Here is a 975,175-nt window from a genome sequence, read left to right as displayed (position 1 = left end):
GATAGGAAAACAATGTCTGCCTGTGTTTCATCTGAAGTTAGTTGTACTGGAATTGTTTTAAAGGCATAACTCATTTCTCCAGGACAATACTGTATAAGAAACTGACTTGCCTTGCCTAACTAATGTTCTTCCAATAATAACAATACCTTGCATTTATAGCTGCTTTTCATTTTCACTGGCTCTTACACGTATTATCTCATCGAAGATCATTTATGTAGCTCCTAAAACATACATGAATGCTGAATTTCAAACACAGACGAAACTTGCAACTCATTTCGAAGTACATTTTAATCACGAATAGCTGCAGCTGTACCCCAATAACACATCCTGGGTAACAAGAACAGTGTGTGTCTTTAAACTGCCAATGTTAGGGTTCTGACAGTTGATAGATGACTGTAGGAGGCAGGCTCTTTTCCAAGTCCCTCCCAGGAATCATTTGCACGTTTTTCAGATATGGAGTCTTTAGAATTGTTTTGAATTTGGAGCCAAGAACTTTGTCTTTTCAGCTGATTCCTTTCTTGTTTTTACCTGTATCCCCTTAAGCTGGAATGGTAAGGAGATTGATTAAAATCAAACAGATCCCTTCTGTCCATGGCCAGGAGGAGAACATTCTGTAAAGCAGAGGAATTTTAAAGTAAAACCTTTCACAGTGAGATTAAACCAGGCATTTGCTGGGAAAGGGGTATTGTGTGAAGGCATTACAAAGTTGGGGACAATATATGTTTGTGATCCTAAAATACTGGTCATGGAGAAAATAGTTAAATTTTTGTAGGTCTGTACATCCTTGCTCAAAGTGAATAAGCTGGCAATGAAAAGGCTGCAACTAAGTCTATGGTTCACGTGCTGAGGTAGGGCTTTCCAGCCTGAACCAAATTATGCTTGATTCCTAATTCATTGATATAGGGTGACTTAGAAAATCTCTGTGGCACCTAAGTGTGTGCTCCCTGTAAAAAGGGGACATGCTAGAAACTCAGCACAGAGAGGTTAATCAACCCACCCAAGGTCACACTGTCAGTAAGCAGTAGTGCTTGTGTTGGAACCAGAGCAGATGACTTCAAACCTTAATGCTCAGCCTTGGTGGTTTGATCAGGGACAACACAAAGACCAAAAAGCATTATTTGCTTTATCCTAGAGAGCCCGTATGTTCCAAGCCACCTGAGATTGTCCAGTTATATCTGGAATAATAGTAATTATTTTTATGATGATGATGGTGATGGTGTAGGTTCTGGGGATGACACCCAGAGCCTTAAGTATGCTAAACATATGCTCTTACCCTGAAGATACCCCAGCCCTCGATTAATTGTTAACAGTGCCCACTTGCATTCCTCAGATGTCCTGGCTTTGCTTAGGTCCCCCTGGCCCTTAGTTTCTCTTTATCCCCAACTCATTTTAGGCTTCATATCTTCATGTTGCCTCTCCCTCAGCACACAGTACCTATGATACCCTGAGCTGCCTCCCCTCCTCTGAATTAGCACCCTTCAAGGCTAGATTGCTACACATGTCAACAGAACTGCATTTGCTCTGCAGAGGATGGGGATTTCCCTCTGTGCACCATGATACCCTTCATTCACCTCTAGGTTTCTTTACCCAACCTGGTAATCTGCTTTGATCCCCACTGTTCACATGGGGGTCCTAGCTTGGCACTGATCTGAGCCCTCCTTTTGGATGTGACTTCTGGCATTTGCTCCTCAGCTGTATGCATTCATACTCTTCTGACTCCAGAATATTCTCCTTTGGTTTTGAAACATCCTGGTTTGGCTTTGTGACTTTGTTTCCTTTTGCAAAAAGCTGATGGATCCCAAATCATGACAGATGTTCCCAAGCTGAGTGTCTCTCTCTAGAAGTTAGCTGTTCCCACCTAGAAGGAAGGAGAACATTGAATATAGGTTGACCATTCCTAATCTAAAATCAAAAATGCTCCAAAATCTGAAACTTATTGAGTTCCACAAGTGGAAAATTCTATGTCCTGATACTTTGTTTCCTGCACAAAATTACTTAAAATATTGTATAAAATTATTTCCACAAGTGGAAAACTCTATGCTCTGAAACTTTGTTTCATGCACAAAATTATTAAAAATATTCTCTAAAATTACCTTCAGGCTGTGTGTTTAAGGTGTACATGAAACAGAAATTTTGCGGTTAGAATTATGTGAACATTTCAAAATCTGAAAGAATCCCAAATCCCAAACACTCTGGTCCCAAGCATTTTGGGTAAGGGATTTCAATCTCTATCCACAAATTCTCTGTTGAAAATCCCATTTCTTTAAAAATTATTCTTTTGTAAAAGTTCTTTCCATACACATATGTCTGCACTCCTAAATAAGTAATGAGATACTTGCTTCTGATGTTATAAACAAAATAAAAGAATATGAGATTGGGACAGTGATCTATAATTTTTAACCTGATAAAGGGGTTCCCATGGTATGTACTGGGTTGTTTCTGTTGGGATCCAACTACAAGGAAGCAGCAGCCTTCCCTACCCAGAATGAGGTACAGACTGTCACACAGAGGATTGAGGCTGAGGTTCTGAGATAGGGCTTACAGCTTTGACATCAACTCAGAGCATGATGTCCTGCATCTTCTGCCATTTTGTGACTCAAAAGACCCAAAAAGTGCTATCGTGAAGTTGTGGAGATCAATTTATAAGAAAGGTGCATGCCACACATCCAGGGCACAGAAAATACCTGTTTGTCCCTACAGCTAAGATGGAATTAAAAGTAGCTCTTCCTAGAAATAATTTGTGATAATCATTCCAGTAAATTCCACAAACACTGAAAGACTGCCATGCTAATCCTTTATCCCAGTTACAACTTAATTATTGCCTTCTTTACCTTGTGATGTAAATAACATGGTTTTCAATGTCAGGTGAAATGCCTGGCTCAAGGTCCCTTAGTTAGTCTGTCCAAGTCTAAATCTGATATTCTGAAATTTTCTTCCAAGCTCATCTTCAATTCTTTGCAGCTTGAAACCAAAATAGCCAGAGAAAAGAGGTGGAAAATACAGCATGTGGGAAAGAATATTTCTTTAGACAGCTTGTTCAAAAGTGGCCCCGGTATTGCATTTAAATGAATGCCCTGGTCTTCATTTATATTCAGCTGCTTCGGTGTGCAGAAGTGAAGCTTACAGCAGCCTATGGCCTTTCTCTTACTTTGTTCTTCTAACGCATCTGGACAGCTTTAAAGACACACACACACACACACACACACACACACACACGGAATTTGACAAATGGCAATATCCTCTGATATTTACGTGGTGGTCAGCATAGCATCCTCAGTTTCATTTGCTTTATTACTGAAAATCTGCTCCTCCCTCTTTCTCTTACCCAGTTTAAAAAATTACATTGAATAACAGAACACTGGAGAGAATAGCGAAACACTAATTTTAGCAAGAAGTGTTTCCTATCAATCAACTTGCCTAATGTAAAAATCTAGAAAAGAGGAAAGGGAAGAGGAAATTTTTGTATTAAAAGTTGGATTTTTACACCCAAATTTAGAATTAATTGTCTGTATGTCATAACCTCAGTATTTAGTGGTGGCACTCTCCTCAGTCTGAATCTTTAACTTTTACATTTCTGTCTTAATTAGGGATGGCTGATTTATATAGAAAGAAACTCTCAAGCTTGCTCAAGTAAAGAGCAAGGTAATTTAAGGACAAGGCAAGTGGTGCAGTGTTGCACTTAAGAATATGAACTTCGGAATAAGACAACTGAAAGTGAATTCTATCACTGCCAGTCACTAACTGTGAAACTTAGGTGGGCAAATTAAGCTCTTCAAACCTCAATTTTGCCATCTATAAAATGGAGATGATAAAAATTCTCACTTTATAGGGCTGTTTGAGAATGAAATAAAACAGTGTATGATCAGTAATGTTGTTTGTTTTTTGGAGACTCAGTCTTTGAGACTGAGCTAGAAAGTTGGTAGGAATGAAAAATAATTTCATCTCCTCTGGGGCCACACATTACATCATTTTGTTTCTTTCATAGTCTTCCCCCATTTTTCTTTCAGTTTTAGATGACTTCCTCAGTTTCCCCATTCTGCCTCTTGATTTAACAGGGCTCCATTGGACCACCAGTCTTAAATCTGCTGGACTTTGTGTTCTGGTGGCCATGGGTTGACTATGAATTCTGACTATCTTTCAACTAGGTTCATTAAAGAGAATTTGATTGGTTGCTGGCCTACCAATGGGTTGATACCCTGGGTCAAGTTTTCATTCATAATCAAGCTAATGGTGGGGATGTTGACTTCCAAGGTGAAATAAGCACTGTCTTCATCCTGACTTTTAGAATTGCTGTTTTCTCTCATCATCCCAGGTCTTCTGGCTTTTAGATTCAAAGCCTTGGATGAAACACTTTGCTTGTCTAAACTCCCAAAGATCTGTCACTTAATATGTTTGGGCTTCTTGTAAGGTCTGCAAACCTTTCAAAGGGACATTTTGAGAGCTTCTGGACAAAGATAATTTGTGTCAAAAGGGAAACAGATGTTTCTGTATTTGCAGAGGAGAATAAAATTAAACAAATAGCCGTGATGAGACTCACATATAATTAGAATTGGTTTGTGGCAGGGTTTAATTCACCATCCTACAGTCTGATTCTTCCACGTCCATATCTAGTCTGCTGCCATTTTTTGATTCAGTCTCCTGCTTTATTCCCTGCTTTCACTCAGCATTTCCCTTCCGTCCTTCTGGAATACTTTTCTTCCTGCTCTATGTCACGTTTTCCATCCTCATACTTCATCACCACTCCCATTCTTATTATGACTCTTTTGTTCTCTTGCTTTTTGTTTTCCTTGTCTGCTTTGGTTTATTTGGGACTAAGAAAGACAAGAAACAATGAATACTAAAATAAATGCCTATATTACTTTCTTTTTACTTATTTCTGGGCACAGTCATTTCTGCTTCTCTTGTGGTGAAATATCACAGAACTTATTAAAGTCAGTTTCAAAAACAAAATATTAATCTCTCACTGTTTACGTGCAAGGGAGTTCAGCTAGCTTTCCAAATGTTTAAATCCGTGGTCAGAAGCTGTGGCTTACCCCCCAACTTTGGGAACACTAAGCTGAAACAGCAGGGTTCTTGCTCTTTAGACTGAAGGCACAACCACAGAGCTTCTGCCTTGAATCATATTTACAGAATTCTGTTGTCTTGAATGTTGCAAAGTTCCAAAGTAACTAGTTCTGAAAAATCGCTAAATCAATCAGAAAAGATGTAGGTGTGGTTATAAAGATGCCAGCATCTGAATTGTCATTAAAATATCAGCTAAGCTGTTACACAGTATTTCTTTCTCTTTTTGAGAATTTCTTGAGTTAAATTTTTTTTTTATTAGGATATGTTTGTTGTACAGGATTCATTGTAACAATTCCAAATCGGTTTATATTGTACTCTGGTTAGATCACCCCCACCATCTCTCCCACCGAAGCCCTTCCCCACAAGAGGTTTCATTGTTCTATTTTGCACATGTATATGAAGTCCATCAGCCATATTACTTCACCTGAATCTCCTTTGTTCACCCTTGCCCCTCCCACAACTACTTCCCATCTGCAGTGTACCTATTTTATGGTTCTGTCTTTCATTATTAATTTCTAAGTCAGTGTTCAAAGGGGTTTCTCAATGTGTCCCTGCTGTGAGTGTACTTTACTTTGGCCCATTCAGCCCTTCCATTGCTCTCCCTTACCCCTTCCCTCTCACCCCACATTTTTCAGCAGCTTTCAATACACATTGTTATATCCTCTACCTGCATAGATGTAATGTATTTCAATATTGTTGATGGTCTATCATTCTCTTTTTCTTTCCCTTCTCCCCCAAGTTCCACAGAGAAGTCCCACTATTAAAACATGTTCTGTATATGAGTTTGTATATGATCATGTTTGGTTTTGTGTCTATGTTTATCTTTTGGATTTATTTTCCACATATGAGAGAAAACACGTGGCCTTTGTCTTTCTGAACCTGGCTTACTTCACTTAACATGATGTTCTCCAATTGCATCCATTTACCTTTAAACCACATTGTGTTATTCTTGTTTATGGCTGAGTAAAATTCCATTGCGTGTATATACCATGTTTTCTTGATCCATTCATCAGTTGTAGGGCACCTGGGTTGTTTCCAAAGCTTGGCTACTGTGGATAGTACTTCAGTAAACATGGGTGTGCAAGTGTCACTATTGTGTCCTGACTTACGTTTCTTTGGATATACACCCAGCAGCAGTATCATTGGATCATATGGCAGTACCACTTTTCATTTATAGTTCTCAGCACCTACTAAGAATTAGAAGCAATAAGAGGTGAAAGGTAAAAGGTAGACTCATATTTGCAGTTCTTCCTAGATGAATGAAATGCCAAGTGAGCAAATTGTACAGTTCTCTGAATTTATTCATATTATTGTGGAATAGCTTTGCCAAGGATTATGAGAAACTTCTACTCATTGATTCATCACTAATAAATGGGTTTTAAATGGTTTTGTTCACTTCAAAAACTAAATGCATTTCAGTCTTCAGCTAAAATTTCCATTGATGTCCCCTTTGCATTTATTCACACATTTGACAGGTATTTTTTGAGCCCCTCTTATAAATGAGTTTTGTGCTTTGGGTTGCAAATAAAGTGATACCAAAAAAAGTGTTGTTTACTACTGAGTTAGATATCAGGCAAATAATAACATACATATATATTTTTAAAACTTAAATTCAGTGCTCTGCAGAAAAAAAGCTATGAGAACATCACCAGGGACCTAACTTAGTGCATGGTTTTATTATATTGAGCAGACTGTAACTATGTGGGAGCCAGGCTACACAGGCTAAAATGGCAGTACTGACTATTCTACTTACTAGTTTATGACCTTGGGACAGTGACTACTTTCGTAAGTCCCCATCTGGGAAATGGGCACATGAACAAATATTTCCTAGTGCCATGGCTTTTGCAAGGAACAAATAGGCATTCAAACATAGAATAAGTACTTTTATTTAATTTATTGGCTTTAGTTTTTGATGGTATTTGGGGTTGAACTCAGGGCTTTCCACTTGCCTAGCAAGTACTTTACCATGCCTCAGCACTTTTTGATTTCTTTTTCAGATAGGGTCTTGCACTTTTGCCCAGAGATGACCTGTATCTTCCTACCTCCAATTCCCAAGTAGCTGAGATTCCAGGTATGCACAACCATGCCTGCCCCTGAATAAGTGCTTTAAAATAGTGTTCTTGACTGTTTGTTCTAACAAAGCAAGCAAAAGGTGGTAACATGGTACCAGAAGTAGTAGTTATCTGGAGGCATCTGTGCTCACAAAACCAGTGCAGTAAATGCCAAGATATTACCATTATTTGCAGGGAGCCCTGAATACTGAGTGCTTTCCAGCTTTCCTTCATTCTGAAGCTTAGTGCCACTCCTTTTTTGTTATGGCTCCATTTTCTCTTGATTTGGAAGCAAGAGATGCCTCTGTGCAAGCCTGGTTATTTGTCTACCTGAAATCATATTTTACATTCATTTTTAACGTTGTGTTCTCGCCATTCGTCTTGGTCCTGTCATGCCTTCAAAATGCAAGTTTTGTCTCAGCCAGTCCTCATTTCTCATTCTCCTTCCCAAAGCTAGACTCAAAATAATTGCTTATAAAACGTATTGAGGGTTCTAGGAAGGTGTCAAAGTGGACAGCCTGGGACCCAAGGGCCTTAGGGGTTGACTGAACACAAGACTGGGAGGCAGGCAGCCCAGCGGCTGTCATGGCCTTCTTGAGGTTACATCTAAAAGGCCCTTCCACTCCTCAACCCTAAGAAAATTTTCCTAAAACATAAGCAAAAGTAAGGCAGCTCTTTCACCAATCCATTTCTCCCTAGCCCTATCTCAGAGCTCTTAGAAAAGATGGATGAGGAAATATGTAAGTGTAGAATTCTGATATATTCACTGAAGTATTCTGTATTCATTTCTGGTTTTGGAATAAAGACATCAGCAATAATAACAGCCAACATTTTGAAGCACCTACATTGTGCTAAAGACCATGCCAAAGAGTGTCCTAGCATGTTCTTTCTGTCATCACAACAATCCAGAGGGGAAGGAACTGCCATTGCCGGGCTTTCAGAGGTGAGTTTCTCAGAGAGATGTTCCCTTGCCTAAAGCCATCTTACCTCTGAAATGGCAGAGCCAAGTTTCTAAGTCAGGCCTTCCTGAGGTAGGATCTGTTGAGAAAAAAAGATGCTGGGATGTTATATTCAGCCATTCACTCAGCTGTTTGACAATGATTGACTGTCTACTGGCTGCCAGACAGAGTCCTTAGTACTCAAGATATAGCAGTGAAAAACAGGCAAAATGCCTGTCCTTGTGAAGCTTCTATTTCAGTGGAAGGAGACAGAGAAGAGGCAAAAGTTAACCTTATATTTTGGGGCAAAGTGATAAATGGTATGGAGCGGGCATAGTTTTCATAGTATGACCAGCAAAGTTTCACTGCCAGCATGACATTTCACGTGCTTTCAAACATAACGTCGATCGTTCAGGGTCCCCTGCTGAGATGGTACTCCATGTTGATATAACTGCTTTCCTTCCTCCTGGGAGAATCCCTGGTAGTCTTCTCTTCTGTCTCTGAGAAAACTATTTGCATGTTGACCCCCAATTCAATAGCCTGCAATTTTTATGTTCATTCATAGGCAACTCATCCTTGAAAGTTGCCTTGTATAGAAACAAACGTGATTGAGACTTCAAAATTCTATTAAAGCCCCTTCTGGCTAAGAGCTGATTTTGAAATAAAGTTTGACATGAGTACTGTTTTTCCATCCAAAACAGGTTTGAAGATGTATACAAAGGTACAGAAGAACTTCCAGATGGATAAAGCTCTGGTCGTGATACCTATAGCTTCCCGTACCCACAAAGAAAAAAACCATGTGTGGCTCATGTGTGTAATCCCAGCTACTTGGGAGGCAGAAGATTGCTGGAGACCAGCCCAGGCAAAAAAATTCGAGACCCCCTTGTCAATCAGTATACTGGACGTGGTGGCATACACCTGTCATCCCAGCTACATGGGAAGTATAAAGTAGAATAACTGAAGTTCAGGCCAACTGGGGCAAAACCATGAGACCCTATCTGAAAACTAACTAAAGCAGAAAGGGCTGGAGCAATGTTAAGTGGTAGAGCACCTGCCTAACAAACACTAGGCCCTGAATCCAAACCTCTGTAGTGCCCAAAACAAAAACAAACAAAAAACTTCACAAAATAAACCATTTGAGACCATACCTGTCTTTTAGAGTTCAATCCAAAAGCTTAAAGCAAGAAACAGCCAAGAATATGTGTTATACACAAGCACACATACCCACCAATGCCCACGTGTGTTTTGATTTTCTGCCTTTCCTTGCTATAATATTAAGAATTTGTAAGACCAATGGGACAATTTCAAGATGTAAGATGCTACTAAAGGAAAATTGGTCATAAAGGAAGTGTTTGGGCTAAAAGTAAACTTTACTATCATCTTTGAAGGAAGTGGTTAAACAAACAACATAGATAAGATGGAGATACATATAGCTTTGTAAAATCAAACTGCCTTAAAGGGACTGATGCAACCTGAACATCAGCCCCTGGCCTCTAATAAATGTCTTAACTCCAAATGATTTTTTTTTATCTTAGTAGCTGCAAGGCACCTTGTAGTCCTTGGAAAGTCATTTGCTGTTAGTCACCACCCTGGAAAGCAATATTGCTACATTTCCTTAGACAATGTCCACACTTTAGCTTTCACAGATTCTAAGTGACCATCACCCCAGTTATTCCTGATGGGTGAGGTTTCTTGTTTGTGGGCTTGGTGGTAGCAGTGCATTAGTGGCCACAGGTTCTTAATCTCCACATTCCACTTTCCCTCAGGTGCTGGCTTTTGATCTGCCTTGCCCTTCCACCAATTTTAAGAATTACCGAATTCTTAAAATTAATTTGTTTCAATATCTCCAGATGTTTTGGAATCATTAACTCTGTTTTTACTCTCCTTTTCATTACAGAATAAAAACAAACAAGCCTTGGAGCATTTCACATTCTCTTAGCAGTCTTAATTTTTTAAAAAAATGTTTCTCCTTAGGTTTTTTTTAAAACCTCCTAAGACTTAATGTATTTTATGAACTAATTCCTGTCTGGTGGTGATCTATCTGTATTGTTAAATTAAGACACTTCCCAGTTTAGACCAGTGTCATTTAGTCAGCTCAAAACATTTTAAACTTACCCAAAGTAGGCCAACAATATGGACTGTACTGGAAATGGTATAGCAAAATAATTCTGTACTTTCAATGAGGAATGTATTTCCTCTCTGTTTCATGAAGGATTATATCACTTACTCAAGAACAATTAAAATTCTTATGGAAAAAAGTTGGTCTTCCACTAGTGACCTGAAGAAAAACATGTGAGGCTGTTGGAATTAAAAGGAAAGTAATGCTGGAATTGAAAGGAATACAACAGGGATCAAAATTCAAGTCTTTGCCCGGGATTGGCCAGTAATTTAAAGGTGTCACACAAGCCAGGCAAAAAATACTGGAGACTGATGGGCAAGGTTGCTCATTGGAGATGAAGGGCTCCATTTAAGTCATTCAAGTTCAACATTGAAAGGCACATCAATAAACTGCAAAATATTCCAAGCAAACAAATCACATCGAGAAGTCACATCTGGCTTGTGGGCTGTCAGTTTAGAAATTTGGCAAATGAGAAAACTAACTAGCCTTTAATTATCTAGGCCAGGGTGAAGACTGATAATCCAGAGAGCTAATCAGAAAACCAACTCCAAGGAAACTCTCCAAAGCTCTAGCATTTGTGTTTAAGGTTGGATCTTATTTATCTAGCTTGTGATAGTCTTACACTATTGTAGAGTATAGCAAAATGGCAGCCTGATGTCACAATGCATTTTATAGTACTTGATCTGGAAGGAAGGCCAGCCAAATGCCAGCACTTGTATTGCTCCTTTCTGCAGCACACAGTTTTATAATCTAGCATGGTATAAGCTCTTCTGTCCTATACTACTTGTGTCAATTCACCCTTGGAAATAAAATGTATGTGTATAGTCATCAACTGTGTAGTGATGTTTTTGGTCAACAAGAGACTGTGTATATGGTGGCGTATAATACACTAAATACATAAACCAGAAACATCATCCTTTATTATCACTGCCAAGTATTTTGACTGTACATAATTCTATGTGCTATAATCTTAAAGGGCCTCCATTAAGATTATAGACCAGGCACAGTGGCTCCTAGCTACTTGTTAGGTTGTGATCAGTAGGATCACAGCTTGAAGTCAGCCTGGAGAAAATATTCACAAGACCCCATCTCAACCAATGGCCAGGCATGGTAGCATGCACCTGTCATCCTAGCTACTTGGGGAAGCACAAATAGGATTGGGGTTCAGGCTAGCCCAGGCATAAAGTGAGACCCTATTTCAAAAATAACCAACAGAAAGAGAATTGGCAGAATGTGTCAAGTGGTAGAGTATCTGCTTAGCAAGTACAAGGCCCTGAGTTCAACCCCCAGTACCTCAAAAAAAAAATAAACAGAGCTGAAAAATTCACCTAGTGATGCCACAGCCACTGTAAAGTCATGCTCTAGGCATTCCTCACGTGTTGCAGCAATGCTGGAGTAAAAAGACCTACTGTTTTGCCAGTCGTATATAAGGATAGAGCATAAAATGATGTACAGTCAAAATATTTGGTAGTGATAAAGCTTGATGTTTCTGGTTTATGTATTTCATGTATTATACTTTAGTCACTATTTTAGAGTGTAATCCTTCTACTTATTAGCAAATTCCTGCAAAACAGTGTGCTGTGTTATGCAAGCACACTGCATCTCGCATTTGATATTTCCTTTATCTCATGATTGCCTCATTTTTTTTCTGTGCTTTATTTAATTTCATCTTATGTTGTTCTTCATGGTCCAAGGAGCAATAGACAATACCAAACACATATACCATAGCCTAAGTGCGCAGTAGGGTATACTAGCCAGGTGTGAGGAGTGCACTCCTGTGATGTTCACATAATGATCAAAGTTTTTAGAACTTTGACAGTTTTTAGAGCTGTCTTTAAACAACTCATGACTGTGTATATACATCATTGTTTTTACAGATAATTCCTCCCTTTATGTCCACATATGGATTTCAAAGAAATTGGCTGTTTTCCTATTACCACTTCATTTCACTGTTTCCATGTACTTTTCCCACAGATAAGAAGACCACGAATCTGGAAAACTTCTCTTTTAGAGACAAGAAATACTCAGGCTATTTTTTAGGTATAGGCACCAGACCCAGTAAATTGGTGGCAATTTTAATTATCATCTCAATTACAGGATAGGATATCAATACCTGAAGGATGAGGTATGTTTCTTGGATTAGTAAGTAAAATGCTCCCTTGATGTGGTTTTCTTCTTCCCATTAGTTCCCCATCCCTTAAGATGTCAATATCATGAATGTTGCCTTTTAATTCCTCAATAATATTCTCAGTACATCACACTCTTGTCTCACATTTCACCTTTCCTTTTAATTCTCTGTCACCAAAATTTACCTGTCTCCTGTCTCATTCTGTTAGATTCTAAGTGTGAATTGTTGTTGGCGGCTAGAGAACATGCTGCTATTTAAGGTACAGGGACAGATGATCCCTGGCAGGCCTCAAGTTGTATCTGTGTGAGTCCATTAGTGACTTTTTCTTAAGTACAGGAATTTTTCTAAGAGATGTATCGTGCAACATAAAGAAACACTTCTTCCCAAACCAAGTAACCATTAGAAAAGCTGTTCTCAAAGTAGAGTCTTAGCCCAGCATGGCCAAAACCACCTGGGATCTTGTTATAAAAGCAAATTCCTGGGCTCCAACAGACCTAACCAGAAACCGCAGAGATGGGGCCCATCAAGCTGTTTTAACAAGCCTTCTCGCCATTCGGAGGCACGGTAGTCTTTCAGAGTCACGCCAGAGAGCTTCCATCCATAGTTCTGTAGACAGCCTCATTTCTTCCACCAATCTCCCTAACTAGAATATAAATTGCAAGACAGCAGAAGGTCACTTGCTTGTTGGTCATAAAACCCCAAGCATTTAATGCCTACCACATTGATAGTGCTTGGTACCAATTTGTTGAGTACATGAATGAGTATGTATACTATTGGCTAAATGACTACTTCTGTAGTTCATGGTACATTCACACCGTAGCATCCCCAGTCCATCATGCAGGCAGGATAGTGTAGAGCTAGCTTGGATTCATGTGAACTCTGCTGCTGGGCTTCAGTGTTTTCTCTACCTACCACCTATCAACTGTGTAAGCACTGGGAATTGCTTAGCCTTGGGCCTTGATTGTCTCATCTGTAACATGAGTATGATAATGTGATAATGGTACACAGCCTCACAGCACTGTTTTAAGATAAGTGGTGGTGTGTTTGTTATAGTTTACCATTATGGTCCTCTTGTTCTAAAGCCGCAGCCAGTCCTCTCTCCACTCAAACCTGCAGATTTTGCCAGAGGCCTAGAGAGAATTTGCCCTGCCTCTTCCTCAGCATAATATGGAGACACCTTGAACCCTGCAGACCTCAGTCCATCTCCCAGTTTTGTTATCTTCCTCTTGATTTATTGCATCCTTTATTATAGCTATTGATATTTGCATTGCAAATAATTTATTGTGAGATTACTTAAGTGGACTCTCAATCTATTTGCACAAACAACATCAAGGGTATGATATGATATCCATAGCAAAGCTTCTCTACATTCTTTTTAAACTTCTTAGTACTGTATTCTTAGTACCTTTACTAAGATCTCAAACCGTTGTCATGGTTAAACCACTAAAATACAAACAAATTGAATTTTTTTTCTTTTCTGCCACGCACAGTAATATGCTATTTATTATCTCTTTCTGACTAATCCTCATTTTGTTTTTAGTGCTCAGCATTTTCCTTTCTTTGGAGAGCTATAGATTTGGCAGGAGTTCAAGGAAAGCTGAAAATACTTCTTAGAAACTATTTCAATCCTAAACAGTTAACATTTGGAGAACAGGTTGGAACATATGTAGTGTAGGCACCAAAGTGTAGGCAATTATCTCCAAAGGGCAAGAGGGGAGAAAGAATAAAGACCCAGCTGCCCTGAGGTCGAGGGTAAAGAACTGAAAAAAAGCCGGCTTTGGTTTTCCAGGGGTCACGATGTCAACTCAAGAATGAAATGATAAGACAAATGGAACAGCTTGATAACATCCAAATGGGTGTATTTATTCACATAGCTCAAGCTTACTTATTGAGCAGTTTTCTTGCCCACTGACAGCTATTCTAAGAATTATAACAAGATCCAGAATATGGTATCTAGAAACCTTAATGATGCTCTGTAGAAAGTGAACAAAAAGTGACAAGATGGTGGGAAATGAGTGCAAAAGTTTTGGTACAGAAATTGTGTGGCTTTTAGTTACTTTCTTTTGGCTTAAAACTTTGAGACACAAAAAGAAAACAGTTCCTATCTAGTGTTTCTGAAGCTAGAGGTAGATGTCCCAGAGTTGGAATTGCCTTCTGTTTAATAATGCCATTGGTGTTGTTTTTACAGTATTGCAAGGGACAGAATGAGCTGGCTCTGGTCCTCTTTCCCTCATTTCATTCTGCCATTGAACCATCTGTATACATATACTCACAATTCACAATAAAGTGTGATATATTATGGTATCAGTATAAAGCAGTATTCAGTGCAGTGTCTACAGTGCAGATATTAAACAGTATAATTTTCAGAAAGGAAATAAACTTACCACCTCGCAGGATCACTTAGGGAAAAAACATGAGCTAAAGAGGTGAAAATCTGGGCTGGTGGAGTGGTTCAAGTGGTAGAACGCCTGTCTAGTAAGCATGAGGCCCTGAGTTCAAACCCTAGTACCACCAAAAAAACCAAAACAAAACCTAATAAAGAGGTGGAAAACCTTGCTTTAGTATTACAGAGAAATTATAACAAGTTGAGAAAAGTTCCATAGGTTTTTGTAGCACTAGAATCTTTCCTTTAGGACCAACTTCTATGAAAATACACGGTGCCTGGAATTTGCCCTGTCAAAGCCAGACATCTTTTTTTAATTGAATCTTGCTTTGAGAGTAGTGATTTTTTTTCATCTGTAATTTGCTTTTAATGTGAAGGGAGAGATGATCTGTTTCTCTTCTTTGGGGATTTTGTCATATTCCTGTAAAAACAATCAATGTTGGGTCATTTATCTCTTACTCCATCAAACTGTGATGGGGTATAAGTGTGGGTATGTTTGCAATATAGATTTTTATTTCTATATTTTACAGTCATATTATTGGCTCGTGGCCTTCATTTGTTTTACAGAACATTTCCAACCTGATGACAACTTTTTTGTCTTTGTTTGTTAACTGCATCCTGCCTGTCTACCTTTTCATGTAATAATTGCTTTCAGAGAATAAAACAGAAATGGAAAATTGCTTTGTTTAATATTGTTCAAATCAAATACACCATAGTACAACCATCTGTGAAAATACATTTCAGCTTTCATCAAATTCTGTCTTGGCTTTTTTGAGGATTAATAATCCCTTCACGTGGGTGTGTTTCTATGACTAATGTAATATTTTGGGGACAAAGATTAGGTTATGTTCATGTTCCTACTCAGATAAGAAAGAAAAAGGGTTTGTTGAATTAAAAAATACTTCAGTATTTTCATTCCTAAATTTTTGTTACTTGCAGAACAGGTGCTTTTGAAATGGAAAATATACTTGGGAAGATTTTCTTAGTGGAAAATGTGGGAGTATGTGAATCTAATTCTCTAACAAGAGGAATAAGGCTCCTATTGACATACTAGTATATTGTGAACTGTCTGGTTCCCTTCAAAGGTTGCCTTTCTTTGGTTGATTCTGGAGAAAGAGATTTGGGGTTCCATTGTGTTCTATCAGTACATGGGACCCTTGTCCTTTCTGATCATCTTTGTCTTCCATTGGCCACTTTCCTCCCCATTCAGTCCCTAAAGTTCCACTAACACACAGCTGTGGCACATACCAGGGGCTGGGAGGTGGGACAGGTTATGGTGGGGACTGTAAGGTAGCATGGAACTTCACATAACTAGAGTTTCACTAAGAGACATTACCATCAATCTTTGTCTTATCAACTGCTTTGTCAAATTCAGTTCAGGCTGCTATAACAAATTAGCAGAGTCTTTGTGGTTTATAAACAACAGAACATTTTTTTTTCACTATTCTGGAGATTCACAATCTGAGATCAGGAGCCAGCAAGGCTGGGTTCTGGGAAGGGCCCTCTTCTGGGTGGGCAGACAGCTGACTTCTCATTGCATCCCTACAAAGCCAAAAGGGCTAAGGGAATTCTCTGGTGCCTCTTTTGTAAGAGTTCTAATCCATAACATGGAGAGTCTGCCCTCACAATCTAATCACCCTCCAAAGGCCCACCTCCTACTACCATCACATTGGAGGTTAAGATTTCAACATATGAGTTTGAGGAAATTCATTAACATGTTATATTGAAGAGGATATAAACATTCAGTCCATTGCATTCTACCCTTGGCTCTCCCAAATCCATGAAAATCCTTCTCACATGCAAAATACATTCATTCCATCCCAACAGTCGCAACAGGGCTTAACTCATTCCAGCAGAAACTCTAAAGTGTAAAATCCAAAGTATCTCCCAATATCTAAATCAGACATGGTGGGACTTGAAGTCCCAATTCACCCTCAAGCAGAATTTCTCTCCAGCTGTGAACCTATAAATCCAGGCAAATTATGTGCTTCCAAAATCCAGCACCAAGACAAGTCTATTGAGAGAATAATCTTTGGCACCCCTGCACCTTGGTGGGGCACTGCCCATACTGTGCCTCATAAGTTGGCACCACACGTGCCATGGTTCTGTTGATTCATGCTCCCAATAGGAATTTCTTATTGGCTGTTTAGAGCTCCCACTGTATAGCCAGAGCTCTTTGTCTCTGGACACACCTTAATTCTCTCTTAGAGTATCTTGACCACAAATAGAGGACACTCTATTAACACTTACTTTGAAAACACAAATTTGACCCCGGGTGTGATGACAACACTTGGGAGATTGAGGTAGGAGAATCATGAGTTCAAGGCCAGTCTGGGCTATATAACCAGGCCCTGCCTAAAAAAACACAACAGCTGGGATACAGCTCAGTGTAGAGTGCTTGGCTAACACTCACAAGGCCCTGGATTCAATCCCCAGCACCACAAAAGGAAAACAAAATACCAAACCCCACAGATTTCTTCCAATGACATTGATATACTCAAGAACAATTTGAGCGTAATTTTGTATTTGCTTATGTGTGATTTCATCCATGAGAAATGTTAGATGAATACAGAAAACTACACCTACTTGAACCAAGCCCTGTAGAAATGCACACACCTCAAACATCCACCATCCACCTTAGTTCACTATGGTGTGAGGAACCACACTCTTCCATAACCACCGTGTCCACCACTTTTATAATAGCTCTCAAGCTGTAGCCCCGACCATACTCGCTCCCACAAGAGAATGCAAGGTCTTTTTGAGGTAAGCTGCTATCTATATTTTAATATTTATATATTTCTTAATCATTCAACAAGTATAACACTGTGTATCATCTTTTCTAGGTTCTTTTTAAAATATGTTTCACAAATGACTCTAACCACATTTCTCCTTAAGCCCTGTGATTTTTATTGCATAATTTTGCATGACGTGCTTTTTCAGGAAAGTTTATATTGCATTATAGAAGAACTTGCTGTATATTGAAGCACCCCTGTCTGGAAATAGCAGAGAACTGTCTATTCTAAGAGAACCACTCTTAGACCCTAAGGACAAGGACAGAGAATCTGTCACTGGAGCTAGTGGAGAGAGGGCCATTATAGGAAGAGGATGTCTTGCTTCCACAAATGTCAAGGCTGCTAGCCAGTGGCCCAGCATGTGGACAGTTTGGGGTGTAAACACATCAACCTTACTCTCCAATCTTTGGCATTTATCTTCTTTTGGCAGAAACCAACTGGAAGCCAGTGGGCTTGGGAGTCTGTTTGACACAGTCTACAGTGGTCAGATTAAACCCAGAGTGGAGAAGAGCAGGGTGGGGGAATGGAGCTGGAGGGGGTCCTCTTGCCCAGTGCCATTGGGGAAATTTTTTGTTCAGGAGTTATCTTTATTTTATTGTGTGGATTTTATTATGCATAGCAACTACATTTTTTCTAACCTACTCTAGGGGCTTAAGGGTTGTTCTGTGTTCTTTTATGTGCTGTTAGATAAGAACAGCCCCTGGAGGAGACCTGGGGAAGGCTCAGGAGGGTGAAGTATGTTATAGTTAGTCACAAGTCCTAGTGTCTCACACAGCATGCAGAGTCACATGAGGAAACCTGCAGGGGTTCAGGGAGTTCTTAGGTTATGGACTCTTATCAGAGTTTCTATGGAAGAACAAGGGTGGGGTAAACAGTTTGAGTAATTTGGGCAGGTTATAAACTGTAGAGGTGTACACATTACAAGGGTGCCTGTTTTCCTAAACAAAGGGGAAATTTCCACCCAAGGAGAGAAGATGCACTCCTCCTGAGCCAACCAATTCAAATTCTAGCCAACTTCAGAAAAGCACATATTTTTCCTACTTCTCAATCTGTATAATGGGTAGTCACATCTGTGTTTATTTTCATGGTTATTTCCATAGGAGCCTCTTTCTAAGGGCAAATATGTTTTCACCTTTCATGCTGGGATAGTGAAGAAAAATATCAGAATTTTTCCCAGATAGGTTGGTTACTATTAAATAATTTGTTACTTTTTTGTGCATCATCAACATAAGGAGAAGATATTTCTAGAACTTCAACTGTGATGAAACTATGAAAATCATGGTGTTTTTCGGGTTTTTGGTGATATTTGTCACTTCTTCAGTCATGCCCAAGTATAAAAGGGAAATGGAAAAGATATAATCCACTTGCTTAGGTAACTCCCTTGGATAAGGAAATTAATTTTTTAATAGTGACATTACCAGACGACTGGCCCTTTTCATCTAATGTTCAACTAGGTGGGAGGACACTGGCTTGAAGTGAGCATCTGTGAGTCCTGCCAACTTGCCAAAGGCTCCAGCTTGCAGCTCAGAAGAGACCATAAGCTCAAAGTCTTAAGGGAATTTGCACAAAAGAATGGAAAACTTAAAGGAATCAATTTATCATTGATTAGGATTCTCTTTTTTTGCCCAGAAACAGCCTGTAAACAAGAGAAGAGATAGTTCATGTGTTCATGTAAAGTTCAGATATTTATATGAAGAAGAAACTTTAACCTTTAAAAGGAAAATAAAATAAGTACTTCATTAATTTTATTTATATTTATTACCATATTATTGTTGTACTGGGGGTACATTGTGACTTTTACTGAAGTTCTTACAATATATCACAGTTGAATTCACCCCTGCCATCATTCTCCTTTCTTCCCTCCTCCCCCCATTCCTGGAATAGTTTCAAAAGGTCTCATTTTCCCATTTTCATACCTGAGTATGTAATGTTTCCACCACAGTCAGCCTCCTACACCCTTCTTTTATATCTTCTCCCCTGCCACTGGTACCAACCCCCAGCCAGGACCTGTTTTACCTTCTGTTCTCTGTTTTTGAAAAAAGATATTTTTGTTTGTTTAAGATAGCTATACAGGGTGTTTCATTGTGGCATTTCCATGTATATATGTATTATAACCTGAATTGATTCATCCTCTGTATTTCTTTCCTTTCTACCTTAATCCCCTTCTTATGATGATTTCAACAGGTTTAAAAATTCTGTATTCATTCTTGTATAGAAACTACATCAACCATGTTCACCTTCTTTACTTCCTACTTTTACTCTCCCTCTCCCATTAGTGATCTCACCTAAGTGTGACCTGTTTTTCATAATATTGCTTGTGTTTATATTGGGTCTATATTCCACATATGAGACAAAACATGTGGCCTTTGGCTTTCTGAACCTGGCTAACTTCATTTAAGATGATGTTCTCCAATTCTATCCGTTTATCTGCACTTTAAAACACAGTTCCTCCCCAAAACGTTTCTCTCTTATTTTTGAAAGAAGAACTTAACTCTTATTCTTTTATAAGTAAAATGTATCCCAACGTTAGCTGTAATTCACTGTATTTTATGCATGCTAAGGTGAAGTGGATAGCGTACACTGGGTAATAGATGAGGGAAAGTAATTTGAGGATATTGATAATAGGAATAAAGGAGATTTGGATCCTTGTGGAAGGCTATGGATATAATTCATATACCATAGCATCCACCCTTTTTTAAGTGTATAATTCAATGTTGGTTTTTTTTTAGCTTATTCACATAGTTGTACAACTATCACCAATATCTAATTTCATAAAATTTTCATCATTTCCCGAAGAAACTTAGTACCCATTATCAGTCAGTTTCCATCCCTTCTGTCTCCAACCCTCTACTTTCTGTAGTATGGATTTGCCTGTTCTGGACATTTTATATAAGTTGAATCATATTTAGCCTCTGTGTCTGGCTTCTTTCACTTAGTATACCGAGCTCAGTGTTCATTCATGTTATAGCATGTTCCAGTATTTCATTCTTTCTTAATTATAAAATATTTCGTTTATGGATATACCACACTTTGTTTAATCTGGTAATCAACCGACGAACATTTGGTTATTTCTAGTTTAGGGTGCTTATGAATAACACTGTGATGAAAATTTGTGTACAAATTTGTGTACAAACATGTATCTTCATTCTTCTTGACTATGTATATAGTAGTAAAATTTCTGGGTCAGATGAAAACTCTAGGTTTAACTTTTTGATAAACTGCCAGACTGTTTTCCAAACTAGGTATACAATATTATATTCCCACCAAGTGTGTCTGAGGGTTCTAGTTTCTACTTATCATTGCAGACATTTGTTAATGACTGTTTTTTGTTTGGACTGTAACCATTTTTGTAGGTATGAAGTCTCATTTCACTGTGGTTTTTCACTTGCATTCTGTGATGGCTAGTGATGTTAAGCATCTCTTTCATGTGCTTGTTAGTATTTGCATATCCTCTTTGGAGAGATGTCTGTTCAGATCTTTTCTCATTTTTAATTAGGTTATTTGTCATTGGATTGTTGCATTAAAAAGTTTTTAAATATATTCTAGACAGAAGTCTCTTCTCAGATATATGACCTATAAATATTTTAAATCTATGTGTATATTCTCTTTACATTTTCTTGGTGGTAGATAGGAAAGTCCAAACGTTTTTCATTTTGATAAAGTCCAGTCATCTCTTTTTCCTTTGTCAACTTGTTCTTTTGGTGTCACATCGAAGACAACTTTGCCTAAGATCATGATGGTTTTGTTATGTTATCTTTTAATACTTTTATAGTTTCATCTCTTATATTTAAGTGTGTGACCCATTTTGAGTTAATTTTTATGTGTGGTTTGAGGAAGGGGTCCAACTTCATTCTGTTGCATGTGAATATCAACTTAACTTATCCCTATTTGTTGGAAAAACTATTTTCCTTCATGTTTCTTTTTCCCTTGTTGAAAATCAATTGAGTATACATATAAGTTTTAGACTCTCAGTTGTATTTGGCCTCATGGACTTTTAGAACTATAGCGGTCTTTTTAGGTCATGGAGTGCAGAAGTCACATTCAAAGACAGTTAAGGGTGTTCAGGCAGATAACATAGACAAATGAAAACCACCTGGATGCTTTGAGAATATTGATTTCACCCAATGGTAGCCTGAGAAGAATAGAGACTGATCATATCTTCTGAGTTTTCAAAAGAAGCCAGAAATTTGTTTGTTTATTGTAAATCGTCTTCATGTGTAAGCAATTAATTCAGTTGAAAAATACCAACATGCCAAAGAAAACACACCTTTAGGCTTCACTGGCCCATAAACCACCAACTTTTGGTCTCTGGTGTGCTTCAGCTCTTTCATTGTGTAGATGACATTGTCAGGCTTCAGCGAGCATAGGCCACAAATCCTAGATTGCACGGCTAATTTCTACCTCTCAGCTTAATGTGACTGAATTCACTATTTTTTCATTATATTTTCTTATTACCATGACCAGATATAGTATTTTCTTTTAATATTACAGAAAAAAAATCTTTAAGACCCAAACAAATGTGTTTAAGAGTTATTTTAGTAACAGTCTCAATTGTTGTCATTAAAAAAGAGTTACTAATCTGTTTTCAGAAGTATAGTAGAAAAGCTTTGCTTTCTTAGACAAAAAATAGAGTGCAAAGCAAAAAAAGTTATTTTACAGAAGTTACACACACACACACACACACACACATACACTCAAACCTTCTAACCCAACAATAAACAAAAGCATGCTTCTTAGTTTTCTTTTGTGTTGGCATGGTGGCAAATCCACCACATGTGGAAAGGTCAGAGCTCATCATTCTTAATTTTCTCTGTCACATTTTGTGTTCACAGAAGTGAACACAATGTCAAGAACAAACATTGACTTCCATGAATCCCTCTCAGTGGCATGGTTTCTCCTTCCAGTGACTATTCCTGGAGGGACATTCTCAACTCCTATTCTAGAACCTACTGAGGAACTATTAGTCTTCCACAGTATGAAAACACTCATTTCTCCACTCTTCCATATCTGCTTCAGTTAAACTAGTGTATGATGAAGGTAGATGCAGAGAGAAGAGTACTTATGGGCCTACTCAAATGAAGAAGAACATACTAAATAGAAAGAAACAAGTTATGACTAAAAGAACAAATGACAGACTAGTGGAATACAGCAATACCTTCTAAGCAGAACTGTAGATTATGTGGATATTTGTACATCCAGGATAAGACAAATATGTGGGGGCATGCAGGAATTCAGAGCTAATGGACTGCATTAATGCTAGATTAAATCAGGTCAAAGATTAATGAAAAATTCAGTCATTCTGAACATTTTACCTGCTTCACATTAGCCATTCTTATGTTTGATGTTTAGGTAAAGCAATTGGATAATTTACGGAACTTTACTTTGCATTCAGTTGTTTGGAATAGTAATAATGCACAGTTTGCCAAATATTGAGATTAAACTTTATTTCCCTCCTAATTTATTTCCAATTGCAGAGGAGAATTTGAAAATAACCAAGAAGTTGTTTGGAGAAGGTAAAGTATAAGATAGCCATGTCTTCTCCCTTGAGGTACCAAGGTACCTTGAGGATTTACAAAATATTTTTTACAGCAAGTTACTGCTATTGCAAGACCCTTGCTATTTTTTCTTACTATACTAGAGGACTTCATTGTTCTTGAACTTTTGAGAAAAGATGATATGTTAGTCTGAGAAGCAGGTGTCAAGACGAGATTTAACAAGCAAGGATTTACATAGGGAGAGCACCTGTGACAGTGAATGAGGCAGAGCTGGTGAAGGTGGGAGAGCCATCAGAGAGTGAAAGAAATCTTCCTGGAGAGAAGGGAGGGAGAAGGAGATTGGTGGAAGCATTTTGGGCAGCCACACTGTCTAAGGAAGTTTTGGTAAGATCATTGGGGAATCTTTGAGCCAAAGTTGGTTTTTGGAGGAGTCCTGTGTCTTCCAGGAATGGGACTTCTTCAGTACCTCACTATGTCTAGTCATGGGCTGAGAGCAGCTGGTAAGAAATGTGGGTTGGGAACAAACATGGTGGTGGATTTCAGATCTCTGCCTCTGGCTATTGGTTAATTACACATTCTGTACTTGGAAGTATAAAAAGTGTGGTTTCATGGCAGACAAAAATGGTAATTTTGTTAGGATTCTGATTATCTGTAATAAGAAACCCCAAAATACAGCAGCTTAAATAAGATAAAATTTTATTTATCTCCCAGATTGAATGCTCACACTGGATACTGGGGACACAGTTTCCTTCTACCTTGTTGCTCTGTCATCCTGTTACCATTATTCATATAATGGGTAGTGGCCCAAGGTGGCTCACCATCATGTCTGCATACCTTCCAACTGAGTAGAAGAGAGAGAGGAAGGGACAGTACCACCTTTCCCTTGAAGGGCCTGAACCAGATATTGGACATGTTTCTGCTTATATTTTATTTGCCAGAACTCAGTTATATTAGTTTCCTCTGGGTGCTATAACAAATTTCTACAAGTTTAGTGGGTTAAAACAACGCACATATATTCTCTTTATCCTTTCTTTCACTTTGAGTGAAATCTCAGCATCAGCAGGGCTGCACTCCTTTTGGGGACACTGAGAAAGGATCTTCAATTTGCCTCTTCTAGCTTCTGGCCCCTGCTGGAATTCCTTGTCCAGGTCTCTGCATCACTCCAACCTCTGCCTTTATGCTAATATTGTCTTCTGTATGAAATCTCTTGCTACTCCCTTCGTTTGTAATTGCAGTTAGGGTCTTCTCATGTGCTCCAGGACAATCTTTCCATCTCAATATCCTTAATTCATCACACCCACAACAGTTACGGCAACCATTTAAAGCAACATTGCTAGTATCTAAGGATTAAGACCTTAATATCTTTGGAGGCCATGTTTCAGTCTATCATAGCAGTCATATGGCCACACTTAGCTGCAGGGGATCATGGGAAGTAATGGTCCTTTCCCAGACAGCTATCAAAAATTAAAGGAGTGAATGGTTTCTTAAAGATACTGTCCATCATCAACTCCAAATTCTTCATTTTATTGAGTACTTTGAGCTCTAAGAGAGGTTCGACTAGGAGTTCATTGCCTTTATCTATCCCTCAATTTATCATCCATTTTCCACTTTTTCTGGTAACCTTGCCCTGATGTTGCTTTGGGAAAACACCCCTTCAAAATTTCAGTCCACGTAATATGTGACATATGTAGCTGAGACCTGACTGATTTGTATTTTCCTTTGGGAAAAACTGGATCCAAGATCTGAAAGGTTTCTTCAAAGACCAAAAGATATGAAGGTTCTTTTGTAGAAACTGTTGGGAAGAGGATGTTCTCTTTCCCCTAGGATGGAAACCGATAGACATAAAATAGAAGTATCGATAACTATCCTCCCACAGGATGTAAAGACCTTGCTAAAGAGTAGAAGCAATGTACAGGAAAAAAGACACAGAGGGATGTGTGGGGGAGGGGGTGGAGAAACATGTTTGTAATGACATTATTTAAACCCCTGGATTCAGCCACACTTGAACCAAATTACCTCTAGATTTTTTTTTTTATATGAGCCAATAAATGACCCTGTCCTACCAGTGTTTTCCCTTGTTCCTTTGCCAATTGGATTGGGTTCTTACACTTGTAATCAAGAGGCACATCTACTAAAAAGCCAAGTGCTTTGCTAAAGAAAATATACCAAGTTATAGACAAAGCCAGGGTTAGAATTAAGGTCTTCTTCCTTTTAAGTACTATCTTGCTGCCTTCATTTCACGCAATGGTTCAGTGGCTGCTGCCCACCTTCCTTTGGTTCTACTATAAAGTAGAAGCTTCTTGGTCACTTCAGTCAATCTTGATTGTTAAAGATGGGTGAGTTTTTACGTGGTTTCTTCTCATCCAGCCTAAGTTTCAACAGCTTATCAGAAACACAGCACTGACAAATATAATCTGTGACATCATTGAATATCCTAGGGTGTGTTGGGGTGGGGGGGAAGTGGGGGACAAGAAAGTCAAAGAGAATAATTTTTTTAATAAAAGCAACAAGAATAAGGAAGAGATTGATGACCTTTTTTGTTGTTGTTTCTGGCAGATTTATAATGCAATAAAAATTTGTCCTGCAATCATTTAGCCCATGTGGTCGATATTAGATATTTCAGTCAGAACTGTCCATGCCTTTTACAGGCTCTGAAGCTTTTATTGAAGTGAAGGATGCTGCTAAAATGTTGAACTCAACATTTGCCCTGAAGTTCTTTCATGACTGTTATTATGAATAGTTCAGTTTTAAGAAATTCCAGATGAATTGTGCAAACCAAGATGAAAGATGAACCATGCAAGCAGCTGTGCACGAAAATTATGCAGAAGTATGCAAATTTTAACCCCAGTGATGATGGAAATGTTAACCTTATGTTTCAGTATTAATAATAACTACTCTGATCTAATGGTAAGCCAAGAGGTGCAAAGGGCACTTAGTGTCAAGAATTAATAAGGAAGGAGGGCTTCCCTCCTCCCCACCCTGCATGACATCAGGTTATTTGTCTGAATACCTTATTGTTCAATGCAGTTTGCCATAGAAACAAACATTAACAATGACATTTTCACAGCACAGGTACTTGTCATTAACTGGAAACCTGTTTGATAGAATTTAAGCCTCCATAAAGCAGGGTACTGATTTATTTTTATAGAACTAAATCCTTGAACTTAAGGAACCTTTGGACAGTGTTAGAATTCAGTGGCAAATACGGGTCAATCCTTTATATGTTGAGAGGGGGAAAAAAAAGAGAAAGGCTTAGCAGCTTGAGAAAAATGGTAAAGAGAAGGTTCCAGAATGGGGCAAGTGCTTTAAAAGTACTGGAAATAATAACTGTCACTAATTGGATGCTCACAATGTGCCAAGTGCAAGAAAGCACTTTAAAGTTATAATATTAAAACCTCAGAATAGACTATGGGTTAGGGAACATGGAGGCTTCCCCAAGGCTTCAAAGCTGGAAGGAGGCAGCAGGATCTCTTCAGGTACATCAGAGCTCTTGAAACATGACATACTGTAGGCTTCCTCAGATTATGTCCTGTAACATCATGGTACAGTCCAGAAAGCTTGTGTAACCAAAGCTCCTGAGGCTGACTTTGTAGCTTTTTCTTTTCAAATCAGCAAGCAATACATAAATATATTTTTTATAAAAATAAGATTAAATGTTATGAGTAAGTTTACAGTTTTCTTTGTCTACCACCACCATCCTTATTCCCAAACTGCCTCCCACTGAATTCCATGGGGATCAGCCCCTAAGATTCAACTTGTTCATGCCTGACCCCCACTTCTCAGACTGGGACAATGGAAAGAATCTCTTCCAGGAGCGGTCTTGTCTTTCTCAGAGCCTCATAGCTGCTTGTTCTGCCATCTTTGGCCCACTCTTTTATGTGGTGATGTGGCATAATTTCCATGTCCTGCTATCATGCTGACTTCAGCCAGGAGGGAATGAGAACAAGGAAAGAGAAAGCAGGCTTGTTTCATTTAAAGATATGAAGTAAAGGGTATATAGATGATTTGTGCTTACATCTCTGCTACTCAAAATGAAATCACATGTCTGCATTCCTTGTGTGTTGCTATATGCTTATGGCAGAGAGTATTAATAGTTTCCCAATGTCCCCTGTTTCTTTTTCCCAAAAGCATCATATAATGGATTCCGTACATTTTAGCTGGACAAATAACTGTTGGGGGAAAGTCTCCCTTTCCCGGACTCCTTGGTCACTGTGGTAGGATCTTGCCAGTACCCTTTCATTGCCTGGTAAGCATATCTCAGAGCTGACCCCAAGGTCTGTGTTCCTGACCACCCTGCAGTTTCTATAATGCATTACTGCCTATAAATTGACCAAATCATTAGAAAGTCCTGGAGCAAAACCCTTGGTGGTCCAAGAGTCTATCTGTTCTCAGTGTATGACCACACCTGCCACAAGAAAGGCTGGGAAATATTATCCTTAGTTGGAGAGTCATATTTATCAAAAATCTGAGTGTCTTTTAATGAAAGGAAGAAGATCAGGATGGAAATTGGAGGACAACTAACAAGCTCGATTTCATTTAATCAGAATGTGTGATGCAGCTAAAACTACTCACATGTGACCTTTATGTCCTTAAATGTAGATGTATAAAAAGAAATACAATAGAGAGTAATAAACTCAAAGCTTCACTCAACTTAGAAAAAGAAGCAAGCAGACCTAAAGATAGTAGAAAGAAGAAACCAATAAACATAAGAGTAAATATAGATGGAACAGAAAACGAACAATAAAGATGATCAACAAAATCAGAGGCCAGTTCATTGAAAAGATGAGTGAAATGGACAAGGAGGTCCAGCTTCTGGCAAGACTTGTAAACAAAAGAAAAGGCACAAAAAATGTCAGAAATAAGAAGGAATATAATCAAATATAGGATACTGACTTAAAATATTGGAAGGGTAATTATGTATAATTTCTTGCTAACAAATCTGAAAACTTACATAAAATGAACAATTTGTTTTAGAAACAAATGTTACCAACATGACATTGTGGGGGGTACATGACACTGTTACAGTACTCAATTTAGGAGTCAAACAATCCTCCCATTCTTTACCTTTGATCCTTGCAACTCATGGCCAGAATCTCTTTAAGTAGATTTTACTGAGTGATTCACAAAATAAGTAACTATTAGCACCCATGAATCAAAACTCTACAGAAGGAAAGCCTCTCCAGTTCCTGTTTTGAGGAAAGTATATTCTTGGTTACAATAGTAGATACTATGGCAACTGCACAGATGTCCCCATCAGCCATAGGACACACATCTCCCAACTGCTGGGAGTATGGCTGCTGAGATTAACCTATGCAGGAATTGTTTTCTGCAGAAGGAGCTGCCTTGCCCAATATTACCTTCTCTTCCTGTGACAGCCACCTCCAATGAATGGTGGCAGCAGTGGCAGAAGGAAGGGCCTGGCTCCTTTGACTCATTCTGAGCAACGTTGAAGGATCATCTTTGTTCCATTGCTGCAGCGTCCTGGTCATTTCACTCTGCTCTCTACCCTCACTCCTGAGATCTTCCCCTAGAAACTTCTGAACATAAATCTCTACCAAAGAGTTTGCTTTTGGTGAAACATGACCGGAGACGAAAACAAAACTGAAAAAGGGTGGGAGGAGAAAGGAAAATTATAGACCCAGTTTAAAAAATGTGTTAGTTTATCCAAGGATTCTAGACAGGGGATTATCTGAAATCTGTTGATGTATTTCACTGTCAAAGCAAACTAAAGAGAAATCCTCTATGACTGTCTTACCAGCAGAAAAATTCACGCAATTCAACTCCAATTAATGACAATTAAAATAATCCTAGTCCAGTGTTACCATGAGAAAATCCAGCATATTGCACTTGTGTGTGATCCTACTCTGTACATGACCAGTACTTCTCTAAACCATCAAGTTCATGGAAAACAAGGGAATTCTGAGAAACTGTCACAATCAAGAGGGACTTCAAGAGTATAATGAATAAACATAACTGGGACCTTGGATCCCAAAACAAGAAAAGGATATTAGGTAAGAACTAAGGAGATCTAAATTAGTCATGATCTTAGCTGTTGATAATGTACCAATCTCGATCCATTAATTGTAGCAAATAGTTAATACTTGTGTAAGATGTTAAGCACAGGAAGTGTCCACTGGTTACTGGACACATGTACTGTCTTCTTAACTTCCCATAAGTCTAAAGTTGTTCTACCAATGTTTACTTTTAAAAAGACACTGTTGGCAAATAGACCAATATCAGTGGCCATCTCTGGCTTATGGAGAAGGTAGAATGATATGGTTTTAAGGTGTTTAACACAGAACCTGACATATAGTAAGTGTTCAAGAAAGTTATTAATATTACCTATTATTGATCTTAGCAACTTTTTGTACTTTCTTATATAAAATTTTTATCAACAGTAAATATTACATCAGAATGTTTTCAAATTAAAGACAGACTGTAGGACACTGTCTGATGTGCTATAAACTGAGAGTGAGACAACCTGGTGGCAAGTGAACAGCTCATCAAAATCTTACTTTTTCTCTCAGTCCCAGAAAATAATGTGATAACAGGATGTGATAACGGTAGCATTTGCCTCTGTGATAAGTGGTCCAGGAGCTCTGGTCTTTTTTGAGTGATTCTCCAATTGAAGGAATTCTGAGCAGCTCCATCCTCCCCAGGGGCCAAAATAAGGGTTCATTTTGTCCCAAGGTTAGCACCAAGAAGAATAAACACCCTCGTCTTATAGAGCAGACAAAGGTGATTTATGGACAAGACTGCTTGCCACCATCTTCATGCAGCCAGACAATAAGTCCTCTGAGGCTTATAGATGCTGGGGGCTTCAGAAGGGCAACTGTGAGCATTTACTAGGAAATCACAGAGTGATAAACCAAGGATCATCGAGGGAGCACTAACCGTCTTGGAAGGGAACGAAAATGCATTGAAGTTGCAATGAGTAGGTTGTGCTGTAGCATTCTGGGGTGTTAGACAGGGGCAGGAAAAACAGCATGGCCTTTACTTGAGAAAGAAGTTATGGCCACATGCAATCGGAGGAAGTTGTAGCAAACCGACTATTAAATATTACAACTTTTTTTGGCTGAGCTTTTGGTGGCTCAGACCTCTAAACCCAGCGACTTCAAAGGTGAAGATCATGAGGATGGCAGCTCATAGCCAGTCCAGGGAAAAAGTTATGGAGAGCTCAACAAATAAGCTGCGTATGGTGGAGCACATCCATAGTGTCAACTATGCAGGAGGCATAGGTAGGAGGATCACAGTGTGAGGCTGGCCCCAGGCAAAAATTCAAGACCCTAGTCCAAAAATAATCAGAGCAATAAATAAATAAAAACTATAAATTTTTGTTACTTTTGATATACAGAATTAATTAATTATCATGCATAGCAAAAAATGCCATACTTCTAAGTAGATACCAAAAGCCAGGGAAGCAGCTGATCTGAGCCAGGAATCCCTTGCATACCACCATGCTTTAGGCATTTTCACTGAAATGACTCAGAGAGAAGGAATTAGTTCGGGGTAGCATTATGGAAAAAGGAAAAAAAAAAGCAAAAGAAACTAAATGTTCTTTAGCCAAAATTAAGGTAATCATTTACTTTCTTCTCTCTATCATTTCCTCCTTTAAAAAAACCATGAAAACTAAACTCTAGTTAGGTACTTGTGCAGGAAAATGGAAAAATGAGACCTGTTGAAACTATTCTAGAAATGGACGAAGGGAAGATAAAGGAGAATGGTGGAGGGGATGAATTCAGTTATGATGCATTACAAGAACTTTTGTAGAGGTCATAATGTACTCCCAGTACAATAATAAAAACATAAAAAAAACTCTATTTACTGCTTAAAGACTCACTGTACAAGTCCCCAGGTATTTATACTTTATTGTTATTATTTAATTTTTTTTAAACAATAGAAGCATCAATTGGTTTGCAGGAGGGCACTTGAACTAGAAAAATAACATTCTCAGCAATTTAAAAAATCTACAGTAAACATAATTAATGTTAATTGGAAGTACCTAAGATACTTCCCATTGGAAGTATTTCTTTTGAATAAGGAAAAATAAATAAACATTTCATTGGATGTTATTTGCATTTAATATTAATTGTACAGTCTAGCCAACCAAATAAGACAAAAAAAGGAAATACATAAAAAAATAAAATGGAAGACACAAATTTGTTTGTCTGCATGGAATTGTCAGCATTGCAAAGACAAGGGACTCTGCAAACTATTTAGCAGTAGCTAAAGAGTTCAGTAAGTTTTCAGACTATAGAAGCGATACATGAAACCAATATTACTTCTGCTTTAATTGATTAGAAAACTTAAGAGCAGTATCCCATGCATAAATCCATTAAAGCTATACAGTCCCAAGAAACAAACCTAGCAAAAGATATGCAAGTAAGGATAAAAGAATTATAAATATTTTGAAGGATTAAGGAAATCTTGTTATTGGAAAGACTGAGTATCTTTACTGATATTCAAATTGATGTGTAAATTCAATGCAATACAAATTCAAGACCAAAAAAAGATTTTTTTGGCACTACTGGGGTTTGAACTCAGTGCCTTGCACTTGCTAGGCAAACTCTCTACCACTTGAGCCATGCCCCCAGTCTAAAAAGTCTTACTGAGTTTCTGTAATAAATAAAACTGTGCTTACACTCCAGCTTTTCTAAAAACTTAGCATCTACTTGTCATGGGGTTGCTTCTTTGCTTTTTGTTTTGTTTTATTTTTGGTGGTACTAGGGTTTGAACTCACAGTCTTGCTCTTGCCAGTGCTCTACCACATGAGACTTGTCTCCAGCCCTTCTTGATTTAGATATTTTTGGAATAGGGCATCACATTTATGCCCAGGTCAGCCTACACTGCAATCCTGCTGTTTATACTTACAACATAGTTGGGATAACAGGCCTGTGCAAACCAACGCCCACCATTTATTGATTTGATTGAGATGGGAGTCTCTCAAGAACTGTGTGTCCAGACTGGCCTTGAATCATTATCCTCTGACTCTGCCTCCCAAGTATCTAGGATTACAGGAAGGGACCACCATGCCCAGCCTACTTTGTTGCTTTTAAAAAGTTATAGTAGATTGCTATTAAGAAAATGGCTTGTTGTTACCACTGTAATTGTTCCCAAATAACACAGGTATCTAGAAAAGATTACGTTACAGATCCCAAAATTCATTGTAATTCTCAAGCTGAGTGTTGAGCAGAGTGATCTCAAAGATAAAAATGAAATAGTTTAAAAATCAATAGTTTTTAAAAGGAATAAAAATATATGGGAGAATTAAGATCTAAAAGTAATAGCTAACATTTTGGCAGCACTTTCTGTACCAGTATGCTAACTAAAGCCCTATATAGATTTTTCTCATTTAGAGTTCAAAGTAATGTGGCATTATTAAGTAGTCTTCACTTATTGGTGAGAAAATTGAAACTCAGAAAAATTAGAGAGCTAGCAAGGTCACTCAGCACATCACTAACAAGAGGAGCAAAGAATCTAGAAAATAGACTTGGGCTCTTGAATAAGAAGGGCACGGTCTCTGAAGTATGACCCTTCCTGCATTGCCTGTGTTAAAAAATAAGGTATGTTCGAATCAAGAGACATATCCAGGTGCAAGTGCTACCACCATGCACTCAGAGGCTTAGTTCAGAGTTAGTTCGTTCCTAAACAAGTAATTTATTGAGTGACAACCGCGTGCACAGCATTGTTTAGAGTACAGGAAGAGCACACTGTCCTTGTCATCCAGCAATCTGGTCTTTCACAGGGGAAGGGGGAGTACAGTAGTGACTATTGTAGGCCCTGGAGAAAAATCTTTTTAAGACTTAAAGTCTTTGTCATGATTCTCTTCATGCACATAATCTAACGTATCTTATTCTGAGTAGTTAATATTTCTTTTTCTTGGCAGTGACAGAATTAAAAACTCCCAGGACATACTGAGCATTTGAGGCAAATGGATTGGTAATTCTGTTCAAGATATGTAATTATCACATGGGAACTATTTTATGGAGCATGGATGTCAGCAGATATATTTCTGAGTTAGAATTGAGTAGGAAAATCTTCTAGTTAAAACACAGTGTTGTATTATTTAGTGCCTTCCATCTTTAGAGGAGAGTGAAAAATGGATTTTTTTAGACTTTTGACAGCATGAATGTTCTTTAAAATGACTGTGACAATGAATTTTCCTCTAGAATTATCCTTTGATACAAAAAAAAAACCACATTTGGGTTACTTACATATCTATAGATACAGAACATTATATGATTTCTTCACCCTAGTTTTGTCAGTCCCAGTCACAAGACACATTTTGCATTTGAGAGATGGTTTCTCTCTTTCTTATGAACCAAGTGTCATTCTCCAAGTCAATCACAGGCTGCTGCTAGTTATGTCTCAGATATAGAGGTGACCCTCACTTTTCTGACCAGACCTGAGTTCATATTCATATATTACAGACACCATAGGTCTTATTTTAGATGAGTGGTTTTCACCTGGGGTGATTTTCTCTACGAGTGGACATTAGAAGACACTTTACTGTTGCAGTGGGGGTAGAGTGGGATGGAAGAGTGCCACTGGCATCGAGTGAGCAGAGGCCAGAGGTGCTGCTGAATATCCTAACATGCATACATGGGACAGTGCCCATAGCAAAGAATTATTTCGCCCAAAATGTCAACAGCGATCAGTCAAAAACCCTGTTAGAGAGAAAGCACAACATAGACTGGCATTTATTTCTCTGTTGGCATATTTTATCATCTTTTGATATCTGTAAGGAATTGGTTCCATGACCACCCCCAACACACACACTCAGAAACCAAAATTCTTGGATGGCCCAAGTTCCTGATATAAAATGGCATGATATTTACACATAGCCTTTACCCATGCTCCCATATACTTTAAAGCATCTCTAGATCACTTATCATGCCTAGTGCAACGTAAATGTTGCATATCTAATTCTTCACTGTGTTGCTTAGGGGTCATGGCGAGGATAAAGGTCTATAGACACAATCTTTTATTTCAGAATATTTTCAGTTTGAGGTGGTTGCGTGTATGGATGAGGAACCCATGGATAAGAAGGGCTGACTGCACATGAAATAGCTACAAATGTTTAATGTATTTGAATTTAAGGTTTAAGTTTATCATCCAATCCACTGAGATGCTGTGATAGGCTGAACATGTAGAAAGGGCTTCTCTAATCTATTCGAGCATCCTTGACCTTTGCTCATGGCATGGAGGTCAACCATAGAACCAGACCTTCAGTGTTCACAGAGCAAGATTCCACCAGACCATCTGTCACTCTTCCATCCCTCTTCTCCTTGTCCATTCAATGCAGTTTTGTGTCAGAGAACTTCCCCCTGTGGGCTGGCAGAATGGCTCAAGTGGTACAGTGCCTATCTAGCAAGCATGAGATCCTGAGTTTAAACCCCAGTACTGCCATAAATAAATAAATAAACAAACAAACAAACTAGCAATCAGATGTTATGTATTTCTTTTGAAAAAAATAACTTTCTGTGAGGATGAAAATATTTGTGTCTACTTTCCAAAATGGTGCCCGCTAGCTACATGTTGCTATTATGTAGTTCAAATTTGGCTGGTCTACCTGTGGAATTGGTTTAAAATATTTATGTAATTATTATTAGTGTAAATTTGAATGCAATGTGACTAGTGGATGCCATATTAGACAGTGCAGATTTTTTAGAGGGGGTGGGCATTGGGGATTGAACACAGGACCTTGGCTTGCTAGGCAAGTGCTGTATTACTTGAGGCCCACCTCCAACCCTTTTACTTTTGCTTTTCAGATAGGGTCTTGTGCTTTTGCCCTGATGGCCTTGAAGTGCAATCCTCCTACCTTCATTTCCTGGGTAGCAGGGATTCTACAGATGTGCACCACCACCATACCTGGTTTATATTTTGAGATATGGTCGTGTTAACTTTTGTGTTGGCAGCATCAAACCATGATCCTCCTGTCTCCAAGAATCCAGGAGCTGAGATCACAGGTGTGAACCACCATGCCAGGCCTGGGACATTGCAGGTTTAACACATTCTCACCCATGTCTCTAGGTTGAAACTCTTCTTGGGTCTCATGCCAGACTTAGATGAAAATCAATTTCATCTACCTACCATTTTGCCTCTGAATCTTTGTAGAGGGATATTTGTGTCCTATGAAGGAAGGTGGGGGAAAGGCTCCCATGTGACTTGGTCTCCAAAGACTAATCAACCAAAACATCAAGTATTTTGAACTCCAAATGGTAGACTGGATTTATAATCTACATGATGTATAAGCTTGTCTTCTATATATGATTTTGCTAAAAGAGTGTCTCTCTCTATTCTAGACTTCTGAGATTATAAGAGTTCTATTCTAGGGAGGTACTCTACCACTTGAGCCACTCTGCCAGCAAGAGTTCTTTTCTATTAGAGTAATGAAACCTGGTTCTTAAAGAGAAGATTGGCCCTGCATTTGTCAAGGACAAGAGACTGTGATTCCAACATAACTAATGAGAGCATAATATACCCCTCCTCTATCAAATTTGTTTTATTTTGATGTATCCTCCCAAATTTCCCCCCTTCCCACTCCTCTCTTGCTTTTCTACCCTTTCTCTTCCCCCACTAACTCTCCTTCTTCTTCTATCCTCCATTTCACTTTCACGTATCTCTTCCTTTCTCTCTCTTTCTCACCCTGTGTTTCTTTGATTGCATCCCCCAGCATGTGGCCTATGAGTATTTCTTCAACCTCAAGAAAAAAACATCATTGCTTCTTGGTCTGTTAGCTAAGCTCAAGTGAAGAATAAAAAATCCATTAGACTTTCTTTGGAATTCCATGTATATGCCTAACTGGCTAACAGGGAAAATATTTTATAACCATGCCTATATAGAATAAGGCATATATGTGGTCATCTAGAGTTGTTAGTCTGGATCCTCTGGGAAGTGGATACCATGACAACCTTATATGCAAAAGCACTTTATTGGGAACAATTCCCATGAAGGAAAATTGAGAAGACTCTGGAGGGAGCCATGCTGCTGCATGCAGGTCTGACCCCACTGAAAAGAGAGGGAAGGAAGGAAGGCTGGGTAGAGTCTGGATTGCAGTGCTCTCCAGCGACGCTGAAGGGGAATTTGCCAGTCAAAGTGCCCATCAGAAGAGTTCCTGTCTCCCAGGAATGAGTGTGCATTGATGTTCATGCTGTGCCTAGTCAATGGCCTGGGAGCCAATGAAAGCAATGACCTCAGAGCACATGTACTAGTTTGGAGCTCAGGCACTGTGACCAGTGACCAACTGTGTCCCTGGACTAGGAGACGCCAGAGGCACATTCTCCTGACTAGCACATCTGACTTACACCTCAACTTTCCCAGGCTTGAGGGAAATGGACAGAGCCCCTTATGTCATGGGCTGTATCCAAGCACTGTCCCATGACTGCCCTGGTAAAGCATTGGTTTGTTCAGGGGGACCTCATACAGTATTTTTGGCCAGTTTCCTTTCTACACCATGCAATGTGAGGTACTTTCAAATCTTCCCAGGCCCCAGGCTCTCACATATTCCAAGACATGTCTAACTTGAAGGAGTCTGTGCAACCACTTCCTTACACCACTTTTTTTCTAGTTTCCACTTATTCATCTTTTCACAGGTGCAAATTCATGGCCCCTTGACCAAGACAGATGATCTAACAGTCTAAGACTCTAATGGTCCTCTTACTGGAATTTTGGTGGTTTTTAGTATTGTCTACTGAACGTATGACCAAGAAGGCCTAAACTGTGTCTCGTCACTTAGCATTGTGTCCTCAGGGTCATACATAGTCGATTAACATTTTTTTGAATAAGTGAATCCTGTGTGCCAGATGTGCTAAGGTAAGAAAGATGTTGAAGGTAGCTGTCACCCTCAAATTGCTTATGATCTAGGATGGGTTTCTCAGCAGAAGATGGTGCAAAAATGTCAGAATTAATGAAATATAAGAATTAAAGGGCTTTGCCAAAGTCTCAAAGTTCAGTTTCCTAAATCGAGGATTGACTAATGATAAGTTAAAAATCCTACCAAGCCCAATTCAATAACAGATAAAACTAATGTTAACGAATGTTCTATGTGCCTGTAAATGAATGCTCTTGGGAAGAGTATTTTAGATAGCATCTAGGAAAGTGACATGTGACATTAGTATAAATTCTTCTCATTGGGAATTGGAAGCCATTTTATTAGAATTAGAGGTGTCTTTGAATTCTCTATAAAGTGAAGATGTATCATGATAATGAAGCAAGTGCATAGGTGGCTGATGTCAATGACTGTAGAGTGGCTGCCTGACCAGCATTCCTTCTCAGATTCCATCTCTTGGAGACTAGCTTGCCTTTTACTCATGGTTCTCGTGACAATGACTGTACCTTCACCACTACAGGGATTGGAAGGTAATGATAAACTATTTTTTTAGTTATTTATTGAGCAACCACTAAATTCCTGACACTATTCTAATCATTCAATACATACTGACCCATTTTGTCCACACAACACTACAACACAATAGGTATTTTTATTTTTATCCTCATTTTACAGATGGGAAAAGGAGTATTCAAGAAGTTAAAGGACTTGCCCAGGTGAGAGTGATGGCAAATGGCAGTGTCAGGATTTGAACTCAGTTTGTTCCGTTCACTGGAACCGTTGTGCTATACTGCCTCACATTTTCAAGGCCACCCTGTCTCAACAGCTCTGTCCCTTTGTTACAGGGATTAGTTCAGAGATGGGGAAGTGGTCCACGTCGGCGGAGCCTGCTGGGAATTTGGATGCAGCCAATGGAAAGAACACATAGTCTTTCTCAAGGGCACGCAGTCATAAGGAAAATGTCAGTCCCTAAATCCCATTTTTATCATTGAAGGAAAGAGCTCACCTCAGGAGAAAACAGAGCCAAGTGAGGAAGGCAGCTACGGATGGAACAGCAGGGTGCAGGGCTGCTGAGGCATTTAGGGATATTTTACTGTAACACTACCAATAAGTATTTGCAAATATAGATACAAGTACAGAAATCAGCGTGAAGAACTTCCACTCCATCATGCAGGTTTAGCACTTAGCAGCATCTTGCACCAATACTTCTTTTGTTTTTTTTTCTGCTGGAGTGTTTTAAAGCAAATTACAGACATTGTTTCATTTGTCCATTTTATTGCCAATAGATAAGGAATTTTAAAAGTTACACATTTTAAAATTAGTAATAATTGTATTATCTTAATGATACTGTCATAACCATTGAAACTGGCCTTGCCACAAGCCAATCAGTTCCCTTTTTTCTCTGTAAGATAATTTTGAATGAGGTTTCTGTTACTTGCAACCAAGCCTTGTGCTGAAAAAATACAGAGGGAAGAGTTTGAATTATTTAGGGATGCACACATTTTTTTTCAGACCTACTTTGATAGCAAACATTAACATATAAGTAATGAATATACTAAGAATCATTACATAACTAAGACTTTATGGCCCCATAATTTTCCATAGTTCACAAAATACTTTTGCCTTTGGTATGCTTATAGTAATTGTGTGAAAAGGACAGTGGTTTTCAGCTTCAGTTTAAGATAGATTCATTGAGTATAAGGGTTCATACTTGTAATCCCAGCTATTTGGGAGACAGTGATAGGGGGATCATGGCTTGAGGGCAGACCATTTTTTCTTTTTTTAAAAAAAATGTTAGTGAGATCCTATCTCAAAGAAAAGCTAGGTGTTGTGGTCCACATCTGTTATCCCAGTTGGAGGCTTAGGTGGGAAGATTGTGGTCTGAGACTGGCCTGGGCTAAAAGTGCATATGACCTTATCCAAAAAAATAACTAAAAGCAAAAAAGCACTGGACGTGTGGCTCAAGTAGTAGCATTCTTGCCTGTAAAGCACAAGACCTTGAATTTGAACTCTAGTACCACCGAGGGAAAAGAGAGAGAGAGAGAGTGAGGCATTCATTGAGAGATTCGCCAAAGTCAACAATGGGACTTAATCACAGTCCTCTTAACAAAGCCACTAGCTCCTAATGACATTTTCCTACAAGCCTCCATGAATCAGTAGTTCTAGGTCACTATGAACATCTAACAAAAGATAAAACTAAGTAAATAGTGTGTACTAAGAACAATTCAAGTGTGGGCATGTGTGTGAGTGTTTCCGTACAAGATGAGCAACACAGGAAAACTAATCTAATAGCATAGACGAAATTCATGTACAGCTGTTATTAAAAAAATCTGGCAAAAACTTCCAAAAGATAATATTAGTCTTTTTAAAGATGTGCTTAACAAGCAGTATTTAGCTTTGATCTAGTGACCCAAGGTAAACTCAACAACTTTTCTCAAAGAACCAGCACCCCAAGACTTTTAAATTAGACTCTTGGTTTCCAAAGTCTTAGCCAAGAAGTCCGATAGGGTAAACTCTCTTCTGCCCTATTTATCTAATTGGGGAGAATAAAGACCTAAGCAGACTGAAGGGATTTGAACTCTTGGTTCCAGGAAGTCTAAATGAGCCAAAAATTATGCTTGGCCACAGATCATTACCCCGGCAGAGAAAATACACAGCTTCAAGCCTGTTTACATTGACAAAGCTCTTCAAGATAACAGATTAAAATGCTTCTTAACAGTAGAGTTCTTGGTGTTTGCCTCAGTGAAACAGGTAAGTCTTTCCAAAACACTCTGAGACAGGCCTTTGTTTGGGATCCTCTCCATGGACAAGAACAAGGAACTATTTCTCCATAGCTGGAAAAAGAAAAAGAAAAAGGAAGGGCAAGCAAACTGTCTCCCTATTTTACTATGAGAGAAGTTTAGGGTGGGTGGTGGGCAATTTCACACCAAGCAATGGTTAAAAGGAGGTAATTTTCTGCTCCCTCAGGCTCTGTGGTAAGGTGGTAAGAGTCAGAACCAAGGAGAAAGGCTCTCAGCTTGTGTTCCCAGCTTAAATAACTGCTTCCTGTCTGTCCTTAGGCAGGTTGCCTCATCAGATGAAGCAGCCTTGATTAAGTGTCTCAATTTACCCATCTGTAATAATAGCTATTTCATCAGGGGTATTGTGGAGTTTAATTAAAGCCTGTGAAGGGTAATGAGATCCTCAGATAAGACCTTGTGTAAACACTCAGTAATGTATGTCTGCATACATACGGCCACATGTGGATGCAAGCAAGGTCCACAGAATTGAATTATTGGACAGAATTATTTCTTTATCCCTGCAGCATGCCTCACACTGGTCTTGTTGCCTCAGAAAGAGAACATAAGTTCCTTCAGGGTAGCATTTTCCAAGGATTGCCAAGTGCTTGGGTAGGAGCCTTGGTTAAGTTAAATGTCATAGCCAACTTCAGGTCACTGTCGTCCTACAGCGTTTCCCAAACCTCAGGCTTTCATTTCATAGTTTCATGGGTTTTTCTAGTTTTGCATAACCCATACCATGGTTTATTTCAAGCTTTATTTAGGGCACAAACTCCATATGACTATTGTTTATAGAAAATTAGTGTTTCTATATTAAACTAAATATGTATCTATTAAAGTTTTATAAAAGTTTATTCAGGTTATCTTCCATACTGTTATTTCATAATATCACATTTATATGACAAAAAAGTAAAATAACTTAAAGTTGCATCATACATGTATGATTTTTAGACTATTTATATTTTATATTCACAACATATTTTGATGTTACTCTTTTTGACAGCTTTATCAGTGATTTATTCCAGAGTAACACACTACAAAATCTCAGAAACTTAGAACACTAATCGTTTATTATGACTGAAAGGTCTACAGGTCAGCTGGGCAGTTCTGTTGATCTAAGCCAGGTTTGGCTAATCTTGGTTGGACTAGGTCATGTGCCTGTATAGTCAGCTGGAAGGTTGGCTAAGGCTGACTGGTGGAAAATGACCTCACTCTTGTATCTGGTGGTTGTCTGCCTTTTTGCTTTGGGACAATGTAGTGACTGGATCACATGTCTTTTGTCTTCTAACAGACTGTGCTAGACTCGCTCCCATATTAGTGTCAAAGTTCCAAGAGAAAGCAGAAGTTTCAAGATCTCTTGAGGCCTAGACTTGGAAATGGAACAGCCTAATTTGTCCCATACTTACTGGCCAAAAAATTGCAATTCCAGTCCAAAGATGTTATAGTGGCTCTAAAAACTCATTAGGGTCCTATATGCCTACTATTTTTATGCAACCCATCCCTAGGCTGTGGTCCTTGTCCACATGATCGAATAAGTTCTAGAGTTTCAGCTGTTACATGCTGAGTTCAGCCAACAGGAGTATAGATAGTCCCTAAGACATTCATGTCCTAACTTTTAGAACCTATGAATGTTACAGAATATGGCAAAAGAAACTTCACCAATGTGATTAAGTTAGTATTTAATGATATTAGATGGAAATGATTATCCTTTATTATACAGGTGAGCAGAATGTAAATGTATTTGTAAGAGAGCTGCAGAGGGAGATTTGACTCTAGCAGAGCTAGAAGTCAAATGTGATGACTAAGGTAAGATATTATATTGCTGACTTCAAAAATGGAAAAAGGGGGCTAAGTAGTGCAGCCCTAGAAACTGGGTCAGGTAAGGAGATAGAGTCGCCAGAGGAACTGTGGACCTGTTGACATTTTAATTTCAGCCTATTAGAGCTAATTTTGGATTTCTGAACTTTAGAACTGTTAAAGAACTGTTTAGAACTGTTGCTTTAACCCACCAAACTTGTGGTAATTTGTCTCAACAGCCATAGGAAACTAAAACAGAGGCTCACTAGATATTCCATACAATATTTCCATTATAACTTGTTAGTCAAAATTTGGCCACAGGGAGCAGCAAGAACGTCTGGACAATGCATTCTTATTGTTGGATGTGAACAGGAACTTCTGAAGAAGAAGACAATAATATTGGAAAACAACTAGTGTCTACCACAAGTAAAGAGGAGGTAATCAAAATATATTCAACTATATTTAGTGAGCAGCTAGTAAGGGCCAAGTACTGTTGGGAACAATTCAGATGAAATTCCTGCTTTTATGTGGCTCCCATTCTAGAGGGACAGACAAAACAAATAAAGCTATAAATATATCATATGTAAAATAGAGATTTTTGCTGTGAAAGAAATGAAGCAATGTCTGCATGTAGAGTTGTGAGGGGCATGGCTATTTTAGAAAGGATTTTAGAGAAAGATGTGAGAAGCAGCCTTTTGTAAGGTAATAGCAAATAGCAAGACAAGTGGTCAGCAGGACAGTGTGTGCCGTGTCTAAGGCTATTTGAAATCAACCTTAGAATATGGTGAAGGTGACTTTTGGATTGGCAATATGAGGAACTCTGTAGATCGTTTCCCCAGTAGGGCAAGCATAAGTAGTTACAATTGTTTCTTTTTTACAAAAATTAACATCTCTGGAAAATGTCCTCATGACATCAAACAACTAAAAGAAGATTTGTTCAGAAAAATCTACCACATCTTGGTAAGAACAGTGAGACTCTAGGGATATGAGCCATGGACCACTTTCTTCTTCCTCCTCGTCCTCAGTTCAATGTGACACAAACTCCAGTACACATATGTTGCCAAAATGATGGGGTACCCTATTCTCCAAGCTCCCTATCAGTGGCAATGGTATTTCCCTAGGAGTGGCAGGATTCCAGTATTTCCAATCCTCCAAAACTCCATGTTACAGAAACTCAGTTTTAGGCCGGTATGATCAAGAGCTCTGTATCTTGACTCAGCCTTCATTCCTAGCACAGAGACGCTACTCCAATTATGACCAACTGAGAATACTGAGGTCTAGGTCACAGTCACCCCAGAAAACTGGTAGGCAAGTCAAGAAGATCAGAGGCTGCTGTTCTCATTGTGTTCCTTATTCATAAAGCAGAGATGTCACTTCAACAGAAAGTGTCACTGTTTTAACCCCAGGTCTAGAGCAAGGATGCAAACATTTTGTCAAAGAGAATAGTCAGGCTATAAGAACAGAGAATGCTAAAGTCCCTCCCCCGCCAAAAAAAAATTGACTTCATGTGGAAGAATGTGGGAAAGTTCAAGTCTAAGAGTTCTCACAAAATCACGGAGATTTTGGTGGTAGCAATGTGAGGGCAAGATGCTAAAATATAGATTGCTAGTTTATCAGAGAGAATCAGAGAAAGGGACAGTGAAGAAGTGTCTTACTTGGGTCAGAACAAATCTTAAAGACTAGACTGAAAAGGGACCTGAATTTATTTGTATCTGACTATGGAACAAATTATGTTGCCAAAAATAATACAGCAATAAGTCAGTAGTTAGTAGAGCTAACAACTGGGCATTCATGAATAAAGTACAAGACTTGTACTTTGTAAACTACAAAACACTGTTGAAGGAAATTAAAGGTGACCTAAATAAAAGGGAAGTCATCCCACGTTCATGGGATGGATGACTTAAAATTGTTAAGATGTCAGTGCTCCTCAAATTGGTCCACAGATTCTAGGCAATCTTTTTTCAAGATCCAAACTGACTTCTTTTACAAATTACCCTAGTATTTATATGGAAATTCAAGGGACCCAGAAAAACAAAAACAACCTTGAAAAAAGAAGAAAAATGTTGGAGGATTTGTACTTACAAATCTGAAATTTTACTGCAAAGCCAGTAATGAAGGCAGTGTGGTACCACAATAAGGATAAACTCACAGATCAACAGAATCAAAATGAGAGTTTAGAAATTCATGCTTACAGACAGTTGATTTTCTACAAGGATGCCAGGAAAATGAAATGCTAGTAACATTTTCAACAAATGTTGCTGGGAGAGTTAACATCCAAATGCAAAAGAATTAAGATGGATCTCTTCCTTATACTCTACACAAAAATTAACTAAAAATATACCACAGGACTAACAGGGAGAAATAAGTGCCAAACTTTTAGAAGAAAATATTGAAGTAAATTTTTCTGACTAATGAATTTCTTGATATGACGTCAAAAGCATAAGAAACAAATACAAAAAGTAGATAAATTAGATATCAAAATTAAAAACTTTTGTGCTTAAAGGATACTTTCAGGGAAGTGAAAAGACAACCCACAGAATGGGAGAAAATATTTTCAAATCATATATCTGATAAGCACTTTGTTTGGATTATACATTGAACTCTTATAACTCAACAATAAGATGACAAGCCAATTAAACAAAGGGTAGAGCATATAAATGGACGTGTTGTCAAGAAGATATACAAGTAGCAATAAGCACATGCAAGAATACTTAATATCTTTCAATATCAGGAAAATGTAGACAAAAACTATGATATCTCACTTAACACCCTTATGATGGAAAATACAAACAACTACAAGTGTGGGTGAAGATGTGGAGAAACCAGAAACTTCTTACAGTACTACTGAGAATTACAATTTTGAAGGCACTTTGAAAAGTAGTCTGGCAGTTACTCAAACATTTAAACATACAGTTATTGTGTGATCCAACAATTCCACTCCAAGATACATACTCAAGAGAAATGAAAATGTATCCACACAAAAATATGTTTACAAATGTTCATAGTTGTGTTATTTGTAATGACTCAAAGAGGAAAAATTCCGAATTTCTATCAACTAAGTAATGGCTACATAAAATGTGTTATATCCATATAATGGAATGTTATTTGACTATTCAGAAACATGCTACAGCAAAGACAAAACTTGAAAACATCGTGTAAAGTGAAACAACCATTCAAAAATGACCATACATTGTATGACTCCATTTATATGAAATGTCCAGAATAGTCAAATATATACAGACAGAAACTAGGTTAATTATTTTTTAGGGCTGGAAGATTTGGTTGAGGAAGATAGAGAGTAACTACTCATTAATATGTGTTTTGGGGGCGATAATTAAAATGTTGTCAAGTTAACTGCAGTGATGGTTACACAACTTTGTAAACATACTAAAAACCACTGAATAGTCACTATAAATTGTGTTATGTGAATTCTATCTCAATAATTTTATATACATAAGAGAATATACTAGCTATGAGAAACAAATGAATAACATAGTTGTATAACAACAACAATGCCTGGTGTCTGGAGGGTAGCTCAGTAGTTGCCTAGCCTGCACAAGGCTCTGAGTTTGATGCCCAGTACCGTGCCATCCCCTCCAAAAAATATTTTAAAAAACGTATCTAGGGTTATACTCAGTCTATACTGAGTATATATCAGTTTTGTGGTGCCTGAAATAGTTTCTAAGATCCTCTCCAGCTTTGGGATTGTCGTCTCAAAGTGGAGAAGCCTGACCAAGAGGGAGGAGGAAAGGCATTAATATTTAGTACACAAGACCAAGAAGTGACTAATAGATACATCAACTGAGAAATGAGGAATAAAAAGTTGTGCCTAATTGACCAAATACAGAAAAAGAGTTAGTTGCTAACCCCAAATTTCAAACAACATGTTGGGAAGACACACATTTCCTCCTGGATGGGGACACCTGATTGTGTGAACTAAGCCAGGAAGAGGTCTTGAAATGACCAGAAGCTTAGAAATAAGATAGTCCTGGGCTCAAATTCAGGCACTGTCAACTATTACTCTAATCTTGGATATGTCATTCCCATGTCTCACTTTCCTTATTGATAAATGAACCCAGTAAGGACTCCCTGTTGGAAGGGAGGATTAAATGAATATGGTTATAAAGTACCTGGTGTATTGAATATTTTCAATAAATGCTAATTTTCATACTTCCTTTTGTGTGACAGAAAATCCAGCAGTACAGTTTAAGATGATAAAGGGAGAATCAAATTTTCAAATCATCAAATTTTCCAGCTCAGATCCAAATCTATCATCGTATTCCATATTGTCATTCCCCCTTTATTTTATTTTTTCTCCTTTATTATCATTTTATTGTTGTACTGGGGGTACATTGAGACATTTATAAAAGTTTTTTACAATATATCATAGTTGAATTCACCCCCTCCATCATTCTCCTTTATTTCCCCTCCCCCCATTCTTAGAATATTTCAGCAGGTTTCATTTTTTTCATTTGCATACATGAGTTCAGAATATTTCTACCGTCCTTCCCACTTTTTAAAAATTCACCATGTATGATCTTCCTATATTCTGTGGGAAACTCAATGCAGAAAATGATTTGCCCAAATAAAATTCAGATTTGAACCTAGAAGGATCCTAACACAGAATTTGGTATAAAATTCCGCGAGTGTTGCTGGGCTCTGTAAAGGAGAAGTAACAGGGTGTTATTACAGGCGACTACTAAGCCAGAGAACCTAGCTTTGCCCAACTGGTCCTTAAAGGAGCTGCCTCACCAGCTCTGCTTTCTCCCTCCCCTCCCCACCAAATGGTTTGAAACTGGCCATTTTGAAGGTGGTATTTTAAACAATAATTTGCTGTCCTTAAAAAGTTTTAAATGGTTGTCTCAGTAAAAGTGAAATCAATATTCTTTCAGCCTGGGCTTTTAGTAGATAACGTCTTCCCATAAATCATGGGCACAATGACATCGGAATAATTCATCATCTCATTACATTTACATGTGATGAGCCCCATTATGCTGAGGCTAAGGTTATCTTCCCTGCCTGGGACTCCATCCAGAAACAAATAAAAGACCAAGAAACCTGATTGTTTCATGGTCCGTTTATAGGAGCTGTCGTGAGTTAGTTTTCGGTCTGTCAGCTACTTTTTTCTTTTTAGTCCTCCTATGTGATCCTTCCAGCACAAGAATTTCAGTAACCTTTTAAAATTTTATTTGTTGGAAGAGGCATCTGTCTAGGCTGAAGATATTTTCTGTACTCTGGACTTCTTTTATATTAGTGTCAGGTTGAAGGTAACAGTATAACAGGAGTATTTCCTGAGCACATACTATGTGTCAGGTATGGCACGAGATGCTGAAAATACACAGGAAACATAAAAAGATGGACACATATTCTTATCAGGCTGCCATCCTGTGTGGGAGCTGACCAACGAACTCTTTACAAATAATCATTTGGGAAGGGAAGACAAGGTACTCTATTGATAAGGAAACCTCCTACCTGCTTAGCTTAAGGAAGGAATCTCTGGGATTGACATTTTAGGGAAGACCTAAATGTTAGAATTACCATAACCATTCACTAAATGCTCAATGAAGAATTGGATGAATGTGCCAAAGCGAGGGAATGAAGAAATAGTTCAGGTAATGGCTCCAAATTATGAAGACCTGTGGCCTTACCCCGTGTTTATGTAACCTCTAATCAACTGTAATGACTGCTGGAATCCTGAGTGTGAATTTCAGAGTTACTGGGAATGGTTAATCATCCAAGCTTTCTTTTGACTTGTTAGTTTTCTTCAACTGTGAAAAAGGAATACTAAGAACTTCTTCAGGCTGCTGGGAAAATTAAAAGAGATCACATAGGCCAAAGTAGAAAAATAGAGGGTTCAGAATCTAGGCGGGGTCTTTAGCAGATTGTGTTTGAATTCCTGCTAGGCCACTACCTAGTATTAACCTTGGGCAAGTTACAAATAGTTATACTTTAACACAACATACGTGTTTCTAAAAATCACTGTGCTGTGCAAAATTTGGCAATAACAATCACAGTGATTCTGAGGAAAATAGGACTAGGGGCATGACACACAAAAACTTCATTAGAGCTATGTAAAAGTAAAAGAGGAACCTAACAGATGATACTCAGCTTTACACTTGTTAAATAGCTATGCAGTTCAAAAATGCCCCAATAAATATGGCACTGGGCCATGGACAAGACCTAGTGTTTGCTTTTGAGAGTGGGCATGGAAACGTTGCAGCTCATGAGGTGCAAAGGGGAAGGTTCCAGCACCCTGGGGGATGTGGCTCAGTGCCCATGGTGAACACAGGTGAGTGGAAGATGCTGGAGACTGGATGATGGAGGGCCGTGCATTTTGTATACAGATGCTCCTTGACTTATGATGGGTTTTCAGCCCCTGGTAAGTCCATCATAAATTGAAGCTAACATGAGTCAAAATGCATTCATTCAATCAACCAAACTACCCAAATGTCCTAGTTTAGCCACACAGTAACACTGTAGAATACTGGTTTTTCTCCTGGTAATCTTAGGGCTGACTGGGAGCTGTTCCCCCCTGCTACCACCCAGCATATTACTAGCTGGGGAAAAGTCAAAATTCAAAATAATACAGTTTCTACTGAAAGCATATTACTTTCATGCCATCATAAAGTTGCAAAATTGTAGGTTGAACCATAGTAAGTCAGTAATTGACTATATTCCCTCATGGACCAGTTCAGCTGAGTATAGTTCTCACTTACCCAGTGTTTTTGCATGAGAATTGAGCACTTTAAATCACAAAACCAATGTTATGCTAATATTGCTCCCTAAGATGTCAACCACGTTGGATTATAGGAGACCAGGATGAACTTACACTTGCTCTGCCTCAGTTTTCATATTTGAAAATGGGGCATGATGGTGCCTGCCTCCTGGGACTGTTAGGATTGTAGTTGCATACAGTGTTCCAGGCAAAGGTTTGATACTGGGCCTGGTATATAGATGCATTTCCGTGTTTTATTAAATTCAATTTGATGATTTTTACTAGAGGATGTACATTCCTTGTGGGTCAAAAATGGATGCAACTTGTCTTGTAGAGCCAGGCAGAATCTTCCATACAGTCATGGCACATGTGCAGGATAGGTTACTCTTTTTTCTCAAGTGGAGGCTGAGAGCCATTTCTTCCCAGGGAAGAGGCAGCAGGAGAAATGACATCAATTGCCTTCTTGACTCAAAGAGAGGATGAAGACCACGAGAGAAGGGCTTCCCAGCCCATATGGAGGTAGCTCTCTATTAGCCAGGCCCTCAGATCCAGCTCTTCCTGCTCAGGGTGCTGGGGTTGAGTCACATAAGCTCCCTTCAGCTGTAATTCACTTCTTGGTGACTCTCCAAACTGAGGCTGAATTCCAGAGCTTTCTCTATCAATTATCACAGTTGGCCTGCAGTGAAACCCAGATAGGTAATTGCATCTTTCATCTACCCTCCTTTTGGTGTCTGCAGACAATTGGCTAAGAACAGATGTGAGGGGGCCAGGGCATGACTCACAGGCTTTGAACGGCTGCGCTAGAGAACAAAGGAGATAAAGCTTGCATGAGGTACAGGAGAGTTGTTTGCAGGACATTCATGAGGCATCAGTGCAGGTGGCTGTGTGGGCTTCCCTGGCATTGGCTTCCAGCTGAATCTCCCACAAGCTCCTGAGTCATATGCTCTGTCTGGTTCCTCCCCATAGGTTTCTTTCCCCATCTTTATGCCTAGTGTTGCTTCCCATTTGGTATCCATTCCCAGAATGCCTTCTCTTACTTCAAATACCCCACTCTCCTTTTAAGAGTGACTTCAACCCCGAATCTCCAGTGCCACCTTCTAGCAGTACTACTGGCTCTGAGTCATCCTTTCTCAGTTACCATTAGCCCTTAATATTTTGTCCCACATGTCTCTAGGACCTCTAGCTCTCTGATGATTGTTTTGAATTGTAACCACATTTCCTCTCACCCGACTAGGATTGGCAGGACGTCTGGTTAAGAGCACAGACTTTGGAGGCAGACAGATCTGGGCTAGAACTCTTGCCTGTTCTGCTTTTTCTAAAGGTAATGATACTTCTCTAAGCTTTGGTTTTCTTTCTCTCCCTTCCTTCCTTTCTTTCTTCCTTTATTCTCTAATTCCTTCCTTAATTCCTTCCTTCCTTTCTTTCCTTCCTTCCTTCCTTTCTCTCTCTCTCTCATCTCTCTCTCTGTTTCTTTTTATGGTACTAGGGTTTGAATTCAGGGCCTCATGCTTGCTAGGTAGATACTCTACCACTTGAGTCACTCTACCAGATTGCTTATCTGCAGAATGGGAACAGTGGTGCCTATCTCCCTGGGGTTGCTATGAGGATTAAATGATATAATGTCTGGGAAACACACAGACATTATACTCCATTAATGTAGCTGTTGACATTATGAGGAAGTTTAAGTTCTTGTGAATAGTGGTAATGGCCTTGCAGAGCTAAAGACTACATAATGAAAATGCAGAAACATTTATCAAATGAATAAATGGGTATTTGCCATTAATGTTGAATGTTCCGGTACATATACTTTTATATGAATGGTTCAGTCATTTGATTCATTCTTATAAATTGCCCAATATGTGCTTGGTTCAAGTGGAGAAAGGCAGGGAATAGACATAAACAGGATAATCATTGCTCAACCCCCAATGTTCAAATCTAGCAGAAAAAAAAAAAATGCAATTTAGGGTAATTCCCAGTCTACAATATTGTCTTCTGATAGATTTTTAGCATGCATTTACTTTTTCAAATGTATGTATTTGAGTAAATCAGGGAAAAAAATTTATATCTTGTCTACTGAAATGATGCATAGCAGGCAAAAAAAAAAAAAAATAGATGGGCTAAAGTACAAATGCCAGGTGCAGAAATCTTGGTAGAAATTAGGAAGCACCATGGCATGTTAACTACCAAAGTCACTGCACTTTTTGTGACCTACCCAGACCTTAGGCAATTTGTGCTCCACAGGATGGTAAAGTTGGGCTTGCAGCCTGCCTTATTATCTTGGTCCAAAGGCCTAGTCACACTCTAGAAACACAGATGCATGTTTCATGATGAAGCAACTAGATTGATTGGTTGGGGGCCTATTACACAAACAATGTCTCTCCAATTGTGAATTCAAGGGGCCAGAACCCAGGATTAGTTTTTCATTTATTTGTTTTTTTAACAAGTATCTCCAGTTGATTCTGACTCAGCTAGTATATGCAGACCGTGATTTATGAAACTGTTTTAAATAGTTTCAGCAGGTCTCATTTTTCCATTTTCATATATAAGTACATAGTATTTCTAACATATTCACCCTCTTATACCCTTTCTTTATATCCATCCCCCTCCCACTGGTACCGGCTACCAGATAGGACCTGTTTTACCTTCTATACTCTGTTTTTGAAAAAAGGCATTTTTTTTTTGTTTAAGATAGCTCTACGGGGAGTTTCACTGTGACATTTCCACATATATATGTACTATAACCTGAATTGGTTCATCCCCTCTTTTTTTCTCCTTTCTACCTTAGCCCCTTCCTGTGATTTCAACAGGTTTAAAATTTCTATATTCATTCCATTATAGAAAGTACATCAACCATATTCACCTTCTTAACTACCTTCTTTTATCCTCCCTCTCTCATATGTGACCTCCCCTTAGCATGACCTGTTTTTCATAATAAAGAAGAATAATGTAGGGGTGAATTTAGCTATGATATATTGTAAGAACTTTTGTAAATGTCACAATGTACCCCCAGTACAGTAATAATATGACAATAAAAAAAGAAAAGAAAGAGTGCTTTAGAGAAAGTCATTGAAATTTGGTCAAATTGTATATGAGGTACACATGTGTGAAAATGGAAAAGTGAGACCTTATTGAAACTATTCCAGGACTGGAATAATTGGGGTTAAAGGAGAACAATGGAGGGGGTGATTTCAACTATGACATATTATAAGAACTTTTGTAAATGTCACAATGTACCTCCAGCACTACAATTACATACATACATGTATACATATGTATATATATATATATATATATATATATATAGAGAGAGAGAGAGAGAGAGAGAGAGAGAGAGAGAGAGAGAGAGAGAGGGAGAGAGAGAATCTTCTCACCTTAAAAAAATGCGTATGAGGAATACCAAGCACTGTGGATGGGGACTGTGAATTTATGCTGGGGTGGGGGGAATAACATTCAGGTGCAAAAATGCCTTGGAAGGTTGAGTTGCAGTCTACTTGCTTCATGTTTACATTTTCATAAGTCTAAGTATTATGAAATCCATTTCCCCAAGCTTTTATCTTTATTAACTCCCCTTTCATCCACAAGTGTCTCTACAACAGAGCTATGTTAGTAGAAATACTGAAAAGATTGCATTTCAGGGAATTAACTGTTGATTTGGGATTATTTTTATATGAAACTTTCAAGTACCAGCATCAATTTTCAGGTAATAGGGATTAAGAGGTAGAAGAGGTCTGGTCCAGCTAGCAGAACTACTAACAGACCATGTCAAAACCAAGACAAGGACTGCCTTGTCTTGGTTCTAAATGGGATGAAGGATATATGGAGGATGAAGGCGAGAATTGGGCATCCTTGTAGGAAGCACAGCAAAAACTGTGGAGGAAGGAAAGCATTGGAGAGTGTTGGCTTGGTGTTTCCACTAGACATAGGTTCTCAAAGGGAGCACAGTCATCAGGAAAATTTTTTCAAACATGTCAGGATAGTTTAGGTTGTCACTGTTGGGGGGACACCATTGGCATTTAGTGGGTAGAGACAGGGGTTGATTGTCAGCATCCTGCAATGTGTGAAATGGACACACAAAATGGGAAATTTTCCTGAATCCTGGATATTTTCAGATGTCCTGTTGGACATTTGGTTGAAAACTTGCATGTAATTCTCTCATCTAGAACTTAGACTACATGATAGATAGATAGATAGTCAAATAGATATGCTTTAATATCATTATAATTTCCAGGAATACAACTATAGATGGTAGATGGTTAATTATCTTCAGTTTTACCAAACGTTGTCCACCATTTTAGAAAATCATATCACCAGGGATAGTACTAGTCATCAAAGTTTTAAACTATCATTTCAATTTGTAGCTGTTTACACACATAGTGATTTCATGTGGGTAAATATGAATGTGTGTAATTAATTTGCATTGTACAATGTCAAATGGAAAGTGAAAGAACGGACAGCATTCCATGAGTATTTTCTAACTTTTCTAAAATCCACAAGGGCTTGTTGAAAGTAGATGCATGCATCAATGTGTCTTCTAGTGTAATCATGCCTGGGACTTACATTTAAAAAATTATTGTTTTATTATGAACTCATTTTCTTTTATTTCTCTTCAACTTGTGAGGTCATCAGGCTAATGTTTTTCAAATTGTTAGTGATGCTATCAAATACTTATAACAGAAAGTGAATATAGGACCCGATAAGCATAAAAACTCCCGGATTAAGACAGAAGGCTAAGAATTACAAGGGCATATTTGCTTAAATTCACTGGTCATAGGGCTGGGATGGGTATGGCATGGGGTGAACCTTTGACTTTAGAAGTTATCTCTCTATTGCCAAGGTTACTGGTTTGCTCAAATATATCATTTTTAAGTCATTTATTTTAGCAAGAGATAGATAGGCTTTTAAATATTTTTCATAATGTTTTGTGTGATATGAATATTTATGAAATAACAAATTTGGCCAGAAATGGCTGTTGTATGGCTTCCTTATCAGCATCCTCAGGGTATCTCAATGTTTTCCTTTTGCTCAGAAACCACAGTATCAGAGGGGTCTCCCATGAGAAGGATTATCTGAATAAACCATTTTCATGATAAGAATACAACCCAATGGCTCTCTCCCATCCCAGGTTATGTGCTTAAGCTCGACAGAGAAATTTCTTTTTCTTCTTTTTTACAAACTAAGCAATGCTTCCCACAGCCCCACCCCTCCCTCCACAGATGACTTGATGCTTCCCAGAACGCCACACACTTCAGAATCTATCCCTTAGGCAAGTGTAAGGATTACTGAAACCAAACTTTGGCAAGATGGGGGGTCTCATGCTTCCACAACAATATAATGAAATGGTGAGGCATGTGAATGAAGTTTGTCATCGTTTGGGAAGAAGTTGTGCCTAACTGTTGATAGAGAATTGGTTTCAGTGTAGATCCTAGGCCTGGTTTCACAGTATCAGAGGGTGGCAGCATATATCACATGGGTTTATAAGATTCTGCCTGAGAAAATAAACTTGCTGTTTTCACTTAGAAAGCAAATATATTTTTATCTGTCATTTTAAGAAACAAGAGAAGGAAGCTATAAAATCAATCATGATTGTTTATAGAAAACAAGCTGTGTATTGTATTAGGTGTTTAATAAAAGGATCATGTAGATACAGTCTCGAAGGTCCCTCCATCAGCATTGAGATGGGTTTCTTTTAGTCTTTAGGGATCAGTTACCAGGAAACAGAAAATGTGACACTCATTTTATGCTGGGATTGTAGCTACACGCCATGTTTGTTGTTCTTGAGCCTACAGACAGGTTGCTTATGCCACAGAGAGTATGCAAAAATTAATAAATAAATGAAGCTTTTTCATGGTGAGGACACAGCTTTGATGGATCTGAAGAAAACACACAGCCATTTTCACCTAGAAAGTATTCTGTGTAATGTGATACACTCAGGAATTGGATCCAAGAGTCATTTTAGGACTGTGGCCTGGTATTGAATACATCCAACAGACTGACCCATTTTCGTCTGGGTTTTCCAGGAAGTTGTTTTGGCAGTAGGTAGAAGTTGGTTCCAATCATCAACAGGGCAATATTTGATAGTTTGGTCATGTTTGAAAGCTTGAACTTTGCAGGAGAATGGATTGGGTTTGAAACTAGAGGCTTTGCTTACTAGCTAGATGCCTTCAGGGAAGATATTGTAAGAACCATGACAATGGCAACATTGCTTTATGAAGAGTTTTAAATATAAATAAAAGAAGAAAAATGTCATAATATAATGAACCCCCATATACTCATCATCCAGCTTCAAAAATTACACCTATTTCGAGCATGTTACTTAAGCACGTTCTCACAGTACCTTTTAGCAAGAGGTTGGTATATAATACATGGTCCAAAATATTTATTCAATTTTAAACCAAGAACATCCTTGGTTTAAAAACATAGCAAACTATGCTGAATGGAAAGTAGATCTCTGTGGTTTTACTGGCCTTTAGAACTTCACAGAGTCCATAAACCCTTAGCACAAGATGATTAAATCTTATATTTAAATACTAAACCAAGCCCCCAAACAGTGCAGTAATCCAACCCTTAGCGTTGTGTCTCAGTGAACTTTCCACATGAAACATGAAAAACAAAAAAGTTCCTTAGGTGTGTGAAACTGTCCTTGAAAACACAATAGGTACAGAAAACAACAAGTGGGTAGCTAGGAAACCTCATCCCTAGGAAGGAATACCCCTTTTCCTTGGGTCTCCAGGCCACCAGTGCTAAATGACCTCACAGTTAATAACGGTCCTGCCATTTCCTTCTGGCTATTCTCAGAGTCTTGCATGGCAGAGGGAAAGCATTCCTTTAGTGCCAAAAATAGTTGTTGCTCTTGGGTCAGGATGAGAAACATTTTGCTGAGCTTTAGAATTCAGAGTGATTAATTTGCAGAAAGCTCTGGAGGGCCAATTAAATGGGACTCTCCTGTATGGAGAAGACTAGTTTAGGGGAATGAAAATTGACTGGCTCTCTATGCTGCTTTTCAGAACAGCTCAAAAACAAGAGTAAATAAAATGATGCTAGAGAGAAAATCAAATTTCACATTTGATTTATAGGGATTGTCATGACCTTCAAACAGTCTAGTAGGCAGGGTAAATAAACATGTAGGATTTTCAAAATCCAAACCTTAGGTTTTATATTTTAGAACCAAAAGCAGTTGATTTTAAGAGTGGTTCCATTGAAAAGCACATGCATTTAGGTTTTAGTGTGATCTTGGATAAAACTTTTCACCTGTCTGCCTTAAGCTTCCTGTGTATAAAATGGAGATGGTAAGACTCTATTCCATGAGGTTTTGGCCAGGTACAAAAGGTAACACAAGTAGATGTATGGACACTGCCTTGAAATACCAGATTAAAACATATATCTTTATCATCATCACTGCTATTACTCTTTTCATGAGTTGATTAGTGGTATGAATGGATGGAGATATTTTCCTGCATGACATTTCTGCCGCCATTAACTTGGCTGGTGATAGGTTGATAATGCAATTGATGTGGAAATCTTGGTGCAGTTATTCTATGGGTTTCTATACCAAATTGCAGAAAATCCACATACAAAGTACACCTTTTCTCTTCTCCTTGGCATCCAATCTGTTGACTCTTTATCTGCTTTAAACAATGAGTCAAGGTTGTACTTGGCAGGACAGAAGTTTAAAAACAACATAAAAATCGACTTCTTTTTGTTTTGATCCTAGCAGAGGGCCTTTTGCTACACATTCAGAAATGATATGTTGGATGATTGAATGAATGCTATATATGTTCATTATCTATTCTACTGCTTTTTGAAAGGCAACTGTTAAGCTGTGCTCTTCCTTCTCCCATGTTTGTTTTGCCTCCATAACTCTAAACAAAACAGCCAGTTCACTTCTGCATTACCCCCTTGTTTTCAAACCCAATTTAACTCAGGCCTCATATGTGCTAAGCCTGTGCTCTACCATTGAGCTCTAGTCCCAATCCTTCTCTTGTGGTTGCTTGGCCATAACTATAGTGATTATATGGCATAATGTGCTCATTACTTAACACAAGTTTGGCATTAAATATGCAAATCCTGTACAATTGTATTTTAAGGTATATATCTTTGTCATTATTTTAACCATAAGTAGGAAATGAGTCTCAGAGAGACTGAACACGTTATCCAAGCAAAGGTGGAAAGTTTTCACAAAGGTGGAAAGTTGCAAATCCAAGGTTTGTTCTAATCTAAGTGGCTCTGAATTAAAAGCTCTAAGTTTATTGTTGAACAGAGAGAGATTTGCACCAGGAAAATTTTTTTTTTTTTATCTGTAAGGCACTCAGAAAGACTTCTCACATAAGTAAAGGACTTGAGAGATATTTAACTTGACATTGCCTTTACCTTCCACTGGTCTCATCAGCAGATGGTCCCATGATTATCTGTTCTTCAAAGATAATTAACTGGCCATGGGAAAAATCAAAACAGGACCAAGACCCTTGACTTCTGAGTAGCACATGCAGGGTTGCCTGCTATTTTCTCCCTTCCCTTGTTGTTTGAGCACAAATCTCTCTGATTTTTGCATTAGTATTCCTAGTCAGTCCTCTTGTCCTCTGACCTAGTCACTAAATGTTGAAGGTCCTCAGCCTTGTCTTCATCTTCTTCTAACTTATCTTCTTGGTGATCTCATCCACCCCTATCTTTTCATATCACACGTATACCCAAATGACTCACAAGTTTATCTCCAGTCTTGATCTCATCTCTTAACTCCATCCAGGCTCACATATCAACTGTCTGCTTCCCATCATTTGAATGCCTTGAAGGTACCCCACACTCAGCAGGCCCAAGACTGACTCTTGATCTTTTCCCCCAGGCCTGGTCCTCTTCCAGAGTCTCTCAGTGAACAGCACTACTATCTGTCTACTTGCTCAAGCAGAAGCCAAGAAACTAGGCTCTCCCTGAGCCCCATACTCATTATCGAGCCTTGCTGAATTCATTCTCTAACTCTCTCTGGAACCCTCTCCTTCTGTCTCCATTGCCATTTTCTTAGTCCAAGGCACCATCATCTCTTTTTTGAAACAGCAACTCACCTTCTACCTGCATCCATGTTGGACTCTCTGTACCCTGTACCTACAGAGATTTTTTTTTCTTTCAAAATATAAGTTGGGTAACATCATCCCCATACATAGACTCCTTCGTTTATTGTTCATTCTTTGTAGGACAGAGTCAGAAACCTAACCCATGGTCCACCAGGCACTGCATAGTCTAGGGCAGTAGTTCTTAAAGGATGGTCTTGGAATGTATCAGTGTCAACCAGCAGTGTGTTTTTGAAGTGCAAAAGCATGGGTCCTTTGGTAATTAATCTTGATTGTCAACTTGATTGGATGGAGACTCACCCAGGAGGTTAGTAAAGCATACCTCTGTTTCCACGAGGGCTGTGACCTAAGGAATGGATTCATTCCTTGATGGTTTCATAGTATGATAGCAGTATGGGGAAGTCATAAAAGGTAGGAGAAAGAAATTGGTCACTGAGGGTGTATCCAGGGCCTATGTCTTGCCATGGCCCCTTGGCATATGCTCTTTTCTCTGATTCCTGACTGCCATAATGGGAGCTATTCTGCTCTGCCATGATGGACTTTACCCTCTGAAGGGAAGAGCCAAAATAAATAATTGTTCCCTTTAAGTTGTTTGTGTCAGGTATTTTGGTGACAGAGACAAAAAAAACTAACTTAAACTTATTGGATTGGATATTCTGGGAATGGGGTCCGCCATTGTGTCTGAGATTGTTTCTTACGGTCTCCAAGCAAATCTGCTGAGTATGCCCAAGTTGACCCTGGAACCTATCTATGTTTCTGGCTGTCCATGGCCTCTTGTCACCATGCCAGCATCTTCCAACTTCCTTTCCTTTCCTCGTTTAGTATGTTTCATCCAATGACAGGGCCTTTGTGTAGCTCTTCCTTTTCCTTAATGCTTCTGCCTTTTCTTCCCCAGTTAGTGTCTACTTCAGGTTTTAGTTCAAGAAACCTACCTAGCACTAATTCATCCTAATACCATGCACTATTTGTTTGTAACACTTAAAACAGCTGTATTTTTCTTGTTGTGTGGTTGTTGATTAACATCTGTTTCCTCCACTAGACTATAAACTCCACCAGAATTGGAATTGGATTAATTTGTTTTCTGATGCTGTAACAAAATAACAGTGGTGGGGTAATTTCTAAAGAAAATGGATTTATTTACCTTGTAGTTCTGACGGTCCAAGAGCATGGTGCCTGAATCTGCTGAGGTTCTCAGGAAGGCTTTGAGCTGTGTCATACCAGGTCACATGGAAAGGGGAAGCTGGCATATGCAAAAGAGCAAGGATGGGAGGATGAGAGAGATAAAGGGGAGACTGACTCACTTTATAACAACCTAGTCTCATGATACCTAATTCAGTCCCTAGAGACCTAACTCATTCCCACAAAGCTAATCCTGCCTTGAGAAAACTAACCTAGTCATCAGAGAAAAATATTAATCTATTTATGAAAGTGGTATAGCATGACCTAGTCATTTTCTAGGAGGCCCCACCTCTTAAGGGTCTCACCACTTCTCAATAGAGTTACATCAGAGATCACACATGTCAGCCTGTGGGAGACAAACCATAGCAGGGACAGTGTCTGGGTTTGCTTGTTATTGTCTGTAGCATCTAGTTCTGGGATAGAGCACATACTCAGGTGTTTTCTGTATGAATGAATGCACAATAAATGGACCTCACCTTCTAGTATCTACATACGGTTTGAAGGCAGACATGCTGGAGACCTCACAGTCATCTCCCAGTTCCCTTGTTTTATAAAACAGGGCTATGTACCTCATAGACATATGGAGACAATTTCAGGAGGTGATATATGGACAAAACCTAGCACAGGGCCAGACATGCAGTTCTTCATAAATCTGGACTCTGGACATTGTCTCATCATTATGGCTCCATTTTTATTATCATTATTCCAGTTTCCATAAACTCCCTCACTCATAATGGTTACGTGTAGTTGAAACCAAACAGTTTACTTCCTGACAAGAATGCACATTTTTCAAATTGTAAGATGAAAATAAATACTTGTGCAATTTCCCCATTTTTTTCCAAAAAATATTACCTAGTATGGTTTCTCCAGAAAGTTCTAATTAGTCCTGTCCTTGGCTTCTGCTGCCCTTCGCCTGTTTACTCAGTAAATAATTGGAGAGTACCTGGATGTATTGTGCTAGTGTCTGGGGATGCAGACAGGGGTGGACTATCTTGGAGTTCACAGCAAATGATTCAGAGAATTACAAGATCCTCTGTGTTTGTGGGGCTAATGAACCAATCCTAAGTAAGGAGGGGTTTTTCCATCTCCAGGCCCATTTTTGGTACTTAGGTAAAAGTTACCCGAGCTCACACGAGCTCAACCAACTGGTGTACATGGTGGCATATGATACAAACCAAATAGATGAAGTGAAATTTTTTTCTCCCAATTTTGAATTAAATGGGTCTCTGTATGAGTTAATGCGTGTTTTCCTACAAACAGGGTTTCTGTGAAAGCCAGCTACCAGGAGAACAAAAGGATAAGGGCAGCTGGGAAACCCACATTGCTAACATATCTTCCAGGTGCTTCGAGGCATGCTGAGCCTTTGAGAACGATTCCTTTTTTAGGCTCTCTGCCTGATTTTCCTTTGGTTTGCTCTGATTTCTTTACTACCATGAACACCTGGAGCCAAGGCCCCTTTACCCAGCAGTTTGAATGCAATCCCTTCTCTTTCTCTTTTCTCAGTTTGATCCACATCTTAATCTTTGAACATCATCAAATATTCATCAGCATTTGATGAAGCTAGGGTTGGAAGGATCCAGAGTTTTCAAAAGCAGGTCTTGCTCTACCATGGGGAATCCAGTGATTCTTTCAGCAAGACTGCCTCTAAATCATCAGACTCAATTAGTTTATTTCAAAGAAATACCCAGGTGTTATTTGACCTTCAAACACATGGACTTCTGGAGTAATGAAAGTCTTGCCTATTCCCAGAATGCCCAGGGAACTGGATGGGATAATGCCTTTTCATAGTCTCTGAGTTTTCTGGTGGGCTAAGTGAGTTATTTAGGTTAGTAGTGTATACAGTTGTCGGCTACTGTTGCCTTTACTGAGAGAGCAGCCAGGTGTGAGCTATTACTAAGCAATACTAAAATAGTATTGGGACCTGTAGCCAGGGTCTGGCTTCCAGGTCTTAGAGGAAATGGCCCAGGGTACAAAAATAAGCAACAAGGTAGGTGAACAGCTAAGCTCTGTGTCTAGGCTTTAGTATCTCTCAACAGTAGGGGGGACCTGATGACTCAGGGTGTCTTTTTTGTCTTTTTCTAGCACTAGGGTGACTGCTAATCTTTTAAGACTTAGATTTTCATTATGATGCCGTAAGATTTCCTTGGATTTTTGACTAGGAGGCTGTTCCAACTACCAGCCTATGTTTTCTTAGTCTAACAAAGTGGTTAAAGTTGAAATGTTGAAAGTGATTGTCATGTGGTTTTGGAAGCTCCAAGTCATGGTTCTTCCTGCTTGCTAGTTGTGTGACATCAGGCAAGTTACTTAACTTCTCTGAGCCCCCTGTTTTTTCAGGTATGAAATGGAGCTGATAAATATTATTTTAGCATTTCGAAAAGTATGCTTAAATGAGGCCTCCAACCAAAAAGGGATTTAGTGGCCAAATACATTTGGAAAGGCCATTGGATTATTCTTCTCTATTTTTGATTTAATCATGTTTATTGTCAGATTTAAGACTTGAGAAGTTCTTAGAAAATGAACCTGGTTAACTTTGTTGAACCCAAAATGTCAATTTGAGTTCAAGTATCTTTTTCTTTTTTTCCTTTTCTTTCTTTTCCTTTTCTCTTCCTTCCTTCCTTCCTTTTTTTTTTTGTAGAAAATGAGGCAGTGTTTCATGAAATACAAATAATTGCATAGAATGATTGTAAAAGTTAAATAAGAATTTAAGATATGAGCTTTCTATAATGTCTGGCCATGGTTACCTAATACTAGCAAGTATTATCATTGTATGAATATCACTGAGGATTTCTGGCCATCAAATCAGAATTTGATGCACCTGACTTAGTCACTAAGTCAGTGTTGCCAGTTAGTTTACAGTTTTCAGCTGAGTAGTGACTAATGTTGGAATTTATTGAGTACCTATTCTGCTGGTCAGGGCATTCATTATGTAATTTAACATAGAGTCATCCATATGTTTAATCAATGACAAATCAACAAGGGAAATGTTACTTTTCCATTCATAGATATGGAAATTGAGACAAAAGAGTAAGAGCCTGACCAAGGTTGTGTACACACTCAATGGAGAATTCAGCTGATTTGTTTGGCCCAAACTCTTTACTCTCCTCCATTCTGAATACAAATACTTTGAGTCTATGAAGGCTATAGAGATCTGGAAGATATTCCTCCTGTGTCTTCTTCCTTATATCTCTTGCTCATCCTTCAGGTCCTGTGACTAGTCTGCTTCCTTCAGAAAGCCATTCCCAACTCTCCAAGTCAGAGCTAATGCCTCTTAACACTCCACCCTTGCCTCTCCACTGACTTACACAGTACTGTCACACCATTCACTTGATTTTCTTTCCCACCAAACTGTGAGCAGCCACAAAGTCTTAGTCAGCACTATATTCAAATCACATGATATACTGTGATCATCGCTATTTATTGATGAATGAAGGATGCCAATCAAAACTTCTATGGGAAAATTATTTATAGCTTAGGCTAGTAAAAGAATGGGAAAATTATTTATTTAATAAGTATTACTTATTTGATGTATGAGAACCTCAAAACATGGTTTCAAAGAATTATTGGCAGTAAGAATGTTGAGAATTCCTGCATTAAAATAATGCCTCCTGATAAACTGTATGAGGGCCTTATCTCCTCTCCCTGCCTCTAACCCCTTACTGGAGATTGAACCCACGGCCTTGTGTTTGCTAAATGAGTGATCTACCGCTTGAAACACACCCCAGCCCTTTTGTCTGTAGTTTGTTTTTGAGATGGGGTCTCACTGACTTTGCTCAGGCTAGCCTCAAACTTTCAATCCTCCTGTACCTACCTCCTGAGTTACAGGGATTACAGGCATGTATCACCAGACCTGGAGGGAAGTCTTTACATTACAGCGAGATTGTTAAAAGAGGGAGCCTATTTTGGGCTGAATCTTGAGGATGTTTCTAGAAAAGTGCACAACTTTGTGGGTTCACAATCTCACTTTTTAACAGGCCCCTGATTTGGTGATGGTGGTGTATGTGATTCTCCTGAAGGAAACCAGGACCCCCTAACTAATCAAGGTCACTGGCTGTGGAATGCTTTCTGTTGATTAAGCAGAATCATTGGCTTATTACACACACTGTCTCTCTTATGATATATCTTCAGAGTCCTAGTTATTCCCATTATGATTGAGGAAGCATAGGCTCTGAGAAGTGTTGAATTTACGAGTGACACACAGCTAGAAAGTGGTAGAGCAACAACTCAAACCCAGATCTGTCCCAAGAAGGTCTTTTTGCCTCAATTATACTTCCCTATTATATAAAATGCAAGCTTTCTTCTCTACTGGAATTATACTGACAATGTACATAATTCATTTAGGAAATTGGTAAATTAGTTCCTTCTGGAAACTAACCTTTGCAGCAAGGATACATAGATCACTTAGCCTGCAAGTCAAGGCAAATGTTATTTCAAAGCTTTGTAGTCTGAGCTTTCTGGGTTACTGTACCATCTTCCTCAATGGATGCCAAAGGATGTGGTGACAATGAGGAACCATTCTTAATATCAGAACACCGATTTCCTTGGTTACAACTGAATCTGCCTTTGACGTCTTATTCTTCTTATGTGCCATTTTTTCATTGTTTCAGTGTGCTAGTTTTAGGCTCCTTTTATTTTGACATTAGTTATGGTTTTATAGGCAAGGCATCACCCTGATTTTAAGGAACTGCCTATCTCAAAGGTTGATGGATTATTTCCTATGAAGGTTTCCATCCATGAATTCTTTGATGCATTTTTCTCTTGATCTTACCTACTTCATGGCCTTTCTGGAAGGCAAGGAGAAGGAGGGTTATTACTTCCTCTGAGCACATTCTTAAAGAGTGGCATGTTTTCAATTCTATAGTATGGTAATACATTGACAAGACTGTTTCCATTAAAATGACAAGATGTTGGGGAAGTAGCATGACAGTAAAGGGCAAAGTCTGTTCAATTCGTGGTTGAAACATCAATGATGGAAAATAGAAAAGGTTTCTTGAGTCTGTCACCATTTGTGATCCATACTTTCTACCACAAGTGCCATGAATGTCCTTCCTTTGGTTTATGCCCCCTGATGTTGGAACCTGGTCATGCTGCCCACCTGACTTTTGGACCATTGATTTTGACAATTTGGGGAGCTGACAAGTAACAGGTACTGGAACACAGCACTAGAGCAGTAAGGGATGAATTTCTGTTCACTTTGATTCAACCAGGTGATCTATTCTAATTTGATTTAAAAGTTGAATTGACTGCTTGTTGTTCATTTCTGTTAGCTGTACACAGACCAGTTTCTGGAGGAGTGGACATTCCCAAAGCTCTTTACTATTTAAATAGAAGAATTTAGTCTTCTATCACCAGTCTTTCAAAGTTGTGTCTGAGGACTACCTGCATGAGATTCACCTCTGTACTTGAATTACAGTGTGCCTGCCTTCTGCCATGTCTATAATGCCTGAAATTCAGAGGGTGATTCTACAATTTTAACAAACTTCTCAGATATTTCTTCTTTGCCAGATTTTAGTCTTAAAAAAGATTACCTGCCAAGGGACCAAGATTCAGAAAAGGAAAGAACTGGCAGATGCCTGGCAGACCATGTAACAATCCCCATCATTTGACAGATGAGGAAACTGAGGCAGAAAGAAGCACCAAAGTGGTTGGCAGCACTTAGGCATCATCTAGGCTCTTCAATGTCTCCCAGACTCATAGGTCAAAAATCATCTTGCTACAGCTGTAGTTGATTTTCCCTTTTTTCTTCCCTGGAGCCAGAGTATGGATTTGTTTCATCAGCTAATATTTTAGGAGGAAGAAATGAGAACTTGGATTCCTCATTATCTTCAGAGTAGGGTTCAAGTGAGTTACAGCCCTGATACATGGGTGCCATTCACTTCGCCAAAGCATCTTTGATCCCCCCTCTCCTCCACCTCCTTTGCACCTCCTTTGCACTCTGCTCCCTAGGTGCTCCCAACACTTTGTAGTTCACCAAATGAGTCAGATTCCTGCCTCTCAAAGGTTAGCGACAGCATTGTCTCACACTAGTCTTTGTAACAAAGTTCCCTTCTCTTTCAAGTTTCAGATTTCATCCTCCATCTCCTGGGAAGTTTTTTCTGATCTCCCAAACGTGGGTTACAGACACTTCGAGGTGCTCATCCAGTACCTTGTATAACCCTGTTCAAGTTAATTGAAATTGTGCTGCAATTATTTCAGTAACTTTGTCCCAACTATATTGTATGTTCTAAAGAGCAGGGACTGTTTTTAATGTTGAAGGGACACAGTGCACTACACCTTGGAGACACTCAATAAACTCTACAGTAATTTCCCTTTCATCCAAGGGTTCGCTTTCCATGGTTTCAGTGACAGACAACGATGATCCAAAAATATTAAATGGAAAATTGCATAAGTAAACAATTCATAAATTTAAAATTGTGCATTGGTCTGAATACTATAGTGAAACCTTGCACTGCTTACTTGGGATGTGAATCATCTCTTTGTCCACTTGTCTCCATGCTATATATACCAGCCACCCATTAGTCACTTAGTAGTCATCTTGGTTATCAGATTGACTGTGACAGTGCTTGTGTTCAAGTAACCCTTGTTTTATTTAACAGTGTACCTAATGTACAAGAGTAGCAATGTTGTAATTAAGATATGCCTAAGAGAAGCTGTGAAGTGCTTCCTTTAAGTAAAATATGAAAATTCTCTACTTAATAAAGAAAAAGTCATATACTGATTGCTAAACCCTATGGTAAAAGCAAATAGGAAAAGATAGTATATATAGGGTTCCATGCTAGTCATGGATTCAGCCAGCCCCTGTGAGTCTTGTATCCTGTTTGAATGGAGAGGTAGGGGATCTTCTTCACACACCCTTATCAACAAGCTTCAGATGGAGCATTATCACTAGCTAAGTCCATGCAAGCATCTTCAACTCAAGCCAAATGACCCCAGCTTGCCTAATCTATCTCACCTTTTACCATTTGCCAGTGTTAATGTTGATCCCAGCAGACCACTGTGTAGTTGAACATTTGGCATATGAACTTCAGCATCTTCTGCAATTTACTTACCATTTCTAAATTACCATAATGGCTACCATATAGCAAGTGCCTATGATTATAGCAAGTTCTATGTTATGGGCTTTTCATGTGTTATCTTCTTATTGCCTTGCAAGATAGTTCTGATTATCCTTTCAGATAAGAAATCAGAAGCTAAAAGGAAGTTAATCAATTTCCAAAAAATACCCAGGGCCAACAAAAAGAAAACTCTAGATGTTTCTAATTCCCAAATTCCATTCCTTTTCTGTTGTCAATAAAAATGTGGTTCCAGCAGCACAGCAACTAAGAGATAGCATGGATAAATGGGACCTCTTAAAACTAAAAAGCTTCTGTTTGTCAAAAGAAATGGTCTCTAAACTGAAGAGAACACCCACAGAGTGGGAGAAAATATTTGCCAGCTATACATCAGACAAAGGATTGATAACCAGAATATATAGGGAACTTAAAAAACTAAATTCTCCCAAAACTAATGAACCAATAAAGAAATGGGCAAGTTAACTAAACAGAACTTTCTCAAAAGAAGAAATTCAAGTGACCAAAAAACACATGAAAAAAATGCTCACTATCTCTAGCAATAAAGGAAATGCAAATTAAAACCACACTAAGATTCCACCTCATCCCTGTTAGAATAGCCATCATCAGCAACACCACCAACAACAGGTGTTGGCGAGGATGCCTGGGGAAAAAGGAACCCTCTTACACTGCTGGTGGGAATGTAAACTAGTACAACCACTCTGGAAAAAAATTTGGAGGCTACTTAAAAAGCTAAACATTGATATACCATTTGATCCAGCAATACCACTCTTGGGGATATACCCAAAAGACTGTGACACAGGTTACTCCAGAGGCACCTGCACACCCATGTTTATTGCAGCACTATTCACAATAGCCAAGTTATGGAAACAGCCAAGATGCCCCAGCACTGACGAATGGATTAAGAAAATGTGGTATCTATACACAATGGAATTTTATGCAGCCATGAAGAAGAACGAAATGTTATCATTCGCTGGTAAATGGATGGAATTGGAGAACATCATTCTGAGTGAGGTTAGCCTGGCCCAAAAGACCAAAAATTGTATGTTCTCCCTCATATGTGGACATTAGATCAAGGGCAAACACAACAAGGGGATTGGACTTTGAGCACATGATAAAAGCAAGAGCACACAAGGGAGGGGTGAGGATAGGTAAGACACCTAAAAAATTAGCTAGCATTTGTTGCCCTTAACGCAGAGAAACTAAAGCAGATACCTTAAAAGCAACTGAGGCCAATAGGAAAAGGGGACCAGGAACTAGAGAAAAGGTTAGATCAAAAAGAATTAACCTAGAAGGTAACACACATGCACAGGAAATTAATGTGAGTCAACTCCCTGTATAGCTATCCTTATCTCAACCAGCAAAAACCCTTGTTCCTTCCTGTTATTGCTTATACGCTCTCTTCAACAAAATTAGAGATAAGGGCAAAATAGTTTCTGCCGGGTATTGAGGGGGGTGGGGGGGAGAGGGAGGTGGCGGAGTGGGTGGTAAGGGAGGGGGTGGGGGCAGGGGAGAGAAATGATCCATGCCTTGTATACACATATGAATAATAAAACAATAAAAAATAATTTTAAAAAAATGCAGTTATTAACCAGTGTTACAATAGTCTGTTTTATGGTGGACCTGACAGGCTTTCTAGACTTAGCCATCTACTCCAGCACTAAAAAAGCTAGCAAATAGTAAGAGCAAATGGCTGTTACCCACATGCAGGTATGGCCAACTGTATGGTCCTCCCATGTCATCCAAAGAACTTCTTTGAACTGGGAGTAAATATGAATAGTCATTTTGTGACTCTTCAAAGTGTTTATTTCTGTATTTTCAGAACTCTTAGACAATAGATTGAGCACTTACAGTATTGTCACCTAGATTCTCAGTGACTTGAATATTAGGATAAACTGTGGAGGCTCTGCAGCCCCAGTTGTAGACTAACTTTTGCCACAAGAGTGTGGAATTGAACAAGTTGCTTAATGTCTTCTAAGCCATCTATTCTCTCTCTCTGCCTCTCTCTTCTCCTTCTCTTTCTCCCCCTGCTCCCACCTCCTTGGTGCTACTGATCAAACCAAGAGCCTGTGCACGCTTAGGCAAGTGCTTTACCATCGAGAGAAATCTGCAACCCCATATTCTCATAATTCATAGACTAGGAAGAAATAGGATAATAATTCTACCTAGCTCATAAGGTGTATTTGGAACTGGATGAGCAAAACAAATGTGTGTTCTTAATCGGTGGTGATTTTCCATTAGCAATATGTGGAAACAGTTTTGATTTTTCACATCTTGGGGAGAACAACTGGTATCATAAATTAGAGACCAGCACTGATGCTAAACACTCTGTTATGTACAGGATAAGGTCTCAGAAGAGAATTGTCTAAAACAAAGCATTAATAGTTCAAGAAATAATGGAAAATGCTCTTGGAATCCTGGTGTCATAACACCCAGATGCAAAGATATATGGAATATTGATAAAATATTTCATTTTTCATCTACATATTTTGAAGTCATGAAAACTACATTTCCATTCATCCCCTGGGGTGTAGTGTGGTTAGATTCTTTATCAATCATTTCAGGTTTCACAAAGTTGGATTGGTATCAGACTGTAAGCTCTGTTTCTTTCATTTCAAAAAGTCTCTTACCATGCAACATCTTTAGGGAAGGAGGTTTATTTGTTTTTATGTATTTTTTTCTAACTTAAAAGCATCTTGAATTATTAAACCAGTTATTTTCCAGGCCTGCAAATGTTTTCAGCATGCTGTCCAAAGTTTTCCTGAGTCAGCAAATGGTATTTCATCTTGGAAGACCTCAGTGAGAGCCATTTCCTTCACATGTTGGTCTATTACCAACTGGACTGTGATGTTTGAGGTGCACACTCTGACCAAAGAGAGCATATGTTTCTCCCAGACACCCATATTCAGGGTCCCATGGGAATTTTCAAGAAGAGCTATGCTTTATAATTTCAGGATAATAAAGAGAATAAAGAATTTCTTTTAAAAAAAATACCTCAAGTAGTCATTTAATATTTTCCCCTGATGTGTTGGAGTCTTGCTCATTTCTAGCCAGGAGCCAAACCATAAGGTAAATTGTCTGACTTACATTTTATGGGAGACAATAAGAATTACAACAAAAAAATTCCTTTTCTGCTTCAGAGCCAAATGCTTTTAGAAGAGGCAGGAAGAGGAGAAAAAAAAAGAAAGAAAGAAAAAGGAAAACCACCAGAGTCAAATTGATGAAAACCAGTCAAAATATGGCCTTGTTGTGGCTGATATGGCTCTCTCGGCTGGTCCCAAAACACAGAAGGCGTTTGCAGGCACAAATCTGCACACTGATTGAACTAGATTTCTGTGTCAAGTATTTGAAAGCTGTAGTCCTGCGCCCCACATTTCCTGAGTATATTATTGAAAATTATCAGATCTGTTTTCTTCATTACCAAGAAGCTAAAAAAATGACTTGCACCAAAAGACTGAAAGGCTACAGTCAGTAGAGACTGACTTAAACAAATGTCCTCAGAGCCTTTGAGTACCTTATGAAAGGACACCAGCTTTGGAGAAGTTATTGTCCTTAAGAACTCCATGGAAATTCCTACTGAAAGCCATTGGTCACTTAAGCACTCAGAGGATATGGCTTGTTCCCGAGGAATAAATGTGTTCATTCTTGATTTTTATTGTAAGCAACTTTTACTGAGACAGAGGCAAAATGCTTTCTCTTCCTGTCAAGAAGTCAGAATTCCATATAATGAAATTCTGAAATTATGCCTTGTGAGAACTGGAAAGGATATATTACAGATTTACAGATGCAGAGGGGTTCCTAAAATGTGCCGACTAGCCCTGCCTGAGTGGCGCAAAGGGGACCCCAGCCAGAGGGCTTGGTGCTGTATTGCATGTGGCAGCTGAGGTCTTACTGATGTTGACTGTTCTCTTTGTTGTTTTCATCTATGACTGGACTTCCCAGCTCTTATTTCTCCCGATATTCCTAACAGTTCATTAATAATCCCTGTCCCCTTCTCCCCCAACTGACTTTGAAGAACTTCAATTCATTTAGGCTTTCATTAGTGGTAATGATTTACCTGTCAGACCCCAGCTGGACTGCATCTCCAAAATGAGTCCCATAGCTTTGCTTCCAGTCACTGCTTCCAAACAATTAAATCAGAGAAGCACCTGTGTAAATATGGAATATTTGGTGATAAGAAAATGATTAGGCAACAGAACTTGAGCTGAACTGGTGAAAAATCGTATTTCCCTCCGGGGGCTTTTCACACATGTCTTTAAACAGCTCTGATCTTAAGAACAAGGTCAGGTTCTTTTCCCACCCTTCCTACACCTTGTTTGTTCGGAAAATTCAGCTCAGCTGCTATCACTAGATTTGGCTTGTTTACAAACATTAAAATTTTAAGGAATTCATCTCCTGGGTAAACCGAAAGCGAAGAAGTTGAAATAGGGTGGTTTTGTTTTCCAAGGCTAAAATGTCTCTCTCAATAAAGTGACCATTGCTCTCCTTTGGATTTTGGATTTCAGTGATAGGATTTGAAGAGTTGAACAGTGAAAGGAGCAAGAACTTTGTAATCAGATAAGCTGATTTGAATCCTAATGTTAGCTCTTTGGAGCTGTGTGATTTTTCTCACATCTTGGGCCTCATGCTCCAAATTTGTGAAAAGGACTTAATCCTCACCCTCACTTGTCATGCCTTGTCACGCCTTGTCACATGTACATTGGACCTTGCTAAACTCAGTGTCTGGTGGGCAACTCTTCACATGATCATAGATAGACCAGGAGTCTGATGTTGGTGAAGTTTTAAAGTTGCTTTGTGGTGAACTATATGGGGTACCACCAGAAAATGATTTGAAAAGGTGCTTTGTGCTGTTTGGGGGACCTGTCTTCTGTAACACAAATTCATGTAGACCAGCCATGAGAGGGGTTTTTTTTTGTTGTTGTTGTTATGCAATTGGACATTGGAAACTACGGGTGGGGGCTGGTGGAATGCAATGCTTCAAGCAGTAAGAGTGCCTGCCTAGCAAGCATGAGGCCCTGAGTTCAAACCCCAGCGCCAGTGCCACTAAAAAAAAAAAAAAAAGACAATATGGATGGGTCTAGGTTTTTGTTTCCAAACTGATGTTTTTAGCTGAAGGATATCCACAGGTGGTGTGTATTGGACCCTCTCCTGCTTTGTTTTTTTTTTTTTGCACCTATGGATGCTGTTTTATATAAAGTTCAGAATCCTACTTTCTCTCTTCCAAGCTCAGTGACCTTGGACAAGTTATTCTTCCTGTTTTAGTTTCTCCAGTTTTGGAAATGATTACAACTAACGGACAGGATTATTCAGAGAAGTCAATGAGTTATATGCGAAGGATTTGTTAGCTATAATTTTGGTTGCTGTTATTTCTGGGACAGATGAAGGCAGATGTAGGCAGCTGACAGTGGCTCTGTTCTCATTGAAGGAGCTGGTATAGATAGCACAGCATCCCACCCTCAAACAAATAAATCCTCTCAAGTCAGAAAGGTGACTCTTAAAAATGTCCTCATTTGTCATAAAAATCATTTTAAATTTAAATATTTTTAAATAAAGTATTTTATTTGTAGTTTCTGCATAAGACAAGGAACAGTCAGAAAGTCTTCTTGGTGGTGTCATTAAATTATCCCTACAGGCAGGCTCAGTTGCATTTGGACCTTGAATCTAAAATTAAATAGTCACTAGTTTTTAAAATTCACAAGATTTACTATGAATTTAAGTTGATATATTTGTAAGGATAGACAAGAGGATACACAGAAAAATGTGAGAAGTCAAGATTTATCTACTACCAGTTTTTTAAATAAATATGTTTTAGGGGCTAGAGGAGTGTCTCAAGCAGTAGAGTTCCTGCCTAGTAAAGAGGAGGTCATGAGTTCAAATCCCTGTACTGCCAAAATCAATCAATCAATCTGTTGAAACAGGAGTATGGAATATTTGAATGTCTAGACATACTTCATTCTCAAAACTAATCACCTAAGTTGCCCAAAATTACCTGATCATATTATCACTTTGATGGGATCTTCTATTTTTGGTAACTCCTTTGCTCGTTTTATTGTGTTTTACAACTGCAAAGCATTAACATCTTAAACACCCCAGAATTTCCAGAAGCCAAAAGATAGGCCTGCTGCCCTAACTTCATAGTCTAATGCAGATTTGTAGGCAGCTGCAAGAGCAGTCTTAAATGCAAAATTTATAGATAAGAAGGATCACTCTACTTAGAGTGCACCCTTTCACTTCCAAATCCTTTAAGCAAACTGATCAGTATAAAATGAAAAGATGTGTTGGGACAATTTGCTTTGCAATAGAAAAAGTGCTCTTAATGATCAAGCTTCCTACACATCTTGAAAATGAAAATGCCTTGAAATTCCTATTAGATTTCATTGAATTAAGGAGCAATCTGGTCTCCCTGTTTTGTTTAACAGTTATTGAGTTCCCAAGGTGTTAATAACTCATTGGGCTGGAGTGGGGCTCTAATGTGCTGCTTCCCTGGGCCTTATCACTTATCTAGTCTGTTGGTTAACTGCACATCCATATACTATGGCCCAATTCCGTAGGCTGGATGATAAACATCACAAGGATCGCACCACTAGTCCAAGCAGAAAAATAGACTGCACACTGGTAAAGTACATGCATTGAATTTTCAAATGTATTTTCTCATTCTGCTGTTTCAGAGCTGCTGTTTAAACAGCCAGTGTTTTTCCCATGAAATTTATCAATGTATGATTCTTTAAATTTGTGACATTTTTCATAAATATTGGTTCAGGATTTTGAAGAAATCATTTCTCCAGTTCTACTTTTTGGACCCTTTATAATTAATTTTAAATTTTTTCCTCTGGTTTAAGCTTTCTACCAGTGACTCTTACACCTAACTTCCTGATCAATTTCCACTTAAATTTCTGTTGCTGCAAATTCTTGGGTAGCTATTGATTCCAAGTCTCCTTGCTAAAGGTTACTAACTTCATCCACAGTAATGCTATAAATTATATCTCTTAAGATTTTCTTATTCCTTGTTGCCAGCTCACAATGTACTTTTAATTTCAGGTTGTTTGTTTCGTGTTGACATTTATTTTGCCCATAACTCTACAAAGGCTGTAGGCCTAAGTCATTCCTGGGTACTGTTGCTAAGTTAGCACACTTTCAGCTTCTGGATCAGGAGCTGAAACCATAAGTCTTAGGGGGTTTTTAGGCAACAAAACCCACAACTTATATTCTTTTGTTCAAGAAAGGTTTTTAAATGACCAAATGCATGTCAAACAGGGCATCAATGTCTCACGCCTATAATCCTAGCTACTTGGGAGGCTGAGATGAGGAGGACTGTGGTTTGAGACCAGCCCTGACAAATGGTCCATGAAACCCCATCTCCAAAATAATCAAAGTAAAATGGAATGGAGGTGTGCCTTAAGAGGTAGAGCTCCTACTTTGCAAGTGAGAAGCCCTGAGTTCAAACCCCAGTCCTGCCAAAAAAACCCACAAAAAACTCCAATAGTCTTCCTGCGTGGCATTCAGAAGCATAGGCCCAGACAACATCCTTTGGTTTTGTTCAGAAGAAGAAAAAAGCAGAGTTGCTAAAGATTTGTGTACAGAATTAATTAGCCTATGTGTTATGGCTTTAATTTGAGCTAGAAAACTGTAGATCTGTGGGTCTCAATTGGTATGCCACAAACCTTCACAGCTGTGACATTTGTTTGGGAAAGGTCTGTAAAGTTTTCTTTATATACTAGTGAAGGCATCTGTAGTCATGACAACAGCTATCAGTTGTTATCTTGGTCTGTGTTTGTCATGCAGGATGGTGGTGGCAGGGTTGAAATTTACCAGCAGTAGGAAAGGAGAGCTGTAGTAGAAGAAAATAAGCCTGAAACAAAAGAAAAATTAAAAAGACGCATGGTATAAAAGATGTATAGGAGACCTTTAAAAACTTTTCTCTAGGAATATACAAATACATGTATAAATAAACTTTACTAAAGTCTAATTTACATAGGATAAGATAGTTTTGGTTCATGAATAAATACATGTAAATATCACTTAAATCAAGATCCAGAAAATTTCCAGCACACTAAATAGTCTCTTTCATCCCTGCCCAGGTGACCTCCCACCCCCGCTCCTGCCATTACACTCCTATCAGTATAAGCTAGATTGCCTGATTTAGACCTGAAAACAAATGGAGCCATGTTACTCTTCCATGTTTGGCTGTTTTCACTCACTGAAATATTTTTGAGATGATTCAGATTGTGTGTTTCAATAAACACTCAGATTGTAGTAGACAAGAATACTGTGCAGACATATGCTGTTATTTTTATTGGGTTCATACCTAGAAAAGGAATTGATTAGCTGTATGGTAAATATATCTTGGACTATATAAAAAGCTATCAGATTATTTTCAAAGGTGTTTACATTATTTTACACTTTCACTACCATATATGATACTTTTGGTTTATATCCTCCAAATATTGTCATTTCTTAAAATTTTAGCCGTTTCAGTAGGTGAGTAATAGTAAGTTATTGTGGTTTAAAATTGCATTTCTATGGTGACTACTATATTGAATATCTTAGTGTTTATCATCCACTCAGATTTCTTCTTTTTTGAAGTACATGTTTAAATCTTTTATGCAAAAAATTGGGTTGTGTTTTTATTATTGAGTGATAAGAGTTCTTTTCATGCTCTGGATACAGTTCTATCCTGTGTACTATATATATATATATATATATATATATTTTTTTTTTTTTTTTAAATCATTGACCTGACATTTTTAATGGTATAGTTTCACTAACAAAAAATTTTCCTTTTGAAGAAATCCATTTTTATCCATTAGGGTTTTGGTGGGGCTCAGTTATAGGGTTTGAACTCAGGCCCTCGTGCTTACGAGGCAGTCACTCTACCATTTGAGCCATGCCACAGTATTTTTGCTTTTGTTCATTTTTCAAGTAGATCTTACACTTTTCCCTTGGGCCCAGCCTTATACTGAAAGTCTCCTATCTCTACTCCTGAATAACTTGGATTATAGGTGTTTACCACATCTGGTTTATTTTATGAGATTCCATCTCAGTAATTGTATCTTGCCTGGGGTGACCTTGAACCACCATCCTCCTATGTCCACCTTCAAGTAGCTGGGATTATAAGTAGAAGCTACCATGCTTGGCTCGATTTGATTTTTTTATGGTAACTTTTGTTTCCTAAGAAATTTTTGCGTATCCGAGGTCAAAAGTTTTATAGTTTTAGTTTTATCTTTAGTTTTATGATCTGTTTATGGCTTATTTTTGTGTGTAGTAAGAGTTAGGAGGTCACAATGATATTTTTCAATAGAAATAGTTCATTGTTACAACAGTTGAAAAGAATATACGTTACCTTCTCTGATGTGTTCAAACTCAATGATCTTCTGTAATATCAAATTTCTGTTGCAGCCAACAAATGGGTTTTTCACCTTGGATATTATTCTCTGTTTTAGAAGTTTCACTTCTTTTTCTATTTCTCTCATTGAATTCATGATATTTTACAAATATTTGAACTACATATGACTTTCTGGGCAAATTCTATCATCTCTGTGATTGCAACGTTTACTTCTGTTGACTAATTTCTCTGCTGGTTTGGAAAAAAGGTTTCTTCTTAATTGTTTCTGTGTCTCATAATTTTTGATCAAATGTTGAGTGTTGTTAGCATTGCACTATCCAATGTCTGGATTTTGTTGTATTCCTTTAAACAGTATGCTTTGTTCTGGTAAGCATTTAGATGTCATGTGGATTAGTTTCTTCTTTTGGATATTTGTTTTTAAGATTTTTTAAGGCAGGTATAGAGTGGTCTTCATTCTTAGGATAATTTTGTCTCACTTAGGGCAGGTTCTGAGTAGTTTTTATTCTTAGGATGATTTTTTGTCATTGCTGAGGCATGGATATTCTGGAGGGTGGATGGATGGATTCAGTGGTGTTTCTCCACTCTGAATGGAACTTGAGTATATGTCAGGCTGATAAAGAGGTGTGGTAGTTCTGTTTATAGCTTTTCAGTAATTATTCTTCCCTAGTAGTTGTTCCTTGGCTTTAGGAGTCTTATCATAGGTAGCTTAATAATCAGACAAAACCCAAAGGCAGTTTGTGCATATTTCTTGAACTTTTTATGTACATGGCTCCTTCATTTCCAGTGGTCTGCTTTACAAATTCTAGTCACTTCAGCTTCCTTAATCTTTGATCTCTGTCTCTTCAGTAAGGTTTCAGGTGTCACTTGGGTTTCTCTTACCTCAGAGGCAGCCAGGAAAGTATCACTAGGCAAAAAGGCCTCTTCTAAGCCTCACTTCATTTGTTTTCTTTTTCTTGGGGATTCTAGTCTTGTGCTACCTGTTGCCTGACAGCAGCAATTTCATAGATTTTGTTCAGTTTTTGAGCTGTTTTTCATAGGTGGGTTCTTCAGTAGATGTTTGTCCATGGTGGCTGGAAGCAGAACAAGTAAGTTTCCTGAAAGTACAATTAAGGCAGTAATTTTACCATGAGCAGGGATACATAATGTGGAAGGAGCCCCACTTAAGTGGTATGATCACTCTAGGTGCAATTTAGTCCTTTTGAGAGCACTGGTCAAAATCAGGCTTTAAGATCTATTCCTTGAGTCCTGATTGAGATGACTGTCTCTCAAGTGGAATCACTTGTGTCTCATCTTTGTGATTATTTTTTTCTGTACCTGTGCTCCATTTGCATTATAATTCAAATATTTTCTTTAAGCTGACTTGCTTGTAACATAAACTTACTTAGAAACTCTACAACATTATCGTAATTGAAGCTGAGAAAGTAATTGTATTTTTTCCAGCGCACATTAAAATAAATAAATATTTTTTTACAAACATCTTGGGACAACTGATGTCATTTTACATCCCTCAGTGCTACCTTTGTACACCTGGCCAGGCTAGAATAGTTCACATGGGCACTGAATGAAGCAGTGAAATCTTTCCTTTGTCGTTTCTGATGGAATCATAAAAATTTTAAACTGGAATGAGCATAGCAAACATCTAATCCAGATACTTCTCAAGGGCTACTTAGTGCTGGGTTTCTCTAAGGCTCAGATTACCACAATGAAGGAGAGAGAAATAGCCTTGCCTGCCTGGAGCTTACAGTCTGATGAGGTATAAACTCCTTTTCTTGGCCTTGTGTCCAATTTCATGTTATCTAATTACCTGCTGACAACAAAAGAGCACCTGGTGTCTATCTCCTTCAACACCATTAGGAATAAAGTTTTTCTCTACATTAAATCAATGTAATTTCATGACCATCTCAATCCATCTGAAATATGCCAGCTCACATTGTGCTTCTTAATGGGGCCACTTGTCATGCTTTTGAGGTTTAGCTCTAATAGGATGTGTGTGTGTGAGGGGGGGTGGGGGGGAACATAACTCAGATCCTTGTATGATGGAGTCAGGCTCTGCTTTTACAACACACACCAGTGCCTGTAGACAGTATCTTTTAACTCTTCTTATGAAGCATTATGATCCACGTTCTGTCCTTTTTTGGTCTCTGTTGATGTATCACATACCCAAGGTGTTTGTGCCTGCGTCTATGTCGGTGACTATACCCCAGTTCTGTTTCCTTTCAGACCTGGAAACTCTTCACTCAACCAAACCCTTCTGGCCTGAGGAAAAGGAGATTCTATTTGGACATTCCAATCTTGAAAGGCGATTCTGCTCCTGACAGCTTTGATGCCTTTCACAGGCATAGCTACCCCCAGAGAGGCAGCAAGGGTGGGATGGAAGAAATCATCAGAAATGAATTTGGGCACACAGTTGACTCTTTCCTTTTTTACTTTAAATCAGTGGAATTAGTGAAAACAGCTATGAACTCATGGAATTTTCAGTCTTTGGAACTCCCAGATGTCTTCAAGTTGTCTTTGAAGAATGCTTATTTTACAATGTGTGGTTATTTTTTGTTGTTGTTGTTTTTTGTTTTCCTTAGAGGAGAAAAACAGAGTGGGTCTTGTTAGAGGGATAACTGAGATTTGAGATAACTCCCTTGTATTATGGGCTTGTTATGTTCCTGGCATTATACTTTATCACTTTTGACCTTCAAACAATTTAGTGATAAGTGAGCTATGTATAATGTTACAAATGAGAAAGTAGAATCTTTCAGAGATTGTTTAATTTCCTGACATTGAGCAGCCAGTGTGTGTCAAGATCCGGTTCCAGTTGATACCAATAAAACCCTTCTATAATATTGCTCCTTAAAATTTGTGTTGGGGTAAAGAGCACAAATATAAAAATGTGTGCATAAAACACCAAGTGTAGGCTTTTTCTTGATACATCCATTTTGTACTTGAACAAACTGAGGTAGAGTCTGTGGGATTTGCCTCAAATTCACTAACTGGTGGTCTGTATGAGAGCCCTGGTTCTTTGAATTATATTCCAAGAAAAAACAAAATAAATCAAAGCTATTCATCCTTGGGTTGGATAGGATGGCTTGGCAAAAACACAGGGTATCAGCAATTACAACAAAGGTGGCCTTCTAAAAATATTTAATTTCATTAAATTCAACAAATATTTATTTAAATACTCAGTGATTTCCTATTATTGGTTACCTTATGCCCTCTTGTTACCTGGATGTCCCAATAAGCTATTCCATTGCTAAACCAAAATAAAAGCTAGGATATGGGTGTCAAATGGAACTGGATCAGTTGCTAGATATTGCCTGGATATCCCATTTCAAATTCAAGGAAATCATCTTGGCCTATCTAAATTAGCGATCTCATCCAGAAAGATGTTTAGATGGGTAACAGGTGAAAGTACAATAGAAAATACCTTTTTCATCAAAAAGTCCTGTTAGTATATGCCATTTGAAAGAAGAAAAACTTAGCCTAATTGGAGCCACATAATCGCTGTAGACAATCTTGCTTCAGTCACCATTGCTGCAAATGCAATTATGGCCAATTCCCGGGAGTCTGTGCTAATGGAGGAGGGTGTAACACGCATGGTTGACAGGGGCACATAATCCCAGTAACTGATTTTCAAACTTTCCCTCTACTAAACCTCTTTACCAGAGTTTTTAGCAAGTAATGGAAATTGCGGATTCTAGCTTCCTTCCTCTCCTCCCCACACCCGGTGCCCCAACCCCAGTCACCCTTTGATGGAGAGGTTAGTGAGCAACAGAATTTCCAAAAACCTGTGGGAGGAAGAAAAAAAAAGGAAAGACCATCAATTCTTGAATAAATAAGGCATATTTTATGTGATGTTTCTCAAATGGAAAGTTCGATAGTCTCATCACACATATTTGTACAATAAGCACATCTCAAATACAATTTTATTAAATTCCTATTATGTAAGTAAAATAGCAGTTATTTTTGTTTAAAAATAAGTTTTCTTATTTCTTTCTCTCAATCTCAGACCTTCCTCCTCTTCTCAAAAGAAACCCAACCACCTGACATCTGTTTAGTATACAAAGCGTCCAGGTTTCTATGTATTTGCATAGAAGTTTAGTGAGTAAGAAAATTCAGAGAAAATAGGTATGTTGTTTGGTTTTTACAGTGCTACTGGATTATCCATAGTATTTGGCTATGTGGTAGACTTGTGATGCATTGCTCAATTTCCCTATAATGAAGGCTTCATGGTGTTAGCTGAGAGTGCAGCCAGCTGGTAGTGTTCAGGGCCTGCTTCAGGGACCTCCTCAGCTGCACAGAGCCATTTCACCCTCAGACTCACCCCTTCCAGAATCAGGCAATGTCTAGCAACTAATCCAGTTCTACTTGATAGCCATGTTCTAGTTCTTAATCAAGTTCATTACAAGACTATAAATGTCTTGCCATGCTGACCCAAATTGGGACAACTCAGAATGACCTTCCTAGCCCCAGAGCTCCTTGTGGTGTTACAGAGTCTACTACTCAGCCTGAATCATAGTTCACCTTCTCCCTCTGCCTAATCCTACTTCCTCAGATGTTAATTCCAAGAACCTTCCTAATAAACATCCTCACCAGTCAGCTCCGTCTCATAGTGTCTTCCCAAGGAACCCATCCTGATGTGGTTGCTTGTTTTCACACTCAGTGGTCTGTTTTAGGAGGTCCATTTGTTACAATTGGAGTTCTGCCTCATCTTTTTAATGCTGTTTGAATTTCTGTTCGAACTGGGTGGTTATCCCTTGAAGTTCTGGTTTCCTTTCTTCCTAAGCCTGAATATGGACTATATCATGATTGAGTGGCTGGGTCACTTCTGTCTAATGGACTGTGGAGAGAAGTGAGGATGGCACATGTTCCATAGGCTCCCATGTGCTTTCTTGGCCCCTGTGCACCAACTAGATGCCATGGATCTAGCAGAAGTTTCCAAGGTCTTAGGGTATAGCAGAGACAGAGATGAAAGAAGGCTGGGTCATTGAATCACTTTGCCAAATGATGAATCTGTTGAAATATTTAAGGGTACTTCTTATGGAAATTAGCCTCTCCTCCTTAAAAGTGAAAGAACTCTTCTTGCTTTCAGCATCTCACTGCTATAAACTGTTCTGAATATTTTGTGCATGTCTGCTTCTCTGTCTAAAAACAGAGAAGTACAATTTCTGGATCTTGAGATACACCAGCTTTAAATTTCAACAAATATTGCTTTCCAAAGTAGTTATACCAACTTATATTTCCCTCTAGGACACCACACACACACACACACACACACACACATATTTTTGGTAGGACTGGGGTTTGAACTCAGAACTTTGTACTTGCAAAGCAGGTACTCTACCACTTGAGCCACACCTCCAGCCCATTTTGCTCTGGTTATTTTGGAGATGGGGTCTCAAATTGTTTGTCCCGACTGGCCTCAAACTGTTATCCTCCATTCTAAGCCTCCCAAGTAGCTAGGATTACAGGCATGAGCCACTGGAGTCTGGCTCCTTATTGTTTTAAATCATGGCAGATGCAGGCACTGCATCATGCATGTTGCCTGCACCAAGTTATTTGAACCTTACTGCAACCCTCTGACATGTCAGTTTGTGTTATGTATCCCTGCTAGTCAGATGAGATAGATGATACCAGGGAAATACTATTTATAGACAGAAGAGCTAAGATATAAGCCTGAGGTTCGGGGCTAGATTTCTTTTTGGTTACACTATATTGCTGACATATAACTTTCATTCAAAGTCTAACGGTGACGGGTATTTAACTCAACCTCATTGTTTATGGTGATTAACCCAGTCATGAGGAGTTCTTTATGAATGTCCAGGGTTTCTTTTCATGGATGGAATAACTTGAAAAAAAAGGTAAAACAAAAACAAAAATGTAGCACATGTGAATAAAAAAAAAACACAAAAAACACAAAAATGTACAGATCCATAAAGTCATTTAAAAGTTTAAAAAAAAAACAATATTTAAAACAAAAACAATAAAATCTGAATTCTGGGTGTCTGGTTTCAAAGCAGCTGTAATCACTTGACCAACTTACATATTGCCCAGTGTTCCTCCCTCAACTTCCTTTACCCTCACACTGAACACAGTGCAGAGGAGGTCTGTGTGGGTCTGGGACAAGATGGAATTTGGCTCAGCTGTTTTCAAAGGTTATGTTAGAAACTCAAAAGGCTAAAAAGGGTTGCTGTGGAAACTTCCTTCTAAAGACAGAATCTCCAAGCTGCAACACTTGTCTGTAGCGAGAACCAAGAAAGTGGGGGGATAGGTAACACACAATCTCTACAACATGAACAAAACATTAGGACAATAGATGGGGCATGAGGACATATTTGACTCCCTGAATTTCTTCCATATTTGTGGTTTTTGAGGTTGCAGTAGAATTCAAATTTCTCTGGGTTCAAGTTCATGTACTCTTGACAAACTAGGACTTCCTGTGTCAGTGCTAGAAGGTTTTGATTATTCAAAAAATTGAGGGCAATTAGCTAAAATAGTTTTCACCAAGTATAAATGAATTAGGTTAAAATATACAAAGGTCAAAAATCTGGGAATGAAATATAGGCAATGGACTAATTTGGGGTTTCCACAGCTTTACCATGGGTAGAGAACTCTGAATTCCTATAAATCCTAAGCTTGCTTAGAGAGGAAGAAGGCAGAACAGAAAAGACAGAGGGCCAAGCAGAAGTCTCATCTCAGGCAAATGTGTTCCTTCCAACTGTTGTCTTCTTCTTGTGGTGATAAACACTCATTCATTTAACTATCATCTATTGTGCTTACTACACGTCAGGTGGAGTCACACACTTGCTTTGCAGTGGAGTGAAGAGAAAAGGATATGCATAAGTAAACACAGTATTTCATAAACGATTCTCACAGTAAGGCTGTCAGACAGTGCAATGTCACTGAAGATTTTCAAGCAGTGAGATGACATGGTCCCATTCACATTTGAGAACCCTTGCTCCCACTGCAATGTTCACACTCCATTTAGGGGACAAATCGAATCAGGAAAGGAACCTGGAGAAAGCAGGGGAGTAGCTATTGGGCAGATGTAATAATTGAAGTGCAGGAAGGGCTGAGGAACAAAAACTGTATGTATTTGTCTGTTCCCTTGTCATTGGCTGAATTCATTTGGACCTCTGTCAAAGCTGACATGAATGTGAAATGTTTGAATCTGATTATATAGCAAGGTTTCCATTAAGCATGTTGGGAATGAACGGACAACTTGGAAGACCATTACTGCAATTTTAAGCTTTGGGAATTGTTCAAGGTCATGAGAATCCAAAGTATCTTTGTCTGTGATGAGAGCAGTATGAGAAATATTCGAGTTTCTGATTTTTGCCAGTGTTTGTGTGTGGTGTGTGGTGTTGGAGCTGCCATGACAGTGAGCTCCTCAGACATACATGTTAGGAGGTGTATTTGCCCCTGGGCCCTTTCCCATTGTCTTGATAGTAGGTGGAATGGAGAAGGCAGAGAATAACAAGTATAAGGAGATTCTGATTTTGCTGTGCTTACGCTCATGGGATACTTGAAAAACAGGGACACCAGTGTCCCTGTTTTTCAGTGGCAGTGTCACAGGACTTAACAGCTGTTAATTTGAAAGCACCAATAGAAATGTTTTTGGGTTTATTTTTTTTCAAAACTTTTATTGGCATATATTAAATTGTGCATAGTAAGAGGCTTAATCATGACATTTCCATATACATATAATGTACTTTGATTAGTAACCACCTCTATTATTCTTTCTTATTCTCCTCCCCCCTCCCCCTTTTGTTTTGTTTCCTCCAGCTTTTGCAAATGAGATACTTGTATTCATGGGACTAGCTTATTTCATTTAACATGATGATCTCCACTTCCATCCATTTTCCAGCAAACAACATAATTTCATTCATCTTAATCCTGAGTAAAAGTCCATTGTGAATATCCATGTTTTCCTTAACCATCATCCATCCAACGGAGGTTTCTGACTGGCTTTCACATGTTCCATTTTTTGTGGACATGTTCCTTCACATGTAGCCTTTTATTTTAAAAGCTGTATGGAACCAACCTCTGTTTTTAGTATTTCATTGTCTGCCAAAAATGTCTGCAGAATTTCAAAGGTGAACTACCAGTTTTAGAGAAAGTGGGGAATTGAGAGTCCTGTATAAGTACTCTTGTCAGACATTATTGAATGTCTGTTTAAGATTTGTAGCCATAAATTTCAAGTGATGTCAATCAGCACTTTTAAACAGCCATCATGCCATGTTCTTATAAGGCAGGTTTCAATGGGAAGCTGATTTAATTCATTTCCCTTGATATCTGTGGTTTGAGTCTTTCTCTCATTGTGTGATAGTCATTTACTGAGCGTCTGTTATGAGTCAAACACTGTGTTGACAAAATGCTCAGTATTAAGCTAAGGGAAGCGGAAGGAGGGAGGAATAAAAAAGATAGAGCTTAGCAGAAAGGAAGAAAAATAATATAGGAAAAGGAATTTTAAAGTCCTTTCCTGCTCACTCCCTAGTCTGCCATTTTCAGCCTACAGGACCTTGAGTGAACCACTTAATCTCTGTCTTCATTGCCTTCTCTAAATTTGAAGCTTAGTTAAACTTTAGAGTACTTGGTGGCCTTTCAGGGGAAGATGTAATGGACGTGCCAGCTAGGATACATATTTAATACTTCACATATCTCTGAAACTGGTGATCTCAAGGATTTTGATATCTTATTTCAGCAACTAACTTTAATAAAGTTTCCCTCAGATGTTGAGAACTTGGTAGAGTTCTGTTCCCAAAGGAAAAAGAAAAAAGAAAATACTGTTCATTGGGTTTATTTGGTCAGATTTTTGCTTTTTGACTTATCAGGCAAGTGTCCTGGGTTTTAGTGTGTGTGTGAGAGAGAGAGAGTGTGTGTATGATGTTGAGTTGTAGAGTTGCAATGACTTTTTTTTAATACCATTTGTCTTTCTTTTTTAACACCAAAGTGATAAAACATTTGCAACAGATAAGTCAAAGCCCACCCTCATTTATTTTACTTTTATTCATTTCTTGGTCCCCATGCTTACATAATCCAGGATGCTAATTTAGTCAAGTATGGCTAATCTAGGAACCTCAGCAGTCTGTCATGTAATTCAGAGCCACTCTAGGGAACCCTTAGTTCAGGTTCTCAGATTTGTCAAGGAGAAGGATGAAAGTGTGTTCATCTTGTAAAGCAGGAACAGCACGGGGGGAGTTAATACAGAGGTCTTCCTATAGCTGTGATAACACAGCAGCTGTTCTTACTTCATTGCCTAGAGTAATCGTTCTCCATCTGGAGCAATTTTTCCTCTCAGGGTACTTCTGAGATGCCTAGACACTTTTTGTTTGTCATCGCAGGCAGGTGGATGTATGTAGGTGGAGGTCAAGGATGTAGCTAAACATCCCAAATTGCACAGGACAGTCCTCCCAGCAAGGAACTATTTGAACCAAAATGATGTGGTTTGGATTAGTGACCCTAAGGCTCGAAGGTTGCTGTCCTGTGATGCTGTTGGGAGGTGGGAAGCCGTTACGAGGTGAAGTCTAGCAGGAGAAAGTTAGGTCACTGAAGATGTGTCCTTCCATGGGGTATTGGGACTCTCATCTCTTATTCTCTGTCTCTGTTTCCTGGTTACTATGAGGTGTGTAGCTTCCTCTGTGACCTCTGCCATCACTCCTGTGATGATATACCACAGGCCTAAAAGCAATGCACCCTGCTGACTATGGACTGAAACCTCCAAAACTATGAGCCAAAATAAGCCTTTCCCCCTTTTAAGTTGATTATCTCAGGTATTTTGTCACAGTAACAGAAAGCAGACTAGCACATTGCTGAAGCTGAGGAAACCAGGTGTAGCTCACCCCTTCAACCCCATAATCAAATATGCTAACTTCCTGCTGTTATAAGTCTGCTAAAAGAAAAAGCTAAAAATTTAATTTAATTTAGATTTTTAAAAATTTCTCTTTTTATTGTGCTGGGTGAAGGTACATTGTGACATTTACAAAAGTTCTTATAGTATATCAAATATATTATAGTTGAATTCACCCCCTCCATCATTCTCCTTTATTTCCCCTCCCTTCATTCCTGGGATAGTTTCAACAGGTCTCATTTTTCCATTTATGTACATGTGTAAACAGTACTATATTCACCCTCCTACACTCTTTCCCCACATCATCCCACCATCCCACTGGTACCATCCCCCCTCCAACAGGATCTGTTCCACCCTCCTGTTCTGCAATTAGATTTTTAATAGTAAATACCAATAGCTTTCTGGTTCAAAGTCCTTTCAAATTTGTCATGTCAAATGTAAAAGATCCATTTAAAATAAAAATAGCTCATAAATATGTATATATAGATAGATAGTACTTTCTAGTGTGCAAAACCAATTCATGTATATCATCATAATCGAACATGGGTTCAATCCTATTAAAGAGTTATAGCTGGCATTGTAAACATTTTATAAAAAGGAATTATTTTCACATTATGCACCTCTTCAAACAGGTCTTTGCCTTGCTTTAACACCTTCATTATGGAGGAGTTGCCTAGAAACCTGTCACATGTCAAGTATTTCTAGAAGGAACTATTCAAAATGTAGAGTTCTCATGCATCTTTCCTACCGTACTTGAGTGAATTCACCCTGGAGGAAATGGACCTACAATGGCTACCTTCCAAGTGGTAAATTATAAGCTATGTCATAATTGCGGCACACATCTGATTTATAAAAATTTATATTTTGGGGAGGCAGAAATGATATTAGAAGTGCTTTTCTTATTTGAATTGCCTGGTTTTATAGAAACTGATACAGAGAGGGTTGTGGTCAATGAAAATTCCCACACTCTGATCTGCTTATTACATGGTCTTTACCTTGCTGTGATCCATAGAGTGTAACTTGAAAATTCAGAGGTGAATAGAGGAGGAAATCAGATGCCAAACAGTGGTTTGGGTCCCCTGGATGAGTTAAAATAAATGAATCTAAATGTGTCAAGTTTATTAAACTCTCAAAGGACCCCTGTTGGTTCTGGAAATGTCCTAAAGGCAGACATTGTTGAGAGGTAGTCAGGTCAGAGACAGGGATTCAAGGGTCTTTACTGAATATGAGATTGTTTGTGCTTTGTTCAGGACTGGCCCTGAGGATATTGCGTCAGCACCCAGAGGTTAGCAGAAAGAGGCTGGGGATAAAATGAGGGTGTGACCACTTGCTAACTATGGGGTGTTATAGAAGGTACACAGGCTGCTCAGTTGCCTGGCCTGTTAAATGGAGATGGTACTCTTCGGCTCAACAGTTAGGATTAAAGGTGTAAGGAGCTTAACCAGTGTCAGGTACACTGTGAGCACTCCAGAACAGTGGATCCTTGTTAAAGGGGCTGTTCCTGCTGGTATGATCTCTTTTTGGTCATGCTTCTTTCATGCACTTATATGTATATTCTGTAACTGTGCAATGCCACTGTCATAAATCAGTCCCTTGACATGTTTTGCAAACATCCTACAGATGAGCTCACACCCTTCCTTTACTTGAAAGAGTCCATAGACTCAAACTTCCTTAATGGAACACCTTCCTTTGCTTATATTTAAAATGGCGGGCTCCCTGGGGCTCTCTCCATATCCCACTGCCTCTCTCTAATACTCCTTGATGCTGGATGTTGATAAATACAGTATGCTTTCACATTCATAGCAGCATCATTCATAATAGCCACAAGAAGCAACCCAAATGCCCATCAGCAGATGAATAGATAAACAAAATGTGGTACATTCACTCAAGAGAATAGTATTGACCTTAAAAACGACTGAAAATTTTGACACATTTGAAAACATCATGTCAAGTGAAGTAAGTCAGACACAAAAGGACAGATATTGCATAATTATACTTATACCAGGTACCTAGAATAAGCAAATTCATAGAGACAAAAAGTTGTTACTAGGAACTGGCTTAATGGGTACAGAATTTCAACTTGGGATAATTAAAAAAAAGTTCTAGAGATGGATGGCAGCGATGATTATCTAACAATACGAATGTACTTATGCAGCCTGTCTGTATGCTTAAAGATGAAATGGTAAATTTTATGTTATGTATATTTTACCCCAGTAAATCTTTTAAAAGCATAGTATAATGACAAAATTGTTTATTCTTTATAAAGAAATACAGTTTTATTGAAATATTTATATATGCCAAGTATTGGACTAATCATTTCATGTAACTTAATGCTTACATTAATATTTAAAGCTTCAAACCCTCTTGTAAGTTAGTGCTATTGTTACTCTCATTTACCGATAAGGTCAGTCACATAACACAACTAGAAAGTACCAGAACTGAGATGAAAACCCAGGTATCTAGTTCCACATTCTTTTTGCATTCTAGGGATTGAGCCCAGGGTCCCACTCTTGCTAAGCAAGTACTTTATCACCTGAGCCACACAACTCAGTCCTTTTTGCTTTTAGTTTGTTTTTCAGGTAGGGTCTTGTGCTAACTTTGTCTGGGTCAGTCTTGAACCTCGATCCTCCTACCTTTGCCTCCTGAGTAGCTGGGCAGGTCTAAATTCTTACTGGCTGGGTTTACTCCCTCACCTTACTCCCTCTGTGTTGACAACTGTCATATTTTAAATCTCCACTCCAGACCTTAGAATAAATCAGGTGATGGTGTTATTAATGCTTTGTAAACATTATTTTTGGTCTCTCAGAAAAAATTGTGAAAGCGTTCCCATCATCTTGATTTAAAGATGAGAAATCTGAAACACTGGAAGGCTAAATGACTTGTTCAAGTTTAATACTCCATGGCAAAGCCAGGATTTAAACCTCAGGCAGTTTAGTTTAAAGGCATAATATTAATACAACTGCCTTCTTGAATATCCCACAAACCCTCTATTTTAATATAAACTTTTTTTTTCATATTTTAAAGTTTCTGAACTGAGAACATATCGTGCTGTGTCAATACAGTATTTTCCATGTGCCCCATATTAATTTGATAGAAGTCATCTGTAGGAGTCAAAATAGGGGATTTATCATTCTACTTCTAGGTCTTAAAATAGAGTAGGCCTCCAGTACAAGTTCCTTATAACAAGATCTGCTCAGAGATTACCAAAAACCAGCCTGTGTACAGGTCTAAACACAAGAGTTAGCAATACAGGTGAGAAGAGTTAACTGTGAACAGAAAAAAAAAAATCCTCTCATAGACCTCAACAAGGAGCTTCTAAGGCAAGAAATCCATGACTATTCCAAGACAGACCTAGGGAATATGTCTATGCAATTTTAGAAAATTTAAGCTTTTCTGCGTTTATCTTGGTCATCTCTCTCATGTCCACCTTTTCTATGGCCTGTGTCTCAATCTGTTCTCAGGGCCATCTGTGTCCCATTACTAAGGACTGGGACCCTCCATGACCCTGGGGTCTTCTCGTGTGCCTTGGTGTCTTGCTACCATTCACATTGCTTCCTCTGCCAGTTTTACAATTGCCCTCAGATATCACAGAAAATGGAACTGAACAATGTGGAGCTAAAACACAATTTCCAAGACCTAAATCCCTGACCTTTGTAGAGCTTTGAAATAAAAACTCCACCAATGAATCAAATGTGTTTTGTTCTGTTGGAAGAGTTTTCTTGACTCATTAGGCACCATAAGGAACTTTCCTGCTGCAAAACCAGCTTCCACAAAATAGGGATCCTTATTATCAAGGTAGAATTAAATGGTGTGAATACAACTTTCTAACAAAGGAAATAATTGCCAAGAGTTTTTTCCATAGCTTTTTGTTCGTTTTTACAGAATATCTTTCATGTCCCCAGATCTAGATCTGAGAGAATTTACTTGTAACAGTAATGAGACATTACTATAACAACAGCAATATTTAATAACTGCTAGAAACAAAAACAATCATTTCCCAAGGAAAAACATTTTTGAGAAAATATACAGAATTATCCTAGGCATAACAAAAAATGTAGATGGCTACCTTAGAATATCCTAAAATTGTTCCAGTTATTACTAATGAGAATGTAAATCCAGAGTGCAGTTGAAATTTCAATGAGACAGAGTCACAAGCAATTTCAACATCAACCTGAATGGTCTTATCACATCTGGAAGAGGAATGAGCCTGTATTTGCAGACAGCCCTGAATTACTCTAATCATCAAATATTCATGTTATAAAAACTCTGAAAAATGCTGTTTCCTAAATAAATGTCAAGAGCCTTGATGTTATTCAGAGAATGATTCCAAGATAAGTGCAAACAGTGTTTCTTTAATTAAAAGCAAGCAGAAATGATAAGTAATTAAATGTCATGATGCAACAGGGAATGTGTAGGAGAAAGAAAGAGCTCATGGGAACCCATGTCAGAGAATTGGATTCAGATTTTCAGAAGAAGAAGCTACATGGGAAGTGGGATACACCTTCCTTATTTCTGCAGAGCCAGGTTCAAACAATACCAAGTAGTAAAATACACCTCGAAATTAGCCCATAGAAGGGGAGGTCTTTGACACCCTTTCAAAGGGAAGGAAGCCATAGTAAATATAACTGGGGACTTATTTGGTTATTTATAAAAATAATAGTGACCAGCACTGGGAGACTGCTCCTCTGTGCTGGTGGGTTTGCTAAGCATGTCACTAAACAACAGCTGATCAGATGAATATTGTATAAGGCAACAGCAAAGCACACAGAAATGTTTTGGCCAGAATTGGTCTTTTGCATTTTCTCCTAAAGCATTGAATTTGCATCAGAGGAAAACTTGGGGTTCTGCTCAGAACTTAGGGCCCCTTGCTTGCCTGCTAGAGAAGTGCTCTGGCACTTAAGCACACCCCCAGCCCTTCTTCTCACTATTCAAAAGCTTTTAAGCTCTAGCTGTAGTCATTGGGGCTTCACTGCCATTGCTTTTTTCAATAGATAATTCATTTCCAGGAGAAAGTAAAGCATGCTGCTTTTCATGAGACTGGACATAGGTCTCCTTCCTGCCCTCAACTCGCTCTGAAGCACATGACTGGAATGCCTCCTGTCTGTCCTGGGTACACTGCCTTCTGCAAATCCCTTGTTGTTCTGTGAACTTTGTGTCTCATTCCATATCATCAGTCTCCAGGATATTTCTCCCCAGGTTGAAAGCACACATCCCACTTTCACGTTTCCTGGATGGCCCAGTAATGTGTTTGTTTAACTCACTTCTAGTTGGACTATAGATTTTGCCAGTGACCTTTTGAACACCGGTCTCAGGATGTTTGTTTTTTTAAGTTTTTGTCTTATCTCACTTCCTCTGAAAAACCTCACTTTTCACAGCTTGGCTAAAGCCTGAATAAGCAGCTTTCTGAGCCCTGCCTAGATATCTTGCTAAAGTGTGGGGCTTAATTGTTTGCAGTTTGAAGATCATAACCATGCTGCATTGCAGCATTTCATTTAATGACCAGAAGAGCAATCCAAGAACGTGGACGAGGGCACAATAAACTGCGTTAGCAGCGGTCAGTTTCTGTCCTCTGTGTCTTGTCTGTACTTCTCTCACCAGTGCGTGGAAATAAAAGTTTAATGATTCTCAAATACATGGGAAGCACCTGGGGAATTTGTTAAACTGCAAATTCCCAGACCACATCCTCTAAGATTCAAACTCAAAACAGCTGGGAAAGTTCTGGAATTCGGTCATTTACCAAACACTCCCCTATGCCCATCATTTTGATGAAATGGTTTGTAGATCTGAATATGAAGAAGCTCTAGTAGGTGGTGAAAAATCTGGCATTGCACATCTAATATTTGGCTTTGAATCCTATTCTAGCTCAGCTAGTGCCTGTCTAGGTGACCTTCTGAACCCTTTTCCCTCAAATGTGGACAAAGTAAAAGTTTTATGAGGATTCAATGGGTTTGGCCCAGTGTGAATGTTCAATAAATAACAACTCTTCTCTTTAGATCATTGTCTTCTAAAAAATGACCAGAGAAATGAAAAAGTTCCTGTATGAGAAAAGAGTGGCCTTAGTCTGTGTAAAACTAAAGGCAATGTTTAACTGAAGTGTGAAAGACAGAAAGCAAATGCATGGGCTAGCTCTGTTACTCTGATCATCTATGGTACATGCCTGTCCTTGGCTTGTTACTGTCTTCAGCAGCTTTCAAATGTCTTTAATTCACTTCAAGGAGGGTGGTCTTTCTGACCACTGGGTTAAGTCCACAGCAGCAGTTACTTCATATGTTCCTGTTAATTTCTAGTTTGATGTCTACCTTCCTGCTAGACTGTGAGTTCCACTAAGGGATGGGAGCTTGTTGCATACACATGTCCTGATTTCCAATTCATATGCATACATTTGTGGAAATAAGTACATACAAGAAATCTTGTTTTAAAAATTCATTATTGCTCTTTGATTTTAGAATGGAACATCTGGGGGTTACTGAATTGCTTGTCACAGCAGATCCATTCAAATAGATCACTTGGTTATCCCTACAATGAACTTGGTGACTCTTAAGTTCTTTTTCCAGCCAACCAACTAGTTTTCTGGAGTAAGGACAAGATCCTAATGAAGAGGTCTGTTTTGCCATTTGCAAGGAGTTAGACAAATTGCACAAAGAAACATCAGTTTTAGTTCAGTCTCCCTGAAACACCTGAAGGTACTATTAAGGTGATGCACTGCTCCAGCCCACAGGACTTCCCAATGGTGAAAAAGAAAATTGATGGAGTAGAGACAAAATGGTTTTATTTACCAATCGACTCACAGCTCTGTTGCATTTAAATTTTTTTCCCTTCCTCATATGGAGAAATTTTAGCTTGGCATTAGTAGTCCCACAAAGGAAAGGTGATGAATGAATTAAGCATTTTACCAGACCTCTCAAAAGTTGGAGAAACAGCAAAAATCACACATTACTTCAAGTCTGGAAAAGCTGAGCTAATTTTTTTTTCTCCATTGTCTTTCATTTTCTGGTCTGTCCCAAAATAGAAAGCCACTTTTATATCGTTCTAAATGTGTTTCTTGTGTGTGTGTGGGGAGGGGACAGATTCCAATTGGAAATAAGAACTAAAAATTAATGCAAAATTCTATTTTTTTTTTTTTGGAATGCAGAATAAATTTGAAGTTTGCTCAGATGGCTGGAGTTTACATTACTTTGATGTAAAAGGCTATCTGGAAGTTTAGAAAAAGTGAAGATGGCTACATAATTCTTCATTCTATACTTTAAATTTAGTTCTTACAACAACTTTGTCTATAGGACAGTCCCTCTGACTGAATATTTATGTTCTATTATTTTCAAAGAAAATCGGTAGAATACCAGGAAGAATCACCATTATGTGCAAGTGTACATATAAATTATGCTTTCATTCTTTATTTTGCAAAGTAATGAAGATGCCATTTTAAGGTATTCTACACATTCCTACATTTATTTATTTATTTTTTGAGCCCATTTATTTTCCTTCTTCTGGTAAAGAAAATACACTGAAAGAGAAGACAGTATATTCTAGCCAAATTCTCATACAGATTACCCTTGAGTTTGCAGAGTCATTTTGCAAAGGCTTGAACTTGGGTGAGGTTGATGAGAACCTTCCCCCCTCCCATACTCATTTTTGTTTCAGCATCATAAGGTTTGTCACTTGCCATAAATAAAAGGGAAAGGACAATGTGGAGAGCACCAAATCATCATATGGGAAAAGGTAAAAATGTTAGCTGGAGACAGACTCATTGACATTGCATATTGGAAGAAGTCCATGAAGAAGAACCTTCTACCCATCTCCTACATGGATACAGCAGCAAGGACAGCAATTCTGCAAAGTATATTGCTCAGATGATAGTGTGTGGTCAGAAAACTTGCATGCAGTAACACCATACTCTGTTGACTTTGGAGGTGTCGCAATGTCTGTTATTCACTTAAAAGCCCTAGGAATTCCTGCAGTGATGTATATCATTATTTAATCTAACTTTCTTAAATTCATTGACTCCTGTTGTACAGCACATCCCTCAACAATAACCAGCCTTTCATTGAAAAATGCTCTCTCAACTCTTTAGCCTCTCTCTCACTCTCACCACCCAGCCCTTCTTTTCTTTGGACTTTCTCACGAGGGTAAACTATGAGATCCCTAACAATTTCCAATCTTTTGTATGTCATGACACATGTAGAAAAGTATAATAAAAATTAAAGCAGTGTATGCTTCCTAGACATATAATGGATTATCATATTTTTTTCTATTTACTTTATTTTGCTTTCTTTACCTTCAAAAAATATTCTATGAATTCTTCTATTGTATAAGTTTGTGACATGCTCTCTGTGAAAAGGGCTGACTCAGAGGTGAAGCTACGCTTTCCAGGGTCTAGGCAATCAGCAGCATGGGGAAAACCAGTGTCCATAGTTGGGAAATTCCACCCTGATGAGCTAACAGGTGTGCACAGAGTGAACCCAGCTTGTCTGCCGGGGATATTTGTGCACTGATTGTGGAGCTCTGTCCACTGGACCATTGCTTGGTGCTGTGGGTGCCTACCTACCCAGTGTGAAGTCAGATGTGAATAATGGGATTGGTATCTTTTGTTTCGCCACCCACCCAACCTGAAACATTTTACTGGATGCTGTTGCTAGATCATGTGACTGACTGCCCTCCTTTGTTGTGGTAGGTACATTTCATCTCTCCTGTCTTGTTTTCTGTAAGAGGCAGCAGACCAGAAAGGAGAACTGAAGGAAGAGCCATCCTTCACTCTCCAACAGTTGGAGAATTTTCTCTTCCTTTCAATTAGGGCAGGCTGTTCTGTGAAGATCCCCTCACAGACATCCTGCCCCACACTGCCATACTTCCATGCAGACAGCAGAACTTGATTTTCCTATCAGAGTCACACATGCTGGGAAGCCACCAGGTGGGTGGCCACTGGCAGGGAAAAGTTATATTCAGATGGGCACATAGACACTGGTAGGATTCCAGGTGTTTTCCAAAGACATGTATTAACTATGTTTCTTATTCTCACTTTGAGATCTCTTGTCTCTTTTTTGTTATTGTTTCCAGTGGAATGGATTACCTTCTTTTTATTTCCATCAAAAGTAATGCATATCCAATGCTTAAAAATAAAACTATACAAATGAGCAAAACAAACAAAAACAGAATCAATCATAAAATCATCACTTAAATAGAATATACTAGAGCTAATCTGTTTCTCCCTGTCTTTCCATGCATAAGTATTTATAGTTTATTTTAAAACATTGGAATATCTGTGCATGATGTCTTATAAACATCTCCGAACTTCTTATGCTTCTCAGTTGTCTTTTGAAGCTGTGAAATACTCTGCCATGCTAATATATATAGAGGCTGCCCAAGTTCCCGTCTGTGACTATGTGTGGCGGTGTAGTTGATCCATCCCTTGGGGATTTTCCCCAATGATAAACAGGGTCATATGTCTATAGTTAAATCTTTACATGCATACCCTTGATTTTGTACTATTTCTTTGATTTACTGTGAAATATAACAAACACACAGGAAAGTATGTAAAAAACATTTATAATGTTAGTTGATTTAATATAAATACAAACCCTAATGTCTTCACCAGCCAGAGAAAGAGCCTGGCCAGCCACTCATGAGCCTCTCTTCATTATTTCTTCCTCCTGCTCCTTTAGAGGTAACCACCATTGTAATATCTTTGTTTTCTTTTTAGTTTTACTAAAAAGAATAACTACACCAAACTGTCTACTTTGGAACTTTTGGAGAAATGGACTCATAGTTTTGTATCTGCCTTCTTTGGCTTCAGTATATGTTTGTCCATGTAATTTGTTCATTTTCATTACCGCATAAAAATGCCACTGTGTGAAGATACTGTCCTTTATTCATTCTACATAGCATGGGCGTGTCAGATTTGCACTATTATGGTCTTCAAAAATCCTGGGGCACTTTACACCTGTTTCTCTGAACTATACACCCAAGATTGAAATTGTTCAGTCATAAAATAAGTCTATCTTTAACTTGAGTATATGATCTTTAAAAAAAGTGGTTGTATTATTTATGCTAGCTGTGTATGACAATTCCTGGTAGTTTATGTTCTTTCAACATTTGGTATTTTTTCACTTTAAATTTGTTTGTCAGTCCAGTAGATGGGGAACAGTACATTTGTTTCATGTCAGATTAATAATGAGGAAGAGCACTTTTTCATATTTTTAGTGGTCATTTGGATTTTTTTTTTTTTTTAAGAAAAAGACTTGGATCTGTATTGCATTGCTTCTTTTTTCTTGTTGGTTTGGAAGAATTACTAATAACTTCTGGGAACAAGACTTTGCTGCTTATACACATTTCAAGTAACTTTTCCAATTGAAAGCTTCTCTTTTCAAGCTCTTAATGGTATCTTTTTTACATGTGGTTTAAAAAAATATAATGAAAATTGTAGTTTTCCTTAGAGTCAAGAGTTTTCTGGTGCTTTGAGATATTTATACTTACCACTCATCTTGAAAATAGTCCATATTATTTTCTAAATTTTATAGTTTAGTCTCTCCTTTTTGGGTCATAAAGTGATTGGAACTACTTTTTTGTGTATGGTGTAAAATAGACATATAATTTTACCCTTTATTTATTTATAGTGGTACTGAGGTTTGAACACAGGGCTTTGTGCTTGCTAAGCAAGCATTCTACCACTTGAGCCACACTTCCAGTTCATTTCACTCAGGTTATTTTGGAGATGGGAGTCTTGTAAACTATTTGCCTGGGCTGTTCTCCGACTACGATACTCCTGACCTCAGTCTCCCAAGTAGCTAGGATTATAGGCATGAGCCACAAGTGCCCGGATTTTTGTTATATTTCAAATATAGGTTGGGTAACCAAAACACTTGGCACCAGAAATGTCTCAACTTCCAGTTTTTTTTTCATATTTTAGTATATTTGCGTGTACAAAATAAGATCTCTTGGGGATGGAACCCACATCAGAACACAAAACTCATTTATACTTCCTGTACACTTTATCCATGTAGCCTGCTGGTAATTTTAGCACAATGCTATTATGTGCCTGTGATTTGACTATGACCCATATCGCATGAGATGAGGTGTGGAGTTTTTCACTTGTGGCAATATTTTAGAACTCAAAAGTTTCAGAGTTTAGAACATTTTAGATTTTTGGATTTGTGGGTTTGGAATGTTCACCTTGTACATGGATAGCCAAATTATTGCAGCAGTATTTATTAACATCTCTCCTTTCTCTACCACATTGCCATGTTATCTCTGCCACACAGTGATCATCATAGCACATATAGGGGTCTGTTTCCAGACGTGTTCTGTTCTACTGGTCTCTTGATCCATCTCTTACCTACAGTTAATTCTAGTTAAGTCTAGGAAGTGTTGATACCTGGTAAGGCAGGGTATATTCTCTATTGTTGTTATCCTTGTCTCTTATTCATCCTTTGTAATGCCATATATTTTAATTATGAACTTTTTGGAGGTGAGCCAAATTGGGGGAATTTCCCTGGATTACACTGAAGGGGAATCTATATACTTACAGCATTTAGGTTTCTAAACATGATCATTTAAAGTGGGTATTTTTTTAGTGCTTATTAATAGCATTTTATAATTTACTCAGAAGTCAACTCTTTTGTTAGACTTATTCTTGTATATTTGGGTGCTTGGGTGACTGCTATCTTATTAAATTTTTATTTTCTGGTTTCTAGTGTGTGTAATAGAATTGCTTTTATATATCAATTTTATATCCAGCAAATTTGTTAATTGTCCCAATAATAATAATGTATCTGGTTTCTGTTGGATTTTATATTTGTAAAATTATAACATTTTAAATAAAAATTCTTTATCTTCCTTTCTAAAATTTGTGTCTTTTATTTCTTCTTGTCTTATGTACTGATTAGAACTTTTAGTGTAATTCAGATTAGAGGTGGTAGTAGTGGATGTGTTTCCTTTTTCCTTGATTTCAAAATAAGCATTTGAAATCAAGGATAAGTTTGTTATGGGCATTTTTATAGATCCCTTTTTATCAGATTAAGGGATCTTTAATTCTAAATTAAAGTTAATTTTAGAGTACTTTAGTAATTTTTAATTAAAAATTAAAATTTTAGTAATTTTTAATTACTTTCAAGAAGTCTCTTTGATTCCATGTTTGTTTGAAAGTTTTTTTTCTCTTTTATCAGGAATGAATGTAGAATTATTTTCAAGTGGGGTTTCTGCAATCTTTATGATTGCCTTATGTATTTTCTCTTTTAATATGATATGGTTAGCTATGGTTTTGTAACAAACCGTACTAGTAGTTAGTAGATTGAAATAACGTCAATATTTATTATCTTACACAAATCCCTGGTGAGTGGGCACAGCAGGTCTTGGGTTCTGCTCTTGTTTGGATGCTCTTGAGCTGGTGCAGTGCGCTGAGGTCTGGCACTGCAGTCAGCTGCGCATTCACTCTGGACTTGCATGTCCATGGTGGCTCATTACACATCTGATGCATTTGTAGGGATGTCTGGAATTCTCAGTGGATTTGCTATGGTGGATCAGCTGGGCCTGCCTTTCTCCATGCCATCTCAGGGCCTCTTTCTTTTGTGTGGTCTCTCCAGCTCAGTGAGTGAACCTCTTACATGGTGGCTTAGGGATCCTAAAGTGCAAAAGCAGGCATGGTCTGGAATGGGCACCGTATCTCTTCTGCCATGTTCAATTGATTAATGAACTCACATGCCAGCCCATAGTCAGTGAGAGAGGACAACATAAGGCTATGATGCCAAGAGGCCACCTTTAGAGACTAAGACAGTATATTAAAGGGGTGAATTATATCAGTTTGATTTTCTAATGCCTACTTGTGCCTTACATAATTGGAATAAACCCAACTTTGTCATAACAAATTACCTCTTGGTCTAATAGCTATTGCTTGCTTCCCATCATTCATTTGGATTTTTTCCTCCATAATACATTTTAAGAAATTGGTGAGTGATCCTTGTCCGACAAAGAATCTAGTAGTTCTCTAATACTATTAGTTCTCATCTAATAGATGAGGTACCAAGTTCTCCTGTTTTCTCATATATACTTACAGACCAAACTTCTTTGACCTTTCAGAGGAGTTAGGAGGGAATAGGACCCTGGGCCAGTCCCAGTGCTCCCAGCCTAGCAGGCACTGGAGCCTTAAAAGCCATGATTTCACTACATGACTCACTGTCACAGTGGCACATCCTGTTCCCTGCTGGTGGTGCCGCCTTCACACAAAGGCACTCAGCACACCCTACATTGGCAATGTGAGGAGTTTCCCTGGCTGCCCCCTCTTGCATGCGACCTCACAATAACTGCAATGGACAGATTATGATAGCAACTTCCTGTAATCCTACAGTGCCCAACAAATAGAGGGTGACTCAACGCCTCCCACAGGGAAGTAGATATTTCTTTTCAGTGATTATAATGGTCTCTCTTTCCTCTTCCTCCCACATTTGCAGATTCTATCTTCTATGAAGTTTATGAAAAGATTGGGAGATAGGATGGCATTTTAGTGTTATAATAGATCATATTTGAAGCATTGTAATGTAAGATGAGCAGATACTCTACCATAGGCTGTATATATGGTAGTGGACAAAACCTAGCCACAAAGTTATCATTGTTCCTACCATTGAGAGATGAGACTCTGACTCCCCTTGAATCTGGGTGAGCATTGTAACTGCTTTGAGCAGGAGGATATAAAGGAAGTGATACTGTGACTATTTCTAGGCTTAGACCTTAGTAGATTGGCAACTTCTTCTTTGTCTCTTGGAACACTCATTCAAGGGAGAAGCTTGATACCTTATGGTAGGTTCAAGACTTCTAAGCATACCATTCTGTAAGGAAACCCAAGGTAGTCACAGGGAGCAGAGAGGCCTGACTAGCCACCTCCCAGCTATTCTCACCATTGCAGCCCATGCATTAGGCATGGGAGTCAAGAAGCCATCTGATAGTCCAGCTTCTGCTATCCAACTGCATTCATGTAAAGGATTCTGAGGAAGAACAACCTAATAAGCCTGTGAACCCCCAGAACCACAAAAGCTAATGATAAATTGCTATGTTAAGCAGTTAAATGTTGGGATGATATTTATGCCTCAATCAGAAACAAGATCGTTTATTATCTTACTAAATTTTTATTAAATCTCTGTGAGGCAGGGATCATCATTAAGCTTATTTTACAGATGAAGAAATAGATCCCACATTTGCTTACATTTGTCCAGCTCGATGTGGTAGAGCTGGGATTTGAAAGCTACCTTAGTGACTCTGAGACCTGCAAGTAATGATGGGCTCATTTTGATCCTTCTTCTTCAACAGATGTAAAAGCATATTGGTTTGTATTCTCAAAACACTTTCAACCTAATAAAATAAAAAATGACAACAGTGAGAACAAATGAGGCAGAATTGAGTGAATTAATTTGAATAATTTGTTCCAGACACTGTACAATAGGCTTCGTATATGTTAGCATTATCATTGCTCCTCCCATTGAGAGGTGAGTCTCTGTCTCCCCTTGGATCTGGGTGAGCATTGTCATTGCGTTGAGCAGGAGGATACTTAAGGTAAACACGAGCAGTTGGATGTCTCTTTAGACAAAATATTTTGGGGACATTTTTGGCAATTACCATTGCTTGGTGGATCTAGGGTTAGTCTCCAAATTCACTTATTAAAGAAGGTACAAGAGATCTGGGGAAAGATGGCTGCAGATTTAGTCATACCTAAAGAGTCCTTCTCCACTAGGATGCACACAATAATCACTTGAGGAGTTTTGACAAACCTTCATGTCTAGGCCATGTCAAAAGTTTGGATCATAATCTCTGGGAGTGGACTCTGGCATCATATTTTATTTTAAGGTTTGCAGGTGATTCTACTGAGTAGGTGAAGTTAAGAACCACAGTCACTTAAAAAAAGAACCACAGCCACCATGCACTAGAAGTTCTGGGGCTGTCTTCTGAGACACATGCTCATCTGCTCACCTTCCTCTTCCCTTGGATCCCCTTGCTTTTGGTTCAAGAATGTTTATTCATTTGTTCATTCATACCTGTGATGGTTATTTATTAGATATGTACCATGTGCCAATTTGGGGTCATATTGATACCAGCTTTATGTGAACATTGTTGGAGGAGACACTGAGCCCATTTATGGCTAAAATGAGTTGAGTTTGGGTTGTCTGTGTAAGAGGTGCTATACCGAGAGAGTCAGGTTGTTTGAAATTTAGGGTGAATGAACTGAACTGAAATTCAGGATGCGTGAAAACCCTGGGTATGAATAGGGTTGGTGTGGACACTGCTGAATGTAGCCCATTCCTTAGAGTAGCAGTTGTTCATGTGGAAAGCAGTAGGCCCCGTAGGCAGTGATAGAGTCACACATACAAGGAAGAGGGATGATGTATGCCATATATCTTGAAAAACCTCCTTTCCCAGGCAATTCCAGCATGTACCCCCCACCCGCCCAAAGTAAAGCCAAATAAAATTTGAAAGTATCATTTTAGCATATAGGCCATTGGGCCATTGTTCATGGGAATGGTATAGTCTTTCATGTAGCTATTTTCCCACTGTGAAGTTATTTGAGAAATTATCTCTTCCTGTATCTTTTTTATGGCCTGTAAAGACCTGCATCGTCTGGTTTGTGACTACTGATAGGACTTCACTTCCCTTCACTGCATTCCTCACACACTTGGCTCTCACCATCCTAAGTTTCTTGTCTGGCCTTTGAACACACCAGGGTCCTTTCCGCTTGGGATCATTTGCTCTTACTCTTTCTGCTTATGATCTTCCTTCCCCAGATCCTCTCTAGCTCCTTTGTCCCCTAATTTATGTATCTACCCCAGACTTGCCTGTCACCTTCTCAGGGAGGCTATGTCTACATGCTACAATGATATCCTATCCCTCCTATTACCACCCTTTTTTGACATTTTAGGGGATTGAACTCAGAGCATTGTGCTTGCTAGGCAAGTGCTATAACCACTCAAGCCACACACCCCCAGCCCTTTTGCTTTTGGTTTGCTTTTCAGATAGTGTCTTTGAATAACTTTGCCCCGGCCAGCCTCAGACTATGAGCCTCTTACCCGCACCTCTTGGGTACCTGTGATTACAGATGTGTGCCAACATGCCAGGCTGTTTTTCCTTTTTAGAGCACATATTTGTGCCTAAAACTTAAAAAAAAAAAAAAAAAGTTTTTAGTACTACTACATCTACAGGAACAGGACATTTGAAATTCTAATTCTTAGCATCAAATTAGTACATAGGAGATGTCCAGGAAAGACCCAAGGTGATTATCTTATTCAACCCAGCAGAGATCCACTCCTTAGGTGTTACTAAAACTTGAGTCATCCTTTCCTGGGCCTCTATGCAATTTCTTTATTAAGTGAATTCTGAGAGACTCTAACAATAGGACCAAGCAGGAAATGCTAATCAGTAAAGATGTTCCCAAATACTTGGTCTAAAGAGAGATCCTGACTTGCTGGTGTTTACCTTAAATATCAAATTCCCACCGCCTGGAATGTTTTGATTTATAAGAAAAAAATACATGGAGCTTTTGTTGGAGGGCAAACTAGAGATGGTATATGAGCTGAATTCAGAATTTTCCACATTAGTGTCTTTCTTGGTCATTGCATATTAAAATAGGATAGGAAAGTAACTTAACCGTCCTCCTGGGAACAGGAGAATGTTTTTACATTTTAAAGGTCACATCTCTGTCCCAAGGGAAGCGATTAGAAGAACAGAATCAGGTTCATTCCCTAAGCCCATCTCTTGGGTAATTTACAGAAGATACCAATGGTATTGACTGGCACTGAGGAATTGCACAGGTTGATTGAGAAAAAAATTAAAGCAGCAAAATCTTCTTTTCAAAGGAAATCAAACTGTAATCCCAATTTCTAAAACTGATCAAAGCAGACCAGCTCTGTTTGAAGTGGAGTTTGTAGCCTGGAGGCCCAGCCCCAGCCAGGCTGCCTCACACAATTCCTGTCCCCAGGTGGCTCTGGAGGACGGAAGCCTAAGGCTCTGCCAAGTGTGATTTGAAAAACACTATTCCAGATGATGCTTTTAGGAGTGGAAATTACAGATCTCTCCTGGCTAAGAAGACCTACAAGTGAATAAATCACACTAATGACTGGGAGATAAGGCAGTAGTATGATTTCTTTGGTCTTGACACTGACCATGATACTGAGATTTACCAGGTTAAACTCCTTCTTTCTTCCTTTTTTTAAGTATAGATTATTTTTTATGGTACGAAATAATGGATTTCATTTAGACTTTTCATATGCAGACTGTGCACTTGGATCATTTTCACCCCCATCCTCCTCTTTTGTTCCCACCTTCCTCCTCTCACTGGTTCCCCCTCCCCCTATGGTCTTTATTTTGCTTCATATCTTTTTAAAAAATTCTAGATTCCACATATGAGAGGAAACATATGGTATTTGTCTTTCTGAGTCTGACTTATTTCACTTTACATGATCTCCAGTTCTATCCGTTTTCCTGTAAATGACAAAATTTAGTTGTTTTTTTATTACTGAATACTCTATAATGTATGCCACATTTTCTTTCTCCATTTGTCAGTTGGTGGCCACCTAGGCTGATCCCATATCTTGGCTATTATGAATAGTGCCACAATAAACCTGGTTGTGCAGGCATTTCTGCTGTATACTGACTTATGTTAAAGTATATGCAGGAGTAGCAGAGCTGGATCACGTGGTAATTCCATTTTTACTTATTTGAGGGATCTCTGTATGGATTTCCATAGTGGCTGCACTATTTCCACAAGCAGTGTATAAAGGTTGGGTTGGACCCTTTCTGAAGACATTGCAGTGTATGTAAGCATCACCTGGAACCTTGATAAAATGCTGAACTGGTTCAGTAGATCTGGTGTGTGGCTCCAGATCTGCAATTCTGATAGTCTCCCAAGGGCTGGGTTAGAATACCAGAGCTTCAAACTGCAATTCAGGCATTGGAGTTCTTTACTAGACTTACTAAAAATGCATTCGGGCCCCCATCCTGGAGCTTCTGGACCCACCCTCATTATGGATGAGGAACTGGTTGTTTGTCCCAAGCATTCCAGGTTTTTCTGCCATTGACTGTATTTGAGAACTGTGCTCCAGTATGTGTTTGTCTACTTAACTTCACCTTCAAGATCCCAGGGAGAGAACCTGAGACTCAAATTCCAGCGCTAGAGAAGGATTTGTAGATAATTAGCCCTACCTTACTCTTACTGATATGAAAACTGAGGTCCCAAAGGGTAAACAGTTCTGCCAGTGCCTACCACCTACTGGCCTCAGAGCAAGTAGACACCAGAAAAGAAATACTTGACTTCCCAATCCTTAGTTTCTCCTGGGACACAATGGAACTTCATCTCTCGTTTCTCTGTGTTGCTTCATAAGGGCAGAGATGAAGTCTCCTTGGTCTTCTGCTATATTCCCAAAGCCTAACACATTCCTGGCACAGGGAAGGTGCTAAATAAACATTACTGTTGTGTATTCCTATATGCTTGCGCCTAAACAATCATTTCAAAAATTTCTTATTAAATATTTTCAAGTAAGAAAAATGAGAATTTATGTTCTTAGACAAAATGTCAACATTTTCCTAAAGTCTAAATAGAGCAGGTGTTAGAAACATGGCCTATGGGGAGTAGAGGAGACAGCCCTAGAATCTGTCCCTGACTCTAGCATTTACTGGGTATGTGGTCTTGGGAATTTTGCTCAACTGCTTTGGGTCTCAGTTTCCTCAGGTGTAAGTTGGAGACATTGATAGATCCTATGTCATGGGTCTTTTGAATATTTCATTGATAAATGTAAAGCGTTTAACACAGCGCCTGCTACAGAGTAAGTACTGAATCCAACAATAGTCCTGTGGGTGACAAAAATCAAGATAATTCCATCCATCACACCACATCTGCTGCATTAGGAGCTCATTGCCAATGGCCAGTGCCTAAGAACTACATCTAGATGAGCTCATGGACAGTGCTTAGGCCATAGGACTGGAGTGAACCAACATGGCTTTGCACAGCTTCCAGAAGAACCTTTCTAAGGCATAGGATGTCACCCTGCAGGAGTTAAGAGGTTACTGAAATACCGAGGAATGGAGATACTGACCTGGGTCACACTCTTACAGTCATGGGTCAGGAGGGGTGTGTAGAATGAATTCTCACTGCAGGGTCCAAATACTGGCTGGCCAACTTAGAACCTGCAGCAGATACTGGAGCAAGAGCTTGTGAGCAATGTGTTTTAGTTTTCAGCCAGAGAGTGTAGGCAAGATGTTTTTAGCCCAGTTACTAAATGGAAGAATGTGAATTTGAAATGCACGCCTCGCGAGTTCACTAAGTAGCCAAACCATGTGGTCGTTACGTTCAGGAAGTGTGTTTTCTCCATGTGTGCAGGTTTTTGGAACAGTTCTAATTCTCAAACATTCTGCACCCTTGTTCTGGGAGCAAAATATGTTTGGCTAAGCAAATGTCCTAAGTTTATGGGGGAAGTAGCTGGAGAAACATGGCCACCATAAACTAATCCACAAAGATCCCGTTAAAGATACTTGGTGTGTTGAAGGAAAACTACTACATATTACAAATAAGTATTATTTCCTCTTTATCTCACTGATGAATCAATTTTTTTTTCTATTGCAAGTGACAGAAACTAACTCAAACTGGCTTAGGCAGAAAGGGGATTTACCAGGCTTGTGACTGAAAAATCCAGGGGATTCATGGCTGGCTGACTGCAGATTCTCAAATAATGACCACTGAGCTATCACTGCTCACCTCCTTATTCTCTTTGCTCTGTGTGGGTTTCCTTTCAAGGAAGCCTTTAAATGAAACCAGCAGACCTTGGCTCACATCCTATCAGCTTAGCAGCCACAGAGAGGGAAAGTGACTTCCTTTATGATTTCAGCGAAATCTCTGAAAATTCTCTCTAGCTGAATCTGGTACATTTGTTCCTTCCCTCCCACTGTTCAAGGCACTGGTGTGAGCTGCACCTGAACCACTTGGACAGGAAGATTACCCACAAGAAAGTGAGGTATTTGTATCAGAAGAGGATGGTATGGGCAATGAACATGGAAACACAATAAATGTCAGGATCTGCTTCCCATCACTTTTTTATGCCCATTTTCAGAGAGTAAACACCCCCCACCCCACCCCATAGCATTGTCATCCATCTACAAGAGATCTGCCTCTTTCCCACAAATACTTGTCTGACCACCCTGTAAATATTCTGTCTGTAGCACATGAGCTTCAGGGAGGTCTCAGTTTGGGCTGTTGACTCCACCCACATTATTGAAGATCACCTGGAGATTTTCTTTCTGTCTCATTGGCTTCTTTTTGCTTCTTCACTCCTTTCATAATTGTGAAATGAGGGGCAATGCCTACAGCTGTGATAGACAGGAAGGGTTGCTTCTAGGGTTTCCTGGGAAACATGGTGACACCATTTTACCATCATAGGCTGCGTCTCTGACAAATGGCAGAATGGGCTCACAGTTCATCTCACCAGAACAAGCAAATAAGTTACAGGGCCAGTTTGAAGGCTGAATTTTGAAGTAGAGAGAATGCCATTGTGTGTTAGGGGCCTGGTTTAAACTACCCATAACAGCCAGGGAACTGGGTCTTGCTTGGCAGATAATAGAAGGCATGTTCTCTAATCCAAGGGATCTGATTTTATAAACTTATGTGTTTATTTAAGAAGAACTTTGAGTACAAGTGTGGCCTAACAGAGATTGCAGCAATTAGTGTGTGAGTGGCACTGACAGTTCTCTCATAGTCTCACCAGGCCCTTCTACCCGTCTATTCTGTTTTATTTCTTGTTGACATTCCATGTCCATGTACCTGTCCCCATTATCACAAGATGGCTGCTGCATCTCCAAACAGTGTCAAGATAGGAAGTGAACAACATAAGATCTTTTCCTATGGTGACACATTACTTTTATTAGCAAAGAACAGGAGCGCTGTCAGAAGTTACCCAGAGTTCCCTTCTCATCTCATTGGCCAGAATTGTGTCACATAATGACACACACTGGAAAGGTAAACGGAAAAGATGGAAGTGTCCAGGGAGATAGATATGGCTGGGCTATCTCACCAATAGTTTCTGCCACAGTTGTGAAACAGCAACCTTAACCATGTAACTAAGATAAGTGTGAGCAACTATTTGTGACCACAAAATCATGTAGCTGGTCAGTTTGCTGGAGTTAATCATATGCAACTGGTCACACATGGGAAGCTGGGAAATTCCTGCCCTATCGCTCATAAATTTTAAAAACTCTCAGGGAACTTAATAGATTGAAAATTTGGGGGCTTACCTGTTTCGGCTAAACAGGTAATAATAAGTTCCTGTAATAATCAGGAACTTTTTCTTAACTTAGGACTGGACAGCATGCTCCGAAACGAGCTTCCATAACTTTCTTTTAGATTGGGCAGAAGTTTAGGCTAAACTCTATGTAGCTTTTAAAGCTTTGTGTCAGTTATAGCTTATGTGTTATAGAAGGCACTGGCTGTGCAATTTGCACAATTTAAAACATAGGGCTTCTTATTCAAAAATTAAGCATTTCAGTATGGCAAGAACAAAGCACTGTGCCAAGCACAGAGCAGTGTGTAATAGCCCAGGTTGCGTGTCCGCAAAGCTGGCCCTGGTGGAGGACAATTGGTTTGCAGCTGAAGCCTAGACTCAGGGAGTGTAGAATCATTGTGAGTGGCTACAGGGGCGGGGGCTGCTCCTCAGAGGTATTGCATGGTGTTAAGACTTTGTGCTTTCGGATAGGCTCACCTTGGATTCTGGTCCAAACTCTGCTAAGTATTTGTTCAATGATTTTAGAAACTTGTTTAGCATTTCAAAGATTCTGTTTCCTGTCCTAAAAAGGATGATGGCAATGCCTCTGTTATCCAAAGGAGAAAATTAAATGATAGGTGCTACCTTTCATATTCCAGATACTAAATTTTACCCTTGATGAAGGGTTGCTACAATCTGTCCACTTTGCTGATCCCCAAGCTCAGTTTTATGACATTGGATAGGGGATGGTGGATTCTAGAGGACAGATCCTTACACATGAAATCCACAAGAGGATGCTTGATGAATCACAGTGTGCACTTATCCATACGTAAAGAGCTGGCTGGACGGAGCACGCTAATACCAGTGCTGACTCAGAGTCCGCTTTTAGAAATGTTGCTTTCTCAACACAGAATCGCTTTTTGCTCAGATCCATGTGTCCTGAGGTTCCAAGGCCAATTAAGTTGAAATCCCTTGGATTTAGTCAAAGTTTCCTGTTTGCAGGACTCATCAGAGCTTTTATCGTGTTTATGAGTTCTTTGAATTCCCAGGAGGATTTCCAAACTTACCTAAGCCTGTGTTATGGGATCACATGGAGATTAACTTTAGTTAACATTCTCCATAAACAGGGCAGTGTCTGTATGTGGACGCACGTGTAAGAAAACTATTGTTGCTCTACCTGGGAGGTAGCATTTGAATGACACAATCAGTAGGAATCTAACCTCTGAAATCATTACTCAGACATTTTCAATAACACTGTTGTAATGTATAACAGATTTTGTTAATTTTCAAAAGGGAAATTATAATTTAATAACTATGTATAATATAATTGTGATGTATAATTAACTATATTAGCCATAATATTTTATTGTTAAAATGAGTGGTGTTAAAATATGTTTTAAGTCAGATTAACTGTCTGGCCTACCCCACTTCCATGAACAAAGTATGTGATTGGGATAGCCAGTCATCTGATCTCTTTGGTACTCAAGCTGTGCCCATTTCACAGAGGTTACTGCCACTTGGCACAGTCTCGTAGTAGCTGGTCCCCATCAGAACTGGGCTGAAGCAGAGTGAACATTTTATAAGGGGTTTAGATAAGATCCTAAACACTGAATAGAGATTTCTTGAGCTTATTTATTTGCTGTTCCATATATGTTTATGTTTGGGATTTGGTCTAAGACTTGCATGCTTTATAACTTCTAAACAGGCAGCAGGATTGAGTTGTACAGAGTCCATCTGAACGCTGAATACATTTACGAAAATACCGCCCCCCTTTTTTTCCCAAATGGACTCAAGGCACTCACCAGAGAACACTTTGTTGTACAATTCATAGAACCCATGTCTTGAGAACAACTGTGAGAAAGTATGGAGACAGCCCACAAGCAGGGAGTTAACTTTTTTTCTTTAGCTTTAATTTTTAGTATATTAAATTTATTCCTAAAAACATACAGTTTTTCCTTTTTAAATAAAGTATAATAAGACAGAAAAACTCCCCAAACAGAATACTTGGTGTGTACAATTTAAAATCATACTAGCAGAATATTAAATATTTATAACAATTGCTTTAAAAATATTTTTAAAGGTATGGGCAGTTTTGTAGAATTAACAAAAGAATGGCTCAAAAATGGGATAGTTTTCCTTTATTTCTTTAAAGAAAATATACCCAATAGTATACATGTATATAAACAGAAAACGACACCTGTTGAAACTACTCCAGGAATGGAGGTGAGGGGGGTAAAGGAGAATGATGGAGTGGGTGAACTCAACTATGATATTTGATATATTGTAAGAACTTTTGTAAATGCCACAATGTACCCCACCCAACACAATAATAAAAAAAGGACAATAAAGTCAGAAAGAAAGAAAGAAAGAAAATATGCTCAATAGAAGCTGTGAAGATTTTCAGTCTCAGTAGAAATGCCTTATCTTTGTGTTTATAAGAACTGACCCATGCTGGCCCTTCCTGGTTATTTTGACATTCATAAGCTAACCACGTTCTATGAACTTACTACATATACGAGAGACATGAAGTATGTGGTGTTGACCTCAATTTGTATGGCAAGTATGACACAGGGTCCTTGTAGAATCTTTAGAATCTCCCTAAAAAAGGACCTTTCAAATTTGGGTAGGATCTAGACAGAAAATGTGTAAGTGGTTCCATAAGAGAACAACAGCCTGAGCAAAGGTAAGAAGGAAGAAAATGGTTAAGTATTGAAAGGATGGAAAGTTCCCACTAAAACTGCCTCTCCAAAAGAGTAGGAGGTCACATCTCTGACCACTGATCCCTTGTAACTAGGGGCAAATCTGAGTGTTGAGAGTTTCTTTGGAACATCCAAAGACTTGGGAGGGGTAGGATTGAATTTAAGTCTCAGGTTCAACATTTACTAAGCAATTTGTTTATCATATCTAGGCTTTGATATCTTCATGTGTAAAGTATAGGTAACACTACTACCCCCATACTCACTGAGTCCTTGAGGTGGAAATCTGCTAGAGTTTGGGACTACAGTGTCCCTAAAGGCCCATGTGTTAAAGGTTTGGTCTTCAGTGTGGCGTTACTGGAAGATAGTAGACACCTGTAAGAAGTGGGGACTGGTAGGAGGTTTGGGTCCTTGGAGGTGTGCCCTGGAAGGAGACTGCAGGATGCCAGTCTCTTTCTCTGTTCTATTCTGGCCATGGGATGAGCGGGATTCTTTTCCCATGCACTCTGCCATAATGTATCATCACAGGCCCATAGCAATGGGTCCACTAACCATGGGCAAAATCTCTGAAACCATGGGCCAAAATAAACCGTTCTTTCTATATTTAAAAACACAATAAAACAAAATCTGACCCATGCCGAACTCACTAGAGCCCAGGTCAGGCTTTTGTTGAGAGCTGGAGACAACTGTGCCCCACCCCTTGGTTAGCAAGGCAGTGATCTGGACCTTGACCTTTACCAGCACAGTATACTGTTTTCTAGAATTTTACAATGTTTGCTTCTGTTTTGGTGGTACTGGGGTTTGAACTCAGAGCTTCATTCTTGCTAGGAAAATACTCTGTCACTTGAATTATTTCCTAGTCCTAGAATTTTACAAGAATTGATTACAGACACCTACTTTCATTCAGATCAACAGCAGAGCTTCTTCAGACAATGGCTTTCAGTGACACCTGACTTATTCTTTGGGAGTGATCTGCACTTTGGAAAGGACACAGATCCTGCTCAAGTAGGGTATTAATTTCTTAAGAGAGATCGTCATCAGTCTGGAATAGATCAGGATAGTTCTTTTCTGCTTAGAGTTGTGGGGTTTTTTCCCCCCTGATTTATGATGTAATTTATAAGAAAACTCTTAGACATCAAAATTTAAATGTTATTTGTTTTTGCATATAATGAATTGCTTTTATTGAAATTTGAGAGAAAATTTGAGGAAATTTGGAGAACCCAAAGACATGTTCACCTCTGTGCAGATAAGAGCCGCTGGGTGAAAAACGAAGCAGCTGGTCATCAGCTAGGTGGTTTTACATGTTTAAATGCTTCCTATTTGTAAACTGACATTTGGGTTACTGGGTAAAAATGTCACTTTCAGAGGCTTGATGCTATAAGACATATCCTAAGACACGAAATCTGTTATGAAAAAATTCACTGCTTTTCTATGGTATCTACAATTGACACACATTTAGTAATCAAATGGAGAGCGGCTTGGAATAAATACAGGAGTTGACTTCTGCCCAGCTCCTGAAAAGTGTTTTAAAAAGAGGAAGTGGAGACTTTCTGCTCTTCAACATACAAAAGCACATTACTTTATAATGGATTCCACAGCAAAGCAAAATCCAAACAAACAGCATCTTTTTGCTCTAACCTACATACAGTGTAAGTGAGATTCCAAGTATGCAAATGGTGGGAGGAAAGAAATGCATTTTCACTATCCCAGTGATTGGGTGTTGTTGGGAATGTGAGTAGTAACTGCCCACGGAATGAAGGATTAATGTATACCACTTTTATTCCTTCATCTTCTGTATTCAGATCTCAGTCTGATTTTTATCTACTATAATCTTTAATTGTTTTCCATTAAAAAAATCTATACATTCTGCATCTGCTCCAGTTTTCTCTTTCTCCATGTTTGTAAGACTATCCTGTCCATCCATGAGCTCAGTTTCGAAAGCAAACATGACTCCATCCATTTCTTCTGGTTCATATGCAGATGGGGTGAGTGCCATTTTGTAGCAGTTTATGCCAAATGGACACGCCAGAGGCTCAGTTTGGAACAGTAGGCTGCAGACCCATACCCTAAGCTGTTCTACCACCCACCCCCTTACTAAGGTCTTCTTACAAGTTAATTTGTAGTATAACACATTTATTTTGCTGTTAGACACCTTATTTCACTGATTGTTTGTGTCTCGCAATTCCACTCCCCAGGACCTGAGCCAGTGCTATGTCCCAAGTAGATGTTTGATGATCACTTAATTACTCTTGAAAGACTGTTTAGGGCCCTGCTGAAGGGGAGGGGAACAACTTAGCTGGAGCCACATACGAGGGAGGCTTGGTACTGCAGGCTTCAACAAAGGAAAGTGGGAGGATGAAGGACGTTTGAAAAATTGGGGGGTGGAGGGCTCCAGGGCAAACAGAAATACAGGGAAAGAATTATGGGTTCTTTGGACCTCAATTCATCAAGACTGTATGTAAACTTCAAGGCATTAGAAGCAATACTATGTCAAGTGAAGTCCTAGACTTCACTGTCCTCTACAGCAGTCAGTAACCAGATGACACTATTAAAATTTGTTAAAATGAAATGAAATTTAAAATGTAGTTCATGAGACGCACTAGCCACATTTCAAGTGCTCAGTAGTCACAGGTGACTAGTGCCTGCCAAATAGGATGATGGCACAGAGGTAGAGCCTTTCCATCACCTCAGGGGGCTTTGTGGGATGGCTCTACTCTTGGGGATAAAAATCTTTGTTTTTGTTTCAGCCCTCATTCATTCACTCTACAAACATTAACTGAGCACCTTCTTTGCTCCTGGCACCACCCTAAGAAGGACTGGAAATGCTTCAAAGCACAAACTCTGCTGCTCGCTCACTGGGTGACAAGTCATACATACCCTCCCTGTGCTTTAAATTTAGTCAGTGGTAAAATGAAGATAAAATTATGGAGCTGTTGTGAGGATTAAATGAGTGTGTATTTGTGCATGTATGTGTATCTGTGGGTATATGTACATACTACATATAAATGTGTATATGTATTTGCATATACATGTGTATATGCATAGCTATTCATGTGTGTCTTAGAATCATTTCTGGAACATACTCAGTGCTTCGCGAGTGAGAACTCTTACTTGTAGGTATTTATTGCAGAGTGAGGAGGCAAATGACTATGGTTCTTGCTGTCCTGGAATTTAGTATCCAATGGGAGCATCAGACATTAAATCATTAAGCAAATTAATAACTGCAAACTGTGTCAAGAATTGCAGAGGAAATGAGTGGGCTGAAGCAGCAGAGAATAACAGAGAAAAAGCTACCTAGAAAGCTTCTTAGATAGGTAACATTTAAGGTAAGACAAAAAGAGCAGGCAGAAAAGAGAGAAAGAATTCCAGTAGAGGAAGGCACACTGTGAGGTGACAATAACACAGAGAGTGAGGGACAGGCTCCAAGGAAGTTTGGAAGGAGGGAAATAGAGCAATTAATATAGGCTGAGTGCTAAGTGCCAGACAAAATTATTCCTCTGGGAGCTGTGGCGAGATTTAGAGAGGGATAGGAATGAAAGCAGAGAATCTATCAGAATTTGATTTAGTAAACCAAGGGAGGAGGAAGCATTCAGACTCAGTAAGTAGCCATGGAAGTGAAATGAGCAGGTTCTAGGAATGTTTGCAACACGGAACCAATGAGACCCGCTCAAAGATTACACGTAGATGGTCAGAAGGAGGCATTTGGACTGAGGCTCAGGTTTCTGACTTAATGAACTGACTTGATAGTAATTTCATTCACTGGGGTAAAGAAGGCCTATAGAGAACATTTTTGAGGAACAAAAATCCAAAACTGCTTGATGGCAAATAGTCTGTTGGATGTGGAAGTCTGCTGTCCAGATTGAAAGAACTGAGCTGGAGAGAGGCCCATAGGCATGATTAGTGCGCAAATGACACGTCAGAGGTAGAACAGGAGACTAATTTCTGAATATCCATTTAAAAATTCAAGAAAGAACTTTTTTGCCAATGGTTTAGCCTGCAATCCCAGCTAGTTGGGAGGTGGAGATCATGAGGATGGTGGTTTCAGGAGAAAAAGAAACATGCTTGAGACCCTATCTCAACAGAAATAGCTGGGTGTGGTGGCATGCACCTGTCATCCCAGCTACTGTGGGAAGCACAAATAAGAGGCCAGCTCTTATTATTTCGAGACCCTATCTCGAAAATAACCAGAGCAAAAGGGTTGGAGGTGTGGCTCAAGGAGTAGATTATCTGCCTAGCAATGTGAAGCCCTGTGTTCAAACCCCAGTTTGGGGGTGGGGGTTGGGGGGAGGAGGAAATCTACAGAATGGAAGAAAGTATTTGCAAACTATATACCTGACAAGAGTCTATTTAGTATTCATAATATGTAAAGAACATTACAACTCAAGAAAAGCTCAATTCAAAATGCTAAAGGACTTAAATAGATACTTTTCTAAAGAAGGTACACTGTTAACATCTTTGGTCATTAAAGAAATATAAATGAAAGCTACTATGAGATAACACTTCACATCTACTAGGATTCTATAAAAATAATAAATGTTGGCAAGGATGTGAAGAAGTAGGAGCTCTTATATGTTGTTGGAAACATAGAAATACCAGAGGATCCAAAAATTCTCCTAGTTATGCATCCAAGAGAAATGAAAACATTTGCCTGCACAGAAGCTTGTAAATGAATATTTAAAACAGCAGCATTCATTATAGCCAAAGGGAAAACATGTAAACGCTGATGCCCATCAGCAGGTAAAGAATAGATAAACACATTTTGGTATATACATGTAAAGAAATATTAGTCATATAAAGGAATGGGGTGCTGATATGTACTAAAACTGAATGAACCTCAAAAACATTATGTTAAGTGAACAAAGCCAGTGTCAAAAGGTCACATATTGTGTGGTTCCTTTTATATGAAATGTCTAGAATAGATAAATCTGTAGAGACGGAAAGCAGATTAGTGAAAGTGATGATTGCCAGAGGATAGGAAAAGGCTATGGTGAGTGATTATTTAATAGGGTTACCATGTTCTTCTGGGGTGATAAGAAATTGAAGAAGGCGATGCTTGGCACAATGCCGTGAATGTACAAAACACCATTGAATTCTGCATGTTTATATGTTTAATTATGTATTATGTGAAAAATTGTAAAAAGACATTGTTATTGTGTACTTCCTTCCCTCTCTTCTCTTAACTAATTTCAAAAGAAACGTGTAGACTTAAAACAATATGCATATTTCTTGTATTGTTGAGCTCACCATGTACTGAAACATTATATTTGAAAACAGCAGCACAAGAGATGTAGGAACTATGCTGCTTTGGAGCCAGGAAAAGATACCAGATGATAACTCAAATTCACAGGAAAAATGAAGGAAATCAGAAATGGTAGGACTGGGGACATGGCTCAAGTGGTAGAGCACCTGTCTAGCAGGTGTTAGGCCCTGAGTTCAAACTTTAGTGCCACCAAAAAAAAGAAAAAAAGAAAAGAGAAAGAAATGGTAAATAAGAAGATCAAATATGAACTCTGTAAACATAAACTTGCTCTCCTTCTAGGTCTGTAAAATATATAAGATTATCTAATGTAGTAATTATAATGCATCATTGGTTTTTAATATCTATAAATCTAATATATAGAATAATAATATAAAATGTGGAGAGAATTATGTAATAGTAGTGAAGTGTATTTTCATTGGAATTAAATTAATATGATAGGAAATTAGATTTTGATGGCTATATATTGTCACCCTAAGAGTAACTACTAAGAAAATAATTTTTTAAAATATAATTAAATTAATATATTAAAGTGCTAATACATCAATATACTTATTAATACAACTATTAATATAATCACCAATATTTCAATTATATATAATATACATTAGCAAATTGATCTATGCTAGAAAATGGTCACTATAAAGGGAGGCAGCAAAGGAGAAAAAAAATCAATAAAAACAATCTGAAGCATAGAATACCAAAAGCAAAGTAGTAGAAGGAAATCCAACCATATTAATAATATCATTAAATATGAATAATTGCATGATCCAGCCAAAAGACAGAGATAATCAGACTGGATTAAAAATGAAACAAGATTCAACTATATGCTGTCTACAGGAAATACACTGTAGCTTCAAAGATCCAAGTAGGTTGAAAGCAAAAAAAAGGCAAGAGCTCATTCATATAAACAGCAACCCTCAGCAAGCAGGAGTGGCTATATTAATGTCAGACAAAACAGAGTTTGAAACAAGAGCAAGAAAAGAAAAGGGTGAGGCCACCCAGGGGGAAATCAAGGCTAGAGAGAGCAGAAAATTTGGGGTGAAAGTCTGAGGTAGGATTGAGAGGGAAGATCATGAAATGAAAACCGCAAGGTACAGTGTTTTCCAAGCTGTGGTGTAAACACACACATTAGATTCCTTCAGCACCAGCCCCAAGAATGCATGCCACAAACCCCTCTGCTCACTCATCTACACAGCCTTGTTTGACAAATCAGATGAAAGACATGGAAAGTGACTTCCCCAAGCCAGAAAAATGTTGTAACAGAGCTGAAAACTAAAAACCACTATTTCTTCTTCCATCTCCCCCTCCCTCTTTCTCTTCTCCTTTCTCTCATACAATAATACAGATGCATGTCTTATGTTTCCTTCTTCCTTATTGCACAAATCCTCATTGCTGTTTTGAGAACCTCCAAGGTTAGATTTGTAGGGGTGCAGCCTGTTTGAGCCTGTGGTAAAACACACTCCAGAGTTCAAGTGAATGGAGCCAGGTGTGGTAGTACAAACCTGCAACTACAACTACTCAGGAGATGGAGGTAGGAGGATCACGATCCAAAGCCGGCTAGGGTAAAAGTATGAGACTCTATCTGAAAAACAAACTAAAAAAAGCAAAGTGACTGGGGACATGGCTCAACTGGTAGAGTGCTCGCTAGGCAAGTGTGAACCCTTGAATTCAACCTCCAATACTGTCCATAAATAAAAAGATTTCAAGTGAGTGGAATGAGGGTTGACCACACATTGCAAATAAATGTGCCTTTGCAAATAAACGGTTAACTTCTCTAAAGCTTAGTTTTCTCATCTTTGTCATGAACAGCCACACCAAGGGAGGTATAACTGTAAAGAATGCATGCACTGCATTGCAGGATCCCTTAGAGTTTAGCCTACTTACGGAGTCCACACCATGGGTTTGAAAACCACAGTCACCCTCCCCAGCCCCTCCAGGGCACCATATGCCCCATGAAACGTTCAGGAGGTGATGCTTCTGCAGTGAGAACTTACCTCCAAAGGTAGAAAGAAGCCATTTTGGAGAGTCTAGAGAAAATGCCATGTTGTGTTTCAGATGGGAAACAAGAGTAATTGAAAAATTTCTAGTGTTTCCAGCAACTCTCCTAACCATTATGTCAGATTCATAAACATCTACCATAGAAAAAATGCATGACCAGTCTTGTTGTGGAAATGCCAGGGATCCCTTACTTACCCAGGTAACTCAAGTGCTTGTTAGCATTTAAGTAAGTCTTAAGTGTGCTTGGGTGTTTCTTGTTTGAGAAAGCATCAACAGTCAGATCCTCTCACCCTCAGGAAGTCCATGAGAGTTTGATAAAGATAAGCCTAGTTTATAGCTTACATCCTTTGTAACTGTCTCCGTGTTTCCCTGTTGGTATTCACTATGATAAGAATCTGATCCCAGTGCTATTCCAGATACATCCACAGTAGAATCATGTTGGCTTGTTTAAAAAACAAAAAATAAAATAAAAAATAAAGGAAAAGCCTGTTATGTACAGTAATTGTTTTTAGAATAGTAAATCATTATCACAGTAAATACAAATTGAGTCAGTTTTCTTTAGAACATAAGCAATGATTTGGGAAAAGATTTGGGAAATCATAGAACCCCAACTGGGTTTGTACCAGAGAGTCCCATGCAACTTGCAAGTAAAGAGTGACTGTGATACTGTGATAGTTTTCAGTGTAGAGAGTTTTATTGGTCACTCCCTGGACAACCATATTATGCCGCTCTGCTGAGCTCCTGGGTGAACCCACAGGTTTCATTTCTCCCCAAATCTAGGCAATTGAAAACAGTTACTGTGTTAAGGGGGGTTCTGCAGCTCAGTGGAAGGCAGACTGGAGTGATGGTTCATACTTTTTTTCTTGTTGCTGGCAATGGAAGAAAGAAAAGCACAGGGACAGAAGTTTCTGCTTTCATGTTGAAGAGATAGAAAATTAAGATATGGACAAGTCTAGAATAGTTAAATACAGTGATCTTGACTCATTATTTTTCATTACTTTCAGTAGGACTTCATAAGTAAATTACATTAGAGTTCTTAATGCACTTTCTTGGAAGAAATTGTCTCCTCTCAGTTTGGTATGCCTGACGTGGAGAGGAAATTCTAAAAGGAATTAGAAGGAAGGGTGAACCATAGAAAGGTAGTCATAATAAGTTTCATTGTTATTGTTCCTAACAACAATACTCAGGTGGTTTTTTTGGGGTGCTAATCAGATCTTGAGTTAAACATGACAAGTACTACTAAGAAAGAAAATAAACTTACTGACATTTATAGGCAAATTTTTTTCTCACCAAGAGTATCTACTCTTGCCTGTGTATTGTTTTTTCTTACATTTTGATACTTATATTTTATTAATATTGTATTAAAATGTAATATCCATTCTTTCTGAGTGATATGAATCAGCTTAGCACAATACATATTTTGGGTATAAACAAAGGGAAACAGTTGAATTTATGAAAATCAATCCAAGATCACCATTTATTTTGATTAGAGTCTAATCTCTTTTCTTTTGAATTATCCTTATTACATTGTAAGACTTTTATCCTTTAAATCTCTGTTCATTAATACATTAAACCAAAACTCATTAATTAGAGTCCTACCTCATTTTAAATTGCAGGACTAGCCTGCCATGCTGGGGTTTTGCATCAACAGTACTTCTGGAAAATGATAGCATTTTCTTTATCCACTCACGTCACTGGCCAGCATCATATTTTTTTAAGTCCCCAAATCAGCACAACTACTTTTGAGTGTATCCATTCAATGAAAATATCACATATTGTTTTGAAGAATAGTAGGAGTGAATCAGATTTCCACATCATAAAATAACTAGTTATTTTTTTCAATAACCTTAAGACAGAGGCTACTGTGAACATGCCCACTTAAAGAAAGGAAGCAGAATTATAGAAAAAAGCTCTGCAGATAGGGCTGTTTCAGAGGTCACAAATTGCCAGTGTCATATTAAGATGAGAGTAAGTGCCTTTCAATTATTTTTCTCTTCTGATGGTCAGTTGCATCCAGCATAGCTGATGCTCTTGAGATTGCTGGAGGAAATCTGAGGCTGGGTTGACAGGAACAACAACCTCTTTTCCTCCTCCTTTTAGTCAAACTGACTAGCCGCAGGCCTCCTCCAAGGGGACAAAATTGGTAGAGTGGTAGTGTCAGATGTTCCAATTCTTCCTGGGAGGAAAATCATCCTTGAAACCTCAGAATTATAGACTGTTCTAGTTTTAAAGGAACACAGTCCATAAGCGCTTAATCTTCCCTTGGATAGTGGACTTCTCTGAGAATCTGACACAGGCTGTTATATCACCCTCCCCTCAAAATTACACACAAAAATCTTCCTGCAGTCAAAAAAAATCCATTCATAAAATTCACCATTGCTGCCAGATGTGGTGATACACACTTGTAATCTCGGCTACGTGGGAGGTAGAGGTAGGAGGATCACCATTCAAGGCTGGTCCTGGGCAAAAATCATGAGACCCTATCTGAAAAATACAAGTGGTAGAGTTGGCAAGCACAAAGCCGAGTTCAAATCCCAGTATCACCAGAAATCAAAAATCAAACAAAAAACTTACCATTGCCCTTTCAGATAAGGAAACATCCAAAAAAAGTGAAGTTAGATACCCATATTCACATGACCCCCTAGCCTGGTCGTCTTCAAATTACTTATTGCTGCCTTTTGTGAGGGCTGAGGGAAGCACAGGTCTTCCACGTCTGTTCTGGAAAGTAGTGTACTTGCTGTCTATAGATTTGCCTTATTCATCTCTTTAGCAGTGTGTGTTGAGTCGTATATGCCAGGCACTGAGCTAGTTCATTGCTATCTGCCATCACCCTAGTCGTAAACCAAAGAAGAATCAAAATGGCAGTATTACCTATTGATTTTACCTGTTGATGAAGTCTCAGAGAATATCATTTTGTTGTTGCTTTTAGTCAGATGAAGATAACTGATCTCTAAAACAGTTCTAACTCTACTCTGAACGCTTTTTTAAATTTATTTTTTATTTTATTGTTGTCCTGGGGGTACATTGTGACATTTACCAAAGTTCTTACAGTGTATCATAGTTGAATTCACCCCCTCGATCATTCTCCTTTATCCCCCCTCCCTCCATTCCTGGAATAGTTTCAGAAAGTCTCATTTTTTCCATTTTCATACATGCTCCTCAGAGCCTTTGATGTTCCTCTGGTGCTTGTGTGGTCAAACCCTGCCTAGTGTTAAAGACCCATGCACACACATGAAACATAGGTCCAGTCTCATCTTGCTAGACTTTAGTTCTCAAAATCCATTTTGCTCCAGACCAACCATTCTTCTCACTCTGCACTAAATTATTTTTAAATCAGTATGATTATTTATTCAAGTGATTCCCACTTTTAAATTAATATAGTTTTATCTATCTTCTGCACCCCTTCTCCCTGAATCTTATCTATGCTGATTACCTATAGTAAAATCCTCATCCCCTTTTCTCCTCTTAATTTCTGAAGTTCATAGGGTGATGTTCACGTGGGAGGCTAATGGTTAATGAGTCTGTTTTATCTCTTCATGCATCCCTGACTTGGCACCACACAGCATGTGTATGGGTCATTTTATACCCAACCCCCTTGATGGATTAGTCCAAATGAATAACCTGCTTTCAAAGGAGTCCCAAATTATATCTATTTTTAGTAATTGACTATTACCAGAAAATCCAATCTATCCAAATGTTGAAATTCTGGAGTCTGCCTTGAATGTAGAAACTTGGGCCAAGAATACTCCTCTCATTTCTATTTTCTTCCAGCATCCAGAAAACTTTGGAAGGTTGCCTTATGGTGGGTGATGAATGAAAATGCAACCCAAACCAACCAGATATGGGCTCCTTCTATACATGAATGTCCCATAGGCCAAACACAAGGCAACTTTCATTTCATTCCTCAGCCCCACCATGCCTCCTGGTTATAATTAAGTACTTCAAAGTCTTCTAAACACCTTTTAGATATGTCTGCCCCAAATGCAAATGGATGTCCAATCAGATGTAAATTATCACTCAGTGAGGAGAAGAGGACAGTCATCAGCTCTTGGACTAATCAGAAAGCCTAGTCCCCTGATGAGGATTTTCATTTTCTCATTTGTCATTCTAGCCATTAAAGTCTCAAGTGGCCAATTTGCTCCCTATTGGTAATCAGCTAGTTATTTTTACTTTCATTCACCCCTCTGGGACTGTCAGGCTGGAGTAATTCATCACCCATTTGGGCCTAACCCTTCTGGGGCGGGAAGTGATTATCCTGGAAAAGATAAAGTCAAAAACTATTTCACTGTTTATATCCCGTTATTAAACAATGATTTTCCTGATGAGGTAAGTAAAATAATGTCCCAACTGGGTAGGAGCAGAAAAAAATGAAAGCTCTAGGGCTACACATTATGCAAGGGAAATTTGCTGTGAAGTTTGTTACTCTGAGTTGATTTGTTCTTTGATGGTCTTTACGACCCCCAAAGGAGCATCATCTTACATTCATTACTTAAGTTTGGAGGAAGCTGCCTCTATGAAAATTATAAATGCAGAAATGAGGGTTTGAAGGAAGTAAGATGAGTTGATGGTTATTCTAAACAATATCACTCTACCAACTAGGAGGCAGGTAGCCTTTGAAGGTGTTTGGTCTGAAACAGAACAGTTAGAACATTCATCTTTTATTTGGTCTTCTCAATTACAGCATCTCACTTTGTTGTGCCCTTTTTCTGTTCTTTCTTCCCTCCAGCAACTGCAGTCTGTCTCTGTCTCTAGCAAAATCATTTCCAAACGTGTTTTTAGGAATTCCATTTCTCTGAGTTCACCTCAGGTGCCATGAAAAGGTTGACCCTGCCACTCATTGCAAACGAGTCTCTGGTGTCAGTACATTTTCTAATTAGTGGATGTCTACATGGATCTCTCAGATTTCCCTTAGTCCTTCTTAAGAAATGAATTTTAAACCCTCAGGGCTGACTCTGCCCCTGGTACCCAGTGGTTCATATTTCCCAAGTCCACATTCAGCCTTAAGAAAGATGTCACTATGACACAAATTGGCATTTTCTTGGCACTTCCTTTGCCCATAGCAAACTCTTTATTCCTTAGAAGGAAACTGAGAGTAGAATAACCCTTCTAGCTGTTTCCTTAGAGACTTTCTGAATTCCAGCAGCAACATGATCCGAATCTTGAAATGTTTATATTCCTCCACTGATTTTCATGTCTTGAACCCTCTCTCATGCCTTCATACCTCACATAAACAACCACATATGTAACTTTGCTTTTAGGTGTGTCTGTCTATCAGGAAAATAGAAAGAGACAGAGAAAGCACGTTTACACAACCATATCAAGTGTTCTTGCTTTTCATCTGCTAATTCCCTCCACACAGAGCTGTTTCCACCATGGGTGATGTCACCCAACAGCTGTCTTGGACTGCAAACTGAAATACTTGTAGAATTTCAGTCTTCTGTCTTGCCTACTGAGCATCTGTCTCTTTTCCAAAATACCAAACTAATAAAAGAACGGTTGGCTTCCTTCTGTGAGAAACTATTTCTATAACTTTAAATAAATTGTTTCACAGCTTTTTCTCCTAAAGTTTTGTTGTCATTGTCTAATTTAATTGTAAATTTGCTTTCAAGAATCATTAACTGTGACTTTTATGGATATGAGCTTTTCTATTTGGTAAAAAAGGACAATTGATTTTGTAAAAATGCATATTCCATCTGTAGTTTTGGGGTAGGAAAGTGAGTGGAAATAAAATGACATTTTACCCACCCAGTGTCCTCAGATTGACCTGAGATGGAACTTGTACACCTGATGTGGTACGTATTTGTTGGTTAGCGTCAGGATTTGTTAAACACAATGAGCTGGCTAATTTGGTTATTTACTGATTATCCTTTGACCTCACTCTTATGAAAACAACATACCATCATCAACCAAAATTGCTTTATCACTAAAATCTTAATTTCTGAGATTCTTTCTTTTCTACCTGATCTTCTTTCCTCTTATCTAAGGTTTCCATCCTTATGATAGCATCCATTCCCAGATTCTTTCTACTACTTTGGGCAAGAAGTATGTTTGTGGCAGAGTGAGAATATCTTCAGTGAGGAGTTGTCCTAAAATCCGCACACTGCTACTACTTCACTTTGGGGACATACAGACATTGCTCGTAGCTCTACACATGCTCCCAAACATTATCTATTTAACCAACACCTAGAACAAGAGGAAAAATTCTGAACTGTTATAGTACTTGACATAATTATGTCTCTTGATACTAATAATCAAAATGGAGGCTTTCATTTTACTTGTCTTCTTATTCTGTTTTTAGTCATTCATTTTTACTGAATCTTAAGACAGTTTTTAGGCTTTGAAGGATTAGTATTGAATAACCAAGCAAAATGAAACAAGACAGCAGACCTGGTTCTTCACCTCTGGTCAATTGAGAAGAACTGATGTAGAAGACCTAAGACTCTGATCAGATTTTGTGACTGCCTATTTTCAGCTACTGTGAGAATCCACCCTTCCCATGAGGGCTTGCTTTCCTGAGCAGTCAGGATCAGACCTGTACATACTTCCTCACTATGGGCTACCTCCCTCTCCCAAGAGGCATCTCTTTGGGCTTAAATAAAGCTAACACATGTGTCTGATCAGGGCTTTTGAAGTGTTGCCTTTCTTGGGGTCCCTGCCTTGCAAATATCAGTGAAGCTTGGATATAACTAGGAAAAGTTTCCTTGGCTAAAGACCACCCTCGAATTTGAGGATTACATCATGGGCTACAGTATAGAAATTATTTTCCTTGTTCTTATATAGAAGCTGACACTTTTCCTCCTCTCCTGCCAAGATTATATGCGGATGTCGAACCTTCCTGTTCTGAATGGGTACAAGCTGTGATATTGCCATTCAAGGATTTCCAGTAGTGGGAAAGGAAAATTACGAGTCAACACCCCTGGGAAATGAAGTGCCTATTCAAACAGCAGTTGTCGGTTGTGAGCCCAGTAGCTGCCTCCTTCCTACCAGGAATGGCCCAGCCTCCCAAATTGCTGACTCTCCAATCACAGCATGTTTGGATTGGCATGACAGGAGGCTGCTTGGCAGAAGCAGTATTTGGCCTGTTCTCACTATCCCAAAAGCTCTCTGGGAAAGAATTAGCTACGTGCACTTCCCTGAAGACAGAATTTCCCTTCTTCATTGATTGATTATGTGTTTAATTTATAACAAATGTCTTAAAATGGGACAAATGAGACATGGGAAGCCTTCTAAAACTTTGAAATGCAAATGTCCCTAGCTTGTTCTCAATATTGTACTCACTGCTTCAGAAATGGGTTGTTGAAATCGAAGAGGTGACATGCAGAACCATAGGGCCGAAAGGTCTTTATGGATTAGCCAGTAAATCCCTCTCTCACTTATATATGGTTAAAACTGAAGCCCAGAAGGCATGTGACCTGCCAAAGATGAGACTCAAAAAGTACAAATTGGATTTCAGGATTTTGTGTTTCTATTTTGTTTTGTAAGCTTTTTATAGAAATTGAATAAACCTATAAAAAAGTCACAAATTATAATTGTAAAACTCAACAAATTTCATATATTAACCAAATCCAAGCAGCCAGCATGCAGCTCAAGAAGCAGAACAACTCCAGTATTCTGTAAGCTTCCAAAATGCAGCCTAGTTCTTCCTCTCTCCCATGGGCAACCAGGGGGTGTGGCTCAAGGGTACAATGCTTGCCTATTGTGCAGGAGACCTTGGGCTTGACTGTCTTGCCACCAAAATACTACAGCAACAATGATAACAACCAACCAAGGGCAACCCTTATCCTACCTCTAGTATCTCCTTTTAGTTTTACCTGTTTTTGAACTTCATAATGCTGGAAGTATGTAGTATATTACTTTTATGCCAAACTTCCTTCACTCAACACTGTTGGTGAGATTTACCTCCATTGCCACATACAGTTTTTTATAAAATGCACTGATTATAGCTGCAGTGTGGTATTCTTTTATGTGACTATCATATATTATTTATCTTTTCAACTGTTGGTGGATATTTAGCTAGTTTCTAGTTTGTGGCTTTTATGAATAGCACTCTTAAGACCACTCCTGTATGTGTCTTTCAGTCAATATTAGTAAGGGTGGGTTTGCTCACGTTTTGTATCTACTCATACTGTCTACAATTGTTAACACATTGAATGAATGTACTGTGCATACAACATATTTGAGCTATGTGAAAATGTCATTGTACCCCTGGTGGTGCCAACCTTCTCAATAGAACCATCTGAGGATTTACAGTAACCACATTGTAGTCAGCAATGCATTGTGGTTGGAACTACTTGCAAGTGCTCTCAATATCCAAAATGAATACTCACCTAATGTTTTGTTAATATAAAAATGTGCTTTCATTTGTATTTCCTTTGAAGTAGGTGCCATGATTCCAAGGAGCTTTGTTTTCTTCTCCATCAAGTAGCATCAGAACTGGCACAGAAGGTGCTAAACAATATTTGTTAGAGGTATTTTAGTGTTTCTTGCATAAATGATGGATGGATAGTCCTTTGACTATCACTCCTTATTCCTAAACATAGTCTTTGAGTTTGATGTAAATCAAACTCTTTCAACTTCTTATACATTGGTGTGTATGTGTATGTGTGTATATGTGTGAGTGTGATGTATTTACTTAATTGAATGACACCATGCTGTGTAAGTTTTAAAAATTAACAGTATGCATAACTCATTTTGTATAATTAGTACTTAGAAATTTACCTTTTGATGAGCTATGTAACATTCCATGCTATGGATTTATCACATTTACACTGTCTTCAATGTTTTGGAGCCACAAAGGATGCTGCAGTGACCACCCAGTGAGTATATATGTGTTTGCTGTTGGTAAATACTAAGAACTAGAATTTCTGGTACACAGGTCATAAGCATCTTTGATAGTCTACATTGACTTCAAAAATGGCCGTTCCAACTTATACTTTCATCAGCAATCTGTGAAAGGGCCTGCTTTCCCTCACCTTTGCTATGATTGATACTATAAAACATACCAAAATGGTATGTGAAAAACATCACTTAATTTTCATTGTCTACAAAACTAGTGGTGTTGGCTATTTTTTCATGTATTTGTTGGTTAGGTTTGAGTTTGAGTTAACCCTGCCACAGAGATCAACAGCATAGGATTGGGAAAGGACTGTCAGCTCCCCATCAGGAAATCTCTTTATGGCAATGGTCTTCTTTATCCTAGTCTTCACAGCCATAGGAATCTCAAACAATCCCTTGTTGGGTCTCTATCCAAATACTAAGAGTAGATAAGAGTGATTTAAGCTTTTCTTTCAAATGTTAGGGTACAGATAGGAAGGAATTCTCACCCATCCATCAATGTACTGGTAAAAGCTAAAACTTTTGGAGACTGGATTTTCCAATTAATTATCCTAGTCCATTCTCTTTGCACCTTGAACTAGAGGGACAAAACCAAGTTGTACTATTCTGTTTTGCCACCACAAGGAGTCTGAATTCTGAGAAATGCTATATGGAGTACAAAACTCCAACTAAACCTGTAACAAAATCTTGTTTATATTCCTGTATGTTGAATTTACTACCCAATCAATATTTAAGGGTAGGGATTTTAAGGGTAACCTGACTAGATTTCAACCATGGTATGTGCTTGCTTGAAAATTTGGGTAAATTTTGAAACTCTGCTTCTATTTTATTTTCTATAAAATAGAGAAAATAATAAAGTTTTCTCTGTGGAATCATTGAGAAAATCAACTAATCAACAATGAAAGGTATATGGCACAGAGTCTGGCATGTGTTAAGTACTCAGAAAAGACTGTATTATTAATAGGATCCCTTTTCATCAGATCCTTGATCAAGTTTTGACTTGCAGTCTAGAACATATTCATGTTCTTTTCAGCTCTTGTATTACAAAAGAAGATCACTGTTTGTGCCCTCCTTAGTTCGTCTGTGGAAAAAGAAGTCACATTGGCCTCTAGTGTTAATTTTATACACATATGCTTGCAGGTTTTTAGTCTAGGACATGAGAATAAGGAGAACAGAGCAAATGAGCCTGCAAAACCACTAAATTCCATGATTATTTTATGCAAAGTGTAAGTTGGCACAAGTGTGCTCAGACCCTGACTTCATGAGGGCTTGCTTATATTTCTGTTTGGAATCTGACATCTTGCCAGAAATTTCCTTCAGTTTGAATAAAATAACAGGAGAGACTTGATCCTAATAGTAGACAGAGCCAGCAAGGCCAGCAGCTGGTTCAGTCAGGGTGTTGTACATGGTAGGCAAATGCTCTACCCCTGAGCTATACCCCAGCCCTGGTTCAGATTTTTATTGTCCCCCAAGAACCTTGCCTTCTGGGCTGTGACTCAGGCCTCTACACATCTGCCTTGTGTTGAAGATGGAATAATCAGTTTTCCAGGGGGTTGCCTGAGTGGAATGAGGTTAGACTCCAGCGGCCTTTTCCCTCAGCTTCGTCATACTTGCTGTTCTTTGAGGGCCAGCCATGGTAGGTTTTGGTGATGGTCTGCCTTGCTGCCAAGGGATCTGCTCAGTACCAGTGGAGAGGCAGAGGGAAAATGCTTTCTTTTCAATACTATTCACTCGAGTGGGCCAGTCAAGTGCAATTCTTTCCTTGAACATCCAAATGAGGTTAAGATGTGGACTTGATAAGACTGTTCAAAATGCAAGTGATCCCGTGGTGGAAGGCGTTCAAACCATCGCTATTCCATCAATACTCCATTCATTTATTCCTTCATGCAGTCATTCTCCAGATGTTTGTGAGGCCTTGGCCAGTGCTCCACACTGTGCAGTGGTCCACGAGGACAGCGGTTAACAGGGCTCACATGGTCCCTGCCCCATATAGCTCCATTTGATGGGGCAGACATTGGGAGGGCAAGTACATCCACTTGGGAAGAATGTAAGGGACTCGATGGGAAGGTCCTGAAGGTCTCAGCTGTGGCCTTGACCCTGAGCAAGCTGAATCACCTTCCCTTTGTGTGAGCGCATGCTATCATGGAATGCTGTCTTGTGTGTGCCAGTGTGCCTCCTAATGAGGACTGTGCCTGCTGGGAGGGACCAGGACATTGAGCCAGCTTGGGTTACAGAGTCATTTACTAAGATCTTTTTACAGTGTTTCCCTTGGGGTCTGTGCTATAGAGTTATATGAAGCTGAGACCACCTTATAATGAGGTTTTTCTGCATATTTCACCCTAGAGTAAACTTAAATCCAAACTGAGAGAGAGAGAGAGAGAAAGAGAGAGAGAGAGAGAGAGAGAGAGAGAGAGAATAAAGATCTCCAGTTAACAGAAACATAGGAATAAGAGAGAGACAAAAGTGCAAAGTGTCATCATATTGAACTTTTGAATAAATCTGGTGTCAGACATCCTTCCTTTACTGGAAGAAAATGGGGAGTTTGAGTCAGGACACCTGGACATGAGTCACACTCTCATCATTTTCTGACCTTGGACAAGTCCCTGGACTTCTGTTGCCTCTTTCCTCATTTTCAAAATCAGGGTCAAAATGACTGCACCCATGAACTGAATTGTTTAGATCTTTGAATGAGATTAAATAAATTAGTGCCCATGGACAGCGCTTTCAAAACCCAAAAATCCTTTAAGATACTATCATACAAAATATTTTTGCATATGTACATTCAGTATATGTATATACAGTGACTGCAAAGGAACTATTTGTATATAGCTGTGGGGCTGGATTGGGGCTAAAAGGTAAACTGAGGCTTTGAAATTCTAGACTGCTTAGAAAGAGGCTTCTAGCATTTTTCTTCATGATGTCATCTTTCTCATTATTTCTAGAGAGTTTCCAGCATGCTCTTAACTTTTTAAAGCTCTCACACATCAGTCATTTCACTCTCAGGCTTTGCTGTACTGATAAGTGTGTTACCGAGCGACCAGACATCTAAGTGGGTGTCATTTACTTTGAGTTCATTACTGTCCTCACGAGGCTGGTGAGAGACAGAATGTTACCATGGCCTGAATAGACCTGCTTTCAGTAAGTAAAGTCACCTTACACCATGTAGCTTCTGATGCTTATAGGAAGGAGGGACTGAGGTCAGACATAGGGGATACAATTGATGAGAGCCACACTTGGTAAGTCAAGAACAATACTCCATCAAGTTTGTGACTGTTTCTGCATGAGCACCCTAGAAAGATACTCTGGCCTCTGGTCTCTGCTAGTTGGGGTGCCCTGGTTTTCTCAGTGAAAGAGAAGCTATGCTAAGGAGTTGAGAGCATTAATGAGCTTCTGGAAACCAAGCAATTTCCTGACTCGTGGTTTGAATAAAAGGTGTTTCCTCCCTTCCCTTATAAATGGCTCATGTGTTGAAGGTTTGATATCCAGCTGGTGGTACTGTTTGTTGAGAGCTGACTGGACCATGACTCTCTGTCTTCATGGATGGATTAATCCACTGATAGAATCATCACTTGGTGGCATTATTGGGAAGTGGTTGAGACATAAGAGGTGGGGTCTGATTGGAGGAAGTAGGTGTCTGGGATGTGTTCTGGGGGATGCTGTATCTTGTCCCTGACCTCTACTTATTCTTCTCTCTGCTTTTTTGGCTGGTATTGGTGAACAGCTCTGTTCCACCATGCTCTTCCACCATGATGTCCTACCTCACCATAGTCTCAGAAACAAGGGAGCCAGCCAACCATGGACTGACACCTCTAAAAACATGAACCAAAATAAATTTTTCCTCTTTTTAAGATGTTCTCTTAGGAGTTTTTCACAGTAGTAGTGTAAAGTCTATCTAACACACTGATATTTGCAAATAATATTGTGCTCAGAGGCCTCTTCTCCACATCTGTTGTCTTCTCTATTAAAGAAAAAAAATGTCACAACCATGTTAAGGATGAGAGTGTAAAGGGACATGCCACACAGAGAGAACTAAGCAAATATGTAGATAGCAAATATGCTATCTACACATGCAAGTACCAAATTCAGATCATCCTGGTCTTGTGGTGACTTCAAGTCAGAGATAGTTCAGTGACGTGCTGCCCCACAAGACAGTCCTCAGGCCCACATTTCCTTTGTACTCCCCATCAGTCCAAGAAAGAAAGGCGGTATCATGGTAGTCAAAAGAGCAAGGGGTGTGGAGTTGGAAGAGGCAGCTCCCAGCCTCATCACTTATTGAGTGATCTTGGACAGACATCGTTATCCTTGCTGATTTTCAACTTCCTCAACTGAGAAATAGATTTTTCCCTAGGGCAGACTGTGAGAGTTCAATGAAAAATTATGAATAAAATGCTTAGCACAGCACTTGATATGTAGTAGGGTGCTCAGTAGTAGTTTTATTCATTCATTCATTCATCTATCGATTTAATGGATGGGGACAGTATGAACATGGAATAATTTAGATCTCTTAAAATTTATTCCTTTTTTCCTTAAAGGTGACTTAACCACCAACTCTTGTCTAGATTACCTTATTGAAATTATAAACCTACATTGTAGAGCCCCACCCACACCACTCTCCATCCCCTCTCCATGCTATCTTTTTGTGCTATCTTATTTTTTCCCATAGCACTGTCACTTTCTAACAGGTCACGTAGTTTACGCAGTGTTTAGATTTACTATGTACATACAGTCTGTCTCCTCTTAACATGGACTCATGTGTGTAATATATTCCTCATAGCTAGAAAATAACATGGCACATCAGAGGTGCTAAAAAATGTTTGTTGAATGAACTTAAAGAAGGCTGTGGAATATCAGTTGAGTATAGTTCAGAGCAACTTGGTTCAGAGCACCCTGGGTTGCTCTGGCTGCACCCATGGCTGTGATTTATGGCAAATAACTCTCAGCCTGTTTTCTCCTCCATAAAGATACTGATGGTGATGATTCCATCCTCTCAGAGTCCACAAAATTCACTGAGATAATGTCTTGAAAGCTCATTCAATGTAATAACTGTTCACTAAAAGTTACTACAATAAACAATGTTAGTTTCTTGATTTCCAGGCTTGGAAGAATCATCAGAAGTCATTTCCAGAGACAAGAATCATCAGAGTCATTTCCAGAAACATCTGCTCCATGTCTTATGGGGAACACCTTTCACCACTGTGTGCCTAAGCAGCCAATAATCTGAATTCTACATCTCATTGTGCCCTGCTTATCACTTAATTACCCGCAATCACGGACAGCCTGATGGTCAATAGGAAATCCAGAAATCGTTAAGTTTTGGCCCCTTCAGTTGTACACTGTGATTTGTGCTGGAATCAAGAAAATCTCCAGGGCTGTCTTCAGCAAATTTAGACTTCTTATGGGTCAAAACTTGTCACTGCTCTCAAGGAATTCATGATTCAAAACATTTTCCAGAATAGGCCAGGGTCCTCCACACCAGCAATCATCACGTCTGCAAATGTGTGTGCATATGTATGCCAGATTGCATCAGAGGAGGGTAACTTGGTAATGTGTAACTATAACAAGACTCCTGAGGCTGGAGAAGTGCAACAGCCAGTTAGGTTTCTGGTTCGTTCTAGTGGGAAAGGCAGCCTGTCACTTTTTCCTAGGTCCCTTCCCACAATGTGAAAACCTTATAGCAGATTAATGTCATGAAGTAAATGAGACCTGCAAGGCAAACTCAAGTCTTATCCTTGCTTTGTATCTTTAGGAAGAAACTTGGCCTTTCTGAAGACAATTATAATTAACGTTTGTGCTGTGTTTATATGCCAGTTACTTTATTCATATTAGCCACTTGTCCAGCCATTTATCTAGCCATTCGTTTGTTCAACCCATGTTGATTGAATTCCTGCTTCATACCAGGCATGGTGACTAGAGCAGTGCATAGGACATCACCGCCTCCTGTTCAGTCAACACTAATACTGGTAGAGACATAGTGTCAGTAATCCATTGCATGTCTGTAAAATTATAGTTATTCATTCAAAAGCACGTATTAAGCTTCATAGTGCTTGATCGACGAATCGTGATCCATGTCACAAAGCAGAAATGCAGGGTCTTGTCTGAGAGTATACCCTAGGCAGGTAGCAAACTAACCTAGTCTGAGAATTTGTCTAAGACTTCCTAGGAGTAATGGCATATGGATTTTAAAATTGACGGATGAGTGGGAGTTAGTTGCATAGTCTCATTTTGCAGATGAAGAAATGGAAACTCAGAGAGGTCACTAACTTGTTCAGAGAACTACAGTGTCCTAGTATTGTGTTACTATAACAAAATACCCAAGGCTGAGTACTTTATAAAGCAAAGATGTTTATTTAGCTTACGGTTGTGGAGGCAGGGAAGCTAGAAATCAAGTGACCACATCTGATGAGGACCCTATATTACATTGTAACATGGCATATGACACAACATAGTAGGAGCATATGCAAGAGTCAAGTGATGCGTGCACAAGAGAGAGAAGTCACGTGACGAGGGAGAAAACAAGAGTAAACTAAGAAAGCTGAACTTGATTTGTAACAACCTGCTCATGTAGTCCTGCTTATGGGTCCAGTCTCATAAGACCTACCTACTCCCTATAGATGGGCAGTCATACCTCTAAGGATGGAGCCCCCATGCCTTCATTATCTCCCATCAAGACCCTCCTCTTTCTTAAAAGTTCCACCACCTCCCAATTGGGGACCACACTGTCAACAGATGACCTTTGGCGAACAAACCACATCTGAACACAGTATTTGATGGGCCCCAGATTTTCTACAGGTCTGATTTTCTTTCCATGAGTTAGTGTTCTTAGACCCGGGCACATATAAAAATTGCCACTAAGGACTTTTTTCAAAATCTACAAAATCTGTGTGTGTGCTAAAATCCACCAAGAGGTTCTGGTTGAACAAGTCCAGGTGGAACAAGAAAGATGAAGATATATTTATAAGTCCTGTCCAAAAATTTGGATGCCGAACTCAGTGACAGAATGATAGAATGAACGGTAAGTGCCGCTCCAGTCACTAATTCCCTGTGTGATCCAAACATGGCCTGGGTCTCTCTGTGAGGCTGTGACAACGTCAATGTTTCCCAGTCCTGTCTGCACATGAGAGTCACATGGGACACTTTAAACAATGGTCCTGCACCCCAGGATGTCCAGAATAAGGGCCCAGGCATCAGCGTTTACTAGAAGTTTCCATTTGATTGAACACTAGATGATCTCAGAGGTCCCTTCTGACTTGGAAATCCTTTGCATCCATGAAATCTGTCATCTTCTCCTGTCAGAGACATTACAGAAGGCCCAGATTGGGGGTGGGGGGGGGCGCAGAGGGCCGGGGGACCATGCATTGCCAAGACCTGCTGCTCTATTCGGCAGTGTCTTTGTGAAAATAGTCACTTTTTTCCCTGGCTGATTTATGTGGCAGTTGGAAAGCAGCCCCCAGAACAGCCTGTTCCTCCCCTCAGCACTATTAACATAAATATGTGCACAGCCCTCAGCTCCTGCTTCTCTGTGTACGGGAGGCTGACGGGGCCTTGAGAGCTGGAGGCTGAAGAGAGACCAGAGGAGAGGAAGTGTTAGAGGCACAAGAATGAAAAGGGGAAAAGGACAGGGCGTTGCTAAGAGACAATGTCAAGCTGGGCCATGGGATTAACAGCCAGTATCAAAGCAAGAACTTAATGGTATGTTCTCGCAACAGGGCCTTTTCCAAGCCTGAGTGGAGGGTGAGATTATCCAAACAATTCCATTCCAAATCAGGCGGAAACGGCCCCTTTTTCCTTCTTGGTGGGATGAAAATATTAAGTAAAAATTAAATGATTTCCAAAGTAATAATATCTTCCAGTTTGGGGTAAAGTCAATTGAATTCTTCACTGTGAGACTTCTCACAGTCTTTAAAATGCTAATGAGGATGGAAAATGGCTGAGAGGTAGGCACAGCTCAGAGCACATGCTGAAATTACTTTCAACCTTTGTATTTAGAGGGGTCAAGCATTTCGAAGAGGTATTTGGAAAGCCCTTGTATACAAAGTGACTATTATGATAACTAATGTTACTGCATTAATTGTTATACATTGATTATTTCATTTAATTTAGATAACAGCCTTATGAGTTAGTTACTTTTTTTCCTTCTTTGCAGAGGTGGAGAATTAAGGCAGTAAGAGTTAAATAATTTGTCCTAGACAGCTCAGCTACCAGGGGATGAAGGGGACCTGGGTCTGGAGTTGAAATGATCAGGATTTCAATCTTGCCCCTGCCATTTGCTGCATAAACACATTTTGCAAGTTAATTAGCCTCTCTGAGACTTGGCGTCCTTATGTGCAAAATGGAGAGAGTAAAATGTGTCTTGTAAAGTTGCTGAGATTAGAGGTAACATAAAGCATACAGTGGGTGCCCCATAAATGGCTAGAGAGAGCGCCATCATCTTGTATTTAATGTTTGAAAAGGGAGTTTACAGTAGTGTTCAGAAAAGAGTACATGTGTTGGTTCAGTCAAGTGAAATAGACAGTGATATTAGACATATGACAGATTAGGTAAAAGCACTGGAAAATCTTGCTATTTTTTTGGCCAAACTTGGTTATTCTCAAATACCAGTTGGTCATGGACTATCCTTTCTCAGAGTTTATAAAGGATGAGCTGGTGGGGTGACTTTCTGCTTGGGAGCCCAGGCTAGGGGAAGAATTGGTGGCTTCTATCTGGCTGGCCATCACAATGCTTGTAGAGCTGTTTAAAACAAATTCCCAATCCCTGGTCCTGGAGATTCTGAATCCATGAGGTCTGATGGTTCCTGAGAACATGGCATCTTGGAATTTCCAGCGGGTTATCAGTCTGCCTTTAAAACTGCTGGACCAATGAAGACTGGGAAAGCCTTCCCACCCATTACTGCACATGGACTAAGAGGAGCCTGCTTTAGTTATTTTTGGAATCCAGAGAGGGTAAGGCTTTTCCTTGCACAAGTATCAACACCTTTGAGACCTCTTGACGTTTGAGAGACAAATTTTTCTCTGTGCTTCGTGTTCGGCACAGTGGCTTGGGTTGGTGAGATAAAGGACTGTGTGAGAGAGATTCATGCATAAACCCGAATATCAAGCAGAACTGTGTTCAAATCCCCATGCAGAGTGAGGAAAGGAGATAACACACGCTTCAGTTGGAATAGTAGGAAAAAATGAAATACATACAGCTCGTGCCACTCTAGAAGACCATGACATTCTGAATACTTAATGTCACTGTCATCACTTTCACAATGCAAGTGAGGATCCAGGCTGGGGAAATAAAATCCTAAATTGTATTTTAGTAGTTGTTTTTAAGACAGCAGGAAATAATATTTGCATATTTTTCTTTTCTTGACTAACATGTGAGTGAGTAGCACATTAACGGCTGGTTTAAAATTAACCTTGATTTCTCTATCTAAGGGAACTGAAATTCATTATATTTCTTTTTTTTCTTAAAGTGATGATTTCAAGCCTTCTGAATATTTATACCAGTTCCTTTTTCTTCAGGGAAAAAAAAAAAGACTAACCTTGATCACTATTGTCAGCTGTAGTCCTAACATATTCCCTGAAATATATCGTACTCAGAAGTTAAATTCTTTGTCAAAACATCACTGAATTAAGGTATGTGCAAACCCAAGGACTGCCTCTTCCTAGCTGTGTAATCAAAGGCAATATTCTCTCGCTTTTTTTTTTTTTTTTTTTTGCAGTCCTGAGGATGGAACTCAGGGCCTTGCACTTGCTAGGCAAGCACTCTCTCACTTGAGCCATGCCCCCACTCCTTCTGTTTTTTAGTTTGTTTTTTCAAATAGGGTCTCAGGCTTTTTCCCAAACTGACCTCAAATCATGATCTTCTTACCCCCCCGTCTCTGGACTAGCTGAGACTACAGGCATGTACCACTATGTCCAGGCCCAGAGGTAAGATTCTTAAACTCCTCAACCTCATCTTTTCATGTCTAATTCAAGAATAATGATGGTAGCCAACTCTAACGGCTTTGAGGCGGCCGAAGTAAGAAAACACACAGCAAGTGTTGGTTAAAGGGGCAAATAGTGCAGGCTTAGTAAATAGTAGTAGTCATTGGGGTTTTTTTGTCCCAATACATTTATTTAATATCTGTCTGCTATGGACAAGTACAGATGCCTTCCTGAGCCTCTCTTCCCCCAACCTGTGAAATAAGGATTATTTAAATGATTAAATAATCCTTATTTAAATGATTAAATGAGGGATCGCTACATGCAGAACACCTGGCTTCTTACATGGTATTTAACTGATGCTGGCTAATGTTATTTATTAAGAACCATGGGTGAGATTTGTGCTTGGATTTCCTAAGTCCTTCGGTGAAAAATACATGTCAGGAACCTCCAGTATAAAAGACAGCACTTGATATGAATGCTCCTTTGTGCATTTTGTCACCCTGGAAGTACAGCGCCCCAGAGGTATGATATTACGTTTTTCTGCTCTGAAGGAGCACATCCCTGGATGAAAGAGAGGCCAGGAGGCAAGGGTAGAAAGCAAATGCTGTGGGTAGTGAGTTCCACAGCCCCTTTGCCTGTCGAAGCTCTGCCATTACCTTTCATAAGGTACAGCGTTTCACCTGTTGCATTGTTGTGTGGATGACTGCTGTCATGCAATGTGCTAGGTATTGAGGAAAGAGTGATAAACTGGCATGTGTGATCTCTGTCCTGATGGAGGCTGTAGACAAGAGAAAGGACTCCCCCTTTTCTTGGAGTGCTGAGGCTTAAAGAAGAACACACTTGGCAGGGGACTTTTTGTTTAAAGAACAAAGAGAAATAAGTATGGCTGAAACACAACAGACAAAAGGAAATGAGATTGGTGAGCTAAATCTGGGGCCAATTCAAGGCCTCTAAAACCCAGATAAGGATATGTTAAGGACATCCAGGCCTATTGAAAGGTTCGATCCAAGATGGCATGATCAGATTTGGGGTTTGATATTTCAGCTGCCTAGTGGTGGGAAAAGGTGTGTATATGAAATAGGAGAGGGATACTTAAATTTTTTCATTGTTGTTGTTTTTGTTTTAGTTTTTTTTTATTGTTTTATTATTCATATGTGCATACAAGGCTTGGGTCATTTCTCCCCCCTGCCCCCACCCCCTCCCTTACTACCCACTCCGCCACCTCCCTCTCCCCCCCACCCCCTTGATACCCGGCAAAAACTATTTTGCCCTTATCTCTAATTTTGTTGTAGAGAGAGTATAAGCAATAATAGGAAGGAACAAGGGTTTTTGCTCGTTGAGATAAGGATAGCTATACAGGGCATTGACTCACATTGATTTCCTGTGCGTGGGTGTTACCTTCTAGGTTAATTCTTTTTGATCTCACCTTTTCTCTAGTTCCTGGTCCCCTTTTCCTATTGGCCTCAGTTGCTTTTAAGGTATCTGCTTTAGTTTCTCTGCTAGCTAATTTTTTAGGTGTCTTACCTATCCTCACCCCTCCCTTGTGTGCTCTCGCTTTTATCATGTGCTCAAAGTCCAATCCCCTTGTTGTGTTTGCCCTTGATCTAATGTTCACATATGAGGGAGAACATACGATTTTTGGTCTTTTGGGCCAGGCTAGTTTTTTTAAGACTAGATCTTGCTAGGTAGTCCAGGCTGGCTTTGAACTTGTCATCCTCTTTTCTTCCATCTCCCAAGTGCTGGTATTACAGGTCAATGCCACCACACTCAATGCTTAAGTTTTTTATAGTGATATGAAAATAATAGCTATGGTATCCTCCTGTACAACTAGTATATGCTTAAAAAAAGGTTAAAAATTACAATAATAGCTACATCCTCCTGGGGGTGAATTCAAGGGCAGCACAGGAGGTAGGAAAGCAGGAGATATGAAATTAAATTTGGTTTTTCCTTACCCAGGCATTTAGAAGTGTCAGGCGTGGTACTCCATAGAGATATCACATGACTTTTTTTGTAGGCAGGATTCTAAGATGGTGACCATCCCCCACCACCATCCTGGTATTCATACCCTTACATATCCCATACCTGTCCACTTATGAGGTGGGCTGGACCTAGTCTTTCCTTCTAGTGAACAGAATACAGCAAAAGTAATGAGATGCTGCTTTGATGACTGTTACAGAAGACTATGACTTCCATCTTGCAGGCTCTGACTTACTCTCTTACTCTCTCACTTTCTCACTGTTCTCTGATGAAGCTCCGTGTGGAGAGGCACACATGACAAGGAATTAAAGGCCACCTCCAGCCATCTGCCAGTGATACCTAAAGGCCTTAGTCTGATGACCCAAGAGGAACTGAATGAAGCCTGCAAACAGATCAGCCCCAAGTGGGAAGATTATGGCTCCAGGTTGCACCTGTTTGTAGCCCATGAGATACTCTGACACAAAGGACCCAGGTATGATGTGCTGGCTTCCTGACCTGCACAAACTGTGAGGTTAGAAATGTGTGTTGTTGGAAGCCCCTAAACTCTGGACTGGTTTGTTACACAGCAATACAGAAGCAAGACAATATTATGCCATGTCACATAAGATGAGAGAGAACACAGTATTGAGGAGATCGACTAACAAGTATTGGCAAATGTGGCAAGAAGAACAGAGATGGTTAGGCACCAAGTGGTTCATGCCTGTAATCCTAACTCCTTGGGAGGCTGAGATTGGAAGGATCACAGTTCAAGGCAAGCCATGGCAAATGGTTAGTGAGACTCCATCTCCAAAAATAACCAGATCAAAATGCACTACATGTGTGGCCCAGGGGTTAGAGCACCTGCTCTGCAAGCACAAAGGGCTGAGTTCAAATCCTAGTTCCACCAAAAAAAAAAAAAAAGCAGAGACAACCAAGGATTGTGAGGCAAGAGAGAACTTTAGACTTGGCAAGTAGGCAGATCCTGTTCTGGGATTTGCAAGGAAGCCCTGTGAGTATGCTGAGATGGCTTGGGTTAGAAGGATAGGTTACAAGGCTCCCGTGGGTTTATGTACAAATTTTACGTGATGTTACCAAATTTAAACTCCAATTACTGCTGCAGGTGGGAGAATGACCTTTCGAGGATGAATTATGTGATCTGGTTTTGCATTCAAATTTTTGCCTCAATCTTATGATCCTGCATTTCTAAAAATCCTCTTAAGTGCATCTATTAATGAATTTAGCATCTGGCTTGGCAGTGCTGATCCAAATTCTCTGTTCCCTTTCTCTGGATTCAGTTCCCAGTGATGCACTCCTTATGCGCTGGAAATGCATCTTTTCTACGCATTATCTGTCATCTTTGGAGCTGACTTGGGAACAATGTGGAAAAAATCTCTACACGGTGACCTGGATGTGTAAAGTGAGAATCTCCATAGATACCAAGTCAAATTGTTCCCTTGCTTGGAGATTTTTCCTTATAAGCGACTTCATGTATGTCGCTTCACGTACTCCATGTGACATCCAGCCTTCACTGTTCCCATTCAAATCAGAGCAAAAAAAATATCAAAGGAAATGGGGCTACCATTTAATTGTTGCTTGGATTTGAAGAAGTGAGTTAACCTTTCTGGGCCTCAGTTTGTAGGCAGTGATACTTTCTCTTGTTTTGAGGAGGATGAAAGGAGCTGCTGTGTATGAGGAGTTGAGCAAGGGCTTGGCATGACTCTTTTCAGAACTCCTAGCTGCTATGATAAAACAGCTAACCTTCGTGGGTTTTCTTACCTTCCTGGCAAATCCCAAACCACTCTACAGTCTGCCAGCCCAGCTGCCTGAGACATGTCCTAAAGAGCTGGGAGGCAATTTGCTTTCAAAGAGAAACAGGGAGAGGGAATTTGAAAAAAAAAAAAAAAGAAAAAGAAAGAAAGAAAAAGAAAAAACAAGACACCCAGCAGTGGGCCCAGCCCTAAAACAGGACAAATTCAGCACTTAGCAGAGCAGCATTGAGGTGTGTGCCACCCCAGAGTGTGTCTGTGCAGGACCTCACAGGCTCAGGACCATCCCAAATCCCCACGCTCATGTGGATGATCAGAGCAGTTGGGGTTACCTCCTGGCACCAGTACCAGCCTATTCTAAAACCATGGTTGCCTAAAATTACCTTGCTCTGACTTTTTTTTTTTTTTTTTTTAATACCACCAAGGCCTGCACCACCTTCTGTCAATCAAGTTTGTTTTCGCTTTAATTCTCTCTTGAGGGGAGTGGAACAGATGCAAGGGCTCTCTGAGAAAATATGGAGGACACTAAACAGCTGTTACCAGCACTTCGGGGCTCTGAAATGCAGACAATGATTTGATGCTGGATGCTGGCCTATGGGTTACAATCTGTGAGTGTTTGCCGTGATACTTATTTCTGTGTTTTCATTCTGGAAGCCAGTTAATAGGTTTCTAGGGCATAGATCCTCATCTCTTACCCTGAATTGTGATGGGTTTGGCTCCATTTCACTGTGGAGCTAGACAAATGAACTAATGGCCTTCTCAGAGACCCCCTCCCGGGTAACAATAGGTAGCTCCTCTCTCCCCATTCTCACCATAATAATTACTGGCTATCTTAAGAACTTGTCATATTGTCTCCTTAATAGTATCTAGCATTATTCAGTCTGTATTTGCATCATTTGGTTGTTCATTTCTACCCCCTAGAAAATAGTTCAATGTGGGCGGGCAGCATTTCCACTTTAAGCTATTCATCTTCATATCCTCCTTCACCCTATGATGGAGAAATGATTGCTAGCCCCATATTACAGATGAGTAAACTGAAGTCCAATTCAACCAGATAGGTCTCCTAAGGTCATAGAACTAGTTAGTGGCAGAACAAGGATTAAAATCAGCAAGCATGATTGTGCTGCCTCCTATGTCAGCTGCTAGCCACACATGGCTAATGAGCACTTGAACTGTGGCTAGCCCAAATTGAGATAGAAGTACAAAATAAAACCTGAAATTGAAAGATTTAATTCAGGTTGAGTATCCCTTATCCAAAATGATTGGCACCAGAAGTTTTCAGATTTCAGAATTTTTCAAATTTTAAAATATTTGCATAGACTTTACTGATTGAGTGGCCCTAATGTAAAAATTTGAACGCCAACATGAGTTAACATGATCCTCCAAATGTTTTATTGTGGAGCATTTTAGAATTTGGATTTTTGGATTAGGGCTACTTAAGTTGTACAAACAGAAAAGAAAAAGAATGTTAAAATATCACATTAATGCTTTTCATATTGGTTATAATATAAATGATAATTTTTATATATTGGATTAAATATAATAGAATATTAAAATTAATTTGATGGTTTATTTCCACTTTTAAAAATATGACTACTAGAAGATTTAAAATTACACGTGTGGCTCAAATTGTACTTCTATCAGATAGCATTAGTCTATACTTTAATCATTTCACTAGGAAGACTTGAAATGTCACAGACCTGAAATAGCACCTCTATTAGTGCTACTAATGACAATAAAATTCAGATAGTCATCCAATTTAGAAATTTTCTCCAATGCCTTCTAAATTTCATTTGTTTAAAAAATAAAAAGTTGCCTTTGGTTTATGCACATACATTAAGTAACTGCTGTATGCCTATCATTGTGCAAGGTGCTTTGAAATGCAGTTAACCTGAGTTAATTGGGAAGTGACAGAAACCCAGCTTCAGTTACTGTAAGCAAATGAATACAAGGGGATGGTAGCTCAAAGAGTAGAGGGATAGTTCATACATTTTTAAGGAAGAGCTGAATGTCAGAAATGGGGCTTATTCTCTCCCTCTCTCAGTTCTTCTACCTCCTAGTAAGTGTTGGTTCCATTTCTTTAGAACCATGTCCTGTGGACATGGTCAAAGGCAGGTTTGGTGACAGTTTCCAGACTCTTTCCCAGAGGTGAAAGGAGTGTCTCCAGAATCAACTCCAAACAGGACTCTCATTGGCCGGTGCAGATCAGGTGTGGGTCCCTGGGGCCAATCACAGGTGGCCATGATGATTGGCCCATCTGGGTCACATGCTCATCCATGTAAAAAAGTAGGTGGGTGAAACTCATTGGCAGCTCCTGTTAAAACCAAAGGATTGAAGCCAGTGAAAGAACATTACCCAAGTCAAAAGGGACTCTTTATAATACATGGAGGTATGGAAGCAGACAGAATCGATAGATTCCCAATGCCTTTCTGCATACAATTGTCTTCTCTATGGGAACAAATTTGAGAAATTATAGAAATCTTGGATAAAAGTAAAGATGAAGACAGTGGTACAGAAGCATCAAGATATTAGAGAAATTCAACAGGAAAACAAAAAAGTCTTCTTGTGGGTGGGATATAGAAATAAATTGGCAGACTCAGACACGAACGTCTCTTTAAGAGTGCCTGCCTTGTTCATTGCGACTGTTCAAGCAGCAACCACCAAATGCAGATACCACGACAGTGAGTGTACTTGACTTCTTATCACAGTTGGAATATTGCTGCTAGCAATTAATTGGGTCTTAACAGTGCAGAACATAGAATTAAGAACAGTTCTGGTCTAGCGGATGAACAATCGTGTCCAGGGAATATTATCTGTTGAACAGTGTGTCCCTGAAAAATCCCTTTAGCAAAACTGAAAACTCTCTCAGGCATAGTCAACCTATCTCCCTTTTTCTTTAAAAAGGGCCTTGTTGGTTCCTATACCAGAAAATGTACTTTCTCTTTGTTTGGGGTTCAAAGTCTTCATTTTCAGCCTCATGCTGTAAAACTGTCGACTCATCTTATCACTACCTCCAGGACCCAAGAGCATATCCTCCCTCTGTCACTGAGCCATGGGAGTCAAGTTTGGACACATTTCATTAAAATTGAGAAAATTGGGCTTTAAGACTTTAAATATAATTAGAGTTGAAAATGCAAAAACTCAAGAGAACTTGGAGTAATATATAAGGCAATCCATCCATGCCCTGGGAACCCGATGGGTATGCTGAAATGCATACATGTCTTTATATGAGCTCCATAAAGAGATGTTTTTAAAAGTGGGTACTCACATTCCTTATTATTCCTTTCTTTCTGGAAAGATAAAGTATGAGTTTTTAGCTTCTTATTTTTCTTTCAGACTATTCAGTTTCACCAGGACAAAGAGGTGAAACTCTAACTTCTCTGCTCCAACGGTGGGATCTTGTCTAAACTATAGGGGTACAAAGAACTGCTCTTTGTTATGCATGCCTGAAGCATTATGAAAATAAGAATCGGGTTTCTTGGCTGGGAAGACCTCATTTAGGGAAAAGGGCTGGGGAGAGGGGTTGCTTACGAGGTAACTGCAGGCTAGTGTACATTGTAGCTAGTCATCAGGTTCTTAGGAAACCTCTGAGCTTATATTTCCACTACCTCACCTTTGCTATGCTTCTTGGGAGCCAAAGACAGGTGGGCACATGAGGCAGGCTTTATATAAATAAGTTTAAGTAAGTCTTCTTTAGAGGTGTGGTATAATCAGACAAAATTTAGGAGTTTTATTTGTATCAGTCCTCATTAAGTTTTTCTGATTGGGGCAAATTGATATTTTATACAAATCACTGAAAATTACTTCTCTAATGTATGTGGCCTCTTTGGAATGAAAGTAGTAGAGACATCTTAAGAAGTGACAAATGGTGGTTTGGGGCCATGTTTTCCTCCCTAGAAACTTTCATGTTTAATTAAATCTGTGAATTAAACAGTTTTACCCTCTTATTTTAAATCTCAGCCAACTGGTACCTTGCCTTTCTGGCACAAGAAACCAGTGTGCATGTCTAGCTTTGCAGGTAATGGTGACTCATTGTTGTAACTGAACGGGAGGGAAGAAAATACACGAAAAAGCTTCTCTTCCTGCAGAACACAGAATGTCATTTCTGGAACAGTGAGTAACTTCTAGCTGAACACTGCCAGATTTGTCTTAAAGGGACCATTACATGGTTTTGTTTATGTTCATTTATGATTTTTGTATCTGAGTTTATTTAAGAGCACAGGAAAGCAATGAAGTCGATCACCCATACAAATAGCCAAGTATCTCTTGCAATTATTTTCCTGTGTAAAAGAATGGCTATGAGATTAGAATACCCACTTCAAAATATTCCTTGAACTGCTCTGTTTAATTTTAGACATTAAAAGCAACCAGAGTTTCTAGCAGTGAAACCCTGTTGATTTTTTTCTGTTCTAATTCTGATATTTTCCCTCTTCTGTGAGATACAAGAGAAGTTCTCTTCTAAGATGTGCTCTACAACTTTGCTTTGATGTTTTGAGTACCTGGGAAACAATTATTTTTCTTATTCTGAGGTGAAAGAAGAAATAACATAGTGTTAAATAACTGGATTTTTTCCCTCATAATCTGGGATTGAGCCAAATAAAACACAGTTATGAGTAACTCCTAAAATATTGAGCAGGGAGTTCAGGAGTTTTTCTACCCCATGGTCTTCGTACATGCTATTCCCTCTACCTGTGACTCTTTCCCCACTCTCATTTCTCTGGATATCTCCTACTTGTAATTTCTCAGTTTAATATCACTTCTGTGACACTGCCTGATTACTTTCAGTCCTTATGATTTTAATGCACAATTAAAATTCATCAATCAGTTAAGTATTCATGGTCTTCATTAGGACATTTACTACTAGTGCCAAGTTCTATGTCTCATACTGAGTAAGTACTCAGTAGATATTTTGTTGAAGGAATTAATCAATTAACTTATGTTCTAATTCAGTCCTGGTACAAAGAGTCTCAACTTAGAAGTTACTGGAAAATAGACCCTTGCTATATGCCAGACACACCATAGAGTTATCCAAGTCCTGCTGGCTTTATAAGTGTTCAAAACTCCCATCACATAACACAGGCTTTGATACCCTCTCCCAAGACCATCATTCCTGTCACAACACCATTTCCAACATAGACTCTGGAAACTGTCAGCATACATGGGTGCCTGTGACAGCCCCAATAATCCTTATCTCCTCCTACTCTCTCACTTGCGTATTTCCCTCCCGCTGTGAGTCCAGGCTGGTCTCTGCTGACTTCCAAGGTTACTGTGTGACTTAAAGCATAAGTTATTGGGCTGGTTTATCTGGACTTGATTCAGAAGCTCCTAAGAGATTAGTAAGGCACACCTCTCGGTGTGTCTAAAGTTGTTTCCAGAGAGGACCTGAATGATGTAGGTATTACTGTCTCATGGGCTGAAGACCTAGATAGAAAAAAGGGGGGAAAGGAGAAAGCCAGATAGCCCAGGCATTCTCATTCATATTCACTCCCATTCTCCTCCCCATCTCTCTCTCTCTGTCTCTGTCTGTCTCTCTACCTCCCTCCCTCCCTGTCTGCCATGGTATAAGCTACTCTGTACCATCATGCCCTCTGGCCATGATGGACAGAACCTCTGAAACTGTGACCCAAAATAAATCTTGCATCCTTTAAGTTGTTTTGCTCCTGACCTAGTCTTTGAGGTAGCATTCTTTGCCCAAATCTACCCACTTTGCTGGCAGACACACAGGCAGTCCTCTGGAAAGCTCAATACCATCTCAAAGACATGCAAACAAGCCAGCTGGGAGTAGATCCTCCAGTCCCACAGTTACTTCAGAGCCTGGAGCTCATGGTTTCACCAGAAGTTGAAATATAAGTGAGGAGATTTCATAACTTGTCAATAGCGGACAGATGGAAAGGAAGGAAAGCTATTTTCATCTATCAAATGTTGACTAAAAAATCATACTTTGACTTTGCCATAAGTTCCTTATTACCTCTCTATTCAGTTATATCAACTTCTAGGATCAAATGATAGAGTCAACTCAATTCCATCAGCATGTTCATCTTAATGTTTTTAACAATTATTTTCCAATGCTAAGAATACTTCAGTTGAAGTTAGCCTTACAAATTACTCTTCATACAGTGAATAGGTCCTAAAATAGTCCTTCAAGAAAATTTTTTATTTTTCCAAACTTCAACCACTTTAAGTGCAGGCCAGACATAGCCAGGATATAGGAGTAAATTTTTCTTTTATGGGAGACAATACTAAGCACCTTATTCCATTAAAAATGGCAGCAGATGGGTCACACCTAGTCTTCTCACAAAAACTACTAGATGTGTTGTTGCCTCACTCCCTGTATATTTTGTCCTATGTGGTACCACCAGCACTTGCCCCTTTTTTTATTTCTAGTTTGTTTTTACCAGGGACCCTTATTTCTTTGGTTGGAATCATCTGCTCCTGTGTCATGGCTATTCTGGGCTCTTTTTAACCCAGGCTTCAAGGTCAGAAGTTGTGTGATTTCTTTCTTTTATTGTTTTATGTTTATTTTCTTATAAAAGAATACTTGTTCATTATAAGGATAAATCCCAAATGACATACAAATAAAAAGATAAATATCATTTCTGACCCTTGTGGTTACTAGTTTTGGGTCTGTATCTTTCAAGGCTTTTATATTTTCCTTTTATGAGTGTGTGTGTGTATAAATTTTCTATAAATAAGGTCATTTTATAGTATTCTGTAACTTTAAGAAATTTTCAGAAATGTGTCCTGGGTGTTTTTAGATGATATCAACAATATTTACTGAGTTACTGAAGTGTCAAGTAGTTTCACAGAACCTGCAAAGCATTGCTATGGGGTAGTTAACATTAATGCCCCCATTTTATAGATGATATAATAGAGTCAGAGAATGAAAGTGACTTTCCTTGTGTCAGATAGCTACTAAGAGTTGACTTAGGGTTCAGTCTCCAGCAGGCAGACTAGACATAATCTACCCATATGTCTAGTCATTGTCTAGATCTCACTCCTCAGATCAGCTCATAGACTAATTTCCTTTCTGCTCTGGACTTTGAACTTGTTTCCCTTCTCTCTCATAGGTACCCCTTCAACTTACATGCCTTAGATGGACTCCATAAGCTCGTTACAATGTTGCTTTGCCTACCAACTCTGAATAGCATTTCTCTTCTGTTAAGGTGTGTTTTGACCCTGAAGACTGATTCAGGGGGTGAGCGGATTAGGCACTTGTACAATTTGGGGGTCTTCTTCATGTGGTCTGCAAGTCCTATTCTCCTAGAAATAGGTACATTTAAATAATACTGTCTTCTTTTTTCTTTTCCTCCTACTCTAATTTTGATTCTGCTCATTCCTAATCCACTTCATGGTCTCCTCCTGAACTTTCCCAGCAATGCTTTGGGTGTGTCCCCAAACTTTAAAATTCATCTCCTGAGAAAGAAGCATCATTCTATGTGGGCTAGAGTAGGGGAGTTGGTAGAACTGAGGGCACGAAGAGGTGAAGCAACTGGGCTTGGTTTAAGGACTGGGAAATCAGGGTAATGACCCTCCTAAATCCACACCGTGTCATGATCTCCCACTCCCAGTCCTGATCCAGGCATTGCACTTATGACAGCACACTGTCTGAGAATGAAGCAAAACCTGCAGACAGGAGGCAGGTCCTAGCCTTGCTATTGACATGGAATAATGTGTACTTTTCCTCCTGTGAGAAGCAAAAGACCAGCATAACATCTTTAAGCCTTTGGGAATGATGGCTTCACAACTGACTGGGTGGCACAGAGCCACCACAGCAGCCTCTTTTGTCTTTGACTAAGTGGGAGTTGAACTACGGCCTGTGAACCATCACATCTTAGGTGAACTCCATTTCTGGGAGGTACCAAGCAGTCCTTGTAAAGTAGCACTACTCACACAGTATGCACAGTTGACCATGCAGTGTTGTCACTGTAACCATTAGATAAGAATTTTGAGGGGTTCGGGATGAGCTCAGTGGTTGTGTACTTGCCTAGCATGTGCAAGGTTCCATCCCCAGCACCTGCATGGATGCAGGAATTAATAAACATGATGCTGATGATCAGTTGCAATCATAATCTACCAGTATTACCTATTGGCTGTCCACAGTAAAGTGCACATGGAAATAATCTGCAATTGTTCTCAGACTCATAGCTTCATGATCGACTAGTAGTGTCTGCAACAGCATGGGTAAGGGGCAGAGTGGCATGTGTGCCATATATCTGTCATAAGAATGGGTTATGCAGCCAGATAAGACTATGGCACTGGCTCAGCTCTGTCACACTTTAGTTAGAAGTAGAGCATCAAATAATTTGCCCAAAGGCACACAAACTAAAACAACAAAGTAAAGCTTCACATTTTAGTCTCAGTTGAATAAATTTTCAGTCTCAAATTCCTATATATATAATGGGAATTTTACTTCTTGCTTATTTTTTGGAATTATACAGTTCTCAACAAGATATCAAGAATAATAAAACTTGACAAATGGAAACAATATAGATATATTAGAATTAAATAGAAACATCACTGGGGTCAACAAATAATGCAAATGTGTGCTCACCCTATTGCTGAATTTAATAGTGATATTGAAAATGATTTCACCCTCTGCCTCTTCTTTTCATACCAACTGATTTTACTGTTCTAGGCGACTGTGCCTTAAGTGTTAGGGTATGTCTTACCATTAATAGAAGTTAGTGTTAGGCTTGAAACTAATAGCTTCTTAATTTAAAAACCTTATTTGTAATAGCATGGACCTCATACTAACTTGAGACTAAAATGTGAAGCTTTACTTTGTTGTTTTAGTTTGTGTGCCTTTGGGCAAATTATTTGATGCTCTTAGGTTCAGATTTCTCATTAATTAAATGGGCATATTCATTAATAGATTGCCATGAGGGTCTATTTAGATAATCTAATCTTTGTGGAAGAGTTACAGAGATAATATTCTAAGGTATTATTAATTTTACAGTTATTCTTTTCATGCATATAGCTGCTGAATCTAGCTGGATGAGAAGAATAATGGAAAACAAGTGTCAAAATGACCTGGAAATAATAGTAGTGGGAGGCGTTAAACTTTTCCAAGCTCTTAGCAAGAGAAGCTAGATTCTCCTTACCTTACAAACCAAGGATAGGGTTGCCAGATAAAGTGTAGGATACCCAGTTAATTTTTATTTCAATTTTGCAATCAATGGAACACACACACTTATAATAAAAATTATTCATAATTTATCTAAAATTCAAACTTAATTATTTCTACAGTTTGAGTTTGTCCCACCCAAAATTCATGTGTTAGAAATTTAACCCCCAAATTCATATATTAATGATATTTGGATATGGGCCATTTGGGAGGTAATTAGGATTAGATGGGGTGGTAAGAGTGGGGCTCCCACGGTGACATTAGTGGCCTTATATGAAGAGAGACCAGAGCTATCACACTTGCTTTATCTTGCCACGTGATGACTTCCCCCATGTTGTCATGCAGCATGAAACCCTCAGCAGATGCTCAGCAAATGCTGGTGCCATTCTTTTGGACCTCCCGGCCTCCAGAAATCACAAGCCAAATAAACTTCTATTCTTATAAATTACCCCGCCTCAGGTATTGTTTTTATAGCAACATGGAATGGACTAAGACAACTGGGTATCCTTTTGGTTTCTTGCTTTTAACTAAATAACTCTAGTCTAGGATTGGTAAAAATATTGAGATTTGGCAAATGTAAACCATGTAGAAGAGTGAAAGTCACTACTATGTGTGTGATGAGTTTTAGCAATTAGAGAGGTAATCAGTATAAAGGTTCCAAGGGAAGATTCTGGAGCCTGGTTGCCTGCACCAGTGCCAGCTGGGCTACTTACTAGTTTCTGAAGGAAACACACTTCACTCCTCCATTCCTCTGTGTCATCACTCATCAAGTGGAGATAATAATGGTCCTTTCCTTACAGGACTGTGTGACTGTCACCCAGTTTGTGTGAAAAGATATTGGAATAGCACTCAAATAGTGAAAGGGCTCCAAAAATGACAGCTCTTATTATTATAGTGTTACTGTCATTACTGTGTGAATCTAATTAATCATAAGATTTTAGTATTATTGCTTATTATAATAAAGGTATTCATACACGTCTAACAAAAAGTTTTCAAATACCTAGAAAGATATTGCCTCATCCTCAAGCAAAGAAGATGTAAACAAGATCAAGGGCTGCTAACTTGACTCATGGTCACGCAGCCAGAGCTAATGTTCAAGTCCCTCAGTCTGAATCTCTTTCCATTCTTCTAAGCAGCTGAGATCTGTGATGTTGAAGAGTGGGGAAAGTGGGAAAAAGTTATAATGACAGTGCCATCAATTGGATATCTGAGCATTCTGTAAATTCTGGAGAATGTTATCCAATATTATAATGATACTTTAGTTCATTATTGTTATGAAAACATCTAAATATTTTCAAGCCTACTATCCCCTCTGTTCTGTTTTTCAGCCTCTGAGATGGGCAGAACAGGCATTTATTGTCACTACGAGGCAGTGGGGAAATTAGAATCCAGAAAGGTGAAATGACTTACTTCAAGTCACCCAGTAGAATAAAGAGTGTTGGATATGACCCACGACCTTGCTTTCAAAACCCATGTTAGTTTTCTGACCTGTGGCACTTCTTTCATTGTACATGCATTCTTCCATTAAAGCCTCCAACATGGTCTGCTTTAGCTTTTATTAAATTAAGTGTAGTGTCCACATCCAAAGACAACTGGAGTGATCTGTCTTACAAAAAGTTCCCCTACGTTGGATTTTGTTTTCCAGTTTATCTTCAAGATAACAAAAACAAATAATTTACAAATCCAGGGGAGAGATTAGCAAAACAAACTTTGCTGTTATTTTTTGAGCTATAAGCAGAGCAAGCAGGAGCCATAATTGCTAGCAAATGTTTTATAGCCTGTATTATCTCACCACGCTAACCATAAGACAAAGGCCACTTCACCGCAAATATTCTTTAGAAATCACAACTATCATTTCTCCCGTGTTATTGTAGCAATATAAATTTTCAATTACATTGCAAATGGTCATTTGGGGGTCGGACGTATTCTGTGCACCTCTTTTTCAGATCCTGAAAGTATTTTTCATGCTGTGTGTCTCTAGATCACTATTAATAGACAATATGCCCATCCTTGAATTTCTTTCCACTTCAAAAAAAAAAAAAAGGAGTAAGATGTTTATGGAAAATGCTGGGCTTGGAGACTTTGAACAGAAAGTGCCTTGCAAGAACAGGCAGGAATCCAAGCTGACCTGAGGCCAGTCTCTATCAAAGCTGATGGTCTCCAGTGCAGTGGTATAGGACACAGTGTGGGAGGAACTGACAATGGGTGGATATCATGGGAGAATTTTGCACACTGTAAAATACCTTCCAGTGGTGCAGAAGGCTGGCAGAAGTGAGGGGAGGAAGCAGAGCTTCTCTAACCTCTCTCAAACAGGCAACAAATGTAACAGGATCAGGAAGGAAACAAAAAGAAAGAAAGAAGAAAGACTGGAAGGATAGATCAACACATGGAAATGGTGGTTATGGCTCAGTGATTATTCAAAATTATTTCACTTGCAAGCAATAGAATCTTGACTTAAAAGTAATTTAAGTAACAAACAAAAATGAAAAACAGAAGGAAACATACTGGCTCATATCCAGAGGTTACTAGTTCCAGGCACGAATAGATCCAGGTCTTCAAAGTGTCGCTAGGCATCTTTATTTCCCACTTTCATTGTCTCCATCCAGAAAGCTGGTGTCTTCTTTCTTCTCTATTCTTCGGGAGTTTCACACTTAGTAATCATGTCTCCCAAATCCTAGAAGTCAAAGAGAATCTTTGAGTACCTCCACCAGAAGCCCAAGGGAAGAGACTTGGCCAGGGTCTCAAGGTTCCCTTTTCTACGCCTGTGGCAGGGTCAGCTCAGTGAAAACATGTGGATTGAGGAGGATTACAGTGCAGTCGGAGAGATGGTTCCTGAAAGAGGGAGAGGGATGCAGGCAAATAAAAACCATACATTCTCTACTTTGTGGTTTTTCATCTTTTTTTTTTGCTTGACTTATTTTCTACATAATTTGTACACCTGTGTTGTTGCATGATAAGGTTTTAAAGTTTTATTTTGAAATAAACTGTGAGGTAGAAAAGAGTCTGGTACTCTGAAGATCCTACACTTTAAAGCCTATAGTTTCCTTCAAGTGGTTGGTGCCAGTTCACTTACAGCATAAACAGCCAGTTTGTTCATGAGAAAGGCTATCTTGGTCACATTTGGTGGGTACATGGATAATTACATTAGCCTAACAATAAAAATAGCACTCTTGTATTGGTTTATGAAATGTTCATGAATTCCATCACAGGCAGGTACTGTTGACACCTTTTACAGATGAGGATACAAGCACACAAACATAAAGCAACCTGCCGCAAATAAGAAAGGGTTGGTTGTTACACCCAATAGAGTTTCTGTCTAGTGCCATGTTGAAAATGAGGTACCAAGAGAAAGACCAGAAGATGATAAAACAGGAGAAGATAGTGACAACAGGAAAAAGAAGCTTCTTTAGAGAGAATGTCACTGCACACATTCCTCAGAGCTGTACTATTCCTGGAGGACAAGCAGTGGGACCTTGTTCCAGACCTTCCTGAGTTGTTCTCCTGCTCTGGTCACTCCCCCAGGTCTCTTCACAGAGCTCCATCAGGTGACATAGTGTCTCTTCTTTCTCACAGCCGCACAAGTGTAACAGGAGTCCTACATGAATCTGGTTGGCCCAGTTAACTTGCTGTCCTGTCAGAGAAATCCAACAAGCCTACTCATTTTTCTTCCATTTGTTCTCCTGAGGTCCTCAGCTTGCATGTCTCTCTGATTCTAATTTCACTGGACCTGGCATTGCCAGGTAGTCAAATGTGTCTTTGCCCTGCAAGATAGAATCCTCAGGTTGGAACCTGTACTTTGCTCCTGCCTAAAGGAGCACAGTTCTCATCTCATAGCAGGGGCCCAGTAACCATTTGTAACAGAGTTGAGGTTGGGTCTACCTCCTAAGTGATGTGCTCGTGGATGGCAGATCCCTCTCCTGTGATTTCTGTCCACAGGCTGTCCCTTCCTTCCCTCTCTTCCCCTGACTCTGACCTTTGCAGGTAGAGAACCAGCCTCCTTTTCCACACAAGGCTAACTTCATTCCTGAAACGGATCCGGTCTGTGTCCTCATGGGCCATGCAGACTGATGATGCCTTGTGGGTACGGCCTCAGGAATCCTGCCTCCAGTCACTGACTAGCAGTGTAGGGGATGCCTGTAGGGACTGGATTGAGGCCACCCATTGTCAAGGTCATATGAGGTGTGCTTGGCCCATCTCCTTCCAATGAGAAGTATCCCTACTAAGACTGTGCCCTGTTTCTTTAAATGATAGCCTTTTGGAGCTGGGACATGAGGGCCTTTGAAGAGCAGGATGAAATGCAGCTTTTAGTGACTGGTTTTAATTTGTAAGGCTGATTGAGATCCTCAAAGGAGATGCTGGAAAACAGGATGACTGCTCTCCAGGCTGCATGGAGACATTGCAGTGGATTCCTTCTGAAGCTTGCTCAGAAATCCAGGCACATGGAACAGCATGATGTGCTCAGCAAGCTGCCTTTTGAAAAAGTTGGGAACAAACTTTTTCTCCATTGGGAGAAAACACACCCAATCTCCACGCAGTGAGTTCTGGCCATAGCTCTCCTTACCAACCTTCTCTAACCCCACTCGTGATATGCCATGCCCCTCTTTCAGTTCCTGAAACACTCCAATCTTGTTTTCATCCCAGGGCTTTTGCACTTGCTGTTTCCTCTTTCTGAGATGCCCTTCTTTCTATTTCATTGCATGAAGGAATTATTCATTCAAATTTCACTTCCTCCAAGACACAGTTCCGGATCACTTGCCCTAAAGTAATTCTCCCTCAGCTTCTCTCTCCTCCATTATCATTTGTTTATAACCCTTACCTCCATCTATAGTTATTGTCTTTACTTGTTGGTTGATATTGTATTGTCTAATTTACTAGAATGTAACTTCCTTAAGAGCAAGGTCCTTCTAGCTCTATGTCTGTGTCTTTCTCTATCTCTATATAACAGTTGTCCTTACCATCCCCAGGGCTCAGTCAGAATACCATCATCTCTGCTCCTGGCTGTGGGAAAGACAACTTTTCTCTTTCACAGACTGACCAAGTTAGAACCTGACGCTAAGTTTGGAATCCTAGAAGCCCCTTTGATGTAGCATCCCACACGTTATGATCGTCCAGGGCTATTTCTGTTGAGCCTTGAGATTTATATGTTTAGTGTTTGGTGGCATTTACAGGACTTCCTTTTGCAGTTTTACCAGCCATAGAACACTGTTATTTCTGTGTGTCCAACTAAATCATATCTTAGAATTCACAGAGCTGCTCAGATGTCTTGGGCATTCTGTTTTTCAATTTTTGTTTCTCAATGCTACTTATAGCAGGTCTTACTGAGAGTCCTGCGTGCAAAATAAAAAGAAGGAAGGGGATACGGGTGTCACAGACATTGTTATTTTGCATCTATCTCTCCCTAGCACTCACAGTTCTCATGCAGGATGACTCGAGAACTCTGTTGCAAGTACCTAGTACTCTTAGTATGATGTCACGCTCTGGGTGCCACACAGGGCAGGCTGGAAGTGCCATAGAATTAGTTCCTTTACCTCCCCAAAAAGCCCTCAGTTTATTATGATTACTAGGAGTTTATAAATAAATGCCTAGCTTCCTCACTCATTAGAGGGGACATTACAGGCATGTCCCTAACAAGGTTGAGTGTCAATTGCACAGAAAGGTAAATCTGCTCATTAATGTACTTTGAGTTGGTTTCCTTCCCTTTCCAGTCTTCCCTTCCAATATGTCCTATAATTTCATCTCCCAAATAGTACTGCTTGTACTTACATTCTTATCTCAGGATTGGCTTCTGGCTCAGTCTAATCTGAGGCAGAATTCTATGGCTACAGATGGCAAAATAAACTTAGCTAGAGCTGGCAAATTAATTCTTTCTCTGTAGGACCTCTGGGCTTCTCCAATGTGCTCAGATGCACATTGGAATTGTGAAATTCCAAGATAGGATTTGTGGCAGTATTTCCTTTATTTGACTATGGAGTTGGAGGCAATGGTGCCCACCACCTTTCTTTTACAAATGAAGTATGTGGAATCAGTGCATCTCAGAGCAACACACTTTCCCACTTCTCCACCAAACTCTTTTTTTGCAGTGCTGGGGATTGAACCTAGGGCTTTTTGCATGTGAGACAGGCACTCTACTACTGAGCTACATCACTTGCCCTACCATATATCAGTATTACTTTGGTGACCGTTTCCTAGGCCTGAAGCTTCATGTTGTCAAAGGAGTTAGAATGCTGTAGCATTGTCTCCACAGCCATCCACATATTCTCTTGGCAAAAATGTCTGAAAGTTACATAGGATAGAAGAGCCTTTCTTCACTAGCTTATTCACCCAAAGTCCTGTTATGTAATTGAGTAGTTTTGCTCATCTCTTGCTCTTCCTCTTTGTTATGCTGAAGGCACAGAATTATAAATGAGTTGATGGGGACTGACTATATCGATGGTTAAAGAACTGAGAATTTTTTGTCACTAATGAGTCAGCCATTCACACCGTGGGATCTCACGGAGCCCCAGTGTAGCAAAGGGTGGTAAGTGCTGAACTTGAGTTACAGAAAGAATTGATCTCTATTCTCACAGGTGCTCCTATGAAAGTGTACATTTCCCACAGAGCATATTTCAAGTGTACTAGAAAGGCTTCCTGAAGCAAGGGGCATTTAGGACCTGACCAGTGGGACCAGATTTCCAAAGGCTAGAGCAGAAGAGTAGGAATGCAGTGGTGAAGATGGGTGGTGTGGGCCAGGTCAAGTACATGTGCTTGTTTTGTGAGTGTTGGTAAGTATTAAACATTCTTTAGCCCCCCCCCCCATTCTCATGTACAAAATAGGGAATAACAGGAATGCCAACTGCATGTAAGGATTAAGTGGAATTAATATGTGAAATTCCTTAGCAAATTGCTGCTAGGTAGCAGATATTGCATAAATACTATCACTTTTTAAATTTACATACTGTGCTCATGCTAATTCACTTATTTCATGGGAGAACCAGGATACAAAGTCAAGTCTTTCAGGCTGGAGTCTTCCCTATTAACTGCCAGGATGATGAATGTCCTGGGTTGATTTTGTATAATGTCTCTCAAAGAGGATTCTGGGTTTATGAGGTGACGACCATTGGATATCAAGTTTTTGAAAATATTTAGAAAATAAGTATATAGGAAAAATGGTCACAAGATTTTTAGTAAGAAAATGTACTCTTCAAATGACATCATCCTAATGTTATTTTTGAAATATCTAGAATAACACTAGATTTTAAAAATGAAGATGTTACTAAGTAGTAGAATTTTGGTGATTTAATGAAGCTTTTATAATTATTCCCCCAAAAGGTTAAAAAAAAAAAAAACAAAACAGCTATCAAAGTTCTAAGTTTCCTTCCTGGCCCAATGCCTAGAAGTTACTCATTTCCCTATTTCTGGAAAAATCAAAAAGAAACAAAAACATGTACATGTAAGGTTCACCTCAAATCCAGGAATTGATTTAAGAGACTGTGAATCAGCTTGAAAAGGAGTTAGAATGAGTTGACCCTCCACTCTAAAAAGGAGAGGGATTCTTTCCTGCTCTTTGGGGAAGTCAGTGCAAAGTACAGAAGTGGTCCATTTCCGGTCCTGGCAGGGACTCCAGTGCTCAGAGTATCTGTGAGTCCATTGGCTGGCACAAAAAAGAGCAACTGGGTGACTTGCATTGCTTTCCCCCAAGCTCAAATACTGAAGGCATTTTCCAGAGTGCATTGGACCCAGAACTGGACTTGGATAGCACCTTGGAATCATTAAAGAAATCAAATATGCACCTTTCGTTTTTGTCCTAAAGAGAAGGCATAGGAACCAAGGCCCTGTTTCCCCTTTGCAAGGTGTTAGCCACAAACATGCCACCAGCAGGCTGCAGGGTAGACCCAACAAAATCATCCCTCCAGCTCCTTGAGGCATACAATAGTTCTTGATCCCTTCAGGATTTGAGGCTCATGTTTGCGCATCCATCCGCTCTTTTTCTGTACATATACATCATCAGATCACAATGTGTCCTAGACGGGTAGTTTCTGAAAGCTGAAAAATGTTTGGTAAAGAAACTGCAGGGGTATTGAGTCAGAATGTTGATATAGCACATGCAGCTTTAATTTGGATTAGGATGCCCAGCCAAAAAGCATTCTGTAGTCTTGCCAGATCTCCCCTTCTCTCACCATCTCCAAGAAGACTCAGTCACATCTGTCCAACCTTTGTTCCCCAACAGTTATCTTTTGTAGCAACCTGAAGACTAGCCCAGTAGATAATCATTTATTATGTGCCTACTCTGTGTCATATATTACAAAGGCCTTCCTCAAAGAGGAGAAGAGAAACCACCATTTTTTTCTAGCAAGCAGACTCTTGGCAAATATTTCTGAGGTAAACCAGGATTTATTTGAAGCTTAGGACAGAGGATGTGTGCTCCAGATGGTACTTATGTGAGTGCAAACTTTTAAGTGAAACAGGACTGACCTCAGAGTGTAAGGAGCACGTTTTTCCAGATTATTGGACTGTCCGTCACTTGATGACACTTGAATAATGTCTTTCATAGGAAATTGTGGGGAGCTATGTGTCTCTTTTTGAAGGTCTGAGTTCTGAAAGAATATGTTCATGAGGCATTGATTCCAGAAGGGGAACTCTGGGTATGTAAAAGGTGTGCTGAAATGCTCAAAATCTCATGATTCCTTTCAACAACCATGATCAATCACTCCATTAAAATAATAAATAAATTCAAGAGCATTTCCATGTGTTGGTGTAGAAAGGTTCAATGCCTGGAGCGCTGATGTTCCAGGGCAGACCTATTAGAATTCTATTTGGAAAGTCTCAAAGCAATTTCTTTGCAGGGTGGGGGCGGGGGGGTCTGAGGTTTTGAACTCAGGGCCTCACAATTGTAAAGCAGGCACTCTACCACTTGAGCCACATCTCTAGTCCATTTTGCTCCAGTTATTTTAGAGATGGGATCTCATGAACTTCTTGCCCAGACTGGCCTTGAGCCACAATCCTCCCCATCTCAGCCTCCCAAGTAACTAGGATTATAGGCATGGACCATTGGCACCCAGCTCCAAAGCATTTTTGAGAGAAGGATATCATGAACATTCTGAGGACTTTGAAACTGGCATTCATGTCTCTGCAATGCCTGCATTTATACTCAAAAGCACAATGTTACAAACATTCCTTCTGAGGTGTGTCCTTGCTTCCTTCCTTTCCCTCCTGGATGACTCTTTTTACTATTCAAGACTTTCTTAGGCAAGCCTCGTCCACCCAGGTACGACATAACCTGCTTGTCCTGATGGCAGTTCTATTGTTACTATGCAGCTACCTCTTCGCTGGACTGCAAGTACCCTGATGTTAGAGAATAAGTCTTAATTCATCTTTGTGCCCATAGAACCTGCCACAGTGGTCACACAGGTTAGAGCATGAAATTGAAAAGGATAGAAACTTGTCCAAGATGTTAGCTCATTTCGTGTGTGTGTGTGTGTGTGTGTGTGTGTGCACGCACTCAAAGGGGAGCAATGAATGAGAGATATTTTATGATGATCTGAGAAATTTTGGGGGGATGGAGGGACTGGCAGAGTGGCTCAAGCGGTAAGAGTACCTAAGCAAGCATGAGGCCCTGAGTCCAAACCACAGTACCACCCAAAAAAAAAAAAAAAAATCCTCCCTCTGGAGAATGCTTTGAAATAAATATCAGTGATCAGCACATGGCAAAGTTCTCAGAAGCCTGCATTGAGTAGAAGTGTGAGGTGAAAAAGTCTATTTTACATGGGTTTCCTATTGGAATCAGTGCAGTGGTTCAAAGTGTGGCTTTTGGATCAGAACATGGTGGATGCTGTGGTTTTGTATGAATTATTTAAGTTCTCTGAATTTCAATAGCATACCTTATAAACTGGGAGGAATATCTTTTCTTCATGAGGTCCTTATTTTGGTTAAGCAGATTTATACATATGAACTGGGTAGCTCAGTATATAGCACAGAGTTGGTGCTCAGTAGATGTTGTGTCTTTGAAGTATTAACCAATTACATATGTATGGCCTTTGGTTTTCAAATAGGTTTAAACTAAATGTATGTACCTATATTTAATAAAATGTTCATGGGCACCCATTATGTTATGCAGTATGCTGAATTTAGGAATATATGTGGTCCTATGGCTGAGGACTCAAAGAATATCACAGAAAATGGAAAGGATGCAAATCATTAAAATATGGTGTTATATGTACAGTTGATAGAATTCTAAACAAGGTTCTGTGGACATGTCAAACAGATATTGAATGTTAATTATGGCCAATTGGTTGAGGCTGACTGCTTTGGAATGCTGTTGAGAAGGACATTGCTGTGACCAATTAGTAATTCTGTTAGATATGGAAGTGAGAGAATTTGAGGGAATTTCAAAGACAGAACGTCTACTGAGCACCAACTCTGTGTCTTATACTGAGCTAAGCAGTTCAAGTGCCACACATTCACCATCAGAAAGTCACCTATCAAAAAGGAACAGGCATTTGCCTTCTATGGAATGCTGGATTCTTGAGTTGAGGTAGTGTGCTAAAAAGGTAAAGTGAGGCCCAATAAACTTGGAAAGAGTTTATTTGAGCAGACAGGGATTGTTGACTTGGGCAGTTCCAATCTAGAAGTGACTCAGAAACTCCACCAAGAGAGTGCAGGGGGAGTCTTTTGTAGAATAAACCCAGAAGTAAAGCAAAGCAAATATTTGGTTATAGTTGTATGGGTGCCTCATTATACACTTAGAAATTTGTTTGCTGCTTCTGATTGGTTGAGCCCAAGTTTTATTTTTCTTTAACATAGGTATTTATGAGAAATAAGTCAAGTTAAGCTTTCCTTATGCTTGCAAAGCAAGCAAAGTTGAGGCCTAACTGGCTTTGTCTGCTCAGGGATTCTTCAAGCCCAGTCTGCATTTCAATTTAACAAGGGTAACATCAAAAAATCAGGTAGGTGTGGGTTGGTTGGTTGGTTCATTTTCAGACAGGGTTTCACTATATTCTGAGGCTGGTCTTGAACTTGTGGACTCAAGTGATCCTCCTGCCTTAGCTAAGACTATAGAAATGTACTGATATACCCAGCTATGGGGTTCAATCTGGGATTTGCCTTCTTTTCTTTTGTGTTGTGCAAGTTACTCAACATTTCTAAGTTTGATTTGCTACAGAAGTGAAATAGAGCTCATAATACATCTGGATTGTGTGAATTAGATGTAAGAATACCTAGCAATGAGTCCCATCCTCAGAAGGTACTTACCAATTGATAGCAAGAGTTGCTACTGTGACTATGGACTTACTAAACCACCTCAGTACCAGGAAGTTTCAGCTTTGCTTTCTTTTCATTCAGATGAAAGACTCAGCCCCACTTGAAAGTTCAAGAAAATGGCCAAAGTTTTATCTCCTTAAAGCCACAAGCTCAGAGGATGACCTATGAAGAGAGGAATGAATGAATTTGCCTTCTTTCTGGCACTAAGGATAGAGACACAAATGATCTTCATCCCCAAAGATACTGTTAAAGTACATCTTGCCTTTTTAGTAGGTAAACTCTATGAAATTCTGTCTGTCCTGTAGATCCTCAACCACACATTCTGGGTGCTTCGTAAATGATAATACAGCTAAAAATAGCCCAAGAAAATATTCAGGGAATAGGAGATACGAAAACACAAACATTCAAACGTTTAGCACTGGCATATTCCATAACAAGCTTTTTCCCATATGTAATTGTTCTTCTTAAACATTATAGGTAATAGAACCAACTCCTATATTTGGCCCAAATATCCACCAATTAGAGATAATTTGTTTTATATGCCATGCAGATAAACCTTATATTGCATTGTGGTATACCGGGGGCCTCCAACTTGTAATGGTTTGAATTCCTGTGTTTCAATTCAATAATGGTGTCAAAGCCATACATACTCAATAGAAACTGTATTTTGAGTTTTACGTTTTGACCTGTCCCCAGCTAGTGATACAATTCTGTTGTTATACTCTCTCTACAACAAAATTACAAATAAATTTACAAATAAATTCTGTTGTTATACTCTCTCTACAACAAAATTAGAAATAAGAAATTCTAGGTAATAACAGTGACCACAGCTGCTGACAGCCACAGATGAGAAGGAAACACGGACACCCAGCAGTGGACTGTGTTGCCAGTTGTTTTTTTTGGACATTGTTTGGTGGTTTTGCATCCTGTCATGTCTACAAAATGGCCCTCTGTGTGTATGTGAGATATTTTTAATAGTATTATAAAATATGCTTTGTGTAAGATGATTTTGGTCAACTGAAGGCTAATTTTAAGGGTTCTGAGTATGCTGAAGGTAGACTAGGTTAAGCTATGATCCTCAGTAGTAAGGATATTTTCAGCTTATGGGATTCTCAGTTTATGATGGGTTTATTGGGGTGTAATCCTATTGTAAATAAGGAGTATCTATAATATGAAAATGCTAAAATTTCACCTTGTGCTTAATTTGACTGAGAACTGGTTCTCCATTAATTTGTGAACACTTGGCCACAATCCTTTAACAGAGGTACTGTTATCTTCTAAAGGCTGCTGCTGATGCAGTTGAGGTTTCAATTAATTTCAAGGATTTAAATTCAGTTTCTGAGTCCACAGCCAATGTACCTTGCCCCTTCTATTGAGGGTTCACAGTCTCCAAAAAATGTGCAGTAGTTTTAATGTTTATGAAATGAAAACATTTTGTATCTTTGTGTGGATGTCACTGTCTGCTCAGTTCATTCAGATTTATAGATAAGGAGTGACTTGCAAATTATAAACATTGAGAGTTTCTAGCAAAATGATGACACATAGTCACATAGTAAGTGATGACCATAAAAATGAATAATCAGTTGAATGAAAGCATTTTGTGCAGTACATCTTACTATTCATAGTCATTTCCAATAATTCTTATTTTAGATGTTCTTATCCACCAAATTTCTATCACTATTTCTGGAATGTAGCTCAATCTTATCAGTGCCTATCAGCTCTGTGTGTTTGAGCACATACTGACACAAAGACACAACTGGCACTATACCAATTTTTAAAGTGTGGATCACTTCCTTTTTGGTTAAATGAACAACAGGAACTTAATTGAGAAATTAGTTTTGATGTACTTCTCTGTGATATACTGTTATTTACTTAATTTCCAAGTTATTGTTTGCCATAAAAGGAAACCTGGGGCCATTATACGAATGAATATCAGTGATTCCACATAAATAGAATCCACAGCTGCATTATCAAGTTAGTTGCTTACAAAACTGCTGTCTGTGAACATGAAGGCAATATTCATTGCCTAATTAAGCCCTTATGTGACAAAGTCTATGTGTGGATTAATAGATGTTTAAACTTTTCACACCCATGCATGCCAACACTCACACATAATTCAGCCATTATCCTTATTTCATTCCTGATTCAAGGACAAACATTGAAATCCCTTTGTGCCTGTCCTCAATGAGAAAAGCAGTTTTATTCTATTCTAAGTATAAAAAGGTTGAATATAAGGGGTTTTTGGCATGGTCTGAGAATATGGTATTCTAATTAATTCAATCTAAAGTTTCTGTAGATACAATTTATAGATGTTTGTCACATAGTTTGCAATCCAACACACTGGAAAACTGTTTCCTGCAGATTCTGGTTCTAGTTAAGGTGAAGTAAGTACGCTTGGTCCACTTTTCTCCCACTGAATATAACCCCAAACCCTAGACCCAGAAAGGAAGCAGTGGCAGGTGGCCTGCAAAAAGAAACAAGTGAGTGCTCTAAGAACCATGGGGTTTCCCTCCCATGTCTGGAGCCTGGGGTTGAAGGCAGCATGAATTCTGAAACAGGACATGGGGGCACAGAGAGAAAGAGCCGTAAAAGAAGCCCCTGCTTCTAGTTCAAGTTGTGGGAAGGAGGGAGCTAAAAGGGACAGAAAGAGAAGGTGCTATGTGTAATGAGTTTTCTTTTACTTTTTCTTCCTCTCCCACTCCAGGCCATAGACCAGAAGCTATGATCCAGGTCAGGGACAACCACAGCAGAGTCTGGGCAGGTGCTTAACAATCTAAGGGAGGAGAAAAATTAGTGGGGTATTTTAATTATTGTTATTATTATTAACTTTTTGGTACAAAATCTCCTAGCTGCTTGTGAATGATGAACCCATGAAATGTGGCAAGTTCAAACTGAGATGTGTGCTAAGGTAAAGTCACATTGGATTTCAAAATTATATTTTGAAATATTTTCTTACACTAAATTTCTTTTTGCTTTCTTTAGCAAGATAACTAGAAAATGTAAAGTAGTGTGTTCCACCTACATTATGTGTTTGCACTGATAGAAATGCTAAAATTACTGTAAGCTATCAGAGAAAGGAAAGATTGGTGCGGGTAAGTGTTCTCAGGGACAGTGTCACAGAAACTTGGGGACCCAGTAGAGTTGAAACAGATAGTGGACGGGAGAGATACTTTCCCATTAAAGCAGGTAGGGCTGTGGCTCCAGTGGGAAACTCAAGAGAGAACATGGGTGAGCAGATGCCTGTGACCCCCATACTTGCATCCTAAAGGTTTCTGAGACAGGTTGACTGTTCAGAACAGGGGAAGTCCCATGCAGCAGATGGCTGATGTCAGAGGCATCTCTCTTCAAAGCTTGGCCCAGGAGCCAACTGACAAACAATGTCTGCAGTGCTAATAGGTGACCCCCAGCTAAGTAGTGTTTCCTCATTAGCATAATACAAAGGTTCCCAGATAAAATCTCTGACTATTCACAGAGCTGTCAAAGCCCTAACTTACTGGCATTTTCTCACTAGGAAACTATGTCTTTTTGGCTTGATGGAGGAAAAATTGTTTTAGGTGACTGCCTTTTTTCTCCTTCTCAATTATGCTATATTAGGTGTTAAAAATAATAACTGTGGCTCACGTTGCTTACTTAGGGCTTATGATGTGCCTGGTACTATACTGGGGGGGCATTGTCTCAATGCTACTAGCAACCCTAGTCTGTGGCTATTATTATTAATTTCACTTTCCAGTGAGGAAAGAGAAGTGCAGAAAAGTGAAAAGGACATACTCACAGTAGTCAAACAGCTAGTAAGTGATGGGCAAAGTCAGAATATGGCACTGTCTGGTTTCTATTGATACCCTCCCTCTGGTCCCCAGTTGTAGTTCATGTTAGCAGGCCTGGTATAAACTTGGGTGGGTTACTTTCTCAGCTGTTTAAGTCTTTAGTGGCCATGCTAACCTTAAACAGCCTTGAAGAAACAAGATCCACTTGTTTCCAGTCTCCTGTGTAGCTTTGCTATAGAATTCTCTGTTCACTTCACACTCTGAGTGCAGACGTGTTACTTCAGAAAGGTGATCCAGGATACCCTTGTCTCTTGGGGCAGATAGTCTTGCTCAATCACTAAGGAAGCCTCTCCCCTACAGAGTAAAGGTCAGATCATGCAGTGCCTCTTTTCAGAAGCCTAGAGGCTTCACACTAAAGAACATGACCCCTGCGCAGCCTCTGTGCTTTGGTAGTCTGGAATCATCCTATCTTCCTAGAAACCTTTTGCACAGAGCAGCCAGCCACACAGCAGACACCAATTAATCTGGACAGATGCTAGTTTCCCTCCCCACCTGCCTCTACCTCCCCCATCACAAACAGAAAACTCTACCTCTCTACCCGTGTCTTAAATCATATCTCTTGGACGGGAAATAGAAAAGGACTCTAGCAGGGTAGAATAGAAAGGATGCACCACCAGCAAATGTGTGTAGGGAGGCACAGCCTGAAATCTTTAAGAGCCAAAGTGTGGGAACCAGCTCCAGGGTGTGAGGGCTTCCCGGAAGGCTTGTTGGAAGGACTTGCATGTGAACTCCCTAACCTGGAGTTTTTCAAACTATGGGTCATGACTCTGAGGTCAGAAAATCATTGTGGTGAATCATGATCAGAATATTATTTTTTTACATAAACTTAGTCCAATAGGATGCAGAATATCATAGTATATTACTGACTCACCACATAAACTGTATTTCTTCCTAAAGGCTATTATCCAAAAGAATCGGAAACTCATTACCCTATGTTTGGGTTTCTGAGTGGTTGCTCTCCTCTTATGATTCCAAATTCACCAGACCCTGTTAAAGATGATTTTTTTCTCTGCTTGTAGTGGAGAGGGAGTATAATTTTCTCACTTTCAAGAAATCTCCCTTCATCTTTCTGTTGTGTTTCTTCTTACTGCAGAATATACCAATGAAAAAGATAAGAGCTAACGCACATGTAGTTCAGTAGTAGAGAATTTACACACAAGATCAAGATGTAATCCTCACTGCATCTCCTTATGACCCCATAAAACTATACAAGGAAGGTTCATCACTTCCTGTACTGATGAGAAAACCCAGAGTCAGGAGGGAAGTCATTGTTAATCACTTGCTGGGAAATGACTGAGTCGAGATTTGAACCACCTTCCTTCTGACCCAGATGCAAATAAAGCCCCCAGTGCTACCACTAATAGTTATTAAGCAAAGTTCACGATGTGACAGTACGGATTTGTAATTGTCACTGGCATTGCTCACACAGACTGAATAACCTAGCTTTGAAGATCTATAAATTCTATTATTTCTGGGAGGAATGGAGCACTGTTTTCCTGGCATCTGTTTGCTTTTACCATAAAGACCATATTTGTTAGGGCGGTTGTGTGGTACAGTGGTCTGACCTCCATCTCCTTGCCAGCCTCATTTTGTATCATGAGTTTACTAGGGACTTCTTTCATGTCATGGCATGGCTTGTTCCCTCCTGCCACAGGGCCATTGGCATATGCTGTTTCTTTTGCATCACTCTGCAAATCAATTTCTTGTTTCCTTCATCTACAAAACTCCTGGCCATTCACCAGCTCTCCTCTAATTTTATCAGATGCTAGTAGGAGAGTTAGTTCCCTGTCCTCCTTGAAGGCAAATGACTTATTACGTGATCTCAGAGCACCCTGAATCATTGCTTCTCAGCACTGTGCACTATAATTTTACACATTTTGATCGACTGGTATCTGTGTCCCTCGCTGGACTATATGAGGTCTATCCGGCCAGGAATTGTGCATGTCTTTGTTTTGCTCCAGGGCCAACATCAGTGTGCAGCTCATAGCGTACAGAGGAGATGTTCACTGTTCAACTTACTTGACCTCTTTAGAAGCAGGTGGGAGAGAAGTTCCAGGTTTTGGCCAGGAGCCTCAAGTCAGAGGGGGGTAAGGCAGGGAAAATCTCCAACAGATTAAAGGGTTGGGTTTAGTAGTAGGAAGAGCCTATGTTGATGTCTCAGAGCCCTGGTATTTATGGTTTCTCCTATATTTGGTTTGGACACCAGGCCTTCCTCCATCTCCCTTGCATTCTGTCATTTTCTTGTTTAGGAGTTTAATTAAGTCTGTACCTAACAGGTCACAAACAGCTGGGGAGAGAAGGGTGTCTGGTTTATGGCATTGAGGGAAATGTTAACTGTGCACAGCTTAGTGTAACCACAGGACTTACTATGTGTATAACTCCATGATTGATTTGCATGGGGTTCCATTAATCTAGTCCCAAATTTAAAGTTTTTCTTGGCTATCTGTTTCCTAATGGATCTAAGGATAAGAAGTAAAAAACCCCAGATATAAGACTTCTCCATGAGCAAGGAAAATCATCTTATGTAGGCAAGCCTCTTATCATAACAACCCATGGGCCATGCTGAGGGAACACTATCAATAATAATAGTAGTAGTAGTAATTACAGGATCACCATAGCCCTTATTGAGACTTCATTGTCCTGTCTCAAGTTCTTTGCCTACACTGTCTTACTTAATAGTCACTACCATTCTAGAAGGGGCTCCATTTGACCATGAAGGAAACTATGACTTACAGAAGCCATGCTCTTTCCTCAGGACCACACATGAAGCAACAGGTGGTAAAGAGATTTGAAACCAAGTGGAGGTCTTCCTTTCTCATTGCTTTTGACCACAGTTTTATCTGCCCTCTTCAGTCTTTAATCTTTCCTTTAATAAATCTTTTATTTTTAGGCATTTATTGTGTTATAAGCATTGGCAATTCAGAGGAAGATAACTTATAGATGGCATCTTCCCTGGAGAAGTTTACCACCCAGTGGGGACAAAGCCTAACCTCCTCAGTGCTGACAGTGATTGAGTACTTACTGTGAACCAGGCCTTGTACTAAGCACAGTACCTGTGATATCTTATTGAAGCTCAGAACTATTATCCCTAGGTAGGTGCTATTACCATAGCCTTTTTACAGATAAGAAAATGGAAGCCTGTGGTAGAATAACTTACCTAAGGCACCCATGGTTGCTGGGATAGAGCCTCCGGCTTATCTCACTTTGTCAAAATGTTCAAATACAATGCTAAATTTCAGAAATCTGGAGAATGCACAGAGAAACTTCCAGTGTATTTTAAGAGTACTGTACAGGATAAGCTTAACTTTGCCCTCAAGAAGCCGGACAAGGTTTCCTAAGGAATTTTAGAACTGAGCTTTTTGTGGTAACATTTTCTAGTGTCTTTTTGCTTAAATACACTCCATCGCTAGCAATACTGGGGATGGAAGTAAATAAAAGCCAATGGGTAGACATTCCTAGAACTTTCTGGTAACTAGACTAAGAGTAGAAAGGACCATTTGGGAATTAGTGAGTCTGCCACCATTGGTAGTATGAAGGAGGAGGCTGAATGGTCATGCCAAGACTACATGAGAACAGATTCAGGTACTAAATTGCAGTCTGATTGGATAAGAGGCCCCCGCATTTAGCTGTGCATATAGGCAATGGGTGACTATGGGTGACTTGGTTGAGCACCAGTTCCTGGGCTTTCCTACTGGACATTCTGGTTTAGTAGTCAGGACAGAATCCCAGAAATCTGCATTTGTAACAACCTCCCCAGGTGATCTAAAGGACCTGATCATTGTGAAGTCACAATGTGCTAGTGGACTAAACATCCCTTAAAATCCCTTCCAACATTAATGTTCTGGAAATCAGAGTTTCCCAATATGGGCTCCATAGAACATCCAGTCTGGTACAGAATCAACAAACTTGTTTTTTGGAAAGCCAAACAGTGAAGAATTTAGGCTTTGGGAGCTGATGGTGTTTGTGTCAGAGTGACTCACCTCACCCTTGTATAAATGTTACCATAAACATAGACAGTATGTAAATGGGTAGGCCTGATTGTGTTCTAGTAAAATTTCATTTGCAAAAGTAGGTAGAAACCCAGAATTGTCTCCTCAACTACAGTTTGGTGAGCCCTGTCATGTAAAAACTGGTGTTATAAAAATAAGATTATGCAAAACATATGCCCTCATGAATAATCATGGTATATTAGCATCTGAAAGGTTCTGTGTTTAAGGTTGGCCAACTCTAATTTCTGAAATTTATGTAACTACAGAACTCTTTTTATTATGTAATACGTCTTTGAGGACTGGCATTCCAGAGAGCACACTGTGGAACCAATAATTCATTTCTTCTAAGTGGGTAGCATATGCAACCATTTGCACAGACTGTCTTAGAGGTTAGTAGGGAAACTTTCCTAAAAAGTCTGTTTCTTCCAGGTCACTAGTGCCTGAACTTTACCCTAAGAGGTGGTGTCCTCTACTTGAAGTGATGGCCCAGATTAAATTGCGTTTGTCATAGCATCTGCAGAGCTGGTGTTAGGGGTGTGGGTTTCATTTTTTATTTAATTGTTCGTTTATTTATTTAGGCACAGATCTCATTACATTGCCCAGGCTAATTCCAAATTCCTGGGTTCTTGCGAGCATATCCTGCCTCAATCTCCCAAGTAGCTGGTACTATACGCGTGCACCCCTGCTCCTGGCCAGAGGTGGTTTGAAATACAAGTGATGGGACAGAGGTCATGGGGTTATTTGAAAGGGGACAGTGAAAACAATATTATAGAAAAGAAGAAGGAGAAAGGGGGTGAACAATAATAATATTTATTAAACACTAGCTCTGTGCCTACTACCATATGAAGTGTGAAGGGCTTTATCTAGATCTGTGCTCCTCAGCAGAAGTGACTTTGCTTCCCAAGGGACATTTGGCAACGTGTACAGTCATTTCTAATTGTCGTGACTAGGTGTGGGGAATACAGAATGAGGACCTGGTAGAGGAGGCCAGGGAAGGGGAACTGTTCAACATCAACAGTGCATGATATAGCTCTCCACTCCCCCACCCCCTAAAAATTATCCAGCGCCAAATGTCAATAGTCCCACTGATGTGAAACCTTGATCTAGATGATCTGATTGTGTGAGGTAGTGGGCTTTACTTGCACTTTTAAGAAATGAAAAAACTGGGACAAAGAAAAAATAGTCTTTCCTCCAGTTTTCCCACAGTTAACATGCGTGCACACATGCTCTTAAAAACTCAAATTCAGTTACTTATAGCAAAAGCCATTCATAGCCCATGACTCTGTTAGGTTCTCCCCACAGTTCTTCACATCACTGTCCCCTCTGGCCACATTGTCTTCTTTCTTCCACGTTCCTTATACTTTAGATAACTGGCCTCCAACCTGACCCATTCCCCAAAAATATTTCTCTGATAACACCTAAAATACTCCTTACTAAAGCCTTGAATTCCATCTGATGCCAGCCGGATGTTTTATGTTGAACTAGGTGTGTGACACCAGGCCAATGATTTTAATCTAAAGGTCTTGGTTTCATCATCTGTAAATGGGAATAATACTCCTTCTACCTTACTTAATTCAATTCCCCTCGGACACAAGCCATAGGCTTAGTACTATTCCTGGGGAGTTGGGGGATCCAAAGAATGTGAAACCTCCCAGGGAGACTATGCTGAGGTGATGGGATCTTTGGGGAGGAGGCGAATTCCTCGTTTTTATAAGCCAGTCCAGATCCAGTTTTTCCCGCAGCTACAAGACTGCTGCACAGAATGAGTGGGCGTAGGGGGTCTGGATAGTATCAGCAAAGGGCAATCATTAGCCCTGGTGTTTGGCTGGGGGATAGACAGAAGTACATGGATGGCGGCACGTTAGAAAGTTAAAAGTGTCCTTCTAAGAGGACAATCAGGACAAACGCGATTTGGACGCCTTAGGGCACAAAAGGGCCTGCCTCAGCTCTTGGAACTCCAAGTTATTCTCTCTAGTAATTAGGAAACGTGAAGCCCTTGTACTTTATTTTTATCATAGCTAAATTAAGCAATCAATTTGAGAAAGTCCGTGAATAAGGAGGGTGTTTCTGGCAAGATGATACCCCATGGATTACCATTAAGCCTTGGAAACAATATGCAGAGAAATAAAGGCAGTGGAAATGGTGGAAATATTTTAAATGGCGTCCATGGTCATAAAATCTGGATATAGCAGTCATGACGCTCCCGACCATGAGAGCGTAGACTTCCCTTTGCTCCCTCTAACTTCTGCCCCCCTTTTTTGAACATCAGTTCCTTTTGTTCTCTCTTTCTATCTATACAGACTCATGACTCAATTATTTAATAATAAGAGGAGCTGCTCCTGGGATCAGAAATGTCAAAAGAGAAGCCATGATCATGCTGGAACTTTCTTTTTAGAATCTCAGATTCCATGGGAAAGAACAATTGCTGAGCACTGTGTGCTTGGTGCTCATAAATATCAGGAATGAAATAGTAAAGAATAAAAAAGCATGGCCTATCAATGGCTGCTTTCCCCGCTTTCCAGCCATTAACAAACTAATAAAATAAATATGATGAGAGTGTGGTTTGAAAGTTGAAGGTATCTGATGGGGAGATAAATAGGGAAGTTTAAGGTATATACCAAGTGACTCACAGTGACTGACTGGCTCATAGGAGTCCAAACATGAGTTTGTGTAATTATTTCATAATAAGCAGCATGTCACCATGGGTATTTGTAGAGTAAGTCCTAATTTACTTGACTGTTATACTAAATTCTTCCCCTTTTTGATTTTCTTAAGTTCATTTTCTGCAGAGTTTCTAGAAAGGTAATAAACATCATGGAAAGACCTCATTTGAGGAGAGAGAACCTGAGGTTCCCATCTTGGGTCTACCACTTATTAGTTGGGTAGTCATGACCAGTCATCTGTCTCTCTAGGGCTTAGTTTTCTTAACAGTTTGGTGTGGAGATATGACCTATCTCACTGGCTTCTTGAGAGAAATAAAAGAAATGTGTGTTAAGTGCCTGGAATATGTAAAGCACTCAAAAATGGTAACTTTTTTGAGTTACCCTTTAAAATAAAAATGAAATCAAATTGATGCTCCAGTGAAATCTATCTTAAAGATTCTTAGCCTTGTCCTATAAGGAAGGAGAGCTGCTTTTCATTATACCTGGTCACAAGGAGCAAACTGAGTTGTTTTTCCCATATTCTAGGTGGGAGCCTCTGACCATTCAATGTGGGAAGATACAGTGCGAAAACAACAGGCAGAAGCCCTGTAGTAAACGGGCTTACAAGAATCCAGAGCTGATTGCAGACAAGTGATTTTTAAAGGAATTCTTGTAAACACAGGGTTAACAGCCCTCAGGAGCATAGTCGGTCTGGTTCACGTTATCATTTCTTGGTTTCTTAAAACCAGTGACTCAAACTGGGCTGCCCTTTTAGCCTGGGAAATCCTGAAAACGGAAACTGGAGTAGTGGTGGTGGGGGAGAGGCCCTTTGTAATTTGTCTCAAAATGAATCACCCATGGTTAGAGCCAATTTCAATGCTGGATTCATTCAGCCATGTTACCTTGAAAAGTGGAAGCGCTCTGCCTTTCCCTTTTCCTTTCTTTGTTCCCCTCCCAACCTCAACTCCTGCCCTGCCCTCTACCACACCCTTCACCCTGGTGCAAAGACGTTCAGAATTCGGAAGTTTCTACAGCCTCCTTAGGGAAGACTTCTTTGCCTTTGGACCTCCCCACTCCTGCCCTACCCTCTAGTATTTTCTGGCAGGTGCGGGTTGACTCAGTTTTCCTCAACACAGTTGTGATGATTTGCTTTTCCCCTTTTTCAGTAAACTCTATCAGTTAATCATAATTGTTCAGTGGAGTTAGCAAATGCTTAGGGGTAAAACTGATCATCACAGTGAAGAGAGTCATTGATTAATCGTGTTAAAGGCAAGGTAAGCTCTTTGCCCATCCCTAAGAAGGCTAAACAAAGGTGTCTGGTGGGATTGCAATTGATGGCTCCTGCAGTGGTCTATCTGGACCAGTTGGGGATGCGTTGGGGAAAAGGGGAGCTGGGATATTTTTTCCCATCTTCTTGCTTTTCCTCTGTGCCTGGGGATAGACAGTATCTTGCTCTGAGGTAGACAAAGGTAATTCTGGGACAGAATTTTAATACTCAGTCCAATCTGATTCATTTGAGCCAATCATCCCTAAGCACCAATTCTGGGAGTTATGGAGATGGTTTAGGCTCTGTTCCTGCCCTTCTAGAGCTGCTTTCCAGAAAGGGAAATGGACATAAAGATATCTATGTTATACCTCCCTTTCTCTCTCCCCCTCCTCTTCTCTCTCTCTCTGTCTTACTCACCCCACTCTCTTATACTAGGGGTTGAACTTAGGGCCTCAAGTTTGCTAGGCAAGAACTCTACCTTGAACCACATCACCAGCCCTCTTCTTCTTCTTTTTTTTTTTTTTTAAATGTAGCTTCATCCTAATCAAGATACTCTGGGAAAATATGGCTTGGATACATGGTTCCACTTAAGGACTCTTGTTCACCTGCATCCCACATACTCAGTACATCTTCCAAATTCCCAGCAGTGTGTGCATTAGGCAGGGGAAGTCATTGCTATACAGTACACCACATGTAGATACATGGCAGAGTCATCCAGAGGTTGAGGTGATGAAACTATGGAGCAGAGAGAGGCAGAAAAAATAGCAGATGGAGTATTTCCCTGAGGGCTCCAAACTGAGATTTAAAATAGCAATAGGAGTTTGCAGAGGAGTTTTGTAGAGAAAGATGTTCCAAACAAAAGGAACAGAGACCATTAAAGTTCTTGTGGAAGGAGTAAATGATTCATTAATTCAATAAGCATTTTATGAACACTTACTTTAAAATCACACATCTATCTGTCAGTTTTTTCCATGATATTGAGGTCATATACCAGGAAATATGATAGTCTTGTTTCCAAGTTGCTTACCATCTCATTAGATAGGCAACACACACACACACACACACACACACACACGCACAGAGATAGATTCGTCCTCCATATCTATGTATTCTGCACCCACACATTCAAGTGACCATAATGGATGGAAAATATCCCCTAAAAAAGAAAAATTAAATCTGCACTAAACATGTGTAGTCTTTTCTCCTTGTCATCATTCCCTAAACAATACAGCTCAATAACTATGTTCATGGCATCTACCTTGTGCTAGGTATTCTACATCATCTAGAGATGGTTGAAGATGTGTTCAAGGGTTATGTGCAAATCCTAAGCCATTTAATGTAAGAGCCTTGAGTATCTGCAGTCCGTGGGGGTCCTGGAACCGTCCCCTGCAGATACAGAAGGAGGAGGACTGTCCAGGCATCAGAGATAAGCATTCAAAGACAGTGTGTGCTTAAGGACCAGAATAGCAAGACTGATAAGAGTTACTGTGAGTTAGAGGGGAAGTGGGTAGAAACTGTGGGCTGGAAAGGCATCCTGAAAGTGGGGTCTGTGAAGAATGCAGTAGAAGCTAGAAAGCACAGGAAATGGTTCAGGCTGGAGAAACAGCTGGGCACGTATAACCTGTCTCCACTCTTGGGCATCTGGACTGGTCACAGCTTCTGATCCAAGTTCCTAATGCTGTGTCCTGGGTAGATATTAACCGATCTGTAAACTCACAGACATCACATGCAAACTTTTTCTTTGTGCATTCTTTCATGCATTTTCTGGCGAGAATATCTATTTTACATCAGATCCTCCAAGGAATGACTCAAAATTACTCAAGATCTTCTGCATGTCTCTTCTGACTTCAGCTTTTATTATCCTAGGCATTCATTTTGTTGCTTCTTTAATCTCACACTTTTTCAGGTTACAAGGAGAGTCCAGCTTTTACAAACTCAAAGGGAAATAAAATTTCTTGGAGTGATGAGATGCACTTTTCCATGATCACTCTGGGAAGCCAGGACCACCAGTGCCCACCCATGCCCTCAGCCAACGCGATCTTCTGCTCAGTCAGGGTCACGTGGAGTGAGTCTGCATGCCGTCCCTAGCTCAGAGTCTCACTTCTCTATCAAGGCTTCATATTCTCAGCTCTGCGAAATGTGACCATAGTATTTGTCCTGTCACTGACCATGACTTGAATGTTAATTTCTCTCCCTTTAACACCTGCTTTTGCTAACCATGGTGCTTGACTCTGAAGAACTGGTCCTTTGGAACATGCTTTAAATACCTGAAGTACATTCTGTGTTTTCAGCTTGATATTTCGTTACAATAGCAACACACAAACCTATGTTCAAAATCAGAATTGCCACTTAAAAATCAATTCAAAAATCAATGTTTATATCAAACTGCTTGCAAATTCATTGCCTATACATAGTTTTTACATGAGCTATTCTTTTTTTCTTCATTATACAGTAGTAGGGAGGAAATGATAACCAAGACACACAGTCTTATCTTATGTCAGTCATCAACTCAGAGTTGGTCTTGTTTCTTCTCAGCCTCTCTCACTCGCCGTCCCTACTCAAATTATTTTGAAATGCCACGTATCATACAATTTTAGCTTTAAATATTTCAACATTGTACAGGATTTTAAATAGATTTTATTATAAATAGCTTGGGCCACTTGCCAGGTCATGGAAAAGTCTTGTGCTATACAACAGCATGTGAAAGAGGTTCATTGAAGCAGGGTCTAGTATTTTCTCTGAAACATTTCTGTTTGCTGAATTCTGTGGGTTAAAAGTCTTTTTGATAATGAAATCTGCCACTCTTTTAAGTATCGTTGCTATAAATTACAGTTTTAGTGAAGGCAGATAGTGGAATTAGCTCTATAAAGTCAGTTTAACTCTACAGCTTATTTTGACAATATGAATTTGTTCCAGTTGCATTGGTATATTAGGGATCATTTGAACGTAACTGAATTTCATGTTCACTTAGGCACCACTGTATCCCTGAGAAACACTAGATGAATGCCAAAACCAGCATCCCCAGTGTCTGAATCCTGTAGGAATGCACAACACACACACACACACACACTCCTCCCACCTCCACCATCCCATCAGTTCAGCATCTTGCAGTGAGTCACATCCCTGCACACTGGGCGGAACACCTTTATCTAGGTTCATATAACTGCCTTCCACTGTAGCTCACAAGCTGCAGCCCTGTCTATGCCCATTTCTGCAAGCAAGCACCAAGTCATTTTCAAGGCTAAGTGCAATATTTATTGTTGTATTTATGCATTTATGAGCCATTTAACATGGGTTAAACTGTGCTATTGTTTTTGTTAGATTCCCATACTACTATGACATCCTCCTCCTTCCTCCTCTTCTTCCTCCACTTTCTTCTCCTCTTTCTCCTCCTCCTCCTCCTCCTCCTCCTCCTCCTCCTCCTTCTTCTTCTTCTTCTTCTTCATCTTTTCTTTTTTCCTCTTCTTATTCATTACTAGGGATGGAACTTAAAGACTCTTGCATGCTAGGCAAGTGTTCTACCACAGATCTACATTCCCAGTCTCACTTTATTTTGAGACAGACTCTCACTAAGTTGTACAGGCTGGCCTTGAACTCCTGATCCTTATGCCTCAACCTTTCAAGCAGCTGAGAGTACAGGCATGCACCACCACACCCAGGTATTTCTTTCTTTCTTTCTTTCTTTCTTTCCTTCCTTCCTTCCTTCCTTCCTTCCTTCTTTCTTTCTCTCTCTCTCTTTCTTTCCTTTCTTTCTTTCTTTCTTTCTTTCTTTCTTCTCTCTTTCTCTGTCTTCCTTCCTTTCCTCATTCCCTTTCTTCTTTCCTTCCTTCTTTTCCTTCTTTCTTTAATGTATGTCTAATACATTTTTAAGTGTTATGTCCCAAACTCAACGTTTCTCAGCCTCAGCACTTACTGACATTTTAGGCTGCATAATTCCTTGCTGGGGTGCAATGGGATTTCCCTGAGCGTAGTAGGATGCTTAGCAACAACTCTGTCCTTGCCTTTACTCATGGGAGATGCCCTAGCACCACCTTTTCCACCCCACTGTAGCAACCAAAAATGATTATAGACATTGCCAAATGTCCTCTGGGGGTTAGGGACAAAATCACGTAAGATTGTTCTGAGTGAGTGGAAATGACTACTGTAATTCCATTTCCCATAAGCCGTGTGGTGTTTATCGCACTTTCCTGCATAGCATGATGAGTTTCAGGAACACACATGTCTAAAAAACCAGAGCTCACTGTACATAGTGTATGAGTCCTTCTACATGAGTCCTCATACTAATTTTATTTATAGTGTGCTGTTGAACTCTACTCACTGGGCATTGAGCTCTAAATGTGAATCCTCAAATAAGGGAATCATAGATCATAGAAGTCTAACAAGATTTTTACATTCAAAGTGTGTGGGTCTTGAACCATGCAGGATCTTGTATGAAAAATAATATGAAGCCAGGCGCTGGTGATTTATGCCTGTAATCCTAGCTACTCAGGAGGTAGAGATCAGGAGGATCGCGGTTCAAAGCCAGCCTGGGCAAATAGTTTGCAAGACCCTATCTCAAAAATACATAACACAGAAAAGACTGGTGGGGTGGCTCAAGGTTTAGGCCCTGAGTTCAAGCCCTGGTAAACATAACAATAATATTAGCAACAATAGTTACCATTTATTTGCATGTCCTAAGAGCAAAGCACTATGAAATATGCATTGAATTTGGTGTTGCAAGAGCCTTTTCTGGAAGCCCCTGTCTATCACCCACCATCTGAAACCCTTTAACAGGAAAGAGTTGTAGGAAGGAAAACCAAGTCCTTGAGAGTGGTGTGAATCACTTGATGTCAGTCCATGTTAGCATGGGAAAGAATAGCACCAGGCCAAGGCCTTGAACTCTGAAGACTACCTTCTCCTGTCCCTGGAGCCTCTTCATTTCAGGATACCAGCAACTACTTCCTGTGCACCTACTTCCTTTTCCAAAGTGGAGATTGTAACATTCATGACACAGCAAATAGCTGAAAACCCAACATGCTCACTGAAGATGCTGAGCTGGGTAAAAATGATCTCACAGGACTACAGTGAAACTATAGTTTACTAACATTAAGAATAAGGTCGTCAAGAAAGAACTAATTATATGGAAATGTGCTCATGATTTATTTATCCAATGGCATGTGAATCTGTTTCTATGCACACAAAAATACCAGATGACATTATGTCAAATCAGGAAGCACCATTATCGCTGCATGCTAGGATGACTGATGAAGTTTGACCTCTTCATGTTGCCCAACCATAGTTTTGATATGTTCAGCTGTAACTGTACAGTACTTTTAAATTTTTTTTAAAAGACGCACATTTTTAGAGAGGGGATTGGAGCTCAAGATTGTGCAAGAGATAGTAAGAGAAGAACTAGATACTTAATGAGTTCAAGTTGGATTAAACTCTAGAATACAGAAAGAACTTGCAGATGTGATTACAAAACCACTGTCAGTAATCTTAAAGAAATCAGAAAATGGGAGCAAGGCCAGGGAATTGGAGACAGGAATATGTTATTCCAGTTTTCAAAAATGAGAAAAATGTGAATTCTAAAAAGTTAGAAGGCAATGGATCTAGTATTCCAAGCCCAATTATCACACACATTTTATGAACATTTAGGAAAGAGAACTCAGCCAGAGACAACTAAGAGCCTACACGGGTTCAAGTCATGCTAGTCTAACTGTTTCCTCCTTCAATAGTTTATTTTTGATAGATCAATAAAATATTCCAGACATTATACACTTCAATTCCAGCAAGCACATTTGATAAACAGATGTGTGCTTCTCCTTGTGGAAACCATGGGCTACATGATAATTTGATGAGTTGGGTTCACAGCTAACTGTATTATTAATTACTACCAATGACTGCAAACTGCCCGAGTCAGGGTCTGTGCTAAGCCTTTGGCATACACAGCTCTGCCAGATGAGCGCCATTGTCATTCCCTATTGTAAAGGAGAAGACACATCACATTTGAACTGCAGAGTTGACATTTGTACTTTTAACTACACAGTGCTCTTTTGCCTGCCTAATAAGTACGTAGGGATTGAAATGAGAACTTGATCACTACCTTGGAAGACTTTAGAACCTGGACTTGTCACAGTGGCAGCTGGCAGTTTAGTCCCCCTGTCTTGAGTTCCACTTCCTTGCTTTTGCCTGCAGGAGTGGATTCTCCATCTGGAGAGCACTGGGTGAGACTATCTCATGGAAGCGTGGTCATGGATGAAATCCAACTCCAGTCTTCTTTTTCCAAAAATATAGTACTTAAGGTCACCATGAGGTTCATTTTGCAGAAATTTCCATGGACATTTTGCCTGTTTAAGAAAGAAGCCTTTGGCCCATTAATTTCACTAGTTCAGCTTCAATTTTTTGGCGAAAAGGAAAAAAAATTCCTGGCTCTAAAATTAAAGGGTTTATCTCTGTTTTAAACTTTCCTCACAAGTACTTTGTTAGGAAAATTGTAAGAAAGGAGGGAAAGAAAGAGAAAGGGGTGGGAATAATAAAGGAGGGAAAGGAAGAAAGAAAGGAAAGGAGAGAGATACAGAATGAAGGAAGCATCTTCCTTGTGTGGTGTAGTCAAATTCCTCTTTAAGGCAGCAGGGCAAAATTAAATGGTTACAGTTCCCCCAGCTGTTTGGTCTGGGATGCAGTGTAAACAAGCCCGCCCTCTCATCTGGCCCCCAGGAGGCTGGAACCTCAGCAGTTGCCCTGTGCTGCCAAACCACCATGAACTCTCACGGAGTCCCCTGCCTGCTGAGTCAGCAGGAGCAGCCAGTGGAATTCGGTTGTTTCCCATTTTGCTTCTTCTGAGTGCCAAGAGCAGAGTGTGCAGGTGAAGGGTGAAGTCCTGGAACAATCGAAGTCAGCTCTGGAGATTGGGACACAGTTCTCAGATCCTTCCTGACTTTACAGCAAGATTATTCCTAGTTGGAGTGACAGAAAGTACACAAGGAGGATTTGGCCGGGAAAGAACCCAAGATTTGGCTTCTGCTGGGTTTAACTTCATTTTCTTCTCTGTCAGGGCTATGTCCTGGCATATGTGCATCAGTGAAATGCAATGCAGACCTTAAAAATTTGATATAGACTTAGCAATGAATGCTACTTGGCATAGAAAGATGCCTGAGGTATCTTGGTTATAGAACATAAGTGTGATAGGACAGTTAGCATCAGTTATCTCTGTGGAAGGATTGCAGGTGAGTTTTAAATTGTATGCTCTTCTTTACTGTTCAGTTTTTGTTTTAGCTAATAATTACAGCTAACATCTACAGAGAGCTTCCCATGTACTGGGTGTCATGGCACATATTTCACACAAATCATGTCATCGAATCCTTGCAAAAGACCTATGAAGTAGGTGCTGTATCTCCCTCATTTGACTGATGAGGCAACATAAATAAGCCCCTTGCCCGTGGTTGTGCAGCTCAAAATGCCAGTAGGTGAAACTTGAACCCTGGACCCGTACTAAAAGCCCATTCTCTTAGCCAACATATGACAATAATTTTTTTCCAGAAAAGAAAATAGGCTCATTAAACATCAATGTATCCTGACAATTGATTTAGTCAATTTCCAAACCAAATCAAGCTATTTAAACTGAATTAGTAGACAGCTAATGATGTGCAAATGTTCCTGATGCTTGGTTATGTGGACAAGCAGCCCACGAGGCTCACTGTGCTGTGTGTCTGTGCCTGTGTGTGCCTCTAGAAAACACGAAGCCATCAATCTGAAATGCTAACCACTACTCTTTTAATCATGGGATGGAGATAATTTTAGAGTCTTCTTTTGGATTCATGGTGTTTTCAAAATTTCGGTAAGAGCAAGTACTACTTTTATAGTAAGGAGAGGCAAAGGCCAAGAGGACCTCCACCCGCCTTCCCGGCATCCCTGTGCACTGCCTGAGCCTGCCCTTCTGGGAGCTTCTCCAGTAAGAGTTTATCCTTCGCTTTCTCACCACCCGTACACGTGGCTCCATGGGTTTTAGCTGCCTTTGGTCAGAACCTGAGCTGGTGCCTTCGAGGGAAGGAACAGAATCGGTGACAGAACACTGGGAGATAAGCCTGCCTCCCAAGCCTCACTTCTCCATTCTGTTTATCTGCAGAGCAGGCAGCTCAGAGGTCAAGGCCTGGCTTGTCCAATGAGGCTGGTTAGAGATAAGGACTCTTGGAAAGGTGTGGCTACTAGACAGCCGCATATTTAAAAATCATGTCCACATGTCTAGGCCTCCACGAAAGCAACTGGATAATTTCTCTTGCATCTGAAGAAGAGGCCAGTGAAGGGGACTGCATGCAAACTGGGTGACCTGCCCTCGCACATACTAGAATCCATTCATTCACTCATGAAATATTTATTGAGAGCTTACTACTGTGGAGCCAGGATACTCTTCCAAGTGCTTGGGAGGCAGCAGACAGCAAGCCGATGAAATCACTGTCCCAAGTGACTTATGTTGTGGCCTCCTACCACCCTGTCTGCTTAGAGAACTCCTGCATATTATGCTTTATGTTGTAGAATTTGAGACCCACCCTGGAGACTTCTGTGGTCACCTAGGGAGGAAAAGGCTAAGCACTTTTCTTAGATTCTATTCCATTTTGGTCACTTAATTTTTTTTTAACTATATAACCTGTTTACAGTAATATAGTCATATGCTATTTGGTCTTTTTCTGAAAGACCATGGGTTTGAGACACTTGGGTCAAATCTAAGTTTTCACCATTTAACAAGCTGTGTGACACTGGATCCATTACTTAACTTCTCTGAGTCTCAGTTTTTTCATCTGTATTATAGGGATGTCACTATCTCCCTTGAAAGGTTGATGTGAGGTTTACAAGAGAAATGGAAGTTTACTCATATGTATGTGAATATCAATAGCATCTTTATAAGAATACCAGACAAAACTAGCCAGATGTCTTTTACCTGATGAATGAATGGATTATCAAACTCTGTTGTGCCCATACTACAGAATGTGACTCAACAAAAAAAATTTGTACATGAAACAACACGGATGAACACTAAATATGTTAAGGAAAGGAAGCCAAAATTAAATGGCTATTTGTAGGGTGATTCCATGTATATGACATTCTAAAAAAGGTAAGCCATAGGAATATATGAGAGCCTCCTCAGGGCTGATGTGAAGGTCAGGTTGATTGCAAATAAACCAAAAGAAAGCTGGTGATGAACTTTTTCCTAAGGTTCCTTGGTTATCTCAATAGTTGCGCAGTTGTGCAGATTGGTTCAATTCATAAGACTATACATGCTAGAAACTATACTGGATGATTGGAAGAAGGATAAAAGGAATAAAGCCAGGAGCCAGTGGCTCACACCTGTAGTGCTAGCTACTTAGGAGGCAGAGATCAGGAGGATTGTGATCAAGGCCAGCCCAGACAAAAAGTTCATGAGACCTCATCTCAACCAATAGCTGGGTGTGGTGGCTATGCAGCAGACTGAGATCAGAAAGATTGTGGTTCTAGGCCAGACTAGGTAAAAATCGTAAGATCTCATCTCAACAGAAAAATCTGGGCATGGTATCACAAGTGTCATCCCAGCTACAGCAAGAAGCATAAATTGGAGGATTGCAGTCCAGGATGGCCTGAGCATAAAGCGAGACCCTATCTCCAAAATAACCAGAGCGAAAAGGGCTGGAGGTGTGCTAGAGTGTCTGCCTAGCAAGCATGAAACCCTGAGTTCAAACTCCAGTGCCACCCAAAAAAGAAAAAAGAAAGGAAAGTACAATGGGATTTAGTGCCCGTGATCCTTTTACCAGTAGGAAGTGAAAACCATAGGTAAATTCTTCTCCAGTACTTCACACAATGTCTCACAAGCAGGTCCCACAAGAAAAATTAGTCACACTTAATACCAAGAGCTGGCGAACTCAGTGACACACCCTCATATTTGCTCTTGCCTTGCTACATTCTATTTTTACTCACTTCTGCTTCTTGGCACTGGACTCCCTAACAAAACAGCACAAAAATTTTTGCCCCAGGCTTTGCTTTGAAAGGAACTTAGAGGAAGACACTAGGCGTGACTCTGTAACTAGGTTCTTACCAAAAAATTGACATGTTGTGGGTTCAGGGCCTCCAATCTTTGGGTATGTCCTTCTTCACACCACCTCTTCCCCTTCCTGTGAGCTGGAACCAAACTATAACCTAGACTCAAACACATAGACAAGGAGCTGGGGAAATAGCTCAGTGGTAGTGTGCTTGCCTGGCATATGCAACGCCCTGGGTTCTAACCCCAACACCGCAAAAACAAACAAAACCAAAACCATGTAGATTAACTCAAAACTCCTAAGAGGAGAAGAAACAACAGCATGGAAGAATTTTGTTTCCTGGATAATCTTGTGGGAAAGACACCCTGCCAACTCATCTCAGGGTTGTTTCATAAGAAAGACAGAAATCTTCATATATTCTAAGTCACTGATTTTGGGGTTCTTTTTGTTATAGCAACATAACCTGTACTTAAACGTGACTATTTATGACCAATGAAATTGCAACAGTGGTGCTATTAATAAAGATGTTAGGATAATAGAAGTAAAATGTACTCCCTACCTGTGAGAAATGCCAAACTCCATGCAGGATGATACTTTACTTGGCTTTGTATTTAATTACCATGGTTGGAGAGTGTCATTCACTTTAGCAGCAGCTGACCAAGTGGGAGCTGTTGACTAGAAACTTGCTGGTCTCTGTATGTGTAGTGTTTATGGGAATTTCTATTCCTAAGAGTCATGGATATGACAGTTGATAGATCCACGAATTTTGAGTTGCTAGATAAGCCTAATGGGATTTCTGACATGATTGGAAAAATTTAATGAATAAGAGTCCAGGGTGTCTGCATTTGGATTTGAGTGGAGAGGCATCTACAAGGTGATCTTGAAACAGCCTTCTCAGGTGGATGGATGTGAGGCAGCCCGTAGTTTAGCCTCATTTTTGGAGCAGAAGCCCCTAGACTCTTTTTCCAGACAATCTCTTGGACGTGGCAACCTCAGACTGTTGTGTTAGGACCTATTTGAGAAAGTCAGCATTGAAAGGTCATTGTATCCAGAGCTTGAACTTAACAAAATGGCAGGAAATTCAAGAGACCCAGTGCTCTATTGGAACCCACCCTACTGGCAATTTGGTGAACACTGGAATTCAGTTCTTCACCTATTCCTCCTCTTTCCTCATTGTCCTAGGTGACTGTACATGTGCCCATGTGAACATGCATTGCTTATTTAACAAAATGAGTTTTCTTTTTAAATGATAACCATGCCACCAGAAAATCAAGATTTCTTTAGACAGAACTTCCCCTCTGAAACAAATTTTATCACTTAAAAAATCCACATCGTTTTCCTCCCATTGCAAACCCTGTTGGCCAGCAAATGAAGACTGTAAAATCCATATACCTCAATGTGCCCCACATCAACTACTTTTTCTCCCATTTTCCACTGTCTTCCCTGACTACCATTCCATCCCATCACTTCATGAAGCAGTGTTGTGTGTGACAAGTCCACGTCCAACCAGTTAAATTTCAGACAGATGAGAAGCCACAGCAAATGCTATCTACAAGTTCGCATCATTAAAGTTGTAAAGCAGTTGGTTGGAGAGAAGAAATATTCAGGCGCAAGAAACTTTAAAATCGTAATCTGTCAAATAAAATGGTTTCCTTGGAGCTAAGTAAATATCCTCCCAAAGACAGACCTGAGGACTCAAGAGAGATGCCTTTACTTATGATTCGCCTGCATCTCGTCTTTCTCCTCCCAATCCAATCAGCCACTTGGAAAGCAATGAAGTTTCTTTTATTAAGCCTCCCTATTCCCAGCATGGGACAAAGTAGTGAATCAGAGAGCCTGCTGCCATTGAAGTGCTCCAACCATATGCTTCTTCCTAATTTTTCCCTCCTCTGTATGCATTTAAATGTCCCTCCTTTTTTATCTATTTGTAGGTAGTAGGTGGACTTACCATTGTCATTATCATCTGAATACCTACTATGTCCTAAGCACCATGTTTGTAACTTTATATAAATTATTTCATATAACCCTCACAAAGCTAGGAAAGTGGTATTATTGCCCCATTTTACTGATGATAAAACTGAGACTTAAAAAGTTGTAGTGATTTTCTAAAGGCCGCATAGCTGATAAATAGAATCTTCTGAACTTTTAGCCTCTCTCTTTTGAAAGAAATTTTGACTGCAGAGTGATAAATCTTCACAAAAATTATGAAGTAGGTGTCAGTATTTTTAGCACCGTTTCAATATGCTCTTTTCAAATCATGGAAACACCCTATTATGGGCTATCAGAGTAGCTTATGTGATAAAGCGCTAGCCCAGCAAGTGTGAAGCTATGAGTTCAAACCCCAATACTACAAAACAAAAACAAACACAAAAGCCCCTGTTGTTCCCTACCGCCTTTCCCAAAAGTGCCACTAATCCTGACAGTTCAAGAATATCTTTTCTTAGTGATATCTGAACTTGAGTGGGAGAGTCTTAGAAAGCAGAGCAGATCAAAGATTCAAATACACGAACCTCTAAAGGCTAAATTTCAGCCCATGCCAGCAAGCTGTGATGGTTGGTTCTTCTTTGGTGAAGCTTCTTCACAAGAATTCTTTGGTGACTACAGATATATGGTTGCAACCCTCAGGTTGGCCTAGCCTGAGTTAGTGTTGAAGGTCAATTTCACATGCCAGACTTCTCAAACTAGGTTGCATGTGGAGTTTTCCCACTCATTAGAACCAGACCAAAAACAGTTCCTTGTGGTCATTGCTCTGATTCCATAGTATTTTGAGGGGAGTGGCCAGAGCAGCTTCATAGAGTTTTATAAATGGAGCAATTCAGATCCATGACTGGTTATGATCAGATGGACCAGGCAGTGGTTTTCTAGCAAATAAAAATGGATTGTTTGGTGCTCATCTTTTTGGGTCCCCAGGATATGCCTTCACTCTGCTGTTGAGAATCTTAAGCGTTCCTGTTGGCGGAACAATAGACTTTTCTCCTAGTGGACGCCTGTGGATTGAGTTTGGGCAATGACTGTTCTGCTTCCAGAAAGTCACTGGGGAGCAAGGAAGGGGGGCTTGGAAATTCATCCACATGGTAGACACTACCTCAGGGGTCCTGCTCAGCAAGGTCCCCACATCCCAGGCCTGAAACTGTCCCTGCTGACCTTTTCCAAAGTTTGAACATTATTAAAGAGCCAGAGGCAGGGAATTTTTTTTTCCCACACACAGTTCTTCAGCTCTAGAGTTCTGTATCTGACCTTCTGGTCCAAGAGAGCTTGCACACATCAACCCCTGAGATACAGTGTGACTAAAAGCAACCAGTTGCTTTTCTTTCTACAGCTTCTCACATTCCAAGGAAGAGAGGTGTATTTGGGATGCTATTTTTCTTAGAAGTAGGTTTGTGGAAAAGTATGTCACCCTCGGGGTTTTCTATGATAGGTATATTTTTCTCCTTCACTAAATGAATAATTAATGTTGTTTTAATATGGAACTGGCCCTTAATGTAGACAATTTATATGCATGAAAGCCATCCCTTTCCCTCAAAGCAGCTAGATTCTTTTTTTTTCTTTTTTTGAAACCCGCTAGGAGGACAGCTTAAAATAAGTAAACATTTGGGTGGTCTGTAGATATTCACAGGGCACGTTTGAAATTAACTAATTTGTCTTCTATGAGAAACAGATTTTAATGCTGTTCAAAGAGCTGCAGCTTTGAAATTAAGTAGCACAAGTTGTCTTTGCATGTCCTCTGACTTGCTTAGGTTGTTATTTTAATGGCAGCATTCACTAATGAAGGGAAGGAGGTTGGCAGATCTAGGGACAGAAGACCACAAGGCGACTCCTCTCCAGACAATTTCCACCATCAGCAGCAAATAGGCAATGACAGTAACATTTCTTAAAATATGGGTCTTTTCTGTCGCTCTTCCCCTGGGGTTACTATTCTCTTCTCTGTGCACTCCTGGAGCTCCTGGGTCAGCTAGTTTCCAGTTGGGTTTACTAGAGCTGAACACTGGCCAGAAAGTCAGAGGGAGGGGAAAGAGAAAAGTTGCACTGTTTCTACCCTCCTCCCTCAAATTCAGATCTTATATAACAATATTGTCTCCTTGCCGGCCACCAGTGGCTCGTGCCTATAATCTTAGCTACATGGGAGGCTGAGATCATGCAGATCACAATTTGAAGGCAGCTCAGACAAATGGTTCATGAGATCCCATCTCCAAAATAACCAGACCAAAATAGACAGGAGATACTCTGGCTCAAGCAGTAGAACGCCTACTTGCTAGCACCTGCTTTGCAAGCATAAAGCACTCAGTTCAAACCACCCAGACCCACCAATAAAAATAAATAATAATAATACCATCTCCTCATGTCTTTAGCCCAAGGGTCATCAGCATGGCTACTTGGGCTTGCTTCCTAAACCACAGAGACACCTCCCTTCATTTACCCTTCCTTCACCATCACGCCAATCAACGTTGCGGGTCCTCATGCATCCTCTTTACTGCCAGGATCCTATTCAACTGCCTTCCTTCAGCAAGCCTAAAGCATATGAGGAAGTGATTTCCTTCCAATTCTGAAGTTGATCAGTTACCATAGTAATGGAGTTGACCTTTACTGGTGCTAAGTGCTGGAGTGAAGTTTCCAAAGTGGAAGTTGAACAAGTACCTTAAAATAATGGGCTATAGGAGGCATAATATTAAATATTAATTAAAAATAATATTAAAGGATCCTTTAAGGGCTCTGGGTAAATGTGGGCAAGTGTACTGATTTAGCAAAGTTCTTCATACTTGCTATATATTAACTATTGTCACATCTCGAGGCAATGCCAGCCCTATTCATCTTGACACTGCAAGCAAGCTAGTGTTGAAGCAACTGTGTGTTTTTATTTATTTTACTGTGATATAATTCATATGCCATGAACTTGGCCCTTTTAAATACAAATTCAACGATTTTTAAAAAAGATATTCTTAGAATTGTATAACCATCACTACTATCAAATTCCCCCCAAAATGTTGTCATCCTTCCAAAATGAACCCCCATAACCATGAGCAGTCCCTCAGGTCCCTCTCCTTCTAGCCCCTGGCAACCATTAACTATTTCCTGTTTGTATGGATTTGCCTAGTCTGGCATTTTATATAAATGGAGCTGTACAGCATATAAACTTTTGATACTGGCTTCTTTACATAGCATAGCATTTGTAGGCTTCACCTCATTGTAAATACAGTCTTCATTCCTTATTATGGCTGAACAGAATTTCATTATATGGCTATTATACAGGTTTTTGTCTATTCATTAACAGATGAACACTTGGGTTGTTTGAAGCTTTTTGCTATTACTGTGAACTTATGTGTAAGATTTTGTGTGGGCATATATTTGCAGTTCTCTTAGGACTATGTGTTCTTGACTACTAAGCCTCTACATGGTCCCTGCTTTGCTCTCATGTCAATTCCCTTGGCTTGGATTTACTTGATTAACATCAGGGGTGATCATGTGATCAAGACTGGCCAATGTGGGACCTCCATATTGCTTTCTATAGCAGTTGCACTAATTTGTATTCTTACAGTGTAGCAGTGTTCCTTTTTGCCCTCATCCTTGCCAGCATTTATTGATGTTTGTGTTGTTGGTGATAGCCATTTTGAGTGGGATGAGGTGGAATCTCAATGCAGTTTTAATTTGTATTTCCTTTATGGTGCAAGATGGTGAGCATTTCTTCATACACTCATTGGCTGTTTGTTCTTCTTCTTTTCAGAATTGCCCAGTTCATTTACCCAATTATTCAGTGGGTTGTTGATTCTTTGAGTGGTTAGATTTTTGAGCTCCTTGTATATTCTAGTTTTTAATCTCTTGTCAGATGTATAGCTGGCAAAGATTGTCTCCAATTCTGTAGGCTGTCTCTTTAGTCTGGTGACTTTCATTTGCTATACAGAAGCTTTATACGGAGGTACCTCAAAAACTAAACATAGGACTACCATGAGATCCAGTGACACCACTCCTGGGCATGTATCTGAAGGAATGTGCTCCAGGATACAATAAAGCCACTTGCACACCCAAGTTTATTGCAGCACAATTTATAATAGTCAAGATTTGGAAGCAGCCCAGATGCCCCACAACCGATGAATGGATTAAGAAAATGTGGTATTTATACACAATGGAGTTTTATTCAGCCATAAACAATAAAATTATGTTGTTTTCAGGTAAATAGAAGAAACTGGAGAACTTCATGTTAGGCAAAGTAAGCCAGGCTCAAAAAGTCAAAAGTTGCATGTTTTCCCTCATACATAGAATCTAGACCTATAAGTTAAATGTATATATTGATACATATATAATCACATATTCATATATATATGTATAGTGAGAGAGAACATAATTGTATTAGTGAGTCTTTCTGAGGGAACTATGGAAGGTGAAAAGAGGGGAAAAATACTGAAATGACCAATCTAATATATGAATATAAGCTATTGAATATTAGGGGGCATGGTGATAAGAATAAGTATGTAATGGGGAGGGGGGGTTAATTTGATTAAAGCATTATATATATATATATATATATATATATATATATATATCGGCCTGAAGTACCAAGGCAAAATCCCTTTGGACTACCAATATACACTTAAAAAAACATGAAGGCCAGAAGGGCAAAATAGATCTTTTCTGGGAATGAGTACCAGTGGAGATGGGCAGGTATAAAGAAAAGGTGAATGAGGGTGAATATGGTGGATGTATTTTGTATTCTTATATGAAAATAGAAGAATGAAACCTGTTGAAATTGTTCTAAGAAGGAGGAGGGAAGAGGAGGAACAAGGGAGGGAGTAAATCTAACTAAGATATATTGTAAACACACATATTAATATCACAATGTATCCCCCTCTACAAATATTATATACTAATACATTTTTTAAAAAGATTGCCGGATGAAAGCATTCAATGCTCCTGATGGTGGTGATTGGTGCAGACATTAGGGATGTGTTCCAAGGTGAGACAATCAGTGTCCTTTGCTGAATTGATATGGCTGCATCAACAAAGAGGATGAGCTCGCACCGTGAGAGTAGCTAGCCATGCGGACATGAGTATTCCTTGAAGCGAGAGTCCACTCAAAAGATGGAGAGAAGCAAGGCTACATCATTTGAATGTCTGGACCCAACTGGATCTCAAGTCAGACCAGTGGGTACTGCTTTCTGAATGATTTGAGTCAAAAACAAATGTATGGGTTAAAGCCTTCTTACTCTCTCTCTTCCTCTCCTAACTTCTTCCTGAGTAATCCATAGGCACACAAAACAATATTCCTAAACTACCATGTTCCATGTATGCAAGCAGCAGAATGTTGGTTATGTACTGCTGGAGGCCGGATGGGGAGCAGGATTCCCATGCTTCTATGGACTCCCTCAGGGCTACCTTGGGTTTTGACCTTCTTAAAGATTGGTCCTCTGGAGCAGATGCTTATTGCTTCCCTTCCTGAGGTTCTCTGTATATTCACAGGCAAATTGCTTCAAATGCTTGCATCCTGACAGAAAGAAGAGAAAACAAACACTCCCTACATCCCCATCCTAACTAATCTCTTTCATTTTCTCCTGTATTCTTTGTTTTTTATTTCCTTTACCAAAAATAACTGTCACATTGCAAGTTCTAGTAAGTTTTGGTGTAATGTTTGGTCATTGTTTATAGTAATGGTGTTTATGGTAGGGTATGTGTGTTTCTGTGAGTTTATGCATCATGTCTGACATTTGTCAGTCTTCAAAATCAACAAAAATGACGTTTCAAAGGCTTTTGCTACTCATCTTTGGGGAAGTTGAACCCTTACACCTGTCATAGATGCTTTGCTTCCCATTTAGGTTTTGTTGTATTTCTGATGATATGCTGACCAAATACAGGTAAAGTGAAGGTAAATGTGGCACTTCTTTAGTAAAAGAATTTAGGAGGAAATTATGCTCAAAGAAAACTGAAATAAATCCTAGTGAAGAAAACAGAATTGCCTGAATTTTCATGACCAGATGGGAGGCAATGAATGTTACTTTTTCAAAAACAACTTGATGGAATGCTCCTAGGTTCCTTGAAGTACTAGTTATAACAGCTGGCACTTACTGAGTCCTTCATGTGTGCCAGACATTATGTCATTTCATCATCACAACAACCCTAGGATCAAGTTGTGAGAATTGCCATTATATAGATGAGGAAACTGAGGCTCAAAGTAATTAGATAACTGGTCCAAGCTCACACAGCTAGTACATAGTAGAGGTCTGTGTGGTTCCAAAATCTTTTAAACAATAACATTAAATTGCTCCAAAATAAAACTCAAACCAAAGTTTGTTCTGTAGTTTTATGTGTCCATTCCTTTAAAACATCAAATCATACAGCATTATACAAAAAGAGAAAAGTTTGTGCCATCTTCCATTCTTTCTCTTCTGTTTTGTTTCTAATTCCTTCTTGTGCATAATCCTGGCAATAACCTTGTGGACCTTGACCTTGTGGTCTTCAAAGTCTGGACTCTTCTCGGTGCCGTGCTGTGGAGTTGTTGCAAAGCTGAGCACTTTGCCAGGAGAAATATTTTCCCAATATTGAATTCTGATCCTATTCAAATCAAATTTCTTTGTCAGAGTGTAATTTCTAAAAGAGACATAATACTCTCTAACATATAGTGGACAAATGTCTAGTGTTACTTTAACTCAGTGGCAAGGGACCCAGCAGGATGACAAAGATGGTTCAAGGAGAATATAACAAACTAATATATATTTAGTCAATTAAAGTGAGATTGCAAATTTAGATCACACTGGCTAATTTCTTTCAGGGCAACAGAATTATAATCTGTGGAGTTATCTTTTCTTCTGGACAAAATTTATTTGCATCACTGGGGTTCAAAAATCAGTAAATTATCAGTGTTCTCCCAGTTAACATCTAACTTATAGGGTCTGTGATCTGATTAGTGAGTCAACGTTAGGACACTGTTACCTTCACTTAGAGCAGCTGTTCATGGAACTTTCAGTAATGATGGCAATCTTCTCTACCCTCTTGTCTCACTTGACGGCCACTAGCTCATGTAGCCTTTGAGCTCTTGGTATGTGGCTAAAGTGACTAAGGAACTAAAGTTATTTTTATTAAAATTTAATTAATTTGGGTTTAACTTTAACAAGTCACATGTGACTAGTGAGTACAAGATTGGATACTAACTACAGTCCTAGAGTGTCAAATGACCCTTATGTGATCTAGTTAGAACAGTTCATATGATTTTGAAAGTGCTCAAAGCAGTCTGCCTTATTTCCAAGTTTGGGGACATTTTCCTGACACTTTTCTTTCTCCTATATTTCCTTCCATTTGTCTTTTAGTTATTTTTTCTTTGCTGCAAAGAGTGGGAAGGGACCGATCTGTTCATAGACTGTTGCCCGCTAGGGGCTTCCTTTCAGCTCTGAAATCACACGGGTGGCCCCTCTGGGGACTAAGGACACAGTCCCTGGGCACTGCAATCAGGGTGGATGCAGAAGCAGCTGCGGACGGAGGGAGCTGACGTGTTGTCCCCAGGAGCTGAGCAGTAAATGTCACGAGAAAAGCCCTTGAAAATGGTTCTCATCCCCTTTCACCATTGTGGACACACTGGGATGAAATGTTCTTGAAAGTTGAACTTTAGTATTATTAATGGTTGGGAAGGGCTTCTGGTAAGGAGGATCTGGGACAAAGAGGTCACTAGAATTTAACTGTTTATCAATGAATTTCCCGAAAAGATCTTTATAAAAGAAATAGGTTCATGTAACCTCAAAAAAAATTTTTTTAAAGAACTATGTTGTCTTTATGACAAGGCAATGTCACAGGGATTTTTCTAGAATTCTTTTGGATGAGCATGGAAGTTTTGGAAAATAAGGACGTTTTTAAAAGGAAAACATTGAGAATCCTCTACAGACCGTGCTCTATCTTCCTCAGAAGGTGACAGAAAAGCTCCTTGTAGCTTAGGAAAATTTCCTGCTTCTGTGTTTCCAAATGCATCAGGACATTTTCACTTTTACTAAACTCAAAGCCCCTCACTGCTCACGCCTAAGGACTTCACACACTTGTCAGTGGCTTTTTCAGGGCCTCCTCAACATTAGGTCGCAGTGGTTAAGCCTGGCTTGTTTTACACTGAAATTTGCCTGCAAATAGCTACTGGATTTGCCAGCAGCCTGTCTCTGAGGGGCTTATGGCATGAGGTTCTGAGTTTGGATCTCTTTCCAGCCCTGGCAGTTCCTGTGATTCTGATTTCTTCCATCTTCCTCTTTCACATTCCCCCAAAGAAGCTGAACTGTTACTGGAAGGTCAAACAAACTTTGCTGGAAGTCACTAGAGGCTCTAGACAGGAAAAGTGAAAAAAGGGAATCCTGATTGTTCTCAAAGTCTTGAAATTTCACTCTTCATTATTTTTTAAGCCTCTGGGGCTAAAAAAAGGCTTACAGGGGACATGTAAAGTCTATATAAACCACAATGTCCAGCGTTTTCTTCCAGGCTACTTGAACTCCACTGCGGTTGTTCAGAGCTTTGTGAAGTTTATGGTCACCTTTCTGCCTTATTAATCACAATAAACATGATGACTTGCGAATATTAAACACCATACTATGCCTGTAATTCGTCATTTTCGCTTGAGTTCTCAGCTTTATTTACCTTTCCAGAGATGGAGCTTGAGCCGAACATTCAGTAGTTCCGGTATGTCTCCATGAAATCTTTTGAAATTGACTTGACATTATGTGATCATTTCATTTTCTGTACAGCTAAGGTTTATTGAGTGTTTACTGTGAGCCAGAGGATATGTTAAGAGCTTTAAATGAATGGTCTCTTCAACTGTTCACGACACTGAATTAATAGTAGTGTTTTCCCTTCATTACAGATGAAGAAACTGAAGCTCAAAAAAGCTAAATGACTTACCTGAGATAACTTAACTAGTAGTATTGGAACCATGACTCAACTTAAAGTGTGTTTAACCACATAGCCTTTCTCATAGCACATGTAAGTCTTGAGTTCTGTTCCCAGCTCTGAATTTTATAGACCAAATAGTTGTCTGACCTCTTAAATATCTATATACTTACTTGCAAATGAAGTAATAGTGACTCCCTTTTAAAGTTAAAGTGCTAACACTTGTGAGAAATTATTTCCAAACTCTAAAATAATGAACACATGTACTGGGTGATTACTTTTGTGTTCATTAGTTGGTGACATCTCTAATTAACTAACATATTATGCATAAATCCTAGGTGGAGAAGCCTCACTATCTGCCATAGGGAAGACATTGGTTCAAAACTTCCTGGCATTGGATGTGACCCAATATGGCTCAGTTTTTGAATTACCACAAGGAACACACTTATGAAGTAGCCCACTCATAGCCCCTGGTACTGCTCCCTGTTTTGACTCCCTTATTTTATGAAATGTGTAAATATTCAGTAATCTAAGAGACTGTTATATTATTTGGTTTTTTAAATCTGTTTAAGGGTCTAGGAAGAAAAATTGGCATGAGTTTGAAAGGCCTTGAGATACTCTTTTTGCCTTATGTTCAAGTTTTAGGTAATTGTTCTGAACACCTAAACCTCTCCTACAAAGTTACTTTCATTCCAACTATTAGGATGGTTTTCTTAACTTTTAATGAGACTTTTTAGGACTTTGGATTCTCCTTTCTGACCCAGAGGAAAGAAGAGCAAAATAGACTCAGTGCAGATCAGTCTATATTGACTCTGTAATCTTTGTAAACTCCAAAACAATATGCCTGCATGCAGAAAGAACCATTAAGAATTGGCCTTGTTTTCTAAAAGTAGCCCTGCTAGGGTGAACTGTTTTTCAAGATACACTAAAATTCAACATATCATGGAATTGTTCTACACAGTATTGATACTTAACTCTTAATTTTTTTCAATTTGGAAAAAAAAATATTTTCCTAGTTTCAACAATAGCTCCTTTCAAGAAAACCGCAAAGACAGTGATTAAGTCTCTTGAAGCTGAACTTCCAGGCAACATTGCTGAATATTCATGATGCTTAATTTTTAAGTCATTCTTAAATGGAATTCCACGGAGATGTGAGACTTCAGCATCTAAGAGGCGAATCAGTTGAACATATCCACAGACATTATCATAGAATATGATCCGCACTGCATACCTTCCTAGTGAGCCACTTCTGAGGAGCCTGTGATAGAATCTGTACTATCAAAGAACTTACAATTAGCCAGAGGACACTGAAAATTGCTACCTATATAAACATTTGCAAAAGTAAAAGAAGAGATGCCTGTGACTGCTTAGGTTGAGTAGAACCATGGCAATCCAGGTCAGAGTCTTTTTTCTCTCAATAGATTTGGCTCCTTTTCTATAAAGTACTTTTCAGCAAATGAAACAAGAAGTCTCTGCACTAGCTACACTCTGAAGGCAAAAGTAAAAACTCTATTTGGGTCTCATTTTCAAACACCTGATCTCAATGTCTGAGACATGCTGGCACTAAATGACCAGGAACAGTGATTAAGCAAAAACCCAAACCAAAACAACCCAGAAACATTTAGCTTAGGCTTCCCATCAGGGAGAAGTTAAATAAAATATATGGTCAAAGAAATATTTATCCAGTAAATCCTACTTGTCACCATTACAAACTTGGTATTAAAAAACCCATCCATGTGTTTAGGACACAATGATAAAGACCAAGGAAGATAAACAAAACTGTCCATCTGCTTTCATTTAAAAAGATATCCAGCTTTCCATTATTTAATACTGCAGGTCTACTTGGAATGTAACTGACATGACCTTTTTTTGGAAGAAGAAATCCAAAAGAGAAAATTTAAACCCTTTAAATTGACAGCATACCATCTAAAGAAGATAAACCATTAGGAATTTGATTAAGCTGACTTTTTTTCTTTTCTTTTCTGAAAGGGGAAGAATATCTTGATTGTTCTTGTTGACTGTAAAAGCAAGACCCTCTTCTAATCATGAAGCCTCTGAGGTTATGGGAAAAGATCGATGTTATCATGATAGAACTTCCTTTTTGGTTTGCTTGATGCAGAAAAGCTGCATCACACTGAGGGCTTACAAACGCCTTCACAGTACACTCCGAACATATCCTTGAACCATACGACATGCCTACTACAAAATGGGGGCCTGGAGGTTTTCTTTCCACTTTTCTCTTCCTTCTCTGGGCTCTGTGTACACATTCAGAACACTTTGTACCATGGAGAAACAACATAAAAAAATCATGTAATAAAATGACCTTTCCCAAATCACGTTTTGGCTAGAAGATGCTTTTTACAGCTGTCTCTTTGCTCTGACTGCAGATGCCAGCAATAGTGGAGCTTTTACAAGCTCTTCTAGAAGTTTGACATCCAGCTGAATACAATTCCGTGGAAGCTAAATTCAACATGCTTCCTTTTCACATTTTTTGGCAAATCAAAAATGTATACTGCCAATGAACCAGCGTGTGTACAAATAACATCCTTATCTTTGGCCTTCCAGTTTACTTCTGGAGGGAAGAAAGTTGCTCTGGGAGAAGGACCTTGAGAAAGGGAGACAGGGATTATTTACTTATTTATTATATTTGTTTATTGGCATGGTTAAGATAGCCGAGTGTGTTGCCCTGGGAATTGTTGACCACAGTGATATGTGAAGTCCTCTTTTTCTGCTGTGCTTTCACTCAAAGATGAGACAGTTCTGTGATGCTGAGAGATGAGATGTAGCTACAGGGTTTGGGGGACGGGTGAGGGTGGGGGTTCATTTCCTACAGGTGGCAGCGTTTTTGTGAAGGGATCCACAGACCACACTATTTATCAACACAGCCTAATCCACATGTCAAACATTTCCAGTCTGTTTCCAGAATACAGCCTATCCATGTTGATTACCAGAAAGGTTAGAATTCACAGAAACATATAAATATCAAAAGGATTGGGTACAGTCTGAAGGATGAGAGAATGGCCACATTTTTTTTTTTTTAACTTTCAGTTTTCTAATTTGTTTTTAGCTGGGTCATTGTATGCCACTGGGAGTAGAAGGAGAAGTACAAAGTAAAAGAGGGGAGGAAGGGAGGGAGGGAAAGAAAAAGAAAACAAACAACCAAATAGAAACATGCAACATTTACTTCCCTCTCTTAAAGTGACCAGTACAGGGATCATTACCGAAGCCACGAGGGCCCCACCTCCTCCTTTTCTCCTGGTTCTCTTTCTACAATTCTTTCCCATTCTTTTCTTCCTCCTTCAATTCTTCTCCTTCCAGTTCTCTTCAAAATTCTTTGAAATGCTCCTAATTCTTCTCATTCTTTTGTTGTTTACTCATTTTTGAGTTTAGAAATTGGGTCTAATTTTTTTCCCTCAGAATACCAGAGTAGACTTAGCAAGACAAGGACAAAATGAAAGCACCAATCTACCCTCCACTGTTCTACCCCTGCCTCTGTGCTTCTCTGTGGTCACTAAGCTGGAATTTCTGCTTTTCTTGGGTCAATTCTACTAGGAATTATTGCAAACTGTAGAGAAAAAAGTGGTAAGATGAAGCAGAATCTTGTAAAACTGCAAGTTGGTCACATCTATTAGTGAACAACCTTTCTTTTGCACCAGAAAAAAAAAAAAGCAAAACCTTTTATTTAAAACCTTTATTAAAAATAAACATCTATACCTTTGTTTTCATTTTCAAATTCAGTTACATCTTGGGTAGTGTAAAAAAAAAAAAGATGGTGCAAAGTCAGTGAAAACTATTTAATAAATATCATAAAATAATTTAAAATGTGATTTAATATAAATACTTGCTTATGAGTAATGGCAATTGATAACTTGATTAAACTCTAGTTTCAATTCTGTAAATTTCCCCGTAGGCATCCATTTTTGATCTCCCGCAATGAGAATTTCCAACTAATAGACTAACTTTGCAAAAATTGTGATATTTGGCTAAATATGTCCTTACAGTGGTCCAAGTCCTAAGGGCCCATAAGGACTTGATCCTTTGCTCCTTTACTGGAGCCATAAAGACTCTTCGGGGTTGGAGTCCTTTTTCTGATTAATGTGAAAATGCTGTTCACATGAAGGTGATAAGCCAGGTTAACAGTTTAGCTCTACTGGTCTACTGTGTATTTGAATTGTAGAAGGAGACCCAAAGTCTTAACCCACAGATGTATAGTTCTAACACCTGTACTTAAGACATTACTGTTGAGATATAGTATTTCATGGGATTATACATTGTGAAAGGTGGAGCCAGTCTAGAGTATTAATTTACACAAACTCTTCATTTTAAAAATGATACAATTGAAATCTAGATTCACCATGAGCATTGGGACCACACCCTCAAGTGACAGCTGAGTGCAAGTATTTTTGAGTCTCTGTTCACCTTCCCTCCACTCTACACACCCTCTGCTGATTTTCTAGTTCTTTCTTCTTCCTCACTTCAACTCCCAGACTGTACCTCTCTTCAAAAAAAGGAGGAGGAGGAGGAGGAAAGAGAAAAAGAGGGAAGATGGAGCTGTTTTCTCCTAACTCCAGAGTTAACACTTTTCATTTGAAGATGGGATACTAAACACAATCTACACCTTCCTGTGCCAACCCCAAATCTTCCAGAAATATTAGAAAACATATCTAGAATAGTTAAATACATAACTGTGTGGCAAAACCAGAAAGGGACTCTCAGTGAAATATCAAGTGTGAGAAATTCCTGAAAGGTAGATATCAGGCAATGGCAGATTGAAAAATAAAATTGTATTTCTCAATACGTGGATGAGAGAATCCATTCTGACCTACTAACTTTCATCTCCTCCTCTCCACCTGATTCTTCATGTGAATTTAGGTTCCCAGGCCCTCCTCAAATCCTTCCTGGAGTTAGAATTCTTTGTTGATTGCTTCTACACCAGCTTTTATCAACCTTCTTTTCATTTTACCCCCAAGAGACTTTTGAATCCATTTTCCCTTTTTCACCCTCCCCAATGAACTTTTAATACAATGAACAGATATACCATATATCTGTTTATGTGCTGTATGTATACCTGTACTTCATACATAAAGTGTAAGAACTTTTTGCACCCCCATGAACCAATTTTTGCCTCCTCAGGGATGGTATTGCCTCCCATGATAGTACATGTCTCATACCCCAGGGATACTGTAGCTTCTTCTAGAAGATGCTCTGAGTAGAGAGGGTCTCTAGTTCTCTTCATGTCTTGCCATGGAAGTGACCAGTATTTCTGTACCTTAGGGTTGCCAATTCTGGGGAATAATATCTGTGAACAGATAATTTTTCCCTTACATGGCGTAGCAAAAGAATCATGGGAGAAAATTAAAGCACCAATGCATGGTTTAGAAATGTTTGCTTCTAGCTTTTTTTCTCTTTCTAGTGTTCTAAGGATATTCTTTGCTGAGAAGGTTACATTTAGATGATCATGGAATGTAGCTATCAGAATATTAAAAAACACTCATTGTGGTAGGCAGCTTCCAAAATGGACCCAGTGATCTTTTCTCTGCTCTCTGTGCCCTTGCATAATCCCTTCCCTCTCCTGGAGTGTGGGCCAGACTTAATTACTCACTTCCAACTCATAATTTGGTGTCCATCTTGGATCCCTCTCACACACCCCTACCGCTGCCTCTTTAACCAAACACTCTCAGGAAAGCCTGTGCTATGTTATAAATGATGCTGTGTAAGCAGTATATAAATGAAACCTTCAGTCAAAAGCACATGAGTGAGCTGTGAGGCAGCCGCTTCTCACGTGGTCATACCTTGGTTGGTGGTCTTCTGGATGATGCTTTTATCTGAAGCCTTATGAGAGACCCTGAGCTAGAACCACCCAAGAGGTTGCTTCCAGATTCCTGACCTCAGAAAATGTAAGATAGGACGTGTTTGGTGCTTTAAGCCCCCAAGATTCAGGATAATACTCTGTGAGCAATAGATATCTGATATATTCAAATTAATTTCCATGGTATTGTTTTCTTCTTTCAAGATCATTCATTGTCATTTGTTGATTAGTCTGCTTATTTTATATTGCTTAGATGGCTATTTATTTTAAACACACATTGGAAGTAAGACTAAATGCTTTACTAAATCGAAGTTAAATTCCAGCACATTAGAAGGGATTTTTTTTTTAGTCTCCTATATTATGGGTGCATATATGATTAGTGATAAACTTGATGAAATAAATATGACTTGTTCAAGTAGAGAGAAGTAACCATACTTTGTTATCCTTTTTCACTTAGTTCTTAAATTGGTTATTGTTATTATTCCATTATCTGTTGCCATACCAAATATCTGATACTAGTTATTTTACAAAGAAAATAGGTTTCTTTAGCTCACAGTTTTGGAGAATGAACTTCCAAGATTGGGTAACCTCACTTGGTTATGCTCTAACTAGAACCCCCTTGACTGTCTCCCATGTCAGAGGAGCAGAAGGGGCCAAACACATGGGGTGGCTTTACTGTATAACAACCAATACACATGAGAACTAACTCTGAAAGACCATCATTAATTCTTTCCCAAGGCAGAGCCCCCAGTAACCTAATTAACTCATAGTAGGCCCCACCTCTTAAAGGTTCCATTACCTCAGCATTGCCGGTACTGAGGGCTAAGAATCCAAAACATGAACCATTGTTGGACAAACCCACATCCAAGCCAAAGCAACTATATAACAGGGCTTCATTAATTCTTCTCCCAACAATTCAAAAGTTGTAATTATTTAGGCAGAGTCTGAGAAGTTCATCAACCTTGTTCTATTTATCTATTTATAAAGATTAGCTTAAAAACAAAAAAAAGTATGGCATAAAAATCTTGCAAGAGGAATGCTCACCAGATCACAATAAGAATTCTTTTTCAAAAGGGTAGTAGAATCTTGACCTTTATGTAAGTGTGAAACTATACTCAAATGTCTGTTTATAATAATAGACCCAATGAGTCCTCTCCATGATTCGATTTTTTCCCAGTTAATATTTTATTCTTCCTGCATCTGAGTTTGATCAATTCATTCATGATCAAATATCAAAAAATAATAAGACTCTCTTTTTCACTTATGTTTTAATTAAGATACTTTCTTAATTTAGTGTTGTCTCTCCCTTAATAAATCTAGATTAGTGAATTCTTTCTTTGACACCATTTTTGATCTTTCTTATCTTAGGCCTGGTGGTGTTGGACTGATTTGGTCAACTTGTATAGAATCTGCCTCCTTTTTAAAATGGCCAACCAGAAATTTTCACTGAAGAACAAGAAACCTACAAAAACATTATAGCAGATTGGGTCATATTAAGGAGAAAGCATATAGCTATATGTGAATATTGACAGTCCCATCTGACTGAATGAATCTACACGGCAGGGGCACTCAGACAATCGTTACAATGGTCCATGTTGTCCACGTGCAGCGAGTGGATTTGGAGTGAGGGAGAGCTGTGTATTTGTGTTCCAGAGTTAATATCTTCTTCACCACTGATCTGCAGCTAAACTCTCCCAGGTGCTATCATTTTGATATTGAATGCCCACAAAGGTCCATGTGGGCTCGTGGGAGATGCTATGAACCTTTAGGATGTGGGGCCTAGTGGGGAGTCCATAGGTTATTAGGAGTGTGCCTTCAAAGGGATTATGGGACTCTGGCTTCTTCCTCTTCTGCTTCTTGGCTCATGAAATGAGAGGGTTCGTTCCTCCACATGTTCCCACCATGGTGTGTTGCCTCACCAGAGACTGAAGCAATAGGCTGGGTAATCTTGGACTGAAACTTCTGGAACCATGAGCCAAAACCTTTCTCTTTGTAAGTCTGTTATCTCAGACATTTTGTTATAACAGGAAGCTGACTAATACACCAGGTGACCAAAAGCTTTAAAATTGTACAGACCTGAATCTTAAACCTGACTGTACCCCTTACTAGCAAGTTATCTAAACTCTGTTAGCCTCAGTTGTCTTGTCTTCAAAATAGGAGAAAATAATACCTCTTTATACTGTTGTTGTAGAGTTTAAATGGGATTAATGAAGTAAAGCTCAATTCTTTCTCTGAGGCATTATATATTGTAAATGTCTGACATATGGCCAGGTTATTAGGTAAATCATGAATGTGACCTCTTTCTAATAGAGAGGTGACTTATCAAGTAGTAATCATTTAAGCATACACCAAAGAAATGAAGTATAGTTATACGGCACACAACATTTCAGTCAATGACAGACAGATAGCATATACAATAGTAGTAGCACAAGATTATATCACCTAGTAACTTTGTAGTTGTTAGTAGAGTCTATGATGCTTGAGCAATCAAATTGCCCAAATGTTATTTTCAGCATGTACCCTGTCATTAAGCAATACATGACTGTTCTACTTCTATTCCTCTCTTCAATGTATTAGTTGTAAATCTTATGGGTTTTCCTTTCTAATAGGTAATAATGCCCAAATATTACTTCAAGTGTTCTAATCTATAATAATTTTATATTCAGACAGTTACATTCAACTCAATCCTACAAACCATGGAAAAGTTTAAGGAAAGAATAAGCTGCTTGTACTAGTCATTTTTTTTCTCAGTGTGACAAAAATACCTGAGAAACAACTTAAAAAGAGGAAAGATTTACTTTAGCTCAAGATTCCAGAGGTTTCAGTCCTTGGTTGGCTGGCTCCATTGCTTTTAGTCTTGAAACAAAGCAGAAGCATCATGGCGGAAAGGCATGATGGAGGAAACCTGCTTTCCTCATAGCAGCCAGGAAGCAGAGAGAGAGAGAGAGAGAGAGAGAGAGAGAGAGAGAGAGAGAGAGAGAGAGAGAGAGAGAGAGAGAGAGAGAAGAAGAACAGGAAGGGAAAGGGATAAGATATATCCTTCAAAGGTATACCCCCAGTGATCTGCTTCCACCAAGTAAGCCTTACCTCCTAGCTTCTTCCATCTCCCAATAATGCTATCACATTTTAATTCATCAGTGGACTAATCCATTGAATAAGTCAGAGTCCTCATGATCCAATCACTTCTCAATACCTCCACCAGATGAGCACCAAACCTCAACACATGAGACTTTGAGGAATATTTTGTATTCAAATCATAATACCTCTGATGGCTTCCTTTGTAAGCTATATAAAAAATAAAATACCTATATTTAGTTTTGCCAAGGCAAGGATAGGTAGAAATTTGGAAAATATTTATTATCTTATCCTATGAGTAACATGGTAATCTGAACCTGACACCCTGATAAGCCAAATATCTATTTAGACAGTTGAGTTTGAAACTTCACTTAATTTACTGACAGCTGTCCATTAATATATTCTGATCATCTGCACTATAAATGAAATGTTTGACCCTTTTTATCATAGAGAAATTTAAAAATCTTCCTCATAGGTTGATTGCCTCATTATTTGGTGTACTTTCAAATTCATCCTGACAAAATTCAGGCAATGAAGCAGAAAGAGGTTTTTCTGCATTCAGTTAGTGTCTTATTTGTTAGTTTAAGAATTTCCAAGTCGTCAGGCTTTGTTGTCTAAACAAATCAATCAAATCTGCCATGGTCTCAGCTCTTGAGTTAGCTAAACATGGAAGCCCACGTTCACAGATAGAGTAAAGGGACAGTAGAAATCTTGCTCTCCAGGCTTCCAGTTGCTACCTCAGCTGATAGTTAAGGGCATAATCAGTCCATTGTATCCCTAACAATATTTTAATGTGTCTAGGGCTAGGTTTCCTTAAATATCAATACTTTGGCAAATATAAATAAGGTTGGATTTTGAAAAGAAAAATTCAGGGAGATTCCAAGATGGCGGCTAGAGGGAGGAAGCAGAAAGCGAGCCTCCTATAGTGAAATCTTGGAGAGACACTGGAGACACACTTTGCAGGCATAATCACTGAGAAGAGGCATAACTTTGACCCCTCCACACCTTCAGCCGGCGCAGAGAATCTCCACTTCACGTTAAACGGAGAAACCAGGAGGGCCCCTGGGCCACCAGTTGCCCGTGCCCAGACGGCCTGGGAAGACGCGGACCAGGTGAGCTTCATGGTACCACGGTACTCCCACAGACAAGCCTGGGCCAGAGCAACATACCCCCTGGACAGACTGACCTCCACCCGGGGAAAAAAGAGAAATTGACTGATAAGCAATAAGAGCAATAAAGACACGTGGGAAAGAGGGTGGGGTGCACTGAGTACCAAAGATTTGGGGAAGGGAACCCTTCCTGGGACTGTAAATAAACAAGCCAGGTGGGCCAGAGAGGCTCTGGCGGGAGCAGGGGCACGCACCCAGCAACCAGAAGCAGGAAAGCTTGTGAAAGTGGCAGTGGGAGGAAAACTCCACAGGAGAGGGGGGAAGACCCACCTCCCACATGAACTGTAAATAAACACCCAGGCATGAGAACACGGGTGCAGTTTCACCTTTCCCAGTGTGCTTGGAAAGGGGAAAGCTTGTAGCAGAGGCTCCCGCACAGGAGAACTCTGAGTAGACAAAGCCTGCGGGGCCAGGTGAGTGCTAAGCTCACCCCAGAGATCTGCATAAATAACGCCGCCAGCAATAGCAGGCTGACAGCAGCGGGCAGGCAAGCCACAGCTGCAGATACCATTCTTAGAACTGTCTCCAGACTCTTTTTTTTTTTTCTTCTCCCTACCTTTGATGAGAGAACAACCGAATTACACCTGCATGCTGAAAAACTTACTTAAACTGTATTGCATTTGAACTTGGGAAACTTGGTGGGTTTTTTTTGTGCGTGTGTGTGTAGTTTTGTTCTACTTTATGCATTCCCTTTGATGAGACAACTACAGAACAACATCTGAGGCACCATCTCCAGGATTGGAGACTGAGACGGACACCCAAATTATTAAGACTGAAACTTCATTGCATTTGAACTTGGAGGTTTTTTGGTTTTTTGGTTTTTTTTTTTTAATTTTCCGTTTTTCATTTTATTTTAATTCATTTTTATATATAGATATTTCTTTCATTTACTTATTTTTTATTTTTATTCTTATCTTTATGTTTTTTTTTAATTTTTAATCCTCTCTCTGTCTCACTAATATCTGTTCAGCTTACTGTCGATTAGTACACTAACACTCCCTGTTTATACCTTTGAAACTTTCTTGTCTGATACCCTGTTCCGTTTTCTCCTTCTTGTCTGTGTATTTGTTTTTCCCTTTTCTTTAACTTCTTGCTTTCCATCTCAGCTCACCCTTCCATTCTAAATATTACCATTGTTATTATTACAAGCTAGAAAATACTTAATTGCACACAGTACAGGGACAGTAACAACACCAAAGACAATGACGGGAAGACAGAAAAAACAGGGAAACCAGTTTCCCCACAGCAAAAAATTAGTACAGGAACCAGAGGGGAATGAAGAAAACAGAAACTCAGATCCAGACTCCAACAAAATGAAGATAAACTATGCCAAAGGACCCAATGAAGCCCACAAGAATAATTTAAAAGAAGACATACTACAGGTACTCAGTGAGAATTTTATAGAGATGATACTGGATAGGGTCAACCAAAATGTACAGGAGACACTCAGGAAATTCCAAGACAACAAAAATAGAGAATTTGAAAAAGCAAAAGAAGAAATAAAGGAAACCATAGAAGCACTGTATAAACACCAAAGTGAAACAAAGAACACGATGAATAAACAGATAAATGAACTCAGGACAAAAATAGACAACATTAAAGAGGAAACCACCCAGGATATGGAAAACCTCAGAAAAAAGAATGAAACTTCTACACAATATACATTCTTCTCAGCAGCCCATGCAACCTTCTCCAAAACAGATCATATCCTAGGGCACAAAGCAAGTCTCAGCAAATATAAGAAAACAGAAATTATACTGTGCATACTATCTGATCACAATGCAGTAAAAGTAGAACTCAACAACAAAAGTAAAGACAAAAAACATGCAAACAGCTGGAAACTAAATAACTCATTACTTAATGAAGAATGGATCATTGATGAAATAAAAGAGGAAATTAAAAAGTTCCTGGAAGTCAATGAAAATGAAAACACAACCTACCGGAACCGATGGGACACAGCTAAGGCAGTCCTGAGAGGAAAGTTTATAGCCATTGTGCATATATTTAAAAGACTGAAAGATCCCAAAATCAATGACCTAATGATACATCTCAAACTCCTAGAAAAACAAGAACAAGCAAATCCCAAAACAAATAGGAGAGAAATAATAAAAATAAGAGCTGAAATCAATGAAATAGAAACCAAAAAAGCCATACAAAGAATTAATGAAACAAAAAGTTGGTTCTTTGAAAAAATAAACAAGATCGATAGACCCCTGGCAAACCTGACTAAAATGAGGAGAGAAAAAACCCAAATTAGTAGAATCAGGAATACAAAAGGGGAGATAACAACAAACACCATGGAAGTCCAAGAAATCATCAGAGACTACTTTGAGAACCTATATTCAAATAAATTTGAAAATCTTAAAGAAATGGACAGATTTCTAGATACATATGATCATCCAAAACTGAACCAAGAGGAAATTAATCACCTGAATAGATCTATAACAATAAATGAAATTGAAGCAGCAATCAAGAGTCTCCCCCCCAAAAAAAGTCCAGGACCTGATGGACTCTCTGCTGAATTCTATCAGACCTTTAAAGAAGAACTGATACCAACCCTCCCAAAACTGTTCCACAAAATAAAAAGGGAAGGAAAACTGCCAAACACATTTTATGAAGCCAGTATTACACTTATCCCAAAACCAGGCAAAGACACCTCAAAAAGGAGAACTATAGGCCAATCTCCTTAATGAACATTGACGCAAAAATCCTCAACAAAATAATGCCAAACCGAATTCAACAACACATCAAAAAGATTATTCACCATGACCAAGTAGGCTTCATCCCAGGGATACAGGGGTGGTTCAACATATGAAAATCAATAAATGTACTAAACCACATTAACAGAAGCAAAGACAAAAACCACTTGATCATCTCAATAGATGCAGAAAAAGCCTTTGATAAGATCTACACCATTTCATGATAAAAGCTCTAAGAAAACTAGGAATAGAAGAAAAGTACCTCAACATTATAAAAGCTATATATGACAAACCTACAGCCAGCGTTATACTTAATGGTGAAAAACTGAAACCATTCCCTCTAAAATCAGGAACCAGACAAGGATGCCCACTATCTCCACTCCTATTCAACATAGTACTGGAATTCCTAGCCAGAGCAATTAGGCAAGAAGAAGGAATAAAAGGAATACAAATAGGTAAAGAAACTGTCAAAATATCCCTATTTGCAGACAACATGATACTATACCTTAAAGACCCCAAAAACCCTACTCAGAAGCTTCTAGACATCATCAATAGCTATAGCAAGGTAGCAGGATATAAAATCAACATAGAAAAATCATTAGCATTTCTATACACTAACAATGAGCAAACGGAAAAAGAATGTATGAAAACAATTCCATTTACAATAGCCTCAAAAAAATCAAATACCTAGGTGTAAACCTAACAAAAGATGTGAAAGACCTCTACAAGGAAAACTATACACTTCTGAAGAAAGAGATTGAGGAAGACTATAGAAAGTGGAGAGATCTCCCATGCTCATGGATTGGTAGAATCAACATAGTAAAAATGTCGATAATCCCAAAAGTAATCTACATGTTTAATGCAATTCCCATCAAAATTCCAATGACATTCATTAAAGAGATTGAAAAATCTACTGTTAAATTTATATGGAAACACAAGAGGCCACGAATAGCCAAGGCAATACTCAGTCAAAAGAACAATGCTGGAGGTATCACAATACCTGACTTCAAACTATATTACAAAGCAATAAACAATAAAAACAGCATGGTACTGGCACAAAAACAGACATGAAGACCGGTGGAACAGAATAGAGGACCCAGATATGAAGCCACACAACTATAACCAACTTGTCTTTGACAAAGGAGCTAAAAATATATGATGGAGAAATAGCAGCCTCTTCAACAAAAACTGCTGGGAAAACTGGTTAGCAGTCTGCAAAAAACTGAAACTAGATCCATGTATATCACCCTATACCAAGATTAACTCAAAATGGATCAAGGATCTTAATATCAGACCACAAACTCTAAACTTGGTACAGGAAAGAGTAGGAAATACTCTGGAGTTAGTAGGTATAGGTAAGAACTTTCTCAATGAAACCCCAGCAGCACAGCAACTAAGAGATAGCATAGATAAATGGGACCTCATAAAGCTAAAAAGCTTCTGTTCATCAAAAGAAATGGTCTCTAAACTGAAGAGAACACCCACAGAGTGGGAGAAAATATTTGCCAGCTATACATCAGACAAAGGACTGATAACCAGAATATATAGGGAACTTAAAAAACTAAATTCTCCCAAAACTAATGAACCGATAAAGAAATGGGCAAGTGAACTAAACAGAACTTTCTCAAAAGAAGAAATTCAAATGGCCAAAAAACACATGAAAAAATGCTCACCATCTCTAGCAATAAAGGAAATGCAAATTAAAACCACACTAAGATTCCACCTCACCCCTGTTAGAATAGCCATCATCAGCAACACCACCAACAACAGGTGTTGGTGAGGATTCGGGGAAAAAGGAACCCTCTTACACCGTTGGTGGGAATGTAAACTAGTACAACCACTCTGGAAAAAAATGTGGAGGCTACTTAAAAAGCTAGACATTGATCTACCATTTGATCCAGCAATACCACTCTTGGGGATATACCCAAAAGACTGTGACACAGGTTACTCCAGAGGCACCTGCACACCCATGTTTATTGCGGCACTATTCACAATAGCCAAGTTATGGAAACAGCCAAGATGCCCCAGCACTGACGAATGGATTAAGAAAATGTGGTATCTATACACAATGGAATTTTATGCAGCCATGAAGAAGAACAAAATGTTATCATTCGCTGGTAAATGGATGGAATTGGAGAACATCATTCTGAGTGAGGTTAGCCTGGCCCAAAAGACCAAAAATTGTTCTCCCTCATATGTGGACATTAGATCAAGGGCAAACACAACAAGGGGATTGGACTATGAGCACATGATAAAAGCGAGAGCACACAAGTAAGGGGTGAGGATAGGTAAGACACCTAAAAAATTAGCTAGCATTTGTTGCCCTTAACGCAGAGAAACTAAAGCAGATACCTTAAAAGCAACTGAGGCCAATAGGAAAAGGGGACCAGGAACTAGAGAAAAGGTTAGATCAAAAAGAACTAACCTAGAAGGTAACACCCACGCACAGGAAATTAATGTGAGTCAATGCCCTGTATAGCTATCCTTATCTCAACCAGCAAAAACCCTTGTTCCTTCCTGTTATTGCTTATACTCTCTCTACAACAAAATTAGAAATAAGGGCAAAATAGTTTCTGCTGGGTATTGAGGGGGTAGGGGGGAGAGGGTGGTAAGGGAGGGGGTGGGGGCAGGGGGGAGAAATGACCCATGCCTTGTATGCACATATGAATAATAAAATAAAAAAAAAAGAAAAAAGAAAAAAAAAAAGAAAAATTCATGTGAGTTTTTTGGAAGCACACCTTTCCATGTCTCTCAGCCCACTACTGTGGCCTCAAGGTGACAGGACGACAGAAAGAGAGGCCAAGAGAAACTGCATGAAGTCCCAAGCAGTTTGGTGGGCTTATTAATGACTGGTCCTTTGAGGCTGATATCTGGGGCCAAACTCAGCTTGCTCTGCTGTTGGGAAATAAAGTCAGTGCTTAAATCTCAAGGTTTATGTGTGAAAGAGAGAGAGTTCTGCTGATGAAGAAGCTAGGCTCACAATGATGATGCTGAAATGATCATCTCCTTGCAATAATGTTCGGATTTTTCTTAAGCTTAATTCTCTTTGGAACAAGGCCTGAACTCAATGGAAAGGAGTTTGTGACCAAAGAATAAGTCAGAATGAAGATAATGGCCTTTCTTTTCCTTATTGTCTTTGAGCTTCATCTCTGTTGCCATCTCTCTAGAGAGGCCTAACCCAGCCAGCATGCATATAAACCAGACTTCCTGCCCCACCCTTCTGCCTTCTTGTTATCACCTTATTAATTTTCTTCATAATACTTTTGGGAATTACTAGTTATAAATTTTTAGAGTTACTACTTAGTTTCTCTGTGTCTCTCACACTGCACAATACAATCTGTGAGAGAGAAGAATATTTTTGGCTTGTTCACCAAAGCATCTTCATAATCCAGCACAATGTCTGGCAATAGTTTGTGTCCATTTGGATGTGTAGATAAATGGAAAAGGTGAAAGATTTATATGCTCTGAAGAAAAACCAGAGTATGAGTGTATAAACAAATTTGATTTGTGTTTAAATGCCTGATTCCTCTTCTGATTGGTGTAAGTTATAAGGATCATAATCAAAAGATATTTTTCCCTATTCCCAAGAATAATGTTCTCAACTTGTGAAATTCTTCCCTGCATCCGAGAGAACATTGACTCAGAAGCATTTTTCAGGTCATGGTTGTTCCTAATTGCAGGATCCAGGAACAAAGCCTCTGAGAATGAGACCACTGCAGGAAGAAACATTTGAGCATTATATTAAATATGTAAATCTCCGGCCCAAAAGTCCACTTAGCCGTTGGTTCCAAAGGATTCCACTACACAAAGACAACAGAGAGTGGTAGGTTCTGATTTTGATGGTATCCTCCACAGTCTCTATTAGTCTCCTTTGATATATAGGTGTTGAGACTTTCTTTTCACAAACACTTATAATATGCTACCGTGCACAATGGGCCAGGATTCAGAGACGAATTACAAAGAATAAATAGGTACTATAGCCTAGGCTTAAGCTTGTAAGTCGTACAAATTTGGGTTCACTTCACAGGTTGGCCCCTTAACTGGTGACTTTGGACAAAGTGTACATCCTCTCTAAATCTTTGATTCCTCATCTGAAAATTGGAGTAATAATGGCATATGCATCATACAGTTGGAATAAGATTGAAGTATTATTGCTTTAAGCATTTAGCACAGTACTCCACACATAGGAAATACTCGTAGATGTTATTTGTGATGATTTTAAAACTAGACTTCACACTCATTGGTGGTCTTCTATTAAAGTTGAAGGTGTGTCCCATCTCTTGAATCTGGACAGCTTATGACTGATCAAATGATAGAGTATGGTAAAGCTGACACTGTGTCTTTCAAGGCCTTCCCCACCTTGTTCCCTGCAACACTGTTCCAACTTGGAAGAAGTCCCAATCTGTGAGGCTACCATGCTACAGAGGGCACAGAGAGGAGCTCAGGCCAGCCAGCTCACCTAAATCCAATCTTTGGTCATACCCACCAAGATGACAGACCATGCCTTTAGAAGTGGATCTGCCAGCTCCAGTTGTTCATTATCCCAGATGGTCAGGTCACCTCCAGACATCAGGAGGCAGACTTAAGCCGCCCCACTATCCTCTGACAGAATTCCTGATCCAAGACTCTCAAAACATAATAAAGTGTTTCTTTATACCACTAACATTTGGAATGATTTATTACCCACAAATGGGTTGTGGAACACCACAGTTGCCATTCATGTCGGTTAATTTAAATGTTTGATACTTAACATTAGTCCCAATTATATTATAGTCTTTGGTAATTATTTTCAATAATTAAGTAGACAGTCATTATTCTTGCTACTTTGTATCCATTCACCTTTTTCCAGAGAGAAACCTGGAAGACACCAGGCATTATTTTTTCTTTTTTCTGGTCTTTGTTCCTCTTGGTATGTTCTTTCTAGCCTCTAATCTTTTTCTCACTTGCCCATTAAAATTTCAGATCTGGCACATGCACCCCTCCCTCTAGATTGGCTCTCTGGAGGTGAGTTTCTCTTTATACTTTGAATATTGTGTTTGTTGCTGACATCCCACATATCTGAGGACTTCTTGAGGGTAGGTGTGTTGTTACTGAGTGTTGTTTCCTGACGGTTTCCATCTGCACGGAGTGGGTGGTATCAGATAGAGGCAGAGGTTTGGAGTCTAGGTTCTGGAGCCACATGGCCTGAGTTTGATGACTGGCGCTGCTACCTCTTAGCTGAGTATTTTGCTAAATGCCTTTCACATGTGTGTGTGTGTGTGTGTGTGTGTATGTCTCATTTGTGAAGGAGGTTTGGTGGATCCCACCTTACTCACAAAGTTTCTTACATTTAAAGATTAAAAGACTTAGGGATAGGAATCCCTAGATACACAGTAAGTCTTCAATTAACTACTATAGTTCTCCCTTCAGACCCACTGGAAACAGGTTCCAGGACTCCCCCAAACCAAAATCTGTGGATGCTCAAGTCTTCTATACAAAATGGTTTACTTATTTGCATATAGCCTATGCTCATTCTCTCATATACTTTAAATCATCTCTAGATTAATTATAATACCTAAATGATGTGACATTATGTAAATACTTGTACTGTAGTGTTTAGGAAATAATGACAAGAAGAAAAGTCTGTACATGTTCAGTAGAAATGCACTTTCTCTTCTGAATAGTTCTGATGCCTGGTTGGTTGAATCAGTAGTTTTGGAATTTGAGGATATGGAGGACTGGCTGCATTTATAGACTACAAAAGGGTAGCCTACAAAAGGCACAGGCCTTTTGTCTCATTTTGGCAATTCACCCACCCAGGATCCACCAGAATTCTCCAACCTAGTGATGTACTCTGCACTCATCTGGAAAGTCAATGAGAAAAACTCTCTGCTCACAATGAGTGATTCTGTGTGTTACTGAGGCCAGAGAACTTGCAGCTTCAACAAGCTCATTAGGCAGCTCTGAGGAGGTGATCTGGGTCCCAGGCTAGTACTGGGGAACACTGACCCAGAAGTTTCATCCATTCCAATTCTACTAGGCAGTAGAATTGGGTTTTCAAGGGGCATCCCATACACACAATTTCCCCTTCAAGCAGCAAACTGAAGTCTGTTGAAAGCAAACATCCAAATGCCATCTGTCTCTGTACAAGACACCCTTTGCTCACTTCATTTTGTCCCCCTCAGCAACAGTTAGTAGCTGGCCCTGTCCTTGTCCACTAAGGGAATGACCATGTGTAGTCAGTGGATAGACAGCTGGTGAGCTCTTTTTTTTTTTTTAAGTGTAAAATTGCAAAAAAGGGTACTGAAGCTCTCCTCTAAATGCATTACTCTTTTTGGTACATTCTGTGTTCTCCTCTGCCAAGGAGGGGAAAACTGAGGCTTATTCATAAGAAAATGAATAACTAGTCAAAGAGACACTCAAGAGAGTCAGAGGCAGATCCTCTTTGTCTAGTAGGGAGTGCTTTTTCCTGTTTCCTACCCCATTGTGAATGCCAAATGCATATATCCAGCAGCACCATTCCTGGATGCAGAGGCCTGTAATTCTTACAGGGCTCTGGTACCCAATCACCTTAACTCAGTATAAATTTTAGAGGGAAGGGAGATAACAGAAAACCAATCCTTAGAACGCACCTGTGAACTTCTTTGAGTAGTACTTTGTGAATGAATTGCCCTTTATCTCTCTCCCAGTGATGTGATCACAGCTCAACTGGCACTAACACAGCTGTTCACAGCTGCACACAAGATGTTAGCAAGAGCACAATGTCAGCCATTTGTCCTTGTGTGGTTCAGCTTAATTTATTTCCTTTGAGGATGGAGTCGGATACTGTGTTCTTGCAAGAATCCAATCGGCAAATCTGAAGGATGTTCAGAGGCCAGTTTTCAGGGGTGAGATGAGACTCTGTGTATGATTCTCTCATCTATCTACCCCTGCCCCTGGAAACACATTGAGTTAAGAACTAATCTTGACAGTGAGTATGTTTTTAATAGACCCTGAGCAGGAAGTGAACTGAGGTGGAACAAATGTTCTCATTATTTGAGGGAGAACCATAGTCACACTTTGCTTCTCAGCTATATTAAGTGAAGCCAGAATGTTCTTCACTAACCAGTTCAATGCAGTGTGACAACCAAAAAATTTATTGAGCACCTACTGAATGCCAAGCAAATGTGCAGGGCCAATAAGGGAAATAAAAAGTTTTCTTTTCATTAGAATATAGTTTCATGTCTTTTTCCTGAATGCCTTTAACAGGCCTGGCACAGTTTAGATGTTCAATAAATGTTGAATAAATGAATAAATAATGCACTCAGTAAATCAATCTCACAGGCCAACCTAGATAGATTGGTAGCAGCTTCTCAGAGGGCTGTACCACGAAAAATTGAGAGGCTATATCCAAGCTCAAGGGGAAATCTGGCCTGATTGATTAGCAGTGTCTATCAAAGGCAGAAGGGTGAAATCAAGCGTGCCATATATATAACATAAATGATACAGCTATGCTTACTCTCCCTCTTACTGTCCTCTTTCTCTCCTTTTAAACCTTCCTTCCCCTCATTTTTGTAAAACAAGTGGTGTGGCTGTGAGGATCTTATCAGAAATAAAAATCTTCTGTACTTATAGTTCCCGTCTCTTCTGAATCCATTTTCTTTTTCTATTTAGGAGAGAAAAGCTAACAGATTCTGGGTTTGAGTGAATCAAAGAGCCAATTGAAGGAAATCTCGTTTTGCTTCCACAGTGGCTCTGCCTGGTTGGCGAAAAATGAAGGATCAGGCAAATTGCAAAGTTCAAAAACCTGGGAGGAGGGCAGGCATGGGCTATTCTCCCACTATGTGAGATGCAAAGGTGGTAGGATTGTGGTTCAAGATCAGCCCTGAGCAAAAAGTGTGAGACCCTATCTAAAACGTCACTAAAACAAAACAAAAAGGGCTGGTATGGTGGTTCAGGTGGTAGAGTTCCCGCACAGCAAGTATGAGGCCCTGAATTCAAATCCAGGTACCAACAAAAAAACAACAAAACAACACAAGAGGTACATTTTCATTTTCTTGATTTAATTTGATGTGTATACACCAGGCCTATCTAATTCTAGTGTATGGGATTTTTCTGCTCCCCATATGAAAACACACGTGCACTGTTTCTTCCTTTTACTTTACACTCCAAGGGCTTTTTTAAAAATTATCTAGTGCATCTTATAAAGTAGAAAAATAATCAAATCATAAAAATTTAAATCTCACACTCAGTTAACAAGACTGTTCTGTTGTACTCCGTTGTATCAAAATCAAAGGAGCTTTGTCACTGCTTACTGGGAGAAAGTGTGGCAAAGCAATGTATATTCTTGGTGTTATCTTAAACTTTCCGCTGAGCATCTGCACAAACTGACCCACAGCTCTTGGAGGGAGCCTGTTAGGCCAGTAATTCGGCAGAAAAAATCCACTAATAGTCAGCCTACAGTTGCAGAACCGAGCCAATTTGCCCGATCTTTGGGTGATTAAGTCTAAGGTTTTGGCAACAAAACACAGACAGTTTTTTTTTATGTACTTCATTTGGTTTGAATTTGTAATAACAAGTATGTATTATGTTATAAATGGGAAGAAAGAATTCATATGGATATAAGTAAAATGCATATGGGTATATTAAAAAGACTGTGTTCCTAAAATAACATCTTTCTTTGAGATTTGAATAAAATGAACCAAAATATTTGAAAGTGAATGTCTTTGAGTGGAATTGTAAGTAATTTTATTCTTCTTTAAAACTAAGACCTAAAATGAGGGGGAAACATATGTAGTTAGAAAAGTAAGAGGAATTAAAGAATGAATTTGATATCCAAATTGTTTAACTTGTTACCCTTATAAAATCAATGTAGCATATTTCATTTGATAAGGTTCCCAGATTCCTATTTTTTCTGGAAATATTTGTTAGAGAGCTATATGGGAGAAGAGAAAAGTCAGCTTCAAAAATATCAGTGCTCACACATCTCTACTGTCTGGGGACCTTTGATTCTGAAACAAAGGGTGGTGATTTATAGATTTATATCATGGAACTACGATGACACAGGAAACATAGACAAGAGTAAACCGAATTTTGTCTTCTGGGTCTACCCTTTTAAAAACTTCACAACCAATAGAAATACAATATAACAAATATATAATGGAGTCTCCAATACGCTAAAATGTGTGGCCCTATATTATCACTTATGTTGTTTACAAATATCACCATATAAGCAATGTTGCTCATAATACAGACCAATGGAAATATAGAATCCCTTAGCTACAAACTGGAGACAATGAGAAAAGGAACCTACAGAAATATGGAGGACTGGAAAGACACAGTTTTGCACAAAGCATCACTCTCAAGACTTCATTAGCTCTCCTCAGATACTAGTTTTTCAATTAGAGATTTGCTTCCATGTCAATAGCATGAGGATGCATTTATAAACGTGTTTCCACCCACATTTTTTTTTTTGCTCAGGTGTCCATTTAGAGAGAAATATATCAAGAAACTAAAAACCTCTGGCAGGTGAGAGAACCCTTGACTGATCAATGAAGAGGAGGAGGAAATAATTTGGGTTCCAAATCCTAAGAAGGGAATTTTAAGGATTTCAGCAGACAGTAGTTAAAGCTAGGGGTAGGGAGTGAAGACTATATGATGCCTATTTATACATCAAGCTATTCAGAGTGGGTCTTGAACATTCTAAATATTGGTTTGGCTCCAGAATTGTGACCAAGGATGATTACATACTGTTGTCAATAAGACAGGGTGGCACAATGGAATCTGATGTGGGGTACCCTTTCAAGCCTGTGTGTTCTCCTACTTGGTGGGTTTTGGGTTGTGGGGAAGGGGGAGAAAAAAAAATCACCTCAAGAGAACCCTCACTGCCTGGCCTTTGTTTTTCAAAGTCTGCTTACTGTAGATGGGTCTCTGTTACTCATCACTGAACCTAATCCTCACTGAGATTGAAATTACCATGCACCTGGATGAATGGTGGTTCACAGTAAATTTAATTTGCTTTTAGATAAGTGGTGTTTCATTATTTTTGCAACATTCCAGAATTCTTGCTCTACTAAATTTGGAAGATGGTCTTAGGGTTTCTGAAGTTTTAGTATGTATCAGAATCACCTGTGAACTTGTTTAAGTACAGATCGCTGGGCCCCACCTCAAATTTTCTCTTGTGCTAAGTGTGGGGTAAGTCTGAGAACTGCATTTCTAGAATGTTCCCTGGTAATGGGGCTACTGTCTTGGAACATGCTTTTGAGAGCCATTATTCTAGACCAATCCTCAAACTCTCTGCAGTGAAGGGCAAGTTTTATTTTATTTTCCATCTGACCTGGACCAATACTTTTGTAAAATATGACAAAAATAAATTACTAGAAAAATGAACTGATATAAAGGTTCACAAATGAAAGCTCTATTTTAAAAATTGTCATCTGATTCAACACACATGAAGTTATCGTGTAATTAGCTGTGAAGGTTTCCCAAAGCTCTCTCTCAGTTCTTCCTAGTGATGGATTACAGAAAGTTAGCAGATGGCCTTGGGTCTCTGGCCCCTATGGGACTCCCAGCCTGAGTGACAAGCCCTGGTTTAGATAGCCTTTGTATCTTTGTCTCAGAAGTTGGTGGAATAGAATCCCCAGAGCCAGTCTAGGCCACAGCCTCCATTTTTTTTCTTGATTATACTGATGAAGGGGAAAATGGTTATTTGTTTTACAGATGAATCAGTGTACACAGAGCTTCTTAGCAGTGCCCACAGTGGAGCATTGAAGAGATGCTTGCTGCCTCTGCTGGAATACTTCTCTCTCTCTCTTTTTCTTTTTTTGGTGGTACTGGAGTTTAAACTCAGGGCTTCATATTTGCTAGGCTGGTGATTTCCACCTGAGGCACCTTCAGCCTTTTTGTTCTGGTTATTTCAGAGATAGTGTCTTGCTTTTATCTCAGGCCAGCCTGGCCAAAATTCTCCTAGTTATGCTTCCTGCTGTGATGCTCTGACTCCCAGGTGCTGAGATTAAAGGCATATGCCACCAAGCCCAGTTGCATTTGCATTATAACAGTTATCCCAGAGATGTTCTAGCTTCACACTTGAAGGCAAATTTTCCTTAAGGGGATATCATGCACTAATATCTACAAATATTACTCCCACCAATTCACAAATTTATGTCATATCCACTACACAACCAAGTTTTCAGTCTTTCACGGCACACTAGCAAAACTGTCAGTCACTGTAACCATCACGACTGATGATGCTGTGGAGTACACACAATACTGATAAAGCAAAGATCAAGGAATGGTTTTCTTTCAGCCGCAATTCTACTAAAAAGCAATGTGAGAATAGAAGTAATTTAAAATATCCATGTTACATTAAATGCATGGCCGTCAATGGAAATTACCACATAGTATGCTTTTTATTGTAGGGTATAAAACTAACCCCACCTATGGGATGTTGAACCAATACCCAGGTCACCTAAGGCCTCCCATAAGTCAATATCATGCTATCTTCTGTTTGTACAAAAAACAACCAACCAACCAAACAAACAAAAAACCCAATCAGAGAATGATTTCACCTCCTTAAAAACAATTGTTTGAATACAAATATAAGCAATATTATGAAAACCAGGTCATGCTAAGGGGAGATCTCTTGCAGGAGAGGGAGTTAAAAGAAGGAAGTTAAGAAGGCAAATGTAAAGTACATGGTTGATGTAATTTCTATACAAGAAATGAATATAGAATTTTTAAACCTGTCGAAATCACCATAAGAAGGAGATTAAAGTAGGAGAAAGAGAGGGGATGAATCATTTTGGATTATAATACATATATACATGGAAATGTCACAGTGAAACATTCTGTATAGCTATCTAAAACAAACAAAACTGTAATTTTGTTTTTTTCAAAAGCAGCAGGAGGGTAAAACAGGTCCTATCTTGGGGGCTGGTACCAGTGGGAGGGGGGAGGATATAAGGAAAGGATGTAGGAGGGTGACTATGGTAGAAATATTACGTACTCATGTATGAAAATGGAAAAATGCGACCTGTTGAAACTATTCCAGGAATGGGGGGAGGAGTGATAAGGAAGAATATGATAGGGGTGAATTCAACTGTGATATATTATAAGAACTTTGGTAAATGTCACAATGTACCCCAAGTACAATAATAATATTAAAGCTAATAAAAATAAAAATGTGTCTAAGCACTACTAAAAAACATACATGTACAAAATAGTTGAAAAAAATTTTCCTCTGGATTATCTAAGAAGGAGGGGCAGTGAGCCCTGGGATGATGTGTCATAGGATGGGTCCCAGGTGGCTTCTTTCTCTTCTGCTTCATCAGAGGCAGGACTCCTGGTTTTCAGCTTCTCCATTGTCTGCAGGTAAATCTTTACTTTCCTGGTCAGCCATGTTGGCCTGTTTTCCCTTCAATCCTTATTCCCTTTTATTTGTCCTGTTTTGTCTGAAGATTTATCCTTTTCTGTTGTCTCTTTGGCTTTGTTTCCACCTTTACAGAACACTTTTCGTTGATGGCCTCACCAGTCTTCTCTTGGACTCTTCCTTCATCTCCTCTTCCAGCATCTCCTCTTCCACTGGGCTGAGCTTCCTCTTGAGCATCTTGGGTGCTGCCCCTGCAGTGCCTTTGTGAAGTTGCACTGCCTGGTCTCTATTTTTAATTTTTTGAGGGAAGTCCATATTCTCTCTGTAATGGCTGTACTAATTTTCATTCCTACTGACCATGTGCACACATCTCACCAGCACTTGTTATTTTCAGTCTTTTTGATAATAGCCATTCTTATTGGGGTGACCTGGTTCTCCTGGTGGGCTTGATTTGCATTTTGGTGATCAGTGATCTTGACCATTTTTTCATACACCTCTTGGCTCTTTGTGTGTCTTTTGAGAAATGTCTACTAAAGTCTACTGCCCATCTTTAAATCAGGCTATTTGGGTTTTTTGCTATTGAGTTTTTGGAGTTTCTTTAAAAGGAAGTCATTAGTAAATAAGCAATTGTCCTTAGATATCCTTCGCCCTAATATGAGATCCACCCTCCTTTCCAAGCCACTGTATATCAGTAATTGGCACTTACTCTATGCCAGGAGCAACGGTAAGTGATTTAAAGTTGGGGCATGCGCTTTACACATCTTCTCATTTAAATTCTGAGGACTCTCACGAGGTAAGCTCAATCATCCTTATTTACAGAATAAAGAAAACCGGGCCCAGGAAAGGGCAGCACCCTGCCTGAGCTCTCACCTTTGAGGAAGTCCTTGCTCTTGGGGCCTGTGGCCTCAGGCCCAGGTGTTTCCAGAAGGCTGTCTCCTCATTGCATCCAAGGTCTTTTCCTGCAGAAATCCAAGTCAAGGCGAGCTGTGTGCTTTCTGCAAAACCTCGTGCAGAGGCATGGAGAGACTTGGGCTCTAGTCAGTATTGCCCCTGATGAGCTAATGACTACCAGAAATCATCTCCCTCTTTGATCATCATTGAGTCCTCATCCATAGTTTTCTTTTTTGGTGTTACTGGGGTTTGAACTCAGGGTCCCACACTTGCTAGGCAGGCACTCTACCACTTGAGCCACTCCACCAGCCCTGTTTTGTGTCGGATATTTTCAAGATAGGGTCTCACAAACTATTTGCCTGTACTGGCTTTGAACCATGATCTTTCTGATCTCTCATTCCTGTGAAGCTAGGATTACAGGCGTGAGCCACCAGCACCTGACTCATCCATGGTTTTCTTTAAGAACAATGTTACAGACTGGTGGTGTGGCCCAAGCTCAAGTAGTAAAGCACTTTCAAGGTCCTGAGTTCAAACCTTAGTACTAGAAAAAGCAAAAAAAGAACCAATGTTCCTAAGGGGTTTCAGACAATTCCTCCCTCCCTCCCTCCCTCCCTCCCTCCCTCTCTTCCTTTCTCCCTTCCTTCCTTCTTTTCTTTCTTTCATTCTTTTTTCAGTAGTGGGGTTTGAACTCAGGGCCTCACTTGCTAGGCAGGTGCTCTACCACTTGAGCCACACCCCTGACACCTTTGCATTTTTGTTATATTTCAGATAGGGTCTCACATTTATGTCCAGGGTAGCCTGAACCGTGGTCCTCCTATTTATGTTTCCCACATAGCTGGGGTGACAGGCTAATGCTATCATGCCCAGCTTATTAATGTTGAGATGGGTGTCTCACAGATTTCTTGCATGAATTAATTTGTCTGCAATCCTCTGGATCTCAGTCTCCCCAGGATTACAGGCATGAGCAACCATACCCAGCTGGGTTATAGAACTTGTGATCAGATTCACTTAGGAGAAGTGAAGACATCATCCCCTTTGAGATGTGGATTTCTGGCATCTTCAAGACTCAGAAAGACCCCCTGGCAAAAACAGTTGTTACTGTCCAAAATTCATCAGTCACAGAATCACTTTAATATACAATTAATATCTTAAATAATGTGGCCATGCAAGGACCACAGCTCTGGAAACAATACTCTAAAAGTTTCCCAGTTAAAATTCTATGAACCTATGATTGCTGTTCTTGCACTGATAGAATTTTTAAAAAGAGCGACAAAAATAATCACACAGATGGTAACAGCTAAACCTTCTTGTCAGTGCCACCATTCACTGTACACTAGACTGGACGCCCTGATGTTATTCTAAATGCTTCACAGCTACTCACTCACTCGATGCTCATAACAACCTACTGTCATAATTTAGCTCGCTATTATCCCATTTTACAAGTGAGGAAGCTGAGGCCTTCAAATAAACAGCGGTATGGTTTTCCCGCATGCCTCAGGGAACATGTCAGGAAATGACATAGAAGCAAGCCCATCTATATTTTTATTGGGTTGCCTGTGTGCTCATTAGCATATCAAAGCACTCTAATGTGACTGTAATCTGCACTGTCCAAGTCTTTTACCAGCCCTCTGCTTTGCATGCCTCACACTCATTACCCTCTTGATCAAGTTACAGACAAAAGCAGCCTTCAAATTAGGCCTATTAAGAGTTGTTTTTAATGAAGAGATAATTCCTGTAACAACACAAGCCAGATTTGTGTGGGTATGATTACACAATCAGGCTGATTACACAATCAGGCCGCCCTGCAGAAAGGAAAAGAAAAGGCCCCTAGCCTGCTGTGACAGTGGGAGAGTTTCTATTTCAAGCACTGGAGCTTCTTAGAAGGCACATGTTCTGATTCATGGTATTAGAAATCACAGGAGGAGAGACGGGATTGGGGCGTTCTTCGTGCATTCTTTCTCCCAGTCTGCCTGGCTTGCTTTGCCTTTCACTCATTTGCCAGCCCTCCTCAGCTTGCAGAAAGGAGTGGCCTAATGGCTCCGGTGGAATGACTTGATAATTAACCCCAACCTTTTGGGAAATCGCTGCGTGTTCTTTATTGTCATTTTAGTTATAATAAATAATATAAAAATAATCTTCTCTACCAAGTCTTTCTAAAATTGTCTTCTTCCAAATCATTTTTAGATGTATTTATTTCCTCTACCTATTCATTTTTGTAAGTCTTGGGTTCAGAAATCTTTATCTGTTCCTTCATAAATACTTTATCCAATGATTTATTTATGTTTAAAATCTACCCTTTATAGTTTAAAGACCAATTCATCTGAAACTTCCTTACAATAACACCTAATAAGGGGAATGAATTCAGGCCAGCTCTCTGTTCCCCAATTTTGATCTAATACCTCTTTCATCTCTCCTTGTAGCACCGTCATGAAGAGATCTGATAAACTGGTTAAGGATCTGACATTGTTGAGCAACATGGAATTGTTAAAGTTGTTTGTGCAAAATTGAGCTAAGCATGAATGTCAAAGAATAGCTCTCAACCACAGGCAGAGGATATAAATGAATCCTTTATAAAAAGAAGAGTTAGGAATGCTCCAATGACACTACCTATGACAGTGGACACAACCACATGAGTTATTCCTTCTCTATTAACTTGACAGAAATCATCCTTGAGCATTTAGGGGCTGAGGGAGAATGAAATGGCCCCAAACCGGAGACCAAGTGTTACTAATCCTTGAGCACCATGGCCCCCATTCCTGCCTGGGAACACACTCTCACACTCACATATATGACTCAGCATGGTCTCTTGCACAAAGCCAATGTTCAAAAAGTGTGGTCTCCTTTCAACTCTGAAAATACCCCAGTTTCTTTCCTGATTACGGTCTTTTTCACATGTTCTGGATTTCTAGAACTCTCTTTACCTAAACATTTACATGACCTATTTTTTTCTCTCTTCTTTCTTAGCTGAAATAAATAAATAGTGTCTCACCCTAAGCACAATTTCCAAAACCCTGTTACTCTCCATTTTTTTCTCCTTCTTGGTTATTGTCAAATATAACACTTACTTGATTTACTCTGTTATTAGTTGTAAACTTGTACTTTTTATTACAGTGCATGATCTTTGAGGACAGAAAAAAGGCTCATCTTGCTCCTCCTATATCTCCTACTCATAAAGAGTGCTATGAAATAAACATTTTATGTTTTGTTTGCTTGGAAGAATGTATTTCCTTGCTCATATCTCATTGGTCATTTTGATTTTCATTTCCTAGTATGAATTTCCTTCACTGGAGGCAAAAGTTGAATTTTATGTGGATCCCAATCCATCCTTTAATAAATCCCTTCCCCCTTCTTTCCTTCTTTCCTTCTTTCCTTGTGTATTTTGTGCTGATTTTACCCATTGCCTCTCAGCGAGTGTTATAGGTAAGACGCTGGAGAACTCCACCCTTTGAGACTTCACTTAATATTTCTCCCAGACGAACTTACTGCCTCACAAAAGGACTCTTTGTCTTTCGCATTTAACGGGCTCTTTGTCTAGGCTGGTATCCAGCACCACAGGAGTAAAATGTCACTTCTCTCTATTTAATCAATGTTTGATTCTTGGCTTGTATTTCAATAAGGGGGATGAAACAGCAATTCAAATGTCATTGCAGATATATTTTTGTCCCTTTTCTGGTCTATGTTATGTGAATCTCAATAATGTAGAATTTATTTTCAATCTGTACAAATCGCTTGGAAAAATGTGCTATTCATTTGCTAAAAGACACAACAGCTGGGCTGACATGACACACCAAAACCAGGGCTGTCTCTCCCCCACCAACAAGGGCATTTTATTACACTCAGCTTTTTTTTTTTTTTTAAGTTGAAATTGCCAGACCCTGTTGTTTGTAGACTACTGATTCTCAAAGTTCATTTTGTGGAACAGTAATCTATAGGAATACTTTTCAAAAAATGGTTTCAATGGGTCAAAGAGTTTGGGAAAGCAAGTATTAGCAACTTAAAGAGCTTGTAGAAACTCAACTGGTTTTATGTGGCTTGAAAGTTCCTCAATTTATTTGACTGTAGTGATGGTTTACAAACTAGGGTCCCCAGGCCATCTGGGAACTTGTTTCAAATACAAATTATTGGGCACCAGCCCAAAACCATAAAGCAATTGGTGCTTTTACAAGTGATTCTGATGTATCCTCAAGTTTAAAAACCAGGGGAATATGGAATCCTTTTATAGGGACCAGATTCTAACATCTCAAGGCCACTGTGTTCCAATCACCTGGAGGACAATTCAATAGGTCTGGGGTACGGCCTGAGATGCCCCATTCTTCACAGATTCCCGGGTGATGCTGATGCTATAGGACATGAGATTTCATATTGAGTTGCAAGCTCTTAAGACGCTGCTAACTTGGAGCAGCCCTAGCTGACATGCATGTGGGAGAGTATTTAGAAAGGTTCTTACAATAGAAACCATGGCTGAAGGTCTCCTGTGGCCCATCTGACCAGCCGTCCTCAAGCTGTTCGTTCACATTTGTTGAAAGATGAGTAGAACTGGCCACCAGATGCTCCTCATCTGGCCACACCAGGTGTTCTGGAGCATGGGAAATTTTCTTGCACTTACAGTTTAAAAAATTAACAGATATGTGGTGATGTGCAGCTTACATAACTCCCGAGGGACTTAATTTCCCCATCTGTCAAGGAGAACTACTAGTGCCACCTGTGTGACTAGTTGTACTGAAAGCTATGGATCACACACTTACGGTGTGCTTACCCTGTGGCACCTAGAAAATACCTAATAAATGATGGTGACAATGATCCCATTAAACTGAAATATCCTAAAATCAGTCTCTTAATTCAATGGCAAAGGAAAGACATGAAAACTAAGGTTGAATCATCTTATTTTTCCTCCATGCCTGGGGAATGGAAACAATGTATTTTCACCTAGGCTGTCTTCTTACAGCTCCATGTGTCAAAACCACCTACCTAGATGTCTATCAGATGGTTAACTGCAGAGTTCATGGGTAGTACAATTGCTGCAGGTCCACAGCAATTACAAAAGGGCCTTTTGTAAACATTTATAACCTTCTTTATCTCAGAACTTACCAAGGAAGATTACAGATGTGACTGGGCTCCACACTTGTTGTCCTGTGGAGGGAGGTAATAGGCAATGTAGCTCCCTAGAACAAGGTTACCCAGATGGAGACTAGGAAGGTCAGAGACTCACACACAGGAAAGTTGAGTCCATGGCCAAAATCACAGGCAAGGAGATAAGACAGGAAAGCTAATAAGGCTGGAGGCTGGGGTCAAGTTTGAGAGAGAAGAGATGGTGAATGAGTGAATGCTGTGCTGAGGGAAACTAAATATGGATGAAGACAGATGTAAGGGCACTTTGTTGTCATGAACTATATTTCCTGCCCCCATTTCTTTTAGAGGAGGTTTTGGCAGACACCTAAATTTATTTTCATTGATTTGGGGATGTCAGATCTATACCTTTGTTGACTATAACATTCTGCTGAGACTAACCTTAAGGCAATTTGGCATTTCTTGAGCAACATGACTCTACATTTTGTTATCATAAGTATTTATTATATTTATAATAGAGAAGAATACCGTCTACCTCCCTTCTTAATACAGGAGCTATCCCCTTAAATTTTAAATATCCATACTTGTCTAACTTAGTTATTCTTAACTGGGGTCTATTTGTCCCCTCCCCCCCAGGGTGTTTGGCAAGGTCTGGATACCATTTTGGTTGTGACAACTAGGAGTCTGTTACTGATTTCTGGTGGGTTGAGGTCAGGGAAGCTGCTAAAACATCCTATAATCAGGGAAAGTCCAATTCTAGCAAAGAATTTTCTGGTCCAATATGTCAGTGGTGCTGAGTTTGAGAAGCCCTGGTCTAAATTATTAGAATTTTTTCCCCTTGGTTCCAATTTGAGTGTACTTTGCAGAAAATTCCTTTGGTTGTAATTTATCACTTTTGATAGTAATTCTGGGAGGAAATTTTCTACATATCAGATAAGAAATATGAACTCTTAGGGAAATTTTTTCCATCCTATCATCTGTCATAGTAAATATTCCTAATAAAGTCTCAGTTTTCTCTAGAGAGTCTTACCGTGATTATGAACTCAATTAACCAATAAACAAAACGTCCAATTCTACAGCAATTACATTTGAAATTATTTGTCAGTAACAAAATGTATACTGGATTTATCTGATTTGCGTGGTCTTGTTTCTCATCTGCCACCTTGGAGGGGCTATGGCCAAGCACTTGAGGAGGCAGTGAGGCTCGATGGAAAGAGCCGTGTGCATCCTTCCTGATCTTGTTTCTAGGCCCAGGTGTGCTAACAGTGAGCTCATGTCCTCGTGTAAGTCTCCACTTCTCTGAAGCTCTACTGACTTGTCTGTATGATTTTTAGGAACTGGATTCAGTTCACTCGAACATTCCCTCTGGTTCACTCTAAAATCTTGTTGACAACCTTCTCCCTGATGCCTATCAGTTGGACTTTTTTTTTTCTTTTTCTTTTGAGACAGGGTCTCACTATGTAGCCTAGGTTAGCCTGGAACTCATGATCCTCCTTCTCAACCTCTGAAGTGTTGAGATTACAGGTGTACACCACCATGCTGGTTCAATTAGCCCTTTAAAGAGCTAATTGTTCAGGTCAGCCTCAAGTTCAAGGCAAGGTTTGTGCTGTTTCTCAAACAAAAATAGGAAAGGAAAAGAGAATATGGCAAGTTGCCACTGTTAAAGTGAATGTCTAAACAGAAATTTAGCATTTTCCCCTTCTATGACAAATCTGCATGCAAATAGAATTTGAAAAATAATAAAATGTGCATTCCCACAGAAAACAATGAAGCAAAACTAACATCTGTTGGATTTGTGTTTTTTTAAACCAAACCAATACCATATAACAAATCACGGTCAGTACTCATTCACTCCCCTTATTATCTCCCCTCCAAAAACAAGTAAATAAAAAAAAAAAAGAAAGCTTAAAAAGCAATATAAAAACAATTTGCATTGACTTCATTGTAACAGAATGTAAACCAAAACACATCTTTGAAGTTCCCTACACAGATGGCTGGTCCCAGCTCTCCCATGGTAAATGCTAAGCAAAAAAGTGAGGGAACCACAGGAAGTTGAGAAGACCACAAATATCTAACACCACAGAGATGGCCCAGAACTGCCACTGCAGATCAAGAAATACATTGAAACTGTGCATCTTTCTGAAGCAGTCTATTACTGGCCTTCTGTGGCAAGTCCTTTTACTTTGATTTGTCAGCAGGTTTTTTACCTATCGGCTCCAGGACCTGTTCTCTTGAGCCCCAGTTTTCAGTAAGAGAGATGGATTTGTGCTGCTGTGTTCATATTTGCCACCTGGTTCCCATGGTAACTTGTAGCAGGCATTTGTAAGAAGGCTTCCCTAGATCTGGAGTCAAGTTGGGCAAGTGTTCTTGACCTTAGCACATAGTTAGAAAAAATACATTTCACGTTGTCACCCAGTATAAATGCACACACAACTGTACAATTCAAATAGTAAGCTACAAAAACGTTTCATGAACCAACACCCCTATACACACAGTGTGTTCCAATGTTCTTTGTTCTCTTCATCTTCTTCCTATGTTTTTTTTAATTTTTGTTATGTTTTTAATGCTGGCCATAACCTATTACATTGATTTCCTGACCCAGTTTTGGGAAAGAGCAACAGCAACAAACCACTAATCTTCAGTACAATTTTCAGTAATAGCAACATTCATTGCCTTAAGGTTTATCTCAACTCTTTGCTCCTCCCCAACAGTCTCTGGAGTGATATTTTAAAATGTACAAACGGGTCTTGTCTTTCTTTGCCTTAACATTCTTCCATGGTTCTTCATTGTCCTTAGGATAAATGTCTTAATATGGGTTAGAGTCTGGATGATAAAGAGTTACCAATCAACTTCTCCCTCTATAGCCCTTTCTAGAAACCTCATCCCCGCCCTCCATTTTCCTGTAACACATGTACACACAGTTCCCAATGTACCAAACCCTCTCTGGCCTCTGGCACTGGGGCCAGTTCATTCTGCCAGATCACTGTTCCTGCCTCCATTCTCTTTGCCTTATTTGTCTGGATGATGCTCTTTATCCCTGAGGTTGAAAAGTCTGTCCCACTAAACTGGGTTGCATGTCTTTGGTCCCTTTACCGTTACACAGCTACATAAGCATATGCAGAAATGGTGAACAAACTGCAAGAACCGACTCGTAAGAGATCTGGTTTATTTTAGAGCATCACAGAAATTTTAAGCAAGAAAAGGACCATAAAAATTGTCAAGAGAAGTAGTTGCCAACTCTTGTTCCTTATACGTTAGGAATACGGGAAGGCCATGGTGAGTGTCTCAATTCTGTGGTCTAATACTTTCGAAAGCCCGGGAGAAGGGGCCCATTTTTAAGTGACAAGATGTTTAAGAGAAAATATCGAGAGTTTTTATATGACTTTGGATAGAAAAAAATGGAGAAATCATTGAATATTATTTTAGTTGAAGCTGTCTGCTTTGAAAAAGTTCTCTGAAATCATGAGGAAACACTAACTTGTAAAAATTCTTGATGACATACAAAATTTTTGAAAGTTATTGATATAGCCTAAATTTTATGCTTAAAGTTTTATAACTCTGGAAACTAAGATCCAGAGAAGGTAAGTGACCTTCTAGAGCCCATCCGAGTATATGAGTACAAATATGATATATTATCACAGCCTAAAACATAGACTTCCCCTCCAAAGACACAGATAGTTTAGTTCCATCAATATGTTATAAAGAAAATGCACATTCTAGAATCTCGGTGTATAGCAGAGAACAATAATTTAGCAAAAAGAAAAAAAAAATCAAGATCTGTTGTATTCAGGACTGAGCCAACTCATCCCTGGAAAGAACAAAGATAAATTGTGTTCTATCCTTGACCTGAAGACCTGAGATTTAATATCTCTCATAAAAAGCTTTCTTCTTTAATCCACAGAACAACAATATGAGATAAATGCCATATTATTTCTGTTTTGCAGAAAAAAAAATTCCTATTGTTAGAGTTGCACAACTGTGTGATTCTAGCACTCAGGAGGCTGAGGAAGGAGAACCCCAGTTTGAGGCCAGTCTGGGCTACATAATGAGTTCCAGGCCAGTCTTAGCTAATAGCAAACCCTGTTTCAAACAGCCAAACAAAAAGTCCTCTTGCTGGGTATCTCCAAAGCAGTGATTCAGCACCTGGTGTCTTTCTTGCTGCTATATATATTGCACTTTGAGAATTTTGAGAAAGAAAAAATCATTTCTGGCTGTGAGATCGATGTAAGGCTTCTTGGATAATCTATAACTTGAAACATGCAATGGAGTCCAACAAAAGGGATGGTACAAAAAGATCACCCAAGGCAGAGGGGACCAAATAGCAGAAGAATAAATATGAAAAGAATGTTCCATGCCTAGTACTTAGAGGATGTAGCAAGAGGTCAGGCTGAGGTCAGACTCGAGGGCCTTGAACGCCATTCAAGGAAGTCAACAATTTCCAAAGGGTGTTCCACAGAGTACAATTTCTGCGGAGTGTTTTTTTTTTTCATTTTTCTTTTATTATTCATATGTGCATACAAGGCTTGGTTCATTTCTCCCCCCGGCCCCCACCCCCTCCCTTACCACCCACTCCACCCCCTCCCTCTCCCCCCCCTCAATACCCAGCAGAAACTATTTTACCTTATTTCTAATTTTGTTGTAGAGAGAGTATAAGCAATAATAGGAAGGAACAAGGGGTTTTGCTGGTTGAGATAAGGATAGCTATACAGGGCATTGACTCACATTGATTTCCTGTGCGTGGGTGTTACCTTCTAGGTTAATTCTTTTTTCATCTAACCTTTTCTCTAGTACCTGTTCCCCTTTTCCTATTGGCCTCAGTTGCTTTAAGGTATCTGCTTTAGTTTCTCTGCGTTAAGGGCAACAAATGCTAGCTAGTTTTTTAGGTGTCTTACCTATCCTCACCCCTCCCTTGTGTGCTCTCGCTTTTATCATGTGCTCATAGTCCAATCCCCTTGTTGTGTTTGCCCTTGATCTAATGTCCACATATGAGGGAGAACATACGATTTTTGGTCTTTTGGGCCAGGCTAATCTCACTCAGAATGATGTTCTCCAATTCCATCCATTTACCAGCGAATGATAACATTTCGTTCTTCTTCATGGCTGCATAAAATTCCATTGTGTATAGATACCACATTTTCTTAATCCATTCGTCAGTGCTGGGGCATCTTGGCTGTTTCCATAACTTGGCTATTGTGAATAGTGCCGCAATAAACATGGGTGTGCAGGTGCCTCTGGAGTAACCTGTGTCACAGTCTTTTGGGTATATCCCCAAGAGTGGTATTGCTGGATCAAATGGTAGATCGATGTCCAGCTTTTTAAGTAGCCTCCAAATTTTTTTCCAGAGTGGTTGTACTAGTCTACATTCCCACCAGCAGTGTAAGAGGGTTCCTTTTTCCCTGCATCCTCGCCAACACCTGTTGGTGGTGGTGTTGCTGATGATGGCTATTCTAACAGGGGTGAGGTGGAATCTTAGCGTGGTTTTAATTTGCATTTCCTTTATTGCTACAGATGGTGAGCATTTTTTCATGTGTTTTCTGGCCATTTGAATTTCTTCTTTTGAGAAAGTTCTGTTTAGTTCACGTGCCCATTTCTTTATTGGTTCATTAGTTTTGGGAGAATTTAGTTTTTTAAGTTCCCTGTATATTCTGGTTATCAGTCCTTTGTCTGATGTATAGCTGGCAAATATTTTCTCCCACTCTGTGGGTGTTCTCTTCAGTTTAGAGACCATTTCTTTTGATGAACAGATGCTTTTTAGTTTTATGAGGTCCCATTTATCTATGCTATCTCTTAGTTGCTGAGCTGCTGGGGTTTCATTGAGAAAGTTCTTACCTATACCTACTAACTCCAGAGTATTTCCTACTCTTTCTTGTATCAACTTAAGAGTTTGGGGTTAACATGAGTTACATACAGCATTGTAATGCCAGACAGGTTTGGAAAATACAGGATTAAAAGATTCAGTGGGGTCTTTACTGCAGGATCACTCAGAGTCTTTAATAATATACATTATGAAAATCAAAGAATAGGATAGGATTCCTAGCACTTTCCAGATTTGGGTGGGAAGGGAATATCCATTTTATTATGATTTTTTTTTCTTTTTTAAAGAGTGCTGTCAGACTATTGTTCCATGGACTAATTTCAGAAACAGTACTATTGGGGACTCTGACAATTTTTGTGATATGGACTATTAAGAACAGAGCTGGACCTTAGGAAAATTAAACTGATGACGTGGTAGCAAGAAAGGCATCCTAGGAAGGAGGTAAGAATAGAGACAAGAAGATCAGATGAAAGGTTCTGGTAAGAATCTTGGGGAGAAATAATGACTGCTTGAATATGAGTCCTTGAAGTGGAAATAACACTTCACAAATCAATGTGTACTATAAAAAATACATTTGGGGAACAACTGAAGAATATTAGATACAAATTAGACTTTAGATGGTATTAAGACATTATGGCGAATTTTACATGTCATAATATCATTGTGGCTATTAGATTTGAAAAAAAAAAAACTCTATACAGGCTGGAGGCATGACTCAAGTGGTAGAATGCAAAGTCTGAATTCAAACCCCAGTACCACTAAAAACAAACAAAAAGCCCTGCATATGTCAGATACAAGTTGAAGTATTTATGGATGAAATTATTTTTAAAAAACATAGTCTTTAAAAACAGATAATATTAAAATGGAAAGATGGTGATAAGGTAGATGAGTTATATTATTTTCATGGGTTTTGTACATTTAGATATTTCCATAGTAAAGAGTTAAAAGTAAAACTAATGAAGGAGAAATTGGGAAGGAATATGCTTCACATCTTACATTGGATTCCTGGGAAGTTGGCTGGGAAGTGGAGATTTGCATAGGTGGTAGTGAGGCATTCTCTTGAGATTAAACCTCACACAAAGTTTCAGGAAGTAGAATGGGCAGAAGGAGATGGTGAGCTGTGTTGTGGTCACAGCAAAGGCCTCGGTTGCTTTCAAGGGGAGATTTAGAGGTGAGATGGCTCTCAGATCACCTGGCATCAGGGGACAAGATCTTTGAGCACCTCCCCTCACTCCTCATGCATGTGTACAGTGCTCACCAATCAAACCCAGAGCAGCATGACCTAGGACAAAGATATTTGGCTGAGGATAATTCCAGAGAGGGACTCCAGTAGCCAAGACTCCTATCTTTCAGCATGCAGGGTAGCAAGATCCAAGTCACACAGGGGGAAGGAATCGCAGAAACATACTAGGGCATCCATAACACTCACAATCTTCATCCTTAAATGTTTGCATTATGGTATTTTTCTCCCATGTCACAAGCAGCTCATGACTGTTTCTGAGTTGTTTTGTTGGCTGTTATAAAAGAGTGGTGTTTTTGCATAAAGAGGGTATGTGTTGACAAGCAATAGATTTGCTTTAAATTCATCTCGCAAATGGTTTTCATTGAAATAGCAGGAAATTAATGTCCTTAAAAAACTATTAAAATCATCTGGATATACTCAACCTAATAAAAGCATAGAACATGGCTGCTGGACTTCCTGAAACTTAGATATGGAGCAAAAAGGGGCTTAAGTGATATCCTACATGTGAAACTGTGTAGACAGATGTGTTATTAGACTAAGGAAATATGTCCTTTATGAAGAAGATTTGCAGATAGCATTCCTGCTCCATTTCTGGCACTGTGACTTTTGGTGTCCTTTGGCATTCTGTCTCACCTGGCCTCTTTGTTCCCTAAATGTTCACAGATATCAGTGTTATCATCCCAGGACTGTGGCCTCATCTTGTTCAGTCTAAGACATTTCACCTCTCTATTAAGGCAAGGTCAATTATGAAGTGAAACTTTACAAAGAGCTGTATAATAATCCTGAGTTTCAGACTCATTTCTTGCTCTCTTTTCCAAATACAAGAAGCCAGGTCCATCATAATCAGATACCACTTAACCTCACTATTTTAAGGACTAATTATAAATGGGGGTCGGGGGAGGGATGAAGCAGTCATATTTAACAAAGTCTTTCAAGGTAACCATATCTCTTTCTGGGGCACTGTGGGTTTTTTTTTTTTTTTAAAGCCAACTTCTAACAAAAATAGATTTAAAAAAATCCAATTAATTGGCACTACTGCTCATTAAAAACTAAATGTATGTAAATCCAGACACATGCCCCCCAAATCCAATATGAACTCATAATTGCATTTGATTCCAGAGCTTCCAAATGCAAAGGAAAACAGCAAAAACAGTGGGTAAAAGTCTTTTGCAATAGGGAACTAGGAGAAATTTTGAATAGCATTACTCTGGCAAATATACACAAGCTTCACATTACCTTTTAACCTACACAGTGTGCATTAAAGATGAATATTTTGCCTGTAAAAAATTAATGTTCCCAATCTCTTAGAACTGTTGTTTCTTTGTGAAATGAAGTATGCAAAATAGCTTTTTAAAAAAATGCAACCTTTTGGTGACTAGCTTGCTTCTCCTCTCTTGGCTTGTGCTACTAGTTAGAAAAGCCCCTAAAGGACCATTAAGCAAATGAGCAAGTAGGTATAAAAAAAAAATCAACCAGATTCACAGCCGGATGGAGATGGGCGGAGCCAGACAGCAAGACCAATTTTGTTTCAGTGTGAAACAAATGCCTCTTCTATTTTCTTTTTTTTCTTTCTTTTTTAAAATCTTTTTAAAACATAAAGGCTCATTGCTCTTTTCTTGGTTAATAGATTGAGTTTTAAACAAGGAAGGCTCATTTTGAAGGCAAAATAAGAATAGCTCAACTAAGGAGGACAGAGCTAGCTTGAAGCTCTGTGACTTACCAATTCATGTCATGTCTAGGTTAGAGACTAAAATATATTAAAAAAAAAGCCTCATGGGGTCTTGTATCAAATTAATTTTGATGAATGACCACTTTGGTAAATATTATTTACATTCTCCACAAGTTGGGTCTGTTCCATTCATGTTTGAACAACCCACAGTCTACTGTGAAATTGTTTCTCAAGTTAATCCCATGGGTTGGCTTCCCCCACTGTTAATTCATAATTAGAAGGATAATTATTAACAAGGATGCTTTGCTTTTGAACTAAAAATGAGAACATGAGCTCATCACTCACTAATCTAGCATCGTAGCAATTCTTAAACCAAAAGACTCTAACACAGTATTCCCCATGATCTACATGGGTGATACTATTTGTTTTTAAACTTTCCTTCTGTTTTTAAAAAAATCTGATAGTATTAAATAAGCAACAGGATTTAAAAAGAAAAATATTCCAAGTATAGTCTCATTCCTTGATTTATCTGCATTTTTCCCCTTTATATCTACATGTGTCCATGTATTTACTCACTTTCCATTCCACAAGTGTTGGTTAAGTGCTTCATTTGTGTCAATCAGGGTTTAAGCAGAAATTAGGAAACACGTTCCATCGTGGGTCAGGTGGCAAAAGTTTTGGTTCTGAGGGCCACACAATCTGCCATACTACTCAGTTCTGATGTTGTGCAAATACAGCCACAGACAATACATAAACAAAAAGGCCGGCTGGTGTTGCAGTAAAACTTTATTTCTGATAACAGAAAGTAGGAGAGATTTGGCCAACCCCTGCCCTGAGCTATGAGGCTGTAGACATAAATACAAGGACAAAAGTACATTGAATGTATGCTGCAATTGGAAGGGCAGATAATAAACACTAAAGAAATAAAGATAGTTTCAGAATAGCAAGCATAAGGTAGGAAATTTATATTTCTCATAATAAAACCATAACTGCCATTCAACATAATATTTTATGCAATATTTCTGTGATGTTTTCTATGACCTGCTCCATCTTCATGTTTCTGATGTTCTTGGCTTCTTACTCTCCTATTTGCTTTCCCTAGCTTACTTAATAGTCACATTTAAGCTAAATGTTTAGTTTAACCTAATTTATGAATGTACATATGAGGGACCAAATACCTCAATGTGTTCACCTTATAATAAACTCTCAATTCCCCACTTCTACTTTGGACACAGAAGCCCAGAAATTCTGATCAGAAAAAGGCACAATGAGGAATGTCAGTGTAAGTGTTTGCCCATTGCTAGGGAAGTCATCGATTTCTGGTGTTAGGAGATCCTGACAGTTAGGGTCCAGAAGGCTAAAAGTTCTGAACAAAAAGGGTACACACATGGGACCTCATACTTCCCATTAGAGGTTTGGATACTGCTCCCAGACACAGCCCCTGACCACTTAGTCTGTTAGGAACAGTATCTCTCAGAGGCAAAGATGATCATCTTCAGTCCCATCAGGCTTTGATTGAGCACCAACTGGATGCAAAGCACAATGAGTATTCCTGTGTTATGGAAGTATATGATGACAACAAAGCACCTTCTATTCAATGAAGACAGGGACTTGAAGAATGAGACAGATTTGAGGTAGACTGGGTGGAGTGACAGAATATGCGGGAAGTAAACACCTCCTCCACTCTGCTCAATGTTCAGCAGACACTCCACTCCCAGAGAGGCAAAGAATGGAAGCAATGCTTCTCTTTGGCCCCCTTCTTTGCTCTTCTTTTTGGGGAGAATAAACTTTCCGGTTGGAGTCTGGAGATGCATATGCAGCACAGTACTTTCTGGATTCAATTCTCCAGATAGTGTTAATGACAAATGCATATTTGAGTTTCTATAGGCCAGATGCAAACCCTTCCATTTATTCAGACCTCACACACATCCTATTAGGAAGTGCTATTATTCTTCCCACTTTACACATGAGGAGACTGAGTCACAGAGATACTGAGAGACTTGCACTGTGGTTTGGCACAGCCAGGATTCCTTGTGCAATACAGCTGCAGGATTCAGGCTCTCAACTTATGTGCTCTATGACTCCCCTGAGGAGAGTGTTCCTTCCAGTTCTTTGATGGTGGAGCTCACCTGAGTTAGGGCCAGGGACCAGGTCTATGTAAGACCCTCTCTAACTCTGATGGAAGCAAGAGAGAATTGGAGATTTGCAGATACACGGGATCTTCGAGTACTGGATGCCAATTACTAGATTTAGGAGGTGTGAACAGAAAATCCAATTCTGAAATTGGATTTTCCAATCCATATTCTTAAATTCAGCCATTTTGACACTAAAGCTAATATTTTCATATCTCCTACATCAATTTTCTCAAATTTTGGTATCCAACATTGAGGAAAAGGGATGTGATTAGTTCTCATTCAAGCCTTCAACAAGATATAGGTATGAATAATTGCAGTGGTAAAAAGGAGCTGACAGTAATTATGCCCTGGCAGCCATTGTCGGAAGGACTATGGATGTATTATCTCTTTTATCCCATTGAGGCAGTTGCCCTGTGATAGAACAGGAAAGGATTAAATTTGAGGTTGTCAAATAGGCTTTTGATATATAAAAGGGCAATGATTATTTTATTGGCTACCTGACATATTAATAGGCAAACCTAAGACTTGATTACAATGGTCTTTGATGTTAACATCAAAAAATTCTGCCTTTTGCAGAGTCACTCACAATAGTTGATAATTTGTATTGTGTGAGAGCACTCAAAGGTCAAATAACTCATGTACTAGCCAGAAAATAGCAAAGTGAGATTTGGTCAGGTCATTACATTTGAAAACCATTTTGATTTGTCCACCCCATCCCTTCCTCTGTGGCATTGCCCTACAGCAAGCCACCACCATTGTCTGTCACTTGTACCAATCAAATACCCTCTCCCTATCTTATCAACTAGATGTACTCTGGTTCGCCTCAAAGGACTCCTCCTCATTTCAGATAGTTTAACCCTGTTAAAGGTGACTACTCTCCTACATAGGGCATCCAATGTCTTCCTTCTGTTATAGGAAAGGGAACAAAATATTCAGTATTCTTCAAAGTCCCAAAAAATCAACCCCCTGACTGTCCTTGTAATCCTTTCTCCTCCCTGTTCCATTTCTCCATCCTAGTGACTAGAGCCTGCTTCAGTTCCTTAGCTGTTCTGTGCTCACTCCTGACCTGTACACTGTTTCTTTTCCTAAACCTCTTCTGTTATCCTGGTTGTCACATTCACAAACTTACTTATTCTTCAGGCTTCAACCCAAATATTGCATCCTCAGAACTTATTCCCTGTTATCCCAGAATAGTAGGTCCCCTAGTTCAAATCCATATACCATCCTCTTCTGTACTTCATAGAACTGACCTCAATTTGTATTTATTTGGTTTTCATAGATACTCATTCTTTTTGGTCTAACTTCATCCAAAAAAATGTCCATGAGGTTAATAAGTCTGTCTTGCTCACTGCTCCATTCTCAATGCCCCAGACAGGGCTTGGAGCACACTCACTAACTAGATGCTGTTGAACCACAACTAATGAATCTCGTTGGATAGGCTCTGTACTGCCCAGCTGTGGGCATCCATCCATGTAGACAGTGATATGAAATACTAAGTGATATTTTAGTCCATATCAAATGAAAGAGTGAATAAATGAATGGAGGAGTAAAGGAAACTGTTGGTCACTGGTACAGATTGATCTCACAGGGGAAAACCTTATTTGATGGCCAGTGTTTCCACATGGGTGTATATTTCCTCATAGAGCTCACATAGAGTAAGTGTTACAACTTTTTAAGTGATCCAAATTAGATCTATCTTGCCTCATTTGAATTCAACAAATACCGCTTCATACTCTTGAATTTGGTTCACAACCTCCAGGTATCAGTATAAAGTCTTGCTTTGGCTTTTTAATCATGTAGGGAGGTCATTTTTGACTTGCAGGTGAAAAGAAGCTGAAGTTGCATTCCATTTATGAGCCAAAGTATATCTTTTAATAAAGCATTTTTATTCACTGGGACCTCCTGCGTCATCTCTGTAGTGTATTTCAATATACTGGCGAATTTTATGCAATCACCAGGGGAGGGAAAATGTGACATCCAAAAGGAGGTTATAGATCATGGTTCTGAGAGTTGGCTTCACTGACACAAGGGACTTCAGGTCACTATGTGTCTTTTGGTAACAATGAATCTTGGTTGTGATACCAATCTCCTAGTCTGGCTACCTCCACTTTTTGTTTCCAACCCCAGGTCTCTATGCAACAGAAATGGGGTCATGATTATTACCACTACCATTTCTGAATAGAGTTATGAAGGGGCACAGTTTAAAAAATAAAATGAGAATTCTTTCCTATGTATTTTGGTTGGGAGAGCCATGGTTTCTTAGGACCAAGCATCATCATATCATCCCCAATATTGTCGCCTTGTAACTCAGAGTCCCACATTTTCCCACAAGGACTGTAAGTTCCCAAGAATAAGACCCTTGCCTTGAATTTTTTTTCTTTTCTTTTTCTTTCTTCTTTAATTAATTAATTTGTTTTGTGGGCACAAGATCTCATTATATATAGGCCAGGTTGTCTTTGAACTCATGATCCTCCTGCCTCAGCCTACCGAATGCCGGGCTTATAGGCATGTGCCATGATACCTAGTTTGAGCTTTTAAAATCTAACTCACACATACTTGACAGTGCCTTCCACAGAGAGTGTTTGCAGGTATTGATATTTAGGGGATGGCTGAATGAAATTATCAAGCCTCATGGCTTAATTAAAATGGACTTCAAATTCTACTTTGCTCCAAAATAGCAACACAATGATTTTTCAAACTATGAATGGACCATTGTCTAAGGCAAGTTTTACATCTGGACTTGACCCATGAAATGGTAGATTCCATGAGCTGCTACTCAGAAACCCCTTCATGAATGTCAGACTCACTCCCAGCTACTGGGAATGCTGCCAGAGGCCACCTTTGACTGTTGACTTTCTTTGTAAGAAGACTCTACTGAAGAGAGCTGTCTCACCTCCCCAAGGGTGGTCTCAGGATATAAAGTCCTGGACCCTCTTTCCAACTCAGAACAATACCAAAGGGCCACAGCAGCTTTAGAGTGTCCAGTGAGGTCAAGTGAGCCTTTATGGAGATTGCATCTTTGCTCACCCTTGTCCTCTGTCCATCCAGCTTCTAGCCTACTCTGTGCACAAGGACTGAGCCCCAGTCGCTGCCTATTATACCTCCTGACCACTAATATTTGTCCAAGGTTGTCTTTCTAGGGAGTACAGCCTACAAACCGTGCTTTGTGATTCCACAGAATTCAACACAAAGGAATTGATTCAAGGACTCTTTCCCCGTGAGAACAATCTAGTAACAAATGCTATCAGGATATTGGTAGTAGCAGTGGCAGAGGGCTGGATTCACACTCTCCATGTGACACAATGGAAAGGCTCTTTCCTAAGCAGGAGTAATATTGTCTGAGAAGTCTCCTTGAAGACCTCATTCGGGATTTAGGACACCAGCACATACATAATCACAGGCAGCATCAGAGTTCTTGCTTTCCTCTTTTTTTTTTTTTTTTCTGGTTCTAAGGATCCAACCCAGGGCAAGTTCTTGCATTTTTAAATCAACCTCCAAAAATTTTTTTTGTTTAATATCTAATTCCCAAAAATATGCACAAGACAGCTCTTTAAGAAATCTCTAAGCCAGACATGGTGGCACACAACTGTAATCCCAGGCCTCAGGAGGTTGAGGCAGGAGGATTGAGAATTCCAGACTAGCCTAAGCTACAGAGCTAGACCTTATCTCAAAACATAATCAAACAAAAGAAATTTCCATTACACAGAGGATTACAAAGTTATATTTACTCTTATCACTATCATAATGAAAGATACTTATTGATGATACACTAGTATAATTAAATTTAATGACCTAATATAGTAATTGACGATGCTCTTTTATTGGAGTCAGAAAACCATAAACCAGGGGAAAAGTGCAGACTACCATGAGTGGAATCTGGCTACATCTCTTCACTCACGGATAGTCTGTAGAAAGTAAGTACTGTGACAAAATCTGCGTGGTCCACAAAGCCTAACATATTTATAGTTTGGCACGTCCCCCCAAAAGTTAACTGCTCCATACTCTATAAGAACATTTAGTGATCCTGATATAGTAGTAAATGAAATAAGAAAATTTCATGGAAGAAAAGCAACATTTTATGTGTACATGTGAAAAAAATCATTATCTCTGAGCATTAAGATTAGCGATGAATTTTTGCATTTTATTCTTTTTTTGTCCTGTATTTTCCACAGGAAACATGTTGATTTTAGAATAAGAAAACTGATAAATATTATGTATCTATTTTAAGAAGAACATCACTCTTTTGATTTTTTGCCATGTCATTTGAGTTTTTTCTCTACTGCCCTCGAAGATTTTGTCATGAGCTGGCTGTGGATGCATAGTGTAGGTCTTGTTTCCTAACTACGCTGCATCTAGGAAAATGTGTAAACAATGCAGTATAGAGAAGCTTGTCTAAGTACTGGACTAAATATCCAATTGGCCATCAGAAGTTCTTTGTTGTTTTTAAAGCAACAACAACAACAGGAATCCTGGGCTCTTATTTTTGTGACAGCTGGCTCCATTTGGTAACCTCATACACACTGTGCTAAAAAAAATGGTTTGTTCAGCCTTTGATCTGCAGTGCTTTTTAAATTCTCCAATCAATGTTGAAAAACAGCCCTTTTATGGACTATGAAAATAACACAGTGGTCATTGCATAGCTAACCATTCTGGAGAAATTTTCTTAAGAAATTGCAAGCCTACCCTCAGCATCCTCTCAAGAAACTTAGGAAAAGATTCTGCCAGCCCATTTTCACGTGAGGAAATGAAGGTCCAGGCAAGCTGATCAGTAGCCAAAGGACCACCAGCTAAGAATAACTCCACGAGAAGTCATCTCTCTGACTGCAGAGTTCTGAGTCCTCGCCAAGCTGCTTTGTCTCTCTAGCATTTGTGAGTTCCAAAGTATGAATATGTCCTCAGCAACCATCTCAGCAGTAACACATACTTGGCACACCAAAAATATTTGCAGAATGACCAAAACACTATGCTCTTTAAGCCATTAAAGAAGGACTAGCACAAGGAATGAAACTGCACTGCTAAGAAGTATTGGGAGAGGGTGAGTTCCACATGTCAAATTGTTGAAAGTGCTTTTCAGAGTTGACATAAAACGTTGGCAGCCTAATTGTATGTGAATTCTATTATTTTAAATAATTTTTATATAATAGTATATTATATATAATTTATAATTATTTTAAGTCATTTCAAAAAACTTTTTTGTACAAACATGTCATAAATTCAAATTGAGTTCTTTATTTAAAGAAACGTTCAATTTTGTGTAGAAGTCACATTTTCTGATTCCCACACTTAATCTGGCATTACTTGTTAATGTGACATGGAAAAACATCAGAATATGACTTATATTTCCATTTTCTTTCATCCCTTTGGGCATTTTGGAGCAATAGATTTTGCAAACTGAAAAATCTGTGTTTTCTTCTGCTTTCATTTTTTTAAAACTATTTGAATTAAAGCAAGTATTACTGTATTTCTGGTGTAGTAATCATAATCATGGATCTGTATAGATGATAGAAATGGTTTTATTAATAATTGATCCTTTCTGGATCAATTCTAAGTCAAAACATATGGGTCTTTCATATTTTGAAATTAATACTACTCAGCCATATCAAGTGAAAAGTCAATTATTGTCAAATCCTTCTATTTTGTAGATAGAATTGAAATTCACTGTGTATCTTTCCATTATGCACTAATAGAAAGGCAAAATAAACCTTGGCTTTGGAACTGAAATTTGGATGTTGAGACATCATCTCACCCTTACCCCAGTTAGAGTGCTATTACCAAAAAGGTTTGTTTAAATGTTGTTGAGGATGAAGACGAAGGGAACTCTCATACACTGTTGGTGAAGTGTCAGTTAACACAGCCACATGGAAAGCAGTATGGAGGTTCCTCACAAACTAGAAATAGAACAACCATACGTTCAGCAGTCTCCCCAATGGCTATGCCAAAGGAAATGAGATCATCCTATCAAAGGGGATAAAAAAAAAGAGCACACACAGATAGGGTGCTCACTGGCATGTGAGTACATAAAGAAAATGTGGCATGTATACACAGCAGAATGTTATTTGGTCATAAAAAAATAAGTGAAATCCTGTCATTTGCAACAAAAAGGATGAAACTGGAGGATATGATGGTAAATCAAATCAGCTGGGCATAGAAAGACAAGTATTGCATGTTCTCACTCATTTTTGGAAGCTAAAGGATACAGATCTCACAGATGAAGAGCCCAGAGTACAGGCCACTAGAGAGTACAAGAACAGTGAGACAGGAGAGATGATTTCTCATGTTCTCTGCCACAGTGGTGCAATTTAGTGTTGACAATTTACGATACATCTCAAAATAACTAGAAAAGAACAGTGTGACGTTTCCTAACTCAGAAATGATAAATGAGAAGATATATTTAATCATCACACTGTATACCTGTGTCAAATTGCTGTGTTGTACGCCAAAAATACGTACAAATAGGACGTGGCAATTAAAACTAAAAAAGGAACAACAAAAAAAAAAGTTGAGAGTGTCCCCTCAAATCATGGAAGTTTCCATTTCTACTAAAATAAAAATAGTGTGTATTTAAACCCTTACAATGGCTATGCTTGATAGAATGCCAACTCAGCAGATATTGTAGCATTGTCTTCATTTTCTAGAAGAGAAACTTGAGGCCCAGAAAGGTCAAGAAACATGCCAAGATCACACAGCCAGCAAGAAGCAAACTGGATCTGAATTTAGCCCATTAGCCTGGAAGGCAGGGTTTCTTAATCTCAACAGTGTTGCATGTAGACTGAAGAATCCATTGGGCCGTGCATTCATTGTGGGATATTAAGGCATCATTGTACAATATACTCATAACAAGCAAATAGCATTTTCTTTCCTTTCCCACAAGTTGTAGCAACCAAAAAGTTTCTCCAGACATGGCCAAATTCCCTAGGGGGCCAAGTCTCTCCTAGTTGAGAACCAGTGCCTTAGGACTCCTGACCCCAGAACTAAGTGCCTGCCTTTCAAGGTAGGTCAAGGTCACCTTGCCAAGTCAGCTCCCAGCAAGCTCTTCTCAGTCTATAATACAAATCTGGGCCACAGCCAACTTTGTTTCTCCCTCATTGTACTGAGGAAGGAAATGCCAGGCGCCCACAATCTGCAGTGGTTTGGGATATGTACCCAAAGCTAGAATTAATAAAAAATAATGAATTGCTCTGCTCTGCTCTTATTACCAGTAAGCTGAGCAGAACTAGATCCATGTGCTCAGGGTTGAGATTGTTAAAAGGGGAGGGGATGGGCCAACTTTCCCAAGTTCAGAGCACTCGCCATTTCACTTAGAATTAATTTGATGAAGAAATAGAAAAAGAATTGCAGAGTCATCAAAGATGATAGCTTTCCTTTATGACCCTTGGCACCAGAACAAAGACTCCATTTTTGTGGGTTTTTTTTTTTTTTTTTTTTGGATTTCCAGAATAAAGCGAATACAAATGTTTAGGTAATGTTTGGATGGTTTGGAGTCTGTACTTACATTAGTGATAGGTCAATTAATATCTGAACAGTTCAAAGAAGCAATTATTTTAATTTATAAATCACTTCAGAGGTAGGAAGTTGCCATTCATTCATGTGGTTTTTACAAACAGGAGTGCTCATGGCTCTGTGTGTTTGTGTGTGTGCCTTTCTCCCCATGTCATCCTATCTGGCCCGAGTTTTCAGACCAGATCACATACCTCTGTGATTATGTATTTGTCTCTCGGGCCCTGCCAAACACACAAAGCATCGAATCTGCAATTTGACCCTTGGCTGAGACCACCCTATTTTTCGAGTTTTCACTCTGCTGAAAGGTATCACCACGCAATGTTGCTTCCAGAAATGAGCTTCTTACATTACACTCGAAATGGCAGGGTCTGTGAGCTAAGACTCCCCAGGGGGTTGTAGTGCCTCTTGGTAATCATGCAAAAATGAGGAAAGGACCAAAGTGATTTCTGAATCTAGTGGGCTTAGCAGACAATTTGACAGCTGACAAAAAGTCTCCAAATTTCCTTTAAATCCATGTAAGCTATCCTTCTGTTTTATTATCTTCTTTTTTAAAATTACGGAATGACAACAAAATGCTCAACACGGGGGTAAACAAGTGTGCAAGACAAAGGCAGTCTGATGGTAGAGGCAACCGAGAACTAGGGCATTACAAGAGTCTGCTTGCTATTATGGGTGAAATATAAGGTGTTGGAAAAGCCCCTTCTAGAGAAGGAATGTAACTAGGGAAGCTTCCAGAAGAAGGGACCACTGCTTCAAAGCTGAAAGGTGAACAAGTGTTAGTTTGATGACTTGGAGGGTAGGTTGTAGAGGTAGAGGTGTTCCAGATCACAGCCAAGAGGCAAGAGAGAAAATGGTGGTTCCAGGAAACTGAAGGAAAAGCCGTGGTCAGAGAGGAAGAAAGTGAGGGATGAGCAATGAAGGTGAAGATATGAGAACAAGCAGGGTCATAAATTATTTTCATATCATGATAAAGACTGATGAAGGGCACTGGCATGGGATGAAATGCTGTAAGCTGGAGAATGGTATGGTCACACAGTGACAAGTAAAAACCAATAGGACACAAAAAGCCACTAGGGAAGGGATGAGGGATTGGGCTGGGAAGGTAGCACAAATCTTCTATCAATAATTTCAAGGACTAGAAAAGAGTCTAGAGATGCTATTTAATGGAAGATAGAGATTTTTGTTATTGTTGGTACTGGGGTTGAACTCAAGATCTCACGCTTCTACCACTTGAGCCATGTCCCCAGTCCTTTTTGCTTTAGTTTATTTTTCAGATAGGGCCTTGAGCTTTTGCCCAGAGCCAGCTTCAGACTGTGATCCTCCTACCTCTACCTCCCAAGGGGAGGTGAAGGCATGCACCACCATACTCAGTGGAAATTAGAGGGTCTGAGACTAAATAAGATCCAGCTAATAATTAATTTACTGATTGCCCTTTCCATTACATACATTCATTCCCCTATTAACTTGGGATAATTCTTTTGCCAAAAAAAAAGACAGATTTATAATCTGTATCATATCCTTGGTTTCACTTTACTGAGCATCTACTGCATGATGAGAAATTACAAGATCACGAAAGGTCATGCCTGATACAGAGGAAGGTCTCTGAAAAGGTGATATTTAGCTGAGAAAGGAGCAAAGAGGAGCCAACCCAGGCATTCCTGGGTGGGCACAGCAACCCTGGGCAGTGGGAGTGATCATGATTTTGAGAAAGTGGAGAACCAGCAAAACACATTGCCGAAGGCCTCGTGAGCCATGGTAATGTGTCAGATACCATGAAGAGGGCAATGGGATCTTAGAGTCAGTTCCTTTATGATTAGGTATTAGTCAACCCATTCCAAAGGCTGGAACGAATTGTCCTTCTTTGAGCTGTGACAGATCTGGGTGTTTGTAGATGAAAATGTTCATTGTGAGATTTCTACTGTCTGCCTTCAGCTGATAAACCTTTTTGTGCAGGGCACTTCAAGGGAAGGACAAAGAAGATGACCTGAGGAAGCGGCCTTCATTTGATCAATGATAATTTATGCTGAGTTCAGGCTGCTAGTCACTGGCCAATAGTCCAGGCCATTTCTTGAAGAAAGAGCAAAATGATGTTCTATGGTATACCCCACCCTCCACTTAGAGGCAACACATCTGAGGAGGATTTGCTTTAAATGCTGCCCAGCCAGCCTTACCAGTAATTAATGCAGTTTTTTTAATCACACAAAAAGTGTTTGGGAAAGTGAGATAACGAGGAAATCCTCCAAGGAAATGTACCCATTCCAAAGACTCCTTTCTCTTTGCCATATCTCCTCCTGTCCCAGGTGGGAAGGATGGCAAGAATTTCCAGACAGATGTATGGGTTCCACTTCCTCTTGGTTGTCTGCCTTGGGGACAAAACTTAATGTCTCTTAGCCTCAGTTTCTCAAGTCTATAAGATGGAGATGCTCACGCTAGGCTTCCATGACTGATGAGAGAAAACTCAGGCAACGATGGTCATATTCTCACAAGAGTAGATAATTTTACATTTACCTGGCAGCTTGGCTCCATCAGGTTCTCATTTTCAATAGAATATCAACAAAGCACTGATACTTCTGTAGCCCGTCTTCAGCTGAAAGGGAGAGCAGATGTTATTGTTAACTTGGCTTCGTTTTTGTTAGCACCAGTTAATCAAGGCACTGTTTATAAAGAAAACCTTGAGATTGTATTTCTGATGAAAGACTTATCTAAAGGCTATCATGTGTTCTGGAAGTGTTATCTAATGAAATTTGAAAATATAAAACAAGGTGAGGGATAGAACAGGAGGAAGTTGAAAGGGAGCATTCTTGCAGAGGTTAAATTAGATTTGGCTCATCTTTAATGTGTTACATCATACTGGTCTGAAAGCATTTTCACAGTATTGCAAAACAATGTGCATGTACCATTTAATGTTTGTGATTGTTGTTCTTCGGTGGCATTAGCTCATCACAGTAATATCAGGAACATTCGCTACTGTGCAGATATGTTAATAGCTTTCTGCTTTGAACTTCATTTAGTTTGTAACTTTCAAATAGTCATTTTATTTGGAGGGGGTAAACTTCAACATGAACACCTGCTACCTTTTCTTTAGTTCATGGTAACTAATCTCAGTCAGCAGACACAATGGGAAGCTGGGTGACTCCCAAAGAAATACAAATGGGGACCAGCTTTGTAATTAACTGCCAACACTTCACATGAGTTGGAAATGTGGCTGTGTAGTTAACATCTGGGGCTCTAGAATAAGAAAGACTGAGATTCTAGTTCAACTCAACTCTTACCAGTATTTGACCTCAGTACGAATTACATATTGTCTTTAAATCTCAGTTTCCTTATCTGTAAGATGATAACAGTATAGAATCTCTCTGCGGATTAAGTAAAACCACAAAAGAAAGTCATTTCTCCTGCTCTGGCTTTCCCACCAAGAACATTGAAGAAAATTAGACATAATGCGAATTCCATAATAGTATTACCTAATAAGTTGTGATTAGATTTAAATATTATATGCCTCATGACAATACTTAAAATTGAACCTACTACCTAGTAAGAGGTCAGAAAAAGGCGTTATCCATAGTTAATCCTACTTAGCTGTGTTACTTTTCATACGCTACTTTATCAAGCTAAACCTTAAATACCTCACTTATAAAAGGAGAGGATTTGGATTAGAATCAATGTTTCTCAAATTTAATCATTCTTACACAGCCTTCACATTATCTGCCATTTTAGAGGAAAACACACCCTTGCAATATACACTGAATACCTAGTTAAAATCATCCGTATAGCTATTCAGCATATCTGTGTAAAGCCATGAATTTAAAATAAATCTGTCACGTAGCATAGAAATATAATACCCTGTTTTCCAATGTGCTATTATAGAAATTCCATCCAGGAAAGGTGGATGTATGTCAACATCATGGGTACATTTGAGCACCACTCCTGCATCGAATGGACTAACTGTACCCTGCACAACTGAGGATTCTCTGACGCAATAGTAGTCTGTTATCTTTTTGCTTCAAATATACTTTATTAGCAATATGTGAGCGCAGTAGGTTTCAATGTGGAAGGGGAGAGCACAGACCTTGTACCCAAACAGCCTGTAACTAGATGCTACTTGCTAGCATCAGGAAGAAGGGCAAGTCACTTAACATCTATGTGCCTTGGTTTTCCTGTCTGCAAAATCAGGCTAAGATGACTGTCTACTCAGTGTGTTATTGTGAGATTTTGGATGAGTTAGTAGATTCTGTCACTCCCAACACAGGCAAACACATTACACTGCAACCGTTCAGAGCTTGGATCAGCTCTGAAGTCCATTTTGTCTCTGAGGTCTCTAAGACTCAAGATGGAGATATGGGCACTAGTTCTTTATATGTGAAATAGACATTTCATGAATTTGGCTCAGATTTCTCCCTATGAAATTGTTCTAATGCTGTCTCCCTCTAGGGATTTCTTAAGTACAGTCAGGTCTAGTATGGGCAGTATGTCTGATTTGAACATCTTTAAGTCCCCCAGCCCCTGACAGTAGAAGACCCTATTATTAACTTGTGGCAACGTGACTCATTAGTCCAAGCAGAACATCAATGTGAGGCTCAAATGTTGATTGGTGACTCTCCACCATTTAAGTAAAACCCCAAGGGAAAAGAAAGCCATTTCTCTTGCTATGGCTTTCCCACCAAGAACAATGAAGAAATGTGAATTCCACATGTCCAAATATATTACTCTTCCATTTAGTCATAAAAACTAAGTCTCTCTTGCCTACCATATCTGAAAACAAATCATTTATATCTCAGACTCAAATCCTTCCTCTAAATCTCCACACACCTGCATCACGTTGACATCCAACGTAAGCATGATTCGTTGAAACATATGAAATTTCTGCCCCAAAACAGGCCCCAGAAGGATAAGGGAAACCGTGTGCCCTGAAATTGAAAGTAGAATATGTAGATGACACCGTGTGGCAAATGGATTCCAGCCTTACTATGATTGGAAGAAATTCAAGGCGACAGATCAAGTGTTTAAATTACTCAAGTAGAATTATTTTGTGTTTAATTATTATGTCTCACAGGAGAACGTTTTTGTAAATCACAGTGAACTGGTAATTACAGTCTCAGACACACTGCAGCAAGTTTTAATAGAACACAGAGCCCCTATACCTTTCAGCTTGAGTGGGGTCAGGTTTCGCTCTGGTAATGGGCAAGTTCTTGTGTCAGAACTGTAAGTGTATGGGCAAATCCCAGCTAAGACAGCAAAAGGGATGATGTTGAAGCCAAACACCGGAAACAATGTTTTCTCCAATGCTGTGTTGAAGTCATGTGAATTTGGCTTGGTTTCTGTCTGTTACCTTTGGAGCAAACAATTTTCTCATCAGAGATTACGTAATTTTCCAGAATCTACTTCCATGCTTCCCAGAGTGAATTTACCAAGCGCATCCATTTCCAATCAAATGTGGTAATTTCTGAAACAGGGAAATCTAGGTACTGTCATGAGTTGCTTAATGATGGAGACAATTCAGAGAAATGCATCCATAGTCAATCCTGTGTGTGACCATCACTACGCTTGCTTACACAAATCTACTTGATATGCTGTATTACACACCTAGGCTTTATGGAACATACTTTCATATATGCAGTCCATCAATTCTGAGGCACAGGACTATATATATTAAATGCTATTAAATTAAAAATCCATCCAACTAAACCTAGTATCCTACTGAACTGTGGCTGGCTTTTGGGGTAACAAATGCTGTCTTCCAATAAACCAGGTTAATCACCCTCCTAGCTTAGATTATTAACTAGTATGAACTTTTCTTTTAATTCTTGGCCTCGTCTTTTCATCATTTTCCTTTCTAAAATGATTTTCTTTATTATTCCCACCTTACTTAGGTCTGGGCAGGTGAGACTGGGAAGTATTCTTTGCAGGTATAGGATTCTTGACTAAATCTGATTCTTTAGAGCTGCCTCATAAAATAAATTGAATTGAATCCTATTTTGTTTATGTTAGGCAAAGTCTGTCTCTGTCTCTTGTACCTAAACAACCCCAACGAATATAAAAAAACCTAAAATGTCATATATGTATATGCATAGGTATCTATGCCTGTATATGCATAGGTATTTATGCATATACAAGCATTTTTATTTATCAAAATTTTACCATGCTGGTAACCATTCTAAGCTCTTAACATGCAGCAATTCTTTCATGCATACCAGTTTATGGAAATAACTCTCTGTGTACACTTCAGTACTTCCATTTCTTATTCCCTGATCTACTGTCTTCTACTTTTCAATGCACTCATCTCTTTTTAACACAGTGTCTGATTTTCTTGTTATTTCTCTTCCCCTCCCACTGGAATGTAAACTTGTTGACCTGTCTCAAATGTCAAGACAGTCTCTGACACATGGCAAGGGGCTTAATAAATATGCTTAATTATTAAGCTAATTGATTAATGAGCTATGTGCTATTTTTAAATGAATAATCCTTTAAATCCACAAGGTCCTCTGACCCATCTCTCAGGACCTGCACAGGTAAAAATGTTTGCTCTCCTCTCTAAAGCTTTTTAAGTGTGGGCTAGCTTTTCACATCTGCACTCTTGCCCAGCGGCAGAGGACTAGATCAAATGACCTCATGAGAGCTCTCTGGCCCTTGACGTTCTAATTCAATTCCACTTAAATGTCCTAAAAGTAATTTGTGGAGAAATTCCTCTCCTCCTCCTTTTTTGGATTGGAGAACACATTTATCTAATTATTTCCTAGGTAGGTTGACCTAGCTTTAAAAAAGCACTATGTCAGCTCTCATGCGTCTTTGCTAAGCACTCACTTTATAAAACTAGGAGACTAAAGACTCAGCTCTCTAGGGAATTAAATTGCATTCAAATAAGATTAAGGCTCTTTGACTCACAAAAGCAAGGACAATCAGAGGCTAACTAAGGCGAAGCAATTGTTCAGAAAACTAATCCAGACATGTTATTCACAAAGGGGCTCTCACAATTGGTCAGGGAAGAAAAATGCAGGGGAAGGAAGGAGAAGGCTGGATTGAGTTAGGGGAGCCTTCTTCCTTTTAGGGCTGAAACCTTGTTCTTGATGGTGAATATAGATAGTTTCTACAGTCAGTTGATGTGGTCCAACACCTCCCAGTACCCCTAGTGGGAGCTTTCAAGGAGATCTGGAAAGCCAGGCATGGAGGAGATTACTTCCTCTGCAGAAGTGCTAGATTGGTCAAGTGGAGTCAGGTAGAGAGACAGGACTGCTGGGGTTCTAAGGATGTATGTCAGTCACCCCTTAATTTGGAGCTGGTTTCTTAACCTCTTAGCCATAGATTCCTTCTCAGAACAGTGTTTCAGGATGCACAAAATAAAGAGCATAAAATTACAAAGAAAAATAATTATATGGAAATCCATTTATCAAAATATTTTTCTCCCAAACAGGTTTATTAACACATTAAATATCAAGGGCTAACAGTAGGTCTGATAATTACTATTTTTATGTTTTGACTGTTTGAGTTTGAACTCAGGGCTTTGCACTTGCTAGGTAGGTGCTCTACCACTTGAACCACCTGCAGCTCTTTCTATTTGGATTATTTTGGAAATAGGTTCTTGATTTTTTGCCTAGGCCAGCCTGGATAGCAATCTTCCTATTTTACGCTTCCTGCTGTGGGTGGGATGCATGTGTCACTATGCTCAGTTTTTTTTTTCCCCCCTCTTAGAATGGGGTCTTATAATTTTTTTTTGCCTGGGCTGTTCTTGAATCACGATCCTCCCAATCTCAGCCTCCCAAGTACTAAGATTATAGGCATGAGCACTGGCATCTGGCCAATTATTGTAATTTTTAAGTGATGACCAATTTAAATAATAACTTGAAGTATCTTAATCACTATAGCCTGATATGAAAATATCTATGATTTATACAAATGAGGTCACAGGTAAAGCGAATGCTATGGTGATTTGTCACCTACATTCATAATTGAAGGAAATGCTTAATTCTAGTTAGATGTGAATAAAAATTATGAAATTTTTCTTTCCATTTAAGTTCACAGATGCCCTTCAAGTTCTACGCCAGTTTAGGAGCCCCTGATGTAGAGGTTGAAGTGAGAGTTAATGAAGCCTCTTCCCTGAGTAGTAAATGGTATATCCAACTTCACGGTGAGATGGCGTGCTTGATGACATTTGTTAGTTTTGTTTTGTTTTTGACATGGGTCTCCCCATGTAGGTCAGGCGGGCCTGGTCTGGATCTTACAATTCTTCTGCCTCAGCGTCGCAGTAAGAAAGTGTTCTTGTTGACTCAAGTCAATAATGAAAAGGCTTGAGAAATTGGAAAAAAAATGTATCAGTACCTACTAGGTGTGTTTTATTCTTAGACAAAAGACTGGTTAGCCAAGGGCTCCAAGTTGCCATAACAGGGTAGCAAGAATTCTGACTTGGTGTGTTGCCCAAAGTGTCCCAATATGTGCAGGACTGACTCTGTTTGAAAACAAGAAGGTCCATATCCTAGGAGCATCTCAATCCCTGGATGGCCGCTGTGTGCTTTGGTGTCAGAAATGACAGTGCGATCTTGGCCAGTTTACTTACCGCTCTGAACCTCAGCTTCTTAATCCAAAATGGCAAGAACAATTCCTTTCCCTTGAGGTTGTAACAAGGGTTAAATGAAGTTTCATTCATACAAAATGCTCGGCACTGTGTCTATCACATTAAAAGGTCTTAAAAAACACTGGCTTCTGTAATCATCACTACTGCTTCTATTATTACATTAGCTCCCTTGTCTCTGCCTGACTCCATCACCTAGGCAGAATCCCGCCTTCCTGTATGCCCAGGTAAGCTGTGTGCATCCTCTAAGTCCCCTCCAAAGGTTCACTTTGTCATGAAGAATTTGCTGACATTTTTGCATTGATGAAATAATGTATTTGGCTGAACCACATGAAATTAACAGTTTTGTGGGACAATAACAGTCACCTAATGATATCATGTAGTCCAAACTAGTGTAAGACATACCAGCCCCAGACCTGGCATGAAGGCACTGTCTCTGTCCAACTGCTCACCTTTCATTAATCATTCCCATATGCACAGGCCTCTCCTCAATTCATGCACAGCCCTCCCAAGAGTTCCAGTGAGCGTTCGATTTTAGGTCATGATATTCTTTTTGAGGAAGACAATTTATTAAGTGTTTAATAAAATTATTTAAACATGTTATGACCAAATGGAAAAAAATTAACAAAACAAGCTGAGTACGGTGGTGCACGCCTGTAACCCAAGCTGAGTGAGTTCCAGGCCAGCTTGAGCTATATAGTGAAACCCTGTCTCAAACAAAATTTTTTTTGCCTGATGCCAGTGGTTCATACCTGTAATCCTAGCTACTCAGGAGACAGAGATCAGGAGGATCACAGTTCAAAGCTACCCCAGGCAAATAGTTCTGTGAGACCCTATCTCAAAAAATCCTTCACAAAAATAGGACTGGTGGAATGGCTCAAGGTGAAGGCCCTGAGTTCAAACCCCAGTACTACAAAAACAAAAAAAATTAATGAGTTAGAAGTGGGATTCTTTAGTTTTGAAACTGTAGGTTGGCTGTAGACGCAGTATCTATTATACATAGTCCTTGCTTTGTATTCTTCTTTGTCTTTTGTGCATACCTACCACATAATCTTAACCAAATAATATATCTGTGTATTTTGTATAGCTAGTATTATGAAGAAGCATATTAATTGTTCACAATTGAGAAGGGGAAATTAAATGTCATAGAAACTAAATGTTATACAGCTAAGGTTGCAGGGGGGCTCAGAGGACCATCAGTAAGGAGAGGGCCCCAACTAAAATATCTGAAGTAGCACTGTTCCTGTATGGTGACCCTAGTCTCATGTGACTATTAAGTACCTGAAAAGCAGTGAGGTTCAAGTAAGATGAGGCAAACACAGTAAAATGCTGGCAGTGCTGTAAGTATAAAGGACACACTAGATTTCAAAGACTTATAGTAAATAAAAGAATATAAAATATATTATTAATCATCTGTATAGTCACCCATGTTGAAATGATGCAATTTGGATATGTGGGGTTATACGTATCCAATATTATTATACATCCAAAATTTATCCAATAATATAAAAAATATTACCAAAATGAACTTTGCTCCTTTCTTTTGAGATTTTAAAAAATGTGGCTACTAGAACATTTAAAACTTAAAACTTCATAAGTAGGTTGAACATAGTTGCTCACACTTATAATCCCAGCTACTTGGGAGGTAGCAGTCAGAAGAATCATGGTTTGAGGCCAGTCTGGGAAAAATGTTAGCAAGACCTTATCTCAATAAACAAGCCAGGGATGGTGGTTCAAGCCTGTAATCCCAGCTAGGTGGGAGGCAGGTAGGAAGATTGCAGTCAAAGGCTGGCTGGGGCAAAAAGTACAAAACCTTACTTGAAAAATAACTAAAGCAAAAAAGGCTGGTGGAGTGATTCAAGTGGTAGAGCACCTGCCTAGCAAGCAAAAGGCACTGAGTTATAACTCCAGTACTGTTTAAAAAAAAAGGACCAGGCGCCAGTGGCTCATGCCTATAATCCTAGCTACTTAGGAGGCAGAGAAGCCATCCTGAGCACATAGTTCACAAGACCCTATCTCAAAAAAACCCTCACAAAAAAAGGTGGTGGAGTGGATCAAGGTGCAGGCATTGACTTCAAACCCCAGCACCACCAAAAACATTTTTTTTGTATAACTGTACGTCTATGCAGCATCTAGAACAGACCTGTCCATAAAGGAAGAGAAAGGTGGTTGAGTGCAGAGGGAAGAACAAAAGGACAGTTACTGTTTAATGGGTGAAGAGTTTCTATTTGGGTAATGAAAAAGTTCTGGGAATGGCAAGTCGACAGGCGCACAGCAGTAAATATACTTCCTGCCACTTCAAAACAGGTGAAATGGTAAATTGTGCATTACACATATTTATCACAGCTTTTTAAAAGTCATATGTGGCTCACTTGTGTGGCTGACATTATTTTCTATTGGATAAAGCTGTTCTGGAGCCTAAGGAAGGGGCAGGCAAACATGTCCTTCCATCTGTGACACTGGTGTGGGCTGAGACCCCAGCCTGTGGTAGAGACCTGAGGACGTGAGTTCTGACTGGCAACCCCAGAGTCTCACATGACCTCACCTTGCTCATTGGCAAAATGGTTGATGTACTTCCTATACAAGAATGAATATAGAATTTTGAAACCTGTCAAAATCACCGTAAGAAGGTGACTAAGGTAAAAAGGAGAAAAACAGAGGAGGTGAACCAATTTGGGTTGTAACATATGTACATGGAAATGTCAGAAGGAAACTCCCTGTATAGCTGTGTTAAACAAAAGTGACATTAGTTGAAGACAGGAGAGCAGAACAGGTCCTGTGGGGGGAGGGGGGGGTTGGTACCAGTGGGAGAAGGAGGATATGGGGAGAAGGCATAGGTGGGTGAATGTGGTAGAAATATTACATACTCATGTATGAAAATGGAAAAATGAGACCTGCTGAAACTACTACAGGAATGGGGGGAGGAGGATAAAGAAGAACGATGGAGGGGGTGAATTCAACTATGATATATTCTAAGAACTTTTGTAACCATCACAATGTACCCCCAGCACAGCAATAATAAAAAGAAAAAAACTGGGGAAAAATGGGGATAATACAGTACTCATAGGGTTGTTTTAAGTCTCATAGAGTATATAATCATGAATAATATAAATGCCAGACTTGATGCTAAATAAATGATACTTACTCATGGCCATCAGAGATGAAAGGCTTTTGCTTTTATTAATACTCAGCCATTTTACTTAAAAAGCTGGGCATCGATCTACCATTTGATCCAGCAATACCACTCTTGGGGATATACCCAAAAGACTGTTACTCCAGAGGCACCTGCACATCCATGTTTATTGCGGCACTATTCACAATAGCCAAGTTATGGAAACAGCCAAGATGCCCCAGCACTGACAAATGGATTAAGAAAATGTGGTATCTATACACAATGGAATTCTATGCAGCCATGAAGAAGAACGAAATGTTATCATTCAATGGTAAATGGATGGAATTGGAGAACATCATTCTGAGTGAGATTAGCCTGGCCCAAAAGACCAAAAATCGTATGTTCTCCCTCATATTCGGACATTAGATCAAGGGTAAACACAACAAGGGGATTGGACTATGAGCACATGATAAAAGCAAGAGCACACAAGGGAGGGGTGAGGATAGGTAAGACACCTAAAAAACTAGCTAGCATTTGTTGCCCTTAACGCAGAGAAACTAAAGCAGATACCTTAAAGCAACTGAGGCCAATAGGAAAAGGAGAACAGGTACTAGAGAAAAGGTTAGATCAAAAAGAATTAACCTAGAAGGTAACACCCACGCACAGGAAATCAATGTGAGTCAATGCCCTGTATAGCTATCCTTATCTCAACCAGCAAAAACCCTTGTCCCTTCCTATTATTGCTTATACTCTCTCTACAACAAAATTAGAAATAAGGGCAAAATAGTTTCTGCTGGGTATTGAGGGGGGGGAGGGAGGGGGCGGAGTGGGTGGTAAGGGAGGGGGTGGGGGCAGGGGGGAGAAATGAACCAAGCCTTGTATGCACATATGAATAATAAAAGAAAAATGAAAAAAAGAAAAATGAAAAAAAAAAAAAAGAAAAAAAATACTCAGCCATTTTGAAAATGCCTGAAAAACAGCCCCCAAAGGCTTACTCAGTAACTGTGGCCCCTTTCTGGGGACTGTGGGAAAAAGAGTTGAGTTCTATGCTATACAAATAGGTTCATTTTGGAATCTCACTGCTCATTTGTTCATAATGAGATATGTGACTTCCTTTTCAAAAATCTTATTGGCCAAAAGTATGCACTAACACTAACCAAGATTAGAGAAGAAATAAGTGTAGGGGTAGATTGGTGCAAACATACACATACCTCTGTCACTGATAAAAACAATGGGCCCATGGGGACCAACTCAGGTTGGCAGCTGGGTATGGCTGAAGGCTGCCACAGTGCATCTTAAAAGGCACACTCACACATGCACACGTTCACAAAGTGGACTTGCTGGCCGTGTCTAGTGAGGGCAGGGCTGGCAGGTGCTGAAAGAATGCAAATAAAAATAGAATTTCAAACCATGGGGCTGCCATAGAAGTGGGCGTGGCAGGAAGTGTCACCTGCCATGAGCCCATAGCAGAGCAAGGTTTGGAGTGGCCATCTCCAGAGAAGGGGCCCCAGATGTGGATATTTGTGTGAAAATATTCTTTTAAAACAACTGGTAGGGGAGAAATGACCCAAACATTGTATGCATATATGAATAAAAAAATTTAAAAAAACAAACTGGTAGATCCTCTGCTGCCCATACTGCTACAGGATAAGCTGAGGATTTAATTAGGCTCCTGCTAGCCCAGGTCCCCTTGCTCAGGGAAAAGGAGCATCACATGTGAACCAATATGTCTTCTGCATTACACAAACGACTTTCCCCATCATAACAACAGACTGCCTAATTGATGGGTGTCTGTGTTTTCTTCATTCCAGCAACGGTGCAATGTACATTATCTTACTATATTTTTACCTCTGCATAAGTGGTGTAATTATGCCCAGTTGAAAGTGGGATCATCGATACCACTGCAAGAAACTAGTGTTGGGACTCAGATTAGGTCTGCTTACCTCAAAAGCCATCCTGTCAACCATTGTACTGAATAGCCTGGTCATTAAAAGCCTTTTGGGTCATAACACATGTGACCAAATCCTTCAGCAAGTTTTAGGGTGAGCCTTGCCTAAGCTTTCCCCCAGCATACTTCTCTTGCCATTTTAAAATTCCTTGCTAACCATGTGGAGTTAGTGAAGACAGATGACATGATCTGGGCTTATTTCTTTTTTGAAGTACACAGGGGAAGGAGAAGATAAAACATCATCATCTAAGATCTTTAGTTCTGTGGCTACTATCAGGAGTTTATCACCTGATGGGTAGGAAAAGGAAAACCACTAGGCAGTAAGTTTTCTGTGTTCTACTAAGAATTCAAATGGTGAGCTCAATAGAAGTGTGTCCACGCAGAAATGTGTATGCCCAACTACCAGACATGTTACTACTGGGGCTCCAGATATGGAAGCATGTCTTGAAAATTAGCAAAGTCTAGCAGGAAAGATTCTTGTTTGTTTTCTTTCCTTTGCTTTTTTGTGGTACTGGGGATTGAACCCAGGACCTCATCAAGTGCTGTATCTCTTGAGCCATACCACCAGCCCTAATGGGAGAGATTCTTGACTGAAATTCAAACTTGTTTCTCATTCCAGAGATTCAATTAATACAGCCATACTGGTTATTAAGATATTAACTATTTTTGTAGCATGAGATAAATAGTCACTACCCAAGCCCTCCAAATGTCCCCCTCTTTTATCTTGGCTCTCCTTGCTTCTGTGAGGATCCCCCCAAACCTCCTCATATTTCAGGACCTAAATGCTTGGCTTTCTGAGGGGACACTGATTCTTCAGCTAACAACATGCTCAGTGATTTGGTGCCGCTGCCATACTGCCTTATTAGATTGTTTCAACATTACCCCACCTGCTTCTCATTCTGCAGGGAAATACTGCTCAGCTCCTGAGGCAGCAGCAGCCCATCTTTGTATCAATGGGACAAGGAGGATGGAGAGAGTGACACACTGGAAATGACCTGAACTTGCTGGATGATTCATCTACTGTTTGAGCACAGGCATATATATATTTATGGAAAATCACTAAATCAGGTGTTGCAAAATCCTATGGATTGATCAAATTTGTCCTGCAGATGAGTTTTTAGAATGGCTGAGAGTGTGTACAACTGTCAGTTCTGTGCTAGGCATGGTAGAGCATTTGCCTAGCATGCATGAGAAGCTTAGTGCAATTCCTAGTCCCACAAAGAGATAGAGAGAAGAAAAGAAGAAGGAGGAGGAGGAGGAGGAGGGGAAGAGGAAGGGGAGGAGGAGGAAGAAGAAAAGGAGGGAGGGAAGGAAGAAGGAAAGAAGGAAGAAAGGAAGGAAGGAAGGAAGGAAGGAAGGAAGGAAGGAAGGATGGATCATCACAGTTTCCCTCCACCCCATTCTCTCATCCTACAGCTCTTCCTTGGATGTTTGAAATTGCATCTTATTCACTGAAGTCACTCAAGTTTAAAAGCTGTTATAAGAACGTGTAGTATTCCATCAGTTCTCTTGGCATGTACACATCACTGTGGGCTGACAACCAGCACGCAGTCGATGATTGAGCTATGATGGTTCTATTTTGTTTTGAGAAATGGATATGCAAATCTACATCCAGAGGTAGCCAATTAAGCTTAATTAACCATTTCGTCAGACTTACACAAGTCTAATTAGATTTGATTCATCTCTAATGTTATTACCAATGAGCACATTTTGATGATTATTTTAAGCCTTCTGAACTCCACAGCAGACAAAAGCTCATCTCTTTCCCTTGGGCTGTTTTCCTCCTCTCTCTTAAGGGATATAATAGTGAGTCATTTCAAAGTCTCCATTCTAAGTCTCCCTGCCATGAAGCCCATCTGAGAGTTGAGGATGGAATCTGGGGCACTGGGGTGGCTTCTGGCTTTGGGCCACCTTCCTGGATTATTTATGTGGAGCCAGCATTGGTGTGTGTCCAGCCACAAAGATCCAGATTCAAGGCCCAGGGGGAGACGCTGGTCTGAAATAATTACAGACAGCACCACTGGCGCCACTAACTTGGAAGCTCCAAAGAGAACCACATGACTTCAGCTCAGGTCCAGGTGGCCCTTGACCCTCTGCCCAGCTCTCTTATTTTCTGTAGGAGAGGAGCTCCAAGGAGCCATGGTGTCTCTCAAACCTGGTTTCAACCTGGTCCTTTGAGTCACTACTCTCAGCCATCCTGCAAGAGGTTTTAGAAAGCCTTTCGAATACTGTTAGAATACACAGTAGTCCCTAACCTCCAATTTTCCCCTTCTGCACTCTTGTAATTATCCTATCGGTGTTAAGTTGATTGTATGTTTTTAGTATATTCGCTGAGTAACTATTATGCATAAAGTACTGTGACAGGCCTGGTAGGGGTTATAGAGATGACAAGAACACAGAACGTGAGACATGATAGGTTTCACTTGGAGCCAACTTGATGGTGGCCATTGCGAGTAAATTCAGAGAAATTCTATGGCTCCAGTGATGGTCAATGGGAGAAAAAGCTATGAACCAGTTTTGATGTTAACTCTAACACAGTACAAGAGGATGGCAGAGGATCTTCCCTGACCAGCAGTCTAGTAAGGGAGATACCACTTGTGTATCACCTACTTGTCTATGATAACACAGAGAACAGAGAAAAATAATCACTACAATTTACTATGTGCCAAATACTTGCAAGATGTATTGCCACTAGGGGCTTACTTTTTTTTTTTCTTTTATTATTCATATGTGCATACAAGGCTTGGTTCATTTCTCCCCCCTGCCCCCACCCCCTCCCTTACCACCCACTCCACCCCCTCCCGCTCCCCCCCCCTCAATACCCAGCAGAAACTATTTTGCCCTTATCTCTAATTTTGTTGTAGAGAGAGTAGAAGCAATAATAGGAAGGAACAAGGGGTTTTGCTGGTTGAGATAAGGATAGCTATACAGGGCATTGACTCACATTGATTTCCTGTGCATGGGTGTTACCTTCTAGGTTAATTCTTTTTGATCTAACCTTTTCTCTAGTTCCTGGTCCCCTTTTCCTATTGGCCTCAGTTGCTTTAAGGTATCTGCTTTAGTTTCTCTGCATTAAGGGCAACAAATGCTAGCTAGTTTTTTAGGTGTCTTACCTATCCTCACCCCTCTCTTGTGTGCTCTCGCTTTTATCATGTGCTCATAGTCCAATCCCCTTGTTGTGTTTGCCCTTGATCTAATGTCCGAATATGAGGGAGAACATACGATTTTTGGTCTTTTGGGCCAGGCTAACCTCACTCAGAATGATGTTCTCCAATTCGATCCATTTACCAGCGAATGATAACATTTCGTTCTTCTTCATGGCTGCATAAAATTCCATTGTGTATAGATACCACATTTTCTTAATCCATTCGTCTGTGCTGGGGCATCTTGGCTGTTTCCATAACTTGGCTATTGTGAATAGTGCCGCAATAAACATGGATGTGCAGGTGCCTCTGGAGTAACAGTCTTTTGGGTATATCCCCAAGAGTGGTATTGCTGGATCAAATGGTAGATCGATGTCCAGCTTTTTAAGTAGCCTCCAAATTTTTTTCCAGAGTGGTTGTACTAGTCTACATTCCCACCAACAGTGTAAGAGGGTTCCTTTTTCCCCGCATCCTCGCCAACACCTGTTGGTGGTGGGGCTTACTTAATAAGCATTTGTGCTCATCTTTTAAGAATATTTAGCACTGTCTCATCTTGGTCACTAGTAATTGCTTTTAGACCTGGAATGTGATCTACACTGTCTCCATGGATAGCCCATCGTCTTCATGTAGTTGCAAAGATACAGGCTTTTCTATTTCTGTAGTGTGGCATAGAAAAAACATGGTGTTCAGCATGCAGAAGACAGACGCTCAGAAGCCATTTATTTCACACTTACAGCTCTCAGTTTGGAAAATGGAAAGTGTTGGTGGCAACCTGGTAATTTCTCAAGCCCAATTTCATCTCATCTTTCTAATGCATAGATAGCCTGAACAAAAGTGATTGACAGAAAATGAGCAAAACCATCTCCATTTTCCTTTCCCTAATTATCTCAGAGGCTTAATTGTTTGCTGTCATCTTGAAAAAGGAAAGGGATTCTAATGAAATGACCCCATACAGTCCATCTCAGTAAGTTTTGGAGTCTCCTTGTTTTGGAAAAGGTAATATTCAGAGAGGTGCCAACGGTACATTGATCTGAGTACACAGAGAAAAATGGAGGCGTTATTTGTCTCTCACAGTTGTGACCAGGTCAGTGAAGGTATGTGGAGAGAACATGTTCTGATAAAAGCCACTAAACTGTTAACACTTTTAATTATGTTTGGAGCACACAGTGTTTTGGAGCCAGCTGAATCGGCATTATTGAAAACTGTGTCAGCTGCCATTCAGTGATTCAGCCAGCCAAGGAAGCTCTTGGGAAAGTTTGCTCATTTCTTTCTTCAGGCTGTTTGTCTGTCCTTGTAATTATAGGAGTGTTCTTTCGAACAATCCAACAGGCGTTAATCCCAAGAAACAACAGCTTTTTAATTCCACAGTATCCTTTATCACATAGAGAGGACTCTCCAGCTCTGTTTCTCCATCTTTTCCCAAATGTGAGTCAAGAAATGCAGGACCAATTGATAAGTAGAAGAAGGAAGATAGACTCATTTTTGTCAGATGAACATCCTAGATATTATTCCTTAAACTGTGTTGGAAAACACATTAAAACTAGAGAATATTAAAATAAGCAAAGCAAAAAGGGTTGGGGGTGTGGCTCAAGCAGCAGAGCACCTGCCTAGCAAGCTTGACGCCCCTTGTCCAAACCCCAGTTCCCCCCACCTAAAAAAACCTAGAAAATGTTATTTTATTTTGATTTGGTTGCAGATTCACATTTGAGCTGAAATAGTCATTCCTTAGGATAAAAAAAGGGGGGGGGGTTGTTAAAAGACCTAACGTTTTAAGTTTCATATTAAATTTTGGAGGTTAGAGGTAAGGAATTTGTATCACTTCATTGGGAAACTACTTATATTTGAGCTGAAATGGGAGAGGGAACCCTCAAACTTGCTTTGGTGAAACCACACATTCTGTCTGTGCCTGAGACAGCAGTTCATGTTTTAGAACAGCAGGTGTAAGGAGGGACTGGTCTGTGAGGAGATGAGAAATGTCACACCTGCAGAAGCCAGTCCAATCCCCTGGTATCAAATGTGTGAAGCAGATAGAAGGTTTGATTCACCCAAGAATCCTTTTAAGGAAATAGTTCCTGTAGCAGGAAAGCAAATTTTATTGCCCTATTCTTAGCATTCCTCTCAGTTCCCCAGCCAAGAAGAACCCAGTATTACCATCCAGAGAGTTCTATGGGGACTAGAATGACCTGAGACAGGGAAGCCATCTCTTTTATATTATACTGCCTTCACCCATTTCTCCAATCTTCTCATCTGTCATCTTCTTGTAATCTCCAGGGCAAAGTCAACAGTCAGTAGTTGTGAGATTTGTCAATCTGCACCCAGTCTATATGGGTGATTTAGTTATTGTTGTATCCAAAGCTTGGTTGTTTAAGACACCCATTTTAATTGCTTGTGACTTTGGGTCAGCATTCTGGGCTAGGGTCAGCCGGGTGGGTCTTCTGTAAGTTTCATATGGCATTGTGCATTAAACTGCAGTCATATGGTGACTCCTGAGGATTGGATGTTCTAAGATGGCCTCACTCTGATGTGTGGCATCTGATATTGGCTCTAGCTTGACTCACCCACCTCCCGGACCTCTTCAGCAGGGAACAGCATTCTGAGAAACAGCACCAGTGCACAAGAGCTTTTCAAGCTTTTGCTTGCATTATAGGTTCTGATAGCCCATTGGCCAAGGCTGATCAAATAGCCAAGTACAGTCAGTGTGGGAGGAGACTGCATAAGAACATGGGTTTAGAAGGTCATGATTCATTGGGGGCCGCAATTTGAATGACCTACTACCATTGGCAAAGGTGGTGGGAAGAAATCTTAATTATAATTGGCCAAGGTAATGTGGGTGATGAGGTAGTGGAAGAGGCTCCAAGACTTAGGATACTGCCTCTGGTTTAAGGCAAGATAGAATGATGCAGTCTTTTTTTTTTTTTTTTAATGTACACAGTGAGGTCCTTAGCCCTGCTGCTAAAAACTGCCTTGCTCAAAACAAATTGGATATTCCCAACACATTCTCTTCCCTGTATTACTTCTAAGGACAAAATGAGTCCAGCCTCCATTTTTCCCTGATTACTCATTTCTCATGGTCTGAATTAATACCCAGATAATTCAAGAAGCACCTGTTGTACATGATAAAGGAAAACAAAATCTCTTTCTCTCTCTTTTTGGTTGGTGAAGTCATAGATTACTATTACTGTGAGCAAGAAAAATGTAAATTAAATGCAAGCGTTTCAGGAATTCATAATTTAAGAAGCGTACAGTGGCATCACTGAGCTGCTCCTGATTCTTCAACCTGGAAAAAAATGGCCTTAGTACCCACCAACCTGAGCAGTGCATCCATGCAGGGGACATTGTAAAGCACACTTGCTTTGAGATATTTGTCAAAGGAACCATCTGTAAGATCAGAGAATCACGAAGTTGGAAGGATTCTCAGCAGTTTCCTTTGCTAGTCAACTTGTGGTCTAAATTATTCAAGACGGATGGACCATCATCCTATTTTAACTGACGTCTTACACTGATGTTTCTCTTTTGCCAAATTTCTCTCCTCTACCACGCATCTTTTTTTATGATATAAAAGAAATTGGAATCTTGGGCTTACTTGATCCATTTATAAGCCTATGCAAGATAAATGGAATCTGGAAGTGTTTTTAGAATTTGTAGAGAGAGATTGAGAGATGACTCATGTACAGTATACCTCCATGATTAAGCTAGTCATTTAAGATCTATGTGACTTCTAAACATTTTTCTCATGTATGTAAGATGAGCGGCAAGTAACCCTTATTGTCATACACTACATTGAGCATCTTGGAACTAGAAATTGGAGCAGAGAGATTGTGTCAGGCTCAGTTCGTATTAAACAATAAGCTCACCCATAGATGTGAGATATATTAAAAGGGAAATCAGAGCCAATTAGGAAGCTGTCAAGGACAGCTATTAGGACCACTGTTTTATGGCAAAATGGAACACCACTGGGCAGTGGTGTAATGTTTGTAATGGTTCTTATGTTTATGAAGGTTTCTTCCCCCAAAATATGTGAAAATTCTCCCAAAATTTTCCTCACCATTCCTGAGGTTCTTGTGGACACTGGGAAACTTAATCATGACTCCTGGATTAAGAAAAGAGAGAAGGAAAGGGAAAGAAACCAACTAGAAACCTCCTGTGAGCAGCCTCTTCACAGAGGCCATGAAAGAGAGGTTGTGGGCCCTATTTGGAAAATAAGGGTACCAAAATTCCAACAAGTTAAACGTCTCTGGACACCACACTGCTAGGAGCTAGAGACAGACATTCGAGGCCACTGGTTTCTGTCTTCATAGTCTTAGCATTTGAATCTACCATAAGAAATAAAAGAGAGTTGGGGAGACTAGGAAGCAGTAAGGACTCACTGAGATCATTCATATTAGAAACTATTAAAATATTCAGCGATAGTTACTGTTGAATATGTCGTGATTCATCCCTCCAGGGGAATATCGCGTAGCATTAAAACTTGTGAATTCAACAAGGTATAAAATGACACAAGGATATGTTCACAGTAATCAGGATACAGCAGGATTCACACATGAACATTCAGCAAAATGCCTCTGTGTAAGATGTATATGTATACATATGCATGTACACAGACATGCATATGTTGATAAAACTTTGATGATGGAGGAAGAAGTGATTTTTGTCTTCTTTTTCATTCTTCTTGTAGTGGCAAGGATCATTTGTTATTTTTATAATCAAAAGAAGTTAATCCTTTTTTTAATTTTATATATACTACTTTGAGTCCACACATCTCATAAAGATAGAAAAAGGAAGGTTGGCCTGGTGGCTCACACCTGTCATCCAAGCACTTGGGAGGCAGAGGCAGGAGGATCAAGAGTTCCAGGCCAGCCTGGGCTACCTAGGGAGGCCCTAGCTCAAAAAAATAAGTGCTGAGTATGTAGCTCAGTGGTATAGCACTTACCTAGCATGTACAAGGCCCTGGATTCCATCCCAAGCACTAAAAACTAAAAAGATAAAAAGAATGGAATAAGAAGGCTAGAAGCACTATCATTTCATACTGATGGGGAAACTAAGGCCCAAACTAGTGTGGCCTAAACTTAAACAAGGGCTTGTATGTACAAAATTGGTGGCAGTGTTATAATGCACAGTATTGCTTTTATTTTTTCCTTTCAATGTGCCTTATGGAAAAACACAACTTTATCTGGCAAACCGTTCTCACACAAGAAATGCTCTGAATTTCTAGAGTTACCATGAAGATGTGAAAACTAAAGTGGGGCTCTAATTAAAAAGACAGATTGCCCAGCCCCTGTGAGCTGTCTTTTGTCTTTCCCTTCTGTGGTTCTTCAGCACATCGCACCAAGGAACTGAGCATAGAGACACCCAGACTCACCCTACCCAGGATCTGAAACCTAGAGAACAAGGAATACAGTTTCCATCTTGGAAGGTAATTTGCTGAAATTGGCCCTCTACAGGGATCTCCCTCATGCATAGTCCTCTGCAGCAACATGCAGCATAAAAGAAAAATTCCTGAGGAGCCCAAGTTTCTCAGCACAGCCTATTAAAGAGACATTTTTCTGGCAAAGTTTTACAATGGATGGATTTCAGCTTCCGGGGAAATATTCAAATATGTGTACATTTGTTTGCCTAATTGCCATAAATATTTACATTGTTCTTATCAGTAGATTATATGATATATTTATTTAGGACTATCATTTACAGTGTTCTCCCCTAATTGGAAATGAAACAGCTGTTTCATTCAGAGACATGACATGTCCCTTTGACTGATCACTTTGAGTGGACAGGGATTATAAGTGTTTACTTTAGGATTTCAAAAGTAGGGCTGGTCAGTTCTGGACAGAATGGAAATGATTTCTTTGAAATCTTCTGCTCTGGCAGATTATACAGATCTATGGGAACAGTGATGAATGGAAAAGCAGTTATTTGAGATTAAGTGGCATTTGTCACCAATTAAAATGGGACTGAGTAATTATGTAGCTGGTGGTACAGTATGAATTGTACTATTTACTCCATCACAGAATAATGGTCACCATACAAGTATGTGAGTCATTTTTGAGTTGCTAACTGTGAGAAAGTGCTCCAAAATTCATTGTTTACTCCAAAAGAAAAAAAAAAACCTCCTATTATTGCCATTAATTCAAATTATAAAAGCATAAAAATGGTGATTTTTAATGACTAATTTACATTATATTTCATTCAGTGGGGTAAAAAACTTAATAGCAGTGGTTTTCTTTAAACTGGAAGTAAAAACCAACATTTCTACTTATATTTATAAACAGGAACTACAAAATACATGAGAATTGGCTTTTTCTGGTTTTGTCCACATAAATATGCATTGTTTATGTATGAAAAAGTGACTATGCTTTGGGGAGAAAAACTTAAAAGTGAGTTCACCCTTAGTGTAACTGTGCTAACATAAGAGGAAAGAGCTGTGTTTACTAACGCTATAGTTAACAGTGTGTGAAATTTAATTCAAAAATCATATACAAAATGTTTATTGTTTACAAAATATGGTCAGTTAAAAAACTCTTAAAACATAACAGATTTAGGTAAATTGGTATCCACATAGCATTCCCCTCCACCGTCATTATCTAATTGTTTCAGATTATCTTCAAGGGAAAATGGTTGCACACTCAGAGGTAAACATAGTTTAGCACTCCACTTTGAAGGGCAGGGGGTTGGGAGTGGGAGTGCGGAAATAACTTGCCACTTAAGTTCATGGTATTAGACATTGTTGAATAATAGCCAAAGGGTTCTTGTCAGTTTCAGGAATTTACTGAGTACAAGCTTTCGCTTTTCACAAGTGGGTCTGGAATCAAACTCTTAATAGAATGAGATGGAAATCTGTGTCATAGATTCCAGAAAAGGCTTTGAGGGTTCTTTTTAGAATTTCCACACAGTAGAAATGCTCAAGAAAGTCAATAAAACTAAACTTTGGAGCCAAGCAGTCACGGTAAGAAAGTGCCCACTTGAAGCTTGTCCTATTGAAAAGGTAGCCATGTCAAGTTTTAAACAGAGATGGACAAACCAGGCCTGGAGCATAGCATCATAGTCACCAATGAGTCTTCTACATCAGCAGTCCTGGCTCTCTGACACAGGTTGTGGCCTAGGACAATTCATGTAATTTTTCTCCAAGTGATGTATCTTTGCAGTAACTATAATAGCATTACGTACCTCCCTTAGGTAGGACTTATTTAATGTGATTTTAATGTTACATTGATTTCTGTGGTGCTGTGCTTAATATTTGTCTCTTTTAACCATTCATCCTTATATCCCCAGCGTCAATCACATGCATCAGTCAATACACATCATATCAATACATTAGCAAGTATCTAGTGATGATGGGTTGAATAAAGCCTTGTTTTGTTGGAAAATTCTGGAGCACAAACAAAATAGTTCATAGAATGTCTTGCCCTGTGTTTGTACAGAGCAAATCTTCAATGAATGTGAGATGCCAGTATTTTGATAATTATTGGGAGTTAAATAAGTATTTAATAAATCCATAAATGCCAGACTTTTTCAGGATGAGGCTCACCAAGCAACTCAAATTTGGAAAACGAAAGGACTACATTCTACTTGTTCAATCTGTAGCAGTCAGGCCCAAGGAAATCACTGAGGCCTGGCTTCTTGGCTACAATGAGAGTTCATGAATGTACAGTAGAAGATATATTATTTTCTAGGGGTCAGGACTCAATTGAAGTGAAGTTGGTGAAGAACAGAATTAACAGTCAAGAGGTTGTTGTGATTTCTGTATTTGAACAAAGGGCATTATCTCTATTTTCTTGCAGGACATTGGATATAACACACACTGGTTGCACCATTAGCTGTAGTTTTCTGGTGGCTGAAAAGTTCTTATCCAATCAAGTACCAGGATGCCTTCTCTTCACCATTACCAAATGAAAGACAAATACTGGCACATCTGTTCCATCTATGCTTAATATAATTTTCACTGTCAAAGGAACCTTATGGATCATCTGTTTCCTTACACTCAACACCTGTTTTATAGAAAATGAAAGTGAGTCTCAAATTAGTGACCTTGCCAGAGAAACCTAGAATCATGGTAACATAGCAAGGACCTGACTCTGTTTACTCTCCTTCCTGCTCACTGTTCTACTGCAGCTAATTTTCTCTATTGTGTTTGTCTGAAAAATGCTCCCCACTCCAAATATTATTTACATCCTAATTCTAGGAATCTGTACATGCACTTTGTATGGAAAAAGTGTTTTTGCAGATGTGAATAATGATCCAGAGATGGGGAAGGTATTCTGGGTTATTTAGGTTATTTAAATGCAATCATTGGTATCCTTGTAAGACACGGCAGGAAAGAAGAAAGGTTTGAAGATGCTGGCCTTGAGGCTAGTGTGATACAGCCACAACTCAGGGAATGCCAGTAGCTGCCAGAAGCCATAGTCCGACAAGGATTTCTCCTGTAGAGTATCCAGAGGCAGTGTGCCCTGCCACCACTTTGATTTTGACCCAGTGATGGTGAAACTGGTTTCAGACTGTTGGCCTCCAGAACTGAGAGAATACATTTCTGCTGTTACAAGCCATGAAGTTTATGGTAACTAGTATACCCATGGAAACAGAGTTATAGCCTCCCATTTTACATTATCATAGGCATATTATATAGCTACTGGGAAAATATGTCATATATAGAACATCCTGGAAACGTCACATACCTCTGCATCTTTTTTAGCATGAATGGTTCAAAGTTAACTGGAATATAGTTTGTTTTGTGTTTTGCATATGTTCAGAAGGCACTCTTGCTGTCACCTTTGAGAGACACTCTTCTTATAAGAAATGCATTAAAGATTCACATGATGCTACTTTTGGAAAGAATTTTATATATTATATATTATGATGCTATTATTAGCTTTGGCTTTTTCAGAGGATAATTTTTTTTTAAATCTTTTTCCAAAACCAGGACATATTTATTCCCTTTGGAGGAATTAACTCCAGACAGTCCCCATAGCAACAGCTTCTTGTCACTCTCCCCATGCATAGATTCAAATCCATGATAGACTCTTGGTTTGTGTGTAATTGGTTGAGCTTTTTTTTTTTGACCTTAAAATAAAATAACTCTTAAATGTGTACAAGCCAGCATTGCAAGGATGTGATGGCATTGGCTGGTTATTAATCGGCTAGCACTTAGTTTTATAAAGAAGAGTAGTTTAAAGTAAATGGCAGAATAAAAGAGTATTTTTTGCTAAGAGTATGTTTTCCTAAATAAATTTTAACTGATAGTAGAATTTTTAATGGCAGCAGGGTATTGGGAGAACCAAATGCCTTTGTGATCATGAACAGGTCACTTATATCTACATATCTAGCTTCCAGTGGTAGTTGAGTTTCATCTTCTGGAATTGTATTGATTTTCATGAATATGGTTATCAGTAGTCCCATATGGTAAATATAGAGAATGAAGTTGCTACAATGTATACAGTTAACTCTCTAATGAAAAAATTCAATATTGTGATAGAATTTGTATACTCATCTGCCAGATAATTTACCAAAGAAATGAACAGAGAAAAATCTGGCATCCAGCACTGAAGAGAAAGTACTTCCCAGGCACAGGGAAGGAAATGAAGGTCATGTTCTCTTAAAGAACAGCAAGAATCATTGTTAGTTAAACACTAGAAAATTGCCAGTGGTAGAATGTCAGCAATTTCCTGTGATTCAGCTGAGTAGTTCACTTAGAATCCATTGATCTCAGATGTTCAAAAAATGATCCTATTAAAAAATTATGCCATGAACACTTGCCTTCTTATGATCTATTTCCCCAGTTAGTCCCTTTGAACCAATTTTCCTTTCATGGGCCTACCAAAGTCATTCTTTAAAAAAAAAAAAAAGGGTGTTTCTGAGTGTAGTTGCTCCTGCCTGTAATCCTAGCCACTTGGGAGGTGGAGATCTGGTGGATCACAGTTTGAAGCCATCCTGGCAAAAAGTTTGCAAGACCCTATCTCAATTAGTTACATTTAGACAAAATGGTTCCTTTCAGTATGGAGATTTTGCCCCCTACATCTCACAGACAAAAGAGTTCATTTATGTCAGTTGATTCTTAGACAGTCCTCATCAAATTCAAATAATGATGGCATCACACTGATCCTCAGTGTCCCAACCTCTCCCCTCCCCCACCATTTTCACCAGTCAAAACCTGCATATTCTTTAAAGCCTAATAGATGCTATCTGTTCAAGAAAAAAATCCTCGTTCTTTCCTCAATTTCTCTACATTAATGGCTTCTCACTTTTGATCTCCAAATACCTTATTTAGAATACCTATATCATTTCAGTTTTATGATAGGAAGTTGTGTATGTTTCTCGGTCCTTAGGCTGTGTATTACACATCTGTGGGTTTTGCCTTCACAACCCCTCTTCCCCCTTCATTGGGAGTGGTGTTCTGAGTTTCCTTTGGAGAATTATCCCTCCCTCTGCCATGTTCCAGCACTGAGGTTAGGTTAGCGCTGTAGCTATTACAACTCCAGGATTAGACACGTTACTCAGACTTGGCCAATCAGAGGATTATCTCTTCCTGGATTCAGTGATTGAATCCTGGGAACTGGGTCCGTAACTCAGTCAACACAAATCAAAGATAATCCATGGACCTTTGCGGAATGAGCTAGGGGTAGGTGGGGGTATGGGAGTCTACTTTAAAAATTAAAAAATAAACTAGAAAAAAAAATGGAGTCACCAGATAGAGAAAGTGTGTAGAAGTGAAACAGATGCAGAGGAAATTGGAATAAAAACCTCAGGCCCAATCCTGATGACATTTGCTTGGGTTAGCCTGTTGGTAAAACCACTTGGTTTAGCCTGTGGTACCACCAGCTATCTCAATGTACTGAGCCAGTACATTGCAGCTTTGAGATTCTTCTGATCCCAAATCCCTACCTACAACTACCTAACAGAGCATCTGGCCTATTGGAAATGTTCAGAAAACATTCCTTGGAGTAGTGAGATACAATCTTTTCAATCTGACATTTGTCTATCTGTCAAGGTCCCAAATTCAAAATCAAACAGGTAAGATTAAGTTTCATCTTCTCCCGTTGGGTTTTAAGACAGTACTTGAAGTGTGTTTGCTAAAGACAGGTAGAACTTTAAGCTCTTCTCTAGAAGGACACAAATCAGAGGGGGATCTCTGTGCTTAAATTGTGCACAGAACAGCAAGAGCCAAGCCTGACATTTGCAAGTAGTTGAAAACGATGAGGAGCCTGCCAATGTGTTTAACTCATCTGCGGAGCTGCTCCTATGCATCTTTCAACAGTACTAGGAGGCAAGGTGCTTGGGAGACTGACTTAATAGGAAAAATAAGATTGGGGTTTTCCTTTGTGGTGTCCTGTTACTGACCCTTATTAAACTCATCTGCTCCTTGGGTATCTGGATAATTTATAATTCCCTTAGTCTTCACCTAATCTAAGGCAATGGGCTAGGAGAAGCCATGTGTGGGGATTTCACAGCCAACTGGACCAAGGATGGGAGCCTGAAATGAGTCAGGTCACTTTTCCCCAGCAATCTCAAGTTAGAGCCAAGATCAAGAGTAGAATCGACTGCTATTGCATGTGGTTGGAACTATAACATGTGGCCTTGGGAGCAGTGGCTGGGCATCTTTCCCCACCGTGTGGAATGAAGAGCAGAGAATGTGTGTTCTGACACAAAGACATCATGCAGATATACAGATGGAAGAAGCAGACATGGAACGAGTATACTCCCTGGGTCCTGCCCTCTCTTCAGTAACCTATTCTAGTCTTTTCTGACCCCTCACTGCATTTCTGCACAGAATTCCAATGCAAAAACTCTGCATCTTCATAATAAATCTTCATTTTATTTTTTAAGATAAGGGAGTCTTGCTATGTTGTCCAGACTGATCTTAGATTCCTGGGTTCAAGCCATTATCCTACCTCAGCCTCCTGAGTGACTAGGACTACAGGTGTACACCACCACACCTGGCTAGATCCTCATTTTCTGATTAAGCTAACCCACATTAAAATCTGATTCAGGGGAAAAAAAAAAAAAACCAAAAAACTTGTACATCATCCAGAAATTTCTTCAGATGGGAAATCACCCAGGTGAGAAGAAATAGCCCAGTTGAGGGAAACAAAAAAAAAAGTCCTCTGGAAGAGTTGGGAATAGTCACTTCAAAACCACTAGAGATGTAAATAAAGCTTCTCCATCTGCCAGCTGTGCAGATCTAAAATAGCATGGACCTACTCCATGGATGCGCACAGTTGTTGAAAGTGAATTCCTTCCTGCAGTTTTCAGCCTGCAGCCGAGCCACAAAATGTATTTTCAGTCAAAAATTCCTTTCCAGGTCCCATTCCATGACTTTATAAAGTTGTCTGCACACAAGAGAAACTCCCAAGCTGAGAGATGTCATGTTTGCATCATTGCTGACGTGTAGACAAGTGGTCAGATGGCCAATTCAGTGAATGCCCCTTACAAGTATGGGGCACATCGGGTGGGTTGACAGCTCTGTCTCGCCTCTGTACAGTTGGAAATCCCCAGCCTGGCTCATTAGGGAGAAGCAGGCATGACTATTGTGTCAAAACAGAGAGAGAGATGACCCTTCCCTTACTTGTATGGTGATTACCCACATTACTTGACATCCTTTAAAAATATCTGGATAAAAGTAAAGACACCATGTTAGTGACATTTACAGATGACACTAAATTGGGAACTTCCGCTTTCATTATTAAAGATGATGATGGATCAGGCGGCCAGATAGAAGAGTATCAGTGAGAGGGAAGAACCAATTTAAGAAGCTAAATTTGTGGGTAAGGGAACAGGAGCTAAAAAAAATTAAAATGAGCCTAAAAGCCATGATGTAGAGTGAGCAGTGGGCAGGTGAACCTTGAGAACTTGTCAACCAACATGGACAGGAGGTGGACAGCCGATTAGTGGTCCAAGTACCCTGGGGAATGAGAGCCCATCTATTTTTAGTTTTATAAGTAGAGGCATTGTGTCTCAGAACACATAGTCTTTTCTTCTAAAACTTTAATAAGACTGCACCTGGCATAGGGCGTTTAGTTCTGGAACTGTACCAGAATGACATACAAAAAAAAAAAAATCCTATGTGTAAATTTTCAGGCTTTTGTCTTTTCCAAGAAAGAAATGCAGCCACCCTTAATTTTTAGCAATTCCTGACAATATATCAGCTGTCTTTGTTGATTGGTTCATATTCTCAAGTTTCTTTGGGTGACTAGTAGCCAATTCAAAACAAACCCATCAAAACCTGCCCTTTTTTCATTTTAATTACTAGAATTCCATCCTTCTGTTACTTGGGCTTGAGGTGGACCCTGGGCTCTGTTCTTTTCCCCAGATTATTCATCCTATATATAGTCAACTCCTGTTGGCTCTAGCTACAAAATAGACCCAGAATCTGACCCCATTACTCACAGGTGAGAATCATGTTACCTCTCTTCTCAAAAGTCCCTGGTGGCTTCTCAGATCAGTTATCTAGGCCAACAGACCCTAGGTGGTCCGTCTGGCACCCCTTACCTCTCTGATCTCATCCACTACTGACTTGTTCGTTCTACTCCACCTAGACCCTTACCTCCTTGCTGTTTCTATAGCATGCCTGGCCAATCTCACTTACGTCGTTGCACTTGAGATTTCATGTGTCTGGAATTGTCGTGCCCAAATATGTGCATATGCTTCACTCCCTCAGGTCTTTCTCTTTTCCTTTCTTCCTTTCTTTTTTTTCTTTCCTTCTCTCCTCTTTTTTTTTGTCCTTTCTCTTTTTGGGGGTACTAGGTATTGAACCCAGGACCTTGTGCGTACTCTCTGCTGCCTCTTAAACTATGTCCACAGTCCTTTTGTTTTTGTTTTTTGAGACAGTGTCTCACTAATTTTGCCTGGGCTGACCTCAAACCATGATCCTCCTGCCTCCACCTCCCTAGTAGCTGGGATTACAGATGTGTTCAACCATACCTGGTTCTTCCCTCAGGTCTTTACTCCAAAATCACCTCCTCAGAGAGGCCTCTCCTGACCATCCTAGGGAAAATTGTAACCCACATTCACACCACATGCCTTCTTCCTTGTCCCTGCTTGATCTTCAGGGTACTTATTATCACCTAACATCCTTTTTACTTTATTTTGTTGTTCATTGTCTCTCCCTGAGACATCACCTGTGCATACATTCCTACTATCATTTGCTTTTTGCTTGTTTTATTCCCACACCCGAAACAATGTCAATTGCATAGAAGGGGCTCCAGAAGTATTTACTGGAAAGTCAACTGTCACTTGCTGCCTGTTGGTGTGTTGGTGATGCTAACTTTCAAAACCAAAATTCTTGATTGGAGTTAGTAAATGTTAAGAAAAAAAAATACCTAACTTCAATTCCAAGAGCACCTATACAGCTATGGCAGAGCCAGGTATGCTTTTAAAGCAACTTCCTTTGTTTTCAGTGCTGGGGACCTCCATTGAGAGGCTAAGAAGCACTAGTACTCTGGTACCACATCTACCTAGAATGCTGCTCTGTGGTTTTTTTAAAGTGTAGGGAGTGTATTTACAGAAGTGTGCAATGGCCAAGGTAAAAGGCCCATTAAAAATCTCAGAAACAAGCACAGGGAAGCCCAGGAAAGCGAATCTAGAAGAAAGAACAGTGACTGAGGAATTGGACAGAGCTAACTCTCTCAGGCAGCATACTCAGAAACTCTCTGTGTTGATACACTCACCAATCACAACCACACTCGGATCAGAACTGCTGTTGCTATTGCCTTCGTATGGATGGGCAAACGAAGACAGACAGGGAATAAATTGCTCAAGATCTAAAATTTCCAAGGTAGACCTGGCTCCAGAGCCCATGCTCTTTTGCATGGTGGCGGAAGTCCTCAAACTTTTTGACTCAGGACCCCCTCACATAATGAAGACCCCAGGAACTTTGTTTATGTGTATTACAGCTATCAATGACTACTGTAATCAAAATTAGAACTTTGTTTTTAAAATATTTCTTCATTAAGATTTTCTTAAAAGAATTAACTCATGGTATGCTAGCATAAATAATATACGTTGAAGAGAGATAATTGTATTTTCCAAAATGTAAAACATTTGGTAAAAAGAGTAGGATTGTTTTACATGTAACTTCTGACTTAATAGAAAACACCTTGATTATCATAGCTGCTTTTGCCTTTAATCTGTTATGATATGTTACGATTGAAGCATGTGAAGAAAATCCAACTTCGCACAGATACAGAATTGGAAAAGAGGGGACTAGCTTAATAGCTTTTTAAGATCCTGTCACTATTCTTCTTTAAAAGTACACAAGACTTGACAAGTGACATTTCCATAAAGGTTAGCTGTAATGTGGAATCTGAAACCGTATCAAGGAACTTTTCATACTCTGTTATAGTAAAGTCCATGGATCCACTTTATATTTTCGCCAGTTATTTTATGCATGAGCAATTCTTGTAGTGTTATACTGTGGACATTTGGAAGATACCGGTTCGCTGAGTTTTGTTGCTCTTCCCAAAATATTTTTTAGAAATCCTTCTCCTAATGTCATCCCTGCTCTCATTTTATGAAGCCTTTAAGAGTGAAAAGCTGATACACTCATGGTAGCTTGAGTTTTCCAAAATTCTAATTTTTGCTTGGAAGTTTGAATTATATTTTGGGCAATAAAAACCTGTAGGTTATTGTCCTAACAACCTTTGTGATCATTGATTTCTCATAGATTTTTAGGCATTAGCTCCCAGGTAAACTTTTGTTTTTATCCTTTGAAACTTGATTTATGTGTTTATAAGAAATCCTCATATAGTACATCTAGGACAAAAGCTGCTTCATCTCATATGACTAACATCACTAATAAAAAATAGTTTGCTAAGGCTCTAACAGCTTTACTCACCCAGGCTCTTGAGTCATCACGGCAAATGTCAACATAGTAAAATAAAAGGTAAATAACATCTTAGTGTTATTATGACAATAGTTTCTCTTTCTTTTCTTCTTTTCTTTTCTGTTTTTTTACTGAGTTTGAACTCAGGGCTTCATGCTTGCCAGGCAAATACTCTACTGCTTGAATCACACTCCCACCATTTTAACGGTTTTTTGAATATGGTCTGGCATTTTTGCTCAGGTTGGCCTGGACCCTGATCCTCTTCTTTATGCCTCCTGCATAACTAGGATGACAGGTGTGTACCACTACATGCAGATTATTGAGCAAGATGAGGTTTTACTAACTTTTTTCCTGGGTTGGCCTAAAATTGGAATACTCACAATCTCTGCCTGCTAAGTAGCTGGGATCATAGGCATGAGCCACCACCTGGCCCCATGAAGATAGTTTTGATCACTTGTCTCCTGCACAGGCTTCAGGTACCACACAAGGTCCTCAGAGCATGCTGGGAGAACTGTTGTGCTATGCTAAAGTGGTTACCTTGCAGGCCCAGCTCTACCTCATATAAACTGTTCCAGTTTGTCTTCTCCAAGCTTCAGTTCCCTACCTGTGAAATGAAGATGTAGATAAATAACTCTGATTTTGCAATATTATCTTGACAATTTGAGGCTGTTCTATTAGGTCTTGGTAAAATGTTTGATATAGGAGGTCCTTGAAAATTGGTTTCTGTCATGACTACTGTGTAAGTCATTGCAAGCTGTTGGAAAGCTAGGACCCAAATTCATATTTTCTGATTTCTGCTTAGAGCTTTTCCTGCTACATTGCACCAGTAGGGACAGAACTGATCTCAATATGCCTGCTGTTACAATAAGGAACACTGACTGATTTGATTCAGCCTGTCTAAAGTCCTGGATGCTCATGGAAGCACATAAATTGTTAGGAATTAGTATGACTTGCGGGGCACCAATGGCCTGTAATCCTAGGCACTCGGGAGGCAGAGATCAGGAGGATCATAGTTTGAAACCAGCCTAGATAAACAGTTTGCATGACCTTATCTGGAAAATACCCAATGCAAAACAGGACTGGGGGAGTAGTTTGAACGGTAGAGCACCTGCCTAGCAAGTATGAGGCCCTAAGTTCAAACCCCAGTACCATCAAAAAAAAAAAAATAGTTTGACCTGTGTTTGGGTTATGAATTTGCTGTGTACTATCTGTGACCTTGTACAAATTCTCAATCTCTCAAACTTTAAACTTGGATAAAAACAACACGTAGCCTAGGAAGTTGCTATGAGAATTAAATGAGATAATACATCAAAATATGCTTAGGAAAGTAGTAGCCTAAAGTAAGTGCTTGAATACTGGCTAGCTGTTTGTTATAATAATAGTGACTCTTGCCATCTGTATCTCGCTTCAGTAGCACTTCCTCCTGGAAGTCTTTTCTGCAATGAAGGCACCCCATTTTAAGATCTTATAGCTCCTATGTTTCTCCATTGGATTTACTGCAGCTGCAGTATTAAACCTTGATGTACGATTATGTGATTAAAGTTTGTCATACCCACTAGGCTCCAAGCTTAATAAAGACAGGCATGGGGTCTGTTTTGCTCACCATTTTCTCCCCAACTCCTGGCACAGTGCCCGGCATAAAGCAGGTTTCAATAAATACTTATTGAAGGAATGAATGAAATAACTAATTTACTAGCTTGGCAAGGCACAGTTTTACATTAATGTAATTTATCTGAACTTCCTCTAGCACCTGTGACTCCACGTGTGATCTGTGGCTTGGTAAGGGGTAACCTACCCCAGAAACTCCCTGGAAATGCAGACTCCCGCTCTCACTCCAGACCTGCAGAATTAAAATGTGTGCCTTAACAAATCCTCATGTGCTTGTTAAAGGTTGAGAAGTACTAACCCCTGCCTATTCTTCAACAATGAGAGAGAGAGAGAGAGAGAGAAGAAGAAGAAGAAGAAGAAGAAGAAGAAGAAGAAGAAGGAGGAGGAGGAGGAGGAGGAGGAGGAGGAGGAGGACGAGGAGGAGGACGAGGAGGAGGAGGGACAACAATCACATTTCCTAGGTAATAGAGTTCCCCCTTCATAATCCCAGGTCTCATTACATTCCCAGTACAAACATTATTGCAAATATTACCATTTCTGAAAAACAGCTGCACTCTTCTTTCAGCCCCAGCCAGGCTGCTCTTATTTCCTATTCACATATGATTTCCAGAAGGCTATTTTGGCCTCAGTTGAATAATTTATTTCAGAGACTTTACATCCTAAAACTATTCTCTGGAGAAGGAGGAAACACCATCTGTGCCCACTCCTGGAAAAACAGCCCAAACCATGAAGACAGGGTGTCATTTTAGTGATAGAGTTACAGAAGTTGAATGCCTGCTTGTCTACCACAACCTCAGGAAGAAGAGGGAAAAACACACAGCCAAACTTATTCTAGTACCAAACCATGGCTCTGGCAACCCAGAGATTTGTAAAAATACCTATGTTGCCCATCTGACCCCTGGAAAAATTATAGCCTAGCTTTTTAATGACAAGGTTATTATTCTTAGAATTTATCCTCGTGTGTACATGCAACATCCAGTCATCATTGGATAATGATATATAAGAAGTCCAAAGGATTCAATGATCACTTCATTTTCCTATGATCAATCTTCTGTTTTTCCATACCAGGAACTGAATTCAGGCTTTGTAAGCATTTACCACTTGAGGCACACCCCCCAGTCTTTTTGCTTTTAGTTTGTTTTTCAGATAGGTTCTCCAACTTTTGCCAGGGCTGGGCTTAGACTGTGATTCTCCTACTTCTACCTCCTGAGTAGCTGAGATTATAGACATGTACCACCAAGCCTGGCCTGTGTTCAACCTTACACATTTTGTGCGGGCCTGGCTTTGCCATTCCCTTTGCTATGGTGTTCTCTGCTTCCCAGGGAAGAAATGGGCCTGGTCAGAAGCAAAGCACATTTTACTCCTTAGATTCTCCTTTGGAGACTCAATGGAAGCAAATGGTGTTTGGACTTACTGCTGCTGGCTCTCCAGAGCTTTGCTTGTCTGGGACTCTGATCTCTCTGGTTTTCCCCCTTCCATCTCCTACAGATGTGAGAAATGCCTGCTCTGAGGACTAAAGGGGTTGTTGAATCAGCCCATCAGTGGCCCTGGCTTTGATCGTTCCCCAGGAAACTAGGCATGGCTCACAGTTGAAAGTTGGCTAACTGGGGTTAGGGTGCAAAATGGAGAACTAAGCCGAAATTCAAGCTGTCTAGGTGGTCTAGTCTAACCAGATGAACCAGGGCATGCAGACGCTACTTACTCCATCCGAAGATACATTGGATAGTCCAGTCCAGGATACTGTGCAGAAACTGGGCTTTGAAATAACATGCCTCATAATTTGAATCCTGACTCTCACACTTGCTACCTGTTCTTCTTTTGAAAGTTGTGTTTTGTTATCTAAGCCTAGTTTTCTGCATCTTAAAAAAAAAAAAAAGGTATATAAGATCCCTTCATGAAGGTTTTGTGAGGATTAAAGGTCATTGTGTTACCTGACAAACCTGGCACATAGGCAGCTCTCAGGAAGTGTTGGTTGGCATCTCTCTTTTGTACTTCTATGTTGAGTGTAATATGTTCCTTGGCCCTGAAAATGCTGATGGGAAAAAGAAATAAGGGAGGAAGAAAAAAATAAGGGAGATCAGAGGGAAAAGAGAGAATGAAAAGAAATGTCCAGCTATTACTTATAGGCAAACATGGTTTAAAGAAACTTGGCTGTTAAAAACTCTGCAGTTCTGAGCCGGGGTTAAATGGGATTGTCTTTCCAGCAAAAGTCCACTTGTCTATTATCTAATGTTTTCCCACTAGTTAATCAAGTGTTAGTCACATTTTAAAAGCAGTTGGTGCCTCCCCTACATAATTGTTATTGAAATACATTCTCTTTTCTGCCATTCACATACTTCACTATTGGGACTAACCAGAGCTCAGGAAGAGAATTGACTGGCTCATACTCAAAGCTTTGAGCCTTGCTGTAATGGCCCCGGACTGTCCTAAGAAGCCACCTCCTTACCATCATACTCTGACTGCTTTATCAGAGAAGCAATGTTAAGAAGAAAGAAATTCTTGGAGAGATAGATGGGGAGTCAGAAAAAGACTCTTAATCCATGGAGTTCTTGGCAGCAGGAATCACAGACAACCCATAAGTTGTAGCCAAGAGAGAACACCAGTCCAAGATGACTGCTGGGCCTTGCTAGACACTGCCTAGACAGTGGTGTTTCAGGAATAAAAGTCTAGACTGTCAGGAAGGGAGTCCTCCTCCAGTTCTGAGGGACATTGTTGATGGATGAAGTTGGTTTGCCTGCAATGAGGGGTGAGCTATGTAGACTGAGGGAGGAAACTGAAAGTGAACAGCAAGGTAGCAGCTAGGAGTATCATCAGTACATGACTAGGTGTCATTCTATTTCAGAAGTTCCAACCCACTTCAACATTCCACTCCTTGACACATTTCTGTAGACACTTTGGTTGTTTTAGGACTATCACATCACCACCGCATTCTCACTAAACATTAATTTTGTGAAAAATGACAAGACCTGTCTTCACTTTATTTGGCGTCAAGAGTCACATTGTAAGTTTTCTAGCCCTATGACTTAAAATGGAGCTGCTCATTGGGACCACCTGGGGACCCAATACCCACGTCATGCCTCAGTGAATTAAACCTGACTCTTTAGGAGTGACACAGAGGTATCAGGATTTGTTCCAAAGCTTCCCAATTGATTCTAATTTTGTTGTTGTTGTTGTTCTTGTCATTGTATTCATTGTATAGCAGGGGATTCATTGTGCCATTTTCCAATAGCCTTACATTGTACACTGGCCAGGTGGCCCCTACTATGACCCCCCCCTCCACTCTCCATAACCCCCCTCCCTGCCCCACTTAAAGCAATTGCAAGAGGTTTCATCATTCAATTTCATGTACCATCAACCATATTCCCTCACCTTAAAACCCGAGTTTGAGAACCAGAGTTAGTTCAAAAGTGGGATGAACAGGCTGGGTAGGGGGAGGGGATGAGGTGATCTAAAACAACCTGGAAATGACAAGCCCTATTTTTAAAAAAATCTTCACAAGCATTTATGGCCACATTCTCTGCCCCAGGTGCAATACAAGGTGCTAATGACGTAATGGGGTGGTAGAAGTATCAATATTATTATAAAAAGCAATAAGAACTAACATTCACCCTGTCTGGTACTGGTGAGGCACTATCCATTTAATCATCCTGTAAAACCGAGGTAAATATTGCTAGCATTTCCTTTCTATGGATGAAATTTAAAGAGGGTAAGTAATGTGCCCCAGGTGACACGTTGGAGGTGAAGTTTTAAGAAGCCAGGGATTTGAAATCTCATTTGGCATGCAATGATAAATTAGGCAAATTAAGGCAGTCTTACTTTTTCATGAATTTGTTTTATTATTTTGACATCAGCATAACTATCACAATAATAGGCCCGTGATACTTTGTACAAAACATTTGCAGATGTGGATATTTTCCTGTCCTCTTAGTCTGGTATGGAAAACAGATACATGATGCTTGTAACAAAATATATTAGTGGATGCCCCAAGTGTTGTCAGAACACTTTTAAGGGACCATATAACTTGCTTATGGAGAGAGGATAGTGTCAGGGTGTCAAATAGGAGAAGGTATTTTGGGTTTGGGGAGGGGGGGAAGACTTTAAGGACTGAATAGGAGCCTGACAGACAAAAAAGGGAAGAAACATGACCAGAGGATAGAAGAGAAGGACCAAACACACAAATATAACATGTGAAGCTTCTAGCTCAGTATAGATCAGTCATTCTCACAGTGCAGTTTGCTTTTAATCACTTGGAGGCTTGCTAAACACAGGTTACAGTGGGGGCAGGGATGTCCTGGGCTTCTGACTCAGGAGTGCAGGTGTGAGACTGAAAATTTGCATTACTAATGAATTCTCAGGTGCTGCTGTTGGATTGCCCTTTGTTGAGAACCCCTGGCCTGCGAAAGACAATTGTCTGGAAGCCCCCCACTGTTTGTGTGTTTGTGAGACGCACACCAAGATCTGAAAGACTTCTACCCAAAGAAAATTCCCGGAAGAGGTGAGCATTTCTCCCTTTCCTGCACAGAGTGGTGGTTAAATTTTACTGTTGATTTTGGGAGCAATTCTAACTGAAGCTGGCCAGTGGGAGGAAACGGGAAACCACAACTCAGGCCTGAAAGGAAAGAACCTGGGATTTTACTGCATTTCAGCCCCCTCGGTGCCCCTATTCACAGGAAGGTGAGGGCCTGCGGCGAGAGGCATTGAGACACACTAGCTCTTTTGTTGTGTGAGCAGGGGACTGTGTCCAACGTGCAGGAAGGATGGCATTTTCACAGTTCCTCCTCCATTTGGGGCCCTGGGTCTGCTGACCACAGGTGAGTTCCTGTGTTTATCACCTCAGATGGTCTGCTGACCACCAATACCCAGCCAGTCCTGCAGAGAGGGGATGCTGGGATGGAGAAGGAGGACACAGGATGGCAGCCTACGTAGGCTGCGATGATATAGATGAAAGCCTTGTGAAATTCTTCCTGCCACTTCTAATTCAATTACCATGCCTGATTCCCATCTTCCAGGACGGAAAACCTAGGTTGCATGTGTTGCTCTACAACCTTTAAAAGGGGTTGAACAATGCTGAAAGGCAGGCCTCCCTGTCCATCCTCACCCACCAGGCTAGGGAGACCCCAGCCAGCTTTGGAGGTCCAATTTTGTGCAAAACTTGAAGAACAGGAGGTTTCTAGCTCCAAGTCCCACCCCCCCTCCCTTCTTTTTTTTTACTAGGTTGCTTTGCCAATTGACATTCAACAGCTGTGTGTGCTAGATTCTTGGCAGGGGCCCTTCTGAGCCCCCATTACTGCCAGGAAGGTCAGAGAAGAGTGGGAATTGCCTTCCCAGAGGCAGGGAAGGGAGATGGAATCAAGACAGTTGGATTCTGTGTTGCATCTTTCTGTTGATTTGTAATGTATCTCAGCACTGCTTCGCTGCAGTCTTCTGGGAAACTTCTAGAACAACTATCCACTTTTGGTAGTCCGGTTCGTTATTTGCCCGTTATGGTCAAATATGGAGACACTCAGTTTTCAGTCTAGAATTTTCATTGTCCTGCTGTTGACCAGGAAGGAGAGTCAGAGAAAAATCATCTAGAGGACAAATACTACCTGATATGGGTGATCCTGGTGCAGGGAGTTGTCCCAAATGCATTTCTTTGGGGGATGAGACCTTTATCTTCAGTGTTATTGAGGAGGCCCTGGCTTCTTTTTCGAGAGATGAAGTATTTTTGTCATCGTGTCTATTATCCCTCACCAGAACCCAATTAGGGGAGATTGCCTCAACGGAGGAGGCTGATTAAATTCACAGATTTATTGCAAAATCACTTTGGGAACTGTGGAAAATGAGTTTCACTGCTAAGCTATCTGGCTTTTTAAAAAAAATCAAGCCGGGAGCCTGTACCTCAAATTATTCATCTATAACAGATCATAAAATACCCATAACTTTCCTTGCAATTTACTTGTCTCAGGAGAGATACAGAATGCTTCTTCCAGGCTCAGAGTACCTCCTCGAGGGTAGGTGATGGGTTCTGTTCTATGGGACACGAGGGGGAATTCTGTCCCAGCAGTGGGGCAGAGCAGACAGAGGCCAAATGCTGATGCCCAAAGTATTGGAGAAATAACTAGAAGCACAACTTCAAGACCCTCACTTTTGACGACGATATAGTAACACACAAGCACAGAATTGGGTTTTGTTTAAGGCAGTACCCTCCAAATTTTTCCCTCCAGACGGCTCTACAATAAAGTTTATGGTGATGAAGTTGGGACAGTGCTACAAACTATGTGCCCCCTTGGTTCACTGTCCTTGTTAACATTTTAAGAAGAACTAACATTTAATGGAAATTTACTCAAACCAAGCACTCTTCTATGTATTTTATCCAAAAAACAAACAAACAAACAAAAAAACCTTTCTTTGGCGGTACTGGGGTTTGAACTCAAGGCCTTGAACTTGCTGGGCAAGCACTCTATCTGTTGAGCCATGCCTCCAGACCTTATGTAATAAAATCTTCAAAAAATTTCTTAGATAGACATTAAGTTATCCCATTTTGCACATGAGAAAGTTGAGATTTGGAATGGTTAACTGAGATACCCAGTTAAAGGTGAAAAGTGGAGCTGAGTTTCAAATCCACTCTTATTCCTGTCTGTGTTCTTAACCACTAAGCTTTTCGTCTTTCTGCTGATTTCTTATGTTGCTGTCAATGTACTTTTTGCCATTGCTTCTTTATGCGATTGAATCCATTCCTAAGTTTAACAAGTCAATCTTTTGCTAGTATCTCTAATTTTTTTTTTTCATGTCACTGCATGGAGCCTGCTTACTGTCACTTCAGATAATATCTTCCGCTAACATCAAGATTTTCTGCTTCTATCTTACTTAGCCTTTGCAGAACTGCTTCAAGTACACTTTTGTGGATTTTCATCTGCATCTGTGACAGTTTCTGGATAAACAAAGATGTAAGGGAGAGTTATTTACCCTGCCTTTGGCAAAAGAGGATTTTCCCTTAAAATAAAAGTGTGTTAAAAAGTAAAAGCACAATAAAAATGAGGCTGAAGTGTGTGGTTAGCCTGAATGCTGTATGGGATTTAGATTTCTTACACCATTGTGCTCTTATTAACTAGGAGATGGTAAGTTATTTTATATGAAAGGACAGAGAGGGATGAGGAAAGAGAGGCAGAGAATGATTTTGTATCCTTCCTTTTCACCTTAAATAAAGTGGTGGTTGAACTCGGGAGCCCTGTTGTCTGCTAATGACTTTTCCTATGCATAAACTTGCTCAGGAAATGGGCTTTTGCAGGTGGAAAAGAGGAGAATGTTTGTTATTAGCAGTGACCCAATCTTAACAGGGGCACAGCCAAAAAAGTAGAAGTGCTGTCCCTGGTTCTGTAAGAGCACACACAGTATCTGATCTCCATTTGCTTGGCCTAGGTGAATTAGGCTTCCTTGCAAATGGCTGTGTCCTATGGGAGCCCACTTGGGAGAGGACTAACCTCACCTTTGCCCCCATAAGCAGTCAGGACTAACTTAATGAGCCCCTACTCCACTTTTCCTTTCTATGTAGGCCAAAGACCCTGTGTGGCTTGCAGATTGTTTGTGGGGAATTTTGTTGTTGTTGTTGCCACTGTTGTTTATGTGCTCCATGGAGTTTCTTCTTTGATCTCCAAAACAACCTTATGAGGTGGAAGCTATCCTTAGTTATGCTTTAAGGGAGAGTTCACTGAGTCCCAGAGAGCAGAAATGACTTGTGGAGGGACTGTCAGCTCAGCTTGTAAGCGTGTAGTGGGGACACTCACCTTGCTCCCTGGAATTCTACCCTCTATAATGAGTGTCTACCTCTTCCTCCCACATTACAGGATAAATGGATGGGAACTCCCTGCTACCACGCCATTCTTCTCCCAGTGGGTTCTGTTTCGGAAATGTAAATAGAAAACTGTTTGATCCAAGAATTAAAAGTGAATGTTATTACTAACCAGGTAAGTGGGACCTCCAGGGCTGCTAAGAAAAAAAATCAGGAGATCATTTATTTTAAGGAAAACATTAATTATATAACTATAAATTCCTCTGGGTATGATTGCCAAGAACACCAATGATGCCTGCAACCAAGCAGACTTTCTGTATTTGAGATATTAGAATTTGCTCTTTATTTCCCCCGCCTTATAAAAAGCACTCGAAATTGTTTTAAGATGTCATTAGTTCTTTGAGATTACACATAGTAAGCCATGGTCTAAAACGTAGATTATATCTCGTAATTAGGGAAATACCAGTAAAAGAAAAAATGAGAAGTGGCAACATATATCCTGCTTTTTTACATGAAAAGCTATGAAAATGCAGAAGTTATTTAGCAGTAAGGGCCAGGGGTGTAGCTTAGTGATACAGTGTTTGCCTAGCATGCATAAGGGCCAGGGTTCCATCCCTAGCACCACAAAAAGCTATCCAGCAATAAAAAAGAAAGGACCTATCCAGCCACCAAAAGACATGGAGGAACTTTAAATGCATAGTTAAGTGAAAAATGCCAATCTTAAAAAGGCAGCAAGCAATGTGATTCCAACTGTATAACATCCTGGAAAAGGCAGAACTAGAGCTAGAGCTCAGTGTTAATTGTGGAGGGTAGGAAGGAAGAAGGGAGGAAGGCATGAGCAGGTGGAAAACAGAGATTTTTTAGGACAATGAGACTCTTCCTTAGTATGCTGCAGCGGTATGTCAAAACATCATATTGGACAAAACCCATTATGTGTACAATGCAAAGAGTGAACCCCAGTGTAAAGATGGACTTTAGTTATGATGTATCCGTGTTACATTGTCACCTGTAACGAAAGTACTACACTAATGTAAGATGGAAACTGGTGGGAGTAGTTAGGAAAAAGAAGGAAACTCTCTGTCTTTGCTCTTCAATTTTCCTGTAAAGCTGAACTGCCTAACAGATTAAATCTTAATTAAAAAAAAAAAAGCAGAAGAGAAGCTCCTCTATTTCTCAGCATTATAGCATCTTTGTAGATGACAGTCCCCTTGTGCATAGAAAAAATAATAATATTCTCAATGGATAATAACAACTCGGTGCTCAGGTTGTGACAACCACTGGAATATATGAAAGGTCAATTTAAACGTCTCAGTGGGTTGGAGACACAAAGCAGACTTTGTCCCCCAGTAGAATTCATCCCCTGGAGATGGCAGGAGATAAAACAATACTCTTTATCACCGGCAGATTAACAGGCAAGGACATGTTCTCTCTGTTTATCCTATAGGCTTCTAAGGACAATGGGCCTTTTGTCCTTACACCTGTAGAGGGGGCAGGAGCCCAGGACAGAGACTTGGTGGGGCTATGTGAGGCCATAAGGTTCGGATTTCCTACCTGCATCTCTGATGGTACATCCCATTTCATAATATGCCTTCGAGGCCAAAGAACTTGGAGAGTAGACACTCAGCATTCAAAGGGAAAGAGGCAGGTCCCAGCCTTACTTCAGGAGAATCACAGAATAGGAAAATCCTTGTTGAAGAGAAAACAGAATTGTAGCATGTTTCAGCTTTGAGCCAGACATCAGGACACAGTTTCCCTGAAGGTCTAGTTTCTTCCCTGTTCTCAGTTTCCAGCACAACACCAGGCACAGTGCAGAGGCTCCACAGAGGCTTGAGGACTGAATGAACCACAAGATTTTGCTCTAAGAAAAGTGACTCATGAAGATTGACCCTGGACTTCTCCAGCTGTTTCACTAAAGCTTCCTGGTCACGTGTGCGTATCATTGGCTTCCTTCCTTCTAAACCCTGATCAGAATGGGATCAGTTTTCACTGCCTTCTTTTGTGAACAGCACTCTTATTTTGGAGCAATCAACTTTATCTCTTCTCTCAGAATTTTAAACTTCTAAGAGATCTTCACTTGAGGGGACCATCTATGGCCTTGGCCCAGTCAATAAGGGCACTGTTTCCCTTTGGTTTTGGTGATATTCAGAGAATACATAACTCATTCTGGATTCATACAGATCCCAATTGAAAATTCTCTGCTGTGATTTGTAGTGTTCTTTTTTTGTTGGAATTAATGACCTGGTAAAATGCAAGCCTAGGTTACATGTGGACTTCTTAGCTACCATTGGGAAGAAATCCCCTTGAAAATAAAGCCAAAATAGAGGAAAAGTGAGCTGAAAGATGGAAAGAGAACATGGCCTGGTGAAAATATTTGAGCAACATGAACCAGCCAAGTCTGAAGTCAACATACTTGCTAGGCCCATCAATGAAAAGACCTCCAAACTCCCAGAATTTCAGTCACCAATTATAATGTGTTTGGACTTACCCCCTCAAATTGAAGTTGAATGTCCACTATTCTTCCATATGCTCGTGTCCTTCAGGTTGGAATTCAATAAGAAAATTGTAACTGGAGATGCTTTGCCCAAGGCTTCATCTATTCTCTTGGCCTGGTCATACCTACAGATGGAGAAAGATCATCTAAAACGGAGAGTCCTAGAAATATCCCTACCAAGTTCCAACAAAAGGAAGAAGACTTCTTTATTGAACATTTTCCTACATCACAAACTCAAAATTCTATAAAGGCTTAGAAAAAGTTGGCATGTGGCAGAGTCCTGTTGACAGGACATCAAATTGAGACATCAGGGAATGGGCCTTGGGTAGTGTGTGACCTGCATTCTGAAGACATGGCTTGATGTCACTCCTCCCCTCACCCTCTGTGCTCCATTAAAACTAGGAGGGGAGCTTAAGAGCCAGGGCAGCTTGAACTTGAAAAATAGCTCTAGTGCAAGGATAGGTTGAAAGGAGGAAGAAAAATGCTCTGTAGCTCGTTACTCCTCTATAGCCATTGAGGCTATAGCAACTAACTTCCACTGAGTGCTGTACAGCATGCATGGTGTTCATTACTTTCCTGCATCGCCCCTTTAATTTCCATCACAACCCTATGTAGTAAGTCCTATTATAATTCCTGCTTCACAGTAGAGGGAAGAAAACCTATAGAAAACCTATAGAATCTGCCCTGGACCAGTGATTCGGATTTAGACCAAGTACCAGAATCCAGGCCCTCAAGCACAATATCGTACTGCCTTCTTTGTAGCAAAGCATAGCATGGTGCTTCATCACTGGCTTAAGAATTATGAAAATGAATGCTATAACTGGAAGGGAGCTTCAGCATCATTTAGCTTGATGGAAAAACTGTGATGGAGGAACAGAAGTAACTTACAGCAAGCAAAAGAACCAGGCACTGAAATTCTTTTGCAGTGAACACCATATTGTTTTGGGATATACGCACATTACTCCACACACCCAGTTTTTAAGCAGGCTCCACCCTTACAGATACACCAGCTGTTAAATTTCTAAAATACTTCCAGACCACTTAGCCATCTACACTGACATGAGAATATTTCCCTTTCCTTCAGGTTTCCTGGACCTCCCCACAATTCAGGAACTAAAGAGTCCATGTCTGACCTTGCAGGGAGGCCCAGGACCCACCCTGCTCCTTCCCAGTGGCCAGCATCCAGCATCCATTCTGATGCTGTACTCTCTGTGAAGTGTTTTTAGTATGAGCACTCATTAATACAAACCCCGGCACAGATAATAAGAATGTGTGGGCGGGGACTTTAGACCTCATTTCAGTTGCCAATGCTGTTATCCCAAGGTAAGAAGTAGACCAAAGCTAATCTGTGAACCATGCTGAAGACAACAGCAGTGAGGCCAGTGGAGGGTAGTGTTGGGGATGGGAGGTGATTGGCTCCAATATTCAGGACTCAGGGACACTATGGAGACCTCTTCATCTCCTTCCATGCAGCATGCTGGACCTTCCCCACAGAGAGGAAGACTTTAGGACCTCTGACTTGGCTGTGAGAAGAGAGATGGGTCTTGCCTCTTTCACCTTCCTCATTTCTTTGTGGAATGGAAGGGCCATCCTTCACATTATGGGAGCTGGCCTGGGAATTGAGAAATACAAGGAAAGGACAACTTCAGCCACATGGATATTCTGACCCAGGCTTCTTTTTGGAGTGCATGGGAAGTAGAGTAGATAATGGCTCTGCCAAGGACCAAAAAGAACTGCAGAGATGGGGAAAAGAATTGCTAATGGAAGAGAGAGCCTAAAGCATAAAATCCCCAGCCTGAGGCCACTGTGCTCTACTAGCTGGTCTGAAAACCACCTTGATCCCAACAGCCCACCTTTCTGAGATGATGGTTTGCAGAGAACTGACTCCCGCCATTGTAATCTGTGTTTGTCCGTTCTGCCTTACCAGGGGAGAGCAATTTATAGGATTTATAGATCACCTAATTCTCAAATATGATCTGATATGAACATCCCTATCCCATCCATCAAGAACACTTTTTTGGACTATAAATCTATTTCAGCGGTAGCCAGAACTTTCTTCTAGATGGTTCAAAGTAAGAAGCACCATACAATGGTTGAACACAAACACAGGAAAAGCCCCAAACCTCACTCACTCCACCTTTGTTTGGCAATCTCCATTTTCTAGGTGTTAACTTTCGTATCATTCTTTATTCCATCTCCTTTTGTAGACTAAGTTAGCATTCCCACAGCACCTCATAGTTTCCCTCCGCTAGCTTCTGCTGCATTTTTTATGATTTGGTTAGTTCCAGCTGCAATTGCATTACTCTTATAGTCAACTGGCCTGAGCCTGGAGGTCTTCAATTGTATGAGGAGTGTTTATTGAGGAATGGATGAACACAACAAGATCTTGGCCTAGCTATTTATGGAAGAGAACTCCTAACCAACATTAGAATATGTACTAAGAATACTTAAGAGGACACAAAGTCATCCACACACACATTAGGCCTTTCAGCTTCACCTTTTCACAAAATACTCCTTCCAGTTTGTCTTTTTCTTCTTAGTTCTTTGAGTGTGTTCTCTCTTATACTGTGATGTAAGGAAACTTCGGTTCTACATTATGGGAACAAAAGTTTTCTCAGAGTGGGACCACAGAGCAGTGGAGGCTACCGTGCTTTTCCTCAATGTTCTGTGGGTTTCCTAAGATATTTGTAAAGGGATGTAAGCATATACTGAATCATACAGATGGGCATCCTAAAATTCAACATAGTCACAGGACTTCAAAAGGTATGGAGGTTTTGAAATGTATTGGAAGTCCTTTCTACGTCTCACCTCAAAAGGTGGAGTCCAGTTTCCTTTCCCATGAATACAGGCAGGCCTCAGTGACTGGCTTCTAATGAGCAAAATGAGGCAGAAGTGACCTTCTATGACTTCCAAGACTAGGTTAGAAAAGATGACATGGCTTCTACCTGGCTTTCTCATGGGGCCACTGGAGTTCATGAAGAGCCCTGAGCCCTGTGTAATGGTCTCTTTCCTGAGGTCACCACTCTGCACGGATCAAATGCAGAGTCTGTCTAGATATAGTTGGAGGAGCCCCAGCTGCCACATCTTCCTAACCCACCTGTCAGGCATGTGAGTGACAAAGACTTGAGGTTACTTCAGCCTCACCTACCATCTGAATGTAACTACCTCAAGCCAGAACCACCCAGCTGAGCCATTCCTGGATTCCTGACCTCCCCCCCCCCACCAAAAATGGGAGACAACAAATGATCATTGCTGTTGTAAGGCCTTGCTCTATGTGGTGTTTGTTACAAAGCAACAGATAAAAAATAGGGGCTCTTGTTCATAAGATAATGATTGCATTGAAACTAGAATATATTTATTACAGGCTGGTATAGGAGATAGACTTTATAAATGCATATCAAAGTAGGGATACATTTTTTTTCAATAGCTCAAACAGAAATAAATGATAGGAAAGTGGCTTTTCACTTCCAACTTGATACTTCAGGCAAGGTGTACTCAAAAAATTTTTTAAAAAACTTATCCTTACAAAACAAGCAGCTACTAGATTTAAAACAGCTTTGGCATCTACATAAAACAACTACTGGCAATTTTAAATTTATTGGTTTCATTTTGTATTTTTTTCTCTGATTCTATTGACTTTAAGGCTCACTTTTAGAAACTTTTGTGTCATTTCTTTCTATGGCATTATAAGTCAACACCACAGAAATGCAATTATTTTTCTTTCAAAAGGAATCAAGTTTGAAAGTCAATATGGGAGAATCTTCAGAAAGGTGTAGTAATGAGTAAAAGTGTTGACCATTTTTATAAGATCAAAGTTAAATTGTTGTCAACTTAAAATAACCTGTTATAACAATGCATGTATAATGATAACCACAAAGCAAAACCTATAATAGATACATAAAAGAAAGACCTGGGTATCTAAAACAAATGACCGGCTCTTTTGTTGCCAAATGGAGTGGTATCTACCAATGTTCACTCTCACCATTCCTCCTAAATTGTCCTCATATGAAGATATTCAATTGTAAGTCTTGGGGCCAGTATACCTGCCTTTAGCTTTGTTTGAAACTCCTTTTGGTGACCATGACTGTGATTGTTAGAACTTAATGCTGACTTTTTTGATCAATAATCATTTATCTCTCCTCTTTAGTAGTTTGTGCTGGGAAATGCCCACCTGCCTTTGCAGTGCCTCCTACCTCTACAGCTTAAATGTATGAGTACAGTAACTAAATTATATCTTAAATCAGACCTTTACAGATATACCTTTAAAATCTAGTGAATATTCACTTATTCTTTTGATATTTTTGCTTTAACAAAAGTGTAAGTACTTGATTTATGTTTTATGTTAATATATTTTAGACATTGTTTTATTTTAAGTGGGTGATGGATATAACAGCTTTCCATTATCTGCTGTAAAAAATATCTAGAAATAGTTTTATTTAAAAGAAACTGGATGGCCAGGTGCCAGTGGCTCATGTCTATAATCCTAGCTACTCAGGAGGCAGAGATCAAGAGGATCATGGTTCAAAGCCAGCCCAGGCAATAGCTCACAAGACCCTATCTTGAAAAAAAACCCTTTGCAATAAAAGGGTTGGTGGAGTGGCTCAAGGTGAAGGCCCTGAGTTCAAGCCCCAGCACTGCAAAAGGAAAAAATAAAAAGAAACTGGATTGTTAATTACCATAACAACAAACAGTCTTGAAATACTTGCACAATGTGGTGTTAAACATTTCAATGGTATCATTTAATTCAAATAATTTACCCAATGATTTAAGTAAAATTAAAATTTCACAGTTGCTCAGCTGAATGGTCATTGGTCCAAGGTCAACAGAACTGGAAACAGAAGAGCTAAGAATGAACCTAGGTATGTCTGCTCTTACCAGATCAGTGTTCTAACCTATCTAAAATCTGGTTGCCCATGCTTGCTTTATTAGTTGAATTTCAGTAAAGTCAAGTTATCACCAGCTGTAAGACGTTCTGTTTGTTATTTATATTACAATACAACAGGCAAAGGCTGACAAATTATGACACAAAGATTTTTCAGTAGAACTTTTATTTTGTACTGGTCGAAAGTGCTCTCTTTAATAAATGAACCTTGTTAGAAATATTTTTTTATCCAATATTACTGTTCACATAAAAAAGGAAAACATAAGAGCCCAGCTCTTCTGAACCATTTTTCAGATGAGGGTCTTTGGTGTCTGTCTTTCCACAGTGTCATTCTTCACCTGAACAGGAACACTGATGAAACAGCAGTTCTTAAAGAGTTTTCTTTCAACCTGCTGCTTTTCTTTCTATAAGTTTTGGTAGGTATGTGGAGGCAAAGACATCACCTCTCTTTTAAGTATTGAAAAATAGACGCTAGAGTCAATGAAATATGGTATTATGGTGTTTCCCATATACCATGTTAAAAATCAGCCATCACAATTTTAAGGAGTACTTTAGCGTTTCAGTGACATTGGGATCTGGGTCTAACATCAGACTTTAGCCAGGATGGATTCTTAGAACGCGCTCATTAGTCCTTTGTATTGTTGCCCTTTGTTGAATGCTCACGATACATCAAGTTTTGGCCTAGAGTGTGAATACACTCATCAAATCAAAGGAAGATATATATTATCTCGCTGCAGAAAGTTAAGTTTAGGGTTTGGACAGTTTGTTCAAAGTAACATTGCTTCTTAAGTGGCAAAGCCAAGATTTGACTTTAATCTTTCCGAGAACAAACTTCACTCTACTAACTACTGTGCATCCATGTAAACACGGGCATTGGTGTGTGAGGATTGGCAACTAATATTAACTATTATCCTTATCATATGCTATGTAATAAGGTAAAACAGAAGTAATAAACGACTTGCCTTCCCCTTCCCTCTGCCCGCACACGAGTATATAAAGTGCCACGAACATGGATTTTTATCGACTCCTCTCCCCAGGGCCAAATATTACCAATAACCCTCTAGAGACTTATCTTGAGGTAATGGCCAATATTTCTTACAGCTGGGCAATGCATCACTCCCATGGCCATCTCGCTTTAAAGGTTTCTGGGGAATCATCTATAAAAATGACTACAATATTAGTTGTCTTACAGGACTCTTATAGTAGGTAGGTTCATGCATTCCTTTCTTTCTAAAGCAATAGTCAGGACATTTCATCCTGGCAGTCATTGTACAGGAAATTAATGTACTTCCTTCACATGTTTATTGCCCACGTATGAAAGAAAGGAATATGTGAGCTTACCTTATGTTACACCCAATGCAAGAAGATTTTATTATCTAGCTGTTTCTTTATATAACCATGCTTAGGTAATTATTTTACTTTTTAAAAGAAGAAAAATGCAGTCATCCTTCAGTATTTGAGGGGAATTGGTTCCAGATCTCCGTGTAGATACCACAATCAAAGAGTATTCAAGTCCACTGTATAAAATGTGTGGTATTTGCATAACCTATACACATCCTCCTGTGTGTGTTCAATCATCGCTAGTGACTTACAATACTTAATACAATGCAAATGGCTAATGTGTAATTGTACTGTGTTGTTGAGGGAATCTTGAGAAGGAAAATAATTCAGTACATGTTCAGTGCAGATGCAACATATTTTGAATATTTTAAATCTGAGATTGGTTGAATAGAGGATTCAGAGGGCCAGTGGTAATCTCAGAGGAACTCTGATTTTATTTTAGTATGTGGTGTCAGTGGCACAAAGAGTTATCAATACTTACAAACTTTACACTGACTAGGTAACTAATCTAGGGGTTACAAAATGAAATGAAGCAGCTTTTTTTCATGTTTTGGTCATGGGTTTTGGATAGCTTCATTTAGACTCCTTATGGAGTCACTCCTCGTGACAGTCAGTGTCTTTTAGCAATTTGGTCCAGGTGTTTGGAACAAGAATAGGATCTCTGTCCTTTCTACAGCTTGTGAACCTAGACTTTGCTGGAAAAACGTCAGTTTCGTCTGAGAAGGCTTTCAGATACCACGAGCCAATGCCTGGGCAAATGGGTTGCATTGTTTAAGAATACCTGCATATTTTCACTCCCTTCTCAAGTCTCTGTGCCTGGCACCACCATCTTCTCTGTTACTCACACATGAAATCATTCTTGCTTTTTCCCCACTTCTTCAGTCACTCTGTCCAGTTCTTTGAGTCTTTATCAATTCTACCTAGTTGGTGATTCCCTAATCTGACTACTGCTTCCCACCCCACCTGTCCGTACTTCCAGTCAGGACCACAGCCTCTACGTGATCAGCTTCATCCTTTGGGTCCCTGGTCCAGCCACTTGTGAAGTGAAGGATCTAATCACATTACTCCCTGGCTTAAGCTCTTCAATGGCTTCCTGTAGCTCTCCAGATAAGGCCCCAAGTCCATTGTACAATTAACAAGGTTCCTTGACGAGGCCCTGTTACCAGCCTGAGCCCCACCTTCCTTCCCCCATTTCTCTTCTTCAGTCAAATGGAACTGATTTCAACCACTCAGAAGTCCCAACTTCAGGCACTTACACGTGGGTTTCTCTGTCTAAGATAGCCTTCCTTTTTGAGTCCAAAGTTAAATTTTTTTATATCCATTTATAGGGACATCATCCATGCTCAGGCTGGTTTCATGCCCTCTGCCTGGGCTTGCTTGCTTCTTTTTGATTATGCTATCCAGCCATAAATACCTTGAAAGCAGGAACTGTCTCTTGTTCTCTGTTGTATGTTAGGTTTCCATAGTAGGTATGGCACTGATGGTTCAAAGGCTGATGGAAATGGGGCACAGATGCTCTCTATAAAACTTTAAAAAAAAACTGTTCTACATGTTTTGTGAAAAATACTTGTTTTCATTTTGTTAGGAATCACAGATGTACAAAATTGGATTAACATAGTCATGGAGCAAAGTCTTTGTATGATTTACTTACATTTCTTTTGCAAGTCTTTTTTTTTTTAATATCATAATCAACATTCCCAAATGCACTAAGCTAAGATTTTCACAGTTAGAGCTGGGATGTAGTTTAGTGGTAGAGCACATCTTATCATGCTGGAGGCCTTGGGTTTGATCACTGGCACCACCAAAACAAAACAAAAAACTTACAAACACCAAGAAACACTTGGCAGTAACTGACATCTACCCATGTAATATGTCTAGCCTGTTATTTTCCATCCCTTCACCCAAACCTGTCTAAGATCATCATTTTCCTCCTTTTCAAAGAGTTTATATTTATTTCTAAACATTTTGTTCTTATTGTGGTTGTTTTTAACGTTATAAAAGGGATATCATGTTATGTAGTATTTGGAAACATTTTCACTTACTAATGCTAAGAATCGTTCATATTGTTTTGTATTACTATAGTTTGGTTTGACTGCTGTATCAGTTTCCATTTATGAAAATACCACAGTTTTTGCATCTATCTGCTCATTAATGAGCCCTTAGGTTGTCTCCAGGTTTTCGTTGTTGTGTTGAGCAGTACTCTGGATATTTGTGTATATATTTCCTGTGCAAGAATTTTAGCTGGTGTATAAATGCTGAGTCATAAAGTGTATGTGAATATTTAAGTCACAGAGATAATGCCCTATTGCCAAACTAGAACTAGTGGAGTGTCACCAATTTACACTCTTTCCTGTAATATGTATGAAGGCCAATGTATCTACCTCCTGTCTTTTATATTGTGCAGTACTGGGTCTTGAACTCAGGGCTTTTACTTTGAACCACTCTACCAGCCCTTTTTGTGATGGGTATATTCGAGATAGGGTCTCACGAACTATTCGCCCAGGCTGGCTTCCAACTGTGATCCTCCTAATCCCTGCCTCCTGAGTAGCTAGGATTACAGGCTTAAGCCACCAGTGCCCAGCTCTACGTCCTTTCTAATACTTTGTATTTCCAACCTTTTTCATTTTGGTTACTCAAATGTCTATAAAATAATATCTCATGTGTCCTTGATTTACGTTTCCATGATCACTAATAATATTGGCCATTTCTTCATGTGTTTTTTGTTTATATGTGGTTTTCTCTTTTTTGAAATGCTGTTCGTATAAGAAATACAAATTGGTAACCCAGTTTGAACACGCTTAGCCAGGAGGGGTAAGAGTAAGTGTGTATGGGAAAGAGGGGAAACGAGTAGAGAAGAGGATGAAGAAAAGAGAAACTGAGATGGTAGGTATGTGTGTAGAATATTCAGAACTAATGGAAGTGAAGCAAAGAGCATGGTGGCTGATGAAATCTTACCAACATTCACTGTATAGTGCACGTGAGAAAACCAACACCTAGCCTTGTCACAGTTCAGCAACAGCTTGGGCTGGGGTGGAGCTAGAGTCATTCCTTAGTCCCTGTCTCCCAAAGTCTCCCCCAGTGACGTTCAGCTGTAAGAATGCACATCTTAGTAAACAGTATGTCTTTGCATGTATCAATGCCTAAAGCATAGTGTGCATATTTTTTCTCTTTATTTCCAAATCAAAGCAAGTAAAATTCCTAAGCCTTTGCATTAAACTCCATGCGAGACATGATATTCAACAATAGCAAACTAGACTGCCAACCAGTGTGGCAGGAAATGAGATTACCCAGGTTCTCGGATCATGAGTAGGTCATGGTGGAGGTTTCCTTTTGTTTGAGCTGCTTTTCGACTAGCAGGTGTAGACCCACTTAAAGTCGTTAGACCCATCTTGGGCATTCAGCCAGAACTTGCTGGAATGAACTAAAATACTTGGTGGAAACCAGCAAACTAATAAGAACATTCACCCACCAAGTTGTTTAAACAGATGGCTTGTTTTTGAAAGGCAGGAAAATGTGTAAAAGAAGCTAAAAAATAGGATTGATCTGAGTTGATCCTCTTGCTGCTGAGAAACGATTTCTGGCAGGCTGTCTCTTAGTTTTGGTTAGGCAGTTTTCCCCCTTTTTCTAAGGCTTTGGAATATACTCAAATACCTTAATATAGATATTTATACTGACATCTCAAGGAGACTTTTTTTTATTTATAGTGAAAGGTATGTTTGGAGCTAAAGAAAGGAGAAATAAAAATTAAATACTGCTCCATCTAGAAAGCTACCTGTGACTTTACATAATCTTTAAATGTCTTCTTCACTTGTCAGCACAAAGCAGGGCATACCAACGTGACCATTTTGAGAGAAAATTATTCTGCTAAAATGGTATTATTAATCTGTTCTTTACCTAAAATATGGAGACACCCTCTCTGAGGCTCCTCACATGACTATCACCCATCCTACTATCAGGGTCCCACCCACCTCCCAATACAGCTTGGGTGAAGACCCAAGCAAATAGGTGGGGATGTCTGTTTTATACCCCCCCCCCCACACTTGGTAATATTTTTCAATGTGAAAGTTTCACAGTTAATTTTTTAATTATAAATTTTATTATATTTTATAATGCAAAAGACTACAAACTCATATATAGGTAGTGTGAGGGATACTCTCGCACACACCCTCTGTAGTAGAGGCAGTAATAGAATGTTATCAGTCTTTCTGATGGCCCATATCAACCACCAGCTCCCTTCAATTATTCAAAAATATTTATTTCAGTGACTATCATGTAGCAGACACTGCTCTAGGCACTAGAAAGCAGAATAATAAAAAAACAAAACAGAGCCGGGTGCCGGTGGCTCATACCTATAATCCTAGCTACTCAGGAGACAAAGATCAGGAGGATTGCAGTTCAAACCAGCCCAGGCAAATAGTTCATGAGACCCTATCTTAAAAAACCCATCACAAGAAAGGGCTGGTAGAGTGATTCAAGCTGTAGGCCCAGAGTTCAAACTCCTGAACTGCAAAAATAAATAAAACAGATACAAAGCTGTGACTCATGGAACTTCTTTCAATGTTATAAAATTACTTCTCTATGCTTGGGATCTTGCTCAGTGGTAGAACACTTGCCCAGTATGCACAAGACCCTGGCTCAAGTTCCAGCACCATAAAACAAAACCTAAAACAAGTCAAACTACTCTTTTGAATTTTGGGTTCATTATCTCCACCCTCACCACATTGCGAGACATAACTAGTAGTTTTACTATGAGTCTCCAAACAATTTGTCAGTTGATTATAATCTTTTGTGCATTCTTTTAGGCCTTGCCTTTATCACTTAGTATTTTTGTGCATGAAGTGCTAATTTCCATATTTTCAGTCTTTATGGCTTTGATTATGTGCCTGTTTCACAGTTCACACATTTTCCTATTAGGGGATGTTTGGATTGTCTTTAGAAGTTTCCTCTAACAAACAATTCATCTATTAAATGGTATCACCCATTTCATGAATATACTCAATTCATTTATAATTCTGTCTTTCAACTTTAGACTTATTTCCTAGCATTTGTTTCTGTTGTGTTTCTGATATACACAAACACGGAGCACATATTTGTATTATATATGGCTGGGTCTTAAGGTAGACATATGTCCAATTTCTGTAGATACTGTCAAAAGATTACGGAAGTACTCGCATAATTGGTGTTCCCACAAAAGTGCATGAGTGCAAAACATTACGGTGTCTGTAGTGGGTTCACATTATACTTTTAATTTCCTTTTATCTGATAATTAATGAGATTGGAGATTTAAACAAAAATTTACTTACATTTCTTCATGTGTTTATTATATATATATGTTTTTCTCTTCCCATTTATGATGTGCAAGTTCAATATTTTACCTATTCTATTGTGTGTTTATTTCTTATTAATTTGAAAATAATATATATGCAAGTATTTCTAAACATATAAAGAATAGGACCACATGTAAACCATTAAATAGAAGTGGCAATGAAAGACATTTGTCTCCTTCTCAATCTCATTCACTTAAGTGACATTATCTGAGGTTTTTCAAATAGGTTGCTCACTGGAAGAAAGTTCCCCTTTCCTACTTTGCTAAGTTTATTGTGAAAGCATGCAGAATTTGTCAACTGCTTTTTCTGTAACTATTGAGGTAATCATAAGAATTTTCTTCTTTAGTCTATTAATATGGTTTGTTGCATTAATTAATTGCTTTTTCAAATTTTAAAAATTGTGGTAAAATAGACCTAACATGAAATTTACCATACTAATTATTTTTATGTATCCAGTGCAGTGGTATTAAATATGTCTATATCATCCATCTCCAGATGGATCTGTATCCATGGAATAACAACTACCTATTCTACACTGCCCCCTTCCCTGACAACCACCATTCTACTTCCTGTCTCTGGAATTTTACTACTCTAAGTAGCTCATATTGAGTGAATTCATAAAGAATTTGTCTTTTGTGATTGGCTTATTTTGACTTCCCATAATATGCTCAAGGCTCATCCATGTTGTAGTATAATTCAGAGTTTCCTTTTTCCAAGACTAATTAATATCCCATTGTATGGATATGACATTTTGCTTACCCATTCATCCATCGGTGGAATTATAGCTTCCAATGGTGGTGCGATAAACGTGTATATGCAAGTATCTCAAGACTCAAGACCTCGCTCTCATCTCGTTTTATACCCAGACAGAACTGGAACTGCTGGTTCAAATGGGAATTCTAATTTTTTTTTCTGAGAAACTGCTGTACAGTTTTCCACAGCAGTTATGCCATTTTACCTTCCCACCCATAGTACAGAAGGGTCCAAATTTTTCCACATTCTTGTCAATGCTTGTTACTTTCTGTTTTGTTTTGGATTTTTGATAGTGAACATCTTAATGGGTATGTGATTTTGATAAGCATTTCCCTAAAGATGATAATGTTGAATATCATTTCATATTCTTATGGGCCATTTAAATATTGTCTTTGTGGAAATCTCTATTCAGGTCCTTTGCCTATTTTTGGAGAAGGACTTTTGTTGTTAGGTTTAGGAGTGCTCTATATACTTGGGATATTAATTCCTTATCGGCTACATGACTTACAAATAGTTTCTCACATTGCATGAATTGCCTTTTTACTCTGTGGGTAGTTTTTTGATGCACAAAATTGTTGATTTTCATGCAGTCCAGTTGGTCTAATTTTTCTTTCGTTGCCCATATCTTTGGTATCATTTCTAAAAAATGATTACCAAATCCAATGACATGAAATTTTGTCCTCTGTTTTCTTCTAAGACTTGTATTGTTTTGGGTTTTATATTTAAGTTTTTGATGCATTTTCAGTTTACTTTTATATGGTGTTAGGTAAGGATCTAACTTCATTCTTTTGTGTATGGGTATCCAATTTTTCCAGGACCACGTTTGAAAAGACTGCCCTGTCCCCACTAAATGGTCTTGGCACTTTTATCAAAAATCATTTGACCATGTATGAAAGAATTATTTTTGAACTCTCTATTCTGTATCTTTGGTCTATATTTTATTCAATTGTCTTTATGCCAGTACCACACTATTTCAGTTACAACAGCTTTGTAATAAGTTTGAAGTCAGAAAGTGTGAGTCCTCTAGCTTCATTCTTCTTTTTCAAGGTTGTTGTGACTTTTCAGAGTCCCTTCAGATTCCATATGAATTTCCAGATGGGTTTTTCTATTCCTGCCCAAAAAAGGTCACTGGGGCCTTGATAATGATTACGATAACTCCATTGATAATGTTAGGTGTATAGACATTTTAACAATACTAAATCTTCTAACTCAAGAACATGGCATGTGTCTCAATTAATTTATATCTTCTTTAATTACACTCTATAATTTCATTGTACAAGTCTTTCACATCTTTGGTTAAGTATTTATTCTTTTTAATGCTGTTATAAATGAATTTTTTTTAGTTTCCTTTTCTAATTATTCATGTAGAAATGCAACTGATCTTTGCATAGTGACTTTCATATCTTGCTATAGTTCATTTAATAGTTCTAACAGTTTTCTTGTAGACTCTTTAGGGTTTTCCATATATTAAATATCATCTGTAAATGATATAATTTTACTTCTCCCTTTGTAGTATGGATATGTTGCATTTCTTTTTTCTTGCCTAATTACTCTGTCTAAAACTTCTAGGACTATGTTGAACAGAGGAAATAAAATTAGGCATCCTTTCCTTGTTCCTGATGTTAGAGGAAGTTTGAAGTCTTTGGACATTAAATAAGATGTTCCCTGTGAGTTTTTCAGTATGGTGCTTATTATGTTGAGATAGTTTCCTTCTGCCCCTAATTTGTTGACTGTTATCATGAAAAGTTGATAGGTTGTCAAAAAAATTATCACTGCCTTTTCTGCATCAAATGAGATAGTAATACATTTCATTTTCTTTCATTCTGTTAATATGGTATATTGCATTCATCTGTCTTCATATGTTGAAACATCCTTGCATTCCAGGAATAAATCCCACTTGGTCATAGTGTATAACCCTCTAGTAGCTGTTGGATTCAGTTTGCTAGTATTTTGTTGAGAAATTTGCATCAGTTTTCATAAGAAATATTGGACTATACTTTTATTGTGATGTCTTTCTCTGGCTTTGATAGCTAGGTGGTGCTGATCTCATAGAATGACTTTGGAAATATTCCCCCCTTTTCAATTTTTTGAAAAAGTTTGAGAAGGATTGTTATCATTTCTTCTTTCCATGTTTGGTGTAATTCACTATTGAAGTCATCAGGTCCAGAGCAATTTTTTGGTCTGGGGATTTTTGATTACTGATTCAATATCCTTCATAGTTATAAGGTCTACTCAGATTTTCAATTTCTATTTATATATTTCTTCATGATTAAGCAGGTTTTGCATTTGTAGAAAGTTGTCCATTTCATCAAAAGGCATCCAATTTGTTGTTAATCTTTTGTATTTCTATAGAATCAGTAGTAATGTCCTGTTCTAAGTCTAATTAATGTAATTTGAATCTTCTCTCTTTTTTCTTAGTCTATGTAGCTAAATGTTTGTCAGTTTTGTTGATCTTTTCAAGCTTAAGTTTCGTTCTCTGTTGTATTCCTGTTTTTTATTTTCTTTATCTCTGCTCTAATCTTTATGATTTCCTTTCTTCTGATAGCTTTGAGTTGAGTTTAGTTTCTTAAGTTGTAAAGTTAGATTGTTGATTTGAGATCTTTTTTGTTTATCAACGTAAGCATTTATAGCTATAAAATTTTCCCTTAGCTCTGCATTTGCTGTGTTCTATAAGTTTTGGTACATTTTATCTTCATTTTCATTCATCTAGGTATTTCTTAATTTCCACAATTTTGTGAGTTTTCTAGTTTTACTTTTGTTTTATTTATGTGCAGTCCTGGGGATCAAACCCAGGGCCTTGTACATGCTAGGCAAACAGCTAACCACTGAGCTATATCCCCAGACTTACTTCTGTTATTGATTTCTAACTTCATCTCACTATTGTTAAAGAAGATACTTTGTATCATACCTGTTTTTAAAAATCTACCAGGAGCTGGGGGTAGTGATACATGGTTGCAATACTGGTACTTGGGAGAGTAAGGCAGGATGATAGCTAGTTTGAGGCTAGCCTGGGCTACACAGTGAGACTCTTAATAAAAAAAAAAAAAAATCTCTTTGAACTTAATTGGTGGCCTAACATATAGTATTCTAGAAAATGTCCCACATGAGCCTAAAGAGAATGTATGCTAACATTTTAGGAAACAGTGTTCTAAGTACATCTGGCACATCTAGTTGATTTATTGTGTTAAGTACACGCTTCCTTTATTTAACTTCTTATTTATTTATTTTGCTTTTGCTTTTTCTATTATAGAGAGGTGTATACTGGTCTGAGATTGTAGCTCAGTGGCAAAATGCTTGTCTTGCATGTGCAAGGCCCTGGATTCCATCTCCAGCACCACAGAAGGAAAAAAAGGTCGGGGGGAGGAGGACGTAATTTTGAAATTTCCAGCTATTATTATAGAACTAGCTATTTCTCTCTTCAATTCTGTTCATTTTTCCATGATGAATTTTAATGGTTTATGATTAGGTACATGAATATTTATAACTGTTATATACTCTTGATTACTGAACTTTTATTAATGCAAACTATCTTTGTCTCTTGTAACTTTATTTAAAATTTAATTTATGTGATAATAGTATAACAATCTCACTTTTTTGGTCACTATTTTTATGGAGTGTCTTCTTCCTTCTGTACACTTTCAAAATCTATTTGTGCCTTTGGATGTAATGTAAGGATTCTAGCCATTATATATTTGCATCATGTGTTTTTATCCATCCTGTCCATCTTCTGTCTTTTAACTGGAAAGTTCATTCCAGTTACACTTAAAATAATTACTAATAAACAAGGACTTTTGTCATTTTGGTATTTATTGTCCTGCATTTTATAGTTTTTAAATCCTGCATTACTCTCTTTTTTAGTTGATTGCTTATAGTGAAATGTTTGAATTTCTTTCCCATTTTCTTGTGTGTGTGTTCTATACCTATTCATGATTCACATGGGGACACATTTAGCATCCTAAAGTTATAGCACTCTAACTAGAATTTATACCAGTTTAATTCCAATATCACATAAATACTCTACTCCTTTGCAGCTCCGTCCCTTCTCTTTTACTTGTTATCACAAAGTCACATCTCTAGACATTATTGCCCCAAAACATACATTAATTTTTCTTTTAAATGAATTATTTTAAATTATGTAGAAAACAAAATGGAGAGGGTAAAAACAAAGTTATGTTAATACTTGTTTTAGACTGTCAATTGCCTTTTTAATTTCTTAATCTCTTAATTCATGTAGAAAACAAAAAGTAGACTTTCAAGCCTTTGTTACAATAATCTTAGCTTTCTAAGTGCCCTTATATTTATCCGCATTGGGATATTTATTTCTGCATATCTTTAAGTTAGCACCTAGTATGTCTCATTTCACCTTGAAGCTCAGCCTTAAGCATTCTTTATAGGGCGGGTCTAGAGCTCAGTTTTTACTTATCTGAAAACATCTTGGGGATTGGGGATGCAACTCAGTACAGCACTTGCCTAGTATATGCAAGGCCATAGGTTCAGTTATTCATACCAGGAAAAAAAAGAAAAAGAAAGAAAGAATCAAAGCTATAAATATCTTAATTTTTCTTTCACTTTTGAAAGACAATTTTGCAATTTTTGCTAGATATGGGATTCTAGTTTTTTGCTTTTTATTTTTTGTGGATTTTTGTTTGTTTGAATTTTAAGGTAGCCTTCTGCTACTGCCTACTGGCCTTCACTGTTTCTTAGAAGAAACCTCTAGTCTTACTGAGATCATTGTCTGGTTATATTGTGAGTCACTTTGTCCTTGTTGCTTTCAGGATTCTCTTTGTCTTGTTTTCCAAGTTTCATTATTTGCCTTAACATGGGTCTCTTTAAATTCACTGTATTTGGAGTTGTTGAAATTCATGGATATTTATTTCACATCTTTCTTCAGAGTTGGAAGATTTTTAACTATTATTTTGTCAAATATTCTGTGCTGTTCTTTCTTTCCCTTTTTTGGGGACTCTCACGATGCATGTATGGTCTGCCTGATAATAAGTCAACAAGTTCTTTCTGCTCTACTCACCTTATTTCAGTCTTTTTTTTTTAATGATCCTCAGAGCCAATAATTTCCATTGTTCTATCTTCAAATGCACTGAACTTTGCTTCTTGCCTGCTCTAATCTGCTTGTGAATCCCTCTATTGAATTTTTCATTTCCACTGTACTTCAGTTCCAGAATTTTTTTTTGTTCCTTTTTAGGCTTTTTATTTGTTGGTATCTCTGTTTTGGTCATATGTCATTTTCTTGGCTTTCTCCACATCTTCCTTCAGTTCTTTGAGCATCTGTAAGACAATTTTAAAGCCTTTGTCTAGTAGATCAAAGTGTTTTCAGAGACTCTTTCTGTTGATTTGTGTGTTTTTTCCTTTGGGCCATGCTTTTCCTATTTCTCTGCTGTGTGATTTGCTATTGATAACTGGATGTTTTAGTCTAATAATATAGAAACTGTGGAAATTAGATTATTTTCATTCCCCAGGGTTTAATGGTTTCATGACTTTTTGTTAATAATTGCAAGTTTACTCTATGACCTAAAGTATAAACTGAAGGTCTTCTTGGGTCTTTTCTGAGACTATACTTTTCCCTGGACATGCACTGTTACTTTCTAATTACCTGTGCATATGAAGTTACTTTTGAATGTCTTATTCCTTCTTTTCTTTTTGCACTGGTGTAACTCAGGGCCTCATGTTTACTAGGCAGGTGCTCTACCACTTGAGCCACTCTGCCAGTCCTGTCTTACTCTTTAATATTTGGCTGGCAAAAGGGGAAAGAGAGAAATGAAAGTGGAGAAGGACATTTACTTTTTAAGTCCTCTGGAAATGACTTCAGTGGGAAGAGGAGAGGATTGAGACACTGGGGAAAGGTACAACAGGAACTCATTTCTCTAGTTCTAGAGGCTGGGAAGTCCAACGTGCTAATTAATTCAGTTCACAGTAAGGGCACACCTCCTGGCTTGCAGGTGACTGCCTTCTCTCTGATACCTCACATGCCAAGAAAGGGAGAAGGTGGGCAAGCTCATTAGTGTTTCTTGTAAAGGTGCTAATCCCCTAGTGATGGTCCCACCCTCATGAATTCATCCCAACCTAATTATTTCCCAACCACACCATTTTAAATACCACCACATTAGGGATTAGGACTTCATCATTGGGTGGGAGGGGACATGTTGCAGCAACTCTGAGGCATAGCATAAGACATTGGGAGTACGGAGGATTTGCTATGGCAAAAATTCCATTAATTAAATAGAACACAGGGCAGGGTAGTTATTCAAAATACATAGACAAAAATAGCAGAAGTATTCATTAGTCTTTTTTCTTTATTTTTTCTGCTGTTGGGAATCAAACTCAGGGCCTCATGGTACCCTAGGCAAGAGCTCTACCACCGAGTTACTTACTGAGCCCCAGCCTTTTCTTGTTTAAGTAGCATTTATAATATATCACACACTCTAAGTGGTACTTTTAATATATGTTACTTTATTCTGCTATTCCTATTTTTAGGACCTTAGGGTCACAGAGGAAGAGGTAAAACAAGCATTTGATCTTAGATCCTTGAGGAGGAGGAGGAATGGATGAGTGGATGAATGTTGACTTCATTCTGTTTTTAGTATGCTTCTTCACAAAGTGGAGTTCGTGGTAACTAGCTCTTTTACTGCAGGTTCCTTACTAGAATGAAAACAATCTCAGGGGAGGTCCCTGATTGGTTTAGCATGCATCAGTGGCCAACTTCCAGGTCAGAATGCTATGATTGGATACTCTTATTCTCCAAAGGAAAGAAGAAATGTCTGGAGCATCCAAAACAAAAACATTCTACCCTCCTAAGCAAATTTCAGACCATGGTTTATAAAACACCTCCATGTAACACTATCCATGAAAAACAGCACAGTAAGCAAGAAAGGGAGTCATTCCATGTAATGCAGTGGGCTTCACTCTCTTGGCAGACAACATGGCATAGCAGATTGAAAGTCAGAATGTTCTTGTTTAGCTTCTATTTCTCTCTGGATCCTTGGGTTAGCCCAGTATGAGACACACTTTTCTACCTATAAATACAGCAATTGTCGTAAATATCACAAAGCCCTTTCCAACTCTAGGTAGCTATGCTTTTCTTCATTTAATCTTGAATTTTGGAGAAAATTCCTATATAGCCATCTATGAGAGGAAAAAAAAAAAGGCATTTTATTGCTATTTTCAGTCCAAAGGCCTCTTTTCTAATCTTTGTTTGGCCTTGCACTGTTGATTTTGCTTGTAGGACCATAAATTCTCTAGTTTTAAGGTCTGATTTTCAGAGCCATCGCAGGGAATGTGTATATTCTGTGCAATGCCCAGCTTCATCCAGACAGAATTTCACAGAGGGGAAAATGAAAAATTAAGTCATTGCTCACTGAATCAAATCTGCATAAAAGAAACTGGAGTAAAAGTACAACTTGGAGCTTTAGCTGGGTCAACATAACTTTAAATCAGTAAAACTCTCATAAGTTCAGGCTCACTTACTCAATGTAGATGGGAGTTTCTTAGCTTTTTGCAACTGTGTGCCTTTTGATAAACCCAAATATCCCACACCAACCCCTAGAGTTTCTGAAATTTCTACCACCTTGGGGGAGGGGGGGAACCTCTTCCTCAATTTCTCCATTAGGAGTCAATAAAACCTTACATTTTCTATACATCACTATATAGTAGGACTTGTTTAACTTTGCTTTCCCTCAATCATTAAAATGGTTATTTTTATTTCCAACTATTAAATTAAAATATTGACTATGCTTTTATAACCTCCCCCATCTACTACATCATCCTAACCATGGAAAGAAACACCTGATAATAGCCTGTTCCCAGGAGGAGATGTCCCCGCTTGAAGGATAACAAGGAGAGTACATTCACTAATAATCTTTACTTATTACACACTCCTTTTCCCTTGATACGTTTTGTCTAACCTTCTTGAGGTTGTTTCTGAATCTCATTTCTCTCACGTATAAATGATACACAGTAAAACTTCATAAGATGGATATCACAATTCCAGGGACAATTTAAGAAAAGAGCTGAACTTTATTTCCTAGAATAAAGTAAGTGTTCAGTTAATTTTTGATAAGGTTGATCAAGGCTTCTATGGGCAGGTATATGAGCTGCACAATACATAACTCCAGCAGTAGAAAATCTATGATGGGAAAGATAGCTCATGAAATTGTAATACATGGGAAATGATAGATGTTTGCATAGACAGATGGATGGACAGACAGACAGAATATATATGAATGTAGATATTATTTTATATCCCCACTGAATACTAATTTCCCAAGATCCAAACAGCTGATTTGCCCAGCCTCATTCTCTGCTCCTGCTGCCTAGTATCATCAGCAGAGCCAGGAAGTCCAAGCCAGCCAAGAATGTAGTATCAAGCCAGCAGGATCCAATCCAAATGATCTCCTAAGCCAGCTCTTGAAAATGAATAGCATTTGTGACCCAAAATGAAGGGGAGTGTAAAACTGAAACATTTAGGAAGGGCAATGTAGGTCTTCTGCAAATTTTTAGGCTCCTGAGGAGAGGGTTTATGTCATTTCCAATATCGGTTGTTTAGATTGGGATCACACTGAGAGCAGCATGCTCTCAGTGTTGAGAGGGGCAGTGCACACAGGAGGGGAGCTCTGTTTGTTTAGATTAGAAGCAAATGCCTGCCCTGCAGCCTATGGGCTGCGAGGGTTTCGTAACTTGGGGATGCTTCGTTCATGCAGGAAAACTGACCACAAAAACAATTTGAAAAGATGGGACAGGTTGAGGAAGGAAAGCCTGGAGGTTATTCAATTTGCCACAGGCTCTCTAACCATGTGTTTTATGGCATGAAACACTCCAGGAAGAATGTGACATTCAAGGAAAAAAAGGGGATCTGCAACCAAGTAATTCTAGTGTGGAGAATTCTAATTGGGCTTCCTACTCAGAGAAGATCAAATACTTCCAACTAGCATGAAGTGTAGTCCCCAGTTTAACCACACATGCGACTGCATTGCTTGCTCCTGTCTCCTAATCACTGAATTTGTTTTTATCCAAATATTGGCAAAGGTGACATTTCTCAGCAGAAAATACCTTAGCATTCAGTTCCATTTCAAAGGACATTTATTGCTTCCATATTATGCAATAGGTACTGGGGTCAGAGTAGGACAAAAATGAGAAGAAGTAGATCCTCTGTTAAAAGGCACACTGCACAGTCAGGAAACTAACAGAAAAGGAAATGATGGTACAATGGCAACCATGCACAGTAACTGTAACTCTAACAGGATCCTTCCAGAAGGATGGGCAACAAAATTTTTCCTTCCATGAAATTTAGAAAGAACCTGATTTCACAAGGAAATTCTGAATTAAAGCACAGTCTTATTTCTTCAGGGAAAAGATATTCAAGGTATTTCTAAGGAAGATATTCATTTTTTTAAAAAAAGAAATTATGTTTTGCCCTTGCTAAATAGCATTTCCTGTCTATGTGATAAAAGAACTTGGTCATTGCATCCATGATTAATTAGTCAATGAAATAGAAAAGCATGCTTTAGTGAGATCTAATCTATTTACTGTGCTCAGTTTATTTGGAAGGAAATGTGTCCAGATAGAGCCTTTAAATTTTTTTTCCCAATCTTATTTTCTAATCACCCAATTCTTTGATCTTCAAAAGTAATCACTTTCAAATGAGAATAACAAAAATGGTTGAATTTGAACCTCAGTAAATGGAAGGTTATTTTCATAGTTTAATATCCCTGACATTAAATGCTATAGTTTATCATCTGAATAGATCATTGCAAAACTCAAGAAGTCAAGGCATCTGTTGTCACTTAGACCAGGCATGGTGTTTAAATTCTCTGTGCTTATCATTAGGCCATTGTATGATAAAGACAACACCTTGCGCAAAGTCAGAGTAGGACTGGAAGCTACACCTGCTCTCGTCATGAAAACATGGTTAAATGGGAGAAAGCAACAGGATTTTGATTCAGGTATTTTTAACTCCAAAGTTAAAAAAAAAAAAAAAAAAAAACCTTAGCTGTACTGAGTCCTTTCAAGATGCTACTTAATATAAAAGATTTATTTACAATGTGACTCTTCTGTCATGGACTAGTGAGACTCCACTAACATCTACATATGTCCATTACATGCAAGGTAATGGATTGGAAATTACACAGAGAATATACAGTCTTGTAATGGGGATTCCAAGACTGGTAATCTGGTCAAAGAATGAATGATCATAGACCAATGACTGGGTGTCTACATACACATGGTGGAGGGGTATAGTTATTCATTCAATGAATAACTTTGAATGCAACTTTTTGAGCATCTGAGCCTATGTTGACTCATTTGAAAAAATAAATTCCTCGCCTGCTTCCCCAGGCTGTTGCAAGGATCCAGTTAAGTAACGTAACGTGAAATTTGGATGACTCTCTACTACTCCACTGCTGTGTACCTCTTATTACCGTGAAGCAATTACTGCAATCCAAGGTTAACAACTTTGGATTTTGAAACAGCCGCACCAGAGTTTGAATTCACTGCTGGGTAATTTAGACAGTGTCTAAATTTAGAATGTCTTTGTTCTTGACACTCACTTCCTAAGGTAACCTGCAAACACTTGTTCACAGACAACAAAAGTGCCAGATGAATGCTACGTCTTGGGGTGAATGGGCTCTAGATATAAATACAGTGAGGGTGAAAACCCTCCTCAGGGTGCAATGGAAGACCATATGTTTGAGCATCCAGTAAAGGAAATCCTGGCTCTGCTGCTCACTGGTGTGAGAGCTTGGACTTTTCACTTAAACCCTCTGAACTATGATTTCTTTATCCCCCAAAATAGGTGTATTATTACCAATCTCAAAGAATTGTGGGGATATTAAAATGAGAATATCGATGAGCTCTCTGGTAAAGTGGAGCTGCTCAATAAGTAGTATAAGTGGTATGTTGGAGGAGATGGCTCCTTACACTAATAAAACAAAGCCCTACTTCTTTTTTTCATCATTTCTGTGAACTTGAATCAGAGAAGATAATCTTTAGAAAGCTAGAAAGAAAGGATAGAACATGGCTGCCTCCCTTCTCCACTCACCTTCTCTTTGTTAACTGGTCTCTCACAGTAGAATAGAAAGGTTTGTACTTGACCAGGCAACTTCTGAGCTAGCAGAAAAGCCAAGCATTATGTTCCCTTGTGACTCCTCCTTCACACTTCAACTGTAGGCCTGTGCTGGGATATTCCAGCCTCTTCCTCTTGAGGTTCCCACCAGGCAGTCAAGAAGAGCCAGCTCTCTCTCTCTCCCCCTCCCTTCCCTCCTCTCCCAGATCCTTGGGCCATATACTGCCTTCATTCTCCAGTATGTTCTAGAAATGCAGCAGTGCTGCCAGCATCCTGCCAGCCTGTTCCCAGCCTAGTAGGGAGCAGCTGGTTGACCTTTGAGTCCAGAGCCACTGTCCCATTTCGTTTTTTTCAGTCCTGAGTCACACAGCATTCATCTAAGTTTTACAAACACAGGAGCATATTTCAAAGTTCTCCAGGGAGCCCTTGAAACTCTTCTTCACCAGGCTTCTGGTTAGAGCAGGAATCAGCAAACTCCTTCTGTAAACATCAAGATTATAGATATTCAGGCTTTGTGGGCCACAACTAATCTATACAACTACTCAACTCTGCCTCTGTAGGGCCAAAGCAGCTATAGATGATATATATAAATAAATAGGTATGGCCAGGAACAGTGGTACATGCCTGTAATCCCAGCTATTTGGGAGGCATAGGCATGAGGATCATGAGTTCAAGACCAGCTTGGGCAAAGTTAGACCCTATCTCAAAAACCAAATTCAAACAAAAGGTCTGGGGCATGGCTTAGGTAGTAAAGTGCTTGCTAAGCAAGTACAAGGCCCAGAGTTCCATGCCTGGGAACCCCCTTACCCCCACCCTCACCAATAAGTGTGTGTCTGTGTGGTCTGTATTCAATAATACTGTAATTGTGGATACTGCAATTTGAATCACAGTTAATTTTTACAAGTCATGAAAGGTCTTGATTTGCCACATCCGTGCCCCAACCATTCAGCAACATAAAAACCATTCTGGGCTCACAGTGCAGAAATAGGACTGAGCTAGAGTTGACCTCCAGGCTGTAGTTTCCTGACCCTAGGTTACATGGTGGATCCCCACCCTTCTCTCCAAAAGCAAAAAGAGGGTCACCTGACATGCATTAGCTCTCTCACAAAAAAACTGCTTGCTTATCTGGTCACACAATCAGACTCACTATCATTTGGTTTTTTTTTTTTTGATATCTTTAAAGGAGGGTTTGGGGGTTGGGACTGATCTGTCAAGAGTAATGGATCAGTTTATTGTAACATTATTTAAAAATCCAAAGAGGATTGACTCCAGGACACTCGTGGATACCAAAACCTTTGGAAGTTCAAGTGCCTTATATAAAGTGGTATGGTATTTGTATACAGCATACACACAGCCTCTCTGGATACATGCAATCATCTGCAGATTACTTACAATACCTAATGCAGTGGAAATGCAGTGGAAATCCTTGCACTGCTGTTTAGACAAAAGTCTGTACATGTTAGCACAAGTGCCACACTTTCCTGCGAATATCTTCAATCCACAGTTGGTTGCATATGCAGATGGAAGCCCACAGGAGTGGAAGTATGCAGGTTTGTCTTGCGTGCCTTGTTATTTTGAGTCTGTCATAGTGGCACACCTCAAGTGAAAGTGGGACAGAGTTCCATTCTAAATCTTAACGAGTAGCTATTACTGTCACTCTCCTCATTACTCCCCAGAATCGATGAATAAAAGGCAAAGCAACGACAGGCAGGTAGGGTAAGTGGTAGCTTCATTTCCTTGCTGTAGGTAGAAGTGGTTAGTTATTGATTCACAGTAATCAGGAAGAAACAGATATTATTCCCTTTACCTGACTTGGTTTATCTTTTTGTCTTGAAAGTAAGTCCAAGCACTTTTGTTCTCATTGTCCATGCAATCTTTCAAAGGAATCTTAGCTTTGGGGGATATTGTGACATCTTTCAAATTCAGACTTTGTCCCCCAGAATGGAATCCAGCACTAAGATCAGTTATCATGACTATGCATGAAGCCAAGATATTCCAACTTCATGTGAGACAATGTTTGCATTTTTCAACAAGTTACCTTTAAACATATGTGTATGTAGCAAATGTCTGTCTACTCCTATGGAAGGCACTTCCGCCAAGTACAGAACTTCTGCATGAAGCTGCTTTCAACTTCAATTACATTTTTAACCTTGGCAGAGACCATATGATTTACACTAAGAAAAAGGCAAGGCTCAACGTAAAAGGGAGATAATCAAGTCTGGATTTTTTTACCCATCACTTTTTCTTTCTGGAAGCATTAACTCTTTTATTATAAAGATGCAGGATGTCAAATGGATATTAAGTGGATCACATCCAGAGAGAAATTTCTGGGTTACATTTTTATATGCGTAGGATCTGTCTTCTGATAAGTTCAGAGCATGGTGGAAATGTGTCTTCATTAACTTGATTCACATCTCAAAGTGTCAAGAGGGGGACAGAAATCTTTTTTTTTATTCCTTTCTATTTTGCAGGTGATAAAATAGGCCCACAGAGGTTTGGATTGAAATGGGACTACCCAGGAATAGAGTAGGAGGAAAATAAATTGAAAGAAGCCTCACACATGGCCTCATTTACTGACTGACACATTCTTTCACTTACAGGACAATGGACACTCTGAAAATGGCCATAGAACAAACTTTGCATGTAAAAAAAAAAATGTGCTTAATGTTTCTAAAAAAAAAAAAAAGAATCTATTGATGTTCCAAACTGGTTAAACAGTGAGAAGGACTTTTTAGATAAGAATCACAATTTTCAAATTCAAAGAGACCTTGCCAATCATAGAATTTTGCTCATTTATTTTACATTAGGGAAAATGAGGTTTAGAGTGAGAAAAAAAAAAAATGCTCCCAAGTTATCCAACTCCAAAGTGATGGAGAAACCAGAGCACCTGACATTTTGTGATCTTTCCCTTTGATTCAGTTTGACAAATCCACTCCCTCATTCCATGTTGGTAGCAGATATCAATAATCGATCATGCTACTGTTTAACGTCAAGACCAGTCAGTCTCACCCCGGTCAAAACACTCGTGCAGCCATTACTCACTGCTGAGTTCACACTAGAAGTGAAACTCATTTGTTACCTACAATAGTAAAATGTTTTATATGATTTTCTTTTTTTGAAAGAGTCTTCCTATGTAGCTCAGGCGGCCTTGAACTCATGATCCTCCCACCTCAGTTTATCAAGTGCTGGGATTACAGGCACGAGCCACCCTACCTGGCTTAAAATGATTTTTAAAGTGACGTTTACTTCTGGGCACATGGTATTATCAGGCACAGTGCACACAACACTGACTGCAACCATACAACAACCTTATGAGATGGGCGCTATTTCAAAGAAGGGAACTGAAGTTAAGAGCCGTTATGTCACTCAAGGCCACACAGTGGGCAGGTAGATTCAAGACTAGAATCTAAGTCTTTTTTTTTTTTTTTGGTTTATGTATTCATTTATTCATATGTGCATACATTGTGTGAGCCATCTCTCCCGCCATTCCCCATTCTCTTCCCCCCTCCCCCACTCGCTTCCAGGCAGAACTTGTTCTGCCCTCTTCTCCCAATTTTGTTGAAGAGGAGACATAAGCAATAATAAGAAAGACAATAGCTTTTTCGATAGTTGAGATAAGGATAGCTATACGAAGAGATTCCTAGCATTGCTTCCATGCACAAGTGTATTACAACCCAAATTGATTCATCTCTACCTGACCTCTTCACTACTTCCTGGTCACCTTCCCATATTGACCTCTGTCAGTTTAAGGTTACTGTATTAGCTCCTTTGCAGTGGAGACATCAAACACTTTCAAGTTTTAAGTTTCCTTCTCTTTCCCTATTCCTCCTGTATGTGTTCACCCTTAGCGTGTGACCCATGTCCAACAGTATTACTGCGTTTGTTTTAGGTCTGCATATGAGAGAGAACATGAGATTTTTGGCCTTCTGAGCCTGGCTAACTTAAGATGATGTTCTCCAGTTCCATCCATTTACTTGCAAATGACAAGATTTTGTTCTTCTTCATGGCTGAGTAAAATTCCATTGTGTATAAATACCACATTTTCTTAATCCATTCATCAGTAGTGGGGCATCTTGGCTGTTTCCATAACTTGGCTATTATGAACAGCGCTGCAATAAAAATGAGTGTGTAGGTGTCTTTGGAATAACCTGAGGCGCATTCCTTTGGGTATATCCCTAGGAGTGAGATTGCTGGATCATATGGCAGGTCTATGTTTAGATTTTTAAGAAGCCTCCATATTGTTTTCCAGAGTGGTTGTACTAGTTTACATTCCCACCAGAAGTGTACGAGGGTTCCTTTTTCCCCACATCCTCACCAACATTTGTTGTTGGTGTTTTTGATGATAGCTATTCTAACAGGGGTGAGGTGGAATCTTAGTGTGGTTTTGATTTGCATTTCCTTTATGGCCAGAGATGGTGAGCATTTTTTCATGTGTTTTTTGGCCATGTGGATTTCCTCTTTTGAAAAGTTCTGTTTAGTTCAGTTGCCCATTTCTTTATTGGTTCATTAATTTTGGGGGAATTTAGTTTTTTGATTTCCCTGTATATTCTGGTTATCAGTCCTTTGTCTGATGTATAGCTGGCAAATATTTTCTCCCACTTTGTGGGTGGTCTGTTCAGTTAGAGACCATTTCTTTTGTTGTGTAGAAGCTTTTGAATTTCATGTAGTCCCATTTGTCCATCTGGAATCTAAGTCTTAAAAATAATTCATACACATACACACATGAATTTCACTTTATGTCTTTGTGCATTTTATGTACTCCTTTTAATTCGGTTTTGATATCATCGTCATTCTATTTTTTTTTCTCTTCAATTAACCTAAGCTCTGAGTAGGTTTTTGTTGTTGTTATTGTTACTTTTTTTTTAATCTTGTTGAATTTAACAATAAGATGAAATGCTACAAGTTCATTGAATTTGACATTCAAAGCATGGCTAGTGGTATGGCTCAGGTGGCAGAGAACCAGCCTCACAAGTGTAAAGCACTGAGTTCAACCCCAGTATTCCTCCCAAAAAACAACAACAAGAAAGGAATTCAAAGCAATTCTCTTCTTTTCAGAAGAGAATCTGTAACTTGATGCAGAGTAGAAATGGTCTTTTACTGAGAACTATACTTAGCAAAATAAACTACCTTTTGTTTGTGCCTTGTGATGGTTCTCCCTCATGTGTCCCCCCATCCTGTGCATTTCCAAATCCTCATATAACTTCCAGTGCCTGCCTGTCCTCAGGCGAACATGAAAAATTCAGCCTTTGCTGAGTCAGGCATCTTACACAGAGCTGGGGCCAGACCAAAATAAAGCATTGCAGCATTTTCTAGCAATTCACCAGCAAAACGATTAAAGAAGGACTTGTAGCCATTTTCAGTTATATGTAAATGTCAGCAGGGTAGTTTAAGAGACCAGGCATAAATTCTAGAATCTTTTGTGTGTATCTTGCTAAGTCAAAAGGAAAAAATTAAAGACCCAGGAGAGGCATCTCTACATTAGTTAAGGATTACCCAAGTCTGGGGGGTGAAGTTTAGAAGATCACAACAGACTGTCCTTTTCTGGGCACAGAAGTATACCATAGAAGAGATCATTCCTCAACAAATGTGGCCAGCTTGGCTCCTAGATTAGAACCTGGGAATTCTCATTAATGTCTAACAGCATTAGCACATGGCCTTAAGCCTATTCACTAACAAAATGAACCCAGTGTTATACACTATCTGTCTGTCTTTGTAGGTTCTATTTGAAGTCAAGGGATCTCAATGGCCCTAAATGATTCTCTTGAAAGAGTAAACTACATTTATCTTCCTGGTAAAGAAGATGAAAACAAACATCCTTAGTGTTTGCATACGGAGAGCCGAAAGCCTAGCCTCTCTGGGACAGTTGGCCTGTTTCTGGACTGTTTGAGCAGCTTCAGATGCCCGGATGTACCTGGATTCTTAGAAAGATAAACAGTTCACAGACCCCCAAGAGTGTTGGCTGTGACTGCTTGCTTTACCAGTGAAAAACATAAGCTGTTGAGAAGAGTTTATCCTATCTGAAGGCTCAGGCATCATCAGTAAACAGTTTATTCTGCACCTTGTTAATACCAAGAGGTATTTAATGTAAACTCTGAATTATTCAAACCCTGTGCAGCATGTAGAAACACAGCTGCACCTCCTGGTGTCTTGTTGAAGTTCCCTTGTTTGGTCTCTATCAAAATCATGTGCTAAGAAGAAAAGGTAAATAATTCTTGATTTCATAATTTCTATACAGCTGTGTTTGTAAGCACAGGGCTGTCTGGTGGAGTAGGCAAATGCCATTTGAGTTTCTTTGGTTCAGTTATATGCCTGCTGTCACTCAAGACATGCTGTGTCCACACACTACAAGGAAACCCACACAGCCATTCTAAATAATGAAAGGCACTTATAACAGAAGAGGGACCTGTCCTGTGTACCTTCAGTGATATTGAAAGATTTAGAGGATGTAACTTTGGACATAGATACGAGTAGTATTTCACCAGACTTAGATTAGACAGAGGACATACCTATTTTGAAAGCAAAGGCTTGGATGTCAAAGGTATGTAATTTATATGCCTACTTTCCTATCTGCTCCTTCCTAGTTTCATTCTATACCCCAACAGCCTTTCAGCAGTCTCATACCCTTCTAAGCCCTAATTATTGGAGCTCTGTTCTTGTGAGCATTAATCTCATTTGCATCCTTCATTGTTCCTTATACACTACCATTGTGCCTGTGGTTTAGTAAATAGTTATTGAATTAAAATTTGGTCCATTGTCTATTTTTCTTTTTTTTCCATTCTTATCCTACGAACTGTTCATGTTTGCCTCCTCTCTGCTCCTATCCTCCTCCTACCTTGTAACATCAAGTATAGTTGCATGCAAGATATTTATTTATTTATTTATTATTTTTTTTTTCATTTTTCTTTTATTATTCATATGTGCATACAAGGCTTGGTTCATTTCTCCCCCCTGCCCCCACCCCCTCCCTTACCACCCACTCCACCCCTCCCGCTCCCCCCCTCAATACCCAGCAGAAACTATTTTGCCCTTATCTCTAATTTTGTTGTAGAGAGAGTATAAGCAATAATAGGAAGGAACAAGGGGTTTTGCTGGTTGAGATAAGGATAGCTATACAGGGCATTGACTCACATTGATTTCCTGTGCGTGGGTGTTACCTTCTAGGTTAATTCTTTTTAATCTAACCTTTTCTCTAGTTCCTGGTCCCCTTTTCCTATTGGCCTCAGTTGCTTTAAGGTATCTGCTTTAGTTTCTCTGCATTAAGGGCAACAAATGCTAGCTAGTTTTTTAGGTGTCTTACCTATCCTCACCCCTCCCTTGTGTGCTCTCGCTTTTATCATGTGCTCATAGTCCAATCCCCTTGTTGTGTTTGCCCTTGATCTAATGTCCGAATATGAGGGAGAACATACGATTTTTGGTCTTTTGAGCCAGGCTAACCTCACTCAGAATGATGTTCTCCAATTCCATCCATTTACCAGCGAATGATAACATTTCGTTCTTCTTCATGGCTGCATAAAATTCCATTGTGTATAGATACCACATTTTCTTAATCCATTCGTCAGTGCTGGGGCATCTTGGCTGTTTCCATAACTTGGCTATTGTGAATAGTGCCGCAATAAAGCATGCAAGATATTTAATTCAATTCTTGGAATCGAATCCTGATACCTAGGCATAGGTTTGACCCCTTCCCATGTGGTATCTGATCAAATCATCTAAACACCACTATGAAGCCAGGAACCCCCATGGTCATCAGGTTGCAGGTGACAAAAGCAAGACTCAGAGAGGGAAAATCACTTGTCCAAGGTTTACCTAGGTCATTTTCTGGGGATTGGAGAGATACACCTCTGCACATCCCATGAGTTCTTGAGCCTGTTCAACAATGAAGCCATTATTTCAAGATCCTATTTTATTCCATAGCGTACAATAAATTACTGGCTAGACCTCTCCTTAGAGACACCTCTAAGGAAGTATAGAAAAACTACAGAAAGAAGGTTGTCCTTAATCTATTTGGGTTTACCCACAAATTGGGTAATTTATAAATGATAGAAATTTATTGCTTAGCATTCTGGAGACTGTGAAATCCAAGATCAAGTTTTGGGGTCTGGAGAGAGTTCATTCCTCACAGGTGGCACCTTATACATGTCCTCATACCAAGCACTGATTCCATTCCTGAAGCACTCACTTCCCAAAAGGCCCCAACTCCTAATATGATCATATTGGGGGTAAGTTTCAACATGTCAGTTTTGGAGGGACACAAGCACAGACAGAAGAAAAGGGGAGGGGAGGAACACAGAGTATATGTCTCAATCCAGCACTGAAGTTAGCTTACATGTGCACAACTTTTCTCATTGGTTCCTACTGGAATTGTTTCTCTACACTTACACCTACTTAGTGACAAAAACAGGGCAGGAATTGCAAATTTGCCCCATGGACTCTAAAAGACAAGGCAAAAGGTGCTGGGGGACTGCACTATAGGCATCTCAGAAGGGCTTGGGCTGTGTGGTTGTTCCTGGCCCTACTTGCTGACGTCTGAGAGCATAATTGAGAAGTGCCTAGGGGCCCCTTTCCTCTCTCCATTTCTAGGGCACTGCTTCAAATGTCCTCCAGTTTTGCAGCCATCTGAAAACTATTACCAGAGGGAAATCTTTGCTTCCTCCATCCACTCTGTATGCCCATTTCTTGGACCTTGGACCAAGAAATCTATTTTCAGGATAGGGTTCAAATCCATATTGGCTAATAGTTTAGTTATCATTGAGTACTTGGCAGGGGTTATCAGAACCAGATAGCTAGGTTGGAGCCTGGCTAATAACGAAGATGGGGGAAGGAGAGACAGGAAGGTGCTATGTATGTGTTTGTACCGGGCTTTACCAAGGAGATGTGTCATAGTTAGAAACTCTACTTTCTGAGGAGATGAGAAAGTCCAAAGTCAATAAAAAGAGATTTTCATTAATTTTAAGTTTGAAAGCATTTTAGTAAATTTTCAATTTAGTAATTTTTAAATGAAGGAACCAAAAATATATCTTTAGCAAAAACATGTTTTTCCTTTGAATAAAGAATAGGAAACAGAGCCCCAAATATATTTAGACATTTTCTAATCCTACCTTAAAAACAGGGGATAGTTATTATTTCATGACAGTATGTCTCCCATTCAGAAATAAATACAAAATGCATATTTTTCTCCTTTTGCCTCCCCTTGACCTCCTTCTCCCCAGGTCTGATCCATCTCTATCCTTTTCTATGTGCCTTTCACAAAATAGCTATTAAGGTTGCTTCTTACAATCTGACCCCCTTACCAGGCAAAATCAATCCCTGTATTTGTCTACCACCCCAATGACCCTGCTACATCAGAATGCACAGAAAGGAAGGGCACTTTGAGAAAAGGGCAATGAGATTCCTTGCACTAGGCTCAGTTCTTCTGTTGCTATTAAATTAAACTGTTTACCCAATTACTGCCACTCAAATTTCTGTCTGGAGGTTGAGGAGGCTGCAAGTGCCAAGTGGAGAAATCCCATCCTACGCCTCCCCCTTCCCCTGCTCCTACACTGTATGCTAGGAGCAGGCAGCCCTGCTTGGAGAAGGAGCAGGCCACTGTAGCATAGAGGGGCTGTGAGGTTACATGGGCAACCCATGGCCACCAGGGCCATGCTAGATGATTCTGGATGTTTATATTGGCTTGCTTCCAAGAGTTTAATATTTTCAGAGGTGGAGGAAGGGAGAATGAAAGGGAAAGGAAGCAGTTGCATTTCAACTCTAGTGAACTCTACTTCAGAAGGAAGTTTCAAAAAAGCAAAGCTGACAGCCTAACCCCTACACAAGAAGATCAAGGGTTCTCTGGATTTGTGGATAATCCCAATGTGACCACAGCCCACATGGTCATCCCTGTAGTTCTGTGGGCTCCCTGTGCTCTCTTCCTGTCTGGTCTCAGGGAGACCCATTCATCTTGGCTCTGCCTGCCTCCTCAGCCTGGTTCAGTTAGCTCCTGTGCATCCCTGTGTCTTGACTCTGGCATTGCCTCCATGGGCTACTTTCCCAGGCCCCACCCCCATTTCTGTTTTCTGAGGTAGATACTATGGACTGTATCAGGAGTTGGAAAACTTTGTCAAAAGATCCAGGTAGAAGAGTTTAGGCTTTGCTTTGCAACCACTTGATTCTGCCACTGAAATATGAAAATTTGTGCAAGTGAGTGCAACTCTGTTGCAGTAAAACCTTGACAAATACAAATGGTGGGCTGGATTTTGCTACAACTCATAATTTCTATTCTCATGATTCTTTTAGCTTTAGCCTATCAAGATCCTAATCAGAAAACATGGGCATCTGTGGGGAGCAGGCATAGATGAAGAAAGGGGGAAGTTGAGTCAGCCAATTAGTCAGTCTTCTCTGACTAATTCCCTTTTCCATAATCAGTCCTTTCTCAATGAAATACTGTTTTGTAAAACATTAAAATTGTTTTGGATTATGGGGTGGGGTAGTTAACAAGCTTGCCTTTGTGTGTTCTCTGAAGAGGAGATACGTGCACAGAAAATTTCTTTTTTCTAAATCTCCAACCCTATAGGATTGCTTGTCTAGCATGTGGGAGCCTCTGAGTTTAATCTGCAGCACTATTGCAAACAAAGCAAAACAGAACAACAAAACAACACAATAAATATCCAGGTCCCAAATTACTGGCTCTGGCAAAGATTCCAGCTTTTAATTGGTTGGCCGTCCAGCTACCAGAACACTGGTGGGATCTTGTGAGCATCATTCCTAGTACCACTAGCAGCCTGACCCCTCCAGGATCCTGCTGAGATGATTTTGTGCCTTACATCCTGTTGAATCTCCAGCAGGCCTGGGCTGTTCCTGGGCAAGCTTTTCTGGCTGTTTCTCTAAAGCCGTGACAACTAGCTGTGATGTTTGGACAGGCCTGGGTATCACCAGGGACCTTTTACGGTATGAGGGAATTCCCTTCTCTCCACTATTAGTTCATATCCAAATGGCTTTTTAAATTCTTGAATGCTGCAGCCACTATCTCTGCCTCCCCACCACAGAATCCATACCCTGCAGCTACTTGGAGAGGCAGAGGGAAGGAAAAGACAGATTGGCAGAAGGACAATGAACTTTTTGTCCTTTGTTTTTGTTTTTGTTTTTTTCTTCTGTCCTGTTCACGTCCCCTTTGTGTTCTTTAGGAATCACCCTTTTTTCTCTCTCAGTTCACATGGTGTGTATGACATAAGATCTAGCACCATAATTCAGGGAGCATGCAGGACTCAGTCCTGTGCATTCCATCTCCCTGATCTGAGTGAGAGTCTAGCTCCAATGTGACGTACGTAACTGTGACCCAGGTAAGACAGTCACAACCATCCTGGTACTCCTGGAAGAAACACTGGAAGACTTAGGTGAAGTCAGAAGATAACATATAAGTCAGAAGCAACTGGCAGCTTTGTCAACAGAGACAGCAAGGCTGAGAGACAGTCAGGGCTCTAATGATATCATCTGGGCCCCTGATCTAGCCTTACCTGAAACTTAACATCCCCTCTGAAATTTTTCAGGAAGGTGAACCAATAAACTACTATTTTTACTCAAGCTAGAGTCAGGTTTCTGGCACTTGTGACTCAGAGTCCTGGCTGATAGAAGGCATGTTTTGACCCTCAGTCTAAGTATTTAAGATAGATGTTAGAACTTACAAAAGCTTGGAATTCCCCATTCTGAGGATAGAATCTTCTGCTGTTGGTTTACCTAGAACTTCGTTTTTTGTCTTATATGGAGTACATTACTCAACATGTTTCTTTCTTTTTTTTTTTTTTTTTACTTTTTTAAAAATTAGGATATATTTGTTGTGCACAGAGGATTCATTGCGACAATTCCAAATAGGTTTACATTGTACATTGGTTAGATTGTGTACCCTTCCCACCCCATCTTGCCACCTCAACCCTTCCCATCTTCTCGTACTTTATCTTGACACTTGTTGCTCTCCTTTGATAAACAAATGTGGAGGTCGTTTCCCACTTTCTTGTATGGGACCATTTCAGAGCAGACCAGAGACAGTTTGGGTTCATAATTTTTTTTTTTTGAAGACGACCAAAGGTTTATTTAGTAAATCAGGACAAAGCAGGGAGAAATAGAAAGAGAGAGAGGAACATTCTTGACATGACATGACATGGGCAGGAACAGAGAGTCTGAGGATCTGTAATTGTAAGTGCAGTAGGGATGGCCTCCCCTGAGAGCATCTGTTAGCAGTCACAGATATTTCCTTTAAGGGTCACTGAATATGAAAGTTGACGAGACCTCAGATCATCTGGACTTCTCACTGAAAAGAGAAGGAAGCAGAGACCCACAGATCAAATGTTCACTGAAGCTACGTGATTTAGCAGCCAAGTCAGCATTAGAATTCAGGACTCAAGATTCTTTCTCCTCACTCCCTGAGGCACTGGCTCAACTTTCACAACCTATACTCTCTTTCCACTGAAGAAAGAAAGTGACAGTATCCTCGAAGCAACCTATAGCTGTGTAGTTAGAGAGGTGCTAAACTGAGGTGGAAGAAAACCTGGACCTGTAGTGACCTTGGACACACATGTCCTGACCATGTTCGGAAGATGAGAGATGGAACTTACTCTTTTCCTCTCACCAGGATTTTGTGATGACCAAGTGAGAACTTACGTATACAAGTGCTTTATAAACTGTAAAATATGACTCTTACATTCAGTCAAAGCCTGACTTGGTTTTGTGCTTGGTTCACATATAACAGTTAAGTATTATCCAAAACAACAGTTGTCAGAGTCCTGTGGTGGAAGTCACACAACCTTGCTTTGTAAAGTAAATCTTTCTCCTATGAAATCAGAGTTCCTTCAAATGCTTTCCAACCTCCTATATCAAATTGACCAGGTAGCAAGCTTTGCTCTAATATGTATCTGACTGATACATGAAAGAGGAAAAGATAATAGATAAAGGCAAAAACAAAACACAAAGATGGTTGGAGGGAGAGAGGACAGGTTGACATAATCTTTCTTGAGGGGAAATTTAGCCATATCTCACTTTAAACCCTTCCACCCAGAATTTGGTGGGCCTTGCTTTGCAGGCCTTTATGGCAAGAAAATACTGTAATTAGCATGTGTGCCAAATCTTAGTTTTAAAAAAGTGTTCATTAATAGTTCAACATTTGAAACATCCTAAACATTCGTCTGTGTGGAATTGGCAGGTAAGTATGGATTTCCACTAGAAATTCCAGAAATGGTTCAGTTTGGGTGGTTTCACTCAGAAAACTATCCCTATACTAATCTTTGATCAGGAAGACAGAAATCACTGCTCAGCAAAGAACAGTACTATGCAGCCTTTAAACGTGATGCTGTACACATTTCTCCAGATTTATCAAACACTATGCACTTAAAGTTGGTTCATTCTATTATCTGACTGCTAATGAGTGAATTTTATTATTCTGTGTGTTTTATGGTCAATAAAATTTATCCAAACAAAAAGATGAAATGATAGAGGTTTATTATCGTAAGATATTTTTATTTGAGAAAAATATTAATCACAAAATGACTGTACTGCATTACCTAATACATGTTATATATAAATAAAAGAGAAATCTAGAAAGATATCCTCAAAAACATTTTTTTTAATGTTGAGTAGTGGACCTAAGGATGATTTTTAAAGTAATTTTTTAGTAAAGTAATTTTAAAATAATTTTTGCTGGAAAAATTAAAACATGGTCCTAATTTTTTAAAAAAAATCGCAGTATAAAATTTAAAAATGTAGGTGCTTTAAATAATTTTTGTTTTATAACATATTGAGTGTTCTTTAATTTTCTTTGCATATGCAAGCATATATCCAGAAACCTGAGATTTTCTTATCATAAATAAACTTTTGCTTTTTTGTGGAACTAAAGTTTTGAACTCAGGACCTTGTACTTACCAGGCTGGTGCTCTACCACTTGAGCCACATTCCCTGCACTTTTTGCTTTTGTTATTTTTCAAATAGGGCTCACTTTTATGCCTGGCTGATCTGGATTCTAGTAGTCTTATTTATTGCTTCCTGGAGAGCTGGATTAACAGGCATACTACATTGCATCCAGCTTTTTATTGGTTGACATGGGTTCATGGACTTTTTGTCCAAGCTGACCTCAAACTGTGATCCTCCTGATCTCTGTCTCCAGAGTAGCTAGGATTACAGGCATACATAGCTTCTTAAATACACAAATAGAAGCAAACTAAATACACTCTTCTGAAAATTGCTTTTCTTTCTTAATTTATCTTAAATATCATCTATTATCAGCACTTATAAATGTATATGCCATCTTCAAGTGATTGTAAATTATTCCACTATAGGGATGTCCTATAATTTATTTTACCAGTCTCCCTTAGAGTGACTATTTACAGTTTTAACTCATTTGAAAATCTCCAAACCTGTCAATAGCTTCCTTTAATGTGCCTCTGGCACATTTGTAAATATTTGAGATGATGGATGCCTGAAAACGAAATTGGTAGGCCAAAGGATGTGTGCACAATTATCTTCATTTCACATTCCTGTATTTTAATATTTTCTAAAATTACACGTTGTATATCTTTAAAGTTACTTTAAATAGCATTTGAGATCCCACAGCTCTTTCAGAAGTTCTCACTAAGCTCAACTATTGTTCATTTGACCTTGAAAGAGAGGGGCCTGTGTGCTGGACTTGTGATGCCATGTTCAAAGGACATTTTATTGGGATGACAAATTTGAGACGATGATGGCTGGAATCTGAAACAACGGCCTTAATATAAAGCCCATGTTATCATCCCAGAAAATCTCATGTTCTTTCCCAAAGATGTGCACCCACTTAATAAAGCAGCCGGCCAAGACAAGCCCTTGGCTGAGGGAATTGGGCCGGTACCTCTGCCAGCTTAGGTATCATGAGAAGGCAAAATGGTCAAAACCCCATAAAACTCTCTTAGCCTATTAAGACTACCATGGCAGACTTGGCAGAAGCTAAGAAAAGAAGAGATAAATTTGCCCAAATGAGATTTAAAAAAAAAAAAAAAGGCTGAACTGAAATTCCATAGAGTTTCATTGTTCAGACAAAAGAGCTTAAAGTTATTCTAGAATCTGACTCCATGAGTGATGCTAGAGAGCCAGGGTTGAGGTAACATACAAGTGACAGGCAGATAATTCTCTTTGCAGCTGGGATCTTAGTAGAAATCTGTTAATTGTGTGTTCGGGGATAACATGAGAAAAGAGCATTGAAACAACTGTCCAAACAGGATGAAATGAAAGCACACTTGGCACGTCTCCTCAAAGGACAGGAGGGTAAATGTTGGCAACTTCCTTCAGTGGCAGGACACGAGTTTGCTTAGGACACCAGACATGGAATGAAAATAACGCACTCCAACTCATTATTTTCCACTCCGTCTTGGGTTTCCTATGCAGATAACCCTTTTCAGCTTGTTTAAAAATACACTGTTTTGCTTTGTGATTCCACTTCTAAAAATTGTTTGGTTGGCAGTTTCTTAACACTGATACCAGGAACTAATCTGGGAAAATTAAGTTACATGAGGAAATAACTCAGATATTAGATTAAATACAATTAGCTGTCAAAGAGTGGGAGAGTGTAAAGGAGTTTGAAAATAACCAATCGAGTGCTTCAGATATGTGCATATTTCCTGAGTTGTACAACACAGAAGCTACATGTGGCTGTTTACAGTGAAAGTAGTTAAAATGAGATAAATTAAAGATTCTGTTTCTTAATCACACTTTACTCACATTTCATTGTACAGCGCAGATTCAGGACATTCATTTCATCATACACAGTTCAATAGAACATTGGATCAGACCTTGGAATTCATTCCCAAAGAGAAATATGGGCCCATGGTGCCACTCTGAACCTCCAAAAAAATAAATCATTCTCCTGTTTGACTTGGTCTTCAGCAGCCTTTCTTATTTTAGCAGACTTTCCTAAGTCAATAAAATTCCTCAATTATAATTATAGGATGTCTGCTTCATGGTAGCATTTCTGAAATTTCCTGAAGTTTACCAGCAAATGGCCTCAGAATCATTTAGTGGACCCATTGTGTTTACAAAGCTGTCCTATAAACAGAGAGTGCTATGTGTGACCTGTGGGCTTTCTTTCTGGGGAGGGAGCATGTGGCTATGGAAAGAACTCTTTCCAGACATGGCTTTGAATTTCGGCTCCAACACTACCATCTGTGCAAATTAGGCATCTTCTTAGTGTCTCAGTTTCCTTTTTGGTACAACTTTGGAAAATTGTTCACATCAAATAAATGCCAGCAGTAGCTAAGGGCCTTCATAAAAAGTTAGCCACCCTTACAATTGTAATTAATCAATAGCTTGGATCAAAGAACATGTTTTTTCCTCACACATGTATCATTTTCTAAAATTGTCCCTAGATTTGAAATTCCAACAACTTTTGAATATTCCCATTATCAATGGAGGATCTGCTGATCAGGTGCTCTCTTAGCTTCTGCTTCCCCTTAGATTGAGAGGTGAAATTCTAAGATGACCCCATAATCTCTGCCTTCTGGTGCTTCTCCCATGAATGTGTGGTAAAAAGGGCTTTGCAGATGCAATTAAGGTCACTAATCAGTCAACTAGTTGGAGGGCCCCAGCCCAATCACATGAGTTCTTTAAAAGCAGAGAGTTATCTTCAGTGTTTACAGGTGAGGAAGTTAACAAGACTCAAAGTGTAAGAAGGATTTGATGCAAGAGAAACATTTTCTTGCCGACTTTTAAATTGTAGGAAGTCACACAAAAAAGAACAGGATGAGCAGTCTTTTCTAAAGACAAATTTAGAGGGGGAAAAGATGTTTTTGTAAGAAAAGGAGCTGAGAACAAATCACCAGCAGAAACTCAGCAAGGAAAAGGTGATTTCCATTCCACAGCTGCAAGGAACTGGGTTCTGCCAACAGCTAGAATGGACTTGCTATGGATTCTTTCCAGAATCTTCATTATGATCCAAGTCAGGCTGACACTTTAATTTCAGCCTTGTGAGAGAGTAAGACAAGACTCTCTCTGAGTCCATCCAAATTTCTAACCTACAGAACTGTAAGCTAATAAGGGAGTGCTGTATTTAGAGTCTAAGTTTGTGATGTTCTCTTATACAGCCATAGGAAACTGACACACAGGAAATGGAGATAAGACTTGTGGAGAAAAAAGTCTAGGGCAGCTCAGAAGTGAATAAGGAGAGAAAGGAGGAGATTGAAATAGCAAAAAGGAAATAACATCGATGTTGTAACCACTCATAGTAAACCAAAGATTGTGAAAATACACAAGGTCAGACCTGAAGAGCTTTGATTGTCTCTGGGATTTGCTCAAGAACAGAAAGAAAGTTAAGTAGTCTTCCTTATTTCACAACATAAGGAGAAAAGATAGGAAGAAGGCCATGTTACCATGAAAGTGTCGTCTTCAAGTCAAAGGAGAGAGGCTCCCTTATAGCCCTAGAGGGAGCAGGCCCCACTGAAACCTTGATTTTGGATTTCTAGTTGCTAGAACTGTGAGACAGTGAATTCTGCTATTTAAGTCACCTAAACAGTGACATATTTTACAGCATCCCTAGAAAAATTAATGTCAAAAGGTTTTCTAGGGCTGTGGTAAAAAAATCACCTTATTCCTTCACAGTTCAGATACTAGAAGTTTGAAATCCGGATGTCAGCAGGGTTGGTTCCTTCTGAGGGCTGTGAGGTAGGGATCTATTCTAGGCCTCTCTCTTGGCTTATAGATGGCCCTCTACTCTGTCCCTTTAAATTGTCTTCCTTCTATGTATGTCTCTCTGTCCAAATTCCCTGCCTATTGGGCGCTAATGGCTTGGTTACTTCTGTAAAGACCTTGTCTCTAAATAAAGCCAAATTCTAGGGCTTAGTACTTCAACATAGAAATTTTAGGTAATATTGATGTTAGGATTTATAACCCTTAAATACTTGTGGCTATAAATAAGTGTTGTGAGGCACAGAGCCTCAGGTTGGGGTTGCATGTCCTGAAGTGTGCCTCAATAGTTCTGGCTCTGTGACCTTACATGGGTCACATCACCTCTTCATACTTATTTCCTCATCTTAAAAAGACTTCTGTAACACACAACTATTTTACCATATCTTTTCCTATCATCCTGCATTTGCTAAAGTACCTAGAGCTGTACAGAACTTTGAGGAAGTAAGACAATTTCATTAACAATTGCATACCTTCTGAAAGGTGACAAGGACCCAGAAATGGGCCTGAAAGAACTCTTGACCTCGAGAATTCTGGTGGACCTTAGGTATCAGGTCTCTTAATTGACAAATGAAAAGAAAATCATTAACTGTGGAAAGTGGGTATATGTTATTCGCCTTACTGTAAACCCAACACACAAATGTCGAATGTCAAAGGATTCTAAACCTTCTGGGATCAGTGAAAAAGAGCTAATTATAAAAGTGGGAAGGGAATGAAAATGAGCTGATGACTGGCTACATATTAAATACTTTACTGCCAGCCTTCTCTAATGTTCACAGTCATCCCAGGCAGAATGTCTGAGAGAAGCCATGTGCAAGAGCGAAAAAGCAAAGGAGAAAAATCTCTCAGCACTGTTCTTTTTGGGAATTTGTTTTGATTTTTTGGCATTTTAAAATTTCTCCCATTTTTATTAGGATATATTTATTGTACAAGGGGGATTCATTATGACAATTCTAAATAGGCTTACATTATACATTGGTTGCATTAGCCCCACTCTTTTCCCCCACCCCCTTCTCGCCCATCTTGAAGCAATCGCAAAAGGTTTCATTGTTTTATTTTGTATATGTATATGAAGTCCATCAACCATATTCCCTCACCTTTATCTCCCCCCTCCCACATGCACCTTCCCCCTACACACACTGTACCAATTTTATAGTCCTGACTGTTTACTTTGCATCTATGCATGGTGGGACCATGTAAACCAACAACAACACTGAAAATTAGTTTTTACAGGCTCCATTCATGAACATAAAAGCTATGAGTAACCTGTACACATATAGAATCTGACTCTGACTCAGACTTAATGGCTTATTCTCAGGCAGACACAAAAATAAGAGCAGTAACTGTTGGAAAAGATCAAGATTGTATTTGGAGCTAGAAGGGCTGAAATTGGCCTTGAGTATTTCTAATGACTGCTGAACAGAAGATAAGTGATCTGTGTCTTAGTTACAGACTTGAAGGTAAATTGGCCCCATTAAAGGATAATTTGGGGAATAATGATGATGATGATAACATGGTTGCAGTGATAGCAGCCCTCCACTCTGACCTTGCCTGGGTTTTGGTGCCAGCTAGCTTCCTCCAAGCCCAACCATTTAGCTTGTACTAGCTTTCAACTGCTGATCCTCTCAGTGTCTGTATTCATTCTTTAGGTTGAAGGGCAGCCTCCTACATCTGAAGTGAGTAAATAAACCTGACAGTCTGCCCTTCCATGGATGCCCACCCATGGTTATGTGAAGGCTTTAGCCAGTCAGTTTTAAAACTGCAGACAGATTTAAGGGCCCTTTGCCATTTGTTGGAAACCTATGTTGAACAGGAAGACATATTGAGGCCAGTGACTCTAAAACAATAAATACAAAAGACACAGAGTCAAGTCCAAACCCACACAAAATTGCCTGGCAGGTTGCAGAGAAAATCTAAACACACAACCTTCTAAAGGAGAAACAGAAAAACCACAATGCTCCTGTCATTCCATCCCAGCTATTTATAAACATTTTTCCAGCCAATTAGCTGATTTTCCTGCAAGATCTCTGCAGTCATCTAGAAGTAAATACACACAAAAAATTACCTTTTATCAGTGCAAACAGACAAATCTAAGGTCATTTTTCAGGTCATTTTTCACTGCCTAGGAACATGCTTAGGGTTAAGTAACTGAAGAGCAGTCATCTCCTGGACTGGAAATATGGTGCAATAATGGATATCTCTGGCAAGGTGAAAAATTCAGCACTTATCTTTTCTTATCTCCTTTCTCCATTCCTGATTTTCTTCATTTTTCCCTTTGTAAGACTTTACTTTGGGTTGCATTATTAAGCTGATAACTGCTTACTCTCATGCTACTTATCCTGAGTACAAAACACACCCTCCACAGCAGTACTTGCCAATAATTTCTGGATGTGTTTGGGGCTGATCTCATCCTTATCCTCCCCCTAGCACCCATCAAAATAATGGATGGTGTAACTTCTCTCTAGTGACGCCGGTATGAATACTAACCTGCAATAGTTGCGATTTTTTTTTTTTTTTGCTTATTTCTGATTAATAGGTATTCAGGCCTCACAGCCCTTTCACTGTTTTCTTTAGATTAGGAGGGAAGCTTGGTGTCTAGAGCTGCAGTCTGAGGGAGAAAGGGGCCTTTCCAGATTGTGGTGGAAGCAGTTACTGTCCTTTTCTTTCTAATTGCTTTTACTTAATAGACAGTACAACTGGGTGGTTAAGAGCATGGTCTTGGGTCAGACTGGCCTGTACTGGGTTCATGCTGAGCTAAAAGGAAAAGCCACTTAAGGTCTTCTCAGCCTCAGTTTCCTCTCTGAGACAAAGGAGTAACACAGGGATGGTGTAAGGTCTAAATGCCATAATCTTAGAGCACAGAGCTTTCCACCCAGTGCTGCCAGAATGTTCTCAGCATCCCCAGTTTAGTCATTTTACAAAGGGAGCACTTCAGCCATGGTTAACCGGGCAATAAAAGGCAGAGAAGAGGTGCCAATTGATCAAGGAAGAAGGAGACATATTCAGGTATTAGCACAGACACTTAAGGGAGCTCTTGCATATGTAGACACTAAAAGTGGTAATATACCAGTGGTAATCTCCAGGATTGGACTGATAATGGTATTCACAAATTTAGAGTCTGACTTTCAAAAGGGCACATGGTAAGTTCTGGAAGATTCTTAGGCCTACCTCCAAATTGTCAAACAGAATCATTACAGTCAGTGGGTCTCAATGTTTGGTCCCAGCAGCCCCAGAATCTAGGGACTTTCCAGGAAAGCAAATTCCTAGGTCCTGGCCTTGACCTAATAAATCAGAAATTATGCGGGTGAAGCCCAAAAATTTGTGTTAAGAAGCCCTCCAAGTGGGTGTGATGTTACCTTCTCTCCTTTCACTAAATTTTTTTTAAAAAGTCCTCACTTTCCTAATCCCACCGATGGTAGATAAGATTGATCCATTCTTGGAAGAAGGGTCTTAGAGGAGGTAATAAACAAGCTAAGTATTACAGCTACATACTAAAAGGTGGTTTGGTTCTTTGAGGATGAATCTAATCAGTCATTCTACATGAAAGATCTACATATGGGTACTAAATGCAGTCCAACCAACTGAAGAGTATCCTTATTAACTCTAGGGCATCCTCCTTTTATTAGAGATTAGCACTAGGAATTAGAGTGTAAGCTTTTCGGCCCTGCCAGCATTGTAGCAAAGAATAAAATACCAAGGGAAAAAGGTTCTAATCTGCTTACTCTCAAAGTCCCAGGTAAGAACCAGTGCCAAAGTGGGCAGTGTCAGCAGCGTGTGAAGTCACTAGATTTGATTAAAGGGACACTTGGGGAGACCATGGCTGCAGTGTTCTTAACTGTGGTCTTTATGTTCTTAACCAGGACCCTTTCTGTCTCCTGTTGGGGAGCAGCCACGGAGTCACATTGGTTCTACCCAGCTGGGATGGACCCCAGCTGTCCACTAGATTTAGGGGAGACCTCTCTCTCTCACCATAATGACTGCCCAGGAAACTCAGCCTGGCTGATGAGAACATATCCACATAGTGACAACAGTCAAGTAGTCTAAGTAGGGGGATTTTTCCTAAGATACAGAAGCCCCTTGTTAATAGCACATGGAGATAGGAAGATGATTTGTTCCCATGCAGGATGGTTAGCTTGGACACGGTTGACACGTGTGACCATAAATGTCAGTTGCTATTGTTATTGGAATTATCTTTTTTTCTCTCCTCACCTACCTAATTCTTGTAGACAATGGCATGTCTACAAGAACTTCTGAACATGGTGGCCTAAAAAAATAAGTGAAATAACTTGCCACAAAGACCAGAGATCAAAAAATACTCAAGAATTTTCAAAATTAAAAAAAAGAAGGAAAATGATTGAGAAATGACTATACATGTCATGGTTACTTTAAAAACTTTGAAATGTTAATCCAAAAGTAAGTCCCACCCTATCCCTGGGTAAGCCTTCAGAAGGACACGAAGCTCTGGAAGTGAAATGTAAGTGATAAGGAAAGACCTTCTAGGCTTGTGCAGAGATCCTGAGAAGAAAGCTGGAGAGATTGTAACAGAGAGAGCAAGAAGTAACATGGTAAGAGACACTTGGCTACCCAGACACTGGGAAAATGATTATAGAATTGTTCCCCTGTATTGATGTGACAATTGCTTGAGAGGTAGTCAAGGGTAGATCACACAGGCCTGTTAGACCATGGCAAAAGTGTTGCTCTTTATTCTGAGAGCATTGGGAAGTCACAAATTGAGCTGTGCTTCCACGATTCATTTTGTAGGAAGCCAAGTCAAATGCTTCCTTCTCCTCACTTAGTCACAGGCTATGAAACAAGGTGTGAAGAGTTACACCATCCCACACACTCTTGGCAGAATCCAGAAGATTACTGCAATGGCCGTGACTCTGCACATGACTGCAGCTTTGAGGATAATAAGAGAGAACTTCACAAGTTCACTTCTAGACACAGGAAGTCTCAAAGAAAAACTGTGAAACTAGTTGCGAGATCCTGTGGTAGGAATGAGTTTCTCCCCATCTGATGGGAAAGTCATTTCCAACAGGAATTTCCCCTCTAGGGCTCTGGGCCAGATGCCTGCAGCTGGCTCACCCACCCAATGTCCTGTCATCTGACAATATAATTTATAACCTCCAATGACTATTTTCCTCAATTTTAAAACCAACTTTAATTTTTCATCATGTAATCAATTTTTAAAACTATGATGATACTTAGAATTATTATATATGTTTAATATAAAAAAATTTTTTTTGGCAGGACTGGGATTTGAACTCAAGGCTTCACACTTATAAGGCACTCTACTGCTTGAGCCACACCTCCAGCTCAAGATTTCTTTTTTCTTTAACCTCCACCCCCAAGCTGATGTTAAATAAAGGATGCTTCTTATAATTCATCATGTCACAAAAATGACACTCTTGATTGTAACTCTCTCCTCTTTTAAGTTTTTTTAAATAAAACTTGATATTTTGTTTTTCTCACAGGAGCATAATTACCTGTTTAGTTCTTTCCTCTTCCACTAAGCAGTGAGCTCCTTTAAGGGCAGAACTGTTTTATTCCTTTGGGTGTATTTCCTGTCTCCTCCTCCAACAAATACTACCTACTAGGACCTGCCACATAGTAGATGTGAAACTTTTTTTGAAGTAGTTGATGAACTAATGAATGAATGTATAAATAATAACCTAAATATGATTTAAGAATATTCTTTAAAATAGGTTTTTTTTCCTCTGTAACCTGGGCTGGTTCTATGGTATCCATCATTTAAAAAAATATTTTTACAAGCTCTGAGCTAAGAGCTTGAGAGGTGGTCAATTGCAAAGGAACCCTCAATCGATGGTATCATTCTCTCCACCTACTAGCCTACACAGTGCCCTTGGTATCTGCAGGTGTCTGGTTCCACAGAGGCTGCCATTAAGGAAAACCCACAAAGGCTCAGGATAGGTAGAGGTCCGTGCTGTCCTGTAGATGCTTGATACGTTTTCCCATCATGCTACCCGTCATGCTGCCTTTCAACAGATCTTAAATTTTCACTTGATCGCTTCAATTAAGCACGTTTACATTGACCTTGCTTTTTGGCCACCATTTTCTTTAGGGTAGGCACACTGTATTTTCACAAAATTAAGGGCAGGAAAACACTTAGCAGATCACACACTGATTTAAACTGATAATACATGACTGACCGAGGGGTGCATATCCACTGAACTATGCAATAATGTGAGAATTTAAAATTTTTGTAAGGCGGGCTTATTGTGTACTTAAGATCAGAAATTATTTGCCCCAAAGTAACTAGCTTGTAAGTAGAAATGTCATTTCTCAACTCTGACCTAGCTGGCTCTACAGCCTGTGTTCCTTAATTTCGCTAGACTAGAATTAAGTACATCCATTTCACACCTAAGTTTCAAAATTAAGGAAGAGTCTCCTCAACGTCTAGTCTTTGTACACTTTTCTATTCCTTTAGTAGTGATGATGAGACCTGGTTGCTGGGTCAGGAACACATGATGGTGAGGCATGGTTTCCCTCCAATTCCTTTGATGCACAAAAAGGCAGCTCAGGAAAAGATACATATGTTAATAGGACTGTTCCCATATTTCCCTCTATCCAGGGATATTCTTTTATCCTGTTTCAAGTGGATGAAGTCTATCTTCCTATTTCAACTGTGAATGCAGAAATGTACTCTTGCTAAACCTGACACCTCTTTTGCTTTGGAAAGAAAAGTGGAAAGAATTACAAGATATGATCATGAGACGATGGTGCAGAATATCCCACCTAGATAAAACTGAGTGGAGAGGTATCATTATATATTTAGATCACATGTCAAATCACATTCCTGGGAGCATACTCCATTAGGAAGTGACGGGTATTCCCTAATGCTTGCTCTCCCCTTCTTTTGTAGTAAGAGAGATCTAATTTTTGACTGGGTACCTGGCTAATAAAAACTAAGACTGTACTTAGAGTTGGAGCCCCATAGTTGGGGCTATGTGTCCAAATTGTAGTCAGGGTCCTGTAAATGGAATTATCAGGTGGCAGATCTACAAACCTTTCTTAAAAGTCTGCTGCCATGCTTCCTCTGTGCCATGATTTTCATGTCTTCTTTCATGATGGCTGGAACTTTAATGTGGGAGCTGTAGGTGAAGCTGCAATCTTGGCCAGTGGTGACCTAGAAAATGGAGGCTAAAATGCAGTAAAATAAGACAGAACAGGCTGGGATCCTAAAGTCTTTAGGGAACAGAACCTTCATAACAATTCCATACTATCTACCTCCAGACATGAGAGAGAAATAAACTTCTGTCTGGATAAGCTGTTGTTAACAGTTCAATAGTTTAAATCAAACCTAATCCTAACTGAAATATATGGTACCAGCATTCAGTAAGTCATGACAGTAGCATGGTAATAATAATGGCTGACCGTCAAGTATGAGTGTCAAACCTATACCATCCTTACAATGGGATCCAGTTATCTTCCTTGTAAGATAAGGGTACTTTATGCAAATGCTACCTGGAATTATAATGGAAACAGTGGGTTATTTTTTGACAGGTAGGGTGTCATGTAATCAAAGATAGATAAATAAGTGAAATGCTGAGTAAAAGGCAAGAAAGACAGTTACCTAGGAACTAGAAAACTAAGACAACAAGCAAAAAAATCACATTAAGCAGGCCAATCAGAAGTAAAATACAGAAGGGGGCTTGAGTTGACCCTGTGAGACCATTCTAGAAAAACTCATTTCCTATGCCTGTGAAGAAAGCAATATTTGGAAGCTTATCAAATGACTCTTCATCCATTCTCCACAAGAGAAGTTCTCTAAACCTGAGTGTGGCCCAAGAATTTTTTTTTTGTACTTTTTTTATTGGCACTTTTTGTACTTTTTTATTTGTGGGATGTAGGGTAGTAATTCAATACATATATGCAATATGTAATGATAAATCAGGGTTTTTAGCATTTCCATTTCCTTAAATATTTATCATTTCTTTGTGCTTATACCCTAAGAATTCCTAACTCCTAGTTCTTTATAAAATATATAAGTTGTAAACCACAGTCACCCTATTGTGTACTTATTCCTCCTGTCTCACTGTATTTTGGTATCTGTTATATAACTTCCCTTTATCCTCTGTCCCCCTCATTTCTCTCCCCTTCTTGACCTCTAGTTACCTCTCTTCTACTCTATTCTATGAGAGGAATTTTTAGCTTCCACAAATAAGTAAGATTACATGTATTTGTCTTTCTGGGCCTGGCTTACTTCATTTGATATAATGTCTTCCAGTTCCATATCTTTTGCTACAAATGATAGGATTTCATTCTTTTTAAAGACTCAATAATATTCCATTGTACATATATACCATTTTTTCTTTATTCATTCATCTGTTGATGGATACCTTAATCTATTGCGTGTTTTGGCTGCTATGAATAGTGCTACAATAAACACTGAGGTGTAGGTATCTTCTTGTTGTGCTGGGTTTTTTTTTTTCCTTTGGATATATACCCAGAAATGGGAGAACTGAATCAAGCAGTACTTCTGTTTGTAGTTATTTGAGGAGCCTCCACACTGTTTTCCGTAATGACTGTACTAACTTAAATGCTCAGCAACAGTCCAACACCATGCCTTTCTGTCAAGCTCAAAGATGATGCATATGTTCCTGCTTCATCTAGGGGCCGTGCTTTGAGTAGAAAGGCCAAAAACAACTGCTAAAACATCTCTGAATTATAAATCAGTCCCCTGCTTAGAACCCTCAAATAGCTTCCCATTGCATTTAGAGTAAAACCCAGACTTTTTACTGCATCTCCAGAGACTCATTGTGATCTGGTCTCAGCCCACATCACTGATCAAATTACCACCCACTCCCTTGTCCACACTGTGGCTGCAGCCAAGTGGATTTATTTCTGCCTCTAAAGCTGACAGCCTTTCCCCATCACTGTGCCATGTTAATTTCATAGAACTTAATATCAGGAATTCCTACTTATTTGAAACCTGGGGGATATGATATAAGTGCCTGGAACTTAGTCTACAGTGTGCACTACCTTAGTCTCAACATATAACTCAGTGTCTCCTACAGAGCAGATACACAGTGCAAATAAATACTAAAAGCTGGAGATTGGACCACACAATAGTAGCAAAAATGATGGATCCTGAAGCATAAAAGTCAGGTGGATGAGAAGAGATTGAAGACTGAGTGATAATGCCATATCTGCAACACACACAGTCCCCACCTACTGTCCTAGAGGAATGGACTATAAATTTACATCAGTCCCCACAGCAAAAAGCACTAGAGCCATACTCCTAATCTGAGAGCACATGGTTCACCCCCAGAAATGTCTGGCATAACAAAAGCCCAAGTCAACAAATATAGTTGGGCACTGCTTCCATGTTTGTTGTAAGAGTGCCTCATAGGTTCCCAGGAAGTACTTTTGTGCTGTTGTGAGATTGATTATCTCCATGGCAAAGGAGACTGAACATGGGGTCACTTCAACAGAGTTGAATCCCTGAACATAACACCATGTCCCAGTGAAGGCCTTCTGAAAAGATGGGCACCCACTTTTTTTTTTTCTCCGCGCCCTTACTTGCAATGCTATAAAATCCAAACAAACATGCACAGTCCAGAAGGCTGGCCAGCTCATGCTGTGGAAAACGGCCCTCATGTGTTTTCTTTCAACTCACCCCTGATTCCCTCCCCAAGGGTGGAAATAAAACATTTTGAAGGTCTGAGTACCTTCAAAACAAACCATCATTTAGAAATAATGGCTGCTTGTGCTATGCACACAAATAAAAAATCCATACTAAACTTAAACACATTTATAAGGTCTGTGTAAAGACTTTGCCTTTTCTCTATAAATGTCTAAAAAGATTAATTAAGAGCAGGATGACTCACCCATCCAGACTGATTAGACGTATATTTAAGGGTCAGACTGGAAACAATGCTTAGATGCATTAACACACAATTTGCCCCCAGTGATTAGTCTATTTATTTTACTTGCTGACAATATTTCTAGAATTAAGTCATTGCTAATCTATGTCTGGAAGGAGAGCTAGGACCACCCAATTCCCCAATTCCAAGAAGCCATCTTCTCTCACTTCTCAATATTGGCATTCTCCTAAATTTTCAGGCTCCTTTAAAGCTTGGGGCAGGACCAAGATATTCACAGTATACCAGTAAATAGGGACTGCTTAAAGCCACACCCAGACCTCTTCTTCCCCTGCCAGCCCTCTGGGAACTGATTTCTCCATTTGCATTAGGACACATTTTCTGAAAACCTTTTGGGAAGTAAGACTCTTTGCAGAAACAAAGTATTGATAATATGCTATGTGTAGGCCTAAAGAATAACGGGTAATCATGTACAATGGACTATTAAATTCTTTGTGCACCTTTCATTTTAATCAATATTCACAAAAAGTCTCCAAGGAATCTGGGGTGTAAGTAGCCCCATCTCTTTCTCATAGGTAAGGGAGTCTGAAATTCAGTGAAATGGAACATTTGGCTATTTTTGTGCAGCTAGAAGGGTCAAATGATGTGCCATGCCCAGGAGTGTCAGCTGATAATCTTAGTCCTGATGCCATGTTGTCTCACAAATGTTGGGTTGAACCTGAGTCAGTTCTGCTTCTCTGGATTAAGCCTCCTACGTGAGCAGGTGAGGACTGAATCCCATCACTGTTCGTGCTCCTGGTGGCAAATGACAACCAGGCTAGGCCCCAGACACATTTGTTGATTGTTAGAACATAAGGTATGTTGCTAATTTTCCTTTGGCTGTTCTTTGATTATGGTGGCCAATTCTCAAATTTTATCTAAGTTATGTTTATTAATATAACTCCTAGGAGGTTTTTTTAAAAGCTGATCATTCTTCTGGGATGACCACACAATTCTAAAATGAGTCCTCTAAAGAAAACAAGGCAGTTCGGATAGAAACTAAAAGGCACCAGGATGCAATTTCTCTCATCAAGGTAGGACTGGATAGGACTGGGGTCTACCTTTGGATTCAGATCCCTACACCATCACTGTTCTTGGGAAGGTTGCTACCTTTGTTGAGTCAGATCCTTTATCTGTAAAAAGGGGTTGTTAACTTATAGGATAACGGTCACATAATACAGGCTCAGTTACTGATAATCCTTATCGTTGATACCTGCCTTAGGTTCTGTGTAACATAAATAACTATGGTGACTACGACTAGCTATCTGTTGAAGGTTAACTATATGCTAAGCACCTTGACTCATTTAATACTTGCAACAGCTCTATGAGGAAGGTCACTTGGTGTTCCCATTTAACCCATGGGTTTGCTAAGGTCTAGAGGAATTAACTTTCAGTGCCTCCAGTAGAAGCAAATACTTGAGCTTCAGGACACATGCCCTCAACCATAATGCTACATGAGGAGTTTCACAGTGACCAATGCAGTGAATGCCTGACAGAGCTATTGCAGTAGAAAAGGCAGAATGACTACAGGGCCCAGCATGTCTCCTTTCCTGAGCCTCCTGCCCTCTTCTAGCTTACTGTTTGATCTTTTTAACCACCATGGGGCTAATGAGAACACAGAGCAGAGGTTTGTTCCAAGGCAGCAGAGCTCTCTTGGATTTGCTTCAACAGTTTTGAATGATACGATGCTATTGTGGTTGTTAGGACAACAGTGAAAAAACAATAGAGAAGCACTATAAAAGTGTTACACTCAACAAAGCCCCAGCCTCAGTCTTCCCACAGATGAATCTACTGTACCTCTGTCTCTACCTCCTCCTCACTTCTGACCACCCACCTTCCCCCAGCTACCACTTCCACTTGATTCCTCTCACCAATCAGATTTTAGTTTAGAACTTGCCTTCTCCAGAAAGGCCCTGTGAACTTGAATATCCACCTCACTCCATCATGATTAAGTGGCTTCTGCTGGGCTCCTGTAGCATCCATGATTGTTCTGTAAGTTCCTACTTCCCTATCTCCATCTCTCAGTAGTCTGTCAGTTCTGCAAGGCAAGACCCAAATCCAGCATCTGTTCTTCCATCTCCCAGAGTCTTCCAGAGTCTACCTCAGTAAAGAGATATCATCTGGTACCTTTGAGAAATACATAGCATGTCATTGTCATTTCTTTAAGGTTCAGGATTGTGTGATAAAATTCTTAAAGATCAAGGTTTTCATGATCTGAGAGGTATATAGACAATGTAGGAAAATAGCAGCCTGTCTGTTTCCTCAGGTCACTCGCAGCAAACATGTGGGAACTTGAAGAAGGTGTAATTGTCCTTGTTTCTAGAACATTCTTTCCTCAAAAGATCCCAGATCCTCCTTCTAACATTAACAACTGTTCCACAAGTTTCCAGTGAAGATAATGATCAGAGGCTTAATGATAATTATGACATTTTTCCGTTAGTTTTCTCTGCCTGTATTTAATAATACCAGCTTCTTCAGCTTTTCCCTATAAAGATATATTAATAATTTTCATTGATTTCCCACTTCTCCATATCACTCACAGCTTAACTCTTTTTCATTCTGAAAATTAACGTAAGTTCATTTTTACATGTGTTTTCTGAAGGCTTAGGAACAAAAACAACAACAACAAAAACCAAGAAACCAAAAACTTGATCTGTTATACCTACAAAAGTGAGGCTGTAAGAAAAGGATTCAATTAATGCTTAGTTGGTCTCAGCCCACTTAATGCTTTATTTATTTATTCATTTATTTTGCTTCTTGAGGCTCATATTTTGAAACATGGCCTGGGGCTGGGGATGCAGCTCAGTGGTAGAGTGGATGCTTTGTATGTCTCAGGCCCTGGGTTTGATCCCCAGTATTACAAAAAAGAGGAGAAGGATAAATGGAACATTTTGATAAAACAAAATTAGCTAATTAAAAGTCTTCAAAATAAGAAGCACACTTTCCCACAAAATTCTAGACAACAGAGATGATATGAAGCCCATGCTTTAGTACAAGTATATAATATACACAAAGATACTGGAAATCATTTGATGTTTTTCAGAATGGTCCCATCTCAAAGATTCTAACCTGTTTTTGTATGAGTAGGCTCCTAAGTGTCAAATCTATTTCCTAATATTGGGCTCAAAAATATGGTCAATTTACACAGGATACATAATCTCTAGGCAATGATATTAATACCAGTAGGAAACACTGCAAGTTCCCTTGATAGCTGGTGTCTACCACTCTTCCATAGGTATTCTTTCATAATCACTGGAACATCTTTATGAGTAAATGCTACTTTTATCAGCATTTTTTTTTCAGTTTAGGAAAGGAAAGTTCTGAGAGACTTATAAAGAATCACCCAATCAATAGGTGCCAATAGGGAGACTCCTGATAGTGGGATCCACTGAGCTCTGCATGCTCTGATTAAGGCATTGGAAGTATTGATTGGTGGGAGGGTTGTTTGTTTTCACAAATGACATTATCTAGAAATATGCAAACATTAGCTTCTTAATAGTTACTTGATTTGGACATGGAAAAGCAAGAACTTTCCTACTTTGTTGGCAACCCTACAGAACAGATCAACCCCTCTGAAGGTTGCTTTGGCAATATCTAAGGCTATTGAAGATGTTGCATATCCTAGGACAAAACCAGATTCCTTGGACAAAATGGCAGGTACAACTGACCCAGCCCCCTTCTGTGGCCTCCAGCATTCTAGAAATCCTCCTGTAATTAGTCGTGGGTTGAAACGTGGCACTGTTCTGACCAATGGGGTGTACATTAAAGCCACTGGGTGGGGCTTCTAAGAAAACCCACCTATGGGGACAATAAAACTGAATTGCTTTATTGACCTTTTGCTCCTTATCCTTCTTTGTGAACTGGAACATAGATGTGATGCGTGGAGGTGACATAACTATTTTTACAACAAAACAAAAACAGAAACACTGCAGAATAAAAGAGCATCCACTAAAGATAGCAGAGAACAGAGATGCAATAAACCTAGTTCCTAAAGATCAGCAGGTGGAGAAATAGAATAAACCTCTGGCATTAGTCCAGTGCTGTGGTAGTCCTGGAAGGTCTACTTCCAGAATTAGTGTTTGTTACAGTAGGAAGAATATGCACCATTAATTTAACTGGCACTTGGGCTTTTTGTCACAGTTCTCTAGAAACACTGTACACAAAGGGGCAAAACTTTATAATGTGAAAACTTGCAAACAAGACTAATTTTGATGTCATCAGCAGAGAAATGGATAAAGAAATGGTTATATATTCATGCAAGGAGACACGGTATAGTGCTTCAAAGAATGAACTAGACCTATTCATGTCCGCATGGATAATTCTTGAAATCAAAATGTAAAATGAAAGTCAAATATGACAGGTGCTCAGTACAACTTATTTTTTAATCATGTAGAACGACTCTACATATTTTTATGGATTTGTGATACATGCCGACTGTAAAAACAATGTTATGAAGGAAACATGCCAAGTTTAGGGAGGGAGGAAGGAAGGAAAGAATACTGGAAAGTGATGAAAATTGGAAAGTGATATAAAAGGGCTTAAAGTAAACCTATTGTGTTTTATCTCAATACATAATATAAATCAAATACAGCAAAAATATCTTAACATTTGTTAAATTGGGGTTCTAACTAATATATGGGTTGCTAACTAATTCTCTACATTTTTCTATATGTTTAAAATGTTTCACGCTTTTAAAAGATTGGATGAAAAAATAAATATGTTATTTCAAAAAACAGTTGGCTATTTCTACTTATGTAAATGTACTCTGTCAAGTGCAAGGTGATACGTAAAGCATAGCTTATTATCATGACCACCAACTAGGAAGGCTGCATGGAGGGTGTGCTTCCCATGGTGAACATAAAGGATAGAATGAGAAGACCTGCTTGAGTGGTGATGGTCAGGGATGTTATGGACTGAACTGTGTCCTTCAAGTTTCATATATTGACTCTCTAACCCACAATGTGACTGTATTTGGAGAGAAGGCCTTTAAAAGGAAGTAGTTACCATTAAGTGAGGTCATAAGGATGTGGCCCTAAACTAGTGGGACTAGACTCCTTATAAGAACAGGAATGCGACACAGGTTACTCCAGTGGCACCTGCACACCCATGTTTATTGCGGCACTATTCACAATAGCCAAGTTATGGAAACAGCCAAGATGCCCCACTACTGATGAATGGATCAAGAAAATGTGGTATCGACACTTGGTGGGGCTTTTTTTTTTTTCTTTTCTTCTGTGTGTGTGTGAGTGTAGTTTTGTTCTACTTTATGCATCCCCTTTGATGAGACAACTACAGAACAACATCTGAGGCACCAACTCCAGGACTGGAGATTGAGACGGACACCCAAATTATTAAGACTGAAATTGCATTGCATATAAACTTGGAAGTTTTTTGGTTTTTTTTTTTTTTTAATTTTCTATTTTCCATTTTATTTTAATTCATTTTTATAAATAGATATTACTTTCATATACTTATTTTTTATTTTTTTATCTTTGATTTTCAATCCTCTCTCTGTCTCTCTATTGTCTGTTCAGCTTACTGTCGATTAGTACACTAACACTCCCTGTTTATACCTTTGAAACTCTCTTGTCTGATACCTTGTTCTGCTTTCTCCCTCGTCTGTATATTTGTTTTCCCCTTTTCTTTAACTTCTTGCTTTTCATCTCAGCTCACTCTTCCATTCTCAATATTACCATTGTTATTATTACAAGCTAGAAAATACTTAATTACACACAGTACAGGGACAGTAACAACACCAAGGACAATGACAGGAAGACAGAAAAAACAAGGAAACCAGTTTCCCCACAGCAAAAAATTAGTACAGGAACCAGAGGGGAATGAAGAGAACAGAAACTCAGATCCAGACTCCAACAAAATGAAGATAAACTATGCCAAAGGACCCAATGAAGCCCACAAGAATAATTTAAAAGAAGACATACTACAAGCACTCAATGAGAATTTTATAGAGATGATACTGGATAGGGTCAACCAAAATGTACAGGAGACACTCAAGAAATTCCAAGACAATAAAAATAGAGAATTTGAAAAAGCAAAAGAAGAAATAAAGGAAACCATAGAAGCACTGTATAAACACCAAAGTGAAAGAGAGAACACAATGAATAAATGGATAAATGAACTCAGGACAAAAATAGACAACAATAAAGAAGAAAACAGCCAGGATATGGAAAACCTCAGAAAAAAGAACGAAACAGAACTGCAAAACAAAACGGAAGGCCAATCCAGCAGAATAGAACAAACAGAAGACAGAATCTCAGAACTTGAAGATGAAATGGTAATTAAAGGAAAAACTGAAGAACTATTAATTAAACAACTCAAGACCTGTGAAAAGAAAATGCAAGAACTCACTGACTCCATCAAAAGACCAAACTTGAGAATCATGGGCATCGAAGAAGGAGAAGAGGTGCAAGCGAAGGGAATGCGTAATATATTCAACAAAATAATAACGGAAAATTTCCCACATCTAGAGAAAGATATTCTCATACAAATGCAAGAGGCCTCCAGGACACCAAACAGACCAGATCAAAATAGAACTACTCCACGACATATCATCATTAAAACAAGTTCAGAAACTAAGGAAAGAATATTGAAGGCTGTAAGAGAGAAAAAACAAGTAACATACAAAGGTAAACCCATCAAAATCACAGCAGACTTCTCAACAGAAACATTAAAAGCAAGAAGAGCGTGGGGTGAGATCTTCCGAGCACTGAATGAAAATAACTTCAACCCCAGGATACTCTACCCAGCAAAGCTATCATTCAAAATAGATGGAGCAATAAAAGTCTTCCATGATAAGCAGAAACTAAAACAATATGTGACCACAAAGCCACCATTACAAAAGATTCTGCAAGGTATCCTGCACACAGAAAGTGACACCCAACTTAACCATGAAAAGGCAGGCAGCACCAAACCACAGGATAAGAAAAAGCAGGACAGTAGAGAGTAACATCAAGTTAGGTACACACAATCAAACCTTCAAACAACTAAGACAACTAAATGGCAGGAATCACCACATACCTATCAGTACTAACACTTAATGTTAATGGACTTAATTCACCCATCAAAAGACATCGTTTGACAAAATGGATTAAAAAAGAAGATCCAACAATTTGTTGCTTACAGGAGACTCATCTCACCGACAGAAATAAGCATATGCTTAGGATGAAAGGCTGGAAGAAGATTTACCAAGCCAATGGCCCCCGAAAACAAGCAGGAGTAGCAATACTTATCTCTGACAAAGTAGACTTCAAACCTACATTGATCAAACGAGATAAAGAAGGACATTCCATACTAATAAAAGGGGAAATAGACCAAAAGGAAATAATAATCATCAATCTGTACGCACCCAATATCAACGCACCCAATTTCATCAAACATACCCTGAAAGACCTAAAAGCATATATAAACGCCAACACAGTGGTTGTGGGAGACTTTAACACTCCATTATCATCAATAGATAGGTCATCCAAACAAAAACTCAATAAAGAAATCCAAGATCTAAAATATGCAATAGATCAAGTGGACCTAGTAGATGTCTACAGAACATTTCATCCAACCTCTACACAATATACATTCTTCTCAGCAGCCCATGGAACCTTCTCCAAAATAGATCATATCCTAGGGCACAAAGCAAGCCTCAGCAAATATAAGAAAATAGAAATAATACCGTGCATACTATCTGACCACAATGCAGTAAAAGTAGAACTCAACAACAAAAGTAAAGACAAAAAACATGCAAACAGCTGGAAACTAAATAACTCATTACTTAATGAAGAATGGATCATCAATGCAATAAAAGAGGAAATTAAAAAGTTCCTAGAAGTCAATGAAAACGAAAACACAACCTACCGGAACCTATGGGACACAGCTAAGGCAGTCCTGAGAGGAAAGTTTATAGCCATGAGTGCATATATTAAAAAGATTGAAAGATCCCAAATCAATGACCTAATGATACATCTCAAACTCCTAGAAAAACAAGAACAAACAAATCCCAAAACAAATTGAAGGAGAGAAATAATAAAAATAAGAGCTGAAATCAACGAAATAGAAACCAAAAAAACCATACAAAGAATTAATGAAACAAAAAGTTGGTTCTTTGAAAAAATAAACAAGATCGATAGACCCCTGGCAAACCTGACTAAAATGAGGAGAGAAAAAACCCAAATTAGTAGAATTAGGAATGCAAAAGGGGAGATAACAACAAACACCATGGAAGTCCAGGAAATCATCAGAGACTACTTTGAGAACCTATATTCAAATAAATTTGAAAATCTTAAAGAAATGGACAGATTTCTAGATACATATGATCATCCAAAACTGAACCAAGAGGAAATTAATCACCTGAATAGACCTATAACACAAAATGAAATTGAAGCAGCAATCAAGAGTCTCCCCCCAAAAAAAAGTCCAGGACCTGATGGATTCTCTGCTGAATTCTATCAGACCTTTAAAGAAGAACTGATACCAACCCTCCTTAAACTGTTCCATGAAATAGAAAGGGAAGGAAAACTGCCAAACACATTTTATGAAGCCAGTATTACACTTATCCCAAAACCAGGCAAAGACACCTCCAAAAAGGAGAACTATAGGCCAATCTCCTTAATGAACATTGATGCAAAAATCCTCAACAAAATAATGGCAAATCGAATTCAGCAACACATCAAAAAGATTATTCACCATGACCAGGTAGGCTTCATCCCAGGGATGCAGGGGTGGTTCAACATACGAAAATCAATAAACGTAATAAACCACATTAACAGAAGCAAAGACAAAAACCACTTGATCATCTCAATAGATGCAGAAAAAGCCTTTGATAAGATCCAACATCATTTCATGATAAAAGCTCTAAGAAAACTAGGAATAGAAGGAAAGTTCCTCAACATTATAAAAGCTATATATGACAAACCTACAGCCAGCATTATACTTAACGGAGAAAAATTAAAACCATTCCCTCTAAAATCAGGAACCAGACAAGGATGCCCACTATCTCCACTCCTATTCAACATAGTACTGGAATTCCTAACCAGAGCAAATAGGCAAGAAGAAGGAATAAAAGGAATACAAATAGGTAAAGAAACTGTCAAAATATCCCTTTTTGCAGACGACATGATCCTATACCTTAAAGACCCAAAAAACTCTACTCAGAAGCTTCTAGATATCATCAATAGCTATAGCAAGGTAGCGGGATATAAAATCAACATAGAAAAATCATTAGCATTTCTATACACTAACAATGAGCAAACGGAAAAAGAATGTATGAAAACAATTCCATTTACAATAGCCTCAAAAAAAATCAAATACCTAGGTGTAAACCTAACAAAAGATGTGAAAGACCTCTACAAGGAAAACTATACACTTCTGAAGAAAGAGATTGAGGAAGACTATAGAAAGTGGAGAGATCTCCCATGCTCATGGATTGGTAGAATCAACATAGTAAAAATGTCGATACTCCCAAAAGTAATCTACATGTTTAATGCAATTCCCATCAAAATTCCAATGACATTCATTAAAGAGATTGAAAAATCTACTGTTAAATTTATATGGAAACACAAGAGGCCACGAATAGCCAAGGCAATACTCAGTCAAAAGAACAATGCAGGAGGTATCACAATACCTGACTTCAAACTATATTACAAAGCAATAACAATAAAAACAGCATGGTACTGGCACAAAAACAGACATGAAGACCAGTGGAACAGAATAGAGGATCCAGATATGAAGCCACACAACTATGAGCAACTTATCTTTGACAAAGGAGCTAAAAATATACGATGGAGAAATAGCAGCCTCTTCAATAAAAACTGCTGGGAAAACTGGTTAGCAGTCTGCAAAAAACTGAAACTTAGATCCATGTATATCACCCTATACCAAGATTAACTCAAAATGGATCAAGGATCTTAATATCAGACCCCAAACTCTTAAGTTGATACAAGAAAGAGTAGGAAATACTCTGGAGTTAGTAGGTATAGGTAAGAACTTTCTCAATGAAACCCCAGCAGCACAGCAACTAAGAGATAGCATCAATAAATGGGACCTCATAAAACTAAAAAGCTTCTGTTCATCAAAAGAAATGGTCTCTAAACTGAAGAGAACACCCACAGAGTGGGAGAAAATATTTGCCAATTATACATCAGACAAAGGACTGATAACCAGAATATACAGGGAACTTAAAAAACTAAATTCTCCCAAAACTAATGAACCAATAAAGAAATGGGCAAGTGAACTAAACAGAACTTTCTCAAAAGAAGAAATTCAAATGGTCAGAAAACACATGAAAAAATGCTCACCATCTCTAGCAATAAAGGAAATGCAAATTAAAACCACACTAAGATTCCACCTCACCCCTGTTAGAATAGCCATCATCAGCAACACCACCAACAACAGGTATTGGCGAGGATGTGGGGAAACAGGAACCCTCTTACACTGTTGGTGGGAATGTAGACTACTACAACCACTCTGGAAAAAAATTTGGAGGCTACTTAAAAAGCTGGACATCGATCTACCATTCGATCCAGCAATACCACTCTTGGGGATATACCCAAAAGACTGTTACTCCAGAGGCACCTGCACATCCATGTTTATTGCGGCACTATTCACAATAGCCAAGTTATGGAAACAGCCAAGATGCCCCAGCACTGATGAATGGATTAAGAAAATGTGGAATCTATACACAATGGAATTTTATGCAGCCATGAAGAAGAATGAAGTGTTATCATTCGCTGGTAAATGGATGGAATTGGAGAACATCATTCTGAGTGAGGTTATCCTGGCCCAAAAGACCAAAAATCGTATGTTCTCCCTCATATGTGGACATTAGATCAAGGGCAAACACAACAAGGGGATTGGACTATGAGCACATGATAAAAGCGAGAGCACACAAGGGAGGGGTGAGGATAGGTAAGACACCTAAAAAACTAGCTAGCATTTGTTGCCCTTAATGCAGAGAAACTAAAGCAGATACCTTAAAAGCAACTGAGGCCAATAGGAAAAGGGGACCAGGTACTAGAGAAAAGGTTAGATCAAAAAGAATTAACCTAGAAGGTAACACACACTCACAGGAAATCAATGTGAGTCAATGCCCTGTATAGCTATCCTTATCTCAACCAGCAAAACCCCTTGTTCCTTCCTATTATTGCTTATACTCTCTCTACAACAAAATTAGAAATAAGGGCAAAATAGTTTCTGCTGGGTATTGAGGGGGGGGAGCGGGAGAGGGTGGAGTGGGTGGTAAGGGAGGGGGTGGGGGCAGGGGGGAGAAATGAACCAAGCCTTGTATGCACATATGAATAATAAAAGAAAAATGAAAAAAAGAAAATGTGGTATCTATACACAGTGGAATTTTACTCAGCCATGAAGAAGAATGAAATCTTATCATTCACAAGTAAATAGATGGAACTGGAGAACATCATTCTGAGCGAGGTTAGCCAGCTCAGAAGACCAAAAATCATATTTTCTCTCTCATATGTGGTCTTTAGATCTAAGGCAAATACAGCAATGTTGTAGGGTTACATGACAAGGGGATAACATATATCGGAGGTATGGGGTTAGATAGAAAACCCAAAATATGAAAGCATTTGTTGTCCCCACTCCAGAGGAATCAATATAGAAACCTTAAAGTGATAGAGGTTAACATGAGAAGGGGATCAGGAACCAGTGTAAAGATCAGTTAGAGATGAATCAACCTGGGTTGTAACACATTTGTACATGGAAGCAATGCTAGGAATCTCTCTGTATAGCTGTCCTTATCTCAACTAGCAAAAATGCTATGTCTTTCTTATTGCTTATTTTTACTCTTCAACGGAACTGGAGAAAAGTGCAGAACAGGTTTTGCCTGGAAGGGAGTAGGGAAGGGGGGAGAAGGTGCAGGCAGAGACAGGAGGGAGAAATGACCCAAACAATGTATGCGCATGTGAATAAATGAAAAAAAAAAAAAAAAGAACAGGCAAAGATACCAGGAGTACACTCCCAGATAAAAGATTACCTACAAGCCAAGGAAAGAGGACTCAGGACAAACCAAACCTGCCAACATCTCCACCTTGGACTTCCACTCTTCTGGACTGCAAGAAAGTCAACTTCCATTGTTTGAGCTACTTAGCCTGTGCTATTCCATTATGGGAGCCCTAGTAGGCTAATACAGGGTGTATCTAGAACTGTAATTCTCAGTGGGGGATGTTGATACCCAGTATGTGGGAGAATGTTTAGATGGCACAAAACATGGGAAGCAGAAGAGCCATTTAGTTAGCAGGGACCCAGTTTAGTCCTCACAACAAAAAATGTTTCTGCACCCAAATGGTGGTAAATTATACTGGTGGTTGCTTTAAGCCATTAGGTTTTGGGATGAATTGTTTTGCAGCAAGACGCTGTGGCCCTGGCTCTTCTCCTGAATGTGAGCCCTCTTCCCATCACTACACTTTCTCTTCCTAGTCTTCTTTTTTGTGTTGATTTTTGGTTTGTTTGTTTTTTGTTTTGGCTGTTCTGGGATTTGAACTCAGAGCCTTGCACTTTCTAGGCCGAGTGATACCACCTGAACCACTCTGCCAGCTCTTTTCTTTTGGTTTTCTTTGAGATAGGATCTTGTGTTTATGCCCTGGACAACGATCCTCCTATTTACACTTTCTTAGTAGCTGAGATGGCAGATAAGAACCACCACACCCAGCATTTTTATTAGTTGAGATGGGGTGGGGGGGGTCTCTTGAACTTTTTGCCTCAGCTGGCTTCGAACCTCAATCCTCCCAATCTCTATTGCCTGAATATCTAGGATTACAGGCATGAGCCATCTCACCTGGCTCCCACCCATCCGGCTCCCACTCACCTGGCTTTAACCAGTAACTAATAGACATTGATGAAAAAAAGAAATAGATGTCTCATGCTTTGGGAGAGAGAATTCTGAGGTGTATGTTCTCCACTGTTTTTCAGTTTTCCCATGAGGCAGGGAAGCCCTACTGTGGCCTCCCATTGGCTTGCTATCATATCTTCCATCAACACCCTGTCCTTCCTGTCTACCTTTCCTATGGTGCTACTGGTATTTCCTAAAGCGCTCCAGTAATCTATTTTCATTTGAATCTTTGTCATGGTGTCTGCTTTAAGGAAGAACATAAACCCTGAACAATTTTCTTTATCCATCTGAATCTTGGTTTTCTTATCTCTCAAATGGCAATGACAGAGGTGTTACAGGAAGTGGTCATGAGGACTTATTTGAGATAAAGCTAGTAAAACACCCATCACTGTTCTTAAGGCGATGATCTGTCCCTTGAGCTAGCCCTGCCTCCTCTGTGTGCTGGCTTTTGTGATTGGTCGAAGGCACACACCAGCACTCATGATTGGCCAGCCTCCTCTTAGAGATCCAGGGTACCATGTAAGAGCTATTCACTACAATTGGAGGGAGACAGAGGTCGTCATGGATACAGAGCCACGATGTGTGTGTGGATTTATTCTGGGTGCTTCCCTCACTGCCTTCAGTCACGTCCCAGTTTTGAAGTCTCGGCACCACCCACCACAGGTCCAGTCTGGAGGACGCCATGGCTCCTGAGTTCCTAGTTGGCTCGTGGGGCTGGAGCCTGCTGCGTGTCTGACTGCAGGAGCCTGTACCTGACCAGCACAGGGAATATAGGAAAGGAAGTATGGCAGACAATTAGAAAAACATCACATGATCATGCTCCAGGGTGGAAGGTGAGCATGATTTCACTTATGGCCTTAAAAAGGCATAAGGGAGGAGGCAAAGAGGAAGCTGCCCTTTTCTCTTGTAAGTACAGAAGTCTGTCCACAGCAAACCTTGCTGTTCCTTGGACAACCTATAAATATACACCCCAACCTGGAGAAAAAATTAAGAGCACACTTCCGCCTCATAGAGGACATCCTTTTGCTCTAGTTCTTTCTGTTCTCGTTTGAGAATTGTCTCCTTAATTCTTGCTCCGCTCCACCCCCAAGACATTCAGGAGTGTGTAGGGGAGAACTGATTTGCACAGCACAAGCCTAGGAGCCTCAGGTGGTCCCCATATCTGTGTAAAAGGGCTCCATCAGACCTGAGGTGAGGCAGTGTGAGGGCCTGCAAGCACAGTTCTGGATCACAGCCAGGCCAGGAATAATGTCAAAGCTATAATTACCCTGTAGGATTTGAATAGAAGTGACTATTTTAGAACCGGAGCATGGTGGAGTCACTTTTGGGAAAACCCCTTTTGTAACTGTTGTCTTCTTGTCATGCAATAGGATGTCAGCGTCGGGGATATTTCCTATCAAAAAATCATCCAGGGCTTCATGTAGCACTTGGAGGAACTTAAAAGAGTATCATGGTTTATAAACCCTGGCTCCAGCTAAAAGTGCTACCATTTCTTCCTCCAGAAGAAAATGTTTTTATTGTGGCATTTATTGGGTCAACACTGTTAAGATAGGGTATGGCTCAGCTCACAGCACAGTCTTTGCAACCTTTCTTTGCACAGCCACAGGGCAAAGACCCACCTCATCAGACTCCAAGGATGCAGTGAGACAACTCGCATAGGTGCAGTCCGACCTCTGGTGTACAGTAGCTACCAGTAAGATGAGCAGCTCCTACTAGTTCTACAATAATTATTATTTTAATAATTATTTTCAAGGCGTTGTGATTAGTAAGGGCTTTGGAGATATGTACCATGGGAAATAGAATGTACTGGGTTCTGGAGACAGAAATCTCCTTGGAGCTAATTGGTTGTAGGTTGCCCAACCTCTCAGTCTCTCACAGGCTCCATTTCCTTATTCATCAGTTACTACTCTGAAGTCCTTCCTATTCTGAGGAATGTAAAACAAGAAAAGGGGTGATCACCCAAATTCCGAGCACATAGCATGTGTTCAAGGAGTGTGAGTTTCTGTGATTAGAATGTCACTCGTGGTTTTTCACCTCCTAAGAAAAGAACACGGGGAAATGAAAAATGGGGAGGCAAGCCTTGTCTTTACGGTGAGTGTACACTCTGGGTTCCGATACTGGCTTTGCTGCATCCTAGAAGTATGGTTGTGAATGGTGTCCTTCTCACACCCTGCCTCTGTTTCCCCAACTGTGAAACAGGGCAAAGACCCACCTCATCAGACTCCAAGGATGCAGTGAGACAACTCGCATAGGTGCAGTCCGACCTCTGGTGTACAGTAGCTACCAGTAAGATGAGCAGCTCCTACTAGTTCTACAATAATTATTTTTAAATGATTGTTATTGAAGACCAGTCTTTCTTCTTGCTTGGCAGCTTACGCTGTCAATCACAAAGCATGCACTTCAGACATGAAGGACACAAAGCATTTGGTAGCAATTGAGTGACTATTAGAAGGGCCCTTCTCAGACTCTGGATCCAGCACAGATAAACCTGGAAGCCCATGTTTTTACAGAGTTAAGTTGAAATTAAACAACAACAAAAAAAAGTGTTGTGAATTTTATTTACAATATCAATATATAATGAAGGCTTCTGTTAGAAATAATAAATTTCTCTCTGTATAGCTATCCTTATCTCAAACAAGCAAAAATGCTGTGTTTTTGTCATTATTTCTTACGTTTTCTCTTCAACAAAATCAGAGAAGAAGAGGGCAGAATAGGTTCAGCCTGCAAGCAGCAGGAGGGGGTGGAGGGAGAGGGTAGAGGTGCACAATGTATACACATGTAAGTAAATGTAAAAATGATAAAATAAAAGGAGAGGAATAAAAGGAAATAATAAATTTGACCAAAAACAAAGTTAACCAGATCAACCCCACATTCATTTCCTTGCATGGAAAATCTTTTCTTTTTCTTTTTAAAATCTTTTATTTATTTTTGAGTAGGAGACAATGGGGTAGATTTGCAGTTAGGCACTGCTGAAATTGTCCAAAGTGCTATGTTAATGTTAGTGACATGATAGCCAATAATGTTTGCTGCTTACACATACCTTGTGTGTCCCACTACCTTCAACTTTTCTTTATTATCCCATTTGATACAAGGAGATATCCTCATTGTTCTCTTCAGCTTTTCTGTATTATTCCATTTGATACAAGGAGATATCCTTATTGTTCCAGTTTTACAGAAGAGAGACATAAATCTCAGTAAAGATTAAGTAACATGCTCTTGGTTACACGTTAGTAAATGACGTTTGGAGATTTGAACCGTACCCTGTGAGAAACAGGGCTGGAGGAATTATAATGTATAAGTTACTCCAAGATCATATAGCAGTGATGCTTTTATTTATTTATTTATTTATGGTACTGGGGTTTGAACTCAGGATCTCCTGCTTGCTAGACAAGTACTCTTATCACCTGAGCCATGCCTCCTGCCTGTTTTTCTTTTAGTTTATTTTTCAGGTAGGGTCTCCTACTTTTTTCCCCAGGGCCACCCTCAGGCCACGATCCTCCTACCCTCACCCTCTGCCTAGCTGAGATTACATTCATGAGCCACCATGCCTAGGCAAGCAACAATATTTTAAAAAATATTTTAAAAATATTTTGCTGCTCAAACAGACATTTATTCAGTACTAATAATACAGTCATACCTTTGTATCCATGGGTTCCTCATCTTTGGACTAATGCAGATAACAATATTTGAAAAAATAATGTGTTGTTGATACAAACTATGTAGGTAGGAATACAATGTACATGTGTACTGAACAAGTACAGACTTTTTTTCCTTGTCATTATTCCCTAAACAAGATGGTTTAAAAATATAGTATAACAATAAACGATATGGGCTATAACAACAATTTATATAGAACTTACATTGTATTAGATTAGGTGTAAGTAATCTAGGAATGATTTAAAATATACAGAGAATGTGCTTAGGTTATATGCAAATACCAGACCATTTTACAGGAGATTTTAGTATCTGCTGATTTGGGTATCCACAGGAGTTCTGGAATCAATCCCCCACAAATAGCAAGGAATAAACTGCACTCCGTCTACTAGCACAGATAGCTTTGACTCTGTAGGAAGAAGATGTAAATTGGAAGCAGAAATCTGGAGCTGGGATGGAAGTCATGCTTGTTGGACTAGACCTTTGCAGAGTACTGACCAAGGGGGACAACAGGTGCCCCAGGAAAGAGACTGAGCTGCATAAGGCTAGCTGTGTTTGCTCACTGGTCAATGCTGATGGTAAGGAGGCAAGAAGGAGCCTTTTTGGCTACGCTACAAGGGCTTGAGTTTTGTTCTCTAAGTGCTGGAGAGGCTAGGAAGAGATTTCAGAATAGAAGTGACAGGATCAAGATTTGTTTTCAAAAGATTGTTCTAGCAGCAGTGTAGCAGTTAAAGAGAGGGGAGGCTGGCTCACTGCAATGTTTAAAACCCAGGGTCCTGGCACTTGTGCTGGTCACAAAGAGTTTCTTAGAACAGGCACTTCTTCCATGGAATGCAGATCAGTGGTAACTGTGCCTCTCACATTTGTATAGACCCTTTTACTCCTAAAACTCATGCTTTCAGTTCATCAAACAATGAGCCAGGGAGGAGGGCCAAGTAGAATTGTCCCATATTCACAGATGGGGGAGCATCTCCAAGTAGCTGCAGAACCATGGACAATTTCCAGTTAGAGTAATTGTGGGCTAGCTGTGCCCCATTTAAGATTGGAATTTGATGTATGTGGCTAGAAACTGAAGCATGCATAAAACACTGGGAAAACAAAATTCAATGCCCATAAGTAGGAATCAATGCTAAATAATAATTTTAAACACACACACACACACACACACACACACACTCACACACACATACCTTGGTTCAAAACCAAAAGAATAAGTACTACAAAGACACACTCAGCATACCAGAAAACCAGAAGGTTACTACCTAGGAATCTGCTTTGCAATAGTAACAAATACTTGAAGGAAAGTATTATAATTTCATGCATCTACTCTGCATAGCTTTAAAAATATGTTTGGCTATAGAATTTAAGCTTGCCTAATTGAGCACATTACAACTCTTATCAAACTGTGCTACAACTTAACCTAAAAAACCATTTCATAATGATTGCAGAGCACACATTCTCTGAATTACAGGTGAAAGTCAGAGGTATAAGTCAGCCTGCAGGCCCAAGCACCACATGAGCCAATGGCGTGGGTAGTCCTTGCCCAAGGCTAAAACCCTGAAAGAGCAGGTGGCAAGGGAGGGGATAAGGTCACTGATGTAAGTCCCATTTGGAGTCTAAACTGACAACTCAAGCAGGGACCAAATTTGCCCTTAATCCACCTCTTTGTGCTACTCAATGAATTAGATGATGCCCATTTGTATTGGTGACAATGATCTTCTTACTCAGTTTACTGAGTCTAATACCCTATTCCATACAACCAGAAATAGCGCTTTACCAGCTATCTTGGCATCTCTTACGTCAGTCTAGCTGATGATAAAATTAACCATTATAACATTCTCAGCTTGTCATCTCTTTTCACACCTCCTCTAAGCCATATACCTTCATATATATGAATATATACATATTACATAAATATATGTGAATACACACACATATATACATGAATATATATAAGTATATATACATAAAATATATTTATATTCATAAATATATATAACAAAGTTGAAGAGAGATATAATCAAGTATTTTGTAGCATACAGTATCAGAAGCATCTTGAATTTGGGGTTTGATTAGGATGAGCCAAAAAAGGATTGGGTCAGGTTAGTAAACATGGCTTTATGAATTTATACAGTCAGGAGAAATTTCAGGTGGAAAAAAAAAACCAAAACAGTTTTTAGTGATCTTACGTGGCTTCCACTTGATTGGTTTAGTCAGTTGTTTTCTCTGGGCCTCAGTGACCACACTGTGAAATGCCCCATGGTCTCTAACCACCCTGGCCCCTAGCTGTATCTCCAGCCATGTCTATCAACATTCTTTCCTTCACTCCCCCATTCTCTACCTCAAAGGATGTCTGGCTTTCTCATATATGAGTTATGATGTACTGATGGCACAAACCTGTAATCCTAGCTACTTGAGAGATTGAGATTAGGAGGATTGTGGTTTGAGGCCAACCTGGGCAAATAGTTCTCAAGACCCTATCTCCAAAATAACCAGAGAGAAATGGACTGGAGATGTGGCTCAAGTGGTAAAACCCCTGCTGTCTCTGAGATGTGTCAAGCATATTCACCTTTGCCTTGCAATCTTTACTACCTAGAAACAGCTGTTTCCTCTGATATTCTTCCTTTTTCAACAGTGGATCTAGGGAACATTATATGAAAACTCACGCAGTGATTATGTCAAATGTCCACATTTGAAACTCTTTATGAATGTGAGACTTGGTCAAATGTCTCATGTACATGACACCACTGTGCTAGGTCAATAGATTTATCCCTGACTGAGAGGTAGAAAATGAGGCTGAGAGAAGTTGCCACTTGTCCAAAGTCAACACAGGAAACAGCAGAACTAGCATTTACATCCAGGCCTTCTACAGCAAGCTCTGAGTCTTCGTGTTATACCAGACTGCAAATGTAACAGGCTTATTTTTCTACCTCTCTTTCATGATCTACTTTGTTATTCAAAGTCATTCGATACTGAAATTTCTTCCTTCACACTCATATAAAAGAGCGGTGCTTTTTTTTTTAAGCCCAAGTCATGAATTTTCTAGACTAGCATCCCAGCAATAAAAAACACCTTTCCTCAGAAAGTGGCTTACATGCCACCTGGCAGCTCCAACCTCACTTTAGGAAATACAACTTAATTTAATGGGGTGCTAGGAAGCAAGCTGGAGATGAATCCAGCATTTTAATACAGTTTCTGACCAGATGGTATTCATGGGCTTCTAAGCTTATCCTCCTGTTATTGCAAGGCTGCTTTTTTTTTTTTTTTCGATTACTACAGCAATAACTAAAGAGGTGAAGGTCATGGTTTTGATCCATGTAGGGTCAGTTCCCTTTATTCAGTTTCTAAGATGTTATTGCTATGATTGGCTCCATTCCATAGGCAACCCCATTTCAAGTGAGAGTGGAACAGGGTGGAGGGATCATTGCAAATCCATTACCATGGACCTAAGCAGCTAGTAGTCAAGTCAGGTCAGACCTTCAGTCTTTCAGCCAGAAGCCACTGTGAAGTTTCTAGACTGTATTTCAGTATATACTATGTGTCTGATATGGTAAAGGGTACAATGAAGACTTACAAAATAAGGTGTAGTTCAAATTCTATGTTAATCTTCTATTACAGTGATTCCCTATTATATTCCTTGCACTGTTCTAGGTTTTATGGGTACATTCCTAGTCAAGACAATGTCTGTGGAACTCATAAACTAGAACAGTAGTGCATCTATCCCTGTATTTATGTCAATATCATGATAAATTCTTATTATGTACAAAGAACTGCAGGAGTTACAAGGATAAAATACCATTCTTGCCCTTAGCATCCTCACATATAACCTCCCTATCACAATGGCTCACCCCTATAATCCCAGGTACTCTGGAAGTAGAGATAGGGAGGATAAAGGTTCCAGGCCAGCCCAGGCAAAAAGTTGGTGAGACCTCATCTCAGCCAATGGGCACAGTGGCGTGTACCTGACACCCCCAACTGCACAGGAGGCATAAATAAGAGGAATGAGATCCAGGCAAAAACTTGAGGCCTTACCTGAAAAATAACTAAAGCAAAAAAAGGTCCATGGGAGTGGGTCAAGTGACAGTGAGCTGTCTAGCAAGTGTGAGGTCCCGAGTTCAAACCCCAGTACCACCAAAACAAAAACAAAACAAAACAACACAATCCCCTCATATAAAAATTTTAAAAATAGGTAAGCTTTCAAAAGTTATATGCATGTGTGTATAAAATACTTAAATCATCGACTGACATTTTTTTAACATCTTCATTTTTTTTTTTTTTGCAGCACTGGCATTTGAACACAGGGCCTCATACAGGTGCTCTTACCACATGACCCACTCCACCAGTCATTGACTGGCATTCTTTCAGGGAATGAACTGATCAACCTATGATTATTATTAAGAAGTCTTATTGTCTCTAAGGAGAGAGGCTTCTCTAAGGAGAGTCCTTAAGCCTCCCCTCCTGTCATTTTTATATGCAAAAATGATGGGGGTGCACACACTTAGAAAACTCCTAAAGAACCCATCTTTTTGGTTTTCCTTGCAGGAAGGAACCATAGCCTTGCTGGGTGGCAGGTGTTTGAGGCAGCTTTCATTCTATTTGCACATGGTCCTAGACCAGGCACTGTGTACTCTTTAGGAACTAGAGCACAAGTATGTTGCATTGTGTAATTTTTTAAAGGTTAAGTATCAGTTGTAAGCTGGGCAAATCTAGGTCAGGAGAAATTGGGTCATTATAAAGTTTTCCCTCAAAAGCATTTTAAACTTTCCCACAATAAAGTTTTTGTTAGTAAAAGATAACCCAACTTTTGGACACAGAAGTTGACAACCTCATTATGGTGAGGTTAGCATATGCATGTTCACATTGAGATCATGAAATTGGGAGTCAGAAAGACCCGGCTTTGAATCCTGGCTCTGAAATGTACCAACTAGGAGTTTTTGTATGAGTTGGGTTGTGTCTCAGATCCATAGTTTTGTTAACCATAAGACAGGGAAATTAAGCCTACCTCAAGAGATGAGGTTGGGAAGATTGAACTAAATAATATAGATCAAATACTTAGTTCAATGCCTGACTCAGAATAACAATATTAAGCCAGGTGTAGCTATTTCAGGAGCAGAGATCAGGAGGATCAAGGTTCGAAGCCAGCCCAGGGAAAAAGTTAATGAGCTCCTATCTCAACAAACAAGCCAGGAGTGGTGATGCATAGCCCTAATGCCAGCTGTGTGGGAGGTACAGGTAAGAGAATCACAGTCAGAGCCAGCCCCATGCAAAAACTGAAACTCTATCAGAAAAATAACTAAAGGAAAAAATGTCTGGGGACATGGTTCAAGTGTTAGAGCACCTGTGTAGCAAGCTAAAGGTCCTGAGTTCAAACTATAGTATCACCAACAAAAACAAAACAAAAAGAACATTATAGGGGGATGATGGAACAGAAGACAACAAGATGAAAATGCTTTTAAGCATGACTGTGACAAGCTCTGTGACACTCTCTCTCCTACCCAAACTCTACCTCCAATTGTGTGATGCTCCCCTGAAGGTACTTTGAGAGAAAAAGTGAGAAACAGCGAGAATTAACTTGAAAAATAATGCTATCCTATCATTCTAGGACAAATCTCTTTGAATAGTGTTTCTGCTACTACAGACAACTTGAAAATTATTCCTCCATAATCCCTCAGTCAGTCCATACTTTGGACAAGAGCTTTTGCTTGTAACATGGTTTTCTGCTTTTGCAATGCTCACTGGTCCAATAGGGATGCAAGGTGGATAATAGTTGGCATCACTAGCACCATCCCAATACCCAGGTAAGCTAACTAGGTTGACATGAAGGATGAATAAAATCCCAAATTAGTGCCTGGGTAATTTTCCTTGGCTCTACCCTAGAACTGGCTGCAAGAAATGTTTTTATCATTTGAGTCCTTTTTTTTATCCTCAGTAAATTTTCATTTGGAATATTTTCCTTGCATGTATCATGGCTTCCTTTGTTTAGGAAGGTGGTAACATGCCTTGGTGAGACCTAAGAGTAAGCCATTTAATTGCATTGATCTGATGGACACAGAATGTACAAATGTCTTAATAACATGAATAAGGTAGGCCAATATAAAAATGTAAGGGAAATATTAACTTACTAATTTTCTTCACTTTGTAACTATATCTTCTCTGCAGAGTGAAAAATATTCATTACTTACACATGAGACATAAATATCTGTAAGACACTATTTCTTCATATAATTGAGGATTCAATGCCCTTAGATGGTAGAATTTCAGTATACTGGATAAAGTAAACGTTTTGAATAGCATGCAGTTCAAAATATGCTGAGTCAAAAGCAATGTGTTAGCATTTGACACTACCATCTAAGACTTGGCTTCTGTATTAGCAAAGGGATGTACTTAACCCTCAGCTGTTCCAAGCTTGTGAAATATGTCATAAAATCTTCACTCAGCAATAGGGCTTTGAGATTTTTAATAAATTTAAATGGAGCCAAGTCTGAATTTTCAGATTAGTATCTTCTCTTTTGACATTTGTATTTAGGAGTTAGAATGCCAAGGCTGACTGAAGTCAACCTAATATTTTTATTGAACACTTTATTCCTCATACCTTACCCGTTTTATGTTTTGTATGGGATCACATTTTACGAAGGGTTGGAAGTTCATGTTTCCATGCAAATAATGAAAAATCTGGAAAATGTAAATACAGTCATTGAAGGGAGATCTAAGTAAAGTCTCATAAGCTTTCAACTATTAATTCTATTAATTTCCATGGGAGGCAAATAAAAACTCAATTTAAAAATAATTTAATAGGTTAAAATAATAATTCGTATTTACTGAGCCTTTCTAATTACCTGGCATGTTTGTGCTAAGCACTCTCTAGGAATATCTATCTCATTTAATTAGCATAACTCTTTGACAAGTACTGTGAACTGAGAAGAAAGATTTGTTGAGCAACCAAATTAAAATGGAACACCCAAATCTCTAACAGTTTTTTTTCAAAAAAGCATATATATGCGTACATATATATTATTTACTTCATTTGGCACCCCCTAGTGCAAAGAATGGGGAAAGCAATTTCCAACTTTTGCATTTGGATTTCATTTGTTCTGCAAATAAGCATTGATTCTCTATTACTTGCAAGACACTATAAGGAGTCCTGGTCTAGAGTCAGGAATAACACAGGCCAAATTCTACCTTCAAGGAATTCATAGTCCAATACAAGACAAATAACAAAAGTAAGATAAAAACTGTGCAATGGGCAGTTGTGACAATGGCACTGCTAGCTTGTTGCAGGGTGCTGTGGTGGGTCCCAGGAAGCCCTGGGTATATAAGAATGGTGTTGGGCTGAAAAGCTCCCAAGGCAGGAAGCACACAGGTCCTTGGGGTCTTTGGGAAGCTTTCCACCATGGTTGGATCCTAGAGAGAGACATGCCCAAGCCTAGGCTGGAAGAAACCAAGACTCCTTCATGAAAGTGAGCACAGTTGAAGTCATCTGTTCTACTGTGAAGGGAGGCAGGTGAAGAGTTCTGGCTGGGACATGATGATAAGAGTGTTGTGTGGTAAACATCTCTCAGGCTGCTCTGGAGACAACAGGTCTTATTTTTTCTGGGGAGACACCTGCGGGCAGGCTTTGTAGGAGATAAAGTAGATGACAGTAATTTGAACTGGATCAGAGATTCTCATAGAGGGTAGGGGGAGGATTTCGCCTCCCATGGGACATTTGGCAAAGTCTGCAGATATATTTGGGGGAGGGGATTCCTACTGGCATCCATGAGGAGAGAATAGGGGTGCCACTAACAATTGTACAGTGCTCAAGACCACCCCCCCCTCCACAGCAAAGAACTGCCTGGCCCGAAGTGTTAATAGTACATAGGTAGAAAACCCCAGAGTAGAAGTTTGGTGGTGACAGAGACAAGTAGATGAATTTTTTTTAAATGAGCTATGGAGAAAGGGAATTTAGTGATAGATGAAATAAAGTTGATAATTAAGAAGGAGTTACTAGATATGGCTTTCCAGATATCTGGCTTGAACAAAGGTGGGGTGCCATTTACTAAGATGGGAGGATTATGGGGGAAGTCAGATTGGCGATAAAGAAGGAACAGATTTGAATATGTCAAGTTTGAGAAGTGAGTGAGATAGTCAAGTGGTGATATCAAATAAGTACACTTTTTGAGTCTAGAGCTCATTCATTAAAATAGCAGCAATTTAATTCATTGAGCAACTATCAAGAGCCAGGCATCAGATCAGTCTGGGACTTTTTCTGTATCATTTTATTTTTTCCATTTATAATAAAGGTCACAGCATTCATTCTTTGCATCTTTTCGATGTGTACCTAAGTTGCCAGATTATAAGCAAAGAATATCATTCTAGTCTTCAAAAGTTTTCATTCAATATAGGAAAGCATTGCTGAAAGCTAGCACCAAATACTATACACAGAATGTGTCAGTAAGATAGACCATCCTAACCACCAGGTCACAAATACTCAAAATTGTATTTGTTGTTCAAAATGCTGCCTTTGTTTTTATTTTAGAAAACATCCTGAAATGATCTTCTTTAGTGTCTTTGGTTTGGGTAAAAGAGCAACATTTTCAAAAGTCTCAAAGAGAATACTACTTAAGAACTATAAGCATGATCGCTAGAAAGAATCAAACATTCCTAGACAGGCTTCTCCCTTTTAAGATTCTTACAAAGTCATCCAGCCCTCCTTTCTCTTGGCCAAATGATATGCCTTTAAATACTTTTGAAGCAGTCACAGATGCTGCTAACTACGGCTAAGAAGCTGAAGGGATGGAACAAGCCAGGCCTGAGTTATATGATCTGTAAGTCAGTCCGATATACGTGATGGATGTCTGCAAGCACTTTTGAACGCCAGTTAGGAATTTGTTAACAAGGCCAATTCCTGGTGGAGTATATTTGTAACTTGGCCTGGGCCTAGAGTTTCAGGTCAGCTCATACTGAAGGAGAAAATAAAATACTTTGTTCAGTGGAAAAGGGACTGCTCAGCTCAGAAAGGAAGAATACAAATGACTAGTGGTTTGCTCATATCTCAGGGTGGTCTGTTCGAGATTATTCTCCTGTTACTTATCCCTCCACTCTACAGAGAACCTGACAGTGCTACAAAGCCTGAGTCCTTCCTCATCAGTACTGAAGTTACTCATCTTCCTGCAGGGACAGTCAATATGGTCTTGGGCTGCATACTGTGGTATATTTCATAGTTTGCTGGTGCTGGGCCTCCCAGCACCTTCAGAAAACAAACCTTCCAGAATTTCTAAATTTGGCAGTTGGCTAGACAGTATTGAAAATCCCTTGTTTAGAGACAACAGCCTATCCTAGCCCTCATTACACAACTTCCTTAGCTTTAGCTGTTCTAAAAGCAAAGGGCTTTGGGATTTCTTTTTTGTCCCCAGGGGAGGAGGAGGGTCAGGAAGTGGAGTAGCAAAACAGCAGCAAGTTCTGGGCCTGCTGGTCTCTGTTGCTGTCCCTCTACTGAAGGAGCCACACGTGCTGGCACCGACAAGCACTTACATATTCTCCCACACTATCTCTGTTGCCCTCCAAGACCAGCCCGATCTGAGAAATGACTTCTTGCACCTCTGAGTCATTCCCCAAACAAGATCTCACATAAAGGTTGCACCATGCCCATAGAATGTTCTCTACTTTCGCACTCATTTTCTGGAGGAGAATAGCTCTTGTTTTGGAGGGGGGAAGGGAAGATTCATGACATCCACAGTGCACAAACTATACAATCGATAACTTAAATAAACATATATGCAGGCCTACCACTGACGAATCAAAGATGCAAATTTGCTAAAAAGATTGCATTCTATTAATTTTTGTTGTTGTTGTTGTTCTGGTTTTTGAGAAGGAAGTCTTGATAGGTAACCCATGCTGGCCTTGAACTCTTGATCCTCCTGCCTCTGCTTTCCAAGTTCTGGGATTATAGCCACACACCACCACACCCATTTTTATTTCTATATTCCCTCCTCTTCAGTTTTCTAATTCAAATTTCTAAATTCTGTGACTCCTGATCTTGTACTTGGTAGTTAAGTATGAAAGTCAGAAGCCACTGCTTCTTTCCTGTTGCATGATTGGAAAACAGTCTGATCCATGTCTAAGGAAAGAACTAAACTTGACCAAGCTTATACTGTGGACTAACCTCTGTGCCAGGTGTTTAGACCTGGTGGTTAGCTCATTTAGTCAGTAATGTATAATGAACTCATAGACATTTTCACCATGGTGGTTATTCAATTTTCTTTAATCATAAAAATAGTACATACATATTAAAGAAATGTAGGCAAAAATGAAAACGAGCTAGGAGGAGAGGGAAATGAGTTATAATTCTGCTTCACATAACTAATCGCTATCTAGTGTATGTTCTTACAGTAATTTTTCTATGTTTAGGCTTTTATTCAAACCTAGTTTAATGGTGCTATCTGTACAATTCTAATATGCATACCTTACATGCAATTAGGTAAAATGACAGTAATATAGAATTATTTTAATTATTTTAAGTTAACACTAAAATGCTTTTTTTGATAGGCTATTGTTACACTCTTTTTAAACAGCTACATCTATGGCTATATTATCTTTGTCTTTATTGTTCTGAGGTTAAGCTTGGACATTTTAAGCAAACTTACACAAATCAGGAAAAAAAAGTTACACTGTATTTTTTTTTTTAAAGAGACCCAAGTTAGGCCATGCAAAGAAATCAAAACCATTCTTTCATTGTTAATTATCTAGAGTCCATGCATGATTATTTATTCATATTAAAATGTATTCAAATGAATAACTGCAATTGACACATCCTCTCATCTCCCTTCCCCCACTTCAAAATACAACTCCATTTGAACATAAAGTCCCTGAGTTCTAGGTGCACTTTAAAAAGATAGCTAAATAAGTATTGCAAAGAAACATAGAAATCTGCCATTCTTCTCTCAAAATACAGAGCAATCATGCATCTGACGACATGCTTAATTAACTATATGCATTTGATAGGCTATCCTAAAAAAATACCGCAGACCAGAGGGCACAAATGAGCAGGATTTGTTTCCTCCCAGTGCTGGAAGCTGGAAGTCCAGCAGATTTGGTTTCTCCCAAGACCTCTCTCCCTGACTTGCAGGGGACATATTGTCAGTGTGTCCCCACATGGTCTTTGCTTTCTGTGTGCACATGTTTGTGTCTGAGTTTCCTCTTCCTGTGGGGACTTCATTCCCACTGGATGAGAGACCACCAACATGACCTCATTTTACCTTAGTCACCTCTTTAAAGACCCTGTCTCCAAATCCAGTTTCATTCTGAAATACTGGGGGTAAGGACCTCGGCATATGAATTTTGGGGGAACACAATTGAACCCATAACACTTAATACAAGAGTCACAATTGGAAGATCTCTCCTTTTTCTGGGAGGAGATCTGATTAACAGATAAACAGATGTGAGGCCTCTCTAACACCTACCCCAAATAGAAAAAATTTTGAAGTTATTTTCTTCATTTGAAGTATCAGATCACAACTGCGTTGGGCAGGTTTTCAAATCTTGGGCAACATCTCAGAATAGCAAGGGGCACAACTTTTGCACTAAATTCCTTTAAGAAATAGCCCCAGACTTACTGCAATTTCAGAAGACGAATGAAAAAAAAAAAAGGAAGAAAAATGAAAAAGAAAATGCTAATTTAAAAATGTTGCCACCGGCATACCTGTGAGGCCATTCTTTTAAACCAGTCTTTTGACACCTGATGCTCCCAGAACCCCTGTCCTTTGACAATTTTCTAATTGTCTGTCCCAGATGGGCCTGTGACCTCAAATTATGGTATTTCTTATCTAAATCTAAACACCTGAAATCTTCCCTGAAATGTATCCTCAATAAAAAATATGAAATAAAATATCGAATTTTTACTTCCATAAAAATTTGTAACTGCCAGCCACTTTTTAAACTTTATTGTTAGAAGGGAGCCAGTAAGAAGTGGAGTCCAGTCCAGAAAAGGCTCACCTTTGTTTTTTCAATTTTTTCAGGAGACACGGAGAGAGGTTTTGTGTCCTTTTCCGTATCTTTTCATGAAATCTAATCTTGTTTTTGTGAAAGGTGGCTTCCCTGTTCAGGTTGCCAGGTCATCAGGGGCAAAAAGTTGCATTCGAAGCCATAGCTTCCCAGAGTTTATTGCTATGGGACTACTGATGAAAGTCAGTCTCTCCACAAGTGTCCTGGCTCCCAGGTGAAATATCCACTTCTCCTGTAGCATGTCATTGTCAATATAATACCAGAAAGTTATTATATTTTGGATGAGGTAACCGATTCTGAATTTCCTGGCACTATTGAAATGAAAACAAAAGCCTACTCAGCACTGTAATGGGAACACATGTGGGAAGCCCATTTTTTTGGATGGTGATAGTCTGACTTGAAATGTACAACTCTGGTGTCTTTTTGTGTGTCATTGCCCTGGGCAGGCCAGTGCAGACCTGGTCCACCTGCCTGGGTCACAGAAAGCCTCCTCATTGCTTAAGAGTCTGCTGCTGTGGATCAGTCTGCATGGCAGACATTTAGTCTTTGACAGCTCATTGTTAATATAAAATAAGAAGAACCCTACTCCCCAGTCCAAATGTGGTCACGTCAGCCTTTCTCCTGCTCTGTGGTCGGAGGCACTCCAAGGTGCCCACCTGCAGGAAAACACCACTGTCATAAAAAGGAAACATTTGAGAATAGATGGATTCAGGGAAGTCACTGAAAAATCAACTCATGAGCAATTAGAAAATTTTTTTTTGGCATAATGGCAACTTGAATCCTTTATAAGATGACTACCTGTGAATTGTCTTGTGTTCTTTTCTAAACTGTGGTTCTACAAGGATAGGGATTGATTGAATGGTCAGTTGAATGAAAGAATAAGTAATAGTATAGGAATAGGATGCTGTGCCTTCCAGATGAATCTTACAGGTTCAATTCTTTAATCATAAGGGATGATTTTTTTAAAGTGCTGCTTATATTCCTTATATCATGCTAAGTGACTTAATCTTCATTTTCCTCCTCTGAAATGAGAGTAGCTACTGTTTTCTGAGTGAGTTCTTCCATCTCCTGACTCTTAGGTGACCAGCCATCCCTGTTTACCTGAGACTGACAGTGTTTCTGGAATCTGGGACGTAGGGTGCTAACACAGGGAAAGGGTGAGTTGGTTAGACTACAACTCTGAACTAATGTTTTTATGCTCATTTTTATTCCATCTAATCCTTACCAAAGCTGGACTAGAGAAATAGAGTTTTTAGTATCCCACTTGATATGTAAGACTGTGGAAGCCCAGACATGTCAAGTAACAAGAACTCAGAACTATCTCAGGGGAAGTCTGAACTCTGGTCATTGTGTGCCACACTGTCACATATTGGTAAAATGGGAATGCCAGTGGCACACCTGATGGAGCTTACTTGGTAATGGAGACAATAGTAGTGAATTTAAGTGTATCATTTAACTACATGTAGAGCTCTTTCTCATCAACCCTACTTGAAGGGAGGCCATGAAAACCAAGTTACAGTCAACTTCGCTTGACTTCTATTGGGAATTTCGTGGCCCATTACTCTGGGCTTTGGTCAACCATTTTCTCCTTTCTGTTTTTAGAGAAGACACACTGAAAATAAGAGAGGAAGGGAGAGAGAAATCAATCTTCATCAGCAAGTTATTTCCTCCAAAGGGATGTTTTAATCATTATTATAACAAAACAGATTTCTTTTCCAAAGGCTATGCTAAGGTTGAGAGAACAACTTTAACTGAAGAATAAATGAGTGCCCTAAAGTGGTGAGTTTGTAAATTGCCCATCAGGCCTGAGGATCCGTGGTTGACTGCATTCTCTTTATTTATCTCCCAGAGTTCCCTGATCCTCCTCCATCTGGGATTGCCCATACTAATATGTATTTTCAGTTTAGCCAAACCCTGAAGTTATAGGCAAGAAGAAATTTAATAAGCTTGGGGAGACAGAGGCATTCAACAAATGTAAGAAAAATTTCCCAATAGTAGGTCAAGCAAGCATAATTGGAGTTCACGCTTTAATTGAAAGTAAATACCTTACAGACGAAGCATGTAACTATATATAAGACCCATGAAGAAAAAGATGCATGGATTTTCAATTATATCTGATGGCATGTATTTGTCATATGTGATGATATTTTGGATAACTCTTTCCTCCACTACCAATTGCCTTTAAACTTGGGCACAAAGAACTTATCGTGACTGTTAGGGTTCTCTGCAGTACCTTCCTAGCTTCATTTTTGTCCTCCCCAACCCCATTCTGGCCAAACTGGCCTTTCTGTACTGTTTCATCTCCATGGTTTTGTTCCTGGTGTTTATTCCACATGGAACCCCTTCCCTCTACTCATCATCTCCACAGTGACACTTGTGATGCGTGTCTCTTCTTGGCTACCCAACGTCATTTTCTCAGTTTTAGTTTCGTAACACTTTGGGGTGGGAGGGAAGGGACACTCCTATCTGAGCTCAGTTGCTGAGTTCGGTGGAGCTAAGCCTGTCTTTGACTCCACACATCAGACATGTGACAAAATGGAGGTCTGATGGTATATTTTGCTTGATTTGATCGGGAGAAAGTTACTCTTTTTATTTATTTTTTCCAGAGTGATGGGCCTGATTACTAAATGAGCTTGGGGAAGGTAGAGTCCATTTTTACCTCTACAGGGAAGAAACCTATCTGAAAACAAGGCCAACACAGGATAAAAACACCTCCCAAAATAGAGATACCATCATTAGATATCCCAATCTATATGAGCCTGAAACAGGCTACCCTGCATTTTTACTTACTTGTCAAGTATTTTTCTATTTTTCACTAAACTAGTTTGAGTTGAGTTGTGTCACTAAAACTAGAAAACACAAACCTTGATTATGTAAGACTCTATCCATAATTATGGGTTTATCTCAAAGGTCACCACATTGCCAGAGCTTTCCTGGTTTTGAAAAGGGGATTGGCTCCTTTTTACTTCAGAATCTCCTAGTACTCCTAATACTAGATGATGTGTCCCATCATTGACCTTGGGAAAAAATAATCAATGTCACAAGACTGTGAGCATCTTGAGGACTGGGTCTTTTTTTGGTTTTTATTTTATCACAGCCTTGTACCTAGTAAGTGCTACTAGCTCTCTGAATTTCATTAGATCAAATTTACTTTGCACTAAAACAATAAAAAGAAACCCTTAAGATCACCAAAGAATAGCTTTCACATCTACTTTATTTTGAAATCAGAAAAAAATGAAGGCAGGAAGCATTGAAAAGACATTGCTATAGAAAGGAAAGGCAGAGGTGAATTTATTTCCACATCTTCAACAACATGATTACTGTGATTTATAATGAATACAAAAATCTCATCACAGAGATTTAAAAATAGGTACCCAGAGAGGTTTGGTGAAAGGAGAACTAGATTTGGTCTTAGTCCGCAGTTTCTGTCATAGAGCACCTAAAACCTTTGGAATTTCTTGAGTGATAGGAGTAGCTTTTAATACAAGGCTAAGTCTATAAACTTATGTGATTTACACAGCCACCTTGTTTCTATTCTTCTTAATGACTTGTTGTTGAGTGAGTCTTGATTAATAACTTGCCAACAATCCAGGACTGGTTATGAACATGACAGAATAGTATGCAGCCATCCAAACGATAATGTGTTCTGACACAAAAATATGCTCAAGAGTAATTCTAGGAGAAATTAGAAGGACAGAAAACAATATTTATCTTTATCAATATTAGTAAGTAAAATACATCAAAGGAAGTGCAAAGACAACATACAGAATGGAGAAAATATTTGCAAATCATGTATCTGGTAAACCTACTACCACTTCTACAACTCAACAGCAAAAAGAATCCAGTTTAAAATAAGAAAAAAGAAAGAAAAGAAAGACTTGACTAGATCTTTCTCCAAAGAAGACAATACAAATGGCCAGCAAGCATAGAGAAAGTTGTTCAAAGTCATTTGTTATGTGAAGAGTGCATGTCAGAGCTTACAGTGAGATGCCATATCCCAGCCACTGGAATTGAGGTTTCTTAAAGTCCCCGTTCAGGGACTGAAACCAGATATGTATATATGAATGAACATATTTGCTGATTGCTATCCACAATCAGCAAAATGTGGAAACAACCCTCATAGCTACCTGGAATGAAAGGATAAACAAACTGTGGTTTAGACATCAGTGGAATTTTACCCAGTCATAAAAAAGGAATAAAGTGATGACACAGGCTACCCTATAGATGCAACTTGAAAATGTTATGATACATAAAAGGAGCCAGACATAAAAGGTCACATATTCTATGATTCCCATTTCTATGAAATGTCTACAATAAGTAAGTCCATTGAGAGAATGCAGACTGGCCATTTCCAGGGGCTAGAGAAAGAGGAGAATGAGGGGCAAATGCTTAATGGGTGCAGAGGTTTTCATTTGTTTGCTTGTTTGCTAATGAGACCATTTTGGAACTAGATAGAGGTGGTGGTCACACATTGTGAATGTATTAATGTCACTGAATGATTCGCCTTAAAATGGCTAATGTCATGTGAATTTCAGCCAAACAAAATAATAATAAGTAAGATAACATTGTTGGGGTTATTTGATTAGGATAAATTTAACTTTTAATTTTTTTTTTTTACAAGATGGTTCTCACTACATTTCCCAGACTGGCCTCAAATTCCTGGGCTGAGAATATCCTCCTGCCTCAGCCTCCTGAGAAGTAGTAATTATAGATGTGTACCCCCATGCCTGGCTCTAGAAGCAGTTTTAAAATATGTTCTATTACCATTTCATATACACAAACATGTACGTATGTATGTGTGTATATATTGACATATATGTATGTATATATATCTATATGTACATATACATGGATACATATTATGTGTGTATATATATGCACTATTTTTTACTTGGGGTAAATATTTACTTGCTTCCTTAAAAATTTGGATAGTTCAGTTGAGAGAAATAATTCTGAAAGAACTAACTGATAAACACGTCCCACCTGGAGACAGGGTCCATGATGATGCACGCCTTGACAATGTCACTTCAGATATAAAATGGTCCTTCTCAGCAGTCTCGGCTCCATTATTCCATTGACCTCAGTGCAGTGCAGTGCTGCATTTTAGGCAGTTACATTTCCTGGACTGCATTTATGTCACTTTACATTAAATAATAGTACTGACAGCACCTTTACAATATTCTCATTAATTCTTTTATCATAAACTTGCCAGTATAAAACAACAGCATCTTCTGAAAAAAATCATGTAAGAATGGTCACATTCCATAAAAATATCCATCATTCTGTCACCTAGAATAAATGTGTTATATCAGAGTTGTGTGTACCCCTAGAGGTGTGTGCAGTTATTCAGATACATTTTTGGTAAAAATAACTATTATGTTCTGCATGCTATATATTTTTGCTTAGTAATTGTGGTGAGCAATGATCTTTCATTAGATATTCCAAAACAGCATTTAAAAAAGTGTAGCTATACCATAATTTATGTGAGGGGTCCTCTATTTCTTACATATAATTTTTCCCAATATTTCTGTAAGGTAGTCCTTACAGCCATTTCTTCATGCAAGGTTGCAGTCTTAAACATCAATTATTAAGACTGGGAATAGGTGTCCAGAAGGAAAATTTGGAAGCTTTTGATACCTTCTGACAAACTATCTTCCTGCTAGGCTATCCCCATTTTCCCTTTCAACAGCAAGTGTGAGGCTATGCCATTGCTCTACATCCTCAGCAAAACAGTGGCTCTCCTAATAACCATCGCCCAAAGAATGATCTTATGTTCTTAAATTTTTATTTTATTTTTAAATATTATTATGATTATTATTTGTGGTACTGCTTGCTAGGCAGGTGCTCTACCACTTGAGCCATTCCACCAGCCCTTAAATTTTTATTTTTGGCTAAACAATAAATAAAATTATTTAACTATCAAAGAAACTACAGGATATACTACCTCCTTCTGGAGGAATAACCAATATTCATGGTTTTCTTGTGCATCATTCCAGAAATAACTTACGCATTCAGAAATATTTGTTGTCTGAACACATTGTTCTGTACCTTGTATTTTCCACCTGTCTGTATCCTTTGAAAATAGATAACTTCTTCACTCTTTATTTTCATACTTTCATACTGTTGAATATTCACACTTAATCAGCTCCCTTCCCATGAACATTTAGGTTGCCTTAACCTTTTGCTGTTACAGGCAATGTTGTTAATTACTTTATAAATATATAACCTTATAAATATATCACTTTGGCCTCAGATAAGTGTATGTGTGTGTGAGTGAGTATATATGTCTGTGTGTGAGAGTATGTGTGTAAGTTAAATTACAGGTCACAATGTTGAAGAATTCAAAAAACATTTTTGTTACTATTATCAAAAGAAACAAAGAGAAAGAAATAAGGGAGAGAAAGAAGAGGGAAATAGAAAAATCAGACAATTTATTGAGTCTGGTGGTTGTTAAATGGTGGGAAATGTCAACTTTTTCCCCCAGATCACACAGTTCTGAAGTCCCTGGCCTTCTTTCATAGTCTCCCTGGTCTGTTTAAGTATTTAGAAGTTTCAAAAGATTAGGGGCAGGGAAAAGAATGGATGCTAAAAACGCATGGCAGAGGCCCTGCAGCCCTCCAACAGCTGCCTTCCCCTGAGCTGAGGTGCGATAAGGAATAGCAGATGCCTTCCAACACAGAGTTAAGCCTTTAAGGCCTGGAGGTGATGTTGCATGTTTTCTCTTTACAAATACAAAATGAAAATATGTTTAGGGATGGAAACTAATTTTCCAGAGCTGAGATCATGCACAATATGAAAGATCAAAAGTTCAAAACCTCTGTTACATGCCTTTATTTAACAGTGAATTTTTTGTTCTGAAAAGATTGACTCCTTTTACTTTAAGAAAACATTTTACAAAGCATGCAAACAGCAAAATGCAGAAACTCATAATTATTTAAATTAAGAAATTTTTTTTACAATGTGAGCACATCCACGAACCAACCAGTCACACCAAGCAATGGAAAGTGACCAGCTCCCCAAGGGTCCCTAATGTGTCCTTCAAACACTACCCCTAAAACTTATCATTCTCTGTAACTGTGGATTTCCATCATCTGTTCTGTCATGTTATGTAAATGAGAAGTGTAGGTGTATTTTTCTGTGTCTAGTTTCTTTCTCTAGCCATATAGAATTTGTCATGATTTTGTTTTCGTCTTTCTTCTGTGTGGCTTCATTCATTCCACAAATATTTAGTGAGCAGCTACTCTGTGCTAGGCACAGTGCTAGACATGGGGACACAATGGTGGTCATACAGATGAAGTCTCTGCTCTTCGAGAACTGACACATAGGGAGATTGTCTTCTAACTCTAAAAATGAACACCTGAGGATTTAAGTCATTGCTTTCCAGGGAATGAATGGAGGGTTGTCAACACAGTTTAACTTCAGGGTGTTCATTAATTTGGAAAGTCAAAGGTACAGTCAGGCAAATGTGCACTTCAGTGGATTTCTACATCGTGACCTTCAGAAACTCGCAGTATCAGCTACCCGCTGTATAAGACACAGTTACCTTTTCAGAGCTGCCTTCCAGCACAGTCCCTTGATTGAATATCTGTGATAAAGACTCAGAGGGGAGGAAACCATATCTTCAAAATGCTATTTTAAACACACTTGTTCTGCAGAAAACTTCACAAAAGATTACTGGCCAAACATTGTTTTTGTATCATTCATTCTACTTTCCGCCCATTTCTTGAAGTTTAGGAGTTGGGTTGGGAGATCAGTGAGGATTTTAGATGAACCCAGCAATCAAACAGGGATATGGATAACAATATTTCAGAATTCCCCACAAAGTCACAAATTCTATTGCATGTACGTATTAACTTTTGGGTTCATAGTAATCACTGACATTGGTAAATGGCTTTAAATTTTTTAAATTAGTACCACACTGAGGTGATAAATATGTGCATTTTTCCAAAAGCTTAAAAACTTTTAAGCGTATTACAAATAAATCTTAAGGCCCTTTCACCAAGCTTCAGCTATGAATGTTCCTTCTCCCAGAAGGAATTCTCCAGATAAGAATTTGGAGTGCATCCTTGCAGACATTTCTTTATGTCTTTGTGCACAAACTCACATAGGCATGAGCTGTGTTCACATGAATTATATACACGTCACAGTGCACTTTTCTTTTTTTTCCCTTCAATATTTTCTAAGGTCTAGCCAGTTGCTCCTTTGAATTGCTGTGTAATATTTCACCATATAAACATACCATTTTATATAATCTAGCCATCCTTTAACTAAGGACATGTAAGTTCATGGTGCTCTGCACTACAAGCAATGCTGCCACGACCATCCTTGACGAGTCCTCGTGCGTGTAGCAAGTTTCCCTTTAGGAAATAGCAAGGAGACGATTGCTGTTTCTCAGTCTACTCAATGCTGTTGCAGTAGCATGCCTGAGACTGAGTACTTCCTTGTCTGCGTGTGTCTTGATTTCTTTAATAGGTCTCGTTATGATTTATATCTTCTTTGTAGTTTTCACAATTAGAAATGATACTGCTATGAAGAACCTTATATACGTATTTTCCACATACAAAAACATGACTCGTATTTGAAACGGACAAAGCTAGGTCAAATGGTGTATGATTTTCCAGCTTTGATGGCTGTCATTAAATTGCCTCCTTAGCAGTTGGATCAATTTTCATATTCCACAAAGCCTTCCCACAAAGCCTTCCCCAAAGCTTCAGTGACTGTGTTTATGAAAATTTAGATTTTGCATGTCTAATAACTAAAAAGCTGGCATTAGTGTATTTTTAATTTGAATTTTTCTTATGAGTAAAATCAAGTTTCTTTTCACACATTTGTGAAACGTGTGAGATGTTTCTTGTGAGGTGTCAATTGATATTTCTTACAGGCTTTTCTTATAGATTGAAGGAAAGACCTCTCTTTGTATAATGAGCTGAAACTATGTTTTCTCAGTTTGTGATTTGACTTCTGCCATGATTGTGATATGCTGTGGTTCGAACACATCCCCCAAAAGGCATGTGTTGGAAACTTAACCTCTAGTCGGTGGAGGCTAATGGGTGGTGATTAGGCCATGAGGGTGGAATGAATGAATTAATGCCTTTACTGTAGGAATGGGCTCCTTAAAGGGGATTTGGTCTCCTTTCTCTTTCCCTCTGTCCTTCTCTCACCCTTCCACCAGGCGACGCCTTCTGCCATGTTATAATATAGTAAGAAGGCTCTTGCTAGATCCTGGCACCTTGATATTGGACTTCGCAGTTTCTAGAACTATGAACCATTGTATGTCTATTCACTATACACTACACAGTGTGTGGTATTCTGTTCTGGTACTACAAAATGGACTAATCTTATCATGCACAATTTGTTTTTGTTTTATAATGAGTCTATTTGAAGTTTTTTCTTTTATGGCTTGTGGATTTTGAGTCATAATCTAGAAGTCTTTATGTCACAGATACAAAGTAATTATTTCCTTCTGTTTCCTAGTTTTGGCTTAATGTTTCACATTCAATTTTTGATGCATTTAATATGAATGAAATATATATTTAAAGCAAAGCATAAGCACAGAGTTAATTTTTGTGTGTGTGTGTGTGTGTGTGTGTGTGTGTGTGTGTTACCAAGTCATTTCTGGCACCATATGTTAAATGGTCTGTGCTTCTAATCTATCTGAGAAACCTTCTCTGTCAGAAACTAAATCCTCACAGGTAAAGGTTTCTGGGTTTTCTGGTCTCTCACATTGGACTTCCTGTTTTTTTCCCAACTTAGTATCCCCCTATCTAATTATTAAAGATTTCTATTCTACTTTAATATCTGGTATTAATACTGGATTCCATCTTCATCCTCCCAAATAGAACTTTGGATTGGATTGTCTCATTTGACCAAAACAAAAATAACAAAAACAAATTGTTCTTATGTGTATTGGGATTTCAATCATTTCATAAACCATCTTAGGGAGAGCAGGCACTTTGTGATATCTGCTCTGAAGTTGTCTTTATAGTTTTAAAATGTTGTTGATTATGGCCATGCACACTGCTTGTTGTTTGTGTTCCCAGTGATTTTGTTGCTGTTGTGTACAGGTTTTATGCCTCATATTCTTTGTCTGGTTGTTATTTGCATATTTGGAGGAGCAATTTCTATGTAACTATTCTGCGACTTGTTCTTGAAACTCCCCCATCACCACCATAATAGCCTCCATTATGTCCAATTGATTCTACCTTATACTTCAGATGGGTCCAATTCTTGTCACCTCCACAAACACCACCCTATCCAAGACACTGTGAGGGCTAGGAATATAGCATTTTCCCAGGCATGTGTAAGGCCATGAGTTCAATCCCCAGCACAGCCAAAAAAACAATAAAAAAGATACTTTGATTCCTCATATGGACAATGCAATAACATTCTTGACTCAATTCTCCAAATAGCAGCCAGAATGATCTTTTAAACACACACACAAAAACACATTGCCTTAATCTGCTTTGTATGTCTATAACAAAGTACCTGAGGTGGGGTGATCAATGAAGAAAAGAGATTTGCTTAGCTCACAGTTCTGGACCTCTAATAGCACAGCCCCAGCATATGCTCAATGTCTGTTGAGGGCTACAGGCTGCATCATACCATAGTGGAGAAGTGGAAGGGGTGTGCCGAGAGATTACATGGCAAGAAAGGGAGGAAGAGACAAACCAAGGGGGCCCAACTTGATTTATAGCAACCTGGCTCTTGGTAACTCACATGCTCTTCTGGGAGCTACCAGTAATTCCTTCATGGGGGGGGTTGATCTCTCATGATCCAAATACCTCTTAATGGCTCTACTCTCTCTCAACATCATTACATTGGAGACTGGGCCTCAACATGAGTTCAGGAGGGAACAAACCACATCTGAACAACTGCAAGCATTTCCCCATCTCATTGCCTAAAATATTTCTGTGGCCTCCTTTCCTTGCACTCAGAGGAAAACACAAGTTCCCCACCGTAAAGGCCCTGTGTCACTTGGCTGCTAGCTCCCTCCAGACCCATTCTTCAGCCTTTCTTCATTCTGACAAATGAAGCCCCACCAGGGCTCCTTTGGGTTCTAACACACTGCACCTGTTTTCCCCCAGCTCTCTTTTACTCTCTTTTACAGTGCTCAGAACAATGTTTAACTCAGTCCTTGTCCACATAGCTACTTACTTTGTGTTTCTCTTTCCCACGGGACTGTGAGCTCCTCTGCTGGCCACAAAGTCCATAGCACATAGTAGGTGCTTGATAAACATATCTGTTGACTAGATCAATAAATCCCTTCCCTGCGTACATAATCAGGAGTTGGAAAGCTGATATTGTTTTCATAGTACTCAGCTATTATTCTACATTCACGTTTTAAATCTCTGGTTACCATCTATCAATTGCTTACATCAACAAGTCACCAGCTTCCCTCAAAAGCCTGGTGACAATCATAAATCCCTTCCTAGCATTTGTTCCTAATGTTAGAAAGAGCATACAAAATATATAAGGTTACTTTCAAATGATGAGGCACACATGAATGTTATAGGAAAAGCTAAGGTTACACATAATTTATGAGAAAAATTTCCCCTAAGGGCAGTGATACCATTGTATATTTTCTTTCTATATTGTCTACTTATTTAAAAAGAAAAAAGACTTTTTCTCATTAAAGATTAATATTGTAAGAATATACAATATGGAAGTGAATACAATAGAAACATAGTGTATAAGAGATTTCCAAATTCCTCATTCCAGAGAGAACTACTGATGGATGTCTATTTATCTTTTAAAACTTTTTAAAACACCTATCATATTCTAACACAGGCTGAGAGTTCATTGTTGACATTTTATTTCATTTTTTACTACAGTAGGACACAATTAGACAAACCCCAGCGTGACTTGGTTGGTGAACAGTACATCTTGAGCAGATGTGTGTGCAAAACCTACAGCTCTTCCCTATCCTTTTAGCAATCCCCTGATACTCCATTCACTTACTGTCTCTTGACAGTTCCTTTCCCTTTTCATCAGGTCCACGTAGTGGGGTAGAGTGGATCTTGGATTTGTCACTTTCCTCTTTTTAAGACCTCTGCCATTCCTGAACACAACAACCAAAGCCTGCGATCAGGAGTCATCTCTCTGCCTCAACCTCCATTTTGTTGGAAAAGTTATCACAGAGAAAATATAAGGTCCAGATTAATGTTCTGAATTAATAAGTTGAATAATCAGCTGTAAAAAAATATACATAGGTGAATTAGCCTTACCCACTATAAACAGAATTCAGGCATGCCCACTACCACAGCAAGGGGGAGGGTGTCCAGTGGGAATTCTACTACTGACCTCTTGCACACAGCCCAATAATAGCTGAGGTTTGTTCCAGTCATGTTGTCATGAATGCCACCAATATGTACTGTCAGACCTATTTTGAGTGGGAGAAGAAAGCTGCAAAACTAATTATTTTGCCAACATCTGATAGGGACTTGTAAAGCGCTAATTGCTAGGCTTACGTTTCAGGAAGCAACTTACTTTGTGGTTATTGGTGCCGGCTAATACAAAGACTGTGTGTGATGAATGCACCATTTACAACTGGCATTGATCTGATGTCACCAATGTCATACCAATGTCATTCCAATGTCAGGTTGGTACATGTGACGCAGCTACGCTTTTGCTCATGTCAAATGTATGCACAGCAGTTTGGAAAGTGAAAGTCTTCTTCCCTGGTCACAGCCCCTTTCCATTGTCCTGAGATGATTTAAAAAGTACTTTGAAAACTTTCTTTGTAGAGGGCCCCACATTAGCTCATTGCAGGGAATTCAACTCCTGTATGACTTACAGCTACAAGGCAGACCTCTTAGTCGGGTGCTATTTATAAACAGGGACCCCAGTGCAGCCTGAACAGTACGGAGACCCTGGGCTGGACTGAGGACAGTGGGTGCTTATAAGAATGGCTGTGCCAGTGGGGTCTGTTACCTTCTAATTTTAGCTTCATTCTGATCTGAGAATCTGAGCTGGAAGTCTGGCACTTCTGAATTCTATTTGTAGTTACGGTGTTGAACCCCAGGTCTAATGGTCTACTTCCACCGGATACAAGAGGAAGCAGAATGGGAATTTGAGGCCCTCAGGGTAGAGTCTCAAAGTAAATATTTGTGGGATTCTTATCAGGCTCTGAAGCTTGGGCAATAGCATTACCTATAGTGTAGCATTACCTAGGGTCTTCTGGAATGGCAAGGAAGCACGGAGCACCTGGTGAATGATCAGACCAAAGATGAACCTACTTCATAGACTTGCCACGAGCTATATACAGTCATCACAGAAACTGGAGCACCTGAGGTTCTATAGGTTCAAGAGAAGCTTCCAGAACTTCTGAGGCAGTATTAGAAGAAACAATATTAGAAGAAAAATACACACACTGTATTTCTCAGGTCAAGTGTAAGGGCTGAATAACTAAGACCAAGTGAAAGTCTGTATGTTACTAGGCTGTTCCAACTAATGGTGATCTCAAGCTTTGAAGATGACCCCGCCATGGTGCAAACCCCAGCTCTGCCCCTCCTAGCTCTCAGATGCTCTCTGTGCCAATTCACTTTGCTAAGTTTTATTTTCATACATAAAATGGGGACAATAAATTCCAAATGGCCAACTGCTCTGAGGATGAAATAATTAGCACAAAGAAGGAAGCCAGTGAAGAGAACCTAATGTTACCATCACTGTTAGTACATAAACTATTTTCTCAACATGATGCTTGAAGTCAGTAGTGGGAAGACTGAAAAGTTCACTAAGGTCATTTGCCCATTTCTCCTCTCTCCCAGTCTACAAATAAAAAAACTGGCTCAGAGAGGGTGATGCCCCAGTCACAGAGCTCAGCCACCACAGTTGCCTCTTTCATGCTTTACTTATGTAAATCACCTGCTGTGGACTCCTCAGGAAACTATTCATGGGAATTCTGGCTCCTGGCCCCTCATTATCATTTGGGTGTGGGCTCTCCCTTTCTGTGGAAATAGATGGCTTGGCTTCACATCTCCTTCCTGCAGTTTCAATGGTATTCCACAAACACAGTCATTTGTGATGTCATTGCTCCCATTTCCACCTACCAGATTATCTCTTGCTGATGACTAATGTCCATTCTTAGTCCTCTGGGATCCAATGTTCATGAAAAAAAACAGCCAAAGAGGACTTCGACTTTAACCTCCAATAATGTTCAATTCCAGTAAAACAGCAGGGGGCGGGCAACTGAGCTAAAAATGATGGCTCCATTAACTCCAAGTGACCCCAGAAATCTCTGTATCTTTTAGGACAAATTTTTGTGGGGAGCCAATTTATTTTAAAAGTGACCTTTCCCTCCTGGACTTCAGTAGTTCTATATACTCCAATTTCCAAACTGTGATATATATAATATAATTGAGCTAGAGTCAAAAGACTATATTTCATTATTCATTTATTCATTGAGTATTTCTTGAGCACATACTATGTGCCAGGCCTGTTCTAGGTGCTGAGGTAAAGCTATGAAATATGTGAAATCTGGCATGATTATCATTGCATACGTGGCATTGGAAAAAGAAGTTAGAGAGTCAAAGAAAAGTTGCACATTGAGTAGAAAATTGAGGCAAGTCTCTGGATAATTTTAGCTGCCGTCTCCCAAACCAATCGCCCCCAAAACCTCACTTCAAATTAATCAGTTATTCATTATACTTAATAATCATGATGTTCAGCAGAACTGCAAAAACAGAACTTGAATCATGTCTTTGACTTACTAGTTGGGGATTCTGTGAAATTTCTTCACCATTTTTGGACTTCACTATCCTTATCTGTAAAATGAAATTACTGATACTGCCTGACCCACAGGGCTGTTTTAACCACATGATCTGGTACACACTCAAAACAAAGATTTTTGACCTGAATTATTTAGCTCAGTTGTCTTTACCTCTCTTGGGATTTCAAACACATCTTTAGACTCTTCAGACTTATTTACAGGTGGACAAACAGAGACAAGCTAACATATTCAGGGAAAAGATGATGCCTTCATGAAGATGAGAAATTCAAAAGCCGGGGTCTCTATTGCCTGAGGAGGTCACCAGGAAATACTTTATATTTTCCTTCCCTATCAGCTCTTATGGACATGATTGAGTTGTATCTGAACCATTTTTTTTTAAAACTATAAACAAAGTTCATCAGCAAAGCCAAAGTTTTAGAAAGGAATGGAGTGAGAGTGCACACAGTAACTTCTGCTCCTACATATAGAAATTTCTATATTATCAGCTTTTCCTGATCAGGAGGGATTTAAATTGAGAGGGAGAATTGTCTAATGGAAAATACTGGAAGGGGCTATATTTCCGAGTAAGTTTAGTGGGAGGACTGCAACATTTTCCATCAGAATTAGCTCCTAGATGAATTTCTTAGTAATTTTCTGTTCCTTACTAAAATCTCAGCACTTCCAATAAACACTGTGATTGTGAGGATTTTTATCACATAATGAAAAGGAAGATGATGTATGAGAAAGACACCTTATTGAATTATTTTGAGGATTCAAGATTTAAGTGTCATCCATTAAAAATCTCTACTTGTATATTTTACAGGTGGATGGTTGATTGGTTTACTTTAGACTGTGTACCCCAGGCTGGCCACACACACTGTCCTCCTGCCTCTGCCTCAAGGACTGAGTCCTTCAAGGACTCAGATGTGGGCTACCATGCCCCTAGCCACTGAATCATCTTTATGTATAAAATTTCATAACTAAAAATCCGGTAATACAGTGAGATAATGGCAACACTAACTGATTTGAGTTAACAATATCTTTAGGAAATTCTGGTCTTGGAATTGAAAATTCCATTTTTTTCCTCTCTCAAGAGAAATGTATTTATTACTATTTGCAGAATGTGTGACAGTTCTAAAATACTGGCTTTTTCTTTGGTCTCTCATCTTGGCAGTCTTCGATATTTTCAGTCCTGAGTGGTTGATTACCAAGCAAGGGAGAGCCCAGTGTCTAGGACACTTGGGCAAGTAAGTATTTCTTAGTCATATCTTTTACTGACATTGCCAGTTCCTTTTTCTTGAAATTAATACATCCTCTCTGAGACCTAAAGGAAAAGATGCTTTTGAATCATTCAGGTTTAAGCAATTTTCTTACACACACACACACACACACACACACACACACACACACACACACACACACACACACACCCCACTCCATCCTCCCCTCCTGGCTCTCTGGTATAATTTCTGACTTTCAAATGTGCATCCCAACGGAGAGATACGTGTAGCGTGAAGTGTCTCTTTTGAGCCGCTCCAGTGCTCCAAGCATCTCAGCTGCCAAAAGCCAGTAGAAGTGATTGAGAAATCCCTCAGGGACCAGTGCTTCCCCTAAAGGTCTACAACTTCGCACTCCATCCCTCCTTCTGCCCTCCCCTCTCTAAATCCCGGGGTAGCCAGGAGCGCCAAAGTCCCCGCCCCTTTCACTGCCAAGAGCCGTTCTTAACCTTTTTTGGGCCGGGGACCTAGGAAACCTAAGGACCCGCTGGGGATGGGGGCAGAAGTTGGAGGAAAGGACAGGTTTAAACTATTGCGAAACTTTCAGTAGACCACGGATTTGAAACACAACTCGAACCACAAGATTAAGAACCGTGTCTCTAAAACTTTTGATTTAGGGCGATTAAATCACAGCGGAGCTCAGGTGCCACATCCTGTCCCGAGTGTAGGACCGGGAGGCATTCCAGCCGCTTTCACTTGTGAGATCCGAAGACAAGAGCTGGTGGAAAGAGATGGGGACAGAAGAGAGAGCGAAAGAAAAGGAAAAGGAGAGACATGGGAAACAGAGGGCACAGTGGGAAGAGGAGAAAAAGAGAGACCACGGAGAGAAGGGCCAGAGACACCAAAGGAAGCGGCATAAGACCAGGCTGGGGGACAAGAGAAGGAAAGGGCCGGGGGCTGTGCGCGCCAGCAAGCCGAGAGAACTTTCTCTGCTCTCTTCCCCAGGAAAACACGACCTCAGGGAGGTAGCGCAGCCAGCGATCGACTGTCCAGGCGAGGACGCCTCTGGCCGCCTCCGCCTCTTGTAGCCGGCGGGGCCTCTGGCTGGGAGTCCCTCACGGGCCAGCCGAGGAGGGGACACGATCTGGAAGGAGGCGGGCCGCGCTGCCTGGCTTTCTCCTCCCCTCTCCTCCTCCTAGAGGCGTGCACCGGGGGTATTTGAGCGGCAGAGGACCCGCGGCCCCCGCGGCCCCCCCGCCCTCCAGGCCCCCCATTCAAGAAGCCGCTCCGCTATCCCGGCCAGCACAGGGCGCCCCGGCGCGCCTCGGAGCGCACGTCCCGCGCCTTCTCCAGCCCGCTTGCTGGACATTATGCGTCCAAGCAGCCGAGCCCCAGTCCTCCTCCTCCTCCGGCTCCTCCTGCGGCCCGAGCCGCTCAGCTCTCGGCAGGCGGCAGCGTTGCTCAGCCGAGCGCAGACGGGACCCTCACCGCAAGACCTCAGCGACTCCTAAAGTCAAAAGTTGGCGGCCGGCACCCGGCTCCGCGCGCTCTCCCACTGCCGTTGCCTTGCGTCGCCGCCTCAGCCAAACCCCGCAGGAGGGAGGGGGGGTGGGGACAGGGGGGAGGGGTGGGGAGCACCATGCAGTTTGTATCTTGGGCCACACTGCTAACGCTCCTGGTGCGGGACCTGGCCGAAACGGGGAGCCCAGACGCCGCGGCGGCCGTGCGCAAGGACAGGCTGCACCCAAGGCAAGGTAACGAGGATCCTCACCCCGAGACCCCCACTCCTTCCTGCCGCCATTGCCGCCTCCCCAAAGTCACTCTCGGGTGGGGGCACCCTGTAGCAGAGGCCTCTCTCCTTTTCCTAGAAAGAATCACCTCCCGCTTTGGATCCTCTTCTTTCTCTGGGTCATCTGGGAAGAGAGACACTGGGAAGGAATTTAGTTACCCCCAGTCCTCTTTTAAGCTGATCTTTCCCTCTCCCCACCCCCACGTCCCAAATTAAAGTTACTTAGTAACTAAGGTCACCAGCTAGGGCGCGTTTTATTTTATTCAGGGTATGTATCAGGATCTGAAAATATCTTTTGTATCTTGACTTGTTCATTGTCTGACTTCCAATAGTGTATCCTCAGCGCCTAGCATAGTCCTTGGCTGTTACTATTACATAGTAGGTACTTAGTAAATATTTATCCATTGATTTAAGGGGAAAGGGATGGGCTCGAATGGGTTGGAAAATCAGTCAAAACAAAGCCTCCTTCTTTTAAATTAAAACTTGCGGGAAAACGAATCCTAAACTCATATACCTCTGCTTCTCTCTGCAGTGAAATTATTAGAGACACTGAGCGAATACGAAATCGCGTCTCCCATCCGAGTGAACGCTCTCGGAGAACCCTTTCCCAGGAACGTGCACTTCAAAAGAAGGCGACGGAGCATTAACTCTGCCTCTGACCCCTGGCCTGCCTTCGCCTCCTCCTCCTCTTCCTCCTCTACCTCCTCCCAGGCGCATTACCGCCTCTCCGCCTTCGGCCAGCAGTTCCTATTTAATCTCACCCCCCATGCCGGATTTATCGCTCCACTGTTCACTGTCACCCTCCTCGGGGAGCCCGGGGTGAACCAGACCAAGTTTTATTCTGAAGAAGAAGCGGAACTCAAGCACTGTTTCTACAAAGGCCATGTTAATAGCAAGTCAGAGCACACGGCAGTCATCAGCCTATGCTCAGGAATGGTGAGTGGGCGCGTGCCCCCTTCCCTCCCCTTCAGCCTCCTGGTCAGCTCCGTTAAGACTTAATTGCTCTCTGGTCTGAACACCCGCCCTGCACCCAATCCCTTTCTGGCATTAAATACGAGAAACTTATTTAGGTCCCTAGGTTTGGGGAGGCTACTAGCTCTCTGAGTGCGCTTACGCTGGCCAGGAGCGCACGCCTCGTCCCCGGAGGGGTGTGGATGTTTTGAAGCTTTCTAGGGGGCCGGATTCGGCTCAGGTGCTCGAAGCTCAACGCGCTAAAGCAGCTTGGAAGTCGGTTCCCAAACTCGGAGAAAGTTGCTGGAGTTGTGGTTTCTTGCAGCAAACTTGGCCGCCCCGGAGCGGAGCCGCCGAGCGCAGGGCGGACCCGACGCCTCATTGGCGCGTCCTGAGTCGGGGATGTGAACTGACAATCCCCAGGCACTGGTACTGGGAGTTCCTTCCGAGTGGGTTGTGGACGGCTGTGTGTAATCTAGATTGACAGGGAGCAGGTCCCGTCCCAGGAACTGAAGGGTGGGCCCAGGGCGTTGAGGGCGGGGACAGAAGGCGGAGCTTGCCTCAAACGCTGCGATTTAGGGTGGAAGCAGAGAGTAGGGGTGCAGCACAGTCCGACTCTGCACCCTGCTGGCGGGGTGGCCCAAACCGCAGGAATAGTGGAACAAAGTCTGGATAGGTTGCCCGGGGGTGATTCTGGTTCTTCTGGGACCCATGGCGGTTCCAAGGAGTAGGGAGAGGGAATCTTCAACGTTCGTTTCCTTAGGGAGGGAAGGCGGGGCGGGTACCACCCTACTACACCCTTGGCGGGGGGGGAGGGGAGGGGAAATCCAAGTTGGTACCCCGACCCCCTGCTTCCTCATCCCTCCATTTGCCCTCTATTAGGTCTAACAGGGCATCCTCCCCCTCTTCCTATGACATGTAAGGCCCGATGTAAGGTTCTGGCCCCAACGAGGGTGGTCCTTGGCTTTTGCAAGCGACGTGCGTTTCTACCACGCGCGTATGACGCAGAAACTTTCCCGCGACTGGCTCTGCTAAGCTCACCGCGCCGCGCAGGACGCTCAATAGGGTGTCAACCCCGTGCCTGTGATGCGTTTACTTTTCCCCTTGAGCACCCACACTCCCCTCATGACCTTTTCCAAGTGGGGGCTTGGGGGTACTCACCCTTGGCGCTCAGTTATCCTCTTCCCGCGCTGCCGTTCTTGGGTTTTAAATTCCAGGTCTGGATGTCGCATCCTTCGCTTCCCAAGGGAAGAATGGAGTCGGGAGCGAGCCAAGCCTAAAGACTGGGATTGGGGAAGTCTAGCGAGGGGCGGGGGATACAGGGAAGAGGATGAGCCCCTTTGGCCCCCAGCTAAACGCGGGGAATCGCGGCGCGCAAAGCTCCTTGCTGAGATTGTTTGAGGATAGGCGGAGACCGCAGTTTGGCGAGGGGGAGGGGATGATCTCACTGGGCTGAGATTAGGGCCTGGACACTGAAATCCTTCCGGTCTTTGAAAGGTTACGCCTAGGTGAGAGAATAGAAATCAGGTGTCTGAGCCCAGTCGATCAGTTCAGAGCACCTCTAGATTTCAGGATAGTAACCCTTAAATTCCAGAACTTTATGGATTAGGATCCGTGTGTACGTCGTTTGTAAACAGTCTTTACTCCTCCTATCTCCCCGCCTCCACAGTTGTATAAATATTTTGCTGCGCAGGACCTTCTTTTCCATTGATAGTTTTAGGGGGTAACGCACATGTGGGCTCTTTGGGAACTGAGAACCCAGGCTTCGGAAACTACTGTCCGGACTGTGATAACCCCACTTACAAGGCATTTCATTTGTTGTCTGTCTCATTTAGAGAAAAGGGCTTGTTTGCATCTTAAAGCTAAGCGCGCTGGCTCTTTCTACCTTCTGCTTCTAATCTAGTTCCAAACCCCTGCTCATTTGTCTTCCTTTTGGAATTTTTCTTTCCTCCCAAGACTTCTCTTTCTTATTTCTGCAGCAGTCGCTCGCTATATCATCGTGTTTCTAATGCTTCACTCAGGAAATCTTTCACTCCTTGGAGAGGGCCTAGCCAAACACCCCTCTACCCCACCCATCCTCCACAAGTCAGTTAACAATTTCGGGCTGAAGTCCATCTCAGATACATGGCTCACCTGTGCAGAATATCCCCACCGCAGCTCTCCTGTCTCTTGCTCTCTCATTAGGACCTTTTACCAGGCATCTTCTCCTCCAGTCAGGAACGGCTTAATGATGACTGGGCCAAAGATCACACTGCCAGCCTGTTCCATGCTTTGCATAGCTCCGCTTTGCCTAGTGAACCACTACAAACTTATTAAAAACCACTTACACTACATCCCTTCTCCTGACTCACAGTCAGAGGCCCTTGAAACCCTGTATTTCAGGCAGTCTGCTTTGTGCTCCTCTTTCTGAATTCCTTCACTCAGCTTCCCGTGCTCAAAATATATCCTTCTTGTAAACTGTTGCTTTTGTCTCCTCTTCCCAAGGTGACCTTTCCATCATCCTCCAGACAGCTGGTATCACTCCTGTACACCTTCAGAGACACTGTGTCTCTCTTATGATGCTTATCACATTCTTTTCCCTGTGTTACAAGTCTTAACACACATGCTCTGTTACTCTCTTCTTAGCAGCAGAGTGAGCATCAATTCATTTCTCTCCCACATTAGATCCTTGAATATTGTGTGTACTTTGTTTTTCTTTGATTGTTTATCAGTACTAGGGTTTGAACTCAGGGCTTCATGCTGGCTAAGCAGGTGTTCTACTTCTTGAGCCACACCTCCAGTCCAATTTGCTCTGGTTATTTTGGAGATAGAATAAGATAAACTATTTTGTCTGGGTTGGCTTTGAACCTCCATCCTCCTCATCTCAGCCTCCCAAGTAGGTAGGACTATAGGGCTGAGCCACCAGCACCTAGCAGTATGTATACTTAAATAAATGGTCCATCTTAACCAAGAAGAGATGAGTCTTGGGCTCAGCAATTATTTCTGAATAGACAGCAAAATTAATGTTGACACCAAATGGTGGCCCTCTATTGAATGCTGCTGGGCTGCAGTAAGCACTTTACATGTGCATCGTGTCATCTGCATCCTCACAACCAACGCAGTCCTCAATGCAGTGCATTTTACTGACAAGTATACTGAGGCTTTGAGAGTTAAAGTCTTCCCCAAGGCTTCACTACTGAGAAGTAGCAGAGCTGGAATTCTACCCCAGTCATTCTGACCTGTCCTCCTTACTATGGGCCAGAGACTACTTCTGTGCTTCTAAAGAGAACTCCGGAGTTCTTTTTTTCAAAGACATTGAACTAAAGTCAGGATCCTGAGTTCTAGTCTCACGTTAGCACTGTCCAGCTGCTTCTGTACCACCCAAGGAGAACTTTGAACAAGTCCCTTCTTTCCTGTGCATTGGTTTTTCCCTTTTTCAATCACAAGTGGCAAATGTTCAACCAGCTGCACTCCCAGGCTCTTCCTCCATGTTTCTGTCTCTGGTAGACTTCACATAGTGTGGTAAGGGTTCTATATTGGCAGCAGAAAGAGGTGCCTACATGAGAATGAATGTGTTAAACAGTATCTTCTTTGGTGACCAGGCACTCTGAATTACACTACACTATAGCTGTCTTCTCTTTGAACCAGTATCCCCTGAATCATGAGGGGAACTGTTTTAATAATACAGATTCTGGACCATACCTCTAGAAATTCTGAATCTGTAAATATAGGATGGTGCCCCAAATCTAATTTTATAAAATCCCAGGTCATTTTGCTGCTACTGGGATTTGGAAACCAGTGCTTCCCACACTTCAGCATGTGGAAAGCATGTCCTGATGCCTGGGTCCCAGGGATTTTGATGTAGTCCATCAGAGGTGGGGTGGAGCACAAATATGTGAATTTCTAAGCAGTTCTGGATGATATTGATGCTGGTGCCACCACTGACACTTAAGGACAGTCATTTCTTCTGTGCCCAGGGAAGGGTACAGGATTCTGGTTATTTTCCAGTATGGGAAATGACAGTGAAGAAGAGCTACATCTTTTCCTCTTAAACACCCGCCACTGGCATGAGATGGGGCCCTTTTTGTATACTTAAGATGTTTGCTTTGAGTAGCTGATCCTGGAGGCACCATTGATCATTTGTAGAACATGAAGGGATGTGGGAAGCGAGGGGGAAAGAATGGACTATTTCAAGGTGTGTAGAATGACTGGTAAAAGCAAATTGCATTCTGATGGCTGGAGACTTAACACTAGCAACACCAAAACCCACTAATTGGTTCTAAGCCCAGAGAAGGGGTCAGGCACTTTGCTAAGCACTTGATTTGCATTATCTCATTTAATCTGTACAATTACCCTCTTCAGAAAACATCTTTATCTCCAATTGGCAAACAAAAATCCTAAATCTTGAAGCAGTTTAGAAACTTGCCTGTGGTGGGTGGGTAGGTTGGTGTCCTGCTAGGACCGGATGTTGGGTAGTCTGACTCTGAGGACACTTGCATAATATTATTCCCCTTTGCAAAGTGAAGAAGAAGTAAAAGAACCATATGCCAGTTTTATAGTGGAACCACCTTGAATGCATTGTGGTCAACCTATGCCTCTTGAACTTGAATCAGTGAGAAGATTTCAGCTGACCAGCTTTTCCCTCTACAGCTCACAGTTTGCCCCTAAGTTTCTGAGTAGCATGAACACCCAGAAACCCTCTCTTCCAATAGCCCATAGGAATAATAGGATTGGAACTTGAGCACCAGGGAGAAAAGATAGATTTGGATAGCATGTACAATAAGCTGGAGTCAAATCACAAATAAGGTATGAAGATGGCAGAAAGAGAAAATAAACCACTTCTCTGCATATGTTGCAATCTTTTTCAGCTTAAGTAGTCCCTTGGGAAAGGAATTGACTAAAATGGCCCCTCTCTACTTGGAATTTTCCCACTGCTTTTTTCCCCTGCTTCATTCTCAGAGTTATGTGAAATCAACCTCTCATTTCTCTTCATTTGCAGCTGGGCACATTCCGGTCCCATGATGGGGATTATTTTATTGAACCGCTGTTGTCTGTGGACGAACAAGAGGATGAAGAGGAACAAAACAAACCCCATATTATTTATAGGCGCAGCACCTCACAGAGGGAGCCCTCCATAGGAAGGCATGCATGTGACACTTCAGGTATTTGTTTTTTGCTTACACAGAGATCCCAGCTCTGAGATGGGTTCAGTACCATGCATCAAAGCTATAGCTCTTTTGCAGTTTACAGAGCAAAACTTGTGGTTTATTCAACCCTCCAGTGAGGTAGGTACACCCCCTGTAAAGATGTGGAAACTGCAGAGAAGTTTAGTGATTTGTCCAAGGTCTCACAGTTAAGAATTTACAGAATTGGGGTTCAAACTCAGAAATCAGAGACTCCAATCCTACTATGGACAGAGCTACCACTTCAAATTACTAAGTTTTAGGACTAACTTGAGTAATTTCTTTTCCTTATTTTTTATTTCTTTGAGACAGAGTCTTGTTATGTAGCCCAAGCTAGACTTTTATGATTCTTCTTCCTCAGCCTCCCAAGTGCTGGGATTATAGACATGGACCACTCTACTCGGATTAAGTTTGAGTAATTTCTTAAGGCTGTGATGGTGGTATCCTAACATCAGAAATTGTATTTTCTTGGTGTCTTCTATTCATGTGTTTTTGATGCAGTGGGCATTTTACCATGTAATCTTACAAAAAGAAGGTCTTACAAATAGAACTTACCAAAACTTCTGTGTTTATTGGAATTTCTCCCACCAACCTCGGTTTCCCTAATACCCATTGGTTTCAGGAATATAGGAATAGCCCTGTGGATTGCAATGCTAGTTACCTATTAAATCCTTCTACCTAGATTTTCTTCTGTTCCCAACAGACTGTTGGAGGCTTTGTGCTGGCATGTTGCCCATTGTCAGGTGTACCTCATTCTGGGCACCTTGGAAGGCTTATCTCTGCTTTTCTGTGTTTCTCATTCTGTATTCTTACAGTGACTTTCACTGTTTCCCAAGCCTGTCTACATGATGATAGCTTCTCATGAGAAATCATCCCTTAGCTTGGTTCTGTGTTTTAAGATGTATGTTGAAATGCTTTTTGAAAATTCGTGGATTTTTTGTTTCTGGAATCATGTCTATTCTTTATTTTAAAAATTTGCTTCAACAAATTAAATAGCTTCTCAGAGTCTTTCTAGTATCTCCATACAAGACCAAAATTCCAGAGCAATGGAGTTTCTTCAAATGTTTCCCAAATGACTACTGGTTTCATCTTCTGTCTGTATAAGATTGTTCCATTGTGACAGCTTGGGGTGACCTCTTCCCTCTTGGAGGTGTTATTTCTAAAGTAAATTCTTTAATGAAAAATAACATCAGGTGCTGAAAACCTGGAAGCAGCCAACTCTCAGAGTGTAGCATTGTAGGTCTTTTGCCTTTTTTGTATCCAATGTGGTGCTCTTACCACCAGGGCTAGATAGAACACAACTAAAGTCCTTACAGAGTTGGGACAGGGTGGGTGCACTCAGAAATAATAGTTTCCAGTATCTTGGGGAATGTTAAAATTATCAGCAGCTAAGAGGTTTATTGGTCAAGACACTGGTCACATTTGGTTTTTGGCCACACTAGTAAGATCATTAACCTCTACTTTTTTGACCAAATCTGTACTACTAAGTACATTTTTAAAATATATGTATAAATGTATGTGGAGCATGAGATAAAAGGCAATATGTCATTTTCCTTCTATCGTAGTACTACTCTACATTCAGAAGACTATGAAATAATATTTTCACTGATTAATTCAGTGAACAGTGGTACATTATGATATTCTTCTGCCCCAAAGGGGCTGCAGATCATTGTTTTATCATTGTCTTACTGTGTATCAGCATTGTATCTATCAGTGTTGTATAAAGCATGTTACCTACACTATTTTGCTTCATCTTTACCACAAACTTACAAGATACATACCTCTCTTACCTGCATTGTATCTGAAAAAGAAGCCAAGGCTTACAGAGATGAAGTAACCCGCCCAAGATCTCACAGCTCACCCAGAGAACCCACACTTGTTTGCATTTCTCCAGAACCCATTTTGACTGTGTAGGAGTGAGTACACGTGGAGCCAGAAGTAGGGGGTGGGGAGGGGATAGAAAGGCGTATCACTATCATTCAAAAAAGGAAAAAAAATCCAAGGCGCATTTTGACAAGTGAATTACCCAAATTAGTAGACACTGGTTTTACTGGGCTAGAGGACATGACAATGATATTGTCAAACCCTGTAAAAGACATAAGGAAGAAAGAATTTTTTAAAAAATGTGAAGATTGATGGTGATCAGTGGAAGATGCCTTATTTTTTTTCACAAAAGTTTGGGCTCCGGTTGTTATTGAAATTGGTGCCACCTTCCAAATCAGCAGTGCCAAGATTTAGTTTTCATTCAGGTTTTTACTTGTCAGTGACCAACATGGCGTGTGTTTCCTTCACCCTGTGTGATGAATCAGGAGTCCGGCAGTTTAGACCGGCTCTTCCAAAGTTTGCTGCTGGACTACGCCACTCTGGTTTCTCTCTTCCAGCTGCTTCTGCACCCCTTCTTTGAATTCAGATGCAGGAGGCTCAGAACAGTTGGAAAGAACTTTGGAATATGGCACAATTCACCAGCACCATTAGAGGGACGGATCAGCAGGTCATGGAAACTCCGACACCAGGTAGCCTTTGCGTAGGGAGCAAACGTAGTTTGGGGGTGGGAAAAGTCCCCCTGACCAGAAAGGAAAAGGGCCACCTCTACTGGTCCATTCAGCTTTAGTATTTTCCCTCTCAATCAAGAGCAATGGTTGGTCACCTCCAGTAAACCTAAGGAGTACCTTGGTTGCTTCATGCAAATGTAGGTTCTTTTGCAACAAGCTGATCTATCTGTCAGGTGTATGTGATGGAGCCAGAATCCATGGCTTCAATAAATACTCCAGGTGATTCAGATGTTCAACTGAATTTGCAAGTCACTGATGAAGTTAAGGCATCATGTATGCCTCTGCACTCTCTGTACTTGACTTTCTATGACAACGGCAGAGTAGGCTGATAGACTATTTCAGCTGGAGGGAACCTTAGCAGTCAGGTCTAGTGTAGCACTTCTTTTATACACATGGGAAAATTGAAGTTTCAGGGTGTTAAGCTTGTTGCTTATTTCTATGAGCGATACCCTATATTCTCTGTATATTCAACACCACCTGTCAGAACTTTCCCTAGCCCAAGGCTGGCCCTGGAAGCCCCCTGCTGAGCTAAGGGTAACCCTTTAGTTGCTAGACTATGGGAGCTGGAGAGGAGGGAGCAGGCTGGCTGTTGCTGCATACAGATGGAGTATAAGTCTTGTTCATCTGATTTTTTTTTTTTATTTACTTTACATCTGATTCTTGATGTAGGTCTAATTCTCAGGAAAAGTTTCTGAAAGAACATTAAAAAGTCATGTGGAGGAGATGTAATTATAATTTCATGGGTTTGCAAAGCAGTCTACAACTTTGTGTATTCATTCACTTGTTCATTTATTCATTTGACCATTCAGTTTTTATTGTGCAACTCCTCTGTGCCGTGAGGTTGAACCAGGAACTGTCCTTATTCTAGTTAGTTGTGCGAACTCAAGCACATTTTAGCATATAAGTTAAAACTGTTCCATAATCCCAGTTACTCAGGAGGCAGAGGTAGGAAGATCACCATCAGAGGCTAGCCTGAGCCAAAGTGTGGGGCTCTATTGAAATTCAAACTAAAAGCAAAAGGACTAGGGGCATGAGTCAAGTGGTAGAGCTCTTACCTAGCAAGCAAGAAAAAAAAAAGAAAGAAAAAGAACATAAGATAAAAATAGCATGCCCTTTCCTTTCCATGACTGTATTTAGAACTAAGTATAAAAGAATGGACACTCTCGGGGTTCAGCAGATGGCAGATATTCATTAAATGGTAGATTTTTTTTTTTTAAGGTTCAGAAAATAAAAAATAGAACACTGTAGGAAGGGAAGAGAAATTAAGAATACCAAAACCCAGAGGTGACAGATTACAACTTCCTGATGACTGGCTAGTGGTAGGGTCAAGCATGGTTTCTGTCCACTTGTCTCCTCTTTACTCTGCAGCTTGTTAATATTTTATTTCTTTAAGGTTTCTCTTGGCCCAGTGGCTACCCTTCCCAGGTCAGCTCTAGTTTGCAGTTGTTGGCTATGTCTGTATATACATTTGTGCGTCTTTATCACACCTGCATTTATTTGTCTTTTCATTCAATTCATAAGTTCCTTGGGACTCTGGATGGGGGGGTGGGGACGTCTTCTTCCTATGGCATGCCCTTATGACTATAGGACCACAATGCCTCTTCCACAGTGGGTCTTCCATCAGGTTCACTGAGCTCCCTGCCCACCTGCCCCTCCCTCTCCAGAGGGCCAAATAGCAGGTATGGGTGTTGCTAAGTCCCTTCATTCTCAGGCATTGGCATCTTTCTAGATGAAATCCTAAATTCTGTCTCTATTTGGCCCTGAATGTTTTCCAAGAGCACTTAGTTGTTCTTAACAGCGAGTTAGACATTAGACGGGCTTCCTGAGAGGTGAGTGAGAGAAAGGCAGGGAGAAGAAATTTTCCCATCTTTCTGTTACAGCAAGGCCAGCTGTTTTTATTTCTTGGGGGCATTTAGGAATTACACACTCCTTGCCCCATCAGTACCACTTCTAAGGAAGCAATTGGACGATTGTCTAAAGGTGTTTGTGAACTGCTCAAAAGATTAAAAACTTTTTTTTTTTTTTTTTTGTCTTTTTTTTTTTTTTCTTTTTTTTGGTGCTGGGATCGAACCCAGGGCCTCACGCATGCTAGGCAAGCGCTGTACCACCGAGCTACATCCCAGCCCAGATTAAAAACTTTTAAGTGCCCTTCAGGGGGAGGATGGATCAATAAATTATGTTCAAACATATGATGGATTCCTGTGCACCCAGTTAGAAACCATGGTATCGATTGATGTAAACAACCGTGAAAATACGCAGAGAGTGAACAAGCAGTGGTGAGCCAGTGTGTATGATACGATCCCAATTCTTTACAAGTGATAAAGTGCATGCGTGTGTTTGCATATGTAAAAAAATGCAATAATGACATAAAAATATTGACTGATTATTTTTGGCTGCCAAGAGAATAGGCAATTTTTAAAGTTTTGCTTGCTTATGTATTATTTTTCACACTCTTTTATTTTATTTTTTTGCAGTACTGGAGTTTGAGCTCAGGGCCTACACCTCGAGCCACTCCACTAGCCCTTTTTTGTGATGGGTTATTTTTGAGATAGGGTCTCTTGAGCTATTTTCCCTGGGCTGGGTTTCAACTGTAATCCTCCTGATCTCTGCCTCCCAAGTAGCTAGGATTACATGCGTGAGGCACCAGCACCTGGCTTCACTCTTTTGCCATGATTCTATAGAATTTCATAATTAGAAAATATAGGTAAAAAAGAAATAGATAGGCATGCTGGCATGTAGTTATTTTTTAGGCCATGCCACTTGTCACTGGAGACCCACAACCAAGGTAAGATTCAATTCTTTGGGATTAGAGATTAGCAGGCATTTTTATTTTTTTAATGAAATGATCTCAATATCCAGACAGATAAAAGTCCTGCCATTTGTCTACTTCTTTGGGACAGCCATGGCTGTTGGAAGTTGAGTCTCCTGTCTCAGCTCAGCTAAATTGCCTCACACCTACTGCACTGACCACTATTTACTCTCCACTAGACTTTGGGGATTCTGTTTCTCAGCCCTATTAGATTGTGCCCTCTCTTTCTGACTGGGTCTCCAGGGGGCAGGCCTCAAGGCTGGGAAATACAAGATAATGAAAATCATGATTTGCTGGGCTCTTAGGTGCATAGGGGATCAATGTGCTACGTACTTTACTTATATCATTGTATGTAATTTGTTCATCAATTCTACAGGACAGATATTATTACACCTGTTTTACAGTTGAGAAAAAAATACCTCAGAGAGGTTGAACAACTTGCCCAGTCTCACTGCTAGTAGGAGGCAGGCCTGAGTCTCGAAGCCTTGCACCCAAATCAGATTTGTTCTACACTGTGATCCTACATTGAAAACATGAATGGATGCTGTCATCTAGAAAATTAGAAAATTCCTTTTTTCCTTTTGAGACAGGGTCTTACTATGTAGCCTAGGTTGGCCTCAAACTCATGGTCTTCCTGCCTCAGCCTCCAGAGTGCTGGGATTATAGGTGAACTCCACCATATCCCATAAGAAAATCCTTCCCAACTTAAGTTTTTAGAGTCTCTTCTTTGACTTCCATCTCATTTCCAATTCTTAAATGACTACCTAACATTAGCTGAGTGCATGCCATGTTGCTGCACTGTCTCAAGGACTTTAAAATGGATGGTATATTTTAATACAAAAACTTCCATTTTGCAGGTGGGAAAACTGAGAGACAGAGAAGTCCACAAAGTTGCCTTGTCCAAGGTCATAAGGCTTATAAACATACCAGTTTCCACAGCCCTCTTTGTACTGGTTGAGTTAGAGAATTTTTCTGGCCTGCCTCTGTGGATTCAGCTCTACCCATGTGAATTACTTTTGCTGGTAGGATTTAAATTGCTTGCCTGGAATTCAATTTGGCTTGAGGAGGGCTTTCTGACGCTGAAAATTCCCACCAAGACTCCAGTGACTCATAGAGGCCTTGTGTCTCCAGCAGGCCTCTGTTGGAGTGTCTGTTTACTACCCATTAACCTCTGGGATCCCTTAATAATTTAGCAGAGATAATTAGCTGCCCTGAGAGTTGAGACCAAAAGCACTGAGAGACAGCACTCAGGAGCCCTCTGAGGGGGTTTATGTAAACAAGTCTGGGCCAGCTGTTGGGTTCCAGGCCATGAGGGAAGCAGGACAGGGGTGGGCTAATCAGCAGCCACCCTCCCCTTCCACACACTTCCTGCAGCCTCAGGCCCTCTGCTCCCAGCCTCCCAGCCCTGTGAAGTCAAGAATAGGAACTGGCATGCCCAGGAAACTGTGCATGTGGTGCCATGGGAGCACACTGGAATCCCTCTGCAGTTCTCCAATAAAATAATCAGAGAGCAGATGAAAGAAACTTCTAGTACAGGAATGATATCTCCTTTCATTGGTCCTCATTTATTCACTGAATAGCAATGACAATAATAATAATAATTACTTGCCTTGTTTTTTTTGAGATAGGGTCTTACTATGTAGCCCAGGCTGGCCTGAATTTCATAATCCTTCTGCCTTAGTCTCCTAAGTGCTGGGATTACAGGCATGTCCCACCATGCCCAGTCCTCTCTTGATTTTTTTTTTTAAAGAAAACTATGAATGACTTTAAGCATTCATAAGAGAAGAGGAAATAGTGAAGTGAGCCACACATCATCTCCATTTAACAAAGACCAAGATTTTTCCACATTTGCCTCTCTTTTGCTTATTTTCTTTTTGCTGGACTATTTCAAAGCAAACCCAAGATATGACATTTCTGCTCAAAAGATTCCAATATACATCTGTGAAAAATGGAGCTAGGTACCTACATAACTAAATAATATATAAAATATTATTTATCAAGGTGAGCAGAATTCAGCAGAATTCCTCCACATCACCTAACCAGCATCTGTTAGTGTTAACAGATGTTAAAATGTGTTAACATTTTCCTCACTGCCCACCGCACCCCCCACCCCTTTTTGGACTGTGTGTTTGGTTCAATTGTTATCTTTAAAAAGTCTGCACTTTTAAAGTCTGTTATCTTTAAAAAGGTTGCTGTCTCTTTAGTAGCTTTTCACTTTGTCGTCATGGCTGTAGTTAAAATTGCTGTTGTCTTTGTCGTTTAAGTTTTGCCCATGGCCTGGCTTTTCCTTTGTACTTCCTTTAGTCTTTGTTTCCTCTTTGCTATCATCTGATCTGGCTGTAGTCACAATAACCTTTAGATGGGGCCAGCCCCCAAGCCAGCGCTCCCAAGCCAGAGCCCACACCAAAGCAGGTAGCACAGGGCCTTTGCCATTGAACCCCTTATCAGAGTCATTTAAGGCCTGTGGTTGGACTGGCTTTCCTCCCTTGGTCTGTGGTACCTTTTAAGCCTTGTTGATTTTCCCTACCCAGAGGTACACCCTCAGTTTGCACCACCATGTCTCCACTGCAGCTTGTCCTTCCCTGTGACTTAAAGCCCAGCAGAGCCAGTTTCAGCTGAGAATTTAGAAGTGACAAGTTAGGCTTAGACCTGAGATTGCGGCTCACCGGTGTTTGAAGGACTCTGCTGTCCCTTCTCCAGGGAACTTTCTTCTCTGGATGCAGAGCACACGGTCAGGGGCTGCCTGCTTCCTGCCTGCCTGCCATCCGCAGGGCTTTCCTGTCTCCTGCCTGTCAGGTCTTGGGAGTTCTTGCCCTTCATCTTCAGAGTCCTGCCTGTTCTCTGCCGAGGAAAGAGGGAGCTGTAGATGCTTGGTCACAGCTTCCTCTTCCAGGAGCCAAGTGAACTGGGTTGACATGCACAGGCTCCTTTAGAAGGCAGGTCCCTGCCAGGCACCAGAAGCTCATGTCTGTAATCCTAGCTGTTCAGGAGGCAGAGATCAGGAGGATCAGGGTTCGAAGCCAGCTTGGGCAAATAGTTCTCAAGACCCTATTTTAAAAATAGTCATCACAAAACAGGGCTGACGTAGTGGCTCAAATGGTAGAGCACCTGCCTAACAAGTGTAAGGCCTTGCATTCAAATCCTAATACTGCCAAAAGAAGAAAACAAAAAAAGGACAGGGCTCTAAACACTGGCAGAGGGCCAGCCTGCCAGATGGTGGTAGGAGGTTGGGATTCATCTGAATAGGCTGTGTGTCCCAAGTGAGGCATTGTAGAACTTCTTGGTGTCTTTATGAGAATGGCTGTTTTATCAAGCCATTGAGACTTTTAACTCTGTATGCACCAAATTTTGATCCTTAATAATAATCAGATTGCTGCAGAGTATTACGGGAGTCATTTGTGGGTGAGATTTTTTTGTGTGTCCTTATTTGTGGACCGGATATCTGCATGAACAATCTGTGTACCTGCAAGTTCCTTGACAAATAGATAGCATTGTGAATTTCACAAGGGAGTGTACATAATGTGTGCATGTGACTGGTGGACCCCAAGAAGGTGCAGAATCAAAGAAGGGGCACATGTTGGTGTGATTCTCCTTTTTGTTGATTGACCATTCTCACCTGACAGTAGAATTAGGGTAGAGCATTAAAAAAATGCAGTTGGCATATGGAAAAAGTTCAAGTTGATGTGATTCTGATGTGGCTTCAGAATTTTTTTTGCTAAGGTTTTAAAAAATATTTTTGTTAATGTACAATTTATACACTGTAACATTTATCCTTTCAGTGTATAGATGTGCAAGTTTTCAAAAATGCATACAGGCTTAGACCTATCACAATCATGTGGTACTTTGTACTAAAGCCATCTCCTCACCCCATTTCCTGTCCCAGCAGTCTCATCAAAATATCATGTAAATGGAATCACTAAGTACAGAGGTTCATCTACATGGCTGTCTTTATCAGTCTTTTTTATTGCTGAATAGTATTCCATTGTATAGATATACCACAGTTAATCTATTACCCAGTCAAGGAACATGGCATTCAGCTATTGCAAATAAAGCCCTTATAACATTTGCATACAGGTTTTTGTGTGAATATAAGTTGCCATTTTATTTGGGTAAATGACTAGGAGAGAGATTGCTGGATTATATGGGAAATGTATGTTTATTTTGTGAGAAACTACCGATTGTTTTTTCAGAGCACCTGTGCCATTTTGCAGTGTCACTAGCCAGGTATGAAAGTTTCAGTTCTTCTGCATCTTTACCAGCACTTAATATTATTGACCTTGTATTAATTTGGTTTTATTTTAGTAGTTCTAGTAGGTATGGATGGAATAGGCGCTTAAGATACTTCCTTTGTGATGATCAATGTCAAGCATCGTGTACATGTGGCATTTATCATTCATCTGTCTTTGGTGGAATATCTGTTAAGTATGTCACCCATTTAAAAAAAAACCTCCAGTTTTTTTTTTTTTTAATTTGGCAGTTTTTTATATATTGTATCAGATACTTGTTTGCAGATATTGTCTCCTAGTCTGTGGCTTGTCTTTTCAAAATGTTTCTTTATTTGTAGGGACTTTTTTCATATGTATTTCCCTGGTTTACTGACACTGCTTCATGCACTGTGGAGTTCATGCTGCATTGAACTTCACAGGAAAAGTCTAGCGTTTGTCCAAGACCCAGAGAAATGGAGTAGAAAAGGCTTCTTAGGTCTTGTTATTCAAAGCCATTGTCAAGGTCAGCAGGAGAGGCATCTTGTTGTGTCTGGTCCGTGTATCTTGTGTTGGGTGTATGGATAAAATCAGTTGCATACTTAAGAATTCAAGCGTGTTACTGTGCGCACGTGCACAGGAAAAGCAGGGGGCAGGGGGAGCCAGAGGAGCAGCGAGTGAGGCAGAGGAAGAAGAATTTGGTGGCTCCATTATTCTCCAGTGTTTCCATTCTGTGTTCTGTGGACAGTATCAGAGGTTTCTCAAAGGTATCTTTCCTTGGACACTATCATTTTTTTCTTCCTAATCCTCACAGTTGATCTTCTTCCATTGTAATATGCCCGATTTGACCAAACGGAAGTGATTTTCAGAAATTATTGTCCATTTTAGCAGGTCCAAAATAAAAACTTGCCAGTGATTTATGAGACACGTAGTCTACACCCCCTCAATATAACTCAACACCAACTACAGCCCACTGGCTCTGGGTTGATCTCTTTTCTTTGTAGTTATCCCATTGTCCTTTACCTTGCACTCTGATGACTGGTGATTTCATCCACACCCTTTGTAACAGTCTGGCTTTTGTTGCTATAATGAAATACCTGAGTAACTTTATACAGAAAAGAGGTTTATTTCAGGATTGAGTCACCCTATTGGTTTGGCCTTTGGCAAGGGCCTCACAGCCGATGGTATCATAGCAAGAGCAGGAGTAGGAGGAAGAGACCATATCACCAGTCAGGAAGTCAGAGGATGATTCAGGGCTTAGACTCAGGATTTCTTAACAACTCACTCCTGTGAGAACTAACTCAGGGTCCTATCAGAAATAACGTGCTGTGATCCTTTCTGAGGACAGCTCCCCAATGACCTAAGGACCTCCCACTAGGTCCCACCTCTTAAAGGTCCGACTACCTCAATATTACCAACCTGACCAAGCCTCCAGCACATGAACCTTGGGGTGTAAACCACCCCCAAACCATATCATGCTCTTTGAGCTTGACAGTGGTCAAGAGAAAAACTGAGGTTTCACCCTTTTTGAAACTTAAGACTTCATTTTTTCATCGTTTTTCATTTCCCCCCTTTTTCTGGCCGTCCTAGTGTTTGAATTCAAGGCTTCACACTTGCTAGGCAGGTACACTACCACTTGATCTATGACCCCAGCCCTCTTTGCTTGTTGTTGTTATTATCATCATTATTGGATAGGTTCTTATGCTTTTGTTCAGGGCTGGTCTGAACAATGCTGTCCTCCTACCTATGCCTCCCTTGTAGCTTGGATTACAGCCATGGACCACCACACCTGGACTTTTTGTTGAGACAAGGTCTTGATGACTTTTTGCCTGGGCTGGTTGTGAACTGGGATCCTTCTGATCCCTGTCTCACAAGTGGTTGGGATTATAGGTATGAGCCTCCATGTCCAGACTTCCATTATTCACTTATCTTATAAACTCAATGCGTTTTTACTACTGGAAGGAACTTTAGCAAGGGCTTCTGTTCCAGTCCCCCTCCATATGAATAAGAGAGCCAAGACTCAGAACTGTGAGGGAACTCATAATCTTGGGGTTAGGGCAAATGGCCTCAAATCTCCATCCTGTGTTCTTTCCAGACTATGGCATGAAGAAAAGCTTCCTGGTCATGGTACCTGTAAAGGGTATGTCCAAAAATACAACAGACAAGGTTTGGAAGTGCCACTGGACTAACGTCTGAGGCTAATTACAAATAGACCAGTGAGATCATTCAAGAAGCTGTCTCAAGCCTATAGAGAAAGATTTCTGGCCTTTAATTCATTTGTGGGATTAGGCTGTCAAAGCAAGGACTGAATGTTTTCCACAAAATATGATTTAAAAGTGATCAGACTCTTCTGAGCCACACCAGGATACTTGGAAGGCAGCCTGTGGTGGGAGACCCACGTGTCATCAGAGTATGGTCTGCCCCTGTGGCCACTCACTCCAGGCTCCTGGAACATGGACACTGGAGTGACCAAAGGTGTCGGTAGAAAGCCCTAGTGTACTAGCCAGTCTTTATTGGCCTGTAAAATGGGAGACTTGTATTCCAAAGGAATTTGGGAGACATGCTCCCCTGGACTTGTTCACAGCTCTTAAAAAGAAGTCCAGGCTATCCGCTGTTTAATTTCAGCTCTGGGAAGGAGACCCGGATCCCCCCCAGGCATCGCATTCAGCCCTAGGGCCACTCATGGGCTGTAATGAAATAACAGACAGTAGATGAGATACCCAGCAAGCCCAAGACTCCGAGTGCCAGCAGCCTGTAATCCCAGCTATGGGGAAGGCATAGGTAGGAGGATGGTAGACTGAGGCCAAGCCAGGGAAAAAGCCTGAGACTCTATCTGAAAAAGAACCTAAAGTTCAGGGAAAATGCATACAGCTCTATCTGAAAAATAACCTAAAGCTAAAAAGATTGGAGGTGTGGCTCAAGTTGTAAAGCGTCTGCCCAGCAAGCGTGAGCCCCTGAATTCAACCCTCACTACTTCCTCCCCCCCGCAAAATAAAGAAAATAATTCTCATGCTAAGGAAAGAGTTATCACAGTCTCTAGTTCTAGAGCATGCACTGTGAACCAGGCCCAGTTGAACATTTGGTGTATACTGAATCATTTAACTCTGCCCATCACCCTAATTGGAGAGAACTGTTAGTACCCTCATGTCACAGATGAGAAAACTGGGGAACAGAGAGCTGAAATGATCTGACCAAGGTCACATAGAAGATGCAGAGAAGCTGAGATTTGAACACAGGTCCCTTTGACTTCTGAGCCCCAAATCTGAACTCCCACATCTCACTGCCTCTTGCATTCACTCAATGCCTACAGGGCCCCGTTCTCTACCCTCTCAAGTTGGACCCCTGATTCCTGGCCAGGGCTGCACATTGAAATGGTGGTATTTTGCTTATATTGGGTTAAATAGAATATACTTGTAGACTTAATTTCACCTGCTTCTTTTAGTGTCATAAGGATGTGGCTTGTATTTCTCTCCTGCTGGAGAGTGCCAGCCTAGAAAATTCCCCAGCTGTGACTCAAAAGGGCCTACGAGATGACTGCTGTGAGCCAACTCTACAGCCCAGGGTGTTGGTGCACAGCGGCCCCACACTAGGCACAAACAAAAGCCAGTCTCCCCTTTCTGCTTAGTCAAAGACATTTGCTGAAGGGTATTTTATAGGATGTTAGCAGCACAACCAAACCTTGGTAAAATACATTTTACTGTGTTTGGTGCACTGGGTATTTTGCGTTACTTTAGATAGATACTCTTTAAATATTTTGTCAAGTGGTTTCCTGTATCCCTCACTTCCCTCCGTTTGGAAATGGGGAAAACAGTCCCTACCATACAGGATTGCCATGAAGTTAATCTACAGAAAGTGTCTATGCAAACAAAAACTCTCAGTAAACGGCAGGGGGTCTGCCCATGGCCTCTAGCTCTCATAGTTATGGTTGCTTCACAGTAGTTGTGTCCCAGGGGTACAAAGAACTTCTTCTCTCCCTGAAAGAAAAACACTTCAGCACAGTCCCCTCCATCTTGTTATGTTTTCAGAAATATCGCTGTCCCCCCACCCCTGCCTCTTAAATGGGCCAAGATTCCACAAGGTTGCAAATGATGTGGTTAGGCAAATATAAACTGGTTTCTTTCTTGCAAGACTTCTCAGAGCTTTTAAACTGCTCACGTGCACAGACAAAGTTCCAGATGTGAACGCTGTGTCAAGAGTTTAGCAAACCTAATTGATTAGTTTGGGGAACTACCTAATGGGACTCATGTTCCAGAAATTGCTCTTACAGAAACATTCTCCATAAAACGTCAGGCCAGCCATAAAAGGACTGTCCTCAGCTAAAATGTCTCCCATCACTGCCTTCCAAATCTATTTACTGTCAGCCTTGGGTATGTAGCACTTGATGCTGGGCACGTACTGTTGTTTGGTTTTTGGTTTTTTTAAAAAAACAGTTCACGGTTTGTTGAAAGAATTGAGTTTGGGACTATGATCCAGAGAGTATACTGGGATTCACTGTTATCTTTAAAGCTAGCAAACTGAGGTCCCCTAAAAATTAAGCCTTGTTTGAGTTTTCATTCATAGGCATGAGAGCTTTGTACATGTGGAACAACACCCCCAGCTCCTTCTGTGTGTGCCCCTCCCCCCAAGTTTTTAGAAGTACGTGGTTCTTTATTGAAGCATTCATGGATTTTATGGCCCTTTTTTGTTTTCTTTCTTTCCCTTTCTTTCTTCTCTCTCTCTCTCTCTCTCTGTCTCTCTCTCCATTGTTCTTATATATTCCTCTGATCCCAACAGACTTTCTCTCTTGAGCTCTTGAGCTCTGCCTGAAGGCTTTATTACCCATCCATTAATGCAGATGTAAGATCTGACTGGAACCAAGATGGCGGGAAAACTGCCCTCAGCTCTTTGCTTCCTATGTTATCAGCTTCTGGAGCCATTTGAGAAGTGGGAGTGCTTGCTGCATTTATTTACACCTTGTGGATCTCAAACTAAGTCTTCTCACCATCAATCCACATGTGCTTGTTATCTGGACTGTGAGTTCCATGTAAACAAGGACTGGTTATGTCTTCTTTCCTTCCCATCTTTCCTTTTCTTTCTCCCTTCTCTGTCTTTGTTCTTTCTAAAATAGATTGTCTGGTGTGAGAAATCCTAGTGTCAATATTCTATTTTATAAAGAAAGAGTATATTTTGCATACTACTAGTAAAACAATAACCACTAATAATTATAATCATTTTAAATATTTCATAGACTCTTCCTGTGTCCCATGCCTCGTGTTAAAAGAATTTGATGTATTATCTTTTTTAATCTTCACAGTTCTCCTCTGAGATGTTCACTCTGATTAGCCTCATTTTATGGGTAAAGAAACTAAGACTTCAAGGCAGGAAATTCCCCAGGGAAGGTTAACTAGAGTTGCATTATGGCAGGGATGGGAACCAGAGTGGATCTGGCTCCAGAGTTCAAGTGGGAAACCACTAATGATTCCCGCCATCCTTCTTTCCCTCTGCAAAGCTCAGGTGGCACAGAAAGGGGACTGGCTTTGCTCTTGAATCCTCACTTAACTCCTTGCTCTGTGATTCCCTGGTCCAGTTAAAACACAGGTCACGAGGTACCTCAGTGCCTCAAGGGAGTTCAGTTAAATTTTGATAAACCTTGTGAAAATAGAGAGCAATAATTAACTTGCCAACCATTAATGTTAACATTCAAACCTCCTCAGCTCAGCCCCAGTTGGGGGAAACACTTCAGTGAGTAGCCATTCTGTTCTAAAATAATTCCTATTCTTAGTAATGAGTTAGCGCTTCATGGTATTGTGCGATGGAATGAAGCCCATTTACAGCATTTTTACTAAGGAATGAGTGAAGAGTTCTGTAATTTGGGGCTTAATGTAAAGTATGTTTTCATAATAATACTACCCTAAATGCTTATAATCCTGTATTGTAAGGATTGAGCCCAAGTTTATTCTTGTTTTGTAGTCACTCTTGTCTTTTTTCAACTACCTAGGCTAGTATTTGGCATAACATAGGTGTTCAAGAAGAGATTTTTTTTTTAATTCAACTTGTAATTTATAAGAAATTCTCTGTATACTTTCTTATTTAGTTCTCCAGACGGCCTTAAGATAGAAATAGGTATTTTCATGCCCATTTAAGAGGTCAGGAAATGGAGGCCCAGAGAGAAGTGACTCAGAAAAGATCCTTTTGGTGGTGTGGCAGGTTGAAACCCAGCTTTCAGCGTCTCTGGTTTGTAACTACTATTTCTTTCCCAGTAAGGTGAAGATGGGTGTCAGAAATAAAGTCAGGCACATGCTGTGCTTACTTGCGTTGTTAAGAGTACAAACAGTGTCTTTGAAATCATTATTATAAGCCAGAAAAGTGTTTTTTAAGTGCACTTAGATCTGATTTGCATTATGATTTTATGACTGGTAAAAATAGAAAAAAAAGATGATAACGGTATTTATTTATTCATTCCTGAATGCTGGATACTGCATGAGCTGGATATTGCTCCAAGCAGCTCTGTGAAAGAGGCCCTAGTCTTAGTCCAGTTCATAAGTGCTGGAGAGCAGAGAACTGAAGTCAGTGATGTGCTTAAGATCACATGGGAATTGAGTCTGGCCTCACTCTTCATCACAGGAGTTATTAGACTACTGGAGGTTGTTGATGACGTGAGCATTGCTACTTCCTTTTTGGTGGCATCAAAGCCAAAACAGTGGCAAAAGCCAACATTAATACAGGTCCAGGGAATTGCATGTTAGACCTGTAGTGCCTGTAACGTGGTCATAGGTAACACACATTGTCCATTCGAGCTCATCTTTTAGAATGTCTAAATTTATTTACATGCAAATGTGAGACGCATATTGCTAAGTATTACACTTTCTCAAACTGCAGATGTGCATTTGATTCATACAGGAATCAACATGCTATTTTAGGATTTGAACGAGGCTGGATAGTTGATTAGCTATTCAGATAAGTAAATGTGATTAATTTTTGAAGACTCCTTAAAAAAGAAGGGACATGAAAAAATAATACCCTGTTTTGGAGTGTATTTGAACTTAAGGAAAATGTGGCAGCCACTTTGGAAAACAATTTGGTAGTTCTTCAAAATGTTAAAAATAAGAGTTACGATATGACCCAGCACTTCTCTTGCTATGTCTGTACTCAGGAGAAATGAAAGTATACCCACCCAGGACCTTGTCTATGAGTATTCATGACAGTTTTACTCAATTGGGTGTCATATGTCCACCAAATGATGACTGGACGAACAATGAGGTGTAGGAATATTTGGCAGTAAACAGAGGATAGTGGGAGAGCGAATATTACCAAGGTATATCACAAGCATATATGAAAATGTCACATTGAAACCCATTGTTTTGTATAATTAATATATACTGAAAAAGTATTGCTGATCATGGATGAACCTTGAAAACACAATGCAAGGTGAAAGAAGCTAGACACAAAGAACCACATATTGTATGACCGAATTTATATGACATGCCAGAACTGGATATATCCATGGATATATCCATGTTTATATCCATGGATATAAACTGATTGCCAAAGGCCTGGAAAGGAGGGTGACTGCTAAATAGGTGTAGGATTTCTTCTGGATCAATGAAAATATCCTAAAATTAGGTAATGGCGATGATTTAACAACTCTGATGCTATACTGGAAACCACTGAATTGTATTTACCTTGAAAGGATAAATTTAATAGTATATATGCATTTTACTTTAATGAAACTGTTAATGAAATGAAATAATCAATATAAAGGTATGCATGAGGAGAAAAAAAAGCAAGAATACCAAAGCTATTTGTATTGTACTTTCCAAAAGGGTGCAATTTCATTACTCAGCCCATTCTTAAAAAAAAAAAATTATTAGCAAAGTGACATTGTAAATTCCTAAAACACTAGCCTTGATTTAATTATACTGAAAGGTCACTGAAGAGAAATGTGGAAGGTTTCCTTTTTTATCTTAACAGTATGTGCTCCATTGCTGAAAATTATTGTTATTGCAATTGTACTCAGAGGCAAGGAAATTGAGTAGGTATATAAGCTGTGGTATCTATTTTTGTGCCATTTCTAATGCTAAATTCAAAATTGTTGGCTAAAATTGTTAATGTGCTAGAAATTAGTTGGGCTAATTAGATCAATAAATATGATTCAGATTCTTTTGAATCTGAAGAAATAATTTGGTTCCTGCGTTTTCATGCTACACATAGTATACTGAATTATTTCTCTGACACACAAATTATGAATGAAATGCCTTTCAGAAATATTAAAATTTGCATGAGTTGGTTTCTGTTAGAAATCATAGCCTTTTGTGATTAATGCTTTAATTTCTTCAGCTCTATTTAAGTAAGCATACCTTGTTTCCAATTAATGCCTTGATCCATCCTCAAGTTTTCCCATGCTCAAGTCTCCTTTGATGATTCTTCTTCTTAGTGGTTAAACAGAATGAATTCTATATGTGTCCCCAGTGTTTTTCTCACTGCAGATATACTTTTCTCTAAGAAAACCCAATCCACTGAATTAGAATATGCTATTGTTTAGATGTGGCTGTCCCACAGAGTTTCATGTATCAGAAGTCTGGTCTAAGTGTAGCCATGGGAGATGTGGTTGCACCTTTAAGAAGTGGGACCTAGTGGGAGATGTTAGGTGGTTGGGGTACTGCCCACAGAAGAGATAAAGTAGTTCTCACAGGACCCTTGTTAATTCCCACAAGAGTGAATTATAGAAGAGTTAGCCTCACACTTTCCCTGTTCTCGCATATACTTCCAATATGGTGCCATCTGCCACATGGCTATCACCAGAGGCCAAGCAAATGAGACTGCCTAATCTTGGACTTTCAGCCTCCCAAAGTGTGATCTGAATACATGTCTTTTTTTTTATATGTTATCCAACCTCAAATATTTTGTTACAACAACAGAAAGCAGACTAATCCATAATATTTGTGGAAGACATTAAGTTAATATTGCTTGCTTTTCACAAACTCCATGATCTGTCTCCTTTTTAAGACGAACTTTTGTTTTTCTTTTGAAAAACATTTCAGGTGTGCAAGTCAATGGTTGGGAGATATCCACAGATATGTGCAAAAGTCATCACAATCTTAGAACATTTTCATCACTTGAGAAAGAGAACCTGTACCTTTTAACTATCTCTGCCCGTTCCATTCCCTCATTGTATTCCCCAGCCTCAAGAAACTCTATTTCCTGTCCCTACAGATTTTCCTATTCTAGAAATTTCTTATGACTGGAGTCATATAATTTGTGGTCTTTTACAACTGGCTTCTTTCACTTTAGTGTTTTGTAATGATGTAAGAGTCAATTCTTCAGAAAGATACAACAATTATAAACATTTATGCACCTCATAACACAACACCAGACACAAAGCAATAACTGACAAAAATGAAATGGATAATTCAGTAGTAATGATTGGGGACTTCAGCATTTCACTTTTGATAATGGACAGGACACCTAGGCAGAAGATGAACAAGGAAATAGGAAATATGAAGAACACTATAAACCAACTACAGCTAAAACAACAGATAGTTTCTCCATTCTACCCAACAACAGCAGAATATATGGTCTTCTGAAGTGCACGCAGAACATTCTCAAGGATAGACCATATGCTAGAAAAGAAAACAAACTTCAGTACATTTGAAAAGGACAGAAGTAATACAAAAGCAACCTTGCCAATCACAATATAATCAAGCTAGGAACCAATTACAGAAAAAAAAAAAAAAGCTCAAAAATATATGTAAATTAAGCAGCATATTCCTAAGTGATCAGTAGGTCAAATGAGAAATCAGAAAATGCAGATGTGAATGATAATGAAGATACACCACACCCAAACTTAGGGGATGCTACTACAGTAGAGTTTATAGGAATATTTATACCTGTGAACCTATATTAAAAATAAGAATGATCCCAATTCAATAACCTAACCTTCCACTTTAAGGCACTGAAAGGAGAGAGCAAACTAAACCTAAATCAAAGAAAAGGAAATAATGATTAGAACAAAAAATCCATAGATAATAAAACACCAATGGAAGATAATAGACTTTTTAAACTTTACAAATTATGATGAATTAAAATAATTACAGACAGCATTAAGTATTTTTTGCAAAATGGGTAACATTTTCTTAATGTATTAAGCAATATTAAATTTTCAACATGTTGTATATACCAGTTATGAAAAGCAAATCCTGAAAACATCCAGCAGGAACTTCCTTTTTCTCAATTCAGATTCAGTTTGGAAACTGTCAACCAAATCATAAACCCATTTAAATCCCCAGCTGTTGGAAAATCTTGCCTAATGGAAAGAGCACAGTTTAGGGTGTTGATAAAATATATGCCTGACTCCTTGTACCATTACTTGCTGCTATGTGACTTTGGACAAGTCACTGGATTTCTTGAAATTTACTTTCTTTGTCTGTAAAATAGAGGTAATTTTCTCAGTTCAAAAGAAGAATGTAAGGTAATATGCATAAAAGAACCTAGCTCAGACTAGGCAGAGGGACTCGTGCCAGTAATCTCACCTACCCCAGATGTGGAGATCAGAAAGGTTTGCTTAGGCAAAAAGTTATCAAGACCCCAGTCTCAACCAATAAAAAGGCTGGGTGTGCTAATGCACACCTGTCATCCCAGCTACACAGAAAGCATAAGAGGGAGAATTGTGGTTCAGGAAGGTAGGGCAAAAACGTGAGACCCTATCAGAAAAATAACGAAAGCATGAAGGGCTGGTGGAATAGCTCAAGAAGTGGCCTGGCAAGTGCAAGGCCCTCACTTCAAACTCTAGTACCACTTAAAAAAGAAAAGAGAAGACAAACCTAGTTCAATGCCTGGCTCATGGTGAATGCTTGACTAGTATATATATTCTACATTCATGTGATATTTAAAAATCAACTGAAAGACTAATTGCTCATTAGAGAGATTAGAAAAACAAAACCCTATCTAATGTTACATGCTACATGTACCAGGCTTTGGGCTAGTCATGTTATATATATTTGGATTGCATATAACCTGCTTGATAATTTGAATAGATTTCACAATCACTGAAGTTTTCAAATTGGGCAAAATGCATATCCTGTTTTAGCAATTGGTTATGGTCAATTATTTGGACCTGTCAAATATGAAACTACTTCTAATTTATCTAATTGTGATTTTTTGGTATGCATATAATAAATTCTGTTACTTAGGTCTTAGCTACTTAAGTATATGTCTTAGTTGTATAATTCTACAGTCTATTTTAGACTACAAACTAGTGGCATGAAAGGGACTGCCAGTGCTACTGGTCCCTGGACCACACTTTCAGCAGTAAGACTGTGAAGAACCCAAGAGACCTAAGCAAGAGCTATAAATGCATGGAGCTAGTCTGCCATTATAAACCACAGCTCCAGCCGTACTCTCTGACCTTAATCTTCTTCCTTAACTGAGCACTGAAAGAAATTAATTACAAATTCAGAGGCATTGAATAAAAGTCATTCTGTTCTTCCATTTCAAGTACTACAATGACCTAATAAGGAAATAGAATACCTTGTTATACATTTTCTGTAGTTCTTTCTATTGTCTGCTAGCCTTCCCACCTCTCAGACCTCTTTCTACTGTTTATCTTTGGATATCACAGTGACATAAATGAAACCTTGTCATTTTCATTCCTTAAAACTCCGTAACTGTGCTGTTGACCCTTACTCTATTATGACAAAGAAAAATGAGTGAGAATTGCTTAAATTCCAGCAAAGTTGTTGTTACCCAATAGAAGGAATCGTATGCAATTGTTTCTCTTAACTCCTTAAACACTTAAGCATTTGTCAAAGCTTCTAGGGAAGCTAGTGTCAAAAACCCTCATCATTCTGATAGAGTGAAGATTGAGTTTCACCGTGCAGCCCACAGTCTGTCGTTAGTTCTGTGTGAAATTTGACTACAGAGGCATCATTTTAAGATATGTCAAATTAACTTCTTATTCCAAAATTGGTGTGGCTTGACATGTAATGCATGTCATCTGATTTCTTACAGAACATAAACATAGTCACAGGAAAGATAAGAGGAAAATCAGAACAAGAAAATGGGGAGAAAGGAATAACCCAACTAATGATGTAGCAATGCTAAACAGCGACTTGGTGACAAAGGCGTTTTCTACCTATGGCAACAAGACAGATGGCACAAGGGAAAAGAGAGCCCACAGAAGAACCAAACGTTTTTTATCCTATCCACGGTTTGTAGAAGTGATGGTGGTGGCAGACAACAGAATGGTTTCATACCATGGAGCAAACCTTCAACACTACATTTTAACCTTAATGTCAATTGTAAGTACATTCAAAAGGAGATCATGAGCTCTGTAAATGTGTCTTCGGGGAATGGGTTTCCCCCAATTACTTTGGGGGAACGATCCCATTCAGGGCTGGCATTTCAACCATTCAGGCAAGTGACCAAAGAGAACATATGATTGACTATTCATTAGTTGCCTTTTTAGAATGACCATAGTGGTTATCAATATTCAGTGTTGGTTCTGTGACGGACAATGTGGTTCTTAAAAGGCTCTTGCCAACCTTGCTAGGTTGGATTATCATCGCCCTTTTATAAAGAAGACAACTTGAATCTCAGAGGAGGTAGGTCACTTGGCCATGGTCAGGTACAGCTAGCAAGAGGCTTAGATGTTGCATGTGACCTATAGCTTGTCTACTTCCCAAGTCTCATAGTCTTGGTATGGCTTATGAACTCTGTACATCCTGGTGGGAACCTTGAGTAATACTGTGTGATGTAGGTCATGAATCCTAGTCACCATCATGAATCCCAGCCACCATCATGAATCCCAGTCACCATCATGAATCCCAGTCACCGTGGCACTTCTAAAAAATGTAATTGCCTTCCTCTAGCATCTTATTCGGTATTCTGATTAAGTAGTCCTGGGGTAAATACTAGGAACATCTATATTTTCTACTCTCATATTAAACTGAAAACACAATAAATTTTTAGGATTAAGAAAAATCAAGCAGAACCAAAAATCTATTGATAAAAAAATGAGTACGCTTCTCTATGAGATTTCATAGTGTCTTCTCAGAAGCAACCATTATTAAAAGTTTTGGCTTTTTCTAACCACCACTCTCTAATAGAAATATAATACAAGCCATGATTAATTCAAAGTATTCTAGTAGGCACATTGTTTTAAAAAGTAGTAAGGGATAGGTTATGTAATGTACTTGTTTTATATCAAATATTATTTCAATAATTATTAATTAAAGATTTTACTTATTCTTTTTATACTAAGTCTTCAAAATCCAGTACATGTTTTACACACTCTCAATTTGGACTAGCACATTTCAGGCACTCAGTCGCCACATGGGGTGAGTGGCCAGCATATTAGGCAGTGCAACTCTAGATGTTTCTTAGGCAAAAATGTTTGCATGTACAGTTGGTGTGCCATAATTGTAGGAACTCCATCCATGGATTCAACCAACCATGGATCTGAAATATTTGGAAAAAAACCTCTTGCATCTTTATTTAATATTTACAGACTTTTTTCTTATTATCCCCCAAACAACAGCTACTTATACTATATTAAGCCTTAAGTAATCTAGAGATTATTTAAACTATACAGAAAGATAGGCATAGGTTCTATGCAGATACTATACTATTTTACTCAAGTGACCTGAGCGTCTTCAGATCACAGTACCCTCAAGAGTCCTGGAATCAAAATCCCAAAGATATGAAGAAATGACTTTCCAACTTTTTTTCATACAGAAAGGGAGTGATCTAATACTGTTTTACACATTGCTATTTTTTTAAATATTAGAAATTATTCTACAGCAGCACATGAAAATCTGTTCTCATTTATTTTTTAAGCTTTAGCAGCATGACAGTCCTTTTAGACTGACCCTAATTTACTTGACCAAGAACCCAATGAATTCCCCAGATGGGTGCCACCATATTTGGGAGTGTTGCTTTAGTCACCGCCCCCCACCATGCCCTTCAGTGCTCCTTGCCTTTCTCTCACTGCTGTGGGCCATTTGCCTATGCTGCCACAGCCCTCTTACACCCAGAGTGAGCAAAGGAAAAGCTAGTGACTTTGCAAAGCCCTATTCCCACATTGATAATTTCAGGTCTCTCATAAGAATTTTGATTGCAAATGTGGGTGAGATGGCCAAGGTTGAGAGTTCTGGCTCTGTTACTTGCCCGTGTATAGCCTTGAATGAGTTACTGAATTTCTTTGAGCCATCAAGCCAACAGGATGTTGCCTAAAAATCTTAAAAGTGCCCAGCCCCAAGTTTTGCTGTGGGGACCAGGTACAAATGAATATGCAGTTTTTAGCAAGGCTCTAGTTCACATATGCATTTAATTGTAATAACACAAAACAGGTCTTACAGGTTGTTGAGGGTACAAAGGGGTTATGAGCAAAAAGACAGGAAATATTAGAAATCATGGCAAGCCAGGAGTTAAATTGGGAGGAAAGAGGTTGGTGGAAAATTAAATACTCATTGTTTTGGTACAGAGAATTTTTAAGTCACTGATAATGTAATTTCAAGGTAACATACCTTGGAATTTAAGTTTGTTCAAATTCATTATTACCTAAAACTGCCATGAATGAATTTCACAGAGAGACTTGAAATGTTTGTTAAATGAATGCACATTCAGACCTCCAAAATGCATATGTTGCATGAAACGTAAAAAGAGATGGAGCCCAACCTAAGAAGTGAATTGCTTATTGCTTACACAGAGTTCACAATTAACTTTGAAAAATTTATCTCGGTTGCAGGTAGCCTCTATCTATAAAGACCCAAGTATTGGAAATTTAATTAATATTGTTATTGTGAACTTAGTTGTGATTCATAATGAACAGGTAATAAAGCTTTTTTCTTTTTTCTTCTATCTGTATCCGAAATGGCATATCTAATTGGTGTCAGTAGCATAAACCAACCACAATTCTTTCTCTGTATTTAGGAAGGACCTTCCATATCTTTTAATGCCCAGACAACATTAAAAAACTTTTGCCAGTGGCAGCATTCAAAGAACTCTGCAGGTGGGATCCAGCATGACACAGCTGTACTTGTAACAAGGTATACGGATTTTCAGTTGCTCAAATCTCTGAGTCTTGGGTCAAGTTGACGGGTTGGGGTTCCACACCACTGGTAACCAGCTCTAACGAGGTTTCTCAACTTAGACACTATTGCTATTTTGGACAGCTATTTCTTCATCGTGGTACAGAGAACCACTGAGTATTATATGTTTAGTAGCATCCCTGCCTCTAGTCACTGCACACTGTAGCACTCCCGCCTCTCAATTGTGACAACCAACAGTGTCTCCAAACACTATCAAGACCCCCCAACCCCTCACCTGTTAAGAAGTACTACATGATAGCACCTCTGTCATGTAGGACTCAAGGCATTAGCAGTCTAAAAGTAAATACTCTTATATATCAGGACAGTTACTATTCAGATAGAGCTGATTGTTACCCCGCAGGGTCTGCATCCAGCACTTCTAGCTTATGTAATTTTATTTTGCAAGAAGCCAGAAATATGGAACGTTTAAAGATGTAAAATCTTCCTATTTTTAAATGACAGCTGCTATCTTGAAAATATTTTTACAACATTGTACAGGACAACGAAGAGAAGTTCTGACCTAATTGTACCTCCCATTTTGGGCCACCTCTAATATGGTTATAAATACTTCTTTTTGTTTGTTTGTTTCTGGTGCTGGGGATTGAACCCAGGGCCTTGCCCATTTAATGATAAATGAACTTAAGTGAAAAGTATTTAACATCTTACCATGACTTACTCATGGAAAGTCCTGGTGGGAGAAATTTCTAATTGCTCTGTGACTACCCTGGCAGCAAGAGAACACTTCTTTTTTTGGCTGGTACAGAGGTTTGAACCCAAGGCCTTGTGCTTGTTAAACAGGCTCTCTACCACTTGAGCCACTCTAGCAGTACTTTTTGCATTAGTTATTTTTTAAGATAGTGTCTCATTTTATGCCTGGACTGCAGTATTCCTATTTGTGCTTCTCCACATAGCTGGGATGACAGGTGCACAAAGCTGCACTCAGCCATTGGTTGAGATGGAGTCTTGTGAACTTTTTTGCTCAGACTGGCCTCGAACTTTGATCCTTCTGGTCTTCGCCTCCCAAGTACCTAGGATTACAGGCTTGAGCCACCATGGCTGGCTCCACAGAAGACTTCTTAATGCAACTTTTAACCCTGAATCAGTACTTCTCAAACTGTTTTGGGTTGTAAAACCCTGGCTTTGTTAGTTTGCTTTTTGTGACCCCTTCCCTAAGATGCGTGTTGTTATGAATGTCTAGAAGATTGAAGTGTTTACTTGTATTGACCTTTACTCTTTGGTGTTGTCAAGACCTAAGTCTGTTTTCCTTTCAGACAGGATATCTGCAGAGCCCATGACAAATGTGATACGTTAGGTGAGTCCTGTCTGCATATCCCCTGTGGCTAAAAGGATTTATTGCATGTTTCTTTTCCAAGATTGACTTCCTTTTTATAGTAAATCATGTTGGTTTTCTTCCCCTTCTTCTACCAGGTCTTGCTGAACTGGGAACCATTTGTGATCCATACAGAAGCTGTTCTATTAGTGAAGACAGTGGGTTGAGTACAGCTTTTACTATAGCCCATGAGCTGGGCCACGTGTAAGTTTATTTAATCATTTCATTTACTTTAGAGCAACCTAAAGTTTCTATTCCTTCCCATCAGTGAGCATGTACTTGACTTTAGAGGATGTAAGATGCTTCTCAAGTCACAGTAGACTTTACAGAGTTGAAAGCTTGGAACTAATTGAGAGAAGTGACTTTGACTTCTGAGAGTTAAGTGCAGCTTGCTGTCTTCAGCCATAGCTGGTGTCTGTCTTTGGTTTCACTGCCCGTGTTTGATTTGCAAGGTCTAAAAATATTCTTCCTACTGGGTACTGGTGGAATGGGACCTTTATACTCCCTCCTTAAGTAAAGGATATGTTAGCTTGGAGAACTTTCCTGATTCAACACATTGTCTAGGAGGTTCCCCTAACATTATGCTACCCCGTAACACTTTTAGAAATCCAGATTCTTCCTGACTTTGGTTATAGCTGGTTATAATTCACACAGTTAGTCTGTGTGAGCAGCAATATTCCTGGTTTGGGGAAGAGACTGAGCAAAATTACAGAGAAGAGATCATTTCCAAATTATGGTCACCACGTGGCCATTATGAAATGGCTTTTCCATTTGTTCTTTAGAAATGGAGCATGGTTAGAATATGGGGCAAATCAGCATAAATTTAATAGAAATTATTCCAATTTTTGTACTACATTACTTTCTAAAGTAATTATTTATGCTCTGTTTTTTAAAATAGTTTTCTCAAAAGATATCCTTCGTATAACATAGCTGGATATCAATTTGTGTGTCAGTTGTTAACTTTATTTAGAGCTAAAATTATCTATTAAGCAAGCTTTTTCATTCAAATAGTTTTCAAATATTATATGCAGTATGCTATACTCGGTATACAGAAAGATGGGTAACCCCCACAAACACACAGAGGTCTCTAATTCAACTTAAAGTAACTGATATATTTTTAAAGTAGGACCTTTCAACCATATTTTAAGAGCACACTCCTTTTTGTCAGAGACCCATTATTTACAGTGTAAAGGGGGCATGACTTCCTTCTATAGCAGTTATGGCCATCTAGCCCTGCTTAGTTAGCATATTGGACCAGTGGCTCCCGAGGCACCTTCCTGAAACGCAGCAACTCCTCAAGGAGAACTCCAGTCCCAGGTCTCCCAGTTGAGTGGCCCTGTAACCTCGGTCAAGTAGTTAAACATCTCTGTGCCTCACTTCCTCATCTACCAAATCTGGCTAATATGACATCATCCCTGGGTATCTGTGATGGGCTGGTACTAGATCCACTGTGGGTACCAAATCTACAGTTGCCCAAACCCTTTCAATAAAGAGGCGTAAGTTGCAGAGAACCTATGTTTATCTTCCTATGCACTTTCACTCCTCTCTGAATTACTTATAATACCTAACCATGTAAATGCTTTGTAAATAGTTATGTTGTATTGTTTAGGGAACTAAGAAAACATGTGCATGTTCAGTATGGATGCAGTTTTGTTTTTTCTTTTTCCCTGAATATTTTCAATCTTTGGCTAGTAGAAACTGCAGCTGTGTGACCCACAGATGCTGCTGAAAAGTGACTAAATACAGTAGTGTGTATAAGTCATTATATACACTGATCCTGAGCCATTGTGACTGCTGAAAAGTCTTGGTTCTTTTTGTTTACTAAATATTCAACAAATATGTTTTATTACTTAGCTCCTGCTAGGAGCAAATGTCCCTGACATTTGAATGAAAATTAATTTTCTGTTTATTTACATGATGAAATAAACTTGACTGTATTAAGTCATGGTGGGGGTGGTGTGTATAAATGCCTGCTCTTTTGTACCATAGAGAAACAAGCTAAGGTTTGAAGTCTTCAGTTGTTTGGAGTTCGTTAGTTTAGGCACTGCACTGACTATGCAGCTGGGAACTGAACAGCCATTCTGTTAAGAAATAAACTCTTAGGAGTTAAAAACTAATTCCACCAAGACAGATTGATTTTTCCATCTCTACCGGCAAATCAAGGGACCTGCATTTTTTAAAGAAAAAGAATACAACACAGAAGAGAAATTAGTGGGACAGACTGACAGTTTCTTACCCTAGCTTTTCTTTTCATGTGAACCCTTCTGTCTAACTGTTCCTGAATCCAACATGAGCTAGGGAAGGGAATTCCTCCCTTGGTGCTAAATTAATTACATGCCTCAGTTTTGTGACTGGCAGCAGTCTTCCTGAGAGAGAAAAGATGAGCTTTCTGACCTTGTCACCCAAAGGAGAGGGCTGAGAATGCCATGTGGGTCACAGAGTGGATGTTTTGGATTGAGGAAATACTATCATTTTTTTTTCCCACTTCCTCTGGGAAAGCCAAGAATGGAAAGTATGTATGAACACTGCTGCTGAGTTCCCACCCAGGCCGGAGAGGATGTTGGTAGTCCTCCCTAGCCTTCTCACAGGCAGAACCTGCCGTATCTTAAGAATCCTTTTGTGTTTGGCTTTTCAGGAAGCTGGTACCAAACAGTTGGTATTGGCATGAAGCATGAAACTATTTGCCATCTTTGCATTAAGCCAGCTGAATTGGCATGCCTCTGGTTTCCAGAATCACTGCTTTCTTTCATGAGTTTTATTGTGCATGCATTTTGTCTTATCTTTCTAATGATATACCTACACAGGTGTATCATTTGTCAACCTGACCCAAAAAAGGGGAGATACCAAGACCCATAGTGAGCCTCTTATTACAAAGCTTTGGCTTCAGTTTTTGACACTGACTGACTTTATGTTGACAGCAGAATCGCAATTGCCCTTTACTAGAGTGTGAGGAATTTCAGCTGCTGTGTTGTTGAACCAATGACAGCACAGAGACACTGCAATTCTTAAAAGTTCACTTAGAATAAATAAATGGCCCAACACATACCTTTTTTTAAAAAATTCACCAAAGGTACTTTATATTAGACTGCATGACAATTCTGTTGTATTCTACACTGTATCTTGAACTTTCTTAAATTTTATTCTGTTCACTTGGATTCAGGTTCAATGTTGTAGCCAGTTGAATGTTTTTCTCTTAGACAGATGCACTGTTGAAGCAGTCATAGCAGAACTGTCCTCTGGTGTTGACAGTTTCATCATTGTCTCATTGGCTGTAGGTTTAACATGCCTCACGATGACAACAACAAATGCAAGGAAGAAGGCGTTAAGAGTCCCCAGCACGTCATGGCACCAACACTGAACTTCTATACCAACCCCTGGATGTGGTCCAAGTGCAGTCGAAAATACATCACTGAGTTCTTAGAGTAAGACTGGAGCTTTCTTTTAGCGCAGACTTCCAGTGTCTGGTCCATCATGGAGTGAACTAGTTCTGGGAAACAGAATACAGAGTCAAGCATTCCATTGGAGTTGTTATTTTTGTTGACATTCCTTGTTGTAGAAAAAAAAATACTCTGACATCTGTGTAGCTCATAGCTTTGCCAGTGTTTTGAAGATTACAGACTGAACTGAAAAAAAAAAAAAAGATTGAGATCTTTTAAAGAGAGTGTGTGAATGTTGCTGAATTTGGGTAAAGTTTTATAACTCGTTCAGGTCTTAAGACCATGGATGTGATACCAGGATGAAGGCCACAAATACTCATGCACTTTTGAGTAATTTTGGCTTGGAAAGGGGTGGGATAATGAGATGATCCCAAAGAAGTTTGTGTGGGTGGAGAGAAATTATAGCAGCCCCTCATATGATTGAATAGAGGATGCAGTCTTCCTCCCTCTGTCCCTCTCCCCTTTTCTTTTCTTATTTTGTTGGGTTTTTTTTTTTTCCCCTTGCTCCCTGCTAGGCTGCTCTAAGATCCAATTACATTATACAATGCCCCCCATGTCACAAATTTATTGCTCTTCTCTCCCAGAAGTACGAAAGGTTAAGCAATTGTCCCAAGTCACTGAGTATATATTTCTGCAACCATGGGGAAGAGGGAGCTCTAATAATTAGAGCTCACCAGGTATGCATTTTTTAGGAGGGGTGTTTGCAGAGAAGTGAGAGAACTAGAGGGTTACTGTTTTTCTTCCTAAGCAGGTGGTGTGAGGTGTCCTGGCTGTGAGTCACTGATTTACTTCCTTACTCATTCCTTGGGCAAACATTTACTAAACACTTGCTTCTACGAGCAGGGGCCTGTGCTTGGATAAAAGAGACATTATCTGGGCCCCTAAGGAGCTTATAGTCTATTGGGAAGATAATAAAAATCAAATGGATAATTAACCCCAAATATGATGATATATATCTATATCTATATGTCTCCCACTGACTGTCTTATGTATAGAATGTTCTCTAAACTATATAACTTCAGCCTCTGGACTTAACCTTGGATGAAAAGAGTAAAGCAAAGGTCAAAAAGGAACAATCCTCTCTACCATTAAGTTCGTGGGGTGGCCTTCAAATTTCTTGGGAGCCTTTGATGGTCCTTGTTCTCACAATCTGTGTGTTTCTACTTCCCATAGCACTGGGTATGGCGAGTGTTTGCTTAATGAACCCGAGTCCAGACCCTACCCTTTGCCTCCCCAACTGCCAGGACTTCTTTACAACGTGAATAAACAATGTGAATTGATTTTTGGACCAGGTTCTCAGGTGTGCCCATATATGGTAAGTGTTTGGGGCTGTTTCTGCCCTCATCTATTGATTCTGACTTCTTTGTATTCACAGTTTTCTATTACTTCTCCCTCTCCTAGCTTTCTCTCCTAGAAGCTACCTAAGGGAAAGTTGAGAGTGAAATTAACTGCTAATGATCATAGTATTTAAAATGGCATTGGTAAACAGTGCAGTGTGCAGTGTCCTGGTGCTTTGCCTACATCTTCTCATTTCACCCTTAGGACATCCCAAAAGAAACAGGCCATCATCAGGTGCATTTACAAGTGAGGCCTAGAGAGGCCAAGGTTATAGAGCTGTTAATCACAGACCTCAGCTCTTTTCCTGTCTTCTTCCATGGCCTTTGACTTGTCCAAGTAACCTAAATTGTAGGGATCTTTTAGCTTCAGCAAAGGGAATTGATGAAACAAACGTGGTTTCCTGTTTTAGCTTGTCATGGTTGCATCCTATGACCAGCTAGGGCTTCAGGTTACTTCTGGTGGTTGCTCAGTTGGTTAGGAGAAGGAAACTTTGATACACATGTCAAGATGTTTGGACTAGTGATAAGATCCAGTTATCAGGTTGTAAGTGAATAGAACTGTGCTTCTGTGGGGAGCCCATCCATCCTTTTGGGGGAATTTTGTTTTGCTGTGAGACTTCAGAGATTAATAATATTTATTTCTGTGTTGCTCATGACAATGAAAATGAAGAGTCACTGAAATGTTCACCAAAAGAAAGAATACGAAAATTATGGAGCCTCCACTTAGTGGCTGTTATATAATCTACCTGCTTCTGATGTAATTTGAAGGATAGAATAAGTGATTTTACACTGTACTTAGCTGTAAAAGGAGGGGGGAAAGTTATAGAAAAGACCAAGTTTGAGGCTGTGTGTGTGTGTATTTCAGGTACCTTGTAAATTTTCCACTATAAGCATAGTTTATTTTAATAATTAGGAAAAAACCAAATGATGCTACTTTAAAAAATATTTGTGTGTATGAAATATTTCTCACTGTTTTTGTCCCTTCTTTCCTCTAACAACCCTGAAAGCCTTAGAAACGGTTCAGATCATGATTATGATATGTAGTCGCTTAATAGAAAACACACACCCCATTAGTTTTGGGGTCAAGCCAAAATGAAATACAGATCACAGCAAATCACAACCTGACTCCAAACCTGAGCTCAAACCATACCATTCCCATGTGATTTGAGTAGGCACCTGCAGCCCTTCGAGCCTTGGTTTCCTCATCTGTAACATGGGGAGGATTACAGAGGACTCCATGATGGATGTAAAGTAGTTCCCCTTTCACACCACTGTTTGTCCTTCCAGATACACAATGTGGTTGGGGGCTGCTCTTTCTATCCTTTGGAAGATTTTATCATTTATCATACTAAGAAAAAAACTCTTTCCCGCTAACCTGCACCATTGGTAAAGCATTATGCTGCCATCATAATCACATTGTCTCTAATTGCCTTTCACCCGAATTGAGCAGATGCAGTGTAGACGGCTCTGGTGTAATAATGTGGATGGAGTGCACAAAGGCTGCCGGACTCAGCACACTCCTTGGGCCGATGGGACGGAGTGTGAGCCTGGAAAGGCAAGTAGTGTCCTGTTCCCTCCTTCTGTTCTGGGGTAGGAATGTGCGTGACCCAGCCGGACAATCAGGCGTCATGTGTAGCATATAAGATAATGCATGCTCTTCCACCATGCAAACTGTTTTTTTAGGGGGAAGATTTGGCTTCTGATTGAAAATTGTGACACTTATATTGAGGCAGAATTCTGATAACAGAGGTATACCTGTCATATGACCGCTATTTTAAGACATTCTCTCAATTTAGCACTTTCTGTCATTTTACCATTTCCAGAATTTCCATGTGCTTGTCATTTTATGGGTACATTTAGTGTGCAGTAGCGTTTTGTTCTCTTCTCTTGGTTTTGAGGGTGACATTGGAAAGTTTATTAGGAAATTGATGACACATCTTAGAATCAAGGAAATGCAGAAATACAGTGAATTTGCTACATCCATCACTGTTTCACTGGGCTTTTACCACTGTGGTGTTTCCCTTTTAATGTCACCTGGGATGGTTCCAAGTCCAGATTCTCACGAGCTGGTTATAACGGTTCCCACTGATTTGTTAATAACTAAACAAAATCTCTGTTGTGGCCTAATGATACAGGGCCCCATGCACCCAGGAGCATGGCTAACTTAACCTTCTCTACTTGGGGTACATCTAAACAAAAATGGTGTTGTGTTGGTGAGGTCAACATCTTCCCACCCCTCCCCCCATTTTGTTAGCAAAAAGCTTCAGAAATAAGTCTGGATTTTTGTTTTTAGTGGTATTGGGTTCTGAACTCAGGGCCTTGTGCTTGCTAGGGAAGCACTTTTTATCTTGAGCCACGCCTCCAACCCTTTTTGCTCTGGATATTTTGGAGATAGGATCTCAATTGTTGCCTAGGGCAACATAAACCATAATCCTGTTTACATTTCCTGCCATTGCTGGGATGACAGCTGCACCACCACGCCCAGCTTTTTTCTGTGGAGATGAGGTCTCACAGACGTTTTTATCTGGGCTGACCTGGAATCTTGATCCTCCTGATCTCCACCTCCCACATGGCTTGGGATGACAGACAAACACCACTGTGCCCAACAATTGATTGAGGTGGGGTATCAGGAACCTTTTACCTGGGCTGGCCTAGAACTAGATCCTCCTAATCTCAGCCTCCTGAGTAGCTAGGATTACAGTCATGAACCACTGGTCCCCAGCAGTCTTGATTTTTTAAAATCTGTATGGGCAATAGTATTTATCAGTGATGCAATTCTTAAACTGTGTTTCTGAGAATCTTTTCTTGACTTTATATATATTTTTCTTTTCTCCACTTCCCATTGTCCACTTTACTTACTGCATAATTTATTTTCACCTCCTTCCTTTCCCTCCACTTTACCTTGTAGCACCCACAGTGTTTCCTTGGAAGGGGTCCTAAGTGACAGAATTTTATTCTTCTTTCCCTGATTTTATTGATAGGAGCTAAAAAAACGAAGTGAGTTACCTAAGATTCCACAGCTCATCTGGGAGTGGAGTTGGTCCCTGTTCTTCGGAGATGGTTCCCCCCACTGTGGTCCCAGCCTTTGCTTTAGCAGGGACAGTGGGTTCAACGGGGTGGCCCTAACTCAGCACACTGAGCGCCTTCAGTGGTCAAACAGGAGGACTCCTGGTTTCTTCACTTACCTTTAGGGTGCTTATGAGGTTAAGAAGTAGAGAGCGTGAAAAGTACTTGGTAGATTATAAAGAGGATGACTTTGAACTTAAGTTGGTGGCAGTTCTCATGTTCTCATTTCTCCATGGCTGGACCTGAGCAGTGGCAAGTATAGCTTTTCCCAGTAACAGCCTAACAAAAACATAAGGGACATAGGCACAGTGGTTTCTAGAGCTTTTGTTGACTTAAAAAGAAGTATATCTTCTTAGACAAACAGTGAACCTTGCACCTTTGTGGGACATCTAACTTATCATGTTGGTGGCTGTAGGATCATAGGTTTGCATGGGCATATGGCTCTCAACTTTCCAAGGCAGCCATTAAAAATTGAGTGTGAATGGTGGGCATGGTGGGGCAGATCTGTAATCTCAGCTATGAAGAAAACATAGGTGAATCATGTTCTAAGGTCAGTATTGGGCAAAACCATGAAACCCTACCTGAAAAATAACTAAAGCAAAAAGGACTGTGGGCGTGGCTTAAGCGGTAGAGCATTTGCCTAGTAAGCACAAGGCCCAGAGTTCAAAACCCTATGACACACACATACACACAAATTTGAATATGGCACTTGTTCTTATGCAGTCTAGATGTGACTTCATTGTATGGTAGTGCACACTTTAATTCCAGCAATGAGGAAGCTGAAGCAGGAGGATTGCAAGTTCGAGACCAGCCATGAAAACAAACCACAAAAAAAGTTGTGACCTTGGACTCCTTCTATACACAATGATTGAGACAGCTGTCACCCATTGATGGGAGAAGACAATAAACATGACACGTAGCTGACAACTTGATTAGTTGGCTTAGGGTAGAGACAGCCAGTTCTATTACTTACATCATCTCTGTTTGATCTCAGCCAAATCCCTGGTATAACATTACAGTTCTTGGTCAATCTAATGCTCCACTGTCTGTGTCTGTTTCTGACACTTGTTATTACTGGGAAACCCACAACAAAGAGAAGTCAGTTGTATTCAGTACAACTGTCACAAATGGGCTACCAAGCTCCATACTGCCATATGGTTTCCCTACAGATTCCGGAACACAGCAAAACGTGGAGAAGGTGGCTGTGTCTTTTTCTTATCTTCAGTTTTTACAATAGAAGTGGAAGAGAAGGGACTTCAGGGAAATCTTAGAGCTTCTGAGGGCTGGGGAACCTTTCAGAAGACCTTTTCTGGTGGATGGGCTTGTGTTCAGCCAGAACAGGAGACTTCAAGCATTCCAGAGGCTCTGGACACTTTAAGAAAGCCAACTGTGCAGAGAAAACGATGGGCACATTTTTAATTGTATTTTAGACATGTGGCCAAGTATAATGGTTTTTATTAAAAATATTACAGATGTGGATCTGTATAAATACTCTGAAGAGTGTGCATTTTACAGATGCCAAAGAAGGTGGTTATGTTGGTAGAGATTCTTTGCTGTGTTTTGTTTTCTGTTGAATTCATAGAACTGGCAGTGTGAGCCTTTTCTCTGTGTGACAGTGCATTCTGACTCCCTTTGTTGCAGGTTTTAATTCTTTTTCTTTTCTTTCTTTCTTTCTCTTCTATCCACCCTGCTCCTTCAATCTTGAGCTGCTGACATAATGTTATTTTGATGAATGTCTCACTAAATTTCCTAAATAAATGACTGTTTATTTTCTCCATTCTCTTGTTAAGTGTATTAGCATTTTATTTTAACCCTGTTTCTGAGGTTTGAAATTCCTTTGTTTCAAACTTCCTTGGAATAAAATTGACTTTCAAGTCCCCCTTCCAACCTCTTAAAAAGGTATACTTAGGTAAAATGTCAGTTCAGTGGTTTGGAACATGTTTAAGAAAGGCTGGCCTGGACTGTTGCATGACTCAAGTAGTAGAGCACCTGCTCAGGAAGCGTGAAGACCTGAATTCAATCCCAATACCACCAAAAAAAAAAAAAAAAAACCCAAACTAAAACAAAAGAAACGCTAACTTTTGACTCTAGACCAGCCACTTAGTGCTTTGTTACGATATAAAGGCCGTTCTCATATACAGTTATTTGCCTAGTAAAATAGGTTATTTTGTTGTATATTTTCCAAACAGCTCCCATTTCCAGGCTGTGAAAATAGTATGTACTTCCTGTTCCTCCTCTGTCCACTTCCTGGATATTGATGCTTCAGGCACTTTCCCTATTTCTCTGAGGTTCCCACTCTCTCTTGCATACCCATTAACTATTACGCCACTAGGGAAGGTTGAATTTGCAGATTGGTTTTTTAATTAGAAATATTCTTTTTGAAAGGGACAGCAGGGAGATTTGAGTACAGTGTTGAATGGTCACACTCGGATGAACCTATGTCCTTGTTTTTTTTTTTTTATTCATATGTGCATACAATGTTTGGGTCATTTCCTTGTATTGTTTTGTTCTGAGGTCATGTTAGAGTTTGCTCTTTTTTTGTCCTTTTTTAAAATTTGTTTATTTTTTATTATCATATTATTGTTGTACTTGGGGTACATTGTGACATTTACAGAAGTTCTTACAATGTATCAAAATTGAATTCATTCCCTCCATCACTCTCTTTTATTCCCCTTCTCCACATTCCTGGAATAGTTTCAACAGGTCTCATTTTTCCATTTTCATACATGAGTGCATAATATCTCCACTATATTCACTCTCCTACACCCTTTCCTTATATCCTCCCCCTCTCACTGGCACTAACCCTTCGACAGGACTTGGTGTGTGGAGGTAAAATCTAGAGAACAAAGAAATCAGGAGACTCAGTCAGAAGTGTCAAGAGAGAAAGGGGCACTTCCAGGAAACTTCTAGTTATTAAAAACCATAATTGATGATAGTTTACTTTGTAGAATTTATAAAAATGTACTTGGAATCAAGATTTGAGATTTGAATTTGGGGCTATGATCAATTGTATGCTATGAAGGAATTTTGTACAGGTCAGATCCAGTTATTACACTATAAATAAATTGGCTCGTTTTCTGACATATAGCTAGGCAGTTTATAGAGCTATGGCAGGTGTATAATGTCGTGAGAGAACCAGGCTTCTAATTTCTTTCTATTCTCTTGTCTTTTATGAATGGCTTTCATTCTCCAAGTCATGAATTGGCTGCTGTAGCTCTAGCCATGGAATCTGAGTTCCCCACAGAATGAAGCCAAAGGGGCCCTCCCATGAATCACATACCATGAATTCTGCTTAACCTCTGTTTGGCCACCTTCCCAAATGAAAGATGAAAAAGAAAATGGAAGTTGAGTGAACTCCCTGGGTTCCTCAGTTTTCATAGCCATCACATTTCACTGAGTTTTTTTAGATGTCAGAAATGAAGCCATCCATCCACAATGGAGAGGTAAAGTGTGTCATAATTAAGAATATACTGAGAAGTACAATTATCTATGTGTTGATCTCAGCCCTGCCCCTTACTCATGTCTGGCATTAATCTGTCTGTGCCTCCACCCTCTTTTCTACAGAAATGGGGAAAATAATAGGACCTACTTCCTAGTGTGTTGTGAGGACTATTAGTACAGACAGATTGAGTAGCCCTTATATAAAGGGCTTAAGACTAGAAGTGTCTTGGGTTTCAGATTTTTTTTCTGATATCAGAATATTTGCCTATATAGATATTTTAGCAATAGCAACAAAATCTGAATACAAAATTTATGCATGTTTCATATACACCTTGTACCCATAGCATGAAGACAATCCTTTCAGTCTTCCTTGTTTTGACTAGTACCCATGACCTGTAGTCAGGTGTGCAGTTATCACCTGTAGCATTACATTGGCATTTAAAAAGTTTTAGATTTTGGAGTGTTTCAGGTTTTATGTTTTTGGGTTGGTGATACTCAACCTGCTTAGAACAGTGCCTGAGAAATATGAAGGGTATCTGTTTCCCATCAACCTTGTCCTCGTTATTTAGCTCTGTTGCCTATGTGCTGAGTTACATACGAAGTGCTAGGATGAATCATCTCATGTCATACCCAGGACAACTTTGACAGGTAGGACCTCATTTTTCAACTATGGAAACCGATGTCATCAACATGCCCAAGGCCTTATAAGAGCCACCACTGAAACCAGACCTGTTTACCTGTTAACCTTTGTTTCTCTTGACCTGCTTTGTGCTGTATGGTAGCCAGTAGCCACATGGGACTACTGAGCACCAGAAATGCCACTGTGGTTTGAGATGTATTGAATGTGAAGTACACACCAGGTTCTGAATACTTAGTATGAACTAAATAAAAGAGCATCCAAAAATGTTAGTGCGGGAAGCCAATGGCTTATGCCTGTAACCCTAGCTACTTAGAAGATTATAGTTCTAGGTCAGTCTAGGCTAATAGTGTGCTAAACCCCATCTCCAAAATAACCAGAGCAAAATGGACTTGGAGGTGTGGCTTAAGCAGCAGAGTGCCTGCTTTGCAAGTGTGAAGCCCTGAGTTCAAACCCCAGTCTCACCACAAAAAAAAAAAAAAGGCACAACAGTGATCCCTTCTTATCCTCTGAGGCTGTTTTTTAAAGTGCTTTGCAGATACCTGAAAGCTTGGATGGTTCAAACCCTGCCTATGGTATGCTTTTTTCCTATGTGTTCATGCCTATGAGAAAGTTTAATTTCCACATTGGGCACAGTAAGAGATTAATAATAACTAATAATAAAATAGAATAATTCTAATAGCATTCTGTAGTAAATGTTATTTAAAACTTATAAATTGTCTATTTTGGAATTTTAGTTGTGGCATTTTCCATATAATATTTTCTTTCCATAGAAAAAATATTTCTTTCGCCTAGAAAGTGACACTGTTGACACAAGGAGACTACTATAAAAAAGTTACTATAGTAACTTTTATATTGATTATATATAGATAGAATAGTATTTCACATATACTGTGATAAAATCTATTATAATTGAATTCAGATTTTTTTTAACTCTTACTGTGGTTTCTAGAAATTCTTTATCTGTATATGTATCTCATATTACATTTTCTATTGGATAGTGGAGCTCTCTGCTCTTTTTGTTTTGTAATATTGGGATTTGAACTCAGAGCCTCACACCCACTAGGCAGGTACTCTACCACTTAAGCCACTTTATCAGCTCTATTCCTTTGTTCTTATGTACATATGTTAAATGTTGACAACCACTGCAAATACAACCACCATAAATTGATTTATGGGGAGTGAGGTGGCTGGGTAGCTTCAGCCCACATTGTGTGGGTACCCAGTTACCCCAGATTCAGACACAGAACCTTTTAAGCCTCAGCCAACTGGCCCAGGGAGAGAGACTGGTCCTAAACTCTGTAAGAGGATAATTACCAAGGAGGAGGCCAGGAAGACCATAGAGAGTTGGATTATACTCTAACTGTCCATCAAGCCTCTGTGGAGTGACAGCTTTTGCCACAGAGCCCTTCACCTGCCTCCTGTTTTGCCCTGTCCTTGTCTGTCCCCCAGCCTCCACCTCTTCCCTCCATACTGTGTCCTGCCTCAGATTTCTTCATGACATCACAACAGCCATCAACACTCCACTTCAGAGATCTGAGAGAGCCGCAGGGTATCACCCTCCTGTGGCCACTGCTGCCACTCTTCCTTTGTCCCCTGCTCAGTGACCTCAGCTTTGTGTCAGAGCTTCACACCCCAACAATGGCAGAGGGTCAAAATGGTCTTCTCCACTCCCTGTCCTGCTGAGGAGTTTTATTATTATTATTATTTTAAACATCACGACCTTCTTCCTGCTCCAGGCTGGGGGATCATCTGAAGCCATCAGTAACAAAAATAATAAAGTTTAGGAGTCTTGGACTGCTTTGCTTTCATGCTCTTCTAAGTTCTTTCTTGGAGTGAGCTTATAGGAGTCATGTAACTGCCTTTCTCTCTCTCTCTCTCTCTTTCTCTCCTTCTCTCTTTCTCTCTCTCCTATTTAATTAAAATTGAGTTTTCCAATAAATGCAATAAAGGATTTTATTTTACTAGGCTTGTAACATCTCTAGTCCTTGTTAATAGAGGTTCACTGTGAAAATCCTATAACTCATTTTTGGCTCTGTCTACAACCAACCTGCACATTTTTCCAAGTACACAGACTAATTGAGCAGTTTACAGCTGGCTGTAGGAGTCATCCTGTCACTTACTGGCCAGTTTTTTGTTTTGTTTTGTTTTGTTTTTGTTTTTGTTTTTTAAGCAAACTGTAAAGGAAGACACAGCCTAAAATCAATAAACACAAGATGAAAATCCTTCCTCTGTCATTCTCCATACCAATGGTGAATTTGCAACATTTCAAAGCAACACCTGGAAAAAACAAATTAAAGTTTGGTATATTTAAGAGGACGGCCTGTCCTACAATGACTGACCACACCAAGCTCTCCCTCACTGTTGCCCTTATTAAATACAGCACTGCAAGTTTGGATTTTGTGTTCCCAAAGAAATGGAGACCCCCGTGACTGACGGATCCTGGGGAAGTTGGAGCCTCTTTGGAACCTGCTCAAGAACATGTGGAGGTGGTATCAAAACTGCCAGCAGAGAGTGCAACAGACCAGAGTAAGTCCCATGGCAGGGCTGTCCTCACTTGTGGGGCAGGAGGGAAAGAGTGGTCCAGACTAGAGAATGGGTGGACGTGAAGGGCTGCCTCAACCCATGGTACCCAACCATCTCTCCTTTGTAGAACTGTTTTTCTCCCCAGGTCCTTCGCAATTAGGTTTTAGCTGCCAAATACTTGATGGTTTTGTCTTTCCCAATTTTGATGATCAGGTATATCTTAGTGCTGCCTAGAACCTGGGATAGAATGTTCATAGCCTTAATACGTAGATTTTTTTCACAGGGAAACAAAAAGAAATGGACATTTTATCCAGATTGTAGCTACTGAAATACTGGAAAGGACTTGCACAACCCAAGGCTGCATTAGCAGATCCTACAGGACCAGGGATTCCAAGTCAGAAATTACTTTTTGAGTCAGTTTTCAAGGTGATATTTCTGAGGCTCCCATTCTACAAACTGAATGGGCAGCTTGGGAGTTCCTCTGCCTTTCAGGAAAATTCTTGGGATGTGACCATGGCAAACGTTAGCAGTCTAACCTTGGTAGGACTTACATGTTCAAGTAAAGCCAATGGATTTGGGCTTTTCCCAGCATTCGTCAGGGTGGACACATGTTTGTTGGGTCTGTAGATAACAAACCATCATCCTCATTACGAACAAGGAAATCCAGTCCTGTGTGGGCCTGAGATGTATAGTTTAAAGGAATAGAAAAGAATGTATAAGAAGTAGAAATATGCAATTGTTTCATGACACTTTCACAGAGTTGCCATTGTTGTTTGTTGTTTTATTTGTTTGTTTTTTGAGATAGGGTCTCACGATGTTGGCCAGGCTGGTCTTGAACTCTTAGGCTCAAGAGATCCTCCTGCCTCAGTCTCCCTAATAGCTGAGACTTATGCTACCCAGCAACTATTTTGAAGACCCCATTGGGATTCGAAATAGTTCAAAGCATTGGGATTATGTAAAAATTAAGTCCATCAGAAATGCTTATTTATTTTCAACAGCTGAGATTAGGGCTAGCAAGCTCTATTGGAGAGAGAAGCAAGCAGGTGAAGAAATGAAGTGGGTAGGCACAATGCAGGAGTTTATTGTGGAGTTGAAATGCTACAACAGCACAAATGCTCCTTAGCTCGAGCTGATTGTTCATGGGTAAGAAAAGAGTCTAAGGTCAACATCTTTTTTATGAGAAAAATCTAGATTGTGTAAACCAAAAAGAACATAGCCGTAGGCCACTTGTTTGCAAGCTCCAATCTACATACATGCTCTGTAGTAGAAATCACAAGTGATGATCAATTTATTTTGGTCGACAGTCCAACATTTCTTTCATATCCACTTTATCTTGGTCTCTAAGGAAAACAACAAAAGAGCTATAAGTCATGGACTCCAGTCTATAAAATGAACTCTGTAACTATGGATTAGAGTTTCTACATAGCTTAGTTTTTTTAATAATATAATAGGAAAATTCATACATAAAGCATACAGTATTTAGAAATTTGACATCATTATTCCTAATTCCCCATCACTTACTGCCCATAAGAAACTACCCCTGAAAGATAATTTGATGTGTATCACTTCAGAGCTTTAAAAAAGACTGTGGATGTAATATATATTATGTAAAATAACTAGTACATAATTCGATATAAGGCTTCTTTTACTTTTTTAAACTCAGTAGTCTACCCTAGCTGCTTGTATTGTTGAAGTTTAAACCAAACCTCTTATAATCTAATAGCAAATATGACTTTTTTTTTTTTTTTACAAATTTAAAACTATTTGAACTGTGGTATCTACAATGATCACAATTTTTATTTTATGGTAGGTGTACTATTTGAAATAGTAGATATTTTATAAGTGTTTTTAAATTTTTAATTCAAGAATATTCCATTCAAAAGATGCATTTGGTCCCCCTTTTTGTTTTGGGTTGTTTTTTAAGTCTTCAGGCAATTCTAGAAGTGATGTGGAGAGTAGAGAGATAAATCACTCCATAATTGGAATGGGCTAGACAAAGAGACTCACCCAGTGTGAAACGCTCAGCAAAAGGATGTTGAGTGAAAGAACGATCCTCCTGCATTCAGAAGTTAAGAACTCTCAATTAGAAACCTCAATTAGAAGTCCTTGTCCTTGCTGTTTGGTAGGGGACGTTTTAAAAAGAGCCAGTCCACCTCTTGCTCTTAGCACTGACATCATTCCATTAAAACTCCTCCAAGTTATTTGTACTTTAGGATGCCTCTGTTAATTGAGGAAGGAGACAGACTGCCTCTGAATACTGAGGTTACAATGGCGGTGGGGGAGTCAGTTTGAAAAAAGAAAGGGACATAGAATGGGGGAAAATCAGATCCAAATCTCAGTGTAAAAACTTGCTCAGAGAAGTTCACAGAGCAGATGGTTCATTATGTGGAAGTGGTTGCTGTCATGCTTCTTAAGGACTTTGAGGGCACAGTCCCCTCTCACTGGGAATATGCCCTTGCTGAGTGTGACAGGCCCTTAAAATAGACTGTCAAGCTCCATTTTTTTGGATCCAAGGTATGTCTCTGTTGAAGAACTGGATTGTTTTGTTTGATCACAGTAAGATGTAATTTAAGAATGTATTTAGTTAGCATGTAGACATTTATGCTGTTGTTAGGATTTTCCTTCCCTGAAAGCAAAAAAGACAAGTATCTACGATGTGTAATGGGGTTATATAGCAGTCAATTAACAAGCTGTTGAAACCATATGCTTTCTAATTTGTATCCCCCCCCCCCCCACAGTTTTTTGGTCTGAACTGTGATACTGTGGTCTAAAATGATACTACAGCTGGGGCTCTAGTATTTTGTCTTGAAATGCTCGCCTTAATTTTTTATCTCAGTTTTGATCCAAGGCTTTCAGATGAGATGATGGTATGCCCTGTTTACCAGGGAAGTCCTAGTTTATGCCTGTTCCCCAAGAAATGTTATTAATAGCTCTCATTTTCATTCTCAAAATATCCTGGATTGGGCAATTAATTACATGGTCTCCTGATCTATAAGGAACATGTGGTAGTAAAAGTGAAATCAGGGATCTCCAGAAACAAGTTGGAGAACCAAAACAAGACTAAACATTGGAAGTCGAAGATGCATTACCTGGCCATTGAGTTCTGTTCTTAATAACTTGTCAACATTTTCTCCGAGCTTCCTGGTGGATGGAACAAAGCCACTTACGGAATTGTTACAATCTTCAAAATAGATAAACACACCAACTTATTGAGAAAGACAGATAATTTCCCTTTTCTAGTGCTACTCCTTTGCTTTTAAGTTAGGAGGTAGGTAAAATTTTAGAATAGCAATAAACATTGATTTGAGAGAAAGAAAAGATTCTGAACTAGATATTTCCCATGGAGCCTCTCACCATAGCAACTGCTTATGAAATCTTACTTTAAAAGAATATTTAAAACATATGTCTATTTCATCCAAAAAAATCATTTTTGGCTGTAGAGATGCAGCAAATGTATCTTTTTTCTAAGGCACTCCTTATGAATGAAGTTTTTTCAAATGTTGAGAATTGGTTACTGTAAATGAGCCACTTTCTACTAAAAGAGCAAAGATGTCCTGCCCCATCAATCCCCCCATTTGGAAGGATTATTAAAGATAGTTGATAAAACTTACCGTCACATCTTTGCATAGCTTTTCCAGCATTCCCTCCACTTGGCCTCAGATTGCTCTTATAAACCTCCAATCATAGGAACCACACTTACCTGCTGGGGCTACCTTTAGATCATCATGCATTTCCGTGTTCACTTAAACCTGCCTTCCCTAACTCATTGTATTGGATTATATCGGTGGGGACGGGGGTTACTGGGGTTTGAACTCAAGGCCTCACACTCGCTAGGCAGACTCCACTACACAAGCCACTCCACCAGCTCTTCTAGTTCATTATAAATAAACTTAGAAGTTGATATTTCTGTTCAAATCCATTTGCAGGCTAAAATTTAGTTTTCCATGAGAGTAGAAGATACCTGTGATGGTCTTGGCAAATCTTCCTTCTGATTTTGACCACATATCAGCCCAATTTTCCTTTGTGTGCTAACATGCCTGGTTGTGTAATATTGCTCAAAGATCCAAGTTGGCTGTACATAATAGTAATTAATCTTGCAACTTCCAGAAATCCTTTCCATCTCTACTTGGCATGCAGTATCTTTCAAGGATCCCATTAGTTGGAAAATGTGGTTAATATTATTTTTTAAAGCTGAATTTCCTATAATTTTCCATATGTGCCTACAGGGAAAAATATTCCTATCCAGCTAAATTATTAAATTATGAGATTAATTTTTTCCCATGCCAAAAGGTAAATTCAGTTGACTAAGTACATGTAAATCAGGCAGAAACCACATTTTCTAGGAAAGAAAAAATGTCGTGCAGTTCAAAAGGGCACATTTACATTCATTAAAGTCATATATATAATCAAGGAAGAAATTATCATCTGCCTTTACAGAAAAAGCAGCACATGAAGTCACAAGCCAAGTTTTATACAGAAAGAGGACTGACTAAAGAGACACAGCCTAGAGGAGAGGTCACGCCCTGAGCTCAGGGTCAGGAAGTCTGGATGGGCCTCTCAGCCTAGGTGTCCCAGGTTCTGGGTCCCTGAGCAGTCTTGAACCCAGTGCCCTTGGCTACAAGACAAGAGTGCTCCTACCTACCTTCAGGATGGCTGTACACAGAGACAGGAAATGGAGCGTGGCTGAATAGAATAGCTCAGGAATCAACAAACTTTTTCTGTAAAGAATCAGAGAGTCAGTATTTTGGGGTTTTGCAGGTTACATGGTCCCTATATAACTGCTCAACCTTACTGACAGAGTAAGAAACTTACGTGGACACTGTGAGTTTAGCTGTGCTCCAGTGAAGCTTCACTTATGATCACTGCAATTCGAATTTCATATACTCCTCATGGGCTGTGTGATAGTCTTCCTTTTAAAATTTGTTCAATTACTTTAAAATATAAAAATCATTCTTAGTCCAAGGGCCATAAAAAAAATAGCAGGACATATTTGGCTCAGAGGGTGTTATAGAGAGCCAAACCGTAGTGTGTGCCAGGCCTTGTTTGAAGGGCTTTGAATGTACTAACCAGGTTAACCCTCCCTGCAGTCCTAGGCAGTGGATGTTGGTATCATCCCTTGTTACAGATGAGGAAGCTAGGCTTAGTGAGATGAAGGCTGTCTCCTGAGGGTGCACCAAGTGGCAGGGCTGGGATTCTAACCTTTGTTCCCAGAGTCCATGTTTATAACACTCAGCAGTATTACCTTCTGTATGTAGTTTTTAATTAAAGATGTTGCTTATAGAAACAAATCTCAGAATGCTAACTTCCCATTTTCCCATGGTCAAAGCAAGCAAAGATGGACAATGTTAACATCTGAGGGAAAGCCACCTACAATGGTTAACTCTTTGCAGCCTGAGTATCTACTGTATTTGATAATTTTCAGGAATCAGCTAAGACTTGTTATAGAAGAGAACCAAAACAAACCAACTTAAACATTTTTTATTTTCAAGTGGAAGGAAATAGGACATGCTTTTGGAAAATAAATAAATGATCCATCCAACATAGCCAGGTGAACATTTAAAGAGATTCATAAATATGATTTCCACCTGAGGAAAAATTGAAGGACGCCTTCCTTGTGGTACATTTAAACAAAGTTTCACCTGAGCCGGTGTATGGGCGTGATCATACGTGTCTTTGATATTTTATGCATGAGACTTGAGCGTCTTGATACAAATGACATCTCTCAATGTGGTTTGGGAAAGAAACCACAAAAGAAAAAGACAAGACATTGAACCATAGCTCTTGGATAACATAGCAGAAAGAGCACAGAGCCAGAACCTGGAAGACTTGGGTTCTGATTCTGACCCTGCTCTTACATTAGCTGGGTGACCTTAGTCAAATACTTCTCTGAACTTTCTGTCATTTGGTATAAAAGAACTTTGTCTACCCTACTCTTGGGCAAGAAATGAAAGAGTTCTGGTGAGTCGAGTGTGCAAAGCTGATACAAACCATATGGGCTTAATTGTATTTAATGGAGAGGAATTGGACGCAGACACTGCTGTTCTGTGCCATTTTGCTTTCCTAGTAGCAGTCTTCTTCAGGATTCACAATGCAGATACTGATCAGATTCTGTGATGAACTCCTCCAATCCACAGCAGCCCTTGCAAGGCTCAGCCTCATGTCTGTTTTGCTTGTGAGGTAGGAAGCTTAGAGAGCCAGGTAGCTTACAGAGCTGCCCAGCTTATAACTACAAAGCCCATGTTCTTACCTTCTTTAATTAAGGAGCACATCTATAGCTGTATGAGGACAAGGCTCCCCGGTGGCCCGTCCTGAGACCTGAGCCCCTTACAGGAGCATTTAGCATCGCTTTGCCATGTTCAGAGTTGTGATCACACCATCTGTCGAACCATAACAGATTCAATTGGGTGGTACATTGACATACAATATCACATAGTAACATTGTCCCACATCTGCTACGTGTGCACTCATTTTAAAGAAGAAGAAATTGAAGTTCAGAGAAATTAAGAACTTAGTATAAAGCTGTGAGAACAGGGCAGGACTGGAGCCCAGAGTCAACTCTACCTCTCTGCTTCTCATTCCCTATTTTATGGTTGTGGCCATACTTCCCTTTCCCTAAAATCTCTGTTTGAAAATTAAAAGAAAAATCTCTTCTTATAGTTAGGATTACTCTAAGGAGTCATTATAAAGAAAAAAAGGGGAATTGTTTTTCTCCCAGGTTCAGGCGTATGCTGGGTAGTTGTGTAGTACGGGTGGTCCCCGCCCCAGGGGCTGAGTCTTTGACATCCTAGGATCCTGCAATGTCTCCCAGTTCCATGGTGACTTTGGCCAGCCACTGGCTGTTGGCGGATGTGTTGTATAAGCTACGGTCAGGTCACATCTGGAAAATACATGGAAGGGTTGCTTGCCAGGAGTAAATTTACACTGTGGTGCTTCACGAGGCGCAATCCACGCTCTGGTTCCACAACGGTAATGAACGCAGAGTGCTGTCTCCCCTTCTCCTATTAAATATGGACACGTGCCCTTTATTCCGTTTTATTTGTGAAACAAACAAACCAAAACAATGGTTGTCAGGAGAGGGGTTGGGGAGGGACAGAGTGAGTGGAGGAGGAAGGGCGTGTGCTTCCATGGTCTCCTCTGAGTATATCAAGGTGTGGACAGGCAGCAAGCCGGCTACTGATAAGCAGATGCTTATCACCATGTGATAAGGTACTCCCATCCACAGCAAGACTTGCAAGGCTCAGGGTTATGTCTGTTTTGGATATGAAGAAGGGAGCTCAGGTAGCTTGCACAGTAACCAGGGAAACAATGTTTTTAAAATTGAAAGACTGTAAATGTTGGGGAGGAAGAAGACAAAAACTAGCCTTATGGATTCAGGGTTCATATTTTGGGCATCTATATATCCTGGCATTTGATCCTCTAGGCAGCCTTCCGTCATGGCAGCATCCCATTTTACAGATGTAGGCACTGAGGCTGAGGCTTACAAAGGTTGAAAGACTCACCCAAGTTGAATGGTATTGAAGGCAAATCCCTTCATAAAGGATAGAATGCGAAACCAGAATCAGGAGCCCTTGCCCTTCCTAATCATCCCCACCCTTCCCCTCCCTCCCTACCCCCCTCATATGCTTCATCAAATTTTCTTCCCTGGAAAATGGGAAGTCATGACATAAATGAGTGATACGTGGAGAAGTACTTGATAATACAGTGTGTGTGTGTGTATGTGTGTGTGTGTGTGTGTGTGTTTACATTTTCTTAGGCCAAAAAATGGTGGCAAATACTGTGTAGGGCGTAGAATGAAGTTTAAATCCTGCAACACGGAGCCCTGTATGAAGCAGAAGCGAGACTTCCGAGATGAGCAGTGTGCTCACTTTGACGGGAAGCATTTTAACATCAACGGTCTGCATGCCAACGTGCGCTGGGTCCCTAAGTACAGCGGAAGTAAGTGCGTCCAGGCAGGTGTCGGGTGGGCAGGCTGGCACTGGGTCCAGGCCTGAAAGCCACATTGTGTCATGTTTCTCATCTCTAGTTTTGATGAAGGACCGATGCAAGTTGTTCTGCAGAGTAGCAGGGAACACAGCCTACTATCAGCTCCGAGACAGAGTGGTGGATGGGACTCCTTGTGGCCAGGACACAAATGATATCTGTGTCCAAGGCCTTTGTCGGGTAAGTCCCAGATGATATTTTCTTTCCTGTACTGTCCTGTTGCCAAGCTGTGATTTGTGGCTTCCTTAGATGGAACAGCAGCTGCTACTATCTGTGTGTTCTCTTCCAACTAGTGGTTCTCAAAGTGTGGTCCCTGGATTAATGGTAGCATCAGCATCCATGCATCGCACATTCTGATATATCTTCTACCAAAGTTTGAGAAACCACTGGTTTGTATTTTTCTTGACATCTTCAGTCTCTGTGAGTCTGCATAAATCCTCCCCTTGAAAATTTATTACAATACTTTGCACACACATCCCTTTTCTATAACCTGAGGGCTTAATGTTAAATCCAAATACTTCCTGAAAGCAAGCTTTCCAGAAAGATGCCAGGAGGAAGAGCTGACCTAACTCAGATTTCTCTTTATGATTTGAACCACCATTGCTTTCACCTGAGACGTGCCTCACAGCAATGATTTCTCCAGGACCTGATCCCATTTTGCTATTCATATCTATCAGAAACCATTGCTGATCCAGCTGGGCTCTGAGATGGCATATTTGTTCCTTGCCTGTTGTCCAAAGGCCAGTTGGGGTTCCTTATCAGTCCAATTTGGCTGAAGGAGCAACCCCAAGAACTTCATCCCCTTTCCAGCTTGCATTGTCATGTGAGTTCCCTCATTGGTCTACTACATCACAACACGCTGAGTTTCTCCTCAAGGATGAGTTCACACAGAGGAACCAAAGGGACAGGAATGTGGGCTGTCTTCTCCTGGCCTTCCTGCTGTCAGTGTACTCTTTACTGCTCAGTCTATACTGCTATATCATATTCATACGTGAGAGAGTTCTGGAGTCACTCTTTGCCCTGCATGTGGAGACAATATTTGAACACACGAGATTTCACATCAAATCAAATTTTCCAACCTCTCTTGAAAAATTGGAAAATGTCAACACTGAGCTCCAGTTGGAAATGTCAGCAGTAGCCTGGAGTGGTCAGTGGCTTCTCCCTGACGATGGGCATGAGGTCTTTAATTAGATACAGCCCTTACAACGGCCCCCTGTCTGTTCCTTCATTCCTGAGCAGTTTTGCTCATTTACACTGCTTATTCGAAGACCAGTGTGCCTCAAACTTGAATCTGCACATGAAGCACTGGGAAGCCTTATAAAAATGCCAACTCTGATTCCTGTATATTTGAGATTTTTCCATTCCTAACAGCATCAAGATGTGATGGGTGTTGGTCCAAGGACTGCATTTGAAATAGCAAACTGTAGACAATTTGACTTTTCAGCCTTTGAAAGTTTAAAGGAGCATGGCTTTCTTGACATTTTGGATCCACATCATTGAAAGAAATGCATTACTTGCCATTTTGTTATCTCTTTCTTACTTACCATTTATTTTAAATGTTTTCTTTTTCAAAGCAAGCTGGATGCGATCATGTTTTAAACTCAAAAGCTCGGAGAGATAAATGTGGGGTTTGCGGTGGTGATAATTCTTCTTGCAAAACAGTGGCGGGAACATTTAATACAGTACATTATGGTAAGAATCTGCTCCTAAGAACCGTGAGAAGGAAAGCTTTCAAAATCGTTAACTACATGCAATGCATACAAGTATTAATGCCAAGCGTAAAATCATTTATGTTTAACCATGAACATTATCCATCTGGCTATAAGGCACCTAAAAGAATTGTTTTTTCATTGTACACTTTTCATTCTGTTCTTAGAGAAAGTGAACCATTATGGGAAATGCTGAGTTTCTGCTAAATTCTTTTTCAGGTTACAATACTGTGGTCCGAATTCCAGCTGGTGCTACCAGTATCGATGTGCGGCAGCACAGCTTCTCGGGGAAATCAGAGGATGACAACTATTTAGGTAAGATGCCATGCACCTGCCTTTGCAGGAATTCTGCTGTTCTTTCTGAAACAACTGGCATGTATTACTTTCTTTCCTCTTCTGTGCAGGGCAAACTTCTTTTCAGAAAAGAAGTTGATCTTAAAATTCATCATTGTATTTCACTCTCACACATATATACTCAGAGTATTGATTCAAGGGTTATGGAATTGCACTATTTAATTTCAAGGGATTTTCTCTGGATTTTACAAAATAAAAAGGCTTCCAAGTCAAATTTTTAAAATACCACCCTCTAAATTTAGCATAAATTCATGGGTCTCACTGAGTCTTAAAAAAATCTATCCTGTGGGTGACTGACTAGCAAATGCTTTGTTAGTGACATTATCTGACTTAATTTTAATGTTATCAACTCTAACCAGTAGCAGATCCCTGATGGGCCTTTTCAATATTTTATCATGGCTGATCCATCCAAAAGATTCTATAATGGCACATTTTTCTCAACTCATTACAAGAATGTTTCTTTACAGATTCTTCCTCCTGTCAGAATTAATTCATATTTATTCCTTGTATTTCATCCTATAATTCATTTGTATCTACTCCTTTCATTTAAACCACAATACACCACAGGCTTGCCCATTCCAGTTCCCCTTGAATTTATTCTTTAAACTACCCTAAGGGATTATGGAATTTGCCCACCTGCCCTTTAAAAAAAAGGACAGGAGGAATAGTGGAATGACTAAAAATGATTCTACAGATCACTTTGCACAACCAGGCTGTGCCTGGCTATGAAACCTAATCATGGCTTGCACTTGGATCTGTCGGATCTAGACATCTTGCTGGGCAGTCAATTTTTGAGAGAAATTAATGTACTTTCTCTCTTATAATATCCAGGCAGGAACTCTATTTATCCATCCAAATACATCCTCTATAGAAACTTAATCCAAACATTTGGACATGCTGAGCTAGTTAATGAGTATTTGTTGAATCAGATTAGAACTTACATCTGTATTTTGAAATGTCTGCAGGAATTTGTGCATCCATAGACAGTGATCCTTTAGCCAAGCACACTATTCATGCTTATTTATGCATGACTCTGTTGTAGCATTTTCTGCTGTGTATCAGCATTCATTCATTCATTCACTTATTTAATATTCACCAGCATTATTTTCGGTACAATAAACAAAACAGACCAAAAATTAATTTAAAAAATCCCTTTCTTCTTGGAGCCTACTTTTTCATGGGAGGAGATAGACAATAACAATAATGGAATAAATAAACTCTATACTATTAGAAGGAAAGGGAAATTGGAACAGCAAGAATGAGTGGGGACAAAGGAGCTAAAATGTTTGAAGTGGAGAGAAGGATAGGTTGTCTTGGGGAAGAGCATCTCAAGCAGAGGGAATAGCCTGTGCAAAGTCTTTGAAGTAGGAGTCTGTGGATTATGTGAAGAGCCAAGGGAGGCCAATGTGGTTGTTGCTGAATGGACATGTAGGAGAGTCTTAGGTGGGGTTAAACAGATAACGGTACGAGATCATGTAGAACAGAAACCCTTGTAAAGACTTCAGCATGAAGTCTGAGAGACATGGGACACTACTGATGTTGGATATAACCATATTTATGTTTGCGAAAGAGCACTCTGATTGCTATATTGAACATAGATGGGTAGCGTAGAGCAGCCCACTGGCTAAGATGTTATGTCACAAATCCAAGAGGGTCAGGCACTGTGACACATTTGTGATCCTAGCTATGTGGGAGGCAAAGGTAAGGAGGAGCACAGTCCAAGACCGGTTCTGAGCAAAAGTACGAGACTCTATCTGAAAAATAACTAAATCAAAAGTGGCTGGAGTGTGGCCAAGTGATAAAGCACCTACCTGCCTAGCAAGCGTGTGTTCAAATTCCAGTACCACAAATAAATAAATAGTGAGAGACAGACAGACAGACTGCTGATGTTTGGTCCCAAGAGAGAACATGGAGGTGGTCAGATTCTGGATTCTGTTTGAGTCAATTCATCATGATTTGTTGATGAATTAACATGGTGTGTGGGAAAAAAAGAAAAGATGGATCAAAGTTGTCTTAGAGTCAAAAGGAGAGTCAGAAACTCCAAGGTTGTGAACTAAGCAATAGAAAGGATGAAGTTGTTGTCAACAGAGATGGGAAGATTTCCTTTTTCATCCATGATCCCTTGAATTTTAAAGCTGGGGCCATATCTCTACATCTTCAGCTCCTCATGCAAAGCCTGCACAGGATAGCTGCTGAGTAAACATTTGCTGAATTGTTAAGCATCCATTGCATGTTCTATCTTTGCTGAGTACCTACTGTGTACTTCATGAAGGGGGGAATAGAGTTACCTTGGAGACACAGATTCATCCCTTCTTTCAAAGGCTGCAGATTCTTACTTGTAATTAATTACTTGAAGGCTGCATCATCTTTTTGCACCCTAAAGGTCCAACTGAGTGGCAACTTTCTAAGAAAATTACCAGGGCTCCGGATGCAACTCAGTGGTAAACCATCGTTCAGTATGCACAAGGCCTTGGGTTCTATCTCCAACAGCACACAAAAAGGAATTGTAATGATGAGACAATTAGCAAAGTTCTTATGGAACATTTTCAAATTATTTTTTTTGGGGGGGAGTCCCACACCTCTACTTCCACTACTGCAAATGGGTTAAGCACTTCTCCATGTTCTTGGTTATTAATTTGAGTTGCTGGGTGTATGTCCTAACTACTTCTTAATTAAATCAAATAGCATTGTTTGCAGCCTCCTTTATAAATTAATTTCTTGAGAACTGAAAGCTACATTGAGTTGATCCTTTCTTCTCCTCAAAAGGCAGGATTCTCTTCCATTCTTCTTCTTCTTGGGAAAATAATCTCTGTCCAAATAGTGAACTCACTTCAGTTCAATTTAATCACCATATGTTGGTCACCCAAATTTGGAGAGAGCCTCCTGATAGCTTCTTATTCTTCATTGGTGATTTCTTAATTTCCTTGTAAAGAATGAAAACAAAATTAAAGAAGATTTGTCATCAAGGGCAAGCAGGCGGTGCCACTCGTGGCTCATTAATGTAATATTATGGGAACGTCATTTGCAAGTCTCTCTGGAAGCAAATGAAAGTGTTCGAGCACTGATTGTAAGTCACAGTCCACTGAGTGTGAAAGTTGAGACTTCAGAGCTCCTGACCTCACTGTGGTCCCTTAAGAAGTTAGGAAGCATCTGATGTCATCTCTTGGCTTGGAGCAAGGTGCAACAAATCACTGAGGGGACTTTACAGAGCACACGCACTTGTGAGTCCAATCACTGCTCTTCTGTTGCTAAGCAACCATCATCTTATCCCCCGTGGTTGTATAAAAGTCAGTCAAGCCTTACTCTTTCTATGTGTTTTGATGAGGGAGCAGTTTCCAGGAGAGAGCGCCTTTATAGTAACTCAGTTCTGATGGGTGCCATGACAAGAAAAGCAACCCAGGAAATTAGCGCCTGTAATCTCATTAGTGGGAGGTTGAGCAGGAAGCTCTTGTTTTCAGGAAACTATTTGTTTCATAAGGTACCTAAGCAGAAAGTCTCCCTGTGAAAGTTGTCCTGTCATGGAGACCTCTCCTGTTGGGTTAAAGCCAAGTAGTTCTAATGGCCGCCATGTTCCTATCTCTTTAGAAGAAAAAGTAGCCATTTCTGTGATACTTACTTGTCTCCAAGACACTTAGCCCTTGATGAATTGTGGCAGTGGGAAGTCAGGAATCGATTCAGTGCAAGATAAAGCAAGGATTTCCTTTCATCTCTGATTTTACAGATATCTGGGGACAAACCATTAACCAGAGCAAATCATAGAGGAGACTTACATCATTTGATCTCCTGATTCATTCCCTGTTCACCATTAATTAGGTTAAGGAGCATGCAGTAAGTGACCCGCTTGAGGGAGCAGCCTTGGGATGCCTGAGGTGACACGGAAACAACCTCGTCCCCAGTCAGTGACCCATTGAAACTGCTGCTCTCGCATGGCTGGTGGGTCTGGCGCTGCAGGAGCTGCAGGCGAGACGAGGTTGTAGGAGGTTTACACCAGCTGGGAACAGTCATCTGGCTGGAAGCCCGGTATTCTCCTTGTCATGAATGTCAGGTTCAATCCCTCACTCGTCCTTTTAACAACATCTATTGAGCCACCTACTAAGGGGGGGATGTTTCTTGGGTTTGCAAAAGAGAATCTTTAAGTGCTTGTTACTTTTTATGCATTTTTAAACTAAAAGGCTTGTGTAAAATTACTTAAATTTCTTAAATCTGCAACCCAAACTTACTGATTTCTATTTGTATGTAAATGAAAGAATCTCACTTAGAAAGCATCCACTGACTGGCTTCTTGGAAAATTGCAGTGATTAGCAAGCTCTGGACCTAGAAGCCACCTGGCCTTGGGAAATCAATTTAATCATCTCTAAGTCACGCTTTTCTCTCATTCTGGCATCTATAGCAGACTCAGCCTCACAGAAGTGTGACAAGGATGCAGAGCATATGCAGGCATCATGGTCTACCAGGCTGAATGGCACAGAAATGGTTGAACACATAGACATGGAGCCCATAGATACTGAAGACTGGCTTACTTAAATTAGACCCAAAGTTCGTGATAAGTGCTAGAGGGAAAAGGTGTGGTTGGGATTTTACTGTAAAAGTATGAAAATAAATTTATTTGATATTTTTGTAGTACTGGAGATTGAAGGCATGTCCCCAGTCCTTTACTTTTTTTTTTTTTAAGTATGTTTTTTCAGGTAGGGTCACATGCTAACTTTTGCCTGAGCTTGCCTCAACTTGAGATCTTCTTACCTCTGCCTCTAAGCAACTGGGATTGCAGGCACAAGCCACTATGCCTGGCTCAAATTTGTTGTAATTTTATATTCAACAAAATTATGCTTTTGTTTTCTTGTGGTGCTGGGGATGAAACCCAAAGCTTTGAGCATGCTAGGTAAGCGCTCTGCCACTGAGCTACATCTCAGCCCATAAAAACTATATTTTAATTTTGATCATGCCAAGGTTTTTAGAATTGAAAATAAAACAATCAATAAGTATTTCTGTGTAAGTTGTCCAGTTAGGCAATATGATAATGAAGTAGTACTTCTTCACTCAAAGTTTGAATTTAATAATAAAATCTGAAAAAGGAGTCATTTCAGAAAAATTTTCTAGGGACAGGGCTACATTGAGAGACCCTGTCTCATAAAAACAAGAAACAAATAGCAGAAAAACTTTCTGGGGTTTTATTAATAAAGATTTCCCGATAGTCTCCTTTGGCTCTTTGAAAAGTAAATTATTCCTTCAGAAGCAAATGTCTCATCTTCCTTCTCAGTTTTCTTTCCTATTTTAGAAATTTTAGTGAGGTGTATTTGACAAATAAAAATTATGTTATTTAAGGTGCAGCCACTAATTTTTTTATATACATTGTGAAATGGTCACGAAACCCAGGATAATTGACTTACCATCTTTCTACATAGTTACCACTTTTTATGTTCCTCTTGTGTGTATGTGTGTGTGTGTGTGTGTGTCTGTGTGTGTGTATGTGTGTGTCTCTATGTGTCTGTGTGTTTGTGTGTGTCTGTGTGTGTCTGTGTCTGTGTGTGTGTGATGAGCAAATTTAAATCTGCCCTCGTAGCAAACAGTCCCTGTGCTGTGCACTAACTATCCAGGGCTTTACTCATCTTGCGTGACTGAAACTTTACACATCTGACAATGTCTGCACGTCCCCACTCCCAGCCCCTGGCAACCACTGTTCAGTTCTCTGATTCTATGGGTTTTGCTATTTTAGATTCCATAATTGATCTAACTCTTTCAGATCTTCATCTGGCAAGTGTTTTGACACTTGATTCAAGCCATTTCCCTATATCTACTTTTCAGCTGCATTGATTTGTTCATTGTTTATAAATTTAGAGTAGTCTCATTCTCAAAAAAAAAAAAAAACAAAGGGAAAGAAGAAGTGTTAATTGAGCACCTTCAATGTGCTTTTTAAGAATCTGAGATGTAGTAGTGAAGAAAGAAGTACTGATATCCTTGCCCTCCTGGGGCTTACATAAACAAAGTGCTGTGAAAAAAATTAAGGTGGGAAGAGGTAGAGCTACATAACCTGTACTGGCAGTGGGGGACATTTGTAGTTTTAAAAAGAATGGTTTGGGTACATGTATTAAGCTTTTACTGTGTAACAAGTTAGTTTAAGACATGGTAAGAGCCAGGCCTGGTGGCACACACCTGTAATCCTACCTATTCAAGAGGCAGAGGTAGGAGTATTGTTATGTAAAGCTGGCCTGGGCAAAAGTACAAGATCCTATCAGAAAAAGACAAACTAACAAAAAGCAAAAGGACTGGGTGTGTGGCTCAACTGGTAAAACACTTGCCTACCAAGTGTGAGGCCCTGAGTTCAATCCCCAAAACTGTGGGGGAGAATAAAAAGGACATATCAAGATGTCTTAGACAACAAATATATACTGTATCCCAGTTTCGCATGTCAGGAGTTTGGGAACAGTATAGCTGGGTGTTTGTGGCTTGAGGTCTGTCATGAGTTTGTAGTCATGATTTGCAATTAGGGCTATGGTGTTATTTGAAGGCTCGACTGGGGCTGGAGGATCCACCTCCAGATGCTTCATGCAGAGGCTGTTGGCAGAAGGGCCCAGTTCTTCACTGATATTTGCTTAGGACCTCCACATGGGCATCCTCCCAACCTGACCTCTCCCAAAGCCAGATTCAAAGAAGAACAAGACAGAGCCACCATGCTTTTGAACTGGTCTTGGAAGTCACTGTCCATCATTTCTTCAATATCCTCTATTCAGTATGGGTGGGAATAACATAGAGTGTGAATGTCTCGAGAGAAGGATCATGGGGAGCTGTTTCAGATTGTCTACCACAGTGGGCCTCACTGGAAAAGTGTCATGTGAGCATTGCAGTGAGCATGTATTTTCAGATTCACAGAAAGAAAACTTAACAATGGCTTGATAGGCTCAACTAATTATAATATATATGGGAATCACATGTATAAGTATTCAGTTTATTAGTATATGCTTTCAAATCATAATACTTTTGCCTCCATTTGTAAACTGGTAACTGTGAGACTTACAAAACAAATCCCATACCAAGTAGAATCCCTGTGTTTTATTTCACTCAGCAGGTACCGAAAAGGGTAGGTGATTTTCTCTCCATGTTAGAGAGAAAGAAATGGAGACAGGAAGGGAATGTGATTTCCCAAAGCCACACAGCCAACAAGTGGCAAGCCATGCCTGCCTGGCTCAAAAGACTCCCATCTTTTCCCCCTGAGCCTATCAAAGTGTTCCTTCATATTCCACGCAGTGAGTCATTAACAATAGATCAGCACATTCTCTTTTCTCATCTGCAGCTTTATCAAGCAGTAAAGGCGAATTCTTGCTAAACGGAGACTTTGTTGTCACCATGTCCAAAAGGGAAATCCGTGTTGGGAATGCTGTGATTGAATACAGCGGATCTGACAATGTTGTGGAAAGAATTAACTCCACAGACCGCATAGAACAAGAACTTTTGCTTCAGGTAAAAAACACCACAGTCCCACCACCCTTTTCCTTCATTTGAGATCACAGTCCCTCAAACATCTCTCTGTCCACACATTGCAGGTTTTGTCGGTGGGAAAGTTATACAACCCTGATGTGCGATATTCATTCAATATTCCAATAGATGACAAACCTCAGCAATTTTACTGGAACAGTCACGGGCCCTGGCAGCCATGCAGCAAACCCTGCCAAGGTATCTGCTTAGAGTTCCAGTTTGGGGGATTTTAGGAGTTGTTTTAATCTTTTTTTTTTTATTTTTTTTTTTATGGTACTGGTGTTTGAACTCAGGACCTATACCTCGAGACACTCCACTAGCCCTTTTTTGTGATGAGTGTTTTGGAGATAGGGTCTCGTAAACTATTTGCCTGGGCTGGCTTTGAACTGCAATCCTTCTGATCTCTGCCTCCTGAGTAGCTAGGATTACAGGCGTGAGACACCAGCACCCAGCTCTTTTTCTTTTTCTTACTAACAGCTACACGTATGCAATCTGCTAAACCTTTCTATCTATAGGCAATCTCTCATTTCCCTTCTTGGGATCTCCTTAGGACTGGCAAGTTTAACTTTTGAAGGGATCCAGGTTACATTTGGTTTCTTCCTCCTAAGAGTTTTGCACACATGTGTAAACCAAGCAAAATCAACTCTGCTGCTTTAATTTTCCAGAGACATGCTTTCAATATTTACATTATAGGTTATTTATTTTGTTTCCTTTTATTAAATTAGGGTCATCAAATTACAGCCATAGGGTGAAATCCAGCCCACCACCTTCTTTTATCAATAAAGTTTTATTGGAACACAGTCACACTAATTTGTTTATGCATTATCTGTGAGTAGCTGCTTTTGCCCTATATAAGAAGTGTGACAGATATCATATGGCCAACAAAACTGAAAATATTTATTATCTAGCCTTTTATAGAAAACATTTGAAATCCTTAGGTCTAAATAATTTATGGACTAGGTTATTTTCTCTGCATAATTGTTTCTTTCTCTCTGCTTAGGGGAGCGAAGACGAAAACTTGTTTGCACCAGAGAATCTGATCAGCTTACTGTTTCTGATCAAAGATGTGATCGGTTGCCCCAGCCAGGACCTGTCACCGAGGCCTGTGGCACAGACTGTGACTTGAGGTGGGGCCTCTGTTTTTCTCTGGTCTTTACTTCTGAGATGGGAGGATCTTATGGGAAGTCTTCATGTGTGGCTCAGAAGGAGCAGAGCTGATCTTTGTATTCCCTTGCTGTGTTTCTATGAAACAACTTTCAGCCAGTTCTCTATCTTTCTGGTACCCTTTAGCCAAGACATATGCCTCCAGATTTCTTGTTCCCCTAAGAATTAAAAATAGTTAACAGAGTGTGTTATTTGCCAGAAAACATTTTCATCTGATCCTCAGAAGTCACTGAGTAGATGTGGTCCTTCCAACTGAGTCAAGTCTTATGCAAAAGCTTTGTTTGAAAGTCTACAGCAAAGGGGGAACCTTATCTCTCTACATACTCAGAGTGGTTTCTATATTCCCAGAGGATAGGGCTAAACACCCAGTAAGACTCTTAAGCACATAAAAGTTGCAGTGCACTGAGATAGAGGCATAGAAGAAACAAGAAGAAAATCCTTATATGAATAGCTAGATATTCATGCAGTTCTGTATTTAAGAAAAACATAGAATCCCATGCAGGAAATATTGAGTGGGTGAGGAATTCTAAAGTATTTCCATTTGCCTGCAAGATCAACTGTGCCATGGTCAGGTATTTAATAGCCAGAAGATTGCATGTGTACTCTACATGCCAGGTATTGCCAGGTAAGGTGAGAGCTACTTTATCTGCCTTTCGCAAGTGTAGTGGGGGAATGTGCAAAGATCTTTGCACTCATAAGTAGCAAAGTAAATACTTAAGCATTTTGAAGATTCTAGATTGGTATGCTGAATCCTCTCAAGTCATGTTGGCTACATCACAGATTATGAGTTTCAGGGTACAGATTATAGTGGTGTGATCCATTAGTAATGTCTGTCATAACAGCAGAATACAGGTGCCATAGCTCTGCCAGTCCTCACCTGAGGCTCTGAGTTTCAATCCAAGATCATTCCACACTGTCACACTTCATCTCTACCCATTGTTACTGACAGTGGCCAAAGGTCATTATAAAACAAGAAGATAGTAAGGGTAGACATTGACACTAACACCGAGCAGTTTTTTCTTTTACCTAGTGTCCATATAAGCCCATTTGCTTCAGCCAGTAGTTAAGTTAAACTAGAAATAAAGACCCTTTCAGAAAAACTAATTAGCTAAGTAATTGCTGAAGTGAATCAATCACTGAAGTTCGGTGGACAAAACTGCATTTGTGGCTAGCTTTCTTGAGATATGACCTTAATAAATTGAGAATGGTTGCATTTTCAGATTCATGTTATATCCAGTTAGCACACTGAAAATAATCCTAATAGCCCACCATTTCCTAAGAATTGCTTTTAATGCTGTATGTTATACTATTAATATTCCTGAATTAATAGGATCATTTTTATATTATCTTCTATTATCCTATTAGTATAATGGATAGCCTGTAAATTTCTCAAACACCACTGTAATACAGATATTACCACTGTTTTATAAATAAGGAAAATGAAGGCTAATAGAAGTTTCTTGAATTGCTCAAGGGTACACAGCGAGCTAGTTTAGTGGTAGAGGTTTAAAGGTGGTTTTTCCTCTCTAGAGACAATGGGCTTACACCCATTACACTTCCATAGAGGAAGTTGTTTTCATTCTCAATTCAGTCATAAAGATGAGTGGTAGTCATGGATCCCATTTTGGGAAGCTTTTCTTCCTGTGTAAAAAGAACTAATCCCCACCAGTTTTCCGCCCTGCTTCTGTGTCCTGCTTTATTCAGACCCCTTACATTTGTGTTACTTCTCCATTGTCTGAATCTGACCTGGACTGGTGGAGTCTCATAGAACAATTGCAGATACTATAGGATTTCTTCCTATGGCACTAAGTCTGCTTTTATGATGGCAAAGGAGGCAAGTTTGTATGAAGCATTTTGAGGAATGAAATATGACTAAAGAAAGAAATGAGTGATCCTTTAATAACCCTATTCAAAGTTTACCCAATTTCAGAGTGGAGGTAATGTTTGAGCTGTGACTTCAAGAAACTACTACTTTGCACTTTGAGCCAACCCCAGTATGACCCATGATTTAGTGTGTGATGGTGCTGGCTTATCTGGTGTACTCAGACGTTTCTTCTGTGTTGGAAGCCTACATAATATTCATATAGCTCTCACAAACCTCATGTAGTAAGAGGTAGCCTGTGCCCAGGAGATTGCTCGGTCGGATTACACAGAAGATCTCAAATGATTCTCCTCATTGGTTGATGTGTGTTTGCATGATATTTAAAACTTAGTTGGAGAAGAACACCCCAAGGGTAATGATAACAATGTCATTATAAGAAAGGCTTTTCTTGAGTCTCTTCCATTCATGCTAAACGCTACACATAGCATTGATTCATCAACGAGCCTTATGAAGTGGATTCCATCTTCACCCACTCACAGGTGAGGAAGATGAGGCTCAGTGAGGTGGAGTGACTCACCCAGGATCTCTTCATTAGTGTCAGAGCTCACATTCATCCTAGCTGCTGGTCCTGTGCCTCATCCTCTGATTTTTCATTAAAATTATTTCACAGTACCTAGGCAAAGTAAAGTTTTAAAGTGTTTTCGTATGGTAGCTGTGTTAAAGTGCTGTTCCAAATTCCCCATTTGGACAAAGTCACCTTTTTTAAACATTTAACTTTTTTATTCTTTAACTCTACCCACCAAATAGGGGTAGCAGTTTAGAGAACAGGGTTCAATGATAATAGCATCTCTGATGGACTAAAGAAAGATGGGGAAGGAATGGTAGCCATTTCTTTTAGTAGAAGTGACAGAATTAAAGAGTAAAAAGAAAAAAAGGCAGTTTAGGATTAGTTTATAAAGCAACCAAGCCTGGAGAAGATGTGCTGTCTTCTCTGTCAAGCTGACAGTTAATACAATCATGATTTGTGCTAATTATGGCCCAGTATGTGTGGAAAACCGAGAGTGGAGAAGGAATTACTATAAATTGGGTAGACTCGTGTGTTTGAGAGGCCTGTCCAAGGACCACCTTCCTCGTGTGGAGTTTTGCAATGCCCCTCCACACTTTGAAGGCCCTAAGAAAACCCATAACATAAAAACCTGTTTAATTCAAAAGTTGTATATCTCCCCACACAGATGTAATCATGCATTTCTCCTCAGTTTCCACTTAAGAGCTCATGGGAATATGCTTTTCTAAAATGTAGTCATTAAATACACTTATGTTTTATTTCCCATGAAATGAACTGAATGACCTCACGGCACTGATATTAAGATCCCTGTTGAGAAAAGGAATGTAAAACCTATGATAACATTTTGAGACAAATGTTCCTAGCACAGTATGGTGACCTTCCCACAGACTCTTCAAGGATCTCTCCTCAGTTTCTGAGGTTTGTGTGAAAATCAGGGGAATGATTTTTGCAGCTGGAGCTGCAAAAGTGTTTTCTCGTGAAGGCAGAGTGCTTGCCTCCCTTTTCCTGGATGGAAAATAACCTTTCCATAAGGAAGTGGTGACAAAGGTAATGAGAAGGTAGCCAAGAATCAAAGTGTAGATGAAAGTTCCAGATGTCTCTGATGAATTGGTCTGCATTTTTGCCTCACTGTTTCCCCTACTACACTGTGACAGGAGATAAAGCATTGGTTTACAAGCCCTCATTTAATGTATCCCTGGTTAGAACAAAACCTGTCCAGTATGTGTCACTTTAACGGAAAACCTTTGCAGCCCATTTTACTTACCAGTGGTCAACTCTGACCTACTTTTAGACATTAGTGAGAAATCCCATGCCACACTGCCCAGCTACTGCGCAATAGCAAATTAACAATCAAGAATAAAATCCAATTAAAATAAGAAAGAAATGATCTTTTTTGGATTTGTAAATCTTACCAGCAAAATACATTTCAAGTTTATTTATTTAGACTTTCTTATTCAAATTAGCTTTCTAAAAAAATTGTAATTATTACCAACCGTGTTCCTGGCACATTACACGATCCAGACAGCTCATCAGTACATACTGAGTACCTACTGTGTGCCGGGAAAGTTTCCTTATGGATACTAGGGAACAGAGGTGACAAAGACAGATTCACATCTAATTTTTAAAGTATGTAATGAAGTTTTGTAGAATATGGCTCATGTCTTCAAGGAATTTGTAGCCTTTAATCACAGGTATAATGTACACAGCACTTACTACACTGGAAATTCACAATTGCAGTGAAATCATTCTTTTATCAATTCACAGAATGTTCATTGAGTTCTTTCTAGTGTGGACTTGCCTAACGAAGAGTTCCTAGGATGAGATTTTTTGAGAGCAGCTCTCTGTTCTAAGAAGCCAAATGAAATGCTGAATTTCACGAACTTTATAAATAGAAAATTGCTTTTCTTGCTCTGTTCATTCCCACTTTTTTTTTTCTTTCTGGTTGCTTGAATTTCAGACTGAGTTGATCAGGAAAGAATCTTCATAAAGATAGGACTTCTCACTATCGTTCCATTACCTCCGTATACATTGGAAGGCATGAAAAATATATGGATATGTTGGTTTAAGATTGGATTTTAGTAACTGGCTGTGGCTTTGAACTTTCATGGTATTTGAATAAGAAGGAGAAAAGAACTCAGCTCTTCCACTAGTTGGAAAAGGTGTATATATATATATTTAATGAAGCTCTTGGTTTCTCTCTATTATTTATGTCCAGGTGGCACGTTGCTGGCAGGAGTGAATGCAGTGCCCAGTGTGGTTTGGGTTACCGCACGTTAGACATCTACTGTGCCAAATACAGCAGGCAAGATGGGAAGACCGAGAAGGTTGATGATAGTTTCTGTAGCAATCAACCCAAACCAAGCAACCAGGAAAAATGCTCAGGAGAGTGTAACACAGGTGGTTGGCGCTATTCAGCTTGGACTGATGTAAGTTGGTGCTTATTACAAGAGAGTCTTCTTGAATACTAAGTCTGATGAGTTGATAGTGGCTTCTAGGATTGTATTAAGAAATCCCATTTAGACTTATGGAAAAGCAAACCAATGCCTGACTCTCTTTCAAGCTCTGTGGGAAAAAATCCTGTGACTGATTTATTATGTCTGACACAGGCATGGCATGTAGAAAACAGTAAGTGGTAAAACCAAACAACCGATCGTTTTCCTATACTTCACATGCCCTTTCCAGTTTCATCTTCCTATGACAATGAGCTAATATTGACTTCAGTATAAACTTGGTAAATCAATAGCATGAGACGATCTCCCCAAAATAAAGGACAGTTGGCTAGAGTTGGTTGTTTGTTCTCTTTTTAAGGGTCAGAAGAAACAGCCCAGCCAGGACCTTGGGCATGTTTTATAAGAAACTCAGCAGAGGTTTTATTTAATGTTTTGTCCTTCTAGTGTTCTAAAAGCTGTGATGGTGGAAGCCAGAGAAGAAGGGCTATTTGTGTCAACACTCGAAATGATGTCCTGGATGACAGCAAGTGCACCCATCAGGAGAAAGTCACTGTGCAGAGGTGCAATGAGTTCCCTTGTCCGCAGTGGAAAATGGGCGATTGGTCAGAGGTAAGAGGGGAGGGCTGTTGTTCCCTGGACCGTCTCAGACACCCTAATTCTGGGTCTTCCCTGTCCTTTCTCCTCCTCTCTTGAGAAAGCAACAGCTTCCATTCTCTACCTGCCTGTGATGGTAGTACTAGGTTTCACTAGTCCCCTCATGACCTCAAAAGTCACCGTGGGCTTGACTGGATTACTGACTCCAGTAGCTTCTGTTGGTGACTTGGAAGTCACAGTTCCTCACTTTTCCTCCTCTTACAGTCCTAGGTAGGTTACTGAATGGAAATTAGGACTTTATTAGTCATAAGGAGGTACTAGCTTAGACCTGAGTCCAACATAAACCTCCCTACTTCCTTGTCTTTTTTTGTGTGTCTGTGTGAGGTACTGGGGTTTGAACTCAGGGCCTTCACCTTGAGCCACTCCACCAGCCCATTTTTGTGATGGGCTTTTTTGAGATAGGGTGCTGCAAACAATTTGCCCAGGCTGCCTTCAAACCCACAATCCTCCTGATCTCTGCCTCCTGAGTTGCTAGGATTACAGGCATGAGCCACTGGTGCCTGGCTTCCTTATCTTTGAAATGAGTGAATTGGATCCCAGTAAATGACCCCCTTGACTTACACATCCAGTTGCTCGAGGACATCTGGGCTGAGTAGAAAGGGTGAGATATGGAGTATTCCACATTTATGTCTTTCTCCCCTCGTGCTTTATGAAGCACAAGCAGCCCCTCGATTGCTTTTCTGAGCAGTATTCGTGCTCACTATGATCCCAGCACTAACACAGCCCGTGAGTGCTGTCTTCTCCCCAAGAGGGTGACTCACTCCACCTTCCTTCACAGGGTGCCAAGTCAGCAGTGTGGAGAAACAAAGTCACTATAGCCACAAGTACTGCTAATGTGCTGAGTGATGGTCAAGTAGAATACCAACTATTACCAGAATCTGATTCCTGGACACATTAGTTTTATGTTAAACTCTAAATACTTGATTTAAAAAAAAAGATGAAAGAAGGCAGTTGTTTTAAATTTTACTTAGATACCTAATACTAGCTAAACAATAATTTCAAATTAAGTAACAAATATTGGTAGTAATACTTGATAAAATGGAGGTGGGGAAGATAGATCAAACTATAAGTTCAGTATGGCCCATAATTCCTTAGGTATGACGTTCAGAAAGAGAACACAGTGTTGGTAATGCTAACCCTCTAGTAATGAGATTTTGTATCATTATAATACTTTTATATTCTTTCTCTATTTTTTTAATTTTCTAAAATGAACAGGAGTAATAATGGAGATTATATTTAATGTTTTTTCAATGAAAATTGTGCTAAGCACTTTACTTAGATTATTTTTCATTTAGTTTTCACAACTCTTTGCAGTAAGTACTTTTGTTATCCCCATTTTACAGATGAGAAAACTGAGGGTCAGAGAGATTTATGACTTGGTTGTGTAGGAATTGAAGTCTATTTTGATGGGTCTCATAATTCCTCACACTTGATAGAAAATCATGACATTTGTTTTCAATACTTTAGAGTGTGATGTGCTATGGAGTTTATTCTGCGTTTGAAACTGGCTCAGAGGTTATAAGTACAGAGAGAAGTAGAGGGAGAGAATAGGAGGAGAGGGAGAGAAAGAAAGAAGAGACAGAAAGAGAAAGGGAGTCTTGATGTATTTACACAGTGAGGATGGAAAGAGGGGGGTGGGCCTGGGAAAAGCCCACACACCTGTTTCTCCTAATCAATGAATAACTCCCCCACGGACCACATCACGTTGATCAGAGAGGACCCTGACTGGCTCTGCTTTTCATTCCAGTGCCTGGTCACCTGCGGAAAAGGGCATATGCACCGCCAGGTCTGGTGTCAATTTGGCGAAGATCGATTAAACGATAGAATGTGTGACCCTGAGGCCAAGCCAGCCTCCACGCAGACTTGTCAGCAACCGGAATGTGCGTCCTGGCAGGCGGGTCCCTGGGGACAGGTATTTGGACCGATAAGATTCTTAACTGCATTCTTTCCTCCTTATCTGGAGAAGGCTCGCAGAGGGGCATTCCAGGGCGGGCTTTTTCCACCAGGCCAGGCTGTGTGGCATGCACTGTACCTTGGTGGTGCTGGAACAAGCACATGGCACTCTGCAGCCTGCCCACTGTTCTCCTGGAATGATCCTAACACCCGCAGACACACGTGTGCTTCATCCCCATGTTTTGAACTGTACTTGAGTATTTAAAGCAATTCACGACAGACGTGGGGTCTGGCTGAAGTTATCTCCTGTGTGCCTCTGGAGATCTGCGACAGAATGGGCTCCTGCCTCAGAGCCTTTGGCAGAAGAGTCTGCACTGGGACTTAGAAGGGATATTTTGACTCCTGATGTCACAAATCCAAAGCTCACCTCCCATAAATAAGTTAGACTCTTCAAATAGAAGAGTTAACCACAATTACTAAGATCAAAGGGTGCAGAACCATAGGGCCCGGAAGGAATCTTTTCTGAGTCCCTGGTGTATAGGTTCCACGACTTTAACTTGAACCATTCTTAAAGGAGAGAATGAGTGTCTCCCTCAGACTTGCATTTGCTCTTGGAATTGAGTCTTTCTTAATATAGAAGCGAGAGGGTTCTGCATGTTGTTTAAGCAGCACTTCAAGTTCCCGGGAGAAGTTGAGCAGCTGTCTGCTGTCACTTATGTAATCTCTTGAAGAATGACCCTCCTTCCACCCTGACCAGTCACAGCCACTTCTGTCCTTTACCCTCTGTCTTCATTTCCAAACTAGCATGCATTAAGTGGGAGCAGCTGTACCACTACACCCTTGCAGGTTCTACCCTCCATGTTGACACTCTTCTCAACATCTCCCCCATCATAGCGTCCCCAGTACGATGGCCAATCATGTGTGAACAAGCATACTTCTTAACTGTGCCTCCTTTCCTTTTGTCTACATCTGTATAACATGTAAGGGACAATAAGAGAGTAGAGAGCATCCTCAAGGTCACTGTCAAGATTTGAATGAATACAACATGTAACAAAACTGACAGGCTTAATTTTTTTTAATCCATGTCAACACTAGGCCAGTCCTAGCCCATCTGATAGCCAGGGATGCACTTTTCCTTTGACTATCGTGCAATTCAGGGAAGCAGCTTTTTGAAGTATTACTATAGAGTCATAAATACTCGTAAAAGAAATGTTTTTATTTTTTGTCCTATTTGTGTCTTTATGATTGTATTAGCATATAATAGTTGTACAGGAGGATACATTGTAATACTTACATATGTGCTTACAATATATCTCAGCTGGATTTACCCTGTCCGTTCTCCCTCTTCTCCCCTCCCCTCCTCTTAGAACAATTCCAATAGGTCTCATGCTTCTATTTTCATATATGGATACAAAACACATCCACCCCCATTCCCCCTTTCCTTGTTTCCACCCCCCCACACACACACTGGTACACACCTCCCCCCAAAAAGGTTTATTTTTCCCTCCTTGCTCTTTATTTTTAAAATTAAGTGTATATTGATAATCCAAGGGGGTTTCGCCTTGGTACTCAGGGTTGTATATGTTGTGCTTTTATCCAATCAGCCCCTCCCCTCAGTTACTCACTCATCCTGTGTCACCATGCACCCCTAACATTCAATAGCTCCCTGTACAGTGCATTATATTATATTCATATATAGATGGGTTGTTTCAATATTTTTCATTCTCTAACACTTTTTTTAAGGAGAAATGTTTTTAAATGTGCTTTTCCGAAAGGAAGAAAGCTAAGCAGGGATCCAACTTCATGCTTTTGCATATAAATCTAGCCATTTGTTGAAGCGATTGTTCTTTCTCCATCAAGTAATATGACACTCCTGTCAAAAATCACTTGCCCATAGATGTATATGTTTATTCTGGACTCTGAATTGCACTCCATTGTTTGTATGTCTGCCCCTTTGCCAGTACCACACTGTTTTGATCACTGACATTAATTTTGAAACCATAAAGCATGAATTCTCCAACTTTATTCTTCTTTTTTCATTATTGTTTTGGCCATTTAGGATCTCCGGCCATTTGTTATGAATTTAAGGATCTGCTTTTCTATTTCTTTAAATACTTCATCACCTTTTAAAAGTTAATTCCAATTCATTGGAACTGCATGGACTCTGTGGATCAGTTTTGGGAATATTGCCACTTTGGCAGTACCAAATCTTCCAGTCTGTGAGCGTGAAATGTCATTCAATTTACTTATGTCTTTTTAACTTATTTCAGCTATGTTTCACAGTTTTTCAGTGTAGAAAACGTTTATGTCCTTGGTTGGTTTTTTTCCAAGGTATTTTGTTCTTTGGGATATTATTGTAAATACAATTGTTAAATTCATTTTTGAATTGTTCATTGCTGGTGTATAGAAACATAACTGTTTTTTCTGATGTCCAGTAACTCTGCTGAATTTGTTTATTAGCAGTAGTAATTTTTCCATGGATTCTTTGGGATTCATATATACATATATATATTCATAAACATATATACACATATATTATATATATATATATATATATATAGACACTTGCAAATAGAAATAGATTGACTTTTCCCTTTGTAATTTGCAAGCCCTTTATTTCTTTTCCATGAGCTGGTAGAGTGGCTCAGGAGGTAAGAGACCTACCTAGCAAGTGTGAGGCCCTAAGTTCAAATCCCAGGGCCACCAAAAAAAAAAAAAAAAAAAAGATATACCTTGTTTCTTTTCCAGGCTTGAATTCACTCACTAGAACTTCCAGTGTGATATAGAATAGCAGAGGTGAGAGCAGATATCCTTGTCATATTCTTGATTGTGGGGGAAATCTTCCAGTCTTGTACTGTTGAATATGTTAACTGCAGGTTTTTGTGGGTACATTTTTATCATGTTGAAGAAGTATCCTACTTGAAGTTTTCTGAGTATGGTTGCATGAAAAGGTTTTCAACTCTGTCACATGCTTTTCTTCATCAGTTGAGATGATGATCACATCTGTTATGTTTTGCATAACAAAACATAACATACTATGGGCACATAGTATGCTCTTTGGTTGCTTTTTTCATATTGAGTTATCCTTACATTCCTGGGCTAAATTCCACTTGACCAATGGTGTATAACTCTCTCAGTGAGCTCTTGGGTTTGGTTTGCTGTATTTCATTGAAAGTTTTTGTATCTCAATTTGTAAGAGATATGATTTGATGTTTTATTTTTCTTTAGGTTTTGATATTAAAATAATGTTGACACCATGGAATGTGTTAGGTGATTCCTACTCTTTAATATTTCAAAAACTTTTGAGAAGAATTAGTGTCAGTATTTCTTTAAATATTTGGTAGAATGCTCTGGAATTTTCTTTGTTAGGGGGTCTTCGATTACTGATTCAACCAATTTCTTTTTGTGTGTGTGTGTGTGTGTGTGTGTGTGTGTGTGTGTGTTTACCAATAGTTGTTAGAACTTTATTATGAATCACCTAGAAACAAAATGGATTTTTATTTTATTTATTTTCTATTGTTTTATTATTCATATGTGCACATAAGGCTTGGGTCATTTCTCCCCCCTGCCCCCACCCCCTCCCTTACCACCCACTCCACTCCCTCCCTCTCCCCCCTACCCCCTCAATACCCAGCAGAAACTATTTTGCCCTTATTTCTAATTTTGTTGTAGAGAGAGTATAAGCAATAATAGGAAGGAACAAGTGTTCCTGGTTGAGATAAGGATAGCTATACAGGGAGTTGACTCACATTAATTTCCTGTATGTGTGTTTTGCCTTCTAGGTTAATTCTTTTTGATCTAACCTTTTCTCTAGTTCCCGGTCCCCTTTTCCTATTGGCCTCAGTTGCTTTTAAGGTATCTGCTTTAGTTTCTCTGCGTTAAGGGCAACAAATGCTAGCTAATTTTTTAGGTGTCTTACCTATCCTCACCCCTCCGTTGTGTGCTCTCGCTTTTACCATGTGCTCAAAGTCCAATCCCCATGTTGTGTTTGCCCTTGATCTAATGTCCACATATGAGGGAGAACATATGATTTTTGGTCTTTTGGGCCAGGCTAACCTCACTCAGAATGATGTTCTCCAATTCCATCCATTTACCAGCAAATGATAACATTTCATTCTTCTTCATGGCTGCATAAAATTCCATTGTGTATAGATACCACATTTTCTTAATCCATTCGTCAGTGCTGGGGCATCTTGGCTGTTTCCATAACTTGGCTATTGTGAATAGTGCCGCAATAAACATGGGTGTGCAGGTGCCTCTGGAGTAACCTGTGTCACAGTCTTTTGGGTATATCCCCAAGAGTGGTATTGCTGGATCAAATGGTAGATCAATGTTTAGTGTTTTAAGTAGCCTCCAAATTTTTTTCCAGAGTATTCAACAAATTTCTTGACACCTTTTTGATTTGCTCATATTTTTTAGTTCTTCTTTTATTATTTTTTGATGTTGAGGATTGAAAGCAGGCCTTGTGTGTGCTAAACACATGCTCTACCACTGAGCTATATCCCCATCCCTCTCTGTTGTTTTTCTATTCTGTATTTCATTGATCTCCACTACAATCTTTATTATTTCCTTTCTTGTCCTGATTCCAGGTTTAGTTTGCCTTTCTCAGTTCCTTGAGATATAAAGTTATTGATTTGGGATTCTTTATTTATATAGTCATTTGCAGCTATAAATTTCACTGCATCTCATCAATTTTCTTTTCATTTCATTCATCTCAAAGTATTTTCTAGCATCAATTGTGGTTTCATCTTTAACCTCTTGCTTGTTTAAGAATACATTAGTTTCCACACAATTGTGAATTCTCCAGTTCTGCTCCCAGCCTCATTCCATTAGGGAAGATATTTGTAATACCTTCTTTTAAGATGTGTTGAGAGTTGTTGTGTGACCTAACACATGATCTATCTTGGAAAATGTTCCATGTGCATAAAGGGGAATGTGTAATATGGTAGGTGGGAAACCAAAAATGACTTGACTCTTTCTTTCCACTATTCGACAGCATCTTTCTCCACTCAGTACTCACCTAGTTGCTGTAAGTGTTTTTATTTGATTCCAGAGTTCCAAAAACAAAATTGATTCTACCAGTTTTTGCCATGTTTCTGTTTGCCTCAGTGGTAAACTATTTCTTGCTTCTTACTCTGCTGTTTCTGTGGCAATCCCCCCCTCACACACACACTTAACTACTTTTAAAAATCCATCAGTGTGCCTTCTGGTGGCTGCATTGTTTCTTTTGTTATCTACATGCGTGCTACATTTAACTAACTTTTGGCTTCTGCATATGTAGGTGGTTTCCAATATTTTATTCTCTTTTTATAAATAATACTGCAAAGAGCATCCTATCAAAAATATTGAGACGTACTCCAACTATTTCCTGAGAATGATTTGTTTTTCAGAAGTCAAATAAAATCACAGAACTTTTTACTAAGTACCTGTTTTAGCAACAGCACTCTGCTAGGTAATGTGTGAGAAATGTAAAAATGGCAGAGATGTGCTCCCTTCCTCCCTGGAGTTCACAATCAAGGAATTGAACCACTACAAATATATTCCCAATAGGAGGCAAAAATAATTCCAAGTGTCATCATAATGATTGATCAGAATAATTCATAAGAATAGGATTGCTCACTTTTACCTAATCTCTGGGTGTCAGCCCTATGGGCCATTGTGATAAAATATATTTTCTTCTTGTACAATGTTATGGGCAAATAAGGGAAAGAGGAGATTTGCTGAACTTTTTGTCTTATTTCCTTCCTCCAGTGCAGTGTCACTTGTGGACAAGGATACCAGCTGAGAGCTGTCAAGTGCATCATTGGGACTTACATGTCGGTGGTGGATGATAATGACTGTAATGCAGCCACTAAACCGACTGATACCCAGGTGAGTCTTCTGCATCCAACCTGGTTCTTGGCTTTGAGCACTAAGGTACCAAAATTTCCCAGTGATTTAGCTAAAACCCATCTCTTCTCACTGAAAATCGTTTAAGGTGATTAACTTATCTCGATTTTCTCGTTACATTTAGAATCAATATTTTGTTTGACTGATTTTGTTCTCTCGTTATTTGAAGTATAAATAGGTTTGATTTTGGTTCTTCATGAATGGCAAATGTTGGTTGGTCTCATTTTCTTGAACTCAGATTTTTAAATGATTTTTTTTGTAGAATTCAGTAACTAATTGTCCTAAGTTCAGAAAGTATGTTGAAGCTAGCTTGGACTAGTTCATAGCAGCCAACTCATAATTTTACAGGTACTTCACAAGCTGATGGTTAAATGTAGCCATTATTAAAATGGAAAACACAAATCTATAGTTAAGTAGATAATATTTTTAAAAAACAAAGCTGCAAAACATATCACTTCCAAGTTGTTTTACTACGTATTGCTATTACATGTGCTCTCAGGTTGCATCTGTACTCACCTGTGTGGTGGATTAAATAATGATGTGCAATTGAGCCTCTCCTCTCAACTGTGTGTTGATTGACATCAAGTTCATATCTTGACGTTGGCCATGGTGAGAGTTTTTATACTGCAGAAGTCACCAAGTGCAATATAAAGAGTTCACTTTGCTTTGTCAATTGTTTACGTTGATAAAGTGGTGGAGAACATATTAACAATACAGATTAGACTTAGAAGTATCCTGTATTTGTAGTTATGACATTGTGAATAGTATCCAAAAAAATCAGGAAATGTTCTTTTAGTATTTGAATATTATTATCTGATACCTCAAAAAGAACTTTGAAGCCTGTGGTCAGTGACCCGGGCTGTGACAAACATTATCATTTCACTGCTGCTTTCCTTGTCAATGTGAACAAAATATCAGGTAATATTCACACTTGAACCACTTGACGTTTGGCAATTACAGTCATAGTTTGGCAGTAGGTACAAACTTCAGCAAAAATCAACAAAAGTATTTTGTGAGAATCAATTGGCTATATGGAATTTAAAATAATTGTATGTTTTGTTATTATTTGTAAATTGTTTGGTACAAAACCTTTAACTCAGTAAAAGTTATAATAGCTAAACGTACACAAATCAATATGTAATTTTTGGGTGTCTATGTGCAAATATCTATAAACACACACACACATACACCTTTTTTCCTCAAGAGAGTATGCTCTTTCACTAACACACTCTTTTTGTGGGCTTTAATTTTGGTTTAGTTTATGTCAAGAGAAGATTTGGGTTTGGGTATCAACTTTGCTAAAGATGGTATTTGAACCCAGACTCTGCCTAGAACTCGTTCTCTGAGCAAGGACTTATGCAATCTATAGACAGCCTCCATGCTGACCATCTGAGTCTGATTCTACATCTTGATGGATGAAGAATCTCAAAAAAGTAAACAAAAATAGGGCTGGTTGTTCATGTTGGTGTCACTGATAAATTAACCAAACAATGATTGGTGGTCTGTGTCATTTTCAGTTTTGCTATTTTATTGAAATGTTCCAAGTGACAGGCACATTTCACAAGTGCCTAGGAAATGTTAGCCATGATGTGTAAAACAAATGCCAAGTGGAGACTTAGCAAATCCTTTAGAAATTCAAACATAATTTCTAAGTTATTTTACAATATTCATGTGACTGTAGGCTCCCTTACTTACTACAGCAGCTGAACAATTTCTTCACTTGTGGGAAGTCCCAAGTGGCTTTCTTCCGATCATAGGCAAAGGAATAGACAAGATCTGAAGCCAAGTTAACAGACCCTCACATTCCATGGTTTGGGTTTTAGGCAAGGTAGCCTTGGGAATACCACATTCAGTACTGAGCCCCAGCACTTGTGCACTGTACTTGCCAACTCTTAGGCATTTGATGGATACTCATTAAATCAAGGAATAGTTGGCAACCACTGGTGTGGGGATGATTGTGAGCAGGTGTGTGCTTCTGCGTTCATATCTGTAAATCTGAAAATTTTTTTACACACAGAAAATTCATTGTAGGACTGTGAGTGATTGAAGGGCGTAATATGAATCCCAGACATTGGCCTATTGAAGATACCATTTATGTCTAGATTTGACCGTAAGGGCTTCAGGTGTTATCTTTAGTTAAACTGGGAAAACAAGTTCATGATTAGCAAATTCTGATTAGGAAACTAACTGAAATGTGAGAACAGAATTTAGCCTTCAGAACTGTTAAAGCATTAATGGTTTATAATTCTAAAAACTGTTATTCACTTTCCAGATATACATACCACTTCACAATAGTTTTTTTCTTTTCATATGAACAGGTGAATAAATATGGTTTAAAAAAGTTATTATGCAGACTCTCCCCTGTATTAAGGCACCCACAAAGTGACTCAGTATATCCCATTTTGCAGTTAAGAAATTGGGGCTGAGGGAAGTCATGTGACTCGTGGAAACACATAGAAACATGAGGTCATTGAATTCTTATTATTATTATTTTTTTTTTTTTTGGCATACTGGGGCTTGAGCCACTTCACCTTGAGCCACTTCACCAGCCCTATTTTTGTTAAGAGTTTTTTGAGATAGGGTCTCGCAAACTTTTTGCCCTGGCTAGCTTTGAACCACAATCCTCCTGATCTCTGCCTCGTGAGTAGCTAGGATAACAGGTGTGAGGCACCAGCACCCGGCAAGTCCTTGAATTCTTAACATGGTATACATTCTTGTGCACCATGACCACTGATATGTGTGTTGACATGAAAGTAACTAGCTTTTTTCCCCTCTCACATCTAGGACTGTGAACTACCATCTTGTCACCCTCCTCCATTGGCCCCAGAAGCAAGGAGTGCAACCCAGTGGCGATTTGGGTCTTGGACTCCAGTAAGAAACAGACTGGGAGAAGTGTAGAGGGAAGGAGGGAAGGCTTGTGTCCTTGACATGACTGTAGAAAGTGGGCTAAGAAATGAGTGAAAAACCACTTCAAGTTACATGTCTGCATTATTTTACTCCAACTCCCAGTGCTCTGCTACTTGTGGAAAAGGTACCCGGATGAGATATGTCAGCTGTCGGGATGAGGATGGCTCTGTGGCTGATGAGAGCGCCTGTGCCATGCTGCCTAGACCAGTGGCAAAAGAAGAATGTTCTGTGACACCCTGTGGGCGGTGGAAGGCTTTGGACTGGAGCTCTGTAAGCAAGTGAATCCTTTGGGTGGAATTGGGGGCATCCCAAATGTAAATATGTAGTATTTCAGAATTGAACATAGTTTATGATTTAAATTATTCTGCTCCACAGAATAATTTAATCTGGCCAAGTGTGCAAGAAATTTTAGTCCAATGTATGGGAAGTACACATTTTTAAAAATGTGTAGATGGATTTGCATTCTACTTGAATACCTGTCCTGCTGGGCTGACTAGAAATCCCAATCTTCATTGAGTCCTCCCATATAAAGAAGATTTGTAATGCCCAAAAGTGGCAGGAGAGAGAAGAGTACAGTTAGGTTCTCTTACTTAGAGTCTGGGTCTCTCCTACATCCTGTTGTTCCCTAAAGCCAAGTGGCTCACGGTTCCCTGTGGAGAGTGTAAGATGGGAATCCACTTTCAGTGTCATAAACCCAGTCTCCTGTGCATACCAAGTACTGCCTGTTGGTTTTTATGAAAGTAGATGAACGTTCATCTTCAGGCATCTTCTGCTTTTGCCCTACAAAGCTCCCAGAGTCCAGGACAGGTGAAAGGGGACATAATGAATTTAAGATTAATATCTCAATAAGTATCCATATGTATATGAAACTTGAGGGCAGTGTAAAAACCAGATGTTGTCATTTATTACTTCCATGATCTTCAGCAATCTGAGGAAAGTCTTTGAGCCCATTTTTCTGTGAACTTAAAAGAAGATCAAGAAGAAGACCTATTTTATAAGACTTAGTGAGAATTATTTAAGATGATATATATTAAATGCTTAGGTACTCAAGAAATATTTGGTAGATAATCCCACTCTCATGCTACTTATCCTTCAGTCCATCCATACATCAGTAATCTTCCTACCAGCTCCATCTGTCTACTCACCAGATATTTGTTAAAGCTTACTAGAGAAAGCAGTGAATAATGGAATAATGAATAAGTAATAAAATCCCTGCCTTCATGGAAGTTATTACAAAGGAGGATCCAGTCAATGAACAAATAAAGAAATACATGATATAGCAACAGGTACTGATAAGTACTAGAAAGAAGTAAGGCAGAGGAATGGCATAGAGAATATGCCATGCTTTCAGTAGGGTAGTCAAAAGAAAAGCCTGACATGAGTAGGACCTAAGTAAGACGAGGGAATAAGCCACAGGGTATCTGTGTGGTGCAGTAAACAGTACAGCAGATAGTATGGCCCTGAAATGGGCATATTCTTGGCATGTTCAGGAACCATCCTTAAGGCTAGTGTAGCTGAAGTGCAGTCCATGAAGAATGACAGAAAATGAGTCAAGGAGGTAGGTGACAACTCCTTCATAAGGGGCTTATCAGGTCAGCATAAGGATTTTAGCTATCATTCTAATGCATTGAGAAGTCACTGGAGGGACACAGGGTTTGACTTTTGTTTTAAATAGTCATGTTTTATGACATGTAGACAACAGTTTTGAGTGGGGAGTGACAAGGTTGTAAGCCAGAGCCCAGCTGAAAGCCCATCACATTAATCCTGGCAAGGGAAGATGACATCTTTGGTGAACAAGGGAGGCAGTGGTGCAATTGTGAGAAGTGACTGGATTTGGGGTGTGTTTTGAATACTAAATTGACCTGATAAAAGTCTTGATGAAGTAGATATTGGATGGGAAAAAAAGGGAATAGTCAAGGATGATTCTAAGAGATTTGGCCTGAGCCATTGGGAAAGTATTAGAGCATCTACAAAGATACATGTTCAAGAACTTGTACCCAACTGCAAAATGTCTGATGCTTTTTTTTCTCAACATTTAATGTAGTGCTCTGTGACCTGTGGGCAAGGTAAGGCAACCCGGCAAGTGGTGTGTGTCAACTACAGTGACCACGTGATCAATCAGAGCGAGTGCGACCAGGATTATATCCCAGAAACTGACCAGGACTGTTCCACGACACCGTGCCCTCAGTGGACTCCAGACAGTGGCTTAGCTCAGCACCCCTTCCAAAACACAGACTATCGCCCTAGGAGCGTCAACCCTAGCCGGACCCATGTGCTTGGTGGAAACCAGTGGAGAACAGGTCCCTGGGGAGCAGTGAGTATCCACTGAAGCCTTTGTTTGGTTTTCTTGCTTGTCTTTCACTTGAGGTGGAGTTTGGGGACAGTGTTCTAGAATCATCCCTGGAACATTTTTTTCTTCACAAGGTGTTGAGAGGCATTTGCAGTCACTTCAGGTGGATACAATGGGTTAATTACAGTTCCAGGAAAGATGGCCTAGGATGATATCGCCTTGTGCACCTATAAGTTGCCTCCATAGGGTGGAGGAGGGGGTGTCACTTCTGGATGATACGATCAGGTGGCCTCTTGGAAGATATTGTGAAAGCCATCATGATTGAACCTGGAGGGACAGGCAGGTCATACCTGGAGGGCAGAGGGCAGGGAGACTTTTCTGAAAGGGAGTTCTTAATGCAAAGCTTTTCTTCCTGCTGTTTTCCTGATGAGGACATAGTGGCTGTCTAATTAGTCCTACTAACTCATTGTCCTGGGTTGGGGGAAATGCTTACAGGAGGGTGCCATCGTCTAATGGCTGTCAGCACAGGCTCAGAGGGAAGGTGTCTCTGTTTAATCCAAAGACTTGTGCTTTCAAATTTTGAAGGCAGAGCCAGGTCCCTTCTCCTCCTTGAGGCTCAGTTTCCTCATCTGCCAAATGAGGGGAACATTAATTCCTGCTTTCCATGGTCATAAGAATGAAATGAGTTTTCACAAATAAAGTGCTTTGTACCCTACCTGTCCCAGAGTGAGAACGTAGCAAACGTGGATTGTTATCTTCATTACGATTATCATTGTTCTTCAAATTAGGAAGGACTGGAAAATATTTAATGTCAAAGAAAAATGTGCACTTGACTTGGATGTTTTAGATTATTTTGCTAAATAATTTTCAAGTAATATATTGGGGAATATTGACACAGAGGCATTCAAGAGTGACAGAGTAACAAGAGACCCTTGGTAGGTGTCTAGTTAAAGAGGGTATGCTAACCACTCAGAGGTCTTTTTTTATTGTTTGCTATTAGCTTCCTTCTAGTACTGCTAATTGTATTTAATTATTTCTGAGCTAAAAAGAATTAGAAGGAATCCGTCTAGTTCCCAGTGAATTAGATGGACTGCCTGAGTGTACTAATTAGCATGGCTAGCACAGCACGCAAGTGTGGACTGTCTGCAGACAGCTGTAATGCCCACCGCCTTTCCCATCCCATCCCTCACTTCATTCCTTCTTTAAGACTCCCTGTTACTGAGTTAGAAAAGGTTTCAGTGCTAAGAAATTAAAAGGTGATCATGAGTAGTAATTACTGAGTGTCTCATAGTTTTTTCCTGGCTGAAAAAATTCAAATGCACCTGTGTATTCTAATTATAGCACTGGAAGGTTTGGGTTTTTTATTTTTTTTACATTTTAATGCTATTCTTATTTATTCTTATATAAGGTTATTCTTATTCTCCATTTGGGGAAGATGTGTTTTTTTAAGGTTGAATGATTCTACCCTTAGACAGAGTCTATAATTAGGGAAGAATAGGTAAGCATTGCACAACAACAGGCAATATCACTATTTTCCTTGTGGTGCCTGTTTTCTGTGTATAGGTTTTTTTTAAAGGTAGGCTTAAGCTGGCAGTGTGATTTTTTTTCTTCTCCCTGCCCTCTGAGGTCATGTGTGACCCCCAGGAGAGTGAATTTGTATTTGCATCTTTGCATCGTATATGACAACTGTAAGAGACATAAGTTATAATATCACCCTTCCTCACAGAGTTTACATTTTATTGGGGCAATCATTTCTTTATAACATCATAAATAAATGATACAAGATTACATTGTCAAGGAAAAACTCAAGGACCAAAATATATATTACAAATCTATTTATAACATAGATGACCCTTCATAGCATTTTAAATTCTGGTCACCAACCAAAGCTAATTAAAACTATAGTTCTCTGTGTTTTTTATATATTAAGTTGCTTGAAAATAGAAAAACAAGTATTTTCGGATTTAGAGTAAATATATTGGAACTCTTACAGAAGAGGGTAGAATTTTTGTAAATCAAAGCATATGCAAATGTCTTCTCAGACAGACTCATAGATCTATAAACCTGCTCTATGATGTAAAATGTTAACCCACTATAAAATGAAAGTGTAGGTACTGGTTAGGTTGGTTACATTTTAAAATCACTTATAATTTGATCAGTGTAGGCAGGGTTTCCCAACACAGAAACTGACAGTGACATTGGCAACAAAATATCTTCACATCTTGATATAGAAGAAACTGATCAGCAAGAAGCAAGTTCTGAGTGTGTTTTTTAATCACACTGGTTTCAGCCAGGATTAAACAGGAAATACAAATCAACTTTCAGAACCTGCAAATTGGCCTGATGTAATTCTAGCATTCAGGAATCTCAGGCAGAAGGATTGTGAGTTCAAGACCAGCAAGACTTGAGGCATAGCAAGACTCTGCCTCAAAAGCAGAAATCAAAAAACTCCAGAACCTGCAACTAGAAACAAAACACGCTTGCAAATGCAGTTTGCAGCTTGATAATTGGTGAGAATTGCATCCCTTAAAGGATGAGATGGTTACTTTACAGGCAAACCGATTTTACAAGGGTCAGCGTGAAGGGCGCTAGCAAACACACTGGGTTCAACAGATAAGGAAATTGTGGAAAGAGAAACACTCCAGGTGTTGACACATAAGAGAGCTATGAGAAGCGTGCCTGCATGCCTGGGAAAGGAACTGGAATGCAAACAGCACAGGAACAGCTATGGGAAGAGGGTGAGGCAGACCTGCAACTGAGCAGGGGATTGTCAAGATGGAATTCAACTAAGTTCATTTGGGAAAGTGAAAAATGAATAAGCAAAACCTATCTTGCTCCCATTAGCCATTGAAACAGAAGCTCTTGTAAAGGGAGGGTTAGGAGTATTTATCTACTAGGAAATAATGTTATTTCCACAGGCATTACCTGTGTTTTCCTGGAGTAATTGAATGAGTTCCTATGCAAGCTTAAGTTCAACAACTGGCAATTCAGTCAGCTTGTAACTTGACCTCTGTGTTGATGGAGAAGTCAAATGTTACTTCTTAATAAACTCTTAAAGGTTTGAAACAAATTTCCAAATCAAGCCTGGTGTCCACTGACACTTCTGTCTCTCCCAAAGGTACAGAGGACAAAGGGGGACAGTACGTTGGGCTGCTTTGGAAGTCTCAAGACACTAACATGAGTTAGGTCTTTATTGAGCAGCTACTGAGGGCCCGAAGCATGGCTGAAGAGGCCATCTCTGCCCTTCAGGCTTGTTTATACTTACACACATTAAGCAGCCCCAAATCGGGAAGTGCCTGTCTCTTTCCATATTTCTTCTCCACTGTAGGTGACTTGAGAGCAGTTTCTGCCACCTGTGTCTGATCTTTCAGCCAGCTTCTATTTGTGTCAACTGAGATGTTTCATAGAAGACTAACTTGTTTCCTGGTGTGCTCAGTGTTCCAGTACCTGTGCTGGTGGGTCCCAGCGGCGTGTCGTGGTGTGTCAGGATGAAAATGGATACACTGCAAATGACTGCGTGGAGAGGATAAAACCAGACGAGCAAAGAGCCTGTGAATCCGGCCCTTGTCCTCAGTGGGCTTATGGCAGCTGGGGAGAGGTAAGAGGGTATTTGTCTGTTTGTCCTTTGAAAAGCACATCGAGGAATGATACTGACCAAATTGTGTTATTGTTCATATTTTATTTTAAGGAAGAACTAGCTCTGGTGGTAGCTTCTAGATTCAGGATTACCTAGGAGACCTGTCTTTTTCCTGTAGTATTTTAAAAATTCACTTATTTTAAGAGACAGTTTGAATATCTAGGGGAAGAAAGTTAGGAAAGAATGCCCAGAAATGCTGATTGAAATCATTTATTAATTGACCTCTGACGATGCAAAACGGCTGCTATAAAGTGATAGAAACACATGTTAAATTAGCCCATGGAGGTCTTGCCATCTTCGCCATTTTTGGGAGATGTTTGGGATGCACCCTTGTTCCCTTGGTATAATGTCTCCTAATCTTCCAAGGTCCTCATGAAGCCAGAGTGCATGGGTATGATAGTCCTGTTAAAGATGACTTGTTGCAATTTTAGAAGTGAATCATTAGCTGTTTATTCTCAAAGAATGAAATTCTTCCGCTGTTACCTTCCCAGAGTTGCCGCTGGAAACTGACAAAGGGCAACACAGTAGTTGCAGCATACAAAACCGGTCCGATTCCCATCTCCAGCTCTCAGCACCTCTGTGACCTTGACAAATGCGTAACTCTGCCAAACTTTTCATATCCTGATCTGTAAATAGGATCAATAACAGCACCGGCTTCATAGCATTTATGACTGCTAGGAGATAGTGCTTCTCAAATGCCTCGCACGTAACCTTCCATCCATTAACTGCTATTAGAACTTGGTAATTTTTGCACTAAGAATTATTAGTTATTAAGAATAATTTAAAACAATTATTAGCATTAACGGTACTATTATTAAATGGAGTGTTGAGGGGTATTATATTAATAGTAGGGCCCAGATGCTTATTGTTTTGTGTTTAACCAAGAATATGTGTGTCTGTTGTTGAATCCACAGACAAAGCACATACTTAAAGCTCGTTGAGTTGTTCTGTCTTGATAGTAAAACTGACCAAATAAAATGTGACAATTAATACCTGGGACACCCCAGTGCCAAAAGAAGGAAAAAGAGCAATGCGATCGATGGGCCCATCATTCCCCACTCTTGGCTAAATGAAGCCATGTCTGAGTCTCGTGGTTTCATTCACGTAACCTCGTAGTAACAGGCACCCTCAACAGGGATTTTTATTGACATTCATTGACAGTTGCGTCATTCTGGAGAGCTTTGCTAAAGGGAAGGAAGGAGAAATGAGGCTTTGAGGCTGGTGTATTGTGGCTTTTCCCAAAACTCTTTGCATAGTCTGTCCTGGGGGACCCATGATTAAGCTTCTGTAATTGGAGCCAAGCCAGGAGAATACACGCATTTGCTGGGACACTTGCTGTCAGCATGGACTCGGCCTTCCAAAGGCTGTGGGAGATCCGGCCTTGACACAGCAGGGAAACTGAATGTCCCTGATCCTCAATGTGAGCTCAGCAGCACTGTCCAAGAAATACAACTTGTGCCTGCCTCAGAAGAGTGGATCTTGCCAAGGAGACAGACTTCAGCAGCATCCCCACCACACTTATTCATCTAGGGGCAAGTTGTAGCTGTCCTGAGACTCAGAGACAGAGTGAAATAGTTTAGTGTCATCAAAACCTACAGAGATTGGAGACAGAGAATTGACAAATGTGACATCTTCTTTGAAGTTGCCGGAAAGTAAGGACTAGAGATGTGTCCTGGTGGTAAAGAGCTTGCCTACTATGTGCAAATTCCTGGGTTCAATCCCCAGCAACATAAAAAAAAAAAAAAAAAGTTGCCAGAAAATAAAGCTGGCTAAGGCAATTGATACTGGGTAGTTTTTGCTTATTTTTGGTCTTGTTTTCATTATTTTGGTTTTGCATACCCTAAAGAATTTTCCTTAGCTGCTTGTTAATTGATTGACCTTGAACAGGTTCATTAACTCCTTAGTCTCTGCTTTATATATAGGGAAAATAATCAAACTCTCCATTTGATGAAATAATACATATAAAGTTCTTACCCTAGCACCTTGGTCAAGCTTGTAATCCCAGTTACTCAGGAGACAAAGAATGCTAGGATCTCAGTTGGAGGCCAGTCTGGAAAAAAGTTAGTGAGACCCATGTCTCAATCAACAAACTGGGCATGGTAGTGTATACCTGTCATCTCAGCTACACCAGAGGAATAAGAGGGAGGATTATGGTCCCAAGCCAACCCTGGGCAAAAAGCAAGACCTTAAAAAATAACTTTAAAAAAAAAGCAAAAAAGGGCTGAGCACATGGCTCAAGTAGTAGAATGCCTGCCTAGCAAGCTTGAGATCCTGCGTTCAAACTCCAGTACAGCCCTTTACGTAGGTGTAGACAAAGCCCTTATTAAGTAATACCTACCATTCAAGTAAGGGAGCTGTGATCCATTGTTTGCATCTCTGTTGGTAATTTCACGTGGTTCTGTCAGACTTCCCTTGTCCAGTGTTATAACAGAGTTTGGATAAAAAAACAAAAAAACAAAAAAAACTTTCTTAAGGGGAAAGAAAATTTGTGATGGGCCATTTGGAGAAAATAACTGTAGCCTACCTTGCCCTTGTTGCAGTGTACAAAGCTGTGTGGCGGAGGCGTGAGAACAAGACTCGTAGTCTGTCAACGGTCCAACGGTGAACGGTTCCCAGATTTGAGCTGTGAAATTCTCGATAAGCCTCCAAATCGTGAGCAGTGTAACACACACATTTGCCCGCAAGATGCCGCGTGGAGTACTGGCCCTTGGAGCTCGGTACGGCACTAAGTATTCACATTTATTACCCAAACTGTCTAATTCCAGGTGTTCTGGGCCATTCCTCTGTGACAGCTCATACTCATGAGGACATCCCAGAAGCTATTCTGTCAACAGTCTAGTGTTTTTGTCTGTGTTGTCACACAGTAGAATCGATGGCTGTTGCCATTAATTTTAGGACATTGCCCAAGTGACATTACAGAATATGTGTACCTCATACAGGACCTGGTGCCAAGAAGTAGCATCCTCTTCCTAGAAGAAAATAGTGGTGTCTCGAGACAACTCAATAGCAGACAGTCTTTCCTTTTCTATGCTGTGTTCGTTGTCACTATGGGGCAGGGAGAGAGGGAAATTCCTGCTTATAGAAGTCAAAGCAGTTTTTTCAGTGTCTGTCATTTGCCTCTGTATGGCTCGGGTACAGCTCAACACAGTTGTGACAAAGTCTGTGCCCATGAAATAGACTGAAGTCCTGTTGAAAATATGAATGGCCAAAACAGTGACCTGGTACCTTTCAAAGTGTCTGGAACATGTTGTCTTTCACCCAGGCAGGAAGCTCAGTTGAGAGCACATTTTTTTTTTTGCTCTGGTCTTAGTGCTAACTGCTTCGCCAGCAACTGACATGGTGAACCAGGTTTGCCACTGTAAATACTATGCAAACTTCTGGAGCAGCTCTTGGCAAACAGAAGGATCAACTGTGTCAAAACATTGCCTTGGCTAAGTTTGCCATGAACACTGGAGCCGTTAGGGCTGTTTCACATAAATAGGGGAAATGTTCCTATGAAAATACGAATTGCACTGAAGCTGAATTTAGTATTAGATGAAGTCATTTCCAGAAGCCCTTTTTATTCAGGGTGGTTCTGGGGAAAAGTCTTAACCATTCCTACAACCATCTGAAGAGCAGATGAACCGAAGTGACGTGGTTGATATTCATTGATGCTTCTGAGGATTAAGGGTTTCAATGTCTGAGGTCATGCCTCAAGTGTAGTTTTATAACTACTGACTTTTGTATTAAGTAGAAACCTAGAAGATTGGAGAATATTCTCTCAACTGTTACTAGTTAGCTGGCTGCAAGGATTTTATTCAAGAGCCTAAGAAATGTTATGCTGTGTCACATATGCAGTCCCCTAGAAGTATTTTGTCACAGTAAAAGCACCCTCTCCAAATAAACATGTTGAAGAAGACCAGAGATACCTTAGAATGTCAAGGGCATCCTCACCTACTCATACTAATTTCCATGGAAATTTCCTTCCTGAGTCCATATTTTCACCCTGTTCACTCAACTGATAGTAACACCAATGTCATTTATATCTCAAAAGTCTCTCAAAAGTAGTGTGTCACCAGTTTTGACTAAAAAATCTCTTAACTTTTAGTAAGGAAATACATGAGCTTCTCATTGCATATTCCTGTGGTTTGATGCAAAAGTGAAATCTGTATTTCTCTTCTCCAAACTGCAATGCCTTACATCTCTCTAGGAAAATGGAAAAAATATACTTCCAAAGAATTACAAACTATAGTGCTAAGGATATGTGTGTGCGTACACACACACTCACACACACACTCACACACACACACACACACACACGTCTCTTCCTTGAATGTATTCTCTCAGTACAGCTTCATATTTTTGCACAAGGTCACTACCCACCCCCACAGATATTTTGAGAGTTTGAATGCTTACATTTTAAAATAGGGACTGCTAGTTATTTTAACTGAAGATAATGAAGTTTATTTAAAGTAGTAGTTCTTGGACCTGCATGCGTTTTTCTGAAACATGAGAGCAGAGGAAAGTTGCAATGCTCTGGTAGACCTAGAAGCAAGTTCGTGGATTTTAAAAATAGTTTTATTGTCTTTGTGAGTTTAATGCCTCCTTTGGAAAATAATCTCTATTGGAATACCTATTTAAATGCCTCTTTAGTCTTAAAAGCAAGGCCACTTCTGCAGAGCTTTTAGATTGTGATTTTTAAACAAGAAAAATCAAAAGCATTTTGTTTAAATAGGTAATATTTGTAAGCTATTACTTTTCCTAAATATATGTGTGAGAGGGCAGTCTCTCAGGTTCTTACTGTAGGCTTTTGATTTTAATAGTATTTTTATTTTCATGGATGCTTGATACAATGTCATAATCATTCTAAATTGAGTCATACCTCAGTGAATTGTGTTCATAGCCATAGAGTCACTTCTCTGGTGCTTTATCATTGTCACTGCCAGTAAAATTAACAGTCGTAAAAAGGACATCCGGAGGTGCTAACATGTTGCTTTCCATAGAAAGCAACTTAGATTGATAAGAAAAGGCAGGCCAGCAATTACTCCTCCCGCAGGCTGCTTTCTCTCCCCAAGGACTCCCACACATAGATTCTGTCCTGTCAAGAAGGAACCACTGCTGTGTTGAGCGAGGCAGTCTTCTCCAAGGTCAAATCAAGCCTTTTCCAAGGTCAAGGTAGAGATAGCCTACTTCAACATTTGTTACAGAAGAGCAGGATTTAGGATAGATATCCCAAATCACTGTTGATATGGCCTCCACAGTCTCTAAAATGAAGCTTTTATGAACTTAAGGTTCAAGTACCTGTCTTAGATAAGCCATGGGTCTGGCTCACGTCACTGTGGATTTAAGAATCATGACTATGAAACCAGATTCTACCTTTTCTGTCCTTTGAAAACTCTGTCCTTAGATTCTGTCTTGGTTTTGCTTTTGAAACAAGGTTCTTTAGCTTCTCTGCCTTTCAGTGGCCTCTTGCTACCAGTCCCAGGAGTAATTGTCCCATGACAAGGGGGGCAAGTTGGAAAGAGAGCTCTGTATTGTCAAACCAAAGCAGAACGCAGGTTAAGAATGGGAAGGGTGCTAGAGCAAGTTAATTCATCTAGATAATTAAAGTAACAAGGGCAGCTAGGTGACGCCATAGATCCACGATGGCTCCGTGGCATTTCTTTGTGCCCTGGGTCTCTGCTTGAGAATCAACTTGGAGACTATGGTTCTCCTCAGGAGAAATTGCTTGCTTGGGTGTTTCATGAGAAACCTAAAAATGTTAAAAATGTTCCCTGAGTCTTGCTTTAGGTGTTTTACAATAATGCTTGTCAACCTGAATAATGAGAATTTATGAGCAGACAAAGAAACTGCTTTTGTTTCGGCCTGGCCAACTTAGGAATTTGTGTCTACCTCATTTTCATATTAAAGTTTGCAGCCTCTGTAGGGAGGAACAGAAATTGTTTGACATGAGCGTTTTATAACCTCACTCCATCTATCTATAGAAACAAAATAAAGACTGTAAATATCACTACCATATTTTCTGAACACAGTTTTAAGCAGCCACACCTAGTATTTTCTGAATATTTTGAGCAGTACAGATTTCTATGTGTTTATATAATAAAGCATATTTATTTTTCCATGTTATTTAATTTTATATATAATGTTTTAAAATCATTGTTTGTCAGCAGAGTATAAAGGCAAGTAGGCTATGTGAATTAGAAATGAATGTATATGTTTCTTTTGGTTTTAAAAAGATAACTTTGTAAGTTTCCTCCAACCTGTACTCCCTGCCCCCATATTTGGGTACCCAAGTGTCAAGCTTTGTGTAATTGCATAGTTTAAAGTGTGCATTTTAAAGGGATTCTTTAAAAATATTTCTGAATTAGAAATGATGCTTAGATATATATAAACAAAAATATATAAGGCTTAATGTTTTGTTGGGTATTTTTCCTTTTCCGATACTGTTGTCCAGATTCACTGAGTCTCAACTATGAAATATGAATACTCCTTTTATTGCATTTATTGCATTTTATAGCGAGTTAATGATAAAACTTTGCCAGAAGACAAAAAGGTGATGAGAAGGAATGGTTCTGAACACATAAGAAAAGCTGGGTACAGGAAAAGCAAACCTAACCTTCATAAATTTGATTACACCTCATTCTTTGTTTTCCGATAACTGCAAAATACTTACATTTGTCACTTTGTTATTTTTTTTAACTTCAATACAGTTCAGAAAGCATTTCTTTTTTAAAAATAAAGAAAACTCTATGCCAACAAACTTGGAAGTTTCGAGACCGTCTACCCTTTGCAAAATATATATGTATACATACATATATATGGACATGTGTATGTATATATATATATGTATATGTATATATATTTATTCATCATAAAAATGAGCTCCCAAATCCTGTTGATAGACCTCATTCGTCTACTGAGTCTCTCTTTTGCCCTATAGTTTATAATGGTATGTGTGCATGAAGGGACCAAAATAAAGTGGTCCCTATATGAGTTAGAAGCTTTTTATAATAAGGTACAAAATGAGATAACACTTCAAAGTGGACAATGATAACAGCAGCTAACTTCTTACTGAGTATTTACTATGTCTGTGCCAAGGAAATACACATCACACCAACCTTCCTGCTGTCCCATAGAGAGGTGCTATTAGGAATCCCTTTGACTATGTGATGTTCTGTTTAATGATAAAACTTCATGTCAAGTGCTGACTTCATTAACCCTATTTTGGTGGAATGAAGACAGCCTCCATTCAGCATAAATTTTGAGGCTCCTTTCTATAATCAATGAAAGATATGCCTAGACTAGGCACAGGGGCTCACACCTGTAATCCCAGCTACTACAGAGGCAGAGATCAGGAGGATCACTGTTGGAGGCCAGCCCACGCAAAAAGTTAGCTAGACCCCCATCTCAACAAACAAGCTGGGTGTGCTGGAGTATGCCTTTGATCACAGCTACAAGGGAGGAGTAAGTAGGAGGATCCACAGTCCAGGTTAACCCCAGTCACAAACATAAGACACTATCTGAAAAATAACCAAGGCAAAAAGGATTGGAAATGTGGCTCAAGTGGTAGAGCACCTGCCTACCAAGTTCAAGGCTCTGAGTTCAAACCCTAATACCACCAAAATATAACAGTAAATAAATGCCTAAAACTCAAATGTCACAATATCAAACTAATTTTGACATTGTCCATTTGACTCCAACAACAGAAAAACCATATTTATTACTGCTATTGATTGATTCCCATAATCAGAATTTACAAAAATGTCAATCAACTTTTTAAGCTTAGGGAATGGCAATACATCCCTCTCTTTCATGTAAAGGTACAATTTTGGCCAGACTAGGAGGGTGATATCAAGATTTTAGGTATGAAAAAGCATTGCCTTAAATACACATTTTTTTTTTTATAAATGTGGTATTTTTACTAAAATGAAGACATATCTTACATAGTCCTAGCACTTGTAAAAAATCAAGAACCACACTATTTGGCTGTATCAGTATGGTATCTAAAAAATAAGATTGTTATTTTTTAAAATCAAAAGATTATGACATGTAAAATCACTGCGTTTCTCCACGTCCAGTATAGATTAAAGATTTTATTAAAACACTAATCTCCAGTGTAGTCAGTCCAGTCTCAACACTGGTCTACATCTATGTCATTGGAGGTCAACTTAGCAGGCCTTAGCCATTTTTCTAGAGTTTCCTGTGGTTTGCCTATAGGACCCTGGTCCTACCTCTTGACAGCTCTTCGTGGTAGTGTGGCAGAATCCTATTTCTACAGGTTTAAAAAGTTCAAAAGTGGGAGACACAAGGGCTTGAGGGTTATTGGACTCAGAGGAGGAGTGTGTGTCCTTTGCCTGACTTGTATTGTGGAGTTGCCCTTCTGGAATGGAAACTGTGGAATGTGGTGTGGGAGGCAGAGGTCGAATCCAAGCATAATTAGCTGGGAGGGAATCTGCAGATTAGCAAAGGCAGCTCCAGAAGATTTATTTTATGGGGGATGGGGTGGAGAAGTAGAAACCTCTGCATTGTTCCCTTCCAAATAAAAGGCATTCCTTTTTCAATAAGTGCTTTCTAAGTGCCTACTGTGTGGTGGATACTATTCTGAGCACTAAGCATGCAACAAGGAACAAGTCAGAGGCATTCACTATGAAGGACAAAGGGAAAATTTATTATGAAATGAAGAAAGCTAAACTCAAGTCATTGAAGAGCTGGCACTGTCTTTTCCTGACAGCACCCTCACACCACCGCCACCCATGGCTAGAAAAGTACAAATACAAACTGCTGTTAGGGTATACTTTCACGGTTGTTGATGATGTTTGTTCAATAAATAAAATGTAGCAATCCTACCTTGGTCTTAAATGTGCGAATGTCCAGTCATTTCAGTGACAAATGCTCCCAGGCTGAGGCCATGGAAGATGTCAATACCTCATATCAGAGAATCTGCTTCTAGTCAGTTATGTTAGGGCCCAAACGGGAGTTCCTTGGTCTGAGAGCCAGGATCAGTGGGTACCTGGCTTCCTGCCTTCTCCTTGCTTGGATCCTCAGGTTCTGCACACATGTGGGAAGATGTGATTTGAGGGTACATGTCCCCTTTGTTATTTAATGGAAACCAATTTAAAAAGAAAAAGATCTAGAGTGTGTAGATTGCCACACCATCTTCTTTGCTTCTTGTTTTCTCTCAAGTGGGATCACTGTCATTTATAGTTTTAAAGACCCCAATTTCCATTGCTGGGAATTTCTAAAATAGAAAAACCAGCAGTAAGATAACCCACACAGGCCAAACCCGGAAACCTGTCATTCTCAATAAGATCTACCCCTTTCTCCTCTGGCCAGTGATAGAAATGTTTGTGTCATTGCTTTCCTACGTGGAAGACACTAGCAACCTGTTGCTAATACTAAGCACTTAATGTGTTGCTAAGTGACAAGGAAGCTACACCTTTAATTTATTAATTAAAATGAAGATCTAGTGTGATTACTCTAAATTATAGCTCCCGTAACTGGTGGCTCCCATATTGTACGGGGCATCTTCAGCCAGCAGTATCTCTTCAGCACTTAATCATAAACTAGCCAAGAAATCAAAACACAGAAATGAAGTGGGGGAGAAAAACCCTTTGTCAGCATGTGAGCTATCCTAGGTAGGATATCCTCAAATCCATCAATTAGCCCTCTTGTATTCTGTGCTTTTGTTTTGCAAAACTTCAGTGACTATGCCCTGACAGCTGGGCATTGGAAAAAAACAAGACAGCGAAAAGACAAGCTATCAGAACCAGCTGTCTCAAGAGTACTAAAATCCAGGGCCTCATTGTAAGAGCAGCTGTTAAAACAAACTCTCCTCTTGTGTGTCTCAGAGTTCAAGTTCATCGTGGCGTAAGTTCACTTAAGGAGAAAGTATGTTTATGGGCGCAGTGGGTTGAAAGAGCACAACATTGATTGATGCGTTTTAGGAGAAGGCAAAAGAAGAAAACCCAAGGTAACACCCCGTGTAGAAGCTGACATTCTAAGATACCATTCTGTCTTTGAAGGAAAAGTTTTAGGAAGGCAGCTTTTCCTGAGCCTAGTAAGTTGAGCAGATCAGCTTTGCATGAGAAGAATCAGAATGGAGGCCATGTCACTACCATCACTGTAGTGGTCATGATTTAGCTTTGCAAACCTTATCTTCTTCAGTATTAAGGAAATATTTCAGGGCTCATTCACAGGCATACCTCATACTGAAACTCCCCCAGAAATATAAATTTATGCATAGCGTTGCATATTTGCGTATTGCAACAGCATTGTCTGTACATTGACAATGTCATCACCTCCTTTCCAGTGGTCAGAATTTCCACCCCTTTTAGGCAAGATCCTGGGTTAAGTGATCCAGCAGGTGGTCTGTTATTTTATTTTATTTTTTTACAAGTACTTGCTAGTCTGTTGTGATCATTCTCAGGTCACCTAAGCAATAAACTAAGAAATGACTCAAATAATTTTCCCTAAATCACTTTCTTCTGAAATATCTCAGAATTGAAAGCTTCAGTTATCCTCAAAAGAGGTGATATTTGCCCACTTGATTTTACTCAGTGTGGTTTCCTCCTCTGCTTATAGGACTTTGGGTTTTTAACCTAACAATCACTTATATGGTGACATGCTTCCTTTGGGCCAGAAATTATCCTAAGCAATTCACCTGCATTGTTACTTGTCAGACCACAGCATTAGCGAAAATGATAGTTGACCCCAATTAACGAGTACATGACACTGCTGGGAAGCAGCTGAACCAAGATTTGAACATGGAACTTTCTGACTTTCAAGCCATTGATTTTAACCACAACATGCTCCCCATTTATCACAGTTTAGTTGGTAAGATAGTAAAAGCAACCTCTGTAGAAAAATATGTCCCAATTTAAGGTGTGTGTGTGTGTGTGTGTGTGTGTGTGTGTGTGTGTGAGATCGATCCCAGGCTTTAACAACTTAAAACCTGGAATCAATTGAACCATTTACAAAGTTTGCTCAGGAGGTGAGCAAAATAGGATGATTATAAGAAAATAGGATGATTATAAGAAAACTTTCTCGCTTTAAAATTAAACTAAGTAGCTCATACCTGTAATCCTAGCTACTCAGAAAGTGAAGATCAGGAGGATTTTGGTTCCGGCCAGGGTGTGGGAAGGTTGCAAGACCCCCTCTCAATCTGCAAGCCAGGCATATGGTACATGCCTGTGGTCCTAGCTACGTGAGAGGCATAAGTGGGAGGATCTTGGTCTAAGGAGGAACCTGTACAAAAATACAAGAACCTACTTGAAAAATAAAGCCAAAAATGGCTGAGGATATGATTCAACTGGGAGAGCACCTGCATGGCAAGTAGAAGACCCTGCATTCAAACCCAGTACTGCCTCTACTACCAACCACCAAATTAAGCCAAGTAGAGAGAGAGCAAGATTTGGAGGGTTTAGATTTTGAGGAAAATCTCACCCAGTATTTATGAAACACACATTCACTGATCTTTCTGACATTTTAATATACGAAGAGAAATGGAAAAACCTGAGGTAATAAATGTTTTATTTATCAAGTAAATATCCAGATAATTAGGCTGATGGATCAGCTTTTATTAGAGCCAGTTAGGGGATTTTGTGGATGCTTGTGGTGGTGAAGTTGCAGACAATGAGATATGTTAGCACTACAGTGAATTGTGAAAAATGATGAAATTAAAACTTACTGAAAATGATCTCACACTAACAACCATCTGGCTGAAATAAGATACACTGAATGCAATGAGATGTCTTTTAAACATTTCTCAAGCTAAACCTAAGTAAAGGGGTTGAACTTTTAGCATTGTGAAGTCTTGTTTGTTCCAGTTGGTAGAATAGCGAAGCACTTGGAATTCCATCCTTGCATTCTTTTCCTTTTTTTCACCCTCAGTCACCCAGCCATTGTTGTGTTCCTTGGTCCATATGGCAGGTGGATAAGAAGACCACAGTTGTGGCTTAGGAACTTGGTAACATAAGAGGAGAAAAATAACAGGGAAAAACCAGAAAGGATTTGCTTCCTTTTTCCTAGCTAAGACAGAGGAAGAAATGTAGCAGAGCCACCTATAGTTCAAGTGAAAAACCTGTTTCCCCAATCATGTATTTAATTGCCCTAAACCTTAATATCCTTTGGTTGATGAAATCCACAGTTAAGTTTCATGCCTTAATCATGGTGGACATACTATAAACGGTATTGAAATAAATGAAGGAAGGAGCCCAGCCATGCAGGAGCTGAATTCCTTATCACATGGGTCTCGAAGTATAGAAATAAAAAAACTAACTGCTTAAAGGGACTCATTTTAAAAAAAGACATGGAATTTTTCAGTGTTGTTGTTTCAACAGGAATATCCTGACTTAGAGGGTTACATGGCGCCTGTGTAGAAGGTTCTTGATGTAGGGAAACTATGGTTTTGGAGGTGATAGGGAATTCTGTCTGTGATTTGCTCTGAAGTTGTTCAGGAAAAGAGAAAATAAATATGGTGTGTATGCAGACAAGAATAACTGAGATAAAATGTTGGCAGTTGGGGACTCTAGAGAGGGTATAAGGGAGATTTTTGTGATTCTGTAAATTTGAAATATTTAAAAATATATTTTAAAATTTCTTTAAAAAACACAATTATGTTCAGAATGTGTGTTTTCCTTCAACAAGGGAAGAAAGAGTAGGCCTGGGTTTTATTTCAGTTCTTTAAAACTTCTGACACATTTTAGGAAGCTATTTTTAATCCCAGATTTATACTGTAATAAAATATCAATAAATGGAGCAGGCGGTATAGCCACAGCTCAGCAGAAATAGAATCTTTCCTACTTCATCCTTGACTTTTCCTCACGATTTTATTTTCCTCCCTTTCCCCCCTCTAACCATGCTATTGCAATGAAAAGCTTTTAGGAAAAGCACAGTTTTTGCCTCCCTTTTTCCCAGGGAAATCACCACTCCTATTGCAAATCTCAATGTTAAATTCCAGTAAATATCTGGCATATGCAGTATCCCATTTTTTTTAAATCCTCTCCTACCCAAACTTCTGATTCCTTTGAAAACCAGTTTATTTTTCCCCAAAACTATGTGCTGTTTGTTTTCTTTGAGTTTGGGGGAAAGCCCTCCCACAGACAGCTCACCTATCTCTGCATTGTTGTACAAAGGAAGCACTGGTGAAGTCATATTTCCTTCTCCTTAGGTGATTTTGAATCAGACATGACACATCTGGGAACCCTTTAGGTGGTCAGTCAGTCACAGATGTGATATCAGGGAGAAGGTGCTGTCCCCAAGAGGATATTTGTCCATTGCATGGAATTGATTCCACAATGGACATGTCATGTTCTCTGTCTCCCTTTCTTTCCTCATTTGGGCGGTACTGGGGTTTAAACTCAGGGCCTTGCACTTGCTAGGCAGGCACTTTACCATTTGAGCCACACTGCCAGCCCTCATGTTCTCTATATAACAAGCTCTCTAATCTATTAGTCTGAGCTCCTGACTTTGATATTCAGAAGGTGCTCTGCAACTGCCATCCATCATGAATCTCTGTGTGCTCCATCCCCACCAGGTCAATTAAAATCACACCAGTTTTGAGAACTTGTTGAAGGATTTGTTGAAGGACTTAATATAATTTGGTGTTTCTTATTTATGGGGTGATTTTTACCCCCTAGTGGACCTCCAGCAATATCTGGAGACAGTTTTGGTTGCTACAAATGGGATGGAAGTGCTCCTGGCTTCTAGTGGGTTGAGGTCAGGGATTCTGCTAGGCATCCAACAATGCATAGGAGAAACCCTGACCTCAAAGAACTGTCTCACCTGAAATCTCAAAATCGTGCCAAAGTTGAGACGTATGGTGAAAAGAGGAAAGAGTCCCATACAAATTCAAAGCTGAAAGTTGCAATCTCTGTGGAATCACAGAAGAGCTATCAGTAGCCCTTCTCTCTGGAGAGTTGAATTTCCTATGAAATATTATGGGAGATTCCAGAAGCCATCGATGTCTGGCAAATTCAAACAAGGTTTTTCAGGGATGAGCTGAAAATAGGAGGTCTTCAAGTTGTCTCACCAGGCTGTAACTTTGTAAACCAACTAGCAGTGTTAACTCATCCTGGGGAAGGAGGGAGGCTTATAAATGGGTGCAAACGTGCCTGATATGACCAGTGGGCATTCTGTGCATAGCAGAAGGGACCAACTTTTTAAAGAATGCCTAAGTGTAGATGGGTATTTCCAAGAAAACAAAGGCTACTCCCCCACATATTCATGAAATGAGAATTGTTCTGATAGCTCTGATAGTTTATATAGGTTCCTTTTAATTTTGCGTTTCAAAGAGCTTCCTTCATCAGTGATAGAATTTTGCATTATGTAAGAGTCCAGCAATATCTAAAAATTGGTCAGGCTTGAGTAGCTAAGTTAAATATTGTGATTTCTCCTTGGGAAATTCTTTCAAAAGTAAGTTTAAGTCTAATGGGAGTTTTGTCTGGGAAGTAGGAGATCATGTTTCTTATTAGGGACCAAGACAGTGGTCCATAGAGTGTTCCATGGATTTAGAATAAGTATGAAGAAGGGTTTCCAACTTTGGTACTGTTGACATTTGGGAACAGATAATTCCTTGTTGTTGGTGACTCTTCTGGGCATTGTTAGATGTTTATCAGCATCCTTGGTCCACCCATGAGGTGCCAATAGTATACCCTTTTGTGTTGTGACAACCAGAAATGTCTCGGTGCAACATCATCTACCTCATCATTCTATGGATTTCTCACAACAGAATTTTCCTTTTCATATTTCTATTAGCATTAGATGTGTATAATCCATAGCATAGCCCAGATATTTGTTATAAAATTGTTCCCGTCGTCCTCTCATGGAAGAGAAATGGTTATGTTGTAGAGATTACCAAGTTTTCACAGTCAGTTATTTCCCCGCCAGTTTTTTTTTTTTTAATATTAAAGAAACTGTACATAGGTGATCAGCCTTCCAGATGTGTGGCATTGACTTGGTTTTTCTGTGTGTGAACTTCAAGGGACAAAAGTTTCTGCGTTTCCCTCTCTGCACTTCCCTTTTCTCTCTTTGCATATCTTCCCTGCTTTAGTGGATGGCCAGTGCTATCTATTCACCAACCTCAACCGCCACCCCATAGACACACAATGCATATCAGAGGGGCAGAGAAGATTTTGGATGATGTATCTCTTTCTTCAAGAAGGAAAACAGTCTCATTTCTTCTCCTTTAAGATGGCCACAAAAAAATGCCCATAAACACTAGAGTGATTCCAGTGCTTTGAGAGTGGAGAAGAAGTTTATTGGTAGCTGAAAGTTAAACAAAATGAACCAAACACCATCATCAACCTCAGAAAATTTTAGTGACAGCAAAGTTATGATGAAATCATGGATTTTTCCCATAATCTTTAAACTTTATTTGATGGAGGACCTGAAATATTTTTCCCAAAAAACTCACATTAACATTGGTGCCCATGGATCTTGGTTCTCCATGAGATGAATGGTATCACCTTCCAGAATTAATTAGAACATTAAGTTACCAATGGATTAACTATGTCAAAAGCCTGTTAGAATTAGAATTTTGGCTAAATACAGTCTTCCAGAGATTCCAGGCTAGAAATTGAGCATTTGCAAACCTTCTCCAGAAACAATGAGCATACACAGCTGCCATCAAAAAGTTAAGTTGCTTTACAGTCACTGATTGATGTTCCATGGATTGCTGTATATTTCCTTAAAAGGCACATAAGCTGTTCATTTGGAATTGACCAAATGGTTTTGACTGGAAGTGCTGAAATAATAACAATGACCCCCATTTTTTGAGCATCTGCTGTGAGCCTTGGCCTGAGCCAGGTATTTCACATGCACTGTTATTAATCTTCTTGCAAAATGGAGCTTATGTCCATTGTGCAGGTAGGAAAACTAAGACACTGAGAAGTTATGTAAGTTTCCCAGTATCTTGGATCCAGATTTGGTGGACTCCAGAGCTCCCACTACCTCCCTTACGGGGCTTTCAACCTTATAGAAATACTGATTTTGACTTGAGACACATAAAAGAAATAAACACTTGCCCAAGTGAAAAATGGTTTAACCTCTGTTATTTAAAAGTCCCCAAGTTGAGTCCTTGAGATGTGAATATTTCCCAAGAATTTTCAGCTAGGTTCCTGGTTTTGTTTATTTTACTTATCACAAGTTGGAGGGAGCAGAATATTTGCATTTTTGAATTGGACCTTTTTACACTTCACTTGGTTTTGAATAGCTTGCAGGGAAACTCAGAAATTGGACTTGGTCAAGCAGCATTCTCAGATAATGCCTCTGCAATGGGTCATCTTCCCCCAGGATATTGACAGCACCCTAGAAGGATGAGAATTAGCAATGTGTAAGAAACTAGGCCTTTCTGGATGTGGTCTGAAACTAACATTTGGGTAATAAGGACCCCACTTAGTAGATAGGCTTGGTGGGAACCAGCTTGCAGACAGCATGCAAAATAACTCGTGATTTATTCTACCTAATTTACAGTTACAAAATCTTTGCTCCATGTTGGCTTTGTAGTCCTGGACAGCTTCTACCTTGAGAGCTTTTTTTTTCTAAATGAAAAGAAACTTTAAAAAAGTACTAAACTGAGACACATTGTCTTGGAACAGCAGTGGGAGTCTTTGGTTTTTTGCCTTTTGATTTTCCAACAAGAATGGAGATAGAAACTCCCTGGCCTCAGTGGAACTGATTCTTGTCTAATGCTTTTCTTTGCATTCTGTTTAAAGCCTATTTATTACATTTTTCTAAATGAGTGACATTTGGAAAACATGTCACTCAAAGGTGGCATCTCTGTCAGGAGAAACAACATATGTGACACTCAAGTATATGGTGATATCAGTGGCTTTGACCTGAGCTTTTAGTGTTCATCTTGCATTTGCTGGGTAGTATAGTACTTTGAATTCCTAGTTTCTACTATTTGTCATCTGTTTGTCTAGTATTACATTTTCAGTTAACCTTCCTCCAAGATGTCCCCTGTGCAATACTTAGCTCTGCAGTTGGGAATTAAATATTAAACCACAAAAGTACTTAGCCAGTTTGGGACTGAATGGACACAGGAAATTGGAGAAAGTAACAGTTGTTTATTTGTTTCTTACAATAAACTGAGCGTTGTGCAGAATGTTTACTTAATCCTTAAATATTATTGAGGGGTAAGAGGCTCTAGGTTCTATGAGATAATATTCAAGCATGCATTCTTTTGTGCAGTGAGTAAGTTGAGTGTTTTTCATACCCCAGCATGATTGTAGGCCCTGGGGATTGAACAGAACAACACACATTAAACCTTGAACTCATCAAGCTGACATTCTCTTGGGGGAGGGAGCAACCTATAAATTACAGCAAAACAAAAAGAGTCAAATAGACTATTGTGAAAGGTGATAAACTAAACTAGGGAAGAGGGATAAAGAATAACATGGAAGACGTGTGGGAACTATTATTTTAAGAAGGTTTGAGGAAGTCTTCATTAAGAAAGTGACATTTGAAGAAAGATAGGAGAAAATACAAAAGCTAACAATGTATCTGGGAGAAGACTATGGCAGGTTAAGACCTAGAGAGAGGATGTGTGCCAGGCATATCTTCATCATATAAAGAAGTCAATGTGGCTAGAATAGAAGGGAGTGGGGACAGAATATGAAACTACAGAAGGAGAGGAATATGGAGGTAGGTTGTAGGGCAGGCAGAGGAAGGAAAGCATTAGACCACTGGAGGGATATTTACTTTCACTTTGAGTGAGATACGAAGCCCCAGGAGTAGGAGGTGGGGTTGAATAAAAACATGAATTTTTGAAATTTCGTGTTTTAAAAGGATGACTGGCTGGCTTCTGAATTCAGTGGAGGATGCGGAGGAGGCATTCCTAGAGGGTCATTGTCATAAGTCAGATGAAGATACAGTGTCTCCAATGACATTGGTCATAGTGGAAGTGATAAGAGATGGTACAATGCTGATATATTTCTAAGGCAGTGCTGAGATTAACTGGGAGTTTGGATGTAGGGTATAAAAGAAGAAAGTAATCAATACAACTCTGAGTTTTATGGACAACAAAAATGAAAGGAGGGTATTTCCATTGATTGGAAGAACAGATCTGTGGCAGAAAATTAGGACTTATATTTTAAGCATGTTAAAGTTGAGATGCATATTTGCCGCCATTTCACATCTGCGTTGAACAGAATTGATAATTGATGCTTACTTGTTATCTTGTATAAGATGACAGAGGAAGACATAGGACTGGCCAAAATAGATCTGAGAAGTCCCTAAACCATGTTCACAACTACCACATTCTTCTGCCTCAAATTTTGTATATTCATTTGAATAAATCTCAGAGTAGTATGGGGAAAATGTAAATTTGCAGAATATCATAAAACCTAACTGTGCTCGCTTCTAATGTCAAGTCTTCCATGTCATGAGCGATTTATATGTTATCTGGTTTTATTTCTTTTCCTTTCATCATTTCATGATAGTGCTTGTGATCTATTTTTTTATTGAGTAGGCAGCAGAAGGAAACAAGAGACGATGTGAAGAAGTTGAATGCTGTGTGTTATTTGAACTCTCAGCAAAGCTATGCAAAGTTGGAGGATGGGCATCTAATTTAATAATAGTTAAAATGACCTTTTCCCCTTCTGATGAGATATGTTACTCTGCATACAGACTAAGGTGTTTGTGCCCATCTCAATTCTGGGTAGCATTAATATTCCCCCAAAATCCAATTGGTTACACAAGCTGCTTCCCAAAAATGTTGTAAAATTTTTAGGATAGTTGTCCCTTGGTTTTCCACAGGTGATTTCCAGTTACCCACACAATACCAAAGTCTGTAGATGCAAATGCATAAGTCCCTTCTAGAAAATGCCATGGTGCTTGCATATAACCTATGTACATCCTCCTGAATGTTCTAAATCATCTCCAGGTTACTCATAGTATCTAAAATGAAATAAATATTTTGCAAATCATTGTTTTTCTGTATTGTCTGGGGATAATAACAAGAAAATAGTCTGTATGTGTTAGGTATAGGTGCAGTTTTTTTCCAAATATTTTCAATCCAAGGTTGGTTGAATCTACCAATTCAGAACCCATGGACACAGAGGGTCACCTATAGGGTATATTCGACAGCTGTCCTGTAAAGATGCTTCCTTCACACTGAGCTTATAGAGGAAAGGCCAACAGAGAAAGTAAGACTGGATCAGACAATGAAATGCATTCTGACATTCAATGTCTGACATGAATCACTTTTTGAAAAGACATTGTTGAGGGGCAGACATTGTTAGGTAAATGAGAGTCCAGAGACAAAATGCATGGGTTGCTTTTCTATAACAACATTCCTGATGATGGCTTGTGTTATTCTCAGATACGTCCCTGACTACCTTGGACAATAGCATAGGCCACATCAGGTGGCCCTGCCCTGGCCTGATGCCTCCAGGTTGGTTAGAACCCTCAGCCCAGACCTTGGATCACAATCTACCTTTAAGTACCAAGAACCACTGTTCACTTTTCCCACTGCCATAGCTTTCCCATCAATTACTTACTTAGACACTTCTTCATTTAGGTTAGCTAAGAGTAAGGATCCTGGAGCATATGTTGTACCTACTACCCTCTCTGTCTCCTCACTGCTTTCATAAATACTCCTGTGGCAGGCAGAGTAGACCCTTATATCATCTTCATCTCTTTCCTGAAAAATGCTAATATCATTATTCTCTGAAAGTCAGGTCACAAATCATAATCACCTTGAAAGGGAAAAGAAGTCCTACAAAAATAGGCAGTGTGCTTCAAAATGAAAGCTTAAAGTGCACATTAGAGGTAACAGGGTGTGGTTATGTAATGTACTTCAGAGTCCCAGGGGCACCCCTGGCTATGGCCACGATAGAATTCATCAGGCTCCATACTTGCAAATTTTCTTACTTTTTGTTTCTTTTTATGGGAAGAAAATCTGTAACAATCATATTCTTACAGAATAAGAAGAACTATAACTTGGGTTTTTGGCTTGTGTAACAGATTTCATATACTTCTCCGTTTAATGTTAAAATATTTTTCCTCCTCTTGGGCTGGGGACATGGCTTAAGTGGTAGAGTACCTACCTAACAAGTGCAAGACCCTGAGTTCAAACCTCAGTACCAGCAAAAAATTCCTCCTCTAATACAGAGTTCTTACATTATGAGACCGAAGGTAGGGAAGGGCAGCTGGAGAGTCCTGTGCTTACTAATTCTTTAAGATAATGAGTTGGAAGGGTTAGAGAGCTTCTTACATTCTTCCAATATTTGCTGGCCCTGCCATCTCCCATGTTTGGCTGCCTTGAAATGTGCTATAAGGGTTGACATGTGAACTGTCGTTCCTTTTCTTAGATCTTTGCAGCATTGAAAAGTCTGGTGGTATTGTGGAGCACAGGGATGGAAGTTTTGCCCAATGCCTCATTTGACTGGATTGACTTTGACTTCTGCATCTGCTTTCTTGTGTGGTGTTCCCTGCCAATCTCAGGCTTTCTCAGCTGTTTCTCATGGTAAAAGTACCAGGGTGGTCCTGGCTATAAACAGCTATCAGACAAGCTTGTCAGCACTGGCTTTATGCCCTGAAATCACAGCCCTTGTTTCCTGCTGAAGGTTTCTTCTCCTTCCTCCTCAATGTTTTGGTTCTTGGAGGCCCTTTTCAGAGTTATTCTTGTTTTGTGAGGTGCCTCATCAAAGCTTCCATTGCCTGTAAGAAGATATGCTTTTTTTCCCCCAAAGGACTGTGACCACACCCACAGCATCTGAGCATAGCAGGAAAGAGAGTGACTATGGGTTTGGTGATGGTTATCGCTAATGCTAACTGTATCTCAGGACAATTGAAAAAATAACATCACAAAAATCAGCATTGAAACGGGAGTAGTCATGGAGATGAGATGTAGGCACAGGAAATGAAGGAGTAGAAAAGACTTGTGGTTTTCAGATGTGATATCTTTTTTTTTACTTTGACCAGAAGAGACCATATAAGCAATAGTCTAGAGGAGAGAGAAATAGGCACTGGAAAAGGTATCTCCAGCATTTGTCTGCTCTGTGGAAAGGAAAACTCTTTGCTCTCATTGACATGGGAGGGATTTTACCAGACTAAGTTCCTCCCTTATCCAGAGGTGTTTATGGTAGAATGTTCATCTTAGAGTCCATAAGTTGACAATTTTTTAAATACCTTTTTAGTGGCATGCTAGGAGATATTCTAAAAGACTGCACTGAAAAGAACTGTTAGCAGTTATGATCATGAGTATGTGTGATTTTTATGCTGCCTGGTCAAAATACTAAGAACTTTGTATGCTTCGTATCTTTTAGTTATAACACGACTGTATTGCTCATATACACTAAGATTGAACAAATCTGAGCCAAGAGTGGTTAAGTCACTTGTCCCCAGTGGCAAGATGTAACATGGCAGTTGTTATTCCAGACCAGGTCTGACTCCAAGCCCTCTGCTATATTTTAGAGCAAGGCAAATGCAAGCATCCTCTGCAGCCAACCATCCTCTCTTGCTCAGGCTCCTATGCAAAGACACCCCTTGGAATTGCTCCTTAACTGGTGCCTTGGAATCAGAGGTTATTGCATCCACTCTTGTTCATGTTAGTGTTGGAAATCCTTCAAAACCAGAAATTGAGAATCTGTGTGTGCCTTCACTCTTCTTTGCCAACCATGCTAGCTCTAGGTGAGATATTCAACTTGGGATGGAAACAATAGCATTGACTGGTGAGCTGAACCCCAAAACCTGGCCACAAACCCCCAGTGTGATTGGCACTGAATAATTTGCTGTTCTAGGGACAATAGCATCCTAAGCTTGTACCTACTTCTCTCTTGCTATGTGAATATGCCATGTGTCCTTTTCTCTAGTCTTGAATTTGGGAATAAATAGATGGACTAAACAATTTTTGTGATGCCCACAGCTCAAACATTTAATAAACTAGTCCTTGGTGAATCGGCAGGCCAAAATTTACAACCTGTTTCCTTCCATATATGTACCATTCACCAGTCAGTGGAAATAATACTTCACCACAGGATATCAAGGGAGTCCCAAAGGGTTGATAAACCCCTAGAACAGCCAATAGAAAGGCAGGGTGTGGCTTCAGCCAAGAGAAAGTGTGACATTTTATGTAGTTGTATATTTGCTATTTATAATGTCTTCCTTCTTAGGGTACTCAGATGTTAGGGGAATGTGCTGAAGTCAGAACTATTAACACTGCATAGCCACCCTCTTCCTGGGAGGCTGAAGAATAGGAGGAATCTAACACAGTCTAAGAGACATTTCTTTGAGGCCCTTGCTTTCTGTTATTTCCATGAGTAGGTAAGGTGAGTCACATACTGTCTTAAGCAGGCCCTTTATAGCTTAAGGATTAAAATGGTGGTTCTGGAAATTGATACGCTGTGTTTAAAGTCTAACTCTGTTGCTTCCTGGCTTTGTGACCATGGGGAAGTGATGTCACTCTTTGACCTTCAGTCTGGTTATCTGTAAAGAACCCTAATAATACCTGAGCTACAAGGTTGCTTTGGGATTAAATGAGAGCAGCAAGTGTGCTTTAGCTCAGAATTCTACTCATAGTAAAAGCTCAGTAAAAGGGGGCTGGTCTGAAAGACTACTGTGGGGTGGCCTTTTTGGATCTAATAACTTGTGCCAAATTAGTTCAGCATGAGCACTGTAAGTCAGATTCTAGGTGTTTCTGTCTTTGTGAGAACGTAACGTTTAGTTTATCGTACACTTCTCTGATGGCTACAGCATTCATGTGCTCATTCTTTGCATCTGTATTTGCTGACTGGCTACAGTGTTGAAGGCAGTAAATAAACATGTGTGAGTTACAGCTTCTATCTTTTATCTGTGGACAAGCCCATGTGGCTTTCCTGGCCTTCCACTGAGAAATGTCTGAAACTTTGATCCACAAGTCTTTATCCTTGTATTTCCATTCTTTTCTGAAACAGTAACTACAAGCCTGTTGTGATGGTGTGACACTCATGCAGTAGTCACCTCATTTGTCACTGTAATTGGCAAAAGCAGCCCTGAACCTTGCACATAAGCATTGAATCCTTTCTGATAACCTACTGTCCAGGTGAGCTTTGACTTTCTTTTGTTAAACAAAGTCAAAATTAGAGCTGAATCAAGAACAACTGTTGGTATTATGAAAAGATACAGCCAAACATTACTTTAATGAAGTGATCTAGATGCTATTCTCAGATTCTGTAATCACATGGGAAAGGCCTTGAAAAGTAACTAATATAATCTCCTCCCTCCAAATAGAGCCCTACCCATCTCCCTTTGTGTAATGGCTAGCTACCGGATGCTAAAATTCCCTAGAACAGAAGAGTCTTGATTAACTTGGTAATGGGTTCCAGATATGGCATTTCTCTTGGCCTTTCAGTCCTTGTCATTTCTAACCTGCTGTCAACCAATCCTGTGTTTGGAGATATGCACTAGTTAATCAGCACCCCATTCCACAGTTCACTTGTACAGAGTCTCATCTGTCCAGATTGCAAATCTTCTATGCCTAGACATTAAACAAAGGCTGTCCTCCTGAGCCACTCATTAACCAATGTGTATCAGGCAACTGCTCTGCAGCTCAGGCAGTCTTGGTCCACAGCCCACCCCCTCTGGGGCTTCCTCTAAGCCCCAGCATCTTCTTACCCCATCCAGAAACTTATTTCTAGGCATATTCTCTGTGTGCTCCTGACCTCCCACCTTTCCCTTCCTCTTCCTTCTTGGTTCCATATGGGGAACTTACCAACTCTGTCTAGAACTCCAGCTTCATGGGAATGTCCAGGTCCTCTACATTCTCAGCAGCCCCAGGCAGGAGGTGGGGGAGGGTGTCTCATTCTCTTTAGATCTTCCAGGGTTGTTTGCTGGCTTCTTGATGACTAAGAACCCCTGCCCCTCAGTATAAGGAAAAGAACTGATGCAGGGAACCCCTAAGTCCAGGGACAGTGCTCTATTCCCAAACCCATCCATGCTGACCGGAACTGCTACTTCAGAAGCAGCAAGGCTTAGGAAGAGGTTAAGAACACATTCCCCATGTCATGAGTTTCGTTTGCACCAGATAAGTTGAAATGCAAGGATTGCAACTCTTAGAACTTAATGAATGGGAAGTGTCTGCACTGCTTCTGAACTGAGCTCCACATTCCAACATGCCCTTCCAGTGGCCTCACAGAAACCAAAGCTTGAAAGCCCGGGCACTGGGAGGCTGACCTTGGTGCTTCTAAAGTATAATCAGAGATTACATTGTTTCTGAGTCTTGCTCAAAATTGAGGTAATATCAGTCTCTAAAATAAATTGGGTTGTTTCCCAAGAGAAAAAAAAGTCAGCATTCTATTGGCAAAGGAGGAGGCTAGTTCAGCTACAAATTTAAGTGTTCCCAAGAGTAAGAACTCTCAGATTTGTAGCCAATAAATAACATGTGCTAGGTGACGCACTGAATAAAACTATTGTATCTCAGTGACGCTTGTGTTGATGTAAAAGTCTTCTTTTGCCTGGGAAAAGACTGGAAATGATTAGGTAGAAATTTCCTTTAGAATGTTAAGAGCTGAAACCTGTGTTTATTTGGTTATCACAATGACAGCTCCTTTATGAAGTCATCAAAGACCTGTTAATAAACCTGTTCGATTTTGAACATCTCCACGAACAGTTTTATCAGTAATTTAGAAAGCATGAAATGAAGAGGGCTTGCTGTCAGATTAGATACCTTGAGAATTTCCTAATCACGTTTAGATCTTACTAATTTCAGGCAAATACTATGTGCAGTGAATCATGCCAGCGTATTTTATTCTTTTCTGCAAGTCAGTTCCATTCAAATCCCCAAATAAGAAAAATACATAGCGGGATGGATAGGATGTAGCGTGTCTAGACATTTAAAAAGTTTTTAAAGCATTTTAATTAGAAACAATTTCATCCATTGCCATTTTATTGCGAACAGATATTGGTGGCATCCATGACATAACTCAGATGAATTGCTGTCAGGGAGGTTTTAATTATTTTTTCATTGGGTGCAGAATAAAATCCAGACTTATTATTATGGCCTATGAGCTTGACTGGTCTGGCTGAGGGAATGTCTCAGTTAGCCCTCTTTCAACCACTGTGAACTGTTTGTTTCATAGTAGGCATCTCAATGAATAGTCATACACAGTATCTACTTATGTCATTACTTGATTAACATTGATTTCCAACACTGGTCTATGAACTCCAGGAGGGTAGGGATTATATCACTTTTATTATCACTCTTATCTCCATTAGTTGGCATAATTCCTGGAACATGGTAGGTATTTAATAAATGTTTGTCGAGTAAACAAATGAACTCATCTGAAATTCTAATTGTGCCCTTATAATATTTTCTTATTGAAGTAACATTTTTAAATATTAAAATTTAGTCAGTAATCATAGGGCTTATCTTTGTGTAAATTGTTAGACCACTCTTAAAGATTTATAGGGATCCTTCTAAGAACTTCATTCTAAAGTGTTTTGAAAATGATGTCCCAAAACCTTCCTGTATGTCAGAACCCTGTAGGTTGAATGGTGGATATTTTTGTTTTGGTGTAGATATTAAAATTGGGCTCTTTTCTTCCCTGGCATAGTTTATTAAGATTTCCAGAATTATCACTCCAAATCATGACATTCATAACATTAGCACTCAAATGAATGTTTCCATGTTTTAAAGTAAAAAGTTAAAACCAAATGTGTTAATGTGGGTATTTTAAATTTCTCTACCAGCTACTGTTAAATTTTTTATAATGGTTTGTTTTTACCAGAAAAACATGTCTGGCACATTTACAAATGGTATAACTTTAAGCATGCTTGGTAATTGTGGTTGAATTACTATGACACTTCTTGTTTTCCATGGAGCTATTTATCTATTAGGCATAAAAGGGCACTTTGGTAATTTAAGCTAACAAAATCTTAAAGTTAGAGGGGGAAATAAGAAATGTTGGATAGAGGGAAATGATACTTGAAATCTATTTTTGCTGTGTTTTTACATTTTGTTCTTCATTCTTTAATTCATTTCTCTCTAAAAAGCAAGACCATTATATTGGGAAATAATTTGTCCTGAAAACCTGAGCCAGCAGCTTATGATGTAAGTGTAAGGGCCTCTGTAATCACTAATGAGGCAATGGACATTGAATATCTCTGCACCCATTGGGACCTGTCTCTTGCATGTTCTACAAGAAGCTGTCATATCAAATTTTTGTCCAGACTCCATGGGCTCTTTGATTCCTAAATATTTCTGAGAAACGTAATCTGAAATCAAAGTCAAGTTTCTTAGATGTGGTCAGACAAGGTCACATTTAAAACAGTCCAGTGAACCTGCAGATCAAAGTTCAAAGGTAATGTCTTCCTCCCGAAATTGGCATGGACTTACCTCTAGCTTATCTTCCCATTTCTAACATGCCTTTTTTACCTCCTCCAAGTGGGCTAGGAAAATGAGCTTTCTCTGGCAAATGACAGGAGAGATTGCTTAAATCGTTTTGGTAAGAGATTGGACACAGTTGTATTTTTAGAAATGCACCATTATCCCAATCAGTGAATCACAAGACACTTTGTTGAAGACATGTTTGATAGTAGGACTTCTTTCCATCAAAATTTCATGGTAACTTCAAGTTCACGAGCTTTATTTTTGCCCTAAATTATCAGAATTACTCAAGGCTGACACTCTTGAGTAAGCCAACATGCCATATAGAATTACTGCTGTGATGTATAAACATTTTTTTTCCCATGCCACCTCCCTTCCCTGTTGAGCTTTGAGACGTTATCCAAAATGGCACTGGAAAGGGCGGGGGTACGGTGACTTTCATTAGACATGATCTTAACATTTCATGACCGCAGGTTTTTATCCAACTCCATGTGACTAAAACACAACAACAACCTTGCCATTGCTTTATATTGCAGTGCTCTGTGTCTTGTGGTCGAGGGCATAAACAACGAAATGTTTACTGCATGGCAAAAGATGGAGGCCATTTAGAAAGTGATAACTGTAAACACCTTGCTAAGCCACATGGGCACAGAAAGTGCCGAGAAGGACGATGCCCCAAATGGAAGGCTGGCGCTTGGAGTCAGGTGAGCAATGCTTCCTTTTGTTTGGCCACATGGCTGACATCAGCATGTTCACTTGTGTTTCTCTGCATGGTTTGGGTTGTACAAAGGGGAACGTGAGACTGGGTGGGAAAAATCTTTACCTAGGCTGTCAGGATACTTACTAGCTGTGTGACTTTAGGCGAGTGACTTCAGTCCCTGGAGCTCTGGATAATATCTACAGTGGGGTGAATGCAAGGTTGAACTCTGTGTGGTACTAGGTGTCAGACATGTAGCACAAAGTAGCCCCGCCTTACTTGGCGAATGGCCTGGCGTTATCATTCATCACTTGGAAAATCACTAATTCACAGTTTGTATGAATTGAGTCTGAATTTACCTTAGAAGTTTTCAAAGAAAAGGCTGTCATTAGAAAGTATTAGAAAGTATTTCTCTGCCTATTTGCTTGTTTACAACAAGAGATGGGTTTACCAGAGAGAGAATTCTCTGTCATTTTCTAGCTATGTGACCTTGGGTGATTTGTTTAACCTTCCTGAGTCTACTTCATATGGTTCTTATGAGGATTTAATGCAATAATGAATGCCAAGTGCTCTGCTCAGGGATCTTGAATCGAATAGTCTCTCAAGAGTAATATTTTGTTTGGATGAGTGTGATGTGTGTATTAGATGTGGAATGAGAGAGGTTTCCCAAGACACTGACTACAGTTAGACTCCACTAATTCGAAACAGTGGTGAGCTAGACAAAAGAGGTGTGAGAATTTCTCTGTTGACCTTGAAAAAGCAATTTGAAAAGCTTTTTGTTTGTGGATACACAAATGCAAACTAAAGTCATTCACATGTGGTCAGGGGAGCCAGTCTCCTGACTCCACAGTTACATATTTTCTCATCCAGGTCAAAGGTGCTTACTTGAAAGTAACAAGGTTCGATTTCTTTTAAAATATTCTGAACTTGGTGCTGATTCTTCTCTCCACTGAGCTGATTCAGGGAGGCTTTACAGTATTTCTCGTTCTCCTATACTGTGAAGAATCACGCCCATGACTCCTGAGGATCAATGGGAGACTAGATTCAAGTTGGGCAGCCTCTGGAATAAATTCTTCAGAGCTGGGTCTTGATTTCTAAGGCCACAAAGGAGCTTTGGACATAGCCATATTAACATGGGGTGGAGTTGAGGAGCCTCCATTCCAATATGGCTAAAGGAAATTTCCTGGAGGAAACCTGAATGTTTCTTAAACATCATTGTCCTCCATTACACCTCCCCTCCCCTTGTTCCATGTCAGAGTTTCTTGGAGCATCATTCCCTAACACTTAGCCTCCTTCCTTCTCAAGGCCTTTATCTTAATGAAACATGAGGGGTTTGTTTGTTTATTTTAATTTAACAATCAAAGAACGTGTGCCCAACAAAGAGTTCATTCCTCTTCTGGCTTCCTTAAGGTACCACATTCAAGGCAGTGTGTCATACTGGACATCCTTACTAATGATTTCTAAGTGAATGCTATCATCTGTTAACTTTCAGCCCTTATATTTTAGGAGCTATTCAGTTCATAGTAGTCTGCAGCAAACATTATTTAAGATGCCACACTAATCAGCTTGTCCTGTTAAAGAGTTTTATGCTCTGCTACTTTTCTTTATATTCCTTGACCTCTACTTATCTGTGTTTCTCCCTGAATGTTAAACTCAGAGCATGTAAATGACACTTATTGTAAAGACCAGTGTAATCACTAAACAGATGATTAAAAGAATCTCTTGTTCTTTATTAGTAAACAAGGAGTGAGTTTAACTCCAGTGTCCTGTGATCTTAAGGGGAAGCCTAAAATTGCTTACGAAGCTGGGGTGATTAGGTTTAAACCCTGGGTTTTTTGCAAATGTAAGGTAATAGGATTATTAAAATCCCTCCCCAGAAAGAACCATACCTGTTCAAAACAATTGCTTAAAAATCATCATCTTTGTGGAAGACACAAGCAAACACAGTGATGTCTGTGGCAGCTTTGTAATATCCTGGTTTGATTTGTAGAAATGAATTATAAAAGCAGGCAAGACAAGGTTCTGCCTGGGGAAAATTTGATTTGTGCAATTTAGAAGTATACCTGAAAATAATCCGACCCAATGGTTAATGGAGAAACATGGTCTGCATGATTACAGATTACTGATTTAGTAATGATCCATTGGTAAACAGGAAGCTCCCTGAGGCAGTGATATTAAGCAAGAGTGATGACTGCCCATGGGCAACCATATTTAGAAGATTTTACATCTGGTCCTTCTGTTTTTTGCTAGTAGTTACATTCCAGTCATCTTGTCTTCAAGGTAGGAAGGGTAATTAGTATAATTTCTCATTATGTCAAATATCTGATGATAATCTGAAATATAGACTATTGGGACAGGAGACTACTATAGCCATGCTAATCTAATAGTCTCTCCCTAAAATTGGGTGTTTTGAAATTTAAAGATGAATTTTTCATTTCAGCATCTTTTTGCAATCTTGACATTATGAAGGACATCTGCTATAGCTTTTTTTTAAATCCTCACTAAAGTCTTAATGGATTTTTTTCCTCAAAAGTTGATGTTCAGTTTGTTTAGATGATTTTGATCCAGAACTAAAGGCTACCCAATGAAACGTTAAGACAAATCACCATCAGATCCTTGATTCAGCCTGAAACTTGTGAAGACTTGTATTCTCATGATACGAAAGCATTCTAGGGGTACAATTATCTAAACTTATCCTGTTCCTATAGGAAGGTTTTCTTTTCCTTAAAATGAAAATCGGAAATAAAAAGAATAAGTGTTAAGTTAGAATGAAAGTAATGCTTCTTCATTCGTCAGTCATGAATTCCTTCCGTGAGTTCATCAATCCTCAGATGATGGTCAGGTACAGGTGAGGCACCTTTGTGATCAGGATGGGCCTTAACACAATGGAATACCATCTTTAATTAAGAGCCCTTATTTCCTTCCTTACTGATACAAAATAGAAGGAAATGTCCACAATGAGTGGTGTCTTAGAGTCAGTGAAATAAGAATTTTTTAAAAGAACTTGGTGCTAACATTAAAACGGGAACTAGTAAATTGTAGTATGAACCCACCAGGCTTCCTTGTTACGACTTTTCTCGTAATTACAATAAGTGCATCTTAGTTGTGGTGTCTGGTGCTAAAGTCTTCTGCAAATGTTTGCTGGAGAAATGTGGCAGATGTGTAGCTGTATCCTTTGAGACGTGAAGAAGAACACATGTACATGGGCAGTGATGAGAAGTACAGTCATGTTAGTGAGTTCTGCTCTCCATTTATTTGGGTTTTATTTGAAGTGTGAGTATTGATGGTGCATTGCTTGGACCCAAGCTTCCCACCCACACTCTTGCTGATGCAGTACGAAAAATCGATACCACATTAGCACCATTAATCCACAGTAACTGTGCCATGCAGTGGGGTTTTATTTTGTTGTTCTTTTTCCTTGTGCTAAGATGATTATTTCTGTTCTTCACTTTATTTACATAATATCTACCTGAAGGGTTTCTTAGGAATTAAAAAAAAAAAGATGTTTTAAAGAAAATACTTACCATAGGGCTAAACCCTAAAGTAAATTGGCACCCATAGGACATATGGTAATGTGTGGTGATAGTTTTGGATGTCACAGCTTAGGGTGAGGGTACATGGAACTGACATTTTGTGGGTACAAACCCAGGATGGTGCTAAAATTCCACAGTACCCAGAACAGCATCCCCAATAAAGAATTAAGCAGTTGAGAGACCCTCGTATAGAGTCTGGTATATAGTTAAGTGCTTAGTAAGAGTTTGCTATTAGTGTTGCTGTTATTATTTATAAAAGGTGGTTTGTAGAGTTATTTTTCAAGCTAGTTCCTATTTTAAAATGTCAATTCTATCATTTCAGCAGTAATGCTAGAAGAAAGTATATAAAATTCTTTCTAGATTTTTAAGTCTATGTTATGAGTCTCCAAAATGAGACATACCAAGGAGATTTTTCTTATCTATGTAAGTAAATGTCAAGTTCCCCTCTTAAGTTGGTGAATTCTGTATCCTACTGTTGCTCGGCAGGAAGCAGAGGCAGATGAAACAGCTCCCAGCTCAGTAGTTCAGAACTAAAACATCTCATTTCAACCTTGCACAAATAGACTAACATGGTAGGATGAAGGGTAGGGGGTGCATTCATAGAGGCTGCGCAGACGTCTTCTGCAAAGGGACTCAAAGGTGCACTGAGCAGAACTAGACAAATTAAACACACATGCACACACTACCACCATCACCACCTTTGGGGTCACACAGAGGTCTTTCTGATGCTGTTTTATTCCTGGTGTTTCTGCAAAAAATCTCTCAGAATTCACTAAGCAAGGCTGGCTTGGTCTGTATGCAAATTGTTTCCTCCCAAGAGACAGCATGGGAAGAATAGTTGAACACAGAATGAACTTGAACTCGGATGCAGTATACCTCATTTTGAGCAGAAATTGCTGTGGATGTGTTATTCAGAAACACAGGGTTTATACCTTGCTGTGCATTTAAGTCATGTTGAAACTTTCAATTGTGTGTGCTCTTTCAAGCTGACTTGGTAATATAAAAATTAGAAGCCAAGACAACACATTGCATAATTGGAGCTTCCTGTGTCTTATTTGCCTTTAGAAAATTTGGGGCATATTTTGAGAAATGATTTTTAAAATTTGCATACTCGTGACTCTTTAATACCTTACGTTTATTGACCCGTAATTACTTTATTCAAAAACAACAACATCAACAAGAGGTCTCATTTACTTAATAGTCTAAATAATACACTTTAAAAGTCTTTGAACGTTTTTTTCATTTTTCTCTCTGTTATTAAAACCTTAGGAGATTGTGAATTCATGTCAGCTTTCTGTCAAACTCAAATGTGTTTACAATATTGTTATATTTCCTAAACATTTCTATTTGGATACATTGTTCTAGAAATGTACTCTTTTATATATTGAGACCTCAATTTCAAATTGCCAAGGAGTTTTTTGTTTGCTATTGTTGATAGTGATGATATTTGAATATTTCTGTCAAGTAGGAAGTAACTCTACCATGCTGTAATCCAATCTTTTCTGGTAGAATCACTGGAAATATTACTCATGTAGCCCCCATGAGCATTCAGTGGTCACTCTCTAGAGACAGGGCCATCCGTGGCACTCAGGACCCTTTCCATTCCTCTTTGGACATTATGACTTTAAAAGTCTGGTTTCTTGTGGCTCACAAACCTCATTCAGTCCATTAATACAATTAAACCCAAACAATACTAGCAACATTGGTTCAAAATATTTTCTCTTCATCTCACTTTGATGTGAACTGTGAGCTTCTTCACGGCTAGAGATTTATCTAAAAACAATAGTTTCCCAAACCGCCTTCTAGAAAATATCTCCTATTTTCTTAAAATCTGAAAGAGGAAGAAGGTTAAGATGTGGCAGCATCTGTGCTAGAAATTTCCATTAGTCTCCAAGAGACTAGAATGCATCCACATGTCAAGTGTGTCTTTCTGGTTGCCAAGTTTATTCTTTAAGAAGACTTCCTCTTGGGAATTTGGCTTTAATGTAAGTTAAACTTGTTTTCTCTACATCACAGTAAAGGAGGCTGAGATATCACAAAAACTTGGCAATAATTTTTAATAGTTAAGTATAATAACATGCCATTCTTTCTAATCAAAGGTTGCCTTTAGTTTCTGACTGTCAAAACTTTAATAAAGACAATAATTCTTGACCTACCCATAAGTGAGATTATGAAATTCAGCAATGAGGAAATCAGTAAGAAATTAATTTAGAGGAACGCTAATTGCCGATTTAATTCAATGTTTTGCAACTTGGCTAACAAAATGTTTCTGGTTGCTTAACAGTGTTTTTCGAGGGCTGAAGACATTAAGCCCAAGGAAATGGCCTTTTTTCCTTGTCAGCTTTTAGTCTTCATATTTTCATCTGAGGTTGTAAATAGATACAAATATTTAAGTGAATTCCACAGTTTAAAAACAAAAAAAAGATCTTCTGTCTCCAAGGAATAGGAGCAAGAAAAGGAAAAGACTAGTGAAAAAAATTATACTTATAAGGCCTGAAAATCTTTAGGGGTTTGCTTTCTTTGGATTATACTTTCAATCCAAGAAGTCTTTCTTGTACAGTACTGGATCTCCCAATCCTCCGGGATGGAAATCACTTGAAATTTTTCATTTCATGTGGCAGCATTACTTCTAGGTTGTGCTAAATATTTCATCCCCATCTCTCCCAACCTCTGCAGTGCTTGAAGATTTTTGCTAACTTTAAGGCCCATCCTTCCTCTCCAGCATTGACCAGCAGTGAGTTTGCAGCTTTTAGACTTTCCCTTGGTGTCCCTTTCGTTGGGGCTGAGAAAGCATTGTGGTAGCTGTGAAAGTCATTAAGTTAGGAGTGTGTTGCCCCTCTCTTCAATCTTTCCCACCTCACCCCACCCCCAAAAGGAGCCCACACATCCACTTACATCCTCTGTCTTCTTAGTGCTCTGTGTCCTGTGGCCAAGGCATGCAGCAGAGGCGCGTGGACTGTCACATCGGAACACACAAAACAGCCAGAGAGACTGAGTGCAACCCGTACACCAGACCAGAGTCCGAACGTGCCTGCCAAGCCCCACCGTGTCCTCTCTACACTTGGAGGGCAGAGCAATGGCAAGAAGTAAGTAGAGCCATGAAGCGTACCTGCCAGGCCTTGTGCTCCACCCCCTGCCATCATCACATTTAATCCCGGTGAAGCCAGCAAAGCCATCCAGCACCGGTGGCATTGCTGGCTGGGTCCCAAAGGTTGGCTTTCAGACTCTAGCCTTCTCTCTGAGAGGTCCTTGTTTAAGCAATTCCTATGTCAGGCTGTGTTCCTGAATGTTCTGGATCTGACAGCAGTTAAAAAAAAAGAAGAAGTTTTAATAGGCCTTGGGCCAAATGCTTACAGATCACTTTCACAGAAGGAGGGGAGAAGGGAGTAATATATTTGAACTATGTGAATCCAGACTTGGTTTTTCTCTATTAGTTTGAGTGGCTACAAGCCAGAACGCAGACTTGAGGTAGGACCTGCTCTTTATCTTTCTGTTTTCAAGACGTTGGCTCTCAGATAGAGACAAGCACTCATATGTAACCCTGATTAATTAGTGAGGGATTTAAAAAAATTGATGGAACCAGATGGAACTGCTCAGCGAGAGCAGAAAGAGACTGGACCTATTTCTCCCCACTCCAAGTTAATGTTTGCTTGAGATGGCACTAAGTGCTCAGCTAGGAAAATGAGGATCACTAGTAGGAGGTAACCTCAGTTTATCCAGAATAGAGTGTTAGATTGTAGGAAGGGGGAACGGGAAGAACTCAAAAGCAAAGCCACATCCACCGACGTTGAAATGAGGATAAAAGTACATGCTATTTAAAGTGCAAAGACGTAAAAAAGAAGGACTCCCCTCTAGCAGGACTTTCAGAATACAGGGAAAGGGCTATCTCTGGGGTGGTTAGACTGTGCCCAGCACTGTGCTGAGAGCTTTAAGTTCATACCTCACTCATCTTCTTAACCACTAAACACAATGAGAATTATTATATCAGCCCATTTTGCAAGTGAGAAAACTGAGGTTCAGAGAGTCCATGTTATTTGTCCATTGTTACATACCCTAGCAAGTGGACAAAACAAAACTTGATGCTAAGTTTGTTCTTTTAAATCATTGGAGATATTCTAGCTGCATTCTGTCTGCCCTGGAGACCCAGTCCCTCAACCCTGTCCTCCCCTCCCCTTTCCCCGGATGGATTAATTCTACTTTGTAGAGTCATTTTTTTGTTTTGATGGGGCTGGGGCTTGAACTCAGGGATTCACGCTTGCAAAAGAGGTGGTCTACCACTTCAGCCACACCTCTAGTCCATTTGCTCTAGTTATTTTGGAGAGAAGAGTCTTGCAAACTATTTGCCTCAAATCTTGTTACTCCTGATCTCAGCCTCCCAAGTAGCTAGGCATGAGCCACCAGTGCCTGGCTTAGAGTCATTCTTTTCTTTAGGAAATGCTTGTTGTCTTTCTAGACTTTTTTTTAACTTCCACCAGATAGATGGTAGGAGGGAGAAATGCCTAAAGAAATTAAATTTCATTTTGGGTGCAGGGGCTCACATCTGTAATCCTAGCTACTCAGGAGGCAGAGATCAGGAGTATGGTTCTAGGTAATTCTGAGAAAAAGGTTTGCAAGACCCCATCTCAGCTATAAAAGGTGGGCGAGGTGGTGCACACCTATCTTCCCAGCTGCAAAGGAAGCATAAATAGGAGAATGGTGATCCAGGCATAAAATGTAACCCTATTCAAAAAATACTGAAAGTCAGAAGGACTGGGGCATGGCTCAGGTGGTAGACCACCTAGCAAGTGCAAGGCCCTGTGTTCAAAACGCAGTGTCCCCCTTCAAAGAAGAAGTTGAATTTTAGATTAATTGCACTTGAACCACATAAATTACTGGGATCACAAATACTTTCAATAATACAGACCTGATTCATATTCCACAACTGCCACTTGTTAGCCATGTGACTTTGAGCAAGGACTCCATTTCTGTGACTTTCTATAGTCTGCCATCATTAGACAGAAAAATAACTCTGCAGACCTGAACTGAAAAAATTGAAGGGAATAATTGTCTATCATTAGTTATGCTTTGGGGATTGCCAGTGTTGGATATAAAAGGGAAAGGAGGCTCTTTCATCTCCCTGCCTCAGTGGTAACTCATGATTCTCTCTGTCATTCCTGTATCGCTCCCTCTCACCAAACTCAAACCTGTACAACTGCTCCAAGGAGCAGGAATAAGAATGCATTCAGAAATAAATGGAAGCTGACTGCCCATGCATTAGCAGTTTCTGAACATGCTGGAGCCAGTTGCAAATGTGCAAGCTCCCTTACATTCCTTCTAAAGCCCAAAGAATGGAAAACCCTTGCAACACAGGCGCTGAGGAAATTCGTCTTCTCCAGTCATTTCTGTCTTTGCACGTGCTGTGCAGATGCTCTTGTTAAACCCTTCCTCAGCTACTGCTGTCAAAATCCATAGAGGCAAAGATCTAAGAGGATAGCCTGGGGGCTGGTGGAGTGACTCAAGAGGTACAGCACCTGCCTAACAAGAGTGAGGCTCTGAGTTCAAACCCCAGTGCCACCAAAAAGTTTTTAAAAAGGTAGCCTGATGGGGATCTGTGTTTAAGAAGTTTGGCAGAAATAGGAGAAGGGGACCAGGAACTAGAGAACAGGTTAGATCAAAAAGAATTAACCTAGAAGGTAACGCACATGCACAGGAAATCAATGTGAGTCAACTCCCTGTATAGCTATCCTTATCTCAACCAGGAACACTTGTTCCTTCCTATTATTGCTTATACTCTCTCTTCAACAAATTTAGAGATAAGGGCAAAATAGTTTCTGCCGGGTAGCGAGAAGGTGGGGGAGGAGAGGGAGGGGACGGAGTGGGTGGTAAGGGAGGGGGTGGGGGCAGGGGGGAGAAATGACCCAAGCATTGTATGCACATATGAATAATAAAATAATAAAAATTAAAAAAAAAAGAGAAGTTTGGCAGAGGTTAACCATTGTTATAAGGAGAAAAGGCTCTCAGAATCTCCCTCCTACTTTCTCCTCTGTCTGTCCCCAAGGTGGAGAGTTTTAAGAGGGAGCTGGGTGGCAAGGATTGGTTAGAATACCATGGGAGGCCCTCAAGTGACATTCAGGCTCCAGATAATGGAGGAAGAAGCCCCATCAAACACTTCATGTTCCCTGTGTGCAAGGCACTCTGGGAGTCTGCTCAGAATGTTCCCATAACAATGAGGCTTAGAGAGAATGTGGACCAGGTCAGAAATGGTGTGGCCACAAGTCCTATTTGCCTGGGGACTCTGAATGTAATTATTGTTCCTGCTTTCCTGATCAGAGTTCTCCTTGTCAAACAGTAGGTTGGCTGCTTACTTGCCAGTGTGGCACCCTTCACAGTCCCCTAATTCACAACCGTCTCCTCTCCTCTACCCTCTCACTCAGCTACCATTTTACCTGATACCTACCTTGTGTGGGCTTATGTTTTCACTTTCCTCCCATACCTAGTGACCCATGACCTGAAGTCAGTGACATGCCACAGCGTAGCCTCCCAGCTCACTGAACAGGACACACTGGAGCTGTTACACAGGAAGTTCCTTTCTCTCTTAGCAGTCCTGGGCCACCAGCTCTTAACTCTTGTTTGCTTTTTGCATATGTGTGGCGTATTAAAACTCATGAGTTTGTTGGCAAGATGTGTTTCAAACTAGATCTACAAGCATATGACGGCCTCCTCTTTTAAAGAAATAGCCCAGGAATCTGCCTTGAGAGCACAAGCTTTGCATACTCATTTCGTCAGAGATGTTTTCTACAGTCACACAGGTTGTGCACTGCACAATTCCAGGGAGTGTCCTTCCCATAAGGTACAATGTGAAATATGTCATCTTTAATTCAGTGGCCCCAATACCGATGATAGTGAAAGTAATAGAATTTACTGTCCACTAACCTGTGGTCGAGGTACTGCTTTGGGTATTTTTACATGAAGTATCTCGCTTAACCCTTTCCATACTTCTCTGATGTAGTACTTACATTTTTATCCTGCTTAATGTGAGGAAATGTGAGGCTTAGGTAGATTAACTCAAGCATCAAGGTCATGCACTTAGTGGTAAGGGTGAAATTTGAGGCCCGGCCGCCTAACTTCTGAACCACAAACTCTAATGTTGATATCTCTGGCTCCCTTGTCAGTATGCACCTTGGGTGAATTAATTGAGAGGCTTGTCAAATTTTGTACTGGACAGATGGTGTATCCCTTCTGGGCTACAACCCTACCTCTTTTAAAAGAGAGATTCTAGGTGCAGTTGGTTGACTATCAGACCTTAAGCCTTACTTTAAAAGGCTTGCTGATGTCAAAGTCCCTCTATTCAGGGTGAGGCCTTTGGCTAGTCCAGGAAGAAAGAATCGTGTACCTTCCTGCTCCTGTGAGGGCAGAGCCTGGGCAAAATAATTGTAGCAAGGAAGATGCTTAACCAGGCATGGTGGTGTAATCCCAGCTACTCAGGAGGCAGAGGCAGGAGGATTGTGAAACAGAGGTCAGCCTGAGCAAAGTCTTTGAGACTCTATCTGAAAAATAAGATGTAGCTCTCAAATGGGACATGGCTCAACCTGGGTTGGGTGAGGCCCTGGGTTCAATCCCCAGTAATGGGAGTGGGGGGGTGGGGAATGTTGCACTCAGATACACATGTAGGAGCCACACATTATACATGATGGACCCCGATTGTGACTCTGAGAAGCTGACTTAGAGGTTCGAGACTACAGCTAACACACTGCTGAGTGGAATATTATACAGCCAGTGTCACTACAGGGCCCTGGGGAGGATGGCGTGAGTCGGGGGAAGGATTCAGAACAGCGCTGTCCTGCTGCTGCTTCTCTCTCTTCAGCACTGGGGTCTCCCCTTGGACGGGGCAGGTGGCCCCAGCAACTCAGCTCAGCTGTTACTATACACACTCCCTGTCCCCCAGGGCTGACAGTGATTTGTCCTGTCAAAGCTCAGTCTCAGTTTTACCCTCTTTAGAATTGTAATGCTCATAAGCTAGTCAAGGAACATTATAAAAGACTTTTAATTCTTTTGAGAATTATTTTCAAAGGGTTTACTTATTAATATAACTCGATAGATAAAGTCACTTCTAGCTACAGCGGTCCTTTTGATCGTACTCATATTGTTATTATATTTGATCATGCATCTTTCACATTAAGGAAGAACTCTCACAAATCTTGCAAGTTTGTTTTTAGAACTCTCTTTCCTCCTTAGTTCCTCTGCGTCTCAATTAGGCTACCCTGTTCCTACCCTCACTTCTATCTCCCATATAACTCCTTCAGTCTTCAAACAAGAGGTCTCTTCTTCTCAGAAGCTGCTGCTGAGCATGTCTCCCACTAATGACTGAGACAGGTACCCCTCCATTCAGGGCTCACTGGACCCTGAAATGACTCCATTCTAGCTTGTTTTCCTCGTCTACGTTGTCAGACATTTGTGGTAGGAGTTTGTTAACCTAAATCTTCTCCAGCATTTGGCATGAAACCTACAGCATGGAAGACACCTCTGAACAGATGAATCTTTGAATGAATAGAGAGACAAAAGCGGATGGGATGGAAGGAATGAAGGGAAGGGGGAGGGAGGACCGTGCCTGCTTCTTTCATGGTTAGAATGAAGATATTCTAAGGTATCTTTTAGAACAGTCAAGCACACTACTTTTCCTGTAAGAACAGCTGTGCATTTTCTTGTCACAAGGTCACAGACATGCTGTGCTCAGATTCCTCTGACCTTTATAGAACTTTCCAGCCTGTTGCTGTTTGGCCCAGCTCAGGGACTTGGGCCTTTCTCCTAAGGACTTTTATTCTGAACAGCTGTAGACTAGTTTCCAGATTCATTTTCTTAGCACAGAAAATTTAGCACCAGATCCTTCATGAGTTGATTGAAAAGATCTCCATGACATTTACAACACAGATGAGCAGGGTTTCTTGATATGTACATTTCCACATAAATTCGTTCAACAATTATGTATCGATCACTTGCAAAGTGCCAGGCACTCCGCATTAGGAGTGGTTTCAAAACCCTAAACCTCAAATCATTTGATCTAGAAACCTCTTGAGGCTGGGTATGGTGGTACACACCTGTAATCCCAGCACTCTGGGGGCTGAAGCGGGAAGATTGAGAGTACACAGCCAGCCTGGACTATATAGTGACACCCTGTCTCAAAAAAAAAAGGGAATTTGCTCAGTGGTGAGTACTTAGTCATCATGTTTGAGGGCCTGGGCTCCACACCCCACACTGTGAAATAAACAGATAAATAGTGTCCCCCACAACTGTGGTCACCCCTCCCCCATCCACGGCCTCTTACCTCCAGCCTCCATGCACATCCAGCCCTTCCCACCTTGCTCTCCTCACCCCTCCTTTTCGTGGGCTGCTGTTTGGCCCCTCTCTCAGCATTGTGTCACCCCACTCCCCAGTCTTTCCTCCCAGTGTCTTCTTACTCTATTGTCACAGAATCCACATCTGCTAATAGAATTGCACAGGTGGCCTTGGTGTTTGACTCCAGTGGCCACCAGGTAGCTGGCTGAGTGACACACGGGATCCCCAGGATGACAGTGGCTGCTGCCTCTCCCTGTCATAACAGGAGAGAGGCTGAGTAGGATTCTCTCAGGCTGTCCCCAGTGCAGATTCAGGCCCATTGTAAATATTGGTTGAATGAGCGAACGACTTTCAAGTTACTAAATGTCCCCATGTATTATTTGTAGCTCCCTTTTTCATTGGAAATATACAGTTGGGGGTCAGAAATATCCAAACTCTACATACTGACTTTAAAATGAGCTTTGAATGTAGAAACCATTGATAATTTAAGGGTCACTTTTTTTTTTTTAAAGCAACAGTGGCTGAATTGACTTGTCATTGCTGTTCTTCATGACAAAAGCATCCACATGGAACCCTGTACTGTCAAATTCAGTTCTATGGCTTGTCTGTTCGTATACTCCCCAGCAGTAGCAGTGTGTGGCACTAGAAATGACAAAGTTTTTCACCCTTAGAGAAAATAACCCTTAAAAGGGAACCTGTGACTATCAAATGATTTTCCTGCCCCTGTGGTTAGGAAATTGTACCAAAAGATAGATTTCAAAGTGTAAAGCAACTTGATGATAACCTTTGAGCAGAGACAGTTTCTACCTATTTCATTAAATGGTCTTGTTTAAACATCACCCTGGGGCCAACCTACCTCAAAAAATTTTAGGGCTTCCTCACCTTCGAATTTAGAAAGTTATTTTGTCCCTGCTAATTTCAGCTCGTGTCCAAGTGTGTGGAGCCTGCAGGACTCAGGCAAGCTGCCCCATTTAAGCTAGCACTGGGAGTCTGTGCTCTCTGAGTTACATCGGGTGCTGAATTCCCAACTGACAGTGCTGCTCATGCATTTGTTAGAGGTTTTCTTCTAACCACGTAATGAAATTCGAGACAACTTTTTCAAAATTAAAATGACACTACACGAACTTCCTGTCTCTTGTTCAGAACATTCAAGATCATTTTTCAGGGCAGGGACAAGTCATACATCATTGGGGGTTGGGAAGAAGTGTTTTGAAAGCTGATAAACCCCAATAGCCTGGGCTGGGTTTATTTTCTGCTTACCCAACCTCCCCCCTCCTCTCTCTGTGGCCTCATTCTAGGAGTCAGAATTCTAGAGGAAAGCGTTTGTCACATGATTTAAAGAGCTGCCATTGACTAGTCATTTATTTACTTCATTTAATTTTAATTTTTCTGTAAAGTAACATTCAGAGTACGTTTTTCCCAGCTCCCTTCTCTACCATTGGCAAAATAAAGTTTACCATAGTTTAAATATTCTTCAAGACAGAGAGAGAAACACTTGACAGGCAGAAAGAAATCAGGAGTCGTTGTATTTCTGCTCTGAGCTGTTACTTATTGACGAGGATTTGTGCCTGAGGATTAGTGGGAAAGAATGGGGAAACCAGAGGCTGAGTCCAGGTGTTGCTGCTCAGAAGCCACCATCTTCATCCTAAATCCTAATTTTCTAAGGAATTGCTTTTCCTATGTCACAGGTTAACTTTTTGTTTTGCCTTTAACAAATTCAGTGGCCCTCCAGCTCAGGTTTTTTTTTTTTGGTGGGACTGGGATACAGCTTGAGCCACACCTCCAGTCCATTTTTGCTCTGGTTATTGTGGAGATAGGAATTCTCATGAACTCTTTGCCAGAGCTGGCCTTTAACCATGATCCTCCTGACCTCAGCCTCCCAAGCAGCTAGGAATACAGGTGTGAGCCACTAGCACCCTGCTAAATTTCTTAATGAAAAAACAAAAATGGTATTGCTTCACAGTCATTCCAGGCTATTCCAGGGGACAGAAGACCCAAGAACCACTGAGCTGGGAGTGCATGGGGCGCCAGCCTCACACAGCCTCGTGCACTAGTTTGAAGTGATTTTGCTCTCACAATGGTTTCTAGTCATATTATGTATTGTAGGAGAGTGGTGAGTGACTCCACATTCTACACACTGAGGTTTGCATCCTGGCAGCTGCAATTTTAAGTTTACAGATGGTAAAGGGCTATCAGGATATGCTGGCCTGTCCCTTTCTACCTCCTGAAAGAACACAGTGGCTCACCAGAAACACAGGGCCTACCACAGGGCCTAGCAATTGTCTTCCTAGGAATATACCCAAAGGAATTGAAATCAGATTTGTACCAGAATGTTTACAGGAGCATTATTCATGAAAGGGAAACCACCCAAATGTCCATCAGCAGATGAACGAATAAACAAACTGTAGCATATCCATATATTGGAATATTATCCAGCCCTAAAAAGGAATGAAGTGCTCAGACATGCTCCAATACGGAAAAACCTTAAAAACATTATGCCAAGTGAAAGAAGCCAAGTTGTAAGGCCACACACTGGATGGTTCTCCATGAAAGAAATACCCAGAATGAATAAATCCATACAGACAGAAGACATGGAAGTAGTTGCTAGGGTCTAGGAGAAAGAAAAAAGGCGAGTGACTGCTTGATGGGTACAGAGGTAGGGTGACGAAAACATCACCTGGAACTAAGTAGGGTGATGGCTTCACAACATTGTAAATTATTTAATGCCACTGGATTGTATATTTTAGAATGGTTGAAAGGGTGAATTTTATGTTCTGTGCTTTTGCCATACGCACACATGAAAGGCAGGGGCATATTAGGGAAGACATTTTGGGAGTGAGATTGGATCTCAGCTTCAAATGCCTTTGAGACTAGGCAGATAAAAGGAGAGAGGAGGAGAGGGAGAAAGGAGGAGGGGGAGGAGAAAAAGAGAAAGAAAGAGAAGGAAGTATGGAGGGAGGGAGAAGGGGACTCTAAAGAGTCTAAAATTAGAAATTGTTTTTGAAAAATTTGAAAATGAATGCACGAGGCTTTGAATCCCTGGGACACAGAAGCCATCCTTGGCACAGCTGTCATTCAGCTCATTCTGCAGCCTTCCAGAGTAGTCTACAGTCTTACAATGCCAGGAGACACCAATGCTGTAGGCAGAACAGGCTTTGATGACCTCAGTGACATGGACCACAAAGGTCCATGGTTAAAGCAGAAAAGATCAGGAATTTGTGGCCAGCAAAGAGCTCATGCTGGGATGGAACACACCACCCGTTCTCACCTCCTGTCTTTGGATGATGGGAGTGGATGAGTGAGACCAGGGACAAGGCCCATGGGCTATCCAAGACCCAGTTTCTTCACGTGAGAAATGCAGGTACAGTCATGGCGGCACCTTGCTGCCAGGCTATCTTCTTTACTATCTGTCCTTAGTACTCAGAGCTGAGTCCTTTATGAGGCTTGGTGGGAGCTCAGCAACAATTGGGGGAAGTGTTGCTGGTGGCAGAGACCAAGGACCATCCCCCTGCAGAAGAAAAGGATAAGGGGCCACACAGAAGCTCCCCTCCGTCCCTAAAGATGCATCCTTGTGAGGTGGAACTAGGGCAAGAGGCATGAATCTAGAGATAAGTTTGTACCTGTGCTTTGACACAGAGTGATCATCACACAGGTAATGGCATTCCTCACACTAGAGATATTTAAATGTCACCTTAGTAAATGTGGGGCCTACATTTTTGGTTCTTCGTAGTTATTTTTTGTTTTGTAGCACTGGGGATCAAAGCCAGGGCCTCCTGTATACCAAGCAGTCACTCTACTACTGAGCCTCATCCACAGCCCTTGGGCCCCCCCTCCTTGTTTTGCAGTCCTGGGGTTTGAACTCAGGGCCACTCCACCAGCCCTATTTTTGTGGGATACGGTCTCGTGAACTATTTGCCCAGGCTGGCTTTGAACCAAGATCCTCTTGATCTCTGTCTCCTGATAGCTAGGATTACAGGGCCATATGTTTTAAAGAGACTCAGTGTTTGTATTGGTGTGAAGGAAGAGTTGCCCATTCACGCTTGCGTTTCTTCATTCAGACAGCCAGTATGGAAGGCTTGACTGCATGCCAGGAGCAGCACAGGTGACTGGGTAAAATAAGGAGTTTTCTGATGACCCCTGCCCCAGGGGTCACATGGCTTTAACAGGCCATAGAGCCACATCAACAAATGGCAGGAGTAGGACCTCAGAAGTCATTTGTCATGCCTCAGGTTCACTCTGCTACCTCTCTTTCACAGTGCACCAAGACCTGTGGCGAAGGCTCCAGGTACCGCCAGGTGGTGTGTGTGGACGAGGACCAAGGCGAGGTGCACAGTGCACACTGCGATGACCGCCAGCGACCTGCAGACCACGAGAGCTGCAGCTTGCAGCCCTGCGAGTATGTCTGGATCACGGGAGAATGGTCGGAGGTACTGTCCCTGGGAGTCTGTGTCCACCTTCTGAGCAGCAGGCCCAAGAACAGCAGAGTGACAAGGAGAGAATGGGTTCCCAAGGCCAGGATCACTCCTGTGTGTTCTCAGACAGGGCCTTCCCCGGGCCAGAAACCCACACGTGCAAACGGGGAAATCTGCAGAATGCTTTCAAAGTTCCTTCCGTTCTGCATTTTCTCATTCACCTTGATGTCCTCTTGGTATGATTCAACAGGAATTATTACAGGGTTGCAACCTCAGAGGATGTCTTCCAATACTTGAAGAAGGTTAAGTGTGAGAAAATATCTTAGTGCTGGGAACACAATAGAGAGAGGTGGAGACTGTGGCAAAGATGCACATGTTGTGTAAAGGACCAGGCTTGTTTTCTGCAGGCATGAGGTCATGTAGAAGTGTGTGTCCACTGTTCCCCATCCTAAATTTTCAAGGAAAGGCAAAAATCTGGGTGTTGTTGTAAGGTCTACTACCTTAAAAACGGGGCAGTGTATGGGGTAAACCAAACACTTTTATAAACCAGATGTTGCTTGCCTATTTAATGACTTCCTCAAACTCATCACCCCTAAGGGGTATTTCCCATGCAAGGCCATGCAAGTGTATTCCTAACACACAGTGGGATTGTTTTATTTTGCTTTGCTATGGTTTTAAAATTGGAAGAGTAATATACACTTATAAACGAGCATGCACACAAAAGAGTTGCCTGCCCAGAAGGGAGCTGTTCCTATGCTCCAGATCGCTAGACTAAAGGGGGAGAGGGGTCATCCACACTTTCCCAACCCTGTGGAGTATCTGTTCTTTTCAGAGATGTGGAGGCCTCTGAACCAAGCCTGACCATGTTTGGGAGTCAGCAAATGCCTGTCTCCCACTGTGTCCCCCATGAAGGTGGCCCATGAGCTGCTTTTGCTCCTGGATTTGGAGGTCAGGGTTCTCATCACTTGCTTCTCCCATGTACTGCCTCTCTCAAGTTAGTACAGGCTAAGGTCAAGGTGTATAAATGCTGTGTCAGACCCTCTGGGACACTCATAGCTTGGACAGGTGGTGTTTGTCAGTCTCCATCCATACAGGGATACCAGGACAGCATTCAGTGGCCTGGCCTGGTGTCAGCTGGGCCCTCAGGCATCTGAACAGCAGCAGCCAATGAAGGACGAAATGAGATCAGGGCATGGCCAGGTCTCCAGCCAGATGGAAAGGGTGCTCAGGGTCGCTCTGTGTGCCTCTGGCTGGGATTTCTTCAAGGTGGGCCTAGAAAAGTCACAGGAGAACAAAGCCATGCAGCTTAAAGCAGCAGTTCAGGAGCCACCAGACACTGTGGCTTTTATCCATCCTTATAGACTGATGAAAACTATAGCTCCTCACCCTGGAAAAAGCACAACACATATGTGACGTGCTCTCTCCTGGCACTCATCTGTTCCTCCTCGCAGAAACACAGGTCCAGAGAATGCACGACTTCACCTTACATTTCTGTAGCACCTGTACAAAAAAAAAAAGAAAAAAATGGTAGCTATTTGATGAAATTGCCTGAAAATGCCATCCAAACTGCATGAATTGTAACTCAGTTTCATTTGTTAAACAGAAACTGATAATTTTGAACATATTATAAAACCAGCTCAATATCCTGTCACAGAAGGGAGTGGAGACACTAGCAACATATGCATTCCTCCTCCACGTTTGCATTGGTTGAGAATTTTAAGTGCTATATCGTTATGAAAAAAGGATCCTGTGATCATGTGATTTGAGAGGGAGAGACAGGAAAGCAGAAAGGTGACATGCCAGTTAAAACATGCGGTCAGGAAAAGAAAAGCGAGAAGGAAACTTTGCAGAGGGCAGATGTGGCAGAGCACAGCCCCAAGGAGTGAGGGGACACTGTCCCCAGAGTCCCCCTTTGGCTTAATATTTGCATTGCACACTCAAAATGGTAACTCGTGCATTGGCTGCAGGCTCCTCTTCCCCCCCACATTCAGCGGCTGGGCTGGGCGGATCTGTGTAGGTTTGGGAAAGAGCAGTTTGGTGGCAGCTGAGGCACCTCCCCCCTTTAAGGACAGGGAAGCATGAGGCACCCTGTCTGCAGTGGGAGGCCAGCTGGAGAGGGTCCTGCCTACTGGAAGCTGGGTGAATGAAGGAGCTGATAAAGTGACAGTGTTCTGCAGCATGACATGGGGTCACGCTCGGGTGGAGGACAGGGGCCCATTACGGCTGCCCCCAGGAGCTGCTTGAACCTCTCCTCTCTTCTCAGTGCTCAGTGACCTGTGGAAAGGGCTACAAACAAAGGCTCGTCTCCTGCAGCGAGATTTACACCGGCAAGGAGAATTATGAGTACAGCTACCAAACCACAGTAAGCTGCCCAGGCACACAGCCCCCCAGCGTCCACCCCTGCTACCTGAGGGACTGCCCTGTCCTGGCCACCTGGAGAGTTGGCAACTGGGGGAGCGTAAGTAGAAGACTGAGCTGTCAAATCTGAAATCTTTAACCTCTGAGCCACTCCTGCCTGATCTGCTCTCCTGCAGGGCTTTACCTCAGTGAGAAACAGGAGTCAGCAAATTGACATGGCTGACAGGAAGAAAAGAGGCTTTTTCCAGTGGGGCAGGATGGCTTGGTGCTTAGGGCATGGACTCTGAAGCCAGATGGGCTGGAGCTGAATCCTGGGTTTGCCACATCCCAGGAGAATGCAAGTTGTAGAACTTCTGTGCCTCAGTTTTCTCATCTGTAAATTGGGTGCTTGTGAAGATGAAATGAGTTGATATATAAAAAGCATTTAGGTTATAATGACAGATTTTGTGATTGCATACATTTTGCCACAGTTTTTAAAATGCATTTAGAATCTGGCATTTAATAAGAGTTCCACACAGATGAGTTTTTACTGCCTCTGTTATGAAAGAGTCTGTGTGTTCTAGTCTTTCCATGTTAGGACAATGTCATTCCTTTGGGGAGACGACAAGGCCCAATTTTCTAAATTGAATTGGCTCTGAAAAATTGACGCAGCTGCCTGACTTTGGGCTACAAAGCTCTCAGTCTTCAAGAATGATCCAGCAAAAGTGATAAGGAGGAAATTGTTAGGGTTCAAGGTCCACCATGACCTTGAACAAATTCCTTAACATTGACGCCCTAATCTACCATCTAGAATAACAGATAATGTTCTTACGTCTATCTCATTGAATTATTGTGCAGGTTAAATGAAAAATCATGTGTGTATACACAATTATGCATAACTTTATACATATAAATAAACATTTTATACATACCTATGTTTATACATATGTTCTAAGCTTATATACATATATGATATATATGTACATATGCATATATATGTGTGTGTATGTATATTTATATATATTATGTCACCATTTGTCCATGCGGGGACACTTAGGCAGACTGCGGTGCCCTGGTATCAACTGGGCCCTCAGGCATTTGAACAGCAGAAGTCAAAGAAGAAGAAAGGACCACAATGTATTTCTAGGTCTGGAGCCAGCTATACATGTGTACATATCTTAAATATATATATATGTATAGCTAAGCACAGAGACCGGTCCATAGGAAGTGTCCATGAGATGTCAGTCAGAGGGTGTAGACTGTCACTCTGTCCATGACACAGGGCTCTGAGCTCCACCCCTCCAGAAGCCCAGGCCCCCCAGGTTTGAGAGCCACCTGCTGACTCTCCTTTGCCTTCCAGTGCTCGGTGTCCTGTGGCATTGGCGTGATGCACAGATCGGTGCAGTGTTTAACCAATGAGGACCACCTCAGCCACTTATGTCCTACTGACTTAAAGCCAGAAGAACGGAAAACCTGCCATAATATTTATAACTGTAAGTTTGCCAACCGAAGCCATCTTCTGCTAGCACGAAGACGGTTTTCTTTGTTCATTTCTTTGCTTGCTTTCTTTAGGAGTGCGGTGATTTTTTGAAAAAGAAATCCTTTGCTAAAAAGTGTCAATGGTGCAATGTATTCCAGTAGCTCATCTCAGAGTCCCACCCTATTTTGGGGATTTGTGTTTTCCAGGTGAGCTACCCCAGAACTGCAAGGAGGTTAAGAGACTCAATGGTGCTCGTGAAGATGGTGAATACTTCCTGACTGTTAGAGGGAAACTCCTAAAGGTGAATGCCACATAACATTTTTCTGGACTGTTCTTACAGTGAGTGATCATTGCTCTCATCCCTCCATTTCTGAGAGACTCTCCATGCATTATTTCTGCTCTGTCTTTTAGATATTCTGTGCTGGGATGCAGTCTGACCACCCCAAGGAGTACGTGACACTGGTTCATGGTGACTCTGAGAATTTCTCTGAGGTTTATGGACACAGGTAAGCAAGCCAGACTCAGAAGAGCCCAGACACCTAAAAATCCCAGCAAAAACCCTCCCTCCACCCCTTACCAGAACATTCTTTCCACAACTTAGGTTGCACAACCCCACAGAATGTCCCTACAATGGGAGCCGACGTGATGACTGCCAATGTCGGAAGGATTACACAGCGGCTGGGTTTTCTAGCTTCCAGAAAATCAGAATTGACCTGAGCAGCATGCAGATAATAAGTGAGTTCAGGGAGGTGTCATATGGGAATGGGCTCCTGCTTCTGTCCACTCGGGGGGCAAACATGACCTGTGCATGGCTGGGGGCAAGGAGCTGAGTAACTCGAGCAGCTTCCAGTCCAGTGATGACAGTCCCCATCTAAGCCACAGGGCTTTGTCCTTTGTGCTTACTGCTGTGTCCCCAGTACCTGGAACACGCCTGGCACAGGGCAGGTCCTCCAACAGATCTGTGATGAAGAATATGGAAGGACATTAAATTGCCCCCATTGCATATGGAGACTCTGAGCAGCACCCCAGAAAACCCGACATTGAGTCTAAGACCTTAAGGTCAAGTAGGGAGTTAGCCAGGCATGGGATGTAGGTGTAGAGGAGCAGATGAAACAGTAGATATGAAATCCCAAAGCTAAGCAATTTTTGTGGCAGATTTTCCTACCCAGCATCCCCAGCATATTGTGCACATATATATAGAAGCAAAACTCATTTTATCTGATTGTCGCAGTATGGAAGAAAAATGGAGCCCAGAATTCCCTTTTCTAACAAGCCTCCACATGGGCTGATTTCAGATTCTGGCCAACACTGCATTTCTGTTAGGGACATTAATCATAGGAGTGGTTAAACACTGCTAAAATATCTGACCGTGTTCCCTTGAATAGAGAAAAAACAGAAATGATGAATAATTAATTTTTCCTCATTAACATTGCACCCATAATATTGCATTGCTTTCCTCTTGAGGTCAATTAAACTTGATTTGTACCAAGATTTTTTAATTGCCTTCAGCTTGACTAGGGCCAAAGGCAGAGAACCTGAAGCTTCTCCACTTAGAAAAACACCCCAGCTATGACCCCAGCTAAGAGCTGAAGCAGACAAGGATCCGTATGCTTGTGAAATGTGGGCCTCAGATTTCCCTCCCACTGAAGTGTGGCTTGCTATAGAAAGCTCTAGGCCTTCATCCATTCCTGGAAGATAAGACAGAGGGACCAAAACCCTCCTGAGGCATCCACTCCAAGCAGCAAGACAACTTTTGTGGCATTCTCAATTTAATTCCTGCTGGGCATTGTCAGAGGGAGACCAGCAGAGTTGAAAACATGAGCTATGGGTCACCATTGTTTTGGTTGGCTTTTTTTTTTTTTTTTTTTTAACTACAAACTAGCCTCGAACTTGAGAAAATACCATTAATAATTTCAAGATGGGCATTCTAATTGCTCCACATTTTGGCAATCACTGTGCCTATGCCACGGGAGGACGATGAAGCCTCAGAGAACAGCTCCTAAGTAACTGGAAATGTCCCTCTGGCTACTTGCCCCTGTCCTTAAGCCCAAGATGCAGTGGGACAGGAGGTTCGTAATCATCCAGTTACACTGCACTTAAGCGAGGCTAGTCACACATTTATTTATGTGCAATCAACTCCAAAGTCATGTTAAACCTCGTTTTGGCTTTCGTACCATGAAGAGACAGACAGTCAGTGCTGATGAAACCCAGAGAACAAAGCTCTCCAAATCACAGGAGTAAAGAAGAAAATACAAGTGCACATCTGGATCCATTTGCTTACTAATACTTGAAATTGTTTCCTCCCCCCATTTCTTCTTATTTCTCCTGTCCTTCCCATCTCTCTTCTTGTTAATATACTATCCCTTCCCTGCTTTTCTCCTCTTCTCACCTTTCTCTCTTCCTTTAATCCTCTCTCCATCACACAGCTACTGACTTACAGTTTGCCAGGACAAGTGAAGGACATCCTGTTCCTTTTGCCACCGCTGGAGACTGCTACAGTGCTGCCAAGTGCCCACAGGTATGTCCTTGGACCTTACTCCTTACCAGGCATCCTCCACCATTCTACCCCAGAGGCACCCTTAGTTCAGCTGTTTCTGGGGATGTAATTAAAACAGCTTCTCTGCAGAGCCATTGGCCACATTGAACCAAGGTCATCACAAATGCTCCCAGTGTGTAATCCAGGAACTCTACCTCTGACAGAGGTCCCCATGCATGCCTGACTTCCGAATTAAGCAAAATGCATCATGCATGATGGTAAAAACTTAGCAACAAATTAGATGTTGGATGGCCAGAGCTTGGCTTGACAAATTATGACTCTTAATGAATATCGTAGTCAGTAGCATATTGGTAAATGTTTAATGACTAACACGACAACAAAAATCCTGCTCTGTAGCATTTGCCAGTTTCTATGGTGTAAATAGTCTCCCCATGATTGATGTCAAACTGTCAACAAAATATCACTTGAGAGTTGGGGAAGAAATGCACAGAATTAGGTTATAAAGACACAAGATGTCCGTCTGTGAATTTTTTGTTGTATCTTGTTGCCTTATAGGGGTTTTTTTGTTTTCTTTTACTGTGGGTTGTTTGTTCTGGTTTTCTTTTACTGTGGGTTGTTTGTTCTGGTTTTCTTTCGGTGCTGGGGCTTGAACCCGGGGTCTTGTGCATTGCTAAGCACACATTCTACTACTGAGCTACCTCTCCAGCCCCTAGTTTTTTAAAAATTTTTTTAAAATATAGACATAGAACAGAAGTTTGGAAAGACTTTTTCAAAAAATTAGTGGAGCATATTGGTAAGTTCTGTGTTTGTCAAGAAATACGTATTGGACCTAGAAGCTTCAAAAGTGCAAAATGTGGGTTTCCTTTGACTCTGTAAAGGCTTCTAGAATAGTCTTAGTAAATCAGCTGGCATTTCTTGAGTGCTCACTCACAAATGCCCATCATCTGAGGAACTTATTTTTTACTGAGAAGAATGACAGGTAAACAAACATGATATAATAATATGTTCTAGAAGCCTCTAGACCAAGGCTCAGGAGTCTTTCTGTTAGCCTGACTTCAGATCTGTAAAATCTGCAGAGTGTGGGCCAGTGCTGCAAAGTCACCATCTTCTGCTGGGTGGCTTTTAGCTCTCTTTTTTGCCCAGGCTTCACAGCTGTGCTCTATTGCCCCTCAAGAGGTGTGGCCTTGTGACATGCTGTAATAATCTCCGTGGGCTCATTTTGTAAAGTAGGCAGCGGGTTTTTGAAGGAAGCTTCTACACTTGGAAGGAATGGAAGCATAATGAATTTGCTGATTCTGGGCAAGAGAACTTGGCCCTAGTATTTTCTTGGGTTTGCACGAGGTCTTCACAAAGCTGTTGTCACACAGTGTGGGCAATTTCCTACTTTGTAAACCTTCAAAAGTCTGGGCCTTGGGACTGGATGTTGCATTCAGAATCCCAGGCACTGTCTCCATAGGATGGATGGATTTATCCCCCACAACAGAGAGCATCCAAAGATAAACACATCTGAATTTTCTTTAAAAAAAGTCAGTCCCCAGCTTTAGAGGATCATTTAGAGAAGTGTAACGAAGCTCTCTGGGGAGAAAGAAAATAAACAAAGGACATAATGGTAAAAAGGGTTTTACCTCCACCACCCTGAACTGAAAACTTTTGAAGTGCATTTTCTGTAGCGTAGTGGATGACTTCTCGCGTAGTAGATGACTTCAAACACCCCATCGGTATGGCTTGCGTTTCAATGGCTAATAGGTTGGCTCTGTTTTGCCTTTTTCATATGTTTCTGCATTTTTTTTTGTTTGTTTCTATATGCACATCCTTTGGGAAGCTTAAGTAAATGAAAGGTAATTTGAATTTATTTATTTTAATAATTCAGAGACAAGTGAACTGATTGGTTTGCTAAATTCTGACAAGAAGCAATTGCTCCATGGGAAAACTCCAAGTCAGTGAGAGGTTAATTTGTACTTTCCCCATCCTTATTCTTCAAATCATGTCGGGTCCTTTTAGGATTCAGTTCCTTACATACTTATTGAACACCAGCTATGCTGATGAAAGACGTGAGCCTTTCCAATAAGTTTTCCAGGAAAAAGTTTGTAGAAAGCATAATTGTGCAGTTTGCTTTGGGGGTGGATGATTTGCCCTTTGACCTAATGGTTGTGCAGAAATCAAAGCAGAGAGATGCTTTGAGCATCTGTCTCTTTCTCTTCATCCATTGCCTTTGCTTTGAGGATCTGTTTTTCAATAAGGGTAATTTCCCAGAGAGCCTTCACCTCTCCAGATGGCTAGAATGTTGGTTTTTTTTTTTTCTTTAATCCTGATCACAATAGATTCAGCATTAGCAGTATCTATTGATGCTGTTATTAATAGCTCCCATTTATTTATTGAGCATTTCCTATATTGTAGGCACTGGGTTCAGTGTCCCCAAGGCAGCATCGCTTGGTCCCTGCAGTATTCTATGTGACCAGGAAGGTGAGGTGTAGAAAAGCTAAGTAATCTGTAATCTGCCCGGCCTCACACAGCTGGTCTCAAGAGAGGCTGGATTTGACTCCAAGTAGGTCTGAATGCATTTCCTGATAATAGTGGGGTCTTTCTCATTCTGTTTGCAAGCAAGACAACTGGAATATTTACTGTCATCAGACAGACAGCAAGATCCTTCTCTGGTCTAAGCCCAGCTTTTATAAACCTCCATGGATCATTTAATGTATGCATGACTCTTAATTACTTTCCTCTTTTAAATCAGCAGCAGGAAGTAGCAGCTACAACTCTTGCAAACCCAAAGATGAGCACTTTTAGGGACAAAGATGTCCTAGAAGGAACATTAGGTTTTTACTCCTTCTGGTGGGCACTTAGCTTTTAGAGTGCTAATAATTAGCTAAAATGTTTGCCTAAAATACAGATCCCTGAACGAGAGAAGGCAGAAGGAAATTGAGAAAGACCAGGGTTCTCTCCCTCTCTGAGAAGGCAGACCTAGTGGATTAGCTATTGAGTATGATCAGACACAGGGCGCCCAAGGAGTTGGGGACATTGTCAGTACAGAAGCCACAGTGGCCTTGTTCTAAGAACTTCACTGCGGAAGCAGAACAAGTCTTTCTTCTCCTGCAGTGCATGTGGGAGCAGGAGCTCCAGTGAAAGGAGGACTGGACAGAGGAAAGAGGGCATCCTCGGCCATAGTGTGGCATTGGCTGGCTGAATGTTGGGATCGGTCCCTGGGCGGGGAAGAGCCTGGCCTGATCCCTTGCAGGTTTGAGCAGGCCAAGGGTGCCCTCTGCTGGCCACTCTGGGGATTGCGCCTGCGCTTTGAAGTCCCGCCCTGCTGTGCTTGGTACGCGGCTGTGCTCATCGCCCCAGGGAGCTGGAAGAGTTGGGAGCTTTGGCAGCTAGATCTTGTTAGAAAAATTACACTGTGGCATTTTGTTCCTGAAGGAATCTGATAATTGTAAGCAACATCAGGATTGCGGTGTTAGGGAGGCCGAATGGTGGTGACTGAGAGTGAGCCCTTTGAAGTCAGGAAGATGTGAGCTGGGCTCTCCCTGTATCTCGGAAGGCTGTGGGAGGCCTCAGTTTCCCCATCTTTAAAGAAAATCCCCTTCCTAAAGCTCTCTAGAGGAAAAGTGACACAATGCATGACAAAACAAAAATAAAAGACCCTCAAGAATTAGTTAACATTCTTCTTTCAGAAATGCCTTTTATTTATTGGGTTCACCTTTGCCTTTTTGGGAACATCACCTGGGCTAAAAAAATTTTTGTGCTGGCCATTTGTTCTAGGGTCGTTTTAGCATCAACCTGTACGGAACCGGCCTATCTTTAACAGAATCTGCCAGATGGATATCACAGGGGAATTACGCCGTCTCTGACATCAAAAAGTCGCCGGTAAGACTGCAGATTGCTTGGAGGGATGGGTTTTGGTTTTATTCTCTTTTCTCTTTTGTAACTATAGTGGTGGCGCTACAGGAACGAATCTGCTTTCTCACTTCCTCAAGCCATCCTGCAAAGTGTCAGGAAGAAAAGGTAGGGTATAATCCTCAGGTGTGAATACGTGACTGCCTAGCCAGGAAGCTACAATCAGGAAGACGCCTCTAGCACAGGTGTGGCCCAGACCTCGTGCAGCTAAGTCGTCAGGTCAACGTGTAACTCACTTTCCTGAACCTAGGGAAAATGACATTGTATCTTATTTCTTTGAGAAATAATTGCAATTCAAATGGGCCAGGTGATATTTCTGGACAATTAGGAATACACACACAGGTTTTATGTTTTTGGTGCTGTAAAATCTTGCTCCTGAAGGTGTGATGCACACAGTACAGCCGCATTGCCAGGAAGCTGTTTGAAACCACTGGTGCCAGGTCCCCCAGGTGTTCATGAGCACAGCCCACTTGGGAAGCACTGGTCTGTATGTGGCTTCTCCCCTGTGGAAGTTTAAAATTTTCTTGCCCAGTTCTTTTCACCCAGATTAAGAAAATCCAAATCCCTGCAGGTGGAACCCTGGCTGGGGTGGAATTTCCATAGGTGACTTTAACATGCAGCTACAGCCTCCCCCTTTCCTGGTGTTCTCATAACAAGATACAGTTCCTGCTTCAGTCACAAGGCAGAAACGTCGGAGGGGAGAGGAGGGGAGCTGGGGAAGAAGAGAAAGTGTGTGTTACTCCAAAATAGAATTACCAGGTAAAATATAGGACACCCAATTAAATTTGAATTTCAAATAAACACAAGGTTTTTTTGTTTTTTTTTTTACTATGGCCAATAGATTGCATGGTATGTACTTATATTTTTTTAAAGTCTGTGTTTTTATCTGAAATTCAAATTTAACTGGGCATCTTGTGTTTTTATTTGCTAAATGTGGTAAGTCTATCAGTAATATTTTCATTTAGTCAAAATGAGACTATTGAATATTGAACAGCAGCTCCACCTACACCCCCCCCCCCCCGAAAGAGAGATACTCAGTTTTGACTTTAAGCAAAATCTGTTTCCTGATCTCTTTTCCTAACTGCTAGGGATTTTTTTTAATTGAAAAATAAAAATTAATATATTTTTATCATGACGACATATTTTGAAATTATACGTTATATTTCAATAACCCAGAAAAGCAAAAAAAAAACTATCCAAAGCATGGGTGTAGGAAACCATCTCTGTGAACTGTAACATAATTTGGAATTCTATGGTAACCAGTGTCAATCGATACAGCTATTTCAGCCAGAAACTAAAAATAATTGCGGCCGAGAGCGCCACCTAACGGGCATATGCATGAGCTGCCCCTCACTCTTAGGGACCGGTTCCGCCTGAGTTGGAGGGAGTTGGTTTGACAATTGCCTGTCAGGGTCTCTTGGGTTTTATTTTTTTCATTTCTTTTTTTTTTTAAATCTTGGTGTACTATGACAGCTCAGTGAGCCTGAGCTCAGAATTAATCTCCAGGGCCTGGAGAGCATTCTTTATGAATACCTGGGAGCTGGGAGAGAAAGCTGCCCAGCTCCTGGCAGCCTGGGAAAGTGTGTGGTCCGGGTCCCGGCGCCCCCCGTGGGTGCTCTACGAGAATGGGCCTTCTCCGTCCTACAGGTTTGGGGACAAAATGCACATGGTATTTCCTCCTTGAGGAGTCCCAGTAAGCACTAGCCTGCTAGAGGCTGGAATATGGTATACAAGGAAGAAACTCACTTGACTATTTGAAACAGCACTCTCCTAAACACTGGTTCTCAATTCGTGTGCATACACATCACCTGCACAAGGCTTCTTAAAACATGGTGGGGCACTCTTTTTTGTTTATCCTGGGTCCTGGTGATCCAAGCCAGTACCTTGCACATAGGCACGTGCTCTATCACTGAGCTCCACTCTCAGCCCCCAAATATGTGTGGGCTTTGTGGAAGAGTCCAGAAGTGTACATTTCTAACAGTTTCCCAGAGGTGGTCCTAGTAGCCATGTTTTCAGAAGCACTAACCTAAAATAAACCGAACACAAAAGATTCTTTTTGATATCCCCAAATACTCAAAGCTCCACGGGACACATTTTGGTTTTTTTTTTTTTTTTTCCCCTTCAGCGTTGGGGACTGAACCCAGAGCCTTGTGCATGCTAGGCAAGTGCTCTACCACTGAGCTATACTCCCAGCCCTCCACGGGACACATTTTGGAAACTGTATTGTATTCTGGCTCCCACTCAGTACCCCCCAACCATCTTGTCCTGAGGGACAGAGACACAGTCCCCTCCATTACTCTGAGCCCCTGGTCAGTTAGAGTGCCCTGCTTTCCAAACAGCCCTGCTTTGATTCAGAACCTCAGACCATCACTTCTCTCTTCCCATGGTTTCTCCTGGGAGCTACAGAGAGAAAGAACACAACAAAAGCTTCACTTTTCCAAACCTGCTCTGCAATAAAATGTTTTCCTCAAGCAAAACTAAAAGTAGACTCTAGTCATTCCAGTAAAACTGGGTCTCCAGAGAGATGTCATCTCACTAAGGTGGCAAAACTGCTCAAAACCAGTCTCAGTATTTAGCTTACTGTTGACTCCCTTGAATGGAATGGAAAGAATTCTTTTCTCTGATTTTTGCCAAAGAAAAATAATCAGGATTATAAAACTTAGAAGTAATGAAAGATATATTACTATAAAGATAGAGTCAGGCCAGGCGCTGGTCACTTATACTTATAATCCTAGCTACTCAGGAGGCAGAGAGCTGGAGGATCATGGTTCAAAGCCACCCTGGGCAAAGAGTTCGCAAGACCGTGTCTCAAAAAAACTCATCACAAAGAAAGGTCTGGTTGAGTGGCTCAACCAGACCCTAGTTCAAACTCCAGTACTGCAAAAAACTTATTAAAAAAAAGAAAAATAACATGGACTCAGTTCTCTTTGAGTTCATTTGCCACCAGTGAGTGAAGGCAACCTGAAATCAGAACATACATGTGTACATACAAGCACACACAGCACAGTAACCTATGCATCCAGACAGATGGCCTCCCAATCCATGTTAGCTTATGAAAATCCGGCAACCTGCCAAGGAGAAAAATTATGCCACAGCCCAGTCGAGTGAAACACAAAAGATTTACATTTTATATGTAAATTGTACATTTCATTTTGTACATTCTTATAGAAATTAGGCAAAATTGTGTACATCTATCCATATGCACGTAACTATCTAAGAGCTACATTTTGAAAAATAGATATATATGTATGTGTGAGCATACATTGCATAAATACTATAGTTTAATCTGTGTATACACATATGTGTGTATATATATGTGTATGTATATGTGTGTGTATGCATACATACACTATGTTTTATAGGTACTGTTAGTTATACTCCAGGGCAAATTTGATTGCACACAACTTCATGCTATCATTTTATTTTACACCCTAAAATCATGTGTCCATTCATTCGTACCTCTTAGCAAAATTCCCTCCTCTCCTCCCCAGCCCAGCAAGCCTTCCTTCCACCAGGCCCACTCTAAGGACATGTAAATGAACCCACTTCAGTCAAAGATGAGCCCCTCCTAAAATGCCAGGAGTCACCCTCCCTGGTCAGATTGACTGGGAAACACAGAAGAATTAGTGAAATGAGTGAGATGCAGACTATTCTTCAAGGAACAGAAGTTTATTCATTTTGCTTACATGCAATAAATTAAACTAGGTTAACAAAATGTTCACTGGAAAGAGAATTCTACAAAATTCTATAGAATGATGAAGTAAAATGAATGTTTCATTGTATGTGAGCGGGGGCTTCTAGAGACCCTTTTTTTTTTCCTGAAAGAGACACTCTCCAGGACAGCCATGTTTTTCTTATTGCTCAGTGTGGCGTTTCTTTTATCTTGTGATAAAAATGAGTTTAAGCTTAGCTTTTATCTATTTTGTCTAAATCAACTTAACAGAGGTCCAGTTAAGGAGATAGTGTGAATGCTATAAAGCCCTTATCAACTTTTATTTTTCAATTTGATAACTGCGCAGGTATTTCCTCATCTCCATGAATACAGGAGATGATGGAGGCCCACATATTGTGTGTGTTAATAATAGCTAATACTTCCTGGGCACGTGGGTTAAGGCAAGTACTGTGCTAAGCACTTAGTGCTTAATTACCTAATGTGCAGCAAACATGAGGGAACACATTGTTCCCACTTCACAGATGCACTGGGAGATTAAGGCTCAGAAAGCATGTTTTAAAAGGCTAATCCCTGCCCCTGGCATCTGATTCAGACTATCTCCTTTGCTGGGGAGAGTTTGGGTAAGGCATAGCTTTGATGATGCCAAAGATATACCAAGCACATGGGCTTCCTGAAAGCCACCAGTCCTGTGCTTACACCTAGGGAGAAAGTTAGTTCCTGGTAAGAGGACTGGTTGGTCCAGCTTACATTCCAGTTGGTAGTGGCATGAACTAGCTCCTGAACTAGCATGGCCCCTTAAAACCAGGACCAAGTGACAATAGAAATGACTCTCTCAGTTCATTCTCACCCATAACCAGTCAAAGACATGAAGATCTTAAAAATAAAGAGAAGCTATATTCTTTTGCTATTAAGTGGTCCCTCCCTCCCTTTCTTCCTCCCTTTCTTTTTTAAAAAGGAGATTATCCATTGTTTATAAGAAACTTCACAGTTTGCTGTATGAACTAAATCTTCATGTTCTTTGATTCAGTTCTGCGAATGTAGCCCAAAGGTATCCTGAAATGCAGGCACAAATGTGTTCATCATATTATTTTTCAGTAGAAAATATAAAATTCTGTAGAGGGAGGGAGAGAGAGAGAGGGTTAAGTGACACAGTAAATACACAGAGTAGAGTATGATTAGCAAGTAATTAACCGAGAAAGTTTTCATAGCTTGGTCAAGTGTTAGGGAAACTAATGAGCAGGGCAGTGCTTTGCAGTTCTAAAAGAAGACTGTACCTTGAACCATTTTTATTCATTGTTCATCCATTCTTTCACTTAATATATGTGAATTTAGTATCGCTCTGAGCCTACACTGTGCTAGGTTCTGGATACTCTCAGATTTTAGTAAGGTGTGGGTCTTGCATCCTGGTACTTACATTCTAGCAGGAAAACGAATGTTAGAGAAAATTAGCCAATTACAGGCTTCTGTCACATAGGTAACTGTGTCAGAGGAACTTCTCAGGGAAGTAGGAACTATCCTAGATTTCTGACCATTGCTTTGACCTTTGAGTTGGATTCTGAAGGATTTTACCAGGTGCTTTCACTGTTGAGGTAGAACAGTGCACACAAGGAGGGTAACAGAAGAGTTCCAGTCAGAGAGAATTGCATATGCAAAGGCCCTGTGTTGGAAGGTCAGGAGAACAACCCAAAGAAATGCAGACATGTGGGAAAGAGTGGTACAAGATAAAACTTGAGGGACTGTCCAAGACAGATGGCAGAGATTAGACTGGAGGAGGCACTCTTTTTCAGTAAGGTAAATATTTTAGGCTTTGAGGGCCAAGGCAGAATTGATGACATTATATGTATATTTATACATCAAAAGAAAAAAATATGCTAAAATGTTATTGGTCAAATTAAAAATTAATAATATTGAGTAAAAAAATCTTTAAATATTAATCTACAAACAAGAAGAATGGAATATTGGTGGAAGAAAACATTTTTCTTAATTAGTGTTCTCTATTATCAAAATCTAGTGTAAATGTTTTTCTGTTAATGCTGATTTGAGATGAGATTTTATCTAGCTCGTATTGCTAAGTGTATTTTTACATGAATAAGTATTGCCAAACACTGATATCTGTCCACAGTGAAATAATTTTAATGGAACATGCTCATGGTTTGGCAGGCATTTGTAGAATTCTATTAGAGCTTTCTCTTGATATTTGCCTTTTAGTATGCGATTACATTGCACATTAACCACTTGCAATTGAAAATGAAATGGAGCCTTCTCAATTAATTGCTTATTTGAGTGGATTTTGTAATGTGAAAATTCCTTCCTGCTTATATCAAAGTCCAAAACATAGCATTGGAACTACAGTTTATAGTCAGAAAATCATCCACTGTGAATTGGTATGGAGCAGAGGTGGCTTCTTGTTTTAAGCTTTGACCATGGAAAGGGTTAAGGAGCCTCACACTGCTTGTGACTTAAGCAATGTTGGTTGTCATTGGAGTGACTTTACCACAGAGCAAGCATTGCTTACAAGTGTGCAGTTTTGCCTTGTGATTGTAGGTTCAATTCACTAAGAAACATTACCAAGTCCATCAAAGCTAGTAAGTGGTGGTCGCTTTATAGTGACGGGAATAGTTCTTAATCAGAAAAAAAAAAAAATTAGTCTTAGCCCTGAGCTCAAAAACCAAAAAAGCTTACTACTGCTAATCTATTCAATTACTATGTGATAGGACAAGTCAAGGTGTTTAACTTCTGGTCTTCACCAAAAAATTTTTTAAATCTGATTATGGTTAAATCTGTAATAGCAAGTTAAGTCCATCATTCACACTACTATTTCTAGAACTCCCAAATCATTACAACAAACAAACAAAGAACAAAGCTTTCCAGAGAACCTGCTGTTGAATAATACCTTGAATAACCACAGGCTTTAATTTAAACATCTTACAGTTTCACAAGATTTGTAAATTTGTCCAACTAAACCTTTTTCCATTAAAACTTATTTTTACCAGTAGGGGTTGTCAGCACATCTTAGCAGATTCCACTTCAGTTGTTCTACTGCAGTTCTCTCTCAACTTCTTTGAAATATTCTCACATAAATCTGTTCCACATGGAACAGAGGCTAATTCTCTGTCACTGCAGATTGGGGATTGCCTCCACAAGTAAAAGCAGCACCTGAACAGCAAAATCTCCTAACTCAGCAAGAGCCAAAGAAAACCACCCAAATTGATTTGCTTTGTTTTTAATCGACAGCTGATGTGGCTCCCATTGTCAACAGCTTTTCGAGCAGCCAAATGGGTACTCTTCTTAAGCAACTTTATTTTCTCTGGACACATTTCTCTAGCTGTTGCAATTAACCATGATTTAATTACTGCACTATGGGTAAATTATTTTCCTCCCCTGCCTAACAAATGAGCAACTTGGAAACCTACTCATTTTTGTTTTCATTTCATGAAAGAACTATGCCATGGTGAGATAGTCCATCTTAAATTTCCTATATTTCTGACCATTGCTTTCCTGTGAGTTGGGAATACTGTAATAAGTGCTTATAGTGAGGCAGTCTTATGTGCAGTCTGGTGTGTATTATATTCTGTTAGCACAGCTGTAGTGTTTTTGAATAATAAACACAACACTGTGTTGCCTAAATTTGATTACAGAATAATCCACATGCAGCTGTACCTTAAAAATACAGCATTCAAAACCCTCCAAACTCTTCTCTTCTTGATCTGTCACAATGGTATACATTGGTAATAAGAAAATAGGAATTTGCTATAAACTAGCAGATACATCTGGCACTCAAGTCACTGTCAAGTTAAAACTGTGTCACTGAGCAGCAGTGTGAAGCTATAAGAATCATTGCGATGACTCACTTCTGTTATTGCAACACGAAAGCAGCTATAGACTGCAGGTAAATGAGAGTTGAACATGGCTGTGTTCCAATAAAACTTTATTAGTGGACACTGAAACTTGAGTTTCATACCATTTCATATGTCAAAAAATACTACTCTTGGTTTTCTTTATTTTAACCATTTAAAAATGTAAAATCTGTCAGGGACTGGTGACTCACCATCTTCAAAATACCAGAGCAACATGGACCAGAGGCATGGTTCAAGTAGTGGAGACCAGCTTTGCAAGCATGAAGCTCTGAATTCAAACCCCAGTCCCACCACACACACACACACAAATAATAATTTTAAAAGTGTAAAATCCAGTTGGCTATGGTAGTATATACACTTGTAATCCCAACAGTGGAGAGCCTGAAGCAGCAAGGTTGTAAACTTAATCCAATCTGGGCTATATAGCAAGACCCTGTGTCAAAAAAACCCAAAGAACAGTGAAATCTATTCTTGGCTTGCAAACCATCCAAAAACAGCTCATGGTCTAGAATTGACTCACTGGCCATGGTTTGCTAACCCATGCTTCAGACCGTGATGAGTATGTCGAGTACATTCTAATTTAGAAGTCCTGCCTACTGTGTGTGCAAGAATAATGTCTCCAAAGCCATGGTAAGCCCTGAAAGTAGTTGCCACACAAGTAATCTGAGACGGGTATCTCTTTGCAGGATGGTACTCGAGTCATAGGGAAGTGTGGTGGTTACTGTGGAAAATGCACTCCATCCTCTGGCACTGGCCTGGAGGTGCGAGTTTTATAGCAAAGGTAAGTATTCTTGTGTCTGTCTGTCAGTCTTTCTTTTATTTATTTCTGTAGCCTAACCCTGAGCAAATGTGGGGGATAGGAGAGTGACCTTCCCCTAGACAGGGCTAGTGCTAAGCCTCGTAAAGCTGACCTGCTACTGTCTTTCATTCTCCGGCTGATCCATCTTCACATGACTGAGACCACGTGTCCTTCACCCTTGGACATGAGATCCCTAGGCCTCGTGCATTAGATTTCGTTGCACTGATCGTTGAAAAGGCCGCCTACTGGGCCCCATCTCTAGAAGTCCTGAGTCGTTAGCTCTCTGGTGCTCCAGGGAATTCTGATGCAGTACTACCCAGGAATTTAATAAGAACCAGGGTAATGACACTAGTGACAGCCACAGCAATGACATTTGTGAAGCCCTCAGTTTGCTGACCATCTTTCAGGCATCATTTTATTGAACCCTCACAACATACCCAGGAATTGAGGCTGTTGTCTTTTTTTTAACAGAAGAGAAAGCTGAGGCTCACAGCCATTAAGTAGCATCCTTAAGGTCACATTGGCAGAGCCCAATGGTGTCCCATGCCAAAGGCAGGGCTCTCCACCACTGCACAGTGCCTCAGCTTGGTCTGCACAGTGTGACCAGCAGCATCGAGAGGTTGTTATAAACACAGAGTCCTAGGCTCCACCCTCTATCAAAATCAGAATCTCAATTTTAACGAAGTCCTCAGAAAAGGTAGTATATTAGATAAGAGAGATGTCCAAGCAGTGTGCTAGCTTGACTGGATACAGGAGCTCAATCAGTTGTCAGCACTCTTTCTCCACTGGTCAGCAATGATTTCCACCTCGATTGCTTCATTCTAAGGCAAATCATCTTCCGTACTGTCCCAGGCAGCCCCAGGATTACATTAGCCTTGCAGCTCAGGACTGAAGTGGGATTCACCCCCAGCATCCATTCTGCAAAAGAACTCTGTTTGACTCTGAGTGGATCACCATGCACGGGGCCTCAAGGTCACGTACCTAGCGTTAAGTGACTGACAGCGTCAGTTGGAGGAGTGACAGTTCCCAAAGGACAAGAAGAGATTTGTTATCAGAAAAAGGGAGATGGGGTTGAGGTAGGGAAATCTGAGCAGACATTCTCTAGATCCCCATTTTATATGTATTTTATATATGTTAGATCCAATAAGATAAACTTTATATATGTCATATGCTAAGATTTACAAGAGCTCATGAATGCCATGTTTACATCTGTAAACACCTACATATTATAAAAAAATGGAAGGAAATAAACCAATATTTAAATATTATCTCAGATGAGGGGATTTCAGGTTAGTGAATTTTTATTTTATTCTTCATTACTTCCCTGAAACTTCCATGTTTCTTATAGCAAAAAAAAAAAAAAAAAAAAAAAAAAATCACCTTTAAAATTTGGGGAAAACAGTAAGTGTAATTTTTAAAATTCTGTATGTCAAAATGACATATGGTTTACCTACTCTTGTCTTATGACTTTGGGCAGAAGGTTTCTATTTCTTGGTTTATTTATTTCAGGTGCTCTGAAGAGAAACCATTATGGGATGGATGAAGGATAGTAATGCAATACCTCCACCTTAAATTTGGGTGCCTGTGTGTGTGTAAGGACCTGTACGCTTGTGTGTGTGTGAGTGCGTGTGTATATGTGTGTACATATGCATGTATATATACAGGGTGAGCATCCCTAATCTGAAACTCTGAAATCTGAACTGCTTCAAATTCTGAAAGTTTCAAGTGCTGACATGACACCTCAAATGGCAATTTTCATGCCGTGAAACTGTTTTATGTACTAAATTATTTAAAACACTGTGTAAAATTACCTATAGGCTATTGTGTATCAGGTGCACACGAAACATGAATGAATTTCATGTTTAGACTTGGCATGCCAAAATATCTCATTATATATATGCAAATATTACCAAGTCTTAAAAAAATTCAAAATCTGAAACTCGTCTGGTCCCAAGCATTACAGATAAGGGCTACTCAACCTGTGGAATATCCTAATGATGTAAAGTTTAATATTTATGTTTGAAATTATTTATTGTGATGTAATATTTTTGTACGTAAAATGATTTTATTGTGACTGCCTTTGCATTATTTTGTCCCTTGCATTTTACGTACTCTACATTATATGTAGTGCTATGACAAAAGTGATCCTTCATTATCACAGTACACTATTGTTTACTTTTTATCTGTAAAGGTTTTGCTGTTACTTTTTTAAAGTTGTAGTTTGTTTTTTAAAACAACCTAGCCATCATCAAGGTGCTACAAGAGTCGTATAAGGGTGTTTTTGGCAATTGTAGGAAAGTATCATTAGCCAGTAAGTAAGTTAGTGATATCACAGATTGTACCAACTATTAATTATATTAAGTATCTATTCCGTTTCATGTGATCTCTGGGAAAAAAATATGCTGTCTTGGTGCTAATATTGTATGTTTTTAAGTGATCTTCAGACTCAAAAACATGAACACTTTTAGTAAAAGGGAGGAACAGAAGGACAATTTCCAATGGACAGACTCACTTGGATGGAATTAAACCAGTTATTGACCTTATTTTTGGACATGTCTTCTTAGGCAGAGAGTTGGACTTTGTTTCTGTCATTATTGTTCCTATGCTTTTCTTCAGTCTACGGTACCTTGATCTCCCTGCAATGAAATGCAAGGTCCCCCAATAGCTTGGTTACAGAGTGACTTTGGGAGAGTGAGGTCCTCTCACTGTTTTGCCAAGATACTCTAAAATGACGCCCAAGTTTACCAGTAGCAAGACAGAGGAGGCACAGCCACACGGGAGTGGCCTTCAGCATTTCTCAGTATACCCGAAGTTCCAGGACAGGTTTGAGTCATCAAGATCACCTTTTGCGTGCAAACAATGGCCGATGACATAACTTCTTTTCAGGCCATGAGCCCAATACCCTGCTGGGTTTCCTGCAGTTATGTGAAAAAGGAACTGTGGAGTACAAGACACCGGAGTTTTTCTGATCTTCCGTGAATCCACTTTTTGTGACTTCTTTCCAAATTTTAAGTGCTAAAGCAATGGTCTTTTTGCCTTTTGAACCGGATGGAAGGGAATCTGTCACCAGTAGAAGACGCTTACTTGAGAAACCCTGCCCACTTGCAAAACCAGAGGGATTAGGAAAAACCTGACAGTATTCTCCAACTCCAGACAAACTCCAGAGTGCTCCAGGAAAAGGCAAACTCTGTGTATGAATAACTGTTATTCCACTATTAATACATTGTGAAAATATATTATGAATAAATCCATGACCACATCCAAAACATTTAGTTTTACATGGTTTCTGGACTCTTGATTCAAGTTGGAATAAGATTGTCTCTAGGGTTTCAAAATTGCCAAAATGAGAAGAAATGCAAGTTTTCTTAAGTTCATTTTTTTTACAGGTGGCATTCTGGAGACAGATAATCAGAGGTGGACTGTCCACAGGTCTGTCTTTTTATCACCCAATCAGTTAAATTGGTTCTTCTAGAAGTGAAGGACATACACCCCCTGTCTATGTGATGGGAAACAAATGAGCAAACAAAACAGGAGATTTAAGTGGAATTTGGGGCCTTCATTGTTCATTTTATGTAGCAGTAGTCTCTACCTTATAGACTGACGGTGTCCAGGGAAATCGGAGCTTTCTAAACCAGTCAAATAGCAGTTAATGATAACTGGACACCCAGTGTATGGCAGGTCCTCTGCTTCACTAGCTACATCTTATTCTCACAACCAGCAAATCGAGTAGGTAACAGACTAAGCATCGTTTTGTGGAAATGCAAATAGGTTCAAGTTTACATAGAGTAAGAGGCAGTCTGACTCTGATTGGCTCACTTCACCACTTGTGGACCAATCAGTGATGAGGAGGTGGGCTTTGAATGCCCATCTAGACTTCAGTGAATGACAGCTTCAGTTAGAAAAGGGATGGTTCTTAGAAGAGAAGAGGAGTTTTGGTATCGGAAAAAGGGAGATGGAATGGAGACAGGTAGAAACAGCAGCATTCCATTCATTCAGTAATCCAAACGGTCTATCACACATGGAGTAATTGCCAGGCATTTATTCACTATGGTAAGCTTGAGCCTATTTTGTATTTCTAAGGCTCTGCCTCTTTGCCAGCAAAATGATAGACTTGCTATCTACTCAATTTGCTGGTTGTGAGAATGAAATGAAATAATGTAAGGAGAGGGCCTGCCGTGTGCTGAGTGTCCAGTTATCAGTGGCTATTCAACTGATTTTGGCACGAGGGGTACAGCAGTGTATTAGTAAAGGAAAGGCTGAGAATCTTTTGGGGCTTTTGGGTCTGATTGGATTGCTGTACCAACTGTAAACAACAAAGTTATTCTCACAACAGACCTAGAGGCTGGAAGTTCATGATCAAGATGCTGTCAGGGTCAGTTTCTGTTGATAATTCTTTTCCTGGTTTGCAGGCAGGTCTCTTCTCACACTGTCTTCACTTGGCCTTGTGTGTGTGTCTGTCTGTGTATGTATGTATGGAAGGGGGGAGAGAGAAAGGGAGAGAGGGAGAGAAGGAGAGAGAGAAGAAAGAGAGAGAGAGAGAGAGAGAGAGAGAAAGGTCTGATGTTTCTTCTTATAAGAATACCAATCTCAGTACGGGTTGGGGCTTCAAAGTGTGAACTGGGGGGAGGGGACGTAATTCAGTCCATGACAGAGATTGTAAGACAGAGGTCCCCAAATGAGGTGAACATTTCTTTCTTTTTTACTTGCTGTCCAGAGGGAGGGTGGCACTCAGGGCCTGGTGGGTGACTCTGCTCTGTGTCATCAGAGGACTCAGGCTGCTTCTGCGTGATTTCCTGGACTATTCTCAGAGGTACTGCCTTTGATGTCTGGCTCTTACCATGTCAACATCCCAGCAAAGGCAAGACATGGGGATGAAGACGTAACTGCAGAGCCACATCAAGCTACCAGGGAGGCTGGGAAGGTACCCTAGTTGGTACCCATGGTTCCCAGCTGATCCTAGGTAGAGGTGAGGAGAATGGTTCCTGGGGACGTTATCAGCTTCTACCACAAGCAGTGAGCAAAAGCAACAGAAATCTCTTGCCCTTCAGAGCTAGTGGTGACAGAGAAAATCAGCAAATCGACAAGTAGACCACCCTGCAAGTCTTTCCCAGTAGTACATCTGACTATATTTTCCACAGCGGCCATCCATAGATTATCATGGCAGGGTGTGGCATTCCCTGAGCACTGAGGACCTTCATACCCCATCTGTTCTTATCCCCTGTTCCTTAGCAGGTTTGAATTTTCTTTTATCTTCAGACTGTTACGGATATAATAAAGAGTATGGAAAACCTAATGTGCTGGCAAGTGAGAAGTGCCAGAGAGAGAAACAGTGGAGGAGAGGAAGAGGGGGTTCCCAGGGATGAGCCTGTTGCTGTTTTCATAGGATGGTATGCTATTCCTTCTTTATTACTTCCATAGCTGCAAACAAAGCTGCTGTAGGTCACCACCACAGCCTGCCACCAAGTTTAGTGGGCGTGGAAACCACCTGTCACCAACAGATGGCAGGAGAGGCCCTGCTCTGTCATTTTAGTGTCAAGTCCAGCCCATGGCACTGTTGAGCCTTTTTGTTGGTTCTTTTTGTTTTAGACATGATTGTGCCAGGTGTGCTGACGATCTCTAGAGGCTTTCAGCCCTACAATGATTAGGGTGCTCCCCCGGGATATGTACCTTGAAGTTAAAAAGAACTCCAGACCATGAATGCAGTTTTTACTGTGGAAAAATAGGTATATGTTTATGCATATAAATGATCAATTCCTCCTTCCCCAGTGGGAGCTCCAGCAAGGTTTTCGCTATTCGTCACGAAGCTATCCAATAAGGACAAAAAGGAGCAAGTCTTCAAAGCGCTAATAAGGGGGACATCCAATTGCAGTGAGAAAGTAAATGGAACCTTGCGTAGAAATGTATATCTCTGCAATTTGTTTGGACTTGGAGTCAAATGGCTGTCAGGCCATTGAAATGAGTGTCACAGTGTAGTTGATGAAGAAATTTGCCCAAAAAGTACAATGTTAATATTCAATTTGTTGTAAGTTTAAAAACTGAGTTCTTCCCTAAGCTTTTGGGTTCCTATCATTTTACAGATTGGTCAACCTACTTTTAGCAATTACTTATTTAAAATAATAAACATAGAATGTTTGCCTCTCTCATAACTTAATTAAAGTGCTTGAAATATTTAATATAGCATTTATGCATTTGATGGGTTTTATTTCCGTCCTTGGTCCATCAGTGATTTGATACAACAAACCATTCTGAATACTTAAATGACTATCCCATTCAAACTTGAGGGAAACCTTTTGTATCCCTTTCCTACTGCTGCTGTAACAAATTATATCAAATCCAGTGGTATAAACAACACAGACTTATTATAGAATCAGTTCTGAAGTCAGACAAGCAGAGTGAGTCAACGGGGCTGCATTCCTTCTGGAAGCTCTAGGGAGAATCTGGTCCCTTGTCTTGTCCAGCTTCTAGAAGCTACCTGTGTTGACTTGAGGCTCCTTCCTCATCTTCAAAGCCAGCGGAGTAGCATCTCCAAATCTCTCTGTCCCTCTCTGATCTCTTGGACCAGTGTCACATGACCTTTTTTGACATTGACCCCCTTGCCTCCTTCTATGGACCCTTGTGATGACATTGGACCCACCATGTGACCCAGGGTAGTCTCCGCTTCTCAAAATCCTTCACTTAGTTACACCTGCAAAGCCCCCTTTGCCATGTTAGGCAACACACAGTAACAGGTCTGCGGGTTTTGGAGATCAGGACATAAGCATCTTTGAAGGGTCATTGTTATGTCTAGTGTGCTTCAAATACTTAAGAACCAGACATATTGACCAGATGCTGCCATGACTTTCCAGATCCCCAGTGAGTCACACTGAGCTTTATGACAATGACTTTTAACTTCAAGTGAAGGATGTCCTCACAGCCCATGGTCTATGGGGTCTCATTCCACATAATGCCTAAATTTTCTGTCTGCGTGCCACGGTCTGCAGCAATGTGGTTGCTTGATTGGATTCTGTGTGTGTGTGCTCTCTATATAAGCATCTTCCTGCCTGGCTCTAAAGGCTTTTGAACTTCACTAGAATTGTACATTCTTCTGTGAACTACCTAGGACATAGAACTCGTATGGTTATTAAGAGATCTTGCCATCAAGGTTTGTAGGGCCTCTAATGGCAGACATTTAGGACATGAACCATTATTAATGATGGAAACTCTGGTGGGAACACTCAGTAGCAGAGCCTTCGTAGTCTGGATGGACCCGCAGAAGTGTTCAGTTTCATAATTGACAGCTGTGTTTCTGGAAGCCCTCTGGGTCCCACCATAATCAGGGCAAAGCAGACCTCAGGGGAATCCTGTGAGGTTCCTTGACATTCCTCAGGCTTCTTAGGGTAGGAGCCTGAGCATCTGCCTTTCTAAACCTTCCCTAGACACCTGTATGTACACTATGGAGGCCACCTTTCAGAGTGTGCTTCTTGCCACAGTATACTGAATATCTCTCGGCAGTGACCATTCCCTTCATCCCATCACTCTGTCATTTGGCCTTTGTACATGAAGTGAACTCCCACAGGTTCTACAACAAGATGGACTGGGTGGTGTTGGTTCCTCTGCTCCTTAGCTGTGTAGCCTTGGATACAGTTCATACACCCTGGCCTCACGTTCCTCTCCAGAGAAGTGAGGGATACATATACACCCAGGCCAGGTGCTTCTGCAGGGCATCAATATGGTAACACATTGAAGGCATTTTGAAGACCACCGGAATGTAGTAGAAACTCAGTGTCTCTTAACTACTAGAAAAGACGTAACTAACAAATGAATGTTTTTAGTTGAGGGAAGTCTATTTTGAGGAAACTCTTTGTCTCAACTTTAACCTGACCTCCATGACCTAGAGTTGAGAAAACTGTCTTTTGCTATATGGTGTCTTCTTGGATTACCTTTGCTCACACTATACTGTAGTTCTGTCTGTTTGAAAATTGTGAATCAGAAGACACAGCACTAGAGGGGGCCTGAAAGGGCATGTAGACCAACAAAAATAATAACTGTATCACCATAGTAACTATATTTATCAACCATGCCTCAGTCTATGTGAGGTGCTACAACCAAACTCTATAGGCTTGGTGGCTTCTAAATTACAAAAAATTGTTCCTCACCCTTCTGGGTACTGGGAAGTCAGAGACCAAGGTGGCAGAAGATACTACATCTGGTGAGGGTTCACTTCCTCATAGACAGCTGTCTTTTCTTTCTCACCCCACACAGTGGAATAGGGAGGGTCTCTCTCACCTCTTTATAGGGGGCACTAGTTCCCATTCATAAGAGCTCTTCCCCCATGACTTAATCATTTTCCAAGGACCTCAACTCTTAAAACCACCTCCTTGGGATGAGGATTTCCGCATAGGAATTTAGCTGTGGATACAAACATTACTAGATCTTTACTGTGTACAGGGGTTCATGTTGTATGTCAGCTTGATTAAGCTTGTAGAATTCAGTTTTTGTTCAAAAACCCATGTTGACACACATCTAAAAAAATACCTTCCCAGATAACACTCCATAATATGGCTGGGCCTCATCCAATCAGTTGAAGCCATTGAGAAAAAAAGATTGAGCCCCCTCCCCCACCCAGTAGAAGGAATTCTGCCTCCAGACTGCTTTCAACTTGGAGATGCACTATCATCTCTTCCCCATGGCTCCAGCCTGCTCATGGGCCTGCCATGCTGACTTCGGACTGCCATTCCATAAACTCTGTCTCTCTTGCTCTCCTCCCTCCATGGATAGATATGGAGCTAGAGTTAGATACAGATACAGATCCACGGAGATATATATCATAATGGTTCTGCATCTATATCCCGTTAGTTCCATTTCTCTAGAGAACCCTGACAATGACTGATCCAGTATGTGCCCAGCCAGTGCAGGTCCTCTGCACAACTGCTGAAGGTGCCACACACCCTGAGACCAAAATGCCAGCTGCCGTGCTAAATGTTGGGCACATTTCCTCTTATGGAACCCTCATGATACCTCTGAGGGAGCTGCTATGTTAATTCTATTTTAAAGATGACAGATGAAGCCTCACATCCGACTTACATCTAGCATCTTCCCAAGGCAGTATAGGTGAGACCCAAAGCTACCGTGGGACATTCAAGTAGCAAAAGAGGCGGTGCGAAATCCTTCACTCCTGACACCCTGGATGTCCATACCACCAGCTCCTTCATGGAAAGAAGGGAAAATGGAGAACCTTGCTTCACCTGGGAAGTGGAGGGAGAGGGAAAATTAGGCCTAACTGGAACATTTCCTGCGATTTCTCTACTATATTCTGTAGTAGAAACCAATGGTTAAGAGCCATAGGCTCAATGTACCCTCAGCACAACAAAAAAAAATAATAATTTTTAATATTCTACTATAAAGAAATAAAAGAGCCATAGGCCACTGAGAACTCAAGGAATGTTATTTTCTGGGTAATTAGTTAGACTTGTCTCCTGTTCCATTGCTCTTGGTGACTCGAATTTAGTATGGCTTAGGAGTTTTTAGCAATGCCTGCCTGGTATCCTTCCGGGCTTTGTCCACCATGGAAAGGTCAGGCAAGGGGCACTGGCTTATTTGCATCCTCTCAGTCTTAGGACCAAAGTAAACACTCTTTGTCCAAGGAAAGAGCCAAGTTGTTCACTCAGCAGCTGTCAGATACAGAGATGTCCGGCTTTTAAGAAGCTCTATGTTGTCTTTCCGAGTTGAGGGTTGTTTTCTATCTCCCACCAGGTATTAGTCTTCTTAGGAAAGAAGGTGTTAAAAGCAATTGCATTTCTAGTTTGGGGCAACCCAGGCATTGGCAAATCCATGCTTCTTGTACAGTTTACAAAATATTTTCTTTGTAGTTGTCCTTGAAGCCCAAGTGGGACTAATGGCTTTAACTACCAGCCTACATGTTTCAAAGTGATTTCCACATCAGGAAGCCATTGTCAGCTTCCCCAAACACTTAATTGGTATAGTATGTGAGCAATTCTGAAAGGCCACACTTCTGGTCCAGACCCAATCCATCGCTCAGGAAGGGTTGGTTCTCAGCAACGATTTCCATTTCTGCCTCCTTGTGTGTGCTAAATCGCTTTATGGCTCCATTTTCTTATGGACTAAAAGGTTTCCTTGGTAATGAAAAAGCATTATAATCCCCCCGGCACCCAAGAACTGGAGCTGGCTTTGCAGTCACAAAGACCAAAGTGCTGAATGTTGGCATAAAATCACAGAGGAGGACCAGTTGTCAAAAACAGCCTTTGCAAGTGTGTGGTGGCAATCAACATCTGGACAAGTTACTCCTCTGTGGGCCTCAGTTTCCCCATTTGTCAGTGGAATAAAAAATAATGACTTCTATCTTAGGGTAATTCAAGGATTAAATGGAATAATATGCACACTGCTTCTAGAAAAGTGACTGGCACATAAAACCGGAAATAGAGATTTTTGATCCTGTCTCTCTCCCACCATCCTCATCATCTTTATCATCCTCCTCTGAGGAAAGACACCTTTTTAGAAATTATAAATTAGACCACCTAAAAAATTTTTAAATTGTATATGAAAGAAATCTGTAAGCAAAGTTCAAAGATAAATTATTAAGTAGGAAAAAATGTTTTCAAAACATTTGGGAGATTAGGGCATTACTGGCACTGACAAAGATGTGCAGTAACCTTCTAAAATATGTGTTCCCTGGAAGAAAAATAAAGACCAGTGAAAATAAAAGATACAGAGAGAAAGAATGAGAATGAAAGAAAAACAGTGAAAAGACACAAACAGGTAGTTGTCAGATAATTTCAGACACTTAGCAAGCATATGAAAACTGCCTGGTTTATTTCCTAATGAGTGAGACAGACTGAAACATCAGTGAGAACATTTTTCATTTATCAAATGAGGAAAAATTGTTAGTACTATTTGCAAAAGTGCTCCCCTTAGGGGTATGGCTCTAGAGGTAAAGCATCTAGCAAGTTAGCAAGCGTGACACCCTGAGTTCAAACACTGATACCACCAAAAAAAAAAAAAAAAAACTCACCAAAAATGCTCTCCTCTGCAATGCTTTCATTTGTATTTTTTACTTTTACTTTGTTCAGTCTTTAAACTTTTATTTCTCTTCAATGCCTTTAGGCAGCATTTATGGATATATAAATTGTGGACCTTCTGGAGGAGATAATTTGCTAATAAACTCAAAACTTCTTAAGTGCACTTTAAGAATGTTTTCCTAAAAATAGTACAGGACTTCTACATAATAGAAGTGTATTGCAGCATTTTTTTAGAGTAACAATCGCCTAAGTGCCCCTTCATGGTGAGTTTGTTATGGTAAATTGTGGTCATCTGCATAATGGTGTTATCAGTTGTTTCTTGATATATAACAAATCAGGCCACAATTTAGCAGTTTAAAACAACTCACAGCATGTAAATTATTGTATCCCTGGGTAAAGTAATAATAACAAACCAAAAACAACACTTTTATTATCTTGCTATATCTGTGGATCAAGAATCTAGGTGGAGACTAATGTATGGTATACTCACAATGGAGTACATCGAGAACCTCCTTCGAACATTGATGTAAGAATTAATAATGAAACACAGGACTGTAAAATAGGTATGATGTGTAGAGGGGAAGGCATTTGGGGGAAGGGGAGGGTGAATGGAAGAGATGAAGGGGATGGAATATGGTTGATGGGCTTCATACCCACATACAAAATAGAGCGATGAAACCTCTTGCAATTGCTTTAAGTGAATGGAGGGGGGAGATGACGGGAGTGACCTAACCAGTGTGCAACGTCAGCCTATTCAGAACAAATCCCCCCTGTACAACGAGCATATCCTAATAAAAATGAGAAAAAAGAATGCAGGTGGAGCTCAGATGGGTCTAGGATCCCTTCAGGATCTCACAGATTATGGCTGAGATGGTGGTGAGATTGTCATTGTTTCCGGACTGGCTGGAGTGACAGGTCTACTTCCAGGCTCATCCCAGGATTTGGTTCCTAGTGGACTGTTGGTTGCCTATGTTCTTTCCCCACAGATGTCCTCACGGGACAGGCAACTTCTGACAGACAGTCTGCTTCATTAAAGTACGCAAGGGGAAAGATCCAGAAAGAGAATGACAGCAAGATGGGAGACAGTCTTTTACAAACAAATCTCAAGGTGACATCCCAGCCCTTTTGCTATGTTCTGTTCATTACAGGACACTCATTAGGAAGTTTCAAACATCAAGAGTTTTCAATCCTAAAATTTTCAATATTCTTTTCTAAAAAACAAGAACTTTGTGCTCATTAACCACAATGGCAGTATGACACCTAACAAAATTAAAATAATTCCTTATTGTCACCTTAGACCTCATTTTCATCTGAAAACATTCCCAGTTGTCCTAAAACCATCTCTTACAGATGAATTATTGGTTCCACAATCCAATTAAGATCCACACACTGCAGAAATTTCATTGTGTATCTATTTACTCTCTCCTAATCTAAACCACCACCATTTTTTTTTTCATACTATTGACTAGATGAAAGGAAAGGAGGCAGTGATCCCATCTTTCTGGATTTCTCTGAGTGTTTCCACATGATATTCTTGAACTTGTTCCTCTAGCTTCACTGTTTTCTATGAATTAGACAGCAGATCTGAGCTATCTTCAGAAGAAGTATTTCATAAGTGATACCTTGTCCTTCATTTTCTAGGAGACCCACAATGACTGATTGCACCACTACCAGTGGTGGTAAAATTATCCAGCATGATCTTTTGAAATGCTCACCTGCCTCCTCTGCTGAGGGCTGGCTATCCATCACCCTTGGAATGAAATCCCAGCTCTTCACTGTAATCTTCCCTTTGCCTACATCTTTGGCCATTGGTCACTGCACCTCATCTACACTAGATACTGTCCCTTGAAACCTGCCAAGCTCATTCGCAACATAGAACCTTTTTACTTATCGCTAGGAACATTCTTGCCCTAGAATTTTGCATGACTGGTTATTTCTCACCCCTTCCCAAACCACTCTCTGACCCATAACCCTGTTTTATTTTCCTTTGGCAATCATCACAATTCGTCAAGATGAATCAATTTTGTGTGTGTCTGTGTGTGTGTTTCTTTATGAGGGTTATGAGTTCTTTGTCTGACTTCCCACACTGGAATGTAAACTTCTCAAGGGCCTTATCTTGGTTGTTCATCTCTGTACCCCTAAACTTGGAACAAGGCCTGGCACTTAGTCACTTCTCAATAAATATTTGTTGAACAAATAAATGAACCTTACCAGCATTTTTTCTAAGAAACTGTTGAAATACAGTTTCCAAGCCATCTACTAGAGGGGAATGAAATGAAACACTGACCACAATTTGTACTTGGGAGGGGAGTGTTTATTTGTTTGTACTTCTGCTTTCAAAGGGCTCTGTGAGACTTTCATGCAGAGAACACAGCTATACGAATGTGGTCCACAGTTCAGTGCACTGACATGAACTGGAGACTTGTCAGATATTCAAATCTGAGGCCGCAGCCCAGACTTACCCATCAGAGCTGCATTTAGCAAGATCCAAAGTGAATCACATGCTTTTAGACATGCTGATCTAAAACCCTGTTCTGTGCCCCTTCTCCTTCCACCCTCTTCCCCAGCTGGCCCAGCCCCCACCATTGTTGGGCTTTCCTGCCCATCCCAGGAAGCAGCTTCTGTGCCTCCTGAGTTGAGTCCAGTGCTCTGGGTTATCTTCTCCAGCTTCTTCCCTCCAGAGTTCATGCTATTTATAAATATTGAGACTGACTTGTAAACCCCATTGGAAGTCTTCCCCAGAAGGCCTGCATGTCATGGTGAGGCTGGGTGTCTACAGGTATCTGCTGATGAATCTTTAGCAAACAGTCGTGGTTCCAGGGGTCCTCGAATGTAGCTTTCCCCTTCATCCTGCCCGGGGAGGCAGGCTGAGGCTGGTGTGTACTTTTTTTTTCAGGAGGGTACAGTACAGGGCTTTGCACTTGCAAGGCAGGCACTCTGCTGTACCCTTTTGCTCTGGTTATTTTGGAGATAGGATCTCTCTTTTTTGTCAGGTCAGTCTGGACCATCATCCTCCTATTTTATGCTCCCCCTCATAGCTGGGATAATAGGTGTGAACCACCATGCCCGGCTTTTATCCATTGAGATGGGGGTCTCCTGAACTTTTTTGTCTGGACTGGCTGCGAACCATGGTTCTCTGAATCTCAGCCTCCCAAGTAACTGTGATTACAGGTGTGAGCCACCAGAACCTGGCTGGTGTATACTTTTACAGTACGAAGAATCTGCCATATTTCTTAAACACGGGGTGAAGTCACATAGAACCATGCAGTGGAATTAGGGTTTTCCCCTAGCCTGGTGTCTTGAGGAGCAGAGAGTACAAGAAGTCAGGGTCCTAGGATTGGCCTCAGTAGCCTAGATCTGACTTAATTCAGGGTCTTGGGCATCTTCCCAGGTGAGCCTAAAACTCCCTCGTACAAAGTGCCCAGGACCCAGGGAGGAGCAAGGAGCAAAGAGTACTCACCTTCACTCAGCAAAATTGCACAGCTCCAAGAACAGAGCATACAGCAATCTAGGAACAGGCAAAAAATCCGTTTTTGTTCCTTCCAGTACTGGGGATTGACCCAGGACCTCACACTCGCTCAGCAGATGCTCTAGCACTTGAGTCAGGCCCCCAGCCCTTTTGCTTTTTTAGTTTGTTTTTTACATAGTGTCTCTCACTTTTGCCTAGGGCTGGCCTGGAACCACAGTCCTCCTCCCTCAGCCTCCTGTGTAGCTGGGATTACAGACATGGACATCACCCTTTGTCAAAATACTCATTCTTGTGGGGCTTCTATTCTAACATAAATGAGATAACATTTGATGTCCTCCATGGTTTTGGTGTGCAGAAAAGACAGTTCCAAAGAGGAACTTAGTTTTAGAAATTAATGATTAATTCATTAAAGTCACGTGTTTAAGAAACAGCAAGAAGACTGGGGGAATGGACCAAGTGGTAGAGCACCTGCCAGGCAAGTGAGAGGTCTTGAGTTCAAACCCCAGTACTATGGGGGAGAAAGGGGAGGGGTTAAACTCAGTTTATACATCTATTTATAAGTCTTAAAAATGTGAGCCATCATTTTTTCAGTGGGATGGAGTTTGAACTCAGGGCTTCACACTTGCAAAGCAGGCTTGAATCAAGCCTCCAGTCCATTTTGCTCTGGTGATTCTGGAGATGGAGTCTCATGAATTATTTGCCTTGGCTGGCTTTGAACCTCGATCCTCCAGATCTCAATCTTCCAAGTAGGTAAGACACAGGCACCCATCTGAGCCATCATTTTAACAGCTCTTTGGAATAATGCTTGTTTTTATCTGCAAGCTTAATTCCAACACTATCAAGCAATTAAACCACATTCAGATATTCTCTATTCAGTTTCATTTTTAGTAGCTCATTTGAGTTATTGATAATCTTCCTAGGTGCTTAAGTAATTTTTATAAGTCTACTAAATTAAGCTAATAAATACTGTGATCCTGAAAGTGTCTTAGATGTTCTAACACATAAACTTAATTGGATTTCAAATTAAAATCTTAAGTCAAGATGAATTGTTAGTCAATTATGTATTTTAAATTGGTACTACTAGACTGTTTTAATAAATGAAATTCTTGTAAATATAAGCACACAAAATATACATTCTTATCTGAAATATTTGGTATATGAAGATGATTACAAGGCTCAGCATGATTGCTCACTTCTATAATCCAAGATACCAGGAGACATAGGTAGGAGAACTGAGGTCCAAAGCCAGCCCCAGGCAAAAATGCAAGACCATATCCAAAAAAGTAAACAAAAAAGGGCTGGGGGCATGGCTCAAGTGCTAGAGCACTTATCTTGCAAACTCTTTCCCTGAATTCAAACCCCAGCCCCCCCAGCCCCCCACAAAAAAAGATTATTATGGATTTGATTCTCCTATTTAATCATAAATTTCCTCAGGGTTGAAATATGCTTAATCTCTGGACTTTGTATATTCTTCTAGAAAAAGTAAGTGGTACCCTCTAATTAATATTCACACTGTCCGGCTCCTTTTGTGATGGAATGTTGAAGGCTTCTCTTCCCCCGCATGTCCAGTTCATGTTTGAACCAATTGTGTCAAATGTAAATGCATGTGGAGTCAGTCTAAGGATTTGATGTCAAAACCTGGCATCGTGAGTCCCCTTTACCTATCCATGTCATATTTTCTCAGTACCTCTCACATGGTGTATTGGTTTGCAGGGGCTTCTCAACAAATGACCACAAACTGGATGGCATAAAATAACAGAAATATTTTCTCTCACACATCTGGAACCCACAGGTCAGAATCAATGTGTGAGTGGGGCCATGCTCTCTCAGGAGACTCAACAGGAGACTCCCTCCTCCTTTTCTCTAGTTTCCAGTGGCTGTCAGCCTTCCTCAAGTCTCCAGCACTCCCGTCTCTGCCTCCATGTTCACATGGCCTCTTGCCTATCTGTGTCTTCTCTTCTGTCCACTAAGAAAACGTTTGTCATTGGATTTAGGTTCCACTTGAATAATCCAGGGCGATCACATCTCTGGATCCTTAAATTAATTAAGTCTATACAGACCTGTTTTCCAAATAAGGTCACAGTCACAGGTTCTGGTATCTTTTGGGTGGCTACCATTGAGCTCACTTCAACTGCCTGGTGCTACACAGACAGAAAAAAGATACAACCACTTTCACACTCCTTAATCCATTAATTAATCTAAGAGCTGCTACATAATTTATTTGAGACCCCACACTGGGCATTTTGGACACCTGCATGAAGATAAGAGGCAAAGGCCTAACAGAGACCTGATAGCTTTGTTTGGGAAACAGGGTGAAAAGACTGAGTCCTGGAAAGTGTGCTTCATCCCATCAGGCCCTCCCAACCCTGGGAGGTAGCTCTTGGTGTTCCCATCTACAGATGTGGACACTGTGACTCAGAGAAGTGAAGAGACTTGCACAGGGTGACAGTAAGTGATGCCGTCAGGATTGGAACGCAGGGACACCCAGCTGCAGCACTCACTGCTCTGTGCATGGCACAGTCAGCTCCATCCCAGTCATACCCACGTGCACGTACAGCAAGGCTGACTTCTGCAGCCCAGAGCTCAAAATGATACAAATGGATTTTTAAAATTGATTTCCATTTTAATATACCAGGGAAAATATTCTTGGAATCCTCTAGTCAACCCTTTGGGGAAACCACTCACTTTACTTTATATTCTGCACACCTACATGTGCAAATCTTAGGTTTGCTTCCACTGTGTGTTCTCAGAGTCTCCGATTCTGTTAGATAACTTGAGAATGATAAAAAGTGGTTTTTTGCCTGGGCCTGCGCAATCCAAGCCCTGCATTTCCTCTGAATGATACCTTCAAAATATTCCAAACACTCGAAACAACAGCGCTGTAATACATGACAATTACATTCAATAGAGTCACCAACCAGTACCCAGAAATGCATCTTGTATTATAGGTGATCATTTATACTTATAACTGTAAGAATTACTATAATGGTAAGAAGTCTTTTTTTTTTTTTCCCCTTTTTCTAGTGTGGCTTAGCCACTTGAACTGGCCCAGCCAACAGAAGACTTGGATGCTCTTAGCAAGGTGATTGTGGACTGAATGATCCACATTTTACTGCTTCCAATGTGAACCTCAGATTTCTAGTACTAGGTAACTGTTTGTCCAAGGTGATTTTTGAGGTTCCATCTGGTTCTGAAATGTCTTAGCCATAAGGCTAAACATTTAGTGCTAATCATATTTGCTAGAATATGTATTTCTTATGGTGGGCTTAGTTTACATTTTGTCCAAGAGACAGATGAATGAGGTTAATAAGAATAGTTAATTTAAAAAGATTCTTGAATTCCCAGAAGACATATTATTATGAATTTAATTATGGAGAGTGTTAATCGTATCACTTATATCACTCTAGGTCTTGAAATCTGTCCAGTCGCTGGATGCACAGCTACGCACTAGCTCCAGGGAACGAGAGCGACATGTTCGCCAGCGATGAGTGATGAAAAGAAGGCGAAAGCAGGAGAGTGATCAGGTGGCATCCTGGTCTCTTGACTTTGGCAGTTTCGTATCCGTACAGCAGACAAGAAATGTACATTTTAAGTGTGGCTGTACCACAATCCACCTACTGTGTGCTCTGACTGTATGGCTGCTGCTAGTCTGTGTGTCATCTTCCTTGGAAATGAACCTTCCTTCCTCTTTCAGGAAACACTACTCTGCAGACAGCTCAGTGAGCAGATGGATCTGCACCAAGGAATGCTTTGGCCGGGAGAGCTTGGGATAAATTGCAGTACCTACTTGTCCCCTTGGCTGTGTGTCCTGTGTGTCTGTGCAGTGTGCACACTGTCCCATTAGACAGGGAAGCCCTGTCTGGCTCACTTAAAATGTTCCTGGTCTTCTAAGGAAGAGGTTCGTCTTTATTTTGAAAATGACCGTGCTCGCTGCTCTGAAAAGAGCTTTGGAAACACTTAAGGATCTTGAGGGTTAGAGGGAGAATGGTGAGAAAACTCTGCGACTGAAAAGAGCAACCACGGGAAATGAAGTTAGGAGAGAAGAGAAGAAAGATCATTCTAGAAGCTCTAGACCACTGTTATAGGACATTTTCCTAAAAAAGGGCCTCTGTAGACTGGTTTTGAGCACTGAGGGGTTGAAACAGATCAAATGAGTTTCTCAGCACCACAGGAATTGTGGGAAGCCTTATTCAAATGCAAGACAGTCTGGTGGCTTGAGAAGGGTTATGATGATGCAGAAAAGTGGATAATTTTAGAGCACAATTAATTTTTGAGGTAAAATTATCCAGCAAGGATAGTGGATTGAATTGAGGGATGGGGGAGTGAGGAGTCATTTCAAAAGCAATGGTGACAGTAACATAGCACTTCTCTCTGCCAAGTACCGTGCTATGTGCTGTACTATATTAGCTCATTTCATCCATGAAGAGGGTGCTTTAGGGCAGGGAATTGAGGAACCTGTGTACGGTTCCCTTGCAGAACTGACCTGGGAATCCAGAGGATGTGGTTTCAGCCTTGACTCTAAACCAGTGGTTCTCAACTGGGGACAATTTTGGCCCTGGGGACATTTAGCTATTTCTGAAGACATGTTTGGTTGTCACAGCTTGGACTGGGGTGCTAGTAATACCTAGTGACCTGAGGCCAAAGGTACTGCTTAATATCCTACAAGTCACAGGACAGACCCACAGTGCACGGTTACTCAGCCCCAAATGTGAGTAGTGCCGAGGTCCATGGTGGACCACCATGTCACACCACCTCTGTGAGCACCTCTTTCCCTGACCCCTGGTTTACCAATGTAAGGGGGACTGTGGCTTGCTTTCTGGACACACCCAGCAGAAAGCCTTTAAGAAACCCACGAGGGTAAACTGTAGACCGTTGGATGCTTCTCTAGCTCTGGCTTAGACGGCCTTGGCACTGCCCACTTGGAACAGGTTTCTATTCCTGGCAACTGGGTCCACCTGTGTATTTTATCTTGTCTTTGTTTTCTTGTGTTCCATCCTCTTCTAGAAAGACTATAAGCTGCTTACGAGGCAAGGAACATACGTAGGCTTGTGTTAGTTCAAAGTGGGACCAGAGAGTACACAGGCTGATGCCAGAAATGAAGCTGAAAGGACCCTGATCACATTCCAAGCTGCAGCAGAGCCGTTAGGACCATGGCACCATGCCTCTGAGTCCCTCTGCTGAGCTCCCAACCAGGATTCTGCACTTCCTTCAGCCCACAAACCCCAAAGTGCATCTCTTAGCCACTCTGCAGCTGAGAAGGAAACTGAAGCTGTTCGGTGTTTTATGTTCCTGGCACAGAGTTGGAGAACAATACATTTTTACAGAGAGAATCTCTGGGAAGATGGTGACTGAGACACAAAGCTTTCTCATGGGGGGGACACAGCAAAAGGGCCACGCCTGTGTCCATGTTGCATTGGTTCATTAGAGAATTTAGTAAAGTACTTTGAAGGTGTCATTCAGACTATTAAGAAACAGACCAATAAAAGGAGTCAAGACAGAGTGAGGAGGAGATGTCACCTGGGTACTTGGGAGGCCTCTCACAGAAGGCAGTAGGCAGGCCAATACCTAAGGGAGAAAACTGGAGGTGAGGGTGTCCCAGTCAAGGGGGTAGCGTGGATAAACGCCTATGGCTGGGCAAGAACTATGGTGTTTGAGAAACCCAAAGAAAGCCATGGGCCTGATGCATGATGGAAAAGGAGAGGCCGAGGGAAAGGGGATGAGAAACCAAGCTGGGCCTCGTGCGACATACAGAGTTTGGGCTTTAGTCCAAGTAGGAGAGGGGTCTGTGGAAGGATTAAGAGGTGACAACCTCCAGTTGTCCTCGCATGTACACTCTCTCCACCCTCCTATTCATAAAACCTCCAAAGCTGAGTCGGGCATGTGGTTGCCTGGAATAAGGACTACTTTTCCCAGTTTCCTTTGCAGGTGCAGTCATGTGACTTATGCTTTGGTCACAACTGTAACTCAGAATGCCCTTTTGGAGAAGTGTTTTTGAAAGAAGGCAGTGCCCCTTGCCCCGTCTTGCTGGGATATAGGTTAAATGACTGACACCCGCCATCTTGCACTTTGTAGTGTTCTTGTAAGCCAGGGATGGACATGTCACAGCAAGATGGAGTCTGGATCCCTGACCTTGTAGGGCTGCTGTGCCCATCCGGGTAGCTACTGCCAGATGCTGCTGGGAGAAAGAGTGAGTGTGGTGCCTGGAGCCGGAGAAGGCTGTTGCACCCATTCAAGTGCCACCAAATAAATAAATAAGTAAATAAGCCATTTGATTGAGCCGGGCACGGTGGGGCCTGAGCTATAAAGCAAGACCCTATCTCCAAAATCAAATAAATAAGCATGGGATTTAATGTCCTGCCACTGTCTTGACGTCTATAATATATATTATATTTTATATTGGTGGTGGTGGTACTGGGGTTTGAACTCAGGCATTTGCACTTGCCAGGCAGGTGCTCTGCTGCTTGAGCCACGCCTCCAGCTCTTTTTGCTCTGGCTATTTTGGAGAGAGGGTCTCACTTTTTGCCAAGCACAGCTTGGACGGTGAGCCTCCTATTTATCCTTCTTGCCATAGCTGGGATGACAGGTACACACCACCATGCCCAGATTTTTCAGTTGAGATGGAATCTTGCAAACTCTTTTGCCCAGGCTGGCCTCGAACCATGGTCCTCTCTAACTCAGCCTCCCACGTAGCTGGGATTACAGGTGTGAGTCACCACACTCAGCTCTACTTTTGTCTTTAAATGTGTGTGTTGTGTATAAAGTTGAGTGAGACAACAGAGCATGCATGGAGCTGGGCGCCTCAGCTCAGGGGCAGCCCCACCTCCCCAGGTAGGTTCTCCACCACCAGCTTGCTGACCTTGTAATTCCCGTGTGCACCTTTGCCTCCCTTCCAGCTGCTCTCTGCTTCCAGCTGGGGCCTGGCAAAAGAGACTAGCGCACTCCACATCTCAGGTGCAGGCATGGATGCAGCCTTGCTGGCTCACTGCCTAGGTGGGTGGCTGGCTGCTGGTGCCTTGCCTTGCTGGCTAGCCTAGGTGGGCATCTCAGCAGTTACCTGGTGCACTCTGCTGTGCAGGTTGCAAGATCTGCAGGTCGCCTGTTTGTCCTGGCTTGCCCCGAAGGGCTTGGGGGAAAGGGGGGTATCAAACTGTTTTTTGGGCTGAGGGGTAGCCTATAAAAAACACAAGAGGCCAAGGAGGGTGGCCAGGGTTGTGGCTCCTATTTTGGCACTTTGAATGGCATTTGAAATGAGGCTGGCCTGCCTTTTCATTTCCCCCTAGGAAATGAGGACTGAGATGAGGTGACCCATTTGAGGACTGAACCCAGGACCTCACACTTGCTAAGCAAGTGCTCCACCACTGAGCCACACCCTCGGTCCTTTTGTATTTGATTTTGAGATAGGATTTCTCTACCTTTGCCCACAGCTGGCCTGGAACTGGAAATTCTCCTGCTCCCACCTCCTGAGTAGCTGGGATTATAGGCATGCCCTGCTACACTCCACCTCACTCAGGGCTTTTGTGGCCCCTTTCAAGTTAAAGAGGTGGATTATTCATGGTCTGTCTGCTGCCTTCCAGGTCCTGTATTAAGCCCTTTTCCTATATTTTCTTTTTTGAAGCCTTATAATAACCCAGTGAGGTGTCTGTTTTTATTAGACTTATTGTAAAGATGAGGAAAGAGGAGTCCAGATTTGCTAAGTTAACTTGCTCAAACCCTACAGCTGGTAGAGGAGAACTGGCTTCCTACCCAGTCATCTGTGCCCTGGTCCTGGCCTGGCCTTGTGTGGGGTGTAGGTGAGGATAGCGCAGTGTGTAAGAGCTGCCTGGAGCCGCCTCCTGTTCTCCCCCCTCCTCAGCAAACTCCCTGGAGCCCTCTAAAAGGAGGAGACCACATGACCTGCACTACCGAGTAACCAGGCAACCATCCCAAGATGCTGCTTTTCCTCCTGGCTGGCTTCTGCCTTATTCAATACCTGCCAAGTAGGCACGGCTCCTGGGAGCAACCAAAAGTCATTGTAAGGAGCAGGCTCTCTGAGGAAGCCCATGCGGGTATATACTTTTCCAGTGCTCCCAGCTCCATGCCCTGAAGCTCTGAACTTGTCTGCTGAGGATTCCCAGGCAATGGTGGGAACCCAGAGTTTCCAGGGCTGGACTTTGCCCTGTGCATGATGGGGAGGGGACAGGGGGTGGGAGGCTCTGGGACATGCTGTGCTCTGAGTGCTCAGTTGTAGGCCACCTCCCTAGGCCAGGAGCCAGCTGCTACCCCATGAGGAGTGCCCAGAATGGAGGTTCAGATTCCCTGTGCTGTCAGAAACTTGGGAAGCTTGGAGTTCTGTCTTCTGTCAGTAGAACAGAGTTCTGTCTTCTGCCATCCGGGCAGAACCAGGAGGGAGATTAAGAGGGTAACCAAGATTGATTAAGCCCCTAATAAATAATATATAAAATAATAGAAAGATAATAATAGCCCCTGTGACAGACATTAGGGAGAGAAAAATGAGCAAGTCACACCTTATTCCGGCATTATAAATGGGGATAAAAAGAGGCTCAGAGAGGCAAAAGCACTTACCCCAAATCCTACTGGCAGAAGCATCTGCCCTTCCTGCTAGCCCTGCTGCTTTCACAGGGGAGGAAAAATAGTTCAGGTCTATGTAAACCAGGTCCCTTATTTTACAGCAGCAAACACTGAAGACAAGAAGACAAAATGTCCCCTCCACAATCACACGGCTTACTTGTGTCCATGGTCATGGTCACCTTTGACTTACTTGGAGATTTCTTTTTTGTTGTTTTTTGACAGTGCTAGGGCTCAAACTCAGGGCCTTGTACATGTGTACACACTTGGTGAGTGCTCTACCACTGACCTATACTGCCAATCCTAGTACAGCAACTTAACAGTGCTGTCCATATAATGCAGTTAAGAATTATTCCTGGCTCTTCGAAGCAGTTAGATTTGGGATATTTATTTCATCTCTTTTAGGCCTCAGTTTCTACCTCTGTAAAATGAGTACAATAATAGCACTTACCTCACAGGATTACGCTGAAGATTAAATTAGGCAATTTATGGCAAGTGTTGACAACAGTCCTCCATATTATTATAATTGCATCAAACATTTATCATAAGCATCTTCAAAATCTCAGCCAGAGAAAGAATAGTCATTCATTCAATTATTCATTCATTTGGTATCACAGAGTCCATGACTAGGATTATGAAATAATGAATGTTCATTAAAAGTTTGCTACCTAGTGAAATTTTGAAAACTCTGGAATTAAAGTCAAGGTACAGTTGGCAAGCCACTTCCAAAGGTGAGCCACACTGTCTTTCTCTTAGCCAGAATTGAATTGGAGCAAATTGTGACTTCAATTTCCTCTGCTTTCTCTGTCCTTCCCCACACCTCCAGCTTCCTCTTCAGGGGACACAGGGGACCTGTCATTTCCTCTGTACTGTTAATGTAAGAACAAGGGGCCCCCTCTCCTAGGAGCAGCTGCAGCTGAAGTCCTCTCACATTCTAGAAGTTCTGTTATCAGTGAGAGGACATGTACCAGGGTGGAGAAGTCATCACAGACCCCAAAATGATGGCTTTTTAGTAACCTTGACCAGTTACTTGACCAGTTCCCAGCATCCCTTACAGTTAAGTGTGGCTCTGTGATGGAGTTCTGACCAGTGCTTGTTGGGGTAAATTACGGGCACTGCTTTTAGACCTGGCCCATTAAACCTTCCCTACTCCTTCTCTTTCCCCTTCCCCAGCCACAATAGGAGGTCGCCTGCAAAGATGGATAAACCAGAAGATGGAAGGAGGCACTACTCAGAGGGGCACCGCTGCCTGCAGATCTGGAGTGCTCATTTACTGGAGTGAGAAATGAATTCTGTTATGTTAAGCTTTTGAGTCTGGAGAGGACCTGTTATAGCATCTAGCATTACCTGAGCTAATACAGCAAAGAGGTGGCCCCAAGGGAGGGGTGAGGATAGGTAAGACACCCACAAAACTAGCTAGCCTTTCTTGCCCTCAATGCAGAGAAACTAAAGCAGATACCTTAAAGCAACTGAGGCCAATAGGAAAAGGGGACCAGGAACTAGAGAAAAGGTTAGATCAAAAAGAATTAACCTAGAAGGTAACACCCACGCACAGGAAATCAATGTGAGTCAATGCCCTGTATAGCTACCTTATCTCAACCAGCAAAACCCCTTGTTCCTTCCTATTATTGCTTATACTCTCTCTACAACAAAATTAGAAATAAGGGCAAAATAGTTTCTGCCGGGTATTGAGGGGGTGGGGGGAAAGGGAGGGGGCGGGGTGGGTGGTAAGGGAGGGGGTGGGGGCAGGGGGGTGAAATAACCCAAGCCTTGTACGCACATATGAATAAAAGAAAAAAAAGGAAGGCAACTGAGATCCAGTCAGCCCTCTGTATCCACAGTTCATTACCTGTGGGTTTAACCAATCACACATCAAGAATGTAGTTGGGCCTAAGCTGGTTACATCTGCACTGAACATTCCAGATGTTTCCTCCTTGTCATGATTCCTTAAGCAATACAGTGTAGTAACAGCCTATGTAGCATTCGCGTTGTGTTAGGTTTTCTGAGGAATCAAGAAATGGATTAGGCAGGGGGGAGAAATGAACCAAGCCTTGTATGCACATATGAATAATAAAAGAAAAATGAAAAAAAAAGAAATGGATTAAAATGTACAGGAGACTGTGCATAGGTTATATGCAAATACGATACCATTTCATACAGGGGCGTGAGCCACCTTGGATTTGGCATCTGGAAGGTTCTAGAACCAGTCCCCCCATGGATGTGGGGTGGGGGAGTGATGACATGCTCTGTGGTCTTGCTTAATGATTCAGGGACAAGCTAGGCAGGAAGTGTTCCAGTCTGGTCGCTGCCCCTTCCTGTCTAGGCTATTCTTCCCGAGGCTCTAAGCCAGCTATTTAAAAATCTTGAACACTGAGCCAGCCATCATTGCTCAGTTGTTCTCTTCTGAAGTGATTTTTGGGAAAATCAGAGAACTGGAAAGTAGGGCAAGGGTTCTTTGATTTTAGTTCTATTTGATATTTTTGCCTTGGCTAAGAATTTAGAGTTAAAAATTCCCTGCAGCAAGAGTTGTTCCCACTCCGGTTGCTGTTCCTTCTTTCTCTCCATGTCCCTTGGTGAATGTGGATCCATGACTGGCTGGGCCACTTGAGACCATGCATCCTCAGCCAAGTCTCTACCCTTCTTGGTCTCCATTTCCACCTGGGTGTATTGAGCAGGTCTTGCCTTACAGATCTTCGTGTGGATTGAGATAAGACGATAAAAAGATGAAGACGCAGCAGTTCCTTGGAGGGAAATGGCTTCTGTTCACGTTGCTTTAAAGTTATGTTCACTGGTTCTGTGTCTCTGTTCATGCCTTCATACTGTTGTTAATTGAGCACCTCCTATGTGCCAGGCAATGAACAAGAAGACAAAGTCACAGCCCCCAGAAAGCTTACATTCTGGCAGACTGGTAAATGTGTTCTACGTGGACATTTATATAAACTAATTGCAAACTAATAAATACTTTATAAAGGAAATAGGTCACTCAGGTAGAAACAAGGGGTGTGGGGGAGGGGAAGCACATGTTGAGTAGGCAATCAGGAAAGGCTTCCCTGAGGAGGTGACATTTCATGAACCCTGCAGACTGTGACACAACCAAACAAGCAAAGAACAAAGAGAGGAGCCATCTGGCAGAGACAGATGACAAATGTCTCCATAAGGCCAGGAACCTGAGTGGTCAGGGGCAAGCAGGAGGCCAGGATGCTGCTGGAGCAGTGGAGGTGACAGGCTGCAAGATAGGCAACACCACACCCTACCTGGCAGGCCATAGCCATGAAAAATCATCTATTTATTTATATATTTATTTACTGTCATGCTGGGGGTTAAACCAGGGCCTCACACATGCTAAGCAAGCGCCCTACCACTAAGCTACATCCCAGCCTGAGGAGTCATTGCGATGGGAGTTGTATAATGACAACAGTAGTCCTGGGTGTGGTCCTCAGATCACAAGCATCCTCTGGGAATCTGTGAGACCTGGAAATCTTCAGGCCCCTGAATCAGACTCTGTGGCAGGGATCAGTTGTCGGCATGGTAACCAGCCCTCCAGGAGCTGCTGCTGGTCTGGACCAGAAGCTCAAAGATGCTTAATTCCAGCTGCACTGTGGACTCTCCCAGGGGCTGTAACAAGCCATGAATATTGAGGGACCCTGCCCACCACCTTCAAGACTCCATCGCAATCCGTCAGGGGTTGGCACCAGGGCACTAGCAGTTCTTGAACATTCTCCAGTGTCCAGAGTAGCTAGGATCACAGCGATTGCACTGTCTGAAGATACAAAACCAATGAGGAGTGATGAGACCAATTTAGACTAAAATAGTGACAGAGAATAAGGAGGTTTGTGGTCAGATTTTAAATATATTTAGGGGAAAAAAATCAACAAGATTTCTATATTGATGGGCTCTGGGGGCAGGGGGTGGGGTTCAGCATCAGATGGAAGGCAATGCCAGCCATGATAATACAAGCCTTGTGCTGGAGATAGCCTGCAGCTAGAAGATCCGGGACCATGGCTAGACATTGAGAATGGGAACCCAAAGAGTTTCATCTTCATTCTGCCTGGCAGAGAAGATAGCAAGGATTATAGCGAGTTTCTCCTGAGTGCTAAAAGAGGAACTTCAAGGAATTTTTAAAAATATGATTGCTTAGATAAGAGTCAAGTCCTCTGAGAACATGCTGGATGCTTTGGATGGGGCCCTTGCTAGGGAGAGAGAACTCAAGGCCAAATGACATATGCAGGAGTGACCAGCAGGCGGCACACCAGACTCGGAAATGTGCATTGCACAGAGCCAGCCAGGTCTTGTTTGCTATCCAGGAGAACTGGATGCACCCTGGAAATAAGTCAGATGTCCTTTACCAAGCGGCTACTATGCTCCAGATACTGTCCAGTGCATTGTGGGTATTTTCTTGTTTAATCCTCACAGCTCTACAAATACCCCAAGATAGAAGTGACTTAGGTGATGTCGCCCAGGCAGTGCCAGACTGGGCTTGATCCTATTGTCTGTCTGCTCCCAAAGTCTTGTGACCACTTCTCCTGGCAGAAGGGACAGGATCCCCCAAAGCTCTTTCTTGCCCTTGGTGATGCTTTCACTCCCTAGAGGGATGGCATCACTGGCATACACAGACTTTGATGTCAAGTTCCCTTGGTTTTGCAACTTGCTTGCTGTGTGATGGTGAGGATGTTACATAGCCTCTCTGTGTTCAGGCTTCCTCATTTCTAGGATGAGGTGGGATGTGAATTGATGAGGTTGTGGTGAGATGATTGGCCCAGAGGAGGGGCTCACAAGAGGCAGAGACAACTCTGAAAGCACCTTCCAAAAATGGGAATAGTGTTCAATAGTGTAGCTGTAGCCCTATGATGCACAGTTGTTCTTACTTAGGAACTGAATTTTAAATTTTATTTAATTACAATAAACCTAAACTGAAGTAGCCATGTGTGGCTAGTGGATAACCTTTTTTAAGTTTAGTTTCTTGAGCTCCCTGTATATTTTGGTTACTTATCCTTTGTGAGATGTGTAGCTGGCAAAGATTTTCTCCCATTCTGTGAGCAGCCCCTTCAGTCTGGTGACTATTCCTTTGCTATGCAGAAACTTTTTAATTTCATTTGTCAATCCTTTCTCTTAGTTGCTGAGCCATTTGAGTTCTATTGAGGAAGTCATTGCCTATGCCTATTGCTTCCAGTGTATTCCTTGCTCTTCCCTGCACTAGCGTCAAAGTTTCAGGTCTTACATTAAGGTCCTTAATCCACTTTGAGTTGACATTTATACAGGGTGACAGACATGGATCTATTTTCAATTTTCTATGTGCAGATATCCAGTTTTCCTAGCAACATTTGTTGAAGAGGCTGTGTTTTCTCTATCATATGTTTTGGGATCCTTTGTCAAAAAATCAGGTGGGCATAGCTGCGTGGATTATGTCTGGGAGTTCTGCCCCATTGGTCTTCATGTCTGTTTTTGTTGTTTTTATTGCTCTGACTCTGTAATATGGTTTGAAGTCAAATATTGTGATACCTCCAAGCATTGCTCCTTTTGCTCAGTATTGCCTTGGCTATTTGTGGTCTTTTTTTTCTTCCACATGAACTTTAGGGTTGAGTTTTCAATCTCTGTGATGAATGTCATTGGGATTTTGATGGGAATTGCACTGAACATGTAGACTGCTTTTGGTAATGTCGCCATGCACGTGATATTAATTCTCCAGAAGAACTCTTTAAATATCTCTTCACCATGTATTTGAGGGAACAGAGATCAAATATGTTCTCATTAATAAAGTGTGAATTCAATACAACCAACCCTTGTTCGTTCACGACTAAAAAAATCTTCCTGTTTTGTGTCCCTGTCTTCAGTTTTCTTTTTGCAACTTTATAAACCAGACAACTTAGAAGTTTTAAAAGATTCAAAAATAAATAATGAAACGACTGGTGTCCGGGAAGCAGGGCTGCAAGAGTTTGGACTTACTGACCCTCTCACGAATTCAGTGGTGGAATCTTGCATCTCCTAGAGGTAAAGGGGTTCTACAGAGATAGGTCTGTCTTTGGGGGACACTGTCACTTGTTCTCCCTGTCACTGTCTTCTATTCTGACAGTGTGGGGATCAATCTACATTCCATTTATTGTGTGAGGAGGTTGTCGTGTAAAGACACCCGAGTTTACAGGCACCTCATTTCCTTTCTAGCCTAGACAGGAACAGCATTGGTCCATCCGATCATCTGACCCCAACCAACGAGCAGAAAGTCACCATCATGAGGACACCCCTGCTTGCTCCCCAGGGCTGGCTGTGTTGTCCTGCACAGTGAGGCATATCTTTGGTCCATTCTTCACCCTCCTGGGGACTTGTGCTCTCTCTGGGGTCCCTGGCTACCAATCCTATGTAGCCCTGCTCACAACTTTTTGGGTGACATCTGTGGCTCTAGAAACAGACAACCCAATAAAAGGAGCAGCGTTTGCTTTCTGTGAGGCTTTATTTGTTTGCTTAATTTGCCTGACGTTACTTTAGGGACACAGAGCATCCTCTGCAGAAGAACACATCCTCCTTTCCTTTACAAGTCTTTAGTCCTTGGCATGGCTCATTCCCAACTCCGCCATCAAGGTTCTTTGGGAATAGGGTCGGGGTGAGGAGAAGGAGGCTCAACCTTGACTCTGCTGGAGTAGGAGCACAGGCATGGTTGGCTCTGACCTCTCTCATTGTTCTTCCCACTCAGTGTGTCCTCCTCACTCTTCACGTGGTTGGTTGGTGGTCTTTTCCCAGAGGGCCATTTTCCAGCATACTTAGCCACCCAAGTGGCTGTGCAGATAGTCCCATTAGGTGTGTGCTACATACTGTCAGCTAGACAAACACCGCAGGACTCAAAGAACCACCAGCCTCAGCTAGCCCTCCCTTGGAATAGCAGTCCCCACTCAGTGGCAGAAGTGGCTTTCATGTGGCCCTATCACTCCTTAATATCAGAGCCAGCCTGCACCCTTGGCCTCCTCCTACCTCTCCTTTGGCCCCTATCAGCTCAGTGCACTTCACACTTGCCTCTAGGTACAAGTGCTGTGCTCGAGTTCCGAGCTGAGCATCTTGGATTTCCTCTCAGATCCCCTCCTATGACCCTAGTGGCCGCCTGTCTGACACAGTGTCCATTGCTCTTTGGCATTGAACTGGGCTCAGCCAATGCAGAATTCCACAAGGGACTGGAGGGAGGGAGACCAGGAGCAATGTCTGGATGTCCTTGGCTCTTCATTTTGAGGTCATTGGAACCAGGCTATTTCCCCAGACTGAGTCTGCTCCTCTCAGGCTACTTCCTCTGGTCACAGCCCCCTCCTCTCATCCCTTCAGACCTCATGGATGGGGGGCCTTCATTGCTTCTTAGCCCTGGCTTCTTACATTGCAGTGAGTGGCTTTCCATTCCCTTACATGTCTCTAACTGGTTCTTTTCTAGATAAATCTTCCTCCACTCACCCTAACTTTGTGAGTGCATCCGCTGCTCCACTAGCTCCCTGTTGCGTAGCCTTTCTTAACATAAACGCATTCTGGAATTGCTGTGCTGGTATTTTCGGTTGCTTCATGGACTCTCCAGTTGACATTCTTCCCTCCGTTACCCGCATAATGTCACTCTAAGATGTTCATAGGTTCTCCAAGCCCCTGCATGTCTCAATTCCAGTCTCTTTAAGGGAAATATCCTCCTGTCTTTTCCTCTTTTTCCCTCCTTCCTCTCTCCTTCCTTCCCTTCCTTCTGGGAAGTAATGCATATAAGCGCTAGAGTTTGACTGCTTTGCCCCAAATCCCAGTTCCTCTTCCTGCTAATGGTGTGGCTTGGCCTTTGGAACCTCTGGTATTCACCTTTTGAGGGACTTTAAAGAAATCCTTGTTTCAGACCAAGTGTGGTGGCATACAGCTGTAATCTCAGCTACTTGGGAGCTGGAGGTAAGAGGATCACAGTTCAATGCCAGCCCAGGCAAAGTTAGCAAGAGACCCTATCTAAAAAAAACAAAATAAAAGCAAAAGCATTGAGAGTGTGAATCAAGTAGTAGAGTGCTTGCCTAACAAATGTGAGGTCCTGAGTTCAAGTCCCAGTGCCACCCTTCCCAAGAAAAAAAGAAAGAGACAGAGAGAAAGAGAGAGAAAGGGAGGAAGGGAGAAAGGGAGGAAAGCAAGAAGTCCTATTTCTAAGAGCCTAATATAATCAGAGAGCACAAACTCTTACCTAAGTCTTACACTTCAGTTTGCTTTTCCCCTACAGTTATTGGTGAAAAAAAAATAACAAAAAGAAGCATTAAATTGTATTATTATTATTTTTAGTCTCCTTGCAAGGAGAGGATAGTCTGTGTCACATGGTGAGGCATAAAGAGGCCTGTGAATCATCCTTACCAAGGCTGGGCCCAGCAGGAGGGAGAATTTGACACGGATTCTGACAGGCTTAGGAGAGGAGAAAGTACAGAATGCATGAAGACTGTGTGCTTGTGGTTTTGCAGGGGATTTGGTCAGGATTGTCAAGGAAGCCATTGAGAACAACAGTGAGCTCACAGATTCAGGAAGATCTGTGGCTATAAATTCTCCACTACATGTCTGACCCACTGTCGGGGTTTAAGAGGGTTGAGCATATGATCACTCAGTGCTAAGCTCTTGAGAGTTTTACGAAAGGAATTATTAGGATGGAGGTGTGTGTGGGCAGTTCACTGAGAAGGAGTTGAGGATGGCGTTCTAACACCTCCATAGCTGAACAAATTTTCCTGATGCTCCATTTTGTGTGTGTTTTTATTTTCTCAAGTCTCTGAAAATAGCATTTTGTGCACAAGACTCTATCCATCTAATTCTGCTTTAATAATATCTGGGAAAACACAACCAGATGCTTTCTTCAAAAAAAAAAAAAAAAAAAAAGACATTTTCATGTTGCCACCAGCATCAAAAGGAGCCCACGGACTCCAGAAAGTCAGCTTCCAGTTTAGCTAATGAAGTTGACAAACTTACCTTTTAAGTCCCGGGACAACACATTTGGGGTCTGAACCCTGACCTGGCCTCAAGGAAAACAGCCAGCTGATATTTCTTACTGCTCCAGAGAGCCATGTGGTAGACAAGATCCGTACTTAACTCTTGAACTAATTACCTAAGGAGAAGGTGAGTAGTCCCTAGATAAAGGTGCTGTCCCCTTGGTGCTGTCCCCTTGGGCCACTATTCCTCACCATGACCTCCTTTCCTGGAGCTTACAACATTGGGGTGAATTTTTCTAGAACTTTCCCTTTGTGTTTTCCTACAACACTATGCCCACGTCAAGAGTGAATAGCATTCTTATGTGGTTTTTATTCCAGGCCGTTTTCCCACTCATTTTTTACAATTTCATTTTCTCTGGACCCCTGATTTTTCAAACCCAAAGATCAAAGTACCATAGAAAGGCATGTTGTATCTCATGTTCTCTCGGGAAGCCCTAGATCTTTCTGATGCACAATTTTTGTTAAGCAACATATGTTGTGTGGTAATTATTAAATAACACCATGATAAAGACTACCTATTTCTACTCTATTTCTGTTGATCGTTAAGAAAAAGTTAAGGAAAAAATTCCCTCTAAGACTATAATCATAGAATTCACACTAGAAAGACCTTAGTGTCCATTTTATATCTCAAGAAATAGGTTCATGGTGAGTGCCAGGGGCTCAGGCCTGTAATCCTTACTTCTTAGGAGATTGAGATCAGGAGGATTGAGGTCCGAGGCCAGCCTGGGCGAACAGTTTGTAAATCCCATCTCCAAAATAACCAGAGCAAAATGGACTAGAGGTGTTGCTCAAGTGGTAGAGCCCCTGCTTTGCAAGTGTGAAAGCCCTGAGTTCAAAACCTAGTCCCACCAAAAAAAAAAGAGAAAAGAAATAGGTTCCTAAGAGGAAATGAGGCAGTTGGGGAAGTCTGAGGACTGTACCTGTCCACTAAAGCAAGCAGCAGTGGGTGCTTACCTGCAGATGGTAATGAAAAATGGATTCCACATGTATCCCACCCCAGCCCTCCAGTCTGTCTGTCTCTGTCTTTCCCCGCCCCCCGACTTAATACAACAAAGTTTGGTTCTTGCTCGTGCAGTGCATCAGCAGGGGACTCACCTCTTCAGAGTCATTTCTTTGAGCATCTGGAGCAGAACTCCATCTTATCATCGACATCCATGGTCCTACAGCCATGAGCAGAGGGACCTCTAGCTGGGTATCAGTTCCTGAAGCTTGGAGCTAGAAATGTCTCATGTCTACATCCATGTCTCATGTCTACATCCATGTCTTGTTCTAAAGCAAGTCCCGTGGCCATGCCTAAGTTGAAATGGGATGGCAAAGTATAATCCCACCATGTGTCTGGGAAGAGGAATTGGAGCAATACAAATGACTAACATCTTGTGTGTGTGTGTGTGTTGTTACTGGGGATTGAACTCAGGGCCTTTTGCTTGGTAGGCAAGCACTTTACCACTCGAGCAACACCTCCAACTCTTTTGCTTTTAGGTTATTTTTCAGATAGGGTCTCATGATTTTTACCTGGACCAGCCTCGGACTGTGCCTTGTACCTATGCCTTCCACGTAGCTAGGATTAAGATGTGTGCCACCACACATAGCTTATTTGTTGAGATGAAACTCGCTCACTTCCCCCCAGGCCTTAGCCTCTGGAGTGCTGGGATTATAGGCATGAAATACCATGTCTAGGTCTAACATCTTATTTTAAAACCAGTTCTCATTTCAATGTTAAAGATGCCATCTAATTTTTAGTTTTTGCCAGTGTAAGGAAACAGTCTTCATATTTATTAGACATTTGACTGATTTAATTTTCCCTTTTAATTTGTTTTTTTTTAACAGTACTGAGCATCGAACCTAGTACGTGCTAATCAAGCACTCTATCACTTGAGCTACATCTCATCCCTTTTGTTTTTGAGATAGGGTTTGTCTCACTTTGCCAAAGCTGACCTCCAACTTGATCCTCCTACCTCTGCCTCCTAAGAAGCTGGGATTGCAGGCATGAATCACCACACCCAGCTGCTTCTTTGAGTTTCTTAGTGGCCAAAGCTAACTAGCAATGTTGGTTGAGGTTTCATTGCATAGGATTATGCAGAGAGCTTTCCATACACTGATCCTCACAGAATACCATAGAAGGTTGGTGCCATTAATACCCAGATAAGAAGACTGGCATTCAGAGAAGATAGAAACTTGGTTCTCTTAGTAATAAACAACAAAACTAAGATGAAATTCTACTTGCTTCTTGACTTAGAGGCTAGTCCTCTGAATTGTACTCTATACTGCCACATATTGAGGTAATTTTTACAACAAACAGGAGAAAATATTAGGAGTAGAAAGGGAAGAAACAGGTTAGAGACTCTCGGTGAATTCTAGCTAATAATCAGTGGGACTTGATGCTTACTTGACACCTAAATGAAATGGTCTGAAGGCTAGACCAGGTAACGTGTGTAAAGCACCTGGAACAGTACCTGGCACTTAGTAAGGTCTAAATGAGTATTTGATATTAGTATTAATTTGTGGGGCTGTCAGCATGTATGCTGTGCACATACCTCGGAAGACAAGACATTTCCTTTCCAGAGTCCCAGGTCATGCAGTCAACAGAGCTACACAGGAAATTTAAGGAGACCTCCCTAAAATATCTCCTCAAAGAGTTAGAAGGCTTGGAAGTGTCAGCACCACCACGTAGGGCTTTCTGGTGGTGGGTCTGACCACAGCCAGGACTCATGGGAAAGAAGGTTTGCAACCCCTTCATGTTATTGAAGCCTGCAATATTTGGAATGGATTCCTGCTCTCCACTGAGGTTTATTTTGCTTTTTGGGGGGTGAGGCTTGAACCCAGGATCCTCATGCATGCTAAGTACACGCTATACCCTCAGCTATGCCCCCTAGCTGCTGCCATCTTTTCCTTCCTGACTGCCCAAATATATAGTCTTTACCTTTCTTCCTTCCTGGACCTTCACTTCCCTCTGCTGTTTGCCCCTTTCTCTGTTACTTCTTTATATGTGATCCTTTCCTTTTTGCATGTTAAACTCTTCAACTTATAACTGTTCAACTTCAGATTCTTTAACTTTATGATGTTACAAAAACAATTTGCAGAATACTTTGAATTCTGACTTTTTATCTTCTCCTGGGCTAGCAATATGCAGTCTTGTTCTCTCTTGAGATACTAGGTAGCAATATTGGACCACAGCTTCCCATCAGCCATGCCATATCATGAGGTACTGCACAGTGTGCTGTGTGGCTAAGCTCTGATGTTTGGTAGTTCAGGTAAATTAAACACATTTTTGATTTATGTCATTTCCAGTTTCCGATGGGTTTGTTGGGATTGGTCCCATCATAAGTTAAGGAGCATTTGTATTTGAAATGTCATTCTTTGCCACATCTTTTAGCTCTACCTAAGTAGGCAACAAATCTTACATGACCAACTCTACACTCTCTGGCCGTGATGAGTCACTTATAGTGAAAACTTGATCTTCAAGGTCTTATGTAGTTTTGGTACTGGCCTGATGGAAAAACCTGAATTGAGAAGATGGAGTTCCCTCTACTTATGGTTTTCAGGTTGGAGGGTCTGTGTTTCCTATTTGTGGATTCTATATTGTATTTTTCTTCCTTACCTTTTCCTTCCTTTTCTTTCCCTTCCCTTCCCTTCCCTTCCTTTCTTTTCCTTTCCTGAGTTAAATCAAGTGAGTTTCTGTTCTGTGGATGCAGAAGAGCTTTTGCTAGACATTTCCTATCAGGGATTTTAAACTCCATGAGGACATAGTCTCTGTGTGCCTAGCAGTGTGTAATATATAATCTGGTCCATTGTAGGCATCCAGTATGTATTTATTTCTTGTTAATGAGCATTTTACAGGGTAAGAATTTTCTTGATCTGTGATTTTGGATTGGTTTGGTGAGGGATAGAGCCTGTATGGCAATATTAAATCATTCACTTGTTCATCCATTTTTGTATCCTAGATACAGAAATTGAAAGTTTAAAAAAAGGTCTGCACTCTTGTTTCAGGAGGTTCCCTGTCTAGCAGAAGGGACGGCCATGTACAATAGACAAATGAGCATTTGGTTGGCTCACAAACCCAAGCACAGTGTTTGCTCCCCATGTCTGGCAGGCTTGTCACAAACCCCATGACTCTGGCAGAATCCCATATAAAGCCCAATAAGCCTTATAGCCAAGGACCTGTGAGCAGGAGCGCAGTCTCTCTGTGATGTAAGTGTGCCTCCCCCATACAACTCTGCAGACTCTCCCATTGCTGTTCTCTTCAAAATAATCAGCAATACTTCTCATTTAGTCTGGGCTGTTGCTCATGTCTGAAATTCAAGATTGGTTCCCAGGAGTCCACAGATGCATGTACAGGGTTTGTTATGAGATGCTGAGTGACTTTCAGTTGCCTTTCTTAGATTTCACATCAGAATCAAAGACTTTTTCCCTGCTTCCTCCCCTCATAGGGTGAACCTGATGACATACTTAGAGGCAAGCCTCTGCCACCAATTAATATATTTTTAAATTAATTATTATTGAATAATGAGGTCATACATTTAATTTTGTATTTTATTTACTTTCTATACAGGTCCTAGGGAGAATGAAATATAAAGTAGATAGTACCTGTCATCTTGGAGTTTGGAGTCCCACGGGGATGTTGGATGCTCCATAGAGTTTTACAGAGAAGACTAAGACTGTATGTGGATGCATGCTATGATAAAATTTCCAGGTAATATGAGGGTGTATAGCAGAGGGGTCAACAGATTCAGAGTGTCCAGACAGGCATCATAAAGTCACACAGAAGCTGAGCACTCTAGAGGAATAAAGTAGGTGAAGAAAAGGGGGAATGAGTGAGGAAAGACCAGGCCCCAAAGCCTCAGTCAGGAGGCACAGCCTGAATAACTCAGTGACCATACCCTGAAGGTTGAGGACAGGAGATGAATAAACTATGCATCAAACAGCCTCCTTCCAGAAAACAAACGCTCTGTTTGAACCAAAATAACTGGCTTGTGGGTGAGAAACCCACGATCAAAACAAATGCCCCAGTTGTCACTGAATTGGAAACTGTTTTATTGGCATCAAGATGTTTAAAAATATGAGTGACAATTCTAAAAAAGCCCTTTCCTTCTTCCCTCAGCTCTTTCTCCCTCCCTGATGATCAGAACTTTAGACAACTGGGATCCCAGGGGATCTTTTCAATACAAAGGAAGAGCCACCAGGGAGCCAGGAAGTGAACCTTTGACCTCACTGCCTTGGTAGAGACAATAACAACTAAAAACCTGAAGAGCAAAGTTGAGGGGGTGGGGGGAATAAGCAGATTCAGCATAGAAGTTCAAATACTATGATTGAAACCCTGAAAATGGTGGCACTTCCTCTTGCCTCTTACTTGTGCTTCTGTTTCTTAACAGTCATCATCTCCGTAGTAGAAGTGAAAATGTATTAGCTATTACTTTGTTGCCAGCCATTGTGATCTGAACTGTACGTGTATCATCTCATTTAATCCTGACAGACCTCTAGAGGGTGGGAATTGTCAGGCAGAACATTGGGAAACTGTTAATATTCAGCTCCACTATGACAGACTAAAAATGCCCATTTTATAAGGTTGAACCTAATGCTATTATTTCCCAGGAGCCTAGAGGGCTTACAAAAATTGTCCACGTTTTTAACACCAGAGAACAGCTGAGCTGAGAGTCATACCCAGGGGTGAACAGGATGACAGTGGTGTTCTTTTGCCTGATTCATGAAAGAGAGATGGAGGGAGGGAGGAAGTAATAACGTGAAGGTCTGTCTTTTCTCTTTCCCTGTCCTAGTTGACTCCTCTGTGTGAGGCATCTTCCCCATGAAAGAGAATCATGGGGACATACTGTTGAAAGTCCAGGGTCCTTCAGACAGGTCCACACCCTTAACCGCACTATAACAAAAACTCCCTGAATTTATCAAATCTTTCTACTAGCTGGTCGAGGCCCACATTCTATGGGCCTGGTGGGAGGCAGAGGAGAGAGAAATACAGACAGACAGACAGAAAAACAAGGCACTTTCTCAATAGTTCCAACAAAATCCTAGTGACAAGTTCCACTGGCCTGGCCCTGTCAGGTGCCCAGGCTTGACCAATGATGCTTGCAGCCCTGTGAGTACCATCTTGATATGCACTATCTTCATTGTTCCTCTCAACACCTCTACAAAGTAGGAGCTGATGTTATCACCCCAGTTTATGGATAGGCAAAGTGAGGCAGAGACAGGATTAGGTACAAGTGGCCCCAGGACACAGAGCTCACAGACTCCTGTGTACTTCTCTAAGGTCATAGAATGCACTGGTTGTTAGCCAGGGCTAAGTCTGGGATGCAAAGTGGGTTATAGGCTCAGCTCTGTGGAGTCAGTGCCGCCTCAGTTGCATGAACTGATCATGGGGGAAGTTGATTCCCCAGGGAAAACCCAGAGAAGGGAGATTGGAGACTGGACAGGGAGCCAGAAAGTATTGTCCGCAATGAGACTATAAAAAAGTTTTTAACAGAGAGGATATTTTTCTCTACAGTCTGATGTTGGGACCAAATTGCAAAGAACAGGAGGCTATAAAAAGGGCAAGAACAGGAAGTACTAATTAAAGGTCCCCATGGAGCTCTAGGGTCAGAAAGAACAAAGCAGCCTGACTCACGGCCTGGGGGTCACTACAAGCACCCCACAGAGGCAGGACAGCCAGCGGTTCAGTTTAAGGACATTAGATGGTTAAGATCACTCTAACTTCATTTTCCTCATTTGCTAAATGGAGGTAAAATACCTCCTACCGCTCCAGTTTATTGATATTTAATAAATTTAAATTTATGATGATTTAAATAAATGGTGATTTAATACAGGACAAATCCTTAGCCTCATTCTTGATACATGGCTTATTCTCAATGCATGATAATAGCTGCTGTGATTTTGCTAAGCTACACAAATATTAGAGTCATTGGAATTCCTCCTAGGCCAAAGTCTCCTCTGCTCCTTTGAATCCTTTGGTTTCTTTTATCAGAATCACAAGACCCAGGATTTGCTGGAGTATCTACAGTCTTAGCATTCCTGTGGCACTTTTCCAGAATGTATGATCTTACTTTGAACTTGGCAACATGGCTTCCAGCAGTATGGACCACTCAGGTGTTCTCTGTCTCTATCAGATGCTGGAGAAGCAACAGCCCTTATCTTCCTAGGGGCACAATGTGCTGTCCTAATCCCCTTCTTGTCACTTGGCTTCCTAAATACAAAACTCTACACTATATTGTCAGGGTCAGTGCCCTGGCAGTCTTGTGGGGCTCAGCCTCCAGAACCCACATCTCCAGTCTACCTTTCCTATGAACCCTGCCAGGGCTCTGTGCACTTGACATTGTTCGACTGGCATTGCTTCCTGACTGATACAAGTGGGTCAGGTGTCTCTTTGTAGCAAATGACAGAAATCTAATTGAAACCACGATGTAATTGAAAAGTCAGGACACAACAGAATCCAAGGACTCAGACAATATTGTCCAGCCTCTGTCTCCATCTCTTGCCTCTGCTCTTCTTTCTGTTGGCTTCATTCAGGCAGTTTCTCAATTAGTGATACAAGGGCTACCAGCACAGTCAGCTGAGACCATGTTCCATCGCATGGTTGTTGCCAGTTAGCACAAACCCTCCCTCACCTGCTTGCCCTCTGGCAGTGACTTTGCAGATTCTTCACTAGAGGTAGAACGCATTTGCCATTTCACTGATGTTAAGGGAGCCTTGTGAACTAATTTGGTCAAAGAAACATGGCTGTAAATCATGGTGCGCCAGTTGTGATCTGAGTCTAAGTGTGAAGAGGAATTGGCTGTTTCCATTTGCTTATTCTAGTGTTTCTGAAATTACCACGAGCATAGGCCTGTTAGTACAGGAGAAAGAGAACACAGCGAGAGGGGAGCTACGCAGCTAAGCACAGACTCGCAGCCAGAGCAGAGGCATGCCAGCTGCCCAGAAATGTCGGCAAGGGATCACTACTGCTTATGGTTGTACAACGCTGAAGTTTTGTTGTATGGCACTGTGCTGCCATAGTTGAGTGATCCCCTATCAAAAGAGAACTTTTCTTCCTGAGAGTTCCAGTGAAAATCTTCAATTTCCTTTGGTCAGACTTGGGTCCAGTCCTAGTTCCAAGGTAAGGAGGAAAGAGAAAAAGTCAAGAAGGGTTCTTTTAAGACAATCATGGTGCTGTTAACTGAAGAAAATGTGGGATGCTGCATATCCCAATGACCAATTCTCATTCCATCATTCTTTTTTTCCACCCAGCAGTACTTGGGATTGAACTCAGGGCCTCATGGTTGCTAGGCAACCACTTTAACACTTTAGCCACACTCCCTGCCCTTTTTGCTTTTTTTTTTTTTTTTTAAAATAGGGTCTCATGTTTTTGTCCAGGCCAACCTCAGACCATGATCCTCCTACCTCTGCTTCCTGGGTAGCTAGCTGGGATTACAGGCATACACTACCATGGCTGGCCTCATTACATTATTCTTGATGGAGCTGAAGAAATCTTTGTTCTATAGCTCCAGATTAAGCCAGGACCCAACCTTCTCCTGTCTACGTCTAGTTATGTAGGACAGAAAGCCAAATCTAAGAACTAGTCACCAGAAGGCCAGATAGAAGTCCAATGCATAGTATTTGTGATCTACACAAATCAGACAGACCTTCTCTTCTTTTCCAGGCCAGAATAGGTGAAGTGGATTTGGACAGCCAATAAGCTGTCACCTGGCAGCTCGCTTTCTCTGCAGGGCCTCCTTAATGAAGAGAAAGGTAATGGCCGAAATGGTTGCTGAGTCCACACCTGGCCCTGATTTAGCACAGTCTTATCTTCATGAGTCCTGGCCTTTGATTGTATGCATGGGTGCCCCTCTGTGTCCCTGTCCTCGAGAGAAAATAGACCTGAATCAGAGGCATGACATATAATAAATGTAACCCTTGTGCCCTGCTTCCTGGGGTCATTAAGCCTCCAACTGAATATAATTTACAATTAAGTTGGTTCAAACCTGCAGTGTATATGTTTTTGTTTTTTCCTCCAAAACCCATCTTTCTACTTTAGTCTCCTCTTCTCTCTATTTAGCCACTGCTGTCTTTAAGGAATGCCACTTGCCTCCAAGATAATGGTGCGGGGGGGGGGGGTGCATTTTTGATGAGCACTGCATTAAGAAAAGGCAACTTTCTGCCTCATTCTGAAGGGTATCGTATCCCAAAGCAAGCTGTACTTCCTCTTGGGTTATAAAGAGAAGGTTTTATTTTTCTCAGCTCCCCAGAGTGACCCATCATTCTTGCCACACTCCCCAACCTCCCCCTCCTTTAAATGCCCAAACTCCCCATGGAGCTGGGAGAAATGTTCAGAGAAGGCCCAGGTGGAGAACGCAAACAGTGGCCAGTGTGTTGGCTCTGATTACACCCTTCTGAGCTAGACAATAGCTGCTGGGAACACAGCAGGCAGAGTTCAGTGTAGCTTTCTTCCCTTCAGTGCAACTTTGATCCAGCCATGGCTACCCGGAGGGAATTGCAGCCTAACTGGGGCAGCCCGACCAGGGAACCACGCCTGTTTCTGGGGGTGGCTCCTTTTGTAATTTGGGGAGGTAACTGGGACCCTGCTTAGATTGTTTCATGGTTAGGGACCACTACCAACCCTCCAGAGCCTTCACACACCTGCCCAGCTGCTATTAACACACATCTGTGGTGCATATATGATAGAAAGCTGCTGTCTCCTAGCAGCCCCAAGCCCACCACGGTTCTGTGAACAGCCATTTCTCCCAGCCAGCTGGTGCCATGTTACATTCCACCAGTAGGAGACACCAGAGGGCAACTGTAAAGCTGGGGGTGGGGTGGAGAAGGGATTTCTGTCTTCTAACTCCCATCAAGCTTCATCCTAGCAATAGCATGTTTTATCTCCAGCTTTCTCAGCACTCCTAGTACCACCTTCTTACTCGTTCCACTGCCCTATGATATACAAAACTCTCCTACCTAATAATTTTAAAACTCTTGCTTTTTGTTTTCTTAAATCTCAGCTCCTTGTGTGCAATTGCACTCAGAATATAGAAGGGAAACATCAACAGCTGGTTCCAGGGGGAGAGAGGTACCCTCCCGCCTAAAGATCCAATTTCCTCCTGGGTGGTGGATAAAGCTAAGAAGATAAAAAATGACCTTTCACCTTCAGGAACAGTAATGTCAGATTAATTGGAGGCTTTGAAACTAATGAGTTGGCTCGTCCCGGTGCAGTTCCCCATGAATAAAATGGTATACGTGGAGCAAGCGACCTGAACATCTTTGTTCCTTAGAGGGGGCTTGAGAGGGAAGAGGGATGAGAAAGAAATTTATTTTAAAAAATAATCCTCAGAGTATGAGATCTGCTAGGTATTAGAAGAAGGCGATGGGGGAGAGAATTATGTGCCTTTAATCTGCTTAGCTTTTCACTGCAGAATAGCTGAGGGGCTCAGACAGGCAAGTATTGTGAGGTAGTTAAGTCCATGAACTTGGAGTTAGACCCCTTGGGGTCTAGGCCTGATCTGTGACTTTTTAGCAGTGTGATCTTGGGTGTGTTATTTAACTTGTGCTTCAGGAGGTAAGGATTAGATGTTGCATGGCAAATGCTATGTTTGGCTAGAAATCTGGTAAGTTTTCCATTTTCTATGGTGACTAAAGGAGGAAGGAGGGTGATTTCTCCAATGAATAGGAAGTCTGAGGTTTCTGCTTGGAAGGAGTGAGTGGCTAACAGCAGAAGACAAAAGCAGAATCAGACTGGTACGAATCACAGAGAAATTGGTTTTGGTATGACCCAAGAAAGAAGAGCTTGCCTCAAGGACAGCTGACCAATGATAGGCAGTGAGCACCCTGTCTCTGCAAGTATGCAAGCAAGCAGGAGCTCTCTCTACTCTCTGAAAGGAGCGGTTCAATTATTTATAAGGATTCTTCTCCCTGCTAAAATATCTCTTTCACTTGCTAAATGGGTTGCTGTGGTCACTGAATGTCTTGGAGGCTGGGTTGCTTCATGCGTGGATCAGGCTGAAGGTGTTACTGGATTTCACCCTCTTGCCTCTTTGTTTCTTCCCTATAACAAACTAATGTTCATGATGTGTGAGGTTCTGGAGATGCTTAAAAAAAGGCAAACATGTAGTGAGAAGGACAAATGAACATGCAATTATGGAACAGTTCTGTAGACACACTGAGCCAGGAAGTGATTATTCTAGGAGCGTGGAGGAGAGGCGTCTAACTTGATAGAGGTACAGAAGGGAATGCTTTGGCATTGGTGGGATAATTGTATGGTAGAAGAATTTCTAGCAGGGAAAACTATGAACAAAGACCCAGGGGCAAGAAACAGCATGGTGTGCTGGGAATTGAAGGAAGGGAAGCTCTGCTGGGAGGCCAAGGATGATGGGAGATGGGGCTGAAAAGGTAGAAGGGGGCCAAAGAACATGAAGTTGAATCCTGTAAAATATGAACCATCAGTAGCTGATTTCAAGCAGGAGAGTGGCGTGTTCTGGTTTCCATTTTGGAATGACCTCTCTGGAGGTCACAGTGGATGAATTAGGAAGAGGCAAGGCTGGGCCACCAGCTGAGAGACTATTGAAGTCAGGAAGTCATCCAAGCCACATGTGTCAACGCCATGAACCAAGTTTCTTAGGGGGTTGTGGTGACAATCTGATGATGCTCAAAGGAAAACAAGGACTTCTTCCCACACGCAAAGGGTCACTATGACTATGATCACTCTATAAAACTTTGGTTTGAGGGCCCATTATAAAAATTGGATCAGCTTATCACTTATCTAAGAAGTGGCAATAAAAAATCTATACATATGGTCTTTACCAGTATAAGTATACACCAGTATACTTGTGCTGAACAAAGGCCTTTTAACAAGTAATGAAACTGGTTTGAGAAATAATTTTGCGGATGCTTCTGGCATAGAAAACCCTGTGTTTAGGTCCTGCTGGATAGATGGATGGGGGGAGAAGCACGATATTAAATTTCATGTAGGCAAACTAGGAAGGCAGATGATACACTTTAAATAAAACTTGTAATGGATTTGACATGAAAGGGCACTGGAGATCGGCCCAAATGTGTCAGATTTCCTGAAACGTTTCTGCAGCCAGATGTGAATTCACCAACATTATCCTTTGTTTTTTTTTTTTTGAACCAGAATATTTTGGACCTTGTGGATGTGCCCTGAAATGCCCCACCTCAGAGAAGGCTAGGGGGATGTCTCAGTGCAAGTGTGGTGTCTGCTTTCACAGATGTTCATGGCAGAGCTGAAAACTGTCTTCAAAATTAACAATAGATGTGCATAAATCTTCCTCAGTTACCTAGCAACTGATAAAAGACTGAGGTTCCCAGGGCTGGGTGGAAGTAAACCTGTTTTAGGAATACCTGAGAGTTTGTCAATAATACTTGGAGATTGCTGGAAGGGAAAGGATGAAAATTAACAGGACTAATTAAATGTTTTTGTTTTTAGTAAAAATGAAATCAGATAACAAAAACCTTTTGTTTTTTAACAAAGACTAGATGGTTCTGAGGTCCCTTCCAAAATTGAAATTTGGAGCCATGAATTAGCTGTGTGACTTCATGAGTAAAATTAGAGGTCACGTTAGAAGAATTATCATTTTGTCCACATTTCTGGAATATAGGGGGTGGTAAACCAACAAGATTTAGACCACTTTGGTTGACTGTGACACCGAAGGCATTTGTCCAGGGTCAAAGTGAGTTTTTCAAAAGTAAAATGTTGGAATAATGGCATGAAGAGCATGTGACTTAAGGAACACACACAAACACATGTGTGTGTATGTGTACATTCTCTCTGTGTGTTTATGTGTGTGTGTGTTTAGTTACATGGTGAGCTAGTTTACATATTGTAATTTAAATTACAAGTTCAGCACTATAGGACTGGGCAGGTGCATAGATAAATCTCAAGCCCAGGTACCACAATGAATCAGAGGATGGGGGCCCAGCATGGCCAGATCTTTGAATTTTTCAAAAATCTAGAAGCCCAGAATTTGTGTAGGTTATTCTGCTTTTAAAATATTAACAGCTAATTCAATTAAAAAAAAAAAAAGCACTGTGTGGGCAACCAAAGTGAGTCTGCCTTAAAGCAAAAGTTTTGGATGAGTAATTATTTTATAAAATATTATATGGTTGATCAAGACTCACTTTGTCTGACAGATGGACAGAAGCCTGTGCAGGCCTCTGGCTGACATAGCCTGTCCAGTGCCTCCTGTACACCAGGCATTGTGTAGGTGCTTTTACCTGCTGTCCTCAGAAACCTACAAAAGGTAGGTGCTGGCTCTCACAGGAGGCAGGGGACCTGGTGCGGAGATGAAGACATTGAAGTTCAGACCTGCCAAGGTCATCCTGAATACCACACAGCCATCCTGGGTCCTGGCGCCTCGTTTTCAAGTCCCATCTTGCTGCCTCAGTTTCTAAAGCCACCAGTTCTTATGAGTTTGACTCACCTTAAAAGTTCTCTGAAGAAGCATTAGGCAGGTGTGTGAGTTTGAGAGGGCTGGCATCACAAGACTGGGTACTGAAACAACAGAAATTCATTTTCTCATAATGCTGGAGGGTAGTAGTTCAAGATCTGATGCAGTATTGCTTTTGTCTGAGGCCACTGCTTGGCTTGCACGTGGCTGCTTTCTCCCTCTGTTCACACAGTCTTCCCTCTGTGTGTCTCTGTCCCAATCTCCTCTTTATAGAAGGACACCAGCCCTACTCAGTCAGAGCCACCTCATGACCTCAGTTTACGTTACTCACTTCCTCAAGAATCTTATTTCCAAATATAGTCACATTCTGAGATATTAGCGTTAGGACTTTGACATATAAATGGGGGCATAATTCAATTCTTATGAATTATGAATTATGACTTCTATTATTAGAAGTCATCCATTTTCCTTGCTGCCAGAGGAAAGAATCTTGGGAAAGAGGCCAAACCCGAGGCCCCAGCTGCTAAATCGCGTTTTTTCTTGACTCTCTCTCGGCCTGTACCAGGACGTCCCGGGGACCAAGGCTTGGATTCATCTGCCACACCAGCCAGGCTGGATGGCAGCTCCAGCACAGCCAGCACAGACAAAGACCCGAGTGAGCGCAAGGCACATCCGGCCGCAGCTGTGCCCCGGCCCGCGGGGGATAAAACCCCAGGGCAGACCCTGGCTGGGGACCAGGCCCAAGCTGCCACCTGCCAGCCTGCGCCTCTCCCACCTGAGTCAGGGGCAGCCGCCCCCTCCAAGCCCAAGGACTCCAGCTTTTTTGACAAATTCTTCAAACTGGACAAGGGACAAGAAAAGGCACCTGTTGAAAGCCAGGAGCAAGTCAGGAGCGCAGAGCATCAAGACCAGGCCGAGGAGGCTCCTGGACCCACAGGGCCAACTGATGGTGTCTCTACAAGGGAGGACGTAGTTGACGGCAAGGAGACAGAAGGACAACAAACGGAAATTTGGAATTGCTCAGGCCCTGGGGACCCAGAGGGACGGGGAATTGCAAAGGAGGACTCCCAGACAACAGACATAGCAGAGAATAGTTCCATCATGAGTTTCTTTAAGACTCTGGTTTCACCTAACAAAGCTGAGACAAAAAAAGATCCAGAAGATGTGGGTACTGAAACGACATCTACTACTTCAGCCAACCTCAGATCAGATAAAGGCAACTTCACACCCCAGGAGACCCAAGTGACACCCAAGAGTCCTAAAGGCTGCAGCCCACCAGGTCACACACTATCTGCCACAGCCAGTGACACAACAAAGGAAGGTGGCAAGGAGAAGTCAGGAACCTCCTCTCTGCCCTTGGGGAAGCTGTTTCGGAAAAAGTCAGTTAAAGAGGATTCAGTCCCCACAGGTGCAGAGGAGAATGTGGTGTGTGAATCACCAGTAGAGATCTTAAAGTTTGAGAAAGTAGAATCAGCCTCACAAACAGTGGATCTCAATGAAGAAAAAGGTGTGCCTGAACCAGCAGAAGTGAAACTCAGAGGAGGAGAAAGCAAGCCTCGGAGGACCTCCCTGATGTCGTTTTTCAGACAAATGAAGGAGCTGGCCTTGGGTCCTGAGTGTGGCAGAGAAGCGCATTCACCTAGAAGAGAATATTATTGCTTGCTTTTAATTTTTATGTTTAAAAGTTCACTTCAGAAGCTGGGCACCAGTGGCTCATGCCTGTAATCCTAGCTACTTGGGAAGCTAAGATCAGAAGAATCACAGTTCAAGGTTAGCCAGGGAATATAGTTCCATCTCCAAAATAATCAGAGTAAAATGGACTGGAGGTGTGGCTCAGGTAGTAGAGTGCCTGCTTTGCATGTGGAAAGTCCTGAATTCAAACCCCAGTCCCACCAAAAAAATTCATTCTGTTGGTTACAAATGATGCTGCTTTTCTCATTATGGTAATGATATGAAGTTTCCTTTGATTAAAATATATTTATTTACATAAAGAACATAAGGTACTTTAAGATTAAATTTTATATAGTCCAAATCATAGCAAGGCATGGTGGGGCAAGCCTGTAATCCCAGGCTACTGGAGGATTATGAGTTTTAGGCCAGTCTGGGCCTCACAGTGGGACCCTGTCTATAAAGAAGAAAAAAAAAAAAAAAAAAAACACTCAAACCAAAGAGTTGAAGTTACAGATTGAGGTGGCAGGTATTCTGAAGGTGACATGTGAGTGGCACAGATTTTTACCGCACTGATAGAAATCATTCAAACAAAGTAATGACATTCTCATGATAAATGTGCAGTTAGTTGGTGGATTTGCTGTGCTGTTAATTCACGCATTATGGAAAGAATATGCTGGGTGTGCCTCAGTGCGAGGCAGAGATTGGGAGGAGCGTGAATTGAGGCCAACCTGGGCGAAGAGTTCTTGAGGCTCTTGAGAAGCCAAGCATAGTGGTGCGTGCCTGCCACCCTACCTACTTGGGAGGCTGTAACTGGGAGGATTTTGGTTCAAGGCCAGGGGTGAGGGGTAAGCTGGAGGTGTGGCTCAAGTGTAGAGCGCCTGCCTGGCAAGCACAAGGCTCTGAGCTCAAACCCCAGCACCACTAAAAAAAAAAGGAAGGGGAAGAATGTGGCCAGAGAGCTTTTGGTGCCTGTGAATATTATGTACATTACATATCTTAAATAGCCAGGAACTTAAATATTATAACGCAACAAAACCTAAAATCAGTTGGATAACAAAAAAACAAAACCCATGTAAAAGGTCATTGATTTAATTCTCTTTTAATGAAAAACAAGAATTTCAATATCATGTACGTTTATTTTCAGCACTGGGGAGTTTAATCCTTTGGAAAGCAATTCAATTTCTTAAGATCAGCCTTGTAAAGCATTCTTTCATGTGCACAAATAAAACAAAATGGATGCTGCCATCTCTTTAATATCATTATTGTGATTGGGTTGACTGAGGGAGGTCTCCTGAGTCCGGGACAGAGAATAAGCAGGATACAGGAGTACCTGAGAGGACATGTTTATCCTCTGACCCCCAGAAAAGCTGATCCAGTCATTCCAGCAGCTACAATCCAAGCTTGGGAAGTATGTGATGGAGTCATACCTTCATACCAGATATCACTTCTCAAACCCCTGCTTTGATATTTTAGCATGTACGAAACTTGAGATTACGTTTAGCAATATCACCACTTCGTTTCATTTGCATCACTGCCAATATCCACCTGGCTTGATTTAAAATAAAATCGAGGTGGACACATAGCATTATTTATCATGTCAAAATTTTGAAACAACCTTGATATCCAACAATTGTATTTAAAATGGGAGGATTTTGTGCAGCCTTTGGAAATTGTCGTGGCAAAATATTTGTGATGTGAAAAACTTCTGATGGATAGAGTGAAACAAAGCAGGTTACAAAGAAAGGTGTATGCTTTAATCCCAATGTTTGCAGAATTTATTACCTGTGTATTTCAATTTATACACATGCGTACGTGTGTATGCATATCCTCATCTGGATGGGGGTAATCCAAAATATTTAAAGTACATCTTAGCAATGGAATCATACAAAGTTTAATGGTTTGTGTTTCTTTGCTTCCTAAAATATATATTACTTTTCAATTATGGAAAAACACAGAAAATAAGATCTTGATACACACTCAGTTTATGGAAAATTTCCTGTAGCTTAGAATTCTTCATAAGATTTTCACTAGTACTGCAATTATAAAACACTAATGTATTCATCATTTTCCAGATAGAATTCTTAGCACCATTGCCTGGATTTTAGAATAGTTTTCTGTGGTAGGCTTAAGGCCCTCATAGGTCTCTTGTTTTCTTTTCCCATTAAAGTGGTTGGGAAATGAATTCTGGGAGAAACCTGGAAAAAGAGCCCTAAAAATAAACAAGTGGACTAGTTTAATGTGTCCAAAATATCATCCAAGGCGACCCAAAAAGAAGCAAGATATTGCTTGGCAGTGACTTTGTTCCTTCTCTTTATTTGTTTTGAGTGACCCTTTAGGTACACATCTTTTTATAGAAGGTACTTTGATTGGCTAAATAGCTCTACCTTATATCCTTTTTCAAAGGGGAGAAAGGCTCAAAAGGTTAGTGTTGCCAGATTTGGAAGAGCCATTAGAGACCTCCTTGCCCAATTCTTGCCATGATTGGTTTGCAATCTTCTGAATTCCCTGCAGAGCTTTTATGAAGGTCAGGGCTCCCTAACATCACAGAAATAGAAGAGGTCTGGGGTTAGGGATTGTGGACTCTCTGTTGCCTTCCATGCTCAACCAGGTTGAAGAACTCTTTTCTCCACAATTCATGCATTCCTTCACGGTATCCTAATAGGTGGGTACTGAACACCTGTAGACATGCAGAATTTTCTATTCTGTAGCCTGTTCTACTTCTAATTCGCATTGCCTAGAATTTGGATTCCTTCATTCAATTCAAAGGTTTAAAATGAAGTCCCTTTACTGGTGTTACCCAAATAAATCCCAAGGCCCTTTATGAGCTAATCTCTGCTTCGAGTCACATCTCCAAAAGCAAAAATAATTACAATGGAAATTTGACCTGCAACTCCCAAAGAACAAGGTGAGTTCTCCAATTCATAATCACTTGTAACATTTTGCAAACCCTCTTCCCCTTCCTTCTTGATCTTCTTGTACCCATCAATTTTGCCAGAGCTTCTCACCCACTGCCCCCACCTCAGGTCTCCCCAAGAGCAGCCCACAGGCCCTGCAGCTCATCTTTTCCCAGCTCCATTCTCTATCAGCAATGCTGTATTTAGATTGATTTTTTTCTTCTTCCTGCCCTGCATCCCCTGCTCTCTCTGTCTTCCCTAGGACCCAGACTTTCTACAACAAAGCACAGTCCATGAAGTGTTTAACAAATAAAAATCTTCCCCCTCTCTTGCATTCTACTGGGCCTGTTTCTCTATGTGCAACATCCTGATTTGTGGCTGTTTTGTTTTTTTTTTAAGCCAGGATCTAAAGAAGAAGTTTATGTCAAAGACAAATTTTTCCTTATTGAAATGGACAGGGGAGGGCTTCAACTAGGCCCCCTTTGCCCATGAATAAGCCTTGAGCTCATCCTTGCACTTCTCCATCTGCCCTCGCAGTCCACAGACCCCTGCACAGTTTAGCACCCCCCCCACCCCCCACCAGTTCCTCCTAACACACAGGTGTCGCAAACAAATCTCATCAACTACCAACTGTCTATTTTTTTCCAATCCTCTGCCCTAGTTTCCACCCTCTGGGAATATCTGTGCTAAGTTCTTTCCTGATTACAATGTTGGGGGAATATTAGCGTCTGTGTGTCAGTGACTTATAGTGAAGAATATACCATCACTTATAATCATAGTCTTTGCAAGAGCTAAGCTTGGCTATTGATTCCAGCCCTGCCCTTTGCCTGCTTATGTAATAATGAGTGAGTCACTTAACTGCTCTTTGCCTCAGCTTTCCCCATCTGTAAGTGGACAACTATAAAATCTAACTCAAAAGGTTCTGAGAATTAGGTTTAATTAACTTAGGCAAAGTGCTTAGCACAGTGAAAAGCAGACTATTACATACACCAGTATTTCTATCTTCTTACCATTATTTTGTTTAGAAGGGAAGGGAGGTAGAGAAGGGTGATTTTGCTAGGAAAGGAAGAATGACCCCCTTAGAGCAGGGGGTTGTAAGCTATACCCAGGGGCTAAATTCAACCCACCACCTGCTTTTGTAAAGTTTTATTGAAATGTCACACTTACTCAGTTATGGCTGCCTTTACTCTATAATCATAGAGTTGAGTTGTTGGGATAAAGACTGACCCACAAAGCCTAAAATTTAGTTTAGAACATAAAAACAGTATAGCCATGGTCTGCCGTGTGCGTCATTCTCTGTTAAGTGAAGTTGGCTGTTGTCCAAGAGTTCCTGCACCTGAAAATCAGTTCTTACCAGCACCTAAATTCCCACTGCTTTCTCCAGCAAGAGGGCACATGGATGGAGGCCAGTCAAGAATGAGGTAAGGGGGTTAAGCATATATAGCCCAGTTGTAGAGCACTTGCCTAGCATGCTTGAGGCCCTGAGTTTGATCCCAAGTACTGCCAAAATAAAAAGAATAAGGTAGGATTCTTAGAAACTTGGCTAGTTCTACTAGAAATACAGGGAAAGGAGTATGAGGGAGTATTGAACTTCTGATAAAGCCTCCAGGACAGGGATCCCAAGGGCTCTTGCATGTTTGGGCTTCCCTGCTTCATCTGAAACAGAAGTTAGACATTTCTCAATCCTCTTCCAGTAAGGTAGTCATGGGTTAAGCTTTTGCCAATGAAATTAGGGGTGAAATATGTCTACCACCCCTCCCTGACCCTCCATAGTCTCTCTTCTGATTGTCAGCTGGATTCAGACAACCCAGAGGAGGACTCTGACATTTAGAGCTAGCTGTTCAATAAAACTTTCTGGAATAACGGAAAGCTTCTCTTCTGCACTGTCTAGTAGTGTTCTCATCTAGTTACATGTGGAAATATGGCTGATGCAGCTGAGGAAGTGAATTTCTACTTTTATTTTATTTATATATTTGTTTTGGTGGACTGGGGTTTGAACTCAGGGCTTCACCTTGCTAGGTAGGTGCTCTACCACTTGAGCCATTCCACCAGCCCAATTTTCTATTTTTAATTCCTTAATTGTAAGTAGTTACATATAACTAGTGGCTGCTATATTAGCAAAACCTCTCTCCCTCCCCTCCTTTCCCGTCCCTTCCCTTCCCTTCCCTTCCCTTGCCTTTCTCTCCCTTTTTGGGTAGTACTGGGGTTTGAACTCAGGGCCTTGCACTTACTAGACAGGTGCTCTACCACTTGAGCTATGCCCCCAGCCCTTTTTTGCTTTATTTTTCTAATAGGGTCTCATACTTTTTGCCCAGGGCCAGCTTACCTCCTACCTATGCCTCTGCATAACTGGGATTATAGGTGTATACCCCCATGCCCAGCCATTAAAGCAGCTTTTGATAGGCTGGCAGAGCTTGTTGTTTGTTGGACTAGCTAGGCTGCCCTGCCTGATACAAACCCAAATCCTGACAACCACTTTTACGAAGAAAGAACAATTCAGTCTACTACTCATCCATTTTACAAGCTCAAGGAATGCCAAAAGCCAATGCTTGGGTGTCCATTCTAACCTAGTCAAAGGCATTGATTATCCTGTTTAAAAGACAAAAGAGGTGACCTCATGGGCACTTAGAATCTGGCTGGACTGACCCCAGCTGTGAGCTATGTAGCAAAACCTGAATCCATTTAAAATCAAGTTCCAATTGTTTTTACAGCCCTTTAAAACTATACATGTCCCCAACATGACAGAAAGGCCCATCTGGTGTGGTGATTTTTGGCTTGGAAGAAAAGCACACAAAAGAAAAGCACAAGTTTTCCTACTCAAGGGACCAGATTCTGTGCTGAAGAGGAAATGAGTTCATGTCCAGCAGGGGTCTGCCAAGAGGCAGATGCACAGTGCCCTCTTGGGGGTAGTTCTCTGGGGGACCATGAATGTGGCTATAACATTTCTTTTGGTCATTTCCAAGGTGAGGCATTGAGATGCTACTGGAGCGGGACCTCTGGTCTCTCTTCCACAGCAGCAGAGAAAGTGTCTTGCAAGTTTCAGTCCAAAGCCAGAGGAACTCAGATCACACGAGCTGTCTTACCTACTCTGAATCTACCTGCTTCTGGATCAAGTACTCTGGTGCCTATTTTCTTGTAAAGAGAACCAACTTTGAAATCCAAGAGACCTCTGTCAAAATCCCCTCTTACCAACTTCAACAAGTCACTGCACTCTTCTGAGCCTTGTTTTCCTCCAATAGTGGATAATGAGGCACACAAGAACTGTAGTGATGATGAAATGAATGGCATCTGCAGGAACATTTAGAACAGGATTTTGTAGAGACAATACCTTAGGGGAGTGACAAATCAAGGAGGGGCTTCAGGGTGGTCCTGTAATGCAGGCGTGGGTTTAAAAGTTAATTAGAATAGTACTTCTCAAATTCCAATGTACCTTCTTATCAATGGGGGAATTTTGTTTAAATGCAGATTCTTAGTTATTGGAATTAGGCAACTTAATTGAGCTCTTAGATAACTCTAAGGCTGGTGGTCTCTGACATCACCTTTGAGGAACAAGGAATTAAATGTCTTGTTCTCATCTGCTTCCCTCTTCTGTTGCCTATATAAAAGAGAGTTGCTGTCTACTTTGAGTAGCAAGGATGGGAACAAGTATACAAAACCAATAATGTACAGTGAGCACAAAGAAGGAAAATCTGGATAGGTGAGTCAACAAAGCATGGAAAGAGAGATGGATTAGAGATTTTCAATCGTGATTGGACTTTAAACTCACCCGGAGAACTTTAAAAATTATTCATTGTCTGGTCACACTTCAGGAGTATTGATTCCATTGATTGGGATGGGGGCCAGGCTTGACATGTTAAAGAAAACAGCTACCAGGGCTGAGAAACTGCTGGAATGAAAAGAGGCAACTTGTCTAGCTGGAAAGAATCAGGAAAGGACCATATTAAGATATTATGTCAGATTTGGGTGTTTTTTTAGGGTGGGGGGAATGGTGGTGGTGGTGCTAGTTAGGTAAGAAAAATAATCATGGAAATTGTGGGTAAGACAAGCCAATTGGTTGAAATCTTGAACAAATCAGATCCATTTGATCAAGTTGTCTAAAAAAAGCACTAAATCTCTAATTCAGCTGAAAGAGTAACTTCACTCTGGGCCTTTAATGAGTCTTGTTTGTCTGTTGAGAAGCCAAGGGTAAATGGAAGAAGTGAGATCCATGCCATTTCTTGGAACTGGGACTTGGTTTTTTCCTTTCATTAACATTGTGGGTTTGGTTGTCTGTGGAATGATTTTCATCTGTGGTTGGAAGCCAGCATATTCTGGAAGAATTCACCAGCCCTTATCCCTGGGTTTCTATCAGGGTACCAACCAGCTAGGCACAGGTGGTTCTACAAATTCTGATCGAGGAGCATCATGGGATTTGTTGCTGATTTTCTTCAAGCCCAGGTGTTAGCAGAAGGCCGCTGAGGGCTAGACTTTGCCAAGATGGGACACACAGCTCAGCTCCCTCTGGAATGCCCTCATGTATCAGCATAGCAAGTGTCTACAAATGCTGCTTTTGTGGAAGACTCCTTTTGTCCCAGGGTGCAGCCATCTCAGGCACTGGACATTTATTGGGCCATCTTCCCATGAATCTCTGTCCACATAGGCATAGCCATTAAGGACAGTCTCCTCTCAACACCACCTAGCTCTTACCCATTCTTTTGTTCTTTTCAAAGACGGGGCTGACTTCAGCTCTTCTAAGTGTCGTACACATTTGGCTAGCTGGACCCAAACAATGAATCCATGGCCCTCCCAAAACCTAGACCCATCCTCATCAGATTGACATTGTAAACTTGATGTGGATGAGGTCATTCCAGCGGGTGTAGAACTGCACACAATTTCTGGTAAGAAGGAAAAAATCCCAGCAGATGTAAACCTTAGCCAAAGAAGCCACTGGCCATGGGATTACACACTGGAATCACATGGGGAGTTCTTCAAATGCAGGTGATTGGGCCCTACCCTACAGATTCTGATTTAATGGGCGTGGGGTATGGCCTGGTATTAGAATTTGTAGAAGTTCCTCAAGTCCTTACGAATGTACAGCCAAATTTAAGAAATTATCCTATTTAGCTGTTTAGCATTAAGGGCAAGGGGAAGACAATCCTGTTTCAGACACTAGGATTGCATGGTTGTGTCCTTACAGGTGACCTGTTCAGTCTTCTTTCAAATGTGTCCTCCCAGATTCTACCATCAGCAGCACAGACAGATGGAGAACTCAGTAGTTCAGAATCTCAGTGAGACCCGGAAGCCATTAAGAGGCTCTGTGGGGGTGGGGTGGTGGTAGGGAGAGGGGGCAGAGACAGGGATTGAGAAGGATACCAGTTTTCTGTGTCAAGCTAGTAGTCTTGGTTTCTTGAAGCCAGAGAAGAAAAAATTGGGATGCCAGTGTGCATGAAGCACCCTCTCCCGCCCTCTCATGGCTTTTGCTAGAAGCCAGGACAAACCCAGGCACTGCAGAGGAAGGCAGGGCTTGTGGGGAGACAAGTCTCCACTCAACACCTGCCAAACACATTGGTTTCTCAAATTCATGCTTCCTGGAAGGTACTCCCTTCTCGTGGATACATCCAGCTCCCACACCAGGGCACATGGGGACCCCTGAACAGTCTTGTGTGTTTGTGTGTGTGTGAGAAGTGGGGGTGGAGGGAGGAGAGTGAGAGCACATTAAACATGAATAGAAAGTAAGGGATCAACAAACCCAGGCTTCATTTCTTCTGAAACCACTTCTCTTGCCACCACGTGATCAGTAGGCAAGTCACAGTTTCAGCATTTGCTCTCTCTTCTGATCTTACTTGAGGCTTGGCTTTCCAATATCATACTTTGTCCTCTGAAGTCTAAGGTGGGCTGTGACACAGGTAAAAGGTTATTAAAAAGCTAACGTTACATCTTTGTGCTTTTATAGGGGTATCAGCAAACAAGGAAAATATTATAAAGCCCTCAAATGCCTGGTTGACAGGAGTGATAGAAGAGGTAAGACCAAAGACATATTTTTCTACTTTTACAAAAAAAAATTCATGGGAAAGACAACCCTAGGAAATATAGAAAATCAGCAAGAGGTAATATTTGAAATTTCTTCTTCCAAAAGAGTACTAATATTTGTCTTACAAGATAATTATTTGTATATATTTAAAATCTATGCTTTTAATTTAAAAGTATATTTTAATTCAAAATAATACTTGCTTCTTATTCAAACTGAGATTAAGTTAAAAATCCTTATTTTGTCACCTAAAAACACCTTGTAGTCAAGAACTGTCAAAAGTCAAACAATTATGTACTTATATTTATATTTATATGTATATTATATTTTATAAGTATTACTTACTGAGAAATATGTGTTCATTATAGAAAAATTAGAAGGTGAACTATTAAATCACTTGAAATTCAAATTTTCATAACTAGCAATTCTTCTTATCATAGTCTCTGGACTTCTTCCAATGTATATGGTTTTTCTTTTTTTGAAAGTATAACAGGTACTCCAGAGGCACCTGCACATCCATGTTTATTGCGGCACTATTCACAATAGCCAAGTTATGGAAACAGCCAAGATGCCCCAGCACTGATGAATGGATTAAGAAAATGTGGTATCTATACACAATGGAATTTTATGCAGCCATGAAGAAGAACGAAATGTTATCATTTGCTGGTAAATGGATGGAATTGGAGAACATCATTCTGAGTGAGGTTAGCCTGGCTCAAAAAACCAAAAATCGTATGTTCTTCCTCATATGTGGACATTAGATCAAGGGCAAACACAACAATGGGATTGGACTATGAGCACATGATAAAAGCGAGAGCACATAAGGGAGGGGTGAGGATAGGTAAGACACCTAAAAAACTAGCTAGCATTTGTTGCCCTTAACGCAGAGAAACTAAAGCAGATACCTTAAAGCAACTGAGGCCAATAGGAAAAGGGGAACAGGTACTAGAGAAAAGGTGAGATCAAAAAGAATTAACCTAGAAGGTAACACCCACGCACAGGAAATCAATGTGAGTCAATGCCCTGTATAGCTATCCTTATCTCAACCAGCAAAACCCCTTGTTCCTTCCTATTATTGCTTATACTCTCTCTACAACAAAATTAGAGATAAGGGCAAAATAGTTTCTGCTGGGTATTGAGGGGGGGAGAGGGAGGGGGCGGAGTGGTTGGTAAGGGAGGGGGTGGGGGCAGTGGGGAGAAATGAACCAATCCTTGTATGCACATATGAATAATAAAAGAAAAATGAAAAAAAAAAAAGAAAGTATAACAGGTATCCTAAGTCTTTGGTAAAAGTAATTCCACATTGCTATCTTTGTAACCTGTCTTCAAATGGAGCAATAGTCGTGCAAAGTTCCCCGTACACTATAACCTCATTTAGAATGACTGACAGAATGTCATTCAAAAGATAGGCCATTATTTTTATTGAATGGACCCTCTGTTTTTAGGCTTTTAGATAACTTGTGATATTTTATTGTCTTAGAAAAAACATTCCTAACAAAATCCTTTGACCACAATTTGTTCTTTTTTGCCTTTAATTTTTTTTCTTTTATTCATATGTGCATACAATCTTTGGGTCATTTCTCCCCCCTTTCCCCTCCCCCTCCCTTACCTACCCCACCCCCTGCCTTTAATTTTTAGGATAAGCTGGGCCAAAGCTTCTGCAAAGTCCTAAAGCTTTTCAAAGAGAAAGATATATGCAGTTTAGCATAGTTCTTTCTTTTCAAGCATTTTTGCTTTAAATACAGTAGAACAGATTTACAAATTTCTGATGATATAATACCTACCAGCACTGGCTCTTGATTCCTGTTCTTTCCTGATTTAATTTTTTTTCTGTTATATATGTATCTGATTCACGCCCAAACAGGAAAAGTTGCTGTTTGCAAAGAAAAAGAAAAAGTCCATATATCCATCATGGGAGAGAGTCTCGCTCTAGTCATCCTCCTCAACTCCCCATGACCTGGCTTTCTGTCCTCTTTTTCAAAATGTCATTTGTAGCCATCAGTTCAGAGGAGGCTTCGATGGAGCCTCTAAGCACTGGCTTCCCCCTTTTGCAACATTCAGATTTGTTTCTAGAAGGTACAGAAATAAACGTGTGCTAGTTGAGGCTGTTCTCAGACACTGTGTTCTTCTTTCTTGTTTTAGAATGTATTCTGTAGACATCCCTTTGAGGTTTCCTGCAGGTATGTGGGAACAGCAGGCGGAAGCATCACCTGGCTTAAAAACCACAGATCAGTATAAGAAAAAATTGAAAAGCCAAAGTAGAGAAGACAGGAACCTCTATGTAGGTCACAGAAAGAGGAGACACATAGCTTTTGGTATACCCAAAACAGATTTGATTTCTCACAAGAAAACCTCAGGCCACAAGAGCACAATTCTCAATTTTAATTAAATACTTTTATATTTTGGAGTATAAAGTGAACACACAGTCCTTATAGGACATATATTTGAAAGGAAAAAAGAAATAATGTCACCATTGAGTCTATTTTAATATGTTGTCTGTTTCTTTCTAGTTTATATTCTTCTCCTCCGGCCCCTCTACCTTTTGTGGCACTACTGGGGTTTTGAACTCAGGGCTTTGCACTTGCTGGGCAGGTGCTCTACCATTTGAGATAAGCTCCCAGCCTTTTTTTTGCGTTAGTTATTTTTTAGGTACGGTCTTGGGTTTTTTCCCTGGGGCTGTCCTCAGACCACAACCCTCCTACCTACAAACCCCCACAAAGCTGGGACCACAGTCATGAACCACTGTACTTGGCTTATTGATTAAGATGAGGGTCTGACTAACTTTTTTGCCTTGTCTGGCCTCAAACTGTGATCCTTTGAATTTTTGTCCCTGGAGTAGCTGTGGTTACAGATGTGGGCCACCACACTCAGTCTCTTTCCAGTTTCTTAATGCCCACATAAAGACTAAAATCAAACACTCTATCCTGGTTTTGGTTTTCTCCTTCATATTTCAGCAAAGGTGTGTCCCCATGCTGACAGTTGTGTATGAAGATTTCTTTAGGTTCCATTATTAATTATATTACCTTGAGAGATGAGGAAAGAGCACACATCAAAGGTGTCTATGGACAGCAAATGCAATGAAACATAAAACAAAGTTGCCTAGTGTTCACCTACAGCTGACAGCAAGGATCTTTTTTCCTTTCTGGATTACTAAACTCTGTCTTCCTAAGGAAGATAAGGTGGTTGTTGGCTAGCTAGGAAGAGAGTGCTGCTGCTACATGAGCCTCAGGTGTAAATAACCCATGGAATGCCAGCTCCTCCTTGGAGGAGTGTACCAGCAGTAGGAACGGTCCAGGAGGAGGTGCTCTTAGGAAAACATGTCAGGACAGTCACTCTCCTGTTTGTGGAGTGGCTTAATTAGACAACCTGTGAAGTCTACCTCCATCTTCTGGAGGTTCCTTTGGACCAAGCAACAAAAGTTAACAAGAACCATGTTCCCAAGTTTTTATTGTCATTTCATTCTTTACCAGCCACACCCACCCAGGAGCAAGGCATGGGGCAGGAAGATTGCCACTCGCTCCTGTAGTTCTTTTGAGGGAATCTGAGGAAGAAGCTGCGTCCTCAAGACACTTGCTTTCTATCTATTGGAAATTTGTAAGGCGTGGATGCTGTTTGTTACTGACCTGTGCTAAAAAAAATCATAATTCAAATACAGACAGACAATATTACAATTACAGCACCAACAATGCCCCTCCAAACCCTCCCTCCAGAAATAAGGCCACACACAGAGCTGAGTGTGCAGGAGTCCTGCTGAGAAGGCCAGGTGGGCAGCCTGCCCTGGGACTGACTGCAACCGAAAGTCTCCATTGCTAACGCTTACGTTCCCACTACTACCTTTTATTAAAGCTTCTCAACTACTACCTTTTATTTAGTCTTTTAAAGAATGCTTGTTGGGTTTTTGAATGAACCAAACCCTATGCTATGCCTGGACAAATAATGAAATAAATAAGCCATGGCGATCACACTCAGAGCATATCATCTAATGTGTAAATAAAGCCCATGGAAAGGAGGCAATCCTTAATGTCTGAGTTCAGAGCATTTTTACCAGGGCCAGGATTAGGGTGAAGCAGGGTGGTATGAGATAGGATCTTGTCTTTATTTAAAATATTGATATTCTTCTCATCATGGCTTTTTCTTTTGGTGGTAGAACTGGAGTTTGAACTCAGAGCCTTGTGCCACTTGAGCCACACCTCCATCCCTTTTTACTTTAGTTATTTTTCAGACAGGATCATATACTTTTGCTTGGGCAGCCTCAAACCTCAATCCTCCTCTCTCTGCCTCCCAAGTAGCTGGAATTACAGGCATGAGCCACCGAGCTGGGCCCTCAAGGTGGATTTTTTAATATTAATTTTGATTCCTTAGCATAATGCATAAAATACTGTTTATGTTGATTAGTGAGTTTGTTGGCGCTCCTGTAAATTTTGCTCTGGAAGCCCTACATGTCTCACCCTAGTTCTCTCCCAAAAAACAAAACAAACTTTACAGTCTGGGCAATGAAGATGGTCAGCAAACACTAATAGCCGGGGGAGGTGTGGTGGGGGCATCTGCATTGCTCCCACCATTCTTTTGAATTTGAGGCATAGGTAGACTTGTCTTGCCTAATTTTCTGTGGTAATCCAGGCAGACAGTTCTGTTTCACTCAAGTTCTGTATGTCCTCTGCAAAATGCTGAGCTTTTGGAAAATAACAACGATATTATAGAGTACCTACTATGTGCAGGCACTGTTTAGGCTTTAAAGAGACTAAGGTAAGGAAGGCAATGTCTTTTCAATTGTCAACTTAATGTGAACAAGAAGAAAGCAAGGTCGTTCAATGTATGCTACATGTGACACAAACACCTGAGAGATGAGGCAGTAGAGAATCAGGAGCGTTCTCAGGGGAGAGGATATCTGAGTTGAAACATCAGTGACAGACACAGTGGTCTGAGCTCTCAGAATTACAACCTGTGTGTGTGTGTGTGTGTGTGACAACTGATCTTTGAGCTCTGATGTTGGGATGTGATCACACATCCCAACTCATCTTTTGACAACATTGTGTCATACTCTTGTTAAAGCTTTCTTTTAAAATAATTTTGGAAGACAGAAGCATGAAGAGGTTAACTAGTTTGGAGCCATCGCCAGTGGTACATGGGGGAAACAAAGGCAAGTGGCAGCAAAGCCCACAGGCTACAATTCAAAACTGCTTCATGAGTATGTACTAGGTCCCAGGCTGTGCACAATTAGAGGCACGCTCCCCTTCCTCTTCCTCCCCATCTACCAGCACTTAACGAATGCTAACTAGAGTCCAGGCAGACTTCGGAAGTAGTCTATTTGGGGATGAGGTCACAGGTCTGTATGAATTTGTCAGGCTGTGCACTAACCAGGTTAACTTTTCCTGCATGTGACTTACACGTTCCTGCAACAAATTCAACCTCACCTTCCCATCTCCACCTTCGATTCCAGCAACAGCAGCAGGGGCCGGTGAAGTAGTCCCTACCCTGATTTTAGGGACCAGGGTTGGGGGGAGAATCTTTGGGGAGGGGGTTAGGAGTTAACCCCAGGAGGTAGGGAGGCAGGGGAGCGGGGACGTAGCCGCAGCTGGTGCCGGGCAGGGAGGGAGCGGTGGGACGATCCGGTGGACCGCGGGGCGATCCCGGGGAGGGCGGGGGACGCGGAGAGGAGGGACGCACGGGCGGGGGGAGAAGCAGGGGGAAGGAGGAGGGGGAGGCTGCGCTCCCGAGCGAGCCAGGGGCTGCAAGGCGGAGACAGCCAGGCCGAGGGTGTCCGCCCAGGCGACCCGCCCTCCCAGCCGCGGGGCGGGCGGACGGACAGACAGACGGACAGCGCTGCGTGCAGAAGGCGCCCGGCCATGTTCAGCCGGAGCTCTCGGAAAAGACTCTCCAGCCGCTCGGTGAGTGTCCCCGACCCGAGCGGGGCCGCTCGCGGGGTCCCTCCCGTCGGCCGCCCGCACCCAGCCCCCCTCCGCCCAGCGGCCGCGCACCTGTGGCCCCAGGTAAGCCGGCCCCGCGGGCGGGCGGGTGCGGATCAGGGGCGCCAGGGCGCTCGAGGGTTCTGAGCCCGGTCCCCAGGCCGGGCGACAGTGCCACGAGGAACCGTGGCCCTGAATGTCACAGTCCGGGGCACCCCGGGAAGCACCCTTTCCTAGCCTCTTCCCTTATGGCAAATCGGAACCCCAGCATCCGAGCGACCAGTGTCTGAAGCCCTAGTCTAGAACCCGACTTTAGGGCTGTCTTTTGGGGTGTCCTCTGCTGCCGCCTTTCTGGGCGGACGTCCGATGGTCCCTTGTGGGTTGACTCCAGGGAACAGAAAGGTCTGGCTTTTGTTTCTTAGAAACCCGTGGCCAAGGTATCTGGGGGCAGACAAAGCCCCAGTCAAGGCCATTTCTTGGTAGTTTGGTGCACACGTTGGAGACAGCCCACCTGGGTCCACACACCCTTCCCCAGCCAGGAGACCACCCCTGAGGCACCTAGCAGCACCCTGCTCCAAGTCCCCCACATCAGAGAGGAACAGTAGAGTCAAATCACACGAGGTGGGGTCGGCGGAGGGGGGGACACGAGTAGGGGCTTTGCAGGGAGTCCCGTGGTGGAGACATGTCTGTGTTGTCTTTTTGTTTTGAAGTTGACCGGACTGGGACGGATAGAGAGAGGCCAGCCATGTAACGCCTGCGGTGACCAGTGCCCTGGGTTTGCCTTGCATAAATGGAGGTAGGCTGCCTTAAACGCGCCACACTATAGGAAGAAAAGGAAATAAATAAAATTCCCCCTTTAAACTCGGACGTATAAGTCACATGGAAAGAATGCAGAGGCTGTTCCTTTAAGAACGGGGCTACATCTGCTACAAATATTGAAGGTGGTGGCCAGACAGTGAAGGATGCAGGCGAGCTGGGCTCAGCCTGCCTTTCCCTGATGTGAGAGATGTGATGTGCACCTCACTGAGTGTCTAGGTAACTCAACCCCAAACAATTCAACCTGGGCATGGCAGTGTTACCAAGTGCCACAGTGCAACGTGTACAGGAGGATCCCCTGGACTGGCTGGTGTTTTCAATTCAGCCGCTGGAACTCTGGGTCCCAACCACAAATCCACCACTGCCCGCCTGTGCTGTGTCAACCCTCTTCGGTGGCCAGATGTTTCTTATTAATGTGCCTTGAATGTTGACTTCCAGGCAGCCTCAGCCTGGATTGGAATGATTTTGTTTGGGCGTCCTGGGATCTGGGTGCCCTCCCAGTACATCTGGCTGTTGGGGCTCTGGATAGGAAAAGTTGGGGTGCAGGCATACAGACTCTGTTTGGTGAAGTCATAAGAAAAGGGAGAATCCTTCTTGGATAGAAGACTGTGGTCCAATGCCGTTCTCTCTTGCGTTACCATGTCTCACTCACGCGCCCCTTTGAAGTGCGCTGTGTCTGAACAACTAGGGAGAAAAGTGACCTGTGACTTTCCCCTCTCTTTGTGCATCTCTACTTTCTTCCAACTCTAATATGTGCGGGGCACCCAGTTAAAGGAAATTTCCAGCCAGGTCCTTCAGAAATGAAGTGCTTTTGTTCCTGCCTCAGATGGGTCTGGCAGCTTCTCTGCCTTTGTTTCAGGGCACTGAGCACAACAGGCCTTATGGCTCCCCAGCATTTAATAACTTGTTTCTCAGAGTCAAGGCAGGCCAACCTTATAAATATGTAATTGACAGACATAGGCAGCCATCAGTAGTGCCAACATTGTAGCCCAAATAGGTGTATTCTGGATGGGGCCCTTGTGTGCCCCCAAGTGTGAAGGTGGGCCATATGTGGACATAGGTAAACCAAATCCAGTATATCAGAGAACAGCTCAGGGGTTCCCGAAGCCTGTCAGGTAATGGCATGGTGTGTGTGTAGCTTGGCTCCTCTCTTCCCCAGCTGTGTGACCTCTGACTTGTCAGTCCTATCTTTCCCTAGTTCTCAGTTGGCCTGGTTGTTAATTGGAAATAAGAAGATCCCTTACAGCGGGGATTAAATAAGATCTTGAAAACATTGTTTGCTCAGGTCCATAATAATAATTCACTAATATCCCTTGTTATTTTCAGCTTCCCCACAACCACTGCCTAGGAGGAGACATTAACAGGCCTACCTGAGGATGCTAGGCATCCAGTGTTACTTTAGGCCTCCATGATCACTGCTTCTTGGAGAACTTTGAGTCATTTGAAGCCAGCAGATTTGTGATGGGAAGACAAGGGTTTTATTTTCAGCCCATCATGGACCTTTTCCTTTGGAAAGAGACCTTTTCATTGAGCCTAGACGGGTTTTTATGCTGAAGCAATTTCCCTACCAGCAGCAAAAAGGCTTCTCTTTGTGCCATGAATAGGGTTTTTATGGTGTTTCCACCCAATGACTGCAGGAAATAGCTCCTTGCTATTGCCCCTCCTTTTCCCCGTGGGCATACTTTTGGGTGACCTTTTGGATGACCATTTCTGGATTTCTAGCACAGTGTTCTTTTTTGGCAATTTGAAATCCCCATTACCCTCCTCTGACTGGGGAGACCATGAGCCCCTGGGAGAGACTTGTGCCCATGTAGGACCAAGGCTGGCCTGACAGAGGCTGGAAGCCTACCTTTGGTCTGATCCAAGAAGAGTAGAAGTCCTCTTTCCCCACATACAAAGGAACCCTAAGGTCTCCCCTCATTGGCCTTGGCCACTGCAGTTTCTCCTTAACTGGCCTCTCTGCCTCCACCCTGGTCTCCCTCCAGCATGTTCTTAAGAACAGGACAGAACTGTGTTAGTTCTCCCAGCATGAAGGCCCTGAGTTCTAGGAAGGAAACACACTGTAAACAAATGTCCCTTCCCTCTGGCTTAGCGTGGAGACCCTGAGCTTTGACGTTTAGGCAGAACTGGGCTGGCATCTGTTCTGGCTTTGGCTCCCTGGGGGACCTTGCCCAAATGATTTAGGCTCCCTAAGTTTCATTTTCTTCACCTGTCAATCTGGGATTTCTGCACTGAACAAATGTTTGAGCGCCTGTCCTGTGCCAGGCACTCTGCTTGTGCTAGAGATTTGTCAAAGAATAGTCAAGACAGGACTGTCGCCCTCATTGCACAAATAATTGCGTTTTAGATAAGCTGGTCAGAAAGGACTCTCTGAGGAGGTGACATTTGAGCAGAAACCTAAATGAAGTGAGGCAGGAGGACCCTGCTGATTCAAGCTGGTACAGAACCAGCAGCATCCCATCTCCAGGGAGCTTGTTAAGAGTGTACAGCCTCAGGCCCCGCCCAGACCCACTGGATTAGAACCTGGACTCCAACAAGATCCCTGGCTGACTGGTGCACACTTTAAGATGGAGAGACACTGAGTTAAAACACATAGCACTGTGTATGGCAGAGAGACACTGAGTTAAAACACGTAGCACTGTGTATGGCAAATTGCTATTCCACTTGGGATTTCCCCGGGAGGGATAGGGAGAGATGCCAAGGCCTTGTCAAAGTCTGTTCTGTTGTTGGGGGGTTTCCCAAGGGACTTAGGCTCTCATTTTTGTTGTCACGCATACCTTTAGAGGCATCAATTGTGGAGATTTTTAGGATTCCTTTGAAAACAAAACACACAAGGGTTTAAGGTGTCTTGGAGAACAGAGGGCTATGATTTTCAGCAAGGTTTTTCTCTCCCACTTAGTGTAGAGCAGCTGGGACCCAAAGGTGGCCTCTGCTCTCTACAGGACACCTAGCCCAGGGGAAACATCACCCCACAGTGGCCTAGCAGAAGCTCCGAAGCTGTCAGGCTGTAGAGAGAGGCTGACAGCCTCATTAGGCTCATTAAGAGTATGATGAAGACAGCTTCACGTGCTGTGGCCAGATCAAACTCATTAATAACTGGGCACTTACCGTATCTGCTATAGGGTGGCTGTCTAAGCTAGGCCAATTGTGCTGGCTTGTTTGCACCCAAGTTTGAGCAGGGAAAGAAAAACAGCCATTGGTACAGTTAGGTTTGCTCTGTTCATGCCCAGGAGCTGATAATAATAATAATTAATAATAATAATAATAATAATTCCAATACAAAATTGCAGAACAACAACAGTGGAAAAAGTCCCGACATCTGCAATAACAGGGCAGGCGGACTCTGTTGGACATCTGGATCCCATATATAACACGTGTTTTTTTATGTAGTTCTCACCACACCTTGTTAGATAAATATAAGAGTCTTCCTGGTGAGGAAACTGAGGCTCCCAACTGTACATGATGTAGCCAAAGTCAGCAGGCTGTGGGGAATGATGCTAAGATATAGCTCATTGCCTTGTGATTTACCTACTGGCTCTTGTGGCTCACTGTAAGGCAATAGTCTCAAACCAGAGGCCCTGGGGACAATGTAGCCAGCAGACTCTTTTGGTTTGTATTTGTATTAACATACATTAATAGTACAAGGGGATTTCATTGTGATAACCCTGTAGGTATGTACTGTATACATTAAACACGTTCACCCACTTTGTTATATTCCCTTGAGTCCCTCCTTCTTCTCTCTCAGATGATTTTTTTTTGTGTGTTATTTTGTTAGTTGATATTCACAATGCAAGGGGGTTTGTTGTAGTCATCCATAGATATGTGTAGCATGTGTGGGACAAGTTCACCCCTCCATTAGCTTCCCTTAGCTCCCCTACCTCCCCAACTCTGCAGATGGGTTTAGTTTGACCTGCACAGAAGAGTAAATAAGGATACTTTTTTCTAGTATTAAGTCCAGGTTTCTATCTTTTTTCGAACACCGTGAAGATGTGGTGACATCAGGCTGACTTTCCTATATGCTAGTAACTGGCATGACATTCGAGTCATGTCAAGATGACGTGACATTGGGTCACAAAGTACACATTTCCAGGTAGTTCAAAGGCTGCTTGAACTGTCCTGGACCTGTCAGGTACTAGAAATGACTGGAGTTTTCAAATCCTGAGTGAGCATTCTCATCTAGGTGAGTAAAGATTTAAAAATAGTAAGCTGCTTTCTTTAGTTTGTTTTCCAGGTAGGGTCTTGACCAGCCTTGGACCAAATTCTACTTACCTCTACTTCCCAAGTAGTCTTACACCACCACACTTGGCTTGGTTTTTGAGATAGGATCTCACAATTTTTTTTTTTCCTGGACTGGCCTCTAACCTCAATCCTCCCATCTTTACCTCCTGAATAGTAGAACTAGCTGCCATTTTTAAAGCATTGATAAATCTAGACAAGCGTTTTACATCTTTTCTATCATTCAGGACACCTCTTTGAGATTGGGTATGACTATTCGTACCCATTTTAGTAGTTAAGGAAACTGAGTGTCAGACAGGTAAAGCAACTTATCCAAGGTTGCACAGCCATGCTAGTCAATGAGATTCCAAACCTGTCTGACTTAAAAAAAAAATCTTTATTCTGGACCAAAACTTCCCAAATTTTATTTGCATATGAATTACTGAGAGATCCTGCTTTGCTAACAAGATCTACATTGATACTGATACTTCTGGTCTAGGGACCCCACATTGAGTGGTAAGTGTGTGAACCAGGCTGAAGAACTGTGGCCTCCTGGCCACATCTGATCCTCCAGCTCTCTGTGGTTCATGAGTCAAGATAGTTGCTTACATGTTTAAAGAGCTGTGGGAGAAATAAAACAAGAATAATATTTCATGACATGTGAAAAGTATATGAAATTCAAACTTCAGTGCCCATGCATGAAGTATTACTGACCAAATTCAGGCCCATTTGTTGACATCTTAACTGTCACTCTTTCCTGTGACAGCAGCTGAGTAGGGGCTGCAGCATGTATAGCCCTAAGTATTTAGTTCCTGGCTCTTTTTAGGAGATGTATGGCCACCACCCCTGGTCCACACCACCATCCAGGGGAATATGCCAATAGTCTCATAGTGTAGAATAAAGAAGTCTCAGAATCTTTTTTGTACCAGGACTACAGGACCCACCCCCTCCAACCTTGGTGAGAATGGTGGTAAAATCAAAATAAATGAAGAACCAGGGGATGCACCAAAGTTATTTCCAAAAGGCATGTGAAAAGATGCTTGCAAGGCCAGATCAATGAACTTCCAGAGGCTTCTAAGCCCCTTGTAATCCTTTTAACGTTTTGCTGATAAATGTAGATTCAACTTGAGCATTAAAAGGCGGGCTTTTGGAGCAGCCTCCTGGAGTCCCACTTTCATGAACAGCTGACATGGGCAGCCCAGAGCCGGGCTGGCTTTGTAAGGTCCTTCTAATTATACCAAGCAGTCATCTCCGACAATAGCCGCCTTTCCAGGCACATGCTTTGGCCGAGTCCTGGTTGCTCCATTGGCAATGAGAGCTGGCTGCGCCTGTCTCTTGCAAAGCGTCTTTGCAGAGTTGCCCTGGTGAGTCTGTGGATCGATGGCTGGGGCCCTAATTTGGGATGATGCTGGCCTGGTTACCTTTAGTATTTTCTGCTTTGGCTAAGGAGTGGTTTTCCACTGATTGTTCTGCTTGGAGAGGAAAAGCAACTCTGTTCTCAGTCAAGTGAATGTGCCAAGAAATGGGAAAACAAGGAAAGTGAGAGAAAGAAAGAGACGAGGAAAAGGAGGAGAGAGAGAGAGAGAGAGAGAGAGAGAGAGGGAGAGAGGCAGGTTTATGCCTAGAATCTTTAAAGCAGGGAAAGGTATTTAGCAGCTAAAAAGGTCACTTGTTGGCATTTGATAATATGCCTGGCTTTTCTTTTGAAAAATATCAGTTTATCCCAATAGAGCTACATTATTCTCTCTGATTTTGGTGTTCTGAAAGTTACTAAAATCAGACTGAGGGTGTGGCTCGAGTGGTAGAGCGGTTTCCTAGCAAGTGCAAGACCCTGAGTTTAAACCCCAGTACCATCAAAGAACCAAAAGACATTAAGATCACACAGACACGTACTCATATAAAGCACACATATCATAGATGAGAAAACACTTCTTCCCTATGACTTTTAGAGCAGGGATTGGGAAACCAGACTAGGAGACAGTTTGCCTGCTACCTGTTTTGTGCCTGCTAGTTAAGAGTATTTTCTGTATTTTTAAATAGTTGGAAAAGATCAAAAGAACATTTTGCAGTGCATAAAAATTATATGAAATTTCCTTTTGAAAAGTTCACAAATGCATGTTATTGGAACATAGCCACACCCATTCCATTCATTTGGTCATTGATGACAGCTTTTGTGATGACAGAGGTGAACAGTTGAGACAACCCTTCCAGCCCACAGAATTGCATGGGTTTACTTGCTGGCCCTGTAAAAAGTCAGGTTGTTGACTCTTAAGCTAGAGAATATGTTGTTTATGGCTTGGTATTTATTTCCTCAGATTTATTGAAATTATTTTTTTATTAACCTTACTTTATACAAAATACGCCTTCTACATATTGTTTTTTATCGTTTGCTTTTTTTCTTTTTGTCCTTAGATATACTTTTTGGACATCTTAACATATCAGGATATAAAAAGCAGAAAGGTCTAATAAATTTATTAGCTTTTAGAATCCATTGTTTAGATTATTATAGAGTCAAAAATTTCTCTGTTCATGACCACTTTGGATGTTTTCCATAGTTTCTTATTGTATACTATAAAACCATTGCTTTTCTTATGCTATATCAGGACTGTGTCTATCCAGTTTTATGTTTTTGTGTCATAATTGGAATTGCTATGTTAGAGGAGACAAACCTATACAATTTTAAGAGCTGTTGTCAAATCATACTCCAAAAAGATGATGTCAATTTCCACCCTCACTCCTTTAAAATTCCAAGTGTGTTTCTGTGCCCTTTGGGCTGTGACATTGAAACATCTCAGCTTGTGCAGCAACCTGGTAATTAATTCTTGTTTAATCGCACTGAGTGACAATTTGTGCCCAATGAATAGTGAGAAAACACAGAGCGTTGAAGTCAGTCTTCATTTTTTCGAAATAAATTTTATTTGTCTTCAATACTGAATGTGAAACCCACATTCTTTTGAAAGGTTATCCCTCGCCCTGATGCCTCTGAAGTTTATTGTTGGTGGGAGGAAAGAAAACCTAATCAGTTTGTTATTTTGTGGTCTCTTGGTTCAAAAAGCTCCAAGGTTATCCTTTAACTCTGCCATTAATGGGTACCCCAGAGGCATTTCCCTATGGAGAGAGGGAGCCTTCTTACTGGGAATGATGGCCAGACCCTCGGCTTTTTGAGATCAAAGGGTTTCTATCTGCCTGTGATGGGCCAGTCATAGGGGACAATCTCTGGGGAGCAGTGTGTATTTCCAGTCAGTGTCATAAAAACTTCTGTGAGGCTGCTAAGGGCTCATATGGGAAGGTTTTAGAGATAGATTGTTGGGATGCAGTCTTGGCTCTGTCTCTTGATGGCTGAATGTCATTGGGAAAATGACTTGACCCGTTCTGTGCCTTGGTTTTTCCATCAGTAAAATGGGAGTAGTGTGGCTTGTCTGGTGAGGGCGTTGTGAGGATAAAATGAGGTGATGCTTGTAGCATGCCTTGCTCTGTATATGGCCTCATCTTACCATGTGTTTTGATTTTAAGAGTGTTCAATGGAAACAGGACTGGATAAGGAGCAAGCAGCTCTGGGTACGAGGCTCTAGAAATTATATGATGGATTCCTCGCCATGAGTTGAAGCCTTCCACTGGAGAGGTGAGAGTGATGATTCTGGTTTCACAGGCTAAGCTCAGAAGGGACAGTGTGGAGGTCCCCCCTTTTGTGGGGTCTCAGTGGTACTAATGGAATGACACTTCCCAGTGAAATACTAGATTCATACTGCATGCCACACCTTCACTAAAGGGTCACTACAGTCAAGTAAAATGGAGCTGGAATTGGACCCTACCCCTTCATAATCTCTGCCTAAGGGAAATTAGTATGCATAAAATGTTTTTAAAAACTACAGGAGGAAGATAGCTTTCAAACTCTGCCCATGGGGTCAGTAGACAAAAAGGGTATTGTTTGGCTCCTGTGTCCTGCCAGCAGGACCTTGCGAACTCAGGTCTATGAGGAGAATTATGCGAGTTGGAATACTTAATCTGTTTCACCCTGGTCTGCTTAATGAATTTTTGTGGCTCTTGTACCTTGCTACACATCTCCACTCAAGGCTCACAAGTTCTAAAGCCAAAGCTCCCTGTTCTGAGGCATGAGAAACAAGGATGCTTATACAGTATTTCACCCTGAGCTCACCTCCTGGAAACTCCTGAGATTGCTAGATCTGGACTGTGTGTATATGTTATTAGTGTTGCTCAGGATTTGACTGTTGAATTCATTTGTAATGTTTGAGATTTTGTATAAAAATAGATTTGGACTGTCTCTGGGAAATTGAAAATATCTGGCAACCCTGTACTTACATTTCTTCTTTCCTTTTAGATGGGACATGTGCGTTCAACTTTGTCACAGTCCTTACCTTCCCTTTTAGTTTCATACCTTGCCTGTCTTGCTCATTTATGTTACTGGCTGACCACAGAAGACATCTGATTTTGTGACTATCAATGTAAAAGAAACCACTGAGTGAATCTGAATGAGGGGAAGGGTGATATGAATGGTAGACTGGACAAAAGTACTGCCTGGCAGGGACAGCTGTGCAGAGAAAGTCATCTAAGTGGCAAAGTCCTCCCTGTCTGGGAGATGCTGTGGGGAAAGAGCTAACATTGGGGAGGCCCTGCTGTGTGCTTGGCTTCTTGTATGCATCGCTTCCTGTCATACTCAAAACAGATTTAAGACATGTCTCTGATCTACTTTTTTACATATGAGGAAATAAGAGTGTTGAGGTAACCAGGTAACAAGCCCTAGTTCACATAGGTAATGGATTCAGAACTTGAAACCATATCTTTGGAGCTTGAGATGACAAGTTCTTCACCAGCAGAGCATTTAGCTCAGGCATTTTCACTGTCTGGGTCTTGATATGGAACTGTACCTTGGGTGAAAAACAGTCTGTGTTCTCAGTGGCCTGGGCATGGATATGACTCATGTCTGCAATGAACATAGTATCTGAAGAACTCTGAGCTAGTTAGTGTATTTAGGGCTGGGATCTTAAAGATGAAACTCCTATCAAACCAAAGAGTATAACGTTGAGCTCATCCAGGGGATCTGAAAGGCATCACCTTGTGAGAAATGGAATCAAGTACAACTTGGAATCCAGTTCTATAGGAGCTGACATGTAGTTTTCAGTCAGATCTATCTAGGTGAAAGGGAGGCTCCATTCAGCTTGGTAGTAGGTTTGGAGTTCAACTACACAGGATGGGGAGGTTGATAAAGGTGGGCGGTGGACTTCAATGTCTTTTGCATAGTGTTTCCTGGAGGGATCAGCCAGGAAGGGAGTTCAAAACTGAAGTCAGAAGGCATAAAAATGAGTAACATGGTCATTATCCAGTCTTCCGACCTGTGCTTGTAAATGGGCGCTTCCTGACATTCTGGTGATGTGGGTGTTGAGTTGGCAAAACAGACACAAGCACATGTGGCCTCTACAAGGCATTTAATGAGGGTGTTATTTGATTTTATGTTTGGTAAACTACTTGGTGATGCAGAATCTGCTTTTCCAATTCCTAGGAACTGGCTCATTATTTGTATATAACACCCCGAGTACACGTTCCAACTTTGAGTGCTAAGGAATTAGGCCTCAGGGGGACTTATTAAAAGAATGCAGGTGTTTTCTTTCTTCAATGACTCTATGAAATTACTCCAGTCATATAATTTTTCAAAGTCCTTTGTTCTACAGTCCGGCACCCAGGAGGCCTCCTCCTAATTTGCATCCTTAATGACTTGGCCTTTGGAGCTTCTCCAGTGACTTATTGAGTTGTTTAGGAATGACAGCTCTTTTCATCCTTATGAAACCCCAAATTTGGAGGCAATAGATGACTGGGGAATGGAATATTAGTAGCCATGGGGAAGGAAACACCAATGCTTCTTGGGTTCTGAGGGTAGAGTAACATAATACATGTGCCCAACTACTAGGGATTTTGGGATAATATAAATTAATTCTAAATCCTAGCAACAAAATCTTCCTTTTAAGGAAGATTTCTCATTTTAAATTAATTTTGACAATTTTGGATAAAAAAGGTGCAATGTAGACAATCAGAGAATTCAGCAAAGTCAAGTGACTTATGAAAAAAAAAAAGGACTCTCTCTCCCAAAGATGAGTGCTCTTAGCATGAAGGTATGATTTTCTTCTAGTCTGTTTTCTTTACATATACTTTCACATAATTGTATTAGTTTCCTAAGCTGCTGAAACAAATGACTATAAATTATCTGGCTTAAAATAACAGCAACTTATCTTCTCACAGTTCTGGAGATTAGAAGTTCAAAATCAAGGTGTCAGGAGTATTGGTTCCCTTTGGAGGCCCAGTGGGCAAATCTGTTTCTTGCCTTCCTCTTAGCTTCTAGTGGCTCCTGGAAGCCCGTGGTGTTCTTGGCTTATGGATTCATCACTCCCTTCTCTGCCCCTGTGTGTTTTGTCTTTCTTTGAAAGGACTTATCATTGAATTTAGGTCCACCCTATTCCAGGATGATCTCATCTCAAGATCCTTAATTATATCTGCAAAGTACCTTTCTCAAATAAGATCATATTTAGAGGTTCTAGGTAGATATATCTTGCGTGGGGGCAGGGGTGTCACTGAATTCAACCCAATATAATTGTTATGGTAATAAGGCTTGTGCAGGTGGGGGCAGGGGGGAGAAATAAACCAAGCCTTGTATGCACATATGAATAATAAAAGAAAAAAAAAAAAAAAAAAAGGCTTGTGCAGTCTCATTTCTTAGGCATTGTGTCCAACAACAGCTTTCAAAACATGTTATTTATAAAACCATAGGAGCACAGAATGGGTGGGCAATGACTTTGGGTCAAATTTGTGAGGAATATACTTTATTTGACTTCTAGGAACAAGTAAGTGCTTGCAACAGGAAGAGATTGTCCAAACTAGTGTCATGGATAGAATTTGTTATGGAACTTGCAACCCATATCGATGAGTTAGTTCAGCCATCTAACTCAGTTGACCTCCAGGTCACCCTGCAAAGTCCATTTGTCTTCTTTGAGTGTTGTTGGGCCTTGCCAGGGGAATGTATGGGAAGTGAACTGGTAGTGTGTGAACAGTTATTTATAGAAAGAGTTTTTGGCTCTCGGGCCTTTTAATTAAGGCCACATAACTGATTCACTTTCAAAGGGAAAACAGACTTTCTTAGGAAAGGAAATTTCTAATGATCCTAGAAATGGGTTCTATCAGCACAACATGCTCAACCCTCACCCATAAAAAAATAAGAAAAAGTAGAATGTTAGTGATCCCTCCCAACTCTGATTTCTTTTCCATCCAGTGTGAAGGGATCTAGACCTGCCAAAATAAGTGATCTAAAATAAAATGAAAACAAATTATAATTTCATCATCATGTTAACTATCATTAATTGAGTATTTACAGTGTATCAGGAATATTATTCTCTAAGTACATTGCTTATAGCTATGATGTAATTCTTGAAATTATTCATGAGACAGACACCATTATGCACCCTGTTTCATGAGGAAACTCAGGTGCTGAGAGGTTAAGTTCTTCTCTGTGTGACTTGATCATACAACTTGTTGGTATTAAAACTAAAGTTAGATCATGGACTCTGACTGCAGACTTCAGACACTTAACACCCATACCCTATGCCTAGTTCTAGAGGGTTTGCATAGACTCTAAAACCAGTGGTGTTCCTGCTTGAATATTCATGTGAGTCACCTGTCACCCTTAGAGTGTCCTATTTATTAGGTCTCATTTGGGAATTGGAAGTTTCCCAGGTGCTGGTCTAGGAATGGAGTTAGAGACTCCATTGGTCTCAATGTTGATCTCAACCATTGCCCAACCCTGCAGGACTTGACAGTCATGTTGGGGAGGCCAGAAAAACAGATGAACACACATAGCCTAAATGATTTAAATAACTGTTTAGTCCAGCAGTCTCAACATTCTTCTTACACAGTCGTTAGATTGCTATTAAACAGTAGGTATTGGTAAGATGGCTTTTATTCATGCCTCCTCCTCCTTTCCTATCACTTAGAGATTATGGAGTTTAACACAGTGATCTTCAGGATCTTTTCTCTGATGGACAGTGGAGTCAGCCAAGGTGGGCATCTCTATGAAAATGACTAAAGATTAATGCGGGTAGCAAAATGCACTTAAGGCCACGGAAGTCAAAGTAATACAGAACCGGATCTGAAACAGAGACCCTGGTGACAGACCAGAACTCTTCAAAATTGCATCCAAATCATGGTGGGCGCAGGGAGCAGTGGTAGATAACAGGGATGGTTTCTAAAAGCAGTGGAGAAATGATTCAATAAGTATTGCTAAGGGCATACAACCAGCTTTCTGTATGGAATGAAAAGAGATGAATCCAAAACCTTAAAAGTTTTATATTTTATTATGTGTGAATTCTTTTTACAAAATTGGAAAGTAGTAGGCATATCTAAGTGCAAATATTTGCTCTCCTTTCTTTCCCTTCCTTTCCTTCTAGCCATAGTGACACCTTGCTGTTTCTAGACAGCAGGCACCTTCCCACCTCAGGGCATTTGTGCCTGCTGCACTGTTCCCCCAACACACACACACATACACACACACGATATCCACTTGGTTTGCTTCCACATTGCCTGCCAGGTCTCTCCTCCAATGGCTTTTCTTCCATCCTAAAATAACACTCCAGCCATTCACTCCCTATCCTGTCCTTTCTTTCATGTTTTTCTTCACATTTACTATGATCCGACATTCTTAATGAATTATGTGTTTTGCATTCTGCCTTAGGATTAATTTAGCTGGTGAAAACATTTCACCATTGAGGATCTTTTCCATGTCTCCTTTGTTAAAATTCTCTACCACGCAGGGAAATACCTGGTTCCTAGAAAAAGAGTGATCAAATTTATTGACTGAATGAGTAAACAGATAGGAGGCATGAAATCCAGAAGTCATAAAGGAGATGGATTATTTTCACATGAATAATTCAGAAATTGTCAGAAGCCAAAAGACAAATTGAGAAAATTATCTCAAGCACCTGTGGTATACCTACAGAGGCATAATTTTTTAAAATAGGAAAACAGCTCTAACTAATAACAAAAAATGAACATGAAACAACTTATTAGGAAAATGGGCAAAGGGTCTCAGCAGGTAGATGTGTGAGAAGATCTATTTGTTTTCTTAATAAAGATATCACCACTTCTATTGTGGCTATTTATTTGCAAGTCCAATCTAAATAGCTAGTAGTATTTTCATGTAGTATGGTAAACGCTATGTTCAATGAGTTATGCCACTGCTTTTTCTAGAAAAACTTAAGAGTATTATGCATTTGCTCATGTTGGGATTAAGTTTGGCTTATTTCTGTCAAGAAGATATAAAAACCTCCTAGGTTCCTCAAGAGTTTGGAATTGCCTATGGATATAAAAAAAATTGATAATTGCGGTTGTGTGACCTGAGATGTGACAAGCATCACAGCCTCAGTGCCTCACCTCTGCATCTAGAGACTCATGCATTGGGAAGTACTCATGTATTTCCCATTGTGGACTTGGGAGTGGGGCCAAACATGTTAAGCATTCGGTAGCCTGTGACAGTGCTACCACAGTGAGACAGCTGTACCCCAAATGCCAATGGTAGCCCCTGCCTGAGAAAAGCAGAGAAAGTGTTGCAAGCTGCAGATGCCTGTGGGAAGAAGGCAGTACACAGCAGAGGGTTGGAAACCTGCTCAACTTCTCTGGACCTCAGTTTCTCTCATCTGTAAATTCAGAGAGACTGAAGAAACGAGAAGGGTCCATTGTGATTAACACATGGTGATAACCTTGTTGGGTTTCACCATTGAAATAGCCAGTCAAGAGGGTTTTAGTAAAAAGAAATTCTAGAGAACAGAAGTTCTTCACTCAGCAACCCTCCACCCCCAGCAACCACAAACGTACCTCCTTGGTAAGACAGCTGGTTAGTGGGTCCCTCTCCAGGGCTCTTGCTCTTTGGATACCTCCCAGTGTGTCGTAGAGTTACTATTTACCAAGAGTGAGGAATGCTTTTTCCTAAACCTATATGTACTGGTTTTACCTGCTTCTGTAATTATGTAAGTCACCTTCATCCGCCCATGAAATAGGAGTGTAAAAAGAAAACGAGATTGCTATTTCTGTGAAACTAAGCTGAATGCTTACAAGTGACTCAAAAAAGAAAGAAAGAAAGAAAAACAAACCACCAACAGTTAAATTAGGTTTTAGGCAAAACAACTATAAAAGGTTAGGAATGAAGCAATTGTAGAAGGATTTAGATCTTTTTGAGAGCATCTTTAAGTTTTGATACTTCTCTAAAGAAAATTAAACAAAACAAAAAGCAAACCCTGAATTGGAAATGGAAAAGTATGCACTTATAGGCATATTTTGTCTGTAAAGCCATATACAAAGCCCCTCCCCAGTATAAGATAAATATATAGTTATATCTTCTCAGAAAAAATTTAGTTTTAAGATATATATCCATATGTAGTGATTCTTTAATGTGACAGTTTTTGCTAGTTGTCCCTTCATTCCTTGGTTATTTCTTCCTTAGAAATATAACCTTCCAGTTATTATCTGGCATATAACCTGAGAATGAAGACAATATTTCCCAGGCCTCATTTCTCTCTCTCCTAAGGGTTGCCATTTAATTAAGTTCTAGCTAAAGAGATATAAGTAAAAGTAACAGATACAACTTGTAGGATGTCCTGACCACTGGGATGTGGACATGAAAGTACACTGAATAATAAGGCAAAAGCCCTGTGTTGAGAAAAGTAGACAGAGGGCCCATGTCTCTGATAACCATAGAGCACCAGAATAGCCTTCATCTTCACGAGTCCAGTCTCTATTTAAGTGACAAGAAGTGAATTTTTCTCTTGTTTAAGCCACTGTGATTTTGGGTTTCCAGTTGAATTTCATCCTAACTGGATTTTAAAAAATCAACGTATCAACTACAGGTGTTGATTTTTTTGACAAAGACTGTTATACCAGGTTCTGCCTTAGGGTCAAGAATTTAATTTGCTTGCTGCAGCAGCTTTGCTGGAACTGTCTTTTCTAATAATAGGCCCTACACTGTCTTCTTAGTGGTTGAAAATCCAAAATCATTCTTTTAATTTTCGAAGGACTGGCTAAGAACAAATGTCTTATTGCAGAATGTACTGTTTTGAGTTTGGATGACTTCATCTGAAACCTTGACTTTCCCAAAGTTACTAGAGGAAATTTAATAAATTTGGGTATAATAGGTATTAAAAAAGAAAATGTTTTCCCATACTCAACTCGTCTATGAATCTGTACCTTTATCTGTTGAGGAATAACCTGGAACTTTTCAGGAATGTCATCACACAGCACTGCTTGTACCATCTGAGAAAGCACATATGCTGTTTTGGAATGCATTTAGGGCTGCTTATTTTAGGATTAAAGGGTATAGAATGAAGGAATACGATTAATCCCTTTGATAGCCCCTATCGTGTTACAGACAGACTGAGCGGTGGGACCAAGTTCACATTACATATGTGGAGAAGTATGCCACAGTGCTACTGTATGTGAACGTGGGCGAGGGGAAACCCTATCGCCTTTGTGTGCGCACAACACGACTTGTGCCTTTTAACCTCTTAACTTAACAATCACCATCCCAAAACTTTCCTTGCTGAAAAGTCTCCCTTGCTGGTTGTGTCCCAAGATAATTTTGTGTGAAAGTCTTTAAGCTTTATCTTTCTGATGGTTTTAATGGACCAGCTTTCTCAAATTATCTGAGGAGAGTGTTAAATTGGCAATAAATGTCTGAGAAAAAATTTGACAACATTTTGGGGTCAAGTTTTCACAAGGAGAACATGTTAGGAATCTGACTTACAAGATTTATGAAGAGTTACAATACCCTTATGTTACTATGACCTCCCATACCATGAAATGTAATAACAAAGGCCAGCATAAATTTATATATTTCAACATAGTTACATATCCCTCCTTAATGTATCTAAATATATGTACATGTATATATTCATACCCAGGTCAGTATGTGTGTGTATACATACATGTGTTTTTTAGCACAAGTAGTTGTAAGCCTTCTTTTTTATTTAACAGGAGATCTTGGAGCAATTTTGATAGCAGTATACATAAATATGCTTAATTAAGATCTTAGAAAAGACCATCTAATATCCCCTTAGGTAGCTATACTATAATAATTTATTCTCATCAGTTTTCCTCTCATGGTCATTCTGGATGTCTTAAGTGTCTGGTTAGTGCAAGTGCTGCTTCACAAGTCATTCCTGGATATGTATCATCATTGCTCCAAAGAGTGAAAAATGTCTATAGAACAAACTCCTAGAAGGTGAACTGCTGAATTTTAATTAGGTGACTTTTTCTAAATGGAAAAAAATTGTTTTCCAAAGATGTATAAGCCTGTCAATTTGTACAAGGGTAGACTATTGGCTAACTTTAAATGGTTAAGCACTTAATGTCAACAAATCATTAAAGGCTTCCTAAAATGAGAACCTTTAGATAATTTTCTGCCGATAAAGTCTATATGAGAACATGGCTTACCATCCTTATATAGGCAGGGACCAGTGTGCTGTCGATTATGCACGTAGCTGCAGACTTTAGGTGGATCAGATGTGACTTTGTTCTGCTACAGGTTGGGTGGAGTGAGGGAGAGAGCTGGGATTCAGGTACTGATCTGTCCTAATTTTTTCTATCTCATATCTGGGTCTTGATTAACACATCTGTGAAAACTCAAGGGGTTAAATGGAGTAGGTAAGAAAACCTCCTTTCCTTGTTCTTCCCATCGTACTCTTTAAAAATGTTTCTTCTTATTAAATATTGAAACTGGTTTGAAAATCAGAGGTTCAATGTACCTGGAAGCATTGTGCCTGTGTCCTTGTCATTGTGCCTTGTCCTGCCTCCACCATATCACTAATCTAGACCACCATGAATTCTCACCTGAGCAACTGACCTCCAAACTGTCCTCTCCACACCACCATCTCCCACTAAACCACCCTCCACACAGAAGTCAGATACGAAGAAGAAACACAGAATAATTAGCTCTATGAAATATTGAGCAGATACAAAACATTGATAAAATATGTATGAAGCAGAAACAATAGTTGTACAATATACACCCATCAGCCTATCACCTGGCTTTAGGAAAAAGACCTTGTTGTTATCTTTTCTGATTGCATCCTCTTCCCTCCCTTAGGGTCCCACTCTTTTAAATTACATATTTATTATGCCTTTGCTTAATAGTTTTGCCAAAAGTATGTCTCCCTAACAGAATTTTATTTGGTTCCTCATGTGTTCTTTTGGAACACATGTAAGAGCTTCTGGGAGCATGTACCCAGAGGTGGATTTTCAAGGCTATGATGTGTGCGATGCTTAATCTTCATTGTCAGGTTGGCTGGATTGAGAGATGCTGAGGGGATTAGTAAACCACATCTCTTGGTTTGTCTGTAAGGATGTTTCCAGAGATAATTAGATCATGAGGCTCTGACCTAATGAATAGTTTAATCTCTTGAGGATTCATAATGTGATTGGGAGGTGATGAAGGGTAAAAGGTGGGGCCTATTGGAGAAAGCAGACATGTCCTTGAGGGCTATGTCTTGACCTGGTCTCTTTCTGTATCCATTTCTCTACTTCCTGGCCACCACGATAGGAGTTTCTCTACTCTGCCCCACCCTCTTTGCCGTGATAGACGGACACCTCTCTGAAACTGTGAGCCAAAGTATATCTTCTTCCATTAAGTTGTTTTTTGTCAGGTTTTTGGTCATAGCAGTGGAAAGGTAACTAATACAGAAAATTGGTACTGAGAGTGGGGTCATTGTTGTGATTGAACCTGACCAGGGGGTTGTTAAGCCTGGTTGGTGGCAGGAATTTGGAAAAGTTTGGAGGTGCAGTCTAGAAGGTCTATAAAGCAGAGCATAATGAATAGTTCTGGCACGAATAATAGAAATGTGGGCAGTGAAGGCAGGCTCATGAAGTTTCAGAGAACAAGGACCCCATTGGGAATTGGACTAGAGACCACTCATATTATACTCAAAGAATTTGTGTTTTGTCTATGTCCTGAGAGTTTGAATGAGGCTGCATTTAAAGGTAATGGAATGATTAATTCCTGGAAATTTCAAGATAGCATAGTATTCAGGCTGTGACATAGATATTGCTGGCTGCTTTAGCTACTTTTTTAGTGAGAAACAGGAACAAATGCAGGGAAGAAAGACTTGAAAAACTTGCAGCCTGATCAGAAAAGTCTTTGAAAAATTGAGGCATGGTTTCTGAAGAGATTAATGCCATTAAAAATTCACCTACTTTGCAGTAGGAAAACAGGGAAGATGCGTTGAGAACATCTTAGGAATTGGTCAGACTCCACCCATTGTAGCCTTAGGGTCTGAAAGTAAACTCATTTGAAAGATTTTCCCTTGAGAAGAGGGCACCTCCAGTGTGCCCTGCTAGGAAGGAATGCCTGGGAACTTGGTTCCCCAGGGTTTGCTCAGCCACTCAGGCTCACAGAAAGCTGCTTCAACTGTGAGCTAAGGTGGTCCAGCTACTTTAGCTGTGGTCATTGTGGCAACAGACCTTCATGTGGTCCATGTGATGTTAGTTTTGCAGGCATGCAGAATGCAAGAGTTATGGGATCATTGAGGTTTCCACCCAGATTTCAAAGGAAAGCCTGGGAAGCCAACCTATATATGGTAGAGTCTGCATCCCTGTAGGCAGCTGAGAGGGTGATGTGTAAAGCTGTAAGGATGAAGCCTAAGCTGCAATGGAGACCCAAGGATGTCAGAGATGTAAGGAATATGGAATGTCTGCTGAGGAAAGCCATACACAGAGTGGAGCCAGCCTAAAGAGAGACCATATGGGCTGCAAATGGTGAGGGAATAGGGGCAGGGCTGCCTAATCCCATTGGAGCTGACATCATGACAACTTGTATGTTGGATGCCTGACATTGATCTTCAGGATTTAGTGTTTTGGTCTTGCTTTGGTACCATTCCTATTTTCTATGCCCCAATTAATCACTTTGGAAACGAGAATGTTTACTCCATGGCATCGTTATTGAAAGTATGTAACTGCTTTTTGATTCTATAGGAACTCACAACTATAAGTTTGCCTGGAATCTTAAAGAAGACCTTGAACTTGGATTTTGAACAATGTTGGAACTGTTAAAATTTGGAGACTCATGGAGATGGAGTGAATGCATTTTGCATTATGACATGGCCAGGGTTATGGCCTAAAGTGATGTGTTAGGGTTTCAAGTTCACAAGACATTATGCTGGTTAATCTTCCTTGTCAACTTGACTGGATTAAGAGGTGTTTAGGGGATTTGTAAAGCACAGCTCTGGGTGTGTATACAAGGGTGTTTCCAGAGATGATTACATCACGAGGGTTCTGACCTATCAGATGGATTAATCTGCAATGGATTCAGATACAATAGCATTATTGGGAGATAGTTGGTGAAAGGCAAAAGATTGGACCTAGCTGGAAGAAGTAGATCACAGAAGACAGAAGACAAGTTTTGGGGGGGCTATATCTTGCCCTGGCCTCTTCCTGTATCTTCTCTCTCTCTCTCTCTCTCTCTCTTTCTGTGCTTCCTGTCTGCCATGAGGTGAACAGCTGTCCTCTGCCACATGCTCCTGCTACTATGATGTTCTGCCTAAGCATGGGGAGAAATGACCATGGGCTGAGTCCTCTAAAACCGTGAGGCAAAATAAATCTTTCCTCCTTTAACTTGTTTGTGTCAGGTTGTTTTTGTCATAGTGATGGGAAAATTAACCACAGTTGTGTGTGTCTGTGACTTCACTGGTAAAGATGCATATCCGTTTATGCACCTATTAGCAGGTAATATTCTGTTCAGTCCTCATCCTTAGCCACGTTTAGTTTTGTCACATCTTTGCTCAGTCTTTTGTACCTGTGGTTTCTTTTGCCTGGAATGTCCTTTCCCCATTCTAGTACTAGTTTCCCCTGTCATCCTCCATCTCTCAGGTTAAATGTCACCTTCTCAGAATGCTCTCAGACCATAAGTTCCAGAGGGCTGGGTCCATGTTTCTTTGGTTCACCACTTTGATCTTTAGAACCTAGAACTGTGCTGGCACATGATAGGTGCTCAGGACATAGTTGGTGAAATGAATAAGTGGTTGTGGGTTAAGTGCCCTCTGAAGTCCTCTGGACCAGTGAAATGCAATGAGGATGTGAAAAGTTAAAGGAAACTTGCTCCATGTGTGCCTCTGGCTTCAAGGCAGTTCCATGGTGAAGTTGCTATCTGAAGCCTTCTTTGAAGGAATGTAAATGATGGAACAGAATGTTCCAATACCAGACAGCACTGGACGCTAAAATTGATGTGTAGATGAAATAAATGAGTCCATAGATCATAAGTAAGCAGGAGTCTCTGAAGAAAGGATGGGAGTAGGGATGCCTTTGGAGTATGGAATTAACCCATATTCCAGCCAGCATCATATGAAAAAAAAATAAAGTTAAGTGAACCCAGATGGGAGGCCTGGGGATTTTACTCGAGTGTCTAGATTCTCATTGTGGTCATCCAAATTTGCTTAGGGGGTTTTTTGTTTTTCTGCCTGTTCTTCTGGGAATTGAATTCTTTTCAGGCCTTCATGATAGAATTGCCTGAGAGTGCAGCATGTGTGAAGCTAGTCTGTGAGGCTGCAGCGTTGCACAGTCTGGGCAGAGATGGCATGCTGTTGCTGAGGATTCAGCCAAGGAGGTACCCAGACTGCTAGCCACAGGAGTGAAATCCCTTATGCAGAACACTTCGTCCTATATCCTCTCATCAAATTGGGTATGAAGGGGATTGATTGGTGCCCGGTATTCCTTTCAAGTGCCTGCAGTAGGGGTAGCCTACAAAAGGTTTATGGTAGGCTCAAGTTAGAGTCACAGTTTGTTCGTTGACTACCTCTGTAAACTTGGACAAGTCACTTAGTGTCTTTGTGGCTCAGTTTTCTCATCTGTGTAATGGGAACATCGAAATATCTCAGGTTTCCTGTGAGGGAAGAGTATCTAAGAAAGCTAAAACACTTAGCATACTATCTGTCCTATGGGAAGTTCTCAAGTAGTTCTTTGTTCTTTTATAGTATTGTTATCCTCATTTTATAGATGAGGCTGCAAGAGGTGTGCTAAGAAGGTTGGCTGACTGGAGTTATGGAGTTGAAACTGGGTGCAGGGATCTCAGGGCTTTGTTGGCAGTGTTCTTTGGATCCATTACTTCCTGCCATGTGAACAACTCAGGCACCTTAAGCCTTTCTTAAGTAAACTCTTTCTGTGAAGGGACTGCTCTTCTTATTGCAAATGTCTCACATCTCACTCTTTGCTTCAGTACATCCTTGGTCACCGAAGATTTAAAATGGGAGAATTAATACTGAGAAATTCATGGCAGCCTGGAATACTAATGACTTGAAAGATGTGTTAACAAATGTAGCCGGAAGTGAAAGGAAAATATGTGGTCCCCTAGAGCTCAGCTGTCACATGAGAGCCTGTGAGGGACGGAGGCTTCAAGAAGTTCTCTGTGACCCTCGCTTGCTGATGTGTACAGCCCCTTCTAAGCTTCTGGCTGAGAGGAAGTGCCTTTTTGTCCAAAGTAACTTAATGTGGAAAGAACCCACAGACTGACTTGTGATAATTAGGGACCCCTGAGAAGCTTAAACCTCGCCTCCAAGGTGGGTTGCCCAGCCCCCTCAGCCAGTAGTTCCCCCACCTTAGCCCTGACCTTTCCTGACATCTTTCTAGAACAGTTTCTTAACCTGAGGAACCATAGATAAAGCTCAGCGCTCCCTAAACTCAGATGGGAAAAACTCCTATCTTTGCTTCCAGTAACCCCTATGTGAACTGCAGCATTTCCCTCAATTATGAATGAAGACAACACACCACAGTAATTGCATCAGAAATACCTGTGACTTTGTTGCCAATAAAAATCCCAGATGTTTTCATGTCATATAACAATTGTGGTGGTCATCTTGAAATATGTTTATACCTATCACTGCTTGGAAGACTCTTCCAAAGGATATTCGGGCAGGGACATTGAACCGAAATAAAACATACATAGATAAAAGTACAGAAATCACAAATGTACAACTTGAAGTTTTCCCCTCTACATCTGAACACTCAGGACCAAGATGAAGAACCAACATGGTCAGCCTTCTACACACAGGGCTTTCACCCTCAGTGTGTGCGCCAGCCTTTGGGAGGCCCTGGTAAGAATAAATTAGGTGACACAACCATCCAATGGGGCCTTGGTTTTTACGCCAGACTCAGGAGTTTGAGTCCACATCCTGCTATCAAGGGGTGAGGGGTTCAGTAGCTCTTTTCTCAATTGTGCTCAGCAATTGAGCAACTGTGTGCCCAACATTTCCCCATGGGGCAAGGCAAGGAACACAACTAACCCAGTATAAAAGGAAGAGAACTAGTGTTTCCCAGGTCCCTATTTTGTAGCAGCTACTATGCTAGGTGTTTAAGAGATATTACCCGTCAGTCTTCACAGCAGTATTACATGATAGCCTCCCTTTTACAGAGGGCAAAACTGAGTCTCGGAGTTCAGGTCCTGGTTTAACTCATGCTGCTGGCAAATGTCCAAACCAGCATTCAAATGCAACCCTGTCTGATCCAAAAAGCAACAGACAGGTGGCCTAACTTAACCAACCCTCATTGCTTCACTTGCACAGGGCCACAGTGATACCATCCTCAAAATAGTTGTTATGGTGTCTAACCCAAGAGGAAGGCTAGGAGGCTCATAAATTTTTGTGAGGACTAAATGAGATAATATAGTACTAAGTTTAGAAAAGTGCCTGAACACATATTAAATTCTTCTATAAATGCTAATTACCATAGGCAGCAAATAGAGGTATTTAATAAATGGTAACTTTTGTTGTTTTTAAGCCTGGAGGCTTGGAAGTGTTTCTTCAATCTCATTATGGAGTGTGTGTCTTTAATGTGAAGTGGTAATAGCCAGTCCTTGGGGCTAGAGCATCTAATTGCACAGAGAATATGTTTTAATGACGGTGCCTGATGAGAAAGGAACCTTTTTAACCATCCTTCCTTCCCGTGCACAATGTGTTCACATTTAATTTTTACTTTCTGCACAGTAGATATAGGTTCTGTAAAAAGAGGCCTGTGTATTTTGTTTATTTATTTATTTATTTATTTAATTCTGCATATTTTTTTTCTTGTACTGATAGTCACACCTGTCCTGGCTGTTCTCAGTTAAAAAAAAAAAAAAAAACCCAGCATTTGACAAACTCATTTTAACCTCATCCACTTAAAAAATTCATGGTAAGATATTCAATTTAGAATATTATGAAAGATTAGCTGTGGAAAGTGGAATGTACTTATCTGAACAATTTAAAGGCATATTACCTTCACTTGAACTGAAATATCAGTGGTGATTTTTAATTACGTTTTCTTTTAACTCCCCAAAGTTCCCAGGCTAGAATGGGAAAAGGTCAAGACAGTTTCTGAAGAAAAAGAGATCCAAGCCCAAGCTTTATTTTTCTCATCTTATAATCAGATTCTTTTTTTTTTCCCCTTTCCTTTATCTCTTCTCAATAGCCAGCCTTCTAAAAATAATCTTTGTTGGTCTGTGAGCTTCCTCAGTCTGGCCTGGGATGAATTTTTTTTTTTTTTTACAGATGTTATCAATGCATTTGGTTTCCAGTGATAATTTCATGGCCTTAGAAGAATTCCCCTAACAAAATCTTGTGAGGTCAGCCAGGGCAAATGTTTAACATTTCGGCAACGTGTCTCCATGTTTGTTTAGCACTTCTTAGCTTTTTGAAGCTGCCCATAAATAGTCATGAAGTTATCACAGACGAGATCAGCTAAGATGAATTGATGTTATTCCCAAATGCACAGCTAGTACCAGAAGCCAGCTGGCATTTCTGAAAGGTGGTAGTTGGATCACTGTTATTTGCACTGCAGAAAGCCCTTCACCTTTGCCTAACAAACAACTCCACACTGGTTCTCTTGATGGCCAGCCCTGTTGGGCCTTTGATAAGCTTTTTAAATTTTTATTTCATCCTGGTAGGGTGGAGTGTGAATTAGGAAACAGAAAAATGATATTTGCAAACGATAGTTTGCCAGATACATAGATGCTTCTGATTGAGGGGAAATGTAGTGCCTCCAAAATATTGTCCCCAATACAGACACATGCCCCAGGGCCACCATCAAGTTTGTGAGGAATTCACAACAGAAAATATATATGAGAATAGGGAAATATTTCAACCTCAATGGACTGGGTGATTGTACTAATGAATTCTTTTGCTTGGACAGTAGAAAACTTACATTGTAAAACATGGCAGTTGTCTTGCTCTTTTTTGAAAGTCCTGCCCAAGGCACCATATCAGCTCCAGAAAATAATGGTCCTGGAACTCTTGGTGGAAGATAAAGGATTAAAAAGGCTTTTTTTTTTTTGTCAGGACCTGCCCTTCTCCACTAACCCTTTGGCTGTTCATACAGCCTGGTCCAGGGCATTGTAGGGCTTGAGTCGGGAGCCATCTAAGAATGAGAATCCGGTTACAGTCAGCACTGGATGGAATCAGTGGCTGAGTGTAGGTGGTTGAAGCAATGCTGGTAAACATGACCAGGGAAGGGGACAAACAGTATACTATAAAGTAAGAAGGATGTAGTTCTTGGCTGTAAGTAACCCAGATTCCTCCTCTCCCCAAAACAAGAGGTAGCTGGAATAAACTAGGAGTTTTGTTTATAATGTGAACAATGCTGAGTTCAGGCATTCAGGAATGATATGTCACCTTGACACTGTCATCTGAGATCCATGCTTCTGTCCTCAATTCACCCATTCTTAGCATACCCTCTTTTCCTCAGGGGTCATGATGGCTTCTTACTGCCTAGCCCCTTATCCACACTATACAGTCACCTTATCTGAGGCAGGAAGGGAGAGGGGAAAACAGTGTTTCAATGGAATTATCTTTCTTTCAAAGATCCATCCATGACTTCTGTGTATGTCTCATTGGCTGAAACATGTCACGTGGCTCTCCCACTTCATGGGAAATTAGGAAATGTCATTGTTGAGCTAGATTAATTGCCTTCCTGAGTATAAATTTAGAGTTCTGTTAGGAGGGTACTAGGGCCAAAAGAATGAATAAGTTAATATATGAAACATTCAGTAAATATTTATTGAATGCCAGCTGTGCAAAATATGTTAGTCATCTTCCTCAAGTGGCTTTCTTCTCTTTATTGTATAGGCCAAATAGATCATGGCCAGCCTTCAGTGAAATTTTGAACTGTTGACTCATTATGAGTAAGAACTGGGTTAAGTACTCAACTTGCATTATTGCATAAGATTACATACAACCCTTTGTGACTGGCACTGTTATATCTACTTTACAGGTAGGGAAACTGAGACATAGAGGGGTTAAATCACATTCCTTTTATCATAGACAAGTGGTACTTTTTCTGTACTCTTTATTGACCATCCCCCAAATGACCCCATATACTCAATCCAGTCTCCCACCTTCTATGAAGAATCTAATCTTTTGTTGCTCACCACCATTTCATTTTCTGAGGTAAAAATCAATTCTCCACTACTTGAAGGTGGGGTGCTCCTTTAAAAAAATTAACCTGATATTTATATTTCCCAAGAGGATTTGTGTTTTAATAGACTTAATTTGTATGAAGGATGGATTCCAAGGAGTACATCTCCAATAGTGTAATTTTCACCTGCATGGACGTATAAAGGACTTGGGGGATATGGATAGGATATTTCTAGTGAAGAGATTGTTCAGGGACGATCCTGTTCAGTCAACTCACCCTATGGAAATACAGAGTGAGAGAGATGGAAATGCTTTAGGTGAGTGGACATTTTTGCCTTCCACCTTACCCAAGGTATGAGCAGGACAGGGATGGGTTAGTCAGTTTTCCATTGTGGTGAAAAAAGAATGGAGAAAAATCAACTTAAAGGAGGAAAGTTTTATTTTGGATCATATTTTCAGACGTTTCAGTTCATGTTCAGCTGACTCTATTGCTTTTCAGCCTGTGGCAAGGTAGAAGCATCATAGCATAGAACAAGGTGCCATGGTAGTAGAGCAAAGCTTCTTACCTCAAGGCAGCTGGGAAGCAAAATGAGAGAGAAAGGAAGGGATCAAGGGCAAAATATACCCTTCTAAACATGCCTTCATGACCTACTTCCTCCAAATAGGCCCTTCCTCCTAGCATTTCCTCTACCTCCCAGGAAGCCACTAAGTTATCAAACCATAAATGGAATACTCCATTGGTAAGATCCGAGCCCTCATGGTTCAGTCACCTCAAAGGTTCCACCTGTGAATTTTGCTGCCTTGGGGACCAACTCTTCAACACACGAACTTTTGGGTGACATTTAATATCTAAATCATAACTGGGTTCTTGTTGGTTTCAGTTTCTGAATACCTCTGGAGGTGTAGGCTTCTTCCCATGTGGAGTGAGAGTCTAGTGCTTAATGATACAGATTTTTAATGCACCATGGTCCTTCAAGTCAGTGACTTTCTCTAGGGCTCAGTGGAAGCAGAGTGTCTGTTCTGACATAGGAGGAAAGCTGGCTAGAATAGGTAATTTTTCTCTAAACTAGCACCCATGGATGGTAAAGATTAATTTTCACAAATCCCTTCTCAAATGGAGGGTGAAGAGGAATTTTCACTCTGCAAAAGGGTTTATAAACTTTAGCACAGTTAACAATTTAGTCTGGATGGTCCTCTGTTGTAGAGGCTGTTATGCTGTAGGGCTTTGGAGCTCTACCTAACAGATGACAGTTGTGACAACCAAAACATATCTCTGGATATTGCTACATGTCCCCTGGAAGAGGGGAAGGAAGCAAATCACCTCTGGTTGAGTGCCACTGCTATCGGTGATCTGGCCTTATGTGCTGACTCTGAAGCCTTAGCCCTGCCCTACCATGTGACTCCTGTTCATATGTGTAAGGCTCCTGGAAAGTGACCACAGATGAGATATTCTGGGCTTAGGGAAATAGCAGACCTTGGCACTGGGAAGAGAGGCACAGGTGCAATCTACCTGTGTCATTCCCTTAAGTCATCCATCTATTAAGTATTCATTGAGTGCATGTGCAAGGCACTGAACTAAGGCCTGGGCACAGCAGGACAGAGCAGAGACCATGACCCTGCTCTCGTGAAGTGTCTGCTCTGCTTCTTTGTGTTCATGAAGCATAAAACATCAAATTGTAGATTTAAACAAACCATAACAGGTGCCCTATAGGGAAGGGGAGAATGGCCAGAGAAAGTGCCGTTGAGTCTGAGAACTAAAAGATGACTGGATTGAAGTTGGGTGAGGAGGTATGAGTGTCCCTGACAGAGGCAAAAACATGTGCAAAGTCCCCAAAGCAGGAAGCAGCTTTATACATTGGATGGGCTAAAAACTGGGGGAGGTGATAAGTAGGAAACTAGGCAGAGTGAGAGAGATCAGGCAGAACAGGAATGCCCAGGCCAGACCGTCATGGAGATTAAGGATTCTTATCCTAAAAACAGTGGGAAGCCATTGAACGATTTTACACAGGGGAGTGACATGATTCGATTTGTGTTTTAAAAAAATCAATCCGTCCCTGTCTGAGTCCAGAAAGCACAAGTTTCCTCTCTCCCCCAAGACTGTGAGGATTGATCTTGTCCCCTACTGGGCCACTCAGATGCTGAGTCTTTTGACATGACTGCTGCCTTTGGTGGCTGGACCCATCCTCCAACCACCCCAATTGGGAACCTTTTAAAACTTTAAGTAAAAGAAGCAATTCTTGTTCCTGTTCTACCTTTGTTCTCTGTCTTTACACCATGATTGAAGTCAGGCTCTGAGATATTTGAAAACCCCAGAGAAGAAAATGATTTCCATAGCAGCTGTAACCATGGGAAACCTTCAGAATAGCTCCATTCCTGTATTCCAGGCACCCCTTTCCCTCTCAACTGGTTGACTAGAAATGAGGGCCTGCATTTGGGGTTTGTCCCAGTCCATATAGGTGAGAGTCTATCTTTCACTTCTACTTCTATGGTATCAGAGCTTAAGAATCAAAGGGTGGCATGTTTGGAGAGGAAAAGAGTAGGTGACACTTGTAAGACACCTTCATTTGTTCACAGCTAGAGAAACTCAAGTGGATATTGATTTGGAAGATGCTGTCTCAGGTTTTTTTCTGCCTCTTGTGTCTTCCCAGGTTGCATGATACAACCAAGTACATCTTCTTTGAGATGTATGAATATCAATAGGTTGTTTTTTTTCTGAGTCATTAAAAATGGTTTTCATCAGTTTTCCTTCCATTTTGTTCTCACATGCATTTGGTAAGGCATTTCAGAGTGATGTTCCAAATGCTTCCAGAAACACATAATTCCTCTTTGAAAAGTTTACTGTTATCAAACTCAGGCCATTTTGGGAGCTCAATTTCTGGTCCAGTGCCTCTTTTAGGGCTAGCCACAGGGCAAAAATGGGCTGGTGAGTGTTTTCCTTGTTCTTTATCTTTTTAGTGGGTCTGGGGTTTGAACTCATGGCTTTCTGCTTGCAAAGCCAGCAGTCTATCACTTGAGCCACACTTCCAGTCCAATTGTTTCTCCTGATGAATAGATTTTAGTGCAATCTAGACATGATGGTGAGTCATGCATTCATAACTTCTGCTGGTGCAGAAGTTAATAAGGAGACAGGATCATATGAGAATAGTGTTTGCCTTTGGAATTTGGCCAGGCCACTGGGAGAGGCTCAAGAGGAAAGCTGAGAAAGGAAATACGAAGTTGAGGCAAACTGTTAGTGTGTTCTCATTTTCAGAAATGGATTGCATAAGTTAGACTAGCTGTGAGCAACTTTTATATTCAGCACTTTCCTGGGTCACCAGATAACAGGGTTACTTTTCCAAGATCTCTGTGCATGATAGAAAATTGGGAGGATTTCCTTTATGCAACATCCTCATCCTAACAGGGCGGCATCCTTTTGCCTACGGAACTCATTGTATAAAAAGAATTAACAACTGTTGTACTGGACTTATCTTATGTTGTTGTGCTCTTGGGTTGATGTCCTCAAACAAGGTTTTCTGGCCCTGGCAATCAGTCAGAGCCATGATTCTGGCATTTAAGAGATTCATGCTGGATCAAGAGCTTGGCCTGCCTTTCTAGGATTTTTTATTGACATCCGTGTGCCTGATGGGAGTGCACTTGTAAAAATTAAATAATATGACCTGTGATACAGCAGGCCTAGTGTATGCTCCATAAATGTCAGCCCCTTTCTCTTGTTAAATTTTCATAAGGTTAGGAAGACAATGGAGCTTCTCTGAGGGAGCCATGTCGGTGGTGACCATGTTGAGATATCTTCCACTGTTTCCCTTTTCTATGACGTGTGTGGCTTGTAGTCAGACTAAGACAGGGCATGGTCCTGATGGTTTCTTAAGTTTCTTGCTTAGAGTAAAGACTAGTTAGCTAGAAAGCAATCCTTTCTCTCAAAACAGTCTCCAGAGTGTGGTGTTGGACAGCTTGCATGACTTGCTAGTGTGCAGTGACCTCTTGTGTGGTGACCTCTGTGAGGTCACCTCAGGTGCTGGTGCCCCATGCTTTAAAAATTCACTCTACTGAAGTCAACCTCAGGGAAGTGTTCTTCCTGTTAAGAAGTCATTAGTTTTAGGGGTTTGTTTGGTCAGTTTTTATTTTTGAGAAGGGATCTTACTATGTTGAGTCATTAGTCTTTGAGTAAGAATTGCCTGTTACCTTTACATTTTTTTTTTCAGCATGCATCCATTGTAATACTTTGAGAAATTTCTCCACATAAAATTTCCTGTCTTCTCAGGTCCTGTTGTTCAGTGATTGACAAACAAAAGATTTTCCTTAAATAATCTCAGCATACTCTATCTTTCATGTGAGGACACAGAAGTCCCTTATATAAAATGGTATAGCATTTGCATATATCCTGCACACATACACATCCTCCTGTATACTTTCTATTACCTCTGGGTCATTTATAAAACATAAGGTAATGTGAATACTATGTGACTAGTTAATACCATATTGGTTAAGGAATAACGGCAAGGGGAAAATCTATACATGCACAATATAAATGCAACTTTTTCGTGAACATTTTTGATCTGTGGTTGGTTAAATTCACAGAGGCAGAACCCACAGATTTGGAGAGCCAACTGTATATGTAAGACTTTATCACAGTGCTGGCAATAGCTGGAAGTTATCATTAGATGTTATGATTGGTAGCTGATTTCTACTCTTGAACTTGAGTCCATGCCAACAAAGAAGGCCCCTTGAACCTCTCTATTATATGAAGAAGTTAACTGGCTGAATATGTTTTCCTCTTTTTTTTCTCTTGCTAATCCATTAGCCTGACTGAATGAGACTATTCTTACTAGTAGGAAAATATGATATTTGTTAGTTGGATGTTAACTTTTTTCCCCCTAAAGTCTCCTGTGTCCATATTCAAATGCATCCTCTGATTTAAGCTATTTATTACCAAGGTCTTGATAGACCCGACATATCTATGTATTTTGTTTCCATCTCCTTCAGTTATCCTTGGGAATCTGAGTCCCACAGCAGGGATACAAAAGTTCTATTTAAAACTACGTGACGATGAAAAAAACCCAAGAAATCTTGCAGGAACAATGCAGTGATGTATTATAGCTCACCCTTTCTCACACATGGAACTAATTGTGACATTCATCCTGGGGCCAGTTCCTGCACACGGACCCGAACTGTGTTGTAAAGATGTTTGGAATCCCAGCTCTGTGGATGCCCGGGTGGAAAGCCTACAATATCAGCTCAGAGTTATGCAAGAATAATGAAGTCGAACATTTTTTTGGAAAGATGACCCCGTGTATAATAAGTTTCTATATCTGAACCCAAGTCAGGTTTGATTACAAGTCACATAAAAGCTTCACTTGGCTGGTGGTGGTTCTCAGTGTTCAGAGTGTGGAGTTTCAGAGCTGGGTTCTGTGTGGCAGCTGAGTGCCCCTGGCCACTGTGCACCCATTCAGTGCTCTCATGGAATTGACCACTCTTTGTGTCCTTGGCTCAATCTCTTAGGTCCTAGCATACCATTTCATAAGCATCATCTCCCCAAACAAAAAAGAACATAAAATCACAGTCTTGGAGATAATAGAGTTATAAAGTTTCCCTGCTCTTGAAAAGCCCCATAAGCTACATTGTCATTTTTGATTGACTAGTTCTCAATAAATGGATGCCATTTAAGTTCAGCTGTTTTTCATACACAGACCAGCAGTGTTTCATTACCAGGTATCCATGATCAAGTACTGAATGCATGCTTTGCTTGCTACCATAGTCACATTTAGTCACATTTTTGAAATATTTGGAATAATTGCAAATGAAAAATATAAAACTTGGAACTTTGAAGAATGATCTGCAGATATTTGAAAAAAATGTACATATCCATTAAGTGACCAAAATAACAGAATATGGGAACCCCTTCTTGAACCTACTCATTTGTTTTTCTTTGCTTGAGTAGAATTTCACAACATTGATTCTTCAGATTTTGCAATGAGCTATTGAGCTCTTGACTTCTTACCTATGCACTGGATCTAAACAGAAAAGGAGTCAAGAGCTTTTACAGAAGCTGGGAAGGAATGAGACTGGGAAGCTGTACTGTGCCTCCTATCACTGGCTTCCACTAAGCCCTGAGGGCATGAGGTCACACACTTTTATGCTGCAAGAATTCTGGGTCTTGAGTCTTGCATTCGTTAGCTGTTGCCATCATAACGCCGTGTGACAACTAATCTCAGAGTCCTAGAGGCAGGCAATACTGAGTATCCAGTTCTTACTTAGGATTCGCTGAAGGCCTCTCCTGGGATTGACCAGTGGGCTAGCCTGGGCATGTTCGCTTCCTGGCAGGGTCAGAAGTGTCAGAGAGTAAACTCAACCACACAAGGCCTCTTAAAGCCTAAGTTTGTAACTGGTATTTATTTTCATGCGGTAGCCATTGGCCGAGGCAAGTCATATGGCCAAGTCAAAGGTGAGAAGTGGAGAAATCTCCATTTCTAATAGCTCTGATGAGGGGCCAGCAGAGTGGCTCAAAGGTGGAGCACTTGCCTAGCAAGCATGAGGCTCTGAGTTCAAACCCTTGTGCCTCTAAAAAAGCAAAAGAAGACTCTAATAGCTATGATGAGTTGAAAATATGGGTAGATAAAGTTGAGGTCAAAATGTCAATCTTCCACAGGTTCCAATAGAATATATTTTGGAAATCATTTTATTTTATTTGGTGGAACTGGAATTGAACTCAGGGTCTTGCACTTGCTAGTCAAGCGTTCTGCCACTTGAGCCACACCTCCAGCTCTTTTTGCTTTAGGTTATTTTTTTTTAGATAGGGTTTTGCTTTTTGTCCCTGCTGGCCTGGGACTACGATCCTCCTACCCATGCCTCCAGCATAGCTGGAATTACAGGGATGTATCATCATACCTGGTTTATTTGGGTTCTCACTAACTTTTTGTCCAAGTGGCCTTGAATCACATCCTTCTGATCTCTGCCTCACAAGTAGTTGGAATAGTCATTTATATCAGCAGCTTTACAACTTTGGAACTATGGGACCTTTCATGAATGAAAATTATGAAAGTTCTAAACATTGATTTTCAAGAAAATGCAGCACACACCTAATTTGGCTTTCAATTTTGGGGACTCTCTCCAGTCCCAATAGAAGGCCTAAGTTAAGATAGCCTGTCAGGGAGGGTTGCCCTGGCTGGTGAAGGGGGATGAGACACCTCACATTGCTGATTCCAGATGCTGAAAATTTCTCAACTGCAAACTGGGGCTGATGGCTCATGCTTGTCATTCTAGCTACTTGGGAGGCTGAGATCAAGAGGACCATGGTTTGAAGCCAGTCCTGGCAAAAAGTTCACAAGACTTCATTGGGGTTGGTATTGTACACCTGTCATTCAGGAGGCTGAGATCAGGAGGAATGCAGTTCTAGACCAGCCTATGCAAAGAAGTTTAAGAGACTCCATCTCAATGGAAAAAAGCTGGGTGTGGTGGCATGTGCCAGTTATCCCAAGCATAAAATAGGAGGATCATAGTTCAGGCCTGCCCGCCTGGGCAAAAAGCAAGAACCTATCTCCAAAATAATCAAAGCAAAGAGGGCTAGAGGTGTGGCTCAAGAAGTAGAGCATATGCCTAGGAGTGCAAAGAGAAGCCCTGAGTTCAAACCCAGTACCACCAAAAAAAAAAAAAAAAGTCTTAACTGTAAACATTTAGATTTTTCATTTTGTTCAAAGTTTTCTCTAATACTAATGAGGAAAAAGTATAGTCAATGAATATACTTTCACTGGTTTGCATCAAAATATGAACCCTAAGTATTGTGAAGTGCATTGAACTAAATTCAATCAGTTTAAAAAATAATCTTATTTTCCTCATGCTTGCCTTTGATTTTCAAGTTTGTTTTAAATAATTCCTTCTAATGAGTCATGTTGATATTAAATGGTAGCTTTTAACAAATATCCACAAACCCTATATAGCTCTTTAAAATGTCTTTGGACATTTTTCTGGTCTGTGAAATCTCAAATCTGAGGACTACAAATATAGACCCATTGCTATTAGAAAGCTGGGATCCTGAGATTTCCCCCACCTCCCCATTCCTAAGGAACTATCCCAGACTCTACTTCAAGAGAAAAGATGGCCATCATTGGGCAGTCATGACCACTGGGTCGTTCTTCCTCATGTCAGCCTGAAATAGTTCTCCTACCCCTGGTCCCATATGGGACACCAGGCTAGCACAATGACCCTTAGGAGTTTTCTAAAACATTTTTACATAGGGAAAGAGGAGTATATCATCTTTCATTTGCCTAGAGCTGATTCCTCGAACCCAGCACATTGGTATTATGTAATAGTTTCCTATGCACCTGAAACTCAGGAACACATCAGAAGTTAACTTGCCTTTGTCCTTTTATGAGTCTGTCCCTGCTTCAAGGTCGAGTTATCAGGGATTCTAGCAGCTCATAGCAACATCCTCTCAGACTTGGATGCTTCCCAAAAGCCCTGTAGGGTGCTTCTTCTACTGGAGGGCTTGGGGGGGAGGGGAGGGTGGGCAGAATTTGGACAATTCCAAGTCCTCCACTTGCACCAGCCCTTACCCAGGATCTCCCAAGCCCCACAGTTCCTGCACTTCTGAAAACCCTCAGCAGAGGGCAATCACTCACAGCAAGGCTTCCTTTGCCCTGCTATCTATTTATCTATTTAACTGAAAAACCCGTAGACATTTCTTTAATTAGCCTGACTTCGTAAGGAAGACAGCAACCTTCCATCCCACAGGAAGAGCCATTTGGTTCTTAAAGGGGAGGTTTCTCCACCTCTCATTACCCGCCGCCCCGCCCCCCCACTGTTGGGTCTAATTTGTGACATTCAAAGATAGAAAGGGGTTAATTTTAGAGAAGACATTCTGATTTTGTTTTTAAACCAAGTATATGAATGGTTGTGACATTTGAGTATGTCAAGCCAGCCTTGCCAGTTTATCAGACTTTTCCAGTCCCTGCTCAGAGGACAAGCCTGGAGAAGAGGATGAATGCCAAACATCTGTTTCTCTTTCTTTTGCCAGGCACTCTGCTGTGTGTTTACACAGTATTGCATTTAATAGGCACAGATCCCCATAAGGTGGACATGCTTGCTTTTGCCATTTACGCGTAAGAGATGGAGGCAGGTCAGACCAAGAGGCTTGTTGTGTGACCATGAGCAAGTTACTGGACTCCTTTGGCCTTATTTTGGTCACCTGTAAAACAAAGACATTAAATGGCTTTTGAGATCCCTATTTCCTCTAGGTTGGGTATAAAATGGAATAAAAAGTGCTGCAGGCAGATTTGTCATGGAAATGGGCTGATCTGGGGGTGGAGGTTGACGTTATTGACAAGGGCTCGGGGCTGTGCTTTCGTGATTGGTTTAAAATTCCTTGAGCCTGGCATGTGGGAAGCAGTGGCCTCCTTCTGTCTCTTAGGAATGTCCAGGAACTGCAGTACTGCTTCCGAAAGCCTGGCCACAGTATGTGCCTCTGCTCCTCCGTGAAATGCAGAGGCAAATGTGAGCCTGCTCAATAAATGAGACATTCATCTCATTGGGTGTTTGCAATTAAAATTTACCAAAACAACCTGAGTCCTTGCCCCACCCCCCCCCCCAAAAATTGTGAACTTTCGGGGGCAGATCTTATTAGAAGTTTTATTTCTGAAATGTTTTCTATGCGATCTTTGTCTTTTTTACATTGGGTTGTTCACCCCTAACCTGGCCCAGGTACTGGGTGCTATTTAGCATATTCGGGATAGAGGTAGGAGTGAAAAAGCCATGCTAAGTGGCTTTTAAGTGACCATAGGTGTGCCTTGGTCACCTTGCACCTGGTCCATGCAGGTTATAAATTGCAGCAAGTAATTATTTAATGGCTTTGTGGGTTTACAAAGCATAGGACCAGAAGACATCATTTTAAAGAGAGAGAGACAGAGAGAGAGAGAGAGAGAGAGAGAGAGAGAGAGAGGAAAAAAAAAACTTATGGTAGGAGTGAGAGATTTTTTTATTGGTTGCTATATTAAGCTGTACCATATGAAACTGCTGCTTGGTAAGGAAGATCTGGGCTGGGAAAAATAAATTTGGGACTCATCAGCGTATCGATGGTATTTAAATCTGCGAATGAGATCACTTAAGGAGAGACTGGAGCTAGGACTGAGAGCCTACCAAGGCCTGAGGCCCTGTAGAATTCAGACGATTTATAGAGGAAGAGGAACCAGCAAAGGAATTAGGAAGGGGAAAATGTGTCCTTAGCAAAATATCCTGGTGGTGAGGTTTACTGTACACACGGGTGTGCACACCCACACCCTGTTGAGGTCCTGGTTCCAGCACTGCTTTTTACAAGGGAACCCTTCCTCCAGGATAACCTTGCCTGCCGTGCATGCTGCTTAGTGAGGGGAAGCGGCAGGAGCTGCTAAGCTGGGGTGATGATTCATTATCTGTTAATGGTTTCCCCCTGTGGTTTTCCTCTATTCTGCACAGTCCCCCACCCTACCCCTTCCACTGGAGTTTTTCCATGTGCTAGGAAATCCATCTCTGTAAAATCTCCAGAATTCTTAAGCCTGCTAGGCTTTTCTTGACATATGGAACCTGGGAACTTCTATGCCAATGCAGAATTATTGGCTGTTAAGCAATGCCTGAATTTCAGTTGCTGGCGATGGTTCATTTCATGTGTTAACTTGACTGGGCTACAAGGTGCCTAGGTATTTGACCATATATTATTCTAGGTATTTCTGTGAGGGTCTTTTTGGATGAGATTAACATTCAATCAGTGGGCTCAAGTAGAGCAGATGGCTCTCCATAATGTTGGTGTGCTCCATCCAATTATTTGAAGGCCTGCATAGAACATAAAGACTGAAGTTCATCCCAGTGAGGGAGGGGGAGAGGGAGAGGCGAGGGAAAGACAGAAAGAGATATCCTGGATGACCTCCTTCCAAGTTCATTTTCAGTATTGGCTGCTCCAACCTGATGTGGAACTGCAACATTAGTTCTACCTGGACCTGCTATACCACCAGTCCATCCTGCAAATTTTGGATTTAACAGCCCACCATAATTGTGTGAGCTGATCCGTTATAGTCTCTGTCTCTATTTCTGTCTCTCTTTCTCTATGCTTCTGCTCATCTTGGTTCTAAGAGAAACCCTGACTAATAAAATGCTTTCTAGCCCTGCACCATCAGATTTCTTTATTCACACAAACTTCTAAGGCCACATTCTGGTGTATTTTGTTACACGATTGATGTTGTTAGGACACCATCAACCGGGATGAAGGTCTTGGTATTAGTCACAGTGAGTGAAAATATCCACTGTTATTTATTATCTGACCCTCCATGCAGGGGTCCTGCCCTTGTTAGATGTTTATAAGGTTCAATCAGGCATGATGCACTGTTTGAGCTGCTTCTGTCAACTATTTGAACTCTGCCTAGTACAGCAGTGTGCTGACAGACTTGGCCTTTTGGGTTTTTTGTTTTGTTTTGTTTTTTATATGCTTTGAAGATTGTTTCCTGGAATTTGCAAACAAAAAAACAGGAGAAGTATGAAGGGGTAATGCTGACATTTCTTTGCTTTACTAAGCACACATTCAGTAGCTAAAAAGGTGTCTCAGTGCATATTTTAAGCAATATTTACTATTTGTTTTGGAAGACATCTTCTTATGCATTAACTCAGTTAAACAACACAGGAGTCCCTGGAGGATACAAAAATAAGTATTTCTCAGGATCGAAATTTAGTCATGAGGCCCCAGAATAGCTATTCCATGGTTACGCTATTGATTGACATGTGTACTAAGCAGTTAGGAGCTGAAGATGGCCTGGAAGTGATGCCATAGAGAGGCTTGGAAGCTAAGGAGGGAGCCCAGTGGACTGAGGTAGGGACTGCAGCATCTGACCACCTTTCCAGAAGTGGCTGGCTCTGGGCAGGGCTTTAGGGAAGCAGAGAGGGCAGAGGGGGTTGGTGACATTTTCAGTAGAAGCCAAGGTTAGATTATGTGGGAACAGCTGATAGTTGATCACGGGCTAAGATGTGCCCGTGGCTTCTGGCCTCCTTCTGGTTATGACAAAGTGCCAGGGGCTGGAGTCCTAATAACTCTGAATGGAATGTCCTTGAATGAGCTGAACGTGGTTCCCTAGGCCAGCTGTGGTTCAGACAGGGGCATCATTTACTAATGATAGCTCCATCAGGCAAAGAGTGTGCCAGCAAATCCCAAAGTCCACAAATGATCTGGAAAATTTTAGGATAATTTGATCCACACTATGTGGTGTGGCAGGGCTTACATAGGCATTTTCGACAGCACCTCACTTTTATGCACATGTATATATCACATAGAGAATAAAAGGGAATGTGTTTTAAATTTTTGGTATGCATTTGTAGATCGATGTGTATGAAGTTTATTATTTGGAGCATAATCAATGAAATGTCTCATTTTATAGAAGAGCAACCGAGGGTGTCTGATGACGAGTTCTGGGCTTTTTCTTTTCCACTCTGCTCCTTGGGGTTTCATTAATTTCCTCCCTGCATGATTTATATTCATAGATTTGCAGAACTGATCAGACTTTGTGTCTTCAGTCTTATCCTAACTGTTCCACAGAAACTGTCTGAGTTAATGCACAAGGGGGGAAACACGACATTGCCTAGTCAGCATGGAGTAAAATGTAGACAAGAGAGACTCCCTGTCAGTAGCTGAAGAACCTTCTAAAGTACTAAGTACTATTTCTAAGTGAACTCATTGCAGCTTATGTGAATCAAGAAAAGGATGGTATATAATCGTGATTTTAAAAAAAGTGTACAACCAGACAGCCCTGGGTTAAAGCCTTGACTCTTCCTTTTGCTGTTTGTGGCTTTCTAGCTCAGTTGTTTAACCACTGCCCTCAGTTTTATCATCTATAAAAGTGGCATAGATTTATTGTAAACATTAAGAGGCATAATGCATAGAAGGTGCTTGGCATAGTGTCTGAGGCATAATAGTTGCAGATACCTGTTTGTGATTATTGCTATTTCCATTCGGAAGCAGTCATAGTCTGTAAAGAGACTCTATTCTAGCTTTAGCAAGCTGCTTTGATATTTCCATTTGTTGGTAGCAACTATCCCATCCTAGTTTCCAGTATAATCCCAATTTATAAAATTTTCTTCCAGGTGATTCATTTAGTACCTGGAATACACCATTTAAAAGTCTCAGCATTGTCCATTTGCCATCTAGACCACTCACTCTTCCCAAGATATGTTCTTCCCTTAGAAGAACATAAAAATCATAGTTAAAGTCGATGTGGGTGTCAGGAAACATGGCTACTGTCTCTCTAAGTGATCACCCCTGTGGTTTTGAATGACATCCATGGCCCTAATTCTTCTCTCCTCCTTATGCTCACGCTATTCCAAATGCCCTTCCACTCTGCCCATGAGGTCAGCCATAGTCTGCTGTGGCCAATGGGATGCCAGCCAACCTGATATAAACAGAGACTGCCACAGTATTTTCATTCTCCACTCTGCCATCATCATGAGAAAAACGTGCCTGTTATTAGCCTCCTGGTCTAGCAAAAGAATGAGCAGTATGTAATGTAGAGTGCAGTAGACAAGCCAAAGTCAGCCTAAATCAGGCAATTTACAGATGCACAGGGGAGCCCAACCTAATTTGTCTGGACCCTGCAGACTCATGGGAAATAAATGCCACAAAGACCCTATCTTCAGCATTATTGTTGCAGTAAATAACTAATACTACCAGGCTTGGAGGAAAGTATATGTTCTGGTACAAAGAACATGGGGAAAGTGTTGGATTGTGTGTGTGTGTGTGTCTTTGGAAGTCTTATTTCCCAAATATGTCTGATGTCTCAAAGGGATCATAGCTGCAAGCTGACATGTCCTTGGGAGTGCCAACTGGATTTTCAGCTCTGGCAGGACAATGTTATTTAAAATCTGTAGGGAAATAAAATCTGTGTACTCATTTGAAGCTGCTTGTAAGTGCCACAAACATTCATCTGTAAAAATAAGGAAGGGGACTTTGTTTCTCTGCAGAATTCTAGTGATATCTGTTCAAACTACTAAGAGCCCCGGTCTTCAAATTACTATCAAGCAAAACCTCTCAGAGGAGATTATATTAGTTATTTTTGCATCCCTGGGACCAACATACCTGACAGAACAACTTAAGAGAAGAAAGATTTATTTTGGTTCGTAGTTTTACGGGTTCAGTTCATGGTTGCCTGGCCCTATAAGCTTGGGCAGAATATCATGATGGGGTAGGTGTATATGGTGAGCAGCTTCCTCATCTCATGGTGGACTCAAAGCAGAGAGGGACAGGAAAGGGCCAAGGTGAGATATACCGTTCAAAGCCATGCCCCTAGGGACCTACTTCTTCCATCTAGGCCCCATCTTCTTTAGTTTCCAGACTTCCCCCATCCCCCAGGTGGAGACCAAGTGTTCAGCCAGAGGGAGGACATTTCGTGTTCAAACAGTAGCAGTGATGGGGCTGGTATGGAGATGATACATACTTCCTGTGTGCTCTGTTGTCAAGGATGCAGGACGGTAATGAAAGGCAGGTCACCCTTCCCCTGAATATTTTACACACTGGAGGCTTTTCCAGAAGGCCCCATTGCCAAGGACATTGGAGGGACGGATGTTCATGACCACCTGTATTACTTCCTTCTGGATGCCTGTTCCCACAGCTTTGTGGGAACCTGGGCATCCACTATCATTGCACATTTCAATACGTGTTTGGCACAGGGACATCTCCCACTTTGATTCTCCCAGAGGCAGCAAATGGGGCTTAATTTTTGCCTACTAACTGTCTGGCATGTAGTTAGAATGAAATGAATGAAAGAAAGAATAAATACAAGAATGAATGATGTACCATTAAAAATTTACAAATTGCTTCAAGTACATGAATACATGTACCTGAAGACTGCACAAAGAGGAATGTGTTATACAAATTATATAATCTTTTGAATCTTTATACTTCACATAAAAGGCAGTTTGAGGCCAGGCACAGTAGCTTCTTGGGAGGCAGAGATTGGGAGGATTGCAGTTTGAGGGCAGTCCAAGAGGGAAAAAGTTCATGAGATCCCCATCTCTATCAGTGGTGTATGCCTTTCATCCCTACTACCCAGGAAAACACAAAGAGGAGGACTGCAGTTCAGGCCAGCCTGTGCACAAAGTGGTACTCTTATCTCAAAAATAACCAATGCAAAAAGGATTGGGGTATGGCTCAAATGCTACAGTGCCTGCCTAGCCAGCACAAGGCCTTGAGTCAAACTCCAATACTGAAAAAAAAAAAAAAAGGCAGTGTGAATAGTTCCTGCTTTATAGGGATGGGATGAGGATTGTTCAGACAGGCCTAAGGGATTTAGCATAGAGGTTTGGCACACTACGTGTGTGTGTGTGTGTGTGTGTGTGTGTGTGTGTGTGTCTAAATCTTTATCTATCTGTCTATCTATCTATCTGTATATATAGCTAACATTAAGTCGTTGGTGGTGTTCCTGATGGAAACAGTGGAAGATGGGGCCTGGATGGAGAAAGAAGGAAACTGGGGGTGTGTCTTTGAAGGGCATATCTTGCCCTGTCCCTCTCTGCTTCCTGACCACCATGAGGTGAAGAAGGTCCTCCACCACACATCCCTACCACCATGGAATTTATGTTGAATAGCATAAAATTTGTAGTTCAACAGATACATTATGTTTACAGACACAGAGACTCCAGATGCTAATATTTAAGGGGAATGTCACCATGAGGATGACACAGTCCCAATGGAAGTCAAGGTGAGGACACTGCTTTCAGGAGCATCTTCCTACATCCAGAACAGGCTGAGAGGGCCACAGAGAGGCACAGAGAGATTCTACGAGCGGGTGACAACTGAGGAGTAGGTGAGACATTGACAAAATTTAGCTCATATGATGCAGCTTTGGATCTTCATGGAATTCTGAGGAGGTCTGTGGAGCAGGAAGAGTGTGGTGAGGAAAGTGGACCTTCCCTTAACCTTGGAGAACAAGGATGGGATTCACTTGGTTAAGATATAGAGGAGAAAGCCCGCTTCTCGTTCTTAGGGCCTGTTTAATTTTATTCCAGGTTCTGGATAGAATGTAATTCAGAAAACATCTTTAGCTTCTCCTGGTGTCTCCTCCCTTTTCTTTCTCCGTGTTTTTTCCATTCCTTTTCACCATTCACAAAACAGCATGACTGGAGTTTTGGATAAAGCTGAGTCCTAATTTCAGACACTGCTGCTTAATTACTATATGAATTCAGGAAAGATTTTTATATGGGGGGGTCTTCATTTTTCTTGCCTGTGAAATGAGAAAATAATTCCCTCTTGAGAAGGTAACTTAAGGTAACATAAGGACAGGCTCTTTTTTTTTTTTTAATTTTTCTTTTATTATTCGTATGTGCATACAAGGCTTGGGTCATTTCTCCCCCCTGCCCCCACCCCCTCCCTTACCACCCACTCCACCCCCTCCCTCTCCCCCCCACCCCCTCAATACCCAGAAGAAACTATTTTGCCCTTATTTCTAATTTTGTTGTAGAGACAGTATAAGCAATAATAGGAAGGAACAAGGGTTTTTGCTGGTTGAGATAAGGATAGCAATACAGGGCATTGACTCACATTGATTTCCTGTGCGTGGGTGTTACCTTCTAGGTTAATTCTTTTTGATCTAACCTTTTCTCTAGCTCCTGGTCCCCTTTTCCTATTGGCCTCAGTTGCTTTAAGGTATCTGCTTTAGTTTCTCTGCGTTAAGGGCAACAAATGCTAGCTAACTTTTTAGGTGTCTTACCTATCCTCACCCCTCCCTTGTGTGCTCTCACTTTTATCATGTGCTTATAGTCCAATCCCCTTGTTGTGTTTGCCCTTGATCTAATGTCCACATATGAGGGAGAACATACGATTTTTGGTCTTTTGGGCCAGGCTAACCTCACTCAGAATGATGTTCTCCAATTCCATCCATTTACCAGCAAATGATAACATTTCGTTCTTCTTCATGGCTGCATAAAATTCCATTGTGTATAGATACCACATTTTCTTAATCCATTCATCAGTGGTGGGGCATCTTGGCTGTTTCCATAACTTGGCTATTGTGAATAGTGCCGCAATAAACATGGGTGTGCAGGTGCCTCTGGAGTAACCTGTGTCACAGTCTTTTGGGTATATCCCCAAGAGTGGTATTGCTGGATCAAATGGTAGATCGATAGGACAGGTTCTTAATTGATGACAACCATCATCATTCCTACCACCATCTAAGTAAAAGTGACACTTGTTACTCTCTCTGAGACCTTTTCAATAAACCAGTTTAGTTTTAAGTGACTTAGGATTACTACAGGGCACAAAAACTTCCCTTTTCAGCTGTGTAGCTCTTCCTGTGGGACAAGAGTTGGTTCTCATTGTATGCCACAAGGAAAATCTATGAATATCTCCTCTGAGCATGGTACTTGCCTTACCCTCACCTGCTCCCTATTGCTGTTCTGGAGGTCACTCCCAGAGCTGATCCCCACTGTCAAAGAGTAGAGCCTCACCCCTTCACTATGCCAATGTCTATTCCAATTGTTTGGTGTTGGCAACTAAATATTTTGAATTTCACTCCTGGCTACAGACTTCATAGTCATGGATTTGCAAGGTAAACAATTAGGAGATGACTTATCCATGCCCGTCGCTGAGAATTATAATTTGGAGTCTGATAACACCTATAGTGTGACCAAATGGGCCAAATATCCAGACAAGAGTGACAGTGAAGGAGTTGGAAGAAATTTTTATCAAATCATTCATTTTCTAGGAAAAGAAAGTTCTTTAGAGAATTGATTTCTCAACATAAGAGCTACGGGCATCTTAGGTTGGGTTGATTCTTTGTGGCATAGGGCTGAATCCCACAGATAGCAGTCTTGTCCTTCACTAAGTCAATCCATATAACACTAAATAATTTCCTAAACATTTCTAGATATTCCAGGTGGTAGGGCAGTAGTGTTGGGGGGTATGTAGTAATGTCCTTCGTAGAGAACCAGTGTGTGATTAGTAAAGCAGCAATATTGAACAACACTTTATTAATATGTAGCAGGATAAAATTTAATATGCAAAGGTATACTTGATAAAAAAATAACTGATGAACATTTAACTTGCCATTAATTCAGTCTAATCCTTGACTTTCAAGACTAACTGGTAGCAGGTCTGAACTATTTCATTTAGCTTACACACAGCAATCCTACTGTACCAGGGACTGGGCTGGGTACTAGAGGCATTGTGGGAAATAAGATGTCCGTTCTTGCCCTTTAGGGGTTCATATGAATGAACATTGGCCAACAGAAGCCTAGGAAGGGAACTTCCATTTATCTTCCCTTCCCATTCTGGAAGAAATAGACTATATCTCACTTACCTGAGACCTTATAAAGCAGCGTTTATCACTATAAGATCACAGTTGATGGGCTTATGGATTTATAGCAAGGAGACTTGTTACATGAGTCACTTCATACTCATGTAAATATATAAAATATTTAATAACTACTGCAGCACAAATGCCCAGAACTGACAACCTCTAGGAGCCATAACCTTGGGAATGGTTCATGAAGTCTCCATCCTAGGATGCCTCGTGGAAGGTGTGAGATAAGTAAGTACTTCAGTATTTTATAACATGTATGGCCGTTCATGGTCACCACCAAAAGTCAGCCTCACAGGTCAGGACCTGCCTTTTCCCTCCATGAGAAGATACCCAGCTCACTAGCTTCTCAGCCCTATGCCACCTTCTTCCCTCCCTCTAGGTACCTTGCCATTTTCACCCTGCAGGGAGGTGTCCTCATTGAGCACTGATGGTGGCACACAGGTTAGGAGTAACTGAGTTTGGAAAGAATGTGTCCATTTACTGTAGGACAAACATTATACACATATCTTATGAAAAACCAAAGATTTTTAAACCAAAATACGGTAGTTTCTCTCCCATTGTGAACCAGTTCTGCTGTTGGTCTTTTTATACAAGCTCTCAGGTTGTTTCCTAAGGATGTTCCTCGTTCTCTAACCCAGACCGCCTACAGCAGGCTGGCCCCATGGGAATCCCCTCTAGTGGTTTTGTCTCTGTGATTTCCAGCCAAACCCCTAGCATTTGTCCAGTGTAGCATTTTGTGGTCATGTATGTGTACGTACAGAGCTCATTGAAGTTGACTGGCATTCTTGTTTTACAAATTGGTACCTTTGACATTTTGTTTTGGTTTTCTTTGGCATCAACTTTTCCATCCTGAGAATCCTGGCAACAAGGGATGTCTGTTTCACTTTGTGTGTTTAATATTATAATTGCTTTGATATCTGTTCTTACCTCCAACTTGGTAGGAATGTTTGTGCCGGTGCCTTGTGTTTGCACAAAGGATGCTATGAATCTATAAACATGTTTGATTTCTGTTCCTTGGCATATCTTAAGGTAGCTCTTTGGTTCAGCATGCAGAAATGATTGCTTTTGAATCTATCTGAAGTCATCAACAACCCAAATGAGAACATGGGAAGGGGCATTCATCCCAATCATAATCCCTAAGTGTGTGTTAGCATGTGAAAGAAAAATGTGCCTGATGTGATGGAGCTACAAAATGGACTGTTTAGCAAACATTTGAGGAGTTGTAAGTCATTAAGTCATCTTTGTTCTTTGTTTCAGGTGAAGGGATTTAATTTGTCAACTGCCTTACAGAAAAAGAAATCTGTGCTTCTAAGGAGGACTTAGTAATTTTAGTCAAATCAGATCTTTATTGACTTGTGTTGTTGAAACTCTGCCCAGGAATAATTTTTAAGCAGATAATTATTTAGTCACAATTCAGTGTCTTAGTGAAAGGAATGTGTCACCGAGCAAAATGGGGAGCAGTCCCTGTGATGTGTAATGTAGCTCAATTTGTTCCCCTCTAGTAGCTAGGAGAGGCCTATTCTGGATCCTTTTCTCTCCTTCTTGTGGTTTGGAGCCATTTCTTGCTTTCTGTCTCCACTGTTTCTATTCAGGGCTTTGAGGATCAGCACAGGAATAGAGAATAGAGGTCCCTGGAGAATTTGTGGATGGGAAAGGAGAGGGGAGGGAAGGAAGGAAGGCAGAGAAATGGACCAGTCCTCTGCCTTGCCAAAGTTTTGGGGACAGCTCCAAACACAGTGTACAGTGAACTTGGCATATGATTCTTTTATGTTATGATGAAGTATGGTAGAAATTTATGAAACAGTAGTAGCTGAAATGGAAGAAGCTTAGTTTTATTTGGTGCTATCTGTCTATCATTTAACATGCTGTGCTCTGATTGGATTATCCCACTTATTTTTCATAACTTTATGAGGATGAAATTATTATCATCATTTCCCTGTGGAGGAAAACTGGTCCCAAAGAACAGAGTTAGAAACTCGAAATGAGGTAGGCTAGGCATGTTGGTGCACACCTGTAATTCCAGCTTCTCAGGAGGCAGAGGTAGGATCATAGTTGGAGGCAGCCTGACAACCCTACCTGAAAAACTAAAGCAAAAGTAGTAGAGGTGCCACGCAAATGGCAGAGCTCTTGCTAGAGGCCCTGAGTTCAATCCCCAGTACCATGTCCCCCCCGCCCCTAAAAAGAAGAGAAAAAAAAATTAAAGTCAAAGAAGTAATCATGGGAAATGGAGCGTGCAGGCTGAGATACAGGTTGACATTGCTAACCTGAGGAGCCAACCTTCACTGTGCTCCATAATCAAAACCTGTTAGAGCACTGCGTGATGCTACAGGTGGAAAATTCCACAGCTGACCTCACGTGATGGCCTGTAGTCAAAATATAGGTGCTTTAAAAGTATTGGATAAAAGTATCTTTGGTCTATATGTATAAGGTGTGTATGAAATATACATGAATTTCATGTTTAGACCTGGGTCCCATCACTAAGATATATCATTATATATATGCAAATATTCCAAAATAAAAAAGTCCAAAATCAGAAATACTTGTATTTTGGATAACAGATACTTGTGTGTGTGTGTGTGTGTGTGTGTGTGTGTGTGTGTGTGTACTGTTCTTTTTTGCAAAAAAAGAATAGCTTTAGGATCCTGTTTGAGACTATCTCCATGGGAAAATTCCAATCTGGATGTGGCAGTTGGTATAAAAGAGGAAGACGCTGTGAGTTAAACGTCCACTGCTTGGGAAGTCTCACACCATACCAAGTCAAAGAGGTCAGAGCTCATCAGTGTGTGACTTGTTTTCATTGCTGGACTCAGAGCTTTTAATAAATTAATATGGATCACAAATCTTTGTAAAGGGTATCTACTGTACATTTTTCCAAACGTACTTGGCTGTGCAACCACTTTTTCTTTTCTTTTTCCTTTCCTTCTCTCTGTGTATTTTTTAAAAGATGACCTATTAACTTCTCAAAAAATACAGATGAAGCATCTTTTGGGAAGCCTAAATAAAAATGCAGAACGTAGAACTATAAGGAAAATGGTCTGGGCAGACTCCTAGTTCCACTCCTACCTCTCTGTGACCAAGGATAAAATTTCATCCCTCCGTGCCAAGGCTTTCCCTCCACAGCCTGGAACGTGTGTGTCTGTCAGACTAGGTTACAGAGATGTGTTATCGGGAATGGTTAAATGAGAAGGAAAACACAGTTCCATTGTGAACACTAAACTGATGTGAAGGCATTTTGTAAAGGCAAGTATTCAAAAATCTTGTCATGTGGCCCCATGGAAGAGGGGACTTGAATTTTCTTTTATTCCTTACCAGTTTAATCACCTAAGCTATTAATACCAATGTTTTTCTTCATGCTTGGGAAGTGGTAAGAACACTTTTAAAAAGATGATTGAGTTGATTGAATCCTGACACACGTGAATAGATACCGATTCTCTTTCAAGGGTTAGGTAGAAGGTGTTAACTCTTGGATTAAGAGCCCTGAATTCTGAGTGGAGTCCTCCCAAACTGTCCTCTATTGTTCTGGTTATAGCGCTCATGGTGACACTTGAGCTGGAGTGAGTCACAACTAGAGAACTGGTAACTGGACCAGTCCAGGTCTAGTTTGTATAGTCAAAGAAGAAAAGATCACATCTCCCAGAATCCCATGGGCCAAGAAAGACTAGACCAAATTAGGTATCTAACAGAATAAGGCAGCAGAAACCCTTCCTTGAGTGTTGTAAGTTTTTCTTTCTTTTTCTTTGTTGTATCAGAAATGGAACAAGTAGAAAGATGGTATTTCCCCAACACCAAATGGGAAAATGCAGTCAAGTCTTGTGAAATGAACTGTAGAAGGAACAGGCTGGTGGAAAGCTTACATTTTTTCCTTTATGAGGCCTGTATTTAGCAAGTCTTTGTGCTTGACCTCCTAAGCACAAGTATAGCACAGGTCTATTGCTTCAGATGGCATGGAAGGCCACAGAGGCCCAGTTGCCGCCTTGCTGATGGTCAGAGATGCAGCTCTGGCTACAAAGAATGCAAAATATCTTCCCTTCCAGCAGTGCCAGGCGGCGGGTGGGTTTTTGTTTTTGCTTTTTTTCCACCCTGCTTTCTTTTACAGTTCATTGACAATTCTGCTCATGCTTTAAAATAATCTGGGCCCAAAATGAGGCTTGCATCGCTCTGAGTTTGATTACTCCCACATACTGTATTTATTTGCCATTTAAATCATCTTTGTCTGGAGGATTGAATATCTGCAGCATCTGATCTCTGCTGCTGTTAACCAAGGGAAGGCGAATGGGAGGCAGGTCCCTCCAGCGGGGCCTATTGTGCAAGGAAGTCCCACGGGAAGAGGAGGGAAAACAAAATTCAAAATGACAAGGAGGGGTTGCCCAGTGGAGGAAGCTTTGTCTGAGATGGTGCCTCTCACTCCTCCTGGGGGTTGATGGATGGATGCGCCTTCAGGACTGTTATCATATGAAATACACAACACTCATTGTTCCCTTACAGCTGGGCCTTCCATTCAGTTCCACTCTGCTGTACTTTGTCATGCCTCAGGGTGACACCAGGTGCTGGGTGACCAAGAGCAGCCTCATTTCCCATGAATGCAATGACCTGGGATTGGGGGAATCTCTCCTCAGCTTCCTGGCAGAAGAACAAATTACCAAAAGTTTAAATAAATTAAGTCAGCTTTCAATAAAGGCAGGGCATTAACACAGCCATGCAGCATTCTACTGGAGGCTTAGAAAGAAAAGAACAAAGCAGATACATTGACCCTGATATTTTGATCTTTTTTTTTTTTTAAAATGGGACTGGGGCTTGAACTGTGGGCTTCATGCTTGCAAAGCACACACTCTACCACTTGAGCCATACCTCCAGTCCATTTTGCTCTGGTTATTTTGGACATGGGGGATGGAATCTTATGAACTATTTACCTAGGCAGGCCTTGAAACGAGATCCTCCCGCAGTCAGCCTCCCAAGTAACTAGGATTATAGGCATGAACCACTGGTGCCCAAGAGGCTCTGGTTTATTTTAAAATTTTGATATTTTGCTTATTATTGTCTTTTTAGGAACTAGGGATGTAGCTTAGTGGAAAAGCTTTTGTTTGGTATATACAAGGCCCTAGGTTTGATTCCCAGCACCTCCTTTTTGCATTACTTTTGATTTTTAAAGACATTGCATGGAAATATTGCTTTTCTTAATCATTGACTGTTTCTGGTGCTTCTTAAAATTTATGCCCAAGGTAAGTATCTCATTGCTTCCTCTGGTATCTGCCTTCATAATAAGTTCTACATTAATGCTTTGAATAAAATTATTCCAGTAACTTGGATGACACTGTTTGCCTCTACTGAACTCCTAGGCTAGGCCGGGTGTGGTGTTGTACACCCAAAATCCCAGCTGCTAGGGAGACAGAGATCAGGAGGATCACAGTTCAAAGCCAGCCCAGGCAAACAAGTTAGTGAGACCCCTATTTCAACGAACAATCTGGGAGTGATGATAAATGCCTGTAATCCCAGCTATGTAGGAGGCAGAGATAGGAGGATCACAGTCCAACACCAACTATGGTCAAAAAAGTTCAAGACCCTATCCAAAAAATAAAACAAAAAGGTCTGTGGGCATCACTTGAGTGGTAGAGCACCTGCCTAGCAAGCATGAGTCCTTGAGTTCAAACCCCAGTATCACCAATAAATAACTAAACTCCTGTGCCGTACACTTGCAGTCCCGTTACTATCCCTAATCTAGAAGTGAAGCAACAGAGGACTGAGACATTCTTTGCATCACAGCAGCAACCACAGGAAAAGCGGAAGCAGGATCTAGTCCCTGTATGTGCCTGGCTCTGCTTCTCCTCCTGACCTGGGCTGCCTCTGAAGGACAAATACTTTTCACCCTGTTCCCTGGAGTTTTTTCCTGGTCACAGTGGCAGTTGCTGTCTTGATTTTTGCCCAGGAGTTCATGCATCAAGTTCGAGTGGAACCTGACTTAGCAGATCTGGGGAGAGTATGTGGAAGTCCTCAGTTCTGTCCATCCATGGAGAAAGGGAAAAGAGACTGTTTTCTCCACTTGTAATGAAGGTAACTTTAATAGTGCTGTTTTTATAGCTCTTTTTAGCACATGTAATATAGAAAATATCTATGTGATTACTGACTGAATCTTCAGTGGTAAGGTAGCATAGTTTCTTTGCCTCCACTTGCTTCCCGTCCCGTCCAGCCCCCACCAGTGCATCCACCTTGGAATTCTTTTGGGAAAATTCAGGCCTTTACCTGAAATTTTACCACTCTTATTCTATGGACCTATATTGTTCCGGGTGGTGAGTAAGTTATACATTAAGTTATAGAGTACCTGAAATATTCTGTTTCTAACTAAGATGTGGTCTGTGCCAATTCACACTGGAGTTTGAAGACTTAATCTGATACACACACACACACACACACACACACACACACACACACACACATATATATATATATACATATATATATATATACACTATCCCATTAATAAGTTTTTGGAGGTGGTTGAACTCAGGGCTTCACACTTAATAGGCAGATGCTCTACCACTTGAGCCACACCCCCAGACCTTTTTGCTTTTAGTTATTTTGGGGATAGGATCTTGCTTTTTGCCCAAGACAGCCTGGAGTGCGATCTTCCCGTTTATGCTTCCTGCACAGCTGAGGTGATAGGCATGCACCACTATGCCCAGCTATTGGTTGAGATGGGGAGGGGAGTCTCATTATCTTTTGCCCTACTGGCTCCAAACTCTGATCCTCCCAGTCTCTACCTCCAGAGTAACTAACATTATAAGCATAAGCCACTACAACCTGCCCATTAATAATTTTTTACATGGATAACATATTACCATGATATTTCAGTTCTACTACTTTAAATAAGATGTATTGTGAAAATTAAACCAGGTGTGGTAGTACACACCTGTAACCCTAACCTGGAGGTAGAAGCAGGAAGATCACAAGATCTAGGCCAGCTTCTGCTACATAGTGAGACCCTGCCTTTAAAAAAAATTTTTTAAAATGTTGTCAAAATGAATTTCACCTGTTTTTTATTTTCAATGTGGCTGGTAGACATTTAAAATTATGTCTGTGTCTCATCTTATACTTCTGTTAGACAACAGTACTGTAAAATATTGCGTCTCAAATATTCCATTTGTGAGGCAAGCAGTAGCTGTGTTTTGTTTGTAAATACTGCTGCAGGAGCTAGCAAAATTTGTCATAAGGAAAGATAATTTCTGGAGCCTAAGACCCTTAGTCAACACCTCTGCAAATGCTTAGAGACATTTGCAATCACTAGGCAATAGTCCTACTGTAATTTCTGAGAGGTTTGTTAAGCAGCCTCCGCTGTCTTTTGAGCAGCTGTTTTTAAATGATGTGCTTGGATTCTAACTGCGTTGGTGACTGCATGCTCATTTAAGCCCCAGATAGTGATAGAACCACCTTGCCAAGTTCAAGACCCTGTTGCTGCTTCTTCTACAGGGCGCAGGATGGTTTTCTTGGCTGTAGGGCCTGTCATCTTGGCACTTGTCTTAGTCTGTTCACAAAAACCCCTAAGAATGGGTAATTTATGAGCATCAGAAATTTATTTCTTAATCCTATATTCTCTGAACTAAAATTTTGCAGTTCTCTCTTAAAGTCAGTAATTGCCCAAACATTCAAGATATAAAAATGAAACCATGAGGGAAATGTGAGCTACCTCTAAATCTGTCCTGCTGTCACATTCTATTCTCATTCAAATGTTCCCTCAAAGCTTTGTAACCCCAGCAGTGAACAGTGTCCTCTAATACAGTGCACCATTTTTATTTTAAAAAAAGGAATTTATTCTTATTTATGTCTTACACTTCCGGTGGCTGATAAAGGAGATTCTTTGGCATCTTTTGAGTTGGCTATTCAGAAGAAGTGCAGACCTTTGTAGACCCAGGGATGGCTCAGAAAAGCTGGCTTTCTAAAAAATAAATTGACATCTGTCTTCAACGGTAAATGTGGATGCAGACACAGGCTTCTCTCTGGAGCTGCCTAGGAGAGGTCTTTTCAGAGGAAGAAGAGATTGGGAGTCTGACACCTGGCCTGACAGAGGTGACCACAGGTGACCTGATGACTGTTACATGGGAGGCTTCATCTGTATAATAGGACAACCTTTGTTCTGTGCATTTTCCTCCTACCTTTCCATATTTCCATAGCTGTGTCCCCACCCCACTTCCCAGCAGCCTCTTGTTTCTTTCTGCTGCATGTTACTTAAGCTTCAACCATCTGGCCCTTCCTATAGTCTCTTCCTCTGGATGGCTCCTGTGTTTGTGCGTGTTTGTAGATTAGGATACTTTTTATTCCTGTTAATTTGTCTATTGCTAGTTTACTTCATAGATCAAAATAATCAAATCTTCAGAGGGAAAAGAGAAGGAGTGCCTACATTGGGTGGTTCAAGATCAAGGTGTCCGCAGAATCAGTGTCTGGTGAGGGCTTCCTCTCCATCTCAAAAATGGTTTCTTCACATGGTGGAGAAGGAACACATTCAACCTCCCTTCAGTCTCTTACAAAGGCATTAATCCCACTCATGGGGACAGAGACTTCATGATTAAATGACTTTCCAAAAGGCCCTGCTATGAAATTGGAGATTAAGTTTCAAAATGTGGATTTTGGGGGGGACCACCAAACCCCAGCAGCTGCCTTTGGTCTCCATTTTGACACGGGTGTTCAGTTCTGCCTTGCAAATGTCTTTGCATTTTCCAGCAAGCATTTCTCAGTAGCCCAATCAATTTCCCTTTATCCTTCCTTTGCATCCTCTGTATTGTCTAATTTATTTCCAGCTACATATTGGCCAGGCTTACCTGTCCAGAAATGTCCTTCAAGTGCATGGAGGGAAGGAAGGAGAGGAATGTGTGTCCATAATGGTTTTTCCTCTTAATTATCTCATGGATCAGTGAAGTTTATTTAACCTGAAAGACATCTGGAGATGCCTTTGATAGAAATGGGATGATTTTTCAGCCAATGTTAGCCTCAGTCCTTGGCACAAAGGAGATGCTCCAGAAATATCTACAAAATGAGTGAATTTCTTTCCTGTTTGTCTCTGAAATTATATTGTCCCCTCCTGGTCACCAGAAGACTGATTCTGTAATTCATTGAGATGAATGAATTTGCATAATTAGGTAAAGGCAAAGCAGTTGAGTGGGACTGTTCTGTTGTATTATACTCTGTGCCTTAATGCACGAATAGAAAGGCCTTGACTCCTTTTATAATTTTTCAACCTCTCTTGGTCCACTCCATGAGTCCTTTCTCCATCTCTTTCTTACAGTGGAACTATGTTTGTCTGGACTGTGGATTACCAGGGACAAAAGACCAATCTTAAAGAGGTTTATGTAAAAAAAGTAAAAATTGATTGTAGTTATTGAAATGTCCAGGCCAGGCAGTGTCAGAGGCTCTACTACTTGGTGTCACTAGGCTGCATCTCTCTCCAGTTTACTTGCTCCACTCTCAGGCTGCCTCCACCCTCATTAGGCAGATGGCTGGCTCCTGCTAAATCTTCTCTCAGCATCCCAGGGAGCAGAACATTCTAGATCACTCCAGGAAAAATTCCTGAGCTTATGTGCTTCCTTCTGAACTGTGGGAAAGTAGATTACATATTCTGATTTGCCAGACATGGGTCATGGACCCATCCTAGATTAGGGCGTGAAATCAGCCTCACTTCAACTTCTTGAGTTGAAAGGAAGGAAAGAGAGGACACCCCAAAGCTTATTCAAGGTCAATTTATCACCTAAGGGAAGTTAAGGCACTGAGCAGGCAAAAATACATCGAAAAACTACTACAAAAACCTACAGTCATTCTTCTGTTGCCCCCTTAGATTGATCTTACCAGAGACACCACAGCTCTTCCCAACCACTGGCACTGGCAGCCTGGAAAATCTTCAAAGGCACAGAGTGCACCGTATTGGTTTTTGAACACAGCCCAATATATTGCACACGACAGCTTTTTAAGAATTGTTCCAGTCAATGTAATGTCATCGTGTACCTACTGTATACTGAGGTTATTAAATTAATGGTGCATCTGTTCTTGCCATAATCAGTTAAATTGGTTTTTACATTGTAGTCTGCTCAGAGCCTAAACTTTGAGATAATGGAAATCTGTCTCCAGATCAGTCTGTGTCGTTCACTAGTCCAGTGGATTCTGGAAGTTTCCAGGCCCTGGAGACCTGACTTTCTTCATTTATAAATGAGGCTAATGTGGTACTTCCCACACAGAGCTGTGTGATGATTAAATGAGATGATGTATGCAAAGTGTAAAGTGTTCTACAGAGCTGCTGGCCAGCAGTTAGTGCTGATGTACAGTATTTTATATTTATATATTTAAAAAACAAGTATTTGTTGACCACTTATGTTAATTCACTTAGCCTGTCACATGTTTGTCATATGCTAGGCCCCTCACTCAATTCCTGTTCTGAAGGTATTTGTGGTTTCTTAGAAGAGGCAAGCATGTAAACAGATAACCATATGTAAGTCTTATAATTCCAGTATGGTTCAGTTCTCAGAGCTGTGAACAACCAAAAGAAATTTCAAACTAATTCAGACTTCTAGAATAGCATGCAAGAGAATCTCATGCTCCTCCAGAACCTACCATTTCCTCTTTTCTTCTTTCATCAGCCCTCAGCCCACTGAAACATGTAAGTCACTTCATGCCATGTCTTGCTGCTAAGACTCCCCAGCAGTATTATTCTTTTACCTCAAATTATCTGCACCATCATTTTCTCTGCCCCAACAGCTCTCTTAGTCTCCATCACCTGGATAACTTCTGCTTTTCCTTCAAGGCCCAGCTCACATGTTACCTTCTCTAATAGCCTTCCTGGACTTGGACTTGGTCACTGCCTCTCTTCCTTTCCTAGTTCCCCAGCACCTAAGGCAGGCCACTGTTCTCTCTTTCTCAGATGATGTGACTTTGGGCATCTGCTAGACCTTCCTGACTGCTGTACCTAGATCACAGGATGATCTTCCTGAGAGCAGATGTGACTTCCTGAATTCCCCGGTATCCTGGTACCATATGGAATGGGGGAGGGGGGTGGGGGAGAGTAGAGCAGAAGGAAAGCAGAGCCCTTCCCAGAAATGACCCAGATTTGTCTAAGTGTGACAGTCCTCTGTGGGGCATTTCTAACATGTTCTCCACCTGGTATAGATTATAAAATGACAATAAAATTAGATGAGTAGCCAACCTACTATACAGTGTAGACTTTGCCATTAGTTAGGACTGGGATGGTCTTTTAGCTCTCATTGAGGGTAAGCAAGTTACTTTATTACCTCTTCAAATGCCTTATCGCTAAGTGAGCAGGATAGCAGGACCTCTCAAGGCATTGCAGGTAGCACTTCTGTGAGATGATGCAGATAAATTGCTTGGCAGTGCTCAACCGTGGTCCAGCTCCCGATGTCAGTGGATGCTGGGATTATAGGTGCAGAAAGACATCTTGAAGCACTCCAATGGCTGTTCAAGATGAACTGCCTACACGAGTTTTCTTCAAGGAAGCAGCTTGATTTTTTAAGTGATAATTAGGAAGAAAAGAAGAAGAAGCAAACAGCATGTTGGTTAGAGAAAAGAAAGTTATTTTGTTTTGGTTGTCTTTTACTTTTGTTTTTCACACCTGTTTTCTCAGAAGAATGGAACTCACTGTCTCGCCAAAACTTGACAAGAAGTAAAATACGTGGTTTAAAGTCGTCAGCAGTCACACCAAATGTGAAATCAAATCTCTCATTTGCTTTGGAGCGTCCGGACGACAAGGACAGCTGGAGTGTTGCTATTTTTTATTTCAAATAAAAGAGTCAGCTCCTCGTTACCATAGAAACCACCAACCTAATTATAAGGAGTTTTTCTCACTGGATAAAAGTCATCATTTTTCTTTCCTCCCCACGCTCACACAGGTCCCCAAAATATTGGCATGGATTTGGTACTGGGTGAAGGGACTTACTCTCTTTTTCAGGATAATTGCAGTGTATTGACCAGCCAAAACAGGAAAGAAAGCAAGTGTCACTGACCAGCATCTTAGAGAAATTACATCAAAAGCTAGTCTTCTACTTTGGAGAAAAAAAATTAAAAAAATAAAAAAACCCTTACAAGTGTTTAACAAGAACAAATTAGTGTTTTAAGGTGAAATTCAAAGGAACTGATCTGACTGACTCTATCCCCACAAGGTTGCCATCCTCCTTTTTTTGTTTGGGGGTGGAAGAATGCATTCTATTCCATCTTAAGGTCCAGGCTAACCCTGGGATCTTCCTGGTCTTGGATTTTATACTGAGATTCTGAGAGCAGTCATGTTACATAACATTGCAGTATTTGGAGACGAAATGGTAAAGCTTGTATTCCGGGAGCTGACAGGCTGTTTGGTATGTGTTGGGGTGTACCTCACTATCGAGGCTCAACCCAGGGAATGTGGACCCTTCTCAGCTTGCTAACTGTTTACCAGCCACCATGCTGACATGTATCTAATGCTGACATCTATCCTCGACCGTGCAGAGGTTGTCTCCCAACAGGCAGCTGATAAAAAGCTAAATGCTATTGAAGAGCGAAAGTCTTGGATGAATTTTGGGTATAAGATTTCTTAGAATTTAGAGATTTGTGAGTGCAACTAATCTATTTTGGGGGGTTCCGTTATTAGATTGGATCGATTACGTTGATGCTGGCGTTGGGCACATTGCTTATATTTTGTTGACACTGAAACACTCAGTTGAGATGTGAGTATGCCATACACACATGTCAGGAGTCCTGGGAGATCCTTCTGGCTATTTGAGATTGAGGGGGAGGGGTCAAGCTTCACAGAGGGGCTGGAGGAGGACATGGATGGGCAAAAGTCTGTGAAGACTGTGGCCCCTGTAGACACTGTAAACACTAAAGGAAGCTGATCTGTTGGGTGTTAGAATTGACTCAGGCACTGTAACTTGAGGTTATGCCCAAGTTACAGGTAAATGTTTGTGTGTGTATGTCCACAGCAGACCTTTTGATGTGATGCATGTTGATTTTGCTTGTATTTGTTCCTTGGGTGGTTCTCCTGTGCCCTTTCTGCCCCTTCTTCCCTGTTTTCTTGTTTAAAGTTTTATTTTTAATTGGCAACTAATAATTGAGGATATTTATGTAGCTCAGTATGATGTTTTGATACACGTATATAGTGAGGAGTGGTAAAGTCAGGCTAATTAACATCTATTGCCTAGCCAGGCATGGTGGTACACAGCTGTAATCCCAGCTACTCAGAAGTCAGAGGTATGAAGATCATGGTACGAAAGCAGGAGATGCTATCTTAAAAGCAAAAATGACTGAGGCATGGTTCAAGCAGTAGAATGCTTGCCTAGCACATGCTAAGGCCCTGAGTTCAATCCCCAGTAACCCCCACCCCAACACACACACACACACAACACAAAATCTGTTGTCTTAAGAAGTTATAATTTCCTTGTGGTGAGGATGTTAATAATGCTATCTTCTAGATATTTTGAAATACATGAACACATCAGTGTTAACTATGGTTACCCTACTGTGCAGTAAAACACCAGAACTTATTCCTCCTGACTAACTGAAACTTCGTGCCCTTTGGTCAGCATCACCCCCTTCTCTCTCCTCCCCCAGTCTCTGATACCACTGTTCCCTTTGAAAAGTCAAACTTGTACGTGTATAGTTAAGATCATATGATATTTGTGTCTCTGTTCAAAACTTATTTTCTTAGCATAATGTCCTCTAATATAAAGGATGAGATAAAAGTCTGTTTTTATTCTTCTACATATTGATACCCAGTTTTCCCAACATCCTTTATTGTACCTTATCTATTTTGTGTTCTTGGCACCTTTGTCAAAAATCAATTAACTACAAATGTGTGGTTTTTTTTCTGGATTATTGATTCTATCCTATTGGTTAATGTACCTAATTTTATGGCAGTATCATGCTACATCACGGTTATGATAGCTTTGTAAGATACTCTGAAGTCCAGTAGTGAGACACCTCCAGCCTTATTCTTTTTTGCTCAAGATTGTCTTGGCTATTCAGGGACTTTTGTGATTCTATATGAATTTTAGAACTTTTTTTTTTTACTTCTGTGAAGAATGTCATTGGAATTTTGATAGGGACTGTATTGACTCTCTAGGCCACTTTAACAATATCAATTCTTCTAATCTATAAACATGGGCTAGTTTCCATTTATTTGTGTCATTTTCAATTTCTTTCATCAGTGTTTTATAACTGTGTATGCACAGAGCAGATCTTTCACCTCCTTGTTTAAATTTTTTCCAAAGTATTTTATTTTGTTTTTGTAGATGGAGTTCTTGATTTCTCTTTGGATAGTTAAAGAAATGCAATTTTACTGAATTTGTTTGTTAGTTCTAACAGGTTTTTGATGGAATCTTTATAGTTTTCTATATAAAAGATCATGTCATCTACAGAGACAACTGTACATTCTCCCTATCCAGTTTGTATGCTTTTTATTTCTTTTTCTTGCCAGCTTGCTCCAGCTGGATTTCAGTGTACAGATCTTTAACCTCCTTATTTAAATTTACTCCTAAGTTTTTAAAATGGTATTTTAGATGGGATTGTTTATACATTTTTCCAGATAGCTCCTGCTGCCAGGATCTTGGCATGACTTAATCCCTTGTTTCTTGTTGGAGTCTCCTCAAACTCACCTCTCCCTGACTATCCTCTATTAAATAGTAGTCCTCTTCTGCCCATCTCTCACTTCCTATCCATCCTCTACCTATGCCCTCCATGCTTACATCATCATATAATAAATATAATTAATGATATATCTAGTGTAGAAATTTTGCTGTCTAGAATTTAAACTTCAAAGAAACCAGGACCCTCCTCTTAGGGGGCATTAACCAGTGAGAAGCTTGTATAATTAAAAGTAATCCTATAGTGATAAATTGTTCTTATAGATGAGGAAACTGAGGCATGTACAGATTAAATTATGCCCTCGACTTCTGAAAGAAGAGTTAAGCACTTCTGTTTTCCTAAGAAACTGATTGTGAATCTTGAGTCTATGATTCATGTGAACTTTCCATTCAGAGCTCTCACCTTGGCAGGCCTGATAGATATTTACCCAACTATGCAGCCTTTGCATTAGCTGTGTGAGATGCTGTAGATGGTTCATTGACAAGATACTGTCTTAGTCTGCACTACTCTAACATAATACCTGAGACCAATCTCAGGTATTATGTAATGAACAGGAACTTAATGTCTCACAGTTCTACAGCTGGAAGCCCAGTACCAAGGGCCTGGCATGTGGTGAGACTCTTCTTCCTACATTATCTCATCACAGAAGGCAAAAGGGCAAAAGAGCATCCAAAGAGCAAAGGGAGCCCAAACTCCCTCTGTTCTAATGAGCCCACTACTGAGATAATGACATATTTGTTCACTCCCCCCGTGGCCTAGTCACCTCCCATTAGGCCATCCATGCCAACTCTTGCAGTAGAGATAAGTTTTCAACAGACATTTTGTGGGGACATACTCAAAACATAGCACAGTGTGACATTCAGTCACACTGTAAATTTGCTTTTGTTTAACTTCAGCAATGGTATGTTGTAAATTTTATTTAGTTAACAGCTTTACGATATTCACATTATATAATTCACCAATTTAAATAATGCAATTCAGTGTATTTAAGTATAGTCACAGAATTGTGCATTTGTCACAACAGTCAACTTCAGAACAGTTTCATCATACCAAAAAAGAAACCATATATACACTAGGAGTCACTTTCTATTTCTCTGTAACACCTTCCATGCTAGTCTACCTGGTTAGCTACTAATCAACTTGCCTTTAAAGATTTACATTTTCTTGTAATTTTTTTCTTTTACAAATAGAACCATACAATGTGTCTTCCTTCTTTTATTTTACCATTATATTTTCAAGATTTCTCTATGTTGTTGCATAGTTGACTATTGCTTCACTGTCTATATATAACATGTACTATTTACTGACTCATCCTTTGATGGACTTTGGGCTGTCTCCACTTTTTTGCTATTATGAGTAATCCTTTGATATGTAGTCCATGTTCTTGTATGGACTTATATTTCCAATTTGCTTGGGTTTAACATTTTGAGGAACCACTAAATGATTTTTCAAAGTGACTGTGCCATTTTACAGTCCCATCAACAATGAATGAGGATTACTATTTCTCCATTCCTTTGCCAACACTTGTTATTGTCTATCTTTTTTATGGTGGGCTCGCAGCGTGTGTGGATAGAAACTCACTTTTATTTTTCTTTTGTTACAGAGGAAGCAGGCCTTGGAGCTGTCAGCTGGAAAACTATAGGGCCTAAGTAGAATTTTGACCCATATTGTGTTTTTTTTAAATAACAAATCACTTTCCTTTTGTCTTTATTTTAAAATGAATTCATTGTATTGATGCAAATTACATCCCACACAAATGACCATTTAATGTGTTTAATTGAGTGGCTGTTCATGGTATTCATAGATTTGTGCATTTGTCATGAAAATTTTCAAATGTTTTTATTACCATAAGAGAGAGCCTTGTAACCCATAGCTATCCTTCTCTAGGTCCCCCTGTTCACCTGGCCCTAGGCAACCATTAATCTATCTCTCTAGATTTGTCTCTTTTAGGCATTTCATAAAACAATGGTAACTTTGCATCTATAGCAAAGTATATTGGTTTTTCTATGGGAAAGTTATTTTTTAATGACTATATTAAGATAGAAGAATTAGGACTAGAGATACAGCTCAATGGGTGATCCTTGCAAGGCCCTGGGTTAGATCTCTAGCAACACACACACACACACATACATACACACAAATAAAATGTTAGAAAGCTTAAACAATATTAAATACAAACAATGATGGCCACAGTGATTGGTGTTCAGCCATCAGTAGAGCAGACATCCTCCTGGTTGAATGCAAATGGCCAGTGTTTGGGAAATGGCTGAAAGATGTCCTTGGACTAGACTGGCTAAGAAAAATGCTTCATCTTTGGACTAGAACCACTGGAACCTTGAGCACTTGCCAGGCCCACACATCTGCATCAACAAAGACCATCACTCTCAGGAGCTGGTCGGCCTTGTATATCAACACCTAAGTTTGCTAATCTCATGAAATGGGGATGGGTAATAAGACTAGCTTCATAGAGTTGTGAGTGTGGTGAGCACTAGCTGATTGACAAATGAAAAGCATTTAGAACATTGCCTGACACAAACTAAGGGTCTGTTTGCTGTGCTGGCCAATTTTAATCATAGCCATAAAGAAGCTCTGCTCCCTCCCATCCTTCACCCTGTCCCAATTCCATCACTCAGTTGCATCCTCACTGTCTCTGTGCTCATCTCCCAAGCAGAGAGTTTTGGAACAAAAGTACTCCCTCTAAGAGAGGAAAGGCTTTGCTCAGCTGAGGGTGTTTGAGTAGCTGTACTTTGCTACCCAAACATCCCAGCCAGTTTTCAAGTTCAAAACACATTGGCCTTAACCATGTTGACAAAACCACAGGTTACATCTTTATGTGTTTGCAAATTGCATCCAATCAAACTCTGAAATCCACATTCCATAGGGGCAGAGTGCCTTTGCTATCAGTTTACCAAGTAACCCTAGGACATAGACACACACTCCTGCTCCAGCATTTGGAATGCATCAGCAGACCAGAAACATGATAAACGCTTTTCCAAAAACCATTCTACAAGGAAAATGGGATTTTAGAAATGCATTTTAACATGTTTTTCTTCGGTTGGATCAACCATATGTTAGAGTGTGCTTCACCTATGGCGACAGTTTTCATCTGTGGCTTATTATAGCTTAATAAAAGAGTGCGTGGGTGGCACACAGAACCTTGTGTGGAGCTGCTAGAAAATTGGAACTAATGGCTTTTGTCTTTTCGCCTTGTTGATCTACAGTGGTTTTATTTCTTCCTGGAATGTGAATAGATGAAGCCAAGTCACCATTACTGCAGGACCTAAGCTGGGCTCAGCAGCTGTCCCAAAAGAGGGCATCACTTAGAGTGCAGCATGGGAGGGGGTGAAATGGCCCAGGACTCAGGTTGCTAGCGTTCTAATCCCAGATCTACCATCACTGGATAGCAGTGTGAAGATTCTGAGTATTAACCCCTCCAAAGTGAGGCTGCTTCTTCTGAAAATTCATGATGTGCTAACACCTGTCTTACATGATTGTTGGGAGTCAAATGCAACGTTGTATGTGAAATTGTCTGCATGATGTCCCAGACCTAACTCATTTGCCATTATTGATGTTATTGTTGCCACTGCTTTCCTTGTTTTCCAGAGACTGTGGAGTGTTTGGCTTCTTTGGTTATACCCAGAATGCACTCCGGTATCTAGTCTGTTAAATGCTTAATTGCATTTAACATTGGCCACACTGGCCTCTTCCCTGCTTCTGGAGCATCCAGTTTCCTCCAGCACCTGTTGCACTGGCTGATTCTCCTGCCCAGCTGCTGTTCCTCAGCCCTTCTCAGGGCAGCTCTTTAGGAAACCCTCAGATCTCCTGCTAGTGTCTGTCCCTCACCTCTGAAGCTCTTTAGTCTTGCTGTTTCCTTCCATGCGCCTTGAAATGCTCTTGTTCGTTTATTTCTTCTCTCATCTGCTTTGTTCTCTCTTTCCCCCTCTAGACTGTAAACTGCATGAGGGAAGGGCCCTTCTCTGTGTTGTTCCAAGTCCTGTGTTCCAACTTCTGTGCCTAGCATGTAGTAGGCACTTTGTAAGTATCTGTTGAATTTCAATATGTCGCTTGGGCTTCAGATGCAGGCAGGGTGATAGACCTGACACTTTAGAATAAGTCTCTTGGGCCAGAAAGGCTCTTGGAACCCTTCAAAAGCTGTGTGTGCTGTACATTCAGTGCTGCTTCTCCTCCTCCCCTCCATCCAACTTGGTGCAATTGGGAGGAAGGCAGAGAGGATGACTCTTGATGCAAATGCTAAGAGCCATCTGAGCTCAAAGGCCATTAGAGAATAGTTTTTATGCCAAAATATGGGAGTCTATATTTCACCTTAGATAGATGTCAATAAATGGATGGACTGCATTATCACTTTTTCAAATAATCAATATGTCAAGGGGAACACTGTAATGGTTACAGTGACTTTTTTTTTTCCACAATGGCTTAAATGACAGTTGTCTCAGTGGGAAGAGCACACATCTTGCACATGCACATCACTGTTCTGTTTTGGCTACACATCACTGAAGATAGAGATAAAGAAGTAAACTAGCAAATACATACATTATTAGTTATTTATGGTAACAAATACCATGACGAAAAATAAGACAAAACTCTGGTTTCTATAAAAGAGAATCATTGAACAAGGGCCACTTTAGATTGGGTGATTAAAAATAACTGAATGACCATTTACAATAGCCTCAAAAAAAAATCAAACACCTAGGTGTAAACCTAACAAAAGATGTGAAAGACCTCTATAAGGAAAACTATATACTTCTGAAGAAAGAGATTGAGGAAGACTATAGAAAGTGGAGAGATCTCCCATGCTCATGGATTGGTAGAATCAACATAGTAAAAATGTCAATACTCCCCAAAGTAATCTACATGTTTAATGCAATTCCCATCAAAATTCCAATGACATTCATTAAAGAGATTGAAAAATCTACTGTTAAATTTATATGGAAACACAAGAGGCCACGAATAGCCAAGGCAATACTCAGTCAAAAGAACAATACAGGAGGTATCACAATACCTGACTTCAAACTATATTACAAAACAATAACAATAAAAACAGCATGGTACTGGCACAAAAACAGACATGAAGACCAGTGGAACAGAATAGAGGACCCAGATATGAAGCCACACAACTATAACCAACTTATCTTTGACAAAGGAGCTAAAAATATACGATGGAGAAATAGCAGCCTCTTCAACAAAAACTGTTGGGAAAACTGGTTAACAGTCTGCACAAAACTGAAACTAGATCCATGTATATCACCCTACACCAAGATTAACTCAAAATGGATCAAGGATCTTAATATCAGACCCCAAACTCTTAAGTTGATACAGGAAAGAGTAGGAAATACTCTGGAATTAGTAGGTATAGGTAAGAACTTTCTCAATGAAACCCCAGCAGCACAGCAACTAAGAGATAGCATCAATAAATGGGACCTCATAAAACTAAAAAGCTTCTGTTCTTCAAAAGAAATGGTCTCTAAACTGAAGAGAACACCCACAGAGTGGGAGAAAATATTTGCCAACTATACATCAGACAAAGGACTGATAACCAGAATATACAGGGAACTTAAAAAACTAAATTCTCCCAAAACTAATGAACCAATAAAGAAATGGGCAAGTGAACTAAACAGAACTTTCTCAAAAGAAGAAATTCAAATGGCCAGAAAACACATGAAAAAATGCTCACCATCTCTAGCAATAAAGGAAATGCAAATTAAAACCACACTAAGATTCCACCTCACCCCTGTTAGAATAGCCATCATCAGCAACACCACCAACAACAGGTGTTGGCGAGGATGCGGGGAAAAAGGAGCCCTCTTACACTGTTGGTGGGAATGTAGACTAGTACAACCACTCTGGAAAAAAATTTGGAGGCTACTTAAAAAGCTAGACATGGATCTACCATTTGATCCAGTAATACCACTCTTGGGGATATACCCAAAAGACTGTGACACAGATTACTCCAGAGGCACCTGCACACCCATGTTTATTGTGGCACTATTCACAATAGCCAAGTAATGGAAACAGCCAAGATGCCCCACCACTGACGAATGGATTAAGAAAATGTGGTATCTATATACAATGGAATTCTATGCAGCCATGAAGAAGAACGAAATGTTATCATTCGCTGGTAAATGGATGGAATTGGAGAACATCATTCTGAGTGAGGTTAGCCTGGCCCAAAAGACCAAAAATCGTATGTTCTCCCTCATATGTGGACATTAGATCAAGGGCAAACACAACAAGGGGATTGGACTATGAGCACATGATAGAAGCGAGAGCACACAAGTTAGGGGTGAGGATAGGTAAGACACCTAAAAAACTAGCTAGCATTTGTTGCCCTTAACGCAGAGAAACTAAAGCAGATACCTTAAAGCAACTGAGGCCAATAGGAAAAGGGGAACAGGTACTAGAGAAAAGGTTAGATCAAAAAGAATTAACCTAGAAGGTAACACCCACGCACAGAAATCAATGTGAGTCAATGCCCTGTATAGCTATCCTTATCTCAACCAGCAAAAACCCTTGTTCCTTCCTATTATTGCTTATACTCTCTCTACAACAAAATTAGAAATAAGGGCAAAATAGTTTCTGCTGGGTATTGAGGGGGGGAGAGGGAGGGGGCGGAGTGGGTGGTAAGGGAGGGGGTGGGGGCAGGGGGGAGAAATGAACCAAGCCTTGTATGCACATATGAATAATAAAAGAAAAATGAAAAAAAAAATAACTGAATGAATTCCTTAGAGAAAGCACCCGGTTAATTTCTATCTTGTTAGACTATTAGTGGGTGCTCAGTTCTCTCCTGTGTTCATCAGTATCTCTGCCCTCTCTCTCAAAGATGATGGAAACGAGCATCAAGTGGTCTGAAGCCAAACCAGAGCTTTGGATCTGCTGGATAGCCAGTTGCCAGAGCTTATTAGTCAGAAGCAAAGTTCTCCTGGGAAAGAGTGGGGACAATAATCACTTCCGGGTCATACTTGGTAGGGTGCATGCTTGCCTGCAGCACTCTAAAAGCTTCCAGAACATATTTTAATGCTGTATGGAAGCTTTCAGCCAAAAAAAGTAAGACAGCCAGGGTTGTCTTAGTCTACAGACGTGGGAGAGCAACATCACACACAAACATCCTGGTGATGTATTCCAAAAGAACACAATGTGCATATTTCTAACAGCACATCTATTTGTTTACTGATCCCTATTTGTTTCAGGCTACTTCTCTTTCAAAGTCATTGACTTAGAAGGGCTGTGTGCTAGCATCTGACTGAAGCATTTCACCTGTGTTGACTCACATAAACCTCACGATCATGCTGTGAGAGAGAGATGATTTTGAAGCACGATTCCTTTCTCTGATGGAGAAACTGATGCAGAAGGAGGTTCTCTCCTTCTGGGCATGTTGCTAGGAAGTAGCTGAGTTTGGTCTTCCACATGGCCCTTCCTCTAAACCACAGGACTCTCATCTTTCATCAGTGTCATATGTTCATTGTAAATAATTAGAAAGTGGGTAGGGGAAAGAAACTTTTATATATACCTGTAGATCATTCATTATGCCACACCCATTCATAATCCTCGTAACCACACTGTTCAATTTTTGTTTTCTAAACTCTGTGGGTGTAATTATCTGTATGTGCATACATATGCATATCTGCTTATGTTATATACAGTGCATGTTACTCTATGTAAACATGTGGTTACAACTTGCTACTTTTTAAATAACCTCTTCCCAGATCAATAGATATCTACAGTGTGGTTTTACTTGCAATACAGTGTTCTCTGCATCATGTGTACCACGATTTATTTCACAATATCTCTCTTACTGGGCATCACTGGTCCCTCCCCTCTCCCCAGATAACCAGAATAGACATCTTGAGGCACCATCATTCACTATTTGAAATGACTGCAATGGAGGTCTTTGTACAGGTATCTTTTTGAACTTGCCTTTTTTTCTGTAGAATAATTTCTAGAGTAGTGTCCACCTCTTATCACAAAGGATACCTCAGGGTAATTACAAGGCCACAGCTGATTAGATCTTGGAGGGATACAGTTGTGGTTATTAAGCACTTCACCTGGCCCTGTGTTTCCTGGATTAGGAGGTGCTGGTTGGCTGGCCATTTCCAAGGAGCAGTGAGAGGTAGAGAAAAATTGAAGTTTGGTGTTAGGATTTGACCAGTCAGTATGGTCTTAGTAAGTTCAGTACTAGAAATGAGCTCGGTATATATACAGAGGGAAAGTGCACTGCCATAGGTTCTGTGGAGTGAGAGTAAAAGGGTGTGTGATGGGCAGTTTAGGTTCATGAAGTGAGATGTCCTAGGCTGAGAATGGCCAGGATGAAGCCATCGAGTAGCCAGGAGCTGTATCAGAGTGTGTGGTGTGTTCTTTCTTGAGGATGATAGAGGCTGCCTCTGGGTTTGATACCAGAGGGGACTCTGGAAAGGTTCCAAGCAAAGGATGATTTGCATTTTAGAAGCTGCCTTCCAATCAGGGGATGGAGAGTAGTGGTGCAGAGGATGAGGTTGGAGACAGAGATGTGGAAGGATCAAGAGAGTATAGTTTTCCAGGTGTGAAACTGTGGATGTCTAGATGCACACGGTGGTCAAGGAGATAGAATGGGCTGGGCATGTTGGCACACACCTGTAATTCCAGCACTCAGGAAGTTGATGCAGGAGGATCACAAGTCTGAGGCCAGCCTGGTTACATAGCAAGACCCTGTCTCAAAAAACAACCCACCAACTGAAAAAAGCATAGTTAAAATTGAATGAAGAATGGCTAAGTTAGATGCTTCAACCTAAATACAGAGCTAAGCTTACAGGAGTATATGATTGCTGGATTCTGCCTCAAATGGTGCTGGCATGCAAGTTGTTATTCGAAGTATTCAATGTGGTAGGATTTGCAGGCTGGCATAAACAACCTGTAGGGCTGTACCTATTTGTAGGCAGAAGGATCAGATTATTGAAAGCACTCCCAGTTTCATCCTCGTTAGTACAAGTAACAGAACTTCATTCTTTCTAGCTGAATAATATTCTGTTGTGTATATACATGTCATGTTTCCTTTACCCGTTCATCTATCATGTGAACACCAGGAATTGAACTATAGGATGTTATCTTAAATGAAATTAGTAAGGTGCAGAAAGACAGATACATATTCTCACTTCTGTATGGAAGCTAAAATGTTGATCTCAAAGAAGTAGAGAGCAAAATAATGGTTTCCAGAGTCTAGGGAGGTGTGGGGAGGGAGGAGTCAAGAGAAGATGGGTAGTGGATATAGGGGTGCAGTTGCATAGGAAGAATAACTGTGCTCCATGGCACAGTAGGATGACAATGGTGGACACAATTACCTGTGCATTTGAAAATAGCTAGGAGAGGGGATTTTGAATGTTCACAACACAAAGAAATGACAAATATCTAGAACGATGAACATTTCATTTATCCTAATGTCATTATTACACATTTTATACCATGTATTGAACTGTCCCACTGTAACCCAGGAATACATATAATTACTGTACTATTATTGTCAATTTAAAATAAAAAATAACTTTAAGAAGATTTCCCCAGGACATCATAACAGTCTTCTAAACCTCAATTATGGTTTATGGTTTCCCAACTCAGTAAACTTACTAAAAATCATCAATTTGTGAACTTAAAATGAGTTTTAGGGCATGTAAATTACAATAAAAATTTTTAAAGGGGGAGGTGTCCTCACAGTCTAAAGAAGATCAAAAGCCACTTATCACATGTCTAAGATGAAGATGTGGTGATTTGTGTCAACTTGGCCAAGTCCAGTTATGTGGGGCCACTTGGTGCCCAGTTGGTTTAGTTGTTGAAGACTGAATGTCGCTGTGAAGGTATTCTTCAGATGTGAGTGACGTTTACCACCGGTAAAACTTAAAGCACATTCCCTTCTATCATTCAATCAGTTGAAGACCTTAAAAGAAAAGACAGAGTTCTCCCAAGAAAGAAGGAATTCTGTCTCCAGGCTGCTGGCCTGCCCCTCAGATTTCGACCTCAACAGTGCTATGTCGATTCATACATGAATTTTCAGCAGATTTCAGACTTGCCAGCCCTGACGGTTGCATGAGCCAATTCCCTAAATAAATCTTTCTCCTATTGGCTCTGTTTCTCCAAAGAACCCTGACTGCTATGCAAAGTGACATGACGTATTTTGGTTGCTTTGATTTGTTAAGTTCTTATCATTACAGGAAGCATATTCTGACCTATTGTTCATTGTTGAGTCAAGGATATCTGTTTGCACATCGGGCAGCTCATGCTTGAGCCTGGTCATTATGATGTATATTGGGCAAGTTAAATGGAGACTTTGAGGATTTTGCTCCATGTAAAGCTTGGGTTTCAGCTCCAGTGCCTTGTGGTAGGGTGGACAGGCAGGATAGGCCCAGCTTGTGATGGAAAGCGGGCAGAAGCAGGCCAGCCATTGTCTGTCTCTTGTCTGAAGAAAGACTTTATTGAATCACAGGGGAAGACAGTCTCCTGTAATTGGGCCTCCCCAAACCCAGCCTCCCTCCCTTGGCTTTTGGTCTGAGCGTGCGTTTTGAAAGCAGACAGAGCATCAGTAATCAACTGCAGTGCTGAGTTTTACAAAGCGTTGGCCACAGCCACACATGTCCTTGACAGCCAGTCCCTCAGGAGCTCTGGTTCTCATCCTGGCCCAGGTTTATGATTCATTTCATGTGCATCTTGCAGCTTTGTAATAGAGAAGCTACAGGCTCCTGTTTTTCAGTTTTTGGTATAGCATTCAGGGTGGTCCTGCACTGGCAGAAGGATGGTGGCAGGAAGGACACCTGGAGAGAACTCTTGGAAGAGCAGGGACTTCTTACACACAGCAGACTGGAACCCAGGTCCTCCTTGGACCTGGATGACTCAGTCTTTTGTGCATGCCTACTAAGTGCCAGTGCGTTGGAGTGTGTGTGGGAGTTACTGCTGATCCACACTCTTGGTGTACTTTTAGCATTGCTACCAGAAGAAATAAAGGAAGAGAGCATGTCTCCATTGTGAAGATTGGCACCAGGTTCTATTTAAAAACCAAAAACAGAAATGAACTTTTAGCCACATATCTCATTAACCCTACAATGGGTTGTTCAGCTACAGTGCCTGAGGAAATTGTAGACAGCAATGAACCTGTGGTCTGTATCTTGGTGATTAGTGCTGTCTGGCTTCAAAGATATGCATAGATCTCACAATGATTTATTGAGATGGTTTAGAGTTGTGTGTGGTATCTGCTACATCCTGGCTTTTTGACCTTTCATTAGTTCTTATTCTCTTTGAATCCTTGTTCCCTCATCTGTAAATCCCTTTCCTTACACTGTTGTCACAGAAATGAAATGAAATAATGGCCATGAAATGAACTTGTATGGAGGTAGAGTGTACTGGGCATGAGTCCTGTTTTAATCGTCTAAGAACTGCTCCTGATCTTAGTGAGCTTGCATGCTAAGGAGAGAAATGGACCTAAACCCAAGTCCATGCAATTGTGCGTGCATGTTTGTGCCTGTTCATCTAGAGACTACCATGTTTAGGACAGATGGCATCAAAAATGCACATTGGACAACTGAACTTAATTTCAAAATAATGTCATCCATGCTTTCTTTGTTCTCAAACATTACAAAGGGCTATTTGGAGATAGTGTATGATACCTATATTCCCCACCCATCCACTTCTGTCACACACTGTTGGCTTCCATCCACCTTGCAAACTTCTCTCCAAATCCCTTTGAAAACACTCAGCCCTCAGCCCTCATTCCAAATGTCTCCAGGGTCTCCTCCTCCACCTCTACTTGCCTCAGTTCAACTTCTCAAAGACATCAACAAATCCCTTTAAGAATACAGAAGCGTTAAGATAGGGTGCAAGGAGAGTGTGCAGTCTAGCTGAAGAAACAAGTTTGTAAAGCCAGAACTTGTGTCTGTAAGGTGAGGACAGAAGCATTGGTGCATCAGTGTAAGTCTTGTCATATGGCCACCTGTACCTAGTGGTGGACACTGGAGAAAAAATTTCTCCTCTGCCTCTGAAGGTTTGAGTCTTTATCTATGCTGAAATAAACTAGCAATAACCAGATTAACAGGAGAAAAATTGTGCAAATTGGTTAACACGCATGCATGCGTGGGAGCTACAGAAAATCGAAGCTCAAAGGATTAGATGGTTGAAGCTTCAATACCTTCTTAATAGGGGAAAGAGAAATGGTGGTAGTGGTGGGGACTACAGGTGGTTGGTAGGGGTAGTTAGTGATTTTTAGGAGCAACTAAATGAACTTGGAGAAGAGATAATGTCTGGGACAAAGTCCCTCTGGCTCTAGTGTGGTGTTAGACTTTCATTCTCTATGGGATATGAGTTTGACCTTCCTTGGTTAGTAGAATATCTGTAGGAAGATTTGAAAGCAATTATCTTCCTCTATGGTTATGTGATCTTTAGGCAGGTAAGGGAACTTCAGAGGAAGCACTTCCCTGCACGTGGGAATGGACAGAGAATCAAAGAAGACCAGAGGACATGGGGTCAGGGGAAGGGGAGGGAGATCTTGGTTCTAAGACTTTCTCCAATTCGGTATCAAAGTCCTACACTTTGAGGTATCCAATTCCAGGCCCCAACATGCAGTATGGCACACAGTGCTATGGAAACTCACAGGAAGGGGCCACCAGCTCCACCTGGAGAAGTCCTGGGAAGCCTCCAGGAGAGGTCAAGAATTGGGACCTCAAGATCAAGAGCCAGTAAGTTAGGGCAATGGCCTCAAGCAACATGCTGTGAATCAGGGTATGTCAGAGACTTGGGAGGCAGAAGAGAAAAGATGAGACTGGACAGGTGATCAGGGGGCTGTGTGTGCTGTGAGCTGTCTTAGCAAAGAAAAGCTCTATCTGCTTATTGCAGGTGCCTCCTCAAACCCACTGCTTGTTTCACATATAGTCCATCCCATGACCACAGGGGAGGAGTGGGAGATCTCTGGATGTCCCTGGGCAGCTGTCTCTGGTCCTTATCAGTGCCATATTTATGCTGGCAGCATCTTCTATGTTGGAAAGGGTCATGTATAGTGTTGATTTCCCTCCTTTCTTTGTAGGATCACTTTGGGTGACAAGGAGCAGAAACCTAAATTAAAGTGGCTGATGCAAAGGAGAATTTTTGGGTCATGTAGCTGAGCCGTCAATCAGTGGAGAGGAGGTGGGGTAGCACTGGAACACAGATAACATTTTATCCTCACAATAATTAATTTGCAATTAAGCTGTTTATTTCCATTTCTACAGATACTGAACCAAGGTCACCAGACTGTGTTGGGACCAACATTTGAGCATTATATCTTCCCCTTTGACTCAGAATCCAGGACTGTTTCCATTGATCCATAATAATTAGCCCAATAATCACTTGTTGGTTATTAAAGTATTATATTTCTTATATGCCTCAATGTAAGCTTCAGAACTAAACTGTCCACAGTCAATGGACAGTCCACCTCTCTATGTGATGATTTTCTATATATCACCATATATTTTTCTGCAGGAGTCTCCCTGCCCCCATGGGTTGGTCTGTCTGTCTCTCTGTCTCCTAGCTCTGTTCTTCCCTTTGTCTCTTTCTCCCTCCTCCTCTGCCCTCCTCCTCTTGGTGGTATCTTCTTGTTCAGATGCCTCTTGATGTGATGGCAGGGGGTCCCACAGCAGTGCCAGGGTTATTCCTAGTCACATGATAATTCAGAAATAGAGAGATTTCCTTTTCCAGTCATTCCTGTAATCCACATGACTTGCTCTTACACTGAGTTGAAGCACAAGCGCATCCCAGAGCTTTCTAGTCACCAGGGAGGATGGACTATGCTGATTGATCCCCAGGGATTGTTTGTTCTGGGATGGGAGGTACCCAGTCTTCTCAAACCTTTGGGGAAGGATGAATCATCACAGGAAAATGCAGGAGCTGTTGCCACAAGTGGGAGTGGGTCTTGAAGGGATTAAAGAACGTACAGCATTCTTTTCATGTCATATTATTACACCGATAAGCCATGAGAAAAAGGACCCACACTAGAGAGAATAAGCATAGCAATTATTAGGACCTTTCAGGGAGGGAAGGGTAGGGTGACTGCAGGGAATGTATGTACAGCAGGAAAACAGATTTGCAGCCAAGCCTACCCTCTTCTTTTTTCCTTAGTATCTTATTTGCCAAAGAATCTTAAGCAAAAAGAGAACTGATTGCATCTAATTGCTTGTAAAGATGTTCAGAAGACATTTTACCCCACATTTTAGATGGGTAAACACTGAGAAGGTGAGCACCAGAAACACAGCAGAATAGGAAAGTCTTCATATTGCATTTAGTCAGGGTTTAGCCCATGAGGCTGTGTGCATTGCATAAACCAAAGAGGAATTGTGTTAACTCAGGACAGATGGCACTTAGTTCTGGCCACACATGAAGACTAGTGGCCCAGGCACCAGGGTCAGGCAGAAGGCAAGACAGATTTGCATCCATATGGGATGAATACCAAGAACTGTTAGGATGCTGTGACTAGGGAGTGAAGTGACAGGATTATTTTGTTCAGGTAGGCATTATGGTCATTCTTGGTAAATTTAACAACCTTTTCATAGTAGGATTCTACCATTTCTATAGTGTTTCAGACACACCTGTTCATTGTAGCCTCACAATAATCATTGTATAATGAAGTCTGTTTATCTCCATTGTACAAGTCAAGGTCACCAGGCTGTATTGTGTTGGGATCAACATTTGAGCATTTGTGTTCATCAGAATCCAGAACTATTTCTACTGGTCCATAGTTACTTGCCCAATAGTCTTCTTTGGTTATTAAAACATTGCATTTCTTTAATTGTGAAGCCTGTACTAAGGCATATAAACTGTCAGCCCATCTCTCTATCCTTGGTGTTCCCAGTCATCCTCTTTGGCCCTATTATTGCCGTTCGTTCATCTCCAGAGCACATTCATGTGATGCTCCAGGGTGGGAGGGAAGAAAATATTAAAACTTCTACTTATATTGCTTTTTTAATAACTAAACTTCACTTATATTTAAAAACTTTTGAAATAATTTATATTTACAGAAAGTTACAAAAATGTTAAGAGTTCTCCCAGCTTCCCCTATAGATTATATCTTACAAAGTCCTTGTGCCCTGTGTAATGAGCAAAATTAGGAAATTCACATTGATGCAATACTGTTAACTAAACTATAGGACTTATGCAAAATGAGCAGCTTCTCCACTGAAGTCTCACCCGCCCAATCCTGGACCTTATCCAGCATCTCATGCTGCATTTGGTAGTCATGTCTCCTTCTAAGTCTCCTCCTCCCATCTGTGATCCTTCCTCAATCCCTGACTTTCATGACTTCGACATATTTGAAGAAAACTGGTCAGTGATCTAGCAGTGTATCCTTCAATTTGAGTCTTCCCCCACATGTTTGTAGATGGAATTGTGGGGTACCTTTTTGTCAAGAAGGTCACAGAAACCAAACTGAGCCTTCTGCAACGTATCGGTGTACATGATGTGGACATGTCTTGTTCTTGGGATGCTAGTTTTGGGTACTGTCTGACAGTTCTTCCAGCACAAAGGAACTCATTCTGCTTTGTAATTAATACATAGTTTGTGAGGAGACACATTTGAGGCTCCTATTTCTCCACATACTACCTTTCTCCATTTTAGCCTCTGTTGATGAAGTTTGCTGACAATAATTAATTATTACCATGCTGTTCCCCTAATGAACTTGACTAAAATTTAATGTCTGCATTCCCTTACTCAAGTATCATCTTACATATGTGGTCATATTCTGAATATATATTTTTGCATTTTCTCTCCCTGCTTTTCTTCACATTTTGTGCATATTTTACTCATTTACAATACTATAGTAGCTCATGAACAGTTCCATAAATATTTTATTTTTTAAAAAACCACAACATGATTTTGTTAGCAACATGTTACTAACTTATAGCATTGACAGAAGACAGAAACTTGGGGAACTCTGTGGTCATGGAGGAAGGAAGACCCCCTTCTTATCATTGCTCTCTGGACTCAGCATCTTCCCTTGCCTTTGTCACCTTTTGCTACATCATAAGCATTTCCTTGTGTTTTTAGTATTCCTAATTCCCATTTTAATACCTACATAATATCCCACATGCTACAGTTGGATGTTTGGGTTGTTCAACATTTAATAGAGGACACATAAGTAAATATCTTCACAACTGGGGTTTCTGAAACTTGGCTGCACACCGGAATCACTGGGGGGAAAATTTTAAATACTGATGCCTGGGTTCCACTGCCATAGGTTGTGATAATATAAGCAGTTGTGGCTTGAGCATGGAGAGTTTTAAAAGATCTCTAGAGATCATAGTGTGTACCCACAGTTGAGACCACTGGGCTAGAAGCCTCCTTGACCTGAGTGGCATATGTTTGCTTGTACATAAAGAATCTGTGTCTTCATTATTTCCTGAAGACTACAGAAACTTCTCTCATTTTCTAATTTCTAGACCTAAGCAAAGCAAACATTCACACTAGGAAGCAGTCGTACACATAGGCAGCCTAAGATTGCTTTGTGACACAGGCTGAGCATCCCTAATCCGAAAACCCCAAAATTATATATATATAGGAAACTTACATGAATTCTTTCATTGGAGCCCATCCCACAGATACTCCATTAAGGATATGTAAATATCCCAAATTTTGAAGAGTCTGAAATTCAAAATACTTCTGGCCTCAAGCATTTTGGATGAAGGATGCTCAGTCTGATTTCCTGCTTCCTACTTCTAAGGATGAGCAAGATGTTTCACTTCCCACTGCCTTAGCTTTTTTCACCTGTTAAGTAGAAAGATTTATGAGTATCTCCCTCCTATAATCACACATGATTAAAAAAATTGAAATGCAGACTCTATACATAGCTGTTTAGTGCAACCATTTTGGAGCACCATTGCTCGATAGCTGCTACAAAGGATGATTTATGACCCCAGCCCTCTGGAGAGAGCTTTAGGCACAAAACAGTGAATTCATCCCTAGGTTATGAAGTCACCATGGTTATGTCTGTTTAGGGCTGGTTTTGAAAGTCATGGAACCATCACGGTGATGATTCTCCAAGGATGGACTTGATAGAAAGTGGAAGGATGTGAAGCTCCCCTTCTCACTGGATGCTGACCTCTTTTCCTGTGGGCATTTCAGTTGACCATAGATTTCCTTGTCGGTTCTTTTGTTTGTCTTTGTTTTCCCAAAGCATCTGTTTTGGACTTTAATTCACATACCCAGTACCCTGGCTTGAATTATGTGTGTGACATCGTTAGCCACTTGCTCACAAATGCCACATACAATGAAAATTGGAATTATGTTAAATCACTGGGTGGGTGAAAAAGCCAAGACTACAGTTGGGTTATTCTAACATTGCACAGAACATTTTTCAGATTCCAAAGCTCTTCATTAATTACAAATAATACCTGCCATGATCGAGTATTTACTTTTTGCCAGGCACTGTGCGGAGCATTTTACAGGCTTTATTTAATCCTCACAATTGAATCTTCAAAAAGTAGCTTGGGTTTGAAATAAGTGTTGATTTTAAAGATGAGGACATGTAATAACAGCAATTTGTTCAGTTCTTACCATATTCCAGGCACTGTTCAAATAGACTTATTTGAGCTCATTTACTATTAACTTACATGCTCAGAGAGAGTCTAAGTGACTTGCCCCTATCATACAACCTGGAAATACAGAGCTGGACAATAAATTCAAGCCAACCTGATGTCAAGGCCATTCTGTTCAATTGCCATTTGATGACTTTGCCTAAAAGCCAATTTTTGGTCAGCTTGGTAAGTGTCCAATGCAAAAGGCAGCTAGAGATTTGATCTAACAACAGGCCAGTGGTCCATGCACCAAGCACATTTCAAGGCAAAGCAGCTCCTAGGTACAGAGGAGACTAGAGCAGCTTTGGTGATTGGTGGCCCTATCCAATACATACCTGTCTTTCTAGGAAATGGAAGTCACTCTGTGCTACCCTCATTTCTCCAGTGCAGAAATAGTTCTAAAGAATGAATGCCCAGTTCTGTGACAGGGGGCTGTTTTCTGAGCCTATCTCCTTAGCCCACTGAATTCCTCAGAGGTGTATCCCCTGTGTCTCATGTAGGCTTCCTGCAGTGTCCTGCTCAGCTGGCCTGTCAGCATGGTGGACTCGGTATTAGGTAGCACAATTTCCATGCATCTGGGGAAGCAGATTGAGGGACGTGATAATGCTGAGATGAAATTTGACAAATCTCTAATTTTTCTTCTAATTGAAAGCTGTTGTTGGAGGTGGTGCTCAGTGGGGTCTCTTGGGGGAATTCTGTGTTCCTCCCTCTCTGAGCTCAGGCAGCCTCTTCTCCCCCTGGCATCTGTAGACTCTGGGTTGGAGGGGATACAAATCCCAATGCATGCAGGACAAGTGATCCATCAGTAACTGAGCTCTGACCCGGGGACAGAGAGGCCAGCCTCTTGTCTTCAAGCGAGAATGCATTAGCTGGCATTCATGGTCACTTGTCAGTGTAGACTAGAAGAGAGAAGATGAAGTTAAAAAAAAAAAAACAGATTAAATGGTGGGGAGGGGGGCAGAACCTGTTCTCTTTTTTCATAAATGATGACTATCTGCTTTCAAAGTGTCTTCCAGATGGGCAAAGGACAGGAACAGAAAGTCTGGAGAAACTGAATCCACATGGCAAGTAGGGATTTTAAAAGTTCAGACCATCAGCAAGTATACAGTGTAAATTAAAACAAAAATGTAATAGCATTTTACCTATTCAATTAGCAAAGATTTTTTTTGGAGGGAGAAGGGGAATATTTGGTTGTTGTTAATGACAATGGTCAGGTGTTAGGCTCAGGTAACACCTTCTCACACAATGTTATTAGGTTCAAAACTTCTGGTGAAGTGTTACAAAAAGCTAAGAAACTTTCCTGCCTTTTGACTCCATAATGTTATTTTTACAAATCCTTGCTAAGGAAATAATCTGAAAAAAAAAATACACGAATGTGTCACTCAGGTATTTATAGCAATGTTTCTTTACCATGATTGCAAACTGGAAACAATAAAACTATTTAGCAGTAAGGTTATGAAACATTCTAGCAATAAGTGGCTGGAATATTAATGTACCAAAATAATGTAGCCACGAATATGATTCTTTCAAAGATTTTTATGACGTGAGGAGAGCTTATGCTATATTGAAAACAAATGTTGTTTATTCAGTTTGTTCCCTACTATTTTTTAAAAAATGTAGAAAGAGACAGGAAGGAAATGTACCAAAATGTTGATGATGTTCTGTGTCTGGGTAGTGAAATTTTCTCTCCCTTCCCCACTTTTTAAAGGTTGCATATAGGATTTGCTTGTTTAATTCTGCTCTCTCTAGCATTTTTCAACCAATTAATATTGATCAGGTGCCAATTATGTATCAGCACTGGTTTATTACAGCTCTGTCATGGAAGTATTTTTGTTTCTATTTGTTCATAAATGGATTATAACCCTGAGAGTGGCTTGCTCGGTGAAGCGAGCTCCACCCATGAGGACTTAATGTGCCCTCCTGTGCTGTCCCCACTGTAGAGGTGCTGTCAACTTCTTTGATTTCTCCTTAATTCTCCTTGTGCCAATATTTTATGGTCTCATGAGCACTAAGGGCAGATGATACCTCATGAATAGCCATGAGGACCCATGATAGCCTTGTAAAATGGTCCTAGAGGAGCCATGAAAGTTCCAAAGAAATGTATATTCAATGGATGCTAAATTTATAGAAAAATGGTCATAAGAAAGAACATAGTCAAAGAAATGATCAAAATCAACAGGTGATAATGGTATGCTGAGAGTCCTTTGACATCAGGAGGGCACCACAAGCATTACTACAGCTGGGAGGATTAGCCAATTGTGTAGAATAGTGGGTGGTGGGCACAAAAATGTAGTTGGAAAGATGACATGATTCAGGGCATTTGGAATGTACAGAGGAGGGTTGCCAGTGTTTTGGCACAGAACCTTATCTCCATAAATCCTAGGCTAAAATGATCAGTGTAATTGTTTTATTTAGCCCTTTCATTTCCAGCAATGTATTTTCCAAAACATGGCAAAAAAAACACAGACATGTCTACACCCTGAATTTGGTAAAATTGGCCATTTGTCTGACTTTAATATTGGAGTACTTATATTTAAAATAAGGGAAAGAAGAAGGATGGAAAGAAGGAAAGGAGAATGGCAGAAGAGAGAGAGAAAGAGAGGGGAGGGTGAAGACAGAGGGTAAGAGAATAGATCAGTGGAAGAAAATGAAGAGCATTGCATTGTGGGAACCCTTTCCTTTCTCCCTGGCCATTTTGACAGCTGCTCTTGGTTGGGGACCATCCTGCACCAAAGGTGGGAAGATGGTGGCCATAAAGAAGATAAAAATATTCAATTCAAGGCTCCCACTTGATATGAAAAGTGGAAAGTATATGCTGGGGTACAAGCAGGGTATAAAGATGACCAGACTAGGCAAAATGAAATTGGTCAGCCTCACCAACAATTGCCCAGCCTTGAGGAAATCTGAAATAGAGTACTAAGCCATGTTGACCAAAATTGGTGGCAATAAAAGTGAATTGAGCATAGTGGGCAGAAAATACTGCAGAGTACGTATCCTGGCTACCATTGATTCAGGTGAGCCTGATAGCATTAGAAGGATCCAGAACAGACCAGGGAAAAATTAACCAGGTAACATAATTTTCCTTTCATAAAGCTTGCCAGGGCTTCCCCCCCCACCCCTCTTTTTTTTTTAATGCTTTTCCTGTTGTCACCTGACATCAACTGGTTGTTTTGGACTTGGTAGACAATAGCAGTTTTGAAACCTAGAGTAAGGTAAATCCTTGACTTTAGCTGTCATTGTAGATGTCACCTGGGAAAGACCTGGTAGCAGAGAGGGTAAATCACCATGTCACATGAGAAAAGCCACTTGTTTCCATGAATGTGCATCTGGGCTTGGCTCTGACTTTGAATGACCTTCAACTGTTTAGGTATCAGTTTCTCCATCCATAATCTTAGGAGTTTGGCAATCAATCTTCAATGTCCTTTGACTTAGAATGATTTTTGTTGCTCAGTATTAGCTCTCTGGAACTCTTCTGAATTTTCCAAGGGAAGTTTGAGCCAGATTGCCCCATTGTCTCTAGGTTAGCATGCTTTTGTGGTGTCAGTGAGATATCATGAACTGTGACTGGGTGCCTGAACAGTTACCTCATCAGAATCTGTCCTTAGATGTGGTAGCTCCCTACATACTTGGTGGTCAAAATAAGTAGATTTATAAAATTGGCTATCATGCATTAAATGCCATGCCTCACCATAATCCTCAAAAGGAAGCTGTAGGTAAACCATCATACCCATCTACAGGGCTGCAGAGAGGCTAACGGGTCACAGAAAGTTACCCAGCTGGTAAGTGTCAGAGGCAAGAGTGGAGTCAAGATCCAGCTGACCCTAAGATCAGTGTATTCTATGTCCTTTCTACTCTGTTTTACCTCCAGAATCAAGGAAATTCATACACTATCCCAAGCCTTGATTTCACTCAAAACAGGGGTAACAAAATGGCAGCCAAAGGCAACAGTACGCTCATGAATGTGTATTGGACCATATATATGTATATATTTTAAAGAATGGAGTCATGGCTGCTGTTTAAGAATGGCAGTTTCCCCTGGGCCCACAGCCCTGCAAAATGGGCAGGTGCCCAGTAACTGCTGTCCTTTTCATGGGGTGGGGGTGGAATATTTGCTGTGTAGTTTGCTGCCTACTGGGTGTGACTGTGCCCTTCCTTCATTAGTTCTCAGGTTGAAAGAAAATCTAGTCTTTTTAGATGAGGCAAAATGGGACAGTCAGTGCCTGAATGATTATAGTGTAACAACAGAATCAAAAGAACTATAGATGTAAATACCTCCCCCTTCCAAGTCACTGAAAACCATACCTGAAAATAATAATGGGCAAAACATTCTCAGGTACACAGTGTGCAAAATGATCCTCATATTTACAAAAAGCTTTACTGAAACATTCCCTAAAATGATGAGCTCATTTAAATGATGGTTCTTTTATAAAGACTTTGCATTTAATAATGGATCCAGAGATGGTCTCTGTGGAGCCAGGCAAAATCAGTATCTCTCTATAGGGTTTTGAGCATAGGTCATAACGACTCATCAGGCATTCACTGCCTGTGGTGACAGAGACATGAGCCACCCAGGCACAGATCTGTGGCACTCCCTCTGTGCTTCTAACTCCTATTGTCCAATATTGGCTTCATGCGGTGCTGTATGAAGTCCTACCCAGTGCCAGAATGGTGAGTTGGAAACTCCTGAACATTTTCTTTTGGTGAAGTCAAGCTCTTTTGTTGAACTAGAATTGAGGACAGTATAGCTTTAAAACAAAATAATCCCGAACATATTTGAGGTCTATCTCAGTGGTTTTATTTTATAAAATGATGATTTTCCAAGTCTGATTTGTTTGGGTTGATTAAATATTCTTACTTCTAGGAAGAAGCCTGTCTCTCTGGCACATGCCTCAGTGTCTTCTAGGCATAGTGTACATAAACTGTGTTGTGATGTCTGATGCTTGGGGACCATGGTCCCATCATTTTGACCAACATGGTGGTAGTTATAAATACCTCTTGGTAAATAACTTTCAGGGTAGTAAATCCCTTGTGTTTGCAAAAAAGCAGGGGACACTAGGGATTTGAGTATAAATTCTGAAGTTAGACCTTTTAGGGTCATATCTCAGTTCTGTTCTCATTAGCTGTGTGAGCTTAGCAAGTTTCCTAACTCTCTGAGCCTCAGTTTCTACATCTGTAAACTGTGGAATAGAGTGTGTGTGGGGTGAATAACTTATGCCTGAAGGATTTGCTATGAGGATAAAGTAAGTTACTGGTGTGTCCTCTGTTATTTTTTCAAGTATTTACTTTCCCCATAGCCCCACTACAATGTGTCAGACTTATTGATCTTAGATGTGGTCATTTAATATGCTTTGCATAATTAATTGTGAGTGAAGGGTATGTGCCACTTAACATGGTTTGCTTCCCTCTGCCCTGCCATGAGACTGGACATCTGCCTGATAGAAGCTGGTCCATCAGCCTAGATTCTAAAGTGGAAACCAGCGTGATGTCACTGCATGGATGTGTAGTGTGAGCGAGAACTAGACCTTTGAGGTTGAAAGCAATGAACTTCTCGTTGTGGCATGGCTTCCCCTATCCTCACATATTAGCTAATACTCAGTTTTGCATGGATTAAATAACACACCCTTAGTGTGGTGCCTGGTATGTGGTAAATGTTCAACCCAAGTTAGTTTATGTAAGTAATCTAACGTTCTCCTCATCTTGCTCTTTTTCAATTGCTGACCCCAAAGGTTGGCTAATTTTTTTTTAAGTCTTCTCAGACTTTGTCACTGCATTAAGACTTAGAAATGTCAAGTTGCATTGGCCAGTTTGTTCCTGTAGTTCAAGAATAACCTTTAGAAAAAGACCAGTCCTCTGGCTCAACAGTCAGTACTCAATAGTGTGTGGGCTAAATCCTGCCTCCTACTACTAGTGTCAGATCTACAAGCTAAAAATGGTTTTTATATTTGTAAATGCTTAGAAAACATAGACACGAGGCAATATTTTGTGATGTGTGACAATTATATGAAGCTCAAGCTACAGTGTCCATAGGTAAAGTTTGATTCATACACAGTCATACTTCTTTCCTTATGTTATTATCTGTGGATTCTTTTTTTGCTACAACAGCAGAGTTGGGTAGCAGGCATCAAACTTTCTGGCCTATAGAATCCAAAGTACTTTCTCCCTGGCCCTTCCCTGGCAAAATTTACTCACCCTGGTTCTTGGTAAATGAAAGATAGGTTTTGATAAAGGAACATGAAGCTAGTTTTAGCTCAACCACCAAACTAGCTTATTTCCTCAGCTGGGTTATTTTAAGAACCTAAAGAAACTACATGTACAACAGTTTATTAAAAAGAATAAAAATCTATGTTGCATTGCTAAGTGGAGAAAAATCTAGCCTCTATAATAGAAAGGGCCATTTGAAACAAATTTGTTTTACATGTCCCTGGAAAAATTACTGAATGAATATGTGTGTGTATTAAGATGCCTATTTAAAATTGTGGCTGTACACACACACATGCACTAGTCTTAAGAGAGGTGATCCTGGATGGTAGAATTGTGGATAGTTTTCATATTATATAAATTTGTGCCTTTGAGGTTTTTAAATTTTTCTATTTTTAGTTTTATGCATTGAGCATATAATTAGAGAAGGTATTTTAAAGTATTAAAAGAATGAGGGCATAATATAAAGATAGAAAGAACAGAAATAACCCAATTTAACAAAATTTTGGGCCTCTGGATCCCTGCTCCAGTGTAGTACTGAGAAGAAAAGGTTCCATGTCAGAGAGCGTCTCATGCAAACCCCATTCCATTGTTTTTTATGCCTCCAGAGACATGCTACCCTTCAAATATTTTCCAGTTTTGGCGCCAAAGCATGGCATCACCTCTGTACTTTGCAGGTTGTGCTCAGGATTTGTGACTTCCTAGAACCCCACAGAACTCCTGGATGTTGGAAGACCTACATGCTCAGTGGTGAGCAGCAGACAGACTGCTTCTAACTTGTCAGGTGTTCCAGCCAGCTCCGTATTTTGAGAGCATCCATCTAGGACTTGTGGCCAGGATGGGCAGGGTGCTGCAACTTTTGGCTTTGCATATTAGACGTCCACCCAAGGAGGTGTTGCATAGAGAGCTGCAAATGGGTAGTGGTATGGGCTTGTTGAAGGAGCTGACTTCTCTGCCAGTGGGCATGCCTGGTCTTGGGGAGAAGGGGGTGCCAGTTACCAGAGATGCTTTGCTCAGGCTTGGACTTCTCCCTCCAATGGCAGCAGCTACTTGCTGTCAGGAGCCACCCTTTGTTTGCACTGTTGTTTTGAAGCCTCTGAGATGTATGTGGCTTATACAATCTTTCTTTTGTTCTCCAGGCTCTGGGCAGACCAAATACTCTCCAGAAGGCATCTCAGCAGGTGCTCTTGAATGTGCATGCTTTATTTAGGTGTCCTCATGCTATAGCACTTGGTGGACAGACTAGATGGAAAATTCAGCAGCCAGAAAACAACAACAATAAATCAAAAACAATGTATGTTATTCAACTTCATTAGTGAGAAACTCATTCACCATTGTGCATGCAAAGCTCACACTGTGCTTTTGTTCCCAGGATGAAAGGGACAGAGGCAATACCACCAGTGGCTAAACTCTCCATGTGGAGTCAAGTGCACCTGCATTCTAGTTCTGGTGCCACTGTACACTGGCTGAGCACCCTAGGGCGTGATCCTTAGTCTCAAGAAGTTTTGCTGTCCTCCTTGGTAAGAGGAAGATATAAAATAGTGCCAGTGGCATGGCAGTGTCACAGTAAGCAAGATATTGTGAGATGCTAACCAAAGTGTGTGGCTCCAGTAAGTGCTTAAGAATATAGCTGTTTGTCTATAGAAACAATCTTGGTGTATTTCACCTTTAGAACAGTAGCAAAGGGCCTGCTGTATCTATCATCCACTTAACAGCATTTGCTTTCTAAGTTTAAAGAAACTGTAATTCCCAAAGTTGAATTTCTATTTACTATTTACTAGCAAAATCTTTAAGTCCAAATGTTCTTCCCATCTTCCTGTTTCATCAAAATAATAACAACAGCTGGTGGCTCATGCCTATAATCCTAGCTACTTGGGAGGCTGAGACCAGAAGAATTGTGGTTCAAGACCAGCCCAGCCAAATAGTTTGTGAGACCCCCCATCTCCAAACTAACCAGAGCAAAATGGACTGGAGGTATCGTTCAAGTAGTAGAGCACCTGCTTTGCAAGTCCAAAACCCTGAGTTCAAATCCATTCCCACCAGAAAAGAGATAATATTAGCAATAATACCAATAACAGCAGCAAATGCTTCATTAAAACCATGCATGTGCTAAACATTTTATTTATTTAATCCCACTAGCCATATAAGATTCAAATGCATTCTCCCCATTTTGTAAATTAGGAAAACGAGGCCCAAAGATCTTGAGTTATTTGCCCAAGGTTATGCCACTAATAAGTGCTGCAACCACTATGTGAATTTCCCAGGCAGCAAGCCTTTGGATATTTTCCTGGTTGAATCTAGCTTACTCTTTGTCTTTTGTGTCCTGATACAAGGTCTTGTTATGCTGTCCAGCCTGACTTCAACTCTCTGTGTAGCGCAGGCTGACCTCAAACTCATGACCTCCTGCCACAGTCTCTGGAGTGCTGAGATTGCAGGTATGCACCACCATGTCCTTTAAGGACTAAACAATAAGAGTTGAGCACATTCAGAGTAAGGCTTTGAATGTCTGGCCTTGGAAGGAAATGAATCATTTCTATTCCTTGAATGCTTACTTTTTTTCTTTTTTTTTTAAATTTCACTCTATCTGCAAAATGCCAGACAAAATGAATCATTGGTATCCTGTTGTAGGAAGGTAGGCTTCCTCCAGGTAGAGTCAAAATAATAATTAAACAGGTTATTGACTTGAGATGAATCTTTCTGTACCTAAATCTTTGTGCTTTCATTTCTCAATCTGTCAAGAATGAACACTTTCAACAGAGAATTTTCTAAGGTGGGGGGTTTCTCCATCTGGGTCCTTTGGGTGTCTTGAACTGCAGAGTTCTTTGCATTGGGGCCTGTCCTGGGCATTGTAGGATGTTTGACAGTATCCCTGCTTTTAACCTCTAGAAAACAGTAACACCTCTATGCACCTTTCCCGTGTACCTTCCAAGAATGTCTCGCATCATCCCAAATGTCCACACGGTCCTATGGGTACACAGTCATCTCTGATTGAGAGCCGCCACCACTCTCTGGGTCCACTAGCTGGGCCTTGGAGTTCGGGCTCTGTCATTTCAGCAGTAGGCTGATGTCACTGTGCTTATCTTGTAAGCTCTCAGATTTGGTTTCTTCATCTATGTTCAAAAGGACATGCTAATCCCTTCCTATGAAAAACCGTTTGTACATCATCATGGATGGTTAAATACTGTGTATTCTTTTTTCTTTCCCTTGGCTGTTCTTTTCCTTCTGCCTCCAAAATCCAGCAATTCTGATCATAATTATAGTTGTGGGTTTTATTCCTGATGCACGTGATAAATCAAGTTATAGTTCCATGGAAGACAACTCTTGGGAATGAAAGTTGAAAGTTATTTTTCTCCTTTATCTTTTTTTTTTTTTTGCAAAGTTGGTGTATTCCTTTCTTTTTCATCTAACTACAGAAAAGCCTTTCATACCACTTACCAGTGTGAGGGATGGCTGCAAAGAAGATCAAGACCAACCGTTTTGATTATCCACTAGCAGCTGAGGAGGAAATGAGTTTAAATAACAGCCCCTGGGACTGCAGTTAGACAAAAGGAGGAACTTTCAGACAAAGCTATCAAACAGTGGGCGTTCCTTGCCAGGGCAAGGATAGAGTGGCCTTTCTTGGGGCCCAGTAAAACCTAGAAAGCTGTTGATCTGGAACGGTCTGGAGTAAGACTTATTTGGGAGGCATTTCAAACCTTGTGCTTTCACCCTTGAATGGGCTGCCAGCTTCATTCCTGGTCTGAGCTTCTGAGAAAAATTCTGAAACATTTGGTGAGTGAGTTTCAGCCTCCCTCTCCTGTGGCTGTGACTCCTCGCACCGCACGCACGCACGCACACACGCACACTTCCCATCACATGCTTCAGAGGAGTTTTAATACCAAAGGCAAAAACAAAAAGAAGAAACTCATGATTCCCACTTTACTAGCAATTAGGTGTATTTTGAATGTGACTTTTTATTATTGGAGGCACAGCCACACTCACCACAATGGTTCTTCAGCAACCAGAGCACATCTGGATGACCACTGCATTGTGAGTCACACTGCAGGTTCCTAAAATGACAAAGGCTGGAGCTCAGGTTCTGGGTTTCCCACTCTGAAGTCTGAAAGATGCCCAGATTAAATGCAGTCACGCCTGTGCATCACACATGCACACACGTGCAGATTTTGCATCCCAGACCTCTTTGTGATAGTGTGTGTCTGTGTTTCCTACCTGTGTACTTCGTAAGGTGAGGGCAACAGTGACTGCTAAGATAATGGTGTAAGATCATTCAAACCTTGTAGCCTCAGGTTCCAGAAGTTCATGTTGTTTTCACTACGATCATTGCCATGGTTGCCACCTCTGCCCTAGAAACCCTGGGCTGCTCTTGACTCCTCCTGTTGTCTATTTCCTTCCTAGTTGGACAACCAGTCATCTTGCCAAATCTGGGTGATTCTAAATTTTCTTCAGTTTATCTCTAAAAACTCTCCCTACACCCTCTTTTTTCTCTTTTCCTCCGTCTAGTTCATGACAACTACAGCCTCTTCACTGATCTTCCTGTTTGCTCTCCAAGACAGAGTGAGAATGATCTTTCAGATGTATATTGGTACCAGTCTCTGGCTTAACCCTTTCTCACATTTGGAATAAAACCAACATTTTCCCAAGGTTCACCTATGTCTCCTCAAGCCACTTTCTACTTTGCCTATGTTTGAATCACAGTGAGGTCTGGCCACACTGAGATGTACTACAGTGAGGCCAAATTCTTTTGTGCCCCAGGACCTTTGCACAGGGCTCCTTCTGAAAATCCCTGATTCTTTTGTATATCCAACTCCTTCTTGCTTTAGCTCTTAGCTATTATCACCTCTCCAAAGAGGCCTTTTCTCTAGCCTTACATTCTTCATTTTAAACATACATCTTCCCTACTGCAGAGACTTATAAGGATGGAAGAAAATACATTTATGGACATTGGTTGTTAATATTCTTTAATAATTAAAATATATATGTCAAGAAAAAAAAAAAAACAAAGAGGCCTTAGCTATGCATTCATCTGAAGTCTGTAGCTTACTCCTTCTTGTCTGTCTCTTATTCCTTCACAGTATGATATGCACTTTGTAATTATTTTATTTGTTAGTTTAATGATTTTTTTACACTCTTGCTATAATGTAAGAACTACATGGGAAGTAACCATCTTTGTATTATTAACCAACCTGTCTAAAACCATAGTTCAGTACTTGCTACATGCTTTATGCTCAGGAAATATTGATGGCAGGAGATGATGAATGAATGATGAATGAATGGCTGGAAGAGTTTTTCACCTGTCCAAAGATACGATTGAACAGTTCGTACGGATGGGACCCAGCATGGATACTCAAAGATGCTGAGACAGAGATGTTATTCAGGCAGGACACATGTCAGTATTTTAATTTTTTTTTTAGAGCTCTTGGGCTGATTTTACATTTTGGACACAATGAGTTGTGTAATTGTATAATTTTTCCTTTTCCACATCAACTGCTATAAACTTAGAGCCAAATTTGTGGCCCATACGTCTTCTTGGTATGCAATTTAGCCTCGTCCTTGGATCCATTTTATGTCCCTGTCCTCATTTTTCTTTTCCTTTTGTTCCTATTTTTAATTTTTGCCATCTTGTATTTTATGTATCCTTCCTAAGCTGCCTTAAATTCCCTCTGAAACAAGACAAAGTATCAATCAATCAATATAGAAAACTGTGAAGAGTTATAAATAAAGCGCTTCCTACATTAAAGAAGTATTAGTTCCCAAGTGACTTGTGAACCCCCCAAGGACAAGGAGGGAGGTAAAAGCCTTCTCCGGAGAGACCCAAACTAACTCTTCACCGGAACAGGAAAGATGAATTCCACTGAGACAAGAAGGAGGGAGTTTAATTCTGGTAACTGGTTATTTTGCCTGTTTTGACTGCATACTGGGGCTCTGGACTTCATGCTGGGTTTTCCCATTATCTTCCTCCTCTAGAAGTACTGTATAATTTTCAGAATAATCAGGAGCCACCCACTCCGCTTTCTCTGACAGGCTCCCAGCAGCTTTCCCATAACTCTGGGTCACACTGAATTCTCACTGACCTACTGCCATATGGCTGTTACAAGGGTTTGCTGAATTTCCATTTCTGTCTGTTGCTGCATTTGTTGATGGGGCATTCTGTTTTGGACCTTGGACAGTGAGATCCAGAAGTCTGTTCTAGATTGAGAGAGCTTTGTGCATAAAATTCCAGTGATGGTGATAAGGTTACCCTCCTCATGGCTCTTTTTTTGGGGAGGGGGTGGTTGATGGTGCTGGGGTTTGAACTCAGGGCCTCACACTTGCTAGGCAGGCACTCTACCACTTGAGCCACTCCACCAGCCTTTCCTCTTGGCTCTTGGTACTGCATGTCTTTTCCCAAGATCACCTGATTCTTATCTCAAGTTCAGTCCTGGCCATGAATGCAGACCGACATGGTTCACGGCTATCTCCTTGTGTTCTCTTGAATGACTTGTAGATATCTCAAGCTTAACAGGTCCAAAATTGGACTCCTGGTCTTCTTTTCAAATCCTATTCTAGCTCTAGCAGGCCACAATAATTCCACTTATTCTTTTTCCATGGCCCCAAACTAGGGTCATATTTGCCTCTTCTCCCAGTCCAGTAGCAAGTACAGTTAGCTCTGCCTTCAAAATACTTCTATTCTCTGTCCTCTCCTGCTACTTCTCTTTTACCACTCCAGTCCTTGTCCCTGTCATGTCTTGCCTGGATTCAGCAGCACATCCTTCCATCCCAGCACTCAGCAATGCATCCCTTCCATCAGAGCCCTCAGCGCTCCTGAGGAAACAAGTCAGGACTCCAACTAAAACCCTGCAGTGGTGCTCCCACCTCCCGCAGTCTAGAAGCCAGAGACCTTCAGTGGCATTGAAGTCACCTCATGATCCACAGTCCCTTTGCCACCCCAGTCCCTCTTACTCTTCACCTTCCGCTCCCCTTTTTCAGGCTTACTCAGCTTTGACCTCACCATGCTGCCCTTGAACGTGCTGGGACTGCTGCTGCTTCTGGACGTTTGTACCACCCGTTCCTCTTGCTTGGAAAACCCTCACTTCCTTCAAGTCTGACCTGGGTCTACCTTGATAATCTATTTAAAATTTTAACATTCCTCTTCTGGCACTGTCCACCTGCCAAAGTATACTATTTTAGCCCTTGTCAACATTTAACATACTACATCATTAATTAATTTTTTTAGTTTATCTAACTTGGATAAATTCAAACTCTCATCCCCATTACATAAGGGTCAGAATCTTTGTTTTATTCGGTAATGCATCCCAACAGCCTAGAATAGTTGACACATAGTGGGTTCTCAGTTATCTTTGTTGAATTCATGAGTAAAGAAAGCATTGCGTCTTCTCGACTGAGAGTGATTTTTAATTCTTTGCCATCATTTCACCTGGTGTCCCATCCTGCTTTACAAAATACTCTGGACAGTCTTAATTACATCAACAAAGCTGGGACACATTCCTCTGAAGTCAGTCATTTGTGACTGAACAGCACTCTCCTTGTGAACCTTGCATAATTCCTTAGTAACCTCGCTCCGTAAACCTCCTGGATCCATCTGGAAACCATTCCAACACCCCTCCTAAATAACAGATCACTCTTTTCCTTTTTAATATGACTCTGGCTCCCCAGAGCCCGCAGTCAGCATGGAGATGGATTTCTTATCTCTCTTGCTTCATTAAGAGTGTATGTTTGGTTGCCAATCCTACAGTCCACCACAGTGCAGTTTGTTGCAACAAAAGAAAGTGTTTGCCAAACGATCTGTCAGCATATGTTATAAGCCACACAAGCACTCTTTATGTAACTGGAAAATACTGATCCCAATTAGTGACAGATTAAAGACCAAGAAGGAAAGACTGTGTAGCTTTATTCAAAGGCACTTAGAAGGCTGCTGTGAAGGGATAGGGTGGGGTGAGGAGAAAAAGAGGAAAAAGAGGAAGAGAATAAAAAGGGAGCATATTGTGGGTGATGGATAAAGTTCTGGAATCAGGGAACAGGGGGTTAGCCTCATAGGTGCCAGCTATGTCTCTTCTCTACTCATAGCATCCTTCCAGGTAGTAATCTTTGCAGGCCAACTCTTCTCGGGTGTCACCTCATCAGAAGAGAAACAGCCTTGGGCTTTCTGATGTGGCAGTGACTGGAGCTGACCCCCCATGGAGTGAGAGTCTTGCCTTATACTGTCCTGAGCCTCCAGGTGGGCTGGTGAGCCAGGATGCACATGTGCTTGGGAAGGAGGCTCTGACTCCTGGGGCTGGCAACCCCTTGTGAACTCAGCAGCTTGCCATCTGGCTGCCTTTGGAAGTGACTCACGTACACATGGGGAGAACACGTTAGCAAGCCTGGCCTCTTCTCTGCACTGAATAAATATTTGACCTCTTGATGTTCTCCAGGCGTCTTCCTAATTAGGAAACTCAGGCAGATCTCTAAGGACAAAACCAAACATGGCTTCCTGGTGCAGGGCAGAGCCCCTTTCCTTGTGTTAAATATCCAAGCACACAGCAGCCAAGGTTGTCGACAGCTCAGGGATGCCTGTCAGACTCATCGCTAGTGAAAATATGCAATAGTGGCACTTTGGGCTGTTTTCATAAGGAAGGAGAATTTCTCTTATCAAAACCAAATATTTATCTACTAAAAGGTTTGCTTCATCTAGAATTCTTTGGGCAGTGTCAGTAAGTAAAATGTAAAGGCTTGTAGGACAGACAAATAGATCTTTTCAGGTGGCTAGGGAGCTGACAACCTAAATTAAAATTGTCCCAGGAAGGATGTATTATCTGACACTGTATGCCTGGGGGTGTTGTGGAACTAGCCCCTTGTTCACTCTGAAGCTCCTTGGAATCTTTTTAAATGGAGTAAACTCAAGAATTTACAATTATGAGATCAAGGCAGGGTTTTAAAATTTTATGATGTGGCCATGAGAATATCTGTCTGACTCAAATGTCTGCCTCAGAGACTAACCAGGACACTAAATGGGCTTGTCCTGTTGGGTGGAGTTTTGGGGTTCAGACTCCTTTTCTTCTTTAGCTAATAGTCTTCTCTGGATGGAAAGCAGCCTTCTTCTTCCCTCCCTCCCCCACTCATGTCAACAGGAAGATATTTTCCATTAAGAAGAGTGCGAGTCCTCGGTAAATAAAGGGAATTGGGAGTTGGGCTGAAAAATTCCAAAGCGTTTTTAAATCAAGTGATTTTTGTCTTTCTGTCTAGTTGGCAAGGTGACCTCACCCACAGCCCAGTCTTATCTGAAAGGAAGCCCAAGTTGAGGATGTGTAAGGCAGCCTGAGGCAACACATTCAACAGAAAAGCTACAGAGAGCATTCAACATGGTTCATTATCAGCCCAGATGTATATCGTGTGTGGTGGACAGGGCAATTCTAGCAGACGGGGGATGAGAAACAGGCTCTTCTTGGTGGTTAATAGTGTTGTAGCTATCTTTGGGTAGCATCTGATTACAGCCATGTATATTATTTAAAAGGTTCTTTAAAAAAGCATGACCTCAGGGGAAAATGGAGTGGCTGTTCTCTTCCTGCTGTCTGCGGATTATGTTTTAATCATGTCGCACGTAAAGATGCAGCCTTTTCTGATGAAATTTGTCAAAACTAATAAGGCAATTTTCTAACCTATGGCAACTTCACTTAGGGAATTCATGTAATTACTCAGGACAAGCCAGGCCTGCTCTGGATTTTCAGGCCATGTTAATTTCTTTCTCCATCCCCTTCAAGACCTATTTGGAATAAACCAATACTACTGGGTTATCCGTGTGGAGCTGTGTCTGTCTTCCAGGGATGAAAACACTACTGTTTGAGCGGTTAGGTTGGTTTTCCTAGAAGGGGGTTAATGCAAACAACTTAAGAGGCATTGTATTATAAGGATCTGGGTCCCAGAGGTAGATGAGGGGTAGGCAAGACCTTCTTGTAGTTCCTTTACTCCTAAGAATCCTGAATCCTAAACCACGAAGATGCTTAGTGAAAGCTCAGGTTCTACACATACCCTGAATGGATATTGACGTGCCATGGCCTGCTGTAAGTCTAAAGCAAGGATCAACAAACTACAGTCATTTGGTCAAATCAAGCCCATCATGGGCTTTTGTAAATAAAGTTTTATTGGAGCACAGTCATATGATTTGTTCAGTCATCATCTGCCTGCTGCTTTTGTTGCAGTGACAGAGTTGATGAGTAGTTGTGACAGACCACATTGACCCGAAAAGTAAAAAATGTTTACTATCTGGTCCTCTACAGAAAGATTTTGTAAATCCTTGAACTAAAGGAAAGACTATTCACCATAGAGGCCACAATTTTCCCAGGGCCTCCATTGATGGCCTTCCATGAAAGGAGTCCCCTGAAGTCACAGGTAGAATATTCCATGTGTGTGCATGCCCTCATCCAGTTTACTGGAGAGAGTGCATGAATTCTAATAGCTACTCTGAGATGTCTGGGATCCTCAGATGAAATCCTTAACTTGAAAGGATATGCACATTTTACCCTGTCTTACAATCTTAACTTCTGCCTTCCCTTGTCTTCTTTTTCAATCCTAAACTCTTCAGGATCCTGCTAAGTAGTTAGTGGGAAAAATCAATTATATCTGAAATATTATATCTCGAGTCTACTGGAAAATTGTTCTATTCCATGAGAATAATTGAATTTTAACCAGGACCCTTCTTGCCAGAACTCAAAGGTATATGTGACAGGCAATATCAGAAACTGGGTCACAAGCAAAGTGGGAGAGGGGTGCATGGCAGGAAGCTGTTGGCTGGAGCTATAAGAGACAGTAAAAATGGTTATCTTTCTGGTCAAAGAAGCCTCTAAAACCATAACAATAGCTTCTCTTTACTATCACAGCGTGCAAAACGCTAAGCACATTGTATGAAATACAATTCTGCCTTGTGCACACTACATCCAGCAAACAGACGTCTATACCATCAGAAATGTGGCTGACATGGAGTGCACACTGTGGAATTGTTAGTGATGACCCTTGGCCTTGCCATCCTCAACTGTCACTGGAGGATTTCCCAGCTTCTGAGAAGCAGAGGAAGAACTGGAATTTGGGTGTGTCAGTTTCACAGAAACTAGAAGCATTTTCTATGCTCTTCCTAGGATTTTACTTTTGGGTTTTTTTGCCCTATTCATCTAAGGAACTCCATGTACCCCAGGATGTGAGTCCTGGTTCCACAGGCACCCAGAGAGAATCCTACAATGTTGGTGTTAAACAATGTATCTTTCTCCACATTGTCAACTCTTCTTGTTTCTTTGAAGGCCTCACTCTTAGGATTTGGTCCAGACTGGTAGTCCTGGACTGTCTACACCACATGGAAAACATCACAAAATGTACACTCTTCAGGTAGACCAGGATATATTGTATCAAAAACCACTGAGGGTAGACCCCGGGAGTCTGTTTATTTTATAAACCTCTGCAGGCACTATGCTCTGGCCAGCCAAGCAAGGGAACCCCTTTCTAGATGCTACCAAACTCTGGCCACTTAATGTGGGTGGGGTGAGGGTAGGTGTGTTACTGTAGCTGAGAGCTGACTGCTTGAACCCAGGTGACTCACCCCCCCTTCGGAAACAGGCAAGATGTCCTCTGTATGCAGTTGGGTCCTTCTGTTCAAACAGAGTCAGCAGACTGTGGGTGGTCCCAGGCTCACCGGAGAGCTTCCTTCTGGCAGAGCCCAGAGAACAGGCTGAGATGCACTTGGCTCTTAGGAAGGGAATAGAGAAGGTGGGGGTGGATGGCCCAGAAATGGCAGGATTAGGAAGTCATTCAGAACTCCAACTGGAGTGCGAGGAGAAAAATATCCCATTTTTCCTCTTAAGGCCTCATTTAAGGTCTTTACTATATCTTCATTTAACTTACAAGAGCCATGAACATTTAGAATTGTCCTTAAAAAAAAAGAAGGAAAGGAAAGCACATTATAACAAATTATGGCCTTTTATTTAATAGCTTATGGGCATTGTCCCTAGTGCTCAAACAAATGACCTGGGCTCCAGAACCCTGAACTATTGACAAATTTTCCACTGGACTCTACCTACGTCTAAATTACATAATGACTAAAAGTGACTACAGGACACAGCAAGCAAGCTTTCCAGATACTTATGAGGAATAAACACCCAAAAATACAAGCATGAGGTACACCATGTGTACCTGTTTGTGTGTGTATGAATTTGCTAGTTTGTGCCAGTCTTTTGGAGGGGGTCTGAACAGTTAACCTTGTCTTTCCTTCTAACTAGAAGTTTGGAAAGAACTTGCAGCATTTAAAGTCTGAAAAGTGCTTAGGGAACAGACGTATTTATGTTAAACTCAATATTTGAGAGTCGTCTTTTCTCCAAAGCAGCATAAGTAACCACCAGTGGGAATTGAGCACTTTGAGTCATATATGTAGATTTCTGTCTGGCTGTTCCTGGTGAGCTGATGTCCTGGGAATCTCTGGGGTATGTAGAAATGTCATTTCTAGCATTTTCCTAAAGTGTTCCTTTCCTGTGTTAACTTGTGCAAGGGGTGGTGATGATCACAAATGAAATGTAAATTACCCATCATAGCTCATCTAGTTGAATTATTAATTAGACAAGGCCCTTACACATTTTAACTTCTCTACATTCTTTACTGTTCAGGTTCACCCAGATAGAAAGTTTGGATTCAGATGCAATCTTGTGTTCTGTGAGTATGTGGATTTAAGAAGGGATGGCAGATGGAGTTAGCCTAATTAAAATGAAAGTCTAATTAGTTGCAGAGAAAGAGAAATTCAGTGTCACACTTGTACCACATTAACCATCCTCCCCCAGCCATCTTCCTCTGACTGGGTTATTCTTATTTAGAGACCAAGACATGAATTCAGTCCTCTTGCTAGCTTCCCTGTCCCCTCTGAGAGGGGTCTCAAACCAGAAGTTTGATAGCTTCATGGAGAATATTGAAAAGGCCAAGGAGGGCTGGCTTGACAGCTGGTGGCTATGTTAATTGTAACCCTGGGCCTGGAGAAACCTCACTGCTCACCTACCATCATCATGTTCGTTATTCCTTAGAAATAAAAAAATTTCTCTTTCTCACAGCAGGCTAGAAATACAGAAGTGGGGCTGGGCCAGGCTGAAGGGAAGAACTGAACTCCAGCCTATGACCTGAATCATCAGAACTGTCCTGAGGGCAAGGAGATTATAGTTATGGCCCAAGGCCCCTCAATTTTTCAATTATCAAGATATAATTCACTTACCATACAACTCACCGATGTAAAGTATACAGTTCACTGCTTTTTTTGTAACATGTTCACAGGCTCATGCAACATTATCAGTAATTTCATTACCTTTTCATCACCCCAAGAGCAAAGCCTCCCCCTGTTAGCAGCCATTCCTCAGTTTCCCTCCATCCATCCTCCATGACCCTAGACATTCCTCAGTCTGGTTTCTGTCTCTGTGGTCTTGCCTATTCCAGACATTTTTTTTAATTCATATGTGCATACAATGTTTGGGTCATTTCTCCCCCCTTCCTCCCACCCTCTCCCTTACCCCTCTGTCCCTAACCTCTCCCCCTCTTCCCCCTCGCTACCAGTCAGAAACTATTTTGCCCCTATCTCTAATTTTATTGAAGAGACAGTATAAGCAATAATAGAAAGGACCAAGGGTTTTTGCTAGTTGAGATAAGGATAGCTATACAGGGAGTTGACTCACATTGATTTCCTGTGCGTGTGTGTTACCTTCTAGGTGAATTCTTCTCGAATTAACCTTTTCTCTAGTTCCTGGCTCCCTTCTCCTATTGGCCTCTGTCACTTTAAAGTATCTGCATTAGTTTCTCTGCATTGAGGGCAACAAATGCTATCTAGTTTTTTGGGTGTCTTACCTATCCTCATACCTCCCTTATATAGCTCTTGCTTTATCATATGATCATAGTCCAATCCCCTTGTTGTGTTTACCCTTGATCTAATGTCCACATATGAGGGAGAACATACAATTTTTGGTCTTTTGGGCCAGGCTAACCTCACTCAGAATAATGTTCTCCAGTTCCATCCATTTACTTGCGAATGATAAGATTTCATTCTTCTTCAGGGCTGCATAAAATTCCATTGTGTACAAATACCACATTTTCTTAATCCACTCATCAATAGTGGGGCATCTTGGCTTTTTCCATATCTTGGCTATTGTGAACACTGCTGCAATAAACATGGGTGTGCAGGTGCCTCTGGAGTAACCTGTGTCACAGTCTTTTGGGTATATCCCCAAGAGTGGTATTGCTGGATCATATGGTAGATCTATGTTTAGATTTTTAAGTTGTACTAGTTTACATTCCCACCAGCAGTGTAAGAGGGTTCCTTTTTCCCCGCATCCTCGCCAACACCTGTTGTTAGTGGTGTTGCTAAATATGGCTAACAGGGGTGAGGTGGAATCTTAGTGTGGTTTTAATTTGCATTTCCTTTATTGCTAGAGATGGTGAGCATTTTTTCATGTGTTTTTTGGCCGTTTGAATTTCTTCTTTTGAGAAAGTTCTGTTTACTTCACTTGCCCATTTCTTTATTGGTTCATTAATTTTGGGAGAATTTGGTTTTTGAGTTCCCTATATATTCTGGTTATCAGTCCTTTGTCTGGTGTGTAGCTGGCAAATATTTTCTCCCACTCTGTGGGTGTTCTCTTCAGTTTAGAGACCATTTCTTTTGTTGAGCAGAAGCTTTTTAGTTTTATGAAGTCCCATTTATCTATGCTATCTCTTAGTTGCTGAGCTGCTGGGGTTCCATTGAGAAAGTCCTTGCCTATACCTACTAACTCCAAGTATTTCCTACTTTTTCCTCTATCAACTTTAGAGTTTGAGGTCTGATATTAAGATCCTTGATCCATTTTGAGTTAATCTTGGTATAGGGTGATATACATGGATCTAGTTTCAGTTTTGTGCAGACTGTTAACCAGTTTTCCCAGCAGTTTTTGTTGAAGAGGCTGCTATTTCTCCATCATATATTTTTAGTGCCTTTGTCAAAGACAAGTTGGTTATAGTTGTGTGGCTTCATATCTGGGTCCTCTATTCTGTTCCACTGGTCTTCATGTCTGTTTTTGTGCCAGTACCATGCTGTTTTTATTGTTATTGTTTTGTAATATAGTTTGAAGTTGGGTATTGTGATACCTCCTGCATTGTTCTTTTGACTGAGTATTGCCTTGGCTATTTGTGGCCTCTTGTGTTTCCATATAAATTTAAGGGTAGATTTTTCAATCTCTTTAATGAATGTCATTGGGATTTTGATGGGAATTGCTTTAAGCATGTAGATTTCTTTTGGGAGTATTGACATTTTTACTATGTTGATTCTACCAATCCATGAGCATGGGAGATCTCTCCATTTTCTATAGTCTTCCTCAATCTCTTTCTTCAGATGTTTATAGTTTTCCTTGTAGAGGTCATTCACATCTTTTGTTAGGTTTACACCTAGGTATTTGATTTTTTTTGAGGCTATTGTAAATGGAATTGTTTTCATATATTCTTTTTCAGTTTGCTCATTATTAGTGTATAGAAATGCTAAGATTTTTCTATGTTGATTTTATATCCTGCTACCTTGCTATAGCTATTGATGGTGTCTAGGAGCTTTTGAGTAGAGTTTTTTGGGTCTTTAAGGTATAAGATCATATCGTCTGCAAATAGGGATATTTTGACAGTTTCTTTACCTATTTATATTACTTTTATTCCTTCTTTTTGCCTAATTGCTCTGGCTAGGAATTCCAGTACTGTGTTGAATAGGAGTGGAGATAGTGGGCATCCTTGTCTGGTTCCTGATTTTAGAGGGAATGGTTTCAGTTTTTCTCCATTAAGTATAATGCTGGCTGTAGGTTTGTCATATATAGCTTTTATAATGTTGAGGTACTTTCCTTCTATTCCTAGTTTTCTTAGAGCTTTTGTCATGAAATGGTGTTGGATCTTATCAAAGGCTTTTTCTGCATCTATTGAGATGATCAGGTGGTTTTTATCTTTGCTTCTGTTAATGTGGTTTATTACACTTATTGATTTTCGTATGTTGAACCACCTCTGCATTCCTGGGATGAAGCCTACTTGGTTGTGGTGAATGATCTTTTTGATGTGTTGTTGAATTCGGTTTGCCATTATTTTATTGAGGATTTTTGCATCGATGTTCATTAAGGAGATTGGCCTATAGTTCTCCTTTTTGGAGGTGTTTTTGCCTGGTTTTGGGATAAGTGTAATACTGGCTTCAGAAAAGGTGTTTGGCAGTTTCCCTTCCCTTTCTATTTCGTGGAACAGTTTAAGGAGAGTTGGTATCAGTTCTTCTTTAAAGGTCTGATGGAATTCAGCAGAGAATCCATCAGGTCCTGGACTTTTCTTTTTTGGGAGACTCTTGATTGCTGCTTCAATTTCATTTTGTGTTGTAGATCTATTCAGGTGATTAATTTCTTCTTGGTTTTGGATGATCATAAGCATCTAGAAATCTGTCCATTTCTTCAAGATTTTCAAATGTGTTTGAATATGGGTTCTCAAAGTAGTCTCTGATGATTTCCTGGACTTATGGTGTTTGTTGTTATCTCCCCTTTTGCTTTCCTGATTTTACTGATTTGGGTTTTTTCTCTCCTCATTTTAGTCAGGTCTGCCAGGGGTCTATCAATCTTGTTTATTTTTTCAAAGAACCAACTTTTGGTTTCATTAATTCTTTGTATAGATTTTTTGGTTTCTATTTCATTGATTTCAGCTCTTATTTTTATTATTTCTCTCCTTCTATTTGTTTTGGGATTTGCTTGTTCTTGTTTTTCTAGGAGTTTGAGATGTATCATTAGGTCATTGATTTGGGATCTTTCAATCTTTTTAATATATGCACTCATGGCTATAAACTTTCCTCTCAGGACTGCCTTTGCTGTGTCCCATAGGTTCTGGTAGGTTGTATTTTCATTTTCATTGACTTCCAGGAACCTTTTAATTTCCTCTATTCCATCAGTGATCCACTGTTCATTAAGCAATGAGTTATTCAGTTTCCAGCTGTTTGCATGTTTTTTGTCTTTATTTTTGTTGTTGAGTTCTAGTTTTATTGCATTGTGATCAGATAGAATGCATGGCATAATTTCTATGTTCTCATATTTGCTGAGGCTTGCTTTGTGCCCTAGGATATGATTTATTTTGGAGCAGGTTCCATGGGCTGCTGAGAAGAATATATATTGTGTAGAAGTTCGATGAAATGTTCTGTAGACATCAACTAGGTCCATTTGATATCTGGTATGTTTTAGATCTAGGATTTCTTTATTGATTTTTTGTTTGGATGACCTATCTATTGATGATAATGGGGTGTTAAAGTCTCCCACGACTACTGTGTTGGAGTTAATATATGCTTTTAGGTCCTTCAGGGTATGTTTGATGAAATTGGGTGCATATAGGTTGATAATTGTTATTTCCTTTTGGTCTATTTCCCCTTTTATTAGTATGGAATGTCCTTCTTTATCTCGTTTGATTGATGTAGGTTTGAAGTCTACTTTGTCAGAGATAAGTATGAGGGCCACCATTTTTCCATATTCCCACCATGCTTGCTATTTCCTGTCTTTTGATTATAACCATTATAAGTGGGTATGAATTGATATCTCCCTGTGGTTTTGATTTGTGTAACCCTGGTCCCTAATGACACTGGACATCTTTTCATGTATTTACTATATATTTTCTTTAGAGAAATGTCTAGTAGATCCTTTGCCTGTTCTTGAGTTATCTTTCTATTGTTAAGTTTTAAATGTTTCTTATTTATTCTAGACACAAGTCCCTTTTCAATTATATACTTTCCAAATATTTTCCCCATTCTGTGGATTGTGTTTTTGCTTCCTTTGAAGCATAGACACTTTTCATTCTGATAAAGTCCTTATAGAAAATACGCACTTCAGTGGCTAGCCCTTGGTTATATGACATAGGATGTTCCTTTGTCTACCTGACCCTTGAGTTCCCTCTTATGCCCAGACTTAAGAAGTCTAGAGAAGTGCTTCTCAAATATTAGAATACAAGAATACCTTGAGGATCTTATTAAAATGCAAATTCGGATTCAGCAGTTCTGAAGAGGAGCTGGAGAGCTCTTGGAGGACCCCTTTTTGAGGAATCTTACTCAGATAAAGAAGTGTTCAGTATGGCCTCTGACCTTGAAGCCATCTTCCATCAAGTGGAAGATGAGAAAGGGTCATTGTGAGACTTGGGTTGTCTAGTTCCTTGTGACTAGGATCATTTCCTTTTTGCCACCCTGTATCCTTCAATAAGATTGTCTGAGTCAGAGGTTTCTGAATCTTTTAATTGTACCTTCTCAGTAGAAAATGTTTGAACACAGAATGCCAAGCTATATACATTTACTTATCAATAAATTATATATACATACTATTATTAACTAAAGCAAGCAGTACTTGCTTTGCATGGTAGTGTAGGACCATAAAAATACCATACGAGCTACAATTTTGCAAAGCTATCTTAATAAGCAGTGGGAGAAATTTATACTTGTACTGTGACCTTTAAAAAATATTTTTCAAAACATTAAAATTTCTCATAGTATTGGTTATACATGCATAGGGAAATAAGAAAAATAGTAAAACTAGTATTTATTTGGTATACTGCAACTTCAAATTAGAAACATGGAAAACTAATATTTTTTTCTTTGTAAAAATCTTATCAAGAGTAGTTTGGACAGTCCCTGTCTTCCTTTTCTTGTCATCTAACTATGATACAGAGTAAATATGTTTTCTATAATTTGGCGAATTGTCATACTCCATTCAAACTTTGGATCTGTTTCCAACATGCTGTACTTTGTGGTTTTCATATCATGAAATTCCTCTGAGACTTTTAATGTGGAGGGTTTTTTGTTTTTTTGTTTTTGTCTATGTCTATGTCACTTCCTCTGGGACATATTCATCCTTTCTGTCACAGCCACTTTTCCATTTATGTCAAGAAGCTTTCCTTTATTAAATTCCTCTGGCTGCCTAACTGGACCCTCTTGACTCCATGGTCAGCTATTTCTTCTATAATTCTATTTACAATCAATTTGAATTTCACTCCCAGCATTATCACTTTTTTGTTTCTTGGCTGCACTTTCAATTTTGGCGGCCAATACACTCCATTTGTGAAAGTTCACATAAATATACCACCAGGAGACACAGAGGCAGCACAACTGCACACTTTGCTCTCTGGAAGTGAACTAAATAACAGATATGCAGTGACCAGTCCCTAACATAACTTGAAAGAAGGGTCGTGATCATGATGCACATTTATTATTTATTAGTGATTTGTGCACTGATGCAGTGAAGTTTGTGCTTTATGCAAATGACTCACAGTGAATACAGTATGGAAACTGACATTTGAACCATGTTGGGAAACTGGTGTTATTTAACTATAGTAAGATGACTGAAGTTTGTACATATAGGAACTGCCAGGTGAGGACTTGCTCTGTTCCAAAGCATGGCATATACTGTCAAGATTCTAGTTAACAGTACCATGGAAAAATCCATACCTTAAAGAGTCATCTTGATTATTTTGACTGTTTTAATGGAATTATGATTACAATTTAATATTATTTTTACTTTCTAATGCATCACACAAGAGCCCATATCAGAAGTAGGTGATGCATCACCTTAACTATTCTCTCATTTTCTTGTGCTTGCATTATTGCACTTACTCCCTGTGGATTTGTGTGTGTGTGTGTGTGTGTGTGTGTGTGTGTGTGTGACAGTCTATTTAGGTCATTTGTAAAAGTTTAAGTGGCAACAGACAGCCACAAATCTATAAAGTCCCTTAGCCTGGAAAACTCTATGATATATCACAGTACACCAAAATCTAACCTTTGACATCCCCACTGTCACCTGTCCCACATTGTGCCACCCCTACTCTTTTTCTCTGAGTGTGATCAGTGCCACATAGGAAGCATGCCACATGACAGCAAAACTGAGTGAAAATTCCACCATAAAACCATATATTAATATCTATAAAGTTTCATTTCTTAAGTTTTAGCTACAAATTAGACAAACTCGAATATTGTTACCCAGCCCACTTTAGCGATCACTAGCCCCATACATCCTGCAGTTTAATTTCCTAAGTTTTAGTTAAAACTTAAAGACAAACTCTAACATTGTCACTTAACCCACTTTGGAGACCCCTGTACATCAGTTTGGACCTGGGCTGTGCCCTGGCTGATGGAAGGGGAGAAGTCCGCTTCCTGACGCAGCATGTGAGTAGTACAGGCTAAGCTTCTACCCCACACAGCCCTCCCTAAGCAAGTGCTAGGAAAAAATGGAACATGCGTCTCGTGTTCTTACAGGGTTGAAACATGTATTTCTTTTTCTGGTTGTGCTAGGAAAAACTTGTATGTTTGTCTAGTGATCCAAAAGAAGTCTCATGTGTCTTTGGTAAGAGGACTACTTTTATAATAAATATTTATAGAAGGGCTGAGTTTTTATAATTTATACAAATAAATTGAGAAGTTACTTAGACTATAATGAGAATTTAGGTCCATAACTGTGACCATTTGATAACCAAGTTTTGTATGATTTACAGAGAGATAGGGGAGCTTTTGGGTCATATCTTGCTTCTGATGCTTATTATTTGTGCAAAATTTGAACAAGTTATTTTAATTCTCTGAGTTTTGGATCCCTCATTCAAGGTAGTTACATACCTTGAAGGACCATTGGGAAGCTTAAGTTAGATGCTGTTTCTGTTCTAGAACTGAAGTACTATTTTTCTGCTTCTTGGACAGTTGCATCATATTTTTGATGTATTGTCTGAGCGACTAAAGAACCTTTTCAATAGAGAAAGATTTTTGCAAGTCAACAATGGTGACACAGCCTGTTCTCTTTGACTTGATTATGTGGTAATAATGTGGAATAAGGTATAAAACAATAGTTTATGGCCAGGCATTGTGGTACATGGCTATAATCCCAGCTACCTAGGAGGCTAGCCTAGGGAAAAACATGTTAGTGCCTATCTCAAAAAATAAATGGGTGTGATGGTATACCCTGTCCCATCTACTTCAGAGGCAGAAGTAGGAAGATCACAGTCTGAGGCTGCTCCCCTGCCAAAGTGCAGAACCCTATTTCAAACTAAAGTACAAGAGGGTTGGGGGGGTGTAGCTCAAATGGTAGAGTATTTGCCTACCAAGCACAAGGCCCAGAGTTCAAATCCCAGTACTGACAAAAGGAAAAAAAAAGAAAAGAAACATGTAATGAAGTCTTCTTTTTACATAAGTAACTCCCATGTCCAGTTGGGGAAAGGCCAGTGATATTAACACTTTTGATTTTGTTTGGTTGTCACTTTCCAGTCCCCAGTGTGGTCTTACATTTTATCCTGTTGCAAGTGGAGGAGGGAAGACAGGGTAGCCATAAGTTTCATTATCATCTCCAATCCGTTGTTGAGGAGACTGAGACTCTTAGGGCTCTGGACTTGACTGTTAGAACTAATACTCAAACCCTCAGTTCTTCCCATGCTGCCTTTCCACCATGAAATAATCACATCCCTAATGGCCAGGTGGGCCACTGGGTTTTGATGGATGGCTTCTTCCACACCCAGTACCTTTGCATGTTGTTTCCAGGGACCAGGTTTGACCTGTGCTGATATATGAAATGAACCATGATATCGTAGAAGGCTCTGGAATTTACTTGCTGGCATTCTCTTTGTGAACTCGGTCTGCCTTGGCATTTTCATTCCATTGCCTGTCAAGTCTGTAAAAGCACATACCAGTGGCTACAGCTCATCTTGATGCTGACTTGAAAATAATTAAGGTACATGTAAAGTCAGCATATCCATCTTCCAAGAATTTGAAAGGGAAAAAAAGTGTTTTGTTGAAATTGAATTAACTACTGGAATCAAGAATGTGGTAACTATTTTAAGAAATTCATACAGAATTCTTTTTAAATCTGTTTTTTTTTAATGTAAAATAGGCCTGAGGCTACTTAGCTACCTCTGACTGGAATTCTATGGCTTTAATTAGTGAGTATGTGTAAGTGCCAGACATGGTCAGCATCATTATCATTTTTATTTTCATTGTCCTCATCCTCATTGTTTTCATGATCATTACACACAGCTCTTTTATGTAATGACTGTACTTCAAGGACACAGAAACATTTTTCTTTAATAAGCTCCAAAACTTTTTCTTCTCTTCCTCCCAACTACCTTTCCATTTTTGTTGCTCTGGGATTTGGCAACCCAGTTTAATTTATGATAAGACACTCTGGAAAATTGAAATGAGATAACATGAGTTGATTGGGGGAAAAAAATAACTTCATCTTAACTTGAAGCAGAAGACATCAGGCTCCTTAATTCCTTCCTTTCGTCCTTGAAAATAGAACATCAGCCACAAAGCGCACCTGTGCCGAGTTCTAAAATGAATCTGTGGCAGCCGTTGCCAGAGTAGCAATTAGACAATTAAAGCTAAATTTCACCCACAGAGGCAGACTGCAAAATACTGGCGGTTTGACCTCCATGCTGGAGGGTGAGGTAAATAGTCGTGGGAGGTGGAGTGACGTCATGAAGTTTGTATTGGCAAGGGAAGTCAAGGGTGCCATTCTGACCTCCATGGCCTGGGGGACTTTGGATATTGTACATAATTGATATAATTGTGGGTTTTTTTGTCTGCTTCTCATTTATGAGAGAGGCCTATTACACTTGCCCCTTCCTCCTAGTAGAGTGGCAAATAACCAAAGACATCACCCAACTTACCATCCTGCTGGTTTTTCTTTAGCGAGTCTACCGCAGCTGGTGGAGATCCTTGTGGTTTAATTATTCTTCATCTTCTCTGCTTTCCTCCACTCTCTCGCCCCAAATATAGCATCCATGAAGAGTGACATTCTCATCTGTTTTGTACTTACTTTGTAGGCCCAACTCCCAGAATGGATCCTGGCACATAACATATGCTTAATAAATGTATTGAATAAATATGGATTGTATTAAAAATGTTTCTGATACAAAAAGCAGGGATTACAAACTGATAGCCCAGAGGCTCAATTTGGCTTGTTAACTTGCTTGTACCAAAATATAGAGATATAATATACTCTATAAAGATCTTGAATTAGTGGCCAGCATTTAAATACCATGGGCCTCATGCATAAGGCCACATTTCTGGCTTCTCTTATAATTCAATCAGAAAATCTGAACCCTGAACCAGCCTTAGGAGAGAAAGATTAGAAAATTCGAGACCAGCAAGAATGCAATTTCATAGTTTTAGCCAGTCTCTTGACCTCCTGAACTGGACTCAGCAAGTTTTAAGAAGCCCTTTAAGTGAATTTTATATCCTATAAATTTGAGAACCACTCACTGTCCTTAGTGAGTAAAGAAGCCTGTTGGCTTTGAAAGCAGAAAGCCTGGGTCATAATTCCTGCTCTGCCACTTCCAAGAAGTATAGGATTAAATTATTTAATCTCGCAGTGACCCCATTTGCTTGTTTATAACCTGGGCATAATAATAGGCACTTTCTCCTAGGGTTGTGAGGGTTATGTAAATTGGTGTGTATAAAGGCTTAAGATCCTTACAGAAAATGGGTTAATAAATACTCTGTGCTGGTAATGTGGGTGTAGACAGTTGAGCAAGAAGCTGCCTGTTTTCAATGGAACCTCCTCTGAATCTCAACTTCATTAGGATACCTGTCAACCTGCTTCCCTCCTCATGTAGCCTGCCTGGTCTCTGTGGACCTTCACAGTCACCCCTGACATGAAGCAGCATAGTCAGTGTCAGCAATGACTCCCACAGCCTCCCGTTGAAGAGGGCAACCCGAATGATGTGCCTATTGTGTACAAGCTCTACACTAGGCCCCAGACACATTTTTTCTTCTTCTGTTCACCAACATCTCTGTGTTGGATTTTTGTTGCCGTAACAAAATACCTGAGAAAATTAAAGGGAACAATTATTATAGCTCATGGTTTCAGAAGCTTCCATCAATGCTCAACTGGCTCCACTGCTTTTAGGCCTGTAGTGAGGAAGAGCATCATGGTGGGACGGCCTGGAGGAACAGAGCTCCTCACTACATGGCATCCAGGAAGCAGAGAGTGAAGGGTCCAGAGACAAGATATACTCTTCTAAGGCATGTCCCCAATGCCCTACTTACTCCAACTAGGCCTAAACTCCTAGTTTCTACCAGCTCAAATTATTAATCCATTAATGGACCCACCTATTAATTAGGTCAGAGCCTTCATGATTCAGTTACTTCCTCACAACCCTGCATTGGGGACCAAGCCTTTAACACATGAGTCTTTGGGGGGAACATTTCATATCCAAACCATAACAACCCCCCAGAGGTTAATATTGTTAGGCTTACTTTACAGATGAAAAACTAGAGAGATTAAGTAATTTACCTTAACCCACACAGAGGTAAGTGGCAGAGCAGGATTCTAATCCAGTTATTGAAAGAGTTTTCTATTTGTGTTCCCAATATATGGGACACTCACTATTGTAATTTGCAAATGATATTATATGACATAGAGATGTTAGAAGCAAAGAAGGTGGTTTTGTTAGAATAAAAATTCTGCATTAAATTAAATCAACTGCATATCAAAGAAAGAAATACATTTTTAGTTATTCCACTAAACTTGAGGGGGAAAGTCCAATTTGATGTGAACAGGTCTTTTTTTCTCATTTAAAGAATTCCAGTGTGATAGTAATATTTGAGATGATGTGTTTTAATTACATTAATTGAAAATGTGTTTTGAAGGCTGGATTGCAAACTGGGAAAGGAAATTCTGTACTTATATTGACACTAAAAATAGGGCCCTCTAGAAATACGTTTGTCTTCATATTGAAATGTAATTGAATTAAAAACCAAGTCTTTTTATTTAGCCCTTGCTGATGGAACTCTTACTGGAGTGGCCTGCCAGGTGTTAAACGGCACAGAGGAGACAATAAAGATTTGCTGACCTCAAGAGCTTCAGACACTCTGGGCCATTTCAGTTGAGCTGTCATTTAGTCCAGTCTCAGTGGTTTAAGGTTTCCAGGTCTTCACCCCCTATCACTTGCAGTCTTCTCTTTTTCTTAAGCCAGATGAGTCAGTCCAGCCCTCAAGCCTCTGATGGACAATAAGATCTAGCAAAGTAGCATGTTAACATTTACTTATTTTCTATTTATTGCAGGTGAAAATGGTTTGCATAGGTAGTAATTACATAAAAGTTGCTTTTCAGGAAATTTATTTTAATAAACTAAAGAGCTATATCATGTGTGGGTAATATCCATTATTAAAGGTGATCTGTTGATTTGGCTGTAGGGGAGTTAAAACTTTCCCTCTACTCTCCAAAGGTTTGACAGTTTGAATCTCTGGAATAAACTGACAGTAGACAGATTAACAGGAGTAAAGGCATGTAAATTTATTACATGCATATGCATGAGAGCTTCACAAAATATAAGACTCAAGGAAAGGCTGTATGATTGAAGTTTATATAACATCCTGAGCTGCAGAAAGAGATGGCTTGGAGCTTATGGGTAAAGGGAGCAGGTTACAGGAGGGTAAGGGAAGGTGACGTGTAGTGAACGGGGTTTCTCTTGATATGTAGATAAATGCTTAATAGCACAGTTGGATAACCATGGTTGACAACAATTAATTGTATATTTCACAGTAGCTACATTTCGAATGTTTGGAACAAATGATAAATGTTTGAGGTAATGGATATATGAAGTACCTTAATTTGATCACTATACATTGTTAGCATGCATTAAAATGTCACACTGTACTCAATAAATATGTAAAATTATATGTGTTAATGAAAATATATAGAATCTCCCAGGAAACAGCCATCAGAAGAATGGGTGACAGGGTGTGCCCCACATTCTCTTTGGGCAAGATGCTAACCTTTAGTCTCCTTTCTTGAACTAGGAGTCTGTCTGTCCCAGTTGGTGAGCTACTTAGGGAAGAGATTTTTGTGGGTTGAATTTTTCCCAGAGACCTGGTCATTAAGCAAATGAGAAAAATTCCCAAATGCTTTCAAATAAGGTCATCAGTATCTCTAACACCATACCTTGGTGTGTCATTTTTTTGAGCCCTACTGTGGTATATGTCGTGGAAGTCGGATTTAAATGACAGACATTTAGGAATAATTGGTTTTGCTATAATAGGGGAGAAGGACACTGAGGCCTCCCATTCTGCCCAGACAGTCCCTAAGGCCTCTGCTTAAACCTTAGAGGAACACTACAGTGGGCATCTTGCCATGCACATGACAGCAGAGGCCTGGTAGGAGGTCATGTCCTAACTAAGAAGGGGTGAAGAGGGGGTGAGTCTGTTTACTCAAGATGTTTAGCCAGATCAGTGTTTGGGGCATTGGAGCTCAGATTTGATCCTCTGGGAGCATACTATACCATGTATCTCAGTGATCCATGCTAGACAAGCTTCAATTACAGCTGGACCCTGACTGGAAAGCAGTGCTGGGGGTAGGGAGAAGTGGTGCAGTGCTATGGCTGTGCTCTTATTCCTTCTTATAACTTCCTCTCCTCTCCTCTCCTCTCTTCTCCTTTCTTTCTCTGACAGTGTTGGAGCCCAAGCCCTTGTACATGCCAGACAAGTATTCTATCACCGAACTGCACCCTCAACCCTTTCTTGTAACTTTCAATCTGCTGTCTCAACTCTCCTAGAAAGAAAAAGAGCATCTTCAGAGATTTCTTCCTCCAAATGCTCTATTTGCTGAGTGGTGGAGGCCTTTGGGATGGATCAAGGGAAATCTGAATTGAACTCTCGAGCTCCCATTTTGAACTTGGACAAGTTACTTAAGATCACATTATCTGTAAAATGAGAATGGCACATTAGATGTGGATTAAGCCAATGGAAGCAAAGGATTTGACACAGAGCCTAGTGTGTCATATGATTTTTACTGAAGACGAAGGTAAAATTGAGTGAAGAGAAAAAAACATTGTGTCCTTCCCACCTAAAACTCTGAAAGCCAGCGTCTTGCCTTGAGATCAGAATTAGCCAGGACTTCCAGAGAAGCAGAAGCAAACAGATGTGTACACACACCTGTGTATAGAAAGGGATTTACATTAAGGAATTTTCTGGTGCCATTGTGGAGGCTGACAAGTCCAAAACCTACAGAGTTAGTCAGCAGACTTAAGACCTTGGAAGAGTTGTAGCTGGAGTCTACTATTAGTAGAGTTCTCCCTTCTTTGGGGAAGTCAGCCTTTTTCTGTTCAGGTCTTCAATTGATTGAAGATTAGAAGATAATCTTCCATATTCACAGTGTGCTGATTTAAACAATAATCTCATCTAAAAAACACCTTTACTGAAATCTGTAGAATAATATTTGATCATGTGCTGGGTCCATGTGCCAGCCAAGTTGACATATAGCATTAACTATCATTGATTAGTTGCTGCGTTGGGTGGCCATTGGAAGATTGCTGGTAGAATTCTATCTGTTGGCTTCCTTGTTAAGTAGAATTCTTTATACTGAGGTGGGCGTGATGGTAATACAAATGGGTTTAAGAGAAACAAGAGTAGGATAGGCACAGGAGGAAAAACTAATTCAGTAGCTTAAACTGTCAGGGGTTCTAACTTCCAGATTCAGAGCCTCAAATAATAAGAACCTCCCCTCTTATTTTGTGTGCATTTTCAAGTAAGTACTCCCTCAGTAGTAGCTAGACTGCTGCCAGCTGCTCTTGGCTTAAGATCTGCACAGATTCTTTTTTCTCTTTGAACTTCTGAGAGAATTCCTGGACCTGAAATCTCATTGGCCCATTTGGGTCATGTGCCTGTACCTGGACCAATCAATGTGTCACAAGGGATGAATTCATTGAGTGGCTTAGACCCCAGGGTCCTGAGACTCTTTCTGGACAAGAGCTTCAGCTCCAACTCCACCAAGTGAAGGGGAGTCCAGAGAAAGAGCGTTTCTTCTTGGAAAATCGGAGTTACTCCAGGAATGGAACAGCATGCTGGAGAGAATGAAACATCATGTCACTCCTGCAGCCTCACACGTGTCTTTTTTTTTTTTCCTTTTTCTTTTATTATTCATATGTGCATACAAGGCTTGGGTCATTTCTCCCCCCTGCCCCCACCCCCCCTTACCACCCACTCCGCCCCCTCCCTCTCCCCTCCCCCCCCTCAATACCCAGCAGAAACTATTTTGCCCTTATCTCTAATTTTGTTGTAGAGAGAGTATAAGCAATAATAGGAAGGAACAAGGGTTTTTGCTGGTTGAGATAAGGATAGCTATACAGAGCATTGACTCACATTGATTTCCTGTGCGTGGGTGTTACCTTCTAGGTTAATTCTTTTTGATCTCACCTTTTCTCTAGTTCCTGGTCCCCTTTTCCTGTTGGCCTCAGTTGCTTTTAAGGTATCTGCTTTAGTTTCTCTGCGTTGAGGGCAACAAATGCTAGCTAATTTTTTAGGTGTCTTACCTATCCTCACCCCTCCCTTGTGTGCTCTCGCTTTTATCATGTGCTCATAGTCCAATCCCATTGTTGTGTTTGCCCTTGATCTAATGTCCACATATGAGGGAGAACATACGATTTTTGGTCTTTTGGGCCAGGCTAACCTCACTCAGAATGATGTTCTCCAATTCCATCCATTTACCGGCGAATGATAACATTTCGTTCTTCTTCATGGCTGCATAGAATTCCATTGTGTATAGATACCACATTTTCTTAATCCATTCGTCAGTGGTGGGGCATCTTGGCTGTTTCCATAACTTGGCTATTGTGAATAGTGCCGCAATAAACATGGGTGTGCAGGTGCCTCTGGAGTAACAGTCTTTTGGGTATATCCCCAAGAGTCACACGTGTCTTTTCTCCTCCCTGACTGACCAGATCATCTCCTTCTCTTTTCCTTTGCCTTCTTTCCCTTTAAAAACCTAGTTCCTTCTTTCTTCATTTTGAAATTCCCAGTTCATCTAAGAAAGCAGATGCTTCCGAAGCCAGCTGCCTCTGAAAGCAGTTTCCAGCCTGATCCTGTATGTATGATCATTGCCCAGGGACAACTTGGTTCTGGTTGATCAGTCAGTGCCTTGCCTTATGTTCCCAGTGTGGGAGGAAGGAACTCAGAGTGACTTAGCACTGACTGATGCTGGGGGGAGGGCAAGCTGTGCTTCTCCAATCCTTTCTTTGTCTGTCTACTAAGCCAGAGGTCTGCAGTAGGAGTACTGGAAGGGAAAATAGGGACTAATGTTTGAGTTGTAGCAGACAGAAGAAATCACATGCAAGAAAGAGCAAAGATAGAGGATAAGTTGCCTGTGAGCTCTTTTTTTGGTCATAATTGAATATGCGTATATATATTTACAGAAACTTCACTGGTATAACATTCACATATCACACAATTTATTCACTTAAAGTGCACAGTTCTGTTTATAAGACATATTCACAAGGCTATAAACCACAAAAATCGAATCTTGGATGGTTTTCATCACCTCAGAAAGAAACTCCTTACATTTTAGCAGTTGTTCTCTGTTCCTCTCTTCCTTCAGGCCACTGGCAGCCATTAATATATTTTCTGTCTCCATAGATTTGAGTATCTGGGCATTCATATAAGTAGAATCATACAACTCTGTTATAATTGGCTTTTTTCACTTAGCATAATGTTTTCAAGTTTCATCCATATGATAGCACATATTAATACATCATTCCTTTCCAGGGTTGATGCCAAATCAACTTCCACTGTGTGCATATGTAATAGCTCCTGTGAGGTTTTTTTTTTTAAATAGTAGGACTAAGGGTTTGAACTCAGGACTTCCTGCTTGCAAAGCAGGTGATCTACCTCTGTAGCCCCATTTCCAGCCTCGTGTTTCTGACATTTAGATTACCTCTGCCTTTTGGATGTTATGAATAAATGCTGCCGTGCATGTTGGAGTTCACATTTTTGCGTGTGCATATGTTTTCACTTCTCTTGAGTGGAATTGGTAGGTCTAGGCTTAACTTTTGAAAAACAGTCCATTTTATATTTCATGAGCTCCTTACAAGAGTTCTAGTTTCTCCACATCCTCATCAATCCTTGTTATTATCTTTTTTGTTATAGCCATTCCAGTTGGTGGGAGGTGGTATTTCATGGAGGTTTTGCTTGGCATTTCTCTAGTGGCTTATGATATATAATCATATATGCTTATTGTCCATTTGTATATCTTCTTTAGAGAAATACCTTTTTCCCAATTTTTAAATTGGGTTGTCTTTTTATTATTGAGTTACATGTGTTCTTTTCATGTTTGTATTACAAACACTTTTGACATAGGTACTTGGAGTCCTTTAAGTTCTTCACTTTTTTTTTCAGTCTTTTATTATTATTATTATTATTCTGAGGGTACATTGTGACAGTTACAAAAGTTCTTACAATATATCATAATTGAATTCACTCCCTCCATCATTCTCCTTTACCCAGGTCTTGACTTTTAACAGCATCTGGATTAATGAGAATATCCTTTATTCAACCCTGAGGGGAAAGCAAGGGATAGACTAAGCTATAATTGATAATACTGGCCATGACTTGGATATCGTCCTTTAAAGATATGAGCCTGATTCCTTATGTTCCCCAACTTTATAACTTTGAAAAAACATCAAAATTACTTAAATGAAAGAACAACACAAGAAATACCCCATCTCCTTCCTTTAGATTCTTCTATATTTGTTTTTTTTGTTCTGTCTTTCTCTAGGAGTGGGGGTGTGGATGTGTGCACTTTTTCAGGACTCAATCATTTGAAAATAATTTGCTGACATTATGGCCCATTATCCTAAAGTACTTTAGCATGTGTAAGCTATGAGACAGAATATTCTCCTGTGTAACAATACCATTATCACTGTAAAGAAATGAATATTAATTTGCAATATCTAACATATTCTCTAGATTCAAATCTTTCTTAGTTTTCCCCTAAATGTCCTTTTTTGCATTAAGGAAAATCCAGCATCCATTCAAGGTTCACATATGACTGTGGTTGTATGTCCTAATCTACTATGAATCAAAGTTTCCCTCATTTTTGACATTTGTGACATTGATATCCTTGGAAGAGTCATGTTGTAGATGACCTGATTCTGGATTTGTCTGACTGTTCACATGTGATTAGAATTAAGATTTTTTTTTTTTGGCAGTACTGGGGTTTGAACTCAGGACTTCATGCTTGTGAGGCAGGTGCTCCACTGCTCGAACCACACCTCTAGTCCTTTTTGCTCTGGTTATTCTGGACATCCAGTCTTGCTTTTTGCCCAGGTCAGCCTGGAGCTATGATTCCCTTCCCCCATCAGCCTCCCAATTTACTTGGGGAAGTAGGCTTGCACCACCATGCCCAGCTATTGGTTGAGATAGCTATTGGCCTTAGACTGTATCCTTGAGATCTCAGCTTCCCAAATAGCTAGGATTACAAGTATGAGCCACCAGTGCTGGCTCAAGATTATTTTTTGACAAGACTATTGCTTAGGTGATCCTGTGTACTTCCCGTCCATCATTTCTGGGGGTGTGTAATGGTTTGTCCGTGACTGGTGATGCTTACTTCTTTGATCCCTGGCTCATGGGAATGTTTGCCCACCTTTCCACTGTGGAGATTATTTTTCTTCATCTTAGTTAAGAAATAATCTTTGAGAATGAACATCTTGTTCTCCAAAAGCCTTTCTCCCAATTGCTGGCATATCCATTGATAATCCTTGTTTAAGTCAGTTATTATATTAGCAGTTGCAAAATGGTGATTTTCCAATAATATTCATTCCTCATTACTTAGCTAAGATTCTTCCAGGAGAAGAGCCTTAGCTTTCATTTTCTTGTATCTGCTTTTTACTTCCCTTTCTTTTTTCTTTTTCTTTTTCTTATGATCACCATTATAGACTCAAGAATTACTTTAATTACTTATGTTTGCAATTTTAATAAATCAAGCTCACTCAATAGACAAAAACATTTTGAGGACCTAGTATGTACTGGATCTTTCATTTAAAAATTAAATCACCTTGTTTTTAAAATCCTTTCTAGGCATTTATTTTTGATTCTGTCACCAGGAAGTCACACCATTATACCTATGTTTTTGTATTGCATTCCTGTCTGTAAATTGTGTATTTAATTTCATTTATTTGAGAATTTTACCCTAACTTTTTAAATCAAATTGCTATTGTAGAGTTGTGTTTGTTTTTTAATCAAAAACAGAGTCAAGAACTTTGGTGTAATCTGTATCTCTTTGTGTTTAAGGCCTAGGGAAAGTCTAACTGAATACTTTGGGAAGTTTCCAGTGCTGTCCAAACTGGTGGCAACTTACCTAATCGCCATCAAGTCTGTGTGATAAAGTAAATGGCTTTCTTAAGTTACAGGCAGGGTGTTAGACATGCTCTTAACTTGCATTAACTAAGTGCTTGGTCACCAACTTGCTTCCCCTGATAAAAACAACACAAGACTACAAGTGGTTGTACACTTCTGTTCGTGAGGTTTGTCCACAGATTATGAGGGAGAAAGTAAGTGTATACTGGCTCTTGTGGAACCTGCTTACCTCTCAGGGCATGGGCTTCTCACACACTGAAGTTTCTTGCGTCATGTTCCATCTTTCTTATGTAATTAACAATAATGTAAATTTATATTTTGCATATGTACTCTTGTCATAACCTACATCTTTTAGTCTGTGTAATACCTGTATATTAACATGTTCTTGTATGGGATCATCGGTTTTATTGTACCTTACTGGTGATTCAAGAGATCTTACACATTTGTTGACTCTACAGTATATAGCTACAGTTATATGTGTGTGTGTGTGTGTGTGTGTGTGCATATATAATATATATAGTTATATCCTGGCTTTAGAATCTAACCCTGACTAAGAAATCCCTGTTATCCTGAGTTTGCAAATCCTTGCATATCATTTCCTTCCTTAGATGTGGAATCCCACCAGAGTACTTGTCTGTCTATTACACCTGAGCCCTTCGCCTGCCTCTTACCTCTGCTTCTCCCCAGTATCTGGCTGGAGGAATGGAAGTTACCCTAGCAGAGCCTAAGTAGTATTTTTCCTGCTGTCTTAAAAGTACCACCTCACCTACAATAAGTAACAGGGCACACCTGGCAAATGCAGCCTTGCTCCTTTGATTGCTTTCCTGAACTGATGTGGTATCCTAGCAAAGGCTAGATTCAGAGCTTAGACCATTTTGAAGTCTTTGATTGCAGGCAACAAAACTGATTCTAGTAATTTCAGTAAAAAGGAAGGCTATAGACCTCACAGATTCCAAGCAGACCTCAGAGCTGGGAGTCAGGATCAAGGGAGTAGGGGATGATATCTGTCGGTCTAACTTCTTCCATCTTGTGGACTCTGCTTAAAATTCTCAATTGGACAAGAAAAAACAACTAGATGTGTTGATTGGGGTCATGTGTCTGAATGCAGGGAGGATGGAATTGACTGAAATTCCCACCAAAACTGTGATGTTCCATGGGGCTGGCAGAGTGGCTCAAGTGCTATAATGCCTGCCTAACAAGAGTGAAGCCCTGAGTTCAAACTCCAAAGAAAAGAAAAGAAAAAAACTGGGATATTCCTAAAGGAAACATGGACTGCTCTTTCTAGAAGAGCCAGAAAGGTTGGGCAGGCATAAGTAGCATTGTTGTCCATCAGCACTACCTTGCATCTTTGTAAATTATTGTCTGTGATGCCCAGTGTTTTGGATAACAAGGCATTCTGCCATTTTCCCTTCACAAAGGTCACCCATCATACACAAAACCTTATCTGATGATAAGGTCCATTTAACTGCCCACTGCCTTGGTCCTTCTCTACCCTGGCTATTCTAGAAACCCTGGTAGTCAATTGCAGCTGTATAGGAGAGGGAAGAAAAGGACATGGGTTAAAAATGCTTAAATCTCTTCTGGAAATTTCCAGTTGTCAAATATTTATTTCTGAAGACCATGGCTTTTCTCATTAGAAATTCTCTGGCTTGGCCACTGCTGCCTGGAGCTGTGAGTATGTAAATGTCAACTTTCTCCCTGGCAAGCTGTGGAATTTGCTGATGGCACAAAATTGCATTGGTTTGGGAGAAGTGAGGCATCTGAAAAGCTTTGAGTCATTCAGATGGTCAATGGAGAGTCTGCTGGTTGGGTGGCCTTGGGAAGGGAGAGAAAGGATTAGCATATTCAGCACAGGAGAGAAGTCAGACTGGAGGGCAACAGTGTCATTAAATGGCCTTCTACACAATTGTCTCGAGCTCTTTCTTGGATCTGTCTACTAAATTTGAAGCTTCCTATATCAGAAAGAGAGAGAGAGAGAGAGAGGAGGAAAAAATAGCAATGTGCATCTAAGCAAGGCTCAAGTGAAAGTTCCAGTTTCCATACCCAGAAGGCATCTTTATTAATAGAAATGTTGATAATAACAGTTAACCATTTGTCGATGACATACTAGATACTGGCACTGTTATTCAGCATTTTACATATATCATTCACCCACCCAATTGCTACATGAGGAAATGCACGTGACGAAACTATGATTCAGGTTAATCGTCCAAGGTGCCACACCTAGGTAAATGGTAAGAAAAGGACAATGACTATTGTAACATTTCTGCCACAGAATATCAGGTGCTTGGTTTCTTAATGCCTCTTGCTATCTAGGTGGAAGTCATTCTGTCAGAGCCTAGGAAGTCTGTGATAAACATCCCATATCAAGGCCTCACACCTGAGGTTGATTTTTTAGCATTTCCATTTAACATGCTTGGGATGTAGCTCAGTGGTAGAGCATTTGCCTGGCATTTGTGAGGCCCTGGGTTCAAGCCCCAGCACTACAAAAAATATATATATATTGTTTTTGTTTAACAAATGCTGATTGAGTTGTCCCTCCATGCTATACAGCCAGATAGGTATCTCAGTAGAAAACTGTTTATTAATTAATTTATTTTGGGACTGAGGTTTGCTTTCAGGGCTTGCAAAGTGCCTGCTCTTTGAGCCATATCTGTAGCCCATTTTCCTCTGGTTATTTTTGGAAATGGGGTCTTAAAAACTATTTGCCCTGGCTGGCCTCCCAATCTTAGCCTCACAAATAGCTAGGATTACAGACATGAGCCACCAGTGCCTGGCTGACAACCAATTTTTTTTTTTTATTCTCTTTTTTTGTACCCACTGGCCAGAGGACCTTAAAGAGTTTTTCCTATTTAGAGGTTTCTTTGAGATTCTTACGCCCTTACTTAACCACTTGAGTAAATTGTAGGATGTAACAGACTCTGAGTCTGTCCCCATTTTTATTAATTAATTAGTTTTGGTGGCATTGGGGTTTGAACTCAGGGCTTCATGCTTGCTAAGCAGGTGCTCTGCTACTTGAGTCACACCAATAACCCTTTTCCTCTAGTTATTTTTTAGGTAGGGTATTATGTATTTTCCTGGGGCTAAACCAAACCATGATCCTCCTACATGTGGCCTTCCAACAAGCTGGCATCACAGACAGGCACCACTATACCCAGTTTATTGATTGAGATGGCATCTCAGTGACATTTTTGGCCTGGCTGGCCTCAAACTGCAATCCTCCCAATCTCTGCCTCCCAAGTATCTGGGATTGTACCTGGCCACCACACCCAGCCTTTGTCCTGGTTTATAATGCTAACCTGAGTTGGGTTCTATTTAGGAGTAAGGCTAAGAAAAAGAGAGAGGAGTTTACAGTAGGAAGCAATGGATCTGGCATTTGTAGCAAGCATGTTCTATAAAATAGCTAGCAAAGAAAATCTGATCATGTTTGAACACTACAAGATTCCGGAACACATTCATTTTCACTTCTCACAAAACCTCCATGAAGTATATACGAATGCCCCATTTTATTTTATTACTCAATAAATGATGGAACGTTCTAATGGTTTGTGCACAGACACACAGCTTGCTATAGCTAATGCCAGAATTAAAAACAGGCCTCACTCACTGCAAAGCCTCGTTCATTTTTGTCTTATCTTTCTCTCATCCTGGGAGCTCCCCTCCACAATACACTTCAGGTCTGACCACTTGAAGTCAGCCTGTCTGTCTGAGCCTATCTGAGCCACTATCATTTCTTGTCTGTATTATTGCAACAACCCCATAACTGGTCTCAACAATTACCCTAGCCTGGCTACAGCCTCTTTTCAACATGGGAGCCAGAGTGCTACTTTCGAGTGAACATCAGAGCACAGGCACACTGAGGCTCCCATTTTTCTCAGAGATGAATTCAGAGTCCTTAACTTGGCCTGCAAGGTGAGGCTGATAAGATTCCAAATCCTAACTGAAGGAATAAAGATTTTATGTCCTTCTGTCCTCCCCTCACTCTCTCTGCCCCAACCATCTGGCCTCCTTGCTGTCCTTTGAACACTGTGGCCAAGGTCTCTCCTCGAGACTTTGTACTTGAGGTTCCCTCTGTCTGTAGAGGTCTTCTCCCAGACATCCATGTGTTTCCTAGTATCCTTCATGTTTCTCTCATGTCCCCTAAGAATAATAGCTCTACTCTTATGTAAATTAACGAAACCCAACCTTAGGAGTCTGGCCATGTTCAAGCCTAGGCTGAGTGTGACACAGTAGGCAGAATTGTAAACTGGCTTCCATGACCTTGACCTCTAGTGTCAGTTCCAGGATTATGTTGCACAAAGATAGCATCTAAATTGGCTTAAGCCAATCACATAAGCAAAAAGCTAGCAAAAGAAAAAAAAAAGGCACGAGAAGTTGATACACTGGCATAGGCTGTGTAGATGGAGCCGACCACACGCCCTACCTGAGTGGTCTACAGAGGCTGAGAGAGACCCCTCCCTCTCCAGAGAACACAGGTCTAAAACTATAAAGAAGTAAATTTTGCCAATGCCCTCGGGGGTGGAAGCAGAATCTTGCCTACAGCCTGTTGGTGAAAAGCCAACCTGCCAGTTCTTGATGTCGGTCTTGTGGGAGCCTCAGCATAGAGCCCAGGCAAGTCCCATGGGTTTCTCACTTAACCAGTTGGTAATGAATGAGCAATATTATCACAGATGCTGACTTTGTGGTAATTTGTGATGTAGCGATGGAAATCTGATGCAGATGGCAACTGGAATTAATCTCTCACGGCACATTTGATCCTCCAGGAGTGCTCACCAAAGGAGCTCTGATGATGATAAGGACTCTGAGCCTACAATAGGCTGTGGGATGGAGAAGCAGTGGCTGGGAGTAGTTACATGTGGCCACCACACATACACCCTTGCTGGCCAAGGCTCTTTATGCTTACCTAGAATTGTGGAGTTAGATGGAGAAAGATTAAGTTGTTAGACCTGGGTCAGAAACACAGCACATACAGATCATTAAGGAAAACCAGCCAGAAAACAAAACAAAAAAAACCACAGGCCAAGTGCCAGTAGCTCACACCTATAATCCTAGCTACTTGGGAGATTGACACCTGGAGGATCATGGTTCAAGGCCAGCCCAGGCAAATAGTTCACGAGACCCCATCTCCAAAATAACCCGAGCATGGTTCATAGACTCTCTACATAAGAATGAATATAGAAATTTTAAACCAGCTAAAACCACCACCAGAGAGGTATTAAGGTAGAATGAGGAAAATTAGAGGAGATAAACCACTTGGGATTATAATTTATATATATATATTTATATATATTATATATATTAATTTATATTTATTATATATAATTACATATATAATTACTATATATATATATGGAAATATCATAAGGAAACTCCCTGCAAACAAGCAAAATGTTATGTTTTTCTTTTTCTCTTTTCTCTTCTACAAAATCGGAAAACAGGAGGGCGGAACAGGTCCTGCCCAGGGCGGTGGTATCAGTGGGAGGGAGGAGTTATGGGGAAAGGGGTTAGGAGGGTGAATGCGGTGCAAAAAATGTGTACACATGTATATAAATGCAAAAATGAGATCTGTTGAAACTATTCCAGGAATCAGGGGAGGAGGGTATAAAGGAGAGCAGGGAGGGGTGAATTCAAGTGTGATATATTTGATACATTGTCAGAACCTTTGTAAATGCCACATGTACCCCCACCCAGCACAACAATAAAGGAAAAAAAATTTGGTGGAGTCTTCTGGATTTTCTGTAAGATCATGTCATCTGCAAACAGTGTCAATTTTTTACTTCTTTTCCAATTTGGAAGTCTTTTATTTCTTTCTCTTGCCTGATTGCTTTCCCTGGTACTTGTAGCACTATTTTGAATAAAAGTGGTGAAGTGGTCATTCTTGTCTTGTTCCAGATCTTACAAATGTGCATTCAGATATTGTTGTTGGCTATTTTAAGTAGCCATTATTATATTGAGGTTCTATACCCAAGTGGTTCCGTGTTTTTAACATAAAGAATTGTTGAATTTTATCAGCTGCCTTTTATTGAGAGAATCATGTTTTTTGTCTTTCATTCTGTTGGTGTTGTATAACATATGTATTGATTTGTGTGCCAGACCATTCTTGCATCCCTGTGTGACTCATCCCAGAAATGGGAGAATGGTTCAGAGTGTGTCTTTTGCATGTAAAACAGTCTTACTCTGACAGTGATTATCTGTTTTACTTATTTATTTAGTTAGTTTTCAAAGGAAATTAGATTATGGTCATTCTTTTTCTTTTTAATTTTTATTTTATTCATATGTGCCTACAATGGATTATCTGTTTTAGAATAAAGAAGTGACTCTGGAAAGTTTCTAACTAAAAAAAAAAAAATAAATAAAAGCTAGCCAGAGCAAAATGGACTGGAGGTGTGGCTCAAACACTAGAGTGCCTGTTTGCAAACGCAAAGCCCTGAGGTCAAATCCCAGGCCCACCAAAAAAAAAAAAGCAGATTGAGACTATAATGACTAGAATATGACCTCTATGAAGGCATGGCTTTTTGCTTGTTTTGATCCCTGCTGTATCCTAAATGCCTACCATAGTGTCTGGCATAGAGTGGGTGCTAGACGAACTTCCTTGAATTGAAGATTCTAAATACCAAGGGCTAAGACTCAGAATATGGTTACTTCGCTGAATGTGTCAGGGTAGTAAGGGGTCCTGAAGTCTGTCTTTTTCTATCACTTAACTAGCTGCTCATCTCAGATAAAGAGACAAGCAGGATTTCTTTACTCTGTGGTTATGAGAATGAATTGAGACACCAGGCATGTGGATGCTGAGCCCAGTGCCTGGCCCCTGATCAGCATTTACCCAGTGGGAACTGTTTTTAGGTTTTTTTTTTTATATCAGTCCAGGTTCATAATTGCAAGCAGTAGAACAGTCTACTGCTGATGGAAGCAGGAAGATAATTATTCAAAGGCTAGCATGAAACTCACAGAATCTCCAGGAAGGATGGGGGACCAGCAAAAATAAATCAAAGGGAAGTACCAGATGGAAGTCAGGCAACCAGAATCATGCCTAACCATGGTCCTGTGTAGATACGGCCCTGCCGTGCAATGGCAGGGGCTTCAGCTCACGTAACTTAGTGCATCCACCTGGGACACCACCTTTGCACTGTCACCACTAGAAACTCATATTGCCCCTGGAAACTCAAGTCATGGCCAATGGAAAGACATACACCACCATGCCCATCCTCCCTTCCCAGTGTCATTAGGTCCATATACTAGTCTCTGGACAAATTCATGTGATTGCCAGGACAGCTGGCAAGTGAAGTGCTGACTTGCTGCCTTCTCTGCTCTATTTTCACTTACAGTTCTTCACCTGGAAGGAGTTTAGATGGCAGACTGTAATCCCCTTGTCCCCCTAAAAATACAGAATCACCTGCATCATCAGTAGGTTGCTAATCAAGGATCAGAACTATCGTTCAGGGACTGGAGGTGTGCCTCAAGTGGAGCCTTGTCTAATAGGCTCAAGGCCCTGAGTTCAAACCCCAGGACTGCCTTTCCCACCCCCAAAAGAGAAATACTGTTTCAGGATGGCCCAAGAGGCTCAAAGGTTCAGTCTTAGGATAATTCATATAAGAGGAAGAGCCATGGGAGTCTTAAATTCTCTGATATATGGGAGAGTGCCTTGTCTTCTGTCTCACCCTACTTTCAACCTCACCTCTTCTGTTTGATTCTGCGTGAGATTAAAAAATCATTTATATCTTGCTGCAGAATGCGGCCACACCAGGGAGGTACCTATGAACCTGAGCTTTAATCTGGTTCCAGAACTTTTTGATCTTCATGCTCCTAATAATAAGGACTGCAGACAATTGTGAAATGCCCTGTAACAAATAATCCCATGGTTATACAGTCAAGTGTTAACTGTTCTTTTCCTGAAGTGTTCTGTTTTGCTTTTAGGAACCTAGGATACCTTCTGGAAAACCATCATATGGTAAGAGGTAACATTTATCTAATATTCATTATTTTGTGGCCTCTGGCTAAAACCTTTTTCTTGTGCACAATTTATTTAAGCCTTTAACTGTGAGGCATGGCATAATTACTCCCATGTAATAAATGATAAAACCGAGGCTTAGGGAGCAGGTCAACTGGATTGTGGGTAGGGGAACTCAGCCTCCAACTAGGATATGTCTGATCCCAAAGCTTGTGTCTCAACCACACAATTATGCAATGCTTGTAGAGTGTGAGAAGTTGGAAGTCCTTTTCAGAGCAAGCTGTACTCTCCATCACTAAGCGTCATGGAAGATCAGTGTTCTGTACAAGTTAAGAGAGAGACAACAGAAAATTCACAGATCTTTTAGATTTAGGGTGGGAATTCTGGGAGTTTTGGATATCTAGGCCTTTCCCCAAGGTTTTGAATACAGATGAAGTTTCTTTAAAATAGTAGTAGCAATGGGAGGGGACATATAATTTTTTTTCTGTAATCAAGATAATGAACAGAGGTGCCTACATTTATTTCCATTAGTACAGTGATTACATGTAATTAAAAGTAAGGCATCATCAGAAAAGGTCAGATAACAACAACAAAAAAGCATAGCATAGAAGAGATGAATTATCATTGCATAGACTAGAGTTTGGCTGGACCCCCTAAGAGGAAATGCCTTTATCCCTTCCCCTCAGTGCTAAGCTCCAGTACTTTGCTCTATATTTTCCTTTTCCATCCTAATTTGCTTTGTAACTAATAACTTCCTATTAACTTATTGCTAATTGTGTTCATTTACTGTCACCTGGTCCTTTTAAAAACATGAGCTCCTTCAGAACTGGCTCTTCGTTTCTTTCTGTGGTAGATTTCAAACGCTGGACGGAGCTGTACCACATGGTTGGTACTCAGTAAATACTTGTGAATCAGTGGGTGAATTTAATAAATAGTAGTTGAAGTAGAATGAGATGGGAAGAAATTGTCTAAGCCTATGCAGTGTGCTTGCATGAGTAGTTTGGCAATTTTCTGCTGTAAAACAAGTATTCTCAAAATGTAGAGGCTTTGAACGGCAACTGGTCCTTGCTTACCATTCTTTGGGTCAGGAATTTTGGCCAGGCTCAGTCCAGATAACCTATCTGCTTCTTATGGTGTTGGCTCAATAAGTTCTGGGGAATTCAAGATGGTGGAGTTCTTGGCATTATTAACTTGGATACCTTGGTTTTCCACCATGTGGCCTCTCTCTCCACATGGCCTCTCATCCTTCCAGGGCCTGTGTCTGCTGTGGCCTCTCCCTCCAGGCAAAGAGTCTGGACTTCTTCACATGATGGCTGGGTTCCCAGAATGAAAGTGGGAGCTCCAAGGTCTCCCAAGATCTCTGTTCCCCCATCCCAGTATGTCACTTCCAGAACATTCTCTGGGCCAAAGCTAGTCTCAAAGCCAACTCAGACATGAGGGCCAGGAAGCTGCACTCTGGCTCTTGGTGAGAAGAGCAGGAATATCATATTGCATAGAGGGTTAAAATGCAGGGAGAGGAAGGAAGAGGGGACTAGTAGTGAGGGAGTAAGTGTGTGTGTGTAGCTTGCTTTTTATTCCTAGTTTACTTTTTTATTGTAGTAAAATACACAAAACAAAATTTACCATTTTAACAATTTTTTTTCTGGCAACACTGGAGTTTAAACTTAGGGCTTCATGCTTGCAAGGCAGGTGCTCTACAGGTTGAGCCACATCTCCAACCCCCATTTTAATACTTTTTGGGGTTTTTGTTGTTGTTATTGTTGTCACTGGGGTTTGAACTCAGGGCCTCGCGATTGCTAGGCAGGCGCTCTTACTGCTTGAGCCACTCCACCAGCCCAGTTTTAAGTGTGCTATTCAGTGATGTAAAGTGTGTTGCTCCTCTGCACCCATGGATTCTGTTGGCCACAGGTGGTGAAAAGCTCCATCTGTTTTGAACACTTTTTTCCTATTACCCCCTAAACAATATAGTGTAACAACTATTTAGATGGCACTTACATTATATAGGTTGAACACCACCAATCAGAAAATCCAAACTCTGAAATGCTTGAAAATCCAAAATATTTGAAGCACTGATAGAAAATTCCATACCTGATCTTGTATAACAGGTCACAGTGAAAACTCAGGCGTATTAAAAATACTGTATAGGATCTGCGTAGGAGGTGTATGTGAAACATAAATGAATTTTGTGTTTACACTTGAGTCCCCTCTCCAAGATTTTGTATACACAATATACATTTTATATATAGAAATATTCCAAAATCTCAAAGTCTGAAATCTGAAACACTGTTGGTCCCAAGCATTTTGTATAAGGGATACTCAGCTCATATTTAGTATTCTAAGTGACAGGGATGATTTAAAGTATCTAGGAGGATGTGTAGATTCTATGTCATTTTAGGTAAGTGAGCATCCTCAGAATTTGGAATCTGCAGGGGTCCCTGAACACACAGATATAGAGGGTGACCATCTAGTTATACTGTTGTGCAACCATCCCCACATCTATCTCCAGCTCTTTTCACATCTCCTCCATTTGAAAGTCCATCCTCACTGAACAACACTCCATTCTCCTCCTCCTCTCTCCATCCCCTGGCAACTATCATTCTATTTTATATCTCTAGGAATTTGACTACTGTAGGCATAACTCATCCATATTGAATCACACATTGTTTTTCTTTGGGAGGATGACTTACTTCACTTAGCATGATATTTTCAAAGTCATGATATAGCATGTATCAGAATCTCCTTCCTTTTTAAGGATGAATATTTCATTGTGGATAGACCTTATTTTGTTTAGCCATTCATCTGTCACTGTATGGTTGTTTTACTTGTACCTTTCGGTTGTTGAGAATAATGCATCTGTGAACATGGGTGTACAAATAGCTCTTCATGTTCTTTCTTTCAGTTCTTCTGGATATAGATGCAGAAGGAGAAGTGCTATGTTTAACATTTTGAAGAACTGTTACTCCGTATTCAGTGGCAACAGCATTTTAGAGACAGGAGGCCTTCTGTAACCATCCACAATATGACAAAATAGACAGTATTGACCACTTTTATGAGAAATATCTCAAAACATTTTTTCTATAGAAACAGATTCTATTACACATTGTTTTCCTTTAATTTCTTAAAAAAAAAAAAACTCTTCCTGTTTCCATGTACATTTATGGAGAATTTAACTGTGCCAGGTTTTCTGTCATTCTTAGGGAAACCCCTCCCTAATGTATAGAAAAAGTCTGTTCCAAGTTCAGCTCAATGACAAGGTCAGTACCCAAGCTCTCTCGCTCCTCGCCTTGCTTGAACTCTGTGGTTCCTACAGATTTCTAATCTCACATGGCATCGTTTTCCCTGAAAAGCTTTGGAGCACTGCCCCGGAAGATGGCTACGCAACACCTCCAACTTCTTAGCACTTTGGTAGCTCTCTATGACTAATCTCAAAATGAATCTTTTGAGAAAAAAGAAGGGGAAAAAAGAAAAAAGCACCCTCCCAAGACAAAGTGAAATTGCTAAAAATAATAGAAGCTTTCTTGTTTTCTTCCTAAAGGCCATATTTTTGGCTGGCTTTAGCTGTTATTCCCCCTGGGGCACATTTCGTTTTCTCTGAAAGATTATATAGTAACGGGAATAGCTTATAATTTGGGCTACAAATTGTGTGTGACATTTCTTTATCTTATTGGGTGGTTATTTCTATGTTTGTCTAAGAAGAGCTTGGCTTTAATAGGTATTGTTTGAAAGCAGGTAATGCTCTCCCCCCCCAATCAAGCAACCCCCTTCTACTATAAACATGTATAATATAACTCATTTTCCCTTTTTTAAAGAAAGATTAGTGGTCTTACCTTTCACATTTTCGGTACTATTCTATATCCCACACCAAAACTGTACTTATATTCTTCATGTCCCTATAACCTTTAGTATCAGGAGGAGACCTACAAAAATGGATGTGTTTGGATTTCTCCAGGCCTTTTGGGGATGAAGAATATGTTTGTTTCCCTTCAAAGATCATCTTTAACTCACAACTCTTCAGGATTCAGTCACTCCCATGCTAATTCTTCAGAGTGCCCGTAAAGAGCAAGGGCTTTGTAGTCTGGCACGTGTGAGTTAAACTTGGTATTGCCTGCTAATTAACTGTGTGGTCTTGAGTAAATTATTAAATCTTTGTTCTAGTTACTATGAATGTAAAATGCAGAATTCAGTGGGACCTACCTCAGAGGATTGCATTGAGCTGTGAAGGAATTTTGCATGAGCTAAAAATTATTTCTTCCTAACAGTTCCCACAGACATAACTGAATCCTTTTCATCTTTGAAACCACACTGCTTATTGATAGACAGTGTGATGGTTAATCTTAATTGTCAACTCGATTGGATTGAGAAATGCCTAGATTAGTAAAGCATACCACTGGGTGTGTCTGTGAGGGTGTCTCTTGAAATGATTAGAACATTTGGTCTCTGACCTAATGAATGGATTAATCCCTTGATGGATTAATAGGATCACATTATTGGGAGGTTGTGAAGGTAGAAGATGGGGCCTGGCTGTTGGAGTGGGTCACTTGGGGTATTTCTTTGGGGGGTAGAGTATCTCTTGCCCTGTCCCCTTCCTGTCTCTCTTTTTCTGCTTTCTGGCCTCTATGATGTGAACTGATATGCTCTGCCATCCCCTCCCTGTCCTGATGGACTGAAACCTCTGAAACCATCAGCCAAAATAAATCTTTCCTCCCTGAGGTTGTTTGTGTCAGGCATTTTGTCACTCTAATGAGAAAAGTAACTAATACAGGCAGTACTTAGAAATAATCTGCTGAAGAGAATTACCTAGCACAAGCAGAGGGCATATTATATATGGCTCTGTTTAATTTTTTCCAGGCTATACTTCCAATTATAACAATAACTGTAACAAGATTTAATTAAGCATTTGCTATGTGCTAGACATTCCTACAACCAGGCCCCACCTTCTACCTCTCACCACTTGCTAAATCCTTACAACAATCTTAGGAGATAGTATACTTAATGCCCATTTTATAGATGAGGAGACAAAGACAAGGAGAAGTTAAGGCAGAAAGTAGCAGAACCAGAATTTGAACCCATCTATTCTGGCTCTAAAGTCTGTGCTTTTAACTTCATGAATTCTCAAAGATTTTGTTATCAGGGCTGGTGGAGCGGCTCAAGTGGTAGAGCACCTGCCTAGCAATCATGAAGCCCTGAGTTCAATTCCCAGTATTGCCCCCTCCACCAAAAACGATTTTGTTCTCAAGATTCCCTGATTTTCTTTAAAAAGGGCATGTTTTTATGAGTTATATCTGCCAATGTTCACCAAATCATTTAAAATGAGAATTTAAAAAATATTTTTATTAATTTCTTTAATATGTAAGAATAGGACTCTTACTACTTGTTAACATGCATACTGTATTTTCTAAAAACAACTTCAATTAGTGTAAATGGTGTTGTTGTTTTTCAAGATCTTAATGGTGAGCTTAATAGAAGATAGTAAGATAATCATATCTGTGTCTGCATTTAATTTATTGTGATATCACCAGTCATTTAGCCTCTGGAAAACTTTATTGTATGTTCATTAGAGAATGAGAGTGAAAATGACAAGTACAGTCATTTACAGTGTTATTATGAAAATACATTTGACTTCATGGACCCCTTGGAAAGTATTTTAGGGTCCCTGGGTTTTCCAGGATGCCTGTTGAAGACCACTATCTAGTCCACCTTTCCTGGTACAACATTTATGAACTAGTTAGAACAGGGGCAAGAAGGAAAGGGATATTAACTATTTCTAAACCACCCAAGTAAACTGCAGAAAGGACACAATTATTAGCCAGATTTAAGGAATAAATATCTTTAATATTCATTTTATATTTAAGAATCTTAAGACCAAAAGATTAAATGCTGATCAAAGACACTCAGTAGAACTAGAATTTTTGAGGGGCCTTGGAGATTGAACTCGGGGCTTTACACTTGCTAGGCAAGTGCTCTACCACTTGAGTCGCACCCCTGCCCATCCCTTTTTGCTTTAGTTTTTTAGATAGGGTATTGTGCTTTTGCCTTGGCTGGCCTTGAACCAAGATCCTCCTACCTTTGCCTTCAAAGTACCTGGTATATACCAGCACACCCAGGCATGGATGTAGATTTGAATCCATGTCATCTGAGTCTGAATTCATCTGCTCATTTTGCCTTTTCCCAGTAAGCAGTTGATGCACTCCATTGTTTTGTAGACCGTAATGAGTTAGGGATTGAGAGACTGGTTTTAATTGGAACATTGGCTTTAAAGTGATAGAAAACCAACTTAAACTAGTTAAAAGAAAGAAAAGGTCATTTCTTGCCAGCAAAACCAGTAGATTCAGTGCCAACATGACTAGATTAAGGGCTCAGTTCCTGAAATCAGAGCTCAGATATCCTCTTCGTGCCCCTTGGCCTTGGCTTCCCTCTTAGTTGGCATCCTTGTCACTCAAGATTTGTCCTTAGTGCCTCTAGGCTTTATCTAACCAGCTTAGCAGCCTGTGTGTCTCAGTCTATTTTGCTGCTGTAACAAAATACCTGAGACTGAGAGATTTATAAAGAATAAGAAAATTATTTCTCATAATTCTAGAAGCTGATTGTTCAAGGTGCTGGCAGGTTCTGTTGTCTGCTCTCTGCTTCCAAGATGGCACCTTATTGCTGCATGCTCTAGAAGGGAGAAACTCTGGGTCATAGCAAGTGAACCTAATACTGCCAAAGCCCCGTTTTAAAGGCTTAATCTCACTCACAAGGGAAAGGCCCTTACCTCTTCCTCCTCCTTGTTTGTCTCCTTCTCCATCATCATCACCTTTTTTTGATGGTAGGGATAGAACCCAGGGCCCTACATATGCTAAGCATGTCTTCTGCCATGGAGTGACACCCCCAGCACTGCTCCCCACCCCTTCATCCTATTATATTGACCATTAAGTTTCAACACCTGAATTTTGGAGGGGACACATTTAAGCTACATTACCCCACAAACATAATGTGTTCTTCCCCAATGTTTTATCAATAGTCTGGGGAGGATTCTCATTGTCTGTCCTGGACAAAAATCTGTCTTTAAACCAGGTCCTGGGCTAAGGGGATAAATGGCTACTGTTGACCAGATTTAGGAACATGTAACGTCCTAATCTTTAGAGCCTAAGGGAGCGGGAGGGTCAAGCCCACCTAGGCTTATGTTGGCATCAGTTAGCTCATCTGAGAATGGAAAAGGGATAGTTCCCAAATGAAAACTGCAATGCTCTTACTACAAAGTTGGGGCAAAGAATTCTGGGCAGGAAAACCCCACAGATATCCAAAGCAGGCCCCTTTTTTCTCAGGTATACTGTTAAGCCCATACCACAAAGGTAATTCTCTAATTTTTCTTTCTTCCCTTTTCTCACTCAAGTTGGTTGTTATATATGATTCTGTGGTCACTTCAAAATATTCTTTGGTCCCCTGCTCATAAGGATTTATAGTGTCGTCTTGGAGACAAATGAGACAGACTCACAAAATGCTCAAAAAAATAGTTACCAAGCAATGAATTCGAATATGGAAATAAGATCAGAGCACAAGCTGAATGTTTGCTAGCTCAGGCATTGTGTAGAGTCACGACACACAAAAATTAGGGACAGAGTAGCATCTTTGATGTATAAATTACATGGTAACAGACATATTTTGGTCTACCTTCTGCACAACCATGTTCTGAAAAAAGTCTTTTTCATTCTTCCTGGAAGATGATGCATTGAGGCTAACAGAGTATGAGTTAGAGTCATAGACTCAACAAAAACTAGATCCCTTCCTGCTTCCCACCTCACCCAGGGCTGGTGTCTGCTTTCGGGACACATTTTCATGTCCAAATCAAACCTGAGAAGCATGCTGTCCCTTTTCTTAAATGGTTGTGCCCTCAGACGCTGAGTATCTACTTTCCTCAAAACTGATGTCCAGGTAACTATCAAATGCTACACTCTGTGAATAGGAAACAGGAGTGATTTGTGGTGGTGGTGGCTGTTTTCACTGGAAGGAAGGGTAATTCAAAGGTTGATGGTTGTCAGAATCTGGGAACTCAGCAATACTTGCAATGACAAATTGCTGCCAGCTCAAATTTGTGGCTGGATGCAGATAAGTTGCAAGAAAAGCAATGTATATTTTTTAAAAGCCTTCTATTAACCAAGATGCTATTAGCAGCATAGGACTTCTGTTTAAAGGGTATTTAAAAAATCTTTGAAGCACTTCCTACGTTGGGACCTAGCATGATTATTAACTGCTGTGAAGCATTTGTTTAAAGACAGAAGGAAAAATGTAGCTTGTACTTAGTGAAGCCTGCTTAGCTGTTAACCCAGCTTCAGCAATTCAGATGTTGCTGTGTTTATTTCAAGAGTCAAAAACAGCTCATTCTGAGTTAGCCTCTCCTGGAAGATTTTGCTTTGAAATGTTCGGGGATTGTCTCCTCCACAGCTCCCTTTCCAACCGAAACACTCACAGATCACAATTGCTTGCTCAGACTTTGTAATGCTCACTTGCTCCAGCACAAAAACCGGAGGAAACTGGCATTTCTACAACCAGTTGGAAGCTTTTATCTCCAGGGTTTTACCTAAAACTACTCTACCTGCATTTCCTTGGGCTTTGCTTTCACTCTTGCGTCCTAAATGGGTGGCAAAAAGAACCAATTTGGAGTTTCCATTCACAGCTTGTTTCCTAGTGGCACATTGTAGGAGCTTTTTTTTTTTTTCCAGCTTCCACACCTCCCACCCCAATTTCAATAGAAAGTCTCCACACTGTACTTAGAACTCCACTTGATAAAATGGAGACCCATTTGTCTGTTACGCAGAAGGCACGTTGAGTACCATTGTATTTGTCAGCGTATGTTGCTATAACACAATACTGCAGCCTCTGTGACTTCAACACAGGAAAAAAAATTGCTCACAGTTTGGTAGGCCAGAAGTTCAAGATCAAGGTGCCAGCAGGGCTGGTTTGTTATCTTGGCCTTTTGTCCTAACTCACAAACAGCCAGCCCTTCTCTGAGTCTTTACACAGCCTTTTCTCCATCCATGCACACAGGGAGCCATCTCTAGTATTTCCTCTTCTTATAAGGACACAAGTCCTTTAAGATTAAGGCCCATCCTTATGACTCACGAAATCCTTTATTACCTTCTTTAAGACCCCATCTCCAACTAGAGTCACATGGCAACACAGTTGAGTCCATAATAATCACTGTGTCTTTTTTCCTTCAAGAAGGCTACTGTGGACTCTTTCTTGTGCTCCCTGTTCTCATGGTGTTGGTTACTATGGTCTCTGCAAGAGAGCACAGCAAGCACACTGTGGGTGGAAAAGGACACAGTAAACTATTTCAGCTGGTGAGCATGACATGTAAGATGAAAAGCACAGAAAATTTTCTTCTCATCTCTTCTCCTCATTATCACTTCACATAAATGTGGCTGGCCTGTTTGTAACTGCCTGTTTACTTCCCAGTCCTTTTCTGATGTATGCTTGTTATTAAATTGGATGGGGCCCTGAAATGATAATAACAGAGGCGATTTCCCAGGGTGCAGAGGTTTGCTTAGTGTGGAAATAAGCCTTGTGCTCAGCAATCTCACCTTTTCCCAGAGACAGGGGAGAAAGACCAGGGATAGTGCTTCTAGTTTAATTCTGCCATAATTTTAACCATCGAGTTTTAATGTGTCAAGGTAGCTTCCTACACAATTGGCTTTGTCTTCTATTTCTATACCTGTATGTGCCCACTTGTCTATGTATTTGTATGGAATAGTATTGGGGACCTCATGGAAGTTATCCCCTATTGTTCCAGAATTTGGGGCAAGATCCAATGAAGGCATAAGCACCTCATTTTCTAAACTCAGAACTTGGGGCCATTCAAGGAGAATGAGCCTTGCCAATATCACACCCCCCCAGAAGAAAAACTGGGGAGAAAAAAAAGATCGTGTTTTTAGGGAAAAAGGTATTTGCCAAAAGCTATTATTCCTCTTTTCTTCCTGTGAAAGAGCTGAGCCCCTTGTTGTGAGCTGACTGGAGCCACTTTGATTTCTCTTAGTTTCATTTGGAAGCTGCTAACGAAGTTAGAGTTGGGGAGCGTTAACTGTTCTTCTCTAACCTTGCTCTTTGTTTTAATGAAAGCAGGCCTCAGACCAAATTCTCCCACATACACAGACATTTACTAAATGAATATGCATTAGTAGAGTAGGCTCAGAACAGCTCATAAACCCACTCTGCATGCCCGATGCAGTCCTGGCTTGCTGTCCTGAAGAGAAGCGATGCTCATCCCTGGCCGTGTGCTAAATCATCAGGAGAGTTTTCAAAAGACACTGATGCCAGTCCTACCTCCAGACGTTCCCACGTTTATTCATCTGGGCGAGGCCTGCTGTTTATTTTAAAGCTCTGCATGCCTTGCTCGTGTTCAGCCAAGGTTGAGAACCAACCTTTGAGATGCTCCAACCACGCCCTGCATGTAAGTCTCATTTAAGGCCAGCTCAGAAGCATCACAGGGCTCTTGAGTCAGAAAGACTCCTAAATCAATGGCTGGACCATGCATCAGGATTAAGTCATGGGTATCATCCTAAGAGCTGCAGGGAACCAGAACAAGTGAGTTCTTACATCCAGTTCTTACAGGAGTGGGGAGTAGGTATAGACTAAGCCACTTCACACATCCTAACTGCCTTGCATTTCACCAATAAGACCCTGTTTCTAACATCCATCACAGTAATTAAAAAATCATTGGTTTCACCATTAAGAAGTTGATTTGGCATCTCCTGGGGTTTGAATGCTCCCCCCCACAAACCTATGTGGGAACCTAATCTCCACTTGAGTTATTAAGAAGGTGGAAACTTAATTCCACTATGGCGCTTAGAGATGGGGGCTTTTGGAGATAATAATCATCAAATGATGACCTAATCCAGTGGGGCTGTGGCTTTATAATAAAAAGAGGAGAGACCAGAGCTAGGACAGAGTGTCTCACCACCTGATACCCTGTGCTGACTTGGGACTCTAAGAGAGGTCCCACCAGCAAGAACAACCCAACCAGATATCTGCCTCCACACCAATCTTAAACTTTCCAGCCTTCAGAACTAGGAGCCAAACAAACTTTCATTCTTTGTAAATTACTCAGTCTGTGACATTCAATTATAGCAACAGAAAACGGACCAAGATAGCTTCCTTCGTGCTGGTTAACAACTTCTGGTTGTTGACTAAGCTAGGCTGAGAGAAGTGTGCATACATTAGCTGTCCCTGGATTGTGGCCCTTTTCAATGTGGTGCTGGCTGACCTCGTTGAGTCTGTATGTTCTTGGTGGCATTTTAGCTGACAAGCCCTACAATTAAGGCTAACCTAACTGGCACAGGCACGATATCATAATGATTATGCTGATGTATTTTAAAGTAAATGACAGTCATAATAGCCCCACATTGTCCCAAAGCCAAAGGCGAGGGATCATTTGTAGAGGATGGGTTGTAAGGGCTGGACATTTCCCAGGTGCCAATCATCTGCTCTCTACTATGTAGCCAAGGTAGGGCCTGGTGTGCTATGGTGTCCAGATTGCTTGCAGAGCTACTCCATAGTTTATTACTTGGTGTAACCTTAGCAACAAGGAGGAGACAAGGCCCAGCAGGATGGTCAAGCATGGTTGGGGCCAGAGTGCCTCCACCTTGTGCCTGAAGGCACTGAGTTGGAGGACAGAGTGGGGAGTGAGTTTGGGGCTGTAAACTTGCTGCAGAATGAAGTATACAACAAGAGGCACATTCCTTACTGTAACATGGCCCAAAGCCACCAGTTGGGAGTTGGCCAGGAAAGGTGGCTAATGTCTCTCAGAGGACCATTAATGACCATAGAAGCTGGGTGCCACCTGTTCGTAGCAAAAATAAAGAAAAAAACAGCATTACCTATACTTATTCTAAGTATAAGTCAACTGTGGGTAGCTCTTCCTACCACACCACTGCATAACAACCTGTAATTATAATTTCTTATTCAGGTCAGCTTCTATAGGGTACATTGGCTGAGGAGCTCTGCTGTAAGGTGTGAGGTAGACTGCAACTTCACTGGGTGGTGGCCTCAGATCCCCTTCCATCAGTTTAATCCAGTACCTCGGGTGAAAAGGCAGTAACTACCAGGGGAAATTTTTCTACATGTCATGCTTGCTAACATACTATTGGCCACAGTGAGTCACATGACCACACAACCTCAATGAGGCAGAAGGTGGTCCTCCTAAGGAGGCATACTGGAGAGAGAGTACATTTTCAAACAATCATCTCATCCACCTTAGGGGTCAAGAAAGAGACATCTCATCTTTCTTATCATCTTCCTTGTCCCAAATACCAGAGCAGTAAACAAAGGAAAGAGCAAGAGGGTTCATATGAGGGAAGACCACTCAACCTCAGGCTTTGCAGCCACCTGAAAGGGTGGAATGGGTAGAAGAAAAGACTTTTGATCTAAACACAAAATTAAGGTTTAACAAAGTGTAAGACATAGCCTTAGAAAACTAGAATGAGATATTTCGTGTATTGCAAGGTTACTGACATTGCAGAGTTGGAATAAGCCCTTTGACAAGGAGCCATCCACACAACAGGAAGGAGAGTCTGACACCACCACATCGAATGCTGAGACTGGCAAAACTGATGCCATTTCATGTTTATACCTCAATGTCCTGAGACTCCTTGGTAATGTGTTGCATGTGCTTGTCTTAATGTCATGGAGGGGCATGCCTTTCTAGAGCCCTTGTTTGGTGGTTAGCTGGAAGGAAGACATTTTCACATGATCTGTGCTGGGGAAATTCACTTAGCTGGCAGAATGGACAGGAACAGAACAGATTGTCTCTATGGAGATTTTCCCTTACTCTACTGTAAGATGCCGCTGCCCCTCTTTGGGATTCTAGTTGCCAATCTGTGTGTAATGGATAAGGCTGCTTTTTTGCCTAGAGTAATATTTCCCAAAGTTTGTCTCCCAGGCCCCCTGTTTTGGACCATGTCATACAAGGTTCTCTGAAAAGATTCTCTGGTTAAAAGTTTCTGGGAGGCAAATATCGTGATTTTCCTCATTGCAGGTCTTTTCAGAGCCTTTACTATATTAACGTTTATTGTAGCTGTCTAAAAAGAAGAATAATCTGTACTTATTTTTTAAAACTTTTTTTTTTTTTAGGAATACTAGATCTTTTTTTTAGGAATGATAGATCTACAGACAACAGCACTCCAAATCCTGCCCGAGGGAATTTATAGGATAAATTGTGTTAAATTACTTTCAGTTTTGGAGAAAAGTGCTAGATCAATTCTCTCTCTCCCTCTCCTATTTCTTTTTTTTTAATTAAAGATGTTTCGTGATGTGCTATTTCCAGAAAATCACCTTCACTAAAATCTGCTTCACCTTGTGAGCCTGACTAATAAAATCAGTTTTCAACAAGACACTGACAGCAGTCAGGTCTGGGAGAAAAAAAAGTCTAGAGAGAACATGCTGGAAGAAATCAAATCAATGGAACAATTAACGTATGTCACCATTGATTTTTTTCTATCCTGGCTAAAGAATCAGCTCTTTTCTCCTGATGCTTAGTTTCAGACTAAGCATCACTTTGAAGAAATGTCACAGAATTGTATCATTCCTGGCCTCATCAGTGAAACTTCTCAGCTGAAACTGCATTGCCAATCCCTCGGTGACAAGTCTGAACCTACTCATTGTCCTCTCTGATTTTCTTTGCCATTGCCTTCACCAATTAACAGTCCTGGAAAAGTCTGGCCATCATTTGTGTGTTATCAATCCTGGGTTATCACATTTCCTAGGGAAGATACTCACAGTCATGGGGTGACATGTCTACACATAAGTAGGTCCCTAATTTGCTTGGTTCTCTCTTCTGCTTGTCAGCTTTGCCACAAGGACTCTGCACAGGGATCCTTCTTTCCCACCTGCCCCTTCCCACAGGACAGAAAATACTCATGAGTGATAGCCTTAACTTTATTCTCTTCTAACCTTAGACCTGTTTTCCTGCCCTTTTTCAGAAGGTCAGAGATTACCTGAACCTTTCCCTACAATTAAAAACTGCTAACTCATTTAATCTTCACAACTCCTTGAGGTAGGTACTATCATTCTTCCCGTTTTACAGATGAGGAAACTGAGGCACAAAATGCTGAGTAAATTCACAAGCATCACACGGTGTTGTATTTGGACATGAAATCCCCCCACCAAATGACTCATGCAGAAGACTCGGTGTTCAATTTGATGTTTATAGGTTGGGGTTTTAGGAAGTGACTGGATCATGAAGGCTCTGTCTTAATCAATGTATTATTCGATCGATCAGACAAAGTAGGTCACTAGTGCATGTATTTGAAGGGTATATCTTGTCCCTGCTCCTTCTGGTCTCACTCTGCTTCCTGGCGGCCATGAGGTGAGCAGCTTTCTTCTGCATACCTGTCTGCCATGATATTCCAGCTTTGATCAGGCCCACAGCAGTGGAGGTAGCTGAAACCTCTGAAACCGTGAGCCAAAATAAATCTTTCCTCCTTTAAGTGTTTTTTCTCCAGTATTTTGTCATTGTGACTGAAGGCTAACTAACACACACAATAAATGTTATAGCTGAGAATGAACTCTGTGATATGGTTCCAAAATCCAGACAATTGTTTTTTCCCCCTCATTCCTATCAACTTTTAAACAAATAACAGTTTTGTATTATGATTCACATATCATAAAATGTACAATTTAGTTGGCTCTAGTATTTTCACAGAGTTGTGCAACCAACACTGGTATCTAATTCCAAAATATTTTCCTCATGCCAAACAACCCTTGTGCCTGTCAACATTCATTCTCCAATTGCTCACCATGCCTCCAGCTCCTGCTAACTCTGCAGTTGCCTTCTTCTGGACATTTCATATCAATGGAATAACGCAAAATGTAGGATTTTCATGGTGACTGACTTCTTTCACTTAAGCTGTTTCTAAGGTTCATGTTGTAGTGTGTATCAGTTTTCTTTTTTTAATTGACTACTATTCCATGGTATGAATATACCACATTTTATTTATCCATTTATTAGTTGGGGAAAATTTGGATTGCTTCTATTTTTGTCTATAATTAATATAGTGCTGTCAATATCATACACAAGGTTTTGTGTTGTGTGTGTATCTTTGTTTCTTTTGGGTGAAGGCTTCGGAGCAACATGGTTGGGTCATATCCTATCTATATGTTTACCATTTTGAGGAACTGCCAAAGAGTTTCCAAAAAAGCTGTACCATTTTGTCATCAAATAGCAAATGTATGAGGCTCTAAATTTTTCAACATCCTCAACACTTTATTGATTATAGCTATCTTAGGATACACACACACACTCACACACACACTGGTTCTTTCCCTAATGACTAACAGTGTTCAGCATCTTTTAATGGTTTATTGGCCACATGTAGATCTGGTTTGCAGAAATACCCATTTAAATATTTTGCCATTTTTAAATTTGCATTCTTGTTTTGGTGGTACTGGAATTTGAACTCAGGGCATTCTACAGCTTGAGCCATGACTCTAGCCAGTAATTTTCATTCTTGTTCAAGTTCTTACGTGTTCTGGACACAAGTCCCTTATCATGCAAATAACTTATAAATATTTTCTCCCAATCTGGGTTGCACTTACTTTTTTTTTTTTTTTTGGTGGTACTGGGGTTTGAACTCAGTATTTCACACTTGCTAGGCAGGTGCTGTATTGCTTGAGCCATGCCTTTAGCCCTTTTTGCCTGCTTGTTTTCAGAGACAGCATCTTGCTTTCTGCCCAGGCCAGCCTGTACTGTGATCCTCTTATTTTAGGTTTCTCATCATCTCTGAGATGATGGCACACACCACTACACCCAGCTTTTTTCTGTTGAGATGGGGTCTTGCAAACTTTTTTTGGCTTGGCTGGCCTTAGAAGTACTATCTTCCTGGTCTCAGGATCGCAGGCGTGAGCCACCAGCAACTGGCTCGCCTTCACTTTCTTGATAGACTTCCTTGAAGCACAAAAGTGTTGTTGGGTTTTTTGGTTTCTTTTTTTAATTTTGATGAAGACTAGTTTATCTGTTTTTTCTTTTGTTGCTTTTGTACTTAATGTTTGCATGAATTAATTTTTATATGTGGTGTGAGGAAAGGATCAATTTCATTCATTTGCAGGGTGGCTACCAGCCTAAGGAGTCCCTTTAGTACATCTCTCTTTGCAGGTCTGCTTAGCAACAAAGTTTCTTAGTATCTTTTTTTTAAATTGAGGAATGTCTTCACTTACTTGATTACAAGGGTAGCTTTGCTCTATTCTTGGTTAACAAGGCATTCTTCCTGTGCTTTGCAAATGCCATCCATTGCTTTCTGGATTCCATGGTATCTGGTGAGAAATCAGCTGTGATGTCATTGAGGATATTTGCACACAGGGTTTGCTTTTCTCCTGCTGCGTTTAAGCTTCTTTCCATGTCTTTGCTTTTTAACAGTTTGCTTATATTGTGCCTAGATGCAGATATTTTTGAATTTGTCATACTTTCATTGAGTGTATTGATATATAAAGTACTTAATGTTTCTCATTAATATGGGGGTTTTCTGCTCCTTTCATTCTTACCTTTCCTTTTAGTATTTGCAGTATGCCTATGTTAATAGTTCTCTGAGGCTTTGTTTCTTTTCATATATTTTATTTTTCTACTTCTTCCCCACCCTAGTCTGAGGAACTGGTTTATTTCCCATCTTTTGGATTCTTTCTTCTGCCAGCTCAAATTGGTTCTTCAACTCCTCTAGAAAATACAATGTTTCTTTCTGTCATTGTCCTTTTCAACTCAGGAATTTGTGTTTCCCTTTTGTTTGATTGTTATTCTCCATTGAGTAAACATTCTTCTCATACTTTCCTTCTGCTGTTTAGATATGGCTTTCTTTTGTTCTCTGAATGTATTTACAGTGCTGATTTAAAGTCTTTGTCTCATAAATACACCATTTAAACTTACTTGAGTATAGTTTATAGTGAGCTTTTTTTTTTTATGTGTGTGTGTTTGTGTGTGTGTACTGACTATACTTGAAAACCAGGTTGAGCCACACCTCCAGTCCATTTTGCTCTGGTTATTTTGGAGATGAGGTCTCAGGAACTATTTGGTGGGGCTGGCCTTGAACCTCAATCCTCCTGAGTAGCCAGGGTTATGGGATTACAGGTGTGAGCCACTGGTGCCCAGCTGCTTTTTTTTTTTTAAAGACATGGTGTCTCTATGTAGCCCAGACTGGCCTGGAACTCATTTGTGTAACCCAGTCTGTCCGTGACCTCAAAATCCTCCTGCCTCAGCTTCCCTAGTGCTAGGATTATAGGCACAAACTGCCACACCTGGCTGTAATCTGTATATTTAAAATAATGTAATGTTACAATGCAGGAAGTCATATCTGCCCCACCCATGGATTTGATGTTAGGCTGCTGTGTGTTCATCTATTGGTTTTTGTAGATAAGTTCTATTATGTCTATAGTCCTTTTCATATGTGTCCACTGATGTCTTTGTTCATTCACCTCAGGGTTCAGCTAATAATTGGACAGAAAAGTTTTTAAACATATCAGATGAGTAGTCTTCCTTTTACCAGTGGTCCTTGAAGCATGTTGGAAACCTTCAAATAAGGCAGCTTGTAATTCTGTATTACCTTTCACATACTGTTTGTCCAGAGCCTCAAGGTCAGCCAAAGGTGACATTTGAATCTCTCTAGGTCATTGCAGACATGTACATAGCTTTTCCATGTTACTGAATTTCTGTATCTCCAGAAATATGTTTGAACTTTGCAAATCCCCTACTATAGTCATCTTATTTTATAACTTGTTATAAGTTTTGGGTATAAGTTTTTTGTATACACACACACACACACACACACACACACATATACACACATATATATTTGGGGTTTTTTTGCCAGCCAATATCTCCCCCCAAATGATATTGTTGCTTCAGGTACTTGCAGTGTCAAACAATTGCTGGTAATTGTTTTCAGCAAACACTTGGGGATAAGTCTTTTCCCATTAAGCAGCTCTGATTCAGGACAACTGACAATAGGCCCTGTTGATGGGGCTTTTCCAGGGAACTTCCAGACTAGTTCAACAGTGATGGGTTCCCCAGGAACAGGATGCTCTTGGGTTCTAAGCCCCTCCTATCCCTTCCCAAGGGTTGCTAAGATACTGAGTTTTTCCCCCCCCCAACTTATCCTAATTTTCAGGGTAGTTGCAGAGCTAAGAAGAAGGAGATGAGAATAGCACAAGTTAAAAATGCCCCAAAGATTTCTGTACTTGCTAAGATTCAGCTGTTTCTCTCAAATTCATGATCGTCTGCTGGTTTTAAGTCCTGGGTTGATTTTTCTAAGCTCTGACTAAGCAAATTTTGACTTTTTCCCCCAATGTCCCTGTTGCTTTTACAGAATAATGGGATTTTTGGAGGTGTTATCCCTGCCATTCAGGAATTGCTTCTCTATGCAGGGTTAATTTATGAGAATGTATTCTAGTAAGTCCATAGTAAGTACTCAAAGACCTCCTTAAGAATGAAAGTAGAAAGTTAGAGGATTGTAAGTCATTTGTACAGGAGAATTCAAGAAGTGATTTAATTATTTTCATATTAGTTCAAGACATCAAGGACATTTGTAGCCAATAACGTGCAGACCATGCTTTAAGAAACATTTCTCTGAGCTAAATTTTCATGAATAGTGTTCCTTTTATAGGTATGTATTATGATTTATTGTGAGTGAACATTTCATTTTTTCTCTCAGTCTTTCATTGTCACTAATAGTTGTCCAGAATATGTTATCGGACACATTATCTTTGTGTGTCTAAGTCAGTTGGTTGTGTAAAATCCATTAAGGTGGACTAAAAAGCTATATGTGGGCAAAAAGAAAATCAAGACAGCTAAGGTAACATTTTCATTTTTAATTCTTGAGAGCTGATATATTATTTCTCATGCTACTCTTGAAAATCTTTTTCTTCATGGTTTATTCTTTGTCCTTTTCAATTTTGAAAGGTCCTAGATATGTACAGAGGATCTGAAAGGCTAGGAAACAAGATAAAGTAAGCTGTATGTTCATTATGTTTTCAAATATATTTCCTGTAACTTCTTGAATATTTTTAGATGAAATATCCGTACATTTAAAGCAATGAAGCCAATTGTTAATCTAAATAAAAGACAGTGAGTATATTTTTCTTTAGGTATCCAAACTTTATGAACATCCTGTAGATTAGCAAGAAGATATGTTATTTAGTTTTGATTTAGGACATCATACCAGGTACCAATCTGAATGGCTAAAATCCTCCTTTAGTATTTGCAAACCTCACTTTTCAGCTGTTCTTTGGATTATGTTCCTCTTTCCAGTGAGCTGTGTAGGGATGACTCATTCTTCTAGATGCTACCTGAAGGACTCAGTCCCTTGAATCCAGCATACATGCTCTGCTAGCTGTGTTAGATAGGAAACTGAAGCCACACAGTATAAGGAGGACCTGGATATTTACAACACTTTTTTCAAACTGTGTTTCAAGGAGTAGGGGTGTAGCTCAATCATAGAGCGCATACACACACACATACACACACAAACCCCAAAAATTTCAAGTTATGCTCTACCACTTTTCATTGCATAAAGGGAGAATAAAAATGATCTGGTGTCTATAGCCTTTTCCCCCTGTATCTTAATGTTTATCTGGCTGTCTTTTGATATTTTATTACTCATCCTACCTTCTGACATGCAGAACAGTAAAATATGTTTTAGGCCGACCATGTTGAGCTATTAATTACCTCATTAGGAGAAAGCTGGTTCTTGTGCCAGTGCCCTCTGGCACTAGGATTCAGGAACTTAAAGTGGCCCTTTGCTGATGTTCATTTAAGGTACAGACCAGTTCCCATTACAGAAAATCCCAACTCAACAGAACCTTTGCATGACAACAGGCCAGCAGTGAGCAGACCATTGCTGGCAACAAAATTCTAGGCCTCCATGTGTATTAGGAGTTTTTCATAATGGGGTCTGACCTGTCGTCATGGTCAAACTGAGAATGATGCTTTGGGAATGGTGATTCTGCACGTGAATACAAGGAGAAAAGGCCTCATTTGTGTTTCTCTGAAACATGCTATCAGCCAACCAGAGCAGCTCTGTAACAACATGATAAAATCCTTGTATATATGCAGATTGGTAAAAGCTCACTGAAATGTGATCAATGGCTCAGGCCTCTAGAACAAGTGGCAGCTGCCAGTCTCAGCCCCTGGCACCTGAGCTGCATTTGAGAAATATCTGTTGAGTGAAGAAGAGACTAAACCCAACTCCAACTTGTGTTTCTATAGTCTCTGAAAGGAAAAGGTCCACAGGATAAATTTGGCCTTCCAGGGAGCTGGTTTTTAATTAGCATTGCAGACAAGGCCAGTCTTTTATGAGTCTGCTGGCCAAGGTTCTGGTAGTACCTCTGAGCACCTTCCCCTCAGTTCCAGTGCAGTTGATGCAAGACTATGATTATGAAATCAGGAGAACCTGACTAAGAAACTATTTGCAAAGCTGCTTTTTAAAAAAATTTGTTTATTTTTCTCTTGCAGCACTGGGGATTGAACTCAGGACCTCACACTTTCAAGGCAGATGCTCTATCACTTGAGCCACACCCTGTCCTTTCGCTTTTAGTTTGTTTTTAGGTAGGGCCTTGTGTTGACTTCGCCCAAGTTAGCCTCTGACTGTGATCCTTCTACCTCTGCCTCCTGAGTATCTGGGATTACAGGCACGCACCACCACACTCAGCCCTGAAAAGCTGATTTCTGAAGAAGAACTGGAATAACATAGTAGGCTGTATAATGAAGAATCAGGTCTTTTCACTCATCTGTGGCTATTATTGCACCCTGTGCTGAGATCAGGAGGAAAAAGTGACCCTGGTACCTTGGCAATCATACAGAAATAAAAATACTACTAGTAATATGAATGAGTAATAATAATAGTAATAACATCAAGTTCTTAAATTATACTTTTTACATCCTAGGCACTGATATCTTTTCATATTCTTCATATACAAGGATACCCTAAAAAGTAGGTACTTTTTCTCCTCCTTTACAAATGAGGAAACTGAGGTACAGTGAGCTTAATATTTTTTCTCAAATCTCATAGCTATTAAGCATGAGAGCTGGAATTTGAACCCAGGCAGCCTAACTCCATAAATCATGCATGTCACCACTTTCTTTCAGTGCATCTTGTGTAATTTGACATGGCACTCTGTTAGGCAACTGTTTATGCAAGTGTAAACAGCAAACATTCATGGAGTACATGAACAAAAGTAGACAAGGTAGCTCCCTACTTTTGTGATAAGTAGTCAGGTTGGTGTAGGTTAGGAAAGAATGGAACTTAGCCCCTGGTTACCTTTTTCATGAAAGACATCTGCTTCAGGCCAGGAAGAAGCAGTGTCTAGTCTGAGGTCCTCAGCAAAGATAAGCAAGGAGAGTAGTGTTCCACACAGGTAGAGCAGTATATGCTAAGGCCAGGGGACAGGTGGTCGTTTCAAGGAGCTATGGCCCAGGTGGCAAAGGGATGAGCCTGCAAAGGTTGCCCCCTGCAGACCACTGAGTACTCCATCCATGATGTCAGGAAGGTTCAACTTACAAGCAACAGAAAGTCATTGAAGAATCTTAAGAGAGTGGAGTGAATAGATTTGGATTTTGAAAAGATCTCTCTGGTGTCTTGGGTAGGTCAGATGAAAGGGTCCTCAAAAAGGATACTGGGAAACCAACCAGGGGGGCTCCTCCTGTGATCCAGACAAAAGATGGAGGTGTGCACTAGAATGATGGCAGTGGCGATGGGTAGATCTGAGAGTTATCTAGGGACTCAAGCCAGCATTTTATCTCAGGTAAAATGTAGTATTGCTCTGTGTTTGGCAATACTAAACACAATATAGACAGAAACCCTGTCCTCGAAGGGTTTTATAGTGGTGGTTCCAACCAGGAAAAATTCATCTCTACCTTCTGCTCCTGGAAACAGTCAACAAATGTCTGGAGACATTTTTGGTTGTCATGAGTGAGGACAATGTTGCTAGAACACCCATTGGCATCTATGGGTAGAGGCCAGAGAGGCTGGCGACCATCCTACAGGACACTGGAAGGCCTATGCAATGATGCATTATCCAGCCCTAAACATCCGTAATGGGAAGGTTGAAGAGGCCTGGTTTATACTTGGGATGGAAAGGCAGAAGAGCAAGCAGCATAGTTTATGATACAGCATGCCGAGGTCAAGTGCAGGACATTAGGGGAAGATTGGCACTAAATCCCATCATAGTGGATAGAGGAGGAGACAGTAGAGGGGGAGATGGAGGAGGAGATGTTGGAGGTGTCTGCTATCAGCACAGGTTGGAGAGGGCACTGGAAACTCATAGAACAGTACTTAAGTTCTGTTTAAGTCAGTTGAGTTAAAATATTAAGTCTACGGATTCTGGTGTCCAAGGATCAAATTCATGCCCTGATTTCTGCTGTGTGACCTTTGACCTCACCGCACCTTGGTTTCTTCATCTCCATCTTGGTTCTTCATAACACCGCAGTAAGATTGAGAGAGACAGTCCTTGTTGACGCTGGAGCACACAGCGTCTGACATGTAGTGATCACTCAGTGCAGTGCATGACCTTGAAACTCTGTTGCCTGCTTTGCTTCATTTTTATTTCCTTCACATTTTCTTGGATCGCCTTTAAAAAATAAATTCCTCAGCCACCTTTGCTGTATTAGCTCACTGAGTTTGAGCATCTTCCTTCCTGCTTGCAGCAGGAAAAGTGAAAGAGGAGGAAATCAGGTAGTAATTGTTTGTGTTAAGGATAGTGTTTGGATTTATGTGGGAACCTCTGATGAAAAAGTTGAGATTTTCAAATTGGACTCCCAATCTTTAATCACAATTGGGCAGTAAATGAGATGCTCCCTGACATAAGACTGGGCCTAGGCGGGGAACAACATCATCCAGTTACAGAACTGCTGTTTAATATAGTTAATCACCCTATAGTAACTGGCCCAGAAACTCTTCAGAATTTCAGACATCTTGATCTGTTAATGTGCTAAAGCCAGTTGTATTTATGTGATTGTCTTTACCATTAAACAAGGCCTTTTTTTTTTTTAAACTCCCTAAAGAAACTAATATACTTAACCCTTCAATTTGATTGCTTATATCTGAAAGAAAGGCATTTGGAAAAATTCACACTGTCCTCTTGAACAATGGGCCCACTGAAGTGATGTTAAGTCGTATCATCTGACTTCAAGTAAAAAGGGGTGTTTGACAAGGTTGACAAATGGTATTATTGAGAATCTGCTGCTTGCTGTCAGTGAGACAGGAGTCAGGCTAAGTATGCCTTCCACTGTGTTCAATGCTGCTTCAGCAAATCAGAGAATGGGCCCATTTTAGTGGAACAGGTACTGTACTCTAGGCCATGGGTTGGAAAACTGTGCCTTACAGGCCAAATCTGACCCATCACCTGCTTCTGTAAATAAAGATTTTTAGGGAACAATGCCATATGTAGTCTTTTAAACAATATATTATCTGTGACTGCTCCCATGGCAAGGTTAAGTGCTTGTAATCAAAGACCACTTGGCCCACAAAAGCCCAAATACTCTCTTTTCTGCCTTTTGGAGAAAACCTTTGAACCTTGATCTAAAAGAGTACTTCTCAAACTCAATGTTCCTAAGAAATCACTTGAGAATCAGGTCTGACTATCTTATTTCTTTGTTGTAATTATTGATGCATATTAATAATGCATACATATTAATGGGTTTCACTGTGACATTTCCATGAATACATATATTTACTTTATGTCTACCAAGCTCCCAGATGATGCTAGTTCTGGTGATCCCATGGTCACACTTGAAGTAGCAAGTTTCTGAGAGTTTCTTGGCCTAAAGGTATATTGTTCTTATAGGAACAGAGCATTGGGTTCAACTCCCATTCCTAGTATTTCTACCTTTTCATCCTGGCAAGCTACCTAATTTTCCAGAACTTCAGGTCACTGTAGATCAGTACTGTCTATAAATTGCTTAGCACAGGCCCCAGGCTATAGTACGGTTTCAAAACTTACCAGCAACCCATATGCTGTGCACCCTGACACATTACATTACCACATAGGGAGCAGTCCCCATCCCTTCTGTGGTCTTCAAATGGGATCTTGAAAGCCTTAGAGGCTGAGGTCTTTGTAAGTTTTTTGAGATTCTGGAGGGAAGTTTCTGTTTAAAGGAAAGATGATTTATTTAGATATTGCTTTCTTTTAAAATTTAATGTTTCAATTAATTAATTTTTCCTCAAGTTCAGCATCCAGCTTAGTATTTTCTCAGGTTTATAAGTCTTCAGTCCCTGCTTACAAACTTAAATTATAAAAATCTTTATATTTTAAGATGCATTCATGAATGTAAAATATTTTTTAAGTCATCTGACTTCCCCCCCTTCTCAAGGAAAACATCCTATCCTCTTCCCTTTTAATAAGTCTAATTAGGTTCATAAATCAAACTTGTAATTATAGTGAATATTGTTGACTTAAGCATCCTAAAAATGTACGTAAGTTTCATGAGACATTAGTTTCAAATGATATCTGTACCAATTACTCAATGGAATATTTTAAATCGAAATTGCAAGAACAATCTGTTATTTGGACAGGCCAAATTCTCTTAAACATTAAAACGATTAAAGTACCAAATATTTACAAGTTCCAGTGCACAAAAAATAAAAAGATTTTTATAGGTTTATTTTCTCCTTGAAGTTTCTGTGCCTCATTGTAAATCATACCAGGGTTTAAGATGCTTTCCCACCATGGAAACACATCTCTCTAGTGATTTTGAAGGGTACCTTGTTAGCTGGCTGAGCTCACATAATGATCAAAAGTGCCAGGTGGGATGTGTGAAAGGATCTTGTCTTTGATATTGTTGGGGTACACTAACTCTGTTTATATGACATTGACTTCATAAGTTAAAAAAATAGGCATTCAGATAATCCATAACTGGGAATCAAGTCAGAGGTTACGGAAGTCTGGAATAATCCTCCAGGCTGCTCCATGTTTACTACATGGGTTTTGCATTTGTTCTTCCCTACAGAACTAAATATCTTGCCTGTTAATCTGACCTTTTGAGGTTGTTGGGAAATGGCATCTTAAAAAAAAAAAAAAAAACTTCCTTTCTCTTAGGGCTACAACTTTTCTAGATATTAACATGAGAACCAGTTTAATTTTGGATATCCTGTTGTATAGTCACAACTTCTGAGGACTCTGTTATTCTGGGGTTGGTCCAGGTCATTAAATTGCTTTGGTGCTAAGGCTGTCGTGGGAGTTAAGTATCATCCATGTGGTGTCTGTGGCCAGGCTAATCATAAGGGAAAGTATTGTAGTTCTGGTTGGTTGTGACTATCTGGATTATGGATCCCAACTCTTTCATTTTAAAGAAGGAAAAGATGGATGTCCATAGTTGGATTCCATTTCAATGAACAAAAACCTAGCTATGGGCTAGATGTGATGGCTGAGACTTGCTGGGGAGACCAGTGCTATTCACAGTCCTCATCTACCCATACCCAAATATTTTCATGGGGCTGGGGGTGTAGCTTAGTGGTTAATTGTTTGCCTAGCATGCATAAGCCCCTGGGTTCAATTCCCAATACTGCAAGAAAAACCCAAATATTTTCATAAAAGCTTCTCATAGTTGCTATAAAGGACAAGCTAATGCTAGATCCTTTTTTTAATTTTTGCTTGCATTTTATTATTTGAAAATGTGAGCAGGTCTTGGGTTATATTGCTATCACATCATTACGTGAAAGACTTTTGCACAGACAGAAGTATTACTCCAATTTGGGCCATTTCATAAGTACCCTCATTTGGGTATCAGATTTAGATGTTACCACTGGAAAAAACTTTCTGGAATTGTATTAAACTTCTGTGATAACGTTTGTTTTATTGTTAAAAATTTCCTTGGTTGCTAATATAATTTTATGAGCTAAAACTTTCCAAGAGTATATCTGATTGTACTTCTATCTATTCACCTAAGGAGAGCCAATCTCCTTGTGATTTTGTGTAGACTTCACATTCAGGCATCTCTTGCTTAACAGGGCCTTCTGTGCTGGATGTGCATTTATTTTGTAGTTAAGGGTAAAAGAAAGTTTTTAGCTATTTATGCTTGGGGTTAAGCCTGTCAATAGTGTTATGGATACTAAATATGATCTTGCTCCCTTGAAAGAAATTAAGGGATTAAGTCATTACCTCTGTTCATGGTTAGTCTTAAAACTGATGTGGTTTAGTTAATCTCTTCATCTTTTCTTGAAATGCATTTATCCACATTTTAAAGTTTTGAGCAATGAAAGATTCTCTTAAATGATAAATGCAGAGTTGATAGCCATCCCATTCTTTTTGCACATAAGGTAAATTTTTGTAGCTCACTAAGATACTTGATGCTCTCCCTTTCTCAGGAATCTATCCATCTTATGTTCGAATTGCATCTGAATTTTGTAAATTTTTCTTTCTGAATTTTCACCTGGGCCCCATTGTTGTTGTTTGTTGTTATTAAAACACTTGGGAATAAATTCAACCTTGAAAGTTTTCACTAAGGTTTTAGATAGAGTTATTGCTGCTCAAAATATTCAAATGCACTACAGCTCTAGGAGTTTTGAAAAACTAATGAAGTATAGTTGGAAAAGAAGAGAGATGATTTAGTGAATCTTGAAAAAAAATCTCATACTCTTTATTCTGACTTGAGTTCAAAATTCCAGGTACTAAGTTAAAATTTGGTACTTGAAAAACTCAATGTTGACAATTAGGACCTGACTCTTGTTCATGTATCCCAACTAGGAATGTTTTCCTGGTTAACCAGAGCCTCTTAGAATCTCACCTGATCTACTTGCTCCATGCTTTTTGGTGTTAATCAGCAGGATATGATTCCAGTAACACACCAATGCCATCCTTGTATGTAATAATAGCAAATTGATATTTCGTTAAATTCCCATTTTGACTTCAACTTCCTTGAAGGCAGTGCAGGGGAGGGAAAGACTTTGCCTTTAGCTCTGAGTGTGTGATAACAGCCTGTGAAATAAACTAACAACAGGGAGATTGACAGGAGGAAAAAGGCACCCAAATTTGTTACATTCCTGGGGGCATCACATGGAAGAAAAGTGAGCACCCAAATAAATAACCCAATGAGATCTAGAAGCTTCTGTACCCTCTTCATAAGGGAAAGAAAAAAGGAAGACATAGGCAACTTAGCAGGGAGTAAATGATTTAGTGAAAGATGAATGACCCCTCAGAAGATGGCAGCCTGTGACAAAGTCTGAGTGGATGGCATTGTGCCAACTTCTAGTCTCTCCTGTGATTCAAGTTAATGTTCCCTGGTTGGCAAGATTTCTGAGGAGGAGATTCTTGAGCATTGATTTCCTTTCAGAGCCTCTGTCTTTAATAAGAGAATTGCAGGGAATGCCTTTGCCTTTATCTCCTGTCCCCTAAATGCCCTTAGTTTGAATTAAGTGACACATCAACGTGGCACTATATTTGAGATCCTTCAGCAGTAACTACTTCCTGGCTCAGTTTTATTCACTCATTTGATCTCTGTTTGTTCAATGAGTCCATAAATATTTGACCACCTCCTATGGGCCAGTCACTGTGCTGTATCCAAGGCTATGTAAGCGTGGATTCTACTACATAAGCTTGAGGCCTGTCATAGGGTCTTTCATTCTAGTAGACCAACATGGAACAAATAACAAGGGGATCATTTAGCAACAGCTGGTGTGAGCAAAGACTACTGTGGTGGATTCAGCGACATTTATTCATAGACCATGGGACTAATAATTGTGGGTCCTTCATCCCAAGTTACACAAGAGACTGAGATGGGGAGGATCACAATTCAAGGCCTGCCCAGACAAAAAAATAAAATAAAATTCACTAGACTCCCCCTCCATCTCAAATGGAAAAAAGCTGGGTATGGTGGTATGCACCTGTCATCCCAACTACAGCGGGACCTATTATAAAATAGGAGGTTCATTGTCCAGGCCAGCCTGGACAAAAATTGAGACCCTGTCTCTAAAATAAACAGAGTAAAAGTCCTGGAGGATTGGCTCAAGTGGTAGAACACCTGCCTAGCAAGCATGAAGCTCTGAGTTCAAAGTCCAGTACTGCCCAAAAAGAAAAATTGGAGAGAAACTTCTGATTTCAATGGGCTAACTTGTAGTTTTGGCTAACTTATTTTTAATTTAGCTTTTGGCTAACTTATTTTTAATTTAGCTTTGTATGTGATTGTCATTAATGCCAAGGTCTTATCTCTGGAAAGTTTTAAAAATTGAATGCAAATATTGTAAGCCAATAAACAGAAAGCTGCAAATTATTCTGATTCTCCCCATCTTTGGGTCAGGGGCTCTGAGTTTATTACCGTAAAGTTAGCATGTCTGTCTGTGTGGCGTGGTCATGTATATGCAATTAATATGCATGCGTTCCAAGTTCTATTGTTTTTCCCTAAGGCTGCCTTAAGCATTTATTCCTTGCTAATAATCTAAAAAATATTTTCACTCCATATCATACCACTGATTCTCTAAAAATGGGGAGTTTTGTTCCCATAATTCAGCACTGACAGGTACAGATAGATGCAAATTCTAGAAGGACTCATGAATAGGGCCCTAGTAAAGAAAGGTAATGATGAACAAGATGTATGGTAGCAGTCACAAGTAAAATAGACATGGCTGATTTTCCTTTCGTGGGCCCCAATTCCAGTCCTACAAGAATAATAATAGATCTTTCTCATCATAGGAAGTGACAGACATCTCAGGCATCAGAAACATCAAAGAGTAAGTGATTTCTGGTATACTTTTTGTCAATTGATACTATTTTGCTCTCTGTGATATGTGGGTGGCAGGAATATCTCATGGGTGCTTTTTGCAATTGTAGAAACTGACCACAACATGGAATACTTCTATCTCATCCAAATGTAGAGACATCATTCAAATGTAAAAATAGCCATGTGCCAGCGCACAGATTAGTATTCCAGGATGCAAAGATGTGCAGTCTGTCTGCCTACACCCACTCATACACGTTCTGTCCAGGTGAAGTCCCCCCCCCCCGACCCCCCTGCTTCTGGCCAGACTCTCATTTGAGAAGTGATTCCAGATGCTTTAAGGTGCTGACATCTGTGCAAGGAGTAGAGTGTGCTCTTAGGAACCTATGCAGCTGAGAGTTTCTTGAGCTACACCCCAGACTGGCACTGAACGCCCTGCAGGGTGGCAAAGGTACTGTCCATGCACGTCCTTTCATAAGTGCCCTGTTTTCTCCTTAATGGGGCACACCAAAATGCCACCTTGGAGCAGAGCAGAGGCTGCCAAATCAGATGAACTTGGCAGCAGAGACCTATGCTGTGTACATGCAAGGCTGTTGGTCCTTTCTTAATTCACAAAGGAGTGACTCCAATTCCTGCCAGGTGGGCAGGCTAACCCAGGAAGAATGTTGGGTGATGTTGTGGGTTGTTAACACTTTCAGGGTGAAGTCAGTGGAGATAAGCGCTCCTGGGACGTGGGAGTGGAGTTGACTGCAGAAACCAAAGATCACATGCCTCTACCTGCCTCTGGTAACTGTATCTTCAGAAAATGTAGGGCCCAGTTCTTCTGCTCTTAAATTTTTCAAAAGCTAGAAATTCTGAAAAAAAAAAAGTGCATGTGTGTGCTTTTGAATCATCGGTAGAAATATTTCTAAAGGAAATCCATTTTGTAGTCTAAAGACAACTTGAAGAATTAGTTTGGATGTAACTTCTCTGGAAAAACCTCTTTTCTACAACCACGTTAAGTGTTCTTACTCTGTGACTCCACTTTACCGTATTATTGCTCATATTTGCCTGTTGGTTGAGAACCCAGTGAAGGTATGTCCTGACGGACATACAGTGCCTTTGTGCTTCCAGCACTGTTAAACTACCTGGCACATAGGAGTGTTCAGTGAATGACCTGCAACATTGCATGGGGTCTAAGTGGACTTGTCAGGAGGAAAATTCACAACTTTGCAATCTTTTTATCTTCTTGTCCCCTTGTCCCCTTGTTTGGGGTTTATCTTCCATTCCTCTGCATGTCTTTCTCCCTCTTACATTCCTAGGACCTGTCCTGTGATGTGGCAGACAGTGATACTTAATAAAGATGTGTCAAATGGATGAACTAGAAAAAGCAAAGGACACAGGGGTGACTCCTGTGTTAATGCTTGCCTTGTCATCATCCGTTAATTACCTATCCAAATTAGAGACTCATGGCTTAATTAAGGACTTGAAGAAAAAATTCATGTGTATGTGTGTTTATGACAACCCTGGGTTTTGATGGGGCTCTAATACCCTTCAAAGGATAGAGTATCTTCCATTATGGAAAGATAGGGGTACATCACCTTCATGTCTATCTTATCCATATAGAATGGACATAAGCACCTTCCTTTCTCAAAGTCAACATGTGTTGAGAAATCTGAATTGCATCATAACTGTCCTCATCAATCACAATCTTTACCCAGACCTTCTCTAGATAAAGAGGAGGAAAACGGAATGAAGCAGATACAAAAATGCTGTTTTTTATGTTAGTGCTCACCTTTTATGAATTCCTTACAAAAGCCAGTTGTCAGAGGTAAAATAAAAATACTTAAAGTCGAATTTTTAAAAAAAATCATAATTGGGCATTTTTTATTTTTATGGTAGGTAAAGGGTTTTTCTATGATTCTGCCATTTGATTAAAACTTGATCTTCACAATTCTTATCTGCATGCAGTATGTATGTCAGTACACTTGCTTTCCAAGAGGGTTTATTCCATCATGCCAACATTCTCTACTCCTGGAGTACAATGACTTCTCATTTTTGCACTTGTACAAGTGCTGGACTTTCTGTTCTTGATATTTTGTTTGCTTGGGGTTTAAAAAAAAACTATTGAAACCTCCTGGGTTGTCATGGCTAGATTGGCACGGTCATTCTGAGCATTTGACTTCATTTTGAAAGGTATGGTAACACCCTTACCATAGATAAGAATTAGGTAGGTAAGAATTCTATTTTAGACCCAAAAGAGTTATTAAACTGGCTTCCTTAAATGTGTTGTAGAGCTAACCTTTCTGTTGATTGTGCAAAGTGAAGGAATAATTGTCACTTTTGAGTTAAAGTATAATTCATATAGATACTTTATTATAATGCAGTAAAAAGCCTTTATATAATTTTTTGAATGACAAAGCTGTTAAAATATACTCTTGAGTTTATAGAAAAGTGATTTTTTTTTAATTTTAAAGAATAGTAGCTTGGTAGACCTTTAATAACTATGTTTTCAAAACTGAAGGAAAAATGTGAAAAGATGTATATTACGTTAATAGTTTGTTACATTTGCAAGATAAAGGTGAAGGATGGGAGAGACTCACTTTTACTTTACATACTACATACTTTAATTTTAAGAAGCTTGTTGTTTTTGTGGTTTGAATGAAATAAAATATGTGATGAATTCAGGAATTGCATGACCCAAAAAGTTTAAATTAACAAAGTCTGATTGGAGATTCTTATTCCCTGCGTATTTTCAAAGTCCATTCGAAATTATTAAGAAATTGTTAATGGCATTTTGTGTGAAGATGGGTGAGGATACCTTTGATCTACTGCTTTGGGACCCCAAAATACATTCCTTTGAGGTTTCCTTGGTGAAATATTTTGTGGTCTTCGTCACTGACATCATTGTTTATATGCAGCAGTACTTTCATAAACATCATATAAAATAAATACTTCTGTAGGACAATGATGAATAGAGTTGAGAGTCAGTATTGATGGCTTAAAAGCAGGTACTCTGTAGCCACACTGCGTGATTTTGAATTCTGGTTTCATCACATTCTAGCTGTGTAACCTTGGGCAAAGCTTACCTGATCTTAACTCCTTCATCTATGTGTCCAGTTCCCTGTATCTGAACTAAATAACACTGTCCCCAAGGGTTATTGTAGGGAGTAAATGGACTACTTTATGTAAAGCCTTTTGAAGACTGACACAATATAAATGCGGTATCAGTTAGTTTATGCTGCATAAGCAAGCATCTTGAAATTCAGTAGCTTTATTATTTTTCATAATTTTAGTTGTCTGGGCAGTTGTCTGCATTGCCTTCACTGGGGCTAGACAGTCCAGGTTGGCTTTGCTTCTATGTGTTGTGTAATGGCAGGAAGGACAGCACTGATTATGCTTGTTCATGCATTATGGTCCCAGCAATATTAAAAGAAGCAAACCAACAAAGCTCAAATACACAATCTCTTTTCAAGCTTCTGCTTGTGTCATATGCTAAAACCCCATTGGTCAAAGCAAGTCACATAGCCAAGTCCAGAGTCACTAGGAGAGGGGATTGTCAAGAATGTGGATGCAGGTGGAGGACTTACACAGACCATTTTTGCAGTCTACTTCAAATGCTATGTAAGTACTACGTACTATTATTATCGTCATTATATTAGCAAATCTCCAAACATAAAGCTAGTGAAATTAACTGCTTTTGAGTATGTCTTTAGTTAGTCATTAGCATTTGCTGTTTCCAAATATTGTGGGAGCCTCAAAAATTAATACTTGCAACAAGAGAGTTTTTAAGAGGAGCTTATTCTGCAGCGCTGAAATTATTATTATTTTTTTTGTTACAAACTGTAGCTGTCCCTACTGGTCTCCCTGGGAGCATTTTTGCAGGTTATAAAATACAGCAATTACTATGGTAATCATATTGCAAGTATGAAATGGCTTTGACCTACTTGTTAAAATGCAGTGTGTATTAAAATAAAGACTGTGATCTTAAAGCTAAATGAACTCAGAATAAAAACAGAATAGCATGTCGACTGTGCTAGGGAGATCTCCAAAGAATGGAGGGCATTGGAGAAGTGGATGCACTTTTCCTCATCTCTCTGTTTTCCTCTCAGTGTCATGACCTCTGGGAAATGACACTAGTCCCAGAGAGCATTTCTCTTCCCAGCCTAACTTGCACAATTCTTTTTTAAAATAATCACAGTCACTATTTGCAGAGATGCCATGGCACTTTGTACAATGCTCTGTGCTAGGTCTTTCAATACACTCTTTTAGTTCCTTATATGATACCTGTGAAGCAGGAATTATTATTGTCTTTTGTCAATGAGGAAACTGAGCCTCATGTAGAACTGACCTACCCCAAGCATGGGAATTCCTTCCCTCAAAGATTTGTATCACTGAGAACACATGAATCAAGATTTCAAGACTTAAAAAAAATTGGCCACAGTTACATGAGTTGATTTGGTTCCCAAGAGACTCTACCTTTGCTTTTGGAAGTTGACTTATTCGTCTATCAAGAGATATTCATTCCATGCCACTTGTGTGCCAGAGAGCACGCCAGTTGCTGCCTTAGCACAGACAGGGCCCTGAGAGGGTTTCCTAGGCAAGAATGGCTTCACAGATACTCAGCATGGAAGTTGGAGGATGAGAAGGCATTACTCACGGGACCAATTCATGTTTCAGTACTAAGAGTCGGAACAAAGAGGACCTGCACACAGGTCAGTTTAGCTCAAGTGTGGAGACCAGAAACTGCGAGACAATTTCAAAAAAGTAAGAGTCAGTTCTTGAAGGACTTTGTGAGCCTGCTTTCTTTATCCAAGCAGAAGGATTATGAACAGGTGATGATATATTTAGAGGTATCATCTAACATCCCTTCCACCACTGTGTGCAAAGTGGGATTGGGATGGTGTGGAGGCAGGAGTGTCTCTGGCAGGGAGTCCCGTTAGCAAGGCTGATGCAGCAGGCTAGGACAGAGATGGCAGAACTGGACGGGGGCGTGATGGCAGGAATACAGAAGTGAAGAACTTTGAGGGGCACGTTGAACTGTTTGCATGTGGAGGGAGTGTGGAGAGTTAATAATGACACCTGATGTCTGGATCAGGAGTTTGTGTAAATGATTCCATCAAGGAAAGGATCTTAAAAGGAAGAGGATACTGTTCCAGTCACGCACAGGTTGATGTTGGTTCTGTGGGACTGACAGGTGGCCACACCCAGAAGGTAGTTAGGACATATGAGTCTGAACCTTGAGAGAAACTTTTGGGCTGGCAGTGAGATTTGAGGTCTGCAACACCTTCTCATCATTCTGCCTCATTTTCCTTCCACTCCATAGTAAAAACTAAGCCTGGTGCAGCTAAAGAGACTATGCATTTTGACATTCTACACCTACAGCAGTGCCTGGCATTAAATAAACCTGCTGACAGAAGAGAAGCTCCTGAAGAGGGGAGAGAGTACACTTGACCTTGGAGAGTGGAGGCACTGGGAAGCGGGGTCGGGGAGGAGACAAACTTGAGGGGCTCCACTAAAAGGAAGGATGGAAAAAGAAGTGCCCTCAAAGAAAAACTGAAGATCCCTCCTCTCTTGGCTCTGCCAGGTTTTTCAGAATGAATCAGGTGGTTGAATGACAGTGTTTGGAACTTTCAAGATCTCACAGTAGCCCAGGAGATCTGGTGACTTCTGAGGGCAGAAGAAACTCATTCTCTCTCTCTCTCTCTCTCTCTCTCTCTCTCTCTCTCTCTCTCTCTCTATTCCTCCCTCCCTCCCTCACTCCCTTGCTCTCTCTCTCTCTTTCCCCCTCCCTCCCTCCCTTTCTCTCTTTCTCTCTTTATTCTTCTCCCAATAAAATTAAAGCATAGGTGCAGAAGAATAACTGTCATTTAACTTGGCAAAAGGCAGACTGATTTTTTGTCCCATTGGGTCAATTGGCCAAGGCTTCTTTTCCAGGAGAAATGATTTGAGGAAGATTCTGGGGCTGTTTCCCAGCCCTGCTGCTGAGTTCTGTGATCACTTAGTGGGGTCCACTGTGGACCTGGACCTGGGTAGTGTCGTAGCTGACAGGCATTTACCACTCTCTTTGAGAAAAGCAATTACTACGAGCAATAATTTTCCAGAAACATTCCATCTCTCAGAGTGTATGTTCTCTCAATGTGAATTCTGACTTTCCAAGTCTCTGGTCTTCTGCTTGGTAATTTGTGGTCCTCTGTTTGATGTCATTGGTATAATTCACCAGGAAGTTAAATCAGGCCAAAGTGCAGGTTGAGATTTTACAGCTTGATAATTTTTATGCTACCCAGGAAAGCTGTGACTCCGTAGCCAAGTTCAGGCCTTCATTTTGTCCATAATTATTTTTTTTTTGGCATAAATAATTTTGAGACATAATCAACCCTCAGCAATCATGAGCTAGAACCAATCTTTCCTCCCTTAGGTTGTTTCTCTCAGGTATTTTGTTACAATGATCAAAAGTCTGACAAACACAGAAAAACAGTATATTCAATGGGTCAGGCTAATGAAAGGCTTTATTTTGGAAACCTCTCAAACTGGTTTTCCGAACTAGGAAACTAGTACCTGGAAACTTCCTTTATGTCCAGGGAGGAGATACAAAGAAAGCCTAATCTAAAAGAGGTATGGAGACTTTTAGCTGGTGACTAACAAGCTAAAATCAATCACTTGACCATGAAAGTAATTGACCATGTAAGTAATAATTAATATATAAATGGTTGTTTTGATAATACCATGCTTCTCCAAGCCAGTTCAGTGAGAATGTGCTTTGTAGAGAGATACTGCAGTATCTCTTCTTCCTTTATTCAGAGGTGAGAAGTGGAAGATTAATGGCTACCAATCAGTAATGATTTACCAAGTGTCTACAATGGGCTTAGCACCATTAGGGGCATTTGGAGAAATTCTAGGGATTCTTGACGATATCTTCCTAGTGCTGATTTTTGCAGGAGTGGGGTAACAGTGGGAGAGGAGCTATAGACTAAAAATACTAACTTAAACTTCCCCAAACAGAAAATAATGAGACTACTTAGGAAATACTCAATGATAGAACAATAGTTGATCAACATGAAAATTCACAAAAAGGAGAGTGTCCTGGGTGCTAGGATCAGTAAGAGGGAGACTAGGGATTCTGGCTTGCTCTCTGCTCACAGTAGAGAGAGGCTTTGTGAAGAAGGAAGGATTTAAGCTGGACCTTGGAGGATTGTGGGATTGTTGTATTCATTTTCTGTTGCTACATAACAAATTGCCACAAATTTAGCAACTTAAAACAACACCTGTTTATTATCTCATAGTTTTGTGGGCCAGAAACTCAGGCCTGGTGTGGCAAGTTCTCTGCTCAGGTCCTTGTAAAGCTAAAAACAAGGAATAAGGCACCTGCATCCTCAACTGGTCCTCTTCCAAAGTCCTTAGGTTGTTGGCAGAAGTCAATCCCCTGTTGTGATGAGACTGAGGTTCCCCATTTCTGCCGGCTGTAAGACCACTTTGAGCTCTTACAGGCCTGGCTCACATTCTTGTCACAGGGCTCCCTCCCTGTTCAAAGCCAGGGATGGAGAGTCTCCCAGAATGGAATTTTGAGTCTGTAACACTATTTCCCACGGGATGAATGGTGTGGGTGGTACAGGATCAATCCAGTTATTAGCTGAGATTGAGTTAAGTATTGTTTTAAAAATCTGTTTTTCAGTCTTCTTAACCTTGTACATTCCTTATAGAGGAAGCCTCATCGGAGGCTAAAGTAGCCCCATATCATCCAAAACCTCATCCTCACTCTTTTTAATGAAGAAGAAGCACCTTCCAGTCCACAGCATGTGGTAGGCCACCATTCCTAATTAACTCTTTTGAGTCATTTGTTAAACGTCTTTATAAAACTGAGTGAGATAACTGGAAAATATTTAATATAGGAATAATTAAAATAGAAGTGGTAACTCAGGAAAGTTTTAAGTTAGGGGGTTTTGTCTGCTTCTTTTTGTTTTTCACTGTTTATATTTGCCTAAGGAAAATTCACTCAGGGTTACATTTGCATGAGTTTTGACAAATGTATACAGTCATATGACACCCTCACAATCAAGTTACAAGTCACTTCGGTCTCCTTCCCAGATTTTCCCCTGCCACCTAACACTACTTCCTATCCCCAACCCTTGTCATTTGCAGATCTGCTTTCAGTTCCTGTAATTTTGCCTTTTCTGGATTGTCATATGATAGAAAATCCAGAATGCAGCCTTGTTAGTCTGTCTTCTTTGGCTTAGCATGATGCATTTGAAATTTATTCTTTTTGTTGCATTTTACTTGCTGAGTAGTGTTCTATTATATGGATGTATCTTGATTTGTTTATTATAAGTCAAAACAGATTTAATATGCTATGTGGTGGACATGGGACTTAGTTGAAGCAGATTTTGTAGAAATCCTGAGGGTGGCGTGAGTTTGGAGAGTTAAAAAACTAGTCTTAAAAAAACTAGTATGCACTGCAGAGTTGTTGCCATAGCCACCTTTTATTTCATAATCACATCATCAACAGTGGATTTGATCAAAATGTAAATATGTTTCATTTACATCATCTTAAGGTAGAACATATCTCTCTTGTTGGTACTGGGGTTTGAACTCAGGCATTTTCACTTGCTGGGCAGGTGCTGTACTGCTTGAGCCACACCTCCAGCCCTTTTTGCTCTGGTTATTTTGGAGATAGGGTCTTGGGGATTTTTTGTTTGTTTTGCCAGAACTCATGTTTTAGAGTCAAGGTAAACTCGATGGAAACCACTGAGCATCCTTTTCACATTTCTTATTCATTTGTTTTCATTCCTTTTCTCCCCCCTCCCCTTCTTCCTTTTCTTCCTCTTTGTTCTCATGCTTTTCTTTCTCCCTCTCTTGCTCTTTTCCCATCCCTTCTCCCAGATACTTCATTGGAGTTTATGTAACTGAATTAATCAGACCTATATGTCAAGGAGCTGGTTTTCCTTAAAGTTGGCTTTTGCAGTTGGCCTGTTAGAAGAGCTGGCATATTAATCAAATAGTGCATTTTGTTCTTTGTGTCTGAGCCGGGCTGGGGCTGGGCTCACTGCTTTATCTTTCATCCATTTGTACCATTTCGTCCTTTACAGCAAATGAGCCTTGCTTGTGATTGGGTGGGTAACGATGGTTATGAGTGGTTTTGGGGGGCGTGGAATTGCTTAATGGGGACAGACCCTATCTCCTCAGTTAGTGTTACAGAGTCCTGAAGATATAAAGTGTCTCTATGAAAATAAGAGCTTTTCTTTCCCTTTGTTTGGTTGATAATATCTGTACCATTTAATACAATAAAGTGATGTAAAAGTCTTTGTCCTTACTTAAAGAACACATTAATTGCTTTTCCATGAATTTATTCTGAAACTTATTCATATAGACATTTCTGTCAACCAGTGCATCTTAAATCCTCAAACATCCTCAAATTATATATATTTAATATAATCTTGTGTGTGTGGAGGAGGGGGGAGTGCACTTTGTAGCTCCCAGGAAGATCAAAGTTGGGAGACTTGCCTATTTCTCCAGTTTGCTGCAGGCAGAATACAAAGACTGCAACAGGATTTGAGTTTATATCTGAAAAGCTCATCAGAAAAATTCCGAGCTATAGATTTTTTTCTCTCTCTCTCTCTCAGCAACATTTTAGATATGGAGGTTCTCCTTGGTTGCCTCTGCTAGTGTTGCTGAATTTAAAATGCTAGAAGAAGAAAGAAAGATCTGTTCTGCTTTCTTGGTTGTAGAACAAGGGGGTTGGGACTAGCTCAAAATGTCACTGGCACAACGTGACAGACATCACTAATCAATCATAGCACACTCTCCTGCCAAATGTAGCCTCAGACTTCTTGTCAAGTCAGCATCCAGGAGACCTCTACCAATCAATCAGTGTTAGCCCAAGAGATGAAATCTGTTTGCCATTCTGAAACAAGTGATGTTTAATCCCTAGAGTATAGCTGGGATCGGCTACGGCTACAAGAGTTAGTGTCACCAGGTGGCAGAAAGACCAATGTAAGAGAGCATGGGAAGTTTACAGAGAAGATCTCCAACTGCTGCATTTCATGCTCCCTGAAGGCAGGCATCGGGTTTCATTCTTGTTTCCCTGTGTTTACCTAGATCAGGCAAATCCATTCTCGTGGTTGGCACGGCTTGCATGTTCATTAAATGACGCAGAAAGGAATGAATGGAAGAACTTGTCCATGGCCAATTCTTTCTTCCCTAAGACTTTGCAGTTCACTGCTTCTTCTAAAGGACAGGCACAAGCCTTACCATTATTGACTTTCATCCACTTTAATTCAGGCCATTCCTCCAGATCGGCTCGATCACTTTATGCTCTTTTCTGCCAAACAAAAGCCCGAGCAACTTTTGGCGTTGTTGGAGTTTCCTCTCCATCCATCATCCTAGTCGCTCACAAACCTACTGAGGGTGGTTCACTGAATCTTTTCCTTGCTTGACTCAGAATTCTTCCTGCTTGGTCTGTGATTGGGAATCGGGTTTAATGATATAGATAGGAATTCTGCCAAACTTTCAGTTTTTAACACTTCAGAGAATCTCTTATTTGATGCTAACCATGCACAGCTTTTATTAGTTATCTTTTGAGTAGTAAGTTTTCAATTCTTTTATGAAAAGGAACCAGGTTTGGTAACTCCACATTTGATGGCATAATATGCCTTTTCGAGGGTACTCAGTAAGCAGTTTGTATTTCTCAGGTTAGTTTCATGAAAAAAGGCTCTTTCCTTTTTAACTTTTAGAAGAAAATTGTCTTGGACAATGGAAGGGATTTTCTTCTACCTGAAGAAATACTATTAGTACTAAATACTATTTAATAAATATCCATTTAATAAATATCCATTAAATAAAATCAATTATAGGCTAGAATTCTGCTATATACAAATATTCCCCCAAATCTCAAAACAATCCCAAGACGAATGATGGGAATTCCATTTTACAGCCGAGGTAAATGAAGCTTAGAGAAGTTATATGATCGGCTAGTCAAGAGATGGTAAGTGGCGATAGTAGGGTTCACAGGCAGACCTAACTCTAAAATCTTTTCCCCTGAAGATCCCAACTCAGTCAATGAGGATGCCACCTCCTCCAGGAAGTCTTCCCTGAGCTGCCTCCTCTCCCTACAAGGCTCTTCCTCTGTGATTTATATTCTTTTAGACCCTCTCCATTCTCTGATAGACTGGTGCCAGAGTACACTTTAAAGAACAGGAGCTCTGGTTTCTTGGCTTCATTTGGTTTTTTGTTCTTTTGCTGCTTTGATTTGGTGGCTTAGGATATTTATATTTCCAAGGAGATCTCTGCCACTTTGCCCTGGTCCCTGACCATATATAAACCATGCTACATCTTTAAGTACCTGCTGTCGTTTAGAATTCATTGTAATTGCAGATGAAAGTGAAGAAACATATTCCAGCTGCACACATGGGATGAAGAGGTTGTCTCTCGGCTGGACTAATCGGTGCTTTCCGCTTCCTTCACTCTGTCATTGCATTATTAAATGGTTTCATTTTTCCCAACTTCAGTTTTTTATTAACTGTACTTTCATGAATAATTAATACATCCGAATGTTCTTATGCTTACTTATCCTGCTCGAGATGCGTCTTGCTTCTCGAGTGTGACGATTTACGAGCTCTATAAATGCCACACAATTCTTGGTCATTGTGTCTTCAGTTACCGCTTTCCCAGTTTCTTTGGTCTCTCCCTCTGGGAGTCTTATGAGATGTATGTTGGGCCTTCATGTTCTGTATTTTGTGTTTCTTCACTCGCTCAGGTTTTTTCACTTCTTTTTTCCCTTTCCTTCATTTTCATATATGGTCCTAAAATCTGTGTTCAGCAGTATATAATGTGCTTTTTAACTGAATCATTGAGTGTTTTTATTCTAGTGGATCATGGAGAAGAGAGAATCCTCATGTCTTACTCTTTTTAGGGTTTTGAGTCTAGCTCCAATATTGGGAATCATCTGAAACTTTGTCATGTCATGCTCCTTTTCAGAATATTGTTTTGTGACCTCTACTCCTTGAGTCTCTGATCCTCTCATGTACTGACTTGAGGTTATCAGTTTCCCTGATGTTTTGTAATTTACTATTGGAAACTAACGCCTTGCTGTGCTGCTTACAGCCTGGGCTGGAGAATTGGTTCTCCAGGGAAATGTCTCATTCCTGACCTTTCATGAGCAAGAGCAACTTTTATGTTCATTTTTTCTGCAAATCCTCCTGATTCTGACCTTTGTGTTCCATACCCCAGTCTCCTGAACACCACAGGCATTCTCAGATGAAATGTTCCCGCCCGCCCAGAACACAGGCAGACAAGTTTCATTGGTTTGGTTGACTTTTTTTCTAATCCATAGGCTTATTGTGGGTACAACGCCTAGTGAGTATTCGTGGTTTTTTGTAAGGATCTTATAACAACTTCCTGCTTTCCCTAGCTCCAAGGTTTAGTCTGTCTCCCGCCTGGGTGTTATAGCCCAGTCCCCCGGGGAGACAAGACCAGCCTTGCCCCGCAGGTAACACTCTCCCCTCTACCTCCTAGATGTGGCACGAGGTGGCATGCTTGTGACTCTTATTCTCGGGTATATCTTTATTTTACCACATGGTGATTTCCCTTTCTTTATTATAAATCCGCTGAGCGTTTCAAAGAATTTTTGTTATTGTGTAGCATGTCTCAATGTTTGAAGGGTTGGGATTTTCACATTGTCATCATTTGCCATTTTTCTAGAGCCCAGAGCTTATTACAAGCTTATGGTAAGATATTTAAATAACACATAAGGATGTGCGTTAAAATGTTCATCCCTTTCCCTTCTGAAAACTGCTTAGCTCCTAAACCATCTTGTCAAAAATAACTTTTACCATTTTCCGAGGCTTATTTCTAGAATCATTTTATGCATATACAGTGTACATATGTGTACCTAAAACACAAGGATTTGTTTATATAAACAGGAGCACATTTAACTCTCTGCAATTTACTTAACAATGTATTTTGCACTTTATGGCACGTTGTTGCTCTTAGCTTTTAGCTTTACCTCTTTTTTCTCACGACTATATAGTATTCCACTATGTGGATGTACCATAACTTATTTAACCAAGTTCACTGTTATGAGACAATTATGTTTTCAGTTATTTTACTATTACAGTATCTACTCCTGTACATGGCTTTATCTGTGTATCATTTATAGTAATTCTCTGTTTATTTTTCTGTTTCCCATTCCTCCCTCTCCATCCCACCTGCCCCACTGTGAGATCCTGTGGTCAAAAGCTTTATCTTTCAATGGTGACCTTTATACCTGGCATGGGGCCTGGCACTGAGTGGGCATTTCCTTCATCTTTGATTCATGTGTGACTGTCAAACCAGCAGGCAGACTCAGGAGGAACCTCCAGCAACCATGTTTTTATCCCAGTAATAAGAACAATTGTTGCCTCTTCAGTGGTCTGTAGTTATCCTCTGAGTACCTTGTCTTACCTAGCTGATAGATTTCATGATCCCACTTTACCAACCAGGAAACTTGAGGCTCAGATAACATCACCGTAACAGGCAGAGGTCAGATTTGAATACAGTTTTGTCTGAAGTCAGCACCTGGCCTCTTGACTGCTGCTCTTTAATTAACAATTGTGTTGGCACAGTTGAAAAAGGACATGCTTAATTGCTCATTCCCTCACTTATTCATTCACTCAATCAACAGGTATTTATGAGGAGCTCACAGTTTTCCAGCAGGGAGTGATAAATCGATGATTGATGAAAAACTTTTAGATGGTGGAATTTAGGGTATAAAGATATTCACAGGTAAAGCAAAAAAAGTGAAAGTGTGAGTGGGGGGAAGGTGGGCCAGCAGAGCCCTTGAGAGCTCACAGCTTCCAAGAGCTGAAGACTTCCAACATCTGTGATGATGAGTCAGGAAGGACAAGAGTGACAGGAGGGGTGAGGACCCAGGTCCAGCAGGCCTGTCCCTTTCTTACCTGGGTGGCTCTAGTCAGTCACTTCTTGCAATCACAGAACCTGTGCACAGAGGGTCTGGGGAGCCCGTGTCCAGCTTCTTCTGGGAGATGGCTGAGCCCCTCATCAACCCTTGGTAATTTTAAAGCAGTCGCTCCCTTGATTGAAATCTCAATTTGGGAACAGGCCTCCCATTGGCCTGTGGCTGGGAATGTCCACCAATCAGCAGAGCGGGAGGTGGGGCGGCGTCCCTTTAAGCAGCCTGGAGAGCTTGGAGCGGCTCTGCCCAGGACCCCAGTGGCCTTGGTGGATCGGGAGCTGCGCCTGAGCAGCTGCCACCGCCCGGGGGATGTTATCCCGCTGCCCGGAGCCCCGCAGGGCCCCCTCCGGCTCTGCACGCTTGGCGGCTGACACCCCGCTGGCTCCTTAGCTGCACCCCCTGCCTCGGGGTCCCAGGCCTCCTTTTCCAGCCTCCCCGCAGTCTCCCAGCTGGCGGAGGCGCCACAGTGGCCGAGCAATGCAAGGCTGAGCCGGGTAAGTGGCCCCGGGGCGCACGGAGCGGCAGCAGGGGTGCGGGTTGCTCCCGGCTCGTCCCCCTCCCCTGGAAAGGGTGACTTGCAAGGGGACACTGAGCTGCGAGAGACGTGCCTTGCGGCCCCCCGCCCCCCACATCCTCAGGCTGGGACGTGAGTTCTGCCGAGGGGACCTGGGGTCATTTGGGGCTGAGTGTGCCAGCTTTCGCGTAGTCACTTTATGAACCCACAGTGGGGATCGTGATATCACGAGGGAGGGATGATGTGGTTATTGCGTTAGGACTTCTTCAGGGGAAAAGATATTAAACTCAAAATTTGCTTTTTAAACGGTCTATGTTTGATTTTCTTACCATTCACTTCCCTTAGATATTTTAAATGCCTTTACTGCTATGACCTACTTAATTATTTCCATTAAAATATCAAAAAGACCTTAATGTCTCCAGAAAGGCAAGCTTGCAAATATGATTTCCATTTTCCCACATGCCTTTATGTTTTGAGCTTATATTGCCACAAAAAAAAAATATGGCTATTGCTTATTTTGCTAGCACTTTAAAAATTCATTTCTTTGCTACCTGGTGTGGACTTTTTTATTCTCTCTGAATTGGGCTGGGGGAGGTCTTCTTCTGGCCTTCCTGGCTGTGTCTGCCTAAGGCAGTGGAGTTGGGGAAAAGCTGGTGGGGGTGGGGGTGGGGGAGCCCAGTTCTGCTCTTTTGGGGGTACCAGAGTCAGGACTTGGTGAAGGCAGGGCTCTTGCAGATTTGGGGTGCTTGGGCAGCTGCTCTCTGGGAAAATTTAAAACCAAAATAAACGTGAGATCTGGTGAGTGGGTGAGAGGGTGGGTAATGTTTTAAAAGATGTGTTTTCAACCTCCCCCCAACCCCCATCTGTTCACTGTTGGTGCCTGAGCAAGAAGTTGAGAGGTAACCCAGAGGGCCAGAGTTTCTTTTCCTTAAAGATGAGGCAGCTGGAAGACATGCCTTCCATAATTGGAGCAACGTCTGATGCATAGACGGCCAAATTCCATTTCCGCCCATATTAAATTATTTTGGCTTTTAGCAGCCCCCCTTTCGCTAGGGCTGGCTTTTATTTGCAATTTTTTAGGTAGTGTGAATCATTTGTATACTTTGGGTTCTCTGCTTTCTGCACACAGATGTTTTTATCTGTGCAACTAGTTGGGCAATTAGAGAGATGGACATGGCCCTGTCTGCAACAGACAGAACAAATACCACGTGGGGAGGAACTGGGCCTTTGCTTTTCAAAGCATCAGTTGCCAAATCTTCCCAGCCATTGGGCAATTCAGATAAAGGTGTCAAGTGAGCTGAGCAAGGAAGAATTTATATGTGCAGCTAATTCTGTCCGTCTTACAATGAAGCATCTTCTCATGGAGCCAAAAATCGAGGCTGTGGGAAGGGAGGGGGGAGGCTTATAAAAACGATCTTATGTCTCAGTCACTGACTACCCAGCTTTCCCTGGATTTCTGAGAACCTGCCAGGAGAAACTGTTGACTGGGTAAAAGTTTCAAGAAATGCAGAACAGAAATCAGGACAGGCCTTCCTTGAGCAACTTTTATTTCTGTTTGAAGGAAAGGAACACTTTGTTAGAATAACAAACCATGGCTGCTTTTCAAGAGGGAAAAAAAAAAACAGTTCTTGCTCTCAAGCAGATTCGATTTAAGAGTGTGAATCATTTGGCTTAGGGGTTTTTTTTTTTTTTTTTTCTTTTTCCTTTTCTTTTTCTTTTGCGGTGGAGTCTTGGAGATGATTAAACGTCCTGTCTGCAGGAAATTAGCAGAGATTTGAATGTTTTCCTGAATCAGCCTCAGATGGTACACAGCTTTGGGTGTAATACAAGGAAACTCTGTTACTAGGCAGTCTTTCTTCTGTGATACCTTCAGCCTCACTTGGGCTTCCCAGCTTCACCTTCAACAAGCCTTTATTTATCTATTTATTTATTATATTCAGGGCTTGTACTTCCATAAGAAACTGAAATACCTTTCTCATTCCTTTTTTTGGGGGGTAGGGGGGACACACATTCTTGCTATGTAGCTCAAGCTGGTCCCTAAATTCTCAATTCTTCTGCCTCAGCCTCCAGAGAGCTGGGATTACAGATATCCAGCACCACACCTTGAACCTTTCTGAGCTTTCTAGATAGAACTTAGTTTTGAGACTTTTTTTTTTTAATCAAACCCACTTTCCTATTAGCCTCTTCCTACCTGCTTTATTCAGGAAAATCTCTTGGCTCCTTTTCCTGAGATTGCCTTTAAGTCAGGATTGTGATCCCTAGGGACACAGATGTCTGGGGGAATGAGAGCCATGAATTTGCCAATTTGGTGGTGACGTTTATAGTCTTTGTAGAGCTGTTTGCAGAGCAGGCAAAGCGGTTTGGGGTTGACTTTACCCTGAAGTGCATCAACCATGCAGCGAATGAGCCATTAGAAGACTCTAAGGGACCACTGAGGGGCCCAACACAGGGCTTTGTGTAGTTGTATGTACAGAGATTTGTGGTTTTTAATAATTTGGAGTTACTGTGTTCCCCAAGATATCTTTCTTCATCTTTCCTGAAAGATAGCCAGCCACATTAAGCACTTCCTAGCTGTCTCATAAAATTAAAGAGCTCTGGGGGAATCGAAATATGGTATGATACTCTGCTGTTTTAGCTACCAAAGCACAGAATGCTAACTCTAGAATGAATGCAATGGAACCATATTGAGGTTGGATTGAGAGTTTCATTGCAGTGTTCCAAAAAATTTCCTTTGATATTTTTTATTTTCTCAAAATCTAAATGGCAAGGGATTCTTTTCTAGAGTATTTAATATTTGAGTGCCTTGCAGAAGGGTGTGTGTGTGTGTGTGTGTAGTTGTTTTTTCATATCCTATGCTCTGTATTGCAAACAAAGAAGCCTTTTTTCTTTCTTTCACAAAGGTTATAATCTGGATGACTTCCACAAAAATGGAAGATGTAAAAGTGGTGGAGGGAGTAAATGCAGGTACTGCAGGACTCAATGTCTGGGAAGGCTCGTGACTGTTTCCCAGAGGCCTTTGAGAACTGCTCAAGACTCTTAGCCTCCAGCCTGTGTGTGGAAATCACTGTCTATCACCAGGATCTCCAGCCTCAGTGAAGCACCTTCCTAGGCCAGATGCCAGTCCATAGGGAGGGATGAATGTGACATGATTTATGATATCTTTGAAACTTAGCTTCTTACTATTTTTCTTACAGGAGGATCCTTCAGCAGGGAGAAGATGGGGCAAGGGAGAGAGGCAGGGGACAGTGGCTAACTGATTCCTTGAGAACATTTGTAGAAAGTTATTCTGTGTTTACTTAGGCTTCTGTACCTTGTCACTGGCTTTGTTTTATTTTGATTCTTTTGAGACAGTGTCTTGATGTGTAGCCCATGCTAGCCTTGAACTCATGAGCCTCCTGCCTCTGCTACCCCACCCCACCCCCTGAGTGCTTTATTTTATTTTTTGATGAGTAAGGCTCTCTTCAGGCCTCTGGGAATGATGAATGTCTATTGTGTTAGATTTTAGATAAATTCTCATTTCGAGGCCTAGCCATCCAACCTGGGATAGATCTCATCTTGGCATATTATAAATGGTAATAGTAGTAAACAGAGTGATTTATAGCTGTGAATTTACTGGGCTTTTACCAAGTGCACACTAAATGTCCTGTCAATCTTTCTCTGATTTTTCAATGCATAAGAATCCTCGTATGTCCCAGGCGTGCTGACTCACACCTATAATCTCAGCTCCTTGGGGGGTAGAGGTAAGATGATCAGACAGAAGTTTGTTAAGACCTCTAAAAAAGCAGACTAAAACAAAAAGGACTGTGGGCTCAAGTGGTGGACTGCTTGCCAAGTGAGTATGAAGCCCTGAGTTCAATCCCCAGTACCAAGAAAACCCTTTCAGAGTGCCTCTGTGGTCAGGTAAGAAAATCTGCCTTTCTAGAAGCACCAGAGCATAGCATGTGTAGCTTTGGATGGAATCTTGAGAAGCACTGTGCTGTATGCTTGTCACCGTAGGGAACCAGGTCCTATCAGGTCAGTATTACTGACGTTCCCCATTCCACGAGGAGCAAGAGTGGCAAGGCTAGTGGTGTTCATGCCCAGGGCACCTGGGCCTCTGAATGTCTAACTCCAGAGTCTGTTATCTCAAGCATACCCTCTTCTTGGTGCCTTGGGGAGTCTTTGCTTTACAGTTTGTACCCAGGAATCCCCTGTCCTCCCTGCTCCCTCACTCGCCCTGCTGAACGACCCTCCTCTAAGATGCTGGCTTTCAGTAGGCAGAAAGCATGGGTGCCTTTTTGTGCTTTAAAAGTTATTTCTCAAATAGGGCCTTGTCCTTTCTGCCCAGGGCAGACCTCAGATCGTGATGCTCTGCCTCCCACATAGCTGGGATCACAGGCATGAGCCACCATGCCTGGATCCGTTTAGGGGCAGGGTCTTGCTGACTTTTTGCCCTGGATGGCCTCGAACCATGATCTTCCTTCCCATCTTGTCTCCCTCCCGTGTGGCTGGGATTATAGGCATGAACCATCACGCCTGGCTCTTGTGAAGTAATTGTAAGTCTTCCAGCTTTCTGAATCCTTTAGGCAGCTCTCTTTCCATCTAGTGGCCTTTTCACAAATGCCACTTCCCCTCTGCCAGCCCATAGCACCTCCCACAAGGCTAAGAATGTGAAAGCCTGTCCTACTGACCTTGAATCCACCTGTGGTTCCTTCCTCTTCCTCAGCCTCTGTGTATGCCCCTGCTCTGGTTAGAATCCCAGAAAAGGGACATTGTAAAGAGAGACAGAGGCAAGAAGCCTTGTTCCTGCCTCTGGACTCATTCTCCCTTGGCTTGACCTGATTTCTCTGACTCTTGGGCAAGTGGACCAGTACTGATGTTTCTGTCTTAATCACTGCAAGCCTGTGACATGTGACAAACCTTTTAACCTCATGAGTTTGCATCCGTGATCTGTGAAATGGAATGCCATGGCAAGACCTTCCTCCTGTGGAAGCAAAGGGCAGATGGCTGTGAAAGCACCTTGAACTTTTTTCAAACACATTTTGAAGACATGCTCAGGCTGCCTTGTAACCCTGTTTCTTGGGAAGAACTGCTTGGTCTCTTCTACCAAAGGCTCCATGGATATTTGGAACAGTGCGCACCGCTGGCTCTCTCTTGAGGAACCATGATTCATACTAATATGTTAAAATTCTGAGATGCCTTGATGTACAGAAATCTGTTCAACCTTGTCTTTGAATGTTCTGTGGTCCTGGAGCCCCTTTCAGTCTCACCTCTTGACGTGCTCTAGAACACACTTAGTAGCAAGCTGCCAAGCTTATTAGCATTGTGACAAGTCACACTTCAGAACCTCAGTTTCCTCTTTGGTAAAATGCATATAATGGTGATACTTGCCCTGTAGAATTTTAGGAAGGGTGAAAGGAGGAGGGAGATGTAGAGATTGCTGGCCACCTGTGAACAGTGTTGGTCCAGTGGGATCCTTTCCTCCTTGCTGCTTCTATATGCTCCAGCTTCTCCCACTTGTTTGACCTTTCTCTGACTTTCTTCTGCCTTGATGGTCTTTCCTCTCTCCTGTTTCTTCAAAAATTGGGCTGCCTATGTCTTCTGGGCTCATGTCTTTACTCTGTTTTGTACCCTTGCTGATGTTACTTCCTCTGTGGCTTCATGTTACCACACAGTGATGACATCTTCAGCCTGGCCCTCTCTCCTGAGCTCCAGATTCCAGACCATCCCCTTGGTATCTGCAAGGGAATGCCTATAGGTACCAAAATCCAAGGATGCTCAAGCCCCTTATGTAAAGTGGCATAGTATTTGCCCAGAACCTTTGCATATCCTCCTGTATGTCTTAAGTTATCCCCAGGTGACCTATAATATCTAATGCAGTGTAAATGCTGGGTAGGTAGGGAATAATAACAAAGAAAAAGTCTGTACATGTTTCTGTACAGACACCCTCCATGGTTTTTCTTGGTAGTTGGTTGAATATGGGGGTGTGGGACCCCCAAAAGCAGAGCGCCTACTGTATGCACCACTCTCTTCTCAGCACCTTCATTAGGCATTAAATAAACCTCCTACATTTAATTTATTTGATTATTTAATTTAATTGAGCTAAATCAGAACATAGCTCTCAAAACTTATTCTTCTCTTTATGTATGTTGACAAATAGCACCTCCAGCCACCCAGGTGCTTGAGCTAAAAATTTCTGGCATCTTTGATCTTTCTCTTTTCCTTACACTCCTAATCCAGTGAGAATAAGTCATCCTTTTATTTCTCACTCAAAAATATATCCCAGATGGTGCAGACCAGAGTGGGAAAAGTAGAGGCAAGGACTGCTAGAAAGGGGTTTAGGGTAATAATATCCTGAGGCACCCAAAGTGCTTTTTATATGGACAGGGTACAGGTTACAAGGATGTAGGTATTTGTCAAAATTGATGAAACTTTATGTATAAGAGCTATGCATTCTGCTGTATGTAAATTCCACCTCAGTAAAGAATAGGATAGAAAAGATATTGAACCATCTCTGCAGGTGCAAATTTATCCATGCATCATTTCTCACCTTGATTACTTGATAACTGCCCCTAACACCTAGCATTAAAGGTTGATTTAGTGTAACACTCCTCTGTTTACATCTTCAGACAGCTCCCTATTGCAATAAGGACAACATTCAAACTCTCCACCATCATTGTCAAGACACTCCACTCCATCGAGAATAGGCACTTGCCTATTCCTAGAAGAGCATTGTCCTTCTAACCACACTGGCCTGTGAACCCTCACTTCCTGCCTGCCGCTGGGCCTTTGCACATGCTGGGGTTTGTTTTGTTTTGTTTTGTTTCTGCTTGGAATGCTCTTACTCTAGAACTTTGTCTGATTTGCAGTCTCTCCTCTCTGAGGTCTTCGCTGAAATGCCATTCTATCAAGAGGACTTCTCAACTGCCCTGTTCCACTTGTACCTCCCACAACCCACATTTTTTTTGGTGACATTACCTTATTAACATTCCTCCAAAGCCCTTCTCAAGATCCAAAATACTTGTTCTCAATATGACACTCTTCTGCCTGTTCCTGAGTCTTTTAAAGCCAGGGACTATCTTTAAGTCAGTCACAATATTTGTCACCTAGTAGCAGTTCCCTAAATGGATTTTAACTGATTGTTACCTGGGCCAGTGTCTAACATAGCAGCTGTAAGAAAATTGTTAACTGATTTTAAAAACTTTAAATTGTATTTATTATTTCCTCCCCTCCTTTTTTTATTTTTCTTTTCCTTCCCATTTTTCTTGTCTTTCCTGGGAAATGGAAAAATAAATGTGCCTCTTGACCCTGCTAGGTTCTTGTACTTAACATTTCTGAGCTCACCAGATGAGGTCAGTGATCCTCGCCCAGCGTGGAGGTCCGTGACCCCTTGGAAGAAGGTGTCCTTGCAGTGTGTGTGTGCAGAAGTATTCCATCACCTTTTACAAAGAGCACCCGGTTAATGGTTTTCTTTGAAGACTCTGAGCTTCTGAGCTTTCCCGCCTAGAAAGTCTGATCAGATGCAGCTGCTCTGAGAATTGCTTGTATCCAACAGTTATTTAGATCAGCGAGAACACCCTCAAATACCTTCAGAACTCAGAGGGCAGTAAACATATATTTATGCTTGAAGCTGTCTGAGAAAATCCTTCCCAGAGAACCAAGGTTGAGTTGGATGCACAGGGCTTCAAACTTCCACTCCTCTCTGACTCCAGAGGCCACCTCCACCTCTTACCCAGTGATACTATCTGTCAGAGCACTTGCTTAAAAATCAGAGCAAATTGCATGTCCTAGAAGTGATAAAAAAAATATCAACAGATATTGGTGGGAGTGAGAATGTCCTTCCCTGGCAAAGAGAATAATGCAGGTGTTTCTGAAAGCCCATGACCCATGGCTTATTTATTTGGACTGTTCATCGAGTTGCTTGAACAGGAATCATCCAGAGGTTTTGTTTGCCTGGAGCTCTGGTTAAAAAAAGATTAGAAGGCCCTTTCGGAGCACAGGGGACAGTACTATGATTGATTAACAGTGCCTACGTTGGGCAGGAGCCAGTGCTGCACATAAAGAATTAGAGACTGCTGGAGCTGGAAGGGTCCTTGGGGATCATCCAGTCCAACTCATGCTCAGATAACTACAGCATTGTAGGTTTGGAGGCCACAGAAAAATACTCATAAGCTTGACAAAATGATAACCTTTATTTGCTTTTTCTTTTGGGGGCTGGGGGTTGAACTCAGGGCCAGGCTTATGCTAAGTACATGCTGTACCAATGAGCTCCACCCCTGGCCCATAATCTTTAGGTGTTAGGCCATTGTTCCTCTTGGCTCTGTTCAGGAAGTACTGCAGCACTTCCTGGGAATGTTCCTTGGGAATCTCACACAGCACTTCTGAGGCCAGTTAACTTGGGAAAATCATTCATTTCTGTCTCCCCTTTACAAAGACCTCTGAGTCAAAAAAAAAACATGGTAGATGTCCTGAGAAGTCCTGCCACAAACAGGCCTGTTCAACATTGTTTCCCAAACAGGTGTGATCCTGGATGCTGTTTTGCAGACCACTGTCCACGTGGTGCCATGTGAGATGCTTAGGTGATGGGGAGTGTGTTAGATTGCAGGGCAGTTCTACAAAATTAACAATGTAGTGGATGAAAATCACAGGCATATACTCGCTCATGTTCCTGAGGCCAGAACATTGAAAGGCAAGATGGCAGAATGTGCCTCCTCGAGAGGATGTGGAAGAGAATCGTTCTCATTTCCCAGTAGTCCTTGGTCTGTGGCCACATTGCTGTACTGTCTGCCTCCATCCTCACATTGCTTTCTTCTCTGGGCAAGTGTCGAACTTCCTTCTGCCTTTCTTATAGAAGAACACTTGTGATGATATTTAGGGTCCATTTGGCTAATCCATGACAGTATCTTCATTTGGAATTCCTTCATTTAATTATTTGCAGATTCTTTTTCCCAAATAAGGCAATACTTGCAGATTCTGGAGATTAAGGCATGGCTATAAGTCTTTGGGAGACCATTTTCCAGTTCATCTCAGGCATAATGACTCTAAACAGGAGACCTGGATCAAGTTCTCACTTTGTCACAAGCTCCATTGGTCAGCTGCAGGAGCAATTCAAGTATTTCAATCACAAGTGAGACCCACTTCATAACCCCTCTGAACCTCAGTTTCCCTCAAATAAAAAATGGGATTTTATACAAACCTCAATCTCACAGGGTTATTATAAAGATTAAATGAGGTAATAGACTTAACAGAGGTGAATGCTGAGTAAATGTTGGCTTATTATAATTATGTTTTTTGTATTGCTGTGTTACTACCTCCATTATCGTTGAGTGAGGTGGTGTGGGCTATCCTGGCCCTAGGATATCCAGAGTCCTCTCAGAACTAGTGTGCTGTGGTTCCCATCTCTCAAAGTTCACATTATATTTTTTAAGTCTTTCCACTGACTTGCAATATATACAGATAGGAGAATGGACATACATAGGTCTTCAGCCCAGTGAAGTTTCATGAACTGGACATTTCTTGACCCTCAAATAGGTCAAGAGATAAAATCTTACTGGTGCCCCAGATGTCCCTTTGTGCCCCTTCTCTACCCCCTTAATGTTAACCACTATCCTTATTTCGAACATCATAGACTTTGCCTGTTTTCATACTTCCCATAAGTAAAATCATATGGTGTGTTGCATTATATACATATCCACTCAGCATTTGAGTTTTGATCATTTTGTTATATACAGTTGTACATCGTTCAATTGTCATGTCATTTTCTATTATTAAATGTATTGCAATTCGTACATTGAGGGGTTAGGAGTTCGGTCAGTTTCTAATTAGAAGCTATTACAAGTGGTTGCTATTGTAGACGTTCTTGTGCTAATCTTTGGAGGGAGCATGACATGCCATGCTGGGACACAGAGCTCAGTTCTTGTACTGAAAAGCTTTTTCTGGCATTTCGCCAATTGCTTCCCTTATTTGTTTTGGAGCGTAGAGAACTTCTTATAATCAAAAATGTCTTTGTTTGGGCTACTATAATAAATTATCACCAATTGTATAGCTTATAAAAAACAAATCACAGTTCTGGAGACTGGGAAGTCCAAGATCAAGGTACTGGCAGACTCAGTGTCTGATGAAGCCCACTTCCTCATAGACAATGGCTCTTTCTCTCCTTGTCCTCACTTGGTAAAAGAGGAGAGCTCGCTCCCGAAGGTCTCTTTTTATAAGACCCTTTTAGGGTCTCTTCTTATATCTCACTCAGGAGGCTTCTGTCCTTCTGACCTAATCAGCTTCTCAAGGACCCACCTCCACTGTTCCCTCAGGAATCTGGATTTCAACAAATGAATTAGAGGAGGGTAGCGCTGGGGGTAGAGACATTCAGAGGACAGCAAAGGATAATGGCTAATTCAAAGGAATTGTGCTCATTCCCTGGTCTGTCCACCACCTGCCCAAGCCATTGGCTTTGTCTACATTTTCTGGATGTGTTGAAATCTTTTCAACTACCACTCTTTGAGAATACTTCCCCTTAGCCTGCCTTCCAGTGGAGCTAGGATTGGATGTGATAATTTCAAAGGAAACAACACCAGCCAGACACAGCTCCACCTCCCAGCAACCTACTCAGTGCCATTCATTTACCCACACCCCCAGGACCAGTGCCAAATCAGCCTATCCTTCCTTGCTGCCTTAAGGAGAGACAGGATGGGCCATAAGTGTCCCATTGCTTCTCCATCTGGGGCCTCCACTGAGCGGTACTACCCTCCTATTTCATAATTCCAAGCCTGAAATTTGGAACCTCCCAGACTGTCATAGATTAGAGCATGTCCAGCTGAAGGCTGGGGGCAGAAGGGTGGAGGGAGGATCTGGCAGAGACTGCCAGAATGATGTGGACACGAACCAAAATCTTGGTACCATTGCTCAAAAAGCATGGGAGCTGCTGGTTTAACTCAGCCATATCATTTTGTTGTTGTTGTTGAGGAGGCTGAAACTCATGTTTCAAGCACTCACTGTGTTATGTGCATAAGAGACTCTTTCTGGCTCCTGAAATTGAGTTTGTTCATAGATGAAGCATTGCTATATTGTAGTGAATGGTGGGATAATATATGTGACTTTGTCTAGGGTCCCATTAATTTGTGTCAGGTTGCCTATTTACATATGTCAATTCTGGAATTGGCTGGGGAAATATATGGTAGATATTAAGCCCAGTTACCAAAACACTCCAGAGAGGATTAGATGAAATTAGGCTTGGTGCCAAAAACTCCTTGTCTTATCCATTTGTCCTTTTTTTTTCAGATGGCCTTAAAAATACATCTGTGACAGATGGAGTGGGAAGGGAGGCATGGGAGACAATACATTTTAAGTGTCTTTATTAGGTTTTTCTATTTATTTTTTTTCTTTCCTGTTGACTAAGAAGTAGGAAAGAAAGTGGGAGATGTTTGGGAAGGGTGAGGTTGATTCGGAAAATTTTTATCTGTTCAAGTCAACAAAGAACTTAAGCCATACTTTTCTGTGGGATTATAATATTTCGTGAAAGTGAATAAATAATTAAGTAATTCTATGTCAGGCTCTTTTGGAGATACAAGTGTATCAGAGTTGTTCTTTATTGAGCATTTTTTTTATGATCAGCAGTATATTGGGGTCTTTTCTACATTATGGGTCAGCAAGCTTTCTCTATAAAGGCCAGTTAGTAAATATTGTAGGTTTTGCAAATCAAGTATGCATGTACTTGTATAATAAGAAAACAAATTTCCACAGAATTTTATTGGCAATTTTCAAAATGTAATGACAATAACTGAGTTTAAACATTTTGTAATACAGGTTTATTGATGAGAAGAGTGGAATTCTCTTTTTTGCGGGGGGGGGGGGGCGGGGGGAGGACCTAGGGCTTAGAGTTACTGTTCCTTAACAATTCATTGCAAATGTTCATCTGTAGAACACACTCTTAGCTCATGGGCCATACGAAAACAGGTGGTGGGCTGGATTTGGCCTGAAGGCCATAGTTTTATTTACATTATTGCTGAGTCTTATGTATATACAGAAATGCTTAACTTGGGCTGTATATAACAGTGGAAGAACTCAGCATCGTGAATGAGTTAAGCAATTACTTTTCCTTCTGCAAAACAAGTTTAAGGCAGCTGTGTAGGGCTGGTCTGGCAGCTTCACGTGTCATAGAGACCCAGGTTTCTTTCTTGTTGTCCTGCCAACCTACCATATGGCTTCCTTCCTCAGAGTCACTCCATGGTCCCAGCTGCTGGCACTGTGCATTCCAGGCAGAAAGAAGAACAAAAAAGGGGGCTCGGGGGAAAATAAATAAGCATGTACTCTCTTCTAGGGGGTTCCCAAAGTCCCATGCAGTACTACCACATCTCCTTGCTGGGACTTGGATACAAGGCTACACATCTCTGCAAAAAAGGCTGAAAAACACACTTGTTTGTTCCAGTTATTGATTGATGTGCTTAGATGAGAATTAGAATCCTAAAACCAAGGAGGAAGAAGAGATACTGGGATGATACACGATTTCAGTTACCCATGGTCAACTGTGGTCCAAAAATATTAAAAATTCAAAAATAGTAAGTTTTAAGTTGTGTGCTGTTCTGAGTGGCATGGCAAAATCTTGAGCTGCCCATGACCCATTTTATCTCATCCATTTGTCCTGCGTGTCCACCTTGTACGATATCTACCCACTAGTTACTTAGTCGCCTTTTGGCTATCAGATTGACCAGCTGTATCAGAGTGCTTTGGTTGAAGTTATATGTAGGGTTTTGTATCAGCTATAGTTTCAGGCCTCCACTGGAGACCTTGGAATAGCTCCCTTGCAGAGAAGGGGAGGGACTTCTGAAAGTAGAATTATCTACCACGTGTAACAAGGCTAAAACATGAGTCCCAGAGAGATTACCACCTCTCCCATGGCCTTATGGTATCAGAGTGGGGTCTAACCAAGTCTGCTCAGCTTGTCTCTTTTCCCCACCCTCTCCTGTCTGCCCTCAAGCATTGTGAGGAGGAGGTATACATGAATAGTATGAGGATGAGATGTTGACTTGATTTGTATACACCTCGATCACCCAAAGACATTCCCAGGAAGCTAATAAGAAGATTGGAACCATCATCCTTCAGTGTAGAGCTCAGCAAAAACTGGATTGGGGAATATATCTGAGGGCAAAGCCTAACTGGTTCCTCCTCATTCCCCTAAACACAAAGGCAACCCTTAAGACACTACCAAACCTCCCCATTCACACAGTAGACAAGTGCAGTGACCCGCAAGCTCAGGCATGCACACAGAAAGCTGCCAAGCTTTGTTGTAGGCCCAGTTTCCTGTGAAGTTGCATGGAAGGAAAGATGTGGGAGCAAGAAAACAGGGACTCAGGCATGTGACCTTTTTCAGTGACCCTACTCATGACTGTGGCTTAGAATTAACCAAGAAAGCTCACAACTTCTTATCCTAAGTGTGGTAGATAGGAGCTTTCAGGGTCTTTCTGTATATGCACATATGCATGTGTATTAGGTCATTAGGGAGAACATTTGTGTGCTTGCCAAGTATCAAGGGCTTCATCTCACAACAGTCCTTTGGGGTACTGTCACTTCATTTAAAGATAAGTAAAGATGGTGTTGAGAGGTTTCATAATATCCCCAAGACCACATAGCTCATAAATTAGACTTAAACTTAGGTAGTCACGTTCAATTCTTCATTTTCAACTGTGCTGTTCATGACTGTAATACTTCAGTCACCCCGAGAGATAAAAGCTATAATAACCTTATCAAGACACATGAGATTACAGTGGAAGGAATGATTAATTTTGACTTAGGAAGGGGGATGAGGGAAGGTTCCAGGAGATGGTGATGTTGGAGTTGGGCTCAAAGAATGACTGGGGCCATGTGGATAAGAAGAAGAAAAATCCATTAAGATGAATTGCAGTGGTCAAATGTATCCTATGACACACTCTAATAAGAAATAGCTGGCCCTGGCCAGTTAGGAGGTAAGAAATAGATTCAGGGGGCCCTGTGCATTTGCTCACCTCCCTCTTGGTATTACCATAACCATGCTGAAACAGCTTCTCATCTAGCTCTGTTTCAGTCATGCCTGCCATACCGGCAGACAAGGACAAACCCCTCCCAGAAGATGACTTCCACTGAGTGTTGATAGTCTGATGTTGAATTGTTTGCTTCTCTTTCCTCTGTATTCATAAGTTCAATTGGTCTAAGTCCAATTTTGTGTACATGTAAAGGAATAAAACTCATAAATAAAAGAGGAAGCAAAAGTAGGCTTTAGTAATGAGGCCCCTGCTTAATTGTATCTGCAAGCTAAGGGAAGTCATTAAATATTTACCAAATTGTTGCATTAACATTTTCACTATGCTTGCTATGGATACCAGAACTCTCTGGAGAATGCAGCTGTCTACCACCAAGCTAGAGAAGTGGTCTATGGCTGAAGCAAACGTACACCTGTATGATTACCAACCTGCATCCACCCAAGGGCCTCAGACTGTGTCAGCAATCACCCGTCACACAGGGAGACCTTGGTGAGGTTTAAGAAAGTGAGACAGTCCCCAGGCATTGATGGAGCCCTGGTAGGCGTCTCTCCTTGAAATGTCTTTCTTCAGATGAGGTAGCATATCCCTACTACATTCCAAGTTGCTCTGTTTTTTCCCAAGGTCACTGTTTCTTGAGAGTTTTGCTTACGATTAGTGTGTCTGTGATAAGCTGTGGTGAGATGTAGGTCCTTGATTTTTTTTTTCCTTCTTAGTGTAAAGAGTTCTTTAAATGGGGCTGTGTTTGCCTGGATGAGAGAGTGCAGAATCCATCAGCACATCCAGCGCTTGTCCTGTGGTCACCTCCAAATAAGGCATGCTGTAGGTATTCCAGTCCCAGAAAGGTCTTGAGCTGGTCAAGGAATCAATTATTGTGCATTAAAAAGCAATTCATCATTGGGAGCAGTGAACTCCTCTGTTATTTTTAAGCTAACCTTTTGATTTATGTGGCATGCAGAGTAGTGTTTCTTATGTGAACTTCTGGAAGATTCATGGGTGAGTAACAAGGTCCCTACTTTGTGGGGTGACCAGTAAGGGGTGGGTGTCTGAACACCCTTGTGGTGGCCCCCATAGTTGGCAATTTTGAGCAAGGGCTCCAAAGTCATGCAATGGTTCAATTCTCTGCTCTGACAGTTCTGTAATGTTGCCCAGGTTACTACTGAAATCTGTTTCTTAAATTAAAATGGATTAATTATACTATCACGCTCAACACATTGGTTTGGGGATAAAATGAGATAATGCATATAAAGTCATTATAATATTCAGTGTGCAGCAATCACTTCATAAATGATGGCTATTACTATGATTTTCTGAACTTTTAATTTTGACTTAGAACTTTCTAGCCTTTAAGACATTCTGTTTAAGGCCAGATGGGAGGTCTATCTTAAATGATAAAGTTTTAGAAACTCAGAAATATAAGATATCAAGAGATTATTTAATCCAGAGGGATGTAAACTATAGCTCTCTAGCTGAATCCAGCTTGTAGCCTATTTTTGTAAAATAAAGTTTTATTGGAAACATCCATGCCCCCTTCTTTTAGTTATTGTTTATGACTGTTATTGCTCTATCAGAACACAGTTGTAAACTCAGGACAGAGACAACATGGCCCAAAAAACTATAATATTTACTACCTTACCCTTACAGAAAATGTTTATTGGCCCCTGATCTAATCCAGTGAAATTTTACCCCTGAGCAAGCCAAGACTCAGGAGAAGGGAAATGATTTGCCAAGATACACAACCAATTATAGCCAACCAATGGAAGCTCTCTGAGTGTCCTGCCAGTGTTCCCAGCACTGTGCTTGTTGCTCCCTGCTTCTGTATGGAAGAGTTATAGCCACTGTGTGTAGAAAACTACAGAAACAGGGCTCTGAGTGTGCCATGGAGAAAACCACTTCTTAAAGGTAAAGGGTCAACATTGGCTAAGCAGGACCATGCCCTCTCCTCTGTTGCTGATCAGCTGAAGGGGTTCCAGTCCCATACTCAGTTTCTGCGGCCAGTCACCCAGTGGTTGGGGAGGGGGCATACTTCCAACTGGCCTCTCTAGCATGTGGTTGACTTTGGTGGGCATATTTAATGGTGACCAAATTTGAACTTCCCTGAGACAGAGAGCTGTTGGGAAGTGGTTCGCAAAGGGTTTTGCTGGTGGCAGTGTTTCAGAGAATCTAATCATGCTGATTGCCTCAGAATTTTCATTTTGTTAGGGTTCCTATTTGGAAGCACTTCATTTAATCCTCCCAACAACCTTATGTAAGGAAATGACTATGTAGGTTATACCTGCTGCTTAATTTTTTTGAGACCATCTTGAATTGATGGAAATGCATCCTTAATTGTGTTGCTGTTATGTCTCCAATGGGCTTCATTAAAGTGTATATTCACTATTCCCTATAGGAAGGTCTGATTAGACAAGCAATAAATCATGTTTGTGTACAAAGTGGCAGTAGACCCTCCTCCTTCCCTAGTCCTTAGAAGGTGCATCGGGGCAAAGGATTATTATGGCTGTCATGTTCGCTCATGTGCGTCCGAAGTCTAGAACGTGGCCTGCTACATAGCAGGAGCTTGCTGAGTATTTGATGAGCTATAATTCAAGATGTGGAGTGGTATTAAATCTTCAACTGTGACTGGCTTCTTGTACAGCCAGGGAAAGCCAATCTGGATGAATGGGCCCTGGTGCAGACCCAGGAATGGTGACTTGAGACTTGCAAATCGGGATGAACTTCAATGAGTAAGAGACACCCTGAGGTGAGCAAGTGCTCAATCTCTGACAGCTCTCCTCACTTTTCCCCCACAAGGACAACTCTTGTTTCCCACCAAACACAGGAGAGAGGAATCTCACAGCTGCTCTCTTTCACCATGCTGAACTCTTCTGTCTTCTGTCAAAGTCTGTTGTGTCAAGTTTTGTCATTTGTGCACTCAGATTTGGTGTAAGGGATGGCTTAGTGAGAATTTGGATCTCTTGCCTGTTGCTGATGAAGAACCAATGTTGAGTTTGGTGTGGTAGTTTGGAAGGGGACATGTAGAAATGGTGGCCAAGCAGGAATTGCCATCTTTCGGGGTTGTTTTTGCCTGACTGTGGCTCTCCTGACTCAAAGTGGACAGGTGTCATTTTGTGTGTGCCTCTGGGTACTACTTGGAACAGAGATGGTTCTGATTCATTTTTAATGTTTGTAATTGTCACCACCTACAAATCTTAGCCTTATGGAAGTGAAGATAATCAGCCTTCTTCACACTGGGCTTCACATCTTGGATTCTTTCATTTGTTTCTTCAATCAAAGGATCTTTGTTTAGTACCTATTGCACTTGAACATGGAGACAAAGACCCCGCCCTCAGGAACTTATGTGTGTAACAAGCAAAGGCAGACAATAAGCAAATACTGGGCGTGTCAGATGGTGACTTCTGGGGTGCTCTGAAACAGATGGTGACCAAAGAAAGCCACACTGTTTAGACCTGGAGGAAACTCGATGTACTATTAATTAGGGGAGTGTCCCAGCATGTAAAGGGAGTGTCTGGTGTGTCAAAGAATGGCAAGGGAGACCCTGGGGTTGGAGCAAGGGATGCTGAGGAGAGAAGAGGGAAGATGCCAGAGTGTGTGAGACCTGGCTGGCCTAGCAAGGGACTGTGCCTTTCTCTCTGTGTGAGAAAGGAAGCCCATACTAAGCCTCATGTACTGCAGTGCACAATGGATGAATTAGTCAGACTTCTTTGGGTTTTGAAGTTCAGAATCTGAAGTCAGATCAGAATCAGACTAAAGGAAATTTATTGGTTCACAGAGCTAGGAATTCTGAGCTGGTTTCTGGCAATATTGGATGGGCATTCTATTCTTACCCAGTATCGTAGGGACCCATTTCTCTTACTTCTGCACTCCTTTGAATTGGCTTCATTTTCAGGCCAGGCTATCTCACCACCAAAATGATCCTTGACATCTCTGGCCTACAGATGCTTTAATCTTATCAGTGAGGCTTTCTTAATCTTCCAGTGTTCTTATCAAATCCCTCCCCAACAAAAACAAAATACTGATTGGTCCTGCCTTAATTGCATCTATGCTAATGGATCAAGGAATGGGGAGTGGTGTGAAATGCTCAGGTTGGTCAATTTGGATCATGTATACACCTCTAGACAAGGTAAACCTGGCCTGGTATGCACACCCTTACCCTGCTCCCAGGAAAATTTGGCAATGTCTGAAGACATTTTTGATTATTACAGTTTGGGAGAAGGTGTCTTCTTCATGAATCAAATGGGTAAAAGCCAAAGATGCTGCTAAATATTTTATAGTTCACAAGACAGCCTCTCTCCCCAACAAATATCAATATTGCTGAGTTAGAGAAACCCTGGTATCACCCCATAAGGATCTATAGCTCTTCAAGGGAAGTCCAGTAACAGACACAGGCACAACTTCCAGAACACTTGCTGACTGGTGACACTGTGCTGGGGAGTAAAACCTGGGCAGAGTTAGGGAAAAGAAACTGATGTGGCATTGCCAGTCCTAGATTCAGCTGTTAAACCATCTCACCAAGTCACTGAGAGGGTTGAACTAGAAGCTCCAGATGAAAACAGTTTGTAAACTGACACGCTACACAGTTAATGCCTTCTAGTGAAATATCTGTTGTGTGCAGGGTTATAATGTGCGACACTATGTATTCTGCAAGATAGAGTTGCCAACCTCAAAGAGTGTCCAGTGTAGTTTGGGAGATAGGAACATACTTTTTTCTGTAAGACAAAAGCTGGGAGAGACTCAGACCTGGGCAACAGAGCATTCTGGGGCTGACTGGGAGCAGGTGATCTGTAGGTTTCAAGAAAAAGGGCTGTGTAGACTAGAAGGCTTTTACAGTAAAGCTTCCTTCCATTGGGGCTGGGGGCATGCAATAATGAATGTGTATTTTGTTGGTGCATAATAATCTTTTGCCCGGAACCTCCCTTTGACAAGACCCTAGATGACTGCTACTATCTCAGATGTCTACTATGGTTAGCAAAATTGTTATTTGGGATCATTAGTATATTTATTTTACTTGATGGATAAGGGAAAAGATTTGTTAGAGTTTTAAAGATAGAAAATCATGGTGAAAAAAATTGGTAAATCATGAACCTTAAATGATGGCTTTGGATGAGGAATCACAAAATAATTTCCTGTAAGAGTTAAATTCAAGTCTTTTTCAGCTTCCTTTAAGTTCAGTTGCTACCCAAGGTAGTATGTTATTTTGGTTTCTATAGAGTCTAGAAGTACTGTTTTATTGGGATTCCTAAGAAGGTTTATTAGGATAAAAGATTTGCAGTATGGGACACTGAAGAAGAAGGAATGTTTTTCAAGAGATGCCACCTTAGCACATGAAGGGACAGGGTTTCCCAGCTGGGTCTGGCTTACTGGCTTCACCTCTTAGTCCTTTGATGTGAATGGTGATTGATCTGTGGTTCAAATCACCACTTTCTTGACAGCTAGAGAAGTTGACCTTTTTCTGTGTGTGTGGAGACTTTAATTATTAGTCTGCAACTTGCTGAAAGTGTGGGTGTCTTGCGTCCACATGCTGTTTGCTCGTTAATTAACTCCCTAGTTCTTTCTGATTGGAAACTTATTGGAAAAGGAAAGCAATTTCCTTTTGGAGTTGGCTGGTGAGTTTTTTTTTGGCTTGATTATTTGCCATTTGCCTATTATTAAATGCTTTCCTTGAAATGAATAAGGAGGTTCAAGAGGAGTTAGATAAACCCGTGCTCTACTAAGACAGATCATTAGCAAGAAGTTGGTGGATGACTCACAAAAATTAAGTGATGCTAAGTGAATTTCTTCTAATGGGTATTTTAATTTTGATCTGGTAAGATGGTGGGTTGCTCTTTTAAACAGAGGAATTATGTGTTCAACTTTCTACTGCAAAAGTTTTCAGCGAGTACAGTTCCAGTTATGTAAGTTTCAGAAAGGATGGTTGTGTTTTAAAGTTTTATAGGCTGGAATGTGGCAAGTGAGGGAACGCTGTCATTTTTCCTGACCCATTGAAGGAATGAATCTTACTTGGATTCAAGATGTGAAAACCAGACAAGACGTTGATCTCAAAATGACTTTATGCTTGTGTTGGAGGCCCATTAGAAAGTGAAATTCCATGCCGTAAGTAAGTCCTAATTTACTTAATTTTCTTCACTAAGAATCAATTTAAGTCATCAACCCTATGGTATTCCACACCAGAAAGTTTATTTCATGCAAAGTCTTCATATCTCAGTACATGGATAAGAAACGTTCGTGGGGAAAAAATTAATTTTCTCATAGGTTATGGGTACAGCCTGGATTGTTAAAGTTATGACTACAGCTCTTCAGTCTTCTCACTCCTGCTTTAAAAACAATATCTTATTAAGTAAAAGGAGGGTATTTTTTGCCTTGCTCCTAATTGCTGCAAAATTGTGCATAGCTAAACAATGGTTTTAAAAGATTCCACCTACAATTAAAGCCTGAATCAGTAAGATACATGAGGTTATGTATGATGCAAGACAAAAAGATTGCAGAATCAAGTGTCTTTATCCCCTGAGAATAATAGTCAGTTCAGAGTGTCAGTTACTCTTTTCAAATCAGAATGCTTAAAGGTAATCTGCAGCCTATAAATACTTGGAAAGGGAGTATAAATAGAATGGTGCCACTTAAAAAAAACTCACTTATATCTTTTGTGTACATTAAAATGAATACATCGTAATAACTATAATTATCAAACTATATTTTAGAAGCTTCCTGTTCAAATGAGAAAAAACATGGTATAGATAATTAAAATGTGTCAGCTGATCCCTGAGCCCAGCCTGCTAGATAAGGTCCTGTGTTAGAAGCTGGGCAGTCAGGAAGCCCAGATTCTGTGTGCAGCTTTGCCAGTGGCTGCCAGCATGGTGATTTCTGACAGGTCACACGACCTGTTTGGGTTTCAGGATTTGCATCTGCAAGATAGGATGCTCAAACATGTGATCCCAAATGTGTGATTTTTTTTTTTTTTTAACAAAACTGACTTCATATTACACCACGAATGCTGTATTGTCAAGCTTCTTGTGAATACATGCTGCTGAGTTTTGGAAAGGGTGATGAGGTAGGTCATATAACCTCCTTCTTTGGGAGTCCTGGTAGGATCAGAGAAGTTTTTTAGGGAACTCTACAGGAATGCTAGTGAGATGATGGCAGAGGGGTAGCATGGAAAGTAAAACATCTGGCCATGAGGTAGAAAACTCTTTAGGAGTGCTTAATTTCTCATGCTAGAGCATCTATTTCAGAGTTTCTCAACCTGTGCTCCTGGGATCAGAGCATCAGTTTCACCATCAGCTGGAAACTCCTCAGAAATGCAAATTCACAGGCTCCCCCACCTCAGACCCACTGAAAAGCAGAAACTATAGGGTTGAAACCCAGTGGTCTGTGTTTAACATGCCTTCCAGGTAATTCTGTTGCACATTAAAATTTTAGAACTGATGCTATTACTAATCCTAGACCACAGGCATTATCAAGTGGAGAAACTAGAAAATCAAAAAGAAAGCAAAGAGAATTTCATTCTTTTCTTAAAGGGGCAAGGAATGTGGATTGGGTAAGGGTTATCTGAGAAGATCACTAAAGTGTTTTCAAATTCCACAGCTATTTTTAATAGCATCACCAAGATCCATCCCTCAGACAAAGTTCTGAAGTGACAACAATGTCAATAAGGTTTTCCAGTGAAGAGGGAGGGGTATGTGCAGGAGAAAGTCACAAGAGTTCACAAGAGTGAACCAATAGAGAAAGTCTGTGAGCTGTCACTTATTAAGAAAGAACCCCGACTTTGCAGAAATAACTGGGTTATCAGTTAGTGAGAATCCTTGCTCATTCCCTGGTCCTTTTCTCCCTACTTCCTTATAAACCTAAGAACTCTGAGACCAAATGTAGATTTCAAACCCTGGACCATCAGCTAGAGGATGCTTAGCTGCTACCTATACTGAATTTAAACCTTTCTCAGGAATCATAGATACCAACAGAAGATCCGTCCTCCTCCAGGCCTCTCTACATTGGAACAAGTGGCCTAGACAAGAATAGTTCAATTGCCTAGACAAAAGCCCTGGCGTTGCCCACTGCAGCCTGCAGAAGTCCATGGGAACGCTTTTATATCTCCTCTTTTTCCTTCAAGATCCTGTGTTGTTATAGGATGAGCAGCAGTTCCAAACAGAAGCATCAATCTATATGTAGAATATGGGTTTCTGAGTACTCCAGATGTTCTGTCCTAAAGCAGAAGATGACAGTAGGAAATGAGAGCCATCTATACAGCCTTGACTACAATAAAGACTTTAACCCAGTGTCTCCCAGTTTTACCAGTTTGAGAAATCCAGTATCCCCCATTCCTCCTCATTTACCATCTAGCCTTTATAGTTTTAGAATACATTCAGAACTAGAATTTTTGGCTTGACATTTTAAGGAATTAGAGTTGAACTTTCTTCTTTCTTTTAAAGCAAGCTTTGGAAAATTGAAAACAATTTCAACATTATCTATCCAATGAATAATTTCTCCTTTGGAAAAAGTGGCTCATAATTATACTATGCTTCATATCTCTTACTGCTAGTAATTCACCCCATTGACATCAAGTGGCCAAATAACTTAATTCTACATTCTTTATACCGGATATCAATTCTATAGTATACATCCTCCTCCCCTTCAGTGGGGATTGAACTCAGGGCCTCATGCTTGCTAGGCAAATACTTTACCACTTGAGCCACTCCCATACCCCTTTTGCTTTTCAGATAGGATCTTACACTAACTTCACCAGAACCAGCCTCTGACTGTGACACTCCTACCTCTGCCTCCAGAGTAGCTGAGATTACAGGAGTATACCACCATGCCAGGCACTATAATATGCATCTTTGATTATAAAAATAATTTATACACATGGATCAAGGTTTATCATCCCAGTTTTAAAGATTCATTGTACATTCTTGTATACTATAATGTACTGGTTAAAATCATTGGTCTACCCACAACCTCAATATAATCATACATATATACTACGTAGGTAATTATATCTTTCTTTATTGAGCCATGAGGCACTCGATCCAAGGTCTTATTTCTCCTGCATCCTGATGACCAACCAAAGCCTAGATCCTGCTAAATTGTGGTTCACTGAAAGCATTTCATATACTAATTTCTCTTTCTCTTTCTCTCTTTCACACACACACACCCCACTCACCTTTTCTGCTCTAGGTTTATCACGGTTTATTCTTTTATTGTCATTACCTAATAGCCAACACTAGTAGACATCAGAATGTCCAGAACACATCCACTACATCCAGTATAATTGAATGTCAACCCTGGGCAGGGAGCATTCCCTTCTAGATATGACTTGGTAATTAACCCTGCTATTTTCAAGTAAGAGAGTAATTACTGTAGTAGTAACTTCATGGCTCCCTCCTCCAGCCGGTACATTCTCATATCTCCCCAGAAGAATGACAAGGAACAAATAAGAATACAGATTGGAGCATCTTGAGATGGATTTTTCCATTGGACCTATTCTAGCCTTGGTTACCAGAAGCTACACAAACATTTTCACTGAACCAAATCAGACAGCATGAGGTATTCCAGGGCTGTGGTTGAGGTAGGCTGACTATCAATGAATATCAAGTCCAAAGTACCTCTGTGTCTTCCTAACTGCTGGGAGAGATGCTCTGAGCCACTGCTGTGATGCCACACAAGTTAGCATTTTTTTGCTCACTGTTTGTTTCCTTTTGTCTTTGATTCAGTATCCCTTTAAACAGGTGGTAGTCTTCCCTGAGAGATGTGTCCTGTTCCAAAATATGGCTATTGGAACACTACAATTAAGAGATGAAAGAAAACAGAAAGTATGGAAATAGCATAACAGAAGATGCATGGGGCAAATGAGCAAGGGCACTGGGGCAGTGGCCAAATATGGGTATTTCTTGGAGAAGTTCACGAGTCCTGATTCGTTATCAATGTCTCTTATTTCTGAACCTCAGTTTACTCATCTATGAGATGAGAGGATTGAATTGGATATCTCCCACCATCTGCTTTTACAGTCCAAATAATAACAGCTGACATTGTTGCATGATTACTGTGTGTCAGATACTCTTTTGAGGGCTCCTACTGTGTTATCTCTTTTGATTTTCAGAATACTAGTATCTGTCCCATTTTGTAATGAAAGGCTCAAAGAGGTTGAATAATTCTCCTGAGGCCACAGAGCTAGTAGGGGCAGAGCTAAGATTTCTTCTCAGGTATGCTTCACACCGGAATCTGTGCTCTTATCCTTTCCTGTGTGGCCCTCAAAGGCACAAAAATAGCATAGTGTAAAGTAGGATTTCTGAGCTAATTCTAGACCTGTGATTCTGAGCACAGGGAGTTTTGTCCATGAAGGAACATTCAGCAGATTCTGGAGACATCTTAAGTTGTCAGGATGGGGAGAAAGTTGCTAGTGGCACCTGGTGGGTAGAAGCCAGAGATGTTGCTGAACATAGTACAACACAGGCCTGTGTTTCTTACTGATGAGGGTAACAAATACATCCCCGCTGGGTGATTTCGTCATTGTGCAAACATCATAGCAGGCAGTTACACAAACTGAGATGGCTGTGATATCACTCGATAATGTAATCTTTTTAATTATTTATTTGCAGTGCTGAGGATGGAACCCAGGGACCTCTCACATGGTAGTCATGCTCTACCACTGAGCTATACACCTAGTCCTTAGCTGTTATAATCACATGGGTCACCACTGTACCTGGCATCTGTTATCAACTAAAATGTTGTTATGTGGTGTGTGACCATACTTGGCACAGACACTGATAACCAAGGGTTATCTGACACAGCCAGGTGTGGTGACATACGCCTATTACAATCCAAGGCAGTTGGGATGCTGAGGCAGGAGGATTGTGGTTGTGAGGCCAGCCTGGGCTATGTAATGAGACCCTGTCTTAAAAAAAAAATTTAAATATATATATTCACCTGAGGCCACAGAGCTAGTATGTGTGTGTGTGTGTGTGTGTGTGTGTGTATAAAAATTATGCATATATTTATTTATTTATTTATCTGACATAAATTGTCTGCAGGATTGCCAGGATCTAGAAAACTCTGCTCTAGGCCCAACCTAGAAATAAGTGACTCATTGGACCTCCCTGTTTACCACTGTCTATAAATGATAAAGAGGCTATTCCCAAGGGATGGCATCCTGTTTTCCAAGTTTTGCGCCTTTGTACATTGAGGTCTCATCCTATTAGTGCAGTGTTGCACTTAAGAGCCACAGGCTTTGGTAGAAGACAGGTCCAGGTTCAAATCCCTGCTTTCTCCTTTTCTGTTTGCTTTCAGTGCATCCTGTAAACTCCTAAGCCTCATGTTTCTCATTCCACAGGTGGAGATGAGCACCTCTGTCTTGGATGACTGGGATGCAGTTGGTGCTCAGTTAATCTTTCCAGCTTTCCCTTGTCATTGTCTCTCTTTCCTTTTACAAACTACTCATTCAGACTGTCCTCTTACACATGTCCAGGGGATGCTCTTGGCTCTACTCTTGATGTCAGCAGGGACCACAGGTTGTCATTTGCAACCTTATGCTTAGTGTCTTAAACACATAGAAGCTGAAGCAGGTAACAATATACCCCACAGCCAAGCACAAGGGGATGGGAGAAGGAGGAGCAAAAGAATCCAGGAATCTTGGCCCCTGGCCAAGGCTTCCCCTGAAGTAGACTCTCAGGGTTGGCTAGTTTTATTGTAGAATAAATTGTTGCTCTATAATGTAAATGGAAAATTATCTTGTGTAACCAATCACAGAATCTTTGTGATTCTTTGTGGAACATACCACCCAGATAAGCTGAAGATTTATACATTTTTTTTATTTACAAAAAGACCATTTCTGGAGTGGGAGGGTGGGAAAGAGGGTACACGTTGAAGAATAGGGGTGGAGATGGTCAGGTGAAGGAATCCTTCATGCAAAGGCTCTAAGGAAATGTACAATTCACACTGATAGAGTAGCTCAAGTGGTAGAGGGCCTGCTTAGTAAGCATAAGGCCTTGAGTTCAAACCCCAGTACTGCCAAAAACAAACAAAAGTCATTTTAAAAAAAAGAAAAGAAGCAATTGAATATGCTGCACTGAATTCATATAAGTTGACTTGAAAAGCAAGGCTCCAGCTAGACTACTAAGAAAGTGACATTAAATATGCCCTTTTCCTTCATAAGGACAAGATCCTTATCAATGTTTGTACATTATTTATTCAGGTCAGCATAGAGATGGGTGGAAGAGGGAAGCAAAGTGAATGAAGGTGGAAGGCTCCAAATAAGACCTCTGATCTTATAAGCTGCTTGCAGAAATGCGAAAAGATGATTAGAAGGCATAGCCAATACCCTGAGTTTTCTAAAGAACCTTCCAGCTAACCTGAGCAGAGTTACGGGGATTTCTCCCCATGGTCTCTCTTCCATAGAATCTGGGATGGATAATGGGAGAACCTACATAGTGGATTTTTATCCTTTTGAATTAAGGAAGTGGTTAGACCTCTGATGTAGGGGAAAAGCAAACCACCCCACCCCTGCCTTAGCCAATGCTGAAGCCCTTTGTTGGGCTGCTTTCCCAGGCAGCTCTGCTGGCTTGTTCTTCCTACAACCCTGTGAAGGACACAAGAGTGACAGTTTGTGCAGTTGGATGCAAGAGGAAACAGCCTCTGGGATGATGAATGTGTTATTCAGGTTACAAAGTCAAGGGCAGATCAAAGGCTAGAGTCCCCATCCTTGAATTCCAGATCAAGTTCACACTATTGAGGTGGTTGTAGCAGCCCTCTCTCTCCCCTCTGGAGCATCAGTAATGTGAGCCTATGGAATAAACAGCAGACAGATTAACCAGAGAAGAGGTATATACATTTATTATGTGCACAGGGGCATAGTGGGAAGGAAAAGTGAGCAGCTAATAAGATTTAAAAGCTTAGCTACCTTTCTTCATAGGGGAGAGGGAGGTGGGCATTGAAAGCTGCTTTCCTGGGGAGAATAGATGACTTTGGGGGAGGAAAAATGAATGGGTGTGCAGAAGAATAGGAAATAGCCTGTGTAAGGTATAAACTTCCAGTTTCCTCTCCTAGGGTGGGTTAATCTTCCCTGGTAGATAAAAAAAATTCTCATGGAGAGCTTTCTATAACAATCAGATTCCTCCTGAAGAACCTCTCTTTAACCAGACAAGGAAAATTCAAGAAAAACCCCACTGTGCATTTGCTGGTTCCCAAAGGTCCTCACTTTAATGTGGATGTCATATAGCAAGGTAGAATATTTTGGGATGTTATTTCCTTATTTCTTCATGGTATCAGGTCATTTTAGAGATGGTTGAGGTGAGGTAGGGATTTACATAATAGTACTGAAAACTGGTGGGTGTTAAAATATACAGAGACACACACATATACATATAAACATATACATATGCAGGCACATGTACACATACACATTTATGTCGCTGTAAATAAGTAAACAAGATAAACAAACAGCATTATAAACATGAACTGACTCTCTTCCCTGATATTTTGGGAGCAAAGAAGTGGGGGCTGTGGAGAACTTGGGAGTGTGTCCCCAGCTACAAGAAGGCTACAACAGTCAACTTCAGCTGATGACTGCCTCGTGGGAATGGTGATTGTTGTGGTCAGAGATTGTGGTGTGGCTGCTTTTTTAAGAGAAGGCTGAATTTAGCCCCTAACCTACCTTGGTAAAGTTTTGTTGGAATATAGCCATGCCCATTTGTTTACATACTAAGCCCTTATGACAGAGACTATTCGAACCAGGCCAATAAGGCCTTCAGAACCTGTTTCTCCACATTCAGTATAGACCCAATGAAATGCATATATGGGCCAAATTCCAGCTGCAGGCCACCAGCTGGCCGTCTTGGGACCCTCAGAGGGTCTTCTATCCTCCTTCACGTGCTCACCCCTTCCTCTTTTCAGCCTCAACAGCAGTCACTGGGGATCACTTAACACCCCTGGTTCTCAAACTGCGCTTGCACACAGAGTCCCTGGAGGGCTTATGAAAATTCAGGTGGCCCTGGATCCATCTCTCCAAAGAAGACTCAGGAAGTCTAGGTGGGGCCTGCCACTGCTGTGGCAGAGGCTGTTCCCAGGCAGCGCTGTCACTGCTGGTGCAGGATCACACTGAGAAGGATGGCTCAGACCTTCCATGCTCTTGGGGAGATCACCAAGCACTCAGCCTAGAAAGCAGTTGACTACATTGACTGAAGGAGAGGAATTAATCCTGCAGGACCCCTGGGGCAGACTCACTGAGGCATTTCACAGCCCACACAAGGACTTTAGGCAAAAAATGCTCCCTAGATTTCCATAGAGTGCCTATATTCCCTCAATTTGACAAGCATCTCATGGGCTCCATCCAAGTCCACTTAACCTGCAAAAGGGCTGTCAGTACTGAACATTTCTCATTCTGGTTGTTGCTATGAAGAAGGGTAGTGGTTAGTTAATCCTTCAGTCAAACATAATGAACTTGAGAGTCCTTCGGACTTGGACTTGTTCTCCCAACAGTTTTTTTGTTGTGATGGTGATGGTGGTGGTTGGTTTGGGGGTTTTTTTGGCCTGGCAATTCTCTTGGTGCTATGATAGTCTCCCCATAAAGTAGCCACACCAAGTGTCCCTTATATCAGGATCAATTCAAACCTGGGATGGAAAGGGAAGACCCAATTCAGAAGGCTACATGGAAATTTTAAGACCAGGTACAAACAGAGGAAAAAGGGAATAGATTCAGAAATTAGGTAGATGCTCACACTTATTAGTTTGATTTCTGTGAGCTGCAATTTCCTTATCTTTGAGAAGACACTATAGACATGACCTTGAAGGGTTGTTGTGAGGTTTGAATTAGATGTTGTGTATGCAGTAAATGTCATCTACAAATCTGGCTTATATGTCTTCTCTACTCCAGTGTCCTTATGGCCTGAGCTCCTGTAGCAATTGTCTTTGTTGGACAGAGATTCCCAAAGGAGTATGGCCTTTTGTATATCTGTGGGGAGCACCTGGTAGCTCTGCTTTGGCTCTACATTGGCAGATCTGTGAAGAAAGCATCCTGTTTTCCCACTCTTCCTTCATTCTCTGTGTTTCTCGTTGCTGGAATGTGACTCCTCTTATCCCAGCATCCAAAGCCCCCTATGTAGCTTCCTCTTGGCCAGGCTCCTAGCAGTCCTTCTTCCTTCTGCAGCCACCCCAGCTATGATGAGTTGAGCAGAAAAGACTCTGCCAGCCCCATGGTCCCCAACAGGGCTCTCTCTGCTTGTGCCATTTAAAGGAAGAGGAATGTGGCTCCTGATGACGAGTCACAGGCTGCTACCTCACTGTGTGTGGAGCTGTCTGCAAGGTGCAAGCCTGGCCCCCTCATAGAAGGTGCTAAATAATTCACCACAGTAGCCTGCTCTGACATTCATCTGAGCCTGTCACCTGGTGACCCTGAGGATGCACTAGGGAAGTTTCTGTTTGCTGTGCTGTGGCACCTCAGGAAGCAGGGAGGCTAGCTAGGCAGTATGAAACCAGCCCTGGGTGTCAGGGACTCTGTAGGCCCCAATCAGTAAGGGACTTGATTGGTGTGTGCTGATGGCTCTTTGAATGTAAGGGCTTCAAATATTATGTTTACAGTCAGCTTCCACAAACATCTATTAAGCACCTGCTGTGTGCTTGCTTGGCAATTTTACCTGCATGCGCTCATACATTCCAGAAAGTCCATGAGGAACAGACTGTTAAATGAGACTCAGAGAAGGAAAGTGACTTGTCCCAATTCACACAGCTAATAAGGGGCAGAGTCAGGACTTGCCCTTAGAACACCTCCCACCTGACACAATGCCTGTCACCACAGTCCCTAACCATAGTGGACCATTTCTACTTCCTTCTGTTTCCTAAGCTGTCTTGGTGGTTCACACTCCTACATGTTAGTCCTAATGCTACCAATTTCTCTAGAAGGAAGGACATTGTGGTGCACAATTAAACCTTTCCAGCTGCTTGCTGTTTCAAGTTCTGCTGCCTGCTCTTTGTCATTTGCCTCCTGCTTTGTCCTGGTCATTTGCTGATCAAGGTGGTGGTTGGAAGGTCATGTTTAAAATGATGGTCTTAACTTAGCCTGGGGGAGCAGAGGGGGTGCGTAGTTTGAACAGTGGGAAGAAAAGTCAAGAGTAGAAGAGTGTGATGGACCAGGAAAGAGCAACAAAGGCTGCTCTTAGGCTGGCTGGCCAGGAGTACTTAGTTTTACAATTCTAAGAAGGAAATTTTTGCACAGAAGAGCACAAAGAAGTCTTCCTTGATAGCCACTCTCTCATTAGATGTACAGATCACCCCAGCATGATTGAAACTGAAGTTGGGATCCAAGTCCCAAGCTCACAGGCTTCCACGTGTCAGGTCTGGTCACACATGAAGTAAAGAGACATATGGTGAAGGACAGAGAAGGGAGGTTTATTCTATGGCCCAGGATATACCATGGGAAGAACAAAGTAGTGGGGGGAAAAAGGTGTACAGAGTTAAACAGTCCCAGTCATGTTATCTCAGTTCTTGTTTTGGGAGGTGTTCTGGAGAAGTTGTTACCTCTGTCATCATTGGTCAGGATAAACAAGTCATTGTTGCCTGGCCAGTGTCCTGTCTTGTGGATCTCTGCTGTTTCTTAGGGCAGTTTCAGTCCCTTGTCTTAAAGGGATTATCATCAGTTCCAACCTTCCTTGATTCCAAGGTGGCAGGCAGCAGGGCAGAATGGCTTAGAGCAAAGACAACAATACAAAATGGAAACAGATGCCAAGCTTTTCTCCTGTTCTTGGTTAATTTGTGGGCCCAAGTAAGGAGTCAGTGCTTTTCAGCAAAAAAGAAAAAAAGCAATTTAAGTACTCCTTACATGGTAAGTGCACAGGTTTGTATTATAACTTCTTTGCAGATAATGATGATAGTACCTAATACTTAGCTCTCCTGATGTGTCTGACACAATGCAGGGTTCTTTGTATTACAGTTATCACCATTAGTCACATGTTTTAGAAAAAGGTTTCTGAAGAGCAGAGAGGATAAGTAACTTGCCCAACATCACACAGAGAGCAAGAGCCATAGCCCAGGACCAAACAGACTGTTTTTCTTCTAATGTGTTTAGTAGCACCACAAAAAGGAACTATTCCAGAGAACAGAGGCTTCTTGATTCTAATCCTAGGGATAGTTCTAATATAGCAGGACTTTCAAACAGAGATAAATTAGATGTCCTCTGTAGCAAGCTATTTATAGATATTAAGGAATATTTAAGATTAAAAGAAACAAAGGCAGAATCCAGGATAGCAGGTTGAGAGATATATATGACATAACTGTAACTCTCATTCTTCTTTGTCCATCAGTCACCTACCTAATGACTTTCATAGGTGTGACAGCCTCCCTGTGCTGTGATTAGCTCTGAGGAAATTGCCAAAAAATGTTATATGGAAATAAAGGATTGCAGTCATTCATAATTGTCATAACCATGAATCTGTCATCAGCTATGACAGTTTATGCTCAGCCATGGCACACATAGGACAGGCTATGGTCACGGGCATCTTTTCTTTTATTCATTTCAACTTTCACTGAGTGACCACTGTGTAACAGGCATTTTGGGGGCTCTGGGAATAAAAGGCTCAGTTGAAACAGCCTAGCCCCATAGTGAGATTCTACAGCAGAATAAAGAAATAAAATACACAGTGCTTTAAGGAGGGTTAGGCACCAGTTTCTAGAGTGGCAGCATCTGAGGATCATGGCAGGCTCTCATTTATGATAGAATTATTTGCTGAAAATTATCTTAATATGTATTTTAAAGGCAATCATTTAAGGTTTCTGGAAATTGTCCCAAGGGCATGTAGCCAATGGTGAAACATCTAATCAAGAAAAAATCTATTAAATCTTGGTAATTAAGAGTCTGTGGCATTTGAGCCATGATCCTCTCACCTCTTTCCTCTCTCCCAACACAGATCAGGGCTATGGGAAGTCTGCTCTGGGAATGTACAATCAAGATGGGTTTTCTTCCCCATTGGGTGGGACAACTTTAAAAACTGGCAACACCCTGCCCTTGTAGGAGCCATGATTTCATCAGATCAGAGTTTTGAGCAATTTATTTCAAAGAGCATTGTTAAGAACAATAGAACAATCAGTTAGCAATTAGTGGAGGCTAATAGGTGGGTGTGATACCAGTAGATACAGACCAGCCCAGTTGGTCACCAGGACTAAGCTGCTCACTGCAGGGGAACGAGGAGGCTCTACTCAGCTTTTCTGCCTAGCCTCTAATCAAGCCCACAACAGCTCTAGAAAGGAGGGAAGCAGTCAGTATTTACAATTGCTAAGATGTCCTTTTTAAAACAAAATATTATGGGACACGCAAAGAAACAGAAATGTGCAACCTAATCATGGCAGTGGGGGGATGGAGGGGTGGAGTGGGGGGCTCTGAGGGAGCCCAAATGTACTCCCACAACAGCAGATGCAGATAAAGACTTCAAAGCAGCTATGATTAATATGTTCAATAATGACAGGAAATTATGTCTAAAGAACTAAAGCCATAATGACAGTGTGTCATCAAGAAGAGAATATCAATGAAGAGAAACCATTAGAAAAGAATGATAAAAAAATGTAAATGTTGACCTTGAAAAGTATAATAACTGACATGAAAAAATGTACTAAGTTTTTTTTGTTGGTACTAGGGTTTGAACTCAGAGCCTTACAAATGCTAGGCAAGCATGCGACCACTTGAGCTACAACCCCAGCCCTTTTGGCTTTAGTTTATTTTTCAGATAGGGTCATGCACTTTTGCTCAGGCTAACCTAGGACCATAATCCTACCTCTGCCTTCTAAGTAGTAGCTGGGATTATAGACATACACCACCATGCCCAACTTATTTTTTGAGATAGGGTCTCACTAAATCCCTCTCCACCCCCTGCCTCTAACCTCAGTCCCCCCATCTCCAGCTTCCAAGTAACTGGGATTAGAGGTGTACCCCCATCCATACCCGGTCTTCCTACAGTGAATTTAAATCTGGCAAAAGAAACAATTGGCACATTCAAAAGTAAGTTGATAAAGATTATGCAAATATATAGAGAAGAAAAGACTGAGCCTCTGAGAGATAACATATTCTTAATGGGGCCGGCAGAAAAGGAGAGAGGGCAAAGCACTGAAAAAAATATTTGAAGGAATAATGGTGGAAGGTTTCCCAAATCTCATGAAAAATATTAGTCTACAAATTGAACAGTCTGATGGACTCCAGCTAGGTAAATTGGCACCCAAACATATCAGAATCAAGACACTGAGAAGCAAAGAGAAAATCTCGAAAATAATATGAGGAGCTAGCTTGATCTTAGGCACTCAGGGCTGAGGGCCACAAAGGAGCTGTGAAAGTCAGTGGGGAACATGTTAGGCAAGAGAACAGAGGTAGTACAAAATGGCTCTGAGACTGCGAATGTAGGCTCAGGATAGCCTACATTTGGGTGATGAGGGTCCACCCAAAGACCCACCTATCAGAAAGCTGTCTCCAGGTGTTTGGAAAGTCTGCTGCAAACGCACACAGAAAACTAGACCAAAACCCTGGACAATGCTGTTGCTAGAGCTCAGTTCTTCTGAGTTCCATTTTGGGGATGCTCTGACTTTCTTTACTTTAATAAACTTCTTTCTCACTTGCCACTCCTCCTTTGTCCAGGCTTGCCATTCTTCAACCAGCCCTGGACAAATAACCTGACAAACTCAAAACCAGTATCAATAGCAAGAGAAAACGACATATCACATACAAGGGAATCTCAATAAGGTTAACAGCTAATTTTGCAGTCCTCAAGAAACGTAAAGGAATCCTCTTGATTAAAAACAAAAGAAAAAACAGATACACAAATTTCATCAAATTAAAAATGTTTTTACTTCAAAGGACACTCTCCAAAAAGTGAAAATACAGTCCACAGGGTGGGGGAAAAGACTTATAAATCATATATCTATTATATATAAGGAACTCTTACAACTAAATAAAAAATTAGTAAAAAGAAAATCTGACTATACATTTCTCCAAAGAAGGTAAGCAAATGGCCAACCTACATATGAAGAGATTTTCAGCATCATTAGGCATAAATCCAGTGCAGACCACTATCACTATGGATATCATTTGTACCCACTAGAATGGCTATATCAAAACAGCAGACAATAGCAAGTTGTTGGTGAAAATGTGGAGAAGTAGGAACCTTCAGACATTGCTAGTGAGAACATGAAACAGTGTTGCCACTTTGGAAAACTGGTAGTTTCTTAAAATGTTAAACCTCCATTTATCACATGGGCTAGCAATTCCGCTATGAGATACATATTCAAGAAAAATGAAACATGTATTCCCACACAGACTTTAACACGAATGTATACAGGAGTGTTGTAGATAGTAGCCAAAAGGCGGAAACAACTCAAATATCTTATTAGAGTAATATAGTACTCCATTGTACAGATACACATTTTATTCCTCTACTCTGTGTATCTGTACAATGGAGTACAATTTGCCAATGAAAAGAATGAAAATCTGATAAAGGTACAACATGGGTAAACCAAAAATGATAAAAGATCACATACGATTTCATTTATATGAAATGTCCAGACCTGACAAATCTATAGAGATAGAAAGTAGATTAATATTTGACTAGGTCTGGAACAATGACACAAATGAGGAGTGATTACTACTCATTAGAGGGCTTTTTTTTGGTCAGTGAAAGTTCTAAAATTAGTTTGTGGTAATGGTCGCACAACCCTATGAATATACTAGAATTTTTAATGGTGTACTTTATTTTTTAATGGTACACTTTCAGTGGGTGAACTGTATAGTGAGTAAATTTTTCTGCAGTTAAAAAAGTTAGAATAATAAAGAGAAGAAGTAGGGGAAAGGGTTAGGAGGATTGAGAAGAAGGAAGTATGTCATCTCAGGATGGGATGGCCTCACTAAGATCACGTTAGACTTGAACAGGTGAGCGAGCAAACTATGCTACTGTCTGCCAGAGAAGTGTTTCAGACAAAGGAAGAGCAAGAGCAAAGGCCCAGGAGCAGGTGTGTGCCTGGCATGTTCAAGAACAAGTGTTTGAGTGACAGAAAGGCAGACAGGAGCATGAGATGGTGTCAGAGAGGTGATTTGGGCTTGGAACTGGGCCTTATTCGTTCATGGGTTTTGAGCAGAAGTCAGGCATACTCTTGTTTGTTTTTAGAAAATCACTATCATTGCAGTTTTGTGAACAGACCAAGGTGAGGAGGTATAGTAGCCTAAGTAGAAGGAAGGAGTTGATAATGGCTTGGGCCTCCATCCAGAAGAGAGAGCGTGGTCGTTTGAGCCCAGGTGACAGCAGTGAAGGTGGAGGTGAGGTGCTGGATTCTGCATACATCTTGAAGGTAAAGCCAACAGGATTAGTCAAGGATTGGAAAATGTTTAGTGTCAGGAACCTGATAGTAAGCTGGGTATGAGGGTGCCCATTTACAATCCCAGTGCTAGGGAAATTGATGCAAGAGAATCATGAGTTCAAAGACATCCTGGGCTACATAGATTCATTGGGAGGATGGAATTGCCAAAGACTATGAATGGGACAATCTGTGAGGGTTATAGAGGGAACCTGTTCCTTGAGAAGCCTTCTGACCTCCATATGCAGACGTGACACAGGCAGGTAGACAGGTAAGCCTTGAGTCCATGGGAAAGGTCTGGCCTGGAGTTTTTAGTGGGGAGATGAAATTTAAGACCTGCAACCAGATCAAAGTAGCAAATGGAGACAGAGAAGAGTAGGGGTCCCAGGACTAAGCTGTGGGGTTTTGCAGTGTTGAGCTGTCAGGGAGATGAGGACAGGCTGTCAAAGAGACCAAGAAGGAGAAGGCAGAGGATAGGAAGGAAACCAGGAGGCTGTGGCATCCTGGAAGCAGAGTTAAGAAAGTGTCTCTGGGAGACACTTTTCCTACTCGCAAAAGCGTGTCAGAGTGCAAATGAGCAGAGACGTGTTCTCATAGGGATGATCCTGACTTCCCTCTAGCTTCTACACAGGAAAAATCATCACCAATGTTCATTAGCTATCAGCCCAGAAGGTCCCATGTGCTTAGAATAGACAGGTGAGCCAAAAAAAAAAAAAAGGCATAGTACCTGACCTCAGGCAATGTAGAGTGGAGAGCGAGAGACAGAGAGAGAAAGAGAGAGAGATCAAATCATAGTTAACATTATCTTAACATAATGGATGACCATTACTACCCAAGTCTGTTAGAACTGTGAACCAGAATGACAGCTCTGAAGGAAAGATCACACATCTTAGAGAAAGAAATAAGTACTCAGTGTTCTTCCTTTGTACAAAGAAATCAATCTAACTGAGTACCAGGGAAACTTCTGTGTTTTTCTGTTTTTAGTAAAACTTATTTCCAATGAATCGTGCCCTGATTGGTACACACTTGGGTTTTTAAAGGAGCACTGAGAAGCTCTGTATTAAAGGAAGGAATATGGGTTTTGAAATCAGACACAGAATCAAATCTCAGCTCCAGATCTTCATATTACTCTTTTATCCACTTTGAGCCTCCATCTCCTTATCTGTATGACAGGGGATAATAAAAGTTGCATTGGCAGATCATGGTGGGGACTAATGAGATCAAATGTGTAGAACATCTGGCACCTAGGCTATCATTCCTTGGGAAAAACAGTGTGTCAGTTTGTACATCTTTGACAGTTCTTCTTCCAGGACAAATTTCCCATGGGATATCTTTGCTCTCATTTTGCTATCTTTTTTATAGGGGAGAGAGTTTTTCAGTCTTTCTTTCTTGACTATCTTTCATTTTGCCAAAGTTCTCTCAAAAGAAATGGATAGAAGCCTGAAAGCCTGTGTTTGGGAGGTACTAGAAAAGCCAAAATATCTCTGTGTACATCTTGCAAATTTTCCTGCTCCTTTACATAGAGACAATTCAGGTTTCTACTCAGCTGTAGAATAAAAATCAGTAGTTCCAAAAATCTGCCATAATCAGTGCAGTTTTCTTTGTCTAAGAAAAGATTGTTTGTTAGCTCTTCATGCCAGTTTAATGATATTTTCATGGCAATGTGAAGTAAGCTTCTTTAAATCATGGATGCAATTTTTAACCTTTTGGGGGGAGTTATCATAGTCTTCAGTCATCCTTCATTTTGATATGCACAGTCTAGCTTGTCCATATTTCTCATTTTAACTAATGTAATTAAAAGAGGATAAAAGGCTGTGTTAAAATTTTATGCATTTGATTATAGGGCTCAAGAATAATTAAAATGTATGAAATATGGCAGATTCCTGAGACAGTAGGGAGAAAGAAAGGTCCTTCTCCTAGATTTAGTGTGCCAGAGGACTTTTCACAAGACTTGGAAACGCCCATGATCTGAGAAGTATTCATAATATGGAAAGTTTGCACATACAGAAGGTAGAAAGCCTTTTGTGGAATAAACTCATCTATGTGTTTATCTTGAACAATTTTATCATTTATGGTAGCACAAGTCCTTTTCCCTTCCTTCTTTGAAAACCAAGTGGAAAGTGATATTGATTTGACACTTACTATATGCTACAAAGTACTTGGTAAATTTTAGCTCCTTTAATCTTTCTCAAACCTTTGATTGATAGATATCTTCATTTTATTTATTTAAGTTTTGGTGGTACTGGGATTTGAACTCAGGGCCTCTCTAGGCAGGTGCTGTACCACGTGAGCCACACTCCCAGCCCAGTGTCCATTTCATAGATGAAGACATGGATGCAGCTAGGAGATAGAAAAGCACATTTGCATCCAACTTTTGTTGGGCTCTTTCAGTGACAATGCCCCTTTTCTGTTGCAAGAGATACATTATAAATCTGAATTGTAAAAGTAATCAAAAACTATTGCCAATCTCTTTTGATCATTTTTTTTCTAATAGGACAACTCCACCTTTTGTAGTTACCTTGTATGTCTTGTTTGTGCAGAAGCATAACACATTTCAAACATTCATTTTTTGTATGATTACTTTGGTTGGATGCTGTTGCCTGAAAGAGAATAAAATCTAGAGTACATTCTTTGTTTTTCCCTATCAGGGTGAAACACATACAACTTCAATGTCTAGGATTCATTCAGGACTCCCATTGGGGTGTTTTGAATATTAAACATACCTTTAAGACATTGTAGGTTTAATAGATTACATATTTTTCTTAATGTCTTTATATAACAAAATTAGAAATTGACAGAAATTTCCAGATGTCCCCTCCTCCCCCATTATCTGTTGTTCCTTTTCTTCCTGTGCATATAATTTTCAGCCTCCATGCAGGTAGTTGAGGTCATGGGACTAGTTTAATCAAAGTGGTATCATCTCCAAGCTGACTCGTGAAAGAGCCTTTTCATTTCTCTTTTCTTCTGTTGTTGTAACTTGGAAATATGGGTTGAAACCAAAGAGACCCAAGAAAGAATAAAGCAGTTCCCTGAGTGGCTACTTAGAGTAGAGCAACCTATGCCCCCATCCAGCCTTGTCTGAGTGAGAAATCAAAATTTCCTGTGTTAAATTCTGAGCTCTGGGATTGTTTGTTACCACATCGTTACCTAGTCTATACCTGCCAGTATGACAACTTTTTGTCAACCTCCTCCCCTCCCTCATTTGTTTTACCAGATTTGGAGGCTGAATGTCAGAAAACCACTTCTGAATGGATGATTTTATAAACTACACACACAAACACACACACACACACACACACACACAGAGGGAGAAGGGGAGGGGGAGAGAGGGTGGGAGGAAGGAGGGAGAGAGAGCGAGAGAGAGGAAGACAGAATCCATGTTTTAAAAAGGCCAATGAATCTTATTAAATGAGTGGTTTGAAACCTTGGTGATATCTCTTACCTTAATTAGGGTTTCACAGAAAGTCCTAACCTAAAGTAACCTAGGACACTACTGTCTTTATCTGTCTGGTGTTCTCCAAAAACCAAAACACTGCCATTTGTCTAAGTGATCCTTGCCAGTTCTTATCTTCTCAGTACTCAAAAGCCTTCCTTAGGTCCCAGTGAAATCCTGCTTTAGTTTATCTAAAGTCCCTTCCTTCTTATTTTACACATATGGAAATGGAAATCAAAAATTGTTCACTGCACCCTTCCTCATAAAACCCTTTCTCGGGAGGTCACAGTCCCTGTTGTCACTTACCTTTCTCTTCCGTAAGCTAAGCAGGCAGATTCACTTCACCTTTTGCCATAATCCTCTAACAAGATTCCCACTAACGCTGACTACAACAGAAAGATGATTGTCCAGCATGCATGGAGCTGCCTCTTTGTTATTACCTGCCATTGTCATGCTGGTGCTGCGATGCTGGCTTGTGTCCATGCAGACATACTTTTTAATTCTACATGTATACTCACACTTTTTCCTCATATTAGTGCTTTTCCTTCATAGAAGTTCCTGGGACACCTTCTCTAGCTGCTAAAATTTGACCTTGGCAATGTGAACCATCTTTTTTATTTATAGCTTTTGAATTTTGTGTCATGCTTAGTAAGGCCTTCTCCATAGAAAATTGCTTTCAGATTCCAAAACAGTAAGTTACTTGATTTGAAGGCTGACTCAAATCATACTTTTCTTGGTGTCTTATCAGCTTTGCTGCAGTAAGTTTTGGCTTCCTTGTCTCTCCTATGTACTGTATGCAGTTATGGTCATTAATGTAAGTATCCCACCATCTAGAAAGTTCTAAGGTTCAGCAATTACACCCTTGTATCCCACCCAGGACATGCTCTATTTCACAGGTCTTTATTAAATGCTTGGTAGAATGTCCCCTGTGTGTATTCTGCACATTCTTCCCCACCCTGCATCCATGATGTATGCTATCACAACTGTGGGATTTTCCTCTATTTCTATAAAAACAATGTACATTTTGCCCCTGTTAAGAAGGTTTCTGAAATTTCCAAAGTAATTGTTGCATTACCTTATTGAATACATAACAGCATATTTTCCAAAAAATCCTCCATGAAATGGTGTCCAGATTGAAAATTTGTCACAAGGAATGATGGGTCTGAATCTTTTGTTGTCTTAATAATCTGTGTAAGCATGATTCATAGATACCAGCTTTCTCAGTACCAAGGGCTTTTCTTCCATCCCCCTCAGCACTGCAGATAGATCCTCTAAGGACTCTCAAATGCCCGTGGAAACACACATCACATTCTACTCTAATGGCTACTTAATTGTCTTCCCTTTTCATTACCAAGCTCTTTTAAGGCTGGACCCATATCTGTCTTGGTCACTATACTATCCCCAAGGCTTAACACAGTGACAAACAAATAGAAGGATCCTCATTTAATAGTTACATGAATGTGTAGATAAACTATCTATGCATCCCAGAAATATGCAGGCAGTCATCCCTAACTTAAAATGGAATAACTGAATGATTTTCCAACTTTACAATGGTGTAAAAGTCATATGCATTCAGTAGAAACCATACTTTAAATGTTAGGTTTTGATCTTTTCCCAGGCTGGTGACACGTAGTCCGATACTCTCTTATGATGTTGTGATTGCAAGCCACAGCTGTACACTGTCACAAGAGGAAACAGCTGGTACTTTACAGTATTCCATGTTCATAAGTTGGGCTGCTGGGTGGGTTAGATGTGTCAGATGCATTTACAACTTACGATATTTTCTACTTACACTGGTTTACTAGGTATCACCCCATAGTAAGTTAAGGAGTGTTTGTAGCTGTCCTGTCCTGGTATATAGTTTTAGAGGCGGTCCCTTGTTGCCTCTTGGTTGTTTTACTGCTTTCCCTCCTAGTTTCTTAGCAATCAAAAAGTGCTTGTGTTTTGTCATGCAGAAAATGGCATGTCAGTGGCTCACCCATGGTAGATGAAACCTTGAGTTGTGCCCTGAGAAGGGATGATTTTGTGGTCTTCTCCTTACTCACCTCCTCCCCACCTTTTAAACTTCAGTCAGTTTCCTAAGAAGTGCTAAAATTAATGGTGAAAGTGTCATTACTTCTACCTGTAAGGCAACACATGTTGCATGTGTGCTGTGTGCTATGCCAATTCTAAGTGTTCTATATCAATTCTCATTTGACAGTCCCAGTTCTCCTATGAGGCCAGGTACTGTTATTATTCTGTGTGTCACAACGAGAACTTCAGGTCTCTAATCCTAGAGCCAGCAAGTGTTAGACCCAAGGTTTGACCCCAGACAGTGCCTTCTAGCTCCATGTTCTGTTGTGAACTCTATGAAGTTGGTAGGTCTGTTGTCAAATCTGTTGCAGTTGACAATGAATCTCTTGTCACTTTCTGAGATGATAAGTAGCTCAGGGTAGTGTGCCCATCTTCAGATGAAGAAACTGGGCCATAGAAACTTGAAGTGACTTGTTTATGGACACACTGGGGTAAGATGTCACTGCTTTTATTTTGTCATTGGTGGCTCCAAGCTGTTTTATTTGTTAATTGACTTTTTGAAGGATATTGGGATTGGGGAAGCTATCTGGTTCCCCACATCCTCTGAGTTCTGTGCAGCAGAGGCGTAAGGCAGAGCGTTGCTCATTTTCTTATGTTCCATTTCGCATGATGAAAAGTTATTCCAGGTCCCATGGTTTCACTCTGAAAGGTCTTCTGTGAACCAGAGAGAAGCATTCTGAAAGAAATTATTAAGCATTATTAATACAATTATATGTAACAAAAGACATCATTTCACTTCCCCACATCCAATAAAGAAATTCATTTGAAGCTTCAGGAGCTCCAACTAAAAGGGCAGAACTCATCAGAATGGGTTCTCCAGGCAGGGGAGTGTGGGCGAGGAGCCCTGCTGACTGCTTTGTCCTCAGGGACCTTTTGCGTATGATGGTCTACATCTCTCTCCCAGGCTCCCCAGCCCCTCCCTAACTCTCCACATTCATCCCCCACTTCCTGATCATCAGCTTGCTTCTCACCTGGCCTGGGGGCCTATAGGCAACAGCAGAAAGAACTATTGATTTTAAGCAATAAGAAATGACAATGGAAATAGAGGAAAAAAATCCATGGCCAATCCTGGTAAACTCAACACCTTATTGAGTTTTTCTGTTTTTTTACTTCATTCTAAATTTTGTCAGAAATAGCTGTATTTTTGTTGATTGACATTATGTTATTCGTGACTATAATTTATTCAACATTTGTATTTTCACTTACTGGACTTTGAGTACATAAGCTCAGTGAGCACAAACTGGAGATACCCAGTCCTTAGAACCATGTGTGGCATGGAGCATGTGCTCAGCAAATATTTAGTTTATGAGGGAGTGGTACAGACAAGGTCATGGAAGACCCCACATGTTAAGTTACTGGCATAAGGTCACTTTGCTACCAGGAAGTAAAGCCAAGAATCAAACCCATGGCTTCCCTACTTTCTGGAGTTCTCTCATGCCAGTTCCTTGAATAGGCCCCTTTGTGGTAAAGGAAGATGGAGATTCTAGGCCCAAAGGAATTTAAGGAAGCTCCAGTCTGAGTGTCAGAGATGTGGGTTCTGGCCCATCCTTGTGAAATCCCATTGTGACCTTGGACAAGTCCCTTCTCCACCTAACCTCTGTTTTCTTCTTCTTCTTCTTTTTTTATTTTCCAGTACCTGAACTCGGAGCCTCATGCCTGCTAAGCAGGTGCTCTACCACTTGAGCCATTCCACCAGCCCCTAACCTCTGTTTTCTAATCTGTCAAATGAGGCTAAGGTCCTCAGATGCCCCCAGCCAGTTGACAATTTGTCATCTCCACTGTTCACTTGGAAATGGGGAAGGCTTTGGGGACAGTGTTTCACTAATTTACCCCCAAGCCAATAAAGAAAGCAGCCAGTGTGTCTTATTCCAGGACTCACACAAACTCAAAGATGGCAGACTCCCAGGCCAGCAAACAGCTGATACCCTGAAATGAAAGTTGGAGAGAGAAAAGGAAGAAAAACAAAGTATAGCATTTGAAGGATCAGCATAGCTTTTGATTTTTAAAGAGGGAGAGAGAGAAAAAGAGCGCTCTGATTGCACTGCTGGGTTGTTGCAGGGTTTAATCTGAAACAGACGCTCAGGTTGATAACTCTGTCCAGCTCTGATCTCTGGCACATCAGAGTACTGCTTTTGAAAAGAAAAACAGCCCTGTGTCTTTAAAGCCTCACTTCTTATATATGATCCCCCCCCCCCACCAATTCCTTTGGAGGCTGCATTGCTGGGCCTTTGCATGAGCAAAGGCTTTCTCCCCCCTCTCCCTGGCTTGGGGATTATTGATTTGGAAGGCGAGGCTAATTTACATGTAAATAAATCTCAGCCCTGGGCAGCAGGGCTGGGACAGCCAGATGCCGTGACTGACTTGCTGACATCACGGCCTCATTAGCATGCGGAGGATGCAGACATTGCAACAGCGACTTCTCCAGCACTGCCAGCCGTTCCGCCGACAGTTATTATTTTTTGGCCAAACTGCACATTTCCTGGTTCAGTGGCCTGGGTTTTTTGAGCAGCTCACTGGTCTCCCAGGTCTGGCTCAGAATCAGCTGGTGACACGCAGGCTGAGGTCTGTGACTTCCTTCAGATTGTCGTGAAGACAGGGAGTTCAAATGAAACTGGGATTCTCAGGGAGGCAACCAGAACACTCAGGAGGACCCAAAGGAAGGACAGAAGTCACACTTTTCCCAGCCTGGGAGGATCGCCCACAGGCTGTAGATCAAGCGAATGCAGACCCTCTAAGGCTTGAGCCTACTGCTCATTTAGGAAGGGATCAGATTTGAAGATGCTTGAGCTGCCTGAGGTCCTGCTTGCGTTTTCAGAACCCAGATCCAGGGAGAAAGTGAACCGGGGCAATTGACAAGCCCCAGAGGCTGGGAGAAGCTTCATCTGAGACTGGACCTCTCATCTTCCCTGGAGGTGGGTAAGAAATTTGCTCTTATTCACAAATTAAGCAGCAGTGTATTTTCTTGGCAGGATGGGAAAGTATCTATGTCTTTGCATAGGGGATAAGAGGTATTATCTTCTCCAGGTAGCATTTTTGGTGGTCTGGCACCTTTTACCTTTCTTTGCTTATTAGAAAGTTCAGTCGCAAAGTGATAGGTCATAGATACCGGGTGCCATGAAGACACACTTAAATCTTGATGCTCAAGAAGCAGTATTTCTCTAAAAGTGTTCCTTTCTTAATAATAATAATAAGAGCAGAAAGGGTTAAAAAAACAGACACCTAGTGGTGTTCATGTTCTACTGTCATTTCAGCACATGAGGTCAGAAACATCAGAGGTGCTGAGGCACCAGGATTTAGCTCAGACTTGCAGGTAAAGAAATGGCTCTGGAATTATTAAGGTTTAATTTTAGCCAGTGCTTTCAGATTAGAAATGGTAACAGAGCCTGATTCCGACTACATAGCCTGCTTTATTCAGTTTGTTCCCTCATTTGAGCAGATTGACAGAGAGCATTGATCTTTCTCTTCACTCTTGATTTCCCAAAAACCAATCATAGCACTGCTAATCTTCTATGGAGGTCTTGTGATGAAATATAAATTTTTAATACCATTAGTCTTTGTTATGCCATCTTGGACTATGCTGGGGTCCAACAGGACTTTTATGAACTATAAATAATCCAGACTGGGCAGAATCACACTGGAGCAAGTGATCTGTACCAGATGTGATGCCATCCACCAGTCTTACTGGACTCTGGCATAACTTAGGCACACAGATTGCTTCCCTAGAGTTGTGCTTGCAGTGACTGTGCACAAGAGCACAGGCAGGGAAGGGCTCCAGTGTGCCATAAATGTACAGACACGGGCTGCTATGTATACTGGGCCTGCCTGCAGTGTGTCAGGCTGCGTGACATTTGCTTTGCCTGCCCATCTCTTCCCCAACTCATCTCAGACTTTAAACTGCACGAAGCAGCCTTGCTTCCTTGCTAGAAGCTGCCTTGGCTGCTCTCATCCTGCTCCCCAGAAGGTGACTGACTGCTGATGGCTTTCACAGATGGGTCAAGATGACTGTCCCCAGGGCCTCCAGACAAAGTTACAACTTTGACAGAATTGCCATATTCTGGAAATTTAGATTTTATGCCTCCTGGAGTGCTTATAAAGGTTTTGCCTTTCCATCAAATGCTGTGTCCCCTGGGGAATTTTTTTTTTTTAATGTGAAAATGAAAACACATTGATTCTATTGGGCATCAGAGTCTATAAAGAATCACAGAGCAGAAAGAAATGGTGAAATAGGGGGTTTGGAATGGCTTACTTAGAAAGCTTTACCCATACAGGGAAAAATTAGAAATACAGGAAGTTTAAGTAATAAGACGGGAATGCAGAGGTTGAACCATATGAGATACGGGACCCTGAGAGTTGAAGGGGATCCCTGTCTGTGAAATGGGGAAGCAGTAAGGCCTGCAGGCAGGCTCATAAGTGTAAAGATTTGATGAGATGACATACAAAAAGTCCAGTGTCAGCTACCTAGCAAATGCTCAGCAAATGTTAGCTACTATTATTGTTGTCATTGTCGCTGTTACTTTCTGACATTATCATTATAAGTGTTGTTGCTGAAAACAAAGCCCACCATTGAAAAGGCAGTGTGTTCAAAAGCATTTGCCTGCAGAGAGGTTATGGAAACAGAAAAGATGCTACTCACTGCTGGAGCCAAACCACTCCCACTCGAAAGAACTTTGCACTCTATTGATGGAGTTGACAGAATAAAGTATATTATCCAGAGCTACCGTGTTTTGCAGATGTAAAAGTGACTGGATGGTATAATGAAAATCATTTAGTGCTAGCCTCCTGTCTCGGCAGCTGACAAGTCACATGGAGAAAGCTGCAGGGTCCAAATTGGAATTGATGCTTTTCTGGATTTCTCTTCTGCTCTGTGCATGGGAGAGGCAGTTCTGTTTCTTCTGTCTTTCTTTTCAGCACAGATACTCAGCATTTTCTTCTGCAAGCCTTCCTTTTCCAGCAAGGCCTTTGAATGTGTATTTCACCTGCTATGTGGCTTCTCAGAAGTTCCAGGCTGAATTTATGCCACCACCTGGGTGGCTTCAGCTTCTGGGTTGACTGTTAAGGGAGAGGCATCAGCCTCCCCTGCCTGCCTGTCACCTGTCCCTCTGGCTTTGTTTTGTGTCCTCTGGCATAACACCTCTATGCCAGACTTGTGATCTTCCTTCATGCTAGTAAGCAGGTTTCAAGCACACAATCAGACAGCTGTTTTCCCCTGTCCTCCCAACGTCTTGCTTGTTCAATTTAGGGGAAATGGGTCTTCAATGCAGGGGTCTGCAAGAGAAATTAAAAGTATATTAGGGCTGGGGTGGAGCTTAGTGTAGAGTGCTTGCCTAGCATGTATGAGGCCCTGGGTTCCATCCCCAGCATTGAAAAAGAAAAAAAAAAAAAAAATGAAGGAACCAGAGGCATCTGGCATAAAATTTTTTCTCAAGAAACTCAGTTTGGAGTTAATACTTCCTGTATGCCACTGATCAGTAGTACAGTTGTGTTTTATATGGAGCATAATATTTATAACTTGGTCATTGCCCTCCTCTGTTGCCTCCTGATTGGCATATGTGATCTTGGGAAAGTTGCATAACCTCTCTGAGCTTCAGTTCATCAAATGACAATTGGAAGTAAATTCCCGTGAGTGTATAGCACTGATGCAAAGGTGATGTCTGTCAGTTCCTTGCCCAGGTCCACCACTCACTGACTCTTGGGCTTTATTCCTTTTGGTGCCAAGGACTTTCCTATTTCCTAGTCAATCTTAACCTGTCAATGACAGGGGGCAGTAGTTTTAATGTTCATTTGTAAGAAAAACTGAAGACCAAAGAGGTAAAATAACTCATCGTCAGTGACACAGCTGGTGGAGAGCAGTGCTGCCTCTAGAGCACATTAATTCCAAACTGGAGAACAAGGAGGGCCCTTTGCCACCTACTGAGTGCCCACATTGGGGCAGAATCTCTTTATTTAGAAGCCTTTAAGGCTCGGTCCCTCGGATAGGAATTATACTCCCAGCACTGGGGAGTTCTCCCAGGATTTTGCACTAGGCAAACAGTTTACACATGAGCCTCCAGCCTTTTTTTTTTTTTCCTTATAGTTTATTTTTCAGATAGATTCTTGCTCACTTTGCTTTCCCGAGTAGCTGGAATTATAGGAGTATACCACCATGCCCAGCTAAGACTTTCTTCTGTGCTTGAAGACCCACTAAAGCTTTTCTCTCTTGTCTCCCCTTCTAAGAGATTGTGATCAGGAAACTGCTAAGGACTATGAGTTGTTGCAAACCAACAAGCTGGGGGACTAGGCTTTTCCATATTTTCTGTTTTCGTCATTGATGCTTTTTGATGACACTTGACACTTGTTCTTGTCCCGGTCTGTAAACATTTTGTATAGAGCTGTTGGTTTTTATTCTGTGTGTGTGCATGCACTGTTTGAATCAAGCAGGGGGAAAATCCTTACTAGAGGCTTGATCATTTGAATTTGGGGATGTGGTTTTCTTCTCTTTGGCCTAAATTGTTTGATCAGTTTATTATTTGGAGTCTGAAAACTGAGGGCTTGATTGTACCATTATTTCTCTGGGAATAAGGCAGACGGAGAAAAAAGTAAGGTGACTGGGCTAGAGATGTAGCTCATGGTAGAGTGCTTACTTAGCATGTGTGAGGCCCTGTGTTCAACCCCCAGCACTGTCAAAAAAAAGAAGAAAAAGCAAGAAATAAAAGGAAGGAAGGGAGAAGGAAGAAAGGAAGGAAGAAGGAAAGGAGAAAAAGGGTCAGAAAAAAAGATGGACTGGAGCAGTTGGAAGGGAGGGGAAGGAAGATGGAACAGGGAAACATCTGGGAACGTATCAGAACAATCTCCACTCCACCATGAAAATGCAAAGCCGCAGGTTCCCTTTGGGTAAGTTACAACTCCAACACCAGGGCCTCTGTTCTGCTTGTGCTAAAAACTCTCTCCATCTGTCCCTCAAAGCTCAGAGAGAAAGCATTTGAAATCCGAAAACCTCCTTGTGACTGAACACAGCACGTGCTTTGCACTGAGTATCATGGAGCATTTTAGAAGCACATTAATAAGAGGAACACATTTTCGAGTACACTGTGAGCCTGCCTCTCCTTGTGGGTGTAGGGGGTGAACTTCTAGCATGTGTTTGGCTCTGACATCTGTAAAAATCAAGCTGGCTGAGCAGAAGACTCAAATATGAGAGCTGAGTTGGAAGATGAAGTGTAGCACTCTAGACACACAGAATCCAGAGACTTCACGGTTGGAAGTGGGGTCATAAAGAAAATTAGAGGCAGCCTCATTTGAGAAAGTGTCATCAGAGTCATCTCACTCAAAACGATGGTGTGAACCTATAGGTGTTAGGAATCCTGGTGATTTCTGGTCATCCCTTCTCTAGTATGTGAGCTGTCATGAATAAACCATGCTGGGATTGGGTCGGGGGAAGCCCCTTCTCTCTTAGGATGTGGAATAGAGATGAACTCTTAAGTTAGACCTTAGATAGCCCTGGCACCAGGCCCATCTCAGATGATAGATGGCCAACTTCATTTGCCTCCACTTCTCCCATGCTGGGAGCCCCTCTGACCTCAAGCCCTCCTCCCTTCCTTGGCTTTTTAAAATCAAACCTTATAAATATTACCCAGCTCCATCCAGTGTTAAGAGTAACTAGGACAAAAATTCTTAGCATTTCATTCCAACTGGGCAGGGTGCCATTTTTCCAGCTCTTTTCTTGGCATCCATTCATCTGTTATGAGTCCTTGGAGATACATGTTCATGGAAGTTCCAGGACTCAGCTGAGTAACAGCTCTACTTGCTATTGGTCACAAAGTCAGATTTGGTTGGAGGGTTGCTTTTGTATATATGGATGCATATGTTTCGGTGTCTGTAGGTAGTTTGTATTAATGTTGGTGTGACTGTGTAGAAAAAAATAGTCATCACAGATTGAGCACCCACTCTGTGCTAGCCAATAGGAATTATACTTTACATAACTAGCCTTATTCTTGTAGCAATCATACAGCTAGGAATTGTCATCTCTATTCAACAATGGAGAAAACAAAACTTGTACACATTAAGGAACTTTCTTGAAGCTTTGCAGGTAGTAAAGAAAAAAGCTAAGATTCAAATTCAGCATGATCACAGCCCAAAGCCTGAATAATGCCTTCCATTTTAGGTTTACTTGTACTTTTTATTGTGGTATCCCTTGCGGATGTTTTTTTCTTTACCTCCTAGAGCTTTTCTATGGAGCCCTCATTATTTAGCTGTTGAATTAAAGTCTTTTCGGTTGATCACTTGGGAAAATTGGAAACACCAAGAGAAGATGTTAGGCATGAACGAGAACACAGTGACTTGTTCACCTGCTGCTTTCAATGTGGCTTTTAGGATGAAAATGTGAAGGTGAGAAGCCAGAAGACACAGAGATGAGGGGTAAAACCTGCAAGCCAATGGAAGATGCTGTAGCTGGTCAAGAGGGAACATGGGAAATTCCTCTGGGCTGCACTGATGGCTGTGGACACATCACTTGGAGTCTAGAGGAAGGGGCCAGGCTTGTTGCTCTAGACCCCAGTTGTGTGCGCATCAGGTGCTAGTTAAAACATTTCCGTCTCTGACCTTCACTTCTTTCCTCTCCAACGTGAGTCCTGAGTCAGATGATCTATAAGGTTGCTTCCGGCCCTGACCTTAATGAATGTGAACTTTCAGAGCAAATCTAGACTTGTCAGTGTAGGGCTGTAATTTGCACTATTGGCTGCTCTTGACAGGGAAACTAAAAGGTCAGGTTTTATGCTGGGACCTGGGCTGTCTGTATTGTGAAAAATGTTCTGGAATATGAGAACTGGGAGCCCTCAAGTATGGCTCAGAGCTTCCTAGAAGAATATCTAACCTTTGCATGTGTCACACTAGTGCAGGGGGTTACACAGGGCAGTGCGTAGGGGGGTTGCTCATTCACTCTTAGAAGCTCCATGTGACTGTGCTATAAACATAAGCATTCTACAGAGAACCAGGCCAGTCTTCCCAGATTTACCATACGTGCACCTGGGGGTGTGGCTGAAACACAGAGTCTGCGTTTTGAACAAGCTGCTGCTGCTTCTCTGTCCTCATTGTAATAGGCACAAAGGTCCCATGAGAATGGAAATTTGACTAAATTCAGAAGACCCAAGTTCCCCCAATTATGTCATTCCTTATTTAAATATACCTCAAAGAAATCACATGCCCGCTCTGTGACTCAGTTTCTCCCACTGCAGAGTATTAAAATAAGTAACAGCTAAAATGTAATGATTGCTGACTGTGTGCCAAGGCACTGTGCTCACTATTTTATGTGCTATGTCTTGACGAATCCTCACCTTATGAGGTAAGTTTTGTTATCCTCTCCACCCCCACAATAACTAAGCACAGAGAAGTTGAGTAACTCACATAAGATCACACTGCTAGTAAGTGGCCAAACTGGAATTTGAATTGTTCATACCATCTGGTTGTGGAGACTTCACAACTTGTAGAAACAATAGGTATTAAAGATATTTGGACTTACTGTGTGTATATGTGTGTATGTGTGTTTTAGATGATATAAAACACATATTTTGGGTATCTGAAGTTATATGTTTCCCAGATGAGGTTGTATTGTGTTTAAGTAAAAAATGTTGTTCCAGTTTATATAAAGTCATGTGCTTTGTGAAGTTCTGACAAACACAGATGTTTGCTTGGTTTTCTCGGATAGCTTACTGAAGAGGGCAAAGGGTATTGTAGTTAACCGAGTTTCTGGTTATTTGGAATTAAGCCATTACTCATTTTTAGTCTTAGTTGTGCAAATTTGGACAATATGCCAGATCACTTTTATGCCTTCATAGGAAGAGCAGTGTTCACCCAACTGAGTCTATCTTGTGACTCAGGGTATACCAGCTGCATCAATTATCCTGAAAATGAGTTCCCAGTGAGCCTCATTTGTAGATGGGAGGCAGAGGAGGTGATAGAAAAAGCATCTGAGGTTGATGGGCATAATCTCACTGCACAGCAGGATATAGTCTGGTCAGGTAGCTGATGCTTGCTTCCTTCCCTCGCTCCTCCTCATTATTCTTTCAGAAGCTTCTATATGACTAAGAGAGGAAGTTTTCCTAAGTAGGGGAAACTACTTCCCATTTCAATTTATGACTGACCCTACCATTATGAATGTCCTGAGAACCAGTATATCAATTTTCTTGTCCCTGCATCATCACTCCCCAGTCACCCTTGTCCATGGCAGACCTCACTAACTGACCACACATTCTGTCAAGCCCCAATACAACCTCAGAATCTTGCTCAACACAACTCCAGGCAGTCTAGACTCATGGAGGTAGTTGGTCCAGGAGATTTAGCCTGCCTCCAGGCCATCTCTACTCTAGGAGACTCTTTGGAAGCTGGTTCTCTTTTCTGTGAAGTGAATATGTATCGATTACCTACCAATTGCATAGGTTGCATAGGTGTGCTGTAAAGAAATTCCGTTTTCCATTTACTCTATACTTTATTCTTTTCTTGAATGTAGGTGATCTATAGACTCTTTGAAAATTATAGTTAGTTGAGCTTGTGGCTAATGAAGGTTTTAATTTTTTCTGTTTCTCTCTCTCTCTGTCTCTCTCTCTGTCTCTCTCTCTCTGTCTCTCTCTCTCTCTCTCTCTCTCCCTGCCCCACCCTCTGTTTGCGGTGCTAAGGATGGAAGCCAGCACCTTGCACATGCTAGGTGAGCTCTATACCACTGAGTTACATTTGGTTTCTGTTGTTTTTCATTACCCAGGATGCCAGGTCTCCATCTGGCATTGTGACCCTCCATTCTGCATGATGCCCTCAGAGGAATCCCTCCCTCATCATGAGCTGTGTTCTGTGAGCATCCTCTGGGCAGTACAGCCATTGGTTAGGTGGCCATTCCTGGCTCAGCAGCTAAAGGCCTGTTCCTGCCAGCTCACCCATCAAGGTTCAGGACTGCATTTAAGTCCCTGCCTGAGTCCATTACTTGCTTTCCAGTTCATCATCTCAGAAGGTGCATGAAAGCCTGTCAAGACTAGAAGCTTGTCAGGGATGAACCCCCACCACCGCCCCCGTGTTCCTTATGCAGGTCGAGCCCTTTTGTAACACCTGCCTCATTAGGAAGCAGGGTGGAAATGCAGCATGAACAATTCATGGGCTCTTTCTCTCTCCACACCAGAAGCTTCCATCCCTGCTAGAATGGCTTCTGAAAGGTGAATAGGTAAAAAGCAACCTAATCCCTGGTCTAGACTGAGCAGAAAGCTCATACCTGTCTTCCTTCCACTTTGTCAATTTGACTGCCTAACTGGTTCCCTAAACACCATGTGTCTTCCCCTTGTGATCCTTTAAAATGGCCTTGAAATCATTTTAAATCCTGCACTGCTGAATTGCTAGGATGTAGCATCCCAAATGGTAACTATGATATCATGCGCTATTTTGAATTTTTGAAAGAACACTGCAGAGTGAGAAATAGCACTTGAGCATCTGCAAGGTGCAAGGCATTCCCTTGAGCCCTGTGGGTAGTTTAAAATATTACAGAGGATCTTTTATACTTACCCAGTTCTACAAACCAGATCTTTTTAGCTTGGAATCCATGATTGCCAAAGGACTCCAGGATTGATGGACTTTCTAAAATTCAATACAGACTCCTCTCGGTGAATGTGTATATGTTCAATTTTTAATGGTGAGAATCCCAGCTTTCATCACATTCCTGAGGGCATCGAGTCACCCAGAAAGTTAAGAAGTATTAGGTTGGATGGTGTATTGTTATAAACTCATCCAGAGAAACTTTCCATAGGTTAATGTAGGACTAGAAAAAAAAATTCTTCTGCCCTGTGAAAATACAACATGTTTCTGTGTGACTCCCCAGGAGCTCATGGTAAGCTCTGTGGAGCTGGAGGAAAATGACCTGATTTTCTTGTGTTTTATAGATAGGTAAATTGAGGAGTGTGGTCTCGGAAGTCAAGGTTATTGGAGTTTTTGTCTCTTTCATCTCATAGATACTTTTTATTGGCCATTTAACAGTTAAACAATTTTTTGAACATTTACTTTGGACTTGGCCAGTGTTTTTCAGTCTTTCTGTTCTCAAGGCGTTCTTTTAAATACTGAGCATTTTACAGTACGGTGACAGAAGTGAGTCACATTAAAGTCTCAGTAGTAGTAATCCTCCTCTACCCTAGCCTTCCTCTTTGGCCTACTTCATTAATTGAGGACAAAGGCAATTTTCTTTGGTGTGGTCTCGGTGATATGCTGTTTCTCATGTTCTTGAGTCACACACTACATTTTTGGCCTCATTGTAACAATATGCACTTTCGGTTATTGTAAAATATAAATATAAAATAAAATTCATATGCCAATCATGTCTGGTTTGCATGCCCTTAAAGGGTGTGTGGCCCAATTGAGAACTACCAAGCTAGATTTTGGACTAAGTCTTAGATATTCAAATGTTTTGGGAGCTACTTATTGAATACTTATTGTTCTAGGTACAAGATAAGAGCTTTGACTTAAGGAAATTTGTATTCTAGTGGGGAAACCATAGAAAAGAAACACCAACAAATAAAATAATTTCTGGTAGTGACAACTGTTAAGAAAAAAAACATTAAAAAATAATAGAATGGAAAACAAATGAGAAGAGGTAATGAGCTACTTTACATATATATATACACACATATGTACACATCTATATATATATCTTGAGAGAATGAGGCACCATGCCTTTGACTGATGACATGCAAAGAAGATGAAGGGACAAATAAATCCCACTGTGCTTGAAGCATTAGACAAGATGGGGAGTGAACAAAGTGAAATCGGAGAGCAGGAAATGGATTTCAGTCTTGTGGGCCGTGGTTGAGGACCTGCCCTTCATCCTCATTGCAGTGGGAAGCCCATGAAGCATTGCAAACAGAGTTCAGCACTATCACCATTGTTTTAAAAACAGACACTGATGGAATTAAACTCTAACAGGGCAGGCGTGAAAGGTGAGAAGCAGGCTGTTGAAGTAGCCCAGGCAGAAGGTCATGGTCTGCAATAGTCAAGAGAGGGAAGGGCAGAGACAATGGTTATATGACTGAGACTCATCCCTGGCACCCAGGGAGTCCACAATCTGGGTCATTTGTCATTTTAGCTATGCCAAAAGTGTGTGGACTTTGCCACACCTAACAGTATTAGGAGAAGGGGGCAGAAAAACGGCATACATCCTTCAACCAGCACCTTGTCAAATCTGAATATAACAAAATTTTTCATGTTTTCCAAACCTTACTGCCATAGACCATGTGAGTTCAATTCATAGAGGGCTTCTTTCCAATAAAACATGAAACCAGGAAATGTTAGTTTCTTTCTGTGTGCTTCCCTCCTTCCTTTCCCTGCTGCAGAAGAAGGAAACGAGCTCTGGCTGAGAACAAAACCACAAAAACCATTCCATATACCCAGCTTGAACAGCATCTTGCCTCTTTTGCCTTAGCCTTCCTATGGGAAACCCTGAGAGTTTTGTATGGTTTTGCTTTTTTGCACTTGGTCTTGACTAAAGCCAGATCTCCCCTAAAAAAAAAAATCAAGTCTTCCTCTGTCATGTCTAAGTCAATCTGAATGAAGGGCTTTCTGTCCAGCCTTGGTGTTTGGTAAACAACCAATTTCTTGATGCTCTTATTTCGCAAGCCCACTGGGGTCGTCTTGAGCCTTTGGCCTCATTCACTGAGGATCATGGATTTCTGGGAAGTTTTTGCCTTGAGCCCTTCAGCACGGATGTTAAAGGACCCCTGTCAAGTTTCGAAGGGTGTTACTGTTGCCAGAATCCCCACAACCCAAGCCCCTGAGGGATGCCGCTGCCAGCTGGCCCCTATCCACACCAGAGATGGCTGGCTTTCTGTGGTTCTCTGTGTACGGAGCTGGCCAAGTTCCCCTGGATGAAAGGCGGCCTAATATAAACTGAAAATGTTATTAATAAGCAGCCACTTAAGAATTTCCTATGACTTGCCAGTGATTTTGGGGGCCTCTATGTGAACAGGGAGAAAAGTATAACTTGTTTTACATGGATTAAGGGACCCATGCATCTGCAGGGGCCTCACAAAGGCCTTGAGGTCTTGGGTGAAGGCCTTTGGGTAAGTTCCAGAGACTTTCTGAGTCTTGGTTGTGCCATCTGTAAAGTGTAAAGTGACGATAATAATTCCTAACCCATAGTGTGGTTTGAGGATTAAATAAGAACTGCATGGGAAGTACTTAGTAGAGTCCAATGCTTGCTTAGAAAATGTTGTCTAAAAAAGAGAATTTGGAGAGATCATACCTCAGAAATGAAACCAAAATGACCTTGCTTCCTCTGGCTCAGAGGAAAAAGAGATGTGGGGTTCCAGACACCTCCAAAGCTGAAGATTAGTAACCCCTGCACTTGGCTTCTTTGAGTCTTACTGTTCTCATCTGTAAACAGCTCTGCCCTTCTGGCTGACCTTGGAGAGATTACTGGTAATTCACAAGACTTACCTAAATTGGAAGCACTTAAAAGATCATTAATATCTAACCTGTCTTATCATACATTGGTACAAAAAGAAGGTCATTTGTGTGTCCTTGAAGAGTCAAAATCATGATAAAGGATAAATAATCCCTTGAGAAGGATAATGATTAAATTACCTTGCTCAGTCCAGCACACTTAGGTATACAACTAAGTATTTAATAAAAACTTATAGAAATGAATTGTTCAGCACTTTGTTTTCCATTCTAACTGCAACGCATTAGTAGAATCTAAATTGGCTTTTAGAGAACCAGAACCTTGGTTACTTTTGTTTGTTTGTTTTCCTCTGTTTCCCCAGATATTACACAGGGCCCTGTACACTAGCACATCGTCAGGTTTTTCCTGTAGTAAATACGCCAAAGCATGTCATGTGTATTATTTCATCCTAATGGCTACTCAGTGAAGTGGCAGAATTAGGATTGATCTCCAGTTATGTGAGTCTAGCATCTAAGATCTTAAAACCTACTTTAAGTACTTAGGGGAGACTTAATACCTCAGATATTGTCTGTATGAATTTAGCCAACCTCTTCCACAAAGAAGGCAGATGCTTAAGCAAGTACTTCATCAGATGGTGTAGAAGAGAAAGGCAAAGAAACGTTTTCTAGAACCCTTTCATTCTTGCCTTGAAATTTAAAGGTGAGGAGTATTGGAATTCAGTTGAAGTCATTTCCTTGGAAACTGTCCCCATGAACGACTCATCTGGAAAGGAAGGGATCTTGGAACTTGTTCTGCTAAACATCCAATGAAGCAAGAAACGTATATGCCATAAAATCTCAGTTAGCATGTGGACAAAGTGAGGAGGCATTTATCCACAAAGACTAACCTGTGCTATGTCCCTTGGTTTATTCTTAGCAGAGCAGTGGATCTGACAGCTAAGGAAATCAGAGCTTCTCTGGATACCTACAGCCTTGCACAGGGATGCAGTGATGCAGGTAGCAGTGTTGCCATGGAGACACCATCCGTGGCCAAGCTCTTCTCCTTTGAGGGCTCACTCTGTCTACTCATCCCGATGCAGAATTAACTATCTGTGTGCATGGTGGGCAGACTCCTTACTGGCTTGTGGATGCTTTTACAATAAAGCCAAAACTCCTAATGGTTCACCAGCTGCCATCTTGTCACCATATGATACTGATTTCTCTCAGTATCTTGATGGTACCATGTTCTCTTCCACCTCCACACCTTTATTCACCTGTCAGGATCACTTCTTCCTTTTCTTTTTGCCAGGAAACCTCCTACTCAGAGCCTTCAGGTGGAGCATCTTCAAAAGGGCCCCCTTTTTAACCAGCACCCCGAGAAGCACAATGCCTGGCACATTAGTAATAACTGAAGAGCAGTTGGACCACTCTTTGTTTTGTTTGCTTTAAAACTCTTTGCTTTGAAAAATTGCATTATTATGAGAATAGTATAGTGAACGCTCATATACCCTTCTAGAATTTTCTGTTAACATTTTACCATAGCTATGCTGCACACTCTGTCTCCCCCTCTTTACTTCTTCCTTTGTTTCTTTCCTTTCTTTCTTTCTCCTTCATTTTTTTCATTCTCCTCTTCCCTCTCTCCTCTTTCCTTCCCACACATGCACATATCTTATTATTATTTTTTTGATGAACCATCTGAAAACAAATTGCAAACAGCATCCTTTAAGTGTCTCCTCAGAAAAAGGACATTCTCTTAATCTCTACAGTACCATCACTTTGAAATTTATGGCCTGGCTCCTTGTGGTCATTTCTTTGTGTCCTAGTCAGACAGAGACTCCTTACTGATTATTTCATTTGCTTTAATGCCTTGCAATACCTACCACAATCCACATTCCAAAGTATAGATGTTCAGTGGTTATTGTTTAACAAATGAAGCTGCCTTGCCACAATCATTTTGTCATTGTCCCTGCCACTCCAATGTATTCTGACCCCTGGTTCTGACTGCAGTAGGAGCTTCTCCTTTCTGACTGAGCCTGCTTATCTTAACCTGAATTTGGGATCGATCAAAGGACCCAGATGTAGTCTTCAGCCAGTGACTACTGGGAATTGGTAAATAAGTACCTTGGCCTGGTGAGTCTCAAGTGATCTTATCTGAGGAATAGTCTGGACGTTTTACGAGGTCCTCCACTAAAATGAGCCTTGGTTGCCCAATGTGGCAATCTGTTCAATAGTTCATCGTCTGCTGGCATCTGCCCTTTCCCACTTCCTCAACCCACTACCGAGTTTCCTTGGAATCACCTCCCACATGCCCTCAGACACATTCTGATGGTCTGATTCTGGGAAACCTGATCTAAGATTTTGTTCCCCAATTACTGAGAAATCGTCCCTGCAAATCTAGGTTTAGTAGAAGATCTTTAAGTGTGTGTTTCTGAATAGAGTCGTCCAGGAGGTTTATTTTGAAAGGGGAATGTTTTCCGTGGCTCCAAAATTATAAGGTAAATTAAATTAGCCTGCAGCAGGGCTCTGTGTGTATTTCATCACTGAAATAGGAATCATCACATTGAGAAGAGGAGACAACTGCCAATGAGAACTCCCCTGTGCCACCTTCCGCCACCCTGGGAGAAAGGAGCACCTCTGTGCAGATGGCCAGAGCTGTGAGCTGCTGGAGCCAGGCAGAAGGGAGGGAGTGGGACAGGACCAGGCAGCAGGGTTCTGGCACTCAGCTCACACCAGCCTCCTACCCAGCTGGCTCTGTCACGGTCTCCTCCCTTTAGCTCTGTGTTTATTAGGAAACCTTTTTTCCTTTCTCATAGAGATAGAAATCTCACTTCCAGACATGGCAAGTGTCAAGGTTCATGCCTGGGTCCCTCATTCAGACTGAGCGTTTGCCAAAAAAAAAGCAGATAAACAAAGTATTGTGACTTGGGGGGAAGGAGTGAAGGGGCCAGGAAGACTGCAAATAACAGGATGTGCTGACGTCTGGGTATTAGGACAGAGACACACAGGAATTCCAAGGAGAAGTACATCAGGAAGAAAGGAAGAACTTTCCGATACCCACAAAGACCACCATCCCCTAAATTTCACATCTACGCTTAGGTTTTGGGAAAAGCAGTGACTCAGCCAGTTTGGCCACTGCCATCAGTGCATCTGGTGCTGCAGAAGAAGGGAGGCCACAGCGCCTCCTGAGAACCACTTGGAGCCCCTCCCCACTTTGGGGTCCCCAGGCACGCTTTCCCTCTGCTTGGAAAATGCTCTTTCTGTGATTCTCCTAACTGCCTGGTGGTCCACTTCTAAGTACAACTCCAATGTCAGTTCTGTGGGGAGGACTGTCTGCTTCCATCTTTCGTCCTTCTCTTTCTGCTGTAGCACTTACTACAAGTTATAAAAGTCAAGTTCACCTCTTTGTTTACTTGACCACTATCCTCTTCACTTCCATGAGAGCAGGGACATTGTGTAGCTTAATTATTGTTATGCCCAGCCTCTTAGCATAGTCTCTAGCACACAGCAGATGCACTCTCCATGTTGTGTAGGTGGGTGGGTAGATGGAGAAATATAGATGGGTGGGTGGGTGGAGGGATGGATGGAAGGAGGGAGGAAGATCTAAAACAAGATGGTGAAAAGCACTGGTCCTGGAGTTGGAGGGCACACATTCTAATCTATGTAACTTCATTGAGCCACTGAGTTGGGGCCTAAATTTTTCCATCTGTGAAATGGGTAAAGTGCCAGCTCTGCAAGACTGCAAAGAGTGACTAAATGACATGAACTATGAATCCTCCACATATGTAAGCAATTGTATTAATGGTAAAGTAAGGCTGCTACATTCACCCCTCTCCTGCTCTCCTCCAGGATGAAGGCAGGGCCCAGAAGTCAGACCCACCCTAGTAAACCCTTCATCCTTTGGACCTGACCTTTACCTCTTAGTCAGGCCAGTCTCCTTAGAGCCTTTGTTTCCCTTCCTCCTTTCTAACATTCTTATCCTCCACTTGGGTTTTGGGAAGTACACATAGGGTAGGAGCAGAAGCCCTGTGTGGGAGTCATATAGTGATGTGACCCAAGCAGGCTCTAGGAGGACAGTGTCCTTTGTGAAAGCTCAATTTTCACAACTCTGTCTTACTTATGGTAGTATTATCTTTGCAGTGTTTTAGGGTCAGCAGACCTTGCTTCTAGCTCTTACTGACTAAAAAAAAGTTTGGCCTAGTGCATTGGTGCAAGTGAAAAGTTAATTGCTTTCATTGGAAACTCAGGCAAAAAAAAATGTTGAGCCACAAGGCAGACTGAGAAAGTCAGACTCCTTCCCAGCTCCTCCTGAGTCAGCCTTTCCCAAGGCAGATCCATTAGGTGGTTTGAAGTGGTATAAGTTATCACCACATTGGCAAGTATGTGACTGATATACAAAGACATAACTCAGAGCCAAGTCTTAGTGGTTTTAAATTATCCATGCCCCATCTCTCTCCACTTGCACAGAAAATTGAAAGTTGATAGCTATTGAAATCTGGTTTTCAGATGGTTGTTATCTGACGGGCCTTTTAACTCTGTGATACCCATAGAGATAATTGTAATTCCCACGTTGGTGGTATCTTCCACACTACGTAAGTAAATTCTTGGTCCTGCTACAGGGTGTTAGATCAGAAGAAACCCACTTATCTGGACTGAATAATGCACATTTATTTGCTGAGAGTGTTGTGTGTGTATGTGTGGGTGGCTCTGGCTCATGTCTTGTCATTCCAGGCCAGAGTTTGTCCCCTGGCTCTCACTGATAGGGAACATGCAGAATGAAGTCTGATCTCTAATTTCTTAGCACTAAGGGAAAAATTAGGCCAGCAGCTGTTTCTGTTTTAACAGTGATTATCTTTGGGATTGTGAGTGTTTTGAAATTTTTCTCCTTCTTGCTTATCTGTAATTCCTGATTTCTTTCTACATTAATTGTATGTTGCTTTCCCTTTTTTTTTTTTAGAGAAAGAAGCAGTAACTTTAAATTATGATAACTATAATAAGGAAGAAATAAGAAACATTTTTCCTCTTTCCTCTCTACTATTATAAATAAAAAGAGTTACCCTTTTGCTTTTGGTAAGCTAGAGCCATGGGAGAATTTGAATACCCAGGACTCATTTGTTATTTAGGAAAAAGCTATGGAGGTCTTTGCATTTATGGTAGCCTTTTGTCTTGAACAAAAGTTTATTTTCCCACAGCTGACCTTAGCTGCTCTGGGCATTGCTGTGTTGAGTCCAGCAATGTGCATTCCTCTTTAATCACTGGTTTGTGCTGGGGCTCAGCTATCTACTAGAAGGACTCTGTGCATGAATGCAACCTGAACCTGATCTGGCCATGGACTTGGGACAGGGGAGGTAGGAGGCAGGAGGCCAGATGGCAGGGCAGCAATGAGAAACATTGTTCTTGTCTTGTCTCTCACCAGTACCTTTCTATACACAAGGAACCAGCTGAGTGGCAGGTGGACTGAGTGATGCAGGATCTTCAGACATGGCAGTTTACTGGGATCAGCATAATCCCCTGGAACGGTTTGAACGTGTGCATTGAGCCGAGTTGATTGGACCATCAGGTCTGTTGGTAGACCCATCAGTTTTCAGGCCGTAGTCTGAGATGCTCCTTCCTAAACAAGAGGCTAGCTACAGAAGGGCTTGCCTCAACTGTGCTCAGCGGAGTGACTGTATGGCGATCACCTGGCATACTGCTGAAAAGGCCCAGCTGTGTGCCCTAACCTAGACCTCTGTAATCCATCACTGGGGCATGGCTTCTACTCCCCAAGCCTTTCCATGCAGTGTCTTGGCAATCAGTTATACAATTTCCTATAATCAGAATCATTTTCTATGTGCAGAGTTTCATGATTAGGAGTTATCTCTTAGAAGCTACCAACAGCTGCTATTCTTTTTTCCTTCTTTCCATTTACCAAATTATCAAGCACTTGTTTATATTTGGTACATCTTAGAAATGAGTTAGAGTAGTCCAGGGAGTATGGTGGTCTTCAGACTTGTATCCTTGGAACCCTAGGATTTGAGGAGAATGAACCCGTGTCTGAAGTTTGGGGAGAAGGTTGAACTTAAAGAAGTTGAAATTGTGGTCTTTCTCTTTAGCATCAACTTGGCTAGCTCTAGTTTAAATATTGAGCTTCTTCATTTAGTTCTTGTACAAAAAAAATCTTTTCTCATTAAAATAGGGGTTGCATAAAGAAGAGAGAGAAGAAAAGGAAAAAGAAAAAAGAACTTAATGATGTTTACAATCCCATCCAAGCCTTAATTTCTACAGTTTATGACTTTCAATTATCAGAAATCATGTTATAAAGGAAAACTGATCTCTTGGCTTTCATCTTACCAGTTCTCACACAAAACAAGACCTCATGGTTCAGAGTTCAGTATTATAAATAACCTGTCACCTTCTCAAGGATGAGTATTGCCATCCCACCCCCAACCTACTTTTATGAACCCTTCTACATCACAGCAGGACACTTAATTGGTATAAAATCCTTCTCCAAATGGTGTGGTCACTATGTGGATGACCTAGCAGCACTAAGCCAGGTAAACAAATGACCTCCACCTGCCAATATTATGTAGCTCAGTTGTGGCTTCAAAGCCATGGGAACAAATTAATAGCTGAAACTTGGGGTGAGGTATCTGCAGAGGTTGTTTGGGATAAAGGTCGGGAAGGAAAGAGAAAGTAGCAGCTTCCCTCTCTGAATCATGGCTTATTCTTTGGAAACCTGTCATTCACAAACCCAATTATGTGCAAGTAGAATGTCAGCTCTGACAGAATGAAACCAATGCACTCTTTATGTGTGTGTGTTTTTAATGAAGTCCTGCTTTACAAGCAGGTTCTATTTTCATAAATTCCTGTTTTTTAAACAGGCCAAATCATGTATTTCCCTACACACTCCTGAATAAGCTTCACCTAGGTGAAGAGCTTTCATCAGTGTTGAAAGAGCTGTTTGGTGCCACTGTGTGCATTTTACCAATGGGAAAAGACAGAGATGGAAAATGCAGAAAAAATCCCCTTGGCTCTACTTCTGACCCTATGTGCCTTTCAGAGCGTCTGAGCCTTGGGTTCCCAATTTGTAAATGGAGGTTATTGAATCAACCTTTCCAAAGGCTGTCATGGAGTCAGTCAGAGGTTGAAAATTCTTTGCAAATAAAAATGCCTTGCCTTGGGAGTTCCGGTTAATTATAAATAAGGAGAAAAAGGCAGGCAGCTAGCAGGGAAGATAGATAAGGCCCTTGTGGTTTTGATTTGCTGCTTTTGTTTTCTTTCCTTTTTTCTCCTTGATTTTGCTTTTCCTGGGAACTAAAGGGACAGACCACGGGTGGAATCAGGTATGTTTTCTCTAAGCAATGTTTTCTTTCATTGAGAGCCTACTTTGACTCACTATTTAGGATTTCCTTTGAACAAGTTGCTTAACTACTTTGAGCCTTTCCTTCTGAAAAGTGGAGATGATACTCCTTTCTTGGAGGACTGATGGGTGAGTCTGGGTCATGTGTGTAAAGCAAAAAGGAAGCCAAATGCTGTGCGTACAGCTCAGAGTATTCCCCTGTCCTTTCCAGATCCCCTAAACCCACCCCAAGCAGCATCACTTTCTTATTTCTCATAGCACTTGCCACCTTTAATATACTATTGTGTGTTTCTCACTCTGAGAACAGAGTGCCATGAGGCAAGGATCCTTGTTCTAGTTTGGTACCCCAAGTTCTCAGAGCTGTCCCAGCACTGGTAGATGTTTGCTGATTATTTGATCAATAACCAAATAGAGCCCTGAGCCCGCTCCTCATCTCCTCATTGAGAGTCCTTGTGGGTTTATATGGTTCAGTACCTCTGTCTTTTGCTTTCTTCTTGATTTTTTTTTCCTTCTCCCAGAGTTTCTATTCATTAGATCACGGCCATCCAGGATTAAATATTCTGTTCTCTCTGCATTGCTGAATAAATGAGTTCATTGAGAGGCATTCCAGGGACTGAATTTGATTTAAAAAAAAATTTTACATTTTGCTTTTAAAGTATGGTTTTCTAGTACAAATGAATTAGTCACCAAAGAACTTATTAAATTTGCTTAAACACACTGAAACTTCTTTTGCACCTAAAGTCATAAACTGGCATTAAAAAAATTTCTGGAGGAAAAAAATTCTGACTGCTTCCCAACAACCTTGACCTCTTAACAGTAACTGATTAATTAAAAAGATACTGTTCAAATGAGCTCTGACTACTTTTTAAAAACCACCATCCAGGGTTTGGATAGAACTTTGAGCTCAGAGATGCTAACCAGACCTGAGGCGTGCATTCTGTCTGTGATGAAAAGCAGGAAGTGGGAGATTCTGTTGGGCCTAACTTAGCTGAGCAAAACTAATTCTGCTTCTTCAAGTCCATTTTTGTGTCAAAATTCAGGAATAAGACGTCATAAAATAAGGACCAAAAACAACTGGTCGTCTCAACATATACAGAAAACACATCTGACAAAATCTAACTCTCTTTTTTTTTTGATGGGACTGGGGTTTGAACTCAGGGCTTCTTGCATGCAAAGCAAACACTCTACCACTTAAGCCACACCTCCAGTCTAACACTTTTTTCTTGGTAACACTCAGCAAACTAGCAAGCAAAGGACCTTCCTTGTGCTGATGAAAGACATCTACAAAACAAACAAAAACCTCCAAAGCTAACATAAGACTCATAGTAAAAGATAGTGTCCACTCTGTATTTCTACTGAAATTGTATAGCTGGTTCTAGCTAGGGTAATGAGACAAGACAAAGAAATAAAAGATGCCAGAATGGAAAGGAAGATGACAACTATCTCTTTTCACACATGACATGACTTTGTACGTACAAAATCCTAAAGAACATACACTGTTAGAACTAGTTATCATACAAAATCCTAAAGAACATAACACTGTTAGAACTAGTCATCAGGATTGTATGAGACAACAGTGTTTTAAAAAATCCTATCTGGTTCTAGGTAGCAATTCCAATAAAATATCATCAAAAAGAGTTTAAAAACATAGGAATAAACTTAAAAAAAGTGCAAGACTTGTGCCTAAAACCCACAAAATATCATGGGAGGAAATTAAATGGAGAAATATCCTGTGTTCATAGTTTGGAAGATTTAATATTGTTAAGATGGCAGTAATCCCCAAATTGATCTCAAGATTCAATGCAGTCCCCATCAAATTCCCAGCTGACATTTCTGCAGAAGTTGGCAAACTAACCCTAAAATTCATATTTTATAAATGCCAGTGCAAGTGACCCAGTGGAGCCAGAACAACTTTTTAAAAGCAGAACAAAATTGTAGGACTCCTATTTAAAGATTTCAAACCTTGCTACAAAACTGCAGTAATCAAGACAGTGTGGAACCCATGTGGCATGGGACATAGAAATCAATGGAACCGAATTAATAGTCTAGAAATAACCCCTTGCACTAAGGCCAATTGATTCTTGACACAGGTACCAAGAGAGTTCACAGGAGAAAGACTGGTGCTAAGGCAACTGGACAGCCACATGAGAATGAAGTTAGATCCTCCCTCATACCACATGAAAAATTAACTCAAAATGGATCTTGACCTAAATGGAAGAGCTAAAAGTGTAACGTTTTTAGATTAGAGTTAAGTCTTTATAACCATGGGTTAAAGAGTTGTTCCTGAGATATGCTATCAAAAGTTCAAGCAACAAGAGAAAAAAATGAACTGGATTTCATTGAAATTAAAGACTTTTGTGCCTTAACAACCAGCATTCAGAAAGTAAAAGAGAACCCACAGAATGGGAGGGAAATTTTTTCAAATCCCATTTCTGATAAAGGGCTTCTATCCAGAAAATATACAATACAGTTTAACAACATAAAGCCCAATAATCCAATGAAAAAATAAAGATTTGAATAGACATTTTTCTGAAGAAGATATGTAATAAGCACATGGAAAAGTGCTCAACTTCATAGCCAGGCACCAGTGGCTCACGCCTGTAACCCTAGCTACTCAGGAGGCAGAGATCAGGAGGACTGTGGTTCAAAGCCAGCCCATGCAAATAGTTTGAGAGAGCCTATCTCAAAAATACCAGTGCAAAAAAGAACTGGTGGAGTGGCTCAAGTGGAAGAGTGCCTGCCTAGCAAGCATAAGGCCCTGAGTTCAACCCCAGTACCAACAAAAAAAAGAAAGATGATCTTCAACTTCAAATACATTAGAGAAATGCAAATCAAAACCACAGTTAGATACCTCTTCACACCCATTCACTACAGCCAAAAAGACAGACAAAACAAGTGTAGCAAGGATGTAGAGAAAATGGAACGCTCATTGGTTGATGGTCATAGTGTACAGTGTTTTAACAGTTTCTTTGGATTATTGTTTGGCAGTCCCTTAAAATAGTAAACAGAGTTGCCATACCATATGGCCCAGCAATATACCCATTCCTGGATATATACCCAAGAGAAATAAAAATATATCCACACAAAAACTTGTACTTCAATATTCAGAGCAGAATAATTCACAAAAGTGGAGAATCCAGATGTTCACTAACTGATGAATATAAAAATGTGGTGTACCCATATAATGGAATGTTACAAGGGAATGAAAGACTGATACATGCTAACCATGGATTAACTTTGATCTCATTATATGTGGAAGTAGCCAGCTTCGAGAGAATACTTATCGAAAAGTTCCGTGCCCCAAATATGCGAAACAATAGAAGCAAAGAGAAGGTCATTGGTTGTCAGGGTATGGAAGTAGGGATGGAATGTTACCGTTAATACTCATATAGTTTTTACAGGGAGGTGTCTAATATTAGAGACAGTGATTGTGCAACTCTGAAAATATTAAGACCTAGTGATCTGTACACTTTAAAAGGGTTGTTTTGTGGGGGCGGGGGGCGGGCAATACTGGAGTTTGAAATCAGGGTCTCATGCTTGTTAAGCAAGTGCTGTACCCTTCAGCCACATCTCCAGTCCTTTTTTGCTTTAGTTATTTTTTTCAGGTAGGGTCTTGAGTTTTTGCCCAGGACTGGCCTCAGACTGCAATCCTCCTACCTGTGGCCTCCTTTGGGATAACAGGAACGTGTCACCATGCCAGTTTATTGATTGAAATGTGGTCTCACTAACTTACTTTCTCCCCAGGCTGGCCTCAAGCTGCAATACTCCCAATGTCTACCTCTTGAGTAGCTGGAATTACGGGCATAAGCCACCCCACCACGCTGTGAATTATACATTAACAAAATTGTATATGTTAAATATATATAAAAATTGTCAAAAAAAAAACCTCAGGTGCATGTAGAAATTAGAATTTTAAGCTCTTTAACTGCCTTAATAAAATGCTACCAAAACTAACAATGAAGATCAGAATAGCTTATTTTCTTACATTTTCCCTTCTTCATTTTGCTCTTTTATTGATGGAAGCTAGAAATACTTTTGTGTTGCTGACATCAACATTTTTGTTGCTTCATCATTTCTGTCGCTATGGATAGGGGAACAGATGGTAACCTTAAAACAGAAATGTTGAGTTTGGGGGAGAGATTTTTATGTTTGGCTGCTACCTTGCGAAATAATTCAGATGCATGATCTTCTGGGTATAACAAAAATTACCAACATGGGGGAAATTTGGGTTTCTAATTAAAATTTACAACCAGGGACCTCTAATGGAGGTAAAAGTGTCTTTCTCAGGAGATCTTACAGCTAGATTTGTTTAGTGGGGAGAAAGTATGTTTGCTTTCCTTCCAAAAGAAAATCTAGCCCTCAGTTCTTTCTAAAACCATTTCTTCTGTTTACCATGGCTTAGGAACCTTTTATAAAGATAGTATGCTGTCAGTGTTTGCTAAATTTCATAGCATTTCTGGTCAGTGTATAGATTATATATATTTAATTGATTACAGAGAAAAAAGCTGTGGTCATGGACCATATCCATTGTCTGTGTAGTAAAAAAAATTCTATTGCCATTCCTGTTGAGATATGGGTTTAGAAGAAAAGGTTGGGGCCCACGTGTAATCGTGCTTACCGTGCTTACCTTGTGGCTCCTGATGTTTCACTCTATTTTCCTATCACATGTATGTGCCACACCTTCTACCAACACAGGTGTTCTCTGGATCAAAGCTTGAGATGGTACTGCCAGAAGACGGTTGCCAAGGAATGTGTTTATGGTTTGGAATCCAAGGCGCTGGTGCCTGGCAGGCTCTTGAAAAAATGGTTTCTTTTTTCTTCCTTCTTACCTGCCATGTCTGTTGTCCGCAGGAAGATCTGCCTGCACTGCAAGTGTCCCCAGGAGGAGCACATGGTGACAGTGATGCCACTGGAGATGGAGAAAACCATCAGCAAACTCATGTTTGACTTCCAGAGGAACTCCACGTCAGACGACGATTCAGGCTGTGCCTTGGAAGAGTATGCCTGGGTCCCGCCAGGGCTGAAGCCTGAACAGGTACCCATCTTGAAGGGGGAGCACTGATGTTTGGGCTCTGAATGTTTTCTTCCTGGTGCTTCTGCATTCTGGTGCAGAAGGAAGAGGTGTCTTTGCTGATTCAGATAAGTGTTTGGGACTAGATGAGTTGGAAACATCACAGGTCTCCATGGGAAATGAGGAAGAGAACCAAAATGGACCCATTAGTGATCCATGACTGATTCATTCTGTATTGCCCTTGCTAACTCTTCCTAGAGTGTTGGCTTTGAAACATTAGATAATGAAATATCAGTTATGGCAGGGAAAGGGGAGATAGAACTTGACCATGAATCTGGACATTCAGGCTTCATAAAGGAGAGTGAGGAAGTGTGAATCTGCCTTCTTCCTAGTGATATATACTGTGGTTAAATACAAAGTTTGACTTTCCAAAGAAAGACTGACATTTCCTGAAATATTTTGGCACTACCCACAGGCTGTAAATATTACTGGGTTGATGAGAAGACCTTGGTTTCTTTACGTTATCTCACCTCTTCTTTTCTCACTGACTTACAGTAAGCCTACCTTACTTGCAGATTTATTACTCATGGTTTTAACCAAGTACAATCAAAAATACATAAATAAAAAGAAGGTTCAAAACCAAAAAAATTTTAATTCCCAACGTGCCTTAGGCAGCTCAGTTGACACAAGAAGTTCTCAGTCAGTCCCTTGTTATCATCAATTGTGTCTAAATCATTGTGTGGTCTTCTGTTTTCCTGCCCTTAATTTTGTGAAAATCTGCCTCCCCCAAAACAAACGGTGCCCCAAAAGCAAGGTCAAAGTGAATGTCTTAACTGAAGTGATCAAGTGAGAACTTGAGATTTCTTGAAAGGCAGCATGTGTTTAGCAGAAGTTGGGCACCACTGTAGGAAAAATAAATATAGCACCCTAAGCATACACAGTTTTCCTCAACAGTGGTCTCCTTGAAACCAGGGACTGTTGATACCAAGGGTCTGCTGTACAACCTTGCTTTGAATTTCTTGGTACTTGGAATTTTCTCTTCTAGCAATCTCAAGATGGCTTAGAATTCACATCTATAAACAGGGTGCTCTCACCATCTTCCCAGTGAATGTTCAAAGACATCATTGCTTCCTTGACCCATTAAATTTATTTCTTTGGAGATCTTAAACAGCCTTGAGGTTGTAAGTCAGGAACCTTAAGTACAATAATGCTTTCAGAAAAAAATTCTTTGTAATTAAGGAAGACCCAAGAATTCACTAATAACTTCAGTGTAGTGACCCTTCTAGCATCTGTTTGATCAACCATTTTTCATTTTCTTCTCCATATTGAGGTTGCAAATTGGTAAATGAAATTGGGTAGGCAGCTAGGATTTGTTTAGCCAGCAAGGTATTGCTTAAAAATTTAGTTACTAGTACGTAGAAAGTAGGAATTTTTTTCATATACAAGTTCATATTTCTATCTTGAAAAATTGAGAATGTAGAATCTCATTCCTGCAAAGATACAGTTGGCTGGAGTTGAGCACTGGTCATTTGTTCAATACAAAAATCTGATCTCATCCAGTCATCTCTGTCTCCACTAAATTCATTTCATCTTTTTGTGTTACTTTCCTGAACACCGAAGGCACATCAGCTTCATGTTCTCTGTTCTAATTCTTACTATGGGGAAGGAAATACCTTAGTGTAGAAACATTTACAAAAAACATCTCCATGAGAATTGAAGGTAGTTCTGTGAGTACTTTCTTACACTTTGTGGGTTGAAGTTATATCTTTTTTTTCCTTCCATCTGACTAAACTATATTATTAACAAATTAGTTTTAGAAAAACAAGAACATTTGATTGAGTTTGGAAGCCCAGGTAAAGTGCCAATTGTCTGGATTATCCTTGTTTGACATAGCTGTTCTACCCCCACACCTAGATGGATCTGGGAGCTTGTTTCAGTTCCTTACTGACCTAATTTCCAGCACCTTCTAAGTGACCTGCCTTTCTTTTGTTCACCTGAAGGACATTGCTTCCTGCTAAGTTGGGCCCTGAATTTTTCGAAGTTAAGCTTTTTTTGATTTTCTGCTTAAGTAGATTGTTCTTTAAGTCCATTAAACATCATTGTGATATTCAAATTCAGAGGAAACTTCTACTCCCATTGACTCCAGGGATCAGATAATTGCAGAAACTAGGATCTTGATTAAATCCAACAATTCCAAGTGGGAGTGCCTCTGGTATTTTTGGAGGCCACTTGATTCATCCAAATGTCTTTGGGAAACATAAAACTGAAATTTCTTTGATTTGTTCTGAAAGAAAATGATTACCACTATTAAACAAGTAGTTAGAATTGCGCCAAATGAAAGGGTATTCCCATCTCTTGGGAGGTCGTCTCTGTTTCTTACGCTTACTCCAGCCTACCTGATGTACATGATTAGAAAGGGAAATTGCTCTCCAGAGAGAAAATGTCGTTTCAAGTTATTTGAAGGATTCTATGTTTGCCCAGTGACTGTGAGTCTACATCAAAGTTGTCTGAAGGGGTCATATTATGTGAAAAAGTAGAAATTTTGTATTAGGAGGTCTTTTTAAATCTATTGTTTACGGAGCTATTGATGGGATTAAATTTTAGCTGTCTTGTGTGTTCTAAGATTAGAAAAATGCAAAGACCTAAATACCTTTCCCTAATAAAAACTCTGATGTTTAATATCATGTTAGTTGCTTATGATTTGAAAAAAACCATTTTTCTATCAAGAGAAATTATAGTGAGTGTGAAAATGCTTTGTGCTGGAGGCAAAATATTAAAGACTAGTTAGAGTTGAGAGTAGTGCGCTTTCATTTTGGTTTGAAACCTTTCATCTCATTCCCTGATCATGGGGTTGGTAATAAAGGTAATATACCTTTAGTTGATATTCATTTTATTTCTTCTGAGAAATTCCTTCACTTTAATAGAATGCAAACTAAGTCACCTCCTATTTAGGGAAGTGTTCTTGAATATGGCCATTTGGTTTCATAAAAATCCACTAACTGCAAGGACCAACCTTCTTAAAATAGTGTGAAGATGATAAAGAGAACAGATGATGCCAGAAAGGAAAGGCATTTATCTTGTGATTTCAAAGGACTGGACTAAAAATGAATCAGAGACACCGTTCAGATCCTTTGTGTGTACTCACTCCAGATTAGGAACTTAATGTCACCAAGAGAGCGCTGGGGTAGCCCCCCAGAGAGCTGGAGTCTGTCCCCGATTAACCATCTGAAGTCATTTCCAAGATCCCAACTTCCCATCAGACTCAGTTAATAGTGTATTCCCTCCTCCTAGAAGATGCTATAGTGACAAATTTCCCATAGACAATATTTCTGGAAGAATTTGGAAGGTCCTTGACAAATTATAAGGCAGACAAATGGTGAGCAGGGTGTTTGAACCTTGGCTCCATTGACATTTCTGGCTCTATAGTTCTTTGTCCTAGGGACTAAGAACTGTACATTGTCAGCAGCATCTCTGACTTCTATCCACTGGCTACCAGTAGCATCTGCCAATTGTGACAACCCATGTTTGCAAATGTTTCTGAAGAACGGGAGACCATTGGGTGAAAGTGATATTAAAAGCTAGAGGAGATCTTGGCACAATTCTGGCCCAGTCAAGACAAAATATGATGGCTGTACTTATTGGACACCTCCCATCCTCTGGATCCTGCATAGTAGTGCTGCCTTGTAACATGGTCAAGGGCTCAACAGAGTGAGAAGGTGGTAATCCATGCTACTTGAGTCGGGGCTAGTTCTCACTGAGGCAGACCTGCCATTGTCACTAAGTCAAAACAAGAATTGGAGTGGCAGGAGGAGTTTGCTATGAATGCGTCACTTGTTTATTCTCCAAATTAGAAATCATTTGTTCCCCTTTTATAAAGGGAAAAATCATTCTTTCAAAAAAGAAAAGATGAAACCACTCATTTCTACCAAAGAAGAAAATTGTTTTCCAACCTTTTTGGGTATGTGTTCAGGTATCTATGTATAGAGGAGTGCCTTTCTGTGTTGTTCTGGACAAAAATGAGACGGTGTTCTCTACTTACCCTGACATACTTGTTCCTCTTCATGAAAGTGAGCATTTTTCTGTATCCGTATATTGCAATTCAGATTATCCTCTATAACTAGTTGATTGGTTTTCCAGTGGTAGTTTCTGACTTGGACTGGATCCACCCACCACTAGGGGGCATTTGGATATGTAAGTTTGGCAGAGGGCAGTGAAGTTACTATCTCAATAATGGGGAGAGTCTACCAACATATGAGGGGGCTCTTGAGATGTTACACATCCTAAAAAGAGCCAGTTGTTGTCCCTGCACAAAGGAGACTTAACCATCCCAAATGCCAAGAGTACCACATTAAGCATCACAGAGATGAAGGTCTGTTTCTGTTTAAAACTACCCATTAATAATGGCAGTTAATAGCTGCATTGTTAATGAGTAGTTTTCCTCTGCATGATATAGGACAACAGCAACTTAGTTTGCATATGCCTGCTTTTCTCTTTAAACAGTTCCTAGGGTTGTAAGTGGCATGTCCTCTGAGTGAACAGTCTTCATTAGTGCTCTTGGACATGGTTGTTCTGCTAGTTCTTCCTCATGTTACTTTTTGAAAATCTGAAGAGACCTTCAGCTTGCCCTAAGTGAATTTCCTTTTCATTGTCATTTTTGGATATCTCAAGTGTCCATAAGGGTTCTCAAATATAAATATCCCAAATCCTAGTCTCCAAAGGTTAGTAATTTACCTTGGCCTTAACTTCATTTTTTCACATAAAAGTGGTGGTTAAGTTATTTGTCCAGACCACTCAACTTTCACTTCGAACTATTGCAGGAAGGATAAAGTGTAGCTATCTGGGAAAATTGATCAATTTTTGGCTTTCAAAGCATTCTACCATATTTACTAAAATAAAGCAACCAGTACTTCCCAGAGACGATGTAAATTAGTTGGTTCTGAACCCAGTGAAACTAAATATCTCTGTTGGGAATGGATAAAATTCTTAGTTTGTCTCTTTAATAACCATAACCCCTCTATAAGGCATCAGATTCAATGCATCTCCTCAAAGAGCTGCTCTGACCAGCCCCCATACAAGGTCAGGTCCCCAGATATATGCTTTGTACCAAATCCTGCAATTTTCTTATTAATGCATATCAAAGTCAAAAATAGAGTCTTACTGATATGGCTAGATTCTTATTGTTTAATATTTGACTCCTCCATTTGGCTTAAAGACCCAGGACGATAAGGATTTGCTCTTATCTTCCTAGCATCTAGCATAGTGCCTGACACTTGGCAGCCACCCAACAACTATTTGTTAAGACACAGGCAGATGACAAGAGTCCTGTTCAGAACCAGAAATGTTCAGGGTTGCATCACCATGGAAAGATGAAAGTTGGCTGGGTGTGGTGGTGCATTCCTGTAATCCCAGTTATGGAGAAGTCAGAGATCAGAAGGATCATGGTCTAAGGCTAGCCTCAGGCAAAAAGATAAGACCCTATCTGAAAAATAACTAAAGTAAAACAGGCTGGGGACATGACTCAACTGATAGAGCACCTGCCTAGCAAGTGTGAGGCTCTGAGTTCAAACACCAGTACCACAAAAAAAAAAAAGAAAGAAAAAAGTAAGTCTGTTAGGACCACACATGGTAGTATACTTCTATAATCCTAGCTACTCAGGAAGCAGAGATAGGAGGATTGTATTTCAAGACCAGCCAGGGAAGAAGTTGGCAAGACCATGTCTTGAAAACAAGCTAGGCATGGTGGTGCATGCCTACAACCCCAGCTACACAGGAGGTAGAGGTAGGAGGATCATGGTCCAAGACCAGCCAAAGAAAAGCTAGCATGAGACTCTATCAAAAACAAACTAAAGTAAAAGGACTGGGAATGTGGCTCAAATGGTAGGGCACTTGCCTAGGAAGCATGAGGCCCTGAGTTCAATCCCCAGTACTGTCCAAAAAAAGAGTTTATGTTCGGTTTTTTTTGTACTTATCACTTATTCCCATTCTCTGTGCTTCTGAAAGTATATGCTCTAAGAAGCAGATTCCCCAGCCATCCCAACTCCCTCAAAGTTCTTAGGTTGCAAAAAGGCCGTGTTGTGAAGGCTGTGCAGCAGGCAGACCTGAGTCAGCAGCACTGGCTCCAACTCGGGGTCTGGAGCAGGGTGGGAGGAGCCAAGGGTCTGGCAGAAGCTCAGTCAGTTTCCAACCCAGGACTCATTTGTTTCTCAGTTAAAATCTGTACAGCCCATTGGGAGCCACAGCCTGCAAAAGAAGCAGGCAGCCCAGGAGGAGTTGCCTCCTTTCTGGAGTCAGGCAAATATGGCCACTGCCCCATCTCTCTCTGACCTCAGGAAAGTTGTTCAGCTTCCAGGAGCCTCAGCCTTCTCTTGAGTATGATGAGGAAGAGGAGCTTGGGTTTGAAGGCAGGGCTTTGTGCTTGCAAAGCAGGTGCTTTACCATTTGAGCCACATCTCCAGTCCATTTTGCTCTAGTTATTTTAGAGGTAGGGGTCTCATGAACTATTTGCTCAAGCTGGCCTTGAACTGCAGTCCTCCTGATATCAGCCTCCTAAGTAGCTAGGATTACAGGCATGAGCCACTGGTACCCAGTTCCCATCCCTATTTTTAACACTTGCCCTGCATTATCGCCTTTAATTCTCATACCAACTTTATCTGGTAATTGTTACTCCTGCCTCTGTTGTGGAAGGTAGTAAAGCAAGGCTCAGAGAAGTTAAGTAACTCACCCAGGATCACCTAGTAATGAGTAGCAGCACCGTCTTTGTCTCAGACAGCCAGATCCCGGAACCAAGCTGAGACCTGTAGATCACAGGACTGATTTGGCTCCAATTGAAAGAGTGTTTATAAAGATGAAAAGTTGCTCAATAAAACAATTGTTTCTTTCCCACCTTTCTTGGGAAATAGTAGTGACAGAATACTACTGCCATCCTGAGCTGGCAGAAAGGGGCAGTAGCAACTTTTGGCTATTGCCAAAGAGGAAGGAGGAAGATTTAAGTAGGGGTAGAGCCTTAAATATAGGGTTTATAGAAAGCCAAGATCCTTTCTCAGCTTTCTCAAAAGCTTCTGTTTTTTGTTATTTTGTTTTTTAACATACAGGGTCTCACTATGTAGCCCATGCTGGTCTTGAACTCATGATTCTCCTGCCTATACCTTCTGAGAGCTGGGATTACAAGTGTGTACCACCATGTCCAGCTCTCAAAAGTGCTCGATAAAATAATCTTGAATTCTGCCAATACAGGAGACTTTCTGATCCCAAGGTTCTCAGCTATGGGTTGTTTTAAAGCTGTGACTTTATTCTAATGAAGTTTTCTGGCTCCACTGAGCCTGAGTGATTTGGACAGGGGCCCAGGGAGAGCCACCTGACTTTGACTTCTCCAGGGCCCCAAGTAGACTTCAGGGCCATCAGCTGGAGAACTGAGCGTTGCCATTTGCCTTGGTGTCTGAGGTCTCTTACAGCTTCCAGACCCCAGGCCTGGCAGGAACAAAACCCTGGAGCATTCTCGGTAGGCTGCTCGGGGTGCAAAGAGAGTCTTCCCACAAAGAAAAATATTTTACCTATCTTTTTTGGGGCAGTCGACAGGAGGTTTCTTCATTTGGCCTCTCAATTTGCTTTTTGGAACCTATTTAGCATCTGTCTCTAGTGGCTGGTCTGGTGGCTTCCTGGGTTTTTCTCTGTAATGACAGTACAAGGAATAAATCAAGACCTATGCTGAAATACTTTGTGTAAAAGGAGTGACCCTTGGGGTTTTTATGTTCACTCCTTCATTTATTTAGCAGATATTATTGTGTACCTACTCCATTTTGGACACTTTGAGGGCACTGGGAATAAAACAACAAACAAGATAAATTAAACTTTGTGCTGCATTGAAGTTGTAAGGGAGGAGGGTGGATACTGATAAATAAATGATCTTTTTTTTTTTTAAGAAAGTATACTGATACTCTGGTTTCTCTTCAGATTGTGTAAATCTTCAGCCTTTTACTAAAAAATGCAATGATAAGCATAATAGTGATATTAACATTTAGCAAACTCTGTATGTGTGTGTGTGTGTGTGTCTGCACGCACACGTACAGTGCTGGGGATTGAACCCATGAACCCAGGGCCTCTTGTATGTGAGGCAGATGCTCTGCCACTTGAGCCACACTCCCAGTTCAACATCTAACAGACGCTTACATGCACCAGACATTGTTCTCTGTGGTCTACAAGGCGTGTCTCAATTAATGGATCCTATGAAGATGATCAAAACTGCCTGTGAGATGGTGTCTGTGACCCGGGGTGTTGAGGGGATTGGCTAATTTGCGCTGCCCAGTCAGGGGCAGCTGAGGAGTTGACCTTTGAGTTGCTACTGAGTGATAGGAAGAAACCTGCTTTGTGAACATCTGGCTTATTATAGTAAGGTGTTCATTTAAGTGAAGAACAGAAATGAAGTGAAATCAGTCCCCACTTTGTAGAGAGTGAATTTGGGAAGAATATTGAAGGACTATTCGGGGAGAAACGAATGGAGTCCATGCAGTGCCAAGCTTTTGCCACAGTGTCCATGGACAGGAGGCTGGGAAGTCCCACTGCTGTTCTTCCCCAGTCCTCCATCACCTCCATGTTTGCATCAGGTGGAGATAGAACAGCAGGAAGCCCCATTCAGAGAGGTCTAGAGAAGTGTGAAGAACACTTTCCACATGCTGAATTGATGGCAGGTACTGTACATATGTTTACTTACATCACCCCTTTCATTGTCTGCCTGACCTTAAAAATATGAGCCAATTAGAGGGAGATATACATTGCATCATTCACTGCTATATGCTCAAAGCCTAAAATAATATTGGACACCTATTAGCCATTCAGTACACACATGTTGCATGAGTTAAATAACTCATGGTACAAAATCCCCTCGCTTTTCTTATAAATGCATTGAAGCTCAGAGAGGTTCAAAAATAGACTCAGATGCCACAGCTAACAAGAGGCAGAGCCAGGATCTACACTAGCTATCTGACTGCCTCCAGAGCCCACTGGACTCTTCTCCCTCTCCTCTGCCTGTTCCACAGTGCTCCACCCACCACATCAACTCCAAGGAAGCCAACTTGGCCTGTGGAGGAAATTAGCATGTGTCATACTGGCTCTTTCATTCTTAGGGGGTGGAAGTTTCTCCTAGCCTCAGGTAGACCTTGGTGACCAAGGAGCTTGTCTTTTCCCCACCTCTGGTTTCTCCATCACTACTGGAAGCAGCATGGCCTTGCCTTCAAAGACTTGCCATCCTCATGGGCAATATCCATTTATGTCTGGCTCTTGGCACTCCCTGATCCTGCTGCTATTCTACTTCCTTCACAGGCTCTTATGTTTTGGTAGAATGTCAGATACCTGGGCACTCAATAGTGATACTCATCCATCCAGGTAGTACTTACTGAGTGCCAGCTGTGTGCCAAGCACTTTCCTAGGCAGTGGGAAATAGGCATGGTCAAAGACACAGTGTCCCTGCCCTTCTGCTGGTGACAGCATACTGGAGAATAGATGGACTAACAGGTGAGTGAGCAAGACATTTGGAGAGTTAGGTGTTGACAAAACAATGTGACTTAGGTCAAGGAGTTGAAAAATTTTTTCTGTAAAGAGCCAGATAGTATTTTAGGCTGCAGGGACCGTACAGTTCCTATGTGATAGATAATTGACTTTCATGTTGTAGACAATAGGTAGAAAAAAGTTCAAGGGAGTGCTAGTGCACATCTATAATCCCAGCACTTGGAAGGTTGAAGCAGGAGGATTGGGAGTTCCAGGCTAGCCTGGGCTACATAGTGAGACCCTGCCTGAAAGAAAAGGGAGGAGTACAGACATGGCCATGTAGCAATAAAACTTTATTTACACAAGATGACCCACAGAAAATCACATGGTTTGCTGGCCCCTGGGTTAGAGACTCTGCTTTAGGTTGGATGGCAAAGACAAGGTGACCTGAGAGGTGACCTGTGAGCAGTTATGTGGGATGATGGTTATGTGTTACAGATTCAGTCAGCCTTGTCCAGTGGTTTTCAAAATATGGTCCCCATGCTGACAGCACCTGAAACACCTGGGAACTTGTTATGAAAAACAGATTCTATTCTAGGCCTCGCTCCAGTCCTATCAGCCAGAACTCTGGGGTGGGGCCCCACTGTCTGTTTCAACAAAGCCTTCACGTGCTGTGGATGGGAGCCAAAGTTTGAGAACCCCTGTAGTGGTGAATCCACAGAATTGGGAATCTATGAAGCCACATCTTGACTCTAGCACCTATTAGCTATGTAACCCTAGGCACCCTAAACTCTGGTTTTCTAATCTGTAAAGTTGGGAGGCTTCTACCCAAAGCTTAAATAGCTGTGAAGAATAAATGGATTGATGTCTCTGAAGAATGTGGGAGAATGCTGGCCCACAGTAGGTCTTCATCAAATGGTAGCTGCTATCATTACCAACCTCATTATTTGGGTCTTCAAGATACACAAACAGATTCACAGGCAGGTGGTAACAGATGGAGCCTAGAGAATACACCATTCCATCCTGTCCTGCTGTCCCCAACTTCCATGCTCTGCCTATCATGTGAATACAGGTTTGTTGTTACAGGAGAGCTCAAGATACTTTAAAATCCTTTCAAAAATCCTGCTTTTCAGCTCCTTCCCTGACCCATTGTCCCAAAGGATGCTCTGGCCCCTGTTACTGTTGCACTGTGAATTACACAGCTGTGACTCACCACCACTTGGCTGGAACCACAGTGCCAGGCGCCTGGCTTTACCGTTCACTTTCAGACTGTGGGCAGTTTGCTCTTCTTATGTGAGAAGTTATTTATACGAGGAGGGATGGGGACTGGCAGATGTTGGGGGCAGGGAGAGAAGAATGACAATGTGGTTCATTTCTCAAGGCCTGTTGGGTGGTTTTGGCTCTTAGAGAGGCAATGCACCCTCTAACAGGCCCTCTAAATGCCCCATCAAAACCATCATCAGACTTACCAGCCATTTGCGGGATATTCTTCATTTCATTACCCCATTACACGTGCTGAGCTCAAAATGGAATGTCATGGTTGGAGTGAGGTGCAACTGAGTTGGGTGCATTGTCCCCTATGCTGCCACACAGTTAGCCTTTACTGTTACTCAGCCCCATGTTTTCAGAGCAGTGCAGGGGGTGAGTGAGGAAGGGGGCAGGAGGAGGCCCCAAAGCAATCTACCTCATAGTTCTCAGGAAAACAGTCACATAAACAATGCTGTGTTTATTTTGGCTCCAGAAACGCACTGATGTCACTGGATGGCAATGAGAAATATGCCTGTGTGTGCAGCAGTCAGTAAAATGGCCTGCGAATAAACTCGTTTTCAACAGAGCTGTCCAAGATGGGGCTAGAACCTGGGTTCCCAGGCTGTAGGGCCTCTGCCAGATGAAGTCAGCATCAACATGGCTGGACCTCACCAGTGGAGACTTGTCAAGGCTCGGGTGTGGTATGTGAGGCCCAGAGAAGCCAAGGCTCATTTACAAACTCAGGAAGGAGTCCTGCAACTGGAGTTCCCGGCTCTCAAGACAGATGGCTCTGGCCTGCACAGTAAATACATTCTGGGATCCTAAAGAATGGAGTGGGCCTCCTCACTTGAACTTCCTGTGTGAATTCACAGCTGCACACCCTCTCTGCTAACTGAGCAGTCTTTACTGGAGGCTGCTGTGAGAGGTGATTTGTTATCAAGCTGATTGCCTTTGCTTTAGGACTCATGAGAACTTTTGAGTAATTTTATGAAATGGTTGAATGAATCCACCGCCAAACCAACAGGTAGCTTCTGTCCTCCATCTCTCTACCCGTCTGTCCATCCATCCATCCATTCATCCATGTGAGCATTCAGCTATTTATTCACTCATAGTTGTTTATTATTAAGGACTCATTACCCATAGGACATTTGAATAGGTGTGATTTCAGTGTGGCTGCCTTCCAGATCCAGTGGAATCCTGGAGCTTGCCACCTTAGGCTTCCTATTTCATTTTGTGTGGTGTCTTACATTGCTACCTCCTGTCAGATCTAGAAAATCTCTCCTGGTGGAAAATCCACACAGACTTTAGATTTTGTGCTGGTCTTCTGTATCTATCTGTCTGGGCTGGATTTGTCCTCTGGGCTTTGATACTAACTGGCTCTGTGTTCAAATCCTGGCTGTGCTGCTTTGTGACACTGGCCAAGTTAACCTCCATTAGCTTTCACTTCATCATCTGAAGAACAAGGACATCTGCATTATCCAACTGCAGCATGGTTGTAAGGATTCAGTGAGACAGTGCTTTGAAACTGACTGCTGGTTTCATAGTAAAAAAAAAAACAAAAACAATAGCCATTGTGATGGATGTCTGTAATCCCAGCAACTCAGGAAGCAGAGGCAGGAGGGTTGCAAGTTCAAGGCCATCCCTGGGAAGAAGTTAGCAATACCCTACCTCCAAAACAAAATACAAACAAAAGGGCTGAGGGTATACTTCAAGTGGTAGAATGTTTGCCTCACATTCACAAGACCCTGAGTTCAATCCCAGTGCTACAAATGAAAAAAAAAAATGGAAATAACCCAAATGTCCATCAACAGATAAATGGATAAACAAATTATGTTGTATTTATATAATGGACTATTATTCTGTAATAAAAAGGGAATGAACTGTGGATGCATGCAACATGACTGGATCCCAAATCATTATGCAAAGTAAAAGATGTCAGACCAAAAAAGTACATAGTATATGATTCTGTTTATAAAAACCAGAAAATGAGCCTATCTATAGTGACAGAAAGCAGACCAGTGGTTAGTTGGGGATAGAGGGTAGGGGTGGGGTGGGGAGAAGTGGCAAAAGGATTAAGAAACATCAGAGGGTGATACATATGCAGTCTTGAATACGCTGTACTTTCATGGGAATATACATATGTCAAGACATAGCAAATTGTATGTGTACTTGAAATATGCAAAATAAATACATGTGGTTAATTGTATGTCATACCCCAGTGAAGTGAACAAATGGATAAAGTCACCCTTCAGCAAACAGAAAGGCAGGCATCTTTCCGAGCCAGTGCAGTCTTCCTGCAGTTCCCTGAGTTGCCTCGGGAAGTAACTGAGCCTTTTGGCCAATTACTGTCAGAAAAAACTGCTCGGTATTAATTGCACACAATAAAAGGAAGATTTGATGCAGAAACGCAAGCACATCCAGATGGATGGTGCTAAAAAGATCAGTTCCACAAACCGCTTCATTTCATCATCTCTGTAAGTTCCCGAGGATGATGTCTAAGACATGGTTGGCACTCCGGAAGTAGTGGGTATGGCTACTGCAATTACAAAAACTGATTAAGGCTCAGCAATCAGATTTTGCTAAGGGAAGCTAATTATTCCAGCAGTCTCTGAACATGCATTTTCTGTTCTAAAAAAATTAAGCCTGTTAGCTTGAAAAAAGACTCAGGACCGCTACATACAGTTGTACAGCCTGTGCGTTGCCTGCCTGGCCAAGGCGGTGATCGGAGGCTGATAGTCACCTTTGCTGTGACGAGTACAGAAGAGTACCTTATTAACATATGATACCTTGCCGCTTACCTGGCTGTGAGGCAGGAATGAGCTCTCCCTCCTGTACTGAGGACTCACTCTTTTCTTACTTAATAGTGAAGTAACAAAAAAAGTTACCAAAAATATCTACCAGCAAACTAGTATATTAATTTTCTGGGATACCTCTTTTCTGGCTCTTGCCAAAGAGTGTTAGGGTAAAGAGGTGACGTCTGTGTCCTAGCTGGTATCGAGTGACTGGTAAGGGTGTCGTGATTTTCCCAGAGCCGATGATCAAGACTGAACACTTTGGGCCTTGTGTTCTCTCCATCCTTTCCACCATTTCTGTAGATCCTTGCTGTCATCATAGCCTTGGACAGAGACGCATGCTAGGAAAGTAGCTGCAATGACAACCATCTCATTTTGCTAACCCTCTAACAACTCACCCAAAGACAACTTTCTGTTCCTCCATTTTTCAATCTTTTCTTCTGGTTTAAGTGGGACACTATAAGTAGGTCGTGATGGCTATTGTATTTTTCTTTTAAAGCCAAGGCGAGAATTATCTTTCAACTGGTAGGTATGATATATTTGCATTTATTAGTATTACCCTACCACTTTATTTTCTGTTTTTCATCTTTTTCTCCCTTTTTTTTTTTAATGAAGTCTTCCCATTTCCTTCAGTTTCCTTTGCTCGATGGAAAGTTGTAGAATGTATTTGTATTCTTGGAGTGAATATCCACCAGTTTTTTGTTCTGTTTTTGGTTTTGGTGCTGTTGGGGTTTGAACTCAGGGATTTGCACCTGCTAGGTAGGTGCTTTACCACTTCAGCCACACCTCCAGCCCCAGTCTGTTTCTGCTGCTATAGCAGAATAGCTGAGACTGGGTAATTTATAAAGAACAGACATTTGCCCTCTCAGAGTTGAAAACTTCTATGTTGCTGTTATAGTGACAGAGTATTCCAAACTCAATTATGAATTTACCTCTGCCAATTACATATGTTTTCTTGAAGACTGGGAATTCTGAGATCAAGGTACTGCCATCTGGTTAAAGTTTTCCTTACTCACCCTCACATGGCAGATGGTGGAAGGACAAGGAAAAGAATGAACACTGTGCTTTCAATGGCAGCATTCATTTATTCCTGAGGGCACAACTCTAATGCCTTCAGCACCTCCTACCAGGCCTTAATACTCAGCACTGTTGCATTGGGTGTTAAGTTTTCAGTGCCCAAATTTTGGGGGAGCACATTCAAACTACACCATCATTCTTCAGTGCCTGAGGCCTCCTCCAGCCTCGGGACCTTTGCCTTGCTTCCCTATTTTTAACAAATATACTGTTACTCAGTGTTTCTTCCTCCCAAAGAGGACAGTGATCTCGTGTGATATGCTTTTAATATGACTCCTTAGTGTTCTCATGCATGTTTTTTCCTCCCTTCTTGAAAGGCCTACAAGCCAGTGTGCTTCTGAGCCATCTCTCTTCATTTTGAGTTAATATTTGCTCAAGCCTACGTCAGGTGTGGTGCTGGGTAGTTTCTCTTTCAAGACAAATCACATCAATGCTAATAATGTTAGGATTATTTCGTGTCTGTTGTTTTTCACTTCTTTGTTCCCTTCATCTGATACTGGTGAGAACCAATTCTGAATAAAAACCAATTCTGAACTTGCCATTTCCATGGCCCTACCTCCTAAAAATGAGTAAAGAAGTTTTTTCTTTTTTATCCATTTCCTGCCATATTCCAAAAAGTGTTTAGGAGAGCTTTTGGTAGAATGACTATGACAAGAGCAAAGAATGTTGTACACAACCCAGGCCCAGGGAAAGGAAAAGCCAAACGAAAAAACCAACACTAGAGGGCACTTCTACAGCTGGGCACTGTCGTGGCTCAGCACACAGAGCAGGCACTGAGTTTTGGGTGCAGACTGTGATAAATGACAGTGAGCACTGTTTTGATGAGATGTCTAGATGCTGGATGCTGAAGGGTACCCACCAGAACCAGCTCTTTGGAGTTGAGCCTTGTCGATACTGAAGTCTCTTCTCTCACCATTGCTGGTTTCCACATTGGGTCACTTCTCATGCTACTCCTAAGCAGTTGGAAGACTATCATGAGCTAGGAAGAAGTGCTCTTTAGTGATCTATAAAATGTAGAGTTAATGGCCTGAAACTGAGAATTCAGAAGAGATAACTGGCCCAGTTATCAGTGGTGATTTATCTCATGGTCTTCTCAACCAAACACTCCAGGAACAACTTGAGTGCCCATTCTTTTCACTGGTTGCAGACTGATGACTGGGCCAGTATCTTTCTAAGACCCTCCATTGTCTTATTAAAAACAGAAAGCAGTTGCTTATAGAAGGACTGAAATGTCAGTGTGGCGATATTGTCTGACTTATTTTTTCCCCCCACTGTTTTTCATCATAATTTCAGAGAAGTGTTACCAGAGAACATTTGGCCCAACATGTAATAAAAATCACTCCCAAGTTGTCAAATTCTTAGAGACAGAGCAGAGGATGGTTGTTGCCAGGGTCTGGGGGAGGGAGAAATGGGAAGTTGTTGTTTAAGGGGTACAGCATTTCAGTGAGGGAGGATTAACAGGTTCTGGGGGTGGATAGTGGTGATGGTTTTACATCAGTGTGAAGACATTTAATGCCACTGAATTATATACTTAAAAATGGTTAAAATGGGGCTGGCAAAGTAGCTCATGTGCAGAGTGCCTGCCTAGCAAATGTGAGGCCCTGAGTTCAAGCCTCAGAACCACCACCAAAAAAAAAAAAAAACTGGTTAAAATAGTAAGCCATATGTTACGTGAATTTTAACACAAAATATATAACTATGTAAAATTTTTAAAATGCAATAAAAATCAGGGTAAAAAATTGAAGAAGTCTCCTCCAAGACCACTTGGCCTATGTTGTTTGAATATGAGCACATTCACTTCTCTCGAATAGACCCTAGGGGAAAATCGTTGGCCAAACCTGAGTCAGTTTGCCTGATCCTCACCAGATAACAGTGTACATGACATTCACAGCGTACACACTACCTGATAAAGTACTTGTTTTTCACCTTCTTTGGAGTTTCAACCTCTCCATGTGGCTTTCATGCTTAAGACTCTAAGCCACTCTTTATTATTCAGTGTTTTAGCAGGAACTGTAAACTTGAAGAATGATGGTGGTTACACAACACAATGAATGCAATGAATTCCACACTTAAAAACACTTAAAATGGCAAATCTTGGGCTAGTGGAGTGGCTCAAGTGGTAAAGCACCTGCCTAGCAAGCGTGAGGCCCTGAGTTCAAACCCCAGTATTGTCAAAAAAATAAAAAAGGCACATCTTGAATGTTGCCACAACAAAGGTTTTCCTAAAAAAATAACTGTGGTGAGAAGCCAGTAATATTTTGGTGATCTCTGCTATTGAAGAATAATCCAGTTCATCCTAACCAAACCTTTTCTTGTTTCTCTAAAATATCACAAAGGAGAGCTGTTAGAGTTGGAGCCCTCCCTCCCCTATAACCTTCATTGACCTTTGGCCTTTCAGAACAGGACAACCCAGATTCCTGCAGTCCCTATCCAGGGTTCATTGGAAACCTAGCAAAGCAGTGCAGTACTCTAGCTGGCAGTAGCTGTGGTGGTCAGAAATGCACACTTTATAATAATGTAAGAAAGCTGCTTCGTTTTCTTCCTATCTGTGGGTCCACAACCTTCTTTTATCTTAATGCATAGAAATGAAGCTGGTTTCCAGGAACTGCTTCCAAGCACAGGTCACCTATAGTTTACAGTGAGTTTCCAATAATGTCCCATGGTCAGCAAGTTCCATTCTCTCAAAGAAACAATTCTTTGATCGCAGTGTGTCATTATAAATCACTTTGGACAGTTAGTGTCGAACTGGTCCACAAAGGAGCTCTTCAGTTGTTACTTTCTAAACTTTACTCAGACTGCTTCTGCACGGCATCGCAAAGCTGTACTTGCCAATAACAGAGGGTGAAATGGGCTAACAGTGCTCTCTATGAAATTTCAAATCAACAGCAGAGATTTACATAACACACAAAGACGCCATATAGGAAAGGCACCCCAAAACGCACATATTCACTGGGACGGTGATTGCTAAGTAGTTCTTCCTTGCTTCTTGACAAATCCTCAGTTTATTCTTGGCTGCAATGTGCTCCACTAAAGATTATTTTCCCCAGATACCCTTATAGCTAGGTCTACCCAAGGGGTTGTGAACAGAAGTTGGTCAGAACTTCAAGTTTGAATCTCTTTAAATGTTGTACATCCAACCAGGAGGTAAGTCTTTTGCCCGTTACCCTACCTCTCTTCTTACCTGAAGTGTGGATATGATGCCTGGGACTCAGCAGCCATTTTGCAGTTTTGAGAATAGATACCTTAGCATGGTGAGTTCAGAAAAGATAAGAAGCGCCTAGATGCTTGATAGCTTTTACAAAACACCAAACCAGCTTAGACCACGGGATGCTCAGATCGCTACCACCAGCAGCCCAAGGCAATGCTGCTTTCCAGAGTTGCTGTTTTCAATAATAGTCATAACTGATTTGACAGTTGGGTCGTCTAGTTCACGTGTATTTTCATTCTATCAAAACCTTCAATCCTCACAATGACTGTGAAATGAATTCACTTAATGATACTCTCAGAGGGCAGTGAACCCCAGAGAAGTCAAATAACTTACCCTGAAGTTGTAGACTTGGCACTTGTCATAATCAGGCCTCAAACATTAAACATCAAATGCAAGTTCCTTCTCCTACACTCTACATAAAGATTAATTTAGATTATTCCTGAGTAGCTACCCCAAAAGTAGAGATTGTTTTTGGTGGCACTGGGGTTTGAACTCAGGGCTTCATACTTACTAGACAGGCGCTCTACCACTTGAGCCACACCGCCATCCCTTTTTGCTCTGGCTATTTTGGACAGAGAGTCTTGATTTTTGCCCAGGTTGGCCTGGACTGTGATCCTCCTACTTCACACTTTCTGCTATCACTGCGATGACAGGTGCCACCACATATAGCTTTTTTCCATTAAGATGAAGTCTCAGCCTGGCCTAGAACCACCATCCTCTTCATCCCAGCCTCCCGAGTAGCTGGGATTATAGACAGGAGCCACTGGCACCTGGTTGGAAATGTTTTTCTTTTCAGTGACAACCACTGACCTCCTAGGACACAGTTTGACAATTATATGCAGCCTTAAAAAAAAGAAGCGTTTCATTAAGGCTCGACATGTGTATGTTGTTTTTCTTGTTTGTAGAGAGCTGCAGTATGCTCAACTCACATCCCCCTTAACCTCAGAAAACAAACACCTGCTAGTACATAAATATTTTTAAGCATCCCATCCTTCAATTTTACATAATGCCAGGTAAAGGGAACTTCCCAGGAGATGGAGGGAAAGAATATGAAAAAGACCAGGAGACTGACGAGCTGCACATAGCTTGAAGGTGTCAGGTGGCACAGGAGAACTTGGTTTAGGGTACAATTTGCTGGAACCACTGAAGACAAAGTTAGGTGACAGGTTGGCTGTCAGTGTAGCCTTTGAAGTGTCCTTAGCTGTTTAATCCCTGTTTATTGCTTGTTCCCTGTTCTTTTCTTTTTCTTTCTTTCCTTTAAAGAGAGTTGCAAAAGAAATGATCAAAGTTTCTGACAGGGAAGTGTAGAACCAACAAGGTACCTTTAAGAGCCAAGTGGTCAATTTTCAGGAATTCTGTAGGTCTCTTGTTAAATATAGCCATTATAAAAATTTAGTCATGTAAATTTATAGTTGAATAAATTATATTAAGGGTCATGTATGGTGGCATATGCCTGTAAGCCCAGCTACTTGGATGGGAGGAGGGAGGAGCTCAGTTTGAGCTTATCTGGGGCAAAAAAGTTAGCTAGACCCCATCTCAACAAACAAGCAGAACATGTAATCCCAGCTATTCAGGAGGCAGAGATAAGAATATCGAGGTTGAAGGCTGGGCCCAGGCAAAACACAAGACCCTATCAAAAAATAACTAAAGCAGCCGAACGTAGGTAGCTCACACCTGTAATCCCAGCTATTCTGGAGGCAGAGATCAGGAGGATCACAGTTCAAAGCCAGCCCCAGGCAAATAGCTCATGAGACCCTATCTCAAAATACCCAATACAAAACAGGGCTGGCATAGTGGCTCAGGTGGCAGAATGTAGAACTCACTGCCTAGCAAGTGTGAGGACCTGAGTTCAGGCCCCAGTACCGCAAAAAAAAAAAAAAAAAAACTAATGCAGAAAGGACCAGAGGCATAGCTGATGTGATAGAGTGCTTGCCTATGTAGCACAGGCCCTGAGTTCAAATCCTAGTACCACCACAAAAAGTTATATTGAAAATAAAGGTGATAAATACTCAAAATTCATTCCTTCCTAATTAAATGGGCGTATTTCACTACTTCTATGCCCGTGGGGGTGTTTTGTTTGTTCTGTGTGGTAGAAGACATAGAAGAGTGGGCTGCTATGCATCTCTCCCCCAACCCTCAACCCCTACCAGTGATGCCACATGGGTGACATACCCGAGGACACTGACAAGTGCTGCAAAGGAGACCTGGCTCATGGTTTGAGCCATTGGCAGTGCTTTTGTCTGCCTCTTTGGGTATTGCATTATCTTAGCATTGTGTTGTAATCATTTGTCAACTGTGTCAAGCACTTTCAGTGGTTCCGCCTTTAACCCGGGTCATTTCTTATTCACATGCATGTCCCCTCCCTCCGCACAGAGCATATGGCATTAGTAGTCTCCTCCGCTTCCATAACAGAATCCCACTCACTGGGTGACCTAAAGTACAGAGGTTGGTTTTCTCACCCTTCTGGAGGCCAGAAGTTCAAGATCAAGGTACCGACGGGGTTGAGTCTGCTGAAGCCTGGTTTCCAGCAGTGCACATGGCTGCCTTTTTTGCTGTGTGTCTTTTCTCAGTGCCTGTGTTCTGCTGGAGTCCGTTCTTATCAGAACTCTAGTCCTATTGGATAGCCCCCTCTTGTGACTGCATTTACCCCTAATTACCTCCTTAAAGACCCTATCTCCAAATGCAGTCACATATGAGGTTAGGGTTGCAATGTGTGAATATTGGAGGGCACAGCTCTGCCCGTACCTAGACAGCTGTGATGGGGCTGCTACCTGCCTCCTCCTGTGGAGCCTTCCCTGTGAGCTGTCCCTCAGCTACCTACCTTATGTCATTCAAGCCTCAGAGCACTGCTTCCAGGTAGTTTGATTGTCCTCATTTTACAGATGGACATGTAGACCGTACAAAACATAAAGTAACCTGCCAGCTATGCACAAAAGTGTTAGGTCCTGTGTTCAAACCAAACAGCTGGACTCTGAAGCCTGAACCCTTAGTCACTGTGGGAAGCTGCCATCCTGCCTTTGTCTACATCTGTAGGTGTGTATTTCGTCCAAAGGCAATTCTGAAACTGTTGCCAAAAAAAATCAAGCCACTGTTGGGGAATTTTTAGGCAGGCGTATATGCAAATAGGTAGACAGACGTGAGGCAGAGGGAGTTTTGGGAAGGTGGGGCAGGGAATCTTTTGGTAATTATAGCTTCCCCAGAAAGTATTTAGACTCTCCATTCTTTTATTTCTGTGGCCTTTTCTTTAAGACAGGGTAAAATAAATAACTTCCAGATAATGCTCCACACTAGATGGAAACTATTTTCTAACTAAACATTGAGGTTTAATATTATAAATACAAAAAGAAAACGAAGAGGACTGGAGAGAGGGGGAGTGTGAGAGAGCGAACAGGCAGAGGAGCGGAACAGCTCCCATGATTTTGAGTTTTCGCACCTGCTTAGGACATAATGTGACTATTTTCCCTAATTTGTTCCAGCAACATTAACTTGAAAGAAAGTCTCTGGCTTCACATACAGATACTTTTGTGCCTTCCTCTTAAAGAAACAGTGCATTGGGAGTTATGTTACCCATCCTTAATGTGGCAACTCTTCTACTTAACCCCCACGACCACCACCACCACCAATAATCTTTGGAAAGAAAACAACTGCTTTGATGTCTGATGGAAGGGAGGGGAACTTGCAGAGATTTACTCCAGTTCCTCCTGAAATCTCTTTGTTTTCTCTTGCTACACATATCTGCCTAAATGCTTTGTTAAGTCTGACAGTCAGACAGGAACACAACATACAGTCATTCAACAAACATTTGCTGAGCACTTACTAGAGGCAGACTGTCTTGCAGAGAGGGGAGGGTACAGTGAACAAAGCCCCAGATGCTCCCATTCTAGAGGGAAGAAAGAGGATGAACTGCTTAACTCTTTACAAAAAGCAGGTTAAGTGTTTACTGGTTCTGTTAGTATGGAAATTTTGATTGTGAGTGATCTTTGCTGTGGGGGTAACCTCTGTGTAGTAGGATGTTTAGCTGCATCCAGGCCTTTGCTCACTAGCCAGTCCAACCCCCTCCCTCAGTTGTGATAAGCGAAAGTGTCCAGATATTGTCAGATACCTTGGGGACCATGGCAGCCCCAGCTGAGAAGCAGTGGGCTAGAGAATATGGGTACTGGTTTATTTAGGACAGCCAGGGAAGGCCTCTACTAAGATGACCACAGAGCAAAAACTAGAAGAAGTGAAGATGGAGATATCTGGGGGAAGAACATTCCAGGCAGAGGAAACAGCTTATGCAAAGGCCCCGAGGTAGACAAAGCGAAAAGGCCATCAAGAGCAGAAGACCTGAGCAAGAAGAATGCAGGGAGGACTGAGGGCGGCCGGGGGAAAGAATCTACAGTAAGAACCTTAACTTTGAATGAGAGGGAAGGAGAACATCCTGGAGGGCTTGGCAGAGCAGTGACCTACCCTGGTTTATCTTTAAACAGGGTTGTTTTTGTGCTGAACAGAGACTCAGCCACAGAGGCACAAGGGTGAACATGGAGTCCAGGAGCAGCTGTGGCAAGAGTTTGGGTGGGCACTTGGTCATACGTGGCTGGTCTGGTAGGGTGGGGGTAGAAAGGACTAGACTCCGGCTACGTTTCTAGTCTGTGTTTGACAAGATTTGCTGTTGAATTAGACACAGGTGCAGGCAAAAGCAAAGAACCTGAAAGATTCATCTCTGAAAATACCCAGCTGAGCTTTCCTTTCTGATTTTGACCCCAAACCCCTGGGACCCTAAGCATGAGGGAGCCGTTGTTCAGGCATCGGGTATTATTCCTGAGTAAACCAACTCCAATTATAATGTATGTCTCCAGGAGAAAAGAGAAGGAGTCAGGGTGGTAGATTTTGCCTTTGTCTCCGCCTCACAGGACTTCTTTGCTATTTTGCTCAGTTAATGAAACTCCATCAAGTAAGAGCCAAATGAGCAAATGGGCCCTCAAAACAGCCCATCCTCACTTGCTCAGAGCTGCAGTACTACCTGATTGCCCTTCAGGTCCCCATCTGGGTGCACTTTTCATAAAACCACCACATGGGTGCCAAGAACTCAGGCAGCATCTTTCCTGTCTCCTCCAAGATGTTCTGGCGGATGGCAGATGATGCCTTCCGGAATCAAGGCTGCTTCGCCCAGGTTCCATGTTTTGCAAACTGCAGGTGAGGGAGAGTATGAAACAAAGGCCCATCTTCTGATCGGTCCCCAGGGTTAAGATGGACTTTTCTGGAACCTTCCAAAAGTGCTGGCTCACATCAAAGATCCCACTTGAGGAGTCTTTGCCTTTGTTTTATGGGGTCAAGTTTGTCTTTTCTGCATTTTTCCTGGCATGTTGAGAGGTGTTTAAGAATGCAGGGTTCCAGGTTCCTTCTCAGACCCAGTGGGCACCTGGCAAGGATGCTCACTAACGGCCTTCGATGATGCTAATCTGTAAAGACTGCTGCTGCACCATTTAAAACATCATTCATGTCCTTAATGGAGATAGATAAGCAAGCCGGGGTATGTATGGTACTACCATGGTATAATTTTAAAAACCTAGACTCCTGAGTTTCTGCCCTACCATTCTCAGCCCACGAATTTCATGCTTCCTGATACAAGATGGCTGCTGGAGTTTCAGTCATTCTGTTTACCTTTCAGGCAGAAGGAGGAATTGGCAAAAAGGGCCTTTGCCAGCTGATTGGCCTCCTTGCAAAGAGTTCTCCCAGAAGTCACATCCTCGCATGTCGTTGGCCAGGATACAGTCACGTTACCACGTGTTGCTGCTAGGGAGACACAGAAATGTTCTTAGGCATAGTGATATGCTAATAAAACCGTAGTGTCCTTGTTGAGGAAGAAAAGCAAAATGGAAGTGGGTGGGTAGCCATCTCTTCCACTGCTCCTGTCCGTCACCATGTCATGGTGTTGTGAAGAGACTGTATTATTTTTCACTTACTGTCAGTTCATTTTAGATTTACTGGGGGAACCACATGTTGGTTCTGTTATTTAAAACACCAAAGGAAAACACATTCAGTTCTGTGGACAGCCACACAGATATATTGAGAATATACTATACCTAAGATTTTTTTTCTTTTTCCATCCATCTGCCACAGTCTCTTTTTCTTAATGAATCCAAGAATCCACAAAGAGCAGAGGGAGAAGGCGAGGAAGCCAAGTTCAAAGGCAGCTTTCTACTTTTTACCTATGTGATATTCAATCTGATAAGTATAAAATACCTACCTCTTTGGTACTGGAGAGGGTGCATAAGACTCTGTACATAAAACCACTTTAGGCCTAAGAGCCACTCAGTAAAATAGAGTTCACTGAGCCCTTTCTTCATGTAACCAATGAAGAGCAATTCATTCTGAGAATCAGCCAAGAGGGGTCTGACTGCTTTTGTGGGGTTCTGCTGTAAGACAATAAGGATGCTTTTGATAGACAAATCCAAAATGTGAGTGAGCACTTTGCTGAATGAATGAATTCCTCATTCAGGCCAAATTGATGGACTCTTCCAAATTCCTAGGTGTGGGAAGAGAGTTCTGAAAAAATTTGGTGGAGTCCAGTAAGTTCTTTCCTTCCTCTAAAGTTCCCAGGTTATTTGGAGAATATAGCAATCCCACCATGGTTGTCAAAGTGGGGTCCCTGGACCACTAGCAAAACCTAAGAAGTGGTTATCCATTCAAATCACAAGGGCCCCGCTTCATGCCTACAGATTAGAAACCTGTGTTTTAACAAGCCTTCCAGGGGATTCCATTGCAAGCCGAAGCACGAGAACTGTTCACTAAAAGTGCAAAGAGTATACTTTACACACTTTTTTTTATTAACACATGTTGCTCCCACACGCAATTCGGTGGGAGTTGACACTGGCTCCCATCTCTACCGAGGCAAAAATGCTGTCAACTGTGCTGTCCTTTCTTTCAAGCTCGGCCTCTCCAACTGGGCGAGGCCTTGCTTTGCAGAGTGTTTGTGCACTGACTAAAGTTCTTTCGGTCTGTCTGACAACAGACTGAGGTTGCTGCCAGCTGCCGTGTTAGGGAGCAACGCCTTAAATAAAGGCCTTCAGCTATTTCATGTTCCTAAGCCAGTTCATTGTGTTCCAAGTGCTTTTGTTCAGGGAATTGGACCACGTATGATTTCACCAGGGCAGAGTCACAAGACACCTTTACCTGGGAATGGTGTAAGTGGAACAAGGCTGCTAGCAAATTTGCCTAACCTGCTTTGGAAGAAATATGTTCAGGGAACACAAAGCTGTCAACCTATCAGCCAGTAGCTTTGAGACAATCATTGACAAAACTATTGACTTTGCATATTTACTCCAAAAAATGAACAACTGAGCCATGTTTGGGCTAAAATGAGTGGTCTGCAGGGTTTGCAGAGAGGTAGGGCCCAGTTGAATTTTTGTAGTACCTGAAAGTATAGTCAGTATTTTCCTGCTACTATTGTTGAGTTGGTGTTTGGGGCTCCATGGTAGTTTTCTGATGGAAGATCCCAGAAGAGAATACACAGAGCCTCCCTATGTCTAGCCTCACACTGCCTGGGAACTCAGGAGAACTGGACACCCTCACACCCTTCCATTTTGGAATCCCCACCCAACCCAGACACTGAAGCCAACAGGAGAGACCAAGGCTTGAACATGCTCTGAAGTCATCTTTGGAAGTCATGAAGGTCTAACTCATGGCATAAGCCACATCACCTACCATCATCTGGTGACTTGGGAGGCTGTTAATTAAACAGGAGCTGATTGGTTTTGAGAATAGGCAACTCAATGAATTGAGTAAGTTGTTGAGTCATCTATCAAGTAGTTGCCTTGGGAGAAAATATTTTAGCACATTTTATATTGGAGAAATTATTGGAATCCTGGTAAAAAGATGAATTTCAGTAGACTCGAATTATAAAACATGACACAGATAGTTCAGGAAAGGGAGATCTGTGTTCCCAGGTAATAGTCACTATCTCTGTTGACTCAAGAATTCAGTTTTTAGAATGAACCTCAGCATACTGTTATGATTTGGATCTGAAATATCCCCCAAAGGCCATGAGCTAAAGGCTTGGTCACCAACCTGTGACACAATTGTTAGGTGGTGGAACCCTTAAGGGGGAGGTGGGTAGTGGTAGAAGGTAAGGTCACTGGAGGTGGACCCTTGATGGAGATCTTGGCATCTCCTTCCTTTCTCTTTTACTTCCTGGCCTCCTTGATGTCAGCATCTTTGTTCACTACATGCCATGACATTGTACCTTGACCACAAGCCCAAAATGACAAGACTAAGAAATCTTGGATTGAAACCTCTGGAACAATGAGCCAAGATAAATCTGTCCTCTTCTTAAGTTGTTGATTTTGTCGCAGTTACAGAGTGCTAACAATTACCAATGCATGTATTTACTCCTAAATGTATCCGGAGTTCTCCATCCATGCCAGCTCCACTTTCACCCAATCATGTCATGTTAGGATTCCCTTCTCATGTGAAACTTCTTTAATCCCATCTCTGGATGTGGACCCAGCCCAAGATGGCATAACTGAGGCTCTGGGGAACTGAGAATTGACAAAAGGTAGTGAGTCAAGGATAGGCTCTTGAACTGAAGAGTGTAGACTACAGTGCTGAAGATTTCAGCTTTGAGAAGGCAAGGAGAACATCTACAGAGAAAAGAGAGGGGGAGGAGGATGCTGGGATAAGAATGATGAGAAAGTCATCCCCATCACCTTGCACTGCCAGCTTCCATTTCCTCACAAGACCCTACTATGCTACTGGGGTTCTTTCTTTTTCTTTTCTTTTTTTTTTTTTTTGAAGCAGTACTGGGGTTTGAACTCAGGGTCTCACACTTGTTAGGCAGGTGCTCTACCACCTGAGCCACTCCACCAGCCCTTTTTTGTGCTGGGTATTTTTCGAGATTGGGTCTCCAGAACTATTTACCCAGGCTGGCTTTGAACGGCAATTCTCCTTATCTCTGCCTCCTGAGTAACTAGGATTATAGATGTGAGCCACCAGTGCCCAGCTATTTCTGGGGTTCTTGAAAAAAACACCATACCATTATAATAATTTGACATTTTTTTCCCTCAGAAGTCAAATTAGTTTTAATATTATTATATCCTTGGCAACCTATTTTTCCTGTGTAGGTGAAGAGGTAGATCCCAGAGTTTACATGCTGCATAACTTCAAATGGATGAAAAGGCTAGGAAGCAACTGAATTATCCCATCTGGATTGGGTCAAGCTGGGTAATAGAATTCTTGTTAGGTACTCATGTTATTTACTTCCTCAGGGGCCCGTGCTTTGTCTACACTCTCATTTAATCATTGTGACCTTGTGTTGACTGTTCTGAGCCATTGTTTAACTTGCTCGGGAACCAAAGTTGGGAAATGACAGAGCCACCACTGGACCTTCACACCTTCCTGCTGTGCTGTGAAAGGTGAAAGAAGGATTCCAACCTGGACAGTCTTGGGCAATATACCTGCTGTGGCAGGCATAGTTCAAGGTGCTGGTTCATAAAAGCTATCAGAGATGCCTGTCAGGGCAACAAAGAGAGGGCTGTGAGGGAGTGAGCAGCCATTGAGAGGAGGGTCAGGTGAGCTCCAATCAGACTCTGCGTTATTAAGTCTCACAGTGATTCATCTCATGTTAGCAATTAGCTCTGGTACTCCATGATTACGAGGAGAGTTGTGAGAATAACAAGACAATGTCAGAACATGGCATTTTTCTTTTCTTTGGTTTTTTGAATCAGTGGCTCACTACATCGACTAGGCTGGCCTGGAACTTGGGATCCTCCTATCTTAGCCTCTTGAATGCTGGAATTATAGGTGTGTACCACCATGCCCAGCTTAGACCAAGGCTGTTCTGCCAACTTGAAAGGCAAAGCCCATTCCTCAAGACACAAAGACTAGGCCTGCTTCCTTATACCTGGCCTGAGTCCAGTGAGGTATATGGCACATTCTGAAGATACTGCTGGAGTAATGTGCCCGTCTGATGGGCAAATAGCCGGCTCTAACCTGCAGCTAACTTAGGATGTAGCTCTTGCTTCTTATCAAGATGCTGTCAGCCTTCAAAACCCAGAGCCTTTCCTTCCTGTCCCAGGATGTCACTACCTGCCAGGTGCCTCTAAGGAGGGGCCCAGCCTTCCTTCTGAAAGCCAGCTTAGTTTATGAGAAGAACTCTGAAGTGCATTTGGGATTCAGGTTGGAGGATGATAGGCACATGACGGTGGATGGTGGATGGTTCCGATCATTTGGATATGCAAATAAAGATGAGTTTCACATTTTTTAAGGTCCTGTCATTGCAAACCTCCTGCACTCACTTCTACTTCTCACACTCATGACTTAGTGTCTGGGGATCAAAGTAGACGGAGCTTTTGTAGTTCTTCACCCCAGCACTCAGAGCACGTGTCATAGCCAAGGTTCCCTAAACACAGAGGAATTGGACCAAGTGTGAGGAGAGTAAGGAAACTCAGTGGAGGTGGAGCCCCCATATCCGTCTTCTCTGGTCTTGTTTCTAGAGATCTGCCATCAGACCCAGTGAGAGAGATTTAAAGCATTTACATTTTCCATGATGTTATCTGAGTTCATGGGATGTTTTTTTTTTCTTTTTGACTCTTCTATGTGAATGTATACCTTCGCTTTTGGCCAGGTTTTTTGTTTTGTTTTGTTTCTCCTCTAGGTTTTTTTTTTTTCCTCCCCTAGTTTTGAATGTAGTTGGATGGTTCAATATCTGTGTTCTTTTCTCAGGCAAAATTAGATGCTTGGTACTTTGCACAGTTGTTAGAGATTGTTAGAAAATGAATCTCTAGCAGGAATACATCCTAACAGTCATAAACAGGAACATTATAGGATGTGCAAAAATCCTCACATTAATGACAATGTCGAATTACACACCCTGGACCCCAGAATGAGTCTCTTTTGAATAGATGTCAGCTGCTACCTCCCTCACCAGTGGCTCAAAACCAGGAGGGCTTTGAATGTAGGTGGAGGCTGAGGTACCCAGGAACTGGCAAGTGCCAGAGACAGCTTTGACTGCAGTGCCCAGGCAGGCACTGACATATCCCTTGGCTAGGGAGGCGTCTTGCATGCTGGAGACGCACAGAAAATGGTAAAGCGACACTCAGGAGGCTGCCGAGAAAGCCTTCCCCTCCGGCTTCTCTAGCCTATCTGTTGGATTCTCCTTTGCTTGGAAAGTTCACTGGCTGCTTTTTATTTTGCCCTTCCGGGGAGGGAAAGCCCCAAGTTGGGGGCGATTCACTTAGCTCTGTCTGGGGCTGAGCTGCTCTGTGTGCAGTAGGAAAGACAGACTGTGGAGGGAGTCTCACGGAGGGTGACAGAGCAGCAGAAGCGTGTGACTTCCTGCTGGAGAGTCTTCTTCCCAGGGAGGGGAGATGGGCACACGCTGTGTGTAATGGGCAAGTGTTCTGTGTGCTCTGTCCCCCAGGTGCACCAGTACTACAGCTGCCTCCCAGAAGAGAAAGTCCCCTATGTCAACAGTCCTGGAGAAAAACTGCGAATCAAGCAACTCCTACACCAGCTGCCACCACATGACAATGAGGTAAGGGACTGGAGGGGGCTTCTGGAAACTATTCTCAGAACCGTCTATGAATTGCTCCCATTTTCCATATTCAGATGGCTCCCTTCTTATCATGACCAGCAAGATTGCTGAAGAAAACCTCTGGTGATTTATTTTAGATTTTAGCTTTCCTAATTAGAGCCAAAAAAGACTGACCAGTACACAGTGGAGTGTGTTGCCAAAAAGTTAGTGTCTCATTCTGAACTGGATTAGCCTGTGAACCTGGCATGACTAGCTATTTGTGGTAACCAGGGAACACTAAAAGTTGAAAGCTCAGGTCCCCATCTTCTGACTTGAAGAGGAATGTGTTCTGCTGCTTGCCTACATATGCTGGAGGATTGGGGTTCCAGGACCATTTCAAGCTGTGCAAAAATGTTGTGAGTCTGTTGAATTGTCAGCATCATTTAATATTAAATGACTGTGCAAGGTTTCCACGTTAGGCCTTAGGAGAAGTTATGTGCCCAGATTTGCAGATCTCCACATCTGTGATTTTTGTCACGGTGAAGTTTGGTTTGTTTAGGGTCATCATCTATACTTTTGAAAGTATGGCTTATGGACTGTTCTTTTTTCTGAACCCAGAAACACAGCCCTGAAGGCAGGCATTTCTTATCCTGGAGATCACATTGATCAGAAAAAGGAATTTATAAACCTGCTTTTAAAAAATTGTGCCAGAAGGGATTAGGTTTTTAAGCTGGAAATCAATTTTCAGGTATAAGAATCCTATGAAATTGAACTATTTAATTCTGACTGCATTTAAAGCAAAACTGTAATTTATATTTATTTTTTGTGGAACTGAGGTTTGAACTCAGGGCTTCATGCTTGCCAGGCATGTGCTCTACCACTTGAGCCACTCTGCCAGCCTGAGTGAATGCTTTTAAGTTCTGTCTTCCAACTTTCTAATAAAAGTGGAGCCTCAAAAATAAATCTGAGAGATAGGGAGTACAGCTCAGTGGTAGATCACTGTCTACCTGCATAAGGCCCTGAGTGCCATCCCAGCACTGCAAAAATACAAATAAATGAATTTAAGTAAGTAGGGCCATACCCTAAAAAACTGAATCAACTCCCTAGAAAGCCAGCTATGATTCTCCTTCTTGCTGTTTATTTCAGACTTCATAAAACAAATATAAATAATGCTTTCTCCTTTAAAGCTGACCGAGCAAGCATTGTAACCTGATGCCCAGTTAACTAACATGAAAGTGAAAGTGCATGCGGGTTTTTACAAGCAGGAGGGGTGTGTCTTTCTTCAAAAGCAGGCCCATAAAATGTCAGTGGTGCAAGCTTGTGTTCTGGGCTGTTTGGGTCACTGCACTTTTCTTTCTGGGACATTCCCGGGGAGACTTTTTTTTTTTAACTCCATTTACTTGAGGGAGAGAAGTGTGATTTACTCCTCTATGTTATTAGCAGTTTATTCTGTCTATAGATAAGCGAGCTTTCATGAAAAGAGACAGCATTCAGATTACTACTTCCTGTTAGTAGGAATGCGGTATGTGGACCCAGTGGGCTGAATTAGCCCATTTGACATGGCTCCTTTTGAAGACAAAAGGTGATGTTTAGGGTATATTGGATCGTTCTCTTTTCATTCAGATAAGATAAAAACACAGTTGCCCTGGTTTCCAAATTAGAATACTAGGTTTTCCTATAATCATCTTTGTGACAGAGCCTCTGAGCTGTACAGTTAACTTTTCGGGTTAGTCCTGAGCAAGAAGAGGTGGCTTCAAGACTGTTCTCCAGGGGGAGTTATAAATATGGCTTGGAGAAGGATGTGATCATAGCAGTAAATAAAATTGAACCTGTAATGAGAGCTACTTTAAGATTACATTTCATTCTTGTGATGAAGAGGTTGAATAATATGGAGATTTCCGTCTGGTCCTAGCTGGTGTTTTACACCTCTCTAACTCATTCTAGTCTCCAACTTAAGGAGAATCAGGGACCTCAGGTTTAGGATCTCCTGTAGACAAAAAGGCCACCTGGACTCTACTGATGTAGCTCTGATCTCTAGTTTCAGGGTCACCTTCTGGGTTTTGCAGGTGATTGATTTTTCTTTTTATAGTCATAATATTTTCTTAATAAATGCATTCTCTTCTAAACCAGCATTAATAAACAGTAGTGCAGAACTATGACACAGTTGCCAAGGTGTAGAGAAATAAGAGGGAAAAATGGCAAAGACTGGGATTGAATGCCTTTAGTGTCTCTCCCTCAATTCTGTGACATTCTCTGTTTAACAAATCCCAGCAGCCTGTCCTTTCCCTCTTGCACCCACATGAACCCACAGGGCCTCCCTGCAGCATCACAGATGCCTATGGGCCAGCTCCATGGGCTCAAGCCTCCTGGTTCCCACTTCCCCAAAGTAAGGAGGAGGACAGAAGTCATGAGCATGTTGACAAGTGTCCTGGCTCACTGGCCTGGAACCATTGGTGTCAAAACTCAGGTACATGAGCACATGCAGATGAGGGTGCAGTACAGTTCCAGAGCAGTTAGCCTGCCTTCAGTGAGCTCTGCTGGTTGTCACCATTCTCAGGTGAGTCTCACCTTCACTAGCTCCGAGCCTGGGCTTGGTAAATTTCAGCAAGGACTGTAAAACCAAGTGGCAGTGTGTTCAATGAGAAAACGCAGGCATGGACTTTAACTGTCCTAGAGTGACGGTGATCTCCTCCCAGCCATCCTGTGTGTGTGTTCAGGTGCGCTACTGCAATTCCCTGGACGAGGAAGAGAAGAGGGAGCTGAAGCTGTTCAGCAACCAGAGGAAACGAGAGAACTTGGGCCGTGGGAACGTCAGGCCCTTCCCTGTCACCATGACGGGAGCGATTTGCGAACAGGTGAGTTTGGATTCATTGTCCACTCATTCATTCACTTGACATTTATTTTATTAAGTACTTGCTGTGCACCCAGCACCTTCCTAGTCCCTGAAGATACAACAGGGAATGCAGGACATGAATGCTTAGTCTTTCCCTCTACAGGAAGAAATCAGCCAATAAATTTAATCAATAAAATAGAAAGAAACACTGGGAAGGGGACTGGCAAAGGCTGGGAGGGTACGGCATTGGGAGCAAAGACGTACAAGAGGGACTTGGTCATCCAGGTATTGCAGCAGCAGGAACAGCCAGCTTAGAGGCCCCAGGGGAAGGAGGGTGATTCTTGTGGCCAAGGGACAATGAATTGGCCAGCATGGCTGGGCAGAGGTTGTGAAGGACAAGGATGGGCAGATAAAGTCAGAGTTCTTGGAGAGCCACGCAAGCCACTAGGACTGAGCAGAGGAATTGACATGATGCATTCATATTTTGCAATGAATCCTTTGATTAGAGACTTTGCCTTGGCCATGGGACAGCCTCTCATCCAAGGTCATTCCAAGGCCATTGCCCCTTAAAGTGGCACCAGGTGGTCTTCTCCTAAGTTTGGGAGTTCTTTAATGCCCCCTGCATTTGGTCTTGATTTGATTTTTCTCCTACTCTCCTGCACAGTGGTCAGGGCATGTGTCCCAAAGAAGCAGCGTTGCAATCCAACCTGCATAGGGTCACCCTGCCCCCCATCTTACTGCCAAATACTTTCTGGTGCACATCAGCCTTTTAGGCCCCTAGGTCCTGCTGCTTTTTGTACAACTCCACGTAACCCCTTAAGTTCTAAGTGGACTAATGTAGGTGCCAAGATCAGCAAAGAGAAGGCCAAAGACTGACTAAGAGGAGCAGGTGCCTTTGGGAGACCGTCTTTGAAATTTGAGAGGGCTAGAACCACAATGTTTAGATAGATGGGATGGAGAAGCTACTTGGCCAGAGAGGTAGCAGTGGGGTCATCATCCTTGAAAAATGTCCTTGAGCTACATACTTAAGATACAAGGGGTCAGTGCTCATGATATGAGACTTATTTTGGTTAATTCAGGGCCTCCACCACTCTCAGATCCGGCTCCTAGGGAACATTGCTCACCTAAGGGGGAAGGAAGATTGCACATTTCATGGGAAGATGCTGAAAGTCGTATACAATAATGAGTGGAGGCAGAGAGACCTTTCGTAATTTGATTTGTGTTTCTGCCAAATGGCCTTGACCATGATATTTTTCTTTGGCTTTGTCATCTGTCCAGTGGGGTTAACAAACCTTATAGAATCTTGGTGAGAATTGGATAACATCACGTGTGTGCACACTTTGGCTCTACTAATGTAATCATGGAAGAGAGGGGTGGCACCTTCTGTAACATGATGTCTTTACACGGATGGGTGCCCAGAGACTCTTCCACAAGGCCTTTACCTCACTGTGTGATTCATTTCAGTTCCTACCATGTCCAAAGCATGAGAAGGGTTTGGAAGATAGCTTCTTTGCTCTTTAGATATTGTCCTTGGAGCTCAACCACCTGTGTGGGTCATAGTACCCAACTCAGGCTGTGAACGTCATTGTTGATGCCAAGGTGAACAGAGAGCATCTCCCTGGACCCACTGCTTCATACTTTTCTCCTCCCTCCAAGACATAGTGTATCCCAACCCCAGCTGTGAGCATGGGGCATTGAAATTCTTCCTTATCCCCTTTTGGGAAGGAACTTTGGAAAAGCAAAAAGAGACAGTAGGGAAGGAACACTCAGAAACCTTAGAAGAAGTTAAAAGCGTGCCTGAAGGCACACAGAGAAGAAAGAAGGTAATTCAGGACAGGCAGGTTTTATGTGCCCACACCCCCCACCCTTCCACCAGTAGTGCAGCCCTGCCATGTTATCACGGGCCACCATGAGCTCTTCCCTCTCGGTCTCTTCTATGCACTTCCATTGGAGTTCTTTCTCTACCACCTTTGTGAGTCCCAATGTCTCAGTTACTTTATCTTCATCTTATGTAGGCCATAAGAAATGGGGTGGGGGGGGCAAGGAAAACCTGCCCTGCCAGGTATGTAAAGCAGATAGCACAGTGACTAGTGTGAAAATAAGTGCTCGGTGACCAGCTGTTGGCCCTGGTTGTTTGTCATTTATGCATAATACTGAGGGAACAGGGCTGGTGTTGGTACTAAAGTCTGTTTTCCTCACAGTGTGGAGGCCAGATTAACGGTGGGGATATCGCCGTGTTTGCATCTCGGGCTGGCCATGGCGTTTGCTGGCACCCACCCTGCTTCATATGCACTGTCTGCAATGAGCTGCTGGTGGATTTGATCTACTTTTACCAAGACGGCAAGATCTACTGCGGCAGGCACCATGCCGAGTGCCTGAAGCCACGCTGTGCAGCCTGTGATGAGGTCAGAGTCCCCTTCCTGAGCCCACAACCCTGCCTGTCACCCCTCAGTTGCACCATCGCCTTACTCATGCACTTTGTTCTGTGGTTTCCCACAGAATGCAGCCATGGCGGCTCCACCCTCTTAAGTTAACCCCTTCCAGGGAGAGGCCTCACCCTTGTCCCTAATCCAGGTGGCTAGAACATCTGAGAGTGTGGCTCAGTTTACTGAACTCAGCAGGTTCATTCGATCCTGGGAGGAAGGCAGCCACTACAGCCGCAGAGATTCCCAAATGGCAGACAGCTGTCACAGTGTCACTTCAGAACTCTTAAAAATGAAGTGAAACAAAATAAAGTAACATAAAAAGGCATTGTGCAGCTGTAGATTGCTGCCCAGTTCCTTGGGAGTAGTCATCAGGTATCCAGTGCCACTTGTACAAGGTTTGATGGGACAGGTTGGTGAGAAAAGAGAAAAAAGTGGGTGACATTATCCTGTTTCCGCGTTGTTTACGAAAGTTCGGGACACTGGTGAATACTCTAATCAGGTATCTCTCCCCTTGCTCTAGGATGTATTTGAATATATTGTGCCAGGAAAGAGAGCAGATTAGAACACAAAGCCCCTGTCTGGCATTCTCCCCCCACCAGAAGCAAATCCAAGAAAGACCTATAAGCTACAGAATAGAAAACCTGGTTTAGCTTTAAAAGTTGGGAACAGAAAGAAGAGTGTTCTAAACTTGACCACTTGTAGGGAGCTCATTTTGGGAAAGGTCTTAGACATAGGTTTCCTCCTACATTGAGGAGTTTTTTGAGTCCATCAGAGTCCACTCGGCATTTCTCTCTCACAGACCACACATGAGAGATTCACTCCTCTAGGAGGAAGTTGATCAGACTTCACTAAGTCAGATTGCTAGAGAGACTCTCTAGCCAGATAGCTGCAAAACCAGATTCATGTCCAGCTCCACGACTCCAGGCAGCCACCTTGCCTTCATGCCTCGACTTCCACATCTGGACGTCAATGTCATACATAGCACAACTTTGTGTCCTCCAATGTCAAATAGAATATGATGCCTGAAATGAACACTTTGACATTTTTATTTATTGAGATAGAATGTGTACAGCAGTAAGGCTTATCCTTTTCAGGTATATGATTCAGTGGTTTTTATTATATTCTCAAAGTTTCAAGACCACCACTGCTGTCTGATTCCAGACCATTTTCCTCAAGCAAAAAGAAAATCTATGTCCAGTAGTCATTCTTCTCCTCCTTCTCTCAGCCCCTGATGACCCCTGCTGTGTGGACATAAGTGTTCTAATATTTCATATTAATGAACTCATAAAATATGTGACTTTTTTTCTTCTGACTTCTTTCACTTAGCATGATGTTTTAAAAGGTAATCCATATTTTAATATGTATAAATACTTCATTCCTTTTCATGGCTGGCTGGCTGTCATCTCTCTGTCTATCTGTCTATATACATATGTCACATTTTGTTTGACCAGTTAGCAATTGATGGACATTTAAGTTGTTTCTACTTTTTAGCTCTTAGGAACAATGCACTCATGTACAAGTTTTTGTGTACACTTATATTTTTAATGCTCTTGAGTGTATCTATAAGAGTAGAATTCTGAGTTTTACATTTGAGAGAAAGCCAAACTATTTTCTAAAACAGTTCTCTCATTTTGCATTCCTACTGTCAGTAAATGAAGATTCTAAATCTCTTCACATTCACATTAATACTTGTAATTATCTTTGTTTTTTATTATTGCCATCCCAGTGAGTATAAAATAATAGACACTGAGACTTTTCTTCACATTTTCCTAACCACTAGTAATGCTGAGCATCTTTTTTGTTGTTGTTTTGAGACAGGGTCTCACTATGTAGCTCAGGCTGGCCTCCTTGCAGTCTTCCTGCCTCAGCTTCCCAAGTGATGGGATTATAGACATGCACCACCATGCCCTGCTTGAGCATCTTTTTATGTGTTTATTGTCTATTTACTTATTGTCCTTTTTTTGGAGAAATATCTGTTGAAGTCCCTTGCTCAATTAGATTATTTTATTCCTGACATATAAAAATTGCTTATATAGTCTGGCTATTCGTCCCTTATCAGATACATGATCTGCAAATATGTTCTCCCATTCTATGGTTTTATTTTCACTTTCTTTTTGCTGTCCTTTAAAGCATAAAAGTTTTTAACTTAGATAGAGTTTGCTTGGTCTATTTTTCCTTTTGTTACTTGTATTTTTATTGTCATATCTAAAAAAACCATTGCCTAGTGGATTTACACCTATATTCTAAGAGTTTTATCTGTTTTTTTTTTATTCTGTTAGGCCTTTGATCCCTTTTCAGTTAATTTATATATATATATATATACATATATGATGTGAGGTAGGATTCAAATTGATTCTTTTACATGAGTCTTCCAGTTGTCCCAGCCCCATTTGCTAAAGACTACTCCGTCCCCATAGAATGGTCTTGGCACCCTTTTTTGATAATTAATTGCCCATTATGTATGGGTTTATTCCTGGACTCTCAATTCTGTTCTGTTCATCTATATGTCAATCCTTTGCCAGTACCATGCTGTACTGATTATTAAAGCTTGGTAGTAAGTTTGGAAATCTGTTCATTGAGATTTAAAACAACTCCCTATTGGGAGTCAAAACATGAATGCTTCTGAGGGCCATGTCTTATAAGTGAAGGTGACACCAGGGAATGTTAAAGAATATGACCAGCTGGACAACTGACCACTTATGTGAAAGCAGCAGTTCACATATTGGGTACTGAGCATTACCCAATATTTTTCTTCAAAAAGAGAAACTAGAATTCCAAGATGTTAACATGACATTTGCCATCTTAGAAAATTCTGTGTGCAGGCTAAAGGAAACATATCTGTATGTTCAGTGTGCACATGAGCTGTCTGTTTTTCACCTTACTTTATATTCTTCAGGGGAGAACATTCTTTCTCTTATTTAAATGTGGCCAAGTGAATCACTGGCCAGGCAGGTACCACATTTAATTGTGCTTCAAGCAAATGTGGGAGCGATGTAGCTGTAGGATGAACATACAATATAGGTTTTTGTTTAATATTCATGGGCAAGACCTGCTTTCTTACCCCTCTAGTTTGGAACCCCCTATGAAGTATGTTCTTATGACTGACTGGGTGTCAGACACTGACCATTTGGTTTCCCCATCTCCAGATCATCTTCGCTGATGAATGCACAGAAGCTGAGGGACGGCACTGGCACATGAAACACTTCTGTTGCTTTGAGTGTGAGACAGTGCTTGGTGGCCAACGCTACATCATGAAGGAGGGAAGGCCCTACTGTTGCCATTGCTTTGAGTCCTTGTATGCGGAATATTGTGACACCTGTGCCCAACACATAGGTGAGGCAGTGCTTGGCACTCAGCTTGATTTTCTCTGACTGGATCTTCTTTGTATCTGGTGAAGTTAAAATACCTTTGGTTGCAAGTAATAGAAACCCAACTCATACTAGCTTAAATGAAAAAGGGAATTTCTCAGCTCCTGTTACTAGAAGGGTCAAGGAGTATGTTAGCTTCAGGTAAGGATGCATCAAGAGTTTCAGCAAACTCTACTGTTGTCTCTGTGTCTTAGCTCTGCTTGCCCTTCTGTTGGCATCATTTGCAAGTAAGGTATCTTTACATGGTGGTCAAGAGGACCCTTAGTTATCCATAGTCTTGATACTTGCAATGTCACAAGGACAAGGACCATCTCTCCTCCAATTTCCAAGACAATCCCTCCAGATACAAAGCTTATAAGTCCTGAGTTAGTCATGGGCCCACCTCTAAGATGGGACTATGTGTTACACATTCCCATTTCCATGGGACAGGGTGTGGTCTCAGAAAGAATTATGAGGGCAAAGCTAAACAGATGCCTTCCACATCCTCATTGGAAGAAAAGAAATCAGAGATCAGAGAAGGAGGAGCCAGGTGAAGCTCTTGGTAGAGTGGGATAGTCAAGGAAACCCAGCAGCTTCTGGCAAGTGAGATTTTAAAACATCAGCAAAAGCCAGAACAAGAGACATAGCTCATAAACTGTGAGCTCCCCAAATAAGTAGTGGAGCTGAGATGGCAAAAATCATTTTCCCTTTGCAACTAACCAATTTGTTCAACGCTTCAATGCTTCAGGACAGGCTGCACTGTGACTGCTTTTCTCATCTGTCTTTTTTTGGCACATTAGGAATGAGCCACCCTTTAAAAAAAAAGCTGGCATGGACAAATGTGAGACCAGAGCCTAAACTGTCACCTGTAGTGAGGGGGTGTGGAGATACCCAGTTGGGAGCCCGTTTTGTCCCACTTAAAAGATTTTATCAGCCCCAAAAGGAAATGGCTTTATCTCCCTGGCTCATCAGAAGTGATAGATTCAAATGAAAACTTGGCTCATATTTCAAGAGTTTTGTGTACTGATAAAAGTCTCAACTGTGTGGACAGGGCACCTGTGTGCTCAGTGGTGACCCCTCATTGGTGGTCTTGTACTACTGCAGACATAGCCTGCTTCCCGGAGAGCTATCTGCAGTGAGTTTGTCAGCCCAGACTTCAGCACTGCTGTGAAGACCCTTGTACAGCTGCTTTTCCTTCTGGTCTTGGGCGATAGCAAGTCTCCCTTCCCTCACAGCCCAATACCTCTGTCCCCATGCCCAGGAACCTTGCTTTCTCACCAGATCAAAACAATCAGACATGTACTGTGTGTAACAGGTGGCTGGCCATGTGAATCACTGTATCAGGGACAATAGCTTGCTATATTGACTCCAGGGTGTTCACATGTGGGTTCAAGTGCACAGGTCAGCATTTGCCTGGATGAGAGGAACTGAGTGTTAGAAACCTAACCCACAGAGGAGATGCCCGCTTCTGTTAGCATTTCTGTCTCCCCTCCCTTGTCATGGAGACAAAAATCCTCTCCAGAAGATGCCATTTAGAATTTTCTCCCAACAGACTTGGGAGAGAGAAAAATCTGGTTGCCACTGGATCATGTACCCCTCTGATGCTCCCTCTGTTTTCTTTCTTCTTCCAGCTATCCAGGACTTTTATTGACATTCTCCTTTCCCTTCCTCTTAAAGACATAAAAGGCACCCATGTTTTACCAGTAAAGGGACCACTGTGGCCTGCAGTATGCATGCTGCCAGAGTTAAATTACTGTTTCTGATGTTTCTTTTTAAGCACGCTTTTCTGCAAAACATAATTTTTCTGCCACAGCGAGAGTCTGCCGTGTGTATCAGGCATACCTCAGTCTCTGGGTGCTGTACCTCTGTCCATACTGTACAAATATTCTGTGTTTACCCAGCCGCTCAGAGCAGACCCTACATCAGGCAGTCGTTGCTAGGGCAACAGGACTCTTGCCTGTGTGCAGCAGAGTAAACAGTCCTATAAACAGAGCAAGACTGTGGCAGCAGTAGACACAGGCACCCTCAGAGAAATGCTTAAAGGGGAAAGGAAAAAGGAACACTCAGATGTTGAATGCAGAGCCCTTTTCCAGATGTTTCGAGTTCAGGAGCAGTTCAGAGGACCATCTGACATCGTTGATGTTTATCAGGGACCACGTTCCATTGCCTGCTGGGCCACTTTATAACATGTCTCCCCCCACTCCCCCCGCCCAAGCCTTCCTTCTGTGAGGCCCTGTCCCAGGAGCCAGGCCCTTCCGTGCCTCTGAGCATGCTTCTTTGCAGACCAGCTGCTGAGGACTCTGCCTCTAGCAGGGAGTGGGCGAGGCTGAGGTTACCTGGATAATGCCCTGAGTAGCTACCCCCCAGTCAGGGAGCCAGCACAGCAGGGATCCCAGTGTGAGCTCTCAGGACTCTTGTCACGTGGGACAGAAAGGCTAAAAAGAGGAGAGAGAAGGCTGTGCAGCCTCAGAGTTCACCCTCAGGCAGCATCTAGGCTGTGACCCTCCACAAAGAAGGAGATTTCCCCCTAATAAAAACTAAAGAACAGCTTTTCTGGACAGCCTGCAGGCCCAAGGCAGAGCACTCTGAATACTCACTCAGTTAATTCTCACAACCCTATGACACAAGGACTGTTGTCTTCTGCATTGCGCTGCACTGTGGAGGAGAACAAGGCACAGAGAGATGAAGCCACTTCCCTTGGGTCACACAGCAAGAAAGTGGCAAAGCTAAGACCTGAAGCATCTTCACAGCCCACTGGAAGGGGAGGGAAGTGGGATTAGTTCCCTCTTCACTAGTGCAGAATTGAGCATCCCTGTGCCACCTGCCACTTCCTCCCAGGGACCTCAGGAAGAGGAATCCATGGAGCCCCAGCTGTGGGTTGTCTGGTTCTCACTGCCACCTGCTCCTCCTCACTGCACCTGGGAACTCCAGCAGTCATTGGGATTGATTCACGTAGTGGCCCCTCACGTGGGATGGCCCTGTGACTGCTCCCATCCTACAAAATTCTCTCTTGGTCTCTAGGGCCACACTCCAAGATGAAGAGACCCCCTCAGTTTAGGGAAAGAGCTAATAAGAATTTGCCTCCTGACTCTCCGTCTTTTGGCTCCAGTGTCACAAAAGTCAGCAGAGGAAAGGTTGGGGGAGGGGAGGAGGCTGCTTTCCTCTTTTTTTTTTTTTAATCTTTCATTCTTTTTTGTTGTTGTGGTTTCTCCCCTCAGTTTCTTATTTACCACCTCCCTACACAGTCTCTAGAAGACATCCCTTGAAAGCCCTGGGACTCTACGCCACCATGCTCACATCACTGATGCCTTCCTGAGGGGACATTATACAGTTATGTATTAGAAGTGTCCCAGAGGTCTCATTCCACCTGCAGAAATTCAGATGGGACTGCATTCTCCCAGGCTGTCCCAGGCAGGGATTACAACAGCTCAGCCTCCATTCTTCCATTTTATTGCCTGCTACAAAAAGAGGGCCTCCTGTGTCCCTGTCTTAGCAAAAGCCCCAGGTGGCCCTCTCATTGGCTTAGTGTGGGTCACTGTTGCCCCTAGACTATCTCTGGGACTGGGAGATACCGGTGCTGGGTCCTGGACTAAGAGATACCAAATATTTTTAACTGGCCACTGGTGGGTTCAGGGGTGGCTTTAGCCCCATCCCAAGTTCACGGCCCGAAAAGACAAGGAGATGCTGTCCCACAAGGAGATTAAGTACTACACCAGGAAAGGGAAGAGAAGCTGAGAAGAAGCAAGATCACAGAGGCTGAGGAAGGGTCCCTAGTACACAGGGTGATGAGATTGTGTACACTAGGCAGAGTCCTGCCCCGGAAGAGTCCTGCTTCTTCTTCTCCTGGTGACATTAGCAAAGGGTGTGTGTCCCCATGGGGAGTCAGCATCTTTGGCAAACATGTCCAAAGTTTTCCTTCCCAAGAGCAGGATCTTCCCTACCAAGAGTTGAAGTCTACTGTTTTTCTTTTCTGCTTACTTAGTCTATTCAGAATACCACAGACCGGGTAGCTTCTAAACAATACAAATGTGTCCCTCACAGTTCTGGAGGCAGGGCAGGCCATGGTCAAGGCAAATTTGGTTTCTGGAAACAATCCACTTTCTGGTTCATAGATTGCGCCTTTTCACTGTGTCTTCATATGGCAGAAGAGATAAGTGAGCTTCCTTGGGTTTCTTTTATGAGGACACTAATCCCATTCATGAGAGCAGAATCCTCAGACCTAATTACCTCTCCAAAGGCCCTACCTCCTTACACTACCACGTTGAGTAGATTATAGCCTATGAATTTAGGGGAGAAACACACATTCAGACTCCAGTGTCCACCAGGCTGCTGCAGTGTCTTACCCATTGAAATGACACATACTGGTGATGAGGTTCAAATAATCCTTTCATTTCAGTGTAGGAAGAACCCCTGTTGTGTACCAGGCCATGTTCTAGGTCCTGGGGATACCACAGAAACAGAAACGTCTGAGCCTGTTCCCACAAAGCATCACTTTTAGTGAGAGAGAAAACAATAAAGAGATGCACACATGTGATAGAGAGCCATCAGCAATATTAATGCTATATTTTTTTAAAAGTATAGGTCTGCACACAGTAATGCATGCCTGTAACTCCAGCTATTCTGGAGGTGGAGATAGAAGGATCACAGTCCAAGGCTAGTCAGGGCAAAGCTAGCAATGAAACCTTATCTGAAAAACAAACTGAAAGGAAATGGGCTGAGTTGGCTCAACTGGTACAGTGATTACTTAGCAAGCATGAAGCCCTGAGTTCAAGCCCCAGTACCCCATCACCACCCAAAAAAGTATAACAGACAAGGGTGGAGAGCAATGAGAGCCAACTCCAAGGAGTTGGCATTTGAGCAGTGTGTTAGTGAGTTTTTTGATAAAATACCTGACATGAATAACTTAAAGGAGAAAAGGTTTATTTTTGGCTCACATTTTTTAGACGTTTCAGTCCACAGCCACTGGCTCCATTGTTTCTGGGCCTGTGGTAAGGCAGGACATCATGGTGGAAGGGCACAATGGGGTAGATATGCTCACCTCATGACAGCCAGGAAGCAGAAAGAGAAAGAGGAAGAGGCCAGGGCAAGATACACCCTTTAGAAACCACAGAACCTCCTCTGGACAGACCACCCACCAGGCAACAATGACTTGGTTATCCTGACAGTGATAAAGACTGATAATGACCCACCAGAACATACCTGTGACCAGGACTGTTTAACTATGCACACCTTTTGCCCCCTGCTCTAATTCTTTTTGTCTTAAACCTAAATCTCATGAGTATACCCCAGAAGATGGGCTGAAGCCACATAACAAATTTCCTTTCTCTGCCCTTCCAAAAAAAAAGAAAAACTAAATAAATATATACCATTCAAAGACAAGTGACCTATTTCCTTCAACCAGGCCCCATCTTCCACAGTTCCACCACCTCCCCGTAATTTATTCAAATTTTGACTCTGTTAATGGATTAATCCAGAATCCTCATGATTCAATCACTTCCCAAAGCTCTATCTCTGAACACTACTTGCATCAGGACTAAGCCTTCAGTACATGAGCCTTTGGGGCGGAACACTTCATATCCATACCATAATAAGCAGACACGAAGTAGAGTGAAGGAGGCGGGATTAGTCTGCTGCTTAGGGACAGGACTTGGGTACAGAGTTTCTCTCTCATTCCTAGGTATATTACCTTAGGCAAGTTACTTAGCCTTCTCTATTTCCATTTACACAGCTGAAAAACAGAAATAATAATAGAAACTTACCTCAAACAGTGGAGTGATTTAATTTAGTTTGTGTATATAAATACTTAAAGCAGTGTCTTATCATATTACTGGTATTACAAGTTGAATATCCCTTATCTGAAATGTTCGGTATTTGGGATTTTATTCAAATTTTGGAACATTTGCATATGCATAATGAGATACTCTGGAGATGGGATGCAAGTCTAACTGAGAATTCATTTATATTTCCCATAAACTCTATGCATGTAGCCTGAAGATAATTTTATATAGTATCTTAAGTTTCTGCATGAAGCAAAGTTTCGTTACATGGAATTTTCTCTGTGTGATGTTATGTTTTGAATTTTGGAGCATTTTGATTTTGGATTTTGGCTTAGGGATGGTCAAGCTATGTTACTATTTGGATGGAAAATGTGTCCTAGGCAGAATTCCTGGACAGGCCGTTTTGATATACATGCTTGGTGATGGAAGCAGGTTAGAAGAGCTGACTGTTGAAGTAAGTTGTCGTAGGACTGGAATACGATTTATGAAGCCCTGATCATCGGTTGATTGGTACATTATTCATTGCATCCTGAGGCAAACCAGGGTGCTGTGTTTCATGTGTAATGAGGTGCTCTAGATGGCCCTTCAGCCTCTTATCTGTCTTGTTTCTCCAGGGATCGACCAGGGTCAAATGACCTATGATGGCCAGCACTGGCATGCCACCGAGACCTGTTTCTGCTGTGCTCACTGCAAGAAGTCCCTCCTGGGGCGGCCATTCCTCCCAAAGCAGGGCCAGATATTCTGCTCCCGGGCCTGCAGTGCTGGGGAGGACCCCAATGGCTCCGACTCATCTGATTCAGCCTTCCAGAATGCCAGGGCCAAGGAGTCTCGGCGCAGTGCCAAAATTGGCAAGAACAAAGGCAAGACAGAGGAGGCCATGATGAACCAGCACAGCCAGCTGCAGGTGAGTTCCAACCGGCTCTCAGCTGATGTGGACCCCCTGTCACTGCAAATGGACCTGCTCAGCCTGTCCAGCCAGACACCCAGCCTCAACCGGGACCCTATCTGGAGGAGCCGAGAGGAGCCCTACCATTATGGGAACAAGATGGAGCAGAACCAATCCCAGAGTCCTTTGCAGCTTCTCAGTCAGTGCAACATCAGAACTTCCTACAGTCCAGGAGGGCAGGGAGCTGGAGCCCAGCCTGACATGTGGGCCAAGCATTTCAGCAACCCCAAGAGAAACTCGTCACTGGCCATGAAGGGGCATGGTGGCAGCTTCATCAAGGAGGACTACTACCCAGGGAGGCTGCGGTCCCAGGAGAGCTACAGCGATATGTCCAGTCAAAGCTTCAGTGAACCCCGAGGCAGCATCCCAGTCCCCAAGTACGAGGAAGAAGAGGAAGAGGAAGGGGGTCTGTCCACTCAGCAGTGTCGAACCCGTCATCCTATCAGTTCCCTGAAATACACAGAGGACATGACGCCCACAGAGCAGACCCCTCGGGGCTCCATGGAATCACTGGCATTGTCTAATGCAACAGGTAGGTTCTGGTCATCTGGATCACGGATATCTAGGGGTCACCTCTGGGTGACCTGGTGCTGGTCCTCAGGATTTTAGCATGGTCCTGCCATATGCCTTCGTCCACCAGTCTGTGGAGTTTCAGATGGCTTCTGCCTTTGATGGGATTCCCTATAAGTAAAGCGTGAGTGCAAGGTCTGGATGCCTGTGACATGTGCACCATGTGCTCATGGGAGAAGGGGAAGCAGAGAAATGGAATAAGGCTGGGGGAGGAGCCATATGAGGGATGATGTGTGGACTGGAGTCTGGCTTCAGCCTATCCCATGGGGGAAGCTCTGGACGGTGGATTGCAACAGAGTCAGTTCCCTCTTGCGAGGTGTGGTACTCTCACAAAGTCAGTGACTTTGGGCTCCTGCAGAGCGATTGGGGTGAGTTTATGGCTATGGGTGTCAACAAAGCAGCTCATGTTGACCAAAGAGCATTCAGGAGAAGGGGCAGCTGTGAGATGATAGCAGTGTTCACAACACCCGGGGGCAGGTGTCCCAGCTTGATAAGGTGTAGGACATCAAAGTATCCAGGGTTGCTTCCTGAGCTGTTCTGAACCCTAGTATCTCACAAGGTCCCGATTGTAATGTGCAGATAAAGACAGAAGAAATCTGTAGACAACACAAAGAAGCTAGGCAAGCTGAGAAGGGCTGAAGTGGAGGTAAACAGTCACCACATGCCCTCTCCAACACGTTGGCAGCTGGTTTGTGAAGATTAACTGTCGCCTAAGATAGAACCCCCCCGCAATGTGGGGTCAGGGTTGACTCACCATTGCTGTGACATCCAAGTGGGCTTATCTAGATCAGAGTATGTAGACCAGCTAGGGTGTTGTAGAACTCATATGGTGAGCCATTTGTGGTGTGCGTTGTAATATCAGTTGTGCTCACCAGAGCCATGTACCCATCCACAGTGCAATGAAAGTAAAAACAAACTAGTCTTTCACCCCCGATACCTCGGGAAGAGTGCTCTAAAATGCACTAAGTATATCTGCCCCTTTAAGGCTACCAGAGACACACATCTACCCTCACAGTAGACATCCCACAGTCAAAGGTGTCAGCCCCACCTGAAGGGGACAATCACTGTTCAGCTGCAGCCACCTGTTGCCACGTGCAAGCTCATTTTTTTTTCAATGAACAGTTATGTAGCTCTTACTATGTGCCAAGCATTGTTCTGAGCACTTCACACATATTTGCTGGCTCAATTAAATTGTTGCAATAATTTAGTTTAAGAGCAAAGGAAGGCATATTATTATCATTCTTAATTTAGAGTTGAAGAAACTGAGAAACAGAAAGGATGAGGAACTCGTCCAAAGTCACACAGCTTTTCAGAGTAGAACAGAATTTGAACCCATGCATGTGACTCCCCAGCCTGCTCTTTCTTAATCACATCAGGCTGCCAACCTAACATGAACCCCACCTTGCATGTTCTCCTAGTTTTTCCAGAGCACTTGAAAATGTGGACTTTTTTGTTCTTTTCGGGTACTGGGGCTTGAACTTAGGGCTTTTACCTTGAGCCACTCCACCAACCCTATTTTTATGTTAAGTATTTCCGAGATTGGATCTTGTGAACTATTTGCCAGGCTGGCTTCACTGCAGTCCTCCTGATTTCTGCCTCCTGAATAACTAGGATTACAGACATGGGCCACCAGCACCTGGTGTGGATAGTTTTTAAAGATGTGAATCCATTTAAACACTCTACTAGACAAAAGTTGTTTCTGAGTCATAGACTGTCTATACAATGTGTTTTACCTTGCCTCCCCTGAAAGGATTTCACATCTGTGTTCCCATTTCTCCCTGAGGACAAAAGGCCAATATTCTTATCCCCATGTTTCAGATAAAGAAAAAACAAGACCTTAGTGACTAAGCACCTTCTCTGACGTCATAGAAGTGAGCAATTACTGCAGAGTGATGACTGCCTGGCTTCCTGCCCAGGCTGTGTTACTCTTGAAAGATTTATACACTATAATTATTTAAGAGGGCTGCAGATAAATATGTACTTCAGCCTCTGTAGCCGAATTTCTCAAAGCTAGACTACCTGCATTAGAATCATCCAGGTACTTGATTAAAACATGTATGCTGGGTCTCCACCACCACCCCCAGCAGCAGAATTCCACCGAGGTGGGACCTGGAAATCTGCATTTTAACCAGCTCCCTGCTGCTGATGTGCACTGTTGTCAGAGAACAGATGTTCCTGGGTTTGTCTGTTGTGACTGTAATTGTCTCACTTTAATGTGCCTTATGAAGAAATCTAGGGGGCGAGGGATTTCAGGTTGGAGAATGTTGGAGAAGCCAAGTGAGAAAAGACACACAGTTTCTGCTTCTACAGAAGGGAGCATGGGATTTTTGTCCCCATGATTTTCTGTGGATTCTTGGGTAAAGTAACAAATGCCCCTGTGCCTCAGATTTTTGGAAAGCAACCTAAACCATGACTGATAAAACTGGAGAAAAACATTCCTGAAATCAGCACTGTCCAGTAGGGTAGCTATTTGTCACATGTGACTATCAAAATCAAATTTATTGAAAGTAAGTGAAATGACCATTTTAGGCCAAACATTGTGCTAACACCATCTCAAGTGCTCAACAGCAAATGGGCTGAAATTTAAGTTTCATTTCATTTTCTTTCATTGAAATTCCATTAGCCACATGTGACTAACAGCAGCCCCATTGGAGAGTGGGCTGCTAGCATGTGGACAGGACCACTCTCATCCTTAGTCTCGCGGGAATTCCCTCATGGGCCTTGGTTTTCCAGATTCTCGGTTCATGGTTAGGAACCTGACTTGGAGTCGCAGTCCCTCGGTTCAGATCTGCCCTTCATCATTTAGGAATTATTTAACCTTAAGTCACTTAAATTCTGTAAGACTCAGTTTCCTGGACATTGGAATTTGGTGCCTAATAATTCTTCCTTTGTGGGGATTTTATGAGAATTAAATGATAAGTGTATTAAATTTATTAATATAGCCTATGGCACGTATGACCTTCTGTAATGGTTACCTGGTACTCTTATTGTTAATTCTTTCTCCTCCCAAATACACTGCAGCATGAATTTAGCTACTCTCCTTTCCCCATGTCCACCAGCTGTGCAGGTCTGCACTTCTGGTTTAAAATACTCCTAGGATCTGCCCCTGCTTTTTACCAAGCAGTGCAACAAAAACCTCAGAAATGGAGAATTAAAGAAATTCATTTTGTGCCGTTGCATTTCCATAGACCTGTCAGACATGACGGTGTGGGAAAAAGATGGTGGCTAATGTCTTAAATGCATCTTTACCATTCCTAAGTCCTTCCTCTAAAGCTAGGTTTCAGGATAATGGGCTACTTTTCCTTCTGAGCTCAGTAACCGATGCTATTGAGCAAGCCCGTAGTGTTCATTCTGGCAGGGAGCATGATGTTTTTGTGGGTAGCATTTTTCCTTAGAACAGATCTGGAGAAACAGATATCTCCAGTGGCTTGCCAGCCTCTGATCCGGGCCCTGACACCTCCCAGTTCATTTAGAACTGGGAGTGCTCAGTCCCTTGTCCATGGAAAACACAATCCATGCCTTATGCTCACCCACAGAGACTCAGGCAGGCACAGTGAGCATGTGCACACCACAGTGTGGGAGCCCTGAGAAGTTCTTTAACTCCACTATTCCCAAACAGGAGTCTGAAACAGCTTACAGTCTGGGTGATCATGGCCTTAGAGATAGTAATGGCAGCATCAAAATCTGTTTGCATTGAGTGTTGATATGTACTTGATCCAATTCACTTCATCCACACCACAACTCTAGGAGGTAGATACAACTGTTATTCCCATTCTACAGATGAGGTGAGCGAGGCACAGTGGGGCTGGGTAGTCTCGGGCCACACCTCTTGAAAGTGGAAGAGCAGGATTCAAAACCAAGGCATTATAACTCCAAGTCTATGCCTGCAACTGCTAACCTGTGGCATTTAGGAGTGATCGTGATGAAGATGCTGGCTCTGGTGATGATAGTGATGATTATAACAGACCACTGACCATGGCCTGGCATGCTGATGCATTCTCATATAAAACCTCATTGCAACCCTCTGAGATAAGTCTGATGGTTATACCCATTTCACAGATACAACATTCAGAGAAGTTATAACTTTTACACCCGTGTCATGGTTGAGTGGAAGTGTTACAACTTTAAGTTGTAACATCCATGGTTGCCCCAGATGGCCAGCATTTGAACCCAGGCATGGCAGACTGCAAAGACCATGTTCCGAACTGCTCCATACACATCCTCACAAGAGGGGTCATGATTACAGTCAGGGAATTTGCACAGTGACTATCTGAAGGAACAAGACTTCCCTTCCCTACTGACCCTGTCAATGAAGCAGGAAAGCACAGTGTGCAGTGAAAGGTGAAGGACAGGAGGCTGAGGCAGCCAACTGAGGTCATGTGCCAAGGTCAGCAGTCAGAAGACGAGAGACCAGGATAGCCTGTCCAGGGGTTGGTCCCAGGCAAGTCAACAGGAGACCAAGGTTGTAGCTACAAGTTAGCCATCAGGGCTCGTCACTTCCTGGGACCAGCTATATGGTAGGGTTGGAATTGGGCCTGGGGGTTCAGCTGCCCACTACTGGACAGCTGGAGACTGTGAGCTAGACTCTGGCAAAGGACCCTGGTGTACCATGTGAGGAATGTGGCTTTTTCTTGAGGATCAGCTACATTCTACAGGGAGCAGGTGGACCAGTAAGAGATGAGACCTATGGGAAGGGAATCCAGGGGTGGATAGAGTCAGTTGTTCATTGATCCTTCCATTCATTCAGCAAGTGACTTGAATGCCTGCATCATAACTTATAGCAGATTGAATGAGTGTTGGCTGTGGACCAGTCTGCCAGTGTTGGGGGCTGAACTTTGCAGCTTAAAGTGGACTGACCTTAGCCAGCCAACTTCCCTATTCTGTGTCTCAGTGTCCTCACTGAAATGGAATGACACTGGTGTCCTGGGCTGCTATAGGAATTACAGGAGCTCATTCTTATAAAGAGTTTAGAACAGAGCCCAGTACCCTATAAGTGTCATGGAATAGTAGCTTCTGTTAGCATCAGTAGGGACCAAGATGCTAAGGAGGCAGTGCTGAGCCAGAATGGACCTGGACCCTCTCCTCTCAAATCTCATAGTCTAGCAGAGTTGATCGTAACCATCCAATTGTGCAATATAAAATTGCATCTTTGGGAAGTGTGAGACTAAAAAGGGTGTACAAAGGGAGACGTCGGCTGAGTCAGGTAGGACAGAGAGGGCCTCCTGAGAAACTGATACTCACAATAAGGGAAGGGGCATACCCACAGCAAAGCAGCATGTGCGAAGGCCCTGTGGTAGGAGGATAGGGCATGTCTGGACAACTGAAAGAAGGCCCTGTGGCTGGATGGAGCTTAGAGACATAAGACTGGGAAGGAAGGAAAGAACCAGATGGTTCAGAACCATGGAGGTCTATTTTAAGGGTTTAGTCCTTTCTACTAAGGGCAATAGAAAGCCCTTAAAATGTCAGGCTAAGAAAGGAAGGAGGTGACACAATCTAATTTGCATTCTGACAAGATGGCCCCAGCTGCTATATGGGAACTTGATTGCAAAAGAGCAAGTGTGGGCAGGGAGGCCCTTAGGACTGTGCAGCCCAGGCAAGAGGTGAAGGTTACAGTGTCCAGGATGTAAACAGGATGATGTCCAAAGTAAGAGGAAGCCTAGGACAGTACCTTAGGAGAGAAATTGGTTTGTAGTGTCCCTGGAGAAAGGGACCTGGGAGCCACAGGAAGAGAGATTTGTCACGTACTAGAAATGGGTAACATTTTGCCTCTGATTATTGACTCCAGTCAGCATCAACTCAAAGTGGCTGTGTCCTTGGCCTGGGCTTGGGCAGGCCCAGCTGGAAGAGAAGTCTGGACAGGCTTCCTGCCCTCTTATCTGCTCAGTGGTGCATTGTTGTGGCAAGTGCCCACCTTGCATAGGTCTCACCTCCACACCTGGCCAGGGAAATTGAGGTGTACCACACTGAGACATTGATTGTTATGGGCTAGAAGGGTAATTTTCCAGCATTGCTGGCAAATTGGAGAAGAATTAGAAACAGTGTGGGGATCTGAACCAATGACTGGAATAGCTCACTTTACCAAGAGTGTCTGCAATGGTTTTTCATCCTTATAATGCAAAACAGTTCCATATTTCATTGGGGAGTGGAAAATTTCTCCTGTTCTTCCACATGGCTTAGATATCCATCCTGTAGCCCAACTGCTTTACTTAAATAGCAAAGTAAAACCTCCTAACCAGCTGGCACTCCATGCTTGAGAGGTCACACCTCAGACCCGCCCAGGGATTGGTAGGTCAGATCTTTTTGTTCATTGCCTTTGTAGCCCAGCCTGAAATTGTAGATTTGAAAGCCTGAAACTCACCTTGAGTCCCATCTATTGGCCCCAGGGCCAGCCTGGGACATGCTTGGGGACTATCATTGTCCACTAGAGTTACAGTACTCTTCTGTTAACAAATTCAAAATCCAGATCCAACTGGTACAAATAAACAACAGAATTTTTTTTAATCAAATAACTGTGAAGTCTTCAGATATTTAGTTTAAGAGGTCAACTAATGTCATCAGGACTCAGAATTTTCCGTCTTTCAGTTCTCGTTTTTTCTACCTGACTTCATTCTCAAGCAGGATCTTCCGAGGATGGCAATGATGCCACCAGCAGCTCTAGGCTAATGTCTGTTGGCACTGGCAGAAGGGGAACAAGAATTGTTCTTTCTTCATAGTGTCACCAAAAGTCCAGAATTGAATCTCATTGGCCAGACTTGGGTCACCTAACAATTCTTAAACTGACACTGTGGCCAGAGGGAATGAATCACGTACCCATCCCAAAACCCACACAACGTGGTCGAACCCATCAAGACTTCAGGACTGAGAATGGAGATGGAGGTTCTCAAAGGGATATCATGGTCATGTTTTCCGAGGAAGAAGGGAGGTAAACCTATAAGTGTCTTGTACTACACTGTAGGTGTTCATTTCTTCCATCTGGGGCTGACTTCCAGATGGGACTGGCACCTTTCTCAAGGGGTCCCACCATCAGAATTTGACGTCAATTAGCCATTTTGTATTACAGCTTTAGCATTACAGCTCTAGTCGTTGGGTATGGCCCTGTAGGGATTTTAATATTGTGTTTGAGACCTTTGAGATGCTTTGGAGGGTGGAATGAATGGATCCCAACCCTTTTAGTCAATGTTTGGGACATGCCTTCACTTGGTCCCATGGGTGACGTCCTCTGTGACTTTCAAAGAATCTGGACCCTCTTGGCATTTCAGGCTTTGAGCATCACCTCAGGCCACAGAACAAAGGTTAGATGATAATTAAAAGAGCAAAAGTCATGGGCTAATCTATCCTTCATTTCTCTTTCTGGATTAGTTTCCTGGTATGGGGGAAGGAGAGGACATTCTCAGAGCAGGTGACAAAGGAGGGTTGTAGCGGACAAGTGGGACAGAACCTGACCCAGAGTGGCTGATCTACCTCTGCCACATGTCATGGTCTTGCTGACATTTTCTGGATCCAGAGAAATTTTTCCAGTGTTCTGGTTTTTGATAACTGTTCCGGAGGTATATTTATAGCCTCCTTAGGCGTGGACAGCCATCTACGCTCACAGTAAGTGACCGTGGCTACTGACAAGAAAGGAAAGGTTGCAATTTTATCCATTTTATTACTGAAAAGGCAACACTAGAAAATTGGGTCCAAGATAGAAGCAGTGGGGCTGGGGGACAGTGAAGTGGTATTCATACTGTTGTAGAGTGAATTTTTCAAGAATATTTATATACTTTTTTGTTAGAACATTTGATTGGCGAATCTCACAAAGGGAAATGAGACCAATAGCTCTTCTCTACTTGAAAATGACCTTCAAACTCAGGTTTCATGATGTACATTTTATTACCTGAAAACTTAGGACAGTTGAAAAGAGGAAAAAGTAAGAGGTAGAACTGGGAAGAAACACCTTTAACCTCACTGTTTGATTGGTATTAATATTTTGTTGAATTTATTTTGGTGCACTGTTTTTTCCTAATTTGGTTGTACATTTACTGGGCATTTGTATCTTGGGTGCATACATTTGCATCTTCTTCTCATTAGCTTTTTTTCTTGGCTTCTATAGCCATCATTTTTTTTTATTCTATGTGCATACAATGTTTGGGTCATTTCTCCCCCCTTCCCCAACCCCCTCCCTTACCCCCCACCCCCTCCCTCTCCCCCCGACCCCCTCGATACCTGGCAGAAACTATTTTGCCCTTATCTCTAATTTTGTTGTAGAGAGAGTATAAGCAATAATAGGAAGGAACAAGGGTTTTTGCTGGTTGAGATAAGGATAGCTATACAGGGAGTTGACTCACATTGATTTCCTGTGCATGTGTGTTACCTTCTAGTTAATTCTTCTTGATCTAACCTTTTCTCTAGTTCCTGGTCCCCTTCTCCTATTGTATAGCCATCATTTTTAATGACTGCATTAATTAATATTCCATTGAAGGGTTATGTTTCCACACTTCTAGAATTGGACATTTAGGCAGTTTTGAAAATGCTTTCTATTTCAATTTTGATTTCCTTTAACTTCCTTCAAAAAAAATGTACTTTTTTGGACATTCTCCCTCCCCTTTTCCTTCTAAGCATCAGAAAACCTTGGAAATAGCTTGTCTGAAGGCTCTCCAGGCCCCGACCTTCTCCATGACCACTTGGAAAGCAGCCACAGTCTCTCCTGCACACAGTGGTAGTATGAGGCCTGCCAGTCATCAGGGCGTACCATAGCCTGTCTCTCCTCCCCTCATTCACCTTAACCTGAAGTGGCTCCTAGAGCAGTATAAATGAATGTGATTCAGCGCAACCAGGAGCCAGCCTTGAGGAATATATTCTTCCAGTGAACAGTCAGCCACTCGCTCCATCCATTCGCAGAGTCTAGAGACCCACCCACATCGTAGCCATCTGCAATGCTTGTCAGTCGTGCAAACTCTTTTACCCACAAACGGGATGTTCCAGGACTCAGACAGGAAATAGCATTTTTAACACATGTCCCCAGAGAACCCATAGGGCCACTGGGTTTGAGGACCACTAAGCTACGCTAATCTCCTACTTGGATAACTGCCTCACTTTCCATCTTGTCTATGGTTAGAACTTACATCTCTGCTGCAGTGCTCCCTTTGCATCTTCTGAGATCAGCCTCCTGTAGAGACAAAAGTTCTAAAAGACCTAAAGATGCCACCTCAAATAGGTCTTAGTGTAACAAATAATATTTTAGTTCATGACAAGCACATTATCTGAAGCATATGGCTGGTGAATTCCTTAACTACATCCTGTGGATTAAATATGAAAGAGGGGACTGGCTGAGTGGCTCAAGTGGTAGAGTACCTGCCTAGCATGAGGTCCTGATTCCAAGCCCAGTACTGCAAAAAAAAATTTTTTTAAATATGAAAGAGAGCAGTACTTGCCAAGAGCATTTGATGGTTTTCGTACCATTAATGAATGCATCAGAAAACATGGACAACAAACACTAGTCTTCTAACAGAGCCTATTCCAGCTCTAGAATCAGTGTGAAAATCAAAAGACTATGGGACCCAAGTTTTACAGGAATTTAAGGTTGGTTTGTTATTTATTGATTTAACCTGGAATGATTTTGCCAGCCCTCCTCAACTTTCTACCAGTATCACCATGAGTATCCAGGCAGCTGTACCTGTGTCTTCCTAGCCATGTATCTCCTTCCACCAGTTGTCACCTACAATCTACCCTCCCCAAATCAAAACCAGATCATGACACATTACTGGGAGGCAGCTGTCACAAATTAGGCTAAACAACTAGGTAAGACATCATTTAGAAGATCAAGTTTGTGATTCTACTACCAAGTCACTAAGAAAATGCCTCATATTTTCTTTGGTCCAGAAACTTGTGCCAGCTTTAAAATGTCAGGCTGAATTCACCATGCACTTAGCTAAAGCAGACACATTTTCCCCATTCTTTCTCTCTGTTCAAAAAAAAAAAAAATGCCTTTCTCAACTGCTTGCTACTCAAGAGTTTGCTGTTCTGGTTTACAGATTATCCAGCCGTCTCCTCTTTTCACTGTTATTTTTCTCACATAAAAAGAATAGTTGCAAAAACTCTTTGATCATTTTTTTCTTGCCTAGTGGACCAGCGACTGTACTTACCTGTGTGTCTGTTCTCTGGGCTTTTCTTTGGAATAAATCTTTGTCTCTTAGCTATGCTAACTCTAGGGTGTTCTTGCTTCTTGAAGACAATTGTTTAGCCCCATTAAAGCTGCCTTCCTGAGGGTGTCATCAGTGTAAGGACACCTGAAGGATTTGCTTCTGATTGTGATGTTGTGTTTTGGGTGAAAGCACCCTTGCCAGTGATTCTGTACTGCCTATCAGTGAGCAGGCTATACCTTGCTAGGGTTTCTCATCCTGGCAGAAGCAGACTTCCCCATGGTGGCCTTTTATATCAGAGGTGACAATTTTAAAAGGCACAAGAGTGTGGATTAGACTTTCCTTGTGTCTTTTTCCTGTGAAGTTGACCTTATAGCTGAAAGTGAGAGGAGAGGAGACCTGGCCAGATTAACTCATCCTATTCATCTCCTCCTTTGTATTTGGATGCAGTGCCCCAGGTAAAAAGATGGGGCGGTACAGAATTCCTTTCACGTGAAATAATTCCTTTTATACAAGCACTGGCCCAGTGGATGCAGGGTGGTCTCCCTCACTGCATCACAGTGGAGGTAGGGGTGTTACAGGATGAGGGGGCTTCCACAGCTTCCCAGTTTCCACACAAAATTACAGGTCCTTGAGATCCACATGTGAAAAGCATTTTAAGGTGTCTCACAACAAGGAATCTCACAAAGGTGGAAGTTTTAGAAAGGATTTATTTTAGTTTAACAGGGTAAAAGTAGGGAGAAATGGGGAGTGGAAGAGAGAAACATTTCCTTCCTCCCTCCCCACACACAGGGAATGGGAGTAAAGACTCAAAATGGTGGTCCTTGTCTATAATCTATGGTCATGTCATCTAGCAACCTCTAATCAATAAGAAAATGGATCTGGGAGAGGCTAAGATGGGTATAAAGCATGGAGATGTGATCTATGTCTACCCTAAACACAGCACCTATGGGTAAGTTTTAACTTCCCTTGGCCAGATACACCTTTCATTCTTTCTGTCTCTCTACCCATTTGAGGAGCCTTGCAGCTTGTTAACATCTCAAAGAGGAAGGCAGGTGCAGATAGCCCCTGTATGTCTCCCAATTCTTGTAACGTAATATCTAAAAGGAGATGGGAGGGGCTAGCTGCTCTGGCTTTTTAGTTTTTACTTCCTCCTTCCAATGTCTCAGTCTGCCCCTTTTAATATTTATTAAAAATAATATAATTTCCTCATTTCCTCATCTATCTCTCCTGCCTCATGTGGGAATGGTGATTTTCCCATGCAGGGGATACTTGGCAAGTTTGGAGACACATTTGGGTGTCCAAACTGTGGGTGCACCATGTTGCTAGCTTCTAGTAGGTAGAGATTGGGGTGCTGCTGAACATCCTGCATTTTGGGTGCTCAAAACAGCAGTCCCCCACCCCACTCAACAAGATGTTATCTGGTACCATAAACCAGAAATGCCAGACAAAAATCCTGGTGTAGCCACAGGGAATTCTTCTAGAAATCATCAGTCCCCCTGGAAATCACCCTGGACCAAACCAGAGGAAGGCATGGTATGATGGGAGGGGCCTCATGGCTGAGCATTTCAGGATCCCCCTTCACAGCTGAAAGAGTTCTGCTTACTTCTTGGTCACATTTGGGGTGAGTGATGTGTTGTTGGCTGGGTTGTTTTGGTTTGGTTTGGTTTTGGTGATTTTGGAGTTTGAACTCAGGGCTTGCTAGGCAAGTGCTGTACCACTTGAGCCCTTTTTGCTTTCATTTATTTTTTTAGATAGAGTCTCATGCTTCTACCCTGGCTGACCTCAGATCACAATTCTCCTAACATCTCCCAAGTAGCTGAGAATACAGGCATGTTCTACCATACCTGGCTTGTTTTGGAATTAGGGTCTGGCTAACTTTTGCTCAGGCTAACCTTGAACCATGATTCTCCTATCTCTACCTCCTGGGTAGCTGGGATTATAGATTGTATTACCACCACACCTAGTCCTGGGTTGAACATTTTGGGGTCAAATCAACCTGGCTTAATTCCCACCACCTCCCTAATTATATGACCTGAGGCCCTCAGTGATCTGACCTAATGTAATGTCTGCCTATGGGGCTGCTGGGAGATGCAAGGTAACCCTTGTGAAGCACATCATTTGCCCGCCTGGCATGTGGCAACCTCAAGATTGGAGAGTTATTATTATTAGGTACCCCAGGGTCCAGACCTCCTGCCACCTTCCTTTCATTTTGCCTCAATCCATTGTGCACCTAACAGGAAGAAGGACAAGAGAGAAGGCAAGAGCTAGAGTCCATGGGTGAGCGTGAGGTGTGGTCATCCTAGCTACCCATGATTTGGACCCCTGCTAACCCACACAACTGCAAAACCCTGCTTCTTGGGGTTTCGGGAATGTTTGCAGCCTGAAAGATGAGCCCTTTCTCTTGGATCTAATTTCCCATCTTGTGTGAACTAAAAGAGGCTTCCAGAATCTATGGCCTAATTATGTCCCCGTCATGTCACACCTATTAATGCTAATGGAGCCCAGCCTCCTGGGTAAGAAAGTTACTGTCAACTCACAGAATGGAGTCTCCCTCTTCCCTCCCCCCACCCCCCAGTATCAATTAACTTCTCAGAGAATTCCCAATTACCACAGCTTAGAGGAGTTAATTTGTTCTTTGAATCCTGGGTGAGAAACAGGCCCAGAGCAAGGAAGACAATAGGGAAACCACAACAGTGGAAGTTTTCTATTGAGATCATTATCAATTCCAGAAATGAGCCCCTGGCTCTTGTCTGCTGGTCTGTTCCTAGTTCTGTCCCCTCTGCCAAAAGGGCATTCCAGCTTTGCCTGAGTTATCCATCAGCTCCTGCCTCCCCAAGACTCCCCATCCAGGACCTGTCAATGGCCAGGCCATCTGTCACCTGAGCATCATCCTCATTAGTGCTCTTTCTGCTCAGGAGTTAGGATTGCCAGGCTTCTTCTGCCCCTTGAAACTGTTTATCGTAGAGGTACTTTGGGCATTGGGGCACCTGGATGCACACCTCCATCTGACCTATTGGATGGTCCATATCAGATCAGAGGTCATACTTTATTTCAGCTGTCCTCTGAGCCCAAGACTGCTGTAAAAGAAGAATGTTAAAACCCTCTTAATGGGTTCCTAGAGCACCACCCCTATTTTCCCCCATTTTCTTCCAGGAGCTAAGCTCAGAGTCCTCCTGGGAGCACCCACTTGGATCTATCATTTGCCCTCATTCAGCCCCTAATACTGTGTATCTCATTTGCAAAAACTGCCTAAGACGCCACATTCTCCCAAACAGCATCCCTCCCCGAAACCCATCCCTAGTATACTACATTTCCAGAGTTGCCATTCAAGAGAAGGTTATGCCACCCACCTCCACTCCCAGCAGCCCTGTTTCATCTGTTTCCTATACCAGAGTTTGATCCAAGATGTTTTTGGAAACAGAAAGTCATGGAGAAGCAAGAGATATTTTTAAATCCTTGATTCTGGGTTGTTTAATATTCATTTATTCAACAAATATTTATTGAGTGCCTACCATGTGCCAGGCACTCTGCTAGTTGCCATGTATACATTGATGAATAAATCAGATGCAGTCCCTGTGTGGGCCAGGGCCCCAGCAGGAAACAGATGGCACACTCAAGGGTAATTAAAGAAAGCCTAATGAAGGAGCAGGCCCCTGGAGAGCAACTGAGGTGAGCTTGGGCAGAGAGCTGCAGTCATGCTGCAGCCTGGCAGGAGGCGGCCAGGGGAGTAAACCTTGACCAGTGCCATCTTCTGCCCTCGCAGCTCTTCCCATTGGTCAAACTCAACTAGAAGCCAGAGGGCAAGAGAGCTACTGACACAGCTTTTGGGGGAAGAATGGAGCAGAGAATGGCTTAGAATCTAGCAGAAACTGTACAAACATACAGGGAAGAACAATACAAAGAAAGAAGTGAAGCAGGTAAAGAATAGAGAATGTCGATGATCAACCATACCAAAAGAATGGTCAAAGAAGCTCTCTGAAGCATTGTGTAAGCTGAGACTTGAGTAAGAAGGACTTGACCTTGCAAAGGAAGGAAAAGGGGAGACATGGTTAATTGTTCTTATGGACAACATATGCAAAGATGTTCTGAGGCAAGAGAGAACTTGTCTGGTTCCAGAAGCCTGAGGGAGGCCAGTGTGATAGAGGATAGTAGGAAAGGAGAGATTCAGATTTGGAGTTGTGAAATGCTCACATTTGATTTCTGGCTAAAACTCAGCCTCCTGGTATCCCTCTGGGACCACTGTCCTCCTCCCTTTTCTTGGGTGGGGTATCTTAAAGTAGAAAAAGTCAAATGACTGCAAAGGATGCTGAGAAAGCAAGTGTAGGACTACAAAGAAGTAGTCGGTCAGAAATATCACACGGACTAGGGGTGGGCAGTGCAGAGAACTTGTTATTTAAAATGGGAAGAAGGAAAAAATATCTGTGAACTGTCACACGTCTTTGTATTGTTAAAGCTTGTTTTTTTATTTCAGGGCTGATTTCTGTCCTGGCTAGATCCTAGATTTCATATACACAGTGTATTTGAATTTTGCTCCAGCTATCCTAACTTAGCCAAGCAACTAATATATAAATCTGATTAAAGCAAAAGCTGCCTTTAACTAAAGTAAGCCATGGTTAAACAGAAATATGATTCACAATTCCAGTTTAACTAGTCTGGTGTTTGGCCTGGGCAAGAGACCATATTAAAGTCCCCCAATAAATCTATGAGACAGACATGATTGAGAACCATGGCATGAAGTCAAATCCAAATTCCTCATCAACTGCTCGTGTTTCTAGCTTGTGGAATAATTTGTGGATTGTTCTGTTTCTCATGCCTTGGTTGGTATTCTCATATCTCTCTCTCTCTCTCTCTCTCTCTCTCTTTCTCTCTTCTCTCTCTCCCTGCCCTCCCCTCCCTCCTTCTCCCCTTTTTCCTCCCCCCCACATTTCTCTAAATAAGTATACATCCTAAGAGCATACTTTGCCCTACGAAATCCTACCCAAAGTTCCTCACACATTGCAGAGTATGCAATTACATTGACTTCAGGGTGTTAGTCTTGAGAGTCAGATAGACCCCCCTCTTCAACTCTCTGCTCTCTTACCAGCTCTGTGAACCTGGGCAAGTAATCTAACTTCTTAGATTCTAAATTTCCTCATGTATAAAACTCTTTCATTGGGTTAAATGAGAAAACACTTAATACAATGCCTAGACTACAGTAAACACTTAAAAACACTTGTTTTATCATCAATAGAGATAAGTGATAACCTTGGAACTCCTAGAGTTTGGTATTGTAATAGCGAAAGGGTGAAGTGGAAAAGTCAAATGAACTATAAGAAACACCCATCCCCAATTACAGAGATAATCCTCATCTTAGAAATGAGAGAATGAAAGATCAAAGAGTTCAAGCCACAGAGGGTGGTGAATGAATGGATGAGTGGGAATTCAAGCAGTTTTGCCAGTCTATACTTCAAATCACTACTCCATTTTTCTCTTCATAAAATAAAAGCTCTTGAAGAAAGAGGGGGCTCTTGGTGACCTCAGCCCTTATTCTTTATATTAAAGGGACTGACACATAGCTCAAGACTTTCTCTGATGGGAAAGACTTAATGTCTCCAGAGAGACATAAGAAGATGAAGTCAAAATGAGCTGGGTCTGCTTGCTGCTAGAGGCACCTTTAAAAGTCATCTTCACTTGTCACATTGTTTGCCTCTGTTCCTCACAGCTGCCCAGCCTCTGTAGTATCCCCAGATGAAAGGGTCTCCCCTCTCTTCTCCTCTCCTGCTTTTAACTCCAATTGGAGCAAGAGCCTGCAGTTCTACTTTCAACAGCAACAATTCAGACCAGTGTTCCTCAAGCCCTTTAAAAATAGCAATAATTAGCCGTGTCCTCTTTTTAACACACTGAACGTGACACTCTCACACTCCCATCTTTCCTGAGGTTCTGATTCTACGCACTCCCACACCCTTGTCCACAGACCATCCTCTGTACATAACCAAGGCAACAAAGATCTGCTGTCATAAACAGAGCTAACAGCTGTGAAGCCTTTTAAGTGGGATTCTGTGTTAGCTACCAGTGTATAATTAGCCTGGTTAATCTTTATATTGATACTATGTGGTATATGTATCATAGCATCTCCATTTTGCAGATAAGGAAAGCAAGACTTGGAAGTGGTGGGTAGCGTGGTCCAAAGATCACACACCAGCTAGTAGCTCAGACCAGGCGAACCAGCACTGGAGCCCTGTATTTTTAACCTTAACCCTACAGTTCTCGATGGGAGTGAGTTTATAGATACCTCCCCCAGGGGACCTGTTACAGTATCTGAATACCTTGTTGGTTGTCAAGAGAGTAGGGTGCTACTGGCGTCGGATGGGTATAAGTAGGAATGCTGCCTAACACCCTAAAGTATATATGACACTCCCACAAAAAAAAAAAGAATTCTCCAACCCCAAATGTAAATAGAGCTAAGGTTGGAAAACCCTGCCAGTAGACCTAAACTACTATGGGGAGTGGTAATTATGAAAATGAGTCATTTTTCTTTTAAAAATATAGTATGGCATTATAATATTGAATATGCTTTTTAAAGTGCCCCTACCCCGTCCACCCTCCACATTTCTCCTCTGGTTGGAGATAACATGACCAGCCATTCTTCTCCCCATTTTGAGAATCCCTGATTTTTGGGGGAGAGGGGGACTTGAGTTTGAACTCAGGGCTTCATGCTTGCAAAGCAGTTGCTCTACCACTTGAACCACATCTCCAGTCCATTTTGCTCTAGTTATTTTGGAGATGGGATCTTGTGAATTATTTGCCCAGACTGACCTCGAACCACAATCCTCCTGATCTCAGGCTCCCAAGTAGCTAGGATTATAGGTATAAGCCACTGGCACCTGGCCAATCCCTCCTTTTGACTGTCCTGCCAGCAGCTAAGGTAGACTCTGTCTTCAGAAGTTTCTCTTTGCCTGAGGAGAAATTCAGTATCTATGATATGCCAGCTGTAATAACTCAGTTGCTCTGTGGATGGATCAGGCAGAGGGGTGCTTATGGCCCTATGAGTCCACCATGGGTACTTTCAGACCAGTCTAGCCCTTCTTGCAGCCAGAGTGCTGTTTCTCCACCAGCACCACTCCCTCTCTAAAAGGCTGGGAGCTCTTTCCATGGCCATAGCCCAGCTGCTATGAAGAGCAGTGAAAACAAAAGAGGCACAACTTTTTTAATCATAAAGAAATCATCTGGCCACTTGATCACAGCTATTTAGTTAATTCACCCAATTCAACCTACTCCCCATTGAGGGCTCCAGTCTTATCAGTGCCTGCTGCCATTTTTCTGTAAGGGAGCTCATTTAAGACAAGCCACTGAGTCTGTTTGATTGGGAGACCAAAAAAAAAAAAATCACAAATTGGGACTAAGAGTGAAAACAGTCAAGATTCCAGGCTTGCCTTTGTAGGTTGTCATCAGTATCATAGCCTGGCATGGCTCATGCATTAGTCAGAGTTTTTGTCACTGTGACAAATACCTGAGAACAGATTTATTTTGCCTTATGATTTCACAAATTTCAGTCCATGGTCAGCTTGCTCCACTGCTGTGGGCCTGTGGTGAAGCAGAACATCATGGCAGCCAGAACAGGGAGAGGGAGGGAGAGAGGGAGAGGAGGAAAAAAGAAAGAATGGGCCAGGGACAAAACATGTCCTGAAAAGGTATGCCTCAAGTGAACTACTTCCCCCAACCTGGCCTTACCTCCTAACTCATCTTAACTCATAACTCTTAAGTCTTAACTCATCAGTGGATTAACCCATTAATGAAATTAGTGCCTGCCTTTATCATGCAGTCACCTCTCAATAGTGCTGTTACCTCTGTTCTTGCATTCAGCAGAAGAATTCAAGGAAGACAAAGATTATAGTAAAAGTAGTAGTAACATTCATTAGGAAAGGAATGCACTCTCAACAGACTGAAAGCAGGTAGCCTCAAGGGAGAGAACGAAGGGTCTGGTTTTAAAATTGGAATATTTATTGAGAAACTCTTAGTTTGGGGTCCTTTTGGGTTTGGATTATTGTCTTGTTAATAGAGACATTGTGTAGTCTACTAGTTCCTGATCTAATTGATGGGAAAATTCTGTTTGAAATTCCTAACCTTTGCTCTATCTAGCTCTTAGGTTTGGGTCTTTGTTTTGTTAAATTTACTTGTGAAAATCTCCCTGTGCCAGACTTTGTTGATGTTTAGGATATGAATTACTCTTGGGTAAACAGTGGATTAAGCTTTAGGGTAGTGGCTAACTTCAAAGCATCCTGTGATAACCTCTGGGCTCTGCTTACCTGATCTTCAATAGAGATTAGTGGAGTTGGGAAGTTGAATTACAATGATTTCTTCCTTTCTTCCTCTTGTGGCCACTGCTTATGTCTAACTGCTACCTATCAGTGCTATCGTTAATAGCAACAGTACAGTCTGTAACCCAAAATCTTTGTGTCCCACAGGGAAGAATCCACAGCATGACACGTGGGTGTAAATGGAGTTTATTAAAAGTTAGGGAAAGGAAATACAAAATGGAGCATGGTGGGCCCAGGTGGACTCTGGAGGCAGACAGAATGTGTTTCTCTTTTCAGGAGCTTTTAAAACCTGCACTAACCTATGGGAAGGGAGGAACCAGGTGATTCCCATTCAATAATCAACGAGTAGGGAGGGGCATAGGTGGTGCCCAGGCCAGGTGTTGGTGGTAGGAGCCTTTCCTTAGCCAGGGCATGGTCAATCTGAAAGGCAATATTAAGTTATATATTTTCTATGAGTCCCAAACTTTCCTTAACTCTAGCCTGCCTCACTACCAGCTAGGGAGCAAACCTTCAACACATGAGCCTTTGGGACCATTTTAAATCCAAATCATAATCCACCCTGGCCCCCAAAGACTCATATCCATCTCATAATGCACAGTGCATTTAGTCCATCTCCAAAAAGTCCCCAAAGTCTTAATAGCCTCAACATTAACCAGGAAATCAAGTCGTAAGTTTCCTCTGAGAGTCAAGGCAAATTCTTAGCTGCCTCTGTAAAAATAAAAAACAAGTGATATATTTCCAATGTCCAATGACAAGAATAACCGTTCCCATTCAGAAAGGCGAGAATAGACAGGAAGAATCAGGCCAAAGCAAGACAGAAAACCAACAGGGCATTTATTATCATTATTATTATTATTGTCAGTACTTGCAGGATTTTTTGCTTGCAGGCAGCTGCCCTACCACTTGAGCCACGCCTCCAGCCCTTTTTGCTCTGGTTATTCTGGAGATAGAGTCTTGATTTTTTTTGTCCAGGCCAGCCTGGGCCACAATTCTCCTGTTTTACACTCCCTACCATCACTGGGCTAACAGGCGTGCACCACCATGCCCAGCTTTTTTGTTGTGGTTTTTGAGATGGGATCTCACAAACTTTTTTGCCCATGCTGGCCTGGAATCATTATCTTCCTGATCTCTGCCTCCTACTTAATTTGGGATAAGAGGTGCATGCCATCACACCCAGCTATTGGTTGAGATGGGGTCTTGTGAACACCATGCCCATACTGTCCCCAAACTGCAATTCCCTTGATCTCAGCCTCCCAAGTAGCTAGGATTGCAGGTAGAGCCTCTGGTGCCTGGCTCAAGGCAAATGTTAAACACTGTAGCTACATGTTCAGCAGCAACATGGTGGTGGGATGCAAGCTGAGCAGGCTTGGGCAGCACCTCCCCTGTGGCCTTGGTAACTGCAGCCCACATGGCCTCTCTTAGACTGACAATGGTTATTGCCTATGGCTTTCTTCAAAGATGTTCCATGTTCCTGGGATCTCCATTGCATCTTCAGCTTCACCTTCACAGCTTCACACATTTTCCTCACAGGGCCTGCATGCAAGGACTCCAACCCTAAACACATTGCCTGACCTCCTAGGGTTTCCTTTGAAATCTCGGTGGAAACCTTCATGACCCCATAACTCATACATTCCCTATGCCTGCAAAACCAGCATCACATACATGCCAGAGTCTTTTGTCATCTCAAGCAGTAGCCAGGAATCTTGGGCCCTGGCTGCAGCAGCCTCTGAGTACCTCCATGGCTGAACATGATGAAACAAAGCTTAGGGAAACAACTTCCTAGGCAGCCCGTGGGAGCTGGGCACCCTGGAGCCCTCCTTTCAAAGACAAGTCTTTCAAATGAGTTTGAACATTTACACTCTTGAGACTCCCATTGATGGGGTGCGACCAATTCATGAGATGTCCTTCAGGCATCTTTCCTATTATTCTGACACAAAATACATGGCTTCTTTTCAGTGGTACTAACCTCTTCAACAACCTCACCTTCCTTGACCCCACCTTGACATGTGCTTCTTTTCTGGCAAAAGTATAGGTTTTTCTAATCTTTCTACCCTGCTTTTTGCTCCCAGTTCTCACTGTAAATCTGGCTAAAAGCAACCAGCAATACCCATGTGACAGTCTGAATGCTGGGCTTCTTTGAAATTTCTTCCACCAGATTAATTAGCCTGTTACCTTTAAATACAGAGTCCCACAAATTATCAGGGCACAGGAAAAATGTGGACAAGTTCTTTGCAACAGTGTAAACATGCATGGTCCCTAGTCCAATTCCCAATGGAATCCTCATTTCTATCTCAGATCTCATGATCACAGTCTTTATTGTTCACATTCATACCAGCATTCCAGTTTTCTGCACTCCTACCAGAACTTTTTCTGAGGGCTTCTCTGAACTGCATCTCCAAACTTCCCCAAACTTCTTCCACAAACCAGTCCCAAAGGCTTCTGAACAACACTGTCTGCCTTGACCCCACTTCTCTGGTACCAATTTTCTGTGATAATGAGATTTTTTATTTCTGACAGATACCTGAGAACAACTTATGAGGAAGAAGGATATCTTTTTCTCATGGTTTCCGAGGTTTCAGTCCATGGTCCACTTGCTCCATTGCTATGGGCCTGTGGTAAGGCAGAACATATCATGGTGACAAGAGTGTGTGGCAGAGCAAAATTGTTCACCTTATGATGGTCAGGAAGCAGAGAGAGACAGGAAGGGCTTGGGACAAGCTATGCCTTTCAGAGGCAGGATTCCAATGACCTACTTCCTGCAACAAGGCCCTAACTTCTAATACCTCAATGTGGACAACCCATTGATGAGTTGGCACCATTGTGATCTAGTCACTTCTCAATAGTGCCACCAGCTAGGGACCAAACCTTCACCCTTGGGGCCATTTTATGTCTAAACAACAACACTTACCAAGCAGGAAGTGGTAGCAGAGGGCACACACAGCAAGCTGACAGCTCAGGTCCTCAGGAAGGACAGAGGTAGCTCCAAGTTGGAGCACTTGCTACAATCCTGCCAGGAAGCCAAAAAGCTCTGCAGCTGAGAACCAAAGGCTTCAGTCAAGCTCACCAAGATTTGAATGCTCCCTGATTGTACCGGGCAACCCCCCAACCTCTCTGAGCCTCACATTCCTCTTTTGCTAAAGAAGAGTAATGGTGCTCACTCTTAAGTTGCTCATGAGAAAGTTGGATACGGAAAGTTGCCTGGCCCATAGAAAATTTTCACAGTGGTACCTCTTGTGAAATACCAAGGGGAAAACTTTACAGAAAACCTTGTACAGCCTTAGCTTTGGTGGGAATGGGGAGTAGAATCTGTGCAGGTGGTGTTACATGCCGGTGTCGAGTGTCCTTGCCTTCACAGGCCAGAGAACTGGCCCGTGAGGCAGCTGAATGATAAGCCAAAGCCAGTATATAAAGTAGGATTTATTAGAGAGAAAGGAAAGGCTACAGCTAGAGAAGAGTAGCGGAGCCCAGAAGCCAGTAGCTCGCTGCTCAGGTGGAAGGCTGGGGTTTTCATCGACGTTCTAACTCTGGGTTAGGTGGGTTTTTCTCATTGGCCATAGATTCAGAGGCTTTCTCAGGTGAACTGGTTTGGTTTGCACCCTTATTGGGGCAATGGAAATAATCTTGAGTGGATTTTGCTCATCAGCCCTGTGGCAGATCTATCAGACTCTGTATCTCACCTTTCGGATGTAGGAATGCAGGCCTCCAACCCCTCAGGGTGCCGGAATGATAGTGCTCTCCATGGAGGATGGGATACTCACTCATCTGCCTTAGGTTATCAGACCCAACAGTGGGCAATGGTGACAATAATATTAGTGGTGGTGGTGAGGTCATTGGTTATGTTACCATGGGAGGGCTAGTACTAGAGCATTGCGTTATGCATTATTTCACTATGTATCGGTGGATTCTTATTCCCTGAGTGCAATCCCGCCTCTTGCCTCTTCTCAGCCTTTTTTTTTTTTCCTATAATGCTGGCACCATTTGACATCGGATATATTTTGCTCTTATGTTTATTGCCATGTCCCTTATCGGGTAGAGCTCCTTGATGGTAGGACTTTTCTCTGGTGTTGTTTTGCTTCTGCTGCCCCACCAGCTGGATCACTGCATTATACATAGTAGGTGTTTCACGAACCTGACCCTGGTAGGCATTCATGAGTTATTTGTTGAATGCATGAGTTTCCCTTTCACAGAGTAAAAAGCAGAGGCCAGGATCACAAGGTTAATAAGAGGCAGCCCAACGCCAGAGCCAGTACTGGCTGCAGTGAACTGCATCACAGAGCATTATTTGGCCAATAGCAGTGACCGTGGGGCTCCTTCCTAAACCAGCTGCAGAGGTAGTGGGTTCTTTCTTAGAGTTCAGAGCTATGAAGTTGAGGTGTTGGGTGAAGATAGAATGGCTTGAGATACCTACAAGATTTGAAAACTCTTACCCTGGCTTTTCCTACCTCCCTGTTACTCAAAAATGCTTTTAGTTGCAAAACAGCCCTCATAAACAGCCTAAGACCAGAGGAAGAATTTATTTCCTTTGCTGCACCTCACCACGTCTGAGAGGTGATAGACCTGGTCCCAAATATCCTTGTTAGCCCCAGAGAAAGCTTCCTGTTCTCTTAGGAGGTAGGTCAAGTTAAAGAGAGAGGTCTCCAACTTTTTCCATATATTTTATTGTTTTCTCTAATTACAAATAAAAATTGTTTATAAAAAATTATAAAGCTGTAGAAATACATACTGTACAAATTGAAATTGTTCTATAATTTCCATTCTCCCAGTGACTTTTCCTTTGGTATTTGTCTCTAGACTTATAGTGACAGTTATATAAATAGAAACAAGGGGAAAAGTCATTTTTTGCCATTTTTTTTCACTTAACTGTATACTTTATTCTTCTTTCTCTGTTGATGCATATAGCTCTAAGTCATCTAACATTGGGAAATATTCCTCTAATTCTTTTAACCCATGCCCTATTTCTGGACATTTGGATTTTTACTAATTTGCATGGTGGTAAGTAACTTTTTATAAATTTTCCCATAGCATAAATTCCTAGAAATAGAATTGCTAAATCAAGGGATATGCACATTATAAATGTTTGTGGATATGACCAAGCTGTCCTCCTAAATGTATCAATTGCACTTCCACCAAAAGAAGAAGAACTCTGAGTTGGCAGTTGGCAGGTAAGTCCTGCTTCAAGATAGGGGCTACACAGTGTGCCCAGAGTGATATTCAAGTATCCCAGTATTTTCGAGTTTTAAGCACTCACAGCAGAAAACAGCTCTGATGGCTCAAGCTGGAGCCAGCTCAAGTCAAGTCCTTCCCTTTCTGCCAGGTCTCTAGAGTCCTGTGGGGTTTCTCTGGAGCTAGCCATCTGAACTGTTTCCATGGGAGCTGAGTTCATTCTTGCCTCTGTTGGTGGGTTGGCATAGGGACCACGTTTAGTGACAAGAGCCTTGGAATTAAGCCATCAGTCTTCACCTGCCAAGATCTGGCTGGATAGGTGGCACAGATTATCCTGGAAACCCTGAGTCTGACAGAGGCCCAGGGCTTGGCGGGTCACACCTTGCTAGTGATATAACAGGGAGCTTTTCAGAGTCTGAATTCCAAGTCACCCACAGGAAATGGAGCTTGTGCTAGGGACCTGATTATTTATTCATATCTTTGAGACTTTGAAGAAGAGTTTGGGATTTTTAAATGCATCAAAATCAACTGAGGGTCTTGTAGACGATGCAGATTCTTGAGCTTCTCTCCCAAAACTTTGGATTCAGTAGATCTGGGTTAGGGCCCTGGAGCCTGCATATGAACAATCACCTCCCTCGTGGCTCTGATGAACCAGAAGTGACAAGACCAAACCCCAAGGAAAGCCTTGGTCAATGGGTAAGAAATCTCTGGGGGCCAGGCACATACCTAGGTACCAGCTACCATACTCACTCATTAGTTTATATTAATGAAAGATGATAAACCTTGGATTTAGGTTACTTTTCTTTGTCTTTCTGTCAACAAAAAAGTCCCCATCTTGCTACCTCCTAAATGTTTTCACTTCTGCCCTCTCTGGCAACTTCCTATTAACTCTATTTCCATCCCCCCTCTCCCTACCCTCCACTCCTCACTGCCCTCTGTCAGCTCTGACCCTATCGGTTACCTTTCCCTTGAAGGTCATGCCCTGAAAAGATACCATGACAATGATCCATGTTGATCTGATGGCAAGTGGTGGTGTCTGGCTTAGGGACATGAAATTGAAATCCCAGGTTACAAGATGCCCAGAGCTTTTCTGGGGAAGATTTGGAAGAGGAAACCAAGCTTGGAGGAGGAACGACTGATGTGGGATCTCACTGGCATTTTGTGGCAGAATGACCTGCTTTCTATACCAGTGCTTTTCCTGCTATCCTAGTAAGCACAGTGTAATGTAAACAGCACATGGAATTTCACAAATGCAAGTCTAAGATTTGTCTAAGGAGAAAGGGGAGTAGCCTATCTGGTAGGGTGGCTACCAGGGAGAGGCTATCTAGGCACATAGGTTAAAGGATACACTATAATCCCAGCACTTGGGAGGCTGAGGCAGGAAGAGCCAGAGTTCAAGGCCAGCCAAGCTACATAGGGAGTTCCAAGCCAGCCTGAACTATGTAATGAAACCCTGTCTCAAAAATGATAAAATGGTGCAAAGAAAAATACCCTCAGGAATCAAGTTAAGATCTATTTTAAAGAAATATTATAAGAATCAAAATTCATACCAAAAGATCCATGATTTAACAAAATGATATGATTTGTAAATAAAGATGGAACTCCTTTTACAAATGATTTTTCTTTTGGCCTTAGGCTCCAAGTTGACTCTGGTGTGGTCACTGGAACAGAAAATATAAGCAGATACATTTGGATTAGCAGGAATCAGTGTCAATAAACCAGTATTTCCCTAAATGTGCTTAGGGTGAGGCTGGGAGGGGACGGAGTACTATTTCAAGGTATGAAAAACTGCATTTTCTATTTTCTTTCTGAAAATCACTTCTTTACTTCAGCCTTTCCCCCACAACTCCAGTGCTAGAAATTAAATCCATTCATGCACTCTATCTGTGAACTTAAGCCAATTTTTGAGAGTTCTATAGAAATTCCCAAACTTGCTTACACAACCCTTTTTTGCATAATCCAGAGAGGATGCTTTGGAAAAGCTTCCTTAACACAAGCTGCAGCAATGTGAAGCTTTGCAAGGAAGCAGAAGAGACATTTGAGGGCCCTGGGGGACTCTACAGGTGCATGGCTCCTAACCAGGTGAGCAGCTGCTCATTCCATCTGTGCAGAGGGTGAACCTCGCCAAGTTCCAAGTTGCCTCAGGAAGCAGGGCGAAGGGCACAGGCTTCTGTGACAGGAATTGGAGACTAAGAGCAGGGAAGGAAGCTTCCAAAGCCCAATTCAACATCTTTATGCTGTCTAGGAACCCAGGCCTGGCTTGATTGTAACTTGGCAGAGGTGGGTGATGGGTTGGTGGCAGCTTCACTTCTGCCAATGAGAAAAAAGAAACAGAATAGAACAAGGTCATGCCTTTACTCCCTATTTCTGAGGTTCCCAACCAGAAATCAGGGGGTGGGTGGTGGGATGGGTTACATGTTCAGGTACAGCCCCTGGCTTGGTCTCTATGATGCACACCTTCTTAGGTGTGTTATGAGAAGCTAGTGGTAGCAGACTTTCCTTCTAAACTTAGAAAAGCACCCAGCCAGTCGTGGTGGCGCATGCCAGTAATCCACCAGACGAAGAGGATGAGGCAGGAAGATTATGAGTTCGAGGCCAGTCTGGGCAAAAAAAGAAAAGAAAAGCACCCTAGATTCTTAAAGTCACAAATGTGATCAGTGCAGCAATTCTAAGAGCTTGTTGGAAACTGAGAGACTTGGGTCCACCAAAGATTTAGTGGATCCAAGTCTTGGTTTTAAGAAAATCTCTGCTGAAGCTTTAGAAGAGCCTGATTTGGAATGTCCAGAGACCTGGTTCAGTCCCTGTCTCCATCACTGACTCCCATCCTCATCCTCACCTGTGACCTTGGGCATTTTGAGTTTCTTATCTGTCAAGTGAAGGTACTGCCTTTGCCTTCTCCAAATTTCAGGAAGCACATGTATTTTATGCTCTTCAAAAGTATGAAAATCTTTTTATAAATGCAAATGAACAATAAAAGCAGTAATGATTATCTAAAAGCTTAATTCTTACCTAAGAACTGTATTCCATAGCTTGTAAAAGGTTCACTTTTTTAAAGCCCAGAGCCACATCTGTCCTTCTGTACATCTATCACTTTTGTATGCGTTCATTAACTACCTCATCCATCCTTTTATCTAGCCATCCCCACTTTTATCTGACTGACTTCCCTGCCATCTGCCAGTTGTCTATTTAAAAACCATTTCATCTATCTGTATGACATTGAATCCATTCATCCATCTGTCATTCAATCCAGTAATTGGCCCCGTCACACACAAGGTCATGAACTGGTATGACAGTGATACTTCGTCAACCCTGAACTACAGTCGGATCTTGGGAAGCAAGGATCACAAGCTTATACTCTGCTTCTTTAATCTATAAATCTTTTTCATCCAAACTTCTACCCTCCCTTATCAAGCTGGCTGACACTGGTGAGATATATATACATATGTCTCAAGAGGAAGGGAGATAAAGAGGTGGGTGGTCAGGTATAATCAGTGTGTAAATTTGGCTAGGGGTAAAACCATGGGTGGTGAAGGTCCCTATGCATCCCAGCCTAAAAAGGATAAGAGGGGCTGGGGATGTAAGTTAGTGGTAGAGTGTTTGCTTAGCCTGCAGGAAGCACTAGGTTCAATACCCAGCACTGCAAAAACTAAAAAAGGAAAAGAAAAGCAGGAAATTTAATCCTTGTGACCAAACAAATCTAGTAATTGGCCACCAGTTTGAGCTAGGTACCCTAGACATGCTGTTGAAGTGTGTATTTATTGGGGTGGGGGTTGTGAGTTCTCCATATTTGCTTTTTAAATTATCATGAGTACATTTTTGCCTCTCCTGGGGGTAATTTTAATAAATATCACATGGATCTATCACAGAATTGTGTATAAGTCATACATTGCAGCTCTTAATTATGCATTCATGAGACCATGTCCCAGATCAAGCAAAAGACCATGGTCAGCACCCCAGAAACTACTGTACTCCTCCTCATTTCCCCTCTCACCTTTCCAAAGTAAGCCCCATACAGCATAGATCAGTTTGGGGTAGTTTTCAGTTTTATATAAGCATGATCATACTGTATGTGTTCTTTGATGTTGGGCCTCTTTCCACTTTATTACATTTGTGAGATTCACCCATGCTCTGCATAGCAATATTTCATATTTATAGGACAGAAAACTGTACATTAATGAAAAGGGTTTTTAGATTGCTGCTGCTAGTGACAGGCCGAGTGTGTCAGATCTGAACTTCTCTCTCTCTGCCTCCTGCCCCTCCAGTCTCTGGGTGCTGGAACTCTGGCCACATTCTCTACTCTGTCTACCCGCAGTACCAAGGTCAGGATGTAAGAGAAGAGTTCTGAGGAACCTCCATGAAACTTCGGGCAGATTATCCTGACTCTCTGTTACCTATTTGAAAAAATGCATATATGGGATTATGTGTAAAATTCCTTAAAAATAACATGTGAGGAGTGGGAGAATAGATCACTGATCACTGCATGTCTTACTGCACTGGCACTGTTCTGAGTTCTGTGTGTATTGACCCAATAATACTCTTACCCATAGATTGTGCACTTATCCCCATCCTACAAAGGAGGAAACTGAGGCACAGAGCAGTCCAGGATATTGACCAAGGAGGCCCAGCTATAAGGCACAGAGATGGAAGGTGAAGTCCAAAGCCAGGGCTCTTCACTACTCCCCTTGTTGCCTCTCAGATATCTGTCTTCTATTTTTTTGAGACAGGGTCTTGGTACGTAACCCACAGTGGCCTTGAACTCCCAGTCATCCTGTTTCTCCCTCCCAAGTGCTGAGATTACAGGTGTGCACAAAAACACCCTGCCCCTGAGAGATCTTATTAACTCTGCCTGAAGGCACATGAAGAACACTCTCCAAACTCAAAGGGGCCCAACCTCCCAAACCTCATCCTTGTCATTGTCCTTCTTGCTCAGAATCCTCCAGTCACATGGCCCTTCTGGCACTTCTTAGAACACCTAGAACTTTCTAGCACAAAATGTTCTTGCTCTGTCTGGAACACATTTCCCTGCCTTTGGCTTGGATGGCTCCTTCTCATTCTTTAGTTCTTCCCCATGAGTTCTTGGCTGTTATCCCATCTAGGTGGGTCCAGCCTATTATTCTGGACACTAGCATGCCCTCTCTTCCCTTCTTGGTCGTTGTGCACTGCCCTGGTTGTATTGCTCTGCTGATCTACCTGGTTCTCTGTTTTTCCCCATACAGATTGCATTATTACCTGCAATGTCTTCATTCACAGTTGTACTCACAGTGCCTAGCAGTAGCTGGCTTTGTCACCAATCTTCGAAGAAACGAAATGGGTCTCCTGACCCTCGGCCTCCCACTCTCTACCACTAGGGGTTCGTTTGGCTTCTGTCTCTTGTAGTCACGTGTTGCCTGATCAACTGCTCCAGTGTGATCTGCTCACTGACTTGGACTAATGGTTCCTAGGAATCAGCATGGGCTCAGTATAAGCCTAGAACAAACTCTGTTAGACAGATTTCAACTGTTTTGAATTTTTTGCACATCCTTTCAGTTAGCAATAGGTTTTGTGACAATTCAAGCAGAATCACTTAAGGAGTTGAGTAGGCCTAGTTAAAATTGGCTTCATGGAAGCCAGGCATAATGGTGCTTATCTGTAATTCCAGCTACTGGGGATACCAAAGGTAGGAGGATCAAGAGTTCCAGGCCAGTCAGGCAAAGCAAGACCGTATCTCAGAAACAAAATAAAAGCGAATGGGCTGGGGGTATGGCTTTAAAAGTAGAGTGCTTGCCTAGCAAGCTCAAAATCCTTGGTTTAGTCCCCACTACTGGGTGGGGGAGGGGGGCAGAGAGGAAAGAGAGGAAGAGTCTCCATGTAGTTAATTCTATTTTTTTGGCAGTATTGGGGTTTAAACTCAGGCCTCATGTTTGCTAGGCAGGTATTCTACCACTTGAGACATGCTCCCAGCCCTTTTTACCCTAGTTTTTTTTTTTTTCTTATAGGGTCTTATGCTTTTGCCCAGGCCTATCTCTGACCACTATCCTCCTGCCTCTGCCTCCCAAGTAACTGGGATTACAGGTGGCTTCCATGTACTTAAAATTGATTCCACATGTTTCTAAAAGATGTCCCTTCCTGGCTTCCTTCTTCACTTTTACAAGTCCATCTTTATAGGGGCAAGTGGTTCATCAGAAAGTTAAAGGAAAAATGACCAAGTCAGGGGATGAGAGATAGGATACCTACAGACTAAGCCCGACTTTTCACCAGGCTCGTCCACATAACGGTACTGAGAAGCCACTGCAGTCCTGTTGGAACACCAGCTAGCTCAAAGCAAGTCCATGGAATGAATGCTGCTGCCAAAGCCTTAACGGTTGAGAAACCCAAAATCAGTCAGGACTCCCTTTATCATCAGCTGGTTATAAAGGAGCCCTTTAGTTTGAGCCAGTCTCCCGGAGTAGCATGGCCAGGGTTGAGGCAACAGGCCTTCAGAGTGGGGGAGGCAGGGTAAGGCTGGAAGAGGGCTGGGGTGTGATGTCAGACATGCACGTGCCCTGCCCCTACCTCCTAGGGCTACCCCAGCAGCAGCTGATAGAGGAAACTGCTCCATGGACCACAGGCCCTTTTCTTGATACCCAAGAGCAGATAGCAGCCATGTAACTCACCCAACTAAGAGTCTGCTGGTCACTGGGGACCCACTAGAAGGCTGGTGACCACAGTAAGGAATTAAGAAAGATTCATCAAGAGCCAAGGATTTCTACAGTGTTAAAATGGCTGGGAAGATAAGATATTGGAGCCTTACCCAGGGAGCTCTTGAAACCCACCTCAGAGACAGATTAGTTTGTCAGGAATTGTTTAGAGGGAAGGGAATTTGGCAGTCCCCTAATTTTGGAGATATCCCACATCCAACTAGTTGAGTTCCCCCTACCCTATAGTCAGGCAGTGACTCCAAGACTGGGTCCCTTAAAGCTGTGGTTTTCAGTTCATGATTTTGCCTCCTGGCACATTGGCAGTATCTGGAGACCATGTCAAAGAACTATCTGACCTAGGAGGTAGAAAGTACCCAGGCTGAGAAACTTTCAATTAGAATCTCCAAGGGCATGAAAGTTTGTTTTGCTGGGTCAGAAGCACCTCTAGTTGCAAAGAAAAATTGTCATTGAACAGTGTTTTTCTAATTCTTGTTCCTCTCTTTCCATCCCCACCCCCAGCCTTCCCTGTCGCACTCAGTTTGAACCATTCCATGCCCTGTCACACAAGAAACATGTGGTGATATTTAAACTCCACTGCCCAGATGACAGTTTCTCTCCAGCTGCTGCCAATTTGAAGTTCAGGATGTTGATGAAATCAATTGACTCAGTTGGAAAAGGAATCCCAAGGGGTCACAATAGCGAGTGCGCGCACACACACACACACACACACACACACACACACACACACTTGTGCCTGAAGACCTTTCTTGCACACACACACACACACACACACACACACACTTGTGCCTGAAGACCTTTCTTGCATGGCCTGACACAGACAGTAAAGAGCCCATGACTTTCACTTGCTGCATCATGCTAAACCAGATGCTGGCCATTCTTTCTATAAAGGGCCAGAAAGGATTGCAGTTGTGTTCCAACAAAACTTTATTTACAAAAACAGACAGTGAGCTGGATTTGGCCCCAGGGGAAATGATTTGCAAACCTCTGTTCTAAACAGTTCCAGCATCTGTCTTCATGTGTCTGCTCTCAAGTCGTAGTTTGTAGACCTCTATTTAAAGTATTTCCTATTTCTTCCTGTCTGTGCCTCAGCAGAGGAAAAAATCACGCAGGGAAAACCTTGCTGAAAGTAAGCTAAATCATCAGGATGAGCTGTAAATGTCTAGAGGGCAAGGGGGAGGCAGATACGATTTCTTTTACTGCACAAAAATGTGAAATGTGAGTGCATCTTAGGTTGTCAGAAACATAGCTCTCTGTCTTCCCATACCATTCTTTTTTTTTCCCCCCAGGAATGGAGCAAGACAGGCTAATAAATAAGGAACAGAACGCTGTGTCCACAGGGTTGTCTTTAAATTTAAGTCTGTTTTCTTCTTTCTGGTCTGCGTGCATACCTTCTTCTCTTAGAATCAGTTAGGGGTGAGGGACAGCAAAAATTGCGTTTTGCTTCCATCAGACCCTGGGCTTGCTTGGAAGGGCATTGATTTTTCTTACCATCGATGGTTTTTGTGAGATTGTCTGTGTATAGAGAGAGAGAAATAGAAATGCTAGTTCGCTGGTCACTTAAAGCATCCCAGCTGTACCATGGGATTGACAGTTGAACCCCAGAGAACCGCAGGCTAAAGTGGATACTGACCTCCCCTTGCTGGAGCATGGCCGGAGGGTCCTGACCCACACACATGCCTCTGCAGTGCATGGATATTTGTGTAGCTCCCAGCCACACTGATCCCTGGGCTAGGAATAAACCAAGTACTTCTCACAAAGCCTGCCTTATGGGAAGAAGGGAAACCATCTCTGTGCATTAAGAAAGCAGAGTTCCATGGAGAGGAAAAGGCCTGGCATCTATGTCTCCTTGCTGCTGAGTGGATCCTCCTGCCAGGTCCTCCAGTGTCAAGCCACCCATCATGCCAGCTATAAATGTGAGGTGAGACTTCACTGCATCCAGAGCTCTCTGGATAATGTAATTTGCAGTCCCACCTCCCTCCCACACATGTGCTTGTGCACAGGTGTCCATGTACACAGAGACACACCCAGCCCCCACACACACTAGGACTCAGGTAGCAAGAAAAGTGTATTTATTGAAGATTAGTAGAGGGACAGTTGGAGCCCCAATTGGTTGGATTATGTTGACTTGCAATATTTTGACATTGAGTCTCTTTCACACAGTTAACTGGAAAAAAAATAGTGGATCATCATCACTGTAGGGAAGAAATCCCCAGCAACAATTTGGAGACACAAATTACTTGGAGCAGTGGCTTGTATTCAAGTGAATATTTTGATGGGTCAGACACTAAGCAGATCATGTTTATTGGATTCATTTATTAATATAGCCATGCATTCAACCAGTATTTATTTACCTCTGAGTTTGGCTGAGATTGAATTTTTTGGACATGCTTTCTTTCATTGGAGACTTTCAAGCTTTATTTTCTTCCCACATGCCAGGTAATGAGGATGGGGAAGCATATAGGAACCCATTACTGCCTCTTTGATCTTATAGTCTAGTCAAGAAGACAAAGATGAAACAAAAATGTCACAAATTACCACTGTAATCATTTTGAATCTTATAAAGGAGAGCACACTCTTTTTCTTCCCCTAACCACTGTAATGCTCAGATGCTGATATTATGCTCATTTTACTGATGCAGGTCAATGGTTTAAAAATTGCCCCAAGTCACCCAGCCAGGAGGTGGCTGTCCAGTGCTGTGCACAGTTACAGAGGGAGGGAGAATTTCTCAAGTTGGGATGTGAGTTGTGATAGTACCAATTCCATCCTAGGGACCTTGGAATTCTAATCTAAGTGGATCTCCAGGGTTATAATTAATCAGCTGAAAACATTTTTACAGTTCAGAGAGCTCATTATAAGTCATGCCTTCTTCAGCTTTAAAATTGAAGAAGCCCCAGCAGTGGACTCTATAATGATCTGCCCAGGACTGTCAGGTTGGTGAACATAAACACAGTGTTTTATACCTGATGTTTGGAGTCCTACCCATCTGAATTGCAACCCTGGGCCACCTGGCCCACAGGGTGATGGTTATATACAACTCTGGCAGATGAGAATTCATTCACGTTTATTCTGCAAACACATTTTGAGCACCAAAAGGATTGTGGGTGCTGCGAGCTCTGTGAGTACAGAGTTGGGGGTAAGATCCCCTGCTGCCATGTGGATTCGTTCAGCTACAAAATTTATAGAGAAATTAAGACAGGGTGGATAGCTTACAAAAGTCAACTTCAAGAGTGCCTTGCTAAGCAAGAGATGGCTACCTTTGCCACTTTAAAGGAGTGATCCATGACCACCAAGGAAGTGACATCTCCATGCTAGTTTTCATGACCAGAAGAAGTTAGCTATACAGAGGAGAGAGTTTTTTTCAGGGAGGGAGGGATGAAATTGTTGCGGTGTTGGAGGAGGACTGATAGACTAAGTAAGCATGTTGAGCCAATTGTGTTGGAGAGAGACAGAAGGGAGCCAAGTCACGTAGGGCCTTGACATTTTAATAAAGACTATGAATTTTGCTAATAAAAAAAATAACCATAGAACCACCCTTTTTAGAGGCAAGTACACACTTATTGCTCATCTTTGGACAACATTAGCCTTCTTATTCAGGTCCCTGCATGCAAAGAAGACCCTGCAGGAAAATATGAGTGAACGAATCACAAGAGACTGTTCTCTCCTGAGTTGAGCGAGCAGATAGAGCTTGAAAAATCTCACACATGCCCCAAGAGAGTAGCTTTCCTTTAGGTAAAACTGATAATATACCTGAGCTTTAGCCAGGAACCCACCCACTTTTTCCAGGGTACTTCTTGGTTGGGGAGGGGGATAGGGGATCCCGAGGGGGTCGTGGTCATCCCAGGATGCAGAAGCACAACCCAAGAGCCAACATGGAAGCTGCTCTTCTTCACACTTACCTCTGCATGAAAACAGGAACCTATTTACTTGCAGGATGTTCTCAAAAATGCCTTATAATGGGAAGGTTCGGGAAAATTGCATGTAGGAGAATTTATAGTATTTGCTGGATTGCCTGATTTCACTTGAATTTTGTACAAAACCCTGCCTAGACAGCTTTTGTTTTCAGATGTGATCTGGAAAACACTTTTCCACTTTCTTAGTAGAGTTCATCTGCTCAGTCTACTTGTTCATCATTTAGCATGACATCCTCTGCTCTCTGCTCTGCCTTGAAATTGGGAAGGCTCTGGAAGTGATTAGATGGTGGTAAAGCAGCTTTTATGATTTGTACGTCAGAGATAAGCAGCAGGGACATCAACTCCTCTTGCCCAATAATGAAATAATAATAATAAAAAAAGTAGACAGTACAACATTTAGCAGAATGCACTGGGCTGGACTTATCTAGCCCAGCTGCTCGAAATGTAGTTAGGCCTGTGATGGTTGCATCTGTATGGAACATGTACAGCCCTTTGCTGCTGGTCATGACTCCCTGCACAATACAGTATGGCACCTGCTTACACAGCATCACAGTGCACTGGGCAAAATGTAGGGATGATTTAAAGTATGGGGGAAGATGTGTGTGTGCTATATGCAAATCCTATGTCCTTTCATCATAAGGGGTTTGAACACCCATGGATTTTGGTATCTCCAGGGGTCCTGGAACCAATCCCCTGTGAATACAGAAGGACCTCTGTAGTTTCTGTTTGCATTTCCAGTGTCAAAAATGTTACTCTTTCACAATCATTGATTTATTTTTATACTGTTTTATTAAGGTATGACTTATATAGAATGAAGTAATAGATGATAAAAACTACACCTCAGCAAGTTTTTACACCTGTATGTCCTTCTATAACCTTCTTCTAGGTCTAGCAATAACACAATTTCAGTGCCCTGGGAGATGCCTCCTCCCCCTGACATCTGTCACAGACACCCTTAGTGTGTTCTCAGACCTCATATAAATGGAGTCATATGGCAATCAAGGAATTGGTGTCATTGTCATTATTCGTTCTCATCATTAAGTTTCCACTGTGACAGGGCTCCATGTCTGTGACCCTTATGACATTCAGGACTAGGTAACTCTTGAGGGTGGTGGGGATTGTCCAGTGCATTGTAGGATGCTGAACAGCATCTCTGGCCTCTGCTTAAGATATGCTGGTAGCACCCATCCTAGTCATGATGACCAAAAATGTCTCCAGATATTTCCAAATTTTATGTAGAGTTGAAAACCATTGTATTATATGGATATACTTTTCTTTTTTCTTTTTTTTTTTTTTTTTTTGCAGTACTGAGATTTTTGAACTTAGGTCTCAAACTTGCTAGGCAAACTTGCTAGGCTCTACCATTTGAGCCACACTACCCCATCCTCCAGTCCTTTTTTTGCTTTAGTTGTTTTTCAGATAGGGTCTCATGCTTTTGCCCAGGCTGACCTAGGACCACAGTCCTTTCATGTAGCTAGGATTACAGAAAAACACCACCATACCCAACTTGTCCTTTGAAATAGATTCTCCCCCAGGCTGGCCCCAAACCAAGATCCTCCCAAGTAGCTGGGATTTACAGCTTCCACACCTAGCCCTTACAATTTTAAAGAATAATTTCAAATTCACTGAAAAGTTGCCAAAATAGAACAAAGACCACCTACAATGTACTTTTCCCTAGATTCATCTGTTGTTAACAGAGAGAGGCAAGAATATGGCAAGGGTGATAATGGATCATTGCAATCTAAACGTGTGTTGTCAGTGACCAGAAATGGCAAAATTATGGATCCTTTCCATTGTAATGAGTGGAAAATGCCAAGGCTTTGCCACCTGGTCCATCTCCAGCGTCTCCTTAGAGTGCCACTTTAAATTGTGCAGAAGGCAAGTTACTGAAGTCAACATCTCCCACGACCTTCCATTTGGTTTTGTGTCAGGGCTTCCAGGAGCTCATTTGACAGCACTTAGGAAATGAAGATTCACAGCATGGGCACCCACTCTTGAGGGATCAGGATTATTGCTTTATTTTATACAGTGCCTCTCTTGGAGGTTGGAGGGGTATCCTGAGGCTCCATTCACATCTTCTGGCTACTAGAGACCCATTTATAACCCAGAATAGTCATTCACTCTACAGGCCAAGAAAGTAAATATACTTTTATCTCCACCTAGGGAGTCAGTGCCCAAGACACTTAAGATGGAAGGCCACCTGCCACTTAGGGACCCAGGCAGAGTGGGAAATTGCTGCAAGATGACAAAGAAGTAAAATGGTCTAGAACCATAGAAGTAGATTCTAGACTTAGTATAGCCAGGAACAGGTTGGGCGCAACCCAGTCTCTGTAGCTTAAAATTTCTTTATCCAAAATGTCTGTTCTATGGAGCTTATAATGCATCATTAGAATCAAAGAGGTAAATACTTGGTAAAGTGAAATTCTAAACAGAATATCATGCATGAGATTCGCAGTACCTCCGATGAGCCTTTGAAGGAATGGGTAACTAGAAAAATGCATCTCTTGGATGCATTTGAAACCTGTGCCCCCTCTAGGTGTTCACTGCCCTACTGTGGGGTGGGGAGAGCACCCTGTCACACAGACATATCTGAGACACTTTGTGCAGTGCATGACTGCAGGTCACACACCTCCCCCCCCAGAGATGACCAGCAGTGACAGTGATAGTGACTACTCCAGTCCCAGCCTACTGCTACCCATTTGAATTAACTTGTGTCCTCTCCTCTTCTCCCCCCAGGCCTCTCTACTGAAGGTGGCGCCAAGCGCCAGGAGCACCTATCTCGATTTTCCATGCCAGATCTGAGCAAAGACTCTGGAATGAACGTCTCGGAGAAGCTGAGCAACATGGGTACCCTTAATTCGTCCATGCAGTTCAGGAGCGCAGAGTCGGTGCGCAGCCTGCTGTCTGCGCAGCAGTACCAGGAGATGGAGGGGAACCTCCACCAGCTCAGCAGCCCCCTGGGGTACAGGGATCTGCAGTCCCATGGGAGGATGCACCAGAGCTTTGACTTTGATGGGGGCATGGCGGGCAACCAGCTGCCGGGGCAGGATGGGGTGCGCATCCAGCCGATGAGCGAGCGCACGCGGAGAAGAACTACGCGCGATGACAACCGTCGCTTCCGCCCTCACCGGTCCCGGCGCTCCCGCCGCTCGCGCTCGGACAACGCGCTGCACCTGGCCAGCGAGCGCGAGGCCATCTCCCGGTTGAAAGAAAGGCCCCCTCTGAGAGCCAGGGAGGACTATGACCAATTCATGCGACAGCGGAGCTTCCAGGAGAGCCTGGGCCAGGGATCCCGGAGGGACCTGTACGGCCAGTGTCCGAGGACTGTATCGGACCTGGCTTTGCAGAATGCCTTTGGGGAGCGATGGGGACCTTACTTCACTGAGTATGATTGGTGCTCCACCTGCTCTTCCTCTTCTGAGTCTGACAATGAGGGCTACTTCCTAGGAGAACCAATCCCCCAGCCGGCACGTCTGCGATATGTCACCAGTGACGAGCTGCTGCACAAATACAGCTCATACGGTGTCCCCAAATCCTCCACGATAGGTGGCAGAGGACAGTTGCACAGTAGGAAAAGACAGAAGAGCAAAAACTGTATCATTTCATAATAGGATGGGGGTCAGAGAACGTGGGAAGATGGGAGCTAAGAATGTAAATTCAGAAACTTGCACTGTTTTAAATTTTCAAGAGCTTTTGGGGGTGGTTCATGAGGGAGAAAGGGAAAGCGTTCTCAGTGGATAGAGGCAAGATTGCAGATTGACTCGTAGGTAGTCACAGTCCTTGGCATGTTGAGTATTATTTGCACATTTCACTTTGGAAACACAGTAGACTCTGGGGAGGCCAGGGTTGGTCACTTCCTTCCCATCAGTTCTGTATGGAGTGGCCACTCGCAAGATGGCTCATTGTTACCTGCTGGCTTATATCCTTTCTGGTTCTCTTAATTTTAGGACCCTTTTTGCAGTAAGTAATTTCTTTATCAGCCAGGACCCCAGACTAAGTTATTTACATGTCCATTGTAAATGCAATGTAAATGAAAGTTCTGATAAAATATTTTTGTATTTTGTAATATCAAAGGAATTTCTATATCGTAGGACTCAGTGGGGACTTGCATGCCTGTCAGCATTGTCTTGGAGTAGTAGTCAAAGGTGGCCCAGGACCACCTTTTTTTTTTTTTTTCTCTATACAAACTTTGTTGTTACATGTCAGTGAAACCTTTTTCAAAGGAGTATATTCAATTTGGCTTTTTGTGACTGGAAAAAAAATTAACTATTCTACCCAAAGCATTTTATGCTCCATCGTTAAGGAGCCATCCTTTAGCCCGCTCCCACCCTCAGTAGAATTTATTCTCTACAAAGTGATAGTATTTTTTTTTTATTGCCAATGTAACTTTTGCCAATTAGAGAAACCAACCAGTGTCAGTACGGTTCCGTGAGAAATGCCATCCCTGCTGAGGACATTGAAGTTGCTTAATGTTGATCTATCCCTTGGGGAAAATCAAAGTGATCGTGAGTGGTGCCGTTATGTGTGTCAGCATGACGTTGTTTTGAATGTGGCATTATTTTCTGGTGCTCCCACTTCCTGGATTGTATTATCTGCTTTCCTTTTCCAAAGGCAGACAGAGCTGCTGCCTTAGCCTGACAACCGGGTGTCCTCACAGCAGATGAGCTTCTGTGTTTGGAATGGAGGGACAGGAAGGTTCTGGGGACTCTGGGTGTGGTGGTGTGTTGCGTGTTACACATGGAGAAGGAATAAGGCAACTTGAAAACAAAGTAAGTCAAGATACAAGTTAAGGGAGGAAGGTCAGGGAAGAACAACTTCCAGATTGCAAATCAAGGAAAGTTGACACCCACCTTGAGTAGCCCCCAGTGCTTTTAGGGAAGACCCAGCTTAATAAACTCAGTAACCAGACTGACTGGGTCCCCCAGAGGACATGGCTGGTGAGATTTCAGATTTCTCTGTTGAAAGAGAGATTTCCACTTTGAACTTTGAGGCCTGTTGGTCAGACAGAAAATAGGCTCATAAGTGAGTTTGCTTAAAGAAGACATTTAACGGTTGTGCTGTTTATAGTAAAATAAAACTTCCTGCCCTGCTTCAGTTAAAAATGAAGCAGTTGCCTTTTTTGTCCATTCTCCTCCTCCCCTCAGTGGATTGTAGCAGTTGAAATAATCCATCAGAGGACCCACCTTTAGTGAGATGTGCTGTTCCTGTAGTACAACGGTGTGTCTCAGTGACCATCTGCCATGGTGAGGTGAGCGTGGTCTCTTTTCAGTATAGTAGTTAACATTTTCTAGTATTTTCTATGGAGAGAATGAGAAAAATGGCTTTTTCAGACACCATCCCAAATGGGTTTGGGGTAAGGAAGGCTGTAAAGGACATGGTAATGGCACTCCATTCAGGATGTATTAAAATAATTTGCTTTTCAGGTATTAATATGACATTTGTCATTGTCACTGATTTTTTAAAAAAAGCAATGCAAATGTTGGTTGTGGCTGTTTTCCGCATGCTATCTTCATATCTAAATGCTTCATTAATTATCTGAGCCTCTGGAGAATTAACTCTATTACGTTTGTATAGTAAGTTTGTAAACTACTTGGCAAACTGATTAAGAAATAACATGCAACACCACGCTACTACAGTGGCAGGTTTCTGGTAGACATTGGGTATGTCCGATTTGGAGTTTTGAGTTTCTTGATTGATCAGAATAAAAATGCATTTATGAAGAAAAGAAAAGAAAGAGGAAAAGTAGATCACTTAGCAAATAGTAGGTTGAAACTATGTCTGTCCTCTGTGGCCCCAAATCCAATGAAAGAAATGCTCCCAATAAAAGTTGTTTTCGAACTCCATCCTTCTTAGAGTAGCTCTTACACTTCCCAAATAAGGCTTGAGCCACCATCAGCAAACAAGAAGGTGGCCTAGAAACTGACATATAACCAATACCCAAGGAATCTGGAAGCTTAAGTAATTTCAGGTCTAGCTGTGCAAAAAAAGCATCCAGGGATAACTGTCCAGAACATAACGTATAATGAGATACAGGCCTCAGGGTCAAGGTGCCTATTAGCAAGACCACCTCCTTTTCCTCCACCACTGCAGATGTCTTCCTACCCCAATTGTAGTGAGGCATCTTACAGAGGATGTCAATAGAGGATGGCTAGGTCCTCACAATGATGGTGCGTCCTCCAAATGAAGGAATGCCATGAAGAGAGCAGGATGCCATTGCTTTAGGATTTCTACCTAAAAGTGATAACTTACGCATAACATTCCACAATCTCATTCCCCAAGAACTTAGTGCATTCTTTCCTAAAGCAAGAACTTAAGGTCCTCCCTTGATTTCTGCAACTTAACCATTTGCTCTTATGGTCAAGTTTCCCCTGTGAGTGGGAAACTTAGAGCATTTCATCTTTTACAGAAGTTATCTTTTCCCACTTTCCTCTCCTTTCTGCTGCCTTGCTTGATTTTTTTTTCTATCTCTCCTAATATTAAGCTTATCATTTGCTTACAACTCCAGCTCTGGAGTTCAGTCCATTTCTCATTGCTGCTCAATTCAGTGGCAACAGAATTGACTCTTTCCCAGGTCCAAGAAGTATAAGTTATTGAGATTTTCTGAATGGCCTTGCCAATACTTAGCAGCCTTGGTACTGTGAAAAGGTTTCTTAGCAACCTGGTGGCATTGAAAGTGGCTTTAAGAGACCCTTCTTTCTGTCACATAGTTCTGGGATCTCTACCAAGTGTGAAGGTGAATAAGGTGAGGGAAATCAGACCATACTTCCTGGTTTTTCACTTGCCCAAAGGAAAATTGCTGGTGTTGGTTGTTTGACACCTTCTTTCCACATTCATTCCTATTTCTAACCAGCTGAGCTAACAAGTAATTTTGTTTTTCTAATATGAGACTTGGAGGCAGTACTTTCTCATCTTTTCTTGTAGGATATCCCTGTACTCTAACAAAATGAGGTTTCCTCTCAGAGCAGCTTTCTGCTTCTTCGGTTCTATAGGCATTGTTGAATTTAAGTGGGGCCAGTGATTGCACAAATATAGCAGCAAGTCTGTCCTCCCAGCCACTAGAACAGATAATAAGCAATGGATTGCTGTATACTTTCCCAGAAAATGTGGGGGTACAGCCCTAGAAATCTGAGTAATGCTCCAACCAGCCAAGACCAGTTGATCTTCTTTGTATGATAACGAATCTTATTTATGAGCTGATTCTTATCTGTCTTTCCACCCTGGGCTCTCTTGCCATGAAACAAAAACCAGTACACCAAACATTTAGGAAGCATCAATCATAAATAATTGGGAGACTCCATTTCCTGTGTCCCCCAGATTAGGGATGCTAAGGGAAGCTGATCTCTCAGGCTAAATAAAAGCAGACCTCTTTGGTCTCCTTTTCCATCCTCATGTTCTTTGCCAATTAGTACAGGTAGCCTTTTGTTCACTTTGCAGAGGTCAAAGAAGAGTCTATCTGATTCTTCATTGAATCACACATTTTAACAAGAATGAGAACAAATATTTAAATCCCAGGAGAAGTGCCCTTTGTGTATTTCTAACAGAAACCAGATGCTTTTGCTTCATAATGAAGACCCATCTATGGTTAAGGAACAGTGCAAAATTGAACCAGTTATCTGAATATTTCATGCAAGAAGGTTTGCTATTAGCAATGATCTGGCACTTTCAGGGCTTTACAATGGGCTCTGCAGACAGCATTCTACAAGCTCCACTACTGATTTTGAAAGTCATTGCCAACTGCCACCTTTTAAAAGCCACCATTCTTGAAATACAAGGGAAGGGACCTTTGCCTTGTCTCCAGTGGTTTATTCCTCTGGGGCCTTGGCAGACAGCTAAGCATGTCTGTGTGACCATTCCGAAGTCGTCATCAAGGTCAAGATCAAGAATGGATTAGATTCTCTTTCCATTTTCTCATAATAGTAGTCCAGTCAGCACAAGATTCCCACACAACACTACTCACTGCGGAGAGTTACCTTGTTTTATAAGCTTACTTCCTGCTTTCCTGCTGACAGAACTAGCTTTCCTCAAGAGAATAAAAAAGAGGAGGGAGAAAAAATCACATAGTGTTAGGGAACATCTCTGTGATTTAGATGTGATAATTCATGGGATAGAAAACATTGTCTAGTTCTATCCTGAGTTTTCTGAGAAAATCCCTTCACCTGACTGGGCCTTTGGTCTTTGATGTTCAGTAGGTCACTGATCAAGCTTTTCTAAATTTTTCAGAGTTACTTACCAATAAGGTCTGTCATCAAGCCTACCTATTTGATTTCCATATTTTTCCTAAAATGTTAGGATTCTATCATAGACCCTGACTGAACATTGTAAGGTCTTCAAGTCCTCCATTTTCATTAGCAAACTAGGACTTGACAGTATTCCCTCTTCTAAACTCATTCCTTCTTACACAGGATTGCTTTGCCTATCTCCTGTTTTAATTTCACATGCATAAACACAATTTCAGAGGGCCTGAGAACATGAGGCAGGCCAGAGTCTGTGTTACTTGTCGAATGTCAAACTGTTTGTCAAGGAGGTTGCCACAGGCCTTTGGTGTGGGCTCTGCCAGAGACTGTCCCAAACACTTTGCTTGAGATCCGTGCCCTGTAAAATGGATATGATGTTTTACCAATGTCTGTAATACATTTGTAAACTTCCAATAAAATTTGAATAAAAGAAATATTGCCATTGTTCTCAGTCCTTTCTCACCTTCCAGATTTGCAGGATGGTCTTGACCTTCTGTCTGTCACCTCAACAGATAAAGCCAGCATGTGTCAGGGAATGAGACTTACTATGAGAGTTGAACCTGAGTGTTGAACCTGAGTTTGTCGATTTTGGCCAGTTAATTCTTTGTTGTAGAGAATCTTCCTGTGCAATGTAGGGTTGAAAGGTGCTTAGCATCACTGTCCTCTACTCACTAGATGCAACAGCAGCCCCTCCCACCTCCCTAGTCACAAATACAAGTACTTCACCTATCACACCCATTAGGACGCTACTGTTCAAAAAAGCAAACAATCAGAAAACAAAATAACAAATGTTGGTGAAGATGTGGAGAAGTTGGAATATTATGCACTGTTGGTGGGAACATAAAATGATGCAGGGCTGAGAAAAATGGATAGTAGTTTCTCAAAAAATTAAAAATAGGATTACAATATCCAGCAATTCTCCTGGGTATACACCAAAAGAACTGAAAGCAAAGTCTCACAGAGATATTTATCAACCATGTTAACAGCGGCATTATTTACAATAGCCACAAGGTGGAAGCTACTAATGGATGGATGGATGACCAAGATGTGGTATGCACATACAGTGGAATAATGTCCAGCCTACAAAAGGAAGGAACTTGTGCCATGCTGCAAAACGGATGAACTTGAGAACAATAAGGTAAGTGAGATAAGTCCGCCACCAAAAGACAAAGACTGTATGATTCCACTTAAATGAGGCATCTAGAGTCAAGTCATAGAGTTCAAAAGTAGAAGGGTGGTTATCACAGGCTGAAGGAGAGAGAATTGGAGATTTACTGTTTAATGAACATAGAGTTTCCATTTTTCAAGATAAAAAAGAATTTGCTACTGAACTGTATGCTTTAAAATAGTTAAGATGGTAAATTTTTACATTTTTATTTTACCGCAATTTAAAAAAATGTCTCCACACATTACCAGATGTCCCCTGAGGGCAAAGATGCCTGGGGTTGAGAGCCACTGGCTTAAATGCAGCCTTTCTCAGCATCCTGGCTTCTTGGGGATTTTTTTTTTTTTTTGACAGTACTGGGGTTCCAATTCTGGGCTTCACACTTGTTAGGTAGGTGTTCTACCACTTGAGTCATACCTCCAGCACTTTTTGCTCTGTTATTTTGGAAATAGTCTCTCACTTTTTGCCCAGGTTGGCCTGAACTGAGATCCTCCTATTTTAAGCTTCTTAACGTAGCTGGGATGATAGGCACACAATGGCATGCCCAGCTTTTTTTTCTGTTGTTGGGGTCTCTTCAACTTTTTTTTGGGGGGGGGCTCCTGGTACCCAGCTCCCTTGGGGATTCTTAAAACTGATTCCTGTTCAGGCCACACAGTAAACTCTCAGTTCTTAGCAGGAACTGAAACCAAGTGACCCCAAAACATTTTTATTTGCTTGTAAGCAAATATTGAGTGATTTGTCTGCAGAGTTAAATCCATAACTGTTCCTGTTAGGACAGTTTTAACATTTTCTGTGAGCCAGGACCAGGGCAGCACATAAGTCTATTTTCTCATGTCTGATTCACGTTTAGAGTTGCTGGATGTTGCAATATCATTCATTTATTCAGTCCACATACATTTATTAAGGGCTTACTCTATGCCAGACACTGCTCTAGGTGCTTAGAATATAGCAATATGTAAAACAAACAAAAACCCTACCTTAAAGGAATTTACAAACTTAACTTTCAACTAGGCAAGGAATCTGGAAGAGCAAATAGTCTCCCCCTCCTAACCATGAGGACTTGGGAGACACAGGTGAGAGTTATTTCATTCTAAGGCTTTCCAGGTGCCTTGGGATAAAGACGTGTTCAAAATGACCATTCATAGGCCCTGCCTGCAGTATGCATGGCCTTCTGGCAGCTGTGGGCTGGACTGTATTGCCTCCTCTTCAGCCAAAATGAAGGGAGTCAAGAGAGGCACCTAGTCAGCAATATATATAACATGGTAACCCAGACTCTTCATATTCCCGCTTTCAAGAATGTAAACTTAAGAAATTGTGACAGAACAGGGCAGAGGGAGCTGAAGTTGAGAGGATGTGTAGGGAGAAGCCAGGAGCTGGAGTGTGGCCTAGGAGTGTCATAGTGACAAAGATAAGACAGAAGCTTAGACCAAGAGCAGGTCTAAGAACAAAGACGGGCTGAGCCCAGATGCATCAGAATTGACCAGAGGAGCTGACCCCAGAGCTCCCGCTCCTCCAAACAGAATCTAGTTCTTTCCATGGAGGTGTTCTTCTAGGATGACCATTTGATTTGGGTCTTCCTCATTGCAATTCTCTGTTGTTAGAGCGCACATCCACATAGTGTCTTCCTCAGGCTCGGGTATACCTGACAATCCTACTTAAAACATGGAAAATTCTGAGTGCCAGCTATGCACCTTTCCTTTTGCCTCCATGCCCCTTTAACACTTTGAATCCTGTCTCAGCCACTTGCTGGTTTTTATGTGGGGGAATGTCTGTGTGCCCTCTGAGACTTGTCTTTTAATCTATCAAATGGAAGAGTTTTCATGGGTATTGTGTGTTTACAAGAATAATAGATGTCAACCTGTTAGCACTGTGCCTGCTACACCAAGAGCTCAAAACTCATCAACTGTTGCTGCTATTACTATTATTATTCCTCTTCTTCTCAAAAGAAAGGATGGCAGGAACTACATACTTGCTATCTGGTCTAACATTACTCTTTATCTTTTCTCTTCATGTAAGCATAAATAGGATTTAGAGACATCCAAAGAAGACTTGAATATTCACAATGTGTAAAAAAATGCTTACAGAGCTTATTTAAGAACCCCTGATCCTTTCCACAGTGGTCTGGCTCAGTGGAACTGGGGTTGAAGTCCAGAATCTACTCTGTTATCAAGACACTTCGTGTCATTCTGCTCTACCTGGTGTAATGTCAAGAAATTCTACCTTAGTAGTTTTTTTCTTCCAAGTCTCTGGGAAAAATAAAACAAGCAACAATAAATGTATCTCCAGTCACATGTGCTTCGATGAATCTGGTAGCAAACCCATTGGTTTGGATGGAGAGGTTTGATCCACGTGTTTATAACCCAAATTTGGAGGATTTGGGATGTATTCACTTTTGTCTGATGAAGTGATAATCTTCAAAAAGTTAAATTTACCTTACTAATTTTTCCTGATAGGCATATAGCACTACTGCATTAAAGAAAGTGAGCTTATTGTGAAATACAGTCTAGCAATTGTGTTTAGATTTTAGCATTCTCCTCACGGCTCAAAGTCAAAGTCTTTTCGTGGTCAAAATTACCTACATAGAGTATTTAAAATTTCACATCTCTGGCCCTATTCCTAGAGGATCTGATTCAGCAGGGCCTGAGAAACTGCATTTTTCTTACTCATTCAGCAAGACTACCTTTTGGGGGAAAGTGTCCATGCCTCTCACCATGGGAAATCCTTTATCTTCTGGAGCCCTTGTGCCCAGCTTGTGTTTTGCTTCTGGTGGAAGGGTCTGCTTCTCAAATCTTCACTACTGCCTGTGTAAGGTGGACACTGCTCTACTTTTGCCCTAAAGTGAGAAACATTGGCCCCTTTAGAAAACCCACCCCAGCATGACTGCTAAATTCAGCAGACTTTGTCTGAGAGAGAAGTCCATACTTTAACCCAAAAAGGATAGCTTATCAGGAAATGTAGCAGATACATAATTGAAGGCAAACACAGGCTAAAGTTTAGGGGGAAATGACAAAAACATACCCACCCTGTGAGAGATGACATGATGTAAGAACTTTCTCAGTGAAATACCAGTAGATACTTTTCCCCAAGTTGGTCAATTCTGGAGATATAAACAGATGGTTGATAGACAGCTTTGTCCCCTTAACACATGTTAACAAACAGAGGGACCAAAAGAAAAAGTAAACTCAATATCCTCAGGAATTTGGACCATAAAGGACAACCATCTAAGGTTAGATTCTTTGGATTTTAAGTAATCAAAGCTTATTTCACACAAACTTGTGCAAAAATAAATAAATAAGGGGTGGGTAGCTACAGTTTATTTGCAAGATATTCCATGTCTCACAAGAACCCAATGCAAGCAGCTTTGTGTCAGCCTGGAATGGGGAAGCCACTAAGATTTCAGAAGGTTTCTACCCCAAGTTTTAAAATTCTACTTGTCTTCCATTGTCTACTTAATCATCTCCCTTTTAATGTGCCTTTGTGGCTTTGGGGAGCTCATGGTGGGAGGCAGGGTATATGGCTCTCCCTAGCTCCTGAGTTGCCTCTTATTCTTACAAGATACTCTGATGGATTTACTTTGGATCAGGTCTTACCAGACACTGGAGGACCAGGGTGGAGGCCCAGGTGCTAGCATGCTGGCAGAGGGCTAGTTCTTATGGGCAAGGGAACAATTTCCAATTAGAGAAAGCTTTGGGCTAAGCAGACATCCCCAAATGTTTCTGCTAAAGGAGCTATTCTAGGAACAACCAGGGGAACGAAAAGGGATTATCTACTAGATATATTTCTAAACAGTGTTTGCACTCCATCTATTGAATTCAACCTATGATCCCACAGGAAAGTTTCTACAATCTACCAAATCCTAGGGTTCCAACTGGCCCAGACTCAGCTAAGTATTGCATTCAAAGGAACACAATGCAACAACCAAAAATATTATAAATTCATACCCACTATTTCAAGTCTGTGCTGTCTCTCAAGAAAACACCAAAGGAACAGGTGAATTCCTAATACATAGCAAATGTCTTAGAAAGTCTCTTTCCCCACTGCTGTTCTTGTCACTGTTCTGCAACTTTCCCCTCAAATTCTCTCTTCCCCCCTCCCCAGTCCCAACTTATACCCCCAACTTACCCAGTGCACAGGTTTTTTTCTGTCATACTTCCTGTTCCCTTGCCTATTCTTTATCATGTAATAAAACTGTACACTCTGTCTGGTTTCATTTTTTTTTTGCCTCTGCTTAGCTCAATACCTGGGACAGTATTATTTCTGATACTAGATGAGTTTTTCTTTTCCTCTCCCAAAATTCAGGGACCATGAAGGATTTTTGTCCTTTGCTTTGTAACTTGTGTGAATTCCATCCAGGTAGCAGGTAAAATGGTGGCTGCGGGAAAGTTATGTTTGTGATCATGGTCAAGGTCTAAAACCCACTGGCCACTCTTTGTGGTAGGCAGGGTCTCTGGTCTGGCACTTTCTTTGTTCTTTGTCAACTCCTCACAAAAACCATAACTACTGGAAAGCATTGCATGATGTGCACACAACAAATAAATGCCATGAAAATCCACCTGAAATGATCTTTCAGTTTTTCTTCATGGACTCTCCTGGCATCTAGCTCTTTGTAGCACTTCATGTTCCAACCACTTAAAACATTCACATTCCAACACTCTGCCTTCTGCTAGTACTCTACTTGGCTGACTAATCCTTAGATATACTTCCTCTAAGATGAAGTCAGGTCCCAGCAAGTTGAAAACAGGTATCTCTGGGCTCCCATGGAACTGTGCCTCTCTCCTATTAGTACCTTGCCATTGTGGGTCTCCTTTTCTCCCTTTCATAGGGATGCTAGCTGTCCTTTAGCACTGTTGGCTCTGCAGCCTAAAACATTGTAGGTGCTCAAAAAATATTTTGAAGGAATGTCGTAAGATTTCTAAACTTCCTGGTTCAGTTAAATTCAAAGGAGGAAGAGGAAGTATGAATTTAGTGTTTCACACATGTGAGCATTTGGGTCCCCACCTGAACTCTTAAAGGAGCCCTAGTCCAAGGGTTTCTAAAGAAAGTGCTTTTTCTCCCCACTGTATAATAAGCTGCTACAGGCAGAATTTCACTCAGCTCTCCCTACAGTGGCTGTGTCTGAGATCAGGTTTGCATTGCTGAATTTCCTTTTTTTTTTTTAATAGATTCTATCAAGGCAATGGTGTTTTCCAATTTAAAGGAGTAATAGTGCCCTTGGACTCCATAATGAAGCTACCAGTATTTCAAGTGCTATCAACTACAAATACAGAAAGCAGAGTCAAGAGTTCATGCCACTGAATTATAATCAGATGATTTATAACATAATGAAAGAACCATCACTAGGAAGTGAGGATTTAAGAAAAATTGAATCCATATGGATTGGGAAAATGCTGCAGAAGAATAAGCTTATATTAGCAAATGGAAAACATTATCATATTTCAGCATACTTCTTTTCATAGGTCTAGTGCTAATTACAGTGCCATTGTTTATTGGAAAATGTGCCTAACCAAGCAAGGAGAAAATCAGGGCACACTTAGTGGGTAATAGGAATCTGCACTGAATTAGAAATAAGTTGGATGTTACAACGCTTAATTTAATAGAAGCTCCAATAGCAGAAATAAAGAAAAAAAAAAACACAAAGAAGTGATGTTTTCTAACCAGTACCAAAAAGTGATTCTAGCAAAAGCAAATGTTATTCTGACATTTCAGATACAATCAGCTGAATATTAACTGTGAATAGGAATCCAATGGACAAAGCTTTGTAAAAGCAAATATTCAAAAATTAACTAATGCCACAGTCAACAAAGTTTTTACACATATTAAAACCAAATCATTTGAGAGGCAGAGATAGGAGGCTCCTGGTAAAAAGTTAGCAAGATCCTCTTTCAAAAAACCAAGCTAGGCACGGTGGTGCATGCGTGTAAATCCCAGCTACTTGAGAGGCAGAGGTAGGATGATCACGCTGCATGACCAGCCAAAGGAAAAGAGCAAGACCCACCTGAAAAACAAGCAAAAAGGACGAATGGTATGGCGAAAGTGGTAGAACATTTGCCTAGCAAGTGCAAGGAACAATACTACCAAAAATAACTTTTTAACCTTAATCTATAATCTAGAGTTTATCTCTTTTACCAAACTGGAAAAGTAGATCTTATCACCCAAAAGTAAGCACTGTATGCCTGACTTATGGAGAAATCAGAGAACTGTGAGCATGTACTCTGACCTATAAAGAAGAGAAACTGACTATATTCCTTTCATTTCAAAAATTGTCCCAGATAAAAAGCCCAGAAAAGAATTTGGCCCATTTAGTTACAAAATCTATTCTGTAAATCTCATCTATCAACTGTTTCAAGGTTGTTTCTCAATTCTGGTGATTGGGGAAATTTTGAGTAAGGAATAGGTGTGGCTGAGATGTTTACTGCTCCCCGAATGTCTATGTATCCTCTCAAGTTTCCAACCCCCTTGCAGCTCTGTGGGATCTTGTGACTATCAGAGTCAGGCAGTGGGCAGCCTCTGGGCATTTACCTCCATTTCTCATCCCAAGCCATGGTGACCTGGATACCAGTGTTGCAATACCAAATCGTTGCTAGAGACAATCCTTGAGTCACTGGGTGGCAGAAATCATCCATATAAGCTTTTCTTAATCAAGAAGTACACCTTCTTTGGGTTAAACTGAAGAGATTCAGAGTTAATATTTTTAGTACAGCCTATTGTAACTTATACATAAAAACCAATCTCAATTGACTGTCAAGGTTCTTTCTAAACTGGAGGGTCTAGTCAGGTGTATCATCTGATGACCACAGAAAGTTCTGAAGGTTAATGGGTTCAGTGGATTGGATGTAGGCCTTTTGTTAGTTGGTTTGGGTGGTTGCTTTTTTGGTTTGTTTAAATGATTAATTAACTAAAGCCTGTATCTATGATATTGGCCTTGGAGGACGATGGCCCTGGAGAACTACAAAGAACAAGCAGGTGCTTACCTATATTGCTCACCTGTAAGTGCTCAATAAACATTTGCCAAATCAAAGGAGTAAAAGAACTAACTAAATAATTAGAATGACCCAGGCAAAAATGACACAGATTGGAGTCCTTAGATATCTAAGTGCTTCCCTTGAAGGATGGAGGGACTTTCCCACTTCACACAATAGCAGAGGCAGTGGAAGAAAATCACTGTGTTGAATTCATGCTCGTTCCTCAGATAATTATTGAGCACCCACTGTGGGCATTATTCGAAGGCTGGAGAAAAAAACCAATAAGTCAGACAATTTTCCTGTCATACTGGAGCTCTGCTTTGCTTTTCAAATGCATATTTTTTAAGCCAGAATTTGGTCTATAAGCAAATTTTCCAGTTATCTAGTTATTTGAGTTAGGTGGCATAAAAATTAGACAGAAGGTTCAAAGACACCAGCATTGTGTCTACTCAACAAACCCAGCTTGACTGGAGTTTTTGATTACTAACCTGGCTGGCTGGCTTTCCCCTTCTGCTTCTCCCCAGAGATTCCCACCTCCCTAGGTCTTTGAACGAGCACAGGTCTCCTAGTCTGCATCCTTGCCCATGCTCATTCTGAAGAAAAGCTGCTTCCTTTGTCAGCTTCTGTTGATCAATTTCTGGATCAGTTTCCTGCTGTTGCTGTTACCAAGGGTTTGGAGATGACCCTGTGGTAAACATCCCCCACCAGGAGGTCAGAATGATGAGCGTTTTCAAGGAGGTTGTGGCATCTCCAGAGAAATGCTCCCAGTCATTATAACTAACCAAATTTGGCACTGAACAGGCCAAAGGATTCAAAAAAAGAGCCTGCCTCCTCTCTGGGCTGCTCCTCAGAGGACTGCCTGCGACACAGAGCAGTGTTCAAGGGAGCAGCACTGCAAAGGGCAGCCACACAGTTGCACAGCTGCTCATTCCTTCCCCTCCCCATCCCGCCAGTGCTTTCCTGCTCACTCCCCCGGCCAGAGTCACCAAACAGCTGTGAATACAAGCTGACCACCCTATAGCAGCTGGGTTGGAGAGAGACTTCCAGCAGCCAGTTCTGTCTTTCTTCTACCTGCAGTCTCCAGTGCTCAGCCAGTGTTTAGAATAGACCCAGTCTTGCCATGGGACATGTGCCCTCCAGAACCAAGTGTCTCCTGATCAGGGCAGGCCTCTTTGTTCTGCAGATTAATGCCACAAAAACAGTCCTATAACTGAATGCATTTTAAAAGATGTTCCAACCTTGGGTGCTAACAGCTGCAAGTAAAATCCCTAGAGTGGGCAATGAATTGTCCACCAAAGGACAAGTTACAGAGGGAGGATGGAAAAAAATGGACCCCGCAGAGCAAGAAAGTGAGACTTTCCAGATTATTCTCTGCACCTATCCTGGGGCCTCATCTACTCCTTCCTGTCCCCTCTCCTACTAGGAACACATGCCTGTGACCCGTGATGGCTGTTGGAGTCTCCTTGCAATGGCCTCAGCCATCTCTTTTAATAACAAGGTATAATAACATGGAAAACCACATCCAAATGTTGACAGTACACTAAGAGAAGGAGCCTTCATATTTCTTCACCAAGGCAAGAGAGTGCCCTCCTCCTACAATTCCACCTTCCTCAGGCAGAACCCTGTGAATTTGGATTTCAGGGAAGAATATAAGTCAGCTAGACCTCCAGGAGGAGGGGAAGGACATACAGGCCACTCCAGTACCAGGTATTTATTGGGTCTCCAAGTTTGAAATCAGGACAGGTCAGATCTGCATCCTCGATGGGTCTTTGTCCACACTGATGATTAGCAGCAGGAGAAAAGCCCATCTCAAGATTGGGCCAAGAGTATTCTTTAGTTGGACTTGGGTCACATGACAAGGGGAGAGGACATACAGGAGGTATGGGGATAGGTAGTAAACCCAAAACATGAAGCGTTTGATGTCCCCACTCCAGAGGAACTAATACAGAAACCTTAAAGCGACAGAGGTTAACATGAGAAGGGGATCAGGAACCAGTGTAAAGATCAGTTAGAGATGAATCAACCTGGGTTGTAACACATTTGTACATGGAAGCAATGCTAGGAATCTCTCTGTATAGCTGTCCTTAACTCAACTAACAAAAACACTTTGTCTTTCTTGTTATGCTTATGTCTTCTCTTCAACAAAATTAGAGATAAGGGCAGAACGGGGGGGGGGGGGGGGGGGCGGAGAAATGACCCAAACAATGTATGCACATGTAAATAATGAATAATAATAATAAAAAAAGAATATTCTTTAATGTTCTCCAGTGGTTGTAGTAATGAGCAGACTTCTAAGCAGGAGGTTCTGTTAATTTTTCTACAGATCATGTTCAACGAAGTGAAATTAAGAGAATCATCGATCCTTCGTTCTTGCTGACCAATTCTACTTTATGATTTCTATTGGCTAGTTGATGCTTCTTTGAGAAAGAGGAAGCACCATGAGAAAGAAACATTGCTTGTAAACAGACCTTCTGTCCCTTTCGTCCATCTTCTGCTGTCACAGGGATGGTGGCTCGGCAGTTAAGTAGACAAGGATAACACCTGTGGGCTAGAGGCTGTGCATTCAGCAGCATCTGGATACTAAACCCATAATTTGACCGAGAGCCTGCCCCAGTGTGCAGCAAACAATGCTACAACATGCCTGCTTGCATGTGCGCACACACACACTCTGTAGATTTGTAAGAATCACTTTTTTCCAAGAATTGTATGTATCTAACTAAGCGGTTAGGTTTAGTGTATTACAATAAATCCACCAAAAATTTTTGGTATAAGGGCTTTTTATATGCAAGTTTTATTTTAAAAAATTCAACATAATCCACTACTTCTTAGCTATAGCTAGAATGAGGCAATTGTACCTGAAAGAATGTTTGGGAAGAAAAGCTGAAAGACTGGTGAGAAGAGGTAGGTATGGTGAATTTTTTGAAGATGGTTAATGGAAGATCAACCAGGAACCATCCAGAAGATAGAGTATTTTATTGCTATTCACTTGGAGGCTAGTTTCAGGAGCTGTGGCCTTCTGGGGACATGGGATCAACTTTCAATGGAGATATGCCACAGATTGGGACTATTGATATGTTCCATCTTGGTTCCACCCCTTCCCAGCTGGGTACCTTGAACACCTCTCTCTCGGGGACCCAGATAAATGTAGATACAGCACCTGTGAGGCAAAGAGAAGCTCTCACTTACTAAGAGATGAGTGGAAGCAAGTGAAACCCAAACAGGCTGATCCAAGAGAAACAAATGTGTCAGCTTGGTTGACCCTGGTTATTTCTCTTTCTTCTCCCCATTCCTTTACTTCTAAGTGGTATGCATCACCCATCTTCTAAGCCTGGGGCTGACTCAGCTGAGAGCAGTGTAGGAGATGTAGACATGAGAAAGAAGACCTTTTCTGCCCAGATAGTAGAATTGCAGACAGTATAAGCCTCCATTTGTCTTCCACTGAGACGCCATATTGTTTCCTCTCACTAACTTCCAACAGGGACTATGTAGGAAAGGTCTGGGACCAAATCCTCAAGCCTTTGGATCTGTTCTATGTGACACCCTATCTGTGAGCCCCAGGCAAATTCAAAAAGTCAGCCATTGCTGGAGGCCAGTCCATATTTATACCACTTCCAGATGGCACCCTTTGATTGATGCTTGGCAAATGCATGAGTAAGTTTGCTTTCCTTAAAAAAAAAAAAGAAAGAAAGAAAGAAAAGAAGCTATATTTGTTCCCAACACTGTAGTGTATGATGCCTCAAATATCTTTTCATTTTTATACTTGTCACAAGATTAGCATGACTATGGGGAAATATCTTCCAGGTCACGGGGTTAGACCACATGCCTGAAGTTGAGGCTGGTTTGGGGCTTCTCCTGAAGGGAATGGACAGTCGCATTGCCAAATGATGTTCACTTGGACATAAGTCATGCCTAGGGGAAGGACAAACTTCTCTCATGTCAAGCTGGAGGTGAGCAAGGCCAAGAGCTGTGAAGTGGTCCCAAGAGTGAGATAGGCCATATCAAGGATGTGATCCTGAATGACCCATGAAGACTCCTTTTAAATAAACGTGAATGGTGCCACTTGAAATTGTACAGCAAGGTGGCCCTCTGCCACAGAGACAAGGAACCTGAAACATGTTTGGGCTATGCAACTATGCTTATGTGACATGATAGAGATAAGACCTTGTTCCTGCCTCATGCTGCCATCAGTCTAGGGGAAGACAGACAGCAGGATATGAGATTAGCACATAAGTAAGCCATGCTTTGGGGCAAAGGTGGCACATTTTCAGGACAGTCAGTGTTGGAGGTAGTAGTTGTGTCCTTCAGCTCCATGAGGAATGTGGAGGGGGGTTATGTCCTCTATTCAAGCAGGCATTCGATATGTTTAACTACTGTGCTTCTTAGGCAAATGGGGTGGAAGAAGAAGAGGGGCTCATTTGAGTAGACATGGACAAGTTGTCTTGGTACTGTCTGTGTGGGGTGATAATGTTTGTACGCCAAGCTGGTGAGTAGACATCTTGGTGGCATGTGATTCTGTGAACATGTTTCCTATAGAGTGGAAAAAAAGTGATCAAATGGTTGTGGATTTTGTTTGCTTATCTATAAAAGATGTGGATTCATTTTGTGAAGATGCTGCATTCCAGCATGTCTGATGTTGTAGCTGGGTCCTCCCCCAAAAAAGATATGTCCCAAGTCTTAACCCCACAGAACATGTGAATATGACTAGGGTCTTTGCAGATATAATTAAAGATCTCTAAATGAGTTCATCCTGAAATTTAAGGCAGATTGTAAAGCCAATTATCAGTGTTATGAGAAAAAGGAGAGACAGACACAAAAAACACAGAGAGAAAAGCTATGTGAAGAACTCAGTAGACATTTGAGATATGGAACCCAAGCCAAGAATGCCAGAAGCTACTGGTAGCTGGAAGAGTCAAGGAAAGGTTGTATTCTAGAGCCACCAAAACTGTGAGGGAAGAAATTTCTGTTGTTTAGAACCATCCAGTTTGAGGTAATCTGTGATGACAGTCCTAGGAAATTAGCATAAGCATCCTCAGTGTTTGCTGGTAGGAAAGTGATTCTTGATTCCTGATTTCATTCTGCTCCAATAGCAGAGCCAGCAAAGCTGGTTGAGAGCATGTGGCTATTTCAGACCTACATGTTCTCAGACCTACATGTGCCTTAGAATCACCGAGGGGCTCATTAGCTGGATTGCTGAGCCCACCCCCAGAGTTTTGATTTGGGAAGTCTGGGGCAGAGCCCAAGAATCAGAATTTCTGACAAGTTCCCAGTTGCTGATGCTACCAGTTTGGGACCAACTGAGTTAAAAATATGCACTCTCCCTAGGGAAAATGAGTGTTTTTAATTTTAGAAACTAGTAGAAATTCTGGGGAAATAATTCTACCTGGAATAAGTAGTTAATGAAAAGAATAAAAACCTTTTATTTGCTATAGTTTACAAGGGTCAAAATTACAAATCAAACAAAACAACCAGAAACTCCTCTCCTCCTCCTTTTCTCTCTCTCTCTCTCTCTCTCTCTCTCTCTCTCTCTCGTTCTCACACACACACACAATTATCCTTCCATCTCCCTGTTTCCCTCCCCTCCCTCCATCTCTCTGTCTCTCTGTCTCTGTGTGTGTGCGTGTGTGTGTCTCTGTGTGTGTGTGTGCGTGTGTGTGTGTCTCTGTGCGTGTGTGTGTGTGCGTGTCTCTGTGTGTGTGTGTCTCTGTGCATGTGTGTGCGTGTCTCTGTGCGTGTGTGTGCGTGTGTGTGTCTCTGTGTGTGTGTGTGTCTCTGTGTGTGTGTGTGTGTGTGTGTGTGCGTGTCTCTGTGTGTGTGTGTGTGTGTGTGTGTGTGTGTGTATGTGTATTTGAGACAGAGGTCTCCCTATGAAACCCAGGCTGCCCTTGAACTCTTAATCCTCCTGTCTCAGCCATGCACCACCACACCCCACTCCAGAAACTTCTCTTGTGAGCAGTATTACCTCTCCTCCCGGTTGACCCCTGCCATTTTCCCAAGTGTAAGCATGTGTGTGGATTGAGCTAGAGGTCCAAGGGAAAATGGAAGCTCAGTGCAGCAGTGACAGACATGGTTAGAACTGCAGGGTCACTCCTTACAACACTGGTCCTTTTTAGTACATTTCACGTCTTCTCAGCCCAACTTCTTACTGTGCTTGCTCTTGTGTGGGTGAGTTTCCCACAGTGGCCTTTTTCATGGGGTACAGCCCAGAAATCTTGCCCCTTGGGTCTTGCCCCCAAGCTGCTTGCCTGTCTCTTCCTACCCTAGGTCTTCTCTGACTCCTTGCACTCCGGACCCCAAGGGTAGAATGAAGGTACAGAGTTAGCTTATGGGACTGTTCTGGTTGTTTAAGTTTTATTTTTAAATTCTCATACATTAATAATTGCATTAAGTGGGGCAGGAGGGGGTTGAGAGGGAAGATAGTGGGGGCAATCTAACCGATGTACAATGTAAGTCTATTCAGAATTATCCCAATGAATCCCCCCAGCCTGTACAACAAATATATCCTAATAAAAATATATATGAAAAAAAAAGATGAGGGGATTTCATTGTGATAATTCCTCACATGTGTACAGTGTACCTTGAACGTGTTCACCCCCTCCATTGTATTTCCATTCTCACCCTCTCTTCTCTCGACCCTTTCCAATGTGGGTGGGTTTTATTATGCCGCCTCCATATGTATATATGTGGCATGCTTCAGTCCTCCTCATTCCTCACTATGCTTTCTCCCCCCTCCCTCCAGCCCCCCTGGACGGCCCCCTTATATACCTTCATGTCCCATTATTATTATTATTATTATTATTATTATTATTTTATTTTAGATTCCACAAATGAGCAAGAATGTGTGGTATTTGACTTTTTGAACTTGGCTTATCTTGCTTAGCATGCTGATCAAAGTACACTGGTGGAGTTTTTTTTTTGTTTTATTTTTGGGGGCTATTTTTGTGGTTCTGGAGGTTGAATTCAGGACCTCTCACTCACAATGCTCTACCACAAGAACCACTCCACCAGCATGAGGCTGTTCTTTTTTATTTTTATTTTTAAGGGGAAAGCACGAACACAGTCCCCCACTACCACAAATCATGCAGTCGAGTTTCCCACATTTGGGGAAATCGTAGGGGTCAGCACACCCAGAGTGCAATGGATAAGCCTCACCCTGGGAAAACCACCTTCGTGATCATGGTATCTCCCCTGCCAGGTAAGTATGATGCCATTCTTAACCAGGAACTGAACTGAAGGGTAAATATCTCCCCTTTGCACTGCCAAAGTGAACAGCTCTGGCTTCACTTATATGCCTGTGCAAAATGTCCTGCAGGATTACTTATTGCTGTCAGGGCATCATATTAGGTAACAACTCCTAGGACAATTTAAGTATCCCTCATCTGAAGTGCTTAGGACCAGAATTGTTTTAGATTTAGGTTCTTGGTTCATTGTCGTTGGTGTTTGAAATCTTTGCATCTACAGAATGAGATATCTTCAAAAACGTACTCAAGTTAAACATAAAAATCCTTTAGGTTTCATATTCACCTCATTTGCAAAGCCTTAAGGTAATTTTATGCAATACTTTCACTGTGTCTGTTTTGACTCTGGCTGGCCTGGCTATGTGAGGTCAAGTGCAGAATTTTCAGACATCGGAACCTTTCAGGTTTCAGATTTTCACATTATGGATGCTCCTTCTCTGTTTTGCCACCACATCCCTCATTCTCAATCCCTAGGGTCACTTTCCAAATGGGCCCTCCTGCACTCCAGCCTGTCTCAGGCTCTGCTTTCTAGGGAACAGGCCAGGGCACTTCATGTTCCCATGCTCCTCCTTCCCCATCATTGGGATATAGACACAAGTCCAAAGACTCACAGAGTCATGCAATGTGGCGTGTCTGCAGAAGCGGATGCTGGCACTTGACGGCTTCTATTTAGCACTGACATTAAGAAATGAATTTCTCTTAAGGGATTCGTGGAAGTGGGCAATAGGAGCTGAGATATTCCCATCTGCCCCCCTCCTTAAAGAAAGACTGTGGATTTCCCTGCTTTCAGCAGATTCAGACCCCATGTTGGCTCAATCACATATCAAAAGATGAGGGGCTTATCTGTGCTCACAGTTAGCTATATCCCAAAGGTACATCCTACAGACATCCCTACACACTCAAGGGCTTCTTTATGACAGTGATGCCAAGTCACCTGATGTCCCACACAGGACAAGCAAACACTGTGGCTGTTTTCATCTCTGGAACTTTAATAGCTGTAGATTAAGCTAGTCCCAGTGATTCCCCCCACCACCAAACTGCTCTCTGAATGACTGCCTCGAAATTATGGAGGGAGATTTGTACCTTTTGAAAAAATATTGCAGCAAAGCAGACATAACACAAAGTTTACCATTTACGCACTTTAAGTGTGCAGTTCAGTAGCATTCGTGCATTCACAGTTTTGGAAACCACTTTCTATTTACAACCCCAAACAGAAACTCTGTAACTCTGTGACTCTGAAGTAAAACCCCTTATTCACTCTACCCCCCAGCTCCCGGAAACCTCTATTCCACTTCCTGTTGCCTATTCTGCATTCCCAGTATGAGTGGACTCATGTCCTTTTGTGTCCTTGTGTTTTTCTTAGCATACTGTCTTGAAATCTCACTCAAGTGGCACATATCAGAACATCCTTCCGTTTTGAGGCTGAATATATTTCATTGTATGTATTTACCACATCTTGCTTATCTCTTCATCACTAGATATTTGCGTGGCTTTCACTTTTTTGGGCACTGTGAATAATGCTTCTATGAACATGGCTATTCAAATATATGTTTGAATTCCTGTTTCCAACCCTGTTGAGTATGTACCTAGAATTGCTTCCTAGGTCAGAGGATCATTCTATATACATATTTGAAGAAACAACCCACGGTGTCCACACAGTGGAACCATTTACATTCCTATCAGCAATGCACAATATTTCCAGCTTCAAATCCTCACCATTTGTTTTCCATTTTAAAAAACAGTAACCATCCTAATAGCCTCACACATTTGGTCATCACGTACTAGTTCTTTATCATAGTTTTGTTGTGTCTACTACTAACTAGATATCATGTCCTAAGCTGTAGTTCTAGAGGTTTGGTCTGGGTTTAGATTTGGGACCATGGACCCAGCACAGCCTCCCACCTAGTACAGTAGTCTATCTTCCCCAAAATAGTAATCTGGACTCTGCCCATCTCTGGTTACTAATTTATCTTCCAGCAGAATTTGTGTGATTTGTAGCCACTGACATTGTTGGGCATGGCTTGCAGCCTGGGTCTTCCTCATCTCATCCCTTCTTCTCTCTACTTCAGCTGAATGCTTCACCCTGTGTCTTTCTCCTGGAAGCTTTCCCAAACCATCGGCTGAATCCAGCAAGCTTGTGCCTTCTCCAGCTTCTCTCACGTTTCCACGTGTAACATCAATTCCCGTTTACTTGTCTTTCTCCCTTACAACACTGTGAGCTTCATCAAAGCTCACAGCTGTCTACAACATTGGTCACTTAGGCTTTCCTGCTGCCCAGTGCATAAGGTAGAACCTCAACAAAGGGAAGTTTGGATTAGTCAACTTTTCCATTGTGACAAAATACCAGAGGTAAACAACTCATTAAGAGGAAAGGTTTGCTTTTGCTCATGACTTCAAAGATTTCGGTCCACACTCACTTCACTTTGGACAGGTGGTAACATAGCACATATGGCAAGGACACAAGGTGAAGAGTTTCTCTTCACTTCATGGTGGTCAGGAAGCAAAGAGAGAGACAGGGAGGGCTGGAGTCCCATTGTCGTCTTCGAGAGAATGCACCCAGTGACTAGGCCCCACCTCTAAAAGTTTCTACCACCTCCCAGTAGCACCACAGGCTGATTATCTTGGGGCCTTAATAAATGGCCTTTGGGGACGCTTAATCAAACCATAGCACAGTGGAAGCATTTGTTGTAAAACATAATCTCTGTACTAAAAGAACATTCTTTAAAAGAAGCATAAAAGAACATTCTAGAGTCCTTCAGTATGTGATAATTACACTTGCTAATATTAGGCACTCCTCAATCAGCAAGCATGAAAAAGAATTTACTAAAACTTATCAGGTACTAAACCATGAAGAGACAGCATCTGTAAGCAGGGGGAGCTGGAAAAGCTGTCTAATTCCTTTCTCCCTCCACTCCTCTCTCCAAACATACTTCCTACTAGCACACACAATATTTGTTCAACCTGGACTTTCTTTGTGTTAAAGGAAGATAAAGCACCTTGGGGTATATTTAAACAACCACAGAGTTGTATTTTTACTTGTGCATTTTACCTACAGCATTGGAAAAAATAATTTTGTCCCAATTAGGACAGGGCTTTTCAACTGCTGACACATGTTTATAGAGCATCTGGATATAATTTGATTAGCATCTGGTGTAAGGCTGTGGATACTAGCTCCTGAGGTCCCCCATGGAGAAGGAAAGGCATAAACCCACACTGGTGTGGGCCATCCCCCAGGTGTCATCTGCCGTTGGGCCAAGGCATCTGGGCCTCCCACCCTGCAACACTTTGCCCAAGTTCATCCAGACAGACAGTGTCACCCGAAATTCTAAGGTCCCATTTTATTTTATTATTTTTTGATGGCACTTGGGTTTTAATTCAGGATCTCCTACTAGCTAGACTTGCTCTACCACTTGAGCCATGCCTCCAACCTTTATTTGCTTTAGTTATTTTTCTAACAGAGTTTGGCATTTTTGCCTGGGCTAGGCTGGAACATGATTCTCCTACTTATCCTTCCTGCATATCTGGGATCACAAGCACATACCATCATGCCTGGTTTATTGATTGAGATGAGACCTCACCAACTTTTTGCTTGTGCTGGCCTGGAACTGCCATTCTCCCCATCTCTGTCTCTCAAGTAGCTGGGGTATAGACATACACTATCAAACGCAGGCCTTTTAGTGTCCTACTTTAATTGGGAGCAGAAAACCAATGTGCCAGCAAGAGCATCCTAACAGCCTCCTCTTTTTCTCTTCACACATCATAGCCAGCATGAAATGCACCATGCACATCTAGAGAAGGAGAAGATCAGTAATTGATAAGCCTTTCACTGCGCTGGCTGCAAACCTCACCAGCATTTTGGTGTGTGTGTTCTTCATTCACCTTTGATTTGCACCCTCAGACAGAGCAGCAGTGATACATCTCTTGGGAAAGTCTTTCCTGTTTGCTTTATTGCTTGTTTTATTTGGGTTAGGGTTTTTTCTTTTTCCATTTTGGAGGCAGAGGTTTAAAGGAACATATTTTATGAAATTGCATTTGTTTTTTGTTTTATCGTACAGGAGTTACTCTCCCAAAATATATACAAATGAGCATCCCTTCCCCTTTTGCCAGCAAATGCTTAATTATTGATGTTTGATTGATGTACTTAACTGAATTGGAGATGGAAAAGCATTCATCCCCCAGCATGGAACAGTTGGACTGGGAAGACTTGCAAAGGCCATTCTATACAAGAGGGAAGGAGGGAAATGGAGGGGTGTACTTTTAGGCATTGTGAGTGGCTAGCTGGAAAAAATCTCATATAATCCTAAACTCATAACCTTTTGTGCAGGATTGAGAAAGAGAGGTCGTGAATATTTATATCACATACCCTTTACCTGTATAGGTCCTGTAGGACCAAACAAATGTGTATTTTAAAGATGTGGCCAATGAATATTTATGTGCTGTGTAATTTTCAGTCACTACATAGGCTATCATACAGAAGGGAGTGTCTATCTTTTCTACAGGTGGGTAGAGCAGAAGAATGGCCATCAGGAAGGACCACACCCATCAGCACAGCATCCTGCACTATGGGGAGTCTGGAGTGAGAAGGAAGGTCCCAAAGTACTCGTGCTGACCTGGTGAGAAGTTTCTCTGAGGATGTGACATTTCAGTGACACATGGAGGTACCAGTCTGTTTAGGGCAGACTGTTGCAAACAGAGGGAACAGTTGTACAAGGGAGGGACAGAGCCTGGGGTGACCAAGGAATTGAAATAACACCCTTGAAGGTAGAGGCATGAGTGAGAGAGAATAGAACATGGCACTTGGAAAGACGAAAGGCAAGCAGGGCCAAGTTACTCAGGCATTTTGGGCCTTTCTAAAGCTTGTAGTCTTGCCCTAAGGAGGGCATGGTATAATCCAATTTAGAAACAATGGCTGTTTGAAGAATGAGTTTCGCAGGATAATACTAGCGGGAAGGAAAAGTCAGTAAGTACGCATATTCACTGTGGCAAAATACCTCTCAAAAGCAACTTAAGGGGGAAGTATTTATTTGGGCTCACAGTTTCAGAGGTTCCAGTCTATAGTCCTTAGCTCACCTGTGGTGTGGCAGAACAGCATGGCTCACCTCATGTCAGCCAGGAAGCAGAGAGAGAGAAAAAAAATGCCAGTCAGGCTTTCTCCTTTCTCTCCTTTTATTCCATCCAGGCCCTCAGCTTATGGGAAGGTGCCACCTACATCCAGGGTAGGTCCTCCTCCCTTACTTAATCCACCCTAGAAATACCCTCACAGACACACCTAGAGGTGCAATTTACTAATCTCCTATGAGCTTCTCAAGCCAATCAAGTCAACAATCAAGATTAACCATCACAGCCGGGTGCTGGTGGCTCATGCCTATAATCCTGGCTACTCAGGAGGCAGACAGCAGGAGGATCAGGGCTGAAAGAGAACCCCAGACAAATAGTTTGCAAGCCCCTACCCTACCCAAAAAGGACTGGCAGAGTGATTCAAGTGGTAGAGGGCCTTCCTAGCCAGCATGAAGCCCTGAATTCAAACCCCAGTACCGCCATAGAAGATGCTGCTAATTGTCTGCCTGATAATCATTTTCCCCTCTTCCACAGATGCCAGCTTTTACTCCAGTTGAGTGTAACTGGCACTCTGTTGCAGTTATGATTGGACAATGAGATGTAGGTACAGTGAAAGCCCTTTGAGAGGGACTAACTCACCTGGAATGAACCCTTTTCGTACTTCATCTCCGTCTGCCAATCTGCTCCCTGAATTACAGATGTGATGGCTGCAGCCATCTTAGATTGTGCTACAGTCAGCAAGTGATGATGTGATGTCATCAAGGAGGTGGCAGAGGGGACAGGTGATGGAGGGATAGAAAGTAGAGAGCGTATCTACCAAGGACTCCCATCCGTGTGATGTTTAATAGGCATTTTGAAGATCCAGAATCATTTGATCAAGTGAAGAAGCATGTTGGAAGATAATTGACAGTTGTTATTTTGTATATTTACTTACTTTTTAAAAAAATCAACATATACAAAGAATGAAACTATGAAAATGACAGCTCATAGCCACGTACAGTTCTGTGATATATTTGGTTTGACAAGTGGTCTTAAATTTTTTTTAATGCTTTGTCCATCTATAGGAAGGTTCACATAAAAATATGGATGGGGGCGGTACAGAGGGAAATTCTCTTGAAGATGAGACAACACTGGGCGCTGCTTCCATGAGGCAGAGAGTTGACTGATTCTGGGTAGTAACTGACCCATGTGCCCACCAACTCCACATCTGGCTCACTCAGAGCTGTGTTTCCCCTCTGGCCCCAGTGGGACTCTGAGCTTGCAGTCCAGGAACCCTGTGCTCTACGGTCATGACCAGCGGGTGTCTCCCTGTGCCTAGACTCTGCGAGTGGAGATAACTGGATGCTCATGGCATTAGTAACAGGCAGGCGGCTGAATCAGGAGAGCTGCCCTGTTGAGTCTGGTCTTGGAACTGGTGGGGAATGAGACCAGGAGGAGGAAGAGGCCAGGTGGAGGAGAGCCTGCGGGCTAAACCAGGTACTCTGAACCCTTTCTGGAGGACCAGGGGAGTCATAGGGTGTTTTAATCCTGAGGGTAATTTACCTAGATATGCTTCCTGAGCTTCACCTTGAAAGTGAAGTAAAGAATGAATGTGAGGAAATTGTATTTTTGTTGTAAATAAGTATACTTGCCATGTTGTATATACTCTACTGAATTTGTACAGATTTCTTTATTTGTCCTTCACAACACTTCAGGAGTCGGGCATTTTGTGTATTTATTTTACACACAAAGTGAGGCTTAAGGAAATGGCAGATCTTTCTTCAAATCACATACTAAGTGGCAGACCCATGACATCGAAGACCAAAGCCCGAGTGAGTTTTCCATATGACCCAGTTTGCAAGACAAACTATGAACATCGGGTATATTTCAGTAATGAATTAACAATCAAAAAAGAATACATATTCAGCCAGGCACAGGTGGCTCATGCCACCTATTGAGGTTCCAGGTCAGCCCTGGCAAAAAGTAAGCAAGACCCTATCTCAGCCAGCAATTGGGCATGGTAGTACATGCCTGTCATTCCAGCAACAGTGGGAAACATAAAATGAGAATCAGGGTTCAGACTGGCCTGAGCAAAAAGCAAGACCCTATCTCTAAAATATCCAGAGCAAAAAGGACTGGGGGTGTGGTTCAAGTGCCTAGCAAAGCATGGGGCCCTGCGTTCTAACCCCATTACTTCTCATCAAAAAAAAAAAAAAACACTCAAAAACTTGGTAAGACTAAATAGAATTAGTATTATCATTAGTCTTACCATCCACAAACCTTGTCTGCCTTTTCATTCCCTTAAACTAAAATGTCTCTGTAACTGTCTTGATTGTGCATACACGACACCATCTAGTAGACACTTGCACCCTACTTTAGCTCCCTTTACTTCTTGTGCTCAGTCTTTTGTTCCCCCCTCCTTCATTGTTTCCTTTTCCTTGTGAGCATGAATACTTGCAGAAATAGCTAGGTTTCTCCCAAATTCCTCCTGTACACATGGAAGTCACCAACCCACCATTATGCTGTGTTACTGACCCTATGCTCTCACCTCCACCTGACCCCAGAGCCCACACACATCTTGGGCTGGTTGATTTGGCCCACCTAAGAGGTCATCAGGATTCCCAGGCCAGCTGAGTCAGGCAAGCTTGTTGGAACCACCCAGGTAGCTTTGACCTCCAGGGAAGGTCCTCCATGGTTTTCCACGGCATCCTGGTCCAAGATCTGTCCACACTAAGAGTCAGAAAGTTTTCCTAACTGCTCACCTCAGTCATACCACACGTTTGGCAAGAACAGTGGCCATTCATGCCGGCCTCTCCCATTCTTCTCTTCCTTTCCAGAACTAAGAATTTTGGCCTTCCCCGTCCACACACACCCTCTGCTCTGCTCCTCCAAGGAGTGAGAAATTTGGCTCAGGAATGAACTCAGAGCTTCCAGCATCAGCGGGCCATCTGGCATAGCTGCTGCCTGCAAATTATGTTCACGTCTGTGGATAACCAAGCGGATTATCTCCAAGAATCATCTCAGGATGAGAGGAGGTGGAGAAGATATCCTGTCCTTTTGTAGCCGGGAAAAGATGCCTGATGTCAGCGATCATCCTGTGCTGTTTCTGTGCTTTCTGCTCTGAAATCTGAACTCAAGATCAGGCTTATTCGTGTCAAATGAAAAGGCCCTAAAGGGCAACCAGAATGGGCATCTTTGCCAGTCTGGCACAGCCGTAGCACCGACAGGCCCCAGCTTGGAGAGGTCAGCAGGAACTTCGGGGACCCCAAATGCCTGTCTGGCCCATTAACCACTGAGGATATAATTAAGACACAGTGCCTCCATGTCTGGATGTCATCTCTTTGTTGACAGTCATTCAGAGAATGAAAGCTAATGGCTAATAAATAGCCCAAATAGCACATTGTCAGGGAGGTAGAGCTGGAAGAAGCAGTGTCTTGCTGGCCTCCTGAAACACAATTAACAAAGTCAATGTCAGAGCATCTATCTGGCGAGAATCTCCTCTGCATACACTGAGGAAGTACTGCCTGCCTTTCCTTTCCCTTAAATCAGGGCTTCTCAATCTGGTGTGACTTTGCCCTCCAGGCACTATTTGCCAATGTCTGGAGATGTTTTTTGGTTGTCACAACCTGGAGAGGGGTTGCTTCAGTCATTTTGTGGATAGAAGCTGGAGACTCAACTGAGCACAGCAACCTATAACCACAAAGAATTATTGAAGCCAAAATGTCACTTGTGCCATGGTTGAGAAGCCCTACCTTAAATGAATATTTCTACTTCAAATCTTTCATTCTGTTGGTGAGATGATTAATGTGAGTTATCACTGGGGCTTTGACCCAGGGCCATACCTCAGTTCTAGGGTCTCAGGCTGCACCCAGGCTGGGTTGGGGCACACGCTATGTTTGAAATGTAGACTGTTTGAGGAGCAGACTGCCTTTGTCACCCTTCCCATTAGGCAGTGCAGTGAGAGCTGTATGGCTCTCTTCTGCCCCGAGCAAGGTAGACAACTTTAATCTACTTTCTGTCCTGCTTCTTCTAGCAAATCCCCTTCTTAGCACTTTGGACATCTCCTAAGTACCTGGATAGGACAAGAAACCTCCAGGGCATGTCAACTTTCTTATTTAGTGAGGACCTTCCCTAAGCACCCTACTTGAATAAGAGCAGGGAGACAATAGGACAGAGGACAGGCAACAAACCCAGCTGAATTAATATAAAAAAACATTACCTATAGTCACAAAGGCAGCCATGAAGCCAGGCCAAGAAGGCTGTACCCTCCTCTCCTGCAGCTGGTCAGGGGGACCCGAACCTCTCCTGCTGCTCTGCCCTTCCTGCCTGTGTATCAGCTAGCACATGTGTGACCTAAGTTATCATCATGCTTGAATGAGAAAGGTTGGAGGTCTGAGCCCTGGAGAAGGTTTCTTATAAACATTTCCACATTGGTGTAAGAAGAAAAGGTTTCATTTTTGTACATTTGCTAATCAGAGACAGAACTACCCTCGTCACAATAAAAACTCCATTCAGAGGAGGCCTAACAGCATCTGTTAAAGTTACACTAAACGCCCCGCCCCCAATTGTTTTATTTCTTGGATTCTGGGATTTGGAAATAAAAGGATTTTGATATATGAGCATTATTTATAAAAGCAACAGATAGAGGGGAAAAATAACCTAAAACCCCATAAAAAGAGAAGTGTATCAAAAAATGAATGAGTTGGGTATGGTTAATTTCATGTATCAACCTGGCTGGGCCATATGCCCAGCTACTTGGTCAAACATCACTCAGGTTGTTTCTGTGAACATGTTCTGGGAGTGAGACTAACATTTAAATTGGTAGAGTTTGAGTACAACAAATTATCTCATGATGCGAGTGATCCTCATCCAAATCAGTTGACAGCCTGAAAAGAACAAAGTGGCCTCTCTGTGTAAAAAATGGGTTCTACCAGAAGGCTGCTTTTAGGTTCTGACTGCAGCTCTTCTGGGTCTCCAGTCTCTGGGCCTTCCCTGAAAACCTTGGACTCCTTCTTAAACCTACCCACCTCCACTAGAGATAGATCATTACCTTCTAGTCTGTTTCTCTCAAGAACCCTACCACAGAGTGTTAGGGACCTATGAGTTATGGCTATACTTAGGAACCTGGAGGAATTTCCATAGTGGGTTACTAAGTGAAAAAAGCAAGATATGAAAGTACATGTTATAAAATGACCAAGGCCAGAAATATGTCTGCGAAGATTGTCATATGATGTAAAAGCAGAGAAAGGCTTGGAAGAAAACCACATGTTTTAACATAGTTATCTTGAAGGGAAATAAAGGAAGGTACAGTAAAGAAACTTGCATGAATAGGGATGTGTTTATCAAATAATATTGATTAAAATTGTAGACTCTTAAAGTCTAAGATGTTATTGTAAACGTTACAATACAGACCCACAGAACAGGGATAAGAACTTAACATGGATTGGGAGCCATTCATTTTCTTGGGTTGCTGATGCTTTAATATAGTGATAATTTTTGGAAAAGATTTCTGAGTACCAGCCCTAAAAGTTCAGGTTCGGAAGGCTGGGATGGACTGGGCCAGTGAGACTCAGTACTTTAAAAGCAATTCTTGATACCGGGCTGTATTTTGAAACTATTGGTGTTCATGACAGAACTCTTCCATGACAGCCCTCTCCAACATGTGGAGAGCAGAGATAGAAAATGTTTCTGTAGATGACCTCCTGAGCATGTCAAGGTGTGGGAGCACCAGCGCTCTGACCTTGAACATTCCTTTCCGGGCAGCACGACTGAGAGACCAGAATCTTCCTCCTTATCCCACCCCTAACCTCTACCCCAATGCCCAAAGCTTAGCTCTTATGTCACAGGCTAAGGACAGGAGGTCTGGTGTCAAATGAGCATTTCAGAACTGGGGTAAAATCCTTAAACTGAAGCTTTTCTCTAGTTCCTCAAACACAGGACTTCATTTCTAGCCTAGGTCCTGCCAACCTCCTCTTTGGAAATGGCTTTGACTCCTGGAGGTGAAGACAGATAAAAGTATATGTGTCCAACCATTTATAGTCTTACATCCTACAAGTCCCAGAGCAGACTCTATCAGCCATGACCAGAGAGTCTGAGTGTGTGTGCAGGTGTGTTGTAAAATGAAATCACACCCCACTACATGGCTTTGCAAGTCAGAAAGGGTACTTGTTCCTCCTGCTCTTTCTCTTTTGTTTCTTCTGTGATTTTTTTTTTCTTTTTCTTTTGTCATCCCTCAAACTCCCTCAGAAGTCCAAAAGAAATTAGAATAGAGCATGCGGTCACAGTTGGAACAAAGCCATTCCTGGCTACTCTTTTCCCACTCCAGGTGCTGGAGGTCCCAGAGAGTCTCAATACTATTAATGTCACCTATGTCAACGTGCCCAACATCTAAAGCTAAGTCTGCTGCTAACTCAATAATTTTTGTTTCCACTTAGGATGCACTTGATTTCCCCTGAAAACAGTTAGGAAGGAGGATCTCAGTGTGTACAGAGGAATCTCCAGAGTCTTAGTGAGCTCCACAGCTGAGAGGGCCACCCCAAGTCTCTCTTACATCTTGCTGGGGAGGTCTGAGGGGAAGGACTTCCAGAGTGGAAGAGTAAGGTGGGGAGGTGAGACCAAGTTGCAGGCCATTCCCACTTCTCACCTCCACAGCCACTCACTGGCCACCTGTGTTCTTTCCAATGACATGCTTCTTTCCCAAAATGCAAACATTTATATAGCACTATGTAGCGAGTGACCTCAAGTGCATAAGTCTGATTCTCACCAATTCTAGAGTAGATCGAAGCTGTTGTTGCTGACATGCCCATCTACCAATGGTAGGAATATCTTAGAAACTGGCATGATGACTTCCCCAGACCTGACTAATTCAAAGTGGAAGAAACAGTACTTAAACAACAAATCAGACTCTGAATTCCATTTTTCTGCTATCCACCCACCACACTGCCTCCTCCTTATCCAAGTTGCTCATTACAGGACACCTTCTTTCCCATTCCTTAAATAGCCAGCCTTTAATCTTAGATGGTGTGATGTGAGAAAACAGTCTGGTGATTGACACGGGACTTGACACATGGGGTTTTATTTTTGTGTTTGTTTTCATTGTTAGCTGCTTCGCATCTGTTGTCATTAGTCATTCTGTGTGGGGGTTTTAACTTTAAACTGTGTACATCACAGATTGCTTAGGGCAAAGAGTTTTACAAACATGTTTAGGACAATGCAAATTGAAGTTGGCACCATGTGTTTTGTTCCCAACATGGAAGCTATTGTTTGGTTGATGGGACGGTTTGTCTTCTGTCCCTGGGCTGTGTGGACAATGGATCTGGAAGTGGCTTCCTGTCAGGCAGGCAAACAATGCCACACCTGAAAATTAAAGCAGAAAAGCTCTGGAATTGGTGATAAGTGTAGTTCCCCTGGGTAAGGTACACTTTCTCGGCTTAAAAAAATAATAATACAGTGTGGAGCAGAGCCAGGCTGACAGGCGGCAGCAGCTCATTGTCACTGCCCGCAGAATAAAAATCCAGAGCCAAGAGCATTCTGTCTTAAATAGAGCAGAGACGCACAGTATTGTATGAGAGAAAGAGAGAGTGCATGCACAGATAGGGCTTATTAATCTGACCTGTGGGTGAGTCTTCAGCCTCTTATCTTCCCACACCTGCCTCACTGGCATAACCCACTTATTAAGCAATCCAGACCCATGTCTGACCCTCCTCTCTGAAGGGCACTGAAAGAGACCCAACTTCATTTCTCCTTTATCTTCATAAGGCAGATGGGAAGAGAGCCCCTTACCATTTCCTCCTGAATCTAATGGTTTCTGCCTAGATAAACTGCAGACCACCCTAAGAAATAGAAGAATCAGTGACTTTGGAGTTGTATCAACACAGAGCCAACTAAAGTTAAAATCTTCAGGCAGACAGCTCTGGTTTCAAACAAATCATTATGAATTTTTCATAACTGAATTTCCTGGAGCATTTGCACTCAATATTAACATATAAACAGTTAAAATGCAGCTATGTTAGCATGAATGCTAGCCTTCTCCTACCCCACGCAAGTCTAAATTAGTGCCTTGCTTTATGGCTTGTAGAATATTTTCCTGTATAGGAAGTAACTTCTTGGCCTCTCACAATAGCGCCTTGATGGGTGATATTCTTTTGCCCAGTTTCAGATAAAATTGATTCCCACAGATACTTAAGGCTTTTTCCCAGTTCTGATAGCTTGCAAAGAATTGGCTTGAAGTCCTCTTCCTCTTCTCAAACTTGCCCGTTTTATTATGGTTCATCCCACTTATGGAAAAATATCACAGCTATTTAAAAAGAAATGAAATGCCTCCATGGCCTGTATACTAACCTAGGGAAATTGCTACTACTGGGTGAGTATTGTGAAAATATTGTGTGTATTTAATGCATGTGTGATGAATACAAAGGGTTCTGAAAGCATGTATGTGCACTTGGTGACGGGTTACTTCTGTAGAGGTGCGTGTGATGAGGGCTGGGGCACCTGCACTTCTTACATCATCTTCAAATGCATTATTGGACTTTTTAACGGCAAGGGTATGTTATATTCATAACACAATTTTCTTTTTACTACAGATAGATAGCTAAAACATCTTTCTCATCTCAAATCTCTTTTTTCCCCCTCTGTCTCCAGTTCTGAAGACCTGCCTAAAAGAATATTTATTGCTCTCCTCTATGTTCAGATTAATCCATGACAACACACAGTGACACACATAACCAATGTTCCATGATCCACCACACCTGTGAGAAGTGGTCCTTGAACTTAAAACCAAGAGCTAAGACATACTGATTCCCTTGCCTGTGCAAGACACATTCCCATGATAAGCTGCCTTGAGTCTCTCTGTACCTATGCACAGAAGGCATAATTAGCTCCCAGTCTACAGATGATAAATCCAGAATTCTGAAAGAGTAAGCAATTTACCCACAATCACACATAACCTGTGGCAGAGCAGCATCTGTGCCCTTTCCAAACCGCAGACCTCCCTTATACTAGCTTAATAAAAATATTTCAGTGAAACTTAAGCTTCAGAATAATGATTATTTGGTTTCTATTTCAGTTGTTATAAGACTATTGAGTTTAATCCCTCTTGGTAATTATCGATTATCTCTGTGATCCTAGTTTATCACAATGGGGGAAATCGCCTGGGAGAACAGGGGCCATTGTGTAGTGTGATTTTGTTCAATTTAAATTTTATGAGCTATGCAGCCTTTTTGGGGGCAGAGGCATTCTAAGTTAAGAGTTGATGATGGAGAAACTTTTAGCTTCAACTGCATCTTATCTTTTAAATGTTCTCTCACACATTGCTGTCTCCCTTGACCATTCCTTTGCCCTTCTCTTTTGCAAAACTAGAAAGTCTTGACCTGGAGGGAATGGGTGGGCTGCAACTGAAGAGGTATCTTGGTTCCCAGACAGCAGTGCACTTTTTTGCACACCAAAGTCATAATAGAAAATGTCAACCAGGAAAAGACATCCACTTACTATTTATGAAACTACCAGACTTTTCCAGGATCTTTGACTTAAATCTTAGTTAAATGGGTAACTGGACACTCAAGAAATGCTTCCAAGTCTCTCAAGTAAGTCTCCAACTTTGTTAAGGACTAGAAAAAAAAATCACAGAAAGGACGGTCCACAAAATATTAACTGTGCTGTGTGAAGTGACAAGATTTCTAGAGATTTTTAAATTTCTTGCTTCATATTTTTCTGGGTCTTTTCCCTCCCTCTCAGATTTTCTACAGCATGTGGGTATTTACTTTTTAGCTGGAATACAACACCATTGTTTTAAATTTTGAAAAGCAAGATAGAAAGGTTTGCATACACTATTTTCCTACCTTTTTAGCAACATGCTTACAAAATTACTGAAGAGAAATAAGCCAAAATGTATAGAAGCATCTGCTTATGGGTTGATTTTTATTCATATTTTGTGTATTTTACAAAAGTTCTTTAAAGAGTCTGTAGAGGGTTTATAATCTTAAATAATGAACATTTTTAAAGCCTTAAATTTTGATGAGGAATGTGGAGAGGGGAGATTCTATTAAATTCCAAAACATTGCTATTATTCCTATAGTAATGACATATCCGCCTAATTCCTGGAATAGTTGAGAGTTCTCCTAAATACCTAATTGCTACTTGGGGAATAAAGTATCCACCATTCAGGACTGGGGCCTAAAATGTCCTAATTTCCCCCAAATTGATTTAAGTTATTTCACTCACAAAATATCTATTGAGCCTCTGTTCTGTGCCACACATCTTGGGTGGTGCTGTTTGAAGCACACTTTCCTTGTTAGTTGGTCTCCTTTGTTACCCTCACTTCCCTTCTGGGCTTGTCCCAGGGGCCGCAATTTATAGAAGGGGCATAGGCAGCTTCCATGTCCTTTGTGCTTTTTTCTTCTAATGTGCTGCAGAGCTGGAGTTGGTTTTAAGGGTCAATTCCTATTACCATAAATGCAATTTCACAACTGGGGCAACATGGTAATTTTTTGATGCGGCAAGTCCCCTTCTCACTCCATTTCAAAAAGGATTAAATGGCAGGGTTGGAGAGAAAAGAGCCCTGATGAGAGCATCAGCCTCTTAATTCTGAGTCATCTCTGTGTTCAACATTGAAATTATGACAAATCTCATACAGCAATCCTTGTCTCAAAAGAATGCTCCTTTGGACAGCTGTGTCTAATTTTAGACCTTGTTACATTAAACACTCACAGTAAAGCTCTTTAGAAAACCTATGGATTAATCTCTTATGCCAGATTGTGTTTTTAGACATATAAAGAATTCCAAATTTAGAACTTGGCTTAAAATGGCAGTTATTGGCTTTAAGTGAAAACTTCAATGTTAAAAAAGAGGCAGGATCTACTTTTTCTAGGAGGAGGAAATTGCAGATGTAAATCAGAGAGCTTAGCAGCATGGAAAAAAGAAATTTGGTTGTGACGCTAAGCATTCCTTCTTTGCCATGATACGGTAAGCACAATATGGTGACAAAAGCCATTTAAGCAAATACCAACTCTAATAATAGCTGCATATCAATTGGGAAGTATTTTTTATCCTGTGTATGCTAGCTCCCTGTAAAAGTAGAGCAAAATGTGTGATCATCCCCTGTCTCTGAGAAAGAAATGATTGATTGTTTGAACCCTGAAAACATTGATGCTGCTTAATGGGTCCTTAGCATTAAGAAAACTGGAGGGAAAAAATGCTGTGTATCATTTGATAACACCCATGGCTGAGGAGGAGAGTCTGGGAGGAAAAGGTAGAGAATGAGAACAGAGGAACTTAATTCACCAATTAATCTCACTCTGCTCCTGACATAAGTCTTGATGGCAACAAATATTAAAACTTGGCATGTTTCACATTCACATTTTCCCCTTCCATCCTGTCCCCAATCCATCTCTGTCATATTGTCTCTGTAGCATGGCCTCCAGATTCTGCTAGAACGTCTGGAAAGAGAGGGAACAAGCATAAGACCTTCTTCAATGCCCCAAGATTGTATTTCGTGTTTACCTGAAGTTCAAAACCGGTCCACCTAGAGTCATGTGAGATTCAAGCTATTCCTACAGCAATAAATTTCAATATGCCTACATTCTCTAAATTCCCTGTAGAGCATTGATCCTAATTGTCATTCCCTTGAGGTGAATTTAGTGTCTCACTTCTAACTAATATAATATGGCAAAAGTGACAACACAGGAGACTTCTTGAACTAAGTCAGCGAAGGCATTGGGGTTTCCTCTTTGTGCTCTCTTGGATAGTTTAGTCCCAAGGAAGCCAGCTGCCACATAATGAGGACACTCAGCAGTCTTGTGGAGAATCCTGTGTAGCAAGGAATTTCTGCCAAAAGCCAGAAAGGAACTAACACCTGTTGCCTACAGCCACATCAGTGAGCTGTCTCAGAAGCACATCCTCCAGCCCCAGTCAAGACATCAGCTGACTGCAGGGCCAGCCAACAGCTTGACTGCATCCTTGGACGAGACCTTGAACTAAAACCACCCACCTCAGCCCCTCCCAGCTTCCTGACCACAAGAAACTGTGTGACGTCATAAATGCCTTTTGATCTTAACTGCCACATTGCTAGGTAATTTGTTGCATAGTAGTCAATAATAATGTGCTCACAATTTCTCTTGGTCACACTGATAATAAATTTTAGGCTTGTGTTCTGATTTACTGTGAAGGTTTGAGTGCTTTCAGGTTCATGTATCCTTATATCCTGTAACTACTTTCAGATCGATTTAACTATTTTTACATCTTCCAGGTGCATGATTGTCATATATGGTTTGGCACGCAGCAGTGATCATCTTATTTCCTTATTCTGCAGAGATAACAAAGTGCCACACTCACAGTTAGGGACAGAGATGCCATTGTTCTGGCTAGGATGGACAGCATGAATAATATAAATGTCAGATTTTAAAAGTATGAGTAGTAAAGACCAGAATTCCTCTTAGGAAGAAAACAATCTCTGTGGTTCCAAGGAAAAAGAGAAGTCCAAACAGCATAGAATTGGGCAGAATAAAAGCAGGAAAAGTTGGCTAAATATTGGGGTATAAGAATTCTAAGACTGGGCATGATGGTACCTACCCACAATCCCAGCTACTCAGGAGGCAAAAGCAGGAGGATTACAGTCCAAAGGTGGCCTGGGCAAAAGAGCAAGGTCCTGTCTAAAAAATAAACCCAATGGAAAAGGACTGGGTATGTGACTTAAGTGGCTCAGGAGTGCTTGCCTACCAAGCATGAGGCCCTGAGTTCAATCCTAGTACTGCCAAAAAAGGAAGGAAGGAAGGAAAGAGGAAGGAAGGAGGAAGGAATGGAGGAAGGAAGGAATGGAGGAAGGAAGGAAAGAGGAAGGAAGGAAAGAGGAAGGAAGGAATTCCATGTGACAGTGCCAATGGTGAAGGGAAGAGGTGAGAAAAGTCAGATGTCTAGGAGGGAAGTTATGCCTCAAGCTGTTAAGTATTTTAAGAATTCAAAATTTCTAGTACTAAATTTGAGCAGTTTGCATTTCTTCAATAGAATTTCCAAGACGTTCAAGAAAATGCTCTACTTGTGAGGAGGTTTATTAAATGGAAATTCAGAAGAAAGGACTGATAAAGTTGTATCCTTGCATGATGAAAATCACAGAGAAAGAAGACGTGAGCCATCCTGTGTTGTCTCTTTATAAGGGGTACTATATTCCATCAAGACCTTTGGCTTCCCAAACGCCTCATCTTCAAGTACCATAATAGTGGAGATTTCACCATATGGATCTTGGAGGGACACAAACATGTACTCATAATGTGCTGTCATTACCATCATTTTACAGGTAAAGGAAGTAAGAGTTAGTTACATAAATGTCTCAAGACACACAACTAACAGGGAGAATCAGGATTCAAATAAGGATTTGAGAAGCCAAAATTCTTAGTTCTTTAATTTCATGCTACTGGAAATGGGTACAATCTTGCAAAGGATGCCAAGAGAAGAAAGATAGTCCTGATAGCAAAGCAATTCACTGGGGAGTCAAATCACAGAAAGGGCAGAAATAATCCAAATAGACAATGTATTACCTAAATGCATGACTGGAAGAAATCATTGTCACCTAGGGTCACCTGGGAAAGCTGCTTTGTAGAGGTGGGACTTGAGATGGGTGCTGAAGAATAGAGGGGTCCGAGGGAGGAAGGGAAGCATGGATCCAGAGATGCATTTGCAGAGAAAACTGGCTGGATTAGGTGGAGATGCTGACGTAATGAAAGAGAATGGCTGTTTCCATAACTTGGCTATTGTGAGTAGTGCCGCAATAAACATGGGTGTGCAGGTGCCTCTGGAGTAACCTGTGTCACAGTCTTTTGGGTATATCCCCAAGAGTGGTATTGCTGGATCAAATGGTAGAGGCTTTTTAAGTAGCCTCCAAATTTTTTTCCAGAGTGGTTTTACTAGTCTACTGGGTATTGAGGGGGTGGGGGGGAGAGGGAGGGGCTGGAGTGGGTGGTAAGGGAGGGGGTGGGGGCAGGGGGGAGAAATGACCCAAGCATTGTATGCACATATGAGTAATAAAAGAAAAAGAAAAAAAAAAAGAAAGAGAATGGCTAGAAGGGCGGATGAAGATGGATAGATGAGGACAAATCATGGAGGACCTTTTCTTAAAAATAATTGTTGTACTGGGGGTACATTGTGATATTTGCAAAAGTTCTTATAATACATCACAGTTAAATTTGCCCCCTCCATCATTCTCTTTCTTGGCAGATATTGAATGGCAGGTACCGAGCCATAAGGAACTTTTAATTCTTGAGCTGGGTGGTGGCGGCAAGGGCACTTGGTGTTCAGGTCTGCACTTGCTCCTAAAGTACTATAATGACCTTCTGTTTCCTTTTAAGAGTAAAGTCCATTTCTCACCTTTCCTAATAGCTGTGCCCATTCATAGCACAGTATTTAGCACATAAAATGTATTCATCCTTAGATGATGAATGAATGAATTGGCAAATTATCCAAAATGAGTAACAGCAGAGGGAGGCTATGTAGAGTAGTAGTGAAGTGAGACCTGCCTTTCTGTCCACTCACTTTCCACCCACTCACAGTCTGGGTACATTTAGGCATGCTTTCTCCCTAAGCTTCAATTTCCTCATCCATAAAAGAGAATTAATAACAGTTGCAATGTCACTGGACCGTTGTGAGTGTTAAATGAAAAAATGTGTGTACAACATTTACCACAGTGCCTCCCACATAATAAGCGTGGAATGCATTACATCTCTATAGAATATATTAGTGTCACAAATCAGCTTTAGTGAGCTAAACTGAGAGAACACAAACCCTAGGAGTTAGAAAAGATCTGAAGGAAAATGTGGGACCTTCCTTGGAACCCTAGATGGGGGCTCCAGCTAAATTTTAGTTAAGTTTCAAGAGACATGTTGACTTCATGTAGCCTCTGGATTTTAATTGGAGAAATTCCTGGGAATATGATTTCAAATTCCAAATGCTGTGCCTAGACGATTTTTTCACTAAAGAAATGACAGATCTCTATTGGTTTTAGAAAGGTCTTTCTGATGACCGTGTGGGTGGTTAGGGAACAGCAAGACTAAGAGAACAGCAAGACTAAGTTCACTAAGAGGCTGCTGCAATGGTCCTAATAAGGATCATAGGAGCCTGAATTGGTGCTGGGACCCCCAGGATGGACAAAAGACATTAAATTTAGGAGATTTCAAGAAAGAACTGGGAGGATTCCAAGATGGCGGTAGAGGTAGGAAGCAGAAAGCGACCCTCCTATAGTGAAATCTTGGAGAGACGCTGGAGACACACTTTGCAGGCATAATCACTGAGAAAAGGCATAACTTTGACTCTCCACACCTCCAGCCGGCGCAGAGAATCTCCACTTCACGTTAAATGGAGAAACGAGGAGGGCCCCCGGGCCGCCAGCAATCAAGAGTCTCCCCAAAAAGAAAAGTCCAGGACCTGATGGATTCTCTGCCGAATTCTATCAGACCTTTAAAGAAGAACTGATACCAACCTTCCTTAAACTGTTCCACAAAATAGAAAGGGAAGGAAAACTGCCAAACACATCTTATGAAGCCAGTATTACACTTATCCCAAAACCAGGCAAAGACACCTCCAAAAAGGAGAACTATAGGCCAATCTCCTTAATGAACATTGATGCAAAAATCCTCAACAAAACCATATAATAGAGAGTAATCTACACACAGCACAAATTAGATCAGGCCATTCTCCTGCCAAGGTATTCCCTAATACACTCCCATCACCCTTACAATACAACCAAATTCCTCACCTGGGCCTCTGTGATTTTACCTTCTCAGCCTTATTTCCTTTCACTCTTCTTCATCTCTCTCTCTCACTGATCTCTCCCAGATGACCAATAGTTGTTTCTTTCTCATCATTCTACTTCCAGCAGCAATATTAAATCTTCAAGAAAGACTTCCTTGACCATGTAAGTCCAAAATCACTACCCAAACTCAGTTAGCCCACTTCCTTGATTTTACAGTACTCAGAGCTTGGAAATGTGTGTGTTTCTACTGCGTTTCGCTTCACAGGAAAGTAGGGGCACAATCTCCTTAATGAACATAGATGCAAAAATCCTCAACAAAATAATGGCAAACCGAATTCAACAACACATCAAAAAGATTATTCACCACGACCAAGTAGGCTTCATCCCAGGGATGCAGGGTGATTCAACATACGAAAATCAATAAGTGTAATAAACCACATTAACAGAAGCAAAGACAAAAACCACTTGATCATCTCAATAGATGCAGAAAAAGCCTTTGATAAGATCCAACACCATTTCATGATAAAAGCTCTAAGAAAACTAGGAATAGAAGGAAAGTATCTCAACATTATAAAAGCTATATATGACAAACCTACAGCCAGCATTATACTTAACGGAGAAAAACTGAAACCATTCCCTCTAAAATCAGGAACTAGACAAGGATGCCCACTATCCCCACTCCTATTCAACATAGTACTGGAATTCCTAGCCAGAGCAATTAGGCAAGAAGAAGGAATAAAAGGAATACAAATAGGTAAAGAAACTGTCAAAATATCCCTATTTGCAGACGACATGATCCTATACCTTAAAGACCCAAAAAACTCTACTCAGAAGCTTCTAGACATCATCAATAGCTATAGAAAGGTAGCAAGATATAAAATCAACATAGAAAAATCATTAGCATTTCTATACACTAACAATGAGCAAACTGAAAAAGAATGTATGAAAACAATTCCATTTACAATAGCCTCAAAAAAAATCAAATACCTAGGTGCAAATCTAACAAAAGATGTGAAAGACCTCTACAAGGAAAACTATACACTTCTGAAGAAAGAGATTGAGGAAGACTATAGAAAGTGGAGAGATCTCCCATGCTCATGGATTGGTAGAATCAACATAGTAAAAATGTCCATACTCCCAAAAGTAATCTACATGTTTAATGCAATTCCCATCAAAATTCCAATGATATTCATTAAAGAGATCGAAAAATCTACTGTTAAATTTACATGGAAACACAAGAGGCCACGAATAGCCAAGGCAATACTCAGTCAAAAGAACAATGCAGGAGGTATCACAATACCTGACTTCAAACTATATTACAAAGCAATAACAATAAAAACAGCATGGTACTGGCACAAAAACAGACATGAAGACCAGTGGAACAGAATAGAGGACCCAGATATGAAGCCACACAACTATAACCAAATTGTCTTTGACAAAGGAGCTAAAAATATACGGTGGAGAAATAGCAGCCTCTTCCACAAAAACTGCTGGGAAAACTGGTTAGCAGTCTGCAAAAAACTGAAACTAGATCCATGTATATCACCCTATACCAAGATTAACTCAAAATGGATCAAGGATCTTAATATCAGACCACAAACTCTTAAGTTGATACAGGAAAGAGTAGGAAATACTCTGGAGTTAGTAGGTATAGGTAAGAACTTTCTCAATGAAACCCCAGCAGCACAGCAACTAAGAGAAAGCATCAATAAATGGGACCTCATAAAACTAAAAAGCTTCTGTTCATCAAAAGAAATGGTCTCTAAACTGAAGAGAACACCCACAGAGTGGGAGAAAATATTTGCCAACTATACATCAGACAAAGGACTGATAACCAGAATATACAGGGAACTTAAAAAACTAAATTCTCCCAAAACTAATGAACCAATAAAGAAATGGGCATGTGAACTAAACAGAACTTTCTCAAAAGAAGAAATTCAAATGGCCAGAAAACACATGAAAAAATGCTCACCATCTCTAGCAATAAAGGAAATGCAAATTAAAACCACGCTAAGATTCCACCTCACCCCTGTTAGAATAGCCATCATCAGCAACACCACCAACAACAGGTGTTGGCGAGGATGCGGGGAAAAAGGAACCCTCTTACACTGTTGGTGGGAATGTAGACTAGTACAACACTCTGGAAAAAAATTTGGAGGCTACTTAAAAAGCTAGACATGGATCTACCATTTGATCCAGTAATACCACTCTTGGGGATATACCCAAAAGACTGTGACATAGGTTACTCCAGAGGCACCTGCACACCCATGTTTATTGAGGCACTATTCACAATAGCCAAGTTATGGAAACAGCCAAGATGCCCCACTACTGACGAATGGATTAAGAAAATGTGGTATCTATACACAATGGAATTGTATGCAGCCATGAAGAAGAACGAAATGTTATCATTCGCTGGTAAATGGATGGAATTGGAGAACATCATTCTGAGTGAGGTTAGCCTGGCCCAAAAGACCAAAAATCGTATGTTCTCCCTCATATGTGGACATTAGATCAAGGGCAAACACAACAAGGGGATTGGACTATGAGCACATGATAAAAGCGAGAGCACACAAGGGAGGGGTGAGGATAGGTAAGACATCTAAAAAACTAGGTAGCATTTGTTGCCCTTAACGCAGAGAAACTAAAGCAGATACCTTAAAGCAACTGAGGCCAATAGGAAAAGGGGAACAGGTACTAGAGAAAAGGTTAGATCAAAAAGAATTAACCTAGAAGGTAACACCCACACACAGGAAATCAATGTGAGTCAATGCCCTGTATAGCTATCCTTATCTCAACCAGCAAAAACCCTTGTTCCTTCCTATTATTGCTTATACTCTCTCTACAACAAAATTAGAAATAAGGGCAAAATAGTTTCTGCTGGGTATTGAGGGAGTGGAGAGGGAGGGGGCGGAGTGGGTGGTAAGGGAGGGGGTGGGGGCAGGGGAGAGAAATGACCCAAGCCTTGCATGCACATATCAATAATAAAAGAAAAAAAAAAAGAAAAAGAACTGCACTTGATTTAGAGACTGGCCAAGTGTTGGGGTCGAGAAAAAGGGAAAGGCAGGGGCAACTGAGGTTGCTTGGGCAATCCGGCAGTTCCACTAACCAACAGAAAATAAGAGGGGATGAATTTGGACCTACCCACAGTATCCTCTTAGGAATTTATTAATACCTAGACACACACACAGTAAATGCTGCCCTGGATTGTTCAAGAAAGCTGCAGTGAACTTTATTTTTTTCCTGTCCCTAATACAATCTTCATACTTATACTTCACCTGACACCTCTGTCCACCCTGTATTTCACCTTTCTGTCTTGAGAAAGAAGAACTTTGCTTCAGGGAAGCCCATACTTACACTGAAAATGTCTGTAATAGGCCCCTCCTACCTCCAAGTGATGGCCACTTAGGAAAAATAAAAATTTAAATATTCAAATTATAGTATCAAATTCCTGCCCCATCAAGTGAATCAGTGAGTGGATTTGACGTGTGCTCATGTGCATTCGTGTGAGTGTGTTACCCTAGCATAGCAGGGAACCACATGGCTTCAGAGGATGCCACTAACTGGTGTTGGTGTCACCATGGTAACATCGGCAGAAGCAGTTCTCCTCATCACATAGAGAAAATGTGCAGCTTTATGACACACACCTCTGGGGAGAATTTTTGCCACCATGGGTACCTTTATAGTTTATGATATACTCTTAATAATCCCCTGCGTCTGGCTGTCTCTGATTGCTTCTACTCTTTCTCCTAATGGCTTTTCCATTTGGCCATTTCTCAGTCCCATCCTTGCTTCTGGAAGAGCTTCGCCTACTAGTTTCCTTCAGTCGCTGTATTGGGGACTTTCTCCTTAGGTGACACTGGTGGAGAAGTAACTCAATTTGCCTGAACCCTACAGGGATTTGAAATTACATACCACTTTTTAAAAATAGTAACAATTACCAGGTTTCACCATGCCAGCAGAATCTTTCTCTGTTATTTATGTAAGCATTCATGAAAACGAGGTATCTGTGACCTACACGTGAAATACCATGTCAGAGTTCAGCTACCTGTGGATGAAGTTTAAGAAATGCCTACTCGGCCACTAAAAAAGAAAATCGATGTGGCCTTTCTCTCATTCCTTAGGAGAGTTGGAAAAATAGCATCCATTAGAGAACTCCTTCCTCCGACTCCAAGGGGATTTCAAATTTTCCAATTGTACTTAAATACTGTATTGCTAGTAATCGTTGCCCTACAAGAATCCTTTCTTCCAGACACAATTCAAATAATCTTCGAAGGCTTCCCCATGCTGAAATGCCATATGAAAATGGCATTTGGCCTAAGAATCCCTTCCTAGCTGCTAAATGATTGCTTTCTCTGTGTGGTCTGTGTGCAATATCTACAGATTTTGTTCTGAACCTTTAAACAAGTTTATGAATTTTTTATTTTGAGTTTCAACTGAAACAGAACTTGATATTATGATGAATGTAACCACTTTAGGATGTTTTAAGATAAAGATACATGTATGACCAAGCACCAATGGCTCGTGCCTGGAATCCTAGCTAATTCACAGACTGAGATCAAGAGACCATGGTTCAAGGGCAGCCCAGGTAAATAATTCATGAGACCCCATCTCCAAAATAACCAAAACAAAACAGACTGGAGGTGTGACTCAAGTAGTAGAGTGCTTGCTTTGCAAGTGCAAAGCCCTGAGTTCAAACCCTAGTCCCACCAAAAAAATTAAAAAGATATATATACATATTAGCACAAATATACATGCATATAAACTTACCTGTATAAATGCATATGTACACATACACGTAATAAGGAAGTGTGTATTCTATGATGTAGAGTTTGGGTTCCAGAATCAAAGTGTCATAGTGTGAAAACTCCCTCCTGATGACTTTTTGTAAGTCAAACTCTCTGTCCCTCAATTTCCTCATGTGTAAAATGGGAACATAGAGTCATTGTAATGATTAAATTAATTGATATACATTTGGTGCTTAAAACAGAGTCTAGCATATAGTAAGTGCCCAGTAAATATCAGCTACTTTTATTAGAAATAGTCAAAATAGCCCATATTTTCAAAAGCTGAATTGCCTCCAAACAAGAAACTCCTGTTAGTGGTATGTTTTATACCATATGCCAATTAGGCTGGGAATGGCATTGTGGCTAGTTTGCTCTTATTAGAATGTGTGAATTAACAGTGCCACTCTGCTACTCCACTTCTTAGCTGTGGCTGTGGTTGCAGACCAGGTCCAAGGCTGTCTCTGGTGGGGAGAGTCATGTGGGTAGACTTTGCTCTCTCTAAGGTTTCCACTGTGCAGAGAGCAGGGAAAGCAGTTGAGGGGAGTGTGGAGTAGAGGGAATTTTTTCAGCATTGCTGCCTCTGTTGTTTTATGATATTTTGAGGATTCTGCATGTGGACACATAATCAAACCAGGCCAGAATTTCAGAGAGAGCCATAGAAGAGGAATGAAGTGCAGTCTGCTTGTTTTGCAGTCTGGAATGAGTAGAAACTGTGGGAGAGGGTGGGAGAGGGTTGGAGTGGAGTCTGTGTAGTTTTTTTTATAGTTTTTGGCTAGTGTCTCAAAAGTGCAAAACATGCCTTTAAATGTGAAGAAATCTCAGCTCAGAAAAGGGTAATGGCTGAGGTGAAGGAGGAGAGGAAGCCTCTACAGGGCTTTCCCTATGGTCAGTGACCATCCATCCTGCTACCACACAGGGTCCCAGACTCACCCTTGCTGTCAGCTGAGGCATTTGTCTACACTGGGGTCATCAGACAGTGCTGAGTTGGAACCATCTCTAACCATGCATAGGGGGCACTTTTGTTTGTTTTAGCAGACTTCATTTTTAGACTAGTTTTAGGTTTACAGAAATATGCAGCAGAAAGTACAGAGAGCTCTAATGTACTTGGTGACAAGTTTTTCTGACTAATATCTTTAATTTTTGTTTTGTTGGGACTGGGGTTTGAACGCAGGGCTTCATGCTTGCAAAGCAGGCACTTATCACTTGAGCCACAACTGTTATTTTTTAAATTTTGCTCTGGTTATTTTTTAAAATTATATTCTTGTTGTATTGGAGGTACACTGTGATATTTGCAAAAGTACTTAAAATATATCTTAGTTAAATTCACCCAGCCCATCATTCTTCTTTATCCCCCCTGCTCTGGTTATTTGGAGATGGGTGGGGGTCTCATGAACTATTCACTCAGGCTGGTTTTGCACCTCGATCCTCCTTATCTCAGCCTCCCAAGAAGCTAGGATTACAGGCACGAACACTGTTACAGTGCATTTGTTATAATTAATGATATTGATACGTGACCATTGGCTGATGTCCATACTGTGTGTAGATTGTCAGAGTTGTCACCCGGACATCCCTTGTGTGCTAAGAACCCACCCAGAACCTCCCACTGCATGGAATCATCCAACCTCCCTGGGCTCCTCTTGACTGGGCTGTGTCTCAGACTTTCCATTTCCGATGACCTGGACTGTTGAGAGCAGTACTGGTTCAGCGTTTTATAGGATGCTCCAGTACTGAAAGTGTCTTTGTTATTCTCACAGTAAGAGTAGTGTCAGGGTTGGTGGGAGGAGGCCACAGAGGTGGATGACAGTTTTCTTCTTATCTTGTCAATGGGCCTGAGGTTGTTGACAGTGACCTTCATCACCTGGCCATGTTGCTCCACTGTCATGTTTCTCTTTTTCTCCTCCTTTTTCCTCCTTCCCTGGGAGGAAATCATTATACACAACCCACGTTTATGGAGAAGTAATTTATGCTCCCTTCCTTGAAGACAGAGCATAGAACCTACATAAATTATCCAGAATTCTTCGTCATGGGAGATTTGTACAGTTATTTTTCAAGTGGTACTATGTAAAGGGAAGTTCACCAAAGAGAAAATTATGGTAAACAGATGTGTTGAGATAAAGAAGAAGTATTAAAAATGGCAAAGGGGGGGAAAATCTGAGAAATAACCTTTTTTATCTGTTTTTGATAATCACTTGAATAATCAAATATGCTCAAAAATGTTTACTACATTGTGAATAATACTGAACAAAAATGAAAGCAAGTGGACTATGCAAAAAAAAATCATGGGTTATTCATGTAACTGTTTGAACCAAACTAGCTTCAAACATATGAATTAAATTATTTTACATACAAAATTATTATCACAGGAATATAGTGATGGTATGCCAGTAAATAAAGGCAGACTGTACAAGAACATGCATAATTGTGATTTTTATACAACAAACATATTAAATACGTATCCATGTGGGTATCCATAAAATATGTGACATCTGAAATGTTACTTACTACAAGAAATCATGAGCAACATTTCCAGCTGGTAAAATCACATGTAATTTAGAATAATCTTTTTAATGCATAAACTTTCTGTTTCCTTTAATGCTGCTGCTTTATTTATCTAATATAACATTAAAACAAAATTGCTCGAGCAAAAGCTTTTTTGACAAGTATCACACTACTATGTAGTGTTAGTAATCAGTAATCTAAGTTATCAAAAATCCACTCTAAGGCTGGGAGTGCTGACTCATGTTTATAATCCTAGCTACTCAGGAGGTGGAGACCAGGAAGATTGCTGTTTGAGGCCAGCCCAGGCAAAAAGTTCAAGAGACTCCATCTCAACCAATAAAAGCCAGACATGGTAGTGCACATCTGTCATCCCAGTTACATGGGAAGCATAAAATGGGAGGATTGAGACCCTATTTTAAAAATAACCAAAGCAAAACTGGTTAGAGGTGTAACTCAAGTGGTAGAGCTCCTGCTTAGCAAGCACAAAGTCCTGAGTACAACCCCAGTACTGCAAAAAACAAAAACATCCACTCTATGGTCTGGGCATGGTCATTCATGTTTATAATCCCAGCTACTCTGGAAACAGAGATAGGAGGACAACAGTTCAAGACCAGTTTGGAGAAAGTTAGCTCCAGACCCCATCTGAAAAACAAACTAAAAGTGAAAAGAAGGCCAGATACAGTAGTTTATATCTGTAATCCTACCTACTTGGAAGGCCAGCCTGGCATAAAAAATTAGTGACAGCCCATGTCAACAAGTAAACTGCATGGTAGCAGGCACCTCTCAGCTTAACATCTCAGGTATTTTGTTACAGCAACTGAAAGCTGACTAACAAACAGTAGTGCTAATTACAGATACTTCTTTATCTGTTCTAGGAGGCTGGTCTAAGACCCCTGTGTAACATATGGCTAAATCACTCTAACTCCATTCCTTGCTTCTCTTTTGTGCCCTCCCCAAACTCTGAGCCTCCACCATCTTCCCTTCTGGCCTCCCACATCCCAGTGTTGCTCCCTGCTTTTTGGTACTCACCCCACTACCTGCCATTCTCCCACAATGCTCAGCTATACTCTAGATCCCTTGGTATCAAAAGAAAGCACCATTCCTCATCTGGCACCAGGCTCTTCAATTTCAACCTCCCCTTCACTCAAATCAAGGAAGGCTGTGGAGTGGCTCAAGTGGTAGAGCGTCTACCTTGCAAGCATAAGGCCCTGAGTTCAACCCCAGTGCTACCAAAAAAAAAAAAAAATGCTGGCAGATTAGCTCAAGTGGGCACCTGCCTAGCACATGTGAGGTCCTGATTTCAAACATCAATACTTTAAAAAAAAAACTGAGTTTTTGGGGTTGGGACAAGGCCATGAATTTGGTCCCCAGCATTGAAAAAAAAATAAAACAAGAAAGGCTCGTTAGAGCAAAACTGGAAACATGCCCCATGCAATCTTTCTACATGTCCTTTCTCTCCCCTTTCCATCTTCTACAAGCCATCCATTTGCTAACACCCTCACTTTCCTTTAATCACCCCTTTCCCCCACGCCACTGTCTCACTTTCCCAGCTTCCCCAAAGCCTATGGTTTTTTTCCCTCTTAGCTTTACAAGCACCTGTTGCCTATACTACTGTTTCTTAGTGGAAGCTACCTCGGTCTGCTACATTTTCATCATCTTCCCTTAAACCAAGGCTCATTTTCTCATTGTCAGGAGCGATGTGTGTGTTTGGCCTTCAGTGAACGTTTGTCGATGTTCACGACTATGTGACAGTCACAATGAGAAAGAACCAAAGATGTAGCAAGCGACTTTGAAGAAGGAATAAGTGTAAGTACTGTCTTAGAAGCCCAGCTCTGCAGCCACATGACCTGGCTCTCCTTGCTCACTCACAGTGGAGTAATGATGGTGTCTACTTCACAGAGCTGGAATAAGTTGAGTCATGTAAACTATTCATTATTTGCAGGTAGTCAAACCACATTGACTGTTAACATCATTAGCGGGCTTGTGAAATAAAAATCACACCAACTGTGAAGACAAAGCGTGTCTCATACACCATCGCTTAAGCAAACACAACTGAGAAGTACCTACACTTGATGCTGATAATCTAGGATGGTCTTTTGAAGCTGTTTTCAGTTGCACCTGGGGATTATTTTACTCTGATATGGTAAGGTGACCAACAAAGAGACAGCTGTCTTTGATAGAAGAATTTATTACAGTTCCTAAGAGGGGGAACACAGGTTGGGCCACACAAGGGAGAACAGTGTTGGTCAAGAGGCAGAAGGGGTAAGGAGTAAGCAAAAGCTTTGGTTACTGTACTGGTGGGAAGTGGTTAGGTAGAGATTTTCCTCCTTGTACAGGAAGTGAGACTGATGTTGGGATTTGTAGTCAGAGGATTTTTAATATGATTTCCATCTGCCTGAAGAAACATAGGGAAATATGAGTGTAGGAAACTTTGGCCATCAGTTTAGCCCATGACCAAGATGCCAAATCATTAATTGCTGATGATCAAGGTTGATTATTACAGTATCCCAAGCTGATGTTTCACTGTGACTGCGCTTTGGTTTGTAGTGGCTTCCATCCCTGCCAGTGATGTATGTATTCTTTGCCTTCTTGTTGGAGTGGCCTGACTGGTCTTGGGTTTTCTTTAGATCTCCTTTTCCTTGGCCCTTTTTGATTGATCTCTCTCTTGCTCTGTGCTCCTTATTCCTGTTTTGCTTTCTTTCTTCTACATGTGAAGCTGGTCTTTTTCATAGACAAACACAGAAGCTCAGTATACGTGGAAGCTAAGGTACGTCATGTTGAAAGCCCAAGGTAGAGATGACTCTTCTACATCACACACAATCCAACCTTTGTGACTTGTGGTTTGGCAGGATTCTGTATTTCCCACAGGGAAGCTTTTTGTCACTTCCTGGGGATACCAAAACGTTGTGTTCTGAGACCAGCCTGCACTCTGGCTTGAGTGAGCTGCCTACTGAGGACTGGCGAGATTGCCTTTCTGTCAAGATGGGACCCAACTTCAGGTGTACACTCACCTCCCTTTTCTAAGAAGAAGCACCACTTCATATCCAGGTAACCTTATGACTGGGTAATTACAGGGGGCCTTGGCTCCACTCAGCTAAAAAGAAATAATCCTTGAGGAAGTACGTCAGGCTCTTTTACTGTTTCTCCTTTTATAGGCTGGCTCTGTTCCCTGGTGTTGCTTCTCCCAGGGTACTTTCCTCCCCTGCCTGCCCCTCACCCCACCACCCTCTGTTTCCATGAATACAAGCCCCCTTATGCAGCCTTCCACTCCAAATTGGAAGAACTTCTTGTCCCTCCCTTTTTCTTCAGACAGAAAAAAATACATATTTTACTTTACAGCTCTTGCTTTACTATTTTATTTTGTACTTTGCAGCACTGGAATTTGAAGTTAGGGCCTCATGCTTGCTAAACAGGTGCTCTACCACTTGAGCCACTCCAACAGCTCTCTTTTGTGGTAGTTTTTTCGAGCTAGGGTCTCATGAACTATTTGCCTGGGGCTGGCTTCCAACTATGATCCTCTAGGTCTCTGCCTCCTGAGTAGCTAGGATTACAGGCATGAACTACTGGTGCCCAGCTGTACTTTTTATTTATTTATTTATTTATTATTATTATTATTTTGGTTCTGGGGCTTGAACTCAGGACCTTCACCTTGAGCCAATTCACCAGTCCAATTTTTTGTGATAGGGTTTTTTGAGATAGGGTCTCAGGAACTATTTGCCCAGGCTAGCTTCGAACTGCAATCCTCCTGCTCTCTGCCTCCTGAGCAGCTAGGATTACAGGGGTGAGCCACCGGCACCCAGCTCTGTACTTTATTTGAAGGTAGGAAAATCTTTTGGTAGGTACAATGTCTCTGGTTTTGATTTCTGCTTCTTTTCACAGAGGGCCCTAATCCACTACCCTCTTTAATGATGGTGGCATAGGAGGAGTGGATTCAGACAGACCTCTAGAGGTGCTGCTTGGTTTAGGGGAATAGAAAGTCCCCAACCTGCAATAATTGAATTTATGATTTTTTTTTTTGCTATAATGGAGTTTGAACTCAGGGCTTTGCACTTTTTAGGTAGGTACTCTACCACTGGAGCCATATGTCAAATCCTTTTTACTCTGGTTATTTTGAAAATAGGGTCTCTCTTTTTGTGCAAGGAGGCACAGACCATCACCCTCCTATTTTCCACTTCCTGCTATTACTGGGATGACAGGTGCATACCACCATACCCAACTTTTCTTCCACTGAGATGGCATCTCACAAACATTTTTCCTGGGCTGGCCTGGAACCATGATCCTTCTGATCTCAGCCTCCCATGTAGCTTGAGATGACAGGTACACACCACTGCGCCCAGGTATTGGTTAAGATGGAGTCTCACAAACACTTTTCCCAGGTTGCCCTTGATCCATGATCATCCCAATCTCAGCCTCCCAAGTAGGTAGGCTTATTGGCATGAGTCATCAGCACCTGGCTGGAATTTCTATTTTTTTTTTACTTTGGATTTTTTGATCTTCAGTGATGCAAAGGTGATACACATTCAATAGAAACCACTTTCCAGATTTTGAACTGTGATCTTTTCCTGAGCCAGTGATGTGCAGTCCATCTTCTTCCATGATGGTGGGTGGTGGCAGCAGCAATCGACAGCTCCCAGTCATCCACATGGTTACAAGGACAAGCAACCAACACTCTCCAGTGCACTGTGTTGCAAAATGCAGAGGTTTTGTGTTCTAAATTCATTTCTGACTTGCAATATTTTCACCTGACAATGGATTTATCAGTATGTAACCCCATTGCCAACTCAAGGAGCTCTGTATATTTGTGAGAATAAAGGCAGATTCAGTAGCAACCCTGGAAGTCACATCTCAGGAGTTGTCTTTCTTTCACTCCAGCTTTTACGTCTCAGATTGGACATCTACTAGCTGCACATCTCCTTTGCTTGGAGAGTCATGCTGCAGGTCTTAGAAAGGTGACAGTGCAGAGCATAGCAGACATGCCATAAAGATGAGCTCAAAAGGGACAAGTCATACCCACCCAAGTCCCTGTGACAGAATCGATGCCAGGACAGGTTCCAGAGTGAAGAGGCAGCTGCATCTTGCTTCATTTGACTGAAACAAATGTGATAGTTTCCATTTTCCCTGACATTTATCATTTTAGGGAGGGAGGGGCTAGCAGAGGAAAGGACATTCACCACAAACATGACAAGGCTAAAGAACAGGGTTGACATCCTGGGCTCATCAATCAATATTATTGACCCAGCCAAGCTGTAAGTTGGAGTAATTTCTATAATAAGCTTTAGCCCTCGCCACAAAATGGTGTGCTGAGGACAAAATGTTTTAAGTAAATCTTCCATGAGGTACATTTTGGGAAAATCTTCATCTTAAAAATAGAATTTGAAGCATTTCTAGGCAGCAAAATGCTTGATTTGATTCATATAGGAGTCGCCAGCTGTTCATGAGACAAATACAAGTGTCTGAGGATTCTTCTAGTTCTGCCAGGATGGGGGAATGCCTCACTTTTGCATGCCAAGGCTGAGAGACCCTTCAGCTAAAGCCCTCCAGCCTGAGAGGCCACACTTGGCATACACAGCTCACTTTGTCCTCTTCATCTGTCCTGTTGCTCTGCTCTTGAAGCCTGAGGAGTTCTTAGTCAAAAGAGCCAAGTGTCTACAAAGGCTACTGCCATGGCAAGGGCTGTGCCGATTACAGCATGGCCAGCCATAGCCCTTCCTGCCCTCCCCCTTCTGATTCTCAGCACACTCTCAGAAATAAATCCTGCCTTTGCCACACTCATTTCTGGAGCTGAGTGATGTAGTAGGAACAAGGAGTAAATATGAATAAAAAAACCTGACAGCAAGAGGGAAGGTGGAAAGACTTTACCAGAAAGTCTGCATCAGCCTATACGGCCAAGATTTAGGAAAGAGCAAGAAGACACATGGAGGAGAAACTAAGAGAATTTTGCCATTTGGCTAAGTTCATGACTCTTGAACGGAGCATGAAAGGAGACTCAAAGAAATGTGGCAATGAGTTATAGGTTGTAGGCCTAGAAAGAAAATTTGAGACAAGATACTAGCCTCACGGGTTCACAGAAGGAAGGGGCCTTAGAAGTGACACAGCTCAGCCTCAAGCGGTACAGGAGGTCCCTTGGAGAGTATTCCTGGGGAAGGGCTACCCAGCTCTTACTCAGAGACCTTCAGGGGTAGACCTCAGTGCAAGTCCACTGAGAGGCCAGAGACAGCCTGCAGGGTCACCAAGTACCAACTGTGGCACCTGGGATATGTTACCCACTGTGCCTCAGTTTCTGTACCTGTAAATTGGGAATAATAGTAGTAAAGTGCAGTAATGAGGACTCACTGTACACATATTTATACACATAAAATGGTTCTATATGTAATATGTAATTCTGTGTATAAATTAAATATGAATATATGTATTTATTCATAAGGATATACAGGTCAAGCATTCATAACCCAAACCCCAAATTCAAAATGTTCCAAAATCCAAAATTTACTGAGCACTGACATAACACTACAAGTGGACAATTCCATTCCTGACCCTCATACCGTGGGTCACAGTGAAAGCACAGGCAAACTGGAAATAGTGCACAAAATTACCTTCAGGTTATGTGTGTAGAAAGTGTAGATGAAACACAGCTGAATTTCATGTTTAGATTTATGTCCCATACTCTGAAAAAAATCTGCAATCTGCAGCACATCTGTTCCCAAACATTGAGGATAAAGGGACATTCAACTTGTAGTGCTTACAGGTAATAAGTGGCATTTAAGTATTTGGTTTTGTGCACTAGAAAGTTCTTTTTCAGATTGAATACATTTGGGCTCTCTTCTTCCTGTCTGTTTCTCTCGTTTTTCACCCTTACATAACTGAGACCAAGTCTCTGCCTTCCACCTGAGAACCCTCCACACTTTTCTTGCTCCCCTTGTGTTTCTTCCTTACAGTCTCCAGGATAACTGTGGTTAAGCACCATTCCTTCTGCCTAGCACATGTCTCCCTCCCATCTGCATCATGTTCTAATGCAGATTTCATCTCCTTCCTGTGCCTTCCTTCATCTGACTACTTGCACAACATCTACTCATCTGTGTTTCAATGTAAAGATAAAAGAGCATTGGGCAGGCTTCTGTAGCCATTTGCATGTGCCACCATTTTCAATGTCTGAGTTATCCAGCTTAGTAAACACAGCACCCAGCATATGGCCCAATGCAACAACATGGTTCAACAGTGCTTACTGAATGAATAAGGAGAATATAAACGTTGAGTGGGTGCCTGGTACTGGTGGATCATACCTGTAATCCTAGCTACTTGAGAGACCAAGATTGGGAAGACCGTGTGCCATAGCTAGGCATGGTGGCATTCACCTACTATCCCAGCTACAGTGGGAAACATAAAATAGGAGGACTGCGATCCAGGCTGGCCTAAGCAAAAAAGTGAGACTCCATCTTCAAAATAACCAGAGCAGAAAGGGCTGGAGGTGTGACTCAAGTGGTAGAATGCCTGCCTTGTAAGTGCAAAGCCTTGAATTCAAACCCCAGTACCACAGAAGAAGGAGGAAGAGGAGGAGGAAGGGAGCAGGCATAAAACAATCTTCAAAGGTGGACAGTATTTCTACTGGAGAGTAGGGTCTTTGGAGCAGGTAGACAGGTGGAAGGCCAGGTTTTCCTGCAATTATAGAAAGCAGAAATGCTTATGAATCTGTAAAGTGAATATGTTTATCTGTGTTAATATCATTACAAAAGAAAGATTTCTTGGTTTTTGATTGCCTGGTCAGCCCTTGGAGTTAACCTTGTTGAGCAGGTAATCCTGCTAGTGAAGATAGTAAGTGTTCTGAGGACATGGAGAAACGGGAGCCCTTGAACACTGTTGGAGAAATGGAAATTAGTACTGCCATTATGGAAAACAGTATGGAGTTTCCTAAAAAACTAGAAACAGAACTACTATGTGATCCAGGAAGCCCGTCCCTGTGTATAAATCAAAAGGCGATGAAACCAGTATGTCAGAGAAATGTCTGTGCTCCCATGTTTATTGCAGTAGTATTCACAATAGCCAAGAAATGTGAGCAACCTGTGTCCATCAGTTGATGAATAAGTAAAGGAGGTGTAGTATATAGACACAAAAGAATATTGCTCAGCCATGAAAAAGACTGCAAAACTGTCATTTGTAACATGGGTGGAACTGGAGATCATTATCTTAGGGGAAATAAGTCAAGGACAGAGAAACAAGTACACATGATCTCGCTCAGATGGAATCTAAAAAAAGTTAGTCTTACAAAATGGAGAGAAGAATGGTGGTTACCAGAGTCTGGGCAGAGCAAGGAGTAGGGAGGAGTTGATCACTGGATACTAAGTTACACTTAAACAAGAAAAAAAAATCCTGGTGTGCTATTGTACAGTAGGATGACCATAGGTAGCAATTGTATACAGTATGTCAGAAACTTAGAAAAAGGGATTTTGAGTGTTTCTGCCATAAAGAAAAGGAAACTGAGGAGATACAAGAGCTTAACCTGACTACACAATGTATCAAACGTCACATGGCACCAAAGTGGTATCTACAATCATTATGTTTTAAATAAACTATTTAAAATTAAAATGAATCTTTTTAATGGAGAAACAAAAGACAAAGAAGAGAGATTCATGTAGTAAAGAAATCAGACAGGGAGAGGAGAGGCAGAGGCAGAAGAGCCTCAGTGCTCCAAAGAGAGAGTAGTGTTTTGGTAGAAGTCACTGTCAAGAGTGTGAAAGGGTTTGAAAATACAGTTGTCTAGGAAGGTTTTGTAAAGGAAGTAAGTGTGCCTTGCACTGAAACTGCTGTCTCCCATTGCAGTTTTCTTGTGACACTGAGTAAAGTTTCAGACAGCTTTAGATGTTCACTTCTTGTCAAACTGCTCTTCCTTTGAATGTGACAGGGCCCAGAGCCCCACCCACTGGGATCCCAATTGCACACAGGTGATGTTCTGCTTAGGTTGACACTGTTGGCTACAACCCATGGGTGCTCTGCTTAGGTTGACACTGTTGGCTAAAACCCATGGGGTGCTCCTGTTCTGTGAGTTAGAAAGTGGCAGCTCCCTTTCAGGGAGTGGCTGTTGCAGAGATGCAGTCATGGATGGTTGTACTCATGTGAAATGATCCAGCATGGGTGCAGTGCTAAGTCATCCATGGCATCTTCATGTTTCCTCCAGGTACATACGTGGACTATTTCTGCTACCTTCCCAGGCTTACAAGCTTCTGGCCCAAAGAGCAAATTATTTGGGCTAAGGCTGAAAGAATATTATTCCTTACCTTTATTTTTTTCTCTAAAGATGACAATGTTTGTATAGATATTTACACCTAAGTAATTAAAATGATGGTGATAGGAGACTGGGAGGAGGGACTCAGGTGAGGGGAAGAAGAGGAATGAGGTGTGGGGGCTACAGAGTACTAGGTCCCTAGTGTGTGTAAAGATGAAGTTCAGACGGTGTGGGGAAGGGTGCTATTGTCAGGAATTGCAGAGGGATAGGAAGGATGGGGGTAACGCATAAAGGTTGTATAATTGACTGCTAGGTGAGTAGTTATTGTGGAGGAGATAGGGACAGTGGGAGGGAAAAGAAGAGGAAGGAGAGGAAGATAAGGAGAGGGAAGGAATAAAGAGAAGAAAAGAAAAAAATTGGGGAAGAGAAAAGAATGTGGAAAAAGGGAAAGTTAAGCAAACTGAAATTACAACAAAGTGGGAAAAGGAAACAAGTAAGAAAAGAAAAACATCTCAAGTTCGACATTAATATTAAAACCTTTCTAAGAGCCAAAAAAATAAATAAAGATGGAAATGTTATCAGGGATATAAAATGTATGTGAAATACCAGCACTCTTCTCCAGACCGGGTAACCGATTCCCATCAGAAAGCAGCTCAATGAAGTCTTCCATCAACACAGTTCTACCCCATCTCTGCCTGTCTTTCTGAAAGCCCTCATCAGTCCCGAGGGAATTCTCACCATCCTCAGGGCTCCCCATGATATAAAAAGATCAGCATTTCCTACCAAATGCTGGCCACATGCTCATATTTTCCAAGCCACTGTCTTAGCGGTACAAAGAAAGGGAAGTTGACATTGTCTAGTTGGTCAGCGGGAGGGTGATGTATATACCCCTCCCAATGGGAAGCATAATTACTTTTGAGAATGTGATCAACCAAAAATAGGAAAGAAATTGCTTTATGGTAATACATGGATGAAGGAGCCGTAAGAAGAATTCCCTGGAGGACCCTTTCTCAGAGGCCACTAATTTCTCCTTCAGATACACAAATCCAGACGTCTTGCCAGTCTCTAAGCTGCTTTCTCTTTTGAGGTTAAGCTTTTCACATTCATTAGAAACACTTAACATAAATACCATAATTAGAAGCTGGGAATTGTGTATTTTGGGTAATCTCAGCTCTATCAGAACTGGCCTGCGCTTCTCAGGAATAAGTTCATTTTGAGTTGTTTATTATTTGAGTGTAGAAAGCTATTTCAGTTTGCTAGCAAATCTTGACTTTGTTTTATCATTAAATTTGACTTCCAAAATATGCAAAGTGCTTTTATCACGTTCTGTTTATGAGAGAATAGATAGCTATTGACTATGTTAACAGTCATTATCGCTGGGATACAGAAGTGCAGACAATTTTAATTTCTTCTCTTGGATAATGGTGCACACAGACCACAAAGCAAAGTCTGGGGTGGCAGTGTGAACGCAGGCAGTGGAGGTGCTGGTGTGTGGAAAATATAAATCTTATTTTGAAAATATTTCTTTGATTAAGAATAAGAAGAGACCATTTTTTGGTGCTCCCAAGCTCTCAGAAGAGGTGGCGTACATATTTTTCTGGCATCGCTTACATGTGTTCTAGGCTGTTTATAAAAGGATCAGAGAGAAATTCAACAGAGAGAGAAGGGCAAGGATAATAGGAATTGTATTTGGAGATATACAGATAGTGGTTACCTAAAGTGCCTCTTAAAAGTTTGAAGGTGACTTAAGCTGAGAATGTGTAATTATTTGACCAATTTAGGTCAAAAGTCACATATCAAAAAAAAAACAAGAACAAAAATACCCCCAAACCCTGGCAATTCTAAGTGAACATATTTTTATTTGCATCAGTTTCGAGTCCATAAAAATGTAAAATTGGCCCAAAGTGTTGAGGGAAAAAAGAGAACTATTGTCACTCTCTCAGGCTCTTGCTTAGAATGTGAGCACAACATAGACTAAAATAAAACAGAATATGGTTGGAGTTTCGATAAGCATTATCTTGGGAGAACAAAGAAATGTGAGACATATGTTATTCTTAATATCTAGTGCCCTTTGTCGCATGGCTTGTGTGTGGAACCCTGCTCATCCTTGCTTTGCTTTGGCAGGGAAGAGGAGTTCTGATGTGACTCTGTGACATTCCATGACATATGCCTCAAAGCTGTGAGACAGAGGAGGGAAAATGTCACCGTGTAAGGGCAGCTGCTCTCGGGGCAATGCAATATGGCCATTGGGGGTTGAGTGACTCGTCAGGAGACAGACACTGAGCACTATTGATCGTAGGACAGGACATTCCAGGCATCAGTGAGATTCTGAGCAAGAATGGGGAATTACAATGCGGCACACAGACCACCAAGGAAAATCTGGGGTGGCAGTGTGAACGCAGGCAGTGGAGGTGCTGGTGTGTGGCTAGCAGTATTTCATTAATGACAGGCATTTGTTAATGAAGGCCGCTCCCCAAAACCAGCAGAACAAGTACGTGCCTACATGGAATCGACTCACATCCTCACTAAAAGGTTTTCAGGCTAAATGGCCAATTGCTTCTGAGCAGGCAAAATGCTCCACTTAAGACTCATAATTGGAAAACACTTTATCAACTTAATTGATCAGGAGGATGCTGCATTAAAGATACGCAGCACATTTGCATTCGGCCCAGAGTTAGGGGAGAGGACTCTTTTCTATGGAGCTGAAGTTCTTGGAGCCATTTGTGTTAATGGCTCTCCTGGAGGTTAGCCTCAGATAAAGTGAGTGGAGAATAATAACCCAGAGGTGAGCGTGGACACTGCACCCTGCCTCAAGGGTTCCAGCAGTAGAAGACCTGCAGATGGAAGTTTTCTCTTACAAAGTAGCATACACACCAGGAACCCCTCACAGCAGTGTAGACCTGCCTTCCAGCCTTAGTAGCTGGTGGAGTATTCACAAGCCAGAACCCAGTAGGAGCAAGAGGCAGGCACTGGAGAGATTTTACATGTGAGAAACAACAACCAAACACAACACAGCAAAACAAACAAACAAACAAAAAACAAGAGCCAATCACACTCACAATGACATAGACACAGAACAATAAAGCAAGATATACAAACAAAAAGGAAAACCAAACTTGGTCTGTTGGAGGTCCAGCCACACCTACCTCCCTAGCATTCCCTCAACTGTCTACACAGCTCAGGGAAGAAGAGGTAAGGAAGAAGAAGTGGTGTTCAAGTTCTGAATCACTGAGCTAATTACTTCACTTTCTCTAATACACTGTGACAGATAATCCATTAGATAATAGTTGATAGCTAGCTAGATAGATAGGTAGATAGCTAGCTAGGGATACATGTATATATCTAGTCTTATCCAACCTAATTTATAATCCATTATATATCATCTTATTTTTAAAATAGATTTTTAATACTTCTAATAACTTCTATAGCCCCTGTCAGGAGGTGACTTTTTTTTATTTGAAGAGAACTATGAGCATATGTTGTTTAGCACACTATAGATGCTCAACAGCCCTCGATGCTCAGCAGCCCTTCCCCAACAGGAAGATCAGATAGAAGTCCCTTGTGCAATCATCCAGCAGGCAATAAAGTGGTCACAGTAGAGTGTTGGGAACTGAGTGCTAAGATTTCAGGCCATCCATTCCCTGTTGTCAGGCACCAGACTCTCCTGTTATGTTTCCGAGTGAATTGATGGGACTTGGTGACCATCTCCACGAGGAAGGGTAGAGAGCTGGGGGAGCCGAGGAGTGGCCGGATTCTCCCAGGGGGATGGAGGGCCATTCCAGGTGGGGCATGCAGGTCCACAGGTCATCCTCTCCAACATCAATCATTGTGCTGGCCAGAGAGGCCCAGGGGATTATTGGGCCACCTGGGAGTGTTTGCTGTGGTTTTTAATTTTCTTTCTTCTTCTTCAGCTGACAAGCTGTCAGCTGTCACTTCTTGCCACTGTCAGTGAGCCTGCTTCTAAGCACTTTCTCCCTTCACTTTCTAATTTGCTGCTTCTAGAAAGCAAGAGAGGTGAGGTTGCTAGGAGCGTGTGGGAAGCAAGAGTCTGCAGGAGGTGGGGATGGGCCAGGGGCCATTGTACATCATAAAGTACCAGGCTCCAAGACTGGGATGTCCACCCCTACTTCCTGTTTTTAATGGATTGAGTCTTCAGAGACCTGCACTCTTAGACAGTTCAGCAGGTTCGTGCTTCTATTTGGAGAAGTCACATTGAGACTAAAGTATTTCCTCCAGCCACCTAGTAATTCTGAAGTGAGTAGGTAGGATTCTATATTTCTTGGTAGCTCCATAAGAAATCATAATTAGCACTTATTGGACCCGGCATTTGTCAGGCACGTCATGTACTATCACTTGATCCCACCAGAACAGAGGCCCTGTAGATTGGGCAATGCCCGTGTTATAGACAAGAAATTACAGCCATGGTGAAGTTATTGTGGCCAAGGTCACAGTGGCCATCAGCCACAGACCCCAACGTCAAGCACAGCCTAACCCAAAGCCTGGGTTTTCACACTTTGCTGGGTTGTTCCCCAAAGTGGGACCCTGGGAGGAGGGCAGTTAAGATGAGGAAATTCTACTTTGTCCAATGAAATAATGGAATGGGGCTTAGAAGTCACTTGCAAATTGTTTCTGTGAATCTTTAGAACATAAAGGGTGAACTTGGTTCGTGACAACACCCAGCTTCCACTCCTCCTACCCGCCTGCCTCTGAATTCACAGCCCACCAGTTCGGCCCCCTGTTACATATGCTAGCAGTTCTCTGGCTTAATTAACAATGCAGAACAACACAGGGCTGAAGCCGAGTTCAAAAGTAGGGGGGTCAGGGGACAGCTAACCTGGCTGTAGTGTGTGCCCAAGTCAAGCCAATGCAAAACAATTGCTACTTCTTCTTTCTCTGCCCTCATTGTGGGTTCCCATGGTGTTATGGTCTGAATATGTGCCTCCCCGATTTCTATGTGGAAACCCTAACCTCTGCCCCCACACCTCAGGATGTGATTGCATCTGCGGATAGGGTCTTTAAGGAGGAAAAAAGGTAAATGAGGTCATAGGGTGGGCCTTAATGCAATGGGACTGGTGTCTATATAAGAAATTAAGACACAGGGCCACCCACAGAGAAGACCATGTAAAAACCCAGAAAGAAGATCGTCATAAGGCTTGACACATGGCTCAAGTAGCAGAGTACCTGCGAGCAAGTGTGAAGCCCTGAGTTCAAACCCGGTACCAGTCAAGGAAAAGAAGACGGTGATCTTCTATAAGCCAAGAGAGGCCTTAGAACTCACCACTAACAACACTTTCATCTTGGACTCTAGCCTCCAGAATTGTGAGAAGACAAATCTGTGTCATCTAAGTCTCCTGGTGTGTGGCACCTGGTTATGGCAGTCCCACCTGCCAAAGACTTATCGACTAAAGAATTTGAATGTGAACTTGAATTCAGAGCTCTAAGTAGGAACCACCTGATAACAGCCTACCTCCCTGAATTTCCCCCCAAAGCTGAAGTTCATTGAGAGAACGATCCCAAAGAGGAGGACACAGTGTTTCCTGTGGGGAGGGCAGAGGCACAGAGGACAGAGTAGAGGAGAGATTTTTCCATGACCCAGCCATGGCAGCCTACCCTTGTCCCCACCTCCAGCTCCATGTCCAGTGATGATATTTGAATTCCTGTCAGATGGCTGAGACCAAGACTCAGCGGAAGATGGTATTTTATAATTTGATTACTATTATTAATTCACAAATCATGACACTACTTTCACACCCAGTGGAATAGAGTGTAACCTGGGGAAGGCCACACCCCCTGTATAAGACTCAATCATCTAATCAGTGAAAGGTCTCAAGCAGATCAGACAGTGCCTCTTTCTTGCCCAAGATCACCTTATCTTTTCCTGGTGACACACCCTGATACCTTTTGAAGGAATGACTTCCCCCAACAAGTGCATGGTCTGAGGACTTTGGGAGCTAGTCTTGACAAGGAGAAGCACAACAGTGACTTGCACCAGGCGGACTCTCCCTCCCACTCTTTGAATCTTGAAGGGACATACCGAAGAACCGGTTCTACAATGACTTCATCCTGGCTTTGGCTTCTGAAGAAGATGGCCAGGCTGTGGAAATCTGTTCTGAATCTGGTTCTTTAGGCTTCACTTGCAGCCTATAGACCTCCATGTCTTCCTTAAGCATGTCTTTTGCTTAAGGTGGTCTTTTTCTGTGACTGACAACCCTTGTCATTGAGCCCTTGTTCACAAAAGGACTATGGAATCAGACAGGAGCAGCAAGTACAACACAGTACTCCCCACTCTTTGGAATGTCATAGCCTGCTTTCTACTGGAATTTTGAGCCACTCCTCTTTATTAGTAGTTAGTTATGCACATTTAAATATATGAATTTTGAGGAGGCCTAATATAAATTCATTCTTTTTATGGATTTTGATATTGTATCTAATAAATCTTTGCTAATCTAAGGTCACAAAGATTTTCTCTCTTTGTTTTCTTGCAGAATTTCTATAATCTTAGCATTTAGTATGATGAGACACGGGGATAGATTCTCTCGTTTGCATCTGTAAATATCCAAATGCACCAGCACTGCTTATTGACGAGTGACTCCCCATTCTTGAGTCACCTCTGTGCCTTTGTCAACCATTAGTTGTCTATGTAGGTGGGGGATTAGGAGCTGGACTTTCTTCATCTGTTCCATTAAGTACTCTACATTTGTGCCAACGCCATGTTATTTTGATTACTATAGTTTTAAAACGATATTTGGGGTATGAGATTTGGGTGTATGAAGTTGGAGACATCATATCTCATCCAATTATCCTATTATCTTCGTCTGTCTTAAGGTCTTCCTTCTGATTCATCGGCAGTTGGTTTTGAGTCAGTTCTTTCCTTGGAAAGGGATATTGGGTGTTATCATTTCTGACTCTCTGCATATCTTGGAATAACTTTTGTTGAGCGTGACAGAAGGGAGACATCTTGCCTGGGTCGATGCTTAGGTTGTTCTTCTGTCTTACATGTGACTCTACCTGTCTGCGGTCAGGGTTGCATGTAGGAAGTCATAGGCCTTTCAGATGACTTTCTCCTGTGATTCTGTGTGTGTGTTAAGGGAGAGGGGCTTGAGGGATTAGGGACCATAACAACCAGGGCTGTCACCAATACCCTTCCTGGAGACACATTCCTTATCAAGTTTCATCACAAGAATCACTGGGGACTG

The 975,175-nt window shown here is 40.9% G+C and overlaps 3 protein-coding genes, 2 long non-coding RNA genes and 1 other non-coding gene across 20 annotated transcripts; 4 read left to right on the top strand and 2 right to left on the bottom strand.

The window, feature by feature from the left end:
• Positions 1 to 270: 270 nt before the first annotated feature.
• LOC141411521 (uncharacterized) lies at positions 271 to 385,395 on the bottom strand. Of its 8 annotated transcripts, XR_012436337.1 has the most exons (11): positions 384,185 to 384,668; positions 284,949 to 285,079; positions 284,015 to 284,149; positions 243,022 to 243,100; positions 158,558 to 158,728; positions 150,816 to 150,962; positions 149,837 to 150,005; positions 69,453 to 69,543; positions 58,291 to 58,389; positions 8,103 to 8,153; positions 271 to 1,858 (listed from the first exon to the last, which is right to left on the bottom strand). It is a non-coding gene; the product is annotated as an uncharacterized lncRNA (long non-coding RNA). The 8 variants fall into 8 exon arrangements; XR_012436338.1 differs by lacking the exon at positions 69,453 to 69,543 and having other exon boundaries at positions 384,185 to 384,667; XR_012436333.1 differs by lacking the exons at positions 271 to 1,858; positions 8,103 to 8,153; positions 58,291 to 58,389; positions 69,453 to 69,543 and adding exons at positions 138,571 to 140,521; positions 385,157 to 385,395 and having other exon boundaries at positions 384,185 to 384,527.
• Positions 131,905 to 137,369, top strand: LOC141411522 (uncharacterized). The gene is made up of 2 exons (XR_012436340.1): positions 131,905 to 132,266; positions 136,737 to 137,369. It is a non-coding gene; the product is annotated as an uncharacterized lncRNA (long non-coding RNA).
• Positions 381,902 to 535,412, top strand: Adamts9 (ADAM metallopeptidase with thrombospondin type 1 motif 9). Of its 3 annotated transcripts, XM_074044142.1 has the most exons (40): positions 381,902 to 382,037; positions 382,605 to 383,008; positions 388,002 to 388,164; positions 409,734 to 410,023; positions 412,471 to 412,554; positions 412,656 to 412,771; positions 414,085 to 414,125; positions 414,242 to 414,347; positions 417,419 to 417,565; positions 418,754 to 418,895; positions 420,368 to 420,472; positions 428,445 to 428,590; positions 436,341 to 436,522; positions 436,611 to 436,747; positions 438,142 to 438,259; positions 438,496 to 438,591; positions 445,919 to 446,085; positions 446,169 to 446,298; positions 447,101 to 447,227; positions 451,867 to 452,077; positions 452,546 to 452,710; positions 454,503 to 454,667; positions 460,400 to 460,519; positions 463,322 to 463,408; positions 463,547 to 463,714; positions 465,489 to 465,758; positions 469,171 to 469,332; positions 471,912 to 472,088; positions 496,192 to 496,359; positions 502,798 to 502,971; positions 513,454 to 513,624; positions 515,873 to 516,067; positions 517,307 to 517,439; positions 517,633 to 517,727; positions 517,838 to 517,932; positions 518,028 to 518,161; positions 519,853 to 519,944; positions 523,683 to 523,787; positions 532,034 to 532,128; positions 533,656 to 535,412. In XM_074044142.1, exons 1-39 carry the CDS (start codon positions 381,923 to 381,925, stop codon positions 532,121 to 532,123), a joined length of 5,793 nt encoding a protein of 1,930 aa, XP_073900243.1. In that variant the 5' UTR covers positions 381,902 to 381,922; the 3' UTR covers positions 532,124 to 532,128; positions 533,656 to 535,412. The 3 variants fall into 3 exon arrangements, with proteins under 3 accessions (XP_073900243.1, XP_073900244.1, XP_073900245.1); XM_074044143.1 differs by lacking the exon at positions 412,471 to 412,554; XM_074044144.1 differs by lacking the exon at positions 496,192 to 496,359.
• Positions 535,413 to 577,421: 42,009 nt separating this feature from the next.
• Positions 577,422 to 593,564, top strand: LOC141411409 (breast carcinoma-amplified sequence 1-like). The gene is made up of 4 exons (XM_074042896.1): positions 577,422 to 577,502; positions 577,979 to 579,156; positions 588,023 to 588,090; positions 593,443 to 593,564. The coding sequence occupies exons 1-4, from the start codon at positions 577,422 to 577,424 to the stop codon at positions 593,562 to 593,564; spliced, it is 1,449 nt and encodes a 482-aa protein (XP_073898997.1).
• A 317-nt stretch (positions 593,565 to 593,881) lies between these two features.
• Positions 593,882 to 915,781, top strand: Prickle2 (prickle planar cell polarity protein 2). 6 transcript variants are annotated; one of them, XM_074044137.1, is made up of 9 exons: positions 593,882 to 593,985; positions 594,714 to 594,799; positions 827,590 to 827,773; positions 856,950 to 857,063; positions 859,760 to 859,897; positions 862,077 to 862,280; positions 865,448 to 865,634; positions 872,040 to 872,903; positions 909,850 to 915,781. In XM_074044137.1, the coding sequence occupies exons 1-9, from the start codon at positions 593,944 to 593,946 to the stop codon at positions 910,719 to 910,721; spliced, it is 2,691 nt and encodes an 896-aa protein (XP_073900238.1). In that variant the 5' UTR covers positions 593,882 to 593,943; the 3' UTR covers positions 910,722 to 915,781. The 6 variants fall into 6 exon arrangements, with proteins under 6 accessions (XP_073900238.1, XP_073900237.1, XP_073900240.1 ...); XM_074044136.1 differs by having other exon boundaries at positions 593,929 to 594,087; XM_074044139.1 differs by lacking the exons at positions 593,882 to 593,985; positions 594,714 to 594,799 and adding exons at positions 759,962 to 760,221; positions 802,666 to 803,944.
• Positions 915,782 to 930,510: 14,729 nt separating this feature from the next.
• On the bottom strand, positions 930,511 to 930,674 carry LOC141413038 (U1 spliceosomal RNA). The gene has a single exon (XR_012437876.1). It is a non-coding gene; the product is annotated as a U1 spliceosomal RNA (small nuclear RNA).
• Between the last annotated feature and the right edge of the window lie 44,501 nt (positions 930,675 to 975,175).

Source organism: Castor canadensis, chromosome 10 (genome assembly GCF_047511655.1).
Source record: "Castor canadensis chromosome 10, mCasCan1.hap1v2, whole genome shotgun sequence".
Classification (NCBI taxonomy): Eukaryota; Metazoa; Chordata; class Mammalia; order Rodentia; family Castoridae; genus Castor; species Castor canadensis.
The sequence above is the reverse complement of the archived record's forward strand: the minus strand, read 5'-3'. Positions and strand labels throughout refer to the sequence as shown.

What these genes read in the sequence shown, in the direction of transcription:
- Adamts9 (XM_074044142.1), top strand. Translation starts at nt 381,923, where the DNA reads ATGCAGTTTGTATCTTGGGCCACACTGCTAACGCTCCTGGTGCGGGAC. An exon ending in TTGTGATTCATAATGAACAG is followed by an intron (nt 412,555 to 412,655) that starts GTAATAAAGCTT and finishes CTCTGTATTTAG; the next exon opens with GAAGGACCTTCCATATCTTT. An exon ending in TACATCACTGAGTTCTTAGA is followed by an intron (nt 417,566 to 418,753) that starts GTAAGACTGGAG and finishes TACTTCCCATAG; the next exon opens with CACTGGGTATGGCGAGTGTT.
- Prickle2 (XM_074044136.1), top strand. Translation starts at nt 593,944, where the DNA reads ATGTTCAGCCGGAGCTCTCGGAAAAGACTCTCCAGCCGCTCGGTGAGT. An exon ending in CAGGGCTGAAGCCTGAACAG is followed by an intron (nt 827,774 to 856,949) that starts GTACCCATCTTG and finishes TCTGTCCCCCAG; the next exon opens with GTGCACCAGTACTACAGCTG. An exon ending in GGCATTGTCTAATGCAACAG is followed by an intron (nt 872,904 to 909,849) that starts GTAGGTTCTGGT and finishes TTCTCCCCCCAG; the next exon opens with GCCTCTCTACTGAAGGTGGC.
- LOC141411409 (XM_074042896.1), top strand. Translation starts at nt 577,422, where the DNA reads ATGAAGACATTGAAGTTCAGACCTGCCAAGGTCATCCTGAATACCACA. An exon ending in TCCTGGCGCCTCGTTTTCAA is followed by an intron (nt 577,503 to 577,978) that starts GTCCCATCTTGC and finishes TTCTATTATTAG; the next exon opens with AAGTCATCCATTTTCCTTGC. An exon ending in CCTGAGTGTGGCAGAGAAGC is followed by an intron (nt 579,157 to 588,022) that starts GCATTCACCTAG and finishes GTGCTTTTATAG; the next exon opens with GGGTATCAGCAAACAAGGAA.